Below are 1059118 nucleotides of genomic sequence, written 5' to 3' on the forward strand. Positions count from 1 at the left end.
ATTGCACACAGAGGACTGAACATTTGAGGTAAAATTTACATGAAAAATAGGAAGCACTGCAATTATGACTGGTTGTATTTCGTATTTTATAACCAGACACGCCATCAGATGTATCCAACTGGCAAAGTTGTATTTTATCAGCTGATGTGGATTTACTAGGGTGATGTCTCTTGAGATGTACTATCATGACAGACATCTGGCTATAAAGTTCATGGATGTATTAAGACAAAGAGCTAGTATTGAAAGACAGCATTTATAATTTGAAGTGCTATACCCATTTCAAATTGTACTGTTGAATGTTTGGGCATCTAATTATTTTTATAGTAATAGGACCATGTTCTCTCATGTCATAGCACTGTTCAGTCTAGCAGGCCATTGTAATAGTGATGTTACTTACAGCTTCTGCTTAGACAATTCTAAGTTGTCCCACTGATGTAAGGCTCTTCATGGACCTACACCAATACAAGACCATAGCATGGCCCCATTACATTCCACACAAGAAAGGTATGGACAAATGGGCAGGATCCAGACCTGCCATAAATACAGCAGCAGCAGTTTTCTGCTGGGCCTCGGTGCAGATAACAGTCTTTGTAATGTTACTCGAGTAGCTTAACAGAGCCATAACTCAGCTAAAGGATCTAGTCTTTATAACCTTTAAGTATGAGTGGGTAGATAGATAGATAGATTGATTTATGGGACAAATGATAGAAGTGGGAAACTGTTGGATCACTAGAGTGAACTGCTCTGCCTTCCTTTTCTATTCTATTCTAAATTTTGAATATAATTTCCTATGAGTTTAGTAGGCAGATGGGAGTGGGAGGAAGTATCAGACAGCAGTATATTCCCTCATTAAGTTTGCCCACTGTAGTTCCTACCAGATAATACAATACTGAGAATTAAAGTCCACCTTCTAATAAGCTAAAGCTCATCAGACATTTGCCGTACAAGAGAGATTAATTCTCTCATAAAAACCATATATGGAGAAGGGACAGATGAAAGCTACCAGATGGCTTATGGTTTATTTTACTCCCTCTGCTTATGACCTGCCATCCTCTTGAGTAATATGTGATAGGCTTAGCCCAGCAATTTTTGCAAGGGAATTCCCATCACATTTTTATGTGAAACAAAGAGTGAACACAGCAACTTTAAGCTGGGAGAGGGGCATATAGCCTCTCCGGGGAATATTTCACCATGTACGTGGGTTGGTAATAACCAAGTGAGCCCTACTGTTTATCTTAACTTTTGATAAGTGAAGCATTGTATTACTTATTCACGCTTGCTTGGAGAATAAATCTCCACAGCTGCTACCTTCTGGCCGCAGTGGTCACAGTGGTTTTTTTATTACTGTACTTGGTGTATTCTTGCATATCTATTGTTAACCTTCTAACCGCCAATAACATCTTAAACAGCCTTGTGTGTTTGTTGGAACTGCGTACCTTTTTTATTACAATGATATTCATAACTTGCATGAATCATACTATTTCCAAAGGAAATAAGAATTATCTAACAATTATTTTAATTGTAACAGTAGTGTTGGTTTTGCCACACTACTACTACAACGTTTACACCTAGATACAACAGTCTTGGACCAGGGCCCTGTTATGTGAGATGTTGGACAAATCAGAAACAAAAAAACAGTCCCTGTCCCAGGTAGCATGAGAAACCAATAAGATAATACTAGCCAGTATGGAGGGGTCACAGCATACCATCAACTGAACGATTTCAAGTTTTCTGTTGATATCACTGCAAAGAAGAGGCTGAGGAGTCAGATGGAAAGCAGGGTAAAGTCAGGCAGAAAGCCAGGTTAAGTCAGACAGAAAGTAGGGTAGAGACACTTCATAGAAAAGGTAGGTTTCAGCTGCAGTATTCATTAAATACTACATCTAATCAGATTGGGCTCTCACATGCAACCCAAGTTGCTGTTGTGTACTTCAGAATTTTTCAAAAGGCTTTCCAACTTGAGCAGAAAATCTGGGGGTGAAAAAGGAATGTTATAGTCCCAGGTTTCAGCAGAGTTATTCTCTAGCTGCTGCCTACAACCATGTGAAACCTGACTTCCTGTATGAGAAGTATATCAGGCGAGGACCATTAGGTATCTGTAGCAGCAAATCCACTGGCCCTATACCTATTCTGCTCTGTAAGAGCTCTAAGGAATTGCACAGATGTGTGGGCATTTCCTGTCCCCTGCAGAGCAGAACAGCACCATTTGTACTATATCCATCTTCTATATACAGCAGAAAGTGAAACGACCTGCCCCATCATATGTGATAGGAAGACATGAAGCTGAAGTTGTGACTGAGATTCACACTGAAGATGTTATTCCTTTTGTCCTCATAAGAATAGACCCTTTTGGTCTTGTCAGCCAGCTAGGAAATTCTAACCAGGTAATATGCTGGGAATAGTGGATTTCTTGTGTAGGTCACCACTACTAATGAGGATAGGAAAAGCAAAGACTTAGAGGGCCAACAGCAATGTGGCAGTGAGAAGCCAGCTGCCACCAAATTCGACTTACCGGAAGGTGCCAGGAGAAACACGGCAGAGAGGAGCCGGCATACATGACGCCAATGCCAAGAAGAGAAACCCCAGCCCTGGCTCCAAAATGCTTTGCAAATGCGTGCTGGTTCCGTTTGGCTGGATGGAACCCAGATGGCCGGCTGAATGCCACCTAGGACACAAAAGAGATGGAACCAGAAGTGATCAGCAGGAGCACCATAAAACAGCATCCACACTCTTGTTGCCCTGGGGAGGGTGAATGATGGAAACCCGGTTTAGGTCCCACGCTTAAAGGCTCGGAGGAGCCTATTGACTCACCTGCAGGAGACTTGAGGGAAGCACAGGACGACTGCTGGTTCTCCAGCAACAGAGGCCCTGCAGTAAGAGGGAGACAGAGTAAAAAAGTGAGTGAGGGTGGCATCAAAGGGCCAGTTCCCTCTCACCCCAACTTTGGTATTGAAAAGGATCGTGATTAGTTGATTCAGGAGATTCATAGGATCTTATTTACCTGACTGTGACAGTAGCACCAGGTTGGTGCCAGGCAGGGTATACGGTAGGCAGAGCCCCGAGAAACATCACCTAATTGGCTAAGTGTTGATGTATGGAGATACAAAAACTTCCTCCCATTTTTTCATAATCAGAAACATCAAAGACATGGCAGGAAAGAACATCATTAATGGTGACCTCGTGAAGCTGGATACCTTCAAGTCAGCCGGCCCTGACAATCTACGCCCTGGGGTACTCAAGGAGCTGGTAAGCGTCATAGCCCAGCCCCTGGCACAGATCTTTGAAAACTCCTGGTGCTCTGGTGTAGTGCCTGAAGACCGGAAGAAGGCCAATGTGGTGCTGATCTTCAAGAAAGGAAGGAAAGTGGATCTGGCTAACTATAGGCCCATCAGTCTGACTTCTATCCTGGGGAAGGTCTTAGCAAAGTTTATTAAAGCGGCCATCCTTAATGGACTGGCCAACGCCAACGTCCTGAGGGATAGCCAGCATGGGTTTGTTGTGGGTAAGTCTTGCTTGACTCATTTCCTTTTATGAGTAGGTGGCCTATAACCTGGATAAGGGAGAAGAGATTGATGTCATATATCTTGACTTCAAAAAAGCCTTTGTTCTGGTATCCTATGATCACCTCTTGGCAAAACTGGCCAATTATGGCCTTGGGTCCACCACGATCTGCTGGCTGGAAAATTGGCTCCGTGGTCAGACCCAGAGGGTAGTAATTGATGGCAGTCACTCATCATGGTGTCCTGTGACCAGTGGAGTCTCCCAAGGCTCTGTCCTTGGACCCATATTATTCAACATCTTCATTAATGATGTGGACATTGGAGTCAGGAGCAGACTGGCCAAGTTTGCCGATGACACCAAATTTTGGGGCAAAGCATCCACACCAGAAGACAGGCGGGTGATCCAGCCTGACCTGGACAGGCTCAGCAAATAGGTGGACGAGAACCTGATGGTGTTTAATACCAAAAAATGCAAGGTTCTCCACCTTGGGAGGAAAAACCTGCAACATCCTTATAGGCTCGGCAGTGCTATGCTGGCTAGCACTATGGAAGAAAGAGACTTGGGGGTCACCATTGACCTCAAGATGAACATAAGCCTACAATGCAATGCTGTGGCTACTAAAGCGACCAAAATGCTGGCTTGCATCCATAGATGTTTCTCAAGCAAATCCCGGGACGTCATTCTCCCCTTGTACTCGGCCTTGGTGAGGCCGCAGCTGGAGTACTGCGTCCAGTTTTGGGCTCCACAATTCAAAAAGAATGTGGAGAAGCTTGAGAGAGTCCAGAGAAGAGCCACGCGCATGATCAGAGGTCAGGAAAACAGACCTTACGGTGACAGGCTGAGAGCCATGGGGCTCTTTAGCCTGGAAAAGCGCAGGCTCAGGGGTGATCTGATGGCCGCCTATAAATTTATCAGGGGTGACCACCAGGATCTGGGGGAATGTTTGTTCACCAGAGCGCCCCGAGGGATGACAAGGTCGAACAGTCATAAACTACTACAAGACCATTTCAGGCTGGACATAAGGAAGAATTTCTTTACTGTCCGAGCCCCCAAGGACTGGGACAGCCTGCCATTGGAGGTGTTTCAAGCATCTACATTGAACACCTTCAAGAGCAAAGTGGATGCTTATCTTGCTTGGATCCTATGACCCCAGCTGACTTCCTGCCCTTTGGGCAGGGGGTTGGACTCGATGATCTTCTGAGGTACCTTCCAGCCCTAATGACTATGAAAATCAGGCACTGTGGAATCCTAGCCAGCAAGCCAAGCTGTCAGCATGGAAGGTAGGGGATGGGGACCATGCAGGGAAAAGTAGATGCCTGATCAAAGAGACACATGGGCATCTACAACCAGCAATGAAGAAAGACAGCTGCTCCTATACCAATTAGATGCTGTGCAGGCCAGTCCAGCTCCTGGCACAGCCTAGAGAAGCCCTTAGGGTTATGTTTAACTTCCTTTGCTTGAATGGACATATTCCCTCCTTCTCCACCCTGCTCTTGCTCCATCTCTTCCCATTCCTGGAAAGTCTCATGCCTAGGGACAGGTCCAAGAGGGGCTGCAATATCACCTCCCTTTGATTCCTGATACACCCAGAGTTTAAAACCAACTGTCCAGCAGTGGCAGCATCATTTCTATTCAGCTAGCTATGAAGGAGCCAACTGATATTATGACTTACTATAATCTATCTGATTCTTTCTATACTCTTCATTCTATGAGTGTTAGCGATCCTCTCTACTTTTTAATGTCCTTGATGTTCTTCTAAGCAACCTATTGTTTTTATGTAATCAAGTTATCTTTTCATCTGCAAATCTGCTGTATCTGGTACTGTAGTTCCTATTCCACAGCCCTGAAGACTGTTTTTATCTCTAACTAAAAGCATTTTCTCCAGTGTGCATGGGCAACTGGTGCCATCTTAGGCGGGGCACATGGCCCCCCCCAGCAACCAGTCAGTGACCGGGGGTGGGGATGTATGGGGGGGGCATTCCCCTGTGGCCATGACATTCCCAGAAGTCCATGACATTCCAAGAAGCAGCCATGACATTCCCAGAAGTGGCTGCGGCGCTTCATCTGGCACTCCCACTCCCTGGCCAGCAGTCGCAGGGAGAGAACCGGCACTCCTGCCTGCCCCCCCTGCCCTTCCCTAAGTGGGGAGTGCAGCCTGTCAGGGGGTGCACCAGTGCTCTTGGGGAGTGCACATGTACCCCTGCATACCCCCTATGCACCACCACTGCCAGTGTGGAAATGTTAAGTTAGGTGAACATTAACTCACATGTGGAAATAACTTTAAGTGAAGTATTGGATGCACTGTCAAGATGCTCAAGAATGCTAGATTTTGTTTTATGAATCTGAAAAGAGATGTCCATTTAATTCCAATTACTGCAAAACTAATCAAAAACATCTTTTGCTTATTTTTGCCTAGTCTGTTGTGGTTTTTAATACATAAGATATAATATTATTATAGAATATAATGTGCATTCCAATAATGTTATATCTGTTTCTGCTTCAATCTTAAGCTGAATAATATAGCTCTGGCCCCTAGCATATTAGTAAACCTTCTAGTTTCTTCTCAACTGGAGAAAAATATGTGTTGTGTTATATTTGTACGGATGCATCACAGCCTCTTTACCCCGCTTCTCAAAATGCTAGATCCACCCATGCCTCTGACTTGAAGGAAGCTGTTCAGCCTGGTATAGCTGGCAGGTTTTTACAACTCATTCCCCTAGAAGGGATTGGGGCTCTTCACAAGTTAACAGGCCACTTCCATATCTCCTATTGAACTGAGCAACCTGAGCAAAGATGAACATGAACGGACGTGCCAATACAATGCAGCAGTTTCCCTGCTGCAGTCATTTGGTGACAGATTTTGCCTGAGCAAAGTCTGCAAGACTTGGCTCATTATCTCTCTTGCTCAAATAGCTTAGGAATTGGCAACCGGCTCATTACATCTATAGCAAAAGCTCTGCTTCTGCTGAAAGTACAACAACTTAGGACCAGATCCTGTTCCACAAAAGAATACGTCTACTCTTGGAACATTTTGTCATCTTACCCTTAAAACTAAGTAACAAAAAAAACAGTAAGGAAGAGAACAACACATTCACCTTTTGCAGTACTGCTTTTCCAGGAACTCAAGCAAGGTGAAGTAGTTTTGTACTTAAGCTCCTAACTCCATTTAGGCATCTAATGCAAGGAAACACATTCTTCAAGGTGACCTAAATATATCATTATGGGAATGAGGTAGGAAACTATACAGCAGTGGCATTTGCTATTTTTGATAGCTTAGGTAAAGGTAATGCAAAATGAGCCCCTGTATGCTGGTTGGTTGAAATAAAATTGGCATCTAAACAGTTTATTCTTCAGGTACTGACATTTTACTGGTATAAGTGATCAGAAACTGGTCTCAGTCCATAACAGAAAAGAAGTTCAGCACATGTAGACTGGTTTAAAAATGGTGGAACCCGGACTAACGCAGGCAGGCTGCATTCCTCCCCTCCCCACTATCCCCGCACCAAACGGTGAATGTGTGCTCTGTTTGCTACTGATCTAATTGATGCTGCTTAACCAAAAGTCATGGAACTTAGATCGATTCCACCTCAGATTTTTTTAATGTCTGTACGTAACTCAAAGGTCAGTATCAACTGGAAGTGCAACAGTGGCCTGGCCTCCCCTTTCTGTTAATATACTGTGTGACATTGTATGAGGTAGAACTCTTTCTATTTCTGTATGGCAGGAACTTAAATCTTTATAGAAATAACAAAACAAAAAAAGGAAACAGGTAGTGGTAATTAACAAGCAGAAAGCAAGCCTGAAGGTCATGATCGTCCTCTCTCAAACTACTTTTGTATGTGATGTATCTTTTGACTGTAACAAAGAGCACTATTTCTGCATGCTCTTCAGGGTTTTATTCTTCAGCTGCAGGGCCATGAATGGATGTTGTTTTTTCTCATTTCTTGGGAACTTAGTTTGAGAGAGAAACTTTTGCAAAATGACTGCTTTAATAAAAGCATGATACACAGTCTGTGTTATTTTGTGATTACCTACATATTTACTTGATAACTAGTCTATGGGATTTTTTACCTTTGTTTCAACCTGCTGCCCTTTTTAAAAAGCATACGCTTAGTTTATTTCAAAGGCCTTTTTAGAAAGCACAGGTTTTACCAGTCCTTCAAACAGTTTCTGTTTTTTTACAAAGCCAAGGTAACATCTCAACATATCTGCTTCAATCCAATTCTCAGTTGCACAGCAAATCATTTAGCCTTTAAATAATTCACTTTCAATTGACATGACTTAATTTTAACACACAGGTCTGCAGCAGGATGGTGAATTGTTTCAACAAACAGCTGTTCCTTGTTTTAAAAAAGTGCCTTTCTCAACTAGTGTTCTTACATGATTTTGAACTACTTAGGGTAGAAGTTTGCAGTGCTCTCCACATCTCAGACTGGAATTTATTGTACATCTCCAATGATTGCACCTTCTCTTCTATTTTCAGAAGCAATTTTTTAACATTTTTTTTTCTTTTACTGGGGTGAGGTGGGGCGGGGACTCGTCTTCCATATTTACTTCACTGTCAAGGCCCCTACTTCTTTACGTCTTCCAAAGGTTTAAATTAATTCTGACCTCATGTAATGAATGTGTGACACATGGGCATGCTGGGGAAAGACTGGGTTTTTCTTTCTTTTCCTGCCAGGTATGTGACACGGGCTGCAACTGATTAATTTCCTGTCACATGACAGGAGTGAATATCCACTGACTACAAGGCTGCTATCTTCATCTATTCTCTTCTATATTAAAAAGTTGCCCTGAGCTCCTTGTAGTCTACTGCTCCAGCACTCTCCAAGAAGAGGAATACATCCCTGGGCGGGATACGCACTGTATAGTTCTGCCTTTGTTCTATTTACAGAAAAAATAATTAGTGAAAAAACCCCTCGAGTGTAAAATTGACCTGTGACTTTCACAGGTGATATGCATTTAGAAATGAATTATTCAGACAGAAAGAGAAGATGAGAAAAGGAACACAGTGTCTTTCTGTCACAAGTTCAGACTTCATTAGCTAATACGTTTCACCTGTGACAGCCACCACTCCATAAATCCCAGACTAGAGTTTCCTGCCTATGCTAAGCAGAAGCCAGTTATGTTCCCACCCCTTTTCAGCTGCTCATCTTTAAGCTACATGGGACTTTTTTTTCCCTTAGGCATTGATTCTTCCTGCCAAGCTGATGCTTTGCAGCGCCAGCTTCACCACCAGGATCATAAATCAACTTCAGTGATTGCTCTCTGTAAATGATTTAGTGCAAATCAGGGGAAACTGATTAATGATACCACAGGCACCACAGAGGCTGCTAAGAATTAGATCCATGTTTGCAGTGTAAAAGTTAGTTTTAGAAATGATGGCTTGCTGTTCTGTACTTGAGCGAGCACTCTGGAACCGCTCCTGTGGCTACTATCTGAATTGTTGAACTAGTTTTGCTCTGTATTATTGTACTCCTGGTGACTTACACACACATGAAAATAAAACAGGGCCTGCTGTTAGCTGCTACCCCCACCCCCATTACTTGTTCACATTTCTTATTTCAACCTTTATTTCTTTCTAGAGGAAATTAGTGGAATTTGGGTTGCTTTATTTTTAAATTCCCATTCTGTATGGTCTATTCACCAACGTGTAAGAAAATGATTCACCCATGAGGTAAAGTGAGTGTTTTGTGGAACTGCTCCTTTGGTATAAATGAAGACACAGGTTAAAATAGACTGGAGCAGGAGGGGAGAGCCCTACCCACATCAGTCAAAAAGGAGGGTGAGCAATGGGAAAGCACTACTTCCCAAGCCAAGCAGAGGAGGGAAGTTCTCTCTCTCTTTTTTAACAATGAACAGGGAGTTGTGCTTCTCCAACATATCTCTGACCAGATTGTATAGATATTCTGTATATTAAATCAATGAGGGGTCAACCATTCTGACAGGGGTGCCACATGATAAGCCCTGCATCCTCCCCAAGTGCCACTCCAGTTCCCTTCCCCTTCATGGTCTCCCACTCTGCTTTTTGCTCCCTGCCCAATGTGTTGCTCTACTTTCTGCTCCTTGCCCTATCTGCTGCTGTGCTCCCGCTCCAATCTGCTGCATGCCACTCAGTCTGCCCATGCCACATGCTGCACACATGCCATGGTTTGGCCAGCTCTGCATTAGACTATACTCCTTAATCCCTTAGTCTACTCTTCAGGGACATACTGGTAAGAGCTTTATCAAAGTGTATGTTAGGGATGTTTTGCTACTGTTTGTAACAAAATACTTTTGCTTGATAGTAACTTTCTAATTTTTTGGTAACAATGTTATGCCACATATGCAGAACTAGAGATTGCCATCTAAACCGCACAAACAACCTGAGAGAAAGAAAGTGGAGACTTCTTGGGAAGCACAGGTATCTAATGGTTAGGGACCTACTTAATTTGTGGTTTCACAGTTTTCAAGTGAAGAAAACCAGCAGTTTCTGCAATCACTGGGAAATATTCCATCAGCCACAATTTCCCACTAAATCAACCCCCCCGCCCCAGGTTATTATTCATACAATACGCTGTTTTAGAATCTCCCAATCCTTACCACAATACGTAGACAACGTGGCAATCCCTGCAGCCACTCTCACATGCTTGAGACTTACTGGCTGTCTGTAGCAATGGCAGATCCTCTCCACCAATCTGTGGCAAGGGGCAGGGCCACTGGGAAACACCTACAAAATTGGCCTTTTGTGTTGCAAGCAAGCTGCTAAAATGGTTTCATCTCACTGTGAGTTAAGTAGATCCCTACTAATGGTAGAGGCAAAGGTACATCTTTCTTGGTCGTTAGAAGTGGTTAGATTTTTCTCCTTGTGCCATATAAAGCACCCCTCAGAACTTTTGTGAATTGAGTGGCACCCAATTTCAAAAACTGATTTATTTATTACAGTACTTACTTCTTTGCAAAGGAGTCAGACAGGAGGTAGGTTATCGCAGGGTTACTGGTTTTCTCTGGTTTAAAAAAACATCCCCAATTTTTGGTTAAAAAAAAAGTAAACTCAGATCCACATTTTTCCATGATTAAAATGAGACCCCTGTGTGTGTGTGCGCGCGCGTGCATGCATGTGTGTGTGTGTGATAGTGGTGTTTCATTTAAATCATGGAAGAATGTGGATTTGGGGGTACTTGCTTTTGACTGACAATTGGGATTTTTTTTAATGCCAGAGAAAACCAGGATCCCTGGTGATCATTTAGGCAGGGACAAACCTGAACCTGCTCTTATCTGCTTAGTTTTTTGATTTACCTCCTCACACCTCATTTACCTTCCCTTAGCACATTGATCAACAATCATTGCACTCAAGATGTAACCACGTGGTCATGTGAAGGACAATGCATTTTTATGCTATATTTTTACTATGTTAATTTTGTATTGTGATTAAATATATTTTAAAATTGGGATAAGATATAACTTGCTTATTGATAAATTCATAGCTGAGAACCTGAAGACAAAAGACTGAGGCGTGGAAAGAAGGATGAGCTATTATTCAATTTGTGCACGTAACACTTTGACACTACCTCTGCCGGCATTTTTCTTTCCATGCACTGGTTTTTGGTTTTGGTTTTTTGCTCAATAGCAATAAGCATATTTGTGTACTAAAAGCTTTATTTTTTTAAATGTAGACTTCATTTTTTCTGGAGCTAGTTTGAGCTGTGCTTTTCTTTGCCAAGTCTTCTTCTCTGACTTGTGGAAATCAGTTCAGAACAAAGCCACCTATTCATTTTTAATAAACCACGTTCCTGGCAGTCTCACAGACAGTATACTGTGTTCAGGATGTATCTCAGCCCTGGACTTCTCAGGAAGAAGTGCGGTAACTTGACCAGTCTTAATTAATTAGTGCACTCTGCTGATCAGTATATGCATAGATTTCCCATGAAGTAGTCATCTGATTTCGCATCTTCAGTTAGGGAGAAGATACTTTCAACTTAATAGGTATTTTGACCAAAATAACATTTTTGTCAAAAATGTGTGTTTAAAAAATTAAAAAATCAAAAATTTTCAAAGGCCACCAAAATAATATTTGAAAGATTTTGGGACATTTCTGCTTATCTTTCTTTCTTACTATCCTCTGACATAGAAACTGGACAAGAGCAACAGAGACAATACTGGTGTACTCCAGAACACTAACATCATGGTGATAATGGGAATGCCACCTTTTAGCAATAGCATAACTAATGATGGGGAACCAAGGCACCAGCTCTGAGTGCCAACTTGGGGCACAAGAATGGCAGCCACTGCTGCTGGGCACAGCTGCTGCTACATGCTACGTCTCTGCCCCTTAACAGCTTCATTTGATTTGATTCCCCTTTCTGGGACCAAAATAGGAGCCTGTTTTCATTGTGCCATCTTCAACCAGACATCAAGAGCAATGCCAACAAACAGGGTTCAGGCAAAAGCTTTGGGATGACATAACTGTGAATGGAAAGCAGAGAAAGATGCTTTTAAGTCTTATAATCCTTTTCTTGTAAGTGTCCTTACCAGAGACATATAGCATTAAAGTGAAGTAACATTTAAGAGGTTAAAAATTATAACCTAAAAAACTGCATATGCGCTACAAATACTAAAGGCTTCCCAAACCTTTATCAACCAGACCAGATGTCCTTTAGAGCAGCCCATACAGAAAATTTATCTCTTCCTGGCCACCTCTTCAATTATCAGACTCCTCCAAATATACATAGACTTTTTTTAAAAGACTCTCGCTAAGAGAGGTCAATAGAAGCAGAAGCCAGATAGTAAGGAACATTTCTTTTAAGAAAATATAAAACAGAAAATGAAGAAAATGCCTTTCATGACAGAAATATATTTCACAACATTGTCAAAGGAGTCGTCTGAATGTTCTGTTCTTATCATGACAGAGTGGAGAGATTAATATTATCAAACATTTTTTTTTGGCTTGGCATTTTGAATGTAGATAACATACAATTATTCCTGCTCTTCCCCCGAACACTTGTCTGCATGCTTTTCAGAAGCAGTTCACACACTGATGTATTTCAACAGAAAACCCACTTGCTTTCCAGGTCTTATTTAAAATGGGAGAAATTTTAGATCTTACAAGTCCCTAATTTGCATGTTATTGAGACAAGGGGAGCTTTTGACATTGTCAGTCTGTGAAAGGATGGTCTATGTCCTTCAAGATAACTAGAAATTCTTTAAAAGGAGAAGAACATGAAGAGCATTGTTGAGGCTGAGCTCAGTACAGCCTGGAAAGCTGGCCGTTGGCTCTCTGTGATATGGGAAAATTGGCCTGTCACTGACTTTAACTTTGGTACCTCGTGTTGAATGAAAAGGCCAAAGAAGAAAAATTAAGATTGTGAGATCGTGACTCACCTCTTTGTCTTACAGAGATCATAGAATCACAGAAGTAGGGTTGGAAGGAACCTTGTAGATTTTCAAGTCTGAACCCCCGCCTGGGCAGGAGAAAAACTGGGCTCAAATGACTCCAGCCAGGTAGGCATCAAGCCTCCTCTTAAAGACCCCCAGGGTAGGAGCCAGCACCACTACCCTTGGAAGTAGGTTCCAGCTCCTAGCCGCCTTAACTTTGAAGTAGTTCTTATGGATGTCTGATCTAAACCTACTCTCCAACAACTTGTGGCCGTTATTCCTTCTTACGTCAGGGGGCGCTAGGGGAAACAAGTTCTCTCCCAAACCCTTCTGGTCCCCTCTAGTGGGTTTATAGATGGTCACTATGTCCCCACTCAGCCTTCTCTTGTGAAGGATGAACAGGTTCAAGTCCCGCAGTCTCTCATTGTAGGGTCTGTCCTGTTGTCCCCGGATCATGCGGGTGGCTCTCCTCTGGACCCGCTCAATGTTGTCTACATCCCTCCTGAAGTGGGGCGCACAGAACTGGACACAGTACTCCAGCTGTGGCCTGACCAGTGTTGCATAGAGGGGGAGGATCACCTCCTTGGCCCTGCTTGAGATGCACCTGTGGATGCACGACAGGTGCGGTTAGCCCTGCCAACCATGACCTCGCATTGTCGGCCCATGTTCATCTTGGAGTCAGTAATGACTCTAAGATCCCTTTCTGCCTCTGTGCTCTCAAGAAAGGAGTTCCCCATCTTATAAGTGTGCTGCTGGTTACTACTGCCCAAATGCAGCGCCCTGCACTTGTCAGTATTGAAATGCATCATGTTTTTGTTAGCCCACTGATGACCAGGAATGGGGAGGGGCTGGCGCTAGCTTCTCTTCCATCAGTATGACATGGGAACAATTGTCCAGGGCCTGGCTAATCTGAGCTCCAGCGACTTGTGTTACTAAAGCCAATCAACCCCAGATGGACCATTTGGGAGTTAATACATACCACTTGGGAAATGTGCCACAGATTACAGTATTTCCTTGCATACTACACACCCCTGAATAAGGCACATGCCTTGTTCTTGGAAATCAGAACGAAAAAAATATCATCTTTCCTTGAAAACACCAGTAAGTACTACCATGGGATGGGGAGGTCCTGGTGAGGGAGATCCCCTGCCCTCTATTAATGCTGACCTCGTGAAGGAACACCTTGAGAGGCTGGTTACCTTCAAGTTAGCCGGCCCTGACAATCTACACCCCAGGGTACTCAAGGAGCTGGCAAGCATCATAGCCCAGCCTCTGGCACGGATCTTTGAGAACTTCTGGCGCTCTGGTGAAGTGCCTGAAGACTGGAAGAAAGCCAATGTGGTGCCTATCTTCAGGAAAGGGAGGAGAGTGGATCTGGCTAACTACAGGCTCATCAGCCTGACTTCTATCCCAGGGAAGGTCTTAGAAAATTTTATTAAAGAATCCATCCTTAATGGACTGGCCGAAACCAACATCCTAAGGGATGGCCAGCATGGGTTTCTTGTGGGTAGGTCTTGCTTGACCACTCTCATTTCCTTTTATGACTAGGTGGCCTATAACCTGGATAAGGGAGAAGAGATTGATGTCATATATCTTGACTTCAAAAAAGCCTTTGATCTGGTATCCCATGATCACCTCTTGGCAAAACTGGCCAACTGTGGCCTTGGGTCCACCACGATCCACTGGCTAGGCAAATGGCTCCGTGGTCAGACCCAGAGGGTAGTAATTGATGGAAGTCAATTATCATGGTGCCCTGTGACCAGTGGGGTCCCCCAAGGCTCTGTCCTTGGACCCATATTGTTCAACATCTTCATTAATGATGTGGACATTGGAGTCAGGAACAGACTGGCCAAGTTCGCTGATGACACCAAACATTGGGGCAAAGCATCCACACCAGAAGACAGGCGGGTGAACCAGGCTGACCTGAAGAGGCCAGCAAATAGGCGGACAAGAACCTGATGGTGTTTAACGCTGAAAAATGCAAGGTTCTCCACGTTGGGAAGACAAACCTGCAGAAAGTCCAGAAAAGAGCCACGCGCATGATCAGAGGTCAGGAAAACAGACCTTACGACAACAGGCTGAGAGCCATGGGGCTCTTTAGCCTGGAAAAGCACAGGCTCAGGGTGATCTGATGGCCACTTATAAGTTTGTTGGGGGTGACCACCAGGATCTGGGGGAACACTTGTTCACCAGAGCGCCCCAAGGGATGACGAGGTCGAAAGGTCATAAATTACTGTGAGACCATTTCAGGCTGGACATAAGGAAGAAATTCTTTACTGTCTGAGTCCCCAAGATCTGGAACAGCCTGCCATCGGAGGTGGTTCAAGCACCTACATTGAACACCTTCAAGAGCAAATTGGATGCTTATCTTGCTGGGATCCTATGACCCCAGCTGACTTCCTGCCCTTTGGGCGGGGGGCTGGACTCAATGATCTTCCAAGGTCCCTTCCAGCCCTAATATCTATGAAATCTATGAAAGTATTTTTCACAGGGAAAACATAGAAAGCTGCAGTAGTGGGAGAGCAAAAACCTCTGGCTACTCTGTTAACCCCCTAGCTGCAATAGGTTTTGCTGGCTGCCTACCCTGTGTAAGAACAGGGGCCAGGCAGTTTGGCTTCAACAGAACGGGCCGTCAGCTGACGCAAGAGGTGCTGCTGGCTGCGCTGAACTACTCAGCTCCTCTTCTTGAGCCGAGCGGGCAGCCAGAAGTGCCTGCCTGCTAAGTCAGCTAAGGGTCTAATCCTGCTGGAGCTAAACTGCCCAGCCCCTCTTCTTGATCCAGATCAGTCCTCAGCTGACTTGACAGGTGCACCTGTTTGCCTACCCAGTCATGCGGCTGCATGATTGGGCCCCCTGCTCCCTGCAAATCCTTGCTTAAGATAATCACCCCAATTTCCAGTAGCAGTAACTACTTTTTAGGGAAAGAGGCATGTGTTGTATGCAAGTAAACATGGTATTTAAAATAAAGGAACATAATTTAATTATAAGATCTAATTTACTTTTCATAATTTCTCCTGAATATTTTCCTTTGGTATGTGTTTCACCTTGGATGAGGACAATAGACAAGCCACTTTAATTTTCAGGTTTTCATGAGCTGGCAGAGTGGTACAATATTTGGGCTACATTAAAAAAATTTGGAGAAGTAAAGAAGAAGAAAACTTGCGAAGTAGAAATACAGTTCACTTTGGCACGGGTTTAAACTATGACCGTTACATATGTGCATCCAAAGAAATATCTCATTTGTCATTGTAAAGGAATTGAGAGCTGCTGCCAAGAATTTCTGAAGTTGCTACAGAAGGCTCATACCAGGAAGACAACATAAGACTCCAGCATAAAGCTTAATGCAGTTGAACAGGCCTGCAGCTGCTGAATATATTTTTGCCAGTTTTACAGCAAACTAGATGAATGCTGCAGGGAAGATTTCAAGCTGATAAACTATTTGCTTTTGGCTAAAGAGTTCATATCGGCCAAGCTTGAAGGTTTTTCCCCTCACAGTTTTTTAAATGCATCAAGAATAATCTTTTGTACTGTCATTATATAGCTGTAATGGAACAGTCCTACAGGTTTTTTAAGCAATCAGAATGTGTATTTTTACAGTTTTCAACAATTTCACCCTTACTTTTACTGATGTTTTCAAATGTGGGACATGGAGACAGATTCTCACTTAGTTTAAATCAGCCTAACAATGGAGCCATGCTGATTTACATCAGTTAATGACTGGTCCAGTTCTCTAGCTATGCTAGCCAGAAGAATGAAAAAAATGTGGGGATTTGTGTTCCTCTGAATGATGGAATCAGATCTGAGGAATTTATTCCTTAATTGTGGTGCTATTTACATAGGACAACAGAGAAGTAATACTGGGTTATGCCTTGCCCCTTTAGAGGTACTAGACAAGTTAGCACTTTCCCCTACATGATCACTACTGAGCAAACACAGGGAACCCAGGCAATAGCAGTATGGATCCAAGTGACAGAGGAACTGGCAAAGTGAGGATGCAGATGTCCACGTTGGTGGGATCCTGCATGGATAGGCAAACTTAACATCTAAATCCAAAGACCCCTCTCTCTTCTTATAAGAAATTCCAAGAGGTGGACTTTCCTGCTTTCTGTGCCTCTCCCAGAGGCCTGTACATAGGAATCTGGCAGGGTAAAATTTAGTTTGACATAACAACACTGTCTGATTTTTTTTGAACTATCTCAAACCATAAAACTTTAGCAAACCAATCCCAGAATAATTATCTGAAGGTCCTGTATTTGCTTTACACGGAAGTTTGCAATAAAGTAAACAACTTTTTCTCCAAAACCTTGTATGTCATGTAAATCAATCTAAAAAAACCAAAATGACATAATATTTACCAGGCAAACAAGTTCACAGAACATTATAGATGAGGGAATGAAAAGTAGCTGTCAATGAGTTAAAAGGATACTATTACATTAAGTTAGCATTTACAGTTACAAGTCTATAAAGTTGGTTCTCCTGCAGGGAATCTGGAAGAATGCAATAAAATGATATAACTTACATAAATGTATAGGAACTGATCTATATTTACCAAGTTGTTTTGAGTTTAATAAAGAGATCTCATTAGACATCCTACTGATAAGAAAGTAGCTTCACTTGCAGAAAAAATGGCTATGGGTTCTGAGCATGAAAAGTGAGGTTTGTCAAAACACCCATTTACAAGCAGTGGTGTAGGGTGCTCATTGAGAGCCCAGGGTCGGGCAGGGGGACACTATTCTCTACCCCCACTCCCCAGATATACTGTTTGGTGCAGGACTGCCCTGCTCAGCTTCTGTGGCTAGGCAGAGGCAGCACAGGACTCCCCCTGTCATGGCAAAGGCGTCCTGAGCAGGGCCAGGGGAATCCTGATGCCCCTTCATAGTCATTGCCTGGGGCAGGTGCCCCTCTGTACCCCCTCAGTTACAGTACTGGTTACAAGTTACTCTTAATATATAGTTAACAGGAATTCAAAATTAAAAAACGCACATGTGACTTGAAGAGAAAGCACATGGGAAGCAATGATACCTGTCACAATATATTCTGGAGCAAGGCTCAGCACTCAGGAGCCAGGAGCAGTGGGGAGAGGAGGGATCCAGGCACACGTGTGTCCTGCACACATGTGTGCCCCCTTACCTGACCTGGAGCAGAGGTGAATGCAGCAGCAGTGGAGCCAGCAGCGGGGGCAGCAGCAGCTGAACCCCCTAAAGTAAGTGGGGCAGAGGGACTGACGCAGCTGAGCCAGATCTGGAGGGGAAGCCCCCGGATCCCTCTTAACTGAGCTAGTAGGGAGCCGTGCTCCCAAGCCGCATGAACAGAGCGTGCAAACAGGTGCATTCTGTAAGACGGCACCAGCGTTTGTGTCGGCATTCACACTGGCGGGCGAGCAGGAAGGGCCAGGAGGGAGACTCCTGCTAGGGCAGGGCAAAGGCACTGCACTAAGCCAAAAACAAGCAGCAACTCCTATGATGGTGCTGGATGTATTCAAATCAGCTGGTCCAGACAATCTCCACCCTAGAGTACTGAGGGAATTGGCTGAGGTCATTGCAGGACCCCGGCACGGCTTTATGAGCACTCATGGTGCTCTGGTGTGGTGCCAGAGGACTGGAAGAGGGCCAACGTGATTCCCATCTTCAAAAAGGGGAGGAAGGAGGACCTGGGAAACTATAGACCAGTTACTCTTACCTTGATCCTAGGCAAGCTTTTTGAGAAAATTGTTCTGGTGCATATCCACAAGGGGCCAGCAAGGGAGATTATGCTTAGGGGCAACCAACGCGGGTTCTTTACAGCAAGGTCCTGTCAGACCAACCTGGTGGCCTTCTATGACCAGATCACCAAATCCTTAGATGCAGGGGTAGCAGTGGACATAGTCTTCCTGGACTTTCGGAAGGCCTTCAACACTGTCTCTCACCCCAGTCTCATTAAGAAACTGGGGGTCTGTGGTGTCAACACCCACACAGTCAAATGGGTCGCCAACTGGCTGGAGGGCTGCACCCAGAGAGTGGTGGTGGATGGGTCATCTTCGACCTGGAGGGATGTGGGCAGTGGGGTTCCGCAGGGCTCTGTCCTCGGGCCCGCACTGTTCAACATCTTCATCAGTGACTTGGACGAGGGGGTAAATAGCACCCTGTTCAAATTTGCTGTTGACACTAAGATGTCAGGGGATGTCGGCACATTAGAAGGGAGGAATAGGCTGCAATCGGAGCTAGACAGGTTACAGGGGTGGACGGATGGCAATAGGATGGGATTCAACACCGACAAGTGCAAAGTGATGCACCTGGGGAGGAACAACTGGCACCATACCTACAGGATGGGGAATTCCCTTCTTGTCAGTACAGAGGTGGAAAATGATCTTGGAGTTATCATTGACTCCAAGATGAACATGGGCCGGCAGTGTGGGGATGCAGTCAGGAAGGCCAACCTGCACCTTGTCATGCATCCACAGATGCATCTCAAGCAGGTCCAAAGAGGCGATCCTCCCCCTCTATGCGGCACTGGTCAGGCTGCAGCTGGAGTACTGCGTCTAGTTCTGGGCACCACACTTCAAGAGGGATGTGGACAGTATGGAGAGGGTCCAGAGGAGGGCCACTTGCGTGATCAGGGCAGGCCCTACGAGGAGAGGCTACGGGACCTGAACCTGTTCAGCCTCCACAAGAGAAGGCTCAGGGGGGATCTTGTGACCTGTTACAGAGGGGATCAGCAGGCATTGGAGGAGTCCCTGTTCCCCCAAGCACTACCAGGAGTGACCAGGAATAACAGTCACAAGCTGGCAGAGGGTAGATTTAGGTTAGATATCAGGAGGGGCTACTTCACGGTCAGGGCGGCTAGAATCTGGAACCAACTTCCAAGGAAAGTGGTGCTGGCTCCTACCCTGGGGGTCTTGAATAGGAGGCTAGATATACACCTTGCTGGGGTCGTTTGACCCCAGTATTCTTTCCTGCCATGGCAGACTCGATGATCTGCTCAGGTCCCTTCCGACCCTAGAAACTATGAAAATATAAACTATGAAACTGCCATGTTAAAGGGAGAGCGTGCAAACACTCTGCCATTTATCCTCTGCAAGCAGCCATTCATTAGGGGACTGGGAAGGGCACATGGCAGCAATAACTACTACTCCCGACAAAAACAGGGCATGTCCCACTCTGCCTGCAAGCGCTGAGTCTGGCTGGTCCACCAGCATAGGAAGGTTGATTGTTTCACCCCTCTGGCTGTTTGTGCTCACAGTCCAAATTCACAGGTATGAGTCTGTAAGAATCAAAGCTGGTGTAATTTGCATCTATCAAGCCCCTCAGTCTTTATGTTATACCAATTTAGACTCATTTGCATGTGTCATTTCTTCTCAATTACACACAGTTTCTGAACTTTGTCCACTGAGAGAATCTAAATGGGTGTAACCTATGTGCGCTAAGGCAGTCAAAAATCTGGCCTTTATTGAAGGGGACTTGAAATTACTGGATGATTGATTTTTCCAATTTAACTACTTTTACGTTACACGTTAGCTATTAATATAGCACTCTGCAGCCTACTGAACATAGGGCAAATAGAATATTAATATGTGCCAGTGCTGTGTGAAAACCAGAAGCTTCATTCTACAGTGACTTCTGTCTGCAGAGTTTTGCAGTGCTGGAGTGTCATTTAAATACCAAAATGCAGACCACAAATCCCACAACATATGTCAAGTTCCACAGGTCATTGTGTAAATGGTTGAAACTCAGCTGGATTTCTCCCTTGCTTCCCTGCTCAAGGCCTTGGCTCTGATATGGGGCACTCTGGAGTGTCTTAATATCTGAGAGAAGTTACAAACATCTGCTGCAGAGTGCAGAAGAACAAAAGGAACCGTCTCCATTCCCACTGCTGCAGATAGGGGAGAAAGAAATATCAGTTTGCCTGCCTTTGCCATACTAGACAATGGTGGATGTGGGAGTAGGCTGTACTGAACTGGCATCCAGGAAGGTAAGTGTAAGCGAGGACATTTGACTGCCTGTCCCCTGATGATCTTATTGGCAAGCAGGCTACCCTGGCAGAGAGACGGGTCAGGTAAAAGGCACTGTATATTATCCCCTCCCATCAGACTGCCTCAAAAAGTCAAATCTGATGCCAGGCTTCACAGAAGTGGGAACTTGGAAAAAAATTTGTGGCCAGAGTATTTGAAACAAAACATCAAGCTATGCAAAATTCTCTTCACTTTGACATTTCTTCTATGCCTCATTCAAGCTATGCAAATGTTCCCATTCTTTAAATTTTATGCGTATTACATGTGCCGCTTAAAAATATTTTTTAAAAAAAAATCTAAAGTATAAGTTGATAGTGAAGTTCAGCCCTCTTCTAGCCCATATCTGCTACCTAGCTGCACTGTCAAACCTTAAGCTTTCACCCTGGTGGCATTCCAGCCCAGCCTTAAAACTGCAGTTGAACTTCTGGTATAAGTAAACCCTACCCCAGCTCACCTCCTAGCCTCTCCCTTTCTGTACTGTGTTTTTAATTTAGCTAGGAAGGCAGAAATCAAGCACAGGATTCCCCCAACAGCAATCTCACAATTCTGTCTTCCTGACTTCCAGCCCTTCTGCACTACTCTTCCTTTCTGTACTGCACATTAAATAGACATACACCTACAAGGAGAGACAAGTAGTCTGTACAGTGATTCCTGGAGAGGCTCTGCAAAGGATCCTGAAATGTATCCTAGTGCCATGATCAAGAAAAATAAAGCCCAGTGTAGACAGTTGTCTTGCAGGCTGAAAAGTATGGGTAAGGGGGCATTCCTGGAACAACAAGGGGGGGAACCTTAGAAGCACAGAACCTCTGTGGTCTGCATAAGGGACATGGCAAGGATTTCCAAGCAATCCTCATCTTCAAACTGTTATACTTTATTCTGGGAGAGTGGTTTGGCATACGGCTTGCACCCCCTAACTAAACCTTGACCTTATCTGAGGATCCAGGCCAAGTTTGTCTCTACACCTGATAGATAACTTAATTGTATCAAGGATCTTATCAACAGTGCTGATGAACTAGTGTAACTCAATCACAGTTCTGGGCCAGATGGTAAAAATATCCTCTATGCTTTAGATCTGGAGCACTGAGTACATAACTGCATTAGAAAGTAAAGCAGAAAGATTTGTTTGGTAATATCTTTTGTTGGAAAAACTATTTAGGTGTGAGATGTTAGAAAAGCTCTCAAGAACTAGATGCCCTTGCTACTCTTGGAAAGAGCAGATATAGCATTTTGTGCCCAAAGGCTTGTCTAGCATTGCTTACAACTATAGTTCCAATAAAAATATTACTAAACATTACTATCCTATTTCTCACATACTCCCTAGATCACTATTGGCTACAACAACACAATAATAGTATTTTTAAAACAGCCTTTTAAAATGTAATAAAAATAAGTAAAGAAAACATCTTTTCAGATTTTATTTTTTACATATGAGTTTAAAAATCACAGAAAAGACATTGGCTGGAGGAGGAGGGTTATCCTAGATGAAAAATCTGAGGTATGTTTGGAAAATTAAAATGTTTTGGGCTCAATCTGTGATGGGAGGAAATGGAACTGAATTTTTGCAATTGCATTGCTGAAACAAGCTGATGGGCCCCCATCTGCTGCATGTGCCATCCCGGATACTACTTCAATTTAATTGCCTGGATATGGTGGAATTAGGAAATGTTTCCTTTCCATTCTAGCTTGTCAAAATGGAAAGAAACTACTTTTTCTTTCTTTCTTTTAAATCAAGCAAGAGAAATAGATGAAAAAAACTCTTGTATCTATAAGGATGCAAAATTCAGATAGGACCTGGCTTTAGCCCTAACATAAAACTAAAGATTACAGAACTTTATCCAACTGAGATGTCAAGAAAGTTAAGAAAGTGCTGTTTATGTCTTCTGGCTGTAGCCCAATGGACTTGCTAAACAAAAATGGAGGAAAAATCAGAGATATGGCTATTGCTTTGGGAATTACTTCACTTCTAAGAATTTACTGATTTATTCTACTGCTTAGAATATTCAAGAACTATGTCATTAATAAGGCAAGAGAGATAAATGGCATACTGATGCGAGTTTGGATGACACCTAGTGGCTAAATCTAAGCAATACATAAGATATAACAGGAAATGAATGGGTGCATTTTGTGATATTCAAGATTAGGACAATGGTTTCAGTGGGAACACAGTGAAATGTAGAGATTGATTGTGAGAGATTGTGGGAAACATTAATATGTTAAAAGTAGACTAAAGCTTATCTGAGCACAATCTGAGTAATGGTGCCAGCAGAAATAGCTTGGAGAACTATAATGTTAAAATATTCCCAAATGAAGAGGATGGAGGCCACAGTGGAGCCCAGAATATATCACTTATGTTCCAAATAAAAGCACAAGAGCAGCTCAATAGATTGTATCAGAATCTTTGAATGAGAGAGTTAAAAGGATTGAACACCGGTGCGGGATTTGCTATTCCTAACCCACCCGAGACAAGCCCTACTTGAAAACTCCAGCGAAGGAGATGCTGCAAGAGTAACCTTGTCTTGGACAACATTCAAGTGATTTCAACCATTTTTCATGGAGTGCTGTCTGGGAATAAAAGCTTCAAGCTAGTGTTTATGGTATTTTGGGTGATTGCTTTTCAAGTTATTTCTGTAAGGAAAATCTCAATTTTGAGGAGAGTTGTGAAACTGGACTTTTTAGCTATACAGCAACTGAGTGGGGAAAGCTCAGACGTGAAGGGGCTGCCCAAAGTCTTAATTTGGGTGTAATGCATACACCATCAGCCTAGTTGGATATTCTTGTATGAGACGTGTGTGTGTGTGTGCGCGCATGCACACGCATGTTGCCAAACTGGCTGTTGTTAGCTTGTTGTTTAAGAATGTCATCTATTTCTTTCTAGTGCTGCCAAGCTGTATCTGTGAAGTTTATAGAGTCATCTGCCTTCCCCTCTTCCTCTGAACACTTCATTCTAGTGTGTAATGTCTAAAAAACCATCTTTACCCATGGTTTTAATGTTGCTATTTGGAGACTAAATAGTTTAAAATACTTTGTTTGGGTATTTTAGAATATTTCTTTGTCTCTCTAGGATGGAGTGTGAGAGCACACACCCACTGTTACTGGCTTGATAAATACCTCTGGGGTTTTTTTGCCCAAACACACATACCTATTTCTTGTAATTTAAATGGATTTTGGCATCTTAATTTCCTTCCTTTGCTGAGCTATATGGAATACTTTGTTGTGTCTGCTACCTTGTAATGATTGTTGCAGATCTGTTTCTAAAAAAACAAAAATTTTAAGGGCTAACATCTGGCTTCCGTATATCAGGACAGGGTTGATGGTTTGGGTATAACTGATGGTTTGAGCTCATGTTGACAGGCCATAGTTAACTGAACCTTGATATTTAAATAAATGTAAGAATTTAGGCACTGGTACAACTGAGAATTCCTGTAACTGTCCTCCCTTAAAGTTCTTTCCATTAACTTCATAAGTAATTCTTCTTCTCCTTGCGCTCCATACTTCTGCTGTCTGAACATACGTTGGGCTGTTTCTTTGTGCTTCTGGTAATACAAACATGGTTCTAATCATAGATGTTTGCAGTTCTCTGAGCTGACATGGTTACCACCTTGAGGTTCCTTCAGCCATATTTGCTTCCATACAATGTGCACATTTCTTCAACATTTAGCTGCTGGAAATTGGCGTGCGTGTTATAAGTGAGCAAATCTGTTAAAATCAGTATTTGTCTCTGCTGGGGGAAAGTGAAAGTAATACAGCCTGTGCTGCACTGGGATCAACACAATGAGTACACAGAGCTCTGTAGTAGGGCTGTGAGAAATGTCGCTGAGTGTTTCATTTCAAAGATGTTTCGACATGTTTCGAGCTTGAAACAGCAGAATCGAAATGAAACAAAAAGCATCACAACAGCTTCAAAACTAAATGAGGGCACTGGAAATGTTTTGAAAGTTTCGAAATGTTTCAAGTTTCGAAGCAGCCCAATGGTGGGAGGCAGCGGAGAGCCGAGTGGCTCTGCAGCCCCATGTAGCTCAGCCTGGCAGGGCATGCAGCCCTGGCTCTGCCCACCTCCCGCCATGGAGCTGTGCTCTGATTGGCTCCACCAGCCCCATGGAGCACAGCCTGGAAACAGAAGCAGGGAGAGCTGGGGCTACGCACCGCCTCCTGCCACCAGGCTGAGCTCCACGGGGCTGGTGGAGCCAATCAGAGTGCTGCCCAGCGGCAGGAGATGGGCAGAGCCAGGGCTGTGCTCCGATCAGCTCTGCCAGCCCCACAGGGCACGGCTCGGCAGTGGGAGGTGGGGAGAGTCAGGGCTACACTCCACCTCCTGCTGCCAGGCTGAGCTCCATGGGGCTGCAGAGCCACTCAGAGCGCAGCCCAGCGGCCGGAGGCGGGCAGAGTCAGGGCTGCACTCCGATTGGCTCCACCAGGCCCAGGGAGTGTAGTCCAGTGGCCCGCACCCCCAGGAGGCATCTGGCACAGCCCTGCACAGCCCCACAGCCCTACCAGGGGTGTGAGCCCCTGGATCTGTGTGCAGGGTGACAGGAGGCTGCCACTGCTGGCAAGTGTCACAAATTTTACTTTCAAGACTTTGAGGTGCAGTTTCTGAGAAATCTCTGCACCTATCTCCTTGAAACTTGGCAGGCTTCATGCCCACAGAAGGGGCTACCATCTCTACAATTTGCATCCAAATCAAGCAACAAATGACATTTTAGGCATTTTCATGATTCCTCATTATAACCTATAGGCAAAACATCAAAACAGGGAAAGTTTTGATGAAACAAAATGGGAGAGTGCTTCGAAATAAAACGAAACAATGGAATGAAACACTGTCCATTTGAAATGGTGAAATGGACATTGAAACAATATGATGGTGTTTCACACAGCCCTACTCTGTAGCTGCTGGCAGTGGACATTTTCTCTCCTCCACCCCTCCCCACCACCTGGCAGAGTCTTTGGCTCCAGAAGCTGCCAGTCAGTTACTCACTGCTACCTACCAGTATTTTCAAGGAAAGATCTTTTCTTCATTCTGTCTTTCAAAAACAAAATATGTTTCTTACTCAGGGGTGCTCTGTATGTGAAAAAAATTAGTGCACAGAGCACCAGACACAAAGCTCAATTCTTGTATCAAAGTGTCTTATTGCTGGGTTACAGTATCAAGGTTAGAACTGATAAAATATTTCACATTTCAAACTTTTGAAAAGAAAGCAGAAAATATTTTTAGATGTTCTATGTTGTGTGTATACATGTGAGACAACTATTAGGAGGCAATTTACCCTGAATTTTACAATGTAATGAAGAGCGGCACTATCACAACTGTTGGCTACTTGGTTGGGGTGGGGGAGAATATATTTGCAGTAAGCAGATATCCCAAGATGAAACCATCTGTGGAAACAGGCCCACAACACCTCCTCTCTAGTTCCGACATTTTTGAAGGATCAATTTACCCTGCAAAAGAGAATCTAACACCTTATAAAGGCTATGTCATGTGTCTGTTACACTTTTACTAGGAAGTAAAACTAGTCGATTCCATAGTAAATGTCAGGACCCATAGTATAGAATCGTAGAATCATAGAAGTAGGGTTGGAAGGGACCTTGTAGATCTTCAAACCCGACCCCCCCCCCCAAAAGGGAGAAAAACACTGGACTCAAATGAGTCCAGCCAGGTAGTCATCAAGCCTCTTCTTAAAGATCCCCAGGGTAGGAGCCAGCACCATTTCCCTAGGAAGTTGGTTCCAGCTCCTAGCCGCCCTAACTGTGAAGTAGTTCTTGCGGATGCCTAATCTAAATCTACTCTCTAATAACTTGTGTCCATTGTTCCTTGTCATGCCAGGGGGCGCTAGGGGAAACAGCGTCTCCCCTAAACCCTTCTGGTCCCCCCTAGTGAGTTTATAGACAGTCACCAGGTCCCCCTCAGCCTTCTCTTGTGAAGGATGAACAGGTTTAGGTCCCGCAGTCTTTCAATGTAGGGTCTGCCCTGTAGTCCCCAGATCATCATTGTGGCCCTCCTCTGGACCCTTTCAATGTTGTCCACATCCCTCCTGAAATGGGGCGCACAGAACTGGACACAGTACTCCAGCTGTGGCCTGACCAGCATCGCATAGAGGGGGAGGATCACTTCCCTGGCTCTACTTGAGATGCACCTGTGGATGCATTACAAGGTGCGGTTAGCCCTGCCAACTGTGACCTCGCATTGTCGGCCCATGTTCATCTTGGAGTCAGTAATGACTCCAAGATCCCTTTCTGCCTCTGTGCTCTCAAGAAGGGAGTTTCCCATTCTGTAAGTGTGCTGCTGGTTTCTACTGCCTAAGTGCAGCACCCTGCACTTGTCAGTATTGAAATGCATCTTGTTTATGTCAGCCCACTCCTGTAACCTGTCCAGGTCTTGTTGCAGTCTTTCCCTCCCTACTAGCACGCTCACCTCACCCCAAATTTTGGTATCATCAGCGAATTTAAACAGGTTGCATTTTACCCCATCGTCCAAATCGCTGATGAAGAAATTGAACAGCACAGGCCCCAGGACCGAGCCCTGGGGGACTCCGCTTCCACTTCCCCCCAGGTCGAATATGACCCATCCACCACCACCCTCTAAGTACAACCCTTGAGCCAATCTGCAATCCATCTGACTGTGTAGGCATCAATGCCACAGTCGCCTAGTTTTTTAATGAGGATGGGGTGGGAGACAGTGTCAAAGGCCTTGCTGAAGTCTAGAAAGACTACGTCCATGGCAACACTTGCATCCATTGCCTTTGTGACCTGATCATAAAAGGCAATCAGGTTGGTCTGACAAGACCTGCCCCTAATGAAACTGTGCTGGTTGCCCTTGAGGATCATCCTTGAAGCCAGCCCATCACAGATGTGCTCCTTGAGGATCTTCTCAAAGAGTTTCCCAAGGATAGAGGTAAGACTGATGGGCCTATAGTTGCCCAGGTCCTCCCTCTTCCCTTTTTTGAAGATGGGGACCACATTAGCTATCTTCCAGTCATCTGGCACCTGGCCCGAGCACCACGAGCGCTCGTAGAGCCGTGCCAAGGGCCCTGCAATAACCCCAGCTAGCTCCCTCAACACCCTGGGGTGGAGAGCATCTGGACCCGCTGACTTGAACATGTCCAGCCCAGTTTCTCTTGTTAGAATAGCAGTCCCTAAAACCATTGCTATCTTTTTATCATTGATTTCTCCTTGACAGAATAACTTGCAAATCCATTCCATACTACCAGTTTTGGATCATGCTCTGTATGATCTATAGGTCAATTCAGATCTACTGCTTGAGATACTAAAACCTGTCAAGTTTACATAATTAAAGCACCAATTAGAAAGCAGAAGGGAATTCTACAGATATGTTCAAAACAAAAGTTATTTCAAGGAGATAAATGATCACATTATTAGTCTTTAATATAAGGCTGTATTTGTTTTAATGGAGGGCATCTCCCGCATCCAGGACATAGCAAAGAGGATACCAAAGATTATCTGGCCCTCCAACCACTACCCTATGCTCCTTATCTATGTGAGCTTGAATGGCACAGCTCAGAGCAATCCCAGCTGGGTCATGAGAGACTACTGGGCTCTGGGAGTGGGGCTTAATAGGTTGGGGGCACAGGTGGTCTTTTCCTCGCACTTCCTGGTTGTGGGTCATGGGCTGAGGAGGGAGAGATGGATCAAGGTAGTTAACCAAAGACTGTGGCACTGGTATCATTGTGAAGGCTTTGGCTTCCACGATCACAGTCCGCACTTTGGTGAGAGAGGCAGTGGTCTGCTGAGGAGAGATGGCCTCCACCTTACTCTGCTAGGAAGGAGGCTTTTCTCAGCCAGACTGGCTGACCTGCTCGACCAGGCTTTAAATTAAGCCCACCAGGGGATGAGTGGAAAAGCATCAGTACAAGTCCGGTAGGCAACTACTGCATAACCAGCAGGTTAGGGCACCCTAGGGAATTCACACCTACCCCAGCCCTAGAACGGTGCCCACCTGGGAGTGCAAGGAAGCCTAGGGCTTCCAATGGGACAAATACATATCTGTATACCAATGGCAGGAGCTTGGGGAAAAACAGGAGGAACTGGTCCTCCTGCTAACCAAGAAAGACTACAGTCTTATAGGGATAATGGAGACCTGGTGGGACTCCACATATGACTGGGCCACAGGTAGAGATGGCTATACCCTGTACAGGAGAGATTGTGCAGATAAAACAGGTGGAGGTGTAGCTCTCTATGTCAAGGAAAGCTACACGTCCCTGCAAATTGTCACCCAGGGAGAATGGCTGGAGTCCCTTTGGGTTAAAATACGTGGGGAACATGGCACAGGGGACACCATGGTAGGAGTCTACTACAGACCTCCTAACCAGAAATAAGTGCTAGACTAGGAATTTGCCAGGGAACTGACTGAGGCTGCACGCTCTCAGTGCATGGTTGTCATAGGAGACTTTAACTACCCATACATCTCAGGGGAGAGCACTCGGCCAAATCCGATCAGTCACAAAGCTTCCTCACATGCGTGGACGATCTACCTGACTCAAGAAGTCTATGGGCCGACAAGAGGTAAAGCGTTTCTGGACTTGGTACTGGCCAAAGTAGATCATCTAGTCAGTGACCTAAGAATTGATGGAAAGCTGGACGACAGTGACCAGGAACTGATCACCTTCACTAGCCATCTCAAAGCTGGCAAGTCAGTCAGCAATGCCGAAGTCCTCAGCTTTAGGAAAGCTGTCTTTGACAAGCTCAGAAGGCTCATTGTCAAGGTCCTAAGGGATCATGACTTGACAGGAAGAGGTGTCCATGAGGAGTGGTTGCTCCTCAAGGGAGCGATCCTGACAGCACAAGAGTTGTCCATTCCATCTCAGAAGAAAGGTAGCAAAAGGGCACAGCAACCCCCTTGGCTTAGCAGGAAACTTGAGGACCTCCTATGTCTAAAAAGTGAGACTTATAAAGGATGGAAGGATGGAATCACCACCAAGGAGGAATACTCAGCACTTGTCCATACCTGCAGGGAGCAGATCAGGAAAGCCAGTGCTGAAACCAAACTGCATTTGGCTTTACATATCAAGGATAATAAAAAGTCCTTTTTCAGATATGTAGGGAGTTGGAAAAAAAAGCAAGGGTAACATTGGGCCCCTGCTGAACAAAATGGGACAGCTGCTAACTGACACCCAGGAAAAAGCCAACCTGCATAATGGGTACTTCGTGTTGATCTTTCATCTAAGCAAAGGGACCACCCTGCCTAGCATGACATGGGATGGCCAGGGTGAGGGCATATTTATACCCAGCATTGGTGTAGAACTTGTAAAGGATCACCTTGAGAAGCTGGACACCTTCAAATCAGCTGGCCCTGACAGGTTACACTCTGGAGTACTCAAGGAACCGGCAGGTGTCATAGCCCAACCACTGGAAAAAAATATTCAAAAACTCGTGGTGCTCAGGTGAAGTACCTGAAGACTGGAAGAAGGCCACTGTGGTACCCATCTTCAAGAAAGGGCAGAAAGTAGATCCCAGGAATTACAGGCCAATCAGCTTGACCTCAATCCCCAGTAAAATTCTGGAGAAAATTATCAGAGACCCTTCTTGGTAAGCTGTCCTGAGGGACAGCCAGCATGGGTTTGTTGCAGGTAGGTCTTGCCTGACCAATCTCATCTCCTTCTATGACCAGGTGACCTATCACCTGGACAAGGGAGAAGAGATTGACATCATATATCTGGATAAGCCTTCGATCTGGTGTCCCAAAACCTCCTCATGGAAAAATTGGTCAACTGTGGCCTCAGCTACACCACAGTCTGATAGCTGGGAATTGGCTACGAGGTCAGACCCAAGGAGTAGTAGTCAATGGTAACGAATCATTATAGCACTCTGTGACCAGTGGTGTCCCCCAAGGCTCTGTCCTTGAACTGGTTCTCTTTAACATCTTTATCAACAATATGGACATTGGTGTCAGAAGCGCACTGGCCAAGTTCGCCAATGACACTAAACTTTGGGGCATAGCGTCCACACCTGAGGACAGGCTAGTGATCCAGGCAAACTTGGATAAGCTTAGAAAGTGAGCGGATACAAACCTGATGACATTCTATACCGATAAATGCAAGGTACCCTACCTTGAGGAAAAAAAACCCCACAGTACGCTTATAGGCTCAGTAGTGCTACACTCACTAGCACCATAGTGGAAAGAGACTTGGGGGGTCATGACTGACCACAAGGTGAACATGAGCCACCAATGCAATGTAGCAGCTAGTAAAGCAAACAAAACTCTGGCTTGCATCTATAGATATTTCTCAAGTAAATCTCAGATGTCATCCTTCTGCTGTACTCAGCCTTGTTGAGGCCACAGCTGGAGTACTGCATCCAATTCTGGGCTCTGTAAATCAAGAAGGATGTCGAGAAGCACACCGAGGAGAGCCACACGCATGATTAGAGGGCAAGAGAATAGGCCTTATGAAGAGAGGCTGAGAGTCATGGGACCCTTCAGCTTGGAGAAGTGCAGGCTCAGGGGGACCTGGTAGCTGCCTATAAGTATATAAGGGGTGTACATCCGGATCTGGGGGAATGACTGTTCACCAGAGAGTCCCAAGGGATAACAAGGACTAACAGCCATAAACTCCTTCAAGACTGTTTTAGGAAAAAACTTCTTTACTGTCCAAGCTCCCAAGGTCTGGAATAGACTCCCTCCAGAAGTGGTGCAGGCACTGACTCTGGACTCATTCAAGAAATGTTTGGATGCTTATCTTGCTGGGATCCTTTGACCCTACCTGACTTCCTGCCCCTGGGGCTGGGGGCTGGACTTGATGATCTTCAAGGTCCCTTCCAGCTCGAACGTCTATGAAATCTATGAAATCTCAGCAGCACCCACTGCAAGCAGCCATGGCAGTAGCTATGCTCCTTTCTGTGTGATGACTTGCCCCCCTGCTCTCTTCCCATCTTCTGCACTTGACTATGTAATGCCTTCTGTCTTGATTGGCACACTTGAACATGAAGTGTTGATCTGTAGATCCAAGTGCAGAAGCTGATACCAGTTTATTCTGGATTCGGTGGACTGGACACAGAAAGTGCACATACATCTGTGATTCGTTCAAGAGTATAGATAAGGGCCTGTGGGAACTAGGGAGTCCAGTTTCCCAGTTCCTGGCTTTAACCACAAGATCACTGTGCAACTCCATGGATCCAGTTTTCATTAGACTGTCTTCTACAGCAGGGGCAGTAACTTAATGGCCTGCGAGTTAGAACTGGCTAGCGTAGAGATTGGCTCCATCCCATGAAGCTCTGAATCAGCTTGCAGTGGAGTCCCCCACAGTCAGTGAGGCAGCTGAGCGCTCATGGAGGTTGTATCCCAGTAGCTCCTTGTTGGCCTCACACCTCTCCCCTCCTATGGGACATGCCAGTTCTGAGTGGAGAGGTCAACCAGGATTTTAACATAGGCAATCCTTTCCCATCTCTGAATTTACTGTTGCTAGTTGCTGCTAGTGGCAGGGATTGATGGTACTCGGTGATGAGGGTGAATGGGGCAGCTGCAGAAGTGGGGCTCAAGAGAATCTCTGCACCTGGCTGCTGATGCATTAACCCTTGGGCTGCTGGCTGTAACAACACCTCTGCCCACAACAGATCACTGTGGGGAAGGGGACATGAGATTGATGAGGAAAAAAATCAGCTCTGTTGACAGCATGTCAGTGAAGAGATTACCTGTGATGGATATCAGCGGCTGGCAACAGCAGTAGGGTTGCAAGAGTATTGGCTTTGTTTTTGACTATTTACTGTCCTATCCCCACTGTCTGACAATATGAACAACCACTAGCAATATTTTATAGTGGATACAATTATGTTTAATTTTAGGTACACATGCATTAAGAAACACTTCAGAGCTTGTCATTGGCCAGCTGTTTTTATACCATTATGGGTTTGTATTATTTTACAACAGTGCATATGAAGCCTGAGAGAATAGAGCAGTAATCTTTAGCCCAAAGAGACCATGTTCTAAAAGAGCTAAATAGTTAAAGACTTGGACATTTACATCGGTGTAATTTATATCTGTTTTGTAATAATGTCTATTGTTAGTAGTTGCCTGGAACAGCTGGCCATCTCTCCACTCCAAATACCAGTACAATTCAGTTAGTTTTGTACACTGATGTAAATTATTCCAAGATCCAGTTGGACAACTACAATAGAAGCTCATGAGAGTTGCTATTACAGTGTCTTGCCAGTAGGTGACAGGGTGACCAAGTAATAATTTGTTTGTTCATAGCAAATGGTATCCCGGAATAGCTCTGGATACTTCATGCTTATATCAGTATAAATTACACCAGTGTATATTCATCTCTGATTTTTTCCTACATTGAATTCAAGTAAGTTACACTGGTTTAAGGTTGTATGTTGCATGTCCTTTTCTTGTTTACATTGATGTAAAGTCTGATTATAGTGGTGAAACAAGACATGTCTAAGCCCTAAATTACTTCTTAGAAGCAGTTATAAAAAGCACGAATCCTAAATGGAATTCCTGGTAGTTTTTCTTGGAAGGCTCCAGAAGAGCAGAAATAAAGTTTCTGTAGCATCTGCAATCCATGTTGCTATTTGCTGAGGTCTTGCTATATTAGATCATCATGTTTCTACAAACAATTAATCTGCTTCCTTCAGGGAAATAGAAGTTATTCAAGACTTCAGATTGCCTAACTAAACATGAACAGACTGCCTGGAATTCTGTCATAGCAAGTAGTCTCCCTACAACATTTCTGCTATTTATTCTTGCATGTACTGATGGTATATAGTTGATGCAAGCTTATGGACAACAGCTACTTATAGTAGCCCTTGACTTAGATGGACAGCTTGTTCATTCTTAACAAGGTTACCTTAATATCAAAGTCACCTTTAATTTTGTCTCATGAGTTGAACAACTGTCTATCTCATGTTGTAAAAAGTGTCAGGAAAGCTCTAAAGACACAGCTGTAGGAAAAGTAGTCCTTCTTTCCTATTACCTGTAAATTACCAAAAACTCCCCCCCACAAAATGTCTCTACTGCTCATCATGGAGCTAGTAGAAGGGTTTGTCACAAACCTATATTTCAGATGCAGTTACAGGTCTGTGTGATGGGTGGAACTAAACCAGCAGAATAAATGCTTACAATGTTTAGTCACTCATGCCGGTTTATTTACAGATCAGTTAATGCAGTTTTCTATCATAGCAGTCAAACCAAAATTTTGCTGGATTTCAGCACCTATGATTCTTATGCTGTGAAGTTTAAAATTATCAGTCCACTAAATGGCATGCTTCTGAACTAAGTCATGAGGTGTTTATAAATGTCCATCTTACTAAAAAAAGCAATTTATGTTTATGATTTTTTTTTTAGCATTAAGCTGCAGAGAAGGTTATCTTGGATGCAATCAGATCATTAATTATACCTTGAACTCTAACAAAGAATCTGAGAATAAATTACATTGGGGGTGTAAACTACTGGCTTGGACATTTTTCTAAGAAGAAAATATAGTTTACCAGCTGTCTCATCGTTTCTCACTGTTTACTAAAAAGTTAGCAAAGGTCATTTCTGCCCTTGCATAATGCAAAGTCTGTCACAGCTGCTATGAAAGAGGGTTGGGTTACAAAATTGCTAAGCAGATACAGAAGAGAATTGGCAAGCCCCTAACATTCTGTTCCAACCAGACCATCTCTCTATTATTTGAGGCACACTTTCCATCCACTGAAATACTGTCCAAAAGACATCATCACTTTTGCTTCTCAGAACATAGCTCTTCTTTTTGATCTGCAAGTTTTTCATGTCATGAAAATGTATTAACTGGTAGCTATGTCATGAAAATGTATTGACTGGTAGCTAAATACCAACAGTGACTTGGGTGAGGTGGGGGTGGAGACTTCATGTTCTATGCCTTTGACAGAGTATTTGAGCTGGACTTAACCCTCGGCTTTCATTCAACTTCTCAGAAACCTAAGAATTATGAACTTACGATAGCTCACAGCAATAACCCTTAACACTTAAGTAGTCCAATTTAGCTTGAGTAACACCAAAGTTACTTAACATAAAAAGCAGACTTGAAAATAAAAGCAAGTTAAGCTCCATTCTGGACTCTTAGGACATCTTTACATATGCTCTGGGGTGGAAGGGGGTCTAATCTCTGAGAGCCACTCTAATTAAAGCACCTGTGTAGTCATATGTATTCAGCAAGCTGCTCTTCAAAATAGTGGAGGGGGGCCTTTAACTAAAGCTCATATGACAAGCTTTAGTTAAAGGCTCCCCCTCACCCCCCATTTTGAAGTTCAGGGACACCGAATACATGTGACGCAGAGGCTGCTGGAGCAAGCTAATTAGCACACGTCACAGCAGATGTTCAACTCGTGCACAGGTGCCCTCAGTTACCACATCCTGAGACAGCAGGAAGCCTCTTTGTTCAGGCTGAAGTAGCAAAGTTGCCTGTGTGACAGGTAAAGTTGGAAGTAGATGTATGAAGGTTCTTACAGGTTAGGTTCAGCTATCTATCCATCTGTCCTCATTATTAGGGTATTGATTATTTTTTAGTATGGATATTGCTAACAGGATCAGTGCACCATTATGCTAACTGCTGTATTCAAAAAGTTTGCAATTAGGAATAGGATGAGACAAGTGGATACTACAAAATTAATGTGGGAAGAGCAATTCAAGAGAATAGGGGATGCATCCACAAATAATGTTCCCTCTAAGGAATAGCAGTCCGTGAGCACGCCGCTTCGGTCCTGCCTCCCCCTTTCAGTGCAGCACAGTCTGCGGGTAAGTGTCCCAAAGTAAGTGTCCAGGTGGGAGCAGGCAGGGTTCAGCCACCACCCTTCTCCATGCTAACTGCTGCCCAGAGCAGCACAGTGGAGTGCTGTGGGGCAGCCATGGGCCAGACACAATCAATTGATAGAACTGAAAGAGAGGCACCGGGGCCAGTGTGGGACAGTTACCAAAGGTAAGTTCCTCGCTCCTCATGCAGGGCAGGCAGCGGCTCCTCCCTGAGGTGAGGCGAGCTGAGGCGGGGACAGGGATGGGGATAGGGCTGGGGGCTGGGGCTGAGGTCTGGCACAGGCTCTGCCAGCTCTGGGGAACTGTTCCATGGGTTCTGCTGGCTCTGGGGAACTGCTTTGCTCCCCCACATCACTTCGGGAAGCAAGGAGGCACTTAGCATCAGGGCTAGGGAGTAGAGCAGTTCCCTGGAGCCAGCAGAGCCCATGGGGCAGTTCCCCAGAGCTGGCAGAGCCCAAGCCAGCCCCCAGCCTCAGCCCCAGCCCCCAGTCCTACACTGCCTGCCCTGTGTGAGGCTCTTCCAGCTCCGAAGAACTGCTCCACTCCCCAGCCCTGATACCATGTGCCTCCTCACTCCCCAAGGTGATGCAGGGGAGCAGAGCAGTTCCACGGAGCCAGGGGAGTCTGTGCCAGCCCCCAGCCCCTGTCCCCATCCCCATCCCCATCCCTGTCCCCACCCCTGTCTCACCTCAGGGAGTATTCCAGCTGCCTGCGGAGGGTTCGGGATTGAGAGTGTGGTCGGGGGTAAAGAGTAAGAAAAGTTTATTGACTTAACAAAAACATGACTACACGTAGTATAATAAGACAGACAATGACAATTCACATCAGCAGCTTATTGGCAGTCCCCTGTGATGCCTGATGTATGACAAGTTCTTTTTCCACAAAGCTCAGTGAAGTCAGGAGTTCCCAATCAGTGCTGTCTGAGTGGTACTGGGAAGGAACCTGGTATTCAGTCCTTGGGCTCCTCGAGATCCACGGCCCCACCGAATCCAGGTCAGTAGCTAATCTTAAATCAGTAGCTTCTTTTACAAGGCTGCATCTTCCTTCTAAATGATTTCTGGATGTGCTAGCCAATTTATAACTTCTGAGCTATGCTGATAACTTACAGCCATCTAGATTCTCCCACTGCAAACTTTCCTTAGGACTGACCAATAGCAGTACAAGCCTTACATTCTTCTGATAAGGTTAATTTTCACTACACCACAGGGTCTACTACTTCTACAAGGCTTTGTTAAATTTACTAGGCCTTATTACATACAAGGCCCTGCTAATCTTTGACTTTAATTAGGCTCTTAACAACAACATATGGCTTAATATTTGAACAAATGACAGAAAAACAGTCTAATTTTCACAGCATTCAGCAAGCACCTTGGCCACCTGTCACAGAGGAGGAGCCACTGCCTGCCCTACATGAGTGAGGAGTTTATCTTTGGTAAGTGTCCCACGCCAGCCCTGATGCCTCCACTGCACTCTATGCCCAGCTCCTCTCCGGGTGGGTGCACGGCCTTAAAAAGTTTGTACACAGCTAGATTTTTACTTGTGCACAGCCACACATGCATGCAGCTTAGAGGGAACACTGTCCACAAAAGGTTATTACTGTGCAGTACACTAATTGGCTGTGCAGTAAACATCAAGAATCTACATGTGTGCCCCTATTAGGTTAGAATATACTGATTTCCTCAGGAGCAGCACATGTGTAGACACTGTCCTGGCTCACTGGGATACAAGGCTGCTTCATTGCAGGGTGCTAGCCCCACACCAAAGCACCCTTGTGCCCCAGCCAGCCCCTCTGCAGCATGTTGATCTGGGACAGAGCAGCCCAGGGCTGGCAAGTTGACCCCTGGGCCTCCTGCCAGCCAGGCTACTCTAACCTGGGTCAACATGCTGCGATTCCAGGTACATGTGTAAATGCACACCTGGGAGCAGTAAACTGCAGTGTGATAAGCATTGTATTAATATGCATGTGTAGACTCATTCAGGGGGAAGATTAAGTTTAATGCGCTCAGTAGTTGAATCAAACATACTTTTCTTTCATTTTGATCCAACCCTGGTTTCCCTGTTATCCAATGTGATATGACTCCATCCTCTGTCCCTATTGTCTGACCACTTTAGGAGAATGTGTCACTTTCCTACCTTCATCAAGAGTAAGCAAATCTTATCACTTCATTTTATTGAAAGTCTCTGTCAATGATTGTCACTCATTTTCAGTCTTTTTGTCATTATTCAGATAACCCTAACACAGAATGCTGATTGATCATAGTCAGGGTATGCTAGCTCCTTGATTCTCTTGTTGGGAGGTTGCTTATAAGACCTGTACTACACTTCTGCAATTAATATATCATGTAGTTTTCACTAGCAGTATTTTTTCCTGTCTCACAGACTATGCCTTCTTTGGGGTGCTTTCATTCACTGCAGAGGCTCTTTCACCTTCCAAGAGCAGAATCAAGCTCCAAGATAATATTTATGGTTTGCAATAGTTGATATCTTGGAAAGGCAGAGTTCTTGAAAATCTTCTTGATTCCTGTTAAAACTGAAGAAAAGAAATGTTCTCTTTTGCTATAAATGCTGAATGAACAGTTTCCAGAGCACTGATATTCTAAGGAATGAGGCATCATGTTCAGGACTTGAATAGAGAAGAATACAATTTAGAAGCAGAACCAGACTGCATAAAACTCCTAAAATTGTCGTGTTTGATATAACATATGTTTGATCAATAGCTAAGTGACCCATAATCCTTGTACTAAACTGACATTAAGATCCTTCAACATTTCACCAGGTACAGTACCTGCTGCAGTAAAACAGACATATCATCATTGTAACATCTTCCACTTGCATGTTGCTATATAAAAATCTGCTTATTCCTCATGTTTAAAACAAAAATCAGGATTGCAGATGTTGCTTGCTGAGTATACTTCTAAGGTGGATGGTATCCAGGAAAAAATCTAATTCCCTTCCCTTTTCCTGCCAAAAGTGACAGTGAAATGATATCATTTGTTTTTATCTGGCATTGCATGTTTTTACTGTGGCAGACAACAGTTTTCAACAATAATGCAACATGGGTTAAGACTTGGATTCCTTTGGGTTGACATTGGGCAAACCTCTGTATTATTCTGACAGGATGTAACCTTCCATGCCTCTCTCCTGGACGTCGTGGGTAGGGATGCCTCTTGAACCTTGCCATGGTTTTTTAGGGCAGACGTTTTGGTCACCAAGCAACTTCAGGGCAGTTCCACAGGGGCCTCGTCTGCCACGTCTTTGATGATTAGTTTGAATCAGGAGGATGATATTTGGTCCTGCCCCCCTGGTGCCTTCCCTTGATTGCTTCCTCCGCTCCTTTAATGTGGGGCTCCGCCTCCCCTACACCCCACCTCGCGTCGTCGAGGGTGATGTCCAGGATTTTCTTTAACACTCGAGCTCATAGGGCCTGACGGCTGCAGTCAATTGGTGCTGTTCCTTCCCTGAACATCTCCTGCAGCCCCCTTTTTTCTGCCTAGGCGTCATATTCCCTGGTGCATCGGCCCTTTCCTGGGCTGGGTCTTTGCTACTTGTCAGTGGCATCCGACTTAAGGTGTCACTGGATCCCACAGGACTCCAGGCTTCGTTGGCACTAGTTGATGCCCACTCTGGCTCTGTGGGCAGCTCCCCTGGCTCATGCTAGCCATGGATCCTTGGGGAAAACCCCTCCTGGGGTGCCCACCAGGTCCCCTCCCTGGGACCGCTGGTGTGCTCCTGTCCCTCTGGACTGGTTGGGAACTTCACTTCTGGTCCCCCCCGTGCTCTTCTACCAGGCCTTTTATCCTGGCCCTGGACATCTGGCCAGCCAATTGGTCCCAGCATGCACATATCAAATATGCCCAAGCTGATGTGGGAGCTGTTCCCAGCTCCTTCCACCTCGTCTGTTTTTTTTCTCTTTGATCTTCACCTGCAGCAGCTCTGCCCACTGCAGTTTCATTTTTGCCACACTCATCTCCCAGCACAGCATCCCACCGCCTCCCAACGCCAGCAGGTAAGTCTTTTTCACATACCCCCCCATTTAAGTTTCCTCGCATCCCATCATTGATATCTTGTCCATCCCTGTTCTTGCTAGAATTCTCAAGTCAGTCTGACTGTATCTTCCCTGCGTCATCACACCTTGATTGGAAATCAGCTACTTGGTTAGCTGTTCCTGGCCAGTAACTAACCCTAAATTTGAAGGGTTGCTATGACAATGCCCACCACATGATCCAGGCATTGTTGTGTTTGAATTTGCTCAGGCACTGTAAGGTAGCCTGATAGGTAACTAATTTGAACTCTCGACCCATCAAGTAATACTTAAAATAATTCACCACCCATTTTATGGCCAGACACTGTCTTTAAGTGGTTTAAAACCTAGTTTCAGCAGTGTTTAGCTTCCAGCTAGCATAGACGATTGGGTGTTCTATTCCTTGTTGCTCCTGACAGAATACTGTGCTTACAGCTGTCTCAGAAGCGTCTGTCTGCAGGATGAAAGTTTTAGAAAAGTCAGGCATTATGATAAGTACACCACTGCATAGGACCCTTTTGACATCCTCAAAATCCTTTCCCAACTCAGGAGTCCAATAAATGGGAACCTATATTTTTCCCCTTATAGCATCCATTGGTGTTGCTGCCTTCTCCATGAACCGGGGTATAAAACTCCTATAATAATTGGCTAGGCCAAGAAAAGCTCACATCTGACATGTCATCTGAGGAGATGAATACTTTTCTATTATTTCCACTTTACTAGCCAGCGGGCATATAATACCCTGGCCTACTCTGAACCCAAGATAATCGATCTCTCATACTCCTAAGGTGCATTTTTTTGGTTGATCTTCATCCCTTGTAATATTTCCTGTAATATCATGCCTGCATGATGTAAGTGTTGCTCCTATGTTTGTGAGTAAATCATGATGTCATTGATATATGTGACAGCATACATAGTGTGTAGAGCAAGCATGTGGTCCATAAGTCATTGAAATGTGGCCATGGCATTCTTGTGAATTCAAATAGCCCTCAGGTTGTATCAAAGGCTGTTTTTTGCCGGTTGCTCTTCACCATGGGAATTTGCCAATAGCCCTTCTCCGTGTCAATTGTGGAGATATAATGAGCCCACCCTATCTGTTCCAATAATTCTTCCATAGGAAAAACGTTGAATCCCATTAACTTTCCTAAAATCAATGCATATTCAGAATGTTCCATCACCTTTCAGCACTATGACCATCAGTCTTCACCAAGGGCTGTGCAAAGGCACAATGACCCCCTGTGCCCGCATCTTTCGTAGTTCATGCCGCACTTCCTCTTGCAGGTGATGTGGAATGGGCCACCATCTTTCTCACACAACAACCCCTTTTGGTGTATTAATTTCATGTTGTACCCCTTGGGCCCATCTGGGACTCTCATTAAATATTTCTTCGAATCTGGCCACTAGCCACTGCAACTGGCAGCATTGTTCTTCATTGAGTCCTGATCCATGTATCAGTTGGCGGTCTTGATCCACCCTTTCCTGTGACTCCCCTGTCTTGGGTCCCAATTCTTCTCAGAGCTCCTCTGGGCTTAGCATCCACCCTTCAGGCTCCCACCATGCCTTCAACAAATTCAAATGATAAATCCGCCGCTCTTTTTTATGCCCCGGATGATGTACTACATAATCTACAGGGTCGGCCTGTCACACAATTTCAAATGGCCCCTGCCATCATGTCAGCAACTTATCAGCCATGGTGGGAAGTAAGGCTAGCACCTTGTCCCCTACACGGAAGTTGTGCCACCTCCCAACTCCAGCAGGTAAGTCTTTTTCACATAGGGATTCTTTTTTCTCATGGTGTTGCCAAAGATTAAGTATCCAGGGGGCTGAAGAAACTGAACTGTCCTCTCAGCAGTTATGGTACCAGTAGGTCGACGTTGCAATATATTAGTCATTTGGAGGGTCTTGTATCTTTTTTATTGTTCTGTGTTTAAATGGAAAACTTCCTTTTACAAAGCTTTCAATCTAACTTCTTGCATAAATAAGGAATTTACTATGTTTGTTTGTTAGATTTATATGCTACTCTTCCTAAAAAGAAGTCTCAGGGAAGCTTACAGTTAAACACAATAATTTATACTAGCAGATCTAATATTAAATAAGATGGATCTGCATATAACAAAACCTCCTCAAACAGTGCCCCAACATTGCCTTGCTTGCTAAAAAACCTACCCAAATAAAAAGGTCTTCTAGTCCTTCTGGAAGGTGTCCAGGCTCAGGCAATGATGGGCTATAAGTGGGTAGGAGTTCCAAAGCAGAGGAGCTACTACCAAGAACTACCCCCCATGTGTTTTTGCGACATGAATTTAGTGCAAGCATGCTACCTACAGGAGTTTGCAAGGCTTGAGGTGGGCATAAGGGAACAGGCATTATCTTACATATTTCAGGCCCAGATGGTTTAGAGCTAGTTAATACCAGTCACTTGATTTATGCCTGGGAATCCTAAAAATGTAGATACTGTATATATATTCTATATATGTATATTAATTATTTTTTTAATGCTAGCAAGGGGATTTAGTGATCCTCTTGTTTGCCTACTTGCAGAGCATAAGCCACCCTGAAGGGTGACAGAATTTAATATTGTTCTTAGTGTCTTCCTTCATTTGCTTTCTGTGGCGGCAAGAAACCTCCACAGGCGCTGGGAACACCAGGGTCAAGCCCCGGAGTTCCTGAAGGGGGGAAGAGAGCCCCCCACACCCCAAGAAACTTACCTCCTGGATGGACTGGGGTGGAGCAAGAGCCACACAAGCCGGCATTCCACCAGCTCTTCAAGTGGCTGCTTCCTGGGCAGGGCAGCAGCCAGCTGATTGCAGCAGCTGATGCCACCACTGCGGGGAATTTAAAAACTCCACTGGAAGCTGGCAGTGGGGAAAAAGCCAGCTGGGAGTGCACTGGGGAGCTCTGGGCCCCAGCAGCAGTGACTTCACAGGCACTGCCCTCCAGCAGCAGAGCAGAAGCAGTGGTTGGCATCAAGCTGGGGACAGGCTGTTCCCAGCTTCTCCACATTAAAGAAATCTACGCCAACTTTCCTCTCCAGAAGGATGCTTGTCATCTGAGGCTCAGACCCCTGAGGATAGGGGACCAGAGCTGCCAGAGCAATCTACATCTGGATGACAAGCCGGAGCATTTCAATCAATCCTGAACCCCACAGTCAAGGGGTAGGCATCACATCAGGATGCAGGCCTGAGTACCTGCGTGGTTGGCATGTGGATGGGATGTAGGGGAGGTGGACCACTGACAAACACCACTGCACACTCATGAGTACCCTGCCTCCGGGACATGAGGGGAAGAAAGACACCACTGACCCCCCTCCTTCTTTATATATACCATCAAGTTGTGCCAGGCGAGTTGGGGGACCCCAACCTTGGGGCAGAGTCGTACTCATAGCACCAACATGGGGCGTGACACTTTCCAATTCTATATCAACATATGGAGGGTTTTTTTAAAAATACTTTCAAACATTGAGTAGTATGTGATATATCTCATAGTAAAGGAGTAAGTCAAACTGACTTGACCACAGTAGCACTGGCTAGTTCCTCACAAACAACACTGCCAGTGAACATCAGTCCTGACACAAAAGCCTATAGAGACTGAAGGGTATAACCTTTTGATCAAAAGTTTTTATTCATGAGTACAGTCCTAAGGAACAATGACAATGGAGCATAGGTTTTCCACCTTCCCCAGAATTATGTTAATGTGTTCATGATATTAATACCTCATCCTTACATGGGTTCCTTCTTGGGAGGTATTTGGCAAGAAAAACTTCCTAATGGAGAAAATAGTATTTTCTAAATGGAAGGTTAATTGTAAAACCACCAAAAGCATTTTTCAAAGAATGTATTCTAATAAAAACTCAAAAAAACAGAACTGTGTGTTCAGTCCTGAGACAGTATAAGAAGTGATTTACCCCATCTCAGAAGGCCTTACAAACTTCTGTGTGTAGACAAAATGAGAGGTGTGTGTGCATGACACTGTAAAGCGGGCTAAGTGCTTTTGCACCACTTTAACGGTGTCAGTGTTTGCACGCCTCAGTGGTATATTGCACATTAATTCCAGTGTCTGTAGGAAATTTGGTGAAGTAATGCACCTTAAATGACTTGGGGCGCAGCAAACTACTTCTTTCTTATTGTTCCAGTTTACAAAATTGAAATCTAGGTCAAGACTAACATTTCTCTCAAATGCAAGATGTTCGGATGCAGGAGCTTGTTTTGGACTCATCTCTACTTTCATTTAAGATATACCATTATATCTGTCATTATATAATTAATATGGCATTTATATTATTATGATGTATTTATCATTTATCATAATTCTTCTATGTGAAGTGCAAACACTTCCAGTGTAGCAGAATCTTTATTTTTTTCATACATTTAGTTGGTAAACAATACTCATTAGCAAGAGGTATCCTTACTTTTTAAACCATGTTTTTTGCCTTGAATAGCAAATAAAACAAGGTAAAAACTGGTCTAAAAGAAAGAGAATGTTTGTTTTGGTGCCAGTTTTGACTGGCACTTATGTTCTGTCCAAGGGATAGATGATCTCCATCTTTAAAAGCCCTATCTAGATGGGGTCCAGAAAAGTTCTTTCTCAACCCGGTGTGTTTATTGTCTTGGGCTGCTTCGTTAATTAACTAATTCATCTTGGTCACATTCCATGTTTCCTACTGCATCACTTTTATCCTTAGACTGTCAGAAAGGCCATGAGGGACTAAGAAGTGTCTCACACTGCTGCTTTTAGGTCTTCTTAGCCCTCATGTAGAGCTATAGTAGCCCTGATTTAAGGCTTGTCTACAATGTCTCTATGCCAAATTGAGATGGCATAGCACAATTGTTCCTGCTCAGCATGCACCAAACTTGGAAATGAGGCAATGTGGCTGCTTTATAGTAGCACTGAATGTGCACCCAGTGCTACTCTAAAGTCTCTGTTCTGGGTGTGATGGAATTTGGTGCACACTGTTTTGGGTGTGATAGAATATGCCCCATAGTGGCAAAGAGTGGGGCATACTTCTTTGGTGGTGCTCCATGCTCCTGGTCTCAGCATGGAGGCAGTGTGGACATGTCTTTACCCTCTCCACTGCCATGGCCCATGAGAACTTTTGATAACAGAAAATCATATGGGTGCAGGTTTATTTGAACTACAGTTCTTCACCTGCAATCCACTTTTCTCTCCTACCTTATAACCTGCTGTCAAGAGTACCAAGCTTGCCTGAGTGCTATATATCCATTGTATGGTCCCTTCACTCTGTCATAGCCAACACAGCCATAAATCTAGCCTAGTGTTCCCAGAAAGTCACTTTTTTCCAGTCCTGATAACAGAGGTCAATCTGCCTAGTTAATATACTACTACAGTTTCACTTTCTATGGTTCAATCCTAAAAACTTCTCCCAAAAGTGATTATTCCTGGAATGGGTGAGGTAGACTGAGGAGAGTAAATCAGAAGTAGGGCAGGTAAAGTGAGAAGCAAGGATTTTTGTGGGTGATACCTTTTATTGGACCAATTGCCTGGTTGGGATAGATGTAGGGTGTGTGCAGAAGTTACACTTTTCATGTGATGAGGCTGCCAAAAGTGCTCTGAAGCCTTAACATAACAAATGTTCAGGGATGCAGGGAACTTTAAAAATGGCAGATCACATGAGAAGTTAACCCTCATCTGATGTACTATCTTATGAAACTGCTCTAGAGCAAAGCTCCATAGAAAAACTGTGTACAGTTTCACATTGCAGGTTAATTTTGGGAAATTCTATCATCATCCCATGGCTCTCTGCAGGGCTGGGCTGGTATGCACAGATGAGCATCAGCTCAGCCTGCCCCTGGGCTGTCACAGAGAGGAAACCAAAAAAGCTCTGTCTCCTCCCTGTGCACCAGGGCAGGTGTAAGGAGAAAGTAGTCCCCATGCCATGCACCACACCCCCCTCCAACAATCTCTCTGTTGGGGGTACTGGGGGGAGCCAGGCCAGATACACATAGCAGGGTATAGGATCTGTTCCCTGCCCCCAGCTCCAGCTCTGGCTGTGGCAAAGCTGAGCTGGCAGGTTTGGGTGCAGGGCATGGGGGAAAGGAGTTCCCCCACCTCATGGACCACCCCCATCTATCCCAACTGGAGTATTGGGAGAAGTCATGCTGGGCCTGTGCAGTGCGGGGGGGGGGGCGGGTTCCATTCCCCTACCCCAGCCTCTTGAAAGCAGCAGCGCACAGCTGCTGGCTTGGCTTTGTTGAGGCTAGAGATGGAGCAGATGGGGAATGTTCCCCCCCCTCCCCCGGGCCCAGCCTGGCTCCTTCCAAGACCCAGCATAAGTATCTGAGGGGGGTGGACATGAAGTGGGGAGAGCCATTCCCCTCCACCTCAGCTCCAGCCATGGCAAAGCTGTGCTGGCAGCTGCGTGCTGCCACTGTCAAGAGCCTTGGGTGGGATGATTGGAGGAATGGAGCACCTCCACCGCATGGGTGCAGCCTGGCTATCCCTGCTGTGGTATCAGGGGGAGCGGGGCTTGGCCCATTAATTGTGGGGGGGGCATTTCTCCCTTCCTCCCAAGCTCCAGACACAGCAGCCGGAAGGCTGCCACTGTCAAGTGGCTTGCACAAGAGAAGGGGGAGAAGGGAGCTGCTCCTCCTACCATGTGGGCCCAGCTTCCCCTGAGATCGCAGCAGGGGTAGTTGGGAAGGCCCATCTACCCCACCGCTGCTGACAGTTGCCAGTTGGTGGGGAGGAGGGTTGGGGAGAAGGGCAGTCTGACAGCTTCCTGGGTGGCTGCTGGAGCACCCCTACCTGCTGGCGACTGCCAGTGCAGACAGGCTATGAGCTCCCACACCCAACAAGTGAATGCTGGCTGTTGGGTTCAATGGCGCTTTTGTGTAAAGCACCATAATTAGATTGCCTTCCCAATAGACTGCCTAAATGTCTGTAGGTACCGTTAGACAAGCATGCTAATGCAATGCATTCTTCTTCATTCAACAGCTTGTCTAAGTCTATCCCAATAAGGCAGTTGGTTCAGTAAAAGATATCACTCACAAGAATCCTTGCCCCTTGCATATTTACTGGACCATCACAGCTGCAACCTCACTCCAACACTACCAAAGCAGGTAAAAAAGGCTTCTCAAAACTATCAGTACTCTTTGTTCATTCTCACAGACTGGGTCTCAACTCTAAAACTGCTGGCAGCCTCCCTGTCTGGAAGTGTAATGGACCATGCTGACTGCTTCATAAGTCTGCAGAGAGCACCTGCTCTGTATTGGTATGCTAATGCCCATTGTGCTTGCTTAAACTTAGACATGACAGCTGTTCTACCTTGGTGCTAGTTTTCATGTACCTAGCTTCTAAAAATACATCTGGGAGACAAAACCTATATTCTTATCTCCAGTTTTACTTATTTTTTTTCCAATTATTAAGTTTAAATTGTCCCAGCATTATAATGTCTCATCATGCAAGCAAACACTATTCCAATGCTTGCTCCTGTTCTTATTTTGCAGGGTAATGTAGAACTGATTTTAAAATGTTGGGGATTTTTTTTTTCATTTTCATGGAAGAGTATTTTTAATTGAATTTTAGACATTGAAGGATTCATCTAAAAAGGTTAATACAATTGCAATTAAACAAGAAAGATAGAAAAAAGAGATGTAAAAAATTAAAAACCATATATTCCAATGATTGTGCAAGTTAATAGAATGCGTGCTGAAGGTAAGAAACATAAAAAAAAATACATCTCAGGATGAAAGTCCATGGGACTGAATTCAGCACTGGTAGTTAAAGTCAGCCAGCTGATCAATCCATTGTGGAAAAAGTTGGTATTCCATTCAGACTGACTGGCGTACTTTCATATTTACCACTATCATACAGAACTGTCTGATTTGCATGGCAGCAGTGATAACAAAGTCTGCAATATGGAGATGGACAGATATTAAAATCCCTGCTCTCAGTATCTCCAACCAAATGACTGCAGTTTTGGCCCCTTTTCAAGGCTGCTGTAAAACAGAACTCCCACTTCATGGCAACTTTGAACTGCCCTTTTTCCCAATGGTACTTTGATAGAGAAAGAGGTTGCATTTAAAACATGATAGTTCAAGGACAATGAAGACTCCACTTGAAAAGGAGCAGAACACAAGGCAAACAACAGCAGTAAAAAGATGCTGACATTAAGACTTACATTGTGTGGTGATTTCTCCTCCCATTTGCAAATCTGACTGTCATGCAAATCAGACTGGTTAAGCATTAAGAGAACGCTTAATTGAAGGGAATTCTTCATCTGCTTGTGATAAATATATTCCAGTTTTAATCTGGAATGTTTTTACCTGTATTTGGTACAATCCTGGCCCTATTGAAGTGAGGAAGTTTTATTTGATATATTCTATATTAAATGACATGGTGCCCATAAATTCCATAGTGCTCAGGAGTGAAAAGCTGCTAATGCACCAAAGTGATTATCTTTCTTGCTTCTCTTGTATGTTTCTTTATTCTGATGACTTGTTCAGGATCTTAAATTGTATACTATTGAGATATTTGTACAGACTCCTTCTACAATAAACTAGCTATGGCTTGACCCCAATATTTATATCACTGAGGTAATTAAATGGCCATGACAAGAGTGAAATTTCAAGTCTTAAATTTCAATTATATAATATCCTAAGAACAGAAACACAACTGCTATAGAAAACACTGTTGGCATGCATGTTATCAGTTTTATATTGTAATTAAGTATTTTACATCAAAATACATGCTTTAAATGCACCTACACATCCTTTTCGGAATGGAACCATGTTCCCCCTTCTACATTCAATCACATGGGAACAAACCACAGTCAGTCAGCAAGCAAGATGAGGAATCTTTCTCAAATCAATTGCCTCTCAAGAAAAAACAATATTGTTTTAGCAATATTGTTCTGCTCAAGTTAACAGTAAAGCAAGCCACACAAGTACTACAGAGATTCATAGATTCATTCAGGTAAATCACCAGACAAAAGTTCCCTTCCATATAATTCAGCTACCATAGACTTTCTTACTAGGTGGAATAAAACTTTAAAATACTTTTAAAAATGGTGGGGGGGAGGGGAGGGTCACGGAAATCCTCAACAGTTTTTCAGTTTGAATGAGCCTTGCTATAAAGCCAATGACAGACAAGATTCCAACTCTGTTGCATGCTTCTTCCCATGTCGGTCTTAACTGTTTAAAGAAAGGCTGTTGGTCCAATAAAAGATAACGCAAAAAAATCCCTTGGTTCTTGTTGTAACAGGGAACCCTAGCCCTGTTACCAAGAAACAGGGCGGTCCCTTTAAATCCAGAACCTTCTGGGTGCGGCCGGCTGGTGGAGTAGGGGTTAAGGATCAAGCCCTGCCAGCTGGTCAGGTGACAGGAAGGGGAAGGCCAGAACCATATAAACTGCAAGTGGAGAAGGCCAGAGAAGCACCAGAGAGGGGGACTCCTGATGATTATGGTACAACTGTGGCAGCCTCTTTTGGAAGAATATGCCACACTGTGAGACAGAAGTATGGTCACATAAAGTAAGCAAACACTTTGCCTCTCTTATTTCTTTATTATTATTTTCATTATATGGTCATAGGAGCTTTAGGTTTACATTTGATGTTGAAAAGGCCGGTGGTTTGTGGCTGAGGCTGTAGGGGTGGAGGAGGCCCCATTAGCACCAAGGGGTGCCATGATACAGGGTTTAAGAAGCCCTGCTGCACTAGGCACTAGGGTCATGAGCCCAAAGTCGCTTGAAGGGGAGATAGGAGCCTTGAAGACAGGTCCTAGCGAAAGGCCCTAATTACAGAAAAAGGGACAAAGCCAAAGGTGGATGAGGCCCCAACAGTCTGGCACCACAGGGGTGCCCAGTGGAGAAGGGCCAGTAGGCCTAGTGCCACGGACAGCATGGAACAGAGGGCCTTGATCCTGAGTGAGTTAGAGAACTAGAGCCTTGGAGTCAAGCCCCAATTAGTGGGTTTTGACTGACAGGCCTAGCTAGAGAGAGGGGTAAACCCACTGTGGCTGAGACCCCAACATAAAGAGAAATTTATAAAACCATCTGTGAGGCATGGGGCACATCAAAGGGGAAGTAGGAGCATGCATTTTTGCCCTTAAGGCAACACCTCATTATCCTATGGGTGGTGAGCCTGGAGCCTGTCAGGGAACCTGTGGATCATCCTCCCTCTTTCTTTAAAACCAAGTAACATCAAATCATGGCAGGTGAGTAAAGACGGAGGGAAGCTGATCCCCAGAGAAGAAAAATCCAGAAAGACTTGATAGGGGCACACTTACCAGCATATTTTTTTTTAAAAATGCAGCTGAACATGGCCCCCTGTCACACTTGTACATTTCCTTGACTAACATAGCTACAACAAAATTCCATCCTATTTAAAAAAAATATTTCCTAAAACCATATAAATCATTGATCCTGATGTAATTAGAGTCTTACAGTCAGTAGTTCTCTTTGGGAACACCAGTTTGCTTATTCATCAGTTAGGGCAAAGAAGTGGCTTTGATATTAATTCCCTTTTAATTATATCATTGTGTCCTTTCCACAGCCTAGGTTCTTTATTGGTTTCCTGAGAGTTGTACTCATAACTTTAGTAATAGCTATTATTATTATATTTTAAAAAGGAATAGGGTCTCTAGAGAAAGTTCAGATATAAACACAACAGATTGGAGAAGTAAGTCCTATGACCCCAGCTGACTTCCTGCCCTTTGGGCGGGGGGCTGGACTCAATGATCTTTTGAGGTCCCTTCCAGCCCTAATGTCTATGAAATCTATGAAATCTATGATCTCAAAGAACAAGAAATTAGGGGAAAGCAGTTCTCAGTGAACAGATTATTTTTTGCAAAAATATACATTCCTATATAATATATATATTCCTATATAATATATGTATACAAGTATATCTAGATCTATAGATCAATCTATCTAGATAGATAGAGATTGATCTATAACTATATAGCTCTATAGATCTCTCTCTCTCTCTCTCTATCTATCTATATATATATATATACATACCACTATACCTCTACCAATCTGTCTCATGGCTCACTTGACACTCCAAAGCACATTATTGCGATTGCATTGTATCTATTTCCATTACAATATCCACACCAGGCTCCTGTGTACCTATCACCATCACCCTTGCCCATCACAATAATGCAACCTTGCCCCAATCCCCTGTTCCACCTACCCCTGCCTATTTCCAAGTCTTTTCAGTCATTGTTGTCATCACCATCTCTCCCATCAGCCCTACCACCATCATTATCATTGTCTTTGTAATCACTTTCATCAGGGGTCCTACTCCTGAATAGTCTGTGCCAGTCCTTCCTCTTCCATATGATCTTTGCCGTCTCCTCCTCAGCATCTTCCACCGCTTTCTCGTAGTACTATTGCATCTTGCTTAGTCCCATTTTGACACAGGCCTCTATTGAGAGGTTTGTGTGCCTGTACATGACCAGGTTTCTGGTCTTTCACAGGGCATTTCTAAAACATGAGACAAATTGCTTGAAGCAGGATGTCAAGGTCCCAAACTGCTTAGACAGGTGCCCAAACAGCACTGCTTCTCTGGTTAAGATTTTGACCCCTGTCACCACCTTGATGAGTAAAAACACTTTTCTCCACACTCAGTTGGCACATGGACAGTCCCACAGGACGTGATCAATTGTCTCTGCCTTTTTCAGACAGGTTTCCCTGGGGTAGTGTGGTTGCTGTCTCTGTCCCTCTCTGTGTTGCCTTGCCCAGTGCACTACCTGCCAGTTCACATCTCTGTTTTCCTTCTGCAGGTCTTTGTGAAAGATCCTCTCCCACACTGCCTGACAGCTGCTAGTAGGGAGTAAGTCCACAGGTGACACAATGTCTCCTTTTCCTCACCACTTCCTGCATCTTGCACTGCTTTGCTAGAGTTGTTAGGCCTTCTTTCTGTAGTTCATACCTATTGCAGAACTGATCCAAAATCCTGTAGAATCCAAGCAGTTCCCAGGTGGCTGCATTCACATGTGGCAGCATGTACACCCCCCAAAGTTGTGGTGTGTGACCTGTGAAATACTTCATGAAGCAGGCTATTTTAGACCTTGCTCCAGTTGACAGATTGCAGATTTGGTTTGTGTATTTGACCCAGAGGAACAGCAGGATGTCCAACATTTTTCAGCTGAATGTCCATTTAATTTTTTATAAGGTTTTCCTCATGACTTTCTCCCATCTGGAGCCCCGAAAGAAGATGCACATGGCCCTCTGGATTCTGTAGATGACCTGCTCCAAGTGGGGGGAGACCAATGTGGTATACAGAAGCACTGGTGGTAATACTGCCCTCATGAGCACCATGTGACACATATGCCACAGTCCCAGTCTCTGTTTGACTTTGGCCTCAGTCTTTTCCCATGCCTTCTGTCCAGTCAAGTCTGGGTCAAACTCTACCCTGAAAATCTTCACCCCCTTGTGGGTGATGGAGACTCCCAGGGCTGACAAGTCCCTGAGCTCACCAGCACGAGGGACATGCTTTTGTTTATGTTGAGCTTGGCCTCTGCTGCCACTCCATATACCTGTGCATGTTGTAGTACTCTTTCAGTCGACCCCTTGCTCTTGAACAGGATGCTGAGGTCATTCATGTATGACACTACCCTCACTTCCTCCCACTTGCCTCTGGGGATTTGCACTCTGCTGATTCTGGGGTCCTGCCTAAGCCTCTGGGCCACTGTGCAGATGAACAGGACTGGGAAGAATGGGCAGCCCTGCCAGACACCCAACTCCACCATGATGGGTGTTGTCCCTATTCACCAGCATCCTGCTGCTCAGTGTACAGTGTCCTTACCCAGGTGACAAATGTCAGTGGGACCCCCATCCTCCTCAGTGTCTCGAACAGGAATCAGTGGGATGCTGTCATAGGCTTTCTCCAGATCAAGGTTCAGCACAGCGGTGCTCAGGCCCCACTTATACTGATACTGCAATGTGTCTTGTAGCTGCAGTAGGGCTTCGTGAATTGGTCTCCCTGGCACTGGACTTGACTGGTCTTCATGGATCACTGTAACCATTACAGATTTAAGGTGCTTGGCCAAGAATTTGGACATCAGTTTTTAGTTAAAGTTAAGGAGGGTTATGGGCCTCCAGTTTTTCAACTCCTGCCTTGGACCCTTCTTGTACAGGAGTGTCACAAGGCCCCAGTCCATCCCTGCACCCGGGTGGTCCTCCCACAGTCAGTCTTTAAAGGCATACAGCACATCAGGTCCCACCTGATCCCGGAAAGTAACAAAGAACTCCTTGGGCAACCCATCTGCCCTATTGCTGTTAGAACTGTGGAAAGTTTTATCAACCTCTTCCAGTATCTACTCCTTTACCAGTATTTGTTCTTCATCCTCTTCAAGGACCCAGGTGAGCCCCTGTGGGCATTCCCACATGTCCCCTGGGCCTTCTGGTCATGTGATGTAGAACTCCTGGTAGAAGGCTGTCACTTTCTCCAGCACCCCCTTGTTTGACTGGTGCTCTACATGTATTCTGTCTACCAGGCTGGTCATAGCTTCTCTCTTGGTTTTCTTTAACCTGCCAAAGTAAGCAAATGACTACTCCTCCTCCTCCACCCAAGGGGCCTGGGTCAGGAAGATCTTCCTGGCTTGTTCCCTATACCAGGTCCCAATCTGGGATTTTACCTCTTGCACTTCCTCCCTCATGTTCCAACTCCAAGCCACCTGCTTGTGCAGGCTCTGCAACATGTGGTTTAAGCCTTCATGTTGCTTTCTCTGGAACCAGGCTCATCTTCCAGCCTTTTGGAAGAACTTTCTTATCCTCTCTGTCATGCTGGCCTACCACTCTGTGTGGTCCTGGTATGCTGATCTGAGAACTTTCCAGTCTGTGTAGCTCTGCCTGAACTTTCACTGTATCCTTCCATTATCCAGGAAGCTTCCATATGCCCCTGCCCCTCTTGGGCTGCCTCCCCATTTCTGCTTTTACTGTTAGGAGGCAGTGGTCCAAGAAGCAGACCAGTGGATTCAGCTTTTGCTACCTTCTACTCCCTGGGGAGGAGGATGAAGTCTGTGTGTGATTTGGTCCAGTCCAAGGGGTCCACCTGGGTACAGCTTCCTCTGGGTCCCTGTGCTCCTTTGGCCATGTCTACCAGACTGAGGTTGCAGAAGAGCTGCTTCAGTAGTTTGGATGATGTGTCCAGGCCCTTCTTTTGGCCTCTACTTATCCCATCTTCCTTGCTGATGATGCAGTTAAAATCTCCTGCAATCACCACTGATCTGGTGCTGGGTAAAGCCATTGTCAGGGTTTCTTGGAAGGTGCCCCTTCCTTCTTTATTTACTGGTGCATTGGCACTTACAAGGTCAGTTTTCCTCCCCTCTATTTCACAGGTGACATGTAACAGTCTGCCTGTAGTAATTTCTCTGTGGTACAGGGAGTATACTTTGTCTCCTTTCAGAAGAATAGCAACCCCTGCTGACCTGTTATCGTTACTGCCAGACCATTTTTTTAAATGAGGCATAGTCTTTGTAACTGGGCAGAGCACATTCCTGAAGGCAAAAGACATCCACCTGCAGTTGACTCAGTGGTTGCTGTATTGTTTCCCACTTGCCTTTCTCAAGCAGGCTTCTCCCATTTACTGATGCTGTTAGAATCCCCATGAGGAGGGACCTACTGAATTCATGGCAGAAGTGGAATGCACTGTGGCTCCTTTAATTTTACCCTTCCCTCCCCCCACCCACTGGTTGATGGAGGGGCCCCTCTTGTGGGTTGCTCCTGATCAGTGGGGAGGCAAAAACTGCAGTTTTAAATATGGCAGCGTTTTTTGCCTCCTGCCACTGATTGGCTGAGAGACCCCAGATAGCCCTGCTGTTTGCTGCTGACTGGCTGGGAGGCAAAAATGGTGCCATATTTAAAACCATGGTTTTAGCTTCCCTGCTGATCAGGAGGGAGTGGTGGGGTCCTCCACTAAGAAGCCGGGGGTGGGGGGAAGGGGCAAGGGGTGAGGTGCATGCAGGGGAAAATGCAAAATTAAAGGAGCTGCCAAGCACTCTACTTCTGCCATTAATTCAGTAGGTCCCTACCGAAGAGGAAAGCTGTGATAGTGGGGGGACTTTACTACTTTTCTTTGTCATTTCTTAGGCTTTTTGGTGTCATTTTTCAGGCCAGATGCAGATTTTTTGCAATTTTGCAGAAATCTATCAGGGAGAGAGTCTTCACTGGCTGGACTGACTGTAGGGGGACCCCTGCCTATTTCTGTGCTGGGTCACCCAGGACGGTTGGTTTGCCTCTGGGATCTTTGGGGTTTCCCACTGCCCTTCTTGGACCTCCCTTACAGTGCTGGTGTTTTCTCTAGTTTCTGGGGTTTTCTCACGGTTTTCTCTTTGGAGGTTTTGCTTTTCAGTTTCTCTTTTTTCCTTCTCTATTCTTTCACTCTCCTCAGTCAGCTGTTTTTCTTTCACCCCTTTTCCAAATGCTTCAACTATTTCTTTCAGGAAGAGGGGTTCTCTCCTTCTGTTCTTTCCCTTTCCTTTCTGTTACTGCTAAGGGGGAAAAGGGGAATTTACTGAATCCACCCTTCCTTTTTTGTTGCTATCACACCCAGGGTGATGGCAGTGGGGAGAGAGGTGTTGTACCCCTCCTAGGTTCCCAGGTCTGCTTTTCAGTGTTACCCTGGTTCTCCAGGCCCTGTCCATATCTTAAATCCACCCTGGATTTCTTCAAATTCCCCTACTTTTTCATAATATCTCTTGAGCCAGAAAATCACATCCTCTTCCTTTATTTGAGCAGAGTGCATCTGGATTATAATCAGCTTCTCTGTTCTCCTTCCTCCTCCCAGGAATTCAAATACTTTCAGCTGGGGGTTTTCTTTAGCTGTTTCCAGCAGCTGCCAGAACTCTGTTCTGTTCTTAGGCTTGCAGAAGCCTATTTCAAGCTCCACCCTTTTCTGTATGCAAAATAGGTCATTCAAATGATCCAGATTTACTTTGAGCAGGTTTCTCATGATCTTGGTCAGAAAGTTTCTTCTCCCTACATTTGGTTTCTCTTCACTCCAGTGTCCATCCTTTATCCAGACTCTCATCAGGAAGCCTTTCCTGTTGTCCTCCATGCTTGGTTTGCCTCCACATCCCAGGGTCCAGAGACTCTGGATTTGGGGTTCTCACTTCCTCCCCCCCACCCACAATAATGTTGGGATTATATCAAGATTCTGTTTCTTAACACTTGATTTTAGCCCACAAGAGACCAAGAAGCAATACACAAGTACTTTGAAGCAACAGCTGAACAGAACTAGTAGAGCTGTGTGAAATTTCACCACCAGTTTTGTTTCGAGGCTGTTTTGACTCATTCTGAGGCTGAAACAGAAAAATGGAAATGAAACAGATATCGTTGAATCAGCCTTGACACAAAATGAGGCAAGCTGAAATGTTTCACTATTTCAAGGCTGTTTCAACATTTCCCACACCTTGCTGGGGTCATTTGACCCCAGTACTCTTTCCTGCCATGGAGGGGGTTGGACTTGATGATGCTCAGGTCCCTTCCGACCCTACAAATTATGAAACTATGAAACTATGAATTTTGCCCATAGGCTATAATGGGGAAGGTTGAAACAGCCTATAACTTTGTCATTTCTGGCCTGATTTGGATGAAACTTGCAAGAATGCTAGCCCCTTCTGAGGGCATGAAGCCTCCTATGTTTCAAGGAGATAGGTGCAAGGGGTTTGGGGAAACTGCACCCCAAAATCTGGAAAGCAAAACTCATGTCACGTGTATGTTAAGCCACAGTGGGGTCAAAACTGCAGGCATGCTAGCCCCTGCTGAGGCCACAAATGACAAAGTTATAGGCTGTTTTGACCTCCCCCATTATATCCTGTGGGCAAAATGTTGAAACAGAGTCAAAACGGTGAAACTGTTTCGACTGAATGGAATGGAACAGCTGTTTCAAATTGAAACAATATTTGAAACGGAACGCTGTTCTGTCAAAACATTGAAACTGGTAGAAACCATTTACCTGCAGGAGAAGCAAGGCCAGAAGGGCGTGGAGAAGAGGCCGTGCAGTTCACAAGCCATGCTTTTGTGCAATTAAAACCAGCAGGTGACATCATAGGGACGCACTGGCTGGCAAAGATAAAAGTGGCCGCCAGCAAGGGGGTGGGGAGAGCGAGTGAGGAGGTGGAGGCTCTCCGTGCCGGCAAAGGACAGAGCCAGCAAGCATGGGGAACGCCTAGACAACGGGCAGCAGCTCGAGCAGTAAGTTTCCCTCACACCAAGGGGACCAAGGCAGAGCCCCAAGAGGGGAGGAGCATCAGGGGTAATTTCCTCTTTGTACTTCTGAAGAAGTTCAGTGGCGGAGGTTCCAGGCAACGGAGCCATCAGGACAGCGACCCGGAAGAACAGGCTGAGACCAACCCCAGAGAGGCAGAAGGTTTTCCACCCAGCCACTCCCAGGTACCAGATCAGGGAGCTGGGCTGAGAGCGAAAAGGGGAGAGAGACCCCGTAGGACCAGCACTGGGGGAGTACTGCCAAGCACAGACAGGAGTCCGGGAAGAACCAGCTGGTAGAACACCAGATGGGAAGACTCTTTGGGGGTTCTCTTTTTTCTTTTCTTTTCATCATTTTGTTTTTTTACCCCTGCTTGACCGGGGAACCCGTGGCGATCCCAGGAATAGAGCCTAGAATTTCAGATTCTCAGGATGCCAGCTGGTACCCCTTTTAAGGAAAAAAACCCAAAATGTGGGTTTGCATTTTAAAAAATAAATTACTAGTAAGGACATTTGCTTCTTGCATGCTTTAGTTGTAAAAAAATCATCATTTTGCAGGAAGTTAGACCTTATTAAGGCAATGAAAGTACCTTTTAATATCCATTTTAACTAGTGGGGAGGACTAAGGACAGAAGTGAGATCCAGTCAGTGGACAGACTGTAGATATGACCAGCAGATCACGATAGTGACTACTTGGATTTTTTCCAATGGTGCAGTCATGCAAACAGGGTAGCTACTCCACAGCAGCTGAGGGTCCTAATCATACCAAGGATCAATGTGGATAATATATAGAGGTTATTAGTCATGCTGTATACAGTTAGCACAATTTAGATTTACTGAGAAGTTCCAGTTCATACTTCTTTTTCAGTATAGTCTTAACTCAAAAATATATGTGTCTCTTGCTGCATTTTAGTGCCCATAATGTAAACAAAGAGCATAGATACTGGTTTAGGTTACTGAAAAAATATTTTATTGTAGTTTAATTTTTACTGATTTGGTTGTATCTTTCATTATGCTTACCTTTGCAAGGGAGACTAAATTCATGCTGTGAGAGAATCCCTGCTGCATCCTGGAAAATATGCCAATATGATTGTATAAATTGAGCATTAATACATTTTGGCTTAATTTTATTCAGTTCAATTTGCTTCCCATATTTCACCTCTTTTAAATGATCTTTTTTGCTTCTCTCAGAAAATATCTCACTGGTTGCTAAGTAACTGTAGCAGTATTCCTATGGATGTGCAATAAGCATAGCTACTTCATATGATGGTCTTTGTTTAATTTTTAAATAAAATAATTTCAGTTTTGAACATAACTGTGACCTGAAATAAGCTGCTTTCTCTTGCCCCAAATGCCTCCATCCATCCCACATAACAGCTGGTTCAGAGGTTTCTATCAATTGATGCTCACAGAAGGATAGTTTAAGTAATCAAGCTGTCATATACATTTCAGGAATCTGGCAGATATCTGTTACACCCATCCCCTACTTTTACAAAAAGATAATTGATAGATTTCCCTCTAGTTTCATCAAGCATAATGGAAAATATAATCCAAATCCCTAAAATGCAAATCGATGCATTCATGCTGACTTTCATAATAAATACACCAAAATTATGTGGTTGCCTATCCTGTCTTAACCACTAGACTACAGTCTCCCCCAGAGTCATTAGATCTAGGGAATCTTGACACTAAATGTTTCCCTCATGTCACAAATAGTCACATTGTTTATCAGCAAATGTGTTGTGTCCCATTTTAAGGCAGTCTATATGGAGGACAACAGTGTACAGTTGTTGCATTACATTACATGAAAAAGGGCTGCAATGACCCCCATGAAGCCTTAGAGTTAGAATGCTACTGATTATACATAGAGGGAAAAATTAACAAGTAATATTGTCAATAGATCTCTTGAGTACATTTTAACAACCCTTGCAGCTGTAGGATACTGACAGTCCTCATTCCCTTGTGGCAGGTAGGGTATTTTGACATCTTTAGGAAATATGCCTTTTAGTTGTGTAGCACAGTTGATTGTCTGGTTTAGGAATAGGTTATATGAGGACTTAAATGGGATGGTTTGGATGATCCTGCTTTGAGAAGGGGACTAAACTAGATCACAGGTGACCAACGTGAAATATGGATACCAAAAGTGTCATGGGCAGCCTCTCTGTGCTTCTTGCTTGCAATCATGTATGTATAGGGCTTTCTCTTAACTTAGTACAACAATGGCATAATTTAAACAGCTTAAAATATTTTTGTTATAAATAATATTTAAGAGTAAATTTGGACATCACATTAATATTTGCTGCAATTGTTACTGGAGTTGGTATTATGGTTGTTTTAAGGGTTTATTTTTTAAATTTAGTGGGAGATGTCCCATTAAATACAGGCTTCCACAGTTGATTTTAGTGATTGTTTGCAGGAGATTGATTTTTTCTGTGTTTGCAGAGAATGAAAGATCCTGCCTATATAATCTCCAAAAAGGTCACATCTTGACTTAATAAACTTGTTGTTCAAGAACATAAACCTTGTTCTTGAAGACATAACTTTAACATTTACTGAGGGACTGGATGCCACAAAGCCTTGCTAATTAGCTACAGAGCCTTTTGTGTTTAGGGTTTCAGCTCAGCTCAGTAGGAATTTAAAATTGTGAAGGTTTTTTAGATAAATTTGCTGAGCAAGAGCCCACTATTCCCATAAATACTATCTCTGATGACTTACGACCTATGCATTCCTCTCTTTTGACAAAGAATAGGTATTGATGGAGACTATAAAAGATTCTGAACTAGCAAATGATTTCTGGGGGTGAAAATGGCAGGCTCATAATGAACTAGGAGTAGAGAAAGAAATTTGCTGAAGAATGATGTACAGGCAGGAAGCCTAGTAGGCGCTACATTTGGAGTAGGCCAAAACTGGCATGCATTGAAGTCAAATTCAGGTCTGGAAAGAACGTGAAGGAAAGAATGGATGGGAATATTCTAGCACATGGCAACAAAATGATTCAACAGAGGATCTTTACATCTCTAGACCACGTGAGAGACATTAGAATAAGCCTACAAGGGAAATAAGGCTTATTAAGTGTTATGTGGCTTTGGCCATCTTAATTCCTATCAATTATGGGATTTAGCCTCTGAAAAATATGTTTACACATAAAATACTATTCTATAAAACCTTACATAAAGTCGGTGGCCTTAACTTCTAGAGACTGGAGGACAGGGAGAGGAACCGCCATAGTGTCACTTCATCATCATCAGCATGAACTATTTATACCAGGGGCAGGCAAAATACGGCCCACGGGCCAGATTCAGGATGACTGGGGAGAGGCCATGTAGCCAGAAAGCTGAACCGAGAGATGCCTGAAGAAAAATGTCATGGATTCAGAACCAGCAGACTTGTAAAGCAATAGGAGCATGAAGAGAGCTTCTTCAGACAAACTGCCCTAGAAATAGATTCCAAAGAAGAGGCTTCTGTTCTTCAAAGACCTTTTAATGATAGGTTTAGGCTAGCAACCACTGTGGCTGGCCTACAGGTGTTGTGCAGGAAGTGCAATTATTATATAAGAAACATAATACATAGGCCACCACTGAGATACTGTGTTACAGAATACCTTGAAGTGGGTTGTTGTTCCACAGCACTGGAATGTCATATCTATTACACCACCTAATGGCTTTTTGGTGGTTTCAAACAAGATCTTTTGTTTGGATCGTAGCTTTTGCTCCCACAGTGTACACTCATTACCATATTTTTAACAACCGGCAAACTTAGAAGGAAGGCTGAATACTGCCTGGACTAGGGAAGCTGAACTTCTTTAATACTTAAAGAAGGTCCTGTCTCCAAATCAGGCTTAGAGCATGCTGATAGGAGGCCTGTGAAGTTCACTTTTTTTTATTGTCCTGGAGATAACTGGCAGGATGAGCTTCATTCATCAGGATTGTGAAGCTAACTTCTTTCATCAGTAGTATATCCACATATATTGCATGAATTGAAGTTTATGGCTATATTCAAATTATGTGCTAATATGCAAATAAATATGTAAAACAGTGTACATAAAATGCTACACACAGACATGCAGTTGCACAAAATTTGGAAGCTTTGACAAATGACATCTGATAACAGTGGCCAAGATCATTTCTTTCCCACAGTACCCACTGGAACTAGTAATGATGACCTGTCCATCACTTTTTGTAACACTGATTGGTATCAGGTGACTGGGATCAAAATACACAACTCAGTTTCTCTACTGAGTCCTGTGTATATGACACCATTATTCTACGCAACAATGTAGAGCAGTGGTGTATACTATGTACCGCACATGCTTTTACTGCAGTAATCTATACATCTTTAGATTAAAGTAATGGGAAGAGAAGTAGGGGGGAATGGATTTATGTTGAACCTCCTTTGCATCAGGGAAGGTCACTGCACTTAGAAGAGCCAAGAGGCATATAGAGAAAACTTTAAGTGAAATTCTCCAAAGCCATGCAGAAGTCAAACAGTTTAGTAGGTTCCACATTCACCACGAGAGATGAGCCTGCCAGAAATCAGCAACTGAACCACACACTCTGGTAGGACAGCTGCAACCCACAGCCTCTGTTACTTCCGATCCAGACTACAGACTCTGCCCTGCTGAAACCAAAAGAAATGGCGATTAATTGACTTGGGCTGAAATTAATGCTGTCTAGGAGGGTCTGAGGATTGAGAGAGTCTAAGAGATTGTAGGTAGTCTAAGGGATTCATTGTGAAAGATCATGAAGGGTTGGCATTCTGCTCTGGTCCTGAGGAGTCCAGGTACAAATGAATATGCATGTACTTCTGATATCATGCTGTAGAAGACTGAGGAGTCCTCTCCATAATAAGGAGAGAAGTGAATATTATGCATTTATGACCCAGAGTTTCCAACTCTTCTGAATTCCTTGCAGGTAAAGGAATGTTCAGGTTGGACTCGAGCTAGTGTCCAAATGGTGCAAGTAGGAAAGTAGTGGGGCAGAACTGATGTGGAGTAGGAGAGTTAAATTGATTAGGGGAAGAGATAATGGAGGATATGGACAATAAGGGCACAGCTAATGGGGGTCCAAAATGATGGACTAGATGGGAGATGACAGGAAAAACCGGTGGGGCATATATGGGGTCTTGGCATGGGCAAAACTGATATGGGGAATGGAGCTGATGCAGGGAGGTGGGAAGAAAATATATTTCAGGGATGAATAGAGAATGGATTGGGCAAATGAAAGCGTGTTAAGAACTCCTGCAACACTAAAGGGCCAAAACCTCCCTTCTCAATAAATATAGGAAAGTGGGTAACACTTCTAGTCACATACACATAGAGGCTAGGGACAGACATTACACATAAACCAGTTTAAGTGATCAGAAATTGATTTAAACCTGTAACAGAAGAAGATGTTCAGTGCACATAAATCAGTTTGAAAATGGCTGAAACCAGTTTGAGATACTTCTGGTTGAATGTAGTATTAGGCTTAACTGATTTGGGTCAAACCAGTTTGTTCAATGTCTGTCCCAGACCCTTTGCTGGTTTAAGATAAACCAGACTCCCACAGAATTCTGGCATGCTTTCTGGGCTGGGCGGGGCTCTCTGCTCCACAGCAGGGCTGTCCCCCTCCCTGGCTGGAGCTCCAGAAAAGACTTACAGGACTTTGCCTGGCTTCTCCCTGCTAGGAAGGGTTATTCCCCTGTCCTCTCTGCCTTACACAGAGGACCCATAATTAGCTAGCAGACCACATGCTGGTTATGGTCCATGCTGTGGGAGACAACAAAGGCTTTTTGGAGCTAATCAACAGGTAGCTTAATGTCCTTCCTTGGAAAAGCTGTTTAAGAAGAGCTTGGAGAAAGGCTTTGCTTTCTTAGTGGGTTGATAAACACTAAGTTCTTAGTGGGTTGAGTTAGGGCTGATAAACATTCCCTGCTGGGCAGCTCAGAAGTGGGGAGGAATAATCAGAGCGTCCTGGTGGGGCCTGGCCAGGAGCCCCTCAGTTCAGCCCTGTGGAAGTAAAGGGAGGCCTACTGCAGTGCGCCCCCCCCCCCAGCTTCTAGCCTGAGCCACCGCAGGTATTAATCTAACCTGCGAAGATTAAATCAATTCAGGTTCATGCTTTTTGAATGTCTGTCCCTAGCCAGAGGATGAATGGGGCAGTTAAAAAAAATCTGAAAATGGACAAAAAATATAATTTCTTTAAAAATCATAATGTTCTGCTCATTTTTAATCTTTCAAGGTTTGAAATATTGGTCTACTAGGATATATCTTGGACTGAAAGCTAGGGTAAGAGCAGCAAATAAGGGAGTTTATGTGGGAAAACATCAATAGAATTATTACAGAATAGTGGGATAAAAATAAATTCATAACTATTCAGTTGCAATCAACTTTTCAGTGGTATATTTAAAAACTGGTGAATATAACTGCTATTCTTCATTTAAAATAGTAAAAAACTTAAACTCCTTGATGAGGTGGTAGTGATCTTCAGACCATAACAGAGACAAAATCAATGTCTCTCATCAAGAATTTAAACTGTGCGGGTGAAGGATTTTACCCGCATATTGAGTGAATGCGAGATAGAGAGAGGCAGACAGGCAGGCAAGTAGAAGCAAACAGAAAAGGAAGTAAGGCAGCACTACCAGCACAACTGTGAAGTAAGTTTACAAAGAGAAGTTTCTTGGAGATGATGGCTCTATGAGCTTTGGTTCTGTTTGATATCTTCTGAGACTTCATATGTATTTGATATATAAATAAGACTGAACAGATAAATACCTGTTTCTGTCACAAATTTATTTCCAACTAGGAACAACCTGCGAGCTTCCAACCTTCTGGGGACTCGCTAAGGTCAAATTAAGTCTCATACAATTGCACATTATTTTTAGGAAATTCTATGGCACATTCAGTAGTTAAGCTCCTGTGTAATATTTTATGCTGTTCAAAGGACTGAGCTGTAGTCTCTGTTTTAGCAAAGTAGGCTGGAGTATAGGAAAAAGGAGAATGTACTAATAATGCACAATATTACCTCACGGTTTGCCTAGCCTGAACCTCAGAGAGACTTCCCAACTCAGGAAATAGGAGAGGTTGGTGTGAACAAAATCTGCCTGATACCATAAGTCAACAGAAAGCTCTTTGCTTTCATGGAATATTCTAGCACCTGGCAACAAAATGATTCAATAAAGGAACTTTACATCCCTAGACCATATCAGAGACATCAGAATAAGCCTACAGGGGAAAAAAGACATATTAAGTCTTATATGGGTGGCCATCTTAATTCCTATCAGTTATGGCATTCAGCCTGTGAAAAGTATTTTTACACATAGAGAAATACTATTCTATAAAGCTTTACATAAGGCCAGGGGCCTTAATTTCTAGAGACTGGAGGACAGGGAGAGGAACTGCCATAGTGCTACTTCACCAGCATAAACTATTTACACAGAACTCTTGATGAGCCAAAGCTTAAGGGGAAAAAAATGTCTTTTTGTCGCCATCATTTGGGAACAAAAAAGTGGTTAATGGAACTGGCCCAGGGAGCAGGGAATACCTATTTGTTGTATAGAACTGGTTGTGAGCAGTTGGTTAGAAACAGAGGCTCCAGCTAGCTGTGTGATAAAATTATCTCCCATTTATATCCTTTTATCTCTTTTAGTTTATTGTATTACAGGAGTTAAACTTATTCCTGGAAGCTGATTATGGCTTCTCTCCCAAATCCACAAGTAACACCTAACGTTACTGGAATTCAGTGATCTGTAAAGGCATATTTGTGCACTGAATGTTTACATAAGTCAGGAAAGAACCAGGTGAACAGAAAATTGCAGTTGTTGGTAGCGGGGACTCGTTTGTGTATCCTTAACATGTAGGTGACACGCTTTAGTCATTCAGAACACACAGACTTAGTTACTGATTCTTGTTCTTTAGAAATCTTCAATGTACATGACTTCAATGTGCATAATGTATGTAATCTTCAAGGTATATTGGACTAAGGATATTTGAAACACTACTGACATTGAAGGACTCATTTTAGTAGTGATCAACAGAGGAGAACATGTGTAAACATATTGTTCCTTTTTCCATTAAAATGTTTTTTCTTGTTTCATACATAGGCTTTCTGCTTATTGTTTGGGACTTATTCTTAAGTATACCCATGGAAGATACTTAGTGATTCCAGAATCACTAAAGTTATTGGACATGGACTTGAATGTATGTTCAGTTTAGGAGGGACTGTATTGATCTGCACACCCTTTTTCAGCCATACCACCTCTTTTATACTTTTATTATTCAATACTTGTACTATTTTATTATAATTACTTTTATTATGTTATTATTCCATACTTTTATTTCTTATGCATGTTCATGCATACATCTGCACCATGCTGAATAGTATATGAAGAAAGGATTTTGGTTTCTCTGACAGTAGTCTTTGCTTTTTTCCATTACAGATATCCTTTGTTTTTATTTAACAAATAGATGTAGTGGGAAAATTATTGCTACTGCAGTTATACTGTAATTTGCTTGGGAAATTCCTAGAGGGGAGAAGGTATATAAAGCTGCAATCCAAGATAAATAAGGCATTATAATACATTTAGCAAATGAAAATGCAAATCACATAATAATGGAGAGAAAAAATACATCCTCTGGCCTGGAAGCTATTCAACATAAGGGAAAAGAAACAGGAAAGGTAGGAGGTGCCTACAAATGGTATACTTGGCAGGCTCCTGCTAACTGAATAGCCTTTTAGTCATTCACTAGTTAACATTCTACAGGTAAACGTACTTGCCAATGGCTGGTAGCCTCTGACGATGATGGACCTTGACAGAAAAGCTCTTCAGGGGAATAGTAAAAAAATGTAAGAATTACAGGTATCCAGGATCTGAGTATGTCCAGTTGTGCGAGCAAACAGCTAAGGAGACATCCCAGAGGATTCCTGCATTTTTCAGGTATCAGAGCCAGTAAGTGTGGTGTCCAGTTGTGATTGTGAACCAAAAATTCAGATAAATTCAGTGTCTGAGTTCAAATTGATTTGGCTCTGTGAAACACATCAACCACTTCTAACTTATCCTTGTGAGAGCTTCCTAAAGGTACAGTTCCCTGCTGCAAACAACAGGGGATGGATGGAGCTCATTTCTAATGATGTAGGGGCATCAGAAAGATTGACATCAAAGATGGAAATAATTTCTGAAGGATTTAAGAAAAAGAAGAAAAGATGTGTGAACCTAGGAAACAAGTCTTTGGGGAAATGTTGGGTTCCGGCATGACTAATAAAATGTAGAAGGTAAATAAAGGAAAGACTAGCTATAAATGACAAGGAATAGGAAAAGAAAGATATGGGAAAAGGAAAAAAAAAGACTGGGAAGGAATGATTGGAGACTGAAGGAAGTGTAGAGGGGTACAAACAGCATGGGGACAGTAAAATGAGAAAGATGTTGGAGAGGAGGATAACCATAATTAAGGAGGAGAGAAAAATGGAATAAAGATGAGGAAATGAGAACAATGAAAGTACAAAAAAAAGACATTTAATTTTTAATTCAGTAAATATTATTTGTGAAGAAATCCCCATCTCTCTGCCCCTCACCCGGGCCATTCCAGGTGGACCCCGCCCCTTGCTTTCTTTTTGGTTCAGGCTGGCCAATCAGGTGACCTAGCTGGATAAATTTTTTAGAGGGGGGGAGAGGTAGAGCGCTCTCTTCCTCTCAGCAGGCATTTTGAAAGCAACAAGCTACATGCAGTGTGCCTCCAGGCGGCTGCCTGGATGATTCTCTGTAAGTAAAGACTTGGAAAATAGCCTAGAGTTAGGATTTATGTCTAGGCTAGACACGTTTTTAAAGGATTATTATGTCCAAGACTGTATAAGAATCTGATTATATTTGCTCAAAGTGTATTCTGACTTCCCTGTTCTACCTCTCTTCTCTTCCCCTGATCAGTAAAGGTATTGGGTTACAGCATGCCTTGCTGTTTTACTGTGTAGCGGGGAGAGGCAAGCCTTTTTGCTTCCAGCTTGGCCAGTTGAGCTTGTCCGTTTATATTCCCTGAGCCCTACCTGAAGTTACCTTGGGATGCTTTGGGCTGAAAGAGGCACCCAGAAATATTACCTGTGGGCAAAGCAACCCCAAGGATTGCAGGGTCTGTGTGCCCGGAGCTGTGCACAGCCCTAACAGACCAGTGCCTGGGTGGTGGCATCGTCACCCAAGGCTTGCAGTTGTTCTTCAGGAAGCGGGACAGCTAGCTGTAGGCTCCCTAAGGGAGACTCCTGAAGTGAGGCTTAGGCCTGGCACAGTGAGGTGGGTGGCTCTGCATAGTAGCGCCCCCTACTGTGCTGCCACATTATGTATGTATATTTTTTCTCATAACATTAAAATGGCTTGACACTCCATCAAAATACACAGATATGGTATCAGTGTATACTGAGGCCACAACACCATGAATGGAATGGCATTGGAAGCAGCCAATTGTGATAATGTGCTGAAGAGTCAGCATACAGTTTTGGGGACTTTTACACTTCTTTTCTGAATACCACAGCAACACTCCTTTATTGCCTCTCTTCACCTTTGGCTGCAGTAAACTACTGAGAATTTGAGAAAGATGTGCTATAAGAATAGTCACTAATTGCATAACTGCTACCAGTATTTCACTATTGCTGTTCACAAGTTTTGGATAGCTCTCTATTTTTTTTCTTTACAAAGTGCATTTTTTAAAAAGTGCATTTTAAATAAATAAATTCATTTTCTATTTTTACTAGATATTAAAACATAATTTAATTTCAACAATTTCTGCAATGATGAAGGTAAAATTGTATAGAAATGAATTCATTTAAATGGTTGTAGCTAACAATTCCTCCTTCTATTCCCCATTATATGAATACAGAAGATGGACTTTAAAAATAATAAAATAATGCTTGAAATAAGGAGCTAGGGGCAAAAATAGAACATCTGGTAACTCAACCATACGGTAGGAAACAGGAGAAAATTATACTGACCTTTCCTTGGCTATCTGCCTTCCTCCTGTGTGCACTGGTTGAAGGGATAGAGGAAATCTATTAAACTGACCAGGATAAGATACTAATTCTGGACTTAAGACTAAAAAGAGAGGCATAAGAAGAATAGCTTGCTCTCAGTCCTCACATGGAATGTGGAGGCATGAAGAGCAAGAGTAGAACTGAGTTGGTGATAGTCCTGCCTTGAGCAGATGGTTGAAATAGATGACCTCCTGAGAGCCTTTCCAACCCTAATTTTCTATGATTCTCTAAAGACTGGATTACCCTGAAACGTGTTGCTACTAAACTGCTACTGGGCAGCTGTCAAACCCCTTGACATGCTGTGCAGCTTGTAATACTCTTGCCATGGATTGTCAGTTAGAAACTGTGGCCAGGACAGCATTCATGATCTTGTTGGTGATTTCACTAATTGCTGTCTGTCGACACGTTTGTTGCGTGAAGTCCAGCTTCACTTTAAGTATCATCAGTGTACCCCTGCATGTTTCCAAAACATTAATCATTACAGAAGAACAAGAAAGATAATTGAAGTCCCACAGGCATTCCAGTGATTGAAACACACTTGATGATTTGAAGTCTGTCAAGCTATAGAAATCAAAAGAGAAATGGAAAATTATGTTTGAACGAGCAGGAAAATTGATCAAAAGGTTACTTTTGACACACGGCACCTTTCTTAAACTGCTGATGAGCAATTTGTTATTTTGACAACAGTGTCAGGTAGAATGCTATTTTCAGATTTGGAGCTATTTAACTTTGAAGAGTCACTTATGTGTACACTACAATGTATTTTGGACTGAATTTTTGAATGGGTGATCTGTATGACCTTCAGACCAGTGTATAACCTACAGTTAAGACAGTAGATCCCAAAATGGATAGTCACTTGACCCAAGAGGGATATTTTCCCTGAACTATATAGCTTGCTCATTTTCTTACCCAATGAGCTGTGCTTGAATGAGGGTCCCTTTAGGTAAGTTATCCCAATTCTGAAGACCCTCTGCTGCTGCCATTGGTGTACAGCTGATTTGGAGCAAACTCCCAACATGGATTTGTGCAGATATGTTTATTAATATTAGTAGCATAACTTCAAGAGGGGCACCAGCCCTGGGTGCCAACTTAGAGGGGGCATGAGAATAGTGGAATAGTGTCCCCATGAGTCTTTGCCACAGCTGGAGTCGCCTCATGCTGCCCAGCCATACAAGCTGGGTGTGGGGAGACAGAAGCAGCACTGGGGGTCCTTGAGCCCCCAGGGCAGTTAAGACTGACCTCCCTCCTTTCCCTCTTTGGCCACACTTCCCAGGGTACAGGGGAATTTTACTCAGGTTACAAAATTTGTTAATTAACACCTCTGATTAATATTAAACACCTCCCCAGAAACATCTGATTCTGAGAATTTTGTAAATTTTGGATGACACTGAAGGAATTATAGCCGGTATACATTTGTAATTGTTGTTTTCTACTAAGCAGAGGGGAACTGTAATGAGACACTTTTCTCTAACACTATTGAAATCTCACAATATAAAAATTACCTGTCATCAGTAGGAACAGACTGAAGTATATACATGAAAAGACTTGAGCAGAATTTTCTGGGTGGCAATAGGGGTAAGAAAAAGCAGTATTATTTCCTTCAAGTGGGTTATGTACACAGGTGTTAGAGAGTAAAGCAGAACCTAAAAATCTAAGAGGGGCTGGTAGAATTTTGTAGCATCTGTGATCCATGTCTTTTAGAGTAAAAAGTCAGATTCAGACCTGTCTTTGAATTGTGTTAGCAATGACACTCTATCCTTTGGTCATGGTAGCAACGAGGAGTAGGAAAGGAAGCACAGGACATATTTTTGATTCAGAGACATGCCAAAAATTGTGTGCCCCATTGAAGCTAGGACCCTGTGGAAATGGGTCCTGTGGAATTCACACACACAAATTAGCTAAAGAATTTCTCTATTGTTTTCCTGAAGGAATAGAAATGTCAGTGCACATTATGAGAAAGGAAGTAAAAAAGTAACCAGTGCAACAGGCCTGATTCCTTCATCTCTACCAAGATATGCTTGTGTAAAATTTCATTTAATTTATCATGTATTCTGATGAACTACAGTTATCCTCCATTGTAGGCATACACATCTCCATAAATGTGGTGCGTTTTAAAATGTTTGTTATTTAACATTTGGTTTTTAAGCCTAGGTAAACACAAAAAAGCATAAGCTCACTCTACCAAGGCAACACCCAGGATCTTCAAGTACATTCTTATATAGGTAATGCATTAGCAATTCTTCTCCTCCTAGTATGGCTCAAGTAACTGCTCTGCCTATTACTATAAAACTAAAATGTCAGAAATGACTATTACTATTATTATTATTTAGTTTCTGTTTATAGCAACCAGTGACATGCTGATGCTTCCATGACATGTTAAAGAGAAAGTTCTGTCCTAAATAGCTTAATTTCCAATGTGTACCAAAAGGACAGTAAAAAAAGCTAGAAGCAGCCTAAGACCAGTTTGTCTGAGAAGGCTGTCTCCTCCCTGCCATGACATGCTGTCCTAATTGTGAATGGCAGAGATGCCAGTGTTAGAGGGAGACAAAGAGTCTGTGGGCTCTGGAGTTTTGTGCTTCTGTTCCAGCTTCCACTCAGTATAGACTGTAGTTCTTAATTTCTAGGGCAAGTTGGCAAGGCTCATTTATTTCACTTGGCCTTTGAAATTAGGAAGGGGGAAATGAAGTACAGGCTCATGTGATGCTGCTGCTATTTGATTATGAACTGTTGTTTGATGGGTTGATTATGCTGCCTGCATTTTTATTTTTATAATTTTAAATACTGTATGGACAATCAGCACCTATGGATGAGCATTTTTATTTATGCTAAATTAAAATAGGAAAAGAAAGTTTGAAGGTGACAGGAGTTAATGTTACTATGTCATATAATCACTTGCCATTAGTACACCTCATTGCATCTAATTTCATATATTTTTAATGAAAAAATACCTCAGATAATTCATTTTTGCCTGGTTTAGAATCTATGAAAAAATGGCTTTTATTCAAGAAAAAAGTAACATTGATCTAACCACTGCTCTGAACATGGATCATCTGATCACATGATCAAAACCCATGTCTGTGCTGCATCCAGATTATTACAGTGAAGTGCAAACCTTTAGCTGGGATAGCACGGTCATCAGGATGTTTACTTGTAAAGTTGTATTTCTCTAACAGCTTCTCCCATGTACTAATTTCATGGTACAGAATGCTTGTCTGTCATTTAGACTGTCACACTTTTCCAGCCCATTTTCCAATGTAGAAAATTCTGAGTAATAGTCAGTTATTTTAGATAATTTAAAAATAGCATGTCATTACCATCAAGCACCAAGTGAAATGATTTAATTTTAAACCATCACTCCCTCCACTGAGTAGAGAAATGGCTCAGTGATCATTTTTAACCTTTCATCAGCCTAATTGCCAAATAATTAACAATGGTAAAATGATTAGAACCTGAGAGATTTGAAAATGATTATTAAAGTACATATTTGACAGGAGCAGTGACCTGTATATCATTCTTTCAAAATAAAAGTGATGTGTATTCAGCAGCATCTGTTCACATTTGTAATCACAGTCCAGTTCTTACAAATGTATCAGCTTGTGCCTGAAGGTCAAAAAAGATTCTTTATTGTATATATCCTACTGAGATCTCAGGCCCAAAGCAAGTTCTGTGATAAGCTAGGGCAGTCTACCTGTATGCTGACTGGGCCCTGAGATCGTTTCTTTTGCTTTATTTCTCCTCAGAGATTCTTTGGTAATGCCTTGCAATGCATCCATTTCCTCTGATTTCCTAGTGACCTATTCTACTAGGACTGGCAGTGGATATCAATTAATGTAAACCCTCTCTACAGCAAGGAGTCACATACATCTACTGGCTGGGCTTATTATATGGAGCAGGTATTACTTGTTATCCCTCTATTATTCTGCTCCGTCTCCCTCTGGGCAACCCCCTCATTCCTGTTTCATTAAAGCCACTTGATGCAACTCTTGGCTGCTCCTTCTCTCATGCCAGAGGCTCTATGTGACCCTTATTTCTCTCTCTTCCCAGTATACCTGTGACTAGTACCTAAAACCAGGCTGTCACTAAAAGCACAGGTTTATTGCAGAGCAGGTGTCAAACATATGGCCTGAAGAGCTGTGCCATTTGGCCCACGGGGCTGGTAGAAGTGTCAGGAATCTGGGGGAAGAGATAAGCAGAGCTAGAGTCTGATACCTAAATCTGTGGAAAGGAGCCCTGCTGTGCACATGTCTTGGCAGCAGAGGCAAGCGATGGCTGCATTAATCCCCTGCTCGTTCCACCATTCACCCTGACACTGCCTCTGGACCTGACCTGTGAGAAGCCCCATTGTCCAGATCCAGACTGGAGAGTGGGGTGAATTCAAAGTCCCTGTTTTAGAATAAATGAACTGAATTTGGATAGCCTCTCTATTTATTATAGTACAACAAGACGTGGCAGCCGAGAAAGATGGTGTCCATTGAGCAGGATTGGCATGGTCAAGGAGCCCTAGGGGTATCACAGCCATCCCTGGGGACACCATCCCATGACAATCATTCACAACAGTCCACCACTTCTGAGGTTACAATCTTATGAGGTGCAAAGTAACCTCAATTCGTATTTCATCCTAAATATCCATATTCCTCACTTTTTCTTATTTTTCAGTATTTTAAAGTATAATGTAATGTTCTTAACTTGCTGTTTACCTGCAAAACTGTTGGCTAGCATGATCTGTAATAGTCCTGGAGATAAGGTTCTGTCATCAGCTTCCTGCACCCTTCCTTGCTTAGGGATATCTCAGAACTGTTCTGTATCTCCAGTTTCCCAGTTTATGATTTTTCATGTGTCCGTCAAGCAAAGGTATTCTCCAGCTCATAGCAATACAGTTTACCGCTTTTACATGGGCATGAATTTTATGTCTGATTCTGGGCCAGCACTGCCTCTTCATATCCTTAGTTGCCTCATGCCAGACCATCTTAGTGTGTGGTTAAATGAGGTACTGCAGCCAGCACCTGAGGCAACTCCATCTTTTGAATTGTAATTACACACACACACACACACACACACACACACACACACACACACACACACACACACACACACACACACACACACACACACACACACACACACACACACACCCCCCCCCTCTTCCAGGCTAAGTGCAGACAGTCAAAAAGCCTCAGGCTGGATCAATTCAAGCTCTTCAGGTTAGTCTAAGCTGTGTAGATTGAACCGATAAGCGAGTGAATAGACATTCACTTTTCATTCTGGAAATGCAGCCATGTGTTTGCAGTGGCTCAGGCCCGAAGCCAAGGCATACTAGAGCATGCCTTCCTGCTCCACTGGAATAGACAGCATGGGCCAAGGATAGCCTGCCCATGCTACAGGGGAGGGAGAGGTTTTGAGGGAGGTGCAAAACATCCTGGGATGTTGGGGGACTGTGACGACATGAATCTGGAAGGGATCTGGGACAGAAGTTCAATAAACCAATTTAACCTAAATCAGTTATGTCTGATACTACATCCATACAATTTATCTTAAATTTGTTTTGGCCATTTGGAAAGCAGCTTACGTGCACTAAACTTCTGTTGTTTCAGATTTTAACCAGTTTCAAACTTACACAGGTTTAGGTGTAATTTCTCTCCCATCTCATCCATGCTCTTTAACAGCTGCTTTCTTCCTCTGACTGATCTGGTCTATTTACATCTCACCCATGGAATCCTGTGTTAGATAAGTGTTCATATGTGTTTTTGTTAAATTAGGTGGGGTTTTAATCAGCTTAGAGTAGCTGTGTGTGTGCTGAGGCATCAATAACTGGCTAAAGTCTAAGTGAGTTAACTTCTACTATATTATCTGTGTCTCTGATATGGTTAAATTAGGAGTATATAGTTGGATATGGGATGGGGAAATCTTGAAAGCTCTGACTGTTTTTGTAGATGGGAAATGAGTGCATACCACCTTTAGCCACATCCTGTCCTTGACTTCAAGGAGCACTCAGGGGACTTTGGCATGACATTCTTAAAATCCTCTGGTAACTCAAAATCTGGTGGAGTGTACAATGGCCCATTTATGCTATTTCCTATTTTTGAAAATGTCAGTCTTTGTGTTGATGGGGCATCTGTGATCATTTAATACAATATGTTCTAAGAGCAAAATGTTATCATTACAACTGCCTTGCAAATCAGTTACTCTAGCCTCCTAATTGTCCTTGCCATTCTCTCCATTGTCATTATTGTCTTGATACTGAAGTACCCAGAAGTGAATGTGATATCTCCCTGAGCTGTACAAAGATGGATTACTACTTCCTGCTATTCGATGATTCTGTACATGCAGCAAAGCTCGATTGGCTTGGTTTTATTGTCTCTAGTGCAACATGTTCCATTGCAGGAATGCTTGCTGTGGTTTTGGAGTCTTCATAATAGTTCTGAAAAATATCTTGGGTTTCTTTATATTTATTATTTTTATTTTATTTCTTGTATTACTTCTGTCAAAAGAACATATACCCAGTGCTTCTACATTCCTTTTTTATTACTTATGAATATTCTTAAGAAGTGCTGAAATTGAGGTTAAGCCAGTGTCATTCCTATTCCATTACAGAATTCAGATATAATACGAACATTACCTGATGTGTTCGTTTTCGTCCTGAACAAACTGCTTTTGCAGCTTTCTGCCTTTCTTGAGCAACTGAAACTCATTAGATCAGTGCATTAGAAATGGAATAATCATTGAAACAGCTTATTAACAGGATCACTAAACCTCAATGGACACATAAAAAAAATTGCCGTGAAATCATTTTCTGCCTCAGTAAAATAGACGTGAAGTTTTTTGGCAAGAAAGTACATGTTACGCTTTGCTACTTTATATTTGGAAATGTGTAAACAGAACTAACAAAAAAATTATGAATCTTAGCTTGAGATTCCTTGAAAAAATAATTGCACAAAGACTTGTTTCCATTACTGATAAAGATTTTATCTTTGCAACAATGTAAAAATCATAATTGGCTTTTTTTAGTTTACTCATTTCCTTATGATTTCATGTTGTTGAATTAAATATAATTCCTATATATAAGTGATTGCTTTTGGTGTTTATTATTGAACAAATAATACATAAAAATATGGATATGATTATATTAACCAAGTACAATTCGCTTAATGCAGGGAATAATAAATCTTTTGTACATTCTCTAAAATTTATATTTTTTTTATTTAAATGGAAAAGGAGTCTCTTGGGATACAGATAAAGCACTTAGGAGGGAAAAAAAGAATTCTTTTTGCATTTTAAAGCTGAAATTACAAATGTGACTCCTATTTTTACAGACAGTGTGATAAGTTTCCTACCTCACAGGAAAATGTGGTTTATTAATGATTTTTAGAGGCATGTTCTACCAAGAAAAACTAAAGGCATAGTTGAAAAATGTACGTTTTAAGCATCAGGAAGGCCAAAGATTTTTTTAAAAGGGTAATAGTTGTACAGAATGAAAAAACTTTGTGAAAATCTTGAGTTCTTATGTGGACTGAACTAAAATACAAGGTTTAATTTAATAAAGAGTTTTTGCTGGACTTTCTGGTCTTTTCCCATATACATGACATGCAGTACCTCAAAGACCTGCCACTGTCCTCTGAGTGATGCTTTGTATTTGAGATTAGATCTGAAATGTGCCTAGCACACTGGTTCTGAACAGTAGAAATATTTATTACAAATAATTTAAATCTAGCCTTTGATATCTGTTTTATAACAGTCTGTAGAACAGAGAAATCCAAAGGAAATCCTTTACACTTTGTGCACCTGAAATCATTCCTTGTAGGTTCAGAAGACTGTAGGAGATTCAACTTTGTAAGTGCTTTTAAGAACTTCAAATCAGGTTTCCAAAGTTATTATCTAGACCATGATCTTACCAGCAAATCTACACAGAAGTCATGGGTATCAGTGGGTCCCTTTTGGGTACAGAGGTACACCTCTATAGTTATGATTGCAGGATTTTAGCTCCAATTTACAATATATAATTTCAAACTATTATAATACTGTACATTCCTCAAAGCTCAGTGACACTGAGTGGGTTCATTTTTACTTGCATTAAAAATAATAACGCAAACTAAGGTTCTATTTCTGCCTATGCTTATATGAGTGAATCATTGCACAAATTTCGCCTCTATCAGTAGACCTGAAAAGCTAGAGCAGATGAAGAACAACAAAGCACCTGGTCCTGATGGAATACCAGTTGAAATTTATAAGCATGGTGGAAAAAAAGTCTTGCACTAACTACATGCCATTATTATAAAAATCTGGAAACATGAACAGGTTCCCAGGGATTTAAAAGATGCCAGAATCAGCCATATCCAAGAAAAGAAATAGACTAGATTGCAGCAATTAGTAGGCCTGTGTGAATAGGGATGCTTTTGATTCAGATTCAGCCAATTTGGAGGACAGTGATTTGATTCAGATCCCTGTCCTCAGTCAATTCAGCCGAATTGGCCTTGGAAGATTTGGCGCCGATTCCGTGATTTGGATCGGCCAGGGAGAGGCAGGCACAGTCAAGCGGGCAACTGTAGGTTCTCCCTTGGCTCGTTCGGCTGTGCCTGCCTCTCCCTGGGTGTGGGGAGCTGCAGGAGAAGCCCCCATGGCTGCCCTGCCTGGCCCCAACCCCCACCTGGCCCCAGCCTAATCCTGGCACTTAACCCGCCCTCCACCCCCCCCCAAAACCCCCGCACTCACTGGCTGCAGCAGCAGTGACTGGGGCCTCTGGACACTCATGGCAGAACCCCCCTATGCAGCGCGGGGCAGTGGGGGGCAGCATGGATTGCCCCCCTTTGGTACCCACGCAGCAGCTGTTGCATCATTCAGGTGCAGCGTGGCTTGGCAGGGCTCTGCACACTATCTGGGAGCTGGGGTCCCTGGGGCTGAGTGGTCAAGGCTCCAGCTGACACGTGGAGCTGCCCCAGCTCCCAGACCATTTGCAATGCCCTGCTGAGCCACGCTTTTCCAAGCCCTCAGGGGCTGTGGTGGCCGCTGCCAGAACCAGTGAATACTGGGCTTTTTTCTTTTTTTTAAACTGCCAGGAGGCTGAGCCGGGTGGTGGATGGGGCCAGGTGAGGCAGTCATGGGGGCTTCTCCTGCTGCTCTTCCAGATGTGCCTGCCTCTGACCTGGTGGGGGGAGCCACGGGGTCTCTGCCCTGCTGCCACTTGCCCAGCCAACACAGGGGAGGGGCACGATGCAGGCACGGCTTGCTCCAGGCAGCAGCATGGCATAGCCCCTGCTTCTAGCGCTGCCATGCGCATATCAGGACTGGGAGCGGGGGCTCTGCCCTGTCGCCTCTTGCCAGCCGGCATGGAGAGGTGCAGGATCTGGGTGCGGCAGCGCTGGGAGCAGAGGCTATGCCCTGCTGCTGCTTGCTTTGTTCTGCCTGGAGCAAGCTGTACCCACATCCTGTCTCCTCTGCCCTGGCTGGGCAAGCAGCAGCAGGGCAGAGCTCTCTCTCCCAGGCTTGCCACACCTGGATCCTCCACCCTCCCATTCCCCTCCCCGTGTAACGCACCTCCCCCCACCCCAGCTGGGCAGCTTGTCCCAGCCCCAATTTCTCCCTTCCACACGTCCCTTCCCTCTCCCCTCCCCCAACCCCAACAGACCTACCAGCCGGAGGCAGCTCTGTCAGGTTCCTGTTCAGTCTATGGCCGAATCTCTGAAGCGGCCAAATCTTTTCTGAAGCTTTTCTGAATCTATTCTTTGAATCAATTCAGGGCTTTTGAATTGGTCTCCCAGTTCAATTCAGATTCGGAGATTTGGTCCCTGAATCAGGCTGAAACTCCTCCAAATCAAATCAACTCTGAATCGAAAAACTTCTTCATGGTAAGGGTGGCCAGAATTTGGAATGGGCTTCCAAGGGAAGTGGTACTCTCCCCTGCCTGGAGGGTCTTTAAGAGAAGGCTGGATAGGCATCTGGCTATCTGACCCCAGGACACTTTCCTGCCCATGGCAGGGAGTCAGAGTCAATGATCTGTTGAGGTCCCTTCCAACCCTAGCATCTATGAATCATCTATAAATCACATCTTAGACTTCCATCTGGATCAGTATCCAGTATCACATATATACATCAACTGGTTATATTCCAAATCCAAGGTAACCAGCACATCCATTACTGAACTTCAATACGCTGATGATGTGCTGTCTTAGCCCATTCAGTTGAACAGCTCCAGGTTCTTCTTGACTGCTTCTGTGAAGCATATAGAATGCCTGGATTCACTGTCAACTTCATGAAAATCAAGATAGTTTGCCAACAGACCCCCAACCAACAAGCACCTCCTCCTCATATTACAATTTGAGGACAGTCTTGGAGAATGGTGAGCACTTTTCCTACCTGGATAATCACCTTGCCCAAAAAAGTAAACATAGATGATGATATTCAACACAGCACAGGGGACAGGACAAGAACTAATGTGCTTAAAATGCACCAAGACAGGAGTATTTCCAAGGGGGCTGCAGTTATACAGATGCTCCACTCTTTCAATCAACCATAGTAGGGGAGTAGCAGCCAGTGATTTATTTATTTATTTATTTTAAGTTCCCAGAGCAAGTAAGAATTTGATTTGCCAATCAGCTTTGGGAACAGAAGACAACATTCTTTTCTCTTTGCAACTGGAAGTGACAGGAGATCCCAGATTCAGCCACGTGTTCCCAGTGCAAAAATAGAGCCCCCTCCCTTCCCCTCCATGTTCAGTGGCTTCTCCCCTCCCCATCTCTCCTCCCATTGCCTTCCACATAGATCCAGGATGAGCTAGGAACAGCAGCAGGTGAGTCTCCCATGTTCCCTGTTAACTTCAGAGCAGGTATAGGGGAAGGGAATCTGCCTGCTGCTGCTTCTATTGTCCAAGGCTGAGTCTAGCTCTGAGTCTAGCTGCAGCTCTGGAGCCCTCCTGCCAGGGCCAGCTGGGGACAGTGGCAGTGGAAACCACAAGTAGGGGGGCAAGGGGCAGGGGAGGGGAGTGCCTGTGAGTACATAAGGGAAGAGAGGGGGAAGGGAAGATTCTTACTTGCTTGCAGGACTTAAAAAATGCCTCCCACTGCTGCTCCTTTAGCTAGTTCTGCCTGGCCTGCTGTGTGGGGATGAGGGGTCCCACACTCCCGCTTTCCAAAATCATGGATCTGCCAACAAACAAGGAAGTTTTAAGTTGGGTATTAAGAAGAACTGTCTAACTATGGAAATGGTTAAGTACAGTAACCGATTACCCCAATAGACTGTGGAGTCTCCTTCACTGGAAGTTTTTAAGTTAAGGTTAGACACATTTTTGTCTTGAGTGTTTTAAACAGGCACAATCATGTATTCCAATTGCCTGGTCAACTACATGACCTCCTGAGACCCCTGCCTGCCATTTTGCTATGAGTCTGTGATGATTGTTTATATCAAGTACACAGAAAAGCTTAAAAGATGTATTTAAAACAGTTACTTTACAAAATACTGTAGCTCTTGCAAAGTTATTGCAAATGGTTAAGGCTCAGCAGAAAGAAACTCACAGCTCTAAGTAAACACAGAGCACAACATCTAATCACAAACCATAAATAACATTTATTAGATTGCTTTTCAAACACCTTTACTGTCCAGAATATACTCCTGATTCAGTTAAAATCAAACAATATGTCAAAACCTTAAAATACTCAGACTACATGTAGAAATGAGCAGAAAAGTCTGCAGCAATATCACACTCCTAGAAATCAATATATCCATTAAGAAATCTTCAAACCTGAAAAAGCCATATGCCCAGGTGGCTATTTTATTAGGAGTAAGTGCTGCCCAGAGGCTTGCAAAACCTCAAAAGTAGTAGAACCACCACAATTCTTCTGCAAGGTCTAGGTATGTAATGTTGTAGAGAAACTACACAGAGCAAAAACTTGCTTGGTCTACAGCATGTGTGGCAGCAGGGATGGCCCAATAGGGAAGGAAGTACAAATTATGTGGTTCAGCTACCCAAAACCTGTAGCTGGGTTAGTGGCTAGAGTGGTAACAATAATTTAATTGTGACTGTGCACATTACACAAGGCTGGGGGAATAATTGCATCCATACCATCGTGGGGACATAGTTAACTATAGCTTCATACAAGAAGCAAAAACTTAGCTCTAATTTATTACATACGTATCAGTCAGACATATTTATTACCATTACAACAATACTAGTATTGATGCAATAAGAATCTTAGAATTTTCACATTTTAATTGCCTATCTGTTGCAAATATAGAAATATCCTCCAGAATTTGGCCTTCCCCACAGGAAGCCAAAGAGCACAGTCTCAAGGTATCTATTACTAGGCATCCCAAGAGAAGCAAACTTCTCTCACTATATTTTCACATTGCTTCATTTATAGCAAGCTGAACTGAAAATTTCACATTAGATTGTATCTTCATTATTAATAGAGGATCAACTGCCAAAGTAAAATTCACCATAAGATAAAGAGAAGATTTTGCCAACCTTTAAGATACTATGAGATGATATAGTAACTCATTTTAGGACTATGTTCTTTGGCAAGATTTAAATTAATAATTTTAAATGGTAATGTATTAGCCTATTTTTTTTCTGTTCATGTTGATTAACTTGAAATTATGCTCATGTAAGCGGCAAATATAATGTTAACTAGTGACAACTCCATAATTGAAAACTTATAATAATGTCAAGTTTTCTGCTGTATCACGCCAAATACCATGAGTAGGAAAAGAAACTCATATTGCTAAGTAAAAGAAAAATGTACAATCATCAGTTTGTATCTCAGAACAGAATTCAGAATGAACATGGCTAGCTATACTCTATAACCATGTTCCATGGTTATTCGAAGTTCATGCCTACTCTTACAGTAAAAGAGGGCTCTCTATACATGGGTATTGAAGTGATATCACCAAGGCCTTGACCTCGAAATTATCCTTTCTTCAGATTAGAGTACTATCAAAATGGAAGATCACTCTGTGACCCTCTTATTTCCTCTGAATAGTAGTATCTTGCTCCCAAAGTAGTTCTGTTGCCTTTTATGGTCTATTTGTGGAGCAAGTGAGGTACTATTCAATGGGGGCATCTACATGTGCACTTTATTGTGGATTTGACTAATTAACATAATTGACTAATTGGTGCAGTGTCACCATCTACATGTGCGGCACTATTAGGCTGGAGTAAACTAATTAACTCCGCGATAGGATAGTACTGCCTGACACAAGTACTATCCTATGGTGGTAGGGTGACCACTAGGGTTGGGCAAAATTTCAGCAGTTGTTTCATTTCGGAGGTATTTCAGGCCATTTTGGCACTCAAAACACCAAATCTGAATTGAAACAGAAGGCTCAGAAACATCTCTGAAACAAAACAGGCTTGGGGGAAACAGCTGTATGCTGCTGCCCTGCCATGTAACTCGACTCTGCAGGTAGCAGAGATCTGTACCGAGGTTTTTCTCCCCACCACTGCCTGCCCCATGCTGCCCTGATGAAGCGGAGCTGCACGAGGCAGGCAGCAGTGGCAAGGAGACCCCAGCACAGATCTCTGTTCCCTGCAGAGCCAGGTTGCGCAGCAGGGACTAGCAGGCTCGCTCAGCACTTTGAGCTGCTTCCCTGCCCTGCAACCCAGTGTAACAGGGATCAGAGATCCACATGGGGGTCTCCTCACCAGGACAGAAGGCAGCGGCCCTCTCCCTCCTCCAGATGAGCTACCCACGGCCCCATCCTGCTCGCCGCAGGGACTGTGGAGCCCCGGGCCCTAAGCCTTGCCCGGCTGGATAAGGCAGCGTGAAGCTTCCCTTGCAGTCCATTTAAAACAGATTCAGAGGAGATTCGGCTGAAACAAAACAGGACAGTGATCTGAAACAGTGAAACTATCACTGTTCTCCAAAATGGCTGAATCCAAAACTGAATTGAAACACAGCTATTTTGTACAGCCCTGGTGACTAGAGCTGTGCGAAATTTTGCTGACTGTTTCCATTCAACACTGTTTGAACTCATTTCAAGCTCATAAGAGCAAAATCGAATCAAAACGAAGGGCTTTAAAAAAGCCTCAAAACAAAACAAGGCTAGTCTAAATGTTTTGAGTTTCGAAGCATCCAGCAGCGAGGTGGTGGGAGACAAGGGAGAACCAGGGCTGTGCTCCTAGCAGCAGCCAGGACTGCAGCCCTGGCTCTCCCTGTCTCCCGCCACCGGGCTGTGGAAAGCAAATCACAGTGCAGAGAAAGGGAACTGAGCCCGGACTCAGTTCCCCTCCCAAGTGCTGTGATTAGGGTGAGGAAAGGAACTGAGCCCAATTGCTCAGTTCCCTTCCCCAACCCTACGATCAGGCTGGGGATGGGAAGTCAGCCCAGTTGGGCTCAGTTCCCTTCCTCAGTCCCAGTTGGCACACCAGCTTCCCTCCCTCATCTGGCAGGCAGATTGGGGGCCTGCAGCCCCGATCTGCCTGCCAGATGAGAGAGGCTGTTTCGAGCTTCCCCATTATAGCTAATGGGCAAAATGTTGAAACAGCCTCACTGTTCCAAGCAGCTTTTTTTAATCTAAATGAAATTCGAAACAAAATGGTGTTCTGTGGAAACCTGAAAACTCAAGTTGAAACGGAACGGTGCCATTTCACACAGCCCTACTAGTGACCACCCATCCCTAATTGGGCATGACAATCCTGGAATGGGAACATCAAGTCTTGGTCCTATGCTTCCATGACTCCAGAACAGCATTTGTCCCATATTCGCAGTATTGTTCAGGGATCTGGGTTTTCCATTCAATGCAGAAAACTGTGGGAAATGGCAGGTTTCCCCTTGCAAGCTGGCAGCATTCCAGCCTGCAAGGTACTGCTTGGGGTTTCTGGGAGCAGAATGCAGGGGGTGCCAAATGCGTGTATGTGCCTGTATACATGCACATGGCTGGGAATATAGCCAGGCAATGCGGAGAACAGCTTCCTGCAGGTAAGTCTGTGGTGGGGCAGGGCATAAAGGGGGTGATGAGGGCAGATTGAGGCCCCCACAGTGAAAGAGGAAGTGAGGCAAGGGCTGGGGGCACTACCCAGCCAAGGCAGTGCATGGGGCCTGGGGCTGGGGCATGGAATGAGACAGAGCCGTGGGTGGCTCATCAAGGAGACGATGATTCAAGTGACTGTGGAGTCAAGAAGCTTTCTGAACATCCATGGTCTAGCAAACACAGCGATAAATTTTGACTGGATCAGCCACTTCTAAAAACAGCCTTTCTTCAGGAGTGAGAAGCTCTGGCTTATTGCCACTAAAAACATCTCATATTTTTTATCCTCTTTCAATTCACTGTGGTTATTAGTGACTGTGATTAGTGTTAGCATACAGTCTTGGAACTAGACTCTGTTTGTAAGGCTTAAAATCCACAAGAGGAAAGGAGTATATATACGTTGTGGATTTAAGATCCATAATTAACATTTTTGAAAAGTTCAAAATAACAGAAGAAGCCTTAAAATACAGAGACCAAAGAGAAAATGTCATTGACAGTCTCCTGTCACTCTTACCCTTCTCAAGTGATACCGCACCTACCATCAAACAAATGCATAGAAAACAAAGCAAATAAGAAAAGATTAGTCAAATGCACATATGCATACGCCTTACTCTGGATTCCAACCCTTCCTCCCCTGTAGCCATTTTCTATTATTTGAGCAGTGTACAGGGGGACCCAAAACTCCTGACTCAGTGTTCTGTCAGAGTCATTGTACGGCCTGTTTGGGGAGCCCATGGAGCAGCCCATAAGAAGCCCAGGCAAGGAAGTCATACATTAGAACTGGAGAACAACAATGCCATTTTTCAGCAACTTTCAAACTTTCTTTACCTGCTGTGCTGGAATGAAAATGAAACCTCTTTAATATTTTAATGAAAACAGACTTGGGTAATAGGTGTGGGTGTGACTAACCTGTATACCTACTTGGATGGAATGAGAGAGTTCTAAATGTTCCCTATCAAATGTCCTCAATGCTGTAGTGCAGGGGAGAGATGCACACAAAAATAATATGCACAACAGCAAACATAAAAATGAATTTGGATCTAACGCTCTTCTTTCCAAATAACCAAATACCTCCTGAGACATCTCCATTACTATTCACTACACTGAGCTCTGCTGTAGTGTTGCCAAGTAGTTTCAGCAGCATAGACAAGGTATCAGGATCCTGGAGGCTTGTTCCCAGCTCTTGCAAAAGAACAATGACAGGCAGGAATCCAAAATTTAGGTCTTGTATGGCATGATTATACTCTCTCCTTTTGATATAAGTAGCTGAGTTGCCTCTTCTTCAGTCACTAGACATGCTATCCCAGAGGACACACTAGAAATGAGCCATGGCAAAGGTGTTCCTCTTTTCATATTGTAGAAGTGCTTAATTGTTTAACTGCATAACACAATGCTTATCTCTCTTTTTTTTTTTTTGGCCTATTTACTCTGAATTAAAGCAATCTGTTTTCTGCATATTGGTTAAGTTCATAAACCATTTTAGTGTATAGAAACTCTTTGGCCCCACTATTTTGTACATGACTGTACTCTATTTCAAGTGTCTTAGTCAAACTTAGTAGGAGACATACATTTCATGGCTTCTCAAGCAACCTTGAACTGACTTGATCCAGTCTATTTCAGTGCTGCTATTAGAGATATAAGGTGCCCTGAGGAAGGAGGTAACCAACCTTTCTATGGTGCCAAAAACTCAGCATAGTTTGCTCTTATTGTTAATTACATTGGATACATTGGCTGCGTCTACACAAGATGTTTACTGTGTGGTAATCTAATGACACTGTGCAGTAGTGTGCTGGTCAGAAACTATGCTAATAAACTACTGTGCAGTGTTATTAGGTTACTGCACAGTAACAGTCACAAAAAATGTGTGCTGGCACTACTCTGCAGTAAATGTAGTCATCGTGCATTCACTTAGTACTTCATTAAGGAAGTACTAGTCTAAATGCACAGTAACTATGGTGCATTAATGAACATGTAAATGTGCCCATTGAGTTTTTAATTTCAGGAAATTATAGCCTTTTTCAGTCTGGGGATGATGCATACTTTTATTCAGGATTCCTGTTTCATCAACAAAGGAGGATTGGGAAATGTATGGAGATGGCATTTTACAGAAAAATAAAAAAATATTAAACAAAATCTTTAATAGGAACATAGCAGGTTTGCTGCAGATTATAAAATCCATCAGCCACTAGTATTTGGAAGTAACTGATAAAACTGGAAGATCTTGCTTGTATCCGAGCTCCAAGAAATGTTTAAAACTTGCACAAATGTTTCTTCCTTTTTAAGAGGGGAAACCCCCCCCGCCTTAACTTTTTAAAGACTGTTGTAAGGATTTGGTTGCTTGCAAATATTCACACTGATTTCTCTAAGACTTAATGTAGATTTAAAGGTCCATCTATGCAAAATCTTTTCCGGGATGGTCATTTTTTGTCATTAATTATGAAAACACAAACATATATTTCTACAATCATTATTCAGAACACCTATTTGATACATTCCAAAATTAACTATTTCTAGACACTGTGCAAGTTCTTCAACCAGTGTAAATGAGCATAGCTCTCCTGAAGTAAATGGAACTAACTACAGTAAAAGCTCTGTTGTCCATCATTTTACTAACCAGCATTTCTGTTAACTGGAATTTCTGGCCAGCCGGTTGGATGCGGGGGTGGGGAGAGAAAAGCTTGCATGTGGTGGCTGCTGCCACCACTCACCACCCTGTGCTGCCACTGATTTGCGTGTGGCCACCGCCACCCCCTCCCGCTCTGTGGGCAGCCGCTGCCACCCCACTTCCCCTGCTCCACATCCAGCTGGAAACCCCCGTGCCTCAGGTAACAGGCATTTTTAGATTATTGACACCCCCCATTCCCGACTCATGCCGGAAAATAGGGCTTTTACTTTACATGGATTTATAGCAGCTGAAAACCTAGCTCAGTCTTTTTATTAACTTCTTCCTTTTTCATTTATTAGGATTCAGTGTCACATAGGTTGTTAATGGTTGCAGTTGAACCATTCTTATTTCTAATTAATCCTGTAACATTACCAGTCCTTGTAGGAAAATTGTAAGTTTTCAGGCTACTGGCAGATGGAAGTAGTTTAGTTGAAAACTCAGTAGCTAATTTGCTAAATATTCTCTAATGTTTTGCCACATTTGTTGGATATATACTAAGTGTATTAATTTTTCTACCACTAGTTTCCCAAGCCTTTTTAATGCAGTGTATTGGCATGGGAAGGGCTTCCCTTTTCCATCATTTTGCCAACACTAATCTGGCTGCTGCCAATAAATAAAATATTAAACTAGGATTATGATATATTGTGAGCAACATACTAATTAGCCATAAACATTATATTGCATTATTATGATTGTAAAGTTCCATTTTCCTACCCTATTTTTATGTGATAGTCTCTGTTTTAACTTACATTTCTGTATCACCAGAGTTCAGTGAGTTGCTGAATTTAAGATATACACTGTCTATGAATGGCAATAAGTAAGTAAGTAAGTAAAATTTTTAGCCACCAAAGGACTGAACTTACTAAAAATAATATAATTCTTTTCACTAGTTTTCACATTACAGAAAAATATGGCCACCCTTCTGCTGAGTCATTCATAGAGCTGGGCAAACAAGTAATAAATTGAATAAGCCCAGCAGTCCAAAGGTTCATTTCCCTAAGTCCAGTTCCCTTTATTCAACAGTAGGTGGAGCAAGAGGTAGGCAAGGTTCTTTGAGTAGATGTGATACCCTTTATTAGACCAACTGAGAAGTTAGAAAAAAGTTCTTGGCAAGCTTTCACCCAAAGAACCTTGTCTAGCAAGCTTTCAGGCACAATCACCCTTCTTCAGGCATAGGGAATTTCTGCTGTTCTGAGGCTACAAGGAATGAAAGAAATTAAAAGTGTGATAGCATGTCAGTGAGACTGGAAATAGGTGGAAATTAGGAAAACAAAAGGTAGAGCAGGGAAGGGAGGAGGGAAATGAGGGGGAAGAAAAGCCAAAGGTAAGTAAGGGAAACTCTACAGTAGTAGTTCTCTCAGGTAGAAAAAAGGTGGTTGTGAAAAAATAAATAGTTGAAAATTAGGAAGACAAGGGGTGCAAAAGGATGGGGAGGGGAGGAAAAGAAAAGCGTGAAAGGTCAGGTCTGGCAGGTACCTGGTGAATCAAATATCAGGCAGGTTGTAATGTGTGCCATAAATCCAATGTCTATATTGAGTTCATGATTTTTTGTATTCAGTAGATTTATGAAGTTCATAGGCTTATCTACAGAAGGTGTTTTGTAAGTTCCCTTTGAGGATTAGAACTGAGAGATCGGAGCAGAATGATTGTCTTGTGAAAAGTGGGTACCGAGAGGTAATTGGGTATCCTTGTCTTTGATAAGACTAGCAAGAGTAAATTTCCTAAGTGCCCTTTTTCTTAAGAGAAGTTGAGAATATATCTGTAACTGGGGAATTGGAGGAATACAGCAAAGGAAGGCTTTTAGTACAAGAGAAGAAATCTAAAAAGTAGAGATGTGGCCAGTTTAATGATTGCATGTGATGTAAATTAAAATGGCTGGCTTTTAAAAATACTGCCTAGAGTGACATTTTAAAAGAAAAGAAAAAGAGAATGGAAGCAACATATAGGTTATCCCCATTGTATGTGGACTTATATGAATATAACAAAAGCTCTTTTGTGTTACCATGCAGCACAGCTACCAAAGCTAAAGATTGTTTCCACCTTATTTCTTTTAATCTACATTTTGGAATCCTTTTTGGAAAGTAAAAATGTATTAGGGCAGATTTTAATCCATCGCATTACAGGCAGAAAAATTAGATTACAAGCAGGTTGGGTTGCTTTCCACTAAATATATTCATAGTCAAAGCACTAGCTAGGACTTGTGATATAGATTTCCTGTGTGACCTTGAGCAAATTAATTAGTCCCAGATTTTTTTCTGTAGCAAAATCCACTTGGCAGAGGAGCTGTGGTATGTGGAAAACAGTCAGAGAACCAGTATGGCTCCCACATACACAGGCTAGCCTATCTGCACCCAAATGTAAATCAAGGCGGCTATAGGCTACAGTAGCCTACACCAGACTGTTGCCTTGCACAAACTGGAAATTAGTATAGCAAAGTAATACTCCAGCCCCAATATGGACTAAACTTGCCTTTTAATAAAGTTGATACTTTTGTTAAAATGTATAACTGACTACTTACAAGGGGATTTTTTTTAAGATTAATTCATCAATATTTCTAAAGGGCTTTAAGATCCATAATTAGAAGGCACTATAAAAGTGTAAAGTATAAACTAAATAAACAAAAGTAGGCTTGCTTTATTGTATAGCTTAATTTATGAAAGAGGTTCCCAGAGTGTAATGCAGGCATATAAACTTTTAAACTAATACAATAATGATATATATTCATTACTTAGGCAACTATAATTTTTCTTTTGTTAACTGATATTCTTGGTCTTTACCTGCATATATTGCTTCCACTGATTTTATACAGACTCCCCATTCCAGTAACTACAGGTCTGCTTCCTGTTCAGCCTTCCAAAATGAGCCCCATATCCACAAGGCAAAGTCCAGTAAGAAATGTAAAGTAACTTTGGCAAGTCAGATAAACTACTTCTGCACTATTCCTTTCTGCATGTGAATGTGTAATTAAAATAAACCCATATATTGACAGGTGAAGGAAAGATGGGGTTTGGAGAGTTCCTAAATTAAGCATAATTATAACACTGGTGCTTTAATAAACTATGAAAGAGCAACATTTGGTCCTGCATATTCAAGTACTTTCCATCTGATATTGAAAAAAATAGATAGCTTTTCTCCATTCTCCATTTATAAGGGGGTTTCAAGAGGTTTGTTTGAAATTTTGTTTTACCGTATTGAAAACGGCTGTTGTAAACACTCTTCTGGCAAAGGAAAAACACTTTAACCAAAAAGGAGGTCTCTCTAGGACATGCTTGTTCTAAAGGCAGTCAGCTGTTGGTTTCGTTTAATCCTTTCTGGAAGATGGTCTACAACTGATTTTTGGAATGACAGTTTTTTATCTCTTGCTTTCACAGGTTTGGAAGCTGTTGTTGTGCTGTCCCAGAGGTCTGCAGCTGTTTTGGCAGTGTATGGTGAGAGTTGCAGCCAGTAACGTAGCTGGGACCTGATCCATTAGAGGCTTTGAGTATTGGGATGAAGGCCTTGATTCCACCACCAGAGCTGACCCGAAACTAAGTGTGGGCAGAATAGCACATCAAGAAGGAAGGGCTTCTGCATCCCTTGTGAGTATGTATGAGTATGAAAAATAGTGAATGACATTATTCTACTCTGGAAAAAATATAGCATAAAGGCAAAGTTTCTTAGCAAGCTGGAGGTGAGAAAAGGCACCTTTTTGCTTTGTGAACTATCTGATGACGTATACTCAATAATATGTTCAAGCAGAACCTGTAATTGTCACCACCTTGACAAAGCTTAGCTGGATTTAAGGAGCAAACTGTTTTCCTCAAAGCATTTCTTCCCTATGCCAACCTCCTCATCAGTATCGCCTCTTTCTTCATCTGGTAAAGCTTGAATGGCCTGTTCATTTGGGAACTGCTCTGTTTTGGGCACTGGAGCACACTTGCCATGTCATTTGTTGCTTCTGAAGAAAATGAGATACAGAACTGATTTAATCAGTGAAATTGCTACGGAGGCAGGCATATGTAGAAGTCCATACATACATCAGTGCTGGATTCTGCTCTATTCGTATGTCACATGAAAAAAGTAATGTTAAAAAATACAAATAAGGTTCTTCATTTACTCTCTAGGACAGTTAGTTATAAAAATGGTGGCCACATGCAGGCCCTCATCCTAAAGACATTTACAAATAAAATAATTTTAAAAATATGATAATTTTAAAAATATGAATACAGTGGAGTCGCATCTTATGTGCATTTAACTTACGCGAATTAACTATACACGCTTGGCTGCTGGGGCTGGCCATCGGGTGCCGGCCAGGGCACGGCGCGTAGCGCGGCGCCGCGTGGTACTGCCTGCATGCGCTGGCATGGCTGGGGGGCGGCAGCTCGCTCACACTCAGCTGGTTGCCCTGGTGAGACAAGGCGGTGGAGGACAAGAGGGGCAAGGAGTGCGTGTGGAACGCGCCCAACAGTGGCGAGGACAGTAGCAGCAGGTTATCCCCCGCCACCACATAGTAGGAGCAGCTGTTGCACTGCATGCACAGGCTGTGAGGTGCTGCGCCCACCTGGTCCGGGCCCTGTGGTAGCTGCTCGGTGCTGAAGCCCAGCGGGAAGGGCGATTTAAGGGATTTTCAAGGGTAATTTTGACTATATGAGATTTTCGCCTTACACGCTGACTTCAGAACGTAACTCCCACGTAAGATGCGACTCTGCTGTAGTTCTATAGAAGACAGCTCTCACAACTGACTTGTATGAATTCAGTAGTAGGTTTGGAGTATTGCCATGACACTGTTGTCCAGGAAATATAAAGAAGCAAGTCATTTTTGCTGATACATTTTATTGGCCCAAATGTGGTTAGGTGTTAGACAAGCTTCCAGGCACAAGCTGCCAGGTTTCCAGACCTACGGAAAGGCACTTTGTACACAAAAGCTTTTCTAACCTCTCTCCTAACTACACAATTGGTCCAATAAAAGATACAAATCAACTGCTTCTTGCCTTGCTTCTCTCATATAACATGTGTGCTTACATCCTGATAGCATGGAGGAGGCCTGAACCTCATTGTTTACAAGTGACCAAAGGAATGTTTCAAAATGTTGCAAGCCTTGTTTCAGCCACCCTGGCCTCCCAGGTGAGTTTCAGCTTGAATGCTGATGGCTGAAAAATAAACCTCTTGCAAAACAGGGAGAATGAGAGAAGCTGGAGTCTCTCACCAGCACCACTAGTGCTAGCTAAGCACCAAGCCTGCTCTACCTCCAGTGCATCCAACTGCTGTGAACTGACAAGGACCTCTTTTAGTGATTGGGTATTTATTGGGTTTTCTGGATTTTTTTTTAAAGAATGTTTTTGTGTTCCAAGCCAAATCAAGTCCAAATCCAGGAGTCGGTCCAGAACCATAGGTGGTCCTACAACCAGCAAACATCCTCCACTCCTGCCAGGAGCTTCAGATACTTCCAAAGTCTTTTTTGCTGGGCATCCTACCTGCAGGCCCAAGCCCGGAGGCTTGGGGTTTGGATGCCCCCAAGTTTCACCTGCCCTTGGCCATCTGGCCACAGGAGCAAGATAGGGAAAAGCCTCCCATTTTCATAAAATGGGCGTTATGCCCCATCTTGGCGGGTGCTAAACCACGCCAGAAAAACAGGTATTATCCCCAGAAGGCTTAAGGCAAACTGCCTTTGTGGACCCAGATGCATGGTGTTTTCCCTGCCAGGTCAATATTGGGTATGTATCAGGACACCTTTCCCTTTCTTTGGGTGCCCTTGACAGCCATATTTCCGATCACAGCCAGCCCTCCGGGAAGGAAGCTCGCGGGATAACACAGGCAGTACTTTTTTGAGGGGGGAGGAAAAGGGCCGGAGCTTGATTGTTTTATCTCGTATCAGCCACCTTGCCGAGGGGAGCAGCAGCTCCCTCACCACCTGCCTGTGTAGCCCCGGGGGTCGGGGCCGGGGCCCTGGCAGTGACATGTTGTCCCCTGGCTGAGGGGAGGGCGGTCGCGCTCGGAGAAGCCCCTCACCCGGCGCGGGGGTCGGCGCGGCTGCCGCATTGTTTCCCCGCGGTGCAGCATCGCCCCTGCCCTTGCCGCTGCCCCTGCCCCAGCCGCAGGCCGCGGGGGGGCTCCGCGCGCGCCAGGCTTGGGCAGGCGCCGGCGCAGCTCGGCGCGGGGTGGGGAGGGGAGGGGGAGAAGAGGGGAGCGGCTATCGCGCGTTCTCGCCTCCCAGCTGTAGCTGCTGCCGCCCGGCCGGAGGCGGGGATCTGCGTGAAGTGGGTCAGCGGGGCCGCCCCGCCCGCCGGGTCAGTCAGTCCGTCAGTCCTCCCCTCCTTCCCTGGCGGCCGCCGGGCTCCCGCGCCGCGTCTTGCCGCCGCCGCCCGCAGCCAGGTGAGCCCGCGCTGGGGGGGAGGAGAGCGGCGGCGGCGGCGACGGCCGCGGGCGGAGGCAGAGCACAGCAGGCCCCGCGAGGCCTGGCGGCGCTTTGTTCCCCGGGCGGGGCAGCGACCCTGCCCCTCACCCTCTGGGGCGCCCCTGGCCTGGGGGGAGCTTCCGTCTTTGACACGCGGCCGCGCAACAGGCCCGCGGGGCGCGGAGAAGCGTGGGGCTGGGGCTGGGGCTGGGGCGGCTCCTCCGGCCTTTTGTGCTGGTGCGGGTGGGGCCTCCGCTTTGCCCCGCGTTGGGGCTCGGCGCCGTGTCTCGGGGAGGGGAAGGCGCTGGGGGGGGCGGGCAGGTGGCTCTGGGTTCCCTCCGCGGGCTGCTTTTGAGGGGAGGCTCCCGCGGCGCCCGCGCCCTCCTCAGGGTCCGCCTGGCTGGGCAGCCCCGCAGGCGGCTCCGAGCTGCGGCTGCCATTTCTCTGCTTCTGACAGGTCTATTGTTTTGCCTTTTTTCCATCTCCCCTCCTTCCTCGGCTCTAGCTGTGCTGCAGCCCGCCGGCTTCAGGGAGCCAGGACTGGGTGGGGAGAACTGCCCTGAAGCACTTCTGGGATGGAGGGAGCTTGGTGGTGGCAGCCCTAAGGCTGGAGAAGATCAGCCAAGGATAGCAGGGACAGGACAGGCATGCGTTGGTCTTGCCTGTGCACCCAATGCCAGGGGAAAGAATCAGCAATTTTATCGCTCTTCTTGTCTTATCTTTTCAACTCATGACAAAATGCAGTTGGTCTCTGTTGGTCGCAGCCCCCAAATGTGTACAGGATGGTAAAACATTGCCATAGCTCGCTGCACATGTTGCCAGGCACGCTATGGCCAGGGCAGAAGGTTCCACATTTGCAAACCACATTTGGGTTAATATGTGAACTGTGCATGTCGTTCTGGTGCACAAGAGCAGTTTCTCCACAGGAATGGCCATATTATGTGTCTTAGAATGAGAGTCCTCGCTAGGGTAGAAGCTGAATAATGTATTTCCGAGTTCCCAGCTGGCATTGTGGACACTGATCCAAGTCATTGTTGTGAGGAGGAAGGGGGAAGGCTGGTCATAGCGTGAACCAGAGGAAAGTTTGGTTTGAGAGGCCTAATGCTAGAATTGGGGCCCCACCACATGCGTGCACACAGGCAGTGTAAGGGGCCTCTACTACATGCATGCACATAGACACTATAAGGGGGCACTGCCATGTGTGCCCACAGGCACTGTAAGGCTAGGTACGGGCCTTGAAAAAACCCGAGACCGATTCAATCTAAGTTATGTAGTTTTTCTTAAGCAGCATAGTGTATATTTGTCACAAACAGAACACTCATTTGCCCTTTGGTGTTGGAGGGGGCCAATTGTAGACTAGGTTCCACCTTTTTAAACCAGTCTGTGTGTTGAACTTCTGTTATGGGTTCAACAGACTGGCTTCCAGTCACTTACGCCAGTAAAAGTGTAATGTCTGCATCAGGCCTGAGGGGGCACCATCACATGCATACGCGCACAGGCTCTGTAAGGCATCATTGCCACATGCGCACACACAGGCACAATAAACAACTTTGACAAAATTTCCTTGAAGCAGTGCATTTGCAGTCTGCGGAATCCTGCAGAGAATTGGGCAGACAGTTTATTAAAATTCAGCTGTCTACTGCTGAATCCTATAAAAGCAGCCCTTGGCAGCTATTTTGCAAAGACTTCTTGATCACATTTTCAGAGTATCCTGGCCTTTTTCCTGTCTTGCAGTGTGAATAGGAAACTTTCCTGGGAGGCTGAGGTGGCCTAAGCTGCCATTTTTTTCAGAATAAAAAACTTTATTTTTAAAAAACAACAACACTTTTTGTACCTTGTGGCCTTGCTACATGAAATGGTACAATGCAATCTTCCTGAGACGAGTAGAATATCAATTCCAGCTCCCATACCACTGTTGACATACAGAACTTTCTTTCTATTTGGGAAAGAATTTCATTATTTTTAAGCCGTGGTGCAATGGAAACGGACAAGATTCAAGTCAGTGTCTGTTTTTAATTGTTTGGAGAAACTATGAGAAGCATCAGGGATAGGACTGAAGATATTTATGGGAAAAGAGGCCGTACAATTCCTCCAATATAGTGAAAAGAGTCCGTAAGGTAGTGGAGGAGAACTTATACCTTCCAAAAGCTAGGACTGGTCTGGAGAAGCCAGCTAAGTTGCGACAGAATATGAAGAAACTGTGAGTAGGACTTAAGAAACACTAGTTTCCTTCCACCGACCCCTATTCAAGCAGCTTGACCACTCTGTATTGCTTCTCTTTTGTGAGGTGGTGGATTCTGGATATGCAGAGATGCCCAAATGCATCTACGCACCTCATCTTCTCGTTAGCGATTTTAGTTACTGGGCTAGGGATTGTCGGGTAAAAAAAAAAATAAATAAAGTCTTGCCCTGAGAGACATTGCTGTAATATTTGTTGCCTTTGGATACGAGGAGATTCTGCAAAGTTAATTTAGGTTGGATTCTTTTCTCTGTGTCAGATATGATAAACACAATTCCAGGGTTGTTGGTGGAATTCTACCACTGTCCTAAGGTGCTATCTGTGTTTTGAAGTACTGTATTTCACAATATCCATATTGTGTTCTTTAGTTTGAGACTGCTTTCTGATGCTCCATATTTTAACAGGGCAGGATTACATAATTGAAATCTTAATTCAGAGTTTATCAGTTTTTTGTTATGGTAGTGTTTTGTCCAGTTTGTAATAACTTTCCCTCTTTGCTTTGCTTTTTCTCCTTTTGAGCCAATCCTACCATAAAATACATTGCAAAAAAACTCTGGTTCTTGTTACTTTCTCATTGCTTCCAGTGCTGCCTCAGGAGCATAGCCCGCTAATTGTAAACAATGTTGATGTCTACCATATGTTTTGGTAGAAAATATGATTCCTGCTGTCCAAGTTGAACTTAAATGCCTGACTTACACGTGTGTAAATATACCGTGGAAACACTAGTCCTCTTATTGTGTAAAATGGGATGCTATAACAAACCCTTATTTTTTGGGTTCAAGGAACCAGGGCTTCTCAGTGGTACTGTGTATTAACTACTGAAAATTATATTCAAATAACATTTTCTTTCAAATCCACAGAATCCAAGAAATTCTGAGTCAAAACTCAAACCTGTATCCAGATATTTCAGCACGTATGGTGAGTAATTTTATCTCTACTCTGATGTAGATATTTGATAAAGTGTTTGCACAAAACTTAAAAAGTGTAACAGAGTTCAGAGTATGGGGTGTTGAAAGCCTCTGATTGCTGCGCTTCCACTGTAACTGAGAATCTTCTTATGTGCTGTTTAGGTTGTGAGTACTTTTTGTAGAATATGTTTTCGAGTGGTGATACCTGAGAAAGAAAAGCAAAGCATCAGCATTTTGCCCATATTGTGTAATACAGTTCATCATCTTAGCTATAAGACCTTTGTATAGCAGCATTTACTACAACAGCATTGCTGAGTAACCTTGATAGTATCTGTGAATATGATAATCACTATAGCATCTAATACTTGTACCTGTATCTTTAGATGTATTAGGAAAGAGGATAAGTTCTGGAATGTGGATTAAAAGTTATGAATTGTAATAGAAGGAGGAAGAGATAATCATAGGTGTCAGCCAGGAAAGAAGTCTTGAAAACATGCATGGAAAGGGGAGGGGGAGACCCTTGAGATTTAAAAATATGGATTAGCCCATGGACTTGGAGATGGAGGGGGCAGGAGATACAAAGGGAATTGGAGCATCCTGTTCTGACTAAATTAGAAGTCAGTCCATGGAAGATTTGGGGGAATAGGGGAGACGTGCTGGATTCTGAACTGGACAAGGAAGCAGTACAAAAAATGAATTGAGGTGCTGTTTTCCTGTTTCTAGGTGAGAAGATGAATTGCTGCATTCTGGACAAGTTGAAGCTTGGAATGCTTGGACAAAGGGAATCCAAAAAGGAGGAAATGTCATTAGTTAAAAGGAGATGAAGGTATGACGCAGTAATTGAGTGGCTGAAAGAGTGATTACTAGAAGCAAGGAGTCATAGGTGATGGTTGGTTTTGTAGAGTTGTGAGTTGTGTTAGACACATGAAAGTTTAGAGTCCCTGGTTTTTGGCATTGGATTTGAATGTGAGCCTAGTATTGACAGAGAGAAGGATACTTCCCTGAAGGGTATTCTTATTCGTTAATACAGTGCTTGTTTTGAATATGTTGAGTTGAGTCTGGCTATAGGTTAAACAAGAAATTTAGGCAAAAATGAGTGTTTGGGAAATTGAAGTGAATAATTTAGCTATTCTTTGATAGATGAGCATATTGCTATAGAAATAAAAATGTGAGATTGAATTTGGAAAAGTGACCCCCTCTTAGTGGAATGAATCAGTCTAAACATCTCATTTGTTTTCAGTTGATGGTGAAAATTGTTGTTTCTTTTTAATTGACAAAACCCTATAGTATGGGCCCTTTAGAGTGCAGTACAGTACAGTAGAGTGGGCTTCTGTAGTTGTTCAGTATTGTGATGGCTAGACTTGTTATGATTTGGTTGATAATTTCTGGATGTTACAATTTATAGGGCTTCAGGCAAGAGTTAGTTTAGAGTAAAAGTATGTGTTACCACGGGGGAACTTGCTCTATACAGAAGTTCTCCAGGGCCCAAGATTACTTGCTTCAAAGCATGTCAAGCCACATGTTTTTGATACTGAATTACTGCAGCTTTTTTTTCCACTGTGGGCATGTATTCTGACCACTTTGTGAACTCAGTCTACAAGGAACAAATTGACAGACTCCTCAGAAGGATACAAAAATAGACAGTGCCATTCATAGGGGGAATATATTTTACAAGACTTTAAGTAGCCACCCATTTTTTTCAATTCCATATAGTAACAAACATCTGAAATTTAGAAATATTTCTACATTCTATTCAGAAATATTTGCAGTCTGGAAAAATATGGAAAGCAAGCCAGTGGTACATAAGTGCTATACAATTTAGGGATGCGAACAGTTAAATGATTACCCAATAAGCCCAGTGATAACTGGTTATAGCTTACTGGTTATCATTTAGCGTGGGGTGGGGTACAGTTCATCAGGGAAAAGGAACCTGTGTGGTGCCCCAGCAGGAACCAAAAGGTGACAGGGTAGGTGGAAGGGGCTGGGGTGGGGGTGGGGCTAGTACCTATGGCTAGGCTCTGTGGACCCAGATACAGCCACTTGCAACCTTCCTCCCACTTGCCATGAACAACTGAGGTTCCAAGCCTAGCTATTAAGTACTAGTCTATCCCATCTCCTGTCCATTCCCCTTACCCTGCTGCCTACAAGGAAAGCAGCTCAATTTCCTCTCTGGATGCAGAAGATTCCTCTTCTGTTACTGTAGCTGCTGCTGATGGCATCTGTGTGTGCCCCACAGCCAGACATGCATCCCCCAGCCAGACTCATGGCAACTGCAGGGCCTGGCAAGGTGGAGGTAAGGGAGTGTGGGGCATCTACCCTGGGTCTGTGGTTCAGCCCCACAGTGCACCCTGCCCGGTTGCTCCATTTGTACCTAGGCCTGGGACCTGCCTGCCTGCCCAGCTTGTTGTGAGGTAAGGAGCTGGGGAACCAGAGAGCTGCTGAGTCCCCACTGCATCTTGGGAAGGGCTTGATGTGCCCCATGGGTGCTGAACTGGCCTGGCCAGGGGTTTCCCACAGGCTGGGCTGGAGTAGCCCCACATAAGTCAGGATGGGACTTTCCGTACCATATAATTGTTTAACTGTTGTAATTATAACAGGTTAACTGGATATTTTTTCGAAAATTGGTATTTGCATCCCTAGTACAATTCATGTTGTTTTACCACTTACATATGTGGCTGATCTCTGGTTACCCATGCAGCTATAATTAATTTATGTTTATTTTTTTCTTTTATATGGGGATGAACTTTTCCCTTGTTTTTGAAAAGACTGTTCTATAGATAGATTGTATAAGTACAACAGGTCCTTCAGGAAATTTAAAGGCTTACTTTTGCATTAAGTGTAAGAAATTATTCACAGATTAATTTTGCCAGGATTTATAAACATCCTTTTGGTTAGTCATCAGTTATTCACTGTTATGCATTGCTAATGTGCCCATCTGACACGCAATTATAATTTCTAGTTAAAAATTCTACAGTGATAATATAAAATAAGTATATGGGGTAAAATAATTGAACAGAACACAACAGTGTTCTGGGGCATGCAGATCATATTAACGTGTTCCTCAAGACCTTCACTGAGGTAGCAGGCTAGTAATCAAAATAAGTCTTGTGTACTGTCACGAGGCTTTAAAGCTAACTCACTTTCTTACATCATTCTTGTAAAAGGATCAAGAAGTTCCAATCTCAGACCCTAGAGAGCTTATTCTTTGATTGTTCCAGCCAGCCAGCAGTTATACTCATTAGTACAGCTGTTTGTCTTTTGCTTCCTTTTCCCCCCCATCTGCTTGTGGCTTGGAATTGTCCACTCTTTCCTTCCTTGTTGCTTGCTGTTTCATCAGGTTTACAAAATACTTGACTACTTTCTGTTATTGAAGAGAGGAGTCCAGTTAGCAATAAGAATGGTTGATGGATCTGTGAACACCCATCAGCTCCATCCTCCAGAAATCACTGAGGAGTTGCGCCTCAGAGTGCATCAATTCTGCTAAGTCTAGAGCCCTCCTGATCCAGCTCAGGGAGGGACAGATTGGAAGAATTGCCCTAAATGTCTTAACTGGTTCCTGTTATTCTACCTTAACTTTATCCCCTCAAAGACTTTGGTACATCTTCTACTCATTTCATTCAAAATTATGTACATTTTTTATTAGGACTTTGAATGTAATATCTATAGACATCAGGAAGAACTTCTTTATGGTAAGGGTTGCCAGAATCTGGAATGGACTTCCAAGGGAGGTGGTGCTCTCCCGTTACCTTGGGAGTCTTTAAGAGGAGACTAGACAAGCACCTAGCTGGGGTCATCTGACCTCAGTGTTCTGTCCTGCCTGGGGCACGAGGTCAGACTCAATGATCTGCTGAGGTCCCTTCTAACCCTAATATCTATGAAGGTACAAGTACTTGTCCTACAGTTCCAGAATCCGATCTTCTGTCATAGAGTTTTTTGTACCTCTGTTCTTTAAGGATTCATAGATACCCATTGCCATGATTATTAGGTTTTTCCAGTAGTAGAGCTTATGGGAAGGAGAAATTGGCCTTTTATTTAGTGAGTAGATTTCCAGCTGGAAATCCCAGTGCTTGCTGGGACATAGCAGTCCCACAGCAGACGCTATGGAAGCTAGACTGGTTTTACTTGAGCACAAGAGGAAAGTGTAGCACAGGATGTTGTCAGTTATCTCTGCAGATGCCTTGGAGAAAAGGAGATGTAGAGAACCAACAACTAGTTATGACTTTGATTCACTCCCCCAACCCAGATTAGAGCAGCGTTAAGGCTGCTGTAATTTATATTAGATGGCAATTCTCCCAAACATGACCTAAACCCTGCTTGGGGGAAGTGTCAGAGCCAGCTAGGCTTGCTCTTTACCTGCTGGGGTTGAAGAAACTCCCCCATTGGAAGCTGTCTGGAGGTATTATATATGCCCGATCTCTTTTGAAACCACCTGCTTGACATTGAGGACCTTTGTTATAGGGACAAAGGGTTATTTATTCTGCAGAAGTAAAGACTGAGGAGGATTTGATAAGTCCTCAAAAACCTGAAGGGTGATTATGAAAAGGATAGAGATGGACATTTTTGTGTGGCTATATGGGATAGGACTAGGAATAGTGGCTTCAAACTGCAGTATGTGGAGATTAGGAAGAACTTTCTGATTATGAGGGTGGTTATGCATCAGAACAGGCTACCTAGAAAGGATTTGTGGAATCTCCTTATTTAATGCTTTTAAAAGAAGGTTAGACAGATGGTTCATTGGGGTGATTTAGTCAGGGATGATGCTTTGACCACAGGGATGCACTGGATGACCTCCACCCTATGATCATATCCTGTTTATAGAGCTATCATCCTCACATGACAGAACTAATTCTTTCAGTTTTCTCTTAGACTGCCTGAGATCCTGTTAAAAGAACTGGTGTGTTGTGTAGATATTATAGTTGAACCCAGATTATTCCTGCCATGTCCTAAGCTGGGTCAGAGGAAAGGGACTCCAGAATTTGACTTCATTCTCCTTTCTTCCATTGCTACCAGTACCAGCCAAGGGAAGAGGTCTCTGGAAATTTTCCTCCCAGAGTCTCCTTTGTCTCTCATCTCTTCTGGGAAATAATAGATGTAAAACCTATGAGTACAGCTTCATTCTTTTCCTCCTCTCCGCTGGCTACCTGTTCCTTCATTCAACCATTCCCTTTATACAACCCAGGGAATTATGCACAGAAAAATTCAAAATGATATGCTGAGTCCTGGGGGCTGCACGTGGTGGCACAGAGCTGGCCTGACCTGGCCTACTGGCATGCACCTTTGAACCAAAACCAGACTATGCTGGCTCAGGGCCAGCATGTAGGGCACACGGCACTGCAGGCAGGAACCAATTGCCATTGGGCTGGGCGAGCTCCGTGCCTCCATGTGGGGCTTCCAGCACTCCAGAGGGAAGCTGCATGTAGAGGCACGGAGTTGTGTGCCATCGGGCTGGGCTGGCTTTGTGCCTCCATGTGTGGCTTCCTGCTGCAGTGCTGGAAGCCCCATGTAGAGGCACAGAACTGGCAGGCCCAGCCTGATGATGCACAGCTCCCATCTGCAGTGCTGTGAGCCATATGGACTGGCATGGAGTCAACCCGGTCTGGGTTGAAGGCATGTACCAGCAGACCAGACAGGCCAGCTCTGTGCTGCCATGTGCAGCCCTTGGGACTCAGATGGGGAAGCTGATCTCAGTAAGATCACACCCACCTCAGACCCAACACCTATATCCCCTTCAGCACCCCCCCCACACCCAACCATCCCTCTCTTCTCTCCTCGCTCACTAGCTCTGCAGTTGCATGCCACCACGTTCAGTGCCTCTACATGGGGCTCCCAGCTGGAGTGTCAGGAGTCCCATGGAGGTGGGGGCACAGAGCCCATTTGGTAAAATTATGCCATTATGTGTGCACAAAATTGTGCAGGCACCTAATGGCATAATTCCCTGGAGTTTACCTTTATGCACATATGTACATCTCCCTGTTTATTATGGTGCCCTATGCACTTCTCCACAGTCTTGCATTAGATTGAGGAGCCTGAAAGGGGGAAGGTGAATATAGAGAGGTATGGATAAAAGCAAGGCATCAACAAAGAGGCCTTGTGCTGACTGGAGAGGAGAAAAAAAGAATAAAGGAATTACTGATGTGACAGAAAGGGATATTATAAGGGGGAGAAGGACCAGTTGTGGTACCAGCCTCTTTCCAGTGGGGAGGCTGGGCTTGGCTGGGCCAGGAGGCTCCACCCCTCCCAGTGCTGTCACTTGTGCCCACCCATCCCATACAGCTGAGCCCGCCCCGCTCCTACCCACTCTGAACCCAGCCCTTGTGCAGCCCCCCACCAGGAAGAGGCTGGTGCCACCACTGCCAGGAGCGCTGCACCTTAGCAGGCTCAGTTGTGTGTGGTGGGTGGCTAGCAGCAGCACTGAAAGGGGTGGCTACAGAGGGATTAAGGCAAATTTTGGGGTGGCTATAACCCTCCTCCTAAATCCCCCCTAGTGGAGGACATAGGATTCACTGTGTTTTTGCTTAATATGCTAGTGTTTGGGCAGCTATATTTTCACAGATATGAAAGAAAAAACACAAGCTGGAAAGCAATACTGTCTTTACTAGGTGGGGAGTAGTGAGTAGCAGGGGAGTGACTTGATTAAATGGATTGTTTCATCCTAGGAGGTTGACTTAATCTTTGGACTAGTTGATGTTGAGAATTGCTGCTTTATTGTATTTACAATAGGCAAGTTACTAAGCATGTAGTGTTGAGATTTACTAGGTCTGTGATTTTTTTTGCTTGCTTAATTCTTTGGTGAGAATTAAATGCTTTTCTTTATACTACTTGAAATTAGGCATGATATAAAATGTAGGAGTGCTCTTATCAATGATATTTTCTTGCAGTGGTGAGAGAGAGAATGCAATCAGCTCAAAGCTAAACAACAATTTAAAACAGATAAAATCATGACTGCATCTCCAATAAATATGAAGAATTAAAATCTTTGAGCAGTTGGTTTTAAGTATTCTAATATGAAGGCTCATTGCTTTGTATTCCTAAATGTCAAAAATATATGTTGAGCATTCATAGGTACATACTTGGGTTCACTTGGACCTGATTGTGTTCCCCCTTTAAAAACTGTTAAATAATTGAAATCCTGTATACCCTTAAATTATAAACTCTCAATAAAGGGATAGATGTTACTGCTCTCTTAATTGCTTTTGCCTAAGTTATGGGATAAAAATATTCTACACCACCTATAATTTGACAAGCATATAAAATTCTTGTTTTACCCCTTCTCTTTCCATGACGGTGCAGTTCTTAAAAGGAATAGTTGCCCTGTTTCCTCTAGGAAACCGTTCTAAAGTGTCCTAGAAATAATGATTAGAGTACTGCCTGCTTTCAAATCCACCTCCAATTTACAAGCTAAGACATGGCTGTTCAACTAGTGCCCCTAGGGCCTCATGTAGCCTGCAAGGGGTTAATTTGTGGTCTGTAGGCTCCCACTTTGCCACAGCTACTCCCCCTCCTATTAGGGGCGTGGGAAATGGGCAGTATTTGATTCAGATTCGTCCTGAATCACAGACAGTGATTTGATTCAGATTGCTGTCCTGATTTGATTCAGCTGGATCCAAATCTGAAGACTCGATGCTGATTTGGAGAATCAGCAATTTGGCCATACATACAGCTGTGAGGGGGCCAGGACCCTGAGGGGCCCGGCCCGAGCGGGGAATCCCGGAGTTCCGCCCCGCTTCCGGGTCCGGGCCCGGAAGCCGGGCAGGGAACTTAAGGTTTCCCGGAACTGGGACCGCGCCGATGCAGGACCGGCGCGGGGAGATAAAAAGGAACCGCCTACCCTGAGCAGAGAAGGACGGAGGCTCCGGCGGGAGCCTGCCCCGGGAGCGGCGAGACCGGGAGCGGCGGAGCCGGGAGCGGCGAGACCGGGAGCGGCGGCAGGCAGGTACAGCCGCGCCGCGGGCCACGCGAGCCGGGGAGCCGGCAGCGGCGAGGCCAGGAGCCGGGTGGCAAGGACCGGCAGCGGCGAAGCCGGGAGCCGGGTGGCAAGGACCGGCGGCAGCGAGGCCGGCCGCCGCGAAGCCCGGGGCGGTGCAGCACCAGCTTGCAAGGCCGGAGGCGGCGGAGCCAGGGGGCGCAGCAGGCCCCGAAGGGACGAAGGTACAAAAGGGACCGGTGGCCATTGCAACGGAGGAAGCCGGGGAGGGAGGCTGGGTCGGAGGGACCCTCCTCCGGCGGCTGCGGGCCGCTTGGCCGCGGGGAAGACCCGCGGGCAAGGCGGGGGCAGAGTGGTAGTTCCCCCGGGTCGAGAGAGTGAGACCCTGAGGTAGAGACGCCTCAGGACGAGTGGAGCGATCAGCACCAGGGAGACTAGGTGCTGATAGGACTCCTGGTGAGGGCCCAGCAGTGTGGGGTACTCCCCCCCCCCACTGCGGAGCTGGGACGAAGACAAGGGAGCCCTAACGGAGGCTCCCCACCTGGAGGACCGGGCGAGGGTGTAGGGGAGGAGGAGCCCTCAGGACCCCTGGACCTTGGAGGTACTGTACCCCACGTGGACCGCCAGCTTCCCGGCAAGGGTGAACCCCCATATTTCCATCAAGTCGTGGCAGGCGAGAGCGGCGAAGCGGGACGGTCCAACGCGTACCCCTCCTCTCCAGGGGACATCCGGGGATCGGGGTCCCACGGTAAGTGGCGCACCCCCATCCCCTTACAACTGGTGCATTGGCCGGGAAGCGAACCCGGCCTAGCTCGGAGAGCACTACAGCACCATGGAGCTCCCTACGAGCGCGGATGTGACGCAGCAGACGCTGCATCTGATGGCCCAGCTGCTACAACAGCACCAGCAGACTGCCTTAAGGCAAGCGAGTGTGCAGGAGCATTTGCTCCAACAGCAGCAGACAAGGGCTGGCCCGTATAGCGGGGAAATGAACATGCCCCGCATGAATCGGGAAGACGACGTGGAGGCCTTCATAGAAACTTTTGAGAGAGCGGCTCTCGCCGCAGGTATAGACCGGACGAAATGGGCCAGTAGGCTGGGAGTCCTGTTAACCGGCCCGGCCCAGGCAGCCTACCGAGCCCTGACCCGCGCCGAGGCCAGCGACTACGAGCGGGTGAAGGCCGAGATTCTACAACGCCTTGACATCACCCCGGAAAAGCACCGACAGGCGTTCCGAGGAAACAAGACCAAGGGCGAGAAAAGCCCCAAGATGTTGTGGCACACCCTTAGAGATGAAATGATGAAGTGGCTGAGGCCGACAGAGACCACGAAAGAAGAAATATGCGATCAGGTTCTGCTGGAGCAGTTCCTGACGGACCTGGAGGACGACACCCAACAGTGGGTGAGGTGTCACGGCCCCACAACTTCCCTACAGGCTCTCCAGCTGGCAGAGCAATATACAGCAGCCCAGGTAGGGCGGCCCCCGGGTCGAGGAAAACCGAGGGCGGAAGACTCCCCCCGAAAGGGCAGGGGAAGTAAGGCGGAGAAGACCCCAGGGAACCCGGGTGTTAGTTGCTTCCGCTGCGGCGGCAGGGGACACCTTGCCCGGTCCTGCCCGACCGAAGCCGAGTACTCCCCCGGTAAGGGGGCCCCGCTCCCCAGAGGTAGCAACAGAGTAGGGGAATACACTCGGGAGGAACCTATGGATTGTGGGGTTGGCGGCAGGGAAGACACCTTCCCCAGGCCCCTGCCGCGAGTAAAGACCTGGGTGGGACAGCGACCACTCATGGCCGTAATTGACACCGGATGCGCACAGACCCTAGTCAGACCATCGCTGGTAGAATGGAGGCGCGCCCCGCGGTGCGCAGGGATCCACCTAGTCTGCCTGCACAATCAGAGGACGCACTTCGAGCGGCGGATCCTAGAGGTCCGGCTGCATGGAGTTTCGAGACGCCTGCCTGTGGGGTTGAAGGAGGATATTTTGCACCCCATGATCGTGGGGCGGGACTGGCCGGAGATATACGAGGTGCTGGCCGCTCTCCAGCCTCGGAAGGAACCCCCACAAGGCCTGGCCGGGGAAGAACCCGAACCGCCTTGGCCGGGCGAGCTGGACGGCCTGGCGAACAGTTACCAGTTCCGGGAGGCGCAGGAGGAGGACGCAGAGCTGAGACCTTTCCATGAAGAGGCACTCCAACGGGAGCGGCAACCGGTAAGCCCCACGGCGGATCGGGGACAGGGCCCCCGGGTCGAGTTAAGACAGGGTCTGCTATATCGGATTAAGCCCGACCCACAGACAGGGCGGGAGGGAAGTCAACTTTTAATTCCCTGCCGCTACCGCACACCCTTATTACAACTAGCCCATGGGAACCCAATGGGAGGCCATTTGGGAAAAAGGAAAACAGAGGCGAGGCTGATACGCTGGTGCTTCTGGCCTCACCTATATGAGGACGTGGAGAGGTTTTGTAAAGAATGTCGTCACTGCCAGTTAGTGAACCCCCACAAAACCCCGCGCGCTCCCCTTCAGGTGATGCCCGTTATACGGGAGCCATTCACCAGGGTGGCGCTTGATGTGGTGGGGCCTTTGCCACGAAGCACCGCCGGCCACCGGTTTTTACTGGTGCTTATTGATTACGCCACCCGGTTTCCGGAGGCGATTCCCTTACAGACGGTGACGGGCTCCAAGGTGGCCGAGGAGCTTATGAAGTGGGTTGCCCGCTTCGGGATCCCGCAAGAAATCGTAACTGACCAGGGAAAGAACTTTATGTCGGCTGTAATGGCAGCCATGTGCAAGGTGCTCCACGTCACCCACCTAAAAACATCAATTTATCATCCCCAAACGAATGGCTTGGTCAAGCGTTTCAACGCGACACTGAAAGGGATGCTCCGGCGCTGCACACAGGAAGATCCAGCCAGGTGGGATTTGTTGGTACCACCCTTGCTGTTTGCAGTACGGGATGCCCCACAGGCCTCCACGGGCTACTCCCCTTTCAGCTTGGTCTTTGGGCACCAACCCCGAAGTTTGTTGGACATCCTAAGGGAGAGCTGGGAAAGCGGCGCACGAGGGGGTCGCCAGGTGGCAGAATACGCACAGGAACTGCAGGACAGACTCCACAAGGCCCAGAGAGCAGCCCAGGACAACCTCAAACAGGCCCAGAGACAACAAAAGGACCGATACGACCAGGGAACCCGGGAGAGAGAGTTACAGCCCGGACAGAAGGTGTTGGTGATGCTGCCCAGCTCTCATAGTAAGTTCGAGACGCGGTGGCAGGGGCCGGCACGGGTCGTAAGACGAACCGGCCCGGTCAATTATGAAGTCCGAAGGGAGGGCCATCTGAGGGCGTCCCAGGTCTTGCACATCAACCTACTGAAGGAGTGGCAGGAGCCACACGGGCTCCTTCTAGAAATGGACCGAGAGCCGGTAGATGGGGAGTGTCAAGAAGGGGAGACTGGGCCGAGGACCCGGGAAGGGGAACCACTTGGGGAAGAGACGGCCCTGTCCCCGTTCCAACAGAAAGAGTTACAACAGCTAATCGTAGAGTTTGGGGATGTGTTTTCAGAGACCCCGGGGAAGGCTAGAGGCGTGGAGCATAAGATCCTGACGCCACCAGGCCAGATTGCCAGGGAAAAGTGGCGGCGCATTCCTTTTTTTCGGCGCCAACCGATTAGAGAGGAGCTTAATGGCATGCTGGCCCAAGGCATCATCACGCCTTCCCGCAGCCCCTGGCGAAGCCCGTTGGTGGCGGTGACGAAGCCGGACGGCAGCTTAAGGCTGTGCGTTGACTTCCGGAAAGTGAACGCCATCACCCAGTTTGACGCTTTCCCCATGCCTCAGATAAGTGAACTGGTGGAACGTATCAGGCAAGCCAATTACATCTCCACCCTGGATTTAGCAAAGGGGTATTGGCAGATCCCCCTGCGAAGGGAGGATCAGCCTAAGACCGCCTTTGGGACCCCCTGGGGCCTCTATGAATTCAAACGGATGCCGTTCGGGTTGAATGGGGCCGCCGCGACCTTCCAAAGGTTAATCGATTGGATACTGGCACCCCACCAGGAATATGCCGCCGCCTACCTCGACGACATCGTGATCTTTACCAAGACGTGGGAGCAACACCTTCAGGCCCTGAGACAGGTCTTGCAAGAGTTACGAGGTAAGGGCCTGACGGCCAACCCAAAGAAATGCGCCCTTGGAAGGTCAGAGACTAAATATCTCGGCTTCCAAGTAGGCAAAGGGCTGGTAAGACCTTTACGGGATAAGGTGGCGGCACTGCGGGACTACGAGGCGCCGGCAACCAAGCGGCAGATGCGAGCCTTTCTTGGGCTCGCCAGCTATTACCGGCGGTTCATTCCCCGGTTTGCGGAACTGGCGAATCCCCTGGTAGACACCACCAAGGGGAAGGAACCACCACGCATCAACTGGACCCCAGAGAGACGCAAGGCGTTCAACGAGCTCCGACAAGCCTTGTGCCGAGGAGCGGTACTACATACCCCTAACTTTAACGCCCCCTTTATCCTACAGACGGATGGCTCAGCGTATGCCCTGGGAGCGGTCCTCTCGCAGGAGGTAGAGGGAGTCGAACGCCCCGTGGCATTCGCCAGTCGCCGTTTGAACGAGCACGAACAGAGGTACTCTACAATTGAACGGGAGTGTCTCGCCATCCGTTGGGGTATAGACTATTTTCGGTACTACTTATTGGGCCGAGAATTTCGTTTAATAACTGATCACGCCCTGCTACGGTGGCTTAACTCGGTTAAAACCGAGAATGCCCGGATAATGAGGTGGGCCCTGGCACTCCAGCCCTATCAGTTTAAAATCAGGTATAAACCCGGTTGCAGCAACACCGTGGCAGACTTTTTGTCTCGGTGGGGGGAGATAGAGAATCCCCACGAGCCCTCGGTACCGCCCCGTGCGGACGGGGAGAAGCCCTCGAGGGGCGAACATCGCACAGCAAAGGGATCGCCTAGCGGCGTCTCGAGGGGTGGGGTGTGTGAGGGGGCCAGGACCCTGAGGGGCCCGGCCCGAGCGGGGAATCCCGGAGTTCCGCCCCGCTTCCGGGTCCGGGCCTGGAAGCCGGGCAGGGAACTTAAGGTTTCCTGGAACTGGGACCGTGCCGATGCGGGACCGGCGCGGGGAGATAAAAAGGAACCGCCTACCCTGAGCAGAGAAGGACGGAGGCTCTGGCGGGAGCCTGCCCCGGGAGCTGCGAGACCGGGAGCGGCGGAGCCGGGAGCTGCGAGACCGGGAGCGGCGGAGCTGGGAGCGGTGAGACCGGGAGCGGCGGAGCCTGGAGCGGCGGAGGCAGGTACAGCCGCGCTGCGGGCCACGCGGCGGGAGCCGGCAGCGGCGAGGCCAGGAGCCGGGGAGCTGGCAGCGGTGAGGCCGGGAGCCGGGTGGCAAGGACCGGCAGCAGTGAGGCCGGCCGCCGTGAAGCCCGGGGCGGTGCAGCACCAGCCTGCAAGGCCGGAGGCGGCGGAGCCAGGGGGCGCAGCAGGCCCCGAAGGGACGAAGGTACAAAAGGGACCGGTGGCCATTGCACCGGAGGAAGCCGGGGAGGGAGGCTGGGTCGGAGGAACCCTCCTCCGGCGGCTGCGGGCCGCTTGGCCGCGGGGAAGACCCGCGGGCAAGGCGGGGGCAGAGTGGTAGTTCCCCCGGGTCGAGAGAGTGAGACCCTGAGGTAGAGACGCCTCAGGACGAGTGGAGCGATCAGCACCAGGGAGACTAGGTGCTGATAGGACTCCTGGTGAGGGCCCAGCAGTGTGGGGTACTCCCCCCCCCCACTGCGGAGCTAGGACGAAGACAAGGGAGCCCTAACGGAGGCTCCCCACCTGGAGGACCGGGCGAGGGTGTAGGGGAGGAGGAGCCCTCAGGACCCCTGGACCTTGGAGGTACTGTACCCCACGTGGACCGCCAGCTTCCCGGCAAGGGTGAACCCCCATATTTCCATCAAGTCGTGGCAGGCGAGAGCGGCGAAGCGGGACGGTCCAACGCGTACCCCTCCTCTCCAGGGGACATCCGGGGATCGGGGTCCCACGGTAAGTGGCGCACCCCCATCCCCTTACAACAGCTTTAAATGTTTTTTCTACATACCTTGAGTTACTAGGCGCGACTCGTGAATGCTGCAATGCTGGAGCATGAGAGTCCCCCCTGTGTGCTGGGTGGCGAACCCAGAAGTGGACTGAAAGTACTTCTGGTCCACTTCTGGGTCTGCCGCCAAGCATGCCGGGGGACTGCCCGCCCCCCCCAGACACAGGAGGCATCAGTTGCTGAGGTGGGAGGGAGGGGTCCCCTGTGCACTCCCTGGCAGACCTGGAAGTGAACCAGAAGAGTTTCTGATCTACTTCTGGGTCCACTGCTGAGCACGCTGCGGACCCCCCAGACTCCTTTATGATGCTGCATCTGCCCTAGAATCTCAGCATTCACAAGCCGCCTGATACCTTTTAGGTATGTAGAAAAAACATTTAAAGCTGCGTCTTTCCGAATGAGCGAATCTTTCCAAATCTCTCCAAATCAATTCAGAGGGTTCCAGTTCGATACGGAGAGATTAAAGGGTCTCCTGATTGGATTTGGATTTGAAGATTTGGCCATTGAATCTCTGCCAAATCGAATTAGTGACTGAAGCTTCATACACCCCTTCTAGCTGTAGCAGTAGTTAGGGTCTCCAGGTTCCCCCTCCCTTTTCCAGCTTCCACTTCCTGCCCCCACCTAGGGAGGCAAGGTGATATGGCACAGTATAGCCTGAGGTGCCTGCCCATAGCTTGCTCTAATACAGCCCCCAGGACATGCTCTAGGCTAAGATACTGTTAGTATCTTGATACTCTCTGTTCTCTGCCTCTCATTTTTTTGTGCATAGTGTTCCAAAGTTATTGTTTGCAGGGTGGGGATGTGAATTTGTAATTTTTTTTTTTTTGAGCTGACCCAAGATAAGACTGAAGTAATGTCTTGTGGGTTGAGAAATTTGAACAGTGGTTTCTACACTTCTGAAATCCACAAGCTGCTCTAGATCTCTTTTAATACAGAGAGCTGGTTTGCTGTAGTACTCCATTATAGCTATTGTCTGTGTTTTTTCTACTTCTATTCACAAGCTGTAAGAAATGTATTCACAAGCTGCAACATTTTTTATTGTAGTTGCCCATCTGCTGCTTGGTTATTTATAGATATTTCTCTGGAGGCCTTAGTCCCTTAAATCCTCATAATATTAATGAATTAAACATCACGCTACCTTTGTGAACTAGGAAAGTAATATAGCACATCACTGTTCCAGAGAGAGGAAGATTGAATGAAGGGGGCTTGCTTAAGGTCACACAAAATGCTCAGCAGAATGAGAATAGATGCAAAGCTTTCTGACTCTTAGTCCTGTGCCTGGTAAAATGACTGTACTCTTTTCCTTTGTAAGTATTGAGAGAATCTTTTTTTTTTTTAATTTTATACTGGCTGTTGGTGAGCAAATCCATCCAGTTAAAGATCCCCACTGTTAGTATATAGTAGTGTTAGTGTGTTGTAGCTGTGATGGCCCAGGAGTTATGCAAGGGGTAAGGATTTCTTTGGATGATATCTTTTATAAGACCCACTGCTTAGTTGGGATAGATTAGACAAGCTTTTGAATGCAATATTGTTTGTCTAACTCTATCTGACTATGCAGTGGGTCCAATAAAAGATATCACCTAAAGAAATCCTTGCCTCTCTGTTGGTGTATAGGGCATTTAACAATTTATAACTACCCAAACAAGTATAGTGAATATTATATAATTACAGGGGCAGGCAAGGTTCTTTGGGCAGAAGTGATATCTTACATTAGACCAACTAAAATAGTTGAAAAAAAGTTCTTTGCAAGCTTTCGGGCACAAGCACCCTTATTCAGGCAATGGGAGGCTGCTGCATAGATCAACACAGTTACAACCAACCACTTTGTATATTATTATATATATGTACACTCTTCTAATTTGATTTCACTCAGGTGGTTTTCTGTGCAGACATTTCTAATGGACAGGTTAGGAAATGAACACATTGCTGCACTGGATCTGGCCCATGGAACAGGGATTTTGCAGGTGTTCAGTGTCGGGGCTTTGCCTGTGCTGCAGCAAGGTTGCTGGATAGTAGGGCAATTTGCCCATTCTGTGCTGTGCCTGTGTGGTTAAGAGAAATGGAGGTGGCTGGGTCCTGGCAGTGGCCTACCTTGGACTTGGTCTGGTTCATTTGGCCTGCCACCAGGACATGTTGCCTACCTCTGCTCTAGGGCAGTGAGGGCCAACCTTTTTGGCAGGCATGCTACAAATTAGCATTGTACTCTCCCTAAGTGTCACACTGATCCCCTTCCCCTGCCTGATCTGCTGCTTTGCTTTTTGTTTCTTTCCCTGTGCTTCATTCTCAATTTGCTGCTTTGGTTTCTGCTTCCTGCCCAATCTACTGATGTGGCGCCTGTCATTTCCCTGGTCTGCCACGTGCCCACATACAGAGGTTGCTCATGCCACTTGTGATGATGGACCTGTGATACAGGTACCACTACTTTGGGATATTTCACTTCTGCTTAGCTAATCAGTAGCAGTCCTGTTCCCCTCCTTCCTTTACCTCCCTTTCTGTTTTAGATCTAGATGACATTATACGGATTTGTTCCTATTTATTCTGAAATAATATTATATTAATTAAAATGTCGTCTTAAATCAAATTGTATGGCTTCTTTTTTCCCCGGAATTACATTAAACTTAAAAAAAATCTTTGTTTAAGAGAAAAGGGCCCTGGACAGCATACAGTTTTCTAAGTGCATTTTTATCAAAGCTTAGCAGTAGTATTGAAATCACCTCCCTGTCTGATTTGATGCCTCTGTGCTCTACAGGCCAAAACCATTTTTGCACTTCTGTCCACTGTTGCCTCCCATCTAGTTTGTCTACTATCTCCTCTAGGTTATTTTCAGCATGTTGTGCTCCAGATATATGCCACTCATTGAATTGTCTGCATTTAGAAGACGTTTTCTTTTGAGGTATTAAGTTGCGTGTATGCTTTCCAGCCTTGCCTCCCTTGCTCCCCCCAACCCCAGCTGGACTTTACTCAGATGTTCTGCTTTGCATGTCTGTTCCTCTCTGCGTTGCTTTTAAAAGTATTTACAGCAACTCTTTAGTAACTTAAATTTTAAACCAGTATTAGTATTGAGCCTAAGCCCATTTCTATCTCTCTCAAGAAATCTCCAGAAGACTTAATAAATTCTCTGTTAGGAGGATCACAAAATATATTTGCTAACATTTTTGAATCAGTGTGCCAATGCTCATTTTCAGTCAGTTTTGTGAAGCTCTCAATGAAATATTTTAACTGTTATATACTGAATGGTCTTTGTAATCTGATACAGGGTAATCTGATGTAACCAGTCAGAGATTCTAGATTCCATTTCTGTCACCTGACCTTGGTTTTCCCATCTCTTAAATGGGGTATGATACTTTCTTTCCTTCCCCAAATACCAAAATAATTAATAGTTATAAAGCACATTGAGATACATGGATGAAAAGTGATGTGAAATTAGTGACACTATATAAATCCATTTTCTTTAATGTTTACCATTTTGTTATCCAAGGGCAAGATGATATGATTGAGTTTGCAAGTGGTAATTGTAAGCAATGTTAGTTGGTGTTAAGATTGGTGTTAAGGTTATCACAAGCTAATAATCAGTGTGATGATGAGGGTTAATACCCTCTCTAACAGGAACAGCTCAGACTTGCCATTAGAGGGCTGGTAAGCAGGAGTGTATCTGAGCCCAGACACCTGGAGCATTTGTACATGTGATGGGTGTTATTCCCCAAGGTTGCATTCTTTGTCCCCCAAATTGAAATGGTAGGTTTTTAATTGAAACCCGCTGTTTCAATTTTTCCATGACATTATGTTGAGGGGCCTGATCCTTTTTTTTTTTTGTCAAAGCCTGCTTGCAGCCAGGGGGCAAGCTGCTGGTAGGCTTAGTAGCCCCTGAGCTGTGGGGGGCCCTGTTCTGCCCCTCCCCGGTGGCAGTGCCATCTGGGGCCACCTTCTTCCCTCCATGGTGGCAGCACCCCCCAGCTGCAAGAGAGGCAGGCAGGCTCTGCTGGAAAAAAAAAAGAAGGATTGGGCCTGCTGATGTCAGAAGTGGCGAGGAGCTTGGTCCTTTTTTTCTGAAGAGCCTGCCTGCCCCTTCAGCAGCCAGGGGGCAAGCTGACCTCTGCAATGCATCATTGCAAACCAAACTACATTTGGATGTAGGTATTTTGCAATGATGCAAAATTATTTAACCCCCCAAAAACTCTTCAATGTGTACAGTATGATGCTGTTAAGCTATACAAAGTGACATTTTGTCATGTATAGATGTTAATGGCATCATGAGTACAAGCACCCCTTGTACCTGCTTTGACGGGGGAGAGGGATTGCTGCATGTCAGGAGATGGAGAAATGTGGACATGGAGCATGGGGGGGTTTATGTAAAGGTTAATTTGTTTTAAGCATTTTTATTTGATTGATGTTAAATAGAAAGAGAGGTTAGAAAAAGGCTCTAGACTCCAATAAATGGTGGAGGGAGTGGGCTGGGCTCTCTACCTTCAGCCATGAGCTCAGCCAGCCTACTTGTCTTGAGGTTGGGCGAGGCCAGAATAGGCTGCAAGAAGGGCTGTCTGGCAGAGAGTTTGGCACAAGTCTTTTGGGGGGGGGGGAGGGGGAAGGAGCCTGTCCACAGTTTGCTCCATGTGGGAGTGGGATGGTTGATTCTGGCATCCTAAGCCCCTGGTAATCCACACTGGTGGCTGAACATATGCCTGCCAGCCTGGCCTTCCAGCCAGTTGCCAGGCTTCCTGCCCTCTCTGGGAAAGCTGGGGGCACTCCTGCCAGCAGGCTGCAAGGGGGAGCTGAGGCTGGTGATCTGAGAGACCCCATATGGCTTGCTGGTTGTCACCGCACCCTCCTCTCCAAGAGAATAGGGTTTAAGCTTTGGCTGGGGCCAGTAGAACGATCTTTCCAACTACTGCTTAAAGTTTAATGGGGCAGTGTCTCATGGCTGAGGGGCTGCATTTTTTCAGTGAAGCAGGGGGGACCCCCAGTCTGCTGGGGGTGGGTGGGTCACTGAAGAGCCCCCTAACCCTCTGTAGTTTCCCCCTCGGGCTCCCTAGCTGCTGTAGAGTTCAGGAGGCTAGAAGGTTTGTCCATGGAGCAGGAGAGTGGGAAAGTCTGGGAATGGTGCATCCTGCGGTGGTAGAGGACTCCAAATTGTTTGTTTTATTTCAGTGAAATGCTCAAAATTTTGTTTAGGATTAGCTAGTTAACTCCAATCAATGATAATCCTTCAGTGAACCAAAAGGCCGCTCAGCGCTAGTTAATGATTCTGAACATGCAGTCTTTCAAGTTTTAAGTACCTTTAACAAGAGCTAATTGCAACATGTAATCTCAGATTGGTAAAATAGTTTCTAAAAAAATTAATGCTGTATAGGAATGGGGAATAATTCATATGGTATCTTCCCAATTTTCTCTGATTCTTGTAAGATAAATATCACCATATAAAATAAATAGTAATAGGTTTCAAGCTTCTGTGATAAATGTTGTGCAGAAGCACTGACTTTTGTGTATATATACAATTTATTCATGTAATTGTTATTTTCTTTTCAGATTTTAACAGCTGTGTAGATGAACTTTTTTGCAATTAAAGAACAGGGTTTCTTAAGAGCTTAATTGCTTACCTTTTTTAGCAGTGTCATTAACTTCATCTCCTTCAACAAGTAATTGAACTTATCTTTCCTATATAGATAGAAAATGAAAAGAAAATGAGCCAGTAGGAGAGGGAAAAATTATTCTGAATGGTGAAAATTTAGGTGAGTAAAACCCTGCTCTTTTAAAACAGCTGAATCTTTTTGTTCTCATGTACTTTGGGGCTACTTGCAGATGTTTAAAAAATATCACTTTACTGAAAGATGCAGTTCGTTACTTGAACCTGCCTGCGCAGCGTTGGTATAGATTGGGCATTTCAGTGGGGCATTTTGACATTTTAGCTAAAGCTGTTTCAATCAGCTGTAAGATAAAAACACCAAAAAAGCCCCAGTAAAAGCGCCCAATCTATACAGACATTGAGTGAGCCAGGTCCAACTCACACGCTGCCGCTTCTGGGCATGTGCTGGGCTCAGTGTGGGACTGTGTACAATTTTAAAGTAAAGTTCCATTTTGGGGGGTGGGGTTTAATGTCTGCAAGCAGCCTTTATTAACAGGGATGTATTTATGCAGACTGGATTTGTTTTGATGGCCCAGGAGGTCTCTTTTAGACCTACGTTCCTATATACTCCTGCACATTTTTTAGCAACATTTGCCTCCTATATGGTGGGCCAGTGGTTTTCAACCTTTTTTCGTTTGCAGACCCCTAAAAAATGTCAAGTGGAGGTGCAGATCCCTTTGGAAATTTTGAATAGAGGTGCAGACCCCTTTGAATTATAAGTGTGGATATTTACATACTTTTGATTGATCAATTCGGGGATCCTGTTTTTTTCTTTTTAAAATTTGCCAATTCTCAGATTTAAAAAAAATGGAAAATTCTCTGATTAAAACCCCCCAAATCCAAGTTTTTCAGCCATTAAAACAAAATGCCACTATATATATATATATATATATATATATATATATATATATTATAGTATCAGTTGAACACAATGTTTTATTGTTATATTTACAATTTTAAAGCAGTTTGGAAGCCAGCCAGTGCCTCAGTCGTCATAATAAAATGAATTTTAAATACCTCTATATTTTGGTGTTTGATTTTTGTTTCTTATCATAGAAAATCAGAGCTCTCCCTGTCCTCTGCTCACCCAGACACTGGTCCAGCTGCAGCTGTCCCCACAGCTGCTTTGTGGTGCTGAACAGCACTGAAATGCTGGTGCCCTGCCCCTGACAATGACATTGCTCCTCACTCCCCACAGCTGTCCCGCCTGCTGCTTTTTGGCTCTGAGCAGTGCCAGTCCCTGCTCTTCTGCTCCATGCACCTGTACCCAGGCCCCAGCAGTCTCCATGTCCTTCCTGGGAAGCCTTTGACTGGAGCTCAGGGACTGGGTCGGATGTGCCTCTGGCTGGGCAAGTCTCTTCCCTTCCAAGCTAGCCTTCCCCTACACAGGCTGCTTTAGAGGGGCTCCAGGTCTGGCAATGACAGCTGCTTCCATCTAGAGTGGCCCACCCCCCCGACCCCCTCTCTCACACACCCTGCTTCCATCTCCACTCCTCTCCCTCCCCTTGGTCCATCACACCCCCCCTGACTGGGTCCTAGGATCAAGAGTGAGCCCCCAGGCTGTGGTCATGTGTACATGCACGGGTGCAGGCGTGGGCTGGGCTGCAGTGTGGCAGCTGCCCGTGCAGTTGTGGGTCCTACCAGCAGTTCTTGTCCCATCCAACAGCTGGGCACACAGGGGTCACACTGCCCCGGGCCCAGCAATGCTGGCAAGGCCCCGGACCAGGCGGGGAAGTAGGTAGGCTAGCCATGTCGCTTCTCTCCTCCCCTTCCCTCCCTTCCCTTCCCTTCCCTGTGCCCCGCTGTGCAGCGCACACCCAATCACTGCCTCCACTGTTACCCCCAGCAGAGCTGCTAGCAGCCGCCATGCCACAGGCCAGCAGGATGTGGCATGATGGTGTGGTGAGCAGTAGGGCAGTAGCCACCAGAGAAGAGGATGGGTAATGCTTACCCCCAGTGCCCCCTGCCCTACTCTGTTGGCTTTCCCTACAGGACCCAGCCCCCCTGGCAGCATGACCCTCATCTGAACCATAGGGCCCCCTCCCCCCCAGCCCTGCTGAAGGGGGTCCCCTCACTTTCCCCTCACTCCCAGGGCCCAATCCCCAAAGGCCCTGCTTACCCCAAAAGCTGCAGGAGGGAAAGTAAGTCTGAGCCAGCCCTGGCTGACTTGGATTCTCAGGCCTTACCCCTGCCTCCTCCTGACAGGGCTTAGGGTTTCCTGCCCTTTTGCAAGTAGCTCTTGCAGACTGGAACTCTGCCAGCCTGTAGAGAGCTGTTTGCAAAAGGGGAAATCTGTGTTTTCCTGCTTCAAAGGGAAAAATCTGGATTTTTTCTCCACTGAAGGAGAAAATCCATGATTTTTACCTTTAAAGGGGAAAATCCACATTTTCCCATGGGAAACAGAAAACCCAGATCCCTGTTGATTATAGTAATCTTTTGCGTACTCCTTAGTCATAGTCGGTGGACCCCCAAGGGTCCATGGGCCATAGGTTTAAAACCACTGTGGTAGGTATTCAAGAAATAAAATGTTTATTAGTCATATGCTGTGTTATCCTCAAACTAATGCATTCAAGGCAGAGGCACATGCACCTGTCTCAGTGCCTTCTCTTGCTGGAGAGCATTAAGTCAATTGTCCTTGCAGATCCTTCTGGGAGACTTCTTTTCTGGCTCAGGTTGAAAAAGAGACTTGAGGGGTTCTTGAGGAGGAATGAAACGGAAGGTTTCTGTACCTGAAAGCTCTACCTGCTGGGGTGGGAGAAAAGGGGGGGGAATGGCTAGATTGTTTGGCAGTTGCAGTGCTAGGGCAGACTGAGAGCATCTGAAAGCCTTTGATAAAATAACTCCTAATTTCAAGAGTCCATTAAAACAAATAATGGCTGGTTTAGATTGTCAGTAATAGTGGTGAAAACTTTTTCCTACACAAACTGGGGTACTTCCTTTGGCTTTAGAAGTATTGAACAAAGGAACTATTTTAACCTATAGGCGGTAGTTTACTGCTATGGCTCTCAAAGCCAGCCAGAATGTTAATACAAGGTTTAACAAAGAACTAAGTGCTGCGTTCAGTCTGGATAAGCTGAAGTGGATGTCAGAATAATGAAAGAGTAGTTTGTGCTGTCATCTTGGTTATGGTATAAAAAGTCTGGCGTGTCTAATTTAACTTGAGCAATTTGGTCTGGAGAGGGGGTAAAGTACTTAATACATGTGCAGTAAGCAGGCTTTTACTGAGGTCAGATAGCTTGTATAGGAGTGGTTGAGCTGAATTATAACAGAAAGACAAGAATGAACATCTTGAGCTCTGTGTAAAAGAAACTTTTGTCTGAAGCATACAGGAAGATTTAGTGTGTTGATCAATAGGCTAATCATTTTGAGGTAGAAAGTGTCCTGATAATGCCAACATCTATAATCAATTTACATGCATATAAATATAATCTGGAAAGTGTAAAATTTATGTGAATTTGTTTTAGAGTGCTATTGGCATGTAAGTGATTTTGTATTTTTTTGCCTCAGAAGACAACTGATTTTAGTGCATTTTGTTTTGAGGATGGGGAAAGGAGGGAAGAAAATTGGCTTCAGAAAATTTCAGAAAATTTCCTTGGTACACACACAAAAAGGATATTGCAGTCTATACACAATGAAGTTCATTGTTGTTAAGACACAGAATACAATTTTTGTTTTAAATTTCATTCACTTTTTTTCCCCAATTTAAACCACTAAAGTAAGGGAATCAGAACTGTTAATTTTTTCCATGCTCTCCCCCCACCCCCCAAAAAAATATGTATGTCTGTATACATAAGCATGCAACTATCTTCCGGTATTAGAAACACTACAGAAATGTTTACAGAGCTACTGTAAATTGAATGAAAAATATATACACTATATATAGATTAAGCCATAGTATGCATTTCCCTACAAGAATTTATTTCATGCAGACTAATCATGACATGCAGGAGAATGAAATGCAAGGAAGCTGTATTTTAAAAGGAAAGGCAGGAATGAGGGTGAACACAGAGTGCCTCAGTCTGCAGTTAGGTTTCCTTCCTTTCTTGATGCTCGTAAGGTCCATCAGTTATCTGGACTTCAGATAAAATCGGCTTCCTAAGATAGTTCCTTACTGCCAAGCTGTATGAGGCATTTTGGGTGGCACTGCCAATTTCTTTTGCTTTGAACCTTTTCTTTTTTGCATATAGTAATAAAACAGTCAGTGAGAGAGAGACCATAGGGTAGTGGTCAGTAGTTCCCATGAAGGCATGGATCTGGGCTGCTGCAGCTTAGGGAATTGGCAGCATGCTGCAGTCTGGGCAACAGAGTAGGCATAACCTGGGCCCTACCACAAAATACAGTAATTTAATTCCCTCTTCCACTTCACGGTGCTCCTGGCTGCAGCAGGCACAGCGTTATGCCTCCATGAAGCAAACCAGTTCCTGGCATTGCATGGCTCCAGAGAATCCCGGGGGCTGCATGGAGCCAGCCCAGGCCAGCCTGCTAGTGCATGCCTTCTGGCTAGACTGGGCTGGCTCTGTGCCAGCACGTGGGGCTCACAGCACCACAGGTAGGAGCCACATGTAGCTCCTGGGATTCCCACCAGGGGGCTCTGCCTGCTGCATCCAGGAGCATCTTGAGGGCCCCTGCTGTGCCCTGGTGGGGAGCACCCCAAGGGCCTGCTGCTGCTGCCACCACTGCAGTGGGGCCTGTGCACCATGGGGTGCACGGTGTGTGGCAGGGGGCCTACAACCACCCACAAACCCCACACACAGCCTATGCCCACCCCTCTCTCTGCAAGTTGGAGCCCCTCTTCCTCCTCACCAGCTGCACCCCAGGGAGTTGCGCAATATTACATGATTATGCGTAGTGATATGTTTTATGTGCAAAATGACTCGGGTGCACAATTGTGTAATTCCCTGGGGTGGATTTAACCACTGGAAATTTTGAGTAAAATGAGTTAAAAGCCCTTGTACTTCTGTGTGTGAGACAACGCCTATGCCAGCACTAACACTAGTAGAATCTCATGGCTGTAAAACTCAAATAGACTTAGATGCCTTCTTGCAACCTGGAGTTGAGCGCCTAGCTCTATTATAGGGTAGGACCTAAGATCACTTATCTCCATCATCAACATTTAATAGTTTAGGTATCTTTTTGCTCAGCTTGCAGGCTTTTGTACACCCCATTCTTAACATCTAACTCTTCTCATATATTGAGGGGAAGTAACTTTGGGCTTTTACATTACGGTAGGTGGAAGTCACTGGGCCCCTTCTCCTAAATCATTAAAGATTTGAGGGCTTTAAGCCCAAAGCCGAAATGTTACCCAGTTGATGTTCTCCTGTCTTGTTGGGGGCCCAGTCACTATCAAGTTTCTGCAAATCCATATTTAATTTTGTTTCTATTGTTTTTTGAAAATACAGACTGTAAAAGGGTGGCTCATTTTCCACATGTCCTGATAGCGCCCATTGTAGGATGGACATTGATCATAATATCAAAGCATTCAGAGCTTGCTCACCTGAACCACTCTGGCAAGCCAGTTCCTGCAAAGCTGCATCAGTCCTTAAGTAAAATGCACCAGAGTCAGCTGGATCTCTTCTTCATTTCTTTACTTAATTCTGCAGCAAGCGTTATGTGCATATGTGGTAAGTTAGCTATTATCCCAATGTACAATAAAAGGCTGGGCATATGCAAAGCCAAAAATGGGCCCATTGCTTTAATTAGACATATTTGATCATCTGTGCATTCTCTTTTTGATCAGTCTGTGCAAGCAGCAACAGTGCAAAGTCCCTGCTTCCAGTGCTTATGGGGATGCGGCAGCACTGGGAGTGGGGGCTATGCCCTGCTGCCACTTGCCCAGGTGTGTGGGGGGGACATGATGCAGGCATGGCTCGCTATGGGTGGAAGGGGCAAGTGGTGGCAGGGCAGAGGCTCTGCCTTGCCACCACTTGCCAGCCGGCATGGGGAGACGCAGCAGGACTGGGAGCAGGGGCTATGCCCTGCTGCAGCTTGCCCCCTTCTGCCCGGAGTGAGCTACGCCCGCATCCCGCCCCTCCTCCCCTGCCCCAGCTGAGCAAGCGGCAGCAGGGCAGAGCCCCCACTCTGAGCACTGCTGCACCTGCATCCCACGCCCCTCCACCCCCCTCCCAGACTAATGTGCTCCCCTGTGCCAGCTGGGTAGCTTGTCCCAGCCCCAATTCCTCCCTCCCCCAGGCTGCTTCCCTCCCCCCACTCCAACAGACTTACCAGCTGGAAGCAGCTGTGTCAGCTGCCTGTTTAGTCGATGGCCGAATCTCTGAAGTGGCGCCAAATCTTTTGGATCTAATTTGGCCGAAACAAATTGGGACAGTGATTTGAATCACTGAATCAAATAACTGTCCTCTGAATTGGCTGAATCCAAAGTGAATACTTGTTGCTTTGCACAGACCTAGTAATTATGCAAAGTGGAACAGCCTCAAGAGGAGAAAGGGCCCCTTTCCACAATACCCACAGTACTTGGTGGTTAGAGCATCCTCCTGAGATTAGAAATGTACGTTCCAATTCTGTTAAGGTAAAGAGAGGATTTGAAACAGAATCATCCCTATCTTGGGCAAACCCTTTAATAATAACATTTACTGAATAACAGAGTTCTGCTTCTGGCACCTTTTTTTGTGAACTAAGCCTTGTGTTTCCTTTGCTTGTGTTACTGATGTCCCCAAATGAAATGTTTGTGGATTTTTTTCCCCTTTGATGAGAAAAACAGTGAAATCTTTTGTTCTTGATAAAATCAAGAACAAAAATGGCTTTACTTCCTGTGTAGGAAGGGGAGAAGTATAAAAGATGATCACTGTTGGCATAAGGTGTGGGTGGGGTCAACAGTACAATGGTGACTTCCAAGTTGCCTCTGCACTATTAGTGTGACTGTTTGGATGTGATGGTAGGTATCTGGGTTTTTTTCATCTGAAACCCCAGGTTGGAGCCTGGGGTAGCCGCTCATTTTCCCACCCTGGGCAGGAGGCTGCAAACAGCTGCGCCGGGCTCTGGAGCCCTGGCATGAGCGCGGTACCGGCGCATACACACGTGCCTCGAAGCAGATGGTGGGGGAGGGGCCTGAAGCTGCACAACCCACTCCTGGCACAGAGCTGGTGACTGGGCTCTGGAGCCTGGTACAGCTGTTTGTAGCCAGCCTGGGCTCTGGGCAGCTGCAGCAAGCAGCGGCCAAGCTGCAAACAGCTGTGCCTGGCTCCACAGCTCCAGCATCAGCTCCATGCTGGCGGCGACTGCATGTGCACGTTGGGGCGTGCTGCGCTGTCCTGCTGTCTGCCCCAAGGTGGGCGCGCAGTCGCCACTAGCATGGAGCTGATGCCGGAGCTGTGGAGCCCGGCACAGCTGTTTGTAGACTGCCCGCTGCTTGCTGCAGCTGCCCAGAGCCCAGGCTGGCTACAAACAGCTGCGCCGGGCTCCAGAGCCCAGTCATCAGCTCTGTGCCAGGAGTGGGGGAGAGACCAGGGTTGTGCTGCCTCAGAGCCCTCCCCCACCGCCTGCTTCAAGGTGCGCGTGGACGTGCCGGTACAGAGCTGATGCTGGGGCTCCACAGTCCAGCGCAGCTGTTTGCAGCCTCTGGCTGCAGCTGGCCCCGGCTCTGGGTAGCTGTTGCCAGCCGGGAGCCTGGGCTGTTCCTAGCAGGCAGCTGGGAGGGTGTAGGCCCTGCTGGGAGCAGTCCAGGCTCCATCGCTGGCAGCAGCTACCCAGAGCTGGGACTGACCGTGGCGTGCTGAACAAAATGGCCTTGTATGCTATGCTGGGCACGTGTGCTTGGGGTTGCCGACCCCTGATATAAACTATTTTGTCATAATTTAGCAAGTTTTTCTTTACCTCAAGTCATAGAGGCTTGTGCTTTTGGTATCATTTGATGCTGTCAGGGAGGCACTGGGGTGCTCCGTGCCTGAGAATGAGGTAAGGCGAGCTGCCAATCACCGGGACAGCCCAGCTGCCGGTTGCTAGCAGTTCCCTTCTGGCAGCCGCAGGAGCAGGAGCTCTGCAGCTGAGCTGAGCCTGAATTGGTAGTGGCAGCCTTGTGGTGCTGACTGGCTGCGATGATGCCGGGGATGAGAGCCCCTTGACGAGAGGTAGGGTTGGAGGCCCTGGTGGGGGGGCTCAGTATTTATGTTATGAGCAGGAGGCTCTGTGTTTTATGTTGAAGCCAGGTGGCTTGCGTTGCATTACAGTTACACAGGAGGACCGTGTGAGGCTGTAGGGGTGAGAGGAGGCCTCACAGGAGCTCCCCAGCAGCTTGGGGGTTCCCAGTGCCCAGCAGGGGCACAGTGCCACAGCAGGCACAGCATAAGGAGTGCCAGGAGGGCGCTCGCTGAGTGGGGGTTGTAGCCCCAGCCGCGAGAGGCGCGGCACAGGCCCCAGAGTGGGGCAGGGTGTGATTGATGAAGACCTAGTAGGGTCGGGGAGGCCAGGTAAGGCTCCGGCCGCCTGAGCCTAATTCGATAACAAGCACGGTGAGCGCAGCAAAGGACCCCAAGCGGGGCCGCAAGCGCGGAGAGTGTGGCAAAGACCCCAAGAGGGGCGCCGGCCCAGGGGCGGCGTCGACGTGCCAGGCCCGGGGGGAGAGCACCTGAGGGGCAGGGGACCGTACAACATCCCATGGAACAGCTGCGAGGCTTGGGGCGTGCTAAAGGGGAGGTTTGGAGGCACGCATACCCCTTAAGGGAGGGGCGCACAGAGGCACCCCATTTGGAGTAGGGGCAAGAACACACATACCATTCACCAGGGGGATAAAGGCAGCCTCCCATACAAACCTATTTATTATCAAAGTCATGGCGGGCGAGATTCTGAGGGTGCTGAGTCCACCGTGAGTGACGGTAGGGGGCGCTAGGGAGTTCACAGTCGCTCCTAGGCCCCACTCCCTCACAGATGCCATGGAGTTAATTTCCCATTAATGGTAGAACATGGCTATAGAGCTGGTTCTAAGCATGCGACCCAAAATCCTGCAAGTGTGCATCTTGGATATTTGCCTAAAATGTGTGCAACTAATGTAACGTAATCATTGTTGAGTTCTCTTTTTTCCACTAAAATATTTTTTTTCTTTAAAACTTCTTTTTGAAAGAAATTTGGGACGAGACAAAAGTGACTTTATTTGGCTGAGATTTTTAAAAATTTTACTTAAATGCTTGGGGTGGGGGAAAGAAATCTTTCCTTTATTTTAAGAAAATATTTTACACTTGAGCCTTAAGCTTCAAGAAAATAAACAATTAGATTACCCAAGATAAGCTTGAAGAAGATTGACCAAGTAGTTTAAAAAACAATGAACTTTTAAATAAGAAATTCTGCATATTTTCAGTATAATTTGAAATGTCCATAGTTGTTAACTTGGTGCTGCTTGGGAAATCCATGAGCCAAAAAAGGTAGGAAGAGGATCTTGAGTTTCCAGTGTGCCAGTTGGCATAAGGTAATGCTTACCTTTTTAGCACTATTTTAGCAAGAGAATCTCTGTGAACAAGTCATACTAGTGGCATTCTGGGTTTTTTCCCCCCTTTTTACCTGTTTCTTGTTTCTTCTTCCATAGTCATGCTCCCCAATTTTTGAAGCCAAAGCTTGTTAAAATAGCACCTAGAATTTTGGAACCTCAGGAAGGTAGGTTAATGCAAGATTGGCCAGCCCCACTTCTGATGAAAATTGATCCTTGACACAGAATTTTCTGCAGTTTTTATCTTTCTGTAAGATAAAAATGGAAGGTATGACTTGGGCCCAGATGCCTGTGTTCTCTTTCTGTTCCTCATGACCTGCTGTATATTTTTGGGCAGCAGTAGAGGTATTTATTTGTCACAAACTTCATTGATGACTTCACCAGCTTCGTTGCTTAACCCTTGCATCTGAAAAGATGCATATTTTTGTCCAAGTGGAATTTATAGAATGTCTAATAAAGTTCATCTGTGAACTAAATATTCTTTGTATTCACACTCTGATTGTTGTCAGAGCGTACGTGACACTCCACTGTTTTACTCTTTTTTTTTTTTATAGCTTCCTAGCTGTGTTTTGCTCCACATAGTGAATTCTGGATCATGTTGACACATTTTCTTATGCCTACTTCATTTTTTTAGATCTTGTAGAATTCATATGCGTTACTTTTTATGTCATTTTTGAATTCCCATTAGTAGTATCTTTTTGGGTTTTTTGAAGATATCTTGCTGAGGTTCTTGTCTAAGACCTGAATATTGCTATAGTTGTTTCTGTTATACTGCATTTTGTCACCTTTTAGGTGTCAAGCTGGAGTTTTTGCAAGTTTTGGACTCTGTTCAGCTTATGTCAGAATTCTTCCTTCCTCTGTATTTAATCTCACTGTGTGTGAACTTTGTATTTTGTTTAAATTAGTATTGTTCCTTAAGTTTCAGAATTACTGTTCTCTGTTTCCTTCCACTATAGCTGAATCCAACATTGCTGAATAAATTACTATGTTTTCTTTTAAATGTTTAGGCTTATTTCTGTCAGTTGTCTTCCACTGAGGAGTGTGTAATGTTTTACCTGGTTTGGTTTGTAATTTTATTCCGGCCCCACGTCTTCTTCCCAAGATGTATCAGTTTTTTCTTTTAAGTTTTTGTTCAGAAATTTTAGACAGTTTATCATATCAATAGGAAATAGTTGGCGATAGTAGTCAGTTTTAATGCAGTGCCATTATGTGTTATTCAGGAGCAGTGATAGTTTATTTCAGTTCCTTTATTCTTTATTTTTTATTTTACTTGAGGAGAAGTAAGCTTGACTTAATGTATCTGCAGTCTATTCCAGTGATGGATGCTTTCCTTATGAGGAATACCGGTAAATGGATCTTTTGGAAGACTTTCTTTAGCTACTAATAAATATAATCCATTAGCATTCTGTTAACTTTTGGGTTGCGTCAGTTTGCTTTGTCAGCATTATAGCTTTCTTTGCATGGTTTTTTTTTAAAATCACATTTCTGCCTAAAGTGATAACGGGAATCAAAAAGGCACACAACATCTCTCTCATGGCCAAGCAGCTACAAAATATAAGCGAGGATTTGGGAAGCTTTGCCTTATTGTTATCAGGGAAAGTGCTGTATGCAGTGTTGGTGTTTTATGTGCATTGGTACAGAAGGAGAGAGAAATCAATAGCAGGGCAGGAACATTTGCAAAGAGAAAGGAATGATTCAGTAGGGCAGGAGATAGTAATTAAAAGGATTTCTGGCTCAAGCCAATTAGTGTCTAAAGCAGTGATTCTCAGCCAGGGTGCTGGGCCACCCTGCTGTACTGACAGATCTTTTAAAGGCTGCTTTGTGAAGTGTTGGAAGATAAGCAGATAAACTAAGCAGATAAGCATGGGCTCAGGCTTATCCCTACCTGGGATGATCCCCCATCCCCACTGCCAGGCCTCTGCAGGGAGATAATTTCAAAAACTAATTTATAGATTGCAATGTTTAAGTGCCACTTAGTTTACAGAAGCTGTGAAGGGGTGCCTGAAGTCCAAAAACGTTGAAAACTGCTGGTCTAAAGCAGGAGTTCTCAACCTTTGGCCTGCAGGCCAGATGTGGCCTGCGAAGCTGTGGCATCTGGCCTGCGGGGCTTCCCATGGGTTGGGAAATTTTCCCTTTTTTACGGTAGCCATAAATATGGCTGCCCTTCCCCCTGGCTTCCTGGTTGGAGCCAGGGTGTGCCCCCTTCCCCCTGCAGGGCTGGGTTGGGTCTGGGCCACACCCCTTTCCCCCCTTTGGGGCTAGGCCACCCCCCCCCAGTCAGGCAAGTTCTTCCCCCCCTGCTTCTCCTTCCCCTGCTCCCCCATTGTGTGGGGCCAGACTACCCTCTGCTCCCCCTCTGCATGGCCAGTTGCTGTCTGCATTGGTTCTGGCTGCTAGATCAGAACCACCATTCAGGCAGCACCTTGTCCGACAACAGCCCATCTGGACCACTGGGAAAAAAGGTTGAGTACCACTGGTGTAAAGCAACCACTATTAATGCATTGTTTCTCTTAGAATGCCATTGGAAACAGGATGTGAGGGAGTAAAGCAGAAATGTCCTAACTTGCATGTTACATAGTAGTTTAATCTTAGGTGTTGCTTCATCCATTTTCCTTAGATCCTTTGCATTTTATGTGTCTTCAGTCTGACTATATTAAATGCATGGAGATAATGTGGTAACATATTATTTTGAATACAATATCGAAGTAATGGTCTTCTGAGTCCTGGTAGTGTGAATATGAGATCCTGTAAAATGTGGACTGGCACACTAGGTTTATTCACCTTTTTCCTGTTACACATGACTGATCAAGATATATGTTTCAGTTTTGTTGAGTACCCTCCAGCAGCTGAATAAGAGCATTTAACCTGTGTATTTTGTATATGTTTGGGAGGTTGTGTTTTGTTTCATACATTGAAATAATAAAAATTGAGCTCTGTGGGAGCCATGGAACTTAAGGCTAAATTAAACTAGGTAACTTTCAGCTTTTTAATGATTTAAGAAAATAAATTGGTGATTAAAGAAAAATTGCTTGTAACTAAGTTGTATTTTTTTCAAGCCTATCTACTCATCTGGTATTTTAGTCAAAGGTTGGGTTATCTGGTGAGCTCTGCTAGTCTCCAGTAAGTGAGTGCAAAACTGTTTTGGCTCAAACCAAATCTTGCTCTAATGGAGCTTGGTAATTGGTTCTACACAATTGACATTTCAACTTCTTTTGTTCCAGATCTGTGAAAATTAACTGGAGTAGAATGGAAGCTTCAGTAATATTGCCCATCCTGAAGAAAAAATTAGCCTTCCTTTCAGGTACTGTTTCTGTGGGGTTTTTTGCCTTTTTCTTCTTATACAATTAGTTTCTCTTTGTACAGTTCAGATAGGACTTGAGTAGTTTTTGCTGTCTTCCAGTTTTACATTAAAACTTAGTTTAAAAGCAACAGTAAAATATCTTTTAATTTGGTAGCAAAACCAAGTTCACATGCAGGCTGTCACCATTACTTCTTGGCAGGCCAGTTTTTATTCTAGCCTGTAACTTGATTAAAATGACCTATGTGTAGTTGGAATCGTGATATTTCACTCCTTGTGTAATAAAATGTGGTAATTTATCAAGAGTGAAAGAGTAACCTTTTAAGTGGCATGTAAGTAATTGATTCTGAAATGTGAGGCTTCAGAACTTCAGAAAGTTTGTATCCCTTCCTTTTTTGAATTACATTATATTGACAGCCCTTAATGTAGTGAATGGTAGAAGTGAGTACAATGGTTTACTTTTTTCCCCAAGTGTTCTCAAATGTAAGTAAATAAAAATAAAGTGTTCCATTTAGTTTCAAGCACTAAATTATGATGCTGTAACAAAGCATCAAAAAAAGTTGTGCTATGGAAGCATCCTGTGAAAATGTTCCTTAATGTTCTTTCCATACATTGAGGTCCCAAGGTCTGAGAACTGTAACTCACGTGAAGACACCTGATAATTAGCATGTTTGGACTCACTTTGTTCTTGTCCAACCTCCATCTCATTTTTCCTTCCACACCTGTATTGTGCTTTTGAAGGTTTGTTCTTCTCAGACAGACAGGACATCAGGCTTTATGATTTTTTTTAAGGTTGTTGTCAATAGCTGTTGATGAATTACTTTAGTTGGTGCATCCATCTTTTTGTTCTTCCTATCTTTTCCTCTTGAATTTCTTATTAGGATAGTATCTCCATGGGCCAAATTCAGAGCTGACAAATGCTTGTATAAATGACATATTGGTAAATTATTGCAAATGAGATGAACTATTGTTTAAGCAGAAAAAAACAACAGAACTATGTATGATAAACATGAAGGGTTGATTTGTATTTCAACCATCTTAGGCTTTCTTCCCGTCCAAGTCGTGTTCCACACATTAAAATATATTAGTGCAGAATGGTGTAGTTTATATAACATGAATCTGTCCTGAATTTTAAGATTGGTTACAAATCTGAGACACTCAACACAATGTTATTAGCTCAAAGCATGTCTTCTCTGTAAGATTAAGGTATTTTGCTGATTACTCTGATGTCCAGAATCATAACCTGAGTTGGGATCGCCATTCCTAAAGGTATTGAAGATGTAGTGAGGGATTTGCTGAGCTAGAAATAATGCTGTCAGGATGATTTGTTTTTTAATAAACACCTCTCAAAAGCGAGTAAAAAAAAGAATGTTACATAGTTATTACACACAAAAATCTGATTTTTCATTTTCAGATTTGTGGATAAATAACTTCTTTTGTACAGCATGCTAATGTTTATAGAGTACCATGGATGTATTCTGTGAAGGCTTCTGAGATTTCCTACCTGATAATTTTAATAGGTGTCTACACATGACCCAAGAGGCGAGCTACTCCTATGTGCAGTATCTTTTTTTTATACTTCCAACCACAATTCATAGAACAATTCCAAGAACAATTCATAGAACAGAGTTTGTGGGAACTAGAAAACAATTCTTAGTTTTCCTGAGTTTGAGTGATTTAACTAAACAAAGGAAGTTTTTTGATGATTTTCAATGACAGGATGTTTGTCTGTCCTGAATTTTAGTATTAAAAATATGTATGAAAATAACTTATGCATGCAAAATAACTTTTTTTGATCTTTCTTTCTCAGTAAAAAAATAACTCAGTTTGAAGTCACTGAAATGCTGTGAAAATCAATAGCACGTCTAATTTATTGCAATCTTTTGTGAAAATGTCAATAAATACTGTATTTACTCAAATCCAAGATGAGGTTTTTCTCCCTCCCCCCTTCCAATTCAGCTGTGGTGGGGGAGAACCCCTTTGTCTGGAATTCAAGTAAAAGGTGGGGAGGTGGCAGGGCTACAGCTGCTACTACCCACTCCCACCCTGCTGTCACTTACCCTCAGTTGCAGTTCTGGCTCCAGCCTGGGGCACAGAGGATGTATTGGCACTGGCTTTCGCCTTGGGTGGGGGGCAGGCACCAGGGGAGACAGGTGACCAGGAGTGTGGTAGGGCAGGGGTCAGGCTGCTTGCTTCTCCCGCACACCTTCCCCTCACATCTGCTTGCCTCTCTGCCACTCCTTTCCCAGTGGTGGAGGCAATGAATTTTAAGACAATCCTCCAATATACGTGGAGGATTATAACACATTTATTAATTGTCTGTTTATAACATCTAATTATTGTGGGTCATCTTAAATTCAAAGTAATCTTAGATTGAGTATAAATACAGTAAATAACATTTTCAATTTGAGTGAATGCTGTTTGAATCCAGGTATTTATTCAAAAAATTCAACAGCCTGGGATATCTAACACAAAGCAGACATAAATGGATTTCAGGCGCCAAATCTAAACTTCATAACCAACTGCACTGTTAACTTCAGGGTCTTTTAACTCTTATGTAAATAAAGCATTAACAATTAACTAATATTGTTGTGCTTGTGTGCGTATGTAGGAGAATTTAAGAAAAACACTGAGAAAATTTTACCTCAGTTCATTTGTTATCTAACAAGCCTTCTCATATGTTATAAACACACTGAAGCCTGTCATTTGACAACTTTAAAACAACACTGATAATTTTTAAAGCTTGCTGATAGTGACAGTTATTTTTACTGAGGTATCTGTCACTAGCTCAATTTGGAAATTTTGTAAAAAAAACTAAAAAAAACATTTTAAGACTAGTTTGTCTTATGTTTCTAAAAGGAATTCATCCTTTGCACCATGTCTGTTTTCTAAATACAAGAGCAAACTGAAAATAAAATGTTAGTAAATATTGTTTCTCAAAACGTTTAGCTGTTCTACAAAGAAATTCTTAAAACAGTAACCAAAATTTAAGGGAGATGAGTTGCAAAGGATGGAGCAAAGCTAGTTTGAATTGTAAATCTGCCTGTTGTAATCATTATAGTAGCCAGTGAGAATTCAATGATTTTTCTAAAGAAAAATGCAATACAGGTAGAAAAGTTTGATTTTTTTTCAGTTATTTAAGGTTGGGACTTTCCACCTGATGATGTAAAGAACTAATTTAGATTACCTAGATTTTAAATCAATCCACCATAGAAGACTGAGCTTGAATTTTGAGAAGGAAAAGAAAGAAGGCTTTGGAAATTATCTGATTCGGAATCAGGAATGGAGGGAGTCATTATCCATATTAACGCTGCCTGGAAGTCAAGGTGAATGTAAATATTGTGAGGGACACAGAAATGGCTATAAATAACCTAAATGAAAACACAGTGCAAGCTTGGAACATGTTGACCTTTATGTCAAGATAACAGAGATATAATGAAGAAGGTGATATTTTCCTTGGTGGGGTAGTGGGAGGGGGAAGGCAGAGAATAGAAGTGATATTTTTGCATAAGTAGGTAGCTGTGGTTTATGTAAGAAGCACGATTTCAAGGAAATCCTTGCTGTAACATCATGTTACCTTGACAGGCAGCAGAAATCTTGCCTTTCTTTCTCTGGAGGTTGCATGTGACAGACTGATATATTGCAGTTCTGTAACCTTGAACTACAAAGAATCCTCTATTCTTTAGCTTTCTTCTTATTGGTTCCTAGTTGGTGTAGTAATGGTGACAGATGACTGTGGTTTCTGTGGTACAGGGGAAGAAGTGTAATAGGCTTGGATGAAGGGGTTTCCTCCTTTGGCTAAAATTCCTTTTAAATAGAGCCTCCACAAGTATTACAGGGTTCCTTTTTTCCATCTCTTGTACAGGCAACCGTTAGCTTAAGTTTCTGCTCTTCAGGATATTTCGGGTCTTTTCAGCCCCAGTTCTGTTCTGTTTTTTAGGTTCTTATCCATGTACATGACAATATGTCCTCGATCAGGCAGTCTGCTAATTTTCCTGTGGTGCATCATTATAAGATGTGTTCTTGCTGTTTGAATTTAGCCCTCATGGATCTTGGCTCAGAATCCATTCCCTGGCATCAGCTTCTGTAAATGGGGCATGCTTCTTGTTTGTGTGCTGGCTGCTTGCTTGGAACTAAATTGACTCATTTGACTTCTTGGAAGAAAATCTTTGTGGGTGTGCTGGATATGGAACACCATATTTTTTTTTTTTTTAACATCTTTAAGAAGTACTCCTTCCCTTGCCCCATTTTTGGCCTTTTGTTCTTGTTTTCGAGAGCGGTTTTATAAAGACAATGGTCCGTGCAATGGATGTGGCCTTTGAAGTTTTGCATCAGATCCAGAAACAAACTATTTTCCTTCTGTTTGTTTAATTGAATGCATTTGTAAGCACTACAGCAAGAGAAGGGAAAACCATACTTATTTTTGGGGGGTGCCCAAGACAAAAGAGTAAGAGAACAGCTTTTGAACAGTGTAAAGCCACTTCCTTCTTTTTTTCCCTTCTCTTTCTACCTCTCTTCTTTGTTGTTGCTGAGTTTTCAGTAGTCTCTCCTATTTAAGAAAAGATTAAATGAAAGCAGTCTAGCTGCAATTTCTGTTGCCCTAACTAAGTGGATTTTGGATGGAAATGCCTATAGCAGGGACTCTTATGGCTGCTGCTTACTTTCTGAGGGAGAGGCTATATCCATTCAGAAGCTCTCTCCATTCCTTTCTTTGTTGCTGTTTCCTCTTCTGTCTGAGGGAACAAAAAAGGAAAAATTACGATAGAATCTTTTGGAAACACCATTCATAATTAGAATGCCACCATAGCTTGTTGCACAACAATTGTTTCTCTCTGGGTGTGACGTATTAGAAAGATAGAAAACTACTTTAAAACTGCATGGATGATTTTTTTAGTGGGGGTGAGGAAGGAAAGGAGCAAAAATATATCTATCTGTTTAAAGTACCCCTACTGGACCCAGAGAGATCAGTCATGGAGTACGTTTTGCAGAATTGGGCCCCATGTGAATAAATGGAATATGCACACTTATATTTTCCAGTGCTACTAATGGATATTTAATTGCACTTTGGTTTAATGGCTTTGAGGAAAAAAAAAAAAGCACAGGTTCTTAACTATTACTATAATTACAGTAATGATGCATTGTGTAAACAGCCACATTCTTTTTGTTACTAGGTCACTTGAATCTATATTTTATTTTAGGAAACCTTATCTTAGCCTTTTTCAGCAGATAACACCTGATATTTATATCTGTAGATATTTTGTGTGCATTTAACTTAAATCACTTTACTTCTGTAAAGATGTACTCTCTGTTTGTAATGGCTTTATGGACCAATTAGTTAAAACTCAAGTTCCATCTAGATCAACTACTTTTATGAAGCAAAAGCCTGATGATTTAATTTTTAAAATTTTTTTGAGTAATATCTCTCCAGAAAAAATTGCTTGCTTAAAGATTTCAGAAAATATCCTCCTCCTTCCTCCAAAATGAAGTTGAAATGATCTCATAAAATTAAGTTTTACCAGAAATGAAAGCCAGTAGACTTCTATGTAAAAAAAAAAAAAAAAAAAAAAAAACCCAAAGAAGGTGAAAAAAACAAAAACATGCTACTTGAAGTAATGGCAAAAAAGGGGGCATGTATTACCATTTGTTCTGAAATTGATTAACAGAAATGTGGAGTATTTAAAAAAATTTGAAAGTATAAAAAGATAATATTTATAAGACCATTTTGTTGCAATTTAGCAGTCTATTAAATTAACTTGTAAATACTACTGTGGTTTATTTCAGTCCAGTTCAGATAAATTATCTTGTATTATAAAGAGTGATGCTGTTTCCCCAAACCATGACCACTGACATGAAAAGATCTAAATCCAAAATTCTAAAATTTTCTGCAACTGTTGCAGTTGTATGTATAATGGTAAATTGCTAGAATGGGACACAAAGCATTCACAAGACTTTTCCTGTTCTGTCAATAAGTTTCAGTGGCATATTACAGGAGCTTAGATATAGGACTGATGCAAAGGATTTGAGGGACAGGACTGTGTTCAAGGGCAGTGACCAGGTAAGAAAACGCATCCCTTCCAGCTACAAATGGTGTCAGTGTGGCTGGGATTTCTGTTTCAGGGCTGTTTTGTACTAGGAGATGGTTTTGTGGGGGGTTTTGTCCATCTCAATCTGGTAGATCTAATAAAAATTGTTTTCACTGATTTCACAAACTGTCCAAATGTCCTGTTACTTCAGATTGCGGTGCATGGTGGGAACTTTGTCCTTCCTTTGCCTCTGTTTATTGCCTTCCCTCATTTGTGAATGGGTCTACTAAGACTATCTTCTTGATTCAGCTTTTCCACTAAGGGTAGGGTTCGGCATAGCAGCAGCAAAAACTGACAAGAAGCTATGTGTACTACTTGTGTGAAATTCCCAGGTCACACGTTGTGCAGGTTGCACATAGCGGAAGCAGCCCCACCAGAATCTCTCTGGCAATGCAGGCTGCACAGGTGGCACTCAGACTCCCCATCACACAACAGCAGGAAAGGCAGTCACATGCAGCCCATGGGCCTCCCTGGACTATAAACCCCCTACAGTGAAGGATCATTAAACCTTGACTGCCAGCTATTAACATGGAAGTTGTTTAGATTTGGCCGTCTGTTCTGCAAATGAGTCAGTTTTTCTAGGTTAGCTGGTAATAAAGCAACAGAGGAGGATTTGATTTGCCAGGGGATTTGATGAATAACTGAGACAGGGAAATAAATGTAATTCTGTATTCTTTTGTCTGCATCTCGATGTTTCCTGTGTTCACTAAAGGAAAAAACAGTGAGTTTTGTACCCTTAAAAAAAGCCTACATGTCTCTCTACCATCCACTATTGTGTCCCCAGAGAGGTACTATAAAACCAGAGTGCTTGTAATGCTGGAGCTCTGGGGAAACGAAACATACATGTTGGACACCATGGCTACGGACAGATAAACTGATTTGTGTGTAATAAGTGATCAGAAACTGGTTTAAACTTGTAACAGGACAGACATTCAGTGCACATAAACCAGTTTCAAAATGGGTGAAACCAGTTTGAGATAAACCTGGTTGAATGTAGTATCAGACTTAACTGATTGAGTCAAAGGGAGCGATCCTAGATGCACAAGCTTGAGGCTATTCCATCTTGGAGGAAAGACAGCAAAAGGGCATAGCAGCCCCCTTGGCTCTCCAGGGAACTGACGGTCCTCCTGCATCTAAAAAGACAGATCTACAAAGGATGGAGGACAGGATCCGCCTCCGAGGAGGAATACTCTGCACTGGTCCGGACCTGCAGGGAACAAACCAGGAAAGCCAGGGATGCCATGGAACTCCAACAGGCCACAAGTATCAAGGACAATAAAAAGTCCCTTTTTAGATATGTGGAGAGCCAGAAGAAAAGCAAGGGCAACATTGGACCCCTGATAAGCCAAAAGGGAGAACTGATGACCAATGCCCAGGAAAAAGCCAACTTGCTAAATGGGTACTTTGCATCAGTCTTTCACAACTCCCATGGGATGCCCCTGCCCACTAGGGGACAGGGATGCCTAAGCAAGCATGGTTCCTTGCCCTCCATCAGTGCTGACCTTGTGAAGGAACAGCTTGAGAGGCTGGGCACCTTCAAGTCAGCTGGCCCTGATAATTTACGCCCCAGGGTACTCAAGGAGCTGGCAGTCTTCATAGCTCAGCTGCTGGCACAGATCTTCGAGAGCTCCTGGTGCTCTGGTGAAGTGCCTGATGATTGGAAGAAGGCCAATGTGGTGCCTATCTTCAAGAAAGGGAGGAAAGTGAATCCAGCAAACTACTGGCCCATCAGCCTGACCTCTGTCCTGGGGAAGGTCTTAGAAAAAATCATCAAGGAGGCTCTTCTCAACAGACTGGCTGATGGCAAGACCCTGAGGGACAGCCAGCACGGGTTTGTTGCGGGTAGGTCATGCCTGAGTTATCTCATTTTATGACCAGATGACCTATCACCTGGACAAGGGAGAAAAGCTTGATATCATATATCTCAACTTTAAAAAAGCCTTCGATCTATATCCCATGATCACCTTTTGGCAAAACTGGCCAACTGTGGCCTCGGGTCCACCATGATCCGCTGGCTGGGGAATTGTCTCTGTGGTCAGACCCAGAGAGTGGTAGTTGACGGAAGTCAATCGTCATGGTGCCCTGTGACCAGTGGGGTCCCTCAAGGCTCTGTCCTTGGACCTATTTTGTTCAACCTCTTAATGAGGTGGACATTGGAGTCAGAAGTGGACTGGCCAAGTTTGCTGATGATACCAAACTTTGGGGTAAAGCATCCACACCTGAGGATGGGGGTAATCCAGGCTGACCTTGATAGGCTTAGTAAATGGGTGGACAAGAACCTGATGGTGTTCAACACCGAAAAATGCAAGGTTCTCCACCTTGGGAGGAAAAACCTGCAGCATGTCTATAGGCTTCGCAGTGCTACGCTGACTAGCACTACAGACGAGAGCGACTTGAGGGTCAGGATTGTCCACAAGATTAACATGAGCCTTCAATGTGATGCTGCAGCCAGTAAAGCAAGCAAAATGCTGGCTTGCATCCATAGATGCTTCTCAAGCAAATCCCAGGACATCATTCTCCCATTGTACTCAGCTTTGGTGAGGCTGCAGCTGGAGTGCTGTGTCCAGTTTTGGGCTCCACAATTCAAGAAGGATGTGGAGAAACTTGAGAGACTCCAGAGGACAGCCACGCGCATGCTCAGAGGTCAGGAAAACAGACCTTACGATAACAGGCTGAGAGCCATGGGGCTCTTCAGCCTGGAAAAGCGCAGGCTCAGAGGTGATCTGATGGCCACCTATAAATTTATAAGGGGTGTTCACCAGGACCTGAGGGAACGTTTGTTCACCAGCGTGCCCCAAGGGATTACAAGGTCAAATGGTTATAAACTCCTTACAAGACCGTTTCAAGAACTTCTTTACTGTCCACTTGCAAACCGGTTCACTCTCTGCAGGTTAGATTAACCTGCAAAGACTGAATAAATTCAGGCTCAGGCTTTTGAATGTCTTTCCCTAGCCCAAGGGAAGCTTGAAGTACGTGGGTCCAGAATGTTGGTGCAGCCTGATGGGTATTTGGTAGGAGGAGCTTTAGCTTACTCTTAAAAGATTGTGTATTTTCCATAGATCTTCAGAATTGTTCATGTTTTCCTTTATGGTAGTCTCAGAACCAGAACCTGTGTCTTGGACATGGCATTTACTTGTACGTGAGAAATGTTTTGTATAGCTCGGTGTTTACCAGACTATGGGATGTAAAAAGTTACATGGGGACTGAGTGCAGTCACCCCCCTACTTCAACCACTCTTGTACCCCCTGTACTTCAGCTACTGCTTCTGTCACAAATGATTCTTTTATGGTCCTATCCCCCCCGCCCAACACACTCATTTTGGTTACTGCAGTAACTTTCCCTGCCAGTGATTGCTGCCAGCATGGCAAGTGACAGCAAGTAAAGTGACAGTGGTGGCTGAAGGCGGGGGCATGCCTGCTGTGATTTGTGCTGTACCTATATGGTAGCCATCTGCAGCTTTTAAACCAAAATATGTCTTAATACAGTTATCTTTATAGCAGTTTGCTGCTCAAGAAACATGTATTTTGAAAGAGTGTAACTAATGTGTATTTTTACCTTAAAAACATATCAGGTCCTTGCAATGACTTTTTTTTTTTCCTAAATAGGAGGGAAGGACAGACGAAGTGGCCTCATTCTGACAATTCCATTATGCCTTGAACAGACTAATATGGATGAGTTGAGTGTTACTCTAGACTATCTGCTAAGCATTCCAAGGTGACTCTAAAGGTGTTCTCTTAAAAGCGCTACATATTTTTATTTTACCTTCTTTTAAAAATGCATTGTATGCAGACTGTAGTATAATTGGAAATCTCATTTCATTTTATTAGAATACAGCATAATAATTAAAAAGTGCATGTACTGAAAGGTATATGGCCTTTTATTCTGCCAGGCCCTTTTTTTGCCCTCTACCCTTTTCTTTCACCATTACGTTGCTTGAATACATGCAATAATGTTTTTCTTTATGATCACATGTGTATAATATTGTATAAACTAACCAGTCGCTAACATTTAACTCCGTAATTAAAACCTAGTAGTTGCAGTTGTTGAAGCTAAAACAAGTTCCTACCTTTCTCTGCTATCCTCCTTGTTCATAAAGTCCCTGATTAAGTGTGCACTTAACTTTTAAGCATACATAGAGTCCTACTGAGGGTAATGGGGTTACTCAAATGTTTTAAAGCAGGGCTGTCAAACATTTGGCCTGCAGGGTGGATCCAGCCAGTGGAAGTTAGTCATTTGGCCTGCTGGCCTTCTTGCCACAGCTGCCAGCAGTAGAGGAACCTGTATGTTGGTGCCAGCAATGAAAGAGTTAATGCCACCTCCATTCAACCTCAGTGGTTCTGGCAGCTTTGGCTCTGTAGGCTAGATCTGCAGGTGGTTTGTCCAGCCCACAAAGAGTCCCACAGTCTGGACCCACCCCACCGGGCCAAATGAGTTTGACACTCTCTCTTTAAAGTTAAGAACATACCGTATTACTTTGCTTAACTTGGTACAGATCTAGTAGAATCTAAAATTCTGTCACTTGCTATGGGCCTAACAATAAAATCATCAACTTCATGGGACTTTGCCTTGTGGAACACCTGCTCATTGATCTGACAGATTTCATTTATCATTTGTTTGATTGTATCGTAAGATAAACTATAAATGATTTGGCAAGTCACCTGCAAATCATTATCCTTTTATATTTTTGATTTCACCTCTGCCCCCAAATTAATATTCACTACTTTTTTATTATTATTATTATTAAATGAGTTTTGAACTTTTCAAAATTATGGATACTCCACTTGTATCAATCATGTAAGTATCCTCATTGACTTCAGCACTTGGTTCTGATAGTTAAAAAAAAATGTAGGTACAGTTATTCTAATAAGCACTAATCATTTTGCTGTCTAGGTATTACCTGATTTTATTTAATGCAACAGTTCACACCAAGCACTACTTTTCCCATGTAGAAATTGTGACATGCAGTTGGAAAAATGCTTGACTTTTTTTCATCTCTCTGCTGATGTGAACGTTTTGCAGAAAAGTGACCTCTTTTTATGCAAGCAGGGAAAACAGCCTGATTTTTTGTGTTGTTTTATAGTAGGAAATGTTTTACTGCTTCAGACTCTTTTTGCTTAAATGTTTTGAGGAAAATAGCACTAGAAGGGCCCATAGTCCAGTCCAGTCCCTTGCATTCACAGGCAGTCGTTTTACCCAAGGAATTTCCAAAATTTCCACCGTAGACTTGTCCACATGATTACGAGGCAAGATACCCAAAACACCAAGAATTCCCTATACCAGTAGTTTTCAACTTTTGTCATTTGTGGACCCTTTTGGAAATCTCAAATGGAGGTCACAAACCTCTTTGGAAACTCTGAATGGAGGTGCAGACATACCCCTTTGAATTGTAAGTTGTGGCATACTTTGATTGATCATAGTCATCTTTTGCAGACCCCTTAGACATAGCCTGTAGACCCTCATGTGTCTCCAGACCACAGGTTGAAAATCACTGCCCTGTAGCATGCTTTGTCAGGGGTGTCCAAACTGTGGCAAATGTGCCACAAGTGTCATGGGAAACCTCTGTGTGGCATGCAGCAGATTAAGACGGGAGCATGGAGCACAGTGGCAGATAGAACAGAGGGGGAAGGGATCAGAGTGGCACTTTGTGGCGTGCCTGTCAAAAATGTTGTCCCTCATTGCTGTGAGTAAAAGCATGTGGGAGATGGGCACTGCTAATGACTTGCCACTGCAGTAACAGGAAAGTAAGTATTTGACTAATATATGCCTAAAAAGTCCTAAGAAAAGAACTGTGCCCCAAAAGGAAGGAGGAAGACCAAAAAGCCCACAGTCCTTTCAGTATGATCCACAGGAAAAAATTCCCTCCTAATCGCAAATTTGGCAGTCAGTATGCCCCTGAGTAGAAAGTCTTCTAGCCAGGTCTCTCTAATTTTTTTTCTTTAAAGAATTGTCAAGAATATCAGTACATCCTAGTCGAAAACTTTCAGTCATAGCTGTGGCCAAGTTCATAGATTTCATAGACATTAGGGCTGGAAGGGACCTCGGGAGATCATCAAGTCCAGCCCCCCCGCCCAAAGGGCAGGAAGTCATCTGGGGTCATAGGATCCCAGCAAGATAAGCATCCAATTTGCTCTTGAAGGCGTTCAATGTAGGTGCTTGAACCACCTCCAGTGGCAGGCTGTTCCAGACCTTGGGGGCTCGGACAGTAAAGAAATTCTTCCTTATGTCCAGCCTGAAACGGTCTTACAGTAGTTTATGACCGTTCTACCTCGCCATCCTATGGGGCGCTCCGGTGAACAAACATTCCCCCAGATCCTGGTGGTCACCCCGATAAACTTATAGGTGGCCATCAGATCACCCCTGAGCCTGTGCTTTTCTAGGCTGAAGAGCCCCATAGCTCTCAGCCTGTCATCGTAAGGTCTGTTTTCCTGACCTCTGGTCATGCGCATGGCTCTTCTCTGGACTCTCTCAGGCTTCTCCACATCCGTTTTGAATTGTGGAGCCCAAAACTGGACGCAGTACTTCAGCTGCGGCCTCACCAAGGCTGAGTACAAGGGGAGAATGACGTCCTGGGATTTGCTTGAGAAGCATCTATGGATGCAAGCCAGCGTTTTGCTCGCTTTAGTAGCCGCAGCATTGCATTGTAGGCTCATGTTCATCTTGAGGTCAATGATGACCCCCAAGTCTCTTTCTTCCATAGTTCCTTAAGACTTCAAGGGGAAGGTGGAAAAAAATCCAGAATCCAATGGCATTCAAAGGGAGAAAAATCTTTTCCAGGGCTCTCCAGCAGGTGATCAGTAAAAACTATGAAGCATGGGATGAAGAGTTACTTCTGTACCCCAACGTGGAGATTTCAAGCATAATTCCAGATCATCACATATGCTAATTCTTAACCTAAACACCCTAAAGTAGCATACCATTTGTGGATGAGTCCTTTTGTATATGGCTCAACTTGTGCTGTGCACCCCTAAAGGGGTATGTTACCTCCTCAGGGCACTTGTCTGCCATGAATTGATGGTAATAATTGGAGAATTTTCTCCCTGAGAAGGAAAAACCAGCTCTGCCTTCAGGGCTGTGTCCAATAATCCAAAATAATCAGTTATGGCCTGTAACAGAGCCTCACAGAGGGCTCCTCCAATCCCTGTACCCTCACCATAGTCAGACTCCTGTTGTTGTCACAGCTAGGAGCAGCTCTCAGTACCTTCCTGGATGACTCCCAGGAAGCCTCTGCAGTCAATTAGAAACAAAAATGCAAAAATATGGGGAGTAGTATTCCTCACCTGTGGTCTCCATTGCTCTCTGGTGCAGGATTTCCCCTCTTACTACTGCTTGTGTCCTTCTGGGCTCTCCATCTTGCACTTCCAGCCTATCAGCGCTGGTTTCTGGTCCCCAGGTGTTGCTCCTCTGTCCTGTATTGAGGGGAGACACCTGGGCTGAGTTAACATCAAGTGACTCTTCCCCTGAAGTTATAAACAGCCTGGGCTGTTCCAGTCCCCCCTTAGTGTTTCCAAATAGGGGTTATGTTTCCCAGTGGGAACCTTAAGGGAGTTAGACCATCTTTGTGTTCTCCTGGGGCTCTCTGCAACACAGGCTTTCCCTGCTGGGATACTTCTCCCCTCTGCTTGTGAGCCCTCTGCAGGGAAGGGTTTAGTTATTTCCACACTCCCAGACCTGTCTAGGGTCTTCTTCTGTTTGCTGCCTCTTAGCAGGCGCTGCAGTTGCCCTCTTTCAACTGTTCCTGTGTCCTGCCTTTTTACTGTTGAGGCTGCTTGACTTCCAGATACTAAGGGAAAGGGAGCAAGCGAAGATTTTCCTCCTCCCACTCCCTCTACTCTTCTATACCATTCCTTCCATAAATTTATAGTTGTATCCAGTTTTGTCTTAAAGAGCTTCAGTTCTTTCCCTGTCTGTGTGGCTTGGAAGACCATTCATTCCAAAACTTGGCTCTTCTTGGTTGGACATTCAGAGAATTGTACCTAACTTTGTCCATAGTCAGTTGTAGTCATTTGATCTTGGTCTAGTTGTATTTTTCAGCTTGAAGAACTCCTTTCCCTCCTAGTATTTACTCCACAAATGTATTTATAAAGAATAGTCATGTCCCTTCTCAATCTCTATTTTGAACTAAACAAGGCAAACTCCTTTAATAGTCTTTCATAAGAAAAAGATCTTAGTGGTGCTTTTTTTAACCTGTTCCAATTCAAACTCAGCTTTCTTTCTTTTTTTTTTTTTAATTTTTGGTCACCAGAACTGTACTTAGCATTCTAAGTGGAGTTTTACCAAAACCTTGCACAATGGTACTGGAACCTCCTTGTCCTCTACTGGGTATACCCTGCCTAATAGGATTGTACCATGTGATAGACGGCCTATTTTGTGGAATACTGTGGCACCTGGTCCTGAAATTGTGATTTTTGGGGAGAGATTTGCTTGTGCTCTTACTGCTGCTCTTGCTGCCATGTAGGCAGTGAGGCACAGGAGGAAGTAGCTTTAGGGTCCCCCCCCACCTTACTTGTGTATTTTCTTAACCTGTGGATAATTGACTTCAAAACCTAAATGTTCTTTCAACAAAGTTTTTAGCACTATACATAACTGCTACATTTTTAGCAGTTATACATTAATATAAACTTCCTTGAAAAAGGACGCTGTCAGTTTGTAACGTGTCTAAAATAGAAACATTTAGTTCATGGTTGGCATGTCTACATGTGTGCCCAGCTACGCAGTTGTTACTGTGCAGTCATTTAGTACTTGCTTTAGCTTTAGCGGTACTGTGCAGTCCCAGTGTCACATGGGCTATTTCCAACGCTACTCTGCAGTAGTAGCAGCATCATGGTTCATGCCTGCTGACATAGCTTGTCGCTACAGCGACATCATGTCACCATAGCTTGTCACTACGACAATGTAGCATCTTGTGTATATGCTCCCAGTATGTTTCTTTGGGAGACTGAGTTGTAGCAAGTAGGGCTTCAAGTCAGAATAAGTGCTTAAGCTCATATCTGAAGTCTTCAACTTAAGCTTATGTTTTAGGTGTTTCTTCAGTTAGGACCTTCATTAGTGATTTTTAAGTTGTTTTGAGTCTGAAAGACTTCCTTAAGTGACCTTGTAAAAACTAATCTGAGTGCTTCAGGTATGCAACTGGCAAATGGAAGACACTGAACTCACAGAAATTTTGTGATACCTGTGTAATGCTCGTGAATCACTTTTTTTTATCAAGAATCTTGTAAATGCAGAATTTTTATAAATGTTTGTATCAGTCTAGAAAAAGTTTTAGGGGTATTAGAAAAACATAATTTGTTTCAATTACTAGAGCATGAGCAATATACATGAAAAACATTTCAAGGGGAATATTTTAATTATAAATATAAAATATACAGAATATATAGTGTCCATTTAATAGTGATGAAAATGATTAATAAGCAAGAAAATCATTGATACTTCATCTATGTTCTACAGTTCTCTTCTAAAAGTATTTCTTTTCTTTTTTAGTGAAAAGTGTAAAGCAAGAGGATTTACTGTAATAGTGGATGGCAGAAAATCTCAATGGAATGTGGTAAAGACAGTTGTGTTAATGCTACAGGTGAATTCATTTTTATGCATTTGTAGACAACAGATTAGTTTTATAGATGGTAGTAAAATGCTACATTTTACTGTAAAAGCTGTAATTTCTTTATTGAGAAAAATTAGAAAAGTTTTAAAAATCACAAAATACACCATTCATCTGTGACAGTTCTGTACAATAGAAGCACTTCATCTACAAATAATGTTATGCACATTACTCGGCTGAAGATCACATTACTACTTACTGACAGCTTAGCATGTTTTATACAGAAGAAGAAGAGGCATCTGTCTTCTTAATATTTAGTGACTTTGCACCAAGAAGTGATACAGACCTCGGTAGAGGTGATCATCTGGCATTCAGTGGTAGTGGCAGCACCTGAGGGAGGTGGCATCATTGTATGCTGCCTGTATATTTTGAATAGATTACAGGAAGGCCTTAAATAGAGGTCATTTTGGTAGCCTGCATTAGAATAAGTGATTCTCTTTGACCTTTTAAAAGTACTTACGAAAGAGGAAAAATGAGGGGTGGTAGTCTGGTTTTGTTGAAATGCAAATGTGGATTTGCCTGTTACCACCTTATTGATGTCATTATAGAGTATAATATGTCCCCCATTTTACTTACAGCTTTTGCTTCTTTATTGACTAGTAGTGATGACAAAGTGGACCATTCGACAAAGTCAGAAAAACAAATGGAAAACAGTTTTTAAGAAAAAGAGACTCAAAATTCTTGGATTGAATTTTATAACTTAAAAATACTAAAAAGAAGCACATCACTTGAGCTGTAACTGGCAGACTAATATCTATATAATTTTTTAAAATGCCACAAAAGTTTCCACAAATAGAAATGAGAATTATTTCTACTCCTTTATTTGTTTTATAAGAACATGGTTACAGGTGTAAGAAATAAAAACATATTTCCTTTTGATGTTCTTTAGTAATTCCAGATCTCATTCTTTTGAGAGGGAATATCTGGAAAAAATATAATGGCAACATGTGTGTGCCTTAGTTTTATTTTTCTAATAAATGACAGAGAGAACATGGAACATGAGGTCATTCTCATCTGTGTAGATAACCAGCGTCCCTGATAGACATTACATTTATAGTACCTGCATGGTCTTCCCAGCTCATGGGTTTAAATGTCCTGGGCAGGTGGAGCCCAGCAGCTCCTTCATCCCTGCATCTGTCAACCATTGCAGGGTTGCCCCACAGTTGGGTTTAAACTTCCCAGGGGAGAGGAACTAGTGGACTCAAATAAATTTGTAATGAATGAGTGTAGGCTTTTCTAAAGTGTTTTAATTTGCATACTGTGCATTGTACAAAAATTTTTGTGAGGTTACAAATTTGGGCATCCCAGAACCTGTCTTCATGCGCTATGGGAAGCAATGCTACGAGCTTATCATTTGGAAATTTCAGGTTTCCAAGGCTCCATATCTTGTGCAAAATATGAAGCAGGTTTGCAAATGCAGATGCTAGAATGCTGTATGTTCAAGTATTAGGACATTTTCTTGATCTTTCTGCTTATTGAGCTGTGCACATCACAGTAATAGCTGGCATGATCGACAGTGAATTCTTAAATGAGTTGAGACTGGTCTGATTTTTGTTTCACTAGAAGAAAAAAATCATTGTCCCAGTATTTGTTTTACATTTCCAAAACATCTAATTTTTATAATCAGAGGTTACCATATATGCTTAGTATCAAATCTTCTTCAACTTTAGTTTTCAGTAAATAGATCTAGCATTATTGGATCATAATTCACAGTTTTGTAATGGTTAATAACCAGAGCATAAATCTTGGTCACTTAAGTCATGTGAATGGTCTCTCTATAAAGCCAGATTCCATTATAGAGGATCTCAGCGAGGTTCTTCATGTAAGTAGACCAGGCTTTGACTCCAAAATGGTAAGGGTAATGCAGCACTGTACAGATACTTCTAGTTAACAGGGAACACACATGATAGATTGTATACTGAGGTCTGTGTGGCATAAGGGAGTGCCATGAAGGAATACCTGAACTTGTTTTCCCCATGCTCACTGCAGCAGTACAGACACATTACTGTGGTGCTGCACGTAGGCAAGTAGATCTAGTTTTTCAGCAAAACTAATTAGTTCAGTGCCATGTTAATATGGCTATGCTGCTTTCAGGTTCTCACCTAATGAATGCAAGGGTACTTAGTATCTCTATGTGGTGTGTCTTGCAGTATATAGACATACTGCAAATCTTATTTACATTGTAAACACTTCTCCGCTTTCAAAATGATTCACTTAACTGTTAACTGCAAGATGTTTTTCCGTCCATATATGGAAACAGTCTGTGGGCTTCTTTCCAGCTTCCCTGCTGAATGTTAGTACTGCTGCTTATTGGATCACAGAACAAGGCTTTTTATGTCCCCAGAGGACAATGGTCTCTCTGTTTCACTAGTTTGTTTTTAAATGTTTTTCATAAACTTGAAAGATTTACATTTAATTAGCACAAATAACTACCCTGGTGTACTTTAATGTCTACACAGATAAAAGCAAGAAGTGTTCTTTCAGAATGTACCACTTTTTAACAATAAGATGCTAACTTCTGTCTGTTTGAACTGGACCAGTGACCAGCAGAGTCAGCTATTTGGCTTGTTTTTTGGCTTTTGATTTTTCAGGAAAAGCAGCTCTTTTCCTTTGGCCTCTTGAATAACTTCAAGAGATGCTGAATAGTGTCTTAATGAGACTTGATGTTTTAATCCCAAACCTTTTCTCTCTGTCAAGAGCCAAGACCTGTTATTTCCTTCCTTAGATCTAAGTGCTTTTCAACAAGATGAGCACTGCATCTCCTATAACAATACTGTTGTTTAAAAGCACTTTGTTTCTGATTTGTCTCTGTTTCTTTAGATATCACATGCTTGGTTCCGTTGTGAAAAATAACACTGTAAATAGATTTTTCCCCTGTGAAAGCAGTAATATAAATCTAACAAAAAAAAAATTAATCAAGCTGTTTATTTTTCATGATTACTTTTCATATTCTATCAGCTTGGATAAAGAAAACAAAGTCACTTTTCAGTTGTCAGTGAGAAAATGTATGACTTCAAACACATTATCTTGCAATATTTTCAAAAAAGCTGTTTTTGGTTGGTATTTTCTTATTAGAACTAGTTTTTCCAAAAATAATTTCTGCTTTGGACCAATTTTAATCAAATTATCCCAGTCCTAAAATATTTATTTTCTAATGTTTCAAACAAAATAATTGAAACTGTTTCTATACTTAGTAGTATAATCACTTATCTGTTACTCTTGCAATAGTTAAAAAACAGGGCAGTGTAGCATCTTACAGATTATACTGATTTGGAGAGGCATAGCTTATTAGGCTACAGGTTATTTCATGAGATGTAACATTAAGTTTGATGTTCTTATGTTGCCAATATGTAAGAACATCAGTCTGGTATATCTGATGAAGGAGGCTGTAGCCCACGAAAGCCCATGTTTCTTTAAACAAGTTAATCTTTAGGGTGCCACACTGCTCTGTTTTTGTCGAACTTCAAATTGATGTGGCTAACTACATTTCCTTCTTGCAGTAGTGACAGAAAAGTTCAGAGTGTGGCCTATGAACTGTTCAGTGTTGGCAACATGTTGGCATCAACCACAATGGATGTTCTTTTCCCAGAAAAATATCCAGTATTCAACCTAATAAAAACTGACTAAAAATATGTAACAAGTTTAATAGCATATAGACCTTGAGTATTTACTGTATTTTGTAAATAGTAAATGTTGTAGTAAGAGTTTTGTTGAAGTGTTGGAAGATCTGTTGATCTGAAAGCATGTTTTTAATAGCAAAGTATACGTTTCTCTTCTAGCTTTAATTGTTCCTTTACTGCTATTGTATCTTCAAATACAGTAATAGTTTTATGCAAAGTTTGCAATGCAGTTCCTTTCCCAAATATATTCCTCTATAGCAATAAGCTACAGTCTGAAAGTTTCATAAGAGTCTTAACCCTGTTTAGTTACCATAGTACTGTAAACAAGTCAGTGTTGTATTACTTATGGAATTTCCGTTACTTATAGAGCATGAACTTTGGGTTGGGACCACACAAACAGGAGTTTTGATTTTGTTCCCAGTTCTGACGTTGACTTGCTGTATGTCTTAGTGCAAATCACTTAATTTCTGTGCGGAAATAAATCAATTAGCCTACTACGTCCAGATGATGTAGACCTGGTTGAATACAGATTTGTAGAGAGTCTTAAGTTCAGGGTTGAAATGTGCTGTCTAAATACAAGGTGACTTTACAATTAATGCTAATTGTTTTATTTTTATTTATTTTACAGAATGTTGTTCCAGCTGAGGTATCACTTGTTTGTGTAGTAAAGCCAGATGAATTTTGGGACAAGAAAGTTACACATTTTTGTTTCTGGAAAGAGAAAGATAGACTTGGCTTTGAAGTAGGTTTACAAATTTTCTCCATTTTTTTTAGTTTGGAATAATGACTGTAAATATGCTAGAATGATACAAAATGGATATGTTCTGAACAAAATGAATGCTTATCCATACTTGGTATTGTTTTGTAGATTCTCTAACAAACATGTGGCCTTTCATTTTTTAATTTTCTTTAAGAAGAATATTAAATGAAGCTGTTTTGGAATTGAAGTTTTTCTGTTTTAATCCTTTCTTATGTATAATAAAGCTGTTTCATGTCACCTCTCATGGTTTTAGCTACTATAATTGTTGAACAGTACTTCAGCTTGTCTTGTATATAGCTTCATGACTTAGGACTGTTGGGACATTACTACTGCTGTTCCTGGGGACAGGAGCAGCCATTTTGGAGTTACAGTATTCTGAATTCATCTCCCTCTTGTAGTTTTTGGATGCTAATTACGAATAGGTTTTTCTGAAATACACAGATTATGCTCTTACTTGCATGAAGCAGTATATCTTTAAGGACTGTTGTCTAATATTAGTACCTCCATCTTATCATCTGTAGCATGTTTAGTAGAGTCTTGGGAAAAACTGATGCATGACAAGTGGCATCCTGCACATGGGTTGACCTTTAATGCTAGCATTGTAATCTAATTTTGTTTAAACTGTAATTTGGGCTTCATGCTTACCAGTGGATCTGATGTCAGGCTGTCTTTTTTTTTAATGTACAGGTAAATTAAAAATTATTTGAGAGGACCTGTGTTTCTTAAAAAACAGACCACAGGTTGAAAACCACTGATCTATACCATTCGTCACCCTACAAATGCCCAAATTTGTGGCCACAGCAAGGTGATAATAGTTCTTGCCACTTAATTGCAGTAGATGTCTGTTTGGTATGTGGTATGAGAATATGGGCAGCTCAGAGCTCTCTGAGACACCCTGGAAAGGTGCTCCTGTGGCATGAGGGGCCTCATCTTGTGTGCCCTATAAATTCCTGTGCGTAATTGGGCCCCTCAAGCCCTGGGATAATTTGCCCAGCTTTTTCCACTTAGAGATGCACCCCAGAAATTCCCCAGGGTGCATCCCTGCAAGCAGAGAACGTGTCACTTGTTGTCCTACAGGATCAACAGGTGGGATAATAGATGTGTTTCACGCAGCATATGTCCTGGCACAACTAATTTGCTTAATTTGGCAACATGTATTTATACAGCTAGATCTGTGATACAACCAGGGATATGCAGAACTGTAGTAAACTACTCCATGGGACCTGAAATACCCTAACCATTTGCCAAGGTTGTCCCTAGGGGGCATGAATTGGGGCAACTGCCCTGGGACCCACACTTTGGGGGGCCCTGCGGAGCTGAATGAAGCTGCTGTCGGCTTCACATCTGGCCACTCAGCTCCCCCTACTTCCCCCGCCAGCTTCCTTGCGTCTGGGGGTGGGGCCGTGCACAGGCTGATTTGCCCCAGGCCCTGCACCCTGCTCGGGTCATCTCTGCTGTTTGCTATAGCTTTTATTTCAAAGGATGCCATTTCTCTGATCAACTGTGGAACCACTGCCTTGTTCCAGCTGAGCAGGGAAGTACACCATTTGAAGTAAAAGTGACAGTAAACAGCTAAATGGCAGTTCAGCAACTTACTGTGAATTAAGAGCATCGTGAACCACCTGGATAGATATTATCCAGGTTGCTGAATTTGGTCTTCATGTAGCTTATTACCAAACACTGCTTATAGAGGTACTGTTTGAATGGTTGGATTATTTTTTTCATGAGTGTGACTTCTGCTTGCGTAAGCCCTGGGGGAAGGAGAAGTGTTTTCTTAAACCTGATGGCTGATTCTGTTTTTGAAACAGCTAAAGGTATTCTTCAATGCCTACTTCTCCACATTTTAATATAAAGAATAAGCCATTTCTGTATATGACAGTTTCTCTTCCAAAACTAGACTGGCTGCATATATCTGAGTATTCTCTTGATTGCATTGTAAAAGAAAAGCTTCTTCAGAGGTCCTCTGTAAATCACCACTTCTTTTTTCTTGTTTAGTGTTATTACTTGTAATCATTGTAGGCTCAGTAACTTGAAATTCCACATCTTTTCCATTAAGGCTCTTATTATGACTTGGCTAGAATATATTTCTAGAGAATAAACAGATTACCTTAGGTCTAATAGACTAATGAGGCAAAGATCATTTTAAATGCTTTCTGTAATGTGGGGAAACTTTTCTATTTGACTTTAAGGCTTAGTTTAACATAGGTCATTAGATGATAGTGATACATAATGAAATGTAGTAAGAATAATGATATTAATAAAGACGTTCTATCCTTGTAGTAGTGGTATAGGTCACTTCTGCTTTTATAAATCAACTTTTGTGTTTCTTTATAAACAATAACCTGTTGCAGCTGAGCCACAAACATTTCCCTGCCCCAATCTGAATTTTTTAATAAAGGGGTTCTGCAGTTCTTTGAAAGAAGACTGTGAACAATAGTGGACGTTTTAAGATGTTTATGTTACTGTAGATCAAAAGACTGCTTATTTGAATTATTTTAGGGGAAAACTATAAAAGTCAAAGCCCTACGGGTCATAAATTCTTTATTGGTCAAAAGGAAATCTTTTTGACAATTCTACCCCAATGACCTTTGTGCATTCATTTGGTGGGTCTATGACCTACCAGTCAGATTTCAGTGAAACAGTACAGAGTAGACCACAGGGACAAAAAACAAGCTATTACCAAATAAATTGGTCTGGGGATGTAAAACGCACTTTCCTTTCCAAAGTAACTGTCTATGTGCATGTTGTTAATTTTTGATTAAATGAAAGCTAACCTGTGGTGTATTACCATCACCTGTGTTTGATTTACTGCAGGCTAAGAACATGCACCCAGAGCTGACAAGCTGTAGCTCTTCACCACTGTTTTTCATGTGGTAACTCATTTCTGTGACTGCGTCCAGCATCTTAGAAGTTCCAGTTTGTATGAATTGAACATACTTTGCAAACAGACCTTAAAAACTACTTCCAGAATTTAGGATGTAGGAACACAGTGGGCAACCTCTCCATCTTTCTTCTTTTCCCAAAATCAGATTATATCCTCTGCAAACCATCTAACAGCAACCAGAACTTAGTTTGCAAATAGTGGATTTTGCCGTACAAGGAGTTGCTGCTGGTCTTGCCTTCAGTGATTAGTTAGTAAGTCCAAATAATTGTGCTTCAAAATTAGCTAAAGATTGCTCTGTTGCTCTCCAGGAACCTGCTGTTCTAAAATGTGCAGCTGGTTATTCCAAACACCCTTTAAAAACTACTTTTCTCTGTCTAGTAGACTTAGCTTCATTGTACAAGTAGCTTTGAGAATTTCATATATTGTAACTAGGACTGGGGAAAGATGAATATAACTTAAAACTGCAGAATCAGTAGATTTCTTGTTGCTTTGCAATTTGCACGTAGCTCAAACTTGCCTCCAACTATTTTTTTGCATATACCATCCATTTGAAGAAATCTTCTCTGGCATTGATTCAGCAATAAGGCTGACAGCTTAGGCCTTTGAAAATCAGTTCTCACTGTAAAAAAAAGAGAGATTAAAATGACCCAGTAGTTATTCTTATCCTTGTGGAAATTTGGAGCAAACTTGAGAAGGCTTTTCAGATTTAGGATCAGGGAAGATGTAGGTGTCTGGTAACAGTTGAAATATCAGTGTGAAGGATAGACATAAAAAGATTCCTAGAGCTGTTCCTTGTCAAAGACTGAAATTCCAACTGTGTAGGGATTTTTGCTTCAGCAACCAGAAAACTGTACGTAAGTTTTAGAACAGTGGTGTTAAACTGATTGGGCCCATGGGGCTGGTTCATGGGCCAGATTGGGCCCACAGATTGACCCTACATGCTGGATTCAATGTGCAGGGCTGGTCTAGTGCAGGTGCCTTGAGTGCCATGGACCAGCCTTGCATGTTGTGCCCTGTGCACCAGAACCCTCCTGATGTGCTGGAATTGGCATGCAGTGTACAGGTTCAGTCCAAGACACACAAGCAGCACAGCAGGCTTGATGATGGGATTCAGTGTGCAGGCCTGGATGATAAGGTCTGCAGGCTTTATCTTGATATCCTAGTCCTAAAGCAACTATTTAAAAGATTTCTTGTGATACAGATCAGAGTAACTTTTCAAGCACTCTGTTGTGGAACAGCTGGAGAAAAGGCCATCAACAGGCAAGATCCAGAAGACTCAGCAGTCTAGAGAGCAGAAAGTACAGGTCGTCAGGGATGGGGGCTGTAAGACCACTGCACTGAAAAGGTTGAGGGTTGTGGTGGTTAGTGACTCCTTTTCATGATGGACAGAAGTACCAGTGTGTTTTCTAGATTTGGAGTCCCAGGAGATGTGCTGTCTGCCTGAAGCCCATTTTCAGGATGTCTCATAAAATTGCCAGAGCTCATCCATCCCTTAGACTACTACCCTTTCCTGCTTATCCATGTTGGCACTAGTGATACTGCCAGGCATGGCAGTGTACAGATCAGAGGAGACTGAGGCTCTTGGCAGGAGGATTAAGGAGCTTGCTGGGTAAGTGGTGTTCTCACCAATCCTCCCAGTGGGAAGTTAAGGGCTCAGGCAAGGACCATGTTGTCATGCAAGTTAATGTGTGTCTGAGACAGTGGTATCAACAGGAAGGCTTTTGATTCTTCAACAGGTGCATTCTGGGGGGGAGGACTGCAGTCAAGAGACATGATCCATCTGACCAAAACTGGAAAGAGCATCTCTGAGCATCATCTGACTAGCTTAGTGAGGAGGGCTTTAAATTAGGTTCCACTATCCAGCAATGGAAGAAGTAATCCAGGGGGGAGAGGACAGGGAGAAGCAGCTCGATTTGGGGAATGGGATGCAAAGCCCAGGAGAGCAACAGGAGATGCAAAAGGGAAACAAGTAGGTCAGAATGCAAAATGCATCCAATGTATGTATATAAATGCATGTATGGGGAACAAATAAAATGAGCTGCAAGTATAGCCTTTGAAAAGAATGATGATCAGATTAGTGTCATAGAGACATGGTGGGACAACTTTTATGACTGGAATGTCAACATTGAGGGGCACACTGTTGTGCAAGGATAGGACGGGGAGAAACATTGCTGGCAGCACCTTATATGTCAAAAATACATACCCTTGTTCCCTAGTTTAGGAGGAAGAGGGTAGCAGATGAGAATATAATTGGTTCTGCATCCTTCACCTTTTATCTTCACCCAAATACAATGGTGGGGATTTATTAAAGACTGCTAAGTCAGGAAAAAGGGTAAATGAGTAACTTTTCAAGAAGGTAACAAATTGAGACTATCACTGGGGGGGATCTTGGATCTTGCTGTGATGAAGGGGGAAGACCTGGTAGAGGATGTGAAGGTGACGGGAAAATTAAGAGGAAGGGATCACAACATGATAAAATTCAATATCCTTAGATGGAAAAAGCATGAATGCAGTAGGTATAGTGTATCTGATCTTCAGCAAGGCTTTTGACAAATTGGGAGACATGTAGGCTAGATAAACTACTCCAAAGTGGACAACTGGCTCAGTGACTGCAAGCAAAGTGTAATTATAAATGGATCTGTGTCAGAAGGGTGGAAGGTGTTGAGTGTATGGGTGCACCGATAGAGATTTTTTGGGCTGATACCAATTGCCTATTTTTAACCATCCATATTGGCTGAAACTGATTCGATTGCCAATATGCAGCCTAGCAGCATGGAGAGCAGCATCTGGCTGGTAAGTTTGTTATGGGGGAAGAGGTGAGGAGGGAGGGAAGGGGTCTGGGGGGGCAGATTGTAGCCCCCGTGGTGAGGGAGGGAATGGGGCTGGGGCTGGGACAGGCACCGTACAGCTGGGCAGGACGAGCTTGTTTGGGGGGTGGGGGGCAGCAGCGGGTCATAAAAGAAGAGTCGGGTGCCAGCCCCAGCCCACAGCTGCTGCCCGCCCTCGCTGTATGCGCAGATCTTGGGGCACACCCCCCATGCCTTTCCATGGTGCATGCAGTGGCAGGAGCTGCCCCCCAGACAAGCCCCTTGTGGCTCCATTCCACACCCCAGCCCGCTTGTGCAGCGCCTGCCCCGCCCCACTCCCACCCTCGCTGTGGGGGGCTTGATCTGGTCCTCCCCATGCCCCTTCCATCACAACAGACGTACCAACTGGACTCGGCTACTCTCCACGCTGCCGGGCTGCGCTGCTGGCTGCCTGCGTGCTGCACTGCAGCTGCATGCATGCACCTAGTATTTATCAGTCACGTCAGCCAGAAAAAGCTGATTGCTAATACTGTCAGTATTCCTTATATCAGTGCTGATCCACTATGGGACCAATGCACCTCTAGTTGAGTGGAGTCCCACAGGGGTCTGTCTTAAGCCCAGTTTTGTTCAATGCATTTATTAACTGAAATAGCTTTTTGAGCATATTTGCAGATTATACCAGTGTTTCTCAACTGGTGTGCTGCAGCATACTGGTGTACCGTAAGGTATGACCAGGTGTGCCACGGAATTTTGGGGAGCTACGCATCTGTCTGTCTGGTTGTCCACAGCAGCAGCATGTAGGGGGTATGACTCGATCCAGTGATTCCAGTGCCATGCCACCCTTCCCCCAACCCTACGTCCAGCCGCGCACCCCCCCACTCCACATCTGGCCATGCACCACCCCTCCATTCCATGTCCAGTGTTCTGTGATGTTTTTTTTAATTCATGTAAGTGTGCTGTGGGATGGAAAAGTTTGGGAACCACTGGATTATGTGAACCTGGGAAGGATTGTGACCACATTGGAGGATAGGAGCACAATTCAGAAGGATCTTTGGCAATTTGGAAAATTGGGCTAGAGCCAATACGATGAAGTTCATTTTTGACAACCGCAAGGTGCTACGTCTTGGAAAGAGTAATCAAAAAGCACAACTACAAAATGTGTGACAACTGGTTGGATGGGAGACCTATGGAGAAGGATGTAGGAGCTGTGTTAGATCTTGGGCTCATAATGAGTCTCCAGTGTGGCAGCTGCACAAAAGGTGCATATAATTTTTTGAGGTGCAATCAGTAAGAACATTAGGTGCAAAATATGGCAGATATAGTGTTTCCTTACTTAACTGTCATTAGGCCTCATCTAGATTATTGTGTTTTTAAAGGGAGATGATGTTAGAGAGGGTCCAGAGTCGGATGACAAAAAGAGGCTTGGAAGGCAAGCCCTATGAGAAGAGCCTGAAGGAAATAGGCACATTCATTTTATAGAAAAGGTACTTAAGACTGTTGTCATGTCCCATCATCAAAAATCTGCAGGGCTCCCAGAAAAAAGGAGGAAAATGCCTTTTCTCCCTTGCCACAGAGAGTAGGATGTGGACCAATAGCTTGAATTTGTGGAAAAAGAAATGTAGGTTTAGATTGGATATGTAAACTTCACTGTTGGGGCAGTAGGCAATGGAATAAACCACGGGTGGGAAAAATACAGCCTATGAGCCATACCCGGCCTGCCAATTGATTCTGTCCAGCCCATGGACTTGTGGCATAGGTGGCGGCTCCAGCTCTGGCCTCTGCTGGTGCCAGAGGGGATGCTGGGCAGAATCAGTCCTGCCCACACACCCGGCCCCATGCAACAGGCCTTGTGCAAGCCACACACAGATGGTCCTGGAGCAGCCCGACCTACTGCAGTGTGCTACCCACCACTGCCATCCTGCCTCTGCACTGTCCTCCCAGCCTGTATAAATGCAGCGGTGGCTCTATCCATACCTCAGCATCAGGATGGCTGGGGTGGGAGAAAAGGTGAAGGGTTAGGAAGGGTTGCCTTGTTCAACAAACTGAAACGACAGTTCAGGGAGCACAGGACAGTGATGGTGCTCCTGCCACTTTTCCCACGTACCGCCTCTTAGCAGCTGTGGTGGCCAGGCCAGCCCCTGAGGCTGCTGGGACTTGTAGTTCACCCCCATGCCCTGGCCTGGCCTGGCAGCCATGCCTCGAGGTTGAGTGGGCAGGTGGAGGGAGGCATGGTGGGTGCTTACATGCTGGTGCTGTGGTGCCATGGCTGTTCCCCATCCCCCCAGACCTCGCCCTGAAGGCATCATGTTAGGGATGTAAATAGCGTTAAATAATTATCCACTTAATCCCCTGTAATTATATCAGTTAAACAGTTAACTGATAACATGGCCCCAGGCTGGCGCCTGCCCCATGAGGCTGTGCATGGACCGGTTTGGACACAGCTACTCTGGGACTTTGACAGAGGGGGGAGTGGGCGGCAGCAGGCCCCACAAGACAGCACAACCCCACAAGCAGCAGTGGCAGGCGAGGGGCTTTACCACTGGTATGGTGGGAGGAAGAGAGCAGGCAATGTGGATAGGGGATAGCTTTAAATTTAAAGTAGCCTGTTATCTCCCTCTAGCTTCTGTGCACCTGTGCATGAGCAGCTAATTGCTTAATTGGTGAGTCATTAGGCTGCCTGCTGTTTTCTTCCTTAGCCTCCTAGTCAATGGGTACTAGTCCTCCCTAGCCCCTCCCCTCTTCTTTGCTTCTCCCTCTCTCCTGCAATGCTGCCTTCCTGTTCCTGATGTGGCATGCTGCTTCCCTTCCCCACCAGATTGTATCCCTCATTAAGTGTTTACTGGTAATGCATTACCAGTATAAGTATATACTTATAATTTAAATCAGGGACAGGCAGTTATTTTGGCTGGAGAGCCACTTAATGAGTTTTGGCAAGCTGGTGAGGGCCACAAGGGTAGCCCTGCCCCTTAACAGGTGCCCTCCCCCTGGTCGCCATCTTGGGACCAGAAATCCTGCCCCCAGAAGTACTCCTTTTGGGAAAAGAGTTTGCCATCTTGGAACTGGAAAAAAAACAAATTATATACAGTAAAAGCTCTGTTATCTGGCTTCCCCCAGGAATGGGGGATGTCAGATAACAAAATATACTGGTTAATTGGGCAGCCTGAGCAGGCATTCTTGCCTGTTTGGGCCTCTGCTTCTCCCACCGTGTCCAGGGCATTGCTACCTCTCCTGCGGGCCCTGCGGGACAGGGAGGCGGGTCCTGCACAGCCTGCTATGCCTCAGGCTCTGGGGGCTTGGCAGCGCAGTCTGCTTTGCTCCAGGCCATGGTTCTCAGAGAAAGCAGAAGTGCCACAGTGGGCACTTACGTTTTCACTTTACCTTACAAGCTGGCATGCGTGCCCACGGCGGCTTGTAAGGTGCCAGTTAACAGAGCTGTTACTGTACTAAAAATCAATCATTGACAATAGCATATTTTAATTTTATTTAAAAAAATATTTTTGTCCTCATTTGTGTGTGTTTATGTGGTGTATATAGAGGTGATTGCATAATAGCTCAAAATAAAGGCTTATTCTTGTATATTGTGGGGGAGGTGATACGGATGGATGGGTATTGGGTTTGTGTGTGGCTGTAGGTTTCTGTGTGAATGTGGAGTGTGGAGGTGTGTGTGGATGTAGGTGGGTGGATATGGGAGTTTTCTGGGGGGTATGGGTGGGTGTGGGGTTTGTGCGGAGCTGTGGGGTGACAGAGGACTGTGGGGTGTGCATGGTGGGGTGTGTGATTGTAGCAGTGCGTGGGGCTCCCCCCAGAGGTGCACAGCTGTGTGTGTGGGGCAGGGTGTGGTTGTGTCCTTTTGACTGCTGCCACTGCTGGCCCCAGCCCTGCAGTACCAGTGGAGACCTGCCTGCACAGCCCTGAACCCATGTGTCGTGTGCTTGCTCCAGGCTTGCCCTCCCAGGCTCAGCAGCAGCAGCAGTACAGGACAGAAGCTGCTGCTCAGTGCGGGAGAGAAAGTGGCCCTTGCCCTCGTCCCTGCTGGTGCTTCTTGGTGTAGCTGCCTGGAGCCCGTGCCTCGTGGGGCTGTGCTGTGTCTACTCTGTGCTGCCACTAGGCAGCCCAGTGGCAGCAGTGATGGCAGCGGAGACACGGGGTTAGCCCATGGGCTCCAGATGGCTACACCAGGAAGTGGCAGCAGTGACGATTGGGGGGAGCTGCTTTTACCAGATGCTGAGCAATGGTTTCTGTCCTGCACTGCTACTGCTGAGCCTGGGTGGCCAAGCCTAAAGCAAGTGTGGGGCCTGCAGGGTCAGGGTTGTGCAGCGCAGGTCCACATTGGTACCACAAGGCTGGGGCCAATGGCAGTGGCAGCCAGAAAGCTGCCGCCACCTGGGCTGCCTAGAAAGGCAGTCTGGCTGTGGAGCTGACCAAGCCCCACTGCGTGCCCAGTGGATGGCAGGACACGCCATCAGTGGAAGATGCCTGGGATAGGTGGGACCAAGAGACCCACCGCAACCAAGACCCATTCAGCCAAGACCCATCATGAGCTGAATTCAGCCCACAGGCCAAATTTTGCCCACCCCTGATTTAAATGTTTAAACTTTCACATCTCTACTCTGTATACACTATTCAAAAAAAGCATAATGGTGTTGAAATTTTTTTTATATATAAAATTAATGTATTTATAGTAGATGTTTGATTTTTAGCATATGATTCATTTTTCTTTTTAATCTCTAATTTGTTAAAATGATATCTTGACCGTTATTTTTGTGTGTGCAGCTCTCAATAGCTCACCAAAACTTAAGTTGCCCTGCAGCTGAAATAGTTGCCCACCCCTAGACTAGAGTGTCTGTGGAAGTTATGGAATCACCATCATTGAGTAGGGCTTGATAAGCATTGGTCAGAGATGACCTTGGAGTGCCTGTGTCTGGAGTGTTCTGTAAGGAGTAACAGTTCGAAGCTCAAGAGCCCTCCCTCCTCCCAAATAGATTGCTTAGAGATGATGAAAAGAGCTTTGCTGCCTGAAGCAGGTGGATATTGGAGAAGAGTACTGGCTGTACTTAGAAGCAAAAGAATGAATTAGAGCTCCATCATTTGGCTTAGTTGTGAAACAAAATTAAAGGAACTGAGTAAGATTCATGGAGCAGATCCAGAAAGGGGAGTTCGGCTGCCCAGTTAGAGGTTGTGGTATGTAGAGTACTTGCTGTCTCCAGGTTGCAGAGCAGAATGGAGGTGGTTTAGTAAGTATTCCCTATGTTTCTGGGCTTTGCTGATTGCCACATGAGGATGAAAAGGAATTTTCCCACTTCCTGTTGCTGCACGTGCTGGGCAGGATGTTCATCTTCCTCAAGCATTGAGAGTTGGCTGTAAGATTTTGACTGGGATGTGCTAGTGCTTCTGCTAAGACAAAAACTTGGAGCTTCTTGGCTGGAGGGTCTTGTCCCACTGCTTGGACCAGTTGCCATGTGTAGGGACAGGAAGACATTTTACCTCATGGTCAAACTGGTATGAATTTTGGGGGTTCCTTCCTCTGTAGCGGGGTGGGCATTGTCCGCCTACTAAGCCTTGTAATTGTGACAGTCTTGATTTGTGTAGCTTTAGTAATAGGTCAGACAAGGGTTTGTAAGCATTTAGATAGAGGTGATCCCGTCTCTGGCAGGGGGTTAGACTACATGACCTCCAGAGGTCCCCTCTATTACTACTTTTGTATGATACTATGAGTTCTGTTTAGACCTCAGTCAAGCCAAGTATAAGCTTGTACCTATATTCCACTGAATACAGTGAGATATTGAAATGCTCTGCAGAGCCATAGGCTTCATTCTGAAAATGGTTAAGCTAGCGTTATAATTACAGCAGTCATTAATAATTCAAGTAAACAAAATATTTTGTGCTCTTCTGGGGTTTTTTGTGCATTTGCAAGTACCCTAGGTTTAGTCTCTGCCATTGCTTAGTCACATGCATATTTAGCTTCTGATATACCATCTGTATATTTTAGAAGTTAAATTAAGTAACGAAACAGAGTGATACCTACCACTCACTGCTTTTGATATTTGTTCAGATAGACATACCATAGCAGATTATTTCCAAAGTTTTGAAGAAAAAATTAAAAAGGGAACATAACTGTATAATGTAATTTGATGATTAGTACAATCTATCCATCTGTTTGTAACGTGCCTCACTAGAATCTAGCTACCAACATGTGCAGTTTGCAAAATCTATATAGTAATTTTAATGACAAAGCTTACTTTTTGCGCCCACCCCATAGTATTTAAATTAGGAAAGTATTTCACCTTAGTTTCCTGGTTTTGTTGGATAATATTTTGATGTTCTGCATTAAATTTAATTAATTGTATTTAACTGTAAATAGCAATTTATGAAAGGTGGGCTTTTTGTCATTTTCCTTTGATTTTTTTTTTTTGGTGCAGATTTTTGGAAACATTAGTCCCATTATTTCAAAAAGTAATTTATTTTGAAAATTTAGTTTAAATTGGGGAAACGCACGTGTTCAGGGAGGGCACTTAACTACAAGTTTAAAGTACTTTCTGAATTCCTCAAGTGGGAACTGACCAGAAAATCCAGTTTCTTATGTCTCATAGGCTTTTTTTTAATGAAACTGTAGGGAAGTTACACTGTTCCACAGACTGCAGAGAGGAAGGCAAGGGAATCATTGGTGAACTGGAGAGAGAAGAATATCGTTAGTGGGTAAAATGTATTTGGAAGTGGAGTTGTGAACTATTGAGCATAGAGTGTCTAGATTTTCTGAAGGTCCTGTTCCAGGATGTCCAAGTAGTCTTAATTTTCCGTATTCAGTGTTTAAATCAATGGGTGCTGAAAGTAATCAGTGTTTCAGATGGGCAAACAGTTTTCTATGATTACCAAAAATCAATTTATCTTTCTTAGTGTTCCATGAAATTAAAGGAAACATTAAAAAAAACACATGATTCACTGGGTTGAATCAATAACTAATATGTAAATGTTGTCAAGAGAGAGGTTTTATGTTCAACTTAGGTGTAACAGATTTTTCTTCAGAATTTTCATCACACATGACTGAATGAAACTTTGTTGAACCAGAAGAATAGACTATTGAATTAGATGTATTCCTCCACATATTTAAACTGACAGGGATCCCGCAAGATTTTTTTCAGTTGAAAGAATGGGGAGAAAAAAAGAATATCCATGCTGTCAACAATATTGATCAGAGGTTTTGATTGGAGAGTGCTGAATACAACATAATCCCTGGAAGGGGTAGGCAGGTTGAATGTGATAGCAGGTACTTGGTAGGATAGGGCTTGGCCTCTATTCACCTTCCTCTACCTTTCTGTTGGAGCTGGACAGATCCTTTTCCCTGCTTATTTTAAACTCATAGGGCACATCCAGATGAGCACGACGGTGCAGTATGCAGCATTGCAAACACATTTGCAGCACCAAATACCACAGTCTGGTGTTCGCCATGCTGCAAGGGTGCACTGGTTGAACATCCACAACACCGGGTTTTTTTCACCCTTGGGTATCCAGGGATCAAAAAAAAAAAACCCACGGGGGGGGGGGAAAAAAATGGAACAGTGCAAATTTGGTCAGCGTACGCTGCTGAAAATTGGAGCCAGGCCGCCCAGAGCTGCACTCTGCTGCCAGCCAGGTTCCATGTGGCAGAATTGCTATGGCTGCAGTACCGAGAGGCCCCAGGACCCCAGGTATGGCTGCTGGGGCCAGCCCAGTGTTGGCCCTAGTCTCCTCTACCCCACCAGGGACAAGTTGCTATGCTCCAAAATGCCATGTGCCAGCTTGCACTGCTGCTACTTGTCCCCTGGGAACCAAAAATCCACGCATATCTGGATGCACCCATAGGCTTTTCCAAAGCCTCTTAGCAGAATTTTTGGGTTTTTTGTAGGAAAAGGAAACCTTTGATTGGGAAAAGACATATCTCACAGGTTTTCATCTTCCAAATCTTTGATGTTGTACAAACTGCAGAGAAAATAGTGATAACATGTAAGCCAGCTGTAAAGCACAGCAATTTTAGACAAAAGTTTGAAAACAACTGTCAGGATTGTAGTTGGATGATTGGAAAATGGAGATAAATACTGTAGCTTCCCAGTGAGTGTTGTTATAACTCCCAGAACAAGGAAAAAAGTCTTCCATTTTGTTCATTGTATTAAAATTGTCAATGAGTAAAAATAGCACTGGATCGATTCCTAGCATTCATTTTACAGAACAAAGGACATTAAAAAGCAGCGTCAAACTTATAAAGTTGAAGAAGGCCTTTAGGATGTATTAGATTACAGGAATCAGACACTACACTAAAAAATGGAAATTGGGAAGTGAAGTTACTGAAGATCGAATAACTGAATTCAGAAGTTTGTCAATTAATAAAAACAAAACAAAAGCAAAAACAAGAAAACCCCCAAAATACCTGCATCTGTCAAGTCTGCTTATAATTATTTGTATATGTTATATATTCTAAGTGCTATAGGAATTTGTTTTTTATGTAATGGTACTTCTTCTGAATTAAAGGAATAATAACTTACTTGTGCCTCGTAAGTATTTGAAATAGTCAAAGGGCAGTTATTCACTATTAGATTTTTCATCATTTTTCTTTACTTCCATTTTTTTCCTCCTGTTTCTTTGATTGCTCATTGAAAATAATCTGTAGAGGATTTCAGAATAAATGGTATTCCATCTCTGTGCTTTGTATTAATGATTAGCACATTATGGTTGCTTTTGTAAATAATTTATATTAAAAAGCACATGGCTTCAGAAGTCAGTGTCTTGCATTGCCATCTGTTAGTGTTACAGACAGATCGGTTGACAACAAGTAATAAAACTGTCCATTTATGTGGTAAATGTAGAAGGCTAATACAATCATTGGTTATTCAAGTAATGCAATAATTATTATTGTACTGATTTATTTTATTCAACTATGATATTTGTCCCATGTAATATTTATACCATATTGAAACATCTGCTTCCATTTTTATCCAAGACAAAGATGAAAAACAATGGTAGGGAATTCAGCTGGCTAAAAACGAAATCACACACATTTTAATGTTCATGCCAACACCTTTTGTGATTTGTTGTCTTTTGTATAAGAATTTTGTTCTCCCGTTTTTTATTTTAAAAATGTTTTCTTATTATACAGACATGTATCATTTGATACAGATACAGTTTTTACAAGATAAGCTGCAGAATCTTGCTGTTATATCTGCATGATTTTATAGCAGTGTAAGAGGATCATTGCGGATTTAATCCTGCTTCATTCAGGATCAGAGTTTAAGGCAAGTTAGCTAATTTGTCATAAAGACAGAACAGTTTTTACAGAATCCTAAATTGCAGCTCCAGTCCATTTTCAAAGCAGTTATGCTTCTCCATAGTTAAAGTACTGAAATACCTTGCTACAACCCCATGACGCTGCCGGCTCCTTAGGTTGACTGAAAAACAGTAAAGCCTTTAAAAAGATCCATATTGCAAATATAGTTGTATACATTTTTCAGTAATTGATACACTGCTTTCAGAACTTTCTTTCTGTGGTTTTTGTGAAATTTTGAAATATTGGCTGTCTATGTACGTGCTTCCTGGTGGGGGAAAAAAAATCTAAATATAACAGTTAAGTCCTTCCCTATTTGTTTGGAACAGGTGAATGATATGGAAAATGACATTCCCATTAAAACAGGCTAATATCCAATATTGTATATACAATATCTTATCTTGCCTATATTTATAAAGCCACGATGGATTGTTTCTTTTTCCACAGCTAGTAAAGTTCTGTGCATATTTTCAAATTCTGTAGGAATTTTCATAAATAAAGAAGTAGAATAACAAATACAATTTTGTTTCTAGGAAGAGACCAGCTGCCCTTGATATTTCATAAATCAACTCTGATTTCTAAATTGGATTTTTTTTTTCATAGTGCAGAAGAGATAAAAATACAACTGTGCCTGGATATCTCAATATGTATTGCTTCCAAAATTGAAGGTATTAGATCTGTTATACAGGTGATCACACTTCAGTTTGTTAGCTGAATTAAATATCTTAATTTTATATAGAATTAGGATATGTGAGCCCGTAGAAACAAACTGTTTATGAACGAAGTTAATGTAGTTATTTATTTTTCGAATTAGACCACATGTCCCAGTTTTACTTGGGCTTTTTTTTCCATAGGATATTTCACTATTCATGAAGTTTTTTGAGATGTTTAAAAGTTCTAGATTTTTTCATTTAATAGATGCATATATTTGTAATAAACTCAACATTTTTGTTTTTGCTATATTGCTCTACCAAGAGTTTACTTTGGTCAGTGAGAGTTTTCAAAAATAATGAAGAAATTTTTTTTTGAGGGGTGCTAATAATGTCTCCCTTTAAGGATGCCTTTTTGGGTGTTTATTTTTTTTGGAAAGTCTTTGGTACTTGTGAATGGTCAGATCATAAAAATCCCCAGTCATTTCTGACATACTTTGCATATGTGCCTATCTGGTACAAGCAGTCCACTGAAGCCAGGGTTGGTGTATGAACAGAGTTTAGAGTAAAGAGAGACATAAAACCATTGTGGACACAATTATAGTTGTTCTTTAATCAAAGTGAACATTAATGTTGTAGTGTATGCATTCAGAATAATAGGGTACCAGAAAAAAAGGAGGTTGGGTGGGGGGTGGGGGGCGGTATGGACACATACATATCACTGTTCTGGCAAACAGGTTGTAATAGCACCAGCATCTTCTTTGATTAGTTGTCTTTTGTATGAGAATTTTGTTTTCCCAAAATATTATCTGGACTGAAGCATAAATAGGCATGGTAGTGTGCTGAAAGTGGCATTGCTGTTAATAAGAAAACTAAAATGGTTATTTGAGTTGATGGCCACCCTCCCTAGTTTTAAATACAACTGAGTCCTGCTGATCATAGTCACTTCAAGTTGCTATTAACCAGGACAGACTTCAAACCAATTAGCACTGCTTTCTTATTAACCATGACTATGGCCAGAAGAATAGGAGGAGAGATGGCAAAGGTGGAAGGGAAGTAAGGAGTTTGGGCATTAATAATTAATGCTTTCTCCTTCCTTTTGAAAGACCGTAGCTAACATCTATCTGGGTCTGTCAATTTCTCCCTCAGGGAGCTTAATCTTTTCACATTACCTTTTGATATCAGAATATAATTTGCTATCCCAGGGCCTTTTAAATTTGGATTCAGAGATTTTTAAAAATTTATTTATAAAGTCAGCTTAATAAGAGCATTTAAAAAACTCAACTTGAAAGCAAATTGTATCTTTTGTTTCCTTTTTGTCTTATAATAACAAAAGCATTCATTTGCACACAACTTGGACAAGTGGACTGAAAGCTGGCAATCAGTAGTGATTGGCAGTGTAGTGAACGGCTTCTCCTTAGTTGGGGAGAAATTAATGTGTACTCTAGGGTTTGTATTTAGACTAGTGCTGTCTTTTGCCTCCAACATCATTAATACAACAGCTAGTTCAAGTGTGCCGATAAGCTAGTGTTTCAGTTGGTATAAGCTATGGAAGCTTGTCAAGAGCTTATACCTTGAAATGCTTTATGAAACATGGCACCCAATCAGCGCAATGGAGCATGAAATTTAACTTGAATAAATATTAAAAAATTGTAACACAGCAATTTAGGGGAAAGAATTAAAAATTCTTTTTATAGCTCTTACAGTCTGTGTGACATTTTATTCCTAAGGAAGTTGTGCACAACCACCGTATCTTGATTTTTTGAAAAATTAGGAGGCTTTGGCATCATTAATATTCGTAGCTCTGCAAGTTAAAGGAAATACTAATTAAATTCCCACCTTTAGAAAATAATTTGCTCTTAGGTTGATTTTCCTGTCGTCTGGCATAAGAACCTTATTGTATACCTGCCCAGGTACACTTGGGCATGTTCAACCTTTTTTAGATCAGTGGTCTGATCCTATAATATGGGCTGTTAACCTGTACAAATACATTCACATTTCTATAATTTTATTTTAAAGAAAAGCAAATTATATCTCATTACTAATTTTTCTCTAGTTTCTGTATCATATTTCTACTGCTCGTGGTTTCAGTTTGGTGTATTATTTTATTTTTTCATTGAAGCTATTCTCTTAAAACATTATTTTAATGGTCCTGAAGGAACTGTCTTATTTTCTCTTTAGTTTATTCAGATTGCTTCATTAGAAATACTAATGGCTTCTTGATTGAGTTAGGTTAACTCTCTGCCTTATCTGCTGTCAGCCCAAGTTGCACAAAAATGTAAGTGGTAGAAATGCTATCTACAACAGAGGTATCGAGTTCTAGAAGTGTCACACACGATTGTTTATCAAACGAGATTCCATGCAAATGGTAACAGTAGTCAAAACATAGGAGTATGCAGCTCCACTGAGACTGATTTACCCTGATTTTTCACATTGCTGTGTGCTGCCACAGTTAAGACTGCATTTGGTTTTAGGTTGTATTGTTCTTCCATTTTCACGGCTGTGGAACAAAGTGGCTGACCTGTCTTGAGAAATACAGCTATGGAGTTTCCAACAAGAGGCTTGTTTGCAACATAGCACAACAGCAACAGCAAACATTTAGGGTTTCTCACAGAAGTTATCTTCATCCTTTATGCATCACTTCTGATAGGCACTTTCCCATAATTACCTATGATTCCTAGAGAATTAAGGAAACTGAAACAGTTGGGAGTATCATCATACTTGCAGTTTTGGGCCAAGCAGTTAGGGTATCTGGAGCTGTCAGTTTTACCTTGTGTGCCATTGGAGAACTTCCTGTCAGGTGTAGAGTTCTTGAACCTGACAGCCTGGATAGTAGCTGGCTGATATCTGTAGTTTTTTTTCTGAAGCAGTTGTATACATCTTAGGAAACCTTCAATAGAAAGACTGTACCAACCCAAATGACAATAACTGTTTGGGTCTGAACAACATATTGTGTACCATTTAAAATACATATTTGTTCTCTCCAAAACAGGCAAGATTGCCTCCTATCTCAGTTAGAATCAATCTATCAATCCATACCCTAGAAAAGGCTATGTGATAGTCTGTCACCTGTGAAATTTTAAGAAAGGACCATTTTCTTCCACAGTTCAGAAAATCCTTCTTCTCCAGGATCTTAATATACTAATGGCTGGTTTGAAGTGGTATGCCATTATATTGATGGACACATTTATTCCATGATCTGTTCCTTCCATGATCTTCCATTATCCTGTCTTTCACGAGGACAGTCTTCATCTCCAGCCTCATCTGAAGTGCCTGCCTTGTTTATCTATCTATTCATCTGTTGGTTTTGTTCTCCAAACCTCACTTTTCATGAGCCAAAGTAAAACTTGGCATGCTGGATGTTTAGAGCAGGGGTGGGCAATTATTTTGGCCTGTGAACCACATAGGGAGTTTTGCTTAGCTGTTTCAGGCTGCGTCAGCACCCTTCACCTCCTGCAACTCACTAAAACTCCCTATGTGGGATGGGGCCAGAGGCAGGGAGTGAGGTGGGCACACAAAGCGAGGATCACAAGATGAGGTGGTGATAGCATGGGGCTGAGGCCTGGGGCAGACCCATGATTCACAGTCCCACACTGTCACCGCCTCAAGATCCCAGGGTTTCCCTGGCCCTGTCTGCCCTTTTCGCTCCTGGGTGCCACTTTGAACAAGCCTGAAGTCCCAGCCCACCCAACCACGTGCCCTGCCCACACACGTCCCGCCTCTGGCAGTGGATACAGGGCAGACAGGCCAGAATGCCTTCACAGTGGGGCTGGGTCCAGCAACAGCAGCTGGAAGGAGCTGCTGTCCCCAGGTTGCTGGGAAATGGAGTCTGGTCATTGTGCCACCTCGGCCCTACTGTGCACCTGGGGGCAGTAGAAACAGACACACATGCCATGGCCTGGGCTGCCTCTCGCACCTGGGCTGGGTGGGACCAAGGGACCTGTCATGGGCCAGGTACAATCCCTCCATGGGCTGGATCCGTCCCCATCATAGAATCACTTGTGTTACAAGTACTATCCACTGGCTGACTATTAGTTTACTGTGGCCTTATACAGCCATACATGTAAATGCCAAGGTGTTTTAGTCAGCTCCACAGTAAATGTCTTCAGTAGATGCACTTTCCTAGTGAGAGAGTTTTGCTTAATATCTAGCCTAACATTCCCTTGGTGAAGCTTAAGACTATTGCTCCTTGTTCTGTCACCTGCCACCACTCAGAACAGTTTAGATCCATCCTCTTTGGAACCATTCTTTGGGGAGTTGAAGGCTGTTGTTATAATCCCCTCTTAGTCTTCTCTTCTTCAGATTAAATAAGATCAGTTCCTTCAGCCTCTCCTCGGAGATCATGTTCCCTAGCCCTCTGACCATTTTTTTGCTCTCTGATGAACTCTTTCCAATTTCTAATCCTTTCTGTAGTGGGGGATTACTTCCCTCAATCTGCTAGCAACCCTTTTACTAATGCAGCCCAGTATGCTGTTAGCCTTTGCAACAAAGATATACTGTTGACTCAGTTGGCTTCTTGACCACTGTAACCTCCAGGTCCTTTTCTTCAGAGCTGCTGCCCAGCCAGTCAGCCCCCAACCTGTACAGGTACATGGGATTGTTCCATCCTAAGTGCAGGACTTTGCACTTGTCCTTATTGAACATCATTAGATTTCTTTTGGTCCAGTCCTCCAGTGTGTCTAGGTCACTGAATCCTAACCCTACCCTCCAGCATATCTACTTCCCTATCCAGCTTGCTGTCAACCACAGGTTTGCTAAGAGTGCACTCCATCTCATCTTTCAGGTAATTCATGAAGATACTGAACAAAACCAAACCCAGGACCAACCCTTGGGGCACACCTCTTGATACCAGCTGTCAACTAGACATCAAGACATCTGCCCTTTGAGTCTGATAATCCAGCCAGTTTTCTGTTCCCCTTACAGTGCATTCATACAACCCATACTGATTAGTTGCTAAAATTTAGCATCTATAAATGACTGCTTGAGGACTTACCCTCCAGTCCTTGCAAATGTATTATCCTTATATATTCCAAAATCTGCCCTCTGTTTCTGTTATTTTGTAGTCCTACCGCAGTGGGTTTTCTGTTGATAAAGAGTTGAGAAATGGTTAAGGCTGCCCTTCTCCTTTATACCATCTGTCAGGAGGGCTTTTATGGCACAAGAACAGCTCAACATTGCTTTTCAGAATAAGTTGATCTCATGTACAATAAGTTGATCTTGTGCTTCACCAAGATTGGAATCTCTGTGGATAACATGAGAGAGAACCCAAATTGGTATGAGAATGGTTCTGTATCTTAACCTGAAGAGAGAAGTCACAGGTGGCAAGAACCTACAAGAGTACTTGAATACCAGTTCCTAAAGAACTGTTGTTGGTCAAGTTGTTCATCCATAAGTAACTGTCCATTTTAAGATCAGTTTTAAACTTAGTTATTCGTACTTCAGCTCGACACTTTCTAGCTGAGTGATGGGCAGCTTGTTTAAAAAACAGATCCATTAAACTGTTTTATATCACCTCCGATCACATTTACTCAGTCTGTCAGCCTCTTAAGGAAAAGCTGATAGCACTTCCAAAAATGTAACCTATTTGTTATGTCTGTTCTAATGTTTTTCAAGGTTACAGGTCTAATAAAATATATTCCTTTTTTGTAGCAGAGGTTTATCAAAATCTTATCAAAACTTTTTTCTTATGTTGTTACAGGTTATTTTAGTGTCTGCCAACAAGCTGACTCGGTACATAGAACCATGCCAACTGACAGAAGACTTTGGTGGGACGCTTACGTATGATCACATGGACTGGTTAAATAAGAGGCTGGTTAGTTTGCTGTGGAATTTCAAACTATGAAATTGAGTCTGTGCCATTTATTTTTGTGTGTTACCGTAATACAAAGAATGCACTAGACTGTATTTGAATAAAGGAGAACATGCACTTTGAATATTTAAAAAAAAAAAAGTGTTCAAGCTGAAACAGAACTTAGTCCAGAGGTAGCAAAGTATATGTAACTATTCTTTTTAAGGGGAGGGTTGTCTTGTTCAGTTCTGCTGGAGGTCCTCAGTGCTGAAATGTCCACCAGGAGCTGAGGTACAATAGTATTAAGAGGTAGGCATTGGTTGTAGAGGGACTCTGACCTGATTTTGCATGTTCTTAAGTTCTCTTTTAAGATGAGGCCCATGTAGAGACAAAACTAGAATGTGGCTGTCGTCTCTCATAGTAAAGAGCTTTCCCAATGGAAGATACCACCTTTTCTTCCATACTGTACTCCCCTGTATAAGATATACATGTTACTTTTGAAAGGCAGAATAAAGGCAACAGTCATTTAAAATACTATAAGTATGGGATTTTCCCAGGGATAACATACGCAGCTGCAACTGGGGTGGAGCAAAACACTGCCTATTCTGTTAACCCCCTAGTTCTAGTTTACCACAGGTACTGCTGACAGAGTCAAACAGCCATCTAACCCCTTTTCTCCTCTCAGCTGAGTTGGGTGGCAGCCAGCAGCTCATGTCATGTCATCTGAGGGCCCAGTCTTAGCCAGCAGTACCTACAAAGTCAGCTGAGAGCCCTGGCTTTGATTTAGAATTACAGAAGAGCCACACCATGGGTGCTAGAAGGACTTTAGATGAGTTGGTAGCAAGTTCCTGCAGCATGAGCCTCTGCTAAGGAAAGAGTCCACATCCAGCAGTGAGGGAGCCCCTGTGCAATGTGCAGTGTTAATTTCTTTTTGCCCCAGCAAATGCTCCTGTATGACACAACCTGCTATTACTGTGCTAAAAACATGCACCCTGATATTTATCAGTTGATTTTTGGGGGGAAAAGTGTATGTTACATGCAAGTAATTTTGATATATGAAAGACTAAATGTCTCCCTAAATCATTACTATGTCCAAATTACTTAGGGAGCTTTTGGTGCCTTTGGATTCTAGTTAAAACCTAATTGCAGATCAGAACCTACCTTGAAAAAGTTACTATGAAAGTGAATTTAAATACACGTAGATTACAACATATTGTATGGTAAAAGAATATTTAAGTGATTCCAATGCTCAGTCATTATTAATATCTCATATCACTTGTGAGCATCCTTTGTGCAGTGTTTTTGGAATAGTCAGTGCCTTGTTGTGTATATTGTATTTGCTTGACTCTAAGGTGGCCCTGAATTTAAGATGACCCTCCCAATAATCAAATTCCACACAATGAAAAAAATTAATTTGATATTTTTATAAACAGACCAACTGACAAAAACTGTTTCAGTACCAGCAAGTCATAAATTTAGCATTAGGTTCAATTTAATTCAGCATTAACCTAATCTATATTTGGATGTCTAGAACATGGTGACTGCTACTCTTTTCTTAGTTCCTACAATCTAGGAGTGGTTGTTTTTACATGCATTCTCACTCTCACTCTTTACTGTTCTCATCTTTTTTACCTCATCTTCCCACAAAACACCATCTTTGGTTCCATCCATGGCATTGAACATACAGGATTTCATGAAGCCTTTAATAATGGATTCTGCAGATATCCTTACACAAGAAGTCAGACTTAATTGGCAAGGCTGTACTATGGTTGACTGCTTAGTCTTCCCACCATGTGTAAGCGCATGGTTCCTTGCCAGGATACTAACACAATATGTGGTTCTTAAAGGGCTTATTCATTATAACATCCAGTACTTGGAGTTGAGATGTCATACCAGCAAGTATGACATACAAGATCACAGTTCATTGACCAAATGTTTGCTTTCACATCTGGTGTTAAATGCCCTCTGAATGTATCCAGTGCTAACATTCCTCTTTTCTTCAGCAGTGCCCTCTGTCTCTATTTCCACACATCTAACCAGTCATTAATCAGTTAGAATTGTAGAAAATTAAGGCTGGAAGGGACCTCAGGAGGTCATCTAGTCCAACCCCCGGCTCAAAGCAGGACTATCCCCAACTAGATCATCCCAGTCAAAGTTTTTTCTAGCCAGGTCTTAAAAACCTCCATGTATGGAGAGTCTACAACCTCTCTGGGTAACCTGTGCCAGTGTTTTGCTACCCTCCTAGTGAGAAAATTCTTCCTAATATCTAACCTAAACATCCCTTGCTACAACTTGAGACCATTGTTCCTTGTTCTGTCATCTGCCACCACTGAGAACAATCTAGCTCCCTTTGGAATCACCCCCTTCAGGTATTTGAAGATTGCTATTAAATTCCCTCTGTCTTCTCTTGTCTAGACTAAATAAGCCCAGTTTCCTCAGTGTCTCCTCAGAAGTCATGTGCCCCAGCCCCCTCACCATTTCTGTTGCCCTCTGCTTGACTCTCTCCAATTTGTCTATGTCCTTTCTGTAGTGAGTGGCCCAAAACTGGAAACAGTCCTCCAGATGTGGCATCCTCAGTGCTGAATAGAGGGGAATAGTCACTTTCCTTGATCTGCTGGCAACACTTCTACCAATGCGTCCCAGTATGCTGTTAGCCTTCTTGGCAACAAGGGCATGCTGTTGGCTTCTATTCAGCTTATTGTCCACTGTAACCCCCAGGTCCTTTTCTGCAGAGTTGCTGCCCAGCCAGTCAGCCCCTAGCCTGTTCATAGATTTCATAGACATTAACGCTGGAAGGGACCTCAGAACATCATCGAGTCCAGCCCTCCCGCCCAAAGGGCAGGAAGTCAGCTAGAGTCATAAGATTCCAGCAAGATAAGCATTGAATTTACTCTTGAAGGTGTTCAATGTAGGTGCTTGAACCACCTCCGATGGCAGGCTGTTCCAGATCTTGGGGGTTCAGACAGTAAAATTCTTCCTTATGTCCAGCCTGAAATGGTCTCGCAGTAGTTTATGACTATTTGACCTCGTCATCCCTTGGGGCGCTCTGGTGAACAAGCGTTCCCCCAGATCCTGGTGGTCACCCCGATAAACTTATAAGTGGCCATCAGATCACCCCTGAGCCTGCACTTTTCCAGGCTAAAGAGCCCCATGGCTCTCAACCTGTCATCATAAGGTCTGTTTTCCTGACCTCTGGTCATGCGCATGGCTCTTCTCTGGACTCTCTCAAGCTTCTCCACATCCTTTTTGAATTGTGGAGCCCAAAACTGGACGCAGTACTTCAGCTGCAGCCTCACCAAGGCCAAGTAGAAGGGGAGAATGACGTCCCAGGATTTGCTTGAGAAGCATCTGTGGATGCAAGCCAGCATTTTGATCGCTTTAGTAGCTGCAGCATCCCATTGCAGGCTCATGTTCATCTTGTGGTCAATGATGACCCCAAGTCTCTTTCTTCCGTAGTGCTAGCCAGCGTAGCACTGCCAAGCCTATAAGGATGCTGCAGGTTTTTCTTCCCAACGTGGAGAACCTTGCATTTTTCAGTGTTAAACACTATCAGGTTCTCATCTGCCCATTTGCTGAGCCTGTCCAGGTCAGCCTGGATCACCCGCCTGTCTTCAGGTGCGGATGCTTTGCCCCAAAGTTTGGTGTCATCAGCAAACTTGGCCAGTCTGCTCCTGACTCCAGTGTCCACGTGGTTAATGAAGATGTTGAACAATATGGGTCCAAGGACAGAGCCTTGGGGGACCCCACTGGTCAAGATATATGACATCAATCTCTTTCCCCTCGTCCAGGTGATAGGTCACCTGGTCGTAGAAGGAAATGAGATTGGTCAAGCAAGACCTACCCGCAACACCTACCCGTGCTGGCTATCCCTTAGGATGTTGACATTGACCAGTCCGTTAAGGATGGGCTCTTTAATAAACTTTTCTAAGATCTTCCCCAAATAGAAGTCAGGCTGATGGGCCTATAGTTAGCCGGATCACTTTGCTCCCTTTCTTGAAGTTAGACACCTTCTTCCAGTCTTTGGGCACTACACCAGAGCACCAGGAGTTTTCAGAGATCTGTGCCAGGGGCTGGGCTATGACGCTCGCCAGCTCCTTGAGTACCCTGGGGTGTAGATTGTCAGGGCCGGCTGACTTGAAGGTATCCAGCTTCTCAAGATGTTCCTTCACGAGGTCAGCATTTGTGGAGGGCAGGGGATCTCCCTCACCCAGACCTACCTGTCCCATAGCGGGCATGGGCACCCCATGGGACTGATGAAAGACTGACGCAAAGTACCCATTTAATAGGTTGGTTTTTTCCTGGGTGTCAGTTGCCCCATCTGGTTCAGCAGGGATCCAGTGTTGCCCTTGTTTTTTCTCTGGCTCCCCACATATCTGCAAAAGGACTTTTTATTGTCCTTGATGCTCAAAGCTAGTTGGAGTTCAGTTGCAGCCTTGGCTTTCCTGGTTTGCTCCCTGCAGGACCTGATCAGTGTAGAATAATCCTCCTTGGAGGTAAATCCCGTCTTCCATCCTTTGTAAGCTTTTCTTTTTAGCCTTAGATCTGCTAAGTCCCTGGAGAGCCAGAGGGGCTGCTGTGCTCTCTTGCTGCCTTTCCTCCGAGATGGAATAGACTTAGCTTGAGGAGCTCCCACTCTTGAGTAGAGCTCCCTTGAGGAGCAACAACCACTCTTCTTGAACTCCCCTCTCCCTGGGGTCATGGTCCCTTAGGGCCTCACTGACCAGCCTCCTGAGCTTGTCAGAGTTGGCTTTTCTGAAGTCAAGGACTTCTGTGTTGCTGACTGACTTGCCAGCTTTACGGCAGATGGTGAAGGTGATCAGCTTGTGGTCGAAAAGCTCATGATCAATAGAAAGCTGTCACCTAGCTTTCTATCAATCACTAGGCCACTGATTAGGTCATCCCCTGTATCCAGTACCAGGTTGAGAAGCACTTTACCTCTTGTTGGCCCATAGACTTCTTGGGTCAGGTAGAAATCATCCACGCATGAGAGGAAGGTTTGCGACTGTTTGCATTTTGCTGAGTGATCCTCCCACGAGATGTCCGGGTAACTGAAGTCACCCATGACAACCATGCTCCTGGAGCATGTGGCCTCAGCCAGTTTCTGGGCGAACTCCTGGTCAAGCTCAGGACTTTGGGTGGGAGGTCTGTAGTAGACTCCCACTGTTGTGTCCCCTGTGCCATGTTCCCCCACGGATTTTAACCCAGAGGGTCTCCAGTCATCCACCCTTGGTTGCCAATATCAGCTTGCAGGGACATGTAGCTTTCCTTAACATAGAGAGCTCCACCCCCGCCCCTTTTATCTACACGATCCCTCCTGTACAGGGTATAGCCATCAGTACCTTTGGTCCAGTCATGAGTGGCCTCCCACCAGGTCTCCGTTATCCCTGTGACATCATAATTATTTGTATTGAGCAGGAGGACAAGCTCCTCCTGCTTATTCTCCAAGCTCCTGACATTTGTGTACAGGCAAGCAAGTATCCCCTTGGGGGCTCTTGTCTTGCCCACAGATTGTACCAGGGCTGGGGCACTTGACATCAGTCATTATTCCTGGCATTGAACCACTATTTCCGGTGGCAATTTTTATTTGACAGAGTTTAGCATTTCAAAATCACATAGGATGGCAATTTTCTCCCGTCTGCCAGTACTGCTAACATCACTGTAATTCATGACTTTTCATTTCCTGTATTTCTTATAATGATGGATTTTGTGCATTTCTCATGGATGGTGATATTGTTTGGTATGTCAGTATAGACTGGAGTCTCATCAGCATTACCTGTCTCACCCAGGAGGTAATTACGAGTTTTGCATAGCCCAGTAATGGTACCACTGGAATTCAACAAATATTTGTTGCAGTCTGATGGTAAATTTTGTGCAAGTGATGTTCTTCATCTCAGGGCTAAGCCATTCGTGACATCATTCAGATAACCACCAACTACTTGCTTTGAATTTTTGAAGGGGAATGTTCAATTCCTTTACTATTTCTAATACCTTGAGTTGAAGCACTTCACAAATGATTGTCATTCTCTCCTTTCTCTTTTCTTGAACATACTTTAGAACTTGCTTATCAGTTTCAGGAAAGTGACCTTGTTTTGGGTTCACAAACATTTTCTGTGTGGACTTAGCATTCTCAGGTTTTCCTTTTAATTGTCTCCATTGACGCACATTTGCTTCAGTAACTTTACACTTTCTTCCTGCCTCAGAATTATTTCTTTTTTCAGCATAATTTATAACCTTCATTTTTAAAGTCTGTAACATAGCTGTGTCACATTCTTTTTGGTACCTTCACATGTGTACTGCTACTTCCTCTTTTTTCTACCTGGTCTGTCATGGGGGTTTCCCCAGCCACCTCTCATCCCATACAATTTACCATGGGTTTCTAAGTTTTGGCCAGTTAGTGGTGGTCAGTTTCTGTAATCTGCTGATTTTTCCCTGCTTCTTCACCAGATGCTCCCCTGCCACTTGCTCCTTTGCTGCCACTTGGCTTGCTGCTATCAGGGACCTCATGGTATGCTGGTCCCCTTGCTGCTACTGACTGGAGCCTCACTGTGTGCTAGATCTCTCACTGACATACTTAAGCTGGGTCCCTCGTCATTGTTTCTGGGTCCCTTGCTGCATCCTGGATCTCTTGTCAGCATGCACATCTTGGGTCCCTTTTCACTGCTGCCAGGTCCTTCACCATTGCATACTGCGTGCCTGGCCTCATGCTGGGTCCCTTGCTACCACTGATGGGAGCCTTGCCATGTAGTGGATCCTTTGCTGCCACTGCTAGGAGTCTCACTGCCTGGAACCTCACCAGGCATTGGATTACTCGCCACAAGCTGGGTCCATTGTCACTGCAGTCGGGTCCCTCTCTGCAGCATGCAGGGTACCTAGCTGGGCCTTGGGGGTCCCTCCTCCCCGAGTGCTGGCCAGCCCTCTCAGGGTCCCTCACTGCTGTGTGCTGGCCAGGATCCCTCTTCTCTGTGTGCTGGTTGGCCCTGCATGGTTCCTCCCTACTGCACATGCCTGGCTAGCGTCTCCCCACAGCATGCTGAGTGCCTGGCAGGCAGGTGATCAAATCGCTCCCAGATAATGCCTGGCTGGTGGGTGCTGAGGCAACTCAGCATGCACTGGCCAGGCTTCTTGCAGCTTGAAATGACCCAACAGGTGTTGGCCAGGCACTATCCTTGCAGCCTGCACAAGCACATGCTTGGTCATTCTGAGCTGCTGCCCCAGTGGCACATGCTGGAGCAGCCTGGCACACAGCAAGGGATACAGCCACACTGCTAGGATTTGATGAGGTGCTCGGGCACCTGCTACTTGAGCAGCAGTTCAGAGCGACTCAGCACATACTGGCTAGAAACCCCCATGCTGTGGGGATGGTGCCTGGCCAGTGCCTGCCAGATCATTTTGAGCTGTGTGTGGGGTTTCCAGCCAGAGGGCACTGAAGCAACTCAGTACATTCTAGCAGGCAGCAGCTTGGAGTGACCCTGAGCCAGCTGGCCAGAAACACTGCATGCTGAAGCGAACTCAGGCACACTGCTGGCTTGCCATGTGCATTTTCCTAAAACCAGAAAATGCACATGGTGAGCCAGCAGAGGGCACTGGAGCGCCCCTCAGCATGCAGGATTCCTGGCTGGCAGTTGCAGGGTCTCTCCAACTGAGAAAGGATGTATGTGATCGTAAGATGAGGCTTGGTTCTGCATTCCCCATGTTGAATGGGGGGAAAAAACCTCATCTTATAATCAAGTAAATACAGTAATATAGAATTTTAGAGTGAGAAAAACCTTTGTTTTTCTTCTGCTAGATATCTCAAAATGCTTTTTTTGCTCCATTTCTATTCTTTCCCAGACTTGGCGTTTGCTTCCAATGTCTGTATGCCTGATCCTCACCCTGGAATTTCCCTTCTCAAATGTCTGACATCTGTAAATGCTTTCTCTCAGTAAAACAGCCTGTTTTATCACTGCCTTAATTGTTTCTTCTGAAATCCTGTTTTATCCCTTCCACTCCTTTTTACATTGAAAATTACCACTACCGTCACTCAGGAAGCAGAGGAGGAAGGAAAGTGCACAACGTTCTGGCTAACAGCTGTGCTGCCGACCGCCCCCCCCCCCCCCCCCCCCACCTTCGGCACCAGTTGTTATAGCTGTGGAAAAACTTGCAGAGCATGGATTGCACTTTTCAGCCATCTTAAATGTCACCAATAATCCCCACCCCAAGCAGATATTATCTTCATTTTGACAGATAACCAAAGATGCCCCTGTATCCAGATTCTCGGACTATATGCTATCTTGATGCTGCCACCTCCTTCACACATGAAAGACGCTCACAAGAACATTGCTCCCTTCCTGAGTGCCTTTGAGCTTCCTACTTGTGTCAGGATCTAACTGAAAATGTCTCTGTTGTCTAGTGTCCCAGACATCACTGACATCTCTTTTGTAGCTGTCCTTTCTTCATCTCCATGCACACTCCATGTTGATGCAACAACTTATTTGACACTCGCCACGTGGGGTAACCTGTCATTCCTGCCCATTTTGAGATCTCAGCTGCAAAGTAACTGAAATGCCTGTTACTCCTAATTTCTCTCTCTCTCATTGTTATGTCAGTATAAAACATGCTACAGAGCTGCATCAGATTGAAAGGAATGTCATGTTCTTTGAACTCTCTTAATAGATTGCTAAATAGGACTGTGTGAGAGAGAGCAGATTCTAGGCTAAGCATGAGAAGGCAGTAATATGGACATCTATTTTCAGTGTTTACATATCATGTAAAATGAGTGAGTCATTTCAAATCTAGTTCCTAGAACACACAGGAATTGAAGAATTGTTTAAACAATGTGCTTTTTTAGGCTTTGCTGTCTTTGATGGGTAGAGGTGCACCAATACATTGGTCCAATATTGGATTGGCACTGATTATAAAGAAAATTGATCATATCAGAAATCGGCCTGGTCTGGCCAGTAATTTGTCCAATAAATGCCCGTGCATGTGCACAGCCACAATGCAGCACGTAGGCAGTGAGGAACACAGCAGCTTAGAGAGCTGAATGCAGCTGGTAAGGCTGGTGTGAGGGAAGGGGAAGGGGGAGGGAATGGGCATGGAGAGGCAGATTAAGGCCCCCGCAGTGAGGGAGGAGTAGAGTGGGGCAGGGGCTGGGCAAATGCTGCCTGGGCAGGGCAGGTGTGGGATGGAACCGCTGTTCATCCAGGAGGTGCAGGAGCGGGGAGGGTTGACTCCTGCCTCAGCGCACCGCTGGTCCAGCAACTCCCACGGGTTGTCCGGGAAGGCATGCGGGGGGAGGCGGTGCTCCTGAATCTGCACGGGGTGGGATGAGCTGGAGCCAGGGCTCTTTCTGTTCAGCCTCTCCCCACACTGATCCGGGGAACACGCCCCCCCATGCCCTCCTGGATGAGTAGCAGGACAAGCGGGCAAGCACCAGACCAGCAACTCCCGGACGAGTGGTGCATAGCAACGGGAGTGCCCCCTGAGCTCCCAGACAAGCCGCAGCTCCATCCCATGCCTGCCCTCCCTGGCTGGGTAGTGCTTGTCCCAGACCCCACCACAGGCACAGACCCAGTCCTCCCTCACAGCAGGGGCCTTGATCTGCACCTCCCACATCTTTCCCTCACCTTCCTCCACTCCCCTCCCATTTCATCGCACCAGATTTATCAGTTGCACGCAGCTTCCCAAGCTGCTGGGTTGGTATCAGAAATTGGATCAGTGTCAGCTGATAATGCCTCCTTAAAAATCAGCAATTGGTATCACCCCCCAAAATCTCTATCAATGCACCAGTATTGATGGATGCTTTGTGCCAGAAAACTTTTCAAACTGCTCTTTCAACTGTACAGTTGGTCTAATAAAAGATATCACCAAAACAAAAACAGCAACAAAAACCCAAACCCTTATCTTTCATCAGAAGCCAATCTATTTCCAGAAAGAATGAACAAGAAAATACTTGTTTGTATACTCCTTTGTCTCTGAAATGTACTGGTTAAAATAAAGTCTAGATTAGTACTAACTGAAAGCTAGAAATTCTGATAAGAGTTGAAGTATTTCAGGGCTGTCCAACTGGCGGCCTGTGAGTATTTTGGTTGCGTTCCCTGGGCTCCTGCCTGGCTACTACTCCCTCCCTGCATCACTTCTGCTGCAACAGCAGCTGGTCTCCAGGATATCCCTCTCCCTCTTTCAGCTTTTGCTGCCTTACCCTTCCTTCTGTCCACCCCAGTGCCTGACCATTCCCCCAGACTGGGGCAGCCTTTACATTGTGGCTGAAGGAATTAAGATTGAGTCTGGATCTGCACATGTGTGGTAGTGGGGCAGGGGAAGGAGCCATCCATTTGGTTTGGAGGGCCTATCCAGGACTTGCCCTAGTGCAGCCTGCATGTGTATGACCCCATTGGGTAGGGCATTTGGCCCTTACCTGCTTAGAAAAGTTGGGTGGCCTTGAATTTTTTTTTTTATTATTGAACAGATGTTCATATAATGGATTTTTGGAGAAGATTGTCCATAAGAATTTAAGTTTTGAGAGACCTTTAAGTTTTTTAGAATACAGCACTAACTTTAATACATTCCAGTACAGAGTCTTTAGCTCTCTATATAAGGGGAAACTTATATTTTCTAATCCTTTTATCATACTATATCATATTTACTCTTTCTCAAGTTTGGGAGCGTATTAACAGAGCACTGTGGATAAAGTTGCACTGATGACTTCTGCACTGTCAACTAATCTTTCACAGATACTAAATTAATTTTGATTCTAAAAAGTAGACATTCTTTTAATTAAAATAATTATTTTATTTATTTAGGTGTTCGAAAAGTTCACAAAAGAGTCTACATCTTTACTGGATGAGCTTGCTTTAATTAACAATGGAACTGAGAAAGGAAGCCAACAAGAGAAAGATAGGTATATAGATTTCTTCTTTTTTTTAATATAACCCTTTTAAATATCAGTGCATTAACAATTTGAAATAATAATGTAAAGGGATTGTTGAACCACACAAGTAATTTTAGACATAAAGCCCCTGATCCTGAAACTGCAGTCATTCTTTTATTGTAGAAATCAGTCCTTAGCAACTAATTATTTTTACCAGTAATTGGAATCATTATAGGCAGATGCCCTTGCTTCCAATGAGAGACTGTACTAATAAGTAATGCTTACCAGATTTAATTTGAGTGCATGATAAAATATTAATGTTAAGAAAACAGTGTCAGACAAATGAATATCTCTCTCATTTTATTCTGTTACCTTTGCTTTAGTATAAAATACTCTTTTGTGGATGTTTACAAAAAACAGAGATCATTGGTGGCCTTGTGATTAAAGCAGTATAGAATTTGGAAGGTCAGGATTTCAGTCTTTGATTGCCACACGAGCTGCCTGTATGAAGACAGTCAGTCGTTCAGGATATGTCTACACCAGTAGGGGAGCCAGCGTTTTTGGCAGGTGCACCCCAAATTAAACTCCATTCTCTTCCCAAGTGCCACTCTAATCCCATTCTCATGCCAGATTTGTTACTCTGCTTTCTGCTCCCTGACATATTTATTGCTTTGTTTCCTATGCTGTCCCCAATGTGCCATGTGTCACACGGTGTGCCAGTGCCACAGGGTGGCCACCCCGGTCTACATTTTCACTTTTACAATAGTCTCTTTCTTTCTTTCTTTATTACAAGGTCTGTAGATATAAACTTCCTTCCATCTGTGGATCCAGAGACAGTACTACAGACAGGTACAGTAAGTTGAAAAATGAACAACTTATCCATATTTAACAAAGGGTTTCTACAGGTATGTTGGTAGCCAGAGGAGGATCAAGGAAAGTGTGGGTCCCTTAATGGGGGAGGCAACCTTGTGACAGACGATGCAAAAAAGTCTTAAGTGCTCAATGCCCTTTTTCCCTTAATCTTCACAGGCAAGGTCAGCTCCCAGACTATTGCACAGCACAGTTTGGGGAGGAGGTGAGCAGCCCTAAGTGCTGAAAGAACAGGTTAGAGACTACTTGGATGTGTACAAGTCCATGGGGCCAGCTGGGATGCACCCAAGGGTGCTGAGGGAGTTAGCTGATGTGATTGCAGAGCCTTTGGCCATTATCTTCGAAAACTCATGGCAGTCAGGGTAGGTCCCGGATGACTGGAAAAAGACAAGCATAGCACCCATATTTAAGGAAGTGAAAAAGGGAGGATCAAGGGAACTAACTACATACCAGTCAGCTTCATTTCAGTCCCTGGAAAAATCATGGAGCAGTTCCTCAAGGAGTGTATTTCTAAGCACTTGAAGGAGAAAAAGGTGATTAGGAGCAGTTGGAATGGATTCACCGGGGGCAAGTCATGCTAGACCAACCTGATTGCCTTCTGTGATGAGATGACTTGCTCTGTGGATGCAGAGAGCCTGGTGGATGTGGTGTACCTTGATTTTAGCAAAGCTAAAATGTTGTCTCCTACAACATTCTGCCAGGTAAGCTAAGGAAGTATGGGCAGGATAAATGGACTATAATGTGGATCAAGAACTGCCTGGAGCATCAGGCTTAGAGAGTAGTAATCAATGACTCGATGCCTAGTTGGCAGCCGGTATCAAGTGGAGTGTCCCAGGAGTCAGTCCTGGGGCTGCTTTTGTTCAATGTCTTCTTCAGTGACTTGGAAGATGGCATAGAGTGCACCTTTAGCAAGTTTGCGGATGACACCTGATTGGGGGGAGTAGTAGATACACTTGTGTAGGTCTAGGATTCAGAGAGACCTAGACAAATTGGAGGATTGGGCCAAAACGAATCATATAGGAGGCGCACACCCAATGGAAGATAGGGGCCATCACCAGAGAGGATTATACCTCCTTGGCTTGAGATTGTAGGGGGGCTGTTAGGAAGGCTAAGGGAGAGATGGAACTGGAACTAGCAACCCAGATCTAAGACAACAAGAAGTCCTTTTTTAAATACATAGGGGGTAAAAAGAAGTTACTGGGCAACGTGGGGCCTCTGCAGGACACACTAGGAAATCTGGTGGTCACACCAGACAACAAAGCTAATCTCTTTAACAATTTCTTTGCCTCCGTTTTTCTGAGCAGGGACCAGGTCATCCCCCCTTCCCCCCCTGCTCCCACCAGGATCCCCAGTGGTCTCAGGGGAGGCACAGCCAGGCCTAGGGTCAGTGAGGACCTAGTCAGGGAACTTCTGGTGGGACTAGATGTGTTCAAATCAACAGGTCCTGACAATCTCCACCCAAGAATGCTGAAATAATTAGCAGAGGTCATTGTGGGACCCCTGGCACAGCTTTATGAGCACTCATGGTGCTCTGGCGAGGTGCCAGAAGACTGGAAAAGGGCCAATGTGGTCCCCATTTCCTGAGAACACAGGAAACTATAGGCCCGTTAGTCTTACCTTGGTCCTGGGGAAGCTCTTTGAGAAAATTATCCAGGTGCATATCTGCGAGGGACCGCCAGGGGAGATGGGTTCATTAGATGCAGGTCCTGTAAGACCAACCTAGTGGCCTTCTATGACCATGTCACAAAATCCTTGGACGTAGGTGTTGCGGTGGACGTAGTCTTTCTGGACTTTAGGAAGGCCTGTGACACTGTCTCACCCCATTCTCATCAAAAGAATTAGGCGACTGTGGTGTCAGTGCCTGCACGGTCAGATGGGTTGCTAATTGGCTGGAGGGCCGCACCCAGAGAGTGGTGATGGACTGTTCATTTTCAGCTTGGAGGGATGTGGGAAGTGGGGTTCCCCAGGGCTCGGTCCTCAGGCCCGCACTGTTCAACATCTTCATCAGTGACTTGGACAAGGGGGTGAAAAGCCCCTTGTTCAAATTCACAGATGACACTAAGATGTAGGGAGAAGTGGGCACACTAGAGGAGAGAGGCTGCAACTAAATCTAGACAGGTTATAGGGATGGGCAGATGAGAACAGGATGGGTTTCAATATTGATGAGTGCAAGGTATTGCACCTGGGGAGGAAGAACCAGCAGCATACCTACAGGCTGGGGAACTCCCTTCTCGTCAGTGCAGAGGCAGAAAAGGATCTTGGAGTCATTATTGACTCCAAGATGAACATGGGCAAACAATGTGAGGACACGGTCAGGGAGGCTAACCGCACCTTGTCATGCCTCCACAGATGCATCACGAGCAGGTCCTCCCCCTCTTTGCCACACTGGTCAGGCCGCAGTTAGAGTACTGTGTCCAGTTCTGGGCGCCACACTTCAGGGGGGATGTGGACAGCATCAAGAGGGTCCAGAGGAGGGCCGGTCGCATGATCGGGGGCAGCAAGGCAGGCCCTACGAGGAGAGGCTACAGGACCTGAACCTGTTCAGCCTCCACAAGAGAAGGTTGAGAGGGGATCTGGTGGCCGTCTGTAAACTGGCCAAGGGGGACCAGCAGGCAATGGGAGAGTCCCTGTTCCCCAGAGCACTACTGGGAGTAACAAGGAATAACAGCCATAAGTTGATGGAGGGTAGATTCAGGCTAAATATCAGGAGGCACTACTTCACTGTCAGGGTGGCTAGGATCTGGAACCAACTTCCAAGCGAAGTGGTGCTCACTTCTACCTGGGGGTCTTGAAAAGGAGGCTAGACAATCACCTAGCCAGGGTCGTTCCTGCCAGTACTCTTTCCTGCCCATGGCAGGGAGTCAGACTTGATGATCTGCTCAGCTCCCTTCCGACCCTATCAACTATGAAACTATATGAGGTTCAACAAGGACAAGTGCAAAGTCCTGCACTTAGGATGGAACAATCCTGTGCAGTAGTACAGGCTGGAGACTGACTGACTGGGCAGCAGCTCTGCAGAAAAGGACCTGAAGTGGACAAAGCTGAATATGAGCTAGCAGTGTGCCCTTGTTGCCAAGATGGCTAACAGCATACTGGGCTGCACTGGTAGGTGTGTTGCCACTAGGTCAAGGGAAGTGTTTATTCTCCTGTATTCAGCACTGATGAGGCCACATCTGGAGTACTTTGTTCAGTTTTGGGTCCCCCACTACAGAAAAGATGTGGACAAATTGAAGAGTCAAGCAGGTTGGGGGACGTGACTTATGAGGAAAGACTGAGGGAACTGGGCTTATTTAGTTTAGCGAAGAGGAGAGTGGGAAAGGACTCAATAGCAGCCTTCAGCTATCTGAAGTTTGAAAGAGGATAGAGATAAGTTGTTCTCAGTGGTGCTAGGTGACAGAACAAGGAGCAATGGTTTCAAGCTGCAGCAAAGGAAGTTTAGGTTAGATATTAGGAAGAATGTTTTCACTAGGAGGATAGTAAAATATAGGAGCAGGTTACCCAGAGAAGTGGTAGAAGCTCCATCCTTGGAAGGTTTTCAAAACCTGGCTAGACAAAGCTTTGCCTGGGATGATCTGACTGGAGATGGTCCTGCTTGAAGCAGGGGGTTGGACTAGATGTGACCTCCTGAGGTTCCTTCCAACCCTAAATTTCTATGATTCTATGACATCAAGGATGGGGTTCTAATGTCTTAAAGTTATTCCACTATTAAATAATTAGTAAGTGCAAAAATTCTTGAATTAAAAAAATTTAAAATTGATTTTGAGACATAAGTAGGGAAAATACAGTATCTTGAATCCAAGAAAACTTTGATTTGAAGATGACCACCAATAGTTAGATTTTTTTCATGGAAATTTTTTAATAATTTTCCTTGTATAGTATCTGACTATTGGAGGGTTGTCTTAAATTTGCCATCCCCGCACTGTTGTAGGCAATCTATTTTTTTCTCTAGCTGTTAGGATTTTGATTTTCAATGTCAAATGGCATACTGGTTTAAGGAATTTGTAAAGGATTTATAAAGCTTTCTATTTTTTATTATTCTGTTGCAGTCCCACCCAGATCATTTCATATGAAAGTTCTTTATATCAGAAAGTTGGTCTTAGTCCAGTTCCTAATAGACAGCAGCTCACTTCATAAAGCCTGCTATAATTTACGTCTATATTGATAGGTTTTGTAAAGCCTGAGAATTAACTCTCCCATCCTTCCAGGTAACAATAAGCTGCATAGACTGGGGCAGAAAAGAGAACTGTACTGTTGAGTCATTGTACGTTTTGTCTTTGCTGTGATTGGTTCAAGGTCTTTCATTCTCCCATAGTTATGCATTAAGCTCCTTTCACAGGCTCCAATTTCTCATTTATATTCTACATTTTAAAATGATCTGTGAACTAAATTTTATATAAAACATATGAATATTTAAGTTCTTTGCCACTCAAAAATGAATTTTTAGATAATGGAAATTCAAGATCCTTCCTGAAAATTCTTAAATATTTCAGTATAATTTGCTTGCCCTGAAGCCATCCATGCTTGCCATATAGTATGACTTTATATGAAATAAAATTAGCATGTGAAATTAAATATAATATGTATAGTGGAAACTTAAAATATGCCTAAGTGTTGGTGAAGCCTTATATCACAATCTTTTTCTTTTATATTTTATTAAATAGCTAAGATATTTAGTGACAAAATAACAGACTTTTTAGATTCTTTGTTTAGCATTGACCAAAAATTTCTAGCTATTGGCTGTTCTTGCATATGGGAAATTAGTTGGTTATCTTAGTTCACTCTTCAGCAAACTGTTTGCAGCAAAATAAACACCACCATGTTGGTCAAGAATTGACTTTCATTTTGCCAGTCAAAGCAGGGAATTGAAAGGGTAAGGAGACTATGCTATAGTTTTCCTATACTAAACGATGTTATATTGTGTAGTCTTTGCTTCTGATTAGCAAAAGTTTGGATATATGCATACCTTTCAAGTGTTTACTTAGAAGCTGGCACATATGGCCTGCAGAGCCATTTTATTTGGCCTGTGGAGTTGACGGAACCTTGGTGGAATTTCTGTGGCAGGGGCTTTGCCCAGGCATTGGGGAAAAAGCAGCAGTACTGTGTGGGAGAAGCAGTGACTGCAGCTCTTGCAGTTTTATGTAATGCAGTATATATTTTTCTCTTCAATAGGCACTACTTTTTCTTCACTTGACTAACTTCTTAAAAACCTGTTTATATATACCAGGTTGTTAGAACTCTTTGGCTTATAATTACATTGATTGATGACCTATTAGGCTGCTTGCAGACATTAAAAAACAAACAAACAAAACTGTGCTTTACCGGAAGAAGCAGTGCATTACTTTGACCCAGCTCCGCAACATCTGCAACATCTGTATAGATCAGGCACTTCAGCAGGGCTTTTTCATGCTTTTAGCTGATTCAATTCGCTATTAGATAAAAGTGCCCAAAAAGGCCCTCTGAGCACCCAATCTATACAGACGTCGGGTGAGCCAGATCCAACTAACGCATTGCCTCCTCTGGGCTCGGCAATGCTACTGCTTGTTTAATTAAAAAAAAAAAAAAAAATCTGTAAGCAGCCATAATGAAATTGCACTTCGTAGTAGGTAAGAACCAATACTACACAAATTGCATTCGTACCTAACACCTTGCTAGCAATATCAGGAACTAAACCACATATTTAGTGGACTGTGTGAAACTAATGCTGAATAACTCAGAGTAGGGGCCTCTCACTGTTTGTTTGGGTAGTTTGGTTGAACTTGCACTATGATTGATTACTAGATGTGTAGGGTTTGCATTTTTTTCAAGGACTTTTAGGTGATTTTTTTTTTTGATGTGCTAAAATAGCAATGGTAGGAAAGCAGCAGTCATAAACTTTTTAGTTAACTCTGTGGTTTAAAAAATAAAAACCCAGATGTCCTCAAGAAATGAAAATGAGAGCCTGTGATTTATAATTTGTGTTGCCCTCTGTCTTCAAATTTGGTCACTTTAATGGAATAGAAAAGAGGTGACAAAATAGTTGTTTTCCTTCTACATTGCATCAGGCTTTCATTGTTCCTTGAATTATTAAGCTAAACAAAGCTAGTTAAGCATTTGGTCATTGATGGTACTCTTACTCATATTAAATACTACCTCAGACAACGTGCAATTTCATAGAAATTACTACAAAATTTCTCAATGCAAGTAACAGTGGCCCTGGATGCCAACATGTGTTAAAGAAGTTAGAGTCTTAAAATTCATGCATAGCATTAGTTTCTTTTTCTTATTTAAATTCCTCTTTTACCCAGGATATATTAAAATTCTTTTAATAAGTTTATTTATCAAAGAAATGCTATTAGTAGCCCTTCTGGATGCTAATTGAAGATCATGGACTATAAGAAGTTAAGGAATTTTCACTATTGAAAAATAATAGTAAATATAAACAAATAACCTGTTAGAGTACTGGTTTAACTAACAAAAACAGTTTCCCAAATTTTTGGTAGGGAAAAATACCTGTATCTAATACTTAGAATCCCTCTTTACATTTATGAAGCTATTTAGCAAGGCATATGAATACCAAACTCCATCATCAAGTTGTTTTCTATATAAACAAATGGGATATATGTGGAACTGGAAGTAGGCTTTCGGCTTTACTGCCAGACAATTAAATATCTTTGAATAATTTAGTCATTGTAATTCATGTTGTTTCAAAATAGAATTCATTGAAGTCAATAAATAGACTCATGAAACACATTTTGAAAGTTTATTGGAAAGTTCTGCAAATGTTAGGAGGAGTTTTCAACTCAGGAAAGTTTCTTCCCTTTGCCTAAAATGTATGGGGACAGATTCTGCTTTGACTTGCAACTAGTGTAATTCTAGTGATTGAAGAAGCATATTTCTTCATGTTTACCAATAAATATCAATGTGTCTAGTACTTTACAGATCATTTAGACATTAAGAACTCAGTGACTGACTTTTGCATCCTTACTGTCTACATTTTTTTGTTTTTTATAACTTACTCTGCTTATTCTTAAAGGTCATGAACTATTATCTGAGTTACAACAGCGTCGATTTAATGGTTCAGATGGAGGAGTCTCATGGTCTCCCATGGATGATGAACTGCTGGCTCAGCCCCAGGTCATGAAGCTATTGGATTCACTCCGAGAGCAATATACCCGCTATCAGGAAGTTTGTAGGCAACGTAGCAAGCGCACACAGCTGGAGGAGATTCAACAGAAAGTAATGCAGGTAAGTACCAGGATTCTCCTGGCACTATATTTTTATTATTATCATGATTCTGTTAAGTAAACTTACAATTTCACGTGGTTAAAAAATTCCATTTAAAACCCACCTTGTTCAGAACCGTTGAACATTGTTTTTAATCATGCACATTGTAGAGAGTTACTGTGTTATGTTTTTGTTTTGCAATATCTGGGATTCCTGAAAACATGGTTCTGTCTTGAGTGTATTCCTGTGGTTTATTCCTACAGTGTGTGTAATATAGAAAGCACATACCGTATAATTTCTTACTGCTTAATTTTAAACACCTGAGAAGTCAGTCACAAGTAACATAAACTGATACGCTTTTTAAAAACTAGATTCAAGCTATGTCTTGCATTATGCTTCAGAGCTGTATAGTAATGGTGTCTAATTGGGCTCTCTAGTGAACACTTGTACTATTCATTTTGATTAGATTATATAACTGAATTATTTTTGTCTATACTGGACATGTCTACACTTTCATTGATGCACCATCATTACCGCACATTAAGTACTAACTTAATGCACTGTAAGCAACACTACTCTGCATTAGCACAGACAAACAGTTTTCATATGATGCTAATGTTGCAGTAGACTGATTCTACTGCATATTAGCCCTTTAGCACAGTTTTAGCCAGCTGCACTAATGTGCAGTAGAATTCATCTACTGAGACATTAGTGTCTCGTGTACACACGCCCACTGAGACTTGTTTCAGACTCTGGCCTCCAGATGTATGCTTGTTATAATGCAAAGAATCTGAGGGAAGGTCATTTTCCTTCAGCTTTTATTCCTTCTTTCATCTCAAGGGGTTCCAGGTGCCAGTTTTGCCTGATACTCCAACTTTCCTCTGCCTGCCATACTCTTGGAGGATGCTGGTGACAGGTGGGGGTCACTAGAATGCAGGATGCTTAAGATGCACCTTTTCTTTTATGTCTCTTATGCTGGATGTTCTTAAACACCTCAAGAATCTTCAAGTAGTTGCTCATGTTAGCTGTATTGCTGCTTTGCACTACCACAGAACCCCAAAGTGCCTGGCTTATTGTCAGATAAATAAACATTTAGTAGTAAAACCTATTTCTGTTGGCACTTTTGCTTATATCTTGTGTAACAAAGTTCCTGGGATTACACAAAACAAAAAATTTTTCTTGCCATATGAAGGAGGGGTGGTTTTAAGTTGATGTCACTAAAGATAAGTGATTGTTTATTCCCTTATTTATCTAACTATTAATGCTTTAACTGTGGTGGTATATCCAGTGATTAAACTCTGTCTACTTATGCAGTTCATGGCAGCTTCTGACCAGAATGAATAAAAATCGTTCTAATCAATTGTGTGTTAAAGGTCATAACGAATTGGTTTAGTGCTTTGGAAATCAGCATGTAATTGGTGCTTTCAACACTTTTTCAGATATTGTCTCAGTAGAGATAATCGAGGAAATGGAATCAATTTATTTTCCTTCCACAAGCTTATTACTTGAAATCAGATTTATACATTTTTAAGCTTCTGTTGTGCTTCAGATACATTTGCAGAAAACATAACCTGAATTACTTTTAGCCTTCAGATATTGGCAATTCTAGTGAGTGTATGTGTGTGGACTTCATAATATTCCAGATATTCTTAAAAATAAAGGATAATTATTCTTGTTCCTTTTTCTGTCTCTGAAAACAAGGAAGTATTTTTGCTGAAGTAGTGACTTTCATCTTTAACAAAGAAAGGTGGGAGGGGAAAGAAAAATGCAAATCCTATTTGTTGATATTTTGAGTTGAAAACAGTATAAATATGCAGAAGATAAAAGCATTATTTTATAGATTAAATGATACAAGCAGGACATGGGCTTTTAATATTCAGATTGACTGAAGGAAATGTGACGATTGAAATTAGGTTTATAACATACTTGGCCAAACTTCTACCCTTAATGCTTTTAAATACATCTGTTTACTAGGGCACCAACCTCAATTTGTATTCTTTTAATTCAAAATAGTTATCCATTTGTTCTGTCTACACTAGTGATACTGAAGCACACATTAAATCTACATACGAGGGGTGATCAAAAAGTTCTAAGACTTAGCCTTTGTTTTAAAGAGTAGTGTACAAACAACATTTTTATGAGCTGCCCCCTTCAAAGTAATCTCTCCCAGATGATATGCACTTGTCCCACCGTTCCTGCCACTTTTGGAAGCAATGCTGGAAGTCTTCAACTGTGAGTTTTTTGAGTTCCGCTTTCACATTCTTATGGATGGTTGGAATGTCATCAAATCTCCTTCCTTTCAGCTTCATTTTGATTTTTTGGGAACAGAAAAAAATCACATAGGGCAAGGTCAGGTGAATACGGAGGGTGTGGTATCACAGAAATGTTTTTTCAGCCAAAAATTCTTGAATAGAGACAGCAGTATGTGAAGGAGCATTGTCATGATGCAGAAACCATCAACCATTTTTACACCGCTCACAGTGGTTTCTTCTAACTTTATCCCTCGATCAAATCAAAACCTCTTTATAAAAGGCCTGATTGATTGATTGTTTGACCACTTGGTACAAATTCCTGATGAACAATACCCCGAACATCAAGTCTTAGAACTTTTTGATCAAACCACGTATTTGTTTATTTTAGTTAATCAGCGGGTGGCATGGGGCTAAAGTGCACAGCTGCCAGTCCTGTTTGAGGACACAGAGGAAGCACTCACAGTACAGCCCTGTCAGATTTCAATGAATCTGTGAATTCTGCTGAATACCTTGTTACAAGGACAAGAAAACTTGATAAGTTTACAAGGCACCTGTAAATGCATTTAAGTAATGTAGAAAATCATATTTTCTGAATGTGAAACATGGTCAGTGAGGAGGAATTGGTATTATTGGTTTAAAAATAAACAATGGGGAGAAATTAAAAATGGGAAGCAGATGAAAAGGAGCAGAGGAATTAAATAAAGGGAAGAGCAAAGTGAGGACAAGTCCAAGTATGTAATGAATAAACAGGCCTAAATTGATGGCATGCGTAAGAAGAGATTCTTGCACCTAGCACAAACTTAATTTGGTTGACTTGAAGCCTTTTGGCTGGATCTACATGTCTGTTAGCCATGGCCCCTGCTATTCTTGACGTGTTTGACCTGGGCTTTCCTCCTACTGTCTCTTTCTTTTTTTCCCTCTTTTTCAGAATGTCTTGTTTGACATTCTGGTAGACTTGCACTCAATCCTTCTCTGGCTTCTTCCTTTCTTTCCTTATCTGCTGGCTCTGAAGTGCCTAATTCTCATTTGCACTCCAGGTTTGCTTTCATGCTCTTCCTTGGCTCTCTTCCCTCCACCTCCTTCTCACTCTTTCAAGCCCTTCTCCTACTACTCTAGTTTCTGTTCTTCTTACTTGTTCCTGAGTATACCATTAGCAATTTTTTAAATGCATATCAAGAGAGTGCTTCTGTAAGCAGGATGTTGGAGGCAGGATGGCGATTGCAAAGCCAGTGGGACCAGGAGTCAAGCTCCCCTGATTGTCCTCAAGCCCAGTTCCCAGCCCTAACGGGCTTCCCCTTGTTCCCACTGCCCAGCTGGGTGGCAATTTAAAAGCTGGCAGGGAAGGAAGTGGGCTTCAGAAGACTTTCCTGTGCTGGTTCCCAGTGGTGGTCTTTAAATGCTGCATGTGTTTCTTAGCTGAGTGGCACATGTGGTAAGCTCTCTGGGGCAATGTTTCCTGCCCTTTCTCAGATCAGGGATTGCCTAATCTGGGGAACAAGATGGGTTGCCCCAGTGCTATGCTCCAATCCCCCCGCTCCAGTCTACAGGAAGGCAGTGGAACAGTGAGGAAAGACTTCCCTGTCCGTTCCCTGTACCTCAATTTCCTTTGTCTTGGAAGAGAGCCTTTCCCTGGTGCTCTACTCCATCCCTACTTCTCTTCCCTGTCCCTAGAATGGCAGGAGTGGAGCAGCCACTGCTCCCCCCACCTTCCGTGGTTGGGAGCATTCCAGTCTTAGGAAATCACAAGGAGCTGAGTGGGGCATCAGCAGGCTGAATGCCTGTATTGATCCCTCTCCTAGACACATTTCCAGAAGTAGAAATCTCATAAAAATTCCCACTGCTAGAAATGAGCATCTGTTCATGGCCAGTGTTGCAATATAGTCCTCCATGCACTGAGAACAGTCGAAGTGAACCCATATTCTTCACTTGCATTCACCTGATGGATGCTGTGTTAGTTTGAAGATATTGGCCAAAAATTGACAGCCGATTGAGTTTTGTAGTCTCTGTTCAAAGCAGTGATTCTCAATCAAGATTTCACAAAATCTTTTTAAGGGTATTGTGGGATGCCATGTAATGTTAGCACTGTTAGATGTGCAAACACCTGTGCGTGATTCACAAGATAAAACCAGAGATTCCGAATAGAAATTAGTAATGTCAAAAACATTCTGACCTGTTAGGGTCTGAGTTCTTTTCAGCAGAAATTGCTCTATTTATTGTTCTTCCATAGACAAAAAATGAGTGAAAGTCAAAAACTGAATTTTTCTGAGGGATTACTTAGGTCTTACAGCCTAACAAGGGGTGCCTAGGGCCTAAAAAGGCTTAGAACCACTGGTTTAAAGTTTGTTGATTTAAAGAAGCCAAGGTGTTTTCCTATCCTTTATCATTGAGGTTAATGAATTAACCTAGCGGCTTCAATTAAAACAAAAAAAAAAGTCTTTTCTCGCATGTTATAATGACTGCACCTCTGTTTCCTAAATCTTAAATTTTAACTATGGATATCATCTAAGCTTTGGTTTATTTTCAGTATATCTAAAGAGAGTGAAGTATAAAGCCAATCCATCCTAATTAAAATATTCCCCAGCATAATAAATGAGAATGAAATGATGACACTTCTAAAAAATAATAATTTTAGTACTCTGATCTTGGAATTTTTCCAACTGTAGATTACACCAGTGATTATCAACGTGGGTGGGACACTAGGACTTTAAGCTTGCAAGGAGTTCTTCTGCAACAGCGTGTGTGTGTGTGTATGTGTGTGTGTGTGTGTCCCTGAACTATATTGAAAGATATGCACTGTGGTTTCACGTGGGTAGTCTATTATGCCTTTCTGAAGTCCCTTTCAGGATAAGGGCCTATGCATTCTTAAAGAATGTTGTGTATTTTTTTTTAAACGAAAGCACAGTAATCACTATGTCTATTGTCTGTTAATAATATTGATCAACAGAAGGAGAGCCTTTGGATTGTCTCCAACTTTCCAATATCCTAGACCAATGAATTGTAGTATGTTAATTTTATATATGTCTGAATTTGAAAGAACTTGTTTCTTATCAAAAATGTATGTGTGTTAATCCAATTTATTTACACAGATATGAATATGAATATGCCAGATCTTTTTTGCTAGCTCTCACCTTCTGGCATGTGCTGTCAACCTAAGGTTAATGAAAAGCATTCTACCAAAGACATTTGAAAGCATGTCTTGTCATTGAATCCAATCATATCCATACTTGAAAAAAACACTTTGTAGTAGAAACTGTATAATTAATTTGAAATGAAATTGCAAAGTTTTAATGGCCTGAGTAGAAATATTGTAAAAGCTGTTGGGTATTTGATTTAGTTTACTTGTGATCTAAATTATTATTTTATTAACAGGTAGTGAATTGGCTGGAAGGACCTGGATCAGAACAACTGCGAACTCAGTGGGGAATAGGTGATTCAATTAGAGCTTCACAGGCTTTGCAACAGAAACATGAAGAGATTGAGAGTCAACACAGTGTGAGATTTTTTTTTCCCCCCCACTCCCTTCAAGTTACAGCATGATTTTAAGTGCATGTAATTGTCTGCAGTGTATTCAAGTGACAAGCTCCTAGGAATGTTGGACAGAGTGATTTGTGGGTTATAAAGAGACAAATCTGTGCTGTTTTTAATAACCCAATAGATTCATTAGATTTTGGTCTCCAATGCAGATAATATACACTAATTATATACTTTTTTGTTAGTAATTCATATTAGTCTTGTATCAGTCACTCTGAAAATATGTGCTTCCAGTGAAATTGATGGTAGAGCCAGGGAGGGGGAACCTAAAGAAACCTGAATATATTTAGCATAAGCTCTGTACTGTTCATGTAAAAGGTTTTGAGCTTATTTAGCTAGTACCTACTATTTTCAGTTATCAGTGAACATGAATTTCAGTTAACTAGATTTGAAATAGAGCTTAATTTAAAATAAAATGTTGAGTTTTTATTTCTCACTCAGCCAATTGCATGCTTTTTACTGAGGCCTGTATTGCTTTTGTAATGCAATAGACTTACCACCTCTCCTCTCCTTCCACCCTGAATGATTTGATGCAACTGAGGTTAGATACACATAACATTTTAAAAGGTTAGCTCACCTACTGTGTTGTCCCTTTCTTTAAGCGCTTGTAGCATGGATCTACTCTGAAAAGTGTCAGTATGTCAATAGGGGTGTAGGTCGTACCCATGTTGGTCTGAGGGCTTAAGCAGACAAGGTTCTTGGGGTAAATCCAGTATCTTGTATTAGACCAACTAAATAGTTGGAAAAATTGTTGTTTGCCTGTTTTTGGGTACAAACACACTCGTCAGGCTGAAGAAGCATCTGCAGTTGGTCTGTGCTCTTCCTAGATGGAATAGACAAGAAGCCAGAGGCCAGTATGCATACAAGAAAGCCAGTCAGTGAAGATGCAAATTGAGGAGTGTTGTGTGTAATAGAGGACTGTAGAGGATTCTTACTCAACTCATCTGATATTTTCACGTATTGAAAAAAATATCTTCTTGCTTTATTGACAAAATTAATTTTTACTACCTTTTACTTGTCTTACTGTCATAGAGCAACATGGTAAGGAAGTCCATACTCAATTCTTTTCACACTCATGCATCATTTAATGTATTCAGTTGAGGGCCAAATACAGTCATCACTTACATCCTTCCAATCCTGTTAAAACTGCACAGTTTTGACCAAGGTGTGTAGTTGTTAACAGAATCTTTATCACAGTTGGTTTAAAGCAGTGAAAAGAAGTTGGCCTCACTGTCAGGTTCTGCTATGAATTTGCCTTGCTGGAAATTTAAAACAAAATCCTTAAACTTTATAGACCAAGTAGATTTGATCACATGTAAAGCAACTTAAACATGGAAACTCATTTATGAAGTCACTTTTTAGAGTAGTATTCAACCTTGGTGTACTTGCTTTATTTTCTCTAATTTGAAAGTATTCGCTATAATCTGGGACGAATTTCACCCATTTTCTGAAATCCTTCGCTGCCTCTTTTAATTATTTTCCTATTCTTTCTCCAGATTCCTCGGATTTTTATTTCCACATTCCTAAAGTCAAATTTATGGTCTTGTGTTGTCCACCATATGTTTTGGTTTTTTTAATATCTTCCATTTATTAATTCCATTCCTTTGGTTTCTAGAAGGTTCTTGGTTTGTTTTTCAGTACTCCTGTGAATTGACTGCTATAGAGAGAATTATTTTAGATTGTTATATAATAAGCCATTTGTCATTTATTTTATTGTTCCTCTAAATGACTGAAAAAATACTTAAGTTCATTTTGTTTAGCTAAATTTTTGCTTTTTGCTTGATTATAACCTATCTTAGTCTGATCGTATTGGGTTTAGAGGAAGTCATTTGAATAAAACAACCATTAAGCACATTAATGGTCTCAGTATTGCAATATTTGGTGTGCTTTTAGTTTTAATTTGTTATATTTCATTGGTAATTATTTTTCAACAATTAAATCATGGTATGCTTACTCACCAAATTTAGTAATTGGGGGATGCATCTGTTCAGATTATTTGTTTTCTAAGCAATAAAATTCTCTGAACCTTGTTTATCCTGTTATTTTTATGATTTGGATTTGCACTTGGAGCTCCGTTTTGATTCTTCTGCATTTGTGCTGTTTGCAAACTTACTGGTACTTTCAATTGGATTGCCCAAGGGTTTTGTTTTGGGGGGTTTTTTGGGGGGAGGGGTGTTGGAGTATAACTTTCTATATTCATTTTAGTCTAGTTTTTACCAAAGCATTTTCTGCTACATTTCTGAAATTTAAATCTCTCTAAGTGGATGTATTAGAATATATCTTGCTACTAAATTTGGGAAGCAACTAAAATTTTTGGATTTGCTTGGAAATCTCTCCCCTTTACCCTGCCTCTTTTCTTTGTAGTTGCTCAATAAATTTTTATCATATATTTTAATATATAAGTGGTGAGGAAATGTTTTTTCTGGATTTGGATTTTAATACATATTACAAATAATTTACCAAATCTGATAGGGCTTTGTATTATTTGCTTATTTAATTGTATCCAGCTAATATTTTTTCACATTTTTGTTTCTCATATATACGTTTTTCTGTAGTTAGTGTCCTATCTACTCATGCCAGATAGAGTACAAGTGGACAATGCAGGATTTATTCACATTGCTCCCCATTTTTGACTACCAAAGTTTCATGAGATAAACAGTTCATTCCCCATGTACATTCTGTCTTTGGATTTGTTGATCTTCTGAAATTGAAGCTACCTTGATTTAAATTATTTGTGCATTGTTTCTGGCATATATAGTCAGTGAAGAAGGTTTGAACAAAAAAATCCTGAATTTGAAAATGTAGCTTTTCTGAGTACATTTTGCATTTTTTGAGTAAGTTCAATGTTAACATTGAAGGAATAAAGCATAGGATTTTAAAAGAAATTTAAATATCACATTTAAAGATCCTATTTAATTCAAATATCCTGTTTTTTGTTTTGTTTTGGGGTGTTTTTTTTAAATAATTACTATGTTGAGCATTAATTACTATGTGGAGCACTTCATTAGTATAATCAATAGGTGGCACTGTTCAGTTGTGTTCAATCTATGTATGACAGTTTGAAAGTCCTGTCATCTGTAGTCCAAAATAAGATATTTAGCAGTTATACTTTGTATAACAAATTTGTAATAATGCCAGTTGAGACTTTAATTTATCTTGATGTAAGAGCTAATTGGAAAGTTTTAGCCCCACAAACTCGTAATGGTTTGAACTGTTTAGATTTACAACTAAATAAGGTAAAAATATCAGAAAACCAATATGGCAATTCTCGGTGTTTAAGATCACCAACATATACCTACATAAGGTAGCAGTTTAGAGGTGCCTTTTTCACGTTAAAAAAATACATTTAAAGTAACTTTTTCTGTCTTGTAGTCATAGGATAATATTATTTTCATTCTGTCCAAAATATTTTTCCAAAGGCACTTATAAAATTGCAGCAAATTGCGCTGTGTGATACACTGGTAGTCAGCATCCTTCCAAATATTTTTAATAATGGTTTAATATTGTATAAAAGCATTATTGTTCCAGTAGAAAACAATAAACACCTTAAATGATTATTTATGTTTAGACCGTTTCATTCTTCTAGTATATGACAAATGCTAATTGGAGTTTGTTGTTTGCCAATAAATAAATTACATTTGCAGTATGTGACAGTGTACCTTTCCATATTTCCAGCTTGTGTCAGTAGGTGCAAAAATACCATGCATAGTTTAATTTCTTACTTTTCTATATAGGTTTGCGTTGATACATGGTAATGAATGTTTTTCCCCATGTAAACTTTCAAACTGCTGCAGTAATCCAGTTTACCCTTTATGCCTTTTAACCCAGAGATTCTATTTATTTCCTAAAAACAGAAATAGTTGTTTATATTAAATACACAGGACCTTAAGCTGATTATATTTATTTTGGTATTACTTTATAGCATTAATTTGTTCTGTATTTTGTAGGAGTGGTTTGCTGTGTATGTGGAACTTAATCAGCAAATAGCAGCACTGCTAAATGCTGGAGATGAGGAAGACCTTGTGGAACTAAAAGCACTGCAGCAGCAGTTGAGTGATGTCTGCTATCGGCAGGCCAGTCAGCTGGAATTTAGGCAAAATCTGTTACAAGCAGCACTTGAATTTCACAGTGTTGCCCAAGATGTAAGCTTATTTTTATTTCTGTTCTTACAGAGTAACTTGTTACTACACTCTGACACTTGTTTTACTTATGTTTAGTGTTTTTGTCTAGGGTGTATCTATGAAAAAGTAAGTTTTGAGAAAAATGTAAAATAGCTTCATTTCCTAAGACTAGGCCTTCCAGTTTGTAAGAGGAATATGAATGGGATTGTCAGTCATTCTGAAATGTTTTAACATTTCAACAGTTTTTAAAACCTAATATAATTACTACTGTATTTTCTTACATACAGAACACACCAAATTATAACACACACCCTGTTTTTTAAAGGTAGAATGAAGGAAAAAAGATTTCTCTGGTGTTATGGCTGCAAAAAGTAGGGACAGAGCCTAATCTTCAGCTGACTCACCCTCCCTTTCCTGCTTAACTAAAGATCAAACCCTAGCTGCTTCTGAAAACTGGTCTCTATGGGTGGATCTGTGATCTTGAAAAGAACTAGTGTGTCCGGGCTGTGAAATGGGAGGGGAGAGACCAGAAGCAGCTAAAAGACAGCAAAATGCCCAAAAAACGTGACTTTGAGTGGAACATCAAGACCATAACAAAGGCAAGATGATCATTAACATCTGTGGAGTGAACAACAGTGAGCCATTAAGTCAATTGACTCCTTCAGCCACCTGACTAGTAATACCACAACTGCTCCACTGTGAAATCAAATAAGGGTGCTTTCTGATCCTGGGCAGAAAATCAGCTTCCCCATTTAATGCATGTGCCTGAATTTTGAGTGATTATTTTGTGGGGGAGGGGGAAGGGGTAGCATTTGTATGTGAGGAAAATATAGAAATAAGGGATCCAATTAAACTGTTGTTTGGAAACATGGATTTACTCTATTGCCTGTGATGATTTGTTCTTTAGAGATACTTTTTAAGATGTTGCTTTTGCTCTCATTTCCCTGAATAAAACAATGTGCTCAGGATTTTAATGCGAGATTTGATGCTTTTTGTTTATACCTTTAAGCCTGGAGTCTTTTAACTAGGTAAGCTTTTCAGTTTTCTCTTTAAAAAGCCATCGTAGATGTGAAAAATGCTTTAATGTGCCAAAAACCCTACAGATTCAGAAACCAGCAGGACAGAGGGGGGAAATTATTTGAATAAACTAACTTTTAAGCTAATATAGTTAGTTCTGAGGCTGGACTTGTATTTTCAGTACTTGTGTCAGACATTTCTGAAAGTATACTTATGCATTTTAATGCTAATCTCAGTTCTAATGAAATAATTTTCAAGAAAGATCACCAGTGAGAGAGAGGTTTATGTACTTATACCTCTCTTTCAGTTGTCTCAACAGTTAGATGGCTTATTAGGGATGCTGTGTGTTGATGTAGCACCAACTGATGGAGCATCAATTCAGCAAACTTTAAAACTACTTGAAGAGAAGTTGAAAAGTGTTGGTAAGCAGAATATTGCTGAAATATACAAAAAAATTACTTAAAAAGGGAAGATGTTGGGGACAGTTTCCCTTTTGTAGGGGTTTGCGGGGGGGTTGCTTTACTAAATCAGTTTTCCTGCAGTCTGTTCTTCCTTTATGCTCTCTCCCCAGCTTTACTCCTAGGAAGATTGTCTCTGACATTAACTTTTGTAACCTGACTTCTTCAGTAACATGCATGCTTAGAAAATGCTTTGTGATGATTTTTTAATTAAAAATAATACTTATAGTACCCAAATCATGGAAATGTATTGTTACAGTTTTTATGAGCAAACCTGGAAGTTGAATCACAGATTTTAGTTCTGCTAGCCCCCAGCCTGGCAGGAGCTTAGAACTGTTCTGCAAAGATGAATCTCTTCAGATTTGCAGCAGTGAAAACTCTGAAATAACAACACCCTGAAGGAGAACACGTGTAATTAAAATTTATGCAGTATTTTAACATTTATCTAAGACTTATAAATGTTGTGTTGAAGGCTATTATACAGACTAAGGCATTTTTGTAGAAGAACGATTGTGAGGTAAAAAGATGCATTAAAATAATTAATTAAATTTGAAAAATAATTAAATTATTTCTTATGTGGAACAACAAAGTACATACTGCAGTATCTGTACTGCAGTATCTAAAAAGTTGCAGGCATGATGTAAAAAGCATTTTAAAATCTTACCCTAGTTTTTTGTTGATGGAAGTTTATCACTGTGTGACAATTAATTGACACTTCAGAAATTGTATAAATGTGCAGTTCTTCAGATAGTGCATATTAATTACTCATTTATATGCTAAAAATGTTATAGCAGATTGTCAACTCTCATAACTTTCCTTAAAACATTTAATTACCTTCTTTATAGACCATAAAATAAGAAATCCTTTATCCTTAGTTTTCTAACTGGTAAATGACGCACTTGACTCCCTCAGCTAACTGACTAGTAATATTACAGTTGCTCCACTGTAAAGCAGGAATCAAAGCAAGGTGCTTCTGTCCTGGACAGAAAATCAGCTCCCCCATTTAATCCATGGACCCCGATTTTGAAGGATTATCTTGGGGGAGGGAGGAAAGGTGTTTGTTTGTATGTGAAAAAATAACAAATCCTTTATCCTTAGTTTTCTAAGTGGCGAGTGATGCACTTGGATGATAGACAGTTTAGCTGAGGACAGAAACAAACAGTGATTAAAAGAAGACATCTGCCTTTCCCCACTTCACTCTTTTTCCCCCAACTTCTCTTGGTGAAAAAGAAAACCTAAGTTATCAAACTGAATAATTTATTTTCGTCTTAGACCTAGGTCTGCAAGGTTTGCGTGAAAAGGGCCAAGGACTTCTGGATCAGATATCTAACCAGGCATCCTGGGCCTATGGAAAAGATGTAACTACTGAAAACAAAGAAAATGTGGATCACATCCAAGGAGTGATGGAAGATATGCAACTTAGGAAGCAAAGGTAATAGACATTTTGGTGACTTTCACAAGCAAAGAGCTCAAAATACTTTTGAAGGAAATTGTTCTACTGTTAGCTTCAGAATAGGAATCTTAGTGATTTCTTAATTTATCTAATTCCAGTTGGGATAATATAAATTCTGTGTTCTATTTAAATAGGATAGTAACTTTCCTTTTCTTCCAGAACTCTTATGAGCTACTGTTTTTGTGGTATACTCCTAATGTCAAGATTCATAAAATAAGAGTTCTTCATTTTTGTGTTGGATGATGGCAAGGCATGTGTGCACATGTGTGTGTATAAAATGCCATGTGCTTCCTTCTAGTTTTATTCTGTGTGTAAAAATGTGCTTTACTCACAGGATAACTCTGAGCTCACTTGATTTAAATAGGACTGATGTGTACAAGCTTAGACTTAAGCAAGTGCTTTCTGAATGTCCTGAATAAGGAAGTACTTAAACATGTCCTCTATCCTTAGTTTTCTAAGTGGCGAGTGATGCACTTGGATGATAGACAGTTTAGCTAAGGACAGAAACAAACAGTGATTAAAAGAAGACATCTGCCTTTCCCCACTTCACTCTTTTCCCCCCAACTTCTCTTGGTGAAAAGGCAAACCTAAGTTATCAAACAGAATAATTTATTTTCATCTTAGACTTAGGTCTGCAAGGTTTGTGTGAAAAGTTAAGTGTTTTACTTAGTCTTGTAAAGACAGTTATCTTCTTTGAGTACAAAGTTGCAGTTTCCATGGAGAAAATATGTGGGCCTCAGAGAAAAAATGACATGCATGCTCGGAAATTTGAGATGTAGAAGTGATGGAGAGAGCCTTGTTATTAAGATGTGATTTCTCCCCCTCCCCACTCCATCTTGAAAAGTTTTAAGATCTCCTAGTCTAAGCCTTACTCTAAGTGGCAGCAGCTCTTTTCAACTTCACACATTTTTCATTGACTCCTACATTAATGGATTCTGAATATGCCTTAAGTTTTAAGTAGATCTCTTTACATCAGCTTATTTTTTCAAGTAATCGTAGCTGGCATATACCTGTTGTAGCCAGAACTGTCTTTAAAGCTTTTTGTTTTGTTTTGAATAATAGCTAACATATAGTTTGGTTATATTAATTGAAACTTAGACTATTAGGACTACTTAAAATCTGTGCCCTTTCTAACTATCAATATTGTGGTTTCCATCCAGCAGAAAAAAAAGGAATTGTGGACAGTTAGAATCTTACTTAATTTGTACAGTTTATACTAGATACAAAGAAATGTGCATAGACTAAATATTTCACATTAATTCACTGCAAGTACAGAGTTTTATGACTTAAATACATCAGCTTCCCTAATAAGAATCTGTAATATTACAGGTGTCTATTTCCCAATAGAAAGAATATATTGTCAGGAGTTGAATGTGAATTATTTCTCCCCAGTGATATGCACAAAGGAGTCTGCATGGCGATAAGCCCTTTAATTAGTCTGAATATAAATCAGGTTCAAAATAAAATCAGACAGGCATTATATTTTTAATTGTTTTGGCAACTGAATTGCAAGATTTTATTTTCAGTAGCTAAATGTAAACTGTTTTAAGAGCCTCATAGGTCCAAACCATGATAGTAACAATTTATAAAATGTATAAATAAAAGTTGCAAAATTATGGCTAACCTGTCAAATGTCTCTTGTGTTTTAAATGTTTATTTTTCTAGGGGAATTTTGGCTGGATCAGTTATATTCTTGGACTTTTAAAAGTCTGTTTTCCATACTCATACAACAGCAGCTGTACAGCGTAAGCATCGCAGCACTGCAGGATACTTAAAGCTCAGAATTCTTCCGTGATGCACTAGTACAGGGCTTATGCAACTTACACAGCCTGATTAATGTTGTGTGCAAGAAAACAGATGCATACTTCTGTGTACTTGCACACACACACTCCACCCCTTCGCTCCACCCTATTCATTTACAAAGCTAACTGCTGCAGTCATGAATAACTTATTGACCTGGGCAGGATTCTGATTCTCCCTCCCTACTCATATAGAGGTCTTTTAAATTCAAAAGGAAAGGTCTTTCAGAAAAGTGTATTATAATGTCAAGTTCTGGTAGTAAAAGGATAGTGTTCCCAATATTTTTATACCATGACTATGTGGGAAAAGAACTATGTCATGAACTTAATTCTAGCTCTCCTACTTCTGAATTAATAATATATAAATTACATTTTAGAATGGCTTCCTTCAAGAGTTATAGCATAGGAAATCATAAAAAATAATCTTGGAAGTCTTCATGATTCTTGTATATGATGATTAATTTATGCTGTAAGTGGTAGTTAGCTAAAAACATGGCTGGGGAAATAGAAACAGGAGAGAGACATGCTGTAATTTTTAGACATTTTCCAGCATTTTTCACCAAGAAAAGTATGTCTACACTGCTATCACTGCTGTGATTTGAGTGTAGTGTAGACGTAATAAGTTAGTTTTTAAACTTACAGTAGCAATATAACTGCCATAGCAAGGAACTCATTGCAGGCTTCAATCTCTTGCTGAGAAATATGGTACATTTGCCTACACTGGATTCCTTGACCGTCTATAGACTCCTTCTTATACCCAGTCTAGCTAGTTTAAAGGTAGTTCAGGCATGCATGCACTACACTTCTGTGGCTGCTGTGTAGACATACCTGAAGTCTTGAAGATGATGATATCTCGTATGATATCTCATGATGATTTCTGTGGCTTCTAGTGCTCAGCTGCATTTACCTCATGTTTCTCTTGTAATCCTGCATAATCCTGTAATATATTTGCCAGGCTAAGTGGCACAAAGATGCTTGTTCACCTCTTTCATGAACACTGACATTTGGATGCTGTAATTTGCTATATCATAATTGTCATTCCCAGAATATATTTACTCTGCTGCGCAAATGTCCTGCATATTGACCACTTCTGTGATATCGCTTCAGTAATTTCCACTTGTTTTGGTTTGTCAAGGTGTGAAGACATGGTGGATGTACGACGGCTAAAGATGCTTCAGATGGTGCAGTTATTTAAATGTGAAGAAGATGCTGCTCAAGTAAGGGCTGGGTGGGGAGTCTCACGATCCTGCTTTTTGTAATCTGTGGCACATTTTAATATAGCTGTCCCTATTTCCTGAATAAAAATGAACTTGTTCTTGTGATGTTATAACACTTCCAGGATTTGTGTAACATGGCATGTGATGAGTGCTACCGTTTACAGTAATTATACTGCCATTACTCTGCCCCCTCCCACCTGCTGCTGCTGTCCCTGGCTGAACTGGGTGCAGGGGGAGCTCTGAAGCTGCTCCTGACCTGTTCCTACCCTATGCCACAGGGAGCAGCTGTGCGGAGAGCCCAGTTTGGCAGCATGCAGGTTCCACCTTGCCTGCCTGGCCCTCCTCCTCTGTTTTCCCCACTGGCAGAGAGCAGCCTGGAAGGAGGAATATGCATGTTACCATAGCTGTTCCTTGTAGTGCAGGCCAGGAGCCACTTGGAGTCTGTCCCTATGTCTGCATCATCTGAGAATTCGACTGCATCAGCTGGGAGCTGTGGGAACTGGCTGTGCAGGGAGCCTGGCTTAGCTGGGGACTGTAGTAGCAGTATTCAGATTCCTCCTTCCCTGCCAGCATGGGTTGCGGGGAAGTGGGGGCAGGTCGCAGGGGATGAAGAGAGCCAGGCAGGGAGCAAACTGTGAAAGGAGAAATCTGTGCACTTCTGGTGTTGTCCCTGGCTAAGCTATACTTCCTGCACAGCTGCTTCTCATAGCTCTAAGCTGGAGTGGTCCGATACTTGATTCTATGACAAGGCTTCTCCCTCCCCTACTGATGAATGGGGCGGGAGGGGAAGTAGTCTCGGAATCAAGTAAATACAGTAGTTCTTCACCCAAGCTGTTTCTTGGAGCTGAATGTAATGTTTTCTATGATAAATCTGATTGTAATAAAAATCTCAATGATAAATTAAGGTTGGCTGGCTTTGTCAGTTCATCTTAATGTGAATCAAAATGCCTCAGTTGCAAACCTCTTTTTTCAAATGTAATGGCAAAACATCTTTTTACTAAAAGATTGGTAAAGCAAGTGTACAGACCAGCATTCCTAATGTGCATGTTTCATGCTGGTGCTGAGCCTTTGATGTGCAAGATGTACTTCTGTAAATCTTATGCTGCAAAGCAGGTCCAAGCATGTTTTGCAAATCTTTTGCAGCTATATTTCTTTATAGTTCTTAATATAAGTTTTCTTTCTTTTAACTGTTTCTTACTTTGTGTATTAATTAACGTTATTTCAGAGTATTTACAAAGTAGAAGTAGCAAAAAGTTATGACAACATGTAAATATGGCAGATAAAGGAGGATTTCTTCATAATTCAAATGGAATAAATATATACCAAGTCTACATTTTAGTTCAACATACCTAACCTACTTGATGTGCATCTTCCTAATTAACTGTTAAAACTGGTTTCCACTGACCTAATTTACTTCTCTTTTTAAGGCAGTAGAATGGTTAAATGAATTATTGGATGCTCTGCTTAAGACCCATATTAGACTGGGAGATGATGCTCAAGAAACCAAAGTTTTGTTGGAAAAGCATCGAAAGTTTGTTGATGTTGCACAGGTGGGGTGAAATATCTTCATTCTAGAAATTTGTTAGCTTATTTATGAGGTACCTATAGTTGTATTTTGGTATATATTTGAATACATATAGTAGAACTTCCATTAATAACTCTTTCCCTGTTTAGCATCAGTCCTTGCTTAGGGAAATACTGACAATCCAAACAGCTGAAGGAAGGATCATCCCTGTGCTAGCCATTTTAGACAAGTGTTTGTCTAACCTGCTCTTAATCTCCAACCTAAATTTCCCTTGCTGCAATTTAAGACTTATTCTTTGTCCAGTCCCCTGCAGCAGCAGCAAAGAGAATGGTCTGACCTGTATAACCATCTTTCTGGTATTTGAAGACTGTTATCAAACTCTCTTCTGTTCTCCAGACTAATAATATCAGCTTTTCCAACCTTCCACTTATGTCTCATTTCATAAACCTCTTTATCATTTTTGTTGCTCACTGATGGACTCTTAAGTTTTCCACATCTTTCTCAATGCAGCTCCCAAAAGTGGGCTCAGTAATTCAGCTATGTCCTCACCAGTGCTGAGTAGAAGGGAGAAATCACTTCCTTGTACTTGCAAGCAGTGTTTTTGTTAATTCATCCTGGTATGTTGGTGGGGATTTTTGCAACAAGAGCATGCTGTTGGCTTATAGTCAGCTTTTAGTCTACTATAAACCCTCAAATCTTTTTCTGCTGTACTTTTGCTTAGCCAGTTGATCCCAAGTGTCCATTTGTGCATAAGATTGTTTCATCCCAAGTGCAGGACTTGGCACTTGTCCTTATTAAATTTCATTTGATTAATTTCAGACCATTTCTCCAGTTTGTCAAGGTCATTTTGAATTCAAATCCTACCTTCTAAAGTATTGTTAACACAGCTTGGTTTCATCTGCAGGTGTGGAATCTATCCAGTCCTCAAAGTCATTAATAAAGAAGGTAAACTAAACAGACCCAAATTAGACACCTGGAATTGCACATGATATTTCTTCCCAATTGGACTTTGGACATTTGATGTCCATTATGGTACAGCTGTGTGTTGCAATGTGCCTTTATCTTCTTGTGATTGTTCCTGGAGATTCCATTCATTTATGCACTTGCCATATGCATGCACAATTGCATTTTTTTACAACAGCAGTGTCACTTGGTGTCATACCAGCACTCTCTCAGACCTTGCAACTAGTGTAGCCAGCAGCATAAGATAGGAAGTAGAAGCAATTGAGGTAGTTGAAACTAAGCACTTACAGCTGTGAGAGAACCTTGCCATGTTTACATATTTTCAGCCTACAAGAGACCTGCTGATTTAAAAAAAATTATATATAAAGCAAACTCAAACAAGAGCTGCCTGTGAAAATATGCCAATTACAGTTTTTTTCCATCATGCTGTCACTTCCCTTGACAGGGCTAGAACCACTGTATACAAATTCAGAATTGGCAAAGGGAAGCCTTCAGAATTCAAGATATGTCCCTCTTGTGATACAGCAATGACCATCAACAGTGGTTTCAGGGTGTTTCTTATGCTAAGGTGAAGGGACACTGCTGTTTGTGCTAAATTCCCATGAAGTACGCCTTGAAACCATGGGCATCTTTATACATGCTCCAAGGGGAGGAGGTGCTTTAATTAAAGTGGCTCTCAGGAGCTGGTCTAATTAAAGCACCTACTGCATCTCATGTATTCAGTGTCCCACGCTTCAAAATGGTGGCAGGGGCACTTTAACTAAAGCTCATTTAAGGAGCTTTATTTAAAGCACCCCCACCACCATTTTGAAGCATGGGGACACTAAATACACAAGATGCTGAGGCTGCTGGAGTGTGGTAATTAGCATGCTCCAGCATACTCAAGTCTGTCCAACGTGCTGTAATTGCACAGTATTGGAGCAGGTGCCCCACCCATCTACAGGCACCATTAGAAAGCAGGCTGAAATTACTTCTTAAGATATCAATGCAATTATCATCAGACCAGGACAAATCCATCCACAAACTATCTCCTTGCACTTGCTCCTCTGCTGCCTCCTGAAAATCAGTCTGTCTCAGACCTCAGTGACATTCAGATCTAGTTCCTCCCCAAGACACAAACAGCTACTGACTACTCTCCACCTTAATCCTGGATCCAGCAACTAACCTTTTCCCTGGCCTCCTTCTCTGAATAATTCTCCTCCAAATAGTCTTTCTGGACTTGAGAAGATCAGAAGATATTTTGAACATCCCACTGGAGATAATGTAGTATAACATATTAGACTTTCTCTAACCCTCATAATTAGGTAGAATGATACTACTGATAAAGAAAGATCTCTCAAATTGGCTAAAGCCATATTGCATGCTCCCATATAATCCCTGCAACCTTCTGACATGAAGATAGCAGATAACGTGAACGAGGAACAAAGTGTTTTTTCCAGCACTCTGCCTCTGGTTATTTGCTTGTCCAAGCTGTACAGGAGGGGTCAAAAAAATAAACACAAGGAAAGGAATGTGAAGAAGTTAAAATTGTTTATGATGTATCCATAGGATGTTCCATAATTAATAGTATATTTTTCTATGGTCTGTTCACATCCTCGAGCATATTTTAGGCAGTATCCTCACTGGGGTGGCTGCTTATCTAGTTTTATTAACTGCTGAAAGTAGTATAGCTTCTTTGGCACAGTTTTGTGCCTGGTCAAGACCTGGCTAGCTCTGGGATCTTGGCACTGCTTTGTGTTCTTGTGTTGCTTTCCACAAAACTTTACACCAGCAGGCTTTTAATTTCTACTGCTGTAGGTCTTCCTTATGGCCTACACTTATCACCAAAGACATAAGCTTAACTTCAACAAAAATTACTGTATAAAAGAGTGCAGTCACAGTCACTGACTGCTTCTACCCCTAGAGTAGAATCTCGGTTGAAGAGCCATGGTTATCATCACATAACTATCCTTCTTTTCATGTCCTTCTCTGGTTAAGAGCAGTGAGTTTTAACCTTTGTAGACTTGAGGCACCCTTCCACCCCTTTGTGAATTGAGCAGCATCCCATTTCAAAAACTAATTTATTTATTAATTAAAGTACTTATCACTTTACAGAGGAGCCAGGCAGTTGAGATGGGGCAATATCCAGGGCACGTGAACCCTGAGCCTGCACCTATTCCTTACAAATGCTCTATTACCCTGGTTGAGAATCACTGGGCTAAAGTGTTGACAGTTAGAGATTCATAGAGTGAATAATTCTAGAATAATTTTAAGTCTGGAGTTACATTTAAGAGATTGTATCCCTTGAAGAGTTGCCTGTATTGTCATATACTGTTTGTTCTGAACCTTAAATAAGAACTTCATGGCATGTTTTTCTTTGTTAGAGTACATATGATTATGGGAGACAGTTACTACAGGCTACTGTTGTACTGTGCCAATCTCTGCGATGCACTTCAAGGTCCTCAGGAGACACACTTCCAAGACTAAACAGAGTATGGAAACAGTTCACAATAACTTCTGAAGAGAGAGTACATCGGCTAGAAACAGCAGTTGCTTTTCATTCAAATGCTGAAAAGGTAAGCTATGTTTTAAGGAAAAATACATATTTCCAACAATTAGCCCCATTTAAATTGAAGCCAAATGGGTAATACACAGCAGGAATTCATTTTATATATTTAGTTTTTAATTGTATTTTTGATTATTTTTTATTTTTAAATTTAATTGTATTTTCTATGATTCTGCTTTTTAAGGAATATCAAATAAAACTTGTAAGACTGCTTTTAAATCTCACACATTCCATTTTATTGTCAATCACTTAAGTCTTATATTACATACAAACATTGGCATTGGCAAGCTGTGAAATCAGCACAGATATGAGGGAAGTGCGCTTATGGTTAAAGCACTGGATTGGAATACAAAAGAATCCTATCCCCACACAGGTATTCTGTGTAGCCTTGGGCAAGATGCTTAATCCTTCTGTGCCAAATGGTCCCTGTTTGCAGTGTGGGGATAACACTTCTTTGCTTCCATGGTTTTTGCTTTGGGGCACAAAATATTTTTGCATTTGCAATTTATTATAAGTGGTACCTTCTTTGGCATAACTGCCATGTACTTAAAAGTGCCCCACCAGTTTACCCAGTGAGGTATTGCTATTGGTCAAACTGTAGCATATAAAGTTGGCAAGAAACTTGAGAGAAAAACTAGCTATGCCAGTAGCTACCCAAAACTAGTTGGGGGTGCTCAAATGCATGATTTCAAGAAAAGCTGTTGCGAGTAAGAACAAGGCAAAATAGTCTGTACATGTTATGAGGATTTAGGGAATATTGTTGTTGGCGTTGTACCATACTGCCGACACATTAAACATTTATTATCATTCTTATGTAACTGTTTTTAGAAAGGAGTTTATGGTAGCTGTTTTATAATCTTTCTACCTAATCTAAGGATGACCAACATTGAAGAAGGTAAGTGCATAAATTCAAATTGATAATGAAACACAGTTCTGTTGTAAAGTGAATCTGTATGTTTGACATTAATTAAGTCTTTAACTGTATTGTAAATTATTTTGAGCTATTGCTGTTGGGAGGCTAAGGAGATTGATAGCAAGTTAACAGGCCTTTCAGTGTTTCTGCATCAGTTTATTTCATATCTGGTTCTATTTTGGCTAAAAGCTATTTGCATCCAATACCAAATTCAGTGGCTAGTAAATGAGCTGGCTGTTTCAGTCCACATCATAAGCATTCTGTCATAATTGGATTTAATTAGTTGGCATGTTTGTAGGTGAAAAAGTGAAAAGTGGAAGGACTATGTTTTCGCAACTAAGTGTAGTTTTCCTAGAATGGCTTTTGGGCTTGTTGGTGGGATGCTGTGAGCAAACTTGTACTGTTACTGCTCATTGTCTGTACCATCTCAGTCACTTCCAGAACTTTGGTTCTGTGCCATCTAGGTGCAGAACATTCCCTAGCACTCTGCTCAAGCTTTACCAAAAGAGTGGTATCTTAGATTTAGATATAAATATTTAAAGACTGACACTGTGTCCATATCCCGCTTAGCAATACCTGTTTTCCTACATGTTAATCCTCTTTTAGCAGTTCAATTTTTCAAGGCTAGTTTTCAGAAATAATTTTAAAGGCCCTTTTTTATTCATCTTGTATGCCAGGTTACTACCTGGTTTCTTTCCTGATACAAGTCAGTTTTGAATCCATTTATATTTGCTGTTGGAATACGTGGTGGTGACTTGTGACATATTTTATAAGCACTTAAAAGTAATATAAAATGTACTGGTGTACAGTAATGGCAGTCCCCCAAACTGCCTTCTCAGTAAAGCTTAATCAGTCATGTTCTTGCTTGAATATTTCCATCTGTTTTGATTGTTAGAGATCAATCTGATATAAATCTGAAGGTTTAAATGCTGAAAAAGCATTCACTGAGCTTGTTAATGGCACTTTAGAAACTTGGAGTTCTCCACTGTCTCCTTTGTTCTACATTTTCGTATCGTTTGTTACAGATTTTGCAAGAATGTCCAGAGCAGCCTGAAGCCATTAATGAAATGGAGCAATTTGATGAAATTGAAGCAGTTGGGAAATCGCTATTGGACAGATTAACTGTGCCTGTAGTTTACCCGGATGGGTATGGAATATGTTGTAATACTTTCTAAGTGTGGTTTTGGTAAAAGTTTGCAGTGTAGTCATATGCAGAAGGGTTTTTTAATGTTGAAATGTAAAATTTAATGTAGTGAATTCAAGTCTCTCTTTCATCACATAAAATCTGACATCAAATTTAACTCATTTGTACAGTATGCCTCTAGTTATTTTAAAATGTGCCTGACTAAGCACTTGTGTCAGTTTTAAAAATATATACAAAATTCCAGTGATCCAGCCACCAAAAATACCTTCCTTCCAGCCTAATCGATCCCTTTAAGAAAAGCCCCAAGGAAATAGGCCTTGTAACTGTCATTGTAGTAAGTTTTGTCTAGAGTCTTTCACTCAGAATGCTCTGCCTTTGTTCTTCGGGTAAATGCATTTGGGCATCATGAGCTCCAGGGTCTAAGATGATTTTCAGCTACTGGAATAAATCCCAAGTCCCAGAGTACAAGTCACCCTCCCTGATGTTTGAGATGTAAAAATCAGTACTTCATATTATAGGATCTGAAGCTTGAGTCAGATTGTTCTCCCTCTGCAAAGCTTTGCTGTATTTGAGCAGAGGGTTGGGTTAGAATAGTCGACCTCCTGAGGTCCCTTCCAACCCTTATTTTCTATGATTCCATGTATCAAAGCCTTTTGGCTTGCTTCAAATGTAGCTCTAAGCAGAGTATAGATTACTTGCCATGAAAATGAGTTTGCTTTCATTTTATTCCCAAATGTGTATTTGCCTAGAATAGTTTGGTCTGGTTGGTAGTTGACGACAGGTCCAGGACTATGATAGTACTAACAGTATTGCCTATCAGAATTTTAGATACAACTCTACTAGAAATATATGGAGATTTGTGCATAGTCCTGGGTCTTCCCTGCAATGTTTATGTTTAATGGAGTTAAGACCCCTTTCACCGAACACACATTCTCCTTCAGCAAAATGAGTGCCTAATACAATTCTGTGCTTTTTCATATATATCTTTGAAATGCTATAAAGCAGGGGCAGGCAAAGTCCAGCCTGCAGGCTGGATCAGGCCTGCAGCTGACTCCATTTCCCAGCAGCCCCTGCCCACGTCACCGTGGCTAGTTTCCATGGAGACCCCAGCGGAGCCATGACAGTGTGGAGCTAGAGTTTCCATGGAGACTGGCCCCAGCAGCACCGGCAAGCAAGGGAGCTGCTCTGCAGTCGGGATCTTGCAGCGGTGGTAGCGTGGTCCAGAGCTGGGGCATAGCTGCGATCCGCTGCCCGCACACCCCAGGTAGGGGCATGCAGGCAGCGGATCATAGAAACAAAACTCTATTATGTAGAAATGCATTCTTTTGGTGAATCCTCTAATATTTTATTTCTAGATAAATTACTTTTAAAGCAATATTGTCAACTTAGTTGTTAGCTTCTAATTTTACTTTTAATACCTCATTTGCTTTATTTGAAAGAAATGAGAGATTTTTCTCTCTTTCTTACTATGAGTATGTGACAACATTTTGTGTATAGTAAGGTTTACTGTTTCCTTCCATCATTTTCAGTAAAGTGGGCATTTCATAGTTTCTAGGGTTGGAAGGGACCTGAGCAGATCATCTAGTCCGACCCCCTGCCATGGCAGGAAAGAGTACTGGGGTCAAACGACCCCAGCAAGATGTTCATCTAACCTCCTCTTAAACACCCCCAGGGTAGGAGCCAGCACCACTTCTCTTGGAAGCTGATTCCAGACCCTAGCCACCCTGACCGTGAAGTAGCGCCTCCTGATATCTAGCCTAAACCTACCCTCTGCCAGCTTGTGACCGTTATTCCTGGTCACTCCTGGCGGTGCTCGGGGGAACAGTGACTTCCCCAATGCCTGCTGATCCCCCCTGACTAGTTTATAACAGGCCACAATATCCCCCCTCAGCCTTCTCTTTTGGAGGCTGAACAGGTTCAGGTCCCGCAGCCTCTCCTCATAGGGCCTGCCCTGCTGCCCCCTGATCATACAAGTGGCCCTCCTCTGGACCCTCTTCATGCTGTCCACATCCCTCTTGAAGTGCGGCGCCCAGAACTGGACGCAGTACTCCAACTGCGGCCTAACCAGTGCCGCATAGAGGGGGAGGATCACCTCTTTGGACCTGCTCGAGATGCATCTGTGGATGCATGACAAGGTGCGGTTGGCCTTCCTGACCGCTTCCCCACACTGCCGGCCCATGTTCATCTTGGAGTCATTTGCTGTTGCTTCAGGGTTCTTTTTTCTTCCCTCTACAATAGAAGAAAAAATGTTACCTTGTAAAACCACAAGAATTGGATGGGTAGCTTAGGAGCAAATATAGACAGTCAAGAGTATAATCAGTTTAGAAGAAATTAATGTAGTTTCAAGTTGACATGATCCAGCCTATACCTCTCATTTTGTAGATTGTAAGTCTTTTTCTTCCTAGGCTTTTCTTGTTAGGGAAGATAAAAGGAGCATCAAGATTATTAGTGTGTAATTGTTATTTGATCGTTAGGGATTGTTCTTGCATCATGAAGTCAAAGCCTCACCCATTAAGCTACTGAGTCACATGGCCATGTACAGACATTTTAGTTTCTCCTGGGAGAGTCTGTTTCTAATCTTAAGGAATGACTTTGTCAATCAGAGAAGTAATATTTACATAAAGAAAAAATTACCTTCTCATAGCATGATCTGAATCAAATAGACACAGATTTTTCTTAGCTTTGAGACTATATGCTATTTGTTTATATGAAGGTGTTGGTATGAACTTGTATAGCACATTTTGGATGCTGCTCTAATAAACATTACTTTTTTGGTAAGATTTATTAAGCAAACATTCACCTTGTTGTCTGTTCCCATTAAGGTAAAAATGTGAAATCCACTTTTTCTTTTCTTTTCTTTGTTAAACAAGTTTGGTGTTTGTCACAGCCCTAGTAAGGCTTTCTATTCTGGGCACTCACCAGGCTGCTGAGTTTGGGTCCCATTACATTAAACTTTGTGTGCTTCAAATGTTGTAAAGTTGAATAGGTTTGAATAGCTTCATTGGCCTCTCTGGCACATTTCCTTTCTCTTATCCTTCATAGAAATAGGACTTTGTAGTACAGCATGCTAGGGCTCCATGTTCATTGCCTTCCTTCCACAGAGGCCCTACTTTCTCAAGCTCATCCTTTGTTAGAATTCCAACTTTATGGGCACTGTTCACCTCTTCAGGGATAAAAGAGAAATACATAGCATGTAACTTCTGTATTTTCCTATTTGAAAAGGAGCCATCAATGTTTAACAATCTTCCCTTGTCCCTCCACTGGTTTGGGGGCTTTGACATCATAGGGTGACATCACAGATACTGAAGAATTCAAGAGGCCAAATGTGTCATAACCTCAAACAGAATTCAAGCTTAATTTTCACAAATTACTGCAGTTCTCAAAGTGCCAAGTTACCTGGTGTGAAGTCACAGAACAGAGCAGACATAGCATAGATAATAGTATTCTATACTTAGCCCACAGTGACATGTTCTGCTATTGTTATTCACACCTGTTCTGAAAAGACCACTCGGCAAATGAGAGGAGAGTTCACTTGCTGTATTACTCTCTTGTTTGGTTGATATAGTCTTAATCTTGGCAAAATGACATAGCTCATTTGTGCTGGCTTTGTTTCTGTGTTGTTCCAACTTTTCACGTGCTTATTTGAATGTGCATAACACATTTTATTGCTGTTTTCCTTTTCACTGATTGTTTTTTTATGTTTGTTTTTTAGTACTGAGCAGTATTTTGGGAGCCCAAGTGACATGGCTTCTACTGCAGAACACATTAGAGAGAAGATGAAGCTAGTTAGCCTGAAAAAGCAACAGCTGAGACAACCAGAAGCCACCACCACAGAGAGCTAATAGACTGGACCCTTATCTATGAATTCATAATAAGACTTCAGTTTGTAACCCAGCATGTCGTTTGCATATTACAGCATTTGACATACTACATTAAAATGCATTTCACAGCTGTTATAAAAGCTTCATCTTTTTCAAAGTAAACATTGCTCTCTGCATCTTAACACTGTACATCTACCAAGCCATAATTATTTAACATGCTATGATACCATAGATTTCAAGTATCTTATCAAAGGAACTATAAACCTTGCACTGAAAACTTGCTGTAAAGCTTTACCTGACCTGTCAGTTGCTTCTTAATTAAACAGCTGACACAAGCTTTGAATGGTGCTAATAAGAGTGTAGAAGTTCCACTTTATGAAATAGTAGCTGTTCTTGCCCCCCAGGTGATGTAGTAATTTTAGGCTGTAAAAAAACTACCTGTTGTGTAGAAAGTGGTGACCCAATAATTTTAATTTGTAATACTTTAAAATGGTCATTTTTATTGTGCCAATATACAACCTGCCCATCAAATCTTTGATATATCAAATTCATTAAACAAATGTTTTCCTATTTGTATTGATAATGTATTAAAAGCTGTTTGTGCTTAATAAAAACCATCTTTTTAAAATCTGATATAAATGTGTCACTGTTGTTTATATTCCAGAATATGAACTTTCTGTTTGTTGTACACAGAAGTTGGCAACCCCATATTTTGATCTGTTTAATTAGTGCTCATATTATTCTTATGGGATCCATAGTGATATCCTGACTCAGTGAGTCTTACTTCAGAAGCAATTTTTGGCATCATGGAAATACCTGAATTCATGCATCTGTTTCTGGCTTTGTTTTTCCTTCAGGAAAAGTCAGCTGTTGCCCTCCCCATCAGTAAATAGGTACATGTGCAAGATGGAGCATAAGAATATTAACAAGAATGTCCTAAATTTCATTCTTGTCTATGATTATTAGGCATCTTCTGTGCTTCATTTAAGATCTCTTTGACTTGTCTAACAGAAGAGTATAGATACCCTGTGGACTGAGGATCTCAATATGTGTGGATGTCTTCACAATTGCCTCTTAAAAATAAAGCCCCTTTAAAGGTTGAAGATTTTTATCTCATTAAAAATTACCAAAGCAAAATTCCCAAACAGTCTAGAACTATGGGGATTCTCATGAAACAAAATTTATTAAGACCCTGGAAGCAAATTACAATGGATAATTATAGGTTTCCTGTAGAATATTTCCCATTTACTTTTCTTCAGGGCACTGTTACACTTTTCAGGTATCTTTGATGTTCCTGCCTCATCTTATATCTGACACCCACTCTAAAATGCAGTAGCCCTGTGCACAGGGGATCATTAAGATGTCTTTCATTTTGGGGAGAGGAGAGAGCATTTGTTTTGTTTTTCCTTCATAGGCATACCTTGTTTTGAATAGTGAGTTGGGTATACAGTCTAGTTTCCTGATTTTTTTTGTTTGTTTGCTTGTTTTTCCATATATCTTTCATCAGTTTAAACATTCTCCAGAAGCTGGGTGTATCCTCACTATAGGTGCTTTAGATAAGGTGGAATCGCACTTCATAAACCAACTGAGAGATCAGAGATGTATAAGCTTTCGTGAGCAACAGCTTACTTCATCAGATGCTATGAAAGGACTTGCAGAGTGCAGGCTATCCAAGCAAGAGTGATCTGAATACAAAAAGGGGAAGGGGGAAGGAAGGAAGAGGGCAGTGCTAAGGGAGGCAAAGGGAGTTGAAGAAGGGAGAATAAAAGGCAACCCATAGTGTTGTGTGCACAGGGCGTACAATGTGAATTAAAAACAAGCCAGAATCTTATCAGGGGATAAGGCACAACACCGCATTTATTGGAACGTAAAACATGCAACATGAAAAGAATAAAGAACAATAAGGTTATTTGCTTCACTCATTCCCATACATACCCATTCATTTAAAAGAGAGAAGCGCACACGCACACACACACACACACACACACACACACACACACGTGTTAAGGTGTTACCAAGTTTCAAGGTTGTTCAAGATCAGTCTAGTGGCTGGCCACAGGTTTTTTTGGATGTGCCAAAACTCCTTGCAGGAAGAAGAGACCTAAAGCCTTGTCTTTGTGTTCATTCTTTATATTAAAGCTGTCCATGGAGCCTGTGGATTCCGCTGAGTCAGATTCAAAGGCCATCCTTCTGTTGGGAAGCTGGGATTGGTAGGTCACGATCTTCTGGCTTTCTGGTCTGCAATCTACAGGGACTGTTGTTTGGAGTCTTCAGCCATCAGGATGGAGCTTAATTTAGTGGTTGGAAATCCTTTACTGCTGACTCAAGGTCACTGCAGCTCTTAACCGTCAAACCACAGAGGCTATTTTCACCTGCTGCAAGAGGCCTGTCTTTTTGTGTCACACACATGTCCATCATTTAGTCTTTCGTTACCTCTTTCCACATAAACCAGTCATGTTCACACACACCAGACATACTACAAACTCTTACACAAGCGTTTTCCTTATACTAGATTTAAGTTCTAAAGTCATGAGACCAGTAGGTCAAATACATTTATGCTAGGCAATAAGAAGTTTAAAATAGATAGTTAGTTCCAAATACTAACTTTATCTTAATGGTCAAATCTTTTCCTTAGATAAAAAGAGAAATGAAATAAACAGTTAAAACAGTTATAGTCAATAAGAAGATAAGCAGTTCAAGCAATCATAGTCACTGCAATACTACAATAGGGACATACAGGGTCATAAAAGATAATCCAGGAAATGGGATAAGAATCTGTTGTCTTGGTTGTACCGTACTTAACACAGTCCCATCTATGGATGATTTCTTGTTCCTCAAGTTCACGTTTTTAAAGCTCTAAAATTGTTTTTTTAAGTTCCTTTATTTTTTTTAAGAACAGCTACTCTGAGATCAGTGCTGGCATGTTCAAGGATGTTAAAGTGTTCTGCCACAAGCTTTTGTGTCTTACTGGGCTTGAAGTCAAATCAATGACCCTTTGTTCTATCATGTAGGGGTTGCCCTGTTTGTCCAGCATAGACAGCAAAGGGGCAGTATAAACAAATGCTGAGATGTATGATATTGGTAGAGGAGCAAATGAATGAACCTTGAACATTATAACCTGTTGTTTGGTCCTATGATGGTCTGGTGTGTGTTGATGGGGAGCCACAGCTGGCATCTGAGTAATTCAGCTGTTGCTCAGGACAGTTTATGCATCTCTGATTCAAGTTAGTCTAAGGTGTTACTTTATGCTGTCTTCTCTCTGGTTTAAGATGAACACAAGAAACTACTTTTTATAGCTGCTTCAGTTCATTAAATTCATTATGCAAAAAAAAAAAATTCAAAAACTCCCAGCTATCATTTTAGTCCAAAGATTATGCTTTCTCATTTTATTAGTGATCTTGGGTGAAAGCCTTCACCCAGATAATCTAGCTTATTTTTAAAGGGCCAGGTCATTTTGCTTTCTGCTGCAATTTCCTCAAGTTTGTTTCTTTAATACAAAGATGAATCGATGCTAAAGACCAATGTGTCACACAGGAAATCAATTTTAATGTCAAATTTCAAATGTGTTTCTAAATATTAAATAGTTTTCACCTTTAAAAAATAGGGAAAATATACATTGTATTGAGTTGCTATTCAAGAAAATTTCATAGATTTTCATAGATTTCATAAACATTAGGGCTGCAAGAGACCTTGGAAGATCATCGGGTCCAGCCCCCTGCCCAGGGGCAGGAAGTCAGCTAGGGTCAAATCCCAGCAAGATAAGCATCCAAGCATTTCTTAAAAGAGTTCAGGGTAGGTGGTTGCACCACCCCTGGAGGGAATCTATTCCAGGTCTTGGGGGCTCAAACAGTAAATACGTTTTGCCTGATGTCCAGCCTAAAACGATCTTGGAGGAGTTTGTGACCATTGGACCTTGTCATCCCTTGGGGCGCTCTGGTGTTCCCACAGATTCTGATGCACACCCCTTATGACTTTATAGGCAGCCACCAGGTCACCCCAAGCCTGCGCTTTTCCGGGCTGAATAGTCCCATGGCTCTCAGCCTCTCATCATAAGACCTATTTTCTTGCCCTCTGATCATGGGCATGGCTTGCCTCTGGACTCTCTCACTCCATGCACTCTTGTGGGATGCTCCATCTTCCCCGCCATCGCAGCATTCATGAGCTGCACCTGGTACCTCAAGGTATGTAGAAAAAACATTTAAAGCTGTGTCTATGGCCAAATCACTGATTCTCCAAATCAAAATCGAATCTTTAGCGTCAGCTGAATCTAATTGGGACAGTGATCTGAATCAGCAAATTGAATCACTGTCCCCTGAATCGAGCCAAATCCAAATCGAATACTGCCACACCCCGTGTGTGTGCGCGCACGTGTATGTGTATATATGCACGTATGTGTAAATGCATGTATTTATTTCAAAATGCTGTATTCAAAATGAGCTGTTTATGTCAAAGTTAAATTGTTCATGGTTTTTCATTAAGGTAACCCCCCCCAGTGGTGCCTTTGTACTTTGGCAAAGAGCATGCTACTTTTATAGTACATTTATATAATATACCACTGCATCTGTCTTATTTTTACAGTGTACAACTAAATGTAAACATCTGAAATTTTTTTTTTGTAATAGTAAAATAACCATCCTCAATTTTGCAAAGAATCTAGCTGATGCTGTGGTTAGCTGGCAGGATGAGACTACCTTTTCTGGAAAGAATGAAAATGATGGAAAATAGCAAAAGACACAAACATGAAATTTAAACCAAGGTTGCAGTCATTAATAAGCACAAAGTCTCCTTTTCAACAATAGTTGTTTAAAAGTCTAATTTTGTTGCAGACAATAAGTAATGAACTTTTAACATAAAATCCTGGGTGAACTTTAGTGTTCAAATTAATGCAGTTACTCATTGCAAAGTGAATGATATTTTACATATTGAATATTCTGCTTGAAGGCTCAATAACATACATGGGTACAAACACTGAGTTGTCCAGCCAGGCTGCAATGCTGTTCATGTGACTGCAATATACATAGTTCATATGCATTTCCGGACCCTTAAAAGGGACCAGCTATTGGCAAAACAAGTATAAAGGCTAATGCCAGGACCATTTTATGTTATGGCCTCAAAAGACTTTTCTGAGAATTGACAGAGCACAATGGCACTCTGACCCTCTTGCTGACTTGGCCAAATTCCTGATGTAGTCCCTATGTCATGCCAGCTCTGTTTCACAGGGGGATTCCTTGTACTAGGGAAATCCCCATGCATCTGGTTTGTTTGGAAAAGGCAACCCTGAGTGGCCAAAAGCTTATGCCAGTTGCATATTTCCCAAAAAGAGTGTCTCCAAAAGGAGCTCAGGTTCTTTTGAAAGAGCCACTCCTGAAAAAGCAGTGGAAAAACAGGACTTCAGACTGCAAAAATTGAGGCCCAGGTCATAGTGGGAAAAGGAACATGCTCCCAGAAAGACTGCAAAATTCAGAGGCAAGTTTATAACAGATTTTCCTAGTTCCTAGGCTTGGATGGAAGGGATTCATCTTGCTGCTTACCTAAGCAGAGGAGGCAGCATTTAAATTTTCTCTAAAACTTTTTCCAAATAAGTCAGAAGTATGGGGGCATCCAACCCCATCCCCATGGTCAGCCTGTTTCTCTCTCTTACAAGTTGCAGGTGGGCAACTGGTTATTAGGTAGGAATATTATGGCAGTTCCAATACCAGCACAAGCAACGTAAATGTTCCACTCCCAACAGAATAGGAAAGGGGAAGAAATCCTCAATCCAAGAAATCAAGAGGCAGAGCCCCAAGTAAAAATGAAATAATGAAGATCATATGGGATTTTAGGGATCATAAGTTTTCAATGGCAGTTTCTCTTTCTTGAAGTTTCAATTTCTCTTTCTTGAAGCTCGTGTTTCCTATTTTTCTATCTATGTGTATTTAAAATCAAATTTAGCCTCTGTTTAATCAGAAGATAATACAGGGGAGCATTAACTGGATTAATTTAATTGGCTCAGTCAATTAACACAGAGGTCAGTTGCTGCTTTCTGTCAGCATTTGTCTGTCATACTTCTTCAAACCCTCTGGGTAGTAGGAAAGTGGTCAGATCCCTCTGCTTTTATTCAGAAGGTAGAGGGTCCCACTTCACAGCAGCCAAAGTTACCAGATACGAATTAGAGCCTGTAACTTTTGTTCTGGTTTTCAAGAATCCCAGAGTTCACATAAATCTCTCAAAGTATTTAATTGGTTCATGGCCTCTATAGGGAGACATTTTTATCTCTCAGGTCTTGTAAAGGATGCAGGTCCCAAAACAGAAGAAACAAAAAACCCAGAAAGGCAGAATTAATGCTGAGGTAACCTGTTTAAATCCTTTCTGGTTCCACTTCTGCACAGAATCAGTCTGTGAAGATTCACAGCCTCTTCTTGACAGTATGTAACTACAGTACGTTCCTAAACACAGAGTTCACACACCAGTGAGTGACTTTACCCCAGAACAGATCAAAGGGGACAAAAGGGCGCAAAAGCCCCCATGGCTCACCAAAAGCATATGGGGACATCTCCTAGCTAAAAAGGAGGTGTACACCCAATGGAAGGGAGGGGCCATCACCAGGAAGGACTATACCTTGGTTGCTCAGGGCTGTAGGGGGACAGTCAGGAAGGCCAAGGCGAAGATGGAACTGGGACTAGCTACTTGGATCAAGGACAACAAGAAGTTCTTTTTTAAATACATGGGGGTAAAAAGAGGGTACCGGGTAATGTGGGGCCTCTGCAAGACACACTAGGAAATCTGGTTGTCACACCAGACAGCAAAGCTAACCTATTTAACAATTTCTTTGCCTCCATTTTTCTGAGCAGGAACTGGGTCACCGTCCTCACTGGGACCCAAGGGAGGTGCACCCAGGCCTAGGGTCAGTGAGAACCTAGTCAGAGAACTGGAGGGACTGAACATATTTAAATCAGCAGGTCCTGATGATGTCCACCCCAGAGTGCTGAGGCAATTAGCAGAGGTCATTGTGGGACCCCTGGCATGGCTTTACGAGCACTCATGGTGCCAGAGGACTGGAAAAGGTCCAATGTGGTTCCCATTTTCAAAAAAGGTCCAATGTGGTTCCCATTTTCAAAAAAGGGAGAAAGGAGGACCCAGGAAACTATAGATAGGCCAGTCAATCTTACCTCGATCCTGGTAAGCTTTTGGAGAGAATTGTCCTGGCACATGTCCATGAGTGGCCAGTCGGGGAGGTTGTGCTTAGGGGCAACCAACATGGGTTCATTAGACACAAGTCCTGTCAAACCAACCTGGTGGGCTTCTGACCAGGTCACCAAATCCTTAGATGCAGTGGACATAGTCTTTCTGGACTTTAGGAAGGCCTTCAACACTGTCTCTCACCCTGTTCTAATTAAAAAATCTAGGAGACTGTGGTGTTGACACCTACACAGTCAAATGGGTCACTAGTTGGCTGGAGGGCCACACTCAGAGAGCGATGATGAACGGGTCATTTTCAACCTGGAGGGATGTGGGCAGTGGGGTTCCCCAGGACTCGGTCCTCAGGCCCTCACTGTTCAACAAACTCATCAGTGACTTGGACGGAGGTGTAAAAAGCACTCTGTTCAAATTTGCAGATGACACTAAGATGTGGGTAGAAGTGGGCACATTAGAAGGGAGGGATAGGCTGCAATCAGACCTGGACAGGTTACAAGGGTGGGCGGATGAGAACAGGCTGGGTTTCAACATAAGTACAAGGTACTGTACCTGGGGAGGAAGAACCAACACCATATCTACAGGCTGGAGAACTCCCTTCTTGCCAGTGCAGAGCCAGATAAGGATCTTGTAGTCATCATTGATGCCAAAATGAACATGGGCTGACAGTGTGGGGAAGGCCAAGTACTTTGTTATGTATCCACAGGTGCATCTCAAGCAGGTCCAAGGAGGTGATCCTCCCACTCTATGCGACACTGGTCAGGCTGCAGCTGAAGTTCTGGGCGCCACACTTCAAGAGGGATGTGGACAGCATGGAGAGGGTCCAGAGGAGGGCCACTCACGTGATCAGGGGGCAGCAGGGCAGACCCTATGAGGAGAGGCTATGGGACCTGAACCTGTTCAGCCTCCACAAGAGAAGGCTGAGGGGGGATCTAGTGGCTGTTTACAAACTAGTCAGAGGGGACCATCAGGCATTGGGGGAGTCCCTGTTCCCCCGAGCACCGCCAGGAGTGACAAGAAATAACAGTGACAAGCTGGCAGAGGGTAGATTCAGACTAGATATCAGGAGGCGCTTCTTCACTTTCAGGGTGGCTAGGATCTGGCACCAGCTTCCAAGAGAAGTGGTGCTGGCTCCTACCCTGGGAGTCTTTAAGAGGAGGTTAGATGAACACATTGCTGGGGTCATCTAACCCCAGTACTCTTTCCTGCCGTGGCAGGGGGTTGGACTTGATGATCTGCTCAACTATGAAACTATGAACTTCTATTTAGTGTTACAGATTTGTTTGTTATTTCACAGTATTAGGCTTCATCTCTTCTCTCCCTCTCTCTCACTCTTCTTGCCTCCTTCCCCCAATATTTAAATAGCCACAACATACTATGCTAAATGCCTTTCTGCATTTGTAGTCATTGTAACTTTGATCAAGGAGATATCTATCAAGAGTGGCCTGATGATACATTTTGTAAGGATAAGGTAGCCAAGGGATCTTCAGAATATTTCCTGGTTTTGGTTTGCTGGATGTAGCATTTATAACAGGAATTTCAATTGGTAGGAGTGTGTAAAGTAACCATAACAAAAATAAGTATGTGAGGGCTTGATGACTCCCTCCCTATTTTTGGACAGCCTATGTATAGCCAACAGCCAGACATGCTCTCGTTCAGAGAAAATAAGGTGGGGGGGACGGTTTCTTGTATCTGGGGCTAGATCTGTAAATGTGAGAGCACTATAGAATCCTTTGGGGGTATTTCAGTCCATTTGGAAGGCATGGAATTTGTCAAAATTAGACCTATTTGTAAACTACCATAGTAAAAGAATGTATCTGTTAATGCATTTACAGAAATGTGTGTGCATATACTGTACCCACATACTGTGTATAAAAGAGTTTAGATGGATAAAAGAGTTTAAGTGATAAAATAGTAGGCCTGTTTGATCTGGCTTTGGATCTGGCCGCTTCAGATGGCCGCGGTCCGATCCAGAGCTCTGGACTGGGTTTCCGCCTCAATCTGACCGAAGTGACTCCAAAGCTTCAGAGCCGCCTTGGAGATCCAGCCATAGGGTATAATGGGGAATTAATGAAATATCTATAACTTTGTTGTTTTTTGTCCAATTTGGATGAAACTTGCCAGGGTGGTAGCCTCTGCTGAGAGGATGAAACTTGCCAAGTTTCAGGAAGATCAGTGCAAGGGTTGGGGGGGAACTGTACCCCAAATTCTTAAAAGCCAAATTCATGTCATGCCTGTGTGTTACACCACAGGGGGTCAAAACTGCAGGGTTGATGGCTCTTACTAGGCCACAAAGCCTGCCAAGTTTCAAGAAGATCAGTGCAGGGGTTTGGGGAGAACTGCACCTCAAGCTGTGGACAAGCAAAACTTGTGCCATGGGTGCTTGTGGGGCCGACTCTCTGTTATTATTGTAAGTCGTTATTTAGTGTGTGGTCTAGTGTGGGGAAACCTACAAGACAGCATTCCACTGAGTGGTGGCTCCCAGCCTGTAGACGGAGCAAGAGTAGACCAAGACCTATTGGCATCCCAGGACCCCAAAAATTTGGATGTGGCTGCCAGTAGCACCGCCACCAGGACTGTTATTTGGAGGCTCGTCCAGGATGTAATATATCCTTTCTTTTGCCAGGTTAAGCCATTTAGATGTCCATAAAACTTCAGTTACACAGCATAACTACTAGGGACACCTAATCAAAGCATCCTAAAATAATCACTGAATGCAACTTGTGGAAATGTTTTCTCTTATGTATGTACACTTGTTTTTATTGCATCTACGAAGGCAGACCTGTAAGTCTCTTCATAAGAGTCCTCCATGCCACAATCCAATGACAAACCTTGACTGCCAGCAAGTCACGTGTTTACAGATGGCTTTGTGCTCCTAAATCACATAAGCATTTCTGCATTTCCCCCTTGAAACTTCTATTTATTTTCCAAGGTAGCTAGCAGCCAGGTAAATGAAAGTGTAAGTGCAAAAGGATCTGAGAAGGATCCCGGACTATATATACCCTAATAAACAGCTGTTATGGATTTAGTACAAAGAAGGCTGTAATGGCTCTGTCCAACATGATGCTGAGACTCATAAGTGCTGAGAAGCCTCAACTCCATTTAGATCAATATGAGTTGAAGGATCCTGGGATGTTTCAAACTGAGACTCGTGTAAAGTATGCACTCAGCCATTTTCCTACCTATTGATCAAAACCATTATTCAGGTAATCTGGGTCCCAAGGTTTTTATAAATATTTAATAAAAATACTTAAAATAAGGAGCAGATGTTCAGTACTATACAAGTCGCCCTCAAATTGGCTTCTGTGCACTAAACTATCTGTTATTGACGTACTGTTGTAACTTCAAAGAAGAAAACCATGGGAAGGCAAAAAAGGCACAGCAAAATTAAATCGTAGTCAGCATATTCCTTTCCCTCTCCCATATTGAGTCAAACAAATGGCATATGGCCTATTCACTTTTATGTGACCTAGGAGAACAAGCCTGATTGACTTTCAGAGAGTTTTGTGCTCCTAAATCATGTAAGCACTTCTGAATTTCCCCCTTGAAATTTCCATTCTAATTTTCCACGCTAGCTAGCAGCCAGTTGCAATATTTAAAAGAAGTAGAGACCAAGAGAATGGCATCCACAGAGCTGTTCAAAGGTAAAATCCCTTCTGAAATATTCAAAAGTATGGATGAAATTATGAAAATGGATATGGGCTGAAAAATTTGTAGGCAGTCCTAGCAATAGGATTAGCTTCGCAAAGGAAGTAGTGGAAGACCCTTTGTTTGAAGCACTTCAGAACAAAGCAATAAAAATAAGTTGTGAGAGGCTAGTGGGGGTAAGACTAGGTGAATGTGATGGACTATGAGTTTCATTGTAATTTCTGTTTTAAACATGTTCACATGGTTTTAATGTGCATCAGTTTACCTGTAAAGCTAATACATGCAGAAGAAGAGTTAACAGAGTCTTTGCTAGGATACTGTTATTAAGATATGAGGGACCTTCTGCATCAGCAGTGAGTTGAATAGCTTCCATGAGAATACTGGTGACACCCAGGAGTCTCTATGGAAGCTGAAGGAGATTAGCATGTCTATGGGCAGGGCAGCATGAGCAAGCAGGGTGTCTGGTTGGAAGGAGTATGAAGACAGAGAGCACCTTGGGCTTCTGGCTGTGCACACTGGTGAAAAAATGGCTGGAGTAATTTTGGAGTGCTCAGGGGTATATGAATTGGATTGAGGACAAAAGGATTGCTTCACCCTTTGGAAAGAGCAGACTACTTCTGGCTGGCTGGTCTTTGTCCCAGTAAAGGCCTTTATTAAAGTGGAGGTGTTTGTTTGCTGCTTGGAACTTTGGGTTGCACTTCTGTCCAACAAGAGGCAAAGTACCCCTCTCAGGAGCAGAACTAGAAGGGAGTTGCCTGAGTCAGATCCATGGGAAAATCAGGGAGGGTGATGGATCAAAAGGCCAAGGTCTCTAAGTTGGAAGGAGTTAGGAAGTTGGAGTTGGAAGGAGTAGGGAGGACTTTTACTTTGATCTACAAAAAAATACCTGGGCTAGTCTTAGGGAGCACTTGGAGACCAGATAAGGCTGAGGAGGTCCTGATCAATTGCTACCCTCAGAAATCAGTGACAATGCTCTAATACAGTGGAGACCAACCTTTTTGGCAGAAGTTCCACAAAGTAGCACCATGGCCTCCCTCTCCATGTCTAGGTGAGTGCAGATGTTTGGTTCCCTGGAGCTACTGCTACTTGTCCCCGGGGAAAGACTGTGCCATGTGCACTCTGGCTCATGGCAGGTTACCCTGGGTAGGATAGGGGAGGCTGGGGCCAGTACCTGTGCTGGCCCCAGCAGTCTTACCTGTGGGCCTGAAGTCCTCCCAAACATATAGCCATGGCAAGAAGCCTGGCTGGCAGCTGGAGTTTAGCTCCAGCCAGCAAGGCTGCAGTTTTGGATAGTGCATGCTGCTATCCCATTCACTGCCCTGCTGCTTATTGTGTGGATTTTTTTAGCCTGATGTGGGCAATAATTTGGATGATAAATGCCCCATGCATGTGTACAGCTACAGTGCAGCATGTAGGCAGTGAGTAGCACAGCCTAGCAGCTTGGAGAGCTGCATTCAGCTGGTAAATCTGTTGTGGGGGAAGGGGGAGGGAAGGGGCATGGGGAGGCAGATTGAGGCCCCCATGGTGAGGGCGGAAGTGGGGCTGGGGCTGAACTATGGCTTATCCAGGGGGCACAGGTAGGAGGGGGCAGCTTCCACTGCTGCACTGGAGGGCATGGGGGGTGCCTCCAGATCTGCATAGGGCAGGGTAGAGCAAGTGCCTCTATGGGCTGGGACTGGAGCTGCACTGGGCTCTTCCCAGTGGAGGCTAGACCAGTCTGCACTCAGGGTGGGTGGTAGTGGTGCTGGGAGGAGGGATTGGGGAGGCTACAGCAAATTTGGGGGCTATGAAGCTATGGCAAATTTTGGAGTGGCTTCAGCCTGGCCCCTGTAGCCTCCCCCTTCCAGCACCACTGCTGCCTGCCCTGAGCACAGCCTGGCACAGCCCCCAATGGGAAGAAGCCCAGCATCGCTCCAGCCCCAGCCTGCAGCAGCATCCTGCCATGCCCCACCCCATGCAGATCTGGGGCACACTCCCCCCATACCCTCCCGGAGTGTGTGCAGCTGCAGGAGCTCCCCCCCCCCACCTGCACCCCCTGGATGAGCCATGGCTTCATCCCACATTCCACCCATCTCAGCTGAGCAGCGCCTACCTCAGCCCCAACCCCACTCCCTCCCTCACCACAGGGGCCTTGATCTGCCGCCCTCCACACCTATTCTCTTCCCGCGCCCATTCCACTACAACAGACTTACCAGCCAGACACTGCTCTTCAAGCTGCTGGGCTGCATATCAGAAATCAGATTGGTATCAACCTTAAAAATCAGCTGTCAGTATCCATCCCAAAAATCTCTATCAGTGTCCCCCTCCCCCACCTGTACTGCAAGGTAACAGGCCAGGGAATGCCTGAATGTGTAGTGTGTGGCCCTGCAGATGGGTCTGCAGCACCATGTACCACATGGCTGCACTCATGTGGACATGGCACCTAAGTGTCACTCCTCTGTCCAATCTGCTGCTCTGCTTTCTGCTTCCTGCCCTGTCTGCTGCTCTTCTGCCTGTCCCTTCTCTAATCTGCTGTGTGCCACATACAGAGGCTGCCATTGCCACTTGTGGTGTGTGTGCTGCAGTTTGGTCACCCCTGATCTAACAGATATTTTATGTCTCTGACATCCTGTATCCCATAAACTATATTTCCGATTATCATTCCTGAAGAAGTCAACACGGTCCCTTTATTTTTAGGGACACAAAACTCTGATTAAGCATTTTTTCTTGTTCATGTTTGCCAATCTACAAATTGCAAAGGAGTTTGGGGGCCTTTAATTCTTCACATTTACTTGGATTTTTCTCTGCAAGAGTTACAGATACTGGGTAAATGGCAGCATATGCCCAGTATCACTGCTGACTCTCAGGCATGCATGGATTGTTGCTAATCCCCATGCTTCACTGAATTGCAGTTTGCAGAGTTCCAGTCAACTTAAGAACCCCAGCTTCAACCATGCTTTTTATTTCTTTTTAATCCTGGATTTTTCCCAAACCTTGGTCAAATGGTCAGCACCTGTTAATATGAGGGTGGCTAAGCACTGAACCAGGCTATCTAAGGAAATTGTGGAATCTTCAGCTGTGGAGACTTTTAGGAGCAGGTTAAAAGGTCACTGACTGGGCTGGCTAGTCATGGACAATCTTGCTCTAAGCAGGGGTTGGACTAGATGAACTTATGAAGTCCCTTCTAGCCCTACTTTCCTACAATTCTATAATATTTTGTTTCACTCAAAATATTTTTGTTACTGTGAAAGAGAGCCTTGATCACCAAATTTAATCTATGTGCTTATCTACATCTTTTTCATACACAAACTTCAGTGTAAAAATGTGATACCTTAACATGCATGTAGTGCAATGAGTGTAGTAGCTTTCAGTGATTTTGGGAGTAAGCCACATTCTACAGTGCTGCTGATTAAGTGCAGCCTGCTCTCTTTCTAAACCTTTATACATAGCTCTGCATGTTTCCATTTGCACAATGGATAATTTTGAGCTGGACTTGGCAGGATGCAGGATTGTACATTGTACTCTACATGTTTGACTACTACTCCACGTATCTGTGGTGATGATGTGAACATGATGCCCCTCAGCCTGCTTTATATCACTCACTCCTTCACAAGACAGACTTTCTTTTTTCAGGGCAAATTCATACAAAGAACCACATATAACAAGGTCAGCTGTAGGCAGGATTTTTCTACATGCTCTTCCAAAAAGGTGCATTAAAAGGCAATGTCAAACCATACACTTGATAATGTTTTGTAATGTTTTTATTTCCATCCATTTTAAATGGCCAATTTGCTAGGTAGTTGCCATTTATAGCCTGCATTTCATGGCATGTTTCCTCTGATCAGCCATTCATGAAGAAGATAGGGTTTTTGCTATTAGGAGTGATTCAAGGTATGTGCAGCTGACTGTTATCCATTTTCTCTTCACCGTTAAATTGTGACTTCTTGAGTAGGCAGATTCTGTGTGTCCTAGTCTTCCACTTCATTTTTCATATAAGAGAAATGTCAGCATTTTCATAACTGGCCCCACCCCTCCCTGCTGATAATGTTGTGAAAGATGGTGCAAATTGTTTGGGGGCGGGATGTAAAAGTATTCTAGTCTCAGAGCATGGTGGTCACTGCTGTCTGGGGCAGAGTAGATGAGCAGGGGGAGGGAAAAGGAACAGTAAGCGTACATCCATGATTCACAGGGCACTTGTGAGGACACACTCATTAATATTTGGGAGGTAGTCAAGTACCATAGTGGTGGACATAAGATACGTATATTGGTAGATATATGGACATACCATATGTACCCAGGGAGAAGAATCCAATGTCCTTTGGCGCTGCAGTAATAGTTATTTTAGAGCATGGAGGTAATGCTGTACATTGCTGTACATGATTAAAGAAACTGTAATTGAAATAGCACATTCAATTCTGTACAAAGTCAGAATTAAAGGAGACCCAGGAAGAGCAACAAAAATAGTTACTGTGCTGGAAGGGTTTAATTTATGGCAAAAGATGGAAATAAATGACATTTATAGCATGGCTAAGGGATAGTTGTGTCGGTGGCATAGAGGGCTGGGAAGATAAAACTGATCATAAATATTCTGAGGGTGTAAATAAGAACCCACCAGGGAGGGGAATTGTTTAGCATAATGCAGGAGGGTGTAGCTGAGAGAAATAGGACATAGAAAAGAAAATATTTCCTGAATATCAGGTAAAATGTTTAAACAGCCATTAGTCCGTGAAACAGTTTTACATCAGATTGGTGGAAACTCCAGCGCTTAGGACACTTAAAGCTAGATTGACTGTAACTCTAAAAGATCTATTGTAGATTTATTACAGCTCCTACTACATTGACAGAAAGATAAATTATTTAATTTAAAATATATGATCCATCTCTGCCTTCTCTGAAGATTTACATATAATAAATGTAGAGAGGCAGAGGGAACAGTAAGAATAGGAATAGTCAACAAATTATATCAGTGTGGACAAACTTTGGGGTTCTTAGCAGACAGTAAATGCTGAATCTTTTGAGTTTCTCATCACTAGCTTATATCAGACCATACTTTTAACACTAAATTGAATAATATGCAGTTGATATGGTGCAATAAATAATGTGTTTTAGAACAGTAATTCTGATTTGGTTAAAAAATAGAAAAGCTTAAAGAGCCTAAGTAAACCTGTTCATGGATAATTTTATTCTCTTGAAAATTTCTATTATAATTAAGCCTATTTTTATTACTATTTAGTGCAGTAAGTATTACATAGTATTAGGTAAGATAAAAGAACGTAAAAAAGAGAATGTGAACAATTCAGTTTCCTTCAACAGAATTTGCATTGTTTTACTGGGAAACTTGTGGGTACTGTAAGAAAACAAAATGCAATGTGTGCATAATGTGTTCTACTAAAGCATTTAGGAATAAGGAGATACTTTCAAAAACTCTTTAGGAATTAAAATCCCTTTAAGTAGGCACTTTAACACACTCTGATTCCTTTCTTCCTAAAAGCCTTATTATTTTACTTGCATCACATTTCACCTGGAGGACCTCCAAGATATACAAACAATAGATGCACAAAACCTTTGACCTTTGAAGTCAAGGAGAGGAACAGAAACTACCTGGCACAGAGCAGACTATCCAGCTTTGGGTGAGCTGGAGAGAAAATGGAGGCCAAAGATAGTAGAGTTAAAGCTCCTGATAAATGCATCATATTTTTAATGTTGCCCAGAACAATCAAAATATTGACGTGCCGTGCTTTATTTTTATGTAAGCAAAGTCTAATTGTTGGTCAATGTGTATACAATTATGAATTCTGTTTGACATGTATCTGTCCAGTTGCAGGGATCAGAAGAGATGATTCATAGAAGAGGAGGGATCCTGGATGGCCTGAATGGTTAAAGACGGCTAGACCACAAGGTCCCATTTTTGCAAAGGGGTAAAAAAAATACATGTCCAGGAAATAAACCATAGAGGCCAAGTAGAAAGACAGGGCTAAGCCTATTCATATCAAAGAAAGTTTGAAAGTACACAGGCCCAGTGCACAAGGCCCAAAACAGCAGTCTGGGGAGTGTCCAACAGAAGGAGCTGTGACATGGCTGTAACACAGGTTTTTATATCTATGGGTAGAAAGAGATGTTGTCAAATGAACCCGACCTGCTGTGGCAGGATGTGTCCCACCACAGCTGATCTGCTTTATAGGGTGAAATGCACATTGGCTCTTGTCCTGAACTTGGCAGGGATCCAATCCTGCAGGAGAACTGGTGATATGTTCCCCACTTGCACATTGGAGACTCCCCAGGGCACATCTCTGTAACTGGGGAAAGCCAGGATTTCCTGCTTGCAGAAACACACCACAAGCAATTTCCAGGGCACATCTTTGTCAGCAGGGAGCCCCAGTTTTCCCTGCCTAGAGAGAGACACCTCAGAGATTTCCAGGAGCCCATCACTCAGCTTTCTCCCTTTACATGCCCTAGGAAATCTCTGAGACAAAAGTCTGAAAGCAGGGAAAGCCAGGTAGGTGCTCCTGGAGCTCAAGGTGCCCAATCCTGTGCAGGAATTTCTGGCCTGCACGGGATCGAGCCCCAGGATCATCCTGTCTAGCTCAGCTGAAGAGTGCAGGCTGCTCTGGGCTACCCATGCTCTCACACCAAAAAGTTAACAAAAATGTTTATGTTGGCACAAAGGTGACATTTGTTTCCCCTCTGTACTCCCACCTAAACTGCTTCCCAGTAAAATGGCATCCAAACTGGACAAAAATGGATAGAAATTTTAGCATCTTTATTATGGAATGATGCAGCTTAATTTTATTTTAGATACTAAAATTACAGTTGCCATACCAATCCTTGTGTGTGAAAGTCAGAAGGATATGTTTTAGGATGTGATAGGTCACTGCTATGTATTGGAAATTCTCAGAACAGATCTTTAGGTTCTTGGAAATAATGCCCATTGTGTTAGTAGTAATGCGTATCTCATTGATGATGTGTAACTTGCAGGTACCAGGGGGTTAAGCAAAAAAAAGAGATAGTATATTGTTATTTCTTCCAGTTATGCCATATAACTTGCTTTTGCTGACTGCTCTCAACTGAGTGAGGTAGGTAAGAACTGGTAAGTGCTTACTCTCGGGGAGCCAAAGATATGGAGGGGTGGGGAAGAGAGAGAGAGAGAAATGTATTGAAGAGGCACACAAGTACTTTTAATAATATGAACTTGTAAATAATTGACCAAAATGGAATTAAGCTTTTTTAAATGTAGTTTTATGTATACAAATCTTTCAAATGTCCTGTGATAGATAAGGTAAGTTTTGTGTAATCTTCTTAAATAGAACTCTGAAGTCTGTTTAATAATTTTAACTATGCTTTAGCTAAGAACTGTAGTTTTAACTTCTCCTTTTGAATTTTACTTCCTGGATAAAGTAGCCCAGGCTATTACACAGACAAAGTAATGTGTTCTTAAAAGTCTGTGTATGCAGCCTGCTTTTCTAAGAGGTTCTAAATTTAGCCTTCTGAAACTCAGATCCAGCAAGACAGTTATTTGTTCCTTTAAGCTGGCTTTATAAACTATAAAAAACTATAATATGGCTTCATTGTTTTAGTGTGGCTAACATTGTTATACCTATTTAAGCTATTAATCTCTTGCTAATGAAATGATTCGTGCTGTATTTTTCTGATCAGTGCTGACTGATTGGTTTCAAAAGGTTAAACAGAAGTGGACTTACTCTGAAATCACAGTGCAAGGAACTTTATTGATGTAGTAATCTATGAACAGTCCATATTATTTTGATTTATCTTGCTGTTTTAGAAAAAGTTATGTACAGAGATATATGCACAGTTAATAAAATACTGTCATAAATGGATGCCTAAAAATAAGTAGGCATGCTTTGAAAATAATTACATGGAATCAGTCTTTTTGTAAGACCGCCTACCTTTTAAATGTTGAATGCATTATTCACTAACATGATTGTAAAATTTTAATTAACTCATGAATGACCTGATATGCAGATGGCTCAAGAACAGTCCAATGTTACAATCAGTCACTTGGTTCTCTCCCTCCTTCAAGGGTAAACATAGTCTGTGCCAGCTTTATATCTGGATAACAAAGCATTAACTTCCTCTCTTTGCTTCACTGTCAGGTACGCTGGAATTCAGGACACTAGGAATAACGTGCTTATTGCTTTCCTTTATCATGAGCTTTTTGACTGCTTCATATACATCTTTGTCATTTCACACCCTTTGGTTGGAATGATATACTACACTACTGCAGCTCCCTCAAGATCCCCATTTTTAGCCAGGGTCTTAACTACAGCAACATTCACCTGTGTCACAACTTCTTTGGTAAGACAGGCTACCTTCCTTGTCCACTGAGTCTCAGTGGATTTAGATAGGCTTTCTCCCACTGCTGCAGGATCATTTGCATGAAATAGCCTCTCCATTTTCAATCTGCTTTGTTACTACAAAATATATGCTGCCTCTAAGCAGGAGAAGCCTTCTCTATGTCTTGAAGACTATATCCCACCCCCACAAGATGCACCAGAAGTTAGAGGTGCCATAATAAAATGTTGACTGCTAGTTGCTGTGTGGATCTTCATTCTCCACTTGGAAAAGCAAGGGCTGGACACGTGTCAGTGATTCCAAGCATTGAGAAGGCCCTGACTCTGCCCTTTCTCTCTGGTAAGAGGCAAAGCATATTCTGTTCTCCCAGAAACAGCCACTTTTTACAGCCCAGCCACCTACCCCTCAGCTTTAGTGAGGAAGTAGTTGGAAGCATCCTGGGTTCCTGCCTTCCTCTTGCCTCTGGTTGCTATTGCTACCGGGCTGATTTCAGCGTTGACGATTTTGATGAGGGAAGGAAGGGGGAGAACTTTGCCAGAGTAGTCAGCACTCTAACTGAGACATCTTGTCTTCTACCAAAGAGAAGTCTGTGGCAGGGATGAATATCCACATTTGCTTTCTTCTTATTACCTGCCTCCTGATGTGCTCTCCCTTGATGCCTGGGCTCTGTGTTGTAATTTTGGTGTAATTTCCAGACTGTCCTCACAGTGACCCTTCAGTCCCTCTGACGGTCCTGAGCCCAGCCCCACCTGGGGCCAGTGCCTGCTTGTAACCAAGACGTGGTACTCTGCCTTCTCCTTGCAGTGCCTAATCTGGATATGACACCCCGACAGATTTATATTCCCATCTCTAAAGGTAAATACAGACAATCAGAAATTTCAAGGCTGAATCAACTCAGCCTTTGCAGTTGAATCTAAACTGCGAAGATTAAACAGAGAAACACCTGGACACATTCACTTTTGATTCAAGAAGTGCAGCCACATACCTGCAGTGGCTCAGGCCAGAAGCCAGGGGGCACTACAGCATGGCTCTCTGGCATGTAGCCAGCATGGGCTGTATGTTCACTTCTTCTTCCTGATGCCTCTGACCTCTCTGGGATTTGCAGTCCAGAATTACAGCAGCAGGACTCTGCAGGGTTGCTCGTCACTTCCTCTTCCTGCTTCCAGGTGCCTCTAGGATTTGTAGTCCACACTTGCAGTGAGCCATAAATTTTTAGCAGGGCAAGGCATGGCAGGGCAGCTCTGTACTTGGGGGAAGAGAAGTTTAAACCCCGCTCCCTGGTCCCAGGGTTTGCATGAGGGGAGGGGCAGCTCTTGCCTCCCCCGTCCCGCAACCCTTCCCTGCTAGAGCAGACAGCACAGCCTAGCCCAGGGCTGCAAAGCATGCTGGGATGCTGGGACATTGTGATTTAACTTGAACCACGAATGGGTCTGGGACATAAGTTTCATAAATTGGTTTGACCTAAATCAGTTAAGTCTGATGCTATATACAGCCAGGTTCATTTTAAACCAGTTTCAGACAGATATACAGTATTCAAACATTTCAAAATATAATGGGGCTTGAAACATTGAAGAAATGGAGGGTTTCAGTAGCAGATAGATATGTGGTCCCCTGTCACATCTTCTGGCTAGAGTGATTCAGCATAACTATGGTTGCACACAGTGGGCACGCTTTCATACAGCAACAGGTAAGGAAAACTGATAGTCCCTTTGACGCAGGTAGATAGTCTACATTCAGGTTTTTTGGGGGGAGGGCTGGGTCCCATTAGAAAGGGAAATTAATGGAGTCTTTGATGAAGTCTTTAATCCTTTTTACTTACAATAAAGGTACATTCCCCCAAATATTGTAGGAATCAAATATCAGAAGACGGTTCCTTTTCCACAGTTCCAAAAGTACTTACAGTTTGTTTTGGAGTTCGTTTTTTCTAAGTTTAGAGAAAAGCTTCTTAGCTCTTCTGTGTCTGATACTACCTTGCTATTTTCTCTCTGTGATTATGGAGTGTTTTTCCTGCTTGTGTCTCCCCCACACAGGCATATAGCTGCAACAAATCAGTCCTCCATCTGCATTTATCCTTAGCCCCCCAGAATGACCTTGGGACATAGGGCTTAGCTATTGTTGGGCTTGGCTATAGTTATTCCTTAGGCGGTAGTTTTCTATTTTTTTCAGTTATCAGCAATAAACATTTACTTAATTCCTTAGTTAAGGACCACAGCTATTGGCACCCAAGAGCAATGGTGTGTTGTCCTGACCCTAAATATAAGAGATTTTTTTCCAGAAAAGAAAAACATGATTGTACATCTCTCGTATTTTTCTTTGATTTACAGTCCTGGTAAATAAAACAATTTCCTACTCTAGTCTATAAACTAGACTAGATGTCAAATCAGTTGTATTCTCCTCACCAGCCAGCAATTCAATAAATTTTCCATAAGTCAAGGCAACTCTTGCAGGCTAGCTCCTGCACTTAGACCTGTCAAGTATAGGATGTACTCAGTCCCAGGCTCATGGTGTGTTCTAGTAAGCAAAGTTACTAATTCTGATAGATACAATATTTCAATATTCTAGTTGATCCAAATTCTGTTTATGATCAGTTTTTAATTGTAAGGCTTTTTATCAGTCTCTGATCTTTATGTTCTGTTTCTCATCTTTCAATTCTAATTTTTTTTCCTGCCAGACCTATTTCACAAGCATCAGTTTTACCTCTGAAGCTTTGTAGATATTTTCCCCCATACTGTGAGCCTCATAAATCTCTCTGTGGAATGTTTATTTTACTCTGAAGGGTTTCTGTAAGGTATTTCAAGGGGTCTTGAAGGAAAATATTTGATATTTACTGACCTCATTGGCAGTTGCTACTTTGTGCTCTGCTTTGCTTTGGGACATGGGTATTCTTTTAAAAAAATTGTCAGCTATGCCTTCCTGAGCCCAGTTAGCACATAATTACAAGTGCCCAAAATGTTTGTTCAAGTGTTTTGGTGCAGGGAGCCAACTTTCAATATGTCAGCTCAGATTCTGCAGAGCTCTGCCCTCATCTTTCTCCAGTACGAAATATTTCATAATTTCCTTCCACATGTTGGCTTCACTTCTGACTGGTCTGTTAATGGTTGTTGTTAGTCAACATCTTCATAAGCTGTTGTTCACCAGTTTATGAGAGTCATCATTGCGCCCTGTTCCTGGAATGCTATCAATGAATTTTTTAGGTATATTTTATGATGTTCAGTGGTTTTAGCGAGTATCTATGTGTAGGGAATCTGGCTGGATGCACACCTTATGATCAGAGAACTTCAGAATATTTATGAGTAACATTTGAGTAGCCATAATTTTGGTTAAATATAAATGTCATTTATGCAGGTGTGGGTGCAGTGTTTTGTTTGTTTGTTTAAATGTTGGGTACTTGACTTCATAACTTAATACGCATAGTTCTCTTAGACATAAACCATAAGATTCTGAGTCTGGGTTTGCTTCCAAAGTTATCCAAACTACTACATATTTTTAAAGAAATATGCAAGCAGATGCTCATAAAGCCCATTGGGTCTGTGATTCCCTGATGTGCTTGTCTTATCTGAATAACCTTTGACCCAAACACCAGTGTCACTTTCTCAGCTGTTCTACCATCAGGGATCAAACAGCTGCTGTCTAATACCACAGGCTACTTGTGGTATGCTCTGAGTTTTTAACAGAATTAATGTACTGACCCTGCGCCACAATTTAAAGCTACTTGTGATTCTCTGCATTGAATAAAAGCTAAAATATATCTCAGCCTTTTATGATTTATGACATAAATATCCTTAAAAGCATATTACTAAATATGGTTAAGCTAAATTAGAGCAAAGAAATAGAATGGAAGAACAACTTGCAGTGCAACTGACTAGTGACAAAAAAGTCCTAATAGTATTAAGTGATAAAATTATCAAAAACTCGCACAGAATTTTTTGGATTTCTTCCTTGATTGTTATATTAACTATAACTTTAAACCCTTTAGGTAATAAATATGTTGTTGTCTAATTCACAGTGTTCTGCCTGTATATAAATGTTCATTCTGTTTTATTTTCTGAGGCAGTGTGCATCCTGAAATTATATATATCTATATAATTGATACAGGTGTTATACACACACATAGATGCACACACATATAACTCAGCAACCATGCAGTAATTAACATGATAAAAGTAACAAAAAGTTGTATAAAGTGCCTGTTTGTTTTGAAGCCCTGTAGTATTGATTTTTCTGCACAGCACTAGTAGGAAAAATGATACTAGCTATTTCCGTTTCTTTCCATTTTCTTATCCAGAGTCAGGTGATATTCACAGCGGCAGCCCTTTACACTTCAGATAGTGACAAAAAAGAACAGGCAACTTAATGCTACCAAACTAGGGGTGTGTCAAATCACTCACAAGAATGATAAACTCAATGGGATTGTCTATTTTTAACCTCCTGCTCTTTCCTTTTGGCAGAGTAATCGGTGTTAGCTGAGCTGTTCCACTGAATGATTCCAAGTAACCCTGTTTGCTGCTGTTTTAAATGACCAGTGGACTCATTTGAGTTTGTTGAGGCTGCTTTAATGTATGAAATCCAGTTCTGAAGCACCATGTCGAGTGAAGCCAGTTCTGGTGAACAGTTTTCTACCACAACAGTCAGTTCAGTTGCTGTTCAGGCTGGGAATTCCAGAATTGTTGTAGCTATACTTAAGGTAAGACAACATTTGCTAACACTTATGCTCTTAGCTCTGCAGTTTTGTGCTGCTTCAGGCTTATAATAAGATGTCTTTGCAATGTTCTGCACAGAACAGAAGCTGTACAGCATATAAAAATGACAAGACCAGAAGCTGTACAGCATATAAAAATGACAAGACAAGTACATTTAGTTCACTGTTACCTAAGAAACCTAAGAAGCCTTATATTGATTACTGTATATTACTTTTCTTTTTTATATTAAATGTTTCAGCCAAAATATGTAAGTTTGTTGCTGCAAAGAACATGACTCCCTCTTTCTAAAAAATGGCATGTACATCTAGGAATTAAATAATAAGAAACATAAGCATCCTACTTTTAAGAATCTCAACTCTATTTACAGTTTTTCTTCTAAAGTACTTACTAATTTTTGTTGTACAATTTTAGCAGTAACAAGTGCACAAAAAATTATTTCTATTATCAGTGGTTTAGTTCAGTGTTAGGTGAAGAAAAAACACTTAAAATATCATCTTGATCGTTTTAAAAAAAAAATCATCCGTGGCCATTTGTCACACATTTTTGACTAGGGGTCTTGCATGTCTGAAGGATTGCTAGAGAAGCTAGTTCCAGCTCAGGCAGCTTGTTTACAGTTCTGGGTGCTACCTAACAGTTAGGCACCCAGCTCTGTTTGGACTTTGATAGCAGTTGGCCACCTCACTTCATCAGGCACCTTCAAAAAATCTAGCCTAATGCATTAGAATGTGATAACTAATTTAGATTAAGGACAGAGACAACATGCGTACTGAAATCATTGAGGGTCTGGATGAAAGGAGTTTCTCTTGTCAGGAGAAAATTCTTGCATCTCCTTAATAGCCAAGCTGCAGGTTAGCTGTAGTTGTGGTCTGGTTTTGTTGCCAGATAGGGAATCCTGTGGTACTCCTGCATATCCTGGATCCCATGTTCTCTTTGGCTTTGCTATGTAATGTGGATTTAGAGGGGGCGAACATAGGTCATTGGGTTTGTTACCATGCTAGTCATCTGGCATATTGCCCCATACATAGTAAAGGTACAGGTGCTTTGGTGACCTGAGGCTGGAATAGTTGCTATGGAGTTGCATCTCCTAACCTGTTCTGGAGGTTTCCTGTCACCCAGATTTAGAGGCTCTCTTCAGGTTGGTTAGTGCATGGTGCTAATAACATGGTGTTAATAACAAAGTTTCAGGTGTTTGGTTCCTGGTTGGACAAATGAGCTCTTGTGGTCCTCTCCAGCCTTAGTTCTCCATGATGCTCTATGATGACACAGCCCTGTTTCTGTTTTCTGTGTTCTTAAACAGGATTTATGATTAAGTCCTTAATTTCACTGGTAGTTGCACCACAGGACCTCACTCAGTATGCAATAGACTTTTAATCCAGGGATTAGAGTTCATACCTCAATTAGAACCACTAATTGTGTTAGGTGTGATGATTCTGTGCCTTAAGCAAATTAATATAACAAAGACTAATTATTTTTGGCTAGGGAGCCATACTTGCCTAAGTGTATATTTGCAGCATCAGGCCAATTATTTTAAAAGTTTCATGTTCCTTTAGTAATTTTCTCTCCCAGCATTATTAGAGCTATTAGGTGCTTTAAAGAAAAATGAAACCGAAAGAAAAACAACCTCCCCTCCCCAAATGTGTGTTAGAAAATGCAATGCTGAAGGGCCTGGCTCCGGTCAAGAAGACAGTCTGATTATGTCTGCCTGAATTTGTTTCTTCTGTGAGAAAGTTAGGACATTATTTGACAGTACACATATGCACCCAGTTACCTATACAAGGTCCAGCTAAAAATATACCATTGATGATCCCCAGCATGATACAGGGATACAACCGTTTTAGTTCCAGGTATAATTTTCTATTCATTGATTGCAGTTACAACATGGATAGTTTTTAGGGAAGGCAAGAATTTGGGATCTTGGCATTGCTTCACATGAAATATGTTTATTAAATGTTCTTGGCATCTCATTGCTAAAGTTTGTACTCACTGGATTTTATATCCTGGGGGCCCTAATCCTGCAACTGGATTTATGTGAGTGTATCATTGGGCTCATTTGACTTGACTGGATCTCCGTGTGTATGCAGGGGTTTGTCTGAGCTAGCCAAATTGAAGGATCAGGACATATTAATTGGCATTTTTTTTGGAGAAGGAAGTAAACAAGATTCATGTTTTCTGAATGGTGTCCAATGGGTGTTTGTTTATGTTTGCATTATAGTCTGGAAAATGGGTGCAACTTCAACTGGCTGAGGCAGAACCAAATCTATTAGAGATTGGCGGCAATCAAGATGAGACCAAAAAACTGCTACAAGATCATGAACAACTCCTGGTGAAACTTAAGGTAAGATGTGTGACATGACCAATAAAGCCCAGATACAGCTGCTACACTTCTACCAGTATAAGTGACTAGAAACTGGTCTACACCTGTAACCAGAGAGAAGTTCAGTGCATGTAGACTGGGTTAAAATGGTAGAAACCAGTCTAAGATAGACATGGACTGATGTAGCATCAGATTTAAGTGATTTAGTTTAGACTGGTCTGTCGAGCTACCAGACTCTTCCCAACACAATGCAGGTCACTGTCCTCCAGTATTCCAGCCTGCTTTGTGGTCCCCTGATAACATCCCCCCACAGGAGATGCGCTGGCAGCTGACCTGCATTCTGGCCCAGCCCCTGGCCATCCCTGCCCATGCTGTCACAGAGCTGTCAGCGCGGTGGCTGACACTGCTGGCAGGAGTGGTAGGGAGAGCTGCCCCACTGTGCTTCTGCTACCTGGAGTTGTGCCAGCTTGCAGAGGCATGGGAGTCCTTGGACAGGCTTCCTCACACCTACCCAGGGACTCCCATGCTTCTGTGAGCTGGTTTAGCCCCAGGGAGCAGGACCAGGATGCTGGTCATGGTCCAGAAAGACTGCCTCCACTGTGTGCCAGCAGTTATCATGCCTGTGGCTGACACTGCCGAGGGAGGTGGGGACGAAAGGTGCTTGGCCATGCCCAGCAGCCACTTAGGGATAGCCCAGCCACTTGGCTGAGCTTGGCAGTGTCTAGCAGCTGAGGGGACTGCTGGGAGGCATGCAGAATTGCCCTCAACCTGCTGGTCTTGGCCAGTGCTGGCAGTTTTCATCCCACCTGCCCCAAGGACAAATGTGTGTTCTGCTCACTCTTGGTCTAACCTAGGATGCTTAGAGTAAAGCGTGTTACTTAGATCACTTTTGCCTTGGGCTTTTTGAAATGGTAGTCAGTGCAAACACCTGGACAAGGGGGCCTCAGCCCCTGGGCCACAGGCCAGATGTGCCCTACAGTGCCATGTCAGCTGCCCCATGAGACTTCCTATGGGCCCAGAAATTAGGTGGTAGGAGAGTGGTGGCTTCACTTCTCTGCTGCCAAATTTTTGGACCCATGGGGAGCCCCAGGCCCTGTGCTCTAAATCCGACACCCAATCCCAGTATGTAGGGTCAGGTAGGAACAGTGTGCAGTGCAAGGGTCCAATCCCAGTGTGGAAAAGTGAGAGGGAGTGGTTCTGGGCCCACAGCACCCAATCCTGGCACTTGGGGGTGGGAGAGGCTGGTGCAGGCCCAATCCTGGGGCTCAGGGATGGCACTGGGGCCCAAACCTGGCATGTAGGGGTAGGAGGGGGTGGTACGAGGGCCAGGGGGCTCAACCCTAATAGGAGAGGGTGGTGTCAGGCCACTCAAAGGGCCAATCCCAGCATGCAGGGGTATAAGTAGGCAGTGCCAGAGCCCTCAAGGCCCAATCATAGCAGGAAGGGGTGGTGCCAGGCCCCAGTCATTCCGGGCTCTATCCAGCCTGTGGGCTGTCTCCAGGCCACTCACCTTGTCTGCAAGACCAAGAGGTTGAGCACCATGATCTAGACCTCTTGCGATCTGTATGATGGCAAATGCCAAAAATGAAAATATGTACAACTTTGCAGCGGTAATAAATCAAAATAATAGTTACACAATGAAAAATATGTTCACTTGCCATGGTGTTTTTTTCTGGCAACAGCAATCAAATCTTGGTCCTATCCCCTTCCTTCCCCCACCCTTCCCCCCAATGTTATGTATTACCATCAAGTCAAATAAAAAACTGCTTTGGCCTTCAGTAACTGAAAACAAGACAGAGGATTTTCACGGATTTTATTTGTTCTACTGGGCTATGACAAGTTTGGTTTTAGAACAACTGCTAAAGTAGGCAAGTATTTTGTAAATGTGAAGTAGATATTCCAGCAACTTTTTATTGTTTGTTGTTGATTGCTGGATGCTATTATAGAAATGACATGATAAAGTTAAGCAAACATTTGGTTTGAGGTGGGAAGATGGTAGCTAATCACAGAACTGAAACCAGTTAGGGAACAGTGAGTTTTTAAAAGCAGAGTATTATTTAGTGACATTTCAGAAACAAGTAGATAAATGAACATTTTTATTTGAACATCTGTACAATTTTAAAGTGTTGATATGTTGGTCATACGTAAGAAATTTTTAAGTAATTTGAAGTAAATAGTCACCGTCTTAGGTGATACTCATATATTTTGATTTCTTGAGTTGTACAGGGTGATTGTGGTATTGGCTGGTCAAGTACCATTCACATTTTGTGATGTTACTGCTTATTTTATAAATTGAAACTTGGACCATAAGCCAGAGGAAATATGAAACTAGATAAGATATTTGCTCCTTTTAATATTAGCAATCATGTGTTGCCCGTCTAATGTGAAGGTTATGTCTAAAGCATATGTGAGGTAACATAATAATAAGGTATGCATACATTGTAATTTAATATGTTATATACAGTGGAATCTGAGTAGCATGAGTAGTAACGTTTAAAAAAAAACACATAAAGAACTCAGCCCTGTTTTTCATTGCCTATGCAACTGTCTCATCTCCACTGAATTCAGAGGGAGCTTTGGATGTGAAAGAAATGCAGTTTTTCAAATATTCAGAAGTAATTAGGATCTTACATTCTACCTGGGAAATAATTCTAAACTCTAGAAACATGAAACATGTTAATCCCAAACACTAGCAAGCCAAAATCAAGTTGAAGATTATAAACTGCATTTTTCAACATCAAGAAATCCTATTATATTTAGGTTACAGTAAATATCCTACTGAATCCCAATAATGGGAACCATGAGAGATCTTACGCACATTACCAGAAATTTATAACACATGTAAACAAGAACATAAAGATGACTTTTCCACTGGCAATGATATTTAGCTCAATGTATTAAGATAAATCAAATGCAATAGAAAGTCAGGGAAAAAAATTTCCAGATGCAGTCTCTAGTGGCTTGCCCAGCATGAAATTGAATTACATTTTTTTGTCGGCTTTAAGCTACAAAATCTCCTTTGAGACTTTGTGTGTGGGTAGGGTAAGGACACTGTACAATGGAATAAACCAAGAGTATTTGAAGTGCTGTGATTTTTTTTGTAAGGGTATAGACAAATGTAACAACTGAAGTGTTCCAGAGTGCAGCTACATGTTAACATGCTTAAAAAATGTAGTGTTTCAGCCGCAGACAGTCATGCAGCCCCTTTTCACATCCCCAAGCTGGAACACTTCAGAATCACTGTGGCATACAGAGGCATACTGTCCAGCTAGGGGCACTGCAAAGAGCTGGGATAACCTGTCGCTGTGTTCCCACCTGCCCGCTGGGGGTGGGGTGTAGTAGACTGTCTATAAAGCTTTAGAGACCCTTTTTACCTTGTGGTGGAGACAGCATTGGTGAGCACTCTTCTGTCTACTCTACCCCAGCTCTTCTGGAGCACCCTCTGACCCACCTGGAACTAGGAGACTGGAGAACTCCCACGCCTCTTTGCCACCAGAATTGGGAGGTATGCAGGGAATGGGAACAGGATCCCAGCTTGGGCCACAACCATGGTGTAGGTTTTCTGGTCTCCCAGCTTTGGTGGAGTTGGGAGTGTTCGGTCTCTAGTGTCTTGACTGCAGCATGTGGCTTCTCAGTTTCTCAGGGGGAGCATGAGGCATGGTTTTGCTAGGGGCACTGTGGAAAAGCAGAGGTGAAGCACATGGGATAGCACTCACTGTCAGTTTGCCTTGCTCTTCCTGCTGCTCCCTCCATGGGGGAAATAGAGGGGCATTGTGGGATGATCTGGAGATTTCCTGTTGCATTCTATAGAGCAGGGGTAGGCAATGTTTTTTGGCTGGAGTGCCGAAAAAACCACAATGTCTACCTTGGAAGGTGCTGGAGTGCCAACATGCCAGACGCCGGAGCAGCTGTTTGCAGCCTCACAGCTGCAGCCAGCCCGTGGAGCCCGGTCTGCTTGCAGGAGGGCTTGCAGCCTCCCAGCCACCTGCTGGGAGCAGCCTGGGCTCCGTGGCTGTTTCATAGTTTCATAGTAGTTTCATGGTAGCTAGGGTCAGGAAGGACCTGAACAGATCATCTAGCCTGACCCCCTGCCACAGGCAGGAATGAATGCTGGGTTCACAAGACCCCAGACTGGTGATTATCCAACCTCCACTTGAATTTGCCCAAGGTAGGGGCGAGGACCACTTCTCTGGGAAGCTGGTCCCAGATTTTGGCCACCCTAACTGTAAAATATTGCCTTCTGATCTCTAACGTAAACTTATTCTCCATCAGCTTATTACCATTGTTCCTTGTCACCCCAGGTGGTGCTGGGGAGAAAAGGGCTCTGCCTATTTGCTGTTGATCTCTCCTGATGAGGCTGAACAGGTTCAGGTCCCTCAGTCTCTCCTCGTAGGGCCTGTCCTGCTGCCCTCTCACCAAGCGGGTGGCCCGCCTCTGAACCCTCTCCAGGCTGGCCACATCCCTTTTGAAGTGCGGCGCCCAGTACTGGACGCAGTACTCCAACTGCGGCCTGACCAAAGTGGCATAGAGGGGGAGTATCACCTCTCTGGACCAGCTTGAGATGCACCTTTGGATGCATGACAAGTTATGGCTGGCCTTGCTGGCTGCAATCTGGAATTGGCGCCTCATGTTCATCTTGGAGTCAATAGTGAGTCCAAGATCCCTTTCCACCTCTGTGCTTTCAAGAGAACTCCCCAGCCTGTATGTATGCTGTGGATTCCATCTCCCAAGGTGCAGCACCCTGCATTTGTCTACATTGAACCCCATCCTATTCTCAACTGCCCACTTTTGTAGTCTGACAGCAGCTGCTTAGAGCCTGGGCTGGCGGTGGTGTGCCGAGAAAAATGGCTTTGCATGTCATGTTCAGCACACGTGCCGGGGGTTGCTGACCCTAGCTATAGAGCATCAATAGACAAGAAGAGCTTTACTCTGAAACAATTTTAAATAGTACCTCATTTCAACAGGGTCACTTTGAAGCACTTTGGCCATTTCTGAAGGTTTTCAAAGGGCATGTACCTTTGTCTAGCTCCTCCTTTGAAGCATGTCAAAGGCATTTGAAATACGTCAAATGTGATGTCTGTTCACACCCGAAAGTATTTGCAAGTGGAGTAATTGTTATCTGTCATTCAGTATCCATTATATTCTCTTGTTAAAAAGTTTTCTGTCAAATCAGGAAGCAGAAACAGTCATATGAGCTAGGTAACCAATCAAATACCGTTAGTAATAGTGAATAAAAAAAAATCTATTAAATTTTGGACATGGGCAAGTATTTCACCTAAAGTATTGGTAAATACTTAAGAATAAAATATCCCTTTGCAGATAACAGTGTTGAATAGGGTGCAATCCATAGAAGAAGGGATATTTTTTCAATAAATTTTATCTTCATTGATTAATTGAACCTTCTCAAATTATACATAACCAAACATTTTGTCATGGTTCTTAATAACCATCCTTTTTATTTTATCAGATCAATTTTTTTGCTTGATATTAGGTATTTAACACTTATAAGTAATTGTTTAGTTTTAGCTACCAGATACTGCCATCAAAGGGATTTTACAAAATATTGATACTCAACCTTTGAAATGTTCATTATAATCATCTAGGCACTTAAAATTGTTTATGATTCATACATTTACTGTATGAACAGGAATGTAGTCTGAAGTCTGAGAAACCTAAAAATTTAGTGCCAAATCTTCTAGAGAAGATGAGAAATGTAAAACTATCAGGGCAGAGGTCCAGTCAGTCACAGAGTTACAGTGGTTAAATAGCGCTTGTCTTTGTCATATCCTGTATACACAGTTCTTCAGCAGTTCTTTCTTTCTGTTCTTTAATTTTAATAATTAAAATGATTGACAAATGTATTAGTGGAATAGCACACTGGAATTTTCTACAGTATAGGGCTTTTAGCTGTTATCGAATGAGCTTACAAACTGTGCAACCATTTAATTGTCTATTTCCCATTTACTCCAATTAGTTGACACAATGGAAACATGCGTGCACATCCTCACATATGTTTGTCTTCTTTATACAACTTGGGAGTTGGAATGCACTATAAATAGTCTGAATTAGATAAAGGCAAAGCTAAGAACTTTTGCATACTTGTGTTCAAATTATTTAAGACAGAATCTTACATGGCAACATTTTAATTGGATCTCAGAAAGTGGCAGTCATTGAGGGGGTTGTTTGTTTTATTTTGTACATAATGGTAGTACGGTAATGAGAAAATAAGTGAAAATTTTCTCCCAGAAGTAACGCATGAGTCAGCAACACCATGTTAGATCATTACACTTATAAAAATAAAGGATCTTAAGTTCTTAAGGTCTTAAGTTCCTTTCTGTGTGCCATAAGTTCTATTGTGGCACACAGCAAGGAAAAAAGGGAAATAAACCTTATAACAATATTTTGTGAAAAATTAAACCTATCCAAAATTGTTCTCTTTGAAACTCGGGATATAGGAACAATATTGAAGTTCTTTGTGGAATTCTTCCAATTCTTGATCAGCCTCATTTATATATATGACCCAACACTGAGACTAATAAATTATCTTTGCTTTATGTTCAAAGTTTTTGCTTAGCTAGAATTAAGATTTTAATTGAATACTGCTCATGTTGCTTGCAAATGTGGTTTAATCCAGAAGATTGGGCAGGCTGGCTTCTATACTTGCTTTTTTTAAACATCTATATTCTAGAAAACTGAATTGACTCTGATTTTTTAATGTTCCCCAAAGTGATGTAATCAAGTGCCTGTGTGAGTTAGTGCAGATTGTGACATAAATCCTCAATCCAGCATTTAAGAGTTATATTTAATTCCATACTCAGGTTCTTAATATAAAACATGTGTCTGTCTTACAAAACTAAGGCCTAGACTTCTACATGCTATTTAGAAATTATTTATGATGGGACCATGCTGGGCATGTTTATTTCTAACTGGGCACATCTACATGTGCACCCGACTTAGTACTTTGTTTTAGTGCTTTGCTAAAGCAAGTACTTAATGACCACACAGTAACTACCATTACTGTGCAGTCCCAGTACCACACAGGTTGTTTCAAACCCTACTGTGCAGTAGCAATGAGTATCTTGTTGCTGCTGCACATTTGCATTGACATTGTGGTTCGTGCCTGCTGATGCTATGTTGCTGTAGAGACTAGCTTGTCCCTAGGGTGACATAGCATCCTGTGTAGGCTGTCACAGGGCACTAGAATATGCCTCCCCCTCTAAGAGAACAAGCAGCCTGAGAGGTTGCTTGCAAGTGTCAGGGGGAGCTAATGAGGGATTCACCTGACTGGAAAAGGGCTCAGGCTGGAGCTATATAAGCCCAGAGCCTGTATGAGTCTCAGGTAGTCTCTCCCCAGCAATTATGAAGCGAGGAGCTCCTGGATGCAGGGCTCCTGAAAGGACCTGGATGTGGCTGGACAACTCTGCAGGCCTGGAAACAGAGCCAAGGGAAAGACTGGATTTACAGGCAAATAGCCTTCTTTTATGTTACCCCCAGAGTGTTTGAGGTGCCTACCAGAGGGTCCATGTGCCCAGGGAAGGGTATGCAGGACTAGAGCAGGGTTAGTGTATAGGTAAGGCACACTGGGAGATGATGAAAGCTTGCCCTCTTAAGGGGGCAGAGGGCTGCTTCTGCTGTTGTTTGTGTTTATGTTATAGCCCAGGGGCTTATGGTTTATGTTACTGTTTATATTGTCAGTTTGAGTTGGCAATGTAAGGCAGGTGAACCTCCCCTTACATTTGTGCCCAAGAGGTACACGATAGCCTTGAGCCTTGCCAGAGGCAGGCTCAAGGCCTAAGCTATTGATGAACCCAGAGAAAAGTGCAATGCAAGGCTATAGAGCAGACAGAGGTCAGAGGAGCGCAGCCACACAGGGCCAGGGACCCAGCACCAGAGTGGCACAGCCCCACAGGTGCCCACAGACAGGGGCAGGTGCCCAGTGATTGAAAAAGACAGGTGAGAGCTAGTGCCTCAGAGTCAGGTCCAATACGATGGGCCCAGGCTAGAAGGTCTAGCTAGATTAAAGGGGCAGAGGCTGAGGAGGCTGGAGCCCCAACAGAGGGAACAATGTCATAGTAACGTCCATGAAGCTTTGGGTGTGGTATAGGGGAGGAAACGGAGCCATGCATAGAGTCCTTAAGGCTGTGGGTGCCCAGGATGAGCACAGATATGCACTGTAGCCCTCCAAGCTACAGGAGCCCTGCAGGGCCAAAGGCCAGCCAAGGAGGTCAATTGGACTTAAGGGTTGAATCAAAGTAGCTGGGGCCCAGGAGAGACCCAATGATACCACAAGCGGACTGAGGCCCATGGGCAGCCTCCCCTGATGCAACCTCCAGTAAAAACAAGGCATGGCAGGAGAGCAAATAAGGGAGGGCTAAAATAGAAATTGGGCAGGGCAAGAGTTACATGGCCACCAGGAGGCTTCACAGTCAGCCCTGGGGCACAACTCCACCACATAGATGCACCCTACTGTGTTGCAAAATCAGCGTGGGATTTGAACATCAAGGTGTTTGATGTTTTAGCGCCTCTTTAACTCCAGTTCATGCCCTGTTAGATATAACTAAGATTTTCTAGACCAAATTTGTTCCTCCCTTACATATGTAATGAGATTTCACAGGCATTGGTGCTACGGAATTCATTTTACAGTTCTTTTGATAATGCTCGAACAGGAATCCAGTGAACTATTAGTTCAGCAGTGCTAAGAGGGGTAAACCCATTGCCACTAAATAGCAGTCAACAGATGTGTCGTGTAAGAATGTGTGTGTTTTTTAATGACCACCTTTTTATTATAACTATTAGTCATTTTTTTAAATTATCATCAGATGTTAAAAGTTGTCACTGCATATTCTAAAGTATTAGATGAATTTACTCAAACAGCTTTTCTTTGATAGAACATCCTGAATCAGCTAGTATAAACTAGCTCCACTGAAAACCTGAGTATAGCTACTTTAAAAAGACCCCAGTTTAAAACATTTTATGGGTTATAAAGGGGAATTATTTGCTGTCCAAGTTGAAAAAATAAATTCAAAGCAGAAAATGATAAGTAAGCAGGAAATAATATGTGTTAAATCATTTATCATCTATTAAAAAAATCCCTTGCATATTTTATTTGTAATGTTGTGATTAATTATAGATGAAATTACTCTATTTGTACTACTTCCATTGTCAGAATATCTGACAACAACATAGAAATATAAATACAATTTGTGTGGCAACAGTGATTTAAGAGGTGCAAATACAGTGCAGTTGCTTAAGTTTGTTTAATGATGGCTGATTGATTGTGAAAGTTAGTATGTATTTGTCAGTTGTGTTATGAATATATGCACCAGTGCATGGACCTGCATTGCTTTAGCTGGACATAGATGGTGCTTGAAAGTGCTAAAAGCCTTACACATTTTTTACTGATGACTATTTTCAAACGATCTGGCAAATACTCTGTGTATGTACTTTAAGAATGTGAGTAGTCCTATTAAATTCAAAATAATTTTTCATATGAGCAAAGCTAAGCATAAGTATTTCCAGGTTTGGAGCCTCTGCTCTTCGGCAAAGAGAATTTGACTTGGAAACAGTACAAACTGATAGGTTTGATGTTGTGGCAGAATCTGCAATGACAGGTTAGCTGAATATTCAGTCTGCTGTGCATCTGTAATTTCATAGAACTCTCCTTCCCATGCTTTGTTCAGCCTCAGCTTTTGGGAGGACCTGCTTCTTTAAGGATGTATTTCTTGAGGTAAAATTTTTTATATTATGCTTTTGGTTTTAATTTCAAAATAGGCAGGGAAAACATTCAGACAAAGCTTCCAAGGGACAAAATCACACTGATTGCAATGCTACAACCTGCTAGGCTAGGGACAGACATTACACATAAACTGGTTCATGATCAGAAACTGGTTTAAACCTGTAAAGAACAGATGTTCAGGACACATAAACAAGTTTGAAAATGGCTGAAACTGGTTTGAGATAAACCTAGTTGAATGTAGTATCAGACTTAACTGATTTGGATCAAGCTGATTTATACAATGTCTGTCCCAGACCCCTTGCTGGTTTAAGATAAACCAGACTCTCCCAGCATGCTCTCTGGGCTGGACTCTCTGCTCCACAGAACAGCTGGCCCCTCCCCTCTGCTCCCTGGCTGCAGCTCTGGCAGTCTCTGCAGGTATCTGCCTGGCTTCTCCCCTCCCCTCTCCATCCCACTGCGCATGCACACACACACACACACACACACACACACACACACACACACACACTCCCTTTCTCTCTCTCTCTCTGCTAAGCCAGCTCCTGTCCCTCACAAACACTTCAGCATTAGCTAGGAGACCACATGCTGGCTACCTCCAAGCTGTGGCACACGGGATGAAGGCAGAATTAACAGACAGCTGGTAATGTCCCTCTGTTTTCTTAATGGGGTGATAAACAGTGAGTTAAGGGTGACAAACATTCCCCACTGAGCTGTTCTGGAGTGGGGAATGCCTCCCTAATCACAGCATCCTGCCTGGGCCTGGCCACGGCCCCCATAGGTCATCTCTGTGCAAGGGAAGGGAGGGCTGCTCTAGTGCCCCTGGCTTCTAGCCTGAGCCACTGTAGGTGTGTGCCTGCATTTCTGGGATGTCTGTCTGGTTACAAAACTAATTTCACATAACTAGGTTAGACTAACCTGCAAAGATGGAATCAATTCAGGCTCAGGCTTTTTGAATGTTTGTCCCTAGCCCTATTGTCCTGATTATTTCCACTACTTTCATCCAGAATCCTGTCTGGAGAGAATATCACCTTTGTGTTTGTATTTCACAATACTGGGACTTTTGCACAGTTTTAAAGAGTTGGCTGCATTACCACTCTTGATTATGACAACTCTACACCCTGCCATCAAGTCAAACACTGGCATTCTTGATTTTTGGTCAACAAAACTCTGCTCTTTGTCATTCTAAAGTCTCCATGAATGGGAGCAGAGACTCTACAAAATATCAAACATTCTATTCTACAAACTCAGCTTAAAAAATAAGATCCATCATTAATAATTTGGCCCATGTACTTGCAGATTACTCCTAATTACTTTATTTACTCCAATTCACAGAGCATAAATTGCAAATTAGTCATTTAAATGCTAATTTCCAAGAGAAGCAAATTAGAAAAATACATTTTTCAAAAGGCAACAGTATGTTCATCTTTTGCACTTGATACCTTTTACATAAGTCTTTTGTTTCGTGCCAAAAAAAATATTTTCAGTATAATGCTTATTTTTCAGGGCTTTAGCGGTAGGATACATTATTTGTTAATCTTTGTGTTCTGTGTTATTTACATTTAATTACAGAGATGCTCTGCCTGCCATTAAAAGTAAAGGTCAGCTGCATTTTTGGTTTTAAAATAGTTTATTAAGGGTTTTAAAAAGCGTGGCAGCAATGTTCTATATTTTCTTTCAACAGCTTTCCATACTTAATTCAACAAACAGCTTTCAATTTTTATACACAACCTTCTCAGTAATGTAATATTTGAGATTCAAAATAATAATGTAATGATTTAAAATAACTTTTTCAGCAAGTTATAGTTTCAGTGCCATTGATAACCAATGAATTATCTGAAAACCCTTCCTTGAAGAAGGTAGGTGTAACTACTCCAGATGTGTTGGACCACAAATCTCTCCTGCAGGATTCAAAGACAGCATTTAATCCTTGTAAAATCTTTATGAAATATGGCTATTTTAAGCGGTTATTTTTGAAGAAGATGAATTAAAGGTTCATGTGGTTGTGAAGAATGTAGGTTATTGACAAGTTAGGAGAAGAGGACCATACTTCTGTAATTATTACATTTGAATAATCTAAGGATTTCATACAATTGATCTCCATTCTAGCAGTGAAATCATTTTGCAGTTTCCTGATCTGCCTAGTACAGCTGCTAATCTAATAGGATGATGGCAGTTGAAGATCCAGGACTGGGGCAAGGGAATGCATTCCCCCAACTTCAGCTGTGCTTGCTTGCACAATGAGTTCTGAGCCTATTGCCTGGTCAACGTGGGCTCCTGCTTAGGTTCCATATGATCAGTGAGCTCTGAGCTCAGCATCTGACTGATGTGGGGGTGTGGCCAGGGCCCATACTTTCACACAGCTCCAGAGCCCAATGAGTGAATACTGCTGCTGTTTGTCCTTCCTGTCCCTCCCCTTCCAAATGGGCTCAAGAACTACCATTAAAACAGTAATTCTGGCCAGACCCCATGCCAAGCGCTCTCATGACACAGCCAAAAAGGAGTATGCTCATTTCCAACAAATGTAACTTTCAGTAGGAACAGTATTAAACTACACTTTTTAAAAATTGTGGACACACTTTTGCACATATATATGCAACCAAACTCTGAGCATATTTGGGTTTCCATTCACTGGAGTCTGAACATGGCAGAAGGGGATGGGAACACGGGGCAGTTCTGGGAGAGATGAATAAGCAAAGAACACATAGTAACAAAGGGGTCACAAAAGCCAAACTAGCTAATGGGATAAAAATCTGTAGGCCCTGTTTAAATCTTTTTTAACATAATCCCACCTGTAGATGGTTTCTTATTCTGCAACTTCCCACTCAAGTCAGTTTTTAAAGAATGGTAGCCTAAGAACAAGCTACCCTGAGGTCAGTAATGGAAAGTCCAGGAAGGCTGAAGTGATCTGCCACAGGCCTTTGTGTTTTTCTGGACCTGATGTCAGATCATTACATGTAAGGATCACCCTATCTGTCCAGTGTAGACAGCAGAAGGGCACTGGAAGCAGGTGATGGCATATATGGTAGATTTGCAGGGGAATGAACCTCAGATGTTATTATCTGTGTCATTTGGTCTAGTGTATCCCTTTGCTGATAGATTTCCATCTGGAGTCAGCAGGAGTGGGCAAAATGTTGGATCTGGCCGGCTGCTGGACTCCATTTCCCAGCAGCCCTTGCCTGTATCACTATGACCAGTTTCCATGGAGACCCAAAGAGCAGTGGCACCATGACAGCATAGGGCCAGGATTTCCATGGAGACTATCCCCAGCAGTACTGGCAGGGCATGCAGCTGGCACAGCTGGGTGCGGAGCTGGTCTGGGATATTACAGTAGTGACAGTGTGGTACAGAGCCAGAGCAGATCCATGATCTACTGCCTGCATGCCCCTGCCTGTTGCAATATCGCCGCCCCAGAGCAGATCCCCGCCCAGCTGCATGCCCTGGCCCCATGCTGTCATGTCATTGCCGCTGCTGGGGTCTACATGGGAACTGGCTGCAGCGACATGGGCAGGGGCTGCTAGGAAATGGAATCTGCCACAGGCCCTATCTACCCTGTGGGCCAGAATTCGCTCTCCGCTGCTGTAATGTATTGGCAGGAATCTCTTTGGCTAGGGGCAGAAGTTACACACAAACTGGATTAAATGATCAGAAACTGATTTAAACAGAACAGAATTTCTGTGCACTTAAACCAGTTTCAAGATAGCCAAAACTGGTTTAAGACAAACCTGGTTGTGAATGTAGTATCAGACTTAACAGATCTGGGTCAAACCGGTTTATGGAACTTCTGTCCCAGACCCCCTCTTGGTTTAAGTTAAATCAGAGTCCACCAGCGTCCCAGTATGCTGCTGAGCCCTGGGCTGGCCTGTGCTGTCTGCTGCAGAGAGCGAGGCTGGCCTTACCCCTGTGCACTCTAGCTGGAGCAGGTTGGGGGTATGGCCAGGCACCAGCCAACATGGCTTCCTAAGATGAAGGGGCAGGGAGGGAGCTTATTAACCCTCCCTCCTGAAGACCAAGCTCCTGATGAGGACACCTATTATGTGCACGAAGATTTGTTAAGCTTTCAGCCTCACTGGGGGTCTATATGATTTGGGACAACAAAGGGTTAATTCCCCTGGACATTGGCCTGCAGCCTGGCCCCATCTAGAGGTATACCGCTGCCAATGAAAACCTTACCTTACACTAAGGCAGAGGTTAACAAGAATATATTATTGAGGTAAGTATAAAAAAACCCCCAACAATAATAAATCCACAATGAACCAATCAACAAAGAGTTAAGAGAACACTATATACAATAATAGATACAAGAAAGAACCAATGCGGGCCTGTCGTCAGAGGTGGCAGGCAAGATCACTCTGAAGCTGGCAGGCAAGATGGCTTGTCAGCCTGTCACAGAGTGCCTGTTCCCCAGAGGATTTCTCTCTTTTCCTCACTCTCAGTGAGTACTCACTACCTCCAAAGGGATGGGTGATACAGGTGAGTAGAGGATGGCTCTGTCTATGAGTGTATACCTCTGCAAATAGATGGAATTCAGTTACACACTCCAGTCAAGCAACTCTCATACTATTCATATATACGAGCAGGTTTCACGCCACATGCTCATCAGATGACTCAGTTTCTCACAAGCTTTCAATCCCAATGGGACACAGCGCTCACTGACACCAACTCAGTCACTCTCCCAAGCAAACACCCAGCCACCGCACAGGCTCACAATGCACACAGACTCAAGCACTTCCTCAGTAGCTCTCCAAGTGACAGTCCTGAAAAGTTTAATAGTGTCCACCTTATACCACCTGTCAATCATATGCCAGAACCAATTATCAGTCAGACCCTACCATCATTCATCTGTCCATCACATTACTGACCAATCTGGAGGGTTGTTACCTCAGGTATTTCATGCCACACTTTGCATTGGAAACATGTTCCCTCCAAAGCAGGAGTGGGCAATTATTTCAGGCAGAGGGCTGCTTACTGAGTTTTGGCAAGCCATTGAGGGTCACATGACAGGCAGCCAGGGGCAGATCAATATTAATTTTCTAAATTTTTTAGGGGCCCTGCAGGCCAGATAGACTGGCTTGACAGGCTGCATTTTGCTCACCCCTGCTCCAAAGTCAACTTATACAACACAGGCTGATTGTGCATGCTTGTCAGTCTGTGGCAGGATGACCTAGGGGTGCCGTGACCTCCCCTAGTGCCCTTGCCTACCGTGCCCAGTCTGGGTCCTTAACGCATCCTCCGTCTCGCCCGCCACGTCTTTGATCTTATCGGTTCAATTAAGGAGCTTGCCTTCCTGCCCTTCTTGGCACGGGGCCAGTCTTACTATACCGGGACTTTAGTTCTTGTCCCTGTGCTGGTCCTCTCTCAGGGCCTACTCAATATACGCGCCCCCTCCTGAGGCGTCTCTCTGACTGTGCCCCTTCTCGCCCAGCCCGGACTTCCCAATGGGCTTATTCCCCTCTCGGGGCTTCTTATCTTACAGGCAGTGCCCCACTCGGCCCTGCCTCCCTTATGTTCCACGGCCACTCGCGTACTGGCCTGCACCCCGCAGTCTCTAAGCCCGCACCTCGGACCTGTAATCGCGCTCCTCAAGCTCCGCGCCTGCACTTGGGCCTTCTATGCCCCCACTGGGGCCCTTGCTCGTGCCCCTTGCACTCCTCGCCCACACTCGGGCCTGTGGTCGCGCCCCTTGCGCTCCCCGCCTGCACTTGGGCCTGTGGCCGCGCCCCTTGCGCTCTCCGCCCACACTCAGGCCTGTCTATCGCGCCTCTTGCGCTTCGCTACCCCGCCCTGGGGCCCTTACTTGTGCTCCTTGTTCTCGTCGCCTGCACTGGGACCTTCTATGCCCCCACTGGGGCCCTTGCTCGCGCTCCTTGCGCTTGCTGCCCTCACTTGGGCCTTCTATGCCTGCACTCGAGCCTGTGGTCGCGCCCCTTGCGCTCCCCGCCCGAACTCAGGCCTGTCTATGCCTGACTCGGGCCTACGCTCGCACTTCTCACGTACCCGCCCACACTGGGGCCTTTGCTCGCGCTCCTTGCACCCGCCCGCACTGGGACCTTCTGTGCCCGACTTGGGCTTCCCAGGGTTGGGGCTCAGGCAGCCTTAGCCTTACCTGGCCCCCAGACCCGCCTCTTCGGGCTTATGCCCCACTGGGGCTCTTCCCAATTGGGATTTCCAATTGGGGCCTGTCCCGGTAATGCCCACGCTGGGCTCGGGTCTGGACCCCCCCACCACTTAGACCCACCTTCCTGGGCCCACTCCCTGCTGGGCTTAAGCACCAGCACCCCCTGTCTGGGGCCTAAGCTGCGCTTTATACTCCTGTTGCCCTCTCTGGGGCCTCTGCCATGCCTCTCGCGCTTCTTGCCCCCTCTGGGACCTGTGCCGTGCTTCCCGCACTTCTCACCCCCCCTGGGGGTCTCGCTCGTGCGCTTCCCATGCTTGGGGCTCAGGCAGCCTTAGCCTTACCTGGCCCCTGACCCTTCTTCTGGGTCCTACACCCGGTTGGGGCTTAGGTGGCCGCAGCCGTGCCTGGCCCCCTGGACCACTGTCTGGGTCACTTGCCCTACTAGGGAGGGGTCAACACCCCCCAACACGCGTCCCACTGGTGCAAACCGCTGTGCCCCACTGGGCACCAGGAGCCCCCAAGCTACTGGGTAGCCCCCGTGAGGCCTCCTCACACCCCTACAGCCTCACCCGGTCCTCCAGTGTAATAATCACAACACCCCAAACAGAAACACAAGGCCCCTAGGCCATAACACGAATCTTTAAGCCAAGCTGGCTATCCTTCTCTCATCCCTGTCAGGGTCCTCTCCACCCTGCATCCGCATGCTGCTGCACAACACCGCCCTGCTCACTCTAGCAGAGGTCTCACTCCTTGAGCTGCCAGAGGAGCTGGTCCATTTCCAATTATCAGTAGCAGGCACCTTAGTGCCCTGCTACACAGTCCTATATAGGTCAATGGACCCATAAATTCAAGCGTTCAGTCTCCTCCATCTGGGGTACGGCAGCTGGGGTTAATACTCCTCTCTCCCACTGGGGACCCCCACTGGGGTTTGTCTGGCCTGGGCAGTGCAGCCCCTGTCAGGATCCCACCCTTCTCTACTTTAGCCTCAGGGCCATAGGCATGGCCAGAGCCAGCTGGCATGGCTCCGCAGTCTGCTCAGGGCTGGGGTTGTGGCTGCAGGGCTGAGGCTGCAGCTGTGGGACTGAGCTGGGTTGGTCCGCAGGCACTGCTGAGGGTGGGTACAGAAGAGTTCACCTGGGTTGGACCATAGGAGCTGGGCCCTTCCCAGGCACAGGAGGGGCAGGAGTAGGAGCAGGAGGAGCAAGGTTCTCCACGTTGGGAAGACAAACCTGCAGCATCCTTATAGGCTCGGCAGTGCTACGCTGGCTAGCACTATGGAAGAAAGAGACTTGGGGGTCATCATTGACCACAAGATGAACATGAACCTGCAATGGGATGCTGCAGCTAGTAAAGCGACCAAAACGCTGGCTTGCATCCATAGATGCTTCTCGAGCAAATCCCGGGACGTCATTCTCCCCTTGTACTCAGCCTTGGTGAGGCCACAGCTGGAGTACTGCATCCAGTTTTGGGCTCCACAATTCAAAAAGGATGTGGAGAAGCTTGAGAGAGTCCAGAGAAGAGCCATGTGCATGATCAGAGGTCAGGAAAACAGACTTTACGATGACAGGCTGAGAGCCATGGGGCTCTTTAGCCTGGAAAAGCTCAGGCTCAGGGGTGATCTGATGGCCACCTATAAGTTTATTGGGGGTGACCACCAGAATCTGGACTTCCGGAAGGCTTTCGACACTGTCTCTCACCCTGTCCTCATCAAAAAGCTGGGAGACTGTGGTGTCGATGCCCACACGGTCAAATGGGTCGCCAACTGGTTAGAGGGCCGCACCCAGAGGGTGGTAGTGGATGGGTTCTTCTCGACCTGGAAGGACGTGGGCAGTGGGGTTCCGCAGGGCTCGGTCCTCGGGCCCGCACTGTTCAACATCTTCATCAGTGACTTGGATGAGGGGGTAGAAAGCACCCTGTTCAAGTTTGCTGATGACACTAAGATGTGGGGGGATGTGGGTGCACTAGAAGGGTGCAATAGGCTACAAGCTGACCTTGACAGGTTGCAATGGTGGGCGGATGAGAATAGGATGGGGTTTAACACTGATAAGTGCAAGGTGTTGCACATGGGGAGGAAGAACCGGCACCACACTTACAGGTTGGGGAACTCCCCTCTTGCCAGCACGGAGACGGAAAAGGATCTTGGAGTCGTCATTGACTCCACAATGAACATGGGCCGGCAGTGTGGGGAGGCAGTCAAGAAGGCCAACCGTACCCTGTCATGCATCCACAGATGCATCTCGAGCAGGTCCAGGGAGGTGATCCTCCCCCTCTATGCGGCACTGGTCAGGCCGCAGCTGGAGTACTGCGTCCAGTTCTGGGCGCCACACTTCAAGAGGGACGCGGACGATATGGAAAGAGTTCAGAGGAGGGCCACTCGTATGATCAGGGGTCAGCAGGGCAGGCCTTATGAGGAGAGGCTACGGGACCTGAACCTGTTTAGCCTCCACAAGAGAAGGTTAAGGGGGGACCTTGTGGCCTGCTACAAACTGGTCAGGGGGGATCAGCAGGTATTGGGGGAGTCCCTGTTCCCCCGTGCGCTGCCAGGAGTGACCAGGAATAATGGTCACAAGCTGGCGGAGGGTAGGTTTAGATTAGATATTAGGAGGCGCTACTTCACAGTCAGGGCAGCTAGGGCCTGGAACCGGCTTCCAGGGGAAGTGGTGCAGGCTCCTAGCCTAGGGATTTTTAAAAGGAAGTTAGATGAGCACCTTGCTGGGGTCATCTGACCCCGGTGCTCTTTCCTGCCAAGGCAGGGGGTCGGACTAGATGATCTTCCTAGGTCCCTTCCGACTCTAGCTACTATGAAACTATGAAACTTGTTCACCAGAGCGCCCCAAGGGATGGCAAGGTCAAATGGTCATAAACTACTGCAAGATCATTTCAGGCTGGACATAAGGAAGAATTTCTTTACTGTCCGAGCCCCCAAGGTCTGGAACAGCCTGCCATCGGAGGTGGTTCAAGCACCTACATTGAACACCTTCAAGAGCAAATTGGATGCTTTTCTTGCTGGAAACCTATGACTCCAGCTGACTTCCTGCCCTTTGGACAGGGGGCTGGACTTGATGATCTTCTGAGGTCCCTTCCAGCCCTAATGTCTATGAAATCTATGAAAGCCTTGGAATGTTACCGTCAGCATTGTCTTTGGAAAATTCTCTATATCGGTTAGAAAGACGGAAATAGAAATCCCAGCATTTTGGCGCAAGGAAACACCACCAGCATTAAAGAAATGTTTGTACAGCACCAGTTCTGTTGGACAGGACATATCATAAGGATGCCTGGCAATTAGCTCCCTAAACTCCTATACTCCCAATTCACCAATGGTCACCATTCTAGACATGGGCAAAAGACAAGATTCACAGACACCTTGAAGGCCAGTTTGAACAAACTTGATATTAATACTAATACCTGGAAGACTCAAACACTGAATCATCCCCAGTGGCACCATGATGTATGACAAGGTATTGATCATTTTGAACAAACTAGCCTCACTATGGAGGCAGATATGTGAGAGAGACAAAGGAAAAGAGATGTGACCCAACATCACAAGGATCTACTTCTTCTTTGTGGAACTATTTGCCATATCTACAGTTGAATAAGATGGATGGACAAACAAAGAGATCCATAACAAAGGGGTTATGCTTTCAGAAGGACCAACTTGGAGAATTTAAGGTAGTCAGTTAGTAAAGTCAGCTGAATGGAGGAGCTCAAGAAGAAACTTGGAACTTCTTAAGTTAAAGGGACAAAAAGCATATTGGAATTTTCTACATCACAGGAAAGGGGAAGGATCTTGTTAGGAATGGATCTAAGCATTTAATATATAGCCACCTCATAAAAGATAGCAAGCAAAGTCAGTATGCAATGAGAAAAGGGGTTGATCAGCAAATAAACCTGTCTTAGAAGTCAGAAAGTGATGAGATGAAATGAAAAAGTTCAAACACAAGATGAATTACACCATGCAAAAAAATAGTAGAAGGCTTTTTGGCCCTGTTAGTTAAAAGAGAGCATGAAAAAATAAAATCAGATAATCTGCTGTTGAAAGGGAGGGGAAGAGCTGTGCAAGGGGCACTGTTTGTACAAGAACAAATAGCAATGCTATGAATAAGTTTAGGCTGTAAAACAAAGGAGATTTCCAAGCATCAGAAACTAATATCTTCAAATAGCCTTTCATTAGAAGTAGAGGAGACAAGAAACCCAACAAGCTTCAAGATGGAGTTTGATAAAATTAAAAAGGGATTTTATGACATGATTGCCTGTGATAAAAGGGATGTGGACTCAGTGACCTAAAAGGTTTCTTTCAGTCCTAGGTTCGTAACTGAAGGTAAAATCAAAGGATTAGTATTATGTATGAGGTCATGTCTGTTCTTTGGGCTTGATGAGTGTTATTAATAATTTACCTCAATACTGTTTGCTTTTTGCAAGCTAAAACTTTTATTGTTACTATTACTCTGGGCTATACATTAGAAATAAGATTTAAGAGAAGAGTCACAGGAATGAGTGTCTGACTAAGAGGAAATGAGAAACAGCACTTCAGAGGAACAAGGTAGTTTATGATATCCCTGTTGCATTATTTAGGAATTCAGCAAGGAGGAGGATGGAAGTTATATATAGAATGTTACAAACTTAAAGAAGCAAATCGATGAGGATTCAGCAAATTGACTCTTTGGGCTTCAGGACTTTGGCTCTGGACCTTACAGCACAACATTTATTAACTGAAGACCCCTATTTCAGTAGCTGCCTCTGACTGCACATTATTAGAGTAGTAGCTCAAAATTGGTAACCTAGTGCTCAGTTGTGGTCTTTCCAATTTAGCCAAAAAGATGCCTTTTTCTGACCCAGGGTGTGAGGAACTGTATTAGTCCCACCTCCTTTGACAGTTTCTACTTAGTTAGTTATTTGTGGTACTGTCTACAGGCCCCAGTAATAGCAAGCTTAGAACTGGAAATAATCAATGATTTTGGTTTGCTGACTGAACAAAGAAAACTAATGAAAGTTTTGAAAAACATTTTCATTCACTAAAATAAAAAAACAAAGAAAGTTTGGACTGAGCATAACATTTCAATGACCTGAACCAAAACATTTAACTTCTTGTTCCAGTTTTATAAAGGCCTTTGAATTAAATTTTAGCAGTTGTCACAAAGGGAAAAAAAAAGTTATTTTGCTTTGAAATGAAAAATTGGAGTGCTTTACCAACGCTTAAACAAACCAATTGGACTTTTCCCCAGAACTACTATTTTGGTTGAAAACAAAATAAACCTGCAGATAATTTTGCTCCACCCAAACTTATTTTTTTAGCAAAAAAAATTTTTCAGCAAAAAAGTGCCCAGTCTTAAGCAAGTGCCTTTGTAGTTGTTGCCATAGAAACCCAGTAAATGGAGCTTCCTGCCCAGTTACCTTTTATACGATTACATGGGACATTATCTCCCTTTGGTTTATCTGTGCAAATCATAATTTCTGAGAAGCCAACTTCTTTATGTACATCTTTACTGTGTTGTGAGTGTGAAAAGAAATGTGTATCATGGGATCCAAACTTCCTGCCTTCTGCAGAGCTGTGCTCTGCATGGTCTTTCTCAGAAAGTGCACACAGCTAGAGTTGGGTTGTTGGGGAAAGCAGAGGCCAGAGGCAAGATCATGATCAGTTACTGCATGCATGTCAGTAGCTGGCATATCATTCTCCTGTTTGTATTTGATGTGCTTGCACAACTGTGCTTCTGAGGCCACTGTAGCTTCTGATGCTCTGAAGCTGGGGCCAAGGAAACAGAATCCCGTTCCTTATGTGTAACAGTGGTTCTCAACCTCATTGGACTTGAGGCACCCCTCCATAACTTCTGTGAATCGAGTGGCACCCAATTTCAAAAACAACCCCTACCTATGTTACCTCCTTGCAGAGGGGCCAGAAAGTTGTGATGCGGGATCAGCCAGGCAGGGACAAGCCTGAGTCTGTACTTATCAGCTTATCTCCTCATACCTCAGGGCATCCTGGTGGAGAATTCTGGTATAATGTGTGTATTTGGGCCAGTCACGTGGACTAGGTTATGTCACTTTAGCAAAAAACTGAAGGACACTGTGGACTGAGGAATAAGACTGGTAGAATTTGGCTGTCATAACATATATTTAATTCTGCCTGATTTTATTCTAGGATCGAAACCATGGCATTGCTAATTATAACTCCACAGAGGGCTGCTATATCTGACTGACTTAATTTTAGTTATGCTTAGAGGACAGCGTGTATTAAACTATGTGCCTGGACATTTTGGTTACACCCTACCTTGCCTTAACACTAAATAAACACACTACATCAATGTATGTGTATGTGTATATCATAATGCATCCCTTAGTAAAAGAATGTCAAGTTTCTAAAGACAAGGTGTTGAAACTTAGGAAATAATAGATGTTGCCTGTGAAACCGTAATTCTGCTCCTACCACCTCATTGCACATGTATTTTGATCATCTTTCATGACACAATCATAATCTATTTTTTTTCTTCAAGAGCCATTCTTATTTCAGTTCTCAGACAGACAGTGATTGCAGAATCTGTGACTATTCAGGATGTCTTTTTATCCTCATTATTTAATGTATGGTCCTTCCATTACTTACTAAATAACATCTGACCCAATGCTTAGGGCTGTTAATTTGTTCCTTGACTTCCTTTATTTTGCTATCACCATATGCTCTTAGTGCTTTACATATATTAATGAATCTGTTTTCCTTATATCTCTGGGAGATGTTGTAATATATCATATCCCAATAATTCCACGTAAAAAACCGTGAAAAAGTTAGTAATTTCAACTAATTGGCCAATTTGACATGCCAAAGACCTGATTTTTTTTTTCAAATTTAACAGTTTATTGCAGTTTCTATGCTAAAAACAGAAACCCTGTTCATCTCATTTGCAGTTCTGAGTGCTCAGCTTCTCAGCTCAGACCTCAGGTGCCTCAGATTAAGCACCTAAATGAGGAACTACAGTGGTCACCTGGGTTGGGTTCATATGAGTTGAGCTGCATCATTCAGAAACTCTGTGGTGGATGCAGAGAGAGAATGGTGGATGCTGGTGGATTCAGGGTGAGTTCTTTAGGCCAGAGCAGTCCAACTGGCAGCCTGAATGTGGCTCAAGAAGGGTTAACACCCAGCACTTGGCCTTTCACCCAGTTGCTGCTCCTCCTGCCTCTCCTGCTGGTGTAACTGCCAGGGTCTCTCTCTCTTCTAATATTGTTACCTTGAGTCATCAATTTTTTGTGTAGTGTTAATACTATAATATGAACATCAAAAAGAAAATATTCCAAATGGATGCTTTCAGATGAAATTAAGCCCTAAATTTAGATTTTGTAAAGACAAATTTTTAAAAAAGCTGACCTCAACAAAAATACCTTAGTGAAATGTATTTCTATATAATTATATCTATAATAAGTTATATGTATATCATGTCTGTATATCTTCATATAATTTACAGGTAATTCTAAAAATTAATTACATTGTACAATTAACTTCCTCTCAAAAATGTTCTTTAATGATTTGTCCCGTTAGTCTGAAGTCCAGAGCTGACTGTTGGCTTTATACCCTACCACTATATAAGACAGAATCTCGGCCCTTTTCTGCAAGCTTTTTTTCCTAGATCTGATGAATCACAAGATACTAGCCTTAATATTAAGATATGACTTCCAAAATAATCCAAAATTGCTTGTATAAATTTATCTCTACTCCTGTGAGGTCTGTAGTCCAAAGGAGGCCTGATGTTACTGATAGAGTGATATAAAAGGATAGAATCAGTCTTCTTTTTATAAAAAAAACAACAACTACCCACATTCCTAAAATAAACTTAAAATAGTTTGTTGAATATGTGACATGCGGAAAGGAATATTTGCCATTGACATTACTCTGAGGGCAACATGTGGCCCAGGAACCATAATACCTCTGGTCAAGCTATATGCTATGTATTCAAAACATCTATGTAAATTTGTAATAACCCCTGGAATTATCAAACATGTCTTTTTAGAAAATCCTTCCTTAATTTTTCACTATTTATAGTCTTCTTTTTGACACCTTCCTCTATCTGGACAATTAAACTGTACTGTATTTTGATTTATTTTCACTTTCAAACACTTGTACGCACAACTTGGTTGGATTTGACCTCTGAACACAACACTGCAATTATCTAAAAAAATATGAAAACATTTTTATTCATCAAATATGGAAAAAGGTGTGCCATCACTGCTAACTAATAGCAAATTTGCCAAGAAGTTGCCTCTTGTTTATCAGCTACGTCATTTAAATTACTGAGACATTTAGGAAAATCATTTTAAAAGGGGAGGTCATGCTTAGGGGCAACCAACATGGGTTCATTAGCAGCAGGTCCTGTCAGACCACCCTGGTGGTCTTCTATGATCAGATCACCAAATCCTTAGATGCAGGGGTAGCAGTGGACATAGTCTTCCTGGACTTTCGGAAGGCCTTCAACACTGTCTCTCACCCCATTCTCATTAAGAAACTGGGGGACTGTGGTGTCGACACCCACACAGTCAATTGGGTCACCAACTGGCTGGAGGGCCGCACCCAGAGAGTGGTGGTGGATGGGTCATTTTCAGCCTGGACAGATGTGGGTGGTGGGATTCCCCAGGGCTCAGTCCGTGGGCCTGCACTGTTCAACATCTTCATCAGTGACTTGGACGGAGGGGTAAAAAGCACCCTGTTCAAATTTGCTGATGACACTAAGATGTGGAGGGATGTGGGCACGCTAGAAGGGAGGAATAGGCTGCAATTGGACCTAGAGAGGTCACAGGGGTGGGCGGATGAGAATAGGATGGAATTCAACACCGACAAGTGCAAAGTGATGAACCTGGGAAGGAACAACCAGCACCATACCTACAGGCTGGGGAACTCCCCTCTTGTCAGTACAGAGGCGGAAAAGGATCTTGGATCATCATTGACTCCAAGATGAACATGGGCTGGCAGTGTGGGGATGCAGTCAGGAAGGCCAACCTGCACCTTGTCATGTATCCACAGATGCATCTCGAGCAGGTCCAAAGAGGTGATCCTCCCCCTCTGTGCGGCACTGGTCAGGCCACAGTTGGAGTACTGCGTCCAGTTCTGGGCGCCACACTTCAAGAGGGATGTGGACAACATGGAGAGGGTCCAGAGGAGGGCCACTCTCATGATCAGGGGGCAGTAGGGAAGGCCTTATAAGGAGAGGCTACAGGACCTGATCAACCTCCACAAGAGAAGGCCGAGGGGGGATCTAGTGGCCTGTTACAAACTAGTCGGGGGGACCAGCAGGCACTGGGAAAGTCCCTGTTCCCCCGAGCACTGCCAGGAGTGACCAGGAATAACGGTCACAAGCTGGCAGAGGATAGATTCAGGCTAGATATCAGGAGGCGTTACTTCACGGTCAGGACAGCTAGGATCTTGAACCAACTTCCAAGAGAAGTGGTGCTGGCTTCTACCCTGGGGGTCTTTAAGAGGAGATTAGATGTACACCTTGCTGGGGTCTTTTGACCCCAGTACTCTTTCCTGCCATAGCAGGGGGTCAGACTAGATGATCTACTCAGGTTCCTTCCAACCCTAGAAACTATGAAACGATGAAAAAAAAAAAAGAAAATTCAGATGTGGAGCACACACAAAGTTGACCATATAGCATTTGGACCTTCAGCTTGGCATGTGGAGTGGGCACAACACTGAGATGAATATACATCTTGTTTTATTTAACAATGCAAAAAGCAGCAGTCAAGAGTTTTTCAAACTCCAGTTGCCCACAGTTTTCGCACATTGGTGTCTCAAAAGCCCGAAGTGTTTTCCAATAAAGCACTTAGAATAAGCTGTAACTGGATCAGTCATCTGGATTTGGCAAATACTGACTTTTTAATGTCAAACAAAGTATTAGTTTGGGCTCACCACAGATATAGACATTTTGGAAATATTTTGCTTTGTCATTTTTACTTGCCATTTTTAAATCATGCCAGCTCTTTCAACTAGTAACTAAACAATGCAAGATGTTATTACAGAACCATCAATATCAAGTATTCCTTTAATTTCTGATCCAAATGATAGGGGAAAACCTCATGCTGGATAAGTAATGAATGCTACCACTTTCAGAAAATTGCTGCACTGGGGATCATTATGTGCCTCAATGAAAAGGAAATGTATAACATTCCCTTCTGTTAGCACTCACCTCACCAGACCCTCTGTAACTAGTAATATTGGAATAGCTATTAAGGAAAGAGAATATATTTGTCAAATGTACTGCTAGTATTTAACAACTGGTCTCCAACTCTCACTCCTCCCACAAACAGTATTCTTTCTGCTATTCACAAGTGGTGTCAAACTGATTGTTATTGAAATATAGCTTTAAAAAAGATACTTGAAAATGTCTAAATATTTGGTTTTACATGATGAGCAACCTTACCTCCAGCTACATTGTTTCTTTACTTACACACAGTGGTAAAGCAACTAATTGCCTCTTTTAATGATAAATTTAAGGATTACTTAGTCTTGTAATACAGAAGCTGATGGGTAAGTACTGGCATACAGGACTGGCTTGGCAACTAACAAGAGACCCTGGTGTTTTTCTGTAGAGGAGCATGCAAGTATGTAAAAATATTTTAATGTTTTCCAGTCATTCTCTGTCTCAAATGCTGAATCAAACCCCCATCCTGCCCCCAAATAACTGTCAGACCTACAATTTGATTTATCTGCAATGCAGAGTGACTGAAGGTGGATTCACTCATTCACTTGCAAGGGTTGCAAATCACTGATATGTTGTGACACATTAAAGTTTGTACTTGTCAGGAAATGTATTATCTGAGATGATCCCAACATAGTCTTTGCCTGAAAGGGAGCAGCTTTTCAATGCCATGGTGGCGCTTAGCACATACTAAATTGCTTGAAGCTAATTTGTTCATCTTTTAACTGCACTTAGTAAATGTTAAGTTGTATGTGTAACACCTCTCTGAGTTAGCATGGAGGTGTAAAAAGCACTTGGGATGAGGTACTTCAGAATAACCTCAGACACAGGTCCTCAAAGGCAGGAAGTCTGAGAGAGAGCTGCAATGGCAAAAGGTGGCAAACGGGGGATGTTTTGATTCATATTTCCTCAGCAGGCTCTACCAGCAGGTTTCCTGTACAGCATAGCCATTGCGTTAAAGCTTCTCTCACTACTATCTTTAAAATACCTGAGGGAGGATGACAGAAAGGTCTTCTATCTTAGGGGTTGAAACTAATTTGTTTGAAGCTAATCCCTTGGTTGGGTACAAGGGATAAAGAGAATTTTACACTTCCGTGCACAACCTTCAGTGAATCTGGCAACAAACGTAGAAAAAAATTAAGAATCTGTAGGAAGAAAACAGACGTAATAACTATGCTATGGAATATGTACTTTTTCTCTTGTCTTGCTTCCTAACCACCATTAGTAAAGCAATTGGTCTCTGCCTGTTGTGCACTGCAAGTGGTTGACATGGAGCTGCATTTATCTGACATGCAGGTGCAGCAGCTTGTATTTGTTAGGCAGCCAGAAATCAAAATTTTCCTGGTGGGGTGGATAGATTACTGGCAGATGGTCTATAGGAGGATATATGAAGTCACATACAGTTTTTAAACACAGTTGTTTACAACGTGTGGGCACAGTACATCATTGCCTTAAACAGCATTGAGGCAAATAAAAAAAATGGTTAAATATTACAGGGCATTTACCCTACCTAAAAATCAGATGTACAGTTCAGACAGAGGAGTTAAGCTGAGAAAGAGTATCCTCTATGCTGAGAAGCTGTTTGACTGGATGTTTGCTGTAGTCCTGTCACATACAGCAGGAGGGATTTGCATGCAATATTAAGCATTAATTTCATCCAAAATTCTGGAGAGTAAATACTAGGGGGGCAGAGGTACAGCTTTATTACATATCTCACAAATGGGAACTGAAACTGGAACCATTAATTTTCATCTGACTAGTAGCAACTTGCCAAAATAAAGATTTCTGTGCATGATCACAAGAACTCAGAAAGGCTGTTCTTTCCATCTTTCACTTCCTTTTAATTCCTTAATATTATTTCAGTGAACTTCGTGCTCATACAAGATTCTGGACTGCACATCTTAGAGACTTTGCATGCTATAAAATATTACTTAAATTATGAGCTTCACAGTATAGAGACCATCTTCATGTGTATTAGGAAAGTGCCTGTTCATACTGCATACTTAAAATATATAGTAATCCACAGAATAGATACTGCAAAGCAGCAATACTTCATGCCTCCTGCACATTGACTCAACATTATCCTACACTATTTCTAAAAGTAGCCTGTTCTGCTTAACCCTTTAGTCTGGGCCCTCTGAAAATACTGCAAATTGGACCCAGAGTGAAGTTACTCACTGAGGCCTCTTACAGACACTCAGTTTCTCCCAGGAGAGTTGGTGCTGTCCCACGAGAAACTATAAATGTACAGATGTTCAGGCTTTTTCTCCCAGGATAGTAAATGTCTTTACATGTCATAAGTGTTACACACACAAAGTGAAAGCACACCCTTAAACTGGAAGTACAACACAATTAAAGTAAAACTGATCAGTCTATATTTATTGTTCAAGATGGAACAACTATAACTTATTAAGCATGTTTTTATTGTAGACCACTATATAGTGGTAGATCACTTTATAGACCACTATAAAGACAGAGAGAGTTAGACAGAGACAGCAATCAGTTGGACAGTGTTTTATTGATAGATCTACAGTGTTAAAGCATGTCTCTTATCATAATACTAAAGTGAACTCTAAATACATGTTTCATGAATTCATGAATATATATTTTGCTGCCCACCCACAGGGGCTATAGCCCCCACACAAGGGTTACAGCCCCCCAACAGGGGATACGGTCCCCACATAAGGGCTACAGCCTCCCAACAGGGGTTAGGCCACCCAGCAGGGGATTCAGTCCCCACAGAAGGGGTCCATACCCCTACCAGCCCTGCTGTGAGGTCCACCTGCCCCACCTCAGCCTCCCAATTGCTGCCCTACCTGGCCCCATCCCCCACCAGCTGCTGCAGCCCCCCCCAATGGCTGCCCCACCCAGCCTCACCCCCCTACTTGCACCCCCAGGCCCCTCATGGCTACCCCCGCAACCCCAGGCACCATCATTTAAAAAAACCAAACAGAAAAACAGGAAAAAAATGGGGAAAAAGCTTCTACATACCTTAGAAGCAGGAATGGGGTGGTTCCAGGGCCTCCTGGCAAGTAGCCCCTAGGCAACACAGGGCAGTGGCAGGCAAGAGGGCCTGGGCTGGAGCTGCTAAGGCTGTCCCTCTGCCCCGCACTGTGCAGGAAGGGTCCCAGTCAGCCAGACAGCAATTGGAGCTGTCAGTAAGTACCAGGGTTTGTTTGTTTTTAAACTATGGGGATGCTGGGGCAGGGGTCAGGAGGGTTGGGGGACTGGGAGGGGATGGAGCTGGGCAAGGCAGGGTTTGGGGGATCTGGGGAGCTGGCAGGGGGTGGGGCTGGGCAGGGAAGTGATTGGGGAGGTTGGGGATGCTGATGGGGGGAGGGGCCAGGCAGAAAAGTGATTGGGGGGGGCAGGGGGACTGGCAGGGCATGGGGTTGGGCAGGGAAGTGATCGGGGGTTCAGGGGAGCTGGGTGGAGCAGGGATGGGGGGGCTGGGGGAGCAGGAGGAGCTGGCAGGGGTCCCCCTCATGGTCCCCTCACCCCTTCTCCAGCCCCCCAACCCCTTACTGGCACTGGAGCTCTGGTGCTGAACACGCAGCCTGGCAGGCCATGCATTTCAGCACCAGGGCTAGGGGCCAACCATGGAGACGCTCTGGCAGCTAGAGCATCTCGGTGGAGCACTCAGCCTCTGGTTGCCTCAAGGCATGGTCTGGGGTCTCAGGGGTATCCAGGGGTCTAATTTTTTCCCTGCACTGCAGACTTGCAGCACGAGGAACATTTTTTTGTTCCCACACATTCCTCTTGCCCCATCTCAAAGGGGTTTGAGATGGGGCAAAAGGCACGTGCGCAGTCATCTGGATGCAACCAGTAAGTACATTGATCATGGTAGTGGTAGAGTGATGTTGCAGCCATGATGGTTCATGAAATACGTGAAAGGAAAGGATTTTGTGGGTGATATCTTTTACTGGACCATCTGTGTGGTTGAGATAGTGGCCCTCCAGACTCAAGAAACATCTCTCTATCGGCACACTGTGGAGACAGTTCAGCCTTTTGATGCTTGACAAGACTGAAATGGTCCCTTAGACCTACCTGCCAGGCCTAGAGCACCCTTGACATAAGTAGGTTAAGAGTACATTCATGGAATAATGCAATTGTATAACCTGCTCTCTATAGAGAAAAGGGTTTGATGCAGCTTGTTTTTCTGCAAGAGTCTGATGATAAAAACACCTGTTATGGATAAAAGGATTTGTTATGGTGCATTCCACTCATATCTGGAGCAAGTATCTGGTACCAAAAAGAAGAGAAAAAAAACAATAAAGTGAAGACAAACCCCAAGTTGTTAATGAAAAACAGAAAATTAACCTAATTGGGAGCTATGTGATTAAGGTACTATAAATATTACCCCACTTTTCCCTTCCTGACTCTCTCTTTGTCCCCCCCTTTTCTTTTCCTCCCCTCCTCCTCTTCCCTTCTCCTCACCCCAACAATGCCTAAGGAATGAAGATATCTCCTTTTTCTTCAAGGAACCTTGCCCACTCTGGAAGTCTGGCCAGCTCCCAAGTCACACATTATTAAAACTGGTATTATACAATTACTTGCTTTCTAAGATTTTATCTTGCTAAGATTATTGAAACTGCTAAGATTATATCTACAGTATGTGCATGCTTGGAGTTAATAATTTTCAATATAGCTGATTTATTAAAGAGTAAACTAGGTCCTCAGTTAGAGGAAATGAATACGTCCCTGGTTGGGGAAAATGAATAGGTCCCCAGTTGGAGGGAATAAATAGGTTCTCATTTGGAGAAAACCTAAACACACTTCAAGGCAACATTGGTTTTGCTGTTTGCTCTCTCTCTGTGTTTGGGAGGAGAATCAGATACCCCCTGGTGCTTAGGGCTGCAAGACTACCTAACTCCTCTTCTCACCAAGGCACCAGACCTTGTTCCAGGCCCCAGTGACAGCTGTGCCCCCCTGGTCAACACAGACCACATCATCACTAGACCAAATAACATGAATTATGAGTATGACATCCAAGATTCATTTACCTGCACTGCTACCCGTGTCAGATATGCCATCATCTGCTTATAATGCCCCTCTGCTGTCTACACTGGACAGCTGGGGCAATTCCTACATGTAAAAGTGAATGAACACTGATCATAGAATCATAGAAAATCATAGAAAATGAGGGTTGGAAGGAGCTTAGGAGGTCATCTAGTCCAACCCCCTGCTCAAAGCAGGACCATTCCAAACTAAATCATTCCAGCCAGGGCTTTGTCAAGCCAGGCCTTAAAAACCTGCAAGGATGGAGATTCCACCACCTCTCTAGGTAACCCATTCCAGTGCTTCACCACCCTCCTGGTGGGAGTTTTTCCTAATATCCAACCTAAAATTCCCTTGCTGCAACTTGAGACCATTCCTGCTTGTTCTGTCATCTGCCACCATTGAGAACCATCCTTTTAGTAATCACCCTTCAGGTAGTTAAAGGTTACTATCAAATCCCCACTCACTATTCTCTTCTGCAGACTAAATAAGCCCAGTTCCCTCAGCCTCTTTTCAGAAGTCATGTGCCCCAGCCCTCTCCCCATTTTGTTGATCTCTGCTGGTCTCTCTCCAACTTGTTCACATCCTTTCTGTAGTGGGGGGTCTAAAACTGGACACAGTATTCCAGATGTGGCCTCACCAGTACAGAATACACGGGAATAATTACTTCCCTCAATCTGCAGGCAACACTCCTACTAATGCAGCCCAATATGCTATTAACCTCCTTGGCAACAAAGGCACACTGTTTTTTCATGTACATCTTGTCCACTGTAACCACCAGGTCCTTTTCTGCAGAGCTGCTGCTTAGCCACTTGGTCCCAAGCCTGTAGCGGTGCATCCAATTCTTCCATCCTAAGTGCAGAACTTTGCACTTGTCCTTGTTGGACCTCATGAGGTTTCTTTTGGCCCAGTCTCCCAATTTGTCTAGGTCATTCTGAATCCTAACCGTAACATCCAGTGGTATCTGCTACTCCCCGCTCTTCCCCATCCCCCGCCCCAGGTTGGTGTCATCCATGAACTTGCTGAGGGTGCACTCCATCCCACTGTCCAGCTCATTATGAAGATATTAAATAAAACCAGCCCCAGGATTGATCCCTGGGGTACCTCACTTGATTCCGGATGCCAGCAAAACCTCTAGCCATTGATCACTATCTGTTGAGCCCAATGATCCAGCCAGCTTCCTACACAACTTATAGGCCATTTAACCAACCCATACTTCCTTAACTTGCTTACAAGAATACTGTGGGAAACCATATCAAAAGTGTTGCTAAAGTTAGGGTATATCATGTCCACTGCTTTCCCCACATCCACAGAGCCATTCATATCATCATAGAAGGCAATCAGGTTGGTCAGGCATGACTTGCCTTTGGTAAATCCTTGCCAACTATTCCTAATCACATGCTTGTCCTCCAAGTGCTTAGAAATTAATTCCTTGAGGATCTGCTGCATGATTTTTCCAGGGGCTGATGTGAGGTTGACTGGTCTATAACTACCTGGATCTGATTCACTTCCCAGCAGCCCTGCTGGCAGCAGTTTCTTACAGCAGCCGCTGCCAATGAACCTGGCCCTCTGCCCAGGCAACCCAGCAAGTTTGACCTGCACCCGTGGCTAGGTTTAGGACCCATGTGGGCAGGTCATGCAACCAGGCAGATGGGATGGCAACCACCCTTAGCTGTAGAAATGTGACCTCATATTATCTATAATTCTGCACAAATGAGATAATTCTATGCCACAAAAGCATTAGGTAAATATCTCAGGATGCTAAATGGTATTTTGTTACAGAGATGTAGCTTCTAAGTGCCAAAACATAATGTATATTTAAAAGCAGAGGTAAATATAATTTTGTGAAAAGAAACCATTTTTACCAAAATAGTAGAGAAACATGCTACCTTTTGAATAGTTTTTGGAACATTAATTCAGGTGAGACTGTGATGCCCACATGAAACAGCTTTATTGTTTCTGCATCAATTCTTGTATCAATAAATATTCCTGGGTTGGATACAACTCCCTGTTGTGAGGAGTGAGAATCTCAACCTTAGTATCAACTAAGTATTAGGGTACAGAGCTTGATTTGCCTATTGCTTAAAGAAAGACCGAATGCAATGACTCTGTCACTGTGTAATGAAGCCATTGTGAAGGAAAAATAATTTACTAAAAACAAAAGTTGAAGTCCTCATAGATTAATTATACATCTTTTCTCACTGTATAAGGGCACATGGAAGGTTATATTAGAAACAAGATTTGATTTGTTAAAACTGAGAGGTGGTGTCACGAACAACCAAATTACTACAACATGGACAATCCATTTTTAGGATTGACCATCTACTTTCTGGTGGATGGGTTTGAGATGATAAGAAAGGAATGATGAACACCAGTCAGACCTTCAAGTGGACCTTGTACTGGCTGGTTTTCTCCTCCCTTGCTCTCTTCATACTTCTTCATTTACCAATAATGGAGACCATCAAAAATAAGTACAACTTATAAGCCTATTTATTCTTCAATATTATAGGGGTTTTATTTATGTTTTATTTCTTGGGTCATGAATTCCTTGGACACGTTTTTTCAAGCATAAAATAGTTTGTGTGTTAAACTCTAGCCTAAAATGTTTTTGCCTTGAACAGACTTAGTTAGCTAAAAGAGGAAGGCAATATTTTATCTATGTATCTATAGGCAGAAGTCTTTGGGCATTTTTAGCAAATCTCTATATATAAAGGACTTTGTCTGTCTGTTTGTGTCTGTCTGTCTGTAACACTCTTTAAATGTGAATAGCTTGAAGACTGTAAGGGAGACAACATTTGTGTCTTGAGAGAAATTTCTTTGCTAAACCTTAATATTTATTTAGTGACCATGTAGAATGATTCCAGCTTTCAGAACTGGAAAAGAAGTCAGGGACCAGGGCTGTTTCTACTGAACTGCTCCCAGGAAGGCACCAGGAGCCCGGCATGGCAGGGAGCGCAGAGGGAGGGGCCAGCTGAGGAAAAGCAGGAGTTGGGCAGAGGTGCAAGGCAGCGGGCAAGTAGTGGTGGCGTCCAAAGTCCCTAGCAGGGAAGGAGGCACCAGGGGGTGGTGCGGAGGAAGCGCTGGCGCATGGGCAGCTGTTTCAGGGCACGGAGCTCGGCTGCCCTTGCCCAGGAAAGAGGCATGCAGGCGGAGGCCAGGCGGCAGGATGGGGGGTACACCTTCAGCCCACTGGACAAGAGCAAGTGCAGGACGGGATTGGTATCTTCAAATCTTCAGCCTATTTTATTTAAGTTTTATAAATATTTAATAATTTAATAAATATAAAAAGTAAAATCTGTCTGTTTGTTTTTGTTATTTGAAATTCATTCATCGTTCTTCATGGGCAATTTGCTAGTATTTCCATATTGATGCAATTTAGGACCATACTCATGCTACCACCATTTATACTAATCTGAGATAATAGGCAATTTGTCTTTGAGTACATATTCAATAACAAAAGCCTTCTTTTTATATTACATTTTTAGTGGGATAGCCCTTTAAATCCATCTTCTGAAAAAGCTTGTTGTGGTTTTACGATAGTTCTTGACTATCAATATCTGGAGTTGTTTTGAAGGAACATAAATGCTGGATTCTGCTTCTACTCTGTGAAATGTAATGAATTATAACAGGAACAGCTGGCATTAGAAACAAATTGGCAAACTAAAATATATTTATTGAATACTTGAACTATTCTCTCTAAAGAGAGAGCACATAATAATTAAGTGCACCATTTACCTATTGGCAAATAGCTTCCATTAAAAAATATATTCATTAGTATTCAATATGCAAAATTTAGAACAAAATGTATTAGCATAATTAGCAGCATTAAAATGAAATAATCCAAAATTAATTTAACGGACAATATTACCAGCATTACATAACAACACTGGGAGTGTGACTGTATTAATAATGTGAGTTTGCCCTTGGTACGCTTAATCTTCTGTTCCTATGAAGATTCATGGTACCAGAAATTAAGTTAACCATGCACTCCATAGGTAACTTATCTGGTATCTAAGAGGCTGGATTACAGCTGCCCTACAGTTTGAAGTAGCTTGCCATGGTTCTTCTCTTTATAAACACAGATAAATGTATGTAGCCCTACAGCAGTTATTTACTTATTTCAAAGGAAATATATCTTACCCTACCACAGCTTGGAACCAACTTTCTCAGGATCACAATCAAGACCACTTATGATATGTGGATTGCTCAGGGTATCACCTGGCCCCTGGTTCAGTTATTTCCTACTTGACAGTGAAGAAATTTTAAAGTGTGTAAATCTCAAAAACAATTTGTGTCTGTTGTCAGGGAGAAAAGGGCAGATGCTCAGGCTGGTAGGAAAACGGTCATTTTCACCATGGAAATCTTTTTGGAAAAAATATCATCTGAATTTTTTCAAGAGAAAACTTTCAACTGAACACCAAAAATTTTGACATAGGGCTATTGCCCTCGTGCATCAGGAGAGTTGTAGTATACATTACTCACTCTCCTTAAGGTTTCAGGGTATTCTGGCATGACTGCATTTTCCATGATGTGCCATAGGCAAGGATTATTTTGGTGACATTTTACATGGAACAACTGTATAATTAGGAGAAATGTTAAACAAGCTAAGCATACCGCTTTCTGCCTGAAAGCTTACCTAACATCTCTCCTAACTATACAGCCTGGTCAAGGAGCCCAACCAATAGAGGAGAATAAGAGTAGGAAGTATCTTAGCAAAACTGAAGATTGCCACTGCAGAATTTCAAAATTAGTTTTTTTGGCTTTGGGGCTCAGTTTTTTAACCAAAATTTTCCATTTTGTTAAAAAGCCACTTTCCCATTGTAAACATGTTTCAGTGAGAGAACATTTTCAATTATCCCTACTACACTGGTATAACTGGGAAGGGAAAATGAGCAGAACACCAGTCACGGGCATTATCTCAGTGTTGGTACCAGAATGGCGGCCTTCCCTGGGGTGTCTATTCCCCAGCACCAGCAGCAAGCCTTCTCCACTGGCACTAATACAGCAGCTAGATGTCAGAGTTCCCTCCAGACCACAGGACCACTGCTGACAAGAACTCTGACCACTAATTCCCACTCACCAGAGACAAGCAATTTGGCTAAGTAGGTAGATCAGGAGTGGCCCCACATAGCTCAGAGCAGACTTAAAATGAGTCTTAGATTGTCCTGAAACAGAAAGCTTGAGTGCAGCTCCAGGACATGCTCTCAGGACTCTTTCGACCCATCTACTCTGACTAATTACTGAGGTCTGGTGCACCAAAGTGGGAGTTAGTAGGTTGGGTGTGTTTTGTCAGCAGTGGGCCTGGGACTGGGAGGGAAACTGTGTAGACATGCCTTCAACCCTAGCCTAGACAGCTCTGACAGCCTGATATGAAGAGATTCTTGTTCCTTTTGATTTTAAGGACCATGTAAACCTTCTCTATACATTGACCTGGAACGTTTGAGCACAGGTGACATTCTGGGGTTCACACAGGAAAGACAGTTTATATTTTAAGTTGAATACAGCACTGAAGCATTAGCATGTTTCTGTGTATGTATGCTTTGGCAGGTTCAGACTTCATAGGCAACATTATTTACATAGCTGTGTCACTATGAAAATAATGTAGGAAATGGTGCAAGCCAGTAAAAGAAAAACAAAGAAAGTCGTTTTGAGAGATTACTCTGGCGATTGCCTTCTAAGATGAATTTTCTTTTAAAACTTGCACACACTTAGTAATGGCTCATTAAGCCAGACTATTAACATTGTTTTGATTAAGCTTGTTTTTAAATTTTATTTAATCATATAGCCCTATAATGTCTGCAGTATAAAAACCATTATTCCCCTTTATTAGTACTACAAATAATAGTGCTTATGCATACTGCATTAGACATTTTTTTTAAAAACATTAAGTAATTATTGTCCCCCCCAAACTTCGGTGAGGTAAGTGACTATGTATTATTACAATAAAGTTAAGTTAGATGTTATAATAAGATGTTGACTCCTTAAGGCCTTTTATAATTGTCATGCCTGGCCTGAATCAGATTTCACACCAAAATAATGAAGGAGAAACACATTTGGTATCAAGTGAGTTTTACCATAGTGGCAGTTTAGCATTGATGTTCCTGACAAAATTATAACTGGATATCAATGGGATTTCTGCTTAAATAAAGAATAAAAGTTTCTGGATTTTATTATTATTATATGCAGAAAATAGGACAAACAGGATGGTTATTGGCTGAATGGTGTTGAAGAAGCCAGTGTCAGAGTCAAGGTGAAGTTACATGTTACACTTAGATTATACTAAATTTGTGCAATATTAAGTGGTGTTAAATTTAGAATGTGCTGTGGGAAGTTGCACATGAAGTATTAATACCGTTTCTTGCCTGCCTAGCTCTGGCTTGCCACTAGAGGCCTGACAAGTAGGAGCCAGGGCATCTGAGCTGTATCCCTGCTCAGAGGGAGGGAGCTGGGGGGGGGGGGGGGGTGAGACCAGTGCATCCTGGGATGCTGGAGAACTGCAATTTGCTCATTTTATCTCTGCAGAGCAGACTGAAGTTATCCTAACATAAGCTAGGCAGCATGGGCCAGAGTTAACTCTCCTATACAGTGGCGTAGCTTTATGACACTTAGAGGACACTTAGTATGAGTTAATGAACTTTCATGTGTGGATGCTTGCATTTTAAGTGCCCTTAGTATGGTCTAAGTATAACACAGGACTTCACCCTAGGACTACAATGCTCCCAGTCCCTTTCTACCATTCCATAGATGAAATTGGAAGGAAATACTTTTTTACACAATCATTATGTACTTTAAAATGGAAGTATCACTGAAACTAGCACATATTTGAGAAAAGAACATAAACTAGTAACTGAATATTTCTATGTACTGAACAATATTGGTTTCAAAGAACGTTTGTTGGATTTGTTCCTATGCCTGTTATTTTCTTGCAATATCAGATTATGTATAGTTCATTTTTTAGAGCCCAAGGAAAAATTACTGACCTTTTCTTTATCTTACCTTGTACTAAAATAGACTAAAATTCTTTATTTTAATTTTTTCTTAAGGAATAAGAGTTATACTATGTATACAGTGTTTCCCAAAGTACTGTTTTTAGGAAGGATAAATGAATGCCTGGTTCTCATCTTCACAAAGAGTACGTGGGTGGTATCTAGGGAGAACCTGGAAATTATGGTCCTGTGCTTAGCACAGTAATGAATTAGTTTTCTATTATTTCCTATTCTCAGTTTGTTCTCTGTCATGAGGATTTCAAGTTTTCCTATCTTCTATTCTTATTAGAGTGTGCTTCATGAGGATGAGTTATCATAGGTATTCATTTGCCTAATATAGATTTCCTTTCTCATTATCCATTCTTGTGGTAACACCTGTAATAACAGCAGAAATTTGGCACTTTATTAATCCATTTTTATGATAAAGACCCAAAATGAAAAAACATGCATAGTACAAGCATTAATCAATTCTTTAGACACTCTGCACTTTTTAACATGAGATGCAAATTGCCCATATGTTCTCTTTTTCCTGGCAAAAACACTAAAGGAAAACACGCACTGGACCCATTCTTGTGATCACCTGAACAATGTAGTTCTGTGGTTCATCATAAACAATGTGCAAGTAGAACTGGAAAATATTGCACATGTTCAATGAGCTTCTATATAAAATATGTGTGTGTATTGAATCTAATCACCCCTTGATTGTATGGAAGTTGGCAACAAATTCCATTTATGCTGAATAACATACCTTCTGGATTTTTTTTTTAATTACATACTTTCCTCTCAACACAGCAAAGGAAGCAATAGCATTATGATGACCTAATAAATGAATATTTAAAATATTGAAGCATGCACCAGGTTCCAAAAAGACTAATATCCAAGTAACTGAAAACATATTTGAACATACATTTTAAAGGTGAGCAATAGATACCCTGAACATTTTTTTTCACTAAAGCCTCATATGTGAGATTCTATATTTGAGTACAGAAGCAAATTCAAAGAGGTAAGTTTCATTAATGGCATGGCCATTCACCTGTTGTTATTAATACAGTACTTAATTTTGAAAATATAGCATTAATAGAAAAGTTGTGAGAAATTCATAAGGTCTACCTCTAATATCTTTAGGCCAAAATCATGCTGGATTGAATTCTACTCAGAAGTTATAGATTTCTTTATAATTTTTTTCCTTGTTCAGTCTTTGGAAGACCAAGTATGGGATCTTTTACGTGAAGCAGACAAGACAGCAGAGGAGAACAAAGAGCAAAGCCAGGTGTATGATGCTATGGCAGAGACTCTTGGGGATGCCTGGGATGCCCTCGTCATTGTGCTGGAGAAGCGAAGGAAACTTCTGAAAATTACTGCAGTGTTTTTTGAAAATGCTCTGGAGGTTTGTATTTAAGACCAAAGCTATTAAATTAGAAACAAATTTCATAGATTTCACAGACATTAGAGCTGGAAGGGACCTTGGAAGATCATCGAGTCCAGCCCCCCCCCACCCAAAGGGCAGGAAGTCAGCTGGGGTCATAGGATCCCAGCAAGATAAGCATCCAAATTTCTCTTGAAGGCATTCAATGTGGGTGCTTGAACCACCTCCAATGGCAGGCTATTTCAGACCTTGGGGGCTTGGACAGTAAAGAAATTCTTCCTTATGTCCAGCCTGAAATGGTCTTGCTGGAGTTTATAACCATTTGACCTCGTCATCCCTTGGGGCGCTCTGGTGAACAAGTGTTCCCCCAGATCCTGGTGGTCACCCCGATAAACTTATAGGTGGCCACCAGGTCACCCCTGAGCCTTCGCTTTTCCAGGCTAAAGAGCCCCATAGCTCTCAGCCTGTCATCATAAGGTCTGTTTTCCTGACCTCTGATCCTGCGTGTGGCTCTTCTCTGCTCTCAAGCTTCTCCACATCCTATTTGAATTGTGGAGCCCAAAACTGGATGCAATACTCCTCACCAAGGCTGAGTACAAGGAGAGAATGACATCCTGGGATTTATTTGAGAAGCATCTATGGATGCAAGCCAATGTTTTGCTCACTTTACTAGCTGCAAATCTCAAATCCTGCTTTTTATTCTATTGTTCTTCCATTTTGTTGTAGTTCTTCATCACACTCATGAACGGCCAGCTACTAATCCCCAAATACACCTTTTTTCTGTTCTCTGGCTACTTCAAGATAAAGCTAAACAAAATATCATTTAGGCTGAATAGCTATAGTGAAGTGATGTTTCCAAATAATGCTGTACTTGGCAAGCAAATAGCAACAATAATGAAAAATTAGTCTGGATCAAATACTTGGGCTAGATACTGTGCTGATGTGATAGATGTTTTATTATGTGAAAGCATTATGGACAAGTTCTTAAATCCAGAAGTTCAAAGCTGTGCACTCAAATGTGTTGTATGGTTGTCTCCACTCTGCTTCCTCAGTAGTCATTTTCCTGTCCAGGCATTGTGTGCTCACATATATAAACATATGGTGCAAGCACGCAAAAGGGGATAAAGTTCAAGTCCTAGAAGAAAGGGGCCTAGCAATAAATACTCCATCTTGACCCTCTCCCTACATATTTTCCCCTGTTCCATTATCTCCACTATCTTGCAGATTGGGACTGCAAATTCCATAGCACATGTTTCCTTTCCTCCCTCCATGCCCCCATATATTGAAATTAGAAAAGCCACAGAATTGCTGCTAATGGTTAGCTTCCAGCAATTCCCAAAAGTCATTCCAAAATCCAGGGATAAGTTAGATGCAAAGGTGTCCTATCGCTCTCTCATTCTGGGCACACTCAAGTGAGTTGTCACCACCAGAGTAGTGCAAAGAAAATTTTCAAGGGATTTTTTGAGTTGTCTTTAAATCTCTCTGTGCCACTGGAACTATACAAGCAGCTGGAGTGGGGCCAGGAATCATGTCTATTATATCTTGAAGCAAATGGGAAATACAGTTGATTTAAATAGGAGTTCTAGAAACTTCTTTTTTAAATGTTTTTCTTTAAATGACAATATGTGATTATGTATAAACTTATTTTTGTTATCATAAAGCACACACTATCTCAAGGATATTCTTTAGTGAAAATCAACTCAAATCTCAAATGTTGACGCTTAATGGATTTCTTTCATAGGATAAATAAAAAAGAGCAGAATATGTGACGAGACAGAGAAAGCAGAGAGCTTCTTTTTTGTATGCCTTAATTTCATCACAGTTTTCAACACCTTTGATTACACAAGTTCAAATGTGAACTTTAATGATCTCTTCTGCCTTAATTTAGCGGCATCATTGCTAGAGACAAGGCTAAGCTGCAAAATTGGGACTGTTCTTTTAACAACTAAAAGTGTAATGTGATCAGGTCTGGGGTCACACCTGTAAAGATGAAAGCCAACCACAAAACTGGAATCCTGATCTGAGTCCTGACACAAAGTTCAAGAGTGTTTGAATCTGGGGGTCTAATAATGGCTTTAATAATTTTTACTGAATATTTCTCTTACAGAAGAAAGACATCAGCAATTGGGGATGCATAGATTTGTTCAATTGATTAATCATAAGCTACATCATTAAGTCACTGTCTAAAATCTCACCACTTAGTTTGGCTAGCAGTGCTTAGTGTCTTTCTAAAATGGCAAAAGGCATCTGTACTTAAACATCTGACAACCATGAAATACAGAGTGAAGGCATGCACTAACATTTTGTCTGGCTCATCAGTTTGGTTCAAAACCACATTGCTGTGCAAACTTGTACCCCAAATATTTTTTATGATGGCTTCCTGTAGTTGAGATCAATCCTGATTGATTAAATCAGTTTGAGGTGCAGACTCATTATTTAAGTTCATTTATGAAACCATACTTACCCAAATCCAACATGACCTTGAATTTAAGATGACTTCCCAATAATGAGATTGCACACATGCCAAATTATTCTACAGAGATATTATGGTAAAACTCATTAGCACCAGGACCCTATTTTGCCAGACTTGTCATAAACACGCAGGACACAGAAAAAAAAAATCCAGATCTTCTAAAAAACACGTGTATGCGCATGAATTTCAGCACCTAAGTAGTCGCATTCACCTCAGGGCATTAAACATGTGCCGGGGGGAGGACCTAGCTCTAGTCAGGAAAAACTGTCTCAAAGGCAGTGGGGCATGATTTAGTTTTGTGTGAAAAGGCAGCTCAGCCCAGTGCCTAAGGAGGTTTTCCTAGCTGTTCCTGTTCCTGCTCTTAATAGAGAAGATAAAGGCTGAGGCATTCCCTGACAGCACAGTAGAGCTTGTCAGAACACTTTCTGCTAGGCAGGCTGCAGATTGATTCCTGGCTCTTAAAGGAAGGGGTTTGCCACCAGGGAGAGGGTACAGGCCTCTGTGAGCAAACAGGGCAGGGTGCCTGGTTTAGCCTTCCAGGTACTCCTGCTCCCTTCCTAATGTCCCTGTGCTGTCCTGACACCTACTTTCTTCCTGTCATATCTTGACACCACCACCCACACCATGCTGCCTTTCCCACCTCCTCTGGCCCCACTCTTCCCATCCCAGCACAGACCCCCTGCCTGCTGCCTCCCCTCTCTCCCAGCCCTACAGCTCCATCCTGGCTGATCCACCCTATCCCCTCCTGCCCAGGGCCATGCAGCCCTGCCCACCTATATGTGCAAAAAGGAGTTTTAAAAAAGACAAAATGTTGTCATGATTCTCAAGAACCCCTTACTGAAACAACCTCATACTAAGACCACCAACTCTGTTCTGAATCCTCGACATCACAATTTGCAAGACAATCTGAGAAAGCCTGTGGATTTTAGAGTACCTAGAAAAATCATCTGTTTAAATAGTAGGTAGTCTCAACCTTAACCATCATGGCACTACTACCATACTATAACTTGTTTATTAATGTGCATGCCATCACATTCATTAATTGAAATTTACTACTTGCTATTATCTTCAAAATAGTGCACTGAAAATTGTATCTGCCTCAAAAGATTTTCCCAAAGACTCCTTGCATTTCAGAATTTAATATGACAAGAATGATCTAGAAGGGGAAAGATCTTTATAGGGAAGAAAGGGCCTTATCCCATATATTATTAAAGAGTTTTTACACAAATCTTTAAAATTCACAGGTTCTACTTTAAAAAAAAACTTGAACAATTTCCAGATACAGAAAAACTAAAAGCTAACTCATAAAAGCACAGACAATGATTACAAACTGTATCAGACAGTTAACCAGGACAGAGTTCCTTTAATGAAATCAGAACCATAGTGAAACAAAGGGCACAGTGTGACATCAGATAAGTTTGTACTGTGAAGATGTGAGAGATTGGCACAAGAAATGTTTAAGGCTTCTTTAGAGAATTTGTTCCAAAAGCCATAGGTTGGAACTATGATGACATGACATCATGACCCACTGCATTGTGCTTCTTTCTCTTGGTTTTCCTAATGCAGTTTGCTATTAAAATTGACCAAGTTGAGGAGTTCCTCCAGAATTCCCAGGAGTTTGAGGATATCGCATCTTTGAAAGAGCTCCTTCAGCAGCATGAGCACCATACAAAAGGTGAGAAAAAGACTGCCATCTCTGGTAAGTAGTGCATGTTCAAGCAATTATGAGTTTGAATTGCTAGGTTTTGAAAGGTATTTTTGGCTTTTTCAAATTAAAAAACAAATAAAATGGGTTTAAGATGATAATTTCTGTTATGGGTGTTTCTTTAGTCAGAAGGATCAGGCAAGGCGAAATTCTCAGTGCAGTGTTACATCATAGATGCGAAGTATTGATCCTATTAATAATAGGTCCTATTAAAAATAATGCTGCACCAGCTATCTCCAGCTCTGCCTCCTCTCTTCTCCCTTCTGCTGCTTCCCTATTTTCCAGTTACTTCTTGCACTAACAATCTCCTCATCTGCCTCTTCAGTCTTCTGTTTTTCTTGGAAGTAAATGTGGGGTGCAGTTTGCTACAGTCTGGTGTCCCATGATTTGGCTATTTCAGAAGAATAGTGTCAACATAGAGTTGGACAAGAATCAGCATTACCCTTTGTTGGGAAAATATGACTGGTGGGGGAAAAGATCACTTAATTTCAAATAAAAACACAGACAATTGAAATTGTCCATAAACCAGAAATTCCAAAAGACATTTTGAAATTGTTTTGAAAATTTCAGAATTAAATTTTGCTTGGGATCCCAAGGTCTGATGACAATGGGTTAGTCATGGTTTCTAGGCTTCCAGTTATGCCATCAGGAGCCAGGATGTTGTGAAAGCCCAGGTTTGAAATAAAGGTCTCAAGTTTCTAGGCTCCCCAGTGCAGATGTAGAAACCCAGACCCTCTAGGACTTACTGGAAGTCTCTTGTATCTCCTTTCCAAGATAATTTATCAGGAAATCAACAATGTTTCTGACAGAAATCTGCCTGGCAGGCAAGATCCAGAGCCCTGGTTCTGTCCTGTTTAAAAATGAATTGAAATCCTTACACCTCCATGAAATGATTTGCTCTTAATAAATTGGCATTTTCTGACAGAACATGTTCCATTAACACATTTCCAGCCAGCTTTATGCCAATCTTCTGGTGTTGTCCTACAATTTTTGGGGGGTGTGTTGGCTGCAGACCTGAGCCATCTTTGCAGCTTCAGGCCTGAGGGCTGAGATTTTGAAAATGGCTCAAGAAGAACTGGGCCTGGAAATGAGCTCCTGCTGGCCTCTGGACAACCACATCATCCAGCTGCCGATCCTGGTTTCCCTGCATTTTTCTTGTGGCTTTGTAAGGCTGTGCTGTGTATAATATTCCTGCTGAGCTGTTTTGCTCTGTTTGCCAGGAGCTTCCATTTCCACCTGACAAGGGTGGGTTAGAGGTAGTCGATTGGCAACATGGAAATAAAATCCTGGACTTGTACTCTACCCTGACAGTGCCTCATGAAACTCTCATTTGTTCTGCAGTGTTTGACCTTAGAAGCTGGACAAGTTCTTCCATGTTACAATAAATTGATCCATTCATCATTAATGTTGAAATTCAGATGTTTTTATGAATTAGCATTTTTGCCATTACTGACCTTTTTAAAAGTGAGGAGGCAGGAGCCTCCCCACCACTAACAATCAATCTCTTTGCAGGAACCAAAAAATGCATTGTTCAAATATCTGTAATTCCACGTAGAGCTCTAATTCTTTCTTAAGAATATAAATGGTGTAATTTTAACCAAAGGTTAAAGGAAACCTAACCACTGGCAGAGATTATAAACTGCATTTGTTTGTTCAGCAGCACAGTAGTAACTTGAATCTTTTTTTCAGTGTTTCAAAAATCTGGTTGGTTATAATGCTGGCATTTCGATAAAGATGCAGCTCTTCTCAAGAGACTGAATTGGGAATTGAGTTCAGGTAACTTTAATATGAGTATGGCTGTCCCAATTCAGTCTTCATGGTACTGAAATGCTCATCATATTGCAATTTTAGCTCAGAATGCCTGGCAGTGAGTGATTGTCACTGTTGAAAAGAGGGTCCATGATTATAACAATCAAATAAAATAGTTTGCCAGAGGGAAGACTGGCTTGACAGGATGGTCCTTTTCTGGGTGAAAGGGAATGGTAGCAATTGTTCCCTTTCTTCTTTGTTTATATCTTTCTTTAAGTGCTAACAGTTGGAAAATGGATCATCATATATTTAATAAAAGTAATGTTTGTATTGTTCTCTGTTAGAAAGGCACGGCTGACTTAGCAATGAAGCTGCTGCAGAAAAAATCCTACCTTCACAAAATATCAGGGCAACGAGGCTGTGTTAAGCAAAACTGGCTTCAAAATGAAAATTCTTCCTGCAAAAGAAATTCTCACCTTTAAAACTTCTTTGTCCTTAATCAGCACGACAAGTAAAAAGAAATGTGAAGAAAAAAAATCAAAACTGAGTTTTTTGTCTTGACAGCTTCCTGTAGACGGCAGAAAATTTAGTCTGAAATGATTTTTCCTGGAAGGCAGTGGGGGAGGGTAAGGCCCCTCTTGGCTGCTCATCTTCCTCCTCGCTCTAAGCTTCCCCATCTCTTCTCCAGACTGACTGCTGATAGGGACACTCAACCTTTTCCAGCCAGCTAAGAGGTCCAGCTGGCATGTTCCACCTTTCTTCCCCTCTGTGCATTGAGGCTGTGATAGAGAAGCACATGTGCTGAGTTGCCCAGCTCTTTTCCTTCCCACTGCCTGGCTGTCTCTCCAGCAATCAGGTTTAAGGTAGGCAGAGAACTTGATTGCTGAGGAGGTACGGCAGGGGCTGTCATGTTAAGTCCTGTGGCAAAAGACTATTTCGGTGCTGATGCAATGGGAGACAGACAGGTTTTCATTGAACTGTGCCTGTTAGGCTGGTGTCAAAACATGCTGGGTTGCCTACTAGTTCACCTGGTAAGCTGATGGGGAGCTGCAAGTTTGAAAGCGCTGCAGTTCCTTGGAGGCCTTGCCCCTGGTTCCTTGGGAGCCTTCCCAGACAACTGCCATGGGCTGACAAAATCCCTGTTCTGAGAGAACCCAACAAGTGGCTCTCCCCCCCAGATTTCCAGGTTTACTTTCTCTAACGCTCTGAGCATCTGGAAACCTAGGCGATATTTCAAATACATCTAAGTATCTAAATAAACTTGTTTTGGCTTTTCCTGTTTTTTGGGAAACTTCGAAATTAAGCCTTTGGTTCAATTTCAGAGCTATTTTTTACTGTTATTATTTTCTTAATGTTAGAAGCTCCTGTGGAATAGGAATTCCAGTTGCCAGCCAGCTTTCCTGCTCATTCTCTGGGTCATTTCTGCGCACGGAGAGTGGTATATATCTAAATTTGATTCATACTGGAAATGTCTGACCGTTTCTTTCCCCTACCTTGACTCTGGGCTGCTGGGCTATCACCTAGTCCTTTTGAATACTGACACCAGCATCATCTATATGGTACCTTACTTGTCCTTCTGACTTCAGTCAGGAACTTTCAGAATATCTCTGCTGCTCCCACTGATGCATGTCAAATTAAGCTACTTGTCTTTAACTGTCAAGTCTTGCCCATCTAGCACCTGACCTTTTCTCTATTCTGCCTCCTTTCACTCTCCCAAGTCACAGCATCTTCTCTACACAAGACCCTTACATGTACATTTCCAGTGCTTATCTGCATATCTGCATATTTCCATATTTGAAACTTTTCCTTAGTGCATCAAACACCTATCTCCTCCAAAACACTTCTGCAGACATCCATCTTTCAAAGATATACAAGCTCAGCCCTCTCCTCAAGGACTTCTTGATGGAATAGGAAAATAGTAGAGATGGTGATGGTGGGTTACAGAAGTGTGTTGATCCACTAGACTTCACCCTTGCATGTCCACTGAAAATGGCCAATGAGCTATAGGAATTCCCAACCAGGGGAAAGATATATTCCCTCCCGAGCATCTGTATAGGTACTGCTTGTTGCTTGCATTTTGTGCAGAGGACCAGAATTATAGCTACTAGTCAACATAAAAAGCAATGTGGGCCATTTCCCCCTTTTTTTCCTGCAGTGATCTGCACAAACCTGTTAATCAAATGAAAGGAACACAAACTAGAAAAAAACAGTATTGCTGTTGAGTTGGTGACATGGACTAGGGACAGAAGTTACACATGAACTGGAATAACTGATTAGAAACTGGTTTAAATCTGCAACACAACAGAAGTTCAGTGCACATAAACCACTTTCAAAGTGGCTGAAACTGTTTTAAGATAAACCTGGATGGATGTAGTATCAGACTTAACTGATTTAGGTTAAATAGATTTATTGAACTTCTGTCCCAGATCCCTCGAGATTCAAGTTAACACACAGTTCTCCAGCATCCCAGGATGCTTTGCACAGGGTGGCCAGGCTGCCCTTGGCCCAAGCTGTTTGCTCCATCTGAGCAAGGAGGCATGCTGTTGCACCCCTGGGCTTCTGGCCTGGGCCACTGAAGACGTGTGGCTGCATTTCTGGAATCAAAAGTGAATGTTAATTCACATGCTTATCAGTTCAGTGTACACAGCTTAGACTAATCTGTGAAGATTGAATTGATTCAGCCTCAGGCCTTTGGACTATCTGTATTTATCCCTGCAGACTTTAAGAACATAAGCAGAGTCGGATCAATGGTCCATCTAGTCCAGTATTCTGTCTCTGACCATGGCAGTAGTAGATGCTTTAGAACAGAGCTGTCCAACGAGCAGTTTGCAAGGCTGCATGTGGCCTGTGTAGGGTTCCCCTTTCCTCCTCCAGATCCACTTCAAGCCTCCATTCCTAGGTGCCCAGAGAAGCCCATAGATTGAGGGGTTGGGAGACCTGAGGCCCCTTCACAGTGCAGGGGTTCCCATATAGCACAGCACAGTGTGGAGCTGCACTTGGGTACCCACTGGGTGGTGTATGGCCCGGGCGGCATGCAGCCCATATGCTGTGAGCCAGGTACTCATAAGTTGGACAGCCCTGCTTTAGAGGGAGCATATATGAGCAGAGTATATTTAAAATGATCTATCCCCTGTCATACCTTCCCTGGTGGCATCATTGGTTTAGGGATGTCAGAAAATACATCCCTCAGTGTTCTTTGTTCCTTCCAACATATTTGCTAGTGTTTATTCAATGTAGATTTTAAATCTTGCAGGAAAAGGTGCCTCCACCATTCCTGGGAAGGCAGTTTTAGTAGAAGAAGCCTGATAAAATGTATTGTCTGCAAGTCATAACCTTATAATCCATTCATATGGAGGGAAGGGGTGCCTGTGTGTATGACTATATTCATAAGTGCTAAAAGAATGTGTTATATTTTCATCAGGATATTTAAATATTCACATCTTTTATTTGAAATCCTATTCTTACAGAGCTCTTGGAAAAGTCTCTGGCCCTCTTAAACAAAAGCCATGAACTGACTGGATTCATAGATGAGTTCAAATCTGATGGGCCAAATATAAATCCTGAGTTGATTCAGGGAGCTCACAGCAGCTGCTTGAAAATTGACAGCCTCCTTGAACTGTTACAAGACAGAAGAAGGCAACTGGACAAATATCTTAAGCATCAACGCCAAGGGCTGAAGCAGGTTCTTCAAATTTGTCAGTGGCATCACCAAGAAAACCAGGTATGAAGCACAGCATTTAGGCCAGCTCCAGTAAAATCAGAAGACTGCTTTACAGGGTGGAGAAAGTTACGGGAAAGGGGATTTAAATATATTTTAAAGCAGATATTTCACACCTTCTTTCTGGGTTTTCTTAATGTTTGAGTGCTTGGCTGCAACTTCAGTGTCATCTTAATGTAGGGTATTTTTAAATGTGCTATTCTAAGTTAAAAAAGAGGGAAAACAGAAATTCTATCATGTTGGTAACATTCTGACCCTTCACGCAGCTTGGAAGCAGGGTTTGGCCTTTTGGATTTTCAGCACAGATTTCTAAATATTTGAGCTAGTAAAGTAATTGGTAACAACTAGTAGACTGTTTTCCTCTTGTTGGATCAGTTAATAGAAAGGACTGATGCATATTTTTCCAGTGGGTATTGCTGACAGCAGAGAAATACAGAAACCTGGAACTCATTACTTCAATTCCAGGATCTGACAGGGGAGCATTCTTCACTGGTTAATGATCTGTTTGTCTCATAACACCAGTGTTCTCCTGCTTCCCTCTTGTCATGTCCTCCTCATCCTCCCTTGTTCGGTCCCCATCCTTCTCTGTTACTTACCAACTCTTCTGCATGTGTCCTGCTTTCTTTCCCCCTTTGCCTATGCATGCCCAAGATCTTCCTCTCTGTACTCAGTCCCCACTCCCCTCTTGTTCTTATCTACTCCCTCACCCTGACCCTTTGCACTCCTTTACATTCAAATCAGGCATTTTTCTTTCTCCTCTTACCTCTCCTCCATGCTAGTTGGTTCCACTTTCCAATACAGACAATTAAATGTGACTGTTTTCATTCCCCTTGCCTGATGCCCCAGCAACTTCTTAAAGCCAGGGAAAGTCCTCCATAGAAAACATGGTCAAGGAGGGTGAAATATTTAGAGTATTTATTTGCCAGACTGCAACAGATCTCTATGAAAAATTCTGTTTACACATGCTCACTAAAAGCTCATAACTGCTAAATTTGGGTGAGTTTTCACAAGGGCCACAGACAGCCCCTTGTGTTTTACTCAAAGTGCTCATCTCAAATACCAAGACAATCCTTCATCTTAATGTAACAATTATAAGAGCAGAAGAAAATACATGTATTTCCCTAACTTCATTCTCAGAACATGGAAAATTGTACTCTGAATGGGTCATGTTTGGCAAAATAAATGGAAAGTTCTGGAAGTTCCAGCCCCATGTATATGTTTTACAGTTGGGTACCATATCTATTATAAACACTCTCATCTGATTATCCAAATAAAGTACTGTATAATTGGCAAGGTATAGAGGGGGCTTCAAAATTTATTCTGAAACATCATATACTACTAATGTTCACAGGCAAGATTAGATTTATCAGTTTAATGACTAGATGGATCAGCATACAGTATGCTGTGTTCCTATGGAAGTGTCATGATTTCATCATCTGGCGACAGAATAGTGGGGGGCAGCTGGTCACTCAGTGGGAACCGGCTGCTCAGCTGCTCCCACAGCCTGTGCATTCAGGCTCTAAGCCCTCCACCAGACAGCATGCACATTCGGTTCTATTGTGACATAATCTAAAGCACTTTCAATAAAGCACTGTACTTACTGTGCTTCTGCTTCAGACCTTTAGAACACCTGTATTTAGCCACTGATACCACTTTGATTGCTGTTTTGGGGGAGGAGGGGGGCTGTTGCTTATGTCACTAAGAAAATGTCCAGAGAAAAAGTATTCCTTGAAAAGTAATGTTGTTTCAATTCTTAATATCCTATGATAATTTCTCAGTGGCTACATCTAAAGTATCCAGATCAGTTTAACTAAATGGATCTTATTTTCCTAGAAAATTTGTTTTTTCTGAATCCTTCCTTTAAAGTTGGAAGAATTGTGAGTCACTTGTGAAATTTTCTTCACATACACCCTCATCTTCACCTATGCTTTTTCTTCACCTATGCCCTCATCTTGACAAATCCAAATTATTTTAGTTATTTGCACATGGGAGAGGGGTTTCAGACATAATTATTTTCAGGAAATACTGAACATCCTACATTAGGTTAGAGAGAAAAAATATGCTGACTACTGAATTTACTTTAAAAGAAGTTTTCAGAATCTCTAAAACAAGGATTCAGGATTCCACAGATGCATCTCGAGCAGGTCCAAGGAGGTGATCCTCCCCCTCTATGCGGCACTGGTCAGGCCACAGCTGGAGTACTGCGTCCAGTTCTGGGTGCCGCACTTCAAGAGGGATGTGAACAACATGGAGAGGGTCCAGAGGAGGGCTACTCGCATGATCAGGGGGCAGCAGGGCAGGCCCTATGAGGAGAGGCTATGGGACCTGAATCTGTTCAGCCTCCACAAGAGAAGGCTGAGGGGGGATCTCGTGGCCTGTTATAAACTAGTCAGGGGGGATCAGCAGGCATTGGGGGAGTCCCTGTTCCCCCAAGCACTGCCAGGAGTGACCAGGAATAACGGTCACAAGCTGGCAGAGGGTAGATTTAGGCTAGATATCCAGAGGCGCTACGTCACGGTCAAGACAGCTAGGATCTGGAACCAACTTCCAAGAGAAGTGGTGCTGGCTCTTACCCTGGGGGTCTTTAAGAGGAGGCTAGATGTACACCTTGCTGGGGTCGATTGACCCCAGTAATCTTTCCTGCTATGGCAGGGGGTCGGATTAGATGATCTACTCAGGTCCCTTCCGACCCTAGAAACTATGAAACTATCTCCATTAACAAGGCAGAATTTCATAAATTGGGGAAATTTACTATATAATTCCTGCTCAAAGATGGATAATTATCTTTGATTTTTTTGATTAATATATTGTATTCAGTCTGCCCGGCTGAAATGAATCTGGAATCTTTAAGGAATCGTAGACAATCTGTGCTAGCCAATAGCTGCTTAGTGGCTTCTGTGATCTGGGACAGAAGTTCAATAAACTGATTGAACCTAAATCAGTTAAGTCTGATACTACATCCATCCAGGTTTCTCTTAAACCAGTTTCAGTCATTTTGAAAGTGGTTTATATGCATTGAACTTTTGTTGTGTTACAGATTTTAACCACTTTCTGATCATTTATACTGGTTTATGTGTAACTTTTGTCCCTAGCCTCAGCGTTCAAATCCATTTCCTAATAGATGTTTACATCATAAAACCTGCCATTACAACTGACATTACTGACAACCTTGCTGATCATTTGAGGAAAGGAGCCATAACTTGAACAGAATGCTAGTTGAATTCAACTTCTCATTTGTACATGTGGCCCAAAGTTGATATAGGCTAACATGCAGGTTATAGGATTGTTCTCACCAGACTAGAGTTTTCTGTATCTGAATAAGATATTATTAGCGTGCTACCTTACATGATTATTATTTTAAAACACAATTAAAGAAAAATAAATATTGGGATATAAACTGGTAGATTTTTTTCTTTGTTTTAGACTTTATGCATATACATTTTAAGGACGTGGCAAAAGTTTATTCTCAAAGCTTCTTGGTGGACCTGAATTCTGCTCTCTGTATGTGTGCTGAATTTTCATTAATGTCAAACAAAGCTTACATACTCCATTTGTATGCTACATTTATATGCATCGCTTAAATATTACACATAAGCAGGACAGTGTGTTTTGCTCCCATTGACATTAATGGGAGTGCAGGGGATGCAGAGAGAGCACAATATGAGAGCCAAGCTCTGCTGTGCAGATCTGAGAGTAGATTTTTACTCTTAATGCTGCCTCTGTTTTTTTAAGATTAAATGTAAAAAACAGAAATCTGGCTAATCTGTTTTTTTTAAAGCAAAGTCAAGCAATTGCAAAGATCATAATGTGTTTCATAGCTCTAAACAACCAAAAATGCAACATCTTCCTTCTACCTCTAATTGGAATGTGATGGTCTGTGATAAGCATCAACATAACCCATTTTTCTTTATCAGTATTTCCAATGTGTAAAAAGGTATTCTGCTTTACATTAAAGGAATACCTAACCTTCCTTTTCAGAAACAGCAGCGTCTTTTATTTCACTGATAATCTCCTTCATTAATGAAAATCAGAGGCAGATTGGGCTATTTTGTGCATAATTAATTATCTTGGCAAGAAGATTTATGAATGTAATTTTTCTCAGTTGCTCCAATCATGCTTATATGTGACAAACAGATAAATTAAACTTAAGCTATTCAGGGTCCTTGGGTAAAAGGTAGTGTCAAGGGCATAAATAAGAGCTAAATAAGACTTACGGGGTAGTGAAGCACACAGATCACCAGTCCATGAAGGAGTACAGAGAGGACATGATTTTGTTTAGAAGGAAAAATATAAAATGGTATTCATTTTCAGAAGCGATAACTCTCAGCTTTCTCATCCCTTTCCTCAAGTTTTCATTAGCAGCAATTTAACTGACATAAGAATAAATGTTTATAGCTGGATGATTTAAAGGCTCTGTTATCACATCTTTACCCACATGAATGCAACCCATTTTTTTTCTGCTAATCTTCACACAGTGAGATGGCTGATAGTTTCATACTCTTGAAAGAATGCCAGCGTACAAGACTGTGAGTGCAACAGAAGGGGAGAAGGGGAGGGTAAGAAGTTTGACCATTGCTGTCTGAAAGAAGATTTCAAACAGGGACATTGACTTTGCCATTTTTAATATCTGACACAGCAGGAGGCTCTACAAACCCTGATGTGCAGTATGCACAAGTCTAGCAGGGTACTTCCAGCGGTGGCTAATGCACCAGAACTGCCATGATTTATGGAAGAACTATCTAAACACAATCTACTTTTGCTCCTTCTGTGTTCTTCCTGATTTTCCAAAAGCTCACTCCCCAGGGGCCCTGCTACTGCTGTCAGTGAGAGTGAAAAAGGAACATGTTTACAACTTAGATAATTTGGAGACAAACTCAGACTCTTTTACTTAATTCAGAAAATTATTAGAGCACCTAAACTTTTGCATAGAATTATTTATGAGTCTTTGACTCCAATTTTTTCATCACTTTCTGAAAAATGCTTTTTTCATGAAGATCAACATCTATTTCATTTCCCTCCAAAGGCAACCCTGTTTGGGTCTGATCATTGTTAAAGTATTAAACACTGCTCAGTCATTTCTACTCTATGATCCTGTGCTAGTTACCTGGGGTGAAATTTTGGCCCCATTGAGTTTAATAGGAATATAGTGATTGACTTAATTGAGGCCAGGATTTTTAACTCTAAGATCTGGGAATTTATTGATTCTGATATTTGTGGTTTAGTCTCATTTGCTGCTGATACCATATATAGATCTGTGGAACACTGTCTCCTTTGAATACAAGACCTGTATCCAAAACGATAGAGAGACTAGCTCAAAGCAATACCATAACCCCTCCATCCTAGTTTTTCCCAAGAATTATTACATTTTTGTTAGAGCAGCATAAGTCCATGCAAGATGCTTGATTATAAAACTTAAATTATGATAAAATGTAAGTTGGGACCAGCTCTCAGTGGAGACGCATGGGTGGAAGCCCATTGTGCCCTCGAGAGCAGAAGACCCCCGGTGGACCCTCCAGCGGACCCCGACAACCCAGTGCAGAGCCAGGAGGTAAGCAGGGACCACAGTGGGTGGGCAGGAGCAGTGGTGGGAGGCAGCTGAGTGAAGCTGAGAATGGTCATGCCCTCCCCTCCCAGCTCCTACTTAGCCCAGCCCCCCAGGAAGCTGTACGAACAGAGAGCAGAAACAGCCGTGCTCTGGGCCTAGCACATGAGTTAGCATGGGAGTTCGAGCAGGAGGGGCATGAGACTCTAGGTGGTGAGCCTGAAGAGAAGTGTTGACACAGCAGTAGCCTGAACTACTACCTGTGCAATGTTGGGGACGTATCGCACACCAAGGATTCCCCCTGAAGCTGGAGCTTCCCCCTCTGATACCACTGAGGCCTCCACCCAGACAGAGGCCGTGGTTCAGGCTTCCACCCAGATGGAGGGCCTGGTTCCCAGCTGTAAGGGCTGCCCAGCATGTATGCAGGCATCTGAGAACAGGAGCAAAGACACTTCCCGTTGTGGGGTGTGTGCTACAATACAGTCTCTAGGATGCCAAATAAGGAAGCTCCAGGCTGCTGTGCAGAGGCTGCATACCATCAGGGATGGTGAAGAGGAGATTGATGCCTATTGCCAGGCTCTTAACCAGAAAAATGAAGAGGAAAGAGCAAGGATGACTGGCAGGATGAGGGTGGACAAGTGGAGCTACCACGAAGCCCAGCCAGGGATCACTTGGACAAAGGTTGTCTCCAGCCCCAGAGGCATGCTGCAACAGGGTCATCACCCCCCTGGAACTTTACAAGAGATACAAACTCCTTGCAGCATCAGCAGAACCAGCAGAGCCAGGAGAGGCACCAGCTCCAGCACTTGAGGAAGGCAGACAACCAGCAACCACCCCCAAGAAGAAATACAGAGTGGTCTTTATGGAGGACTCCATCTTAAGGGGGACAGAGAGAGGAATCTCAACAGGAGAGCTGGTCTCAACAGGTCTGCTGCCTCCCAGGGGCCTGTATCCAGGATATAGCTGAGAGGATCTCTAAACTTATCTGGCCCTCTGACCACTACCTCATGCTCCTCATCCATGTGGACACAAATGACACCGCTTGGAGCAATCCCAGCTGGGTCATGAGTGATTACAGGGCTCTGGGAGATGGGCTTAGAGGATTGGCAGTGCAGGTAGTTTTCTCCTCAATTCTCCTGGTTATGGGTCATGGGCACAGGAGGGAGAAATGTATTGAAGAAGTCAACAGAAGACTGCGGCGTTGGTGTCATCACAAAACCTTCAACTTTTTCAATCACAGTCCACACCTTAGAGAGAGAGGCAGCAGTTTGTTGGGAAGAGACAGTCTCCACCTAACTCTGATGGGCAAGAAGCTTTTCTCGGCCAGAATAGCTGATCTGCTCGACAGGACTTTAAACTAAGATCACTGGGGGACGGGCAATCACCAGTGCAAGCCAGGAAGTGACAACCACAGAATCAGCAGGTCTGCTAACATAAGGGAATTTACTTCAGCCTAGTAGGGGGACATATGTAGATGCGAGACATTTCCTGCAGAGCTAGTTAGTCTTCTGTGCAGTAAATGTTTCATGAAGATGCACCCACTGTTAACCCGCTTAGTCTTAAGACTCCCCAGCGTGGTGATATATATATCCTCAGAACCTTATTTTTACTGATAAATTAAAATTAGACGTGGGGCTGCATGGGGTGGGCAGCAGTGGCAAGGAGACCCCGGCATGGAGCTCTGCTCCTTGCAGAGCCAAGTCATGCAGCATAGATTCCCCAGCCCCTGGTTCGATTCCCCAGGCCCAGTTCAGTTCCCCAGCTCCAAGTTCAATTCCCCAGCTCTCTGATCATTCCTCCAGCTCTTCCTGGGAGGCGTGGGCCCCCAAATCTGTGTGCTGAGTTTCAGCAGGCTACAGCTGCAGGCTGGGGTCAGCGGTAGCACCACAGTCTTCCCAGCACTCAGTGTGAGTTGTGCTGAGCAGCTGTTGCTGGCCACAGTCTGCAGTGGCAGTCTGCTGAAACCCTGTGCCCAGATTGGGGGCCTGCACCCCCCAGGAAGAACTGGGGGAAGTGGTCAGAGATCTGGAGAATCGAACTGGGAACTAGATGTCAATATCAGAGCAATAACCCTCCTCTTTCCCCTCCCTCTTCTTAGTTTTTGTTTCCCTGCAAGCCCAGCTCCAAAACTCCAAAATTCTCTGAAACATTTCCAAAAAGTTTTGGAGCCTTCCATTTCAATTTGGATTTGGTGTTTCGGGTGCCAGAATGGTCCAAAACACCTCTGAAATGAAATGGCTGCTAAAATTTCGCACAGCCCTAATAAATGGTCAGATACATAGGTTAGAAAAATCTATGCAATTGATGCTAAGCAAAAACCAATTTATGGTGAATATGGGTATATTGTTTGAGACTAGCTCATCTGTGTAAAAATATGCCTTCTGTAGTTCAGCTCATGAAAGTCAAACTACATGCTGTAAATTGGTAAAGTTAGATTAAATTTATGGTGGATGTAGAGATAGAATTAGTCAGTTTTTTCTTAGATTTTCAGAAACTTCCTTTCTCTGCTAGTTCTGCCCTTGTTTCAAATCTAATACAAATGGGAAACCTCCCAAGTAGTATGCTGAATTCTCAGAAACATACTCAGCACAAATTCTGAGTTAGTGCATTTAATGGAAAGCTGTACCTCTCAGAGATCCTTCCCTTATGAAACCTGAGATTGCATTAAGGGCAATTTTTTTTGCTTTACAAATTGCCATCAAATTGTGATTGAAAATAATAACAATAAATGGCAATTTTCTTTTTCAGGGTTATTTATAGATATTAAGTAATAAAATATTGCTGGTCCCTTTATAGAGAAGAACAGGTGCAGAGAATTAAGATAACAGTGAATTCATTTTCAAAGCCAGAACAGAAATGCAGAAGTTATTGCCTTATTAGTTTTTCCATTAGAGAAGCTAGGTTTTGAGTGGCTGGGTTAACATAGGCCAAGGGTGAGCAGTCACACTTGAGTAACTGTACACACAGGTGCTGTACATGTCCCTGTGTAGTCCTAGGATTTCTGTGGCATTATCCCTTTGGCACTTTGTACTTCAGTAAACTGGACTTCCTTATAATTCTTTCCCAGTGAATTGTGGATAAACTCATATGAGCACATGGTAGAAAATGTGAAAAGGCATTTGAGGTAATATAGCCTGCATCCCCCACAGCAAAGCAGGTAGATACACCTGAGTTAAGATCCTCGTTCCAGTTTTAGCCTACTAACTGCAGCCAAGCCAGCTATCCTAGGTCAAAAGCACCACTAAACAAGGGAGACAAGTTTTTGATTGGATAGTGAAGGGGGTTAGCTGAAACAGCTGTTTAAAATTCCAAGTTAACAAATCAAAGAAGACAGACTTGTTTATCATGTTATATAATACACCATGATTCCAGTGGACTGGCCAAAATGCTTTTGACTTCAAATTTAATTGGTACTGTATACCAAGCGTGTTAGTCAATAACCTAATGTTTCTTAGGCTGCTGACACACATCATTTCTGTAATGTTACAAAGTCTGTAGCACTGCAAAAATAAATTGCTCTGGAGCTGCTTTAGGAGTAGCAGATTTGCTCATGAATAGTAACAGCTCTGCTCTAGGTTCCACTGCTAGAAGCCTCTCCTGCCCCAGGGGTGGACTGGCTGTATGCCAGCCCCAGACCCAGATCCTTAAAAGCCTGTGGCCATGCTGCAGCTCTGGGGCACATGTAGGCAACCTGTGGCCACAGCTGGCCACTGCTTCCCCCAGCACAAGCCACAGGGCACCTGCAACAGCACTGCCCAGTGCCACTTCCTGGCACAGCAGTGCTGCACAACTACCAGGACTGTGCCAACCAGATATGCAGGGTGCTTCAGGTACCTGCCAGGCCTGGCAGCACCCAGGCCCAGCTGCAACCAGCTTCTGGCCATTGAGGGCAGCTCCACCTGGCTGCAGGTGACCCACAGCAGCCTACCTGGACCCTGCAGCTGCTGTCTGGCACCACCTAACCACACAGCTGCCAGTCCTATGCTGTGCCCCAGCACAGGGCACTGGGACAGCTGCACAGAGGCCTAGTGAGCTGTCATGAGATCCACACTGGCATCCTTCCTGATGCCACACACCACCACCCAGGGCCCCAGCTGGTCCCAGGAGACTACAGAACTGATTGCATTGTGGGGCAAGGCTGAGATGCTCAGACAGTTCATGTGGGGCAGGGACTCCAGTGCCTATATTTATGAGGAGCTGTCAGGCCATTTGCAGACACATAGGCATGACTGGTCAGCACACCAATGCCTCATAAAGGTCAAGGCCTTCTGGGCACAACAGGTCACCATCACCAACCACAACCATCAGTCGGGGACTTCCTGCAAATCTATGCCCTTTATGCGGCAACTGGATGACATTCTAATGCCCTCACCATAGCCATGCTGTGTACTTGAGCACAGGTAGCCTGCCTGAGCCTCTGCTACAGCCTGGCATCCATGGTGACATGTCACCAGTGGAGGGCCCCTCAGGCTGCCAGCAGCCCATCCTGCCAGGCTCCTCACCCCCAGTGTCATCCAGCAGCTCTGGGACCCTGGGCCAGCACCTGCCCTGCCAGCTCTGTGGCCTCAGCCCTGCCCACAAGACCAGACTGGCCATGGCATCACTGGCCACCAGCAGCTCCAGCTCCTCCCCAAAGGGTGCCCCTGCCCAGACAGCTGGATGCTGCACCCCTCTGACTCAGGACACCTCTGGAAGCCACATACCATCACTGCCATCAGGGACCGACCTGAACTGCTGGGCACAGCAGCCCTGCTCACTTGGTAAGCCTCACACTAGGGGGAGGGCCCTCCCTGCCCTGGTGCCTGCCTCTGCCCCACCCCCAACCCCTGCCCCCACTCTCTGCCTGGCCCAGGCATACTTCCCTGGTCCCTGAGTTCCCGTCCCACAGCACGCAGGGAGGCAGGAGACAGTGCAAAACTTGAAGAATGCTGTGTCCCCACAGCTAGGCAGACATGGGCCTCTCACATGCTGAGGGATGTGTTGATGCCATCATCAATGTCCTCCTTGGCTGTAGGGGTCAGGAAGTTGCAGGGCAGTGTGGGCTTGCCCACTGCACCATCAATGCTCAGGGTCCCATGCCAGGTGTTCAGGGGCACCCAGGGCACCATGGCCATCTGCAGCAGATGGGCACCCCCTGGCCCATGCTTCTTGCACCACACCTGAGACACTCACAGCAGGGGTACACTCAAGGCACAGCACCAACATGGTGGGGGCAGGCCCCAAGGTGCCTCCCTAGAGAGGCATCCCAGTCATCCTGGAGCCCCATATCCCCTGAGGACAATTCCATGGGCTTGGTGGCATCACAGCAGACAGTCTGGCCTGCAGGAGAAGGAGTGGGGGTGGCTGTGGAGCTGTGGCAGTAGGTGGGACCAGGCCTGTCCTAGCCTGGGAATAGGGAGACAGGCTGCCTGCAGAAAGCACTCAGCAGCCCACTGGCCCATGAGGAATAAGCAGTGAGGGGGACTTAGCCAGCAACCGCCTGGGCCCAGGCCTGCCTGGCTGATTTACTATGATCTGTGGGCACCCATAAATGCATGGTCTGGTACAGAGCATCTTATCTTAGAAATGTTGCAAACTCTCACAAACAGCTTCTTCTCATGGCTCTGTAGGTCCTGCAACTGAATGTGTGGGGGAGACAGCAGTTGGTAGGTGGAGGTAACTCAAGGTCACTACCAGCCTCAGCTGGTGTCCTGCAAATGCACCAGCTCTACCAGAGAAAGGCCAGGACTGAACCCTCCTGCTGAACTGACTGGTGATGGTATACAAAGAGCATTTGGCAGACTCATAGGCATGACAGATGGAAGATGTTGCCCAGAAGTAGGCATGGTGTGGAAAGGACATCGCCCAGCAGGATGCTTGTCAGGCAGAGGATGCGGCCCATGAGGAGGAAGGGGAACAGGCAGACTGAGAGTTCAGGGTGAGGTTCCTAGTCCTGGAGAAGCACCACATAAAGGCTCTGGAGCACCAGGCTGTGCTTGTGGAGGACTGCTGGGCGCTGGACACCATCCTGGCTCTGGCAGTTGCCTTCATGATACCCACTGCCCTGCCCCCAACTGCAGCCCCACGTGCCCCCTGGCAGCCACCCACTTCTCAGCAGCAGGTTTCCCTGTGGACCTGGGTGGAAGTCCAGCACCACCTTCACTGGCCAGGAGTGTCAGCTCCAGCTTCCACCCTGGGTCCCCCACCACCCAGCCTCATCCCACCCACCTAGGCCCAGCCCTACCACTTGCCCCAGTTCCACATGGCCAAGGAGCAGGAGCTACGTGCAGCAGGGCCAGCATTATGCATGGGTCCTTTTGGCTCTGGCCACTGGGTGCTGGAGGGGGAGATGGGTGTGCTGAGAAAGCAGTGGCTGTCATTGACCCTGGCTGAGCCCCCTGGCCATTGGGTTCTCCATGGTATACTCACCAACAGGTGCATGGCCAAAGGCCAGATGCTGTGTATCTGTCCCCAGGCTCTGTCCCCATCCCATGGCCCCCCACTCCAGGAGGGAATGCACAACCACAACAATAGAAATAGTTTGCATGGGGAAGAGGGTATTTTATTGGTAGTGGGTGGCGTGGGGGGTATAGGGGTGCTGTATGGATAGAGGGATGTGGGGATGGCCTCTGTTGTGGGGAAAGAAGGGGGTCTGTTTCTGTGAGGGGAATATATGGCTTGTATGAGAACTATCCACAATGTGCATGGTGCTGGGGGTGTGTAGCGGGGCAGAGGTACATGGGCGGCTGTCCAGGCAGGGAGTGCAGAAAGAGGTGGTCGACCAGCGCCTCTCATACCCAGTGCCTTGGCCCCCACTAGTGGGTGTGCAACTCGCCCAGGGCCTTGGCGGGGTGAGCTCACCATTGTCACTGCCACCACAGCTGGTGGTCCCATTGCCAGGCACCTCTGCCCACTGCATCTTCTCCACCCAGGCTTCACAAAACAGTTCCCCCCAGGCCTTGCAGATGTTATGCAGCAGATAGGCTGCAACAATGACCCGAGTTAAGCTGGCCTCAGCGAACTCGAGGTGGGTGTGAGGGTGCACCAGTATCTCTTCATCTGACCAGAGGCATACTCCATGAAGGCACAGGTCTGGCCCACACGCTGGTTGAAGTGGGCCTGGTGGGGTCCAGCTAGCCAGTCTAGGGTTGCATGAGCCACGGAAGGAGTGGGTAGGTGAGGTCACCAGTGAGGAGGGGAGGGACCACACTGCACCCAGCTGAAGGAACAGTACCCCTGGAATGAAGTTCCTGCTCTGTACCAGGGCTGACAGGATGGAGTTCTGAAACATGTGGGCATTGTGGAAACTGCTTGCCCAGCCGGCACTCAGATTCATGAAGGTTGTTGATGATGGCTTGGAGCATGACAGATGGAAGCTCCCCCCACACCTTTCTCTCCTGGCTGTAGTAAGAGCAGTTGCCATGGAGCAGGCAGATGATGGGGATGTGGGTCCTGTCCAAGGTCCCAATGCACTGAGGGAATCCCAGGGCATGGAACCCCACCACCACCACCAGGGGGTCATACACATGGAATACAGTATGCCCCAGCACATCCTGGAGGGGACTTCACACCTCCAGAATGGCCTCCCTGGTGGTGGCCTTGCCCATGCTGAATAAGTGGCCAATGTAGCAGAGGCCAGTGGGCATGGCCAGCTTGAGCTGGGCAATGGCCAGCCAGGTTTCTGCAGGGCGGGACTACTGTATGGCAGTGTCCTGCCACTCCAATTGCAGTCAGAGATGCTCCAGGAGGTCCTGGAAGGTGGTCCAGATCATCTGATATGTCTCCAGCCACTGTTCATCATCCCAGGTGGTCTGGACAATGTGCAGCCACCAGTCTTGGCTGGCCAGGTGGCCCCAGAGGCAGTGGGACTGGGGGTCCAGGAGGGTGTGGATGGCTCTGGCAGTGGCATCCAGGAGCATGTCATTACCATCCCTGCTGGAGTCCTGGTGGCATCTTCATGGTGGTGTAGGACCTGGAACCATGCATTGTGACTCACCAGGTGGTCATTGCATGTGGGGGAGCCTGCAGAGCCCAGGTGGCCCTGGGCCAGATGGTGGTTGCCATGGTGGGCCAGCAGGGCCAGCAACATAGGCAGCAGGAGCCTGGAGCACTGGCCGTCACTGCCAAGGGCAGCAACTGAAGTAGTCATGGTGTGGTGAGGCAAAGGCTGTGGTGAGAGAGCCACCACGTGCTGTCCCTGCACTCTGCATGCTGCTCCCAGCCAGAAAGGTGGCTGGCCAGGCAGCAGTATGCGGGTCTGCCTTCTAAAGATGCCTGCTGGCCACAGGCAGCAGCAGCCAGAACTTCCAGCTTCCCCTGGTGGTGGCAGGGGCCTGTTGCAGGGCCACAGGACACAGGAGCAGATTTGTTGCTAGGAGCAGCAAATCTGATCCTGCTTCCCTGCATGTTTAGATGCATGCCCAGGAGCATTTACTTTCGAGTAGTTACTGCTCTCGGATCTTTTGCAGGTATAGACATACCCACTGAGATTCAACTCATTCACTCATTCTAGGCAACCTATCTTCTGCCTTAGAGGACTTTCCCCCATAAGAAGGAGATTGCACTGCTCTAACCCTATTGATGAGCGATAAATGTAATGATAACTAATATCACACTTTATGCTAGGAATGGATATACCCTTATGAGAGTGTGATTATGAACTTTATGAGTTGGGCAGCCTTCACCACAAACCTGCATTAAGTGAATGGTAGCTAAAGCCTGCCTAATGTGAGCTCACCTTCCCCAAGAAATGACAATGTCATCTGCATTCCTAAACTTGAAAGATTTCTGTGACAATAGATCTCATTTCACATTGCCCTGATTGTATTCAATAGTTCAAAGAGAATCCAGTTATGAATTGCATTTTTAAGCTGTGCACATATAAATCTCTATATGCTTTTACATACCCAGCACAGTATAGTATTAAAAAAGAATCTGGTCTCTTGTGTAAAAAAAAGAAAAGGGGGGGGGGAGGTTGGGAAAGGAAAGGAATAAATTGGAGGCACTTTACAAAACAGTATTGAGATGCAGGCATCAAACTAAAATGTAATTATATTAATAATCTGTTTGCTTTCCTGGCTCTGTTGAATTCCACAGATAATTTTCCCTATGTGTTATTTTAGATTTTTTTAAAGCATTTTCAGTTATAAGTGTTCTTTTGTTTTCAGAAGATTCAAAATACATTTTAAATAAACCTCAAAGTATCCCTATAAGCAGATCTCATAAAATTCTGAGAGATGTATATCTGTGTCTACATATATTACAAAGTACTTTTAAATGGGATGTATAAGGCTAGAGGATGTAGGTAATTTTTTCGAAACTTGGAAAAGATTGAAGCAGGTCTCTTAGATACTAATAATTCATTCACAGCACTATTTTAAAATACAAAGCTTCACTCAGGGATCTTTGCCATGTGTTACTTACAAGGAATATATAAGGTACCTACTGTGAATCAAATGAAATAGATGCAAGTAGAAGTAGATGCAAGTGCAATTTGTAAGATAAATTAACTACTGTGTTTGTTTGCTGTATATACTTATTGCATAATTGTAAGCTGTAATTGTTTCTTAGACTACAAAAGATTATTCTCCAGAATTCAATTTAATAGCTTTGTTGAATTACTGAAGCTAGAGTTGGAAAATACCTATTAGATCATATGGTCCATCTAGTTTAAACTTTTTATGTACTGTTGTAATGTTCTTGGATTTATTGTCTCTGACTATACATGGAAGAAAATTTTTTAAATTAATGTGTTTCTAGGAAAAATATATAATTTCTTTACCATTTCAGAATATACACAGCTTCTCCCATGAGTTACTTGATTTTCTTTTTCTGGAATTGCACCTGCTATATTGATTAATAAAACATACTTCATATATAACAAGCCCTTTTGCTTGTATTATGTACATTGCAATACACACCCATTTGGCCCATGATATTTTTTCATCTAGGCATATGGCTTTAAATAAGAACATGAAAACACAGTACTATGGACCAAGAAGAATTCTATTTTGCCTTTTCATATCTAAGTGTCATGTACATAAGGGCCCTGCTACATATTACATATATAACACAATTAACTGGTTAATCATCCAATAAATTTACATCAGCTACACATGCAAAGTAATTATCACACAATAAAAATGTCTATCCAGCTATAAGAAGAGCCAACCAGCTATAATGTTAGTGTTTGAAAATGGGTAACAACTCTATAGCTGGTTTCTATCCAGTTTTAATTTGAATCTGTAGCAGGGCCTTTACTGCATAAGTGCAACATTTGGCACTCAGGTGGTTTAAATACTGCTTTCACCAGCATAGTTACATTTGCCTTGTAGTAGTGGCCAAGTAGACTGTCAGGTGGAAGGGAATTGCACAGAAATGCACATAATTCCACATAATCACCAAAACCTTGGTTGAAGAAAAACCACAAGTGAGAGGTGGAGGTTCAAGCCCCTTTGGGTGAGGGGGGACCCAGAACCAGGGTTTTCCATGAGCCTTACTGAGTTAAAATTCAGAAGGGTGCTTTTCTGCCACCATTCTACTTCAGGTAATTATGCATGGACCTAGTCTGCCACACATGAAAATAAATTCTAAATTCTGACTCTGCCAAAAATGGTACTCTTGCAGGGATGTCAGTGCTGCTTAATTGCATAGAGCTGAAATAGGAGTTGGCCCTACATGCAAAATCAGGGCCTACTTGGTAGATGGCATTGGTACTAGGCCTGTAGGCCAGCTAGTATTCACTTTGGATTTGGATTCAGCCAGTTTGGGGGACAGTGTTTCAATTCAGTAATTCAAATCACTGTCCTGAATCTCCAAATCAGGCAGGCCAGGCCCATCCCCTGCCCTCTTTCCTAGCCTGGCAATGGCTGCTCCTCCCTCCCCAGCTCCTGGCGCTTAGAAAACAAAGCCCCAGCTCACTGGGTGCTGCCAGATGGTGGGGGTGATCTCTGCTGCCCCCCACTGCCTCATGCTGTTTGGGGTGCTCTGCATGAGTCCCCCTGGCTTCCCCCTGCTGTCCCAGCCCCCCCCCATGGCTGCCCTGCCCACCGTGTCTCCAGCCCTTTAAAAAAAAAAACCTGAGAAAAACCCCTGTACTCACCATTTCTGCTGCATGGTGGGGTTATCCCTGCTGCCTCATGCCATTTGGGGGTCTCTGCATGAGCCCCCCCAAAGTCCTGAGACTGCTGCAGGAGTGGTGAGTCCCAGGGTTTTTTCAGGTTTTTTTTCTTAAAGAGCTGGAGTTGGGGTGGGTGGGGCAGCCACAGAGGGCCTGGGGGAGCAGGAGGGGTGAGGGGGCTCATGACAGAGCCCGCCATGTGGCATGGACCAGTGGAGATTGCCCCCCTGCCCAGCAGCACCCAGTAAGTGGGGCTTTTTTTTACAGTACTGGGAGCTGGGGCAGGAGGGGCAGCCATGGGGGGGGTGGTGCTGGGGGAGTAGGCAGGGGTCAGGGAAGGGGGAGCAAGGAGGGGATGGGGACTGGCAGTGGTCCTCCCCATGGTCCCCTAACCTCACCCCCACCCCTGCTTACCAGCTCCGAGTCCAGCTGCAGCCACTGGGGACTGTCTGAAACATCAAAACTCTCCAAATCTTTGCTGAAGATTAGGACAGCTTTGAATCGATTCAGACCTTTTAATTGGTCCCCTGATTCAATTCAGATTCAGCCACCGAATTGAGCCGAATCTCCTCCGAATCGAATCACCACCTGTAGCTTCGCACAGCCCTAATTTATACCCTTTATATGCTTTAGCTAGTGACTGAAAATCTCATTTTTGTTTTCATTTAGGTAACATCATTGTACAAGAAAGATCTCCGAGATTACTTACGTAAGCAAAACCTTGGCTCATCGTTAACAGAAAATAAAGAGCTTCTTTGTGAACATAAGGAAATGGAATTCAAAGCTAAGGTAAGAAATGTGAAAAATACTAAATGAACCAACTGAAAAAGGAAATATCACATTTTTATATATGCATATATGTATACATCTTAATTTATACATGGTGTAGGTGAATACTCTATTTGTGTTTGTATAAGGCCCTTGCTACATGTTACATATAATACACAATTAACTGGCTAATTATGCAATAAGTTTAGACCAGTCACACATGCAGAGTAAGATCCTCCACAAATGCAAAGTAATTATCACACAATTAACTGCATAATAACACAATAAATTTAAACCAGCCACACGTGCAAAATAATTACCACACAATAAAAATGACTATCCATCTATAAAAAGAGCAAGCCAGCTATAAAGTTATGTGTTCAAAATATATAACAACTATATAACTGGTTTTTACCCAGCTTTAATTTGAATGTACACCAGGGCCCTGAGAGAGGGGTATTTGCAACGTAAGTTGTGTTACACATACAATGCTCTTGGTTTCATTTCCTAACCTTTATTGCATTAATATAAAGCAATGGGAAAGTAATTTAATACATTGTTTAATAATAATTAAACATTCTGATGGTCAGATAACCACACATAATTTATAAATAAAAGCAGAGGCTTTGTGACAAATTTTAAAGGCTAAAAGGGAAGGAAATAGAACAATTCAAGACAGTTTTGATAACAGTAAAATTTGGCAGTCAATTATCATTACAGTTGTGCGTTTTCAGTGAAATTTGATTTAAACACAGTCAATGGAACTTACATTTCAACGGGAATTTTCAGCTCTATATTTTAAATACATTCTCTTAATGAAAGGGTTGCAAAAAAACCTTGCATAAAGCAAATTCACATAAAGTGAATCCATTATTACATGTAATTAATAGGGATACATACCAGCCTCACTCTACTGCCCCCACAAACCATGACAGTTTCAAGCAGTAATCACACAATACAGTAACTGCTACACGGAGAGGCTGTGAGCTTTGCTCTGCAAGCAGCAGCATGTGCAGGGGGTGCATCGCCCGGGCAGTGCGGGGCAGGCTGCCCTCTCTTGGGGGAGAGAAGCAGGATGGAAGGGAATGCTGGCTGCTCACTGCTCCTGGATCTGCCCTGCTTCCCTTCCCCAGGTGCCTCTTCAATCTGGCAGGTGCAACTTGGAGCAGCTGGGAACAGTGGGGCTGCGCAGAGGGACTACAAGCTCCCTGCTGCACTGGGTCATGCCCGCCGAGCTGCAGAGGTTTGTGGGCAGGGAATAAAATAGAACCTGGCTGATAGGACAAACGTGCTTTGTGCAAAAGACTTTGTTCTTCTATAAGACTCATTTGTTCAGTTCCTGTTGCTGCTATGGTTTATTTAAGCGTTACCATTTATAGTTATCCATTCATCCATGCTCATAATTAATGGTTGACAATTTCAGTGTATGCAAAATAAAATACTCTTCTAATGCCTCTCTTAAGTATCCCAGTTGTTGTTTTTTTGTAGGTTTTTTTGGGGGTGGGGGTTAATCTAGAAAGATTTGTTCCTCTAAAACTGTATAACTGCATTCTTAGATTTCATAAACATTATTTCATAGACATTAGGGCTGGAAGGGACCTCGGGAGATCATCGAGTCCAGCCGCCTGCCCAAAGGGCAGGAAGTCAGCTGGGGTCATAGGATCCCAGCAAGATAAGCATCCAATTTACTCTTGAAAATGTACTCTTCTGCTGTTGAATACATGTTGCTCACGACTCTAACAATGATGGTGTGAAAAAGTGATGACAAATTTTCAGGGCATTTCCAAACAAATAGTGACCTTCTCAGAGAGGTTGATGACCTGACATATCTTTGAGTCTCTCTGTATCCGGATGATGATTAATCCCCATGAAAGTCCCTGCTCTGAGGCTGCCCTTACAATTTAGTCTTTGAACTGAAAAAAAATCCCATGACTACACTTTAAAAAATACACACATCTTCATTTTGTACAGTAGTAGATCCACATGCAAGGTTGGGGTCACTGGAAAGCACTTCAATAATAATCATTATTGACTTATTTTAGTAATTTTGCATCCATATATTAAGTAATTAAGTTGTTCGTATCAACTTATGGTATCTTATTCTTTTTATATGGCTATTTTAAAGCATCATTTAGCTTTGGAAGCTACCGTTACAGAACCATACAAATTATGATTTAGTATAACTTACTTTTATCCTCCCATTGATTTTATTAGTGGCATGGTCTAGCTCAGAGAAATGAACTTTTCAGAGTGAATCTTGCTGTAAACATATGCCTATACTTACGATGTAAAACGTAGGTACAGAAGCCAACTTGAACTGCACACTGGAAATGTATTGCAGAAAGCTGAATTACAGTTCTGGGTAGGTTACTTTGTCATACCGCTACTATGCTTATATTAAAAGCAGAAGGAAAGGGAGTTTGACACCTTGATTCCCAAGTTTCAAATAAAATGCATCAATTTAATAAGTATTCTAATAAACATTGCTAGAAAGGCCAAGCTTTATAGTAAATATTTTCATTAGACATGCTGATTTTTTGGCCTTGGATCTAGAAACAAAAGCTGATGAACTTGACAGTTTCATTCACAGGCTAAGTAAAATTGGAATAAAACAAATATTCAATACCTGTGGAAGATGAAAATAGCATAGCACCCCTGTTGGCTATTCCACAGGGGAACATACTTGCACTTTAAACCTCCAGTCACTCATCTGTTGTTAAATGCCCTGCCTGAGGTAATTTTACTATATTTTATCTCCAAACTTTACTGAATCTCTTTAATAAGATGGGAGATGCATTTCTATATAACTCTGGAGCTACTAAATCAAAGTTCTGAAGGAGTAATCAAAAAGCCCCAAATCCTTATTGGTTCATGTGCACCTGTGTGCATATGTGTCTGTAAAATATATGAGATAACATGCAAAATACATAGCAGAGACTTAGTGCTATATAATATGAACCTAGGCTCTTACAACTGTTTAAATCCTTATTAAATTCTACCATTTAAAGTGTTCTCAGCCTTGAATCTCTACAAGGGCAGATTTTGACAGTCTCCAAATTCTGATGCTCTGCATTGTGAACATTTTAAATGTTGACTGTATGCATTATCATGTTAGGATTAAATTTGTTTCATCATGCCAAATTCTGTTTATCTTGCCATTATATTGGTAGCAGCTGTAGACATAGCTCTGAAGTGTGGGCAGATGACCACATCATGTCCAGTTAAGAGAAGAACCCTTACTCTTTGAATTGAAGCAACTTGTTACTTGTCTGCTCCTGTCTCATTGTAAGTCAAAACTAAACTATGGTAACTTAGTTCTGTTTTTTTCAAGGGTAAGTTTCACTTACTATCCCAGGACAACCAGGACCATCTTAAATGAGACATCTGTTTACAGCCCAAGTCACCCCTCCTGTTAACTCTGTAACTTGTTCATGTGTCCAGGCTCAAATAATGTTTCCAACTATAGTAACAGCAATTACTGTAATAGAATTATCACTTGAAAAGGTATAGTCATCATTACAATTAAGCCTTTATTGCCTGGCTTCCAAAATAGTAGACTCAAAAGTCATTACTCAGGTTATAGTGTAGGTTATTATTTAATCAGGTATCCTTTGTTAGTCCTTCAGCTACTTTTAACTGTCTATTTATAGAAATAATTTCTCTTTCACCAGGAAATTCCCAGATTCATAAATCTTGTATCTTGTAATTGAGCTGCAGCTTATTTCTTAGACACCTGGTGTTGATTTAAAATTCCAAGCAATAATGAATTCACCCCATCCTGCATGAGTTGTTCTAGTGCTTAATTACTCTCATAGTTAAATTATCTAGCATGAGTTTGTCCAGTTTCAGGTTTCAGATTTTGTGAGGCTTTTGTCTATTAGATTAAAGCAGCTTGTGCAGTTGCAAATATTCTCCTCACATACGTCTTTGTAGACCATGATGTAGAAATCTCCTAATGTTTTATTTCATAAACTAGGTAGGGAACTTAGCAAACTCATTCATTTTGAGACAGGTTTTCTATACCTCAGATACTTCTTGCAGCAATTTTAATAAACCCTTTCCAATTTTTCAGCCACTGTTCTCAAGTGAGACTTCAAGGACTGGACTCAGTATTGCAGGAGCAGAGAGAGGTGGTCTGTCTCAGCAGTCCACTAATGGTCTCCTTTGTGCTATGTAAAGACAAATGCTACTCCTTTAATTGAGCTCCTTGTCCTGCTTATATATCCTCAGAGGACATGTGCACTTGGTCATCCACCATGACCCTCAAGTTCAGAGTCACTGCTTCCTAAGAGGCAATCCTTCATTCTATATGTGACCTTGTTCTTAGATATGTGACCCTGCAATTAGCTATAAAAGAAACTGGACGTTCAAATGAGTCCACCTTATAAGGGATCCACATTAATCTCTATTAACTGACCCATTTATTATTTAAGTCTCCACTATTTTTGTCATTTTCAGGCTTTATGAAGCATTTTAATTCCTTCCAAATCACTTATAAAGCTACTGAATAGCATTGAAGTAAGAGCAAAAACCAAAACAAAACAAAAAAATCCCAAAGACAGCATTATAGAAAATATACCGCACTAGCAGTTTAACCAGCTGTCTGTAGGATCAATATTTTCCCTGAAAAAAAATTGTGATGAATTCACGCTGAAACAAAGTTACAGTGTACAAGATCACTTTCAAGTGCTACAGCTACCCAACATACTGTGCTTTTGAGGAGATGGCAGTCTCTCCTCCCCATGGAGCAACATTTTGCAAGAAAGCCTGCTACTAGGTGCTCAAATGCAGAGGTGATTGCATTTTCTGGAGGAGCTTTTAAACCCCAGATTAGTGTAAATTCCAGCCAAGAGTATTTGTTTAGGAAAATTTACTTGTCACATACTCAGCTTTTTGCCACACACATTGTAGATGGAGTTATTTGGATTGTTTTCAGTCTGATTAATTATTACTATGTTTCATTCTCATATTAGTCTTTGACTAGTCTGATGCTTGAACTGAGGATTTATTATGCACCCTGTCCCTTTTTGTGAGTACTAGGTGACAAAATTGTAAAATACTTGTAAAAAAAGAACGGCTTTAATAAATTGAGCTCAAATTTTCTGAGGTAATTACTAGGCAAACCTTGGAATCTATAAAATACTATGTAAGACTAAGGAATTGTTGCATGTAATCTAATTTAAACAGAGAGATACTATCTGAAGCCAAAAAGTCTCAGAGCAGAAATTAATTTCAGATCTCTGAATAATAAAACAACCATATTAATGCTTGCTTCAAAATTCTACATTCATTTTAGTGAGCAATTTGTTGTATATGCGGATTCTTTAATGCTGTCCCCAATTAAAAGCAGATAGCAGTTTTTGCAGCACATAAACTGGAAGCAATCTCATTAGTAGTGGGAAAAATATAATATTGAATTTTTCTGAAAGCATTAAAACTACAGTTGGAATTACCTTCCCTGCTGGCCCTCCCTTCTGTATTCTACTCGTGTTCTAATTAAAACACATGGAGTGTTCTGCATAAATTTCAGAGCTGATAGGAACTAGATTTCACTCTGAACTCAGTGTATGAGCTATCACCAATGCCAGTTACCACCAGATAATGTGGGAACAGGTGGAGAGATCCTTTCAGTTCATGTTTAAAAGAACTGTAAGGGGAACTTTACACAGTATTTGGATAACAATATACTTTCTCTAACTGTGATGAATCGGACAATGTCTCACATTCCACATCACCCATGCTCACATCACAAAAGTATGAAGATCTCAAAAGCAACAAGGGCCTTAAACTATCTATTTATCTTGCTGGAAATAGACCGTAGCATTGTATTAACTTCATGGTAAAAAGGTAGGTTTACTTAGCATGTCAGTGTCTTGCCTGTTCTATTGAACACCAATACTTGAGTAGCCATAAACAATTTTAAGGTGATATTACATCAGTGATAACCAGGAATCCTGGTTTTCTCTGTTTAAAAATTGCAAATTCTCCAATCAAAAAACCCCCCAGATCTGCAATTAAAATGAAACACCACTATATATTTAGGTATCAGTTAAACACAATGTTTTATTGATATATTTACAATTATAAAGCAATTTGGAAGCCTACCAGTGCCTTAACCACTATAATAAAATAAACTTTAAGTACCTATAAATTTTGGTATTTGATTTCAAGTGTTTTTATCATGGAAAATCAGAGCTTCCCTGTTCGCTCACCAGGATGCAGGTCCAGGCCCCTCACTCCCAAGCCACTGAACCGGATGATCTTACGAGGTCCCTTCCAGCCCTAAACTTCTGTGAATCTGTGAACCCTGCCAGTGCCCCTCACTCCGCACCCACAGCATCCCCACCCCTGCTGGTGTCCCTCACTCCCTACTAGGGCTGTGTGAAGCTTCAGTCCCTGATTCAATACGGTGGAGATTTGACCTGATTTGGTGGCCAAATATCTAAATCTGAATTGAATCAGAGGACCCTTTAATCTCTCTGAATCATTTCTGAACCCTCTGAATTGATTTGGAGAGATTGGACAGATTTGGCTGTTGGCTACAAAGTACCAACTCACAAGATCATCATAGAATTCTAGTTTATTAGACAGATGCAAAAGTCAGATCATAAACCTTGGGGCTGATCCCCTCAAACATGCACACATTCATGTACACACATACACTCACAATAGCTAGCTGTGAACACTAAGCACTGGTGTCAAGATATACCTATCCCCAAGCACTGAAGTCCATCATCGATGATCAATCAAGGCTTCTTTCAGTGTGATGTTGCTTCAGAAGGGGGTCGCCAGCTGGTCCTTCTGGCTGGGCAGGCAGGGTGCTGGTCAGGTCAAAGAGGGCACCGTTGGGGGTCATTCTTCGCTGCCTTTTATCCCTTTTTGGCAGACTTTGGTGACATCCCAATTTTTGGGCTTGCCGACCTTGTGGAATGTCCCCCTTGGTGGTTGCTGGATGGCAGCTGTCGGCCGCAGGAATCATGTCCACAGGTACATGCAGTCTCAGGAGTCCATTGATGAAGTTTGATTAATTCACTGCCATGATGAATAGGGCTCTTGAGCAGTTGATCAGGGGGGTGGGGTATTCAGTCCCAAGAGTCAGTCGGTTGCCGGCACTGATTAGTTCAAACTGGGCTTTTGTACCTTTAACAGTGAAATTTCAGGGAGTTCCTGGCTCTGTATTGATCCTTTCCTCTCATTAGTCTGTGGTTTCCTAGGTTTTAATTGCCGCTTGCTAACTTGTTATCCTGGCTAGCTACTGTGTTGCACAGTCAATCATGATTCATTCAGGGACCTGCTCGATACAGAGAAACCACAGTTTGATTCCCACCTTTGCTGACATTGTTACATGGTGCAACTTACTTTTAAACTTAAAGTAGATTTGTTACAAAGGTAAAAAGCAAAGAATATAAAACATAAAAGGGTGAAATGCCATGGCACATACAACAAATAGAACAAATACAGCTGGGGGGGAGGACATACTGATGCTGAATACTATTTTATACCCAGAAAAGCATCTACAAACTATATTTTTATTATAAGTACACCTTTTAGTCTATAAAAATAATAATAATGTAATAAAAGAAGAAGAGGGAGGAAGGGGCCCCTAAAAAAATGTAGAAAATTAATATTTCTCTGCTCTTGGTTCCTGTCAAAAATGCAGGAACCAAGGGCAGTAGGACCCAGGGGAAGCCCAGCGGGCTCCAACAACAACGGGGCCCACCGGACCCCACCCCCCAGCCAGGGTTTCTGGGCTGGGAGCATTGGCTGCCTTAGCACGGGAAGCTTAGGTAAGTAGGGGGGACCCCGGGCAGGGAAGGAGTGCGGTGGGGGGAAGCAGACCCTCCACACCCGGTGCCCCACGCTGCAGCTGCTGCATCAGGTGGTCCCTGATGCAGGCACTTGTAGCCCATGTGGGGCTGTCTGGAGCAGGCACAGGCAGCCCAAGGACAGCTGCAAGCAGCTGCACACAGGGTGCCAGGCATGGGGCAGGCAAGGAGCTGCTTTCTCCCCCCCACATGGGGTGGGTTACAAGCTAGTGATGAGCGTGGGAAAAGTGGCCCCTTGCCCACCCCATGGCCAGCGTCCCACACTGCAGCCACCTTCAGCCCACATGAGGCTGCCTGTGCCTGCTCCAGACAGCCCCACATGGGCTGCAAGCAGCTGCAGCAGGGAGCTGGCCCTGGCATGTTGGTCCCAAGACATTGGGACATTGTTCTCAAGATGGTAACCAAGGGGTGGGGCACCTGTCAAGGGACAGGGCTACCCATGTGGTCCTCGACAGCCTGCCAAAATTGGGTAAGCAGCCCTCCACCCAAAATGATTGCTCGTCCCTGGTATAAACAGTCAAAAAGCCCAAGACTGAATCAATTAAAACTTTGCAGGTTAGTCTAACATGCACAGATTGAACCAAGAAGCAAGTGAACAGACATTCACTTTTGATTCCTGAAATGCAGCCACATGCCTGCAGTGGCTCAGGCCAATAGCTGGGGGGTGCTAGAGCATGCCTTCTGGCCACTGCTTTCTGGCCACAGCCAAAGGGAAGGGAGAGAAGGTAGGAGAGAAGCTCTTCAGGGCTTTTTCCTGCCTCCCTCTTCAAACAGAGAGAGGCGTGTGGCCAGGCTCCAGCTGGTCCACTGAATATGATGTGGGGGGAAGGGGGGTTAAACTGCCACCCTGGCCCTTACCAACCCCAGCCCAGGTTTGCTTGGGGGACAGGGCAAAGCAGCCCCTGCCAGACTTTTCCATGCTTTCCTCTTGAGTGAAAAGAGGGACAGAAAGAGTTATGACCAGGTCTTGGCCTGGGCTGGCACATTGAGATTGAAGGGGAAAAAGGGGGTTTAAGCCCCCTCCCTGGCTCATACTGACCCAGTCAGGGTCTGCTTTGGGGGGGGGGGTGAAGCAGCCATTGCCAAGCTTTTCTCCCCTTTCTGCTCAAGCAGGTGGAGGGGTTAAACCCCACTCACCCCCTCTGCGTCAGCATGCCAGCCCCAAACTGAGACCTTGCCATGTCCCCCTGCTCTCTTCTCAAGTGGAGAAAAGCCTGGCAGGTGCTGCTTCACTCCCACCAAGCAGACCTAGGATGGGGTCATGTGTGGGCCAGGGAGGGGTTTAGCACACCCTCCCCCCCCTTTTGCCTCAGCATGCCAGTCCTTGGCTGGGGCCTGGCCATGCCTCCCCACTCTCTGCTCAAGCAGGGAACAGCAAAAAGTTTATGAGTCTTCCTCCCCCACCAGGCAGACCCCAGCTGGGTCTGGACCTGATTTTTTCCCTACCCGCTTCTCAGTCAGCTAGAGCAATGATAGTGCTCCAGCTAGGGACCTAGGTGTGACACTAACCCTGCTCCACTGCAGCAGATGGCACAGCCCAGGGCTGCAAAGTATCCTGGGATGCTGGGGGACTGTGAGTTAACTTGAACCAGGAAGAGTTCTGGGCCACAAGTTCCATTAAGCCGGTTTGACTTTAATCAGTTCAGTCTGATACTACATCCAGCCAGCTTTATCTTAAAACTAATTTCAGCCATTTTGAAAGTTAAGTGAACTGAACTTTTCATAGTTTCATAGTTTCTAGGGTCAGAAAGGACCTGAGTAGTCCAACCCCCTGCCATGGCAGGAAAGATTACTGGGGTCAAATGACCCCAGCAAGGTGTTCATCTAACCTCCTCTTAAAGACCCCCAGGGTAGGAGCCAGCACCACTTCTCTTGGAAGTTGGTTCCAGATCCTAGCCGCCCTGACAGTGAAGTAGCGCCTCCTGAGATCTAACCTAAACCTACCCTCTGCCAGCTTGTGACCATTATTGCTAGTCACTCCTGGCAGTGCTCGGGGGAACAGGGACTTCCCCAGTGCCTGCTGATCCCCCCTGACTAGTTTGTAACAGGCCACTAGATCCCCCATCAGCCTTCTCTTGTGGAGGCTGAACAGGTTCAGGTCCCGTAGCCTCTCCTTGTAAGGCCTGCCCTGCTGCCCCCGATCATACAAGTTGCCCTCCTCTGAACCCTCTCCATGTTGTCCACATCCCTCTTGAAGTGTGGCACCCAGAACTGGACGCAGTACTCCAGCTGCGGCCTGACCAGTGCCGCATAGAGGGGGAGGATCACCTCCTTAGACCTGCTCAAGATGCATCTATGGATGCATGACAAGGTACGGCTGGCCTTCCTGACTGCATCCCCACAATGCTGGCCCATGTTCATTTTGGAGTCAATGATGACTCTAAGATCATTTTCTGCCTCTGTACTGACAAGAAGGGAGTTCCCCAGCCTGCAGGTATGGTGCTGGTTGTTCCTCCGCAGGTGCATCACTTTGCACTTGTCAGTGTTGAACCCCATCCTATTCTCATCCGCCCACCCTTGTAACCTGTCTAGGTCCGATTGTAGCCTATTGCTCCCTTCTAGCATGTCCACATCCCCCCACATCTTAGTGTCATCAGCAAATTTGAACAGGGTGCTTTTTACCCCCTCGTCCAAGTCTCTGATGAAGATGTTGAAAAGTGCGGGCCCAAGGACCGAGCCCTGAGGAACCCCACTGCCCACATCCCTCTAGGTTGAAAATAACTCATCCACCACCACTCTCTGGGTGTGGCCCTCCAGCCAGTTGGCGACCCAATTGACTGTGTGGGTGTTGACACCACAGTCCCTCAGTTTCTTAATGAGAACAGGGTGAGAGACAGTATCAAAGGCCTTCCGAAAGTCCAGGAGGACTATGTCCACTGCTACCCCTGCATCTAATGATTTGGTGATCTGATCATAGAAGGCCACCAGGTTGGTCTGACAGGGCCTGCCACTGATGAACCTGTGTTGGTTGCCCCTAAGCATGAAATCCCCTACTGGCCCCTCATGGATGTGTGCCAACATAATTTTCTTGAACAGCTTGCCTAGGATCGAAGTAAGACTAACTGGCCTATAGTTTCCCAGGTCCTCCTTCTCACCCTTTTTGAAGATGGGAACCTTTTGTTGTGTTACATATTTGAACTGCTTTCTTATCACTTAAACCAGTATATGTGTAACTTCTGTCCCTAGCCAAGAGGTTAAATGTGTCAAAGGTACTGTGTAATGGGACATGCATACAGAACATAATTCCACTCATGATAGTAACAGTACTATAATATGCTACTTTTAGCTTGATCCTATCCCTCTATTTAACTTTACACATGAGTCATCTGATTAAAAACAATTAGACAAATGCCACTCAAGGTGCTCATAGATTAATTAGTAAATACTTGTTATGTGAAGCCCTTTTCAAGTGCAAGTAATCAATGTTGTCTGAGTCTGGACAGAATATGAGAGATTAAACATATCAGTGTTTCAATTTTGGCTGCAGGGTGACTAGCCTTCTTTTTTTTTTAACTGAATAGCAAGGTTTCCAATCCCTTACTAACGCAGTTTTGTGAATAGAGCACCTCAAGACCGATAGACTCCATTTTCTCCAAAGAAGCTGGAGACATTTTAGGATTAGCAACATCCTAGGTTGGTTTAGCTTCAAGGTTAAAGCCAGGACATGTCCTTCAGTTCACTGGTCTTATGAGTGAATGATTATGAACAACAATCAGTTAATATTTGTGCATTAGTTTCTGTAACATTGCTGGGTATATTAGAACTTCTCAGAGCTTTTACAAAGAACTGAACTAAGAGCTCCACTTTGTGGCCACTTGACTACAGAAATGAAAAAAAGAAACGTTTTAAATTGGTTGCGATTTTCATTGCTCCCTCCCATTAGGAAATAAACAATACTTGGAAAAGAGTCAAAAATGTTTTTCTGAGATTTAATAAGATGCCAAGGCATTTCATTTTTAGCTTAAAAATCTGAAGACATGCTGAGTCCAGATGATGTAATATAATGCCTTGATAGCTGCTTGTTTCACTGTAGGTGTGTCTACATGTGCTTTTATGCAAGTCTGAACTTAATGGACATTTGCCTAATATATATTAAGGTGTTTTAGGTGCACATCTACACATTCATACACTAAGGTGCATTAACGTGGTGTGCAGACCAACTTGGGACTAAAGTTAGTTCCAAGTCAGTCGACATACACAGCATTAATGTGCCCTAGTGCATCTACACGTGCATTAAGGCACTTTAGGTATTCGCACCTGCTATTGGAAGTATCAAATTTAGGCTCAAATAGCTTAAAATTGCCATTTTTAAGCCACATTAAGGGCACATGTGTGTAGACCCGTGCCCTTAATGCACATTAAAAATGGGCGTGAATGTAGTGATCTTGGAGTAGTTCTGTGAATGAGATGTGAACAAGTGTTCATCCTACAACATCACAGAAGAAAATCAAGGAACCTTTCTCTTTCCTAATACACCTTCATAGAATGATGGGATAAAGTTTATGTCACTGTTTACAGGATTAGCAACACCTTTGATGGCAATATAGCTGGGTCTGCCTTCTTTGAACAGCTCAGAGAATGTCTTTTCTTTATCTGTTATCCTTATACAACTCTCCCATTCTCTTGAGGGACTAGAGAAAGGTACCAGGAGTTAGCCATGTTAGTTTGAAGTCAGGCAGAAAGCAGGGCAGAGTAGCACATTAAAGACATGACTCATTCAGAATAGGCTATAGCCTACAGATGCTTGCAAAGTAGGTTGTAGCCAGGGTTAGATATCTTCTTCTTGTTGAATATGACTTTAGAGAGTTGACTCCTCCAACAATTTAAGAGTCAATCCATCAATATTACTGCAATCTTTCAAACTCTTCGCTCCCTCTGGTAGACCATAGAGAGGGCATTCAGTCAGTATATATTTAGCTGTCTGATCTCCTTTGATATAAAGAAGATATAAAAATATACAGTGGGTGCGGTGGTGTGGCTGCATTCCTCTTTTGGATTAGACCATATCATGGGAGCCTCCGGAGACTTTTTAAAGTACCTAAAGCAGGTGAAAATCCTTCTCACTTCCCCTTTGTGCACCGAGGCAGGCCCCCTCTCCTCCCCCATCTGCCGCTACCACTTTTCACTACTTGTCCCAGGGTGGGGGAAGCACCAGAGTCATTGCTGTCTACTATGCAGGGGCTGGGGATGAGGACAGTGGCAGATTGGAAGGGCAGGGGGCTTCCCTCTTCTCTGCACCTGCTGCTGTTGGAGGATGGGGCATGGTGGGGGGAAGTACAGGCTCCCTGCGCTGTTCTTGGGAATAGGGGAAAGGGGTCATGCTTCTGATCACAAAGGGGAAGGGAAGGGGGATTTTCACCTGCTTTAAGGGCTTTAAAAAAAAAAGTCCCTAGAGCTCCCATGGTGCAGCCTACCTGCACTGGTACTGTGAGGGTTCAGCCAGGGTATGGGCACCCAGGCCTGCAGGTAGGCCCAGAAGGGCAATCAAGAGGTAGAGGTCAGCTAGGTGGGGGTACAGGTTATCAGTGTGTCAGATCAGGATCTGGATCAGCAGAGTGGAGACAATGGGACCAGGTTTGAGGAGAGGAAGATCTGAGAGATGTAGTCCAGGGTGCAAGCTGACATCAGAAGCCAGGAGAGTCAGAGCGCCAGGTGCCAAGTTCCAGGGAAGATCCAAGAGCCGGCTTGGAGACATCTAAAGCCAAAGCTGAGTCAGAAGCCAAGAGAATCAGAGAGATGGTAGTGAATTCCAGGGAAAATCTAAGATCAGGGCTAGGAAAAGCCAAAGCGGAATCAAGAGCCAGGAGAACCAGAGAAAGCAGTGAATGCAAGGCTTACTGGAGAAGACTGTGGCTGTTGTCAAGGCAGGCCTGAAGCCTGAGACTGTACATGTGCTTAAAAGGGCTGAGTGGTGCTCTCAACAGCCAATCCAGTTATGGAACAGTAGGGCAGTTGCATTAGCCAGGGATCAAGGTCAGGTGCGGTACCTCAAGAGCTCTGCCCAGCAGGGTCTGATTGACCACAGGCCCTGGCAGGTAGGGGTGGAAGAGGCTGGGAGCAGGAGGTGCAGCCACCTCTCAACTGTAGGTTGCTGCTCCTGCATCCCACTTTGGGAAATCCTGGATCTGCCTCTGACTGTAGCCTAGAAAAACTTATGCCTCTCTGAGCAAGGTGATCTTTAAGGTGCTCTGTCCTGACTTCTTCTTGAGAGAATGTTTATTTTTAACCTGAGATAGTTAGCTACATTAGTCTGAAGTCAGAGAAAAGGCACTGTATATTACACCTTAGAGACTAACCAAATCAGCGACATATAGCATAAGCTTTTCTGAGCAGTAGGCTTACTTCATCAAAGGAGTTGTTTTCTCTCCTGTGTTCACAGGCTTCTTCCTGCCTTGTTATTACTGGCCCTAAACAACTTTCAAGTATTTTCTGATAAGTAGCTTATCTTGAGACATCCATTCTCTTCCTGATTGTTTTTCCTAAGAACTCCCTTTCAAAAAGGCTATAGAAAAACTAGAGAAAGTCCAGAGAAGGGCAACAAATGTGTTTAGTGGTATGGAAGGGCTTCCATACGTGGAGAGACTGAAGAGGCTAGTTTAGAAAAGAGATGCTTGTGGGGGACATGATAAGGATTTACAAAATACTAAATGGTGAAAGAGTAAATAGGGATTTTCTATTTGCCATCTCTTACAAGAACTAGGGGTCATAAAATGAAACTAGTAGGTTGTAAGTTTAAAACTAACAAACATAAGTTCTTTTTCACACAGTGTGTAATTAAAGTGTAGAACTCATTGCCACCAGATCTGAAAGCTGACAGTTTAGCTAGAGTCAAAAAGGTATTAGACAAATTCTTGGAGGAAAGGGGCATCAGTAGCTATTGATCATGGGAATTAGGGATATAGCCACTGAATTAAAACTTCCCCAGACCTTAAATGCTGGAGGCTGAAAGTGAGAGAAGAAAGTGAGTGGGGGGAAAAAAACCTCTGGTGATAGCCAGTTCACGCTCGCTTTCAGCATTCATTCTCTGCCACTGTGACACAAGGTACTAGGCAAAATGGACCTATATAGTCCAACGCAGCAAATGGCAATTCTTATGTTAAAATACACCAGTATAATCATACAGTAAAAATTGAGATCACCAGGTAAACACACAGAATTAATACACAATTAACAAATTATCACAGCAGCTCTGTATCCATTACAGCTTGTATGCCTACAGGACATATTATTCCTGATCTGAGGAAAAATAAGTGACTCCAATGGTCATCGTTTCAATGTAACATCTTTCCCAAGAACATAAGTTAATGAAAATATATCAATATACCCTTTTCTGCTTTACTGGCCTAAGACTCTTAATTAGTCTAGGTGGCATAAGCTTGTTACTGTTGTGATTTGCAGTACTTCTATACCCACTAGTAAGAGACATACAGCACTGACATAAGCAAACATGCATGAGTCAGATCCTCAGCTGGGGCAAAGTGGTATGGTTTTCATTTGCAATCAATGGAGCTAGGCCAGTTTAATTCTAGTTAAAACTTAAAATATTTTGAAGATGAGAAGGACATAGGACCTCTTAAGTAGTGTGGCTATGCTGAATGTCAGCCTCCCTTTATACACTTTAACACACACCCATAAAAATCCCTTATAGATGCATATTATGGTATCTGTCCTTCTGCATGACTTACACTTTGGGCTGGCAATTGCAAGTTCACTTATTCAGTTAGCACACAGAACTCAGTTACAAGTCAAAAAATATTGTAGCAAATGTTATAGTTACAATTGGATTAAAAAAGGGGAACTCACAGGAAAATATCGTCCTAGTTGTATTATGGGTACTGGAGTACTTTACCATGTATCAGGACAAATATGTATTTAAATAGTTTGGGCCTTAAAAATTGCATTTAATTTCCCAATGGATCACAAAACATGGATCCCTACATTACACATGGTAGGTTGAAGTGATGTTGTAGCTATGATGTTCTAGGAAATATGCAGGAGGTGAAGATTTTTGTAGATGATAACTTTTATTGAACCACAAAAATCCCTGGCTGTGTTAAATATGTTTTATTTTTTTTCGAAGATCCAAAGATTCTCATGTCAAAAAGTTCCAGAAATCAAGTGCTTGGAGTTTACATGTCATCAGGTTCCTGGGTTGTAAGAAATAAGCCATGTGTAAGCCAACACAGTGCATTTATTCCATAGCATTTGCTTAGTAATGAGAGAGACATTTATTTTTTTCCTTCAGCTGAAGTAATAGGTGCATCTGCTTTCTTCAGCTAGTTTCATACAAAGTTTTTTTTAAAATTAGAGCACTTTATCAAGAAAAGTGCCAGACTTCTTACTTTTAAAATATAAAAGAAAATCACTTTGTCTATCAGATCTTATTCTTTTAAAAATGCCAAATCAATCAAGGGGTCCAGAAGGAGCTCAATTTCCTTGCCAAGTGGAATAGTGAAAGCTACTGTTTAAAAGGCTACTACTGTGAGGGAAAAATGAGAATAATGGCATGACCTGGAGAGACACACTGAGCACAGGTACATACAGTACCATGTACCTTGAATGGGTCAGAGATATTCACATATCCATGTCAAATGGAGACATCAAGGCAATGGCAGGCTTTGTGTTCTTTTTGATGGAGAAAAGTAACAGAAATATTTTATTGCTGAGTGATGGACTTAACACTTATAAGTATGACAGTCAGAACTGACCAATATTTTTCCACTGAGTTTTCATGTCCTTGATAACACAGAATAGTTCTTTTTACCATTATGACCTTTCTTTATAAAAAAGAAAATGATAAAATTGCATAACAAAAATGGCTTCAAAAACTATCTGTAGAGATTTGAAAGAAAATTGAGCCAATTTTTAGGACAGATCATATAGAATTTCAAATAAATCAAGCTACCTTTTATGCTCTCAGAAAATGTGCATGGATGTAATGCCCATAAAATACTTTTAAAACATGAAATTATAACCATAAGCAACGTTGAGTTTGATTGAAAAGTTAAGAAATAAACCATGTTAGATTAAAAAAGAAAAAAGAGGCACAGTGATGTGGCTTTTCAAAGAAAGCCACTTTTCATAGATTTCATAGACATTTGGGCTGGAAGGGACCCCAGAGGATCATAGAGTCCAGCCCCCTGCCCCAGGGGCAGGAGTCAGCAGGGATCATAGGATCCCAGCAGGATAAGCATCCAAATGTGTTTTGAAAGCATTCAAAGTGGGCGCTTGAACCGCCTCAGGTGGCAGTCTGTTCCAAACCTTGGAGGCTCGGACAGTGAAGAAGTTCTTTCTTATGTCCAGCCTGAACCGGTCACAGTGGAGTTTGTGACCATTCAATCTTGTCATCCCTTGGGGGGCTCTGGTCTCCCCCAGATCCTGATGAGCTTATAGGTGGCCACCAGATCACCCCTGAGCCTGAGCTTTTCCAGGCTGAATAGCCCCATTGCTTTCAGCCTCTCTTCATAAGGTCTGTTTTCCTGACCTCTGATCATGTGCATGGCTCTCCTCTGCACCCTCTCAAGCTTCTCCACATCCTTTTTGAATTGCGGAGCCCAAAACTAGATGCAGTACTCCAGCTGCGGCCTCACCAAGGCCGAGTACAGCGGGAGAATGATGTCCCAGGATCTGCTTGAGAAGCATCTATGGATGCAAGCCAGCATTTTCCTCACTTTACTAGCCACAGCATCACACTGAAGGTTTATGTTCATCTTGTGGTCAACCATGACCCCCAAGTCCCTTTCATCTGTAGAGCTAACCAGCATAGCACTACTGAGCCTATATGCATGGTGCAGGTTTTTCCTCCCAAGGTGGAGAACCTTGCATTTTTCAGTGTTAACACCATCAGGTTCTTGTCCGCCCATTTCATGAGTCCGTCCAGATCTGCCTGGATCACCCTCCTATTCTCAAGTGTGGATGCTTTACCCCAGAGTTTGGTGTTGTCGGCAAACTTGGCCAGTCCACTTCTGACACCAATGTCCACGTCTTGATGAAGATGTTAAATAGTATAGGCCCTAGGACAGAGCCTTGTGGGACCCCACTGGTCACAGCGCACCAAGACGATTGGCTCCCGTCGACCACCACCCTCTGGGTCCTACTGCAGAGCCAGTTCCCCAGCCAGCAGATTGTGGTGACATCAAGGCCGCAGTTTGCCAGTTTAGCCAAAAGGTGATTATAGGATACTGGACGAAGGCTTTTTTAAAGTCGAGTTATACGACGTCAATCTCTTCCCCCTTGTCCAAGTGATAAGTCACTTGGTCATAAAAGGAAATGAGATTGAAAAAAGAAATACAAAGGGGTTCACAGTGAATTCTACAACAGTTGGCATTTGGTGCTCCGGCCTCTACCACAGAGCTCTGTCACCCCTTATACCCCGTCTATGCCTGACCCATGTCCTGTTGACTAAGTAGCTCCCTCTTCAGGTGCCGGGGACCTTTGCCCAGCTTATCTCTTCAGTGGTCTGGTTTCCTTTTTAATGCTTCTTTTGGGTGGGTTCTTTCTCCATCCTCATTCTTATGTTTGGTCTGTAAAGTCCCACTATAGAGTCTCCTCTACTTGGGCTGTATTTGAGACCATCTCTACTCTTTTGGTTGGAAGTATCTGCTTGCCTTTGCATCACTCCTTCCAAGGATTTGGGGGTCTTCCCCAGCGGACTCACCAGAGCTGTCCTCTGAATGATGGCCATCACAACTCTCTCTACGCTGTGGTGTTCCTTCTCAGTTCTTCTAAGGTTTGTGCACTTCCACGCAGATCCACTGCAGCTCACTTGCTGCTCCTGTGTCCCCTCTGTGGGGGCACAAACACTCTACAGAGCTGGCATTTATGGGTCTTTCTTGCCCAAAGGACCAATCAGCAGTGCTTCCTTCAGTGGCCCTTTCTGCTTCCAGCATCCCTGCCAGCATCTGACATCATCAGATGCAGATGCGACATGGCAGACCCATCTCAGGTAAAGGCTCTGCTGGGGCTTTTCCAGTTCAGAAACAGGGGCCGGTAATGGTCCCCTGTTACAAGGTTACTTGGTGGAGAAATGTTACAAATACAGGAATTATCATAGTAGCCAAACAAATCCACCTCTGTCTTTGGGATTCTTAGTAAAAGTAGAGATGGACAGTAAAGGGATAAGCTGCCAAAAAATAAGTCTCTTTCTTTCAAAGTCTTACTTATGACCTGAAGCATGAGACTTGACATCACTTTTTTTTTTAGATCCCATGAAACTCTACTTAATTACATGTGTTTTTTCTATTATTCATATAAATGTACAAACTTTTTTCTAAATCTTGCTAAACTCTTGGTCTCAATGATAGGTTGAGGCAATGATGACCGCAGCCTTATTAATTGCCCATGTAAAATATATCTTTCATCCTTGAATCTCAGGGACCTGATCTCACTTTACTGAGAAAGTAAATTTGCATTCTCTTTACAGTTCCAAATCTTGTGTGCACCTCTTGTGTCTGGTCCTTTTAATTTCATCTCTAAACAATATTTTCATTATCTTTTTATATGGGTTTTCTCCACGTTTTCTAATTAGTTTTGTTTCGTATCCCTGAATCTCTTCTATTTCTGCATTATTGAGAAAAGCTGAATATAACTAAGCACACTATTCCAGGAGAGAGTATGCAGTGATTCTGTAATAACTGCATCAATCATTTTCTTCCTACTGTCTATGCCTTCTAACATCCTGTTTGTTTGGTTTTTTGGTGGCTGTTGTTGCACTCTGTGCAGAAGTGGTTTACCTGTCTACAGTGATGCCCAGGTCTGTTTTATGAGTTGTTCCAGTTAATTTAGAATCCAGTAAGGTGTATGAGTAGTTCAAATTAGCCTGTTTCCACATGAATTACTTTGCACTTATCAGGCTTGACATTCTATAAACAACCAGGCAGGGGACTAGATATTTCAAGGGATTGGAAGAAGCCTTTCACTTCATGGTTGCTGGACCAAATCTAGCCCAGGTCAGTAGGGAGTGAAACATATTACTGTCAAATCTCTATTCAGGGCCTTTATGAAATGAGTTGCTGATCTTTTTGAACAAGTGTCTGAATTGCATACCACTACTGGCACAATAAATTGCAGCCTCAGAAAACAGACAAAGGAAAGTACTGAAGTATTCAGATTAAAATATACTTCCCTCTTGGTGGTATCCCCTGGCAGGGTTAAGGAAGCATTGTTTGAGCAGTGTGAGGTGGGGAAATTTGAACTGCTGCTGTTTATAAATGTTCTTTAAATAATCAGATGACTTCTGATTTCTTGGCTATCAATGCAACATTGTTCATTAGCACTGATTTACTAAAGCCTGGTTTATACTAGACCAGGGATGCTTACCTCTAGGCCCATGGACCGTGGGCCATGTCTGGCCTCCAGAGCTATGTGATCTGGCTCATGGGGATCCCCAAAGGTCTAGAATTTTTTTTGGGGGGGCGGGTGGGGGAGAGGGGTAGCAATTAACTGTGCCACCACTCCTCCACCACCAAATTTTCAAATCCCCGTGGACCAGTTGACATGACCATGTGTGCAGAGTCAGGACTGGGGTGGTGGGGTCCAATCTAGTCCATGTGGGGCTGGGAAGGTGGGCCTTATAGGGTATGTACAGGGCTGGGGCTGGGGCTGGGGCTGCGGCTGCGGCTGGGGCAACAGGCCCCATCAAGCTCAAGTGGGGCCAGGGTGATGGGGCCCAATCTAGAACATGTGAGGCCTGCGCTGGAGCATTGGGGCCTGATCCAGTGTACATGGGGCTGGGGCCAGAGTCATCCAGCATGTGTAGGTCCAGGGCCAGGGTGGCAAAGGGTTATTTGGGTTATGTAGGGTCAGTGTTGGGGTGGTGGGCCCAATCCAGTATGAGTCAGGGCTGCAGCTGCAATATGGCATGAGGGACCAGAGCTGGGTCCTGTATATGTTGGATTGGGCCCACAGGCTGGATTCAGCCCAGGGACTCACCACGCACCACACATCCAGCCCACGAAGCCAAGAGGTTGAGCACCACAAGGCTAGGTAGTTTTGTTGATAGAATTGGTATTCTTTTAGCAAATATGCAGCCACTTTTATGTGGCTGTAAAGTGACTGAGTCATGGTGAGTACCAGCAGTGTTCTACCACCTCTCCAACACCAAAACCCTCACCACCATGAGACTTAACATAAAGTCAATGTCCTTTTCTCTTGTCAGCTACAGCAGTCCTCCACAGCTGTCCCATGATGCCTTGTAGTAACTACTGGCCACAATTTCAAATGAAATTGACTGAAGTCAAAAGGAAACTTACCTTTCCTCCAGCCTTATAAATCAATCTTTGTTTCTGAAAACATATCTTCTTATGCCACTCCACATGTCCAAGCAGATAGGTGTGGCTTCCCAAAAAGAGCAATACGCTTGTGCTCCCATGTGCAACAGGAAGGAGGGGCTGGATCTCTCCAGCCTGTGGAGAGAGAGGGCTGTAGAAGCCAAGTCATGTGTTTGTATGGGTATCATGGAGGGGCATGCAATGATGAGAGGAAGCATGAAGAGAAACGATGCTGAGCCAAGCGTAAGTATCTCTAGCAGACGTACTCTCCTGGATGCTCCTACCAAGCAAAAAAAACCAGGAGATTCACCAGTGACATGCCACTTCCAAAAGAAACTTCAGGCCATTCTTGATTATGAGCCTGACACAGTTACGACTGGGATTACCTCATGGAGGAAGCCTGAGGAGGGAACCTCGGAGATCCCCAGCGAGAAGCAATTCCAGACATAAAATGGGCAGAGCCGGGTCCAACAGTGAGGAAGAGGAAGGCAGCTCTGGTAAGTGCTGTAACTTTTCCTTTTCTTTCCCTTTGATCTCACATCTTTTTCTCCCCCAGAATCCTTCCCAACCCCGTATGGAAATGGTGGCCTCTCCCATGTTCATAGAACAAAAGGCACTGGTAGCACTTGCTTTTTCTGGGCCTTACCACCTTTAGTAGTGAGATACCAGGCAAATCCACAACAGACTTCAATGATTTTTTCAGTTTTTACTATCAGCCCTTCTGTGCTCTCCCAACATCCCATGTGCAACAGGAAGGAGGGGCTGGATTTCTCCCCTGTTGAGTCATAGTGTTTTTATGGCTCTGCTCAGCTCAACAAAGCAAGCTCCTCTGCAAACAGTCTGGCTTCATTCACTCTGTCCATTAGAACTTTATAGCAAAAAATCTTAGGCAGTTTTTAAAGTTGTTTTTGCCTTTTTTCAACCACTGTAAATCTAACAGGATCTCTCTTTTTTTTTTTTATTGGTGTCCTCAACTGGGCAGGCCTGGGGAAAGCCAGCTTCAACAGAAACACCCAGGCTGACACAGATGAGGAAGCATGATATGCTTCACAAAGAACGTGTGTGTGCTACAGAGTTGCACAGACACAGCTGACAGGGAGTGCGGCAAGAGGGCACTCCAGGAACCGGAGCTCCTCCTGAGAGGGAGACAGAAAGCGAGGGAAATGAGTAAGTGGGTAAACAAGGATGTAGTTCCCAAAACAACAGATAGTGGTGCTGCAGAAAACAGTATTGCATCAGGACCAGTGGCCTGCACAATAGGAGCTGTGCAGCCTACGTCACTCCAGGCACAGACAATGCCAATACCTTCCTCATACATCACGCTGGATGCTGGTAGAAAGGAAAGAGAACTGTCTTACATAAAAGAGCCCTCAGGCACTTTCTTGCTCTCTTACTTGATGTTCTTATCCTTCATAGTGTTTCTAGTGTTACTGGAATGGGTTTTACACATTTGCAGTGTTGGTTTTGTTTGTCTGAATGCTATATAGGTTTTTGCAGGCTGTCTCTTCTCTCTGTTTTGAAGCACTGGGCTGCTGTGCTGTTTCATGATACTTCAAATAACATTTTTATTATTGACGAATGAATGTAATTCTGAGCCATTCAAAATCTAGATGCCTACACGCAGTCATGAGCACTCCACACCCAAGACAGGTGATGCTTCTTTTAAAAGAAAAACAAACACAATTGAAGACGTAATAGTGAATTGCTCCTTAAGGTTTCCCTCAGGCATTTTAACGGGCTCTAGATACTACCCTTCTAGCTGAGTGTTAAAAATCCATTGAGGGTCCTTCACCTGCTTTTCTGCTGGCAAGGATTCTTCTTTAGCTTTGCAAATAATGTGCAGCACCCAGCAGGATGCAACAATGATAAGGGTGTTTGGCTGACTGAAATCAAGCTTTATCTTAAGGGCCATTTCAAATGCCCAAAAGCAAAGTTTATGGTTATAGGTTAGGGGCTGACCCTCTCAGCAGCACAGAGGCAGGGAGAGAACTTGGGGTCAGGATTGACTCCAGGATGAATATGCGTCACCAGTGCAATGAAGCAATAGGCAGAGCCAACCGCGCACCCTGTCATGCATCAACAAGGGCATCACTAACAGGTCCAGAGAGGTCTTGCTCCCCCTCTATGCGGCGCTGGTCAGGCCGCAGCTGGAGTACTGTGTCCAGTTCTGGGCGCCGCACTTCAAGAAGGACGTGGAGAACCTGGAGAGGGTCCAGAGGAGGCCACTCGTATCATTGAGGGCCTCTGTGGCCAGCCCTATGAGGAGAGGCTGAGGGACCTGAATCTCTTCGGTCTCCACAAGAGGAGACTGAGGGGGGATCTTGTGGCTGCCTACAACCTTATCAGGGGCCACCAGCAGGGACTCGGGGAAAATTTGTTTACCAGGGCTCGCCTTGGAGTCACCAGGAACAATGGCCATGAGCTGAGGGAGGACAGGTTTAGGTTAGATATTAGGAAGAACTACTTCACTTTAAGGGTGGCAAGAGCCTGGAATAGGCTTCCCAGAGAGGTGGTGCTCTCACCTTCCCTGGAAATCTTCAAGAGGAGAATGAATAGGCACCTGGCTGGGGTCCTATGACCCCTGCCACCCCCAATGCTCCTTCCTGCCCATGGCAGGGGGTCGGACTAGATGATCTGTCTAGGTCCCTTCCGACTCATTGGTTCTATGATTCTGTGATTGATTCTAAGGTCAGTAGTCTTCCTGTGCCTGCTAAGTCAATAGTTAAGACTCTCCCCGCTGCTGTGCATATTATTGGTATATAATTTCATGAGCAAAGGGAGCAAGGATTAGACTGGGTCCCTGAGAAGACTATTGTTATTTCAATACCTCCAGTGTGAATGGGGCAGGAAGAGAAGAATATCCTTGCTTGCAGCTTTTGGAACAGCCCCACATAGTCTTGCATTCCAGCTTTAAGGATGGCTGCTGACAGACATGAAACAAAAAAGTACACTTTACTGGAACAGGAAATGCATCAGTTTGACCCAGCTAGCCCAAGATCTGTATAGATTGTGCACTTCAGTGGGGCTTTTTGGGGCTTTTATCTAAGAGCTTCAATTTTCCAATTTGCCAATGTTAATGTCTTGAACTGCTCCCTGTGTTCTGCTGGTAACTGCATCACCATGCAGAAGTACCCCTTCCTAATAATGTACTGCAATGCAAGGTAGTGCGAGTGGGGACAAAACTGGAATGTGCATCTCATCTTTTGTCCCCTCCCACTGTTGTTCCACCCAGGCACCTTAAACCCCTTTATCTTCTGCCTAAAACACAATTTTGTGGCTGATGAGAGTGGCCTCAGCTATGAACTTTCCCCACCAGTTGACAGCCACTTGACACTGGCAGCTCCCATAACACAATCACCTGTTTATCAACTGACAAGTCTCATTCTTGTATCTTAATGTCTGAGAGTCAAAAGAAAAGCACAGAGCCCTAGAAATATTACTTACTGTATTTGAAAGTCTTGCAGCTACTGTAGATGATTCCAGACTTCAATCCCAGTGCAATTCCACCACTCCAGTGCTAATTTTGCAAGCCAGAAATGGTTCTTAAAGTTGTTTGATGGACAGAAAATGCCTGAAGCAGCCTGCCATGTCTGATCACTTGCTTATGTTTTGGGCCTGGTTTCCCAAGGGGAAGGAATTCATGGAAATGTGTACTCAGAGCAGGTATTCTACAATATCTTTATTGAGAACAGCCAATATAACTGCATATCAGTCAGTATCATAGCATATGATTAGTTCAGCAAGAACAAGACTATTTGGATGTCCAGTGAGGAGGTGTCAGTCAAGTCTGTTCAATGAATCATTTCTTTAGACACTTCAATTTTGCCATTACACTGGTTCTGTTAGGTAACCAAGACGAAGGGTATTGCCGAAAACATACTCTTATGGGGTTACTCATGTGGAAACACAATTTTTGTCACATTCATCATGACTTTTTGCTCAGCAACATTTTAGCAATGTAGAATAGCTATTCATAACTAGTGTAGGAAGTAATTAAGTATTACTTCCTACAGTTGGCTGGTATTTTCTCCATTAGTTATCTTTCCGAGGGTACCTCACCCTGAGGCTACATCTTTCAGGTATGGCCTGCTTAGTACCCATTCTGCCCTGTCACACGCAGTATAATTAATTTTGCTTGGGTACTCCTGCTGCATGCATGCACATTGTACCAGCTTACACATTACGCAATCCTAATGTTCACATTATGCAAATACAAAAGAAATGTGCAGCCCTTTTTGTGTCATGGACTCACTCTCCGGCTGTAACTTCTTTGCAATCCTCATGTTAATTGGTAAGGAAAGAAAACATGAGGGATTCTGTGCTTCCAAACAATACCATGAAAATTACTGGAAGGGGAAAAGATGCAGAGAGAATGACATTGTGAGATGTTGGGCCAGAACACTTACAATTCCCTCGCTATGTCACCAACATGCCATAATCCATCTCTCCCACACCCCACAGTGCATTATATTGGATAGTTCCACAGGAGCCACTGGGATGCCTAGCCACATGCATTTCATCAGTTGACACAGCTGCTTGTAGTAAAGATGTATGTTGCTAGCACAACCACAGGCATGAATGATGTGTGCCCCTGGAGGCTGGGAGGGCATGGCTGCACTGGCAGTGGCAAGAGCACTGCGGTGGTAAGCACAGAGGTCCCACAGATGCTGCTGGCGCTGTTGGTGGGGGGGCCTGGCAAGTGCCAGCCAGGGGGTGGCAACCACCTGCAGGTGCTGCCGGCAGCAGCAGCCAGCAGCAATCGCAGACTGCCCACAGGCAAGCAGCAACTACCCACAGGCAGCAGTGCCACCTTTTTGTTGGGGGTGTCAGTGGTACCTTTTTGTAGGGGGTGCACCCCCTCCACATCGCCCCTGGACGCAGGAGTGTACATGTGTTCTCTTGGCACAATCCTGTCAGCTGCTGTAGGCTGACAAAACTTGTGAAGAGCACATAGCCTACTTCCAATAAAAATAAATACATAAAACTTAGGGAGAAAGCCAATTGCCAATTTTTTTATAGCAACCTTTGGGAAAAAAAGAGTCATGTGCCACTCACACTGAACCATTTCTATGCTTTAGCATTTTCAGAAATTTTTCTTTATCATATTTTAAAACAGTTTTCTACTCAAACTGCCTTTTCTTTGCCGTGGAGTAGAAGGAAACTTGTTAAGTTAAAACTGTCTCATTTCTTATTTCAAAATGTATTCAATTAATTAGCAGAACAAGTAGTGGAAAGATGCTAGTTAGGGCATGAAAATTAGCAGCATAATAATAGATATTCATTTTGTTTTGAATAACGCAATATATTTCCAATGTTAAACGTTGGCAGGGTTGACAGGAACAACAGTAGACAAAATAATGGTTTTATTATTTTAATTTTTTTCCTTGATTGGTCATTAAAAATACAGGACAATAATAGTAAGACAGGAAGGAGTGGAGGGACATTTTTAGTTGATTCTTTAAAAGAAATTTCTTTCATTTTATACTGCATATTATGAAAACTAAAACACTCCTTTTAAACTTAAAAAGACAGTGGGAATTAAGGTAAAAATAAGACAATTTACCATAGGCAGAAAAATTTTAACAAAGCCTTTGTCTACATGACAAAATAGTGTTGCACTAAGCCTTGTGTGGGCACTCTTATTGTTTTCCTTGTGGGGATCTGCAGTGCATCAGAAAATTTTCAGGCACAAGCTAAACCAATATAAATATTTCTAAACAAATATATTTGTCCACCCAGAGATTTCTTCTGGTTTAGCTATAATGGTATTCAAATGGATTCAAATTCATAAATCAGTTTGCCAATCAGTGTAACTTCACTGTATAACCAGTGTCTATACTTCTTTGGAAAGTGAAGTTGAAAGCCACAAGCTTTATGGGAATAGGGGGAGGAAATTAAGTTTAAGTAACATTTGTGGAGAAGGAAGAGGTGTAAGAAAGGTACTGAAGGTTATGGAAAAGAAGGGACTGTGGGCCAATCGGAGGTTCATAAATGCAGTAATGAGATACAAGTTAGTGGGCCAGGTTCAGAGGTGATTTATAAGATAGTCTAATTTTGAATTCCATACCACTGAATTTCCTCTTTCAGAAGAAAATGTAAGAAGTTGTAGAAGAAGTAATGTATCTCAACTAACCATCACTTCTAACTTTGGTCCTTTAAAGCACAGTTTCTCAACCTGTGTGGGTACGTGAGACCCGTTCAGGGAGTACATGGGTAGCCCAACACTCTCTCACACCCTCTTTTCCTCTCTCTCTTGCCCGCTTTTCCTCTCTCTCTTGCCCCTTCCTCCTCTCAAACCTCTGGCAAAAAATTTGGTGCCCAGTAAATTCCCCAGTAAGAATTTGGCATGTCACACTTCGCGCAGCACTGGGTTCAGCCCCCTAGCTTTGGCCAACATCACCTGTAGCTCAGGTACATACTTGAGTTGTGCACCCCTGGTGTAAAAAGATGGCAACCCTACCCACACCAGATCAGACATCTGTCATATCACGACCTTATATACACAGACTTTCTTCCAACATATGGCACACATTAGTCTGTAAATATAAAATCCCCTGGAAAATTGAGTGTTGGGGTACTTATTAAAATTTTCTGAAGTTAGCGGGTACTTGCTACTTAAAAGGTTGAGGAACACTGCTTTAAAGAAGAAGCTCAAGGAATCTACCTGGAGGGTGAAAAGGAGAAAAAGTTGAGAGCATTGCCATGGCCAGAAAAAGGAAATCTGAGGACCCCTGCAAATCTATTTTAATGACTTTTTCTGGCTGCAAGTCTTGAGATTTTAATGTGTAACTTTCCCTTCTTCCTTGTCCTACCGCATCTGTCTCAAAATGCTTTTCCATTCAAGCTAAGGAGGCTGCTGGTGAGGTGGTATGAAGAAATGCCTTGAACTGGCATGGATATTTGTAGAAGAAGTTAGGGAAACATTGGTAAAGACATTCTGGAGAAATGTGAGATGTAGTCCATCTAAACTCATGATGAAGAGAAGCATCCTAAAATCTCATAGCAAAAATAGTTTATACATACCTTGCTACATGGCATGGAAGTATGAGATGCAAACATCAAGGAATTAGTTCATTTTGTCCTTACTTGGATGGTAGGCCCAAAAGGCATCTTTACACATGCTCCAGGGTGGGGGCAAAGTGGCGCTTTAATTACAGCAGCTCTCAAGAGCCACTCTAATTAAAGTGCCCACAGCATCTCCTGTATTCAGTGTCTCGCACTTCAATAAGGCAGCAGGAGTGCTTTACCTACTGCTTGTTCAATGAGATTTAGTTAAAGCACCCCCACCATCCTTTGAAGTGTGGGGACACTGAATACACATGAGGCTGAGGCAGCTGGAGTATGTTAATTAGCATGCTTCAGCAGACTCAGTTAATTAAGTCTGCCCCGATGTGTGCTAACTAAGACGTGTTGAAGCAGGCATTGGGCATACGTGCAGGTGCCCAAAGAGAAAGAGGCCTCCTACAAATGGCAATGTGGTCTGAACCAAAGGGGCTTAGGTGGTAAATTCATTTATCCACACCTTCAAAATAATAGACTATTATATGGTTGAAGATGCTTTTTTCTTTTATTCAGACCAGTTCATGCAATGTTTATACTATAGTCCAATGGCTCCCAACCTTTTTTATCCTGTGGATCAGCATGGTAGGAGGACGGAGTACACAGAGCTGGCTGCTTCCCTTCCAGGGCTGCCCCACCACCCCGCTTTAACCCCACATGTGACTGCTGGCAGTGGAAGCTGCTTGCCCAGGCAGAAAGACGGGGATCTGAGTGGGAGGCCCATGCCATGACCCAGCAGCCACCCCTTCGATGGTTGGGAACCTCTGCTGTAGTCTATGCAGTTTTTGCCTATGGCACTACCAGAGTCATCAAACATGTGGAATGTGTGTGTATCAGGTCCTCTGGCAATTTTGTCATTCATTAAAGCACTTTATTACTATGCCATTGTGACCTTCCCCCAGCACCAGGGCCAGGCGCGATACCAGATTCAAGGTCCTCAAGGTGTCAATACTTTTGGGCTGTCCCTCAGGCAGCAGAGCTGGCTGAGGTGTCCCGCCAAGAAGAAAGGTGTGCTCCTCAGTCTCACCTTCCCAAGTTCCTCCTTCTCACCTTCCCAATCCACTCCAGCCCAAGTAACAAATAGGGTTCTTTATTTTATCTATAACTCTTTACAGAAAAAGAAGAGAAAATATTAATAACAAATATAATACATAAATGTATTACATAGGTTCAACAACACCCATTAAAACCCATAACCAAAATATTATCTATAAACCCATCATTAGTAAATAGTCCATCTAACAAGTGGTCCCACATACAAGAGCCCTATCCATTCATAGAATGGAGACGCTAAACATCAGTTCCTCTAGGAATTCAGTTCACTTTAATAAAAATAAATGGCACCACTGCTGTTGCTATGAGTGGTCACCAGACGGCAGTGTGCAGCTCCTACAGGCATCTCTGGAGTAGGGTGCATGGTCCCAGTGTTTCTTTCAAACAGAAACCTCTGTCCGGACGCAGCAGGGTGATTCCTTCCCTGTAAGCAAGCCTCTTACGAGCGCTATGAGGTTAAATGCCTCCCCATGTTCCCTTTACTTATGAAACTAGGGCTGCTTAATAGAGACTGCCTCCCTTTACTGGCAGGTCCTGTGTTCCTGCATCCTAAACTCTCCCACGGCTCCGAACCAGCCATGAGCACAGACTCCCCCCTCCTTTCCCGGGGCATCTGAGTCCTGAGTTTGCACAGGCTGTCCATCTTCCTTGGTGTATTGGCTCCCCAGAGCAAGGTTTCAGTCCCCTCCCTGGGCAGACACTGTCCCAACCCCTCCTCTCTCTTTCCTGCCATCTGCTGTGTTAATATCCCAGACTCAGCCAATCAGACCCCTCTGTTGTGCTGACAATCTAATTAGTTGCATGCATATTTTTAGACTTGTACCTTTTCAGGGCTGTAGCATTGCTTCCCTGCCCAGCCTGCTATCTGCAGCTGGGCAGCTGTTACACTAGGCTCCACGTGCCACCCTGGGGCCCTTTGTGTCTGGCCACCCCCCTTCCTGGAGCACACCCGCTAGCCTGGGGGTAACACAGCCACCACCCAGAGTCTGGACTGATCATGGGACCTGTACCCCTTGGGACACACAGGTCAGGTAGTCCTTGAAGGTACTTGACCCACGGCAAGAACTTGGGGTGCTTCCCTCAGTCTGAAGCACAAATAGTGGTCTCTCTTAGTCAGCCAAACCAAAGGGACCCCTAGGCATAGTTTAGACCCTCTCCCAATAAGTCTCCCATGCTAGGTACAAAGGAAAACTTTATTGGTTAGCAGGATTAGGTTTGGAATAGGGTGCAGGGTAGAGCAATATCAGAGAAATGCCTTAGAGCAAACAGTGGCATAGTTGCTTTTGATTACACATCTGTGTTACTTTTACTAGTTAGATCTCAGATAGCTTACTCATGAGTATCATTCAGAGGCAGGTGGAGATTTCCTCTGACGGTAGGCAGTTCACTGAGTATGAGTTTCAAGAGAGAGAGAGAGTTTCAGATGGACCAGCTTCTCTCTGAGTTTTCATCATTACTACTCCCCCTCCTCCTGGGCAGTCTTTCACTGATATAGCCCTTATGACCTCATGTACCTGGTACAATGAAGGCCAGCAACTGTTGGCTGCCAGCCAACCAATTTGAAAGCATCACTGGTTGCCAGGTAGATTGGCAGGGTCTTTAGCCCCCTCCCAGTCAGGTTGGCATTGCTCAGAACAATAGGGTGCTTAAGCCCCCCCACCCAGGTATGTGATACTAGTCACATAGGCAGAAGGAAAAGGTTTCCCCCCTCCCTCAGGAATGTATCCAGCTTAGGTTACAACTCAGTGTTACCTGAAGAGATGGGGCAGAGCAGTCAACCCTTTCAGTAGTGGCATTCATTATAATAATCTCCTTTAATACTTTATTAGTCAAGTCCTGCATCAGTGGTTCTACTATTTTACTTAGGATTGATGTCAAGTGAGCAAATCTATTCTTATATCATTCTCCTCACTCTTTGCAAACATCAGCACACCATTAACATTTTTTCCTCTCAAGCTGTCCCCATGTTCCAAATGTCTGAGAACCTCACACTGATACAGAAAACACAGTTTCCGCATTTTTTCATTTCTGACCTCTTTGCTGAGATTTGCTGCACTTCAAGAAGGACGTGGAGAACCTGGAGAGGGTCCAGAGGAGGGCCACTCATATGGTTGAGGGCCTCCGTTGGCCAGCCCTGTGAGAAGAGGCTGAGGGACCTGAATCTCTTCAGTCTCCGCAGGAGGAGACTGAGGGGGGATCTTGTGGCTGCTTACAACTTTATCGGGGCCACCAGCAGGGACTCGGAGAAAGTCTTTTCACCAGGGTCCCCCTTGGAGTCACCAGAAACAACGGCCGCAAGCTGAGGGAGGATAGGTTTAGGTTAGATATTAGCAAGAACTACTTCACGGTAAGGGTGGCCAGAGAATAGGCTTCCTAGAGAAATGGTGCTGGTGAGGACTGAATCTTAATCTGTCTAGCACTTTTATCAGTCACTTGGAAAAATATATTCAATGGTTTCTGATAAAATTTGCAAATGACACCAAGATTGAGAGTGTAGTAAATCACTGGGCAAATCACTGATACAGAGCAAAGTGCGTTGTTTCATAAACTGGGCACAAGCAAACCATAGGCATTTTGATATGACCAAATATAAAGCCTTGCATCTGGAAACAAAGAATTTAGGCTGTATTACAGGGTGTGAGACTTCAACTTGGAAAGCATTGATTCTGAAAAGGATTTGGGGGTTATAATGGGAGAGCTGAACATGACCCCCTAGTACAACACTATGACCAAAAGGACTAGCATATAAAAAGGGGGCTGTAAAGTGGGAGTGGAGAGGTGATGTTATGTCTACATTTGACACTGGTGCAACCACTGCTGCAGCACTGTGCTCACTCCTGATGTCCATATTTCAAGAAGAATATTGATACATTGGAAACTGTTCAGAGAAGAACCACAAGAATATCACTGGGCTTGGAAAACAAGGCTTTATAATAAAAGCCTTTATAATAAAAGTATTAAAGGAAATTATTATAATGAATGCCACTACTGAACACAGACAGACCTTGTCATTTTTTAAATTTACTTGAGGACTTCTTGTTTAATTTAACAAAGAGAAGATTTAGGGATGACTTGGTCACAGTCTATGTACCTACAAAGAAGTTTAATAATAGGGAGTTCCTCACTCAAGCATGGATTAAGATATAATAGTTGGAGGCTGAAGCTAAACAACTTTGGACTAGAAATAAGACCGGGGTGGGGGGGAGGGTTAACAATGAGAGTAGTTAACTGTTGAAGCAAATAAGCCCCAGTTTTGATAGATTCTTCATCACTAGAATTAAAAGACATTCTCTAGTTCAAACAGGAATGAATTCAAGGAAGTCCAAAGACCTGTGCTATCAGAGTAGTAAAAATATAATATAATTTGACTTTTCTGGCCTTGTAATCTGTCAGTCTATTAAAGGAAAGGAGTATGAGGCAGATGGGTTGGGTCAAATGAAGAGCTTTTTACTGCATAGCTCTGCCAGTAATATGTTGTATGATGTAAGCCAGGAGTGTCAAACACATGGCCTGTGGACCAGATCTGGTGCATGGAGCTCCATAATCTGATCCCCAGTGCTGTCCCATTGACCCACATGCTGCCCTGAACCAACCCCATCCCCATGCCACATGAGGCACTGGGGCCTGGGCCTGGTCTGTGCCAGCCACAGCGGTCCCTGGGGTTAGCCCTGGGCTGCATTGCATGTGGCAGTCATTGAGGTTGTGTCCCAGGCTGTGTGGCATGTGGCACTCATTGGGGCTATATCCTGGACAGCACCACATATGGTATTCACTAGGGCTGGCTCCTGGGCTGTGCAGGATATATGGCCCAGTATTCCAGGACAGTCTGGATAGGTGCTGCATGGTCTGGATCAGGCATGTAGGCCACAGGGCCAGCTGAGTTGGACATTTACATTCAAATTTTTTTAAAGTGGCATATTTTTTGGTTGCTTCCATTTTCTGGGATCAAACTCATAAAATGTAGGGCCTATTTTTCTACCGTTCTGGATATCAGCAGCATCTAGGGTGAGGCCACCAGAGCAGCCACCCCTGGCACAAACTTGGAGGGACAGGGGTGGGGAGAACACAGCAGTCATATGATCAGGATCACAATCATGCAGCACAGCAACAGCCACAAGCTGCCCTGTGTGTGGCAGCTGCCCCAGGTAGCCAGCCTCACACCTTCTTAAACCTCTGCTGGATAGTTGCATTTCCTTTTGAAGTCAGTGAGAGTTTGGGGGGTCTCAACATTACTGAAAATTGAGCCCTGGGGGATGAAGCTGGCTCAGCGAGTTGAAGCTAATGGGTATTCAAAACTTACGAAAATCCTAATTTCATAAGGATTCAAGTTCTAGGAAATAAAACCTGAGTATCCCAAAAGTTTTGAAAATACATGAAACCTTTCTACATCCCCATTTTATAGTTGAACATATTAGCATCTTCTTCACAGGGACTTTGAAGAGTCATCTATTAATATCTATAATTATTTTGCAAAACCTTGATTAAAAGGCCCTATTTAGAAGCCAGCATCTACTGTAACAGCCACAGAGATTATGTGTGTGTGTGTGTGTGTGTGTGTGTGTGTGTGTAGTTTTTATAAGATATTTTTTACAACTTGTATTAGAAGCCTTGGAAATTGGTAATTTCTAATAACATTTTGATCTTCTCTATTAAGAGAGTTCACATACATGAAGAACACACCTGAAAAATGCATCTTCAGGACTTTGCTTACAGTAGTTCCCACTTCGAGCACCAGGTGGTGCTATAATTACATCAGTGATTTGACCTATAACCTGTCCTGCTGGTTTGTCTTTTTTTCCATTTTAGAATAATATCCCTAGAATGAAAATCAGCTCAATTTTAAAATGCACATAGCTACTAATCCTGCTACTACCAAAGGCAAAAATGATAATTCCATTGACTTCAATGGATTAGATGCAATGTATAGGTCTGAAGTCACAGGTCCTTGTCTTGTGTACTCATATTTGATTAAATAATCCTTTGTCATCCACGTTATGCCATTGAAATCATAAGGATTATTCCCATGAATAAAATCAACTTGAACAAGTGAGTGTGGGACAAAGGCACCTTGTTTTAAAAACATACATAGATATGGATGGGAACCCACAGGCTTTGTGACTAAGTATGACCAAGTCTACACCTGGATTGATCTATACCAGACGTGTAAAACGTATGGCCTGCAGGTCCATCTGGTCCACCAGGACACCAGAAGGCTACCAGAAGTTGGGGGCATAGTTATGGAGGGGTGTTGCCTATGCACAATTTGGGGTCCCTGGGGCTCACCAGACATGGCCATGGGCAGCTGGAAGGTGAGTGCAGGCTGTGCAATAGCCCTCTGTCACCTGGTCTCATTTCTGATGCCTTTCCCTCTCCCCCCATACTCTTGCCATCCCACTGCCAACAGACCTTTGCTGGACCCCTACTGTAACCGCTGGCCCCATGGATCCAGCCCAGGGTAAGCCCTGCAATCCGAAGCTGACCAGGGCTTAGGATGAGTTTGACACCCTTGATTTAGACTGTTGGTATTTGGTATTTGGGGCTTTACAAACACAAGCCAAGATGCAGCCACTGCCCTGAAACGCTCCCAATCTCTATTTGGCAGGACTTATTGGCAGAGGGTAAGCAAAGGTGGAATTCTGAACTAACATGGATGATTTCCTCAATGTCAACCCATCCAGATATTTTTAATCTTTAAATTAAAACAAAAACAGATTGAGAGGCTTAGAACTATTTTTGTGCCCCTCAGTGGGTATCCTAAGTCCAAATCTTAATGAAGGATTGGGGGGAAAAAAACACCTATCATTCCTGCCTGAGCTTCCCAGTGTGCATTGCATGAAATTTGCTCATGGCAATTGCCAGAAATAGTGATGATGAGACCAGGTTTTCTAGCAGGAATATGAAGCTTTGATCATTAGGTCATAAGTGGGTTGCTCAGAAGAAAATAAACCGGAGAATAAATCTTGGGCATTACTCTAAGGGGACATATGTTATAAGATTGTGGGACCCTGCATAAGGAATTGTGAGTCTTTGTTCCTGAGTCATATACAATTTCTTCTGAGTCAATAAATAGTCATAGCAGAATACTTGCCAGAATTAGCAAGATCCATAGCTGAGAACTGTCCATTGAGAACTTCCCAATTCAGTACTTTTTACAATGTTGATAGAATCATTCAGAACCACTCATCTCTACTAGCCCCTGGCAGTAGTTTATATGCAAAAACTTCTAGAAATCATGCTAAGACTACAATACTCTATTCTGGCTGTCATCAGGACAACCGCATATGACACCTTAAAAGGACCTGATCCTGCTTCTGGATCTGTTATTAAGGATTTCTTTGTCCCTGCAGATCTTATTTACTATATTCAAACTCTGTAAGGAAAAGTCTAGTGAATCCTGAAGCAAAACAGGAATCTTATTTTAAACATTTCTTTCTTCTCCTTATCTCAAGTGCACTGGGGTACAGTAAATGACTGATAGTAAACTACTGAATGACAGCCCCTCAAGCTTATTTTAGTCATCATAGTCCATGCTGGCATCTGAGTCAATGTAATTATTTATTCTATGGTATTAGCCAATTCTATTCCTCCATCTAGATTGCCTTTCCTCCATTTAGATTGTATAAAATAAGCTTTGGAATTATTTCAGTAATGAAGGGAAATATAAACAGTTCTTGAATGGTTTTCATAAGAGGTTATAAAATTTCACTGCTGATATACCATCTCTGATTCTGCCTTGTAGCAGGCTATTAGCTCTGTCTATTTTTAGTTAAAATATAGTAAAATGAAACACTTGAGAATCATTTTCATTTTGATGATTATTGTCTCTGCTTTCAGAAAACCTACTGGCTAAGGTCTCCGATTGTATCGTGAGACAGAGATAACAAGACAGTTTATTCTCTCAACTGTTTGGGCTGAAATTTAAATCAGCCTTTTGGCTATTTTAAATTTTATTTCTGTCAATGTGGTTCAACCAGTTCTCAGAATGAGTCTAGGGAAAATACATGGTTTTGCCAAAAAATTCTAGACACATTTTCTTTGAAAAGCTCTCGGATCACAGGGACTTACACTTTGGCAGGGGATTGATCTTTGTGCTAAGGATGTGAGTTTTGTTTTCCCCGTAAAAAATTTGCCCAAATTTGGCCAAGTTTATAGTCCTTTGAATATCATAGTTCACACACAACCAATAGAGACTTCATAGATTTTAACATGTTAATTTAGAAGATCCAACCTTCGTAGGCCATGGTCTAGCACAGGTTGTGCAGGAAAGAAATGAGAGTAAGAATCTTGTCTGTTGTGTGCTCTGAATGGTCCCCTTCTGAGCTCCACGATGGATGCAAAAGCTTGCCTGATTTGAAGACAAAGGAAGAAAAGAGCCAGGATGGAGTCAGGATCAAAACAGGTGTCGCATTTGAGTCTCTTCCGATAGATCTGAGTCATAACCTGAGAGCAACATAGTCCGTTAGTTACACAGCTTGTCTCTGGGACAAATTGCGATTAACTGGAATTAGTCACAATTGTTCCAGGGAAAAGTGTTATCTTAGTTACCTCACAGGTACTTAAAGTGGGATGATGGGTTTGTAGGTCTGTAGGATCCCAGGATAAAAGGCTTTGTTCCAGGAGAAATCCAATGTCTGTTTTTACCCAACAAGTAGATCAAGACAAGAGGTCTGGATAGGAGACTGGGACTGGGAACTAGATAGGGAAGCAAGGAATGATGGGAGCTAGTAGTTGTGGTAAAATGGAGACTAGGTGAGAAGCTGGGTGGAGGACTGAGGCTGAGAACTGTTTAAACAGGTGAAGAGACAGATCTGATGAGGTACCCAGGAAAAAGGAGGGATTTTAGAACTAGATAGAGAAAAACTAGGACAGGGAACTACAGGAGGTCAGACACTGAGACTAGAAAAGTTCCTCATGGATTGAGGTGTTTCTTGGGCGCCAGTGATGATGTAGAGCATGCATAGATGTGGGATGGAGGTCATCCTGATGACGGACAGTCATAGTGGGGAAGAAAGTCATGCTAGATACGGAGTTAGAAGGAGAAACAGAGAAGAGAGACTGGCTTGATGAAGAGCATAGGGCTTCAGAGGAGCTCTGGATAACTGGACAAGAAGAATGGGACTGGAAGAGTGAGATGTGATACAGGGATTGGAACAAAGGGATTTGCTGGGCAGCGAGATTATAAAACCTGGGATGATAAAACTGAGGAATGGAGACTAGGACTGGCTCAGTGAGGAAAATGGGACTGGAACAAAAAGCCAATGGTGAGAAAGGGACAAGAATGAGAAACAAAGAGGTTGGAGAACACCTGGCAAAAAGATGAAATGTGCCAAAGCTTCACAGCCTACAACAAATGCCAAGATTCCTGAGTCTCTCCACTTCCCTGCAGTCAACAAATATCTGTAAAACCTACTGACAAAGTGTCTCATTCTCTTTTACTGTTGGTTTACAGGGGATGATAATAGTGTTATCATTCATGCCATTAGCTCAAGAAGCAGAGGTATCTATGAGATGGATTTAATGCTTCCAATGCTTTTTAATGACCCCTATGGGTGTCAGTTTGATGCCATGTGGCACATAGTATTAGGTGGATAGTGACTATGTTTGAAAAATCTGTTTTGAGACTCTTATTAGCCACTGGTAAGTGATTCATACATGGAAGTTTCTTATAGGTGCTAAATACACTTGGGCCTGTCATGATAAACAGAATGGCTGTTGCTCAGAAACCCACTTGGATAGTAATAGGATTCCACTTGGGAAAGTAAGGAGCTAGCAAAACTTGTCATCTGAGGTTTGCACTTAAAGAGGATGCAAGGGGCTTGACCTATAATAATTATACCACATTATTAAAGCTGCATCCAAGTGCAACATAAAAAGGTGCTGGATTAAGGTTGTACCCACGTCTCAACTGTCTCATTTCTTAAATTCTGAATATTTGACTTTGTAACTTAAAAAGATGCTCTTTTAGTATCTTTTTCCCCCCCCTGTAATATATAAAATTAGTGAGGATTTCTTTTCAGTCATTCGTTGATTGATGCGTATGCCTATATATGTGTAAATTCATGTGCACAGATAATCAATGAGAATGCAGTTATATAGTTATGGAAATGTATAATATGCCATATAAAATATGAGAGTCTTTCTTTTAGTACACTGTCTGGTAGTACAGCAGAAGTACAGTAGTAAAATATCTAAAATCTTCTAACTGAAGGTTTTGTCACCACAGTTGAAAATAAATATTTTTCAAGTTTAATATCAGCATTTTTTTACTCATTCAAATTGGTCAGTAACATAGTCAAATATTAATGAAATACTCAGACCCAATATATTAATCATATTTATCAGTAAACCACTTTTGATAAAGTAGAAGCCCTGATTGCCTTCATTTTTGTATAATCCCTCCCAACACACTTTAGGAAATCAATAACTGGGGGGAATGAAAAATTAGACCACAAGACTACAAGAATGGTATGAAGATTGGAGAAATTGCCTTACAGTGAGAGACTAAAGGAGATCAATTTGTTTGTATAAAAAATAAGACTGAGAGGTTTGATTTCATTTTAGAAGTGGCTTCCCAGGCAGAAAATCCCAAGTAGTAAATTATTATTTAATTAGATACCCCAAAGCTGGAAGCTGAAGCCAAATGAATTCAAGTAGCTCTGCCACTAACTTCCATGTAAATTGCTTAATTTTCCCTATTGGAAATCAAATTTATCTCTCATTTGTGATACAGGAATGAAATGTTACACACCAGCTAGGGGCTTTAAAGGATTAAGGAGTATTTGTAAAATTATTTTGTAATTCCATGCTTGGAGCTACTGGGGAAATGTATGAATGACCAATTTAAATCAGGGGTGTCAAACTTACCTGTGCTCTGGACCAGATCCACCCTGGAAGTTACTCGCAGGCCAGATCCAGACTGAGATCCAGAACTAGGAACCATGGTAAGGTAAGCAGTGGTGGAGGCAGTGGTTTGGGGTTTAACACAGCCATTGCTCACATCCCATGGGCCGCTTCCAACATGCATCCCAAATAGAGCTTTGTAGTTGGGAGTTTGGTCGCATACCCTGGCTTCTATAGGAGTCTATGAGCTGACTGAAACAGCTCCATGGGCTGTATCTTTGACACCCTGATTTAAATGTTTGACACTAATGCTAATATTTGAAAATATGCATGGATTGTTTTATATTGATTTGACAGAGCTCTTGAAACCATAGCAGAATAGGAAGGGTACAGGATTGCCAGACAAGACTGCAGCTGCTATGGAAAAATCAATCCAGATAATGTCTTAGTGAAGAGTCGCTTCTCATGTGTCACTGAAATTGAGCATGAGTAAATAAGAATCTCTGCATGCAGTAGCAGCCATACCTCCATCAAATTAGCAACAGAGTTGAAACTGTAAGCAATACAATCCCATGGATTCTTGAAGAGGAACATGTTGGGCATTCAAATCTGTCTAGTAAGGGAGCTGCCTGGATTTTCTCTTAGTCATCTTCAAAAAAGTCTCCCATCTAGAGCACAATACAATGATTTATATATCACTTAAGGCATATTTTTTCCTTTTACATTTCCCCCAGATTCTTTTCAGGAAACAAATAGAGCATTTATATCCATGTCAAATCTGAGCCATATAATCTACCAGTATTTGTATGAAGTTTAACAGGTCTTCTCTTTTTGCAATTTTCAACCTGTTGGAATTTTAACTTAAACCTATATGTTCTGGAATGCTTTATCACTTTCCTGTGGCTCTGTAAATTTAATCTCTTCAATATGGTCCTCAGGAATTGAATTCCTTATGTGTAATTTGTTACATGTAATAAATAAATTCCATGTGGTTTCTCAGCACATATCATGAGGCTCAGTTCTGTTGAAGGATCTTCAAGAGAAAATATCTCTGAAGTGTTTAATTAGTGCCTTGATTTGATGATGGATGAATTTATTTATAGTAAAGTACAGGGTAAAAAAATATTTCACTTTCTGGGACTTGCTTTATACACACTTTAGTTCCTTCAGTTGGGACAAAAAGTCATTGAATTATGTATTCATAGCAAGTTTTCATGGTGCAGTCAAGGTAATTTACATTTTTTTAATGTTGAATAGTTTATGCAAAAAAAGTTCTAAAAGAAGTAATAAAATGGTAAGTTTATTCTATTGCAATATACAATACAACCACTTTATAATGAATGCCCCCACCATAAAATTTCAGTAAAGGGTGCTCTGTACAATAGGGTTAGTCAGTGTGCTGCATCATATTAATGAAAAAAATTAGTTCCTTCTGTTGGAATTGTTAAATGTTGTAGCTTGTTATAAACAGGATTCACTATTAAAGCAATACTATATTCAACTTCTTCAGTTTCAGTTGAGCTGCGTTTGTTCATCTTTTCTTACTTCCTTCCATCTGTTCTTCTAAGACTAAGTCTGTTCAAGGCTTTTATTTTTACCTATAGATTTTGTTGTTGAAGGGGAATGCCTCTTTGGCATTTAAGGATCAATAGTCGTTATTTTGGCTCAGAACCTAAATATGTTGCTTCTTTCGGTCATACATAGCATATTGTAGAAGGCAGGCTGAGGGAGGTCTTAGACCCTATTTGAAAGTTGACTTTTAAAAGATTCATTCTGTTTTGCTGATTTCATTCTAGTTCCATATATGTTTTAGAATCATTGTAGAACTCTTTTAATTAAATAAACATTTAGTCTGTTTCAAAGATTTTTTTGATTTTATAACACTTTTAAAGTACTATATTAAAATGACAATTTAAAATGTAGTTTCTTTAACAAACACTTCTTCAGGAGTCCTTCCACTTCTTTCAAAAGCCTTGGTTTCAGCAACCTATTTTAACTAGTTGTAAACAATTGGATATTCACCTGAGTAAAGTCAAGCATAGCCTTAAATCTGCTGACCACTTCATATAACAAATATACACCCCATCACCCCTCCCATCCCAGGCTTGTATATATGTAAAATGGGATATGAATTCTGGTGAAAGCTTTCCACAGGAGAAAGAAAACAAAAAACAGGCAAATAGAACAAACTTACCATTTTTGTTTGTGATGAATGAAGTGTACAAAGGCAAAAAGTGACTACAAATTGAATATTATCAAGAACAGAATTGGCCAAAGTAGTATTAATTATTAGCAGTTCTGAGGTACAGACTGAAAGAACTTAGTTTTGATGCCAGATGCCAAGATTTACCTTTGGCTGAACTTGGGTAAAAAATTTCAATTCTCTGCTTGAAATATTTGACATAAAAGCCCCACTTTAAGAAACCAAGCAAGCAGTGTGGAATTCTGCAATGTTATTTGTAGAAAGTTAATTTTTAGAGTAGAGGAAAAACACAGTCCTATGTCCTATTGACTTTCTGAGAAATGTGCTATGCTTCAGAAAGAACTGCTTTCCTGATATGCTCTTGTCTGCATTGCTCTCAGGCCATTATTGTTCAGACGTAGAATTCCATTCGTGTGACTGCTTCTGTAAAACTGTGTGAAGAAGAATGCCTTGCATCCGAAAACTTCTCTAAATCTATTCCAAATATGCAGGTGATCCAATAAGAGAGCGAACCCACAAAAATCCTTGCCCTTCACATATTTCCTAGACCATCATGGCTACAGCTTCACGCTGACACTGAAAAATATGTTGTTTTATTTGTTTCGTTTGGCAGGCATTTGATGTTCTTGGCAGTATTGAGGCTTACATTAAGCTCCTTAATGAAGAAGGACTAAGTTTGCCTATCTTGGCGATGAAGCATGAGGAATTACAAGGAGAGATTAAAGCCTGTACAACTGATGCCTTGCAAAAAGGAAAAGCCTTAGTTGGTAAAGGAGAATCTCACAGGTGAGTAAAGGAAGCTGTATTTCTCTACATTTTCCAGCTACTTTAGAGCTTCCATTTATTTAAATCAGAATAAAAACACACCTGGGACCAGCCTCTGTTCAGCTGAATGTGGAGTGAAGCCTAAATGGCACCATAGAGTCTTCAAAATTTCAGCCATTTTTATTTTTCAGATCTCATTGATACCATTCATGTAAGCTAGTCTGTCTTCTGTAGCGATATTTTTTTAGAATACGTGATTTACAGTGAAGACACTAAAGCTTTCCAGGGAGCTGTGTTTATGTCTAGGTTATACTTAGAACAAGACTGTAATCCAGATAAAGAATATACAATCATGGAAACAGAGTTATAATGCTTATGCACATTGATGTCTTTACAATCCAAAGGAACGTTTTAAGACTCTTAAAAATATACTTATAATAAATGTAATTGATATTACTTAATGTAATGAGGTATAGTATATTCTAATGTATAATTATTTTATGTATATATTATATATATACACACACACATATACATATATATACATACATACACAAACGCATGCACGCACGCATGCACACATGAACCTCATACATATATGACAGAAAGTAATACATATGGAACTAAATACAATTATGAACAGTTTCTCCACTCATGTTAATACTGACCCAGCACAGCATTAGAGGTCACTGTACCAAAACTAATGTAGCTAGTTAACAAGTTTGGTTCAGTGCTGAAAATACATCATAGGGGGGCTCTGAAAAACAGAATTTATGGGCATGTGCCTAACACTGAACTAAACAGCATAAACTACTTCTGGCTCAGGAGACAGTGTATGTGGAGCAGATGTATTGTGGGTCAGAAAAGACACTTCCCAACACCATGTCAGGATAGTCTGGACATGCCCTTTCAGACCTTTATTTATAAATAAATTCCAAACATAAGGTTATTAAAAAGATCTACGTAATTAGAAAGAGATACTCCTGATTTACACTGGCGATGTCAAAATTAGGTGAAACAGCTGATCATATCCTATGCTCTACAGCTTGGAAAGAGATTGGTTTAATGGAATTTAGGGATTCTATGGATTTTAAAAGTGGTGCTTTAATGTTAACACTTTGGAGTTATGTAGGAACTCTCCAATATAGAATTATCTGCTAATACTAGAATAATAACAATAAAATAATTAAATAAAAAAACACGTCATTGCACTGCACTGATTTTTATGCATATGACATTCTATCAGTAGTTTCCTCCTGAGTTATTTAAAGTAAAGAGGCCCTATGTTAAGTTCAATCTCTTTACCCATAATACATGCAGCTTCCCTTATTGTTCCTGCTTCTGCTCTTACAGCTGCTGGTATTTTACAAGGTTAGAAAAATAGGAAAAAGGATTTTCCTCATGGTCACCTTCATTTCATTTTCATAAGCCAACAGCAATCTTGGATGAACCCCATGGGGAAGTATTCCAATTCATATCGGTCTAAGAGTGTTTGATATCAGGAGGCTTTAAACATGTTTGAGAAAACCCCAAATCACTTCAACCATTAGCTTCCTATCTATCTTTTTAATGGTCCTCTTTATTGTCTAAGTACTTGGATACTGAAACCTCAGGACAGATCAAGAGAGAAGGTGATGAATTGTCATGATGTAATTTTATTGGAGGTGAAATTAATTAAAAATCACTCTGTATAGGCAACACCAGCTATAGCAATGCTAGTATGTTCTACCATGTGTTGTAGATTGGGAACCTTGCTGTAATAGGAGAAAAAACTCTTTACTAGGGACCTCTGCCCAAGCTTACAACCAATACCTTATCAGCTTAACTACGGAACTAGTCCGTTATAGTATCATTTCATTTTTGAGGTGTCCAAAAATGATCTAGGCTCTGGTACACTCCAGAGGCTGGGAGCACTGGCACATGTTCAGTTAAAAGTATGATAGAAACCAACAACATATATTTTGTGTAATAACTTTGTGGCTTACACCCCATTTTATCATGCCATTAATTGAATGAATGTGTGGCCAGGTCACTACTTAAGATGTGATTAGCCAGTTTAAGATGTGACTAACCTCACATCCAGGAATGAGGGGGTGCTTTAAAAACAGCAGTTAAAGCTGCTGTAATTAAAGCACCTGGAGCATCTTGTGTATCAGCATCCCCGCACTAAAAAGGGGGGCAAGGGCATTTTAACTAAAGCTCATCAAACAAACTCTGGTTAAAGCATTCCCATCACCATTTTCAGCACAGAGACACTGATACTTGAGATGCTGGAGTCTGCTGGAGCACAGTAATTACCATGCTCCAGCAGACTCAATTTATCGAGCATGCTCTGATGTGCTGTAATTACAGCACATTGGAGCAGCCTTGTTGCACGTGTATAGGCACCCTTAGAAACTAACTGCTTCCTAGAGGCATAAACTTTTGGAGGTGATGGGTGCCTGCTGTGAAGAGGCTCATAGTGACTCCTTAGAAAAAAAGGAAGATCCTCACCTGGACTTACCAGCAAGTGAGAGCCATTCTGGCATGTCCGGAACTCTGTTTACCGGGGCACTGAGTGATCCGGGTTGGATCCCCACTGGATGCTGGGGCCACTTCCAGACAGAAACTCCCTCCACAGAGAGAGAGAGCAGAGAGAGGAGAGAACTGAGGCAAGACAGAGGCTCTCAATAGAAGTTGATGATACCCCTGGGAATGGGCTTTGAGACCTGGTCAGGAAGTTCAGAAGAGTTCTGATAGGGCAGCATTCTGCCAAGCACGGCAGCACTGAGGGTTAAAGTCCTGGGAGCCAAGGGACTGAGGAGGAAAGACCAGAATACACAGGGAAGTTTCCTTTCTTTTGTGATTCTTCTGTTATGAGATTCAGAGGCTATTTGACCCCTGTGGAGCTGTTACTGTGTTTTGTTCTTTTTCCAGTTTTTTCTTTGTTTTGATGATGGGAGGAATCCTCACTGTGACTGATCAAGTCAAAATCTAGAGCCAAAGAAAAGAGAAAGATAAGAGCAAAGAAGGACTGAGTATAGAGGGACCCACCTAGGTTCAAACCCAGTAAAGAGGTTTGCCAAGGTTACTAGTCCCAGTGGGAAATACTTACCAGTGTCTGACCCCTTTGGGGCATGCTTGGGACTGCCCTCCATGATAAAGGCAACTAGCTTAAAGCGCGACGACAGGCAGCCCAGTGATAAAATGGACTGTGAGGAAGATAGAGTGAATAAGGTCCTGCCAGAACTTGCTAATAAAAATAACAGCTGGTTGACTAAGTTTGGAGTGAAGGGGGAGGTTGGAGCCCCAGTAGGAGTAAGCCTAACACAATAATGGTAAGACTCACACTACAACATCACCTCCTAAAGGAAACGCTCTATCAAGTCATGGCAGGTGAGAAACAGGACTGTGGCTAGAGTCTGGTTAGTTAAAGTTGGGACATTCCGATTAACAACACAACAATCATCAGGATGTCAAGGGCCATGTCCTTATACAGTGCTCCTTCGACACTGCAGTTCGTCACTAAGGTGCTACCCTGCTCTGCCTTTGAAATGAATTCAAACTAACAGGGGTAACCTGTTAGTTTGAACTAGAGTTGTTGGATCAAAACTACACGGTACTTCTAAAAGAAGAGATGGGCAATTGTTTGTTATTATTAAAGCAATATGCTGTTGGTGAATGAGTTTCTATGAGTAATTAAGAGTGCCAGGTAAAGGGAGAGATATATAACTGGAAAGTAAGAGCAAATCAGAGCTCTTATCTGTAGGGAATCCTAATGCCCTCCCCCCCACTTTTTTTTTTCCTTCTGAACAGCATTTCCCCACTACAAGCTGCCCCCACAAATTTCTGGTTTTCATGACATATTTAAGTTGGAAAATAAGGGGAGCTAGGCAGTGAGCAAAGAGTGTGACATAAAGCCTAGACTGGCTCCACGCTCTCCAATGGAATTTGTGGTGGCAGAAAAAGCGGTGATGAGCAAAACAAAGTGAAGCTTAAAGCTTGGTAGGCAAGCACTACCAGGAGTAACGAGGAACAACGGCCGTAAGTTACACTGAGAGTACATTCAGGCTAGATATCAGGAGGCGCTACTTCACTGTCAGGGCGGCTAGGATCTAGAATCAACTTCCAAGGGGAGTGGTGCTCGCTCCTACCCTGGGGGTCTTCAGAAAGAGGCTAGACAATCACCTAGCCGGAGTTGTTTGACCGCAGCATTCTTTCCTGCCCATGGCAAGGGGTCGGACTTGATGATCTGCTCAGGTCCCTTCCAACCCTACCTACTATGAAACTAAACATATATATTTAATTTTAGATAATCCTAGTATAGTCCAAGCCAGGGAGTTCTACCATTAAAGTCAGTAGGGCGTGAATTTCAGCCCTAGCATAACAAGTAAAACAAACTTAATAGGTTATGTTAGTAAACCATGTTTTCTCAATGAATACATATGAAATTAAGACAAGGAAATTATTTCCTGATTCAGACCCCTTAATTATGCAGCACAAAACAATAATAATTAAAATCTATTGGGGAAAGAAATATAAAGGAATAACCTATGTAAGTGGGAGAAAAAGAGAGACAATATTTTCACAGAATATAAGGACAACCTGGGAATTCATGTTAGAGCTTAGTGTATGGTGTAGATACTGAGGCAGTTTAGTCATATTTTACATGACTGCTTTGGTATAAAAATTTTAAAAAGGTATAGTTTGCTGATGAGATGGGTAGCTACTTGCCAAGCACTTACCGTCTGAGATTCTGGTTCCATCTGGACAGCCTATAGAAGTGTTTCTAGAATTGGAAAGCAGCTTCCTCAAAGAATAATGAGCATACAATAGCAGAAGGATTCATCATGATTTATGATAGGGGGAAAGGTAGGGTGACTGCTTGTTCCACTTCCTGTGTGACAACCCCATTTCAATTAGACCAAAGGCCAGAATATCTGATGACACAGTAAGGGATATATTTTTTTTTAATTCTTTGAGACAGTTTGCTAAACAAACTTTAGTGTGATTGTGTATAGTACTACAAGTGCTGCATTAATTTTGATGGGATTTTTTAAAACTCTACGTAATTATCTTCAAGAGGCATATTCCTAATCTCTGTAGTATTTGAAGACACTGTTAAAAGGATCATCTCTTCTTTAAAAATGTTAGAATAGAGGAATAGTATTTTACAAATGTAATATTAAATTAAAAAATAAAAGATTTCAGGAAATTAGTTTGCAGAATTCCAAATCATGTTATTATTAAATAATGCTATTATTACCATCTTGGATTTTATATTAATTCAAGGTAATCCGTATTACCTTGATATAGTCCACAGTAATGTTTGGGAAGAAGGGGTGTGCTATGCACCAGGCTGTCACTTCAGTAGGCAGAAGAGCAGGCCCTGTGTAAGTGTCTTTATCAAGGTAAGCACATTAAAAAGCTACTAGAGGATTTTAACAAACATCACATTTTAACGGTGTTTGTCATATAAATCTTTTTTTTTTAGTTAGAGAAAGCTTCAATAGTTAATTAGTATGAAGGTTTGATCTCTTTTACATGCCATCTTCATATCTTAATTGTATGTGATAACTTTTTTTCAAATTGTGGAAAACTGCCTCAAGTATTCATTTATTGTGAATTGGCACCCTGATGTTTAAATGTTTTAAATTATAGGGCAAGTCAGTACTTTGTCATTTGACACAACTGTTCAAACAGCGTCTTTAAACAAACATTTAAAGCATGGGGGGAATGTCGATGACATTTTGTGCACCTACTGGAAGAAAATTTGAGAGGCAAAGGCAGCATATCCTTTTACAATAGAAATATAAGCCTCTGTAACATATCAGATATTTTTAGTTCATTTATCTTTCTTCTGTTCAGTTTTGGGAGAGTCAGCCTGATCCCCTTCTTGCACTGAACGCTGCCTTACTCCTCAGGTAACTGAAGTCATTGAAACTATTTCTGGAAAGGTAGTTCTCAGCGTGAGCCAGGGAATTGGTGCCTAAGGCTAATTTATAAACTGAAAATGTAGTCTCCCTTTCTGCCCTACTCATTATCAGTTTTGCTTTGTTTATTGCTGATATTTATAATGACTTTTTAAGGCTTGAGTGTTTAAGTTGTTGCTAAATCACCTCTGATCTGAAACAGCAATGTTATTTTTAATTGCTGTCATCTTGGCTGCTGCACAAGCCTGGAGAAGTACTAACAGCTGTATTGTTCCAATTTAGTTCTTGGCTGCCTGGAATTCAGGAAATGATAGAATACATTCAGAAAAGAGTGGATCAACTGATCAGGCAGTGTCCTGCTTACACAGAATTTTCTTTAAAGAAACAGCAGTTAACTGCCTCACTAGAAGATTATCTAAAAAAGGTACATCATGGATGCCTTTGTTGTTGTTGTTAACATTATCCTGCAAGCTATATTAATTTGTTAAAGTAAAGCTGTCAGAATATTAGAGTTTTGGGGGTGTGGGTTAATAACAATAATGATATATTTCTTTGGTAAAAAATATCAAATATGTGTAAAGTGCTGAGTGCAACAGTGGGCCCCGTAAATAGAGGCATAACTAGCTATTTCATTGCTTTGGACAGAATGCCAGAGAGCCACGGCGGGATGTCAAACAAGTCTCACCTGATTGTGGAGACCCCTGTTACTTCTGCCGTGTTGTGGGCTTGGGCTGCTGCTGCAGCAGCACAGGCTCTCTGGATGCTATCATCCTGCTGCTCTTCCCTCCCCGCTTCTATTCCTTGACCTAAATTGGTGCCTGGACCTTGTGCCCTGGTTGCCCACCCTCAGTTAGACTATTGCCAGACTAAAACTCCTGCTCCAGAAATGAACTCGTTTCACTGAAAACATGATAGCAGTGCATACAAACTAATAATTATAATTTGGTAAGAGGATGAGCATGCCTTATCAGAGATAAACAAATGATTAGTACTGGTACTGATGTAAGTTCTGTGCATAATTTATCTCTCTATCTCTCTTTTTTTTCCATGCATTTTGTTTAAAATGGAAAGGGTGGTACAGCAAACTCAGGGAACAATAGAAATAGTAACTGTGAATCACAGCAGGGTTGATGTGATTGCTCTCTGTTGCCAAAGCAGAGTACATCACATTCGGTATAAAAATTCATTTTATTCATTAAAGTTCTGTTTCTACAAGATGTTTGACAGTCTCTCTTAACCTACTGAGTGCCCTCAACAACTACTGACCTCCACAATGTTGCATTTGCGGTATAATAGGCACATAGTCTGTAAAGGAGACCCTGAATGCCCATTATAGCTCAAATGCAATATAATCTTTGTAACAAGGTTCACAGCAAAGAAATCCCAAGGCATAAATACAAAAAAATAGATCATATATAATGATTTGATAATTATTCACTATGTAATTTGACATCCTATATATACACATGATGCTCACAAGGAAATATTCTGAGTCAAAAGGGAAGAAGTCAATTTGCAATCAATGGATCCCTTTGCACCCATTTTCCATAAATGAGATTTCAAGACCTAGTAGAATGGATGAAATAAAAATATAGAGTTTAATTAGCTAAAAACAAAAGATTCCCTGCTACTTGTTCTTGGTCTTTTGCAACAAGTTTCAGTAAACACATCTTAATCTAAATCAAGTTAATTCTGTAAATTTAATATTTTTGTTCTTTACAATGAAACATGAACTTAGGTCCATGATGTTGTATGGGGCCTGGTTGTCTCCTTTTTGGATATTCCATTCCTAACACCCACAGCTAGGGTTATTTGGAAAATTTGAACCATGGTTCCCATCTTGCTTCAAAAAAAAAAATGAGCAAAACCACTTCCCTATGCAATCTTCCAGTAATGCAGAGCCTGCTGAAGGATATGGTTCTAAATTTAGCTGGCATTGAGTTTCATTGAGTGCACACAAAGCCTGAAACTTCTTCTTAAAATGTATGGTATTCGTAAATTTGCATCGCTATTAATGGCTATATATATCATATCTGGAGTTGTCTACAGCTGCTCTTCATGACATATTCTGTTATCATTGTATATATTTAACTCCCATTGTCACTGAGGGAAGTTATGTATACACCTCTATATAAAATAAAACATTTTGATTGACAGACAAGTGCCAACCGAAAAGTTTTATTTTTCTAAAACAAAAATTTGTCTATAATTTTCTTTAAATGAAGCATAATCAAAGCATTGATTTCAAAGTCATAAATTCTAGATTAAAACACACTAATTGTCCTTTGTGATACAAATGCTGAAATAATTACAAGGGAGAGAAAGCAAAGCAACTTATTTTTCATTTTAATTTTTGCATTCCCTAAATTTCCTAATTCCATTGTATTATATTAAGGATTAGAAAATAGAAACCCAGTAATTACATGTCAACTTCTAAATGTGTCCCCTGGCTATACTTAGGTGTGACAGGATTTGTTTTTTACCAGTAAATGCTAATAAACATTGATTTCACCTCACACTTACAGACCAATGACAAGATACTTCCGTCATTAATAATCAAAATGTATAGAAAGGAGACATAAGAAAAATGATGGTTGATGGAGTGTCTAACAACAGGGGGAACAATCCTACAGAACCATGCTGACTGTAATTTAGACTCCAACTCCCACCAAACCCAGGGGACTGGGGACAAAGGAAGAGGAAGTGACAAAGAAGATAAGAGAGCTATGAGCGAGCAGAACTGGGACTGATAGCGGCTTTGATACTCAGCTGGTGGCAGTCCTATAGCAGTTAAATTTGTTACAATGGCCACTTAAACTATCTGCTCCCCACAGCCCTAATTTCGCACATTCCTGAAAATGTAAATACATAAAAATCAAAATAAATGCTTAAAAATATTCGATATTATCTGTCAAAATTTGAAATCTGCCAAACTTAGCTAAACTATGAAGGTTTGTATTTTCATAGCTCTTGATAATATAAATTAATTAGTTATTATATTTTTAATTAAAGGTATCAATGTCAATTAAAAAAATCAGTCCGATACTTACCATTGGTATGGATCCTGGGTCGTCTTTGTCTGAATCAGAGAGAATTTTGAACAAACACCTAGAACTGGCTAATCAAGCTAAGGTAAAACACCCTTTCATTTGGTATTAATGTAAATATTTTTAGACACTGTGCACACTATAGGAATTTCCAAATGCTGAGAAGTTTAGATAAGGATTGTCACATTTCCTTGGAAGGAAATAGGTCTGCCTATTCATTAAAAATACTTGTCCAACAACAATAACATAATGAAGATTGCAAGCAAGTAGTTCTTATAGTTTTGGTGCGTCCATTTTTCATTTGTTTAAATCACCCTATCCTGTTTCAGGGTCCAAACATTGTCATATGATTTTAATACCTCTACAACACAATGCTTTTTATGTGTATGAGTATTCACACATGATTCACTGAGTTTTGCAGTGTTGAAAGACATGAACAATACCTGGGATGAGATTCTCAGTCCTGCCCCAGCTTCTTTATATGGACACAAAGGGCTTGATAGCTAAAAAGTTTCACTTCTGGGTTGGGGAGCATTTCTGAGGTGCAGAAACAGTGGAGAAAGCCAAAAGGCTGCCTTGCTATTGGCATATCCCAGGGAGGCTCTTGTAACTTTGTCTGGGTTATTCAAGTTACACAATAGACCTTTCCCAGCCCCAGGAGCACCACAGGATCAGGAGGGTACAAAGGTATATTAAAGCCACTTTATACTTCCCTTAGCCTGTGAAAATGTTAATATAGGTGCATATTGCATGCCTGGGAAGCCATTTGACAATGCAGCTGTGCATATTCTATTTGAAGCTAATCAGTGATACAATCTATCAGTTTCAGCTGGGGGGGTAGCACTGAAAACAGAGTTTACCTACAAGTAACTCTAAAGATCACTCAGCAAGAATGCAAAATTAATAGCAGCTTATTCATTATTTGTAGCAAAAGAGCACGTGGTCATTTTTGCTGACATTTCTTCCCCACTTGTATGACACTATTCTGACTTGGAAATTTCCTTTGCCTATTGTGAGTTTTCTTTTAAACCAATATGAGTTGCTTAGACTGCAGATCATAGTCACCTTTCCATTCCTCCTGTGGAATTTCACATCGTATATAGTTTGCACTCTTGGCTGATTGTCGGAAATAAGTATGTCATGCTGTATGAATCCAAGAGACTGACTGAAGTATTTAAAGCTGGGTTAGGTCTCTGGAACCAGAAGTAGATGCATATAAGCTCTTTTCTTATGTTGTATCCTTATGCCCTCCTAACATACACAGTTTTGAATTATGACTTTAGATACATAGGGTGATCATTAGGGCTGTGCGAAGCTATGGTCCCTGATTTGATTTGGCAGAAATTTGGCCCAATTCAGTGGCCAAATCTCTGAATCCAAATTGAATCACAGGATCCTTTAATCTTTCTGAATTGAACTGGAACCCTCTCAATTGATTTGGAGAGATTGGGAAAGACTTGGCAATTTGGACATAGACACAACTTTAAATGTTTTTTCTACATACCTCTAGGTAGCAGGCAGTTTGTGAGTGCTGCAATGCTGGGGTGCATGAAGTGTCCTACAGAAGCACAGGGGGCTCCCCAGTGCACTTGGCAGCAGCACCAGGGGGCTCCCCTGCAACTCCTCATCTCAGCGACTGATGCCTCCTGGTTCTGGGGAGGGGGCACCCAGGGTCCCCCACAGCCAGTCACCAAGCCAGGAGGCTCCCCAGTGGACCCAGAAGTGGCCCAGAAATCTGAATTGAATAGGGCCTGCTTCGCACACCCCTGGTGATCATTCCATAAAATCACATGTTAACATTTTTAAAGTGTGAAAAAAATGATGAAAATGTTGGGGTCAAGAATTAATTTGAAAAGCCCCAAAGCAAAAACTTCTGTGTTGTCTCTTGAAATTATTTATCCTGGTTGCCAAACTTCTGACATTCAGTAGAAACCTTGAATTCTTCTAAACTTCACTATAGCAAGCATTAGGCTTGTAACCAGGACTGAATTTTATTCATTACTATTTTTATGTGCGGTTGAAAACCCAAAAAAATGCTGTTTATGTCCTTTTGGGCCATTTATTCACTAAGATCCTTAAAATATCAACCCATCATCTAAGGGAAGGATTCTCAGATTTTTTTTAAGGCCTGGTTGAAAGTATAGGTACAACTACAAGAATTATACTTGCGTGAAGTTGCGAGTGAAAACTGCAGAGCTCACAAATGAGATTCTGAATGAATCTGTTATCTTGGAGTGGGTATAGGCATTACACTTAATGTGCTTTAAATGCACAGAAAGCATTTTACAGCCATAACAGACCAACCATTCATAACTCATAAAGTGCTTTAAAAACGGTGGATCCTGCTCTTAGTTAACCATGGATTGACATGAATTAACCTAAAGCATTTCTGTCAGGACACTTTATCAAACATCTGTGCCAGATCCCATCAAGGGTTAACTTAAAGTATGAACACCCCCATCCCAGGCAGTATTGCACAGGACTGCTGTAGCCTGAATGCCAGGCTGGCCCCATCCCCTCGACTGGCACTAACCTGAGTCAGTGACAGCTGAGGCTGCTGCACAGCCCTTCAGCAGCCCCGTCCTGCTCTTTCCCCCCACCAACCCCATCCAACAAGCTTTGGCAAGGAGAGGGGCCTCACAGCAGGGGCACTCTGTTCCCCTACATGGAACCAGCAATCACCCTAAACACACCAAGAAAGCTATAATATACAGCCAAGCCCTCCAATACTAGCGAATTTGCACCAAGGAGAATACCCGCAATTGTCACCTCACAACTCTCAAAAGGGCTTTCACCCAACAAGGACATTCGTCCAGAGAGCTGGATTGTACTTTTGAAAGAGCCACCTGGATACCATGGGAGGAATTGCTTCAGTACAAAAAGAAAATCCCCATGAATCATATACCATTAGTTATCACATGCCATCCTTCCCTGGAACCTATATGGAAAATCTTCAGACAATTGCAACCCATACTGGTAAAAGGCTCAATTCTTAAAAAGATCTTTACAGGGCCACCCATTCCAGCCCTTAAGCAAGCACCAAACCTCGCCAAACTCATCACAGGAAGCAAACTTCCTATGGCCCAAAGCACGCTGAATGGATCCAGACCATGCCAGGACAAGAAATGTAAAGCCTGCCAACACAAGTCCATCACTCCCACAATAAACACACCCCACAACACAACCATCACCATTCCTGGATCTTATGCCTGCACCTCCAGAAATGTAGTATATCTCATCCAGTGCACCAAATGCCCTGATGGAAAATATGTAGGAGAAACCGAACAGCAACTGCATACCAGAATGAACACACACTAAAAAGCTATCAAAGACAAAAATATCCAGTTACCTGTGGGGTGCACACTTCTCACAAGACAACCAGTCCCTCAGTTCTAATCCTCAAAGGGAATTTACAAAACACTTTTTATAGATGAGCCTACAAATTTCACTTCATAAATCTACTGGATACAAAAAATTATGGACTAAATACAGTCATAGGATTTATGGCATATTATAACCTGTCTGCCATCTGATAATCCCAGGTAACCTGTCTGCATGTTACTAGCTACAGTCTATCACCAGTTTCCCTCTTCCCCCTCCCCTCCACAATCTGTCTCTCACCTATTGTCTTCCATTCCCTCTGAACCTCACTGCCATGCATTTGCATTTTCACAGAGCTGCAATTTGCATTTTGGCTTCTGTTCTACCCAGGAGAGCACACAAAACAACAACAGACTCTTCCTATGCCTGAAGAAGGGTGTTTGTGCCCAAAAGCTTGCAAAGCACAATTTTTCCAACTATTTAGTTGGTCTTATAAAAGATATCATATCTACCAGAGAACCTTGTCTTTCTACGCACTTATTTTAAATATTCAAACTTATGTTTTCCCTATTTAAAATTACTAGATGTGCTTGGGATATTCAACCTTTGTTTTTCGTTTTAAAATGTTCCTATGGAACAGTGTTTAACTGATGAACATTTAGAGTTGTTCTTTCACTGTCTGGGCGGGTGAAGTAAACTGAAGGAGCCAACAGTTGGAAATTAACGTGAGATGTGATTTTTTCACAAGTCCTTTTCAGTGTGCTAAACTGTGTTCTATGCTTATGCCATTGTAGGAAACATCACATCAGCTGGAAGCGGCTGTAAGAATCATTAAGGAAGGGGATGAATTTGAACCTGCAGAGATGGCAACTTTTTCTAACAAAGCTGAACTTCTAAATGAAGAACTGAAAACACTTAGCAAAAATATCAGCTCAAAACTAGACATTCTAAAAGCTTATGTGGCATTTTTAAAGTCTGCCAAGGAGGTATATATTAGCTCCTTACTTCCCAGACCTCATTCTTTAGCTTCAAAAGAAAAAGGGGATTTTTGTCTAGTTTAAAACAGCCTCTAGAATTGCTAAGATATGGCAGGTTTATAGACCTTCTTATGCTGCAGTCTATTCTGAAGGAGTTCATGTCCCTCAGAAGAAGTCCTTGCTTGATTCAGTACTAGAATAGAATAGATTACAATAGAAAAATAGATCAGAGCATTTACAGTAGTTAAGAACTAGTGTCTGTGCAGTGATTAGACTATTTTAAATACACCAGTTCAGAAATCAGTATAATTAAACCAGTTCAACCCCTACAGTGGATATCAATGGAAAAGTGTTCACATCAGTGTAGCTTGTTTCAGCATGGACACGAATTTTTTTATATTGTTATAATTACTGTGTTCACCTAAGGGGCCAATTCCAATTTAACTAAACTGTTTTTTCTATTAATTGAGTTAAATGAGTGTCAATATCAAGTGTAAGCCAGCCATAACAAAGGCAAAAATCAAGTCCTAAATTTTTAAAACACTTTTATTAATCAATGTGAATCAATAATAGAATTTCTTTTGCGTTGTTTGCTTGTTGAACTACCTCAATAGTATCAACGAGGCCTATGTGAAGCGGCTAATATTCGCTTCGGATTCGGCGGATTCAGGGGGACAGTGATTTGATTTGGTAATTCGAATCACTGTCCCACATCAATTCTACCAAATCCGATTTGGAGATTTGGCTGCTGCCAAATGAGCTGAATCTCCAAATCACACAGGCCCATCCCCCACCCACTCTCCCAGCCCCACCCGCCCCAGCTCCTGGCTCTCTCCAGCTGCTGCCAGGCGGGGGGCGATTCCCGCTGCCTTCCACTGCCCCATGCCACATTGAAGGACTTTGTCACAAGCCCTTGTACCCCCTTCTGCTGTCCCAGCACCCCCGCCTCATGGCTGCCCCTCCTGCCCCAGCTCCTGGCCCTTTAAAAAAAACAAACAAACAACCCAGACTCACCAGCTCCTGCCCAGGCCAGGGCAATCCCTGCTGCCCAACACTGCATGAGGGGGCTCTTCCACAAGCCTCCACAAGCCCACAGGCACCAGTGAGTCATGGTTTGGGGTTTTTTTAAAGAGCCAGGAGCTTGTGGAGGTGGGGCAGCCATGGGGGGGGGCAGGAGAGCAGGCAGACATTGGGCAGCTTGTGGCAGAGCCCCCCACACAGCATGGGGCAGTGGGGGGCAGCACGGATTCCCCCCCACCTGGCAGCACCCAGTGAGTAGGGGCTTTTTTTTTAAACAACAGGGAGCTAGGACCAGGTGGGGAGGGCTGGGAGAGCAGGCAGGTGTTGGGAGGTGCTTAGGGGGACTGGGGGAGCAGGCAGGGGATGGGGCCTAGCAGGGATCCCCCATGGTCCCCTCCCCCCTCCCCCCTCCTCCAGCCTCCCCTCCTCTCACTTACCAGCATGGAGTCCAGGTCCTGCTCCCTGCTGAAGCTCTCTGAATCTTTTCCAAATCAATTCCGAGAGCTTCAAATTGACTCAGACCTTTTAATTGGTCCCCTGATTAAATTAAGATTTGGAGATTTGGCCACTGAATGAGGTCAAATCTCCTCTGAATCGAATCAGCACCTGAAGCTTCACACAGCCCTAGTATTAACCAGTATTTTTCTTGTGTGTTTTAATCTAAGTGAGAACAAAGGTTGAAATTAATCTTTTAGATTATTATTTATTGTTACTACTGAAGACAGCTTGAAAACTAGATCACATTTATTTGTCTATGTCCTAATGTTTGACTTCTTTTAATTTTTTCTGTCTATAATTTGTGGTGTTCTGTTTGACAAATGCTGGTTTGAGCTACTTCACAGTAAATGCTGCAAAGTGCATTATAATATTGATATAATGTAATGATATCTCAGAGAACTTGAAGAAATTGTTAATAATTTTAAAATGTGTTGCTGGGTGCTGTGAAACTTCCACCCTCGGTCCCTAACTTATTTCCCAGCAGTTCAATAGTTTTCAAGAACCCATTTCTGCTTGTTTTATTATAGTTCAGGTTTTGGAGAGAAAGGTATATTTAAAACATGGAAGAGATTTATTACTGTTTTACTCCAATCTACCACTGTATCTGGATTTCAGTAATTTACTTTTTGCAATTTGAAGCATTTAAATTGACTCTTGTGTATTTCCATAGGTAAATGATGATGCTGAAAGACTGAAGGAATTCTTCAAATCTGATGCTCTACACATAGACAGTGAAATAGAAAACAAGACTGTAATGGAGACAGCTGAAACTCAATGGCAGACAGTTGTAAAGAAGATTCTTTCCACTGAGAATATGGGTCATGGTTTTCTTAATTTAGTAAATATGGTGAGAAATGAAGTTATCACCTTAGCCAGGATTATTTGTTGAACTCACAATAATACCTTCAATTAGACACTAGACTACAATAACCAGTGACAAATTAAGTTTAAAACTCTGGATTCTGATCACATCTCAAGCAACCTGTCCAAGGCATGGCATTTCTAGTGTTTGTCAAGACGGAAAAAACAGAGCACTATTGGAAATAAGTTAATTCAGCAAATGGCAGTGTCATCATTAGTTTTAGTGATGGAATGGGACACAATTTAAAAAAAAAATTTGCACAATGGAAATTCCCCAAAAATTTATTTGGAAAACTGAAAACATTTCATTTTAACTTTAAAAATAAAAGAAAACATTTTGACATTCTCAAAATGGAATGCATTAATTTAATTTTGTTGAACTGATCTGGAAAGCTTCCTTTCAAGTCTGGTAAATGTTAAACTGCATTCCCTAACACATTACTTTGTAATTTTTTGTTGCCCTTTCATTGTCCCATATGACCTGAGAAAAGCTTCCATGCAGACCAAGTTTACTAATCTGTGTGTCTACTTAGATAAAGTGGTTTTCCAGTGAGCTTGGCTCATAGGATATAAAAAATAGAAGCATGCGATTTTTTTTAACTGACTGAAAATGAAATATCTTAGGTCAATTAAAAAAATGTATCTTGATACAGGTTAAAGTGGCCCAAAATAAAATATTTAATTGGATCAAGAAATCTGGACAGACATTTTGATATTGTAGAAACTGTATTTGCCATTAGAAAATCATTCCAAAAGGAAAGTCTTCTTTAGCTGTATCATAATGTCAGGACACCCCAAGGCAAACAGCACAGTATTGATCCAGGTCTTAGTTCCAAGTGGTAAATTAGGCACCTAACTTAGGTGGAATTTAAGCCCCTACATTGCAAAAAGTGATCCAAAATACTCCTGCTCCAGCACAAAACTAATCAGTTGCCTATATTCCAGACTGCAAAGTTTCCTAGGCATGTAAACTTTGGGCTAGGGACAGACATTATATATAAACCAGTTTAAATGATCAGAAACTGGTTTAAACCTGTAACAGAACAGATGTTCAGTGCAGATAAACCAGTTTGAGAATTGCTGAAACCAGTTTGAGATAAACCTGGTTCAATGTAGTATCAGACTTAACTGATTTGGCTCAAACCAGTTTATACAATGTCTGTCCCAGACCCCTTGCTGGTTTAAAGTAACCCAGATACCCCCAGCATCCCAGCATGCTCTCTGGGTTGGGCAGGGCTCTCTGCTCCACAGCAGGGTTGGTCCCTCCCCTCTGCTCCCTGGCTGGAGCTTCAGAGACTGCGGGCTGCTTCCCTCCTCCCCTCACCACTCCCTGCTAAGCAGGAATTCCCCCCTCCCCTCTGCCTTGCTGAGGAGGTATCTGTGTATTAGCTAGCAGACCACATGCTGGCTACAGTCTGTGCTGAATCAACAGGTAGACTCAACAAGTAGCTGGTAATGTTCCTCTGTTGTTTTCTTAATTGGATGATAAATACTGTTATGAATTCCCTGCTAGGCTAATCAGAGCTCCTGCCAGAGCCTGGCCACACCCCCATCAGCTTCAGGCTATGCAAGGAAGGGAGAGCTGTTCTAGCACCCCAGCTTCTAGCCTAAGCCACTGCAAACATGTGCTTGCATTTCTGGGATGTCTGTCTGGTTACAAAACTGATTTAGCCTAGCCAGGTTAGACTAACCTGCAAAGATCAAATCAATTCAGGCTCAGGCTTTTTGAATGTCTGTCCTTTGGTGTCCACATATGCTGAGAAGCAAACCAGTTTGAGCAAGCTGGACACCCAGCACCCACTTAAACTCGATTATAATCCAGATATAAGCACAAATAACACATCTACAGCTTCAATACAAAGCACAGCAGCCACAAAAATATTCATTTGGAACATAGCTAGTGTTGATAGTGGTCGATCTGCTGTGCACTTCTTATATAAAAACTATTGTATAGGGCTTTAAGTACCCACGTGCAGAGTGGGAACCCTGAGGGCTCTTCAGCCTAAGGACAGTTAAACCCACATCTCCTGCTTCCCAAGAGAGTGCCCTAATCATCAGGCACAACCATAGAATAGTCTATAAGTTGCACCCATTACTCCTCCTTTTGAAACTGGGTCAGTCCAAAACCAAGAATACAAGAGGAAAAGAATGAACACAAGGGATCATGACTATAACTTAACAGAAAAAGCACTCAGCTTAGAAGTGGGACACCTGGGTTCTGTGCTTTCTGGATTATTTCTTCTTATTTAGTCACTTGCTAATATAAAATGCTTTAAACTCCTAATCTTTTTTTTGTTTTGTTTTTAGGGGTTTTTTTGGTATTCTTGTAAAAATGTTGCAAGTGAGGTGTGGGAGAAAGGGCAGAATTATTCTGAAAAAATAGAAGTTACATTAATATTTTATTTATCAGGTAAATGAGAACCTCATATTAAAGGCAGGCAATGTTGTGCGAGTAACTAAAGAGGCTCTTGATAATCTGAATAAAGTAAAGGAAGACCTGACAGAAATTTGGACAACCTGGAAGCTTCAAATAAATCAAGTTAAGTCCATCAAACAACAGAGCTGGAAACTTAAAGAGCAGTTTAAAAAAGTAAGTGAAACACGACTGACAAAAGAGTGGTGCTAAATAGGGCTGTGAAAAGCTTTGGGTGGTGATTCAATTCAGAGGAGATTCAGCATGATTCAGTGGGATGAATAGATTCAAAGCTCTCCAGATCTTCAGAAAAGATTCGGAGAGCTTTGATGATTTGGACAGTCCCTGATGGCTGCAGCAGGGAGCAACAGCCAACTCTGAGCTGGTAAGCACAAGGGGCGGGGAAGAGGGAGCTGGGGGAGGGGACCATGGGGGACCCCTGCCAGCCCCCAGCCCCACCCCCAGGGCTGCCCCACCTGCCCCAGCTCCCGGCCCTTAAAAAAAAAAGCCCTGGTGCTCACCAGGTTTTGCCAGGTGGGGGGAAATCCCCACTGCCCCATGCTGCATCAGGGGCTCTGCATGAGCCCCCTGACACCCCCCACTCCCCAGCCCCCCCCCCCCCCCCCCCCCCCCCCCATGGATGTCCTGCCAGGTCTCTGGACCTTTAAGAATAAAAAAAAATGAGAAAAGCCCTGGGACTCACCACTCCTGCAGTGGCCTTGGGGCTTAAGGGTGCTCATGCAGAGCCTCCCACATGGCATGGGGCAATGCGGGGCAGCAGGAATTGCCCCCCACTAGCAGGGTTTTTTTGTATTTTGTGGGGGGGTTTTCTTAAAGTTGGGGATTTTTGTTTAACAAGTACCGGGAGCTGGGGTGGGTGGGGCAGCCATTGCTAGGCTGGGGGGAATGGGCCTGGCTGATTCAAAGATTTGGCAGCAGCTGAATCTCCAAATCAGATTTGGCCAAATCTATTTGGGACACTGATCTGAATCAACAACTCAAATCACTGTTCCCCAAATTGGCCAAATCCAAATCCAAAGCAAATACTAGCTGCTTCACACAGGCCTAGTAAACATTTCTGCATTATTATTAGTCTGAATAATAATAATTTATTAGTTTTCTCTTCAACTAATAATAAATCATGTGAGAGAGAAAGATTGTCCTGTGGTTGGCATAACTCTATACTTCATCTCTTCAATATTCCTCATATCATATCTTGGTAGTGCTATAGAAAATTTTTCAATATTTTGTTGATACTAAATGATTTCAACCAACTGCATTGCATTATGCAGTTGGACATATTCTGACATACAGATGTTAGAATCAAGACATACCTCATTAAGCACTCCTCCAAAATGCCAGGTCTTAGCTTTCACTTGATTTTTGACTACAGAAAAGAAGATAGAGCAATATTCTGTTGCAAAGAACTCAGACCACAACAGGTCAGAATGTTTTTGATATGGATTCCTATTTGAAATCTCTGGGTTTATCTTGGGAATCATGTATAGGTGTTTGCACACCTACAAGTGCTAATATTGAACAACACCACTGAAGAACTGTTATAAGGATCTAGAGGCAACCTGGCTGAGAATCACTGAAAAAGACATCTATTCCTGCTTTATAACTTTCTGTGACCTTTTTAAAGAGCAGTGGATTTGAGCAAATAAGACAGGTGAAAGTTCAATGTGAATAACCCTACTTATCTGATAAATACAATATCATTTTATGGGATCCCAGTGATGGAACTCATATTTATATTTCTTAAAATGTACTTGTGAAATACTAGCTTTTAATTTAAGATGTAATTAAAGCAGATAAACATATTTGGTTGTTGTTTCTCTGTATCCTTTAGACTACCCACAGTTCAAAAATTCTTCAAGAGGCACTCAAACTGGCCACAACTGTCGACCTTGGAAGTAACCTTCACATTCTTTTGGATCTACAAAAAAAAATTAACCAAATGAAACCAGAGTTTCAGGTGAGAAAATGGATTGTGTTTATGGGAGGCAAGGATTTTTTGTGATTTCTCTTATTAGATCAACTATGCAGTTGGCTGAGATGCTGGACAAATCTTTCTTAGACCTGAGGAAAGGCACTTGATGCCCCAAGTTTGTCCAATAGCTCTCCAAAATATATAGCTGGTCCAATAAAAGATAACATAATAAATCCTTGCCTCTTGTACGTTTCCCGGACCATGATGTCTACAACAGTACTCCAACACTACTATATTTATGGGATTCAAGGAGAAAAAGGATCTGATCATACAGGCTTATTGCTTGCGTTGACTTCAGCTGGACTACACACACTGTTTATGTCTGCAAATTCATGACGTTCTATTTTATGCTGTATGTGGAGTTGTATGAATGGGCACACACACTGCCACTGCTTTCTGTGTAGTGTAAACTCCTCAAAATGTCTCATATGATACTGTCTGCACAGGGAAAGGGTTAATGTACAGAAGAAAGGCTAGCCTAGTGTGCAAGAACAGAAAAAATTGCCTAGTTCCATACTTAGGAGCTGTATAGCTGATTAGACAGGGGTGCTTAGGGAGTTTCTTGCCTTCTCTGTATTGTATACCTGTTTCCAGATGCACAGATTCACAGAAGTTTAGGTCTGAAAGGAACTGCGTGAAATTATTCAGTCCAGCCCCCTTGCTCTGGGCAGGAAAGACTGCTCGAGTCAAATAACCCCAGCAAGGTGTGCATCCAATCTCTGTATGTCCTATTCTCTTCATTCACTGCAGACTTAATTCCTAAATTGTCCTGCCTTCCAGCCTTCAGAAGATGAGTCCTAGCACAGTGCCTCTATTGATCCCCTCTAAACCTAGAAATCATCCAGATCCAAGATGGCATTACCTGAGAATTACCTTGTAGCCAATAATCAATATCTGACTGAAACTGAGAAAGGAATGTAAATACCACAACGATCCTTCTTCATTGTATTTAGTTCCCTCACATTTGTGAATCTGTTATAATCCCAACATGCCTAAAGACATGAGAATATGGGAAACAAACTGCTAGAATATCCTCCACTCAAAGTCCAGATCTGGGCCAAACCTTTCCAAACTATAGGATTTCATGGATTTGAGATTTTGGTTCATGCCAAAATGTCTCAGTTCAAAGATAAGGTGAGCATCACATAGTGGCACTTACTTGCTTTTCCAAATCAACCTGCCCATCCCTTATTTATGTATGTATTTTATTAAATGTAAGATAGTTCCTGTAAATCTAAGTAAACTTGAGTGTCTGGGGGTTTTTTTAGCAACTAAGTGCTGAGGTTGAATACGTGGTGAAATTATCAGAACAGCTGAGCCTAAAAGGAGTTCCTGAGCAAGAAAATTCTGAGAAAGTAAGTGAACTTATTCATCTTCATCAAAAGATAAAGGACATGATGACAGAATATGATGACATTTTCAACAAGACAGTCAAATTCCATCATGTTAAAGAAAAAGTGAGTATAATAATCTTTACCATAAATATAACTTTCTTCCTCGCAGATTTCATCATTTGTCCATTTTTGGTACTACCTATCATCTTTCATTTGCCACAGACTAATGACATATTTCTACTTATGGACATAAACTAAAACACTAGATCTTAAACCCTCTAAAATTAGAGGAGTTCATAGTCTGGACCTAAATCCAAATTCTGTGCTTTAGACTCATCCCTATGTAATTTATATTAATATATGATGGTGAAAAAAGAAAGGGTATCATTTCATTTAAGGAATTATCTCAAATACTTGCTAATTTTCTAGATGGACTGTCTCATAAAATCAGGAGAACTTGAGATTCCTGAAACAAATGAAGTTCCTGATGATGCACATCAAGCTAAGGTCCACCTTACTAATACTCTGGAGAAACATGCACATATCAGACATCTGTACAAGCTGGCACTTACCCTGGGAGTGGATATCTTATCTGCAGTACAGAATCCTGTAAGTAGCATCAGAATGATCTTTAAAATTTGAGATAAATTTGTATATCTAAACTACATCATATCCTGAATTCAAAGAGCATATCCAACTAACATCTGTGATGTGCATACAGCACAGTAAAGTATTAAAAAAAACTATATGTACAATCTAAAGAAAGGCTGAAAAAAACAGTAAGCAAAATGGTTAGGTCTTTTCACACTTTTGTTTACTTTATTGAATCTGATCAATCTGCAGATTTTGTTGCCCACCACACTAAAACAATGTTGACATATACTGTTGATGGGTCACATTAACATTATAAATTATTGTGGCACAGGAAATACACATTTATTTTATCTGCAACTTTGCTATTAGTTTAAAATTAGATCTTTTGTTAACGGAACCATATTTTGAAAATGAGAAAACTGAGTCCAAATAGGAGGCAAAATACAGAAACATGAGCACCAAAGGGAAAAAGCTGCCTTTTCCTCCCTAACACTCTTTGTAAAAGTCAGGTCCTACTAGCTGGTTTCCTGACAGTTGCTTAGTTGCTTATAGGTTTTAAACTCCTAATGCTTTTTTCAGGTTGCATTGCACATACATTTTTTATAAATCAAATGGTGGTAAACATACAAGGGAAAGTATAATAAAAATGTAGTCTTACTAGTAAAGTCTGGTCCTCCCCCAGAATCTGATTTGTACAGCAGAAGAAATATTTTTAGGACAGAATTATTTATTCAGGACAAGCATGTCATTTATCCTGTACACATTTGCAGGAGAGGAAAGGGAGTATAAAGCACTCCTTTGCTTCCTGGCACAGGCTGTCTGCCTCATTAGTCTGTGAATGGGACCACGGGCTATGTGTAGATGAAATGAGAGCCATGTGTGCATGACACTTTAAAGTGGGCCTAAATGCTTCAGCACCGCTTGAATGGTGTCAGTGTTTGCACGCCTCGGTGGCATATTGCATATTAATTCTAGCCACTGTAGGAAATTTGGCGGCGTAATGCACCTTAAATGACTTGGGGCACACCGGGCTCTGTGCAGGTCAGGGGCTCTGCAGGAAGCCCTGCAGCAACCCAGAAAGGCAGTCTCCACCCAAGAAAAGCGATGACCCTGATCTCCAATGCCGCCCCCCCGCAAGCTGCCTGCCTGCCTGCCTGCCTGAGCTATGCAGGGACCCGGTGCTTCCCTCCATGGCTGTGGTGCCCCACAGGACCACCCGAGTCTGGTGCCTGCAGGCAGGTGCCACCTGGAGGGGCCCACCGTTGCCACAGAGAGAAGCACCAGCCCCCAGCCCCCCCACAGTCCAGGGACCACTCCACCCACCTGCAGCTCACCATCCCCTCCCCGCCAGAGAGGCAGGTAAGTCAGCAGGGTGTGTGCATGACACAGGGATTTAATCAACCCTGAATTGAAGCGGTGTTTTTTAAAACTCACTGCTTCAATTTAGGGTCTCCATTTCATCTATATACACCCCAGGAGACAAGGCCATATGGGCAGACCACTCCTCTACCTAGAGGGTGTGCCTACATGTTGCCCTATACTGACATTGTTAATGCACCATGCTCTAACTTCATAGCTGGTTTCTATCCAGCTTTACATAGATACTAGGGTCAGAAGGAACCTCAACATATCATCGAGTCCGACCCTCTGCCTGGGCAGGAGAGAGTGCTGGGGTCAGATGACTGCAGCCAGATGCCCATCCAGCCTTCTCTTAAAGATCCCCAAGGTAGAGGAGAGAACCACCTCCCTTGGAATCCCGTTCCAGACTCTAGCCACCCTTACTGTGAAGTTCTTCCTGATGTCCAGCCTAAATCTGCTCTCTGTCAGTTTGTGACCATTGTTCCTTGTTACCCCAAGAGGTGCCCTGGTTAACAGAGCATCTCCAATTCCTTGCTGCCTCCCCTGATGAATTGTAGGCAGCCACAAGATCACCTCTCAGCCTTCTCTTGTGGAGGCGGAAGAGGTCCAGGTCCCTCAGTCTTTTCTCATAGGGCTTGGCCTGCAAACCCTTAACCATAAGGGTGTACCTTTTCTGGACCCTCTTTATGTTATCCACAGCCTTCTTAAAGTACAGCACCCAAAACTGGATGCAGTACTCCAGCTGTAGTCTGACCAATGCCGCATAGAGGGGAAGTATCACCTCTTTTGTTCTATTTGTCATGTATCTGCTGTTGAATGATAAAGTGAGGTTAGCTTTGCTGATGATTTCATCACACTGACAACTCATGTTCATCTTGGAGTCCACTATGACTCTGAGATCCCTTTCTGCTTCTGCGCTGCTGAGAGGGTCATTCCCCAGCCAATAAGTGTGCTGGATATTTTTTCAACCTAGGTGCAGCACTCTGCATTTGTCCTTCTTGAACAGCATTCTATTGTGTTCAGCCCACTCTTCCAACCTCTCCAGGTCCACCTGCAATCATTCCCTACCCTCTGGTGTGTTCACTTCACCCCACAATTTTGTATCATCCACAAACCTTTCATCAGTCCCATGGGACGCCCATGCCCGCTATGGGACAGGGAGGTCCAGGTGAGGGAGATCCCGGCCCTCCATCAATGCTGACCTTGTGAAGGAACACCTTGAGAGGCTGGATACCTTCAAGTCAGCCAGCCCTGACAATCTACATCCCAGGGTACTCAAGGAGCTGGCAAGCATCATAGCCCAGCCTCTGGCACGGATATTTGAAAACTCCTGGCGCTCTGGTGTAGTGGCCAAGTTGGCCGATGACACCAAACTTTGGGGCAAAGCATCCACACCTGAAGACAGGCAGGTGATGCAGGCTGACCTGGACAGACTCAGCAAATGGGCAGATGAGAACCTGATGGTGTTTAACTCTGAAAAATGCAAGGTTCTCCACCTTGGGAGGAAAAACCTGCAGCATCTTTATAAGTTCAGCAGTGCTGCGCTCGCTAGCACTATGGAAGAAAGAGATTTGGGGGTCATCATTGACCACAAGAGGAACATGAGCTTGCAATATGATGATGCATCTAGTAGAGCGACCAAAACACTGACTTGTGTCCATAGGTGCTTCTCAAGCAGATCCCAGGACGTCATTCTCCCCTTGTACTCAGCCTTGGTAAGGCTGCAGCTGGAGTACTGCGTCCAGTTTTGGGCTCCACAATTCAAAAAGAATGTAGAGAAGCTTGAGAGAATCCAGAGAAGAGCCATGCGCATGATCAGATGTCAGGAAAACAGACTTTATGATGACAGGCTGAGAGCCATGGGGCTCTTTAGCCTGGAAAAGCGCAGGCTCAGGGGTGATCTGATGGCCACCTATAAGTTTATCGGGGTGACCACCAGGATCTGGGGGAACGTTTGTTCACCAGAGTGCCCCAAGGGATGACAAGGTCGAATAGTTATAAACTACTGCAAAACCATTTCAGGCTGGATATAAGGAAGAAATTCTTTACTGTCTGAGCCCCCAAGGTCTGGAACAGCCTGCCATCGGAGGAGGCTCAAGCACCTACACTGAACACCTTCAAGGGTAAATTGGATGCTTATCTTGCTTGGATCCTATGACCCCAGCTGACTTCCTGCCCTTTGGGCGGGGGGGCTGGACTCGATGATCTTCCGAGGTCCCTTCCAGCCCTAATGTCTAAGAAATCTATGAAGCTTGGACAGAGTACACCTCATGCCCACAGCCAAGTTGCTGATGAAGACGTTGAAGAGTACAGGTCCAAAGACTGAGCCCTGTGGGACCCCACTGCCCATATCCTTCCAGGTCAATACCTACCTATCCACCACTTTCTGGGTGTGAACCCTAAGCCAGGTTGCTCCCCACTGGACTGTGTAAACATCTAAGTCACAGCCTCTTAATTTATTTTGAGAATGGGGTGAGATACCATGTCAAAGGCCTTCCTAAAAGTCCAAGAAAATGACATCCACCTCTACTCCTGCATCTAAGCATTTTGTGACCTGGTCATAAAAAGAGGCAAGATTAGTCAGGCATGATCTACCTGCTACAAACCCATGCTGGTTGCCCTGCTGCATTATTTTTCCCACTGGACTCCCACAAATATGATCCTTAATAGTTTTTTCAAAAACTTTTCCAAGGATCGAGGTGAGACTAACTGGCCTATAATTATTCGGATCCACCTTCCTCCCCTTCTTGAAAATAGGGACCACACTGACCCTTTTCCAGTCCTCCGGGACCTGACCTACGTGCCGTAAGTGCTCAAGCAGCTGTGCCAGTGGTTCTGCTATGACACTGGCCAATTCCTCCAGTACCCTGGGGTACAGCTCATCTGGGTCTGCTGACTTAAACACATCCAGTCCATCCAAGTGACTCTGCACCAAGTCAACATCAACAGTTGGTGGACTAGCGTCCTTCTAATGCCCATCTAAGAACCCATCTGGGGACTTGTCTTGACCCTTATTCAGGAACACTGAGGCAAAAAACTCATTGATGAGCTCAGCTTTGTCCCCCCCGTCTGTCACTAACTGCTCCTATTTGTTCAGTAGGGGTCCTATGCTGCCCTGCGCCTTTCTTTTAGACCCTACATACCTAAAAAATCACATTTTGTTGTCTTTAATTTCCATCACCAGCCTCAGCTCCATGGTTGCTTTGGCTCTTCTAACTGCCTTCCTGCAAGTGTGGGCCAAGTAGGTGTACTTCTCCTTGGTAGCTTCCCCCCCACTTTCACTGCCTATATGCCTCTTTTTTTGCCCTTAGGCTTCCCCGGATTTCTCTGTTCAGCCAAGGAGGTTTCTGGCCCTTTTGCCCCCTTTCCGTCACAAAGGGATAGTCTCCCTTTGCGCCCTAAGGACCTTTTCCTTTAGGAATGGCCACCCTTCCTGGACTCCCATCTCTCCAATACTCCTATCCTGCAATGTTCATTGACTAACTCCTGAGGACCCTGAAGTTAGCCTTCCTAAAGTCAAGCACTTCCACCCTACTAGGTATCTTACCCACCTACACCATATAGTGAATTCTATTAATTGTTGGTCACTGTCCCCAAAGTGACCACAGATAAGCTCCCCTACAAGGTCGTCCCCTGTGACCAACACCAAGTCCAGTAAGGCATTCGCCCTAGTGGGACCATATACCTCCTGCATTAGGTGAAGGTTCTGTATGCAGGTTAAGAGCCTATGTGAATGGTCGGATTTGGCTGACTGCCCCTCCCACTTGCACGCATAGCATAGCTATGCCCCCATGACTAGGAGCCCCATCACCTGACTGTCAGTTGATAGAGACTCCTAGCTGCAGGGATGCACCATGCACTGTGGGGACTGTCAGCCATAGCACCATCCCTTGGGCTGCCATAGGTGGGAGACTCATCAGCTGGTGGGACTCCCATCCACAGCAGCCCATGGAGCACTACCACAGATGGAAGTTTTGTCAGCTGCAGGGCTCACAGCAGTGGGAGTTGGGGCAGGAGAAGCCTGGGATTCTGATCCTTGGCTCCCGGTACACCAGCAAGAAGGTACAATAGGTGTGATAAAGTGTGAAGGTAAATGTTGGAACCCACAATCTTGCCATGGACATGTGGCATTGCAGGAGGCACAATTCTGTGGATTGTGCATTGGATCCGATCTTAGTTTTACCTGAATGTCTAGAAGGGCCCTGAGCCATAGTTCCTTCTCCTGACAGTTCCTGTAGTGTAGCAACTATACATATCCCCTTATTATAAATTAGGAGAAATGCCTTAATCCAGTTCTAATGGTTACTTTTACCTGTGATCAAATAAACATTCTTTCTTAGAGAAAATTGTATTTTAAATTGATTAAACCTATGATAAGGCAGGGAGTATTTCATATTTTAAACAATATGTTCATATTTTAAACAATATGCAGTACCCTAGAAGTTATACGTTGGCAATATTGTATAGGACATAGATGAAACTCCAAATTAATTTCCTTTTCTTTGTTTGTCTTTCTTGCTTTCATTTTAGTGCTGCCTTAATGTTTCTGTAAAGCACCTACAGCAGGAACTGGCTACACTTGAGAATGACAGCATTAACTGGAGCACCAAAGCAGATAAATATGAAGAGAAGCTGTCACACAACTTCCAGTACTGCACAACTAAAGAAGAGATAAATGAGGTTTGATAGGGGGGAGAAAAACAGATTAAATTTCTAAAAGTTGTTGTGTGCTATAATACATGTTACTAGTTGTTAGTCCATAGAGATGCCTCCCACAAATGTAGTGATGATGATTTTCATCCCAGCAGCAGTCTTTGATCCACTTACCAGTAGCAAAAATCTAGTCTTATGTCTCTGTAGTTCAAGTCTACATCAAGACTTGAACTGACAGTAATGCGCTTTTCACAAAAAAGAGAGGTGGAAATGGAGCAGCTACACTTTTCTGGTTCTGAAGCTGCAACATAGCTTTTATCTAAATCTGGTTCAGTTCAGTTACATGGGTTTGTAGGTATCTAAAGAAAATCTTCAAAGAAAAGTCATACTTTGTGTCAAGTAGCTGCAATGTTGTCAAAAATAATTTTTAGTTTATTATAGTTAGGAGTTCAAATGTGATGTGCAAATGAATTTTTGAATGACATTATATATGGTTTTTGCTTCGTTTGAAGTCTAAGTTGGCTAGAAAGGGTTTTGCTAAAAATATTTAGTAAGTTTTTACTTTAGAAATCAGAATATCAAATCTGGTCCCCTGGTTTTCCTAAAGGAATTCTGGAGCCCTCAGATGTGTGTCATGAACATTTACACTTGAAACTGTAAGAGGTTTTTACACCTTAATAGAGAATCCTTTCAGCTAAATGTTCATTTGACACAGAAGTTAAACAGAAAATCAAACCAAAATAAATAATAAATAAAGGGGTGGTTTAACAGTGTAGATAAGTCTTGCAGTCTATCTTACAAAAAGCCGTAATCTTACCAGTTTTCCATTCACCATAGGATCGTTCAGGGTAGAACAACAGGTCTTAGATATTGAATATAACTTCCATCTTTTATATTTAACAGAAATATTTAAAGTTTTATTCTATGTTATAAAAAAATAAAATGTGCATTTTAGTCTTCCTTTTTAGGTCACTTTTCTTTAAGCCAACACAGTAAATTTATGTGGTAGGTCACAGTAATTCATAGCTTTAAAAACAATACATATGTCACTTTGAATACTGCTGTGATATTTTCAGTTCTGATCACCCAACTTAAGAACATATGAGCTTTGGGACAAGGTCCTTCATTTGGATGTGTGTTTAAGGAGCATCTAGTGCAATGGAGTAGAAGTCAATTGCTGAAAAACTAAATATTTCAAACATAAATATTTTGAGTTGGAATTACGGCTCTAGTGTCATGGGGATTGTGGTTTAGATGCCTGAGGCCCTCATTCCCCTCTATGGATAGACTCTCCAGCTGGACTGCAGTTTTCCATGATGCTCCCAGCTATGCATTTGTCATGATGCACTGACCAAAGGAGAATGAGATGAACAGGGAACTCATTCTGTAGAAAATTGTAACATAAGTTACAACTCCGGCTAGGAGTTGCAGTAACATGAATAAGAATATTTCAGGTCTCAGTATTTCACTGAAAATTCAAGATTGTATGAGCGCAAAAAGCCTACATTTTCCAAACAGTTCTCCAGCTAAGACTCAACAGGTTTGAGACAAGTTGGACCTCCAATCACAATACTGTGTTTCTAGGATTTTGCAGTGATCCTTCTTAAGTAGAATTATATTTAGTTACTCTTTGAATTTATTCAAGAGAGAGAGCATGAGTAAGACAGGAACTACTCCCATGACTTTAGCTCCCAAAACCTAGATGAAATGAGTGTCAGTGAATTTATAACAAGCCCTGTGCCCCCACTCTTGCTGTGTAAAATACAGGCATATCAAGAGGTTCCTACAGGAAGGGGGAAATCCCAGAAAAATAATTGCAAGTTATATTCTCAGAGCATAAATTATGGATATTTATTTTATTTTAAATTCCGAAAGTTATCCTGACTGACTGGGTTAATGCCTGTCACCCCACTAATTGAATATAGAATTTAATATAAGTAAAATAATACTAAATTGCCCCTTCAATGACATTTCTTTAATTAGGTTCTATTCTATTTCTATTATAACTTAGCAAAGATGATGTTTCTTAAATAAACACTTAGATAATTGTTCCTGATTATGTGTTAATTGACTGCCACTTTTCTTCATCAAACATTTTAAATTAAAGCTACATCAAGTCCAAGTAAATCTATGGCAATAAATTAGTTCAAGAAAGTAAATACTTTTCTTCTTATTTCATAATACTTTAAAATAGTACAAATAATACTTTATATTTATGTTCAGTAAATATCAAAAGTAAATCTGATGTTATTCTAAAAAGGAAACACACATGTACCAATTAATACATAATAAGCCATCTACCAGATCTAAGCAAATAAATATTTTACTCTGCATGTCAGTAGCAAGAAGCAGTTGTTAGTGCCTGTCAAGCAATAAGCAAATAGCAACCAGGTAGTTTAATCATTTGCAGATCACCAGTCAACAACACCAAATTTCAGCTTTAAATCCATAATGTTTTATGAGCAATAATTTTTGACCCTACTGTAAACATGTATGCATATGCTAAACACCCATGGTACGATTCTGAGCATGAGTCAAGTACATGCATATGTGCTTGCTGGACTGGGGCCTCACTGATATTTCAAAACACCATATCCAAATCAGAAGTAATGAGTTAGTAGTCTGTGATCTGCTAGTAACAAATTTATTATATGCTCAGATGTATACAGCCAGACGTAAAATGGTCTTGAATGACAAAACAGTGACTTTTTTTCTTTTTAAGGGCTTGCAAAAATTAAAAAGTGAATTTGTGTTCTTTAACACATTATACTGCATGAAGAATGTGGTGAAATGCCAGGCTAGCAGTTCCGGCACCGCTTAGGGGAGCCGCGGGCTTTGCGGAGTTGTGCGAGCGCGCGGCTTGTGGGGCGGGATTGAGGTAGCTCTTAGCCGCCCTCGAGGTTCGCCGAGTTGGCACAAGTAGACGACTTAGAGTAAGTAGTTAGTGTCTCTTAATCTATAGGGTGTCCGTTGGTTCACGAGGTTCCAGAGCCAGCCCTTGCGTTCCAACAGTGGAGCTAGTCCAAAGCTAGGTGCGGCTGCCGACTCCTTAAGTCCCAGAACTGGTCAACGGCTCATTGAGATGGAATGTTAGTAATAAAAGTTATTACAGAGTAGATATAGAGTAAAACAAAAGATTTTATTCACTCACCTGGCCTCACCCTCTTACGAGTAAGAGGGGAGGCTGGTTGGAATGAAGCTGCAGTAAATACAAGTATAGCAAGCGTAGGTATGCTGTCTAAGCTATGATGAGAGGCAGTCGAGAAGCGGAGTCTCCGATGTTTCTTCAGTTACAGTGTGCTGGATACTAAAGGGGTCTGTTGGTTCACGGGGTTCCAGAGCCAGCAGCTGCCGGCTCCGTAGTCCCAGAACTGGTCAACAGCTCATGAATGGGATATTCTATAGGGTGTCCGTTGGTTCACGAGGTTCCAGAGCCAGCCCTTGCGTTCCAACAGTGGAGCTAGTCCAAAGCTAGGTGCAGCTGCCGGCTCCTTAAGTCCCAGAACTGGTCAACAGCTCATGAATGGGAAATACAATGCAATACTGTAACACGGTGAATCGTTGTCAGTTGTCGGATTTCTGAGGCCTTTGTCTTCGCTGGGATACGCCCAGGCGGGGAGGCTGAGAACCAGTCTGCGGGGTGATCGGGCCCACAGAGTTTTCCAGTTGTCATCTCTGCTGCTTCCTGTTTTTTTGCCTCTTTTATAGATGTTCGTTGGACTGCCTCTATGACACTAACTATAATATACAGAGATAGGATAATTTTCTTTTACATAATAATTGCTAGGCAGATTTTCTACATAAGTTTCATTTCTGCAGAAACGACACTTCTAGATAAGAAATAAAATCTACAGAATACGCGTGTGTAGCTTAATGCCAGCGGAGAAAAGTACAAAGCGTTCATTTTGATTAACAGTCAAGACTTCAAGGTTACATAAATGTGAGAGTGCCGCGCGGCAGTTATACAGAAAAGGGAAAATAATATAAAATATATGCTAAATAATATAAAATAGTTACAAAGAATACCTCTAAAAGGCCTTTGAGCATCTTTATTTCACCTCTGGCCTACCTCACCAGTCTCTGCCCTGGAAGGAGAACAGCCCATGCAGGGTCATTACTACTCTCTCAGAGCAGCACGAGACAAGCATGGTTAGGACAACAGCATACAAGGGAATGATGGTGAAAGCATTTCACTGGGCAACCCTTGCATCTTAAGCAAGTACAAAGATATTTATAACTGGTTGGACTAGCTGCAGCCTTTAGCACAAGTCTGGAACAAGTCTTGGACTTGTAGTCCTGTAGCTGTAGGGCAGCGCCTTGACTGTCTTGCACTTCGTTTCTCCTTTCTCCCTATTCAAGATGGGTACAGAGAAAAGGAATATGCAGAGCTCTGTCTTGTTCCTCCAGCTAATTCAAAGGTAGGAAGTAGGACACGCCAGGTATAGGACTAGCACAATTATGTCCCTTCTAAGCAAGAGGAAACCAGGGCCTGATATATTTCCTGAGGGTATGATTAACACTGTGGCAGGAGAACTGACTGTGTAGTACAGAGACCATAGTAGTTTTAAACTCATCAGGGGTTTAAAACTGCCACTAGTAACAGCATAGGCAAGGCAGCATGGGGCTCAGAGCAGGCTAATTTACTTTCTCAAAAGTAGGTATCAGTACATAAGACAATTTACAGTTAGTTCAAGTATGTCTACATTACACATCAGTCACATCTGTGACAATAATGTAGACCCATGGTCCCTTGTCTGCTTCTAGAACAATGCAACCCTGTGCTGCCCCTTACCCAGGTCTTGCGGTAACCCAACAATGTAGCCCTATGTTAAGATACTATACATAAAAATAAAACTGGTAGAATCCTTTTCACAGTTTGATCCGTCTCATTCAGGAGCAAGTTTACAAACCATCAGTGAATGCCTGTAAAGAATCTGTATCCTAATGGCAATACACCTTGAACTTAGTCTCTACACTCCACCCCAATCCTTTCATACACCTACAGAAGAGAGATTGAAAAGTTTGGGCTGAGCACCCTCAGCTCTCAGTGAAGTCAGTAGGAGTGGACAGCTCTTAGCCCCTTACATACCCCATTGCTAAAAACCTGACCATTTTTTTCTCTTATACTTCCCAGCTGGCTTTACTTTTCTTTTCATTCTTCTCTCTTTGTCCCTTTGGAAATGTCTTTTCTGCCACCCACATTCACTGCCTGTTTCAATTACTAGTGCTACAAAGGGCTTGAGGTAGGAATGAAAAAAAGGAAGGTTGGGTAGTTTTTCACATTAAAATTCTTCCTGAAATGTCTGACAGGAGTTTAAATTGTTTTTCTCAAACTTTCCTGGTAATAAAAATGGAGTTCAATCAGCTTTTATGCCCTGTTTTTATCAGTTGTTTTGTGCTTCTTGTGTGATAAATCTTGGTAATTGGCATCTGACAATCCCCCTCCTCCACCATCATTCCCCACCTATGACAGGCCAGCTATAGTTAGGAACAGCTGCTTAAATAATGATTGTGACACTGTGGACAAATCCCAAAGTGACAAAGTTCTATTAATCCAGTGGGCTGAAGTCATCTGGAAAAGTTCCCTGAGCATTTCATATTGCATTCCGCACTAAACAGGCAACAAACTGAAACATGGTTTGATTTCCCTACTGTTAAACCTTTAGAGCTGTATACTGCCCTCAGTAAGAACATATAGTTACTAATGCCAATAGGAGCTGTATGCATGCATTGATATGACCAGTGTATGGTTCTGAGCTTAAGCTGGTTTTCCACTGATGCTAAAAGAGAAAAGTGGCAGCAGCTGCAGACCTTTGACACATGAGCCACCATATTTGAAACAAGGTGATCTCATTTCACATACCCATACTGCTCTGAAGAGGGACTGTGGCCTTATAAATGATCACTAGTGTATGGGCATAAGATAGGAAAGTAAACCAAAATAAACTCTTACTCATCCATGCATCGGTCCTGGGGTTTTTCCTCTATACTGAAGGCGATTTTGGATTTTTATTGCAAAACACAGATTCTTGCACCTGTGACTATTGCCGTGGTGGTTTAAAATAAATTTTATTATTCTGTGTACCTAGGAGAGATGAACAACTTAAACTAATTGGAGATCACAGTGTTGCTAGTAGAATTCCCTTCCTTTCTATTAGACTGAATCAATGCCATCTGTCTATGCATTACTGATATCACTTGCTAGCAGGAAATGTTATCCTGCTAGATGAAATGCAAATGAAAAATATGTCCCTTGATGGACTGGCATTAGTAAAGAAGAAGAATAGATGGGCAGCTACTGTGCACACAGTAGCTGCAAAACAGGTATTCATTACTCCTTGGCTTTTGAGAAAATGCTGATGGACTCCTGATAGAAAAACCCAAACATGTTAAATACTGAGCGTGTTCCCCTGACCTTGGAGATACTATTCAAATAAGTAAAGTTACGCTGATATATATATATATATATTTATATAATGTGTGTGTGTGTGTGTGTGTGTTTGCAGTAATAGCATCAGGCCATTTAAGGTGTTTATGCATCTGCTTTATTATTTAATCTAAATAAAAATATTGTACACACTCTCATAAAAGCAGAAATCTTTGATCTATAAGTTGAATTTTTCAAAAAAATTCAGCTTTTCACTATTCTCCCATTTTAATTTTTGTTAAATTTTATGTAATTAATAAGTAATTATTAACTATACTTTTTTAACTGAACCATTAAAAAAATACTACAACAGCATTTTAAGAAGATTTGATGGTGCTTTAGCACTACTTTTACTGAACATAATAGGAATGCTGAGTCTGATAAATCATGCATATGTATATTCTTTAACATTCATTCAGAAAGATTTGTCTAGTGCTAAAAAGAAATATTACCTTGTAGTTTTGTCTGCGTAAGGAAGGGAAACACAAGGCTGATTTATGATACACAATATTTTTATTCTGTATAAGAAAATCTGAATGTTTATGCTGATTTTTAAATTATGCATATTTATTTATCAGAACAATATTTATAGATGTGTTTCTTTGCTTGTTATTGATAAATATGCTTTCTTTCAGCTCAGAGAGTCATTTAAAGATCTCAAAAAGAAATTCAACAACCTAAAATTCAATTATACTAAGAAAACTGAAAAAGCTCGAAATCTGAAAGTACTTAAAATACAGATTCAGCAAGTCGATATGTATGCTGAAAAAATGCAGGTAATAGTAATAGTTGAAATACTATGATTTCTATTAACAGAAGATCAGACTACATGGAAAATTCAATGAAACCATCCCTTTCCCCTCAGCTTTCTTTTGTATCTCTGACATTTCCTTCCTCTCTTCCCTCTAGTAGCTGGATGACCACTAGGACTGTGTGACTCTTTGGGTGCTGTTTTGATTCGGAGGAGGTTTGGCCTCGTTTGGCAGCCAAATCTCTGAATCTGAATCGAATTGGGAGATCAATAAAAAGGTCGGAATTGATTTGAAACTCTCTGAGATTTGGGCAGTCCCCACTCACCACTAAGTAGCGGGTGGGGACAGGGGGGATGGAGGAGTGGGGGCTGGAGGAGCCCTGTCAATGGCTGCCCTACCTGGCCCCAGCATTCCAGCTTTTTTAAAAAAAATGCTCCACATTCACCAGCAGCTGCAGTAGTCATCGGGGCTTCTGGAGGCTTGTGGCAAAGCTTCCCACACAACACAGAACAGTGGGCAGTAGCAGGGATCCTGCCCCCAACCCCCAACACACACACACACACACACACACACACACACACACTCAGTAGCAACCGGTGAGCATGGGGCTTTAAAAAAAAATGTGCTGGGACACTAGGGCCAGGTGGGACAGCCATTGATGGGGCTGGGAGAGTGGGCAGGGGTTGGGGGGTTTGTGGCAGAGCCCCTCATGCAGCATGGGAGGCAGTAGAGATCAGCCCACCCTGCCTGGCAGAGGTTGGTGAGTGTGGGGCTTTTTTTTTAAAGAGCTAGGATGCTGGGGCCAGGTGGGACAACCATTGATGGGGCTGGGAGAGCCAGCGGAGGATGTTTGAATCAGAGATTTGGCTGATTCAACCGTGGCTGAACCTCTGAATCAGATTCAGTAAAATTGAATCAGGAGAGTGATTTGAATCACCAGATTGAATCACTGTCCCTCAAACCATCCGAATCCGAAGTGACTACTAGCTGCTTTGCACAGGCCTAATGACCACCATGCTGCCTTCTGATCTTCAAAGCTATGTGTAACAACATAGTATTTTTGACAGAGTTGAGAGAGGTTGACACCATTTGTTACAGTGTATATATAAAGCTGCTCAGAGCTACAGGTGATTGGAATTTGTCCAGATTGGAACTGCTCTTACTAACAACAGATTCTTGACCAATATCTTGAAATTGATATTGTAGAATTTAATTGAATGTGCTTTAAAAATTAACTTGTGTTTAGTCAAAATGAGATGCTGTTTCTTAGACACCTTTCTTCGGGCTTTTTTCAGATGCTGTTTAGATCCTTCTATTCAAGTTTAGGTAATGCACCTAGTGAGGTATATTTCTTTTAAACTGAAAATATTGAGTTGAATTCTGTCTTTAGGTAGGCATGTCCATTTTTCATTTACTTTAATAAACATAGTGAATTCCTATATACAAAATATATGGTGTTCTTAACAGTAATTTTTAGATAACACGTCAAGAAGGTAGGTTTACAAATTTTGCCATGAGTTTTTGATGTTTCATTTTTAAAAATAAGCATGCCCTTTTAATTATAATTCTTAACAATAGTGCACCTTTCAAAACAGATTCTGAGAAAGAAGGTGGATAATTTAGAAAAGAAAACCACTAGCTGTGTAGTAAATCAGTCTGATGGTAATGTTGGTATCCTCATGGAGACAGTCAGAGAGTTACAGAAACAGCTGAATGAGTTTGGCAGAGTTGTGGAAGATTACAAACAAAATTTGGATCTGATGGAGCATCTACAACAGCTAATGGAAGAGGTACCAATCAAACTGTACATCCTCTTTGTAATTCTGATAAGGGGCCATTATGGGGATTAGGAAAAAGCATTCTTCTATATCGGTCAAGTCAACCTTTGTTATACTCCTTCTTCAAAGGACAGCAGAGCACCAACTATCTGAACTAACAGGGATCAAAACCCACTTGTAAAATCATTTTTTTCATACAAAGCGAGCATACAAAAAGCAAGTTTGTTAACAAATTTGCCTTTTTTTCCTCAGTCATTACAACAGTTCTTTTCTTTCAGATGCTATTGCTCTCACATACCACATAGGTTAATAGCACTTCCGGCATTAAGTTAACAAGATAGCTCTGATGAATAGTGTCCAGATAACTGATGCTCTGCTGTAGTAATATTGAAGCTAGTCTCTTTTTCGTTTGTTAATGCTCTGATGCCACATAAAAGGATTAAAGCATTGGTGCTGGATTAAAGCATAGGTCCTTTGGGTTCATGCACAAGTTCCTGCATTGTGGCAGGAAGGGACTATATTCCATCAAATATCCCTGGTTGTCACAGATGCTTGTCTGAGTTTGCCAGACATTAGTTCCAAGAGATGGCTTATGGGCTGCCTTATGCAGATAAACTATGGAACCTGCTCCCAAGCCACAAAGCAAAGGGTTGTGCAACAGGGACAGAGTAAAGGTAAGGCAATTAAGCATTGTGCATATAACCCTGAGATTGCTTAAATGTGTCCTCCCCTTCCCCCTAATATGATATTTTGCTTATTTTATGGAAGTGGCTAGTAGGCAGCAGCTGCAATCTAAGAAAATGATGTAGAATTCCTGTAGTATCATTGTTACAGCCAAGGTGGTCTAGGGAATATTCAAGAAGCAAGATTTGATATGAGGTTATATCTTTTATTGGACCAACTTTATAGTTGGGAGAGATATTAGATGAGCTTTCAGGCACAGAATCTAAAGCAGCATTTTTAGAAGAGTAGGCTTCATTGTTGCCATGCTTAGCATCTACAAAGAGCCACACTAGGCACATCTACATGTGCACTTTTACTAGTTAACTAATTAGCTCCACAGTAAAGCAACACAGTCTACATGTGCACCCATATTAGGGCACAGTAAACTAATTAACTGCACCATAGGATAGTACTATCTGAAACAAGCACTATCTTCCAGTAGAGTACTTACATGTGCTGCAACACATGTGTAGACTGGGGTTGGGGCTAGCTGAAGCATGAGGGTGCTACAGTGCAGGGGCTGCCTGCCTGCCAGGCAGCCCCTGCTCTGTAGCACCCTCATGCCCCAGCCAACCCTGACACCTCCCGATGCCAGCACCCCCTGGCCCCCCTGCTTTGGGTCAGCTGCTCCCAGGCAAAGTGTCCTCATGTGTGCCCTGGACCATCCCAGGTACACAGGAAGACACTGTGCCTGGGAGTAGCTGGCTCCCTCAAACTGCACCAGAGTTTATCATGGCACATTAATTATCATGTGTAGACTCCCCACTGCAACTGACAATGTGAACTGTCCCAAGATAGACCCCTAATGATTCAGATAAACAGATTTAGCAAGTGCTTTTCTAATAGAACCATCCAATGACTCCCAGACCTTCCTCTTTCTCTTAGCCTGTATTTACTGGATATGAAACACTAAATTGCCAGTTTCCTATGTAGCTTAGTTTCATGAATGTCACTGTCTCCTCCCTGCTACATGTAAAAAGAAATGGCAGAACTCTGTTTCCCCTTGTGTTGCTAAATGGCAGCTTTCCAACCATGTAAATGGCCTCTTGGTACTTATGCACAGACTGTGATTATATTACCTCTGCACTGTGGCTGCATAAACTGTGTGTATAGACTGAGCTTGTTCTTTCTGTAGGCTAGTACATCCTTTGCATAAGTGTCAAAAACACCACTTATGTGACTAGAAAACTGACATTTAGCTGCAAAAAGTGAAATATAATTCAACCCAAAGTTTCCATCTTTAAGTACTGTTCACAGTGACTCAGCATATTCTGGAATATAAATTGGAGTACAAAGGTATTTTGAGTCTCACAAAAAGTCCCACACAACATTATTTGCTCACTGTTAAATCTCAAGTGCCAAATCATCACAAGCCCTTCAATGCTAGCTGTCTAAGAGAAGCGTCTGTCTGGTATGTAAAGCAGGAGAATGAAATCCTGTAAAAAAAATCCAAATACATAGAAATAAAATAGAGAATCTTTGTACATTCCTAACCACTTAAATACATGATTTTGTACTCCTATAGTATCGTTTCATTTGCTATGCCTTTGGAGTATTCTAACATTTTCAAATGATTAAATGCTGCTTAATCCATTGCTGCTAAAGATTTTGGAAGTCTAGTTCCTAGCAGCATTTTCTCTCTTGTCACATTGTGTAGGTGCCTCTGCTGTGAGTCAGGCACATTCCTGTCATCGCTGTTTATTTTTAGTAATCAAGTTTTTTCAGTTCTCCATTGCACTCTAAATGCATGACTAGTAACTACCACTAATGACAGATCAAAATGTTAGTTTAGTCTTTAGGCTAAACAGTTTCTTTATTGTCTTGTGAAGAAAATGAATGTTTCTTTTCATCTCTGATTAGGAGAACAGCCTGGCAACAGTTGTGCATTTACATTTTTAACTTCCCCACCCCTGATTTTGAAAGAGGGTGGAAAGAGTCTAAACTTTAAAATATGATTTTTATTCTGAAAAGTAATTGTAAATATACCATCTTGCTCAAGACGTTTTTCTTTCCGGGCGTGTGTGGAGTTGTAAGTACTGGTTTTAATGAAAAAAGCCTTTAGTATTCTACTCCTGATAGCAGTTCAGATCCAAACCAGATAACCCCATGTTTCATTGCACCTTGGGCATTTCACCCTAAATTGTTTACTCAGAGTGCTCTCTAAGCTCCATAGATATCAAGAGAGTCCCAGAAAATCTTACTCTAATTTTCTATGCTATTGTATGCAAAATCATGTATGACATAGGATTGCATAGCTGAAACAGAGGTCAGGCTTTGAAATCTGTGGAGTTAATTCAGGCTTGCTTCTCAAGGCAAAATTGCATATCCAGAAGTAGTAACTAGACAGGAACATAAGCTTAGTTCTAAAAGAAGAGTGTGGATATGGAGTACAGCTGTGATTTAACAAAAAAAGTGACAGCTCTTGGTTGTAAGACTATTGTTAATGAACTGACATTCTTCATGGTTATTCTGAGCAGTGCTATATGTCCCTGAGCCTCCTTACTGCTGTTACTCAAAAACACACTGTAATAGGGCAAACCAACTGTACAAGAGCCCTAATTGCCCATCATTGTTTTGTTTATGAAGCTTTGTTGTATCTATTTTTAAATGCTTTTTCCCCCTTTTTAATACATATCAGTGTCAGTATTGGTATGAAGAAGCAAGTGCTACAGTCATTAGAGTTGGAAAGTATTCTGCAGAGTGTAAAACCCAAGAAGCAGTAGAAATTCTCTACAAGCAATTTAATAAATTTATCCAGCCTACAGTGCCCCAACAAGAGGAAAGAATTCAGCAGATTACTGACCTCGCTAAACGTTTATATGGTGAGAACTCCCTTATGGTGTGTGGGGATGTGGTATAGAACAAATGCTGATTGAACAGGTGGGGGCAGGAGGTAACAGGGGACTGTTTAATACCTACATTTATTGATTTAAAAAGAAGATCCCACAAGGTTAAAATCAAGCACTGCTTTAAGCTATTGACAGAGCACTTGTTCTAGAAATATCCATTGTCCTTAACATGAGAGAGGTAAAAGTGCAGAACTAAAGTTTAAGGAAATATCAAGAAGTAAACGCTGAAAATCCAGACAGATGCTTTTCAGTCTGTCATCTGAATTCATCTTGAAATCTAAATGTAAATGTCCTAGAACCATTTATAATCTTAGAATTAAGACTTTATGGTTCATAACAGGAAAGTCTCTGAAACTGAATTGTACTACACCTATATCACTCAAAGATGAATGAATAGTTTACCCTAACGTAGTTTAAACTAATGTTAAGCTAATTTTTCTGTATTTCATGTTCATAGTTATTGGTTGCTCTGTAAATATTTGGGTCCATTTATTTTGATAAAGTGAAGAATATTGGGTAATGTTTAAGCATTGGGACTTGTATTCATTAAATTTCAGTTCTCTTCTTGATTTTGCTCTGCATACTTGTGTGACTTGCTGTATTTACACAAGCTCTAAAATGAGGCCAATGGCTGAAGATCTGGATAGAGCACACTGCAGTTGCTCCCTCACAAGAGCAGCACTGACATCAATGGCAGCTTCTCCACCAAGCCCTTAGGGTCTGGAGTGAAGGGGAATGTGTCATACTTTGCTCACTTATTTATGTATTTGTGAAAACTCTGCATACATAAATAATATGAGCACACAGTTGAAAGATCCTCTAAAATTTGTCCTTGAGGTAATTATCCATGCAGTCAATTGACTTGTAACCCAGTCTGTCAAATAATATTTACTGTGATCTCAGCCCTGGGAGCTGAGAAACCTAAGTGAAACACCCCCTTCACATTCCTGGTGCTGCTGGAAACATCTGCTCGTGGGGCTTTCCTCGCTGCTGCTGTGGCAGGAGGTGGCTTCACAGCTACATTTCCTGATTTGGTGCTTGTGAGTGGGAGCTGATGAGTACTGCTTGCTTGAGAGCTGTCTGCCCCCCCCCCCAACCCTTTGCCCTGCACCAGCATGATCACAGTGTAGACATACTCTAAGTATACAATGGGACAGCATTCCCAGAAGTAAAGGACAACCCACAGCAGATACCTTGATGATGGGGGCGAAATGTACAATGATGTCACTCCTTGTTTCCAGTCTTTGCTCATTCAGGCAATCTAATCATCATTTGCTTGATAATCTATGAGATGGAGAGTAAACTCCCAAAGGTGGAGTAAGCCATCTCTCCATTCTTGAGTTGCTTAATGAAATCTGATAAAATCCTATCAAAGCAAGACTGTAGGCTTATATATTTAATATACTTTTAATCACAGAGGGTTTTTCAGTATGGAACATTACACTAGGAGGAGAGCAGCAGCTCTTATTCTTTTGCAGTACTGATAATTTTATGCCGATCTAATGCATGATTGGTTCTGTGAGTAACTCCTGACATCAGTCAAATGGAGGGTTCCTTTACCTTTATGTTGGAAAAATCTAATTTTTATACTTTTGACAGGAAGGTGAGCAAAGTTTTTGGAATGTTAACTGTTTCTTGGCTAAAGAACAGAGTGGTAAGCTCAAGGGAGTTTATGAGGGCCACTGTCCCTTTAAAATTATTCCCTACAGGTCAGTGACATTGCTTAGTCCGGGGGAATCCCATCCAAATGACATGGCAAAAATTGTGAGTGTCCAGCTCCATAGAGACAAAATAGAGTAGAGAGAAAAACCCAATTTTTAAAAATACTTTTCTCTGATACAGGATTGTATTTATTGTCATGTTTTCTACCTGCAGGTTTTGAAGAGGGAAGTAAGTATGTGGAAAAAGTGGTAGCAAAGCATGAAGAAGTTCTTGATTCCATCAGTGAACTATGTAACTCTTTGAAACAACTTGAAAGAGAGATTGAGGTAATTAAATGTATATGACAACTGTTTTAAACTAGGTCTATCAATAATTTTATCAGTATTTTATGGCAAGGAATTACAGTGGAACTTGAGAGAGATGGGATACCATTTAGTTTCGATGTTTCCAAGAAAAACACGTCTCTCTTAATATTTTTTCTGTCCTTATAACAAAACCAATGGGATGTTCTTCATTACTAATTTTAACCATACCCAACAGTTCTCTGACTCTTTAAGATCTCTCTTATCTATTATCCTATTTTAATCCAAATTATGCTGGAAAAGATTAATCTCTAACATCATATTTAAGGGTAGACTTTTTTATGCAAACTTTGGGGATTATCAGAAGCAGAGTTAAGATATTTAGAATTATTCCTGTTGCTATCATGCAGTTATCTTACTACTAGTTTATCGCTCAAAAAACTTTTCAATTAAGATTTGTTTGATACTCCATTTGTTTTTGTACTAAGCTAAAGAGAACCCTGCTCTTGAACTTGTCCCTATTACACCATCAAAAAGAAAGGCCTGCTGGAAATAATGTGCCTTGTTCTTGTTTTCCTGTTTGCTTTTCTTTTGGCTACAGCCTGGGCCACACTTTACAGTTATTTCTATATGTAAACTGAAAAATATTTAAACATTCCTTAAAAGGCTCATAGATATTAATTGGTCCACTGCAGATTCCAGGTATAGATGTTGGGTCAGAAGGAAGGGAATATGAATAGACAAGTGTCTTAAGACAGGAAAGCATTGGACCATAGAGAGACATGGCCAGGAGATACAAGGGACTAGGTGGGGCACATTTGTTCTAACATGTCATGAAACAGAAAGTGATAAAGAAGGCACTAAGAGATGGGAAGCAGATCAGAAGAAGATGGATGAAGATAAGGAATAGAAGGGATTGCAGAGAACAGCAGAAAGCAGGGATACAGGACTGAAGATTTAGAAAGGAACAAGAAAAGGCAAAAACTTTGATCCAAGTAATTACAAAAAAACTAAATATAGAACTGTAAGTTCTTGAAAGCTTTAGGGCCTGATTCTCGTTTGCATTATGTGCCATCTTTCTCTGCCAGCAGTATGTAAATATTCTTGCATATAAATGGGAATTAGGACTTTCAAAATAGACGTGTCTCCTCTACTTTTCCTGCATCCTCTGCAAAGTAGCTAAATTCTGCTTGAAAAAATCCCCACAGGATCCATCAGAACAAAACTTTATACCTGCAGAACTTGTATATTGACTCAATTTAAACTAGATGCCTTAACAATCCTTGGAGGAATGGGATTTTAAAAAATCTAATAATTCTTTTATTTTGAATTTGCAGGTATTTTTTATGAATTTAAGGGGCAGTGTTAAAGTTGTGGGGGTGATGCTGAATGATAAGGGAGTATGTGGTGGGGGAACCAGCTGGATCCTTTAACTGTTCCCTTCCACATTCTGATAACTATGGTTTTGAATGTTTGTGAGGAAATGTAATACTGTATTACTTACTGTAATAAGTTCTTTTTTTATGCAATAGGGAAGTGTTTATATGTGCTCCTGGGGGCACTTAAAGTGCACTAATTAAGTCTCAGGCTTGTATCATGAGAAGTCTCATGATACAGAAGTCTCATTGTATCATGCCTTCTGCCATGCAATGCTACTGTGCATTAATCACAGGCTACTGCGCAGTCAGCATCCCTTGTAGACATGGCCACTGGCAAAGTCTGGTTTGTCTGTTTCACAATAAGTATAGACCAAATTTTTTTAGGTGAGGGAAGTTTTACTAGGATAGGGAAATTACAGGCAGCACAACTATGTAAGGACTTAGGGGTTGGCAACCTATGTCCAGTGAAATCTGGCCCATGCAGTCCCTGGATATGGAGTTTCAGGAGTGTTTGGTGGTGGGAGGCTTCAAAGGCATTTGTTGTTGAGTGGCCTACTCCCATGCCAGAATGGGAAGAAGTGGTGGTGGCAATCCTACTGCCTACCTCCTCTGACTCAAGCCTCTGATCTGAAAAGGTGGCTAATTTCTGACCTAGGGAGATAAACTGTTTGTCAAGGAAGCTGGGATATAGCAAATAATCTTCCTAGAGACAGGGGAAGCAAAAAGAACAGAAAGCAGAAAGAAAGCAGAACTATTAGAAAGAAAGGGTAAACAAAGAAAAATATAAATTTCAGGAAGCTTGTTCTAAGGAGAAAAGAATCATTAAAGACTCTATAGGACATGCAGCATTTTTCCAAATGCCTGGAGTTGCAAAGAGGAAAGTTATAAATAACAGTAATGTAGAAATTTTATTTGACTTGACAAAGACTTGTTCTCTGTCTTTGCCCTGCCCTCTGTCTTTAAAGTCCATGCTCATTATATGTGGAGTCCTCTATAGAGGTGTGCGAAGCAGGGCCTATTAGATTTGGATTCAGATTCAGCCTGAATCTGGGAGAGTGATTTGATTCATTGATTTAGATCACTGTCCCCAATTCGATTTGGCCAAAGCCGAATCTGAAGATTCAATGCTGATTCAGAGAATCAGTAATTCGGATGTAGACACAGCTTTAAACATTTTTTCTACATACCTCGAGGTACCAGCATGGCTTGTGAATGCTGCAATGCTGGGGCGCATGGAGCAACACACAGGAGTATGGGGTGCGCCCTCCACGTGCTTGGCAGCGAAACTGAAAGTGGACCGGAAGTACGTTTGGTTCATGTCCGCGTCCACCAGGGAGCATGTGGGGAACACCCCATGCCCCCCTGGCTCAGCAATCAGCTGCAGGGGACCCCAGGTGGCCCCCCCCAGACCTAGGAGGCACCAGTTGCCAAGCCAGGGGAGTGCAGGGTGGGGGCCCAGCAGGTTCCCCGGCGGACACAGAAGCAGACTGGAAGTGCTTCTGGTCCACTTCTGGGTTTGCTACCAAGTGTGCTGGGGACCCCTCCACACTTCTGTGGGATGCTTCATGCACCCCAGCACTGCAGTGTTCATGAGCTGCCTGCTACCTAGTGGTATGTAGAAAAAACATTTAAAGCTGTGTCTATGTCCGAATTGCCGAATCTTTCTGACTCCTTCTGAATCGATTTGGAGGGTTCTGATTTGATTCAGAGAGATTAAAGGCTCCTCTGATTCTATTTGGATTTGGAGATTTGGCCACCGAATTGGGCCAAATCTCCGCCAAATTGAATCAGGTACTGAAACTTCACATAGCCAGGCCATTTTATCTGGCCCATGGGGGCCCTAAAAGATCTAGAAAATTAATATTTATCTGCCCCTGGCTGCCTGTCATGCAGCCCTCGATAACTTGCCAAAACTCAGTAAGCGGCTCTCCACCTGAAATAATTGCCCACCCCTGTAATTAAGAAGTTTAGACATCTGAATGCTGTACCTCAGAGGGAATATTGAGTTACAGACTGTAGAGAGAGAAGCAGAGAACTATCCGTCCAATATTCCAATTGAAGAATTAAACAAATAAATTAAAGCCAAAGATAAACTCGAGAATAAGATGAGCAGACTTGGGGTGAGGGCGCACTTAATTAGAGCACTTTAAGTGACCCCACTTTAAGCACTTTAAGTGCTCTAATTAAGTCTCAGGCTACTGCAGAGTCAGTGTCATGAAAAAGCCATTTGTTGGCACAACTATGCAGTAACTCCGGTTACTGCACGGTCATTTAATATTTGTTTATACAAGTACTAAATGACTGCACAATAATGACTGTGAAGTCAGCATCTCATGTAAATGAGGCCATAACAGCATTAAATGCAACAGTTTACAGAGTATGTTGCAAAAGTTTCTTTTTTTCTCTGTGTTCAAGGTCTAAGAAGGCCTTCTAATTGCCAGGTCACTATATATTGTGCAGGCATTCACTGTATTTTCTTTTTATTTACCAGAAAGATGTTTTGAAAGAAGAAACACCAAATATAGAGTGTTTTGTGGAGGAGGCGATTATTATACAAAAAGAACAAGTGAGAAACAAGCAGGAGATGTACAAGGAAGTTAGTCAAGGAAAGGAAGATGAACCAAAGCTAGAGGTCAGTAAATTGTTCTGCAGTGGACCAGTTAAGTTTTGGTAGATTGCTAAAAGATCTGTTGCTTTGACTTGCTCCTTGCCTCCCTCAGTACTGGCATTATCAGTGTTATTCCTTTGACCTCCCCTTCTCTGTCCATTTTCTTCTCCCACTTACCTCCAGTCCAACATACTCTCTCTCTTCTTTTCCTTCTCTTGCTTGTTATATATTGTCTTTTCCTACCTTCCTAGGAAATAGCCCATTTCTGAACAGTAGGTTTCATTCTCCTTAGTGGATTTGTGATATCTGATTTTAGTCAGTCAGTCAGTCCTTGTATGTCTCCATTTCTTTTCCTTTCATTCCCCTTCATTTATGAGCCATTACCCTGTCTGCTTTTTCTTACTCCTTTCCCTCTGAGTCTATAGCCACAAAATTCCTGAGACATTCTGTACTTATTTTTTCCGACAAGTAGAATACTATTCATTTACAATTTAACAGGACTCGTGGGAATAACAGTTTGGGGGAGTATTCTTCTTAGTATTCCCTGGTGCCTTAACATTCTTATTTCCCCCAAAAGACAATGTACATGTATTATAAATATAACCATTTCACTCATAGCTCAAGCTGAAAGTAGAAAGACTAGTGTTTTTATCAGTTAAAAATTTCTCCAGGACTTAAAAGTTTTATGTTGCTTTTTTATATATGTTATATATTTAAATATATTGTATACGTAGGTTATTCTTTTACATTGATTCAGATACATTTATTAAAAATTCAGAAGTCAGAATAAAGGCTGGTAACAGTAGTATGTTTCTCTCTACCAACCTGAAGAACATGTCTGCTCTTCATTCTGAAATTATTTGTTTAATAATCAAGTTTGAGCAATTTATCCTCTAACCCCCAAGAGCCTTCTCTTTCACAGGTCAATGCTTCCTAGACAAGACTGATTCTGTTACACCAAGTACAGACATTACACTTTTACCAATATAAGTGACCACAAATTGGTCTGTACCCGTAACAGAACAGAAGTTCAGCACACACAGACTGGTTTAAAAATTGTGGACCCTAGTGTAAGATTTGCACCCCCCCCCTTCCCCTCCCCACCAAAGGGCAAATGTGTGTTCTGTTCACTACCAATCTAAACTATGCTGGTTACAGAAAACCATGTAACTTAGATTGATTCTGCCTTGGCTTTTTGAAAGTCTCTACGTAGCCCTGAAGACTGATCCTTAAGATCAGATCCTGCCTTCATTTACACTGTTGCCCATCCAGAGTCAGGGATGGATCCAAAGGGGGTGCAGTGGTGTGGCTGCACCCCCTTTTGGATTGGATCACACCCAGGGAGCCTCTGGTGACTTTTTTAAAGTCCCCAAAGCACATAAGACCCCCTCCTTTCCCTCCATGATCAAAGGCACGTCCCCTCCCCACTGCTGTAGTAACAAAGTTTGGCACCCAGAGCAAAGCCTGCAGAAGCAGCAGCCCGCTCCTGCCCCATGCACAGATCTGGGGGGCACACGCCCCCTCATGCTTGCCCAGGAATGCACACAGCAGTAGGAACTGCCCTCCCCACACTCCCCCAAACAAGCCATTCGTGGCTCCATGCACTCCCTGCCCCACCTGTTAGTGCCCCTTTGCTTTGGCACCTAGGGTGGTCACTCCGCTCACCCCTTCCTTCCCCCCCAGCTCTGGTACTGCCACGCTCTCCCCAACCTGTTGCTCTGGGGCACTGCCCTTCCTCCCCTTCCCCTCCTGCTGCTATTGCTTTTCCCGCTGTGGATGTGGGAAGCTTGAAAGCTATTTCTGCCCCCTCCAGCGAGGCTAGGCCAGGCTGGGCTCAGCTGGGAACAGTGAAAGCAGCAAATGAGCAGGGGTTACCTCCTTCCCATACCTGCTCCCTGGGAACCCTCCCCTATCCATCTCCACTGCTACTATGGTCACTCTCCCATCTGAGCCCAGTTTCTCCATAACAGGAGCAGAAGGGGTTTTGAAGCTTCCTGCACCCTGGGACAGCAGGGAAAGCAATAGCAGAAGGCAGTAGAGGGGTGGAAGGAGACTAAAGGGGATGTGCCTGTAAACACAAAAGGGAAGGGAATTCTTATGTGCTCTGGGGACTTAAAAATGTCCCTGAAGGCTCCACATGTAGCCTGTCCACACCCCTGCAGTGAGGGTGGCTCCTCCCACACCTACATTTGCTAAATCCTGGATCCATCTCTGTCTCAGCTGTCAGTTTAAAAGAATGTTGGGAAGGTTGAGAGCAATGCACAATTTCACCTCTCCCCCACCAAATGATATAGATTCAAAGACCAAGTGTGTATTTACAGGAGGGAAAAAGTTAATGAGTGGATATACAATAATCAATTAAGAAAGTTTTTATGTTGTCAGTGACTAAATAAGGCTCTTAGATTAAGTAATAAAGAGAAAAGGGTTAAATTATATGAGAAGTATATATCCTAAAGAAATTCAATATTGAAGCCTTAGTTCATTATTCATGTATGAATAATGTACCACAAAGAGGTGAAGTATCACTGGAGGCTGGCGAAGTCCAGTGGAAGGGCTAGGTGAAAATGGAGAGTGATAGTTGATACTGGACTCCTGTGTTTCAGATTTCTGTTTGGAAAGCTGATAATATGAATGGATAATACTGCAGGGATGAAAATAGGTTATTGATTAAACATAATTAAAACTAAAGTTCTTTTTGTTTAAGTGCAGGAAGCTCTCCTTTCTGCTGGTGACCTAGAAGCAAATTTATTTAATATAGTTAAACATAGTTTGTGTTGCTCTCATTCAAAAAAACAAAACCTACCCCTTTTTTCTTTGAAAGATAATGTTAGTTACTGGCCCAGTGAGACCAGTACAGCAGCTAGAGATTGGTGGGGTGCAAAAAAGTCTCATTCCTGCCCTCCTTTCTCCCTCTCATAACCTTTGACTAGCTGCCATATGCCACTGAAAGATCCTGTATGCCAGGGGACTCAATTTTTGGCCCAGCAGGCCAGATGAGTGGGGTAGTCTGCAGGCCAGATTGGGCCCCACATACCAGGACAAAGCTCTGGGGCCTGGCACTGTACCCCTCCCTGCCTCATGCTCTGGGAGCAGGCCATGGGAATTGGCATTGTCCTCTTCTGCCCCTGCATGCTGAGATTAATTCCCGGAAGCTTGTCACCACCATCTCCCACCCACCACACTGGGATAGGTCCCAATGGCCTGGCACTGCTCCCTCCTGGCCCCCCACATGAAGATTGGTCCCTGGGGCCTGATACTGCCCACCACCCTCCAGCCCATCCAGAGGCTGGTCCAGTGTGCAGGGCCTGGGGCTTCCTGCAGGTCTGAAAATGTGCAGTGGGAGAGTGGTGTCACTGTTCTCCCACTGTCAAATTTCTGGACCCATGGGGAGTCCATGGGCCAGATAATATGGGACTGTGGGCTGGATCTGTACACTGTTATGATTTGTATACAGTTATGATGTCACTTTCCGAGTCAAATATGTCTGTTTATAGGTCAGTCCATGTGGAGTAATAAAAATCAGAGAATCAGAGCCTCTGATTTCATTCAGCGCATAGAGACTTAGACCATTTAGAAGTTACTTAGGCCTGTCATTTTAAATTATGCCTGCTTAAACTTTAATATCCTTTCAAGTGTTTCTCCCTGTTAATATTTTAATAAATAGACTCATTATGTCAAACTTTACTGCTAGGGACAGACTTTCAAAAAGCCTGAGCCTGAATTGATTCAATCTTTGTAGCTTGGTCTAACCTAGCTAATCTAAATCAGTTTTGTAGCTGGACAGACATCCCAGGAATGCAGGCACACGCCTACAGTGGCTCAAGCTAGAAGCCAGGAGGCGCAAAAGCAGCTTCCCTTCCTTCCACAGCATGGAGCTGAGGGGGGCATGGCCAGACTCCCACAGGATGCTCTGATTAGCTGAGCAGGGAGTTGATAACAGTGTTTATCACCCAATTAAGAAACAACAGAGGAACATTACCATCTACCTGCTGATTTTGCGGGTTGATTCTACCTGTTGATTCAGCAAGGACAGTAGCCAGCATGTGGTCTGCTAGCTAATACACAGAAACCTCCTCAGCAAGTCAGAGGAGAGGGGGGAATTCCTGCTTAGCAGGGAGTGGTGAGGAGGAAGTGGGGGAGCTGCAGCCAGGGAACAGAGGGGAGGGGCCAGCCCTGCTGTGGAGCAGAGAGCCCTGCCCAGCCCAGAGAGCATGCCAGGATGCTGGGGGTATCTGGTTTATCTTAAACCAGCAAGGGGTCTGGGACAGACATTGCATAAACTGGTTTGAGCCAAATCAGTTAAGTCTGATACTACACTCAACCAGGTTTATTTTAAACTGGTTTCAGCTATTCTCAAACTGGTTTATGTGCACTGAACATCTGTTTAAACTGGTTTAAACCAGTTTCTGATCACTTAAACTGGTTTATGTGTAATGTCTGTCCCTAGCCTATTACTGCAACTAATGTTAATCTGATCTTGATCACCGAGGACCCTGATCACTCAGTGATATGAAAGTCTGAACAAGATAAAAGTTGTACGTGACAATATATCTAAGGTTCAAGGTGTTGGGTAAGACACATACAGAAAAAGAAAATAAATTAGTTGTAGGTGGACATATAGGAATTAACTCACAGAAATTCATATCTTGAGTTAACAATTAATTACAGCTCTAATAAACAATGGAATGAACACCAGCCATAATATCTTGGCTTGATACATTAGCCTAGAAGCCTCTTGCCTAATTATGAGAGTATAGTAGAGCAAATTATTCACACATTTCAGCAAATTAAAAATTGAATTTTGCTTTCCTGTGTTCACCTGCATTTTGAATTCACTTTTCAAGGATTAAGTTTTCCTTTACTGCAACCTCTCACATATATTATGTTTGAATTACAAATAAGACAACATTGAATTAACTAAACAGAAGGAGAGATTTGCTGAACCCAGTGATGTAACAAGTGGTGGACAACTGGGGCAAAATCCTCAGGGGCCAACTTAGAGGAGCAGCATAAACAGCAGCCAATGCTGCCATCAGCCCAGCTGCCATAGCCATCCCAACCCCTATCACTGCCTCTTGCTGCACAGGGCACGACCCTAGCTTTTACACCTCTGGATGAATCTTTCAACAGATGTTTAGCCTGGAGACCAGCAGGAAGATCCAGTTGCATCCACATATTTATACATAATACAGAATTGAAGACTTGTAAATCCAAGCAGTGTCAAAGGCTGATAGATCAAATATTTTGTATATCATTTAGCAAGACAACACTATAAGAATAGGACTTACGTTCTCTGAGCACCCTTTTAGAAACCTGGGACCAATGAGAGAGACATAGGTATTATGTGTCTGTGCCAGTACAGAAGTACAAAGCCCCAGCCAGAGCCCAGGCACAAGAGTAATTAAATAATTCAGACAGTCTTTGCTGATCTGAAGCTAGAAATGCATGCTCACGTATCGCATACAATTACTTTCTGGGAATATGATGACAAAATCTTAGGTCCAAAATCTTTATTTGGATCTAAGCTTCTACTAGTAAAATCATTCTAATATTTTTCTCTGAGACAACTGAGAAAAAAGTGTAAAGAAAAAGTTTAAAATGCTCTAAAAAATTCTTAAATTTGCTGGGGTAGCCTTTAACTTATGAACTACAACCAGTAAACTACTGAAAAGAATGATCACCATTCTCTAAGGATGATCAAAGATCCAGTAATTTGATTTTAACTTGTCACTGGTTACCATAGTAACATAGCATAGTTTCTCGTCCCATGAATGTGACTGTGCCCATACCATCTTTCATTACAGTCACCCATAGTAAACACAGGTCACAGGGAATCTACCCGTGGTCATTTGTTCACCCTAAGTAGTACATTACATTTTATTGTTATTGAACCTAATTTTAAAGTGCTCATATTATATTTCCTGTCAGACCATATCCAAGCTATTTGGAGCTACTGTACCATAGCTGCAAATTTTCTGCTAATGATTCTGTCACATTTATTCATGTTTCCCAGGGTGGATTAAGTGAGTTTAAGAAGAAGAAATACTACAAATGTTATTATTAACTTGTACGTGAATGTGGATGTGCACTACAATAGCCTGTTCTCTCTTTCTTTTTTTCCCTTCTATTTTTAAGGAAGAGAATAAATTGGCTGATATTTCAGATATCTGCCCAGCTGGTGAGGATTTCATTTCTCAGTATACAGAACTGTCTTCTTCTGCCAAAGAGGATAGTTTACAGACTGAGCTCCTGGCAGAAGAAATGCCCTCTGGGGATGAATATGAGTGTATATCACCTGATGATATCTCATTGCCACCGCTTTCTGAGACACCCGAATCCAACCTCCTGCATTCTGAAACAGAGCTGGAAGATCAGTCGCGCTGTAGTTCTCATAGTCTGCATGTCAGCTCCTATAGCTTGCAAATGCAGATAAATACTACCAATAAAAGAATGACCGATGAGTCTGGTCTCTTAACAACTATTGCTTATGCTGACACGACAAATCAGAGAAGGGAAAATGCATCAAATCAGTCTGAGAGGTTTCTCCCCTCTACCATATGTCATGATCCAAAATTCAGAGTGCAGTCTCCTTTGACTTACAGTTCACCAGAAACACCAGAAACTAGCACTGCTTCCTGCACAGTAAATGCAAGACCGGCATATAGCATGATGAGTGAAGTGTGTGAGAAGCATTTGCAGCACTGTGAAAGCATGACAGAAACACAAGAACAATTGCATGGCATTAATAACTTTACTAAAAGCCAGGATAGGCTGCATGCTTTGCCCAATGCATTCTCAGATCTCATGTTTCAATCAGACGCTACCAGAAGCTGTCAGAGGCAGATGGTCACCCGAGAAGAGATTAAAAGTGCTTCAGAAAAGAACAGCATGGTCAGCCTATCTGGACAGGCGCCTAACTTCTCTCAGCTCCTGTCTAATGTAACCGTCATGGAAGGTTCTCCAGTAACTTTGGAAGTAGAAGTAACAGGATTTCCAGAGCCTACACTGACATGGTGGGTAGCTTATAATGAAAAGAGCTAAACATATCAGTAAAAATACACATCAAATCACGTATAACTGTGTGTCCTAATCTAAAAAGTAGAGTGAATTGCTTGTATCCATATCACTCCATAGTTCTGCATGGTTCCACTTTTCTGTTTTTGGGGGTGTTTTTTAACATTAACCCACTTGAAATGTCATTGCTCTCAATTTCAGGAATAATCAAAGCGTCAAAATACTTGTGACCATATTAGACATTTATTTTGAACAAACACAGCCAGCACTTTTCTATTATGTCTCAGTTTAACATTCCACTTTTTAAAAATGATTTGTGAAATGAAACTCATATTTCAGGGTCAACATAATGCAGGTAGACTCCTCTATACTGTCTCTGCCACTTGCCCAATTTTTTTTTCAAACTATGAAAAAAGACTGAATACAAAGAAAATAAGCCTCCAAACAGTGAAGTCCAAGTCTGAAGCAAATATTCACTCTCCCCCCCTGCACTGTCATATGTACAGTTTTTTATTGATTAAAATTATATTGTTATATCTTGTGTTTGTAGGAATTCTTACAAATAAGAACTGGTAAAATATAATTTTTTTTAACAGCAGGACTATTAAGAAATGATTTGCAAAAGATAGAGATGGAGACAGGGGTCAGAACATTTCAAAGAGAGTTATTTTTAGGTCTTCATACGCTGCTTCATTTTTATAAAATCCAGTCCCTATATATATGTCATTAATTTGTTTCTTCCAAGGAAGCCCCTCTTTGAATTTGCTAATGGTGGATATTGCTCCCAGATATATTTTAGTCCACATTTTTGCAATGCCTGGCATCACACATGAAAAAACAGAGCTGGAGGGAGAAATATCTATACAGCTGCAGGGAGAGGGAGAGAGAGTGCTTTTACAATGTACTAAGAACTGCAAACCCATCTGTTAAGAATCTGAATTTTTACCTACAACATTGAAACACTAGCAGTACATTTTGCCTGTATCAATAATATAGTAATTTAGTTTTCCATTTCCATCCTCTGCACTTTCAGGAAGTACTGCTTGTGAATTAAGAAGTCCTTCCAAATATATTTTTAGCTCAATTAGCCCAAAGCAATATGTTGTTGGCAGAACTTGTTTCTCAAAATAAACTTTAAATTGAATATCTCTTAGGTCACAGTTTTATAAAAATTGAACTGCCATATTTTACAATAAAAATTCAGTGCAGGATCACTAGCAATTTTTTTCACAGATTTATATAGTGTCATAGGGATGGGAGTTTTGCCTTTAGGTAATATTAAATGCAGCATACACACAGACAAAATATTCAGGGCCTGCTTCACCTTTTACTTAGAGAAAGTAAATCAGATATAAATGCCGCTGAACCTAGCAAGCTGTATCCTCAACTGATGTAAATTGGAAAAGGTTCCTTGAAGTTCATGAAGTTACATTAACACTGAATGAGGATCTGCAACAACTGAGTAGCAGGGAAACTGGCTTCTTACTCTTTACTGCTTTTTGGGGGAGGCTAAAATTGATATTTGTGCAGAGGACTTGTATTACGTTTTGCACACCAATAAAGAGCCATTAATGACAGAGATAAGTTCTGTGTAGTTTCTCCTGTAGGTCCTCTGGAGGGTGAATTTAACCCTTCAATAGCAAAATTTTTCCAGGCAAGTCTCTGCAAATCCCAGCTGAAGTAAGTGGGACACCACACAGGCTGCATAATCATGCAGAGCAGCTCGCCAGCAATCCTGTTTCTGTCTTATATTAAATGTATTTAGCTGGTTGTGTGAATCAAATAAATTAATCCATTTGCAAATGGGGGAATCAGTGGAGCCGCAGCTATCAATTTCTGTTATTGCCAAGTTGTTGTAGAGGTGCTCTTAAAATCAGCAAATCCTGCTTCAGAAAATCTGATGTAAATCTGACTTGAAAACTGACTCTCTGCTTCAGGTACAAGAAGGGCCAGAAACTGACTGCAGATGAGCACTTTAAGCTCTTACAAAAGGAGACAAAGCATACTTTGTTCATTCAGAAGGTGTTTGATACAGATGCTGGCCTCTATGTTGCTCGAGCTAAAAATTCTAATGGCACAATCTCATCAAGTGCTATCCTCCATGTGAAAGGTAATGGGCCACCTATCACAAGAATAAACTGGATAATGTTGTGTGTCATCTATATTAGTGTATTACTAATGTACTGGCTGTCCACATAGTAAGTACAGTATTGTCAGCACCGGATCATGAACTGAAACAATTTTAAATCAGTTATCTTTCACTGCATCTTTCACAAACTGTAACAATCTATTTATGCTTCATACTAGATAGCTTGCTTGTTTTCTTAATACCACTGCTATATCAGATGTTTATGTTCCCTTGTCAGGTTAATCTTTATCTTAAAAAGTTAAAATGATTTGTTAGGATGATGGCTGAGTTTTGCAGGCTAAATGTCCACCATTACTGTTAACAAAGTATAAAAAGCTTTCAGATTGTGTTGTTTATAGACATCATATGTCAAAGTGTATGCAGGTACTGTGCCTAAATCATTGTACATGTCATGATGCACTTTTGTTGTTTTTTCTTTAAAGCATATTTCTAATAGTATTTTTCTCATGTACATTTTAGGTATGTCTCTGTGTAGAATAAAGCCAAATAGGACAGAATCGTAAAATGTATAACTATACTGGCAAACACCATAAACAGATCTATGCATGGTGTTGGAAAAACTAGGGCTTCATTTAGCTAAAATGTGTCTGTAAGTAATTTGAAAACAAGTGGAACTGAACTGATGTAAATTGTGATGAATTCAGCTGAAGTCAATGGAGCTTTGGCAATCTAGACAGAGACTCAACCTTTTAAGGCTCAAGGTTCCCCTAGTCAGACTCAAGGTATTTAAAAAAATGCCAGTTCTTAGCTGGCTCATTTCCTGAGTATGAAAAAATAATGGAGTGATTCTTCTATCCAAAGAACTCAGAAAGACCACAACAGGTTAGAATGTTTTTGACACCATGGATTCCTATTTGAAATGTTTGAGTTGTGAATTGTGTGTAGCATCTAAGGCAGGGGTGGGCAAATTGCAACCTGGGGGCCGGATGCAGCCCACCAGGCCATTCTATCCGGCTTGTGGGGCCCCTAAAAAATTTAGAAAATTAATATTAATCTGCCCTGAGCTGCTTGTCATGCAGCTCTCGATGACTTGCTGAAACTCAGTAAGTGGCCCTCTGCCCAAAATAATTGCCCATCCCTGATCTAAGGCCACCTATACATGTGCAAAGAGGCTGTAATTACAGCACATTAGAGAAGACTCAATTAATTGAGTCTGCTGGAGCATGGTAATTACTGCACTCCAGCAGACTCTAGCATCATATCTATCAGCATCCCTGCACTGAAAAATGGCAGTGAAGGTACTTTAACTAAAACTCATTTGGCGAGCTTTAGCTAAAGCACCCACACTGCCATTTTTCAGTGTAGGGATGCTGATACACATGACACTTTGGGCACTTTAATTAGAGCAGCACTTGGAGATGCTCTAATTAAAGAGCCCCCTCCCTACCTCCCAGACCATGTGTATAAATACCTGAATAGCATTCAGATTGGTTACACCCTGTGACATCCTTAAAAGGATCTCACAGCACCCCAGGGTCCCACAGCAACCTGGTTGAGAACCACCAGTCTAAACCAACAGATGCATATCTGTCAGATAAATGATGAAGTGTTAGTTTGTACAATAGTCCCATAAATGCCAGTTTATAAAATAAAACTTTTCAACATACCTCTCTGCCTGAAGTATGCAATGTTGCAATTCTTTTAATTCATTCTCTGCTTCTTTACAAAATGTTAAATGAAACATGTAGATACCTTATATAATACTCCCAATTGTTAGTATGAAAAGAGAAATATCATATTTTATTAATCTGGCTTTGAGCATGTTTATAATTAATTTTGATAAACTATTTTCAAAGAGATCAACATATTTGGGAAAATATTCCAGTGAAGAATAATGTGTATGATAAGATAAACTATAAAAATGAAAATAGAGGATTTTTCTGTGAGTTTTTCTTAAACAATTGTAATAATGAGAATTAATTGACTTTAATTGTGATTTTTTTTAAAATTGCATCTGTTGAATTTTATTTGTGATAAGGACAAACCAAAATACTATTATGTTATTATAAAAATAGTTTTGATGATGTAATAACTTTGGATCAGAAAAAATTTAATATTTTGACAAAAGAAAGGAAGTTTGCCATGGAAAGATTTCACAGATAGACCTTCAGGCATTTAAATAGTGAGATTAATTTCTTATAAGACTTTGAGACATGTTGTATCTGTCCACAAAAACGGTAGGCAAACAGCTAAATAATTTTCCTTGCATTTTTAATTTGCTGCTTTCACCTAATGACTTTGCTTGTGTAAGGATTTTATAATAGGGGGGACCTTAAATTTCTTGCAACATTTACGAAAAGGAAATAAACCCTTGTCTGTACAGCATGCTCTGAAGTGAATCGATAGTGCAAATTGCAGGTGCTTACTGGGGCTAAGAACAAGCATTTGGATTACTGGCCCAGTGGCTGCAACTTCATTAAAATCTTGTAACTTGGCAACAAATGTCTGCAAGTCAACATGTCCTAAGGTAGGGGCAGGGGGGTAAGCAGGATGGGGAGAAAATAACATACTAAGACTAGAAGCTGTATTAATGGGCAATTTTCTTTCTAAGTCAAGCCACCTCATGAAAATCCTTGTAAGGAAAATCCAAGTACAGGTAATCCATCCTTTTTAGTACTTTTCAGAAAGTGTATTTTCATTTTACAATAAAGCAATATTTACTAATATTTTTCATGTTTCAATTTTCATAAAAGAAATGTTCGGTTTTTATATATATATTTCCTTGCAGCTATATATGCACATACATAGCTACAAAACAAACAGCAAAAGAAATTAAAGAAGCATATTTGTGTTTATATTATAATAAGCATTGAGATAAGACTAAAGATTCTTCCCAATATGGTGTGATGTTTTTCATGTTTTGCCTGTGGCTGAAATGTCACTTTCTGACAGCCTGATCTCTATTTATAATAAGCAGAATGCTGGAAACAATCAGACAGCCAGTAAATTTGCAACAGTATTTGAAATAACACTTTGTCTAATACAGTGCCAATTCATTTTTCGCTGTTTTTTTATCACACTAAAGTAAATTAGAATTTAAACAGTAATACAGGAGTCAAAGTCAAAGTAAAAAAAAAAACAACCCCTCATTGGTCTGAGGCTTTTCCTTATGTACCAAAGCCATGGCTTTGTTTTTTGCACAGTTCATTTTCTATGCAAGTCTAAGCTGAAGCAGTAAGTTTCCTAGATAACCCAAGAGACTGCTAATTTCTGGAGCCCTAGCTACTTGAATCTTCTGTTTTTATTAGGAGGGTCGCAGTGTAATCAGCCCTAATCAATGATGAGTCAAACCCTCAAAAATCAGGAAGTTGGTATAAAAGTAGTACATTCTTTTTTACATTCTTTTATATTTTACATTCTTTTCGTTTTCTGGGTTTTGCTCCTTTAGGATGTACTAAGGCTACATTTTCAGACTGTTATCTGCAGTAATGGAGACTAAAAATGAACTTTTTTTTTACAAAATGAAAGCCTAATCTATCTTTGGGAACTAAGATTTTATACTGAATCCCAAATATCACAACACTCGTGGTAATTTCACAAGAGTTGGCAATGCTGAAGAGCACTACAGGAGATGCACACAAGGTTATGTCTCTACTGTAACTGTAAATACATGACTTAGAATAAAACTAGCAAAGCTATGGAAAGTTCAGAGCTATGAAGGGCATCACTCTGCTGCTATTTATATACCTCAGTTGAGAGGGCTGGGACAGCACTCTGTAATCTTTCTCTTTAGAAGAGAGTTATTTGTGGAATACAAATAGAAGTCTAGGCTGGGTCTCTGTGACTAAGTACAGACAGTCAAAAAGCCTGAGGCTAAATTGATTCAGTCTTTGCAGGTTAGTTTAAGCTGCAGAGATTAAACAGAGAAACAACTGGACACACATTCACTTTAATTCAGGAAATGCAGCCACATACCTGCAGTGGCTCAGGCCAGAAGCCAGGGGGTGCTAAAACATGGGTCTCTGGCTCATAGCATGGGTTGTGTATTCACTTCCTCTTCCTGCTGCCTCTGAGGTTTTAGCAATTTTCAGCTCATAATCACAGCAGCAGGACTCTTCAGGGTTGCTCATCACTTCCTCTTCCTGTTTCCAGGTGCCTCTGGGTTTTGTAGTTCACAGTTGCAGCTATCAGTAAGTTTTTAGCAGGACAGGGCAGGGCAGGACAGCTCTGTACTTGGGGGCAAAGAAGTTTAACCCCCTCCCTGGCCCCAGATCCCAGCTGGGGTGGAGGGGAGGGTGCAGTCCCTGCCTCTCACCCCACACCTCTGACCTTCTCTGCTGAAGTAGACAGCCCAGCCCAGGGCTAGAAAGCATGCTGGGATGTTAGGGGACTGTGATTTAACTTGAATGAGGAAGGGGTCTGGAACAGAAGTTTCATAAACTGGTTTGACCCAAATCAGTAAAGTCTAATACTGCATTCAACCAGGTTTATCCTAAACCAGTTTCAGCCATTTTGAAACTGATTTATGTGTACTGAACTTCTGTTCTGTTACAGGTTTAAACCAGTTTCTGATTAATTATAAACTGGTTTATGTGTAATTTCTGTCTGTAAACCGTATGTTAGCAAAGCAAGCTTTCCTGGAGTGAGATCCCAGCTAAAGGAAAGGAACTCCCTAACACTCCTAAAAAATAAGAGAGGGGGATGCCTAGACTATAAATTCTTCCATCACTAATATGCAACTGGAAAGGAATTGATGGTAGCTTAAGCTGAGGCATTTGGATATGGCTGCTTAGTGTCATTTATGTCCAATATATGATTAACTAATTTTTAGAAAATTTCTAGATTTTCAGATTTTTTTCTGTAACTGATGTCAGCATGAGTGAGAAGTCTTAAATGAGTCAGGACTGGAATCAGAGGACAATGTAGAAAATGGATATGTATGAAACTGATCTCTATCACATCCATCCTTTTTCTGGTGATATTCAGATCCCTATGGGTTATGTACCTGTTATTAATGCTAGCTTCCAGTCTCAGTGTAGCATGGAAGACTCTGATCTTTGCCTGAAGAGTCAAGGAGAATTTCTTAGACTTCATAGATTTCATAGACATTTGGGCTGGAAGGGACCTCGGAAGATCATCGAGTCCATCCCCCCACCCAAAGGGCAGGAAGTCAGCTGGGGTGATAGGATCCCAGCAAGATAAGCATCCAATTTACTCTTGAACATGTTCAATGTAGGTGCTTGAACCACCTCTGACGGCAGGCTGTTCCAGACCTTGGGGGCTTGGACAGTAAAGAATTTCTTCCTTATGTCCAGCCTGAAATAATCTTGCAGTAGTTTATGACCATTCAACCTTGTCATCAAATGCTCCCCCAGATACTGGTGGTCACCCCTGATAAACTTATAGGTGGCCATCAGATCACCCCTGAGCCTGCGCTTTTCCAGGCTAAAGAGCCCCATGGCTTTCAGCCTGTCGCCATAGGGTCTGTTTTCCTGACCTCTGATCATGCGCGTGGCTCTTCTCTGGACTCCCTCAAGCTTCTCCACATCCTTTTTGAAGTGTGGAGCCCAAAACTGGACACAGTACTTCAGCTGCGGCCTCACCAAGGCTGACTACAAGGGGAGAATGACATGCTGGGGTTTTTTTGAAAAGCACCTATGGATGCAAGCCAGCATTTTGGTCACTCTACTAGCTACAGCATCACATTGCAGGCTCATGTTCCTCCTGTGGTCAGTGATGACCCCCAAGTCTCTTTCTTCCGTAGTGCTAGCCAGCGTAGCACTGCCAAGCCTATAAGGATGCTGCAGGTTTTTCTTCCCAAGGTGGAGAACCTTGGGAAAGAGGGCTTGCTCAGGCCTCTAGCAAAAAAGACTTAAAAGATTTAATGCTGCCCTTTCTTTGAAAAACCTATGAAGGAAAGTGGTAGTTCAAACATCACCTGACTTTTTTGGGAGTAATCTCATTCACCAAACAGGCTTTACTGACTGCTGAAGTTTTACACTTTATAAAATGCCTTTTTTGTAAACAACAGGTAAGGTATCTTTAGTGTCCTGTCTGAATCTGGGAAATGAATTTAAATGAGTCCATGGGTAAAGTGAAGTTCACTGCAGTGACCTTTCCATTATCTAACCTCAGTGACAAGAACATAAATGGAATCTAAGGCCACTGAGGTAAATTTCCTCTAGGAAACCCAGTTCTGGTCCTGGTAAAAGTCAGTAGAGGTTTTTCTATTGGTTTTAAAAGCAGCAGGCTGAGCCTGTAAACTTTTAGTTGTCACAACATGTAGTTTCATTTTAAATCCAATATGTGATCTTCATGTAGACCTAAATACTGCAGTCCTTTTTTGACTACATCTCAGGCAAAATTCCCAGTGTTTTCAATGAAGTTTTGCCTATTTTGGCAATAGTTGACAATAGGTAGACATGGTACCCACAGTATTGCTACCAGTGAGTGACTAGGGAAAGGAGCGGGGAAAGGAAAGCAGTATGAAGCTAAAAAAAATCTGAATAGATAACAAATAGTTTTATTTTTTAAAAGGAGGTAACATAATGACTGTGTTTACCTGAATCCAAGATGACTTCAAATTTAAGACAACCCTCAAAAAATCAAATCTATACATAGAAAATTATAAATGTGTTAGAATTAGTGGAAGGTCATCTTAAATTTGTACCCACCACCACCACCACCACCACCACCACCACCACTGTGACAGGGAAGGCGAAAGTGGAAGGCAACAAGGCAGACTCCCCTGTCCCTATGCCCCTTGTCCCTCTGTGCCTCTGCCTGCCCTGCTTGCCTCCTGTCCCCTGCTTTTCCCTGCCCTGTACCTCCTGCTCCTTCCTGCAGCCTGCAGCCTCACCCTAGCCGTGCCTGTGTCTGATCCCTGATGTCTGTCCTTCCCTTCCCTCCTTCACCCCCGCCCCTCTTCTACCCCACCGCTTATCATCTGAAGCTGTGTTCCTGCTCCAGGGCAGTCAGCAGCAAGGGTAGCCCTGGTCCAGCCCAGCCCAGCCTGGCTAGGAAGAAGTAGCAGCACCACCCAGCTGGGCCAGGTTCAAGCTGGAAGGACTGGAGCCAGAGCAGAAGGTAAGCAGCAGTGGGGAAAGGGCAGCTAGGAGGTGGGACAGGGACCCCCCTCCAAAGCTGCACAAACAAGACATCCAGTACAGCTGCGCCACTACCTGCCCTGGGCTCATACACAAATGGAAGGCAAGGCTTTTTTTCCCCCGTGCTGATTGCGCGGGGGGGAGGAGAGGACAGGACTTTGTCTTGGATTTGAGTACATGTGGTATTCAATAAAATTAATAAATCTTATTTAAAAAAATGTTAAGAGGGTTCCCTTGTCCCTTTTGTAGATATTAGTAAATAGAATGCCAAAGCTGACTGTATGATTGTTCCAGAATGATAATATTGTTTCTAAGTATTCTTCATTGTTTGGTGAGTGTTAGCTTGTCCGATGCTTGATTTTCATTCGTCTTATTAAGCATTGTTACATTTTTCCTCATATTTAAATCACTGCTAAATTTAAATGTCTCTCTCTTATTCTGTGCATAGTATCCAGGCACACTGTTAGTCTGCATAGAAAAACAAAAAATATCAACAGAGTTCATATTAAAATATCTTTGTTCTGTGAGCCCAAAGAGTGCTCAAATTTGGTGGTCAAAACTGCAGAACCCTTCTGTTTCAGGTATGTAAGATAAGCAGCTTGAGAGCAATATTCCTTCATTCCATGTTAACTATTCTAGGCACACAAAAATGCCCATTTTATTACAAATATTACAGTAAACATATGAAAGCATGAATTTTGCTTTCAGGCTACCACAGAAAAACATTTTCTGAATGATGCATACTTTATATACACCTCCTTCTTGTCATCATTTGTATGCAAACTGACTATTAAACTATAAGATTTTTATTAAACCTTGACATTCATTAATTGCACTCACAATTTTGAACATTACAGGTACATTACAATTCATTACAGGTACAAATAGATTTACATGTCTTGCTAAATGATTGACTTTTAAAATGGAAAATTATCTTGAAACTCAAGCCCTATATCTTTGAGACAGCAATATTACTTAAAAATATATCTAGATAATTCACCCTCCCCTTTTTTTCTGTCTATCTTTATATACTCACTGAAAAAGAGAGTGGCAGTGAGCAAGACTTCCCAGCTATATGTAATGGGGTGGAACTGTGTGATAGGCATTCACAGAAGTTCAGGTAGGAGAAGATTGGAAAAGGATTGCTGTCCTCCATTGTCTTGTAGTGTAGTTCCCTGTGTATGAACACTCTGCTCTGTCAGCTTGCCTGTGCTACTGCAGCTTTTGTTTCCTTACAGACCCTGATGTTACACAAAGAATGACTACAAACTCAGTTTAGTGCTAAATACTTGGCCAGGTTTACAAAGTACCAACTCACTAACAAACATGTCCAACAATTTATAAGGTGTTAGCCCTGGATGCTCACTGTAAGGCATAGGCACAACTCACATATGCATCCCCTAGGCTTTATGCATGGTTCCCAGGGTTTCCAGTACTGCTCTTATATATAGATCAAAACAATTCTGTATACCTTGGAAGTGTACATAGAACACACAAATATCTCTACCAAATTACCCTAATCACTGTGTGTCCTCTTGTTATCGTGTGTGTTCTGTACTCTGGCACCAGTCTTAACAATCAACTTTATCAGTCTCCTTAGAGGTCTGTAAAGCCTAATCTCCCAAGTGCCTTCCAATCTAAGGCCCTGGTGGGTGTAAACTCAGCCTTTGGTGAGGCCTGCTTTAGTCAGCCCTCTAGCAAAGCTTTTATGCACTGATCAATGTTCATATTACTCAATGCTCCAGTGAGACCCACAAAGATTAAATGCTATCTTTCTTCAGAAGGGCCATGACTGGGATTGGCCAGGTGTAAGTAATCAGTGAGTCACCACAGAAGAGGGAAGTGGGGTGGGAGGCTTGAAGCTCTCCTTCCAATTGTGAATTCAAAGATGGCTGGACTTGAGGATAAGAAAGTGAATCTCTTCCTCTGAGGAAACTCTGGTGTAGTATGATTTACCCTATGCTTACTTTGCAGGGACTTTGCTGAGCAAGGCAACACTTACTTTGGGGGGGACTTTGTTGAGCAAGGCAACACTTATAAACTAATCTTGGCTTGGCTCTTGCTGAGGCTGATTAAGCAAGCTGTTTAAAATGCTAGGATTTGTTTTTCTTCATGTAAAGTTCAGATCTGAAAATTACATCATGCAACTGTGAGCCTGCATTAGTCCTAAGTCAGGGGTTGGCAACCTACAGTGCTCATTGGATCTGTCCTGCAGGCACGGACATTCAGCAGCAGTGGGCCTTGGCAGCAATTGCTTTCCCATGGTGCTGTGGGCGAAAAGTCCCAGTTGCAGGCACTCTCCCTGTGTTGCCATGGAGAAAAGAGACAGTGGCAGGTAGGTTCCTACCAGGTAGCGCCCACCTACCTCACACCCAAACTGCGTCATTCCGGCCCACAGCATTAAAAGGTTCCTGACTGCTGACCTAGGTAATGGAGTTCTGCAAAAATGAAAAGGGTAGTTTGAGACAAGTAGAGATGTTATAAAAACATTAGAGTTCCTTCATTAGTCCTTGATATAAAGCTACTATTTCTAGTTTAAATGTAGAGACAGGGCCTGAAATCTCTTGCTAACTACATATTGTCTGTCCAGAACAGTTATTTAGCAAAGTCTCATGTTAGGAAGAGAAAAGCTGAAATGTGTTGTTAAATATCATTTTATGAAGCTGCTCATAATTTTGTAAATATTAGCTCCAAAAGGAGATAGATTAGTAGTGCATGGGTACATCTATGCAACACGTTTATTGTGGAGCTGACTAATTAGCTACAGAGAAAAGTCACAGTGAGCACGTCTACATTTTCATTAATGCACTTTAGGTAATGCGCACTAAATCTAGTACCGCCATTGTGAGATAGTAGAAAAATGTGCATTAGCCTATTTTAATGCACATAACTGAAAGAACATGGGTTTTTGTGACCCTTTAATGAGCATTAAAATAGGCTAATTCTCATTAAAGCGCACATGTAGATGTGCCCAGTGTGTACATGTGCAGCCCTATTAGGCCACAGTAAATGAATTAACTTCACCATAGGTTAGTACTTGTAACCACAAGTACTATCCTATGGTGATATTCTTAAGTGTGCAGCAACGCACATGTAGATGCTGATGGGGCTGGCTGGGGCATGAGAGTGCTTCAGTGAGAGGGCTGCCTGCTGGCTAGCCTCATACTGGGGTACCCTTGTGCCCCAGCCAGCCCCTCTGCAGCACACTGAGCCAGATCAGAGCAGCTCCAGGCTGGCAGGATGACCCCCTAGGTCCCTTGCCTAAAAACACTGCTCCAACCCAGCTCAACATGGTGCAGTCCTGGGTACACATGTAAATGGGAGCAATATAAACTCTGGCTCTATATGCACTAGAATTTATTGCATCACATTAAGTACACATGTTGCTGCACCTGTGTGAAGTAAAATAGTCTAATGTGAATGTTAAATGTAATTTATCATCATTCACTTACTAGTTGCACTTACTAAGGTGGGGAGGTGCAGGTAAGGAACACTATGTAATAAATTAAGAATGATATGAGAAATTGCATTTCGTATGTATTTTCATTGCTTCTCTTGCTAGGTAACCAGAAAACTGTATGTTGACACATCTTTTTCATCTGGCTCCTCCCCCACCCCAATAACTTTTTCATCTGACTGCAATTTTAACACTTTGTTGCAAAACTTATTCATTCTTTACTCTAAGCATGAAATCCAAGAGTAAAACTAGTATCAGCTGTTGTAACAGGCAGCCCTGGACCCATGACAGATTTTAGGCATTCTGAAACATTATAGAGAGAAATTAGAATGATGCCACTGAAGACCTGGAATGTCCATCTCCTTCCAGTTTCCCAAGAGTATGATAAGCTTAGAAGATCAAAAGTTATATTTTTTAAATCAATTTGTGCAACTAACTTTGAGCATACACTAGCATTCAACAGAAAGCCAAAATAATCAAATCTGGATCATTTCTACCTTGCAGTTCTGTTGTACAACAATCATTTAAATGTCTGCTCTTCAGAAATCAGAGTGCACAAACCCATCCTCTATAGCTAGCAATAATCAAATGTTATTTGTTTTCAATTGACAAAGTTAATATGTCACCAGTAGGCTGTTTTTCCACTGTGCCAGCCACACCAATTATTTATTTGTGGTTTAAAGCCTCTGCTTCAGTTCAAGAGGGGCTCATTACACACGTTGTGTCTCTGTTAGGCATACAATGCAAAAAATGATTGTTTGAACCTTCTAAGCTAATTGTCATAGCCATTTTCTTAATGTAGTCAGGAGATAAAAAGGACACAAGATTGTGCTGGCCACACTTGCTGCCATGCCCTACTCACTAGTGACATGGTCCCTGTGCAAAGGCTTTTTGTAGGGGGACAGATGCAGAGGCAGCAAAGGCTTACAATTATCACTGTAGTTGTGAATTAAAAGTCCATAGCCAGCAAGTCCACTGAAAGAAATAGGTTCATTAGAACAGGTTGGTGAAAATGTCTGATCCTGCTGATATTCCTGAAGTTGCCACTGTTTATGCCAAGAGGACTGAGAACATTTTTACATTTGATGTCAGTCACTACTTGTTCCTGAGCACTAGAATGAAGGGTACATTGATATGCTGTTATATTGCAGGAGTAACTCTAATGAGGCAATGGAGTTGCCCTGGTGCAAGTATGGAGTTGCTCTGCCAGAAGGCTTAGAATTTGATAAACGTTAAAAAAAGCCTGGGAGTTTTAATTTGAAGAAGGCCCTGAAACACTGTCTGTTCTTCTAAGACAGTGATTCTAACCTTTGTAGACTCAAAGCACCCCTTCATAACTTCTGTGAGTTTAAAGAACTTATTTGTTACAGTGCAAGGAATTACAGAGGGGCTGGGAAGCTGGGGAGGGGAACAACCAGGCAGGGACTGAGCCTGAGTCTGCACTTATCTCCTCATACTTATCTTCTCACACTTTGCAGCACCCTTCTAAGGATCTTACAGCACCCCTGAGTACCCCAGCACCCTGATTAAGACTCACTATTCTAAGATTATTAGATACTCAGGTACAAAAAAGGATTTACCTTCAAAATAATCTGGGTCACATGGAAAGTATTGGTTAACTTAGTATCACTTAAATTTGTATAGTGTGGTATGGAACATTAAGCCTGTGAAAGATGGGAGGAAGGAGCACGTACTTTTAATGTGGGGAGAAAAGAGATCTGGCTTCTTGTAGTATAAAAGTACATGGTTGTATTTTTTTGAAAATCTACTCCATTTCTTTCACTGCCATCTTCAAGATGGTATTTAACTGAAAGTTAAGTAACACATGAACCTTTTCACTCCTATAAAATAGCATTTTTGTATACCAGTAAGATCCCAACTTTGAAGGATGGAACAGATACACAGAGTAAAGAAAAAAGCATGCATCTGTAAGCCTAAAATGGGTATTTCTAGTCTTGATATGTGTTTGTACTATTCACTGCAATGTTGTAATCCAGCCTTATGTTTATTCAATACCCACACAAAGAATGTATCTAACACTACCTCAAAATTAATACCACAGTGCCAATGCATGAAAGTTTTTAGATTCTTAACTCCTCTATTCATCAAGAAGAGTTTTATTCAGATACCCTATTCCCTCTTTTGTTTCTCATAGATTAAAAATGTTTGGCCACTATTATTGCATTAATAGTTGTCCATACACTACAAAGTAGTAATCGGAGAGTAGTTTCTTCTTTTAGTTGTGCCATTTCAAGTTTAGCATGCACTTTTTTTCAGTACAAGGAAAACTGCCAGACTTTATACAAAAATTTGGACATAAAACTCTACAAGAAGGAGAAGATTTAATCCTGCATTGCACTGTACATGGAAGACCCAGACCAAATGTCATTTGGACTAAGGATGATATCCAAGTGGTAGATGGAGACATTAGTGTATGTCTTAACTTTCCTAAAATGTTCCATGGGGAGGGACAGAGTATGTGCCTCTGGGTGCTACTAATAATCTTCTGTATGCATTTTATTGTCTTTCAGATTGATAAATTAGGAGACAGCTATTACCTTTTAAAAAGAAATGTTGTCCTTGCTGACACTGGGAAATATGTCTGTATTGCCAGCAATGAAGTTGGAGAGGCACACTGTTCAGCTTTCCTAAAAGTTGTAGGTGATTCTCTCTCTCCAGATACACATTTTTAGGTACATCCATATAATAAACAAGAGTCTCATCCCTGCTTTCACTGCTGTACAGATCTTGTTTCAGAGAAAAATAACAAAGCAGATATTACCACTGTAACTGAAACAAAATGGGATGAAGCATGTTTGTCTGTAAAAGTGAGTGTCACTACCACTGAAGTAGTCAAAGGTCAAGTCATGTATCAGATGAGAGGTCAAAGGCAAATGGCAAAACATTGGTCACCTACATTTATGACTTAAGCATAGGGCACTGTTTTCTTAATTTCACAAAATTTGGCATTATGTAAAGGAGCTATTTAATCTGTCATCTGTATTTATTTTTTTATCTGGCAATATACTGATCATGAGACCTTTTCATAATATAATTAATGTACCCTACAATATAGAATGTATGTAAAATATTCTGCTTTAGTCAAAACTCTTATAATTTTGTATCTAATAAAATCTCCAAACAGGAATGTCTCAAAGGCATTTTTGAAATAAAGAGTGGTACAAAACTTCATGTTAAGTCAATTGTGTTTGTTTCATTTGCTTGAACAAATTAAAATAGGCATTACCACCATCACTGCCCAAAGATCTACCTCTAGTTTTTTGTACGTGAGATGACCACAGGATTAGAAATTTGTTCTATGCAATTTACAATTGTTGCTTATTCTAAAAGTGCCCCAATTTGCATAAATTCTTGCATTCATGAATTGGGAATGGAGGCAACCCTGCTTAGCGCTCTTATTTAGTTCTGAAAAAAATGAGTGTCAAGTGGAACTGTGCTAAGCAAAACCCATTTTCCTATAGATATGAATGTAGATAAATAAAACAGGTTCCACCATTTCTGGCCACCCCTCCATGCCCACCCGCTGGGCACTGCAGCACCAACTGCCAGCCCAGACCCCATGCTCCTACCACCCCGCCCTGGGCCCTGCCAGCCCTGGCCCTGTGCTCCTGCAGGCCCTGGCTCCATGCACCGACACAGGCCTTGTACTCCTGCTGCCCTGCCAGCCCTGGTCCCAGGCCCTGTGCTCCTGCTGCCCCACCAGCCCTGGGCACTGGCCTGGGACCCATGCTCCTGCCACCCCACTGGCCCTGGCCCAGTCCCTGTGCTCCTGCCACCCCACCAACCCTGGCCCCAGGCACTGGCCCAGGCTCTGTGGTCATGCCCCCACCCACCCCTTCTCACTGCTGCCATCGCCACTGCCTCCGTGCCCACCCACTGGCTGCTCCAGTGCCACTGGCCACTCCAGGACCCTGTGCTCCTGCTGCCCCATTGTGGGCCCCACCAGCCTGGTCTTTGCACTCATGCCCACTGCCTGCCCTCCCATTTGCCCCTTCTCATTATTGCCCACCAGCTAGAGTGGACTGGAGTGGACCCTGCACTCCTGCCACCCCGCCCTGGGCCCATGCCAGCTGTCACTCACCATTTCACTCAATGCCGATGCTGCCACTTCTCCCCACTTCCACGCACAGCATTATAACGAAATGTGCTGTGTGCAAAGCAGTATTTTAAATGAGAACTATAGCAAAACTGTGGTAAGCGAAACCACATTAAGCAGGGGTTGCCTGTACTAGGCTAGAAGTGAATGATGACTGTTATACCCACATCTTTACCAATATGGCAGCCACAAAAAAGATGTGAAGGATTATTAAGTCATAGAAAATAGGGTTGGAAAGGACCCGGGGTGGTCACCTATTGCAGCCCCCTGCTCAAGACAAAATTATTCCTGTATAAACATGGCTTTTACCTAACCTTTCTCCAAAAAAACTTTCTGAGGATGGAGATAAACTCTTCATTTTTCCTGATGCAGTGCCAAACTGGACTCAGTACTCCAGGTAAAGCCTCATCAGTGTTGAATACTCCAGGTAAGACCTTACCAGTTCTGAATAGAGTGAAGGAATCACTTCCTTTGACTTGCAGGTGGCATACCTCCTAAAGCAACCTGGTAAGCTATTGGCTTTTTGAACCAAGGGTATACTGCTGACTTGTACTCAGCTTTCAGTCCAGTATTACCCCCAGTTACAGTGATGACTAGCATCACAAGTATGATATGGTTCATATTACAGAGAGTTGGAATATAAATGTCAAGAAATGTATAACTAATTATTTCTAAAAAATATTTTTTAGGTAAAAAATCTGAAGGAGTTTGCAAATGGATACAAACCATTTTATCAAGATCCAGTGCATTTTTATTAGCTATATAATATAAATTGTTGTTGTGCTTTTGACTGAAGTGGAAATTGTTTTCAGTGTTTGAGAGGCACAATTTGGTTGGCATTAATTGTGGCTATGACTTGTACATTTGAATTAGATGCATGTAATGTAAGAAGCATCATAACCTGATTTTAAAATATGCCAAAGGTGACTATGATATGAGGTGAAAGTCACTGCTATCCAAATTTGAGAGCTTTAGTGGGATACAAATTGTTGATATTCCTTGAAGTGAATCTTGCCTCTGTCCACCATGCAATAGTTTATGCTTTTATAAATTGTCTATCTTTTACTTGATCAAAGAACTCAAAGGCAAGAGGTTTTGTGTGGCAGGGGAGCTGGGGAAGGGAGGAAGAGAGAAGGGAAGGTTGTCCTCCCTAGTCATTATATATGCTATATCAGTTTGGTTAATCCACTTCTCTCTCATATCAATTCACTCTTACTTTAATTAGAAATCTTGGACTAGGGGAGGAGACTGAAATAGACTGAAAAAGCTGGGGATGGCATTGGCTCAGACAAGGAGCCAATGGTGTGAGAGGACTGGTATTGGTTGGACAAAGAGTCCTAGTAGAAAACTAGGTTGGGGGTAGACAAATGATTAAATTAAGTCAGAGGAAGAAATGACAATTTATGCTGATGGCCGATACTGTGATACCTTGATTACATATTTAACAAGGAGACCTGAAAGAAAGTTTTTATTCCCTTCCTATGGGGACTCTCTCTGTCTGATATTCTGGTAAAGAGTTGAAATATAGAAGTTTTTATGGAACAAGTAATTCTGGAAAAAAATGGATCCAAACCTGATGAAATGTGTCATTTCAACATCCCCAAGGGGCAAGGATCTGCATTTGTCAAACCTAAGTAAGGATTCCTATGACACAGCTAAATCGTGTGAGAGATAAAATTTGACCAAAGAGCTGGAGAAAATGAGGTACCTCAACTACAACTCGTATGAGACATAAATAGAAGTCAAAGTGGTCCTGGTTTCATATTGAAATGGTCTAAAACAAAAGTCCTTCAATATGGCTGTATTCAATATAAAACAAATTATCTTGACTTTTCTCTGCAAGAAAATTTAGGAAAATCATCTCCACGGAAAATCAGCTATACTGATACTGTGCATTACTATATTGTAAAATGTAGACCGGCCATTTTATTGTGTTGTAGGTTCGCCACTTATTTTTGTGGCATTCTTGCAACTTCATCTGAATTAGTGATGTTTCTTAAATCAATATCTGAATGTTCTCTGTGCTTTTCATAGTTTCTAAAAGATCTACCAAACTTTTAGTAGGTATTTAAGGGCAGGGGACAACATTTGGCCCACGGGCCAGATCCAACCCACCAGGCCATTCTAGCCAGCCTTTGGGGCACCTAAAATTTTAGAACATTAATATTTATCTGCTCCTAGCTGCCAGTAAAAGTTGACAGAGCCAGGGACAGCATGATCAGGGGGCAGCACAAGAGAAGGCTGAGGGGGGATCTAGTGGCCATTTACAAAATAAGCAGGGGGGACCAGCAGGCACTGGGGGAGTCCCTGTTCCCCCAAGCACTACTAGGAATGACCAGGAATAACGGCCACGAGCTGGCAGAGGGTAGATTCAGGCTAGACATCAGGAGGCGCTACTTCACGGTCAGGGCAGCTAGGATCTGGAACCAACTTCCAAGAGAAGTGGTGCTGGCAAAGACCCTGGGGGTCTTTAAGAGGAGGCTAGATGAACATCTTCCCATGGTTGTTTGACCCCAGTACTCTTTCATGCCATGGCAGGGGGTTGGACTTGATGATCTGCTCAGGTCCCTTCCAACCCTACCTACTATGAAACTATGAAGCCAGCAGGAGTCAGGAGAAAAGTCAGCCCCACCCCACTCCACTTCCACCTGGAAGCCTCTGCCTGCAGCTGCTTTCCCTGCACGTAGCTGCTCCAGCACCATGTGGCCCCCAGGAAGGGGGGCGGGCCACGTAGTACCCCAGGGCCAGGAGTGGGAGGGGGGTGTAGCGGGGGGAGCACACAGTGGGTGTGGTGGGGGTGTACTGGAGACAGCACAGAGTGGGTGTGGGTGCTTATGTAGTGGGGGAAGCACACAGTGTGAGTGTGTAATGGGGGAATCACACTGTATGTGTGTTCATAGGGTAAGTTCCACAAGCACCCCCCGATCATACACAGGAACCCACACACACCCTTGCATTGCCATACACGCAGACACCCACACCCCCTCACACACCCCATCCAGGCTCCCACCACACACACCGCCCCCCACAAACCCCATACCAACCCAAACCCACTTATACACACACACCCACATACTCACTCACCCCACACTCACACCCCACAGAAGTTTGGAATACACTGAATGTTTTAAAAATGGTGGAGCCCAGTCCAAGTTTGCCCTTTGCCCTCTCCCCTCAGAAGGGCAAATGTGTGTCCTATTCATTGCAATCTAAACTACACCTCACGGAGAACTGCAGAAAACCATATAACTTAGAATAATTCCACCCCAGGCTTTTTGAATGTCTGTACTTCTGTACTTAGCCTTAGGAAATATTTGTTTGGGCCAGTACCAGGCCTATGCACCAGTCAAGTCTCACTCAGGTTTCTAAAACAGGGTTTTCAGCAGAATAAAGTCATATAATCTTTATCCTTGCAGAAAAGGGAACTAAATAACTCATCGGCAGTTGTCTCTGTCTAAAAGCATAGGAAAATGAAGCCTGACGAACTCACTCCAAAGCAAATATAACCAGTGAGAAAATGAGCTGAAATAAAAATCACCTAATGTCTTTAACTGATCAAATAAATCACTTGCCTGATGATAGCATGGCAAAGTCAATGGAGTTTTTTTTGGGTCCCTGACAGTCATCAGAATGTATCTATGTGCACATAAATATAATAGATAGAAGTAGTGTTTCTGCTGTACTAGCTTTGTAATATTTTTTACTTTCTATCTTTCAAAGCTAGTTGATTTCGTTCAAAAAGGAATGATGGCAAAACCCTAACTGCTGTAAGTCCCATTGACTAATTCATCTTCAGTCAATGAATTCTTCATCTGAAAATTTTATTCACTAAATTGTAAACAGTGGGCATGTCTATAAGTGCAATTATGCCAGCTTAAATTTACCACGCAGTAAGTTTCTGTGCAGTAAGCAGGAATAAGCCAGCATCTACATGTGCAGGTGTTAAAGCACATTAACACTGTGTGTTGATGACTTGGGACTAAAGCTAGTCCCATGTCAGTCCACACACACAGTGTTACCACACAGTTAGATGTCTACACATATGTTACTGTGCAATATCTAATCGTGAAAATGTTGTTAGCTGCATGGTGCAGGTACCAAATTTATGCTCAAGTTGGAGTAAGTCGCCACAGTAATTTCAATTATTTTCTTTTGCTTACATAATCTCTCTTCCAACCATGAACATGCCTGAACTGATTGCAGAATCCTATAAATTAGAGAAGAAAAGGATATGATAGGATCTCGAGACTAACCCCCTCCTAGCTGAGAAGCCTATCCGAGGGAGCAGGGATTTAAAATGTGTTCCTAGTTGCTCTCTTATTCAGGGCTTCATTTGCTCTTCCTATTTCAACTCCTTACATTGTGGCAGTATCTTTTCAGCAGAAAATGTAAACATCTGCCCTGGAGGTTGTATCTCTCCTTCGCTGTTTGCTAGAATGTACAACGAATGAAGATCATCATCATAACCCACATCATCTGTTTCCATCACCATCATCATTCTCACATTTCTACATCAAAGACTGGGGAGTGGGAGCCATTGGCTTGAAACTTTGCTTTCTCACATGGTAGGAAAATAAACTACTCTAAGGTAACCCTCTGGCTAGAAACAGTTTCTGTTTTAGTAGAGCTGGAGTGATGTTGTAGTTGTGATGGTCTAGAAATTATGCAAGAGGTAAGGATTTTTGTGGGTAGTAACTTTTATTGGACCTACTGCATTGTTAGGTAAAGTTAGACACACTTTTAAACACAAACCATTCTTCATCAAGTCTGAGGGGGAAAGCATATACAACCAAGATTAAGGACAGTCAGTAGAGCTGTGAAATTGGAGAAGGGAGAAATTTCCAGGGGTAGGAAACAAACAATTAGCAGAAGAAAAGAAGATCAAGACTTATCAAAAGGGAGCAGAGTCATTATCACCTGTAGTATAAAAGGAGAATTTCAGGACTCAGGTAGATTGTAGTGTGCCATAAAGTCAATGTAAGTGTTTAGTCCTTAATTCCTAGTGTCAATCCATTTTCTGAATTTTGGTTCCCAAAATCACCTTTTAAAGGTGTTTGGTAGATTGCTGAGGTTAGAAAGGCAATGATTATGTGGAAAGTGTGTTCCTACTGCTGTTTGTGTTTCTGTCCTTTTTTTTTTCTGTGAGAGTTTTATTGTAAGTGCCCTGTTCAAAACCACCTCTGATTAAGACCACAGACATTGCATTGCTTATGACTCCCAAACAACAACAACAGCCCTCTCTTGCACTGGAATTCATCTTATTGAATTTGAGTCTGTGCGTGAATATTTTTAGAAAGTTTGGAGAGAGTAAAGTTCAGCCATTTGCTAGGATGAAGAGAGGAAAATACAAAAATATATTTGTTGGCCCATTCTAGTAGGTGTTAGCAAAGTTCATGAGGGATACACTGCTTAGATCATATAGTAGTTCTGGTTAAAATTCGTTGTGGTTTGTCAGTTTTACAAAACTTTCTGTTTATTAAACTAAAGATCAAATATATTACTGTATAATCTGGGAAATAGTGTGTAACCATGTGTCCAGTGTGCACAGAAATACCCATTTCTTCAAGATACTATCCCAGAGTTAAAAGGAAGTAACATTCTGTCCTATGGTTTAATCTAAGAAATAGGGTATGCTTTTTTCTTAAAGGAACAAAGAGACCGGTTCTCAGCTGGTGTAAACTGTAAGAGTTCCAGAATAAATAGAGATATTACAATTTATATCAACTGCAAAATGTCTGTTACCCAAGGTTATCTTGTGAGGAATTCTGGGCAGATAGAAACCCATGTCTGTATGCAGCCCAGATCATGAATGCAACTTTTAATATCACCATCTCCTCCAGCCCAAGTGTTTTATTTGCTGTTTCAATGCTCTTCTAATATAGTTTTTGTATGTATTTAATGGATTTAAAAAGTAATGTTTTAATATCCAAGTTTATTTTATGAAGAGTGGATTTTTCAGAAATGTGCAGCATCTACTGCACTGGGAGCAGAGAGGTCAAGGGTGATTTTTATCACTAACCTTGGCGAGAGCAGGTGCTAATGCAGGTACTTCGGGGAATGCCACTATTAAGGGTCAAGAAGCTCAAAGCTGAGGAGCTATCCCAAATTGATTTCCTGGTATGTTTGTTTTTTAATTAAGAAACTACAGATAAAGGGAAGAAATATAAAAGAAGTGAATATTTGTCAAACGCTTTCATTGGTTACTCATTTTTTCTTCATTCTTTTCTGTTGAATACTCCTTACATTTGATCCATCAGGACTTGCTAACCTTAGCACACAGTTTTTCCATTCACTTAAACAGTAAATAATTGTAGTCCTTTTGACTTTTTCATGGCAACCAATGTATTGCATTAGTGTCCAGAAAAAAAATAACTTTTCTATCTCATAATATTGTTTGGCTTTTTGTTTGATCCTTCAGTCCAGGTATAGACCAGAGATAGTGACTTCAGTGCATTGTACATGCTACCCCACACCCACTACTGTGGCAAAAGTTTTTTCTTTTCTATCTATAGTGTAGTTATTCTGTACTGCACTAGATCGATTTACTACATATGCAATTTGCAAAGAGGTTAACGGTAATTCTGGAGAAAGTACGATGCATATTTGCATAGAAAATAATCCCTTCTGATTTCACAGTTGGGAAAGAAATGAGGAGAGCACTAAGAATGTCTGAACTCATTTGGACATACACGGAGACAACAATGAACAAATGCAAGTGTCAAACTTCTGAGAGAGAGCAGGAAACTGAAAAGGCTTATCTTTAAAATGTGCTCAATAGTTTAGAAAAATATCAGTATTTTCTTCATGTATTTAGTTGTAAACTCTTAGTTTCTTCCAATATTTATGAACAGAGGCATCACTGGGCAATTCTACACCCTGGGTAGAAATGGCAGCATGCAAGGCAGCAGCTGCAGCTGGGCTGCTATTTTTGTAACACCCAACAAATCTACTTGGGGCTTGTGACTTGGTCATGGCTACTGCCCCCTCTCCCCTCCTTCTCCCACCCACCTTATTTATGGCACTGTTTATAGATATTTTTGAAGGAATATTGTCCTGATAGGATTTTCATCCTCTTTGACCTCCTGGCCAAATTTCATGGCTTTGAAAGGTGACAATGTGTGCATTTATGTAACTAAAAATTATTTCCATGCGACAATATTTTTTTTACTTACAATCACAATTAATCCTTTCCTTTAAAAAAATAAGACAGAGAAATCTGCAGACAATACACAATATTTTTTCACACAGATTTTTTCACCAGACTTACCACTTGCACAAATACAGGGGAAATGGATGTAATGGTGCTGCTTTAGCATGGTGCCACGCTTCTGCCAATAAGCTCACTTTTGGGCACAGTCCTTTGCACGGCCTTTGATGGTGTAAATATTCACTTAGTTTACAATAGCAAAATCAGCAAGTACTTGGTGCCATGTTAAGGCAACACGATTACGTTCATTTTGGTTTGTATCACAGGCAGAGTGGGCCTGCCATGTTTGAGTAGCACACTTCTTTGATGGTGTTAGAAGCGCCCTAAATTCTATTTTAAAAATTCATCCCTCATGCTATTTACAGTGACATGGCTATTTGTTGTATATTACACACCCAATGCTGAAGGCCAGCTTGGTTTCTCCACCTCTTCATCATGGCTTGCTACATATTATCCTAGGAAAGCTGATCTATAAAAATTAGTTCCCCCCTGGGGCCTAGTCTACAACATTTTGCTGGTAGAACTCCAGAGTGAAGTAAGCATATGCAAGGCTTAATACTAATGGCCAGACTAATTATAGAATCAGTAGCCTGTCTTCCAGCCATTGTCAAGTAAATTACTAAATTACTAGGCTATACTAATTCTAGTTTCTACTTTGCAGCAAGAATGATCTAAACTTTGACATCTTACTGAAGGCCAGAACAACCCCATCTATAGAAAGCATCACTAGAATGGACCAAAGGAAGGAAAACTGTGTGAAGCTCCCCTCTGTGTTGTCCGTCAGATTCACCTAAGGATAAGAGATTTGTACTTTCTCATGCCCTGCAACCTACAAACTGCAGTGCTTATCCATCCAAGCAGGGACCATATATCTCAGAAGCTTTCCTTCCTCCAGCACGCTAGCAATGATATGTTTTAGCTTCCCTTAACAAAGCTGCCAGTGGAGATCCTCTCTTCGTAGTTGTTTTCAAAATTGAACCGTGAGGATATCCAAAAATTTTAGCCTGTTTTCTTTTATAAGTAACCTTCGTGAGGTTAATAGGAGAGTTTTTCATCTATTTGTCACTGCCTCCAACTTCATATTTGGGTTTTAATGCTTGCAAAGATCTTTCTGTATGGTCTACTGATAAGAGAGATGTGACATAAAAGAGATTAGTCCTGCTCCCACCCCCTGCACTTCCCTTTACAAGGCTAGGGTACATATGTGCACCATGAACACATATTTACCTATGGCCTTTTTATTATGTATTTTTGAGGGCATAAAATACCAAAGTCCTCTAACAAAGCATTTAGTACATGCTTAGTTTTAAGACCATGAGTAGCTCAAGTACCCAGTTAAGTATGTGTGTTAAGTGTTTGACTGAATCAGGGCCTGGTTATGTACCATGTTAGCAAGAAAGAAAATGAAGATTGGCTGAGCAGGCACTTAGGCTCGGGACAGAAGTTACACATAAACCGGTTTGAGTGATCAGAAACTGTGTAAACCTGTAACAGAATGGAAGTTCAGTGCACATAAAGCATATTCAAAACGGCTGAAACTGGTTTAAGATAAACTTGGTTGAATGTAGCATCAGGCTTAGCTGATTTGGGTTAAACCGGTCTATGCAACTTCTGTCCCAGACCCTGGATGGTTAAAATCTGACACTTGCAGTAATTGTTAAGTGTTTATGCACTTGTGTGAAGTTCAGATTTCTGCACTTCAGGCATTCATGTTCCCCAAGAATCCAGGGTAAGAAATATCCAAGCCTCAATTAAAAGATTTAAGTGGTAACAAAAGAGCCAAATCTACCTGAGCTAAATCCTCTGAAATTATAATCTTTTTTTAAAAATGAAACAATATATTCTAACAACATAAGGCCACATATATGAGATCAATTTACTTATTTGAGCTAGTGATTGACAGATACATTTGGTATCTGGTTATTGGTTGTATGGAAAGAGAAAAGAATGTAAGATTGGATCTTACTGACAGAACTATTACTAACTTACCTGGTGTCTGCGCTGTTAAATAACATATTGTCCCTTTTTGCTTTTTTTTAACCTTTCATACTTTTGACTTAACTCTGTAGCAATAGCCAGTAAAATGGTAGCCTTTTAAAATAGAATGTATTGTGAACATACTTGTTCATTTCCTCAGTGAGTCCCTTCTATACTGCCAGAATTAGCAATGTCGATCAAACTAACAGGTGGTGTATGATTGTACAAAGTGAATCTCCTCTCCCATAATGCTTTCTTTGAGAAACCAATCAGAAGTGGCACTGACATGATGATGCATAGCTGTCAGCAGATCTGGGGTATATAAAGTAAAACAACTATGTTAGGCACTTCTGAGCAGTCGTGCATTCCCCGCCTCGCCTCGGGTGTAGGGATTGCAAAGAAAAGCAAAACTACATGTGTCAAAACCGTGTAGTTTTGTCTTTTCTTTTATTAGAGGCTCATCCATTCTCATGCTGGGATTGTCTAAAAACTTACTCTGGATAAGGGTGTCGTTTAAGAAGCTTTCGTTTGGGCTTAGCCCACTCAGGCACTCCTGAGAAATCAGGTTAGTAGCATGTTTTCGATAGAACGCTTCTATCTAACTCCACTTCTTTGTCAGTCATTAATTATTCTGGGAGGATGTATGTATGTGCATATATGTATGTATGGGTATATAATGAGAGTGGTCTGTAGATACTGAGGACTAAAGTTCTCTGACACAAGATATGCACAAATGATTTCTGAATGTGTGTTGTGATAACCTTCAACTAAAAAGTTTACAAATACATTTAATAGGAAAAAAGATTTAAATTAGGATTTAAAATTTGCATGGAAATGTTGGGTTAATTAATGAAGTCGTTTGAGTGTTCAAGGTTGTTACTCTCAGATAAATTGAGAAGCTCCAAGAATAGCTCTGATAAAATGTATATGGTATCAGCTAAGCACTGATGACTTTTTAAGGGAATCAACTGCTAAGGTATCAATTACACTGCAGTTCTAGAACACTTGTCTGCTGTCAGTCATAGCTGGGAAGGCTAATTTTGGAAGCTGACATTTCAGATGCATACCTTTTAATCCTAATTCTACAAAAGCCTTATAAGATCAAATTCTTATTCACTGAAATTTGCCTACTGAAAGAGATATTTTAACGTTTGCTGAATTCAACATTGATTATACTTACTTAAGTGATTCCCTCTATATTTGGAGTTTTAAAATACTTTATACGGGCTTTCATAGCGTTTATTTAAATCAAAATTATTTTGGGATGTCTCAACTGATCCTGATATCTTTGAACTATAATTCAATAGATAGCAATAGAATAAATATAAAAGGACATTATTTGTACAGTACTGTTTTTGTAACTTTTGCAAGTTGTCATCCTGAGACTAAATTACAATTTATTTAAACAATACATTTTTTCACAAATTAAAAAACTCAAATAAATTCAATACAGAATGTGAAAATGTTACCCTTTTTCAAATGTAACATTTACCTAACTTTTTGAAATATGCAAATACAATTCATTTTCATTTGATGTGCAATTCAAAATAGAGCTTATTATAATGTACAAAATAACTTCTTTCCCATGGTGTTCAGTGAGTTATTTCAGAAGCTATTGTTTTAAATAGAAAGGGCAGGAGAACTATTTTTCTTTCAGATTTCCCACCTGCAGTTCTTCAAGCTGTCAGTGTCAGTGGCCTCCATATACCCACGCTCACATTTCAAAGATAGCTATTCCATATGCCAAATTCCATGGAGCTACTTTCTAAGAAACAATTGAATATTATCTGCATCTTTGCTACCATTTTTTTTGCATAAGTTAAATATTCACAACTTGCCATAAGCCTTTAAACAGAAGTCTCCCAGACATTTTTAATTATTCAAAGCCAAATAAGTCTCTGTATTCCTTTAAAGTTGTCATGTAAAGGCCTGATTCTGCTCTCCCTGAATATTATTGATGATGTTTTGTACTTGCAGAATATTTTTAATTCAACCCCATCCCCTTTCACATGTACAAATAAAGATTATTTTATCCTTTAAACAAAAGAGATGGAGTGAAATGGTGATAGGGTTCTTCAGACACAGAAAGTCTAAGTGACCCACACAAGGTCATGCTTTAGAAAGGGGCAAAATAGTAGGACCTGGACTCCTGATACCATGTTTTGGTAACTGGACTTGATCTAGCTCCACTAAATTTGATAGGAACTTTTTACTGACAAGTTGGAGCAGAAGCATCTCTACAGATAGAAACATTAAACACTGCTAAACTGTCAAATTTAGGTTTCCTAAAGTGACTTCAGTAGTTAAGCCTAGCAGGCCAATATGGTTTAGACCAGAGCAGGAAAAATCCTTCTGTACCATGGAAAGTCAAAAAAGTAACTGAGCACTAGGAAAGAGGAAGAAATGTGGAAAGTGACAACTTTAAAGAATTTGACCATTGATATCTAATTATGTTTTTGTGTTTTCAGAGTGCCTGTCAAGATGGCAACGAAAGCACCAACGTTTACGCAGCCGCTACAAAGTGTTGTGGCACTGGAGGGTAGTGCCGCAACCTTTGAGGCTCATATTAGTGGTAAGGCTTTAATCCATTCTCACACTCTTCATTCCTTTTTCCCGACTCTTTGAAACACATTTATACAGTGCAAGATAATTGTAAATACTCTTTGTTTCAATTATTTAGATAGTCTGGTAAATATATGCAAACTAGAGAGCATTGACAGAACCTAGTTATATTTTTCAATACTTTATCCTTCTTTATAGAATGCTTTCAGATTCCAGCAGTTGTATTGTGCAACGTTTTGAAGATTCTTAATAAAATCCAAGTTCTCCTGCCATTGAAGTCAGTGACCAAATTCTCACTGATTTCAGAAGAAGCAGAACTGGGTACCAGTTAACTAGCCAGTGGAAGAACTAGACAGAAAAGTGCAGACTGTGTTAATGAGGAATCTTGGGATGAGTGTACTGAGACTAAATTCATCAACTGAGAGGAGACAGATTGAAGAGATCATCTGTGAAAATGGCTATACTAACCCAAAATTGAAGGGCTCAGATTCTTCCGTGATATTGTTCTGGGCATGCTGGTTCCGTTTTGCATTTATAGGACTTCAGTTGCCTAACATGGATTAAGCACAAAATTTGTGCCCATATACCCACTAAATGTGGTAAATAACCCTGGGTAGTCATAGTGCAAGATTGGATAACAGATTGTGGTACAACCTAAAGATGTCCCCTCATTTTTAAGTTGTGTCACACTATCAAAATGAGGGGACATCTTTAGGTTGTACTAAACACATAATAAAAAATACCCTATGAGTTATGCTCTGGTTGCTGAAAGTCCCATACACCCCCTAGAGGCACAAGTGTCAGAACAGCCAATACTTTGTTTCAGGAGCAGCATCAATACATGAGCAGTGACTAAGGAGAAATGGTAAAGAATGCCATTGTCAAGGGAGGAATTCTTGTGGGTGATACCTTTCATTGAACCAACTGCATGGTTGGTATGGACAGAGGCAAGCTTTTCAGTATCACAGTACCCTTCCTCAGGCATCCGGCAGAGAAGCAGACAACTTTGGTCAAAAAAGCATGCTGTGGTGTATTAATATAACCATTTTATATTTAAGTCAAGAATGAATGTAGAGTTGCAAGTTGAATATGAAGAGCACAAGTAATCTGATAGTATGAAAGAAGTGCTTAATAAACACCTGAAGATATAGCCTTGCAGTCTGTAATGTGAATAAATAATTATATATTTGTACTAGACTATGAATTAAGTATCACATTATTAAGGCAGTAACATGCTGAAAATACCCAGCAAATCAGACTCAGTATACAGAATACATAAAGACCCACACAAAAGCTATGGCTTAATCACAGTGGGTGCATATACGCATGCTATTAATACACCTGAACAAGCTCCAGTGTAGTTCATGCTGGAGGTTATTGCTCCTGGGTGCAGCATTTACATGTGTGATCAGGACCACAGCACGTTGAGCTGGGGTGGAGCACCCCCAGCTGGCAGGAGTCTGGGGGGGGTTACTGTGCCAACACAGAGATACTCCATTCTGGCTCTATGTCCTGTGGAGGGGCTGGATGGGGCACAAGGGTGCTTCAGTGCAGGGCTAGCCAGCAGGCAGCCTCCACAATGTAGCACTCCTGTGCCCCAGCCAGCCCTGGTCACTATCTATATGTGTGTTAGCATACTAAAGAACTCCACTGTAGGATAGTACTTGTACAGGACAGTGCTGTCCTACAGTAGAATTAATTATTTACTGTATCCCAATAGGGGCACACATGTAGACAGTAATGCTTTACTATGGAGCTAATTAGTCAACTCCATAGTAAAGCGCATGTGTAGATGCACCCAGTAAGTGTCAGAGCAGCCAACATCTTGTTCAGAAATGGCCATGGCATATGGGAAATGATGAAATAGACCTAGTTAGTAAATGTCATGGTCAAAGAACTGTGGTCACATCAGCATTTTGACTACACACCTCTCTGTAGATATGTCTACATTATTATTAAAACGTTCCATTCCTTTATAAAGAGTTAACTTGGACTCTGCTTAGTTCAATTTGTACTAAGTTTGGCATCAGTACACACAATATCTGATCCACGTAGCGTACACCTAAATACCTCTAACTTGTATCCTCATAAACCTCAGTTGTGTATCTCAACCTCCAGCTGTGTATTTTTTTTTAATTTGACAACATGGATTCCAGTTTTCCAGACCAATTTCTAATACTGGTTGCCTGGATTTTTGGCACCCTGACATGATAAATCATTTTAGAAAATCTAACCTTGATGAAGAGCAAGCACACACACACACACACACACAGAGGCTTGCCCAGTCACTATGCAATATTCCATTCAAATAAAATTAGAAACAAGGGGCAAAATTTTCAGAAGCAGTATGGGAGATTTGATACCTTGAATCCAGTTTGCAGATCTGCTGATAACCAGTAACTTCAATTGGAGTCCAGAAGAATTTTGAATGCTTGGTGCTTGTAAAAATAAAATCTCAAACCAATCAGTCAAAAATGAACTACACCAAATCAATGGTGTGTGTTTAATTACATCTATAAAATGACATAAAATGCAAATCTAGAGAATGAAACAGCAGCTGTAGAGCAAGTCTGCAAAGTGCAGTCTCAGATCTTCCTCAAAGGCATGTAAAGGGCCTTTTTGCAATGGATGTGGTACAGTTTGGAAATTCACTATGTGATGGAAAAGCTATTGCAAATACACAACATAGTACTATGCAGAAACTAACATTACAGGGGCTCCCTGCATGACCACTCATACAAGAGAGTAGGAAAGTGTATGGATGCTCTCGAGCCCTGGAAGTTGCTTATGACTTGAGCTTCCACAAAGCAGGTTATTTTCTGCTTTGTGACTGAGGGAGGTGGAGTCTTTCCCCCTTCACAGAAATCCCTCAATGCTCAATAGAGTTACCTGAGTTGAGTGCTAGGAATAGGATTTTCCTATAATTTCTGAAGCTACTATTTGAAGCGGGGTACTCAGTGCATCTGTACGTCAACCCCCTTGCTAAAAAAGGGAGCCTTTCTTCAGGGATTGCCCCAAAGAACATGGTAAAATAGAACAGTAAGGGCCCAGCATAGCTTTCTCCACCAAGCTTTGACATCAGCCTCTCCATTAAGAAATGCAGGTAACTCTGATTTTAACTGTTGCAATAGTCGCTCTCAGTAGTAACTTTATTTCCTAAATTTATTAACCAGGAGGGCAACCCCTGTAAATCAGTTTGAGTTTCCAGTTCACATCTGGTTTCCTAAATGTGTTACAAGGAACCAATGTACTAGTACACAGATGTGCGAGCTCTCAGGAGTTTATTAATCCGTCTCATAATTCCTAAACGCAACTCAGTCCAATGAAAGTCTCTGAACTTTCAAATACCAGAGGCTACTCACTGGGGATTTCTTAATGCAACACATTGGGATTAATGGGTATGTTGCCAAGGTCTCTGTATTAGGATGTTGTTTGAATGTTGTGATTCTCTTGTCCCCAGCTACAATTTATGACCTATACAAAACAGGCATTTGGGATGGGGGGAGTCTGTCACAATGCTACAATCTTTCTTGCCTTCCTCTTTCTGTAGGTTTCCCAGTTCCTGAGGTGAGCTGGTATCGGGATGGCCAGGTTCTCTCTGCTGCAACTCTGCCCGGCGTGCAGATCTCCTTTAGTGATGGCCGCGCTAAAGTCGTGATCCCCGCCGTGACAGCAACCTACAGTGGAAGATACACCGTACAAGCCACCAATGGATCTGGGCAAGCAACTAGCACCGCCGAACTACTTGTCACAGGTATGGTGTTAGTAATTCAGGACAGCAAATAAGCTAAAGCAAAAAATTCCAAGCCCAGATTAAAAAAAAGACACAAAAATAAGGGTTTTGAACCGTACAGCCAAGGGAGAAGGAGCAAATCAAAATTTTTGGTCATAATCAATCTCTTCCCCCCCCACACAAATTCTTCAATATATACTTTCTTTGCAGATTCCTTATAGGCATAGGCAGCACTCAGCCTCTAGCTGCTAGGGTCTAGCAGGATGAACTGTGAACTTGATCCTATAAACCTTTCCTTGGATACCTGTTCTTAATCTACAGATCTTTACTCAAGAGTAGGCTGTACTCAAACCAAGTGTCCCATTGACTTCAGTGGAACTACTTGTAAAAATAAGGATTTTGCCCGTGAATAGATTTGCAGGCCTAGTCTCCTTATAGTCTTTCATGAAACTACTTACATGAATGAAAAATCAACTATCCCTTTAGTCCTTATGCTGCTAATGCTTATACATATGCAACTTTGGTGATGTAAGCAAACTGATGCCCATGAATGTCCTTACCTGAATTAGGGCTTTTACTTTTGCTGGATCAGGGCTTTTACGCATGAATTAAGAATAAGTGTTGTCAAGAAAGTGGTTTTCTTTTTTCTTTTTTTAATGTTGGACAAGGTAGTAGTCTTCTGTATCAATAGCACTGGGGAGAGAAATAAGGAGAATCAGCAGTCTGTGTATAAGTGTATTTGATAATGCTTCAAAGGCTAAGAATGAGTCTAGTATTAGCATTTACCTCTTCCAAAATTTCTTTTCACTAAAAGTTTTGTTCCAATCAAACTGTAGCTGAAACAGCACCACCCAACTTCTCACAACGACTACAGAGCACGACAGCAAGACAAGGAAGTCAAGTTCGACTTGACGTGAGAGTGACTGGAATCCCTACACCTGTGGTGAAGTTCTATCGGGATGGAGTAGAAATTCAAAGTTCCCCCGATTTTCAAATTTTACAAGAAGGAGACCTATACAGTTTAATAATTGCAGAAGCTTATCCTGAAGACTCCGGAACCTACTCAGTAAATGCCACAAATAGCGTAGGCCGAGCTACTTCAACAGCTGAATTGCTGATTCAAGGTAATGAAGCTTAGGTTGTGAGCCATGAAAACACGAACACGTAAATTATTATAGTTTAATATGTACCGCTGTGGTTAGTGTAATATCAACAATTTCCTTAATAACCTGTTTCTCAAGAATTTATAACTTGGCTGTAAAAAATTACTCCCAAGTGAAAGTAGTCAGAACAGCTTCTTTTTGGGAGTAAAAGGACATTTTCTACATTTAATACAAAATTGTCTCAGACACTTTTGAGTAATATAAATACTATGTACATATTATAAATATGTATTGATTGGGAGTATTTTTATTTGTTTTTTATTTTGGTTTTTTTTTCTATGGAATATCCAGTAGTTATCTTCCAAAAGCAAGGTCCTAAATATATTGCCATTGGGCCAAATATTGGAGTGCTTAATGAGAAAAATTCCTATTGACTTAAGATAGTTGTGTGCTATTACTGCAAGATCAGTCTGTGTGGGGTTCATTTTCTGACTTGACTATGACCCTTCATTAGAGCAATTAGTGAGAGACAGGCAACAAATAAATCAAAGGCATTATTTCTTGGGCCTTTAATAAATAAGATTTCCACGCTAAGAGTATATGTATTTGAGATCCTGGAATGATTCTGAATCAACTATTCCAACACTTATATAATTAATAAACTTTCTAATTTTTTTATCCTAATTACATGGTTATACACACACACACACACACACACACACAACCCCTAATCTCATTTTAACAATTTCCACAGTTATTTGTCTATAGATACGGCACGGAAAACAGATGTCTGTTTAATTCTTTCTAGTGTTTGCATATGCTGCTTCTTATATAATTAAAATTGTGTGTTTGTTTCTTCTGAAACTCATTGTTTATTGCTACATATATTTTTCCTGACAGTTCATGTTTTTCCTTCTACTAGGCGAGGAAGAAGCAGTGCCCGCTAAAAAGACAAAGACAATTGTTTCGACTGCTCAGATTTCAGAAACAAGACAAGCCAGAATTGAAAAAGTATGTTTTACAAAGAAAATTCTGTTTAAAATATGCAGCTATTGATATTGATGCTCAAGTATCTTACAAACTGTACCCTTGTTTTCATTGTAGAAGATAGAAGCCCACTTTGATGCCAGATCACTTGCAACTGTTGAAATGGTCATAGACAGTACTACAGGGCAACAGCTCCCACATAAGGCACCTCCACGAATGCCTCCTAGACCTTCATCAAAATCACCAACTCCACCAATAATTGCTGCAAAAGTTCATATGGCACGACAGCAGTCACCATCTCCTGTTAGGCAGTCTCCATCGCCTGTAAGACATGTTAGAGCACCAACCCCATCACCAGTCAGGTAAATCACGTAAAGTTTTAAAGAAAGATCTGAGTTGTTCCGTCAGTAACACCAGAATGCAGAGAATAAAAATGCTGCAAACTAGAAGCAGAGTATAAAACAGAAGAATGTGGCCTTGCTCTGATGGTTGGTTTAATTTTATACAGTTGTCAGAACCATACTGGAAGTATTCTGTTTTCTGCCTATAAATTCTCAATCCCATGTGAGAAGGTTTAGGAAATCCTTTAGAAAATATGTTGGGTAAGATTCTGTTCTTTGTTATATGTAAAATTGGAGCAAAGTTAGAACAGAAAATAATTGAGCAGCTGATAACTGAAAATTGCTGTACTGGGGACTGAAAGAAGAGCAAAAACATTTTAATAGGTTGCATATAGAATGGAAAGATCAATAATCAAAAATTGTGAATGGGTATGTGTCACTCACTATGTTGGTTGAGGATTCCAGAGTGACTCTTGCAGAGACAAGCAGAGTAAGCAAAATTATGAAGAAATCTTATGTGTAAACAGCTTGTAGAAGGAAAGTACTGATCTACAGTGTGAGGCCTACAGCTCTAGTGTGACAGGGTCCATTGTATCTGCACTGAGGCACAGAGGCAAAAACAGTATCTCTGTTTCTGCTGCCTCAGCTCCCCAGTGCACCAAGCATTAACACCAAGGAAGCTGGGTATTTGTAAGCTGAGTAATAAGCACAAAGTCCCATTAAATATTTGTAACTACACTCATTATGGTGATAAGCTTCATCCCAATGACAATATATTTTTTTCATGCACCAAAAAAGTAATGGACGTATAGTAACCAGAAATAGCCTACAAGCCATATAAACACAAGAAAAATATTACAACAGTGCCATCTAGAGGATATACTCTACTCAAAATACCACACAGGCTAGCCCTTTGTTAAAAATACACTATATTTACTCAAAAACATCAGTTAAAACTGAATTCGATTAGAAAAATGAATAGAAAAAAATTAAGCGTTATGTCAGCGCTCCGTAGCGGTCCCACCTGAGTGGTTCAGGTTCTGTTTAAAAGAATTCTGTTATAAATATTTGCTCCAGGATACTTGGATTATAGAATTCTGCTTGGGGAGGGAACCTATCTAAATAATAGTGTTATCTTATTTTGAAAAGTATTTTGCAACTATTTGTTCAATATTCATAATGAACTTTTAAAACATATACATGTTCAGAAACCTTGTTTTATTTATCACTTTGGTGATTTGATTTATAAAAGAAAGTGTTGCAAAAGATTTGGGTCCAAATTCTGAAACAAGCTGCTGTACTCAGGAAACTGCTGAATTCACTGAAGCTCTGGGCAGACACAGAGGTAGGACTGGATGGATTTCACTGAGCTTTCTGCCCTTTCTAAAAATTCCTAGGCTATGAAGAAGGCAGGCTTTAAGACCATATGAACTAATTATTCCTAGTACATTTCTAGTTAAAAGGTACCTATCTGAGTGAAATAAATCATGGTATTTTCACTTATTCCTTCATTGTTAAGATAAATAAATCACACAAATTATATGGTTGCATGGATATGGCACATTAAAAGCAAGAAATCTCTTCAAATTTTTTTGTTTGTTTTGTGCCAAGCACTTTGAGGACATTCAGTAATTAATAGTCAATAAATTAAAGGAATAGGATGGTTTTCCCCCATTTATTATTTATGTTTTGATAGGGCCCAAAAAACCCAGTCAGGATTACAGATCCGCTGGACAAAGAGTGGCATGAACACATAGAAAGGCACAGTCTTTTCTAAAGAGCTTACAGTATAATTTAAAACAAGGAAGAACTATTGCTGTACAAGCTGTAAGAAATAGGAAGGGAGAGAAGTGGGTTCGCACAAGTGATATGAATAATCCTAAAATGTGTACAACTTGATAGTAACAAATTAATTCAATGTTTTGCTTTCTTTCTAAATAACCCAGCTGTTCTAAACTGTCATTCAATATTCCTGTCATTAGTTGGCTGAATTTTTATACATATCACTTCAAAAATTGCTAACTTGGCACCATAACTTATAAGTAGAACTGGTCAAAAATTTCAACTTGAAAATTTTCTTATTGGAGGAAAAAGGGAACTTCTTTTTATGTTTTGACCAGTTCCACTTTGAAGTACTGGCGGTAGGATAGGTTAGCGAATCTCAGGACCTAGTTCAATTCTATAGGAAGTTACATATCTGCTTATTCTTATGGGATAATTAAAAGTTAATACTGATAATGTTATGCTTATTCATTAGGTCTGTTTCTCCTGCTGGAAGAGGACTTTCCACTTCACCTATTAGGCATGTGAAATCTCCATCTCCAATCCGCAAAACACAGATGATGGCAGCAGCTGGGGCTGAAGCTCTTCCTCCTTGGAAGCAAGAAGGTTATGTTGCTGCAGCTGAAGCACGGATGAGGGAAAGTAAAGTAACAAGTGCCACCCAAATAAGGACCGAAGAAAGATGGGAAGGACGATATGGTGTTCAAGAGCAGGTGACCATTAGTGGTGCTGCTGCCGCTGAAATAGCTGCTGGTGCTAAAGAGGTAAGGTGTCTGCTAACATTTGGAAAGATTATTTATGCTCTCTGTATTGAGGTGCTACTGTTGAATGCACGTGCTAAATGTAATGAGAAGGCTTGTATGTAAATTCTTGCTTATAAAGAGCTATTTAGACAGTTCCACTGGAAATGTTTAAATAATTCCTTGACTGTAGCATTCTGTACATGTAGTTGCTGTGTGCTTATTCTGTGTGTATGCAATGTATGAAAAAATGTCTCTCAATGTGGCTAATTTAGGTCATACAGGACAGTGAAAAAACAGCAGCTGTTGCTACGGTTGTTGCTGCTGTTGACCTGGCCAGAGTGAGAGAACCACTTCCAAGTGTTGTAGAGCAGACTGCTAAAAGGACAGCAATGACCACAGTACACATTCAACCTGTTCAGGAGCAGGTAGAAGTACAGCATAGAGCTGTTTAATAATTTACCCTTATCCTACATGCAACCAAGGCATGTATTTTACTGTGAAGAATTAACAAGATACTAAGTGCTTCACAAAAGCATGTGTTACTGATACAAAACCATATGAATTATAAAGGAGTGCTAGTGGATCAACCTGCTTATCACTTGTAGTTTATCACTTTACAACATGGAAAGATTGAACTAATTATTCTTAATCCATTCCTAAAGAATGGGAGATTATTCTGTTCTTTTAATAAGTCAAGTGAAAGTAGTCCCATCATTTCCCTTGTTAGTATATTCCATAACCTATTGTTCTTTTACTTACAAAGTTTTTTCTAATATTTAAGTTAAATTTTCCCAATTAAACTTTAAATAACATTTTTCCTGGTGTTCCCCCATCACTAAACTTCCTTCCCAACTTCCTTTTTCCTCCTCTTAATTATTATTTTATTTGGTAATAATTGATTTTTGCTACGTGTTAAGGTGAATTTTAAATCAATGGTTTATTTGTCTATTTGTTTCCTGCTATAAAAATCAGGTAAGAAAAGAAGCTATGGTGGTAGTTACCACTGATAAAGCCAAAGAACAAGAGATAATATCAAGAACTAGAGAAAGAATTGATACCAAACAAGAACAAATACACATCACACATGAAAAGGTGAATGCAGCTATTTCCAATGTGATAGTCATTGCCATATCCTTACTTCATCTGTAGGCTTCATACTCCATTATCAAGGACAAACATGCACTTAGTTTTCATTACTAACACTCTCATAATTCTTTCTGGATGAGGACTTATCTTTACTTTTCTCATATAAAGATTGATAGTAGTTTGATAGCATATACCATATGAGTATGGCAGATGAGAACCTTTTAAATGAATGAGTTTGAGGATAATGTCAATGTTTTCCTTCTACATTCCATATAACTAGATAATATGCCAATACTGTATTTATAAAATAAGAAATCCCCCTTGATTTTCCATGAAAATTCCTCAGCTTCCTCTATGAAGGATATTGGTTTCCTGCTGTCAAGCTGGGGAAAAAGATAAATTAGGAAAGAGCTCATTCCTAATTAAAATAATGTTTGAGATTAGGCATTTCAAACTGAGATTAGGCATTTCAAGCTTTTTTTTTTTAACAAATCAGAAGCATTTAGTTTAACTTAAAACCTGATTCTGCATATATATGATCACATGAGTAGCCCTACTGAAGTCTCATAGTCTCAAAGTAGGTAGGGTTGGAAGGGACCTGAGCAGATCATCAAGTCCAACCCCCTGCCATGGGCAGGAAAGAATGCTGGGGTCAAATAACCCTGGCAAGGTGGTTGTCTAGCCTCTTTTTGAAGACCCCCAGGGTAGGAGCAAGCACCACTCCCCTTGGAAGTTGGTTCCAGATCCTAGCCGCCCTGACTGTGAAGCAATCCTGATATCTAGCCTGAATCCACTCTCCATCAACTTATGGCCATTATTCCTGGTTACTCCCAGTAGTGCTTGGGGGAACAGGGACTCTCCCATTGCCTGCTGGTCCCCCTTGGCAAGTTTAGACAGCCACCAGATCCCCTCTCAGCCTTCTCTTGTGGAGGCTGAACAGATTCAGGTCTCGTAGCCTCTCCTTGTAGGGCCTGCCTTGCTGCCCCCGATCATGCGAGCGGCCCTCCTCTGGACCTTCTCCATGTTGTCCACATCCCTCCTGTAGTGCGGAGTCCAGAACTGGATGCATACTCCAGCTGCAGCCTGACTAGTGCAGCATAGAGAGGGAGTATCACCTCCTTGGACCTGCTCGTGATGCATCTGTGGATGCATGACAAGGTGCAGTTAGCCTTCTTGACTGCATCCCCACATTGGCGGCCTATATTCATCTTGGAGTCTATAATGACACCAAGATCCTTTTTTGCCTCTGTGCTGATGAAAAGGGAGTTCCCTGGCCTGTAGGTATGCTGCTGGTTCTTTCTCCCTAGGTGCAGTACCTTGTACTTGTCAGTATTGAATCCCATCTTGTTTTCATCCGCCCACCCCTGTAACCTGTCCAGATCTAATTGCAGCCTGTCCCTCTCTTCTAGCATGCCCACTTCTCCCCACATCGTAGTGTCACCTGCAAATTAGAACAAGGTGCTTTTCACCCCCTCGTCCAAGTCACTGCTGAAGATGTTGAACAGTGCAGGCCCAAGGACTAAGTTATTCAGTAGATTCTTAAGTCAATAGAGTTATTCACCTGAATAAAATAAACAATGTCTGTAAGTGCTGGCAGGATCAGGGCTATTTGTGTTACGTCATTCTAGCTGCAAATGATTCCAGGGAGTCACATATGAAGTTAAGTAAGCTCCTCCTCCTTTCCGAGAAATGGTGTCTCTGAGTTCCAGCACTCTCTGATTTTCAAACCAGTACAACCAGACAAGATTGTTCCTCAACCAAGTGGGAGGAGTTTAAGCAGTCTAATGCTGTGGTCAGGATTTAGATTCTACCTATCCTTAGAGCAATGTGCTAAAGGATAGGTAGATCCTTTAGCTAAATCCAGTGCTAAGGATAGGTAAAATCTAAACATGAAATCAATACTAAGTGGAAATTATTTGGGGAGAGTAAAGAGTAATGTGGTTTTAGAGCACTGAAGAAAAGAAATCACAAACCTACCATTACTTAGGGAGGTACAGCTTGTGTATATTCATATATAACTACTGGACAAAGTGAAATTTACCAAAAACTTGCATTCAGAATCCTGAATTTTCCTCACACAACAGTTTTTCCTAACCCAGTTTTTTATTCTTACTGCTGTTTAGTAAGAACCTAGTCTATGGAATAAAGCATTTGTATTTTTATTTTTCTAACTGTATGTTAATTGTATAAAAGACAGTTGCTATCATTGTTACCAGATTTTGCAAATCTATAGTTTGAGAATCAAGTGTTTTCCTTTAAGTATCAGGCAACAGTGATACTAATAAGAACAGCTAATATAGGTTGCAAATAGTGCAAGCCATAATCATTTCTTTCTACAAGAATCCCCAATGGAATTTAACCTCCTTTCCCTTCTTCTTGATTCCAATTATTCCAATTTTATTACCAATTTTATAGAAGAGTCATGTGATTAGTATTTGATACAATATGCAATTAAAACCTTTTTTTGTTTGTTTTGATAAAAATCAGATAAGAAAGGAACCAGAGAAAACTCCTATACCCAAGGTGGTTATTGTCACTGAGAAAGCCAAAGAAGAAGAAAAAGTATCAAGAGCTAGAGAAGAAATTTCAGCCCGTGAGCAAGTTCTTGTCACTCGTGAAAAGGTGAATACAGCCATTAAAGATAGATAAATTATTGTTATCCCTACTATTTATTTCATCATCAAATACTCCTTATACATTTTCACTTTGCTTTTATTAGAGCAAAAGAAATAACTTCTTCAGAAGTAGAAATATTTTATAAAGAAACTGTTTCAAACAGCGGCCCAGTACTTCCATTGTGAGCAAAATTCCAGTTGACTTCAATAGGAAGTCTGACTACATAGGAACTGTAAGACCTGGTCCTCTGTATTTCTTTCAGTGTTATGGCTTTTATTACTAGCATGTTCATCATATTCATTTGAGGTTTATTATGACCTGTGTCATTTGTAGTAAAGTGGACTTTTAGTAAAAAAATATAATGGTTTCATTAAAGTAGCACTCAGGGTTAACTAATACTCATTAGCATCTGAAGTTTGATCCAGTGAGGTTGACTAGAAATTTTGTATTAAGGACAGATTGATTATACCAGACCTGATTCTAGAACTATTACTAGCATTTTTGTAAGTAGTCCCATCAGCTTGCAGAAGTGAGTTTGATCACAGATATACTTGTTTTTATTCAGCTGCTAGCCAGTTTCAATCAGAATAGAGTAGAACTAATAGAAAACCAAAATCTCCTCTAATTCATACACTGTATATTCCATGTAATGCAACTTTGTTGAATGTAATTTGCTCATGCAACACCAGCTAGAATCTGGCCATAATGGTTATTCCACTGTATAAGTGATAGTTCATCATTTTCCCCTCTCTTTTGACTGCATACATTTCAACATCTGAAAATCCCATAATTTTGAAAGCATATATAATTGATTTTTTTTTTACTATAAAAACAGATAAGAAAGGAAACTGTGAAACCTTCTGTACCAAAGGTAGTAATTACTGCTGATAAACCAAAAGAACCAGTTATACTGAAAACTAGAGAAGGAGTTGCTACCAAACAAGAACAAGTGCGTGTAACTCATGAAAAGGTGAATAGTGTATTACCAATATGATATTTGCTCTCTTATCACATCCTCCCTATTAACTACATATTCCCCTCAGCAAACACTAAATATTTATACATTTTCCATTTTTTCCTAAAAAATATTCAAGCTATACCTTTTTATAACTTCTATTAACTAGAACATGTTCTACTCACTTCATCCTTCATTCCTAATAGTTTGCATTAATAAAACAACCACAATTCTCTTCTGACTGACCATTATTATTGTCCTAATTTTAACTTCTTCTATAAATAATGAATTTGATTTTAATAGGTTTCAGGATGTAACAATACTCATCAATAGCCACCTAATACAATCATTATGCATCAGCTGTGCAGTTAGGATCTAAAACATCAGTCTTCTGTCCCCATTCCCATTCCAGCATCCTTTCCCTGTGTTCACCTATTTTTTGTTTGAGACCATATATCATTGAAACTTTTTCTGCTGTAATAATCAGATAAGACATGAAGCTGAGAAAACTACTATAGTCCCAACAATAATTGCCACTGATAAACCCAAAGAACCAGTCACAGTATCAAGAACTAGAGAAGAAATTGCTACCAAGAGAAAACATATACATCTAGCTCATAATCAGGTGAAAAGAGTTGTTGCAGATGTGACATGTTCAAGTAACAACTTATTTTATCTCCAACCCGCCATTTAGCAGCCACTTATCTACTCTAGAATCCTCTCAGATTCCTTCCTCATAATATGCCTACTTAATTGGGATGACTGTCGAGTAGCGGTTGAGGTAATGGATTTCAGTCTCTCTAGAACCTTAATGGCACATCTATTTAGGAAAAATACCTTTCAATGGTACAGACACGGTTGTTTTAAAGTGATGTTGTAGCCATGATGGTCCAGGAAATATGCTAGATGCAAGAATTTTTGTGGTGATATCTTGACTGGACATCTTGCAATCTATTGAACTACTCAATTCATCTAACAAAAGATTTTGTCCACAAAAATTCTTGCTTCTCACATATATGGCTGTTATTGAAAGCCTGAACTCAGCAAATGACTTTAAACTGGTACTTGTACAAATTTTCCCACTCCCAAATCCTTTTGTTAATATATGAAACTTCTCTGCAATGTTATGGCTATTAGACCAGATAAGCTTTCTTCATTAGAGTATTTCTTTTTTCAATTTCTATAAAACATACTTTGCAAATAATTTATTTCTTCCTGATATATTCCTATCAGACTGTGATAATAAGGGGGAACATCTACATTTGCTATTAATGCTATAAAGGCTTACTGTACAGTAAAATACTGCACAGTAAGCCTTCCCTGAGAGCACATCTACATGTGTTCCCTGTTGGGAGCAGATTTGCTCCCAGCAGGAGCAGCCCAGTACAGGGCTGTTCCTACACTACTCTAGCCCCCTGTAGCAGCCAGGGGGAGCTCCATGCTAGCTCCGGGCTGGAAAGAAGCATGCCCCAGGTTCACGGGGGGCAGGAGAGATCTGCCAGCTGCAGCAGTAGCTTTCTTTTTACTCCATATACATCAGGAGTGGTCTTGATGTACATAGAGCTGGGAGACAGCTGGCACTGCAGAACTGTCCTGGCCTTGTACTCATGGGGACAAGCCCTATGCCCATCAGGGGTTCTCTGTGCAGACCAGGGCTGGCTGAGAGCTGTTCCATTTCTGGGGCAGCTCTCAGCCAGCTCAGGGCTGCACAAGGCTTTCCCCTAGCAGCCCAGAGGTGGCCAGGAACTGTCCCCCTTCTGGGGTAGCTCCCAACCAGCTCTGGGCTGTGCAGGGACAGTTCTTGGCCCAGCCCTGGGCTGTGCAGGGAAGCAGGGAGCTCTCAAGTCCCAGTGCAACTTAGTTCCTGGATCCTGTGTGAAGCCAGGAGCTGAGCAGTGCTGGGACAGGGTGGCACAGAGAGCTACCCCATGCAGGCGCTGCTTGGCTCTCAGCTTCTGGGAGCTGACAGCTGAGTAGCACCAGGACTGGGGGAGTTCCCCATCCCTTATGACCCCTTAATGTTGGGGCTTGCTCCTGTTCAGTTTCTACACATATGCTACTGCACAGTAGATACTGCACAGTTAGTTTGCTACCTGTATTGACAGATAGTAGCTAACTACACAGTAGACTAATTTACTGCACAGTAAATGGTGTGTACATGTGGATGCTGACAGTTTACTTTGCAGTAAAGCACCTTATGTAGACACACCCAAGATTATGGTTTGTTAGCACTCTTCTCTTTCCTGACTTTGATGGGATAGCAGCATGACTGTGAGCTACAGGATGTACCTATTTTTTTTCTTAGTGTAATTAATTACTATCACTGGTATTTAAAAAAAAAGATGATGAATTAATTTTGGTTAAAAGATCTATATGATTACATAAAACATATACTAATGATTTAGTGTGCAGAAAATCTATAATCTTTAGCAGAAGCTGTAAACTTGTGGCCAAATTCAAGATAATCAACTGCTTGCTTGGGAGTTAGTACCAGTACGAATAAAATAGGCCATAGAGCCCAAAGCCTTCTTGTCCGTCATAAAGCAAGATTTTACAGACAATTTCTCTTTGGCATATTTTAGAGCTAGTGCTTCAGGGTATGAAATATTTTAAGTAATTTATCATTTACAACCATTCCATTTTCAAATCTTGTTTTACTGTTAACCATATCCAGCTAAATTACAATACTTAAGAAATAGCAGCAGTTTCTAATCTAATATCTCCTGTATAACCTGGGCCAGAGGTTAGAATATTGAAGATGCTGAAAAAACAATGATATCCAATATGCAATCAGCGATGGATCAGATAGTTAAAAACTAATCATCTCCTGACACAAAAGCATTGTTTCCCTTTTACCCAAACTGTCATTTTTCCTCCCCTACTAAGACTTAAAATAAATTAACCTTTTTGTTGCACTGACATTAGAGTTATATGCTTCTTTATGCACAACTGGGTCATTATATAGTATGTGTACATCCAACACATACACACTGGGTGCATCTACATGTGCTGCTATGGTGTCATAGTTACTGAACTGGGTACACCATGCACGGTTATTTTTAGTCATTGCATCACCGTAGCAATGTGTTATAATGAGGGAGCGCATTGCTACAATAGCGTAGCTGCAGTGCCACAGATTTTGCCTACAGACGTTACGTTGCTATAACACATTGCTATGGCAACGTAGTGTCACGTGTAGACGTGCCCACTGTTTCTCTTATTAAGGTCTAGCATAGATAATATGCAGTTGATAGAAACTATGACTATAAATTTTGTTACTAGATTTGTATCCACCTCATACATACTATAAATGTGGCCTTGTGCATGTCTATATAGGCATGTTTACAGTATATATACATATATTCAGTATAAAATTCAGTATTTACATCTACTGACTACAACATAGCCATGTGAATAGATATTTAATATTTTATCTGTTATACTCTGTATGAATATTTCCTCTGTCTCTCAGTATTGTGTATGTACTATGCACTGTACATATAGACGTGTGTGTTTGCCAGATATATACATCTCTGTCATCAGCATGGGCACATGCCTGAATTCTGCAAATCTTATCTTCAGGTTGGAGTTGGCAAAAAGGCTGAAGCTGTTGCTACCGTTGTGGCCGCAGTTGATCTGGCCCGTGTCAGAGAGCCTTGGGAGGCAGAGCATGCTGAAGAAGCTTATGCTGAACGGGCAGCAGCGGAATACAGCTATAAAGAACGTGCTGTAACAGAACGTGTTGCAGAGGTGCCAGCAGAACGTCATGTTGTTACTAAAGAAGTCAAAACGGAGGTAGTACACATTCCTACTGAAAAGCACATTTCAGCTGGTGAAAAAATGGGAGTGCAAGTAACAACACAGGTTAGATTCAGTTTACATTGCAATCTTTTTTCATGGCTTTTATTTTAAATGAAACCACTTAGTTTTCAGTTTGTGATCATCACATACTCAACAAATGTTTTATTGATTAATATAGATTAAAAGAACAGCAGAAACTGCAGCTGAAAAAACACTCCGTGTGCAACAGCCACGTCCCCGTACAGCAAGTCCTCATTTTACAGTGTCTAAAATTTCTGTTCCTAAACCAGACCATACATATGAGGTAAGAAGTGGAAAAATAATATGGCAGGCAAACAGCAAGGTTACTTAAATTATGTCACTCTTGAATCTTTCCCTGTTTGCTCCTTTTCCCTTCCGCTGCCATATCCTAAGCTACTCTTGCAGGGAGGAGACATTGAATTTGCAATCACCTGAATTACATTATAGTCATAAATAAAATATAATAGTAAAAAATGTATATTTTGTAAATGTATCCCAAAAAAATCCCTGCCCCTCGCATATAATTAAAATGCAACTTCAATTCTCTACAATATAGTACTACCTATTTGTATACAATTCCTCTGTCTAAAGGACAGAACTATTCCTATATATATTCACAATATTCAGAAACCAAATAATACATTATGTGCAATAGTTATTTTTTGTTTGTAGTTTTACTGCATACTATAAGAATTTAAGAATTAACATGGTTTAGCTCCATAATCTAAACTATATTGTAAGGCCCCATTAAAGCCGTGTGATTTTTTTTAAGTATATTCATGCTACATTTTTCTTGCTATCATTTGACTCCTTTTTTCATCCAGATAGCCTTTACAAGTTTCAAACGATGCTTTGATTTAATGCATTTTTGAGTTAAATCTGTCAAAGCCCTTTAGCTGGATCTTAGCAATGCAGTACTCTTTGCTCAAGTATATTTACTAAAATTCTATCGCTATAAAATAGAATATTTTCAAACAGTTTAAAAGGCTAGGTCTGCATACAGATATATATATATATTTTCAAAAAATACATTACTTTGTGGTATTGTTAAAGTGCACTTTTTCTAAAGTCTACAAGGAAGAAAATAAAGAAGTAACAGGTTAATATGTGATTTGTCAAATGGGTTGGCTTAAGAAATATCTACTTCATCTTTTGGAAAATAAAAGAATGACAAAACCATTACTCTCTTTCTCTCGGGTTGGTTAGGTTTCAATAGCAGGGTCTGCTATGGCTACTCTGGAAAAAGAGCTATCAGCAACTTCCGTTCAAAAGATCACCAAACCAGTCAAACCTCCTCATGTAAAACCACCTGAAGCTAAAATGGTGGTAGAGAAGGCAGTTTCTCCATTTCCCTTTGGAGAAGGAGCTGAAATTTATAAGAGTCGCTATGATATAGAGACAAAAAGAGAGACAGGTGTGAGGATGGTACGGGAAGAACATATTGAATTAATGAGAGAAGCTGAAGCCAAGGTTTGTCATTAAATGAATTCCTATCATCTTAACTGTCTTGAATTTTAAAACTATAAAATAGGCTATTAATTTTTCTTCATCACATCTCAACCCTTTTACCATATCCCTACTGACTTGTGGCTATCTTCTGTTGTGCACAAGCATTGATAACATCATTAACATCACTTTCCCAGAGCAAAGAAATAGAGAAGTACAGCAGAACAGCAAAAAACTATTTACCAAGAAATCTTGCATGCTGATATTTTGTCTTTGGATTTGTGGGATAGTTAGTAAACTCTGCTTTAACTCTCCTAGGTGACGGAAGGTGCTAGAATTCCCGAGCCGAAAGAAGTACCTGCTACTCCCCCCACCTTAGTCTCAGTAAGTAATTCAGATATAACTATGTGTAGTACTTGTATCCATTTTCTAATTCATTCCTTGTAAGATCTGCTCAATTTTACCATCTCTGTCCTGTACTTCATGGAGTTTGCGTCACACTGCACCTCTCACCATAGTGAGTCTATTGTGGGTTGCAAATCTCTGCATAATGATCTTTGTCATATCAAAATAAGTAAAATCTCATTACGACACACAAAAAGGACCAAGTCCCATTTTATCCGTGAAGAAAGTTGCATTTACAGCCCAACTCCCAGCTTTTTAGATGCTATACTTTGGCAACGCCTCTTTCTCCTATTGTCCTCAAAATATTGATATACAAATTCCTGCTCTGTTGAATTTTCAGTCCAAGGCTGTTTTAGCCATTGAGGTTAGTTATGTACTAGTGAATATCAAGTCTAATTTCAGAAATGTATTTTTGTGGTACAGGGCCTGAAAAATATGACCGTGATTGAAGGAGAGTCTGTCACTCTGGAGTGCCGCCTTGCTGGGCATCCAGAGCCGACTGTGACCTGGTACAGAGAAGACTACCATATCGAGAGCTCCATGGACTTCCAAATTACCTTTAAAGCAGGAGTTGCTCGCCTTGTGATTCGTGAAGCCTTTGCAGAAGACAGTGGAAGATTTACTTGCACTGCCATCAATGAAGCTGGAAGTGTCAGCACTTCATGCCACTTACACGTACAGGGTAAGTATATTTGTTACAATGAGGATACTAATGTTTGCTTAATCTTCAAAACAGCATTGTTAAATGCACCTTCATGATATACATGCAGTACAGCTTCTCTGTACTTGAGAGCTTCAAAGCAAAGCATGTGTCTTGATTTACTCACAAAAGGCACAAGGACTGTTAAAACTTCAGGCTGATTACATCTAGGCTCTTTGCCTTTTCAAAAATGGTGGTGACCGAGACAAATTGTAGGCTTATCTGTTAGTGTGTTTGCGAATGGTGTATACCACTCCTATTCTCACTCAGGATCTCCTGCCCTGTCTGTCATCCCCACCATACAGATGGTGGTGTAACTGATGTCTGTTCAGAGGTAGGGTGTTTATGTTCCCCATCTTCCAACTATTTTGGGGACCCCCTGCTCTCAAAGAGTAGTGAGAAATATTTAAGCCTCTACTGTCAGAATCACTACCCTTTGTCAAATGGTCTGAAATGTATTCCAAACAGGATTAAATAGTCAGAACACCTACTGGCAAACACCAAAGTGTACATACAAGCATTACATTTAGATCACCCTAATGAAGGTTAAGGCAACCTAAATGCCCCAGTGTACAAGCATTCATAGGGCTTAGTTTGCCCTAAAAATGGTCTGATCTAGCAAGGATTAACTGGGCTTAGTGAATGCCTGTTCATGTTCACAGCGCAGCCCCAGGGCTGAGAAAGCCCAACCACTTACCACAGCCCTGGAGCTGCACTGTTTTCCCCCTCCCCCTCCCCCTGCCCCGCTTCCCTGACCCAAACTAGGCTATTTTCCCCCTCCCCTTCCTGCACCTATCCCCACTGGACCAGGCAACCTTTTGCCATATACCAGCCAGCCTCCCCCATCATCCTGCCAGCCCCTCCCCTCCCCTAACTTACTTACCTTCTGCTGCTGCACTTCTTTCCAGCAAGCAGCAAATGCTTGTACACAAGGGATCCTCACTCAGATTTAGGCAGTTTATATGCAGCTTCCTAAACCTGAGACAGGTCCCGCAAGTGCTTGTTCACCCTAAAAGAGAGACAGAGGTGTTCACAGTATAACTGCAATAATGCAAGGCAATCCAAACCCATCATACCAAAGGAACCTTATAATATACTCCAAATCACGTTATGGCTATTCCCCATATATGGGACATCAGATTGCCAATTGCCACACTAAGAGGAAACAACCAATAAAAAAGTAGTAGTATACCAGACCAGAGGCAAAGAGATGTTGAATGGCTAAGAGGTGTTGGTTCTCTTTCATTTAACAGACTGTCAGTCAGACATGCCTGGGAATGGATTACAGGATGGTAAAAATGGTCCTATGCAGACTCCTAATTTGCAGTCTCAGTGTGGTTAATACCTGACACTTAAAGCTAAGCAGCCAATGAAACTACTTTTTCTCCTATTCTGCCAGCTTGCTTCTCTGACCATTTTCCCAATTCTTAGCATCAATAGTGTCATGTTTTCCTTGCAGTTTCTGAGGAGCTTGAGAGCCGAGAAGCCATTTCTGAGAAAGTCATAAGAGAAGAGAAACGGTAAAGTTTTCTCAGCTGACCTCTCATTACTTCCTTCCACTCTATTTATGATTGCCTTACTCACTGATCTTCACTGGAATCTTCTTCCAGGTATGTGGAGACAAAAGATGTGGTAATGGAAGATACCACTGTCACAGCAGAAGAAGTGCCTGGCGAAGCTGCGCCTCCTTTCTTTATAACAAAACCCATAGTACAGAGGTTAATTGAAGGTGGGAGAATCATTTTTGAGTGCCAAGTTGGGGGCAACCCGAAGCCACATGTTTACTGGAAAAAAGGTGGAGTTCCTCTCACAACTGGCTACAGGTATTATTTATATGAATGTACTATTTATGAACTATATAAACATTGTTCTTACTAGAGTTTATAAAAGACACTTTCACAGACTTGATGCACACTAGATTCACTTATCCATGCTGGGCTACATTATTTCAAGAGTAATAGCATCAACTTCAATGGAATTTCATAAAGAATTAAGGCAGCATCCTGTTTCTGAACAAATCATGCATTTAACATCCATCAAGTTGTCTCCGTACTCATAAAGTACAATGTTCGTCATAAGCAAGGATGTCAATATATATCTTTGCTGAAGGTTGTAATAGCAGTTAGACATACAAGGTTAAGTAAAAAATCTACACATACATTTTAAAATATTTTTTTTGCATTTTTTAAAGGTTGCAGAGATAAATCTATAGAATGTGAAGAAATATTCAGTGAAAAAGCAATTTAACACACTCTTTTGAAATGTGCCACGATAAATAATAGAACTGTCATTACCCAACATATACATCCCATGTGTAAAAAAGTATGATACTAGTTACATCTACACATGTCCTCTACTGAGGAGTTGACTAATTAGCCCTGTAGTAAAGTGCCACTGTCTACACATGCACCAGTATTAGGGCACAGTAAATTAATTAATCCCACTGTAAATAGTACCGTTAAAAAAGAAAACAGTTACTAATTCCTCCAAAATACGTGTGTAGACAGTTGTAGTGTGTAGACAAGGGCTGGCTGCCACACAGCTCTGCACTTCAGTACTCTAGTGCCCCAGCCAGCCCCGATGCCACCTGATGCCACCACCCGGAGCCCAGGGCTCACCCACCGAGCCTGCTACCAGCGCAGGGCTGCTCCACCCCAGCTCAAACTCTCCCAGTTGCACATGCAGATGCTGTGCCCAAGAGAATTTGACTGACGCAGACAGCTCCAGAGTTTATCACATCACATTAACCACAGGTGTTCCCTACTAGGAAGGTATTACTGTATCACATAATGGATCATTTTCAAGACTTTAGCCTTGTCTTTTGCCTCTACATTCAACTGTTTGAAGGATAGAATCACATTGCTAGCAGCATCCTCAGAGGTTATGTAGTCTAACCCCCACAGAGTAGAAGCCCCATGGAGAAGGCATACCTGAGTTCCATTTGTGGTGCATTTATTTCTACACTATTCTGCTGTCACACAAAGCTAATCTTGGCCTGAAAAATCTCCTTTTTCTTTGGTAAGAAGTAATTAGCTATAAATCATTCCTAAAATAAATACATTAAGAGCTTGATAATCAGAATCATGGAGGGCTTGTGTTTTTGTATTCTAAAGATACAAAGTGAGTTACAAAAGAGAAATCGGGGAATGCAAACTTGAAATTTCCATGACCTTTGCCGATGATGCCGGAGAATACACAATTGTTATTCGCAATAAATACGGAGAAGCTTCTGCATCGGTCTCCTTACTAGAAGAAGGTATGTGAAGGGAAAATGGGTGGCAGGGAGTCAAGACAGTCACAGTAACTGGAACAAAGAAGAATGGAATTTCTTAAAGTTGTTTTTAAAAAGGGCTAATTTGTGACAACCCAGTTTGAGCAACACAAGAAACACAGGCTGCCTTAAAAATCAGTGAGCTATTCATGCAGCTCTTTTTTTCCTGAACAGTTAGTCATTTTCAAAATGTAGTTCTTCTCTTAAGTCACTCTTCTAAGAGAGGCCAAGATCCTCAGTGCTGTTTAGGAGCAGTTCTCAAACTACATCGATCTATAGAATACTGGAATAGGGTTACCATACGTCCGGGTTTTCCCAGATATGTCCTCTTTTTTGGCCCCCTGTCCTCGTGTCTGGGTGGGTTTTTAAAACGAGAACAAATGTCCAGGTTTTTGCTCTTCCTCTACTTTCCTGGGCTGGCTGCTTGTTAGGGTAGGAAGTGGGGGGGGCACAAGGTGATTGGTTGTCAGGAGTCACATGGTCCCTGCATGGGCCATCCCAGGTAAAGAGACTTTGTGTGTGTGTGTGTGTGTGTGTGTGTGTGTGTATATACACATGCACAAAGTGGGAGCTGCTTGGGCAGTACAGCTGGGAGGCAGGGCATCTACTCTACAAAGCTTTACTATACATGGGAAGTTGAATGAGCATAGACTGATGCAAGAAAAGGAAAGCCAATTAATGAGATGGGTCACAGATGGGAAACTAAATTAGACCTTCTAATTGTCCACATAAACATTTATCAAGTACCAGAATTGCCAGTAGCTGTTGAGAGTCAAAGGTGCATGAAGGTGCATGAATGAAATTAGCTCTTTCTTTAGAAGTAATCCATATCTAAGAACTCAAGTCCTCAAATGTATAAATTATTAAGTCAAGACAGGCTTGAACTTTTATCTTTTGTATTGATTCTGACAGATTACAGGTTGTGCACTTTGTTATTATTCTCAATTTATTTCATTAATCACCTGAAAATCTATTTGCAATGCAACCATAATTAATCTTTGCAGGTTGCTCTTCAGTTTAATGCTAGTGAAAATAAAAATTATCTGAATTAACATTGTTATTCTTAATTTCTAGCTGATTATGAGGCCTATATAAAATCCCAACAAGAAATGATATACCAAACACAAGTAACCGCATATGTACAAGAGCCAAAAGTGGCTGAGGTAGCCCCAGCTATTTCATATGCTGACTTTGAAAAAGAATATGAAAAAGAACAAGCACTAATTAGGAAGAAAATGGCAAAAGATACCACAGTGGTCAGGACTTTTGTTGAAGATCAGGTAGGTTTATTATTTGAGAATCATTTTAAACTCTGGCAGGAACAGTTCAGACCTTTTTACTTAGTTTCAAAATTGCAAGAAATAAGTTGTTCTACAATATCTGTATCTTACTATTAGCAAACTAAATGTACATCTTTTGCATGTAGGAATTTCACATTTCTTCCTTTGAAGAAAGACTTATCAAAGAAATTGAACTCAGAATTATCAAGACCACTCTAGAAGAACTCCTGGAAGAAGATGGCGAAGAGATGATGATTGAGGTTGCTGAATCTGACGCCACTGAAGCAGGATTTGATTTAAGATTAAAGAATTTCAGAACCTTTGAGGGAATGGGTGTTACTTTCACCTGTAAAATGACTGGATACCCATCGCCCAAGGTACTCAGATGTGCATATGTATCCCTAATATAAATCATTAGTTACTTTTTGTAATGGTATCTATTAATGGAGAAGTTCTATTAGAATCACACCACATGTAATGATGTGGAAACATACCATGCATGCTACTTTTGAGTCCCAAAAACTTCTTCCTTATCCTACATAGATAGAAAGCAACAGATTCAAAGAACAATGTATATTTTCAGGCTTGTTTTCCTACCAAGCTGAGTTTCCAATATTTAGTTTTGTACAAAAGTCCTGGATTAGAAAATAGACTACATTCACCAGTGAATAAGAGCTGCTTAGCATTGTTCAAGCATTTTTGCCATGGAATAATGAAGCATAGCATTGAACTAAATCTGGTCTATTTTTGTTTCATTTTGTTATACATCAGAATGGTGTATTTTACACTGAATATAAATTATCATTTCCTATGCCACTGCAAAAATTATTTACTCTTACTTATTTCAAGTTAAATATTTAGCAATTACTTATCCACTACAATCATACAATAATCATAAAAGATAGCTAAGCGCCAAGTCACTTGTATGATGAATTGCATTACTTCTGTTTTGCTGAGGGGTCACTCGAAGTTATGCTGTTTCTTCTGTGTAGATTGCATGGTATAAAGATGGTAAGCGCATTAAGCATGGAGAGCGCTACCATATGGAAGTACTTCATGATGGCAGAGCCAGTCTGCGTCTGCCTGTTGTGTTGCCTGAAGATGAAGGAATTTACACTGTCTTTGCTAGTAACGTTAAAGGAAATGCCATTTGCTCAGCAAAGCTTTATGTTGAGCCTACTGCACCGGCTGCAGCTCCAGGTTACATGCCGGCACCAGAAGTTATGAGACGATACCGGTAGGTACAATGTAATATGCTGATATGAACAAACAGTGTCTAGCAATATCACTCTGCCCCAGCTACAGTATTGTAAGTTGCTAGTCTACTACCAAGATGCTGTCAGAAGTGCTCATGTCTAATCAACAAGTGGGGCTCTCTTGTTCATTCACCCCTGTAAATGCAGTTGTGATTCCACATGTCAAATCAAGGCATTGGAGTTATGACCTCAGCCTTTCTCTAAAGTGCAATGATTTCAGTAAATGGTTTTCTTCTCCCTTGGAATCTTAACCATTGTGCTATTAAGTAGTTTTTGCTTTCCATTCCAAGACGGCTGAATTTCAATAGTAGGAAGAGAAATGACCCAGTTTAGATAAATAGTATACTATGTACAGTTCATGTACATACACAGAGGCATATATATGATATTTACATATCTGCATTATTACAGAAACTATATGAGATGCACATATCAAATTGATATGAAAAATAAATATTGTGTAAGTATATAAAACTTGAAGATGATTCGAGACTACACAGCTTGCCTTGATATAACTTTTAATAAAATAATAATTTTACCTTAACTTTTCCATTAGGTAAATAGTTTAGACATGTTTAAAATTAACAATACAAGGGTTGAGAGGTGAAATGCATGTACTGCTCTAACTTGACCTGAGTGCCACTGTTACAATGTAACTTTATTTCCCCCTCAGATCAATTTCTCCCCGCTCCCCCAGCCGCTCCCCGGCACGCAGTTCTCCCTCTCGTTCTCCAGCCCGCAGATTGGAGGAAGCAGATGAGGGGCAACTGGAAAGATTATACAAGCCAGTTTTTGTATTGAAACCCACATCATTTAAATGTGCGGAGGGGCAGACGGCAAGATTCGACTTAAAAGTAGTTGGCAGACCTATGCCAGAAACCTTCTGGTTTCATAATGGTAACTCTATTTTTATAAGAGAATTATCTAGAAAAAAAATCTTGTCAATATTTTTGTGTGTTGGGAAACAGAATTGAGTGTGAAGTTTTTGTTTCTTTTCTCTTCAGGTCAACAAGTGGTTAATGACTACACTCATAAAATAGTAATTAAGGAAGATGGTACACAGTCATTGATCATTTCACCTGCTATGCCTGCTGATTCTGGTGAATGGGCTGTAATTGCTCAGAATAGGGCAGGCAAGGCTTCCATCTCCATGACCCTAACTGTGGAAGGTATTTACTCTGTACATACTTTGGGGAGAGGAAAAGAGGCCTTTAATTAGAAGCCAAAAAGCAGTTTTTTCAATTTCCTATTCTGACAATCTTCCCTTGATCTTTCAGCTAAGGAACATATAGCGAGACCACAGTTTGTGGAAAGACTGAAGAATGTTAGTGTAAAGGAGGGTTCTAAACTCCAAATGGGAGTGAAAGCTACTGGTAACCCCAATCCTGACATTGTGTGGTTGAAGAACAGTGATATCATTGTACCTCATAAATATCCAAAGATAAAGTAAGTGCTTCCTAAATTCATTTCAATTCTACAAGGTATTTTTTACCATTTGATGAATGCCCCTAACTTCCAAGCAAAGAACTGATAGAGCACTCACAGTGGGAGGGCCTAAACCACTGGTTCTCAGTCTTTTTGGACTTGAGATCCCCTTCAGTGCACTCAGGGCCCCATTCCATAACTTTTGTGAATTCAGTGGTTCCCAGCTTCAAAAACTAATTTGTATATTACAATGCCTAAGTCCTTGCAGAGGGGCCAGGAAGTGTGGGTGGACAATCAGTGTGAGCATGCACTAGCACTTATCTGCTTACCTCCTCACACCTCACAGCATCCTTCAAAGGATTTCACAGCAATCCAGAGTGCCATGGCACCCTGGTTAAGAATCACTGGCCTAAAATTATGGGTGTGGAAGCTGCTATGAGCCGTTTACTGACTTCTGACCAGTGGATCAGGCCTTACAGTGCCCTTACAGGCAACTTACAGGAACTGGTCCCTTTTCTGTATCCTTTTGTACCTTAATATTGCATAAATGTAATTTAAACTTTTAAAACACAATTGTAGAAAACCTCTGCCAGCTTTCTGGTCATGGGCTCTTTTGGCAGACAAAAATTCTATTAACTACTACTTTTTATTTGTGCAGTACCTAATGAAATGGAATCACAGACCTTACTGGTCTTTTTTCCCCTGCCATAATAAGCACAATTATACATTAAACAACATATTTGGTTCTACCAGAAGTTGTCTGCATAATAATTCCCAGACAGGAATCTAATTATAGGAAAGTCCATAAATGGGGAAAAGAATAATGAGTATATATATATTAAATTTCAGGATTGAAGGAACTAAAGGGGAAGCATCACTTAAAATTGAATCCACTGTCAAGCAAGATGCTGCATGGTATACAGCCACTGCTATCAATAAAGCTGGGCGTGACACAACTCGATGCAAAGTAAATGTTGAGGTTGAACTTGCAGAACCTGAACCAGAAAGGAAATTGATCATCCCAAGGGGAACATACAAAGCAAAGGAGATTGCAGCACCTGAGTTAGAGCCCCTCCACTTGCGTTATGGTCAAGAGCAGTGGGAGGAAGGTGACCTATATGACAAAGAGAAACAGCAAAAGCCATTTTTTAAGAAAAAACTTACTTCACTGAGACTTAGGCAGTTTGGCCCTGCTCATTTTGAATGCAGGCTTACACCAATTGGGGACCCAACCATGGTCGTTGAGTGGCTGCATGATGGCAAACCCCTGGAGGCAGCCAACAGGCTCCGTATGGTCAATGAATTTGGGTACTGTAGCCTGGATTTTGGAGTAGCCTACCCTAGAGATAGTGGAATCATCACTTGCAGGGCAACTAATAAATATGGTACTGACCATACATCAGCTACTCTCATTGTGAAGGATGAGAAAAGCCTAGTGGAGGAATCTCAATTGCCAGAAGGCAGGAGGGGACTGCAGCGCATTGAAGAGATAGAAAGAATGGCCCGTGAAGGGGCCCTTGCTGGGGTTACAGTGGATCAGAAAGAGAAACAAAAGCCAGAGATTGTTTTGCTCCCAGAGCCTGCAAGGGTGCTGGAGGGTGAAACTGCACGGTTCCGCTGCCGTGTAACCGGCTATCCACAACCCAAAGTCAACTGGTATCTCAATGGGCAGCTCATCCGCAAGAGCAAAAGATTCAGACTCCGCTATGATGGGATCTACTACCTCGATATTGTGGACTGCAAATCCTATGACACTGGAGAAGTGAAGGTGACTGCAGAAAATCCTGAAGGGGTGATTGAACACAAAATTAAACTCGAAATCCAGCAGAAAGAAGATTTCAGATCTGTACTACGCAGGGCCCCAGAACCCAAGTATGAACCTGCAGTGACAGAGCCAGGTAAGCTTCTCTTTGAGGTGCAGAAGACAGACAAACCTGCTGAGCCAACCAGCAAAGAGGTGGTGAAGTTGAAAAGAGCTGAGAGAGTCACACATGAGAAACTGTCAGAAGAGTCTGAGGAGCTGCGCAGTAAATTCAAGAGGAGGACAGAAGAGGGCTATTATGAAGCCATCACTGCTGTGGAGCTTAAGTCACGGAAAAAGGATGAAGCCTATGAGGAAATGCTTAAAAAGACAAAAGAAGAACTCCTACATTGGACTAAAGAAATACCTGAAGAAGAGAAGAAAGGACTTCCTCCTGAAGGCAAAGTCACCATCCCACCATTCAAACCAGACAGGGTTGAGCTCAGTCCAAGCATGGAGGCCCCCAAGATATTTGAGCGAATTCAAAGTCAGACAGTAGCTCAGGGAAATGATGCCCACTTTCGTGTTAGAGTAGTAGGGAAACCAGACCCTGAATGTCAATGGTTCAAAAATGGTGTGCAGATTGAGAGGTCTGATCGGATATATTGGTACTGGCCTGAAGACAATGTTTGCGAGTTGGTTATTAGAGATGTAACCGCTGAGGACTCTGCCAGCATCATGGTGAAAGCAGTCAATATAGCTGGTGAAACTTCAAGCCATGCCTTCTTGTTGGTACAAGGTAATGTAAATTTCTTTACTGTATCTGTTCATTAATAAGATTCATTGGTTTGTGGGATCTATATGTTCTCAACTCTCTCTGTTTTGTGTTTTGTGTGCAGCCAAACAGTTGATAAATTTCACACAAAAATTGCAAGATGTTGTTGCTAAAGAGAAAGATTCAATGGCAACCTTTGAATGTGAAACCTCAGAGCCTTTTATCAAGGTGAAATGGTTTAAGAATGGATTTGAGGTTCGTTCAGGAGACAAATATAGGACGCACTCTGACAGAAAGGGTCACTTTCTTTCTGTACTGATGATAGACATGTCTGATGCTGATGACTATTCCTGTGCACTAGCAGAAGATGAATCTATAAAGACAACAGCAAAACTTATTGTTGAAGGTAGGAACAAGAAATGCTAGTACCCATCAATACTTTTAAAGTTAAATCTGTATCAGGAAGAAATAAAAGATGAATATTTAAAATAATAATAGTAGGAGTAAACTGCAGAAATTTTTGTATTATTTTCATATATCCTGGGGGAAATAGTCTAAAAATATGATTAAATATTGAATTTAAATATAATGTTTGGGTGGGTAGAAGTTTGCCTCTTTAACCCCAAATGTACAACAAATGTTTTGAAAATGAACATTTAATAAAACTTTTAAATCTAATTTTTTAATGTATTTACGTTCAAATGCAGGTGCTGTGATTGAATTTATTAAAGAACTTCAAGATGTTGAAGTGCCAGAATCCTTCTCAGGTGAACTTGAATGTGAGATTTCCCCTGAAGATGTGGAAGGAAAATGGTATCATGGTGATGTTGAGATTACTTCCAATCATAAATATGTGATCACATCCCGTCGGGGTCGCCAGATTCTTACAGTTAAAGATGTTACAAAGGAAGACCAAGGAGAGTATAGCTTTGTTGTCGATGGAAAAAAGAGTAGTTGCAAACTGAAGATGAGGCGTAAGTCTTTCTAATTTTCTACCTCATCTCCCATGGTGTTTAATGTGTATTCTTTTTTTTATCCTTTTGGAGAGTCAACTAATTTATGTTACTTCCATATTTCATAGCTCGTCCCATGGCTATTCTTCAAGGACTCACAGATCAAAAAGTATGTGAGGGTGATATTGTGCAACTTGAAGTTAAAGTTTCCCTAGAAAATGTTGAAGGTGTCTGGATGAAGGATGGTCATGAAATTCAGCCAAGTGATCGTGTTCATGTTGTGTTAGATAAGCAGTCACATATGTTATTGGTTGAAGATATAACAAAGGAAGATAGTGGAACTTATTCCTTTAATGTTCCCAGCCTTGGACTTTCAACCAGTGGACGTGTCACTGTTTATAGTAAGTGACTCTTTCTTTTTCGGGGGTTCTCCATTGTGTTTTTGTTTTGTTTGTTGCTAAAAGTTTTGTTTTGTTTTCTAATATGATGAATATTGTTGTAATTTGACAGGTGTGGATATAGTAGTGCCTCTAAAAGATGTTCACACTATTGAAGGAACCAAAGCTATCTTTGAAAGCAAAGTTTCCATTCCTGATGTGTCTTCCTCCAAGTGGTACTTAAACGATCACCAGATAAAGCCTGATGACCGAATACAAACTATTTGTAAAGGCACTAAACAGAGGCTAGTGCTTACCAGGACCTATGCATCAGATGAAGGACAGTACAAACTGGTCGTTGGCAAGGTTGAAACCAGTTGCAATCTCACAGTTGAGAGTAAGTTTTCTTTCAATAAGGTGCAAGATCATTCAGGCAAGACTTCTTGCTAATATAAGAATGATTCCAGCAACTATTCTGATTTGTAATGTACTCTTTTTACAGAAATTCAGATTATTAGAGGTCTTCATGATATCACCTGTACTGAAACTCAGAATGTGTCCTTTGAAGTTGAACTGTCTCATGCAGGAATTGATGTTTTATGGCACTTCAAGGACGAAGAGATCAAGCCTAGCCCTAAATACAAAATTGAAGCACGTGGCAAAATATACAAACTGACTGTAGTGAAAATGATGAAAGATGATGAAGGAGAGTACACATTTTATGCTGGAGAGAAGAAAACATCTGGGAAGCTGATAGTAGCAGGTTAGTAGGTTCAGAACTCAGCTATTTTTTTTCATCTTGATTAATAAAAACTAAACCAAGGTAAGAAGGACTCTTATTTTTAACAGCACCGGGAAATTTTGCTGTTGTACACTTTCTTCTACCATTTTTCTTCATTCTTCTTTTTCCTAAGGCTTCTTATGTCCTTCCCTATCAGTTTCTGTTTTCTACTTAGTTTTAATTCAGCTAAACACATAAGCAAGTACTTAAGCATTTTGCTAAATTTGTGCCATAGAATGTAGAATGCTGTGCAGTGTTCTTCATGCCACTACAGTCAAAAAACGATGGTGTTTTCCCGTGATGGTCAATATGTGTGTTGGGGTATTTAAGATGACAGGGGGAAAAAACAATAACAGAAACAGGAAGCTAATTTTTGCATGGAACTTAAACTGACTTGTGCCAGTCTCCTGCAATATCTTCCGCCAGTATATTTCAGTATAGAGAAAAGAAGTGTAATGAGACAGCAGGAACACTAAATACATAAATCTGATGCTGTTGCTTCTCAACAGGTGGTGCCATTTCAAAGCCTCTCACAGATCTAACAGTGGCTGAATCCCAGAAGGCTGTTTTTGAATGTGAGGTGGCAAATCCTGAATCTGATGGTCAGTGGCTTAGAGATGGTAAACCATTATCAATGACAGATCGCTTCCGAAGTAAATCAGATGGTGTAAAGAGAAGACTTAATATCCCAATCACTAAACTAGATGATATGGGTGAATATACTTACCAAGTGGCATCTTCAAAAACAACTGCTAAACTTAAGGTTGAAGGTCAGTAAATTATCTTTGATTTGATTCTTTGAGAGCCCAAAAATAATATAGACTAAAGTAAGCCAGAGTAAGACAGTAAGACAAAATAAAATTAAACAAATTGTTCTTTATTATTAGAAAGTAATTTTTGTATTTGGAATGTAAGAAAAAAGTATATGTTGCAAGTCATTGAAAAGTCAACATTTGCTAGTTGAGTAGTAGAATTTTAGAGAAAATTGTTTTAAACTTAAATACTGATAGCCCCAAAAAGTTGGCTTTAATATCTACTATTCTAGATCATAAAATAAAGGATAGCATGTTTCTGTTTTGTAAAAATATCAATTTTTAATTTTTTTTAAGCTTGTGTTTTCAATGTATTGGTATGTTTTTACTAGCTGTTAAAATAAAGAAGACAATGAAGAACCTAACTGTAACAGAAACACAAGATGCAGTTTTTACTGTGGAACTGACCCACCCTGATGTGAAAGGAGCTCAGTGGATCAAAAATGGCATTGAGCTTGAGACAGGCGACAAATATGAGATCTCAGTAGAGGGAACTGTTCAAACCTTGAAGATCAAACACTGTACTATCACGGATGAGTCTGTCTACAGCTTTAAGCTTGGAAGGATAGGAGCCAATGCCAGACTCCATGTTGAAAGTAAGTAGAGTTGTTATCATTTTAGCAATTAGCTTAATGACTGATTTAAAATTTAAAATCAAACAAGTTACTGCTCTGTTGTAATGCTCTTTTTTTTTTTTTAGCTGTTAAGATCATCAAAAAGCCAAAAGATGTGACTGCTTTGGAAAATGCTGTGGTTTCCTTTGAACTGAGTGTGTCCCATGATACTGTACCAGTCAAATGGTTCCACAGAAATATTGAGCTTAAACCAAGTGAAAAGTACAAAATGATCTCTCAAAGGAAAGTTCACAAACTAATGCTACAGAATATATCACCTTCTGACGCTGGCGAATACACAGCTGTAGTCGGACAACTTGAGTGCAAAGCAAAACTGTTTGTGGAAAGTAAGTATTTCACATCTTGCCACCTCACACTATAACAGCCAGTCCTTGCACAAGATGATCTGTCACCCATGACATTGATATTTGCACTTATGTATACACAGTTTTTTTCATTCTGTCTTGCTTCCTTTTTTTCATTCTGTCTTGCTTCCTCTTTTTCTCCCTTCATAGCTATAAAAATTACAAAAACCATGAAAAGCATTGAGGTTCCTGAAACCAAAACTGCCTCTTTTGAGTGTGAAGTGTCTCATTTCAATGTGCCTTCTATATGGCTGAAAAATGGTGTAGAAATTGAAATGAGTGAGAAGTTTAAAATAGTGGTACAGGGGAAACTCCATCAGCTCAATATCATGAACACAAGCACGGAAGATTCTGCAGAATATACTTTTGTTTGTGGGAATGACAGAGTCAGTGCAACCCTGACAGTGAAACGTAAGTGAAAAATTAAAGTTAAACAGAATATTTTCTATCAATAATAGACATTATATTAATATTTGAGATCAGTATAAATTGGAACAAACCTCATCTAACAGTGAGAATGGGTATTGGGTAATATTTTCAAAATATTAAGTCTTTATTTGCAAAGGTAGCTTAGGTACCCCAAATCCATTGGTTTATGTTGAGTTTTAAGCTCATAAATGCCCATGTGAGTTCTGAAAATGGAACTTGGGCAATTAGGTCATTCAGATGCTATGAAAAATGTTACCCTGAGATTCTATTCTCAGATGTTGATTTTACAACTTGCTCTTTGACCTCAGTTTCCCCATCTACAAAATCTGAATAGTAGTACACCCTTTTGTAATGTACATTGAGATCCTCAAATGGAAGGCACTCTATATAGAATATATAAGAATATTTTTCCCCTGAATTTACAACGGTTTTAAATACAATACTAAGATTATCCAAGTGTCTCTGTACCTATGACCTTTGCATTCAACATAAGGTTTTTTTAATGTATTTTACAACTATGTTTTATAAAAATAAAAATAAAAACAAGTACACTCTCTTTTTTTATCTTTTTTGTGTTCACCAGTTTTTGTGTTAATCAGTTTTTATATAACTTCTTATTGTTTTATATATAATATAATTTTTATAATAATATAATATAATTATAATTAGTGAGTTTGACTAGGATATGATGTTGTTTGAAAGGTCTACTTACTGATTGTATTCAGTCTCTTGTTAGCACATTTTAACATGTGATTATTACATTTCTTTAGCTGTCCTAATTACCTCGATGCTAAAGGATATCAATGCTGAAGAAAAAGATACAATAACATTTGAAGTTACTGTTAACTATGAAGGCATCTCATATAAGTGGTTAAAAAATGGGGTGGAAATAAAATCAACTGACAGATGTCAGATACGAACAAAAAAGCTTACACACTTCCTTTCCATAAGAAATGTCCACTTCGGTGATGGTGCAGAATATAGCTTTGTTGCTGGAAAAGCTGCTTCATTAGCCACTCTATATGTGGAAGGTATTTCTTTCTCTAATCAGCATATTTAATAAATGTAATAATTCTCCTAATATAACTTTATTCAATGCTAATCCTGTATACGTGATATTCCCCTAGCTCGACATATTGAATTTAGGAAACACATTAAAGACATTAAGGTTGTGGAGAAGAAAAGGGCCATTTTTGAATGTGAAATCTCAGAACCCGATGTTCAGGTACAGTGGATGAAAGATGGGCAGGAGCTCCAGATTGGGGACAGGTAAGCTTTTCCTTTGAAATAGGGGCTAGTATTTGTTATATATATTTTCTTTATAAAAAAAAAAAAAAAAGAAATAATTTGGTCCACTTTCTGATGTTTTTAGAATGAAAATACAGCAGGAGAGATACGTCCATCGTCTTCTCATTCCTTCCACAAAGATGTCTGATGCTGGACAGTACACTGTAGTAGCAGGCGGAAGTACGTCTAGTGCTAATTTGATTGTGGAAGGTCGTGATGTTCGCATCAGAACTGTCCGTAAAGATATTCAGGTACATTCTACAGAAGCAAACCAAAGAAAAACTAGACAACCCTCTCAGTTTATAATTTGAAGGATCATATTCACAAACAGTACATCAACATAATTAAACTACATATGAGAATCCCCTACAGCCATACTGAGAAAGGGGGTAGAACTCACACTGAGTTGTGGTGGGTAAACTCATTTACCATTGTCTATAGGCCTGGAGATACTAAAGGTATCTCACCGGGTAGGTAATACCCTTCCTTAGTCTTACCAGACAGGTAAAATTCCTCATCATTTCAAATACAAAAGTGATAAGTGGGTGGAAAAAGAACATAGCTGCAGCTATCTATTCTAGATAGTTATTTCTGGTTGTTACACTATGCAGCAGGCCATCTTGTGTCCTAGATAAATTAGCCTTTGGCAAAGACAGAATTCACAAAAGCCAGCTTTCTGCTTCATAAGTTTTAAAGAAACATGAAGGCAATAGTAAAAGCAGGTGTTATTTGTGATATTTATTTGACTTGATATAGGTCATTGAGAAACAGCGAGCTGAGATTGAATTTGAAGTCAATGAAGATGAAATTGATGCTCGTTGGTACAAGGATGGCATTGAGATAAACTACCAGTATGAGGAGAGATATCATTATGTAGTGGAAAGAAGAATCCATCGAATGACCATCACTGAAACCAGATACTCTGATGCTGGGGAATACACCTTTGTAGCTGGAAGAAACAGAAGCTGTGTAACTCTTTATGTTAATGGTATGTGGAGCCATTAATCTTGCTGATAACAGCCTTTTTACCCTGAGTTTTATGCATCCTGCATTAAAATATTGTAAGCATTGTGTACCTGCAGAAAGGAGCATATCTGAGGAACAATTCATAGCCCTTATGCTACATAGCTGCTGCCCATTTCCCCTCTCCCCACCTTTATCTACGTAGATCAGGAAACACTCCCAGTTTGAAGTACAGTAATTAAAGCAGGAGTCTTTAATGTAGTATCTAAAATATTAGTTCCACATAGACTAGCCCAGCAGTTTTACAATCTTATGTTTCAAGACATTTTATTCACTGAAATAGCTACTTGTTCTGGAACAATTGAACTTAGGCCATCTTTACACAGGGAAGGGCACCAGATGTCCAAAAGCTTGTCCAACAGCTTTCCCAACTGTTCCTTTGGTCCAATAAAAGAGATCACAGATATTACTTTTTGTTAAACAATAAAATTGATTATAAAGTAATAGAAAATTTGTAGGCTTGAAAAGTTCTAAACTAGACCTTCAGTCACTGCAGTATCTGGGGACTTTGCATGAGAAAACTTCTGTGAGTTCTGATGATTTGTCCAGAGCACTTTGATTTGGCAAAGTAAAAGAGACAGACCTTCCTTTTCTATTTGCAGCTCCCGAGCCACCCCAGATCATCCATGAGCTTCAGCCCACCACTGTGGAGTCCGGTAAACCCGCTCGCTTTTGTGCTGTAGTATCAGGCAGGCCCCAGCCTAAAGTTTCTTGGTACAAAGATGATCAGCCACTTTCTCCAGGTTTTAAATGCAAGTTTCTTCATGATGCCCAAGAATATACTTTGTTGTTGATCGAGACTTTCCCTGAAGATGCAGCAGTTTACACATGTGAAGCAAAGAATGACTATGGAGTTGCCACAACTTCAGCTTCACTCTCAGTGGAAAGTAAGTCCCCCAGTTGTTCAGGCATATCTGACATGGCATCCTCAATATTTTGTGATGTGTACTCTTCTATGTCATCTAATAACAACTTTTTTTATCTTTTTCTTTAGTCCCAGAAGTTGTTTCCCCTGAGCTAGAAGTGCCAACTTATCCACCTATTGTTTTAACACCACTCCGTGATGCTATTACTGCTGAGGGACAGTCTGCTCGTTTTCAATGCAGAGTTACAGGGACAGGTTAGTTTACTGAGATCAAATAAACTTTTTGTTTATATCAAATTTTGTTCAACTGGTACTCAAAACAAATCAAGTGGTTGAAATCAGTTCCTCCCAGGATTGTATACAATATGTGGTACATGTACACAGATCAATGTTGACCCCATAACTCACTCTTAGCTAGCAATTAAATAAGTTATATCTTACAGCTTCCAGAAAACATAAAAGTTACACGTAGCTGTCAAGTTACCTGCTACTGGACATGAAACAAAATAAACTCTAGTCCCTGTCCCAAAGAAATTACAAGAGATTATAGACAAAAGGTCCAGATTTAAGTCATTCTGAATTATAGAAGTGCAAAAAATGTGACATTATAGACATGCAAAAATGTGCATAAAGTAGGCAGCATGTGTACTGTGTATTTGCATGTCTATCACTTAAAACAATTCAACTCTAAAAATTGGGGGGGAAACACTGAAAACATCTACATCCAGAATAAAAATTGTGAAAAAAAAGAAAAAACATTTGGGATCTTTTACGGGCATTACTGGCATAATCTTGATTAAAATTAGTAATGCATGCTACCAGAATAACTTGGGGCAACAGCAAGACAGGAGGCAGTGGTGGCTTCTGGTCACCACTACTGGAAGCGACTGTCATTTGTCCCCCCTAATGTCACAGGCTCTGCAGTTTTTATACATTAGATTAAAATATATATTTGTTATGTTTCTTAGAGTACCAGCTACTACATGTTTTAAACTGTGTCAGGGTAGTGACATGCAGAAATCTGAAGCACTGTCTGTAAATCTCAGAAAATGCATTGTCCTATAAAGGTACATGAAAAATGAATCAAGACTCTGCTGCCACCTTCTGACACAATCTTAAAAAATATATAGGCCAAAATATTTAATATTTTCAGAATGTTTTCTGTATAGTTTATGGAAAGAATACAAATATATTCAAACATGAATACATAATATTTTCTCATCCTAGCATCCAAAGGATTTTAAATATATATGTATTTAAAAGTATGCTATAGATTTTCTCCTTAAAAGAATTTGCCATGTTTTAGTTAAATAAAATGCCATGCTATAATTCCATGTCAAACAGAAGCTACTTTTCTAAATGAAACTATATATTGTTAAGTTCCTCAAACAGTCTTAGGCATTATAAGCAATTAAATACTTACACGTAGCTGTCAAGTTACCTGCTACTGGACATGAAACAAAATAAACTCTAGTCCCTGTCCCAAAGAAATTACAAGAGATTATAGGCAAAAGGTCCAGATTTAAGTCATTCTGAATTATAGAAGTGCAAAAAATGTGACATTATAGACATGCAAAAATGTGCATAAAGTAGGCAGCATGTGTACTGTGTATTTGCATGTCTATCACTTAAAACAATTCAACTCTAAAAATTGGGGGAAAACACTGAAAACATCTACATCCAGAATAAAAATTGTGAAAAAAAAGAAAAAACATTTGGGATCTTTTACGGGCATTACTGGCATAATCTTGATTAAAATTAGTAATGCATGCTACCAGAATAACTTGGGGCAACAGCAAGACAGGAGGCAGTAGTGGCTTCTGGTCACCACTACTGGAAGCAACTGTCATTTGTCCATGACCCTCTTCTCCCCCATGTCAGCCCCCAAAGATACTGCTCCAGTTCCCCTGCCTTATGCTACTATATGCCACTCTAATATCTGCATACACACACACGCACGCACGCATGCACGCACCCAACTGTATACACATAGTGTATATACATGCATGTTGAAGACAGAGAGCTACATTGGTAGCACACAGCATAGGGAATTACCCTTTCAGCTCTCTCTCTTTTCACATCATAAATGAATGATTTTGCATATTTCTCAGATGTAGTATGAAAACCTTTTATATTACCTTAGCTAATGCAATATAGTGTTGAAAATAGTTTCTAAATTGCAATCAGAACATTAGCTACTGAAATGCTGGATCCTTCTAAAAATGAAAACAGTGGGCCCGTCTACATGTTTATTAATGCTCAGTAGTTACTGCACCTTTAATTTAGTACGTGCTTAATAAAGTACTAACTAAATGTGCAGTAACTAGAGTTACTGCCCAGTAGTGCCGGTGAACCCTTTTTAGTGATGCTGCTGTGCAGTAGCTTAATAATACTGTGCAGTAGCGTATTAGCACTGTCCGTGCTGTGACGCAGTACTGCACAGTGTTATTAGGGTACTGCACATTAAGAGTCTCATGTAGATGCACCCAGTATAAACAATCAAGAAAGTAATTTAAGACAGATTACTGTTTTATTGATGTATGACTTCATCAAGTGGCAGGACCAGGTCTGAGTTCTAGCACTAGGCACCTCTTTCCCAAGCTGAAAGAAAACTGGGAAAAACAACATGCTTCACTCATGAGGAGCATCTCACTCAATTCTGTGGTGACTCTTTTGGTCAATAAAAGAATATATTTACACAGGATGATAGTTGCAGCACATCTGGATCAGATCCTGAGCTGATGGAGCTATTATGACAGTTTATATCAGCTGAAGATGCAGAGCCTTGAGAATAGGTTTTAAAAACTGGAATTTCTCAAAACTCTGAAAAAAATACAATGTGCTCCCTTTCTCAAAGGATAAAGTGATCTATATTTATTTGTTTGAAATGTTTGGATTAGCTGTATCATTTTGGAGCTTTCTTGATCACCAGGGAGTTTCAGATTTCAAAACTAAGGGCAGTTCTCCAATTATATCAGTAGCAAAAGCACATTTTATAATGTATAATTATATTCTAAGATTTATAATATAGCAGCAACAAAATAAGTTTCCCCTCATAAACAGATCCAATCTGGAAATTAAAAAAAAAAAAAAGGCTAGTAAGCTCTGTGTCAACTGAAACTGATCTCACTGTGCATTTTTGTTACTAATCCAGGCAAATTCAAAAAGGGGCATGGGCTGAAAGATATTTGTGTGTGCCTGTAGTATTTATAATATTGTAGTGGCAATAGGTATCTTACATATTTCATCTTTTGTATGTTACTTGATCAGATCTGAAAATCTCTTGGTATAGCAAAGATAAGGAGATCAAGCCATCCCGTTTCTTTAGAATGACACAGTTTGAAGATACTTACCAACTGGAGATTGCAGAAGCTTATCCAGAGGATGAAGGAACTTATACCTTTGTTGCTAGTAATTCTGTAGGCCAAGTGACAAGCACTGCTACCTTGAAGCTGGAAGGTACAGTGTGTAATTAAAAAAGAAATCTCATTTCTTTTAGATTGTGTTCCTGTACTATGGCTAACATTCACTAATAAGTCTGTAAGTCATTGTCCATCTTATCCTCGTCCTTTAATTCAATTAATCAATACCATTTACTACTTCTAAAGTACATTTCCATCTCAAAACAAAGGTATTGAGCAGTAAATTTTGTTTCACAATTTTTTCAGTGTTCCATTCACTTCATCTTTCCATTCCTTTCATTATTAGCATTTAACATGCACCAAACAAGGTAAAAACTTGTTCTAACCTAAGGGCATTTAAAAGATTTCTACTGCTTAAAATACCTTGAAAAAAAACATTAAAAGGAAATTCTCTAACAATTTTTAGTTTGGAAAAAATGTTTTCAAGTAGGAAATGCTAGAAAAAAAAAAAAGCAAGGGCATGTACTAGGTTAATGCCAATGAAAATAAATGTATATTCTTATGCATTTTTTAAAAATTAATCACAAATGTCAGAACACAAATTAGTCTTGAGAGTTTATTTTTATTTTCTGTGGTTGTCAATGTATTTTAACCACAAATATTTTCTTTTCATTTTCTTTTTTGTAACAGATTTGTAAATTAGGGAATTAAAATGATTTATGTTATAAAATTGCCAGTCAAAGAATCATATTGTAGTGTAGGGGAAGAAATTAAAAGTTGGCATGCTTCTTTTCAGGATTTAAAAAGGTTGAAGAAGTTACAACAGAGTCCCAATGGCATGTTTCATCTGTTTCACTTAAGAAGGAGACTCTTGGCCAAAGGCCCACCTTTATCCAGCCTATTTCAAGCTGCAGGGTATGCAGTGGGGAAACAGTCAGATTTCAAGCCAGGGTCTCTGGCATGCCAAAACCAGAAATCCAGTGGTTTCATAATGAACAGCTAATGTTGCCAACAAAAGATATAGTTTTCCATTTTGATGAGTCTACAGGCACAGCTATACTGCTAATAGTAGATGCTTTCTTAGAGCATGCTGGCCAATACTCTTGCAAGGCAAGAAATAGTGCTGGAGAAGCAGCTTGTACAGCTACACTTACAGTGATCGTGGAAGGTAAAGCCCCATTTTTGTTCAAAGGGATTCAGTTTGTTGCATATCACACTTTTACACTGTTACTAATGACTTCTTTCTTCATTTCACATCTTTTAATTAGCAGCTAGTTCACTAATGTTGGTAGTACTAGCTGTAACCAATAAGCCACTGTCATGTCCTCCACTTTGAAAATTCTTCTTTAAAACCTCACAAACCTGACTCCTAATATAGGTTGGAAAATAGAGATGTTTTACTAAACTAAACAAATACAGACTTTTAAAACCAAAGAATAGGGGATAGTTACAGCATTGTCCTAAGTTCTCTGCACTGGCTTGTAACAAAAAAAAGAATAAAATAAAATGCCTCCTTAAAGAGCATCATAACAAGTTATCTCATATTCGAATGGACAGCTTCAGTGAAAGAAGAGACAAACGTCAACTGTGTATCAACTGCATGAATAGATTACATGTCATTTTCCATTCATACATGTGAATGATTTTTTTTTTTGCGTGAAGAACATAATGCATCCAGCATGCTGCGTTTTCAGATGAAGATGATACCTTTTGTTCTCATCCTCCATGCCATGTGATTTTGTTCATAACGTGGCCCACTTAAAATACTTTAGATATTAATACTGTTGTTATTTTTTGTTACTTGATTACACAGTGCAAGCCATAGATAGGCAAAGTTTTGGGAAAGATGTTAAAGAGTCTACCCAGTCGCAGGCAATATCTGAAGTTCATGTTGCTACCCCTTTCACAAAGAAGGAGACCAAACTTTATCACAAAGAAATTAAATCAGTGGAAGAGCCATCACAGGAACTGGGTACACAAGGTTTTGAAAGTGTGTCAGAACATTTGACCATGAAAGCTACATCAGTGAGAGAAACAGAAACCCACCATGCCACAGCCTTTTTACAAACATCTCAAAGCACTGGAATATCCACAGCTGCTGTTCAGGAAATGAGAGGTGCTCCACCAAGGATCCTCCTGAAACTTCATGACCTCACAGTGAGATGTGGCCAAACTGCTCAGTTCATTTGTGCCCTAGAAAGTGAACATTTCTCTGAGGTTCTGTGGACCCATGAAGGTGAAAGGATAAAGGAGTCTGAACGCGTGAAGCTATCACAAAACGGAAGTGTCCTGTTACTTACAATTCTAAACGTGCAATTGTTAGATCAAGGACTATACAGCTGCACTGTATATAATGACCATGGAGAGGCGACAAGTGCTGCAGTACTAACAGTAGAAGGTGGTTATTTGATTTTTAACATTATGACTTACATCATCTCAGCTTCATTATCACTACATAAAGCTCACTTATTTTCTAGCATTAGTACTGTATTTAATTCAGAAACCTATATGCATAAACCTTATTCATTTGAGGCTCCATTCATCAGTGATTTATACAGCACTAGGCAGGGAGTTTTATAACTTGCTCGGAAAGTACATCATACCCATTCCCAGCAAGTTACAGAAGCATTAAATTTGTAGTCATCAAGGGAGGCCTCTGGAGATGCAGTGAGACCTTGAAGTTGTGGAAAGGAAAGAAAAAAAAAGTTCTGGGAAGGAAGAACATGTGCTGATTTTTGAAATTTGGAACATGCAAAAAATTTCTTTAAGAAAAACAGAAGTCAGGCAGCCTAGTTAACCGAAACTGGAAGTCATTTCTGGTTGCACCACTAAAAATTCAAGTCAAGGCTGGCTTTGGTGGCATTACAGGGCAAACTGGTTAACAATTCTAAGCAGTCCATTTACATATTGTCCTCCAGCATTCAGAAAAGATGTCTGCTTTTTACTCCTGAACATATCCATACCTTGTGCTCCTATCTAAGGTTCTTTCTCCCCGAGTATATTAGTGTACATCAGTCTTCTTCCCTACCTGTACCTCTTCTGAGTCCTCCCCCACTTTGTGATTCTACTTACACCAACAAATTCTACACCTGTGGACAATTCACAAATTCTGGTTTGATCTTCTTCACTCCTGAAGAATATCTAGTTAAACTGTCACTGCTCATTTTAGACTATCTGACAGCAGCTCTTATGAATTCAGAAAAGGCAAGAGTAGAAGAAAAGCATTTTCTCTTGTTGTACCATGAAGCTATTTGCCCTTTGCCAGTTACCTGGCTTCTGCAAGCAGAAGATCCTCTCTTCATTATCAATGTATGTAATGTTTTGTATACAGGATCTTCTACAGTAACCTTCACTCACATGCTAGGAAGTGAACACATCAAAAGAGAAGGGTTCAATTAGAAGTTAAGATGTGCTTGTATTAATCATTATGGATCAAGTCTTGATTCCACAAAAGTTATTGGGAAACATCCCATTGGATTAATTGGGGCCTAGATTTAGTCCAGCATGAATAGAGCCCTTAAACATGTAATATAGTCTTACATTTAACGCTTTGTATTAGTTTTAGCACTAACATTCCAAGCATTTTTCCATACTAATGGCTTTGTATTTCTTCTAAAGGGGGTTTTAGTCCTGCAAAACATCTAATCCTTTTCCTAACTTTATTCTTACCTAGCTAAAGAAGCACAAGCCAAAGCAGTAACAAAAATTACCCTTGACTCTGATACTAAAAGCATTAAAACAGTCAAAGAGTTTCAGTTTAAAACAACCTCTGAAGCTAAACAAGAATCTTCAAAGAAAACTTCAAGCACTTTTACCTCTACAGCCCAAAGACCACAGGAAATGGAGAAACAAAGGAACAGAGACTACTATCCTGATGTTGTGCCATACGAAGATGTCATAGAAACTGAGGCTAAAGTACCAGAGTTTCTTGAAACTCTGCCCTCAGAAACCATTGTAAAAGAAGGAGAGGATGTGACACTCTTTTGTGTAATACAGGGTGTGCCTACTCCCTATGTGATTTGGCTCTACAATCATCAGCTAATACTTGAGGACTCTGCATTATGTTCCTTAAAACACGATGGGCCACTGTGCAGTTTAAAATTACTGAAAGTTGCTCAAAATCAGAGGGGCAAATACAAGTGCAGAATAATTAATTCTGCAGGACAAGCCGAGTGCAGCACTCATCTGAGAGTGACAGGTTGGCAACTGCATGTTCCTTCCAAGTGTAAATTCCCCTTGCATACAACCATTGCATTCGAGTACGTTCAGTCAATACTAGGAGGCAGCAAAGAAAGAAAAAAACCTCATTAGTCTGTGGATTGCTGAATGTTTCCCTCATGGTGTTTAAGGCATGTTAAAGGCATGTTAAATTCTACAAAACAAAAAACTGTAGAGAAGAGTACAATGCAAACATGTTTTTAAGCATTCAATCACAATTTCCTCAACTCTGTTGGGCGTTTGAGTTGTTTTGGCATGTACTTACATGTATGTATGTGTGAAATTTTGTATCAAAAGATATCAATAGTTTCAACTTCACTGAATGTTGATTGAAGCAATCAGCATTTTTTTACAGTGATCTCTTCATTTTATTCTAGCTCTGGAAAAAGTTCTTCAAGAGAAGATAGAAGAACAGATTGAAATGGAAGTGAAAGGTATAGTCATAAATGAATGCTATCCCCTAGGAGCAAGTTAGCATAAAGATTTAGTAACAGTGTGAGACGCTTTTATTTGCTTACATACAGTGCCCAATGAAAAAAGTAAATCACATTTTGGAACAGATTTGAATATGCTGCATGTTTGTTTTTGAAATGCTAAAGGATACTTGCATTACAAGGTTATTTAAGTTTTAAAATCAGTTTAAATCTTTATAATTATGCAACCATACTCTTACCTTCTAGTTCATGCTTTGCAGCTGTTCACAAAAGCTTTTACTTGTTGAATTCTCATTGTAATGCATGAATACATTTAATTTGGAAGAAAGTTATAAAAATCTTAACTGAAATTATTTTTAAACAAGTTAGCAAGCTAATGTTAATCAGTTTAATGAACACAATTTGATGGATGGAGTACAATAGAAGCCCTCTGTTCTTTAGGATACGTGAAAGCTACACTTTCCCATCCCCAAACACTTTCGTGTACATACATTAATTCTTCATTATACATTTCTTACACTGGCTTGCAGATAGCATATGTGGTCCATGTTGCTTGCTTTTTTTGCATAAGAATGTGAAGTTAGTGGCTGTATTAGTTCGAATAAACGCCTTCTCATTTCATTTTAGCTAATTACTTACTCTTACATTTTTTTTTTATCTTTCAAAATATTTTTGTTCAATTGTTTGAAATTTTACTTGCAATCAAAGGGATCAGAAAGGGCGTTTATTCTACTGTCTGCAAGTCAGGTAAGATTTTCTCCTTTGCCAACAAATGACACAGCTTTTCAGGCAGTGAAATGAAAACCCCCAAAAAACCATAAAATGCACAGGAACATGATATTTTGCGATTGATTTTGCTTGTTCAAGATGAAATTTCCACAGTCTGAAGAAAGAAAAGACAACGAACGATTTTCGTGTCAGAAACTTTAAAACAGAGCAAGGCGTTGCGTTTATTCGAACAAATATGGTGAGTGAATTTTTTTCTCTGGATTTGTGATGAACTCTGTTGCATGCCTATTATTTAATTTAATATCTTGCCATTTAATTTATTTTTAATTTTGGTTTGGTTTGGTTTGCTTTTCAATGGCTTGGCCAAGGGGGCGGAGTGTGCTGTAATGGCCTATCCTTCTCTTGCAGAGCTCTTCTGTGAAAAGGAGCCAGAGACCCCCAAGAGGCAAGAAGACACATGCGGGCCTTTCCGTGATTCTGAAGCCTACACAGAGCGTGGCTTGGCCCCTGCTCCAACCTGTGCAAGCAGATCCTCTAGGACTCTGACTCCTGCCTTCACACAGAGGTTGAAATTTAAGTCTGTGCTGGAGGGAGAGCCTGTAATTTTCCATTGTAAACTAGTCGCCTGTCCAACCCCCGCCATGAGCTGGTTCCATAACAACAAGCTGATCCTCAGGGATCCGCATAAGATAATCAGGACCGAGAGCTCCCTGCCCACTCATAGTTCCAGTCTGGAGGTGAAGGGGGTGCAGGAAAGGGACTCAGGCAGCTACAAGGTGCTTGCCATTAATAGCGTGGGGTCGGCTGAGTCCACCGCCTCACTGCTAGTGACTCGCAGAGTGAAGCGGACTTCTCCAGACCTGGATCTGCAACAGGAGGCAGAATGGACCCGCCAGAGCCTTGAGGGCCTGGCGCAGCAGACAAAGGAGGCCAGGCTCAAGGTGGTGCTGAGGTGCACAGGCTCTCCCTTCGACAAGGGGCATGAGGCTGAAAAGATGCTCCGGGACTTGTCTGTGCTCAGGCGGACCATCCGCTTCCAGGAGGCCCCTGTGTTGAAGGCTCCAGCGCTGGTGTGTGAGAGGCAGAGTGTTGGGGTGGCTGGGGGAGAGAGGGCTCATAGGGGCAATGTGCTGCTGGATGAGGAAATCCAAAGGAAGCTGCAGAGGCTACGGGAGGCCAAACGGGCACTGCAGGAGAAGCAGCAGGCAGCTGCCGACCTGCAGCTTAAGGCTGTGCCCACACTAGGAGCAAGGCTAGGCCAGGGAGAGGTCATGAGCCCTCGTTTCCCTGAGCCAAAGGAGGATCTCATGATCCTACCTGAGCCTGAGCCCAAGCCTGAGCCTGAGCCTGAACCAGAGCACTTCCAGGCACAGATGCCTCAGACTGTGGAGTTGCCTGACATGAGCACACAGGTAGAAGTGGCACCAGTGCAGATGGCTGTGCAGGAGGCAGCACTAGATGCAGCAGGAGACACCAAGCCACAGCACTGGACACCACGAAGTGCACAGGCAGCCTCTGAGCCCATCCTCTATGTGATGCTGGGTGAGCCTGGCAGTGAGCGCGAGAGCCCTGAGCAAGGGGTGCCTGAGCCAGTTACACTGCTCTCTGACATGCTCACACTGACCATTGGCAAGCCCCAGGTGGAGCAGTGCCAGGAGAGCTCCACAACAAGACAGGAGCCAGCACAGCCATTCATCACCAAGACGCAGCCCCAAATGGCGGAGAAGGTGGAGAGCAACAGGACACAGCAGCCAGGGCCACCTGCCTTTGTCCGTGGGCTGTGGCCACAGAAAGTAGAGGAAGGACAAAGCTGCACATTTGTCTGCCGCTTCCGTGGCCACCCACCACCCACAGCCACGTGGTACAGCAATGAGCGCCCAGTGCCCCGCAGCACTGACTACACCGTGCGCACCAGTGATGGCCGCTCGGTGCTCACCTTCAACTGTGTACACCGTAGCCACCAGGGCTCTGTCACCTGTGTCATCTTCAATCCACATGGCACTGCCAGCACCTCAGCCATGCTGCAAGTGCGGTGCCAGGAGGCCAAGCCCCAACCCACAGGAGCCATCTGCCTTGCCTATGAGTTTGCCCAAGAGGATGAGGAAGAGCTGGCGCTGGCCTTTGACAAGGAGCCCATGCCTGCCCAACCACCCCCTGGGTGTCCCCAGCCTGTGCCTGCCGCCCCAGACTCAGACTTCTTGGCACTGCCTGTGGAAATCAAGATCACTGCCCCTACTCCCAGCCCCGAGCAGGACGAGGAGCTTAAGGAGCCACTGCTGCCTGCTGAGGGCACCCCCGAGCTGCCTGCCCAAGCCAGCAAGCACAAGTTCACGTTCTCCTTTGAGGCAAGAAACGAGCCACCACACCTGCTCAAGGAGCCCCCTGAGTGCCTGCACTGCTGGGAGGGTGACTCACTCACACTGGAGTGCACCATTGCCGGGGAGCCACCACCGGCTGTGGCCTGGCTTCAAAACGGTAGGGTCTTGACACCCTCCAAGAGGTTTAGGCTCGAGGAGGCAGGAAAGGGGACTTACAGGTTGTGCATTGAAGGTGCTTCCATCTTGGATGCTGGCACATACAAATGTATTGCTGAGAACAAAGCAGGTGTAGTGGAGGCAGTTTCTGAAGTTATAGTAGAGGCCCAAGAGCAAGGCTTTCATGGCTTCTCAGAGCAAAACAGAGCTATTGATCAGAAAATACAGATTGAGCAAACAGTGGTAAAGGAGCATTTGCAGGGCCTCTACCAACTCCCTGCCAGGGAACAGCTACATAGGAAGGACTATTCTTCAGGCCAGTACTTCCACTACCTCAGTGGGCTAAAGCAAATGGAGCTCACCAAGGAGGAACCAAGGACATCATCCACAGAACTGGAATCCCAACTTCCTCTATTTGTACCTGACATTAGGAAGCCCCTGCTTGCTAGTGAGCCAGCAAGGGAAAAGCTAGACTTCCAGCCCCAGGCTAGAGGAGGAGAGAAAACAAGCATGAGTGAACAATCAGAATTTAAGAAGGGAGAAGCTGAAGTGTCAACTTTAGCAGATGATTTAAGCCAGGTCCCACTGAGGGAAGAACTAAGAGGCATGTCTTTTAAACAAGATGAAATAAAACCAAAAATTATGTATAAATGTGCAACCTCTGAATTTGAAAAGGTTGTTGACAGTCATACAGAGAAAACTGCATCCTGTAACACAGAAGTAGATGCAGTTCAAAATCTAGAATATGAAGTAAAGAGCGTGAAAGATAAAGTCACTGTTTTTGAGAAGATGCAGTACTTGAAAAATACGGTTCCGGAGGAATACAGTTTTAGAAGTGATGTTGCTGACGTACCACAGCAAGCCAGTAAAACCAAATCACTTGATACTAAAATGGAGCTAGAGTCCCAACTAGAGAGTCCAGCACAAGAGCTGACCCTAAGTACCACCACAGAAGAAAGTCCTGACATTTTAGATACACCATTTATGAAAGTAAAAGATCAGATCCATGTCTTTGAGCAAACTCTTTGTGCACAGAGGAAGAAATCTGAGGATCATAGGTTTTTCAGTCCTTTACCAAAGACTGTACAAGCAGATAGCCATCTGCATGCAGAAAATCATTTAACTAGTACATTTCAAGATTCACCTACCATAGAAAAGGAAGGCTTACCCTATTTGAGTAGGGAAAGTGGAGAATTTCAAGACTCATCTGAAATAAAACAGCTTATAAGCCAACAAGAACTCAGTGGGCAACAAGAAATGTCACTAGAAGGAAAAGCACAAGATTTCAAAAGCTTTATACATGACAAAGAGGAAGATGTGTCTCTCCATGATAAAACCTTAATTGACTTTGTAGAGATGGAACAGAAAGAAATGTATCGCGATGAACAAACACTGACAAAAATAGAGCCTGATATGGACAACATTTCATTGTATTTAAAACAAACTGCTCCTGTCATAGAAAATGTCAATCAGGATCTTCAAGAGCAAGTTAAGATGCAACAGGAAACATTACTTTTCATCAAGCAACATCCAGTCTCCAAAACTGAGGCAACTGATGGCGTGTTTGATTTAAAACAAGCTGCTTCTTTCCTAGAACATGTAGATGAGGGTTTTCCAGAGCAAGTTAAGACACATCAGGAAGAAATATGTTTAACTGAGCAACCAGTGGCTCCCGCAGCTGAGGCAGCCAATATTGTATTTGATCTAAAACAAGTTTATTCTGCTATGGAAAATATTGGTCAAGAACAAGAGAGACGACTGGAGAAGGATGAAATATACTTCAAAGGTCAACCTTCTGCTTCTGAAGAAATAGAACAGAAGCCAGATTACATTGTAGAAAACTTGGAAAAAGCCATATCATTGGAAGTCTATCCCAGTAAAGAGATTTCCCAAGAGATTGAAGCTGTGCAGGAAAAAGGTATTGGTCAGGAAGATTCATTATCTACAAGAAAAGAAGAACATGAAACTGAGAGCCTAGTGTTTGATCTAAAACAGCATGCGATGTGTTTGTCAGGAGAAATTCAGTCTAAAGAGTTTTTAGGGTTACCGCAGGAAGAAATACATTCCTTAACCCAAATGGCCTCTCCTGAGACAGTGGAAACTGAAAGCTTCATACACCATTCACAGAAAAATGATGCACTTGTAGAAGAAATATCTTTTAGTGAAGAACTTCACCAGAGTTACAAAATGAGACTGGAAAGAATTACTGGCCAAGAACAGACACTGTCAACAGAACCTGAGCAGCAAATATGTAAAAGTCCACATGAAGTAGATGACATTACCTTTTCTGCTGAACAAGAACTATCTGCTTATGAACCTGAGAAAGGTATTAGTGTAGAGGAATCACTTAAGTCACAAAGTAAAGCTGTTGGACTGGAACAAGCAGAGGCTAAAATGTCCGTAAGTTCATATTCTCAAAATTTGGTGCAAGACAGAGATATGTCTGGGGGCATGGAGCCACTGGAGAATGGAGAGCTTGAGACTCACAGCTTCATAGCAGACTTGAAAAAAGCTGCACTTGAGAAAAAACATGAGGCAGTGCTTAAACCAGAGAAAGAAGAAACACAGGTGCTTCAGGTAGAGCAGGCCGTAGAGAAGGAAATAAGCAATATTTCTTTTACTGAAAGCAGAAGTGAAATTATGGATTACACAAAAGTGGTTTCAGAAGAACCTCTAACCCTTCAGCAGGAGTCAGAGACACCGGATAGGGAGATGTCTTTTGGTCAGTTCCTTCTTGAATTAAAACATGAAAAATCTGTAGTTCAGGAAGGAGAAATGAAAGAAGAGGAGATGAGCCTTGAGGAACATGAGCCTAAGCTGGAAGAGCAGCATGAACAACACATTCCGTTTCAGAGTAAGGAAGTTACAAAGGCTGCTGCAGGACATTTGAATGGAAAGGGCCTATCAGAAAACGTTTCTGAATTTGAAGAGCCAAAGGTTGCTCAGGAATCAGAACCTGAGCCACACATCTCTCTTACAAAATACTTGATCACAGCTGGAGAGCAGGAAACTCCAGATTCCAAAGATAGGGCTGATAGGGCCTTTTATCAGAGCGAGTCCATCACATCTTTGGAGGTTGAGGAGGTCACTTTCAGCACTGTTTATGACTTCTATAATCAGCAACAAGAACTGACCCGTCCACTGTCTCCTGAGTCTGAAATGTCAATTGAAATTGGAAGCACCAGTGGGGATGAACAGACAGAATCTGACCGATTCTACACACCACCATCCTCTGTTGAGACGTTTGAAACTCCCCGGTCATCCGAGTCCTACCGCACACCCATTTCCACACCTGAGCGGTACTCTACCCCTTCTGAGGAGCCTCCCTTAAACACAGACTCCAGAAAGTCCCCCTCAGGTTCGGCAAGGGACAGCACTCCCCCAGAGTGCTACAGCACCCCCACTGGAATCATTACTCCCCCTGAGCGCTACAGGACACCCACTGGAATCATTACTCCCCCTGAGCGCTACAGGACACCCACTGGTGAACTTGCAGATGCCACGTCACCTGAATCTTACTACACACCTATTTCCACACCTGAACGGTACTCTACCCCCTTGGAGGGGCTACCCTTAAATACAGACTCCAGAAAGTCCCCCTCAGTGTCAGCAGGGGACAGTACTCCCCCAGAGCACTACAGGACCCCCACTGGTGAATTTGCAGAACCCAGAATGGTACAGTCTCCTTTCCAAGAGAGGTCTCCTTCTGAAGACCAGAGTTCAGAGATGTTTGACACCCCATGCGAGGCAATGGAGCCAAAGGGGAATGAAATGCCTCCTGCATTTATTAAACCCTTGACCAAGAGGAAGGTCTATGAAAACAGTACTTTATGTTTTATTGCTGAAGTTACAGGCTTTCCTGTTCCTCTTGTGAAGTGGTACCAGAATAAATCATTGCTTGAACAAGATCAGAGAATCAAAATTGAAAAAGATGGTGATACATGTATTCTAGAAATCTGTAGCATTCAAAAATCAGAAGGAGGAGAATATATGTGCCATGCTGTGAACATCATAGGGGAAGCAAAAAGTATGGCCCAGGTGGAAGTTTTGTCTCAGGATGGGAGGTCTTTGGCCTTGCACCCTCCAGTTACACATCAACATGTTATGGAGTTTGACCTGGAACAGAATACAGGGTCCAGGTCCCCTTCCCCTCAAGAGATATTGCTGGAAGTGGAGTTGGATGAAAATGAGGTGAAGGAATTTGAGAAGCAGGTGAAAATAGTCACAACTCCTGAATTTAATCCTGACAACAAAAGTTTGATACTCTCTCTTGATGTCCTCCCATTAGCTCTTGTGGAGCACACTGACAGCTTGGTGGCCAAAGGAAACAAAGATGTGAAAATTGATTTTGAAGTCACTGAAATGCCCCCATGCTTTACCACACCCCTTGTTGATTTAGAAATTCCTGAAAAGTCAGAGGCAGTATTTGAATGTGCAGTGACAGGGACCCCTACTCCAGTAGTCCAGTGGTTTAAAGGAGAGACTTGCATTATGCCAGCTGCAGGGAAGTATGTTGTGAGTGACAAAAAGGGGCATCACAGCCTTATAATTCAGAACGTAGGTTACTCTGATAGTGGCACGTACTGGTGCAAAGCAACCAATAGCATAGGAGAAACTGTATGCAAAAGCTCCCTAGTGGTAACTGACTGGCAGAAAGCTACTATCGAGGCAGGTGGCGAGGTGCTGAGAGAGGTAGCCCTAAGCGCTGCCGGTAGCACGCCACAGAAATTCAATTTGCTGGTGGATAGTGCTATTCCAAATGGCAACCAGACTGAAATAGAGCTCGAGTTTGAGTTTGAGCATGCCACTGATGATTCTCAGAAAGCAGTCCGGCTGGTCGCTGTCACAAAGGAGGAGCAGGAGGTGGAAGGAGAGAAATGTATCAGTATTAACTTTGATGTGTTCGCGGAGCCAGCCAAAGAAGAAGGGATTGAATTCACTGCAGAAGCCTCGGAGAGCTGTTCCTTCGAATTCCAGGTCACAGAAGCCCCCCCAAGATTTATCAAGCACATTTCTGACTGCGATGCTTCTGAAGGAGCCTCTGCATGCTTCCAGTGCCTTGTGGATGGCTCCCCAAAACCCAGTGTCAGCTGGTACAAGGATGGAGTGTCGCTTCAAGGGGAAAGGTACTTTGTGGAAGAACGGCAGACAGGCTATCATAACCTGATTATTGGAAATCTAATACAGAGCGACGCAGGGGAATACAAGTGTATGGCTACAAACAAGGCAGGGGCTGCTGAGACAAGTGCTGTGTTAACAATATGCTAAATGTCCAGATGCCTTTCTGGATTAAACGCTAAACAGGTTTGCATCAGTCTTAGAATTCTATCAGTGAACACGTAACATTTATTTTAGCATCTGCCTTTCATGCATCTGTAGGAGTGAAGTTCACATCCCACGGGCAGCACACTGTCCCTGTAAACTCTATTTTGGTTACTGGCATGGGAGGGAAGCAGCACAGATATTCCATTTAGGGATGAATTTTACACAAAATGAACTCCTTCCCCTCCCCTCCCCCCCATGTTTTGTAAAAGTATCAATTAAACTGTCATTCATATGTGTAAAAGGCCTTTGTTTCATGAATGTGTACATATTCCTGTGTTTGTTTAAAAGTACTATCATCTTTGTGCTAAAAATGCCTAGCAATCATCTTGAAATACAAAGTCTGCCTTTTTCTTGTAACTTAAGTACCTTATGTAATCCAACTTTAGACGTGCTTTGCAGTTTGAATACTGTACAGTGAAAGAACTCCTAAAATTGGCATTCCCCCTTCACAATGTTGTGTCACCAATAAATAGTCTGTCCAGGTTATGTTCTAAAATGCTCACACATTTTTATATAGTCCCTAGTTCTAGCCAGACTCCCATTGTAGCCAGCTGGCCTGTTTCTGATTATGTAAATCTAAGATAACTTTGCTGAAGTCTATGGAATCACACTGTTGCAAAACCAATCTATTTGAGATCAGAATCAGTCCCAACGTGTGTTTTGCTGCAATTAAAACTGAGTAGGGACTTCAGGGTTTATTTGTCTATTACTAAATAATAAGCAGGCAGCTATATTTTTGCATTATAGCTTTAAGAGTTAGAAGTCAAAAATGGTCAAAAATGTAATACATCAGCATACAATGTTACCGAGAGATTATTAAAATAAAACCTGTGTCCCCATACTCCAGTGCTGTGAACGAAAGGCACACAGCAATAAAGAAACAGGATATTTTCACTTAATCTTTTCATTTACCTTTATAACTAAGTCTCCAGGGATTTGTTTTTTTAATCGTAGGCCTACCAACATAAACAGTTAAATATCTAAACCAGAAATGAACTGGATGCCTTTAGACTTTTATATGAAGCATTTTTTCAGCATAAGAACAGATTGTTTAGATTTGTACCATTTTTAATGCAAGCAAATATTTTAGGGTATGATCTAAGAAAAAAACAAAGTAACTGAATGGAATAGTCAACATTGTGTTGAAGTGATCAATTTGAACCTAAGCTTCCACAAATAAAATGGGCAAAAATATTTTTAAATTTCTAAAACATTAACAATTAAGGAGGAAAAAATTATAAAGCATGTGACAGCTCTCCAGTTACCTATAATAATATAGATGAAGCCCTAACTTTAGCAACTCTGGATTGTTGCTTTACAAGTGAATTATTATTTTGCTTCCTCGTTACACAAGGTTAGGGCTACTTATTAATTTATGTCAGTTGACTTTCAAAATGTTTTTAAGAAGCATGATGATTTAAGACTTAAAATATTTCTGTGGTATATTCAATTATATTCATGCATGTTCTTATTTATTATATTTGACGTGTACTCACACTGGGACTTGCATAATACAAGATTTGTGGTTTGTCAACACCATCAAACCCACTTAGAGTTCATTCTGAATTCTCACCTTCCATGGGGAACCTTAAAGCAGCTGGGAAACTTGAGTTAGGTGAAAGTTGGGTCACCTTAAAAATCCATGGCTGCACAGAACTTATAATATGTTATATATATTAAACTTATAAAAATACATTTTAGTGAATCCCCATCAAATCAATCACCAGCTAGGTTTCTTAACTAGTTTTGCAGACTCAGAAGACTACCATGATGGGCAAAAGGGAATTATGCCTTTGGTGGTCGTTTAAACCAAATATTCAAAGTTTTAGACTTCTTCCCATGACTAATTTGGGACATTCCCAATAAAATACCTGGCCTTTCCACTGATAGTCTAACTTGCCTGATTGTACTTCTGAGCTAAACACTTTACTTATTTCCAGGTTATACAGGTGCCACGTCACGATGACTCAGAGACTCCAAAGTGGATATAATTTATTGCTTTTCCACTTTTCTTAGCCAAACCCTGCTAGTGCTAGGGGAAGACAAAATATTTTAATAACATTAACACCTATAGAATAAATGTTAGTACAGGTTAAAGTGCATATGCATAACATCACCATCATCAGTACAATGTAAGTTGAAAATAAATTAGAGAAATGAGAATGTGTGATCCAACATTGTGCTGGGTAGGAATAGTTTGTATTGTATCAATATTCATTCCCTGTACAGGTGCATACCACTTACTTATTTGTTAGGCACCAGATGAATGCATGAAATGTACCATGTTGTAGGTTAAATGCAAACAATTCTGGCCTGATCCAAAGCCTCTGAAATCAAAGGGCCTTGTATCAGGATCTAAACAGTTATTTAAGGTTTAATTTACATTTGAAACTGGCAAACATTTTTAGTAGAAATGAGCCAAAATCAAAACCTTAGATCCAGACAGGCCCAAGCTTTGAGAAAATTCAAGTTCAGGTCTGAATTTTATGTCTCAGAGTTTCTATTTCTACTTTTAATGTTTACTTCTTCAATCTATATGTAAAAGTCTTGTTGTAAATGTCAGTTTTGTATGCTGTGACTTGGGCCAGGGGTACTAAAATAAAAAATATTATGTGAGAAACACAGAGGTAAATTATACTGATAAAATCTGGAATAACTCTTGCTTTCAAAAAAGTTACTCCAGAGTTTCTGGTGCAACTAAGATCAGGAATGACCCTGTGTCTTCTAGAATTAATACTTAAGCAGCAAATAAGAAATGTATTATTTCATTGTCAAGTTAAATGTCTTTTTTTCATTCTTATGAACAAGGTATGTTAAAAAGATACAAAATCAATATTTGTAATCGACGTATTTGAATATCACTACATATGATTTGTTTCTGAAATAAATACATAAACTATTTAAATTAATTGTCACTTGTACTTTATTAGTGACATGTGTAGGTAAAGTATTAAAAGCAACTTTTATAGATTTCCTGCATAGCTTACCATCCTGGAACACACCAAATACATCAGTTCTAGTGTCATGCTTTATGCAAAACCTCTCAGACATTTCACTGAGATTCCTCGGTACAGCCTTTGTTAGGCCCAGCCCTGCCACCTGTCCTCCTATTAGCTGACACCTTACTGTGGAAACTGTCCCAGCAGTTTCAATAGGTCTCCGGTGCAGCAAGGTAGTAGTCAAGGACAGTTTCTGGTGAATTTTTAGCCCATCACTCTTTCCCTGTGGGGAGAAGAAGGGGAAAAAAGCATTGTATCTAAAAGATGAGTGCCCAAAAGACAATTGGAATGAATCTGATATAGTTTTTATGCTGGTTTTTTTTTTTTTGCTTCTGTTAGAGTGCAACAAAATGTTACTTTGTTAGACCTTCTTAGCTTTAAAACCTGCAACTGCAAATATGTTGTCAGAAAACATGGGAGACATTTTAAATATTTCCCAGATTATTCTAGGAACAAATACTGCAGGCCTTATCAGACAAAATTGAATGGATGTTTTGCCTAATAAAGACTGCAAGATTTAGTGCTCAAGCTCTTTTCTTGTTGACACTGTTCCTGGATAATTTGAAATGTCTATTGAAGAACTAGAAATAACCCAGGTAAATTACTTCTCTGTAAGGAAGACTCTTTTGCAACCTCTTGTGGCAGTGATCTAGGCCAGGTACAGACATTACAGTTTTACCTGTGTAAGTGATCAGAAACTGGTCTATACCCATAACAGAACAGAAGCTTGGCACACAGAAACAGTCTATACCCATAACAGAAGTTCACCACACATAGACTGGTTTAAAAATAGCAGAACCCAGTCTAAGAGTTGCCCCCCCACACCCTCCCCACACACACACACCAAAGGGTGAATGTGCATTCTGTTCACTACTGATCTAAACTGTGCTGCGTACAGAAAACTGCATAAGTTAAACTGATTCTGCCTCACACTTTCTGAATGTCTGTAGCTAGCCCTAGAGGACAATTGGCACCATAGGTGACTGGTAGAGAGGCATGGGGGGGGCACATGTCCCCCCTAACAGGGCTGTCCCCAATGCTTCCAGCAGCATCTGTGGGTGCTCACCAGCTCCATCCCCACCACCAATGCCGATGCCAGTTTCTGCAGGTACCCCTCCTCCCACCCCGACTCAGGAGGTACCAGTCGCCCATGACTGGCACTTCCATCAAGATCTTCCCTTTGTTTTTTTACCATTAAATACAAATTTGTTACATTAAAAAAGAAGGATCTTTCTTAAATCCAAAAATCCAGAATGCTAAGAATTAAGGCTTTTATTCTTATGGAAAACCTTCTGCCCAGATAATCCTGATCCTTAGCATCATTCTTTTATTTAATCCTCTGCATAATCTAGCTAATCCTAGCACAGTGAGTCCTAACAAGTTCCCACATAAATTGAGATGGATGTAATCTTTACCTCTGACTTCTTGGTAGTGCTGTAGATTTAAATCATGCCCTCATCTTTGCTCCTGTGTAGTTGTATCTGTGAATTTGTGCGTATGAACTGTGCATATAAACTGTGTGTATAAACTGTGTGAGGTTATTCTATTGGTTGAAATGTACAAATGTCACTATTCTGGTTTGTTTGGGTAAATTAATTTTCACAAAATACTGAATCATATGGTGCCCTCAGTTTTTACCATTGATTCAGAAAGGAAATTGCCTTTATAAAACCCAAAGCATGATATGGCTCTCTATTTGGTGCAATTCCAAAGGATTTCCAGTTCTTTGGGAATTGCTTTGCAGTGCTGAGAAGACAGCCACACTGGCAGAGAGCCATTTCTTGCTATTCTCTGGTAGTTACTAAATACAGCTTTCTGACTAAGCATTTTAGTAAAATGAAATAATTTTTTCCCATACAGACTTTTCTAGCTCTCTTGTTGTGTCTGCTGAGGAAGAAAGAAGGAAAAGTTACAGCAGCGGCCTTCAATTGTCTGATAGTGATAAAACACTTGAACTTCTGCCTGAACAAACCGTTTATTCCAGCAAATTAAAGGTGGAAACAGAGGAGGGCAGTGTCCCAGTTTTCCTCAAACACGTTTCCAGTGTTGAAGTCAGGCAGGGGGATGTAGCTAGGCTCTCGGTTGTTGTTACTGGCAGTCCTAAACCTAAAGTTGAGTGGTTTTTCGGTGGAGTAAAGTTAATGTCTTCCACGGACTATACATTTGTATTCGAAGGCAATGATTATAGTCTGATCATTCCCTATGCAAGAGCTGCAGACCAGGGAGAATACACTTGCACTGCGAGCAATAGGTGCGGGGAGACTGCCTGTAGTGCCTATCTTAAGGTAGAGCCAAAAGAGGCTGGAGAAGTCAGCGGGAAATGGGAGGTAGGGAGAGGCGTGGGGCCCTTCCCCCCCTGTTTTGTGAAGGAACCGGAATCCGCGGAGTGCGCTCGGGGGCTGGCTGCGGTGTTTGAATACTCCGTGCGGGGAGAGCCCGCCCCGCAGGTTCGATGGTTCAGGGGAAACCGGCAGATTTTCCCCAGCGGGTCTCACACTGTGCTCCACCACGCGGACGGCTCCGGGTCGCTGACGGTCCGCGAGTGTCAGGGAGAGGATGCGGGGCTGTATACGTGCCAGGCCTGGAGCCCGCTGGGGGAAGCCGCTTGCTCAGCAGAATTGCGCGTGGTGCGGGATGCCCCCGGGGCGCACCCGTGCGCGCAGCCCGGCGTGGCGGCCGGGGCGCGGGGCGAGGCTGGCGGGGCCTCGCTGGCGGTCTCTTACGCGGCAGCTACGACGATTTTAACCCCCCGAACAGCCAGGGTCGAGTCCCCGAGGTTGGAAGAAAGCGCGGACGTCCCCCCGCTGGCGGAAGAGAGGGCGCTTCCCACGAGCCAGCCGCTTCTGCCGGCGGCTTTCGCTGCGGCCGAGGTCCGGGAGCAGTCGGGCCTCTTGGAGCAGCGCCTGGAGCCCATTGCCAGCCCGCCGCCGGGACTCCGCGGGGCGCCTGTCGTCGGCGAGCCCGGCGAGGAGCGGCCCCGCGCAGAGGAGCAGCCCGCCGTCGCCGAAGAGGAGCGCGCCGGGAGGTCCCAAGCGGCGACGCCGGCCCGCGAGCCCCGGCCGCTGCTGCACACCCCCGGCGTGGCGGACCTCCGCGAGCTGCCGAGAGAAAGCGCCGGGCCGCTCCCGGCGCGGGACCGAGGGCTCGCGGCGCGGGAGCGGGAGCCGGGGGACGCCTTCCCCGCCGCCCTGGCTGCCGAGCAGCGGGAGATCCGCGACGCGCGCACCGAGCCCCTGGGAGCCCTCCACGCCGCCGCGGAGGCCGGCCGGGCGCGGGAGCCAGGCGCCGAGCTCCGCCGGCCCCTCAGCGCCCGCCCGCGCTGGCTGCTGAAGGAGGCCGCCCTGCACGCGCCGTCGCTGGAGCCGCAGGCCGCCGCCGAGCTGCTGCAGGGCCGGCCCGCGGCCGCCGCTGCGGTGACGGAGGAGGCGCTGCGGGTCCAGGCCGAGCGCGCGGGGCGGCTGGAGGCGCGGGGCGGCGGCGGCGCGGAGGCGCGGCAGGAAGGCGAGCAGCCCTGGACGGCCGCGGTGGTGCGGCCGGCGGCGGCGCTGCCCAGCGAGGGGCGCTTTGAGGTGGCGACGCCCGCGGAGGAGCACGCGGAGGCCCGGCGCAGCCCGGCGCTGCTGCGATGCGCGCTGGCGCAGGGCCAGACCCCCGTGAGCCCGGAGGCCGCCGACCCGCTGCCCGAGCCGGCCGAGCCGACGAGCGCCGCAGCGGGCACGGAGCCGCCCCCCGCCCTGCTGCTGCCCAGCGCGCAGCTGGAGCAGGCGCTGCCCAAGGAGGGGCTCCTGGCCCGCGGCGACCCCGCGCCCGCCGCGCCCGCCGCGCAGCGGGTGCACAGGGTGCTGGCGCGGGCCGCCGCCACGGAGGAGCGGGCCGTGCTGCGGGCCGAGGCGCTGGGCCGGCTGCGGGGCGGCGCGGAGGCTGCGCTGGCCCGGGCGGGCGTCGAGCCGCGCCCGCCGCCCTGCCCGCTGGCCACGGCCGAGGCGCAGGCGCTGCGCAAGGAGCGCGCCCTGGAGGCAGCCGAGGAGGCGCAGCGGGCGGCCGCGGGGCAAGAGGCGGCCCGCGCCGCGCTGCAGCTGCCCGGCGTGGCGGAGCGCTGGGCGCTGGCGGAGGCGCACGCCGAGGCGCTGGCGGGGGCTGCGCCGCAGCGCGCCCGGGCGGGAGCCGCGGCCCGAGTGCCCTGGCAGGCGGCGGGCACCGAGGCGCCGGGCGCCGGGCTGGAGAGCGCCCCCGCGCTGGGCGCGGCCGAGCAGGACTCTGCGGCCCGCATCCGGGAGGGGCAGGCGGTGCGGCTCCCCTTGGCGCTGCACGAGCCGCGGGCCCTGCGGGAGGAGCACGCCGCCCCGCTCCGCCGCCCGCCCGCTCGCACCGCCGCGCCCGGGACGCCCCGCGCGGAGCCCGCGAGCGCGGCCGAGGTGCAGCGCAGCCCGCTGCTCGCCAAGGAGCGCCCGCTCGCGGCCCGCGGGCCGCCCCGCGCCCGTCGCCTGGCCCCGCGGCTTCAGGCCGCGGCCGCGCTCAGCGCCGCGCTCAACAGCGAGCCCCGCATCTGCTCGTGCGAGCGGGCGGCGGGCGGCGCCGGCGGGGAGGCGGGCGCCGCCAGGGTCAGCGAGGAGGCGAAGCCCGCCCTGGCCGCCTGCCTGGTCCGCGCCCGGCTGGGAGACACGGCGGCGGCCCGGGACACAGACGAGCCCGGCGCTTTGGCCCCCGTCCCACGGCACCAGGCGGCCTCCGCCCGTTCCCCTGCCCTGGTCCTGGCAGCGCCGGCCGTCAGCGCCGGCCCGGCGCAGCTAGAGCCCGCGGGGAGCCTCCCCGCGGCGCTGGAGCCTCAGCGGGCTCGAGGCGCCGTGGAGACAGCGGCGGAGCTGGAGGAGCCCCGGGCTGCCCGCGCCGCCCCGGCCGCCGCTATCGCGAGGCGCATCCCCGACGTGGGCGCGGGCGCACTCACCGCGCACCTGGCCGCCGCCGCCGCCGCCCCGCTGGAAACCCCCGGCGAGACCCTGCACGTGGAGGAGCAGACGGAAGAGATTCGCGAGGAGGGCGGGGGAGAGGCCGCAGAAGCGGAGGGGCAGCTGGCAGGGGAGGCTCGCCCCGTGCTCCGCAGGGAGCTGGTGGATGTGGTTGTGGAGGAAGGCGGGAGCGTCAGGCTCGTGGCGGTCATCGCCGGGGCCAAGAAGGTGAATTGGCTTTTCCGAGGTAAAGCGGTTTATTCAGGCAAACGGTTCAAGTGCGCACGAGATCAGGACACGTACACACTAGTGATCAGCAAAGCGTGCAAGGAGGTGCACGAAGGAGAGTATGCCTGTGAGGCTCTGAATGGCGGTGGAAAAACAGCGACAGCCGCGAAACTCACAGTTGTAACAAGAGGTTGGGGATCAAATCCTGTTGCCCTCTAATACTCACTAATGCACTCGTGCCGCAGAGACCGTTTGGTCTGTATCGCCCCCGATACAGCTACGAGACCCAGGGCGACTCCCTTAATGCCATCACAGCACTAACAGCGGTTTCGCCCTTTCTCTTTCTTCTCTCGCATTCTGGAAGTTGTTCACTTTTCCCGCCCCCACCTGCGACTCCGCGTATTCCTCACCCTTTTGGCATCGCTCCGGTTCTCGCTCTTGCTTGAGCCTCACATAAGCGAGGTTCAAGCGGGCCCACGTGTCACTTTTGCCTGCCTCGGAATTTCTTAACAGCGCATGTCGTGCACCGACACATGCCCCGCGTCCACCGAGCGGCCATCGGGGCCCTGGTTTCACGCTTCTCGTCACGGCCACAGGTCTTGGGCACCGTCACCCCGTCTTAGCCCAGTCTCATGCACTTCTTCATGGCCCGCTGTTCCAGCACAACGTGGCACATACTCTATATCACATTGTGAGGCATGAGGCCGGTGCTGTCACCGCCACTGTCTTCCTCAGATCACATTCTGCGTTTGCACCCTGGTTCCTTCTGTTCAGTAAGTTTGGCACTGCTCACGGTGTGCTTTCAGTGTTTGACGGTCATTCTTTGTTTGTTATTTTTCCTTTACAGTCACTTTCCTTGGATTGCTAGTAAATCACCCCTGTAAATGTCAGTCGGTCATTTCATTAACGGCTGTTTCTCCAGAATGCCAGCGGGCGTGTATTTGAAACCTGTTGTGCTTCTGATTCCAGTTGCCCCGATCCTCAGGAGGAGGCTGGAGTCGCAGGAGGTAGCCGCTAACCACCTGGCCAAGTTCACCTGCGAGATTGAGGCGGCCCCTAACGTTAGATTCCAGTGGTTTAGAAGTGGCCGAGAAATATACGACGGGGACAAGTTTACCATTCGCACCTCGAATTACATCTCCACGCTGGAAATCCCCAGGCCGCAGGTAGTTGACTGTGGAGACTACAGCTGCAAGGCTTCCAACCAGTACGGCAGTGTGAGCTCCACTGCAGTGTTAAAGGTGTCTGGTAAGTGCGGTGCTTTCATCTGATCTCCTGTCATTGTGAACACCGCGATACTTCCACATGGTTTTCTTTGTTGTGTTTTTGAATGACTTGTCTGACGCCACGCGGATCCAAACAGGTGCAACGGCCGAAGAGGACAGGACTTTGCGAGTGCCGGGCTCAGGTGTTTTCTGCACCCAGAGGAGGAAACAACTGGCAGCCGGGTGCCACGCGGGGAATGGGCCGGGCAGGGCTACATCCACTCGAAACAGATACTGTGTTTATTTCAATGGAGGGATTCTTGCAGAGGGTTCATTTCACCTCCAGAAAATGCGCATCAGTGTGTTCTCCTTTATTTGGGGGGGACCTCTTTTTCCCCGGTCTCTGAGCAAGAAAAAGTGTCTTCACCTGCAAGAATAAAAGTCTGCATGATTTGTCATATATTTCATCCACCCAGGTGTGAGGGTCCAGTTCCCTTCCTCTGACAGTTGTACAAACCTTTCCCCCCGGTTACTGACTCATGTGGGAGGCTCGGTTTCATTGAACGGTCAGGCACCTTGATTAAAGGAACAATTATGGGAGCGAGCAGTTGTCTTAGGGAGCCAAGGGTACCTATCGGCCTATCTCAGGTTACTGAATATTCAATTCATACATTGAAATGCACACATTTTTAATACACCCTCTTTCCTCCTCCCGTATATTGATTGTACTGGTTGAGCGGGTTTGGGAGCATTATTCGTGTCTTTTTTTATTGCTCTGTCCTGGGTCCAATATTCCTGGTTATATCATTAACATTAGTAACTTAAGTCTACAAGTCCATACAAGTCTATAGGTACTTACCGGGTGTAACCCAGGCTTTGGATGCTACGTACCGTCCCAGAGGGGCAGATGACCTGGACTCCTTTCTTCCTAGTATCGTTTGTCCTCTTCATTGCTCACCTCTTCTTTTGGCCCGTTTGCAATGCGTGACCTCCGCTTGCGGCGCTTGGACCTGTAACTGAGCAGCCCTTTCTTTTGCAGAAGCGTTTCCTCCAACCTTTCTGACCCGACCCGAATCTATCACCACTTTCGTGGGGAAAAGCGCCCGGTTCCTGTGCACGGTGTCCGGTACCCCGGTCATCGAGGCGGTGTGGCAGAAAGACGGCGCCGCCATCGCCCCTTCCGACCATCACCGCATTTCCTCGGTCGAGAACAAACACATCCTTGAAATCTCCTCTCTGACCGTGAACGACAGGGGGGTTTACTCTTGTAAGGCCTCCAACAAGTTCGGCGCGGACACCTGCCAGGCGGAGATGGTCATTATCGACAAGCCGCATTTCATCAAGGTGCTGCAGTCCACGCAGTCCCCTGTCAACAAGAAGGTCCGCCTGGAGTGCCAGGTGGACGAAGACAGGAAGGTGACCGTCGCGTGGACAAAGGACGGTAACAAGATCCCTCCTGGCAAGGATTATAAGATTTACTTCGAGGACAAAACAGCAGCGCTGGAAATCCCGCTGGCCAAACTGAAGGACTCGGGACACTACGTGTGCACCGCCTCCAACGAGGCGGGCAGCAGCTCCTCCTCCGCTACGGTAGCAGTCAGAGGTAAGGCCGGGGCCGGATTAAGGCACATGCCTAGGGCCCTAAGTGAAGAAGGGGCCCAGTTGTGCTTATTTTACATATTATAATTATTGAGTGAAAAAAGTAATATAAATATACAGTATTACCTCGGAGCTCAGGAGTTTGTTTGCCTAGGGCCCACTAAAGGGTGAATCTGGCCCTGGGTAAGACCAGGTTTCATCCGCTCTTGGCTTTCTTCTTCTCCCTGGGGAGGGGAGGATTGAGGAGGGGGGCCTGCTCTTCCAAGCCGGTGAAAAAAAGAAACCTCACTTTCCTGTCTTCATCGTCCCTCCCGTGTCTGCTGTCCAGTCGTTCCCAGTTTCCGATGTCCTCTCTGCCACCTGAAGATGTCTTCTTTTTTTCCCACCCGGTTTTTGCCTGGTGGTGGGGTTTATTTCCTGGAAGATCTCATTAAGGAACGTGATCTTGGGGCTGGGCCTCGGCTGGGCTCGGGGCCCGGCTCCTCGGAAAGCGCTGGTTTGTTAGGCGCCGACTCACTCTTCCAGGGCTCCCTGCTGCAAGTTTCTTTTCTTTTTTGACATCTTCAGAGCCCCCAACCTTCGTGAAGAAGGCGGATCCGTCTTACCTGCTGACACCGGGCGACTCGGCTCGCCTTCAGTGCAAAATCAAAGGCTCTCCTGACATCCAAGTGACCTGGTTCAAGAACAACAAAGAGATCCGGGAGAGCAACAAGCACAACATGTCCTTCGTGAACTTTGTGGCCGTGCTAGACATTTCCGACATGAAAGTTGAGGATAGTGGAAGTTACTCGTGCGAAATAGCTAATGATGTCGGCAGCGATAGCTGCAGTACTGAGATAGTTGTCAAAGGTTTGTGCTCACGGTCACTGGCCTTTTTATTCGGGAGAGGTGGTTTTCTCTTTGGGGCCCGGGAACTAATTCTTTCTTTCCTCGTGCCTTAATGCTTTGTAGAAGCTCCAACTTTCATCAAAACCCTCGAGCCAGCCGAGATCGTGAAAGGAACAAATGCCATTCTTCAGTGCGAGGTGGCTGGCACCGGCCCTTTCGAAATCGGCTGGTTCAAAGACAAGAAGCAGATCCGCAGTAGTAAAAAATACAGGCTGACCTCTCAGAAGTCTGTGATTTCTCTGGAGGTTTCCTCATTTAATAGCGCGGATGTTGGTGAATACGAGTGTTCAGTAGCCAACGAAGTTGGGAAATGCATATGCAGTGCCACATTCATACTGAAAGGTCAGTGAGCCAAAGACAACTCTTTTGCCGCATTGTGGAAACAAATGACTTAAAAAAATCTTAAGAAAATCTTATTTCTTAAAAAAAGAGAAAAAGTGTCGGGTTTATCGTCTTTCTTGCTGCTCTTTAGTGTGTTATAATGTCCTGCCTGTATCTTTGGTAGCTAAGTCCAGTGCAACCTCCAAGGCAAGCAACGGTGTCCCTGCCCCACCCCCCGTGGGTGCTGCCGAGTGATGCATTCACTGCAGCGCGATCCTCCTTCTCCCTCCTGCCCGTAGATAACTTAAGTAGTGCACCAATGCTGTCCATTGGACAAGGGGATTTTAACAAATAACGCGTGATGTGCAGTATCCGGGGGCTCAGGACAATGCACTTACTAATCGGTGAGTTTTTCTCTTTTGAACCAGAACCACCCTCTTTTGTTAAGAAAATCGAAAACGTGACTGCCCTGGTGGGAGACACGGTTACCTTACAAGCCGTTGTCAAAGGGTCAGCTCCCATTTCTGTCACATGGATGAAGGGAAAAGACATTATTAAAGACGATCACAAAGTCAAAGTGACCTTTGAGCATGGCCTTGCAACGTTGCAGATCGCTGGTGTCCAGCTTAGCGCGGGGGGCAAGTACACGTGCGTGGCCGAGAACGATGCGGGAAGTCAAACGTGCTTCGGAGAGCTGGCAGTGAAAGGTCAGTGCAGGGCACGCTGGCTTCCCGGAGACTTCGGCAGAGCAGGGGAAGTGGCTCCGAGTTGTCCTTAATGCCAAGTCTTTGATTCTGTTGTAGAGCCCGCCAAAATTATTGAGAAAGCAGAAGTGATTGAGGTGACCGCGGGAGACCCAGTCATTCTGGAGTACACTGTGGCAGGCACGCCCGAGTTAAAAACCAAGTGGTTCAAAGACGGCAGGCCGCTGGCTGCCAGCAAAAAGTTCAGGATCAGTTTTAAAAATAACGTTGCCCAGCTAAAGTTTTACGCCGCCGAGATCCAGGATAGCGGCGAGTACACCTTTGAGATCTCTAACGACGTTGGGCTCAGCGCCTGCACCACCAGCTTTACCGTCTTAGGTTGGTATCTTGTCTTTGCGAAGCCCCGCCTTGCGGCCCTACACAGCAGGTCAGCCCTGGGTTCCCTCTTTTTCACGCGGTTGGTTTCTTGTCTTTGCTCTGCACCCGACAGATCGCACCCTCCCTCCCTTCTTTACCAAACCCCTGCGGAACGTGGACAGCATCGTCAGCGGCTCCTGCCGCCTGGACTGCAAGGTCGCGGGCTCCCTCCCCATGACGGTGTCCTGGTTTAAGCGCGACACCGAGATCAAGACCAGCGCCAAGTACACGGTGCACTTTGCGGAAGGCTCAGCCTCTCTGGAGATAAAACACCTAGACACGAACGATGCAGGGCTTTATACTTGCAGGGCAACCAACTCCGCGGGCGTGAAAGAGAGCAGTAGCACATTGTTTGTGAAAGGTTTGGCATACCGCCTTCTTGCATTTCCCTTTGCATGATGTAACCATTGCTTCTTCCCCGCCAGGGCAGCCAACTCGTCCTCACTCTTTTGTGATTCTTTTCGACGCCGTTTAGAGCCGCCCAGCTTCGTAGTAGAGCCGGAGTCTCAGGAAATAGTGCCGGGATCCACGGTGCGGTTGAAGAGCACCTTCAAAGGGACGACGCCGCTCACAATCAAGTGGTTTAAGGGTGACACGGAGCTGGAGATCGGCGGGGCCTGCTTTATCTTGACAGAGCCGCTGGCCAGCTACCTGGAGCTGTACGCGGTCAAACCCGCCGACTCCGGGGAATATATTTGCAAAGCCAGCAACGTGGCTGGTTCCGTGGCGCGCAGTGCAAACTTGTTCGTGAAAGGTTTGCGTCTCTTTCCTTCCTTTCTCCCCCCCCAGCTATCAGTGGCCCTGCACCGGGGCCCGGGGGAGGCAGCCCGTCTCGCGGGAATCCCCCGCACCTCCCCCCCACACTCCTCCTCTGTCTTTGCTCTTACGCCTCTCTTCAATCCCCAGAGCCCGCTGCCTTCGCGGACAGGCTCGAGCCGTCCCAACTGTTAAAGAAAGGCGATTACGCGCAGCTGGCCTGTAAAGTGACTGGGTCCCCTGAGATCAAAATCACATGGTTCAAGAATGACAGGGAAATTAAAGAGAGCGACAAATACAAAATGTCTTTCTCCAAGTCCATGGCGATTCTTAAACTTATGGATGTCGCCATTGAAGACAGTGGGGAATATCTCTGTGAGGCAAGAAATGATGCTGGCAAGGACACTTGCAGCAGTATTGTCACAGTCAAAGGTTTGTGCTAGATCCCCTGTCCCCGATCCCCTTCAGTTTTGCAACATTAAAAGATCCCAAGGCAAACGAACCTCTCTCCCCTGCACTACAGAGTCCCCTTACTTTAGCAAGGAGTTTGAGCCCATGGAGGTACTAAAAGACTCGGATGTTGTGCTGGAGTGCGAAGTGCTGGGTACTCCTCCCTTTGAGGTGTTCTGGGTGAAGGACGATAAACCGGTGAGAAGCAGTAAGAAGCACAGGATTACCGCCGAGAAATCCTTGATCAGCCTGCACATTTTCAGATTTGATTCTTCAGACGCTGGTGAATATCAGTGCAGGGTGACAAATGACGTCGGGACCTGCTTCTGTAGCTCTGAGGTGGCCCTAAAAGGTTAGTCCCTTTGGCATGACACCATCGGGCGTGTCCTCCGCGGCGGACATGTCCTAAACAGAGTCTGTTTCCCCCACCAGAACCTCCGCAGTTTGTGAAGAGAATTGAAAACATTAGCTCCCTCCGAGGAGGCACAGTGGTGTTTCAGGCTGCCATTAAAGGCTCCTTGCCCATCACTGTCTCCTGGCTGAAAGATAATGATGAAGTCGTTGAGGACAACAACGTGAAAATGACCTTTGTGAACAACGTAGCCACTCTCTTGATCAGGTCTATTGAACTGAAGCATGACGGGAAATACTTCTGTCAGGCTAAAAACGATGCAGGCATTCAGAGATGCTCTGCTTTGCTCACAGTGAAAGGTTAGTTTAACACGAGGTGCTTGCAAAGTTACCGAGCAATAGCCTTTTCCTTTGAGCCCTGGCCACCCGCGGGCATGCACCTAACCTGCTGTATCTCCCTGTACCTACCGCAGAACCTGCAACTATCGTTGAAAAGGCTGTGTCCATAGACGTTACCGAGGGCGACCCCGCCACCTTGCAGTGTAAATTTTCAGGAACTAAAAACATCACAGTCAAATGGTACAAAGGCGGCAAGGAGCTGACTTTGGGCCCGAAATACAAAATCAGTGTTACAGACACAGTGTCCGTCCTGAAGGTTGTGCACGCGGAAAAGAAGGACAGCGGGGAGTACACTTTCGAGGTTCACAACGATGTCGGGAGCAGCAGCTGTACAGCTAGCATTAGTGTGCTAGGTGTGTATCGTGCTTCTCCTGCTAGTGACCTTATGGTCCTGCTTGCTCTTTCTTTTTCTGAAACCAGACCTGGCACTCGGGCAGTTTAATCTAACCCGTTGTTTCGTTTGGTTTTGTTTCTTTTTTTAACTCTCGGCTAGATCTTATCATACCGCCTAAATTCACAAAAAAGCTTAAGAAAATGGACAGCATTAAAGGGTCCTTCGTCCACTTGGAGTGTATAGTGTCTGGGTCACATCCGATAAGTATCCAGTGGTACAAGGATGGCCAGGAGATCACGGCAAGCGAGAAGCACAAATATTCTTTCATTGATAACACCGCTTTCCTGGAGGTCAGTCAGCTGGAAGGAACTGACAGTGGGTCTTACACCTGCGAGGCCACAAATAAAGCAGGAAGTAATCAGTGCAGTGGATACTTAACAGTCAAAGGTTTGAGCGGCTTACTCTTTGGCGGGTACTAAGCGTTTCCTTGGCCTTTTCGGAGTTCTTTGATCCTAAAGCGATTCTCCCCCATCCCTCCCTCTCCTCCATTTTTCTGTCCGTTATAGAACCACCTTATTTCGTGGAAAAGCCCCAGTCACAAGACGTGGTGCCCAACGCTAGAGTGCAGTTCAAAGCGCTTGTGAAAGGCACCGTTCCTATGCAGATCAAGTGGTTTAAAGAGAGCAAAGAGCTTCTTTCAGGGGCCACTCGCTCTGTCTGGAAGGATGACACCTCCAGTGTGCTCGAGCTGTTTTCAGCCAAGACTTCGGATTCAGGGACCTACACCTGCCAGATAAGCAACGACGTGGGTACAGCGACTTGCAAAGCCAATCTCTTTGTGAAAGGTGTGTGCTCTTATTTCATTTCCCGCACGGTTCTTTGAGTAGCTGTGCTACCTTTTATTACACCGTCGGAGTAGTTGGGGGCAAGCTTTCGGGCGCAATCACCGTTCTTCAGACACAGGGAGCCTCTGCTGCTCTGAGACTCCAAGAAAATGTCATCTCGTGTCGTGGGTTTCTCTCGTTACTGGGAACGATGGTTTATTTCTGAGGTGCGACTCGAGTGAGTCAAGCCTTCCATTTTTCTTCTTCTTTTGCTCGCGTCCAGAGCCCCCCAGGTTTATTCAGACGCCAAGTCCTGTCGTGGCTTTGAGGAAAGGGAAGTCCACCACTTTCGAGTGCCAAGTATCAGGCACGCCCGAAATCCACGTGACCTGGTACGTTGATGGCAACGAAGTGACCGACCGCGCCAAGTATGGCATCTCTTTCGTGGACGGCTTTGCCGTTTGCAAAGTGACCGATGCCACAGTGGAGGATAGCGGCACGTACGTGTGCGAGGCGCACAACGACGCGGGTAGCGAGAGCTGCAGCGTTGAGCTGAAAGTGAAAGGTCAGTTCTCAGCAGGGTTTTGGTTGCCTTTTTTGGTGCCGAGCTGCAGTTCGGCTCTTCTTTTTTTGGCCCCGCTCCGTATTAAGCTGCTGCCCTTCCTCCCTCCTGTGCGCTCCTTGCTGCAGAACCCCCCACCTTCATCCGGGAGCTGAGACCCGTGGACGTCGTGAAAGGCCTTGACGCCTCGCTGGACTGCGAGGTCGCGGGCACCCCGCCTTTCGAAGTGACCTGGCTGAAAAACAACAAGGAGATTTACAGCAGCAAAAAGTATGCCATGAGTGCCCAGGAGGCAGTGTTTGCCCTTAACGTCACCAACTGCGATGTCTCGGACGCTGGCGAATACCAGTGCGTTATTTCCAACGACGGAGGCAGCTGCTCCTGCAGCACCAGAGTAGGTTTGAAAGGTCAGTTCAGGGACACCGATGGGAAACCCCGCTCCAAACGCTCCACTTCTTTACTGAGTTAAAAACGATTAAACGGTAACTCCCCTTCCCCGGCTTCTTTTTTATTGTTTTAACCCACAGAGCCACCCTCCTTCGTAAAAAAGCTGCAGAATGTCACCACCGTGCTGAAAAGCTCGGCGGAGCTTCAGTGCGTGGTCGCAGGGGCTCATCCTTTGTCCGTGTCGTGGATAAAGGATGAGAAAATCATCGAGGAGGACAAGAACTTCCGCGTGACATTCGTGAACAATGTGGCCACGCTGCAGATCAGAAGCGTGGACATCAGTCACCGCGGGAGGTACACGTGTCAGGCCAGGAACGAGTCAGGCGTGGAGAAGTGCTTCGGCTTGCTCTTTGTGCAAGGTTTGTAAGCCCTGCGGTTTCGAGACGATGCTGTAGCTCGGCTTTAAAAGACACCCGCCCGCCACTCTGGGGAACTTTAACGCATTTGCACTTTAATTCTTACTGCAGAACCCGCCCAGATCATAGAAAAGGCTAAATCGGTTAAAGTGACTGAAAGAGACCCAGTGACCTTGGAGTGCACTGTGGCCGGCACACCAGAACTTCGAGTGAAATGGTATAAAGATGGCAAACAGCTTCTGCCCAGTAGATATTATACAATGAGCTTTGAAAATAACGTGGCCAGTTTCAGGATTGAACCGGTGATGAAAGAGGACAGTGGCACCTACTCCTTTAAGGTTGAGAATGATTTTGGCAGCAGCACCTGCGAGGCTGTTTTGTCAGTGCTAGGTTTGTATTTCCTTTAACCAAAATTGCTTTCTTTGTGGAAAAAAAAAAAGACGTGTCTGCAAAGGGAGCACGGGAAGCTGACTGATGTGTTTTGCCATTCTTGTTGGGCAGATCAATCAATCCCTCCGTCGTTTACTAAAAAATTAACGAAAAAAGATAACGTTGTGGGATCATCAGTCCACATGGAGTGCAAAGTTTCCGGCTCACTCCCCATTGCTGCCAAGTGGTACAAGGATGGGAAGGAGATAACTGATAGCGCAAAACACCGAAGCCAGTGCCACGAGAATACAGTGTCGCTGGAAATTGTTAATCTGGAGCTGGAGGACACCGCCAATTACACGTGCAGCGTGTCTAACGTGGCGGGCAGCGACTCCTGCAGTGCGGTCCTGACCGTGAAAGGTTTGAAACTCTTTACAGCTTCTTCTTAGTTAACCAAGCGGCTGGGGAAATACGTAAATCTTTAACAACTAATTACAATCTTCAAGTCTTTGAATAATAGCATATTTTCTTTCTCCGCGGTTTCCTTTTCTTTATGAACTGCTCGACACTTTTACTTTCTTCGATTGCTTTCTTTGCTTCATCTTCAGCCGTCTCCTCTGCAAAGGATTTAACTAAATCTGTTTTTTTCCCTTTAAAAAAATATAGAGCCACCAAGCTTCCTAGTAAAACCCGCGAGCCAGCAAGCCATCCCCGACTCCGTGGTGGAATTTAAAGCTGTGCTGAAAGGGACGCCGCCGTTTACGATAAAATGGTTTAAAGAAGACTTGGAACTTGTACCCGGCCCTAATTGTTTCCTTGGGGTAGAAGGGTCAACGGGTTTCTTAAACCTGTACTCAGTGGATGTTACAAAGAGTGGCCACTATACTTGCCATGTCTCCAATGACGTTGGTAGTGATTCTTGCGCGACAACTCTGATGGTAACAGGTGTGCAGACGTTCCCGTCTTGTGTTCCTCCCTTTTGTCAGTCTTTGATCAAGCCCAACTCATTTCTTGTAAATGTTTCCAAGCGAATTCTTTTGCTGTGCTCCTAATTGTGGAGACTCTTAAGCCCTGCCGTACCTTTCAGCCGTACCTACATTTCTTTAATTTGTTCTCCCCCCTCTCGATATTAATTCAGAAATCCCCGCATTGCCACCTTCTTTATCTCCATTTCTCTTTGGTTTCATAGAACCCCCCAAGTTTGTCAAGAAATTAGAAGCGTCAAAAGTAGTAAAGCAGGGTGACTCCGCCCGGCTTGAATGCAAAATAAGCGGCTCTCCAGAGATCAAAGTGGTGTGGTTCCGAAATGACCACGAGATTATTGCCAGTGAAAAATTCAGGATGTCATTCATTGACTCCGTGGCGGTGATTGAAATGAACCATCTCAGCACTGAAGACAGTGGCGATTACATATGTGAAGCTCACAATCCTGCTGGCAAAGCAAGCTGCAGCACCAAAGTTGTGGTGAAAGGTTAGCAGTCGCTCTTTCCTGTGATTAGTTTATTCTTATTATTCATTATTTTAATCGATCAATCCATTAATTTTTCGGATCTCTCAGACATATGTGCTGCTTATTTTTTAATTCGGGGCTATCTTTCTTCCCCTCCCCCCGCCCCTTAAGCCACTCTGCCCAGTGGCCTCCCAGGTTACTAAGAAGGTTTTTCTAATTTAATTCATCCTTACTGGATGAGGAGGCTTTTCCTAAAGCTTGAGCTATGATATTTTTGACAGTGCTCCTGGGACCTGCTGCCTCATGGAGCTGAATCATACAATCATAGGAAATTAGGGTTGGAAGGGACCTCAGGAGGTCATCTGGTCCACCCCCCCTGCTCAAAGCAGGACCATCCCCAACTAGATCATCCCAGCCAGGGGTCTGGCAGGCCGGGCCTTAAGGACCTCCAAGGATGGAGGTTCCACCCCCTCTCTAGGTATCTTGTTCCAGTGCTTCACCACCCTCCTAGTGAGAAAGTGTTTTTCTAATATCCAACCCAATCGCTGGGCATAATAACATAAATCCGGTCACTTATGGTTTTGCACTGCTTGATGTGCAAATGGGAGTCACTCTTAGTCTGCTGCGGAGCTGATCCCGCTGCAAGGCTTCGCTGTGAACACTGGGGCTGTCTTGCTCCGTCATGTCCAGAACAGGCAGAGGCGCCGGGAAAGCCCACGGGTTTCCCTCCTCGCTTTGCTGCAAGCACAGTCTCTAGGTGTTTGTTTGCGCTGGGACCGAGCCGGATGCCGACTGCTTTCTTTCCCCTGTAGAGCCCCCCGTTTTCAGCAGGAAGCCCTCTCCAGTAGACTCGCTCAAAGGGGCTGAGGTTAGTCTCGAATGTGAGATTTCTGGGACGCCGCCCTTCGATGTCACCTGGTACAAAGACAGGCGACAAATCCGCACTAGTAAAAAGTACAAGGTTACAGCCAAGAATTACAACGCCAGCGTGCACATCCTGGGCGTGGAGGCTGCCGACATCGGCGAGTACCAGTGCAAGGCCCAGAACGACGTGGGCAGCGACACTTGTCTGTGCACTGTGAGGATGAAAGGTAAGCAGGAGGGCACTGCCCCGTACTGATCGCGCCCTCGGCGGGCACGGGAGAGCTTCACCTCACCAGTCCCTCTTTCCGCTTCAGAACCCCCCAAATTTGTGACGAAAATCAACAGCCTCACGGTTGTGGTCGGCGAACCGGTAGAATTGCAAGCCAAAGTGGAGGGCTCTCAACCTATTTCGGTGCAGTGGCTTAAAGACAAGGAAGACGTCATTAGAGAAAGCGAAAACACTAGGATTACATTTGTGGACAATGTTGCCACTCTGCAGCTCGCAAGTGCAGAGCCCAGCAGTGCTGGGAAGTACATCTGTCAGACCAGAAACGATGCGGGGACCCGGGAGTGCATGGCCACCCTCACAGTGCTAGGTCGGTATCTCAGCTGGGGGCGCCTGCAGTTTTTGTAAGTGAGCTGAGCTGTATTCAGGGGCTTAGGTGAAACGAGGCGTTAACTCACCGTTTTCTTTCTTTATGCTGGAGGCTGATTTCAAAAGTGATGTAAAGTGGGGGGCGGGGGGGATCTTTATCCCTCCCGCGTTGTGAGCAGAGAACAGCTTCTCAGTCATAGAAACGCAGGGCTTGGATCAGTCTGGCACTGAGAGGGAGCTCCCGGAGAAAGATCACACTGTGAAACCTCGTAGTGGAAAGTGTGCCCTCTTCCAGATAACGTTTAAACTGAGAGGATTAGCACTTTCTCAGGAAAAAACTGCCATTCCCTGGCTCAGACCGTAGGCCCATCTTGCCCAGTATCCTGTGTCGCAGTGGCAGAGAGTGGATGCTGAGAGGGGAAGTGAAAAGGGTCTGATCAGGGGTTTGTCCCACTGTTCCTCTCTAGGGCTAGTTATTTAAATGAGGATAGTGCCTAACGTTTCCTGCCACGACAGGAACCTTGCTGTGCTGTAGAAACTGAGAGCAGCAGCAGCAACAACAATAATAGTAACAATAATCTCTGTCCGATAAGGCCTGTAATAGAGAGAGAGGGGGGTGAAGGGTGGAGAAAGGCAGTTCTCTAAAACCCCAGCTCAAATAAACTGCGATGCAATTCGTACGTTTGTGCTATCGTGGTATCCCCGTGAGTAATGTGGGTGGTTCACCTAGCCTGTCTCTCCTTCCAGAGCCTGCAGTCATTGTGGAGAAGGCAGAGCCCATGCAGGTTACTGTAGGCGATGCCTGTACTCTAGAGTGCAAGGTGGCCGGCACGCCCGAGCTTTCGGTGGGCTGGTTTAAGGATGGCAAGGAGCTGACAAGCAGCCACAAATACAGAATCACTTTCCACAACAAAGTATCTACCCTTAAGATCCTCGACTCCGAGAAGGAAGACAGCGGGCTATACACCTTCGCCGTGCAGAACGACGTTGGCAAAAGCAGCTGCACGGCCTCAGTTGACGTCCTAGGTTGGTTGGGTCGTTTGTCTTCCGTCTTTCACCAAGGTTTTCTTTAGGCAGCTTACCTCCCTTTTAAACCACTGTGGATTTCTTACATTTTTCTTACACAGATCGCATTATTCCGCCTTCTTTCACAAGAAAACTAAAAGAAACCTTCGGCGTACTGGGCTCCTCTGTGCTTCTGGAGTGCAAAGTATCTGGGTCGCCTCCTATTTCAGTTGCCTGGTTTCACGATAGAAATAAGGTAGTAAGTGGAGAAAAGCACCAGATCACGTTTTCAGACAACGTCTGCGTTTTGGAAGTCAGTTCATTGAGCTCATCAGATACGGGGACGTACACGTGCAAAGCTGTCAACGTGGCTGGGTCCGACGAGTGCAGAGCAGTGATGACCGTGCAAGGTCAGTACAGGGTGCTCAGCTCCTTCTTTGCACAGTTCTCCTGCTCGGACACCTCTGTTCTTTTCTGAGTGTATTTTGGGGAAAGCATTCATTGGGTCGTAATTTCTTTGCTCTTCATTTTCCAGCCGTACATGTAAGTGCCAGACTTCAGTGATATTAACTTGTTCTTTTTCCCCACGTGTGTTTAGAGCCGCCGTCTTTCGTGAAGGTACCCGAAGCTGTGGACGTCCTGCCAGGCACGAGTGTTACCTTTACCAGTATTATCAGAGGGACCCCTCCATTTAAGGTGCACTGGTTCCGAGGGGCCAATGAACTCGTGCCAGGGGACAAGTGTAACCTCTATTTTGAGGATTCGGTTTCAGAGCTGGAGTTGTTTGATCTAGACCCACTCCAGAGTGGAGAATATACTTGCTTAGTGACAAACGAGGCAGGCAGGGCATCCTGTACAACCCGTCTTTCAGTAAAAGGTTTGTACTTATTCCAGTTTCTCTTCTTACTGTAACATAGCCATACTTTTGTACACTGAAACTCAATATTGATTTTTTTTTTTTTTTTTTTTTTGCTTCTTGCTGGCCATTAGAACCAGCCGTCTTTGTGAAAAAGCTGAGTGATCAGTATGTGGAGCCGGGGAAACCCATCATTTTGGAAAGCACCTACACTGGTAGCCTGCCAATCTCAGTGACATGGAAGAAGAATGGGCGCGCTATATCTCAGTCTGAGAGGTGCAGCATCACCACCACGGAAAGATCTTGTATTCTAGAAATTCTTAACAGTAGCAAAGATGACGAGGGAGAATACAGCTGCCATGTGGAGAACGAGGCGGGCAGAGATATCTGTGAAGCCCTGGTGTCTACACTAGGTGTGTGACCATGTTGTTTTATTTCTCTTCATTGTCCTTGCCAGAAAGCATCTTCTCAGGTCCGGCTGCCTTACGGGCTCTAACGATCGGTTTGGGTTTTCTTTTCTTAGAGCCTCCGTATTTCGTCACACACTTGAAACCTCTTGAGGTATCAGTTGGAGACTATACGACTTTGCAATGCCAAGTTGCTGGAACACCAGAGATTACAGTGTCTTGGTATAAAGGAGATACAAAATTGAGATCCACTCCTGAGTACAAAATATTCTTTAAAGACAATGTCGCTACACTCGTTTTTAATAAAGTAGATAGAAATGACAGTGGAGAATATGTCTGCAGAGCCGAGAACAGCGTAGGAACTGCATCTACAAAGGCTGTCTTAGCAATTCAAGGTGATATTTTCATTACAGCTTGTTGAGAACGACTTGTTACAGCTCTTTCTTGCACGGATAGCTTTACCAGATAAATGCCATGGGAAACACATTTTAATTTGCTTGTTTTCTTACAGAGCGCAAACTTCCACCTTCATTTGTCAGGAAATTAAAAGACATGGAGCAAACTGTTGGTTTTGCCGTTAAATTTACTTGTCGTCTAAACGGTTCAGAGCCTATTACTGTGAGTTGGTATAAAGACGGTGTCCCGCTGACAGACGATCATAACGTGCAGACCTCGTTCGTAGATAACGTAGCAACTCTTCAGCTGGCGCAAACCGAGATGAATTACACCGGACAATACTCTTGCACGGCTACTAATCCTGTTGGCACCGCTACCTCTAGTGCTAGGCTCACAGTCACAGGTTCGTCCCCTACTGAATCGTTTTCTCTTTAATGCATAGCCCACTTCTTTCCTCTTTGTGCCTGACCCGATATCTGCCGCGTTTAGTGCATCTTGTCATGAGCAATCAGCACTCTGCCGTTCTGCTTCATTTCCAGAACCCAAGCAAGCTCCCGTCTTTGATATAAAACCTGCACCCATAGATGTTCCCGTCGGGGAAAGTGCTGATTTTGAATGTCATGTTACTGGAGCCCAACCCATACAGGTCACCTGGGTGAAAGACGGCAGAGAGATCCGAACTGGAGGAAACTATAACATTACATTTGTAGCAAACACCGCCCACCTGAGAGTCCTGAGAGCAAGCAAAGGAGACTCCGGCCAGTATACCTGCCAAGCCACTAATGAAGTTGGGAAAGATTTTTGCTCAGCCCAACTTAGTGTTAAAGGTATTGACATAGAGCAGTCCGCACTAATTTGTTTTCTTTGAGGAAAAGGGATCTCTCTCTCTCTTATTTGAAAAGTTCGTGATATCCTTTCGCGTTGGGGCTATATGGAAAGGAGTTTACCCAGCTGCTAACGTTAACCCATTGATATTATACATATGAAATAATTTCTTTTACTTCTTCATGCTGCAGTGTGAAAGAGTGTGCAAAAACTACGTATAAGGGGACACTGTCTCCTAGTCCCCCTTGCAAGTACATGCACTAGAGATGGACCTATATACTACTTCCCATGTTCCTTGCTTTAGATTTATGCCATTCTTTGATCGTTATTCGCATGTTAAACCAGACTATGGTGATAATTTAATATAGTAATTTTACTGTCGACAGACAGCAAAATAGCAAATCGTGCTTGTTTTTATTTATACTTTTAGGGCAGCAAAATGCCGCCAAACAATTCTTCAACCTTAACGGGTATTTTCGTAGCGGATTATGAATTGGTAAACCAATTTGGAATAAGACCAATTCGGGTTCTTTACCCCGCTCAACCTTGCATATGTTCAGCTTGACAGTCTCTAGAGATTTAAAAGAAGGTCCCGGGTGTAGGCTTAATATTCAGTGTACACTATTTTGAACCTTTTGAAGCATCCCCCCCCCCGCCATTAGCACTAGGAATGAAATTTTAGTCCGACTGAAGTTAATGACAAAACTCCCTTTGACTTCAACGGGGCGGGGATTTCGCCCAACATTTTGTCGTGGTTGGGCATTACTAACTTCAGCGGGGTGTTTCCCAGCCGTGGAGATGAGGACAGACTCCCACTCCAGGGTTTTTTTGCCTTATCTCCCCCGCATATTCTGCCACCTATGGGAAACCTGAATTGCTGTTTGTAGCCACTGCCGCCACACAAGTGATTTCCGTTACTCATTTCTTGCGCTCTCAAGGTTTCTTACTGGTCCCAGCCATGCTGGCAGAGGAACATTAAGCATTGTCCTTTATCGACTCGTTTCCTTTCACAGAACCTCCCAAGTTTGTGAAGAAACTAGAGGCGTCGAGATTCGTGAAACAGGGCGACTCCGTTCAACTGGAGTGCAAAATAAGTGGCTCGCCGGAAATCAGAGTCGTGTGGTACAGGAACGACCATGAGATCCGCCCCAGCGACAAGCTGCGAGCGTCCCTCGCGGACGGGGTGGCCGTGCTCGCTATTCTTGACGCCGGCGTCGAAGACAGCGGCGATTACATTTGTGAAGCCCACAATCCCATCGGTACCGCCAGCTGCAGCACCGCGCTCACAGTGAAAGGTTAGGAGCCGCTGCTCCCCCTCCCTCCTCATTCCCTTGCGATCTTACCCGAGCGATCTCTTCCGTCCAAGCGGCCGGTTTCGTCTCTAGACTCGGCCCCGCTCCGCCCTCGTGGCTCCGTGCCTTTTCCACGCACGTCCGTAGCAAAACTCGGGGAGTACGAGCCCGCCCGGCGCAGCCGGGGCTCCCCGTGGCCGTCCTGAGAGGGCCCAGCCAGGGGCTCCCGGTCCTGGGTGCTTGACAGACGTCTTGGGGGGAGACAGCTGAGCCTTCAAAGCTTAGTCTAGTGACAACAGATGAAGGGACTGGACAAATGGGTAGGGTAGGACAGGCGGGGAGGGGAGGAAATACCGGGCGCGGGGGCAGGGGCCCGGAATAGCAGTGCCGGGGCCGGGCTGAGGGCGGCCGAGCGGGCGGTGACGTCCGGCAGCCGCGGGCGGGGCAGCGGCGGACCAGGACGGACCGGCGGGCGGCGCTGGGCTCCGGGGGGCACACCCGGGGGGCAAGGCACGCCCTGTGTCCCCGATTCAAGCCGCTGGCATCGGGCTCAAATGTCCGACCTGGGAATTTATAGCCCTAGAGAGATCCTAGCCCCGATGGGAACTGCGGGTGCTCAGCACTTTTGAAGGCTAGATCCCGTTTTAGGCGGCTAAATATGGCTTTACGAGCATACCTGCTGGCTCGCCTTTCTCGATATCTCGTTGATCGCAGCAGCCCGGCCCGGGGCTTGCACTCATGGGCTCTGATGCGATGCTTTTTTTATAGAGCCTCCCGTTTTTAGCAAGACCCCTAGCCCCGTGGACACACTGAAAGGAGCAGACGTTGTCCTCCAGTGCGAGATCTCGGGCACGCCGCCTTTCGAGGTCGCCTGGTTCAAGGACCGGCGGCAAGTCAGAAGCAGCAAGAAGTTCAAGGTGACAGCCAAGCACTTCAATGCCAGCCTGCACATCCTCAGCCTGGAGGCGCAGGACACGGGGGAGTATCAGTGCAAAGCCATGAACGAGGTGGGGAGCGACACTTGCGCCTGTCCGGTGCGATTCAAAGGTTGGTGGCTTTCTCTTTCCTTCTTGCCTTGACCCCGCGAGGTGCCTCGCTCCCCCGCTGACTGCCTCTGTCCCCCCCAGAGCCTCCGCGCTTCGTGAGCAAGCTCAGCGACGTCGCCATCTTCGTCGGGGAGCCCACGGCCCTGGAGGCGGTGGTGGAGGGCTCCCCGCCCATTTCCGTGCTGTGGCTCAAGGACAAGGGCGACATCATCCGAGAAAGCGACACGGTCCAGATGTTCTTCGAGGACAACGTGGCCACGCTGGAGATCGGCAGCGCCGAGGGGGCCCACTCCGGGAAGTACATCTGCCAGATCAAGAACGACGCCGGCATGCGGGAGTGCTCCGCTTTCCTGCAAGTGCTAGGTCAGTAGGGGAGCAGCCGGGTCTCCTGCCGTCCGGGCGTCCCGTCCCCTGGGTCGCACCGCCAGGCCGTCACGCTTCCTTTCCCTGCCCCTTCTTCCTGCAGAGCCGGCAGTCATTTTAGAGAAGCCCGAGCCCATGACAGTCATGGGCGGCAACCCCTTCAGCCTGGAGTGCAAGGTGGCGGGGACGCCGGAGCTTTTCACCCGGTGGCTGAAGGACGGGCGCGAGCTCAGGACCGACCGCAAGTATCAGATCAGCTTCTTCAACAACGTGTGCACGCTGCGGGTGCTGTCGGCGGGCGCGGCGGACTCGGGGCTCTACACCTTCGAGGTGCACAACGAGGTGGGCGAGAGCAGCTGCACCTCTTCCGTGGATGTCTCAGGTGAGTCGGCAGGCGCGGCTCCTTACGACCGCCTCTCCTTGAACCCCTCCCCCCCGCCCCAACCCCGAGGCAAAGACGTACAAAAGCCGACGGGCTCTTGCCTTCCCTTGCCCTAGATCGCCTCGTGCCTCCTTCTTTCACGAGGAAGTTAAAGGAAACGCGCGGCGTCTTGGGCTCCGCCGCGCTGCTGGAGTGCAAGGTCTCGGGCACGCCGCCCCTCTCCGTGGGCTGGTTCCAGGACGGCACCGAGCTCGTGAGCGGAGAGAAACATGAGATCTCCTTTTCCGACAATGTTTGTGCCCTGAAACTCAACCACCTGGAGCCCTCAGACACGGGCCCGTACACTTGTGTCGCGGCAAACGTTGCAGGATCTGATGAGTGCAGCGCCTTCTTGACTGTGCAAGGTCAGTGCCAGGCAGCCAGGTATCCCCCCCTCCCCCCGCCACCTGCAAGGTCAGTGCCAGGCAGCCAAGTCCCCCCCCACCACCTGCAAGGTCAGTGCCAGACAGCCAGGTACCCCGCCCCCCCGCAAGGTCAGTGCCAGACAGCCAAGTGTCCCCAGCCCCGCCACCTGCAAGGTCACTGCCAGACAGCCAAGTGTCCCCCCCCCCCCCCCCCCCCCCGCCACCTGCAAGGTCACTGCCAGGCAGCCAGGTATCCCCCCCCGGCACCTGCAAGGTCAGTGCCAGACAGCCAAGTCCCCCCCCGCCACCTGCAAGGTCACTGCCAGGCAGCCAGGTATCCCCCCCCGCCACCTGCAAGGTCAGTGCCAGACAGCCAAGTCCCCCCCCGCCACCTGCAAGGTCACTGCCAGGCAGCCAGGTATCCCCCCCCGCCACCTGCAAGGTCAGTGCCAGACAGCCAAGTCCCCCCCGCCACCTGCCTGGCAGCCAAGTATCCCCCCACCCGCCACCTGCAAGGTCAGTGCCAGACAGCCAAGTCCCTACTCCTCCTCCACCTGCAAGGTCAGTGCCAGGCAGCCAGGTACCCCCACCCCACCATCTGCAAGGTCACTGCCAGGCAGCCAGGTACCCCTCTTCCTCCCCAAAAGTCAGTGCCAGGCAGCCAGGTACCCTGCCCCACCTGCAGGTCAGGCTCAAGCAGCCAGGTACTGCCCACCTGGGCAAAATGCTGCCTCCACCCCTTGCTCTTTCATTCTTGGCAAAGTGTTTTCTATGCTTCTTTGGACCTAATCCCATTTTGCGGTCTTTACAACTGACCATCTCTGTGTGTGTTTTTGTGTGTGTGTTACCTTCTTCCCACAAACACAGAACCCCCCTCTTTCACCAAGACCCCTGATCCCTTGGAAGTTGTCCCTGGGGTGAGTGTGACCTTCACAAGCCACATCCGAGGCACGGCCCCATTCAAAGTGACCTGGTTCAGAGGCGTCAGGGAGCTGGTGCCTGATGAGACATGTGACATCTCTTTGGAGGACATGGTTGCGCAGCTGGACCTATACAATGTGGCCCCGGCACAGAGTGGCGATTACACCTGTGTGGTCAGCAACGAGGCGGGAAGTGCATCCTGCACCACACATCTCTTTGTCAAAGGTTGGTCCCCACCGCTGCCGTGCAACGCTCTGGCCCATACCCCTTCCCTGCCCCTGCCTTGGGGCTCATGCTTTCTCTGTTGCTGCAGAGCCTGCGGCCTTTGTGAAGAAACTGAGCGATTTCAGCGTGGAGCAGGGGAAGGCCATTGTGCTGGAGAGCACATATACTGGCAGCCCTCCCATCATGGTAACATGGAAGAAGGATGGCATGCAGATTGCACAGTCCCCACGGTGCAGCATCACTGCCACCGACAAGTCAGGCATCCTGGAGATTCTGAATAGCACCAAAGAGGATGAGGGGCAATACAGCTGTGAGGTGACCAATGAGGCTGGGCAGGACAGGTGCCAAGGGCTGGTCTCTGTCTTAGGTGCGTGGCTTTTCTCTGCTCCCCAGGCTCCCTCCCCTGCTAGGACTAACTATGAGGCACTGGCTCTTTGTGGTGCTGATTGCGTTCCTTTGTGTCCTAGACCCACCTTACTTTGTGACGGCCCTGGAGAGTATGGAGGTGAAAGTTGGCGAGGCAGTCACTTTCCGGTGCCAGGTAGCCGGGGCACCAGACATCAGGGTATCCTGGTACAAGGGAGATACAAAGCTGAGGTCCACGCCTGCCTGCAAAATGCACTTGAGGAATAATGTGGCAACACTGACATTTGCACAGGTGGAGCAGGGAGACATTGGCGAATACCTCTGCAAAGCAGAGAACAGCGTGGGCTCTGCTTCTTCCACGGCACAGCTTACTGTCAAAGGTGATCCTTTGCCTCCCACTGCCTGGCTCTCTAGAGGCAGCAGTTGCTCTTCCTTAAGGCATCTGGTCTCCCCCATGCTGATGTCTTCCTCCTTTCTTCCCCCACAGAACGCAAACTCGCACCTACTTTCTCAAGGAAGCTCAAAGACATCCAGGAGACTGTAGGCTCCCCGGTTACATTTGACTGCCGCATCACTGGCTCAGAGCCCCTGGAGGTGTCCTGGTCCAAGGATGGGGTGGTGCTAAGTGATGATGAGAACACACAGAGCACCTTCTTCGATAACGTAGCCACTCTCCAGATCTTGCAGACAGCCATGGCCCACTGCGGCCTGTACACGTGCACTGCTCAGAATGCTCTGGGGAGCGCCTCTTCCAGTGCCAAGCTGCTCCTCACAGGTCTGTAGCTGCCCAAAACCTTCCTCCTTGAAAGTGGGACAGAGGCAGGGGGGAGGTCCCTTGGTTTGAGGCAAGGGTGGCCAAGGGATGAGGGCAGCAGGGGCAGAAGTACTCTGACAATCCCTTCCATTTATAGAGCACCTGAGACCTCCTTTCTTTGATGTAAAGCCTGTCCCGATTGACGTGGCTCTTGGGGCAAGCGGGTCCTTCAAATGTCACGTCACTGGCTCAGCGCCCATGAAAGTCACTTGGGCAAAGGAGAATAGAGAAATCCGGCCTGGAGGCAACTACAAGATAACGCTGGTGGAAAGCATGGCCAGCCTCACCGTCCTAAAAGTTGGCAAAGGAGACGCAGGCCTCTACACCTGCACTGCGAGCAACAGCGTGGGCAAGGACTCCTGTGCTGCTCAGCTGAGCGTACAAGGTATTTAAGCATGCAGAGACTTTTCTTTCTCTTGCCCAGCTTTTGACTGTTTCAAACCAAAGGCAGGCAGATCGGAGCCTGGCTCTCCCCAAAGGGTGCAAAGCAGACTGAAAATGAGACCTTTCCTTTCCCCAGGCTGCCTTTTAATGAGATCTGTCTTCTCTGATACACTCATTAGGGTTTCAACAGCACCTACTTTATCATGCAGCCATTTATTTTAGGGTTGTATTGAGACTCATTTTACCTTCCTACAGGCAAAATAACTTGACACACACTGAGCACCTCCTAGAAACAAAAATTGGAGGGGCTGACAGCAAGCAGCCATGGTGACAAATATTTGTTCCACCAACGCTCTCCTTAACTGCATAGGAAGTGGATCTTTCAATTTACATAACTCTACCGGAGTTATGACCGGCTTAAGCTGTAGTGGTGTAAACTACACCAGTACATGCTGGTGATTTCCTTAATGTAGGCGGGGACCTTGGGTTAATTTACAGTTGTTCCGGATGTGTCATTCCCATCCATCTTTAACAGGATGAGCATGAAATCTGCTTCTTAAAAGGCACAGTCTTCACAGTGGGATTTGTCTTCTGGTAAAAAGAAGTTTAGGTCCTACTGCTAAATACTTATTTACTAAGAATCTTGAAACTAGAAACAATCTATTGAATACAACTCTGGTTTGCAAATTGATTTGTACAACATTCTTGAAGTGCCTGGCAGTGATCTTCATCAGGAGAAGCAAATTAGTTCACTGCAGTATTATCTTGATTTGTAATACGCCTTGAGGACCAGAAATCAAGAAATGAATAATAATCTTTCCTGAAAACTGCTTCTCTTATGTGGCAAATACATGAACATGGATACATTTAATCCCAGGAGTCATCCCAACGAGTGAATGAGCATCCAGTGAAACACCCCGCATGCATAGTCTGGCAAGAGCTTCATTGGCATTTTGAATCTTGGCCTTAGTGTGGTAGTGTTCCTTTCTAATGCCTTACTCCATGTAAAGAGAACATGTTCTGTATTTTTATTTACTGAAAGAAGTGCCATGAAAAATGGCTGTACCGCCAACAATTTTTTTTAGCTTATGTTTTTTTATATGTATTGTATTGCTGGTGTGTACAAAAATCAATAGATAGGCTTTATAATTCACACTTACTTTTCTGTGCATTAATAGATTCTGATGTGAGAGGGACAACAATGATCATGACCTTCTATAAACACAGGTTCCCCTAGAATTTTTACCAGAAGCTGGATCTAAAGCATATCTTTTAGAAAGATCTAGTCTAATTTTAAAACTCAAAGGCGGGGGTCCACACCTCTCCTTCTAAAACTGTCCCACTATTTCAATACATTTTCTGCAAGGAAATTGTATCTTGCTTCAAGATTAAATTTGTCAAACTGCATGTGATATCCACTGAATTATGCATGTCACTGTCTGCAAGACTAAAACAAAGTTACCCTCTGTCAGATCTTTTCTGTGTGTAACTCAGCTCTGACCAATCATGCCTCAATCTTTTATTTAGTAAGTTATTCTGATTGGACTCTTCAAGCCTCTCATCTTCAGGTATGTTTTCAAGCCACCGGATCACGTCTGTGGTCCAACTTTAGCCTCTCTGCATTATTTCCACATCCCTGTTGAAGCATGGACATACAAGGCACAATATTCTAATAGGATATTATTGGTATTGTGAACAGAGAAAGGCTAAATTACTTCTCTGTTTCTACTGGATAGTCTAGTTTTTATACATCTAAGGATCGCATTCGCTTTTTTAGCCATGGCATTGCACTAAGATCTCAAGCTGAGGTGGTTATTTATCTTGACTATTAAATCCTTCTCTTAATTGCAAATTCTTCTGTCCTGTTGATATGTCTGCGTTCTTTCTTGTAAGATGTACTACCTTGTGTTTGGCTATATTATAGTGCATCCTGTTGACTTTTTACAATTTCACCAAATGATTCTTATAAATATGCAACAGTAAACAGCCCCCATTATTGACTGTCTTACCAATCTGTCATCTGCAGACTTTTACTGGGTAGACTTTATATTATACACAAGATTATTGATAACATTATTGAATCATATTGGACCAAGCAATGTTCTCTCTGTGATTCTTTGCCTACAACTGTCTCTCCACTAACAATCAAACTCTTTAGCCTTTGATTCTTTGTTGACAGAGTCCTGAATTACTAGTCCCATTACTTTGCTCAGAATCAATTCCAGGCTAACAATTGCTGCCTTGCTTACCCCCTTTTTTGCCCTTTTTAATATTGGAATTATGTTGTAGTTGTCTTGTCCTTTGGAGTTTGACCAGTATTCCAGCTTTTATTAAAATGAACAACTGTGGTTCAGACAGCTCCTTAGATAGCTCTTAGTTAAAAGTTATCTCATCTTCCTGTCTTGAAAATATTTCATTTTAATGGCTGCTGCCTCACAGATGTTACAGATGATACATTGTTATTCCATCCATAATATGTTGATCCTCCTGCTTTTTTTTAAATACACAGCAGAGATATCTATTGAATGTTTTTTCTGCCTTTTCTGCATCACTGCTTGTTATTTCCATCTAGCAATAGATCTACAACTTCCCTAGAGTTACTTATGTCCCCTACATGTTTAGAAAATATCTTTTTATTTTCTTTAATCCCATTGGTCTTTAATGTTTCATTGATTCATTTACCTTCCCTCATCAGTTACCTACTTTTCTAACTTTTATATTAATTAATATTTGCATCCCCTTTTGCCATTCTATCTTTGCTAAAAGTTTCATTTTGCTTTTTAATTTCCTTTTAATTAGGATTTTTTCCCCTACATAACTTTTTTTTGTAAACGAATTGTTTTTTAGACATCCATGAGAATGTCCTTGAACAATTTCCAATTTTGTTTTCTGTTGTTAACATTTCCCATTTTCAATTAAATGTTTGCAATCAGTTATACTTACAATTCCTTTAAACACTGGAGATTTGGTTATTTTAAAGTCCCAGTACATTCCTATTTGCTGGAATAGTCTGTTTACAGAAAGTAGATGCAACTAGATCAGGATTAGTAGGCAACCATTAACTTTCAGCTCCCTGATTAGTTCTTCTTTGTTTGTCCAAATGAGGCCGACACTGAGGTATTTTGTGTGGGTGAAGGACTTTCATTGTTAAATAATAATAATCTTTTATTTTTAGAAACTATTAAATAAAGTTTGCCCTAGTGAGTGGTTGTAATACATGCCACCAGTACCTCATCATTAGTTTTATTAGTTAGAATTTTAATCCATGTGATTCTGAACCAGGGGTAATGGTGTCTTTGATGTTAAATTCCTTACCACCACCCCTTTAAATTCTTAGGAAACATTTTTTAACCATCTATTTTAAGTCACAGTCATAGGATCCAAACCACCAAGTTTCGGTCATATCAGCCATATCGTGTATCTTCTCATGAGCAAACATTTCCAAAGTATGTTGTTTATTACCTCAGCCTGTAGCATGAGTATGTGAACAATAATAATCTTTTTCCTTACACTTACATTTGTTTGGATTTGCCAATCAACATATATATATTGATTATATCAGTTATTAATAGGATGTAAAGATCTGGTTCAGTTGCTGTGCTTTTCAGTATAAATACTCTTCTTGCTCATATTGTTAGCTAAACTATTTGGACTCTAGTCTTCTGTTACACTTCTTTATTACTGACATAATGGTGTTCATACATATGTAATATAATTGGCAAAGACATACTAAAGTCTGTTTTTGTTTGTTTTCTATGTTCTGTGCTCATTCTTGTCAAAGACCATTTTGGCCAGTGTCGATAGATATCCGTATCTCCCAGAAGCAATCAGTTTTGGTTAATTATTTAATCGCTTCCATAATTTTAATGAATTTGTACACTATATTCTTGTACCATCTTGTTACTCCTTTTTGTTTTGGTTTTATAGAACCACCAAGATTTGTAAAGAAACTAGACTCCTCCAGAGTTGTGAAACAACATGATTCTTCAAGATACGAATGCAAAATAGGAGGCTCTCCAGAAATCAAAGTGACCTGGTACAAAGATGAGATTGTAATCCACCCCAGTGAAAAATATAGAATGTCCTTTGTTGATTCGGTGGCAGTCATTGAAATGCACAATCTCAGTGTTGAAGACAGTGGAGACTATGTTTGTGAAGCTCAGAATGCAGCAGGCAGTGCAAGCAGCAGTACCTTACTCAAAGTGAAAGGTCAGAATGCTGAATTACTCTTTTATTTTGCAGAGGCCCATACTGCCTTCTGAAAAAGTAGGGCATCATATCAGTGTTCTGTGGCAAGGAAGCCATCTTTTGCTATGAATCATGTCTTTACTCTTCCTTGCTGATCAAACCTAAAACCGTTTGCAAGTTTTTTTCCTTGAGTATCCTGAACTGAAATAACAGATATTTAAACTTCTTATTTTGTAGCACCTCCTGTTTTCAGCAAGAAACCCCATCCAGTTCAGTCTCTGAGAGGTTCTGATGTTCACCTGGAATGTGAGCTTCAGGGCACTCCTCCATTCCAGATTTCATGGTATAAAGACAAAAGAGAAATTAGAAGTAGCAAAAAGTACAAGATCATGTCTGAGAACTACCAGGCTAGTATTCACATTCTGAACACGGATACTGCAGATGTCGGTGAATATCACTGTAAAGCTGTAAATGATGTGGGAAGTGACACTTGTGTTTGCTCTATAACTCTAAAAGGTTTGTACGATGATTTATGTGTTGTTATATTCTTAGCATCCTGTTGTTCTTATCACCCTCTCTTGATTCTTCCGCTCCTTACGTTTTTTACTGTCAACTGTCTTCCATTCAATAGCACCACCAACCTTTGTGAAGAAGCTCAGTGATGTCACTGCTATTGTTGGGGAATCAATTGAATTGCAAGCTATAGTAGAAGGAGCCCAACCCATATCTGTTCTGTGGCTGAAAGACAAAGGGGAAATCATTAGAGAAAGTGAAAATCTCTGGATTTCTTATTCAGACAACATTGCAACTCTACAGATTGGAAATGCAGAACCAGTCAATGCTGGAAAATATACCTGTCAGATCAAAAACGAGGCTGGAGTTCAGGAGTGTTTTGCCAGTCTCTCTGTTCTAGGTTTGTAACTAGGGGACAAAACATACTCTACATAGAGACACATTTTGAAATATTATACTATCAACAATTGATCCTAACTAGATTAAAATGTAACTGTGATATGCATCTCATTTCAGAACCTGCAGTTATTGTAGAGAAACCTGGACCAATAAAAGTCACAGCTGGAGACTCTTGTACTCTAGAATGCACAGTTGATGGCACACCAGAGCTTACAGCTAGGTGGTTTAAGGATGGAAATGAGCTTTCAATTGACCACAAATACAAAATCAGTTTCTTCAACAAAGTGTCTGGGCTTAAGATTCTCAATGCAGGATTAGAAGACAGTGGGGAGTACACTTTTGAGGTGAAAAACAGTGTTGGCAAAAGCAGCTGCACAGCTTCAGTGCATGTTTCAGGTTAGTTGCTTAACTTTTGAGTTATATTTGATGCTACTATTTGTAATAAGAGGAATTTAGACAAAATGCTGTTTCCTTTGATGTCATATTAAACAACTGCTGCCCTTGGATGACTCATTGACATGGTCATTGGAGTCTTTTTCAGTTGGCTTGTGATGACATGATCACTATGGGTTGGGTAGGTGAATCCTCCATTGCCTTTCTCCATGTCTGAAAAGGCAGGAAGTGTTGTCAAGATTCAGTTTCATCACATGAGTCTGAATGTGTCTGCATTAAGCCAAATGGTGCAACTTGGTTGTTTTCCCTGTATTACCAAAACGAAAGAAAAAAGGGAACCCTGAAAAGAGTCAAGTTCTACCTTCAGGCTACTACTGTCTTTTCTCAAGACCTCAGGTCTCAAGGAGTGAATTATAAGTTTACTTGGGATTTACCCGAGTTGAGGTGGATGTGCCAAAAGAAAGTACACACATTGGTTTTGATAGATACTAATAGTAATTTGATAGTAATACTGAAATCTTTGCTTTAACCTATCCAGATCGTATTATACCTCCTTCTTTCACAAGAAAACTGAAAGAAACTCATGGTCTCTTGGGTTCATCCACTGTACTGGAGTGCAAAGTGTATGGGTCACCACCTATTTCAGTTTCCTGGTTCCATGATGGACATGAGATCACCAGTGGAGACAAGTATCAGGCTACCCTTACAGACAATACTTGCTCTTTGAAAGTGAATGCGCTTCAGGAATCTGATATTGGAAATTACTTGTGTACAGCTACTAATGTAGCTGGATCTGATGAATGCAGTGCATATTTGACTGTTAGAGGTCAGTACTGAGAGCATGCCAGACCTTCAAGATTGAAAATCACGGCTTTGCAGAAAATTTGCATTCTTGACTCTGTTATATATTTTTAACCAATGGTATTTTGCACGTTAAAAAATTTACTCTTTATAAAGTGCAGAGGTGCTTATTCTGACTTTCTGTTATGTGTGTCTAGAACCTCCATCTTTTGTGAAGAAACCTGATCCCTTGAATGTGTTATCTGGGGACAATATAACTTTTACGAGTATCATAAAAGGCACCCCACCACTGGAAGTTAAATGGTTTAGGGGTAGCGTGGAATTAACACCTGGACACAGATGCAACATTACCTTGGAAGATTCGATTGCAGAACTGGAGCTGTTTGATGTTCATCCACTCCAAAGTGGAGATTATACCTGCCTAGTCACTAATGAGGCTGGCAAGATTTCTTGTACAACACATCTTTTTGTAAAAGGTTTGTTCAGATTGCAGTTGCCAATGCTTCTTTAAAAACAAGAAAAAAATCTCATGGCCTATCCTTAACATATATCACTATCTTGTTTATTTTAGAACCAGCCAAATTTGTGAAAAAGCTGAATGATTTCAGTGTAGAGAAAGGAAGGCCATTAATACTGGAATGTACATATAGTGGTACTCCTCCAATCAGAGTGTCATGGAAGAAAAATGGCATAAAACTATCTCAATCTGAAAAATGCAGCCTTACCACTACAGAAACATCTGCCATACTGGAAATTCCCAATAGCAAAATAGAAGATCAGGGACAATATGCTTGTCATATTGAAAATGATTCTGGACAAGACAATTCTCAAGCTGCAGTAACAGTATTAGGTGCGTTGTCATTCCAACAACAATAATTTTATTTTATTTGTTATATTTTATTTTTGGTACTAATGATCTGTGTTTGTTCTTTAGAACCACCTTTTTTTGTTGCACCCTTGGAACCAGTTCAGGTGATAGTGGGAGATTCTGCATCCTTACAATGCCAAGTGGCTGGAACACCTGAAATGATTGTTTCATGGTTCAAAGGCGATACAAAACTAAGGGCAACGCCAACAGCTAAAATGCATTTTAAGAACCAAATTGCCACTCTGGTTTTCAGCCAAGTGGATAGCAGTGATGGTGGGGAATATATTTGCAAAGTAGAAAACAGTGTTGGAGAGGCTTTTTCATCAGCTTTGCTTGCTGTTCAAGGTGAATAATTTATTTTAATACATTATTTTCTTTTTGTGGTATGTCAGAAAAAGTTTTTTTCTTAGGAGCACTCTGTGCTTCTCCCTAAACCATCAGGGACCATGCTGCACAAGAAACCTCCAGATGACTTTCTAGTAGTAAAGCTCTGTATGGAAATCCATTCCTACCACCACTCCTTAGTAGATCAGATCTCCCTCAAAATGAATTCAGGCCATTGCTTCAGTTTCCCCCCTGTCTCTTACCAGTCTTGGGAGTGTAAGACCATTAATTGGTTCTTCAGGCTGAATGGAAATGCAGGTGTGTAACTGATAAAATTAGTTGTCTGCATTCTCCACAAACTTCAGAATTCCTTTCTTCCAAACTATATGATGTAAAAACTCATGTAATCCTTTGTTGGCCTCCTACTTTGCTTTAGTACGTGTGCTGATTCAAACCAATGAGTGAATCTTCTCATATCTTGTAAATCTGACCTCGTCTAAAATACCATGTCTTATGCAGTGCTTATTGAAAGATACAGCAACGGTGAATAGTTTCCAGAAGGCTTCATTGTATCACACCTCTTTTCTTGCAGAGCGTAAACTTCCTCCTACATTTACACGAAAACTGAGAGATATTCATGAAATGGTAGGCTTACCAATTACATTTGATTGTGGCATAACTGGCTCTGAACCCATTGAAGTATCTTGGTCTAAAGATGGTACACCTATAAGAGAGGGCTATAATGTGCAAACATCATATGTAAACAATGTAGCAACTCTCCAGATTTTGCAGACTGACAAGAGTCTTGCTGGGCAGTATACTTGCTCAGCTTCCAATGCTATTGGAACTGCATCTTCTACTGCCAGGCTCATTCTTACAGGTTAGTTGATTATTAACACATTTTTACTATACATATGAATTTAAAATGGTAAAATTTATTTAACAATATCCTTAAAATGAAAAGGATTTTGAAAATAAATATTTTGTTTATTCTTCACAACCTTTAGAAGGGAAGACTCCTCCATTCTTTGACATTCCAGTTGCACCTGTGGATGGTATTGCTGGAGAGAGTGCTGACTTTGAATGCCACATTTCTGGATCACAACCAGTTAGGGTTACTTGGGCAAAAGATAACCAAGAGATACGAACTGGAGAAAAATACCAGATCAGTTATGTAGAAAACATAGCCCATTTGACCATTCTCAGAGTTGACAAGGGAGATTTTGGAAAGTATACATGCTATGCCAGCAATGAGGTTGGCAAGGACTCTTCCACAGCTCAACTTAATATTAAAGGTATTGACCTATGCATGTGCAGTGTGCATGTCTACTTCTTTGGGTGCAAAGGGAGTTAGTCTTACTGATGTGAGATAAGTTGGAGACTAAGTTTTAGATATGTAGATTTTGAAATATGTCTTGAAAGTTTCCAGCAGGAAGAACTCATGGGTCTCTGAAAAAAAGTGTGGGGAGATTTGAGAAGGGGAGACAAGAGTGATATGAAACGGAGAGAATGAAATATGATATTTTCTTCAATTCACTCTTCCCTGAAACTTTACAGGCCTTATGATGTTAAATAGATTTTAATTAGTTCATGAAAGAAGCTAATCTCTTCCTTGCTTTTTAAAACTAAAATCTTGATATTACTTTTTAAATATTTTTTTTCTTAAAGCAGCATGAGAGTGATTTCTCTTTTAATAGAAAAATGAATCTAGCACTTCTGTTTACAGAGCATGATACATGCTGTTATTCTTCTCAGCATATTTTCTCTAAAAAGCCAAACCCTGTTACGTGAAATATTTGGTTTGAGAGTTTGAATAGCATGTTTATTTCTTACAGAACGCAAAATTCCACCTAGTTTTACCAAGAAACTATCTGAAACAGTTGAAGAAACAGAAGGGAATGCCCTTACACTTGAGGGCCGGGTGTCTGGTTCTCAGCCTATGACAGTTTCCTGGTACAAAAACAATCAGGAAGTCCATCCAAGTGCTAACTATGAGATATCATTCAAAAACAACACCTTACAACTACATATTAAGAACACAGGTCAGGGTGACACTGGCTTATATACCTGTAAAGTGTCCAATGAAGCAGGAAGTATCTTGTGTACATCTTCTGTTGTAATTAAAGGTTAGTTAATTTCATGTTTTTCCTGTTTATGTTGTTGATTTTCTGTGTCAGTGTATTAGTAGGTCATATACAAATTGTATAGCTAATCAAGTCATTCTTAGCAAAAATCAGCTTGCCTTATTACTAACTTTCATACATTTGTGCGCAAATAATAATAAATAAGTTCAAGATAATAGCTGGAGCTGATTCCTTGTAGATTTCTTATTTTTTTCTACTAAAAAGTTCTAAACAAAGCTTGCTGCTATTAATGTATGTTTATTGTAAATAATAACTCAGCAATATAGTCCAAGCCCAGGGTTACCTTCTCTTAAGCAGAGAATTATTTTACTTTGATGAGGAACAGTGGTCTGTCAGCAGCACCAATCACCTTCATTTCCAAGTGATCTCAGTTGGAGCTGTGGGTGTTTCAGCTTCTCTGAACTTTATGTTCTATAGGGTTAGTCTTTTATCCCTGCTAAATAGGGCACTTAAACTTAGTAGTAGCCTTAGTATGCACATATCTCCAACTGATGCCAGGAACAAGCTCTAGGTTCTTGCAGATGCCATTTTTCTCTTCTCCTATTTGCAACTGAATTTCACCTACTTAAGTTGTATCAGAATGAACAGAATCCCTCCATGTTATTTTCCCTTTTATATTATTCTTACATGTGCTCTTCACCCAAGACTAGCTTTTAGTGAGCCCTAGATACTTAAAACATGTCATGCTCATTCACTTTTGCCTACCGTAATGTCAGTAAATTTGCTTTTTTGCATTTATTCCAATAATGTTGCATTGATGTACAATCAGGATGAGATTGAGCTAAGCTATGGGCTGACAACCTTTTGCCCTCATGGGCCAGAGCTTGAGACCTAGCCCACTGCTGCAGGAAATCTCTGGCCCCCTCCAAAGAGCGCAAGTCACTTATGTTTATCCCTGCTGTAGATACCTGACTCCTCTGCAGGAAGGTAAACAGAGGCCTGAGAGAGCAGCAGGGACAGCCATGCAGAAAGGTGGTGTGGAAGGGATGGGTGGTCTGGCATAGCTGCATACTGCTTTATCCCCCATGCCTTCCCAAGCCAAACCCAACATCTTCACAGGCCAATTCCAGCCCGTGAGCCAGTTTGCTGATCCCTGAGCTAAACCATCAAAGCAAGCAATCTTTGTTCTAAGATTTTTAATTGTATAACTAATTATAATATATCTGGTTGTGATATATGAATTAATATCTTTAAAACATACCTTTGGTGGTATAAAATATCCTCATATTATCTATTAAACCATTACTAATTTTTTTCATATACTGACAATTTTACTATGCAAAATTTTTTACACTTTAATGTTAGTGTATCAGCACAAATTCATCTTCTTCTAAATAGGTATCGATGACCAAAATTGCAGTGGATAGCACATATGATCTTTCACAAGGTTTTAGGAAATTTTTGCAAAATTGCAGCAGTGTTCTAGTTGTTTTATCATCTTTTAAGAATGCATGAAAATACATTAGTAATGTATTAAGAGAAGATGTACTACATAAGCCACCCTTTCTGTATGCTTTTTGTGAAAGTAATCTTCCATACTTATTTTATTTTCCAAATCTGAGTAGTGGATTCTCAGAAATCTGACTTGTATGTATCAAGTTACATAAGTTATCATTCTCTTACTTATAGATATAACTTCCTTTTTAAAATCAAGATATATACTTATTTCTTGTTTTTCTCCCTTACATTCATAACATAATGCTCTTTCTTGATTATTTACTGAAAAATATTTGAATTCCAGAACCTAAAAAGCCTCCAGTGTTTGATCAACCTCTTCAACCAGTAACGATAGAAGAAGGTGATATCTTGCAGCTAAGCTGCCATGTCCATGGTTCACAGCCAATTAAGATTCAGTGGCAGAAGGCTGGAAGAGAAATAAGAGCTTCAGATAAATGCCGCTTTAGCTTTCTTAATGGAATGGCTCTTATGGAAGTTTCACCTGTTGCAAAAGCTGATTCAGGCGAATACATATGCAAAGCTTCAAACATAGTTGGAACTGACACTTGCAAGTCGAAAGTGACAGTTAAAGGTAAAGTAAAATAGAAAAATCAGGACATGTAATGGTAATTTAAGACAGAACTATAGTGATCACATACACAGTGCTTTTGTTTTCTGTGAGTTGTTATTTGTAATCCAATACAAAAAGTATCTTTTATTCCTGTATCGAATCATATAATCTGAAATATTGTCCCTTTGAAGGCATTAAATTTTAAAATAATTGATATAGTGCCTAAATATACACTTTAAAAAATAGGTACTTATTATCAAACAAATAACAGATCTCTACCATAATAGTTTAGAATTTAAATGAACAGTTAAAGACAAGGCCTAACTGACAAAGGGTTAGGATGTACATTCAAGCTTTATGGGTAAGAAGGTGGGAGGGTTAGCTTACTAAAAGAAGTTATAAAGTATTAATAGGTAGGGTTCTCAATGCCTGTAGGACAGTAGGAACCACAGCAAGCTTGAGAATGAGCTAACCAAAAAATAAGATGGTGAACAGAACAGCTCCCTGCACTGCTTAGAAGTAGCAGAGAGGTTGATTGCTGCTGGCCTATCATACCTCCAAGCCATCTGCTTCCTCACTAGTTGTAAGTTGTCCTGTGGGAATGAGACTTTCTTTGTAAGTTTCCCCTTACTGTAGGATCCGAGAGCTTCACAGTCAGAGCATCAGTCTTTTTTAAAAAAAGAATGCCAAAACAGCCCCTTGATATTGTCATTAGTCATTGTTGAGTATCACCAATCTGCACTTTGGAAAGCCAGGTATCTTATTTATGGTCCAAAATACACATCTTGGACACTAAACTTAAGGCAAGTTGTTTTGAAAATCTTAGACTAATGGCCTGATTTTGGTGCCATTTATATCTGCATACATTAAAATGGCTTCAGTGAGATCATTTTGGCAATGAATAACAGAATCAGGTGAATGGATGCACAATGTCTGGATTCATCTTGTGGAATAAAATGTAATTTTAACAACAGTCATATTAAACTACTTGGGATTTCTTTCTCCTGTTTTGGTAACTGGGAAATGTCACAACAAATATATCCTGGTATTGCAGATCTTCTCATTCAGGGCAGTGACTAGTGGCCTTATGCTCCAAAATAAGCTATTTAAGCAAACCATTTGCCTTAATTACTTTAATCTGTTTTCCAGAAAAACCAACAGCTGCACCAGAAGCTAAGAAAGCAGCAGTGGATGGAAGGCTTTACTTTATCCAAGAGCCTCAGAGTATCAAAGTTATAGAAAGTAAGAGCATACATCTAAAAATACATCATCATCAGTACTTCTATATTAGTTGTTTACTAATAAGTTCTCTTGTCTTAGATACATAAAAGCTTAATTTCTTGATTTTGCATTTTTCTACAGAGAGTGTTGCTACATTTATTGCCAAAGTTGGAGGTGATCCAATTCCAAATGTAAAATGGATGAAGGGAAAATGGAGACAACTCAATCAGGCAGGTCGCATAAGCATCCAACAGAGAGGAGAAGAAGCCAAACTAGAAATAAAAGACACAACAAAAACTGATTCTGGAATGTACAAATGTGTGGCTTTTAACCAACATGGTGAAATAGACACCAGTGTCAATCTACAAGTTGAAGAAAGAAGGCAAGAAGTTGTTGAAGGTGATCTCAGAGCAAAACTGAAGAAGTAAGTGTTGCAGTCTCTTACAGACTACTCTGTAGTCGATATATTAGCTCTGATCAAGATGTAATTTATTAAGAATCACGATATACCAAAAAAGATTGATTACATATAAAGCTTGATTCTAGCAACTATTACTGGAATCAGTGGTCCAGTATCAAGCTAAAGTCTCCACAAGTGAAGATTACTTATGTGCCTAAGGCCCCAGCTATGCATTACATATATTATGCAATTAACTGATTAATCACACAGTAAATTTAGGCCAGCCACATTTGCAAAGAAAGATCAGCCACATGTGCAAAGTAATTATCCCACAATTAACTGGTTAATCGTGCAATAAATTTGGACCAGCCAAGCATGCAATGTAATTATCACACAACAAAAATCACTATCCAGCTATAAAAAGAGCCAACCAACTAAAAAGTTAGCACTTGAAAATGAGTAACAACTCTATAGCGGTTTCTATTTAGCTTTAACTTAAATATGTAGTATGGCCCTAAGTTTCTGTAATACAAAACTTTAGCGCTAAAATGAAGAGTCATACAATACAAAATACTTTCAAGCACACTGAGTTTTCCAAAGTTCTCCTGGGGAAATATTTTACATTAAAATAATTACTTATTCTATTACTTGAATAGGACTCCAACTAAAAAGAAAGAGGAGGAGGAAGAGAAGCCTATTGATATCATGGAACTTCTCAAAAATGTTGATCCTAAAGAATATGAGAAGTACGCTCGTATGTATGGAATTACAGATTTTCGTGGCCTTCTGCAAGCTTTTGAGCTACTCAAGCAATCTCAAGAGGAGGAAACCCATAGACTGGTAAGACCTAGTTTGACTATGGCATTGGGGACATTAAGAGAAATGTAATTTCTGACAAAAGGATAGATGTTCTCCATGTAATGTTACTATATATCTCATAGGCAACTTGTAGGGGAGGCACAGGGGTGGAGCATGTCCCCCCCCGACAGGACTGTGGGTGTTCTGCAGTCCCATCCCTGACACCAACACTGCTTGTGGCTTCTGAGGGTGCCCCCCCAGACTCAAGAGGCACTAGTCGCCCATGACATATCCAACAGATTTAGATTCTAATTTTGATTTTCTAATCACACTTTCCCAACAACCTGCTTGCCCAAGCCCTGGGGGAAGCGATGACTTCTGTCCAAAAAGTGAGGTCTTGATCTTTGTGGTCAGAGGTGTCATGGAATTTTTATTATGGACAGATGGGGAGGTTATCCCAAAAGTATAGGTAGGGACTAGGGATGTGAAAGGTTAAATAGTTAAATGGTTAAATGGCAATTATATTTATACCATTAATGCATTCCAGTTAACATTTAGCACAAGATGCAATACAGTGATGGGAAGCGAAGTGCCCCAGGAAGGTGGCTAGTCATAGCATGCAGCTCTGCCTCTGCCTCCCTCTCCCTGCAGTATGCTGCTGACTTTGGAAGGAGGGAAGAAGAGGAGATGGGGACTAGTTGCAACACGTGGGTGCTAGGCATGTATTATTGGTTAACCATTTAACCAATATTATTACAGGATTTAAAATGGGTAATTATTTAAACAATATTTCCATCCTAGTAGGGACACACATGACCCTCTGGGCTTATGGTGGACAGACATAATATAATGATTTATAGTTATTTCCCATTGCTCTTATTATATGTTAAATCTTATTGTGGCTTTTTACAGGAAATTGAAATCACAGAAAAAGCTCGAAGAGAAGAACAGGAGTTTGATGAACTTGTAGCATTTATTCAACAAAGACTCTCACAGACAGAGGTAACAAGATAGTTTTGGATTGCTTAGAAAAACTATTCTGTGATTTTGAAATGAAAACTGTACCACTTAAATATTTTTCAGCCTGTCACCCTCATCAAGGATATTGAAAACCAGACCGTTTTAACAGATGAGGATGCTGTCTTTGAATGTGAAATTAAAATTAATTATCCAGAAATCAAACTGTCATGGTACAAAGGAACTCAAAAGTTGGACGCCAGTAACAAGTATGAAATAAGACTAGAAGGTGATCGGCATATACTGAGAATTAGAAACTGTCAACTTGAAGATCAGGGAAATTTCAGAGTGGTGTGTGGTCCACATATTGCTAGTGCTAGGCTAACTGTGATCGGTAAGTTCATTTAAGTATGATTTTGAAAATGATTTATATTTTTGATTCATCACTTTAGGATGTCTTCTAAAATATATATTTTAACATACTAACAGAACCTGCAGTTGAACGGCATCTACATGATACTACTTTCAAGGAAGGACACACATGTACCCTGATTTGTCAGTTTTCTATCCCAAATGCCAAATCTCAGTGGTATAGAAATGGAAAGGCCATTAAGATAGGAGGGAGATATTCAACCCAAGTTTCAGACAAAGTACACAAGCTCATCATCAAGGATGTTAGAACAGAAGACCAAGGACAGTATACCTGCAGACTTGACAACCTAGAAACAACTGCAGATCTAAGCATTGAAGGTTTGTAAACAGACAGAAATGGCTTTATCACAATAATGATAAACTATTTATGGATGCTTCATTAAGAGGGGAAATAGAAAGAAAAGAACATTTTAGAAACGTCTTAAGGTTTGAAGAGGACTATGATAAAAAAAATTTCTGTTGCATTCTTTGAAAAAGATACCCCTGCCAGCATAAACAAATAGTTTTTGTACAGTATATGTAATTAATATGATCCCTTTCCCCAAATTATATGATCTGTGTTATAGGTATCCTATTTATTCTCCTGTTTTTGTGATTCTTACAGTTTTATTTGATCATATGATTTTATAGATCTCTTTGTACTTCAAGCATCCTTTATCTTAATTGCCCATATGGCTTCTCTTCTATGGTCTCCTGCACAACAGTCTTGATAATCAGTGCTCTTGTGTCTTCTTAACTATTTTCCTGAATAGAGAATTTTACAGGAGATGGAATGAAGACTTCTCCTTTCTTTGTATTTCTTTTTTCCTCAATTCCTATTCAGTATCTAGGTAGATTTCTGTCATTAAATGAGGCAATGATTAAAAGGTATATAAACAATAACAGACCTGATGTGGAATTTATTCATTTCTTGTTTCAAAAACAGCTGAACCAATTCAATTCACCAAGAGCATCCAGAATATAGTAGTGAGTGAACACCAGTCTGCAACCTTTGAGTGTGAAGTGTCTTTTGATGATGCAATCGTGACATGGTATAAAGGCCCCATTGAACTGAGGGAGAGTCATAAATACAGTTTTAGAAGTGAAGGTCGCTGTCATTACATGACTATCCACAATGTTACTGCAGAAGATGAAGGTAATTTTAATTGCACATTTTAGTTGACGCTTTCTTTCTCGTGTTTTTCAATGATAGGCAAAAATAAATATCAAAATAATTTTCTGTTTCAGGTGTATATTCTGTAATTGCTCGTCTTGAACCAAGGGGTGAAGCAAGAAGCACTGCAGAGTTGTACTTGACAACCAAAGGTTAGTGCATGCTCTGAGCATTGTTTGTGAGTGTAGCTTGCATACAAAATCAAATACCTGATATAACATATTGGAACAAGAAGTAATTATAATTTTCAATCTATTATTCTCTTGCAGAAATCAAACTGGAATTGAAGCCACCAGGTAAAGAAGAACATTTGAATTGCTCTATGAATCTCTTGATCCTGTTTAATTGCATGCCCTGGTTTATAATTTGTCCTTGAAACCATTTCACAGAATTTGCTTACAGTAACCTAATGCTATATGCTGAAAATTAATGTTCCTGATCTCTTAAAAAGAAAGCCATTGTAAATGTTATAGTTACCCAACAATTAGTTAAGAAAAAATTTGTTTTCTCTGAAAGCTGAGAGTGGGCCAGTGAATAAATATAATGTGATACAGCAAGGTTTAAGGAATAAGTTGTTTTTAAACAGACAGACAAAAATACCACTGATGAAGTGTGTGTATTATTAAAGTAAAATAGATTTCCATTCTGTAGGTTTTATGTGAGAATAACCTCCTAAGTATCATAAAGAATTTAATTTATAAAGTAAAATATAATAATGCATGCCATGATGATAAAGTTTAGCAGGGCTCAATGGCCAGGTAGAGACAATACACTTTTACTAGTATAAGAGACTGGAAACCAGTCTGTACCTATAACAGAACAGAAGTTCAGCACATAAAACCGGTCTATACCCATAACAGAACAGAAGTGCTGTACACACAGACTAGTTTAAAAATGATGGAACCCAATCTAAGATTTGCCCCTCCTCCCCCACCAAAAGGTGAATATATGTTCTGTTTGCTACTGATCTAAACTATGCCATTTATAAATAACTGCATAACCTAAACCGATTCCATCTCAGGCCTTCTGAATAAGTACCTAGCCAATAAGTGTAGCTAGGGTAACCTACATTTGAGGAGAAGGAAGTCTTGGTAACTTGCCATATCCATTTCTATGATGTTAAAATACATGAGAGAGAAGGATTATGCAGCACTATCCAAGAGGTTACAGACAGGTGTAATTCAATTAAACTAAAGGGAAACAATGTTTGACTATTTCCTAACTGAAGAGTAACAAACCCTGGGGAAAAGATGGACACCCCATCTACGAAATCTTTTAAAATTGCAAAATATTGTGAACTAGTTCTGGGAATGTACACATTTATCAAAACATGTAATTCCTTTCCAATAATTTTATATTTTGATTTGCCAGATGTTCCTGATGCCCGAGTTGCAGTTCCAGTTGAAGTACCAGCTGAAGGTAGGGTGAATAACCATATTTTTATACATACATATCTATCTATCTATCCATACATTTATACAGACAGACAGACAGACAGATGCATGTATGTATGACTGTAAACATAACATAAACATAAACACACATGCATGCACGCACACATATATATGAGTGTGTGTGTGTATGTGTGTGTGTATCTCTCTTTATATATCGATCTCTCTCTCTCTCTCTCTCTAGCTATATATAGTTATATATAGATACCACATACATAGTGATTCAGTAAGAATTTGGGAAATTCAGAAACCTCAGAGAAAATTTCAAAAGTAGCAGAGTAAAATTTGTTCTTCACTTTACAGAACTTGAATAAGCTGGGTTTCATTTGGTTTGATTTGATTTGGGTTGATGTGGGGAGGGAGGACTCCACTGAGATAGTGTTTAGAATCCAGCTTCTTAACCTTCAGGTGTGCTACAAAGCAACAGCAGTACTGTAGCCAGTATCCTGTTCCTTAGCACCTCTAGATCAGTGGCAGATATGTTCTTCTTAAGTCAATATCTTCCATTACTCTGCTTTCTTTATAGTTTTCCAGTTTCCCCATCTGCCTTTCATATCTACTTCTTCCTTTTGATTTCTTGTGCATTCTTTACCCCAACATTTTTTCTCCCCCTTCTGCCTCCCCCTTCCCTCCCCCAGATAACTAATGGTCAGATTCTTAGTACCTTACTTTAATAAAAAGGATGTGTAGAAAGCCACTATAACATGATTCATGCCACTATTGCCAATGGACCTTTACTCTAGGTGTTAGCTTTTTCCTATAGCTCATAAGCATACCATGGTCTGCAGATTTTTCTGAGTTTTCTTGGTGCTTGATATTTTATGTAGATATGTGCAACCTTGTCCTGTGGATATCTGGATTTTTATGATGCTTTGAGATAGGCTTATTGGCATTGGGTTTTGGGACTTATATTGGGCCGTAGCAGCAGCAGGAACGTTTCAATGTGGATTTTCAAAGCTTACATGGGATTTTTTTTTCACATACCAACAATAGTATAACTGAAAGGAGGCGACCAGGACACTAGTCCCATGTGCTGCCCTTGTGGGGAGAGAAAAATAGCTGCCATTACAGTGGAAGCTGATCATATTACTGTTGCTTTCTGTGGGTCATGGCTGTCCTGTGGGCTGTGGCTCCCCAAAGCTGTCCTGTGGGTGGTGCTGCCCCAGGCTAAGAGCTGCCCTACTATGCCCTGCATATCAATCACAGGAAGTATTTTAATAAAAGCATTCTTTTTTTTTCTAAGCTCCTCCTATTCCTGTGGTTCTAGCTCCTGTTGCTCCACCACCAGAAAAGAAAAAAGGTAGATATATAGAAGTTTTTAAATGGGAAATTTTTTCTGTATCTAGTTCCCACTTTTTTCCTCTAAATATTCTTTTTTCCCCCCTAAGATGTTCCTATTCCTTTGATTCTACCTCTTGCTGTTCCACCACCAGAAGAGAAAAAACCAGGTAAGCTTGCTGCAGATTTAAAATAGAAATGTTTCAGAAAACAATGCACTATATTCAATTTCTAGCATTTTTTTCCTCCTGATATTAAAGTTAATAATAACTTTAATAATGTCTTTATTTTTTCAGAACCTAAGAAAATTGTTCTAAAGAAAGTCCCCAAAAAGGTGGTCCCAAAAGTTCCTGAAGAGGTTACCCCACTTCCACCTAAAGGTAACACAGTCAAGTCAAGCAAAGGCTTTAATCTTGTAAATTTTATCCACTAGATATAGTATCTTTTCTATGTTGTTTTGTCTTGTTTTATAATATACATACAAAACATTGTCATCAATTGCTTGGATTAAGCTACTGCTAATGATAAAACTATCCCTTTCCCTTCCCTACAAGATGCCTTTCTTTAAATGTTGATGTTATATGGATTTTTATTTTGTGTTATGTTAAGATTGTCTGGAAATAGAAATTATCTTGGCCAACATAACACATAGGTAGCATATTTTGAATATGCTTTATATGTGGGGAAAAAAATGTGTTTTTAGACAGTATATGACCCTTTAAAAATAACAAGCAGAAAGAAGTAGTTAGACATGTTAATCTGAAGTCAGCACTGAGACACACCTTATATACTAACCGAATCAGAGATATATAAGCTTTCATAAGCAAGGGTTTACTTTATCAGCTGCTATGAGAAGACAGCACAGAGCAGGCTATTCAACAAGAAGGGTGATTTGAATACCATTCAATTAAATAACGGAAAAGAGCAGAAAAATAGCAGCTGCCACTGGAGCTGCACAATCATGGCAGCAGCAAGGTAGCAGCCAGAAATCATTGTTGCTTTGGGTGCCTCGCTGCCTTGTTACACCTCTAGTCATGATTGTGTCACCATTCTGCTTGAGACTGACCAAGTTCGGACAATAGTGGAAGGCAAGTAGGGAGCAACCTGATATCAAGACTACAGCGTAAAAATGTTAAATGATCTCATTTAATTTTTTGAAGGTCATTAATATTTGCCTGTCTCTTCATGCATACCTTTCAAACTCCATGTTTTAATGGACAATCTTCTTTTGAAGTTCCAGAGAAACCAAGGAAAGCACAAGAAGTCACAGTAACCTCTATAGCCAGACGGGAAGAAATTTATGAAGAAAAAGAAGAAATTTATGAAGAACCAAGAGAGGCATATGAAGAATGGGAAGAAGACTTTGGAGAAGAGCATGAATATGAACTGAGAGAAGAGGGTTATGAGGAAGGGGAAGAGAGATGGGAGGAAGCTTATGAAGAAAGAGAAATAACTTACGAAGAAAAAAGAATTATTCAGGAAGAAGGTATATTAGAACTTCATCATTTTATTAATCTCTTTTCCTCTTCCCTCCACCTCACTTCCCCATTTCTCATACCTCCTGGCCTCATTAAATTTGTAATGAACAAAAAATTACCTAGCCTAGAAAATACAGTACATAGAATCATTGTTATTTTGTACTATTTCCCATATGTTTTACATATGCATTAAAGGGGAAATAATTTAGAGCAGTTGAAAAATTCATCGTCTAACAGGTTTTTGAATGGGATCATTCCTAACAAAAATACATAGGGTTTCTAGTGTATCACCTAACTACCAGTGTTGGGGTGAGGCACTGGGCTTGATCAGATCTTTATCTAAACTCTATGGCTGCCTATACACATGCTTGGGAGTGGGGGAGCCATTTTAATTAGAGCACTTAATAGAACAGATAGCCACTGAAATTAAAACAGCTCATTGCCATGTGTATTAATCCCCTGTGCATTTCAAAATGGCCGTGGAACACATTACCTAAAACTCTTTCGATGAGGTTAAGATAAAGCAGCCCTGCAGCCATTTTGAAATGTTTGGAGGCTTAATACACATGACAGCGAGGCAACGCTGAAGCATTTTAATTAGATGTGTTCCAGTTAGAATGTGGATGAGCATGTCTATAAGCAGCCTGTGACCCTGAACTGTAGCACTGCTATAATGGAAGTTTGCCCCTTGATAGTAGGATCAAGTGGCTTGTAGCTGCCTCCACCTTACAAGGAGAAATGGGGATATAGAAAAGAAAGAAAAGGATATCAAGAGTCAAATTTGAATGCTGCATATGCCAGATGCTTTAAGCTGCCAGATGATGGTTATATTCAGGAGCATTTCTTCCCCAAACCAGGGGCAGCTTCCCTGCCATGTTTAGCTTTGACATGGATTTGAGACTTCGGGTAAAGTTTTTAAGATGATCTGGGTGTATTACAATTGCTGTCTAGAAAGCCTATAGAAATCATTCCTCCAGCATGAAGTTTAGAGTAGCTATTAAGGGTTTTCACATACCCATTAGAAACTTTGTCCTTGGTTGATCTTACTTCTTTATCATTTTGTATTGTGCTCAGTAGCAAGCACCAATAATTTTTTTAAATGATGGGAGATGACACATTTTACTAGGATTATTAATTTACAAACATGGTGAATTTAGAAATCTTCAAATGCTTTATGAATAAGCAATAATCTGGAGGGCTACAGATTGTTTTTAATTGTCTGAAATATTTTTTCCATACAATTCCCACTATCCCTGACAAGGGTGATTTGGATGCAATGTTTACTTCTAAGAATCATATTCTAGCATCAAATCCTGTTGACTTTACAGAGAACAATGTGTCTGTATATGAGGATGGTTTTTGGTTCTAAAATCTGTGAGAAAGGAACAAGCCACATATCCTCCTGTTATTAAATATTCAAGTTTGTGTAAATGCTTCTCATTTTTATATTCTTTATTTTTGTACATCATTGGCCAGTATTGGCATTTCCCAATCCTAATATGTTTTCCACCAAGGCATGTATTTCCTCTGAATTGACTTACATTATTTTTATTAAAGTGGTTGGAGTTCCCAGGAAACCTGTGCCTGAGCAAATAACACCACCAATTACAGCTGAAAAGAAAGAAAAGAAGGAAGTGACTGTACGCAAAGGTATGGAGTTTACTGATTGTTGCCATGAACTAATCATGAAGTACTATTAATTTGCCAAAAAAGTTTCAGTTCTTTCTTACAACAGTGTAAAGTAGTTATGGAAATAGTAGTGGTACTTGTCATTTTTCTCCTCCAGCTCATGTAGCAGCAAGATATTACAAGTGTCAGGGGTGCTTTGGATGGGTGGGTTGGATGGATCAAAGCATAGCTCAGAGATTGCTGGAAAAGTAACTTTTCAACAAAGGTCATCTTTGTACCACACACCAATTCTTGGAGACTTGTATCTGGGCAGAGTTTCTGGAAGAGCAATGTAATTACATCCTCAGTATGGCTCTCTAGGGATCTACCTAGGTGGAGGTCAGGCTCTCTGGCCTATTTTACAGGGTTGCCACTACTACTAGACAACGATGTGAAGGAATCTACAAGAGAAAAACTGGCAAAGATTAAAATATAGAAACATCCTTCTCTAATTGGTTAGTATCTGGGCAACAGTATGTAAGATAATCTAAATGTCATGAAATGTTTTTAAATCATCTGCAGTTATAAGGAAACCTGTTGATGAGCAAGTTAAGATAACTACTCAGCGGGTTGCAGAAGAGGAAGTCCGAGTGGCTGAAGGTACTGTTATTTATTTAATTATTGTAATGTTTCTGTTACACAAAATTAGTTGGATTGTTGCCATTTTGTCAGTTGCAGAAGCTAGTCTGCATTTTACAGTATTTTGACCAATTTTTAGTCTTTGCAACAAAAATAACAACTGCCACCTTATTTCAGTCATAGAATTATAGAGTCATATTAAAAAGGAGGTCTGGATTGGACCTCAGGAGGTCATCCAATCTAACCCCACATTCAAGGCAGAACCATCCCAGTCCATCAAAACATTATATATACTTCGATATACTGAAGGATGGCTTAAAATTCTCAATACCATGTCCCTTGTTACCTGTAATGTAATAGTCCATTTAGCTTGCCAGATGTTTTGCTTCATTATGCAGTGTGCAAGATAGGAAGGAACATAGATTACTAACAACTAATGCTGGAGGGCAAGCAGTGCTGATTGTTCTGTTCAAACCAACATATATGCAACCTCCAGGTTTCCATCCTGGCCAGTTGAGCATAGAACAGTATTTTCCAGTCTACAACAGAACTAAAACACCTGGGTTCCATATACAGCAAGATGAGGAGGCACTGAGCTTCCATGAACTCACATTTCCAATTTTTCTAGCCTCCTAGTAAAGAATGGGCAATACTGATCAATCAAAAAGCAGCTGCTTCCCTTCCCTTGTTTTGCATTGTCCCAAGTGAGCCTGGCAAAGCCACTGAAATTGATTGTATTCCATTTTTTCCCTTGATGTTTTCTGACTTTGCACATTCTTAAAATGCCAACAGTTGCCAAAAAGGTTCCACCGCCAAAACCTACTCGGGTACTGATTGAGGAAGAGGTAACCAAAATGAAAGGTATAGATTCTCATCCATCCATTATCTATTACTTTCTCTGTAGTGTCTCATGTGTATCACGTGTGTATATATATGCCAGTATGTTTGCAATGAATTCTCTCCCACATTACTCTGTCATGACCACTCTCATTGTTTAACTAGTTATGTGTTCTAGGGCTTTATAGTTGAATATTTTGTCCTGTTGTAAAAAAGCATAGCATTTTTTTTTTTAATGGGTTTTGTTGCTGGCTTTCCAATCTTTGTTTAAATTTCCTATATGGCATTGCAGAGAAATCCGGCTTTTTCTTTTTGTATAGAGCTTGCTGGTGAACACCTACATTTGAATGGTCTCTCAAAGTTTTATTGAAGAAGTGGTGTTTTGTGCATCTCTGCTGTGATAAAAGTTAAAGCCTATGTGTTCTCTTGTTTTAGGAAGCTTTTTGCACTATTTTTAATGTTGGAGCTTAATACAACCTAAACATTATGTTATGTTGTTATTTTGTTTCGTATTCAGTATTCATGCATAAATACTAATGATCTAAATCTGCGCTGTAAGACTTAAATGTACAATTGACTTACTAGTTTGATAAAAACTGATACACTGTCTACCACAAATATGCATCTAGAAAAAAATGCTAAAATGAAATCCTATCTTTAAAGTACCAACAGTAGAAAAGTGGACTATTTCAGAAGAAAAGATGTCTGTTTCTGTTCACACAGAAGAAGAGTACACATATGTCCCAGGTATGTAAAAGAAATTAAAAAAAATTGTAAACTCAAATAAACTATCAATCTTGCTGGAATTTCTTTTTAAAATATTTTTTGTGGAAAATTATATATTTTAAACACGTTGTACATTTATGTTTCATATTGCATCGCTTTTCTATGTTCATTGTGTTACACAGCTTCAGTATTCTCTTGAATAATAGATATAAGCATTTTGTTTACAACATCTCATTATTATTACAATGATTTTCTTTGAAGAGAGAGAAGTGCATGAAAGAACAGTTATTGAAGAAGTTGAAGTTCCTGAGATACACTATCCAGGTAAATTATTGTAAATTTATATTATTTTTAAAAGCGTATATATTTATTAAGCTTTAACTCTTAATTATCACTTTACTTAATAATTATTTATACTGTTACTTGTTAATTATTATACTCTTATTAACAATGTGCTCATGGAAATTGTAAGTATTTTCCCCTCTCTGAATTATACCCTGGCCAGGGACAGGCATTACACTTTTACAGGTATCAGTGATCAGAAATGGGTCTATACCTGTAACAGAACAGAAATTTGGCACATAGACTGGTTTAAAAATGGTGGAACTTTATTTAAGACTTGCTTATTCCCCCAACCAAAGGGTGAATGTGTGTTGTGTTTGCTACTGATTTAAACTACAGTGCTTCCAGAAAACTGTGTAACTTAGATTAATTTTGCCTCAGACTTTTTGAATGTCTGTACCTATCCCTTATGTTCAGTGTACTTGAGAAAGGCTAAACACACCATATTCCTAAAACAACTAAGGACACTAACATTTAATATCTTTAAACATCTTGTTGTGTTTTACAGAATAGTAGAGGCAGCAGTAATATCTGTTATTTTTGTGGTACCGATAAAGTTGAATAATATTTTTACAATAATATGTTTCATTTTTCTGTCTTCCTATATCATTTACATATACCAGTCTCCACCAAAAAAATACAATGTCAAAACTACTCAAGTTTCCTCCACCAATGGCTCTATCCTCCAGAGTTAAAACACTAGTGCTAGTGCATTTCTACAGTTTTCTCTCAAGCAACTCACATTCATAACTACCCCTTTAAAAAGCAGTTATTATTTCATATATATTGATGGCATAGTGCCTATTTGATCAAATAGATCAATTTAATTTTTAATTTTAGTTTGTGTATATGTATAATTCGTTGAAAATTGTCTACACTGTTTTCTAAATAATTTAGCAATCTCCTAAATATTTACACTGCTATATCTTTAAAGAGCCTGAGGTGCCAAAGAGACCTGTGCCAGAAGAAAAGAAACCTGTTCCTGTTCCTAAAAAAGTGGAGGCCCCACCAGCTAAAGGTACTCCATCTGCCTTGGGAAAAGCAAGAACTTTTTGTCTTTTGTTATCTTAATTTTCTGGAATCTTAATTAACTGTATACTTCTGTTCTTGTGTTATCATTATAGACCACCTACAAGACTTATTCAAGAATTATGCATGCTCCAATTTAGTTCACATAAACATTATTTGTTTCAATTCTTATCCTATCACTATTCCTTTGTCTGTTTTTTGTATTTAAATTGTGGTTTTCTGTGCTAGTCTGGATCTTTTTTACTATTTTAAAACACCATAGAAAATTATGGTGTTTTAGTAATAATAAAAAAGCATTGCACTGCAAATAGTTTTCATTCATTTATAAGTAGTTTGCTACATGTCTTAATGCTGTGCAAGTTGCTGTTTAGTGTGATGGCTGCATAATTTGCTTTCTTCAATAGTCTCATGGTATGTATGTCTTATAAAAGAATCGTTTAATCCTGTGCTCTGCACAACCATTCTAAAAACTTAACTACCACCATTTTTAAATGATTTCTTTAAAGTGCCTGAAGTTCCAAAGAAACCTGTCCCAGAAAAGAAAGTACCTGTTCCAAAGAAAGAAGCAGCTCCTCCAGCAAAAGGTACATCAACTCTTGCCCTACTATGTTCTGTCTTCATCATTAATTTAATTTTAAATATAAGCAGGTTACATGTAATCATTATATCTGTTTTGCTCCTAATATTTTTCTCAATAATTTTCAAAACCCTTAGAAAGATTATTTAAGCCTGTTTCAATATCTTTAAAGTGCCTGCAGTGCCTAAAGAACCTGTGCCTGAAGAAAAAGTACAAGTTCCTGTTCCCAGAAAAGTGGAACCTCCACCTGCTAAAGGTACATTTAATGATAGATTGCACATGTGACTTTTTGCTTTAAATGGCTTTTAATCAGTGCACATAAAAACAGGTTTATGTTTTAGTGACAACATCATAACAGTGTGGTGCAACAACTTAATGCTACCTGGTATGCTTGTAAATAACTCTTCCTTTGATGAAATAATTCAATCATAAGACAGTTTTATTCATTTTCTAAGTACTACGGTTTGGCTGGGTGATTTGCAGGGGTTTGGTTTTACTTCTCCAAAAACATTTTCTTTTTGTAAACCATCTATATATTTTAAAGTGTCTGATTGCTGGATTACCTAGATTATCTTTCTTGATATTCTTATGAATGAATGCAGTTCTACAGTTATCTCCTCAGTAAGTATCCTCAAAACTATTATTCAATATTCTTAAATTTAATATTTTTAAGTGCCTGAGGTACCAAAGAGGGCTGTCCCAGAGGAAAAAGTTACTATTCCCAAAAGAGAAGAGGTTCCACCACCTAAAGGTACATCTTTTCTTGATAGCCAAAGTTCCTTATTTGTTTATTTTACTTTTGGTTTTATCTGTTCCTTGAATATGTGGTTAGTCATTAAAATTAGTTATTTTATCTCAATAAGTATTATATACTACATAATTTTCATCATAATTATGGTTTAGACAAAATCTTAGGACAACCATAAATATTATTTAAAATTATTGCAATTAATATTTTTAAAGTGCCCGAGGTGCCTAAAAAAGCTGTTCCTGAAGAAAAAATACCAACTGTTCCTAAAATAAAAGAGGCTCCACCTAAAAAAGGTACATTTTTCTTTTGCTTTTGCTTGTATAAAAGTGTTGGTCTATGTTCATTTTGATTATCTGCTGTAAATGTGTAACTCTGTGTAATGTCAAGTGTCTCTTTTTTGCCCATTTTCCATTTTGAAAATCCTAAACCTAAATAATGTCTTAAAGTACCTGCAGTGCCTAAGAAAGCTGTACCTGAAGAAAAATTACCTGTTGCTGTTCCTAAAAAAGTTGAGGCTCCTCCAGCTAAAGGTATGTTTCCTGACAGAGTGGCAAAATGTGTGATACTTAATAACTTCTGTTTATTCTGAAGTTTATACCTTCTGTTTTTTATGAATGACTTTCTATTATATTTGTGCTCCTATTTGGAGTGCTGTATTAGTATTCTCTGTTAACTGCAAGTGAATGTATTTTGTGCGTGTTATGCAATCCTATATCAAATGCTACTTTAATCTTGTGTACTTCTTTTATGTAGTTATCGGTGTCCATAAACAGATCTTCAAAAACTAGTCTTAGCAATCTGAACTAGTCTCTTTATACTAAAACTAGAAATTCACACATTTAATATTAACATCTTTCAAAGTGCCTGAGGTACCCAAGAGAGCTGCTGTTGAAGAGAAAATATTTATTACAGAAGAACGAGTATCTGTTGCAATTCCAGAGGAGGTCCCATTACCTGAAGGTACATTGCAAATAGAGATACTTTGTGAGGAAAGTAACTTCTGTAGACTGCCCTTGTGTACATTGTGTTTTGTTTTTCAAACCCCAGTCGCTCCTCTTGGTTGTTATGTGTAAGCTTTTGCATTACAATTTTTTACAATCTCCAGTGAAGTCAGCACCTCCTGTGTGCTGCTCATCTCTTCAGTCCTTGGGCCATGGTCCAAAGCCTGCTAAAGTCATGGGGAAGACCCCCATTAAGTGCACCAGTCTCTGCCTGAGGCCATTAATGAGGTGACAGTGAAAATTGAGATTTTTGTGGATAATGGCACCTTGCAGGATTGGACCTGTAAAATCTGTCCATTCACAAGAGCTGTATCTATCAATATGTCACACCCATGCAACAACACTTCCTATTTCCTTTGCACTTTAACTCTCTCATCACCCTTTTTTGTCAGATCCTGTAATACATCAAACCTATAATGTCCCAAAGGAAGACTTCAGGCATGTCTACACTGTCACTGTGCCATGGTCAAGAAACATGACCACCTACTCAGGCTTGCTCAGCACATAAGAAATCCTAGATATAAGCCATCTTTAGAGCATCCCTGAGCAGAAGCACATCCAAGACTGAGATCTGTGTGTCACTGGAGCAGTCACTCAAGACTTTTCTAAGTTGGTTGCACTGTCTCATTTGGGGGATTTGGCACAGAGTGGCCTCATCTACGTGAGCCACTGACTGCACAGTCATTACTGCACAGTCATTTAGTACTTGTATACTGCATTGCTGTGCAGTCAAGTCTCCGCACAACTTCATGGTGATGCTGACTACTCAGTAGCTTGTTACTCCTGCACAGTAGCATTGCCTCATGGCTCATGCCCTGCAACACTACTGTGCAGTAGTAACAAGCTACTGCGCAGTAAGTGTCTTGCACAGATGCAGCCAGTTGGAGCAAATGGGAAGGGTTTGTTTCTTCTCTGGCTCTTGCACTCAGTGAGTGTGTCTACACAAGACACTACATTGCTGTAGCGACAAGCTATGGTGATGTAGTTCATCACTATGGCAACGTAGCATCAGCAGGCGCAGTAGCAAATGTGTAGTGGGGTGCACATGTAGATGTTCCCAGTATGAACCTATTCCTATACCCCATTAACGAATAGCCATTCAGTTCTGGATAGTCTACGCATTTTTTTTCAGGATGCTGCAAAAGCCAGATTTTGAAAAGTAGACACCTAAATTTCCCTGATGTTGTATACATAAATCCATACAATCCTTTTGGTTTGCACCTTCACAAAATGACCCATTACCCTGCCACAAGTTGGATTTTTCTCTCATACATAATATGCTTGTTCACATAACCTGCCCTTTTACTTTATACTAGTTCTTCTTAACCTGCACACAAAATGAGATAGAAGTATTTAATTCTTTCGTGCTGTTTCCCCTCTGTAGGCACTATCACGGGAAGTTTAGGAAATTATGGCATTACATTGAAATTACAGGTGAACAATGTGACTTATTTGGCATATGGGGAAACACTGAAAGTGTGTTTTATCCAATGCATAAAGCAGAGCATTTATAGCAAAGCAAATACAGGCTAAGTACAGATATTCCAAAAGCCCAAGACAGAATCAATCAAACCTTTGTGGGTTTCTCTAAGCTGCATAGATTGGATCGGGAGTAAACAGAAAACACGTTCGCCCTGCAATGATTGGGTAGGAGGGGAATGCAGATGCCTCCATTGGCTGAGGCCAGAAGGTAGAGGATACTCCTGCATGCCAAGGGCAGTTGAGTGCAGCCAAGCACACATTCCCAGTCCCCAGCTATCAACATAGACCCTCCCCCATGCCCAGCCCTATGCTTCCAGGAGAGCTCCAGAGCAGGTCATCATAGCATATTGCCCCCCTGCTGCCATGGACCAGGCTGCTGGCCATGCCATAGTGACCCCCTCCGGGGCTCTCCTGGAAGGTGCAGGTGAGGGTCCATGATGACAGCAGGGGGTTGAGGACATGTGCCTGACAGCCAGTCAGGGGTGGCCTGGCTCTGTAGAAGGAATGATTGGGCTCCAAGGGGCCGGATCCTTCCTTCTATGCCATGCTTCTGTCCCCACTGCCTAGCACAAGCCTCCCAGGCTGACCAGTGCATCTTTTCAGAGCTCAGCACCAGCAGCAACCAAGGGGCCTGATCCTTTCTTCAGTGGAGTGTCCCCACAAGCCTCCCAGGATGCTGGGCACAACTTATCAGCTGCTGCTCATGCCTGCAACCCAGCAAAAGCCTCTCAGACTGCCTGCTGCATCTTGCTGGAGCTCAGAACCAGCAGCAGCCAGCAAGATGCACCAAGTAGCCTGGGAGGCTTATGCCAAACTGCAGGCACAGGGGTGCTTTGTAGAAGGAAGGATTGGGTCCCTCAGCTGCTGCTGATGCCAAGTTCTGATCCTTTTTTCTATGAAGTGCTTCTATTTCCACTCCCCAGCATGAGTCTCCCTTTCCCCCACCCCACTCCCACCGCCTGCCTACATCTCAGGTCTGTGACAGCCCAGAGCAGCCAAGCATCCAGTGAGTGCAAGCACATCTCCCTGTGAAGGGTAGGCTAGCTGTGGGGAAGACCTCAAAGGCCACTGAGATGCTGGCAGTCAGTGGCCTAACATGAATCAATAGAGGATCTGGGACAGAAGTTCGATAGACTTGTCTAACCTAAATTGATTAACTGATATGACATGCATCCAGGTTTATTGTAGATCAGGTTCTGCCATTTTTAAACCAGTCTGTGTGCACCGAATTTCTGTTCTGCTACAGGTTTACACCAGTTTTTGGTCACTTATACCAGTTTGTGTGTAATGTCTGTACCTGTCCATAAGTGTACAAAGTACTTCATGTGTTATGTGCATGTATGTCTGTCGATATGTATTTATGTAGCTCTAACTTTGACCTCAAAATATTGTTATACGTCTACCACAACAATTATGATACAGATATACTAATAGCAAACCGTATCTTTAAAGAACAAGAAGTGGAAGAATGGACTGAAGAAATGGAAGAGGTGTCAATTTCTGTTTATGAAGAAGAAGAAGAAATTTCAGCAGGTAGGACTGCAAATAAGAGAGTCTAGGCCATAGGGAAAATTATCCATGACTATTGCTATTTTAAAAATTAATTTTGGTCTTGTACAAGCAAAATTGTCTAATTCCACTAATATGACCTGCTATTCTTATCACCTGCCTGAGAAAATCATAGCTGGGTCCTCTTAAAAACAGGTGAAAATAGTCCGTTAAGAGGCTCATCAGAACCGCCCTTCAAAATACACTAAAATAGATTTTATGTGTCATTTTCAAACATATTTTCCAAGAAAATTTACAAATTTTTTCAAACTGTTTTTAAACCCAGTAGCAATGTATGAACGTATAAGTATTATACATTGGTTATCCTTTTTTTGCTAAGGGTAGTGAAAACAGTAAGTCACACGTTCCAAATATTGAAATGATGCATTCTTAATATTATCTTTAAAGTGACTGAAGAAGAGCAGTACTATGTAGAGGAGAAGTATACTGTTCCTGAAAGAGAAGAAGCCCCACCAGCTAAAGGTACATGCACTTGTCGATATGGTTCTTTCCTGTCTTAAAGTACCTGGTTACATAGTTTTTGTGTGTGTGTTATATGTATATTTCATGTTTTATTAATAAAGTATAAGCTTACTGTTTTGATACCATTATCTTTTCTGAAACAGTATTATGTGATCTATTTAAAGTGCCTGAGAAGCCTAAGAGGGTTGTGCCAGAACCAAAAGTTCCTGCAGTTCCTAAAAGAGAGGAAGCCCCACCAGCAAAAGGTACTTCAGCTTTTCAACGTGAACTATTTGTTTGTTTCACTCTAAGCCTTCCTGCTGTGTTGTTTTGATGTTTCCAGTGTGTGTTTTACAAATGCGTGTTGTATGTGACACCATTCTCATCTCTGAAACAATATCCTGTAATATTTTTAAAGTACCTGAGAAGCCAAAGAAAGTTGTGCCAGAACCAAAAGTTCCTGCCGCTCCTAAAATCAAAGAAGCTCCACCAGTAAAAGGTATAAAACATTTGCTAACTAAACTTATGTACTTATCTTCAAAAAAGTAACCTCCATTTTATGTTCTCAATTTGTTAATCTTATCTTGTGTTGATGAAGATGTGTATTTCTAACAGGCATGATGTTGTTTGCATTACAACTGTGTTATGATGTCTAGTATTTGTGTGTGTTTTCCTATGCCAACACTTCCATTATTGTTTAGATAAGAAAACACTGTGAGATCTCTGTACCAAATATAATAAGGATATTATGGATTAAAATTCTAAAAACTCATATTTCTAAAGTGCCTGAAGCTCCTAAGAAAGCTGTTCCTGAAGAGAAAGTACCTGTCCCTGTTCCTAAAAAAGTGAAGGCACCACCAGCTAGAGGTACAGCAATAATTTGTTTCTTGTCACTTGGAAAAAATCTTTTGTTGGCATTTTCAGTCTTTAACTCCTAACTTGTTAAGAAAAATATGGTCAACTTGCTTCTAATTTCTTTAGCATTAAACATACATGTGCTTCTATTTGTATGCAAAACTGTCTCATGTATATGTATTCTTAAAGAGTTGTATTTTTAATAGTTTGTATTAATAGTAAAATCATTCCAGTTTTCTAAAATTACACAATATTTTTTAAGAACCGCCAGAAGAACGTGTACCCACTTTTGCTATTGAAGTAGAAGAGCCTCCTTCAACCAAAGGTAAAACAATGAGAACAATATTCTCATTTTGGGGTCTTTTCTTTATCTTCCTGTTTTGTTTGTTTGTTTTTTAAGTGTTTTACATGCAAATATTATGTCCTAGTGATGACAACCCTTATAACCCTGTCCTCTGCATCTTAATCATGTATTGTCTATTACCTGATACCATTGTTGGTTGTGTTTTATATTCTGACCATTTACTTTACTGTCACAAATCTGTATTTGGTGAAACTTTCTGTGTACTTCCTTTGACCAAAAACCAGTTAAGATGAAAAAAGTTCATTTATAGCTGATAGAAATAAAATATTTATATTCCAGATATTACAGATTAATATTCCTACATTTAATATTTTTTAAGTGACTGAAGTGCGCAAGAAAATTGTCACTGAAGAAAAGGTATCTGTCACTAAAAAGGAGGAGGCTCCACCAAAAAAAGGTAGATTATTTTTTAAAGCTACTCAAAAGATCTCTGTGTCTTAATATTGTATCTAATATGTTTCTAACATTTAAATTACTTTGTGTAAAATATAAATTTTAGTTTCTGTTTTTGTTTCCTTATTTAACTTACAAACACGTCAATTGTCTGTGTTCATGGGGGGGGTTTATTATTTGTGTTGTTTGTGAATAATTTAAAACTTCTAAAAATAAACAATATCTTTAAAGTGCCAGCAGTACCGAAGAAAGTTGTGCCAGAAGAGAAAGTGCCTGTACCAGTTCCCAAAAAAGTGGTGGCTCCACCAGCTAAAGGTATATAACCTCTTTATGAAGCATATAAGGAAAATCAGTGGTGAGAACTCTTTGATAAAAAAATCAATTCACACAAAATTGGTCATAAATTAAAAGGACTTCCACTACAGTTTGACAAAAAAAGCATAAAATTGTCTGGAATGGTCATAGTCCTGCATTTCTCATGTTTCCAAAATATTCTTAGTCTCATTGGCCACTTCAGGTGTGCAGCTGTTTTTAGAAATTGAGCATCCCTCAGTTTCAATGAGTGGATGCTCAATGAATGTGACTATTAAAAAACCCCAAAACTAAAAACCATAAAAGAACTATCAATGTTTTATTGCATCATTAGCATTTCAGGGAACAGAGTCAAATACAATGTCCTTTATTTCTGTGATTTTCCTTGTTTAAAAATCTATCTTTTCATGTGTGTTGAGTGCCAATTTTTGTAGTTAAATACCTAAAATATGTAACACAGAGTAACATCAGCCTTGCAGAACCTTGCCTTTAGACTTTAGAACCCTTATTCTGTGACATGCCAAAATGTCCATTGCTTTCTGTATCGCTATTGTTTTTTCTTTCATGCTTGTATATGTGTAATTTCTGATACTAAAGTTGCACAGTATGGAAAAAATATGTTACCAGTCTTCAAAAGTTATATACTCCATAAGCCAACTGTACATCCAGCTCTGAGTACATGAATGTTTATTTTTTGTCTTTGTTAAATGTATTTATGTATCCTGTTTCATTTAAAGGTCCTGTCTATTTTACACATACTCTCCTGCTTTGTAAATGTTCATTATGTGTACTTGGTTGTGCACAATTCTTTTACAAGAATATCACAATATTCAAAGAAGAACACCTGAATTTTGCATTTCTTAAAATTACTATCTTTTAAGTGCCAGAAGCTCCAAAGGAAGTTGTCACAGAAGAAAGAGAGGCCATTGCTGTTCCAAAAAGAAAAGTAGCTCCATCACCAAAAGGTATTCAATTATTGATTAAATTAGAAAAGATGTGTTCCAGCTGCTGTGTTGCTTCTTTTGCTTCAGTTCATCAAAATCCGATAGAACCTTAAACTGGAGCAGCAAATGTCGTCTGATTTTTCCTACTTTTTCTTGTGTGGAAAATGACAGAAAGGCAGTTAAGAAACACATCTTGATTTTATATAGATCTTTATATTGTCTTACTGCAAGTATTGTACAAGAGGAACAATACTAAATCTAGACTCTGTCTTTAAAGTGCCAGCAATGGAAGAACACTGGGCTATGGCAGAGGAAGTCTCTGTTTCTTTTTACTCAGAAGAAGATATTTCATATACAGGTATGAACCAACGTAAAAAAATAGTTTTAGGTCAAAGGAAGTGACCTCCAGGATTTCAGATGTAGTATAGAATTTTAACTCAGTCTGATATTAATACATCTACAGCAGTGGTCTCCAAAGTGGGGTGTGCGCACCCCAGGGGGTATGCAAGACCATCCATTGGGGTGCAGGAAGAAAATACTAGAACTTCTATTTCTATTTATAGTCATATAAATATACATATATTGACGGGGGGTGCTCAAAAATTTTTTGCTGTTAGGGGTGCACAATCAAAAAAGTCTGGAGACCACTGATCTAGAGTATCCAGGCAATAGACAAACCTCACTAAATGTTTCAACTCTAAGGAGTTAATGCTTGAGACATTATGTGTAACATGGAGGAATCTTTCCAGCCCCGCATCAGTAGGATGATGGGGTGGGAAGAAGTAAGGACATCTAGCCACAGACTTGAGGGAAGAGAAGGACAGAAGGAGAAGGCCCCTGGCAGTCCAGCAATTCAGTGAAGCATCTGAGACAGGAAGAATGGTCCAGCTGTTCCCAAAGACAGAGGAAGGTATAGAGTGCAGCCCTCCCCATAGAAAGAAAGAAGTGCTGTAGGTGGGAAAGAGCTGTCTTGTGGATTAAACCCCCTGACAGGAGTGGTGAGGCAAATTGTGGCTGACAAGTCAACAAAATCTATTGCCAGATACACTAATAACAGTACAGTTTCTGGGTTCAGAGGTAACTGGTATTTAAGACTAAACTTTAGGAGCTGGTCAGACTTCATACAGTAATGCTTGTTAAACATGAGTTGTAACATCCTAAAGAGCAGCTGTTTGCCTGATCTAGACTCTCACAGTAGCTTGCTACAAGACTATATTCAGTTGTTCCTTGCAATATGAAGACAGAAGATACTAGACTTGCTACTGAAAAGTGGATTCCACCTATCAAGAAGATTAATAGGATCTCATACTTGCTAAAGGAAAATCCTAGTATTTTGCCAATTCTTACAGCCAAACACTAGTGCTTTATTTACTAAACATTAATTCTGAAAGACTTGCTGCAGAATTTTAAAAACCATGAGCCACTGGTGTTCCAAAAAGTGAAGATCCACGGGGAAAGTATGCATTCTCTCATGGATGAACCTAGAAATAGAACACAATTTGCACATCAATCATGTTATTTTGTGCAGAGGCAAAAGCTGGTTAATAAACCTGACAGATACGAAACAGACTGCTTGCAAAAAGATTGGCAATTTTTCTGTTCTGTCATCTTGCCTTGGATAATGGATAAGAGTTGCTTTCATTTTAATGAAAAGTTCAGGCTCTTTACCTTCTCTGATCTGTGCAAGAAGTTTGACTGGACATGAGCTCCCACTTTGCTGTATGGATTTAAGTGTTTGTGTCCTACACAAATCCTTTGTTGCAAGTGGTAGACTGAGAGCTGGTACTGTATTTACTGAAGAAGGTCAGAGGAAGCCAGGGAAGCATATTTGCATAGAACACCCTATTATCCTCTTAGGAAAAGAAACAATCACAAAGGGACTGACTTCTCTCAAAACAGATCTGACACAGGATGAGTTTACAGTTCGTACTGGCCAGGGGAACAATGTGGACCATCTGATGATCACATGCCTGCATCGGGGTGCAGGCCTTGTGGTTATTGTATTAAATTTATGTTTTATTGCTTCTCTCATAACTTGTCCAGTGTCAGTCTGCTCTTTTCCCGTAGTGACATGTAAAACCATTTGTATGTCAGGTATCTTTTTTGTTTCTTGCATATTTCTGAATGGCACTATTGTGCATTAGCATTCAGATTCTTGCTTGCATCAGTTTTGCTTTTATATGTTGTTTTCTAAAGTTCTTAAATGTAAATATACTGTGTCTTTGAAGTGCCTGATGTGCCTGAGAGAGTTACCATTGAAGAAAGAATATCAATTTCTGTTCCTAAAAAAGAGAAGAAACCACCAGCTAAAGGTACACTGGATATTGTATTAGATATGGAATACATGTTCTTTGAATGTCTTGTTATAAATATGCTATAAATACTGTTCTGTGTTTTTGTTGTTTGTTTGAATGTATGTATTTTGGTTTAATTCTTCTTTTGAAATGCTTGACAATTCTTAGTATTCATGAGTTTTAAAGTTTATAACATTGGTGTCTTTTAAAGTGCCTGAAGTTCGTAAGACAGTTATCCGAAAAGAAGAGGTATATGTTGAAGTTCCTCAGTATGAAGAGGAAGTTGTTCCCCATTATGAGGAAGAGGAAGAAGTTACCAGATATGAGGAAGAAATAACTCATTATGAAGAAGAGGTCACCCACTTTGAGGAAGAAGTACCTCGGTACGAGGAAGTTCCTCAGTATGAGGAAGAAGTTCCTCAATATGAGGAGGAAGAGGAAGTCACCCATTATGAGGAGAAAGTCACCTACTATGAGGAGGAAGTAGTACCCAGCTATGAAGAGGAAGTTCCTCAATATGAAGAAGAGGAAGAAGTTCCTGAATATGAAGAGGAGGTCCCCCCAGCAGTCAAAGGTAGAAATTTAATTTTGGTTTAAACATCAGAAAAAGGACTCTTGTTTTACAGATATGTCAATATATTCTTTTTAATTTACTAGAGGATATGTGATTTTTTTGTTATAATCATTAATAATTACTATGTGTTGTAAAGTGTGTTGGAATGCCTACTGTCCATTAGCATTTTGTAATATAATTTATCCATGGTATACATGATGATCTGGTATGAGAAGGGAATTCATATAATTAAATATGACAAAGAACATGTCATTCAATTTACCTAATTCTTCCATCATGTCTTATTTCCATCAGATCATATTTAAATTTATTATTGACTTTAAAGGCAGTTCAACATAAGAAAAGTTGTATGTATGCAGATAATGAGTAGGATTTTCAAAAGTTTTTAAGAGATATAAGCATACAAATCCAACTGATTTTTATTTAGGTTATTTGAAAAACTTGTTAGTACTTTTTAGGAAATAAAAATATTTTCATAGCATTCAGAGATGGAAGAGGCATATTAAATACCCATACCATTCCTATAAAATGCATAGCAATTATTAATTTTAAATATTTTTTGGAGAATATTTGATGAAGATGTCTGGAAATTTTCAACACTCTTGCTTTGGAATGACCATATTTACAGCTGACATGAAAATCAGGTCATCCCAAACTCTTGATAATAAAAAAATGGCAGTGTCCTTTATCATGACATAAAGACAAAGGGTAAGATATCCAAAGCTGTTAAGGTTCCATTTTTAGAAGAAATATGAGCACTTAGGAGTGGGTAGATACTTTAGAAAATTTTATCCAAGTCCTTGTTTCACATTTTCCATTTTCTGGCTGCCACAAGCAGGGAGAAGTTTACATTATATTTCAACCAAGTAACACATGTCAAAACTAGACCTTGCATTGTCTGTATTTGTATTTTAACATACTAATTAACATATTTTAAAAGTAGAATTTATTCCAAATAAATGTCTAGGTTACATGCTGTGAAATCACCATAATTTTTTTCTAGATTAGGAAGAGAGATTGGGATTAGCTCAGATCAAGTCAGCCTCAGTCATTTTAAAGGAGGTAACAGCTGTCTCTGCCTTAATGAAATGATCGTTGTTGGCAGAATTAGCTCACATTACTCCTTTCCTAGTTTAATGAAAGCCAATAGGATTATGTTCTTCTACCCTTCATATGGTATTATGTCAGGGATATTAAGTACAAAAAATGTTTAAGAAAGACTTTCAGTAATATGCTGAAGGCAAAACTCCCATTAACTTCAGCAGAGTGAGAATTTCACTCTTTATCCTTCAAGGAAACTGCTGGGTACCTTTGGCCTTCAAAATTAAATTTAGGTATGAAATGATGGGTATATCTAATTAACCAATGGTTCCACCTTATGAGAAAATTGGTTAATAAAATCCCATAGCTCTCCTTATCATGTATGGAGCCCTGGCAGTACTCTCAACACTTCCTAGAAAAAAAATGCAACCATGTTATAGATATGGTCTAAATCTGGAAATTCAGTATGTTTAAATGTACACAATAAGTTTAAGAAAATGCACCAAGGGGTTGTGTGGAGGGAGCCTGAACCTCTTCCTAGTTGAAAAGAAGAGAGAATCCACATTTATCCAAATTTTAATTCTGACTATTTTTTAATCCACTAAAACCAGAAATAAAATTACATTTTTTTCTGCAAATTTCCTTTCCACCATCATTTTGATCATTTCTAAGTTACTTATTTTTAAAAGATCCAAAACATATTACTGTTAGTCTTTGATTAGGCAATCCCCTACTGATGCTGAAGTTTTTACCTAGGTGGATCAGTGGCTGAGTAAGGATTGCCTCAACACATAAACCTACTTGTACAGTATTGTCTCCTGTGTTTTTGCTATCAAATTGGTGTTAAGCTATACTACTGTGGTTCGGATATGTGTTAAGTTGTTGTGGGGGATGTTTTCTTGCACTCGAAGTGAGTTTTTGCTCTATGTGCTCCTGTTTTAAAAGTAAATCCCTAAAATAAAAATGGTATTTTTAAAGTGCCTGAGGTGCCCAAGAAACCCGTCCCTGAAGAAAAAGTACCTGTTCCCAAGAGAAAGGAAGCTCCTCCAGTAAAAGGTACATCTCTCCTCATTTAAAGATATCATGCTTCCCTTAGTATTTAATTAATCTTACTTCTTAACTCTTTTATGTAAATGTTAATTTTCCTGTTCTTGAGAGGGGTTTTCATGTAAAATCTTTGTAGTGGTTTCTTATTTTTGTTGCATTTCTGCTTTGAACGGCTTGTACAGCATTCTTATTCAAAAATAATATTTTTAAAGTTCCTGAGGTGCCCAAGAAACCTGTGCCAGAGGAGAAAGTACCTGTTCCTGTTCACAAAAAGAAGGAACCTCCACCACCTAAAGGTACATCTACTCATGATTAATGTATACAGAAAAATCTTCCATTCATCACTCATCATTTCAGTCACATTAAATGTAATGTGATGAGAGAATTCTCTTCTTGAAAACTGTTGTTCCACCTGTTTGTTTGTGCGCCTGTAATCTGTGCCACTGGTCTTTATCTTATGTTTCAAAAATCAAATGCTCATATTATAATTATTATCTTTAAAGTGCCTGAAGTGCCAAAGAAACCTGTGCCAGAAGAAAAAGTTCCTGTTCCAGTGCCCAAAAAGAAGGAAGCTCCTCCAGTTAAAGGTACATCTGCTCATGTTTACATGTGCACAAAATTCTTCCATTTGTCACCTTCCTTTTTACTTTCATTAAATGTATTTGAATAAAGAAGATCATTCTCTTCTTGATAATTATTGTTTCATGTACTTGTTTGTGTTCCTGTATTTCATGTCATTGTTCTTCATCTTATGGTTCAAGTTAAATTCTCAAATTACTATAATGTCTTTAAAGTGCCTGAGGTGCCAAAGAAACCTGTGCCAGAGAAGGTACCTGTTCCTGTGCCTAAAAAAGTGGAAGCTCCACCAGTTAAAGGTACATCAGCTTGTGATGCTCCCAAAAATGTTGTCATTGTCTGCTTTCTTATAGAACATAACATACAAGGAACTCACTCTCAGGCTTCAAATTAGACTCCAACTCTTGGGGGGGTGGTCCGTGGTGGTGGCAGCTGGAAGCCGGAAAGAGCCAACACTGCTGCTGCCATGATGGCTTGAGCTACTTAGAAAGGCGTGGGGCAGGGCAGGGGCTCTTGTCTCTTATGGGGGGACTCTCATCTCTTACAAGGGGCTCTCATCTCTTTTGGGGGGGGCTCAACCCACCTCAAACTCCCCCATATTTTGAACCCTGATCATTTCTGTTTCCAGTGTATTCAGTAACAAAATTCTCATTGACTTCAATAGGATCAGGACTGAACTGCACACTGTGGAAGTTTTTATGATACAGGATTTACACATTTGTACCATTTTATATTGTTTTTCTTTTTGGGAGCGGAGCAAAAGATAGAAGTTATTCCTATAATAATATAATGTTGTCTAAAGTGCCTGAGGTACCCAAAAGAGCTGTCCCAGAAGACAGAGTACCTATTGCTGTGCCTAAAAAACTAGAGCCTCCACCAGCTAAAGGTACTTCAACTTGTAATTTAAGATTAGTGTGTGTATACACACACACACACACACACACACACACATGCATGCACATACACACACATGTACAGATCCACACACACTCAGTGCACATTCTTTGTTCCATCGTATTTTTTACACACAAATAAAAGACATGTTAGTGTAGCTGTCCTGACGTTTGTTATAAATGTTAGTTTTCTTCTGTTTTATGTTATACTGAAAACAAAATTCTTGAAACAAAAATGTTTTTAAAAGTACCAGAGGTGCCCAAGAAAGCTGTCCCAGAAGAGAAGGTACCTGTTCCTGTACCTAAAAAACCAGAGCCTCCTCCTGCCAAAGGTACATCAATTAGTAACTAAAATCTGTGTATGTATGCACACACACACACACACACACACACACACACATCCATTCTATATATGTGTATGTGAATGTAATACATAACTATTTTATTCCATCACATCTTTGACACACCAGTACAGACATGTTAGCCTAGTTGTCTTGATGTTTGTGATATGTATGTTTGGTTTTTCTGCTTTATATTATAATGAATATAACATCCGTAAAACAAAATGTCTTTAAAGTGCCTGAGGTGCCCAAAAAGCCTGTCCCAGAAGAGAAAGTACGTGTTCCTGTACCTAAAAAACCAGAGCCTCCTCCTGCCAAAGGTACATCAAGTTGTAATTTAAAATTTGTGTATGTGTCTCTGAAAACAGATATATAAACATACTCTATACATGTGTTTGTTTTTGTAATACATAACATTTTGTTCTATCAGTTCTTTATAACACCAGTAAAGACATATTAGTATATATGTCTTACTGTTTATGTTTAAAGTGTTTGGGTTTTTTTCTATCTGATATTATTTTGAAAATGAAATTCTTAAAACAAAAATGTCTTTAAAGTGCCTGAGGTACCCAAGCGAGCTGTCCCAGAAGAGGCAGTACCTGTTGCTGTACCTAAAAAACCAGAACCTCTGCCTGCCAAAGGTACCTGACATATGTGCTTCCTGGTTCATAAATTTCAGCTCTTGCACTTTATGTTCTCTCTGTCTTATCTGTTGTGTACGTAAATCAATTTCTTGAATTTAAATATCTTTGAAGTGCCAGAAATACCAAAGAGACCTGCCCCAGAAGAAAAAGTACCTGTTTTTGTTCCTGAGGAAGAGGAAGTGGAAGAGGAAGTTATACCAGAGATACCAGCAAAAGGTACATCACCTTGTCTTCAGAATTATCAGAAAACTTTTTTAATTAATTAAAATACTTGCATCTTCATTGTTTTATTTATGTTCTGTATGAACTTTACCTGTGATTTCCATCTCATCGTTTCTCTTCTTTGAAAAATTGTAATCTTGTTTTGTCTTGTCTTCTTTATTTTAATGTTTTTATACTTTAAAAGTAATTTTTAAATTTCTAAGAAAAATGCTACCCTAAAGTGCCAGATGTGCCTAAGAAAGCTATATCAGAAGGAAAAATACCTATGGCTGTTCTTAAAGTAAAGGAACATCCACTAGCTTTGTAGTACATATAATACATTTTCTTGCTACTTAGGATTTCACACTTCTATGGAATTTGGTTTTGGGGATCACAACTTGTAAAAATGTAATGTCCATTCCTTATTTTCAGTAGTCCAGTATTCATTGTTATAAGAAATACTAGGGCTCAGATAGGGTTTGATCCTGCAGCATTGAAATCCATGATAGCTTTAGTATTGACTTCAGAATCCTTTACTGATCAGACCTTTATTGATCAATTATAAAAATATGCCTCAACTGGAATTAAGAGCCTTGTATATAAATCTGCACTAGCAGCACCTGGCAAATACTGTTTACATGGCACAATGTGTCTTTTAACCAAAACATCCAATGGTTTATCCCATAGGTTACAAACTAGACATTCTTCAGAGCATTGAAATTATACCAGTATTTAGCTTGGGATCTGTAGGTGCATTTTAAAATCCCACAGCACACACTGCGAAAGGCACTACAGGAAGAAAATAAAAACAGAAATGACTGTGTGAATAACCAACATTCAAAAGGGAAAGTTCATCACAAAAACAAGTTACTGTAGAAACATCCTCTGAACACTGTTTCCATTCAGCTGAGTAGACCATAAACAGTCTGAAAGGCAAACACTTAGGCAATTTGTAGAAAAACCTTAGACAAAATATCCTATGTACTTGGTGTGTGTACGCATGCAGTTAATGCGACTGAATAAACTGTGGAGCAATCTGTGTTCCAGTAAACTACTCCTGGGTATAGCTTCTACATGTGCACCTGGGACAACAGCAAATTGAGCAGGGGAGGAGCAGTTTAGGTCAGGGCTGCTCCTGCCCTACTCAGCTCTCCTGCAGCAGCCAGGGGAGCTCCACACTCCAGCTGCAGCTACCTGCGTGCCAGCTCTGGACTGGCAGGGGACACAGGGGTGAGCCTCAAGCTCTGGCTGATGGCAGCAATATGTCCTGGGGTCTGTGAGGCAGCCCTGGGCTAGCAGGGAACACTGGGGATTAGGCCCAGGCAGTGGGTGCTGAGTCAGGCAGCAGAGGGGCTGGCTGGGCTATGAGGCTCCTGCAGCTGCTAAGCCATGTGGCTAGGTAGTATGCAGGAGTGTGGCCCCCTGCTGGCTGGGCTGACTGGGTGGAATTTACACCCAGGTCAGTGTTTACACATGCATTGCTGCGCAGTAAATAATTCCACAATAGGAGAGTACTTGTATTTACAAGTACTACCCTGCTGCACCATCTAAAAGGGCCACACGGATAGATGCCGATGTTTTACTGCAGAGCTAATTAGTCTACTCTGCAGTAAGCATCTTGTGTACATATGCCCCTATGTCCTTTCCTCTACACTATGTGTTTGTTTGGTAATGATATAACATATATAACAATCATAGTGGAGAGCTGCCTGATACAATCCTTATCATCCAGTTCCATTGTAGTGTTCCTGGAGAAAATCAATTTACACAGTTTTCATATATAAGCAATTACTGTTGCTGTTCAAACGTGTGTCCTTTTTATTTTGTGTCATGATATTGTTCTATGTAATACTGCTTAAATTTGAAATTCTTAAAATGAAACAATGTGTTTAAAGTTCCCGAGGTGGCCAAGAAAGCTGTCCCAGAAGAAAAAATACCAATAGCTGTTCCTAAAAAAGTGGAACCTCCTCCAAAAAAAGGTACATCAAGTAAATAACTCAGAAAATAAGCACTGTTATTATTTACTTGCATTTTCAACAACTACACTAACATTCAAGATACTGTTATAATTTTAGAAATTTGTATTTTTGTGTCTGTATTGTCTTCTTGTGTTTGACATGTTAATTTTATTGCTGGAGTTTTAACATAATATAACATCTACAAAGTATTTATGTTGTCAGAGAACCCTGTTTTGGAGATAATATGTTTGTTATTTATAATCTAATTCTGTTCTAAAATCATTTTGATTAAATTCTTTATATCAGATCTTACTTTTGTATACAAGTCTGTATCCTTACGGTTTTTTTGTCATTTTGCTTCCTCTTTACTTGCAAATAATATTCTTAAAATAAAACAATGTCTTTAAAGTTCCTGAGGTACCCAAGAAACCCATCCCTGAAGAGAAAGTGCCAGTTCCTAAAAAGGTGGCAGTTCCACCAGCTAAAGGTACTACAGTTTATAAATGAATGTTAATAATGACAATAATAAATAACAAGCATTATTTAATTTACTCTTTACACAAAACAGTTTAATGTATGTTCCTCATGTTGATTTTGTGCTTGGATATGTACCTATTTGTAAGTTGTCTGTTTTGTACATGTATGTTCCTTAATGTTTTTTGAAATTGTGTAAATAACAAAAATACTAAAGCTAGGTCATGTCTTTAAAGTGCCTAAGGTTCCCAAGAAAGCTGTTCCTGAAGAGAAAGTACCCATTGCTCCTCCTAAAAAAGTAGAGGCTCCAACTGTTAAAGGTATATGTACTCTTGACTGCTGTTGTACATGTTAAAACAAAACTCTTGATCTTACTCTTTCTAACTTCCTGTGTGTTATGAGAGTTCTTGTGGCTCCCTCTGAATTCTTATCTCTGTTTTGTATGAGTTTTTGTTGCTTTCTTATTCATATTGTTTTTATTAGCCAATTTAAAATTACTAAAAAGAAACCTGTATCTTTAAAGTCCCTGAGGTACCTAAGAGAGCTGTACCAGAAGAAAAGCTGCCAGTTGCTGTGCCCAAACCGAAGGCAGTTCCTCCAGCTAAAGGTACAAACATGCCTCACTAAATTCATTTTAAGTTACAGTCTTCCTAGTCATTCCTAAAACTTTTTGTATTGTAATTGCTGTTTTATTAAATGTATTTCTTCCATGTTAACATAATTTCTTGTATGTGGTTTTCTGTTCTATGTTATCTCTTTATGTCTTATTCTACACAAATTTTATTCAAATATTTGCAAGGGATTAATGGTAATAATACTATTTCTAAAGTGCCAGAAGTGCCTAAGAAACCCATCCAGGAAGAGAGAATCCTTGTTCCCACAGTGGAGGGGTACAAATATGAATATGAGGAGTATGAGAAATATGAGCGGTATGAAGCAGTTGAAGAGTTTGAGCAGATCCAGGAACGTGAGGAATATGAGGAATATGAGGAACCTGAAGAACCTGAGAAGCATGAGGAGCCTGAGGAACCTGAGGAGATCTATAAGTATGAGGAGCCTGAGGAACCTGAAGAGATATATGAGGAATATGAAGTCCAGGAACCTGAAGAGTTCTATGAGAAGTATGAGAAGATTCGGGTGACTGAAGAGATCTATGAGAAATATGAGGAAGTTCAAGAGCCTGAAGAGGTCTATGAGATCCAACCACCAAGAGGTATATCAATTCATGATTTCTTTATTCTTAATAGTCTGTATTGAGTTTCCTACTGATGTTCAGACCTCCTTCCAGCATTCAAAATTGTGTTTTTTCCTGCTTATATCCCACCTGTGCCTGTAGTTAGCGAGAGAAATTTTATATGACCATTTCCCCTCTTGGCTGTTTCTCAATATACTGACCTTCCTATCAGGTATAAGGCATAGTGCAAGGCTGACTTTATTTAGCTGTAATAAGAGCAATTTAGGCATTCCTTAATTTTTTGTCTTCAATTCAATTATAATTTAGATCCAACCTAATTACAAGTGCTAACATTGCTTCCTATTGCTTCCTATTGTAAACCAGTTACCCTATTGTGAAGAATTATTCCCAATAATGGAACAGATAAAGCTTAGATAAAACTTTTCTTTCCATCATTTTAATTTGTAATATTTCACACCAAATAGAATGTCTACTGAAAAAAATGACTATTCCCCACATGAGAAAAAAATCTTGCATAATTGTCAGTTGCTTGCATAACTTTGAGCTCAGTCAGTATATATTTCAGCTCTTTATATCCACTGTAATACTTTGAAATTAATTTAAAAATCCCTAATAAAATATCTTTAAAGTGCCTGAGGTTCCTAAGAGACGTGTACCAGAAGAAAAAGTACCTGTTGCTGTTCCTAAAAAAGAAGCTCCACCAGCTAAAGGTACATCAGTGTTCAGATAAATTTAAAACCAAAGCCCTCTGTCTCCCAACATTGCTTCCACTAAGATCCCTCTCTTCATTTGACCATGAAGCCTGTAGTCTTTAACCTGATTTAGGCCAATCAGGTTTAAGTTAGGATTATGATGCTAAATGAATGCTGTTTCTTTCAAAATGGGAAATCATGGCTCATTCCTAAAACTTCTAATTAAGGGAGTTTTCCTCTGGGTTTGCACATTCCTACATATATTTTTAAACAAGCTTCATGATAATAACAGGGTACTTGAGGTCTATCCACCTATACCTTGCTGGCACATAATCCTGCATTGGTTAAAGCTCAAAGATTTTTTTCCTCTCCCTTCTTAATGTCAAATAAATTAAATTTCTACTCATTTCTGGATCGCGTTCTTGTGCCCAGTGTGGCCCCTACCCACTGGAATTGGGCTCTGTACACCGGAGCTGCACTTCACATAACAAGATTGGGCCCTGGCACCCAGCACCATTCCTGCCCAGCCTCATATGCACACCGGCACCCAACACTGGACCCGGGCCCCCACACTGCCCCTGCACTCCAAAATCAGGCCCCATATTGCCCTGCATGCCTGATCTAGCTGAAGTACCATGTTATGCATACCACGGGGCTCTGCAAGAGTCAGAAAATTTGGCAGCAGGAGCATAGCCACCTACAAATTTTTGGACCCATGGCGAGCCTTGCCAACTGGATGACATGGCTCTGGGGGCAAGTTCTGGCCACAAGCCAGAGGCTGAATATCCCTGGCCTAAGCCATTGCTCACTGAAACCAATGGGAGTCTCTCCACTGTCTTTAATCATACCTGAATTAAAAGTAGGGTTGTCAAATATGACTCATGCAGTTGAGTAACATGGAGTTGAGTAACATGGAGGTATATTGGGCTTCTTGGTTCATACAGTATTTAATCTTCTACCTAGAATGTCTATTTAAGAGCCCATACCAATGGGCTATCTATAAGGTCTATACCAATTTACAATTCATCCAACAAGAGCAAAACTTTTCTTTTCAATGAATATGTATAAGCTCCTCTAATATTCATAGAGTCTGGATGCATAACCAAAGGAAAATAGTTCCCAAAGTTAGGACACAGGATAAAGCCAACAAGAACACACAGATGGAGGCAGAGGGCTGGCTTTCTGTTTTATGTTGATATACTCCTAATATGTTATATGGCGCAGTTCACTTGTGTTCTTTTAAATTCTGTAATTCTCTGTTGAAAGAAACGATTTGTTGTTTGATTTCTTGTTTTATTTTTTTCTAAAATATTGCAAACATTCTTACAAAAACCAATAATGTCTGCCTGCAGTGCCTGCAGTGCCTAAGAAACCTGTCCCAGAAGAAAAAGTATCTATTCCTGTACCTAAAAAAGAAGTTCCTCCCAAACCTAAAGGTATATTTCCATTTGTTATGAATCACTGAACTTTAAATCTTTAAGTCTTTTGTTTTCTTTATTCATTGAGTAAGCTATGACTACAATTTGTGTCTTTTCCTGTGATTCTGTTCTTGTTTGAATCATGTTTGTTTGTGTGTCTTCTGTTGCCCTGCTAAGTCATTTGTTAAGGTAATACATTAATTTTATTAAAAGACTATTATATCTTTAAACTGCCCAAAGTACATAAAAAAGCAATACAGAAAGAAAAACTACTGTAGGTCTTCTTGACAGGGAAGAGCCAAATAACTTTAAACATTCTAAACGTGTGTAATATCTTTAAAGTGCGTGCCATACCCAAGAGGGCTGTTCCTGAAGACAAAACACCCACAATTGCTCCTGAAATAGAAGTTCCACCAATGAAAAGTAGGTGGACCTTTAATTGGAATTTTATGGAATTGGTTGGCATTTTATGGATAGATAACAAAGCTCTTTCTCTGAACTAACATATTTGACAGTTTAATTGGGTTTTTTTTCTTTGATATACCCAGGATTTCTAGTCTTTTGCCATAGCTTAGGTTTTGTGATGATGAGCAAGAAATAGGCCAATATTACATGTGTGTAACACGGAATTTTAACATTAGGCCCAAAGTGCTCTTATTCTAGGAACACTTCAGTGAGTTTTGTTTAAACTAAGTGTAGTGAGTAACTTGTCCATAAGTGTTAAAGAAAAGACATTGACATGTTTATTTGTTTATTTAAAATACACTATACAAAAGTTATTAAAAACTTTGTTCATTTCTTAAAACAGCAAATAAAAAAAATGGATGGCACCTATTCCAAGCAAGACAATACCAAATAAGAGTCAATATATTTTCAAAGATTTAATTCTATTTCAGTAGATTAATTTAGAAACTAAACAATATCAGTTCCTACAGAAATGCAAAATATTGGAAGTACATTAGGAGTATATTTTTATTAGTAATGCTTTGTTTTCTCAGTAGTGAGATTGTTGTCTTAATTTACAAAAAATTTTGAGATTACTAAAAGAAAGCTACTATTTTTAAAGTGCCTGAGGTTCATAGGAGAATTCTTTCTGAAGAAAGAGTACCTACTGTTATTTCTAGAAAAGAGGAAGCTTCACCATATGAACATACATCAATTCTTCAATGAAATTACAAAACATTGCAGGAAATTAAAGGCAGTTAGTTTCAGGGTCATGTCCATTTTCAGTACAACTGAAGAGACACCATCAATTTGAATTCTGAGAACTGCTAAAAGTAATTTCCCCCTGTACCCTTGAGTTTATTTCCTACTTTAATTTTTTTTATTCATTTTTAAAAGTTTCTCTCTCCTCAAATCCAAGGCTCTGATCTAGAAAAGATCTACAAAATGTTTAAGTTTAATGATATGATAAGATTTAATGAGTGCCATTTAAGTGCTGCTAATACCATTGCTCAATTAAACTTTAAATAACTAGAGGGGAAAAACAGTACAATTTGACTATACATAAAATGCTGTCCAATGTCGAAAATAATCTAACTGGAAAAACGTAGGAAAATAGTTTTGTAATCTTTTAGTTTTACTAATATAACTATTATTTGCAGTAGTTGTAGACAAAAATTCCCAGAAGTGTACTATTATCCACTGAAGATATTTAATTAATTTATGCATTTGTACAGGTAGCTGTTTGTCACTTTACAAATATGTATGATAACATGTTGTTTTAATCTTTGTGTTCTAAATGACTTTAAAATTTCTAAAATAACTAATATCTTTAAAGTATCTGAAGTTTATGAAGAAATTCTGGAAGAAAAAATTCCTGTTGTTATCCCTAGAAAGCCAGAATCTCCACCACCCAAAGGTATATTATTTCTTTAAGCAATTTAAAAAATAATGAACTCAGTGTAAATCACATTATTTGTCTTCATGATTCATTTTAAGTTCTATACAATTAATTCATGTAATCATCCTAACTGCTTCTTGAATGTCTTAAAAGTTTGTCTGTCTACATCTTCCATTCTCTCTCTGTTCTTTGCATTTTGTATTTTACAAATTCTTAAAAGAAACTAATATCTTTAAAGTGTCTGAAGTTTATGAAGAAATTCTCCTGGAAGAGAAAATCCATGTTGTTTTTCCTAGAGAGCCAGAAGTTCCACCAGCTAAAGGTATATAATTTCTTCAAGCAATTTATAAAATAATGAACTCTCTGTAAATCACATTATTCATCTTCCTGAATCAATTTATGTTCCTTACAGTTAATTCATATGTTTATAATAACTAATCCCCCTTCGTCTTAAAAGTTTGTCTAGCTGTCTCTCTGTTCTTTGAATTTTGTATTTTACAAATTCTTAATACTAATATCTTTCAAGTGCCTCCAGTGCCCAAGAAACCTGTCCCACATAAGAAAATATCTCCTTCTGTACCAGAAGAAGCAGCTCCACCAATTAAAGGTACATGAGCTTCAACTAGGATTTTAATGAAACAAAAGATGTCGGTATATTCTTTTAAAGTTTATTTAATCCTCTGTGTGAGGCATCCAATGCCTTTGTGTATTACGCTGATTTAAGAGGAGGCTCTCTAGCAGTATTATGATATTCTGTGGCTTCATCTATGAGCCTAATTAATTCCTTGATAATTCCTTGATAACTAGTTCCTTGAGACATTACATCTTCATTGAAACTATAAAGCAGTGAATTCCAGCCATTGGTCTTCATATGTTAATACCATCTATTCTGGTATATTTTCCACTAGCTCCTTCAGTTGATTTACAAACTGTGTATTTTGCTCCTTTTTTTTTTATATTTGAAGGTTTTTTTTAATTTCTAAAACAATCCAATCTCTTTAAAGTGCCTGAGGTACCAAAGAAAGTCATCCTCAAAGCAAAAGTACTTATCGCTTTACCTAAAGAAGAAGCTCCACCTCTTGAAGGTACATGCACAATTGAATGGAATTTAAGGAAAGAAAATAACTTTTTTATGTATTCTTTAACCTCTTTTAATGTGCAATATGTGTTCCATTTGATATAAAACCCAAGCCCTAGCTAGCTGCAATAGTTAAGGGGTAGCTTTTGAGGTGAGGTTTATTAATCTCTGCATCAAATTTAGAATTGTTTAAGCACATTTTTATTGGCACTGTCCATTTATTTCAAAGGATGATAAAAAAATAACAATTTTCCTCACATTGAGGTTGTTCCTGAGAAAATTACCTTGTTTTATTTAAATTACAGAAAATATTTTTCTGGGTCACAAACTAAAGTTTTTTTTCATAATTTTCTTGTAAAGATTTTACAAAAACAAAGTATTAAAGAAGATACTAATTTTTCTGTCTGTTTAAAGCTAGTTTCACTGAAGATATTAATAAAAATATTTCAAAATAGTGAGAGAACAGAATAAGTGCATGAGATTAAGTGGCAAGCAGTCCCACCAAAAAAAATCCCTTAGCAATAGATTAGAAAGAAAGTGGACATAGCTTGGCTTGCAGCCGAGGCTTATAAAGTAAGCATCACTACACCACATTCAAATTAGTCCCAGGAAATAATGAGGCTTAGGACATACCACACTACCTCCCTACCCACAGCACACTGAAATCAAGAAGTGAGCAATGTTTTTTTGGTAACCTACTTTTTTAGTAACCTACTTAACAGTGGCCCTTTTCTAAGGATAGGTCAGGAGCCTATGTTTCCCACTGTGATATCAGGTCTTGCATTTGGTTTTTTGTCTCTCGTGTTGTCTTTTTGTTTTAACATGTTATAAGTAAATTTGAAAATTCTAAAAGAAAACTAATATCTTTTAAGAACCTGAAGTTTATGATGAAATTCCTCCAGAAGAGAAAGTTCTTACGGTTGTTCCAAGAGAAGAGGAAGTTCCCCCTGAAGAAGGTACATTACTGTCTTCATCAACTCTTCAAAGAACTTTCAAAGCACCAAAAACCAGAAAATGCAATTATTCATGTTCATTGTTTAACTCCTGTTCAATATGTTTCACCCTTATGTTCATCCCAATTATTTCCCACTTTTTTATCAATTTGTCTGCCTATGTTTTACGTTGTATTTCTGTTCTTTATTTTTTATACATTCTAAAAATGAACTAATATCTTTAAAAGTGCCTGAGGTGCGCAAGAAACAGGTTCCAGGAGAAAAAGTCCATATTTCTGTGCCCAAAAAGCCAGAACCAACTGCAGTGCCTAAAAAAGCAGAACCTCCACCAACCAAAGGTATACATTATTTGATAATTGAAGTTTTAGTAAACAGTTCTATCTTATTTTGCTAGGAAAATCTCTTCTTTGTCTATGATACTGTTCTTTAATTTTAATTATCTTCTAATTTGTCTGTCAAACTGATATCAGGATTTGGTATCAATGTCCCTTTTTTATATGTCCTGTTTTGTGTTACTTTACTATACTTTATTATTTGTATATGCAGTTGAAATTCCTAAAATTAAATGCATGAATATCTTTAAAGTGTCTGAAGTGCCCAAGAAAGCTGTTCCAGAAGAGAAAATCCCTGTCACTGTTCCTAAAAAGCCAGAAGCTCCACCCACTGAAGGTATAGAGCATAATATGAAGTAATGAACAATTATCTTGTTTGCCAGATAAACAGTATTTTTTCTCAGAAGCATGTCTTGGTCTTTGCTTTTGTTATTATCAGATCTTTGGAAATTATTTACAATCGGCAGTTCTTCTCTTCTAGAAGTACATTTCTGATGATACTTTTATTGCAAGGATACATAAAATTACATCAGGCAACTGGACAGAAGAAAGAGAAAGAAATCAAGCTATGATTGCAAAATAATAAGCAGCAACATAGCCCATTTAATAGACATTCCATATAGGTTGAATGTTGTCACTAATGGATATCAGAATCACTGTAAATGACTTTACAAGTCCATTCACAACTATTAGAGAATAATATTGCAACCCCCTATCACCAGCATCATGTTAGTTTTAATGGCCATTTGACTACTAGTTTGGATGGGAGAAGTGGCAGTCCAGAAGCAGTCATTCCTTCTGCCATTTTTGAGAATGTACTAAAACTGTCAGGAGGTTTTTCACTACTGGTTGATAAAAGACTATTGGAGTTCCCGTGAATGGTGCTAACACCAATGCCCTCACTAAAATAATAGGGCCAATGAAGTCCAATAGGGATATCTTGACCAAAAAAAGTGTATATAATTGGTACAGAATGTGTGTTAAACAGATGTCTGTTACTTCATGTCAACATGTTTTTGTCTCTTTTCTTTTCTTAATACTTGTATATGTATTTTAGAATTCCTAAAACTAAAATAAACTAATATCTTTAAAGTGCCTGAGGTACCGAAGAAAGCTATCCCAGAAAAGAAAGAACCTGTTGCTGTACCTAAAAAGCCAGAACCTCCACCACCTAAAGGTACATGCCAATACTGGAGACATTCTGAAGATAAATGTCTCCCTCTCTTGGAAATAAGGGTTATAATCCTTTGTTTTAAAATCTAGAATAGCCTTTAGTAGTAATGTAGTACATATCGCATAAAACAAATCACTCTTTGCATTTTATATCTTTAATCTTCCCAATATGCCTCTTACGGTGGATCCTTATTCTTAACCATTTAAATACCTTTGGAATATTAAATATAACAAAACAAATACTGTTTTCTTTAAAGTGCCTGAGGTGCCCAAGAAAGTTCCAGAAGAGAAAGTACCTGTTGCCGTTCCTAAAAAGCCAGAACCTCCTCCAGCTAAAGGTACATTTCACCACAGATAAATCAAGAGAGAAAACCTTTGCCTTGTTCTTATTAATGTTATACTTTAAGTAAGCATGATCCTGTTTCTTTATTTTTATTGTCTAAACTCTACACTTCTATTATTCTGAAGAGTCCAAATCCCTTGTTGCTGGACTATAACTCTCATCAGAATAATAAAAGTTCATAGATTAGAGATAGCTGCACATCAGATAGACAGAGGAAAAGGCTTTGAGGCTACTTTAGAAGTTTCTAAGAAGAAACAAGTCTTCTTTGGTACGTTTATCTCAAACATGCTAGATTCTGTCCGCGTCTACACTTGATGCTTATTGTGCAAGAGTTCATTACCAGGGTGCAGTAACTCATTAGTACTGTGCAGTAGCATTGCAGGGCACAAACCATGATGCGACACTGCTGCATAGTAGTGCACAGACCTACTGCACAATAGTAATGAGCTACTGTGCTACCAATGTCACCAGGAAGCTATGTGGAGATCTTACTGTGCAGTAATGCCAGTTCCTGCACAGTCATGCAGTATTTGAGTATGCAAGTACTACATAACTGTGCAGTAACAACTGTGCAGCCAGTGTCTCATGTGGACACAGCCTCTAGGTGTGGAATCAATTAAAAATGGGATTAAATAATCTCAAATCACAAATCTGGAGATATTAGTTCCAGATGGCTTCGGTAGCCATAGAACAAGTCACTTGATATATGGATAGTCTAGAGAAGAAATTGTCAAGCACAACTTCACTTTAGGAGAAATTGTTCTCCTGAAAAGTGTTGGGTGGAAAGGGCAGCTATAAAAAAGGCGATGTTAGCATGAGCCAAAATGAAAGAAAAAACTAACCCAAAAGGAAAAGAAAATCCATCTGACATGGAGGATTCAGATATTGTAGTGAAAATATGCCCATTATAGTAGAAGAAAGGATGAGGGTAATAAATGTATATGATGGCTTAAATAATCTCCATAGTTTTATTTTCTTCTTTTGCTTTAAAGTTTTACAGGTATCAATAAAATTCTTTATAATAAGAAAAACTAATGCTATTTCTTTAAAGTGCCTGAGGTGCCAAAGAAAGTGGTGCCTGAAGAGAAAGTAAAAGTGCCTGTCCCTAAAAAACCAGAAGCTCCACCAGCTAAAGGTATGTGTTATTACAGTAAAATTCTACTGACAGTTTGTCCTATTCTCACTAATGTAACTTTTAAATATTCACTCTGTCCAGTTTCTTTTCCACTTTAACCTATCATTTATACATTTTATTGTGGGGTGGGGGGGAGATGTCTCTTCCCCAACTGATATTTACACATGGCTCTTAATAAAGAGTGTAAATAACTGACACATTAAGTGGTATAGTATATTCTATGTTTAGTTATATAAGATCTGCCTTTTAAGATCAAAATTATTGAGGGCCCTATACTGTTCTTAATGCTTTCCACACTTCCTTGAAATTTTTACTGTACACATAAAATTTAACTTTAAAGTGCCCGAGGTCCCCAAGAAGGTGGTTCCAGAAGAAAAAGTACCAGTTGCTGTGCCTGAAGAACCAGAAGTACCACCAGCCAAAGGTATTTGTTATTACTGAGAAATCACTGGGGGGACATCTTAGTCTTTTTGTTTGTTTGTTTGTTTGTTTTAACATTGTTCAAGACAACATCAAAGATATTTGACATTGTACTTCTATTGTCTGTGGGTTTGTAAATCTTATTTTTGTGTATAAGTGAAACAAAGGATGCTTGGAGCTTGATAGCCTCATGAAAATCCCCTGGCCTTCATATTTTATATTGCTATTTTATTCTTAATGTTTTAGCCCTAATTATGGTATTAATATTTTTAAAGTGCCTGAGGTCCCAAAGAAAGTGGTCCCAGAAAAAAAAGTGCCTGTTGAAGTACCTAAGAAACCAGAACCTCCACCTCCTAAAGGTATATGTCACAACTGATGAAATCACATAAACATTCTTTGGTTATACAGAATACATTTTAAAATAGACTTTGTTTTCTGTTATGAGATTTATCATTGTTTCTCATTGTATAAATTATTGTGTGTGTGTGTGTGTGTGTGTGTGTGCAGTAATGCCAGTTACTGCACAGTCATGCAGTATTTGAGTATGCAAGTACTACATAACTGTGCGGTAACAACTGTGCAGTAAGCGTCTCATGTGGACACAGCCTCTAGGTGTGGAATCAATTAAAAATGGGATTAAATAATCTCATGTGCTCAAGTGTGTGCTCATTTATGTGTATACACATGAGAGGGAGGAGTTAAAGCTCACCACCACAAGACCAATGCAAGGGAGGGAATGTCATGAAGTGAAAGAGATAAATTACCATTTAGATCTGTAATTGTGAATATATTTTGTGTCTCCGAGTTTTGGATTTCTAGACCAGTTTAAATATTTCAGAAATATCTTTGTCGCTCATAAAAATAAAAGAAACAACTTTCTTTTAAGTGCCTGAAGTACCCAAGAAAGTGGTCCCAGAAAAGAAAGTACCCATTGAAGTACCAAAGAAACCAGAACCTCCACCACTGAAAGGTAATTGTTACAAGTGATGAAACCACAGCAAAATCTTGGCTTGGTTCTCTGGAATGGAACATACTTTTCTTTTCCTGTTAAGACATTTGTAAATTGTTCTTCTTGTGTGTGCATTTGTGTATGAGTGCGTTCTTGTAGAGTGCATTTGTGTATGAGTAAAACTCAACATAGTTAAAAGAGCTAGCAAGAAATCGGTTCAAAAGAATGACTTTCATTGAGTGACAGAGGGTGCACCTACACATTCATCAATGTGCTTTTGCTAATGTGCATTAAATTTAGTACCTCCACTCTGCGGTACTAGAAAAAGACGCATTAGCCTATTTTAATGTGCATTGGTGTGAAAGTGTACATTTTCTTTATGATGGAGGAACCATGGATTAAATGCTTTAATGTGCATTAAAATAAACTAATGTGCATTATAGCTTATGTATAGATATGTCCAGAGAGAGGCAAATTGACAACATGAATGTTTCTGATATTTCTGAGTTTTGATTTTCCACAGTATTTTTAATATTTTAAAACTATCTGTGACATTCATAAAAATAAAAGAAATTGCTTTCTTTTAAGTGCCTGAGGTTCCCAAAGAAGTGGCCCCAGAGAAGAAAGTACCAGTGGAAGTACCTAAGAAACCAGTACCTCCACCACCTAAAGGTATATATTAGTCACTGAGAAAATCATAATAAAATGTTGACTATTTTTTGCAAATATTACCTTTAAAAAATTACTGTTTATAATAAATATAACTAGATTGGCTCCTCTCCTTTAGTTATCCATGCATAGTTCCTATAAACAGTGGGTTTTATGTAACCTTGTCAAACACTTGCAATAAGTCCCCTGTCTTTGTTACCCTGTTTTTTCTGAGCTTGCTATTACTGATGCTGGTTTATGTCTATCTCCATCTTACATTTTAATTTTATATTTTTAATACGTTATAAAATTGTTTATATTCCAAAAAAATAAAATGAGTTAATATCTTTGAAGTACCTGAGGTGCCGAAGAAAGTTGTTCCAGAAGAAAAAGTACCAGTGGCTGTACCTAAAGAACCAGAACCTCCTGCTGTCCCTAAAAAACCAGAACCTCCACCTGCTAAAGGTACTTATATATACACTGACATCATAAAATAAAATCTTATGTATCACTTTATTATTTTTTAAAGGCGCAATCTTTAAAGGTAGCTTTTACATGAGTTTGGGGGGTTCATGTGCACATATGTGTGTATGTGTGACTAGCTGATGTTTGAATATACATTGGCATTGCTTATGTCTGATGTTTCCTAGGCTTTATAACTCTTATTAATGTAGTGTATGTTGAATATTCCTGGAAGTAAAAACAACTAATGTCTTTAAAGTACCAGAGGTACCGAAGAAAGCTGTCCCAGAAGAGAAAGTACCAGTTGCTGTGCCTAAAAAACCAGAACCTGCTGTTGTACCTAAAGAACCAGAGCCTCCACCTGTTAAAGGTAAAAAAACCACCCCAGTACTGAAGAAAACATAACACTAATATTTTTATCTGGTTTTCTTGTTTTTTAAAAATTGTCCAGGTCATCTCAGGCTTCTAAACTCTATACATTCTGTGACTTGTACTATGTGTGTGCATGTTATCTACCTGATGTCTAAAAAACAGTGTAAAAATATTTGCTGTCTCTATTTGTATGTTTTATTCTTCTTCCTTATATTTTCTATATATATTTGATATTCATGAAAATCAATACAACTAATATCTTTAAAGTGCCTGTGGTGTCCAGGAAAGTTGTCCCAGAAGAGAAAGTACCTAAAAAACCAGAACCTGTCACTGTACCTAAGCTACCAGAAGCTCCACCAGCTAAAAGTACATGTCTTCCTTGCTGCTACCATGAAAGAACCCTTTTCTTGTCAGCTAGAATAGCCTGACCATTTTCCATTTGTTGTTTGCAAATCTTCTCATTGTCTAACTGTATTCTCTGTGTATATGTGTGCTGTGTGAGACAAGCCCCTATTCAGCAAAATGTTTCAATACATATTTAAGTACTCTGCTGAAAAGGGCTAGCAACTGCAATTAAGTGATAACTGAATATCACCTTATCAATGTCTTTCATAAGTCTGTGGTTTTTGTTCCATTGATCCCTCCAATATTGTCCACAAGCCTTTAACAATCCTAAAAGAAAGAAAACAAATCCCTTTTAAAAATGCCTGAGGAGACAGAGAGCTGTTCCAGAGGTGCCTATTGTCACGTCTAAAAAAACCAAAAGCCAACTGCCCTTCCTATAAAAACCAGAAGCTCCATCAACTAAAGATAATTAATGTAATTTTTTTCTTGTCCTCTTGAATAAAAGTTTAACATATGCTCTCCTGCTTATCATCTAAAATATGTTACATGCATTTATCATGAGAATCATACGGTATCTAAGAGAGTGAATTGACCTCACCCATTTCTTGAATATGTTCATGCTTTCTGAGTCACTGTTCAGCTGGTATAAAATTAAAGTTACTAATATCTTCAAAGTGCCTGAGGTACCCAAGAAAGCTGTGCCAGAAGATAGAGTACCTGTTGCTGTACCAAGAAAGCTAGAACCCCCACCAGAGAGAGGTACATGTCTTTAGAGATATTATCATAAAGAAGAAACTTAATTTTGTTCTCATAAGACTTGCCTTAATGTCCTTTGCCCAGTCTATTATTCCCTGTCTTACTGTGAAAACTGTACTGAATGTAATAGTGCAAAAGTAACAAATCAAGATCTTTGAATGTATCTACAGTAATGTTTTAACATTACTGTCTTCTGTGTTTTATTCCTTTACTTAATACCTCATTCACATTTTTATAAATGTAAAACTAAAGCAAGCTAATATCTTTAAAGTAGCTGAAATTTCTGTGACAGTGATCCCACTTACTACTTTGTTTAACAAAAAAAAGAACCACTGCCAGCTAAAGGTGCATGTCACCATGCATATGGTTATAAGGAAGAAAATTAGTCTTGTTCCCTTGAACAACATTTTTATCTGACCTCCTCCAATCTATTCTTTCCTATTTGTGTGTTGTAAATTGTAATTAGGATAGAAATTGAATGCAGACGTGTCAAACCCTGACTCTGCCTAGCAACTGGAGATATTTTATGGCATCTAGAATGTTCACAAATTCAGAGTTAATATTTAATTGTTTGCAAAAAACCCCAACAAAACTCTCTCAAACTTAGGAACACTATTAGTAGAGTAATGCAGAGTAACCCAAATCAATGCTGCCTTCCTAAATTAGATTACTGACAGACTGAAACTATGGATCGGAAATCAACTAAAAAGCTAGAACTTCCACCAGCTCAGAGTACCTGTTGATACAAATAGTTCCACAGGCCAAAATTTAGCCTGGTTTTCTTGACACTTACTTTAAATACAATTAATTTCCTCCATTATTGAACATCCGAGATGTGTAGAGTGTAGGTTATTGTGAATGAGTACATCTAGTATGACAAAAACTTGATTGAGTTATAAATTAAGCCAAAAAATACAATCAGGTGATGTGCTCCATATATTCAATATAATAAGAGTCTAACAACTTTTAATAAAAAAAAGAGAAAGTGTTTTTGAGGGAGTTTCCAGTTTTGAGTTAATGTAAATTATGGCAGCATGGTCTTTATGATTCTCCTGACAGTCTTAAGCACTGGAATAGAGAGATATAAATACTCAACATACAGATCCTCTTCTATTATTCACAATAAAACACTTTAATTGACAACACTTAGACATTAAAGCAAAATAAGAAAGGATTAGATATATATTTTTTAAAAGATATCACTACATTAGACAATAAAAGGAAAAAGATAAGAGTGAGATCAACAAAGAGGAGGGAATAAAACCAAAGGGCAATAGTAGTGGTAACAATGAGGGGAGATAAGCCCTCGCTTTACAAATGCACAGTATTGTTCACTGTGTGGCTCTGAACAAGCAATTAAAGAGAAAGAAAAAATCTATGTTACCTCTTACATAAGGATAATGAAGAATATTTGTGCAACTCCTCCTAGAGGGGGTTCTCTTGCAACTAGCAGGCCTGTATTTAATTTACATGCTAGGACACAAAAATTGTTGTTGAAAGGAGAATTTGGTTTCTCACTGGGTGTGTCTACACTTGCAATTAATTCAACGCAATAAACTCTGGAGCAGTTTGAGCCACAGTAAACTACTCTCAGGAACAGTATCTACACATGTGCCCAAGAAAGCAGCAATTTGAGCTGAGGCAGAGCAGTTTATGCCGGGACAAGTCAGCCCCAGGCTCCAGATGACAGCATTGGGAAGCAGAGAGGTTGGCTGGAGCAAAAGAAGCTGAAAGTGTGAAGGCATGTGGCTAGGTGGCAAGCAGGAGCTGGGCCTGCCCAGGAACTGACCAGTACAATTTATGCCTGCATCCAGTATCTACATGTGCATTTAACTGCAGTAAACTATCCTGGCCTAAAATGTCATGTCCCAAACAATACTATCTTACTAGAGCATTAATTAGTTAAAAGTGGCCTGATGCCATTAGACATGTAGACAGTGATGCTTTTCTCTGCAGCTACTTAGTGTACTCTGCAGTTAAGTGCATGTGTAAATGTGACCACTGAGAGATGTAGAGACCAAAATAACTTGATAAGATCAAGGTCTATGTGGTATGTTTCATTGTTTGTTTAATGCACAACTTTGACATTTAGTAAACTAAAAGATACTAATATCTTCAAGTGCCTGAAGTACCCAAGAAAGTTCTGCCAGAAGAGAGACTGCCTGTTCCTGCACCTAAAAAGCCAAGCCCTCCACCAGCTAGAGGTACATATCATCATAAAGAAGATACTTTGTCTTGTTCTCTTAACATCTTCTGTCCAGTCAGTTGATTTTTGGCTGACTTTTGTAAATGGTGCTCTTTCCATAAATTGCACTGATTTAGTGTGTCAGATTTAAACCGTTGCCATGTTAAAGTTTTGGAGAGCCCCATCTTTTTTTGCTTTGTCGGGGCTTTTCTTGGGGTTTTGTACATTCTTTGTCAAGTGGAAAATAAAGCAAACTAATATCTTTAAAGTGCCGGAGCTACCGAAGAGAGTTGTCGCAGAAGAGATAGCACCTGAGGTTGAACCTGAAATAATAGAGCCTTTTGCTGAACCTGAAATACCAGAAGCTCCACCAGCTGAAGGTACATACACAATGTCATCAACACATTCCTGGGAGTGCTTTATTCTGAATAACTTGAATTTTATACTTTGTCCATCCATTTTCCGTTCATCTGTTCATGATTTTGACTCATTAACCCGTTCACAATCTGTTTGTGTCTGTGTGTCAGAAAGGTGGGGGGGAGAGGAGGGGAGTGAGAGAGATGGACTCCTGTTCAGCAGAAAACTAGAGCACATGCCCAAGTGCTTATCTGTTTTTTAAGTGCATGTCCAAGTGCTTTGCTAATAAAGGCCAACCAGAGAGATTAATTGATGTTTGCCTATGATATCCATGTCTTTCAAATGTGTGTGATTTATGTTTCATTCTAGCTTGTAATGTTGAGTACACATTTTTAACAATTTTAAAAATAAGGCAAACTAATATCTTTAAAGTACCTGAGATAGTGGAAGAAGTGCCTTTCCCAGAAGAGGAAGTGCCTGTTGCTGAGCCTAAAAAACCAGAACCGGCTCCTGTGCCTAAAAAACCAGCAGCACCACCAGCTAAAGGTATATATTATCATCAACACAGGCTTTTCTTTTGGTCTTGAATACTAGTTTAGCATACTTTGGCTAATATTTTATCAGGTTTGTGAAACCTAATTGTGATGTTAATTGTGCTGTCTTTATGAGAGCATGTGTGACTTCAATAGTAGATTGTTAACAGTACTTATGTCCTTTACATTTATGTTCATTTTCCTAATGGTTTGTACATCTGTTTAACAATCATATAAGTAAAATGAACTAATATCTTTAAAGTGCTTAAGATGCCTAAGAGAGCAGTTCCAGAAGAGAAAGCTCCTGTTGCTGTACCTAAAAAAGTAGAACTTCGTCCAACCAAAGGTACATGTCATCCTCCATGATATCATAATGAAGATTTTTTGTCTCATTTTCTTGAATGTCATTTTCCACTGACTTCTTTCAGTCCATTCTCTACTAAAAGGCATGAATTTCACTTAATGTGTGAACTGTATTTGATGGGTGTCAGATATCTGCTTACTGGCTCATGCTGAGTCAATACAATGCTGTCCTCCTTAATCTGCTGACAGCTTGAATCAATGATCAGGAAGGTTTAAACTACTCCTCACCTTTCTGTAAATTTATTTAACATTGAAACCTACTGGTAACTCTGTAATGAGATGCACCTTTGGTAATTATTTTAGCAATAGAATGAGTACCCAAATATACATGCCACCCCAAAGAGTAGGCTCTGGAGGATAGAAGACCTGGAGTGGGGAAGATGGGCTGAGACAGGAGGATGAGGAAAGAGTACAAATAAAGAGCAGAAATAGTGATAATACTGAGGGGAAGTATGTTTCATTCCCAACATGAAGCTGAATGTCCACCTACGGATATTAACAAACACAAAAGAGAACTATAAACTGAGTTACTGTATGGTGGTCAGATTCCACATTTGATGTTCAGTCCTGTCTTTGGAAATCAACTGTGTACAGAGAGTAGGAATGTATTCTTGCATTTGTATCCTGATGCAGAGAATATTAAAAAATGAATATCCTCTTTCTCGTATGACACCCTTTTAATGCCTCATATTTGATACAAGAACAGTGAAAGTAATGATGATTAAATAATCTTGTTTACTTGTTGGATATGTTCATGTTCTGTTTCCTTACATATCTCATTCTTTCACATACAACATTTACAAAAGTAAAATATATTAATATCTTCAAAGTGCCTGAGGTACCCAAGAAAACTATCCCAAAAGAAAAAGTACATGCTGTTGTACCTAAAAAGCTAGAACCTTTATCAATAAGATGTACAAGTCATCATAGATATTACCCTAAAAAATATTTGTCTTATTTTCTTGACATTTACTTTTAATGTAATTTATCTCTTCTATTCGCCAACACCTGAGATTTGCAGATTCTAAGTATAGTTGTACTGAGGGGATGCCAAATACTTTGCTTACTGGCTCTATTAAGCCAGAATTTATAATTCTCTGATATGCTCCATGTATTCAAACTAATCAGACACTAAAACTTTATTATTTAAATAATAATGGAATATTGAGAACTTTCCAGATTTAAAATAATATAAATTACAGCATTGCTGTGTTCATGACTGCTTACAAGCAAAGGATTTAAGAGATGTAAGCTCCTCCAGGTGCAAAAATTTGCTCATACACAAACAAACATATATAAACACTTAACATCATGAAACATAAACTCAAAGGCACAAAGATAAACAATCAAGAGATTTAAAGAAAATTAGATCATTAGAAAGAACCAAAAGGAGAAAGGGAATATATGTGGGGGTGACTGGTAGACAGTACAGAAACCAGAAGTAGCTACAAGGAAGGAAATCTCGGAGGAAAAACAGAGACACAGAAGGAGAAGAGAAGAGAGAGTTCAACAGAGAGAAAAAATCAGATGGAAGGGTGAGAACTGATAACAGTGTTGCTGACTGTGGCTCTAAACAAACAATGAATGAGAAAGGAAAGGTCTAGGATTGTTCCTACACAAATATTCCTACAGAAACTCTGTTGCAATCAGTGGGGCTATATTTAACTTACTTCATGCTAGGACACAGAAATTATTATTGAAAGGAAAATTCAGTTTCTCAGAGAGTGCATTTGACCCCATGTTGTTGTGTGTGAGAGAGGCAGAGACCAAAAGGACTTGAAAAAATCAAGGTCTATGTGATGTGTGTCATTGTTTGTTTAATGCACAACTTTGACATTCAGTAAACTAAAAGATACTAATATCTTCAAGTGCCTGAAGTACCCAAGAAAGTTCTGCCAGAAGAGAGACTGCCTGTTCCTGCACCTAAAAAGCCAAGCCCTCCACCAGCTAGAGGTACATATCAACAAAAAGAAGATACTTTGTCTTGTTCTCTTAACATCTTCTGTCCAGTCAGTTGATTTTTGGCTGACTTTTGTAAATGGTGCTCTTTCCATAAATTGCACTGATTTAGTGTGTCAGATTTAAACCGTTGCCATTTTAAAGTTTTGGAGAGCCCCATCTTTTTTTGCTTTGTCGGGGCTTTTCTTGAGGTTTTGTACATTCTTTGTCAAGTGGAAAATAAAGCAAACTAATATCTTTAAAGTGCCGGAGCTACCGAAGAGAGTTGTCGCAGAAGAGATAGCACCTGAGGTTGAACCTGAAATAATAGAGCCTTTTGCTGAACCTGAAATACCAGAAGCTCCACCAGCTGAAGGTACATACACAATGTCATCAACACATTCCTGGGAGTGCTTTATTCTGAATAACTTGAATTTTATACTTTGTCCATCCATTTTCCATTCATCTGTTCATGATTTTGACTCATTAACCCGTTCACAATCTGTTTGAGTCTGTGTGTCAGAAAGGTGGGGGGGATAGGAGGGGAGTGAGAGAGATGGACTCCTGTTCAGCAGAAAACTAGAGCACATGCCCAAGTGCTTATCTGTTTTTTAAGTGCATGTCCAAGTGCTTTGCTAATAAAGGCCAACCAGAGAGATTAATTGATGTTTGCCTATGATATCCATGTCTTTCAAATGTGTGTGATTTATGTTTCATTCTAGCTTGTAATGTTGAGTACACATCTTAAACAATTTTAAAAGTAGGGTAAACTAATATCTTTAAAGTGCTTGAAGAGTTGGAAGAAATCCCAGAACCTGTCCCCGAGGAAGAAGTGCCTGTCCCCGAGGAAGAAGTGCCTGTCCCAGAGGAAGAAGTGCCTGTCCCCAAGGAAGAAGTGCCTGTCCCCGAGGAAGAAGTGCCTGTCGTTGAGCCTAAAAAACCAGAACCTGTGGTTGAGCCAAAAAAACCAGCACCACCACCAGAGCCTGTGGTTGAACCGAAAAAACCAACAGCACCACCAGCTAAAGGTATCTATCATCATTGACACAATCTTTTCTCTTTCTCCAGTGTGATTTAACACACCGTGTCTATGGAATTTATAAAGGGTACCTGGGCTATGGACTTCCCTGTGAGAGAAACTAATCCACAGTTGACAATTATATCTTGAATGGATTTGACATCCTTACCTTTTATATCTTATGGTTCTTCTTAATGATTCTTATACATCTTTACTGTTCACAAAAGTAAAAGGAAATCATATCTTTAAAGTGCCTAAGAAGCCGAAGAGAATTATCCCTGAGGAGAAAGTGCCAGAATATAAAAAACCAGAACTGCGTCCTGTACTTAAGAAAACAGAAGCACCCCCTGATAAAGGTACATGTCACCTGCGCACAGAGCCGGCCTTGGGGAAACTAGTGCCCTGCATGAACTCATATTTTGGTGCCATCCCACCCCATGGCCATGAGGGGTAGGGGGAATGCAGATGCCTTGGCAGGTGGCCCCTTCCCTGGCTTGTCCTTTTCCTCATCTGCTGTGCTGCAGAAACCCAGCAGCTATCAGCCTGGCCTGCTGCTGTCTTAACACGGATGTGGAGCCACTGCTGAGGCCAGGAGAGATCACAACACCACTTGCACAGATGCGTGGCCAGCCCCAGCTAGGCATGGGGTGGGGAGAATACAGCTGCCTGGTCAGGTGGCCGTATCCCTGGCTCTTTCCAGCACTGTGGGTGACTCCCTGGCCCCATCATGGGGGGTGGGAAATGTGCTCCCACAATCGCCTGCACTCCCCAGACTGTCTCCTCCTGAGCAGTAGCTGGTGGCGGGAGGGCGGGGCAAGGTGGCATGGGCGGGGGTAGAGCACTGCTGCACGGGGGAGGAGGGCGCCCCTCTGAGCATGGTGGCCTGGAAAGTCATCTTTATCGCCCACCCATAAGGGCAGTTCTGTCTGCACAACCTTTTCTTCTTCTCTTGGGCAGTATTTTAGCATATTTTTTCCTGTGTACTAGCTGAGATTTGTAAATTGTAGTCAGCACATGAAATGTGTGTGAGTGACTGATCAGTGGTTGAAGGCTGTATCATGACTGTTTTTTATGTCTTTGTTTTTCATTTTTAATAGTTCTTAACAGCTCTTTCATATTTTATAGTCTTAATAGTTATATATATACATATATATATTAACAATTTTAAAAGTAAAATTAATTACTATCTTTTAAGTGCCTGAGAAACACAAGAAAGCTGTTCCAGAAGAGAAAGTGCCTTTTGCTAAACCTAAAAAAATAGAGCCCATCAGTGTACCAAAAAAACCAGAACCTCCACCAGCTAAAGGTACATATTACCTTCAATGTCAATGTGAGAAGGAATTATTGTCATCTTCCCTTGAACCTTATTTCATATATTTCTATCCTGTTTTTGTTCAGACATGCCATTTATAGATCATATTCATTGCCAAATTATACTGTGTATGAGTGAGTATGTGCGTGTTTGTGCATGAGAGAGAGAGTTCTATGTATCTGAAAATGGATGTTAGCGTTAATATGCTTGAGATCCCAATATTATGCAGTATATTGTTCCTTTTTGGGACAGGGACAGAAATTACACATAAACCAGTATAAGTGATCAGAAACTGATTCAAATTTGTAACACAGGAGAAGTTCAGTGCAAATAAACCACTTTCAAAATGGCCAACGCTGATTTATAATAATCCTGGATGGATGTAATATCATAATTGGTTTAGGTTAAATCAGTTTATGGAACTTCTGTCCCTGATCACCTCCAGATTCAAGTTAACTCACAGTCCCCCAGCATCCCAGGATGCTTTACACCACCCCTGTTAGCCACCCCACCCCACACACACACGCGCACACAGCCTCGCAGGGTTGACGGGCCAGCCTTGGCCCAAGTTGTCTGCTCCAGCTGAGCAGGGAGGTGTGCTGTAGCACCCTCACCTCCTCCCCCCCGCCCCCCAGCTTCTGGCCTGAGCCACTGCAGACCTGTGGCTGTATTTCCAGAATCAAAAGTGAATGTCTGTTAACTTGCTTAATGGTTTAATCTACACAGCTTGGACTAACCTGCAAAGTTTGAATCAATTCAGCCACAGGCTTTTTGTCTGTACTTAGCCTTAGTATTTTCTACCCATCCTTGATATTCATGCAAATAAAAAGAACTAATATCTTTTAAGTGCCTGAACTGCCCAAAGAACCTGTCCCAGAAGAGAGACTAGAACCGCCACCAGCTGAAGGTACATATCAACATGATATCATTATAAAGAAAAATCATAATCTTGTTCACTGAAAGATAGACTTTCATATATTTTGTCCTGTCCTTTGTAAACTACTCTGTGCTTCATAGACTACTCTAAAATTTGAAATAATATACTTTGTATTTTTAGTATATGCTGTGCCTTTTTTATTTTTTACAGTGTAATATAATATTAAAAATTAAATAATATTGTCAAGCAGCATAGGCATATAGGCTATTTATAAAAAAAAAATTTCCTTATAAATTGGGGATCCCTTCAATAAGGCTTTCAGGTTTTCAACTCACGGGACCTATTATTAAAAATTATGTTGATTTGTCTTAGCATTTTTATGTGTGGCATTGTAAATATGCAGCACCCTAATCCTCTTTTTTGTTATTTTTGTTTCGCAAGGAATAAGCTTTTTCTTTCACTGGAATCCTACATGATTCAAAAAAAATTTTCCCCATCAATAACAAAAATGAATCATTCAGAAATGTGCTGCATAGTACTTTAATTTTGTTGAAGTTCTATTAGCAGCCAGAATTGATCCAGGATTTCAGAGCCCTTCTCTCACATACACAGAATAGATCGCACAGTAGATATTTATCTAACAATTTGACCATTTTTTTAAAAATTGCTGCTAATTTAACTATAAGAAAATTTGTACATGTACTTGGCTCAGACTGTGCACCTGTCTTTGTATATTGATCTAGTTCTCTTATATGTATCTTTATGTGATTTTTGTGTAATTCTTTATGTGAATCAGTATTATCATAGAAATCTTAACTGATTGTAAATATTCTTTAAAGAACATGAAGTCACAATGATAATTGAGCCTGAAGAACCAGAACCTGTTCCTATTTCTGAAATAGAAGAGATCTTACTAATAGAAGGTATATAGAGTAGCGAGTCAGACACCTTCATTTCAAAATTGTGTACATCTTGCCACAAAGTTCTCCATTTGTGTTTGTTTTAAATATCAGTGTATTTTTCCTTACGCTGTTATGTGTTGTAAATATGTCCTAAATTCTTGATTCAGTTTAATATACATGACGTGATTTTAAAAATATGTTACTAATTATTTTCCTGCTTCACTTTCATTATCTCACTTCATCTTTTCATTATTTTGTTTTTCTCATGTTAATATTGAGCTTTCATAATTCATAGTAGACATTCACATTATGTGCAGTCAGCAAAACACTCTTTTGGAATGTTTTTTCATGTTTCCATTAAGTCCCGAAGTCCATTAGAAGTAGAATTAGACATCTTGTATATTGTATGTTCTTCATCTGACTTTTATGAGAATAGGTTTTTACTAAAACTGCCTGCTATCATTTAAAGAACCTGAAAAGAAGATTCTTGAAAAACCAAAACCACGGGTACCTATTCCACCGAAAGAGGAAGTTAAGATGGAAAAAGTTCAACTTAAAGGTATAAGAAGATGATAAAACAAGTATTAACAACTTTACTTAACACTATAACACTATAACTTATTCACGCTTCTTGAAAAGTGTGCTTTTCTTTAGTTTTGAACTTAAATATTTCTTTTTTTTACTTTCAGTCATGAAATTCTATACTAATTGTTAATCTATTATGACATTTCAGCAATGTCTGTCCTGTAATTTTGTGTGGATTTTATTCATGATTTATGAAAAAGCTATATATTTATCTTAAACTGTACTACATATCTGAAAACATATTCTTATTTTCATTTCTGTAGAAACAACCCCAAAGCAGTTCTCTGGTGCTGTTATGCAAATTAAATCTTAGGGCCACTCATAGTCATTAAGGATCCTCTTACAACTCTGCAGTTATTCAGAAAAACCTTAGTAGTTTGTCTCTCCTGTTTTCTTTCTTTTATGTAATTACTGTAAATCAGTTATTTGTTTCTTCTGAAGCAAGGATTTTCCCCTCTTTTTTGTACTAGTTTTGCTCTCAGAATATATGAAGTAAAAATCAAATGTATTTTCTTTAAAGCTCCTGAGCTGAAAAAGAAGGTTGTGCCTGAGAAGCCTGTGGAGGAGCCAACCAAAGTGGAGCTCACTCCTGCTAAAGGTATCTAGCAGATAAAGGGAAATTTTATTCTCATTCCTCACTCTTCTGGGTACTCTTGGCATTCTTCTTTTTCTTCAGTATGCTCCCAAATAAGCTATTTTTATTTGGAGTACATCGCCAGCCTATAACCAATCTTAATTGTACTCTGTTTGCTTTCTTTCAGTTCTGATACAAACTCACATTTCTTTTGCATGCTGCAATTCAGGAGATGCTAAAGAGCTGAGTAGGGGAAGGGATTAAAATAGGACGAGTCCTAGAGAGATCCATGCAGAGTGAAATAAATATGTTTAGGTTATTTAATATGATTTTTAAACTGCATTTACTCTATTGGTAAAAAAAATCTATTTTTCAGAAAAGAATGTGATTATGCAGTTTTTACTCAAGTGAAAACATTCTTATGAACCACACATTGAGTGTAGATTAGATAGGAATTTTAGCATTGTTCAAGCACCCACATATAACCATCTGTATTAAGTTGAATTTAATTCTGACAGAGAGATTTTCCATGTACGTAAGTGATCAAGCATTGTGCAGTAAGCTTTGGAGACTGCCACCTTACAAACATCTTATGGACTTATATTTTGTTATAACTACTTAAGGATTAATGTAAACTTCTCATATCAGTGCAGTCAATGTTGAAACAGATGACGCTTTTGTTGTGGGATTGGGAAGTAAGAAATTTCCAATGGGAGACTGGTTTAGATAAGCAGTCTGAGGCTCAGAGTATTCTTTTTAGCTGATTCCAAGCTATGAAACTCTATAATGAAAATGGCCATGGAACAGAGAGGGAGAATAAAAGATGTTTGGGGGCTTTTGCATTTTCCTGATTTTGTTCAGATCTTAGCAACTTAGATGACATGATCCTAAAGAATAGCATAGGCTGACAGTCCAGCCGAAATTGATAGGTAAAAAATTCACAGCAGATCAAGGATGAGATCCGCTACGTTGGCAACAAAAACAATGTTATCATTAAATCTTAATTTAGAATGTCATAGTTTTTCAGACTCACACATTTATTTTGTTATTTTCCATAAAAATCCCTAGTTCACCATGGATCATCAAAACAAGCATATATAGTTGTTATAGGGAGAAGTATTAAATGAAACATTTTTAATAGTTTCATCTCTGTTTTGAAAGCTTAGTTATAAGTCAGCATTTGGTTTAGGTACCTGCATAGTTAGTTGTTCGTTAGCTGTTATTACTGGTACAAACTTGTATTTAAATTTGAAATAATATTCTTTCAAATGCCAGGACTTGAAAAGAAGGCGCGCAAACTACTTCCTGAAGTTACTCCTCCACCAAAGGAAGAAGTTATTCTAAAAAAAGGTACAGTAATTTGGCCATGATATAAAAAAGAAAGCATTTAAATCCACTCAGTCGTGTTCCTAAGTAACGCTAACTAATGTTCAATTCTGAGAGAGAGTGTGGTTGCATGCAGAATAGCTTGGAAATCCAGCCAATCCAAAGGATCTACATGGAAGGCTGAGCAGAACATTGAAAATCCTTGGCCCGTATCCCTAGGAAGTCTTCCTCTTCCTCTCCATGTTGTGCTTTGTCCTCTTCCCTTTCCTCTCCACCCCCACCAACCGTACAGAGTTCATACTTTCTTCCAGGGCAGAGAACAATGATGAAGCCTTTCCCTAAAATTCGGGGCTCTCAGCCCATTCATAATTATTTGCTCTGGAGAAAAGTAGCAATAGCTCCAGTTCTTTATATTGAATTCTATCTTTTAAACTAATATAAATCAAAGATAGATTTTGAAATCGTTTCACTAATCTTTGTTCACTAATGCTTTAAAATCTAAAATTCTTTCTCTTTAAAGTTCCTAGAAAGAAGCCAGAAGAGGAAGAACCTAAGCCAGAGAAAGAACCTAAACCAGAAGTAAAACCAGTGCCTAAGCCAATAGAAAAGATTAAGAAACCTGAAGGTATAAATCAAGATCACACCCATATGCTTCTGGGAAAAGATCCAAACAAAATCCCACTTTTTAATAGTACTGTGAGGTTCAGTATCCAAGCCTAGATTCAGATCAGAATTTTACAGATGGCTTCTTACTAACAAAATGTAGAATCAAAACTCTACTGTAAACAACTCCCAATTCAGGACATTTGAAACAAGGTTGTGGATGTCTATTTCTGTATCTAAGTTTTCATTTTATACAAGAGATCTTTTAGAAATATTTTATAAAGTAAAGACAACTATAACAAAGTGCAGATTAAAGTGAACCCATAATTCTTTCAGGTATGATCTTGTAAATACTTTTCCTGTTGTCTGTTTTCTTTTTCTAGTTCAACTGAGCCTTACTGCTAAAATATATGTACCTTAATCCCAGAGCCAAATGGAAATCTTTATTACAAATACAGAATTTAACACACTTTAAAATAGTGAATTTACACTAGTATTAAAATGACATTAGCTAATGTGTTTAGGAATTCTAAGCATTTAAACATATCTTTCAAAATAAAAATTGATATTTTTTAAAGTCCCAGAAGTGCCAAAGAAGAAAATTGAGGTACCACCTATTACGAAAAAGGAGAAACCTGTGCCTGAGCCACCAAAAGGTATAAACATGGAGCCTTCTTTTCCTGATTGCTGAAACTAAACTGCATCCATCATTGAACATCCTGTTAGAGGAGCTAAACTAATATCATGCAGACATAACTTCTGTGTCTTTATTATCTTCTTTGCACTCTTTCGGATCTTATTTTCTCTTAAATTATTGAATGCTTGAAAAAGTCATCTCTTTTCCAGTGAGCAACCTGTATCTTACTTTATGAATGTTTACCTTTGCTGCTTGCCAAGATAAAAAAATGCAATTAGAAAGTTTGTCTTGCATTAACTTTGAGTTTTAGAATTTCATAAACATATCCCACTTTGGCAAGATAACTTTGCAGCTTTTTCAACAAGGTTATGACATGTATACTAATTTATTTGTTTTTGTTGTGTTTGAAGAGCCAGAAGCTAAGCCAGCTATTCCACGCCCTGAACCTGAACCAAAACCTGCAGTAGGTAAGAGCTCTGTAAACAAGAATACCTGCACACATTGCTATAAATCTTGTATTTTATCATTGAACAATTTCCTGGTAAAAGTATGTTCAGGAAACTATTAGCACCAACAGGAGTAAATATATGCTTTCCAGAACATTTCATTAAAAGTTGTCTAGTAGTTTTAAATAATTATAAATTCAAATAAATGAAAACATTTACATTCTTTTTACAGCTCTGAAGTCCCCCAAACCACCAGCAGAACCAGCCCCTGTTGCAGCTCCAGTGACCACACCAGTGGTTGGAAAGAAACCAGGTATTAATACTGATTCTGCAAAGTATTTAACAATTTGTACTGCTGTTCTGCATCACATACTCAGATGACTAAATTCTTAAAAGAGAACAGGACACCTAAGGGCTGAATCTACTTATCATTTATCATTTTTAGCATCCCTATAGTCCTTCATCAAAGAACAGGATCTCCTTGTGCTAGACACTGAGACTCACTTAATAAAAACAATCTCTGTTCTGGAGCTGTAGAAGTAGGTTGAGTCTGTGCTTTTGTCTTTGGGGGATGAAATAGGTTTCTTTATTCACTCTTACGTAATGAAATATATGTGTTCTGTTCATTGTGTGCATTTTGTATATCCTGTCCTACTTTTGATTTTATTGTATGTCTATTATCACCTGTAGCAAGTATGCTATATTTAGGTTCAAGCTTTTCTGTTGTACATACATGTTGTGGATTGCTGTGTTGTTTTATTTTCCAGTCTGCAACTTGTCTTTCTGAGTGTTGGCAAAAAGTGACACAAGGAGAAAAAATTTCCAGAATTAATATTTTTTATTTAATCTGAATATTATAATAACATTCAAAGGCTTCAGGCAAGATTAGGGACCCAGAGTGAACAAACACACTTGACAATTCTATTCCTGCCTGAAGTGCTTACAAATTAAGAGCATCATTCACAGAACTGGTGCACACAGTGTACCCCATCAATACATAACTAAACCAAGAACCAGGAAAGCCTCATTTTTAAATGAAAATATAGTTCATGCTGTTTACTCTTTCCTTGACCACTTTTGAAGCCTGCTAATTTGATATTTGTTTGCCTATATGGACAGCCATTTAATAAGAGCCAGATTGATACCATCAACCTGTATCATATAGCTTATCAGAAAAGCACTAGAGAACAGAATCTTTATACTATGACAAATCTAAACTGGATTTAAACTTGTAAACTAGAGGTGAAAGCTCATCACCAGTTCAGCATAAGAACCAGTCCTCTGTGTTATTTCTGTCTTTTATTTTTATCTTTGTTTTGTGAATTTTGCGTTCTGAAAAAGTGTTCTATGTTCATTTTATTTCAGGTGTAACTTGGACTTTTATCTTAAAGTATCTTATTGTTTCTACTTCTTATTCTGATGATATTTTAACTCTCTGTAAATTAAATGTGAAACCTTTGTAGCTTCAGAAAAGCCTGATGCACCACATATACTGAAGTCGAAAAGTAAAATGACATCCCTGGATGATGACAAGATTGAATCACAGGTGTTAAGGAAGGTGTCTCCTACTGATGATCAATATTTGTCTTCAAAAGAGAGTATAAGCCATAAAGTGGCTGGCAGGGATACTCTAGAAGAAGAACAATTTGAATTAAAGATATCATTTGAAACTAAACCAGAAGATGGTCAAAAGGAAATGCCTCCTAAACATTTTGTAAAACTTGCTGAAGGAAAGGAACCAAATATAGCACATATAATTTCACAAAAGATTTCTACAGAGCGAGATAAAGAAAGGAAACCTGAAATAAAAATGAAATTAGATGAGGAACCTGAAGCAGCTGACCACATTGAAAGAAGTGCCATAGAAGAAAAAAAAGAGAAAATCAAATTAATAATTCACAGGGAAGATGAAGATGATAGATTTCCTGATGAGTCCAGTATTCTCCTCCGAGCAAAGGAGAAGATTCCTGTGCATGAAAAAGAAATTGAATTATTTTCCCTCCCTAAAGATGCTCCTAGAGAGCTTGATGTCCTGATTCAGAAGCAGAAAGACGTTCCAAAAGAAGAGAGAAAAACCAAAATCAGTTTACAACCTGAAATGTTTCCTTTAAAATATGAAGAAGAGGAATCTGAAAAAGTTCCACTGGATGAATCCATGAGGGACAGTGGCAGAAAAAAGAAAACTTACCAAGAAGAGAAATTTGGTATCAAGAAGCCTGATGTTTCTAGAACTGGGGAAACTGAAATTCTTGGCAGAAAAGTAAAGAAAATTGAAGCATTTGAAAAAGAAGAGATGGATGAGAATCTGCACCTAGATTCTTTGGCATTCTCTGAGGATATAGGAATAGTATTGAAAAAAGACAGAGGCATGGCAAGTCCCACTGAAGATGAGGAGATTCCCAGGAAAAAGCCTGACAGAATTTTTACAGATTCACTTCTCAAGCCACAAGATACAGAACTGAAAACTGATGAAATTTTTTTTGCAAAACAGAAGTCCATCAAAACCCATCATGAAGAGAGAGATTCAGAACCATTGTTGACTGAGCAGGTATCTCTATATGAAAAAGAAGTAGGAGAAAGGATTATTCCAGTGAAGAAAGTCAAAACTCCTTCTAGGGGACTCTTAGATAAAGATGAAATTGGACATTTTAAAACCCCTGAAATACAAACAACAGAGAGAGAAGAATTTGAAACTGTGATTCCAGGGAAAGGCAGGGATATTGAGGAATCTTTGGGAGACTTTGAAAAATTAGCAAGAGATAAGATAAGTGACAGAACTGTAACATTAGAGAAAAGCCCTATTCGAATGTCAGAAGATGACAAAAAGCCGTTTGAAAAAGTTCGGTTATCTCCCCGAACCACTAAGGATGAAAAGGGAGAAATACTGGCCCCCAAAAAAGTGACCAAACCTAAAACTGAAAAACATAGATCTCCTTTAGTTATAGATACATCAACACTTTCTGGAAGAGAAGTCTCTGCTGTTGAAGACATACCAGATGAAAAGTCAGCAGCTAAACAAAGAAAGAGTTTGCACGTCACAAAGAAATCAGAAAAGAAAAAAACTCCTACAGACAAAAAGGTGTCTGGCAAAGGAATGCCTGTAAAAGAAGACATGCCAGTTTCCCAGAGCCTGGGTAAGACTATTACGCCAACAAAAAGAAAAGAACCAGCTGAAGAAGGAAGAAAAACCTGGAGCCCAGAACTGGTTCATCTTACTGACCAGGATGATAGCATCAAGGACTGGGATTTGGAGGAATTCAGGGAGATGCAAGAAGTTGTGGATGGTTCTGCAAAGTATGATGCAAAGCAAGGTGAGGAAAGCTGCTGCTGAACTCATCCACAGAAAGTACACATCACATGCTTTGGGAGAAACATAATTTATCTTCATGTCTGCCTTCGTCTTTCAGCACCATTCATATTCCATCCATCATCTCAGTGGCCTACACAGGCATTCAACCATCCTGCTACTTGTTTGTCTTCTCATGTGTGTACTATGTGAACATATATCCATGTAACTTGTACTCATTGTCTTAGTCCTACATTGTTTTAGAGGTAGTTTAAATCATTGCTGTCACATTGTCATGCAGCTCACATCCATTATTCATACTATTGTTTCATTTTCCCATTTATTGCATTTAAAATCTGTGTCCTTCCTCCTGACTTTGTTAAGGCATTAACAACAATTATTTTACATATACAGAACACTTGATAATAGGCAGTTTAGTGTGGCAAATATTTTTGTAAGTCAGAGATGACCTGTCATTACTTGTGAATGGCCAGGTGTAGCAGATGGGTCACCCCTAACACTCCCCTTTAACATGTATTTAATTTATACAACTTATATTTGTTAGTTTAGTTTGTAAAATATGTATTATGTTTAAAAATGGATGTGACTTGACAGAAATACCTAGGCTACTGACTGGTGGCTGGGTCAGACATGGGCTTTTGGCACTAAATAGTCAGAACCAGTATTTTGTGGAGACAATGAAATTTGTGTTTGTTGTGAACTTTGAAATGACTTTCATTTCAAATGACGATTATGAATCAGGGAGAATGTTATTAGTGTTTCTTTTCAACTTGTACTTAGATTTAGACATCTCTGTGGCATTTCAGTAGCAATGGAAGGATGGGTTTGTGCATGTTACATGGTAGATTTTTCTATTGCCATCCTTTAAGAAATCATTGATTTCATAAGTTTTGTGGCATTGTTCAGAGCTGGTGGTTACAATTTGTTTAATAATTTATTGTATTGGTGTATTTGTTATTTTTGGCTTTTTTGTTTTGTTTTCATTGGATAAACAATGTTAACTGAAAGTTGAATGACTGTGAATGACTGAGTCTGACTGAGACCAAGATTGGGATTTATTCTAAGACTGGCTTTAGCCAGTATGTTAAAGCTGTACATTAAACTTAACATACAGCTTTAGCCAGTCTTAGAAAACAATGGAAATCCACTACTTGCTATGGTAAAAGAGAATAGAGGGACGCCTTGGTCTGACTCAAGCAGTTCTTATGAACATTTTTGACAAAACACATTCCCAGGAAGGAGGGTTTCTAAATTATCCTTTTCAAAGTTTACCACAGGATATGCAGCTTTAGATGCTTGACTTCAAAGTATTCATCATATCCTTCAAAATATTGACAGTATAGGTTGTATAAATATATATGTGTTTATGTTCTCTTTGTCTCCATATTTGTACATATCTATACAGAGGCAGGAGGAAGAGAAAAATCCCATTTTGTAAAAAAAGTTGTCTTAATTTGTTACTTAGTCTACTTGAACCTGATTATTAATATGTTGCTAATACTAGTGCTGTTTTACTTCAGAGGCTAAAGCACCAAAAGAGGAACCTGGCAAAATGATAAGTCCAATTAGAGGTAAGAGAAAGAATATAACATGCAAACAACTGAAAAGGCTGCATGATTGAACTCCTAATTAAACTTAACATACAGCTCTTTGTGGTACAAATGGCATGACAGCAGATTTCTAAATTTGACTCTAAATGGCAGAACTTTGATAAAGTTTCAGATAATATGCCTTTCTTAGCTAACCAAAATTTATTAAAAGGCATAATTTTTCCTGCTTCTGAGGACATAGTTTTTATGAAACCACATTTTAAATTTTAAAATTCCCTCTGATTCAGCCACTAGCATAGAATGTGGAACTTAACTTTGTTTGCTTTGGCATGCTTATTTTAACAGATGAATGTATTTACAATGCAGATTAATAAAAATATTAAATAAAAATTCTATAGAGGTTGTCATGCAGGTTAAATACCCATAAGCATGGTTATGTTTTTCTTTGATCTGAATAAAGCAAATTGAGCTTTGCTGTGAATACTTTGTGGTCAGGGAGGAAAAATGTAAAAAAAAAAAAAAGGTGACATAAATCTTGGTCAATAAGGACATTTCAGATTTAAATCATGCATTTAACCAGTTGATCCTTTCAGCATGAAGCAAAATACCTGTGCTTTTAATGCCAGACAGATAGAGTTTTACATTGTTTAATCTAGCTTTGACAGTTCAGTTTTTATGCTCTAACATCTCTCAATTTTACAAAATTGGCAACTAAGCACCTGACTCCTTGAACTGCATCCCAGTCAGCTCAACAGCATGTATGCAAGCAAAATCTTAAATCTAGATCAGTTTATTCATTTCCACATCTGAATTATAGCCAAAAAGACACCATCACCGGCAGATGCAGAAAGGAGAAAACTAAGGCCAGGAAGTGGTGGTGAAAAACCTCCTGAGGAGCCACCATTCACCTACCAACTTAAAGCTGTGCCACTCAAGTTTGTCAAGGAAATGAAGGACATAGTCCTGACAGAAGCCGAATCTATTGGTTCTTCAGCAATTTTTGAGGTCCTTATTTCTCCCTCTACTGCAATTACCAGCTGGATGAAAGATGGAGGCAACATTCGAGAGAGTCCAAAACACAGGTTTATTGCTGATGGCAAAGACAGGAAGCTGCATATAATTGATGTCCAGCTTTCAGATGCCGGAGAGTACACGTGTGTGTTACGTCTAGGAAACAAAGAAAAGACCTCTACAGCCAAACTAATTGTTGAAGGTATTTCCTTGCACCCTGAATATGCTTCAGATTGATCAACAACTCAAAGGCTAGCTATAAAGAACAATTACAAATATTTACATTTAATGCATTTTGGGTAACTGTTGACAGGCATTCCCCAGTTTCCACTGACCTTTTTGTACTTTGATTTGATATAAATTACTTTTCTAGACAGCACTTCTTGTATAGAAGATAAAACACATTTGCCCTTCCCCTTTCCCCAGAACTACCAATACGTTTTGTGAAAACTCTTGAAGAGGAAGTCACAGTGGTCAAAGGACAACCACTCTATCTGAGCTGTGAATTGAACAAAGAGAGAGATGTAGTCTGGAGGAAGGATGGGAAGATTATCAAGAGTGTACCTGGAAAGTATGCTTTGGGTATTATTGGACTGCAGCATGCCATCACCATCACTGATACTAATGACTCTGATGCCGGCAATTACACTGTGACTGTGGAAAATACTGATGTCTCATGTTCATCTTCTGTTAAGGTAGTAGGTAAGCAATCCAAACTCTGTTTTCTCTCTTGTGATTTTAAGGTTTTTAAAAATTAAACAACCCCCCCCCCACCGAAAGGAGCATTAAAAAGATGCAATTCGCTCTTATGAATCATGCAAGGTAAAGTTGATTTAGTTTTGACAACTATATATTTTAAGACAATAGATTAATTATTATTTAATTTTGGTTATAGGGAAAGCTAACTCCTCCTATCTACTGGGTACTTAGGGGATAATTTTATCAAATAAATGCACATCCCTCAGTTTCCCCTTAGGTGGATGTGAATTACTAGAGGTGGATGTGAATTACTGGAGGTTTTTGTCAGTTCTAACATAGCTCCTTCTTAGGAATACGGCCCTCCAGAAATTTAAGGCAAGACTTTGGGAATTTATTACTCTGCATATATATATAACATCTATTATAGAGATGAGGGGAAAATAGTGCCCTGTAAACTGTATGTGCACCTTTCTTACCACTTTATACTGGTATATAGGTTTTATTTCTTAAAGGACAAATATAATCTAAATTCCAAAAAAAACCCTTTTCCCTTCCTTTTATAAAGTTTTATATAAAAGATTGATTTTATTTATTTCTTGTCTCACAGAAGTTATAAGAGATTGGTTAGTGAAACCTATAAGGGATCAGCATGTGAAACCAAAGGGTACAGCTACTTTCACTTGTCAGATTGTCAAGGATACACCAAATATTAAATGGTTCAGAGGTGATGATGAAATTCCAGCTGAACCAACTGACAAAACAGAGATCTTGAAAGAAGGAAATCGCATTTTCCTCAAAGTTAAGAATGCTACCCCTCAAGACATTGGTGAATATGCAGTAGAAATTGAAGGTCGCAGATATCCAGCTAAACTTACTCTTGGTGGTAAGGAAGATTTCTTTGGTATTATCTAATGAATTTATATGCCTACAATGCTTTATGTATTTGATTATTGCATCTATTTCCAGTCATTTAATAAGAAAAATAAAAATTTAAATTTGAACTGCTGTAAGTGATTGTCCTAAAACTGATTGATTATGTGCTGTTTTATTTATGAATTTCAGAACGTGAAGTTGACTTGCTTAAACCACTTGAGGATGTTACTGTTTATGAGAAAGAAACAGCAAACTTTGATGCAGAAATCTCTGAGGAAGATGTTCCTGGAGAATGGAAACTGAAAGGAGAAATCCTGAGGCCCTCACCTGTAAGCATCCATAAATTTATAGAATTCATTTAATATGAAAACACCCTTTATGTTAGCCACATGTGAAATGTTAAGCTCATATGCCATACCTGCCCAATGCAGAAATTCATAGGATTAACCTTTATGGTGATCAACAATTTAGACCATCTCAGAGAATTATATTTCTCAGAGAAACACATAACTTAAACTAATTTTCAAGGGTTCACTATATTACAGGAACAATAGATCATATCTCACATTAGCACAGAAATATCTAGTCCCATGTACATTGCTAGCATAGCATTAAGATAAAAAAGATAAGTGTGAAGTTGTGAGGAGTGCAAGGTCATGAAGTTTATTTTATTTTTTATTATCTCCTTTTGAACTAGTTCATTCATTATCATCAGAATATTACTCTGTACTTGGTGGGAAAGTATTTGCCATGTGTTATATAAGACTGGGATAATTTCTTTTTATGTTAATTAAGACCAGTAGTTTATATTTAGAATACGAGTTTCTCACCAAAATGTGTTGTTTCTCTAGACTTGTGAAATCAAAGCTGAAGAAGGAAAACGCTTCTTAACATTACACAAAGTCAAATTGGAACAAGCTGGTGAAGTGCTTTACCAGGCATTAAATGTAGTCACTACAGCTATCCTGACAGTAAAAGGTACATGAAATAGTACATGCTGCAAAATATCTACTTGGCCCGTTGCACACTGAGCACTTGAAAACTATTAATTTTGTTTTGTTCCCAGAAATTGAACTTGACTTCGCTGTGCCTCTAAAAGATGTCACTGTTCCTGAGAAACGTCAGGCTAGGTTTGAATGTGTCCTTACCAGAGAAGCCAATGTTATATGGTCTAAGGGCACTGACATCATCAAAATTGGAGACAAATTTGACATTATTGCAGATGGAAAGAAGCACATTCTTATAATCAATGATTCTCAATTTGATGATGAGGGAGAATACACTGCTGAAGTTGAAGGCAAGAAAAGCACAGCAAAGTTGTTTGTGGAAGGTCAGTATATCGCTAAGAAGAGAGTTAGTGTGGGGATTTATAAAGACTGCATCAACCTGAGTAGCCCATAGCCTTACAACCAATTTTTATGTTATAGGTATTAGATTGAAGTTTATCTCACCACTAAAAGATCAAACAGTGAAAGAAGGGGAAACAGCTCATTTTCAGTTCGAGCTGTCTCATGAAAATATGCTGGTGACTTGGTTCAAAAATGACGACAAACTCCACACAAGTAGAACAGTTGTTATGACTGCAGAAGGCAAGATTCATAAATTAGAAATCAGAGAAGCGACACTTGACGATATCTCTGAGATAAAGGCTGAAGTCAAGGGTTTGCACACTAAGGCAAACCTCAAAGTCTTAGGTAAATATATACCATATATGCATTTTTAAAGAAGTGGTGTCAAAACAGTGATGTTTTAATACTATTTTACATTTTGAAATATCTTCAGTTAGCAATTGCTTGCAAGTTTACTAACTGTCTCACACCCAAACTGCCATTTGTAGAAGCTGATCCATACTTCACTGTGAAATTACAAGATTATTCTGCTGTTGAGAAAGATGATGTCATTCTGGAGTGTGAACTTAGCAAAGATGTGCCAGTGAAATGGTACAAAGATGGTGAAGAGCTTAAAGCTTCCAACAGAATCTCCATGAAGACTGATGGGAAGCGCCGTATCTTAAAGATCAAGAAGGTTGGAGATGCTGATAAGGGTGATTATGTATGCGACTGTAGAACGGACAAGACGAAGGCTAATGTCAACATTGAGCGTAAGTGACCTACTGGAGAAAACTAAAAACTTTGTAACCTATTGTAGAAGAACTTGAAGGAGTACAGACAAATCAAGTACCATCCTTGTCAGGAGAGTTAGCAACACAATGGACAAATGCTCTCCACTTGGCTTTGTCTGTTGTTGGTTTACCGCTCTTTTTCTATGTAATCCAGTCATCTCTTCTATGTCTTCTTGCCATCTTTTTTTAAGTCACCTCTTTCTTTTCCCTGGCACTTAGTCTTCTATGATAGCCTTTTCTAGGAGTTTTTTTGTTTCTATCTCTTCTTAAAACATGCCCATACTGCCTCATTTCTCTTTTTCATTCTTTACATCTTTTTTGGAATCTTTGTTTTGGGTCCTGGAAACATTCAACTCCTTTTTGTGGCACATTATCTTAAATGCTTGTCATTTTCTCTTCAACTTTGTAAGTGCCCAGCCTTCACAGCTGTATGTTGCTATGAAACAGCCACGCAAATGAGACAACAAAAGCTAGCAGAGGTTTAGAAAATACGCTTCTTAAGGGGAGAATGAAAGAAGTGTGTTTGTTTAGAAGGGAGAGAGTACATTTTCAAATATGTAAAAGGTTGTTCTAAACAGGGTGGCAATAAGTTATTCTGCATGAAGACTAGCACAAGAAATAACTGACTTTATCTGTAACAAGGGAAATTCAGATTATATACTGGGAAAAAATTCTAGCTATGCTGGATCAGGTTACCTATGGAGGTACTTGCAGAACACCATCAGTGGATGTTCTTAAGAACAGGTTAGATGAACATCCACTATTGATGAGAGCACTGTATTTGACACTGCATCAGAACAAGGGAATAACCTACGTGACCTCTTAAGATCCTTTTCAGCTATACATTTCAATGCTATAGATTAAGCCAGTTATAATACATTTTTATTATTATTATTTTAGCTCGTTTAATAAAAGTGGAGCGCCCTCTATATGGAGTGGAGGTATTTGTTGGTGAAACAGCACGTTTTGAAGTTGAAATCTCTGAGCCTGATGTCCGCCCTATATGGAAGTTAAAAGACCAAACTTTAACACCTTCACCTGTAAGACTCTCTCATTGTTTTTAAGTCACAAAGTACACTTTAAAAAACAAACTGTCCCATACTAATAAGAGGTTCCTTAAAAATAATGCTTTTTTCTTCCTTAAAATCAGGACTGTGAAATAATTGAGGATGGGAAGAAGCATGTTCTTATCCTTTATAACTGCAAACTGAATATGACTGGAGAAGTGTCCTTCCAGGCTGCAAATGCTAAGAGTGCAGCTAATCTGAAAGTGAAAGGTACTGCCAATGTTTTCAATGCATTTTACAAAAATTTCTTAAATTAACTAGCAAAAAAATCAATAGAAACCAATCTTTAAACTGATAATCTTATTTTATTTCAGAACTACCTCTCATCTTTATCACACCACTCAGTGATGTTAAAGTCTTTGAAAAGGATGAAGCCCGATTTGAATGTGAGGTGTCTAGAGAACCCAAGACTTTCCGCTGGTTGAAAGGCACACAAGAGATCACAAGTGATGAGAAGTTTGAAATTATTTCAGATGGCACAAAACATTCTCTGGTTATTAAAACAGTTGCGTTTGAGGATGAAGCTAAATATATGTTTGAAGCTGAAGACAAAAGAACAAGTGCTAAACTAATTATTGAAGGTTTGTTTGTCTTATGCTTCCCTTGAAAATATACCTGATAGCTACCTTTGAATTGTTTGTATTCATAAACAATGATGCATAATCATTAATTAGATGCTTTGTTGGTATAGGTATTCGTCTAGAATTCATTACCCCCCTCAAGGATGTAACAGCAAAGGAGCGTGAGACTGCAGTGTTTACTGTGGAATTGTCTCATGACAATATCCCTGTTATCTGGTTCAAGAATGACCAAAGACTGCATACTAGCAAGGTTGTTTCAATGACAGATGATGGCAAATTCCATACACTTACAATTAAAAATCTTTCTATTGATGACACTTCTCAGATAAGAGTGGAAGCTATGGGCAAATCCTCTGAGGCTAAGCTCACTGTTCTTGGTAAGTGTATCCTCATTTTTTAAATGCAGTTTCACATGTTGTATATTATCAGAGGCATCCTGTTTGTGAGGAATGAATACTCAAGTGAGAATTAGAAATTCTAGTTTCTGATTGCTCACTTTCTTTTCTCCTCAGACCCAATGAAGAAAGTCTTACATTCAAAAGTCTGTCTAACTTTATTCCAACCATGCAGTTGGCCTGATAAAAGAAACCACCCCTGAAAAAATCCTTGCTTCTCACATAATTTTTAGACCATCATGGCTATAACCAAGCCTGACCTTAGGGAAAATGGCATCCTGGGCAAACTTGTATTTTGGCCCCTTTCTTTAAGTTTAAGTATGTAGTAGTATTAGGAGGGCTGGCCAGGGTCTTGAGGCACAGTCTAGGGAGGCAAAACAGTATGGTGCGCCAGGCAGGGAGATGGGTAGGCACTGCTGCTGCTGTGCAGGAGCAAAACAGGGACTGAAGGAGACAACACCCCACCCACATGTGTCTGGCCCAGCTCTGCCTGAGCAGCGGCTGGCAGCAGTGGGCGGTTGTGCTGGGCACTACTTCTGCTGCCTGGGTTGAGGCTTAGCCATGGCAGGGCAGGGAGAGTGATTCTGTGAATGCCTCTGTGTGTGTGTGTGTGGTGCTCCTTGACCACAGTGCCCTGGGTGGTCACTCATATCGCCTACCTGTAAGGGCAGCCCTGGCTATAACATCAGTCAAAGACTACCAAATTCTTGTTTTTAAATCTGTGCTTTGCCATAAGCTCCCTGTATGGATTAACAAGCTACTTATTTTCATTGTCTCTCCATTTCCACATTTAAAAGGTAAAAAATAATCATTTTAAAGCTTCATAGAAGCGTTGCAAAGTTTAGTTAATATTTGTACAGTTCTAAGTCATATTACTATGTTTGCTAATAGATTTTTACTGCTGTTTCAGTTTGTAAATAACCCACCATTCTGAGTTATAAGCAAGATGCAAGTGTTCTTAATGAGGTATAGATTTCACAATAGAAACATGTTTTTAAAAAGACTAAAATCATTATATGTGTATCTCAATTTGCACTTGCAGAGGGAGATCCTTACTTCACTGGAAAGCTTCAAGATTACACGGCTGTAGAGAAAGATGAAGTCATATTACAATGTGAAATTAGCAAAGCAGATGCTCCAGTAAAATGGATGAAGGATGGCAAAGAAATAACTCCATCAAGGAATGTTGTTATCAAGGCTGATGGCAGAAAGAGAATTCTGATCCTCAAGAGAGCTTTGAAGAAAGACATCGGAACATACACCTGTGACTGTGTCACTGACAAAACCTCTGCCAAACTCAACATTGAAGGTAGAGCAATTTAAGTAATATCTCTTTTAAGTTTATATATCTTGTTTAAGCTCTTTTCATGACTTATAGTAAGAGGTTGATCATGGTGGTTCTTTTGTTTTTCCTCCCTAAAACAGATCGGGATATAGAGATTGTGCGCCCCCTGCACAGTGTGGAGGTAATCGAGACAGAGACTGCTCACTTTGATACTGAAATCTCGGAGGAAGGTGTCCATGCCAACTGGAAACTGAAAGGGGAAACCCTGAATGAATCACCTGTAAGCACATTGCTGAATATGTGGGTATTTAGGGTGGGTCTGAGATATATGATGGATGCAACAACAGAGCAGGGACTCTGGAACTAATTAATATTTGTGTTCAGTAACACCCATTCGCCTTATTCTCAGAATGTTAGTCCCCAACATTCAAATATCATGGAAGTGGCTTATAATTAATTAAAAATACATTTTAAAGGCTTCCTATTTACCTTCTTTTGCACATTTGAGCTTTTAGGAACATCTGCATCACATTTTCAAGCTTTTAATTAACATGATTTATCTATTTGAAATTAATAATGAGAATTCATAATAATGTATTATGTGTTTATAATGAATTTATAAGTTATAATAACTTTACTCACACACACACACACACACACACACACACACACACACACACACACATAAATATATATCTATCCAAAGTTTAGGTAAAACACCAAGTATTAGAAAACTCATAATACAGTTATTAGAACTGGCAATATTGTGATATGGCAATCCTGATGTAAATAATAAAAATGGAAAGGAAAATATTTGCAGGTTAGAGTGGGAAAGAGATAAACATCTGTGAGAATAAAAATGAGGAATGTCTTTTTGTAGCAAGAGACAGCTGATGACTATGCTTCCTAGGATATTTCTATATTGCTTCTCCAGCAATCCTGAGACAACTTCTAAGAAGCAAGCCAACCCGCTTGCTTCCATTCCATTGCACACCGGAAAAAGTCACATGTTCAGTGTTAGAGTGACACCATACACACCCAGCAGTACCCTCAGGAACAGGGCTTCAAAGGTAGAGTGAGCTAATTCAGAGCCCTGTGCAGGAGTGGGTGGGGGCCAGAAGCAGGGAAGGGAGCAGTGCTGACTACTGTAGAGGGCAGGGGTCACTGAGGGGATGAGGGGAAGGGAAGTCTTACCTGCCCGGGCTCTCTGCATACAGAAGATAGCTGCTGCTGCCCAGATATGCTACTACTGTGCATATGCACCTACTGTGAGAAAAATGCCTGAGGTGCAGGAGGAAGAAGGAGCATCATTGTAAGTGCTCTCTGCCTCCACATGCACAGAGCTGCCTCTGTCATAGAAAAGACTCGGGAAGGGATGGCAGGGGGGTGGTAGGATTTTGTCACCCTTTCAAGCTGGTGCCCTGCTTGTCCCATCTAGTTATGTTACTGATGGTTATGATTGAGATCCTGAGAGCATAGCTTAGCCCACTCAAAAAAAACCAATCAAAGAACATCTATGCAGCATGCAGCATAAGCTGCATGATAGAAATTGTTTACTAGAAGCAGCTTTGGTATTGCTGCAGATGTGGCATAGGCAATACTGTATGTGTTTATTAGAAGTGCCAGAAACCTGTTGGTGTTAGTGTTTAGTGATTAGTGTCTCCAGTCTATCTACAGTACTTTCAAAACCCTGCTATCTACTCATGTTTTATAAGAGTAAATGTATATTTTTATGAATGCTAACGGAAAGAATTCTTAAGGGTATTTGTGAGCCATCAAACCACTTGCATTATTATTGCACTAGGCAGTGTGGTGGAAGTTCAGATTTTATAAGTCTTCCTAAAAGCATCTAGGAATTGTGTAGATAAAAAGGTGTTAGCATATATTCTACACACATGCTTTCTTATATTTTTTAATAATTCTTTAAACACAATTGTCCAGGGATATAGGTGCTGTAATTTGTTCATTTTTCTTCTTGAAGGAATGTGAAATTAAGGAAGAAGGCAAAAGGCACTTCCTTACACTGTACAATGTACGTTTGAACCAAGCTGGTGGAGTGGATTTCCAAGCAGCCAATGCCAAATCCAGTGCTCACCTTCGAGTGAAACGTAAGTATCTTTATACTGCATCTTTAGAACTAACAAAAATGAATTAACATAAAACGACAATATTGTTGCACAGTCTATTGTTTGGAATAGAAGCTGGTGAATCGCTTAAGTGTGCTTGGCACATGGCCATTCTTTCCAGGAAAATTATTCCAAATAATGGGTTACTTTAATGACTTTGGTCCTAGTTAATTAAAGCATTTTAAAGTATACATATTTTGTTGTTTTATTAGTGCCTGAGTAAAAATTATATTGTCCCCCAGGTCATCTGGTGATCCTAAATAATCAGTTATGAAACTGAAGTATTACAGCAAAAGGCTTTGTTGCATTAATGTTTCATATTAAGACGTGGGGGGGGGGATAGCAACCCAGTGATATCTGTAGATAGAGTTCAAAGCTTGATGGACAGAGACAGACCACATGGTTAAAGACCACTTGTTTCCCACTCCAATCCCAGCCCTTACTATTTTGGAAGACACATGCCTTATCTAGCAAGAGGTATGCAGGGCTTGGCAGAGAGACAGATGCACTGCAACTCTCCTGCTGACCTTGTTCATTTTAAAGAAACAGGCTCTGCAAATAGGGAATCTCCAGTGACCAACCCTCCCCCTGAGAACCCCAAGTGGCCTCTTCTAGTTAGGAAATTTTAAGAACTGCATTACAATGTCTCTCTCTCTTGGGGGAGTCATCATGAAGGTTAGTGGGTAAAGACAGCAGCTCTTTTTGGGTAGAAGTAACTAATCTGAAGATGTCTCCTCCTTGCCAAGCCCGAGTAATTGGCTTGCTGAGGCCCCTCAAGGATGTAACCGTGACAGCTGGTGAAACTGCAGCCTTCGAATGTGAGCTCTCCTATGAAGGAATCCCTGTAGAGTGGTTTTTGCATGGGCAGAAACTAGAACCCAGCGAGCAGGTAAGCAAATTTTCTGTCTCCTCTTAAATTTTTCCATTCTTCCTTTCCTTTTCCTTCTTCTCACCTTCCTCTGTTTTATTTCTTACCTCTGCTCTGCCATCAGAAGTAATAAAATACAGGAATGTGCTTATGCTGCTATTTTAGAATATAATATAGTCTCCCTAAAAGAGAAATTGAAGTTTCCTGTAAAGGAAACGGATCTGAAATACCTTGCATACTTATTATACAAATAAAAGCTAAAGAGTCCCAAGGTACTGGTCCCAACGTTAAGTTTTATGCCACAATCATGCTGGAATGATTTCTGCTAATGCATGTAGCAGTTATAAAAAAAAAGTGTGATAAAATGCATTTCCACATTCTCTCTTCCCCCTGAATGCTTAGCTGTGATCCAGTTCTGCATATATGGGGATTAAGGGGATAAAAATTCCATTTCAGGCATCTGTTCAGGCTTTCCAGATAACTTTTTGGACAGATTTGCTTGCCAAGCATTTCTCACTAGCTATTTTTAAACCTTCAAGTGCTGGCTCTTAACCCTCAGATGTGAACAGCTTGGAATGCAAAGGATTAAATATTAGAAGTCTGTTAAGAGAAGGAAATATACTATGAGAACTATATCATAAAACATGTTGCAATTTTTTAGAGATGTTTTTTCTTTTTGTAATTTGTATGTTATACTTTTTTAGGTACTCTAAATATCTAATTTAATAGGGAAATAATACAAAGGTAAATATGAACTGGAAATCTAAAACAAAATACATATCTGAAGTATTATGCACATTGATGAGGTTTTAGAACTTACAATGCTACTGCTACAGGTTACTTTAATAAAATTGTTTAATTTTAAATGTATTTTCATACATTAATAATAGAACAAGTATTTTCAGTAAGATTTTTCGAAGTTATACTGATTTTGGCTAAATAAAATTAATTCTTACAAAGAAATGGGACATAAATTAAAAAAATAAGACCCATAATTATAGAAATGTATTTAAACTGTGCAGATTAGGAAATAAACAGAAGGAAAATTCAACTCTATACATCCTTCCTTTTTTATGTCCTTATGATAAGGTATTCAGCAGAATTCACAGATTTGTTGAAATCTGATAGGCCACACTTTGAGTGCTTCTGCAATGGCCTCAGATGTGCAGCCCCTGTCAACCAGGTGCCCTACCTGTACCACTTCAAGCCCTGTATCTTAACATAAAACTTTACAAGTCTGTTAATACAATGGATTAATCATTATTACTAACATACTGAATGTATTCAGAAGTATTAAGAGTTCACTGTTTTATTCTTCTCTATCTACACCTTGTGTTGTTATTCTTCAGCTACTTAATGAAATTTTAAACCTGAATTCAAATTTTTGCCTGTATAATCAAAGCTTGCATTGGCTTCACTGGGAATTCAGCTTGTCTCCTCAGTAAAGGATTCCCATTTGCCTTCAGTTCCTCATGCCCACTTCTTTTGTTTGACCTTGTACTTTCCTACACATAACTTATAATAAAATTTTAAGCCCTCAGCAGATGTGCAAGTAAAGGTATGATGGGTTCTGACATGGGAATCCCACAATTGCATTTCCTGCCATGCCACATATGTATGGCAGGAGGTGTGATTGTGTGTTCAGGCATCATCTTTAGCACTGGTGCAGGGGGAGCCTAGGATTATGATCATGATTCCAGACTCTCTGCACCAGCAAGTAGCAAGGTCCTGCCGCTAGAAGTCCCATTGGCATGCACCCCAATGCCAGGGAGCTCCAGCTGATCTGGGCTCCAAGCCATACAGGGGTCTACCATGCCCTGCATCTGGGAGCTGTCAGCTGCTGGGGCTCCCAGCCACCTAAGCACACCATGTGACAGGGAGCCCAAATCAGTTGACAGGGCTCTCAGCCATGGGAGTGCATGGTGCACCCCCGTGATTGAGTGCCCCAGCAGCAGACAGCTCCCAGCCTGCTGATGGGGTTCCCAGCAAGGTCTTAAGTGTAATATGTGCCAGGAGCCTTAGAGGCATCTTAGGGATCTCACTTAATCATTAGTGGCAACACTTTTGTGGCTGTAATGCTGGACTCTTTCCTAGAATATATGTGGAACTTGCAGTTGTAGGACACTAACAAATAATTCAAGAATGGACTTAGCATTGGATTAGCAAGAAGTGTCCCTTTAACTAAGCAACTCTCACCTACTGGAATACAGTGGTATAGTGTTATAACAGGACTAAATACACTTACAGTGAACATTTCAGTGCCTGTATATTTCTCTAATGCATATATTCAGACTATGAGATATACCATGTGTTTCCTTGAAACTGTTGTCACAGTCCATAATTTGATATTTAAGCAATCATTCATGATAAACTTCATCTCAGGCAAGCTTCATTTTACAAAATAAATTTGTTTGGAAATGCATTCACTCTTACAAAGGGATAAACATATTTACATGCTATTTATTCCCAATTAGGCTTTTCTGTATTTTAAATAAGCACATCATAAGAATATGAACATTCATTTCTAAATTAATACTATGCATGTAATATAGTATCTTTAGATTTCAAAATTCTCTTCCTGATATTAGAACAAGTAGGAGTATTTAAATGCCAACTATTGGCTAAATAAGAAGACAAAGTAAAAGACAAACCTTGTAAGCACCCTGGTTACATACTTTTTATTTAGCAGGAAAATATCCACCACTCATACCAAAAATAGTAAAAATAAGCCACTAAAACAAAGAACAGCAAATTAAATTGAGTTGAATAAGTGGATACAGACAGCATGTTTCTTGTTGACTCATTAGGTTGTCATGCGGGCTGAAGGAAGAGTTCACACACTTACTCTCAGAAATGTCAAGTTAACAGATGCTGGTGAGGTCACACTGACTGCCAAGGATTTCAAAACTCAAGCAAATCTTTTTGTAAAAGGTGAGTCAGTCAGCATAAGTATACTTCTCTAAGTGACTAGTGATCAATCATGAACCAGAGTGGTTATAGACACTCTTGATTTTAAATTGGTAGGATCTTATCTAAAATACTTAATATACTTTTGGCTATCTCAGTGCTGGAAATAATGTAAACAACCTGGGGCGAAATCAAAAAATCACAAACAAATCTTTACAAAGTTAAAGAGAATCATTTTGAGAAAAGATTAAACTTTTACAGTATCTGTGCATTGATTAATTAAAGGAAATTAAGTTGGAAGGGCTTTTGATAATGGTTTATAAGTATCTGTAAACTCTAAACACACAGTAAACAAAGTTATTGTTTATTCTGATCTAATGTTTTACAACCATAATAGGTTAAAAATGGGGAAAAGATATTTTAAACTGAATATTATGAAGCATTTCCGAATGGCATATTAGTCTTGTGGATTACTTTCCCAGAGGAGCCCTCTCAAAAGCAATAGCTGAAAATATCACTCAAGAACATGCTGCATGGGGCAATCCCGTATTGACAGATGGATAGCTAATGTTAAGGCAGTGGTTCCCAACATTTTTAGACTTAAAGGACCCTTTCATAACAGTTGCAAATTGAGCAGCACCCCATTTCAAACACCAGCTTATGAATTACAGTACTTACCTCCTTGCCAGGCAATGGTGGTGTGGAATGGCCAGACAGAAACTAATGTATATGCTTTTTTAGAACCCCCAGTTGAATTTACTAAACCACTTGAGGACCAGACAGTAGAGGAAGAAGCCACAGCAGTTCTGGAGTGTGAAGTCTCCAGAGAGAATGCAAAGGTTAAATGGTTCAAGAATGGAGAAGAAATTCATAAAACAAAGAAATATGATACCATTGCTGAGGGAAGGGTCAGAAAACTCATTATCCATGGCTGCACACTGGATGATGCTAAAACGTATACCTGTGATGCTAAGGATTTCAAGACCTCTTGTTTCCTGAATGTAGAACGTAAGTCACTGTGAGATTTTCTGCAAAGGGAGTTTATGCTTTTTACTGGTTAATTATAATAATAATAATAATAATAATAGCAGCAATCATTTCTACTTGTTTAACTATTATTATCCTCTACTTTGAAAAATATATTTTTCTTATAGCTCTCCGGGTTGAGTTTACAAAGCCCCTTACTGACCTGGAAGTTAAAGAAAAAGAGTCTGCTCGATTTGAATGTGAAATTTCACGTCCAGGTGTTAAGGTATGTATTATTGATATTCTTATTACCTGATTAATATTTTAACATGAGGGAGTTTTTTTAGTTCTCAATCTTAATATATTATTGCAAAGTATTTCAGTTCTAAGTCTTATGATGCATGTATTAATATTAATAACAGTATTACAACATCACTTTAAATACAGGTGCGGTGGTTTAAGGATGGCATTGAAATCAGAAAGGGCAAAAAGTATGACATAATTTCCAAAGGTGCTCAACGAATTCTTGTTATCAACAAATGTCTCTTTGAAGATGAAGCAGAGTATGCATGTGAAGCAAAAGCAGCTAGAACTTCCGGATTGCTTACAGTTATAGGTAAAACTAAATATCCTTTTGAATTTCTTTCATGCAAAGAATAACAATATCTTGATGATTGTTTTAATCAAACATTTCTGATTTCTTTTCACAGAGGAGGAAGCTGTTTTCACCAAAAATCTTCCTAACGTTGAAGTAAATGAAACTGACACTGTGAAATTGATTTGTGAAGTCTCCAAGCCTAATGCAGAAGTCACTTGGTTTAAAGGAGAAAAGGAATTACCTGACGGTGGTAGATATGAACAAATTTCTGATGGCCGAAAGAGAATTCTCGTCATTCATAATGCTCGTCCTGATGATGCTGACAAGTACAGCTGCAGGCTTCCAAGCTCTGGTACAACTGGCAAGCTCACAGTACATGGTAAGTACATGGTACTTTAGTATCTTAGTTTTCAAATGATATTTGGTTAGATAAGAGTATGTAATTTTGTTTCACTTATTTCAATCTTGTTTTTTCAGAACTTGCAGCAGAATTTATTACCAAACCACAAAATGTTGAAGTGCTTGAAGGAGAAAAGGCTGAATTTGTATGCTCAATGTCCAAGGATACTGTTGAAGTGCAGTGGGTGTGGGCCGATATGATACTTAAGACTGATGATAAGTATGACATCATTTCAGAAGGGAAAAAGAGAACACTTGTCATCAAAGACTCTGTTTTAGCAGATGCAGGAAACTATGCTGTTATGGTTGGTGAATCTAAAGCAACAGCACGCTTAAAAGTGATTGGTAAGATTGATTTTACTCAAGTATATATGTAGATTTTATTTTATCATTTTATGATATAAGCTGTAATATTTTTTCTGTCAATTTCAGAAAAACTCAGGATTATAACTCCACTTAAGGACCAAGAAGTTAAAGAAGGACAAGAACTTGTTTTCAACTGTGAAGTCAATAAAGAAGGTGCCAAAGCTAAGTGGCACAAAAATGATGGGGCAATATTTGATAGTCCAAAATATATCATGGTGCAAAAGGACTTAGTTTACACCCTCAGAATCAGAGATGCCCACTTGAATGACCAAGCTACCTATACTATCTCACTATCAAACCAGAGAGGAGAACATGTCAAGAGTTCTGCTACCTTAACAGTACTAGGTACATACATAATTTGCAATGTGCTAATTTTAGGTTTTCATTCCATCAAATTTAATTTCATTTAAGACTACATATTAACTAATTTTTATTTTTCATTTTAATAGAGGAGGATCTCAGAATTATTGAGCCTCTTGAAGATATTGAGACCGTGGAGAAGAAAACTGTCACATTCTGGTGCAAAGTTAATCGCCTTAATGTAACCCTTAAGTGGACAAAGAATGGTGAAGAAGTCACATTTGACAAACGCATCTTATACAAAGTTGATAAATACAAGCACTCACTTATCATTAAAAACTGTGGGTTTATAGATGAAGGTGAATACACAGTCACTGCTGGACAAGATAAATCTGTTGCAGAACTCATTATTGCAGAGGCTCCTGCAGACTTCATTGAACACCTGCAGGATCAGACTGTCACTGAATTTGATGATGCTGTCTTTACTTGCCAGCTTTCCAAAGAGAAAGCAAGTGTAAAATGGTACAGAAATGGACGAGAAATTAGAGAGGGCAAAAAGTATGCATTTTTTTTATACATTTCTCATGTTAAATTCTAGATATGTTTGTAATGCTTTGCTGCTTGTTCTGAAGTTTAATAAATCATTCATTTATTTCTCTTCTGTAAAGATATCAGTTTGAAAAGGATGGAAATTTGCACAGATTAATTATAAAAGACTGTAGACTGGATGATGAATGTGAATATTCCTGTGGAGTAGATGATAGAAAATCTAGGGCAAGACTTTTTGTTGAAGGTATGTATAAATTTAGACAATATCTGTTACCAGTTCTTAGTAATTAGAAGAAATAATAAACAAATACAAATTAATTTATATATATTTCAGAAATCCCAGTGGAGATCATTCGCCCACCACAAGATGCTTATGAAGCTCCGGGTACTGATGTCATTTTTATGGCTGAACTGAATAAAGATGGCGTGGAAGTCAAGTGGTTAAGAAATAACATGATTATAGTCCAGGGTGACAAACACCAGATGATGAGTGAAGGAAAGTTACATAGGCTGCAAGTGTGTGAGATAAGGCCTCGTGACCAAGGTGAATACAGATTTATTGCCAAAGATAAAGAAGCTAGAGCCAAACTTGAATTGGCGGGTAAGTTGTATACTTCATATTTCTTTTTTTAATTTAGGAATAGTAAATAAAATGGTGTCATTAAAGACTTGTTTTCTCACATAATTTAATAAGAATATGTGGTCAAGTGGAAGATATTTGGAGTCTCAATAAATTAAATCGTAAGTGTCCAATTTGCAGCCCATGTGCCACATGTGGCCATGTGAGCACCCAGGGTCTTTGGGCTTTCCCTCCACCCTCCAGCTTAAACTTTCTCCCCTCCCCCCACCTCCCCCCAGGTGTGGGGTGGGATGCCGTCCATGACCCAGAAGAGACCCTTGTCAGGCAGCTGAGGTAGGGCCTGGGACAGTGAAAAGGGGGTGCTGAGGTAGTGTGCAGCTCATGGGGCCTATGACTTACTCTGGTGTGGCCTCTGCTGGTGTAGCCCATGTGGCCATTTAGAAGTTGTACAGCCTTGAATTAAATGTCCAAATGTCTATATTTGGTAGACAGAGGAGTTTTCTAAGTTGCGGTATCTGGCGGGGGGGGGAAGGGAGCGGGGGAGGACACTCAGACCGACCATAACCTTACCATTCAATTATAGGCAGATTTATTGATACACAGTGATAACAGAAAAGAAGCAATGCAAACAATCATTTGTATATATCTACCAAATCCTAAGGCTCATCAGAGTCAAAGTACATCTGGTCAGGATACAATCTTCACTCTGAGGCTTGCTCTCTTAGGTGTCACATGTCAGCTTTCTAGAGGTGGGATGCTAAGGCCCACAACCCCACTCCAGTGGGGTTCATGAGACGTGCTGGTCGTATGCCCTCGGTCCATGGTGGTCTTGGGAACCCTTCCCCAAGGATACAGGGATGGGTACAGGGATGGGGACCCCTCTTGGGGAGGAGAAGGCAGAGTAATGGGGAGGGACCAAGGAGGGAGGGATGGGACAAAGGGAGGGAGGAGGGACAGGGAGTGATCCTTTATTACTCTCAAGTCTTTGTTTTTGTATTCTCCTTCCCTCTTGATGACTCCTTATCCTGGCTATCACTGGTTGGTTGTCTCTCTGTGGTCACATATCCACATAGTCTTCTGGGGCTTCTCCTTGTTTGGTCTGTTCCCCCAAAACTGGGACTCAAGCACCTCTCTGCTCTGGGTCCTTGTCAGCTGGTGCCAGTTATTTTGTGTTATGGAACAGTATGGTATATACTTCCCCAGTTCTCAGGCTGTGTCCTTGATGGCCTTGTTGTGTTAGACAGCCTGTCTGCTTTCAGGGCTATGAGAAACTCTGTTTTTAAGACCCAAGCTTCTTAGAAATCAATTAATCCCTGCTGCCAATCCTGAACCCTTATCATGTATATATCTATACCTGTAAGCCCATTCCCAAAAAACAGACCTTTAAATGTCATTTCTAAGCCAACAGTACTGACTGACTTCATTTACCTAGGCAAGGCTGAATTTGTCTGTTTGGGGCCATCCTGCAAATATAGAAACAATTTGTTTAAAATTCACATGCAACTCATTTGTGCATTAGCGCCTGCATTGAATATGCAAAGAAATTATTTCCAAAGTATAAATACTTATTTGCCTTATTGGTCTTCATTAGCTGCACCAAAAATCAAGACCGGTGATCAGCACCTCGTGGTTGATGTTGGGAAGCCTTTAGCCATGGTTGTTCCATATGATGCATACCCAAGAGCAGAAGCTGAGTGGATAAAAGAAGACGAAAGTCTGCCTACAAAAACTGTTGATACAACAGTTGACACAACCACCTTCAAAATTTACGAAGCTAAGAAATCAGATAAAGGAAGATACAAGGTTATACTTCGAAATAAACATGGCAAAGCTGAAGCACACATCAATGTAGATGTTATCGGTAAGCTTTCCTTTTAATAGGGAACATTGGTTTTGTTCTGTTTACATCTGTTGGTCATGATCCACCAATGTAGCTATTCAGTACAAACCCTGATTTTTGCTAGTGAAGGTTTATTTTAGTTTGGAGCAAGAATAGGCCATTTCAGTTCAAATCATGACCTACATGTAAGTTAAAGTGAAAACAAAAATGAGATCTGATAAAATATTTTTCAAATACATTTCAGATGTTCCAGGTCCAGTTAGAAACCTGGAAGTCACTGAAACATATGATGGGGAAGTCAGCCTTGGCTGGGAAGAACCAGAAAGTGATGGTGGAAGTAAAATAATTGGATATGTTGTTGAAAGACGTGATATCAAACGTAAGACCTGGATTTTGGCCACTGATCGTGCAGAAAATTGTGAATTTACCGTTACTGGACTTCAGAGAGGAGGAGCTGAGTATCTCTTCCGTGTGAGTGCAAGAAACAGAGTGGGCACTGGGGAACCAGTGGAAACTGACAAACCTGTAGAAGCTAAGAGCAGATTTGGTAAGCAGCAATTTTGCAAAGTAGATCAAAATATTTCTTTATCTTTTGTATTGTATGTTGCTTGTCTTTATCCCATTATAACTAAATATACATCATTGTTCATTTCTCCCCCCAAATTAAATTGCAGATGTTCCTGGTCCTCCTCTGAATGTACAAGTTACTGATGTGAACAGGTCTGGTGCTTCACTTTCCTGGGAGCCACCAGAGTATGATGGAGGCTCTCCAATTACTGGCTATATTATTGAACTGCGTGAAAGAACTTCAATCAAGTGGGAGCCAACTATGAATACTTCAGCAGATGAATTATCTGCAACTCTAACTGATGTTGTGGAAAACAATGAATACTTCTTTAGAGTCAGAGCCCAAAACCTGGTTGGAATTGGCAAACCAAGTGCTTCTACACGTGCTGTGAAAATTATGGACCCAATTGGTAAATGTGCAGTTATTGATAATGATTTTTTTAATATTATGAAGTAAATGTGAATATACATAAAATGTATGTGAAAAAGATATAAAGGGTAGTGGAGGGAGAGGTGGAGGCTGAAAATGTAGCACAAGTTAGCTCTTTCTGCTATTCTTTTTGGAATTAACCAGAAAGATGTTGCAGCTGTGTGGTACAGAAGCAAATCTTCGTAAGGAGAGTGAAATCTTCTCTATATAATTCTAAGTTTTTCAAATACATGATTTATTAGAATTAAGTAAAAGTTTTAAAAGAAGTATTTAAGATATCAATGAAAAATATCATTCAGCCTACATACAGTTGGATGAAATCTCCTTTTCCAGTTTCTAAAAGCCAGTCCATTCAAATTCTTTTCAGAAAAACCAAGTCCCCCCATTAACCTAGATCATTCAGACCAAACAAAATCATCTGTGAAGCTCACATGGGAGCGTCCTCTGAAAGATGGAGGAAGTCCAATATTGGGCTATATTATTGAAAGACGTGAAGAGGGAACAGACAATTGGATCCGTTGTAATGCAAGACTTGTACCTGATCTTACTTATAAGGTGGGATGGTTCATTTTCAATGAAAAATTCATAATGTAGTCACAAATTTTACATTATTTTTAACTTGAAAATATTTTTTGTATCTTTTTAGGTAACTGGATTGAAACAAGGAGCCAGTTACTACTACAGAGTCTCTGCAGAAAATGCAGCTGGTATATCAGATCCAGCTGAGGCAATTGGGCCACTCACTGCAGATGACAGTCATGGTAAGTGTTACTTGGTTTAATCTGGATAGTTAATCAGTTATGACAAAGCTGCATACATTTCAGAGTATCAGGTTGCTGCTATACATGACATTCACCTATGATACCAGTACTGAGTGCCAGCAGCCAGTGTCCCAGAACCTTTGATATTCTTCCCCATAACCAGCTCTGAATAAGGGCTGACTGTCCTATTGAACCTGTTTAACCATGTGGGCAGCTGTCCTGAAAATGATGGCCACACAACTGCCCACCCAGCTATTGATATAGAATATATTATACATAATAAAAAAATACATACATTAACATTTTTACTATAAATAGATGGGAGTTAAACTTCCCAGCTATTAATATTTAGAGATTTCCAAACGAACATGTTAGATGAGAAAGGACAGAAGCAAGAAGCTGCAGTTGGGCTCAGGTGGCTCCTACTTGGCTGCTGTTGGTGCAGACAACGGTATCATGGATGATATTGTAAAAATCAAAAAGTTTGATGATATTTCATGGAATCAGTTTTTCTCCTTTTTCAGTTGGACCTACAATGGACTTAAGTGCATTTAAAGATGGACTGGAAGTTATTGTCCCAGAGCCACTGAAGATCCGTGTTCCTATCACTGGCTACCCTGTGCCAACTGCAACATGGTCTTTTGGTGACAAAATCTTAGAAAAAGGCGACCGTGTGAAAATACAGACTACTGCAGCTTTTGCAGAACTTGTCATTACTCCAAGTGAACGTCCAGACAAGGGAATTTATACATTAAAACTAGAAAATCCTGTGTCATCTGTTTCAGGAGAAATTAATGTTAACGTAATTGGTAAGTAGGTAAATCCATTTTGGGATTAAATTATTATGGTAACATCTAATACTATCTTGGTATCCTAACATCTTTATAGAGTAGGCAACCTTGCACCTTTCAACAAGCCAGGTACATTAAACAAAAATTGACTTCACTGAAGTCCTTCTGTAGTAGTCTTAGGCATATATACATCCAAATAATCTGGAAAATCCTTCCAGGTTTGTTCTCCTGGTAGAGAAACTTACCCACAGCCATGTGGACTGACATTTGAATGCTGAGTCCCTGAAGGGTGAAAAGCTTGCAGTTCTGAGAATGTGTATCCAAGGGGGTGGCATGCACACACAACTCAGCATGTTCTGCAGGCTCCCTTAGTCTGCCTGGCAACCAGTGACAGTAGTGCATAGAGCAGCCCTGATTGGCTGACCCAGACTGCCCATGGTCAGCCTGTGTTTCCCTGTAGCACAATGTGGGGAATTTGAAGGAAGGGGGGACTATTCTGTTCCGTGCTGGAGCAGCAGAATTCAGCAAATGACACGCTGTCGCCCTGGCTGGCAGGGAGCAGGGGCTGCTGGAGGACTACATTCTCTTTTAAGAGAAACCATTTGTACAGATATTCACTGTCCCAGGAGAAACTCTCCATGGAATAATTTATCCCTGGCTCTTGCCAGGTTATTTTTCTCCGGGAGTGGCCAGCAACATTTCCAGGAGAAAATGAATGTCTGTATAAGGCCTTTGTTTAGTTTTCAATATGTCATTTTGGTGAGAGTGTCTAAATAGTCAAAGACTCTGAATACACAGATGCAATGTAGAATATGATAAACTGGTGACTTCAAGACAAATTTAACCAGATTTTTGTTCCTTCTAGCTCGCCCAAGTGCACCAAGAGAACTAAAAGTTGTAGAAGTGACCAGGGACACAGTGCAGCTAACATGGGAAGCCCCAGAAGATGATGGAGGAAGTCCTGTGACTGGCTATGTTATTGAGAAACGTGATATAAGCCGTAAAACATGGGCCAAAGTAAGTTTTCCCTTTTCTGTTTTCTTTAATATAGCCCTCATTTCCTATACTTTTTCTATTTATAGTACTGTACTTTCCTTTTTTGGGGAGGATTCTAGAAATTAATCGGAACATACATTTTTCTCAGGTTATGGATAATGTTGTTGACCAAGAGTTCACTGTACCTGACCTTATCCAAGGAAAAGAGTATTTATTTAGAGTTTCAGCATGCAACAAATGTGGGCCTGGGCAACCTGCATATATTGATGAACCTGTAAATATGTCAGCACCAGCAAGTAAGCCATTTTCATCATGTTTCTGCTATTTCTAGTTTCCTTTTTAGAAAAAAATCTTTCTCAGAATGGGTTCATATATATTATATTAAATATATATATATATAATTTATTATAGCTGTGCCTGATCCACCAGAGAATGTTAAATGGAAAAATCCAACATCTAAGAAAATCTTCCTAACATGGGACCCACCTAAGTATGATGGTGGTTCACGAATCAAGGGTTATTTGGTAGAGAAATGTCAGCGTGGCACAGACAAATGGGAGCCCTGTGGTGATACTGTTGAACCAAAGTAAGTACATTAAAGTCAGAAGGAATGTCATTTTAAGTAAATAAAATATTCTATTCTCACCATTTTAAATGCTTGAATTATTTTATAATTAACAGACTGGAAGTAACAAACCTTAAAGAAGGTGAATGGTATTCATATCGGGTTAAGGCTTTGAATAGAGTAGGAGCAAGTAAACCAAGCAAGCCCACAGATGATATCCAGGCCATTGATGGAAAGGGTAATTATTGAAATTACTGAATTATAGCATCAGAAAGCATTTATTTCCTTTTAAAGTTTTTTTGTAATACTAATAATGTTTTAATTTTCTCTTAAACCAGAGGCCCCAGAAGTGTTCCTAGATGTGAAACTGCTTGCTGGAATCACTGTGAAAGCTGGAACAAAGGTTGAGCTGCCAGCTACAGTAACTGGAAAGCCTGAACCTCGGGTTACTTGGACCAAGGCCGAAAAAATTCTGAGGCCTGACAATAGGCTTACTATTGAGACCAAACCTAATCATTCCACAGTCACTATTGCTGAGAGCAAGAGAAGTGACAGTGGCACCTACATTATAGAAGCCGTAAATTCCAGTGGGCGTGCTACTGCTGTTGTTGAAGTTAATGTTTTAGGTATATCCATTGATTTGTTTGCTTGTTTATTTACAACAATCATTTATTTATTTACAAGAATCAACATTAATGTAACAAGCTATGTAAGCAGAGAAAACTAACATTCATTTGTGTCTCCCACAGATAAACCTGGCCCCCCTGCTGCATTTGATATATCAGAGATCACCAATGAATCCTGTGTCCTGACATGGAATCCTCCACGAGATGACGGTGGTTCTAAAATTACTAACTATGTTCTTGAAAGAAGAGCTGCAGACAGTGAAATATGGCACAAATTGTCATCAACTATTAAGGAAACAAACTTTAGAGCTACAAACTTAACCCCTCATAAAGAATACATCTTCCGAGTCAGTGCAGAGAATATGTATGGTGTTGGGGAGCCAGCTCAACATACCCCCATTGTTGCTAAATATTCATTTGGTAAGATAATTAATTTGATGCTCAATTTACTAAGTACTTTTACAGAAAATATATGTAAGTCTAGAAATGTTATTTTGTACTTGTTTGTTAATTTGTACAGATACCCCAGGTCCTCCAACAGGTCTTGTGCCTACAGAAGTCACTAAAGAGTCTGTGTCTTTAACATGGAGTGAACCAGATGAAGATGGTGGCAGTCCAATCACCGGTTACTGGGTTGAGAGACTTGACCCTGATCTGGATAAATGGATAAGATGCAATAAGATACCAGTAAAAGATACAGCATTCAAGTATGCCAACTATCAATTTAGTTTGTAAATGGGATTATAAATGTAGATAAAAGTCCTTCTCAACAAATACCATGTTCTATCTTAGTCTTTTTCTCTTTCATTGCTCTCTAAATGTAGACCAACTAATAATAGATGTCATGCTTTTTGTTGATACCTAATTTTAAATAAGAAACTTTTTAAAAGATTGAATCTTCTTTTCCCTTCTCCCCACTCCCTAAATTGCCATAGCTTCTTTCTCTAAATGATTGACCAGGAGAGTCTCAAAGCTAATATATCACCATTCTAAGCATTTAGTTGCTCAGGGAATTTTGCAAACACTTGTATATAACAGTCATTCAACATTCAGTCCAACAAGCCAAAACATATGGCAGTTGTCACACATTAATGTTTCCTATAACAGTATATCTTGCTAGTGTCAGAATATCTGCCTAGAATCCTTAATTGATACCATGTAAAATAATATCTTTATCGGTAGCTAGCATTTTTTTCTGGTTGGTGGGTTAGTCGGGGGGGGGTGTTTACAGTATAGTAGCTAATACAGTATACTAATTAATACATGTAATGTTAAGCATACATAAATGGGTGATTTGTATCTTATTACTAAATACACTTTGTATACATGATTAACAGAGTTAAAGGCCTTAAAAACAAGAAGAAATACAAGTTCCGTGTCCTGGCAGAGAATCTTGCAGGACCTGGAAAGCCCAGCAAGGAGACGGAACCAATCTTAGTGAAAGATCCTATTGGTATTATGAATATAATATTTCCATGATTCATTTTAACATAATGTTATTTCCTTGATTTTAAAGTCTTAATAATTATGTAACTTGATTCCAGATCCTCCATGGCCCCCTGGCAAGCCTACTGTGAAAGATGTTGCCAAGACATCATTATTCCTCAACTGGACAAAGCCAGAACATGATGGAGGTGCAAGGATTGAATCTTATGTCATTGAATTACTAAAGACTGGAACAGAGGAGTGGGTCAGAGTGGCTGAAGGAGTTCCCACAACTGAACACTTCCTCAAAGGGCTTATGGAGAAACAAGAATACTCATTCCGTGTAAGAGCTGTGAACAAGGCTGGGGAAAGCGAGCCTAGTGAGCCAAGTGACCCTGTGCTATGCAAAGAAAGACTATGTGAGTATCTCAAAATATTATTAAATCACAAGATTCACAATTTTTAAAGCAAAGCTTAAGATCTGTCTATACATAAAGTTTTACAGGTTTATGACATTTTAAAATCTTACCTGTATTATGTGTAAAAAATTAACTTTGTAATGCTGCTAATGTTATGCCCTGTTTTCAGAGTCTCTAAGAGAATAAATAAACAAAACTGATTTTCATTGATTTCATATTTTTATAGTTCCTCCTTCACCACCTCGATGGCTTGAGGTTATTAATATTACTAAAAATACAGCGGATCTTAAATGGACAGCACCAGAAAGAGATGGAGGTTCTCCTATTACCAACTACATTGTTGAAAAGAGAGATGTAAGACGGAAAGGTTGGCAAACTGTTGACACAACAGTAAAAGAGACGAAATACACAGTGAGCCCACTGACAGAAGGCTCTTTGTATGTATTCCGTGTGGCAGCAGAAAATGCAGTTGGACAGAGTGACTACTGTGAAATTGAAGACTCAGTTCTTGCCAAAGACACCTTCAGTAAGTTTTCACAATTTGCATATTTTGTAAATCATAGAACAAAATAATAATTTCTGGACTATTTTCTTCTAATATCACTGTTTTATTTCTAGCTACCCCTGGACCACCTTATGCCCTCACAGTGGCTGAAGTGACAAAGCGTCATGTTGACTTAAAATGGGAACCACCCAAAAATGATGGCGGTAGACCAATTCAGAGGTAAGCTAATCCCATATTTATATAATATTTTCTGAATGCTGGCTGTTTTTGATATATGCATGAAAGCAGGGATGTTGTCTTAGTCTTAAAATTTAAACTGACAAGATATAAATGGATAATGATGAATAGAATGGGAAGTAGCGAGTCCATGCCTGCTAAGACGGAGGTAAAAAACACCTGGAGATTGTATACAAATATGTATATAATTAGCTTATCAGTACAGTTGTAATCACTGCAACAGCGTGAAATGAGTTCACATTGTTTTGAAAGTTCGAGTACAACACGATCCCTTACAAAAGTGTGCCTCCTTCTTACAGAACTGTATGCAGCTGAGTCCACCCACCCAAATAACACAGTTATATTAAATTTTCCTCTAGCTTCTAGCTCAGACCACCCCTTCCTGTGCTCAGATGGGATCAGATGGGAAATCTATTACAATATGCATTACTCCTTTCCTTCCAAACTTCACCCATCCAATCCTTCAGTTACTTGCTTTTCCTCATTGTCCCTGTCAAATCTATTCTTTTCAGTTTTTAATTTTCTCTGCCTCTGTATTTTTTCCACCATAATTTCACCCTGTCCCTCTCCCTTTCTTTGACTTCCCAACTATATTTTTTCTTCTCAATCCCATTAGGCTTCTGTCCAAATCCCCCTCCCCACAAAAACATTTCTTACGGCTTGTTACCTTTGTAATTTGCTTTGTTAACCTCTCCATCAATCTTAAGTGCACATCTACATAAGATGCTACTACATAGTCATTACTGTGCATTTTTTTACCACTTGTCAGTACAAGTGCTAAATAAATGTGCAGTAACTGGAGTTACTGCACAATAGGCCTGTGCGAAGTGGCTGGTATTCCCTTTGCATTTGGCCAATTCAGGGGACAGTGATTTGATTCGGTGATCCAAATAAAACAGTCCCCATCCCCTGCCTACTCTCCCAGCCCCATCCATGGCTGTTCCTCCTGGCCCCAGCATCCTGGCACTTAAAAAGCAAAAGCCCCACATTCACCTGATCCTGCCAGGCAGGGGGGGCAATCCTCAAGGCCCTCCACTGCCCCACACTGAGTGTGGGGGCTCTACCACAAGCCCCCAGAGGCCCCCAATGGCTGCTGCAGCAGTGGTGAGTGCAGGGCTTTTTTCTTTTTAAAGTGCTGGGACACTGGGGCAGGGCAAGGCAGAGCAGGGCAGCCATTGACGGGGCTGGGAGAGTGGGTGGGGACTGCGGGGCACTCAGGGAGGCTGGGGGAGCAAGCAGAGGATGGGGCCTGGCAAGGGTCCCCCCATGGTCCCCTCCCCACTCCGTCAGTCTTCACCCTCCCCGCCCCTTACTTACCGGCACAGATCCTGGGTCCAGCTCCCTGTGGTGGGGAGCGGGGATTGCCATAATCTCTGAATCTTCTCCAAATCTTTTCTGATTCTATTTGGAGACTTTGACTCAATTCAAACCTTTTTATTGTTCTCCCAATTCAATTCAGATCTGGAGATTCAGCCACCAAATTGGGCTGAATCTCCTCCGATTCGAATCAGCAACCAAAGCTTCGCACAGTCCTACTGTGCAGTAGTGCCAATGAACATCTTTCAGGTGATGTTACTGAGAAATAGCCTAATAATACCATGCATTACTGTATTAGCACTGTCCATGATGTGACACACTACTGAGCAATACTTTTCAGCTACTCCGCAGTCAGCATCTCATGTACACATGCACTCAGGGTTGTCAGTAGGGCAGCAAAAGATAGGGCAAGGCAACATCTTAGAGACTAACTGGTTCAGGGGAGCATGAGTTTTCATAAACAACTACCTACTACATGAGATGTCTAGAAAAAATAAATAGAGCATCATCTAAAATCTCAGTCCATTATCATGCTGGCTACGTGGTAGGTTAGGACTATGCTGGTAGATAAAGTTTCTGTGGTTAGAATCCTACCAGACAGAATCTTTGTCAAGTTACAAGAGATAGTAATCACTACAATTCATCATAAGGAAGGGTGATAGAGATATAAGCTGAGTTTGGCATAGTTACTCAGGAGCTCAATAACAGGCTGCCAAAATTGGGATTCTCCCATCCAAATCCCAGCTCTAATGGATCTGTGTTGTAATGTGTGAAGTTAAGTCCACAGCCCGTTAGCTTCACCATACATGTTTTTTGTTTATTAATTTGTATTATGTTTAGCTTATTTTGATCTCTCTTTCCAATTTCTGAATGTGAAATTCCAAATATTCTATGGTTTCATGCAGCTAATGGTATTGGGTTTTTTTAAATTTTCTTTCTTACACAGATATGTTATTGAAAAGAAAGAAAAACTAGGCACACGCTGGGTAAAGGCTGCAAAGACACCTGGACCTGACTGTCACTTCAGAGTGACTGATGTCATTGAAGGTACAGAGGTGCAGTTTCAGGTTCGCGCAGAAAATGAAGCTGGTTGTGGTCATCCAAGTGAACCAACTGATCTCCTTTGTATTGAAGATCCAGTAGGTAAGTAAAATTATAACGTTACATATCTGTAATATGTAGAATTATATGTCTGGTTTGGCAAAAAATTATAACGTTACATATCTGTAATATGTAGAATTATATGTCTGGTTTGGCAAAAAGTGATGTACTTCTCCATTTCTTCAGGCCCTCCTTCCCCACCTCTGGATTTGCATGTAACAGATGCAAGCAGAAAGCACATTTCTATTTCATGGAAACAACCAGAGAAAAATGGTGGTAGCCCTATCATTGGATACAATGTTGAAATGTGTGAAGCAGGAACAGAAAAATGGATGCGAATCAATACACGTCCAATAAAAGACTTGAAATGTAAAGTGGAAGAGAGTATTGTTCCTGACAAGGAGTATGTACTGAGAGTCAGAGCTGTCAATGCTGTTGGAGCTAGTGAACCGTCAGACATCTCAGAAAATGTGGTTGCTAAAGACCCCGATTGTAAGATTATATTTCTTTTTAAAAAATAAATTGATACCATAAAGGGATTCTGGTATTTAGAAACTTTAAAAAAATGATATACTGTTACATTTACAGGCAACCCAACTGTTGACCTGAAGACTCGTGACATTATCGTTGTTAAAGGAGAGAAGTTAAGTATTCCTGTACCCTACAGAGCTGTTCCATCACCAACTATTACATGGCATAAAGATGGTAAGGAGGTAAAAATTGCTGATCGAACCACAGCAAAGAGTGACTACACTTCTGCACTGCTTGAAGTCACAGAAACTGTCTATGCTGATGCTGGCATTTACACAATCACCCTGGAGAACAAATTGGGATCAACAACTGGCTCAGTCAATGTCAAAGTCATAGGTAAATATATTTTTTAACATAAACACTTTGGGTGAGGTACTCATGCCTTTCTGACACTTGTATGGTATTAAAAGGTCTAGAAATAATTCATTCTGACCAAGGAAAGCTTCTCTTGACACAGACACTGTGTAAAAGGCTGCCTTTCAAAAATATTCTTGCAAAACCTGATATATGGGTTAACCATGGGCTGAACTACTGGGGGAAGAAGGGGGAGGCCTGAAGTGAGAAGCCCCAGAGCTGTCACATCAGGGGCTTCTCTAGTCCCCAGAAGAGTCCAGGAGCTGAAGTGTGCAAGCTGGCATATTACCCTTACGGGGCTTTGAATTCTATACTGTTCATCTTGGATGTGTGGAACAGAATCTCACCCTCTATGCCTATTTTGAAACAGTATAATTCTATGATATTACTAAACAACAATAGATTTATATCAAATTTGATCATTAGACAATAAACTTCCCAGAAATTAGTCCCATATTGCTAACTGAATTACCTTTTAAGAACTTAGTAACTCAATTGTTGGGAACAAAACACATAAGCTAAGAGGTGGTATGACTCTTTGATGTCTTCTGCCTTGAAGATATATAAATATATATAAATAAAATAAAATTATGTATTCATTTTTATTCACAAAGAAAAATATACTCATATTTATATTAATAAATAAAAATTATTCATACTGGGTGCATAACCAATATTTGTACTTTTCATCTACTTACTGGAAAATGTACATATGCAGTTTCTTGGCTTGTTTTTATTATAATAGAAACTATTATTATCATTATTTCTTGAAACAGGTCCACCTGGACAGTGTAAAGATATTAGGGCAAGTGAAGTGACTAAAAGTTCATGCAAGCTAACCTGGGAACCTCCAGAATTTGATGGTGGCACTCCTATCTTACATTATGTTCTGGAACGTAGAGAAGCTGGTCGGAGAACATATATCCCAGTGATGTCTGGTGAGAACAAACTCACATGGACTGTCAAGGATCTTATTCCAAATGGTGAATATTATTTCCGCGTTAAAGCTGTCAATAAGATTGGAGGTGGTGAATACCTAGAAATAAGGAACCCAGTGATTGCAGAAGATCCAAAGCGTAAGATCATTTTCCAATACATAATTGATTCCATTTATTTTAAACGATTTCTTTATATCTTCCATTTATTTATATGTTTTTGTTATGATTCTACAGAGCGTCCAGATCCACCTGTTGATCTTGAAGTTCATAATCCGACATCAAAGTCCGTAACACTTACATGGAAACCACCTTTGTATGATGGAGGAAGCAAGATTATGGGCTACATCATAGAAAAGCTTTCTAAGGGGGAAGACAAGTGGGAACGATGCAATGACTATCTGGTACCTCTTTTAACCTACACAGTAAAAGGTCTGGAGGAAGGCAAAGAATACCAGTTCCGTGCTCGTGCAGAGAATGCTGCAGGAATCAGTGAACCATCTCGTATTACTCCTCTAGTGAAAGCTGTAGATCCTATTGGTATGTTCCTCTTATTTTTTACCATCATTAATTCTTAAACATAATTAAAAAATCTGTTCTTAACTTCATTTATTTATATTACAGAGGCCCCAAAAGTCTTCCTGGCTGCTAATCTGCAAGCTGGCCTTGAGGTGAAGCGAGGTGATGAGATTATACTTGAAGCACATATTTCTGGGTCACCTTATCCATCTATCACTTGGTTAAGAAATAATGAAATTACTAGGCCAGAGGAAATCAAAAAGAGAGTAACAAAGATTAGTAGGAAAAAGAAGGGTGAAGTTGAAGAAGAGGAACCATTCTCCCTTTCCCTACCAGAACGCTTGAGTGTTGACAACCACAAACAAGGGGAGTCTGTTTTCGTCGTTCGTGACTCAATCAGGGCTGACCATGGTACATTTACAATCAAAGTTGAAAATGATCACGGTGCTGCAAAAGCTTCATGTGAAGTAAACGTGTTAGGTAGGCACTTAAATACATCATTGTTTAAAACTAGAAGGAAATTTGCATAATGTGATGCTAATGCTATTTTTGTTGTTGTTGTTCAAAATAGATACACCAGGACCTCCTGTCAACTTTACATTTGAAGATGTTAGAAAAAATTCAGTTGTTTGCAAGTGGGAGCCTCCACTTGATGATGGTGGGAGTGAAATCTTGAACTACGTCCTGGAAAAGAAAGACAACTCAAAAGCTGAAATAGGCTGGGTTACTTGCACATCAACACTCAGGCATTGCAAATACCATGTGACAAAACTGATTGAAGACAAGGAATATCTATTCCGTGTAAAAGCTGAAAATAGAGTAGGAACTGGACCACCATGTATTTCAAAACCATTGGCAGCTAAAGATCCATTCTGTAAGTCTCTTGTTAATATTTAAAAGAGTGCTATTGGAGAAATCCTGTTCTGTTTATGTTGTCATGCTGCCTTCATTACTTAGTCAGAGTGCTTCAGAGAGAAAATTAAACAATATGAATAACATCTGTCACATGTAGTTCAGCTTTATTCCTATCCTTTGGCCTAAGTAGTATTTTGTTTTGGTAGAATTGTGCTTCTATTTCTGTTAAAGCAGGCAATGTCAAATAAATATATCCTGTACTTGCAATCAAGGTGAAGTTTGTGATGGTGGATAGTTTCATTGGAAGTTGATTCCATAGTCTTAGACAGTTCCCCCACAGATGCTTTGTCACCTGCCAGATGAGATGAGCTTTACCCTTAAGCTGGGGAGTCTCCGAGGCCTGGAGAGTGAGGTTGCTGCCTGCGGTCTTATTCCCAGAGCTTAAGGTGCTCTTTTAGACATACTGGGCCCTTGAGTAGCTGGCAGATAAGGACCAATCCTGAAACGTACTACTTTTAATATAAATAAATAACAACCACTTTTCACTTTTATAACATTAACAAACTAAACCTAGCCATCTCTTGTGAAGCACGTTATGACGTTTTGGTTGTTTTAGATTGTTGAATTAAAGTGTAGTGAGATTAGCTGACACATCCAAAATCACTCAGTAAGACAATAGCAGAGCTGGCCATTTCCTGTTTCTTTCTTCCATGCATAGTCTGTTAAACCTCCTTTCATATGTAAAATTAAATTTTCTTTCAGAATGAGATATCATTGATAACAAAATTGTATTCCTTTTTGACAAAATTGTAATTCTCTGTCTTTTTTTTTTAAGCTCCACCTGATCCACCTAATAAACCTGAAGTGGAGGATGTTACCAGCAATAGTATGGTAGTTAAATGGAATGAACCAAAAGACAATGGCAGCCCTATCTTGGGCTATTGGCTTGAAAAACGTGAAATTAATGGTACTCACTGGGCTCGTGTCAACAGAGAACTTCTGAATGCCCTACAAATGAAAGTTGAGGGACTTCTGGAAGGACTAACCTATGTCTTTAGAGTATGTGCAGAAAATGCAGCTGGTCCTGGCAAATTTAGTCCACCATCAGATCCAAAAACTGCACAGGACCCAATATGTAAGTGATTCAATGGAAGATAATGGTAGGAGGGTGATAGAGTAGGTTTAATAATCAGAAATTTTTATTTGTAAAATTTTATTTTTTTAGCGCCACCTGGTCCACCAATTCCAAGAGTTGTCGATACCAGCACAACTGCTATTGAGCTAGAATGGGAGCCTCCAGCATACAATGGTGGTGGTGATATCATTGGTTATCATGTTTACAAGCAATTTGTGGGAACACATGAATGGTCACGCTGCACAGAGAAGTCCATTAAAATTAGAAAATATACTGTTAAAGAAATAAGAGAAGGTGCTGATTATAGACTCCGTGTTACTGCAATTAATATAGCTGGGGAAGGACCACCAGGTCAAACAGAGCCCGTCACAGTTTCAGAACCTCAAGGTACTGTGATAATATTAAGTTAAAATAGTGCTTTATGTCAACCGCAAGTAAGGCATTTTTCCCCCATTAAAATAATGCATTATTCCAACTTTTCTGCAGAGCCTCCCAATGTTGAATTGGATGTTTCTGTAAAAAATGGTATTCAGATACTGGCTGGGAAAACTCTCAGAATTCCTGCTACTGTCACTGGGCGTCCAACACCTACAATTGTTTGGACTCTGGAGGAAGGAACACTAGAAAAAGATCGTGTTGTTATTGAAAATATTGGCACCAAATCTGAGTTAATTATACAGAACGCATTGAGAAAAGACCATGGAAGATATGTAATTACTGCTACCAATGAAAGTGGGTCCAAGTTTGCAGCAACCAGAGTGGATATTTTTGGTAAGAAATATATGCTATGAAACCAACTGTAAGTCTAGCTGGATAAGAGATTTTTTTTGTATCTTATGATTTTGTATATTTATTTATTTTTTCAGATGTTCCTGGGCCAGTACTAGACCTAAAACCTGTTGTTGTAAACAGAAAGATGTGTCTGCTTAACTGGTCTGACCCTGACGATGATGGAGGAAGTGATCTCACAGGCTTTCTTGTTGAACGAAAAGATGCCAAAATGCATACTTGGAGACTAGCTGTAGACACAGAGAGATCTAAATGTGATATTACCGGTCTCGTTGAAGGACAGGAATATAGATTCCGTGTTTTTGCCAAGAATAAGTTTGGCTGTGGTCCACCTGTTGAAATAGGACCTATTCTTGCAGTTGATCCACTAGGTAAAATAATTACTTTAATGATTATATAAATGATTAAATATAGAGATCTATGGTTTGCTGAATGGTTTGGTCATTAATATTATATGGACAATATACTGTATATACAATACATTCATAGCTATTATATTACCAGTAATAGTCCTTGTAGCATTCAGTCTTCGCTACTATGGGAAAGAGCTTCAACAGAATAACTGCTGAAGTGTGAGCTCTCAAATAGTAATGTAAAATTATAATTGTCCTTTCTGAAAAGTAGTAGGAGAGAACAATTTCATCTCTCCTGTTAAGCAAGTAGTTTCTCTTGTCACATGCTCTTTTTAAATTATAGCTGAACAACTTGTCTATTATAGTTAGTTCACTACCAGACAAAATGTTTGACTATGTACAATAATGCAGATATGACATACAAGAATCTATATTTAGAAGCCAATTCTGTTTAATTTCATCTTCTTAAAATATGAAATGAAGCTTTGATTATGCTTGCTTACACTTTTCATTAATATTTCCTTTTTATGTTAGGTCCTCCAACAGCACCTGAGAGGTTCATGTACACAGAGAGGACAAAGTCAAGTATTACACTTGATTGGAAACCTCCACGTAATGATGGTGGAAGCCCTATCTTAGGCTACCTCGTTGATAAAAGAAGACACGACTCAAATGAATTTGTAAGAGTTAACAAGAGGCTCTGTCCAACCACTTCCCTTCTTGTAGAAAATCTTGATGAGCTGCACATGTATGAATTCCGTGTCAAAGCAGTCAATGAAATTGGTGAAAGTGAACCGTCACTGCCTCTTAATGTTGTTATACAAGATGATGAAGGTACAACCACTTACAATACTCTCCAAAAATCTACATGCTGATTTCTATACTTTTTCTTTCCTAAACTTCATTCTCTTATTTTTTTGTTTTGTTTTTTAGTACCACCAACTGTCACACTCCGTCTAGCTGTGAGAGGAGATACTATCAAAGTAATGGCGGGAGAACCAGTTAATATTCCAGCTGATGTGACAGGCCTACCTATGCCTAAGATTGAATGGACTAAAAATGAAGCAGTAATTGACAAAACATCAGCTGCACTTAAAATAACGAAGGAAGAACTATCTAGAAGTGATGCAAAAACTGAAGTTATTATACCTAAAGCATTGAGGGATGATAGAGGCACTTACACAGTGACTGCCTCAAATCGTCTTGGTGCAGCATATCGCAATGCCCATGTTGAAGTATATGGTATGCATGTAACATTTGGAAGAACTGAACACAAATATTGTGTTTTTGCCTTTTACTCAGTATACTTTTCTCTTGTATGGTTTTTATTTAGATCGTCCTTCTCCACCAAGAAACCTTGCAGTTTCTGATATTAAAGCAGAGTCTTGTACTTTGACCTGGGATGTCCCTCTTGACAATGGTGGCAGTGAAATTACCCATTACATTATTGAGAAGCGTGATGCCAGTAGAAAGAAATCTGAATGGGAGGAGGTCACCAACACTGCAGTTGAGAGGCGATTTGGGGTAAAGTTATCTTAACTTTCCTGTAAATTGCAAAATTATCTTTATATAATTTAACATACTTGAATAATAAGAGTAAGGCATGTACAATACTAAAATAAAATGAATTTCCAATGCAATGAACACATGAAAAAATATATAGGGATCTGGACTAGTACCCTACTACCTTCTACAGGTATTTAGATAATCAGTATTGTCTATGTGTGTGCCTAGATTGTCCTTAAATTCCAAAAAAGTAACTACACATTCTATATTGTCATTTGTTTTATAAGTAAGTATATATGTAAGTTAAGAAGACATAATCATTTTTGTCTCCTTATGTTTATAGCAGAAAAGTAATTTTAGATATTTTTTAAGGAGTGAGAAGATTTTTCTGGTGATTGATGAATTCTGTTTTTGGAAATATGCTTGTATGGACTTTGTAAATCCAGTATATTTTTATTAAATGTTTTTCCAGTTATAAATGTTTTTCAAGTTATTTTTTAGTTTGTATAAGGATTTCATTGGGGCTCAGTGGCAGAGCAGTTAGGGTATCTCACTATGGCTCTAGCACTGTGAATCCAAGCCTTGCTCTGGACTTATGCCAAAGGCTAATTGATCCTAAGGTACAAGCCCATTTAAACTGCTGGATCGGAAGTGGCCGAAGGAGATACTAATCACATCACTTCCTAGTATTCTGTTGGCTACAGAAACTGGTGTATCTTAACCATACCTGCTTCAGTCAGCTGCTAGTCTAGGCTGGACCTTTGATTTGATTTGACAAGCATTTCACTGAGAATTCACTCTGAGCTTCCATTAAAAATTAATTATATTGGTACATACCAAAATAATTCTCATTGATGGAAGAAACCACAATAGTATATTATCAATCACAGTCAGGTTTGACTGATATGTCAGGTTTTTCCTTTAGTCTGTTATTCTGAACGGCTGTTGTATCTCTTAGTAATATTCATTCTCAGCTCCCCTCCAGTACATTGCCATTTTGCCGAAAGGGCAGTAAGTGCGAGCAAAACTGTAAGTCTGCACCTGCCAAGAGCACAGCATTATGACATTCTCATTCAAAAAATGAAAATGAACACAAGTTCATTTTGGAAACCATTATTCATTATAAACATTATTTTTTCAGGTATGGAAACTTACAACAAACGGCGAATACCAGTTTAGAGTCAGGGCAGTAAACAAATACGGAATAAGCGATGAATGCCTCTCAGAGAAAGTGGTTATTAAAGATCCCTATGGCCTTCCTGGACCTCCTAAAAAACCAAAAGTCATAGATCACACTAGGTCATCAATGTTGGTGACTTGGGAGCCTCCTTTGGACAATGGTGGAGCCCCAATCACTGGCTACTGGCTGGAGAAGAGAGAGGAGGGAGGTGTCTATTGGTCACGTGTAAACAGAGCTCCAGTAACTAAACCATCAGTGAAGGGCCTGGAGTTTAATGTGCTACGTTTGATAGAAGGTGTTCAATACCAATTTAGAGTTATGGCTGAAAATATTGCTGGAATTGGCCCTCCCAGTGAACCATCGGATCCTGTTTTAGCAGCAGATCCCATATGTAAGTATATATATATATATATATAAAAATAGTTTTAAGGATTAGATTACATAAAGAAGAACTTCTGCTACTGTTACTCATTTGGAATTCAATGTTCCTAGACCCCTGCTTAAATGTTTGCAGAATTAGTACCTAAATAATACAGTTGTACCCTAAGTGGTTTTCTTATTATTAATAACCATGTAGTATTTAAGATAATTAGTTCCTGATTTTGATTCCACTTACTCCTCTTTTCTAGCAATTGAAATCCAGTGACTGTGTCAAAATCAGACACTTGATATTTAGAGACTTATTTTTGTTGTTGTTCCATATTATCTTATTATAGTTATTTCATATTTATATTGCAGTTTACCCTTGAGCAAATATACATAACATGAAGTGTTTATAGGAGCATGTAGTATGCCATTATACATGAGCATGGCATTATAATTTCTGTTTTTACTGCCATTCTTTTTTTATACGTAAGTGTGATAAAAGTGATAAAACTCTTTTCATTCTTTTACAAGTTGTACCTGGTCCACCATCTTGCCCAGAAGTCAAAGACAGAACTAAATCAACCATATCTCTTGCATGGAAGCCTCCACAAAAAGATGGTGGTAGTCCTATAAAAGGATATATTGTTGAGATGCAAGAAGAAGGTAGCACTGATTGGAAGAAAGTTAATGAAGGTGACAAGCTGTTCCCTACTTGTGAATGTGTTGCACCCAATTTGAAAGAACTCAGAAAGTACCGCTTTAGAGTGAAAGCTGTAAATGCTGCTGGGGAATCAGAACCAAGTCTTGCAACATCAGAGATACCTGCCAAAGAGATTCTAGGTAAGAGTCCTTGGATTAAGTATTTAGATATAGATCCTTCCCATGATCAGCATGTTCTTTAGGAGGCATAGGTTGCAGATATAGTACATGTTTACTTCAGAGTTTTCTGTGGTATAGAATTACACTGGTGTCTAGAGTAGACATGTAACCATCTCTTCAGAGATAAGTATTTGTAGTAAGCACTCTTACAGCATGGAATGTATGAGATGAAACTGACAAGAGCCTTAGACGCCCAGTTGACACTGTGGTGCATCTTCCACCAATGTATGCCTTACTTTCTGAGAAGTATCTTTATTCCAGCATGGAGTACCAGTGTCAGGGTGGATATCATGTATCCACTCCAGTTTTACCCTAACGTTCAATTACTCTGGAGTAACCATGTCATGTGTCCACACTTAAAGAAATGTAATGGCTGGAATGCATGAGTTCAAGCATCTTTGTCCACTATAGTAAACTAAGCATATTCAAAGAAGTAGGCAAGAAAATAATTATACAAGAGAAAAACCAAAGAAGGTGCAAACCTAAGAAAGTGGCATGGTGACCATGAAAAAAGCATGATCAAACAGAAAATGGAAAATACACATACAGCCACCTATAGTAGATACTGTATAACCCATGCAAAAGCAGAGGTAACAAATGTCCCATCCTTTTAGGTAAAGCAAACCAGTTTATATATATGTATAGGTCCTGTGTACTTTTACAGGTACTATGAAAAGTTAGTGGACAGCTTTCTGAATTTTAATATCAATGACATATCTGAGAATTATATTTAAAAAATTTTCTCTCTCCTTTTCTACTTATTTTTTGCAGAAGAGCCAGAAATATTTCTTGATATTGGAGCACAAGATTTCCTCTCTTGTCGTGCTGGTGCCACAATTAAAATTCCAGCTGTTATCAAAGGGCGTCCAGTTCCAAAAACATTTTGGGAGTTTGAAGGAGAAGCTAAGAAAACAGTAAAGGTTAATAAATGAAGAAAGTACTTTTCTAAATTGCTAATTCTTATAAAATCCTTGTGTATTTACTTTTTTGCCCTTTATTTATAGGATGGAATCCACAATGTACCTGAAGAGGCTCAGGTAATGTAAATACTTCAAATTATTTCTATAGCACCAATTGCTATATGTTTAAATATTTGTAAGTGATCTATATCTTTTCTCATGTGCAGGTGGAAGCAACTGATACAACTTCAGAGATTACTATCCCTGAATGTAACAGAGGCCACTCTGGGAGATACAGTATTACAGCAAAAAATAAAGCAGGGCAGAAGACTGTAAATGTTAGAGTTTATGTCTTGGGTAAGACTGTAACTTGCAAACAGAGCTGTACTTCAAATAGCATTCTCAAAATAGCTATAATTTATAGATATTAAAATAAAATGGTTTCCATTTTGTTTTAATGCTAATAGATGCACCAGGCCCACCAAAAGACCTCAAAGTGAGTGATATAACAAGATGCACTTGCAAACTTTCATGGAAGATGCCAGACAATGATGGTGGAGACAGAATCAAAGGTTATGTGATAGAGAAAAGGACTGTTGAAGGGAAGGCCTGGACAAAAGTCAATCCAAACTGTGGAAGCACTTCCTTCGTTGTACCTGATCTCATAGCTGGCCAACAATATTTCTTCCGTGTGCGTGCAGAAAACCGCTTTGGTGTTGGGCCCCCTGCAGACACCATCCAAAGAACCACAGCCAGGGATCCAATTCGTAAGCTAAATCAAAGTGCAATAATTCAATTCCTATGATGATACTGGTGCAACTATAGCATAGATTGATTTCTATTTGTGTTTCATTTTTAAAGATCCTCCTGATCCACCGATCAAACTCAAGATTGGTCTTGTAACTAAGAATACTGTTGGCTTGACATGGAAACCTCCCAAAAATGATGGTGGTGCCCCTGTTACACACTATATTGTTGAGTGTCTGCGCTGGGATCGCACTGGGGAAGGGAAAGAGGCTTGGAAACAGTGCAGCAAACGTGATGTAGAGGAAACAAAGTTTACTGTTGAGGACCTGGTAGAAGGTGCAGAATATGAGTTCAGGGTCAAAGCTGTAAATGAAGCAGGTCCCAGCAGACCATCAGCTACAGCTGGCCCAATCATTGTCAAGGATCAGACATGTAAGTGCTGACTGGAGTTTGAATTCATTGCACAATTGTAAAATAATTTGCTTTTTTGCCCCTTTTAATGGCAATTTATTTTTATCTATGTTTCATCCTAGGTCCACCTTCCATTGAACTCAAAGAATTTATGGAGGCTGAAGAGGGAACTGATATTAACATTGTAGCCAAAGTGAAAGGCGTGCCATTCCCCACATTGACCTGGTTTAAAGCTCCTCCCAAAAAACCTGATGACAAAATGCCAGTACTATATGATCAACATGTCAATAAGGTTGTTAGTGAAGATACTTGCACCTTGGTGATCCAGCAGTCTCGCAGAAAAGATACAGGCTTGTATACTTTAACAGCTGTTAATAATCTGGGAACTGCTTCAAAGGAGATGAGGCTAAATGTTTTAGGTAAATACCAAGAATTTTTTTACAATGGAATCTACTCATTCTATTCATGTGATTGTTTTTATTTAAATGTATTTTATTAATGAATGTTTATTTCTTAAAATTTATCTTTTAGGCCGCCCTGGACCTCCAGTGGGACCCATTAAATTCGAGTCCATTTCAGCTGATCAGATGACATTGTCTTGGCTTCCTCCTAAAGATGATGGTGGTTCCAAGATTACAAACTATGTTATTGAGAAAAGGGAAGCTAACAGAAGAACATGGGTACATGTGTCCAATGAGCCTAAGGAATGCATCTTCACAGTACCCAAGTTGCTGGAAGGCCATGAATATGTATTCCGCATCCTGGCACAAAATAAATATGGCACTGGTGAACCCCTTGACAGTGAACCAGAAACAGCAAGAAACCTTTTCAGTATGTATGGTATTTTCAAATGTTGTAATTTGTTCTCAAAACCTCTGCTAACTGATATACCAGAACACAAGAACTCCATTTATCTATTATAGCAGCTGTTGCTATAATCATTTTACCATTCCTACTTATCTAAAATTTCTAGAATAATTTGAAGAATGTGTTATATTAGATAAGTAGTTATGTAGCCAATACTGAGACTTTTATTTTCTCTCTTTTCTCTACTATATCCTAAAACAGGGCTTTCCAACTGGTGACCCACAGGCTGTATGTGCTTGCCAGGGCTTGATTCGTGGCTCCCACTTGGCTGCCACTTCCCATATTATTCAGCTGCAGCAGCCGCCAGGGTCTCAGGGCTCCCCCTCCCTCTTCTGGTTTTATTTCCTGTCCCTGCCCCAGGAGGCAGCATGGTGCTGCACTGCATAGACCCTGGTGCCAGGAAACTATGCAACACAGTGTAGTGGGAGACCTAAAAGTTAAAGTGCTTGTGCAACATGATGTGGTACAGACAGGGGAGTGGCACCCATGGACCATGCAGGATGTGCCCTCCATTCTTCATTGCATTTAGAAGTTGGATAGCCCTGTCTTAAAATACGTGTCTTTAGCATTTTTCTTTTTCTTAATCTGAATCACATCATAATCTAGTTTGGATACTATTGAATCCTTCTGGAAGTCTTTTTTTTCATGTCTTCACTCAGAGAAGAAATAGAGAATGAACAATTAACCCCTGAGTCACTGATCTGGAAAGTCTGACAAAACAAAAACAATCAGATCTGACAAAAGAAGAATATTCCTTACCTGGCCAAGAGCAGACTGAGCAATGAAAGGATAAACACACCCAAAAGTGCAGAAGAAAGTTAATGCTTCACAGTTATTAAATGGAATTCAGAAATTTTGTATTTTATTTATTTATTTATTTAAAAAATATGTGCAACTTTTTTCCCCCAGCTGTTCCCGGGCCATGTGACAAGCCTACAGTTAGCAGCATAACACATGACTCTATGACAGTCAACTGGGAGGAACCAGAACACGATGGAGGCTCCCCTGTGACTGGTTACTGGCTGGAGCGCAAGGATACCACTGGAAAAAGATGGACCAGGGTTAACCGTGATCCTATCAAACCTATGACACTAGGTGTTTCTTACAAAGTAACTGGTCTTATTGAAGGTTCAGAATATCAGTTCCGTGTATCAGCTATTAATGCAGCTGGTGTTGGTCCACCAAGCATGCCATCTGACCCAGAAATTGCCAGAGATCCTATTGGTAAATATGTTAGATTTATATTTTTCAATTAAAAACGGTCTGATGAAAACAAAAAGTGATTGCTGTACTGTAATGGTGCAATAATATTTTTCCAGCCCCACCTGGTCCTCCGTTCCCAAAAGTTACTGATTGGACAAAATCATCTGTTGATCTGGAATGGACTCCGCCCCTAAAAGATGGTGGTTCCAGAATTACTGGCTACATTGTTGAATATAAAGAAGAAGGGACAGAAAAATGGGAAAAGGTAGGTGGACATGCTAATTTAGAATCTATCCTAGTTATGTGGCCAATACATCCATGTTTTCTTTCTTTTCAATAATATAAACAAATAGTGTCACTGGGACATACAGGGCACATCTATGCATGCAATTAATGTACACAAATAAACTTCAGCTCTTATTGTTCCAGACTTTTTTGCTCCCAGGTGTGCTGTTTGAATATGTGTCTGGGAGCAAAAAACTCTGGAGCATATTGCTAGGGAGTTTACTTGTGCATAGCACATGGAGCCCAGTCAGACCAACTCAGACTGACACAAGACCTGGGGGGTCATCCTGCCAGCCCAAGGCTGCTCCAACCAGGCTCCATGTGCAGTGTGGGGACAAAGGGGGAGCTGACTGAGGCAGTCCCTACACTGAAGCAGCCTTGTGTCCCAGCCAGCTGCACCACAGCACATGGAGCCCCACTGGAGTATCCCTGGGCTGACTGCTTCAATGGAGCTCCATGTGCTGCAGTGCGGGGGTTGCCTGGGGCATAACAGTGCTTCAGTGTGAGGGCTCCCTGATGGCTAGCCTTGCACTGAAGCACCCTGGTGACCCAGCCAGCCATTCCACAGCCCACGGAGCCCCATCAGAGCAGCTCCAATGGGGTTCCACGTGCTGTGGAGCAGCTGGCTGCAGCATAAGGGTGCACTGAAGCACCCTAGTGCTTCGGCCAGCCCTCGCCCTCACCTCCACTCCCAGCCCCACCCTGCTGCATATGGAGCCTGGTCAAAACAGTGCAGGGCTGCTACAAGTCAAAAAAATGATGCTGAAGGGTAGTACTTGTGTCTAGCCAAACTACCCAGCAGTGGTGGTTATTGGTCTACTGTGACCTAATAAGGTCAACAGATAGACAGTGACATTTTACTCTGGAGCTAATTCGTCAGAACATTAGCTTCCATAGACACACCCACAGAATAAAAGATAACACCTCAACACAGTAATGTTGGATATAAATGCCAGTTGTTGAATTCTGTCACATTTTATAACTATCCAAACTATGTTTTTGTGCTTCAGACTATGAACCCCATTACCTCCACTGTAGTTCCTATATGTCACTCTACATAGGTTTATGGCATGTAAACCCACAAAATTATAACTCTCCAAGTCACTGTCCTGAATTTACCAATATCCCCTTCACATTGACCTTTTCAAACTACATGTGACACATTAAGAATCTTCCTGCATGATTTGTTTATGGACTGTTCATCCTATGTATTTGTACATGAGTGATGTGAATGTGCAACAGGATCTGAAATATATGTTATTCCATATATAAAATTTTCACCAAACCTGAACACCACAAAGGAATTAGTGATTTTCTGGTATTTACTGATGTCATAATTTGTTTTCCAGGTAAAAGATAAAGAAGTAAGAGGAACCAAGTTTGTTGTGGCAGGATTAAAAGCAGGAAGTTTCTACAAATTTAGAGTTAGAGCAGTAAATGCTGCTGGTATTGGAGAGCCTGGAGAAGTTACAGATATTATTGAAATAAAGGACAGAATAGGTACTTAGCATTAATATCTGTTTATTAATTTTTTTCAGTCTAAGTAAAAAAGTAAAAATATGCTGAAATCCTTTGTTTTGTTTCTTACAGTCGCTCCTGATGTTAATCTGGATGCTAGTGTCAAAGACAGAATTGTGGTTCATGCTGGGGGTGTAATCCGGATCATAGCTTATGTCTCTGGAAAGCCAACTCCAACAATCACCTGGAGCAGGGATGACAGAGCTTTACCAGAAGAAGCTAAAATTGAAGAAACAGCTATTAGTTCATCAATGGTCATTAAGAATTGCAAACGAAGCCACCAGGGTCTGTATACTCTTGTTGCCAAAAATGCAGGTGGAGAACGAAAGAAAACTATTATTGTTGATGTATTAGGTAAATAGGAACTTCAGGATTTGTATAAAATTTATTCTAAAAAGCATAGTTTCCTAATATCCAAAATATAAATTTAAATCCATATTTTTCCTTTCTCCTTTAGATATACCAGGTCCAGTCGGAATTCCATTCCTTACTGAGAACCTTACCACCGACTCTTGCAAACTGACATGGTTTTCTCCAGAAGATGATGGTGGTTCTCCAATCACCAACTATATAATTGAAAAACGTGAAGCAGAGCGTAAAGCTTGGACCCCAGTAAGCTATACGGTCACAAGACAGAACGCTACTGTTCAGGGACTGATTGAAGGAAAGGCGTACTTTTTCCGAATCGCAGCTGAGAATATGATTGGCATGGGTCCATTTGTAGAGACAACAAAAGAGATTGTCATCAGAGAACCCATAAGTAAGTAATGGGTTTTTTCATTTGAAAAATTGTCTTAAGAAAAAACTCCACAAAAAAAACGGTATTTACTACATTACTTATGTGTATTCACAGCGGTACCCGACCGTCCAGAAGATCTGGAGGTAAAAGCAATTACCAAGGATTCTGTTACATTGACTTGGAACCCCCCAAAATATAATGGAGGCTCGGACATAACCATGTATGTCCTAGAAAGCCGTCTCATTGGAAAAGAGAAATTCAATAGAATTACCAAGGAGAAAATGCTTGACAGGAAATATACTGTTGAAGGTTTGAAAGAGGGTGACACCTATGAGTATCGTGTCTGTGCCTGCAATATTGTGGGACAAGGCAAGCCATCATTCTGCACAAAACCAATCACATGCAGGGATGAAATAGGTATGTGTTTATTGTTCCTTTTTATTTTGAAAACAATGAGTCATATTTATCTATTTATTGCTTTTTAGCAGTACTGCTGCTGATCTTTTTTTTTTAAATATCTTTTAGCTCCTCCAATGCTTGATCTTGACTTTAGAGACAAGCTTACTGTTCGTGTTGGTGAAGCTTTTAGCCTGACTGGACATTACTCAGGCAAGCCTGCACCAAAGGTTACTTGGGTAAAGGATGATATTCAAGTTAAAGAAGACAAGCGCACAAAGATTCAGACCACACCCTCAACCCTCTGCCTAGGGATATTAAAATCCACCCGTGAAGACTCAGGCAAATATTGTGTCACTATAGAGAACAGCACAGGATCAAGAAAGGGCATTTGTCAAGTTACTGTTGTTGGTAAGTTTTACCGAGTCACAATAATGTCTTTGCTTTTGATAGTACCTGCCTGAATAATAAAAAGATTAAATATTAAAATGAGTAATTTATATAAATATTTTGAATTTGCAGCCTCATTACTTGTGTTGTCATATTATTCTTTGACCCTGTATATTCAACTAGTTTCTGGTTTAGTGTATGGATTATCATAATTTGGCAAACACTAACAGTAACATTTTGCACTATTTTTGCAAATTTCAGTGCAGGACTGTAAAGCATTTAATTAAGTAAGCCAGTGATTCTCAATCAAGGTGCCACAGGACTCTGGGGTGCCCCAAGATCCTTTTAAGGGTGCTGCAGGGTGCTGTGAATTATTAACATTGTTAACTGTGCAAACACCAACACATGATTCACAAGATCATACCAGAAATTTCAAATAGGAGTCCATATTATCAAAAACATTCTGACCTGTTTTGGTCTTTCTGATTTTTTTGCAAAAGAAGAATTGCTCTATTATTTTTCCATAGTAAAAAATGAGCAAAAGCTAAGAGCTGGCATTTTGGGGATGGCAGAGAGAGCTTTGAGTCTAAAAGCAGCATGAAGCACTAAATTAAGCCTAATGAGATAGGTAAGTGTTAGCCAATTTTCACAGAAGCCACAGTAAGGAAAATGACTCCCTCAAGATCTTTGCAAGACAGCAGTACAAATTAGAATAGGGCTTAGGTGTCCTGATTCTTTTTTAGAAACATTAAACCTCACTTCTAATTCCTAGCTATGTTTAGAGTAGTGTATTGATATTGTTGAATCTGTGTAGTACTTAAATTATATACATTTATAAATAAATGTGTCCTTTTTATTGTGTCTCCTAATAGATCGTCCTCAGCCTCCAGTAGGCCCAGTTATCTTTGAAGAAGTTCATAAAGATCACATGGTAATCTCCTGGAAACCTCCATTGGATGATGGTGGCAGTCCAATTACAAATTACATCATTGAGAAGCAAGATTCACATAGAGACCTTTGGATGCCAGTAACATCTGCCACCGTCAAGACAACATGCAAAGTTCCTAAACTGCTTGAGGGAAGAAATTATCTTGTTCGAATTTTCGCAGAAAATCTTTATGGCATAAGTGATCCTTTAGTATCTGATGAAGTAAAGGCCAAGGATCGTTTCAGTATGTTACTTGTTACTTTTATACTTTAACTGTCAAACTGTTTGTTGTACATACTTATTAATATAAAATATAAAAACATTTTTCAGGTGTTCCTGATGCACCTGAACAACCAATCATCAAGGATATTACCAAAGATTCTGCCTTAGTAATTTGGAATAAACCATATGATGGAGGCAAGCCAATCACCACTTACATTGTGGAAAAGAAAGAAACAATGTCTAATCGATGGGCCAGAGTCACCAAAGAACCAATTTTTCCAGCCACTCAGTTCAAAGTACCTGATCTCCTTGAAGGCTGTGAATATGAATTCCGTGTTTCAGCAGAAAATGAAATTGGGGTTGGTGATCCTAGCCCACCATCAAGGCCAGTCTTCGCAAGAGATCCAATTGGTACAGTATAAAACATTTCAATCATAATTTCTGATGTTTTTAAATATTCCTTTCAGACCTATTTCAGTGTTTTCTAATTTTTTTTTGCAGTCAAGCCAAGTCCACCTGTTAACCCGGAAGCAGTAGATAAAACTAAAAACTCAGTTGATTTGTCTTGGCAACCACCACGGCATGATGGCAAAGGCAAGATCATTGGCTATCTCGTTGAGTATCAGAAAGTTGGGGATGAAGATTGGAAGAAGGCCAACCTCACACCAGACTCCTGCCCTGAAACAAAATATAAGGTTACTGGCCTTACCGAGGGCTTGACCTATAAGTTCAGAGTCATGGCAGTTAATGCAGCTGGTGAATCAGAACCAGCTTATGTTCCTGATCCAGTGGAAGTAAAGGATAGACTTGGTAAGTGAAATAAACTGAGAAAAGTTTGTTAATAAAAGATTTGCCCAGAATTACTTTGTTTCCTAAAACTGTGATCCTTCTCCTAGAACCTCCTGAGCTGATACTTGATGCTAATATGGCAAGGGAACAACACGTAAAAACTGGAGATACCCTTAGACTTAGTGCTGTGATTAAAGGAATTCCATTCCCAAAAGTGTCATGGAAGAAAGAAGGTCGAGAAGTTTCGCCCAAAGCAGATATTGAGGTTACAGGTGTTGGAAGTAAGCTGGAAATACGTAACACTGTCCATGAAGATGGTGGAATTTACTCTTTGACTGTTGAGAATCCAGTAGGTTCAAAGACTGTTTCAGTAAAAGTCCTTGTACTAGGTAATCATCTTTTTTTGTATAGTATGCTTTTTAATATTTTTTTGCAACAAAGAAGGTTTGCAAACAGAAAAATATGAATAGATTCCAGATATAAGAAATCATAACTTGTGGTAGTTGTGTGAAGAAAGAACTATAAATTGGCAAGCAGTACATTTAGTAAATACTTGCTTTCTACTAAAATTGAATGTTTTGCAAAATTTGTTTAGTTTATTAAACAAATATTCTTTATTTTAAAAATATTAGATAAACCTGGTCCACCAAGAAATTTTCAAGTCGGTGAAGTTAGAAGAGATTCTTGCTATCTCACCTGGAAGGAGCCAGAAGATGATGGTGGTTCTGTCATTACCAACTATGTGGTAGAAAGGAAAGATGTTGCCTCAGCCCAATGGGTACCCATCTCATCATCCTCCAAGAAACACAGTCATTTGGCTAAACATCTTATGGAAGGGATTCAGTATCTTTTCCGTGTTGCCGCTGAGAACCAATATGGGCGAGGTCCATTTGTGGAAAGTGTCAAGCCAATTAAAGCTATGGATCCACTTCGTAAGTACTTTCTGTTATGTGCATTATTTTGTTTAGAGTTATTTTGTTTGTGAAATTTGAGCTGACCTTTTTAGTTCACATAGCATATTTGTTTGTTGGTAGGAAGATTTGGCCATCTTAATAATCCTCTTGATTTTGTCTTTTAAAAGATCCTCCTGGGCCACCAAAGAATCTACATCATGTAGATGCTGACAAAACTGAAGTTTCCCTTGTTTGGAATCGGCCAGATCGTGATGGTGGTGCTGAAATTACTGGATATTTGGTGGAGTATCAAGAAGATGGTGCAGAGGAGTGGACCAAATTCAAGACAGTCTCTATGCTAGAGTGTGTTGTAACTGGTCTAAAGCAAGGAAAGACATATAGATTCCGTGTGAAAGCCCAGAATATTGTGGGCCTTAGTCTTCCAGATACAACTATACCAATAGAGTGTCAAGAAAAACTAGGTATCTTTTTAGTTTGTAGAATTGTTTTCTTATTTCATTCATTCATTAATTAGTATTGTGGTAGCGTTTTAGTATTTCACAGATAAAAATATATGACTATTTCTATATTTTTTTCTAATTCCAGTACCTCCATTTGTGGAACTGGATGTGAAGTTAATTGAAGGTCTTGTTGTTAAAGCTGGCAGTACAGTAAGACTTCCTGCAATTATGAGAGGTGTACCTGTTCCCACTGCAAAATGGGTAACTGATGGCAATGAAATTAAAACAGAAGGCAACTATAAGATTGACACTGACAGTTATTCAACTGTATTGACCATTAAAGACTGCGTAAGAAAAGACACAGGAGAATATTTGCTCACAGTAACAAATATAGCTGGCAGCAAGACTGTGGCTCTTCATCTTACAGTTTTGGATGTTCCTGGTCCACCAACTGGTCCAATTAATATTCTTGAAGTAACACCAGAACATATGATTATTTCTTGGCGTCCTCCTAAAGATGATGGTGGAAGTCCAATAATAAACTATATCGTTGAGAAGCGTGAATCCAAGAAAGAGACTTGGGGGGTGGTCAGTTCAGGAACAGATCACACAAAAATCAAGGTTCCACGTCTGCAGAAAGGCTGTGAATATATTTTCCGTGTTTGTGCAGAAAATAAGATAGGCATCGGTGCACCCCTAGATTCTGCACCCACAGTTGCTAAACATATGTTTGATCCACCATCCCCACCTGGTAAACCAGTGGTTTATGATATTACAGAAAATGCTGCAACTGTGTCTTGGACTCTACCAACATCTGATGGCGGAAGTGCAATAATTGGATATATCCTTGAACGTCGGGAAATATCTGGCAAATGGGTGCGCGTCAACAAGACACCTGTGCTTGATCTGAAATTAAGAGTCACTGGCCTTTTTGAGGGCAATACATATGAATTCAGAGCTTTTGCAGAAAACATTGTTGGCATAAGTAAACCATCCCCAATTTCTGACCCAATAAAAATTTCACGTCCCATCTCTCCACCTGGACCACCCATTAATCCAAAACTAAAAGACAAGACAAGAGAAACAGCTGATCTCGTATGGACAAAGCCTCTTAAAGATGGTGGCAGCCCTATACTGGGATATGTTGTGGAATGTCAGAAAACCGGAACTACAGAGTGGAAAAGGATTAATAAAGATAAACTCATTACACAGTGTGCTTTTAGGGTCCCTGGGCTAATTGAAGGAAATGAATACAGTTTCCGAATAAAAGCTGCTAATATTGTTGGAGAGGGAGAGCCAAGAGAAGTGCCAGAAACTGTTCTTGCAAAGGATATTCTTTCTCCTCCAGAAATAGAACTAGATGTGACCTGTCGTGACTTAATTACTGTCAGAGTAGGCCAAATAATCCATATTACTGGTAAAGTAAAAGGCAGACCAGACCCTGACATAACATGGTCTAAGGATGGCAAAGTACTAACCCAAGAAAAACGTATTGAGATGATTCATGAATTCCCTCATGTTGAACTCCAAGTGAAAGAAGCTAAAAGAGGAGATCATGGCAAATACATCATTGCGGCTAAGAACAGCTGTGGACATGCCCAAGCATATGCCCTTGTTAATGTGCTTGACAGACCTGGACCATGCCAGAACCTGAAAATAAGTTATGTCACAAAAGATTCTTGTATGGTTGCTTGGGAAAACCCAATAGATAATGGTGGTTCAGAAATTACAAATTACATAGTAGAATATCGTGAACCGAATCAGAAAGGATGGGCAATTGTCTCTTCAGATCTTACCAAAAGGTTAATAAAAGCACATCTCATAGAAAACCATGAATACTTCTTCAGGGTATGTGCAGAGAACAAAATAGGTCCAGGCCCTGTCGTTGAGACCAAGACACCTATCCTTGCCATTAATCCAATTGAAAGGCCTGGTGAGCCAGAAAATCTTCACATTGCAGAAAAAGGAAAGACTTTTGTATATCTAAAATGGAGAAGACCGGATTATGATGGTGGAAGTCCTAATTTAACTTACCATGTTGAAAGAAAACTGAAGGATTCAGATGAATGGGAAAGAGTACATAAAGGCAGTATTAAAGAAACACACTATATGGTTGATAAATGTGTTGAAAATAAAACTTATCAATTCAGAGTTCAGACCAAGAACGAGGCAGGTGAAAGTGGCTGGGTGACAACAAGTGAAGTTGTAGTGAAGGAAGACCTGCAGAAACCAGTGCTTGATTTAAAGTTAAGTGGTGTGCTGATTGTGAAAGCAGGTGAAACAATTAGACTTGAGGCAGGACTTAGAGGGAAGCCACAACCAGAAGTTACATGGGCAAAAGACAAAGATGCCACAGACCTAACAAGACTTCCAAGAGTCAAAATTGAAACAACTTCTGATTCATCTAAATTTGTTCTCACAAAATCAAAGCGCAGTGATGGTGGTAAATATGTGATTACTGCAACTAATATAGCCGGCAGTTTTGTAGCATATGCAACTGTTATTGTTTTGGATAAACCTGGTCCTGTAAGAAACCTGAAGGTTTCTGACATCTCAAGTGATAGGTGTACTGTCAGCTGGGACCTACCAGAAGATGATGGTGGTTGTGAAATACAAAACTACATTTTAGAAAAATGTGAAAGCAAGCGTATGATCTGGTCTACATACTCTTCCTCTATTCTAACAAACTATGTACATGTAACACGCCTCATAGAAGGCAATGAATATATATTTAGGGTCCGTGCAGAGAATAAGATGGGCACTGGCCCACCCACAGAAACACAACCAATAATTGCAAAAACAAAGTATGACAGACCTGGTCGTCCTGATCCCCCAGAAGTCTCAAGGGTTAGTAAAGAAGAAATGACAGTAGTTTGGAATCCACCTGAGTATGATGGTGGCAAATCAATTACAGGATATATTTTGGAGAAGAAAGAGAAACGATCATTAAGATGGGTTCCTGTTACTAAGAGTGCAATCCCAGAGAGACGCAAGAAAGTTACAAACCTCATTCCACATCATGAATACCAATTCCGTGTCAGCGCTGAAAATGAAATTGGCCTTGGAGAACCAAGCTTGCCATCAAGACCAGTAGTGGCAAAAGACCCTATAGGTACCATATTATCGTATTTATTGCTTTATTTAAACAAATATTTAAAAAGTAGATTAATTATTTGAACATATTTACAAACTGGTTTTTTTAACTGTCTTCCAGAACCACCTGGTCCTCCAACTAATCTGAAAGTGGTTGATAGCACAAAAGGTTCCATTACTCTTGGTTGGGGAAAACCAGTGTATGATGGTGGGGCTCCAATTATTGGATACGTTGTAGAAGTCAGACAAAAAGTTGAAGGTCAACAACCTGATGCAGGATGGAAACGATGTAATGTTGCTGCCCAAGTTATTCACACAGAATTTACAGTTACCAGTCTTGATGAGAAACAACTATATGAGTTCCGGGTTTCTGCCCAAAACCAGGTTGGCCTTGGCAGACCAGCTGAACTGAAAGAAGCTGTGTCTCCTAAAGAAATACTTGGTAATTTTTTACATATTTTCTGTGAAGATATACATCATTTGTTTGCTCTGCTTAGATTTGATTTCACAATCTAATTTTTTTTTAAATTTAATTTATATTTCAGAACCACCTGAGATTGATTTGGATGCAAGCATGAGAAAGTTAGTCACAGTCAGAGCAGGATGCCCCATTAGACTTTTTGCCATTGTAAGAGGGCGACCAGCGCCTAAAGTCACTTGGAGAAGAGTTGGTATTGACAATGTAATCAGAAAGGGCCAGGTTGATCTGGTTGACACAATGGCCTTCCTTGTCATCCCCAATTCAACACGTGATGACTCAGGCAAATATTCTTTGACACTTGTTAATGCAGCTGGAGAAAAAGCTGTGTTTGTGAATGTCCGAGTCCTTGGTGAGTAATCAGAAACAATTTTTAAAGATGTTACTTTTTACTTATTCTTCTTCTCCTTAGTATCTTACAGAAAGTGTTACAATCCATATTGTTAATAAGACAAATATCATTGTACATAGCTAATATTAATTTCCCATATAGAAGAAACTATAAGTTCAGTTTAATTTTAATTTCGTAAGGATGCTCAAGGAGGACAGATACATAAATTGATGTTTCTTTTTAGATACTCCTGGACCTGTGGCTGAATTCAAGGTTTCAGATGTCACAAAAATGTCATGTCAACTCTCATGGGCACCTCCTGAAAATGATGGTGGTAGCCCAGTAACTCACTATATTCTGGCAAAACGTGAAGCTGATAGAAAGACATGGGCAACAGTTATTGCAGATTTAAAGAAAACTAGTTTCAAAATAGCTAATCTTGTACCTGGAAATGAATACTTCTTTAGAGTAACTGCTGTCAATGAATATGGTTCAGGTGTTCCAGCCGATATACCAAAGCCAATCCGGGCAACAGATCCACTAAGTAAGTATTTATTAATGTGCTTCTTTTACTGCTGCATTATTATTTGTTCTACCCTCCAATAAGCTTTTGATTTCTCAAAAGCACTAAGTCATAATGGTATAAATCTTAAATCATGTTTGCTGAGTACAAATCAACACACTGCATACTATAATATATTCACATTTATGTAATAGCTTCTGTAGCTTGTAATATGACGTGCTTTCTAAATCCAAAGCATTAATCTATGAATCAATTCCTTGTTGAATAAATATATTCTTATCTTACTCAACAGTCTTACCAATATCACTAATATTTATTAGTTAAAATAATGATGTTTAAATATTCCTGTTTTGTTTTTTCTTAAGGTGAACCTGATCCACCAAGAAAAGTTGAAGTTACTGAAATTACAAAGAACAGTGCCACTTTAGGCTGGTTGCCACCCCTGCGTGATGGAGGCTCTAAAATCGATGGTTACATTATTAGCTATAAAGAAGAAGAACAAGCTGCAGATCACTGGAGACAATATTCTATTGTCAAAGATCTGAACATTGTTGTAGCTGGCCTGAAAGAAAAACAGAAATACAAATTCAGAGTGGCAGCTAGAAATGCTGTAGGCGTAAGTTTGCCAAGAGAAACTGAGGGAATATATGAAATTAAAGAGCAACTCAGTAAGTAATTAAATAAATACTGGCTATGCTAATAAAATCTATTTAGAAATGGAATTAAAATTTTTTTGGATCTTAGATGAAGTTCTAGAAGCTCTAGAACTCCTTAAAATCTTTTCTGCGCTTCTGTAAAAGATCACACTTTGAGAAACCTGTCTTTTGCTCCAGATAGCAATTGTAGTTAGTATCAATTAACTTAGAAATTACAGGTTGTAGTTGCAGAAGAAAATGAAACTGAGGATTTTGTAAAATTCTTTAATATGGGAAAAACTAACTCTTGGTTGCATTCTGGGGAGGAGTTGTAGAGCCAGTGGAGAAAGATAGGTTAAGGCAAGAAGTAAAGAAGAGAATGAGAGGGTTGGCAGAGAGAGATCAGAAGATAGGATGGGAAAGAATTCTTGGCAAATTGGAGGGTTTGAGGAAGAGACCAAATGCAAAACTTCTACATGTATAACAAAAGGAAAATAAGGAGAAGGTTTGGAAGGGAGAGAAGGAAAAGCAAGCTGATGGCAGGATATGGCCACACTACATTTCATCAGTTTTCTTTTGAATGAAGTTACCAGAATCCTCTGCAGAGGGATAAATGGAAGTGGAAAAAGGGAAAGATGGCAGCACTGAAGAAGGAAAGAACAAACTTGTGGTGGAGTCTGGTCACATGATTTCCACCAGAGACACTCAGCAATACAGGAGCAGTGGGTCTTCTGAATGATTATGTGATATTGTCAGGCTTAAAGACTCCCATTTGGTTACCTATTGTTTTAAGGAGAATGAGTATCAATAAAGTGTTAATGGTGTATTAGATATTTACAAACATACAAGAAAACAATCCAAGCAAAAATATTCTGTTATAGTCTAAATCAGAATACAAAACTGTATGTCAGAGCAGACATTGCCAACTATAGAATTTCTGGTTCCAGGGTGTCTACATAATTCAGACCTGAGGTTTAGGCTCCCTATAGAGTTAGTACCAAGGATACTGCCTTTAATATCCTTATTGATCCAGAGAAAGATGTAGAAGGTATACATATGAAAAACTAAAATAATTTCTCAAAGGAGTTACATATATTTGTGTATTTGTCTTTGTAGTCCCACCTAAGATTTTGATGCCAGATCATATGAACATTAAGGCTGGACAGAAGCTCCGAATTGAGGGATATGTCTATGGGAAACCTCAGCCAATGTGTAAATGGATGAAAGCAGAACAAGATGTATGTATATCCAGTCGTCTTGCTGTGCATAAGGCAGAAAATTCTTCTGTTCTCATCATAAAGGATGTGACTAGAAAAGACAGTGATTATTATAGTCTTACTGCAGAAAACAGTTCTGGAATTGCCACTCAGAAAATCAGAGTAGTTGTCATGGGTAAGTTTCCTTTTCTCTATTTTTTAAATCTAACTTTCTTCAGAAGTAAAATTAACACATTTTGTTCTTGACCATTTCCTTAAATTATTCTTTGATTCTATGTGCAGATGCCCCAGGTCCACCTCAGCCTCCATTTGACATCACTGACCTAGATGCTGATGCTTGCACTCTTGCTTGGCATATGCCTCTTGAAGATGGTGGCAGTAACATTACGAACTATGTGGTTGAGAAGTGTGATGTAAGCCGAGGAGACTGGGTAACAGCTGTAGCTTCTGTCACAAAGACAAGCTGCAGAGTAGGAAAACTGATCCCTGGACAAGAGTATATGTTCCGTGCTCGTGCTGAAAACCGCTTTGGTATTTCTGAGCCACTTACATCTGACAAGATAGTTGCAAGATTCCCATTTGGTATGTCAGCTTCCAATAACGGCATTTGCCTGTTTCTATTTTTTTCTATTCATAAAGGAAGAGATAACGTTATTCAATATGTTTCTGTCTAGATGTTCCCAGTGAACCAAAGAATGCACGTGTTACCAAGGTCAACAAGGACTGCATCTTTGTAGCCTGGGACAAACCAGACAGTGATGGAGGCAGTCCAATCACTGGTTATCTTATAGAGCGTAAAGAGCGGAACAGTTTGCTATGGGTGAAGGCTAATGATACAGCTGTACGTTCCACAGAATACCCTTGTGTAGGCCTAATTGAAGGTCTAGAGTACACTTTCAGAATATATGCACTGAACAAAGCTGGAGCAAGCAAACCTAGCAAACCAACTGATTTTGTTACAGCAAGAACACCAGTTGGTAAGCAAAACATTCCAATAATTTGCAAATACAGTTAATATATACTCATCTTGAATTTTTTAAGTATACTTGCAACTTTCTTTAATATTTGGGGGTATTTGGATACACTATATATTCATGTACAATGCAGCATTTTTGTTTTTGGATAGATGTGCTGTGAATATCTATCCATCCATCACTGAAAAAGATTTTCCTGAAATGCCAAAATTTTTTATAGGATAAAGTTATAATGGTCTTGTTTACTTTTAGATCCTCCTGGTAAACCTGATGTTATTGATGTCACAAAGAGTACCGTGTCACTTGTATGGACAAAACCAAAGCATGATGGCGGTAGCAAAATTATTGGCTATTTTGTAGAAGCTTGCAAACTGCCTGGTGATAAATGGGTACGATGTAATTCTACCCCATATCAAATTCCCCAAGAGGAATACACTGTTACTGATTTGGAAGAAAATGCTCAATATCAATTTAGAGCAATCGCCAAGACAGCAATTAATATTAGTGGTCCTTCTGAACCTTCTGACCCAGTCACCATACAGGAAGAAAATGGTAAGGAATGGATAATGGAGAACGATTTGAGAACTCTAATTGTGCATTTATGCTTTCTATTCATATGAAAAATTATATATTTAATTCTTTTTAGGTTGATTAAGTCTCTTATTTTTATTTCTTCTCAGTTCCTCCCAGAATAGAGTTGGGAGTATCTATGAAATCACTGCTTACAGTAAAAGCTGGGACAAATGTTTGTCTTGAGGCAAATGTATATGGCAAACCCATGCCAACAATTACCTGGAAGAAAGAAGGAGACATTTTAAAACCAGCTGAAGGCATTAAGATCACCACCAAGAGAAACCTATCCACAGTGGAGCTGTTCAGCGTTAACAGGAAGCAAACAGGAGACTATACTATTACTGCTGAAAATGCAAGTGGTTCTAAGTCAGCAACCATTAAGCTTAAAGTACTTGGTAGGTTAGAGATTATTTATTAGTACTACATTTATACCTTAGATGAAATGTCAAGAGTTAGAGATGTAACTATTTATCAATTTTTTCAGATAAGCCTGGTCCTCCTGCTTCAGTTAAAATCAACCATATGTATGTAGATCGTGCAATGCTCTCTTGGGAGCCTCCTCTTGAAGATGGAGGTTCAGAAATTACCAACTATATTGTTGATAAGCGTGAAACAAGCAGAGCAAACTGGGCCCAAGTAACTGCCAATGTACCTATTACAAGCTGCACAGTAGAGAAACTGATAGAAGGACATGAGTATCAGTTCCGCATTTGTGCTGAAAACAAATATGGTGTTGGAGATCCCACATTCACTCACCCAGCAGTTGCTAAAAATCCGTATGGTAAGCATATCTTACTATGATTTAGTGGTTCATTGATTTTTATGCACATGTTAAGAATGTGCAAATAACTTTCAAATAAATATTTACAGATGTACCTGGACCTTGTGAGCCACCAGTCATTAGTAATATTACAAAGAACTTTATGACTGTTAGCTGGAAACCACCAAAAGATGATGGTGGATCCCCCATAACTGGATATATACTTGAGAAACGTGAAACTAAGGCTGTTAACTGGACAAAGGTAAACAGGAAGCCTGTCATTGAAAGAACGATAAAGGCTACTGGACTCCAAGAAGAAACTGAATATGAATACAGAGTAACAGCATTGAATAAGGCTGGACCAGGCAAACCAAGTGGACCGTCTAAGGCAGCATATGCTCGTGATCCTCAATGTAAGATAAAAACAATTTTTGTTTTTCTTATGAAATTTCTGAATACAATTGTACATTATGATTATATAATGTATTGTATATAATTTCCTACTGTTTTCAATCCCAGATCCTCCTGGCCCACCTGCCTTCCCAAAAGTGGTTGATACAACCCGTAATTCTGTACGTCTATCTTGGAGTAAACCAGCATATGATGGTGGAAGCCCTATTATTGGTTATTTAGTAGAAGTAAAAAGAGCTGACACAGAAAACTGGGTCAGATGTAATCTGCCAAAGAACCTACAGGATACCCATTTTGTGGTAACTGGACTGTCAGAGAATACAGAATATCAGTTCCGTATTTATGCTGTCAATAAGATTGGATACAGTGACCCAAGTGATGTGCCTGACAAGCACCTCGCCAAAGACATTTTAAGTAAGTACTCTGGAAAACAGCTAACTTGCACAGTTTAATTATGTGTAGGATAGATACAGGACCTGTGAAAAATGGTTTGTCAGTTTGCAGCAGCAGATTACAACAGGGTCTGGCAGCCTGGAGAAGGGAAAGCATAGGGATTTATTTTAAACGCTATGGAAAGGCTGATCAAAATGAAACTTGACTGGGGTCATTTTTGAGGGAAGTTAGTGCCCACTCCTACTTGTTTGCACGCCAGATGCTTTCTGACCTTGCATCTTCAAGATTTTGATCCTTCTACCCTAACCCTCATTAAGACTTCCCAAATGTCTCTCTCCTGTTTCTCAGTCCTTCCATCTTCATCTTATCTTTCAAGGAATTTGGAGCCCAGTTGTCAATGTTATTCCACTGTAGTCCTCTGTGGTATACTGCCAAATTGCATAGACCTGCTGTCCCCAAATTCCCTACTGGCTGCTGAAAGCACAACTGAACAGAGCAGAAATGTAGCACCACAGAGTTACACTGGTGCATGGTAAAAGATATAGCACAGGAAGCTAAACTTGAAGTTTTTTGCAAAATATGGAGGAGGTGGGAAACTGCTTCATAAGGAAAGTGAATATAAGAGTTGTAACTGGTGGGAAGTCATAAGAAAGGGGTAGAGAAAGAGGAGTAAGCACTGCAGGAGAAGGCCAGTCTCCCAACTCTCTTGAAACTAGGACACACCATTTTATGCAATAATATTAGTTGAGACACCAGAACAACCTAGCCAATCTGGGGAAATGCCAGTAAACCGGGACTTCTGATCATGGTAATTTTAGTGATTCACTAACATTTTAATTTATAAATCTTTTATTAAAAATGCAGTTCCACCAGAAGGAGAGCTTGATGCAGAACTCAGGAAAGTACTAATATTACGTGCTGGAGTCACAATGAGGCTTTATGTGCCAGTAAGAGGCCGTCCACCTCCAAAGATTACTTGGTCTAAAGTAGATGCCAATTTAAGAGACCGGGCAGGGTTAGACATCAAATCAACTGATTTTGACACCTTCCTACGCTGTGAAAATGTAAATAAATATGATGCTGGAAAATATGTCTTGACTCTGGAGAACAGCTGTGGCAAAAAGTCCTACACCATTGTTGTGAAAGTACTTGGTAAGCATCAGGCTGATTATAAATATTAACACTTTATAAAAAAATTAAATAATGTTTTCTGTGTTTTACTTAATAAATCAAATGTTTATTTGCTATCCATCTAGATACCCCTGGACCTCCTATTAACCTGATTGTAAAAGAAGCATCTAAGGATTCTGCCTTTATTTCATGGGAGCCTCCACTAATTGATGGTGGCAGTCCAGTCAAGAACTATATTGTTGAAAAACGTGATGCAGAAAGAAAATCTTGGTCCACCGTATCAACAGAGTGTTCAAAGACAAGTTTCAGAATAACTAACTTGGAGGAAGGCAAATCTTACTTTTTCAGAGTTTTTGCTGAAAATGAATATGGCATTGGTGAGCCCTGTGAAACTCGTGATGCGGTTAAAGCTTCTGGTAAGAATAATAAACGCTCGTATCCTACTTTACTTTTGAAGGAATTTTTATGTTACTTTTGAACTGAGATTTATCAATGTTTTTAATCCTTCTAGAAACTCCTGGGCCAGTTGTGGATCTGAAAGCTTTGGCTGTAACAAAGTCGTCTTGCAATCTAGCATGGAAAAAGCCCATCAGTGATGGTGGAAGCCATATTATTGCCTATACTGTTGAGGTTATGACTGATGATGATATGTGGCAAGAAGTTATGAGGTCAAAGCACCTGCAGTTTTCAATGAAGGATCTAAAAGAAGGGAAGGAGTACACTTTCAGAGTGAGAGCACAGAACGATGCTGGATATGGAACTCCAAGTGAGATCACAGTTGTGGCAAGGGATGACATTGGTAAGTTTCTACACAAACACATGAATTCTTCCTGTCATTCATCCAAACTACATCTTATTTGTATATAATGTCCATCTAGTACACGTTAATGAATTTGAAAACTGCATAGGAATTGAAAAATTCGAGGTTTTACACCCAAATTGATTAAATTGATTTCTTCTGTTTTTTTAGTGGCACCTGATCTTGATTTAAGAGACCTACCTGACTCATGCTATTTAGCTAGAGAAGGTAGTAGTTTCCGTCTTAAAATCCCAATTAAAGGCAAACCTGCCCCAACTGTAACATGGAGGAAAGGTGAAGACCAGGTTCTTACTGAGACTGGAAGAGTTGCATTTGAGGCTACAGCAGTTAATACTACTCTCTTGGTACGTGACTGTCATAAAGATGATGCTGAAAAGTACACAATCACACTGAAGAATGTTGCTGGCACTAAGGAAGGCACTATTTCTGTGAAAGTTGTTGGCAAACCTGGCATCCCAACAGGACCGGTGAAATTTGAAGAAGTCACAGCTGATGCCATAACCTTAAAATGGGGTCCACCAAAAGATGATGGTGGTTCAGAAATCACCAACTATATAATAGAGAAGCGAGATAATGTAAACAATAAATGGGTGATATGTGCTTCTGCTGTCCAAAAAACTACATTTAGAGTTACAAGACTTCATGAGGGAAATGAATATACTTTCAGGATCAGTGCTGAAAATAAGTATGGAGTAGGTGAAGGCCTTAAGTCTGACTCTGTAGTCGCAAAACATCCATTTGGTAAGTAACAAATTACAATGTTTTAAACTAAAAATTGCTTTAATGTTAGCATTTATTGTTCATGCTATTTATATTTTTAACATTTTTTAGATGTACCAGATGCTCCTCCACCTCCCAAAATTGTTGATGTTAGGCATGATTCTGTATCTCTAACTTGGACGGACCCAAGGAAAACTGGTGGCTCACCAATCACAGGTATTTGCTCAAAAATCTTCTTAGTGTCTTTTTTTAAACTTTTATTCCTTCTTTTCTTCCTTGTTTTAAAAGAGTAAAATAAAACTATTATACAATTATGCCTTAAATTATTCATTACTTTCACATTTTAGTATTAGTCTCTCAGTACATGTTTTTTTAATAGATTCATAGACTCGTAGACATTAGGGGCTGGAAGGGACCTTGCATGACCATCAAGTCCAGCCCCCCTGCCATAGGCAGGAAGACTACTGGTATCAAATGATCCCAGCAAGATAAACATCCAGGTGCCTTTTGAATGAGTCCAGAGCAGGTGCTTGCACAACCTCTGCAGGGAGTCTGTTCCAGACCCTGGACACACTAACTGTAAAGAAATTTTTTCTTATGTCCAATCTAAATTGGCCATCCAGGAGTTTGTGGCTGTTAGATCTTGTTATCCCTTGGGGAGCCCTGCTGAACAACTGATCTCCAAGTCCCAATGCATGCCCCCCCCACCCCCTTTATACTTGTAGGCTGCTACCAAGTACCCCTGAGCCTTCTCTTCTCCAGGCTGAAGAGTCCGAAGTCCCTCAGCCTATCCTTATAATGCTTGCCCTCTTAGCCTTTGATCATACAGGTGGTTCTCCTTTGGACTCTCTCAAACTTATCTACATCCCTCCTGCAGTGGGAGGCCCAAAACTGGACATAGTACTCCAGCTGCAGCTTCATTTGAGTTGCATTCGAGGCTGTAGGAATTTGAGGAATTTAAGTTGCATTTAAGGCTTGAGGAATTTAGATATATAAATTCAATTTAAAACACATTAAAAGTTAGAAAAAGTAACTGGGATGCAATAGCTGTTTCATACACATAAAGTCACATCTTCTAAGAGAGGAACAATAGATATTAAATGTATTTTATTATTTGAGCGTTACTCAAACATCATGTAATATGCTAATATTCATTCCTTAATCAACCTTTAAATGTTGTTTTTGCATCAATTATAGCATTGTAATCTGCTCTACAGATACAGTAGTGAGTTGGGAAGTTAATTGTTCAAGTGCAGGTTTTTGTAATACTCTCTAATATTGTTTCATCTGTTTATACTTTTAGGTTATCATATTGAAGTCAAAGAAAGAAATAGCCTTATGTGGAAGAGAGCTAACAAGACTCCACTAAGGATGAAAGACTTCAGAGTTACAGGGTTAACTGAAGGTCTGGAATATGAATTCAGAGTGATGGCAATCAACTTGGCAGGAGTAGGAAAGCCAAGCTTACCATCTGAGCCAGTTGTGGCACTTGATCCAATTGGTAAGTCAGCAGAAGAAAAGAGAAAATTTTGTGAAATCAACAACACTGGAACCTGACTGACTCAAGGTTTATTTCGATTATTTTAGATCCTCCTGGGAAACCTGAGGTTATCAATGTAACCAGGAACTCAGTAACTCTCATTTGGACAGAACCAAAATATGATGGTGGACATAAATTAATTGGCTACATAGTTGAAATGCGTGACTTGCCTTCAAAGATTTGGACAAAGGCTAATCATGTGAATGTTCCAGATTGTGCATTTACTGTAACTGACCTTAGTGAAGGATCAAAGTATGAATTCAGAATCAGAGCAAAAAATACAGCTGGTGCTATCAGTCCTCCATCCGAATCCACAGGAACCATAATATGCAAGGATGAGTACGGTGTGTATATGACATCAAAAACACAATTATATTAAAATACACTTTTCTTGCTCTTTTTTCCCTGACAAATATTTTTTTTCTTTTGCAGAGGCACCAACAATTGTTATTGATCCTGCTGTGAAAGAAGGATTGACAGTTAAAGCAGGAGATACCATTACAATGTCTGCTATTAGCATCCGTGGCAAACCACTCCCAACTTCAGTGTGGTCCAAAGCAGGAAAAGATTTTAAGCCTTCAGAGATTGTGCACATTGAAGAAACACCAACTTCTTCCACCCTCACTGTCAAATATGCAGCCAGGAAAGATACTGGTGAATACACAATTACTGCTACCAATCCCTTTGGCACAAAAGAAGAGCATGTGCATGTGAAAGTTTTAGATGTACCCGGACCCCCTGGCCCTCTTGATGTCAGCAACGTCTCAGCTGAAAAAGCTACTCTGACGTGGTCACCTCCAGCAGAGGATGGTGGATCACCAATAAAGTCTTACGTACTTGAAAAGCGAGAAACTAGCCGACTGCTATGGACATTAGTTGCTGAAGGTATTGAGAGTTGCAGACATGTTGTTAGCAAGCTCATTCAAGGAAATGAATATATATTCCGTGTGTCAGCAGTGAACGAGTATGGCAAAGGTGAACCGGTGCAATCAGAACCAGTTAAAATGGTGGATAGATTTGGTAAGTAGACTAGGTTAAAAGCTTTAAGCAGGTGTTTATTACAGTATTTAAAGACTCATCTATTTTGCAATACATGTCTTTTTTTCTTATCAGGTCCCCCAGGTCCTCCTGGAAAGCCAGAAGTAACAAATGTGACTAAAAATACTGTGACTATTAGCTGGAAAAGGCCAGCTGATGATGGTGGTAGTGAGATAACAGGCTACTATGTGGAAAGGAAAGAAAAGAAAGGATTGAGATGGGTCAGAGCAACAAAGAAACCAGTTTCAGATCTTAGATGCAAAGTTACCGGACTCCTAGAAGGAAATGAATATGAATTCCGTGTCAGTGCAGAAAATAGAGCAGGAGTTGGACCACCAAGTGATGCTTCAAACCCAGTAGTAACAAAGGATGCAGCATGTTAGTATCATTTTTTTTTTAAGCAGTGCTTACCAGTGTGTTGATATTTGGTTGCCTTTAAAAATTCAGGTTTAAAATAATGTAACTGTATTTATCTTTTTACATTAGATCCACCAGGCCCACCTGCAAACCCAAGAGTGATAGATACTACAAAGACAACTGCTACTTTAACATGGGGCAAGCCTCATTACGATGGTGGACTCGACATCATTGGTTATATAGTAGAGCATCAAAAGGAAGGAGAAGAAGCTTGGGTAAAAGACACAACAGGGACAGCTTTAAGAATCACTGAATTTGTTGTAGCCAATCTCCAGCCAGGAGCCAAATACAATTTTAGAATCACCGCTCTCAATGCTGCAGGTGCTGGTGAACCGGCAATAATTCCAAGCATTGAAATCAAAGACCGTGAAGAAATACCAGACTTTGAATTAGATGCTGAGCTGAGAAGAACACTTGTAGTTAGAGCTGGATTGAGCATTCGAATATTTGTGCCAATTAAAGGTCGGCCAACTCCTGAAGTTACATGGACAAAAGATGACATCTCACTGAGAGGACGTGCCAGCATTGAAAACACAGACTCTTTCACACTCCTGATTATCACAGAGTGTAATCGGTATGATGCAGGAAAATATGTAATGACTCTTGAAAATGCTGCTGGCAAGAAATCTGGGTTTGTAAATGTAAAAGTCTTGGATACACCAGGCCCACCAATAAATCTTAAACCTCGAGAAATATCTAAAGATAACATCACCCTACAATGGGATATGCCTCTCTTAGATGGTGGCTCACGCATAACAAATTACATAGTTGAAAAACGTGAATCAACTCGGAAGGCATATTCCACAGTCACAACCAACTGCCAGAAATGTTCTCTTCGAATCCCTAATTTGGCTGAAGGATGTGAATATTATTTCAGAGTGCTGGCTGAGAATGAGTTTGGGATTGGTGAACCAGCTGAAACTGCAGAACCTGTAAGAGCCTCTGAGGCACCATCACCACCTGAGAGCCTTAATATTATGGACACAACAAGAAACTCTGTTAGCCTTGCTTGGCCAAAGCCAGAACATGACGGTGGTTGTAAGATCACTGGTTACGTAATTGAAGCACAGAAAAAAGGCTCCACCCAATGGACACATATCACAACCGTAAAAGCATTAGAATGTGTAGTGAGGAATTTAACTGAAAATGAAGAATATACTTTCCAGGTGATGGCAGTTAATAGTGCAGGAAGAAGTGATCCAAGAGAGAGCAGACCGGTGGTTGTCAAAGAACAGATGATGCTTCCTGAATTTGACCTCCGTGGTATTTACCAGAAAACTGTCATTGCCAAAGCTGGTGACAATATCAAAATTGAAATCCCTGTCCTTGGTCGTCCAAGGCCAACTGTGACTTGGAAAAAGGAAGACCAGCTGCTTAAACAAACTCAAAGAGTAAACTATGAAAATACTGCAACTGCAACTATACTAAACATCAATGAGTGCACACGAAATGACAGTGGACGATACCCTCTGTCAGCTAAAAATATTGTTGGAGAAGTTAGTGAAGTTATAAGTGTCCAAGTTCATGATATTCCTGGGCCTCCTACTGGACCAATCAAATTTGATGAAATTTCATCTGACTTTGTAACTTTCTCATGGGAACCTCCTCAAAATGATGGAGGGGTGCCAATAAGTAACTATGTTGTTGAAATGCGTCAAACTGATAGTACTACATGGACTGAATTAGCAACTACTGTTATACGTACTATGTTCAAAGCTGCTCGTCTTACTACTGGAGTTGAATATCAGTTCCGTGTTAAAGCTCAAAACAGATATGGAACAGGTCCAGCCATCACTTCAGAGTCTGTAGTTGCTAATTATCCATTTAAAGTTCCTGGGCCTCCAGGTACTCCTCAAGTGATTGCAGTTACAAAAGAAGCAATGACTATTAGCTGGAATGAGCCTGTTACTGATGGTGGAAGCCCAATTCTTGGCTATCATGTTGAAAGAAAAGAAAGAAATAGCATTCTATGGCAAACAGTAAGCAAAGTCTTGGTGTCAGGCAATATCTTTAAATCTACTGGACTTACTGACGGACTTGCATATGAATTCCGTGTTATAGCAGAAAATATGGCTGGCAAAAGTAAACCAAGCAAGCCATCTGAGCCTATGTTTGCTCTGGACCCAATAGATCCACCTGGTAAGCCCATACCGCTCAACATTACAAGACATGCAGTAACACTGAAGTGGACTAAACCAGAATATAATGGGGGTTTCAAGATAACTGGTTATACTGTTGAAAAGAGAGACCTTCCTAATGGTCGTTGGCTAAAAGCTAACTTTAGCAATATACTGGAGACTGAGTTCACTGTAAGTGGTCTGACAGAAGATGCTGCTTATGAATTCCGTGTGATTGCCAGAAATGCTGCTGGTGCAGTCAGTCAGCCGTCTGAACCATCAGATGCAATAACATGCAGAGATGATATTGAAGCACCAAAAATAATGGTGGATGCTAGATACAAGGATACCATAGTACTAAAAGCAGGTGAAGTTTTCAGGCTTGAGGCTGATGTTTCAGGTCGTCCTCCACCTACTCTGACATGGACAAAAGATGAAAAAGAACTTGAAGACACAGCAAAATTAGAAATAAAAATTGTGGATTTCTCTACTGTCCTCATCAACAAAGATTCTGTGAGAAAAGATGGTGGGGCATATATACTTACTGCTTCTAACCCTGGTGGCTTTGCAAAGCATATATTTCAGGTTAAAGTTCTTGATAGGCCTGGTCCACCAGAGGGTCCTTTAGCCGTAACTGAAGTTACAGAAGAAAAATGTGTACTGTCATGGTTACCACCATTGGATGATGGAGGTGCAAAGATTGACCACTATGTGGTTGAAAAACGTGAAACTAGTAGATTGGCATGGACAAATGTAGCTTCAGAAGTTCCAGTAACTAAACTGAAAGTCACTAAGCTTTTGAAAGGCAATGAATATGTTTTCCGTGTTATGGCTGTTAACAAATATGGAGTTGGTGAGGTCCTGGAATCACAGCCTGTTCTTGCAGTAAATCCGTATGTGCCACCTGATCCACCCAAAACACCTGAAGTTACAGCAATTACAAAAGATTCTATGATTGTCTGCTGGGGACATCCTGATTCTGATGGGGGAAGCCCAATAACCAATTACATTGTAGAACGTCGGGATAGAGGCGGATTACGTTGGGTAAAATGCAACAAACGAGTTGTTACTGATTTACGTTACAAAGTATCTGGACTGACAGAGGGTCATGAGTATGAATACAGAATAATGGCTGAAAATGCTGCTGGAGTTAGTGAACCAAGTCCAACAAGTCAGTTCTACAAAGCCTGTGATACTGTGTTTAAACCTGGTCCACCAGGTAATCCTCGTGTCTTGGACAGCAGTAAGTCTTCAATTACAATAGCTTGGAATAAACCAATATATGACGGTGGCTCAGAAATCACTGGTTACATGGTTGAGACAGCACTGCCTGAAGAGGATGAATGGAAAATAGTAACTCCACCAACAGGATTGAAAGCTACTTCCTTTACCATCACAAATCTCAAAGAAAACCAGGAATATAAAATCCGAATATATGCCATGAACTCTGAAGGTATTGGAGAACCAGCTCTTGTTCCTGGAACACCAAAAGCAGAAGAAAGACTACTACCTCCAGAGATTGAGCTTGATGCAGAACTACGTAAAGTTATCACTATTAGAGCCTGCTGTACTTTAAGACTGTTTGTCCCAATTAAAGGAAGGCCAACACCTGAGGTAAAATGGACAAGAGAACATGGAGAGTCTTTAGATAAAGCTTCTATTGAATCAACAAGTTCTTATACCCTGCTTATTATGGGCAATGTAAATAGATTTGATAGCGGCAAGTATATATTGACTATAGAAAACAGTTCAGGAAGTAAATCAGCATTTGTAAATGTCAGAGTTCTTGATACACCAGGAGCGCCTCAAAATTTGAAAATAAAAGAAGTGACAAAATCATCTGTTACACTCACCTGGGAGCCTCCCCTCATAGATGGTGGTTCTAAAATAAACAACTATATTGTTGAAAAGCGTGAATCAACAAGAAAAGCTTATTCCACTGTTATTGCCAATTGCCACAAGACCAGCTGGAAAGTAGACTCACTGCAGGAAGGCTGCAACTATTATTTCAGAGTCCTAGCTGAAAATGAGTATGGAATAGGTCTTCCAGCTGAAACTTCAGAATCAGTCAGAGTTTCAGAAAGGCCACTTCCCCCAGGGAAAATAACTTTGTTGGATGTGACACGAAATAGCGTATCCTTGTCTTGGGAAAAACCTGAGCATGACGGTGGTAGCAGGATTCTGGGCTACATTGTAGAAATGCAAAGCAAAGGCAGTGAAAAGTGGTCAACTTGTGCTACTGTAAAAGTTACTGAAGCCACTATAACTGGAATGATCCAAGGTGAAGAATATTCTTTCCGTGTTTCAGCTCAGAATGAGAAAGGTATCAGTGATCCTCGGCAACTCGGTATACCAGTTGTGGCAAAAGATCTTGTGATTGCACCAGCTTTCAAACTGCTGTTTACCACTTTCAGTGTTCTAGCGGGCGAGGACCTAAAAGTTGATGTCCCATTTGTCGGTCGGCCCACACCAGCTGTATCATGGTTTAAGGATGATATACCATTAAGGCAGACTACTAGAGTTAATGCAGAAAGCACAGAAAACAACACACTGTTAACAATAAAAGAAGCCTGCAAAGAAGATGTGGGAGCATATTTGGTAAAACTTACAAACTCTGCAGGTGAAGCCACTGAAACCCTTAATATTGTTGTCCTTGATAAACCAGGACCTCCTGGTGGACCAGTAAAGGTAGATGAGGTAACTGCAGATAGTATTACCATATCCTGGGAACCTCCAAAATATGATGGTGGCAGCTCTATCAATAATTATATCGTAGAAAAGCGGGATACTTCCACAACTGTCTGGCAGATGGTGTCAGCTACTGTTGCAAGAACAACCATAAAAGCATGTCGACTAAAGACTGGATGTGAATATCAATTCAGAATTGCAGCTGAGAACAGATATGGAAAGAGTCCCTATCTCACATCAGAGCCTATCGTAGCCCAATATCCATTCAAAGTTCCTGGTCCACCTGGTACACCTTTTGTATCAGCTGTTGGAAAAGACAGCATGGTGGTACAGTGGAATGAACCAGTCATTGATGGTGGTAGCAAGATCATTGGATACCATTTGGAACGCAAAGAAAAAAATAGTATCCTCTGGGTAAAACTGAACAAAACAGCTATTCCTGACACAAAATTTAAGACAACTGGCCTTGAAGAGGGCCTGGAATATGAGTTCAGAGTTTTTGCAGAAAACATAGTTGGAATTGGAAAGGCAAGTAAAGCTTCTGAATGCTATAAAGCATATGACCCTTGTGATCCTCCAGGTCGTCCAGAACCTATAATAGTTACAAGAAACTCAGTAACTCTTCAATGGAAAAAACCTGAATATGATGGTGGAAGCAAAATCACAGGTTACATTGTTGAAAAGAAAGAATTGCCTGATGGCCGCTGGATGAAAGCAAGCTTCACAAATGTCATTGAGACCCAATTTGCAGTAACTGGCCTAGTTGAGAATCAGAGGTATGAGTTCCGGGTCATAGCCCGAAATGCTGCAGGTGTTTTCAGTGAACCATCTGAAAGCTCTGGGGCAATTACAGCCAGAGATGAAGTAGAACCACCTCGTATAAGTATGGACCCAAAATATAAAGAAACTATTATAGTAAATGCTGATGAATCTTTCAAGATTGATGCTGATGTTTATGGGAAACCATTACCTTCAATTCAGTGGTTTAAAGGTGATCATGAGCTGGCAAACACAGCTCGTTTAGAAATAAAAAGTACTGATTTTGCAACAAGCCTCAGTGTAAAAGAAGCTATACGTGTTGATAGTGGTCATTATGTATTGCTGGCAAAGAATGTTGCAGGTGAAAAATCAGTTTCTATTCATGTCAAAGTTCTTGACAGACCTGGGCCACCAGAAGGACCTGTTAATATAACAGGAGTTACTGCAGAAAAATGCATGTTGTCATGGAAGCCTCCACTACAGGATGGTGGCAGTGATATTTCACACTATATTGTAGAAAGAAGAGAAACCAGCCGCTTAGTTTGGACTGTAGTTGACTCCAATGTGCAAACTCTTAGTTGCAAAGTTACCAAACTTTTGGAAGGAAATGAATATGTCTTCCGTATCATGGCTGTAAACAAATATGGTGTCGGTGAACCTCTTGAATCTGAACCAGCATTTGCAAAGAACCCATTTGTAGTACCACTACCACCAAAGGCCCCAGAAGTGTCAGCCATTACTAAGGATTCAATGATTGTTGTTTGGGAAAGACCATCCTCAGATGGTGGTAGTGAAATTCTGGGCTATGTTCTTGAAAAACGAGATAAGGAAGGCATTCGTTGGACCAGATGTAGCAAGCGATTGATTGGTGAACTGAGATACAGAGTGACTGGACTTATCGAAAATCACGATTATGAGTATAGAGTTTCAGCTGAGAATGCTGCTGGTCTTAGTGAACCAAGCCCAACTTCTACTTACTACAGGGCTTGTGATCCTGTTTACAAACCAGGTCCACCTAATAATCCAAGAGTAGTAGATGTTACAAGATCTTCTGTTTTCCTGTCATGGGGCAAGCCAATCTATGATGGTGGTTCTGAAATCCAGGGATACATTGTTGAAAAATGTGATGTAAGTGTTGGTGAGTGGACAATTTGTACTCCACCAACTGGAATCAAGAAAACAAATATGGAAGTAGAAAACTTATTGGAAAAACATGAATACAAGTTCCGTATCTGTGCTGTTAACAAAGTAGGAGTTGGAGAGCATGCTGATGTTCCTGGTTCTGTTATTGTTGAAGAAAAGTTGGAAGCACCAGACCTTGATCTTGACCTAGACTTAAGGAAAATTATAAATGTAAGGGCAGGGGGTTCCTTAAGATTATTTGTTCCCATTAGAGGGCGCCCAACACCTGAGGTGAAATGGGGTAAAATGGATGGTGAGATCAGAGAGACAGCTGTTATTGACTTCACTAGCAGCTTTACTTCTCTTGTTCTTGACAATGTGAACAGATTTGACACTGGAAAATACACTCTTACTTTAGAAAACAGCAGTGGAACGAAGTCTGCTTTTGTCAGTGTAAGAGTCCTGGATACCCCAAGTCCACCTGTTAATCTGAAAATCAAGGAGATCACCAAAGACTCTGTTTCACTTTCATGGGAACCTCCTCTATTGGATGGGGGAGCCAAAATAAAGAATTATATTATTGAAAAGCGTGAAGCAACGAGAAAGGCCTATGCAGCTGTTGTAACTAACTGCCACAAGACTTCATGGAAAATAGACCAACTCCAAGAAGGCTGCAATTACTATTTTAGAATCTCTGCTGAGAATGAATTTGGAATTGGCCTCCCTGCTGAAACCACTGATCCTGTTAAAGTTTCTGAGGTCCCACAACCTCCAGGAAAAATAACAGTGGATGATGTCACAAGAAATAGTGTATCTCTAAGCTGGGCAAAACCTGAACATGACGGTGGCAGCAAAATCATACAATATATTGTGGAAATGCAAGTTAAGGGCAGTGAAAAATGGTCAGAATGTGCACGTGTAAAAGCTCTTGAAGCACATATTGCTAACCTAACACAAGGAGAAGAATATCTATTTAGGGTAATGGCTGTAAATGAAAAGGGCAGGAGTGATCCAAGATCTCTTGCAGTTCCAGTGACTGCCAAAGACTTAGTTATTGAGCCAGATGTAAGACCTGCCTTCCACAGTTATAGTATTCAGGCAGGACAAGATCTTAAAGTAGAAGTACCAATTTTTGGTCGACCCAAGCCAGCTGTTACTTGGACAAAAGATAGCCAACCATTAAAGCAGACAACACGAGTTAATGTTAGTGATTTGCCTGATCTCACTGTCCTAAATATTAAAGAAATTAACAAAGATGACAGTGGCACATATGAAATCAAAGTTGCTAATGTAATTGGGCAAAAGTCAGCAACTGTTGAAATTATAACACTTGACAAGCCTGATCCTCCAAGGGGCCCTGTAAAGTTTGATGAAATAAGTGCTGAAAGCATTACGTTATCATGGAATCCTCCATTATACACAGGCGGCTGCCAAATCACAAACTATATTGTTCATAAGAGAGATACAACAACTACAGTGTGGGAAACTGTTTCAACTACGATTGCAAGAACTACCTTAAAGGTGACTAAACTGAAAACTGGTTCAGAGTATCAGTTTAGAATATTTGCTGAAAACAGGTATGGACAGAGCTTTGCCTTGGAATCTGAACCGGTTGTAGCTCAATACCCCTATAAAGAACCAGGTCCTCCAGGCACACCATTTGTAACAGGCATTACAAAAGACTCTATGGTTGTACAGTGGCATGAACCAATTAATGATGGTGGTAGTAAAGTTTTAGGTTATCATCTTGAAAGAAAGGAGAAAAACAGCATTTTATGGACAAAAGTAAACAAGACTATTATTCAGGACACACATTTTAAGACAACTAACCTTGAAGAAGGCATTGAATATGAATTCAGGGTTTCTGCAGAGAATATTGTTGGTGTAGGCAAAGCAAGCAAAGTTTCAGAGTGCTATTTTGCCCGAGACCCCTGTGATCCCCCAGGATGCCCAGAACCCATAATTGTTAAACGAAGTTCAATTACTCTGCAGTGGACCAAGCCAGAATATGATGGTGGTAGCAAGATTACTGGTTATAGTGTAGAGAAACGTGACTTACCTGAAGGTCGCTGGATGAAAGCTAGTTTCACAAATATTATTGAAACTCAGTTCACTGTGACAGGACTAACTGAAGACCAAAGATATGAATTTAGAGTCATTGCAAAGAATGCTGCGGGTGCAATAAGCAAACCCTCTGACAGCACAGGACCAATAACAGCAAAGGATGAAGTTGAACTTCCAAGAATCTCAATGGATCCAAAATATAAAGAGGCAATAGTTGTAAATGCTGGAGAGACGTTCAGACTTGAGGCTGATGTTCATGGAAAGCCACTACCTACCATTAAATGGTATAAAGGTGATAAAGAGCTTGAAGAAACTGCTAGATGTGAAATAAAAAACACAGACTTCAAGGCATTAGTTGTTGTAAAAGATGCTATTAGAGTTGATGGTGGACAGTACATCTTAGAGGCCTCTAACATTGCAGGAACAAAGAGAGTGCCAGTAATTGTAAAAGTGCTGGACAGACCAGGACCCCCAGAAGGCCCAATTCAAGTTACTGGAGTTACATCAGAGAAATGTTCATTGGCATGGTCTCCACCACTCCATGATGGTGGCAGTGACATTTCTCACTACATCGTAGAGAAGAGAGAAACTAGCCGTCTTGCTTGGACTGTTGCTGCTTCAGATGTTGTAGCAACAATGGTAAAAGTAACAAAACTTTTGGAAGGAAATGAGTATATTTTCCGTGTAATGGCAGTTAACAAATATGGTGTTGGTGAGCCTCTAGAGTCTGTTCCAGTGCTGATAAAAAATCCATATGTGGTACCTGGTCCACCAAAAGCTCTAGAAATTGCCAACATCACAAAGGATTCTATGACGGTCTGCTGGAGCCGTCCAGATAGTGATGGAGGCAGTGAAATTATTGGCTACATCGTAGAAAAGAGAGATAGAGCTGGCATCAGATGGATAAAATGCAATAAACGCCAGATTACAGATTTGAGATTAAGGGTCACTGGGCTAACAGAAGACCATGAGTATGAATTCCGAGTATCTGCTGAAAATGCTGCTGGAGTTGGTGAACCAAGCCAGGTTTCTCCTTATTTCAAAGCTTGTGATCCTGTGTTCAAACCTGGTCCGCCTACTAATGCTCATATTCTGGATACCACTAAAAATTCAATTACAGTTGGTTGGGGTAAGCCCATTTATGATGGTGGTAGTGAAATCCTGGGATACATTGTGGAGATCTGTAAAGCAGATGAAGAGGAATGGTCACTAGTCACTCCACAGACAGGGCTGCGTATCACTCGATTTGAAATTGGAAAACTTATTGAACATCAGGAATATAAAATAAGGGTATGTGCCCTCAATAAAGTTGGTGTTGGAGAAGCTGCATCAGTTCCAGGTACTGTTAAGCCAGAAGACAAAGTAGAAGCTCCTGAACTTACTATTGATTCAGAACTTAGGAAAGGAATAGTGGTTAGAGCTGGCGGATCTGCTAGGATTCATATACTATTCAGAGGGCGTCCTACACCTGAAATAACCTGGTCCCGAGAAGAAGGTGAATTTACAGATAAGGTTCAAATTGATAAAGGCATAAACTACACACAGCTATCAATAGATAACTGTGACAGAAATGATGCTGGAAAGTACATTCTGAAATTGGAGAACAGTGGTGGCTCTAAGTCTGCATTTGTTACTGTAAAAGTGCTTGACACACCAGGACCACCACAAAATTTAGTTGTAAAAGATGTAAAGAAAAATTCTGCAGTACTATCTTGGGAACCACCCATTAATGATGGTGGAGCAAAGATAAAGAATTATGTGATTGACAAACGTGAGTCAACCAGAAAGGCATTTGCAAATGTGACTGCTAAATGCGGCAAAACAAGCTTTAAAGTTGAAAATCTTGTAGAAGGAGGAATCTATTACTTCAGAGTTATGGCTGAAAATGAATTTGGAATTGGTGTTCCAGCTGAAACTGTGGATGCAGTGAAAGCTTCAGAACCGCCTTTGCCTCCTGGGAAAGTAACACTCAGTGATGTGACTCAGACAAGTGTATCACTTATCTGGGAAAAACCTGAACATGATGGAGGTAGCAGGATTTTGGGTTACATAGTTGAAATGCAGCCTAAAGGAATAGAAAAATGGAGTGGTGTTGCTGAGACCAAAGTGTGCAATGTAGTTGTGACTGGTTTGAGTTCAGGACAGGAATATCAGTTCCGTGTGATGGCGTACAATGAAAAAGGCAAGAGTGATCCCAGAGCACTTGCAGTTCCTGTGATAGCTAAAGATTTGACAATTGAACCAAGTTTCAAACTGATGTTTAACACATATAATGTCCAAGCTGGAGAAGATCTTAAGATAGAAGTACCATTTATAGGCCGACCCAAACCTACTATTACTTGGAAGAAGGATGAGCAGCCACTTAAACAGACAACCAGGTTAAATGTTCAGGATACACCAACATCAACTATCTTACATATTAAAGAAAGCAACAAGGATGACTTCGGCAAATATACAGTAACAGCATCAAACACAGCAGGCACAGCCACAGAACATCTAAGCATAGTTGTACTAGAAAAGCCTAGCCCACCACGAGGACCTGTCCGCTTTGATGAAGTTAGCTCAGACTTCGTTGTTTTATCATGGGATGTACCAGATTATACTGGTGGCTGCCAGATAACCAACTATGTAGTAGAGAAACGTGACACAACCACCACTACCTGGAACATTGTATCAGCAACAGTTGCAAGAACAACAATCAAAGCAACAAAACTTAAAACAGGTTCTGAATACCAGTTCAGAATTTCTGCTGAAAACAGATATGGAAGAAGTGCTCCTTTGGATTCTAAACTAGTGGTTGTGCAGTACCCTTACAAGGTACCTGGGCCACCTGGAACTCCATTTGTAACAACAACTTCTAAGGACCATATGATTGTGCAGTGGCATGAACCAGTTAATGATGGAGGAAGCAAGGTTCTTGGCTACCATCTTGAACGTAAAGATAAAAACAGCATTCTTTGGACAAAATTGAACAGATCTCTCATTCCAGATACCAAATTTAAAACAGATGGCCTTGAAGAAGGTCTTGAATATGAGTTTAGAGTTTCTGCCGAGAACATTGTTGGCATAGGTAAAGTTAGCAAAGTATCAGAACTGTATGTTGCCCGGGATCCATGTGACCCACCTGGTCGTCCAGAGGCCATTGTTATTACAAGAAATTATGTCACACTAAAGTGGAAAAAACCTGAGTATGATGGTGGTAGCAAAATAACTGGATATCTTGTAGAGAAGAAGGAACTGCCTGATGGTCGTTGGATGAAAGCCAGCTTTACAAATGTATTAGAAACAGAATTTACAGTAACTGGCCTTGTTGAAGATCAAAGATATGAATTTAGAGTAATTGCAAGAAATGCAGCTGGTAATTTCAGTGAACCATCTGAAAGCACTGGGCCAATTACTGCTAGAGATGAAATTGAAGCACCAAAAGCTTCACTGGATCCAAAATATAAAGATGTCATTGTTGTTCATGCTGGAGAAACCTTTGCTCTTGAAGCTGACATCCATGGTAAACCAATTCCTGACATTACATGGTCAAAAGATGGAAAAGACCTTGAAGAAGCAACTGCAAGAATGGAAATTAAATCTAGCATACAAAGAACAACTCTCACTGTCAAAGACTGTGTAAGAATTGATGGTGGTCGCTATTCACTTAATCTCAGCAATGTAGGTGGTACAATATCTATACCAATTACTGTGAAAGTACTTGATAGACCAGGACCTCCAGAAGGTCCTCTGAAGGTTACAGGTGTCACTGCAGAAAAATGTTACTTGGCATGGGCTCCACCTTTACATGATGGTGGTTCCAGTATCTCCCATTACATCATTGAGAAGAGAGAAACAAGCAGGCTTTCATGGACACAAGTAGCAACTGATGTGCAAGCACTTAACCACAAAGTAACCAGACTTCTTACAGGCAATGAGTACATTTTCCATGTCATGGCTGTGAACAAATATGGAATTGGAGAACCACTAGAATCAGAGCCCATTATGGCTTGTAATCCCTACAAACCTCCAGGTCCTCCTTCAACACCCGAAGTTTCAGCAATCACAAAAGATTCTATGGTTGTAACATGGGGTCGTCCTGTAGACAATGGTGGAGCTGAAATTGAAGGTTACATACTTGAAAAGCGAGATAAAGATGGCATCCGATGGACCAAGTGCAATAAGAAACGATTAACAGATTTGCGGTTCAGGGTAACTGGACTTACAGATGGCCATTTCTATGAATTTAGAGTTTCTGCTGAAAATGCAGCTGGTGTAGGTGAACCAAGTGAGCCATCCATTTTCTATCGTGCATGTGATGCATTGTATCCTCCTGGCCCACCAAATAATCCAAAGGTAACAGATACTTCCAGGTCATCCGTTTCTCTTGCATGGAGCAAGCCCATTTATGATGGCGGTGCTCCTGTTAAAGGGTATGTTGTGGAAGTAAAGGAAGCATCTGCTGATGAATGGAGAGTTTGTACACCACCAACAGGACTACAAGGAAAACAGTTTACTGTAACAAATCTTAAAGAGAACAATGAATACAACTTCCGCATCTGTGCAATCAACTCAGAAGGAGTTGGGGAGCCTGCAACTATACCTGGTACAGTCATTGCTGCTGACAAAATTGAACCTCCTGAAATTGAACTTGATGCAGATCTCAGAAAAGTTGTTACTGTACGAGCTAGTGGTACATTGCGTCTTTTTGTCACCATCAAAGGAAGACCAGAACCTGAAGTCAAATGGGAAAAAGCAGAAGGCACTCTGAGTGACAGAGCTCAGATTGAAGTTACTAGTTCATATACAATGCTGGTCATTGATAATGTAAACAGATTTGACAGTGGAAGATACAATCTCACTTTAGAAAATAATAGTGGTAAAAAATCAGCTTTTGTTAATGTCAGAGTGCTTGATACACCAAGCGCACCTGTTAATTTGACAATCAGGGATGTGAAGAAAGATTCCGTAACACTGGCCTGGGAGCCACCACTTATTGATGGTGGAGCTAAAATCACAAACTATGTTGTTGAAAAGCGGGAATCCACAAGAAAAGCATATGCCACTGTTACAAATAACTGCACTAAAAATGCCTTCAAGATTGATCAGCTACAGGAAGGATGTTCTTACTACTTCCGGGTTTTGGCTGCAAATGAATTTGGGATTGGCTTGCCAGCAGAAACAGCTGAGCCAATTAAGGCTTCTGAACCACCTTATCCACCTGGAAAAGTAACTCTTGTAGATGTGACTCGCAACACTGCTACAATTACATGGGAAAAACCAGAAACTGATGGCGGCAGTAAAATTACTGGTTATTTAGTGGAAATGCAAACTAAAGGAAGTGAAAAATGGAGCACATGTACCCAAGTTAAGACTCTAGAAGCAACAATAACAGGCTTAAGTATGGGAGAGGAATACACTTTCAGAGTGATTGCTGTTAATGAAAAAGGAAAAAGTGATCCAAGGCAACTGGGAGTCCCAGTAATTGCAAAAGATATTGAAATCAAGCCTTCTGCAGAACTTCTTTTCAATACTTTCAGTGTTAAAGCTGGAGATGATCTTAAGATTGACGTGCCAATCAGAGGAAGGCCCCTTCCAAGTGTAAACTGGAAAAAAGATGGACAACCCTTAAGAGAGACAACTAGAGTAAACGTTCAAACATCAAAGTCTTCAACATTACTGTTCATCAAAGAAGCATCACGTGAAGATGTTGGAAATTATGAATTATGTCTTTCAAATAGTGCTGGAACAACAACTGATTCTATCACTGTAATTGTTCTTGATAGACCAGGACCACCAACTGCTATACATATTGATAATGTTAGTGCTGATAACATAACCATATCTTGGAAGCCTCCAGAGTATGATGGTGGTTGTAATATTAGCAATTATATTGTGGAGAAACGAGAAACTTCCACAACAACATGGGATGTAGTATCTGCAGCAGTTGCAAGAACATCAATTAAAGTAGCTCGTCTAACCACAGGGTCTGAATATCAATTCCGTGTTTGTGCAGAAAACCGCTATGGTAAGAGTACCTATGCTGAGTCTCCCTCTGTTGTTGCAGAGTATCCATTTAAGCCACCTGGACCACCAGGAACTCCTCAAGTAACACATGCAACGAAAGCTTTCATGTTTGTAAGTTGGCAGGAACCAGTTAATGATGGAGGTAGTAAAATACTTGGATATCATTTAGAGCGTAAAGAAAGAAGCAGTATTCTGTGGACAAAAGTAAACAAAAGCCTTATATCTGACACGCAAATGAAGGTCACCGGCCTTGAAGAAGGACTGATGTATGAATATCGCATATATGCTGAAAATATTGCTGGAATAGGTAAATGCAGTAAATCTTGTGAGCCAGTTGCTGCAAGAGACCCATGTGATCCTCCTGGTCAACCAGAAGTCACTAATATTACTAGAAAATGTGTATCACTGAAATGGGCTAAACCAGAATATGATGGTGGAGCTAAGATCACAGGATATATTATTGAGTGCAGAGAACTACCAGATGGACGTTGGCTAAAGTGTAATTTTACTAATATACAAGAAACTTTCTTCGATGTGACTGGACTTACAGAAGACCAACGCTATGAATTCCATGTTATTGCAAAGAATGCTGCTGGACTCTTTAGTGAGCCATCAGAATCAACTGGGCCTGTAACTGTAAAAGATGATGTTGAAACTCCAAGAATCATGATGGATGTCAAATTCAGGGATGTTGTTGTTGTTAAAGCTGGAGAAGTCCTTAAAATCAATGCTGATATTGCTGGACGGCCTTTACCAGTTGTTTCATGGACAAAAGATGGCAAAGATATTGAAGAGAAAGCAAGAGTTGAAGTTGTCTCAACAGATAATACTACTACAATAACTGTAAAAGATTGCATTCGACGTGATTCAGGTCAGTATGTATTAACACTACAAAATGTTGCAGGAACAAGATCACTGGCTGTTAACTGCAAAGTGCTTGATAGACCTGGACCACCTGCAGGCCCATTAGAAATAACTGGCCTCACTGCTGAGAAGTGTCACCTGTCATGGGCACCACCCCAAGAAAATGGAGGTGCAGATATTGATTATTATATTGTAGAAAAACGTGAGACCAGCAGACTTGCATGGACACTTTGTGAAAGAGAACTTAGAACAACATCTTGTAAAGTGACCAGACTACTTAAAGGTAATGAATACATCTTTAGAGTTATGGCAGTTAACAAATATGGTGTTGGTGAATCTATGGAAAGTGTTGCAGTCAAGGCTCTAGATCCATTTACAGTTCCAAGTCCACCTAAATCTTTGGAAATCACCAGTGTGACGAAGGATTCTATGACACTGTGCTGGGCAAGGCCTGATAGTGATGGTGGTAATGAGATCTCTGGATATGTAATTGAAAGACGCGAGAAAAATAGTCTGAGATGGATCCGTGTAAACAAAAAACCTGTTTATGATCTAAGAGTGAAATCATCAGGTCTTCGGGAAGGGTGTGAATATGAGTATCGGGTTTATGCTGAAAATGCTGGTGGTCTCAGTCTTCCAAGTGAAACTTCACCATTGATTCGAGCGGAAGATCCAGTTTTCTTACCATCCCCCCCATCTAAACCTAAGATTGTGGATTCAACAAAATCAAATATAACCATTGGATGGACGAAGCCATTATTTGATGGAGGTGCCCATGTTACTGGATATATAGTTGAATACAAGAAGACTGATGAAACTGACTGGTCAACTGCTATTCAAAACCTGAAAGGCACAGAATACACTGTAACTGGACTAACATCAGGGTCTGAATATGTCTTTAGAGTAAGATCTACTAACAAAGTTGGTGATAGTGATCCAAGTGACATCTCAGAACCTCAAGTAGCAAAGGAAAGAGAAGAAGAGCCTGCCTTTGATATTGACAATGAAATGCGAAAGACTTTAATTGTAAAGGCAGGTGGATCATTTACAATGACTGTACCTTTCAGAGGAAAACCAGTACCAAATGTGATGTGGAGTAAACCAGATACTGATCTTCATTCACGAGCAAGTATTGATACTTCAGATCATTCCACATCTCTTACCATTGAAAAAGCAACAAGAAATGATTCTGGAAAATATACATTAACTTTACAAAATGTCTTGAATACTGCTACATTGACATTAGTTGTCAAAGTTCTTGACTCCCCTGGCCCACCATCTAATATTTCTGTAAAAGATGTAACAAAAGAATCTGCTGTGTTATTTTGGGATGCTCCTGAAAATGATGGTGGAGCTCCCGTGAAGAACTACCATATTGAGAAACGAGAAGCTAGCAAGAAAGCTTGGGTCACAGTAACTAACAACTGTCATCGCCTTTCCTACAAAATTACCCATCTGCAAGAGGGAGCCATTTACTACTTTAGAGTCTCTGGAGAAAATGAATTTGGTGTTGGAGTTCCCATTAAGACCAAAGAAGGCGTTAAAATAACAGGTGGGTTTTAATTAAAAAAATACTTGGCTTACAAAATATACATGCATGAATTACTTGAAATAATTTTTTATTAACTATAAATTGTTAATCTTTACATGTGACCAAAGATAAGCCTGGGGCTATAAAGACAGCCATTAAGAGTTTGCATTCTTAATATTGTATTGTAATTGTATAACATTACTGTTGCATGTATCTCTAACATACACATCATTTAAAATATTTGGTTCTCTCAATTCAAGTGATGCAAGCTAAAATAAGAAGAAAATGTATGCTATACTGATGATCCTATTACATTTTTTTTCTCTAGAAAAACCAAGCCCACCAGAAAAACTTGGAGTAACAAGCGTCACTAAGGATAGTGTTTCTCTTTCATGGCTGAAACCAGAACATGATGGTGGAAGCAGAATTATAAGCTACCTCGTTGAAGCTCTTGAGAAAGGACAGCAAAAATGGGTTAAATGTGCTGTTGTAAAGACAACTCACCATGTTATCCATGGGCTTAAAGAAAATGTTGACTATTTCTTCAGAGTATGTGCAGAAAATCAAGCTGGTTTAAGTGATCCCAAAGAACTCCTGCTCCCTGTTACAGTTAAAGATCAACTGGGTATGCCTGCTAACATTAAAAAACATGTTAACATGTTTACATCCATTACATCAGATATATTATTTTTAAAAATAACAATTTTAATGTTTTGTCTTTTTTTCCCCAGAATCTCCTGAGGTTGACATGAAGGGATTCCCACATAATACTGTGTATGTTAGAGCAGGATCAAATTTGAAGGTTGAAATCCCAATTTCTGGAAAACCATTGCCAAAGGTAACATTATCCAGAGATGGCATTCCAATCAAGCCAACCATGAGATTTAATACAGAAACCACAGCAGAAAGTCTCATCATTAACCTAAAAGAAAGTGTGGCTACTGATACTGGAAGATATGACATCACTGCTGCCAACTCTAGTGGAACCACTAAATCTTTCATTAACATTATCGTGTTAGACAGACCAGGTCCTCCAGTTGGTCCTGTTATCATAAGTGATATCACTGAAGAGAGTGTAATTCTCAACTGGCAGCCACCACATTATGATGGTGGGAGTCAAATTACCAACTATATTATACTGAAAAGAGAAACAAGTACTGCTGCTTGGTCTGAGGTGTCTGCAACAGTTGCTAGAACTGTTATTAAAGTCATGAAGCTAACAACTGGAGAAGAATACCAATTCCGGATCAAAGCTGAAAACCGCTTTGGAATCAGTGACCACATTGATTCACAATGTGTAGTTGTTAAGCTTCCATACAGTAAGTAATCAGTTTATCACATAACTATTTGTTATGATTTGTTTCTGAATTTTGTAAATTATTAACTGGTTGTTTTATTAATGTCTTAGCAACCCCTGGACCACCTTCTACACCATGGGTCTCTCATGTTACCCGAGAGAGCATTACTGTTGGATGGCATGAACCAGTCAGTAATGGTGGCAGCCCAGTCTTTGGTTATCATTTAGAGATGAAGGACAGGAACAGTATTTTATGGCAGAAGGCTAACAAGACCCTTATTCGCACAACTCACTTCAAAGTTACCACTATCAGTGCTGGACTCATCTATGAGTTTAGGGTTTATGCAGAAAATTCAGCTGGCATTGGAAAAGCAAGCCACCCTTCTGATCCAGTTCTTGCAATTGATGCTTGTGGTATGTATTTGGTAATAAGTATATCTATCCATTTGTTTAAAGTAATGCTTCTACCACAATATTCCTTTTGTATAATAAGCTAGTATGCTGTTCTAGTACTGTTGTTATTAACATCATTGTGTTTCTCACTATAGAATCACCAAGAAATGTCCGTGTGTCAGATGTTTCCAAAACGTCTGTCAATCTCTCCTGGAAGAAACCAGCCTATGATGGTGGGAGCAAGATTACTGGATACATTGTTGAGAAACGTGATCTTCCAAATGGCAGATGGACAAAAGCAAGTTTCACCAATGTCATTGAGACTCAATTCACTGTATCTGGTCTGACGCAAAATTCTCAGTATGAATTCCGTGTCTTTGCTAAGAATGCTGTGGGTTCCGTTAGCAATCCATCAGATGTTGTAGGCCCAATCACATGTGTTGATACTTACGGTAAGAGATTTGCTATTTCTCTTCCAATGCTATTTTCTGATACTTCAGGAATTAAATATTGTATTGTTTCATGTAACCCCACTTTGAATTGTGTACTTTAGAAAAATGGCACTTACAAATTAGAGGGACAATTTAGTGATTTGAGGACTTTTCTTGCATTATCTACTGTCTCCCGGGCAAGATTAAAATTTTGCCAGACCTCACCGAGACCTTCATCTGTATGCATACTTTTAGTTCTTACTGTGTTTAGCCCATTTAGACAAGATCATAGCAAGTAAGACTCTTTTTGCTGTTCTCCAGCTGTAAAAGACCTCTTAGCAACAGAGATTTGCTCAGTATGGCTGCATCCAGACGAGCACAGCCGTGCCATATGTGGCACCACATACTGCACATTTAGGTGTTCCCAGCAGCAGGGGGAGAGGAGGCAGTGGTTTCTGCCCCCCCGAGATCGTGCATGGGAAAAGGTGGGGGGGAGGTACACATGGCAGCAGCGCACACCACCCAAAACTGGAGCCAGAGCCATGCTCAAGCTGCCAGCCAGGCTTCCAGATGCAGGGGCACCATGGCTGCAGCTTCCCCAGCCCCCAGGACCTCAGGTAAAGCTTCTGAGTCCAGCACAATTACTGTCCCCAGCCTCCCCTACCACACCTGGGGTAACCTGCCATGCATCACCTGCCATGGCACATGTATTCCCTGGTGACAAGTAGCAGCAAGATGTGTTGCTGCTACTTGTCTCTGGGGAACCAGACATCTATGCTCATCTGGACATGGCCTATTTGTCCAAAATGACCCCTTCTCAAAGTATGTGCCATTTTCTCTGTGCCAGTTTCCCACCTACCTGAAAGTCTCCCCAACAGAAATGGCGTTTTAGTAGTAATATTATACATAAATTAATTTGCAAAGGGTTTGAGATATTTTAGACTGAAACATGCTCTGTAGATAATACATTTTTCTATAAGCATGCCTAAAATACTTAACATGTTAGTCTGCAGGGCCTTTTATATGTGTATGTAGCTTATATTACTACTACTATTTTGATTCTTTATTTAATAAAAGCATTGCTAGCTTTGGAAACCACTGAGGGATTTGAAATGTTTCATTCTTTTTGATTAATTTATTTAAGGTGCACCTGAGATTGATGTGCCACCAGAATACACAGATGTAGTGAAATACAAAGCAGGCACGTCAGTTAAGCTGAAATTTGGCATCTCAGGAAAACCTATACCTACAATTGAATGGTTCAAAGATGGCAAAGAGATCCAGACCAGTGCACAAGTGTCTATTGAAAACACAACAGAATTTGCATCTGTACTCATCAAAGATGCAACTCGAATTAACAGTGGAGTCTATGAATTAAAATTAAAGAATGCTATAGGTTCAGCATCAGCCCACGTTAGAGTGCAGATCCTTGGTAAGTACTGAACTAGTTTAATTATGTTATTCTCATGAACTAAAATTAGTGATATGTATTACATATTTTACATATTACCTTTCTTCCACTTGCAACAGATAAACCAGGACCTCCTGGTGGGTCTATACAGTTTAAGACAGTCACTGCTGAAAAGATTACAATCATGTGGGAACCTCCAACAGATGATGGTGGTGCATCTGTAACACACTATGTTGTTGAAAAACGTGAGACAAGCCGGGTGGTATGGTCTTTAATTTCTGAAAAACTAGAGGAATGTATCATCACTACTACAAAGCTCATCAAAGGAAATGAATATGTATTCCGAGTCCGAGCTGTGAACAAGTTTGGGATTGGTGATCCACTGGAATCTTACCCGGTTATAGCTAAAAATGCATTTGGTAAGAAACGTGTACATTAATACAACTGGACAGTACCAAGTATTTCATTTTTAATAGACCTTTAGCTGTTATCATTTTTCTTATATACATGTACTTCGTTTTAAACACAGTTACGCCTGGACCACCTGGTGTACCAGAGGTCACCATGATAACCAAACATTCCATGACTGTTGTCTGGAGCAGGCCAACTGTCAATGGAGGAAGTGAAGTAACTGGATATTATCTTGAGAAACGTGACAAAAAGAGCCTCAGTTGGTTCAAGGTGGCTAAAGAAACCATCCGTGACACCAGACAGAAAGTAACAGGACTAACTGAAAACAATGAATATCATTTCCGAGTTTGTGCTGTCAATGCAGCTGGACAAGGTCCATTCTCTGAAGCTTCTGACTTCTACAGAGCTGCAGATCCTATTGGTAAGAAATCAGTTACAGTGGATCTAATCAATTAACAAGGGAAAAGGGAAGATTTCCACAGGATTGCATGGAAGTAACCAAAGATTTTGAGTTTGGTTTTGATTATGAATGCAAGAATAGGTTTTACAAGTTATTTTTTCCTATTATTTACAGACAAACCAGGACCCCCAACTAAGCTAAAGGTTGCAGACACCACTAAAACATCTGTCACCCTTAGCTGGATTAAGCCTGCCTATGATGGAGGAAGTGCTATTACCAGCTATACAGTGGAGAAGAGGGAAAGAGAAGAAGAAGAATGGACTGTAGTCAGTGCTAAGGGAGAAGTGAGAACAACTGAGTATGTTGTAGCCCATCTTGAGCCTGGAGTCAACTACTATTTCCGGGTGTCTGCTATAAATTGTGCTGGACAGGGAGAGCCTATTGAAATGACAGAACCTGTTCAAGCTAAGGACATACTTGGTATAATACCTTCAAATGATTTTTTAAATTTTGATTATTGATTTTCAGTATTTGGGTATTTTGGTTTCCAAATATTTATTATTAATTTTATTTACCTTTTATTTCTGCAGTGGAGCCAGAGATTGACCTAGATGTTGCTCTTAGAACTTCCATTGTAGCTAAAGCAGGCGAAGATGTAGAAATAATGATTCCATTCAAAGGAAGACCTCCCCCAACTGTCACATGGAGAAAAGGTGAAAAGAATCTTGGAATCGATGAAAGATATAACATCCAGAACACAGAATCATCTACATTACTTACAATTTCTCAAGTTACCAGGAATGATACTGGAAAATATGTTCTCACAATTGAGAATGGAGTTGGTGAACCAAAATCTTCATTTGTGAACGTTAAAGTCCTTGACACACCATCAGCCTGCCAGAAACTGCAGCTTAAACATGTTTCTCGTGGCACTGTTACACTAATATGGGAGCCACCACTCATTAATGGCGGTTCTGAAATAACAAATTATGTCATCGAAAAAAGAGATGCCACCAAGAGAGCCTGGTCTACTGTAACAGCAAAGTGTTCTCATATAACATTTAAGATAACTGACCTATCAGAGAAGACTGCATACTTCTTCCGAGTACTTGCAGAAAATGAAATTGGATTGGGTGAGCCTTGTGAGACTGCAGAACCAGTGAAAGCTGCAGAAGTACCTGGACCCGTAAAGGATTTGGCCATGAAAGATTCTGCAAAGACTTCTGTTACTTTGCAGTGGAGCAAACCCGACTTTGATGGTGGGAGCATTATATCAGACTATGTTATTGAAAAGAAGACAACGGAAGAAAAAGAATGGTCACATGCAGGCATAAGTAAGGCATGTGAATTTCAGGTTGAAAAACTTAAGGAGCTTTCTGTCATGGAATTTAGAGTATTTGCTAAAAATGAAAAAGGCATGAGTGATGGTGTTACAGTTGGACCCATAACAGTGAAAGACTATGTAATAACACCTGAGGCTGACCTGTCTGATATCCCTGGTGGAAAAATTGCCGTAAAAATTGGGCATAATTTGCACATAGACTTGGCTTATAAAGGTAAACCCAAACCGACTATGAGCTGGCTGAAGGACAACATTCCTCTTAAAGAAACTGAACAGATTCGCTTCAAGAAAACTGAAAACAAAATAACTTTAAGCATTAAGAATGTGAAAAAAGAGTATGGTGGAAAATACACTTTAATTCTGGATAATTCAGTCTGCAGAAAGTCATTTCCAATCACAGTCATAACTCTTGGTCCTCCATCTAAGCCAAAAGGACCTATAAGACTAGATGAAATAAAGGCAGACAGTGTCATTATGTCCTGGGAATCTCCTGAAGATGATGGAGGAGGAGAAATTACCGGCTACAGTATTGAGAAGAGAGAGACTTCACAAACTAATTGGAAGATGGTATGTTCTAGTGTTTCTAGAACAACATTCAAAATTCCAAATCTAGTTAAAGACATGGAATATCAGTTCAGAGTTCGTGCAGAAAATCGATATGGAGTAAGTCCACCACTTGTTTCAGCTGACGTTATAGCAAAACACCAGTTTAGACCACCAGGTCCACCAGGAAAACCTGTTGTATACAATGTAACTGCAGATGGAATGACAATTTCTTGGGATGCTCCAGTTTATGATGGAGGTTCAGAAATTATAGGATATCATGTTGAAAAGAAAGAAAGAAACAGCATTTTGTGGCAGAAAGCTAATACTGCATTAATATCTGGTAGAGAATACAGAATCACCGGACTGACTGAGGGCTTGGATTACCAATTCCGTGTTTATGCTGAAAACTCAGCTGGTCTAAGCCCAGTTAGTGACACAAGCAAATTTACCTTGGCTGTATCTCCAGTAGGTAAGTGAAACTTCACAAAATAAATATTTGTGCATGGAGTATGGTAAGCCATTATACTAACGTATAATGAAAATAAACCTGCGTGTAATTATTTTCCTTTTAGACCCACCTGGCACTCCTGATTATATTGATATCACCAGGGAAACTGTCACTCTTAAATGGACTCCACCATTGCGTGATGGAGGCAGTAAGATTGTGGCCTACTGCATTGAGAAACGGCAAGGAAGTGAAGATCGCTGGCTCAGATGCAACTTTACCGATATCAGTGAATGCCAATATACAGTTACAGGACTCAGTTCAGGTGACAGATATGAGTTCAGAGTGATTGCAAGAAATGCTGTTGGAACAGTGAGTCCACCTTCACAGTCTTCAGGCTATATCATGACCAGAGATGAAAGTGGTAAGCATTACTTATTAATATTTCATTGTGCATTTTTATGTACAGTGGGTTTCTAAACCAGCTAAACCACCTAGGTGGCATATCCCAGACTATATGGGATATATAGGCTGCTTACTGGAGAAGTTATGTATAGCTGTTCTTCCAGTAACAGTAGGCTTTAACCAAGTGCTTGGAGGGGTGGAACACAGTTATATCTGAAACCAAGGACTTGGAAGTTAACATTTAAGGTAAAACAAGAATCTTTCTTTTATACAACCTGTGATGATGTTTTTTGCCTCCTATTACTGTATTTGTGACAGTTAAAATTACAGAGCAGTTAAAATTACAGAACTGGAATTATTATAATGTATGTGGGAGGGAGTGTATGCGTGCACATATAAATGACTGAATATATAAAATGTATATACTTTATTCTGCCTTTTTTTAGTTGCTCCAACAATTGAGTTTGGTGCAGTGCACTTTGAAGGTCTTACTGTTAAGGCTGGAGAGAGCATTAGAATCAAAGCTATGATCAAAGGTCGCCCAGTACCTCAAGTGACTTGGCTTAAGGATGGAAAAGAACTTGATAAGAGGCTCAATATTGAAGTAACTACTGCTATTGGACACAGTACTATCTTTGCCAGAGATGCCAGTCGGGATCATCGTGGTATATATACAGTAGAAGCTAAAAATGCCTCAGGCACCAAACGAGAAGATATTACAATCAGAGTCCAAGGTACTTTATAAACACTTTTAGTAAACTCTTCTTAAATAATAGTGACATTCTAAATAGCAGCAGGTTATAACACACTAATACTTTAATATTACAGATACACCAGGGAAAGTTGGAGGACCAATACGATTCACAAATATTACTGGAGAGAAAATGACATTATGGTGGGAGCCTCCAGCTAACGATGGTTGTGCTACTATTACCCACTATGTGATTGAAAAACGTGAAACCAGCAGGATTGCATGGGCATTAGTTGAAGATAAATGCGAAGCCTGTAGTTACACTGCACTTAAATTAATTAAGGGCAATGAATACCAGTTCCGTGTCTCTGCAGCAAACAGGTTTGGTGTTGGCAGGCCACTGGAATCTGATCCAGTTATAGCGCAAATACCTTACAGTACGTGTCATTCTTATTTAATAAAAATAACTAGTTACTGATTGTTGTCACTTGCTTTTCTAAGTATGTTTTCCATTTGATAGCTGTTCCAGATGCACCTGGCACTCCAGAGCCTACAAACATAACAGGAGAGAGTATCACACTCACATGGGCAAGACCAAAATCAGATGGTGGCAGTGAAATCAACCAATATATCCTAGAAAGAAGAGAAAAGAAGAGCATGCGCTGGGTAAAAGTATCTAGTAAGAGAGCCATTGCTGAGACAAGATACAGAGTAACTGGTCTCACTGAAGGCAATGAATATGAATTCCATGTTATGGCTGAAAATGCTGCAGGAGTAGGACCCCCAAGTGCTGTCTCAAGACTGATTAAATGTCGAGAGCCAGTGAATCCACCAAGTGCTCCTACTGTTGTAAAAGTGACAGATACTTCGAAGACTAGTGTAAGCTTGGAATGGACCAGGCCAGTTTTTGATGGAGGCATGGAAATAATTGGCTACATCATTGAAATGTGCAAAGCTGACTTAGAAGAGTGGCATAAAGTTAATGCAGAGACATGTATTGCTACCAAATATACTGTCACTGACTTAGAAGCAGGTGAACACTATAAATTCCGAGTAAGTGCAGTCAATGCTGCAGGTAAGGGAGAAAGCTGTGAAGTTCCTGCTACAATCCAAACAACAGATAGACTGTCTGCTCCTGAAATTGATATTGATGCAAACTTCAAGCAGACTCACATTGTCAGAGCAGGTGCAAGTATTCGTCTATTTATTGCCTTCTCAGGCAGACCTGTTCCTACCGCTATTTGGTCCAAAGCAGACTCAAATCTTACCTTGCGTGCTGACATTCATACAACCGATTCCTTCAGTACATTGACTGTGGAGGACTGCAACAGAAATGATGCTGGAAAATATGTCTTTAGTGTGGAAAACAATAGTGGTAGTAAATCTATTACATTCACTGTCAAGGTGCTGGACACTCCTGGCCCACCAGGTCCAATTACCTTTAAAGATGTGACCAGAACATCTATTACATTAATGTGGGATGCTCCTGTTTTGGATGGAGGTGCACGTATCCATCACTACATTGTGGAGAAGCGAGAAGCTAGCCGTCGCAGCTGGCAAATAGTGAGTTCAAAATGTACTCGCCAAATCTTTAAGGTCACTGATCTAGCAGAAGGTATGCCATATTTCTACCGTGTTTCAGCAGAAAATGAATATGGTATAGGTGAGCCATGTGAGTTAACAGAACCAGTTGTAGCCACAGAAGAGCCTGCTCCCCCTAAGAGACTAGATATTGTTGATACTACCAAATCTTCTGTTGTGCTAGCTTGGCTTAAACCTGACCATGATGGTGGCAGCCGTATCAGTGGATACCTTCTTGAGATGAAACAAAAAGGATCTGACTATTGGGTTGAAGCTGGTCAAACTAAACAACTTACTTTTACAGTTGAAGGTCTTGTAGAGAACAATGAGTATGAGTTCCGGGTTAGAGCAAAGAATGATGCTGGCTACAGTGAGCCAAGAGAAGCTTTCTCCTCTGTTATTATTAAAGAGCCACAGATTGAACCAACTGCAGACCTTAGTGGAATAAGCAGGCAACTTATAACTTGCAAAGCTGGAAGCACCTTTACTATTGATATACCGATTAGTGGGCGCCCAGCTCCAAAAGTAACATGGAAACTTGAGGAAATGAGACTCAAGGAAACTGAGAGAGTGACCATTAAGACAACAAAGGAGAGAACAAAGCTAACTGTTAAGGACAGCATGAGAGGTGACTCTGGCAAATATTATTTGACACTTGAGAACACAGCTGGCACAAAAACATTTACTGTCACAGTGGTTGTCATTGGAAGACCAGGTCCAGTTACTGGTCCTATTGATCTATCATCTGTCTCTGCGGAATCCTGTGTACTATCCTGGAAGGAGCCTGAAGATGACGGTGGCAGTGAGATTACAAACTACATTGTTGAGAAACGTGAATCTGGTACAACAGCATGGCAGCTGGTAAATTCCAGTGTCAAACGCACACAGATCAAAGTCACTCATCTTACTAAATACATGGAATACACTTTCCGGGTCAGCTCAGAAAACAGATTTGGTGTCAGCAAGTCTCTTGAATCAGCACCGATAGTTGCTGAGCATCCATTTGGTAAGGAAAAAATATTTAGGCAAAAATTATTCTTTTTCTTTGGCTTGTGTAAATACTAGTAATAGCTAACTTTTTCTCTGATGCTCTTTACACTCAGTTCCACCAAGCCCACCTACAAGGCCAGAGGTCTACTCTGTGTCAGCCAATGCTATGGCCATTCGCTGGGAAGAACCATATCATGATGGTGGCAGCAAGGTCGTTGGATATTGGATTGAAAAGAAAGAGCGCAATACAATCCTCTGGGTGAAGGAAAACAAAATACCATGCTTTGAGTGTGACTACAAAGTCACAGGACTAGTAGAAGGCCTGGAATATCAATTCAGAGTCTATGCCCTAAATGCTGCTGGTGTGAGCAAAGCTAGTGAAGCTTCAAGACCTCTAGTGGCTCAAAACCCAGTTGGTAAGTGTTAATTTTACAGTTTATTTGCCCATTACTTTTTAAATAATAGGAAAATTAATTTCTCATTTTACACTGCATTCTTTCAGATCCACCAGGAAGACCAGAAGTAACAGATGTCACAAGGTCTTCAGTATCATTGAGTTGGTCTGCACCCCTTTATGATGGTGGTAGCAAAATTGTTGGATATATTATAGAACGCAAGCCATATAATGAAGCTGGAGATGGACGCTGGCTCAAGTGCAACTATACCATTGTCTCAGAAAACTTCTTTACTGTGACAGCTCTTGGTGAAGGAGAAGCATATGAATTCCGTGTGATAGCCAAAAATGCAGCTGGTGTACTTAGTAAAGGATCAGAAACTACTGGTGCTGTCATTTGCAAAGATGAATATTGTAAGAAATATTCCAATGATCACTTAAAATATTATATATCTTCCAGTTTTAATAATATGTTAATCTATTTTTCTCGTTTCCCTTTCTTTATAGCACCACCAAAGGCTGAACTGGATGCTAGACTTCAGGGAGATATTGTGACTATTAGGGCTGGGTCTGATCTTGTTCTTGAGGCTTCCATTGGTGGGAAACCAGAACCGAAGGTCTTTTGGTCCAAAGGTGACAAAGAATTGGACCTGTGTGAAAAGATCTCTCTACAGTACACTAGCAAACGGGCTATTGCAATCATCAAATTCTGTGACAGGAGTGATAGTGGAAAATACACTCTCACAGTTAAAAATGCCAGTGGAACAAAGCAAGTGTCTGTCCTTGTCAAAGTGCTTGGTATGTATTTTTGATTAGCAGTTTCAGGCACAATCATTATAAAGACCAAAGCATTTATTTAACTACTGTAATTACACCTTCTGCTTTTTTTTTAACCCCTACCCAGATTCACCTGGTCCATGTGCAGGCAAAATCACTATTAGCAGAGTAACAGAAGAGAAGTGTACTCTGGCATGGAACATTCCTAATGAAGATGGAGGTGCAGAAATCACTCACTACATTGTAGAAAGACGTGAAACCAGTAGACTGCACTGGGTTATTGTTGAGGCTGAATGCCAAACATTATCATGTGTGGTAACAAGGCTTATTAAGAATAATGAATACATCTTCCGTGTGAGAGCTGTCAACAAATATGGGCCTGGTGTTCCTCTTGAAACAGAACCCATAATTGCTAGAAATGCTTTCAGTGAGTATTCATATGTTTTAATTCACTTCTAAATTTATGAGATGTTAATCAGAAATGAATATTTTGGGAAAAAAAAATCATCTTTTAAATACCAACAGCCATTCCATCACAACCTGGTGCACCTGAAGAAGTGGGTGTTAGCAAGGAGCACATCATCATTCAGTGGCTGAAACCAGAATCAGATGGCGGCAGTGAAATTAGCAACTATCTTGTAGACAAACGTGAAAAGAGAAGTCTACGCTGGACACGAGTGAACAGAGATTATACTATTTATGATACTAGACTGAAAGTTACTGGTCTAATGGAAGGCAATCAGTACCAGTTCCGTGTCACAGCAGTGAATAATGCTGGGAATAGCGAGCCTAGTGATGCTTCTCAATATATCCTGTGCAAGGAACCATCATGTAAGTTGTCAATTAAATTAATTTAAATGACAAGCTAATAAAAGACCGCAAAGATGCATAGATTCAGTTTAGTAACTGGCACTACAATTAACTTATAACTAAAGTGATTACAGATTAATGCCATTAATTGTCTAGAATATTGAATAAATGTCCCCTGAAAAAATTCTGTGCAACAATGGTAAATGTCTGTTTTTCTATTCTCAAGACACCCCTGCACCTCCTTCACCTCCAAGAGTTGTGGACACTACCAAGCACAGCATAAGCTTAGTCTGGACAAAACCCACATATGATGGCGGTGCTGGCCTCTTAGGCTATGTTCTTGAAATGAAAGAAGAAGGCACTGAACAGTGGTACAGACCACATACTACTGCCACTCTAAGTAATCCTGAATTCACTGTAACTGGTCTTAAAACAAGCCAGAAATACCGATTCAGAGTTGCTGCCACAAATGTGAATGGTATGAGTGAATTCAGTGAATCGTCAGCTGAAATTGAACCTGTGGAAAGAATAGGTAAATTTGAAAATCCAGTTATTTTTAAGGCACGCATATTTTTGCTTTAAACTATTAATAGATTAATTACATTTCATTCCTCTCTCCATCAGAAATACCAGATCTTGAGCTTGCTGATGATCTGAAGAAAACTGTTACTGTCAGAGCTGGTGGGTCTTTGCGTTTAATGGTGTCTGTATCTGGCAGACCACCGCCAGTAATCACATGGAGCAAACAAGGTGTTGACTTAGCAAGTCGGGGCATTATTGACACTACAGACAGCTACACTTTGCTTGTTGTGGATAAAGTGAATCGGTATGATGCTGGAAAATATGTCATTGAGGCTGAAAACCAGTCAGGCAAGAAATCAGCAACAATTGCTGTTAAAGTATACGGTAAGTATTATTAATTATATACTGATATTGAATTATGCTTATACATATTGTATTACAGGTATAAGATAAAAGAAAGTCTTTGCCAAAAGGGGTTCACAATTTAATGGAACTTAAATTGAATTTAAATGGCAGAGAAGGGAGGGAATGGTAGGGAAGGGTATAATATAATACAAAGAAAAATGTATGTTTCTGAAGGCTGTGTTGCATGTATGGAGAAGAAATCCTTGTGTTTTGTTTTAGGCAGGAAGAGACGCAACAGAAAATAATTTTCTTTGATTTTGCTTTTAGATACACCTGGCCCACCTGCCACAGTGAAAGTAAAAGAGGTGTCAAGAGATTCTGTGACAATTACTTGGGAAATTCCTAATATTGATGGTGGAGCTCCAGTCAACAATTACATAATAGAGAAACGTGAAGCTACCATGAGAGCTTACAAAACAGTCACTACTAAATGCAGCAAGACAATTTATAGAATTACTGGACTTGTAGAAGGAGCCATGTACTATTTCAGAGTACTACCAGAAAATATTTATGGTATTGGTGAACCTTGTGAAACTTCTGATGCAGTACTGGCGTCTGATGTTCCCATGCTGCCACAGAAACTGGACGTTATTGACGTCACTAAATCAACAGTATCACTTGCATGGGAGAAACCACTGCATGATGGTGGCAGCAGACTGACAGGCTATGTTATTGAGGCCTGCAAATTTGGAACAGAAAGGTGGATGAAGGTAGCAACACTGAAGCCTACAGTCTTTGAGCATACAATCATCTCACTCAATGAAGGTGAACAGTATGTGTTCAGAGTCAGAGCACAAAATCAGAAAGGTGTGTCAGAACCAAGAGAGATCGTCACAGCTGTAACAGTACAAGACCAAAAAGGTAGATGGAATGTTTAAAAAGAACAGATTGAAATAAAATTTGTAAGATATACGTTGTATAAACTGGATATTAAGAGTCATCTGATGCTTCTTTTTTTTAGTGTTACCCACAATTGATCTTGCTGGAATTCCTCAAAAGACAATACACGTGCCAGCTGGAAGACCCATTGAATTATCCATTCCAATTGGTGGGCGACCACCTCCAGCTGCATCTTGGTTCTTTGCTGGTTCCAAGATAAGAGAATCAGAACGCATCAAAATTGAAACTGTTACCAAAGTAACTAAATTAACTGTGCGTGAAACCACAATACATGACACTGGGGAATACATGCTTGAGCTGAAAAACAAAACAGGAACTGCAGTTGATACAATAAAAGTTATCATTCTTGGTAAGTATTTATTATTAAAATAAGATTGTCCCTAATCCTCACCTAATCATGAAATTTGTCATAAAATCAACCTAGCTTCTTTGTTAAACATTAACGTATGATTTTTTTTCCAGACAAACCCGGACCACCCACTGGTCCAATTAGAATTGCTGACATTGAGTCAAATTCTGTAACCATCTCCTGGGAGCCACCTGAGCTGGATGGTGGAGCTCCACTGAGTGGTTATGTGGTGGAACAACGTGATGCTCACCGTCCTGGGTGGTTACCAGTTTCTGAATCTGTAACAAGAACAACATTTAAGTTCACTAGACTCACTGAAGGTTCTGAGTATGTGTTCCGTGTGGCTGCTACGAACCGCTTTGGAATTGGATCTTACCTACAGTCTGAGATTATAGAATGCAGGAGCAAAATTAGTAAGTTTACCTTTAAAAATTAAGGACTACATATTAATACAAAAGACCTTGATGCCCAGGATAAATCCTGTTATTTCTCTTGCTCAAACAAAATGCTGCATTCTCATGTACTAAATCTATTATATAGATGTTCTAGACTGAGAACTGGACAGAAGCTCCATAAATCTGGGTGTTAAGCAAGGCCAAGTAGCCTGCTGGGGGACCTCAGGCAAATAATTTCTCCTTTCTTTGCATCACTTTTTTAAATGTGAAGTGGAGATGATGATACTAACCTCCTCTGTAAGATGCTATGAAATGAATGATATATGAGCTTACTTTCATAATTATTATTCATGTGCTCCCAAAAAACAGCATTTGTGCACGTATTCTCATTTGTCTCTCTCATTTCTGTGTCTTATTATAATAGGTATTCCCGGTCCTCCTGACACTCCACAAGTGGTAGATGCATCTCGAGAAGGCATGACACTAACTTGGTATCCACCAGAAGAGGATGGTGGTTCACAGATCTCTGGTTATATTGTTGAACGTAAAGAAGTTAGAGCAGATAGATGGATCCGTGTAAATAAAGTTCCAGTTACTATGACACGCTACCGCTCTACTGGACTGATTGAAGGATTAGAATATGAACACCGTGTCACAGCTATCAATGCCAGAGGCACTGGCAAACCCAGCCGTCCTTCTAAGCCTGCTGTCGCCATGGATCCAATTGGTAGCCAATTCCCTAAATCAGGGGCGGGCAATTATTTTGGGTGGAGGGTCACTTACTGAGTTTGGCCATCGAGGACTGTATGACAGGCAGCTAGGGGCAGATAAATATTAATTTTCTAAATTTTTTAGAGGCTCTGTGGGCCAGATAGAATGGTCTGGCGCTGGTATGGCTGCATTCAGCCCTCAAACCGCATTTTGCTGACCCCTGCCCTGAATGGATAAAGAGTATGGTGGCAGAGGAAAATGTCAACAATAAGACTTAGTTTTATCTGTTCTTGTTTGGATACTTTAATGGCTGGAGAAGATATTTTGACTGATTAAAATTTGAAAAACTTTTATATTTTAGTTTTCTTGCCATTTAATCATGTTAACATTTTGTTTCCCTTTTTAAATATCCAACACAGAATGATTTTAAAATATATTTACCTGCTATCTGATCTTGTATTCCAGCTCCCCCAGGTAAACCTCAGAATCCAAGAGTTACTGATACTACAAGAACATCAGTCTCCCTGGCCTGGAGTGCACCAGAAGATGAAGGAGGTTCTAAAGTCACTGGCTATTTAATTGAAATGCAGAAGGTTGATCAATTTGAGTGGACCAAATGTAATACCACTCCAACAAAGATACGTGAATACACCTTGACACATCTACCGCAAGGTGCGGAATATAGATTCCGTGTCATGGCTTGTAATGCTGGTGGGCCTGGGGAACCTGCTGAAGTGCCAAGAACAGTCAAAGTAACAGAAATGCTTGGTAAGATATTCTGGCTATTATTTCCTGCTGAAAATTTTGTTAAAACTTTTTTTTTTTTTTACTTCAAAAAAGGTACAGCAAAGTATCTGTAAAATAGACATAGCATAACATGTTGGTTTACTTTTCAGAATATCCTGATTATGAACTTGATGAAAAATACCGAGAAGGCCTGTTTGTGAGGCAAGGTGGTGTTGTCAGGCTTACAGTACCAATTAAGGGCAAGCCCATCCCAATATGCAAATGGACAAAAGAAGGCCAAGACATCAGCAAGAGAGCCATGATTGCAACTTCAGATACTCAAACTGAACTGGTAATCAAAGATGCAGAAAGAGAAGATTCTGGGACCTATGACTTGGCACTTGAAAATAAGTGTGGCAAGAAAGCTGTGTATATCAAAGTCAGAGTGATTGGCATTCCAAATCCACCAGAAGGACCACTTGAATATGATGACATACAATCACGCTCTGTCAGAGTAAGCTGGAGACCTCCCACTGATGATGGTGGTGCAGATGTTCTGGGTTACATTGTTGAAAGGCGAGAAGTACCTAAGACTGCCTGGTACACTATTGATTCTAGAGTGAGAGGAACATCATTAATAGTGAAAGGTCTCAAAGAAAATGTGGAGTATCACTTCCGAGTTTCTGCTGAAAACCAGTTTGGAATTAGCAAGTCCCTGAAATCTGAAGAACCAGCTGTACCAAAGACACCTCTGAGTAAGTCTACATTTTGAGATTTTCTAACTAAAATCCCTGTTCCATTTATCAAGTCTTACATTTGTAAATATAACAGCATATATACAAAAAAGACACACAAATGTACAAAGCTTTAAAAATACATGGTTATTGTTACGTTATTTTAACAGATCCTCCAGAGCCACCAAGCCATCCACCAGAGGTGCTTGATGTTACAAAGAGTTCCATTAACTTGTCCTGGTCCAGACCTAAGGATGATGGAGGTTCTCGTGTAACTGGCTATTACATTGAACGTAGGGAGACATCTACAGAGAAATGGGTCAGGCACAACAAGACGCAGATCACAACTACAATGTACACTGTCACAGGTCTTGTTCCAGATGCTGAATATCAATTCCGTATCATTGCCCAAAATGACATTGGTGAGAGTGAAGCAAGTCCTGCTTCTGAACCAGTTGTGTGCAAGGATCCCTTTGGTAAGAAACTGTTTGAAATAAGTGACATTTTGAGAGAAATTTAGCAAAGCTCTTGAAAAAAATAAGTTTAACTTTTATAAATACTCTGTATTTTACAGACAAACCAAGCCAACCTGGAGAAATTGAAATTACTTCTATATCTAAGGACAGCATTACTTTAGAGTGGGAACGGCCTGAATGTGATGGTGGTAGAGAGATCCTTGGATACTGGATTGAGTATCGTCAGTCTGGAGAGAGTTCCTGGAAAAAATGCAATAAAGAACGGATCAAAGACAGACAGTTTACAATGGGAGGTTTACTGGAAGCTACAGAATATGAATTCAGAGTTTTTGCAGAAAATGAAACTGGACTCAGCAGACCTCGAAGAACTGCTATGACAGTAAAGACTAAACTGACATGTAAGTTTAAACATATTCATATTGTCTGTGCTTTAAGTTATGGTAAAATTACTCTGCCAGTGTACATCATACATTGGCTGGGTGGTCTTAAAGTCCAGTCCTGCAAGTTTAAATATAACTGTAAACTGGTCACAGATATAAATGAAGGGATGCACACAAATAAAATAGTCATGGACATCTATTTAACAACATTTTTCCTTACCTTTATCCTATTTTTGTTACAGCTGGAGAAGCACCAGGCATAAGAAAAGAAATAAAAGATGTTACAGCTAAACTGGGTGAAGCAGCTCAGCTAACATGTCAGATAGTTGGGAGACCTCTTCCTGATATTAAATGGTATCGCTTTGGCAAAGAACTGGTACAAAGCCGAAAATACAAAATGTCATCTGATGGACGCAACCACACACTGACAGTAATAACAGAAGAACAAGAAGATGAAGGTGTCTACACTTGCATTGCTACCAATGACGTTGGGGAAATTGAAACTAGTGGCAAGCTGCTCTTACAGGCAACTCCTCAGTTCCATCCTGGCTTCCCACTGAAAGAGAAATATTACGCAGGTGTGGGTGGCACCCTTCGCCTCCATGTTGTATACATTGGTCGTCCAGTGCCAGCTATCACTTGGTTCTATGACAAGAAGCCTTTGAGAGACTCAGAAAATGTTACTATTGAGAACACGGAGCATTATACTCATCTTGCCATTAAGAATGTCCAGCACAAGAATCACGCTGGGAAGTACAAAGTGCAACTCAGCAACATATTTGGAACAGTTGACACTGTACTTAATGTGGAAATTCAAGGTATTCATTTTATTTTCAAAAGTTCTATGGAATGGTATTTCCTAATATATATATATTGGCAGAGAATTAAATGCTACGTTTTCTTTTTATAGATAAACCAGATAAGCCATCAGGGCCAATTGTTGTAGAGTCCCTATTGAAAAACTCTGTAGTAATCAGCTGGAAGCTACCTAAGGATGATGGAGGTGCTTTGATTACAAACTATATTGTAGAGAAACGTGAAGCCAAGGAAGGCACAGAGTGGCAGCTGGTATCTTCAAGCATTGCAGGCACAACCTGCAGAATTATTAACTTGACTGAAAATGCAGGCTATTATTTCCGTGTGTCTGCTCAGAATACTTATGGCATTAGTGAAGCTCTGGAGGTCTCTGAAATTATTGTGATGAAGCCTCCATTTGGTAAGTGTGCATCCAAATCTGTATTTCCATATATCTGCAAATTGCTAAGCCAAGTTTATTTCATATGTTGAATCTTGTTATTCTTTACAGAAAAACCAGGACAACCTAGTCAGCCAGTAGTAGCTGCTGTAACTAAAGACTCTTGTGTTGTTTCGTGGAAGCCACCTGCTAGTGATGGAGGTGCAAAGATTCGTAATTACTACCTTGAGAAACGTGAAAAGAAACAAAACAAATGGATTTCAGTAACAACAGAGGAAATTCATGAAACAGTCTATTCAGTGAAAGATCTTATTGAAGGGCTTGAATATGAATTCCGTGTAAAATGTGAAAATCTAGGTGGTGAAAGTGAATGGAGTGAAGTATCACAACCAGTCATTCCAAAATCTGATGTGCCAATTCAAGCACCACATTTCAAGGATGAACTAAGGAACTTGAATGTGAAATTTAGAGGCACTGCCACATTTGTTTGCAAAGTCACTGGTCATCCTAAGCCTATTGTAAAATGGTTCAAACAGGGTAAAGAGATCTTGCCAGATGGTGAAAAGGTCAAGATTCAAGAATTTAAGGGTGGATATCACCAACTGGTCATTACAAATGTAACAGATGAGGATGCCACTGTGTATCAAGTTAGAGTTACCAACCAGGGAGGATCTGTGTCTGGCACTGCTTCTCTGGATGTTGAAGGTAAATAAAATCTTTTGATTCTTAAAACAAGTTCTTCTTCAAAATTAAAAAATTTAGAAGAATCTTGCCGCATTGCTAGTTTTATTTAAAGTGTTATATTTACTAGTAATTCTTCTTTCTCTCTTTCTTCAGTTCCTGCTATGATTCACCTGCCTAAAAATCTTGAAGGCATGGGAGCTGTTCACGCTCTCCGAGGTGAAGTGGTCAGCATCAAGATTCCATTCAGTGGCAAACCTGATCCAGTGATTACATGGCAAAAAGGACAAGATCTCATTGATACTAATGGACACTACCAAGTTATTGTTACAAGATCATTCACCTCCCTTGTTTTCCCCAATGGTGTTGACAGAAAAGATGCAGGTTTCTATGTTGTTTGTGCTAAAAATAGATTTGGAATTGATCAAAAAACAGTTGAATTAGATGTGGCTGATGTACCTGATCCACCAAGGGGTCTGAAAGTAACTGACATTTCAAGAGATTCACTCAACTTAACCTGGAATGCTCCAGCTACCGATGGTGGAAGCAGAGTCACAAATTACACCATTGAAAAACGTGCTACTACAGCAGAGAGATGGATTCGTGTTGCCCAAGCTCGAGATACAAGATACACTGTGGTAAATCTGTTTGGCAAGACAAGCTATCAGTTCCGTGTAATTGCAGAAAATAAGTTTGGGCAAAGTCAGCCTTCTGAGCCTACAGAACCAATTATAACAAAAGAAGATAAGACTAGAAAGTTGAACTATGATGAAGAAGTTGATGAAACCAGAGAAGTCACCACAGTTAAGGCATCTCACACTTCCACAAAGGAACTCTATGATAAATATATGATTGCTGAAGAGCTTGGACGTGGACAGTTTGGAATTGTCCACCGCTGTGTTGAGGCAGTTTCCAAAAAGACCTATTTGTCCAAGTTTGTCAAAGTAAAGGGTGCTGATCAAGTTTTAGTAAAAAAAGAAATTTCCATCCTAAATATCGCAAGGCACAGAAATATCTTGTATCTTCATGAATCATTTGAAAGCCTGGAAGAATTAGTTATGATCTTTGAGTTTGTATCTGGAGTTGATATCTTTGAAAGAATCAGCACAGCTTCATTTGAACTTAATGAAAGAGAAATAGTAAGTTATATACGCCAGGTCTGTAGCGCACTAGAGTTCTTACACCATCACAGCATTGGACACTTCGATATTAGGCCAGAAAATATCATTTACTTCACAAGAAGAAGCTCTATAATTAAAATTATTGAGTTTGGCCAGGCCAGACAACTGAAGCCTGGAGACAACTTTAGACTCCAGTTTACTTCTCCTGAATATTATGGTCCTGAAGTACATCAGCATGATTTGGTCAGCACAGCTACTGACATGTGGTCAGTTGGTGCCCTAGTTTATATACTTCTAAGTGGTATTAATCCTTTCATTGCTGAAACAAACCAACAGATCATTGAGAATATCATTAATGCCGAATACAACTTTGATGATGAAGCATTCAGAGATATAAGCATCGAAGCCATGGACTTCATTGATCGCCTACTAGTAAAAGAAAGAAAAGTCCGTATGACTGCTGCTGAAGCACTTGATCATGCATGGCTGAAACAGAGGACGGAAAAAGTCAGCACTAAAGTCATCAGGACACTGAGACACAGGCGTTACTATCAAACTCTAGTGAAGAAAGAATGGAATACAGTTGTGTCAGTAGCCCGCATTTCCTGTGGTGGCGCAATCAGATCACAGAGAGGGGTTACAGTTGCTAAAGTTAAAGTTGCACCAATTGAAATTGGCCCTATTTCTGGGCAGATAATGCATGCTGTTGGAGAAGAAGGAGGACACGCCAAATATGTGTGCAGGATTGAAAACTATGATCAATCCACACAAGTAACCTGGCACTTTGGTATCAGACAGCTTGAGAGCAGTGAAAAATATGAAATTAGCTACCATGAAGGAGTAGCAACCATGTACATCAAAGACATTGCTAAATCAGATGATGGTATCTATAGATGCAAGGTAGTAAATGACTACGGTGAAGACAGCTCTTATGCGCAGCTATTTGTTAAAGGTGTGAGAGATGTTTCTGAGTATTACAGATGCAGAACCATTAAGAAAGTGAAACGCCGAGTTGATACTATGAGGCTATTAGAGAGGCCACCAGAGTTTACCCTGCCTCTGTATAATCGCACTGCCTATATTGGTGAAAATGTCAGGTTTGGAGTAACCATAACAGTCCACCCAGAACCACGCGTAACATGGTTCAAATCAGGGCAGAAAATTAAACCAGGTGATGATGATCTGAAGTACACTTTTGAGACCGACAAGGGTCTTTATCAGCTTACCATCCGTAATGTCACTGAGGAAGATGATGCTGAATATAGTATTTTGGCACGCAACAAATATGGTGAAGACAGCTGCAAAGCAAAGCTGACTGTAATTCCACACCCGCCTCCTGGAGACACTACATTAAGACCAATGTTTAAAAGATTACTGGCAAATGCAGAGTGCCAAGAAGGCCAAAGCATCTCTTTTGAGATAAGAGTATCTGGTATGCCCAAGCCAACATTAAAATGGGAAAAAGATGGTCAACCTCTGTCATTTGGTCCCAATATTGAGATTGTTCATGAAGGCTTGGATTACTACGCTTTGCACATCAGAGATACTTTACCAGAAGACAGTGGATATTATAGAGTTACTGCTACAAATGCTGCTGGATCTACAAGTTGTCAGGCTTACCTGAAAGTAGAACGCTTGAGATATGTCAAGCGTGAATACAAGACTGAAGAAGATCGACAAAAACATGTACAAAAACAAATTGACAAGACATTACGAATGGCAGAAATCCTTTCTGGGGTTGAGGCAGTTCCATTAACCCAAGCTGCACAGGAAGCTTTAAGAGAGGCTGCCATCCTGTATAAGCCAGCTGTGAGCACTAAGACTGTCAAAGGTGAATATGAAATTAGAAAAGAAGAAAGGAAGGAAGAGAGGCAACTCCGTATGCCTTATGAGATCCCAGAGCCTCGCAGGCATGCACGCATTGCTGTTGAGGAAGATCAGAACATTAAACAATTTGTACCTTTGTCAGACATGAAGTGGTATAAGAAGCTGCGAGACCAGTATGAAATGCCAGGAAAACTTGATAGAATTGTTCAGAAACGACAAAAGCGCATTCGCCTTTCCAGATGGGAACAATTCTATGTGATGCCACTGCCACGTATTTCTGATCAGTATAAACCTAAATGGCGCATACCAAAGCTTTCACAAGATGACCTTGAAATTGTGAGACCAGCACGTCGGCGCACACCATCTCCTGATTATGAATTTTATTACAGACCAAGAAGGCGATCACTCAGTGACCTGACAGATGAGGAATTACTCTTGCCTATTGATGACTATTTAGCTATGAAGAGAACTGAAGAGGAAAGACTGCGTCTTGAAGAGGAACTTGAATTAGGCTTTTCTGCCTCACCACCAAGCAGAAGCCCTCCACGCTTTGAGCTGTCTGCTCTTCGATACTCTTCAGCAGGGGCAGAAGCCAAGACAGAGGAAGACAAAGAAAGACAGCTGAGATATTCAACCTATCACATTCCATCTAAAGCTGAAACTAGTGCAAGTTACACAGAGCTCCGTCAGCGTCATGACAGAGCTGTTTATAGGCCACCAAAACAAAGACAGAGAATAATGGATGAGAAAGAGGATGAAGAATTACTTCGGCCAGTTACTACAACTCAACGACTCTCTGAATACAAGAGTGAACTTGAGTTCATGGCAGAGGAGGAGAAGCATAGAATGAGGAGAAGGAGAGAGAGAGAAATAACTGAGATTACATCAGAGGAAGAAGAAGAAATAGAAATGGTCCAACATGTTCACAGAGAATTTTCACCTCCCTCACGACTACTAAGAAGAAGAAGATCTCTTTCCCCAACTTACATTGAATTAATGCGTCCAGTATCTGAATTGATTCGTCCTCGCTCACGACCTCCAGAAGAAACTGAGAGGAGGTCCCCTACACCAGAAAGAACTCGGCCACGCTCACCAAGTCCAGTTTCTAGTGAAAGGTCACTCTCCCGATTTGAGAGAACAGCAAGATTTGACATCTTCTCGAGGTATGAGTCTATGAAAGCTGCTTTGAAAACTCAGAAAACAATGGAAAGGAAATATGAAGTTCTGACTCAGCAGCCATTCACCCTTGACCATGCCCCTCGCATCACTCTGAGAATGCGCTCACACCGTGTGCCATGTGGTCATAATACCAGATTCATTCTGAATGTCCAGTCAAAACCAACAGCAGAAGTAAAATGGTACCATAACAGTATTGAAATCCAAGAAAGCAGTAAGATACATTTCACTAATACCAGTGGTGTATTAACTTTAGAGATTCTTGACTGCCATATTGATGATAGTGGAACATACCGTGTTGTGTGCACAAACTACAAAGGAGAATGCTCTGACTATGCAACATTAGATGTTACTGGAGGAGATTATACTACCTACTCTTCCCAGCGCAGAGATGAGGAAGTACCAAGATCCATTATACCTGACTTGACAAAGACAGAGGCTTATGCAATTTCCTCATTTAAGAAAGCATCTGCAATAGAGGCTACTTCTTCCATAAGAGAGGTCAAATCAGAACTGACAGAGACAAGGGAATCCCTTTCATCATATGAACATCATGCTTCTGCTGAAAGGAAAATCACTGCAGCTGAAGAAAAATCATTAGAGGAAAGGGCTGTACACAAGTCATTTAAGAGCACTCTGCCAGCAACCATCTTAACAAAACCACGGTCAGTCACTGTCTCTGAAGGGGAGACTGCAAGATTTTCTTGTGACGTTGATGGTGAACCAACACCAACAGTAACATGGATACGTGCAGGTCAAGCCATTGTTTCTTCCAGACGTTTCCAAGTCACACGAACACAGTACAAATCTACTTTTGAGATTTCTTCTGTTCAGATATCAGATGAAGGAAGCTACACTGTGGTGGTAGAGAACTCTGAAGGAAGACAGGAAGCACCCTTTACTTTGACCATACAAAAGGCAAGAGTTCCTGAAAAAGCAATTGCATCACTCCCAAGAGTCAAATCTCCAGAGCCTCGTGTCAAATCTCCAGAGCCAGTTAAATCACCTAAACGGGTGAAATCCCCTGAACCAGCCATTGCTCACCCAAAATCTAAATCAACAGCAGGAGACAGGCCCACACCTGCAGAGAAAGTACAATTACCAACTGCTGCTCCTCCCAAGATAACTCAACAGCTGAGGGTGGAAGCTTTTGGAGATAAAGTAAAGTTCTCCTGTGCAGCTGAAAGCAGTCTTTTAAGTGTCAAAGAAATAGCCTGGTATAAAGATGGCAAGAAACTGAAAGAAGACGGCCATTTCAAATTTCATTATGCAGCCGATGGCACCTATGAGCTCAAAATTCATAACCTTACTGAATCTGATAAAGGAGAATACACCTGTGAAATCACTGGAGAAGGTGGTATCTCAAAAACTAACTTTCAATTTGTTGGCCAAGTTTTTAAAAGCATCCATTCCCAAGTGTCAAGCATAACTGAAACTTATAAATCAGTTCAGCAGGGGGCTGAGGCTGAGGCACTTAAAATTTCTACCCAGAAGAAATCAGCAGTCATGACTCAAGAAAAAGCAGAAATCCAAGAAGAAATCATTAAGAAGTCACTAGTTTCTGAAGATGTCAAACGATCACAGGCAGAAATTAAAGTTTCTTCCACTAAAATGACTGTATCTGAAGGTCAGAAACTTACTCTGAAAGCCAACATTGCTGGTGCATCAGAAGTAAAATGGGTATTGAATGGAATGGAGCTAACAAATTCTGAAGAGTATAGATATGGTGTATCTGGAAGTGATCATACTCTAACCATCAAAAAAGCTAGTCATAAAGATGAAGGGATACTTACCTGTGAAGGTAGAACAAACCAAGGCATCATTAAATGCCAGTTTGATCTGTCCTTTTCTAAAGAGCATTCAAATGAACCAGCCTTTATAACACAGCCCAAATCTCAAAATGTCAATGAAGGACAAGATGTATTACTTACTTGTGAAGTCTCCAGAGATCCTGCTCCTGAAATTGAGTGGTTTAAGGATAACCAACCAGTAAGTAATTACTCATATATTGGCTTTAAATTTGCAGTAATGATTCTTAAATTTGACTCTGATTAACTGCTTTTTCTCCCCAGATTGCTATTTCATCCCATATCAGAGTAAATCGCTCTAAGAACATATATTCTCTTGAGATTCGAAATGCTTCAGTGACTGACAGCGGAAAATACACAGTCAAAGCTAAAAATTACTATGGTCAATGCTCTGCTACAGCATCCCTGTCTGTACTCCGTAAGTTAGCTTTTTGAATCTTAGTGTTTTGAATTACTAGAATATCCTGCCATGATATGTCCAGCAGAATGAGAAGTGACTGAAAACAGTGATGATCTTGATTTGTGAATTTTAATAAGTTTCTATTTTGCTTGTACAAAGTGCAATTATTTTATACATTAAGAAATAAATGGCGTTAAAAAAAAAATCACACAACACTTATTTCAGAATGGGCAGTTTCCTACTACGAGTGCTAACAAAAAGCTATGAACATTTTCTCTGCAGTAATATTGCCATTAACCCCTTAGTGCTACTTATCATTGTTTTAAATAACTATGAAAGTAGCTCAAAAGAAAAAGAATATTTAACTGCAATTAAAATGTGACAATCAATTATTAGCACTTGAATTAAGTTCAGTTGTTGACAGTTCCAGACTATGATCTTGATTCCTAGCATCAAGGGGTTACTGTTTTGCTCATGATGTACTGAATGTATACGCTTAGGTTTAAAGGAAAGCTGCATATTAGCAGTTATTACTGCTTTCGAAGACTATGGAACAATTCACTTAACCAAAATATGTAAATTAGAAAATGCCAAAAAAATTAAATAAATTAAACTGTTTCAAGATTTCTACAGATATGAATGGGACAATCACATAATTGCTTGGGCTTCAATTCTAGCAATAACTGTAACAGGAAATGCTGTCTGCTAATACTTACCTACAAAGGAAAACAAAAGATGCAACTACTGACTGAGAGAATAGGGTGAGATTCCCCAGCAATTTTTAGTGAGACATAACAGTCAAGCTCTGTGCCCTGGGCACCAGCAGCTGTGGCTATGTTGTCTGCAACTGCTGGGTCAGCAGTGGGTGTCAGCTGCCATTTATGTACTTCCTGCAAGCAGGTGCCTGGGTCTGATGTCTCAGACACCCACCACTCATTATACTGCCATTTTTTTAGGTACATTTTTGCATTTCTTCCCCTACTTAAAGTGAAAAACTGATGTCAAAACAAAATGAACACATTAGAACTACAAGGCAGCAGAAGCTCATCTCTGATTTTTATATGTGCACAGGCTAAATAATGAATCATTTCATATATAAGGTGTTATTTGGCCACACTTGATGAAGTTTATAAAAAAACATTTTTATGATTCACTGCAGTTTTCCTTTAAACCGCAAGTTTTGTCTTCCCTTTTTTTGTAAAGTCAACATGTAGGATCACATGACTTCACCACTTTATGGGATGTCATTGATTTTTACTTCTATGTTTTGCTATGCTCCACAGCGCTAATTGAAGAACCTCCAAAAGAGGTAGTATTGAGGACAAGTGGTGATGCAAGCATGCAGGAAAGTTTCTCTTCTCAGGCATTACACATGTCTGCTTCTAAACAAGAGGCTTCATTCAGCAGTTTCAGCAGTAGCGGCAGTAGCAGCATGACTGAAATGAAATTTGCAAGCATGTCTGCCAAAAGCATGTCCTCCATGAAAGAATCCTTTGTAGAAATGAGCTCCAGCAGTATTATGGGGAAATCTAGTTTGACACAACTGGAGAATTCAACTAGTAAAATGCTTAAATCAGGTTTGAGAGGTGAGCAATACAATTACCAGTAGAGCTAGTATATCAACTATCCTGGAGTCATACTTAGAATAACTCCACTGCAGGGAGATAATTCTTAATGAAAATAACTAACTTGATTTTTTCCCCGTTTCTGTAAAGGAGTACCACCCAAAATTGAAGCTCTTCCAGCTGATATCAGCATTGATGAAGGGAAAGTTCTTACTGTATCCTGTGCCTTTTCGGGTGAACCTGCTCCTGAGGTAACATGGTACTGCAAAGGAAGAAAAATTTCTAGTCAGGACGAGCAAGGCAGATTCCACGTTGAAACCAGTGAAGATCTAACCACACTTATAATTATGGATGTCCAAAAGAATGATGGTGGACTTTATACACTAAATTTAGGAAATGAATTTGGTTCTGACTCTGCCACTGTGAATATTAACATTCGATCAATTTAGAGAGCTTGATCTGTTTTATTTACACTTGACTTTTTACAAGTGATTCATATGGACTGAAATATCTGAACTGTAAATATAAAAAAAATATTTTTGTACCTACCTGAATGAGACAAAGTCCAAAGATATACATTATGACTTATAGTCATTATTGACTTATGAATTTTAAACATTTTTTCATTGACATGTACATACTGTATATAGCCGAAGTTAACGGTTATGGAGTTTTGTACCATTTATTTTGTGACATTTTAAAATGTAACTTTTGGAACTAACAGTTGGTAGGCAAACGTTTCTGTCGAAATGAATACCCTGCTCAACATTTAACTAAATTTTGTGCCTCAACTCATTGTTGATGTCTAAGAATGCCTCAACAGGTAGAGAGGCTCCCTGTTGAAGACTACCTACACCTAAGAGAGGATACTGTGCACGGTATGTTATACCTGCACAACTATTTATGTTGAATCAGAAATGTAAGACATTGGTGATGTTTACAAATACCCTCCTGTAAGCAGCACTTCAATGTTTTACATTGGAACTGATTAATGTCTCACAAACATTTATTTCTGCGACTGACTTAATTTTTTTTGGGCAAAGTGCAAGCGGCCAGCACTTTGTTCACTTACTGTTTGTGTACTGTTTCTGGCATACTGACTGCCTGAATAGCTTTAAAAAGTAACACCACCTGGCCATCCCCTCATCACAGTTGTTCAGGTACTCAAATGCAGCAGCAGTACCAATTCTTGGAGGTTCCCAGGGTGCAGTGATTGTGAGTTTGTGTGGTAGTATTAGAACTCTATTACGTAGTCATTTCTGGGTAACTAAGCAATGAACCACAGTTTTAGAAAAAATCCTAAAAAACTGTTGTCAACACCACATACAACCTGACACTTCAATTTAATGTAGTTCTCTACTGTAGTAATACATATTATTGTTAGCTGTATTTGTTTAACCTCCTTGAAGTAGCATTGTTCCTTTGAATTAAAGCATGCTATCTGCACCTTACAACTTGGGCCTTCTTGTCATTTGTTTAGTATATTTTATTGGTAGTTCCATTTGTTTTTAAGTCATAGACCACCTTCCCATCTCTGACCAGACCCATGCACTCTGCTCCAGTCTTTACCTCTGTGTTCTTCTCTTCCCTTCACGATCTTGTTCACATGGACTCTCTCCATCTCTCTCTCTCTCCCCCTCCAATCTTTTAGCAGTCTCTCTATTTCACTCACTTGCTCGCTCACTCATTCTTTTAGCATATCCCCTGGATGGATTAAGATTGTTAGGATCACACTGTACAAAGCAAGACAACAGCAGAGTATCAAGCAACAAATTGTTGAAAAATTCCTTGCAAGGAAGGGATTGGCTAACATAAGAGTGAGGAGTAGATAGAGGGGAGATGAGACAGGGCTGGGAAAATTTACTTTGCACTTTGGTACACTTGACTTCCACATTCATTAAGCTGTTGATACAAACATTTCTGGTATCTCTTACAATTGATATTGATCAGATTTCAGGACTTTCCCGACCAGCATATTGTTCAGGAGAGAAATCAGTAATAAAGGTCTGAGGCTATTCATAGTGTAACTTCTTTCAGTTGTGGCATACATATCAGTTCTTGCACAGAGGTGTTCTCAGAACATATGCAGACAGGTCCTCCTGGCAGTATAACAACCAGCACATCAATTACTAGTTCAGAGGTAACAACTCAGCATTGACTCAACCTAGAGAGATTAAGGCTGTGAGAGCAAACATTCCTCTTTGTAAAAACTGCCCCTCCCAACCCCCACAAAAAGGCATCCCAAAACTAAAAACAGTGAAATACTGCCTTAGAGACAAATACACTGTTCACAAGAGTTAGAAAAATTATATATATATATATATATATATATATATAATGATGGCCATTATATCAGCAACAGAAGGCACAGATTTTTAAATAATAATAATGTATGTGTTTGAACCACACTGAAATCCATGGCAATGAGTTACCTAAATACCTGTAAAAAAAATTGATCCCAGAATCTAACTTTCACCAACTTTCCTTGTCTCCTGAAAAAAGCCAAACTATAAAGACTGTCTATACTGTTAGCCTATACTGGGAGGGCATTTTTGTCAGGTGGCAAATTAACTCTGCATTCCTCCCAAGTGTCACATTCTCCTTCCCTGGCCCAATCTGCTCTTTCTGCCATGTTCCCTTCCCAAACCACTGCTCTGCTTTCTACTTCCTATCTGCCACCGTGCTACTTGTCCTCTTTGACCTGCTGTCTTTCACATCTGGTGCACACAACACAGGTTGGCCACCCCTGACCTATACCATTATCCCACTTCTCTGTTCTTTGCACTTTCCTTTCTAGATTTCTATTAGACTACCTTCTCACACCACCTACTTGTAGGTGTCACCAAGCTGGTAGATGCATTCATCCCCAAACAGGCTCAGTTGATAGTTACAGCATGTGCCATTTAATTGGAACTCTTACGTGTTCTTACTTATCCTTCCTGGCTGGCCACCTCCTCCTCCTCCCCACAAGCGAAGAGAAATCTCATCGCTGCACTACAGAATTAGGCTCCCCTCTTGTATGCTTTTCTTGGCCCCATAACACTTGCACTTATAGCTGCTGAACGGCTACCTTCAATGGCAAAACTGAAGCGTGCTACTAGCTGACAGCCCCATTGTCCAACGGTCATGACACTCTCCAGTTCAAGGGATTCCTAAGGAATAATATCTGTACCCCTCCTCACCATACCCATAAAAGGGGGGTTGTTTTCATCATTTTCAACTTCTTTACTCTTTTTTTTGGTTCAAAGCAAAGAGGGACAACTAGGACTCTGACCCTCATCTAATTTATACAATACAGCTTCCCCCCCTAACTTCAGCTGTTTGAAGACTAATTTAGAAATTTTTCAAAAGATGTACTACACTACAAAAGCTTTAGTACCTCCACTTACACTGTTCACAATTTACAAGCCTATGGTTGTCTGGGAAATATCTGAGACCAAAACTGACCACCACATTAACTTGGTGGTTCAAGCAATGTCCCAAAAATCAAGAGAAAAAATTTAAATATTTTAGCCAGAGAATTGACTTGCTGTGCATTTCAATACTTTAAACAGGCATGTCTGCTTGATGTGTGGGAATACATGGACTTCTCTGAAAACATGCAACAATGTTTTATTTTCACAAATAGTGGGTGGGTCTACACATACAATTAGAGCACCTAAATAAATTCCGGTGCAGTTTGCACCAGAACATATTGCACTCCCTGGTGCCACATCATCACGTGGGATCACAGCATGTTGAGCTGAAGTGAAGCACCTCTTGCTGGCAGAGTGCTCCAGGGGTTACCCTGCCAGCCTGGGACTGCTCTGACCCAGCTCAATGTCCTGCAGGAGGGCTGCCTGGGACACGAAGGTGCTTCAGTATGGGGCTAGCCAGCAGGCAGCCCCTGCACTAAAGCACCCTTGTGCCCCAGCCAACCCGGTCAGTGTCTACATGTGCACTGTGGCACAGTAAATAACTCCACCATAGTATAGTACTTGTATCTGGCAGTACTATCCTATGGCAGTATTAATTACTTTACTCCGTCCTAATAGCACCACACATGTAGATGTTGATGTTTTACTGTGGAGCTAATTAGGAAACCCTGCAGTATCTCATGTGGATGCACCTACCAAAGGATTAATTTTCACCTTTGAGTGCTCAAATATTTATCAAACAACATGGATTTCAAATTGACATTTTTCATTGCAATAGTCAACAACGGGGGCAGATCAAAGAGGATGCAGTGGCATGGCCACCCCCTTCTACCTCTAACCCTTCACCACCTTTCTAGCCACACTGCAGAAGCAGCAGCCGGAGACTTTTTAAGTCCTGAACAATGTAAGAATTCCATTGCCCACCCCATCCTTCTCCATGCACAGAGATACATCCCCCTCTCCTTCCATTCCCCATTGTCCAATTGTTGCTGCCAGAGTCCCTTGTCCCAAGAGCAAAGGGAGCTCCTGTCTTGTACCAGCCAAGCTGCATAGGAGTTGGGTGCAGCACAGGAGGGCAGAAGCAGGCATGTGGGGTCTCCCTCCTCATGCCTGTTCTCTGGCTGGTGGGGAACAGGCCCACCTGCCCACTGCTACCATCCCAGGCTGAACCCAGCCCCTATTCTGCCTGGCTGGAGCTGTGAGACATTGGTAGCACTTACCTCACCTCTCACTAACCTGTAGAATAGTGTCATTTATGCTGCCGTGCTGCTGATAATCCCTGTGACAAAATTACTTTATTATAGTATATTTCTGACATAATCTAACCTACTTTAAACCCATTTCTCTACTGTTTATTATACAGTAACACAATGAAAGGACAGTTGGAAATCAAATTTGTAACACAAGAAAACAATGGAATAGTCCTTTATTTTTTCTAGAGTCTATTTACTACAGCTGCACCATTCCCAAGCCAGCTCTGTAAAGGCAGATTGTACTGACTGCACTGTAAAAGAAACACGTACTTTATTTTTTGTGTTTAAGTTCAGCCACAATTCTGATAAAGCATGAAGTAGTACCAGGCCAGCTTAACTCTGTATAAACTAAAGTTTTGGACAGTTGCATACTTAAAGAGGCTTGCATTCAATAATTACGTATAAAAGTAAGTACAATAAGAAATGCCTCCAGAAGCAAAACAGGAGATCATGATCAACTATAAGAAATTTATTTAGGAATCTTTAAGTAGGAAGGCAATTGCTGCTTGGCTTGGCTTGCATGAAGTTATATATGGACAGCTTAAACCAAAGTCATACTGCTGAAAAAACAAAATGTCTTCAACCTTTCCTTTAGATACTAAAATACAGTACATTTTATTTTCATAACTCATACAGGGCATTAAAATGTTATACAGAAGTTTTATGATAAGAGAAGAAAAGTTTTAAAGTAAAGAATTAAAAGTGAAGTAAATTCAGTGTTTCAGAAGGATATGTTTTAAACAGGGAAACACAAAAAAATCATTCTCTCCCCAACTTTGGCAAGTAGCTGGGGGGTGGGGGCAGATAGGAATGTAAAGGTTGAGCTGGTAAAAGCAATGCCAGAGAGGTAAGATGAAGCGAACAAATGGAGAGCTCTGAAACACATTTGGAACTAGCTCTCCCTCTCCTTACTCTTGTACCTATGAGACAATAAGAACCTTCAACCTCCATGGAAGTTAAGGGAGCTTAGGATACGTTGAAACTCATAATGCTGTTTTGCACAAATAGCTTGGGCATCCCAGGCACTGAATGTAAGTACAGCATGCTGCCCAGACAAATATTGCCTGCATCTCATGAGACCTAATTAGCACAGGTAAAATGCTGTGTTACTGTAGTTGTACTGCCTCCGGTTTTAGTTCACTCAGCATTAGCTGAGGTGAGGTGCATGGCACTGCATTGCTGTACAGATATAGCCTTAGTGACTCACAGAAAACACTCCAGTTACAAGATGAGAGCCCAAGTAAATCTGCTGGCACTTGTTCACTTAACATGTGATTAGACTGTTAATTATGCCATAAACAGCAACCCTCCTAGGCAGGGTTTGCAATACCGTGACAAGAACAGGAAAACAGCCAAAAAATATACCAGAAAAAGCTGATTTTGTTGTTGGTTTCCATCATGTCTTAAACTGCCTGGCAGATAGCCTTGCTATATAGCCCGATGGTGGCTGTAGGACAGGGCTTGGTGGACAGCTCTTCCATGTTGGCAGGCTGAGAGCCCTGAGATGTAGCCCCATGGCTATCTATAACCCAGTAGATTTAACTGTGTCAAACCACAGTGCCCAGGGGCCCTGGGACTGGGGAAGAGGTCCCTGATCCCAGGGTTCCTGTACACAAGAACTTTTAAAAACTGTACAGCCAGAGAATGGAGACACCACAATCATGGATCCTGGACCTACAGCATGCCGGGACCTTAAAAAAAAACAAAACCTTATAAACAGCTGGGTTGCACATCAATTTTCTGACATTGGTGTACAGGGCTCTGGATCCTGAGGCTGGGCCCAACTATCAGATGCCCCAGGCCTGTGCCAGTTCATGCCAGTCTGCAGACTACCAGCTTTCAACGTGATCCAGGGTTCTCCTGCACTGACAAATAGAAATAGAATGAGTAGGATCTGATCTGATCACAAAATTGCACATCCTGCTATATACATGTGCATGCATCATGCCATTAAATAAGCATGTGCTGGGGCCTAAGAGAGCATTGCAACTTAAGAGACAGTTTGGGAAGATGATAAAAAGTAGGGACAAGAAGTCATCCAGGGGTGCGGAAACAGAATGTATGAGATGCAGGTAAGGGCAAATTCTGACAGTATTCAAGTAGAAAAAAGGTTAGACTGACACATGAAGGAAATGGAAAGCAGAGAAGTAACCACAATAAGATGGTTCTGTAGGGCTTTGAGAAAACAGACACACACAAGGAGAATAAGATCATAGAAAGGAGATAAACATGGGTAATTTATTTCCCTCTAAAGCATGCCGTAGTGGATGTGGTTACACACAACACTAGTGTGCAGTGGTTTCTATACATTTATTTAGTACTTGTAGAATCAAGTACTAAATAAATGTGCAGTAACTGTGGTTACTATGCAGTAGTGCTAACAAATGCCTTTTAAGTGTCCTAATAATACTGCACAGTAGCGTATCAGCACTGTTGGTGCTATGACACACTACTAGCGTACTATTATTCAGCTACTGCACACTTAGCGTCTTGTATAGACACGCCCAGTGAATAGTTAGTGTGACAGTTCAAGCTAATATTTCATTCTAACTCCAATAAGTTTAAACCAAATCATGCCCCAGGGCACTGATTTTATTAACCAATTTTTAGTGGATCTATACAAAGTAAAATTACTTCCACCCATTGTACTAACCAGCAGTTTCAACAGAAGTTGAAAAGGTTAAAGGAGAGTTGGTATTTGATTCTGAGCCACTGAGGCACAGTACAAGCCCTATTATCTGGCACACATGGGGAGTGGGGGGAGGGTGCCAGGTATCTAAAAGTCTGGTTACCTGAGGCTGGCTGTTTTCCACCAGATGCGGAGCAGGGGGGAAAGAGGGTGGCTGCAGCCAGGCGTAGAGCAGAGCAGGGTGGATGTTTCAGCCAGATATAGAGCAGCAGCAGCGCAGGGTGCGAGCTTCCCCCTGCCTCCCCACATCCAGCCAGCTGGTCGTAACTAAGAGTATTCCAGTTAGTAAAATGCCGGATAACAGGGCTTTTATAAGTAGAAACTTTATACTGTCTTTAGTGGGAGATGGACCATGTTCATTACCTTTCTCTATTCATTAAAAGCACTGTTGATGGGTACTATGTAAGTTTGTTTTTTCCAAGTAATTGACATGAATTTCTACAACACCAATTTATACATAACATAAATCGGTCCCATTGTTAACCAACTATAATATTGTGTGTTTTGGCAAATCTGGAGGTTCAAATCTATAGACTAAAGTTCCTGCTTTTTTTGGTACTATATATGCATACTTACCAATTACAATAAATTATGAAATATATAGTAATGTAATGCAATAATGTTATTTAATTGACTGATTTTGCATCTAGGAGTTGAGGTAAATCATTCTCTCATCCATGGCAATGTTGCCAACCATGTCATTCAAAACTATATTCACAAATCAGTTTTAAAACAGTGAACAACAATGGAATTAAAATAAATACTATGTATTACATGAAGGTCTTGTGCACTAATGCTACATATGCTTTGAGTACACATATAACATGGGTAAAATGAAATCTGGGCTAAAACACTATGATTAGGAACCTCCCTAAATGGTGGCAGAAATTCATGGAGCAGCAGCACCTTTAATCTTGTTCTTTTCACCATGCTACTCCCTACCCCCGCCAACTGCTGAGTGGCTGAGAGGCAATGAATGCTGTAGTTTTTCCATCTTGGTCACTCAGCAGCCATGATGGTGGGAGGAGTTTGCAGCAAAAAGAGCAAAATTAAAGGTAAGGTTAAAGGCACTGCTGCACTGTGAACTTCTGCCACAATTTAGATAGGTCACTAGCAGTGATATTTCAGAATAAATGTGTTTGTTAATATTTTGCCCTGGCATATCAGTTACCCAGATTAGAAATATATTCCTAGAAAGGAACACATTTATGCAACTCCAATATTATTAGGGAAAAAAAGATATCCAAATGCATTTTAGTGTTTTGCTTATCCCATTAAATGAGTTTATACAGGTGACAAAAATGAGTGTAAGGTTCATATTAAGTGCAACAAGTTGATTTTAATTCCAATTTCTTCCTTTCATTCACTCAAAACTTACAGGAATGAAAAAAACTACTGAAATAATGTAATTTCTAGGGATTTTTCTCCTTTTGCAACCTTAGGTCAGAAAACTTGGATCTGGATTTCATTTTTATAATTGTGACAAGAATTGTGTACAATAAAAATCCCTAGTCAAATTAAAAGAACTCAAAAAAGTAAAGACTCTGCATTTGCCTGAATATTTGAAAGTAGCTATACCAGAGCTTAAATATGATAGTTCCAACAATATAATGATAACTCTAAAAATATGATCAAGCTGCAATACTTTTGTTGCAGTATATATAGTACTGGAATATTTGATCAGGTCACTTTTTAATATTTATTTTTACAGTTCTGATGAGACAGCAGACTAAGACCGAATACATTAGAATGCAAATTTTCAGAAAAATGTGCAAGCATGTGTATGACTAATTTGGGTGTGCAAATGGCTAGTTACATGCAATTGGTAGCCTATGCACAAATTAGGACTCTGATCCAGCAAACGCATGTCTGCTTTATGCAAGTAGTTCCATTTTGTGCACCATGCATACATTTTTGCAGGACTGCAGATCTAAGTATGTAATTGCTCATACTTTTGTGAAAATTTAGACCTGCTTGATGTAAAAGGAAAGCTCTATTTCATTCTTTATTCCCCTTCTTGTGTCTATACAAATGAATGTTTTTGTACATGTGAAAAATAATAATGGGGCAATAGAATTATCAAATTAAAGGAGGTTTGATTACAAAACAGAATTTGGTGCATAAGAGTGCAAAAAACTATGTATTTATTAAACACTGTGTAAATTAAAACAGCAAATGATTTTTTAAAGTACTCCATGACTAACACCTTATAGAGCAATTTTGTCCAAAAAAGTGAATATAAAAACCAAGTTTGTAATGCAAACACTAACAACCTTATACAAGCAAGGTGCTAGCAGGCACTGCTATTCTATATTATTCACAGAGTAATTAGAACCAAATTCTGATCCTACTTGAAATTAATGCAAATTTATATTTATGTAAATTTGATCAGAATCCAGCTCTAGATGTAAGCCAACTTGACGTCATATTTAGAAGTCAAAAACAACAGAAACCCCTTTTCTATATAAATATGTCATAAATAAAATACATATAGATAACAAAATATTCATTAGAACAGCAGCTCAATGGTCTATTATAGAAGCAAGCACTAAAATAATACCTTGTTAGACAGAATACTTAGGCTGTTTCTTTTGATTGCACAGTAAATCTAAACACTGCTACAAGAGCCATTTAATAATGCAATACACTTCCTCAATGATTTAAGCATGTCATAAAATCTGTATATCTTTAGCAATGAAAGTCAGTAGAAATTTTTTGATGCAAAAAGGAATAAATAAAAATTGTTAAATATCCAATGTTTGGTACAAATACTTCATATTAAGATAAGTTACTTTTTATATATTTGTTTAGAAAAATACACTAGATATTTCTACTTTCATTGGCTAAAAATAAGGACCAGATAATTTATAACCTTGCGGTTTTAAAGGCAGGCAATATTAATTACCATCAAGCTGCTATAACAACCCACTAGCATGCTTATGCCACAGTCCTTTTATTAGGTAAGATTCCCATTGAAGTGGAACTATGGAGTACACAAGGACTACGAGATCAGGTCCCAGGTTTGTGCAAACAACCAATTGGTCCATGGCACAAGTTACATTTTCTGCCCAAAATCTGAAACCTTTTTTCCACGGTTTCTAATCACAGGCTTACTTAAGATATCAATCAGATCTTCACACTTTTTAAAAGAGCTAAATTTACAAATGTAAATGCTTTTCTGTTAAACCATCATTTGTTCAAAAAACAAAACAAAACAAAAAAAAAGAACAGCCACACATTCAAACTGTGAAGTATTAGGAAAATACTCTTGCAAATAAACGATATAAAGATAAAATACACTTTAAAGTTAGTTTTTACATTAATCTATAAAGTGCAGAGAAATCCTTCTAAAAGGGAAAGAACTACTTCCTATAACAATAAAATAAATTACAGCAGCTTTTGCATAGCATTACTTAGAGAAAGTTGAGTACTTCAGTTTCTTCAGGAAGAAGAGAATGCAAGAGTCTCTTCCAGTTCAGATTTTTTCATGGACACAGTTTTGTTTTCTTCAGGAATGGTTGACACTGCCAAATCCCCATTGGGTGTACTTCTTGAACAGTGAGCAGATCCTATTGAGATATTGATTAGTATTTAAACTGTGACTCAAACAGCTCTGTTCAAACTGCTAGGCACTCTATTTGCTAACGTTTCATATACAACCCAATATATTTTATCCTACTGGATGCAATATTTGCACATTGTCCATGGAGTCTCCTGAATGGTTTTAGTTAATAAGGAATAGGGTAATGGATAAAGAACATTAAAGCTAGTGTAAACTCCAAGAAATCATACCGTGTAATGCACAACCACTGTAAGAGATCTGTCTATGCTGTGGCCAGACAAAGTCAATATAAGAAGCACGTATTAAGTAAGGTGTGGCAATTTATCATTTGTTAAAAGATTTTTCATTAACAAAATAGAAGCAGGATATGAACATTGCATAAAGATTTGATATTATTGGTACATCTTGTTGGGGAAGAGAAGGAACTGAATCAAATGCTGAAAGATGGAGACCTTACACTGGAAAGCATGGATCTCTTTTACTTAACATGATGAAACAACTATAATGGTGCAGGTGAGATAGAAAAAGGAGTTCTCCAATAGGGAACAGAAGTAGACTGATGTTGCTCAAGGCAGCAAGACTGAGCCTGACCTAGCTGTTCTGAAAGAATCCAGACTGGGTCATCCAGGGAAGGAGAAGCAGATGAGTCACCTAGAGTGGAATTAATTTTCATGTCAAAAGATATGTATAGTATTGGGTGCTTCAGGAGGTTTTCAGCAATGCAGAGGCTTTGTGCTGATCCAGTATACAGAGAAAAGTTAAACTTCAAGAAAGGAGCTGCAGTATTCTTGGGCCAAGCCAGGACTAAAGGAAAAAGTAGAAGCCTTTTTTTTTTTTTTTTTTTTTTAGAGACATCCAAATGGAGTCAATCTGATTGGGAGTTCCAGGGGAAAATCCATAAATGGACCTTACTTACCTCTGTGTATGGACTCAATGGTACTATGCTACAGAGAAGCATTATGTTTAGAATACAAGAACACATTACTTTGATTTGCTATTAGCTATGCCGCACGGTTTCAGAAAAATACTCTTCTGTCCAAGAGGTGGGTAGATCATTAGCACAAACTGGGTTTTTTTCAGTACACCAGATCATATTTTAAGTGGCAAATCAGCTAGAAGGTAAACCAAATATTATCTTTGATATAGCATGCAGGAATCCTACATGCAATTCTTTTGGCCAATAAAGATTGCATACTTAGATGTACTCCTTTTTTGGGGACCAGTAGTACATTCTGTAATACAAGTATTGTTATAAGTTGTACAGAAGCTGGCACAGCAAAACTGTGCTTCTCTAACAACTTAGTTTTTTACAATTCAATTATAAAACAGAATTTGGCGCACAAACAATGAGAGTACAAAAAACTAAATATTAATTAAACAACTTACTTTCTGTATCTTCAAGGGGAACATCATTATAGGATTCTGTATCAGAGTATGTTCTTCTGCGTCTTTGTGATAGCCGGTGAACTGAAGAAACTGATTCTTTTACCAAGTGACTACTCCTGCAACTTAAATAGGATCCATTAGTTTTACAAACTTGAAAACAAAAATATTATTGGGCTTATCTGCTTTTAATTTGAAATAAAGGTCTATAATATGTTCTACTAAACCTGTATGAAAAGGTAACTTCCATTTTGCTCTATACCCTTGAAAGTAAACTGAATGACCAGAACATTATCTGTTAGCTTGCACAGATTTTAAAGGGTGAAGACTATGGTAAGAGTATATTCTTGCATTAAAAAAAAAAAAAACCAAAACAAACAAACAAAAAAAACCACCACCCCAATTACTCAAAAGAACAAGAGTCAAATGTTTTTCATGACTCAGAAAATCGTACAAATTCTTATAATTTCAAGAACAGAAATCTATCCCTGTGAAAACAACAGGATTACTTTTTTTTGCATAAAGTTACTTGCATTTATATGGGTTTACAGTAAGTACACTAGATTATGGATCTCAACCTTCTTTGTACCAGGACCCATTTGTAAACTTCAATGGCCAGTCCTGACCCAGTGTACCTCACTCCTGACCTGATGCCCCAGGCCCCAGCCCCACAGCGTGTGGAGTAGAGGGTGGATGCATGGGGCAGGGTGGGGTGTGTGCGGGCAACGGGGGACCTCCAAGCAGCCTCTTGCAGGCTGGAACTCTGACAGCCTGCAAGGTAAAAGCTGCAGCTTCCCAGATTTTTCTCCTTTAAAGTAAAATCCTTTTTTAAAGTTTGTTGATCCATTTTTAAAGTTTGTTCGTGACTCTTTCCAATATTCTTGCAACCCACTTTTTGGGTCACAACCCACAGGTTGAGAAACGCTGCTCTAGATCAGCAACCTACAGCCTGAAGAGTGATTTTTGTATTCCGCCCAAGAAGCTGGGAATTTCATGGTATTTCAGCAGCTTGACACTGTCCATGTGGTGGTCACAGGATGGCAGAGAGAAGCAACAGTTGTTAGGCAATGGGATGAAGCAGCAGGGCTGGACAGCCTGCCTCAGACCAAATTGGTCTATTTCTACTTGCTGCTCCGGGAACATTGCTGACCCCTGGTCTACATAACAATGTCATTATACGTCATAACACTTGTTTAATCAACTTAGAGAGGTTATACGATAGCATCACTTTAAAAAATAATCATTTCAAAATTTGTTATTTAGGAATTTGCCATGAAGCATATATCCTCTACACATTGACTGTAAAGCATATTTCAAATGCTGTAGGGACAAATGGACTGACCTAATAAGAAACTTATTTCACATTCTGAAAGCACATTTAATGGCAATTTGCATTCTTACCTGTCTGAACTGCAAGTACCAGGGTGGCTAATGGAACGTTTCATCTAAAAGGTGAAAGAAATAAGCTGTAAACTATTTCTCAGAAATATGCTTATACACATTCACTTAAACTTTGGAGGTGAGAGTGAAGGGTTGAATGATGTTATTTTAATTTAAAAATTAACTATCATCAGTTCACCAATCTTAGGTATTTGAAATAGTAAAAAACACTCTGCACCGATCACAGTCCACCCCGATTAAAAAGAATTAGTTTACTACTCAAAAATATTATCTGGAGTCTATATAGTCCATTCTGTTTTGCCTCAGAAAATATGCAAATATCTATTAGTTCTTTGCTAGACTCCACTGGAAACTCAAAACATTCTTAAAGGGTGCCAGTTTAGAGTCAAAATTATACTCTAGGATTAATCCAAAACCAAAATTCTGCCACTTAGGTAGAATGTGCAAGATATGTGAATTACTCCAAGTAAAGAGAGTTTGGTCTCTAAACAATGCTCTCTCCTGACAGGAGGTAAAGTGAGCATTAAAAGGTCCAAAGCTTTAGGATACTAGTGGTATATGTTCCAGAATAATTAACGCAAAGCATCAACACTACAGGCAAAGTATTAAGCACTGATCCAGTAGTTACATGTGATTAGCAATGCCATGTTCCATATCATACTTAATCAGTACATGCTTTATAATTAGAACTATCAGTTTTAGTGGCCTAGTAGCCGTTTAGAATAAAGGAATAAACCCAATAAAAATATGCTTTAAACATTTACTAAATTATAAAAAAAAAAAAAATGTATATACCATTTGAACAGGTGAAGGTGACACAGGAGAAACTAAAGGATCAGGATGAGGCAGTTGAAACATCTCTGGCTTAAACTTAGAATTTGCTATCTTCACACATTCTTCAAGTGTTGTAATAAACGTATTACATGTAGCACTGAGTAAGGAAGAAGCTTCGTTCATGTTCTGAAAACCAAATAAAAAAGGGACAAGCATCAGCAAAAATGTTAAAGAAAAAAAAGACAAATACCAAAAACATTACTTTAGAACCAAATTGTAGTTTGAATGCTGTAGCTGTGAAAGTCCAGAAAATGAACAAGGCAAGAGTTTGTATTGTAATAGATCTTTTACTGAACAAAACTATAAAGTTGTAAGAAGTTTTACAAATTCTCTCCCAACTGTGCAATTGGTCCAATTAAAGACATCACAAAAGGGCAAGCATTTTCTTTCAGTTTTACAAATTACTTTACCCAGAGCTCTCTCCAACGTGCAAATTGGTTTACAATACTTTTCACTGGAAACGTTAAGTCAACCCAATTGAAAACTGAAATCTTAAGCAGGTCGTATTTGTTTCTAGGTAAATAAATACAACACGGCCAGCATTTTCTTTCAGAGGTTTAGCATCATGTAGCAAAAACACTGCAGTGTTGTTCATGCTTCCCAAAGTGAAAGCAATGATCTGCCAAAAGGGTACGACACCTAGAGCTCCTTCCACAGTGATAGTTTATATTTAAAGATAAATAAGTAAATTAAAGCAAAGCTGCACAAGACCCATTGCCTCTCCTAGCAGAGGGACTCTTTAGATAAAATTTGCTTTTTCTGTAAGCAGGCACAACACTATAAAACTGAATTTGGTTCTTTAAGTAGGATATCCCCCGCTCCCCTCAATGTGCTGGTAAAGGAGCAATAGAACCTAATGCGTGATCTACACAATCATGCCTCCTGCCATGCCACACAGTCCTTATCTCTGGTGCAGGGGAAGCTTGGGATCACAATCCAAGGCTTCCCACACAAGCCCACACACCTCAGGAGGCCCACAGCAGGGGCAGAGTTCTTCCCACTGCTGCGAGCCGCACAGCTGCAGGGCACCCAGTGGGAGCAATGCTGAGGAACACTGCTGCAGCTGCGAGCCCTACAGCTCAGGAGACCCACAGCAGTTGGGACATTCTTCCTGCTGCAAGCCCTGCAACCAAGGAGTCTCACAGGAGGAGCAGCATACTGCCTGCTGCAAGCCCCACAGCTGACAATGCTTGTGGGCTGTGGCTGAGAGCCCGTCAATTGACGGGGTTGCCAGCTACAGACCTGGCCACACATTCTATCAATGCAATGATTAGAACAAACTCATGATATTTTTTGTGAAATAAATTTGTAGCTTAGTGCTTGTTTTATCACCCCATTAACTGGTTGAATGTGTAGTTGGGTTACAATTTAAAGAATGATTAACTGGTTAGTCAAGCTTTAAGTGTAACATGTAGAAGGGGCCTTATAAAAGCAAACAGATTTCTCAGGTTTTTTCTGTTTTGTTTGTTTTTAAGTGGATGACTTAAAAAACAGAACACCTCCCCAAACCCCACCCCCCGCCATATGTGCTTGTTAATGTACATGCTAATTAAATCAATCTGTATTTTACATACATAGCATCTGTTAATGGTGTGCTATATTGCAATGTACCTAAACTTAATATATTGGCATCTGAGTATAAACAATATTTAAAACATTTAGGAAGCGGACCTCCCCACCACAATATTAATGTGCTTATAAAGTACACAGTGTTAACAAGAATCTAAGACAAGTTAAATAATCTAATGCCTCAGGATCATTTTAGAAATGTGATACCTCAATGCTCGGAGAGGAGCAAGTCTCATCCTGATGCACAAATTCTTGTATTGTATGAACTTGCCGCATTAAGAGATCACAGTAGATGCGAAGTTCAGACATTTTGGTTTTAAGAGATTCATTGGTTTCACTAATTTCTACAAAAAAAAAAAAAAAAAATCAATATATTGACTACAGTATAAAACCAAATCTGAACATTATTAGATTTCCCCCCTTCCCCAAAAAAGCAAAGCAGAGATTCCTTTTGAGGTTCCTAAATAAAAGTAAAAAATAGTTTTACAAGTAAAATCCGGACAAGAGGTGAAAAGCTTTCTTAATTACAATGCAACACAGGGGAACAAGGAAGACAAAGGCTGTAGCTTTACATAGCAAAGGGTTCTGCTTTCATACATCCACAAGTGCCTGAAGAGTGTGGTTGCCAGTTCAGAGAATCTAGTATCTGATAAAAGGACAACATATTTTAACCCATCAGATTGGCTGCACAGCATTCAACACCTATGACAAGTATACAGAGACACAAGTAGAGACTGGAAAAAAAGTTCTGGACAATGAAAGGTAACCAAATATTTTCACAGCAGCATGAGACAGTTTTCAGCGTCGCAGTTTTTGAGACAGTTCTAACTAGTTCTCACAAACAAAAATTTTCTAACGGAAGCAACAGAAATAACATCCGTTTTCTTCCATCATGAAATCTGCATGTTTTTCATATACATTTCCTATGCTGCCCACCTTAATAATAATAATAATGCTTGGAAATAGCATTAATACATGCTGCAATAGTTCCACATGTCTGGATCCAATTTAAGGGCATAATTCTCATCCTCTCGTAGCCTTTCTGCAGTTCTGAACTACATCATAACATTCTCACTAAAACTACATTTGTTTTAATACTGATAGCAGCTCTAGTTTAGACAAGTCCCCAGCAGCTTCTAGCATTTTTCTCACCATACCAGTTAAACCTGCAGCTCAGAATAAAACAAAGGAATAAAAATACATGAGGATGGGTCCTTGTCTAGGTTCCCATCAGTGCCAACAATGGCTCAGCTAAATCAGGGTAAGTAGTTGGAAATATTTTTTTCTAAAAATGTCATTGCACAGACAGCAATACCTAAAGGAGTAGAGACATTACAAACAGAGCTGTTCTCAGTCTGTGTCCATCACTTATAAGAGTGGAAAACAGTGAAACGAGCTGAAACTATTGTAATTTCCTTGCACTTTTGCAGCCTGTATTATCAGACATCCTCCACTGGTGAGTATGGGTAAATGGACCACTGCAGTGCAAATCTGGCTGCTCACTCACGCTATATTAAATGGGTCAGTACAGTATATACACACAGAATATTTCAACAGAAAGGACAGAAGCATGTGATTTATCCCTAACTTCAAGACATCTAGACAGTATTCCTAATGTGGAAGATCCCCCTTGACACAAGGGAATTGGAAATTTGGAATACCACTACTACAATGCTTACAAGAAAGTGCTATTGATGAATATTAGCCCTGTGCGAATAGGCAGCTATTTGATTCGGCTTCAGATGCCAGGGATCTGATCCAAGCTCCAGATAGGTTTCCCGGTTCAAGTCAGCCGAAGCGACTCCGAAGCTTCAGAGCCGCTTCAAAGATCTGGCCATAGAGTATAATGAGGAATCAATGAAATATCTATAACTTTGTTGGTTTTTGTCTGATTTGGATGAAACTTACAGGGGTGGTAGCCACTGCTGAGGGCATGAAGCCTCCCAAATTTCAAGAAGTTAAGTGCAGGTGTTGGGGGGGGAACTGCACCCCAAATTCTTGAAAGCAAAACCCGTGTCACGTGTATGCGCTACACCACAGGGGGGTGAAAACTGCAGGGGGTTAGCTACTGATGAGGCCACAAAGCCTGCCAAGTTTCAAGGAGATAGGTGCAGAGGTTTGGGGGGAACTGCACCTCAAGCTTCTGACAGGCAAACCTCGTGACAGATGACCCTGTGTGTGTTAATGCGCAGTGGGCTGAAAATTGCAGAGATGGTGGCCCCTGGTGAGGCAACAAAGCCTGCCAGCTGTCAAGGAGATATGTGCAGGGCCTTCTGGGTTCTGGGGCCCTGCACCTCTAGCTGCTGACAGGCAAAACTCATGACATGGGTGCTTGTGCGACTGACTGTCTCTGTCTTGGGGCAGTTGATTGTCTGTATTGATTATTTCCTCCTTCATTTGCGGTTTTGTAGGTGTTAATCCTTGCTAATTAACTTATCATCTAGTAGCTTCTAGTACATGGGTGGGCAAAATGCGGCCCGCAGGCCAGTCGTGGCCCACCAGACCAGTCTATCTGGCCCGCAGGGCCCCTAAAAAATTTATAAAATTAATATTTATCTGCCCCTGGCTTTCTGTCATGTGGCCCTCAAAGGCTTGCCAAAACTCAGTAAGTGGCCCTCCATCCAAAATAATTGCCCACTCCTGTATTAGTAGCTAGCTATGGTGTATTGAGCTGGTCCCCGAATGAATTATGATTGATTGGTAACACAGTAGCTTAGCAGCCAGGCCTGCAGTAGTTCCCCACCCCATGCCCCAAGACAGGCACAGTTGCACAAGTACCCATGTCATGAGTTCTGCCTGTCAGCATCTAGAGGTGCAGGGCCCCAGAACCCCTGTACCTATCTCCTTGACAGCTGGCAGGCTTCCTGGCCTCAACAGGAGCCACTCCTTCTGCAGTTTTCAGCCCACTGTGCCTTAACACACACAGGGTCATCTATGTCATGACTTTTGCCTGTCCACAGCTTGAGGTGTAGTTCCCCCCAAACACCTGCACCTATCTTCTTGAAACTTGGCAGGCTTCATGGCCTCCCTGCAAGTTTCATCCAAATCAGACAAAAAACAACAAACTTATAGGTATTTCACTGATTCCCCATTATAACCTATGGCCAGATCTCAGAAGCGGCTTCGAAGCAGTTCGGAAGCTCTGAACCACTTCGGAAAGCCTGAAGAAGCCAGCACTTTGATCCGGACATGCTGCTTCGGCATCCGAAGCATCTGAATTTTTTCCGGATCCAAAGCCTCGCACAGACCTAATGAATATAACAACTTGGCTTTTCAAAGCATATTGGAGTTAGACATAATCCCACTGACCTCACTTTAAAACCCTTGCCAATCTCTCTGTGTGAAACTTTTGATCAGTCGGGTAACTGAAGACAGATATGCAGACTTAGCTGGTACAAACTGAAATACTTCTGAAGTCAATGGATTTATATAGATTTATACAGGCTGTGGATACAATCTGTAGCATTTTAAAGAGCAACATTGCCTGCTCCTGCTATAGCAGAATCCTAGAAAAGTCTGACCTGTGGGCTGGATCCAGCCAGCAATGGACTCCATATTCCAGCAGCCCCTGCCCACATGGCTGGGGCCAGTCTCCATGGAGACCCCAGCCACAGCTGCCTGTGATAGCATCAGGCTGGGGTTGCCATGAAGACTGGCCCCAGCCACACTGGGCAGGAGGCACTCCAGAGCCACTGGAATCTTGTGGTGGAGGCAGCCTGGTCCAAGGCCAGGGCAGAGCCTGCAGCCTGCATGCCCTGGGCAGGGGTGTGCAGATAGCGGATCGTGGCTCTGCCACAGCTTGGGACCATGCTGTCACCACTGCAAGGAGTCAGGGCAGAGCCACAATCTGCAGCCTGCAGGCAGGGACACGCAGGCAGCAGATAGCAGCTCTGACCTGGCCCCAAGCCAAGCTGCCCCCGCACAAGATCCCAGCAACTCCAGAGCAGCCCACTGCCCTGCCACACACCCTGCCAGTGCAGCTGGGTCCAGTCTCCATGGCAACCCCAGCCTTGCTGAAGTCACAGAGCAGCTGAAGCAGGGGTCTCCATGGGGATCGGCCCCAGCCACACAGGCAGGGACTGCTGGGAAACGCAGTCCAGCTGCCAAACAGATCTGCCATTTTGCCCACACCTGTACTATAGCCAATGGGGTGTAAATCTGAACATAGCACAAAACTCAAACCAGAGAGGAATTAGGTAACCACCAGTAATAAAACATGCAAGTAGGAAAGCAAATGCTCATGGCCATTATGCATGAGCAGCACAAAAATGATGTGTCCTGGCTAGTGCCACTATTTCATGTTCTACTAATATCTCCATACTCACATCTCTTTTTGCCTTACCACTGAATCACCTTCCATTGGAAACTGACAGAGTACTGAAGAGACCAGTAAAATACAGTAATTCAGAGAACAATCACAATTGTGACACATTTAACTCACCCTCTCTCATGTTTGTAGGACTATATTCAATAACATTCAATAAAATATAGTGCTGTTTCAAAACGATGTGCGTTGTTTAGTTCAAATGAATTCAGGCACATATAAAGGAAACAAATGTACAAAACACTGCAATACAGTAACAATATTCTTTTCTTAATGCAAGTGATATCTGTCCAGTTGCTTTCCTGTTCCTTTTAAGAAATTCCAGCTTAAAATACAAAACAGGAAGTTTCTATATACACATATCAGTGGTTGTATTGGTAACTTAGATTTATCAATATGTAAAATAAATTAGATTTATAATATACTTAAAAAGAAGGCTGAATTAGGCTGGGACAGATTAAGAACCATTTTTGCTGAGCACAAGCATTTTATTAGATTTCACATACTTCACAGGGTATAAATACCTTTATCTTTTTTTGTTCTGGTATCTGTCAAACAGGCTTTAGAACTCCCAAGTGCTACCAGCCATCTTTGTCTTTCAGCTGCATTAACTGCTTTCATATAAAAATGCTGTTCCCCTGGAATTATTAGCTCCATTCTTGTGTTGTCTGTTGGATGAACTTATTATAAAAGGAGGAAAAAAAACAATTTTGCTAAGAATAACTAGAAATCAAGGATACACTTTATCAAACATAGACTGTATTACTTCAAGCCATTAAAATCAAATTATACATTATAAATTACGTTGTACTGGACCTAATTAAAACTGAAACTATTAAAACATTTTTAATACCATGTGACTTTGAAGCTCAGGAACATCAAATCTTGCTCTTTTTGTCGAACCCTCCCCCTTGCCCCACTGCCACTGAGTGGCGAAGAGGCAAAAACCACAGCATTAATTGCCTCTCAGCCACTCAGAGGGTGTGTAGCAAAAAGCAAGATTAAAGGCAAGATTAAAGGCACTGGTGCACCATGAACTTCCACCACAATTTAGGTAGGTCCCCAAGTATAAGAGTATTGCTCAGGCATGCAGGGATGAAAACAAGACGGCTAAAGCACAATTGGGTTGCAGCTAGCAAGGGACATGAAGGGTATCATAGTACTTACAGTCAGAAGGGACCTAAACGGATCATCAGGTCCAGCCCACTGCCCCAGGCAGAAACATGTGCCGGGATCATACCACCCCAGCCAAATATCTGTCCAGCCTCCTCTTGAAGACCCCCAAGGTAGGAGAGAGTACCATCTCACTTGGGAACCCATTTCAAGCCTGGTAGACCTAACAGTAAAGTAAGAGCTTCTACAAGTATGTCAGCAACAGGAGGAATATCAGGGAAAGTGTGAGTCACTTACTGAATGAAGGAGGCAACTAGTGACAGATGTGGAAAAGGCTGAAGTACGCAATGCTTTTTTTGCCTTAATCTTCACAGTTAAGGTCAGCTCCCAGACTACTGCACCTTGTATGACAGTTTGGGGAGGTGGTGAGTATCCAGCAGTGGCAAAAGAATGGGCTAGAGACTATTCAGAATAACTGGACACAAGTCCATGGAGCCAGACACGATGCACCCAAGAGAGCTGAGGGAGTTGGCTGATGTGATTGTAGAGCTGCTGGCCATTATCTCTGAAAACTCATGATGATCAAGGGAGGTTCCAAACTAGTAGAGAAGGACAAATACAGTGCTCCCCTTTAGAAGAGGGAAAGTGGGGGATCCAGGGAACTACAAACTGGTCAGCCTCGTCTCAGTCCCTGGAAAAATCATGGAGCAGGTCCTCAAGGAATCCATTTCTAAGCCCTTAGAAGAGAAGGTGATTAGGAACAGTCAGCATGCACTCACTATGGGCAAGTCAGGACTGGCTACCTGGACCCTAACTTTAGCAAGGCTTTTGATATGGTCTCCTAGAACATTCATGCAAGCAAGCTAAGGACGTATGGATTGGATGAACAGACTAAACTGGATAAAAAACTGGCTGGATTTTCAGGCTCAAAGGGTAGTAATCAATGGCTCAATATCTAGTTAGCAGCCAGTGTCAAGTAGAGTGCCCCCAGGGTCACCCCGGGGGCCCATTTTGTTCAATATCTTCATGAACCACCTGGAAAATGGGATGGAGTACACCCTCAGCAAGGTGTGCAGATGACACCATGCTGAGGGAAGTAGTAGATACATTGGACGATAGGGTTATGATTCAGAGAGACCTAGACAATTGGATGACTGGACCAAAAGAAATCTCATGAGGTTCAATAAGGACAACTGCAAAGTTCTGCATTTAGGACGGAGAGATCCCAAACACTGGGACAGGCTAGGAACTGACTGGCTAAGTAGCAGCTCTGCAGGAAACAATGCAAGACATATTCAGTTTACTGTCCACTGTAAGTTAACAGTGTGCCCTTGTTGCCAAAACTAACAGTACACTGGGCTGCATTAGTAGAAGTGCTGCCATCAGATTAAGGGAAGCGCTTATTCCCCCCTATTCGGTACTGGTAAAGCCACAGCTGGAGTACTCTGAGTCCAGCTTTAGACCCCTCCCCCCCACAGGAAGGATGTGGACAAAAAATTGGAGAGTCCAGTTGAGGTCAATGAAAATGGTTACAGGGCTGGGGCATATGATGCATAAGAGGCTGAGGAACTGGGATTATTTAATCTGGAGAACAGAAGACTGAAGGGAGATCTAATAGCAGCCATCAACTACCTGAAGGGTGGTTTCAAAGAAGATGAAGCCAGACTGTTCTCAGCAGTAGCAGATATCGGAACAAGGAGCAACGGTCTCAAGTTGCAGCAGGGGAAGTTTAGGTTATGTATTAGGAGAAACTCTCTCAATAGAAGTGTAGTAAAACAATGGACAGGGCTATCCAGAGAGATTGCAGAATCTCCATCCCTGGAGGTTTTTAAGCACCAGCTAGACAAAGCCTTGGCTGGGATCTAGTTGAGGAGGGTCCTGCTTTGAGGAAGAGGGGTGAGGAGGGGGCTGAACTAAACTAAACTCCTGAGGTCCCCTCCAACCTTAACATTCAATCTGCTATTGAATCATTGACTGTAACAACCACATCTGACAAAAAGTCATTTTCCTGTTTCATTTTTGTGGGCATCACAGGAATCAATGAAATAGAATGATATTAGGTCATCCTGTCCATCCATGTGACAATAATTATTTCCTCCAGTAGAAATCTATTCAAATCTTACCTTTAATTTCACATACTGCCATCTTTATGCTTCCTTTGCTGCCTTTGCAAACATCATCTTGTGAATCATAGTATGACAAAATCCCATTGTCCAAAACAAACCAGCGAGGCTGCCAACCTAGGAAAATCAAAAACACAAAAGAAAAAGTGTTTGTATAATCACAAATAAGGTTCAATTAAGAAGTAATGGTATTTACCCATTACAACTGTTAACAGAAAAAATTACAAAGATGCATGTATTGTGCTATTCCTGTGATGCTCACAAGTAGTAAAAAACCCAAAACAAAAAAAAAACTTTTAGAAACCAGAAGTGCTTCATAAATATTATCAATAGATTTCACCCTTACTCTTTTTGCTGCATACAATTAGCAATGATATTTCAACTTTTACAATCCATTCTTTCGAACAGTGAATTTTATTTTAGCAGCCAATGTATTTTGAAGGCTTATATGTTATTTCTCTCTCAAAAACCATCATATTTCAAGTATGTTCTTCAGTGGGCCTCACCAAGATCATGATCAACTGATCTAATGAACTGCTGGCTAGTCTCCTCCACCAACAGAACAATACAATACTATTTTGAACTTGACAATTAAGAAAACCAATTACATAATTCTCTCTCACCCACAACTACCCATCCCACTTCTCAGCAATGATTTAATACCACAACAACATACTGGGGACTTCAAATAGGCCCTAATAAAGAAAACTTGTACTGAGAAGTATTCTTTTGTCAGTAGGGCCTGCACCAGTCACCATATTCAAAGTTTTCACTGATATAGCTACACCAAACTTTTAGGCTAGGGACAGCTATTACACATAAACTGGTTTAAGTGATCAGAAACCGGTTTAAACCTGTAACAGAACAGACATTCAGTGCACCTAAACCAGTTTGAAAATGGCTGAAACTGGTTTGAGATAAATCTGGTTGAATGTAGTATCAGACTTAGTTGATTTGGCAAAAAATGGTTTATGCAATGTCTGTCCCAGACCCCTTGCTGGTTTAAGATAAACCAGACACCTCCAGCTTCCCAGCATGCTCTCTGGGCTGGGCTCTCTGCTCCACAGCAGGACTGGCTCCTCCCCTCTGCTCGCTGGCTACAGCTCTGGCAGAGACTGCAGGCACAGCAGGGTCTTCCTGGCTCCCCCCTGCCCTACTTCCCCCCCACCCCACAACTGCTCAAGCAGGAATGCCCCCACCCATGTCCCACAGCACAGACCCCAAGCCACACAGACCCTAGACATATGGTATGCTAGCTAATACCAAGAGGTGTCTGTATATCTATCCAATTTCACTGGGACAGGCAGACAGAACAGTGACCACTTAGGGCTTTTTGATCAATAGGTCAGCTGGTAAGCTGTTCGAGTTTGAACTAATGGAGAGAGACTACTGTTTTGCTGATGGGGTGATGAACACTGTTATCAGCCCCCGGCCCGCTTACTTCCTGTCAGTTTGCTGCATACAGTATAAAGAAGCAGGGAGGGAGATTGAAAAGCTCCGTATCACCAGCAGATGCATGCACTACACACCCCCTTGCCTCAGAGTGCTAGCAGAGGGCTGGCAACACTCCCGCCTCTTGAGCAGCCTGGAATGGTGCAGGCAGATTCCCTAATTGGAGGTCCTGTCAGGGCCTGGCCACATCCCCCCACCCCAGCTCAGTGCTGTGCAAGGGAAGTTAGGGCTGCTCTAGCACCCCCTGGCTTCTAGCTTGAGCCACTGTAGGCATATGCCTGAATTTCCTTAGTCCAGAGAGAATGTCTGTCCAGTTACAAACCAGTTCAGCCTAGCCAGGTTAGACTAACCTGCAAAGACTGAATCAATTCAGGCTTCTGAATGTCTGTCCCTAGCCTTAAAGTTTAGACCATACTTCCATCTTCAATACTTCTACAAAACAGCAAGCATAAGATTACTAAATAACAAAAGTTAAACTACTATTATCTAATAGGAGTACATGGAAGCACAGTGATTTTTTTCCAAGCTGTTCTTTCAGGCTTGGGAAAAAAAACACTCTTCTCCCACCTCCTCCCCCGCCCAGAACAGCAGCAGAAGTGCAGAGCTCAGCTGGGCAGGGTGTGGGGGAGGGGAGGGACCCCACACACTGCCCCCATGGCATGCAGCCCCCACTGCCTGGCAACAGCAGCAAGGGGGCAAGTCAAAGTGCTCATGCCTGGCGCAAGCGTAGCTCCAGTCAGCACTGCATGGGGAGAGGAAGCAGAGCTTGCCTTATCCCCGCGACTGCTCCCTGAGCCTGAACCTGCAGCTCCAGCCCTTGCAGCAAGGAAAGCTCTGCGCTGGAGCCCTGCTTTCCCTCTGTGAGTGCGGAGCTGCAGGCACATGGCGCAGAGCCACAACAGAGGCAGCCAGAGCCGCACTGGAGGCAATGAGCATAGTCCTACTCAGCCTGCCCAGCCACTTCTATCCCAGGGCTCTGTGCTGCATGCCTACAGCTCCATACTCGCAGAGGAGAAGCCCTGAGCTGAAGTCCACACAGAAGAGGGGGTCCCTCCACTCTCAGCAGAGTGTGGGGACCTGCATGACAGGGAGAGGGGGAAGCAGCTGGCTCCAGTGCAGGGCTTCCCGCACTATAAGTACTGGAGCTGCAGGCTCAGGGAGCAAAGACAAGGGAATAAGGCAGGCTCTGCTCTCTCCCCTGTGCAGCACTGGCTGGAGCTGTGCTTGCACCGGGCACGAGTGCCCTGACTTCCCCACCTGCTGCTGCTGCCAGGCAGCAGGGGCTGCATGCCATGGGGGGAGTACATGAGGGTCCTTACACCCTCACCCTTCCTCCCTCACACACCCACAACCAGCCCTGCTGAGCTCTGCGCTTCCGCTGCTCCTTCAGGGGGAGGAGCAGGAGAAGGAAAAAGAGTTCCCCCCAGCATGGAACAGAGCCTCCCCTTTCCCCGCCCCCCGCTCTGGGACCAGGCAGCATCACATGGAGCCCCCCACTCAGGTCTGTTTGGGGGAGGAGGAAGAGTCCCCATCTAGCACCTCACAGAGTCTCCTTCCCCACCCCAGGAGGAAGGGGAAAGAGTCCCCCCCAGCACAGAACAGAGCCCCCCTCCCTGCCCACTTTGCCTTAACGGGGCCATACTGGATGGTGTCTCTGCTAGGGCAAGTCCCTGCTCTGGCTAGAGCGCAGAGGGGTGGGATCAGCCCTGCAGCTGGAGCAGAGAACCCCGCCCAGCCCAGAGAGCATCCTGGGATGCTGCGGGGTCTGGTTTATCTTAAACCAGGAAGGGGTCTAAGACAGACATTGCATAAACCAGTTTGAGCCAAATCAGTTAAGTCTGATCCTACATTCAACCAGATTTATCTCAAAGCGGTTTTGGCCATTTTGAAACTGGTTTATGTATCCTGAACATCTGTTCTGTTACAGGTTTCAACCAGTTTCTGATCACTTAAACAGGTCTGTGTGTAATGTCTATCTCTAGCCTCATAGACCGATTCATAAGTTCACAAGAGATACCCTACTCCAGAGGTTCTCAAACTCTGTAGACTCGAAGTATACCTCAGAAATTAGCAGGCCTTGGTTTTCACTGATTGTTTGACTAAAGAAAAACAACAGAGCAATTTCTCTCTTGCAAAGAAGAAGTGAGAAAGACCAGAACAGGGCAGAATATTTTTAACACTATGGATTCCTTTTTTAAATCTTTGGGTTTCTCTCATGAATCAATTTGCATACCTAACAATAAATGGCACTTGGTGGCATCCTTGAAAAGACCTCAAGGCACCATAGGGAGCTGCAGCACCTTGGTTGAGAATTACAGCCCTAGTCATTAATGCTAATGAGCACAAATCAACCAAATGTCAAAACAGTAGATATTTTGCAAAACAATAAAAGAAACTTTTCCAAGACCATCAGTTCTTTAGCACTTGGAGGACTTGTCTATAGGCATAAATGACACATTCCATCTCAGAGCTGGGATGATCTTGCAACCTTCTAAATAGCCCCTTTCTGGTTTAAATACAAATCAAAATGGTAATAACTGTAACCATGAACCTCCCAGTCCAGTAAAAGGATACAACTGCAATGCTGTTCCAGAACAGTAAACTGAAGTAATCCAATAAATATGGCTTTGAGTGCAAAAGGCTGAATCATGTACTGGACTTTGTCAATAATTAGGTAGGGGTCTGATCCTGGTTCCATTAAAATCATTAGGAATTTTATAATAGAATCATTAACCAGAGCCAGGGTCTATTGAAGAATGTCACACCTCCTAGGTAAGTAAAAAAATGCATAAACAAAATTTATCACACACTGGCAGGCATATCTGCACTTTGAAATAAAAAGATCTCAGCTCAGAAATAAAAGCAGAATTAAAAATTAAAAAGAAGTTATGAATATTGACAGGAGGTTACCCATGCTAGTGGCAACTGATTTAGAACTGGAGATGAACATCATTATGTGTATTAAAAATATATAGAAACTAGCGGAAGTACCCATTCTTTGCCCAGGTTATTATTTTTCCTTGCTCTGTTCCACTGTTTCTTCATGACTTGTGCTTGCAAGTCTTAGATGAATTTCTGTGAGACATTCCACCTTTTCAACATTAGTTTCTGCAGCAATTACGGCAACATCTCGTACGTGATTGGCAGCAAGGCACTCCACTATTTCCTCATTATTTCTGCAGCTCTTGAGGCAGCATTTCTTATACAAGTAGCAGCAAGATGGTCTGCTTTTTCTTCTTTAATTTTGGTCGGTCTTAAAGCAGCATTCTTTGTGCGATTATTCACAAGATGTAGTGCCTTCTCTTCATAACTTTCTTGCAATCTTATATTTCACATCCTTTTCACAGCAGCTGAAGTGCCACTAAGAGTTGAAGTCCTTTTCCTTGGCATTGATAAACAGTGCGGGGGAGAAAGGGAAGAAAAGAAACCCTGAACCAATGGCCAGAGGGCTATGGCTGCCAAATGGTGGAAGCAGCTTTGTTTGGAGAAGTTAGGCAAGGATAAATAATGACAGTTGAACTGAAACGCATCCAAAATGTACCAGTTTACTATCTGAGAAGCAATATAATCCCAGTCACTGGAAGCCTCAAAAGTGTCAAGTGAAAAATAACCCGCCTATAAGTTTCCTCAGGTGGCATTCAGTGATTTTGGAAAGTTTAGAATAGATAGGACCAGCCACTCTTGAGTTATAAGTGAACATACATACAGAAATACACTTCATTATGTACACATACATTCCAATATAATTGCATGCAAACAGAACATGGGAGTTAAGAGAAGGAAATGCGAATGATTTTAGTAAAGCGTTAGACAGAATCTAACATGCTGCCATGACCAATTGGTGCCTCCTGATTTGGGGGTGGGGGGGCACATGCAGCAGCCATTCAGTGACTGGGGAAGGGGAGCGAGGGGTGTCCCTTGCGGCAGATTGTGCTAACCCAGAAATGGCAGTGGCGCACTGCTGGCTGCAGAGGGACCACAGGGATTGCTTCTCCAGATGCCCCCACTCCCCAGCTGGCACTCTTAGGCGGGGCACCAGCATTCTCTCCTGGCCCCCTGCCTGGGAATGCTGGCTGTTAGGGGGTACACATGCACCATCTACACATCACACATGCACCCCGCCACGCTGCTTTGAAAACCACAAAACAGCCTAATCAACTGAAGAGGAAGAAAGTGTCTAATGAGACTGAGTGGGGGCAGTGATGTCTAGTTTTACTAAGCATTTTCATTAAAGATGACAACTTGGGTAAAAACATGTTAATGGAATGAATAGGATCTTGTGAACTTGGAGGTATATCACACTGCAGCAAGAATACTTAAATATGAGAGATTACAGGTGAGAAATAAAGGACAGGAAATAACTAAATGAAATTCAGCTAGAAAATGTAAATAAATATGCTGAAGAAAATTATCTCCAACACAGGTGTTTCATAGGCAGGAGAAACATGGCAAGTGGCAATGTTGAGAGAGCTATTTAAGGAAAATAAAAGACTATGGTTACAAAATCTCACTATTGTGTATAGCTAAGCAGAGCTGATGCTTATGCCTGTACCATACATTTTATAATCCAATAAAGAGGAAACGAAGTAATGCTAATGCTAAAACAGGGCTAATATTATCACAGCATCTGACAAAGTAAGCTGCTGCTTACAAAAGCTTTTACCTCTCTAAATTAAGTCTGCAAGAGGCCACTCTGGCTTGCCTTCAGAAATAAAATAGTCTGGCTTCACAAAAATATCAGATGCACAGCTTTTGGTGGCATATTTTTTTGTTTCGGATTAGATGATGGTTTGCAGTAGTGTGACAAGGTCATACCTGGAACACTGCAGTTTACAAAAATGGTCTTGGAGCTGATGGGACTGATTTGAGCAAACAATAAAAGAGCTAAGTAGGCATACAACTGAATTTAAGGTGGCCTTTCTGCTGGCAATTTCTATCCCCTTTCCATAAAGCAGCATACAAAAGGAAGAGTGAACTGAATCCATGATCTCATTACTTTCAAACCATTTCCCACCTGCAATTTAAAGCGTTCACAGAAGAGGAAAGGAAGACACCAGAACTACTCAAGTTCATATTACATAATAGTATTTAATTATTGGCAATGTTTTATCAGTGCCCTTTCTTTTTCTCCCCATGCAAGACTGTTAAAAAAAGAAACTAAGTAATTATCTATGTTGAGCCAGTTTTTTTTTTAATTTAGTTAAAACCAATAATCATGGTTATCTGAATACGTCGCAATCATCCATTTTAAGTTTACCTGTCACTTAAATTGTACAGTGAAAGAAGGGTATTTCTATTTTAATCCCATAACGTTATTTTTTTAAAACACCTACTGGTTCTAAAATCTTACTGGAATTCTCTCTAAAGTACCATATGTCCAAAGTGAATGAATCAATGCTACAGAACTGTGCATTAACAGAAAAGGAACAATTAAAAGATTATTCTGGCAATCATTAAAGAACATGCAATGTAAAGATGCAGTCAACTTTTAAGATAGAAAAAAACCCCTCCCTTCCATCTAAATAGTTTTTACTTATTAGAGATATCAAACCAATATATTGTTGCATTGGATTGGCACTGATAAAAGGAAAATTAACATTATTGGCCATTGTAACCAATAACGTTGTCCAACAATTAATTATGCTGGGGCCCCCCAGACACCTGGGTTCCCTCCAGCAAGCCAGGTGACCCCAGATACACCCCCATCCACTTACCAGCAGGCAGGCTGAGCCTGGAGCGGAGCAGCTGTCGCAGGTCCCTAGCACTGGTGTGGTACAGGCTGGGGCCAAGTCAGGCACTGTTAAAGGTGCTGAATGCAGCAAAGGTAACTGGGGCAGGGAGAGTGGGCGGAGCTACCCAGCCCAGCCCAGCCCAGCCCAGCATGACTCAACCTACAGTGCCTGGGGATCTGTGCCCCAGGGACCAGGGCAGCCGCTCCCACCCACCTCCCACCCCACTGTGTGCAGCAGGGTTCTTCCCCCAGTGGGGAGCCTCTAGCAGTGCAGGGAGGGTGGTGCTTTAATTAGAGCACCTCCAAGAACTAAGTGCCCAGAGACCACCAGGCCCTAGGCAGCCTCAGCCTGCCTCTTCCCTAGGCCAGGCCTGGACTCAGCCAGGCCAGGGATTTGAGGGGGCCACACCAAAATTTGCCTTAGTCCCCCCCACCCCCCAACCTTCCACCCAGTGCTGCCACCACCACTGCCCACCTGCCCCATGCAATTGAGCCTGCACCACTCCCGCCTGCTCTGAGCCCAGTCCAGCCCTGGCCCAGGCCCCACACCAGGAAGGCTGGCACTGCCCTTGCTGGGAGCTCTGCGTCTTCGCGGGTTCACCTGCATGGGGCTGGCAGATGGTGACTGCACTGAGAGTGGTGGGTAAGGCAAATTTTGGCGTGGCTATAACCCTGCCCCCAATCCTTCCTCCTAGAACCACCCCCGCTCGAGCCTGAAGGGCAGGGGCGGTAAGTGGCACAGGGCACTCTTGCATGTTCTCCAGCTGGGAGTGGGGGCAGGGGAGGGATGGTGCTGTCACAGCCACTCTAATTAAAGTGTCACTGTGTTTCACGTATTAGCATCCCCATGCTTAGAAATGGCAGTGGGGGCACCTGAACTAAAGCTCATTCAACAAGCTCTATTACTAAATATTAGTTATCAGATCAGTATCGGCCAATATGGCTAGTTAATAATCAGCTATTGGTATCGGCCAAGAAATTCTATATTGCTGCACCCCTACTACTACTACTGTTGAAAGAAAAAACAAGGCCCAGATTCTGAAAATATTTAGAGGTTTAATTTTACAATTGGAAATAGCCCCACTGGCTTTAGTGAGACTACCTCCCTGCATAGTTAAACATACCTGAAGAATCTGGCACTGGAGTTGGTGTTTGAAATATTAAAATACATATAGATTCAGTTCCTTTAATCTGCACATTTGACAGCTTTTTGTACACTCTTTTATTAACCAGACACAGAAGGTCAAGAAAGTTCAAAGATCTGTCCCAAAATCACAAGGGAGAGGTATGACTAGCATCAAATGAACAAGTACCAGCCCAAATGACCAGATACTCATGTACGACTGGGTTGCCTTTGGTTCAAGTATGAAGAGGGGCCCTGAACTCATGCCTATGGATGTACAGTGACATGTTCTAATTGCTTCATCACTGCACCATTCTCTAGTTATACTTAGAAGGGAAACAGTGAATAAGTGTTAATCTTTCACACAGCAAAAACGGAAAATAGAAACTTAAAAATGTAATTCTACAGCCCTAAATTGAAATGGTGTCCTATAGAGCAAATGTAGTACCTGCAATTGCCTTTAAAAAGTTAAAATCTATTTTGAAAGGGTTTTTGTTTTGTTTTTTAAGTTTGATGGTATCTATTAAAAAACAAGTTTTTTAAGTTTGATGGTATCTATTAAAAAACAAGTTTTTTAAGTTTGATGGTATCTCAAAAACGCTTCCTGCAGGAAAGCTCAAGTGTGCCTATAATAATAATATTATAATTATTATATTGGTAAAGAGCCTTGTAACATGATTTTTTTTTAAGTGGTAATAGAAAATGACTACTATTTTGTCTATTAATTAAAATTAGAAGTTTTCTCTATCTAACTAATTTAAAGACAGACATTTCCTCTATTTCATCATAAAGAAGCAGAATAAGGATGACAACTATTTAACACTTCATAATGATATAACTTTTCTCTCACCACAGAATATAAACATATTAGATTTGCCCTGCTATATGCCAGTGAAACCCCTATACTTGTGAAGGATGTTAATCCACGCTAGAGGAATAGAAACACCATGAACCAAAATATAACTACAAAGCCTCTTCAGTGGTAGAGTATTTATTTATATGATCTGAGGTCAAGCTCCAGCTTAGAGCACCACTACTGGGTTAGCAGTTCTAAGAGTGCAAAAGCAGCTGCTCTGAGGGTGCTGAATAAGTCATGCCTAGCATATCTTTAAAAATTAAAAGGGAGTGAAAACTTTTTGGTTTACAGTAGGAGGCAAATTTACACTACAGTTGACACCAATGAATTGAGGGAGTCTGGGGTGTTGTAAAGAAAAAGGTCAGACAACTCTGACAGCCTCAAACATTTGACAAAACTATATGCTGAATTTTGTTGTTTTTTTTTTAAATATCTTATCATGTTCTTTTACCATGGACAAAGGCGAAATGTGGAGGATACGGGCACTTTACAATTTCTGATATTTTAAGTTCTATAACTCCTCACACAAAACTGAATTCAGGGAATCAAAACAGCTCAAAAAAAGAACAGACTAAAAGAGGGCAAAAGAAAGCCATTGTCACTGCAGTTAAACAGCAGGCCTGATTAAGCATTTGTGCAATCCAACACTGATAGGCTTCAAGGGGAAAATTAGTCCTGTTGCACTGGCAAAATGGAAACCTTTCCAACAGCGAAGGGATATGCTGTCCATTACTGGCTCTGGGGTAGTTCTGTAAAAAACAAACAAACTAAAAAAACCCAGAAAAAGCAAAACCAAAGTTAAATATAACAGATTTACTGATGGCAAATGCATACATCTATTCCATTTCTTTCTCTGGCTCTTATAGAAACAAGTTTTTAATGTCAATATATTTTATCAAATAATTCATTGCTAGTTAAAATTGTTAGTAAAAACTTGTAAGTACCTCCCAGAACTACATAAGTATTTCATTTGCTGTACGGCTTAGCACTTTATTTTACTAATTTTATTCCACTTGCTCAATTGACATAGTCTCATAGGCATATGAACTGTGGCCAAAGTCAACTCTTTTTTGGAGGGGGAGGGGTTTAGAGAGGAACATCTACCTCTCCGAAAGCCCAAACTAGCACAATGTAAATTAGCTTAACTTCACAAAATATAACATGGCTGCATGCAATAAATTGTTTGTAACACCTCGTTCTTGTGAAAGGAAGGATGGTCTAGTCCCACTGATTCTCAGCCAGGGTGCTGCAGTGCCCTGGGACACTTTGAGACATTTTCATGGGATGCCACATGATGTTAGGTGCACAAACACGATTCACAGGCTAAACCCAGAGATTTCCAATCAAAGCCCGGAATGCGTTAAAAGCACTCTGACCTGCTGTGGGCTTTCCGAGTACTTTTCAAGAGAAGACAATCCTATGAACTTTACTTCATAAATCTAATGGAAACAAGCAATCATGGACTAATCCATCTCCCTACTCTCCAGTGAAATATGAAACATCATAAACTACAAGGAAACAATTTCCGGCTTCCCACAAGACAAATCCAAGGTAAAAAGACTGTTCCACCATTTATCTGAGCCAAATTTGCACAGGATGAACTATTCCAACCAAGAGATTTTACACCTTCTTCAGCTCTCCTGTGAAATATGAATTTTCATTTCCACCTACAAATTTTGCAACCTTTGCATTCTCCTAGGCCTGACAAAGAATGAGTGTGCCTGAAAGCTTGCAAGTAAAAACATTATTTTGCAAATATCTAGATGGTCTAATAAAAGATAATCGCCTCTTCCATGAGTTCCGATTCCTTTTGGACTAAATATAGACACTGGATTAATGGCACATTATAAGCTGCCTGACATCTGATAACCTCTCTACATTTTTACCAGCTACACTGTCAGCAGTTCAACCTGCCCCCTTTCCCCCTCACCTACCTGCCCCACACCTGTTGTCTCCCAGTGCTGTAGCAAGGCAAGTGGGGCAACCGCCCCAGGTGCTGAAGCAGAGGAGCACCAACAGGCACTGCCCAGCGGGGGCGGGGGGCGAGATGGAGCCATGAACAGCTCATTTGTGTGTCTGTGTGTGTGGGGGGGAAGGATGCAGGGACAGGGCAAGGGCAACTCCTGCTGCTGCTGCACTCCCAGGCAAGCATGGGAGGGGATGTGCCCCCCAGACCCGTGCATGGGGTGAGGGTGGGCTGCTGCTGGAGGCTTTACCTGGGGCACCAAACTTCATCCCTAGGGCACTGTGGTCTCCTATCCCCACTGATCCTCCCTGCCAAGCATTTGCATTTTTCATGTTGGCGTCTATTCCGCATGGACAACACATGCCACCACCCGACCCTCCCTATGCCTGAAGAAGGGTGTCTGTGCCCAAAAAACCTGGCAAAGAACAATTTTCCCAGTGATTTAGTTGGTCTAATCAAAGGTATCGTATCCACCCAGAGAACCTCGTCTCTCAGGGGAAAAGCAGCTTGCTGCCTCCAGCCTAAACAAGGCAGGGGAGCCCTGATGTAGGCCAGGTCTTCCAGACTTGTGAGCCCCGTTAGGCCCAGACCCTGAGCTCCTCTCGCCTCCCGCTGCCCCGGCAACAGGGGTCTGGCTCCGTCCTGCACCTCTCCAGCGGGGCCCGGGACTGAGCGAGAAGCCCCCGCAGCTCCGGGCCGGGGGAAGGAGCTCCTTCGTGCCCAGCCCGGCCCCGGCGCTCACCGGTGAGGTAATTGGTCCACTTGTACAGGACTCCTTCCATTGCTCAGCGCCGGGCCCCGCGCACCATCCTCCTCCTCTTCCTCCTCCTCCTCCTTCGCGAGTGGCGCGGCGCCCGGGGACATGGGCGGCCCCCAGGTGCGGGGCAGCCGCGGGCTCACGCACGCCCCGGCTCGGGGACAGCCCCGGCGCAGGCTCCGCCGCTGACCCCGCGCCTCATTCGCTTCCTGGAGGCAAGGGGCGGGGCGGGAGGGGCGCTGCCACGCGGCACGACGGGGACATGGCGCTGGCGCTGGCGTTGGCGCTGCAGGCGCTCGGGCTCCTGGCGCCCCCCGCGCTGGGACAGACGCCGGAGCCGGCTGCGGGGCGGGAGGAGGTGAAGATCGAGGTCCTGCACGTCCCCGCCGACTGCACCCCGCGCAGCAGGAGGGGCGACATGCTCAACGCGCACTACGACGGGTACCTGGCCGGCGGCGGGGCGCGCTTCTACTGCAGGTGAGCGCAGGTGGGCGGCCCTGGCGGCTCGCCTCCGACCGGCGCAGGCCTGGGGGCCTCGTGCCAACGGTATACACCGGCCCGCCCCGGGTTATGTCCCGCTGCTGCCTCCCTCGGGCCTCTGCCACACGCCCGGCACGGGTGGGGCGGTTGATTAACTACTGAAGCCGAAACCCCGGCACGCGTTGAAGCCATGAAAGGAAATTGAGGGGTGAGCCGCAAAGTTGTTCCACAAAAAATGTGGAATAATTTAGCTGCTGGTTCCTGTCACACCACTAACTGAACCTGTGGCTAGTGCACGTTGTCAGCAGGGAGCAGGGGAGGGGGCTCCCAGCCATCTTGCACCTGGGAGCCCTGTCGGTTGATGGGGCTGCCAGCCGTGGGGGCACACCCTGTGTTCCCCCAGCTGGGAGCCTAGATCAACTGACAGGGCTCCCAGCCAGAGCACCACCTGCATCAACACACACATTAATGCAGAAAACTGAATTTAAAGAATTTTAAAGTCTTTCTGGTATCACGCCTGAGAGAACAGTGTAGAAGCAGCATAGGATAAACTTACCACATTTACACAAATCCAGGACAAGGTTTTTTTCCCCCTGCATTCAACATGGCAGGGGAGGGAGAAGGGGGCTGAAAAAGCCACTTGTCTTGGATTTGCATGTAAGGCAGAGATACCAGCTCTGACCCCAAACCTGGAGTTGGAGTCAGAGCCATAGCTGCTGCCCCCACCATCTCTGCCCCACCCCTGCTTACCCTGTTGTCCTGGGTTCAGCTCCATCCCAGGTTATGGAGCATGTGCCCACTACAGTCCCTGCCTGGCCACACAACAGTGGTGTCTTGTATAGGCCCAGTGCACAGATCCAGCATGCAGAATTGAACCCAGTGTGTGACCTGAGACCTGACACACTGGATTAATTGCTTGCCTCTCCCAAAATGTAAAATTTTTTTTTCTTCAAGCTGTGTAAAAATCAGGGTCTGTATTATTTTCTGGGGTAGGCTAGATATAAGAAAATAAAGTAGGCTACATCTTTAATCAGAAATCATTCACTTACAGACTCTTTGAGCTATTATAATAGGTTAACCATCAGATTTTTCTTTAGAGACCCAAAACAAATCACTTTTATTACCTGCTTTGTTCTATATTTGCACCTACTTATTCTTCTAGCATTGGCATGTTTGTCTTGCAGCATTCCTCCACTGAGATGGCCCAAAATACTTACTGCCTACCTGCTCCTGCATGTATACTCTAAATCCAGAAGTACATCAGTGATAATGCTCCAAGATCATCCCCATTAGTTATTCTGAAGGTACCTTATAGGGGAAATCCGATTTGGCCCATAGTGTCTGCCTCGGTCAGACTCAGTGTTCAGGACCCAACATGCTGTGGGAATGATCCACAATTTTGCAGCAGAACTATTCTACTGTTGTAGGATTGGAGAAAACTCAAGAAAGGATCATTTCTAATGTTTTGTTCTTTGAATGTTTTTGTTCTCTATATACAACTCCTCTGTATGGAGGAGCAATTTTAACGGTTAATTTTTAGTTAATCATTAACAAAGTCCTGTGAAATCTGGGAGTTTGCTTGCATGCACAACTTCAGATTTGATCCCTAGTTTGTAGTAAATTATACCAGAAAATAACACAGTACCTTAATATATTATGATATTTATCAGAGGTTACAAATTTTTAATTTTGACATACATTTTAATGTGTCATAATAAAAAGGTATACTTAAAATTCAGTAACTACAAGCTTGTAAAAAATTTAAACACTCAATATGTTTAAATTAATTAACTGATAGTTTTTCTTTCTAAAATGGAATTGTACTGAAATACTAATATTTTTCATTAAGCATTTGAATATTGTTCCTTTTTTACTGTATATTTATTAAAAGTTTTTGGGTTTTGTGTTTTTTCTCTCTCATTTAGTCGGACACAAAATGAAGGCCATCCAAAATGGTTTGTTCTTGGTGTTGGACAAGTAATAAAAGGATTAGATATTGGTATGATGAATATGTGTCCTGGAGAAAAGCGGAAAGTGACAATTCCACCATCATTAGCATATGGAGAGCAAGGATACGGTAAAAAAACCAAAATCCTTAATTTTTAAAATTTATGATTTTATTCTTTCTGCCTTATTGCTACCTATCTACAAATATCAAAGAAAGCAAATGTTGCCATTAATTTTAAGACGGGCCATTCAGGACATGTTCAGACAAGTACACACATGCAGATTGTGGCATCTCAAAATCTTTTGAGGCACTACAAAATGCATGCAGCACACCTGAAACAGTTCTCCATGCTACATTTAGCATTGAGCCAAAATTAAATCGTGGCATCTAAAAAAAAAGAAAAAGGGGTGGTGCCTGTGGGTGCATCATGTGCCGCCCAAAACTAGAGCCTGGCCAGCCAGAGCTACACTTTGGCTGCCAGCCAGGCTCTGCATGCCAGCATCATTGCCACTGAAGCCCCAGGAGGACCCCAGATGCAGGCCCCACATCCTCCCCTATGCCATCTAGGGCAATTTGCCATTTGCCAGAGCACACATGCAGGGGCATAGTTGTGCTGCTGCTATTTCTCTCCAGGGAAATGCATGTGCGCATTCCTCTGTACGTGTCCCCAGTCTTTCCACTTTATGTTCTGGCTATAACTACAAGGTCTGATCACGCAAACTTTTATGCAGCTTGAGTAATCTGTACATATACCACAAACTAAATTAAGTGAATTGCTCATGTGCATGAGGCCTTCCCACATGGGGAAAGATATACAGAACTGAATATATAAGAATGAATTCATGCTAATGCCTTTCCTGTGCTAGCCCTGAACTTTTGTGATAGGAGCACTACAATTGGCAGCAGGGCCTTCCATGGTCTCCTGGCTGGGCTTTGCTAATTTTTCATCCTTGAGTAGGATTTTCTTAATCCTATCTTCTGCCTCCACCACAAAAGGGTATATACAGCTACTCTCCATTGCCTCTAGACAGCAACTGCATGTGAGAGAGAGAGAGAGTGTGTGCCCCCTGTGTGGAATCACTGTTACAAATTTACATAACATAGATAACAATTCCTTACAATTTAGATTATAATATGAATTCTTTTTTTTAAAAGATGAGTTTCTTAAAACTGTTGCTTTATAGAAAGTTTTGGACTTCAGTTATCTGTTTGTAAGGGTACCAGAGACTGCCTTATTCTGAGCTCAGTATATATTTAATATTGTCATTACCCTTTTTTCTTGCTATATAACATTCACATTTAACTACTGTTATTTAGGCATTGCCAAAATGGTCCTTTAATAAAATCTTGTTCCTTGTATGCAAAGCAATATGAAATTCTGTAGACACTTGGAATTAATATTTGTTTGGCAAAGTGTCTAGGTACTAATTTAACAGCTAGTTGCATCAGCCAGGGTAATAATTATTATGGTTGTTATCATTCCACTGAATGCAGAAAAGAAAACTTTGAATTTATTACATGTACGTATGTAATTTAAAAGACATGCATAGGTTGACTAAGGACTTGGAGCTTTATCATGAAGTGTTTCAACTGATGAAGTATTGTAATGAATGTTTTTGTAATCCAACTTCAACTGTGAATGAAGTGCATTGATTAAATACAGTGATGTTGTCCCATGCCAAAATTCCATTAACCAGCTGTATCCTTAATGAAACAGCATTGAACTCAGTGCAGTTACACTATAATTTGGCTTATTCATTGTAAGTCATGAACACATCTAGTCATAATGAGAAATTGCTGTTACAAAAGCAGATCCTTAAATCTAATATTAGATGTAACTATTTGTTCCTAGGCAATGCTTGAAGAAAGTCTTTTTTTTTCCCTACAACAATTTTGTTCTGTCTCAACGTATTCCTGCATGCCGGGGAAGATGCCTGCCTAACTTTGAATTAGACAAGATGCATGTGGCTTTCTTAGGTCTTTATGTATCTTTTCCTCTGGTATGTATTATTCTTTTAATTACCTGCACAGAGGTCTATAACTTTGTATCCTATATTTATAAATGTCAGCTGACCTGTTGCATATGTGTCTGTGCAGTAAATATTCAAAATTTTTACACATTTGAAACAACTTGTCACAAAAAAGTCTAAAGCCTGTCATTATCTTTTATTATAGATAACTTGAGTGAGAAATTCCAGTAATATTAGTAATTGTCCTCTACTCTTCAAGAAGAATGCTTTACTTTTTTCTTCAGCTCAATAGGATGTGTTGAAGCTCAGAAATAGATACAAGTTTCTGATTATTATCATTAGCATTAGGTGAGCAAGTATATAAGTAGGATCTAGTATGATTCCATATTAACTGCATGCTGCATGGTTAGCCATTAAGAGTTTTTTTGCCTTAAGTTTAGATCTCAATGATCTGGTCTTCTTGTTTGCCTATCACTTTTTCACCCCCCTTTGGCCAGAAGCGTGATACAATGACCTGTCATTGTAACTATTATTTTCTTTATATCTTTGGTACCAGAAGATACTTTAACATAGAAATGTTTTAGCTCACTTTCCTTCCCTCCTTTAGGATTGAACAGATCATTCTATAGCTCTCTTAAACATGGTGATTTAATGACTTGGATACTGAATACTTGACCATTTGTCTTTCCATAAGTACTTTCCAAATTGGTTACAAATTTTGACTCACTGGATTTTTATGTGAATATTGCTTAACAGTAGATGCAGTTAGTTAGCAAACCTTCTTTGCAGAACTTAGTAACCTTTTATAACCTGTTTTGTTTCCTTGTCAAACAAAGAATATATATAAACATTGCTCCATTATAGCAATCCTTTGAAACCAGATATTGATTTTAAATTTAGAAAAATTGAAGGGCATCAATGTAGAATTAATTTCTCAATGATGACATATCATTGAATGACATATAACAGCATGAGGACTTCAAAAGAAGGCTCATGGGTATGAACTGTATACACATTTTGTTTCAAAACTTCCCTTTAAAGAGGGAAGTAGTATATATTAGAATTTTATTCAGGTTTTAAACAAATTGGAGTACTGAGTATTACCCTATTCCTGTGGATGAATAGAGGTACAAGTGTATTTACCAGTAATGTGATCTTTAACCTTTCTGTGAATCCTAAAATTCTTTTGTGTTCCTAGCACAAGCCAAGATTCCACCAAATGCAACACTGATCTTTGAAATTGAATTGTATGCAGTGCATAAAGGACCACGGAGTGCTGAAGCTTTTCAACAGATAGACATAGATAATGACAAAAAACTCTCTCAAGATGAGGTAAAATGCCTTAACTACTTTGGAAGATACCATTTTAATAGGAAAAAAATGCATTATCCGTATATAAACTACCTTGTATCTACTTATCAGTTTGGGTGTGCCTACATAGTCCTGCCTTGTGCTGCATAATCATATCCTTTGATAAATATAAAGCTGCATCCCAGATTTGCCAGCGTACAAACTGCAGTGACCAGAGCTTGGGTAAGCTTGTTTTGAAGCAAGCTAGCTTGTTTTACTCACAGGATAGCTTTGGAAGCACTGAGCTCAGTATTTGTGCTACAACTCTTCAGTTCTTGATCTGTGTATTGGAACTACCAACAAAAGTGTAATATTTAGGATTGAGATATTAGTACATTATAGACTGGTCAGACAGACCAAATTGTTTAAAGGTATTTGTCATTTATGACTCATTATGTACTATTAATCCATATTGATAAAGAGGAGGTATGTGAGGAGGAGTCATTTTAATGTATTTTTTAAAAGATTGCCTAATATTTTGTACTTTCGGCATAATTTTCTATAGCTTCAAGTGTGAGAGCTTCTAGCTCAAATGTAAAATTACATTTGTGGTGTGAATGCCTGTACATATTTTATCAAGGTGGACTCAAAAATCAACTCAGTTTGATATGTTTTCATTTTTTTCAGATAAGCCAATATTTAAAACGGGAATTTGCCAGAGATGGTAAAAAGCGTGATCCTTCAGATCATGATATTATTTTAACTGATATATTCAAGAAGAATGACCATGATGGAGATGGCTTCATATCTGCCAAGGAATACAATGTCTACCAACACGATGAACTATAGTAAATTATGTATAGAATCTCTTGGCTGCTTTCTGCACACTAAATTCAAGGAATTTTTACAATGAACATTCTTTTTGTCACTTTTTTTTACATTTTTTGTTGTGGTAATTTTCTAATAGCTCTTAAGAAGATTTTTAAAACCTTGCCATTAACACTTTAGTAAAAGAATATGATGCATTTACAAAAGAAATAAAATTGGAAAATGTCACAGTCTGTGTTGCACAATTCTTAATTCAGGTATAAAACATTATGATTATTCTAGACATTACATAGCTAAAATTAGCCTCTGATCTACAGTACCAATTCTCACTCAAACTGAGCAGGGTGCTGACCAAACCCATTATTCCCTTTGTATCAGATAGAGGATTCGATGGTAGTCTACTCACGGCAAAGATAGGTTTGTAATTTAGCTGCAGTGGAAACACTTTTCTATCCCCCTCAAACTTCTAAGGAGTTGGAGAAAGGTCATGAAAACTTAGAATTATTAGTTTATTTTGGCTCTAGTTAAAAAAAAACTTACTGCTGGCCAAGGCAATTACAGTAATACAACCCTGGATGCTGATTTTGAGGGGCTGTAGAATGGTGGCAGCCACCACTACAACTTGCAACACAGACATTTCTTGTTATACCTCTAAGGAATTAAATAATGTGTGCCTGGGAAGTTAAGTTCTGACAGGCTAAGATGTGACCTTCCATGGCTGTTTAAACATGGTGCCCTGCAGGCTTCTAGCCAAGGTTCCCCAAAGACAATAGACAAAAAAAAATCATGATAGATTTAACAGGTAAGTGACAGAATTACAGATTGTGAGATGAAGTGTGCTTGTCATAATCACATTAATGCTTCCAGAAGAAAACCCTCAAGAGCAAAACATTAAAATTGACACTATGACTAGAATTCTATGAATGCACAAAGATTTTTTAAAATAAGTTACAATAACTTCTACAATGTAAACATAATTGCACATATTTAAAGTAGACTGTTAACAGCAAGTGAAAATTCAATTTTTAACAAAATGAATGGATCATTCTTTACACTTTTTAAAATATATTAAATTGCAAGTACCTCAAAACAGACATCTACTTTTCTAATTTGTTGTGCAATACAGAGGAAGTGGAAGCATTATATTATTTAATATAAACATAATTAACTCCGTGAACCTGATTCTGGCTTCTCTTACACTGGAAAAGTGTAGTGTAGTAACAGTTATGATTGCTATGTGAGTCATAAATCCAAATATTCTAACTTGCTTTTCAACAACAGCAAAACAAGTATTTTTTCCTTTCATTTATAAAGAAAAAAACATTGCTGTTTATTTGAATGTGTAATCTTTAGATCAGTGGTTTTCAGCCTGTGGTCTGTGGACCCCAAGAGGTCTGCAGGCTATGGTTAAAGGGTCTGTAAAAGAGGATTAGTTCAGTCGAAAGTATGTGAATACCCACATTTAGAAACTCAAAGAGGTCCGCACATCCATTCAAAATTTTTTAGGGATCCACAAATGAAAAAAACTTTGAAAAACACTGCTTTAGGTAAAATTATGAAGTTTAAAGCTTCAACCAAAACTGGTAGGGCTAGCAAGAAACAGAAAGCCTACCACACCTACTTAGTCTCCCCTTCCCCCTTTTTTTCAAGGGAAGCAGGAATAGAAATTTTAATCTCCCTCTTACTTTATAATGACATTAAGAGAGACGTAAACACTTTTGACAGCTTGTCTGGCCAGCAGTGCCAGTTCCAGTGTTCTGAATTACATTCTGCAGTGCCATCTAGTGTATGTACTCCCAATAATGCAAACTACTCTAAGTTGTGATGTTAGACTATCTAGGTCAGGAGTCAGCAACCTGTGACCTGCAGAACTGTGATTTTGGCAGCATTTGGTGGCAGGGGCTCTCCCTCTTGCACACTAGTCAGCTACCTGGGGCTCCAGTGGAGGGGGCTGTGCCTGTACCCGGCTGCAGTCAAGCAGCACAGATTCTGGTGGAAGGGGCTTTCATCATGCCACACTGAACAGCTCAGCAGAGAAAAGTGGCAGGAACAGCTGGGTCCCAATGCCTGCCTTTCTCTGATCCAATCTGAGTCATTCCACTATCCCCCACAGAAAATGCTGCCAAACCCCTACTCTAGGTCACAGACCTTCAGGCATGAAATCTAAAAGGATTGCTGTAATACAATATTGTTAGTGATATAAATTATCGCTGAGTTATTTTTACCTGTATACATCAAAGACATTAAAGTCAATAGCCAGGCTAACTCAGAATAAAACAGATGCAAGTTATCTAAGTTAAGCAAAATGTGGGCTAGCTGGTGGTCAGAGCTAATATAGTCAGAATAAAGACATATGGTAATCACATCCTGATATGAAACCCATATCCTCAGCTATGATCCTTTTCAGTCTTCTCCTTTATAAAAGAAACTTTAAACTGAGCTAACCTCCAATGTGTTTTTAATCTGATACTTCAATTAAACATTTATGACAACACTAAATATTTAACAGATTTTCTCATTTTACCATCATACTCTGATGTAGTTAAGGAAATATCTTTACAAAGAGCAAATTTTGTAAGTCCATTTCAAAGCATAAGAAGCTACAAATTGCTATTTTCTGATTCAGTTTAAAAGTACATGTGTTAGTTACCATGAATGATGAAATGAGAAAGTGCTAGGAAAATGAAAAGCAGTGATATTTTTGAAAAAAAGCCCTACATGCTAAACTAATTAATATAATTAGCTGTATGTGTAAAATAAAATATCACTTGAAAACAGAAAGTAGTATACTAAAACATTTTGCACTTGTAATGCTTTACTAAGTCACTTTTGGAAAGTTTGTGGCACAGTTATACCTAAGTCTATAACAATAGGCACTGTCACAGATAAATTATCTCACCCTTCTGTGCCAGAGGTCAAAGCAGGGCACAGCATGCAGTCGTACATACTTTTGTCCATGAAAAGAACACTCGAGACATCCATAAACTGTCTCCCTTTTAGAATGACCCATTCCGCAAAGGACACAAGGACCTTTTGGGATGTTGTTATTAAGTAAATTCACTCGGATATGAGACCCTTCTCTGAGATAGCTTGTAGAGACATCAGTCATGCTTGCAGCTTTTTCATAATAATCTGTTAAAAGCTCCTCCAAGTAATCATCTGGGTTAGCAACAGTCTCCAATACCCACTTATCTGAAAAAGAATGCACACAAAAATACCAATGACTTGTCTGCATGTTGCGAACTGTCTATGCCACACCATGAAATAACTGGACTATGAAACCACATTTGAGAAACCATTGTCAACAAAGTAAATGGCTTTCCATTATCAGCTCACATTTGACATTCCTATGCATCGCTTTTGTCATCAATTACTTTTCCTATCAGAAATTCCTGAGGTATGACCTGCAGGAGGCTAATTTTATTACTGTTGAAATCACACTCTTGCAAAGTGTAATTTCTTACAAAAGTTTGGGAGATACACTCCCTTACTTAGATTACAGAGGTTGGGAATTGGGAGATGGTCCTTCAGTTAAACTAGTTAAACTAAAAGACTAGAGAGCCTTGCCTACTGCTCCACAAATAAAGCTTATTTTTTTGTTCTCATTCATGTATGCCTGTATTTAATGAACCCAGTGATCACTACACCTTAGAGGCTGCTATTTCCCACAGCTGATCAGAGCAGCACTGAGGCCTTTTTAATTTGCACTACATTTAGTTTGCCCCAAAGAAACCCCTGTGATCAAAGAGGAGACAATAAAGCCACCTCTGCAAAGGCCACCATTAGAAACAGTTATTTACTGCACCACCATATTTACATTTACCCATACTTAGAACTGGAAAAATGTGGCCTGGTCCTCTAGTCACTTCAGCAAATGGCAGCGTTCCAAGTGACTTCATTTACACTTACAGGTAGGCCTCGCACTTAGAGCAGGTTACGTTCCTGGGAAAAGGTGATTTTCCCATAGAAACAATGTTCTAATAGGGAGTAATGTTCCTGACCATGGACCTGATGCCCAACTTTTTATAGAAGTGACCATAAACACCATATTTAAATCAACTATATAATCCACTATAAATGATATACACTATGTAGTACAAAGCTTTCTAAAGTGTACTGTATATAAATCGATTAAACAGGACAATACAGTAACTAATCACACAGGATTTTATTTAACCAGAAGCTGAAGGAATACTTTCATCAGGGTCATGGAATTCAGAAGGGCTTCTTCGGGGAGATTTTAGGGAGACTTGGGGCCACTTTGAGAAGCTGATCCAGGGCTGTTTGTTTTGCTGCCCTCTTTTTCTCATTGTAAATATCCCTGTAGAGTCGTAAGTAGGAAGTTCCAGCGCCCAAACTAATAATATGAGTGTAAATGGTGGAGTGCCGCAAGTAGGAATTGCCATAAGTTGAAACGCCGTAAGTTGAGGACTGCCTGTACTGGATAGTACTGAAGTAAATCTAACTACTTAGGATGGAGAATGTGAAGCCTTTAATTGTATCAACTGTACTGTTTGCTAAAATTTTGGTTTCATATAGTTGGAGAGAGAAAATCTACAACCATGGATATGAAATTTCCTTATCAATTCAGGGTTGCTTCTTCCAAAACATGTTTTAATATATTGAATTGATAAATAGTTTATATTTACAAGCTCATTTTACATATCATCCTTGGAGATTGGATAACACTACTGTCTGTAAGTTGTAAAAATATAAATAGGTTAACAAACTAAAATGTTGTCATTGTGTAATATTTATGTGTGTGTATGTGTATATATATATATATACACACACACACACTTAATGATGGTTTTCATGACAATATTACTAATGTTTCTTAAAGGTATAATTATTTTAAACCAAATTGTTTCAATTTATATCTTTAGATTTTTGCAATTATCTTAATAGACTTTTATCTCAGTGCATATTTTAAGTTTAAATTATTTTTTGCTTAGATATTTTGAGTTCTTGAACTTACACACTAAGCCAACCCCCACCAACCCAAACCCAAAAACATGCACTTAATACATTAATTAGTGAACTTGAACAAAAACATCATACTTCGACGGAACAGATTACTCCTTAATTTGCTCACTGAAAATGATCCAGACTGCTCTTTTTCAAATCCTCCTTTGGAAACTGGAGTGACACAAAATTCTGTATATAAAAAAAAAAGACTTTTTGGAAAGATGAAATTCAAAATTATTCTATTTCAAAACATAGAACAAATTTTTTTTTACTTTATAACAGGTATTATAAAGCTAACAAGATTCTTAAGATTAAATATATAAATATATATAATATATATTATACATATATTATATAACATATAGTATATATATATTATAAATCAGCATTGTTGACTGGTGATCATTTTAGCAACAAAAAAAAAAATCAGTGCTAGTACATTTATGTACACTTACAAATCAAGTTGATAGGCATTCCAAAACTGAGATTTACATTGTACATGATACCAAAATGAATATCCAATAATACTGTACTGGTTGCATTACTTCTTTTAAATTTTAATTCAATAATTATACCTAGTTTTGAACGTACTTAAAGTTGTGACAGAAATACAAACATGCCACATAATTCTGAATCAATGAGCTTCAAAATTTAGAGGGCTTCTGTTTACAGAATTTATATCTAAGGTACTGCAAAGAACTTCTGTAACAAGAGAATAGTAGTATATGAACGTATAGAAATAAACATTACCTCAGTGAGTTTCTCTTCTGTTTTATTTCATGTTTTAAAGACAGTCTAAACAAAATGTGCTCGCTAATGCTCTGATTTAAAAAGGTATTTAGATATCCAAATCATTAGGAGTTAAGTTTAAAAACACCTTCGTGGATCTGGCCTTAAAAACCTATGCCTGAAAATATGAAATGAACTGAAGTTTTGCAACTGACTTTACTAGGCACAGGAACAAGCCCTAAAACTGAATTGGGGGTTGTTTTCAAAGCATTTTGATTGACAGATAAGTTCCCACCTAACTATAGTCCTAGGCTGAGGTATGGAGCACTGGAAAATAAAGGAAACACACATTTTAACTTTTCTATAGATGGAAAGTTGTAGATATGTGCATTAATTTTCTTTATTTGTTTAATTGTTTTGTTTATTTTGTTACAATTTTGAATCATCTGCCTCAAACAACAATTGTTGCCCCAACCTATCCTGTCTTATACATAACCGTGATTCATGAGATTATTTTTAATTGTTTTGGTGCTAATTAAAATGAAAGTCCCAGGCTGGAAAACTGTTGTTTGTTTAGAAGTTCTGTTTTTGTTTTGTTTTGTTTGGGGGGGCAGGCACCATGTTTTTTAATAAAGAAGTGGGTCACATGACCCTGAGATGCCTAGACAAACCTGAAAAATTATATATTGACATACAGAAGTATCTTCTGTATGTAACCATTAAAATATTGTTTTAATATTTTTTAAGCTTATGTATAAAATGTACATCTTAGTTAATTTTGTGAAATCCTTTACAAAATAAATCAAACTCCAATACTTTTTGCATGTATTTTAGAAAAAAAAATTATTACAGCTAGGCCTTATGAAGTCAATCAGCATGTGCATAAACATTTATGATATTGAGGGTTGGGTATGCCAACTCTCAGGGCAAGAACTGTTTGAAAGTCTAACATCTATAGTCAATAGTAATAATTAAAAGACAGGCCACTTACCAAAATTACCATCCAAGTGAATATAAAGTTCAAATACACTAAATGCAATGGTTGTGTGTGCTGGAAAAACAATAGCTTTGTCCCGTACTTTATAATTCTGGTCTTCGATAATGTGAAACTATGATTAAAAAAAGAAATATATTAAAATAAATATATTTTAAACTGAGATTATATTACAACCATATTGAAAAAAATTCAGCAGTAGAAACAAAATCAAGTTCAATCTGTAAAGAAATTTTATCACTGCTGATCAGCATACTAATGGAATCCTTGCTGTTCTACACTTCACTACTGTCTGATGAAGAGAAAACAAGCTAATTTCCAATCTGGGCATAGAAACATAGGTTTTGTGCCTGATCCATAAACATGAGTGATGATCAAATCTTGCAGGATTATTGGTTCATTTTGATTCGGATGAGCAATCCAAAATATTCAACTCCCCAGTCTAACTCATGGCTGTTTACAGAAAGTGCCATGAGTTAGACAGATCCTCCTGACCCCACAGACATTAGCTGTTAGGTCAGGAGGGTGAGGGACTGTGCTCCAATTTGGAGCTGATCCAGGGAGAAAGACTCCCTGCATGCATCTTCCTCTAGCTCCCTGCCACCCCCACCCCCACCCCAAACCTTGGTGCTTTTCAGGGAGGGAGGGGAAGGAGGAGAGGAGGGAGGTCCGTTCTAGAGTTTCCTCAACCTGTGCTGGATAAGTGGATTGGAGCTCCCCAACTCAAGGGGGCTCCAATCCACTCGTCCCATCCTCCAACACCAGCTGGGCAGCCCTCAAAATTAGCTCCCCCTACTTCCTTCACCCCCTCCCTTTCTGAAAATAGTGCTAGGAGCAGGGCTGGGCTGTATCATAAGTTTTGTGATACAGCCCAGCCCTGCTCCCAGCATACAGACACAACGGGGGTACTTTCACCTTCCTTTGGCATTCAAAAATAGCTTTTTTAAGTTTTCAAAAGAGGTTTAACATTTACAAGAGCATAGAGATGTGTGGAAACAACATACCATTTAAAAATGATCCCAGGGCTGGCTTCTGATAACCTGTTTTTTCAAATGCAAAGCTGTGGTATTTCCCACCTCCTTTCTCCAGAAAAACAGTAATACACCACCTACTTCTAAATCCCCTTTCTTCCAACTCTATCTCTTCTCCATCTCTAATTTTTATCCCTTAATAGGACCCCAGCACTGTGGTTCCTACTCCCCAAACTCTCAAACTCAGCTGTGCTGATCTTGAGCCCAAATGTGCCATCTTTCTTAGTGAATTTGCTTTGCTTTTTGTTGATTATAGTGTTACAGACTGTATTTCCTGATCTATAGCATTATAGTAGGCTCCCTTTTAATGAGAAATTGTATTTACATTTATATTCAGGCCTAATTAACCAGCAATGGGGACTACACAAGTAAAGGTGACTTACTGTGTTCATTATGAATGGCTACCCAGTAATTTCTAAGGAATATTTCTGGGACAAAAATCGGATTTCATTAGACTTAACTGAGGCTATGTCTATATGGCTTCCTTCCATATCCTGAGTCTGATACTGACAAAATAAGCCCTACCCACTCACACACTCAGGTGCATCAGAAATGAACTATTAGCAGTGTAGATGGGTTGGGAGAAAATGGTTCCAACAACTCAGAACAGATCACCATGGCCTTTGCCAGCACCACCATCATGTCTCCTCCCTTCCTTTCATTTTTAGTGATCTGTCCTCTCCTCTCATACAGAATCTGACTTGAAAGCATGTTTTCTAATTGAAGACTGTGCATTCATATTTTTATACAGATGATATAATTGTGGTACAAAGCCAATACTAAATGAACAGAGCTAAAATCCTGACAGCATTAAAGTTAATGGGAGTTTTGCTCTTCCTAAGGTCAGGATGACACTCAAAGATCCTAAAAGTGTTGTAGGAATTACTCTACACTCCACACAAAAAAAACCAAACAACCCAGAAGAAACAGAGGACCATATCATTTACATCAATGCAACTCCAATGACTTCTATTAAAATTGCTCTGGGTTTACACCAGTATAAACTCAGTAAAAATCTGGCAACAAACAACTACAAAAAGAATTCTACTATTTTCTCTTTAGTGAGAGACATTTGTCAAACATATTTACCCTCATTGTTTCCCCACGCATTCCAGCATGGACAGATAATGAGCATTGCCGTGTTGTTCTAATACTTTCCATTACCACACACAGAACTTCCTTCCTACTTTGTCTTGCCTGACGGACGAGGCAATGATCAAAGTTAATTTTTCTAAAATAAACAGAAAGAATCCATACATAATTATCAAATTAAACAACATCTAATAAAATCAGACATTATAAACCAGCAGATCTGGATAACTTGCACTGTACAGATGAAAAATGCTAAGTGAGGAGGTCTCTGGAATATGAGTGTTGATTTTCAGTAAGTCTTGGAAGACTAGGAATTTTCAGTTGAGATGGAAGAAAGATAGCAAGTATGTCAATACTAAAAAAAAGGCTAAAACAAATAACTCAAGGAGTTATACACCTGTTACTTTGACCTTAACCATGGCCAAAATAATGAAACTCCTGATATAGGACTCTTAATAAAGAACTGAAGAGTATTATAATTAATATCAATCAACATGAGTTTATGAAAAACAGATCTAATATGATAACTGTTTTGACCAGATTACATGCTTGATTGGTAATGAAAATATGATTAATTCAGTATACTACGGCTTCTGAAAGGTATTTGATCTGATACCACACAATATTTTTATTATGAAACTAGAATTATGCAAAATAAATATGGTACATATTAAATTAGTAAAAACTGCCTAACGGATAGATCTCAAAACAGAAGTATAAACAGGAAATGATCCTCAAATACATATGTTTCTAGAGAGTTTTGCAAGATCTGGTTATTAGCCCAAAGGTTTTTAAACTTGTATTACAAAACTGGAAAAAATAATTATTGATTAAATATTCATAAATTTAAGGAGAAGTAAAAACTAAGGAGGACAAACCACGAATACTGAGGAATCTAAATTGCTTGGGAAAGTAGGTCATGCAAACCATTTCCATTTTACTATGGTCAAATGTCAAGTCACATATCTAGGAACAAGAATGCAAGCCATACTTACAGGATGCAAGGACTCCATCCTGGAAAGCAGTAATTCTAGAAAGACAACTTTCAAAGTGGATAATCAGTTGACCATGAGCTTCCAGTGGGAAGCTATGGTCAAAAGAGTTAATGCAATCCTTGGTTGTATAAACAGAGGAATACAAATTGAGAGCAGAGAGGTTATATTACTCTGTGTTTGGCACTTGTGCCCCAGTTTTATGAACAGTGCAGTCAGTTCCAGCATCCACAACTAAAGAAGGATGATGAAAAATTGGAAGGGATTCAGAGAAGAACCTTAAGAATGATTAGAAACATTCTTTACAGAAAAATACTGAAGGAGTTAATGTATTTAGCTTATCAAAGTGAAGATTAAGGGAGAGATTTGATTACATTCCATAAATATCTACATAGAGAAATGATCTTTAGCAGCATATGGCTGATCTGACAAATAGAAATATAACAAGACCCAGAAACTTGTATAGCTTCTGACTGGAATCAGAAGCTATACAAGTCTGTTCAAAATAAAGTGCTAATGTTTAACAGTGATACTAAATGAAATAAATTACCAATGTTTGTGCGGGATTTTTGATCACTGGACATTTTAAAATCAATATTGGATATTTGCTTTAATATATATATATTAATTCAAACAGGGATCAATTCAGGAAAGTCCCACCATTTGTACTATGTAGATGGTTAGAACTGCTGATCATAGTAGTCCCTTCTGACCTTATAATCCAAGCATTTATTAAGGATTTGATAGTGAATTTTATTCTTTGACTTATTCAATAAAAAGCACAATATTATATTAATGGAATAAGAAACAAGACTGCAATGAAATTTCCTATAATCTAATTATAGAGTCAGGTAGGCTAAGTATATAAAAATGTAGTACTAACCTAGTAGTAAGTTCTTTAAGCAATGTTGGTACTTCAACCTCATGTTTGGTCACTATGCCAAATGAAGCTTTAACTGCAACGGAATCTGATCCATCAATATTGACCCCGACATCATTCATTATCTGATTTCCTCGTTTACCATTCAGAGAAAGATCTGATTTGTCCTCATAGTTCAACAACTGATAGGATGAAACACCTGAGGAAAAGAGGATATTTTCTATTTTGGAAAACACTCTCATGTTCAGGTACAATATGATAAAGTAGAAATTCTCAGGTTATAAACAAAATAATATCTAAATATTCAGCCATCAAATGGCTGATAATTATGTCAGTAATATAAGGGAGTTTGACATAATTGTCATTAGTTTTACCAAAACTTTAAATGAAAGAACAGGTTGCATCACTCTCACAGTACCAAGTACTGGCATTCATTCCTTTGTAATGAAATACAAAGAAATAGAGGAAGCTAATCATCAATAATGATTATTCAGTGGCCACATGTAGGGGGTGCACATGTACCCCCTGAGACCACTGGTCCACCCCCTGAGAGTCAGCATTTTCCACTTAGGTGATGGGTGGGGGGGGCAGGTGGGAGTGCTGCCCCCTACCCCGAGAGTGCCAGCCACGGAGTGGGGGCACCAGGAGAAGCGCCCCTGGCATTTCTGGGCATGCCCCTGGCACTTCCAGGTCAGCATAATTGGCCCCAGGGACACCTTCCCCAGGTCAGCACAATCAGCCACACGGGGATCCCCCCCACCCCGTCACTTACTGGCTTCTGTGTGGACAAGTGCCCTCCTGACTCAGGAGGCACCAGTTGCCCATGATTATATTATTATCTATTTTTCATCCATAAATATAAGAGCACTTTATAAATTGAGGATTATGTCTTATCTACTTTTGTAAAGGGAGAACCTTAAGCACAAAGGAAGTGACTTGTTCAAATTCACACGATATGTCAATGTCTAACCCAAAAAACAAAACCTAGTCTCTATAGACACTTAACCTAGTGCCATATCTACCGAACATGTTGCCGTCCTCATAGCATTTTTCTTGGAGGCTCATGATAGTGCAAAAATTACAATGGGAAAAAACTATCTTAGTTGCTGTGAAGTCCCATGTAATATTATCCAAAGTAAAATTTATTTTAGTAAGTTCTGAATTTTTCAGTAGCAGCAATAGAGTTGAATTTGTAATACAAAGAACTGATGGTAACATACCATATGTGCTTCCTGGCCCTTATCACGTGATGGAAATTAGAATCCACTTGATCCATTTTTTAAAAAGTAGCAAACTATAAAGCAAACCAAATCTAACTTTCTTGAAATTTTGCAGAAACATGGATCTTGCAACAAAGTAGGGAATTTTAATCCCCAATAATATTTTTAAGTAATCTTTTCCTAGTTATATATAAGGTATTTTTTCTGTTAGACTGACTGGAAAAACAAGAACCTACTAAAGATCAAAATATTATGCCTAAGACCCAGAATCTGAAATGAGTGAGATGAGTGAGGCATCTAAAAGTCTTTGAGGGTCTTGGGTTAAATCTATATATCTGTTAATTAAAACCTTGTAGTCTACTGGATACAGTGACATTTTAAGGTTATTGAGATCAAATCTTCCAGTTAAATTTTCAATAAAATATTTTATACATGTTCTCATAAGGCTAAATGGATTGTACCTATACGTATCGGTCATTAGTACATATATCTGTCATCAAAAATACATCTTTGTCACACAAAATTAGAAAACAGATTTTAAAATTCTTAATATAAATCAAAATAAATTCTCTTCATGACACCTCACCCTTACTTTAAAGAGTATCCAAGTATTCTCAATTTTTTCAAAGGTTTACAAGTCTTTTGCAGCTTTAACTTACACAAATAATCCAACTGACTTTCTCATCGGTATGAGGATTTATCAGTGTACTGATGAATATATTACTCATCAGTATAAGGATTTAACACTTATTTTTCTGTCAAGTTTCCTTGTAATCCTGAAATACATTTTTTTCCTATAGATGTTCCCTCCTGCATGTGAATTCATTGGGTTGTCTTACTAAGTCGTTTATTAACGCTAAGTTTCTAAAATTGATTTCACTTTTTTATTTTAGAATATAAAGCAACGCTATAGATAGCTGTTAGTTATGTGGCTCTGTGAGGGAGAATATAGGCACTATAGTCGAAATGTATACGTGCTATGACAGTGTCTCCCCTTAAGACTTATTAAACTTTATATCTAGAAGCAATTACATTCCTTAAATGTCTGTGTAAAATTAATGAAACAGGAAAATGAATAAAAAGAAATTATAATTTTATAACATCTTATATAAAAAGGATTAAATCAGATCAGTATCGGTAAGTTCTTGGCCCCGTGCTGAGCTCTATTAACAGGGGCAATACAAGCGTTCATTCATATAAACCAACTATAGGATTGAGGCTAGTATTTTTTGTCACTAGTAAATACTATTGAATATGTGTATTTATAATGTCTATAAGAAATAATGGAACTTTAAGTAAGTCATAGGCAAGATATATTAATGTATTTATGAGGACTCTTCTGTAGTCATACTTTGTAAACAAACATAAGGTTGAATTACACTTTAATTTTATTAATATATTAAATGGATTTTTAAACTTGTTTTTGGAAACTTTAGATATTTAGTCCATTTCATTGGGCTGACTGTGGTGCCTTCCTTTAGACACCTAGTAATCATAGAAGTGCAGCTTTAACTTTTTATTAAAGTCCAACAATGTTTATAATTTACTCCTCCATTCCATGAGTGTATTACATAACTCATTAAGGTAATTGTCTGATAAGTATACTAATACTGCCTCATGTTATTTATGATTTCCACATATTACTATAGTTCTACATTTACTGCAAAATATTATTTTATAGGATTTAAAGAAGGACAAAAAACATACCTGAAGAAATTTCTTTCTCTCCCTGAAGAATGTCTTTTAAGGTGAAAGGCGTTGAAGCAAATTTAGATTTTTTTGAAAGAAAACACGTTCTCTTCTTAATAACAAGGCTCAAAGGTTGGTATTTGTCAGCTTCACTGAGACTAGGAACAGGAATTAATCTCCCTCCATCATCAACCTGCTTAACAAAATTTTTGGTAGCAGCAGCAAACATATTATGGTAGTAGTAATAAAAAAGCGCTGTATCACCTGCAATTTCCAGATCTCATACCCATGTTGAAACCTTTTGTAATGATATTGTAAATTAATTAGCCTGAGGCTAAACCTAATGTTAAACTTTGTTGTAAAGCTAGGTATGTTTTACTTGGAGAAGAGAATCAATAATGGCTTAACAAGCCAGCTTCCAGTGTATTGTTCAAGAACTCTCCCAACTTCCTTCAATTATGTCATCTAATCCAGTATACTGAATAATACATTAACTGTGTAAACTGATAGGGAAATGATTGCCTTTTCTTTAGTAGCTGACAACTATTGTTTGAAAATCATGATAACTTTCGAATAAAAAGAGGCTTCTAAATTCTTTTTCTTGGGTTTCCAATGATAATGACATATTGACTGTTTGTACCTGCCATGCAGTGCGAGTCTGAAGTGCTTACCAAAAATGGGCTATGCAATCTAAATTCATCTTAGCAGGCCTCCTGAGTTACAGAGCTATGAAGGCTGTTATCTCATCTAAGGTAGTATTTCCTTTCAGTAGTAGTTGCATAATAGATGGGTACAGAACTCAGCCCAGACAGAATAAAATGTTCTCTTGGTCCTTCAAACCTTCCTTTGCTGAAGTATAGACAAGACTTTACCTACAGCTGTGGGGCTTTTACTGTGTGTGAGTTCTTCCTTGGGGTGAGGAAGAGAGATTCTGTTTTGTATATAATGGTTTTGCCAGGGATACTTCACTGGAATTTACAGTCTTTCTTGCTAGGCGTGTGCATTTGGATGGGGAGGTCCAGTATGTATATTATTTTCTGTTCTTAAAGGGAAAGGATATTGCAAAGTATTTTATCTCTGCCTTAGTGTATGTATTTTATTGCATGTGTTTGGAGTATTTTGATATTTCTGGGTATTTTGCCTTATGTTGACACATTTTCCTAGAAATGTGTGTGGAGGGAAGGGAGGATTTGCTAGTAGCTCAGTGTTTCTGCAGAGTGGGACATAACATTTTATTGTCTGTCTGGGACATTATCTTTATCGTACAGCATTTTTCTCCCAAGGTGGGGGGGGCATTTGTGTACAAAGGAAGATACTATACATGGCTCTACCTACAAGAGGTAGTTCTGTGTGTGTCTGCACATGTGGTATGTAAGAATGAAATTGCTGTACCTTACTTTCTCCCAAAGGGAGTCCTGTGTGCATGCAACTGCCACACAACAGGGGTAGCAAGCTCACACCAGGCTGCAGGTCAGGATCAGACTGGGCCCTCAGTGCAGGCTAGATCTGTTGGGCCAGTACCAGCTGAGGTGGATCTGGGATAGGAGGTGTAGGTCTGGCAGCCCTTGCTCACCCCTTCCTGCTTGGGAGCCCTGAATTCTGCAGCAGGTCATACCCCGCAATCCCTCACTGCTGGTAGCCTACTAGACTAGGTGGGCTGGATCCATCCCACAGGCCAGATCCCCCTCCCTTATGGTGCCTTCCCCAAGGAGGGGAACATGTTGGTATGTGGATCACCTTGGGGAACCCTCTCCCCAGGGTGGGCTCTTCTACCTATGCAAGTGGGACCTATTGCCACACACCTCTCTATGAGGACGATCCTACGTGGGTACCTGTGGTGTGTATTAGTCTTTTCATAAGTGGAAGCACCTATGCCCTGGTGGAGGGGGTGCTGCACCTCACTCTCTCCCCTAAGGGAGATCCTGTGCACTCTCCCCTACATGACAGGATGGGGGGAAGGATCCCCTATGACGCTTTACCTCAGGCAGCTGATGCAGCCTTTGTGGGGGGGGGGTGGCACAAGGGGCAGGAGCTCAGAGCTCAGCTGCTCACAGTATAGGTAACTCATACAGGGAACACTGGCAGGGGGGGCAGCATGTGCCCCCCGCCCTGAGATTGGCTGACGCCAGCGTTGGCTTCTATGGGTGGTGGCCACTTGCCACTGCTGCCGCTGGCTTCTGCCACTTGCCACCCCCTCCCCACCCACAGCTTCTGCAGGCGGTCGCGAATCACCATCCCTCCACCACCGCCGCAGCCCACAAATTGTGTTCTCCCCCAGTCTTGGGAGGTACCAGTTGTTCTTGGCTCACAGGTACCTGTTCTTACCCCCAGAAGTGCTGGGGACCTCACCTAGCTTTCGACAGTGCTGCTGGCCAGTTAGGAAAGGGAAGAGGGGGACAGGGGCAGGGGAGATGTAGTTCACTTCCCAAACAAGATGAACACAATGTTTCTAGGCTTGCACATGTGCATGTGTGAGCAGTCTTTGCTTGAGGTCCCCATTCCTGCGACAGGGGTGATTACAGAAGTGTCCTAGTAAATACATTAGTAGATTCTGCCCATGAGTTCTTTAAAGCTCTGTTATGCCTTGTAGACATGATAAATCTGCATGTTCGTTTAACTGAAGGGCCCAGGCTGGTAGCCTTGATGCCTGGTATCAAAGTTACTCTCTGATATATATATATTTTTTTACCCATTCCTTACCAATAAAATATATACCTGCAAAACAGCCACCTCTAATATCTATCCATTGCATTAAGGGCCAATTCTAGTAAAGGCTCAGATTGATAAAACTTATCTTTCTTTCCAAGCTTTCAGGCACATGTGTCCTTCTTCTTGTTTTAGGCAAATGTTTTGTAGCCATGTTGGCATGAGACAGAGAAACACAAAACTCTAAAACTCTTGGTTCAGAGGTGATACCTTTTATTAGACCAACTAAAAAATAGCAAAAAACAATTTGTATTTCTCTTTGTCTCAGGCCAACATGGCTACAAAACATATCCCTGAAACATGGAAGATACCGTATTTTAGCCATTTTTGGAATTATAAGCTTCATTACTGAACAAGAAAGATTTGTATACCTCCCTGCCTTTCTGATATCTGACACCACCAAAGAAGAGAAACAGCCTTATCTGCACATCAAGGAGTAACTCACACAATGTGTCTCTCATGAACCCAGAGGAATATACATCCACCCTTCAGCTTCCTCTATGCAGAATGAAGTTTCTTTTCTACCTAAGGGGACTTTTACAATCTTTGATTTCCCCTCAGCCTGAAGAAGGGCACGTGCCCAAAAGTTTACAAAAAAAGATATTTTTTTTCCTATTTTAGTTGATCTAAAAAAAGATACCGCCTCTAAACCAAGAGCTTTAGAGTTTTGCATTTCTCGCAGATTCATAAAGTCATTTAGGAGCCTAACTTGCACTGATTTAAGTGTATTCAGAAAGGCATGTAGGTGTCTAACTTCCACTGACTTAAGTGTCTAAATACCTTGTGAATCTGGGACCTAGGTGACTAAAGCAGCATGTAGACTTTAGATTCCTACATGGTGGAAAGACCCTCCTTTTTCTATATGTGGTGGTTGTACCTAGATGTCCAAATATATTCTTGGGGGAAGTGTCCAGAATAATTAACTATTGCATAAGTGGTCATATCCCTTGGGATGCACTGGGTTGTCTACTGCAGTGTTCAAGAACTCTAGTCAAGTTTTCTAGACTTGAGGCACCCCTCAGTAGACTTAGGCATTCCGTGGAAAATGTGATTCCTGTGTATTCCACTTGCATTGGAGTTTTGTTTCTGTAGTTGCCCAAGTAAAAAGTTAAAAACATGTAGATGCCTAACCTCCACCCATCTGGCATCTAAACTTCATAGGAACCTTATTTTTTTCTTATTAAAGTTCTCTAGGTGCCAAGAGTTGCTGTGTGAATGCCTAGAATTGACCCACTCTTGAGCAACTGAGGGCACTTGTGCCTGTGAGTTTGGGCCTAAGCTCATTTAAAAACTAGATGTTCTGCCTAAATCCCTTCAGGGCTTTGATTCAGCAGGCATCATCAGAGCATGTTTACCATGCACAGACAGGATAAGGATCCCTAAAAAATGGTCACACTGCTTTAAAACTCAAGGTGATGATCATGGTTCCCATTTAATTATGCAATAGTCTAGGGCATGTGTGTCAAAGATCCAGTCTGTGGGGCTCCTGGAGGGGCCTAGAATTCAGAGGCAGAGCAAGCAGGTGCAGATCCCACCTCTGAATTCGTGACTTGTCCAGGAGCCCCCTAGAGACTCGTTTTACTAGTACTGGGGCAAGTGATAGCTGTCATTAATCACCCAGATTCTCTGAGCTGATACAGTGATGCTTGTACATCCTGCTACTGCTTGTACAACTCTGTCACCAGGGGTGGATCTGGATCCAGTCCTAAAGGAGCCTCACAGGTTGGATCTGGCCCACAAGAAGCAGATGAGTTTGATACATCACTGCTCAGTGGAATAGCATAGCCACCAGGAAATATGATTCAGTGCCAACTTTAACACACACCTCTCACATCTTGAGTGAGTGACAGACTTCAGGACTTCTCATGTGCTTAAAATGTAAGTATATGTTTAAATGCAGTCTTGGAACCTGAGGGCACCTATACACGTGCAGAGAGGCTGCTCTGATGCATTGCAATTACAACATGTTGGAGCAGGCTCGATTAGTCGAGTCTGCTGGAGCATAATAATTACCATGCTCCAGCAGACTCCAGCGTCATGTGTATCAGCATTCTCATGCTGAAAAATGGCAGTGGGGGTGCTTGAAGTAAAGCTGGTTCAACAAGTTTTAGTTAAACTGCTCCCCCCACCATTTTTCAGTGTGGGGATGTTGATACATGTGATGCTCCAGGTGCTTTAATTAGAGCATCTCTCAGAGTCGCTCTAATTAAGCCCTCCCCACTTCCCAGAGCACATCTGTAAATGTGCTGAGTTATATGATTCTGAGGACATGCACAATACACAAATCATTTCCTGTAACTATAAATAAAAATAAAAAACTGAAAATTACCTATTGGATTTTAAAGATTTTGGGTCTTGTCGGATATTTGTTTTCTGATATCTGATATTTGTTTTCTACAGATATTGTTGAGATTCTGGATTCAAAAAGTTTAGCTTAAAATACGCACATGAAAAAAATCTTAAAACCACATTTCCTGACATTTGCTTTTAAATTCTGGAATGAACTGATCATAGTTACATATTACCAGAAAAGAATGTACTTGATCTTTTTCAAATTCTTTATATTCAATTTACATACCAGTCTGCTCAAGAGCTATTATAAGGAAACTATAATCAGACAACATCTCATTTTGACCTGACAGTATATTTTATAATACAGTTACAGACACAAAAAAATGCTAACATAAATATGACTGCATGGCTGGTTTTTTTCCTACTATTACACTGCAACTATACACATTACTGGTGCCATCATATTTAAATAAATTGACATTCACTGTTTTCAATCTTTTGATTTTTTCCCTAGTTTAAGCTATCTGCCTTGACCAAGGCTACATGGAAATGTAGCCATGTGCCATCTTTTTATATTAAAAAACCTCAGGACTGTGAACCACTGGCATTCAATGGGCACGTCTACATGAGACATTTACTGTGGAACTGCCTAATTAGCTCCACCATTCAATTAGTGAAGCTCCAGCATGTAATATTATACCACCATGCAGTACTGTCTGCTGTCTGTGTAACAGCGTGGAAGGAGAAATATTGGGTGAGGTAAAAAAAATACCCAAGAGTTACTATAAAAAGGAGCAGCAAGTTGGACTTGGCTGAAAGGACACCAAAGATACTTTGAAGAACAGCAAATAAGCTGAAGCGGTGGGGAAGTTAAAAATTCACAAAGAATAAGAGGAAGAGGGAGACTAGGGACAGGAAAAAAGTGAGGCAGTGCATGGCATATAGAGATAGAGAGAAATAGGTAACCAGTCACTACTCCATCATGGGGACACAGTCCAACAAGAAAGTTGGAAACAACTCACAGTCTGAAGGTGCTCCATGGGAGTCTGAATATGTTGCTTTTGCACAAGTTAAAGAGAAGATTGAATTATTTTGTTGTTGAAAAGTATTTTTCATGACACATAGATGTTCTAATATAGAAACAGATATTTCAAATATATGAAAATCTAAAAACTCTTCCAATTTTTTTTCAGGAAAATGGGCTGGGAAATATTTTAGGATACACTTGGGTTGCCTTAAGGAATTCATCAACAGATAAGATAGTGCTGAAAAGGAGTTGACTCAATGTTCCTAATATAGGCTACAACCAATTTCTTAGAGAACTTACAGATGATCATAATTTTGTTATAAAATATTTAAGCACAGGTATGTTAATAAGTTATCATAGTACATGTAGGATATATTCCTCCTTGGTGACTGTAACTCCGAGAACCCTAAACCTTGGGAACCCTAACTCTGTTACCAGAAGACAGGTCAGCCCCTTTAAGACCAGAACTTTCTGGGCACAGCATTCTGGTAAGGTGGGGGTTAAAAGCTGAGCCTGGCCAGCTAGTCAGGTGACCAGAAGGGGGCAGGCCAGGACTATAAAAACTCTGGGCTGGGCAGCAATAGGGGCTAGTAGCCAAAGGGGGAATGAGTGTGTCCCAGAGCTCTATAGAGAGTGGTCCAGTGGCTGCAGGAGGGGATCTATGGAGGACTCCCAGAGAAGTGGCAGCAACCCCAGAAGAAGGACTGTAGCATATGGTGAGGAGCGGAAGCATGAACGCCTGAGAAACTGTAAGCTAGCATGCTGCCTTCTTTAAGTATAAGTTTCAATTGATCAACTACTGGTGGTTTGAGAGAGGCTATTTGAGGAAGAAGGAGGCCTCATTTGGGGGTCCACTTCAGTGTGGGTACCCTGGTGCCAGAGAGGGAACAGTATTTGGGGTGTACAAGCCCTGGCACCAGAGGGTGTAGTCATAAAAGGCCAAGGTGACCTGGTATCTTAGATTGGGATGGTGGAGGTTTGAGGCCACTGCCTGGCTTTGAACTTGCAGCTGCTCCTGATGAACAGGCCTCTGGGCCAGGGAGGCTGGGCTCCAGATTGGGACAGAAAGGAGGACCAGGAGCCCCAAGACCACGGAGCTAGAGCCTTGGAGTCTAACCGTATCTGGTGAGTTTAGATGAGGAGGCCTAGCTAGAGAGACTGGGGCAAGGCCAGTGGTGGCAGAGGACTCCAATATACAAAAACAATAGGCAGTCTCCTGCTTACAATATTTTCATCAAGACATGGCAGGCGAGTAGAGAGCAGGACATGAGAAACATTAAAGGGGACTCCAAAGGCACCTTGCATATGGCGCAGATAACGCAAAAGATGGTGCTGGAGAAAGCGACCTGTTACAGTGACCCATGCTGCAGATTTTCTCTCTTGTGTTCTGATTTTCTTATGCAGACTATTGAGACTTCTTAAGTGGGAGAAGAGAAACATTATCCCCAAACTCAGCCCATCATCTATATAACTGGACATTAAACTGTTACTTATCCCCTTGGAATTAGGAGTCTGATTGCAAGGGTGGAGCCTAAATCACTGTAGATGCAGAGAAGCAAGGATTTTTTGGGTGGTATTTTTTATTGGACCAACTGCATAGTTTGTACAGAGTTACACAAGTTTTAGAATCCAAGGTATTCTTTATCATGTCCGAGTAGTGGGTAGGTATGGGGTTTGTGGAGGGGGAAGGGGACCAGGGGTGTGTGTATGGGTGCATGTGTGGTGGGGTGTGTGCATGTAGCAGTGAGTGGGGCTCCCCCCAGAGGTGTGTGGGTGTATGTATGGATATGATATTTGTGTGCTTGTGGGGTTTGCAGGTGAGAGTTTGAGGGTATGTGGCATGTGCATTGGTGCTCCCTTGAGCTGGTCAGCACCTGTCCCCGCCCTACAACAGCCTGGAGTCCATGCACCCTGTGGCACCTTCCCACCCCTGCCAACAGCACGCAGAGTCACAGCCAGGCATGCTGGGACATCCTGCCATCCCTAGGCATGCAGTGGGATGGGGTGGCTCCTTCCTGCTGCTGCTGGCCCCAGCCCTGCACCAGCTCCGGATTCACCTGTCTAGGCTGAGCAGCGGCGGCAGCAGCACCAGGCAGAAAGTTGCTCAGCGTGAGGGATAAAGCTGCCTCTCTCCCTACCTAGGAAGTTTTTGGTGCAGCTCCATCATTGCTGCCTGAGTTGCCCTGCACAGCAACTGTAACAGTCCAGAGCAGCCACAGGGCAGCTCAAAGGTGATGGTGATGGAGCCACACCACAGCCCTGAGCAGGCAGCCACACCAAAAATTGCCTGGTGGTGGTGAACAGGAGGGGCTACTTTCCCCCTGTGCCAAGCAAACTTCTGCCTAGTATCACCACCGCTGCTGCTTCTCAGCCTGGACTGGTGAGCCTGGAGCCACGTTGGGGCCCAGGATCAGTGGCAGTGGGGGAGAAACTGATGCTCACTGTAGGGCAAAAGCTGCCTCTCCCCTCCCGCTCATTGTTGCTTCCCAGTGCAGCTACCTGGAGCCCACGTGGAGCTGTCCTGCATCTGCTCTGTGCTGCTACTGCTGCCCCACACAGCAGCCCAGATTTGACGGTGATGCAGCATAGACATGGGGCAGCTCTGCGAGGGCTCTGAGCAGCTATACCAGGAAGTGCTGGCAAGGGGGAGGGGGAGGAGCCACTTTTCTCCACGTTGAACAGCAGTTTCTCCTGCACTACTGCTGCTCAGCCCAGATGGGCAAGCCCGGAACCAGCATGGGGTTGGGGTTGCGTGTGCTGGACCCTGCCAGTAACTGCGGGGCTGGGGCCAGTGGCAGCCTGAAGGAGCTGCCACTGCCAGAGCTGCCTAGAAAGACCATCCCACTGCAGAGCCACCCCAGCCCCACTGTGTGTCTAGGGGGAGGCAGGACATGCCATGGCCAAGTGGTGCTTCAGCCAAGGGGGACTTGGGAGACATGCTGGAGGCTGGACAAAGCCCCTCTGCAGCCCGGATCCAGCCCATGGGCCATATTTTGCCTTCCCCTGCTATAAGCAACTCTGAAGGCTGCTCTGACACGGGTGGAAAGGACACCTTGCTGCTTTACAAGGCTGGAATGCCAATTCTTAGGTTTTCTATTGCATTATTATAAAATGAGACCAAATGTGTGCAGTTAGCATTACTGACGTACACACTCAAAATAAAGATTTTCCAAATAATAGGAAGTTATATGCTGATATATAAAAAAAAAGAACTTTGATGGGAATGGTAAGAATTAAATCTTACCTCAGTTTTGGTAACTATGTGGTTTCTTTACAGATAGTTAACTTAACTGCTTTTCTTAAAATAAGAGACTTTTTATAACTCAATCAATATTTAGTTGACAAATATATTCCAATTACTCTTTCCAAATTTATTGTAAAACTTACTAAAAATATTGCATCATAACAACAGAAAAATGTGATTTGGTCACTTAGGACTTTAGTGAACAGCCCATTCTTATTCTGAATTAATTTTAAACCCACATGTTTTGTGAAGTATTTCACAGTTTGGTAGCTATACTTGATTCCAGTATGCAACACTTGAAAATTAAAATTGTACAATAACTGTCAAATGCAAAAATAATGCTGAGTTGATTGGGTTAGGTTTTTTTTTTTTGCTTGTGTAATTTCAGAAGAGCTGAGTGTTAGTGGACAGTACCAGTGTCTTGCTGAACTTTCAAGCAATCCAGTTCCAGTTTGCCATAATACTGGGATCTCTTGGGGTAATGCAAACAATGATGCTGCTCATAATGTACTACAGTATTTAAAGAGTATGGCTGGAAGAAAATAAACTTAAAATAGATATTTAAACAAAACCTTTTGATGAAGAACTGACCGAAGGAGAGAGAACTGCAAGTTGAAATGTTTCCCTTATATAGTTCAAATTAATTTGGGGTACTTCTAAGTCACAGCACAAGCACCATTTTAATTATATGGTACATTATAAGGCTTTCATTGTGGGTTAGTTTACTGTAATAAGCTCTCAGTGTTGTAAAGCAGTGAGAAAATTCACCTACTGCTTGTATACATACTGAAGCTTAACTGCTACTTATGGAAATCTCTCTAGGCAGCACGATAAATATAAGTATTTTATATCAAAGTTAAGGAACCCAAACACAAAGATGATAGCCATAAGATGGTAACTTATAGTGTATTAAGTGCCACCAAATATCCTATATTTCAGGCATGCTCTACCTTTCATTGGGTTGGGCCCTTGAGAGCATAGTCCATTGCTTTTTATCATCCAGTAAAAAGTGTTTTTGATGAGAAACTTTAAAAAATGAACATGGTGACTTGTGCTATTACTTCATTGTTTGAACAGTGGCTTTCAAACCCCTGATCTTAATTTATTTCTTAAAAAATAATTCTGTTACAGAAACATTAAATTTTCATTAAGCTATCTACAATATGTCATTATCAGTTGTTTAATAAATTATTTTCAACGTTAGCCGCTTTGAATATTTCTGCTAATTAAGTCAAACCAACATCCAAAAAGTAAGAGAAACTTTATTCTCTCTCATTGGAGGTAGTTGGTATTGGCATTCTGTTTGATTGAAAAAGAAAATATACTTGACAAATAAGCAGAAAAAAGCAGGTATTTTGCTTATGAATTAACTGAATGTGAACATTTAACCTTCATCTCCACAGATGAGTTGGTAATCTGTAACAGATACTATTTGAAAAACAGCATTACTATTTTATTTCAGATGCCTCAAGTAGAAAATTGCTGATACAGTATAATTCTCTTTAAAAAAAAAGAGAGAGATTCAGTTGGAATTTTCCTTCCATCTTCGTTGTTGCATATTGCTTGAGTCTCAGAATGGATTATAATGAATGTGAATATGCAGCATATATGATACAATTTCATTTACAAATAAGTGGGTAGGTTTGGTAAAGTCCTCTATTATAATACAGCTGTTAGTCATTTGGATATTAATTTGTAACTTTACTCTGTATACACACACACACACCAGTTACCTGCTTTTCTCTCTGGTTTTTGGGTGTTGATAATCTAGTTAAATTTAACCACCACCCACAAGTAAAATGGGGCAGTGTTTGGTCTATATGTTTGGTGATGAGGGAAAAGTTGGTGACCAGTTAGCTTGGCTTCAGTGCTCTCCAGCCCAGCCATATTATTAGCGTACAAAAAAGAACAGAAGAAACTAGAAGCATGGAGATTAGCATCTGCTTTTATTGACCACAGAAATTGATACAAAAACTACTTACTGTTTCAACAATAAGTCTTTTAACTTATTGCCTATGCTTTAAATCTCAATACTTGCCATATTTTTATGCTTTATTGCAGTGTTTTGAATGGCCAATGTGATATGTTAAGTGTTAGACCCTGACTATGCAGCACCCAACAACTGGGAGACGATGGTCCAATTACCTGTGGATCCTGCTCATTAGCCAGAGCAGAGCAGGGACTAAACACCAGAAACACATTGCTTGCAACAGCTTTATTCAGAATGGAGACAGCTTTGGATTAGCTCCCACACCAATAGAATATGGGGAGCCGCAATTAACAATAGTTTTTTTCCCATATTTATACACTTTGGTTTATACTCATTAACATTTACTCTACCCTCGCCCTGCCTTCTGTTCCACCCATTTCTCCTGTCATCTTAAACTCCACCTCTGTTTACTGTTTGCTTCATTAGCATGGAATTGCCTATGCGTTTCATCCATTTACACGTCTTTTTGCTATGAGCACGTCTAAGACCTTCACTCCTGCTCTTTGGTCAATGGGTAGACTTTGACTGCCCCCAGTGCTCCTTCCTGCCCACGGCAGGGGATCAGACTAAATGATCTGTATAGGTCCCTTCTGACTCATTGATTCTATGACTAAAACCTGGAAGCTTCTGGAGGCTTCTTCATCAATTACCATTCACCTTTTTGCATATGTTCATCTTGGATTCTGTTACCAATTACGTGTTGTTTTCCACATTGCAGTCTATTTTTCTGTTTCAGGTTGTACCATCTTCCACCTTTTTTGGGCCCCTGTATCTTACCTTGTTCCTTACTGTAGTTGGTTCACAGCACACAGACTCACACAGATTTACTTGCTGCTTTCTTCTCAGAAAAATGGTTAACACTGTTAAAATGGTTACTTAGCATAAGCAAATGGCTGGCTTAAATATCATTCTGCCTTGTGGTCAGCAGCTCTGCTAGGCCACAGGTTAAAGCCTTTGTATTCAGCTGCAAATCCAGTGCTCCCTAATAATCCAAAGTTTTGTGACCCTAACATTAAGTACACAATATTTATCAGTAATTAGTGCTGAGAAGGAGAACAGCAAAACACAGTTCCTGTGCTTATATTTGACCCCATCGTGAAGAGTGGAAAGGTATTTGACTGCAAGTGACACTGTAGAAATCTTATTGCACTGTGGATATTTCTAACGAATGCGTTTGTAAACATAGAGGCAGTTTCCATCATTCTGGACAATAAAGTCCCATCTGCACTAAAGGACTTGATCATTTGTAGTTTATCGTTACAGCTAAGCTTTTTGTTACCATTGTCCACGTTAACCAATTAGTTTATGTAAAGTGGTGCTCTGCTTCTATAAGTAATACTTCCTTGACATATCTGGATTTTACCCTGTATGTGACTAAATTTACGGAAGTTAGTTATTTCATAGTTAAAGCAGAAGATGATGAGTCAGTGCCGCTTTGTCATCAAGGTAATGTACAACTGACCTTCATAGTTTCATAGTTAGTAGGGTCAGAAGGGACCAGAGTAGATGATCAAGTCCAACCCCCTGCCATGGGCAGGTAAGAGTACTGGGGTCAAATGACCCCAGCAAGGTGATTGTAAAGCCTTGTCTTAAAGACCCCCAAAGTAGGACCCAGCACCACTTCGCTTGGAAGTTGGTTCCAGATCCTAGCCACCCTGACAGTGAAGTAACGCCTCCTGATGTCTAATCTGATGTCATTTCTATTGCAATATCAGCCATTTTGAAACTGGTTTATGTGCACTGAACTTCTGCTCTGTTACAAGTTTAACCTGTTTCTGATAACTTAAACCAGTTTGTGTGTAACTTCTGTCCCTAGCTGGAATGTCTAGATAGGCTCCAAAAATCATCTTAATGGATATTTTCTTCATTTCTTCCACATACATGTAGGTAAAATTAAAGAGGCACTGAAGGTCTTTCTTAGCATAGAATATGACCCTGTAAGTTTATCAGCAAGATGATAAAGGCTACCCTTTAATACTAAAAATAGAAGTTTTCTGGATGATACAATGGTATGTACTCTGCAGCATGTTTCAAGAACTGCTTTCAATTAAATGTCAGAGTGGAATGTACCCATATCCTATAACTCCTCTGCTTCTTTTGTCCTTTGAATTTGATGCCAGTTCCAATCCCCAACTAGTATATATAAGAAAGATGTAGTGGGATCCCCATTAACCTAAAACACTAATTTAAAATATATATATTTTTAGGCATTTAAGTCCCCCTGCCAGCGTTCTGCTTTTACAATTTTTGAATTATTTAAATATGGTTTTTTCCCTACCCTCTGCTGCTTTGTTAAAACCCACCCAAGGTAAAAGGGGAAAGCAACGGAATAGCCTAAAAAATGTGGGTGCAGAAGAACAGTCAGCCAGGTCTGAATTCTCACGTAGGTTCTTGACCAGAGTGCAGGACCTCCATCTAACCCATGAGGTGCACAGCCCCACAAGGGGAGACGCCTTGTTGGACCTAGTGCTGCCACGGGTGATGACCTGGTGAGGGGGCTGCGGGTGCTCGACCACCTGGGCAACGCCTGCTGGAATTCACCGTCCAGCGCAAGGTAGCAAAGGCATGCAGTAAGGCAGCGGCCCTAGATTTTAGGAGGGCAGACTTCAACGAGCTAAGGAGGATAGTTGAAGAAGCGCTGAGGTCCCAGAGGGGAGGGGAGCCAGGTGTCCAAGGAGAGTGGTCGCTCCTTAAGGAGACAATCCTCCAAGCCCAAAGGAAGGTAATCCCAACGAGGATCAAAGGGAGCAGGAGAGCACACAAGCCTCCGTGGCTCACCAAAAGCATCCGGGAATGTCTCCTTGCTAAAAAGGAGGCTTACACCCAATGGAAAGAAGGGGTCATCACCAGGGAGGACTATTCTGTAGTTGCTTGGGGATGTACGGGGGTAGTTAGGAAAGCCAAGGCAGAGATGGAACTGGGACCAGCTTCCCAGATTAAGGACAATAAGAAGTCCTTTTTTAAATACGTAGGGGGTAAAAAGAAGGTCCCGGGTAATGTGGTGCCCTTGCAGGACGCGATGGGAAACTTGGTCATCACACCAGACGGCAAAGCTAACATGTTTAATGATTTCTTTGCCTCCATCTTCCTAAGTAGGGACCAGAACAGCCACCTCCCTGCTGGGCCCCCCTCGGGCCCCGGGGGAGGCACACCTGGGCCACGGGTTAGCGAGGACTTAGTTAGGGAGCTTCTGGAGGGGTTGGACGTATTCAAGTCAGCCGGTCCGGATGATCTCCACCCTAGAGTTCTAAAGGAACTGGCTGAGGTCATTGCAAGTCCCCTGGCACGGCTTTACGAGCACTCGTGGTGCTCTGGTGAGGTACCGGAGGACTGGAGAGGGCCAACGTGGTCCCCATCTTCAAAAAAGGCAGGAAGGAGGACCCGGGAAACTATAGGCCAGTTAGTCGTACCTCGATCCTAGGCAAGCCGTTCGAGAAAATTATGCTGGCACACATCCAGGAGGGGCCAGCAGGGGACTGCATGCTTAGGGGCAACCAACATGGGTTCATCAGTGGCAGGTTCTGTAAGACCAACTTGGTGGCCTTTTACGATCAGATTACCAGATCATTAGATGCAGGGGTAGCAGTGGATATAGTCTTCCTGGACTTCCGGAAGGCTTTCGACACTGTCTCTCACCCCGTTCTCATTAAGAAACTGGGGGGCTGTGGTGTAGACACACACACAGTCAAATGGGTTGCCAACTGGCTGGAGGGCCGCACCCAGAGGGTGGTAGTGGATGGGTCCTTCTCAACCTGGAAGGACGTGGGCAGTGGGGTTCCGCAGGGCTCGGTCCTCAGGCCCGCACTGTTCAACATCTTCATCAGTGATTTGGACGAGGGGGTAAAAAGCACCCTGTTCAAATTTGCTGATGACACTAAGATGTGGGGGGACGTGGGCACACTGGAAGGATGCAACAGGCTACAATCAGACCTAGACAGGTTACAAGGGTGGGTGGACGAGAATAGGATGGGTTTCAACACAGACAGGTGCAAGGTGATACACCTCGGGAGGAACAACCGGCACCATACTTACAGGTTGGGGAACTCCCCTCTTGTCAGCATGGAGGCAGAAAAGGATCTGGGGGTCATCATTGACTTCAAGATGAACATGGGCCGGCAGTGCGGAGAGGCAGTAAGGAAGGCCAACTGCACCTTGTCATGCATCCACAGATGCATCTCAAGCAGGTCCAAAGAGGTGATCCTCCCCCTCTATGTGGCACTGGTCAGGCCGCAGCTGCAGTTCTGGACGCCACACTTCAAGAGGGATGTCGACAGCATGGAGAGGGTCCAGAGGAGGGCCACTCGTATGATCAGGGGACAACAGGGCAGGCCCCATGAGGAGAGGCTACGGGACCTGAACCTGTTCAGCCTCCAAAAGAGAAGGCTGAGGGGGGATCTTGTGGCCTGTTATAAACTAGTCGGGGGGATCAGCAGGCATTGGGGGAGTCACTGTTCCCCTGAGCACCGCCAGGAGTGACCAGGAATAACGGTCACAAGCTGGCAGAGGGTAGGTTTAGGTTAGATATCAGGAGGCACTACTTCACAGTCAGGGCGGCTAGGGTCTGGAACCAACTTCCAAGAGAAGTGGTGCAGGCTTCTACTCTGAGGGTGTTTAAGAGGAGGTTAGATGCACATCTTGCTGGGGTCGTTTGACCCCAGTACTCTTTCCTGCCATGGCAGGGGGTCGGACTAGATGATCTGCTCAGGTCCCTTCCGACCCTAGAAACTATGAAACTATGCTACTCTTTTTAGGAAAGGCCTCTATATTTGAAGCAAGAGATGCTAGCATCAGACTCCTCAAGGTACAGAGAGTTCATGGGATTTGTCTCTGAGGGGTGTGGCTTCTGTTTGAAAACATAGGAAATCTCTTTATATTTTTTTTATCTTGTGAATGAAGTTTCATTTGTATAGTCATCTCTGTGACCATCATTAATGTATCAGAAAGGCAAATAAAAGCCACATTTAGTGGAGTTGATGGAAATCTGTGACATAGTTATTGACTTAGGAAACATCAGCTATGTAGCATTCCATCTGAAGATTCGGAAAAGATGTTATTGTTGTTTACAATACTTGGACAGCAAGGCCTTCAGATTTCCATAACAAATAAGGTTTGACCTGGTCTCAACTGGATAATAAATCCCCATGAGAAAGCTCAGGTACTATAGCAGTAATAATATTATTATTAAGGACCTGAACCTGTTCAGTCTCCACAAGAGAAGGCTGAGTGGGGATCTAGTGGCCATTTACAAACTAGTCAGGGGGGACCAGCAGGCATTGGGGAAGTCCCTGTTCCCCCAAGCACTACCAGGAGTGACAAGAAATAACTGTCACAAGCTGGCAGAGGCTAGATTTAAGCTAGATATCAGGAGGCGCTACTTCATGGTCAGGGCCGCTAGGATCTGGAGCCAACTTCCAAGAGAAGTGGTGCTGGCTCCTACCCTGGGGGTCTTTAAAAGGAGGCTGGATGAACACCTTGTTGGGGTCGTTTGACACCAGTACTCTTTCCTGCCATGGCAGGGGGTCGGACTTGATGATCTGCTCAGGTCCCTTCCGACCCTACAAAACTATGAAATTATTTCCTGTGAAAAACACTGAAATTACACTGTGGGTGTGTCTACACATTCATTAATGTGCTTTAGGTAATATGCATTAAACCCAGTACCTCCATTGTGAGGTGCTAGAAAAATGTGCATTAGCTTACTTTAATGTGCATTAGCTAAAGAGTACTTTTTCTGTGATGCTTTAATGCACATTAAAGTGCATGTGTAGATGCGCCTAGTATACATGGATATTAAAACGGTTGATTTTTGGATGAGATGTAAGCCAGAGGTCAAATAGTGGCCACTGAAAATTATTGACAATTTTTTTAAGAATAAGTACAGTATGTAAGTTTTGATCAAGTTGCAGATTATTACATTTGGCCTACTTTAAATTCATGGTATAGGTCTGTGGGGAGCTCTGCAGGCCATGACCCTGTGTGCTAGATTGGACATTCAGAGGAGGCACCCTGATCCCAGAGTGCATGAGGGACTGGACCAAAGGCAGTACAGGGCTTGTGGAGCACAATCCTGGTGTACATGGTCAGATACAGCCCACAGACTGGCTCTGCTCCCCTCATCTAGCCCAGGGAGCAAAACTTTTGAGTGATACTTGCATACTACACATTTTGTACACTTTATAAATAGCCTATAAATCAACATTTTGAAGTATCCAGAGATAAAAAGCACAATGTAAATTTAAGGTTTTTCAGGAGGTCAAAAATAGACAGCCCTTTAATTACCCATTTGGTTCAAAATAAGCCATGCGATACCTTCTCTTTCTAGACTTTAATCTTTCAAACATAAAACTTACAGGTAATATTTTTTGCTCAATTTCTGTTATTTTTACAGTCTTCAGTTTTACCTCAGTGTCCCAGCTGAAATATTTATGATTTGAATAGACAGTTAAATGTTTCACTTCCATATTAATTCAGAAACTTATTCCCTTGTAGTATAGGAATAAGGCAAAGTGATACTTGTTACAAACCCTGCCTATTATTCAGTGACTAAGATCAAGCAAGATATTGAAAAGAAACCACTTAATTTTTGTATGTTACCACAGTAAATTTCAAATAAGAATTCAAGTATATTCAGGTAGACTTCATACTAACCTCAGGCAACTGGCATGTCAGTACCCCCAAAAGCAATTCTTGATGCTGTGTATAATGTAAGTGTTACAGTTGGATACTATTTCATTTAAACCAGACATACAGAAGCTGGCACCCTGTGGTAAGCAAAATACTAGGAATTCAAGATGCACTCTGACAGCAACGGAAGCAAAGCTGCTGCCAGCTACATGATTCAAACTGCAATACTACACTCTTACATGAAAATAATCTTAAAGGCCAAGGTAAGAGCTTGATTCCAGTTACTAGGATGCCCTTTTACCAATTGCATAACTACAGTTACTGTAGTTAAATGTCCCTGAAGAGCAGGTGACAGCATAATATAGCAGTGATATAACAAAGGTTTTTAGCAAGTTAAGCAATTAATGATTAGCTAACAAAAGGTGAAAAATAAATACTGTATTTTCAGATAAAGGAAAAAGAAGCAAGTGCTTCAGCATAAGCATAGAGTACTTGATCAGAATATCAATACTAGGTCAGCTATGGCTTTTCTTTTTTTTTTTTTTTTTAAGATTATGATTTTTAAATGCAAAACACAAGTCAGAAATACATATGTCACCTACACATATCAACCAGAGCTACTATGTCTGTCAAAACAAAGGGGAAAGAGTAAGTGAAAAAGGTAAGGAAGAAGGGAAGAGATGGATGAAACAGGAAAACAAGTGCATAAGGAGTGACAATTTAGTTACCAAAGTATTCTAAGTATTCTAAGAAATCATTCCAAATTATACACTTGTTCAAGCAGTTATGCATGCAAAAATATGACTCTTCATAGATGCCAGTTGTGCCATCTCACAATACCAAGTGTTGACCTTTGGAGATATTGCATTGAAAAAATAGAACAATATAATCGTGCATGTCACTAGTTAGGCCTACTACAAGAGTGCAATTTATGAAGGTTTCAGTTTGAACTCCTTGGGTGCGTCCAAACAAGCAAGCAAGTGCAGTATGTATGGCTGCAAACCCGTCTGCAATGCCGCACGTGCAGGCATTCCCTGCACTGCTAATTTGTAGTGGGGGGGGCAGCGGTTGACACTGGGAAATCCCGGTGTGAAAAAACCTGCAGTGGAAAAAGGCGGGGCAATGCACATGGCAGCACTGTGTGGAGCCTGAAACTGGAGCCACACAGTGGCTGTTGGCCAGGCTCTGAGTGGCCAGATTGCCACTGCTGGAGCCCCGGGACTAAAAATGATCTTTTTCTGTATAAGTTGCAATCTGAGATCAACTGTAGATGTTCAAATAGTCTGAATTGCTGTTTTCCACTGGAATTTTGTCATCTGAATACTTAGGTTTTCATTCCATTTGAGTCTTAAATAGCTTGCATCAGGTCTGTTATATGACATTATACATTCATAGACTGATGGCAAAGAATGTGGCAGAGATTTCATAGCAATAGTTATTATATCAGGAGCATTTGCTACACCTAAAGCCTTAAGTCCGAACTGATTTTCTAAAACTTGATACAACTACATATGTTGGCATTCAACTGTCTTCAGAAGGTCAAATTCATCAGGTATCAGATAAATATTTAATACAACTTCCCAGTAGGAGGTATTCTACATGTATACTACCTTTTCTTTCTACATAAAGAACGCTTTTCAATGTAATGAAGAATGAAACTACAATATGCTTGCCAACTTTTTCTGAGCTCATTGGGCTGCAAAACTTGTAGAGATTAGGCAATTGCTGACATGGAAGTATGCATGAGAGGTCACCAGAGCCTTCAACATGCATGCCTAGGCAGGAACATGGAGGAGTGGAGGCTGTCCAGACCTTCTATCCCCACTTTTTACCATTGAGACAGTATCCAAAGGCCAAACAGAGTCTGGACATTTGGTGCCTCAATGGCTGCAGTTATATACATGTCTGGGAATCAAACCCTAGTTTCCCAAGTGACAGGCATGGACACTACCACTGAACCATGACATTGCACTGTGCCTAAAATAGTTGTTCAAGGAAGGAGAAACATGAGTGTCTGTTCACCTTCTACCTATACAGGGGAGTTACCAGTAATATTAATCATCCAGTAGATAACCTGCCTTAATTAGGCAGCATTGTGCTATTGTCCAAAATTAGGAAGATGAAAACCACCCTTTTCAATTGATAGTTGCATCTTTGTTAATGAAAATTGAGCCCTTATATCCTCTCCTGATAAAAATCAACTGTTTAGTAGGTTTCTATCAATGAGTTGATTTTATCAAAATAGGATTGAGGAATTACAACAGGTTGGTTACATAATAAATTACATGAGGTAACACATTAATTAAAAAATTACTAACACGGCCCCCAAAGATAGTAGCAGACTATTCCACTTGTTCACATCCTGTAATGTAACACTGAGTATTCTGAAAGTTTTGGCAAACAGTAGTATTAAACATTCTTAGATATTTTAAAGCCCAAATAATTTCTGATTACCATTGAAATTGTCATTTGCTAAACGCATCCTTTGTTATAATAGTGTATATTACAAGTAACTCAGATTTAGCCCAACACATTTTATAACCAGACAGACTGCTAAAATTTTTGATAAATGATAAGAGACCAGGAACTGGTCTCAGGCAGTTATGGCTGCTTTTAAAGTTCAGAAAATTAAAATCAAGCCTCAAATAAGCTAACAGAGATTCAAAGGGTAAATCCTTGTCTAGATGTGTTAGGTGACTTACAGGCAGCCAAAAATTCCTTGCACACTATAGCATACTTCTGATTTTGTACCTACAATCCTAACAGCTTTTCTGTGGGCAGCTACATTAGCTGAGTTGGAATGACATCTTGTCTCTTCCCACACTGTCTCACTTCACTGCACCAGAGGGCATATATGTTTGTGGCTTAAAGGAGGTTCCATCCATCTCTTGGATAGATTACACATTAAAAATAAAATAAGTTTCATGCTTAAGTAACAGTCCTGAGGCTGAGTCAGGTAATTCTACAACAGCATAGCAAGGAAGTTTTAATGATCCTGTATCACATTAAGCCCAAAGGTTATTTTTTCAATCAATCAAGTCAACGTGACAGGTGACTTTTTACACTTAGCTTGTGCCCAGCATTTTTGCTGAGTTACAATCACCAAGTAGAGAAAAATGTTGTTGAAAGACATTTTGGGCCAGATTCTGAGATCTCAACTAAGCTATCATGAACACTGAGATGCTCCACTGAAGTAACGGACTTAACTGAGAGCATGCTCCAAGCACACAACTAAGCCTAAGGCACCTACTTAGATGAGTATAGATGTGTACTCTGCAGCATAAAAGTAGTATTGAAAGGCATAGAGAAAAAGGATTTTGTCCTCATTCTCTGGTGTTTCCAACCAGGCAGTACTCCAGCCTGTTTTAACATTTTACTTTTTATAAGGCCAAGAAACAACCAAATGCCTTACATCCTCTGAAACTAATTCTTCTTGTTTTCTGCAAACAGAACATTTTAGAGCCTGACAAATTCCAAAGCCAAATGTAATGGATTTACTTCGTGCTGTTCATCTTGCTCCTTCTGCAAGAATATGCCAAGTGATCGTGAATGTGTTTTCATTAAACTATCTTTAGTTATCACAGAGAACACCTTAAACTGCCATATACCTATATTTTCCCATAAAAATTTAGACACGTTTACAAATTTCAAAAACAAACCATGAGATCCCCCTAACCATATGGAATACAAAACTATGATAAACATCCATCAGATGTAACAAAAAGATATAGCCAGACGCGCCAACTGAAAAACCCCAAGTTGCTAGGTCAGCTTTAAAGGAGCAGCACCAGAATGGCATGCCAGGGGAACGCTCCTTTATAAAGAGAATCCTGCAGTGGAAAATGTTAGTTGGGTGCAGGGGGTTATTAAGGAGGGTGCTTGTGGAAAAAGGCTGCTTTAGCGTTATGACTGCCAGAACCATGCTATTCTCTAAATCGCTTTCATTTTTTTAATTTGGCAGGTAAGAATCTGTACGGCGCATGCTTTGAGATGCAGGACAGAGTTCATCAATAAATTCCAGCAAGCATGTACATAGTTGCTTTATGAATCATATTCTGAAATGGTTCTTCTACAAATAAATCAAACCACAGAAGTTACAGTAGTTTAAACAGTGTACATTGAGATTTATTAGAACAAGCACTAATAGCAGCAGTGTACAGAGTGATGGAGACAATGTACTGTATGCACTGAACAATAAGAATTATACAATTGCACTTCTTCAGAGATCTATTAGAAAATGCTTTTCAGTAAACAGTTTCCCAAATCTAGCATTGTTTCAACTTGCCTCTGAGGGAAAAAAAAATACAAAAAAATATGCTTTTTTTTTGGTAAGGCATTAGCAACATTCATTGGCAGGCTAAACACATCATTTGTACATGCATTATCCAATTACATTGCAACAGGTAAAAGAGCATCATGTTTCCTCAAAAAATTAGAACTTACTTACATTGTGATTTCTAACATAATATGCAGTTCAATCAGGCTCAGCCTGAAGGAAATTGATGGACCTTTTGTTACACTTTAGCACATGATGTAAACTACAGAATAACCATATTCACTTCAATTTCCTAACAAAAGTTGTAAGACTTTCCCTTTCACTTGGGATGATGATAAGGGCATTGTGTACATTAAATACCTTAGTGATATAAAACCTACACTTCAGATTAAATTTCCCTTGCTTAAAGTATTCCCTCCCTCCTCCAGCCAACAGCAGGTTTCCATTCCCAGTCCAGATAATATATTGAACTGCCACTACTTCTGTTATTTAATGCACTAGATGTGGAGATCCTAAGTGCTTTTCTGGATTCAGGATAACTACTCCAGTGTAGTCAGAGAGAACTAACTGCACTAGGACAAGCCTTAGAGTAAATGTAGTGTAACATGGGGCACTCACACAAGTCCTTTACAGCTTGTCCCTGGCTGACAAACAGGTCCCATCTAAAAAGTTAGCCAGAGAGCTTTATATACAGCAAAAGCAATTCTATATGTACTTGAGCCTAAGAGGAGAGAGGGGAGGCACTTTCTTTCATTTAATATGACCCTCCTGGCTGAGGGCAGGAGTATGCCTCTCGATGGGCCTTGGAATAAGCTGCCTCAGGTTAACAATGCTAAATAGAATCTCCTAGTTTTGCCTTCATATGTTAAACTTCTCCAGGGTGGAGCTGCCCTGGGGAAAAGTTACAGAGAGCAGATAGAGACTGTGGATGGTTTTATGGTCAGGTTTGCAAGAATGCCATCTGAATTGATAGATCCAAATAGACATTTCACTTTCAACCACTCTCCCAAATTCATTTGTAGCTGAAATTTACTGGCAGGGAAGCTAACTATTTCCCAACATACCACAGGGCCTAGAATTATATTTTGAAATGCAACATGGTCAAAGGAGCAAAGGGAGGTTGGTATACAGGACTGACCTGCAAACAGTAAAACCTACTAACTTCACACCTGTGAGTAGTCCCTTTGACTTCAATGGCATGTGTGTTATGTTTGCATATTTAGTCCTGAATGAGCACTTCAGGCCCCAAATGTGATGCATGTTTAAAGTATAAATTACATCAGGAGGCTCATGAAAACACATGCAGGTGTTCCAAAAGCATTTTAGTTCATGAAGCTTTAAAAACACAGCCTGATGGTTATCTAGTACATTATGTTGGCTTGTTATGAATGTCATTGTTGAGTCTTTACCTTTGGAACAGTAATTAACATTTGCATTTTTCTACTTGACTTCAATGAAGCTATTTATAATGTATAAATTAAGCAAGCATACATCTGCAGGATCAAGCCAAAGTAGATAAAATGGGGGAGGGAGGGACAAGGAACCTACACCTTTATAAATAGATATTGACTGTTAACTCCCGAACTTTTAAAAAGAAATGCCATTTTTCTAAGACTACTTATATTATTCCACAACTTTTTATAGTGACTGGAATATATTTATGCACATAATTATGCTCAGTATTTGAAGAGAAAGGAAATGTAAAGAACCAGGGAACACATTAATTAAGAGTAAATATTTATCTCAGAAGGCCCCAAACCTACAAATACTTAAGCAAATCAATGAGTACTCACAGAACTGCAGCCAGAATCAGGATTACAAAGATAAACACTGCACTATTTTGTATAGTTTTGTAGATTTTGAAACAAAAGCTAAGATTTGCAACTAAAATGCATTTTCTACTGAAATGTTTGGAATATGCACCACTGATACAGCACTGTTCATTCACATTCTTAGTAGTTCCCCTCTCACTCATTTCTTCTCTTGCTCCTTTTGGAAGCCCATAATGACTCCTAAACATAAAAGGAAGAGCAATGTGTAGGTGTTTCAATATTACGGTGCTCTGAGTATTTTCCATCTGCAACACCAGGAACCTAGGCAACGGTACATAAAAATGCTCTTTGCTTTCCTCCCTCCACCCTCAGGTAGCAGTTTCTCTATTGCTTTCATGTCAACAGCATAGTTCCTGTCTAGTGTGCGAAGGCACAGACACTTTGTAACTACAGTTTCTGATTTCTAGCTAGAACACTAATTATATGCATGCTATGAAAAAAGCAACACTAACCTCCTATATGTAAGGTTCCAAGGGAGCAACTATATTATCTGTTTTTAATTTTTGATATTTAAAGAAAAAAGTTATGAACGGATTTTAACTTTAAGTTTCTAAGTGGGACAACAGTATAATCACAGTGGAAGGATTCTTTCATTACAAAGAAATTGATGAGAAAAATCAATACAACATTTACATGCAGCAGTGAGTTTACATCTTGATCTACAAAGAAAAAATATTTGTGAGATTTTTGGTCAGACAATGAGCACAGTGACATGAGCAATAAGCAGTCTTCCTTTTATTTACACTTTCACTTTCTAATCTGCTAAAGATTTTATATGGAATTATTTTTCTTTGCAACTCTGTAAGGTGTTAGCAAACATAATAGTCCAGTGAGGCAATGCAGACTGATTATCAATCTGACTAAATGCAAAGCAGATTGAGGAGCTACAATATACACCCTAATTAAGAATATTATATAATCTGGTTTATAACTGCATGCCCAAAAGATTGAGCAAAGCACATATATTCAGTATGCTGGGGCTGAATACATTTTGCATACAAGTTTTGGCATGTGATGCTGTATCACAAAAAAGCAGTGTGAAGTTGTTCCTTATTCTTAGTGACCTAGTGACAAGTGGGAGAATATAGAATTCACTACTGCCAACATATATGAATAATATATGTTACTGCAAATAAATATTTTATGCAAAGAAAAGCAGAAAGACACTAAAAAGACACACTTCTTGCCACACTATGACAAGAATAACAAAAAATACCTACCAGGACAAATTTCTAATATAGATTTAGCAAAGCGATAAATTAGATCACTACAGCAGTATAATTAATTTTATCATGGCTTTGTAAGTGCTAAGTAAGGACATCTTCCTCTGAAAAGTTGCAGTGGCAGTAAAAGAGCAGCAAGATCAGTTAACACTAAGCATTACTCTGAAGGACAAGATTTGGAACATCAGATTTAAGAGCTGTATTTTCCACTTCTGTACATAGCTGTAAATTATGTCAAAAAGTAGCAGCATAACAGATCCAGAGAAGGTTACTGATGTTTTGTTTCAGCCTAAATGTGAAGTCTTAGAAAAGTCTTACTTAAAATTCAAAGTGCCTAGTTTTGAACTATGGGCACTGAGAATTAGAAAGGCTTAAAACACTAGTTGCAAAATGTAGGTCCATTTATTATGTTCTGAGAGTCTAAAGATTGTTTTTTTTTTTAATTCAATTCAACCTCACAAGTAAGCAGTCCTTACTGAGGAATCCATGTGTGGAGAAAAAAAAAATAGTTCAGAAATACTTATTAAGGAGTGAACATAAGTAAATTAGTGTATTAATTTAAGCAGAGCTTTTCTTTAATGTATTAAACTAGGTGGGATTTAATAGCAGGCTTCCTCTTTCCTGATATATTTCCTAAATAATACTCTCAACTTTCCTTTAAATGGCTGAACCAAGGAGGAATGCCCTTGTTAAAATATCCTGTTTATAGGATCAAGTCTAAAAAAAGTTGCTAAGAGAGAGAGTCAGCCAAACTAAGAAATATCCCAAGAATTCCTGTCCTTTTTTTTTTTTTTTATTAGTGGGGGGGGAAGAGGGGAGAGAGATTCAGAAGAAGCAAAATCAGAATTATAAATAGGCACTTTTACACTACTTTTCAATAAACTAATACATTCCCTGAAAAGGCATAATACATATAGTCCACGTTGTACATTATGACTTTCCCAGTTTCATTATTTAGGAAAAACAACACTCCTTTCCAACGCAGCAAATATGCAACTGGCACATCCTGTCTATCTTTACTTTTGTTATAAAAGAGACAAAGGCTAAGTGCAGAAATTCAGAGGCATTAAGGGGAAGTTAAATGGCTGCCTGATATCATGTAAGTCAGAATGGAGGGTGCTAGCTGGGGGGGCTGGAAGTCAAGCAGGCTGGAGGGGATCAGGGGTCCATCAGGGGCTGGGAGGAGGTGCAACCCATGGGTGGGGTAGGGGGGCAAGCATGACCCACAGGTGGGGTGGGGGTGGGCATGGGCAGCATGACCCATGAGTAGGGTAGGGGGCAGATACAACCCATGAGAGGTAGGGGGAGCAGGCTTGACTGACAGGTGGGATGCAGGGGGCAGGTGCGACCTGTGGGTAGGGTGGGGGGGCAGGCATGCACAACCTGTGAAAGGTGGGGGGGCAGGTGCAGCCCACAAGTGGGGTGGGGTCCCACCCCAACGAACCTATACCCCCATCCCTCCTGCCCCTTTCCCCACCACTGGGACTTACTTGCTCAGCTCCAGCAGCGGTGAACACTGATAAAAGTGGCTGCATCTGGAGCGACTTGTGAGATGGGGGTCAAAAGCACTGGCTGGGGGGGTGGGGGGGGAGCAAGGGGCTGGGGGGCAAAAATTAGACCAGTGTGGGGGAAGGGGGAATGAAAAGAGCAGCCCCGGAGCTGGCGCCAGTCTCTGGGTTTTCCCAGCACTTGGGCTGCACAGAGGAAGTAGATAGAAGTTCCATGCACTAGTTTGACCTAAATCAAATTTGTATGCTGCTACATAGATCTAGATTTATCTTAAATCAGATTCTGCAACTTTTAGACTGTTCAGTTATAGGTTTAGACTGATTGCCAGCCAATGAGACTGAGCCTATAGGTGTCACATCAGCACTGGAATGAGGTAAGTTTAAATCAGGTGGCCATTCTGAACCCAATTCAACTTCCCACATGTCTGTACTTAGCCAGATCCACTCATACCCACATAACTAATTGTAGGCATATTTTTCCTACTCCTCCAACTCTGTAGGAAAATAAAGGAATGTTGTTCACTTAATCACATGCTGAAATTGGTTGAACCACAAATGCAATAAAATTCTCTTCTAATGTAACAAAACATTAATGAAAAAATCTGTTAATGTCTCCTTTTTTTGAAGGGGTCTGTCACAGACTGCAAATGGAGACCAAACATTTTAAAAATCAGAGATGTTGTTATAAAACCACAAAAACTGACAAATAGACAAACAAATCACCTACAAACTACCTTTAACTCTCTTTTTTGAACCTCACTAGATTTCATATCAAAGAATCCCTTTTAAGCAGGTTGTATAAAACAGTCTGGGACTTAGTGAACTGCATAAGGAAAATATAAATGAGGGTAATGTGCATCACATATTGCTTTACACTCTCTGATTTAAAGAGTAGGGGAAATGTTTATTCTTGTAGGTAGTTCCTTAATATTTATACAAAAACAAAATCAAACTTCCTTCACTTGATTATTTATTTGACTGAACTACTTATTTTAATTATCAAACATTCAATTGTACAACTTTCATTAAGGAGGCATACATCCTATTTTGAGGTTGGCTCAGTGAAGGTATCTTAGTCAAAAATTACTAAAACCTTTAATAGGATACTGTACCTACCTGCTTTTCAGTCAAACTTGAATCATGAAATAGAATATCTAGTTTAAAATATTATGCACGTTGCCTTTTCCACACTAAAGTGAATATATTGCACAAGTTCAACAGAACATAATAAATAGCATGAAGATAATTTATAACTTTTTAGAGTATCTTCACACTAAATGTACCAAGTAACAAAATCTCTTAAAATTTAGATTCTTTTTAATAAAAGGAGCTAGACTGGTCTAAATAATTTAGATAAAATGCCCACCTAGAATAAGATTATAAAAGTTTCATGACTTTCAATCCACAAAATAATGAAGCAGCCAGGGGAAGCAAGACTGGCCATGGAAACACAGTCATGGTGAGGGAAAACCATAAAGAGCTCATTGGAAGTGGAGTAGATGTTATAGGTCTCTCTCTGCTTTTGTTCTACCTAGCCATTAATATAGTTTAATACGGCCCTTCCGCAGATACAACGATTATTTTTGGACTATGAACATTTTAAGACAGAATTAACTTCTGCAGAGCCCGGTATTCTCAGGTATATAAACATTCCTGTCTTAAATATTTCCTCTCCTCTGCTTTATCTGCTGATTCTGGAGGACTTGGCATTGTTGTTGGCTCCTAAAAATGATCAAAATCAAGCAATCTCAAAAAGCATCCTTGCTTGAGGGACAAAAATGAATCTCTCTCATATCACATTCATCATGGTGGTCAAGTGAAGGTTGTCACTGGGTCCAAAGTTCCCGCTCAGGAGAAAAGAGAAGCAACAGACACCCAGGCACAAAAAGATTTAAATCCATTGTACATCCTTTCCTCACTCACACACCCCACATAGAGAAGTTAGTACCAAGCCATGAAAAACTGATGAGCCTTCATAGCTCTCACCAGCAGAAGATCTATGTTTTCTATTTCCCACGGCAGATGGTGGGTATATCCTAATCCCCTCCATGAAACAGAATTTCATCTCCTGTCTGATACAGAGTAGAGAGGGAAAAAAACCAGGTAAGTAGGCTTGGCAAAGTAGGAGGTGAAATTATTTTGACACTAAACAAATACTCACAATTTTGGGTAGATTTAGTAAATAACAGCACCTGTTTCCCTGATCATTATTTTCACTAATTATAAAATGTTTAAGGTAACTATTTCACATACTACACAGCTTGACACTTACAATTTCATAACAGAGAACCAGAAATATTTTAACATTTTTCTGCACTAGTTCAATAGCGTGATAAGTAATTAAGAGAGATAAATGAATGGAGTTGGTTTTCTTATGAGGCCATTCAGAAATACTGGTAGTGTAGCTTGATTGGGAACAGTACATTTCTAAGTTTTCTAATTCAGGTTTGTTTGCAAAATATTTTTTTGTTTGGGCCATCCTCATCAACCTTGGATCTATCCTCGATGCTGAAGAACTGCTGTCAAGGATAGATCCAAGGCTAGTGAGGACAGTGCTGTAACAGGCCCCAGTTTTGACTGGGCACATAAGTAGTGAGGTCTTTGAGCTCACCTGCTTACACTGTGGCTCTGGAACTGAACGGATGAACTCCACTGCTGCTCCCCTACACCCTTTGTATGAAACCAGGATAGCCCAGAGCTGTGTGACATGGTGGGCATCCCCCCATGGCTTGATCTGTCTGAGGTGTAACTGGGACAGTTCAAGTCTCGCTGCTTTTTCCCCACTGTCCCTTGTTGAACCAGGATGATCAGTGGGACCTGGCAGGAAGAGGAAGAGGGAGCATTCCTCATAGCTTGACCCCTTCCATAGATACCTGGGATGGGTCCAGCCACGGGGGAATGTCCCCAGCCTTTGCATAGCCTTGTGTCGTCCTTGTTCTGTACAAGAAGCAGCGGACATTCTTCTTGCCTAGAACTGGGGTGACAGTAACAGACCAGTCAGGATTTTCACATGGCAGCCAGCATTGTGAGCACAGCCATTTGCCTGCAGGCAGAAACCATGTCCTATCCTCCTGCAGGTGGCTGCAGGCTATGTTTGTCAGTGCTGTGTTTGTCAGCATAATTTTATTTTCTGTCTGCTCTGGAATTTGTCAGGAGCCCAGCATGGCAGTCATGGCCACAAGGACAGCCCTAGTTCACCTAGCAGGGGGTGCAGGGCGAGGGGGCAGTGCAGTGTGCCCTGGGATGCTGGACGACCCTCTCACTCTATAAACAACATACCACACATTCAAACTAAAGAGCAATACAAATGAGCCACAAAAATGAGTAACAGCTTTGAGGCTGGTTTGCCATCTTTATCACATAAGAAATTGCTTGAACATGTGGCATGTTACAATTTACCATGCAATAAATGCAATGTCTGCCAGAGGCCATACCAAGCCTTTACTCAAAAACATCCCCCTTCTGCTATCACCAGTGCAGCACCTTTATTGTTAGCAATGTGGGACATGTAAGTATAGCTTATTCTTCAAACTGTCAATTTGTGTAAACAAATTTGTATTATTTCTACTAATTACTTAAGATATATCTTAGAATAAGATAGATTTAGGAAAAATAAAGACTATACAATTAAATTCTGGCTCCAGTTAAGTTGATGAGAATTTTACCATTGACTTAAATAGAGTCAGAATTTCACCCTACGGACTTTTTTCATAGTATCATAGCTGTTAGGGTCGGAAGGGACCTCAATAGATCATTGAGTCTGACCCCTGCCGTGGGCAGGAAAGAGCACTGGGGTCATATTACTCCAGTCAGGTGCTTGTCCAGTCTCCTCTTAATGACCCCCAAGGTAGAGGAGAGCACCACCTCTCTTGGAAGCCCATTCCGGATTCTGGCAACCCTTACCATAAAGAAGTTCTTCCTGATGTCCAACTTAAATCTGCTGTCTGTCAGTTTGTGGCCATTGTTCCACATTATTCTAAGGGGTGCCTGGTAAACAGAGCAATTTGTAAAAAGACACAAGATCCCCTCTCAGCCTTCTCTTGCAAAGGCTGAAGAGATCCAGGTACCTCAGTCTCTCCTCACAGGGCCTTACCTGCAGGCCCCTAACCATAAGTGGCACTCCTCTGCACCCTCTCAAGGTTATCCAGATCTCTTGAAGTGCAGAGCCCAGAACTGGATACAGTACTCCAACTGCGGCCTGACAAATGCCACAGAGGAGAAGTATCCACCTCCCTGGACCTGTTCATGATGCACTCTGCATGACAGCTTTACTGATCAACTTGTCACATTGATGGGTCATACTCATCTTGAAGTCAACTATGACTCCTAGATCCCTTTCTGCCGCTGTGCTGCTGAGAAGGTCTATATGTGTGAGAAGGTGCTGCTGGGACGCCTATAGGTGTGTTGGCGATTCCTTCACCCTAGATGCAGCACTTTGCACTTGTCTTTGTTGAACTGCACCCTAGTCTTTTCTGCCCATTTTTCCAACCATCCAGGTCCACCTGGATTTGATCCCTTCCCACTAGTGTGTTTACTTTACCCCATAATTTCATGTCATCCATGATTTTGGACAGAATGTTCTCCACACCCTCATCCAAGTTGCTGATGAAGACATTCAATAGCACAGGTCCAAGAAACGAGCATTGGGGGACCCCTCTGCCCACATCTTTTCACCCTAAAGGACTATGGACTTGCACATAGATATGTATACTCAAGTGAGTAATCATCTTTAAAGTCAACAGGATGGCTCCCACAAGTAAAGTCACTTGTCTGTGTTTGAAGAACTGGGGCCTTGACTAGATAATGGGGCACAGTTATTTTGTGGAGTGATCCTGTGGCCCTTTTTCAGGCAAAATTTTAATTAAATCACTGAGAAGTTCTCGCTAAGGAACAACCGCTGGGAGAAAACTTGTTACAAGTGTATGTTAATAAAAGTGTGCCATTTAAAATTACTTTCAAAAAATAAAAGTTTCAGCTGGAGCTCTCAAATCTGTCATCTGCTAATCTTTAGGGAGCACTACATTTTGCCATACATCACAAAAATTGACATGCATGAAAAGCTGATGCCTGAAGTTATGCCCTAAAAGTAAAATCTAATTTTCAAAGAGACCAAGAACTCACCACTTGTGTTTCTGTTAATCAAGATACCAGTCATGCACACTCAGTCCTTACTATCAGGAGGTGCAAACAGAGATTAGGGGCACAAAATAGGCAAGTGAATATTACCCTATAGAGGGAAACTGACAAAGAATAATTCATTGCCATTTTGAACACTATGTTCCTCATTTATTTATAGTATACTGCTACTAAAGTGAATTGGATAAAGTTAGCTCAATGACATTACAGAGAAGTTACATGGTGGCATGGAGAGAAAAAGAATTTGATCTTTCAGAACTACTTTAAAAACTCACGCGGCACCAGGTGCACAGCTGCCCTGTTGCTTCTCTCAGAAAATAATGGGCCAGACCTGCTCTGCAGAACCTTTGCTATGGCCGGCAGAGGCATGGCTTCCATGGCACTTCACAGCAGGGACTTTGCCAGCGTTCTACCAGTCATATGCCTGGAGCTTTGGCGGAGGGGGAGCTCTCCCTGCACCATGCCACTCCACAGCCAGGTGGCACAGAGATGGAGGTACCTGGGTCCCAGGGTATGCCTGTCTCAGAGCTGGGTCATTCCAGCCCCCTGCTGGGAAACACTGCCGACCCCTGGTATATAAAGTAATCCCAGTAATCTGATCAGCAGAAATGCAGGAGAACCATGGATATGCCCTAGGGCTCACACAGAGTTCCAATGTTAACCACTACAGCAGTTCTCTTTGTAGGATCAACTGTAGGATTATATTTTAAGCTTCAAAATTGGATTTTATATTATTTTTCTCTTAAAAATTAAATTCAATAGGTCTACTATGTATGCTGCACATACATGTACAGTTTTCAGGGAGAAAGATATATAGATATGCATACACATGCATAGAATCCTAACCCGTTACAAGTGTTTATTGAAGACTAGGTCCTACCATATGGAATGCAATTTTTTTATCTAATAAACCCTTTTTTTTAAGTAAGACTTGCCCTACAGTTTAGAATTTCAGTCTTTTCAGACAGAAAGTGCCCATCCTCCTCCCATACACATTAACTGTGGCATAGCAACATTGTAGAGACTTGTTCCTTAATCAAAAATATAGAATCACTTTATGAAAAATTGTAAAATATAATCTTGCATAAAAGCTATTTTGACAACCTAAGAACAAGCTACTGGGCAGCAAATATGGTTGCTTCAGCCCGGCCCCACTAACAAATTCAACTAAGAAGGCAGGGGGATCATTTGCACAGGCAAACAGTGCAGTAAAAGAGGCAGTATGAGTGACAGACAGCGACAGGTTACAGTACTATTCAGTCTCTGGAGTGAAGCCAGAGACTCTCCTATGGAACCTCTCTGTGCTTTTAACACTGTTGCAGAGCTTCAGGGAATTCTAATTGTATAAACAGTTATGGGGAAATGAGACAAAGAGCAAACCTATGTCAAATCAGTGGTGCATGAGATGCATATATTTTAGCATTAGCTATTTAGAATATGAATTTCTGGACTAGCAACACAGACACATTTACCAAAATTTCCCAAAATTAGCTAGTTCCTTTTTTTATTTTCAGACTGATTATACAACCAGTTTCCCAAAGCTAAAGCATGTACAGTAGATTACTTTCCCCTGTATTCCATTTAGGTGTTTGTTTTTTAAAACAAGACATATTCTCCAACATCTATAATATGAATAAAATCCTAACACTTTAAAAATCTGCCCTTCACACAAGCCTAACAATACAAATTTAAATGACTTATTGTACATCTTCATGTTTTTTTTAAGGCATGGACAATGGCATATGAATGGGAACAGCTTCCAGAAAAGCATTATGTCTTTTTGACCAGGCCAGCCTAAGCACATCACATCAAAGGACTAACCTGAAGTCAGAAATGAGAGACTGTTGTGACTCGAGAGTTTTACCAAAATAAGTTACAACAAAATGGATTTTTGCTTTTTCTTCCCTTAATTCCTTTCTTTTTCAACCCCCTCCCCACACTGCCCCATCCTATCCCCCATTACTCTTAACTTCTTTTTAAAGCACCGGTTGCAGTTTTGTGTTGTACTATTACTTCAGAATGACTATGGATAATTTATCTGCTTCTTGTGTTCTTCATTTTCAGTGTATGAACATTAAAAGTTTTTTTTGTTTTTTTTTTTGTTTGCTTGTTTTTTTGTGTGTTTTTTTAATGGCTGCTGCAAAATTAAAAGGATCCAAAAGTGGTCAGGGGCCTGATCTAATGCACTTTTGAAAGTCCTTTATAAAGATGAATATAAAAAGCAAATGGTAGGTTTTGTGTAGACCCACAAACCACACTTAGCTATAAGAAACATATTGTGCATAGTTATTTTTTTCTTCAGAGAGTGATATGTTTACCAGATCTACATTCTAGGTTTACCAGAGTACTGGGGTTTCTATTTTACTAAAGCCAGGATCCTTTCGTAGTTCCCAATAGGTGTCATTAGAAACCCAGGCTTCTCTTTGATTGGCATCGTTAACTTTTCTGCAAAAGGTAAAAAAAAACAACAACAAGAAAACAGACAAAAATAAAAGAATATGCAAAAGGTCTTAATAAAAATGATTTCATATTTTAAAAGAACAAAGAAAAACAATCTTTTGCCTGTCTTAAAAGTGAAAGATTGTTAAAACATCCTAAAGGTCCAATCCTGTCATATGAGTCATGCAAGTGGACCCCTGCACCCACGTGAAGCCTTGCTGACTGAAACAAGATCCAGTCAAGCAGGTCTGGCTTCAGGCTCAGAGGTTTTCATCATTTATGCTGTTTATTTCATTTTTGCATTTTGCTTCTCTTCTATAATGAAATTGCACCAGGTGGTTTCATCACAGGGTTTGCATAAGCTAACATAAAGGCTCTTAATTTTGGCCTTCCCAGATTTGAGGGAAATAATCAAATTAAAAATTGCACCCCCACAAAAATTACAATTTAAAAATATCTTAAACGTTTTCTGTTCAATCTGTTTTACAATCTCTTTTTTCTGCTGCCATTTTTTTGCCATTTTATAGTTAAACAAACCAGGAAGATTATCTATATAGAAACTTGTATGGCTCTGGCCCATGTCTTTCGTGACTTATGGACAATTAAGGGGAATTCAACTGACAAGCCAGTCACTCTCATCAAGCCAGTCATTTGATAAGTAGGCAAATTTCTTTACAATATGTTAAAATGTATCAGACATGGAAAGTATACCCAAAGATTTTTCTCTATATGAAACGGCATCCCTATTTTCACTTCTTCACTGTATTATGCTAGGCCCTTCTGTCTTAACATGCAAATGTCCTCTTTGTTTTCCTCATATGTTGATGGACTTACAGCAATATTACTTATTACTCAAATGAATTTACTCACTTAAAAAATTTTGGTTTGTATTCAATGTTGTTTTCTTCCATGTACCGCCTTCTACTTCTCTGCAGTTCCTCTATTCTCTGCTTATCAGCTGATGCTGCTTCTACATTTCCTTCTTCCAAAAATCTATCCAGACAATAATAGATTTGTTAGCAGTTATATGTTGTTCGCTTCTATAATAGTACATTATGTAAAAACATTTCCTTTTTTCAGCTCTAGGCACCTGGTTTAAGCCCTGGTCCAAAATACGAAAGTTTTTAATTTATACTTTTCTGAAATGAGCAGAATTCAAAGTGCCACCTTAAGCATCTAAATGGAACATAGGCAAAGTCTACATGTCTGAGTTCCAGACAGCAATTCAAAGTGGCACTGAATTATTTATTCGCCACAGAAAGCATTTGGTGCCTCTATGCTGGACTGCAAAGTTACCAGCGTATCTACACAATATCTTAGTCCAGGGGTGCTCAACCTCCGTTTCTCAGGGCCAAATCCAAATCCAGCTGTGGAACCATGCCATCCAGTCTGCAGGAATCTCTATGGGTTGGGAAATTTGGCAGCAGGATTGCAGTGGAAGCTCCTTGGAGATGGATCCAGCCCCTTCCAAGCCACTGCTGCACAATAAGATCAGGGCCAGGCCCACACCCTGCTCATCTGGATTGACTTGGGCTGCTCCCTTCCCCTGCCCCCTCCCCATATGTCCAGATCAGGGCTGGGCCACTCTACTCCCATACCCTTCCCCATATCTGGATTGATTCCAGGCTGCTCCTCCCCCTCCCCACCTACCTATCCAGACTGAGGCCACTCTGGCCTCTTCCCACCTCCCCCATGCATCAGGATCAGAGTTGGGCTGCTCCCTACCCCCCCATTCCTCATGCCTGGATCTTGCACTGCCCCTTCCCCACACATCCAGATTAGGGCTGAGCCATTCCTCACTCTTCTGGATGGCCGGATCAAGGTTGGGCTGTGCATCCTCACCTGTGGCCAGACTGGGCCCCCACAGCACTGTGCTGGATCGAGTCTACCACCCGATCATCCAGCCCATGGGGTGAAAAGGCTGGACACCACTGGCTTAGTCCATGACAACTCCTTGGACTAGGAGTGTTCTCAGAAGTGATTCAGGTGAAATGCTTATGTTCACCACAGTACCTAACTTGTGCCTAAGCTCCATTTTGGCTTTAGGAGGTAAGCACCTAAGCTGTTCCAAAGTTTTTTTTATTGGTAGTCAGGAAAAAAAAAACCACGTCTAACAGCAGGTACCTGTGGGTGGACACTGTTTCCTTGCACTGGAGCAGGAAAAGACACTCCACAATGTGTCTTAGCTCATCCAAAGCAATTCTACATCTGCCATAAACATTTTTAATGACACTAGCATATCTGTCTTCTCCCTTTTTTCTGAACTCAGGAAGCATTTCCACTGTAGCATTATATGTTCTTTAATAGAAGAATCTACCAATGATCTGGCTCCTGGCACACATTCATTTAAAGATGCCATGAGATCTGATCACCAGTCCCAACAATCGTGCCTTCTGCCATTCCACACATGAATAGCAGGAGGTAAGATTTTGGGATCAGGGATCATATCCAAGTTGCCAATGCAGAAGGAGCTCAGGATTGTAATCCTGAGCTCCCCCTGCACTGGAAAACTGAAAACCAAGTGTCCACAGATCCAGGCCTGGAGCCAATAATCAACTACTTGTCGGCTCCAACCACAAGACCACACCAGAGTCTCAAAGTGACCCTGGTAGTCTGTGGCTGTGACCAACGTTCAGCTGAACAGGTGGCAGCCCCAGACTGTACTGAGATCCCAAGTGAAGATTCTGCTGTAGTCCCATGGCCAGAGTGGACAATCAGCTGATTGTCTGCCCCTACCCTGCCAAGGGTTTAATTGAAGGTGCTATACAAAAAACATAATGTAGAAGATTTTTATGGCTAGTTTGCCATTGTATATCACTTTATATTTGTTGCACATGTAGCACATTAACACATTAATCATCACATAAATGTAATACGTAGAGGGGGCCCCTGAGACACAACACACCGTATAGTGCAGATCTGGACAAAATTCAATACTGGTTTCAAACTCTTCCCTTTAGTAGTCAGATATACTAAATATTTAAATGAGCTTTCTTGCCTTTGATCCGGCCTAAATCGTGCATCTGTCGCTGGAAGAAGATCTTTTAATACAGGATCTAACTCATTGAGCTCAGTAGCAAACCTTGTAAAGCCATAATAATGTTCATAGTTTGTTGGCATGGAGCCTGTATGAACACATGTAAGAAAGAAATATGCTTGTTTTACTATTGTTATAAACATACACACAGGGCCTCATGAATTTTACAAAGCTACAAATCCAGTAAAATATTTATGTATTCTAATACTTTTAAGTAAAATTAACATGCATCTAATGTTATTTCCTATGAGGAACATATTTTACTTAATATTAATGTTGATAAGATTATACAAGCTTTACTTACATGACAGATCCAAGTCTTTTTAAATCTTTCTTTGCTTTTCTGAAATCTCCGAGATGTTTTCATTCAAGATAAGCACTTTTGCCTCTTTCCAGAAAAGCATCATTTATAGAATGATTACATTAAAGCAGGGGCAGGCAAAATATGGCTCACTGGCTGGATCCGGCCTGCCAAGCAATTTCATTCAGCCTGCAGGGTTGCTCCATAAATTGTGCCCCACCCAGCCCTTCTGCCCATGAGGGTGGAAGAGAGCCACCATGTGTACACCTATCCCCTAAACATACCCTACTGCCTTGCTCCCACCCTCGTGGGCTGAAGGGCCCTGCCCAGCCAGCATGCAGCTTCTAGGCAGAGCTGTTGCAGCCCCCAGGTACCTGCTCCACTTCCCCAGTCTCCTGCAGGCTCCAGGCAGCAGATAGGAAAGCAGTAGGGCCTGGGATGCAGCTGGCAGGGAGCCTGGAGTGTGGGGCTGGCAGCAGCACAGAGCCCGCGCTTGGGGGGCAGCAGCAACACGGAGCTGGGGTGGGCAACATGTGGGTGTGAGGGAGGGTGGGGGTGTGGGGACACCACCCACACTCCCTCCATGTGGCAGCAGCAGTAGGTGGGGCGCTCAGGGTGCAGCTGCCCGGTAAAGCATGGTTCCGGCCAGCACTGCATGCTGGGGCAAGGGGTGAAGCCTTCCCCAAACTGTCTGTATTGCCAGTGCTCCCTGCCACTCACATGCAGCTCCTGCACTCACTAGGCGCAGGAACAGAAGCCACATGTGCTGGACCCAGGTGCCTTCCCTATCAGGGCTGGGGCTTCCCCTCCTGCAGCACAGTCCCAGCAGGGAAGGCAATGGTCTCCAGAAGGGACCACGAGCAATAGACGGCCTAGGGGAGGTTGTACCCTTTGTTCTGATGTGCAGTGCTGGCCAGAGCCATGCCCCACCAGGTGGCTGTGCCCCAAGCGCCCCGAGTGCTGCTGCATCATGGGGGGTAGGGGGATCCCCACACCACCCCCTTCTTACATCTATAACCCCCCACATATACACAACCCCCCCACACCCACATTCTAACACACACAGAGCCACATACTCCCATACACACACACAAAACACCATACACCCCACCACACCCACACATACCACACAATGTACAAAACTAAAAATTTATTTTTGAGTTATTATGCAATCACCTCTATAGATAGAGGCAAATCATGACAAAAACTACCCAACTGAGTTAGCAGTTTATCAGAATCTTCTTACCTGGCCTCCATATACACTTTGCTGAAGGTCCAACTCCACAATACAGTCCTTCGTGCCACTTTCCAAAGAGGCGATGCACAACCTTTCCTTCTTGGTCCATGATAACTCCTTGGACTTCATTTGCATTTGAATTCCAATAATTTAACTGAAATGTAACAAAGCAAAGGATTACTGATTGATTTCCTTATCATATTGTATTACATTATTTTAAAATACAGTTATTCTAAATATTATTGTATGTGGATATTCAGAGAGTACATCTCCAAGAGAAAAAAAATTAAAGTTTTTTTTCCTTCAATGCCAAAATATGAATGAGGATGCATCATATTTGAACTTTTCTTTCCAAAATTATCAACAAACCTGTAAAAGAATTGTCTAGAGACCTGGTAGAGGTCTATAAAGTTTGAAGTATAAATTTGAAGGGCAGGGATTTTGCTTGGTAGGTCCTTGTAGAGCACAAGTCATGATTACTGGCACTTATATTAACATTTAATTCAAATACGCCCTAGTTCCACTGGAACACAGGAAAGAAAAAGGTTTTCTGTGACACTAAAATTCTACATGCTTGATTTCTAAAACTAAGGAAAACAAAAAGCGCTCTCAATCTTTTTAGCTGGTGGATTACAATGAAAAATATTTAATTTACATTATTTTCTATACAGAAAAAATGCAGGTATAAAATTAAAATGCATACATATTGCAAATATGTCTTTTTTATTACTGAAGAGATTCCAGATTTTGCATCAAATCTTCATTAAACTGTCTACACATATAAGCACCAGATAGCCTCTTTGCCAGGTGGCTTCCTGCATCTTTTTGGCATCCAAACACCCCATGAAAATTGAAGGATGAGCTTCAAGTGTTTTTTCTCTTCCTAGATGCCTGAGTTTCTGATTAATTCCAGTTGATAATATGGAGGAACTCTTGTGCCAAGTACAGTAAACTACACATGGAAGGTGGAGTACTTCCATCCATAATACCCTGCATTTGCTTTTCTTGATCCTCTTCTCAAACATTTCTGTTCGTTACACCTTTATTTCTGGGCCAACTGTCCAATATGCAAAACAAGCATTAATGAGTAACTGATAACTCTGAAATGGGCCTTTTGCACTTGCATGTCTTCATACCACTGAAAATATATCCTTTATTTCCACTATTTTAGGAGAAAATTCAGCTTTAAAAAATCAATCTAGATTTCTATTTCATATATGCCCATCATCAAAACATTTGCATATAATAAAACAAAGCACCACTGTTTTATGAGATAACATAATCAGAGAAATTCTAATCCTGGTTAGACTAGTTTGATACTGGATTAACTACAATGAAGTCCACAGATGTTCCTGATATTCATGTTATTTAATAAGCAGAATATGGCCATTCATAACATTTAAAATAAAAAAAAGAGGGATAGGTAGGTGGATGGAAAAACAGACAGACAAACATTTTACTGTTGTATCACAGAAAGTTACCTTGACAAATGTGAGTTTACAAATACAAATACTGCTTTTTGTGTTTCTGATAGTTATTTCTCCATAATGTTCTATCCATCTCCTTCCACTAAGAATGTTATGTATGCAGGTTGTGACTTTGTTCCATGCATAGTGATCTCCATACCTGAGGATAAAGTTATGAAGTAAATGAAAATTAAAATTAAGTGCAACATTACTGACAAAGTGAAATTCAGCCATATCATCATATAAAAAATATTCCTCAAAAATGTTTGAAACAGTAAGTTGCTTACTGTAATTACAGCTTCCATTCTAATTATGACTATTATTTCCTAATGCTAATCCTGAATCAGTTCATATGGGTGACATTCACCCCCAATGCAGTGGTCCAGTGATCCATGAATGTCCTTCACTGTGTGAATTCTCAAAATGTTGGCCACTATGTCCCTAATCAATTACTTCAATAGGATTTACTAAAACATTATACTGTATTGGGGCTATAGTTACAATATATTGCTCTCAGATGCAATGGGAGCAAATAAGAAAAATGAATCAGAAATGGAAAAGGAAAGTGGACAACAATAGATTAGTGGCATATTGCTCCCAACAGCATTAAGAGGAGAACCACTTGCAAGTCAACAGACGCTTTTCTTCTGCTCTATTTAGCTCTGGTGAGACCTCACCTAAAGTACTTTGCCCTGTTACACTGCACTTTATGAAGGACAAATTAGAATAAGCCCAACAAAGAACAGCAAACATGAATAGAGGTTTGAGAAGCATGATTTTTAAGGAAAGGCTGGGACCATTTAGTTGGGAGAAGAGAAGACTGAGGGGTGATTTGATAGCAGTTTTCAAATACCCCAATGATACTTATGAAGATGATGGTGATAAATTATTCTGTTTGTCCAGAGGCAAGGGTGGATACAGGATTTCCTAGAGAGGGTGCAGAAGCAGCAACCCACACTGCAGGGGTGGCTGCATCCCCTGCTTCCAGCTTCCTTCTCTCCCAAAAGTGCAAGCAGATTGCTCAGAGGAAGCCTCTGGGGACTTCTAAAAGTCCCTAAAGCACATGAAAATCCTTCCTCTCTTCTCCTTCCAGCTCAGAGGCACACTCCCCTCCTCTTCCCTCACTTCCCCTGACTCCCACTGCTGTTTTCTCCATTGTTTTGGGAGAGGAAGCTCCAGAGACAGTAGGGCTGCCAGGGGCTGGCTCAGCTGGGAAGGGGACAACAGAAACAGGGTGGTGGGAGAGTACTTCCTGACACCCTTCCTGGCAACTCTGTCCATCCCTACTACTATTGTCCCCATCCCCAGCTCAAAGAAGGCAGGAACAGCTCTGGTGCTTCCCCACCCTCGGGAGAGCAGAAAAAGGCAGTGGAGGAAGGAAATGGAGGGTGCAGAGGGCTGGTGAGAGGGGATGCCTTTGGGCAGGAAGGGGAAGGGAGAGGATTTTCACCTGCTTTCAGGACTTTAAAAAGTCCTTGGAGGCTCCTATGGTGTAGTGCAGTCCAAAAGGGGGATATACAGCTGTGCCACAGCACTCACTCTGGATCCACCCCTGCCTACAAGGGGCAGAACAAGGTGCAATGGTCTAAACTATGGTAAAAGGATAGATATTAGGAAGAACTTTCCACTATGAGGGCGGTTAAGTATTAGAACTGGTTCCCCAGAGAGGTTGTGAAATCTCCATCCTTGGTAATTTTTAAAATCAGGTTAGACAAACACTTGGCTGCGATGATTTAATCATGGATGATCCTGACTTAAGCAGAAGGGATGGACCAAATCACTGAGGGCCACCCTTTTTGGCAGGTGTGCCACAAATTAAGGCCTGTATTGTCCTTGTGTACCACCCCAAGTTAGACAGCTTCCAGAGGTCCCTTCCAGTCCTACTTCAGCATGATTTTAACTCTTATACCATGGGAGATTAGAGCAGGGAGTTAATATCTTGCCTGTTACTATGTTTCTGAGGTCTGTACACTTATTTACAAACCATTCCGAAGGAAGCAGTATAACCCAACATTAAAAATGAAGTCAAAGAATAGAAAGCACTGTACACAAACAAAGGAAACGAGACAGTAGCTCACTTTGGGAGAGTCACATTCAGTGCTCCAACTGGAAGAATTTCCATCGACTTTCCCCAAAACTTATTTTTCCATCTGATATCTAAATGAGAGTGAAAATTTTAGAAAATTACAAAAAAACCCAATCTTTATTTGCAATGATTTATGGTGTACCAGACACATCTATGCTAGACCTGTTTTGAACAGAACACTGGCCTGATCTGGAGAAAAGGGTTATACCAGATGAAAATCAGTCCTCCAACCAGTCAGAGAAGCTAATACAGAAAAGTTAACACAGGTCTTAAAGTTTTTTACACAAATAACACTGGCAATTATAATAATGCATCAGCTCATTTCAACACAAAGTGAAACACTTCAATACAACCGTCAGCACCAACTTAACATTAAAAAAAAACAACACATCTCAAGTCCCAGATGGAAAACGCACTAACATTTTTAGATGATAATCTTTATTTATATAAAATTGGATCTTTGTCCTTTGAATTACAATATTTACCTTGCCAAAATACAAAATTCTTTGATTCACAGTGACAGGCAGAAATGGGTGGATGGTGGCTAACCTGAAAAAAAAAATGGAGGTGAAGAGTGGTTTAACACATACACAAAAAAGCTTTAGAATCAACACAACTACTAGTTATGTATAAGTAAAAACTAGAGGTTCACTGATAGAGATGTTTTGGGTTGATACTGACAGCTGATTTTTAAAGAGGCTTATTGGCCAATACTGATCCGATTTCCAATATGCAGTGCGGCAGCCTGCAGAGCAGCATCCAGCTGCTAAGTCTGTTGTGGTGGAAAGGGAGGAGGGAGGGAAGAGGGGGGCAGACTGAGTCCCCTGTGGTGAAGGAGGGAGTAGGGCTGGGGCTGGGGCAGACACTGCCCAACCAGGGTGAGGCAGGGCATGGGACAAAGCTGGCTCATCCAGGTAGTATGGGGAGAGGGGGGCAGCTCCCGCTGCTGCATGCACCCTGGGAAGGTATGGGGGTATGACCCTGGTTCTGTGTGGGGCCAGGGCGGGGCAGGCTACCACTGTGGGCTGCGGCCAGGGCAGTGCGAGGCTTTTCCCAGCGGGGGCTGGGCCAGTACTGAGAGGGGGGCTACAGGAAGGGCTGCAGCCACTCCAAAATTCACCACAGCCCCCCCAGCCTCCTCTCCCAATGCTGCTGCCCACCTCATCCTGAGTGCACCCTGGCCCAGACCCTGATTCGGCCCCAGCCCACAGCAGCAGCCCGCTGCACACCAGCCCCATGCAGATCTGGGGGCACATGCTCCCCATACCCTCCAGGGTTGCGCACAGCTGCAGGAGCAGACCCCCCCATGCCACCCAGACAAGCTGTGGCTCCATCCCACATCCTGTCCCACTCTGGCTGGGCAGTGCCTGCCCCAGCCCCAGCCCCAGCCTCAATCCCTCCCTTACCACAGGGACCTCGATCTGCCCCCCAATAACCTTCCCTCCACCGTCCCCTTCCTCCACAACAGATTTACCAGCTGGACATAGCTCTCCAAGCTGCCAGGATGTACTCCTCGGCACCTATGTGCTGTGGCTGCAGCTGTGCTTATGCATGGAGCATTTACTGGCCAATTTCAGATACAATTTTCTTTATACCAGTGCTGATCCAATATCAGATCAATGGATCAGCGCACTTCTAGTAAAAACTGTTCAATACTGTATATTTTTAGAAGAAACAACTAAACAAAGAACCTCAACATGATATTCTGACACTTTAAAGGAGATAGTTTATACGAATCCCTTTTGCTATACACATACACGTATATATATTACACATACATATTTACACATGTACTGGCATTCAATAAGTTTCACAGTAGCAAACTTTCACTAAAAAATTAGGTCACTTTTCTAAAGAAATCAAAATCTATTTCTAAACTTTCTTTAGCAGTTACTTAGAAATAGATATTACCTGCTCTGAAAAAAATCGAAATCCTTTATCTTCTCTAATACATTCATAAGTCTCACCAAGCACTGGATTAAATGGCTTGCTTCCTGCTCTGAAGTAAGTGGAGGCATACCCGGAAGCTGCGAAGGCAGCTATAAGAACCTGTTAAAGAAAACAAAGAGGAGAAAATAACTGAAGATCCTTTAAGGTGTTCTCCCACATTGTTTAGGCATCAATGTGAATAATTTTTCCATTTAAAAGTACTTAATTTCCCTCTCATTTGTAAACTATTTTAAGAGTTACTTATTGATAGAAAGCTGTCAATGTACCTAAAAGTAATGGAGGGGGAAAAAAGCCTGCAGCTTTCTATTTTCATAGTTTCTGGGCACCATACAAAATGTAAAACAATACAAAAGAATCAGGCTTCTTTCCTTAGCACTTGTTTAATAGCAGAAATTATGTTAGCTGACCTATTCTGTACCAGTACTGTGACTTTCTGATTGGCACCTATAAAAAGACTCATCTGAAAGTATTCAAGGCAATGTTTTGCTTGTATAATATGATAATTTAATTACAGATATCACACTAGACAGCAGAATAAATTGCATCTGTTATCTTCTTTTTAAGATGTATAACAATGACAACTGCTTTATCCAAAAATCCATTTTGAACTTGCTCGAGCCTGGATGAAGAATTGTTTTTTTAGCAGGCAGACCTCCTCTGTCAAGTAGGGACATTAGAAGATCCAATGCCAGGTTAATCGAAAACTTCACAGCTATAGCCTTGTCTGCCAGAAAGCCATCAATAGTATTACTCTCTCCTTCCTAGTTTCTGTATGTTCTTAAGAAGTAGTGACTGCAGTAGGAAGGCACAGAGCACAGATACTGCTTGTGTGCAACTGGGTTGGAGTGTTGCTGTAGACATGATGGTCCAGGATATGTATTCATTTGCTTTTTGTGATATCTTTCATTTGGACCAACTGCATAGTTGGGGGAGAGAGAGCAGGACTTTGGGAACCATAATGTCATCAGTACTCAGATGATTTATTTGAAGTCTCTTGGCTTTCTAATCCTTGGAGAGACAGTCTCACCAAAGTCCTGTGTGAGATTCCACATGGTAATCCTGGGAAGAATAAGTGAAAAACTGATCCCTTGCATATGTGAAGTTGTGCTGTACTAAACTCCTTACCATGCGTTCATAGGGATCATCTGTTTCAGCAGCCTTGTCCAAGAGTTCACTGTATTCTAGTTCTTCACAAAGATGTTGCAAAGTATTGAGAGGTTCATTGAGCTCAACTGGCATGGACACTTTGGAGAGATCTTTACCAATATTATTTCTTAAAATATTCCACAGATTGATGTTACTGGTATCAGGACTGGGAGCTGGAAGACAAGTCCGTCGTCCATTCCTGAAGGCGCCTCCTGTCAGCTCACCATTGAGAACTGGAGGGAAAGTATATTACAGCATTGAAATTGCCTTTTGAAAATAGTAAAATTCATTCATGGGACCAAAGTCACCACTGATGTAAGCAGATGCAATCGCACTGTTATCAGCTGAGCTGCGTTTGCTTACACCTTAGGTAAATTTGGTTCATGATATAAAACAACATCAAAATTAGTCTTTTCAAAATATAGTGTTTACTTTGTCGGGATATGTTGTCAGCAACACTGGTATTGTCCTCAGATATGTTATCACTCACATCACTGATGTAAGATTCATCATCAGAAGCCTAAGGAAGAAAATAAATAAATAATATCTAGTGTATGGTAAACACACAAGTTAGGCAAGAATATAATTAGAAAACCAAACATTCAAAGAAAGCATCTCCAGCTTGGCCAATTTAAAACTAGATCTACCATCTGTATTTCAGTTTGCACGTACAAAGAAACAAGCTCTAATAGCATAAAAAGAGGTGTTATATTCACTTTATTTTCCTGAATTCCAAATAATATAGACAAAAACCATTCAAACTCATCTTACCTAATACTCCAGATTAGATTCCCTCTTTACCCTCGGTCTGAGTCAAATCCCATTGAAGTTTCCCCCAGAGAAAGGATGGAGAGAAGAAATCCATGGCAGATGTTAGCCATGTTACTTAATGAACTACTAACAAGGAGCAAAAAATACTGAAGTGATGAGTAATTTAAGAATGTATAAATGATAAGACAATAAAAGCTCATTAACTTCAGTGGGATTCAGTTCAAGCCAACCAGGCAAAGAGAGAGAAAACACCAATACACTTCATTTACACTTGTGTATGTGCCTCTCTCTCAAATTTCTACAACAACTTTCTCTTATGGTATGGACAGCCATACCTTTTAATCACTTTGAAAATGGAAAGATGCTGCTCGGGAGCATGCAACAAACTCTTAGGTCCATGATACAAGCTGGGTAAATCACTGTAACTTTAAACCTGAACCAAACCAAGTTAAAGCTGTAACAATTTTGTTACATTTGTAGCACTCAGAATCATGAAGATGTAACAGTTACATCATAACAGCTTATTACATCAGTGCTATTTTTCATGTCTTTTTATACCCTTATCTGAATCCCTGATAAGAGATAAAACTTTTGATACACAGCTACAAGGTCTGGAATTTGCTTTCCCTGTTAAACCACCACAACCCAAATGTGTTGACTTTAAGAGCAAAGAGCAACTTATTCACTCCCTTTTTTTTTTTTTTTTGTTACCTGAAATGATCAATCTTATGGAATCAAATGTGTTTTGGGAGCTTTGTTTTCACTTATTTTGACATTAGAATAAAGTGTATTTTTTTCAATGTAACATGCAGTTACTAAGAGTTTTTTACCCTGGTACATTCTGTGCACTGAAAAAAATGAACACGAAAGAATTACTTCTGTCTTTTTAAATACCCATTATTAACAACATGTGGATGATCACAAGAACTTTAAAATCAACACTTTAATCTAATTTGTAAATTATTTGATCCAAGATTTTTTCTTTCATTTTAAATCACCAAAGTTGCTGTTTCAGGGCTACTGTGCTTCCTGCATATACTTGTGCATTAGAAATTACTTTTATATCTTCACTGAATTGGTAAACACTAGTCCTTTTAGCAGGAAAGAGGTGCAAAGAGGTGATGTTAGATTAATATATATGTAATGTTTTCTGTTTTAACATCGGAACAGAACTCGCCTATTTTATTCTAGTGACTTTTACTTTCTGACTCTCATGAACATGCACAATACTGTGCAGTTTGCACTGCAAACACAACAGGAGAATGTTAACATTTAAAAAAAAGGATATGTAAGACTCGATTCTAAGGGCTGCTCTGCAAGAAGAACTGCAAGAGCAAGAGCTGTAGCTACTGCAAGGAAGGTGTTGTAATCTGTTTTAAATTGATTCACATTATTAATTTTGGGTTCAAGGTAGCAGCTATGGAAGCATGCACCTCAGGGAATTTGCCTGAAAGAAGGACTTGATAGAAAAGGATATTGATGGTCTTCATCAACGTGAATGCAACTGTAGTGCTGAGGAGGTCACTAACACGTTATTTAGAAAGTTAAGTGTTTCAATTACAAGTTCTGCAAGGGCACTTACAGAAGGGTGCAATTAGCAACACATGATTATTCAAGAAGACAAGAAAAATTACAGAAAAACTGGATAGCACAAACAAAAGACACACATAATAAGTTCCACATGTCACTTATACAAGAGGTAGTGAATTCTGCATTGCAAACCCACAGAATTCAATGTCAAAGTCTTGTTCAAGCAAATGAAAAACTGGAGTTGGAGATTGTAGCATTATTCTTAACTGTACTTAACTGCTTAAATTTGGAGCTCAAATGAGTGCCCAGGTCAGACTTTTCCCCCAAATGAGTTATCATCTTAAATCAACGATCTTTTCCTTAAGATTCAGTTTCATAGATTTCATAGACATTAGGGCTGGAAGGGACCTCGGAAGATCATCAAGTCCAGCCCCCCGCCCAAAGGGCAGGAAGTAAGCTGGGGTCATAGGATCCCAGCAAGATAAGCATCCAATTTACTCCAATGGCAGGCTGTTCCAAACCTTGGGGGCTTGGACAGTAAAGAAATTCTTCCTTATGTCCAGCCTGAAACAGTCTTACAGCAGTTTATGACCATTCGATCTCGTCGTCTCTTGGGGCGCTCTGGTGAACAAACGTTCCCCTAGACCCTGGTGGTCACCCCGATAAACTTATAGATGGCCATCAGATCACCCCTGAGCCTGTGCTTTTCCAGGCTAAAGAGCCCCATGGCTCTCAGCCTGTCATCGTAAGATCTGTTTTCCTGACCTCTGATCATGCGTGTGGCTCTTCTCTGGATTCTCTCAAGTTTCTCCACAACCTTTTTGAATTGTGGAGCCCAAAACTGGACTCAGCACTCTAGCTGTGGCCTCACCAAGGCTAAGTACAAGGGGAGAATGACATCCCGGAATTTCCTTGAGAAGCATCTATGGATGCAAGCTAGTGTTTTGGTCGCTTTACTAGCCGTAGCATCACATTGCAGGCTCATGTTCATTTTGTGGTTTTCTAATAAGAACATACAACAAAATGTACTGTACTACTTACTACACAATGATTCAAACTTTCCATGGTGCTCTCCATGAATTTCTCTGCCACAGATAGAAACATTTCCTAATTAGGCTGAAAATGTCATTTAGCAGTTGTTCTCTTCTGCTACTTGGTCTCAGAAGATTGCCAACTAGAAGGACATGACCCACTACAATGACCTACCTCATTTTCTGAAGAGCTTGCTGATATAAGTACTTCCTGTGCATCAAAGAATTCAGAGACAGATTCAGACATAGAGAGCCTGCTCTCATTGGAAACTTGTTGGTTCAATGGGAGACTGACATGGATTTGTTCACCGGTCTGTAAACAAAATAAACACAGGGATATAAGACGTTATTTCTAGTTGAACAGAACTATAAATCAGAAAGAGACAGTTTAGAAAAAATTACCAGAAAGTCTTTTTACTTGCGCCAACATTTCCCTAGATAGTCGAGTACAGTTAACAAAAGAGACTGGCGTTATTACACAATTAAATACAATCTGAATAATTACACAGCTGTAAAAATACGTTCCTTCATTTGAACCATATTCAGCAGTAGTTATATGCAAGCTTCAGCAATGTAAATACTCATGAATCTGGATACTGCATCTGAAGAGACACCTTTGTACAACTCAGTTATGCAGTTCCAAACCAGTCTCAACCATGAACTCCAGATAAAGAGATTCCTGGGAAGGAGAAATTTTTTACAATATATAATTTTTTCTCAGTACTGAAACTAGCATTGATATACATACCAAAACAAAAAATCCTTACAAAATTGAGTAGTTATTTTTAATTATTATTCTCTCAAAGCAAGGCCTAATTTCTGTAGTGATAATCACTTGATGTGCAATTATGATCAGAAGAGTGAGTACGGAAGCATCTTATTCCACGTGCTTATTCCCTATGTATGCTTCAGATCTTATTCATAATTGATGCCAAAACTGGAGCCAACAGAGCTAAAGGGAAGGAGTTAGTTATGACGTCGATCAAAACAATTGTATAATAAGGGACAGACTATTATCCATCATCAGAAAACCCATGATAGATGTAAAAACTATTCAAGATGTATGCCTTAAATCACTCATACTGGGCAAGGAGAGTGTAAGGTGTTGCTTCACTATGGAATGAATAAGAAGTCCTATCCCAAACTCTTTGGAGATCTATTAAGATACATGTGGCCAACACAGTCTCTGAAGAAAAGCCCCCAACCCCTACTCCCCAATCATCTGGCACTAGTAGTCCTTTGAAGCCATGCTGCCAAGGCTTCCTTTACAACCAGTTGCCATCAAACTTCCTCTTAAAGGAGCTTTTCCCAGGCTGGAAAGACTACAGATTCTCCCATGTGACAAACTACAGAAGTGCATGTAAGGTGTCCACGACAAAAGCTTGCAGATTTGGGCCCACAAGCTGACTTCAAATTAAAATTCATGGCTTACAGCATTTGATGGCTAATCACCACAGAAGAAGCTAGTTTTAGTGCTGTTTTATGAACAAGCCATTAAAGTTTTAAGGTTTTTAATAAGCTAGGATTTTTTGGTTCTAATTAGTATACGATAACAGAACCTAAGACAGGCACTAAAATATCAAAATAAATGAAACATTAAATATTTATTTCTGTTCCTGAGTCAACTTGATTAAAAAATACTCCAGAGCATATTTCCAGATGGGTAGCCTACCTTCTGCAGACACAAATGCCGCCTGCTCATTGAATTGCTGAAACAAGTCTGAATAGTTGGAAGTAAAGCCGCTAACATTTCTGTATATTGTTATGGCTGTTGTTTTCGGGGGCTTTTTTGGCAGAAACTATCAAGTGCACACAGAGTATGGATTATATTATAGCATGATCAGGAGGATTCATATTCAGAGCTTTAAACTTTTACAATTCAGTGTAAGCAGGCCCCAGCTTACAAACTCAGTAGAATCAGATGCTTTTATACCAAAGCATGCAGAAATAACTAATGTCAATGATAACCAACAAAATAAAATAATAGGAGAAAAAGTCTCTGCTAAATGTTCAATCCAGACTATTATGCCTTGAAACTGCTGCACATGGCATCTCCAGATTTTCAACATGCTGAACTCCTGTAAAATTCCATTTTTCCAAAAACAACAAGCAAAAGTTAAGCAAATTTCCTCCCTTTTTAATTCTTGGGAAAAAAATTAGGAGGCAAATTGCATGTTAATTGAAATAGCTGACACACAAAAAACCAGCAGTTCTGAATGGAAATGACAGATACAAAACATGGCGAAATACATACACTTGTAGCAGTGATGGACAGTGACAACATAAATTTATAACATATATCTACCTACATTCAAATCTTCTTTTCTTGTAAGCCAAGGTGAATTGTCATTGATATAAATACTCTTTGTTGACTGAGGACAGGGAAGCAGGAAGGATCAAATCTTGCAAAGGCTTAATACCATTATGATGCTTACTTTGGCTAGGGACTGACATTCAAGAAGCCAGAGCCTGAATTGATTCAGTCTTTGAAGGTTACTCTAACCCACCTAGATTGAACCAGGTTGCAACTAAAGAGATGTTCCCTCTGGACCGAAGAAATACAGGCACATGCCTGCAGCCACTCAGGCCAGGCGCCAGGGGTGCTAAAGCAGCCCTCAGCTGCAGGGAAGCTGTGCTGGGGGGGCGTGGTCAGGCCCAGCAATAGCCTAAAGTGGACTGGCCAGGGTGGGGGTTGAATTAATACATGTCCCATGGACTCGAGCCAGGGTCCACCAGGCACTCCACCCTCACTGCTCTGCTGCAGTGGCAGGGGCACAGCCAAATGCTGGCCAGCATGGCATGCTGAGGCAAAGGGGGCAGGGAGGGGGGTATTCCTGCCTCCACTCCCTCTGCCCGTGGTGGACTGCAGTGGGTTCTGCCCAATCGGGTGGCCACTCACTCCCTGCGCGGGGCAAGTGGCAGGATAAACCCACTCCGCCAGATGCCAGAGGGAGGGAGGAATAACCCCTCTCCCTGCCTCAGGGGCCATGCCAGCTGGACTCTGGTCGCGCCCACGCCCTGGCACTGGAGCCGCAAGTGGGGAGTGACCATGGCCCCTGCCATGGTGTCTGGGGAGCACAAGCCTTTTTCCGGTGGAGGGGCCACAAGCGGGGGTCAGAGCTCCTGCAGACTGTGCTCGGAGGGGACCATAGCCCCCCACGCCCCACCAGCACTGCTACTCCCCCCCACACAGTCTGCAGCAGCTTTCCTCGCCTTGAAGTTACAGCCCCCTGCTGGGAAGAGGCTTGCACTCCGGGACTCCATGACAGGGACTGCTGCCCCCTGTCACTGCTCCAGTGGCAGGGCAGGGGCAGAGCCTGGGAGGCACAAACCCTTGAGTGGGGGGAGCAGGCAGGGAGCGGGGTTCCCTCCTGCATCTGGCAGAGGGGGCAAGAGAGGGCTTATTCTGATATTTGCCTGATGCATACAGCAAGCAGCAGGAGTCGGGGCAGGCAGGCCCCAGTATGGTTCCCTGGGAGCAGAGGGAAGGAAAACCCAGCTCCCTGCCCTCTCCTCCCGCCTATGGGGCCATGCCAGCCCTGCCCTGTCATTGGAGTGGTGAGGGGGGAGCAACCATGATGGGGGCAGCAGCCCCTGTCAAGTTGTCCTGAGTGCAAGCCTCTTCCCAGTGGGGAGGCCATAATGTGATGTGGGGAAAGCTGCTGTGGACTGTGTGGGGGGAGTGGCAGGGCAGCAGTGCTAAGGGAATTTGGGATGCTATGACCCCCTCCAAGCCCTGGTGCCACCACTCACCCCTCACAGTCTGTGGCAGCTCAGACCCCCACTTGTGGGCCCCCCCCACCAGCAAGAGACTCATGCTCCCTTGGACACCATGGCAGGGGCTGCTCCCCTGTCAGGGCCCTGCCCCCTCGCCACTGCAGCGGTAGGGCAGGGGTGCGACCAGAACCTGGTCAGCACAGCCCCTTAGGCGAGGGGGAGGGAGAGGAGTTATTTCTCCCTTCAGCGCCTGGCAGAGGCAGCAGGAAGAGGCTCATCCCATCTCTTGCCCCATGCAGGGAACGAGCAGCGGCGGCAGTTGGGGCAGACAGACCCCGTTATGGTCTCCCAGGGGCAGAAGGAGGAATAACCTTCCTCCCTACCCACCCCCCAGGGGGCCATGCTGGCAGGCGTCTGGCCATGGCCCTGTGGCTGCAGCAGTGAATGTGGAGTGCCAGATGGACCTCAGCTTGGGTCCATGGGACAGGGATGGGGGAATTAAACCCCCACCCTGGCCAGTTCACTCCAGACCACTGCCAGGGCTGGCCACACCCCCACTGCTGGCGCAGCCAGCGGAGAAGCACAGGTCCGTGTTGGTGGGACAGGGGAGGGAGGGGGGAAATGAACCTCTTCCCTGCTCCCTCCCAGGGCCAGTGTCTGGCCAGGCTCCCACCCCTGCCTGTCCCTGCTGTGACTGGAGAGCAGAGAGATGGGACCAGCCCTGTTCCACTGCAGCAGAGGGCACAGCCCAGAGAGCATGCTGGGGGCTCTGGTTTAACTTAAACCAGGAAGGAGTCTGGGACAGAAGCTGCATAAACTGGTTTGAGCTTAATCAGTTAAGTCTGGTACCACATTCAAGCAGGTTTATCTCAAACCAGTTTCAGCCATTTTGAAACTCATTTATATGCACCAAAATTATGTTCTGTTACAGGTTTAAACCAGTATCCTACCACTTAAATCAGTTTGTGTGTAATGTCTGCCCCTAGCCTTCGTAAAATGATCCTCCTGACTTCAATGGGGCCACTCAGTAGTAAATACCAGGCACTATAAGCCCTCATACACTAAACTGTTTCTACTGCTTCTGTAAGAAACCAAGATACAGTAGTTTTCAGCTACTTGTCTGGTTATATACGAATACAATAGAACCTCACAATTCCCACTTCAATAATCCACTCACCCAATAATTCATATTTAAAATCTGTGGTCTTTTCCTGTTTCTCTGCAGAGATTCAAGAGCAGAGCTCTCCAGTGAGATCTAACATTGGTAAAACTTCACTGACCTCACTAGTGAGTGATACTGTAGAATATATACTCCATACTTTTCATGTAGTCATGTGCTTTTCACTTACTTGTCTATTTTCAAGATTTAATAATTTGCAAAGGGTCTCTCAGTTACTAGTGAGAATTAGCAAGGTTTGATTGTACTCTAAATCCATGAAAGGCCAAAATCTTACCTCATCAGGACTAGGGATAATATTTACACTGACAACCTGATCACAAATAACAGACTCTGAATGTATTCTGTTCAAGCGACTCCTTAGTTCAGCATTCTGGTTGAGAGCCTTAAAATAAAAATTGGACATTTAATTTCAAATTAAAAAGCAGGCATAAAACAAAGCAAGCACAAAGCGTCTGAGCTATATCTTTTCCAGAGATTTCCTAATGAATTACAGTATCTCCTTAGCTGTATTTTTATAAAACAATCTACTTGTAGATGCATTCAAACCAATTTTTACTTTATTTTTGTTTGTTTGAACCATGATTCTTTTTTCATTAAAAAAACCGTAATATTGTGCCCTTTCTAGCATTTGCCTAGTTCAAAGCATTTGATAGACATGTCAGTAGACTGCACATTTTGGAAAAAGGAAGTGAATGCAGTATGGAAGAATGAAACTGAATCACACTACTACAACAAAATCTCCAAATGCCAAAAGAGGTAATGTTTATATTGCATCTGAGGCACGTATTGAACCACCACTCTGAAGAGTCAGCCAAAGGGAACAGTGAACTCTCAAGCAAAAAGACAGAAATGTTGTGTTGTGATAACATTTTCAATTTGTGCACGGTAAGTCACAGTTGCAAAACACACACAGAAGAAGACAAGGTGAGCAAAGTGCTTTACTGAAATACGTATAGACAGACTCTCGCTCCACGGGGATGGATTACAGTCTAAATAGACAGTGACCGCGTCTACACGAGATGATATGTAGCCATAGTGATGAGCTACAGTGACACAGCCTATTACTATGGTGACATAGTGACAGTAAGCACAAATCATGACACAGCATCTAAAAATAACTGTGCACTGCTGCGACTGCACAGTACCGGTGGGTACTAAATCAAGTACTAAATGACTGCGCAGCATCAAATGTGCAGCCAGAGGCATGTATAGATGTGCCCAGTAAGTAGACAAAGGGTGTGTCCAGATGAGCACAGTTGTGCAGTATGTGGCGCCACAAACATGTTTGCAGTGCCACATACTGCATAGTATGGTGTTCTGCAGGGGCGCACTGTCTAAGCATAGGCTGCTCCTGTTTTTTTTCTGTGGAAAAAAATACCAAAGCAGCGCATGCTTGCGCAGCATGTGTGGCTGAAAAGCAGAGCCGAGCTGCCCAGAGCTGTACTGTGGCTGCCAGCCAGGCTCTACCCAGCAGGACTGCTGCAGCTGCAGCTCCGTGAGGCCCCCAGGACCCCAGGTAAGGCTCCTGGGGCTAGCACAGTGCTGGTCCCAGCCTCCCCTACTGCTCCCAGGGTAACTTGCCGTATGTCAAAGTGCACATGGCACGGGCATTCCCCAGGGACAAGTAGTGGTGGTACAACATGCACTGCCACTACTTGTCCCCAGGGAACTAAGCGTCCATGCATGTCTGGATGCACCCAAAGAGTGCATACAAACATTACATTTAAATTGCCCTAACCAAGCTTAGAGTGATCCTAAATGCCTCCGTATGCAAGCATTCATGAGGCTTAAGTCACCCAAAAAATGAAGTGCCATATTTAAAGTTGATTCCTGTCAGATAACAGCTAACTTTAGATCAGTGTGGGTTACCCTGAGCTAAAGTGAGTTAACCTAACATAATGAATGTGTGCACACATCCCCAGCAAAACCCAGGGGTGGAAAAGACCAGCCACTCTCCACAGCCTTGGGGTTACGCTTATTTTACTACTCCCCATCTCCCCCAAGGACCCTGACCAGACTATTTTCCCCTCTGATTGGGCACCCCTGCCCAGATATGACTGTAACCCTCCCCAAACCCACCAGCACTTCCCCTCCCACTTGCCTCCAGCTGTGTGCCTCTTCCTTCAAACACTTACACATGGAGATCCTGACTCAGATTTAGGTGGCATAAACTAAGCTGCCTAAACCTGAGCTGGATTCACATGCAAAGAGTAGCAGGATGAGATCCAACAGGAAACATGCAACTCATCAGGGGAGATCAACAGCAAATAGGCAGAGCCCTTTTCTCCCCAGCACCTCCTGGGGTGACAAAGAACCATGGTAATAAGCTGATGGAGAATAAGTTTAGGTTGGCAATATTTTACAGTCAGGGTGGCCAAAATCTGGAACCAACTTCCCAGGGAAGTGGTCCTCGCCCCTACTTTGGGCAAATTCAAGAGGAGGTTGGACGATCACCTGTCTGGGGTCTTGTGAACCCAGCATTCATTCCTGCCTGTGGCAGGGGGTCAGGCTAGATGATCTGTTCAGGTCCCTCCTGACCCTAGCTACTATGAAACTATGAATTTTGGTACTGTAATGATTTTTTGTTTAGTTTCCTTTCCATTCTCATCTCTTTTATTAACATTTCCTAAATGAGGATTAGGTTTTATAAATTTCATAGTAGGTATGTGCTTTTAGGATGAACTTACAGATTGAAAAGACAGCAAATATGGTGAAGGAAGATCCTCCCAAAGTAAGGGGCTATGGAAGAGGGGAGAGCAGGAGGAAACAAAAGTAAGCTTAGCTGTGAAACATGAGTGGGGCAAAGGGGTGCTATTATTCCTTTTGTTTCATCTCAGCTCATGTGGGATGTCGAATCATTAACTTACTGTCTCAGGTGGTGCAATGCCAAAACATTATGCTCCACACACACTAACCGTGAATTGGTAGTAAGACAGCCTTACACTGACATGAAGGGAGATAATTAGTTAATTATCCCTCCTAAGAGATGGAGCTACAAGCAGAGCACAGCATCAATGAGACTACACTACATTTAGCTTGGGAAACAACAAACAGACTGCTTTGTCCAGCAGAACAGTACAGATGTGTTAGAATGTCCAGAACAGTACAGATGTGTTAGCACTGTGCTGTCTGATTCAATAATTTAACTGCATAGATGTGTTCCTGGTATATGAATCTGAGCTGCTCTCTGGTGTCCCAAACGGAGGTCAATTTTTTCAGTAAGCACAATTTTTTCAAAAAAGGTTCAATGGAATTTGAGTGATGCAACATTAGTACTAGTTGTATATGATTTGTTGCTCTTGTTGTTTCCTATTTCCAACAGTTTTGTTAAGCTATAACTAAACAAAACAAAAGGAAAATACAGATATATATATTTTAAAGGATCAAATGAATGATGGACTGTATTTTCTACAAGTTCCTACAAATGTGTTTTCCTTATAATGAGAACTTCCAGGATCTCTTAACTAAAGCATATTAGCTCCTCATAATTAGCATGTCAAATCTCTTGTGAACTGTGGGATATATGCTTTTAATTTTAACAGTGTTGCACTGAACAATATTTGATATTTTAACATAGAGATCCATTTATCTCACAATTTGCAATGAATGCAGATTTACCAAAACACAAACAGCAGCTGTTGTATAATATTACATCTCTTTGCACATTTTTGTCTCCTACAATGTCCCTTGTTTATGGCCTTTCCAATTCCCTCACTCTTAAAACTCTAGTAAACAATCTCCATTTGTGCCTGTCTTATTCCACATTCAGCAAAAAACAACCACAAAACCGCACATTTAGACATCTCCACCAGCTCATTTATTTCAATAATTATTTTAAAACTACTCACCTTATTACAAATAGCCCTATTCCTGCATTCCTCAAATAACTTCTCTCATTGCTACTCTCCCATTCTATTTCCTTGTCTAGAACTGGCTTCATCTCAGTTTCTACAGTACAGGTTGGTCTGTTTGTATCTGTCTCAATTACTGTTTCTCATTTCAAATATCAGATAAAATATATAATTTCCTCTACTACCTGTACTTCTTGATTTCTTTCCCAGCAGGCTACACTTTTTTATTCCAGTTTTGTCTCCCCCCACTCCTCAAAATTGACTTCTCAGATATGCATCAAAACAAGTTACAGTCATTCTTCTGAAACACCAGTGTGGCCAACAAGAAAGATAAACTTTCAACTCGACTGTGGCCATGTCTGTCTCTGACATTATTCAGTGATGACTGCTATTTTCTTATTAACAGTCAACAGACAACAAGAATCTCTTTCTGCACTGAAGTCAATAGGAATAGCACTGGAGTTAGCAATGTTAAGTACAATTCTCATTAAAAAAAAAATCAGTGTATTTTAACTTAATTTGCAGCTCTTTTAAAATCACCAGCCAGCCTTCAAGACTTTCAAATAAGATAAATTATGCCCACTTTCCAAAGAACATGCATCTCTCTGATCACTAGCCTTTTACCCTTACTCTTTTGGTTATTACTTTCACACTAGACCAGAGATTCTAAAAATCTTATGGGATAGCTCCCCTCCACCAGTACCTAGGCTTCTTTTCACTGATCTAGCCAGAACCCTCCTTCTTATTTAGCAATATAAGAGCAGAGCTGCTATGGCTCCCAGGCTAAGAACCCACATACTAAACTGTCCTTCTTTGCACCATGCAGACAGACCACATCTCTAGATCCATCTGAACTAGATTTTAGCTGTCCTCTGAAAAGTAATCTGATGAATGCACAGAGAAGAAAGAGAGAAACATGTAAAAATTCTAAACAGGATACGCAGGGTACTCATGTATTAGTCGAAGCTGCCGAATGTTATTTGACTAAACTGTATTTACTTGCATATTAATATCAGGTTTACACACACACACACACACACACTTTATGTAACAGTCAGCATTTAAACTTCATGCTTTTCTCATTAATTTCAAAGCAGTCTGTTTCTCCCTACCCTACTTTCTCTTGAGGCTTGCTTTCTGCCACGAAATTTGCAGTTTTCAAGGGGGAAAAATATCAGACATCCACAATATCTGGAACCTTAAAGCATCAAGGCTTATTTCTTATTTAGTTGTTGTATTTTTTCTTACAATTTTTAGAATCATCTATGAAATTCCTGATATGCAGAAGGAAACTGTTTTCTTTAATGCTTCAACTGTATTATTCAAGCTGCCTCAGACTGTAATATCTGAAAATTTGTAAATGTGGTGAATAGCCCAGGTGCAAATTTGAGTAACGGTCATTAACAATGCTTTTCAAGTCAGCACTAGAGAATGCAAGGATATTGTCTGGAAAACAGAGAGGAAAAGGGATGTGTTAGATGCTGTTCTGAATTAATACTGAAGTTAATATTTAAGACACTTTCTATTGTTTTAACTGAAGATTTTGATTACTGCTAATGATAATTTGGGTTTGCAAAATAACTAACCCTTAGGTTGGGGTGGCAGGAGGTTTTCACCTTTCTCTGCAGCATGGTGAATAGATCAGGTGGCATATCTCACCTCATCAATTCCCTGCAAGGGCCCTAAAAAGGCACTGGTGATACAGTACTCTCCTGCTCTCTTGCCTGTGTCAAGTAACATTTTAGTCTCCAGAAAACTTAAATGCCTAAATCTACTTAAAGTTGTGAAGCTCAGTACATGGGTATACAGCTAAAATGTAAAACCCTGAGAGATACAAGGGACCTAAATGATCCAATGATCCTCTCTAACCTTAAACTGTGTAAAATCAAGACATTTCTGATCCTGACATAAAAGTCTGAAGGAGACACTGGGTGTATCTACACATGTGGTTAGTACAGGGGTAGGCAATATACAGCCCAGGGACTGGATCTGGCCCACCAGGCCATTCTATCCGGCCTGCGGGTCCCCTCAAAAATTTAGAAAATATGTATTTACTGGCTCCTGGCTGCCTGTCAAGATGACAGGAGACAGGGGCAGTAGGACCCAGGGGAAGCCAGTGACAGGATCCAGCAGCAAGTCCTGCCCAGCGCCACCCCCCACAACCAGAAACCCCTGCCTAACACCAGAGAGGGAAATGCACCCCTTGACAGCTTGCCAAAACTTGGTAAGTGGCCCTTTGCCCGAAATAATTGCCCGCCCCTGGGTTAGTATGTAGCAATAAATTCCAGCGCTGGAGTTTATTGCTCCCAGGTGCAATGTTTATACATGTACCCTGGGACCACAGAACTTTGAGCCAGGGTGGAACAGCCCCAGCTGGAAGGGGGCCCCAGTGGTCAGCCTGTCAGCCCGGGACTGCTCCAGCCTGGCTCAACATGCTGCAGAGGGGCTGGCTGGGGGCAAGAGGGTGCTACAGTATGGGGCTAGCCAGCAGGCAGCCCCCACACTGTAGCATCCTCATGCCCCAGTCAGCCCTGTTCTCCTCTACATGTGTGTTTCAGGGCTCAGAACTACTCCGCTATAGGATAGTTCTTATCCCAGACAGTACTATCCTACAGAAGAGTTCATTAATTTACTGTGTCCTTATATGGGCACATGTGTAAACAGTGACACTTTACCATTAAGCTAATTTGTCAGCTTCAAGGTAACATGCACATGTAGATGCATCCAATATGAAGGAATCCTTTTATAGAAGAGATTGTTGTTGAATATCTGGAAATTATCATTTTAAAAAACTATATAAATTCCCTGTGGCTTGTAATTTGGCATATAACAGCACTTTAAAAAAATATTCATTGTCCAGGTTTCAAAGTAATGAAGACTTTTTGGGCATGCGGTGTCTGTCTGTTTTAGAAATGAGTTTTGCTGCCCTCCATGATAGTATCAGAGAACTCTGCATGTTAATTACATTGCCAATAGACAAGCCTCTAGCGGATTTCAAGGGGTCTCAGTCGCTTCTTTCTTTTCAGGGGACAGAAAAACTTTGCTTTGACTTTTTCAACCTAAGTGAGTATTTTTTTATGTATGGGTTTTCTGGAGCAAGGAGCAGGGAAGTGGGGGACAGCAGAGCCAGAAAGGAAGGGGAACAAGGCTTGTTCTGAATTTTGGTCATAGTGAAAAGCCGATGGTGGGCTTTTATTCTATCAATAGTGAGAACAACTGCCCTGACCTCCTGCCTGACAAAAATAGAAGTACAAACAGTACCTGAAATGGAGCTGTAAACAGAAAAATCACCAACACTGTTACATTAAGGGGAAACACAAGACAAATATACACACTTTCAGGATGCAAGGGGGCATATCTCCAAGTAAACAGCATTAAAATTAACAAGTGCATCTGTATACCCTATTCAGACCAAACTGATATATTTGGAGTGTGCATTCACTCTTATTCAAAGAATACACTAATGCCAATGGAATTCAATTGACGCCTAATATTTGTTATCATTTTTTAAGAATTAACCAAACCTAGTTTATATCTGTGCATACATATACATATTGCACATTCTATAAAAAGAGATATACAGAAGGGTTGTACTCAGGGTTACAGTATGTTGTGTACTGCTGCCTCTTTTCCCACAACATGAATTGCCAGTTACTTGAGAGATGACCTGTAATATGTAAGAGATCACCACTAGGGATTGGAATCTAATTTCATTTCCACGTTCTCTCCACCCATACCAGCCACAAGTTTACTCCTTTATGACTATGACTTTTAGATAGATGTCTATATTCTTTAAACTAACATTACAGGCCATCAATCCATTTCACATTTTAAAAAAAACCCTTTAAAAGTTGCAATTGGTTTGAGTTGGACATAGATCAGTGATCAAGAAAAGCAGCAGTTTCTCTACCTTCTCTTGTCTTCTTATCTTTATTTAGAACAATTACTTTGTTATAGTTAGGAAATAATATGTAAATTTATGTAGATTATTTGCTTTTAAATTTACACATTCTTAAAAAACAAACAAACAAAAACCGAACAGATCTAATGTTCCCTGACAGTCCATTTCTCTTCAGACCAAGGGTAACAGCTAGAAAAGTCCTTCAAAGACTACCCAAAATATCATTAGGGCTCTCTGACCATGAATTCAAAGTGTTGGATTATTTTGCAACCTGAGAAATTATGTCAGAAGGAACTGGCTTTCCTATCCCTGCATTACCAAATGTAACCTGCTTTTAGAATGATATCTTTGTTCAAGTGAAATGCCTAATAACCTGAGAAGAATTCAAGGCAAGATTTGTAATCAGTATTGGCCAAACTGTTGTCTTCTACTGAAGCCAATGTAAAGTTCCCTTTAATAGGAATAGAAGTTGGCCAACATAGAGTGTTTTTTCGAAAATACTACCTTTAAGTTATACATGCAATAGGTGGTAATACTCAAACAATTACACTTCTAAATATTTGTTTATGGAAGGGCTTGAATTGCAAAAAGTCTAATCTCTGCATTTTAAAATATGTTGTCAATGATAATTTTTGCAGTTCAAATCTTGAGTAACAGAACACAACTTAATGGTATTCTCATCAGTTTTAAATTCATTTAGGAAAACTGAAAAATCTCTTTGAATAGGCTGAAAATGACTTTAATTGTTTCTAATATTTATCTAGTACTTATATAAAATCTTATACTTTAGCTTTACATAGACAAACACAATGACAGTACAGAGGGAACTAAACTTCAGCTTTTGCATCTAAATTTTTATTTGCACACATTCAGGCAATTTCTGCATGCTAATACATTGTCAACAGAAGTCATTTCAAAATAGGGAAGCAGGTTAAGCCTTCAGCACCACTATATTTTACTGGATAAGTATAATGAAAAAAATAACTGGCTGCAACATTTGGAATTTTCTCTACCATCTCTGGAAGTGGCAAAACCTTAACAAAGATAAAAGGCATTTAGAACTACATACATTTGAAATAAAAGCAAGAGCATACCTGAGAAAGTGACTGTCGGAGATGTGCTATTTGTGCATTGTGGCCTGTAACATCCTGTTCTGAAACAATCTGTTTAAGCTTCTCCTTCTCTATAGCTATGCTGTTAAAGGCAGACTTCAAAAGAGAATGCACTGGGGAAAAGAAAAAAATATTACTGAGATAGTGTTGCACATTACATGCAATATTTCAGTAATGGAAATTATGAGGCGGTACTAAGGAGCTGGCAGAGAAGGGGGTCAACCTTACACAGAAGCTGGGAGAAAAGAGCCCCCGCCCCAATTAATTAGCAGAACCCTCATCCCATGATTATATAAAAAAGAAACTAAGGCCCAAATTTGCAAAAGTATGCCACAATGAATGTAAACTGGTTGTGGCTGGCATACATATAATGTGCATAAGCACACTATTGTGGCTAGTATGTATGCATGTTGGGTGCATGCAAAAATATACATTTTGGAAAGGTTTTCTTTGTAAATGAAATAGTCTGTTTCCTAATTCTCCTACTGAAACAAAGCAGTAAGTATCCCGGTACCATAATGATTTAATACTGTATTAAAAAAAGAGTGTAACTTTGATCTTGAATAGAACCTTTGATGATCTAACATTTGGAAGGGAGGACACGGGTGGTATGTTTCTCCTCTTGCATGCAGTATAGAGCACTGCAGTACAGAACACACATAACTAGAGTTGTGTTAAACTGCTGGCACCATGGTTACTAGGCCTGTGTGAAGCTGCTAGTATTCACTTCAGATTTGGTTGATTTGGGGTACAGTGATTCGATTTGGTGATTCGAATCACTGTCCCAATTCAATTTGGCTGAATCTGATTTGGAGATTTGGATGCTGCCAAATCTCCGACAGCCAGGCCAGGCCCATCCCTGGCCTGCTCTCCCAGCTGGCAATGGCTGCCGTGCCCGCCCCACCTCCTGGCTCTTGTTAAAAAAAAGCCCCGAATCAGTGGGTACTGCCGGGTAGGGGGCGATCCTAGCTTCCCTGCACTGCCCCATGCTGCATGGGGGGCTCTGTATGACCCCCCAACCACCCCCATGCTCCCTCAGCCCCCCCACAGGTGCCCTGCCTGGGCCAGCTAGGGTCCTTTAAGAAAAAAAAAAACCTAAGAAAACCCCCCGAACTCACCATTCCTGCCAGCAGGGCAGGAGGGGGAGGGGGGCGATCCCTGCTGCCCCCCACAGCCCCATGGAGGGCCCCAGAAGCCCTCAGGCCACTGCAGGAGCCAAGTCCCGGGGCTTTTCTCAGCTTTTTTTTTTTTTTCTTAAAGGGCTGGAGCTGGCCCAGGTGGGGCATCCATGGTGGGGCTGGGGAACTCGTGCAGAGGCCCCAACACAGCATGGGGCAGTGAGGGCAGTGGGGATTGCTCTCCCCCCCCAGAAGCACCTGGTGAGCTCCAGGGCTTTTTTTTTTTTTTTTTTAAAGTACTGGGAGCTGGGGCAGACAAAATAAGACATGGAGGCAAGCTAGCAGGGGTCTCCCCCATGGTCCCCTCCCCCTTCCTCCAGTCCCTAGTACTTACCAGCTTGGAGTCAGCTGCAGCTGCCTGCTGCGGCCACCGGGGACTGCCCAGATCAAAGCTCTAGATATCTTCTCTGAAGATTCAGAGAGCTTTGAATCGATTTGGACATTTAAATTGGACCCCTGATTCGATTTGGATTTGGAGATTTGGACACCAAATTGGGCCGAATCTCCTCTGAATCGAATTACCACTCGAAGCTTTGTACAGCCCTAATGGTTACAGTTTGATAATCTCCAATCCAACTATATAAAACAAACCTTTCTTCAAGTAGAACTCTTATCACTGGAGAAAATAACCCCGGCCATCTCTATACATAATTTGAGCATTAATTGGTTTTCTTGCAAACATAAACCTGTAAGTTTTTCCCATAACCTTTAAAATAAAAATGAAATTTTTGTTAAGTATTTACAATATGTGGAGTAATCAGTCCACGGGCTCATGCAATATGCACTGTCATCCTGCTCATGTACTTAGAAATACTATGGTAATGCACAGAAAACTTCTCAATGAAAATTCAGTTGGGAATTCCAACAAAAAAGTAACACAAAAGCAAGGAGTATTTGCACCTTATCCCATAGGTTTAATTAAAAAAAACAAAACCCTCTCTTTGAACATTAACTACTTGTTACCTGTCTCTGTTTATAAGGTCAGCACCTACAACATCCAGACCCCCAAGGGGCTGGACTGCCCAAATTCTGTTTCTGAAGAAAAGGAGGAGATATTTGGGGAGCTTTATGAATGCCTCCACAAAGCACCAAGAGCTTCTTAGGAATTTGGGCATTCCCGAGGCACAAAAAAGAGAAGGACAGAGAAGCCAAGAAAACATGCTGAGGGCATACTAAGGAGCTGGCAGAAGGGGCTTAATCTGCCCCCATGAGCTGGCAGAAAAGAGAATCCCAATGAACAAGCAGAGCCTGGCTGTTCATTGACAACACAAATTGACACTGAGAAGCGGTAGCAGGAGCTGAGGGACATGATGAACAGATGTTCCTCTTGAAGACCAAGTTTCAGAGCCACTATTTGTCTCCCAACTGCTTTACTCTTGGCACTCTCCATCATACCCAGCAGCCACATGGCCCTGGTGCTACAGCGATGAAAAAAGGCACGCACAAGAGCAAGCGTTTGCCAGCATGACACTCAGGCACAGCTACTTTGTCTGACAGCAAAAACAACTTCCTATGAGAACCCAGATCCTTTGAAGCCTCACATTTGGTTATGCTAACACTTCAGCCTCCAAATCTCCTGAGCATACACAAAGAAAAAAGTGTTTAAGAGTCTTTCTGTCTGAACTCTTAAATTAGACTTGAATTTTCTCCCTGAACCCCACCACTTCTACTTATACAACTGAACATGTTTTTAGTCTGGATTTTTTTATCCATGAAGAACGATTTACCTTTAAGGGAAGTTTTATTTTCTCTCATTAGTGAAGCAACTGTTTTCTGTAGAGCACACAGTACTGCATATATGGCATGTCTATACTATGCCTGTGATGTATGGACTGGAGGCTGAATTGGAGGTAAAGTAATAAAGCCATTCTGGGGATATCCTCAGCAGCCACTGTCAAACATGCCAGAGACCAAGGTCTTGAGACTGGGTGCTGGGGGCACCCTCACAGAATCATTATCACATTTTTGGCTTTTCCACATGCAAGTGAGAATGGGTGAGCACCCAGAAAGGGCTCTACCAGGACATACTGGAGATGTGGTATGGATATACCCATAGACAATGAGCCCACATAGGTCTGTCAGCGCAAGTGTGCACATACACCATATACCTAGAGATAATTGTGCACAATTTAATACTCATATTGCATTAAACACATAGACAATGATACCCTACAAGGCAGACCCACTAATTCGTCACACAGATGCCTCAACAGAGATGACTGACATGCTTTATATTTAACTCATGAAGACATACAGGGCATGCAAAACTAACATCCCACAGCTACACACCAACAAGCAGCATACGAAATTGTTTAGGACCATTTTTCAAAATAGATATACAAGGCACCCTTGGTTACATGTCACTTGGAAGGGGAGAATTGTAAGGTGCTCAGACTGTCTGGAAAGTATCTGAACCTTCACCTTACAGCTCTCAGCAAAGCACTCCCCTTTGTTTTTGCTGATGTGGGTAGAACAGGTATAATTCAAGCAAATACTGCTTGGCCACCTCTGGCTTTCCACTTACTTTCTACCACCTACCTTTTAGGTGTCTCAAAGATCTCTCTTCACTGTAATCATGCAACTGCCCCAGTGATCATTAGGGATATGGGACTTCTGTTTCCCATGGAAAAACAGAAAAAAAGTGGACTTTCCACAAGCTGGCAGAAAAGTACTTTCTGAAGTAGCATCTCACTCTCCTCATCCTCACATATGTTCTCTAGTTCCCGATGCAGGGAAAAGGGAACCTGTAGCTGTAACTACTACTGCTGGAGCTTTGAAAAACACTGGCAAAATGTTCAGTAACAGGGCTGGGGGAGAGGGGTGACTCCTCTGCTGCAGGCAGGCAGCATCCCTAGGCTTCTGCAGACAGGCTCAACTCCCCTCTCCCCTTGATCCAACAGCAAACATCTGTTGGGTCGGGGTGGGGGCTGGAATGCTCTAACTCATGGCGCTTATGAGTTAGAGCAGGGGCCGCACATCTATCAGTGCCCTCTGGGTGTTTAAAATAGTGCCAGCTACCCAAAAGAAATGCATCAAGGGACAATGAGAAAGGAAGAACAGGATTTTAGAATCTGATCCTGGGAAGATGAGCACAGAGATTTCAGCCACTATATGGTACAGGTCCCACCATGCAGAATCCTCTAATGCACGGGTGTCAAACTCACCCCAAGCCTGGGGACAGATTTACAGGGTTAGCGGCAGCAGTGTGGGTGGCAAGTAGTGGCAGCAGAGGTCTGGGGATGGCAGCAAGTATCCACCAGCCATGGGCTGAGCAAGGGCTCTATATGGTATCAGCCTGAGGGGTGGATGACATGAGTGACCATGGTCAGAGGGCACCACACACAAGAAGCTGCTCAGGAGGAGCCATACCAGGCACATGCGGGGGTATGGTACCTGTTCTAATCTGGCCCCTTGCTCCCACACAGTAGCAGCAGTGCCTGCCTGACTGGTACACCATGCCACTATGCCTCCCCTCTGGACTACACCCCGCGCCCGTCTCTGCCTGAAGCATGGCCGCTGATTTGGATGGTGGGGGGGATGCCAAAATATACGTTCTCCCAGGGTGTCACTTTTCCTGTGGCCGACTCTAGCTCAATCTGCACAGCCTTTGCTCATCCCCTACCATCAAAGTCCATGTTCATGACCCACCAGTTCTATGACAAACCACACCTTCCAGCCCCATCTCCAACTACCGGTAGCCCAATGGGCCAGATAGAATGGCCGTTTAATACCCCTGCTGTAACACATGGGACACAAGAACAACAGAAAGGACCATAATGTGGAAACTCAACCTTACTGCCAAGATGGAAAAACTGACTCATAGTGAAATAAAAGTCAGGTGTTCATTTGGAGCCATTTTCACGTAACACTTAGACGGAAACTATTACAGTGATGCATCTTACTTTAATGTAAATTCCTTTGTGCAGATAAGCTCTGCTTCCTTTTTAGAATCAAAATACAGTATTGCGGGAAAAAAAAGGGAGATTGAGAAGAAAAGTTTTTTTCAACCTAACATCCAGCTCTTCTAATTTCTTCTCCTATATTTTATTCTTTTTTCTTATGAGTCTCTAGATTTGTACTACAGAATAAAGAAATAGAAAGTCACTACTGAAACCTTACTAAATAGTCATAATTCATTCATACATGTTTCCTACTGACATCCTTGAATGCAAATTGTATTAAATACAATGCTAATTGTTCCTGTGTGAGCTTTAAAATCTCCCTTTTGTCCTTTTACAAAAAATTTTCCTTCATTAAACATTTGCATTTCTTCATATGTCTTTATTAAAAATTTTGCACATGCAGTCATTACACCTTCGTACATCTAATTACATATATTTCTAAATGTTACTTCTCTTTCCAATACCAAGACTCTTGATTTTGAACTTTAGTTTTGTCAGTCTCAAAACTTTATGACAACTGTGACCCAAAATGTAGGTCTTGAATATAAAAGGACCCACTCTGCTTCCATAAATGGGGGAAACTCCACTGAATGCATACTGGTGTTCTCACTTATGTCAGCAACAAATTCAACTCAAGATTGGTAAATACAATAATCATCTAATGATAAAAATTAACTCTTAGTCATTTCATACCAAAACAAAATCACCTAAAATTAATATATTCTGGGTTCAAAAATGATATTTTATATTTGATGGACTACAGCAGCAGGCAGAAAATATCTGATCTTGGGCCACTCTTTCGAAAACCCAGATAAAATAAATGAAGGAAATGTAAAGCATGACTTTATTGTTTAACAAGCCAAACAAACTACAGAATGATATTTCTGCTGCGAGAGTTAATACACTTAAAGGGCTACTACAGAGTGTCCTATAGAGAAAATAACTTTAAGAGTTTTAGCATCAAGCCAGTTCAAGGCAGCTGTTGGAAATTGGAATCTTCCTGCAAATTGGACTATATTGATTCTCCCCTTGTGATTCAGAGTTAAACCATTGCTTCAGTGCAGTTTGTGGTTACACTAGTAGATGTACCATCTTTTAATAGAGACATAAATCAAAGACCCAGCACATTTCTGGATATGACACTTTTGGCAAGAGCCAAGCTGTTAACTCATGCAGCCCTGACTAAATTGCAACTCAGATAATTAGGAAATAAAATTTTGCTTATGTATTCTCCTTTTCTATCCCAGCTTCCCTCCTCTGCTCTCCCCCCCATTCAAGAAGGCACAGCATTCCCCTTCATTTCCTGTTCTGACCAGTTGTTGTTTAGGGCGCCTGCACTCAGTTACACATGCAGATGCATTCCTGAAGGGGATAAGCTGATCCTAAGATGTTCCTTTTCTATTGCTAGTACTTTATGGCACTGATCAAAAATATCAATGCAGAAAACATTGGTTTCATAATGCGTGAGACATCTTTTAAGGCAGGGGGTCAAACACACCCAGGTGGGTCATCTAGCCTACTGTCTTCTCCTGAAGCCAGAATGGTGGAGTCGGGTCAGGAATCATCCCTGTGAGGTGTGCATCCCCCACTCAGTCTCAGGCTGCTGTGGGAGGAGGTGCTGACACAGCACCAAGTGCAGTTGCCATTGAATTTACCGTTTCCCATTGCCGGTGGCCACGGGAATCGGCAGCATTAATTACACGGGTTAGCAGTAGCAGCTACATTAGAGGCTGTACCAACACACATCCATGTTAAGCCCCTGGCTGCCACAAGCATTATCTCCCCCCACATACGTGCCTCTGGTGGCACTGGTGGGACTTGTGATTGTTTAACCATGAACAAGGAAGAGATTCACTGAACCAGACAGTAATTGTGCAAATCCATTGAAGAAGCACTCTCTCTTTTGAGGCATGTACAGGCTAGTCAAATTTAAATATCTGCTAATCCTGGTGTCACGGGATGGGGTCCCCAGGGATGGCCCTTGGGCTCCTTGACCGTGTCAATCTTGCCCAACAGGCACCCTCTTTCTTGCCCGCCACGTCTTGCTGGTACTTTTAGTATAGGGAGGCTGCCCTTGATCTTATTGTCTGGACACAGTCTTGCTCGACCTCTCTGAACCCTGTGGGTTCAGAGACCCCTTGACATCCCACTTCAAAATGGAAGATTCACAGAACACCCCCAGTCTTATGGGCTAGATGTGTGGCTCCAAACTGCCCCTTTACTATGCCCCAAGCCTCACAGATGGTATTGATGTCATCTCTTCTGGACTCATCCCCTTGTCCTCGGTGGGCTCTCCGCAGCCCTGTCTCTGGCTCTGGGGTCTCCACACTGTCATGTGCCCCCCCCAGTGAGGCCTCCTCCTTCCCCAGTATCCTCAGCCCAATCCACTGGTCAAAACAGCAACTAAACTCTGAGGCCCTGGGCTATAACATAATAAAAGCGGCTCCGGGTGTGCTCTGTCCCTTTAAAACATCAAGTTTCTCCCAGCACTAAGTGCCTTATAAGCCAGAGTCTCAGGTGAGCTTCTGGAGCCCCTTAATCCTACCCAGGGTAGGACAAGCTGCCGAGCCTCTTTCATGAGCTTGTTCTTTGAGAGCTCCTTCCCCCTCAGCTGCTGGCAGAGAACTCCCCTCCTACTCCCAGCCCTAGGGTTTATATTTGCCCAGGGCCCTGCCTCTCCTGGTCAGCTGACTGGGTACAGGTGCAGGCCAATTTACTCAGCCTCTTGCCACAGTAACATGCACCTGTGGACTTCTGCCTGGCTCTTAGGACCCTCTCCCCAGGCAGTTTCTGCTCTTATAGGAGCAGACACCTTAGTGCCCTGAGACACCTGGGAAGAGGTTCCTTTAAACTGACTAGAGTTCTTACACTACCTATGCACATGCACTTCAATGTTGCATATGTAAATACATGCATATGTAAATATATGCATGAGCCTAAATGTCTCTAAGCCCCTACTAATGGAAAAACATTGTTTCAGTAGATTTTGAACGCCAGCTGAGACAGGCAGCAGTTGAGAGTTTTAATGATTTTACAGATTAAATTTAACTTTTATAAATTCCATAAAGTGTTTAAGAAAGATTATTAGCTTATTCCCCACTGAATCCATTGTTTGCATGTCAAAATGCATGTAAAAGATACACTATAGACTACATACTACTACAAGAGATAGGAAGTTGCAGATGAAAATATAACAAATATAATAAATTAATTTAACAAATAATACAAGACAATATAACAAAGTAATGTCTCCTGTGAAAAACATCTTTCGTTTTTAAATAATTAACTGAAAAAGAACATTTCAAAATAAAATTATCAAAACACACTTATAGTCTAAAGAGTGACTGCCAAAAGAGGATATTAGACAATTCAGTATTCCTTCCTTCCCAGTGACCTCTAGGTCTGCTTTTTTCCAACATGTGAATGAAAAAATATTTTCGCTTGCAAATTCAATGTGAAATTGGAAATTACACCATTTTTCATTACTCTTACATTAGCACTAGTAATAACAATTCTACAATAAGGAAAAAAGCCTACTTACCAATAACTGGAGTTCTTTGAGATGTGCTATCCCAAACAGTACTCAGGATAGTATGAATGAATCCTGCCTCTTCTCATATTCCATGCTCCAGACAAAGGACAGAGCATGTTTCCTACTCCACAATTTCCTCTCAACTACAGAATCCCAGACTTTCAAGGACTCGGAGGAAAAGGGGAAGGAAATCAGGATGTGGAATGTATATATGGACAACACATCTCAATGAATTCCAGTTACTAGTAAGTAACTTCTCTTTCTCCTTCAAGTGCCTGTCCATACATGCAATGCTCAGTCCCCAGTAAAGTGGATCTTAGAGTGTTTTGTAAACAATAACTGGTGGACTCTGACAAATGCAACCCCTACTCTGGAAGTTTCCAGGATGGCATAATACTTGATAAACATGTGCATGGAGCTCCAGATGGTTGCCTTGCAAATGTCAGGAATAGAAACATTCCATAGGGAAACCACAGAACTCGTCTGAGACGCATCCTCAATTGTGGGTCCAGCTTGTTAATTTCACAGCACACCCTGAAACAGTACAAGATACATTAAGATCGCCCTGGGGTAGAAAATGCTGTGTCCTTCCATCTCTCAGTTATGGTGAGATTTCTGGAAAGGCTTAGTTTTGTTCAGGTAAAAGATCAGATCCATGCCCACATCCAAAGTATGAACAGATGCCTCCATTCTTAGGGAGTGAACTTTTGGAAGAAAACTAGTACATGAATCTATGGATGGAAGTAAAATTCCATGAAAATCATGAATGGAAAGTTAGAGTAAGTCTGAAAGACCACTTTGCAGGAAACATGGGTAGGAATGATCTGCCATGAGTATCTGGATCTCATCCACCCTTCTCGCAAGTATAAGACAGCTGTCATGGACAGTAGTCAGCACACTTGAGTGATGGGTCCACAGGGCTGGAAGGACAATGTTTAGGTTCCATCAAGGGCCTAAGACCTCTCACTAGAAGAAAAATATTGGCCAGGAAGTTCAGCACAGCTGGGTGGGAGGAAACCATTTGACCTCTCAAGATGGATGGTGAGCTGAGACAGCAGTCAAGTGCACTTTGACAGAGCCAAGGGACAGATAACTACACTTTAGTTCTGGCAGATGACAGTAGGACATGCCTACACTAAACTCACTATGCCCAGCAGTGGTTTCCTCAAGCATGCTGTATTCTTCTACATAGGTTGCCTCCTAAATCAGAAGTAATGTAACTGCACCCACGCAGTGCCACAGCTGGACTAACTGACCCCAATTAGCCCCACACAACACTGGGAAGACATGGTTAGAGGGAGGCAGCCTATGCAGAGCACTGCAATGTGTTTGAGAAGGCAGTTGCTGGGTATAGTAACTTTACCCTGTAGAGATGGCTGAAGATAGCTGAAATGGAGAAACCCTAAGCCAAAAACAAGTGTGAAAAGTTCATCTAATACAGTGTGCTCAACTTCTGACCCATGGGTCAAATGCAGCCTGCAGACCCATCACATCTGGCCCATGGGACTCCTCATGAAGCAGGAAATTTGGCAGCAGGAGAATGGTGACCACTTATACAGTCACCCTCCCCCCCCACCAAATTTCCAAATCCCCAGCTCCACACTGCTGGTCACAGTTGTGCCACACCCCTTCTCCTGCATTTGGATAGGGGCCAGGCCATGCCTCCCCCCCGGCAGGACCAGGTTGGGGTCAGGCCATACCCCCTACAGGGACAATTTGGGGGGTGGGCCAGGTCCCCTTCCCCCTCTGCAGGACCAGTTCCCCTTTTCAGCTGGAGTTGGTTTGCACCTGGGTTAACCCCTGCACCCCTCTGCAGGGCCAGATGGTGCCCACCACACCATCCCTAGTGCTGGATTGGGACCACCAGCAGGATCTACCCTTCCAGCTGATCCACTGGAGAAAAAGATTGAGCTCTGTTAACCTAACAGAATCTTTCCAGAGAATGTCTGTGATAAGGAGTGGAGCAGGTCCACACTGTCATCTGAAGCCTGCCAGAATCTATGCTGTAAGATGGAGGGTCCTTCCCTCATGCTGGGAAAATAGGTCCAGGAGCAGCACTGGAGTTCAAGGTTTCCTCAGTGATATGCAAAAAAAGGTCCAGAAACCAGAACTGCCTCAGTCAGCCAGGGGCCCGTAGAACAGGTATACAGAGTCCTAACTTACCTTATCTCACACTCAAAATATTAGTAGCATAGAGATGAATATATATTAAAGTTTCCCTGACCATAGAATGGAGGCAGCATTGGACAGCAAGTCAAGCCTGAGCCTTTCCACACTGTAAAAAAGCCAGCACTTGTTGATATCTAGGGCAAAAAAGAATCAATTCCTAAATGAACCTAGGCTGAGTCCTTGATTTCCCATCCATGGTGTAGAGACATGTGCTGGTTGAGACTGTCCACTCAGGTACTGTGAAAGCCCAACAGGTACACTCCTCGGAGCTGACAGTGTACTGGGTGATGGACGCTACGACTAGTGTTGGTAAACTTCCAAGCTTCACTGAGATCCACATAGAGATCCCATATAGCCTTTGAGCTGGAGGAATAAGAAGAGTGATGAGCTTTTCTCTAAAGGATGCCAGGATGGGGATCTCCACGTGCTCAGAGGAGGACTTTTTTGGCCCACTGATCAGGATAGTCTTCCTGAAAGGGACTTGTGCCCCCAGAGGTCTGTACTTAGCCGAGTCCTATCCCCTAGCATCTGAGACAAACCTCATACATACTCAGGAGGCATGTCTGAAGCTAGTCTCATAGTCTGTCTTGACCTGCAAAGTAAATTATTTGAGACTCCTTCAGAGGATGAAAAAAAGGCACTTTGCATGCCAATCATGGTAGGCATTTCCCTACTGCAGGAGTGACATAACTTGGGAGAAGGCATGCCAGTCTGAAGTGTGATTGGAGTGAGGAGAAAAACGGAGACTCACTCAGCTGAGAAAACATGTTGCTCTGTCCAAGGGAGTCTCAGGTGCTGCTGAAAAACTATCAGAGACTAAAACAAGAAAAAAAAGTAAGCCACAAACTGTAAAGAGGCAAAATCAAAGGGAAACAAGGGAAGATGAAGAAAAAAGCCCGTATTTTTAAAGTTCTGTTGGTCAAGCACTGAGTCTAGATCAGAAACTCCCTCTCAGACAAGGTTGGCTGACAGGAACTAAGGAAAGGAAAGTAATACTGCTGGAGGACATAAGGAGACAGAGTGTGTTTGTGCAAAAAAACCTGCAGAGTTTGAGGTGTACAAACACCCACAATGCAATATACATGTACCCGAAGAAGAACTTAGCAAACAGTATTGTAGAAAGCAAAAGGCAATCCAGATAACTGGCCAGGCATGTAAATGGCTCCTGGCTGCTGATGGTAACAAACCCTTATTTTTGTTGTCATAGTTAAATATGGCTCAAAGGCACTGAAGAAGCCACTTATGAAAGATTATGTCATTTTAACATAATCACTTTCTTGAACATGGTTGTTTAAGACAGTTTTGCTCTTTGTTTGATGAAAAAGACAGAAATATAATGGGAATATGTTTGGGCTCTGGTTTTCAAGCAAGCTTGACATCCCATTTCCTTTTCCAAATAGTTTTCTTCAAAACTGGAATGTCCCCAGGCTGACATCTACTCCTGCCTCAGTCTCTGGCTAACTGTTCTTTGATGCACTAGGACTATCGTTCAGTGGTAAAACATTCAGTATTGAGTATAAACACTGCAAACAGAAGCACACAGATATAATCGTAAAAACACTGTAAACTATATGTTGTTATCAAAGACCAGCAGAAAAATGGCCACCTCACTTGTGTGATATAGTCACAAGATTGCATGCATCAGCATCAGCAAATACCTCATAAGGGCTGGGAAATATAGGGGAAATTATTTGCATTTAACAGAAATGCAACAATTTGTCCATATTATAGTCTGGTTTATTAGTCTCAAAGTTAGCTCCTTCATTTTATATTTCAAGATTTAAAAAGTGTCTTAAAAACAAACAAACAATGATTTGTCATTCTACAATGCCATTATTCACTGGGCTCAATCTACTGTAATTTCTGAAGTCCATTGCTTATCTTAAAAATTACACATGTAGTAGGACCCTTTATAAAGCCCACTAATCTTGACACACAGAACTATTACAAGGTCATTTGGGACAATGGACTGATTCATCCTTAGGGAAAAACATAGGTGGTTTATATTACATGGGAAAAAATGCTTGCCCTTTTCCCTTTTGGTCTTATTTTTTTGCATAATGAGGTCACTTACGTAACTGTACTTCTCTTGTTTGAAGCCATTTCTGATAACTTCTCTTTATACTAATTTACAGTTTTACGTGACTTTTCATATATCCATGGAGTTTAAACAAAAGCTATTTTTAATCCAATATTTAGTCCAGGCTGTTCATATTTCTTTGCCAGCCTGAGGGAAGGGCACTTGATCCCTGAAAGCCTAACATCTCTTCCCACTATACAGCTGGTCCAATAAAAGATATTCCCAGGACCACAGGGGCTATAACAGCAAATACAGTAGATTTTATAAGTCTAAACATGGTTCAAAAGATATGCACAATTTCCAGTCAAACAGAATTCATATATCACATATGTACCAGCTGCATAAAAATATCTAAAAAATTAAACATGTATAATTTTCATCCTAAACAACTACAGACAAAAGAATCTTAGGTATCTGCCTGATCCAAATAAAATCTCTGGGTCTGGCCATCTTGGATGTAGCAAAGACCAATTCTTGTAAAGAGCCCACATTTCTATTTACCTTTCTGTGCCATAAGGCAAAACTCTTCTTGAAGTTTGATGTAATCTGTGGAACATTCCAGGGGGTCAGCTACATGGCTTGGGGGAGTTTGAAATTCAATGTCTGCACAAAGGTTGGGATTGGACGAATGCAGGCGAACTGGTGACATTGTAGCACTGAAAGGGACCTACAATGAGAAGCAACCAAGAAATAAATAGCTATTGTGTAGAACTATCAAATTTTCTTGCATACAAAATGCCCCCAAATAAGATATGTGCCTTGTTTTGAAAAGCAGAATTAAATTTTTAAAAAATCTTTTTTTTAATTACCTAAGTAGCAGTAAGTAACCGTAGCAGCTTCTGCTGCATGATGAGGGGAAAGAAAGAGTGTCTACAGCTAGAGCTAGGAAGCTCACATGCAACACCAGTGTTACTTTCACTCTCCCCTGGAAGAGGCAAAAACTGCTAGTACCATATTTCTTTGCTTATAATGTGCATCCCAATTTCCAACAGCAAACTCTGGGGAAAAGGTGCTTATGTATGTGATAAAATACAGTATATTCACTCATATTAATACTATTATAATAATATGCACATTCCAAACAAAACAGGAACCAGATAGAAAATTTCTGCACAGAAAAAAAAGTAAGTTTATCACATATCATGTGATAATTTTTTTAAAATTGTAATGGGAATGTATCTTTTGGAGTCTCAAGTCTTAGTCATCAGTATAAAATCCCGTCTTTTAAAAACTTTAATAAAAACACAAATGATAGCTTATCAAAGGGCTGACAGCTAATGAGAGAAAGAGAGAGAAAGAAGAAGTGAGACAGGTGCACTTTAGCTCTAATTAGAGCATTTATAATAAGGTAGTATTTTATAAGATTTGGCAAAAACACCGGAAAATTGAAATCTGATACTCTGCTTAACAGAGTATCAAAACACATAATGTAATGTATAGTTAAAATATTAATTCTGTGACCATTACAAGTGTATTAGTTTCTCCATGAAGTCGGCAAAAGACGACTCAATATTCCCACATGAAAACTATCTGTAGATTTTCCAAACTTTGTGATTAATATTCAGATTATTGATATTCACTGTATAATTTATCTGGATATCACATGAGATGGATAACCATATAGACTCTTCTTGTGTTTGAATGTTCTTTTTGACAAAAAGCTGCTTCCACTTACCAAGTGCATCCACTGTACTCAGATTTTACTGAGTCACATTAAACCGCTTGGATCAAACATAAATTAAAAGCAGTACATTTTTCTCATATGTTTCCAATCTTCATATTTCCTCTATATTTTTTACATATCCAGAAGATCTATTTATGCATATTTACATTGAATGTACACATATATGTGTATTATATGGTAATGTATATACACATCTACCACTTTTGTCATATGTACCATGCACACATACAGAGTATACTTTTATATTATTTACACAAATAAATATAGGAGGCCTAAAGCCCAATTTTCAGACCTGTGTGTCAAAGTTAAGGTATTCAGAACAACATTTTGATTCTCAGGCTTTAAACACTTACATTTCAATTTTATTTGCTTAAGTATTCAAATTCAGAGGTTGACAATTTACACTAATTTGTATACCCAAGAATGAAAAATGGGCTCTAAATATAAATTATATGCTTTTTGAGGCCTCCTATAGAGTAGCAGATAACAGAAAAAGTCATATTACTATAGATTTTCTTAACAGAATAGTTAAATTGTCATGAACATTAATAATAGGTCAGAGAACAGTTATTTCAATTTATTTGGCGAACTGTGTCCATTTACTATATGTTTTATGTTTCTTATGTTTCTTACTCCCTGGTGCCCTTAAAAATCTTCATTTTATCACATCTCATTCCAATGTCCAGTATACATTGCACCCTACCCTTTCATACTTTGTGCAAAACAATGGAATTAAAGCAGTTGTTTATCGTAAATTTACTTATCTTCTTAGTTCCTTTTGTACATTCTAAGTTTTAATTATGCAAAGAAGAGTTTTATATTTACATAATGAACATTTCCTTACTAACAAGGAGGCACAGAATAAATAAGTTCCTTTCCCCAGTAATTCCCATCACTACCATTCATTCCCACAATATATTCACCATTCTTCCACTCTGTACTATGTTAATAACATGTTTCTCAACGGTCAGTCAGAACCACCTTATTTTACAAAGAGACTGGCAGTCAAGCTTCTTTTATCATACTTTTCATCTGTATGCTCCTAAAACATATTTCCAGACTCTCCTAGTTTGGAGCTCTGCCAACCTTGACTTGCTCTAGCCAACCAGACATTATCATCCACATAACACAGAAAATCAAAATTAATTCCGTGGGCTTTGCCACTTGTGGTTAAAAAAAAAAACAGACAAGAGCACACGGTGGTGGATCCTAAGTTTGGAACAGATTAAAGTTATGAGCCCCAGAGCAGTGGTTCTCAACTATTTCCACACCATGACCTCATGTTACATGCAAAGCAAGTCCCTGGATCTCCAGCCCACCTCCAGCTATTAAGAGTAGCAGAGTAGCTACAATCTCACTAGACCTCTCAACCCCCAAGCTGAGACCCCACACTGTGGAGGAAATCATTTATTTCTTGTTTTTTCATATGACCAGGTTGAAAAACTACATCGAAAAAAGCTCGCTGTCTACCACACAATGCATTTCAAGTGTGTAAATGACATTTTAAAATGTCTCCTAAGATAGTATTTACATGTTTACAAACATTTACAATCATGCCCCTTGCAGGAAATACTCTAAAAGAGACAAGTAAATCTTTTGCCAACTGCTTTAGAGAACACTACAGAGAAGTCAAAAGTAAAGGAACAGTTGACTGACACAAGCATGTGTCTGTTTCACCAGGGTTTCCAAGTTGCTTTCCCCAACAGCTGAAAAAAATTAAACTGAATCTCTCATTTGCCCAAGTTTCCAAAAGATTTTGAAACACTGGTTATGAAACCACGTTCTCCTCTCGTGACTGGGATTTTTTATCTTTATCTGTTTCTGACTGATGATTAACTTATCATCTTGACTATTTATACATTTTCATTCTCCATTCAGACCCCTATGGTTTTCCTCACTCTTCTAGCCCTTATTTAAAATATCTGCAAGTGGAATACTCATACACAGAGCAGGAATCTTTCCTGAGTGTGTACCATTGGCTTTGGCAAAATCTAAGCTTTCATTTTAAGTAAGAAAAAGTTCCTAGCTCAGATGGTGATTTCCACATGTAACCAGCATTTAATAGATGTAATGTGGTATTTGTCAGACCCAGGGAGACAGCATGAGCCTTTCCACCACCGCTGCAATAGAGAACAGCTGCTCTTAGGAAGAGTGGGGGACCATTTACTCCCTCAAGACAGGTAGGAGACAAGGCAACCAACCATTGTGGTCAAGGGCACTGGCAACCCCTTCAGTGTGTGCAGAACAAGTGGCAGTCTTCACCAGAGGCCTTTACAGGCAGGTTCTCCCACTAACATGCTGAGGCCTCTAAGTGTATTCAATCTTCTTTACAGAACATGTTATATTTCTAAGCGGGGACTCACACTGCTGATACCAATGTGAAATGAAACTTAGGTGTGGCAGTTTATCCACTTAATAACGTGTAAAGACATTTTATATTGCAGGTTTGTTTACAAGTGAGCCCAGTCAGAGACGCTGAAGTGAGTCTCTGTTAACTGGTTTAACAAAGAGCTTGTAAACTATTTTATTGGAGGTTTAATAGTCCTTCAACTACTGTCTACATTAGGAAATCAAGCTATGTTCTTTTTTATTAGCAGTTTGATTTCCCTCCCATCTGGGGCCCAGCTCAGGCATCATCTTGGCAGCCCAAATGCATGGAAAAGGACCTACTGGCAGACCTCCCTGGGTGGGTGACACTTAAGGGTGCCTTTTGACACTGCCCTTCAGCAGTGATGCAAGGTCCTTCTTTTATTTTTTTTGCTAGGGTTCTTTGCAATTTCGTGTTGTATTTGGGAGGGAAGGAGGAGGAGTTAGGTGTGTTTTTGGGGGGGGCATTGAGAAGAGACAGCCACAGCTCTTCTGTAGGAGAAGGGGTGTGGGTTTGGAGGGGACATTGGGGGTAGAGGGGAATCTCCCCTGAGGAAAAGGCAGGGGAGGGTTTCTTGTAGCTGGATGTAAGTGTCGGTTGGGAGGTGCAGTCAGGATCGGTGGAAGAGTTTGGGGGGCTGTGGAAAGGAAGAGGAGAGGTTGTTTGAGGAATTCTGTCCGTGGGTTGTTTGTTCACTGTAAGTTGCTCTGACCCTCTTGGATAGGACATGGTATAAATTACATTAATACTTAAATAAATATGTAACTCTGAAACTCACACTGGTTCTGAGAATTTGCATTTGAATCAGTTGTTGCTCTTCAGGCTTCCATGCTTATTTATGGAGCACAGAAGCTCTTGAGAGTAAACCTAAATATGCAGATGAGAAGCATTGGTTTATCTGCTGTTTTTGTGATTTTTCAGGCCCATGTCAGAAGAATCTAGGGAAGAAGCAGTATGTTTTGAAGTTAGGCTGCTTTTTGGCCAGGGGAGGAAGCTTGATACATGTGCTAGATAAGGGTATATTTTCCAAGCTAAGTCTTCACCTTTGGCAAACCGATTTCCTTCTTTTTTTAATTTAGCTACATATTCCTACTATATATGGATCAACAGGTTTTTGTTTTTCCAAATACATACCAATACATATGGATTAGTCTTAGGCTTCCCTTCAATAGGATATACTTTACTTTAGAGATTGAAGCTAAAAATTGGCCTCAGGATGCTAACTTTACTAAATAATACCTGTTTTTCAATTAGTAGCTCTCATTTTGATTGCCCAGCCCCATATTTCATGTCAAGCATTCATACAACTATTACAGTTATACATTCTAGTGGTAGTAATATGACTTTTTGGGATTATGAAATGTAAACAAAAAGTGTTTCAGATGAAAAAGCTAATTTTATATTACTAAACTCAACAACAAATAATACAAGCCATCTTAGTTCTGTTGTCTTGAGGTGTGCTGTTATCAAAATCCCTTGATGGAACTACAGCCTTGAATTTTATGGTTGCTTTTCTATTGTTTATGCTATGCATATATATAGAATGTGCTGTAAATATACACAGTAAAGACCTACTTCTAAATCACTTACAATTGCCTTGCAAGAAATTACTCCTTCCTCATACAATGGGGTAACACTGATATATAACCATTGTTAAGTGAGATGGGACCCAAGCCCCTGGAATTTATTTTCATGTATCAGGGACGACCCTCATCACTCACAAATGATCCAGCCGAACATGAGTAACAAGAACATCTCTATGAGGTGGAAGTGCTCTTTTCAGTACTGTTGTTACATATTCAAGTTATGCAGCTTCCCATCTTTAAAACTCTCTCTTGATTTTAAATCCACTCACTGTTGTAGCCACTGCAGCTGCTAGTCTCTGCCGGCGTCGTGTTGTGCTGAACTGACCCTTCGGCGCTGGCCCTTCCTGACAGTGAATGTGAGAAGAGAAGGGAATAGAAAAGAGAAGGGAAGGGATGATGGTTTGTGGGAGGATGAAAGATGATCAGAGAAGGGAGAGGGAGAGTCTTTAACTGAATTTTAATTTCACTGTTTCTTAACAGTAAAGAGCTTAATGGCATAAACATTCTGAGAATTTATCATATGTTCTCATGCATGTATGCCAGGGGTTTAAACAACTATTTAATTCATGAAATTATCTCTGGAGGAATTAGACTACCATGTATTTACTAAAAGTGAACAATAGATTTTTTTCATAGTCATAATGCAGTTATGAGATACCAAAACAAAAGAATGCTATGGGATGGTAGGAAACAAACTGAGAACTAAATGCTGGGTCACTTTATCTTCCAAAGTGGTGGCCCTGGGATAGCATGCAGCCTGCAAGGGGTTAATTTGCAGTCCCAGGGATCCACCTGGGCATGGCTCCCCACCATCCCTCTTCAAAGACTTCAGGTTTACCCTCTCTCTTGTGGCTTCCACTTCCTGCCCCTGCCTCAGGGAGCAGGGTGGTGCAGCATGGCCTAGGGCTCCTGCACAGCCCAGTATGGCGGAGGACCCCCACAGCTGGGGAGCCGAGTATGAGGCTGCGGCACCCACATGGAGTGGGGTCCAAATGGCCTATAGTTTATGTCACTGCAGCCCACAAAGCATGCAGCCAAGGCGTGCAAACCCTGGCTGCTCAGAAATTGGACAGTCCTGATAACATAGATGTATGTAGATGCTCAACTTAACCGACTCTAAATTACTTTTTAAGAATCATAAAGCTGCACCAGAGACAAGAAAACCTTACACAATGGTGAGTCTCCGTACCCATCACAAGTCTTTCTCCTTAAAGTCTGATCACTGTCATCACTTGAAGGTAATCGCAGGATTTTATAAGGTTAGAAAACTTGAATTCCTTCATATAGGAGTATATACTGCTAATAAATAACTGTGTGAGGACCCCTCCATATCTCCTCCACTTTCGGGTATCATAATGTTTCAGAGCTATGCACAATTTAATTTATTCAAAATAAACTAAATAATAGCTCAGCTCAATGTTTGTAAGCAATGCTGTATGCATTTACACTATAGAATTCCCGAGTTCAGGAATTAATTCAAGTTTCCCACTCCTTGGACCAGTCAAGTTAGACTGGTATGTTAAAGCAAGTCATGTGCATGAAAAGACAACTGCTTTTTAAACAATCTAGTTGATACTAGTGGCAGTATTGTCAAGTGTAGAAGGAGAAATGTCTGAGGATCCCATTATCAGTCAGGAAGTAAAGGGGAGGGAAAACATATTATAATCAAATTCTGACACCTGCACAGCAGTAACTGTATCAAACATATTTTTTCAAAACCCCAGAATTAAATACATTCTCCTTTAATTAATCAAGTTTTTACAGGTTATAACAAAGGCTGTGTAATATAAGTTACTTTAAAACTCTTTGTATTCTACAGCAGCATCCTTGCCCTGTATACAGTAGAGTCTATTCTACATCCAGCAAAATATTCTTTTATCATTTTTAATTAATAACATAATGTTTTCGATACATGAAACATGTAATGTTTGGATGCAGAGGAACACTACTAAAATGTGAATGACTCTCCATATGGACTCAAAAGTACATTAAAAAGTAACATCAGTATATGAAATCATACCCTAAGTAGCATATACGTAACTGTAACACTCATTATAGTGTGTATAGAAGGAGTTATATAGCAGTCTTTGTGGATGGAAGGTTTGTTTCATTGTGGTTCCATTGTTCCAGATGGCTTCACTATAACAAGCTGACCTTCTAGCAGACAATACCGTTTACAAAATAGAGGAATATTTTTTCTATTTTTAAAATAATTATGGGTAAAAAGAGCCTGCAATTTTGCTAATTTGAGCTTAAGAAAATAACTTAAGAGCACTAAGAATGGAAGTCTGGTTGGTAAACGCTTCAGTCTTTTCTTCTTCGGAAAATGCTTAGCCCATTGTGAGAATTACAGAATTACCCAGAACACAAAAGAATTCTCAGAACCAAGCTTCTCTGCACAAAAAAAAAGTGTCATTAAAAGGAGGGTCAAAAAATACATCAACTGGCCTTAAAAAAATCCACAACACTTGCAGATACTTTTCATTGGAGAAATCTTGGGAAAATTTGCTATTTCTGAAAATTTTCTCTTAGGGCAAGTAGTCCTTTCTCAAAAGACCAGGCTCACTGAATAGGCTCTGTGCTCATGAGAAGAGCAAAGAAGACAATACTGTTATTTAAACAGTTCAAAACTAAAGCCCTCCATTCATAAGGCAGACAAGGTTCTTTGGGTGAATGTGATATCTTTTATTTAACCAACTTAAATATTTGAAAAAAAAAATTTTAGCAAGCTTTCGGGTTTAAAAACCCTTTGTCAGGCTGAGGAAGTCTCTTATATGCATGCTTAACTTTTTCATGGGAGTATTTTCATTGTAGTTAATTGAACTCTTTGTGCGAGCAAAATTATGCATATGGAAGAGTATTTCTAGGACTCAAACCTAAAATGATAAAAAAAGAAGTCTTTATAGAAACTAAAGCAAGCAACAAGACTTGTTTCACAGGGAAAACATTTATTCTGATGTAGACTTAAAAGAGTTCACATTCCAGAAACGAATGTTAGCGAGAACACAACCAAAGCAATGTTATTTACAGGAACAGACCTGAGTACACAAATCTAAAAGAGAGAGTCTGTAATGGACTCCATGAAGTCTAAGACAATCACATGCAGGGCAGACAGAGGACAGTGAATCCAAAACTCCTGCATTTTAATCCCAGCTCTGCCGCAGACCCTTTAGAGAAGCAGCATTGCCTGAAATGCAAATATTCTACACAAATGTTTTCAAACAACTATTATAAAGGAAAACACAATGGTATACAGGTATTTGAAATTACAGATTTAGTATGTTAGCACTTGGAAAAGAATTACTGCTCCTAGCAATGCTTTTATTTTTGTAACTAAGAAAACATGAGCCCTTTCCCAGGTAGTTCTACAAGACAACGGAACCAGCAGAAAAAGGAGACTGTGGAAATGTAGTTAATGAACACACGTAAGGCTGAACCTTTCCCTGTTGGGCAGGGGGACAGACTCACTGTCCAACTAGCAGACTGCACAAAGCTTCTATTCCCCTTCTGACTGCAATGTACAATAAGTGCCCAGAGTATCTTGCATATCAGCATCTCTGCACTTGGAATGTGCTTTAGATAAGGTACCCCCATCGCCATTGTGAGGAGCGGGGATGCAGACACACAAGACGTGGAGGCTGGCTGGAGTGCAGTAATTACCACACTCCAGCACATTTGTTAACCGAGTCTGCTCTGACACACTGTAATTACAGACATGCTGTAATGCTCTGAGTGTGTGTATAGGCACTGCAGGTTTCCAGTGCTATAGGGCAAAAGGGTTGCTGAGTTTGGTAGAGTCAGAGGGTGCGACCTAGGCAAAACAGGTCAGATTCTGTGCTATCCCTCCCAGAGATGCATCTCAAAAAGCACATCCTGAACTATCTCAAGTCTGTGTCTGTAGTTATCATTACATTCAATAAACAGACATACGTGAATGAGAAGACCTAAGCAAGAAACTCTGATTACGGAGCAACCTCTACAGACCCTTTGTTGTCTCTAACTAACTGCTGCTCACTGAGGAGCCATCTCCCAATTCCCATCTTTTCTACATTAGGGAGCATCTCTAAATTATAAATTTTCACCACTACAATTTTCTCTCACTTCTGAACTATTTTGGGACTGAGACCACTCCCATCATAACTTGGGCAGCCTGGGAGACTACTCCAAGTTACAACACCATCTCTGGAAGGACGGCTTTCAGAACATGTCAAAATGGTCTCAGCAGTGTGTGTAATGGACTCTTCCTAAGCTTAGCTGTACCTTCAGCATGCTCCTATACCAAACTGTGCAGGAGCCTCAGCCCAGAATTCTCTATGGTGGCCAAAGGCTGCACCTGGATTGGGAACCTGCCTCTTGCTTCTTGCAGGCTTTTTACTTGGTGTGTATGGTGCCAAGATACAGACAGAGTCCTTCCCAGATGCTGTATTAAGTCTAGAGGTACCCCAGTAGGTCTCAGGGCTTTCATACAGAAAGACATGCATCTGCACTGATCCCTTTGTGACTCACTCAAAGATGTGCTGTCATATGGCTCTCTGGCTGGTAATAGCATATTATCCATTTTGAAAAATGGATGCAAGTAATTCAGAGCAAATTAAGGCTGCAACTGCATGAATTTGTAAGAGAATACATCTTATGTGTTTGCTACTTTATGATTCTCTCTCTTACTCTAGAACTCAGAGAGCCCAAGCAGTTTGTGTAAAGGGGTTTTCTTAATTCAAGATGAGTGTCTTTATTCAAGCATGCCCTATTAGCTCCACTTCCCCTTTAGTCAGGTTTAGCATCCTTTTTAATTTCCCCCCCTGAGCTTTTGCTCCTATTGTGCCGTCAAAAAGCAGGGGAAACCTACGGCCCCAAATGACAATGATCCTGTGATAAAGTAATGAGAAATGTCATCAATCAATATAAATCTTAGTCTCATAAATATTAATACATGACTGAACCCATTTTCAAATATTTACTAAGGAGGCATTTTGTGTTTACCAGGTCTGACAGCTGAAATGATACAGTTCATTTTACCAACTGCAATCATTTAAATTTCATTATTTTATCTTTTGCATCACTTTGACCAGCAAGTCTATATGGGCAAAAAAACCTCCTTAATTGTGACTCAAAGGGAAAAATTAAAGGTTTTTGAAGTTCACATTAGTTTCAAAGTACTTAATTGTAGCAAAAGCTGTTAGGGTGAATTACTATTCTAACACTGGCATCTATTTGGCAGCAAACAATGCATTTTGACTGGTATACACTATCCATGGGCCTTTGGTACCTGGTGCTGGAAAACTGCTAAGGCAAGAGAGGTTTTGGATCAGGCCCCAGAAGCCACAATTGCTTTAAACAAATCAAAATAAGGCATAATGAAGCTGATGGCAGCATAAGCGTGAAATATTCAGTCAGTACTCAATCTCTCACAGAATGTTCTTATACTTCTATTATAACAAAGGGGAAATTGCATACAATGAGTTATTTAATTATTTCCTTCACAGACTGGATTTTTCCACCTTTAAGAACTTTAGGAAATAATTTTTACCAGTAAAATTCCCTCATGCAGGGCTAGACTTGTGAAATATTTAATTCTAATTTTCTATTTCATTTTTATGCCTCCAACTCAGCTGTTCTCTGTTGTAGATACACATTAAATAGAGCATCACTAACCTTCTTTGCATTCTGAATGACTGGCATTCAGTCTCTGCTTCTCTCTCTAGATGACACTGTTTCCATATCAGTGCAAGTAAAAACAATACTTTTTTTTATGGTTATCTCTCAGATTTGAGTAACCAAATGTGAATTAATTCAAATAATCAGTTATAAAAGAGCCAGGACATTGAATCAATTGCTTTCCTGCTCACAGCTTATATATTTGGTTCATATATGAAAGTTAATCTAAAGTATGATTGAAAAGAAAACATCATGAATTCAGTACCTGAAGCTGTATTTTTGCATCTTTGCTGACACTTTTTGTTCTCCATCGTCTTGTGCCCCTCTTGTCTTTCTTTGAAATATCTACACAGTTAGCCTACATTATACAAATAGGTTAAAAGCAACAAGGCACTATTAAGTTGACAAAGCTGACACAGACAACAGTAAGTTAGTAAAGAATCATAGTGTTATACATAAGAGAGTAAGGAAAGAATGACATCTCTCATGCTCAGTAGGGTCCAAGTATAAACTAATGTAAAACCACTTACATTAGAAAAAACTGGCTGCATAGAGCTGACTATATATAACAATATTCTAAGTATATTTTGTTAGCACATAATATTTAGGGCCAAATCCTAAATCCTTATTCACCATTTACTCTTATTACTGAGTGAAAACTAGGCCTCACTGAAATCAATGGCAACACTTTCTTTCACTTCAGTGGGGTCATAACTTCATCCCTATTGCATTCAAAGAGTGTTTTACATAAGTAAGGACCAAGTAAAAATGAGCCAGAATTATGGACTTGTTGCTGTCACTGAAGTCCATGACAAAAATCACCAAATGTTTGGTACAGCATCTGGCCTCTTCCTTTTCCAATTATCAACTTAATGCGAATGCTGAGCATGAGCAACTCTCACAATTTCCTGGAAAAGCACAAGGCAGATCTGACAACCTGCTGGTTTGGGTCTCTTCTCCCCTTTAAAGTTTAAACTTTACTGTTATGTAAATGGACTTTACAAAGCCAACTGCCAAAACTGAGCATACTTTTGATGTTACTTTTATTCTTATTTCTATTCTCAGCAAGTTTTGACCCTGATTAAACAAAGGACATAACCAAAACCAGCCACTAATTAATAAAATAATCTTTTATCAGAAACATGTTTTTCACAGTTTATATTGGTACAGTCCAAAATACAAGTGTGTGGCTATTAACTCCAGAACACAAACTAGTCTGACTTAAAAGTATCTCTGCATATCCCCTAACATACAGAGAAAAATGCTTCAAACCTGTAGGTGTCTAATGATGAGTGCAACTGAACCAGTTTTACAAATACACATACCTGCATGTCAGTGAAGTTTGGAGCTGACTGAGTTCTCTGTAGTATTTCTAGATTTTGAAGAAGTTTGCTAAGTTCCACAAGATTTGACTGGCAGTGTGCAAGGTCTAATATATATGAAAAGAAAACATATTAGGTACTTTGGCTCAGTGACCTTTTTTACTATGGTATCACATGTCAGCGGAACCACAAAACTATAAGACAAAGACTGGCATTAGCTTCTTGATCCTGTCTAGTTTTCATAATGAGGGATTATAAACCTATTGTTACTTTCATCCTTCTGCATAATGGGACAAGGAGGAGCACCAGAAAAGGCTGCTCTCCGTCTTCCTGTGCAGCCCGCAGGGAGCCATGGTCTTCTCTGCTCCCATATGTCAGCAGGGTCTACTGCAACTCTGGTCCAATCCTGCCAACACTTATGCATGTGCATTACATTGAACATGCAGATAAGCACTGGCAGGAACTTGGCCTATATTTGCTTATAAGACTCCAACCACTCAGATTTAAGTATCTTTATTAGGTATCAGATTTATGATGATACTGGCTGATTAACTCGCTTCAGAAAGTGATCCTCACTACCTGTTATTCTTCCAAATTACTTTATTTACCAGTCATTTCATTCACTGCATATTTAATTCTGCCAGCCATTAAGCTTTGTTAGACATATGAAGCTATTTGAAAGCCAGAAAGTCTAAACCAAGAACAGTAATAGATCAAGAGTGAGAGTTTCCTGTTTTCCTTCTGCTTTTTACTGTATTTCATGTTTTGGGAGACTGAAGTGAATTAAAGTAAAACTATGCCATTTATATTATTTAAAGATGAAAAACCCATAAGTATTTCGTCTAGTGCTTTTGATGCAGTAAATTTTAGATGAACAACAAGGCTAAATCTTGAAGTTAGAGTACTCAGAATTAGGTACTTGATTCTGCCTTTGGCACCTAAACAAGTAGTCTGATTTTCAGAAATGCTGAGCACTTCTTCATCTTACTAGATCAGTGGTTCCCAACCTTTGTAGGCTTCAAAGTACCTCAGAGAAAAACGCCAGCTCTTGGCTTTTACTTGCTTTTTGACTATGGAAAAATAATAGAGCAATTACCCTGTTGCAAAGAACTCAAAAAGACCACAACAGGTCAGAATGTTTTTAAAATTATGGATTCCTATCTTGAAAATCATGCTTGTACCCCTCCCAGTGCTAATATTGCATGGCACCCTTGAAAGGACTTAAAGTACTGCAGGGTGCTGCGTGGGCACCCTGGCTGAGGATCAACTTGAGGGTGAAAAGGCAGAGCGTGACCTAGTTTATTCCTTCGGATTGTTAAATAATAAAAAAATAAAAGCCAAACATGATACATGCAATGATAATAACTAATCATTTTAAAGGGATATATATATATATTTTTTTTTTAACCATCTTAGTTGTTCTTTATTGTTTATGAACAAGAAATCTCTCTTGTAAAGAAGGGCTTGCACAGGTGAGACTGACCTTCTGCACATCTGTCCATCTCTTCTGAGTCCTGTAGCCAAGCTGCTACTTTGCTTGGACCAGTAGTACATGTTGCAGGAAGGCTATTACTGCATGGTATAGGAGATTGCCATGGGAAGCTATTTTGTTGTACCTAAAACAACAAGATCATTTAAAATGTGCTGATATACACAGAGGCAAAGGCAGGCAGCTCCATGACGCAGGCAGCCATGTGACACCTGGGGCAGCACCAACTGCTGCAGTGCTATGTTTGTGTCCACCCCAACCCCCTGCCCCACCCTGACACAAGGGTGATGCCCGGGGCTGCTGCCCCTGCCCGGTCTTCCCTGCCCCCTTATTACACTACTGGATATACCGATGACTGACAGTCTACATTTTCTACTCTGAAGTCCCAGACTGTATACTTGAATTTAAATGGCATACAAGAAACCAGTTTTCAAGCCTTGAGATGCATCATTTTACAACAGTAAAGGAAACATGAGGTACCATAAAGAAATAGTACTTGCTGACCAACTGGGAGGAAAAACAGTTTTGATGAAGGCAATCATTATACAACAATAAAAGGCCAAATCAGTCACTGTTGGCTAAGGAAAGTATGCATGGCTTTAATGGGAAGCTTAGTGCTCTACTGGGATCTGTAAAGAAGACCTACTAATGAACGCTGCAGTGGTGGTACCCACATTGATGATCCTTCTCTGGCAAGCCACACCAGCATGTACCAGCAGTACTCATCAGGAAATCTGCCAGTTATAAGTATTACATTAATTTTAAGTTACGTTTCCAGAGAAGGGATGCTACATACCTTTCCGTCTAATACAGCAACATTAGCAGCTGGTGAAGATTCTGTAGTAGAGCCTGAAGGGAATATATGGAAGCTAGCATCTCTTGGTGATCTTACAATTTCATTCTGACGATACAATCTGTGGTGGCGCAATTTTGACACCCATGCATCAAATGAGTCCTGGGACTTCACCTAAAAGAAGGGTCAGAGTCAACAAGACATTCAGAAAGATATCATGGTTCCCTGCATCCCTTGTACCTATTATTTAAACATTTGCCTATTAATGAAAAGAGAAGAAAAATTGGTTTCACTATTGCTCACCTTCAAGTGATATATGTGCTCTTCTGTATCGAGGTCTATTCTACGAGCTTTCTTTTTAATTGACATAACTGATAAACCAACATCAATGCTTCCATGTACCTTGCCTTTCTGTATCTGTAATCAGAAGACATGTGAAGAAATTAGCAATATCAAAACCTTCTTTACTGTCTCTAACTGAATATATGCTTAGTGCTGTAGCAGTAGAGAAGATTTTAATGTTAAACAGTATAGTCAAGCAGGATTCCTCGTTTGTTTACAGAAAGAGACTCTCTTTCAAGGACAGCTCATTACAGGGTCAATTCCAATAAACAGCCTTGCTGGCTTATACAATGGTACAACTAAAAGGTACACGAGGAAACAAGGTAAATAAGTGCAACCTGAACTCTGTCCTGCCACAGCTAGACTGCTGTCAGTCCCCCAATTAGATGGTTTAAAGCTAGCCATAGTACCTCTACAAGATGACTGCAGGGAGACAAAGCCATTACTTTGAATTACTGATTTTTATTAACATCAAAAGCAAAGAGTTAAAAAATTATCGTAAAGAGCTAATCAGTCAAGGCACTTTCTGAAATAAATTACTATTTCATACATTCTGGACTTTCACACAAGTCAGTGAAGGGAAATTTGTTCTCTGGAACAGATCTTTACCATATTCTAGTTTACTCATACACACATTTCTCAGCCAAAGAAAGACACTCTTACTAAAAACATGGAGTGAAGGACAGAAATTGGTCTAAAAATGCATGTTAGTTAACTCCAAGAAACTGGAGCATCTACAGTGTATCACAATTGAAAAGAAATGTAGAAGCTGTATTTGAGTAATATTCAGAACAATTATCTATGTAATTAACTTGCTGAATTGGTTAAAAAGAGGCCACAGGCATAAGCTGGCAGTTTCAGTGGACATAGTTTTAGTCTTAATTTCTCACCCATCATACTTTAATTGTATACCAGAGAGAAAAATACTCCTTAAAAACTGTGGCCAACCAGGTTTTAATTATATGCTTTTTTTGTGTCTGTGACTGTTTTAATTAGGGACCTTAGGTGAACAGAATTTGCTCTTCAGTGGTGTAACGAACCTAGATCTATCTTACGTCAGAATAAAAAAGAGTAACTTTAAACCAAGTCTTCCCTCCCATGTATTATTTTCCATGAAGGATATTGGTAACTTAATTTCTACCAGCAGAGATTCCTTCCTCTTCTGGAGCTGTTCCAGCTTTGACACTCAGGTTATACTGGATTCACAGGTGGCTAGATTCATTTCTCAAAGCCTGAACAATGCCTTGTGCACTAACCTGGTTTCCTCATAAGCCACACTCCAAAGGTGTAGGGAAGGTAAGTGAGTAAAGTGGGATAGCATTGCAATGACACCAGTTTATGCAGGATTATTAGGAAGAACACTGTAAGGAGAAGCAGCTACCCCTGGCCTTACACCTCTCATCTGTAGGGCTCAAGCCATGCAGAACATGCACAGAACTCTGCCACAAAAGCAGTGTGCTCCATTCTGAACCCATCAGCCACAATACTCAGCTTCGTGCTACCTTAAGTTCCCAAAGCATACAAATGAGACTTAATCACACAGTAGGCTCAGCTTTTGATCCAACTTTAACAATGGATTAAATATCCAGGTATACTTCAGTTATACTTACATCAATTGGTGACTTTGAATATTTTAACATGCCATTATCCAGGACAAAAAAACGCTGCAGTGGGAAAAGAAAGAGACAGTGTCTTCTTAGTGATCAAACAGCTTTTTAACTATGTAAAATAACTCATCTATGAAACAGTTGCTATTCCACAGCCTTTAGTAATCAGCACCCAGTACTACAAACATCATTACCTGCATTCATTTATTTTTGGCACCAAACATCTTGTAAGCAAAGATAGGTTTCTTTCCTTTTCCAAACTTTGTTCCTACAAATTGTCTTAGGAATAATCAGTATTTCAGGATAATTTCTTACTTTCAGTTCATAAGGTTGATGTTTTGGCATACCATTTTAACAAAATCAGTGAAGATAGGATGGTATGGGTTTCAGATGAAAAAAAGTCACTAGACTACAACTTCTCTACGGACCCAGAGGATGTTTGTTGTGATCCTATGTCTTCATTGTAATTGTAACTTGGGTTAGCTAAATTACGTCCATCATAGGTATAACTCTCTGTGCTACAATCTCACCTTGATTTTGCTGGGTAGACATAACCTCAGCCACTGCAGGGGATAGGCAGAGAGCAGGTCTGAGGATTTGTCTGGGCTAGGACAGAAGATATGTTATTGGCATGTGTTAATTAACACATTTTGAAACTGTATTAAAGACAAACTAGAGTGGACTTTAATATCCCCCTGTTGGTCAAGATGAAGTCTGGAGGATTCCCGGGCCTTAACTAAGCTAACTTAACCTGTGCACACTTAATATTAAGTAGGTGAGAGCTGTCCAACTTCTGAGTGGCCAGGGGCTGCATGCCACACCAGTTGCAGGTGCCAAGCCACACAATGAATGGACATGTCACAAGGGCTTCCAGGACCCTTGCCATGTGGCCCATACAATCCCTGTTCCCCCCTCACCATCATGTGGGCAGCACAAGACCTCCCCTGTTGCTGACATCACCACAGGCAGTATGAGCTCTGGCGATGCTGCAACTCACAGACTGTCAATGGGACAGAACTGAACAAGGTTTTAACTGCTTATGGGCTGGATACAGCCTTGAAATAGGTTTTTAAAACATGTCACGTTAGCACATGCTAACATCACTTCTTTACAGACTAGCCTAGACAGGCCCCGACTCATTTTAAAAATCCTGTGCAAGAAGGACAAGTTGTATATTACTGCATTTTAAACAACAGATTAAAAAAAATACATTTTATCCTACTTTGGACAAACCCTTTGAAGAATCACAGATGGAAAGGAAAGACACACTTCTTGTGTTGTAAGATTGTTAACTCTTATCAGCATGGACAAGGTCTGTATTTGGAGAAAACATATCTGGAAACAGCTGCTGATGGTGCTTCAATGACTCAGCAGGTGGCACCAATGTCTCACATGGTATGAGAAGATGCCATGTTGCTGGAAATATCATTTCTTGAATGACATGAAAACATGTTTTCTTTAACTACTTATGGTCACTAATGATCCCTTAGCATTGTACGAATAGTCATATTAGTGTCATCTAATTTAGGGTTCCTACGGTTCCCCTGAATTTTTGATTGAATAAAGTATTGTTCTTTCATTTCCTATTCTAACAGTTGTGTAACGTTGAACTTTGCAGAGGAACACTTGGAGAATTTCACTCCTCAGCTTGCTGCATTTCTGAGCTACCTAGAAATACATTGATTTTAATATTCCAAATACTGTTATATTACCAAAACACTTAGAGATCCTTAAGAATGGCCTGTGCAACATGCAGAAAATTAGGCTATAACTATTAGGCTATCACTTGTGGACTACTGATACAGCACGCATTGCACTTACTGCCTTGTGAATTTTCATACAAGTGCACTCTATAGCATTACTACAGAGGCTGCACATTATACAGACAATACCCTAAAATGGTATTTAGAATCCACAATCCTGGAATACAAATTGAGGTCATATTTGTATGTGAAATGTAAAACAGATAAAGACCTATGGCCAGATCATGAATGCCCTGCCTCTAAGACACTCACATTCACAATCAACTATCAGCATGAGTAATTGTTTACCCATGTGAGGTGGTTCACAAACTCCTTCAGCAGTGATGTATAAACCAAGTCAAGTAAACGCCTTAAACTAAATCTGGTGGAGTCCCTTAAAATTACACATACCAGTGCAAGGGAGCCTAACCTGGCATATCAAGATAAAGGAATTTGCCTAATGCTACACTTTCTTACTCATCCCATTAGGTTGTTTCTTTATCAGCTCTCCTCTTCCGACAGCACTTTCTCAGTCAAGAGGTAGCCATATGGCTACTTCTCATATGGCCACCTCTTATATAACAGGTTGCCATATAAGCCAATTGAGCAACTGGTAGCTGAATGACAGGATATCTTACGCCCATCCTAGCACACATGATTATTTGGCAACATAGGTATTTAACAATTAAAACACACACAACCAATAAGAATTAACTGCCTGCCTCCTCAAGATAATGCCACACCATTGCTTACACAATTATAGATCCACCTGAGATGAGCATTTTACATTATACTTTTTGCAGGCGAAAGGGAAGCAAATTCCACAATAAGAGCTCTCCCTTAAGAACATCTTGCCCAGTCCTAAATATTTAAATATGAAGTTTTCAAAATCCCCTTAGTTTATTTCTGTTTCCATGAAGCATTGTGCAGTGGAGGCAATATGAGATAGTTTTATTGGTAGAGCTTTATTTTGTCAAAATCAACACTTTGGTAAACATTTAGAAATCAATAATATGAAGAAGAGGTGTTAGTTATTATATAGTTAATTCTTCCAAGCAATTAAATACCTGCTCCTCTATCTATTGCTTTAAACTGGCCTTGAAGTATATCATTATGGTATGTAGAAGTCACTATAGTAATCTAAACTGGAGGCTGTAAGGCTGTGTATACAACCAACACTTCACATCCTCAGGAGGGGAAAATACATGCATACACACAAATATATAGGTGTGGAGATATATAAGGGGGGGTGTGTGCACGTCCATGCGTGCTCTCATGCACGCACCAAGAGTACAATTTTTTCTCTAAGTTTTTCTCCACATCTTTTTTTAATTGCTCAGACTTATAATCCCTTGAGTTTTCTATGAGATATTTACCTTGTGCCAACCTTTTAAAGGCCATTTTCTTTTCTTCAGCATGAAACCTTCATGTTTGTCCGGCTTCTGGACATTAGTCTGTCCGATCTTCAGTCCCTCTATAATTTCCCAGCTGTCAGGCTCCTGAGGAAAGTATAAAACACATTTATCATGTAATAATAATATGTATATCTTATGAAACTACCCATATTACCTGGCTCAGTTTTTCAAGTGCTCAACACATGCTTGGGAGACAGACTTTCAAATGAGCTCAGCAATCATTTAGGCATCAAAATATGTAGTCAGATTTTCAAAAGAGCTCAGGATGTTAGTCTGTGCCAAACATGGCCATGAGTACTGGGAACTGCTAGGTTTTGAGCATCTTCAGGAAATCTGGCCCTTATTCAGGCAATGAAATACAAGTGGGCTCTTAAAATATCTGACCCATTAACTCAGGCAATAATTTTAATTTTATTTGTACATTCCAATTTGAACAAGATGGGACTGTGCCCTATGAGCTGGCAATTCACGCTAAGTATAATATGGGAATCAAGTCAAAGTCTGTGATCAGGATGTGTACTCTAGCAAATCTGTACACAGAAGCAGAAGCACAGAACAAAAGATGTCTCTTCCAGTTTTGACCACTGAGAAAACTGTACAGGTATTTCTCTACGAACACTTCATGGCAAGATCTACAGTGTTAAGGAGGCAAGGACATGGTCTGCATGTTACACTTCTGGGTTTACCAGCAGTCACCACTCAATAACCCTTATACAGATTATTCTTTCTCCTAGAAATACTGTATTATGCAAAGAACTAAAGCACATTCATGGGTAAATTATGGGCACACATTAGCAGGTTTGCCCAGAAACACAGGACACGTATACAGTGCAAACTTATTGTGAGACAGCAACACATTCAAACCTGCTGTAAGGATCTGCAGGGGCTACCTCTTGAATTGAAAGCAGCATTCAGTTTTGCACTGTGTTGCAGCTGGAGTGATGAACACTGTCAACAGCAATAGAGCAGTGAAGCATGTTTGAGGACACTAATATCTGGGATGGCAAGTCTGTAGTGTAGACATGTTCATCATTCCCAGAGCAGATCAAGGCAGTGGTCTATCCAGTCAAGTCTCCTGTCCCTGACAGCAGTCAAAGCCAAACTTTACTAAAGAATGTGTAAAAAAAAATCTAAAATAGCCGATTATTGACTCTCCAATTTTAGGTCTGCCCTGCTTTTGCTCAAAAAGAAGAAAAGTCACAATCAACTTACATGTGGGACCAGTCAACATTCCACTGATTTAAGCATGTGCACAGGGTCATACGCACCACTGCCAACAATTCAGCATAACACACTTTCTCCTCCACCCTACAACACAGTGCCTTTCTATTTATTATCCAGAAAAGGTGAATGATCATAAAAATTTCTACCCCCAAACTAAAAATGTCTGATGTTAAATTTTAAAATATTTGAAAATCAAAGCACATGTGCTAAAATGTACCAATCTATTTTTCCTTAACTTGAACCTTAAAATGCACGGTGAATTTATATTTTGGGGTTGACTAATAATCAAGCTATACAGCATGTGATAACCAGACCAGACAAGTCCTTCTTAACCACTTTAGACTCTGTGTTTCCTTCCATGATGTATTATTCCAGAGTTTTACAAGCTAGTTATGCCTTAGGAAAAATGTAGTTTCTTTAAAAATTTCCTACTGTAAAATATCATTGCAATATAAGAAATGTAAATATGAGGATTCAATTGATGTGCTCTATATCATTTCTTAATGTATGTACTCTACTAGTTCTCCTCATATTTATGTCTGTTTGAAGGTCGGTAATCCACTTCCCCCCAGTCATCTTTACCAGTCATCATGAATTATGATTACAGCAAGGGTGTCAAAGATACAGCCTGCAGACCAAATCCAGTCTGTAGAGCCCTATCATCTAGCCACTGGTGCTGCATGCAGCACATGGCATGGACTGGACCAGCCCCATATTCAGGGCCTGGGACCATGCTGCACCTTCTCTGGCTCAACCAAAACTAAACTGAACGTGGCAACTGCTCCAGTGGATCTGGGACTCTGCCACACATGGTACCTACCCTGGTCCAGGGCAGGCACCATGTGCAGCACAGGTCCTGGACCAGCTTGAGTGGGCACCACATGAGGTGTGCATCTCATACCAGCCTGCATAGGTACTGGGTGCAGCACAACCCCAGACTGACTGGTAGGCACTGCATGTACTGGATCCAGCACGGTAGGGGAGGGAGGTAAATGGACAAGCACCAAAGCACTCGTTCAGTCTGTGAAGCCAGATAAGTTTGACATCCTTGACATACATGATTCAAACCAGAATTCTGGCACACTATGTTGGAAACAAGGCAGTAAAGAAAATAAAAAATATGAGGGCTCTGTGCAAAGATTGTAAGGGTATTGCCTTTAATTTATGGCCACTCTGATCAGCAAGCTCTGCTTAAACATAATAACAGCATTATGAAGTAAACAAAATGCTTTCTCAACTTGTGTGTCTGTCTGAATGGAATCATGAAAGGCAATCAGAGGACAAGGAAGGTCAAAAGGCACTAAAAATATACAATAATCTGAAGGAAGAAACGTATTCCCTGTCAACCACTCAAAACATGCACTCAAGTGAGTTTTATGGTTTTTGCCAGGGGCAGTATGAGAAGGGAAGAATCACTCTAGATGTGTTCTATTCATATACTCTTCCTCTAAAGCATCTGCCACTTGCCACTGTCACTGAGCTAGACGGACCCAGTAAGGCACTTCTTGGATGCTTATACTTTTACCAGCTATCACTGATTTTCTAGAGCCCTAATTTTACAGCAAGTGTTGCATATCACAAAAATATTTTACTTTAAAGCAAAACAAGGTTAAGAAACAGTGGTCTAAACCAGGGGTGCTCAACCTTGGCCTGTGGGGCAAATGTAATCCATGGAGCAATGGCGTCCAGTCCAGAGGGCTCCCCAGGGGTTGGGAAATTTGACAGCAGGGGAGTAGTGGTAATCAGTACAGCCACTGTCCCCCACTGCCAAATCCCCAAACCCCAAGCACCCTGGTAAGTCAGAGCTGGGCCATGCTACCTCCCACCTCCCATGGGGCCAGGTTAGGGCTGCCATGTCCCTTCCACCCCACCCTTGGAGCCAGTTTGGGGCCAGGCCATACCTCCATCCCTCTCCCTCCTGCCCCCATCCCCCAACCCCTGGGGTGGCTTTGGGGTCAGGTAATGCCCCCTTCCCCACACACGGCGAGGTTGGGCCAAGGCCATGCCCCTCGCCCCACTAGGTCCATCCAGAGTGGTCCCTGCCATGCCCTCCCCTAGTGCTGGACCAGGACCACCACCTGGATCAGCATGCACCAAGCACTATCCATATGGCTCGCTGGGGGAAAAAAGGTCAAATACTACTCATTTAAACAAAAAAGCAATAACAGAAGCAATTCTTCTTGCAAGTGTATTCCTAGTTCAGCTTTCTCTACAGAAACTTTAACTAGAATGTCTCAGTTCTTGCCTGTGTGTAGCATACTTTTTGAGGAATAGCAGCAGTTTGTTTTTATATGCTTACTTTGGGATGGTTCTTCCTTCTTCTCCCATCACCAAACTCTTATTTTGCAAAATTTCTCCTTAATACACACTTACATGTTGGGGTGGGGGTGGGGATTTAAACCAATCCTGAGGAGTTAAGTACAGAATTTCTGAACCTGTATCTACTGATTCTCTACAGCACTAATTTCTACTTTACAAGATTAGCTGTAGGGAAATATCTTTTATCTCCAAGGTCACATCAGCAAGAAGTACTTTTCAACAAGAACCCATACATATATGTATGCAGGCAGCCCTCGGACTTACAACACAATTGGTTCCTGAAAACTATGTCTTAAGTCAAAACTTTGCAACTCAGAACCAATTTTCTCATAAGAAACAATGTTATAATGGGGGATTGTTTTCTGAACCAAGGCCTGATACCATATTTTCACCAAAAATACCCCAGAATTTTGTACTCGATCAATTATAGATAAGTATTTGAATATATTTATATTGTAAATAGCAATCATATTGATCTGGAAGGACTTCTTTGAGGTGACCTTGCTGGACTTTTTGAAGGGCTCTTGGTTGAACTTTTTGAAAGGTTCTTGGCTGGAGTCTTCTCAGGAGTCTTGGCTGCAGGTTCTTGTCTGCTTTCTCAAAGAAAGTGTCCAAGGAAGTTTGGACAGATGTTCTCCAGGGAGATGGGTGATACAGCAAACTTGTTTACTGGCATGGCATGGCATTGCATCGCATCGTATCGGATCAAGCGTTGTAAATTCAAAACTGATGTCAGAAAGTTGAAATAGTGTGTCAATTTATAAACGCTGTAAGTGCGAAACGTTGTAACTCGAAACGTTGCAAGTCAAGGACTGCCTGTGCAGTATGGGTAGATATATATTTGGTACAAAAAGTCCATAATCAGACCATTAATCCTGATTCTCGCAGTGAGGCTCAATATAATCTGTGCACATCCAATGGGAAACTACCAAAAGGGCTCTTGTACCACTCTATCCCCATCTCCACCCTCCAGGTGCTAAAACAGAGAGAAAAAAGAGAAGTGTGACTGGAGTAAAAGTGATATGGCTGCAATGCCCTTGTCAAACAACGATTCCCAGCTGTATTTGCAGTCCTTCCAGAGTTTATCAATATTTCTTCAAAGTCAACCGGAGAGAGGTCTATTGTAAAGCTATACACCCAAAAATCCCCCCTTCCAGGGATTGTGTGTATTGCCTCTGCAGCTGTATTAGCCAATACTACCCTGGAAGACAGGTCTCCACCAAGACTTTTTGGGCAGTCCTAGCCATCCATAGTAAAACTACTTCCCCCTGCTAAAACTGCCTAATAAAGGAGAATCTCAAAACTGCTGTGTTTTTATGAACAACATCATCAGCATGGACAGATCTAGAATTTTGAAAATGGGAAGTAGATGATGAGGTACATCATCACATATGAAACAACAGCTGATTCCCTCAGCACTGCCTGACTAGAAATGCTGTTGCTATTGCCAGGAGTTGGTTTTAAACTCTGGGTAGAACAGGAATCAAAGCAGGGGGAAGGAGGTGGAGGAGGGAGCAGGTGCAAATGCATCAGTGCCCCCCCACCCCCACACTAAATCCACCCCCCAGTTCTTACCGGTGATTTAGGACACTATTCCTAGTAACCAATTTGAGTACTTGCTCTTGGTGATATCTTCCATTTGAAATGAAAGGAAATAAAAACCTTCAATTTTGTTACTAAAAACTCTACCAAAAATAATCTCTTCCAATGTGTTAAGGCATACTTGAATCCAGTTGCATTTGAGGAACCAGAAACTGTAGGGCTACGATCGGAACATACTTGATAGCCCAGCTACTAAAGCCAGCATGAAAAAGTTGATAGTTAAAGCCTTTATTACAGAAGTATAGAAGGTTGAAACACAGGTGTCAGATTCATTTGATTACCTTTGATAGAGAGACAGGATCTGTTTCCAGTAGTTGCTTGCTTATAGATTGATCAGTACTTCCAGATGAAGCCTTCCGCTCCAAAATATGAACACTCTAAAAAAAACAAAAAAACCCCAAATAAGTTCCCAATTACAGAACATGTTCTGAAAAATGTATGAACTAATGAATAGTTACACCTTTTATGGAAGAGGTATAGATATCTGGGTACTGCTGTAACCAGCCAAATTAAAATTAAATGTATACAGGCATGGTGGCGCTACATGATTTTTCTGATACTTCTGTATTACAATTCCTTTTTTTTTTTTTTTATTCTTTCAGTATAGACAGATGCCCGGTTTTCTTTGCAACATTATCTAGTATTACATTAATTCAATATTACCGCTTCCTAGATCAGTTAGTTACCTTAGGTTTACTCAGAAAAAAGATGGAAATTGTTAATGCTAGAAAAGGAAGAATACTACCTCAACTTCTCTTACACATAAAAATTTCAAAGTGAAATACTTGTACTCTTAGCAACATAGATTACATTTTCCCACTGGTGCATGTGAAATTTACTAATATCTTTAGCACTTCACAAACATGGCACATCTCTAAACCACCCTGTGAACTAACTAACCTAACAATAACCTTCTAGGATATATAACCTTATTCCCAACAAACACCACAAATATAACAAAGCAAGTTAAACATTTAACAATTCCATCAAAAAATGTTTTTTGTTCTTCAGCAAAGCTTAAAGTACATTTTTGCAAGCAAACAGCATTTTTTTCCTCAGAGGAAACATGGCTAATTTTTGCCTGTTCGTATTTGCATTTTGTTTTAAGATAAGATTTCATCGCGTTCTCCCACATAAATTGATAAGAGTTCTACCATAACATGGCAATACTGACTTTTTTTTTTTTATACAAGTAGTACTCTATTGTTGGTCCCGCCATATGTAAGGACTCATCCCTAATTTACAAAAAAGCAAATTATTCCAAGAAAACATTCTGTGAGAAGGATAACCTTTTTAGAAAAAGATAGTTAAGTCTGTTTATGCCAACTGGAGGCTGAGATTCCATCAGCGTAAGTGAGAGTAGAAACTGACAGGTAATGAAAAAATTAGTGTAGTATGTTCTCACACGAAACTTAACTCACAGAATGAGTACAACAAAATAGTTTCTTCAGATGACTTTGTGCTTATAAAGGAACACAATTAGAAACATGCACATATACCCTTATAAATCCATGAATAACGCTTCATCTTTAACATTAACCAAAACATACAGTGTCAGGCAGGTGGGTTTTTTTGTTTGTTTTTTAAAAATAATTTCCCCAAATAAGAAGAGTGCATATTGGTGCAGACAGATCTTTGGATACAAGAGTAAATTAAAAAGCTACTTCCTACTTTCTTTAAAATCTTGAAAAGGAAAAAAATAATATATTAACCAGGTACATCCCATCTGCTCCTAGCCATCAGTCCTATTGTGAACTTCAGAGCAACAGTCTCCCAAACCTTGAACCATGCCTGTACCTTTTGCATTTCCATTCGTACACACATTTTCCTAGGTATTTTGTCCAGAACATCCTGCTGTGACATCCCTAGGAATCTGGCTCCTACTCTTCCCTCAGCAACAGAGGTAAGGACAAGAACAGCCTTGTCTCTTATGGGAGGACCGCAGAATCTACCCCGTGTCATGGAGCGGAAGGGCTACAAGAGGCCAGAACTACTGAAGACATCTCTATCACATTCCCAGAACCACAACACATGGCTTGTTCTGCATGTAGAAACCCAGGTGCAAAACTACTCTGTTATGCCTCTGAGGAAGTGTTGCAGTTTGGGAAATAAAATATAAAAAAATACATGTTTTCAGTGTCTGTTTTTGTTTTTTCACAAACTATGAAACAATTACAGATTCTGTCTTAATAAATGCCTACTTAAAAACTATTAACATAGATAAGCAACTTACTGAATTAAAGGATGATCATTTGATTCTTTTTCAATTTGTTCCCCTCTACTACCTGTGGTAGCTTGGCCCTTTTTGCTCTTCAAGTTGTTGCTGTGGCCAAAGAGAATGGAATTTCATCTAGAATTTCTCAAAGCCTAATGATAAATTATTCCCTCTACTTACGTGCTACAGATCAGCCTGGAAACACAATGCTGAAGACCTGATCCAACACCCTAATCCAGAGGCTCATACGTAGCAGGGATTTGATCAGGCTCTAAAAAGAGACTATGTATGCTCAAAAAACACACCCATTTAAAACTGGCTCTCTTTTTACTGCTACATACAGCATTTGATTTAGTTTTAAGCTTCTGCTTAAGAGGATTTTCAGGTTTGTTTGTACATTTAGTTAGTGATTAGGAAGTTTAGCTGTGAAAGCTAAATTCAATTTATGTCTGTGTTGCACTTAGCATCTACCATATAAAACGTCTCCATCTATTTCAAGTTGAGCTACCTGAAGAATTTAAGAATTTAGTTAATTGTTTAATGAATCTTCAGTGAATTAAATAATACTTTAAATTAACTTAAGACTGTACCCATCCTCTACTACCATAGCACCATTGCCCTGAATTGTAGATAGGAAACTCAGTCATAAAGAAACAGTTTTTTCAGTCACAGAGAAGCTATGGCAGTCAAGAACTGAAATCAGCTCTTCCAAACTCTATTCCATTGTCTTAATAAGATCATCCTTCATCCTTTATACCATAGGGGTTCTCATATTTTTTCCATCATGTAAATTATATCTTGAGAGAGAAGCCATCTCAGGAACCTCCACTTTTTACAACTGCTATTAGAAATAGGAGGGAAGGTGCGCAGACTGCCCTCATTCTTATGCTGCTCACAAAACATCCCTGTGACAATTACATTAATAAGCCACATGAAAAGAAAAGTACTTAATGCATCTGCAGTTTCTTTTAATATCATTTAGCAGCTAAAAACAAAGAGGAGAAGCAGCACTGTGTAACCAGCCCCCTTTCCAGGGATCACCAAGACCTCTGGCAACTGTGGCTTGTAAATCTAGTTTATCAGATATAACCGAATCCTTGCTAGCCTAAAGCCCAAAGCTACACATAACCAAAATTTGTGTACTTGTTTTGCTGGGCTAATGGAAGTTCCTACATATGTAGTATATAACTTAATGTGCTGACTGGAGTTTAGCACTTTAAAAGCTAAAATAATGGTAAAATTTCCTAGTGAAACCTCTGAAACTATACATTTATACGTGACATCAACTTGAGATAATAAACTAAAAAACTTAAGTCTACGCATTCAAAGAAGTAGCAAATGCTTTGATTATATATTTGATTATCATAACCAAGATTATTCTCCCACTTTCTTAACTGCCAGCTTGGTCTGGCAGGCAGGGATCTTTCCATCTTGAGCTGGAACACTGCCTATCACAGATGTTTGAAAGGTCTTGTTTGTAACAGCCAAAGCAGTATGTTGCTACATAACTGCAATTTAATTTTTACACAGTATTTAGAGTGGAGAAGCCCAGCAGACCTTTGGTTGTGAGATGTCCATTAATATTTTCCATCATGTATTTTAATCATGTCTTTTTCATTCCCTGCCTTTATAGCTCCACCTGGGTAGAGAAGCACATATTGGATTGAGAGCAACAGTAGTCTAATAAAGGCTAATTCTTTCAAGTGTTTGTTTGGAAACAAGAAAATTGACACTTTTCAAACAAAAGTGCCTTCTTGAGATTCATTATTTTAAAAACTGTTATTTGTGCTCCTTTAAATCTTTCCTTTCCTATTGTTTTCTGTCATGTCTATTATATACCAACTCAAAACAATCTCACCTAATTTCTTGCTGTGGAGAGGATAAAGTCCAAAGGATCCTTATATAGTACAGAATACTTCCCATTAACAGAAACATTTTTTGAACATTTAGTCTTCAAAGTTATCGCTAAAACCTATGTAGATATTTAAAATCACGGGGTGGGGGGAAAACCAGACTTCTTGACAAAGTAGCTTTTTCAATTTCATTTTTATTTGATAATCTGCAGGAATAAAATTTGGCCCTAAACCTTATTGATTTTTAGGTTAAAATACTAAAATCAGTCTATTAAAGAAACAGACACCAAAAATAAAATAAAAACAGAAGCAGCAGGAAGTAAGAGGCTACTTAAGGCAAAGGAGCAACACAATTACTGGATTTGGACCTGAAGTAGTCATAGGAGAATAAACAAATAAATGGTCTGTGTTTTTAGGTATATTAGTTCACTTGGCACCCTCATGCCTACCTTATACTGGGAAATAGTCTTTCCTTTATTCAATTCTGCGCATCTTCCTGCCACAGTATCCTTTTAATTCACTTCAAATCCAGAACTGAAATCCTAGCCAAGGGGATTTTGGAATCACATTCAATAGGCCAGGTTTCAGCAACTAAAGATTCATTCAGACATTTCTGCATTGTCACTTACAAAGCCACTTCTCCATACCAGCAATCCTTCCCTCCTATTTGATCCCAAGAATAATTTTCTGAACATTTTTACAACTTACAATCTTTATGACAACTAGAACACAAAAGTATTCCTACCATCACACATACTATACACATACACTCCAGCAGCATTTTCCCTTATTCCACACCTTTCCCATCACAGGACCTCCCTTCACTCAACATTAAATCTGTTTATCTGCTTTGGAAAATTAAGGCTGGCAAACATATCTTATTGCATCCCTTTTAATTTTGCACAGCAAAATTTCTACATTGGTGTTTAGTGACTCAGTCCTTTAAATACCTAGAACAAAACCCAAAAAGTTCAGGTTTTGACCTGCTTCAGATGAGAGAAATGAGGAAAATCCCCGAGTCAATGAAACTATCTTACCTGGGTATGACTTAATGAATCTTACAGAAAGCAGAGGCTCCTTTCTCATAGTAATGTTCTGTGTGCAGGAAGGCAGGGAATCCAGAAGAGACCAGTCTGGTTTTCCTTTCAGGTTTGCTCTTTAATTGTTTAACACAATTCATTCTTTTATGTAATCTGTGTTAATTACTTAAATTTTTCAAGAAAGAGAAAGAGCTCAGTGAAGCACCGGTCGCTTGCTCACACACATCCAAGCTCAGCAATTCACGATTTAGCTCAACAACATGCAGAAAAATTCAGCTGTCAGCTAACTAACGAAAGAAAGCTGACAGTTCTCTTTCTGTCTCTTCATCACATTAACCCATTGCTACTGAAGTTTGCAAATAAAAACAGCATTTATAACCCCAGGGAGCTAGGAATACAAGGCATATAACAGATACTGTGTCTAACAGAACTATGGAAGAATTTCCTTTCCAATCTCTATAAGACTTTTGTTGCTGGTTCCATTACTGGTATATGTTGGCACTATTCTTCTAGTCAAGTAACTGATGGATACTTGCATATTATTCATAGGATTTTTCTTAGCACTGGGAATTTAATTTTTTTTTAGACTTTTAGGGGTTTTTTTTAAATGATGCAGGAAGGGTTAAATAGTTTCTGTGTGTGTGTGTGTGTGCGCGCGCGCGCGCATGTGCGTGCACACGCTCCCAACATTCCAGTCATCTGAAGCACAGCAGTAATAATGAAAGAAAAATATAATAGCAGGTATTCTGTCTTTATCTTTTTTAATTAGAGGCATTACATTTGTGCATAAGATAACCTTGAGAGTTGCTTCCATCTTCGTACACCAATTCTCAACATGCCCTGGCTTTCTTTCTGCTGATGTCAGAATAAAGAGAGACAGACAATCTTGAAGTCACTGTGGGGGAAGGGAAAGTAGGAAGCAACATAACTGCAACTCATCAATTTATTCCTCCTGCTCCTCCTTTCTATTATCTTGTCTTATTCATACCTTCAATCTCCTCTACTGACCCAGTATTATCTAACTCCAGAACTTTTGAGTATAATATGCATTATCAACCAATTGAGCAGTGATTCTCAAACAGGGTGATACATGTCCTTTGTACTTTTTTCCTCTTGTAGCACATGATGGAAATACACTGAACAACAAAACTGTCACCTTTAAACAGTTTCTCCTTGTCACCTTTGTACTTCAACATAAACTTGTTGCCAGCCACATTTCTGTAGAACAGAGAAATATCCACATATATATTTCTGCACATGCTAACAGATGCCTCTTGAATTAGAGAGACAACACATATTTTTTAGTCAAGTATCATTTATCCTCCCCTTGTGGAACTGATTTTGTACAGTATGTGCTACTTCACTGGTAATGTTGCTGGGCTCTGGGGAAAGAATCTTTTGTTTTTTAAAATAATTTCTCCCAGAAGAACATGTAATAGAGTTAAGTATTTGCTCCCGTGGCGAGCTTTTAGGAGAACCAGATAAACCAGCGGTGTCAAACATATGGCCCATGGAACCGTTACATCCGCAGCCCACCAGTGGTCTGGTGAGCTAACAGAAGTGCGCTGCTTCTCAGCCCAGCCCAAACCCATGCTGCTGCCCAAATGCAGCCCTGCGGATCCAGCTTAGGAGAAACCCTTCTGGTCCCAGGGCCTGGAATAAGTCTGAGCCTTTGGTTTATTTCAGGCGCTTCTACTCCAGCCTCCAAGATGAACCAAAGACTAGAGTAGAAGCACCTGCCTCAGAAATAGCAATATACCAATGGCTTAATTACAGTTGGCTCAGGATCCTTTACAGATAACAGAATTTGATCCTCCAATAACAATTTCCTTCTTTTATGGTCTAGATGACTTGGTGTCTCAAAAGAGAACAAATGAATAAGTTGTCAAGTATGGAATGAGAGAGCATTGAAATAATGGCTCAAGAGGAGGCTTTTATTATGATTACTAGCTCATGACAATTAAATGGATGAATAGTATTTTTCCTAATAGTTTTGTGCTGATGAATTTCATTAATGCTAATGAACTGAAAAAGAGATGGAAAAATAAAATTCCATGCATGAAAGAAAACTATCCCTTGATGTGCTAATTCACTAATTAATTTAAACATTTTAGAAATGTGGGAGAGCAAAATTCAGTGCATGTGTAATTTATACATCAATGAGAGGGCATAAGGAATTTAAATTAATAAAAATAACATGCCCTGAGAGCAGGAATGAAGGTGCTTAGAATGAACAGTTACTAAGATTAGGGTTTAGTTTCTCAGACTTCCATTTCAAAATGTTTGGGCGTAAAGTTTCCTAGGGCTCCTTCTCTACACCTACCTAGACTTCTATAAGTTTATTAAAATCCTTACTGCTTTATAAGAATGATTCTTCAAAAATGTACTTATTCAGTGAAACATGAATGTTTTATTGAAACTTACATCAGGAATGGTCTCTCAGCTATAAGATGGAACTACTGGTCAAGCTCAGAAAAAAGAGACACCTCAGATTAGCATACAGCCTGGCTGTCAAATGCTCTACTTCAGTGGTCTCTATTATAGGAGGATTCCTGTGGGTTTCTGATTCGTTCAGGCACTCTCCTGCCACACCTTGATGGGAAAATGCATAAAGATTAGCCACAAACAAAGTCTCACTGATGTTTTTATCTTAACCCTTTTTGATAGCACCATCATTATACTGAAGTCTCAGATATGCACAGACTCTATACATCTTTAGATTAGGTGATTAACCTCTATTGAGGCTCCCTCTAATCATCTCTCTTTTCCTTTTCTAGGAAGGGTCAGTCCTGACCTTCTGTTCCATAGAGATGCCATGGTCTCATCCAGTAAGTAGTTAGGTAGGCATCCACCTCTCTGGCAGTCTCTCCTCTCACGGCAGCAAGGCACTCCCCATTCTGTGCTTCTGTACAGGGAGATTCCAAACTTCTCTCTCTCTCTCATGTCCCCTTCTGGGGGCTGATCTCTTGCAGTTGTTTCCTTTTATCTTTCCTCTTGTTTCATAGATTTCATAGACATTAGGGCTGGAATGGACTTCAGAAGATCAACGAGTCCAGCCCTCTGCCCCAGGGGCAGGAAGTCAGCTGGGTTCATAGTATCCCAGCAAGATAAACATCCAAATATCTCTTGAAGGCATTCAGAGTAGGTCCTTGAATCACCCCCAGCAGCAGTCTCTTCCAAACCTTGGGGGCTTGGAAAGTAAAGAAGTTCTTCCTTATGTCCAGCCTGAAATGGTCACAGGGGAGTTTGTGACCATTCGATCTTGCCATCCATTGGGGTGCTCTGGTGAACAGGGATTCCCCCAGATCCTGGTAACCACCCCTGACAAACTTGTAGGTAGCCACGAGATCACCCCTGAGCCTGTGCTTTTCCAGGCTGAAGAGTCCCATAGCTCTCAGCCTCTCATCATAAGGCATGTTTTCCTGACCTTTGATCCTGCGTGTGGCTCTCCTCTGCACCCTCTCAAGTTTCTCCAGATCCTTTTTGAATTGTGGAGCTCAAAACTGGATGCAGCACTCCAGCTGCGGCCTCACCAAGGCTGAGTACAATGGATGAATGACATCCTGGGATTTGCTTGAGAAGCATCTATGGATGCAAGCCAGCATTTTGCTAAGAGGTGATCATAGGATACTAGATTGAAGGCTTTTTTAAAGTCAAGATATATGATACCAATCTCTCTCTTCTCCCTTGTCCAGGTAATAGGTCACCTGGTTGTAAAAGGAAATGAGATTGGTCAAGCAAGACCTACCTGCAACAAACCCATGCTGGCTATCCCTCAGGATGTCGCCATCGGCCAGTCTGTTAAGAATGGCCTCTTTGATAATCTTTTCTAAGACCTTTCCCGGGATAGAGATCAGGCTGATCGGCCTGTAGTTTGCTGGATCCACTTTCCTCCCTTTCTTGAACATAGGCACCACATTGGCCTTGTTCCAATCTTCGGGCACTACACCAGAGCACCAGGAGTTCTCAAAGATCCATGCCAGGGGCCGAGCTATGATGACTGCCAGTTCCTTGAGTACCCCGGGGTGTAAATTGTCAGGACCAGCTGACCTGAAGGTATCCAGTCTTTCAAGGTGTTCCTTCACAAGGTCAGCATTGATGGAGGGCAAGGAATCTCCCTCACCTGGGCCTCCCTGTCCTGTAATGGGCAGGGGCATCCCATGGAACTGGTGAAAGACCGATGCAAAGTACCCATTCAGCAAGTTAGGTTTTTCCTAGGCATCAGTTGTCAGTTGTCCCATCTGGTTTAGCAGGGGTTCAATGCTGCCCTTGCTTTTCCTCTGGCTCCCCACATATCTAAAAAAGGACTTTTTATTGTCCTTGATACTTGTAGCTAGTTGGAGTTCAGTCGCAGCCTTGGCTTTCCTGATTTGCCTCCTGCAGGTCCAGACCAGTGCAGAGTATTCCTCTTTGGAGGTGGATGCAGTCCTCCATCCTTTGTAGATCTGTCTTTTTAGACGCAGATCACTTCAGAGTGTTTGTCCTTATTGACTACCTCTTCTCCCAGCCATAGTCTTGCCAGATGTCACTGGCTCACCTTGTCTCTTACACATCCTGTCTTTCTCTCTCCGCTTTTAGTAACAGGCTAGCTAGCTCTCTGTTACAGTTTCCAACCTTTTTAAGTCAGAGATCACCTTTGGAATTTAAAAGAAACTCAAGATCTACCCCAGCAGGCAAGTCTGTGGTGGAGGGAAGGGGAAGAGGTGGGGCAGATCACGGCCCCAGCCCTAGCCCCACTCCTTCCCTCACTGCTGGGGCCTTAATCTGCCCCTTCCTCCCACAACGGTGGTGAGGGAGGGAGTGGGGGCAGAGGCAGGGGCAGGGACAAGCCCTGCACAGCCAAGGTGGGCCAGGGGAGAGAGCAGCAAGCGGCTCATCCAGTGGGTACAGGGAGGGGGGGATGGCACACCCTGGGAGGGCACAGGGTGGGCCGGGCTACAGGCTGGGGTGGCGCCACACAGTTGCCAGTGGAGGTGTTTGGTCACATAGCACTTGGGCCAGATGGGGATGGTGCTGGGTGCCGGGGAGGGCTATGGCAAATTTTGGGGTGGCTGCAGCCCCTGCTCGTGGCCCCACTCCCAGCAGCACCATCACCCAGCCTGAGCCGTACAATCAAACACCCTCACCAGGAACAGTGCAGTGCCACCCTGGCCCCAGACTGCCCCACCCACCATGCAGATCTGGGGGCATGTGCCCCGTGCTTTCCTGGGCTATGTGCCCCCTCCTCCCTGCAGCCCCTGAACAAGCCACTCGCAGCTTCATCCCCTGCCCCGCCCTGGATGTGCAGGGCTTGCCCCTGCCCTACTCCCTACCTCACAGCTACTGCAGCTGCCTGCACTGCCCCATGTTTGACGGGGTATGTGCCCCCCAGTCTGTGTGTGGTGAAGGCGGCCTGGGCCTTGCGCTCTAAGCCCTGCTGCAGCTGGCCTGGGAGTGGTTTAACACCACGTGCATCCCGGCCTAGGCTGAGCCTTGTCCCTTGCCCATCCAGCAACCAGGATGCACATGGCATTGGGCCACTCCTGGGCCAGCTGCAGAGGGGCTTGTGGCACAAAGCCCAGCCTACAGTAGCAGCCGCCTCCACTGTGCACAGATTAGGGTGCAGGTGTCCTCCGGGGCCTCCGCCAGGGTGTACACAGCAGTAGGAGTACCCCCCCGACCTCTGGATGAGCCACCTGGATTTGATACTCCCAATACCTGCCCAGCCAGGGCCCCACTCAGCTTATGGGCCTCTGCTGCATTCTGTCCCTCACCATGGGGGCTTCTGTCTGGCCTCCATCTCTTCCTTTCCCCCATTGACCAAACTGCTGGGCTGGGGGGGACAAGGGGGCACATGTGTGCATGCACACATAGGCTGACACCAACCCCGCCAGCCCAGTATCAACTGCAAGAGGCTCCAGGATTGACCGGTCAATCCCAGTCTACCAGTTGGTGACCACTGCACTACTTCATATAGAACAGGGACCTGAACCTGAATCTCCCAAACTCCAGGACAGTGCCCAGAAACCAGACTAGTCATATCTGTCCTCACCCCCCCAAAATTGGAAGTCATTGGTTTCATCTAATATAGAACAGGAAAAATTCTGGTTTGGAAAGTGGAATGGGAAAGATACTGTATACCCCACTTCATACATCACATCTAAAATTCAGTAACTGCACACGTACATTCCATTTACTGCCAACAAAGTTAATGTACAGTATGATACATTCAACCAATGTGTTAAGACACATGATTTTATGAATATCACATTTTAACAGACTTTCTTTATGTTTATTGCCTTAAGAAGAAAGGACAAGTGAGTATATGCATACGGTGAAAAGAAGAAAATGAGAGACCAAAAAAATAAAAATAAAAAAAGGAAGAACCACAATATCTGAATATTATTATTTTAAATTAACCTACTACAAGTTTAAATTTTTAATCTAGGAACTTCTTAATTATTTATATTAAGACAGCCAGAAGTGCAATTACAGACAGAATGGAGGTGGGCTTTTCTCCCTGACCACAGGGGACAGGACTAGGAGTAATGGTCTCAAGCTTCAGCAGGGGAAATTTAGGTTGGAGATGAGGAAGAACTTTCCGAGTATCACGGTGATCAAGCATTAAAACAGGCTTCCTGAAGAAAGTGTTAAATCTCCATCCCTGGAAATTTTGAGGAGCAGGTTAGACAGACACTTGGCTAGGATAGTTTAGTCAGGGGTACTCCTATCTTGACTGGATGATCTTATGAGGTCCCTTTCAGCCCTACCTTCTTATAATCCTATGTGACAATATGATCCAGTTCTAAAAGAAATATTTTCAGAAAAACACCTCAGAGCTTACTACAAAGAGGCTGCATCCAGACAAGCATGAACATGCAGTATATGGTGCCACAGACCTATCTGCAGTGCCACACACCACGCATGCAGGCATTCCCCGCGGCGCTACCTTGCAGTGTGGGAGGTTTTGTTGACCCAAGGAGATCCCAGGGTCAAAAACCCCCTTGCCTTAAAAAAGTGGGGTGGCACACGTGGCAACAGCATGCGCCACTCAAAACTGGACCATGGCCTGCTGGAGCCATGCTCTGGTTGCCAGCCAGGCTCCCAGCTGCAGCATCTCCATGGCTGCAGCTCCCCGAGGCCCCCAGGTAAGACTGCTGAGGCCATCACAGTTGCTGGCCCCAGTCTCCCCTACCCAGCCTGGGGTAACTTTCTGTGCATCAGAGAGCATATGGCATGGGTGTTCCTTGGGGACAAGTAGCAGCGGTGCTTCTTGTCCCTGGGGAAACAAAAGTCTGAAGTCTGCACTTGTGTGGACATGGCCAGAGCGTGCATCTACATGTGTGCTTTACTACAAAGTAGACTAATTAGCTCAGCAGTAAAGCATCACCATCTACACATGTACCAGTATTAAGTGTTGGCACTGTATTTATGATCCAAATACCTTGCTCTGGGCAGACCCAAACTCTTAGACTGACCACGAAATGCTTTTCAATCAATAATAGGCAAATTTTATTGATACGCCGTGATATCACGTAAGAATAAAGCAAACAATTCTATAGCTACCAGTCCTAGAGCTGTCACACAGGAAAGATATGTGAGCCGACCAGTACGTGAGCTTCATCCTGAGGTTCTCTCTTGAATGTCAGATCTCAGCAGCCTAAAAGTTGAAAGTCAAGGCCCACCCTCCACCCCTCCGTGGGAGGGGGGGTTGAGACAAGCTGGTGGTGCCCCCTCTCTATCCATGGTAGCCTCAGGTTCCCCTCTCAGGGACCCTTTGGTGTGCTGTAATCCCTCCTTTTATATTCTTTCTTACTCCCCGTCTAATGACTCCTCATCTCTGGGCATCATTGATTGGTTTCCCTGTAGGTGTCCCACTGCTCACATTCTGTCCTGTTAGCATATTCCTGTTTAACAAACCCATCACATGCACACATCTTAATTTGGACTTTTACGAGTTCTCCTAATTTGGTCTGTCCAAAACCAGAAATCCCAAGGGCTCTGCAGCTGGTCATTATGACCTGGTGTCAATGCCACAGAGTCCCTTATCTCTGATATGGAAGAGTGTGGCACATCTTTAATTTCCTAGCCCGTGTGTCTGCTGGCAAGAAACTTTGTCACAAACACGGTTTTAGAAATCAATTAACCCTTGCCATTCCCCTGGAACATTGTTCTAATGCAATAATATCTACTTTACCTACAAGTCAATTCCTAAAAGCAAACCTTTGGATAGTATTTTCTAGCCATTATTAGGGAACAGTACATTAACTCAGGGACCGTACTATCTTAAGGTGAAGTAATTAACTGCAACAAAAGGCATGTGTAGATGCTGGCCATAAGCATAAATGCACCCAGTTAGCCCAGCTAGCTGGAGGCCAGACATGGACAACTGGTACCGCCTTAGTCAGGAGGGGCACATGGCCCCACAGCAACCAGTAAGCAACTGGAGGGGTTCCCTCACAGCCAACTGCACCAACGGGGGGGGTGGAATCCCCCCCGCTGCCAAACTCACCAACTGGTGAGTGGCTGCGCTGCTCGTGAAAATGGCTGTAGGGCTTCCAGAAGTGGCTGCGGCCCGTTGCCTGAGTGGGGAGCATGGCCAAACAGGGGCTGCACCGGCGCTCTCAGGGTGTGCACATGCACCCCCTATGTGTCATCACTGGGTCTAGACTCCTGCCTGCTGGCTACCCACATAACTCCGCATGTTCTGCACCCTCGTACCCCAACCAGCTCTGACACCACTGCCTGGAGCCTGGGGCTGATCCCCAGTGCCCCCTGCCAGCCCCTGGGGTGCTCCACCCCAGCTCAAATTGCTGTTGTCCCAGGTGCATGTGTAGACACTGTGCCCAGGAGCAGTTCACTCCGGTTCAAACAGCTCTGGAGTTTATTGTGTTGCATTAATTGCATGTGTATAGGTACTCTAAGTGTTCGAACTCCCAGAACTAAAATGGCTCAGTTGGTGGAATTTATTAAATCAGAGATGACCCATGCCTGGGAGCACAAGGAAACAAAGTATGTATTTTAGTACCACCAAATCTCTTTCCTTCCCCCTGCCTGAATGCCTTTCTCCCCTCAAGTCTTTCAGCCATTAATCCCATTCTTCAAGGTTTTGCTGCTGGGGCCAGGAAGATTTTTTTTTTCCCCATTTGAATGCATGGTTTTGTTTCCTGAAAAAGAAGGGGGGAAACTGCTTCCCTCTGAAGCACTGGACACTGTTAAAGGTTGAAGATTGGCCTAAGTGCTCCTAAATCTCTCATGTACCTGACTGGTAGATCTGGTTTTCACACTGTGTTTTGGGGACTAAAGGATTGTTTGATATTAGTTTCAGTTTCCCTGCCTTCCTCTGTTGTGGGCAACATGGTCCACTTCCTATTTTACCTAATACTCCTTTCTCTGCAGCTGCTTATGTGCTAATGGTAACCTTATCTCTCCTGCTCCCTTCCTGTAAGATACTGTAATGTAGCTTTTTACAAACTTGTTGGGTTTATGCCCCACCCCAGAAAAACTGGCCACTTTCACACCTATTACCCCACTACCACTTCCCCCGATGCCAATTACTGCCAATTCCCCACCACCACCTATGGCAGGGTTACCATACATCTGGGTTTTCCTGCACATGTCCTCTTTTTTGGACCTGTGTTGTGTCCAGGCAGGTTTTTAATGTCCAGTGGGTGCTGGTTACCCGCCCCTCTTCCCTTCAAGACCTGGCCTTTATTGTAACTGCTACAATGTAACTAATGGCACTAATTGCCTCATTAGTGTGAAAGTGGCTGTTCTGCCGCTTAGCCGATTGCTTTGTTCTTCTCCTAATCACAGTGGTCTCCCAACCATCCTGATCAGGGAATATGATCATCTCTGGATCTTTTGTCCAGGACAGTGTTCCCAGCCTCTTGAGGGTCTCGCCAGCCGCTCACCCTCAGTGGGAGTACCCCTAGCCTCACCGGTCCAACATTGATCTCCCGAGCCTCTGCTTGTAGAGCCTTCTGTTGCTTTGCTGTCTCCATGTCGGTCTCTGCTCTTCTCCAATGCCCTGAGGGGAAATGTGGGATCCCTGGCTCCGCCCTTTTATGCATGGCAATAGCCACAATTACCCTTATCTTTCCCCAGTGTGTTTCATAGTTTCATAGTAGTTTGGGGACAGAAGGCACCTGAACTTCTGTCTAGTCTAACCTCTCGTCACTGCCTAGAGCACACGCTGGGATCACATGACCCCAGACAGGTGTTCGTCCAACCTCGTTTTGAATTTATCCAAAGTAAATTCCCTAGGAAGTTGGTTCCAGATCCTAGCCACCCTAACAGTGAAACAGTGCCTCCTAATCTCTAACCTGAACCTATTCTCCAGCAGCTTCTGGCCATTGTTCCTCATCACCCCAGGTGCTGCTGGGGGGAATAGGGCCCTTCCTATTTGCTGCTGATCTCCCCTAACGAGTTTGTAAACAACCACCAAATCCCCCCTCAGCCTCTGCTTGCTGAGGCTGAACAGGTTCAGGTCCCTCAGCCACTCCTCATAGGGCCTGTCCTGTTGCCCTCCAACCAAGCAGGTGGCCCTCCTCTGAACCCTCTCAAGGCAGGCCACTTCCTTCTTAAAGGACAGTGCCCAGAACTGGATGCAGTACTCCAACTGTGGCCTGACCAATGTCGTGTAGAGGGGGAGTATCACCTCTCTGGACCGGTCTGAGATGCATCTTTGGATGCATGACAAGGTGCGGCTGGCTTTGCTGGCTGCGGTCTGGCATTGGCGGCTCATGTTCATCTTGGAATCAATAATGATTCCAAGATCCCTTTCCACCTCTGTGCTCACAAGGGGGGAGCTCCCCAGCTTGTATGTATGCTCCCCAGGTGAAGCACTCTGCATTTATCTACATTGAACCCCATCCTGTTACCATCCACCCACTTCACTTCTATAGTCTCTCTAAATCTAATTGCAGGCTCTCTCCCCCTTTGAGCATGCCCACCTCTCCCCATACCTTGGTGTCATCAGCAAACTTGGACAAAGTGTTTTCCACCCCCTCGTCCAAGTTGCTGATGAAGATGTTGAACTGCGTAGGCCCCAGGACCGAACCCTGGGGGACCCCGCTATTCACATCCCGCCAGGTCGAGTACAACCCATCCACCACCACTCTCTGGGTGCACCCCATCAATGCCACAGTCGCTCAATTTATTAATGAGGATGGGGTATCATAGGCCTTATTAAAGTCCAGAAAGGTTACGTCCACAGTGACACCATCATCCACGGATTTAGTTACCTGGTCATAAAAGGCAATCAGGTTGGTCTGGCAGGACCTGCCTTTGATGAACCCATGTTGATTTCCCCTGGGCATGCTCTCCCCTGCTGGCCCCTCACAGATATGCTCCTTGATAATTTTTTCAAGGATTTTCCCCAACACCAGTGTGAGGCTTATGGGCCTATAGTTTCCTGGGCCCTCCTTTCTCTCTTTTTTATAAATGGGGAACACATTAGCTAGTTTCAAATCTCTGGGCACCTGGCCTGTGGACCATGATTGCTCGTACAGCCGGGCCAAGGGCACAGCAATAACTCCTGCCAGCTCTCTCAACACCCTTGGGTGGAGGGCATCAGGGCCCGCAGATTTAAAAACATCCAGCCCTTCCAGAAGATCCCTAACTACATCTGTGCAGTGTTAACTCTGCCCCCCTCCCCTCCGCTATGCTCTGACTCTCCCATTCACCTGCATCCTGGGTTTTACTCAGTAACAGGGCTTCTGCTCGAGCCTCTTACATCCAGGTTTTTTGCTGTCCCAAACTGGCTGTGCTGGGAGCAGTGGGCAGGGTGATTGGTTGTCAGGGGTCCCATGCTCCCTGCATGGACTCCAGCAAGCCAGCAAGAGAGAGAGCAAGTGAGCCCAGCAGGGCTGGGAGGGGCAGGGGTCTGCGGGTAGGGAGTGAGAGGCCTGGGGGATGGGATGGGGGGCATGGGAGATGGGTCCAGAGTGTGGGAAACTGGAAGGGCTCGGGGGCAGGGCAGGGAGCTGTGTGTCAGGAGTGAGGGGCATGGGGGATGGGATGGATGACTGTGGGTTGGGTGTGCAGGGTATTGGCACCACCACGGGGTTATGGGTCAGGAGTGAGGGGCACCAGCAAGGGGTGCGGGCAGGCTGCTGTTGTTTGGGAATGAGAGGCAGCAGCAGGGCTGGGAAAGGGTATTGTCAGTGATGGGCAACAGAATGGGCAGGGGCAGCACGCTGCTGCCCCCCCACCATCATTCCCTCTGTCCTTCCCATCATAGTCCCCCCACCTGCATAACAGGTGTTCTCTTTTTTGGACCTGGAAATATGGTAACCCTACACTACAGGCATTTCATCTGCTGGCAATTGCCACTACCTCTGGTTCTCTTTAAGGATTTATCACAGAGTTTACAGAAGTCTAAATAAACAAAAAAATCAATTGGTTCAATCCACAGCATGACTCTCACCCTCAGAAAGGTATCTAAAAGACTAGAAAGATCCAACTATCCTTTAGGATGATTTCTGTGGTTTGCCCTTAATATGGAGTATTTCCTAGGTGTTTCATAACCTTATTTTTATTATTTGAGCTAGTTTTCCTGATAGTGAGTAAAGCTCATGGCATCCTGTAAATTTCCAGGATAATCCCTAGTGCCGTTTGCTAAAGATAAGTGCCACATTATCAGAGGAGTTGAGTGTAGCTAAAGTAGCTGATTTCAGTGATGAATTCCGTATTTCTGTTAGTAGTTCTGGTACTTCATTCTTTGATTCTTACATGTACTGTTCCACCAACTGGTTTCTGTTTATTTACCACCCCCATTATCTTTTTCATGATTAACTCTGTTCTGATCATAAGGATAAAATAAGTGGAATTCCCTTTCAAAAGGAATTATGTCACTGTAATACTAATACCTCACACGTAGTATCACCTTCCATCTAAGCCACTTAACAAATATTAGTTCAGTACTTTGAGTACTGAACTAATATTTGTTAAGTAAACTTCACCAAGTCCCTTTCTATTGAGAAATAGCCACTGACAGGTAAAGGGACTTGACAAATATAAGGAGTGGTGTCAAAGCTACAAAGGGGATTGACGAAAGCCACTTCCATGTAGTGATCCCTGGTAACATCTCTACATGGCTCTACAAGAGCTCTGGAATCGACAAAAACGCCAAAGCATTCAAAGATAAAGATATGGACACCATTTTTATCACATGAAAGAAGAAAGCTACAAATATAGCCCAAAACTCAAGTCCACAGTTTAACTGCTAGACAGCAATGTATTTCCTTATGAACATATTCCTTTGAGGGAATATCACTTCCATTCCCTCAAAGATATGAACAAATAAATAAAAGCACAGTTTAGAGCTCTTTGGGGTACTGCACTAAGCTATTAGAAATAAATGACTACATCTGTTTCTGCTCATTTAAAAAAAAAGGGACTTTAAAAAATAAGGGATTTCAGCAGGAATATTTTTAGATTTCCCCTCCACACAGAGAATGTTACCTTAAACTTTTTTACAACCTTCTATGATAGACAGGCAAGAGACAAAGCCACAGAAGAGTATATACTACCACAGTTTATGAAGCAGAAATCAATAATGAAGGCTCACAAAAAATGCCTCCTTTACTTGGCTCGCTCTCTCTCTTTGTTGACTGAACAATAAATTAAGAATTCTGACAAAAACTAATATAAATGTAAAAATAATACTAGTCACACAGCAACAACAACAACAGTACAGATGCTTTTTCCTGGAAAGGAAATAAAATTCAGTAATTTACTTGAATCAAGGCAAAGGAACGTATTATTTCAAAATACAAGTGAAAGTTTCAAGAGCTAGCAGAAATCACAACAGGAGCCCTACAACCATATTAATGGAAAAGTTGATATGAGTAATAGTTTTCTTGGGAAAATGTCCAAGGCAAAGAGAGTGAATCCAGTGACTATTTCTTACATAGCCAAAAAAGGGAGTTTATTAGACATCAAAACAACTAGAAAAAATTCAGTAAAAATAGGTTAACATTTCACATCCACTATACATCAATCAGTTCTTCCATCTAACACCCATAGTTAGGTTCTCAAACTCCTCTCCCCTCACTTCCTTTTCTTTCCATCTGCAATCATTCAATCAACAGTTTTTACTTTACTCTCTGCAAACCAGCTCACCCTCATTCTATGCTGTCCTCTCACCCAAAAAGCATCTGGACTGCTGAACTTTCTCTCACCTTATCATTTGCCTGTACCCTAGGCCCCCAGTTTGAAAGTTAATACCTATTACTTTCTACACTGCTCAACACATTTGCTCTACTCCTATCTGCTCACCTCTCCTCCTGCACCAGCCCCTCACTCTAGTACATGGATCAGCATAGTATTTGCTGAAAAAATAAAACTTAGGACGTATGGAAAACATAATTCACTGTTTAATTACATGACACCCTGGAAGGCTGCAAAACCCACTTCTGTGTCTTAATTTATACGGAGGGTACCCATGATTTGCAATGGTTGTTTTGGACATAGGATTCTACAACTACTATGGGAGCTTTAACAAAGCAAGAAGATGAATGAATTACTATTCCCTTCAAACTCAATAATCTACCTACAATTGGGCAGCTCTCTTTCATCCATGTCTCTTGGAACTCTTTCATCATCACCAGGCATCTGGGTTTTCTGTTCACTGCAGAAAAATGTGTATTTTTTCCTTTAATAGAGACAAACATGGATGGCAGAGTTCCAGCCTGCAAGGAGCTGTGGGGGTGGGGGAGGGCTATCGTAGGCAGAGAGCGCCACATGTTTGTGTGCGCACACATGCATGTGGCAGCCAAGCAGCAATTGAGAGCAGCTCCCTCTAGCTGGGGGGTGAAGGGGAAAGGGAAGGGGGCACAGGCAAGGTGTTGGGGGTGGTACAGACGACAGGAGGCAGATTTCTGCACCCACAGGGGGATGTGAAGGATGGGGCTGCAGCTGGGTCAGACAACTCTGGGCAGGACCCGCCTTTATGGCCCAGGGAGCAGGACCTGATATGGGAGGGAGCACTGGGCTGCCATGAGTGCCGAGATGAGGTGCCCTTGTTGCTGCTGGGTGGGTAGTGGGAACCTCAGCTTGGTGGCCACAGCACTCCCTCCTGTGCTGGATCCTGCCTACTGGGCCACAGAGACAGCTCCTGCCCAGAGCTGGTTTGGCCTCACTGCAGCCCCATGCCCCACTGTGGGCTCAGGAATCTCAAAAAGCCCCCACCCACCTCCTTTTCTGCTTTGCCTGTGCCCCTTCACCCTGCAATGCATTGCCTGTGCCCACAACTCCTTTCCCATTCCCCACCCACCCACTCTCTTCCTCACACAATGTGGGGCTGGGGTCAATAGATCAGGAGTGAGGGACACCAGCAAGGCCAAAGGGCTGTAGGTTGGGAATCAAGGGCACTGGCAGGCTAGAGGACATAGGCTTGGGAGTGTGGGGCACCAGCAGGGCTGGGGAGCATTGGGTTGGGAGCAGTAGGGCTGGTGGGCTGTGGGTCAGGAGTGACAGGCACCGGCAGGGCCATGGAGGCTGTGGCTTGGGATTGAGGGGCAATGGCATGGGCTGGGGAAGGGCAACAGCATATCAGGGCTACTCAGCACTATAAAGCAGTGTGGGAGACAGCCACAGCTGGATCCGCATCCTGGTGAGCAAAGAAGGCAGGGGGAGCTCTGATTTTCTATGATAAAAAAACAAAGTCAAAGTCAAAGACAAAAATATATAGGTATTTTAAAATTATTTTATTATAATGGTGGAGGTACTGGTAGGCTTCTAAACTGCTTTAACATTGTAAATATATGACTAAAACATTGCGCCTAACTAATACCTACACACACGTGTGTGTTATATATATAAAAAAAGCGTGTGTGGGGGGGTATCAGTTATACCCACACACCCACACCCACACCCCCCCCCTGTATGTGTGTATGTATGTATGTAGGTAGGTAGGTATCAGTTGGGCACAATGTTTTAGTGATATATTTACAATTTTAAAGCAGTTTGGAAGCCTACCAGTGCCTCAACCATTATAATAAAAATATATAGATATATATAGAGAGAGATAGTGGTGTTTCATTGTAATAGCAGAGAAACGCAGATCTGGGTTTTTTTTTAATCAGAGAATTTGGGATTTTTAAACAGAGCAAACCAGGGTCCTTGATCACTATGAAAAAAACTGCATCCTTATTTCAATCATAACTGTCAGTTCTACTTCCCTGGTCTCTTCCCTTTAGGGCTCTCAATTCAGTATAGTGCATAAGAACATGTTTATGTTCAAGGTAACAAACAGTCCTTTTGAAGTTTAATAAGATGACTCATGTTCCACTATCTTCTGGCACTCCACATCCACCTCTGCCTCTTTCTAGCAAACCAAACAAGTATTATGCTATTTCTTCTGGGGAAAAAAAACAAACCTTAATCTTTCTTCACTTACTAAGTATCTACAGCATGTTTCCTCAACAAGCTTTTGGAAAAGTTTGTCTTTCACTTTGAAACCAGCTTTCAGCAAAATCAACATCAAAGAGTTCAGCTGACCTTTCAACTGGAATGAAGCTACTTTGCTCTAAAACCTGACTTAAACTTCTTGAAGACTGAATTCTTCTGGTCAGTTTGGTGTCAAATTCATGATGGTGGACAAGTATATACACCACAAACTCAGTGCCGCAATTACCATGTCTAATGGAATTCTCAACAGCACCATCACAATTACCCAGGTTGTAGCTGTATTGGTCTAGATGAAAAAGCAATCTGAGCTCATGGGCAGAGATGATATATTTTATTATCTTTATTTATATTTCTTTTTGGTCTAATAAAAGATATCACCTCTATCCATGAGCTGATCCCAATTACAGCATTCTGAGTGACAATTTTGGCCGAGGTCTCAAGAGTTACAAGCCCTGAAATATCCCTTGAAATGTTGAAGAAATAAAGCATGTCAGTGTAGGGAAGCTTGTACCAACAATGTTTAAGCTGGATCTGTTTTATAAGCAGATAACAGTCTTAATCCCAAGACTATTTCTTTCTCTTCCTGCAGCCTTCTGCTTCTTGTACCCTTCTTTACTACCCAGTTCTGGATTAACCTCCAGAGCAAGTTTATTGTGTGCGATGAGGCAGGAGTACTGTGGAAAATGCAGTAATGTGATAATTAAAGAAGACACCATAATGCATAGGGACAGGCACCCTTACTGGCCTTAACCCCTTCTGAAAGATAACCAGCTTTGGGCTATGGCAGGCCTTAAGGAAAAGGGAGTTCCAGAGCTGAGGAACAACAACAAAAAATAACCTCCTACATATTTTGGCTAAGCAAATTTGGTGCACACAGATGGTATTGCAGGAGGTTGCTCTCAGCTGACCTTAGGGATTGTGATGGTGCATATGGAAAGAGGTGATCCCTTAGGTACATAGGACCCAGGCATTTGAAGTCTTAATAATATTTTAAATATAGTTTTTAATGTATAAAGCAATACACAGACACAACAGGATTCTTAAAAAGTGATGGATGATTCAGCATGTCTCAGTTCTGCATTGCCAAACTTAAAACACTATAAAAAGGAGATGACTATTATACAGTTCTACCTCCCTCCCCCTGAAAATCAGGCCCATCTCAGGGGTTTGAAACTGGGCACCCAGAATCATTAGCCACTTCTAAAAATCTTGGATTATATTTTATTTCTAGATGATATAGCAGAATCCTGCTAACATCCGTGCATCCCCTAGACTTGATCCTAGAAACCATTACACACAAGACTTACTTATGCAAGAGAGCAGTGTTACCAGAGCCATCCGGGGGAAGGGAGGGGTGACTGCCCCAGGCCCCGCACTTTAGGGGGCCCCATGATCAGTGCTACACAGTCCCCATGGACAGCGCCAATGGCATGTGTCAAGGGTGCCAGCGCTCTGCGTGACTGCCATGCACTGCTGGCTTTGCACTGTGGCTGCTTGTTGCCTGCAAAGGTCCCACACAGGCTGATATGCCCTGGGCCCCACACACCCCTAGGGTCAACTCTGAGTGTTACTGGCCTTAATTGAATTAACCATATGTGTAAGTATGAGAGGTTTCTTGCTTATGTAAGTAGCTTTCTGCCTTCATAGCAAAGATTTACTACCAGACTGTTGTAGTGAGTACATAACATATTACAAAGACATCTTTATTTCTATAACATATGACTGTACATTTAGTACTTCATTATAAGTCTCCTGTATTTAAAATGAACTTACAGCTGTCAATGTAAATAAACAGCGTATGTTTTCATGATGTTTCAGGAATTTAGTTTGTTTTCTGACTTGGTAAGAGCAAATTATGACTAGTCTTTTTGGAGTGTCATGTGGGAGCGGAGAAAAAAAATCTGTCCTTACTTGCGAGTCCAAAGAGATACCTGTAACAACTGCTGTGCTTACACTCACTAGAGTCCAGAAACTGTATTCTTGCATGTCCCTAGTCAGTCATATGCCTCAAGAGAATGGATACAACACCTCCTGACCTGACCAGCTCTCAGAAGAGGTCAGCCATACCAAAGCGAGCATGCTGCACCATCCTAAAGGATGTCCCTTATATGGTGTTTGACTTCACAGCAACATCAGGAGTCAAATGCACAACTGTTACACCTACTAGGCATATCTACATGTCACCCAACAGCAACATAGTAATGTTGCCATATGGCGTGCTACAGTGATGTGGTGATGACATGGGTCTACACATGATTGGCAGCTATGTCACTGTAGTGCCACGCTCCCCTGTTATACTGCATCACTACAGCCTAGATCGATGAGCAGAACATATACACAGGTAAGCAACAGAGGCCAGGGCAATGCTGAGATTAGGGGGCCTATGCACACATCCTCAGGAGGCTTCAAATGCCTCTAGACAAACGCTCGTAGTATGGGAAACAAGCAAGAGGAACTTACCCTCCTGCTAGCCAACACCAACCCAGACATAGGGCTCACTAAAACGTGGTGGGACCCAACGCACAACTGGGCGGTGAATATCAAGGTCTATAGGCTGTACAGGAGGAACAGGACAGGGAAGAAAGGCAGGGGCGTGGCACTCTACATTAAGGAGGACTACACATCCTCATCAAGTAGCACGGAGTCAGAGGAGGGGCACACTGAAGTGCTCTGGGTTAGAATACAAGGAAGTCGAGGGGAAGGGGCCTTAACGGTGGGGGTCTACTACAGACCACCCAACCAAGGGGAAGAGCTAAACCAGGAATTCTTAAGTCAGCTCACAGAGTAGTTAGGTCAAAGGACCTGGTTAACATGAGCGACCTGAACGTTCTAGACATCTGCTGGGAAGAGCAGTCAGCCAGGTCTGACCACTCACATAGGTTCCTAGCCTCCATCTAGCATGGCCTCCCTCTAACCCAGGAGGTGCACAGCTCCCACCAGGGGAGATGCCTTGTTGGACCTGGTGCTGGTATGGGTGATGACCTGGTGAGGGGGCTGCTGGTGTTCGACCACCTGGGCGACAGTGATCATCGCCTGCTGGAATTCACCACCCAGCACAAGGCGGCAAAGGCCTGCAGCAAGGCAGCAGCCCTAGATTTCAGGAGGGCAGACTTCAATGAGCTACGGAGAATAGTCAGGGAGGCACTGAGGTCTCAGAGAGGAGGGGAGCCAGGTGTCCAAGAAGAGTGGTCGCTCCTTAAGGAGACGATCCTCCAAGCCCAAAGGGAGGTAATCCCAACACGAATTTGTCAAGGATCAAAGTCCTTGATCTCGGATGCCGATGGCAAACGATCAAAGGCCGCGACAGTACAGCAGGCCTAGTAGTCAAAGTCTCGCACCATTATCCTTCAGTAATAACAGTGCTACATGCTCACACCCTTGTCTGTGCCTCATCCAAATCACTCGAGCTCCCTACACAAGAGAAACTAACCTTAAATACATCAAAGAAGATATCGTACCTATGGTAATGAGATAAAAATGAAACTCCAAATTGGCTGACTTTAATGAAATTGTAAAATTAAAATAATGTGCTGTGCTTGCCCTCCTCTGACCAAACAGGCTCAGTACCACCCAAGCAAAAAGAAATGCCTGTGCCAGCGAGAAACCTGAGCAGACAAAGAAAGCACAATTGCCAGCCCATTAATAATTCATGCCTGGCGTGTAGTAATTGGCCACCCTGCCGAGTATAACTTTGAAAGAACTTCCGCCCAAAGCGGAGAACTCCGTACACACCCAGGAGGTACAGTTTGTAAATAGGCCATTCACAAACATCTCCCCGCCCCGACTGTTTTTTTTGGCGAACTCATCTTTGCTGGCTCATTTATCTTTCTTGTCAAGAGCTCTCGGTAGTCTGCAGACCGTAGTAACTTGTGTGAATCGCTCGGAACCTGTAACAAGCAAGTCTCTTACCCACCCTGTAAATGCTGGGTAACATGATATCTGCATGCTGTAACTGAACAAATCAACTCCTCTTCCTATGCTGCAACCATCAGTAGTGTAAGTAAAATAAACTCTTATCAATAACCAATACACTTATATTACCTGACTCCTGCTCGCCGTTAATACCCACCTGTCCAATCACCGATCCCTTCCACGCCAAGCCGGTCATGCTGACCTAGGGTACACCGGACATTGGGGCACGACAGAATTAAGGGAGCAGGAGGGCGCAAAAGCCCCCATGGCTCAACAAAAGCATCCGGGAATGTGTCCTAGCTAAAAGGGAGGCATACACCCAATGAAAGGGAGGGGCCATCACCAGGAAGGATTATACTGCGGGTGCTCAGGGATGCAGGGGGACAGTCAGAAAGGCCAAGGTGGAGATGGAACTGGGACTAGCTTCCCAGATCGAGGACAACAAGAAGTCCTTTTTTAAATACAGAGGGGACAAAAAGAAGGTACTGGGTAACATGGGGCCCCTACAAGACACGTGAGGAAATTTAGTTGTCACACCAGACGATAAAACTAACATATTTAACAACTTCTTTGCCTTCATTTTCCTGAGCAAGGACCGAAACAGCCATCCTCTTCTGCGCCCCACTTCGACACTGGAGGAGGAGCACCTAGGCCAAGGGCCAGGGAAGATCTAGTCAGGGAACTTCTGGAGGGACTGGATGCATTTAAATCACCTGGTCTGGATGATCTCCACCCCATAGTCCTGAGGGAATTACCTGAGGTAATTGTGGGACCCCTGACACAGCTATACGAGCACTCATGGTGCTCTGGTGTGGTGCCAGAGGACTGGAAGAGGGCCAATGTGATTCCCATCTTCAAAAAAGGGAGGAAGGAGGACCAGAAAACTATAGGCCAGTTAGTCTTACCTTGATCCTGGGTAAGCTTTTTGAGAGAATTATTCTGGCACATGTTCACGAGGGGCCAGCAGGGGAGATTATGCTAGGGGAAACCAACACGGGTTCATTAGAGGCAGGTCCTGTCAAACCAACCTGGTGGCTTTCTATGACCAGGTCACCAAATCCTTAGATGCAGGGGTAGCAGTGGACATAGTTTTTCTGGACTTTCGGAAGGCCTTCAACACTATCCCTCACCCCATTCTCATTAAGAAACTGGGGACTGTGGTGTCGACACCTACACAGGCAAATGGGTCGCCAACTGGCTGGAGGGCCGCACCCAGACAGTGGTAGTGGATGGGTCATTTTTGACCTGGAGGGATGTGGGCAGTGGGGTTCCCCAGGGCTCAGTCCTTGGGCCCACACTGTTCAACATCTTCATCAGTGACTTGGATGAGGGGGTAAAAAGCACCCTGTTCAAATCTGCTGATGATACTAAGATGTGGGCGGATGTGGACATGCTAGAAGGAAGGAATAGTCTACAATCGGACCTAGACAGGTTACCAGGGTGGACGGATGAGAACAGGATGGGATTCAACACTGACAAGCGCAAGGTGATGCACCTGAGGAGGAAGAACCAGCACCATACCTACAGGATGGGGAACTCCCTTCTCGTCAATGCAGAGGCAGAAAAGGATCTTGGAGTCATCATAGATGCTAAGATGACCATGGGCTGGCAGTGTGGGGATGCAGTCAGGAAGGCCAACTGTGCCTTGTCATGCATTCACAGATGCATCTCAAGCAGGTCCAAGGAGGTGATCCTCCCCCTCTATGTGGCACTGGTCAGACTGCAGCTAGAGTACTGCATCCAGTTCTGGGCGTTGCACTTCAAGAGGGATTTGGACAACATGGAGAGGGTCCAGAGCAGGACAACTTGCATGATCAGAGGGCAGCAAGGCAGGCCCTGCGAGGACAGGCTATGGGACCTGAACCTGCTCAGCCTCCACAAGAGAAGGCTGATTGGGAATCTAGTGGCTGTTTACAAACTAGTTAGGGGGGACCAGCAGGCATTAGGGGAGTCCCTGTTAACCCAAGCACTATCAAGAGTGACTAAAAATAAAGGTCACAAGCTGGCAGAGGGTAAATTCAGATTAGACATCAGGAGGCGCTACTTCACTGTCACGGCAGCTAGGATCTGGAACCAACTTCCAAGCGAAGTGGTGATGGCTCCTACCCTGGGGGTCTTTAAGACAAGGCTAGACAATCACCTTGCTGTTTCATAGATTTCATAGACATTAGGGCTGGAAGGGACCTCGGGAGATCATCGAGTCCAGCCCCCTGCCCAAAGGGCAGGAAGTCAGCTGGCGTCATAGGATCCCAGCAAGATAAGCATCCAATTTACTCTTGAAGGTGTTCAATGTAGGTGCTTGAACCACCTCCGCTGGCAGACTGTTCCAGACCTCGGGGGCTCGGACAGTAAAGAAATTCTTCCTTATGTCCAGCCTGAAACGGTCTTGCAGGAGTTTGTGACCGTTCGACCTCGTCATCCCTTGGGGCGCTCTGGTGAACAGACGTTCCCCCAGATCCTGGTGGTCACCCCGATAAACTTATAGGTGGCCATCAGATCACCCCTGAGCCTACGCTTTTCCAAGCTAAAGAGTCCCATGGCTCTCAGCCTATCATCGTAAGATCTGTTTTCCTGACCTCTGATCATGCGCGTGGCTCTCCTCTGGACTCTCTCAAGCTTCTCCACATCCTTTTTGAATTGTGGAGCCCAAAACTGGACGCAGTACTCCAGCTGCGGCCTCACCAAGGCCGAGTACAAGGGGAGAATGACGTCCCGGGATTTGCTCGAGAAGCATCTATGGATGCACGCCAGCATTTTGGTCGCTTTACTAGCCGCAGCATCGCATTGCAGGCTCATGTTCATCTTGTGGTCAATGATGACCCCCAAGTCTTTTTCTTCTGTAGTGCTATCCAACGTAGCACTGCCGAGCCTATAAGGATGCTGCAGGTTTTTCCTCCAAGGTGGAGAACCTTGCATTTTTCGGTGTTAAACACCATCAGGTTCTCATCCGCCCATTTGCTGAGCTTGTCCAGGTCAGCCTGGATCACCCGCCTATCTTCTGGCATGGATGCTTTGCCCCAAAGTTTGGTGTCATCGGCGAACTTGGCCAGTCCACTCCTGACTCCAATGTCCACATCGTTAATGAAGATGTTGAACAGTATGGGTCCCAGGACAGAGCCTTGAGGGACCCCACTGGTCACAGGGCACCATGATGAGTGACTGCCATCAATCACAACCCTCTGGGTCCGACCACGAAGCCAATTTCCCAGCCAGCGGATCGTGGTGGAGCCAAGGCCACAACTGGGCAGTTTGGCCAAGAGGTGATCATGGGATACCAGATCAAAAGCTTTTTTGAAGTCAAGATATATGATATCAATCTCTTCTCCCTTGTCCAGGTGATAGGTTAGCTGGTCATAGAAGGAAATGAGATTGGTCAAACAAGACCTACCCGCAACAAATCCATGCTGGCTGTCCCTTAGAATGTTAGCCTGGGCCAGTCCCTCAAGGATGGCCTCCTTAATAAACTTTTCTAAGATCTTCCCCAGGATAGAAGTCAGGCTAATGGGCCTGTAGTTAGCCAGATCCACTCTCCTCCCTTTCTTGAAGATCGGCACCACATTGGCCTTCTTCCAGTCTTTGGGCACTACACCAGACCGCCAGGAGTTTTCAAAGATCCGTGCCAGGGGCTGGGCTATGACGCTCGCCAGCTCCTTGAGTACCCTGGGGTGCAGGTTGTCAGGGCCGGCTGACTTGAAGGTATCCAGCTTCTCAAGGTGTTCCTTCACGAGGTCAGCATTGATGGAGGGTAGGGGATTCCCCTCACCCAGATTTCCCTGTCCCATAGCAGGCATGGGCATCCCGTGGGACTGATGAAAGACTGATGCAAAGTACCTATTTAATAGGTTGGCTTTTTCCTGGGCGTCAGTTGTCAGTTGCCCCATCTGGTTTAGCAGGGGTCCAACATTGCCCTTGCTTTTCCTCTGGCTCCCCACGTACCTGAAAAAGAACTTTTTGTTGTCCTTGATGCCTGAAGCTAGTTGGAGTTCAGTTGCAGCCTTGGCTTTCCTGGTTTGCTCCCTGCAGGACCGGACCAGCGCAGAGTAATCCTCCTTGGAGGTGAATCCCGTCCTCCATCCTTTGTAGGCTTTCCTTTTTAGCCACAGTAGGTCCGCTAGGTCTCTGGAGAGCCAGGGGGGCTGCTGTGCCTTCTTGCTGCCTTTCCTCCATGTTGGAATAGATTTAGCTTGTGCACTGAGGATCGCTTCCTTGAGAAGCAACCACTCTTCTTGAACTCCCATCTCCCTGGGGTCATGGTCCCTGAAGGCCTGACCGACTAGCCTCTTGAGTTTGTCAAGTCGGCTTTTCTGAAGTCAAGGACTTCTGTGTTGCTGACTGACTTGCCAGCTTTACGGCGGATGGTGAAGGTGATCAGCTCGTGGTCGGTGTCACCCAACTTCCCATCGATCACTAGGTCACCGATTAGGTCATCCCCCGTAGCCAGTACCAGGTCAAGCAGCGCTTTGCCTCTCGTTGGCCCATAGACTTCTTGGGTCAGGTAGAGGTCATCCACGCACGAGAGAAAGCTTTGTGCCCGCTCAGATTTAGCTGAGTGATCTTCCCACGAGATGTCCGGGTAACTGAAGTCACCTATGACAACCAAGGTCCTGGAGCAAGCAGCCTCAGTCAGTTCCCGGGCGAACTCCTGGTCAAGCTCGGGACTTTGAGTGGGAGGTCTGTAGTAGACTCCCACCGTTGTGTCCCCTGTGCCGAATTCCCCACAAATTTTTACCCAGAGGGTCTCTAGCTGTCCATGCTGGTCGCCAACATCAGCTTGCAGGGACATGTAGCTTTCCTTCACATAGAGAGCTACACCCCCGCCCCTTTTGTCAACACTATCCCTCCTGTACAGGGTATAGCCCTCTATACCCGTGGTCCAGTCATGGGTGGAGTCCCACCAGGTCTCCGTTATCCCAATGACATCATATTTCTTTGCACTGAGCAGGAGGACGAGCTCGTCCTGCTTGTTGCCCAGGCTCCTGGCATTAGTGTACAGGCAGGCAAGTGTCCCCTTGGGGGCTCTTGCCTTGCCCACAGATTGTGCCAGGGCTGGGGCAGGGGTGAGCTCCCTTAAGTGCTCCCTTAAGTGCCTTGGTCCGCTGGCTTTGCAAGGGCCATTCAGCGGGCCAGCAGGGCTAGTAGTCCCCCCATCCCCCAACGGGCTTAGTTTAAAGCCCGGTGGAGCAGGTCAGCCAGCCTGGCTGAGAAGAGCCTCCTCCCCAGGGGAGAGAGGTGGAGGTGTTGTTTGACCCCAGTACTCTTTCCTGGTGTGGCAGGGGGGTCGGACTTGATGATCTGCTCAGGTCCCTTCCGACCCCAGTAACTATGAAACTACCCCAGTAACTATGAAACTACGATGATGTAGTGGCAAAATCTAACTGTGCACCATGCTTTAGTACTTCCAGAAGATATGATAAGAAATGTGGTATATAAGTAGAAAACAAGCTTGCACTCCAGAGTCCCTCCGAAAGAGATCCTGACAACAATCCAAGAATTCTACTCTATGCAGACATAGGAAATGGGAGCGCCCTGAACAAGACTTCACAGATTGATCACCTGGTGTTGTCAAGTTCATTGTGCTTTGCAGCGGGGGGCATGTTATACTACTTTCTGACTAACCACGGTAATAGAATTGTAACTGCTAAAGGTTTAATTTATTATTGGTTAAGAAGTAACCATGTCCTAGTCTTGGAATGAATATCTGGTACAGGGCCCAATTTAACATTACTGGACATAACATATCATAGTTGCCTACTTTAAAGATTTTTATAAATCAGGCAGAAAAAAAATATTCCAGATTGAAACTTGGAAAACAAGAAGCCTAGGTACAAATAGGTGAAGAAAGTGCTTTGAGTTATGGCTACTCAAGTATATACATGCTTACCCACTACCACCAATAATTTCACAATTTTTGATAGCATTGCTCATTAAACTGAAAAGTATCCAGTATCCACCCTATGAAAATATCGTTGTAACATAATTTTTCTTTTAAATGTTGATGTTAAATCACTTTAGATGCAGGATGATAGCTGCGTCCACTCTATGTTTGGGCCAGAATTCCAAATACGTTTCTATTCTTGTTAAATTCTATGCATGCAGCAATTTGCACTAATAAAAATCACATATATGAATTTACCCAGGGCATTAGGCACATTGTTATGTGATGTTCACTCCTAGCTGCTTGAAGCCACATTCCAACTCTGTCTCCCAACCAGAAAAACCCATAGAGGAAGCCAAGGCAAAATGCAAATTCTACAACATAAATATCTATAGAACTTGACAGAGGTAATAGGCTGTCATGGAGTAGACCTGGTGTGAAGCCTCCTAACTGCACAGTTCCTGGGAAAGAGACATATTAGGTCTAGGCAATAGGCAGCATATTAGCCATAGAAAACCAATAGAATTACAATATTGTAATATTATAAAAGCCTAAGTCTGCCTGTCTGCAATGCTTTATTTACACTCTGACAGAAGGCAGCCTGCCACCATGATGGTGGGGACACAGGGGATGGAGCAGGGGGGGAGGGGTCCCCCCACACACACACACTCCCTGGACATGGTGGCAAGAGTGGACAGAAGGGGGGGCCAGGTCTGTTCCCTGCAGGTAATGTGGGGTGGGGAGTGGGCCCAAACAAGGGAAAAGACAGCCCACTGTGGTGAGGAGGGGGAGAACAGCAGGCCTGGCCCGATGTAGCCATGGCAGTGGTTGGGGGAGAGTAGGAGCAGGTCTCCTGCTCCCCTCGGACCCGGGCCCACTCCTTCCCCAACTCCTCAGCCCGGCATCAGCCCCAAGCCTGCTCTTCCTGTCCCTGAGCAGGACCAACAAGGGGAAGAAGGGAGCAAGCCCAAGCCAAGGGAAAAGCTGGGCTGCCACAGCAGTGGGCAGGAGGGACAGGGGGCCCAGCTCAGCCCAATACAGCAGCTGCAGGGGGAAGGGAGGTGCAAGCCTCCTCCCCAACTCAGGCCTGGGCCCATTCCTCCCTCACCCCTGCTGGTTGGCCCACATCTGGTTGGCCTCCCACCCCTCCCCACCCCCCGCCGCCACATTGGCCTGGGTGTGCTGCTCCCATCCCACCCCACCCCAGCAGCCCAGATTCTCCCCATCCTTGGGCCCTGCCCTCCCCCCACTCCCATAAGGACCAGGCCCGCTCCTCCCTTCCCCCCGCTGCTGCTGCGAGGAGGGAGGGAGCAGGCCTGGACCCCAAGCAGCAGGAGGGAAGGGGAAGTGGGCCCAGGGCACCGTCCCTGCCTGCTCCTCCCCCCGCCCCACATCATTCTTGATGGAGAATTGGCTAGTTAGCATATAACATCCAGATACTTTACATGAAACCCTGGAAAACCTGATACATTCATTCTTCTATAATTTTTGTTTCTATAAAAGGTTTACATTCAAGTAGAACCTTTCCATATAGCATGTTACCACGTTAAAAAAAATATGACACACTGTGTAGTAAAATATTCAAATACAGAGTTTTCAGAATATTTAAGACTTTATAGGTTATAATATTTTCTTCCTGCATATTACACTATGGTTTTATTTAGGTTTGAATTGACCATCCAAACTGCTTCTACATTTGTGTCTTTTCCTAATCACAACATAAAAGGAAGAAAACCTTACTATAACACTGACAAACTTTACCTGCAGAGGCTATACCCAACACTATTATCAAATAAACAACTAATCGTGAAGCCTCCCTCCTGTGAAGTATTAAATCAGTCTAACCATCAGACATTACAAATTATGATGGAAATCAACAGTATAGAATCTTTTCCTTACCTGTCTACTGTCTCTCTGGGATGATGAAGAGGAGGCACTTTTATGTGATGGAGTAGACGTTTTGTGAGCAGGAGATATACCCTTTTCCTCTGAACTCATGGTTGCAGCTAGTTCCTAATGATGATCTTGTGGTGTTAAAACCATACCAATCCTCTCTGAAACTCATGTACAAAAGGAGACTGGAATGTTTTTCCACATAATTGTTTCAGTTTATCCTCTACTAGCAGGAAGGTGATGAACTCAGATGGCATCCAAAATTCACCTTAATTTTTAAAAAAAGAAGGGAAGGAAGAAAGAGAAAGAATGAATAAGCTTTCACCCTTAAAACGTTTCACTGCTCATCTGCAAGTAAACCAGAAGAAAGATCAGCTTTATTTACACCAGGACTCTTGGCTACTATGTTATAATATGGTTTCATGAATACATTTAACAGTAATCATCTTTATTTTAATTTTTACACCTGTAGTTGGTTAGCACGTTTTTTTACCTGCAATTGCAGTAACATTAAAATAATTGAAGAGCAGTGTCTTTGTAATTTACAAAAAAAATCCTTTCTTCCAAAAAAAAAAAAAAAAAAAAGTCTACAGAACTTTTACAAGGGAATTTTACCCTTAGTTGAAGTACTTTCGTGGTAGAGCTAGACTTGTCAATCAAGGCAGGTTGGTAGCCACGTGTATAAAGATCCGGCCAATTTAAGATAACTCTATGATGCAACTTCAGAATTCCTTCCTTTGAACTTCAATTCCCAGGTTATTAGATGGAACAAATACAGCAGACTACAGAGCAACTTCAACTGTTACCCCAACTTTAACTACATCTGTGCACTGTGCCAAAAAGGAACTTGAAAAGAATGTGACAGTTTAGCTTTCATTAGAATTTTCAAGCTTGTTTTAGAACAGTGGCATTTTTATGTGATCTCCATTTTATGTAGGAGAACACCTTTGGCATTTAAAAGCAACCCACGATCTAATGCACACCACTGACACCCTCCTCTGCCCCCCCCCACATCAGGTAAGTCTGTGGAAAGGGAAGGGCGGGGCAGATCAAAGCAGAGGGAGAAAAAATTATTTGGGGGCACATCTCCCCAGCAGGAAAGTCCCACCCGGCCAGAGCCCCATTCAACTTACCCCTGTTCCTACCTCTGCAGCAGTGTCCCTCACTGCAGGGCCTTGACCTAGCTCTCACCTCTTCCCTCCTCCATGGACCTGTTGGGCTGGGGCATATGTGTGCGTGCACATGAGCACTCAGCCCCCATCCCAACCTCAGATCAATTCCAAGAGGCTCCAAGATTTCCTGGTGGATTGAGATCCACTGTTTGGTGATTATTGGTTTAGAAGAATGCTTCATTGGGCATTTGAGTAAATTCAATTTCTCCTATTCTACTTCATATTGAAGTTTGCAAATTCATTACAATGACAGATCCAATACCAATGTGTTATGATGGAGGGAAACAAAGAGTAAACCATGAAAACATGTCTTTTTTGTCCTTCCATTCTTTTTAATAAGTAGGTTCAATATAAACATAGATCCAATACTGTGTTGAGAGCCTGTTTGTCCATTAACCCTGGATAAAACTGGTCCTTGAATGAGCTTTCCTGTTTTGAACCTGACATTTACTTTCTCTACTCATTCAATAACATTTTCAGATTCTGTGGTCCTTCAAATAACCCCTGACAATGATACTGAGAAAGAATGAGATGAGTCAAGAAATTAGGAAATCTGGAGAGGACACATGTAGAGCCTCACTCACAACAGTACATTAGTACAACAGATTAGCAAGAGATTAGCATCCTGATGCAGGGCACCAGAGGCTGGAGAACATCATGCCTTGTGGCCACTTCTCAATCCTGTACTATCAATATTAAAGAGTAGGACTCTGTAGATATTAAAAACTATCTAGCTGTTTTGTGAGCTTTTTCTATAAAGAACGTTCTAAAGCAGAGATGTCAGAGATACAGCACATGGAGCCCCACTGTCTGGGCCACAGTCCTGCTCTCAGTCTCAGAGCTCACCTATGTATGGCACACACTGAACCAGCCTGTGTAGCCTGGTTCAGATGGAGTGGGCACTACATGAGCTGGATCTGACATGTGGGAGAGGAAGGGAGGAGGTTTCATGAGCCCAATCTAACGCATGAACTGGCCCCACACTCAGACAGGACAGCCCAAGAAGCCAAGCGAGTTTGACACCCCCGCTCAAAGGAGCAAGTTATTGTAAAACATCCATGTAGATGACTACTACTCTGCAAGCAAAATGTGAACTAGTACTTTAGACTGTACCTTTAGGAAGGCAGAGGAGATGAAGATAAAACAACGTACTGGTAAAAATGTCTTTTTCATATAAAGCTGAAATATACTCTACAAGATGTCTATCTAGTAATATGTACCTACATTTTCAGTGGCTCAAATAACAAAGGAGGAGTGGGGGTGGAAATCTTCTTTGGAAACGGTTTAGGATCTCCATCCTGATCTCTTGTTTGTGTGAATCTGCCTTTGGAATGTTTGGGCATAGAATAAAATACAGACTTCTTGTTCCTCGAAGATCAGTTTTCCTGGCTTGAAGATGGTGGCATGTTGCAATGTTCATACTCCCACACTCAAGTGTTTCAAATGACAGGAAGAGGAAGGGAAAAACAATCAGCCATATTGATTTTGGAATTCCACTTAAGTCCAAGTATTAAGTTGGGCTGGATAGCTCTGCCTAACTTTCCTGCTTCTGTTATAGCATTGATCCAACACTTCAAAATTTCCTCCCACTTCCCTATGAAGAACCACATAGCAGATGTAGTTAAGTTTACTTGAGAAATAAAGAAGGTTTCCATGCACTAATGCCTTTGATTCATGTCATTTAGCTAACTGGATGTCTCTTATATAATTGTTATTATCTGGATCAAAAAGAATACCAAGATCCACCATAGAATCTATATTTCCTTTTGAGCTGCAAGGTCAACTTAGTCCTTGAATTTACCATATTTTTGCACACAACAAACATTTCTTCCAAAAAGTATCTGCTGAAAATTGAAGTGTGCATTGTACATGAGGAAATACAGTAACAATGATTTCTGCTACCTAAGCTCTTGTCTGGTGAAAGTGAAAGTAACTGCACACAATCTACAGGGAGCAGAACAATGAGCTGGTTTGGCTTCCTAGCTGTTGCTATTCAGTTACTCTAAAGGAAAGATTTTTTTTTTTCATTTGATTGTTCAAAAAAATGTGTTTTTTATGACAGGCGTGTTGTATGTGAGAAAGTATGTGCTTACTTAAAGGAAGTTTCCATGGCAACAATCAGCAATGAGTCTACACAATGGATATTTAGTGGTAACAAGTATCTACTTTTCCTGTGGATTAGTTTTCCATGACCTCAAGTGGAACAGGTGTTGCCACAGAGTTATATATAGCTCATGGCTTCATTTCAGGCTGTTCTGAGATAGGTAGAGGAAGCATCTCTTGTGACAAAGGGAAGGAAAGAAAATCTCTCTAAAAAATGTCCAAAGGATCTTCTGATCTAAAATAACACAGCAAGTAATAGCCAGACTGACCACTGATGCCTGGCTTAACACTGATGTGGTGGTAAAAGATGAATTTAGAATTGTTAACTTTATTATTTACAATAATACATAATTTAAAACAAAGATTTGGGACGTTCTCAGTGATGACAGAACAAAGAGCAATGGTCTCAAGTTGCAGCAAGGGAGTTTAACTTGGATATAAGGAAAAACTCTCTCATTAGGAGGGTGATGAAGCACTGGAAGCCATTATGTAGAGAGGTGGTAGAGTCTCTATCTTCGGAAGTTTAAGACCCAGCTAGACAAAGCCTTAGCTGGGATGATCCAGTTGGGGATGATCCTGCTTTGAGCAGGGGGTTGGACTAGATGAATTCCTGGGATCCCTTCCAACCTTAAGTTTCTAGGATACTATGGGGGTTTATACAAGTACCTTTCCATCCCACGATGTGCCAGAGATCTGCTGCTGACACCCACTGCGCTCACCACATGCAGTTGTATAAGTGGCGAAACGAGTGTCAGTGCACAGAAAATGGCAGTGGTGCGCTTTTGAACTAAAGCGCCTCTGAGGTGTTTAGTTCAAAAGTGCGCCGCCGCCATTTTATTTGTGCCAATGCACATTTCGCCACTTACACAGCTGCATGCGTCACAGCACTGGGAGCTTTTCAAAGCACCTGGCACTGTAGTGCTTGTATGTGTAAAAAAGCCCTATGATTTTAAGTATAATTTAGGACAAATTTCCTTGCAGTAGACTTGCTTCTTTTTCAAGGACTAGTTGAGATGCATACAGAGTCTGCATAATACTCATTAAAATAGTCTCAAAGCACAGTTCTTCCTCAAAACAAAGCATTCTGAGTTTACTCTTCATTGGGCCTAAGTCCATGTCCAAAAGACCTGCCCTACTTTCCAAGGAAGATGAGCATATGCAGCACACACTGTATCTCCTAAGCTCTCTGGTCCCTTTTGAAGACTTTACACTGGAAAAGATCTGTATTATGTTGGATTTGCCTGAACCTCATTTTACTGCAAAAACTGAATCATGGAGATGTTCTCCTATAGACCCTGAGAATCAGAATCTGTAGAGTCTAATACCTTTTATCTTCTTTTTCAGTTTCTCAGATTTGTAGGTGGAAGGAAAGAGAAATTAGTCTCTCAAGAGGCTGACACTGAGTATAAATCTAACTAAAAGGGTTTTCCCTTTTTCATTTTAGAACAGGTAGGACAATAACAGCTACTGGACAATAGGACAATAACAGCTAGGGCAATAACGGCTATTGCTAAGATATCACACAACAGGGAATCTGACAGAACTGCAACTGCTACTATACTATAGAAATAAAGTGTAATACCTGGAAAGGGTCATTCTTCTGAAATGAATCCTGAATTTTATGGGCATTTCCTAAACCCCTTTTGTAGTAAGAGATGGGAGAACTACTGGATACATACCTTGCTGGGGTCATCTGACCCCAGCAGCCGTTCCTGCCTAAGAGCAGGGGAGCTGGACCTGATGATCTCATGAGGTCCCTTCCAGCCCCTAACTTCTATGAATCTGTGATTCTGAACAGACAGCAGATATTGTTTCATTGACCACACCAGATACAGGGGGTGATTCACAACCTTTCCCACAGATGTCATTAAGGGAAATGGTCTGGAACAAGGCATAGGGATGCAGGCAGAGACAGGATCTTCTGCCCGTTCTCTTGTTTTTCCAGGATTGGGCCTAACAAAGGATAAATGACAGATCAGTGAGGCATGGATGCCCTGAAATATAAGCTGGGTCCTGTTAGCCCTGCAAGAGGTCAGCAGAGAGAGCAGGATCCTACTAGTTAGGTATGTAATCATGACAGCTTCCATGTAAACAGTGTCCTCTTACCCAATGGATGGGGTAGAATGACAGCATGTGCAGTATCCATGCCATTATCTTGGTAGACAGAGCAGGGTCTGGCCAGTTCATCAGGAAAGGGTTCAGAATTCTAACTGGTCTATTCCTAAGGCTATCTGTGAGGAGTTCCTACAAGTAACACCTCCCCAGACATGCTGTTCTGGAAGCTGCTGCAGCCAGCTACCATTGCATCTGAGGGTTTCAGCAAGTTTGGTATAATACCCCTGCAGATAAATAACAACTGGAGACTGCCAAGCATCTGATAAACCAAGTAGATAAAGAATGGAAAATGTTCCTGTCTGCCTGAAGCAAAGGGGTTTTTTTGGTGATATCTTTTCAATAAAAGATATCCAATAAAAGAGGTCACCCCTAAAAGCCTTGCTTCTCACAAATCTCCTAGACCACTGTGGCCTCAAGAAACACTACCACCCTTCCTGCTTCTGTTTTGCTGTTGCTCTCTGAGACCAGGGACAGAAATTACACATAAACAGGTATAAGTTTAGAAACTGGTTCAAAACCTGTAACATAACAGAAGTTCAGTGCACAGAAACTGTTTTCAAAATCACTGAAACTGATTTAAGATAAACCTGTATGGATGTAGTATCAGACTTAACTGATTTAGGCTAAATCAGTTTATCTTCTGTCCCAGTTCTGCCCCAGATTCAAGTTAACTCACAGTCCCCCAGCATCCCAGGATGCTTTGTACTTCCTGCAACCCACCCACCCCCCTCACAGCTTGGGCCAAAGCAGCCAGCCCACTCTATCTGTTCCAGCTGAGCAGGGAGGCATGCTCTAGTGCTCCCCAGCTTCTGGCCTGGGCCACAGCAGGCATGTTGCTACATTTCTGGAATTAAAAGTGAATGTCTCTTCACTTGCTTATTGGTTCAATCTATGCAATTTAGACTAACCTACAAAGATTGACTCTCTACTAACCTACAAAGATTGCCTTTTGACTCTCTGCACTTAGCCTGAAAGAGAACTAGTAATAATAAAGCCTTCTTTCAGCTACTGGAGGCATAATGAACTGGGTGGCTACCCTACATTTTTGCAGGTATAGCCAGTCCTAGTCTGCTTTGATCTGCAAAACAAGATCTGCCCCTAGAGCTGCAAATTCACCATCGAGAAAAATAACAAGTCAGTTAAATTTGATGCAAGATCATATTTAAAAACATATTGTAGTTAGAACTAAGAAGTCATTTTGTGTATGTGGTGCTTATGAAATGACTACCATACCAATGAATGCTATCAGTGCTAAATTTCCATACAGCACTGTCCAAGGAGTGCTGGCCTAAACCAGTGAGTTCTCAAGCTTTCCAACCATTTCTTCCATCTACACTAGAATACTCTCTTGCCATGTTCTTGATTTGTGCTAGTTTCCTAAGTGACCAATCTCTCTGCAATCTTGAATGTAAACAACCAACCAGAGTTTGTTTCACAGCTGATTCATTTTTTCCCCTCATAACTTATTACTAGTTATATTTGTTATTACTATTCATATTTGTTTAAATGTAGAGGAACAGCCATTAACAGTATTAAATGTTTTGAGTATCTGTGGTTGTTATGGTATATTCTTATCCTGAAAGCACTCTTACCATGAATACTAGGAAGGGAAAAAACCTAGTTTTTAAAAATACACAGTATGGGGCCAGAGTCTACCATAGTATAAGTAAATACAACTCTTTACAAGTCAATAAATGTGTACCTTTCTACACTATAGATGAACTAGAGGAAAGTGATACTCAGAACTTTAGAAAAGTACTTTTCTTCATAATCCACCCTCCCACATACTGTTTTTCTCTGTTTGTCTGAAATCATAATTTCAGAATACATAGATCTCTACAGTGCTTCTTACCTCCTCTGTCATAGTTTCATAGTTTCTAGGGTCAGAAGGGACCTGAGCAGATCATCAAATCCAACCCCCTGCCATGGCAGGAAAGAGTACTGGGGTCAAACGACCCCAGCTAGGTGTACATCCAGCCTCCTCTTAAAGACCCCCAGGGTAGGAGCCAGCACTGCTTCTCTTGGAAGCTGGTTCCAGGTCCTAGCCGCCCTGACCATGAAGTAGCGCCTCCTGATGTCTAATCTGAATTTACCCTCTGCTAGCTTGTGACTGTTATTTCTAGTCACTCCTGGTAGTGCTCGGGGGAACAGGGACTCCCCCAGTGCCTGCTGGTCCCCTCTGACTAATTTGTAACAGGCCACCAGGTTCCCCCTCAGCCTTCTCTTTCAGAGGCTGAACAGGTTCATGTCCCTCAGCCTCTCCTCATAGGGCCTGCCCTGCTGCCCCCGATCATACGAGTGGCCCTCCTCTGGACCCTCTCCATGCTGTCCACATCCCTCTTGAAGTGCGGCACCCAGAACTGGACGCAGTACTCCAGCTGCGGCCTGACCAGTGCCGCATAGAGGGGGAGTATCACCTCCCTGGACCTGCTTGAGATGCATCTGTGGATGCATGACAAGGTACAGTTGGCCTTCCTGACTGCACCCCCACACTGTCAGCCCATGTTCATCTTGGAGTCAATAATGACTCCAAGATCCTTTTCTGCCTCTTTACTGACAAGACAGGAGTTCCCCAACCTGTAGGTATGGTGCCAGTTGTTCCTCCCCAGGTGCATCACTTTGCACTTGTTGGTGCACTTGTCATGTCAACCCACACACTTAAAAGGTAATAAATTGAGATTCCAGTTGAGGTCCTTCCTTCTTCCTGTGTCAGGCTGAGGATGGCTAGTCCATTTTAATAATGTTGCTATACAATACAAATAGTACAAATATATTTTGTAAATATGTGGAAAAAATTTAATTTAGTGTTGGCACAGAAGTGTGGCGACTTCAGGTTTGTCTAATCCAGGGTAGGCAATTATTCCAGTTGAAGGGCCACTTAAGTTCTGGTGAGCTGCTGAGAGCCTCACACAAAATATTTTAGAAGACATAATTTTAAAATATTATAGATTAAAAACAAATCATATACTAGCAATCAAACATCTACTATAACATATTTTAATTTAATCTCAAAATGTTTTTTGTCCTGATTGATATTTTTTTGAGTAGCGTATATAGAGGCAATTACATAATAGACTCTTAATCTTGTATATTGTGTGTGGGGGGAGATTTGTAGAGGGAGGTGCGGGTGTGTGAGAAGAGGGATGGGGGTATGGACGTGCATATGGGAGAGGTGTGTGGAGGGCTGTGGGTGGGGGTGGGGATGCAGAGTGGATGCATGCTTGTGTGTTGGAGGCTACCACACTAGGTCCCAGGAGTAGGCCCAGGGAGGGCGTGAGGGCAGAGGGCATGTGTAGCAGTTTGCCAGGGTGGTGCTGGTATAGGTGCATTCCACTGCCCACTATTCCAGTCTGGCCTGTGACTGCCCCTGCAGTGGTCTGCATGAGACTGGGCCTCACCTGCTCGCACCTGGAGCAGCCCACCCAGTCTCAGCCCCACCCTTGGCCAGAGAGCACACCTTCCCAGCAGGGCTGCTCCCAGCGCAGCTGCAGCCACCTAGGTACTGCTTGGCTCCCCCTGCCTTTAATGGCTCCTCCTGCCCCTTCTTGCTGCACCACTCCAGGTGAGGGGGACCAGCAGCTGGGTGGCTCCTGCCCCAGCATCCAGAGCTCTAGTGCCAGGCGGCCTTACACACACTCAGCATGATGAGCACCACCTCCAGGTGGCTAAATGAATGGAAGGCAACTGAGAGCTGGTGCCCCACACACTGGAGCAGCCCCCTGGCTGCAGTTCCTCCCTGCCTAGCTGGTTATGTGGTTTCTTGAATGCATCCCCATAGCTGCTGCTGCTTCCCTACATTACCTGCTGCCCAGAATGATATAGCAGGGGCAGGGGGAGGAAGAGGAGCCATCACTGGAGGTGGGGAGAGCCGATCAGTACCCGGATGGCTGCAGCAACAGTGGCAGTGGCCCCACCAGGAAACTGTGCACACTGGCCAGGGTCAGCAGCAGGCACAGGAGGTAGTGTGGTACAGGCCACCCTGGGCAGAAGTCGGCGGGGCTTAGCCCCATGAAGAGTGCTTTGGGAGCAGCCATGTGCCAGGTCCAATCAGTTGGTGGGCACCCGCCCTTGGGCCGGGTCCAATCAGTTGACAAGCCAGATTCAGCCATATTTTATCCACTTCTAGTCTAATCCATTTTAAAGGTGTCCAGGAAGGGTAAGTAGCTAGAACGAAGCTATGGGCCAGCAAGTAGCTTTCCAGAACAGCAACGCTATAAATGTTCTCCAGTCCCAAGCTACTGTAAAGTGCTTCCTATTCTCATTTAAAATACAATACAATTAAATTGTTGACACTTGAGCTAAATTCTGTGGTTGCAAGACAACCAAATTCTCAAACTGTTTGAACCCAATATCAGGTTGTTTTCTTGCCAATGAAGAAATAAATGGAAAACCACACCATCTTTCTTAATACTGATGTAAACACTGCTTCTTATTCCATTAAAAAAACCCGTAAGAACTTTACAGTAATGATACAGCTTTCAATTTGAATTTTCTGATGCATCAGATTTTCAAGTACCTCAGTACCTGCTCAGTGAAAACACTTCAGGCAATAACACAAGCATTAACAAAATTAAATATTTCTAGTATAGAGGTTCCTAATGATTTAAAATAATTATAGAGAAAATTAGGAAAAGGTGACTGAAAAAAAACAGGCAGACATTGTAAGCATGAGAGAAATTATTAATGAATTTATGACCAATATCTCTATTTTACAGTGTAACGTAACACAGAATCTGAGGAAGGCTGTCCCAAAATTGAGCTTTCCTTTTCTGGTACACTGAATTTAGATTCCGTTTCTTCATAGTATGTCTTATCTTCCAAATGTTGCCTGAAAGTTGAAGCAATCAAACTTCTTAAAAGCATATCAAAAGACATAAACTTTAAAAACTTCCTGGAAATACTACTGCCTCTCCACAGCTAAGACCAAAGCCAACTTTCTTTTAGAAATCTAATTTTGATCATCCTATTAAATTTATCAAAGCTATACTAAAACATCACACATGGTTTAGCTCCTTCCATTATTGCTGCTTAGAGTTTTGTCAGTGACTTCAGTGGGAGAAGGGTCAAGACACAGACCAAGGTAGAAACAGGAGGGAAATTAGACAAATTCAGGAAATGAGAATTCCAAAAACAGTAACATAGTCTCGGTTTTTAAACATGTTTTAGCTTTATTTGAGTTGTGATAATTGCAGCTTTGTTTTAATCCTTTTTCTTAAGCCTTAACCAGTTGTGGGAGGTTTCTTGGCAGAATTATGTAGATCCAATTCTGCTATTAATATCATTCAATATGCATCTTCCTGGGAAAGTACTGAAGTCAATGGGAGAACTCAAGGGCTACAACAGGGGTGGGCAAAATGTGTCCTGCAGGCCGGATGCGGTCTGCCAGGTCATTCTATCTGGCCTGCGTGGCCCCTAAAAAAATTTAGAAAATCAGTATTTATCTGCCCCTAGCTGCCTGTCATGCAGCCCTCCGTGGCTTGTGAAAACTCAGTAAGTGGCCCTCCACCCGAAATAAGTGCCCATCCCTGGGCTACAATATTACTCGATGTGCATAACGGGTGGCTAAAAGAGGCCATTGGTTATTCAACCTCTTTTATAAACACCCTTTTGACTTCAAGGTACTTCTAACTGTAATGTCAGAACTGCAATCTCAGAGAATTTGTAGAGCTTTTAAGCCTACACCACAAAAAAGGGTCTTTCTGCACTGCACAAAAACACCATATAATTTAGGAATCCTGGGTAGCACAGAGGCTTTACGCTGACCTTGGTAAGATCTGTGCACTTTATACGAAACATATTTTGCAAACATGTAGTTTGGATACTGGGAACAAGATGAGGCAGACTTCTGAAAACAAGAAAGTGACAGTGCTGGAGAGATTATGAAAACCTAGCATGGGCTAGCAACCTTGTAAAAGTGGTAGAGCTTAGTCCGACAGTAGGCTGCCACTTGCAACCTGGCCTTCCTTGTACCAATTCTCCTGTTGCTGAATTGCTGCTGATGTCCCAGATTCATGAACCAGAGATAAATCAACTGAAAGCCCAGATCCAGTCCCGAGGCAATCAGTTGTTGACCTCTGATCTAGAGGAATTACCACAGAGATGGAAATTCTAGTTCCACCTCTGCTCATTGGACTCAATATTATTTTAAACTTAAAGAACACTTCATAAATGTAACAACTCTAAACCATCTATCTAGGCTTCAAAACATCCCTATGAAATAGGGAAATGTTGCCTCATTTTGCATGTAGGGAAACTGGGATTGCAAGGTGGGTGGATCAAAACCTGATGACATTCAACATGTAAAAATGCATGGAGAAAAAAACCACATCATACTTATAGGCTTACCAGTGCCTACACTCACTAGCACTACAACCAAAAGAGACTTGGGGGTCATGATTAACCACAAGATGAACATGAGCCACCAATGCGATGCTGCAGCAAAGCAAATAAAACTCTGGCTTGCATTTTAGTGATGCATCTCAAGCAGGACCCAAGAAGTCATCCTCCCACTTTACTTGGCCTTGGTGAGACCACAGCTGAAGTACTGCATCCAATTCTGGGCCCCACACTTTAGAAAGGATGTAGAGAAGCTTGAGAGATTCCAGAGGAGAGCCACACGCATGATTAGAGGCCAAGAGAGCAGGCCTTTTGAAGCAGGGCTGAGAGTCATGGGACTCTTCAGCTTGGAGAAGTGAAGGCTCAGGTGCGACTTAGTGGCAGCCTATAAGTATAAGGAGTATGCATCAGGAACTGGGAGAACATCTGTTCACCAGGGCACCCCAAGGGAAGACCAGTTCTAATGGTCACAAACTGCTGGAAAACAATTTTAGACTGGACACAAGGAAAAACGTCTTTACTGACCAAGGCTCCAGAGTCTACAATAGACTTCCCCCAGAAGTGGTGCAAGCACCTACTCTGGATACTTTTAAGGAACACTTGGATGCTCAACTTGCTGGGGTGATCTGATCTTGTGAGGTCCTTTCCAGTCCTAATGTCTACGAAATCTATGAAATCATTTAGCCTCTTAGTTCATTTTTCTTCTGCTTACTTTCTTCATAGCTGTCACCTGTACTTTGAATAAGCCCAGTTTTCCTGCCTCAATGATTTTATGCAGCAGTTATCACCTATTTACAAATTCCTGAAGGGAATTCATATTTAGTTTGACTTGAGCATTCCACTGCTAATTCATTTTTTTTTTTAATTGGATATGAAATACGGTAGGTGGGCTTAAAGGAGGTGACATTCACTCTACTACTTGGAATTTTATTATATGCATTTACTACATTCCTTTCCTAATTTAATTATAATACTGAGAATTTATCAGATGTAACAGCTAATTAAATTGGATTATAGTAAGTGGGAAATTTTTGTTACAGAGTGGGAGCTGTGGGGAGGTGCTGGTTACCTATGCTAGGGATATAGGTGGAACCTCCTTGACTGTTAATTCAACATTTGGATTTAAGTATATTCTACTCACTCTGTGATGGGTTTCCACTTGGTTTTCGTTATCATTTTTCCTGTATTGGAATTCTAAGGTCTTTTCAGTATATGCCCCCATCAACTCTGTTTTGTGCTCTGGTTAAAGAATACAAAATGCAAGTTCGCCCAGGGCTCCATTTTTCCTAAGGCTGGCTATGATTATACAAAGAAAATGACCTTGGCGAATAAGGATTTAGGGGCGGTGGGGGGAAAACATTGACAATCATAAACCTCAGGAATACAATGGACTTCACTGGGTCAAAGAAGCACTCAAATGGCCAATCTTTTTGATGTTTCAAAAAAGGACACTCTTTAACAACAACAAAAAACAGTATTCCTTATAATGCAAGAAAAACCCTCTGGCAGTTCCTAGAAGAGGAATTTTTAGACAAAGGTACCACCAAACCAGCACTAAATAGACAATATTTTTTTTTTTTAATCATGTGGACTGACCATGTGGACTTGCTTACCAATTTCCACTACAGTTTCAATGGTTGCCACTCAGTGATCAAATTCCCTCTGGAAACAACTACTATACTATCAGCAGCTTTCTAGATGCAATGATTTACAATCCAGGATGGTATTCTACTAACCAGTATATACAAAAACCCCACAGACCACCATGCTTACATCACAAAACCAGCAGTCAACCCAAACATACCAAGAAAGCTGTATTGTACAGTCAAATGCCCAGATACCACCTCATTTGCTCTGAGGAGAATACCTATAACACTTACCTTGCCAACCTGAAAACTGCCCTCACCCAGCAAACAATTACAACCAACTATCAGCCCTTCAGAGAAATGCTTCCACCCCACTGCTTCTGTCCTTCAAACAAACCCTAATCTATCCCAACTCACCTTAAGAAGCAAAGTCCCCACTGATCAATACACACCAAATATAACACAATCCTGCCTTAAGAAGAAATGTAAAACCTGCTAATTCATCTTGATTAATGCTATAAAATAGTCTCTACAAGAAAACCACCAGAGTTCACAGATCCTACACATGTATTCCAGAAACTGGCACATCAGATCCAATGCATGAAATACCCTCATGGAAACTCTATGGGTGAAATCAGCTCCTCTGTGGCTCATCAGCCGCTTTTATCTGCGGGGTCTGGCATCTAATTAAAGGACACACCACCTTGGACAGCGAATGAACTGGGCCAGAGGAGGGCATCAAGGGACAGCGAGGTTGTCAGATGCAGGATGTGTGAGTGGGGGGTGGGCTGAGGCCCCTCCCTGGAATTTCAGTTATCTGTTTTTCTTTTGATTCATTTTAAGTCCTCGGGTCAAGAAAAAGCCCACAAGCAATGCTTGGAGGGCTGAGTGAGCCAGGACCACTCATGGGACCCCAACACTTGGAGACCCGACCCATCGTCAGGGTCGCCTCACCGCCCTGAATACACCCAAGCGACAGAGGAAAACTGTTGTGAATCCCAGGGCCAGAACAACAGAGAGGGGACGGGAGGCAACACCTGAGTGTAGTCAAGTTGACCATCATTCGGCTGTCCCAAGAGGATGGCACACGGCTGGGGTGTAGGGGAAGGGGAGCCTCAGGAACATCCACTAGTGACAATGCCTGGCGTGCGCCCCGCTGTAAGAGGGAATCCTACTACTGAACGAAATATCCAAGATGTGGCAGGCGAGTATCAGGGTATCCCTTGGGGAGAGCACAACCCAGCATCACAGCAGCAGGAGCAGCCTCCATGGCAGACCCTAGATGCCCATTCCAGGGCCACCAGAGAGGCTCCACAAAGTCAGCCAAATACACAGGGAATAAACACACAAATGTTGAATGTTTGGCTCGTTATAATCTATCTGCTAATATCTCATTGCTCTAGCATCCTCTTCCTTTTTGAACTGTTGTGATCTTTCACTTATCAAGTTATCCCTCCTACTTCACTTCTCTGTCTGCTTATCCCTATGTTGTCTCTTCTCTTTTTTCAGCTCTGCTGCATTCCTTTTAGCAGAGTGTTTTTATTTACATAGAGTTTTTCACAAGCCATTGTTCTATTCATTACTTAACTCAGACTACATCTGCTTCTTTTTTAGACTTGAGGATGAGTAGCTCAGGCTTGAAAGTTTGACTAAGGTTGCAGATAGAAATCACAATTTTCAGCTAATCTGGCCACAGAAAGTGGTCTATAGCCATGACCAAACAAGTGCTGCATGGTTGCAGACTACTTAAAAAATGGATGGTCAGGTGAAAATCTGAACCCTCATTGCATGAGGGATCAGATGAAGACACTTCAAAACACAGCGTCTTCTGTAACTTGTGTCCGTCTGCCTGCCAGCCTCTGAGTTGTTTTCAGAATGGGAGGGGAGAAAGAGAGCAGAGAGTTCAGTCTGGGGTTTTTTCTACTCTTGTTGGAGTGTGTGTGTGTGTGTGTGTGTGTGTGTGGAGGAGGGGGCATGTGTGTGTGTGTGTGTGTGTGTGTGTGGAGGAGGGGGCTTGGAAAAGGGCCAATGTGGTCCCTATTTTCAAGAAGGGGAGAAGGAGGATCTGAGTAATTATAGGCCAGTCAGTCTCACCTCCATCCTTGGAACGGTCTTTGAAAAAATTATGAAGGATCATAATCATGGGAGTCCAGTGGGAAAAATAATGCAGCAGGGAAACCAGCATGGATTCGTAGCAGGTTGCCTGACCAACCTGGTTTTGTTTTATGACAGGGTCACAAAATACTTAGACACAGGAATAGAAGTAGATGTCATTTTCTTGGATTTTAGCAAGAACTTTGATCCGATATCTCATCCCATTCTCATAAATATATTAAGAGGCTGTGATATAGATGTTTACACGGTCCGGTGCGGGGCAAATTGGCTTAGCGGTCGCACCCAGAGAGTGGTAGCAGACAGGTCGGTATCGACCTAGAAGGATGTGGGTAGTGGGGTCCTAGACCTGTACTCTTCAGTATCTTCACCAGTGACTTGGATGTGGGTGTGAAGCATACCCTGTCCAAATTTGTGGAAGATACTAAATTATCTGGGATAAAGTGCACACTCTGGAGGGTAGAGAACGATTGCAGGTGGACCTGGACAGGTTAGAAAAAAGTGGGCAGTACACAATAGGATGCAATTCAACAAGGACAAGTGCAGAGTGCTGCACGTAGGGCACAAAAAATATCCAGCACAATTACTGCCTGGGAAGTGACCATCTCAGCAGCACAGAAACAGAAAGGGATCTCAGAGTCATAGTGGACTCCAAGATGAACATGAGTCGTCCATGTGATGAAATCCTCAGCAAAGCTAACCACACTTTATCATGCATCAGCAGATGCATGGCAAATAGATCCAAGGAAGTGATACTTCGCCTCTCTGCGGCATTGGTCAGACCACAGTTGGAGTACTACATCCAGTTTTGGATGCCATACTTCAAGAAGAATGTTGATAGACTCGAGAGGGTCCAGAGGAGGGCCAATCATATAGCTAGGGGCTTACAGGACAAGCCCCTAAGGAGAAACTGAGGGACCTGGACCTCTTCAGCCTTCGCAACAGAAAGCTGAGAGGTAATCTTCTGGCTGCCTACAAATTCAACAGGGGGACGCAGTAAGGGATCGGAGATGCTCTGTTCACCAGGGCACCTCTTGGGGTAACAAGGAACAATGGTCACAAACTGACAGACAGCAGATTTAGGCTAGGTATCAGGAAAAACTTCTTCACGGTAAGAGTGGCCAAAATTTGGGATGGGCTTTCAAGGGAGGTGGTGTTCTCCTCTATCTTGGGGATCTTTAAAAGAAGGCTGGATAGGCATCTAGCTGGAGTCATCTGACCTCAGCACTCTTTCCAGCCTCGATGATCTGTTGAGGTCCCTTCTGACCCCAATATCTATGAATAGCATGTGCTCCCATGAAGTACCAGGCTCAGAATTTCTCCAGTCCCAAAAGCATTGTAAGTCATGTTGATAAGGCAACAATATATGCCTGCTCTATTCAGTTTCAGAAATGACCTCATACCCTGTATAGTATAGAAAAAGCATCATTTGAAAGTTCTCACTGAGTTGCTCCAAATACCAGGCTCAGAATTTCTCCAGTCCCAAAAGCATCGTAAGTCATGTTGATAAGGCAACAATATATGCCTGCTCTACTCAGTTTCAGAAATGACCTCATACCCTGTATAGTATAGAAAAAGCATCATTTGAAAGTTCTCAATGAGTTGCTCCAAATAAAGTCAAATCTAAGACATATTTCTGTAAAAAAAAAAAAAAAAGTGTATTGTTCCCCAAGGGCTAGTTGTTTCTTATAATGAATTATTTTCCACGTGGTTGCTCAACATAATTTATCGGTTGATTAATATCTTAGGTAGTGTAGGAATAATTTGATAACACAATTTAGTGGGTGGAAGTAAGGATGTAGACATAAACAAATTAAAAATGCATCAGCCTGACACAAAATTTTTTAATCATTTTGACCTCTGAATTTCTTCATAGTGGTCTATCAGTAAAGGCGGGAAGAGCTTTTGTGTGTTGTTTTGTGGTTGTATGGAACTGTCGGTCTGTGCCACGAGCCACTGTATCTCTCTGCTCTTTATACTTTACTAAAATGTTCCACTGCCACCCATATTTCAGATATTTTTACAGGCAATAAATTCATAACCCTGCTTTCATCATGACCAAAGGCAATGGGTTATAAATGTTGCATATGAAAAATACAATAAAAACAATAGATCTCAATAACATAGCAAAGTGCTGGTGATTTAATAACCTGCTTATGGGAAATGAGCTATCTGTCTCTTTTATTAAACAAAGAATCAATCTCTTCATAGCCACCAACTCAAGATCAGCCATATCAACATTTAGGGTTAATCTCTAGGGAAAATCTCTGGACTTCTACAACACCAGTTAAAATCCAGGGTGAACTGACTAGAAAACCTAAGCAATTAAAGGAACCTAAAATTATGTAGGTAAGAAGAGAAGACAGCACAAGAAACTAATGTATTTCAAAGCTGGGGAATAACTTCTAATAATTTACCTGAACCTAAGAAAAAAAGAGGGAGAATTATATCTGTCAATGGAGTTCCATTACTATTGACTTCCTACGGTACATGTTAATTAAGAGATCTCAGAAATGTAAATTAGTACCTCTTAAGGTAACAGGGCATTAGCCAATATATTTGAGGTAGAAGGCAAGGCAGGGTGCTACCCTGGCTGACTTCAGACTAACATGGCTAACTAGCTGTCTCGCTCTCTGCCCGAGGGAGAGAAACACATTTAGGCTGTGTATGCACATTCAAATGATTTTGGAGAATTCTCCCAGGTTTGTTTTCCTGGTAGAAAGACTCACCCAGAGACCCCTGAATAGACATTTGAATGCTGAGCCCCTAAAGAGCATAAAACTTGTAGAACTGAAGCTGCATATCCAGGGGGCCCTGTACACACATTTCACAGTACTCTACAGATTCCCTCAGTCTGCCTGGAGACAGATGGCAACAGTGCACAGGGCAGCCCCGACCAACTCAGATAGCTCAGTGTCAGCCTGTGCCTGCCCTCATCACAATGCAGAGATTGTGCAGGGGGTATATAATCTGCTTGCTCCCTGTCTGGCTGGAGCAGTAGAATCCAGCTGAAGCAACACACTGCCTCCTGGGTGGGAGCAAAGGCAAAGTACCTGGGATGCTGGAGGACTGTGTTATGGCTTCTCTCAGAAAGGAATGTGTACAGGCATTCACTCTCTAAGGAGAAACTCTCCAGAGAGCAATTTAACCCCAGTCATCCCCAGGCTATTTTTCTCCCCGAGGGGCTCTTGCAGAAAATCCTGACCATCATCTGTATACTTGTGGTTTCTAAAGGAAAAGCAGCACTGCTCCCAGGAGAACCAATGTCATATCTCAGCACCAACAAATAGGAGAAAAGTGTGTAACACAGGACAGAGAGAACTCTGAGCAGAACCCTGCTTGATTTAAAATTAGGAATGTGTATTCTCCAGATTTCATTTTTGCAAACCATAAGAAAAAGGAAATAGTAATGCACATGGAATGTTGGTAACATTTTTAATTGTTCTGCAAATAAATAAAGTCTAGGGACTATGCTCTCCTTTCAGGATGGTCTATGATCTCTTGCTCAATCCATTTAACAAGATCACAGTTGCTTTTTAAACTAATAATCTTTATTTAGTTCTTTTAATTATTAACAGAAGCAAAAACATACATGTTACCCCTTTATCCCTTTGATTCTCTTCAGGTCTAACCACTAACTACTTTACATCAGAAACAGATCTAGTTTACTTCAGACGAGTGGATGGAGATAAACTTAGTCTGACATTCCAAAGCAGTAGGCTAAATACCTAGAATGTGTAATTAATAATTAGAAAATGTCCTGTGAATATTGCTATTTACTTAACTTTATTTACTTAACTATATTAAAGTACACTTATTTCTTGAGACATTTTTTAAAAAGGTACCAGAAGCTGACTTTCCCTAAATGGAAAACCATACATTAAATAGTTATTTAGTTATACAGCTCTTAAACTTTTGCTCCTGAGACTAGATGCTAACATCACAGCCACTCTTCCTTCCTGACTTTCTCTCAATATCTTCTGAACTGAGTATCTAACTAATATCTGCTGAACTGCATATATGAGCCTGCAGCCTCATTCAGAGAGGTCTTAGTTATAAAAGCAGACATGCTGGAGATACGTAATCAAATCACAGGCAACAATACCTTCCTTATACACTAGCTTTGCATTAAACCAGCAAATGAAAATATGGGCCACTGAACAGTTGGTGTGTTCAAAGTCCTGCACTTGACAAAAACCGCAAAACAGACAGTAGTTACGATATTTAACGCAAATCCAAGATGACCTGACTTTAAGACAAACCTCCACTAATTAGATTCTATACATGGAAAATTTGAACAAATTTATAATTTTTCCATGTATACAATCTAATTATTGAGAAGTAATATTAAATTAATTCCCCATACTACTGCAGCAGGGAAAGCTGGGGGGGACTGGAAGTGGGCATGTGGGAGGACCAGGCAGTAGGGAGGTACCAGGATGGCAGGAAGTAGGGGCCAGGCAAGAGGGGGGCTGTTGAGGGGCAAGCAGTGGGTGAAGCAGTGTGTGTGGGGGGGGGGCCAAGCAGCTTGACCTCTGCCTCTTGCCCCTGCACACCTTACCATGTGCCACTTGTCCTCTCCCCACCACTTGCCACCCTCTGTCTGCCCCTATCACAGCCTCAGGTCCTACTTCTCCCCAACCCCTTCACTGCTCACCTCTGTTCCAACTCCAGCAAGGTCCATCTATGGTCCAACATGGGGCATAGAGTATGTATTTGCTTCATACCCAGACTGGTCCCATAGCAGTAGCACAGCAGTTCTGCCTCGAGGCCCTATCCTGAGCTGCCCCTGATGCTGCTACAGAGCTAGGCTGGAGCCAGAACAAACATACACCCTGTGCCCCAGATCGGGGCAGCAATGACACCTGCTGGAGCCAGAGGCCAAAGCACGGGTAAGCAGCAGGGGTAGGAGATGATGGGGGAGAGGGAAGCCAGCCTCTTCCCAGAAGTTGTGCTCAAGCTGGGTGGGACGAGGTGGGTGACGGTGGTGCTGGAAGGAGAGCTATGGGGGGGGTCTAGAGACACTGCTGTAGCCCCCCCCAAAGCCTTCTCCCAGCGCCACTCCCACCTATCCCAAGCGCAGCTGCTGGGAAGAGCCTGCAAGCACGCAGTGGCAGTCCCCCTAGTCCTGAGCAGAGATCTGAGGGGCACCCCCCCATGCCTGCCCCGGGGGTGCATACAGTGACAGGAGCCTCTCCCCCCTCCAAGACTAGCTGCTTACATCTCTGTCTCACACCCCCCAACCCAGCTGGGGAGCACCTGCCCTACTCCCTCCCTCACCACAGGGGCCTCCATCTGCTCCCCACATCCCCCTTCTGTCCCCCACACCTTTTTCCCCCAACAGACTTACCAGCCAGACCCTGCTCTCCAAACTACTGGGCTGCATGTCAGCAATCGGATCAGTATTAGCCGATCTGGCTGGTCAATAATTGGCCATCAGTATCAACCCAAAAATCGTTATTGGTGCACCCCTAGTTAAATGGGGGGAAAAAACCTCATCCTGGATCCAATTAAATATGGTAGCTTACTCAAAGGTTGATTTTTTTAATCCTTTTCCCATTTCTTATCATGTCCTATCAACCCATCAACTGAAGATAGGACTTAGGTCAAAAAGGTCAATACAGTGGCCTAAATACTTTGGTAGTCTTCCTTTAAGAATTTCATTTCTTCCAAAGCATTTGAAGTAACTTCTATGGAACAAATCATACAGTTCTTACTCAGGTAAAATATTTTCAGTAAATCATATACACAAGGAGTACAAGTTTTGACCTTGCAGAGCTTAACAATTCCACTTGTCCACCCACTACTTGGAAACAGGAAATCTTTCCTGGTATGTGTATGTGGGCAAAGGTAAGGAGGAACAAGGAGCATGATAACCACTAAGATCTTTAGATCTTTAGTTTTCATTTGAAAAACAAAATCATCTATAGCTGCAAAGAATATAATGCACTGCTTCTTTGCTGTGTCTAGACAAAGACAATTCCATTACTGTTGCTGTTCATAGGTTTGCTAAGGTGCAGTACAAACCTCTCTCATTTACATCGCTGTTATACTGAGCACTGAAGCAAGGTGATAACAATTATATCATTTTCAGTCTGCTATTGCTGCTTGGGAAAGCTATAGACTGTTAGCACATGCAGTCACCAAAGTCAACGATTTTTACATTTTACATAGAACACAACCCCCAGCTTCCGCATCTGTCCCCGCACAACAGTGCTATTTCCTACCCAGTGAACCAGCCCACATCTACAGGAGACTTATTGTTTGCCTGTCATTTCTAGAAGAATTCCTGCTTTTGATGCAGTGAGAAGTAGATATCCAAATTTCTCTGTACATTCACTGGGCTGAAGAGTCAAAGGACTTGTATCTCTTTAAAACTAAGCAGTAACATTAAATATAAACATTAAAATTAAAACTGGAAAAAAGAAAATTAATCCTCTGACCTCCTAGATACATTTATGTTTACATCAGATATTAAAATCTGAAGTGAAAATGTTGACTAACGTTGACTTGATTTATTTCAGGCATTATAAGAATTTGCTTTACCCCCAGGCCCTGTGTCAGAAATAACAAAGGTCCTGGAGAACAAAAGTCTGTCAGAACTATTAATTATTCTTGGCGTATCTGTAACATGGAAAAAAAACCCTCACCAATCCTCTCTTTAATAAGTCACAAACTTTAATATGTTTCAATAAAAAAAAATAAATCAATTTCCCATGCTTAGAACAGATAACAGTGGTATAAGGAGGTCTGATGGTGCTAAGATTTAAAGCAAGGATTAAAAAATAGTCCTGAATCAGAGATGCGTGTTTTATTTAAAATCTTGCACGGGTGCCAAAATGGCAATATTAGTTTCAGGGACCAATGACTATTTAAATAACCAATTCTTCCTGAATTCCTGTAGCCATAAACAAATGATGAGCTAGCAGGAGGGCCAATCAGTTTTTAACACCGATTGCTGGTGAGATGCCAAACATTAAAATTCATATCAATTGATTAGTAATATATTTCAGCCAAGAGTTGAGCAGTATAAAACATTAGTTTCTAATTATAGGCATTCATTGCAATGCGGCAGTTAGAAGTACATGATAGGCACTGGAGAGAACAGTTGGAAAAAAGTTACAGGTTTCTCCTCGCTTTATGCTGCACATGCGTTCCTGGAAAATGGCACAACTTTTAATTTTGCATAAAGAGAACCCACTTTACAAGGTAACAAATAGGGATACATCCACGACCTCGACTGTACTGACCCCCAGACTCATTTCTACCACTTTTACAAGACAATTTTGGTACTCATCAACACCAGAGAGGGGTAGGAGATAAGCTAGCAGTATGCACAGAAACCAAAATGGGGATGGCAAGTACAGAAACATGTGACGCAGATAAGCGAGGAGCACAGAGCTGCATGGGAGAGTATATTTTGGTGCACATTGCTCCCACAATGCACCACATAAAGCAACAGACTGCAGGCTTCCACCACACCGATCACATAAGAGAGAATTTACCTCACATATAATGAATTTTTGGTTTAAAAAGGGTCATTGGTTTAAAAAGAGTTAATTCACACATACAGAACCCACATAAAGTGAGGAAGACCAGGCAAACCATAAAATACAGTTTTACAGTTTTGCCTGTAGTTTTCCTTATTCCATATTATCAGGTTCTACAGAACTGCAAAAATTATTGTTTTTCATACTTTCATAGTTGTTAGGGGCTGGAAGGGACCTTAGAGATCATCAGGTCCAGTCACCCTGCACTTGAGCAGGAAAGACTGCTGGGGTGAGATGGATCAGATGACCCCAGCAAGATGGACAAAGAAATGGTTAATGTCAGCAACAATTTATAGCCCATTCAACAACTTTTGCTCGAAGTGAGAACTACAGAAAATTTAACATCAGTGTTAAGTTTTGTGAAACTACTAAGAAGTGTTATGTGACTGATATTCAGCAACACAGTAAGGGAACTGGAGAAAAGTTGCTACACCGAGTAGCAATCAGTATTTTAAGGACTATTTCAAAACCATTCACAGGCACAAAATATTTCAAGGACTAGTAAGTTTCTCTTAATACTGGTCTTAAAGTGGTGACAAGAAGGAAAATATGTTTGATGTTTGCCTAATGTACTACAGGACATTTGCTGTTAGTTTCACAAAGGTTATTAAAATAATTAAAATTAAGATGTGGGCAAAGCTTCGTCTTTTAATCCACTGATTTTTTTAAGTATACGTATACTCAGTCACAAAATATGAAGTACCACAAAAGATGTCATAATCATAAGCAAGCATCAATAAGGTTTACTTTGCTTATAATAACATCTTATAGAGGATTTTATTAACTTGGTACTCACAGTTCCTGCATATTCTCAAAACACTCCTCTCAACAAAATTTCTGTAACAATGATATATAGTATCCTGGCTCAGATGTATTCCAATAAGATATAAGGAATATTAATTCTGCAGGCCTATACGGCTTTACAATACATAGCTAACACAGGCTTCATCATTAATGGTGACCTCAAATGGACGAAAGAGGTCAAAGAACCAATAATCAGATTCTGATGAGAGGTCAGTACAACATCTGCCTTTTCTATTTTCTGCTTGCCTACATGATTAAGTATAGTCTTCCACCCTTTCAGAATCCCTGAAGCATATATATGGTAATTACAGGAGTTTCCGTGCATTCAAATCTGCATCTTAGTCAATATTTTGGAAATGAGCTTTTAGTTCATTTTCATTCCCTAAGGACTGACTCAGCTGAAGGGATCCTAGATTTATTTGTTGTTCCTCCTTGCTCATGATGTTGCACTGATATTACTGATTCACAAGTTGGAGGTAGGAATTTTTTGTAACCTACTGTAGTAGCAGTTCATTTACATATACTACACATTGAAATGCTGCCTGTAATGGGGCAGGGTGTGGAGAGAAGAGTTAAATACAAGCCATTGTAAAATTTTAACTATCTCCCATTATTTTTCTATTTAAAGGTGAAGAGAGATTACAGGAGAGATTGAGATGACTGATGCCACATCCAATCCATTGTAAAACCTGGTTAAATATATATAAATGTCAAAATATGGACACAGGTACACATGCATAGGTGACATTTTTCTATTTTTAAATAGCTTTAAATATGTTGAAACTGAAGTGTGCCTGTATATACAAATATATGCACATTATATATACTGTTGACAAGTATTTTTTGACAAAAATTGGCTTTTGCAACTAAGTTCTCATAAAAAGAAATCAGATTATCAAACGATAAAACTGTTTAGATTTTGCCAAGAGATTATAAGGAGGTTAAATTTTCACTAAAACCTAGAAATTCTGTAAAGAAAAGGCACGCCAATTTTTCATGGCAAATAAAAGACAACTTTCAACCAGCTGTGATCAAATACCCTCTGCAGAGACCACATGACCTAGTCCACTGTTTTCACTAAAAGGCACAAAGTTTAGGATATTACCCTGAATGATTACAATAATTGCCTGTTCTCTCCAACTGTTCCCAGCATAAAGTGAAAATGTTTTCTCCAACTGGATTTAATTTGGAGAGCATCTCATGTACATACAAGCATTAGATTTTTTTTTAAGTAGCATGCAAAGCATTATGTTTAGTTCAATAAGTCCATATTTTCATTTACTCATTTACTGTCAGTCTTCAACAGGTAATTGCTTCCCTGGATCTCTTACCCATTTGCAGACACCACCCACTTTTCCCAAGAATTCAATCTCTTTAAAAATGGACACAATTCTCAGAAAATAAGTACCAATACTTATAGCATAATACCATAGATAATTAGGGTTGGAAGGGACCTCAGCAGATCATCTAGGTGTAGCAGGTCATCTAGGGCCCTACTCAAAGCAGTACCATCCTCTACTAGAGCATCCCAAGGCTTTGTCTACCTGGGTCTTAAGTACTTCCAAGGATGGAGATTCCACAACCTCTCTGGGTAACCTGTTCCAGGGCTTTACTACCCTCCTACAGAGACAGTTTTTTCCTAATATGTAAACCTAAACTGCCATCACTGAGAACAGTCTAATTTCATCCTCTTTGAAACCACCCCTCAGGTAGGTGAAGGCTGCTATTAAGTCCCCTCTCAGTCCTCTCTTCTCCAGGCTATAAGCCTGGAGAAACCTCTCCTCAGGGCTAGGGGCAGAAGTTACACATAAACCAGTTTAAGCGAGCAGAAACTGCTTTAAACTAGAGGTACCGATACATCGGTCCATATCATACTGGAACTGATAAAAGGAAAATTGACATTATCAGCAATTGGCTTTTTTTGGCTGATGTGGCTGATAATGTCGCTGACAAATGCCGTGGCTAGACTGGCAGCTTGTACAGCAGCGTCTGGCTGGTCTGTTGGAGAGAGGACAAAGGGGCTGGGGGGACAGACTGAGGCCCACACACTGAAGGAGGAAGTAGGGCTGGGGCTGGGGCAGCTGCTGCCCAGGAGGGTCAGGGCAGAGCACTGGATGGAGCCGCGAGTGGCTCATCCAGGGGACGCAGGGAGAGAGGAGAGGCTTCAGCCACTGTGTGCACCTGGGGAATGTATAAGGGCCACATGCCTCTCAGATGTGTGTGTGGGGTGAGGGCAGGCCAAGGGCTGCACCAGGCTCTTCCCAGCAGTAGGACTGGGCCAGGTGGCCATGTGCTGGGAGGAGGGTTACCAAGGGAGCTACTAGATATTTGCAAACAAATATTTGCAAACACTCACCCTGAGGAAGAGTGTGCGTGCTGAAAAGCTTGCAAATAAATAAAATAATCTGTTTGCAAATATCTAGTTGGTCTAATAATACCTCATGACAAAAGAAATTACTGCACAGAAAAGCTTTCCATCTTTCCACTCTTCTGTGAAATATGAAACATCATAACCTGAAAGAAATATACTTCTATATCCTGCTTGCCACCAGTCAATTTTGAGGTAAAAAAGTCTTTCAACCTTTCTCTGTGCCTAACCTGGACAAAAAGAACTATTCCAAACAGAAGACTTTACCACACCTCCAGCTGTTCTGTGAAACATGAATTTTCATTTCTACCTAGGAGAACTTTTACAGTCTCTGTTGTCTCCTGTGCCTGATGAAGGATGTATGCACCTAAAAGCTTGCAAATAAATAAAATAATTGGTTTTCAAATATCTAGTTGGTCTAATAAAAGATATCACCTCTTCCATCAATTTTTAATCCTTTGGTAAAGTCAAGGTACATCACATCCACTGCTCTTCCCACATCCACAGAGCCAGTCTGAAGCTTGAGAGGTAATACAGACTATTCAGAAAACCAGGTCTGGATCTATGACACACTCACTTTTCATCACCCTGACTACAGTATTTACTCGAATTAATTTAGGACAACCTTCCTCTATTTAAATTGTTATAATTTTCCATGTATAGAATCTAGGCAAGAATGATAGGGGGGGGGGGGAAAACAGGCAGGGATGGAGCCCCATGCCCTCCCCCCAATCCAGGACTCCTCCCTCCTGCTGCTTGGGGTCCGGGCCTGCTCCCCCCCACACCACAGTGGCAGGGAGAGGGGAGGAGTAGGCCCAGGCCCAATGTGGGGGGAGGACAGGCCCAAGGGTGGGGAGAAACCAGGTCACTACGGCGGAGGGATGAGAGGGGAGGAAAAGAAGGGGGGAGCAGCAGGCCCAGGCCAACCTGGTGACAGCGAGGGGGTGGGAGGAGCAAGCTTGGCTCTGACAAGGAGGGGGGGGGAGGGAGTGAGCCTGGGTCCAAGGAGGCTCATTCTTCCCCTCCCCTACCTGCTGCCACCTCAGGCTGGGCTCCTCCTGCTCAGGTTCACTTCTCCTCCCCACATCAGGCCCTGGCCCACTCTTCCCCTCCCCGCACTGCCACTGCCACAGCGTGCCTGCTCCTCCCTGCTGCTGCATCGGCCCTACAGGTGACAACAGGAGGGAGGGAGGGGCGGGCCGAGGCGCCTTGGTCTCCCGTGACATCCCAACCCCGGTCCCGCCCAGGCCGCCGATGCTGCCATCACCTGCAAAGGGGGGGGGCAAGGCCAGCTCCAGTGACCTCGCCCTTCACCCTCTGCTCCATCATTGCCACCTGCAGGGAGCAGGGAAGGGGAGGACGAAGCCAGTACTGCTGGCCTCGTCCCCCCCACTCCATCCGCTTTGTTGCCACTGCCTCCAGGGAGCAGGACAGGGGGGCAAGGCCAGCTGTGCTGGCCTCACCACATCCCCTGTATCCCACTATCATGGCAGCGCACTGCCATTTGTTGGAACGCTTCTTCACACTCTGATTGGCTGTTTGTCAGCCAATCAGAGCACGAATAAAGCCATTATGGACAGATAGACACACAGATTAAGGCTTTTATAATACCAGAACTATAACAAATGGTATAATTTTCCATGTATAGATTCAAATTAATGGTAGGTCATCTTAAATTCATCCCTCCCATTACTATGGTGGGGAAAGCAGTGGCAGGGGGTGAGGGGCCAGACCCCTGCCCCTTCTCTCCCTATGCCTGTGCCTGTCCCCTTGTACCAGGCCCCCAACATATGCACCCCCTGCTACCTGCCACTCTTTGTTTGCATCTGCCCCCAATACCTGCTCTCCATCCCCTGGTCTCTACCCCTCATGCCTGTGCCAGTCCCCGCCACATCTGCAACCCCCACTACCTGCATGTCCCCTCCCACATCATATGAGCCATTCCACCTTAAGACAGGTGGTGGCTCAGCTCTGGCTTTAGCCCCAAGCTTGGGCACAAACCTGGAGCTGAGACGATGCCTGCCCCAGACTGATACTCAAATCCAAGACAAGGCTCCCCCACCTCTTCCCCACCCCCCATGGTGCGCAAGCAAATGTCCAGGTTTTTGCTCTGCCTCTGGCTCTGTCTGGGCAGTTTCAGCTTGGCTGCTTGGGACAGCAGGACAAGGTGACTGGTTGTTGGGGGATCATGTGCTCTGCACACGGGCCCCAACAGCTGCTCACAGGTAAAAGGGAGATGGAGAGTGAGAGAGCTCATGCATGTGAGCTGTATGGGCAGCAGGTCTGGGGGCTATGGGTTGGGAGTGAGGGGCACTAGGAGGACTGGGGAAGAGCAGAGGCTGTGGGTCTGCAGGGCACCAGCAGGGCTGGGAGTGGGTAGTAGGAGCCCTAGGTTAGGCATGAAGAGCACTTGCAGGGTTGGCAGGTTGGGCATACAGGTCACTGGCAGGGCTGAAGTGCAGGGTATAGTCAGTCAGAAGTAAGAGGCAGCAGCAGGGCTGGGGGGCTGTGGCTTACCATAACAGGAGCAGAGGCAGGGCATGGCTGTATCATCTACCCCCCAACACACACAATCATATAACCTTTCCTCCTTGTCCCACCTCGCCCCCCCCCACCTGCCCCCACAAGTGTTCTCTTCTTTGATACTGGAAATATGGTAACCCTAACCTCACCTTGGATTCAGATAAATCCAGTCACTGCAGAAGGATCTCATGCACATAAACGTCTGCCTGAATTTCTACTTTACCTACAGAAACATTGACATCATATGGTACAAAGAAAATAGAGAAGTATGTACGACTTAAACTGAGTAGTTGAAGGGAAAAAGGGAGAATAAGAAATAAAAGGGGAAATAGGAAGTAAAACTGTCTAGATAGTCACCCCTCAAATTTGAAAGCAACAGAAAAGAAAGAAATGGAAACAGAGCCTTAACTTTGAGTTTTCTAGGCGAGTGACGCTTTTCAGATCTGCTCTTCACACTAGTTTGTCAAAAGCTTAACTGGAATAGCAAGGAGATTTAGAGTTATTTTACACATATACAAGAAACAATTTCACCCTCTCTTTCAAAATACACAATGACAGTCTACAATGCTATTCAAAAGCTTGCAGGTGCCAGACAGAAAAGAGAGATATAATTGTTCATGTACTATGCACCCACATACACCTAATGCCAGCTTAAAAAAAAAATAATGTTGCTCTCCTCTCATAGGAATAAATCAAGTTTTTCAATCAGTTTCCACTTATGTGATTTTTTTTTTCCTCCTCCAGGGTCTATAAGGAGAAATTAGCTACCTATGGCGCTGTTTGTGGCTCACAATGAGCAATTTAAAAGAATATTCCTGCTCAGGCTGTGAGCTACTCCCAGAGACGTAAGGGACACCTTCCAAACAGCCCTTAGGGGAGTTTTAAGAAAACATAAGTTTCAGAAACGACAAATAAACATGTATAAATGCATTTCTGAAACTTCATAGGATTTTCAACAGCTTGGCATAGGCTCCACAGTTTTTCCAGAGAAGTCCAAATGAAAACTGCTCTCTTAAATCCCAATTTGCCTATTGCTCAGAAAGCCAGTTTTCTGAAGCGACAATTCAAGTGAGTGGTCAACATGGAATCATCAAAAATCATTGTGTGTGACAAGCCTCATTTCCTTCTATAACAAGGTGACCGGTTCTATGGAAGGGAAGAAAGTAGTGGGTGTGATATACTTTGACTTTAGCAAGGCTTCAATATTAGGAAGCTAAGGAAATACAGTCTAGGCCAGGGCTTGTCCGGTTGCCGGGGGTACTTGGGAAGGCCCTAGTGATTATGTATAGGTGGGCAGGGAGACAGCGCCGCCACTCACCACCCTGTGCTGTTGCCTCCCAGGAGCAGGGCCGGGAGAGGGGGGCAAGGGCAGTGGCGCCCCTCTGCGGGCCACACAGGTGCCGCATGGCCAGCCAGACACGGGGGGGGGGGGGGGGGAGGGGAAGCTTGCACATGGCAGCTGCCGCCACCCACCACCCTGTGCTGCCGCCACTCCATATCTGGCCACTTGCCACTCCCCACCTCCCTGCTCCACATCCGGCTTCTGGGGGTATACTTATTAAAAAAGGCTGAAAACCCCTGGTTTAGGCAAAAATACCATAAGGTAGATAACTGGCTAAATCATCCAGCTCAAAGAACTGCCATCCATGGCTCAATGTCTAATTGGGAGAAACTATTGGGTCGAATGCTCCAGGGGTCCATTTGGGCTCCAGTACACTTTCATGTCTTCATTGATGATTTTGAGGACAGGACTGAGTACACAGCACATCTGCAAATGACACCAATCTAGGTGTAATTGAAAACTTTTTGGAGGATTGGACTAGAATTCAGAATGGCCTTGATAAGCTGGGAAAATGGTTCAAAATTTATGAAATAAAATTCAATAAGTCCTGTACTTCAGATGGATAAAACACACAGGGAGCAAACAAAACAAAATGACTGGGGAATGGACCATCAGTTGTTCTGGTGCGGTAAGTGTTCTCTTGTTACAAAAAAGGCCAAGAGCATTCTGGGTTGTGTTAACAGGAGTGTAGTGTGTAAGTTAAGGGAAAGGAATCTTCTGCCCTATTCAGCACTAGTGAGTTCTCGTCTGGAGCACCGTGTCCAGTTTTGGGCACCATGTTTCAGGAAAGGCATGAGTAAATTAGAGCCCAGTAGAGAGAAATAAAAAGGATTACAGGTCTAGGAAACACGATTTATGAGAAAAGGTTGGAAGAACTATGATTATTTAGCCTGGAGAAAACTAAGGCGGGACTTGATAACAATCTTCCAGTACCTGAAGAAGTATGGTTATAAAGGAGATAGTTATACATTACTATTATAGATAGACTACTCTGTTACCACCAGGAACAGGACAAGTAAAACCAACTTAAATTGCAATGAGGGAAATTTAGACTGAATATGAGAAATAATTTTCTCACTATGTGGAGGGGTAAGTATTGAAACAGACTACCTACGGAGACTGTGGAATCCTTAACACAGGAAGTTTTTAAAAAATAGGTTAGATAAACACTTATCTGGAACATCTAGACAGGGATGATCCTGCTTTCAGCAAGAGCTTGGGCTAGATGGGCTCCTGACAGCCCTTCCAGCTTTATTTTCTATTCTTCTAAAAAGAGAACTTACAGGGGCTTTGGAAAAAGTAATTTAGATATTTTGCACCTTCTATCAACTCTCTATCAGCAAGCTTTCCAAATCTCATCCAAAATGGCTAGATATCTTGGCTAGGTTTCCTGCTGAATAGCTCACACTGGCATGCTTGAGCAGTGTCCTCTGTAGTACAATTTCTGCTGAACAGAGTTCTATACAACCAGTCATTTTGCAGCATGATTTGCTTTAAATAGATGTATGATAGGTTATTATTCTGATCACTGCAGCATCTCACACAGGTCTGATGTTCATATGCTAAATATACAAATGAAAATACAGTTTCCCTTATCAAATTTATAAAACAAAGATATTTGACTACATAGGTTATTAGATACGAATTTATATGCAAGTAGGCATCTGTAAGTGTAAAAAGGAGTAACAGTATGAAAAAAGGAGAAGTCACACTATGTAATAAAGCTATATGAATCTATAGAAAAATAAAAGCTCTCTGTTAAAATCAAGACTTTGCAGTACAGCAATGCAATAGTACAATAAACCTTGCTAGGTCTTTGGAGTAATCTGGATGAAATCTGCTCCCTGCCCAGTGTCGAGGATGCTTTTCTTTATACACAACACAAAGAAAATCCCCCTAAAGGCTCCTCATGTTTGGAGCCAGAGCATTAATGTTCATGTGCCCTTTAGTATTTCAAAGAAAGCCCTAGGTTTACAAAACCCAACTGAAAATCTTGCTTCAGGCATGCCAGGTTAGGCAGATTCACCTGCACAAACATGTAATACCACAGAGAAATTATAATTATTTAACAATTTAACAATTTTCTGGGCTAGCTGTGCTTTCTGGGTATGAAATCCATTTTCCTCCTCCTGGCTTACGACAAGCTAGAGTTCGCACATAGACCTAGCATGGGAGATAACAGGTTCTGAGGATTATTTCATCAGTAGGGGCCTACTTAATTCATGGCCAGACAAAAGTAATTTTTGCAGCTTGCTCATAGCCTGAAGAGCCAATTTTGTGGGCATTTTCTATTGGTCCCTCCCCCTTCCACTGATTGGCGGACAGGCCCTGTGGAGGGACAGGAGGGCCAAGGGGTGGCTATTAGCTGCCCTTCAGCCACTGCCTTTTCTTCCCTGGCAAGCTGCAAGGCAGCAAGGACTGTTGTCTTCCGCTGTGGAGCCAGCATTTTATTTTTAATTATTTTTGTTTTGTTTTTTTTAAAGTTGATGACATGAACAACTGAAGACTTTGCAGTTTCTGTGAAATTGCAAATTAAGTAGGTCCCCATTTATCAGTAAACAGGGAGCATCATGTTCAATCAGTTAACTGAAAAACCTTAACTGTATTTGGTCCAAGAAAAGGGGTATTCTGTGGTTTCACTTAACATTCAGAGTCTTGTTTGCTAATAGCTGATGCAATATATGATACTTTGTCATTTTCCAGATACCTAACAAACCAGATAGGCTTTCCCCAGCAGAGAAAAGTAATGATGCTAACAGATAAACATGAAGAACAGCCTCAAAAATGTCAAAATGCAGCTGTAATATCTTGTCTCTGGGTTCCTATTAAAAATATATGTTTACCCTCCTGCTCTCAATCTCCACCCCTGCACTGAATTCCAGTTCCATACTCTCAGCCCCTTCAATACCGTATCCTGAAACCAATGACTACAGCTTCATGCCACCTCTACGTTTGATACCATCTAGGACTGTGAGAAGTTTTGGGTACTGATTTGATTCAGAGGAGATTTGGCTCGATTTGGCAGCTGAATCTCTGAATCCAAATCGAATCGGGAGATTAATAGAAAGGTCTGAATTGATTCAAAGCTCTCTGAATCGATTCAGAAAAGATGGAGAGCTTTGGAAATTCAGGCATTCCACGCTCACCACCGCAGGGAGATGGACCTGAACTCCGGGCTGGTAAATAGGGTGTGGGGGGGGGGGGGTGCTGAAAGAGGAGGGAGGGGACCATGGGGGGACCCCTGCCAGGCCCCATCCCCTGCCTGCTCCCCCCCTGACTGCTTTCCCAGCCCATCCCCACATGGCTGTCCTGCCTGCCCCAGCTCCCAGTTCTTTTAAAAAAAACAAAGAAAAACCCACTCACCAGCTGCTGCAGCAGCTGTTGGGGCATTTGGCGGCTCGTGTCAGAGCCCCACATGCAGTGTGGGCCAGCGGAGGGGCAGCAGGAAATCACACCTCCTCCCTGCCTGGCAGGAGTTGGTGAGCCGGGGGGGGGAAGGTTTGTTGTTTTGTTTTGTTTTGTTTTGTTTTGTTTTTTAGAGCCTGGAGCTGGGGCTGCGTGGGGCAACCATTGACTGGACTGGGACAGCAGGCAGGAGATGGGGCCTGTCTGATTCAGAGATTCAGCAGTGGCCAAATCTCCACCAAATCAATTCAGGACAGTGATTCAAATCACTGAATCAAATCACCGTCCCCGAATCAGCTGAATCTGAAGCGAATATTAGCTGCTTCGCACAGACCTAGTATCAGCCCTTTAACCCACACTTCAAGTCCCTTGTAGTCCCCATTCTTCTTCCCATGTCTGTCTGCCCCATACTATACCATACCCTGTTTTTCCATTAGTCTAAAAGAATTTTCAGGAGTTTGAAAATCTCGAACCTCTGAATCAAATCTTCCACCTTCTATTCCTCCTCCATTAATTAACAAACTTTTGTTTAGCCCTAGAAAAGCATAGCCCGAAGTTATCAGGAGTTCAGTTTCTGCTGATAAAATGTTTTAAAGCGCTTTAAAGTATTGTCTGCATATTTTTTTTAAGTAGCTTTGCATGAGTGTGGCTTTACCAGCAGATTCAGGCTCATGAAGGAAGAGAAAAAAAGAAAAAAGAACCAGATACTTTTTTATTCCTAACCATGTTATGGAACTCTAGTTTCTCTTCCATTGCCCAAGTTAAGGGGGCGGAGGCCTGGGATAGTCTTCAGTTCGGTCCAGGAAAACTATTAAATTCCAGTGTGAAAAAACAGATCTCTTACTTCCACTAGAAGAAAATAGAACAGTATCTAACATTTCTTAGCTGTGTAGTCACATTGACCAAGATGGCCAGTTTCCCAATTCTTCCCCACTTCCCAGTCTGGTGGTGGCATTTCCTGGTCTGGTTTACTTTGATCTCCTACATTTTTTTCAGGATGCTGTTAGTGCACCCTCTGTCTATTAGTGTGGTAGTAAGTCATGCCATCTCAAACAAACATGTAATTTCCTCAGTTATACAATTTGTAATGAGAAAGTTAAAATAACAAAATGTCCTCAATATTAGCACTAACATTTTACTTCTCATCTGCACACCTCAGAGTAAAAGAGACAAAAAAATCTTAATCCCAGCACAGACTCAACTCAGTTACATCAAATGCAGACAGATTGTATATTGTTATCAGTTTTCCTATAACCCCTCCAATTTGTTTTATGCAAGCCCTAAGCTTCTCCAAGAAAGAGACTAGCAATTGTACCAAGTAATTGTTGGCATTATGGAATAGAGAAACATCAAAGAACTGAGAAATCAAACACATTTTCACACACGCCCAGATTTCAAATTCCAAGCTGCTTTTCAGGACAGGAAAGCAAGTAGAAACAAAACACAAATTGCCTATTTTCAAGGATGTTATAAGCAGGCCCAAAATACTCCTTCCCCTCTTGTCAAAGATAAGCAGATTTAAGTCAGGTTTTAGAAATCCATTTGGATAAAGTACCTTGTAAATTGTCATTAAACCTTTAAAAAGTACCTGTAAGAGGATAGGATATCAAACAGAAAATGATGTACTACCATTGTAAAATTGAGATTTAATTAGAAAGGTATTCAACAGTAACAATAACAACAGCGCAGATTCATCACAAAGGGCCATCTCTGACAAGGTGTGCACATCATACCCTAGCAAATGGAGAAAGAAACTAAGCTTTCATGTAGGGAAGTAAAAACAAATGCTTTATCCAGGCATCATGCAACAACAACCCTTCCTAAAAGAGGCAGTAGCAGATGAGCTTCATTAGGGCAGCAAGTCTTTAAAAGTGTTTATGCTGTAGAGCAGGCTGGGCCCTTGGTTCCATGATGAGTTCAGTGCTTAGGCCAAGAATCAAATAACACCGATAACAAGACACCCTTTGCTTAGTGGGGCACTGGACTAGTGGACGCTGAGCCTGTTGGTTTAATATCCCCTACAGAACTAAGGATACTTGCTGTGATTTCTACTTTAGGCCCACTATAATACAGTATTCAGATCACAAGAGAAGCTGCACTGTGTGCAAGAATTGAGCTGGATCCCTGCCATTCCACCACTCTAAGCGAGCTGCCAGAATTTTGGAGCTATTGCTCCTTACATGTCACACTAGTTATGTGCTAAGCTCCCAGAGAAGATAATCAATCACCAAAGAGTGTTTAGTCTGTCAGGTTTCAAATACAGACCACACAGCATAGACCTTTCAAATAAAACAGAAAAAAAGAGGGAACAGAAATGATATAGAAGTGTTAGCCTGAAATGCACAGAGATCCAATTTCATCTATTAGGCACTGTAACAGGGCAGTTTGGCCCAAGGGGAGAAGGCAAACACTCAAGCTTGGTAAGGAACAGTTTGTAGCCAGGAGATGGACTGAAACCTGAAGGAGCTCGCTTCTAGGAAAAGACAAAGCTATAAGGGCCCTCTCCACCTGTCTCAGGCAAGTGTTACTTGTTTGTGTTATGAGGCTGCCCGAGAGTCTCCCAGGGTAACAAAGCCAGGCTGCAGGAACTCAGCCCCACTTATGTACTATTGTTTGGACTAGCTGAGGACACTCTGAGAGGGCAAAGCCCTCCTGCACAGAAGCTGGCACATTAACCAGCCGAACAGATCCCAGGGCTGTGTTGAAATGGACGGAGGAGTTGCATCAGCTGCAGCAACAAGTGCTACAGTAACAACAGCCGGAGTTGTATAAGCTGCAGGTGCAGCAGCAGCAGATTCAGTGAACATGCCAAGAGAAATGCAACTGTTATACTTAAGTTTCTGGAACAAGTGAAGCCCAGCACGCGGGTGGGCATGGCTTCTCCAAAGCAGGTAGAATGGGAGCAATGACCCCAAAGTGTTTTTAGAGACTTTCAAGCAGATGGACAAGATGCATCAGTGGTCCTGGGTGTAATGGGTTATCAAGTTGGTACCCTACCTGACAGGGGAAGCTCAAGTAGCATACCAGACCTGCCCAGTTATGGCACCCACAAGTCCACCATTTTAGATAGACAGAGTGGGGCTCATGAAGGAGGCATACAGATACCAGTTCCGGGACAGCCCTTTCACCAGGACTCTTGGCCCCAAGCAGTGGTGCAGTGCCTTAATGGACTATGCACCCAGTGGCTGAAACCAGACTTCAACTCACTCGTAAATATTGTGGAATGGTGCCAGTCAAACAGTTTAGACAGGTGTTGCCAGTGGGGGGCCTCTATAGACAGCAGGTTATGGACCTTAAGAGTTGGAATTGTTATTTTAACTTTCTCATTACAAACCTTTTTAGAGTTGGAATTAGAGTGTGGAAAGTCTTCATCCAGGTTAAAGGGACAAGTCCACCACAGCCTGAATAAAGTAAGTAAAGCCGGGCATGCACTTGGCCAAGGAGTCCTACCTCACTCCCCAAAATAACAGTAGTGGGCTCAGCAACCTTGGGCCATGGAGTCAGGGCTAGAAGATGATCCTAACTGAGAGACAGTACTAAACCCAGGAAAAGGGCAGCCCTCAATCTGTTTCTCAAGTTGCCACCCCAGACACTGGCACTAGGATTGCCCACTCATGGACTACAGTTATGTCCAGTCTGGGGTCTCTGAAGTTCCAAAAGAAAACCCTGAACAGAGAACCCAAGAACTCCCTGTGACAATTGGAGCTGTCCAGGTCCTGGGCCCCACGGACTCTGGCTCAATCCAGACGTTTGTGCATTGGCAGCTTGTGGACTTGCCTAGCTATCAGTTGTGGAGTGTGTACATCTAACATACATACATAGATATACTCGGCCCTATCCCACTACAAAGGTGCAGGTCTCAATTAGAGGTTGAATGGCTGATCTGGGTGCAGCAGTGGCCAGCCACCTTTCCTACCTGGAAGTGGTGGGTCAGAATTGGAGCTCACTAACCAAACTGCTATACCAGGCCACATGACAGAAAGGAAATTGGGAGCTGCTAGAACAGTGTGGGGACCAAATAGGGGAGATACTCCCTTCTGACCCTAAGGTCTTTGGATCCTGAGCTATGCCTCATTAGAGCACTGACAGATTAAGAAGACAGCCCTAGAACAGAGAACAGATTGAATAAGAGGCAAAAGAAAAGGGTTGGTGTCCAGTGTAAGCTTGGTGGGCCCAAAAAAGCTGGCTCCATAGAAAGTTCACCTGAGGGTGAGATGGGGACATCTAGAAGAAAGATCTGACCTTATACAAAGCAAAGAGGGGAACCAGTCTTAGTACTGCTTTATGGCCAGCTGGCCCAGGTGAATGATAAAATACTATATCCTCACCTGGCTACCTAAGACTCTACTTTAAGCTGCAGAGGAATGCCCTGATGAAGATCTTATGGGACCAAATGATTGGGACCAGAAGGACCCAGCTATAGGTGCCAAAATCATACCAAATCACCCTTTGAAACTGACATAGAACATACTGCAGGCCAGCCATTTAGGGACAAAGACTCCTTAAGAAGGAGTGCTCACCAGATTCCTCTGGACTTAAATTTACCAGGGTATTAAAGACTATTGTTCCTCATACCTCAAGTGCCACTGGATGGTCCCATGCCCACAGCATCAGGTGTTGTTGATTCTGTTGCTATTGGCGAGTACCTCATTTGAGTGGGTTGGGACAGATACTGGAGGACCCTTGGAACCCAGTACCAGTGGGTACCACTGCTCTTGGTCCTTGCAGATTACGCTACCTGGTTTTCAGAAAAGATCATGGCCAGACAGTGGCCACAGAACTGCTAAAGATTTTCTTAAGGATGGACCTCCAATAAGAAATATTAATGGACCAAAGCACCATCTTCATGTCTTGGCTTCTGCAAGAAGTATGTGCACTTGTGAAAGTCCACCCATGCAGACCGTCCATTTGTTATTTACCATATCCCGAGACAGATGGTCTGGCAAAGAGGTTCTGCCCAGTTGTGTTAGTTCACAGCCTGGGTGTGTTAGTTCTCAAACTGGACAAATTGATCCCGTTCTTCATTGGCTCTACAAACCAAACACAGCATGAATTTTGATACATCCCCAATGCTTCAAGTCGCTGAATTGATACAACAGCTGGAGATGGTCAAGTACATATTTGGACCTGATCTGAAGAAGGAATATTGGCGAATCCCTGTTGCTCCAGAATCCTGCAAGGTAACTGCATTTATAACACCTTGGAAGCTCTATCAATTTAAGACCCTCCCCTTTAGTCTCCACAGTGCCCCGACCATGTTCTAGCACCTGGTGGACAGAATTCTGTGAGTATACAGCAGTGTCTCTCAGTGATGTGGTGGTGTTCACTGGCACTTGGAAGAAACATAATTCTCTGGTCAGGGTCACGCTATAACCTCTTTGGGCTGCAGGTCTAATGACAAATCTGCTAAGTGCTGGCTCAGGTGTTAGGAAACTAAGTATTTGGGGGTGTTCTTTCAGGAATGAGGAGATTAGATCCTCTGTAGACAAGGTATAGGCATTGGTAGTCTCTCATGCCTAAAACTAAAAGGCAAAACTTTCTAGGCTTAGCCAACTATTACTTCTGCTTTATCCCACAATATTCAGTGCTTAACGCCCCATTGAGCATTCAAAACAGTGCAGTGGTCACCCACAGCTTGACTGTCTGAAAGATAAAGGAAATTCTATGTACCACACCAGTATTACACAGTTTGAATTTCAGTCAGGGTTTATCCTACAAACAAATGCTTCAGAACAAGGCCTAGAAGCCATGCATTCCCACAACTTTGAGGATGGGAAACACCTGGTCCCATATCTGAGCTGAAAACTCCTTCCTCAAGATCAAAAGTATTTGATTATTGAAGAGTGTCTTGCAATAAGATTGGCGATTTAGACCCTCCACTACATCCGCAGGATCCACTTTAGTTGCAGATCATGCCACCCTGACATAGCTACACACAATGAAGGAAGCCAATCCCTGATTCATGTGTCGGTACTTAGTGCTGCAGCCCTATTAATTCAATATTTGCCACCACCCAAGAGCAGCACATACTCTTGTATGTATTTTTCGCATGTGGTTACTTCATGGTATATCCAGTTGGACTTAGAAATGGTTATGGAATTATTCTGCTGCTAATATTATACAAGGGACTGACTAAAACTAAATAAATGATTAAAGCCTAGTAACAACTTTTATCTGCAGTAGCCTCCTTGCTTATTCTCGTGTTAAGCTCAACTGGAGATCATAAGCTTGAACTACATGTAACTTAAGTCAAAAGTCTATTTCTCAAAACAAGAAAAAACAAACTCTTTCAAGCTAGGGCTGAAGTAAAGGCCACTTCAACTTTCCAGCCTGCACAACGCACCATGCAGTCCACTAATTAAGCAAAACAAACCATTAAGAACATAGGCCACAAATGTTCCACACTTTTCACTTAATCCTCTTTTTCCTTTTTAAAGAGGATTTAATTAAGAGTTCTGATTCGAACTTTTAAACCTGCTATTCCTAAAGAAAACAGGGAAATTAGTCACCAAACCCCCATTGAACTTCAAAGGAACTTGGACCCCTAATTTATTTAAAACCAAAACCTTACGGGAAAATTAAGAATTCTGCCTTCAGAAAAAGATTCAAACAGTCTGAAGTAAATAAGACTAGAAGGTGCATGCTAAACAAGGGAGAGAAAACACATTAATGCATAGCTCAGTAACTGCTCAGTAACTGAACAGCTTCCACTCTGCTAAATGAATGAGACTGGGAAAATCTGGAAGAAAAAAAAAAGTGTGTGTGAACTTGTGAATAACTTTCAAAATAGACTTTAGGTTGTACAAGCAACCATAGTCCAAGCATTTCTGACTTCCGGCTACTTGACTTTGCAATCTTAAGAATGTTTTTTAATGTAACTTTTTTCATATGAAATATATGAGGGGAGTACACTGGGAAAGGAATGAGCTAAACAAAGTGTAAGTAAGTCCCAAAATTCGCTGAAGAAAGTGTACTGTATACACGCTAAAAATACAGCTCAACTTGACATAACTATGTCTTCCTTAGCAGTGAAGCAACGCATCTGCACAATGAAGGAAAGCTATCAACAACTGAGTTTCATGAACAGTGTGAACAGCACCCACACTAGAAAAGTCCACACTGTCAGTACCTATTCCTGGAACGAGGATAGCTGTGGATCATCTCAGGCAGATACTAAACTGCTCATGTGCGGCAGAGATAAATCACTTCTTTCTGTTAATTTCCTCTTCATGTCACCTGCTTACCAGGTACGTAGGCAAGATCCTACTTATTCTGTTATATTTTATGGCAATGCCATGGGTAAATTTTCACCAAGCTCAAGATTCACCAAAATTACTCTTTTCTGTATTTGTTCTCATCTAATCTGAACTAAAAGCTATTTACAAGCATACACATAAAAGATCTTGTAATTCTAGGAAAATGTTGATATACAAATAAAACTTGCTTATACTTTATGTGCATTTTAATATTATGTTAGTTAACTCTTCTAACACTCAGTAATTAAAAACTGTCCCATACCTCCAGTAATACTTTTTATATAATATTTATTTTAGCCAAATATTTAAGTCATATGCATTGAAGTCATATGCATTGCAGCACTATATAAATGAGGCTTTGAAGCACAGGGTAGAATATATAAAGTATAATATTTTACTAGTCAAAGAATGCTATAAAAATAAGTAGATTTGCATTTTCTCAATATTTTCCCCTTTACATTTTCTGTATATTTTCATTTAAATTATCTCAAAATTTCACTTCCAGTAAAAAAAAAAAAAAAAAGTGGGGGGGAGGGGAAGAGAGACAGAGAGAGAGATTTGCATATATGCTGGTTGTTCTGGAACTTAAATTTCATGAAAATGTGGGCGTAAAAGCAGTAAGCATTTATTATGGGATGTAGGTAGCTGTGTTGGTCTAAGGACATAGGCAGACAAGGTTTTTTGAGTGAATCTGATATCTTTTATTAGACCAACTTAAATAGTTGGAAAACAATTATTAAGCAAGCTTTTGGGTTCAAAAACCCTTCGTCACCCAAAGAACTTTGTCTGCCTAAGCATTTATTTATTCTCTTCCTAGAACCTAAGGAGAAAACTCAACATACAGGTTGGCAAGTCTGACCTCGGTTAATGGAAGGAGGCAACAGGCAGTTCCTCAAATCATGCCAACAGCAGCCCGGGGTTCTATTAAAATAATGTCTGAACCCAGACGTGTGTTTCCAGGTCATGTACTATCCTTTTTTCACATTTTGCATTAAATTCAATCTCCACTGAAGTATATGGCAAGACTCCCATTGATTAGGTAGCCCAGGATTTTACCCTTTTGTCTGTTAAGAACCTTTAGAATAATCCTACAATTGTTATTTAAGTTGGGTCTTATTTAATGAAAAAGCTTTATTGATTTTAATAGGGCTAGTGGCAGAGAAAGCTACTGCTCAGCATGGATGCCTAGCTGAAACTGGTTCTTTATCTTGTATGGGAATTCAGCAGTACTGACAATTTCCCCGAGTCATCTGTTAACAAACATAGTTAATAACAATTATTTGTTTTTTTCAAAAGTTTTTAGAGCAAGCCCAGTTACTTAAAGGCAACATATTCCACTGTAAAGATGCTCTAAACATAAACTCAATTCTTTGGTCTCTTTCCTTTTGGGTCAGAAAGAGACAGTACAATATTGGCATTCACACAGTGCATTCCAGGCCAGAGGGTACTGCTACTTAGTTTTATGATGGTCCTTACTGGCCAAAAGGAAGCAGTAGTCCAAAATGCTGCATATATATATAGCTCTATATATGCAGCATTTTGGACTACTGCTTCCTTTTGGCCAGTAAGGACCATCACAAAACTAAGTAGCAGTACCCGCTGGCTGTACCTATATCTACAGATAGATCGATTGATTGATCGACAGACAAACAGACTGACTGATCTCTACTAAGCTTTCTAATGGATATTCCTTGGTTCCAGTCTTGCCAACAACAGCCCCTATATATAACCCCCAGATTAGCCCATCTGATCTGAATGAAGGTTTTAATATACTGGCTTAATACAGTGACTTCTTAATAATGTGTTTACCTCTTGCTCTCATCTTTGCATGATGACATTTCAAATTTAAACCATCTATTACATATGGATTAAAAGAATCTATCCTGCAGAATTTAAATTAGTTTTACTCAGTGATTAATTAATATTCTAAAGTATTTTTTCAACCCATTTCAGGAAAAAAATGAATATCAAGAGACCTTAACAGAGACAGCAAACCATTATTATTTCAACTTCAACATACTGACAGTAAAATAAATAAATCACAACCAGTGGATTACAATATGTGGTGTTTGGGAGAAAAAGGATAGTTCAGAGACATCTTAGAGACTTCAATGTTCATATTTTCAATTTATGGCTGGTATTTTGAAGATGAAACCTGCATCAAATCTGATAATTAGCTTCTGTAAATAAATTATATAGCCTCATTAAGTGGCATCCAGCTGAAATAACTTGCCCACCCCTGAACTATGGCCTCAAACAGGCATTCATCTCTAGTGGCAGAAACTGTTTTTAGAAGTTTTCACTGCTAAAAGTCATTCCAAGAGAAGGAGCAAGACAGGCACTCCACCTGCAGCTGTCCCCTCATCCCTGCACCTTCCTCAGACCAGGGATCAGGTGGCAGAAGGGGTGGGAAGCAGCAACTACTCCACTCCTTCCTGTTAACAGATGAAACCTCTTCCCAGAGCCAGTGGTGTGTAGTTTCTCTACAAAGGGTAAAGCAGTAGGGCTGTGGGCATGCAGGTCTCAAAGTGTTCTCTGTGTGTGTGGGGGGGGGAGAACAGTTTCAAAATTAGGACCCACACCCCTCGGGAGTGAAGCGGAGGGAGCATAAAAGGGCAAAGCTGCCTGCTCCATTCCCAAGCCAGGAGCTATCTGGTTTGGGGAAGAGGCAGGGAGCACCAGCTGCTGCTCCCCTTCCATCTTAGAACCACACTTAGGACCACACTTAGAGGGCGACGTACAAGCATTCACTCTTGTGAGTCTCTCTCGCATGGGAGATCTTTCAGGTTGGTACCTGGAAAAATCCTTTTCCCAAAAGGGGCATGTTTTCCCTGGAAGAAATTAAATGAACACTTGTATGCTTCTAATTAATACCAGGAGAGGAGTAGTTCTCCCAGTAGAAATGTAATGCTTGTATACAGCCTATGTTAGAGAGGTGGTCTGGTGGGGTTAACAAAAGCCTAGGATAGGAACCTCGTGGATTCTAATGTCTCACCTAGCAGACTGCATATATAAAGTGCATTGGAACAACTCAACACTAAGAAATATAGGCAACATGCTGGGACTCTTTCAAGCTGTGTCTATACCAGGCAAAGAAAATCTCTGTAATTTGCAATAAATAATACACTGAACTAACAGGAAAATATGTATACTGGATCTTGCTGATTGGAATAAAATGTCCTTGCAAAAATCTAACAATAACAACATCTCAGTAGGAGGATAGAGAAATAAGAAAAAGAAAGGGCAGAACAATGTAGAAGATTTCATAGATTTCATAGACATTAGGACTGGAAGGGACCTCGGGAGATCATCGAGTCCAGCCCCCTCCCCAAAGGGCAGGAAGTCAGCTGGCGTCATAGGATCCCAGCAAGATAAGCATCCAATCTGCTCTTGAAGGTGTTCAATGTAGGTGCTTGAACCACCTCTGCTGGCAGACTGTTCCAGACCTTGGGGGCTCGGACAGTAGAGAAATTCTTCCTTATGTCCAGCCTGAAACGGTCTTGCAGGAGTTTGTGACCGTTCGACCTCGTCATCCCTTGGGGCGCTCTGGTGAACAGACGTTCCCCCAGATCCTGGTGGTCACCCCGATAAACTTATAGGTGGCCATCAGATCACCCCTGAGCCTGCGCTTTTCCAAGCTAAAGAGTCCCATGGCTCTCAGCCTGTCATCGTAAGATCTGTTTTCCTGACCTCTGATCACGCGCGTGGCTCTCCTCTGGACTCTCTCAAGCTTCTCCACATCCTTTTTGAATTGTGGAGCCCAAAACTGGACGCAGTACTCCAGCTGCGGCCTCACCAAGGCCGAGTACAAGGGGAGAATGACGTCCCAGGATTTGCTCGAGAAGCATCTATGGATGCACGCCAGCATTTTGGTCGCTTTACTAGCCACAGCATCGCATTGCAGGCTCATGTTCATCTTGTGGTCAATGATGACCCCCAAGTCTTTTTCTTCTGTAGTGCTAACCAACGTAGCACTGCCGAGCCTATACGGGTGCTGCAGGTTTTTCCTCCCAAGGTGGAGAGCCTTATATTTTTCGGTGTTAAACACCATGAGGTTCTCATCTGCCCATTTGCTGAGCTTGTCCAGGTCAGCCTGGATCACCCGCCTATCTTCTGGCGTGGGTGCTTTGCCCCAAAGTTTGGTGTCATCGGCGAACTTGGCCAGTCCACTCCTAACTCCAATGTCCACATCGTTAATGAAGATGTTGAACAGTATGGGTCCAAGGACAGACCTTGAGGGACCCCACTGGTCACAGGGCACCATGATGAGTGACTGCCATCAATCACAACCCTCTGGGTCCGACCACGAAGCCAATTTCCCAGCCAATGGATCATGGTGGAGCCAAGGCCACAACTGGGCAGTTTGGCCAAGAGGTGATCATGGGATACCAGATCAAAAGCTTTTTTGAAGTCAAGATATATGACATCAATCTCTTCTCCCTTGTCCAGGTGATAGGTCACCTGGTCATAGAAGGAAATGAGATTGCTCAAACAAGACCTACCCGCAACAAACCCATGCTGGCTATCCCTTAGAATGTTAGCCTGGGCCAGTCCATCAAGGATGGCCTCCTTAATAAACTTTTCTAAGATCTTCCCCAGGATAGAAGTCAGGCTAATGGGCCTGTAGTTAGCCGGATCCACTCTCCTCCCTTTCTTGAAGATCGGCACCACATTGGCCTTCTTCCAGTCTTTGGGCACTACACCAGACCGCCAGGAGTTTTCAAAGATCCGTGCCAGGGGCTGGGCTATGACGCTCGCCAGCTCCTTGAGTACCCTGGGGTGCAGATTGTCAGGGCCAGCTGACTTGAAGGTATCCAGCTTCTCAAGGTGTTCCTTCACGAGGTCAGCATTGATGGAGGGTAGGGGATTCCCCTCACCCAGATTTCCCTGTCCCATAGCAGGCATGGGCATCCCGTGGGACTGATGAAAGACTGACGGAAAGTACCTATTTAATAGGTTGGCTTTTTCCTGGGCGTCAGTTGTCAGTTGCCCCATCTGGTTTAGCAGGGGTCCAACATTGCCCTTGCTTTTCCTCCGGCTCCCCACATATCTGAAAAAGGACTTTTTGTTGTCCTTGATGCCTGAAGCTAGTTGGAGTTCAGTTGCAGCCTTGGCTTTCCTGGTTTGGTCCCTGCAGGACCGGACCAGCGCGGAGTAATCCTCCTTGGACAAAATTAGTTGATTTTTCTGCTTTCATCCTGCTCCCTCTCCACAAATATGCACAATGAGTCAGTGATAAGCTGCCTACAGTGGCAAAGGTTTATCGTATGGCCTCTGCCACCTGATCAGTCCCTACCAGGACCACAACTGCCACTGCTCTTACAGTACCAGGAACAATGGGTACTCTATCTGTTCCTGGTGCTTTAGTGGCCCTTCACAATGATGACACTGCTGCTACAGCACAAGCAGCAGCAAGAATGGTTAAGCACTGGCACCATTACAGTTTAAATTTCCTGTTGCCCAAGCAACAGCAGCCCTTTAAAGAAGCAAGAACTTTAACCCGCAATGGTGCTGGTGCTTTTACTGTTCATACCCCTGCTGCTGCTAAAGTAGTGCCAACACCACCTCTGCTACAGCACCAGCTGATGGAAGTGTCTACAAGCCATCTGTGCAGTGAAGGCTGACTGGACAGTCTCTGCCATCCCATCTGCCTCTGCTACCACTGCAGCCCCATCACTTACCACCCAACAACAACAGATGATAGAGATGCCTGCAAGCTGATCCCTGCAGGGCTCCCTGATGGTTTGCTGGCTAGGCAGGCAAGTAGGGATCCACCTGCTCTTGGGGGAGGAGGAAGGGGGAATGGAGCATTGTGGGACATGGGGGGAAAGGGGGGGCCGGAAAATATGTACACACATTAAATTTATGGTGGAAAAGTTTCCAGTAACATTTTTGTGTCAGGTCAGCCATTGTTAGCATGACAAACAGCATGAACTTATGGTTGCTCATTTGCTGTATCACTAAAACATCTCATGTAACACTAGAAATGTAACGTGCAAGGGCCCAAGATGCACAATCCAACAATCAGAAGTATGGTGAAGGTAACATATATGTCTGGATGAGGACTGTTCTGCAATATCTTTTTTTAAAACTTGCATACTCCTTTACCTATATACTCAATGAGTCATCAATCACAAGCCAAGTGATTGCCTTTCATGAATAATGACTATGAGTAATACATGAAAGAAGCACAGTGCTTACCGGCTATGCCACCTTTCATAAATTATGCAAAAAGAATTAGCAGAATAAAAAACTCTAATCCAAACCCTGTTAATTCAAATTTCTATGCCATTTAATACAGGGCATGAACCCCAGTCTCTAAAAATTATATTGAAATTTCCCTCAATGACATTATATAAACTTGTCTGGTGCTCCCTAATTTTCAAGATAATTAAGGTTGCATAACATACATCAAGACTCCTTAAACCAGGGGTCAGTAACCTACAGCCCATGGACCAGATCAGACTTATGTAGTCAGGGGCTTTCTGCAGCATTCCAGTAGGAGAGAGCTTCACCCATGTAGCAATCAGGCAGCAGGGAGAAGTGGTGGTGGTGGCAGCACTGAAGGGGGAAGTGAAGGGGTTGGGGGCAGAAACTGTGGTTGGTTGTAGCTGCAGCAGTGCAGGTTTGGTTAGAAGGGGTCCATGCTCAGAGCTAAGCTCCATTAACATGGCCCCAGCAGTCCAAAAGGTTGTTGATCCCTGTCTTAAACCATCACATAATATATTGGGTAGGTATTAGGATTTCTGATTAATAATAACAATACAAATTAAAGTACAAACTTTGACTATCTCTGTGAGATAACGTACAGTGACCAAGTGATACCATGCTACAAGGAGGGCTTGATACTCTCATTCAAGCCAATGAAAAGATGCTCTCAGTGCAGAAGCATTTCTCCCTCTTCCCCCACCACAAAAATTCAATACAGGAAATAGCTGAATTACATTATCTCCTATGGTATAACAGATGTTGAAAAATGTTGACTTTCTAATAGAGACTGTTACAAAAGTTAAGTAATCCAATTCTCATTTTAATAAGAGAGAAAAACAGAATAACTCACCCAAACCTAGATAAAGCAGCAGTGGTAGAGGACTACTTTCAATTCAGAAATCTTCCAAGTACACAACCCTATTTTCAACCCATAACTTTATTTTTAACTTCTTGTAGTACAGTCACTATTCAAATAAAGTAATTTGAGGTATACAAGCTTTAAGGACATTCGTTGTACCCTTTAATTCTCTTCTGCCACCTCCAGACACACACACAAAAAATAGAATGAGAAATCTGCCTTTGATGACATCACCTGGGGGTGATAAATTAATTACACACTAGGCACTACTTCACCTATATTTAAACCAACGATCTGTGGTACTATTTAAGGACTGTCTGGTCTTAGGAGTTCTTATTTCACGTCACTCCCATTAAAGTATAGTATATAAAATGTCAATAATAAACCTTTCAGTGAAAAGCTTCTTACTAAACAGTACCTCTGCACTGCACAGAATGAAAAAGGAGCTCTTCAACACCTGTAATTCAGCTGACATGGTTGATCGTAGCTTTAGAGACGTCTTTCTATTCCTTTACCATAATGGTTAAACCCCTACATGCCTCTAACACACACAATAGTTAATGGAGATTTACTGCCAATCTCTCTGCTGCTTGATCCGTTTATAAATTTAAAATAGAGAAGGTTGTATTCATAAATTATATCCTAACAAAATGCTGCATCAAAACAACAGTAGAGTATTTAGCTTATTTTTAAATTAAATTCAATCTTCTTGCCAAATGATGGGCTATTCTTCCTCTTATGTATAAAGTGGGAAGAGAGCAACTAATTAGAATGAATCTGTTGCTCCCTCTTCTAGAATTCTAGACTTCAACAGTCCTCAGTTTCTACGGCCATAGTAGGGTATAGGCTTAGGAAACTGGACCCACCAGCTTTCAGCACCAGCTGTCAGCTCCATGTTCTTGGGGAACCCTGATACAGGACACAGACTGTCTGACTCACAAAGACTCACCCCCTCCCCAACCTAAACAGAAAACCTGAAGCAGAGACTGCAGTAAATTCTGGGATCAACGAAGCAGGGGAGTACTGCGTGATGGGGAAGCTGTTCCAAATGCTAATCAACCCCACACCCAGCTCAGCATGCATCAGACCAGTTCTAATCTGGATTTACAAAGGACTTCCCCCCAACACACACACACACACACACACACACACACACACCCCTCTAAGCAAAAGTAAGTTTAATAGGCATCTCGGACAGTACATTCCCCGGTCCCAGTATGAGAGGCCTATATAAACTTAATTGGCTAAAACTCGGTTGCCGGGTTAGGGAATGCTGAGGCAATAGACCGAGTCAGAGGGGGTATGGGCAACATTTGAACAATGGTACAGGGTTCATCACAGCATCCAGCCTGTTGGAGCCCTGACCACAAGTGTTGTCATACTTTTCCCTAGACGACTGGTGGAAGTCCTCTCCACAACAGGTTATGAACACTCCAATAAGTGCCTTAGGTCTGTTAAAAGACTATAATAAGATCTAAAAAGTCATGCTAAGCTGAGGCTTGTTCACAGTAAGCAAACATCCAAAAACCCCTTGTCAATAAAAAGGGTGTTTCTAAAAACGCCAAGAGAGATATCTGCTATCCATAAAAATGTCAAGCTGGCTCCAAGTAGGTGTTTTACTGAGTATCAATCAAGTTCCTGGGATGTTCCACTCAGATAACCCCTTGTCAATGGAGAGGTTGTTTCTGAAAACACCAAGAGAGATATCTGCTATCCATAAAAATGTCAAAACAATTTGATTTACAATATTGACAATGCTTGAAAGAAACTAAACTGAGGGTATAAAAATCTGTAAAAAGAAGCAGCAGTGGGGGTGCTGACATCACTCACTTTCTTCTGGAGAAGGAAGATCATCTCCCTTCAAGGATCGTGCTGAAAACTTTAACCTGTCAGCTTTGCAACCTGAGTGCCTTGGACTGGTGAGATCCCAGCTCTCTCTCTCTTTTCTCTTCTCTCCCTCTAAGCATAGATTTCTGAACTTGAACTGTATTAGTTAAGCTTGAGCTAAGTTTCCCCAAATACTTAGTGAAACCAGGGTATACTGTGACAGGGTTTGTGTTTGTTTTTCCTTTGCATGTCTATCACTACTAGTGTCAATATATATTTCATCTACTTAGCAATAAATAACTTTTATAGTCAAACTGGTGGTAACTGGGTATATTTCACCTTCTTTACTTCTCTTTCCCCACTTGCTCTGTAGCAACGCCCCTCTTACCTAAGCTAAAGATCCCTGTGAAGCCCAAAAATACTGTGGGGTCTGCTCATCAAGAGACTAAAAGATTGGGACGTGCTGAGTTCGAAACACATAAGGGGATCCGCTTGTACAGGCTGATTAACCCAGTTTGGCTCAGACGTGCCCTAATGAACTGAAAGCTGGCCCATGAGGGTATCAGATGGACACCCAGCCAGATTCAGAGGTATTCTGTTTAACTGTGTGCTTGTGTCTGACTGTAGTTTATTGTTGCTCTGATGAACTGATTTTTGGCACATGAGGGTGTCAGCCTGTCCACACTGATCAACCCGGCCAGGTCAGGCGTGTCATGTTAATCTGTGTGTGTTTGTGTGTATGACTGATTTGGGGACTGGAGGAACCCAGCCCCACTGAACTGAGTCCTGCAAGATAGCTGCATTGGGGGTGAGGGCTTGCAAAAGGGAGAGATACAGCTCCGTATAGAAACACAAGTAACACAAGCAGCACATTGACAGAATTACCAAGACCCTAGCCCTAATAAATGAGCACACCCCAAAGTAGCAGGCAAATCTGGTAACAATGCTAAAGTATACACAAATTAGTAGGGGTCCACCAATATAAATTTTTTTGGTTGATACTCATGGTCATATCGGCCAATACTGATCCAATTGCTGATATGCAGCCTGGCAGCTTGGAGAGAAGCATCTGCCTGGCAAGTCGGGGGGGGGGGATGGGGGGGAGCAGATAGATGCCCCACGGTGAGGGAGGGAGTGGGGCAGGGGCAGGCACTACCCAGCCAGGGTGGGGTGTGGGATAGAGATTCAGGTGGTTTGTTTGGGGGGCACAGGGGTTGGGGGGGCAACTCCCTTCATTGTGCACAACCTGAGGGAGGCATGGGGGGGCATGTGCCTCCCAGATTTATGCACAGGGTGAGGGCAAGCTGTCCATTGCAGCCTCTTCCCAGTGGTGGGGGGGAGGGCTGGGCCGGGGCTGCGCATGGGGTGGGCCTCGATCTGCCACCCCATGCCTCTTGCCCCCAATAGACTTACCAGCCAGACACTGTTCTCCAAGCTGATGGGCTGCACTCTTGGCTGCATGCATGTTGCAGCTGTGCACATGTACACGGCATTTATCTGTGACCTTATCAGCCATATTGGCCAAAAAAGCAGATTGCTGGTGTCAAGTTTCCTTCTATCAGTGCCAATACTTTATGGATTGATGTATCAGTGCACCTCTACAAATTACTCCAAACTGTGTCATGAGTACTCTGAAAAGGAACACAAACAAGCAAGCACAAGAACTTGCATCAACCTGTCTGAACAAAATCTGGATGCATGGGTGACTGATGCCTCCTGAAACCGGGGGGGGGGGGGGAGGAGAGGGAGGCACAGTTTGTGGGTGGCAGTGTCAGCAGTGGGTTGGTGAGCAGCAACCACACACAGAAGCCAGCAGTGGCATCAGTGACGGGGAGGAAGGAGCGGTGATGAGCAGCAACTGCCCACAGAAGTCGGCGGCAACAGTGGTGAGCAGTGACCACGGGGGGCGGGGCAGAGGAGGGAAACGTAGCAAGCAGTGACCACCAGCAGAAGCCAGTGGCAGCTAATCTCAGGGGGGGTACGTGCCCCCCCCCACCAGTCTCCTATGCCTGGATGGCTCTTCTGTTATCATCTTTCAAAATGGTGCTTCATCATTTCCATCGTGGTTAATTAATTGAACCGAATTAAGTAGCCAATTAAGTAACAAGAAGAAAAGATAGATACATGACTTTTTTGACACACAGTTATCTGTAATTGACCTTAAAATATAAATGAGAATTCAGCTCATTTTTCTACAGTGTAATTTGGAGAATGAGATTTTAAAACCTAACCTAGTAATCAATTTGCAAAAAATGTATTTAAATACAGAACACTGTAATTTACCTCATTTTGATTTCCCTGTTGAAAAAGAATTACAGAAATAAAACTCTCAAAGCCAAATTTATTGTGCATCATTATTCATAAAATGACATATCTGCATTAACACAGCTAGCAATGCAAACCATGCTGGCTGCAGCTACAATGAACTCAGGATGACTCTGCAGCATTTTAAACTTCCTTACTAGTCATTGGGATTCAGGGAAGTCCACCGGAGAGGAAAATGTTTTGGGGGGGAGGGGGAGGAGAGGAGCTAATACTGAGCTAATACAGGAGCTAATACTGAGCAACTTACAGGATTGGTTCCTAAACATATAAGGTTATTGCACCAAATGTAAAAGGATGCATCAATTGTTTAGAGTTTGCAAAAAAACCTTTAGGGTGACCACACATCCCTAACTGCATGGGACAATCCTGAATATAAACATCAAGTTCCGGTCCCAGGCTGCATGGCTCCAGCATTTGTCCTGGATTCCCCTCAACACACTTAACTGTCATCCCAGTATCATGTGCAGGGATCTAGGTTTTCCATTTGCCATGGAAAAACATGGATTTTCCCCCTTGAAGGAGAAAAATGTGAGAAAACATGGGTTTCCCTTTGCAGGCTGGCAGTTTCAGCCTGCAAGGGCTGCTTGGGACTGAGGGGAGTGGGACATGGGGTGCCAAATACATGTGTGCATGCACAAACATCAACATGGACCAGCAATACAGCCAGGTACCAGTTAAGAGCAGCTCCCCCAGCTGCTTGCAGATAAGTCAATTGGGGGGGGGGGAGGGAGGGAATAGGTGATGAGGCAAAGAGGGCAGGGGGAGCAGACTGAGCCCCCCATGGTGAGGGAGGGAGTGGGGCATGGATGGCAGCTGTGGGTGGGAGTGCTGTCCAGCTGAGGTGCTGCATGAGGCTTGTGAGCAGGGTGGGAATGCATGGCCATGGGGCCCAGCTGGGGGAGTGGGATGGAGCCACTAGTGGCTCATCCATGGGGCAGTGGCTCCTACTGCTGTGCACACTCCCAGGGAGGTAAAATGGGGGGCACCCCCCACCCAGATCTGCCCGCAGGTGGTGCTTGAGGCTCCCCACCCAACTGCCCTTCCACCCAGGCCTCTGCAGCCCAGTTGATGGGACCCAGAGCGGGAGGGTAGAGCAAGGCAGGGAGGCTTGGCGCAGCCGCCAATGTCAGGAACCCCATGCCAGCTGTGCTATCATGGTAAGGTCCCTCCAGCCCACATGGCAGTAATAGGGATGGTGGCAGTGGCGAGGAGTTGTGCCTCCTGCTGCTGCTGGGCAGGCAGGGGTGCCTCACCATGGTGAGGCAGGGCTCCCAGTGGTGGTGGCAGCAGCACCCAGCCTCTCCACCATCCTGTGCCAGGTCCCTTCTGCTGGGCCGCGGAGACCCCAGGGGAAAAGAAGCAAGATGGGGAGCCCCAAGCCCTGCAGTGGACAGTCTACATCCTTCCCCACCCATAAGCTCCATTGGACTGTGCTGGCTGGAGAGCCATGGGGTGCGGTTGGGATGTGTGGGTGAGCAAACATGCATCCGGCCTTTGCTTCCTGAAAAGGTGGTCACTCTACCTATTCTAGGACTTCATAATCGGATCACGTATTTGCAGTCTGAAGTATCTATAGATAAGAACTAAAAATATGGCCCTCCTTCTACTCCCAGAATGTACCACTGTCCTTCCATCACCAATGAAGTACAAAACAGGCTTACTCCAGCCTTCAAGAGTAGAAGAACGTTGGCATGTGCTCTCTCAAATATCACCCCTCTCCATACACTGCCAGGCTCCCCAGTCATTTTAAAACTGTTCACATCATTTGCACAAAACCCCAGAGACTTTCAATTCTCCTTTCTTGCTTTTGGTCTACAGATTCACAGAAGTTTAGGGCTGGAAGGGGCCTTGTGACATCATCAGGTCCAGCTCCCCTGCTCTGGGCAGGAAAGACTGCTGGGGTCAAATAACTCCAGCAAGATGTGCATCCAGTCTCCTTTTGCAGATCTGCAGGGTAGATGCCTGCACAACTCCACCTGGGAGTCTATTCCAGAGTCTAGTCACACAAACCTTGAAGAAGTTTTTCCTTATATCTAGTCTGAAAAAGTCTTCTAGGAGTTTATGATCGTTGCTCCTGGATTTCCCCTGGGGCGCTTTGGTGAATAGTCATTTGCCTAGCTCCTGATGCTCACCTCTGATATGGCAGTCCTGCTATAAAATATAACACATACTAGCGCACAGGAGCCCTGCATTCTCCAACTACCACTTTCTTGAGTAGTTTTCTTGTACCTAAATTGTTTCAATCTTACCACTAATTTCAACTGAAAATATATGATGATTTATTATTGATATCATAGAAGCAAAGAAGTGTCCATCAAGTACAGGCCTGCTGAAAGGTAACTATTTTTTATGTTCTTTTTTCTGATATACTTCAAAAATAAGATTTCTGAGCTCTCAAGTTTTCAGAAATCTGTTTTCCTTAAATGGCAAGCCCATCTTAGGAATCTTCCCCTACCATCCTCTGCACCTACAAATTAGTTCATTACATTTTTCACAACTATAGCTACAATGTTCGAGGGGGGGGCACTCGGCGGGTCTTTGAAGGTTTTATGTTTTATCTGTGAAATCTCCTACACATTTCTTACCTGAGTGATAGTGTTATGTTTGACTATGTTTTTTCAGCTTATATAACTATGGGGGGAGGTAGTAGAGCAGTTAAGGCAGTTCACTTCAGGTTCAGAGGTATCAGTTCAAGCCCTATTCCAGACTTGTGTCAAAGACTGCCCCTGTCAACACCAGGGACCCTCTGAAGGATCAAAAGTGACCAAATGCACCATTAGCTACACCCTTCCTTTTGGTGCCACTGACCACAGAAATTGATACGCCTTCATTAAACTAGTCTCATATGCTTTTGGGCTCAGGAAGGCTATAGACCTTGAACTTGATCTTCCATAGCTTAATACAGATGATGCTTATAGGGTAAATTTGAATGATTTCTGCCTGCAACTGCTTTCAACAGGCTAGCACTCCAGCCCAGGAATGCAGAGCACCTTTTAAACCAGCCATGTTCCTACCCCATCACTTGCCACCCAGAGCAGTTCAGAGACAAGAATACAGACAAAGGAAACAAATGGGTATTTCTACACTGCATTCCCAGGACTCTCAGTGTGGGACGTTTCTGAGAACATCTCACTCATTAGCTTCTGCTGACAGAAGACAAACCCAGAAGTGTGACAGTAAGCTGTGCTAGGAGTGTTCCCCAGTGGGTCACTTTTGAGCCCTCTGTCTCCAGTGCATTTGAGTGGGTAGCCAAGGTGTGCTTCATAGCATCCTTCCCCAAGAACAGCAGAGACGGGATACTTTCACCATTATCACGGCCTAAGGTTTTAGCCCTGTAACTGTTTGACTTTAAAGCTGACTTTACGTCTCTAGTCTCTTAACAGAAATTAAACAAAAAATGTTAAAACTAAATGGCATTGTTTCAGCCCAGAAATCTGTTGGATACAGCCACAATGACCCAAGAAAAATGCTTTTTCCTGTATTATAGAGTTAATAAAGAACACTAGCTGGATGTTGCACTGTTTCAACCATTCCCTTGTGCAAAAAGTTAAACCTATATACTTTCCCCCATCTCTGAAGGAAGTTTCATTAGGAGTTGGATCCCACAACACTTTACAAATGGGACAATCCTGGTCTTCTAACCAGTATTTCCTCTCGCACAATAAAAAAAAAAAAGAAAAAGAAAATTTTTTTTTCATGTTTAAAGCTGCATTTGACTACTTTTTTTCTGCAGTGTCCATTTCTAATTCATTGCTAAAGTTGAAAAAGGAAGCTATGGAAAAATCAAACATTTTAATATTAATTAGTAAAGTACCTACATGATCTTGTTATTTATTTAAACAGTACATTGCAGTCTACATTGATCACCATTAGAAACCTAATCTTTACTACAGTACTCACGGTGTCACCACCACAGTATTTGCAGGAATCCATATTATTCCAGTCTAAATTCATTCAAATACAAGCAAGCCAGAGATACTACAATAAGGTTAAGGCATCTGCAAATGGTAATCATCAAATTTTTAAATGTCCACTGTATTTGGAGATGAACAGTATCACAGAAAATTTCATGATAAAAAATTAAACAGTGCTTATGGGGTCCTGGGAAGAAGTAGTTTCATTCCTTACATTTTGCAATATATCTAAAGGGAAGTTCCAGTAATTTTCAACACTGAGCATTGTTATATATGTATAAGAAATGTCTATAGTTGACTGAAAATTGAAGCTATCATTAAGCTGGGTATTAAATGCTACAAGCAAAGTAGTCCATGATTATAAATACTCTCAGGACCAAAATCACTTTGAGTTCCTCAGAGTCTCAACATCTCTGTACTGGATGGTGACTTAAAGTTCACAGCTAGAGAAATATCAGGCAAAATTGTATAGTAAATATTTTCCCCTCAAATCTGGTTAATGTTCTCTGGTCTCTAAAATGGCTAACCAAAGACTTTAAAAGAGAAAGCCTTAAGATTATGAAATACGTAGTTGACTGAAAATGTTTGCCTTACCCCTGCCCCCATATTTTATGGAATTATGGCATGATATTTGTTTGCTTGAGCATATTTCTGCCCCCCTCCCCTTTGAGCATTTTACCAAATTAGAAGGAATTTTCAGTTGAATATCACCCAAATCAAAAAAGTAAGGATTCTTCTTCAGATGTGTAATTGGGTTTGTTCCTGCTGGTGAAACGACATGACGACAACTGGGCACGAACCTATTCAGTACATACTGGCAATGCCCCAAGCTGGGGCTTTTGTTAAAAAATCATCCAAATTTGCATGAAGGACAGGGTCTAACAGGGATTATTAACCAGGGTGCAATGGCACCCTGAAGTGCCTTGAGTTCTTTTCAAGGTGCTGTGGGTTGTTACATGATGTTAGCACTGTTAAGCATGCAAACATCAGTCATAAGATAAACCCAGAGATTTCAAATAGGAATCTACAGTGTGCAAAACTTTCTGACCTGCCATGGTCTTTCTGAGTCCTTTGCAACAGAAGAATTGCTCTGTTATTTTTCTGTAGTCAAAAAAAGAGTGAAAACTAAAATCTGGCATTTTTTTAGAAGTGCCTTGAGTCTAGAAAGGTTGAAGACCCCATTTCCCACTCCCACTGCCCTCCCCTGCCCACTCCCCAAGTGGCAGCTCACTAGACTGATGCCCCCCACAACCCATCACAATTTCTCCAACTGTGGACAGCAATGAGAATGGCAGGCCTGGCACCCTGCCCAATGAGAACAAGAAGTGGTGCAATTTCCTTTGAAATCCTGTTCGGGAAGGCACGCCACAAGTGGGACAGTCAAAGTGCATCACCGTCTGCCCTGACAAGAGCTGAAGGTGGCACCTAGTGGCAGCAACACCAGACCAAACCTGCCTAGGCTGGCACATCCTGTACACGCTTCCTATTGCCAAAAGAACTGGTGACCTCCAGTAGCAGCTGCTGTATGGGGCTCTGGCCACAGACCACTCAGACCTAGTGACATCAGTCGTGTCCTCTTTCTGCAAGAAGGAGATGAAAGAGACTCCTTCACACTTTCCTGTACTACTCCTGGGTGCAGCAGTTCTTTGCTGCCCTGAGCACTCTATTTGGTGCACAGGACTTGGACTTCTCTGAGACTATATACAAGTTATCTAGCCTGTACTGAGCAACCAAGGGAAGAGCAATTTTCCTGCCCAATTTCCTGCTGGATCAAGCCAAGATGGCAATTCTGAAGAGCCAAAGAAACCAGGTTGCAGGCACCAGCTCTGATGACACCCTCCAACTCTTCCACTTTTTGGTTTGGGTGCAGGTCATCATTTGAATTTGGACACTTCACCTTGCAGCAAAACATGGACCAGTTTGTGTCACTCTGGGCCACTGACAGGGCCTTCTGCAAGGTGGAAGTCAGACACCTGGTCTTACATGTGTAACCCCATGAGGGGTAAGAGGGATGGGGTTTCAATCTTGACATATTGGAGCTTTTTGGTGCTAACCTGCATCTCATATTTGGCCCCTGTGAGGACACATACCTTTGTACTTTCACCATTTGTTTTTAATATTTCAATAATAAAGGTGTCTCTCTCCATTTCTGGACTTTTAAAAACTTTTTTATAAAAAAGTCCTTCTTTCCTCAAAGGTAAGGGTTTCAACTGCAGTAAGTACCCTTATTTGAAGGTAGCTTTTTATAGGGAGAAGAAATTTCATAATTTTATCCAAACCTAAAAACCCTCCTTTTTCTGAAAGAAGATCAGAGGATTCCTATATCATAGAAAGGGATATCAGGTGGTCATTTAAATTTACCAAATCCCAAAAAAATCTCAGTCTATTGTCAGAGCTCAATTTAAAACCCACATCTTTAGCAGAGATTGCAACCTGCAAGCAGCTTGTGTGATAAGTGAGCTACAAGCCACATATGGTTATTTCAGCTCTCTTAACAAGGCACCTGTAAGACTTGAAGTTATAAACCCTTTTGTTACAAGGCCAGTGCTCTAACTTCTGAGCTATATGGCTAACATACCCAGAACCAACAAAAAAATTGCCACCATGCCAAATTATTTTTCTTTTAAGCGATGGCTAGCATCTACATATTCATAGCTGACCTTTTATTCATTTGATTTGATTTTTTTTTGCATGAGTCAGAAATGATTCATCACCTAAATTATGGTGAAATATTCTTCACATTAACATTTGACAGTCAATGAACTGAAATAAATCCAAAAAAATCCTGATGTGCCATTATTTATACCATCTTTCAGGTCCAGTTTCTACACGTTTCAGAATGGACATAAATTAAAAGCTTCTTCGCAAATTTCTATTTCTTGCTTTAAAAATTTTTATCATGTCATTGTTAATTAAAAATAATCAGCTAAAAATTGTTTCTGCTAGGTCAGAATCAAGCCAACTATCCACATTTAAAATTCTAGGCCCCCTATAGCTGGAATACTGTAGCTTTGTGCTACATAATACTGTGTGACCCCAAGTAGCAACTTTGACGTAATGTCACCATTATTCGTATGCCATGTACAGTCTTAGAAGAGAAAACCTGCATCCTTCAAAATGCATTATATAACCTCCTCTTCCTCTACTTTTGGAAGCCAAATCTTCAATTTAAAACTACTGTAACTACAGTAAAGACTAAGGTCTTTAAGACTCACTTGAAAAGACGTAAGCCTGTTAATCAAGAAGAAACCTTTGTCAGGATTCTTAGTTAATAAAAATGAAATCTTCATAAATACAGTATCAAATTATCTCATTAATAGTATAGGTATCTTCTCTCTGATTTTGTTGCAAAAAAAATTTTGTTGATTTTGTTTTTTGCTGTTACCTAAGCAAAAAACACTGTCCATTTTACTGAGAAGCTGGGCTTCACTGGAGGTCAACGGATCAAATCTCTGCTCTGATTTGAGGCCTGTCCTGTGCCTGGCTCAGCAACTATTCTGTCATATTCAGTTGCTTGTCCGTCCTATGTATGGATGCTTATCCAGATTAGCAAGAAACCCTTTTCTTATCAGCCCTCAAAAGGATTTCCCCTTCTTTCACATGGCTGGCAACTTTCATACCAGACACAAAGTACCCATGTTACAGTAAAACTAAAGCAAGCATGCTGGAAATAATGGAAAGAGGAAGAGGGAGAGAGCCACCTGACCTAGAGTCAACTCCTGCATCAACTTGTAGTTGAGTTATTCATCCATTTGTTTCTTTAAAATTCACCTCGAGTGGTAAATATTACCCCTATAACACAGTATCAACAAGAAATTAAATTTCTATATTGCAGTAATAGCTAACATGAGAAATTGTTTGAATTTAGTAGGTTTAAATTTTAATCTCACAGAAGACAAACCAGAGCTGCAAATAGGCAGGATGCTTAAATTATGCAGCATTTTCCCAACTCAAGTTATTTATTTATTGCCTTTTAATGATAGGACAATATCAAGCCACTGAACTGTGTCCACCTGTCATCTGGCCACAACAAGAGAAGATGTTCCCATATTTGTAAACATGTAAATATCCATAATATCTTTCACTGTCAATCACTTGAACAAAGTGAAGTAATGCAATAGGAAAAAGGGTCTGAAAACAGTAATACCCTCTGCACCAACCACAGTACATTTTAACCTGCAATTTTATAGCAGTAAACACATCATCACTTTTAGGTTTCAGAGATATAGCCAGAAAAGAGGAGAGAAGATGAAGGAAATTAAAGGGATGAGGGAAATTATTAGAAAGTTCCTAAATTTGAACCTTTTTGATGTGCTCCAACATAAACTTATGTACTATTAATATTACTTATTAATTTCACTCCAATACAACTGACTTGGAACTGTTCTGTTCATTTAATAGGAGTCACAGCAGGAGTCAGAAACTTTCAGCCCTATGTTACAGGTTTAAAATTAGACTTGGTCAATGATTTCATAGACGTTAGGGCTGGAAGGGACCTCAAAGATCATCAAGTCCAGCCCCCTGCCCAAGGGGCAGGAAGTCAGGTAGGGTTAAAGGATGACCAAAAGCTGCTGGTAGCTGGTATTATATTCTGTTCTACCATGAGCAAAATGAGTTTCTGATTCCAGGGCATCTTCTAGCAAACCAAAGTCTCCATCACAACCTGCCACCTGTCTTGCATTGCATTCCCAACAGAGAAGTCTAGACTGGAGAATGCAAGGAAATTAAATTAGCGCCCCTCCCTAAGTTACTCTCACAAGGTTTAGATTTACCATAGCTGGAACAATACATTGATGTTGTCCATGTTCAACAGAACTTGTTCTGTGGATAAGTAGGAATAATTTATCTGTAGTAAGAAGTATCAAATATCTTATTTTTTTAAATATTACCTTCTTCCCCTGAGATATAATAGCATGAATACTGCTAGGCATCTATAATTCTCCTAGATAACACTACATAGGATGAAAAGAATTAGATTTTACTATAATGAATGCTATAGAAATAATTTTACTAAAAACACCAAAGCCATGGGTGGCCAACCCACAGCACACACACCACAGGTGGGACTGGGAGCTGTTGTGTGACATGGGAGCCCCCGGTGCTCAGTAGAGGGATGTGCTGGAAAGAAGGTGGGAGGAGGGGCCAGGGCTCACGCCTCTGATCATGTGGGAAGTGACAGGGCAGGACGCTACTGGGAAAAGAGGTGTTAGGTGTCACCAAGAGACAGTTTAACCTACAGACACCACTAAATTCAGGGCTTTGGATCCTTGCTCACCATATAAACTGTGGTAGTTGCAGGGCTAGGGAAAGGTTAACCTAGAATCTGACTGCAACAGCTCTCCTGCAGCAGCATCCTGCCCCTACTTGCGCTCCACACAGCTGGAAGCTCAAGCCCTCTATGTCCACCCCAGCCCCCCCAGGGTACAAACTCTAACAAGCATGCCTCTGGGGTACAGGGATCAGAGTACACTGAGGGCAGGGGAACGTTTAACTAGTAGCACACATACCAAAAAAGCTACTACTGACCTAAGCTTTACAACTTAGAAATACTGAAGCTGCAATCCTTTGTTCAGAGATCTGACTTAAATGAGCAACAATGGTATAGTCTGACTCCATAATATCTCTTGCTAACCTACACTCTTGATGAAAAAATACCAATGTTATGTCTAACTACTGTAATACTACCAATACCAATGTTATGTCTAACTACTGTAATACTACCAGTTTATATATTTACTATGTATGATAGTCCTAATTTACACACAGAAAGAAAAGGGCAAAAGGAACAACAAATCTATGCATACCAAAGGTTTTTCAGACAAGTCTAAAAGAGCAATATGCCATGTACAAAATCTGTTAACAAAAGAGGTTATCCTGTAATACAGCAAACTATTACAAAAAAAAACCTCCCCGTGCATTAGAATGATTAGGATACTATATACAAACATAGATGTGTTTTACCACAATAAGAGACTCTAATATGACCCTTTTGCTTCTCATTCTCAAAGATAAATAAAATGGATACAAATCTCTTATTAAGAACACTAATAGTAACACAGCATGAAAGGGAAAAAAAAAATCAATCCATTCTAATAGTATTACCACATATAAAAAGGAGACAGCATCAAGAAGAAAGCAATCTTATCTAATGTATGTTCTGTGCGAGAAAGCCTGAATGAATGATACAGGAATAATGATATACTTGAGAAGTTTCAGGGCTTTCTGAAATCATCTGCAAATAACACATATAATGTATAATACACAGAATTTCCATTAAGCATTTTAGATTGCTAAGACAGCAGGCACAAATATAATGCATACTGGGCAGCTATGCCAGCTTCAGAGCAGCCATAGTGCCACAATGTCCACTGCTACCACAACCACCATTGCTGGTCAGTGTACACGAGCATGCTTGGGGATCCTTTAAATTCCAACAATGGCTGTTGTCTGCTTTCAATGTTCAATTTGTTTTAAGTCATACCAAGAGGTTGTGGAATCTCCATCCTTGCAGGTTTTTAAAATCTGGCTAGACAAAGTTTTGGCTGGGATGATCTAGTTGGGGCTGGTCCTGCTTTGAGCACAGGGTTGGATTAGATGTGACCTCCTGAGGTTCCTTCCAAACCTAACTTTCTATGATTCTAAGAAACTGATCCAAACAGGTCACCCCAGGCTCAGGGGAACATAAGGCCACAAACTGCCTCATGCTGTACTGTTAACTGCTCAGCTGTAGGTGAGGTCTAGGACACCATACTTATATCTGTAAATGGAATCTCAAGTGATACAGTTATGCGAGAAACATTAAAGCAGAGGTATCTGCTGGGAATTTAGGAGCGGCCCTTGCCACAAAATTCCCAGCTATGGAGCACCACTGGGCATGCACATTAATGGTGGGAGGATATGTTAACCCCTGCCAGATCCAGATCCAGCTCACAATTCCTTATGCTCCAGAGCCAGCCTGTAAGGAGCTCCCTGGTCTGGGGGTACAGCTGGATCCACCCTGGGGGTACAGCTGTGTTTGACACTCCTGCATTAAAACATTAACACCAATCTGCTCATGATTTTGTGTGTTAAATTGATCTCTTGCACACCATGCTTCCTCCTGTGTACCAAGTGATTGCTATAAAGGTCCATCTCAGTATGGATCCTCCATATGGAAATGCAGGACCAACAAGGGTGACCAACAGCGATCTTAAAACAAGCAACTAACTGGGACAAGAAACTAAAGAGGAATTATTTTTTAGCTACGATTTATACACATATCTATCATACTTAAGTTAAAACCACCCCAAAGCCAGAGGGGTCTTGATTCTGGCATCAATTCTTAATGGTCTTTAAATAGAAGCTGTTGGGTTAATAATAGAAAAAAACTTCCTCCTTGCTCGTCTTAACCTCTGCTTAGCTAAACAGACCCTTACAATTCAGAAACTCTGTAACAGATCCCATACAGAATGAATACTAAAGATTATGTCTTTCTTTGTCACATATATAGTCATGTTTCATTCCTTCTGCAAATTACGGTAAGATATTTAGGGGTTGGTTTGTTAGTTCTGAGGGATAGTATTTTAATTCCAAGATGACTAAATCCCTTCTTTATGAACCACCTGGAACCTTAGATAAATCATGAACTAGAAAATGTTATGACTCACAGTACATAGTTTTCTTTTTTCAAAGGAAAACATACAAGGTTGTTTTAAAAACTAACAGCAAAATGGCTACCCCACAATGTATGTCTCAAGCAAAGTGGGAAACTACACAGGAGTGGAGAACACTGTCACATTCACCCATCATTTATAACTACGTAGAGAACTGAGATGTGATCCAAGTAATGAACGTTGCACACAAAATGGTATTATTGTGAAATTGCCATTCATTTCTGAAACATCCTTATATAGATAGGACAACTATAGTTCTACAATAATATTTAAAAATAAGTTTATAGCTTCTGATGGAAAAGGTAAATAGTTTCATGTGGAGCTTATAAAGAAATAAAAAACTTGAAAAAAATGTTATGCTCATAAATTTAATCTTTCAGCAACAGAATTAGGTTGCACATACATACAGATTTTAATGTAGAAGTTCCTAATATTGCATAGATATTTACAGAGCTTTAAAAAAAATCCCACTAGAGACATAAATAGAACACGTCTCTAAAAAATCTCAATAAAAGTCAAGCAAGCTGAATCTCTACAAGCATCTAAAGTTGCATCCAAAAAACAATTAAGTCAATAGATTATACAGTTAAAGTGATTGCATATCTTCCCCTTATTTCTCCTATTAAAATTTAACCTACTTTTTTGTTATTAAATAATCACTCTTATCCTTGAACATACTGAGGAACTGACATTATGACAGAACTGCAGGTAAACCTGAAGGATCATCAGCTAGAGGATCATCAGCTAGAGGTGCAATGATTTATGGCATGATTTACTTTGAAAAAACATTTACAGTCCAATCAAAAATATTTAAAAAAAAATTACCTTACCTAATTATTATAAATACTACCTAATTTTCCCCACAATATAGATAGCTTATCCATCTTCACTTTCACCATTTTGGTTATCATAGCTTAAAAACCATATCACTATAAATTCTGCAAATAGCCCAACTGCTCCTATGATGAATCTGATTTTTTTTGAGGGGATGTGGGACAGAAATTCAGAAAAACAATTTAACCCAAATCAATTAAGTCTGATATTACATCCACCTATGTTCATCTTAAACTGGTTTCAGCCATTTTGAAAGTGGTTTATGCGCACTGAAATTCTGTTGTGTTAGAGATCTGAACCAGCTTCCAATCACTTACATCAGTTTTTGTGTAACTTCTGTCCCTAACTATGGAACAGCCTCCTGCTCCTGCTCTGCTTTGCACAGCTGGCTGGAGGTTTGAGCACCTCTTCCTCCATTCTATCATCTCCCTGTACTGAGTACCCAGGGCCTGGGTGGCACACAAGGCCACATCCACCTTGTGGTACATGTGCCACAGGATGGCCACACCTGCTATAAATTGATTAATGCCTTTTACTGCTTTGGAATTTAAACAATTCATAGTTTACAATTATTTTGCTAATGCCATGAGAGGCATCATAGTTTCCTTATAAAAAAGTTAATTTAATTTGCATGTATCTGAAGCTTAACATCTAACACAGTTTTATCCCAGTTGTCACTATCTTTAATCAGCTTGATTTACATAGATTTGGGTTTGACCTTGTTCTAAACTTAAAGTTCTGGAGGGGAGAAAAAAATAAACACAAATTCTTGATATTTTAAATATTTGATATTTGAAATACATTTCAAGGTTTAAAGCAAGAGGCGCATTCATTTAATGAATAATTTTGAATTCTAACACTAACACTCAGGAGCCCTGATCCTGGTGCAGGACCTCATCGTGCTACATAATGTATTAAAACAGAAGAAAAGGATGGCCACCTGCCCAAATAGCTTACTGTCTTCTACCCTGATCACCAAAGTCTCTACTGGAGGGTCAGATTTACAAGTCAGTAGGAGCCTACTGAAATTTGTGAAAACTGTGATTCAGGCTGGCTGTGAAAAAGTATGGGCTCAGTGCAAAACCCCCCCAAAAGACAGCAAACAAACTTGCTGACAACCAGAGAAAAGAATGCAAGAAGCCCTGCAGTTTTGGAGCATGGGGGTGGAAAATGGGAGGGGGGTGAGGGAGAGAGGCACAGAGGGGGAAGGATAGAGGGGGGCTGAGGCGAGGCTGCTCATAGCAGGCTGCTGTGAGCAGCCCCACCCTACCTGTTCCATCCTCCCCTCCCAGCCCCAATTCTCTAAGACAGAAAGGCTTCCCACATACTTTTCTCTGCTTGCTGGCAATTTATTTCTTTTTTTTTTGCAATGAGCCTACCACTTGGGGATGGCCCAAGACTGTGGCTAAATAAACCTGATTAAATCCAGGGATGCCATTACTCCATGCTTAATAGTATGTCGATTAATGGCTTCCCCAGGCTTAATTAAGTTGCGGTTTTGGGCCACATGGCAATCTGTGGGGATAGGTAGGACTGCTGGGGCTCCTCAACCAATTAAAGTTGGTGAGTTGTAACTATGCAACAACTCACTTACAGTCTGGGTGGATTTAAGTCAAGACTGGGTGCCTTTCTAAAAAGATGAAGGAAGACTAGCTCAAATGGAAACTGTGAGATTGATGCAGGAATTATGGATAAAGTTTATGGTCTGGGTTTTGAAGTAGGTAAAACATTATCATAATGGCTCTTTCTGTCTCATGGTACTGTTAATTCCTCACTGTATCTTATAATAAAGTCCTGTTCCTAAGACTGACTCTTTATACGTGGCATTGTGAGGTCCCATGTTTGTCACTAATTTCCAATACAAAATGACCAGTGCTGTAAGCACAATGCACAATCCATAAGTAATAAAGGTCCTATAACTGGAATTTTGTTAACACTTTTCTTGATGATTTACACATCAGTAAAAACCTCGCTCTTCCATAGCTGTATTGCTTCTGCAAGATAAAAAGTAGTAAAAATTTATTCTGCTAGGGAAAGGAATGCGTCAATATGACTTAATATGGACAAAGAAACAGCTAACAGATTTAATCAGAAAATTGTTTTTAAAGAAATTAAAATAGCATGTTAGGTAACAGAGTGATTCACCAACCCACTTGACTTTCATATTGACTTACAATGATGCACTCTAACATATGGGTACAGGTAAAAAAAAAAAAAAAAAAATGGGTCTCACAAATTTTTTCCTATTACATAAAATAGGATGTGTAGAAAATCTGCTCCAGGACTTCCATTTTAATCCAATAAGTATAAAAATCTTTTATGAAATAATAACACTGATAATGAATCAAAAGAATTGGAACTCTAAATTTAAATGGATTGTAACTGGATGAGGTGAGCAGAAGAGGGAAGGGAAAAAAATCTCCAATTACGAAATGGTCATTTTCTCTTTTTAAAAGTTTTACGATGATTTAACTCCTCCTGTATCATTCTGAAATGACTAACTCAAATACAAGACTTTCAAAGACAAGACACACAAATTTTTATACCACAGCTAAAACATACATCATTGTAAAATACAATAATCACATGGATAACTCATGAAAATCTAGAGTTCTGTAACAAATATGCAAACTGATAAAAGAAAATAAAACAATATGCAAACTGATTAAACTCCCTTACCCTGGGGATCTTTAAGAAGAGGCTTGATGACTACCTGGCTGGACTCATTTGAGTCCAGTCTTTTCTCCCGCCCAGGCAGGGGGTTGGACTTGAAGATCTACAAGGTCCCTTCCAACCCTACTTCTATGATTCTATGACATATAATGGGATGCTTTAATGCTAGAATGTACAGAAAAAAAGTGTCATAAAAAGTCTATAAAATACCAGAGTCTATAAAAATAAGAGTTTTTTAAGCGGAGCTGGTAGAACTTGATAATATGTAAAATCAGAACAATTCATAGTTCAGGCCAGATGCCTCCCTCCACGCCCCCTCCGCCCAGGGAAGAGCCCATAATCTCTTTAAACTTAAACAAGTCAAAATAATGAAAATAAAAAGTAAAGGGGAACTATACAATACAAGACACATTTTTCTAGTCTTCTTTCTGCAACCTGAATATTATTTATACTAAGCAGTAAAATTAAATTGAGCAAAATATCTTCATTTCTAACTCCAATTTTGACACAGCTTTCCTGTGATATAGGCAAGCCATTACACGTCTCAGTTTGTCTCCATTCTATAAAATGGAGAACCATGTTTATTATCTACCTCACAAGTGTCATGGAAAGATTAAAGCCAAGATTTAAAAAAATAGGTTCTTAAATTTAGCCTCTTGAGATCCATATTTAGGTTATTTCACTAAGACAGGTCTAAACTGCCTCTCTGTTATACCTGGGAACAATGCCAAGAAGCACACCCCAACTACTCACTCCGGTTCACCAGGCAGCCATCATAATGGGTGCTAGACTATACCAATAAGCAGGCCTAAAACAGAAAGCATGAATGGTACTGTGTGTGCCGTCAACACCACTCTATGGCTGCTGCATGCCCACATTTTTGGAAGCTGGTGCATACAGTCAAATGTGAGCAAGGACTCCCTGCGTTTCATGGTGCTACTCCCAAGTCTAGCTTGGAAGACTTGTAGACATGTCTTTAAAAGTCTGCTTTACTGCAGCTATGAACACTCAGTAGCTCACAGTCAAGTCTGTAGTGCTTCTGAGCCATTCACCATCAAATTTGTGACTACCTTGGAGATAAGGCTGATGAGCCAAAAAAAAATTCTAAAAGCAGAAGGCCTGCTGTAGGTAGGCCTTTCAAAGGCCTAAATGAAAAGTATCTACTCCAATTCATAGCAACATGACTTATCTGTGGAATACTACGTTTAGGGCTACAAATAAATTCTGTTTTTCTTTGTTCAGTGAAAAGTCATGTTCCATACAAAGGGCATGTTTTCAGGCTTTGATCCTTCTTTTATACATTTTATTTCTGCATTTTCTCATTTGAGTAAATGATTTACTCCAATTAGTGAGGAGCAAATAAAGCCCAGTCCTTCCTCAAGAAACATGCAAGTCCATTTGGAGTAGGATCAGGTTAGATTATATGGGAGGTAATGTGTAGGTATAAACTGTACCTTAAAGACAGGAGGAAGAATCTTGATGCATGCCCCTTAAAAAAAATATTTAAGCAATAATCTCACAATATTTGACAATGCCATTAAAGAATCTGGATAGATATATAAAATATCTTCATGATATCACAAAATCATGTGATAATATGAGCTTGTGATGTTTGTATCCTAATGTCAATTAGAGCATGCCTAAATGGTAAAAGGACCTGCACAGCAGTTAACTATATCTGAAAAAATGACTTATATCTAGTGAAAGACACACAGAAAGAATAAGAGATTACAGTTCCCGTACCTCAGGTGTTGGGGAGTTTTCAAATTGGGGGACTAGAGTTCTAAGCCCAATTGTGTGTGCAATTTCTCTAAATAATTGTGAATTTCTTTGCAACGTACAAGTGGTTGACAAGAGTTCTTATATTGGCAAGGTAGGAATCAATGATTTCCAGATTGTAATGGATTAGGAGAGATGTCAAAGTAACAGATTTTGTTGATCACATTGAACTACATGCCTGGAGAAAAAGCTTGATGACAACATCAGAGATTGAAAACACTGCAGGGGTACACACAGTGAAAAGAGAATAGAAATTATTTTCGGGTAACAACAGATGTTCTTCAAGAAGAAAAATGAGGAAGGTGAGGATGGCTGAACAAACAGCAACAAGAATACAAGTAGGCAAAGAAAAACACTCTCTGCAAAGCATTCAACTGAAAGAGTGCTTTTATTTCCCCTTCCATTCTCTTTTGTTGTTCTAATCTTTTTTTTTTATTTTTGCTTTAAATGAATCCTTTTTTCAAGGTTCCTTAATGTTAATGGAAACCCATTAAGGATCTATTTGCTTCAATTTAGATAAGCAATTTTACTTTAATGCTTAACCTCCCCCCACCAAAAAAAAAAAACAACAAACCCAAAACACCAAACCCTTCAATACCCCTAAAATTGTGGAGAGACAGAATGTACACCAGCTACATAACTCAAGAGCAATCCTGCCCAACTCAGAAGCAATACCTGCAAAAAAATAATTCATACACACAACAAATTTGAAACCCTTCTCCATAAGGAAGAAGCAACTGGTGTTAGACTACTTACAGTGTCTCGCTGAAGATCCAGAGAGGGGAGATTGGGACTTGTTCTGGACTTGTAGTGAACAAATGCTCAGAAAAGGGTACCTAGAGACTCAAATATGGCATTTTGCGATGTGATGCTAACCCTGTCACTATTGCTTGGTGCTGGCTATAGAAACTGGCACACCTTAAACCAGTTGTTCTCAACGGTTTTTAGACTTGAGGTACCACTTGAAAAATACCAGCTCTTAGCTTTCACTGTTTTTCTTCCCCCCATTTCTTTTTTTATTTATGCTACAGAAAAAATGAAGGGCCACTTGGAATTGGGCAGATATTTGACTCAAAAAAAAAAATAAGGAGATCAAATTTCAAGTGTCAAACTCCAAGGAGGTTAATTTATTCTTAGTAAAAATATTAAGGAAAAGAATGAGTCCCAAAATACACCAAGAGTCTGACAATTTTAAGATTATACTCCTGGCTCTAGAAGTGCACACAGTCCCAGCATAGTTTCTAAGACCTTTTGCTTTCAGATATCTGTGCACTAAAGTGAATGTTATGATACAGTAATGTATGTATCCTTACTCTAAGAACTAAAATTTCCCCCAGTTGTTTCAACAGGGATAACTGAATTAACACTCTTTTACTTTACCTTACTTCTGAAAGTTTCCTTCATTTTTTCATCCATTCTTATTTCCCTTTGTTTCTTTCATCACTTGTTTTTCTTTCCTTTACTGTATTACATTATGTTCCATCTTGCTTTAAACATTTCCATGAATTCTCCCCTCTGTTCTTAGCCTAATATTTCCTTTGTTTTGTTTTGTTTTGTTTTACTGCCTCTCAACTGCTTAATGTCTGTCTTTCTAGTGTTATGCCCTATGCCATTCTTTTCAGGTTGCTATAGCTTTAATTTGATATATACACATCAGGGAATATTATTTTATAAATAAATAAATAAAATAATATTCCCTGCTGTAAAGCACTTAGAGCACCACTGGTAAAATGTGCTGTATCAGAGCCAAAACCATATCCCTGCAAAATCCCTGACACTGAAGAATAAGGTATGTCCCTCTGACCTCTGCCTTGGTGTCATGTGTTTTAAGAAGCACTGAATTTGAATTTTGAAGCTGTACTGGAACTAGAATATTTAATATGATGTATTATAGAAAAACGTTGGGAACTACTGTACTAAATATGTTTGGGGTTCTTTTAAAAAAGCATTTTAATATCTCCTCCATAAATTGCCATTCATTGTCTTCAGCCGTGTAAGAATGTGAATGTGACTGCAAGGGGGCAGGGTGGCTGCCACATGGAAGGGCAGCAGCAATTTCCAGTGGCCCCTGGTGCTGTACACATATATATATATATTACTATCTGCTCTCTTTGCCCCACTGCTTATTCTCATTTTCTTCCCATTTCAGAGCTCATCAGAATCCAGATGACAGCAAAGCACGGCTAAAATTCTTTGAATTGTCTGCTGTTTTCACTATGGAATTTGTCATTTCAGATGTAATGGTCCAATTGCCACATCAGTTATCCCTTTTGTATTTGATGAAGACGTAAAATCTTGGGGTGCTAGGAAAATTATATTTTTATTCTGGTCTATGTAAAGGATCGCACTAGTATTGAGTACAAGATATCACTGAAACAAGCTGAGATCAAAAAAGCTGTATGCAGGCAGCAGGTAACATGCAATATCACTGTCCTCAGCAGTTTCATCCATACTCCTCCAAAATACACCCAAGCAAGGTGATCTGGTTACAGCTCAGTTGAAATCTGAGGATGGTATTATAGGTTTAAACCCAAGCACTTAAAACAGGAGCATTTACACATTAAAAGGTCTTAAATAGTGCTAAGTACCTTCTAAGCATCTTAACCCTCGCCAGAAGAGGCATGACTATCTTTATGCCATTCTAGACTTGAGCTAGGGCAGTGGTAATCACTCTTTTGGCCCCATAGGCCAGATCAGTGGCCTGGGGCCAATCTGTTGGCTGGATCAGGTCCTGATGCCTGGCATCACCACTTCCCCGCCCTGCATGCCAGGATTGGATGCTACAGACCAGGGGCTGCCCGATCCTGCCCATCACAATCTGGGATTGAGTGCCAGGGAACCTCTTCCCAGCCACTCCCCCCACCAGAATTGGGCTCTGGGTCCCAACATCACCCCCACCTGGCTCCACATGCTGGAATCAGGCACCCTATCCAGCACACAGTGCTCAGAGCTCTCTATGGGTTTGGAAATGTGGCAGCAGGGGAGTGGTGCCACTGATCCTCCACTGCCAAATTTCTGGAGCCATGTGGAGCCCTATGGACTGGATGACATGGTACCAAGGGCTGGATCTGGCCTGTGAGAGAGAGGCCCCAATCATGACACACAGCACCTACTAAAAAAGGGGAGAGATCTTTTCAAGGCAAGCAGTGGCATAACTAGGACAGGGCAGCAGGGCAAAAGCCCCAGGTGCCAACAGGTATGCAGAATGAAAAACTGGCTTTCGCCACAGCATGCAAGTGCAGCAGCAGGGGCAACTGGAAATTGCTTCTGCCCTTCCATGCAGCAGCCACCCTGCCAACCCCCAGCCACAGTCACGTTCTTACACGGCTGAAGACAATGAATGGCAATTGATGGAGGAGATATTAAAATGATTTTTTAAATAAATATATTTAGCACAGTAGTTCCTAACATTTTTCTATAATATATCATATTAAATATTCTAGTTCCAGTACAGATTCAAAATTCAAATTCCGTGCTTCTTAAAACACATGACACAAAGGCAGAGGGACACAATGTCAGAGGGACAGACCCTGTCAGGGATTTTTGCAGGGAAATGCTTTTGGCTCTGATACAGAACACCACTGGTAAAATGTGCTAAGTGCTTTACAGCAGGGAATATTATTCTTTTCCTTCATAATTATTTTACAGATTCAAAAAATGAGGTTCAAAAATGCATTACAGTTTGGTGGTCAGCCACCAGCCAGCATCAGAATGGTAAAAAAAGTTGAACTTGCTCAATATCCTTTAACTAAAGATTTACTCCAAATACAAAAGGAAAAGAAAGAAAGGCTGAACCATCCACCAACACAAAAATGCACACTCCTTTATCCTGGAGTTTCTCTTAAAAAATTCCTGAAACAGAAGTTTGGTTATTCAAGAGCATTTTTAAACTTATATTAACATTCACACTTTCTTCCAAAACCTCTCTCTTCCTTTCCTTTATTCTCTACCAAGAACATATGAAACATATTATTTATTCCTGATGCCAGTTTCCAATTTCACAGACATGACTTTGGCCTTAACTTTAAAAACAGTACTAGATGCAGCTGATATTTTATTACCCTTTTTTTTTCTTTTTTGGTAATAAACTGTCATTTTCCACAGAAGACATACAACACCTGCAAAATACTTCTGAAGTCTATACTCTTCCATTTAACTTCATTCATACTAACACGTAAGCACAGAAAGGAAAAAGTATATTACAATTCTAAATCCTGCAAGTTACTTTCACCCTCACAAAACATATCTACTCAATTTACATATTCTAAATTATAAGAAAACCATTAATCTGATAAATAGAAAGAAGCACCTATTAACATAAAACATACCGTTATATACTTCTCCTCATCTGCTTTGAGTTTCCCTCAAAAATTACACACAGCATAGCACTGACCATGCAGCACATATAAATAATTGAATGCATCATTACTATTCTTTTTGCAGGAGGAAGGAGTATTACTGCTGCCTCTGTAAATTTTAGGAAAAATTTTCCCCCTCAAAATCATCAAATCTAGCTCTTGTCCAAGCAGAACTCTTTCACGTGAAGCTGTCTGTAGTATGCCTTAATACATTCTTTCACATCAGGGTCATTCTTTTCTGTCCACAGTCGAACAGGAACTCAGTAGTGATTTTGCAGGGATCCAAATTAGTACAACCTATGTGTTAGATTACGTTTAGTGAAATCCCAGTTATATTATTGTTTGATTAGATTTGCAAGCATTTATGAATACTCTGGGCCAAAATATTCCTAACCTTTAACACTTCCAGAATAGGTTATTCTTTTCTTCTATTTAGTTTTGAATTTGCAACCAGTCCTAGCTGTCCAAGGAAAGTACTTCATTCCTTAAATAAAGACAGATTTTACCACAAAAAACACTTGAATAAGATCATCAGATGAGTCTTAGCTTGGAGGTAATTGACTGTTAGGATGTTCAACTTCCTGAGGCAGTGCCAATAGCACTTGATGTACTAGCGAGGTCATTTATCTTGAAAATAATGACTCGGTGGCTTCCACTGTTCATACAAAAGCACATCCTCAGAGACACCTTTCTACTCTTATTTTCCATTTCAGAATGATCCTTTTAAAACAGGTAACTTAAAAGAGCTTATTCTTAGCTTGGCATCTAAAACAAGCAGCAAAGCATAATTGTGTATTTCCTTATAATACATTTTCTAAAACAAGCAACAACACTGAACTACAACCCATTAAGTCAAAATGGTAATATCGGGTAGAGGAATCATAGGTAAAATAAAACAGGGTGAACTGTCTTGATTCTCAGTTCCTCCAATGATGTACTTATTTTCTGAGAAACTATCAGACTAGCAGAAAAGCTAAAATACGCTTAGGCAACCCCAGGAAGGGCACAGAAAAAATGACTTTTTATATTTCTATGTGCCTTTGTTTTCATGTTTTAAATTATAGTTATAATACATTACATAAACTGGAGGATGTGTGTATAAAAGTCCTCATCTCTATATGGGTCAGATTATCACTCAGAGGCAGATCTGTTTGACTGCTTATAGTGGCTGAGTAAGAGTAGAGGTGTTATGTCCTCACAGTCTTATTGCATCCAGGTGCACAACTTCTGGCCTTAGAATTGCATCACCTTATAAGAAAAGGCATTTAAATGGATGGCTTAGGTATAGGCATTTAAATGGATTTAAATGGATGGCTTAGGTATAGGCAATTATTAATAAGACAGACCAGAGAAAAATGGATCTTTTTCACTTGGCCAAAAAAAAAATGGGGGGGGGGAGTTTGGGGGAAGAATGCATACCTCAACCAACAATTCTCTTAACGCTCCCACCACAATCTTCCACTCATATGTCAGCATCTGAGTTTTAACTATATTATGACTGGCCATCCATCTTGGACAAACAACGGACCTCCCAGTCATTCCCCTAACGTACCAAATTATCGGCCACTCTCTCTGCAGACTCATTGTTACCCTCCCTTTTTACTGTAAACAGAAATTTTGGCTCCTAAAGTTTTGTATTATAGAGAACACTACTGATATATTTAAGTTAATTCTGAAAAAAAAAAATAAGCTTCCTTCACTACCATTTTTCTTGTGCTCTAATTTTGGATCTTAAACTTTGCATTTGGATTTTGCAGTTCAAAAGGTATGTTTGGATACAGTCAGAGACTACTGATTTAATATCCAAGTTGAGTTTTCTCAATACACTGAAGACTTTTCAGATCAAGTAAACTCTCCAGAATTGTAGCCAAAGCACAGACAGCAGAAGGCTGAGGCTAATGGGGCTCAGTCCCCACAAACACAGGGCAGCAGGTACGGCTACAAGGCAGCCTGGCCGCGGGCTCCAGGCAGGTGCAGCAGGAGTGGCGGGGGGCATGCACACAGTCAGGATCACAGGCCGGCATGTGGAAGACTGGCTGCCCAGCATGGCAGGCAAATACCAGTCTGTCTATTCTGTGAAGGGGAACGGGGTTGGGGGGGGCAGGGAGGAGAAGACTGACACCCCCACACTGAGGGGCAGAGGCAGGGGGCTGGGGTGAATGGGGCCCCAGCCATGCCGGGTAGTGGGACAAATCGGAGCCTGGGCAGCTCGTTCAGGGGTGCGGGGGGGCTCCTGTCACTGCACGCATCCTGGCAGAGGACAGGGGGACATGTGCCCCCCTGATCTGTACATGGTGCAGAGGCAGCTGCCACTGCACACTGGGCTCTGCATGCCACTGCTGGTGCTGCTATCCCAGAAACAGCACAACGCCATGAGTGTCCTGCCGCAGCTGGGTTGCGCCACGCCCCCTGCCCATCCCACAGCAGGATGCACATAACACTGCGCAGCTGTTGCACCAGTAGCGGCGTGCAGAACACAGTGGCCGCCACCTCTGCTTCGTGCACAGATCAGGGGGGCATGTGCCCCCAGGGCTTCTGCCAGGATGTACACAGTGGCGGGTGCCCCTGGATGAGCCACCCAGGCTCTGATTCTTCCACCAGCCAGCCCAACTGGGCACCCTCCCTAACCATGGGAGCTTTGATATGGCTCCCCACGACCCTTCTTCCACAAATTTACCTGCTGGGTGGGGTGGGGAGGATGCACATGCACTCATGCACACATGCTCAGCCCCTGCAGCCAAATGATTTTTTCTCAGGCAGTGGGCAGAGTGCGAACAGCTCTGCCGGGCTGCACAGCTCTGCCGGGCTGCACAGCTCTGCCGGGCTGCACAGCTCCAGCATCAGCTCCGCGCTGGTGGCGACTCCACAGGCACCTCGGGGCAGGCTGCACTGCCCCGCTGTCCGCCCTGAGGTGTACACACAGTCGCTGCCAGCACAGAGCTGATGCTGGAGTTATGCAGCCCAGTGGAGCTGTTTGCACTCAGCCCTCTGCTTGCTGCAGCTGCCCAGAGCCCAGGCTGGCTCCAAACAGCTGCACTGGGCTCATCACTTCCATGCCACAAGCAGGGGAGAGACTGGGGCTGTGCTGCCTTCGGCCCCTCTCCCACCACCCGCTCTGAGGCACACCTGCACACACAGGCACGGAGCTGGTGCCAGAGCCCGGCACAGCTGTTTGGAGCCTCCCTGCTGCAGCAGGCCCCAGCTCTGGGTAGCTGCTGACAGTCGGGATCCCGGGCTGCTCCCAGCATGCAGCTGGGACCCTGCAAGCCCTGCTGGGAGCAGCCCGGGCTCCAGCAGCTACCCAGAACCGGGGTAGCTGCTGGCAGCCACAGAGCCCAGGCTGTGGGTCAGGGGCTTTCGATGGGGGGCAAGGGGCAGTAGGGCTGTGGGGCGCAAGCAGGGCATCCTGCCATGTACCCCTTGCCCTCATCTTGTTTTTCTGCCATGCTGGCATCCGGCACCTTCCAAGGTAGACATTGTGGTGTTTTTCGGCACTCCGGCCAAAAACTGTTGCCTACCCCTGCCTTATAACATCACCTATGCACGTATCCTAGGAAAAAAGCTGATTATTTCTATCTAGAATTTCTGTTTCTTAAACTGCCAGGGCATGGATGTCCACTACAGCACATTTTAGTGCTTTGTCCAAACTATTTTGAAATTTGGTAAACTCTAGAGTGCTTCAGCCACATCCTCTATAAGACTATGTCATACATCACATCTAGAAATATATATTGAACTCACTACTAGAAATATTTCCCTGACATACATCCAGACTTTTAATATTAAAGGAATCAAACCTATTCTTGCATGAGGAGAAAGAAAACAGTAACACTTTGGATCAAAATATGGTGAGCATTATCTAAATTCTAGAACAATTCTGCAAAATGCTTAAATGCCAAGTGCAACTTTACTGGCATAAGAAAATAATAAGTGGAGTTCAATTTGTGTCAGCATAGCTCAGGAAAATAAGATATCATGTCTTGCTGTCTGCTTGATGTCAGCTTCTCAGATTCAAACCCTAATGCCTCATCTTAGGCTGTCCTTACTGGAGGCTGCCAAATAGCAAGGTTCAGCCAAAGTTCATGCAGCTACTACAAAATAGCTTCTGCACCCCACACCCACACACACAACCCTCATGCAAGAATAGGTTTGATCACAGCAGCACCTTCTCCTGCCCAACCTCCTCACTCTCCTGCATCACTGAGAACATGCAACAAAGGTGGGGGTGGACACGGGGAGGTAAGGGACATGCATATTTTGCAGCACAGAAAGTCACACCAGCTGTCCCTGTAGAGATCTCTCGCTAATTGAAACCGTTTTAAATGTTGCAGCATCAGTTCCCTGGCTGCAGCTCAGGGAAGCATGGTTTGGACTATAGTAAGATGCGGGTTGCTCAGAATCTGGTGTCTGGGGACTGGCAGTAAGAGGATGGAGCCAGGGGCGCAGAAAATTGTGGAAGTAGGTTCAGTTGGCTCCCTTGGGAAGCATGAACAGCTTCTGTAGGTAAGTCTTATAGAGCTGGTGAACAGGGACCTCTGGAAACTTGGAGCCATGATGAGTGATATATTCAGCCCATAAGTAGGGCTGTGCAAAATGGCTATGTTTCGTTTTGAACTTGGATGTTTGGGAGGGACAGTGATTCATTTCAGAGTTTCAGATCACTATTCCATTTCGATTCAGTCGAATCTGTTACAGCGCTGACTTAGAGATCCTGATCGGCCAGAGAGAGGCAGGAACAGCAGGGTGGCTGCAGGTTCCCCTGTGGCTCCTCTGGCTGTACCTGCCCCTCCCTAGGCAGGGGGAGCCGCAGGAGAAACCCACATGGCTCTCCTGCCTGGGCCCATCCCCTGCCCAGCCCCAGCCCCGCAGCACTTAAAAAAAATTTAAAAATCCTGCACTCATCAGCTGCAGCAGCAGCAATCATGGCTTCTGAGGGCTTGTGGCAGAGCAAAGGGCTGTTAGAAATATTATTAAAAATGCATTATCAATAGTGTTGTTAGAAAAGCACAGCTGCTAGCCCTCCTTGTCTCCTTGGTGGGGGGGGGGGGGTTGGAGATTGAAGGGAAAAAAAACTACTAAGGGCTCTTTGTACTAAGGTATCACTCTCTCTTTGTTCTGCAAATTTACTATCTCTTTGTTACACTAAATCACACTTTCTTTCATGGCTCCCACATTTCTTAGGCTAGATAAGAGTAATTGCCATCTTAGCCTTGAGCTTGAACCTTGTGTAACCTGAAGTTCTTTCTAAGCACGCGTAATAAGCTAATGCATATAAGCCTATCCGCCCCGCATACTTAAGCAGTTAATTATAATACACATGCGATGTATGATGTGACGTATTCACATACATGTTTGTATGAACTGGAAATGAGTTGTAAGAGTTCTTGCTTCTGTACACGTGCTCAGGAGAGAGGGGATAAAAGCCTGCTGAGAAGTGTTCCCCGCGGGCAGAGGGTTTTGATCTTTTGTCTTCTCTCTCTGACCCTATTTGCAAATATATACCTTTTGTATCACCAACAATGTGTGCCTAAAGGATCATTAATATTCATTGAGCCTCCAAAGAAACGAACCGTGATTTTTACATCAAAATTGGCGCCCAACGTGGGGCTTTCTTTGGCTGACTCCGGAGTCCATCAGCGCGTCGTCTCTGCCACCCCGGGGGGTGCGCACCGAGCCTTTCCTTTTTGGCTCGCCCGGAGGGGGCTTGAGGTGTGAGTCGGGACATCCGGAACACTAAGGCTCCTATGCAAATTTTGGGTTTTTTTGGAGTCTCCAGGTACACGTTTTTGGATTTGGATCGAGATCTCTGGGGTATCTGAATGAGTATACGAATTCCCTTTGCCCAATTTGGTTCTGGGTCCAGAGCAGGAGGTGTGCATGTTCGCTGAGGAACTCTAGGCTCAGCTCTCATGGTAAATCATCTGCTGTAAGGGACTTTTTGGTATTTGGTGTGCCTTGGGCGCACTCTTGTGGGCAAAATGGGTACGGCTAGCTCCCGTGTAGAAAACACAGATACCCCTCTAAGGTGCTTATTACGTCATTTTAATAAATTTGCAAGGCCGGCCGATTACGGAGTAAAAATGAAAAAAGGTGATTTAATTAAGTTTTGTCAACTCGAGTGGCCAACATTTGGGGTCCACTGGACCCCGAAAGGATCCTTTGTGCTAAAAGAAGTGATAGCTATCCATGAAATTGTTACGCAAAATGGGTATTGGAATCAGTTTCCTTATATTGACTGTTGGTTGTGGGTGGTTTAAAATCAGCCACCTTGGATTAAGAATTACTTAGCAAAGTCTCATGTGATGGTTGTTAAGACTCGGGGGGGGGGGGGGCGCCTGTAATCCCTGAGTCTAATGGGGGGGAAGATTCTGAATTGGCTGAGTACCGGACCCACGCTCCGGTTGCCCTGTCAGGTAGCGAAGATGAGTCAGACGCCTCCTTGGGATCCAGTCCTTCTGCACCACCACCCCCTCCCTTAGAGAGACCACCACCGACGTACCAAAGCATACCTAATGAGTTAGAGCGTGAGCCTCAGCCAAGCGCCTCATCTGAATCGGGGAATAAGGGTTATTATTTGCGCAAGCCTGTAGAGTCACAGCCGGTGCTGAACTGTCCGATGCGAGAGGTTATTGGGGAAGGAGGCAATGCAACTTTTGTCTACACCCCATTTAGCACTTCAGATTTATTTAACTGGAAGAATCAGAGCCCCTCTTTTCATGAAGACCCTGAAAACATGAGGGACTTGTTTCGATCTATTGGGCAGACTCATCAACCCACTTGGGCTGATGTCCAGATGATGCTCCAGACCCTCCTAACCCCGGAGGAGAGGAGATTAGTGTTGGGTACAGCGGAACGTATTGCGGCAGCCAGAGTTGAGTCAGAGGGTGCTGCTGGTCATACTCTGCGTGATACCTACCCTGTAGAAGAGCCAAGATGGGACAATCATACTGCCGAAGGCAGAGAGCTGAGTGCACGGTATCTGGGAATTATAGTGGAAGCAATGGGAAAGGCAGTGCCTCGGGTTACCAATCTGTCTAAGTTGTATGAAGTGAGACAGGGAAGAGAGGAGGATCCCTCAGCTTTCCTTGGGAGGCTGTATGAGGCGTTTCGTAGGTTTTCGGATCTGGATCCAGAAGCCCCAGATAACCAGCGCATGGTAAATCTTATGTTTATTGGTCAATCTGCTGCTGATATCCGTAAGAAGTTACAGAAAACTGAGGGAGGTGCTGGGAAACCGATTTCAGAGCTGGTGGAAATTGCATATAAGGTGTATGGGAATCGTGAGCAAGTGCAGGAGCACAAGGAGGATAAAAAGGCTCAGCGACAGATGGCAGCACTAGCAGCTGCTATAACTGGAGGGAACTCTGGAAAGGCTGGGATACAGAAGGGGAAAGGAGAAAGAGTGGGAGCAGACGTTTGTGCTTATTGCAAAGAGAAAGGACACTGGAAGAGGGAATGCCCGAAGTTGAAGGAGAAGAGAGAGAGGGAACCGAGAGGTCACCTCATGCGGGCAGAAGACAAGGGTGAGGATTCAGAATGAAGGGGACAGGGATCTAAGACCACTACCCTTCGGGTTGGAGCCCGAGAAGATCCCATGGTAACTATTAGGGTTGGTGGCAAAAACTTTGAAGCCTTGGTGGATACTGGGGCTACATTTTCAATGATTCCAGAAACCCCCCCCTGTGCAGGAACTAGTGAACAGCATGTACTTGTGGAAGGGATTGAGGGAACACAGACCCGACTCCCTGTTTGTAAACCACTCCTCACCAAAGTGGGGGACCATTTGCTCGAGCACTCCTTTGTGTATTCTCCAAGTTGCCCAGTTGCACTCCTTGGGCGGGACTTACTCACAAAATTGCAAGCTGAGATCTTTTTCAGAGACGATCAGATGGTGGTCCAGCTACCTGTCAAGCAGAGCTCGAACTATCAGATGGCTCTCCTGGAGGACCAACGCCCTGCAGTAAGTCCAGAAGATTACATGACTGGAGTAGACCCCTCGGTATGGGCTGATGGAACCCCTGCGCGAGCTAAGTCCGTCTCCCCGGTAAGGATCACACTCAAGGATGGGGAGGGGCCCGTTCGGGTAAAGCAGTACCCACTCAGCCGAGCGGCCAGAGCTGGACTCAAGCCGTTAATAGAGAAATACAAGAGGTGCGGATGGCTAGTGGAAGGGTCCTCACCCTATAACACCCCCATTCTTGGAGTGCCGAAGGCAGATGGGGTCTCATATAGACTGGTCCAAGACCTACGGGCAGTAAATAAGAAGGTCCTTTCAGACCATCCTGTAGTCCCGAACCCCCACACGATTTTGACACAAGTACCGGGGGAAGCTGAAATATTTTCAGTGCTAGATTTGAAAGATGCTTTCTTCTCTATTCCCCTTCACCGAGAGAGTCAAAAATTGTTTGCTTTTGAATGGGAGGATCCAGACACCTTCCATAAAGCCCAACTCATGTGGACAGTTCTCCCACAAGGATTCGTAGCAGCCCCCCATATTTTCGGACTTGCCCTTCAGAAGGACTTGGAGGAGTGGAAGGGATCACACCCCGCAGTGACTCTCCTCCAGTATGTGGATGACCTGCTAGTTGCAAGCCCAAACTTGCAGCTCTGCAAGGAAGCCACCAGGTCACTCCTAAACACTCTGGGGGGAAAAGGATATAAAGTCTCTAAAGAGAAAGCCCAGATATGTCAGCCTGAAGTCACATTTTTGGGATATAAGCTCTCAAAAGGAGTCAGAGCCCTGAGTGCAGATCGCATACAGGCAATCCAAGGTCTAACCCCACCTAAGTCACCCAAGGAGCTGCGGGCATTCCTAGGGCTAACTGGGTTCTGTCGACTATGGATACCAGATTATGGCGGGAAGGCTAGACCACTGTATGAATCCCTGACTAAGGAGAGTCTCACTAAATGGAAATGGAATAAAGAAATGCAGCATGCCTTTGATCTGTTGAAGGCAGCATTAACCCAGCCCCCTGCCCTGGCCATCCCAAACAGTAAAAAGCCATATCGACTGTATGTTCATGAGAATCGAGGGGTTGCATCAGGGGTGCTGACACAGCCATCGGGTCCGACCTGGAGACCCGTGGGATATTATTCAAAGGTTCTAGATCCAGTTGCACTCGGGTGGCCAGCCTGTCTTCGGGCTGTGGCAGCCACAGCAGTGGTTGTTGAAGAAGCCCAGAAGATAGTCATGGGTGCAGATATGGAAATACTTACTCCTCATGGAGTTCCCCAGATCCTAGGGACTGAGGGAGGGAAATTTCTTAACCCCTCCAGACAATCACAGTATGAGATATTTTTGCTCTCTAATCCAGGACTTACTTTCAAACATACTACAGCCTTAAACCCTGCAACCTTGCTGCCAGAGCCAGGGAAACCGATGCATGACTGCCTTGAGGTCCTGAATCAAACTACGCAGGTGCGACCTGATCTTGCTGAGGATCCAATTGAGGACCCAGATGTTGAATACTTCGTAGATGGCTCCAGCTCTGTCATCGATGGAAAAAGACGAACAGGATGTGCAGTGGTAACCTTGGATAAGGTAGTATGGAGGGAGTCATTGCCGAGCTCATGGTCGGCACAGGCCGCGGAACTCACTGCGCTCACCCGAGCATTACAGCTGGGGACAGACTAGCGGGTTAATATATACACTGACTCTCGCTATGCTTTTTCTACAGTCCATGCACACGGACTATTGTGGAAAGAAAGGGGTTTCATTACGGCCTCTGGGAATAAGATTGCTAATGGCCCCCAGATTATCAAGCTACTAGAGGCACTCCACCAGCCTAAAGAGGTAGCAGTCATTCATGTGCGGGCCCATGGGAAGTCTGCTGAGGAAAAGCATAAGCTTGGAAATGCAAAGGCTGATTCAGCAGCAAAGGAAGCTGCATTTATTGGGGGAGAAGTGGAAGAGGTATCCAAGCAGGCCATGTCCCATGCCATATGGCCATACGTCCAGGATTTAGTCCCACAGTATTCCCCTGAAGAAGATAAATTTGCACAGAAAGCTTGTGCAGAAAAGAACTCCCAGGGGTGGTGGATAGTACCAGGAGGGAAAGTCATGATACCCAGGCCATTGCTTCAGGAGGTGCTGCAACAGTTCCATGCAAGAACCCATATGGGAGGTTTGGCCATGGGTGATCTAGTGATCCACCAAGCAGTAGCCCCAGGGCTATATGTAGAAGCTCAGCGTGTTGCTACCAAGTGCATCACATGCCAGAAAGTAAACCCTCGAAGGAAACCCCCTGTGCCAATGGGAGGTAGACCCTGGGCAGCATACCCTGGACAGGCATGGCAGATTGATTTTGCCGAGCTCCCACGGTCCGGACATCACGGGTTTTTACTTGTCATGGTAGACCAGCTCTCTGGTTGGGTCGAGGCCTGGCCCACCAGGACTGCCACTGCGGCTACAGCAGTGAAGTATTTGTTGCAGGAGATCATTCCACGATATTCCCTGCCTGAGTCCATTGAGTCGGATCAAGGACAACACTTCATGGGAAAGGTGGTTCAAGAAGTTGCACAAACTCTCAAGGTTACTTGGAAACTACACACACCATGGAGACCACAGAGTTCAGGACAAGTGGAACGCATGAACAGGACTTTAAAGACTTTGCTCACCAAAATCTGTATTGAAACACGCCTTAAGTGGCCTCAAGCACTGCCGCTCGCTCTTACTAGCATTCGAAACACTCCCTGACGGGGCCTCAAATTGACCCCATATGAAATTATGTTTGGCAAGCCCCCTCGAGTCTTACCTCCTGGGATGCGAGAGAATGTAACTTTTGAATTAGGTAATAGTGAGCCTCATATGTACGTTATTGCTTTGCAGTCTGTCTTGTCTTCTCTTCACAGGTATGCAGCCTCCTTTCAGCCCCTGCCTTTAGACGTACCGGTACATGACTTCTCCCCGGGAGACTGGGTCTTGGTGCAGCGGTGGAAAAAGGAACCTTTGACTGAGAGGTGGAGTGGCCCTTTCCAGGTACTTCTAACAACCCACACCGCTGTAAAGATTGCTGGCCATGACCGTTGGATACACCATACCCGTGTGAAACGACATCCACAAGTGTCAGAGGACAACAACTCCCAAGACGAACTCACTCCGGAAGCTGAGTCGTCTTCGGAACAAGAAGCCAGCAAGTGGAGCTGTGAACCTACTGGTGATCTCCAAGTGCGCCTGAGACAGCTTAATCAGAGCTCAGAAAATTAGTCAAGAAAGTAAAAGGGAAAATATGGTGGGAATCTTAATGTGCCTTGTTGTTATCTGCATAATGAAAGAAGCAGGATTGCATAGCCTTAGCCGCTGGCCTATGCCCCCACTTTCCCCAATTGTTTCCCCAGGGACAAATTTGTATGTTGACATGATGGAAAGAATTGCAGGTACTTTTAATCTTACCAACTGCTGGGCCTGTGGGGGGCACCTGGAGGCCGGAGGCCAGTGGCCTTGGAGGGCTTTTCCTTTGGCCCCGAAGTGGTTAGTAAGTAGTAAGGCAGATGTTAAGAGTACTAGTCAAAAATGGGATGAGAACCACAGTTGGGAACTTTCCCAAGTGGCATTGGGAGAGTATTGCATCAGTAATAATGGTACACGAAAAAGGTTGGGACACAGCCGTTGCATATGGACTTTAAAAGTAAGGTGGATGAACCTTACAAAATTAGAACGGCTTTATTATCCTAATGGCCCAGGATATAATCGGCTAGTGTGGCAGCATCCCAATGGAACAATTGTGTGGTTTAATAAGTATTGGAGTGCCACAAATCGAAGTGATGATCGGACAGATTGTACAGACAAGAACCAGGATGGGCTATGGGAATGTTCCATGAAAGGAGGCCACGCAGTTGCTGGTCCTTTGGGTCCAGAAGGAGGCTTGGGGTTTCCCAAGATGCCCTATGGTTGGGCCCCTCCAAATGCCACCAATAGAGAAAATAGGGCCTTAAGAGGATACTATTGGATTTGTGGACGACGGGCCTATACAATACTACCACAAGGGTGGACAGGAACTTGCTATATGGGAGTAATTGTACCAGCTTTCTTTTTGTTACCGTCTGAGGTTGGAAATAAGCTGGGAGTCTCTTTGTATGATGATTGGAAAAGGGCCAAGAGAAGTATTGATGTAAGTTTGACACAGGGTGGCTCCCAAAAGTGGAAGGAGGATGAGTGGCCTCCTCAGAGGATTATTGAGTATTATGGACCGGCTACATGGGCTAATGATGGGAGTTGGGGGTGCCGGACACCAATATATATGCTAAATAGAATCATCAGGTTGCAGGCAGTCTTGGAAACAATTACCAACCAGACTGCCACTGCTCTCGAGTTATTGGCCCGACAGAGTTCTCAGATGAGAGCAGCCATATACCAAAATCGGATGGCCTTAGACTATTTACTTGCAGAGGATGGCGGAGTCTGCGGAAAGCTCAACCTTTCTAATTGTTGCCTCCAAATAGATGACAACGGAAAAGCGGTCTTAGAGATTGCCAAAGAATTTAGGAAAATAGCCCATGTACCAATACAAACGTGGGAAACCACATGGAATAAGGACTGGTGGTTTCAATTATTTGGAGGACCCTGGTGGAAAAAAGTAGGATTTGTGCTTTTGTGTGCTCTGACTGGTTTGATTTTTATCCCTTGCCTTATTCCTTGTCTCACTAGATTGATAACCACCACAGTAGAAGGAATGCAGGTCGCAGCAGTTCCTTTGAAAGCACAGACTGTAGCAAAAGTCATGGTCCTCAGAAAAATTTCTCGTAATTATCTTGATATGCCCAAATGAAGTAAAGATCAGAAAGCATCTTGAGGGGGGATATTGTTAGAAATATTATTAAAAATGCATTATCAATAGTGTTGTTAGAAAAGCACAGCTGCTAGCCCTCCTTGTCTCCTTGGTGGGAGAGGGGCGGGGGTTGGAGATTGAAGGGAAAAAAAACTACTAAGGGCTCTTTGTACTAAGGTATCACTCTCTCTTTGTTCTGCAAATTTACTATCTCTTTGTTACACTAAATCACACTTTCTTTCATGGCTCCCACATTTCTTAGGCTAGATAAGAGTAATTGCCATCTTAGCCTTGAGCTTGAACCTTGTGTAACCTGAAGTTCTTTCTAAGCACGCGTAATAAGCTAATGCATATAAGCCTATCCGCCCCGCATACTTAAGTAGTTAATTATAATACACATGCGATGTATGATGTGACATATTCACATACATGTTTGTATGAACCGGAAATGAGTTGTAAGAGTTCCTGCTTCTGTACACGTGCTCAGGAGAGAGGGGATAAAAGCCTGCTGAGAAGTGTTCCCCGCGGGCAGAGGGTTTTGATCTTTTGTCTTCTCTCTCTGACCCTATTTGCAAATATATACCTTTTGTATCACCAACAATGTGTGCCTAAAGGATCATTAATATTCACTGAGCCTCCAAAGAAACGAACCATGATTTTTACATCAGGGCAGTGGAGACCACCAGGGATTGCCCCCTCCACCTGGCACACACATGGCAGCTGCCACCATGGTGCACGTGCAGTACAGCTCAGCAGGGCACTGCAGGGCTCTACACAATGTCCGGAAGCTGGGGCCACTAGGATTGAGCGGTGCTGGGTGACTGCTAAAGCCATCCCAGCTCCCAGACAGTGCCCTGCCGAGCCATGCTGCACCTGCATGATGCAACAGCTGCCATGCTGGTGCCAAGTGGTGGGGGGGAAGGGGGAGGAAGGGGCAGTTCCCACTTCTCCTCACTGACCCGTGCTGTGCAGGGGGGCTCTGCTACAAGCCACCAGAAGCCATGATCATGGCTACTACATCCGGTGAGTGGGTTTTTTGGAAGTGCCAGGAGTCTGGGGTTGGGGCTGGGCAGGGCAGCCATGTGGGCTTCTCCCACAGCTCCCCCTGCCAAGGCAGAGGCAGGCACAGCCAAAAGAGCCGTGGGAGAAGCCACCATGGCTGCCCTGCCTGGCCCCATCCCCCACCCAGTTAAAGGAGGGCTGAAGGGCTGCCCTCCTTTAAGGCTCTTCCCAGGGGGGAGAGGGGGGGCAGATCTGCACCACAGGATGAAAGCAGGCTGCTGCCCTTCCCCAGAGCACAGGCATTGGAAGGGACCTCAGGAACAGATCGCAGACACTGGCCAGCTACAGGTGTCAATATCAGAGCAGTCCTCCCCCCTGCCCTTCATAGTTTCATAGTTGGCAGGGTCGGAAGGGACCTGAGCAGATCATCAAGTCTGACCCCCTGCCATAGGCAGGAAAGAGTACTGAGGTCAAACGACCCCGGCTAAGTGTCTAACTAGCCTCCTTTTAAAGACCTCCAGGGTAGGAGTGAGCACCTGGAAGTTGGTTCCAGATCCTAGCCACCCTGACTGTGAAGCAGTACCTCCTGATATCTAGCCTGAACTTACTCTCCATCTACTTATGGCCGTTATTCCTTGTTACTCCCAGTAGTGCTCGGGGGAAAAGGGACTTTCCCATTGCCTGCTGGTCTCTCTTGGCCAGTTTATGGAAAGCCACCAGATCCCCTCTCAACCTTCTCTTGTGGAGGCTGAACAGGTTCAGGTCTCATAGCTTCTCCTCGTACGGCCTGCCCTGCTGCCCCCTGCTCATGCGAGTGGCCCTGCTCTGGACCCTCTCGATGTTGTCCACATCTCTCCTGAAGTGCAGCACCAAGTACTCCAACTGCTGCCTGACCAGTGTCATATAGAGTGGGAGGATCACCTCCTTGGACCTGCTTGTGATGCATCTGTGGATGCATGACAAGGTGCGGTTAGCCTTCCTGACTGCATCCCCACATTGGTGGCCCATGTTCATCTTGAAGTCTATAATGACTCCAAGATCCTTTTCTACCTCTGTGCTGATGAGAAGAGAGTTCCCCAGCCTGTAGGTATGCTGCTGGTTCTTTCTCCCTAGGTGCAGTACCTTGCACTTGTCAGTACTGAATCTCATCTTGTTCTCATCCACCCACCCCTGTAACCTGTCCAGATCCAATTGCAGCCTGTCCCTCCCTTCTAATGTGCCCACTTCTCCCCACATCTTAGTGTCACCCACGAATTTGAACAAGGTGCTTTTCACCCCCTTGTCCAAGTCGCCGATGAAGTTGTTGAACAGTGCGGGCCTGAGAACTGAGCCCTGGGGGACCCCACTGCCCACATCCCTCCAGGTCAAATAAGACCTGTCCACCATCACTCTCTGGGTGCAGCCCTCCAGTCAACTGGCGACCCATCTGACTGTGTAGGCATCAACAGCACAATCTCCTAATTTTTTAACAAGAATAAGGTGAGAGACAGTGTCGAAGGCCTTCCTAAAGTCCAGAAAGACTACGTCCACCGTGACACCTGTGTCCAAGGATTTTGTGACCTGGTCAGAAAGCCACCAGGTTGGTCTGACAGGATCTGCCTCTAATGAACCCATGCTGCTTGCCCCTAAGCATAATCTGCCCTGCTTACTCCTCGCAGATGTGCACCTGGATAATTTTCTCAAAGACCTTCCCCAGGAGCGAGGTAAGACTAACAGGCCTATAATTTCCTGGGTCTTCCTTCCTCCCTTTTTTGAAAATAGGGACCACACTGTCCCTTTTCCAGTCCCCTGGCACCTCACCAGAGTACCACAAGGGCTCGTAAAGCTGTGGCAAGGGTCCTGCAATGACCTCTGCTAATTCCCCCAGCACTCTGGGGTGGAGATTGTCAGGACCTGCTGATTTGAATACGTCCAGTCCCTCCCAAAGTTCCCTGACTAGGTCCTCACTGACCCTGGACCTGGCTGCGCCTCTCCTGGGACCACTGGGGATCCCTCTTCTGAATCTGTTTCCCCGCAAGCCCTCCTCGGAAACATTTCTGAAATGGAGCCTTCCATTTAGTTTTGGATGCAGAGTTTCAGGTGCTAAAACACCTCCAAAACGAAATGCCTGCCAGAGTTTCACACAGCCCTACTCATAAGCCCCACACAGCGTTTACAGTCTCCATAGAAGTATTGCTGCACTCTCAGGAACGAGTCAATGGCATTCTAAATCAATTCCAAGACATTAAGGGACAGACACTGGAACTTCCTTTAGAAATACTCTATCAGCCAGGACCTTGTGAGCCATCCAAGCAGTCTTGCCACCACTAGGAGGCTAGATTATTGGGCAGAACTGTCTCATCCAGCAACAGAAACCTACGAAAGGAGAGACTGCCCCCAGCTGTTGAAAGTGCCAGATCCCACAAAGATGGTACAGCTATACTAAAGTCCTACTACCACCAATCGTCCTGCCCATATCCACACCAATCATCTCCCTGGCCCAGAAGTGCCAATATGTGGCCTGCAGGAGATCAGTGGGCAGTGTAGAACAGGTAACACATTGGAAGGAGGCATCTTTCCAGGATATCAGTCATGGCATTGTCCAGGAGCTGGCAGGTGAGCTGAAGCAGAATTCAAGGCAAGCCTATGTAGGCCATAACTAGGGACCTACTTGAGATTTTGCAGACTTCATGGAAAAAAGCAGGCAATGGCCAAAAAAATCTACCAAAAAAAAAAAAAAAAGAAAGAAAGAAAGCTTACTGAAAATAAAATGCTGGCTCCCCAAAAGGAGCCAACAGCCCTCACAGCACTGCAGCCTGGCCATGCAGCCCGCCAGCATGAGGCAAGGGGGAAGCAGGGGCTGCTGGCACACAGGGGAGCCCAAGATGGCTGATGCCCCCATCCCTCACTGCTGACTGGCTAAGAAAGCAACCTGTCATGCAGCCCCACCCTTTTTCACCAATCAGTTGCAAGGAGCGGGGTCCCTTAGCCAATGACAGGAAACAGGTTCCGTTCCTGGCTCCTGGAAGGCAACAGGCTCTTGTGACTGATAAGCAGGGATCCAGGTTTTCTGTTTGCCGTGAAAAAATGTGGATTTTCACCATTAAAAGAAGAAAGCCACATCTTTTCTCATTTAAAGGAGAAAAACTCAGAGAAACCACGTGTTTCTGCTTGCAGGCTGGCAGAGCTTGTGGCTGACACAAGCAGGATACGAGAGTCAGAGGATGCTATGTGCATGATGTGACAGCCCGGCAATAAGCTGGAGAGCAGCTCCTGCAGCTCCCTCCAGGTAAGTCTATGGGGACAGGGTGGGCACAGGCGATATGGTGGGAATGTAGGAGGTGCACAGGTGATGCATGGAGGGGGTCAGGCAGGCACGTGAACCCCTGGATTTCTGTGTGCAGAGTGGGGCACAGGGCTGCAGCTGAGCTAGACCAGCTCTGGGCAGGAACCACCTCCATGTTCAAGCAGACAGGACCTGGCACAGGACGAAGTGCTGCACCATCATGGCTACCAAGGTGAAGCACCCCCTTCCTCCCCAGCAGCAGAGGGGGGCACAACTCTATGATGCTGGCACTGCGCCTGACCCTGGTGGCCACAGCAGCATAGTGTACCCGCCTGCACCAGGTCCCACCCACTGGGCCATACAGATGGCTTCTGCCTGGAGCTGGTCCAGCCAGGCTGCAACCCTGCACTCCACTGTGGGAACAGAAATCTGGGGGCATTTGCCCCCCATCCCCTTAACACATTACCTGTGCCCACATTCCCCCTTCCTCACATACTGGGGGGCTGGGGCAGTGGGTCAGGAGTGAGGGGTACTGGCAGGGCCAGCAGGCTGTGGGTCAAGAGTGAGGCTATCAGGGCTACTCAGCACAAAAAAAAGTGGGGTGGGGGAGGGGACTCACGTCTTGGTGAGCAAAATGGGCAGCTGGACCTCTGATTTTCCATGGAAAAAACAAATAAAACCAAAATCAAACACGAAAATATATAGATATTTAGAATTTATTATAATGACTGAGGCACCTGTAGGTTTCCAAATTGCTTTAAAATTGTAAATATATCAATAAAACATTCTGTTCAATACCTATATATAGTGGTGTTTCATTTTAAATCATAGAAAAACATGAATTTGGTGGGTTTGAATCAGATAATTTGAGATTTTTAAACAGAGTAAGCCAGGATGCCTGCTGATGAGCCCCCCTCCCCCCGATGAACGTGGCCATACTCACAGTGGCAGCAAACATGCAGAATAACTCAGGAAGGCAAACAGTCAAGTTTGCCTTCCTTCCTAGTCAGCAGTTTAAGGACCTCCAGAGATGTGGACCTGAAAAGCATGCTGGGATCTCTGTGTTTCAGTCCCCAAACTGAAGAGCTCTACTACAGCAGGGACTCAGGGACATTTTGGAACACTTCAGTTGGGAGGGGCCTGTACAAGGCTATAGCACTTCATATTGGTGCAGAAACTGAAATGTTTCACAAGAACAACTGTCTATCCATTGTAGAAAACTAAGATGTCACAAGGGCGGGATGCTTTTGAGGAACTTACTACTTCAAAAAACTTTGAAAAGAGGTTCAATGTTGTAAGAATATCCCATTTCAACATTCTCAATGCTCCATTCTTCTGTTTGAAACAACTTTGCAAGACTTAACATTATGGATAGGGAAAATATGTAAAACCAAAATGGCAAAATATAACCCAAATGTTTTAATGGACTTGAACTGAATTTTTATATTATCACTTTGAAAGAACCAAAGTGTTTGACTTTTCATCATGATTTAGGATGGAAACTTTTTTAGAGACAGGAAAACTGTTGCTGACCCAACACTAGTCCCCCACCAGGTCGTTAATGTGAGAGGGAGAATAGGAGAACTCTATATAATTTTGGGTATAGTTTAGTTTGTTTTGAAAGGTGGACAATGGGCAGATGAATTAGGCAAAACAAAGTTTTCTGGTATTTGATCTCCAGCCATTCATCAGCTGTAAGAAGAGAACAGTGTCTCCCTTCTGCTCATTCACTCTTTTAATTTAAGAGTGAGCAAAAGGAGGTGGGGGGTGCAGGAGTAGGATGAGTGTTTAACAAGGTTGTCAACCTTCTTTGATAATTGGCTCTAGTTTTGTGTGTGCACACTATCAATCCTGTTACTATGGTAAAGGGATTTGCCATGACAGACTACTTTCTGAAAGGGTTTTCCTGCCCTACACCTTCCAGGGTACCGTCCTCCACTAGATCTGTTTCTTTTTCATACTCAAGAAATAGAGCTGCTGTGCTCTGCTTTTCAAGCAGATGTGGCACAAATTTGCTGTACAAACTATCTAAGTAGCAATTAAAGCATCAAACCACTGTGGTAGTATATGCTCTGTCACAGCTTCATTTCTTCTCTGCTCATGATCAGAAAAGAGATGCTGCTATGAGGCAATCCTTGTCATAACAACTTTGCATATGCTGAATTCAGTTAGGATGAAAGGTTTGATCTATTCCATCATAAAACAGTCAGTGAACTATTAATTGTAAGAACAATGTTAAAATACGAGGAATAAGGAAATATCAAATTGTATTCACAACCCTACTTATGTAGCAGTCCTCTCCTGAAGGGATCATTTCTAGACAGGAATGGTTAAATCAGTCTGTATGTCTATTTGGCTTTAGCTTTTGCTGCAAGTACTGACAAATGGGATAGTTATTTTTCATATTTAAATAATGGCTGAAAACAAACTCACTTCACAAAGAGATGAACAGCTACCAGTCATTGTATGCTTATACTCGACTCAGATCTGAAATAGATACCATGTCCTCCTGAACATCTAGTCTTAGTTTTGTAGATCGATATGATAAAGAAACATTTTCAGCTTAGGCTTTTCTGTTGCTGTTTGCAGATTTCTTATCTATTACGGATTTCCTGGCTTAATCTGAGAGTATCCTCTGTGTATATGAGGCTGATTCTAAGAAATGTATTATATACAAAAAGGATGCTAAATTTATTATATGCAAGAGGATGCTAAAAATATTCAAAACAAAATACCATGAGTTTAAAAATACCAAAAATGAAAACATACCTATAAAATTGACTCTTTGCAACCCATTCATACATTATGAGCTCAAATGATGAGCTCAGTTTGATATCAGCAACTTCGCTAAAGTAAACTGCAGGGCTATATTCGCTCCAAGCCATTTATTATGTAAACTGTATTTATAGTTCATTATGATGCATAAGTTATACCAAAACAGCCATAAAAGCAGCACAGAGTATTATGTATCATCATATATAACAATCTGACTTTTATATTTAGGAATTTGTACAATTTTAAATGTGCATTTTTAAATAAATAAGAATTGCAGACAGCAATGCTTTAAATTCCTGTCCTAAAATGAATGTGCATGATTCAGTAAGATTTTCATTGCAATTTTCCATATTGCATATTTTGCTATTGGCTGAATGTTCTAAATATATTTACCCACCATTTGTTAAGAAAAGGACCACTTCATGACTTCCCAAATCTATCCTCTAGAGTAAACTAGTAAGTATCCCTTTGTCATCAAATATTTCATTAGTACCATTGTCCATTTGCCAAATGGCAGTAGATTTCAAGGTCTAGTATGTAGATTTCATTAGCAAATAAATCCATCATTTTTCTCATACTATATGTTTTATTTAAGTTACACCACCAATTTTGAATAAAGGCAGACAAATTCCTCTTCCAGAAACTTCAACCAAAACACCAATGTCCACTACCCAGGCAGAGACACCTTAGAATCTACTGTAGTAGATAAAAGATAGATTTAAAAAAGTAGAAAGGAAATTGTTTTTGTTTGCAATACCTAAGAAGAATCAGCATCATAAAACAACAGTATGTCATTTTTTAAAGACTGCACACAACAACAAAGAAAGAAAATTTGTTAGATTTCTGTAAAACTGCCAGCTCTAACTGTATTTTAATGGTTTCCCAAATGTTAGATTTTAAAGGAAAGACGGTAAAAAAAATAGGATGATTCCAACTTGTTGAACGTACATTCTAAAAAGTAGTCTTGTGTAATAATTCCTCAAAATAGGCAACACTCCACTCTGTGTGTTCAGAACAAGTCTTAAGAGTTTTGTATCGGTTAATATCTGAAAACTTTCTATGCTGACAAGCTTTCTAAGAAAGAGGAATTCTGCATCTGTTTTTTTTCGGATTTTTTTGGGGGGGGTTGGTTTTGGGGGGGGTTGGGTTTTTTTGTTTTTAGGAAAAAAGCTCTCACATGTGCTACATAAAGAGAATATGAAGATTACTTTTGTAAAGAAATCCCCCTCTGTCTGTCCCCGTCTTGGGTCATTCCAGCTGTGCCTCTCTCTCTTTCACTTACTTGCTATTCGGTTCAGGATGGGCAACCAGGTGACCTTGCCAGATAAATTCCAGAGGGGAGGGGAGAGCACTCTCTCTTCCTTGAGTGGCATTTTGGAAAAGCCACAAGCCACATGCCTCCAGGTACTGCCTGGATGAATCCCTGTAAGTAAAGACCTGGAAACTAGCTAGAACTAAGTATAGATGGTCGCATCTTTAAGAGAGTCTCCATACCCTATATCTGTAAAGGCTCAACTTATTTTGGTTTGCTCAAAGTGTATTCTGACTCCTTTGTTCTATTGATGGGGGGGTGGGAGGGAATAAAAGGTATCAGGTTACAGCATGCCTGAATGTTTCACTGTGTAAGGGGCTGAGAAGAGGCCTTTTTGCTCCCGGCCTGGCCAGCAAAGCTTGGCTGTTTATGTTCCCTCAGTCATACCCGAGGTTACCTTGGGAGGCTTCGGGCTGAAAGAGACACCCAGAAATACTGCCAGTGGGCAAAGCACCCCAGGCTGCACAGAGCCCTAACAGAGACCAGTGCTCGGGTGGTGGCAGTATTACCCCAGGCTTGCGGGTGTTCTCCAGGAAGGGGGCTGGTGAACTGCAGGCTCTCCAGGGGATACTCCCAAAGCATGATTTTGAGCCTGGCACTGAGGTGGGTTGCTCTGCGTATACTGCCCTCTACTGTGTTGCCACAACTTTATTATGAATTTCTATAACTATGAATGGTACTCTTCTCTAAACTTGCTGCAACTCCAGTGAGGGTTTGAAAACTCAAAGAGGCAATCAGCAACTTGAGCTTTATTATTATTATGAATTTGAAATCTACTGTTTGCTCCTTTTACTCTGGTATAAGCAGGTTCCAGATATTTATGTTGCAGTCTTTGAAGCTGTTTAAAAACTGGTCTTATTCTCCTGTATCTAGTAACAGCACTAGAAAATAGCCCCTCAGATTCTGGCTTTCCTTCAGCCTGGTTACTGATAAAAAAGGGAAATGGTTTTTGTGGCTCTAACTGGAGAATGAGGCTAAACATGGTGAAGTGAGTGCATGAGAGATATCTATATCCATCTCTATCGATAGGTATATCTAGATAAAATATATATAAAATAAATAAAATTGCTATGAAGAATTCTATAGCCAGTTACATACCTGCATATCTTTTCCAACCATATCATAACAAATTATACTAGCTATTCTGTTTCAGATGCTGTACAACTCATGAATAAATGTTGCAACTGAAGATGTAAAGATATGCCGAAGAGGCTTAGTGTGTGACACACTGTTCTGAACTATACATATATGGTACACTGGCTTGTAAAAAACAAATACAAAAGTTTCATTTTCTCTGGAGACCCCTCCCCCCAGTCTTCAGGGAAACCACATTCCCTATTCTTCTTTGCAGATCTTTCACATTGCATGTGACTGGAACTATTTTGGAGTTTACCATGTGAAACCACAGATTATACAGTACCTTTCATCAAAGCTTTTCAGCTTTTCAGCCACTCTGTAATAACATAGAAAGATGGACATCTTGTGCTGTGGGCTAAAGCTTATCCCTTTTTTTTTTTTCCTAAGGTATTTTAGTCCTCAGGTTCCCTCAAGTGAAAAATTATATTGCCTTTTGTATTTTGCTCAGATGCTTGCTATACTCTTAGTAGCAAAAAACAGAATTAAAGAGGAAAAATGACATTTGATGTACAGGTTTCCCTCGCCAACCATGGTTTTGAGTATCCACACTTAATATTCTATATACCATTTTGGCTACCCCGGTATACAGTTTTCCGTGGCCATGCATCAGCCCACCACCTGCCATTTCTCCCATAAGCTTTTTGTTTTACCAGCTATGGGAACTTTCAGGAACATAACCTCAGCAGTTGGCAAGGGAAACCTGTATGCCTGACATTTGACCCTTCATTTTACTTCAGCTCATACGGACCCTTGCTATTCTGGTTAACTCTGCACAACAGAAATCTACAGTATAGCTTGCTTAAAAGAAAAGGATGGCATTTTTTCTTTCATTTAGGCTTACCACTTTAAAAGGGATGTGTCAAAAATTTGAAAAATAATTAAATCAGCCCTAAGTACTAAAAATTAAAATGCATTTTGTTTGCTGCCCACATATGAATAAAACTGTTTTGAAAAAAGGCTTGGGAGATATGATAAAAGAAATACAAAGATGCCAACTATCAGATAACCCCTTAATGTTCTTAATCAATCTCCCTGAGAATATAAGACATACAGAGAACTGATCATATCTTCTAGTGCAGGGCTATCCAAATAGCAGCTCCTGATGGATTAAACTATGGCTACCAAGTTCTTGGTTCAGGTTCTGCTCCCCATTGTTTTTTCCTGCTTCTGCCAGAGTCCTCAGGCTCCCCCTTCTTCCTGCATTTTTCATTGCTTGTTCACAACTCTGGGGGTAGGACAGAGTGGCACAGCTTGTGGGGCTGAGTATGCCTATGACCAGAGGGCTTGGGGTTGGAGGGGTGGTCCAGAGACCCTGCAGGTCTGCATACAGGTGTGGTACAGAGGAATCACCTGCTGCATGGTGTTTGGGTGGGGGGGAGAGAAGGAAAGTAGAAAGGGGAGAAAAGGAGCTGCAAGGTGTGGCATGCCTGTGCATGGCACGCAGGACAACTCCATAGGGCAGCAAGTCTGTGCTGCAAGGATCCATGTGCAGCAGAAGAGGGACTTGCACGAGGCAGGGGCTCACGGAGTGTGGAGAGTGGGGAGGAAGGGCTCACGCTGTACATTGGGAGCCCACATGGTAAAGTGGGGGGGGTCACATGGTGTGCTGGGGACCCATGAAGTGCAGCAGGGAGGGCTCATGCAACACACTGGGGTTCCATGTGATGCAGCAGGGGGGCTCACACAGCCCATCAAGGGCTGTGAAGTGCAGTGCAACAGAACAGGGCTTTTGTGCCATGGCATGCAGGTCATGCAGCACTCAGCCTCTGGGCTTGCAGCCCGCGCAGTGCGTGACTGGAAGTCCTGTGGTACCCCACCACTCAGAAGTTGGACAACTCTGTTGTAGTGGATGCAAGAATTAAAATTCCAAAGGCTTGGGAGGGAAGAGAAACTGAAAAAATTACTGACTGGTGTCAAAAAATTGGGAAGCTTTAGTAATGGAAACAGGGGTGTAGGTTCTCTTATCAAGTTACTGTTCTACAGGATAGAAGGTAAAAAATGTATATTTAGAAATCTGGTGGAAGTTCTTAGAATTTGTTGGAAAAAGAAATCTTCTCTTGCCTCCAAACCTGAAAGTTTGAGAAACCTTTCTGAATACTGAAAGACAGTGCAATTTCTATGAGCTAATAGTTAAGAACAAATTTTAAAAAAATTAGAAATCTAAAGGCAGAGATGGATAGAAGATAGTCCACCTTATGCAGAATTCTAACAAAAAAGGTCAGCATGAAACATGAAACAGGTTCCATAAAATTAGGAAGAAACACAGAAGGTTCACAATTATTCTGCGATGTAAAGAGTACTTAACAGACTGAAAAGATAACTTAGGGCACTTGCAGAAGTTACATTTTTCACGTGATGAGGGCCCAGAAGGCACTTTACAACTGTAACGTAACAAACGTTCATGGCTGGAAGAGTGCTTTTAAAATGTCCAATTGTGCAAAAATTTAGCCTTTGGGACAGAAGCACTCTAAGGCCGAGCTTAATTAACGAGGGTTAATTTCAGAGAGCCCCCCAGTCACTACATGTTCACAGCTTGGGGGGGGGGGGCTCCCTTCCCCCACACCTCCCCATGCAAGCATCGTGACAGTGGCAGAGACTGCTATGCCCAGAGCTGGGGTGGAGGGGCAGTCGCTATCTGGCAAATTACCTGGAAGATTGCCCCCACCTGCTGGCCAGGGTTCATGCGGACAGGTTCTGAGCCCCCCACAACAGCATTCAATTTACCCTGTGTAGTGCCTCCCTGACTGGCTGTTTGCACTTGTGTACACACCCACAGAAAGAATGCAAGGCTCTTCTATAAACACTGACATGGATTAAAGAAGCACTCTGCATGGAAGATAAATATCTGTCTTTGTATACATCTTAGGGGACTGGATTCATCTCTAAAGGTTATTTTTGTTTAGATAGCTAAGGTAAATACAAGCTATTTAGCACAATACTACACTACAGCAAAAGTGTTTAATACAAATGACAAAACTACCTGAATATGCTACTCAGGGTAACAAGCTCCTTTAAACAAATGCTGTTAATCTTGACAAACAGCAATTAATAATTGTAAAAAGAAATTCAAGTGTTTGTATACAACAGTGACAGAACTAAAGTTAAAGTGCATATGTTGGTGCATTTATTGAGGAGATGTATTTGAGAAAACATACATGGCCCCTTTTTACAGGTCATCTGTATTTCCTAAAAAAAGTTATTGCATTCCAAGGTGTAGAGGAGCTCCTATGATACTCAGTGAGCATTATACATATGTCATCTGGTAACATCCAAAGTGCGTCAGCCTCAAAACTATCTGAATATATGTACTTTTGTTTAACTGTCCATAAACGTTATACACCGAGCAGTCTGGATTATGAGTTACACATTACAATGAATTATTTTCCATATCACTAAATCAAAAGTATACTTTTGGCAGAAGTATATATTTTTATTTAATTTCATGTTTAGAAAGTTTTTTGGGGGTTGGGGTTTTTCTTAAATAGCCTAAGAGAAGTGATGCCAATATGGGCACCCACACAGGGAGGTTCCAGGCAAAACCCCAAGTATTTTTTTATACATTTCCGAGTAGAACTATTTTTTTATGGATGAATAAAAAAACTCCATGGGTATTTGCAATATCTTTACTTTCAAACTAATGTTTAGGTTAAAATGATCAAAATGTATCAGTACTTAGCTAAGGGAAACTGCTATATTAACAAGGATTGCTCCCAGGAAGTTAGATTTTTCACAAGCCAATGAGGTACAGTTATGTGACTTCTATGAAGTAATTAAAGCTACGTTTAATATTACTGTAAATCTAGCCTATACTTAAGTACATACATCTGTGTAATACAAGTTAACTTTCACTATGTATGCCAAATGGGAATTCACCCTCGTAAACTTTAATATAGCACTACACAAGACGGCCATGTTTCTCCATGGCTCAGGAGATTTACCTGTATCATTACCCTGTGTAAAAATTCCTAGCAAATTACTGAATTAATACTTTTTCTGGAATACTGAAACACTGAAAAATGACCCCTCAAATGCATAAAAAGACTGTTCTGGGTCATTATTGACATGGGTATCACACCATCAATAAGCAGCAAACATTTATATGAAGCATTTAAAGAGAAACATAAGAAAGAGACTTTCAAAGCGCTCTAAGTCCTTCGTAAAAGAAGGTGCTCAGGCTAGATTAAGTAAGAGACTTAAGTGCCTACAACTTAGATTCTGCAACATTTACCTTTTAGGTGCCCTGGAACCCAAAACCTAGAGTTAGGCACCCCAGTACCCTATACAATAGATACTAAGGCTTAAACACCTCAAAAGGGAGAGCCAAAAGACCCACACACTAAGCAGCTGGGCACCCAGAACTAGCCAATATAAAGCACTAAGCACTGGAGTGTATCACAACTCTCAGCTCCCACCATTCTTCTCCCACACCCCAAAGAGAGTTGCCTGACAACACTTCCAGCAGATATCTCCATCCACACAGAACCCCAACCTCCAGCTCCTCTCCTGGGGGTAGGTGCCCACAAATGCCACTTCAAAGAACACAACAGGACTCCCAGAAAAAACCCTGGAAGCAAGGACAGGGACCCAGGACTCCACCTCACCTCCCCACCCCACCCCCCTCGCAGGGAGACATGCTTTAGTGTCCGTCCCGCACCATTTTGGGCCTGGGTCATTGCAGGCATGTGGCTGCATTTCCAGAATCCAAAGTGAAGGTCTGTTTACCTGCTTATCTGTTCAATCCATAGGCTGTAGAACAAGGTGGGCCACCTGGGCCATGGCCCAACCAACTTTTAGCACATTAATTTATATAACCCACAAATGCACAACTGTTATTCCAGTTAAAGTTGTATAGCTATTTTTTTAACTGCATAGCTAGCTAAATTAACATACTAAAAGTTGGTCAGGCCATGGCCTGGGTGGCCTACCCTGTTCCACGGCCTATGGTTCAATCTATGCAGTCTAGACTAACCAGCAAAGATTGATTCAGCCTCAGGCCCTTTGACTGTCTGTACTTAGCTCTTAAGACTAAAAACCTTCTGACTGTCCCACAACCTGCATAGCTGTGACTTGCCAGAGAGCTGGTGAGCAGAAGCCTAACTAGGAGCTTTAGCTGTGAGCTACCACTAGAGAGCTGGTGAGCCAGGACAGGCTTCCAAAACAGGCTCTCCGTGACCATGAGAGAGATAGGTTGTGGGGACAGGAACATGCAGCTGGGAGGCACAGGAATGGAATGGTGATGGAAGATCAGTGGCAAAGTGAAGGAAGTCAGTCACTGAAGGATAAAATAAAAAGAAGTCATTAAAACTAATTTTAAAAGAAATAAAGAGGAAGTAAATTAAAGAAGGTCTCTGGGGTGTGGTCAAGCTTCTCGGGATGGCTGGGAGCAGTGACGGAAGATGCTTTAGCAGCTACAGCCCCTGCCCTGGGAAGGAAGTCACAGTTTATGGCAAGCTGATCTGTCCCCCTACCTTGCTTCCCCACCCTCCCTACACCCCCCCACTCCCAGACCCATCAGTGCCTTGTGATGTGGCTAGCTTTGCTGACGTATTCTGCAGGTTGTTTGCATGACGTTGCACACCTGGAAGTGGGAAGGTCATACACCCCAGGGCAGGAAGGGGAGTTGGCTTGGTGTGCCCCCACCCCCCCAGCAACAGAGGTCAGGGGGTGGAAACCCTGTCTACACAGAACAGGAGGGTGAGAGAACACTGCATCCTGGGATGCTAGCGGACTGCAATTTGGGCAGCTAATCTGTGGGGAAAGGCCACACACATTAATGGAACATGAGCTGTATAACTCAGATCAGAGATAAACCCACCCTGCAATGGCATAACTTTAAGCTACCTAAAGTGTGCTTAAAGCTATTTTCAGGTGTTAATTTGTGGATAATCCAGGAGTTAAGGAACTCTGAGCATAACAAGGCCCCGAGTGCCTTTCCGGATCAGTCACTTACTGAAGTCTGTGTGTGTTCTGTTATACTTTTTTTTTTGGATTTGGCACCTTGATATTGAATTTAGCTTAATACACAGGTAGCAAATGTCAGAAAAGTGACCAGTAAATTAAGCCTCTTCAGCACAGAAATCAGATTTTAATATAAAACTTCAGTAAATAATCAGCATTTAAAGACAAACCCAGTAATTGCAAGAGGACTAGCTAAAGCAGACTAGGAAAATCAAAACTGAGACATGTTTACAGCAGTGACATACTTGTGGACTCTCCTGGTTTAAATCACCTGAGGCTCCCTCCAGCTGTGACTAATTGTACCTCCTCCTGATGGCATTTTTACAATAATTTGTAAAGATGGGACCCTCACTGGATTATACACAGACAACTGTAAGAGTACAGTGTGTTTTTGACAGCCAAGACACCAAGTGGTGCTGAAGTAGTAAATGATCATTTTAATTTAAACTGATCACTGATGCTCGAAAGTGCAATATACTTAAGAGGATTAAGTGAATACTTTTGGAAACATGCAATGTAATCTTGTTTGTTAATGAACTTTTGATATGCTGTGATGCAACATCTAAATGTTTCAGTAATTTGAATAAATTAGAAACTATCTAGCAAATAATTAATTCAGTTATCTATTCCTTCATAATCTGTAAAATGTTAAGAAATATTTGTATTGTGACCTAAACCATCCTAATCAGAGAGAAAGTGTATGTACAAACACTGCCTCAGTGAACAAGTATTATTAATAAAACTTTTCTGGTTCTACTTCTCGTTTTACAGTTTTTCTTACTGATAATTCTCCAACGACTTAACTTACAATAACTTAGGGAATACGTATGTAAATTCTTCAAAACACTCAAAAAAACCCATCAAGGAAGCTGTGCTTAAGCAAGGATCACAGAATTGACCGTTATCCCTTCTAGCAATCTGTAGTTGATGGGTGCCTATATATGATAAATGAAGCTGCTCCAAAGCACTGGAATTGTAGCACATGGGAGCAAACTCAGTTAATCGAGTCTGCTGGAATGTGGCAATTGCTGCACTCCAGCAGCCTCCTGAATCTTCTGCATCAGCATCTCCGCGCTTAAAAATGGCAGCGAGGCCATCTGAACTAAAGCTTGTTCAAGAATCCCAAAGTCCCTTTGGTTAGGATGTGTTGAGTGCCTTGCTTTGCAGCTCCCTGGAAGCTGCATGGCAAGATGGTCAACCTGCCAGGTCACAGGGAATCCTGCCTCTGTGCAACCCAGCTCTATGCAACCCAGCACCCTGACCCAGTTGATGAGCACTCCTTGACTTGCCAGCCTGAAAGCTTGGGGGGGGGCAGAAAGGGGCACACCAAGCCAACTTCCCCCTCCTGCCCTGAGGGTGTGACTTCCCCACCCCAATCACAGCTGCACCTCATGGCTGTCAGCCTGCCATCATGCCCCATGGCTGTCAATTAAACTCAGCCATGCAGACAGCATGACTGTAGAGCAGAGACCCTGCCTCACATTCAATTTAAGGTGTGTTGGAAATCAGCCACACAAATATTATACATATTTTGTAGAATTATTTTGTGGCTGGTTTCCCATTCTGTTGTGCCATTAAGTTGCCTAAACACAAGTCTGGGTTATTATTTAAGATGCAATTGACAGGTTAATGGCATCTTAAACGCAACATCTACCAGGGGCCATAAAAGCAAACTACCATCATTGCATGCTCTTCAGGATACCCTCAACATAAAAGGCAATTTCTTTCAGTTATCTTTTCAACAAGGGAAAGCCATGAAAAATGTTGTATTGCATGAAATGGAGTAAAATTGTAGTGCCAGCCATAAAATGCATATTGCTCTTATAAGCATCCACAAGTCAGATTAAGTGAGAAAGTTGTTTAACCTCTGAAAATATGTATTGATGTAAAAAATAGACTGTTGTTTATTGTGAGATTTAATGCTAGTTAAAAAGTGCATTGCAAGTTGTACACAAAAGAATAAAAAAGTCTTAGTTAAAACCCATATTCCGGGTCAGATCTACCACTTCTGTAAATCAGCTTAGCTATACTGATCATAAAAGAACTGTATTAATGTAAGAGGGTTGAGGATATAACCCACCATCTTTAACTTGCCTTATTATTGTACATTATTTTTTCTGCCTCTGGGAACACTGACCTCTAGCTGATCTGACTATTGTCTACAAAGTGGTCTTTTTTCATTGTTTGTCTGGGAGGGGGTGGGGTTTAAGCAGTATTATTTCTACCACACTACTTATAATTAGGAAGTAAAAAATAAATTACAGTAACACTAGTGGGTGAAAAGAATGTAGTTTTTAAGCTAACTAATATTATTTACTAAAATTAAAATATGTTATCAAAGCTTAATTAAAATATTCCAACATGGCTATGGCAGAAACACTGGCTGAAGGGCAATGAAGGTAATGAAAAAGTGGCGCCCTATTAACTTGAGAGGAAAGAGTAGAGGAATTGGTGCCTAATCTTATTCAATATCTTTGTTTAAAATTATCTTAAAAAGGATTAACACAGACATTCAGAATACATGAAATTGAGAAGATCTGCAAGTATTAGGCAACCCTTTCCTCACCCCCACACCCAAATGAAAACAGAGAAATCTGGAAAACAATTATGCCGAAAGACAAAGGTGACAGGATAAAGATAAACAGAAATTTCCAGTTTGAGAGCAACAAAACAACAATGCAATTTGGAACTGCATATTCACAAGCATTAGAGCAGAAGATAACAATCTTTCTGTATATACCTTTGCTATATTTAATTCAGTTATTGAATAACACTAGAAATATTTGAAGGGTGTGAACACTAAGGAAGGCAAGTAAGTATTCAGAAACATCGAAGAGATGCAAATAGGGATAATAAAACAACATTAAGAAAGGGGTAAATATAAAGATTTTTATTAGTGAGACCTATTACAGGCTGTTAAAAGGTTCAACAATAATACTGGAAAAATTACTGTACTTTTTTTCAAAAGAGCTATGTGATTGACAGAATCCCACCTAATACCCACTTTCACTTAACTGTAGTAATTATATCAGTGGTTCCCAACCTTTTTAAACTCAAGACAACCCTCATTACCAGCAAAGCAGACCTCAGAAAATGTAAACTACAGTTTTAGTTTTCACTTGATTTGACTACAGAAAGAGTAATTCTCCTGTTGCCAAGAACTCAGAAAGACCACAACAGGTCAGAATGTTTTTTAAACACTGTGGGCTGCCTATACACATGCTTCATGCTTGGGTGAAGGAGGGAATAGGGGGGTGTTTTTTAATTAAAGTAATTCCTGGGCAGCCACTCTAATTCCAAAGGCTCACCATCACATGTATTAAACCTCTGTATGTTTCAAAATGGCCGCAAGATGCTTCATCTAAAGTTTATTCGATGAGGTTTAGATGAAGGGCCCCCAAAGCCATTCTGAAATGTGCAAAGGCTTAATGCATAGTAATTGAGCCTGCTCTGACATGTTCTAATTAGGACATGAACATGCATGTCTACAGGCATCCATGGATTCCTACTGAAATCTCTGGGTTTATCATGGTTGCATGCCTAACAGTACCTAGCACCTCAAAAGGATGTCAAGGCACCACAAGGGGCTGTGGAACCCTGGTTGAGAATCACTGGTTTATGCATTCAAGACCCAAGCATCTGGCAAAATTATATATATATATATATATATATATATATATATTCCCCCAAAATAAAGTGATAGAGGGACGTGTGAACCTGGAAAGTAAAGAATCTGTCCCTGCTTTGTACAAGTACACTAACAGCAATGGAAATAAACTCTATTTAGACCTAAGGGTACACAATCTTTCTTTCAGGAAGATGGATGCAGAGCTGTCTGCTTTATATTAGTCTCTGGCAAACAAGTTTGACCCGCCATTTTATAAATTTCAAAGTCAGTTTTTGAAACACCAATGATAAGAAACAGAAATGAATAGACACATGATAATTGCAGCTTAAATTCTATTCTCTCTAAAACCAATTATAACACACAAGCAGGTTGATTTATTAAAACACTTGTGCAAATGCCTCAGGGTTAGCCAATTGGACTCAATTCTAATCCTAATCTTTTGATCTGATTTCAGTCCTTTCCCAATAATCCTAGAGTTACATTTGCCAAGACAGTGCAGTGAATACTGTTCAATAAGAGAAACACTACAGAAGTCACTCAACGCTTTTTATTTAGATGGCTCTTAAGCATGACAATATTTGTACAAGTCAATGATATGGATCTCCAATAAACAAAATAAATTTTACTGTGTGCAAGTATAACTGCCATTAGGAAAGGATGCCTCTAAGAATGCGAGGTTAAAGAGAGAGAGAGAGAGATTGTGCATTATCTAAAGATTTTACATTATCTTTTACTTCCATAAGTGATGTACTTCAAAATGAGTACCAGTATTAACATGTGGATTATATCAGAGACTGAGAAAAGCCTGCCACTTAAACTGTCATTTGTGTCTATATGTACAGCATAAGCATCCATACAATTTGCACAGTCAGACCGACAGTTGCAGCATATAGCTTTAGACAGCTACAGAAATGTTACGTTTTCCAGTTAGAGAAGTGTTTGGTTTTGACCATATCCTTCTCCAGCAGAACTAAAGCAGGTTGGCAGCAGTTACTGAGTTAGTCATCTAGTGTCATGTCTAAGTGAAATATGGTTCTCAGATAAGTGAATGTGGAAAGGTAGGTTTCATTTAGCTGAAAGGAAAAAGCATAAAAAGATACAGGATTTCATACTGCAACAACTATTATATCAAATGCGTGGAATCAGTAAAAATACAGAACCAGTCTTCCAGTGATGGTATTCTGTAGCTAGTATCATCTTACAAATTAAGTTGTCTCCATACTTTATAGCAAGCCTATCTTTCTGTTTTCTATAAGTGATATATGGTATTGTAATTTCTCTTCTGAATGTTTTTAAAGAAAGCAAAAAGCAAAAAAATCCTGGCATCCTTTGAAGGAATCAGGACTTATGTTAGAGCTGATATCTTTTCATAGTTTCTAGGGTCGGAAGGGACCTGAGCAGATCATCTAGCCCGACCCCCTGCCATGGCAGGAAAGAATCCTGGGGTCAAACAACCCCAGCAAGATGTTCATCTAACCTCCCCCAGGGTAGGAGCCTGCACCACTTCTCTTGGAAGTTGGTTCCAGACCCTAGCCGCCCTGACTTTTATTAGATCAATTACATTTTTGCAAAAAAAATTCTTTAAAGTTGCAAGCTTTCAGGCACAAACACCCTCTTTTGCAAAAATTTATTTGATCTAATAAAAGATAATCACCTCTACCACAAGTCCTGATTCCTTTTGCCTCTAGACCAATACGGCTACAACCTGGATACCTGACGCATGGATGATATTGAATTTTAGCCGATTTTTTAAAAGAAATCTTCATAATTTTACAAGGAGGAAGCATGTTTGACCACCTGAAACCTGAGACCCTGCTCCTGCCTTTGTTTGAAATAATTTGCATCATCACAGAGCCTCATTGGTCATCACAGAGCTCAGAGACACCTTGCCACATAAGTGACTTCCCAGAAGAACATTTCATCTATCTATTCCTCTGTGACCCCAAAGTACAGCCTCCTCTTATCTAGATCAGGAGTCAACAACCTACAGTCCACGGGCTGGATCCAGCCTGCAAAACCTGAGATGTTGGCAGCAATTCAGTGGCAGGAGACATCAGCAAAAGGTTAGCACTGCAGATAAGGCAAGGGGAAGGAAGCATTAGGGGTGGGTGAAATGGGCCGTATTCAATTCGGATTCACCCTGAATCAGGGACAGGGATTTGATTCATTGATTCAGATCACTGTCCCGATTCAATTCAGCCAAATCTGAATCTGAAGATTTAATGCTGATTCGGCCATAGACAGAGCTTTAAATGTTTTTTCTACATACCTCGAGGTACCAAGCCTGGCTTGTGAACTCTGTGATGGTGGGGTGGATGAAGCATCCCACAGAAGCGTGGGGGTGGCCCCCGCGTGCTCAGCAGAGAACCTGGAAGTGGACTGGAAGCATTTCCGCTTCACTTCCAGGTCTGCCGCCGAGTGCATGGGGGACCCCCCTGCACCTCCCCTGGCTTAGCAATCAGCTGCGGGAGAACTTGCTGAGGGGGGGTCCCCCACACGCTCCCTGGTGGACCCATAAGTGCTTTTAGTCCACTTCTGGGTCTGCTGCCGAGCATGCTGGGGACCCCCCTCTGCTCCCATGGGACGCTCCATCCACCCCAGCATCTCAGCATTCACAAGCTGCCTTGTACTTTGAGGTATATAGAAAAAACATTTAAAGCTGTGTCTCTGTCCAAATCATTGAATCTTTCCGAATCGATTCAGAGGGTTCTGATTCGATTTGGAGAGATTAAAGGGTCTCCCGATTCGATTCAGATTCAGAGATTCGGCCGCCGAATTGGGCCAAATCTCCATTGAATCAAGTCAGCGACCAAAGCTTCACACAGCCCTAGGAAACACGGGACTGACCTCAGACTTAGCTCTGTTACAGCGATCCACCAGTCCTCAAAAACTATAGTCCATGATCTAGATCATTTTCCCATGGAGTTCCCATTTTCTCATTTCCTTTTGTATTATTTAACACATTTTTATGCCCCTTGCACCAAGGTTTTACTTTCCTGTTTTTCCCTTTGCACCAAGCTACTCACATTGACAGTCAACTAGTTAGGTGGCGTATTAGGAAAAGAAAGAAAAAGCAGCTTCCACCCAATATTTATGCAGAGTTCTGTCCCCCCTCCTCAACCCAAACCTTGAAGAGGTTTTACTGTGTGGGTAAAAGCACAAAGCTATCTGGGTTCTTTTCTCTCACAGCTGAAGTAGTGGCATATACTCAAAAGTGGAATCATTACCATCATGTGAGAGGAAATTTTATTTTCATTACAGTATTTTCCAGATGGGGCAGGAGGAGGAACATAAGTTGAAAACTGCTATGCAACTGAGATCAGAGATATTCAAAAATGAAATATTCAGGCAACAATAAATCAGAGAAAATATTTTTATGCTAAGTCATCTTTTCCTTTTCACATCTTCTATTATTCCAGTCCTCTGGAACTCACCTTACTCATGCTCATCTAGGGTTTTCAGTGTCTTCTCTGTGGGTACCTTAAGCTTTTTAAAGCTCTCCGCCGATTGGTCCAACAGATAATTTTGATAATAAATTACTATTTTCAATATTTTGCATTGACCCACGGACATCTGCCTGCCTGTTGCCTTTGCCCTCCCTAAAAATCATGTTTTGAATTTTTTATTATTTTTATTCAAGTTATTGTTAACATTTGTAAATTCAAACACAGAAGATGTGTTCAAACTCAAGATCTAAACCTCTCTGGAAAGGAAAGATACTTCAATTGTGGTATTCATAGAGTTAAAATGTTCTCTAATTCTGCCCAAATGATTTATTTGTTTTCAAGATAAGGTTCATTTAAAGAAAAAAAAAAAAAAGGACGCAGCACTACCCCCAAAACCTCTCCTACTTAGCCACTGTACTGCATTGAAGTGACACTGCAGCATTCACTCAAACTGATTACATCATACTCACTTTGTTTACCCCCTACCCCCCCCAGTGCTTAACCTGGGCACTGAAAAAGGCTATGCATTTAATATAAATAATGCTCATTAACAAAGGGAACAGACCCTGCTAACTTTTATGCACCTCATTAAGGCCTATTACATTGTTACAGCCCTTCTACCTCTAATAGCATTACTAAAATTAACAGGATGTAGTCAGTTCAAGGCTACTTCAGAAACCTTAAAATTGGTATCTCCCAGTTTTACCAATATGCACTTAAACAGAGTACAGTTAAGTTACAAAGCAGACAGTAGGGCTGAGAGTTTCTAAGCACTTAAGCAGGTGATGCACCTAATATGCAGATAGTGGGAGTCTGATATAATGTTAATAACAGGAAACAAATTGGGACTGTCACTGCCTGATAAACTTACTTGATAGGCATGTACTTTGAGTACGCTGTACAGTTTTATCAGCACAGAACACAATCCCTTCCTCAAAAGTTTAAGCTCTAAACATGGAAGTAATGCACCACATTAGGAAGGAAGACCAACAAAAAGCTTTTGTAGTAAAGTCAACTTGCTTTTCAGAAGTGCAATTTGTTTTAATTAAATAGTTTTAACAGCACAAGTCCAAGTGAACAGCCCTAGTTAAAAGTGATAATAAAGGAACCTTATACTAGTGTATCTTGTTCTCCTGTGCCAGCACCTATACTGGTATAAAGCAGTTTGTATAAATAAAATTATGTCTTTACTAGGGGGCTGTATCACTTAACTGTACCTACATAGTTAAACCAGTATATTTTTTTATGCAGTGAACCTTTAACAATGTAAGTTCTTCAGAGCAGAGACCAAGTTTTTTCATGTATATCAACTGAAACTAGCACAACTAAACCACATCTGCCTTTGTAGATGTAAATAACAAACTTTTGCTTCATCAGTTAAATGATAATTTGTTCACCTTGACTAATCCTTAACATCTCTGCCAAACTGTGATGAACTGCTGGCAGTCTAAATGTGGCTTTTATGATGAAGAAATCTCTTTTGTGTATTAAATAAATGCATCTATACTACCCGATTTACAAGAAAGCTACTATTTTTATAGAACTTTAAGATAAGGAGTCTTCCCATCTCTGAAGCACCATTGCAAGTTAAGGATATCAGTGTTTTACCGCTTCATAGGTATGGCTGTGAGGCCAAATATTTTGAAGACTACAAGGCTCTCAGATAAAACTGTGATCATCAGTCAAACTGCTGGCATTCTTGAATACTCTTGAAGTGAGCATTCATAGAAGTATCTTCTCTACACTTATTTCACAAGCTGATTCTCTCCATTGTTACAAAAACATAATATGCCTTGAAGCTACATGCCCATCTTTTTAAGCCTAGGGCTATAGAAGACGGAGGCCACAAACAGCATGCAGAGACCAGGGTAGGAATACCACTACCCTCACTCGGGAGAAGGCAAGAAATTGTAACTCCTTGTCAGGACAGTGCCCTAATAAGTATGCCAAATAGAAACAAAACCATTCAGATATACCCCTGGTCATCAGGTTTCTTCTGCTTGCTATCATAAGTTTGAGTCAAGCCCCAACAATACAAATTCCATACACCATCAGTTACTCTGAGAAGGCTGCATCTTCCAACTCCGATTAGAGTTCCTGCTCTAGTCATACTTATTTTTATTATTTTTACCTTCCAATAAAGTGAATTAGTATGTCATTTCTTCAGAAAAAAAAAATTTAAAACAAACTAAGCCCTACAGAAATCAAGAGACAAACTATTTAAGCTTGTTTCTAAAAATACAGTACTAGACAACCTTTACTTTAAAAGATTGCAAATAAATAACAAATATAAATCTTTCTTGGCAGGATCTGACCTGACATTTTAAGAAAAAGTGCTTAATTTTCTGATATATTATAAAACTGACCCTCTGATTCCCTTTACCACCCATGTTAACTTTCTGTAGGGGTGAGATTCAGTGAACAACATTTTACAAACTAAGAGAAGGAGCCTATAAGCTTCACTAGTTCCAGCTTCTGGACAGCAATCTTGCCTCACCAAAACTCCAGGCTTTCTGACAAAGCCCTTTCATTAAATTTACTCACCTCTTTACTTATAGGCCTTCCCCAGAAAGCCTCAACACTTTTTCCTGTTCTTTCAACAGTTCAGTATGTTGTAATATTATTCATCTATGTTTCTCCTAATAACTTAGTTCATGTAGCCCAGAGACTTTCCTCCAACACAGTGATTCAGCTCTCTGTAATTTGTAACTTAGGTGGGTCCAGTTTTGCTTCCCGCATTTCATATAGTGCTGTAGCTGGAGGTGGGGAGGAGGGTGGCGGAGTGGCAAGCAGGGTACTGCCCCAGGCTCCAAAGCAAAAGGATGCCAACAGGCGCTGCCCACCCAGGGCAGAGTGTAGAACGGAGCTGCAAGTGGTTTGTTTGTGGGAGCCAGGCGATGGGGGAAGGGTGGCTCCTGCCACTGTGTGCACTCCCAAGCAACCATGGGCGGGGGGGGGGGGGGCATGTTACCCCCAGACCTGTGTGGGGAGAGGGCAGGCTGCCACTGCGGGCTTTGCCCCTGATGCCAAACTTCATTGCTACAGAACTGATTTCATACCTAAGATACCAGAAACAAAATCAGGCTGGTCACCTCCTCCCACCCCTCAACGCTCCCTGAAAAGAATTTTCTACTCTTTTAGGACAAACCGTAAAAGACAAAAAAAAAGCAAAAAAAAAAAAACAGGCTCGCCATTCACCAGACTTTATGAACTAGCGTATAATAATGGTTCACAACAGTTTATCCTTTGAAAGTTGCAAGCTGGTACTATTAACTGGAAAATTACAACTCTGAAGAAAGAACAACCAGATGCAACAGTAAAGAAAGTTGTAAGAGAAAAACTGCTGCAATTTCATTTATTATTTTCTCTTGCATTTCAGTTTATATTACTACTTTGATTTAATGGCCTCCTCTTCCATCATGTTGTAATTTTTTTATTTTTTTCTCTTACCATATTAACTAGTCATGTCTTGAACTTGTCAACAATTCAACAGACTTTATATCTCCTGTGAACTTATTTAGTTTTGCACTCTGACATAACTTCAAAACTGGTAGCAACAAGTTATGAATCTTGCTGTAGCAAAATCCTCTCAACCAAAGTAAGAGGATGCATTCTTCAATGGCAGGAAGCCGGAGTGCATTCAAGGATGTGAGACAGCTCAAACTGAGTTTAATAAAAAAACACAATGCTTAGGAACTATAGAAAGAAAAAGATGACATTTGGAAACAAAAGGGGATTCTTCTAAATCAAAGTTGAACCCCCACCAAAATTTTTATCTCCAGAACAACCACATTTCCCCAGATTTAAAATTAATCAGGCAACTAGTAACCTACACAAATTTGAAAGATGAAGTAGGGTACAGAAAAAAGAATTCTGATATACCATCCTCAATCTTTCATGATGATTTGCAATGATAAGTAATCTAGAAATTATTCAACTAATGCTAAACATTAAAATACAGAGTGGGGAAAGGATGATGAGATAATATATCGCTTCCCCCATACATAAGGCCTAATGCTCTGTTAGGACAGGCTTAGTTTGCTAGAAAATATATATGTTTTAACATAGAAGTTGAGTGAAGTTTCCTTACCACTGCCCTGCTACACACAGCAGGATCACTTCTAGCATAGTACAGGTGTACTGAATCAGACTGTTAACTTTGCACAAAGAAACAGAACCCCTTGTTGGATACAGTTTTGCAGAGCTAAAAGCACAAAGTTTTAGAAAGCTAAGGGAAAATGTTCAAGCTACAACTTCAAACTACCATATAAAACCACAGGAAAGATACCAACTTTCAACAAACAGAGACCCTCTTCTATTTCAGAAGAAAACTCAGGGAACTGAAATTACCACTTTCATGGTTGAGAGATGAGTACCTTTTCTACATGCAGATACTCAAGAAACTGCAGGAAGGTGCTACAACTAAACATATTTTACCATCATCTGAAGCATCAAGCATGGAATGGCAATGCAGATTAGCAGTTGTATATCTATCAGCAAACTCATGAAATCAAGAGAAAGAGCCTCCTCTTACTGAGAGTCTAAACACTGAAATAGTCTTCCCTTGAATACATGTATATGATCTTTCCTAGTACAGATATGAAGAGAAAACTTTCGAGAGGGTTTTGCAAACTACTATTCAACCACAGATGCCACAAAAAGTCTGCATTATGTATTCACATGAGAATAATCATTTTTTCAGATAACTGTACTTACTATTTGTACTGAAAAATAACTTTTATCAAGTATCACTAGAATACCTTTAAATACTAAATCTCACATTTGATACTTAAGCTACATACATACATACATATATGGTATTTTGAAATGGGGGTGAAAAAGCAAGTCCTCTGTTTGTGTCAATTTTTAATACATGAAAAAAAAAGCTCTGTACCACTGACTCATTGGTTAACTAAACTAGTTTCACCATTTTATTCTGCTGAATTTCTGAAATGCCACAATCAACTCAGCTCATACCAATTACTTTTTCTTACTCTCAGAAAGTCAAGGTCATGTCATTTATACAGAATAAGTGTAACGGTAGTAAATGTGGACATGTAGACAAAAGGTAGTTTTAAGAAGAGAACTAATACAATCCAAATAGAACTACATTATGCAGAAGCCTTTGGATATCTGATGAGACTTTAATGTTGGAGCTAGTGTCATCCTATAAGTTAGTTACCTAGTGAATACAAAAACTAGTTAGTCATATCATGAAATAAAGTAGACAAGTTAAAATCTGCTATAAACATCTGGGCATTAAAATTAACAAATTTCTTGCTCCTTAGCTAACAATTACATAATCCAAAAAAGTGCACTGGTAACAGATGAATAATATAAAGATACTTTAAAAAATGAGCTAAGACCAACTTTTCTTTTGAAGTCCCTAGAAATTTCATGAATATATTTGTTTAGAGAGATTATCACATACAAATACTGTAGTTTGCTCCTCGACCTTGAAAATCCAATTCAGTCCGAGAAATACAGGAAGGTCTTCCATTTCATTTGTTATTAGTCCATAGCATCTGCATTGCTGTAGCTTTTGATAGGAATGTCAACTGTGCAAACTTGCATCATGTCAAAGTACTTATAAAATACAAAGGTTGGCGGTGGGGGGAAGCAATAATATCCATGTTAGATTATCACATTTTGCATTAGCACTTTTGGAGGAGGCAATTCCCAAAATATTGTTTTAAAAAATCTGCACAAGTTCAAGAAGCTTTGTAGGATTTTGCAGCTTTACTCACAAATTGCAACACAGCACAATCTTTTATTTTTGGAATTAAAATGCGTATCAACTTACTGAATACAATTTGACTTACCCAAAGCGTACATATGTGTTTTACACTGTTCTGTGGGGGGGGGGGCGGGGGAATCAAACCTAATAACTTCAGGGAAAAGCCAGTTTAGCTAACTGAAGGGTTTCACTCCAATTATTTTCAGTTCATCAGTTATATAACACCCAGAGCTGTCAGTGGGGCAGGATATTTAAGCTGCACTAGGTAGTTATATCACAGCAGGTGTGACATGATCAGATCACAGATCACAACTTTTAAAAGGCATGTGCCTGCAGATCCCATCAGGGTTGCACCCTGTTGCCCATCCCCAGCTTTGTCTCGCTGCACGCATGGTGTCAACATGCGCCATGCAGGACACCTAGATCCTGCCGTGCAAACCCTTTCCCCTGCTATCTATCATCTTCCTCATCCTTCCCACGAAGAGCTGGGAAATGGAGAGGCGTCCTCCGTGCCTGCCTGTGTCTCACCTACATCAGCTGAGAAACGCGGTGACATCACTGCCACCAGGTCGAAACGGACTTGCCCTGCTTGACAGGCAAGGCCTGGGCCGACACGCAGGCGGGTGCGCGGGGCCGGTCGCGGTGCAAGCGCGCACGTCTGTCTAGCTGGCCGGCCGGGGCCGCGGCCTGTGTCTGCCGCTCGCTCCCGCCGCCCAGGCCCCGGCTCCGGCTCCGGCTCCATCCCGGTTTCGCAGGCACCGGCATCAGCTCTCGCCACCCAGCTGCAATCCCAGCCTGTCTGGCGGCGGGGGGGGCTGCTGCAGCTGCATCCCCTCGCCTGAGCCGCGCGGCCACCCCCCGCTAGGAGATGCGCTCACCAGCACCCCCCGCCCGCACCCCCGGGCCAAGGTGCCCTGGCCGGCGGCGCCTACCTGGCAGCGGCGGCGAAGGCGAGCGGCGCTCGCTGCAGCGGGAGGGCCCGGGCCAGGCGCGGAGCGGCTGAGCTGCCGCGGTGCCGTCCTCGCCGGCGGCTCTGGCCGCACTGGGGGCGGCTCCGCCAAGACCCGGCAGCCCGGAGCGGGAGTCAGTGACAAGTCATCCTCGGCGCCGGGCGGGGGCGGCGCTGCAAGCCCGGCTCTGCCTCCGCGCCCCCGAGCCCCTGCGGCCGCCTCCTCCTGGCCGCGGCCCACACAAAGGCAAGCCGGGCACGCAGGGAGCGCCACGCCTGCGCCCGCCAGCCCAAGTGCTTCCAGGAGGGGCGCGCGCAACGGTTGCAGTGGCGCGGGAGACGAGGCGCTTCACGGTGGGGCCGCGTGCCCTGCCCCTGCGGAGAGGCTACAGCTGTGGCCGGAGGCTGGGACTGCGCCCGCAGCCCCGCGCCGGGCAAGGCCTGCAGCAGGGGTTCTCCGCCAGGGATCCTAGCACGGGTGCCATGCGGTGTTAGCACTGCTAGGTGTGCAAACGTGATTCACAAGATGAACCTGGAGATTTCAAATAGGGCACAAGTGTGGATTTCTTTCTGAGTTCTGTGCAACAGAAAAAAACTGCTCCCTTACTTTTCTATAGTTCAAAAAAAAAAGTGAAAGCCTAAGAGCTGGCATTTTCTGACTGGAGTCTATCCAGGGGTGCCTGGAGGCTAAAAAAGGTTGTGAACTGCCGGCCTAAAGCCTCATCCCACACACACAGCCATGCGGGCAGACCAGACTGCTGTGGCCACAGGCTTCTCCCAGGAATGGGAGTCACCCACAAAGACTGAAGTGCAAGATGCAGGCCTAAGTAAAAATCAGCCATGGAGAAAGATATCTCCCTCCCACCATCATCCCCTTCTGCTTGTTAATGTTCTGATAGTACTGGTATCAAATTCACAGGCTTCTCTCCTAGATTTTAGTGGTTTAGTTGGAGGAGGTTTCCCATCAAGCTGACTGGTTGTTGTAAAATAATATGTATCTACTACTTGAAACAAGCTAGGGATTTACTTCTTTAGCTCAAGTTACAGGTGTTCCCTCCTTTAGTGCTGGGTCCTATGTTCAAACTCTGCTTGCCATTTGGTGCCTCATATTTGTACATAAAAATATGAGATTGGAACTGCTCAGGTGGAAATAAACCTCCTAGCCATGGGGACAGAGCCATGAGTGGCTCGTTTGGGGGGAATGCAGGGAGGTGGGAAGGACAGCTCCCACTGCTGCCCGTGCTCCCAGGTAAGCATGGCCTGGGGCGCATGCAAGCGTGGCCTGCGGCGCATGCCCTCCAGATCTGTGCATGGGGTAAGGGCTTTCTGCTGCTGTGGGCTTTGCCCTGGGCACCAAACTTTGTTGCTACAGCACTGCTTCATGTCTGCAAGCTAATTTTGGTTGTGCTACCCAGCTGCTGACTGCTGAAAGGGAATAGGGCAAGGAGCATGTGCTAAGATCTAATTACTCTGCAGGGAAACCTGCCACAGATGAGTTCTAGTGGAGTGGAGAGACAGAGAACAAAATGGCAGGCTGAAGCCAAACAGTAGATTTACTGGCAAAATACCGAATTACATCACAGAAAATTGACAGATTCCAAAAGTGTAGGACATTGAGGCCAGAGGAATACCTCCAAGAGAAGTGGAACAATCCACTTCTAGTTTCAGGAGGTCTGCAGCCTCAGGGAAGCTGTAATGTGTTGATTTACATTCGTCATGTATGCAGTGTTGTTATAGCCACAACCACAGTTTTTTGGTTTTTTCTCCTTAATTAAAAGCTGTTATTCCGAAGCACAATAGCACAGCAAGGCCCCGTCCTTTCCCCCAGTTTTGTGGAAAATTCCACAGCTGTGCAACATATAGGGCCCTTCTTACTGCAGGCTCTTAATGCCTGTCCTTTAACAGTATCTTTGGAATAGGCTACTTAGAACTATTCTTTATCTCCTTAACTGAACCTGACAATCTAATTTTCAATTCAAATGAAGATTTTTGTTTTATAATTTCAACCTTTAACCCCTCCTCCCAAAAAAGAAGATAGAAGAATACTCAAACCAGATTTTTGATTAGTCATCATTAATACAACAAGCTCATCATGTAAAATGGAAGAGAGCAAAACAGATAAATGATGTCAGATTCTGATAGTCATGGACTTATTTATACAATTATTTCCTTAGCAGGAATAATGGTGGAGTCAGTGAAACATGGGACCAGCAACACAATTTCTAGTTTATAATCTGTTCCTCTTCATCATTTTGAAATCCCAAAAGGGAAGTTGTGACTGAAAAACTCCAGAGTAAACCATGTTGTGAATTAACTGGCTTACAATCTTGCCTGTGAATGATGACTTCTCTAATGATCTTACAGTCAGACCCACTGGGAGACTTCTATGCATTTTTCAATTTTATTTATTTGTAGTTATGACAAAACAAACAGGCAGGAAGGTATATGGAATATTTTGTATCAAAACTGTATACTTATTCAATCCTGTGATGCAGCAAGTAATCTAAGACATGTATGCAGTTATTCCTCAGGCTGTAAGGGTTTGAGACTACACACAATTTTTGTACCAAAGCAACTTCTATTGTGGATGGAGTTAGAATAATATTATCAGTTTATAGCAGTATATCTTGTTTTCAGAGAGATATAAACATTGTATATCAATATAACTCATCAACCATAGGAAGTTACACAAATTTAACCTAGATCAGTTGAGAATATATCAAAAGATGGGTGTAAATCAGCCCTAAAAAATTTCATGAACTGCCTAAAGATCTGTCTGGTGATTACCTGATGCCATAAGGATGTATTTTTACTGAGGATTTCTGTGTATAATTCAAACTGCCAAGAACAAAGTGTTGAACATTTCATTAAAACTTGAGATCAGAACGTAAACATTTGATAAAATAATAGTAACACCACCACCACCACCACCACCACCAAAGACTGTCATTGTCCGGTCAACATAAGAACATGCCCCAACCCTGAGGACCACCAAAGGGAAGGAACAACTTTTCCTAGACTTTCAAAGATTTAAATGAAAACTTAAATGTCAAGATTGTTCAACTGTTGATCACTGTTGAAGAAACAGCCAGCTGTACATAGGGCTGTGAACAGTATTAAATGGGGCATAGTCACTTTGCAGCCCAGCCCAATCCAACCTCAGAAAATAAACCCTGTTTTCCTAAGTAAATTAAATTTAGGAATGACTTCTCTTTGTTTCTTTTGTTATGTTCAGTCACGACCTTCACTGTCTGACTAAACTAGTCACAGCAGTCAATGGAAGCACAACAGTTCTTTTAATATTAAATACCCTGGATTTAATTTCATACCCAGAGTTATGTTTTCCAAGCCTAGCTTTAAAATATAGCATTATGGTTTCTCCAAACACAAGATCTGGATGGGTATACCATGAAATAAAGTTAACCATTTCTACCAGCAAATGTCTATAGAGCAAAAGTTAAAAGTGATTCCTTTCTTTGACAGAACCTGTGAAACCATTCAGTCCCCCCGCCCCCCAAGTTTCCATTATTTCAGTTCTATTTTAGCTGAGGGTCCTTCTAAAGTTTCAAATCACCATGCTACAAGAAGGCAGGAAGTTTGCACAAGAATGGCAAAAGCACTTGCTCTTCACCACACATGACAACAAATGTATATGGATGTTAGATGTAGGATTTCAAATAAGCTATGAAATACTGTTTTCTGAAACTGAAACTATACTACAGTATTTGCTCCTGTTCCATTTGTATGTGTGTATGTATTTTTGTTCGGCATCAGTGCTATTGAGGTGAGACAGGAAGCTTTTGGTGTTTAGAAACAGGCTTTTGCTAGGTTTTGCTTTGACAGCACCTAGTGTGCAGTAGTGAGGCTACACTCGTAATTTTAAGATAGTCAAATGATGAAAAGTATAAAATTGTATGAATTAATAAATAGCCAATGATACAACAGCTGTACAGTCTCAGAAGGAGTAAGAATTCAGGAGGCACAGCATGAATTAAAAAAAAAAAACAAGACAAACATTGTAAATACAACAGAACATAAACAGTGTCACAGTGGAAGAACTGAAAAGAATGGGATCCAGAATAAAGGTAGGGAAAGAGAAATGTGGAAGTGGAAGGGAGTAAGAAGTAGGGAGACAGAAGCAGAACCTTCAAGAAGTTAAAAGGGCAATAGCTAAATGTTGTGATTGACATCAAGTAGGACCATTATGAACCACAGGCCTGTTCACACTCCTTTTTCTTCCAGGGGTAATAACAACCAGACGCAACAAAATTTAGTCATTGAGCCTACCTTAGTACTAAATTGTCTGGAACATTTTTTGGCTCAAAGTGGTAATTCCTAGATGGAAAACCCAGATCTGAGTGGTTTCTGTAAATACCAAACATTTTAAGAAACAAAGTGACATTGTCAGATTCTGTCTCTCTTGAGAATGTGCTTTGGCAACCATATGTATTTTCACTGTTTATCGTCCTAGTGTCCCCGGAAAGAAAGTCTTTATTTATAAAGTCCTATTGGAGAAATCTTAGAGCCCATTATGTGACTGGGATGGGGAACTGTCACAACTCTGGTAAAGCTCTCTGTGCTCTGTGGTTGTATGGTTAGCAACATACTCCAGACCAGTGGCACTCAACTTCTGGCCTGCAAGCCAGATGCAACCCATTGAGCCATGTCATTTGGTGCACAGGGCTCCTGCTGGGTTTGGAAATTTGGCATGGGGGAATGGTGGCAACATTAATTGCTATTTCCTTGCTTCCAAATTTCTGGACCTAAGGGGAGTCTTGTGGACCAAAGGGTGTAGCTCTGCATCAGTGCTGGCCTTATGGGTGGGTGACCACCCAAGGTACCATGGTCAGGGGGTTGCCACACATGCACATACATAAGTGAGGAGCCTGCACTCACAGCAGTGCCCTCCTCCACTCCACCCCAGGTGATCCGTGCCCCAGGCAGGAGAAGTGCTGCCCAACCCAGCCAGCAATTTCTCAAGTTGTCATAGGAATAACATCCAAGCAACCCTTGAACATTGCTGAAAGAGAAAGTGAATTTTTCCCCTTTGAAGGAACTGAAAATGAAAATAGGAGATCATAGGGATGATTTAAAACTCAAATGAGAGATAAACATCTTACATATACAGCAACAAATTCCAAGAACTATATTAAGAAGGTAAATCAAATCCAAAGTAAATTTGGCAGAACTCCAGGAATCCCCAATGCCAAACATATGATAAATTAGCCAGAGTGGTTAAATCTAATATAAGCAAAAACTGCATGACTGCTGTCTCAATTTATCAGGAAGACAGTGTATTCCATACCCAACTTCAGCACTCAGCAAGAGTCCCCATGGCCCCAGTCTTAAACTGGAATCCTATACTAGCCTTCTTAATCTGCAAAAAGAAAAGTCTCTTAATCTAAAAGCTATAAACAACAAAAGAGAAAGAACTCCTGAGACTAAAGATATTAGGTAACATATTCTCTTTGCTCAAAAAGCATCTAAGCTGCATGCTTGTTCAAACTCTAAGCAAACTTGATTCTCAAAACATGTCCCTCCAAGCTTCCCTTCCTTGGTGAAACTACCAGCTCTATCCAAACCTTGTCTCATTCATTATGGTTGGGTTCCTCTACATCTTCTGCAGTGAGGACATGCTGTATGTTTACAAATCCTGTCCAGAGATAGTATTTAATACAGTCTCTGATGAACATTTGAGTTTGGATTCATTTCACAAAGGTATTTCATGACCCATCAAAAATCTTATGTCAGTTCTACAGAAACTTGATGGCCCACTCTGGCTGGAATGGGCTATTGTATTTCCAGGGAAAATAAAAAAGAAAATCAATACAGCAGTAATTACTTCCCTTTTACATGCAACAAGTACAGACTATTGAGATTTATGTCAATTTAACCAGCAGTCTTAAGCTTTAAGTATTTCCCTAATAATGTTCAGGACCTCTGGGTTTGAATGGAGGTCTTCTGGGATCAGGCCTAAGTTGTGGCATCACCAAACAACAGATCCATGTGACCCAAGGGAACCAATGAAAGACACAAGCCCTTGATGGGAAGGCTGTAACCCCACCGCCGCGTGCACACACACTTCCATTTAGGCCTTGTTTTGAAAACAGTGTTGGTTTGGGATCCTCCTGCCTTGTTCTTGCCTTGCTCCTGTTCCACCTCTGCTTCAGACCTTCATGCTCTGCCTCTGGCCTTGAGCTTACCTTGTTCCTGCCTTGGACCTTGCGTCTGCCTATCCCGTTCTGTGTTTTGGATTCCCCAGCTCTTGACCTCTGGCCTGGGCTCAACCATAGACTTGTTTTGACCCCCGGTGTAATACCTCAGACTCAGATGAATACCTGGTACTCAGATCCTTAGCTTCAGTTCCTGGACTTCTGGTATGGTAGACCCTCAGTTCCTGAGCCCTGACTCCCTACATCTCGGTCATACACATGACAAGGACTTGATCTTCACCTGCACCATGCCCAGTATTAACTTTTTTTTATGGCTTCTTTCACTTCCTTGTTTGTGATGTGAGATATAATAATCAATTCCAGGGGTTTAACTTCTTTGACAAAGTCAGTAGTGCCTATGATACAGATCTGCACCTATAGAGGATTCTCTTCCTATTGCTTTCTTTGTTCCACTTGTTTCAGAAGTTTTTCCTTGATTATCTTTGATAGGCCCTGTGACCAATATAATTCAGAAAACAACCGATGTGACATTAAGTGAAGAGCAGGCTGGTATAATCTCTGAAGATGATGTGCTGATCAGATTTTTTCACACTAAGAACAATTATCAAAGAAAGCATGAAATGGCAAAGAATAATCATCATAAACCTTATGGCTTTCAAGAAAATAACTGACAGCTTCCATTATGATTCACTCTAGAACATCTTGACATATTTTGCTATGCCAACAAAAGTAATTATTATCAAGACCTTATCTCAAGCCACAGGGTGCACAGTTAAAATAAATGGGGACTTAAGTGAATGGTTCAAAATAGACTCTAGTATTGTGCAAAGATGGAACCTCTTGCTTATGTAGTTTGACATTTGCCATTGACTTTAGTATGAGGAAAAATGTAGCTGGACACAACATAAGCATCACTTGGCTGAGTAGCAGTAAACTAGAAGATCTAGATGTTGCTGACAGTAATAATCAGTTATAAAAAAAAGGAACTCCAATTTTAAGTTTTACTTTAAAAGGTGAAGGAAAGCAAGGAATGAGTGAGTCAATTTACATACATTGGTAGCAATATGCAAAAAATCCATGATATCCAGAAGGATATAATCCCCCTGATTGGCAAAGTGTTGCCACTCTAAAATAAATACCCTCAAAACAGCAGACCATTTTCAAACAGCAACACCGCAATCACGATGGGGTCATACCTACCTGAGGTAGCATCTACATGCTCCTGGGTCTGGCTAGACTAACTGCGCTATGCTTGAGCCACAACTCCCCACTAGTAGACCACCCTGAAACTGAGAAGACCTACCACCTCCCCTCCTGCTACTTTTCATAGCTGCAACTGTGCAAGATAGTGCAAGCCTGTGTTCACTCTCGTGATGTTTGCGCCCACACCCCTCAGAAGCCCTGCAGACTCTTCCAACCCCTCCCCACCCTGCCTTGCTGTCTCTAGTGGGAGTGAGTCTGCAGTTTAACACCAGCTTCACCCTCCTCCCCTAGTTTATAGCTTTTTCTGGCTCAGAAGGTCCTTGTCCTAGACCTTTGGCTCTGTCCCTCTTCCCAGCAACACATGCAACCCCATGTTACTGAACTCATAAAAATGGCCCATTTCATCCTCTATATAGGCCTGCCTTCAGCCAAAGATACAGCTCAGTTGTGGCTGGACCATGTGGTACACCTCCAGTCTCTCAGACCGCCTTGTATCAGATTGTGGATCCCAATTTATCTCCTGCTTCTGGTGTGAAGCCATCTGCACACTGGGAGTTGGTACCCAACTCAAGGTGGTTTACCATCCCCAGACAAATAGCGAAGCCAAGAAGACCAATTGGATCTTAAAACAATACTTTTGCTGTTATTTAATTTTCAACAGAATAAGTAGGTTTAACTCCTAGCATTTGCAGAATTTGCATGCAACAGTTCTTAGCATGCCTTAAGCAGGCAAAGCCCATGCCTCCCAAACTATGAGTTCCACTCCTGGTTGCATCCCACCTTCTTCAGACTCTGACAGCCCTGTATGTAATGGGTAAGCCACATTCACAAAGCTGAGGACGAATTAAAGCAGCACCTGGAAAGGACAAAATAGGCTTATAAGCAGAAGGCAGACCAGCACTGACAGCCAGGGCCCACCTACTCTGTGGGACAGAAAGCATGGCTGTTGACTGAACACAAGGACCAGCCCTCATGGAACCTGACCTCTGTTTCTTTGGCCTCTTCCACATAACCCATCAAAGTAACCAGGTAGCCTGTGAATTACAAATCTCACAGGCACTAAAGAGTCACCTGGTATTCCATGTGTTACTACTCAAGCCGCACAAAAAGACTTCTTTCCCTCACCGTACTCAATCCTAGTAACAATCCAGAGACAGGAAGAGTACACGGTCCATGAAATTTTAGATTCAGAGTGGAGATAGGGTAAGTAACACTACTAGAAAGTCTGGGAGGGATACAGGTCTGAAGATCACATGTGGGAACCAGCTGAATACATCCACACTCCTGACTTACTAAAAAAATTTCAGAGATCACTTTGAGAATCCACCCACCACTATGGCTGCTGTTGGAGGGATACAACTATAGGTACAAGCATTTCTATTTCTTTTTTCTACTGCTTTTCCTTTTTTGGAAGATATTCAACTCAATTTATCACTTTTAGTTCAGTGAGAGACTAGAAAAGTTCTTGGTTAAATCCATATATAACATAATCCTGCAACCAGTATTTAAAGTTAATTCTTGGGTGCTTTACACTTTTCCATATTCTTTACCCGGCTCTTATTAATGTTTCAGTTAATGCTCAATTGTATTGTTGGTGAAGAATTACACCAACAATACAACTGTAATGTGTTCAAGTGTCATCAGTAGTCCCAGAAATTATTCTTTGTTGTCTTTACTTAATTATTCTTGGAAAGGAATGCATTGATGACCCTCCTTGCTTTGCACCTACTGGATGTTTGTACATACACAGCTCTTTTACCGTCTGATTTGTATGCTATTCACTTAGCAATCTAATAAAAAAGAACACCCCTTAGCAGCAGGTCACAACATTTTTAATAAAAGCTCAGAGATGCAGCTGGTTTGTGGAAAGAGTCACAAATCGCAGGGGGTCAGCATTCTTCCACATGATATATTTTTAACTGATCCTCAGCCATTTAGGGAAAGGCAGACTTACAGAGACAGAAGACCTTGGGGACCAGTAGTATGCAATTGTAGCAATGGACAAAAACAAATGGAAATAGCTGTACGAATTCATTAAATCATAGCAGTATGTGAAGGAAGAACACAAACATACAGAATATGCTTTTCATTATGTGAATCTCTTTCTATTAGAAATACCAGAAATACAAATGGATTTAATGATGAGACTCATTTTCAGATACAGAAACTTTTCTGTTTCTAACTTCAGGAATCTTACTAATTTTAAACAGCTATGGTTAAAAGCAGCAAGTGCCAGATCAAAAAATAACCTTAAAGGGAAATGGAATTGAAAGCATGGGGCTGAAAAAAGTGAGCCTAGCTTCTTTTAAAAGGGGCATCATTGATGGTAAAGATAAACTTTACCTCCTGCTTTTAATAGATTACTGGCAGCAGTAAATTCCAAGAATCAATATTCCTGGTATTGTGGAACTAGAGACTAGAGACTATAAACAAATTCAGAAGATCATGTAGTGAGCTAGATGCAAGTAAGGGAGCACCTTGGTTTTGAAGCATTGTGAGCAGCTGTTGAAGAAAAATCCTTCCTAAGTCTATTTATTCTTCACTAAGAATAGCTTTATCAAGTGAATATCACTTCAGTTGATCAAGGTCGACACTTGAATGTTTCTATGAGTAAATATTTTCCCCAGTGAAATAAAAAGCTCTCTCACCATATTTACCTGAACCCAAGACTACTTTGAATGTAAGACAACCTCCCAATCATTAGATTCTGTACATGGAAAATCATAAATTTGACCAGCATAAATTCAGAATTACCACAGAGATCTCTATGAGTCTGAGATCTCTATGAGTCTGAGGAATATTCATTGAACACTCGTCTCAATTAATAAATTGGAATTAAGAAATTGTATTAGGAATATTAGGGATCATTTAATTTAATGTCAATATAATCAGAATCCTGATACCTAAAATATTTTTCCATCTGTCTTACAGCTTATGAGGAAATGTGTATGGGTTCCTAAGTCATGTCAGAGTTTTTTGAACCTGAAGAGAACTTGGGAGATGTTTTGAGATCCTTGATAGCTGCTTCAAATTGCCTGTGTAAGATAGGCTCACTGTTCCTTAGTGCTAGGTCTGACAGGATGACAGTACCTTCCAAGAAACAGCATTATTTCTTGCTCAAGGATGCAAATAAGGGGACTGGACCCCCAGGCTTTTGCTATATTCCTGAAGTTTGTAAAGTTTAAGGATGGATTAAGTTAAAAAACTGAGAAGATGCCAAGCATATATTGCCAAGTGGAGGTGAGGGAAAGTCTTAACATTAATATTTACTTTATTAACCAGTATTACATTATTCCAGATCTGTGCTCCTAGTGTTTCTCATAACTTCTCTTCAGATATTAGCAAAAATATAGAAAAAGTGGTTCCCAAAAGTTCACAGCTTGGATCATATTTAAACAGAACAATTGCATCATGAATCATCCCTTTCCTCATTCACAGTCGCATAGATCACCTCCTGTCCTAACTGCAACTGCATAATATCCCTATTACTATGGCAATTGTTTGTGTGCCAAATTAATATTAGTAAAGTATATTTTGCATTTTTCTGACCTTCAATATGATTTAGAAGCTTGGTGGAGATTGAACCATGTGACCAGCTCAATCATCACTTTTGCTTGTTCTGTTTTGGACTAAAAACATTGTTTGAACTTCTGTATTAGCTGAAAACTGAATATAGAAACCTGTATTAGCTCTAACCTGAGTATAGAAAATTTTCAGGGTTTCACTATAGTTTATAAATGCTATAACTATTTCCCAGTTTAGATGTTTAGTATAAAAGCATATACTGTTACAGCATAGTGTATTCTTCAAAGTTCCTAGTATATAGTTACACAGTACACCATTTAATAGTCTCAGTAGTTGCAAAATAATGTTTTGTACAGTATTGAAGTGTATTTTTCCAGCTGTGATTAATGACATGTATAGTGCACCAAGGCCCTAATGGCTGTCTTCCCTCCAAAAAATTACTTCAATGTTCAACACAGCTTCCTTTAAAGGATTTCTAATTGCAATATATGAATGAACAGTTGTAAATTGAGTTTTACCTCTTATAATGCATATTTCTCTTAACTGAGGCACAGAATTAAATCAACCAATCCCTACATTTTCCTATTATTGTCTTCCACTCCTTTAGTTATTGGAGAATTGTGAATTTTACATGGAATTATTTTATTTTTCAAAGGATATAAGATACCAAGCTGATTTCTACAAGACTCGATCTTAGTTTGTAACTTGAGCTACTGCCATAGATAGCATTTGTCCCTGTCAAAGTTAAGGATTGTGCATATGACATATGATCTGGCACAACTTCCAGTTGTGCCAGAGCTAAATACAGCCAAGGATGCGGGGGGATGGAACTCTGTTTACTGTCGAAGAAACAGAATCTCCACAAAGTAAGAAGATGGGGGAGGAGGTTTTGTGTGCCTGATGACATAAATACTATCATGCTTCAGACACACACAAGTGAAGATGCATGTACATACAAGTTGGTACATTAATTTAATTATGCACATATGAAAAAACAATGTACCACATTTTATGGTTAGTAAAGCAGCTCCACTTACTTCTTTAATTTCAACATATGAAGCAGAGGAGAAACTACAAAGTAAGCCAAGAATAGATATGGAAGTTACAAATTTGGGCTGTTTGTTAGTGGCAAGAATCCACCCAAAAGATTTGGAAATAAACAAACAAACCTGGAGCCATTTTAATCTCAAAGGAAACATGAGATGAGTCTCTCTCTCCATCAGTTATTTCAAAATTTGTATAGCGTTAAAAAGGCAATTTGTCTGTTCCCTTTCCTGATACGTAAACTGACTGTTAAGGAAGCATCTTCTTCTGCCTTTAACTGACAAAAGGTACTGTGGCTAAGTATAGACATTCAAAAAGCAAGACCCTGAACTGATTCAGTCTTCACAGGTTACTCTAACTTGCATAGATTGAACTGAAAAGCAAGTGACTAGACATTCACTTTCGATTCCAGAAATGCAGGCACATGACTGCAGGGGCTCAGGCTAGAAGTCAGGGGGTGCTAGAGCTAGCACTCCCTTCCCTTAGGCAGTGGCTGAAAGGCTAGAGGGAAGCTGAGCTAGTGGGGAGGGTGGTGTGCATGGCCAGGCCCTTCCAGGCCACTCAGTATGGTTGGGGAGGGATGTTTAAACCCTCACCCTGGCCTGCAAAGTCCCCAGCCAGGGTGTGCCTGAAGGGGGAAGGAGGAAGCAGCCCTTGCCAAGCTTGTCCCCAAGCAGCAGAGGCTATGGTCAGAGCCAACCCCAGACAGCAGCTTGAGGCAAAGGGGGAGCAGGAAGGGGGATTAACCTCCCTCTCCCCCCTCTCCTCCCACTGGCATGGGATCCCAGCTGGGGTCTGACTGGCTTCCCCCCCAACACTGCTTGAGTGGCAGGGGATGTGACCAGAGCCCACCCCAGGCAGCAGCCTCAAGCAAAGTAGGGCTAGGGAGGGGGATTAAACCCCACCCGCCACCAGCACAGGACCCCAGTTGGGATCTGCTTCATTTCCCCGCCTCCCCCTGCAGGTGAAGGGGATAGGGAGGGAGATTAAACTCCCCACCCCTCTCCCACCAGCACGGGACTCCAGTTGGAATTTGCCTGGCTTTTGCTCCTCCTCTGGCCACAGCTCCCACTTGTTGCGCTGTGAGTGGGGGAGGGGGGAAGCCCAGGCAGATCCTGTCTGGGGTATCATGACGGTGGGAGTGGGGAGGGGGTATTAAACCCACCTTCTCCATCTCACTCTGCTGGCCCCAGCCAGGGCATGGCCGCAGCTGGAGTACTGCGTCCAGTTTGGGGTGCTGTACTTCAAGAAGAATGTCGATAGACTCAGGAGGATCCAGAGGAGGGCCACTCGCATGGTTAGGGGCTTATAGGACAGGCCCTATGAGAAGAGACTGAGGGACCTGGACCTCTTCAGCCTCTGCAAGGGAAGGCTGAGAGGTGATCTTGTGGCTGCCTACAAATTCATTAGGGAAATGCAGTAAGGGATTGGAGATGCTCTGTTCACCAGAGTGCCTCTTGGGGTAACAAGGAAAAATGGTCATGAACTGACAGAGAGCAGATTTAGGCTAGACATCAGGAAAAACTTCTTTACGGTAAGGGTGGCCAAAATTTGGAATGGGCTTCCAAGGGAGGTGGTGCTCTCCCCTACCTTGGGGGTCTTTAAGAGAAGGCTGGAGAGGCATTTGGCTGGGGTCATCTGACCCCAGCAGTCTTTCCTGCCCAGGGCAGGGGGTTGGACTTGATGATTTGCTGAGGTCCCTTCCGACCCTAAATATAGATGAATCTATGAAGGGGTCTGGGACAGAAGTTCTTTAAAATGGTTTGACCTAAATCACTTAAATCCGATACTATGTTCAACCAGGTTTATCTTAAACCAGTTTTGGCCATTTTGAAACTGGTTTATGTGCCTGAACTTCTGTTCTGTTACAGGTTTAAACCAGTTTCTGACCATTTAAACCGGTTTATGTGTAACTTCTGTCCCTAGCCTGTCCCTGATTAAACTGTCTCTACTTTCTTCTATAGCTTCCTTTATTTCTTCCTACTTCCCCTTTCCTCCTCCTGTTTTTCTTTCACCCTTATTCACTATGATTCTCTTTTTATTTTTAACTTCTTAACCTGTTGACCTCTTTCCTGCTCATTAGTTTATTGTCCATTTGCTTTGTTATTTAGCAAGAAATGACAGCACTTTTTACTTCTGTGCCATATAACTAAGTTCTCATTAAAAGCAGGCATAGTATTATTTTAAAAAGAGGACTTCTACTTGGATTATTCTACAGTGTCTGTTAAGGTAAGTGATTCTGGGCATCAAAAGAAGTTTAGAATCTGAAAATAATTAAAATGTGAAGATTTTTTCCCTGTTGCAAATCAGACAACTAATTTTCTACTAATTTACTACTATTTCCCTTGACAATCAGTTTTATTCAGTAATATATTTGAGATTTGCAGGCAAAGATAGCTAAACTACAGGCATACCTCAGAGATATTGCGGGTTCGGTTCCAGACCACCGCAATAAAGCGAATATCGCAATAAAGCGAGTCACAAGAATTTTTTGGTTTCCCAGTGCATATAAAAGTTACATTTACACTATACTGTAGTCTATTAAGTGTGCAATAGCATTATGTCTAAAAAAAATGTACATACCTTAATTAAAAAATACTTTATTGCTAAAAAATGCGAAGTGAGCAAATGCCGTTGGAAAAATGGCGCCGATAGACTTGTTCGACGCAGGGTTGCCACAAACCTTCAATTTATAAAAAACGCAATATCTGCAAAGCGCAATAAAGCAAAGCGCAATAAAACGAGGTATGCCTGTATTTCCAATAAAACTGGCCACAGGAAAACACCCTACGATGTAAAACATAAATATGTAGAACAGCCAAAAGTTAAAAATACTATAAAAAGGGAAAACAAGATCCTAATTTAAAAGAATGAGGAGGCAACTTCTGTTTTACAAAATTATATGGCAAATCAAAACACTTACCAAAACAGCGGCACTTACCATAAATCTGCCAAAAGGTCTCCTGATTTAAAGAAATGAAATTACTTTATATAGTCAGTTGCCTGTGGAAGTTGTTTTGGTTTTTCAAATGCAATATCAATGTGAAATATTCATTGTGTGTGCACATCCGGGGTACCAGTGATCGCTGCTGAAGCATGATAGCCCTCCTTATAGCAATGCATCTTCTAAAATATCCTCACTACAGCAGGAGCCAAACTGAAATAAGACCCTCCTTTTAGCCATTTCTAAATTTCATAATAATTACTCCTTGAGTAAAAAATGTTCATACTTGATCTCAACTCCAATCTGAAAAATTATAGAAAGTTTGACCAGAATCTTTGGCAAGACATTAAAGAAATATTTTACAAATAAAAGGGGAAGATTTAGAAAATAAACGAAGTATTGAGAATGTACAGCAAATTAATTTCCTTAATAATTTAAATATGAACTGGTCAGAAATTTCAGTCTCAGAACCTTCCATAAACATGACTATTCCTTTTTCTTCTACTGTTAACACTGTCTCCTATCTTTCTTTTCTCATAGCCCTGCCTAGAGGGATAAAAGTAACATGAGAAAATATGCTAAGCATCTTAGGCAAGAAAAGGAAGCAGATAATGAAGATAATATACTCAGTTACTCTGATCAGTGGCATTCATACTCATGCATAGCAACCATTTTTTAAACTTATACAATTAGAGGAAATGGAGGCGACTTGCTGACCAAGTCTGAGGAAGGCATTCCAGGAACAGGGATGGAGCAAGGAAGAAGGCACTATTCAACCTGAGGGAAAAGATGAAAGGCAGGTCAAGTCTAAGATCAATGACAGAAGACAGCATGAAAAGGGAGAATATTATAGGCAACTAGGCACTGTGTGGTACAGGGTACTGAAATATAGAGACAAGAACCTAATGGTGAACTCAGAGACAGCCAAGTAGAAGGCAGGCACATGTAAGCTAATTTTGGCAGTTTCCATATGTATATATATTTTTTACACTTTATTTACTAAGTAAATCAGTTTACCCAGGGGTGTCCAAGATTCATCCTGCAGGCCAGTTTCAGTCCATGGAGCCCCATCAACCACCCCCCAGTCCTGCCCCCGGGTCTCAGAGTTGACCCACACCCCCCACAGCGTGCCAGCCCTGGCTGCATGTGGCACCCACCCTGGCTGGCCAAATCCAGGACCCACACTGCATGCAGTGCCCAGTTCAGGCAACATGTTCTATGCAGCACCTACCCTAGCTGCTCTGGGTGGCACATCAGATTAATTGGTTTATTGACATAATACTGACTTAATGCCATTCATAGACTCTTGAACTATTGCACCATTATACGCATTATAGTAAAAATGTCTCTTTTTGTGTAGGGTGGGGGTTTTTTTTGCCATAATACTTTTGCTTGGGTAAGATTAAGGGTTTTAAAATGAAAGCAGCAAAATGTATATGACATGCATTGTGCCAGCCTATAGATAACCCTTTACATTCCAAACCGGATGGAGCAGAAAAGCATGTTGTGGAATATGAATGTCCATAAGTGTATATATTTTGCCTGTTTGATAAACAGAAGACTCATCTGTCAGTCAAGCTGATACGGCTCAATAAATGGATAAGCTAGCAACTTACACTTACTATCTTTCAGTATAATTTAGAATATCTGTATTGTGCTCTCCCCTCCCAGCTATAGAAACTTACCACTGTTTAGTTCATTTGAAAAACTGGCCATTTGCATATAGATGTACTCATTTTAGTAACAAGCATTTATTAGCTTTAGGATGGTATTATTATTATTAAGAAAGCACACAAAAGCAAAATTCAGGAAATTCATAATTATAAAGTCTATCAGCTTTGTTTCACCAGAAGTCCTATATTTTCTTTGTTATGGACCTTAAAATATATTTTTATGTCTTCTTTCTTTTTCCGTGATTCTTTCTATGAAATTATACAAAGTCTAAAGCTATCTGGTCTGAGAAATTAAAGGTGGACAAAGCAATAAAGACTACAGGTTCCAATCCAGAACTCCAACATTCTGACATTCTCTTTGACACTCACATATTCCTCAAGCACCAATAACACACACACACACACACACACACACACACGAAGTGGAATGCATCCCCTTCTTAAAAGTGGTATTATGTAATAATTTAGAGGAAAATGTTTTAAAAATTAGTTTAAACTGCAAGGAAAAATCCACAGAAAAACAACAGTTAAATTGGGATTTAATAAGAATTATAGCATACCTAACTCTTGTCACAGTATCATGCAAATGTTTGTAAGATTAACCATTACCTTGATTTTAAATTTCATCTGAAAGACGTTAAGCAGGGCAATACAGGGTCCCTGAATCATTTGAGGCACTGGCTAAGTACTGACTGAAAGGGAAAAGCATTTTCTTAAACATGATCACTTCCTACATCGTTCTGTAAAAAATTATAAAGTATCATGCTTCCCTTTATTCCTGTTTAGTTAATGATACCTGACCCCCCACCCCCAAAAAGTCATAGTACAAAGTATCATGCCTACAGGAAACAATCCTGCATTAATAGGAGCATGGACTAGATCGGGGTGACCAACCTGCAGCACATGTGCTACAAATGGCACAGACTGCCTCTATATGCGACACATGACAGACTGAGGAGGGGGAAGGCAGCAGACAGGGCAGCAAGTAGAAAGCAGAGCAGCAAATTGTGGAAAAGCATTGGAATAACATTCAGAGATAGCGTGAGGCTAACATGTGGCCTTCCTGACAAAAAAATTCACCACCACTCAGTTAGAGGGCCGGATGTGCCTAATAGTTGCATAACAAAAATTTTAAACAAACCTGGAAAATGCTAACATTCTATCCATTTTATAAACACTGTTTAACTTTGCAAATAGTCTTCAACTTTGCTTCTCAGAATTTCCTGGATAACTCTTGAAAAGGGTCTTATCTTATAAACTCTTTCAGGCTTGATTACTTGTATAGCCTTCTATTAATGCTTGGAAAAGATTTTACATCAGAGTGCAGAGCCCTGGATATAGTAAGATCACTCATTTTTATTCCAGTTTTACAAGTGAAAAACCCATCTCAAGATGCTTCAAGATTCCACCACATTCTGCTTTCAAGCAGCCAGGGGCATGTTGCAGCCTTAGGGAAGGGAACAGTCTTCATATTATACACAGCTGAAGCACCCACAGAGAACTCAAGGTTCCCCTCTATTGCTCAAAACCATTTTCTTATTTGATTCCTTGGGTGCCCAATCTAAGACACTCCTGATTCGAGTTCTTCAGAATTCTTAGATTTACACGTTCAAAGAACAGCTTCTATTACCTTTAGTTACTTCCAGCATTCAGCATATCTGCAAAGCACACAGCAGGTGATCAAATCAGGCATCCAGAAAAGAAGAGGTACACAATTAATAACCAAATCTGAAAAGTTTAATTTAAATCAGTAGCTCACAATTTTTCTTGGCAGATGACATCCACTTCTGGAGTGAGTCCAACTATTAATGAAAAGTCTGTAAGGCTGAAGAGTCTGCTTTTTAGTGCTGTGACCCCTCATTTGGGAACTTTGTGGCAGTGCCAGGGATAGAATTCTATTTTCCAGGACATCATTCAACTACCTTAATCAGGAGATGTGGACAGACACAAAAAGTAAAACATTTCAGTCACCTCTAAAATGTACAAAGATATAAGCCCTCTGAAACATCCCATAAGTGGCTGAAAATGAGTTACTGTTTTGGAGCATTTCACTTTTTGTCCTGTCTGCATCGGAGGGAGATTAGAGTGTGCAACTCCTGCTGGACCCCTGCCCCCACCAGACCTGAAGCCAAGCTTAGCTCACTTTAAACTAGTAGTAGCTGAAAACTTACTACATTGCCAGGCTTGTAAACTGGATTGTCACACAGATGAGTAGCATTTATTGGGCACCCTCTACTGGGAAAATTAGGTATTGGTGCTCAAAAACAGTGGCAAGCTGAGCAAGCATGGCCCCTACAAAAATTTTAGTTACAAAAATACGAGCCCTTTGCCTTAATTGGTGTTAGGCCTGTAAATACTCTGAAGTCAGAATGAATTAAAGATATGGTTTTACCTCTCATCCTAAACTGTTTCAGTCATGGTACACCATATATCTCTCAGTCAGCTTCTTATAAACAAAACTATACAAGTGATCCAAGTGTATTAGAAGAAAACTAAACCCTGCTTAAATTTAATTTAAAGTATCTAGGCTGCTTACAAACATGGAAAAAATCAAAACAAAACAGCACTTTACTTTCAGCTCAGTGCACCCCCATGCTGAGCGCAGTGCAATACCCAAAAAAAGCATTTCATTAGCTTGATCCAACTCGCCCAACATCTGTATAGATACTGTGCTTCAGCAGGGCTTTTTGGTGCTTTTATCTAACAGCTTATTGAATCAGCTCTAGATAAGAGTGCCAAATACCCCTGCTGAAGTGCTCGATCAATATAGACGCTGGGGAGCTGGGTCAAACTAACATAACTCCTCTTCTGGTAAAGTCCTGTTTGTTTGTTTTTTTCATGGCTGTCAGTGCCCCTAGATACTGCCTAAACTTCTTCACACAAATATGTACTAATGCACCTTTATCTAAACCACATTGGAACCCTGTTGTGTACAGACTGTCATTCTATTTCCACATGCAGTGAAATAGTGTCAAGTATTTTAATCTATGTGTCTGAAAATCTAAACTGCATGTTCTAGAGATAACAGATCAATGCATTCAGTGAGCTATACAGCCTTTACATTTGCATTATGGCCATCTTTATTAATTCCTTCAGCCATGGTTCTTTAGAGAACAATGGGTTGTTTAACAAATTATTATAATTCCCCAAAAAGTAGTGACCTGTTCAGGTGGCCAATTTCATAGATAATGTGTGTTACACTGTTCAAAATACCAAAGTGATGATAGTTACTTACCAATAGTAATACAGATCTCTTGATTCCCAGTCTAAAGTCAGCATTTAAAAAAAATAAGCAATTCTTTTAGCCCCAGTTCAGAAAAAATAATTAAAACATGCTTATAGTCTCTTCTTAAAAAAAAAACGTTTCTGTATCTGAGTTTCAATTTGGACAAAGCCAAGCATTCACAGAACTGTAGAAAATTAGTGTTGGAAGGGACCTCAGCAGGTCCAACCCCCGGCTCAAGGCAGGACCACCCCCAACTAGATTATCCCAGCCAGGGCTTTGTCTGCCTGGTCTAAAAACCTCCAAGGATGGAGATTCCACAACCCCTCTGGGCAGCCTTTTCCAATGCTTTCCTACCTTCTAACGTTTTTCCTAATATCTAACCTAAACTTCCCTTGCTGCAACTTGAGACAATTACTCCTTGTCCTGTCGTCTGCTGCCACTGAAAACTGGCTTGCTCCATCCTCTTTGGAACCACCCTTCAGGTAGCTGAAGGCTGTTATTAAATCCTCCCTCAGTCTTCTCTAGACTAAGTAAACCCAGTTCCTTCCCAATAAGCCTCTCTACGTAAGTCATGTGCCCCAGCCCCCTAACCATTTTCATTGCCCTCTGGCAAGACACTCCACAATTTGTCCACATCCTGTCTGTACTGGGGCACCCAAAACTGAACACACTACTGCAGATGTGGTTTCACCAGTGCTGAACAGAGGGAAATAATCACTTCCCTCAGTCTGCTGGCACCGCTCCCACTAACACAGCCCAGTATGCTTTTAGCCTTCTTTGCAAGAAGAGCACACTGTTGGCTCATAGTGAACTTACTGTTCACTATAACCTCCAGGTCTTTTTCTGTAGAGCTGCTGCTTAGCCAGGCAGTCCCCAGCCATGTACCGGTACATGGGCTTGTTCTGCAAGCAATCCTTGAAATATTCTATACCAGATTTTGTAAAAAAAATCTAGTTATATAGTTCCAGTTCTTACTATCATTTTGACTACATTAAAATGTCTACACTTACAATTACTCTTTAGTACGTACAGTCTGAGTCACTGGCAAGTAACAAGTCAAACCATTAGTGATGCCTCCCTTGTTTTTCTCCTATCACTATTATTTCCATATTAGAGGCATGGTTTAATGAACAAACGTTTTATTTATTTCTCTAATACAGAAAACTTATGAGTTTACAGCTAAAAAGTTGACTAATTTAAATTTATACTATGTCTCCATTTCAATTTTGAAACAGAAAATGTTTTATACAAACAACAATTAACAACAGTATAAAAAGCTGTCAGTGTCCACAGGAATCGTGTCAAGTCATCTAGTCACGTTTTCAGTCAGTCAGTCGGAGGTCAGGTCATTATTTAATTTCTGCTCTGTAGAAAGAACACAAGTATGAAATTGTATCAAATGTAAAACACCCATTTTTATTTAAAAACAAACATATAAAAATGATATTTCTTAGAACGGCACCACACATCATACACAGAAAGTTGTATATGGTCAATACACTTAAAAAAGATAATACTGTACTCCATTTATGATTACTTGACATAGCCTAATGAGATGCCATCTCTCTCGAGTTAGGTGTGGGAGCCAACATTTTTCCGCATATAATGTTTTTCATATATTTTGGAACATATGTGATATAACTGAATTTTGAATACATGTATACAGAAATAAACAATTATACACACACACACACATACACATGTATGCATGTATTATAAAATTCCCCCTTTCCACAGATTTTTTTTACTTTAAAAACTGTATGCAAAAGAAACTGATGAAACAAAAAACTTATTCAGAATAAGAACAATAAAAGATATGAAGCTTAAGTTAATTCTTAGAGAACACATTGTGGATTCCTACCACTGGTTATTACAGCTTCTATTTAAAAAGAGATTCTGTGACTCCAGCCGGGGGGGGAGGGGAGGACCTACAATAGGTTTATAAAAACAGTAACTCAGCAAGATATGGCAAAAAAATCAAGAACAAAAACCCTACTATCATTTACAACGGTGAAATAATTCAGTGATACCTCTTTGTATAGGGCTGTTGGGATTCAGTAGCAAAGATTTACTGCATTATGTAGAGGCTTTGTTTTATATATTTTCAAGATGCTGTTACTATGAAACCCTGCTCTTTTAGAAAGCATTCTGTGGGTCAAGGCTGCAACGAACAGGGAAGTCAATATTTCATAACACAGTTCTCTGGAAAAACAACTTGATTATTTCCTTCATTTTTTATAGCATAGAGCATTAAATGCCTTGGTAAAGCAATGACATTATAATAGAAGAATGGTAAGGTATTGGCTAAGGAGAGATCTAGGGACAGTCAATGTAAAGAACTGTAATGCAATATAAATTTTTAAACACTGTTGAAATCCAGTCATCTGTGTGGCGTAAAGAAACAGCCAGCTGTTCCGCTACACAAAAAGGGCCCTTGTGGGAGATATTTTTCAGAGGGAAGTGAGACAATTTCTCTATCTGAAAATTCAAAGGTATTTTAGGTAAGCAGTCTATAAGTACAGTACTCAGAAAAACTGGTAAGAATACCAGGCTTGGCGTTCACAATATTCCACTATTTAAGAGGTAAATGGCAAGAGATTATTCACTGATTGTATTCTCCATTACTGATTTCAAGCAATCACTTACTACAAAAGTTAAATAAAGCTACTGCTGGTCAGTCAGCTCAGTGCAGCTTTCTGCCATGATAAACCTGATTTGTCTGAATGAGGCTAGAAATAGACATTGCCAAATAAAATGGATCAGCTAATCCACAAGGTGTCAGAGCACAGCTAATCTGTTTCCCTGGGTGAAGCATGTCACTCCTTGTCCTGCCCACTGATAGTGCGGGACAAGAAGCAATGGGGTTCTCCCAGGGTTTGAGGGGCCCAGTCTTGCAAACTCTGGGAATTCCCAGACAGGATAAGCCCATCAAGTCCTGAGAACACCTGCCAAGCCTCCCCCTCCAGCCCTTACCCAGACCTGCCACAGGGATCTCCAAAGAAGATCTGGATAAACAGACTTCTCCTGCTTATCAGAACTGAGCCCAGCAGGCGCTAATGGTCCAGGAGGGACAACAGCCGGGAACTGCCACAGCCAGGGAGCCTGGAGATCCCTACTGGCCTGGGAGCAGGGCCATGGCCCAGGAGGGACCAAAGGTCTGAGATGGGCCACTGCCAGAGACTGATAGGGTCAGGGTTCTGCAGGCAAGGAGGCTGAAGCCTAGAAGCCAGGTCCTTTACCATAGGCCTTGGCTAAAGGATCCAGCAAGAGCATAGTGAGAGGAGTCTGATAAGGCCCCCTACAGAGTGAATGATAGTACAACAACAGCCATGAGGGTGTGGTGTAGGGAAGTATGGAGGCACGCAATGAGCCCTTAAGGCTACAGGAGCTCTGCAGGGACAGACACACAATTAGCTGTTCAGACCACAGGTGCCTTATAGGGGCATGAACAAACTGAGAGGGTCCATTGAGCTTAAGGGTCAAAGCAAGACTAGTAGAGTCCGAGAGGGGCTTGACTGGATGGAGGCTCACTCTAAAGCCTGCAGGCAGCCTCCCTTATTTAACCTTCATTAAGAACAAGGCATGGCAGGAGAGCAAACAAGGGAGACAGGCAGGAGTCTCATGGCCACCCCTATAGCTCAAACCTGCCACAGTTGGGTATTAAATATGATGAGAAAGCAGCTCTACTGTCGCTACCAGATAGGGTATAGCTTAAGGTGCTAACAAGTCTCCTTTTTTACTGTCTTTGATGATTCACAGATATTAAGGAAGGGAACAGTTATGATCTAGTCTCATGCCCTAAATAACACAGACACAGAATTTTATTCAGTAATGTCTGCATCAATCTATTACTGATCTACAGTAGGAGTGTCCAGTGTATGGCCTGTAAACTGAAACTGGCCTGCAGGACTCTCAGATGGGCTAAGGATTCAAGGGCGGGACAGAGCTGACTGGGGACATGAGTTGGAGGCTGGGGATGAGCAACAGCCATGTTAACCCCCAACCCAGGAGAAGCTCTGTAGTCCAATTCTCAATTCTCCTGTGGTCCAGACCTGGCCCAAGAAGCTGAATATCTTTCTAAAATACATACTGTAGATGAGAAGTGTCAATCTTAAAGACTTTCAGCAATAGAGTACCTGTCCTGCCCTTATGCAAATGGTTCAAATGGCTAATTACCATGTTAAAAATCAATGTCTTATTCTTATCTCACTAATGTCATATATGGAAATAATGTTACATCCCTAACTCTACTGAACATTCCCTGCATAAACGTACAAAGAGAATGTCAGCTGTCACGGCTACTTTTATCATGGGAAACTTATAATGACTCGGTTATTTGGAAGGTCTAAGACCCTTGCAGAATCACTACTTTCCAGAATGCATCCCACTTACAGGATGGTAACACAATCAGTTGAGGATTAAATCTAATCTGAAACTTCACTTTTGAAGAACAAGCCACTTCCACAAAAGCATAACTGAGCAGTTGCAGGATGACAGATTAATCTCAAAGGCATGTTTCTAATCAGCTTAATGGGAAAGGGAAAACCTGAAAATTCAATATCTGGTTAAAATTGCGAAAACTTGTTAGACAAGAGAATGCATGCCCTCCTTAAATTACATATTAGTTGAAGAAAATAAACGTATTACCATAGCAACTGGTACTTACAATAGCAGTTATAGTCTGATAGCACAGCATAATTTATATATGATGAGCAATCTCCACTTTCTCATATGTTTTTTTTTTAAAGAAAATACTTAGAATTGCTGTTATGCTGAGCCTCCTAAGCATTCCCAGTAGGAATGTCAACAGCACTCCAACTTCAAGCCACAATTCCAATGGCTTAAGTACTTTGAGTTAAAGTATCACTTAAACTATATGCTTGTGTGTATGTGAAATAGTAGTTAGAGATTAAGACTGCAGTGAAAACAAGTCCAGAATAGCACTAGCAAATTATGTCTTTCTATAACTGTACCAATAACACACATTATCATCCTAATAACTAATTCCCTATTGCAAAGTAAGACTTCAAAGAATCTGCTTTCTGGGTGTGTCTACACGTCGCCGTGCTTTAGTATTCCTTTTAGAAGGCACCTCCTTCTAAAGGACCTTCTTGAAGTCACTCCCAGATCTCTATTTCTATGATTCTGATTAGGATGGCTGCTGGTTAGCTACTTTTAACTATTACTGTTGTAAAACCTGTACATTCTTGTACATCACCAAGTGGTGCCCTTCTACATTTGGAGTTGCACAGCTTGGCTTGCACTATTTTACTAATGATGTGATGGGGATAAGAAAAGAAAAATCCCAGCTTAATTCAGAGATTCAGGATGAGGCTGCAGAGCTAGAAGTTAGAAAAAATGTCATTTTATTTATGAACTGAGTTACCTGTAATAAAAGAACAGTGAGAAAAAAATGGAACACAGCAGTGCTACTTTTAGTACACTGGTAGCTAGTCTTTATGGTAGGTGTGCCACAAGTTAACCCGCACTGTTCCAGAGCACTGGTCTGATCTCCACCCCCTGAGGTATACCTGAAGAGTTTGCACCCTGGGGCACCAATGTAGCTTTCAGCCACAGTTATGCAGAATGGAAATGGGTCAGATGGTACTGCAAGAGTAGGTGTCGCCACCAAGAGCCTTCCCTGGTCCCACAACCACTGCAGTTTTGTATGTTGAACAAGGATCCAGAGCCCTGAATTCTGGAACAGATGCAGGGCCAAGGAAAGCTTGACACCTTTCCTTGGCCCTGACACTGACACCTCCTCTGGCAACATCCTGTGTCCCATCTTGTCCCCACTCCAGTCCAAGGAGTGCTCTCCTCCCTGTCAGCATTCCAGTGCCTCCCTTTACTGACTCATGTGCCACATGCAACAGCTGCCTGTGTCACTTGTGTGACATAGGTTAGACACCCCTGTTTTAGAGGTATATTTTAACAAATAAATTACAATGTATGTTGTATTTCAGAATTAGAAAGGCAAGGCATGCACCCTTATGCACTTATTTCAATTTAGCACAAAAATTCAAAACCGATTAACTGCAGCGCTGTCTCCTCTGTGGGATGAGCAGCCCTAAAATTCCTCTCCTACACAGGGTTTCTAATAGACTCTCTCAGGCTACTATTAGAAGTTGAAAGTGAGGGAAGATGGCAGCTGCAAAAGTGACTAGTTCCTGTCATTTTCAGAGCTTCTTCTAACACCCTTTGACAGCTGCTGTCCATTCACCGCTTCTGACACAGTTAACTGGAATAAAATCAAATTACAAAGCAGACACTAGGGCTGAAAGATGGTATACACTTCATGTGGTTTATGCACCTAACTGACATGCAAATAACTGAAATTTGTTGGAAGCAACAGGCATCTAGCTGAGACTTCCATTGCATTATGCAGTTAAATGAACAATACTGTTATGGAGGGGAATAAGAGTCATGTATAGACTTCATTAACTTTGGTAACTACCTTTAAAATTTATTGCAGCACCTACAGTGCAGTCAAACTTTCACAAACTGCTTTGTCCTTGTGTCTTGGACCTTGTCTTGGACTTGCCTTGTATACATAGGCTATATTAATAACAAACCTATACGCTAGCTTACATTGATATGACGGACCATCTTTTAACTATCAATATTTATTAGATTCTTCAGTAGTGAAAGAGAGGTTTTAATTTTATTCTTTCAAGTGAAAAGCAAGAGTCTAGATGCAAGGGAAAAGCATGGCCACTAGCTGTAAAAGGCACATTCCTCCATGTTGCTGTTTTTCAAAGAAGTGAGCTATCAAAAGCCCTTTACAATATTCCAGTCTATTTCAATGCAAATAGAGTAGTATTTAAAATATTATGCAGGATACTGGTTTTTTGTAAAAAATTAAGGGCTACATCTTGCATTTGTCCTAGAGATTCTAAATTTTTTGCATTTACAATAGTGGCAGAACCAGACCTGTGAAGACTGGTTAGTAGAAAACTGGTTGGAGACTTGTTGGGTAGAAAAAATGTAATATGTGATACAGAAAAAGATGCAAGTGTGGATGTGAGAAGTAACTCCTTAGAATGAGGAACTGTATCTTAGAAAAATCAATTCCATGAAATCAATTGAGGATAATATAGCAAAAGATAGTGGGTTCCAGAATTCCATAGCAGAAACTTCCATTTTTCCAAGAGATTCTGCAATAAAGAATGGCCAACTCAATACTACTGATGATTAAACTAACATAAAATGAACTAGTTAACAAAGACATAAGTAAAAATCCTGATGCATGCAAATACTGAAAGCCACATTTTCCTTACTCTTTACAAGCTCCACTTCTCAAATGCAATCCCATGCAGTTAAGAGATTGTGACACCTTTGAAATAAGTCTGAGCCTGATCATCTGAGGATGTTAATTATTCAGTCAACAAAAGGATAAGGATAAGCAACTTTGTTCAAATTATCTGGCAATTAATCACTTTTACACACACCTCACCATTACACAAGCTGGAAGCTAGGGTCAACCTTACTCTCCTCACTAGGCTATATACATGGTTTATGAAAGGGATTTTTTGATGAAATATAGCTGGTATGTTTCTGACTACAACACAATAAACATACCAGAACAACAAATGAATGAAAGCTAAGAAATGGCATTTTCGAGGAGTGCCTCAAGTCTCAAAAGACTGAGACCCACTGTAATAAATAAAACTATACAATGGATTTATTTTGTCCTATGTGGCAGATCTGAACTGAAAAGAGTGACTTCCCAAGCACCTAGTGAATCAGCATACTCCCTTTAAATATCTAAGCTCAATTCAGATTTTAAATTCATTAACTAAGAAATCTCTCAGAAATTTGTCTCACAGCTATCAAAAAATCTAATGGATGGAAAAATCAGCTAGAGCTTCACTGGAACGCACTTGCCCTATAACAAAATGAATCACCATAAAACCAAGCATATTTTGATTTATAACAGACAAGGCCTGGACTTCATCTATAACTGCCAACCTCCAACCAAAGGATTCCATCATCAGTACTGATTTATTCATGAAAAAGGGAAGGTTTTATTTAATATATTCATAGTCTTCTGACATTTGTCTTTATGAAGCAATCCCTGCCCAAGGAACATAATAAAATTCTTCATAAAGACCCCTGGTAGTTACTTAACATAAAACCATTAGATCTAATTGAAAGCCCTTTATGTCATTTCCCTTAAACTCCAAGCATGCTCTTCAGGTCCCACAAACCTGGGCAAGTTCTGTTGATAAAAAGTTATTCAGATGCATTGTTTCCACTTGGAAAACACAGGTTAATAAACAACGATCATTGATACCGCAATAACCAATATATATGACTACAATTTTCCATTCCCTTACACAAGTTGTCAAGTTAAAGTTATAGCCACTTATATTCATTTTATGATATCCCTTTTGTATCTCCCTATTACTTAGTTTCTATGTAACTTAGCATAAGTGTAATGTCATTTTGTTTGAATGTGGTATGCATGTGAAGGGAAGCTTGTTCTAACAACCAAGGATCACCACGACCCCTTGCCCCTATGATTTCTTGCCCCCACGGCTGAAGACTGCAGATGCAGCAAAGTCTGACCCCAAAGACAGGAACAACACATCAAGAGGAACAAGACTGAAGACTGTGCCTGTAATCCTTCAATGACAGAGGCCTATCAGTAAACAAGTCTGTAAAATCAGCACCTGGGACCATGACAGATCAGCCTGGTCAGAATGGAAAATTACTACATGCTGGACAAAGACTTAGTGCCCCCTATAAAAAGGAGAGATTTAGCAGCAAGAAGTTGGGCAAGTTTCACACAACAACAATGGAGCATTGGTATGCATTTGACAGAAGCCCAGCTCCCTCCTCGTGCTCAGCTTAGCTGGCCACTAAGTTGACTCGAGCAACTAAAGACTGGTAACATCTTAGCATCTGCAGAACTGTTTCTGTATATGCATGTGAATGCAAATGTGATGCTCTAATGTTTTTGTATTCTCAATAAACATAGCATATTTCCTTGTCCCCTGATAAAGATCCTGCTTGTTTTCAGTGTACTGTATGCCCAGTGTGTACAACTGGGTGGGCAATTATTTGGACTGGAGGACCACTCAGGGAGTTTTGGTGAGTTGTTGCAGGCTAGGTCAGCACCCCCACTTCCCTGGAACAGCTCACCAAAAGTCCTTAAGAGGCTCTGCCCCTCGCAGGCAGATGGGATAGGGCTACGGACAGGCACAGAACGGCATCTGGGAGTTGGATGGGCAGACGGGGTTGAGGCTGGAACTGCAGGGAAGTGACAGAGTGAGGCTGTGACCCAGTGCAGAGCTATGATCTGATTCCCGCATGCTCATGATATGTGCCAGTTCTGTGGGCAGGGTCATGCAGGGAGCAGATTGCAGCTCTGTCCCAGGCCCCAGCCCTGTGCTGTCAGTATCCCATGATCCCAAGGTCACAATGGAGACCATCTGGGACTCACATGGTAGTGTGTGCAGCCAGGTGGACAGGATGGGGCCAGAGGCAGGTAGGAAGCAAGGTCCAGGGGCAGACAGGTGGGGCCAGGGCTGGGATTGTAGGGCTGTGATAGCATGGAGCTGGGGCAAAGGGCAGAGCTGCGATTTGCTCCCAGCATGCCCCTGCCCGTGGAACAAGAGCTTATGTGTGCGAGAAGAAGATTCCAGCTCTTCCCTGAGCTCTGGCCTCACAGTGGCACCGCCCGGCAATTCGAACCCATCCCACTACAGGACACCAATCTGCATTTGCCTATAGCCCCATCCCATCCGCCTGGCCATGTGCCTTGCCTGCATGGGTCCCAACTCTGGCAGTGGGTGTGGGGTAGACAGACCAGGGTTCTCAAGCAGTGGGGCCAAGTCTCGCGAGGGAGGCAACACTGGCAGCAGCAATTGGAAGGAGCCACCAGCCACCACATAGCCCCAGCTATGCTGTGCAGCCTGGGGGTGGTGAAACCAGCCTCATGCCCCATGGCCCGAGCTGCCCCACATCCCTGGGCTGAGCCAGACAAAATCCCTTGGTGAGCCAGATCCCCACCCCTGTATTTTGTCCATGCCCATCTTAGACCCTCAAACCTCCTGAAATCACAGAACCCTTTCATATCACTTTTCCTGTGGAGACCCCTACCCGTATCCTAAACGCTGGCACGGAGCCAGGTAACCCAGGCCAGCAATGGTGGTGCACCACCTTCCAGCCCACTACACTATTACCTCCAATCTCCTTAAAGAACACCTGATAACCTTTTGTGTAACCCTAGAGTTCCTCAGAACAGAGTTTGAAAACCATTGCCTTTAACCAAATCTAAGTGGCACAAGTATTAAGGGAATACTAATGTTCAATTAAATATGGAAAGTAAAATCTAGCATTTACTTATTTTAATGCAGTTTAGATTGATTCTGTTGTAGACCAGTTACCTCACACTTTGCAACTCCAGAACAATTGCTTTTCTTGGTCTTGTGGAAGATATATCACCGAATGGAATTTCCAATTTAACCTATATAGCAGGAGTTCTCAAATATCCACATTACGGTCTTTGCTAATCTTTACTTTCTTATTTTCAGTGATCGTGATACTGAAGAATCACTAAGCACAGTGCAAAAAATACCACCAATTCTGATCTTTGTATATGGAGATAAAAATCATTCTTCCCAGGAAATGTAACTTAAATCTAATGGGCAAGACTTTCAAAGTGCATTAATGACTTAGGAGAACAAGTCCAATCTACTTTGTATGGGTCTTACATTTCCAATTCCATTGAAAAATCTTTCATTCTCTCTTTTCTGGGAGATTTTATAAGACATTTAAAAGATATAATCCCCCCAAAAAGGCCCAACTCTCCAAAACATTTGGGTTCTAATGTTGCCTTCTCCTCCTCAGATGTGCCTAATTTGAACTTCCTTCCTCTATTCTCTTTTTGGGACCTAAACTCTTTGTCACTTATTTAACACCACTGTGATAGCAGACGTGTTCTTTAATGAAAGAATGATACAGACACATTGACTATTAGACTTTTTATTTTTTTATACTTCTATCCCCATCAAGTATAATCAACACTGAAATTTTCAAGTACATAATGTGATTATTTTAATTTGAATGAAAAGATAGTTATTTATCAACTAGTAAATATCTCTTCGTATATTACAAAAATATAATAAATATTCATTTTAACTTAAAAAATAAGTCTCTTTCTGGCCAAGAACCTTATATTCCAAATGTATTATCAGGCAAGTGTAGACAGCCAATTTAAAATGCTGTAAATGAGATCAATCAAGTTCATTAGCTACATTTTAGTTTACATAATAATACAGATCAACTACTTACCCACTATGTCAATAAGTTCTTTGACGTTTGTTGGACTCTTCTGTAGGTGAATCTGCCAGTCTTACTTTAAGTCTGACGCCATTCACAACCTTTCCATGTAATGCAGTTATAGCATTGTTGGCGCTCGTTCTGTCTGCAAATTTAGCATAGCCCACATTTTTTCCTGGCACACGGTAAACTTCAATAAGGTGTCCAAACCGACTAGAAAACACCAACAAGGAAAAAACAAGTGAAGTTATAAACCTCATAATATTACCAACTTGTAAACACTGCTAAGCTATGATACCCACAGTTCCGGATCAATGGCATACTACTTTAACAGTGACAGTAAGTTTTACTTCCACAGACCTGGCAGCTGATTTTGTGCTGCCCTCCCCCATATCTCTGTACATCTCCCTCCATTTGAATAGCCCTAGAAGATGAAGAAATAAAAGCAAGAACTGTTATACCAGAACCTCTAAGCTAGGGCTGTCCACCTTATTTGGCCCCATGAATCCAATACTTCTTATGAACCAGACAACCAACTTCCAGCAGCAGGAGGCAGCACTGACATGGTTTCAGAATCCAGGGATGAGTGCTGGCACCATTCACCCCTGCCTCTTCCTGCTGATGCTGATTTGAGTTGCCAGACTGAAAACCCTGAATTCAGTTGCAAGCAGGGAGGCTGGGGGGTGAAGAGCATCAGTGTTCCCCCTGGGTTCCAGAACCATGCCAACACAGTGACCCTGGCATCTGCACTGACAAACCCTGAAGGTCACAATTTCATCCTTTATGGGCCACGCACAGGCCATAGGCTGCCCCTTGGAGAGCCCTGGTCTAAGCATACCAACAATAAGCCTACACCATATGAATTACCAACATTTGCCTAATACACCAAAGAAAGTATATTAGGTAATACACCTGATTGACATCTTGGTTGGAAAAGATAAGTGGCAGTATTTCTAGCAAAAGTTCTTGAGCTCCGGTGTGACCAATGGAAATGGATGTTTGTTCACTTATGATTTCCATTTTGAGAATAAAATAACTAAAAAAAAAAAGATATTTTAAAGTTTTTACAAAAAAGTGTCATCCCTTCCTAAGTTACTAGGTAGTTCCAAAGAAGGGTCACAATGTACAGAAAAAGAAAAAAAAACCACTTGTATATTATGTACTTTTTACTAGGTTGTAATTTAGATGCAAAGACAATAAAGAGTTGCTGTCTTTAGTTGTAGGCTCCAAGACCCCAAAGAGGTACATTTTAAATTCCCTATAACTCAGCATTATTGGTTTCTTCTGTTTGCCTGCTTTAAAGTAGTTGAAATTTTTAAAGAGCTGTTCTAAGTCTCTCCAATAGAGATGCCAGAAAGTTGTCTCTGTAGACAGGAAGTTCTGCTACAAAAGCTTAAACTTAGAGAACAACTATATGGTGAAACAGAATTTTCCCACTGTGAGAGTTTGACCTAAAAGAACAGGAACTTTGCTTAAACATAACAATCTTGAAATACTATAAAATAGTGTTCCTGTATTCATAATTGAACTAAAGCTGCTGCTGCATTTTATACTATGTAGGTTCTTTGTTAAAAACCATTGTTTAAAAATTTGTGTTTTTCTGGAATACTATTCTTGTACTCATTATTATTGCTACATCCACTATTACTTTGTCAGTTTATTAATGTTACTTTTCACCTAGTTTATTACTAATAAGTTGCCTGTTCTCTCTTTCTTACTTCATTTATTTCATGTGTGGAGGCACATGTACCATGCCAAACATAATGCTTAATTTTTTACTAACTGAATCATTGGTGTATTGTGTCTGTTGGTCAACTTGGCCTTAAGAGAATACTCAGCATCAGAGATTTCCATTTCAGAGTGGGAAAATGTCAACTCTTTCATAAATATATAATAATCCAATAATGCAAGTAGACAAAGCAATACTAACATTGGTTTTAAAAGACTGAAAGCAAGAATTGTATCTCAGGTCTTGGGGCTGATATGCTAGTTGCCTAAAATGATTCCTTGAAGAAAGCACCAAAAATATGTATTACACTGATAAACTTTACACTGTTTCAGATCAAATGTGTGCCCACGACTAGATGATCCATGAAGTTACTGTGGATTAGATATATCAGTTTATGTAGCCAACTGCACACAAGGGAGCAATGTGGTTATCACAGGGGTGGGCAATTATTTTGTTAAAGGGCCACTTCATGAATTTTAGTGAGCTGTCACAGGCTATTTTAGCACCCACAGCATCCCTCCACAACAGCTCACCAAACTCCCTAAGTGCTCCCTGCATACTGCTGGGATGCGGGGGCAGGAGCAGCATCTAGGAGCAGGGCAGGTGGGTAGGCTAAGGCTGGGATCGCAGGCCAGTAACAGTGTGGGGCCAAGGCCTGGAGCAGAGCTGCGATCTGCAGCCTGCACGTCCCTGCAATGGGTGCCAGTTCCACAGGCAGGGGTGTGCAGGGGAGCAGATCATGGCTGTGACCTGTGTCCCAGCCCCGCACTGTCAACACTCTATGATTCTAGTCCCAACACCACTCACCCATCCTGCTCCTGGATGCAGCTCCCCACCTGCCTGATGCCCCATCCCACCCACTCGGCTGCATGCCCTGCCCACATGGGTCCTGCCCCCAGCAGTAGGAGGAGTGGCAGACAGGCCAGGTCCAGCAGAGGTCCTGATCATTAGGATGGGAAGTCAAATTTGGGTGGATGACGTACTAACAACGCAGGGGTGGGCAAAATATGGCCCACAGGCTGGGTCTGGCCCACAAAGGCATTTTGTCTGGCCCACAGAAGTTCCCTTGGCCCTGTCTGGCCAAGGTGCAAGGTGCTGCCTGGGCAAGGTACAGGAAACTAAGTTACCATGCAAGCATCTCAGCATATGTCAAATAAAAAAAATACTCATTTCCAAAATGAAATAGATGCAAGAGAAAATTTCAATGAAATGCTGAAGGAGTCAGTAATACAACTAACTGTTTTCTGCAAATAAAACTTATGAAATTAAATACATCACTTTAGATTAAGTTATCCACAGAGCAGGTTAATTTATTAGTAATGTGCTGCGCTTTTTCAGGCTTTCACCAAATACTGACCCAAATCCTCAAAAAATGGATTATGATTTACTGAAAACTTTAGCTGCTGTCATTTCCTGATAGAATTTTCATGATTTTGATCTTTTAAATTTTTTGCGCTATTTCTAAATTTTGCAAAATTTATTCCACTATTTTATTTATAAAAATTACTTAAATGGAAACTTACCAAAACACATCCTCAAATACATGTACAGGTAAAGGGTGGGGATTAAACACTATAAAAAGCCTTTCCTTCACAGAAGTATCAGGTGGAGCTTTTTTTTTGTGTGATGGGAGCAGAGCATCTGTCTGGGGATGATGTAACTGAGAGCCAGAACTGTCTCCATAAGCCTGGTAAAACAAAAAGAAATGGTAAAGGAAGATTTCCATTTCATCCCACTTAAGGCTTCTGTAACTGTTCTAGAGCTTTGGAGTCCTGGATTATATAATGATTCTCTAATAGCCAAAGCTTAAGTAATATATTTTTCTTGCACATTTCAATGACAATATTTTTCACGGGCAATATATCCTATTAAGACCAGATATCTTTAAAAAGAACAGACATATACAAATCCATCAGCTATATTATTTTTTTTAAAAACCAAACAGTTCCTAAAGCAGAAAGGGATAAAAGAAGATTTTGGATACTGATTTTCATCAGACACTTCAATTTTTTACAAAAATTGAGCATTAAGAAGAAAATATTAATAGTATACATGGTAATTACTTACAGAAGATGTCCTGTGCTGTTGACTAACTAGATTACTATTCCACACCATTGAGGACACTTGTGCAGTCACCAACTGTGTTGCCATTTTTCTGATAAGGCTACAAACAGAAGTGTCTTTAGAAAAAAGCCACCTTACTACAGTCTTAAGAAATTTGACAATGCGAGAAGATACATCCCAACACACACCTAAAATTATATGTATAATATAAAATCTAGTCAAGCTTTTCATTTTGCCATGCATAATTTTGAATTTATATATATTTATCACTTTAGCTCTTAACATAGACAAAGTAGGATGCACTATGTAGTTCTTTTACTTTGTAAAAAATAATTCCACATATCTTGATGTAATAAAACAGGAATGTCCAACTGGCAGCCCACAGCCCACATGTGGCCCATGAGGCATTAAACTGAGGCCCCCAGGATCCCTGCCCAGCCTCTCCATCACTCCAGCTGCAACAGCAGGTAAAGTCTCCATGCTTCCCTTCAGTCCTCTGGCTGCTGCTTCCTGCCCTTGCCCCAGGTGGTCAGGCAGTGCATCAGCAGAGTGAGCCAACAGTGATCTCAGGCCACACAATCCCAGGATGGTGGGGGTGAGGCTGCAGGTGTGAGGTGTAGTGGGGAGGACCTGTGCAGGTACACAGCATGGGGAGGGGAGGATGACCACATGGGTGAGCAGTGTTCATGGGCATGAAGTGCAGTGGTAGGAGGAGAAGGGTCATGGACAAATCATACAGTGGTGGGTAGGGGCATCTATGGGGCATGCAGCTCAGTGGCCATGGCTCACCCTGCAGGGCATGTAACCCTAGCTGGTGCAGCCTGCAGAGCACATGGCCCCTGGCTGCTTGGAAGTTGGACAGCCCTCATAAGGCATCCTTCAGATACATGAAAAATGCACCCTTTTCTGTAAGCAATGAATAAAAGACAAAAGGGACAGACAGAAATTTTAGTAGACATATGAAAAATGATTTTCACAAAATGGAAAGTAATACTTTGATGCCACAAGCATGGATTGTGTAAAGGATGGATGTGGCCAATTAGCAGCTCCTTTTCTCCATATATTTCTTATTAAATCAAAGCTTTTATGGAGGAAAAAAGCCGACTGAGAAAACTGTTTGTTCAGTCTTCCATTATATGGTTTAGGAACATACAAAAGTAAACAAATACTTGAAAATTTGTCTTGTTCATAATCCAGAATCAGCTACATATATCCCAATATTTTGTATTTGGTTATCAATATAGTGAAATGGTAAACAACCTTTTTTGGCAGAGGACCACAATGATCCACCCTGAGTCAGAGGCAGGCAGACAGGCAGGCACTAGGACTCTGCCAGCTTGTCTCTCCAGCAGCAGGAGGACAGCACCCGCCACTAGCATTTGTCCTCTTGGTAGTACAGGGAGAGTGCCTGCAAAATGTACCCACCCTGCTGCCAAGTATCACCAAAGTCCTCAGCTGTCAACCCATGATATAGTGTATTTTGATCATCATTCTTGTTTCATCAGAAGCATACAAAGATCCCATTCACAAATTAAGAACTGTTCTGAGTTGCCTGAAGTATTTCTTGCACCAAGTTCATTTATAAATGTCCACCTTTCTTATAATTCTCTTCTCCATCAACCACGCTGTTGAATTAAGCATTAAAAGAAGGTCTAGAATAGCTTTCAATGTATCGCATGTTGGCTCATAATGAGTATACAGACTTCATATACAGACTTAAGAATTTTCTCTTAAAGATGATTTATGAAATAAACTGGGTATTCAAGGGAGTATTTTGTTCTGTTTTTTGATAATGCATATCTGAGATTTCCTGACATTTATCAGGAAGATGAAGTCCTTGCCTTCTCTATTTTTCTGTATGGTCTCCTGGAAAAAATTGAGACAAAGGAGCTCACCCACATTATTAAATGGAAAAACAGTCTGCTGAATCCTTAACAATCTTTTTTTCATTTTATTTGTAAAGAGTTTAAGTTAAATAACATCTGACCAAAAAATTTATTTTCCATGTCTACTCAGGTTCCCTTCTTTGATACCCCTGGAACCAAAATCCTGTTAGTTTTTACAGTCATGCAGAAAAGTCTCTCAAAACCAGAAGATTTCTGTCCAATTTTTATTTTCAAGAAGTCTTCTTAAAATTAAAGAAATATTTTCCCTTTTCCTTTTAAGGAAAAGCAGTGATGTTTGGTGTGTTAAAAAACTTCCCTCCCTGGGAAGTTTGGGTGAAACACCCAAAATATAAGAGGACATAACTGTGTAATAGGCATGAAACTGTACAGCAGCAGTAGCTAGGTTTTATTCCCCTACACCAAACATGACTGTTAAAGAGCAACATGACTCTCCAAAATGTGTGGGTCACAACCTACGTGAGTTGCTACTCACTCTGATCCATCACTTCCATCTTCAAGGAAAGTGACTGCCAGCCGATTTCCAGGTGGGTATTCAAAACCATGTAGCTTGTACTTAGCATATACAGCTGATGCTGCACTGCTGTACTGAATCACAGCATACCCTAGAGATGGATAAATTATATATACTTTCAACAGTATCTGGGTAAGTTTAACATTCTGAAAACACTAGTAAAGTGAGGTATAAAAAAGCAAACAATGCAGCAGGGTCCAATTTCAAATGAGTCATTACTTTATTTTTAACATTTTAGAAATCCTTCCCTTCTTTTATTGGCCAAACTTTTCACTGAATATGACCTGTATTTGGAAATAGTTTCACTAATCCCCAAACTCCGTTTTTCAATGAATTTACTGTTTGTCAAAGAAAGGCCACCCAACTTTTCTTATAAACTGCAGCTTAAAAAGGAATACACCTTGGTGTCTCATATCATATCAACCAAACTGCTGATAAAAAAATACTTAACAATGCCCCAGTAAATTAATCTATCTTGTTCCACCACAGCAGTATCAGTAGTGGAATTTTAGTGAAAAAATAATAGAATATTTAATTTTAAAAGGTATAAAAGATGCAAGCAACTTAAACAAAAAACACGCACACATTTCATTTAACAATTCTAGCTATTGTTGATGTCATAAATCTTTTGATGACAGGAGTCTATTATGAAATAGCTTTCATTTGGTTTCAGCTTCCAAGCATTTGAAACCTGGGGGTGCCTGTACACAAGAGCAGAGGCTGCTCCAACGTGTTGTGATTACAGCACATCATAGAGCATACTTAATTAATCAAGTCTACTGGAACATGGCAATTACCGTACTCTAGCAGCCTTCTACATCTCATGTGTCAGCATCACCACATTTCAAAATGGCAGTAGGGGTGCTTGAACTAAAGCTCACTGGACAGGCTTTCGTTCAAAGAGCTAAATGAGATTGAATTCCAGCACTCCCACCGCTATTTTGAAGCATGGGGATGCTGATACACAAGGCATGGCAGTACTTTAATCAGAGTGGCTCTTGGAGCCACTTTAATTAAAATGCCACACCCGCAACCCCCAGAGCATGTGTAAAAAACTTCCCTAAGAGTTGTTGTCAGCTGATCCCATATATGAAAAGTATCAGTACTTTCAGGAGTCTAGTAAGGGAGATAACCTGTTCAGACCTACTGGTTAGTCAAATGTGGTGATACAGAGTAGAAAGAGTAGAGGAAAACAGCATGGGTATGTCCAGAGGACTGCGCACATATAGTTTGCAGTGCTACAGACCCATCTGCGGCACCACAAATCACACAGGCCAGCATTCACTGCACTAATTTGCGGCATGGCAGGCTTTTTTGATGCCAGGAGATCCCAGCCTCAAAAAAACCTGAGACAGAAAAAAGCAGGGCAGCACAGGTGGCAGCAGCATATACCACCCAAAACCAGATCCTGGCTGGCCAGAGCCAAACTCTGGCTGACAGCCAAGCTCTTTGTGCCTGGCTTGCCTCGGATGCAGTCCTAGGAAGCCCCCACAACCTGAGGTAAGGCTGCTGGGGCCAGCCAAGGTGCTGGTCCCAGCCTCCCATTCCCCACCCAGACAAGTAGCAGCACCACAGCTATGTGCCACTGCTATTTGTCTCCTGGAAAACGCATGTGCACACTCATCTGGATGCACCCCATGAGTACCAAATTAGTTTATACTCCATTCCCAAAGAAATATGCATTTTTGAACAAAGGCAACTAAGAAAAAAAGAGGAAAATATTTTCAGACATACATTTTGAAGAAGAAAGGGGTTCTGTGCATATTGCTATTTACCACAGTTAGTATGAGGATCTCGCTGCACATCACAGTATTCCAGCCCTGGAACTAGATCAAAGAGGGTAAACAGCTGCTCTTTTATGAAGGGGAGCCGTGATGACACTGACAGGCGTTTGGAGACTGATTTCTGAACTCTGGTCTCATTTTTTTCAAAACTACAAAATTCTGTCTGCCCTCCTCAAGAGCCAATAAAAAACAAGAATAAAAATAAATTACAAGTCAAGATACTGTTATGTCTTAATGTCAAACATCATATTAAAAATGTCTAGGACCTAAGTCAAGTAAAGACAATATGCTTATTTCATCAATGCATACTTATTTTCTTCAAACAATTAACACAAGGCAAAACATAAAAAAAATAAAATAGATAGGAAGCCTGAATACAAAAATTATGCATCTGAATTGGAAATGAAACCAGATACCCAGGGTGTGTCTAGACAAGCCTACACATGCCTCTTGCCACATCTCAAAGCAGCTTGAGACGTGGCAAGAGGCACACTGAGAACAAAAAAACCCATTCCCTGCACTTCGTATTTCCAATGCAGGCTCAAAATTCGATACCTGGATAGCCAGGACAGCTCCCAGGCAGGTCTGTGCACACAGGACCCAGTCCAGCACATAGGCCATTCCTGCGAGCAGCACTGGCCCCCAGGTGACATCCTGAGCAGACCAGAGCTCCCTGAAGGGGCATAGCCCCACACTGACCCTAGTCAGGCCCACATGGTGTACCATAAGCAGCACCAGGTGCCAGGCAGCTGGAGCTGAGCCACGCTGCCCCACACCACATGGGGTGAGGCTGTGCCAGGAGGGTCCCCGAGCACCCCAACGGCCACTGCTGCTGTGGGGGTGAGCTATAGGCCCTGGCGGGGGGGCTGTAGCCCCTGCAGAGGGGCATGTGGGCCCTGCAGGGGGGCTTTGGCTCCTGTGGTTAGCTGTGGATCCTGTTGAGGAAGCTGTGTCCCCTGTGGGGGGCAGGGGGCTCACCTCTCCTGAGCAGCCCCCCTGCATGATCCCCCACACCCACTGTCCCCATAATCTACCCACAGACCTCACACACCCCTCACCCACATATTTGGCCCCATGGGATTGGGGCAGGCTGTGGGTTCAGAGTGAGGGGCAAGGGCAGGGGCATGGCACTGGTATATACTCAGCGCTGCACATTCTGGTGAATGAAGCGGGTAGGGACAGCTCTGAATTGTCTATGACAAAGAAGCCAAAAGTAAATGCTTCTTAACATTTATATAGATAAATGTTATATAGATTTAGAATTTATAAATAGATTTAGAATTTATATATAGATTTAGAATTTATTTTATTATGAGGAAGCCTACCAGTACCTCTATCATAACTGCTTTAAACTTGTAAATAGATCAATAAAAAATTGTCCAATTGATCTCTCTATATCAGTGGCATTTCATTTTAATAGCGAAAAAACACAATTCAGGGTATTTTAATGAGCGAATGTCTGGGCATGTGTGCCAAGGCAAAAAGCCCTGGCTCATATTTGTGTTGCTGCTCTTTGAGCTCCTGCAAGCACACATGCCTGCATGCATGGATGCGCCCCTAAACTCTGTGTTTTAAACACTAATGGAGTCTATTTGTTCCTTCTCTGTTCTACACAAACATCCCTCTGAAACACATTTATCATTATTTTATGATCATATTAAGAGACTTACAAAACATTATTAACATGATCAAGGTGTTACTTACCAAATGGAAACATATTCCCTCTTGATTCCTGCTCAGCACTACCATAACTAATGTAATTTTCATGTTCAGAGGATTCAGATGGCTTTTTTCTAGGTTCAGCCAAAATGGCCCTGTAATCTGAAAAATCAGCCACATGCATTTCAAGTTCCTCGATGCATTTTCATACATCTATAACCACATTAATGAAGCATCATATTTAAAGAGTATGAGACAGAAAGCCCAATTAGTTACCACTTCTTTACAAAAACAAAATAGAAAAAAAATAAAGAAGTAGTTAGAGTAGAGATGTACCTTATAAACAAGAAAGAACAACAAAAACCCTTCATCTATAAGAAATCAGAACTCGTGGCAGAGGTGATATCTTTTATTAGACCAGCTATATACTGGGGGAAAAAAATCTTTATTTGCAAGCTTTTTGGTGCCCACCTAGGGCCCTTTTCAGGCCTGGGTGAATACAAAGATTGCAAAATTTCTCCTAAGTGAAATTGAAAATTCATATTTCACAGGACAGCTTAAGGTGTTGTAAGATCTCCAGGTTGGAATAGTTCATTTTGTGCAAATTAGGCTCAGATAAGTTAGAACAGTATTTTTACCTCAAAGTTGTCCGGTGGTATGATACAGCTATAACCTGTATACCTGAAACATGGAAAATATCGAATTTTAGCTATTTTTAAAACTGAAAACTTCATAATTTTGTAACAAGGAAACAAAATGTACCACCTGGAAACTTGAAAGTTGACACCCTGCTCCTGACTGTTGTTCAAACTAAATTTGCATTTTCACGGAACTTAGAGGCACCTCAACACAAAAGAAATTCCCGCCCAGGAGAGCATTTCATCTCCCCGCTCTCCTGTGAAATATGAAACATCATAACCAGAAAGAAACACAATTCTACATCCCGCTTGCCACCACACAACTTTGAGGTTAAAAGACTGTTCCAACTTTTATCTGACCTGAATTTGCACAAAATGAACTATTCCAACCTGGAGATCTTACAATCCCGTCATCAGCTCTCCTGTGAAACATGAATTTTCATTTCCACCTAAGAGAAATTTTACAATCTTTGAATTCTCCCATGCCTGAAGAAGGGTGAATGTACCCAAAAGCTTGCAAATAAAGACATCTTTTGTAAATAGCTAATTAAATAAAAGATATCACTTCTGCCACGAGTTCTGACTCCTTTTGCCTGTAAATCAGTATGGCTACAGTGTGTATACCCTCATCTCCAATTCATTTAATTTAACTTGATTAGAAAACTGAAAGCAGTTATCTCAGAATCTCTTCTTTCACAAGGAATCTATAAAGAACCTATTTTATAGCATCAAGACATACTGTTATTCTGGGCATAAACAACACAGAAGAAGGCAATTAGAAGCTGGATATTTGTGCAGGCTCAGTATTACTATTGAGGAACAGAATATGTTTAAAATTAGGTACTGCTCTTGTGTAAACAATTTAGTCAGCTCTCAAACCACCCAATTCATTTATTTCTGACCTCAGGCCAGACGTGAAAAAGGATTTAAAGAGAAACACTAATTTTTTAGCAGTGTCATAGAATCATAGGGTTGGAGGGACTTCAGGAGGTCACATCTAATCCAACCCCCTGCTCAAAGCAGGACCATCCCCAGCTGGATCATCCCAGCTAAGGCTTTGTCTAGCTGGGTCTTAAAAACCTCCAAGGATGGAGATTCCACAACCTCTCTAGGTAACCTACTCCAGTTCTTTACTACCCTCCTAGGAAGAAAGTTTTTCCTAATATCTGACCTACATATTCTGATACTCTTTACACTGTAACTAAATGTGGTTCAGGGTATCGGCATTTCAATGCATGTGTTTCTGCATACTGATTTTAGTTATGTTACATTAAGCTTTATTTACTTGTGTATTAAAAATGAACACATTCATATTTTGGGATACATGTGCAGTCTTTATAAACTATTACAGATGAGGTTAATAATGTTAGCTGTTATCTTTCCATCCCAACCCACTCAGAACAAAGTTATTCTAATATAGATCATGATTTGTCGGCAGATTCAATCTCTGACTGTTTGTTGGCTCACAAAGGAAGATTTGAAGAATATCTTTTACTAAAATCACAACAAGGATTTTAGTGCTAGTGACTGCTTAACACATTTGTGAGGGAGTAGTGTCAAATACTGCTACTTTATAAAACGATTAAACAAATAGCTGTCATACAGCAGCTAAGAAGCAGAAAACACTCCAAAAAGGTGAGCTTTATCATTTCCGTTTACACAGAAAAACTAAGATACAAAAAAAAAAATTAACTGCCCAAGTTCAAAATGAGAACTAACACCCACCTCTTTACTCTCAAACCTATGCTCTAACCACTAGACAACAATTTTAACTGCAACACAGTTAAAATTGTAATATTTAACACATTATTATTGTCTGAAAAGACATTGTTTAAATAAATCTTCCTTCAATACTGTATGTACTTTACACAGAAGTCATCATAATACAGTTTATTTTTATCTTTGTAAATTATCATGCTCATTATTTTGTATAGATCCTGTGCACAGAGAATTTTGTAAAATGGGGTTCAGCCAATGAACTGAATCTACATATACTGCATCATACATGTGTGATACAGCATCAAGAAAATCACTGTAGTCATTCATACAGTCATTTCACTATTTTTATTTTTAATCAAAGACCTTGAAAGTACTTATTCAGGTGATTAGTCAGATGGGTCATAACTGTGTGTGTGTTTGTGGGATTAAATCCTACAGAAGTTACACATACTATGGTGGAGTTAAACCATAAATAATTTCTCTGCTAATAATAACCAAAGACGTGAAGCCAGTGTTACTTAAAACTACACCAATGAGTATGCAGCTTCTAACAATAAATGTGTATAAAAAATACTACAATTACACTCTTACTTCGATCACACTCTTCTATTGCCAGGGCAGCTTGAGATGGTTTTATATACTTCACATAGCCCAAACCTTTACTTTCTCCTGTGTTCTTGTTCTTAATAATGCTGCAATAGTCAATATCTCCATATATCTAGGATATTTAAAGAGTTAATAGTTACTATATAGCATTTTACAAAACAACTGATTTTTAATCTCTTCTGACAAAAAAAATAAACGAAGAAAATTCAATTAGAAAAAATAATTAACTGGGTGTCAATTAGTACCTTAAATTTATCTCGCAAATCTTCCTCCGTATAGGACTTCGGTATCATAACAAAAATTCGTGTAAGTTCTTCATCTTCAACATCCCGGTGGCTTCCAGAAGCTCTAGATTGTGCAATTAATACCTAACAGAAGAATTAAATAAAGCATTAACTATCAAGGAAAAAGACAAATACATACATGGATATGCAAGACAAATAACTGGATGCTGTCAAAAAGCTTTGCACTTATCTTCTGCATATTTTCTCTACTCCTGAAATAAAAAGCACAAAAGACTGTCTAGTATTAGCATTCATGACAAAATACCTGCTACTGCAACCAGTGTAAGCCCCTCCAGCCAGGAACCCAGCTGAGAGAATAATCCTTTGTACATTTTAGGTAGAATAGAGGGGAACAGACAGAGTGCCTAGGCTGACTTACTGTCAGCAGTACTGCTATCATAGCTGCCCCCTAAGAATGTGCTGCAGTAACAAAATGTGCTGCTATTGAAGTCCGTCCATGATTTTAACAACATTTAACAATATTGTGTTGATGCCCCTTTTACTTTAATGAAAGTCTGTACATTTATTTATTGATTGCTCAGTCGCTATGCCACCTTTCCCATAAGCCTCAGGACATCTTACAATAAAAGCATGTTGCATGCAATATGGGATAAATTAGGCCTTGTTCTTAACTATACTTCTAATAATATTATTCATTTCTATTGCATCCTTCAGAGGATTCCAAGGCAAATGTTTGGCTGGGAAGTAAATCCACCTAAGGTCATCCTGTAGCAGATGGACCAGAACCTGTTCTTCCAACTCCAAGTCACAAGCTCTATTAAAAACCATCCTGCTTATCTGCATGACTTGCTGTGAACACGTAACCCTTCCTGACTGTTTAGGCTCATTTATATTTATTGTTCAGATAACAAGAAAACAAGTCAACAGGCAGAAAACCTTTGATTCCACTCAGTTCTTAAGAACTTCCACAAATCTTGCTTCTGAAGTGCCACACTTCATCAGCTAGGCATTCCCTGGCCTTAAAATCCAACCCAGGGGTATCAAATATACAGCCCACTGGACCACCCCATGTTCAGGCCCTGCATGCTGCACGTGAGGTGTGGGCTGGACCCGATGCTGCATGTACTGCAGATGGTCCTGGGTGCTGCACACTACCTGCTCCCCAAATCCCCTGTGCAGCGCTGGATCCAGCACACACGCCATAGGGAGCAAGCACTCTGTGCCAGCGCATGCTACACATGGTGTGCAGGGCTGGACCAGCCACACACACTTCGTGCAGCACTGGAGGTTGGCACAGGGCACGTCATGCATGCAGCACCCAGCCAGACTGGCCCTGCACACTGGCTCCAAAGCTGGTCCAGCTCCCTGTGCCAGGGGCTGGTCCCATGGGGTGGAAAGTTTGAGACCCCTGCCCTAACCCATTTAAACAAAGAAGATAAAAACTCATCTCAGGAATCTTATCTTCCCCTGAGCTTCCTTTTGCAGGTGCAGGGTCATGTTTCTCTCCCCCCATCCCTTCCTGCATTGAGGAACAGGCAAACAGGCAGTCTGACTACAGACAGGCCAGGAGAAATCCTGTCCGACGCACAGAAACAAATGCAGCGTGAACAAGCCTTGGCTCCAAGGGGCTACTTGTGACAACGGTGGGTGATGCGGATCAGTGGGGAAGTGTCTGAACACCCCGAGGCCCAGTGGGGACCAGCCTTGTGCTCATGGAGAGGCGGAAGTCGGAAGCTGGGGTGCCAGCTCTCCAAGCCCTGGACCCCGATCCCCACTCCGGTCTGCCCAGGCGGGACCGGGGCTTTGCCACGAGCACAAGAAAGCAGCAGCATCCTTGACACGGGTAAAAGCCACCGCGCCTTGGCCACGGCCTGCTCGTCTCGTCCCTCGACCCCGATCGCGGCGGCCCCAGGACCAGCCAGCGGGGCCGGCCGGGCGGTACCTTGATGGGCTTGGTGTCAGGCGCCAGGCTGCGGCCGTGCAGCGCCTCCATGGCCCGGCAGGCCTGCGAGCTGCGCGCGAACTTGACGTAGGCGACGCCGCGGGACTCGCTCGTGAGCCTGTCGCGCACCAGGCAGATGTTCTGGATGTCGCCGAAGGGCGCGAAGCGCTCGCGGATCAGCGCCTTGCCCGCGTCCTTGCCCAGCACCACGAACAGGCGGCTGTTGGGCGGCTCGTCCACGCACTCGACCGCCAACCCGGCCCCGCCGCCCTCCTCCATGGCCGCGGCGTCCCACAGCGCCCCCGGCAGCTGCGGGCGCCGCGAGCCCCGCCTCCCCACGCCCTGTATGCGTGCGTGTGTGCGCGTGAACCCCCGGCCAGACAGCCCGTATTTCACAGCGGAGACAAACGCGAGATCCGGATCTGCCCTTCCCGGTGCTTTCCATCCACTGTCTTGTCTGCACGGAGCGTACAGACGCAGCCGCAGGCGGGTTTGCGTCGCGGCTCGTCCGCTGGTTGTCATCATCGGGTTGCAATCCTGACACCATCCAATCGCATGCGTTTCGGGGCTCCAAGTTAGATGCAGCCTTCGTCTCCATCCTGTTTTGTTAATGCAGCGGTTGTATTAGACTGAAGTCCATAAAAAAGCTTAAATTTTAAGTCAATTTCGTATGATTTTTGTTCTCTGTTTCACACAAAACAACATGAATTGCAACCCCCGGGCTATTCATGTGTCATCATCACATACAGTTCTCCTATGAAAGACCTGTTCTTCTAGGTCCTTCATGTAGGATCCCACAAGACCGCCCTTGGCCTTAGCACTAGAGATTCTTTTTGGGGACAGGATGCTCACCAGTGGGTATTTTGGAGGGGTATTTTGCTGGGAATTTTTCTTTTTTATTTCTTTTATATAGCAGGTATTTTTATCAGGTGGCAGATTTTGGCATAGTCAAGTCTATGTTTTAGTTAGCATTTTAGGATCAAGTGCGTAACAGGTATTCTCTGAATGTCTTGAGGCAATGCTTTAGGGCAGCAGTCCGCAAACCGTGGTACCGGGTACCACCAGTGGTATGCAGACAACCTGTTAGTGGTACACGTTAACAGATTGATTATAATGACTTCATATGACAAAAAATTAGTGGTGGTATTTAAGGCTGAACTGACAAATTTGCTGGTGGTACTTAAAGTTGTATCATTTTAAGTTAGTGGTATGTAGTCTGTCAGAGTTTGGGAACTGCTGCTTCAGGGGTGTAATGGGTAGTTTCTAGAAGCAAGGATGAGTTGTTGGGATTTGGGGAATGAACAAGGCCACGTCCAGACGGGCGCAGCCGTGAGGTATGTGGCACAGCAGACTCAGTCTGCATCACCACACAGCACATGTTCAGGCAGCAGTACAGAGAGCGGGTTTTGACCCAGGGAGATCCTGGGGTCAAAGCACCCATGCAGAAAAAAGTGGGGCAGCACATGTGGTAGCAGCATGCACAGCCCAAAACCAAAGCCTGGCCAGCCCAAGCCACGGTCCAGCTGTTGGCCAGGTTTCCAGCTGCAGGATTGCCACAGCTGCAGCTGCCCCAACCCCCAGAGCCCAGCCTCCCTACCCCCCAGGGTGACCTAGCGCGCACTACAGTGCGCATGGCACAGGCATTCCCCAAGGACAAGCAGCAGACACACCATGTGCTACTGCTGCTTTTTCCCCAGGTAACTAATGTCCGTGCTTGTCTGGACGCAACCCAAGGTTGTATTCCGGTGATGTTTTGAGGTTGAGTGAAAGCAGTTTTTCTACGGTGCACTATATAGCATTTTGAACACATTTTGAGTGATGAGTTGAGAATGTCTTTGAAAGGGTCACTGTTTTTGGTACACTGTGAGAAGAAACATTGCTCTGGAGGAGGGCACAGACATGGTGCTTTTGAGGGTATGGTGCAATAGAACAGTGTCTCGGGAAGCAGCAGTGTATCTGAGAGCGTGCATTTGATTTATTCCAGAGTTTTTGGACTACTGCATAATGGAACAGTTTGGACAACTAGAGTGCCAGCTTTTTAGCTTACTGGGGAGCTTGTTTGGAGTGGTAGGTCCCTGGGCGCAACACAGCAGGAGCGGAGGCTGGAGGAGGAAAGATGTTGCTGCAATATAAGCATTGCAGAATGAGACAGCTTGGGAGTGACAGGCGGCTTGTGGAAAAGGCCTAGGTGGCAGAGCTGCGGTCTGAGGGCTATGCCTGGAGGACACAGGAAAAGGGGAAAAGTTTTCAGAGGGAAAGTTTGGGGGGGGACTTCCTCAGCAGGAGCAGTGTGCTTTGGAGGCTGCTGGGATGCATTAAATTTGGAAGTGTTTTGGTTTATGGAACAGGGGCTATGGAACGGGTTGTAGCCGTGTTGGTCTGAGGACATAGGTAGACAAGGTTTTTTGGGTATATCTGTTATCTTTTATTAGACAACTTAAATAGTTGGAAAACAATTAAGCAAGCTTTTGGGTTCAAAAACCCTTCGTCAGGCTGAGGAAGTCTCTGCAGTTGGTGTGTGCTCTTCCTGGATGGAATGAAAAGTAAGAAGCCAGAGGCTGGGCTGATATGCGTATCTCATCCAATGCACCAAATGCCCTGATGGAAAATACGTAGGAGAGACCAGACAACAACTGTGCACCAGAATGAATGCACACCGGAAATCTATCAAAGACAGAAATACCCAATTACCGGTGGGGGCACATTTCTCACAAGAAAACCACTCTATCTCCAATCTCTCAGTCCTGATCCTCAAAGGTAACTTACAAAATGCTGCCCAGAGATGAGCGTATGAACTCCACTTCATCAACCTCCTGGATACTAAAAATCATGGACCAAATATAGACATTGGATTTATGATGCATTATAACCTGCCTGACATCTGACTCCCTAGGTATCTCTCCACTATTCATCCCCCTACTCTCCCCGCCCACTTAGCCTGTCTCTTACCCATTGACATTTTCACTGACTACCTGTCTTGTATGCATACCAGCCCAGCCTGGCTTTACTTTTCATTCCATCCAGGAATGAAAAGTAAAGAACTGCTGAAACTTCCTCAGCCTGATGAAGGGTTTTTGAACCCGAAAGCTTGCTTAATAATGGTTTTCCAACTATTTAAGTTGGAAATAAAAGATAATAAAAGATATCAGATTCACCCAAAGAACCTTGTCTGGTTTGGTTTACGAAAGAGTTTTATGGGTAAGAAGTGAGGTTTGACTTTGGGGTGGAGAATTTTCAGTGGGCAGCCTGTAACATCCACACTAACACCAGAGGCAGGGCATCAGCCCGGCAGCATGAGGGTGTCCAGTGAGCCGCTGTCAATGCTTTCTCACGGCATAAGGGAGCTCCGGCCCCGCAACAGCTCCTTAGGCACTAGCACGCGCCAGCAGCTGCGAGCGTGAGCTACGAGTGGAAGCGCAGAAGAGAGAGGAGAGCTTCTATTAGCTGAATCGGAGCCAATAGGATCGTTCCGTTTCGCGCGGACAGTTAGGAGCTGAACGAACCACCCCCAAGCCGTTGACAAGCGGGGGGGTGTATTGTCTACATCACGCCTCCACCCCCCCCCAAGCCCGCCTCCATGAGCACGGCAACCAATGAGCAGGCGGTGTGTCGAGCCCTGCCACCTGTGATTGGACAATTTCGTTGCGTTCTGCCTGGGGACAGAGCACAGAGTGCGAGGCGGCTGCGGGTGGGTCAGTGCGGGCCTGGACCCGCCGGCGGGACGGCCTGGGTCCTTCGTTGTACGTTCAAGCGCCGGCTCCTGCTCCGCGGGGCTTGTCCCGGGGCACGCGGGGCGCTTGGGTCCTGCGCTCTGCCTCCTGGCAGTGACCGCGGGGCGGGACGGCAGCTTTCCCGGGTTCCGCGTGTGCCGCTCGCTGGGGGTGTGGAGGGGGCTTCCTCTGCCGCTCGTGGGATGCTGTTACCAGCAGCTCGATTATCTCGCTCTCGGGAGCCTCGATTTTTATTACTTCCACCCAGTCACTGCTGAGTGCGTCGCCTTACAGCTCCTTATATAACCCACCCTCCTCCTGCAATGCTTGTAGATAATTGCGGTTTTCTCCCCCACGTCTTGCTGTTACTTAGCCAGACCCTGCCTCCTGCTTCTATTTACCACAGTAATGTGTTCATTGAATTATCTTAATGCAAACTATTCATCTCCTGTATAGAATATAAAGGTAACAAACGTCTACATAAGCTTTTCCAGCCTAATGCAACAAACGGAGAAAAGTCATACACTGACAACCTAGCAAATTATTAAATATTTAAAATGTTTACTTGTACTCACTGTTTTGTTAACCACCAGCATGAAGGTAGTACTTGGCTTCAATAGATGAGCACTAAAATTGGTCAGCGATCACCTTTTCTACACTTGAAGTAAAGATTGGAATAAATTTTCAAGCAGGGAATGCACTATTGCTCGAGCAAAATATCATGTCCCTCCGCCCCCTCCCTTCCAATTTAAACTTAAAAGTGTTTATTTTAGGGCTTTTTTTTTTTTTGAAGTTGTCTATGGTCAGCTTCTGGCTTTAGATGGATACAATTACAACTGGATTCTTAAGCCATGTCCAGATGAGTGCAGGCGGCCAGGTGGTATGTGGCGCTGCAGACCTGCTTGCAGTACCACGTATGACACGTTCAGGTGTTCTCCGTGCTGCAAGGTAGTAGGAAGGGGGGGGGGTTGACTCCGGGAGGTCCTGGGTTAAAAAAAACCATGCAAAAAAGAAGCGCGGCACATACAGGCAGTGCGCTCTGCCCAAAACTGGAGCCTGGCCAGCTTTTAGTCATCCTCCAGAGTTCAGTGACTTTTGCTAACATTTTTAAACCTAGGTGCCTAAAATCAGGCTCCCAGTTCTTAGTCTAGGCATCTTTTTATTTAGCTTAATGTTGATGAAAACCTGTGGAATTCTGAGCCCTCTCAGTTGTTTAAATTTGTATTTGGGAGCCTAAGTTGGCAGCCAGGCTTGAAAATCTTGGCACTGTACTGAAAATGTATGACAATAATTAGAAACATATTTTATATTGATGTGTAAATGCAAAAGTGTTGATCAGATGAACATTGCGTCCTTTTGCAATCAAATTTTAAGGCCAGTCTTGTTTTACGTCCTATGATTTTTGTTTCACATCATACTGTTGGGTACTTACTGTATATGATTTATTGTATATGCATGCTATTATGTTTCACTTTTTTTAAAGCAAATATTCTTCATGAATATAGAATTTAATGTGTGTTCATGTTTAACATCCTTTCTGGGTATAAGGACAGTATTTTTTCTTACAATTCTTCTTAGTCTTTCATTAGAAACATGCTGTTTATTGTGTTTTTTAAGTTTAATAAAGAGGAAAATAATTCACATAGAAGTAAATTAAAATCTAAAGGGGGTTGCAACTTTCCATGCTTCCCTCCCTAGAAAAGTACTTGTCATGATATGACCATCTTTGCAGTTTAAGGGGAAATCCATTGTTGGTGTGTATTCCTTTTATATGAAGGACTGGAGGTATATATTAAACAAGTTGGTCTCAACTTCTTACAGTTAAGACAGTCCTCATTAAACTCAAGGCAGCCCTTGGAAAATGCCAGTTCTTAGTTTTCACTCATTTTTTAACTATAGAAAAATGATAGAGCAATTTTTCTATTGCAAAAAACTCAGAAAGCTCACAGCAAGTTAAAACAATTTTAGATTATTGTATGAAATCATTGGCTTTATCTTATGCCCTAAAACTGCTAACATTGTGTGGCACCCTAATGCATCCTTGGAAGGATCTCCAAGCTCTCCATGCTTGGTTGAGAATTACTGCATTAAACTATAGACACTGCATTAACTGAGTGTTTGTTAAAAGTGCATTTGTACAGTGTGTGAAGGGTAAGGAAACAGGACCCTGGCAGACATTACACTTAAGGCATGATTAACCAGTTAATCTCATCTTAAGTGGTAACAGGGCCACATGTTCATGCAATTAATGGCATGGTAAAACAGGGAATAAGCCACAAACTTATTACCGAAAATATGCATAATAATTTTGGGGCTGATTTTCATCACACCTTAAACTGAACACGTGGCTGGGGCTGAGAGAGCAGATCAACTGATCAGTGGTCCCAGTTGCAGGGATCTGAATTAGCTAATCAGAGCTCCCAACCACTGAAGTACCAGTCAGCTGACTGGCACTCTCAACCACACGGGCACCATGTACCAGGCATGCTACTTGCCAGTGCAGAAGGAGCTCAGGGTCATGATCCCAGACTCCCTTTACTGGCAGTAGGGTTTCATTGAATATGATTTCCAATCCCACAATCACAGATGGCATGTCAGAAGGCATGATCATTGGGATTGGGGATCAGATCCTATCATGCCTTTAATTGAACATCTGTCAGCATGGAGTAACATCTTCCTTTTCTTTCCGATGCAAAGGCTGGATAAGGATAAAGAAGTGATTCTCAACCAGGGTGTGGCAGCACTTGGTGGTGCTGCCAGATCCTTTGAGGGGTGCCACAAGGGGAAGTATGAAGAGATAAGCAGATAAGGATAGACTTAGGCTTGTCCTTGTCTACTAACCCCTCACTCCCACTGTCCAACCTCTCTGGAAGGAGGTAAGAACTGTTCTATATAAATTAATTTTGAAACTGTGCACCACTCAATTCACAAAACTTATGGAGTAGTCCCTCAAGTCCACTGAGGAGTGCCATGAGTCCAAAAAGGCTAGAAACTACTGGGATAAAGGGATCCTAAAGATTCAGGTTCTGCTGGGATTTTTATGATAAAAGTACAATAGAGATATCTGGAGGGCTTTTGAACATGTCCTTTGAAGTCCTGGTGTAG

The 1059118-nt window shown here is 41.8% G+C and overlaps 9 protein-coding genes and 1 non-coding gene across 57 annotated transcripts; 5 read left to right on the top strand and 5 right to left on the bottom strand.

Annotated features, from left to right (window-relative positions):
• The first annotated feature begins 66411 nt into the window (after positions 1–66411).
• On the top strand, positions 66412–215026 carry SESTD1 (SEC14 and spectrin domain containing 1). Of its 7 annotated transcripts, XM_090045320.1 has the most exons (22): positions 66412–66483; positions 88725–88931; positions 94826–94883; positions 95597–95699; positions 114537–114602; positions 127151–127230; positions 136916–137024; positions 142788–142878; positions 147154–147267; positions 168617–168730; positions 179488–179585; positions 180349–180404; positions 187438–187649; positions 193250–193372; positions 197359–197553; positions 198857–198971; positions 200280–200439; positions 203395–203476; positions 204904–205026; positions 208328–208519; positions 210448–210569; positions 214279–215026. In XM_090045320.1, exons 6-22 carry the CDS (start codon positions 127176–127178, stop codon positions 214406–214408), a joined length of 2091 nt encoding a protein of 696 aa, XP_089901446.1. In that variant the 5' UTR covers positions 66412–66483; positions 88725–88931; positions 94826–94883; positions 95597–95699; positions 114537–114602; positions 127151–127175; the 3' UTR covers positions 214409–215026. The 7 variants fall into 7 exon arrangements, with proteins under 7 accessions (XP_089901446.1, XP_089901450.1, XP_089901445.1 ...); XM_090045324.1 differs by lacking the exon at positions 95597–95699; XM_090045319.1 differs by lacking the exons at positions 66412–66483; positions 88725–88931 and adding an exon at positions 91507–91704.
• Positions 103376–109035, top strand: LOC149867409 (uncharacterized). Of its 2 annotated transcripts, XM_090045318.1 has the most exons (3): positions 103376–106945; positions 107314–107420; positions 107958–109035. In XM_090045318.1, exons 1-3 carry the CDS (start codon positions 103630–103632, stop codon positions 108471–108473), a joined length of 3939 nt encoding a protein of 1312 aa, XP_089901444.1. In that variant the 5' UTR covers positions 103376–103629; the 3' UTR covers positions 108474–109035. The 2 variants fall into 2 exon arrangements, with proteins under 2 accessions (XP_089901444.1, XP_089901443.1); XM_090045317.1 differs by having other exon boundaries at positions 103376–107420.
• Positions 215027–237955: 22929 nt separating the features above from the next.
• On the top strand, positions 237956–418271 carry CCDC141 (coiled-coil domain containing 141). The gene is made up of 28 exons (XM_090041708.1): positions 237956–238181; positions 240410–240532; positions 279714–279905; positions 283924–284032; positions 289279–289532; positions 306839–306958; positions 308071–308180; positions 309236–309299; positions 348800–348972; positions 355146–355287; positions 357876–357995; positions 362026–362217; positions 364397–364573; positions 366998–367177; positions 368853–368978; positions 370262–370450; positions 370757–370936; positions 376811–376960; positions 383996–384136; positions 385708–385902; positions 389252–389435; positions 391338–391450; positions 395297–395437; positions 401549–402426; positions 404365–404537; positions 417357–417511; positions 417611–417740; positions 417837–418271. Exons 1-28 carry the CDS (start codon positions 238080–238082, stop codon positions 418007–418009), a joined length of 4986 nt encoding a protein of 1661 aa, XP_089897834.1. The 5' UTR covers positions 237956–238079; the 3' UTR covers positions 418010–418271.
• LOC149867411 (small nucleolar RNA SNORD36) lies at positions 413702–413770 on the bottom strand. The gene has a single exon (XR_016442158.1). It is a non-coding gene; the product is annotated as a small nucleolar RNA SNORD36 (small nucleolar RNA).
• A 10464-nt stretch (positions 418272–428735) lies between the features above and the next one.
• On the top strand, positions 428736–703332 carry TTN (titin). Of its 31 annotated transcripts, XM_090045327.1 has the most exons (317): positions 428736–428945; positions 430849–430952; positions 434493–434696; positions 435512–435799; positions 436701–436789; positions 436883–437127; positions 439364–439652; positions 439904–440056; positions 440604–440723; positions 443205–443339; positions 444169–444303; positions 447871–448152; positions 448268–448393; positions 449317–449580; positions 449875–449940; positions 450385–450643; positions 452121–452181; positions 452272–452484; positions 453775–453917; positions 455007–455212; positions 455359–455589; positions 456205–456449; positions 457142–457365; positions 457473–457637; positions 457746–457914; positions 458743–460433; positions 460534–460815; positions 461117–461383; positions 461491–461763; positions 461873–462136; positions 462242–462502; positions 463030–463290; positions 463665–463928; positions 464033–464293; positions 464462–464722; positions 465511–465771; positions 465868–466009; positions 466113–466278; positions 466784–467015; positions 467653–467937; positions 468045–468170; positions 471186–471374; positions 473091–473675; positions 474951–475475; positions 475873–475929; positions 493600–493878; positions 494875–495438; positions 496002–496283; positions 496386–496664; positions 497072–497350; positions 497447–497725; positions 497838–498125; positions 498240–498518; positions 498671–498952; positions 499044–499322; positions 499403–499681; positions 499795–500073; positions 500214–500501; positions 500621–500899; positions 501162–501443; positions 501569–501847; positions 501968–502246; positions 502355–502633; positions 502745–503032; positions 503279–503557; positions 503802–504083; positions 504875–505153; positions 505241–505522; positions 506269–506547; positions 506649–506936; positions 507125–507403; positions 507517–507795; positions 507906–508184; positions 508301–508588; positions 508725–509012; positions 510024–510305; positions 511071–511349; positions 511430–511711; positions 511815–512093; positions 512210–512497; positions 513365–513643; positions 513732–514010; positions 514111–514389; positions 514497–514784; positions 514921–515208; positions 519135–519416; positions 519633–519911; positions 520027–520308; positions 520425–520703; positions 521239–521526; positions 521699–521977; positions 522073–522351; positions 522436–522714; positions 523286–523573; positions 523701–523988; positions 524529–524819; positions 526579–526866; positions 527995–528087; positions 528208–528490; positions 529123–529306; positions 530177–530266; positions 530348–530615; positions 530711–530971; positions 531579–531788; positions 531881–531958; positions 532076–532102; positions 533178–533225; positions 534501–534557; positions 534646–534705; positions 534832–534915; positions 535770–536021; positions 537571–537663; positions 538204–538281; positions 539053–539121; positions 539761–539844; positions 540085–540147; positions 541100–541183; positions 541701–541778; positions 541944–542027; positions 542445–542522; positions 542735–542815; positions 542969–543052; positions 543384–543482; positions 546458–546538; positions 546962–547036; positions 547201–547281; positions 547434–547514; positions 547799–547882; positions 548133–548195; positions 548554–548631; positions 548859–548942; positions 549821–549904; positions 550161–550241; positions 552112–552195; positions 552389–552751; positions 554771–554848; positions 555052–555135; positions 555343–555426; positions 555634–555714; positions 556557–556640; positions 556886–556969; positions 557207–557290; positions 557405–557509; positions 559390–559473; positions 559862–559939; positions 560163–560246; positions 560450–560533; positions 560756–561139; positions 561751–561831; positions 563166–563249; positions 563574–563654; positions 565012–565092; positions 567691–567774; positions 568531–568614; positions 568868–568948; positions 570005–570088; positions 570429–570512; positions 570784–570867; positions 571395–571478; positions 572046–572129; positions 572460–572570; positions 572827–572937; positions 576495–576605; positions 577015–577128; positions 577378–577461; positions 579348–579431; positions 579682–579792; positions 580202–580444; positions 580686–580790; positions 581630–581740; positions 582594–582653; positions 583463–583546; positions 583995–584084; positions 584631–584708; positions 585960–586034; positions 586531–586635; positions 587192–587269; positions 587661–587717; positions 587929–588009; positions 592524–592574; positions 593371–593766; positions 593991–594266; positions 594871–595146; positions 595326–595465; positions 595988–596114; positions 596203–596466; positions 596564–596830; positions 596974–597237; positions 598159–598298; positions 598409–598535; positions 598640–598906; positions 599017–599283; positions 600344–600610; positions 600727–600866; positions 602568–602694; positions 603459–603601; positions 606388–606511; positions 607229–607495; positions 607642–607739; positions 607901–608069; positions 608164–608430; positions 608529–608795; positions 608883–609161; positions 609266–609674; positions 609785–609909; positions 610000–610266; positions 611837–612106; positions 612330–612632; positions 612760–613062; positions 613450–613637; positions 613729–613843; positions 614368–614652; positions 615500–615651; positions 615779–615926; positions 616042–616216; positions 616312–616433; positions 616534–616821; positions 616945–617241; positions 617342–617528; positions 618159–618274; positions 618366–618665; positions 618892–619191; positions 619284–619389; positions 621671–621867; positions 622012–622317; positions 622414–622692; positions 623487–623786; positions 623883–624185; positions 624270–624644; positions 624736–625038; positions 625855–626154; positions 626245–626541; positions 626641–626925; positions 627021–627314; positions 627831–628130; positions 628230–628538; positions 628630–628820; positions 629944–630373; positions 630880–631188; positions 631999–632147; positions 632232–632264; positions 632354–632483; positions 632594–632893; positions 632988–633305; positions 633407–633703; positions 633816–634115; positions 635061–635375; positions 635471–635619; positions 636989–637139; positions 637230–637511; positions 637615–637917; positions 638011–638313; positions 638422–638703; positions 639555–639854; positions 639941–640243; positions 640334–640642; positions 640729–641010; positions 641254–641553; positions 641703–641996; positions 642121–645087; positions 645190–645510; positions 645614–645898; positions 646122–646421; positions 646766–647068; positions 648152–648427; positions 648535–648834; positions 648927–649229; positions 649479–649778; positions 649907–650194; positions 650284–650580; positions 650670–650972; positions 651079–651384; positions 652228–652515; positions 652620–652910; positions 653006–653293; positions 653465–654055; positions 654146–654250; positions 655338–655535; positions 655622–655918; positions 656007–656594; positions 656688–656990; positions 657099–674204; positions 674512–674808; positions 674915–675502; positions 675592–675894; positions 676029–676325; positions 677449–677736; positions 677835–678134; positions 678245–678547; positions 678701–679006; positions 679117–680883; positions 680987–681283; positions 681711–681998; positions 682093–682392; positions 682476–684542; positions 684640–684942; positions 685029–685334; positions 685428–685718; positions 685825–686124; positions 686223–686528; positions 686734–687039; positions 687132–687413; positions 687702–688295; positions 688396–688683; positions 688797–689096; positions 689503–689805; positions 690255–690557; positions 690686–691270; positions 691420–691725; positions 691824–692123; positions 692348–692923; positions 693016–693321; positions 693412–694005; positions 694138–700094; positions 700178–700331; positions 701597–701899; positions 702029–703332. In XM_090045327.1, the coding sequence occupies exons 2-317, from the start codon at positions 430862–430864 to the stop codon at positions 702325–702327; spliced, it is 101112 nt and encodes a 33703-aa protein (XP_089901453.1). In that variant the 5' UTR covers positions 428736–428945; positions 430849–430861; the 3' UTR covers positions 702328–703332. The 31 variants fall into 31 exon arrangements, with proteins under 31 accessions (XP_089901453.1, XP_089901467.1, XP_089901456.1 ...); XM_090045341.1 differs by lacking the exon at positions 701597–701899; XM_090045330.1 differs by lacking the exon at positions 583463–583546.
• PLEKHA3 (pleckstrin homology domain containing A3) lies at positions 702945–737606 on the bottom strand. Of its 5 annotated transcripts, none has more exons than XR_016442033.1 (9): positions 737416–737606; positions 725546–725662; positions 722834–722989; positions 718193–718329; positions 716378–716542; positions 715583–715626; positions 714185–714306; positions 709340–712805; positions 702945–703582 (listed from the first exon to the last, which is right to left on the bottom strand). XR_016442033.1 is itself a non-coding variant. In XM_090045364.1 (8 exons), exons 1-8 carry the CDS (start codon positions 737453–737455, stop codon positions 712678–712680), a joined length of 897 nt encoding a protein of 298 aa, XP_089901490.1. In that variant the 5' UTR covers positions 737456–737606; the 3' UTR covers positions 702945–712677. The 5 variants fall into 5 exon arrangements, 3 of the variants coding, with proteins under 3 accessions (XP_089901490.1, XP_089901489.1, XP_089901488.1); XR_016442032.1 differs by having other exon boundaries at positions 702945–708412; XM_090045364.1 differs by having other exon boundaries at positions 702945–712805; positions 722834–722977.
• Positions 737607–737654: 48 nt separating this feature from the next.
• FKBP7 (FKBP prolyl isomerase 7) lies at positions 737655–744174 on the top strand. Its single transcript, XM_090045365.1, has 4 exons — positions 737655–737907; positions 739836–739987; positions 743027–743160; positions 743806–744174. Exons 1-4 carry the CDS (start codon positions 737693–737695, stop codon positions 743965–743967), a joined length of 663 nt encoding a protein of 220 aa, XP_089901491.1. The 5' UTR covers positions 737655–737692; the 3' UTR covers positions 743968–744174.
• Positions 744175–744323: 149 nt separating this feature from the next.
• On the bottom strand, positions 744324–757807 carry PJVK (pejvakin). 2 transcript variants are annotated; one of them, XM_090045360.1, is made up of 6 exons: positions 757560–757807; positions 754636–754831; positions 752758–752899; positions 750635–750752; positions 749008–749103; positions 744324–747138 (listed from the first exon to the last, which is right to left on the bottom strand). In XM_090045360.1, the coding sequence occupies exons 1-6, from the start codon at positions 757768–757770 to the stop codon at positions 746837–746839; spliced, it is 1065 nt and encodes a 354-aa protein (XP_089901486.1). In that variant the 5' UTR covers positions 757771–757807; the 3' UTR covers positions 744324–746836. The 2 variants fall into 2 exon arrangements, with proteins under 2 accessions (XP_089901486.1, XP_089901487.1); XM_090045361.1 differs by lacking the exon at positions 749008–749103.
• Positions 757808–779524: 21717 nt separating this feature from the next.
• Positions 779525–1006714, bottom strand: OSBPL6 (oxysterol binding protein like 6). 5 transcript variants are annotated; one of them, XM_090045367.1, is made up of 25 exons: positions 1006409–1006714; positions 891353–891614; positions 858445–858540; positions 852980–853102; positions 849865–849918; positions 848216–848329; positions 847916–848086; positions 847114–847246; positions 845634–845737; positions 844574–844666; positions 838923–838997; positions 833517–833682; positions 820137–820267; positions 811565–811672; positions 806569–806706; positions 803494–803581; positions 803041–803294; positions 801877–802014; positions 800451–800514; positions 799958–800036; positions 797895–798039; positions 796423–796567; positions 794837–794963; positions 792709–792831; positions 779525–791844 (listed from the first exon to the last, which is right to left on the bottom strand). In XM_090045367.1, exons 2-25 carry the CDS (start codon positions 891449–891451, stop codon positions 791736–791738), a joined length of 2877 nt encoding a protein of 958 aa, XP_089901493.1. In that variant the 5' UTR covers positions 891452–891614; positions 1006409–1006714; the 3' UTR covers positions 779525–791735. The 5 variants fall into 5 exon arrangements, with proteins under 5 accessions (XP_089901493.1, XP_089901495.1, XP_089901494.1 ...); XM_090045369.1 differs by lacking the exon at positions 844574–844666 and having other exon boundaries at positions 1006409–1006713; XM_090045368.1 differs by lacking the exon at positions 838923–838997 and having other exon boundaries at positions 1006409–1006713.
• Positions 1006715–1024512: 17798 nt separating this feature from the next.
• Positions 1024513–1052758, bottom strand: RBM45 (RNA binding motif protein 45). Of its 2 annotated transcripts, none has more exons than XM_090045373.1 (10): positions 1052304–1052758; positions 1050362–1050484; positions 1050102–1050228; positions 1047199–1047315; positions 1045486–1045665; positions 1043672–1043801; positions 1041296–1041392; positions 1040752–1040915; positions 1037512–1037712; positions 1024513–1027578 (listed from the first exon to the last, which is right to left on the bottom strand). In XM_090045373.1, the coding sequence occupies exons 1-9, from the start codon at positions 1052580–1052582 to the stop codon at positions 1037520–1037522; spliced, it is 1410 nt and encodes a 469-aa protein (XP_089901499.1). In that variant the 5' UTR covers positions 1052583–1052758; the 3' UTR covers positions 1024513–1027578; positions 1037512–1037519. The 2 variants fall into 2 exon arrangements, with proteins under 2 accessions (XP_089901499.1, XP_089901498.1); XM_090045372.1 differs by having other exon boundaries at positions 1045486–1045662; positions 1052304–1052685.
• Positions 1052759–1059118: the final 6360 nt, after the last annotated feature.

This window comes from Crocodylus siamensis, chromosome 4 (genome assembly GCF_052110815.1).
Source record: "Crocodylus siamensis isolate JL-2025a chromosome 4, ASM5211081v1, whole genome shotgun sequence".
In the NCBI taxonomy this organism is placed as follows: domain Eukaryota; kingdom Metazoa; phylum Chordata; order Crocodylia; family Crocodylidae; genus Crocodylus; species Crocodylus siamensis.

Coding starts and splice junctions, on each gene's coding strand:
- FKBP7 (XM_090045365.1), top strand. CDS start 737,693: ATGGCGCTGGCGCTGGCGTTGGCGCTGCAGGCGCTCGGGCTCCTGGCG. Junction 737,908..739,835: donor GGGGCGCGCTTCTACTGCAG/GTGAGCGCAGGT, acceptor TCTCTCATTTAG/TCGGACACAAAATGAAGGCC. Junction 739,988..743,026: donor ATATGGAGAGCAAGGATACG/GTAAAAAAACCA, acceptor TTGTGTTCCTAG/CACAAGCCAAGATTCCACCA.
- CCDC141 (XM_090041708.1), top strand. CDS start 238,080: ATGTCGAGTGAAGCCAGTTCTGGTGAACAGTTTTCTACCACAACAGTC. Junction 364,574..366,997: donor TTCTTAATTTAGTAAATATG/GTGAGAAATGAA, acceptor TTTATTTATCAG/GTAAATGAGAACCTCATATT. Junction 404,538..417,356: donor TGCTATCCTCCATGTGAAAG/GTAATGGGCCAC, acceptor ACTTTTTTTCAG/TACAAGGAAAACTGCCAGAC.
- TTN (XM_090045327.1), top strand. CDS start 430,862: ATGGCAACGAAAGCACCAACGTTTACGCAGCCGCTACAAAGTGTTGTG. Junction 500,502..500,620: donor TGGATACTTAACAGTCAAAG/GTTTGAGCGGCT, acceptor TGTCCGTTATAG/AACCACCTTATTTCGTGGAA. Junction 598,536..598,639: donor AGCTAATCTGAAAGTGAAAG/GTACTGCCAATG, acceptor ATTTTATTTCAG/AACTACCTCTCATCTTTATC.
- LOC149867409 (XM_090045317.1), top strand. CDS start 103,630: ATGGAGCTCCCTACGAGCGCGGATGTGACGCAGCAGACGCTGCATCTG. Junction 107,421..107,957: donor TTGAACGAGCACGAACAGAG/GTACTCTACAAT, acceptor TACCCTGAGCAG/AGAAGGACGGAGGCTCTGGC.
- PLEKHA3 (XM_090045362.1), bottom strand. CDS start 737,455: ATGGAAGGAGTCCTGTACAAGTGGACCAATTACCTCACCG. Junction 725,663..737,415: donor GTGGACCAATTACCTCACCG/GTGAGCGCCGGG, acceptor TGATTTTCCTAG/GTTGGCAGCCTCGCTGGTTT. Junction 718,330..722,833: donor CAGAACAAAAAAAGATAAAG/GTATTTATACCC, acceptor TTTTTTTTGTAG/AAATTAGTGAAACCAATGAA.
- PJVK (XM_090045360.1), bottom strand. CDS start 757,770: ATGTTTGCTGCTGCTACCAAAAATTTTGTTAAGCAGGTTGATGATGGA. Junction 752,900..754,635: donor CTTAAAGAACTTACTACTAG/GTTAGTACTACA, acceptor TGTTTATTTTAG/AAAAATTAACTTTGATCATT. Junction 750,753..752,757: donor TGCGTGGGGAAACAATGAGG/GTAAATATGTTT, acceptor TTTTAATCATAG/TTTCACATTATCGAAGACCA.
- OSBPL6 (XM_090045367.1), bottom strand. CDS start 891,451: ATGAGTTCAGAGGAAAAGGGTATATCTCCTGCTCACAAAACGTCTACT. Junction 845,738..847,113: donor GATGGACAGATGTGCAGAAG/GTCAGTCTCACC, acceptor CATATATATTAG/ACCTTGCACACTGCCAGTCA. Junction 833,683..838,922: donor CAGCTGCAGTGGCTACAACA/GTGAGTGGATTT, acceptor TTCTCATTGTAG/GTCCCTTTCAGTGCTACAAT.
- RBM45 (XM_090045373.1), bottom strand. CDS start 1,052,582: ATGGAGGAGGGCGGCGGGGCCGGGTTGGCGGTCGAGTGCGTGGACGAG. Junction 1,041,393..1,043,671: donor GATGGAAGTGATGGATCAGA/GTGAGTAGCAAC, acceptor TTCTGTTTGTAG/CCTTATCAGAAAAATGGCAA. Junction 1,037,713..1,040,751: donor GTATTTGAGGATGTGTTTTG/GTAAGTTTCCAT, acceptor GGTGTTTTCTAG/TCGGTTTGGACACCTTATTG.
- SESTD1 (XM_090045320.1), top strand. CDS start 127,176: ATGGAAGCTTCAGTAATATTGCCCATCCTGAAGAAAAAATTAGCCTTC. Junction 179,586..180,348: donor AGCCAACAAGAGAAAGATAG/GTATATAGATTT, acceptor CTTTATTACAAG/GTCTGTAGATATAAACTTCC. Junction 200,440..203,394: donor ATGCAACTTAGGAAGCAAAG/GTAATAGACATT, acceptor TGGTTTGTCAAG/GTGTGAAGACATGGTGGATG.